General features: G+C 42.5%; 3 protein-coding genes and 1 pseudogene across 23 annotated transcripts; 2 read left to right on the plus strand and 2 right to left on the minus strand.

Moving 5' to 3' along the window:
* Nucleotides 1–2,299: 2,299 nt before the first annotated feature.
* Nucleotides 2,300–84,341, plus strand: LOC140898940 (uncharacterized). 5 transcript variants are annotated; one of them, XM_073313563.1, is made up of 8 exons: nt 2,300–2,423; nt 36,258–37,258; nt 47,676–47,727; nt 47,825–47,927; nt 49,460–49,623; nt 53,254–53,499; nt 54,210–54,391; nt 84,124–84,341. In XM_073313563.1, the coding sequence occupies exons 1-8, from the start codon at nt 2,340–2,342 to the stop codon at nt 84,209–84,211; spliced, it is 1,920 nt and encodes a 639-aa protein (XP_073169664.1). In that variant the 5' UTR covers nt 2,300–2,339; the 3' UTR covers nt 84,212–84,341. The 5 variants fall into 5 exon arrangements, with proteins under 5 accessions (XP_073169664.1, XP_073169665.1, XP_073169661.1 ...); XM_073313564.1 differs by lacking the exon at nt 84,124–84,341 and adding an exon at nt 82,862–82,920; XM_073313560.1 differs by lacking the exon at nt 84,124–84,341 and having other exon boundaries at nt 54,210–57,254.
* Nucleotides 63,905–92,783, minus strand: CHFR (checkpoint with forkhead and ring finger domains). Of its 7 annotated transcripts, none has more exons than XR_012155151.1 (19): nt 92,706–92,783; nt 91,978–92,122; nt 90,020–90,119; nt 81,928–82,037; nt 79,900–79,959; nt 79,514–79,726; nt 77,963–78,136; nt 77,074–77,230; nt 75,719–75,873; nt 75,006–75,168; nt 73,941–74,083; nt 72,782–72,901; nt 72,206–72,289; nt 71,681–71,751; nt 69,767–69,854; nt 69,469–69,576; nt 68,132–68,204; nt 66,092–66,381; nt 63,905–65,418 (listed from the first exon to the last, which is right to left on the minus strand). XR_012155151.1 is itself a non-coding variant. In XM_073313566.1 (18 exons), the coding sequence occupies exons 2-18, from the start codon at nt 92,108–92,110 to the stop codon at nt 65,376–65,378; spliced, it is 1,995 nt and encodes a 664-aa protein (XP_073169667.1). In that variant the 5' UTR covers nt 92,111–92,122; nt 92,706–92,783; the 3' UTR covers nt 63,905–65,375. The 7 variants fall into 7 exon arrangements, 1 of the variants encoding a protein (XP_073169667.1); XR_012155147.1 differs by having other exon boundaries at nt 66,092–66,387; XR_012155150.1 differs by lacking the exon at nt 92,706–92,783 and adding an exon at nt 92,635–92,653 and having other exon boundaries at nt 66,092–66,387.
* A 35,995-nt stretch (nt 92,784–128,778) lies between these two features.
* Nucleotides 128,779–129,023, plus strand: LOC140898743 (small nuclear ribonucleoprotein F pseudogene; annotated as a pseudogene).
* Nucleotides 129,024–152,411: 23,388 nt separating this feature from the next.
* On the minus strand, nt 152,412–910,132 carry FBRSL1 (fibrosin like 1). 11 transcript variants are annotated; one of them, XM_073313630.1, is made up of 21 exons: nt 909,320–910,132; nt 693,862–694,062; nt 544,590–544,691; nt 530,869–530,904; nt 371,744–371,773; nt 278,564–278,617; nt 223,953–223,998; nt 187,385–187,778; nt 184,798–185,051; nt 178,392–178,627; nt 176,025–176,075; nt 174,830–174,925; nt 170,643–170,714; nt 170,055–170,084; nt 169,408–169,479; nt 168,988–169,071; nt 167,883–168,015; nt 163,409–163,486; nt 160,927–161,010; nt 159,615–159,849; nt 152,412–154,584 (listed from the first exon to the last, which is right to left on the minus strand). In XM_073313630.1, the coding sequence occupies exons 1-21, from the start codon at nt 909,611–909,613 to the stop codon at nt 153,351–153,353; spliced, it is 3,816 nt and encodes a 1,271-aa protein (XP_073169731.1). In that variant the 5' UTR covers nt 909,614–910,132; the 3' UTR covers nt 152,412–153,350. The 11 variants fall into 11 exon arrangements, with proteins under 11 accessions (XP_073169731.1, XP_073169730.1, XP_073169734.1 ...); XM_073313629.1 differs by having other exon boundaries at nt 163,403–163,486; XM_073313633.1 differs by lacking the exon at nt 178,392–178,627 and adding an exon at nt 178,720–178,880 and having other exon boundaries at nt 163,403–163,486; nt 909,320–910,131.
* Nucleotides 910,133–1,153,433: the final 243,301 nt, after the last annotated feature.

Consider the following 1,153,433-nt stretch of genomic DNA (forward strand, 5'->3'; position numbering starts at 1 on the left):
TTACACAGTCAAGGATTTGGGTGTCTATGCAGAGAAAGAAATATAATGTCATGGGGGTACATTTTATATTAATACATTTTACTTTCATGGTAAAGATAAATTAATTTTCTTTGGCTCCAGTCCTACCATGTGCATAGACCCTTGCACTCATGCAGAGCCCTATTAACTTTATTGTCTATTCATTGCTCCATTGAGTCCACTGTAGTCTGAGGAACATATTTATTCTTGTTCTTCCAGCAACATAGGAATTGCCATACCAGATGAGACCAATGATCCATTTAATCCAATGTCCTGTCTCCAATATTGACCAATACTCAAGCTTTCAGGTGAAAGTTCAAGAAACCTCCTACTGGACAATTATGGAATAATGTTCCTAGGGGTGGAAACTTTTCCCCTGAAACCAGCTATTTAGTGCCTGGGTCTCTGAAGCCTCCACATGATGTTTCTTATAAGAAGGTAATTCAACAATACCAAAAAACAAAAACAAAAACAAAAAAACCCCACCAACAACAACAACCCACAAATTCTCTTAAGGAACCTTACTCCTTCACCAAAAAGTTTAATTTCTAAGGAAATTTGTTTTAACTCTTTCTAGAGATAATTACCATTAACTCTAGCTGTCAGAATCCTTTAGAACTCTCCCCTATGGGGGTGGAGAATCTTTGGCTCTATGGGGATGTCTACACTGTAAATGAAGATGTGATTATAGCATGGTTAGGTTTACATATGCTAACTTTAATCTAGATATCACAGGTAATAATAGCAATGTAGAGGGCATGGGCTTCAGCATGGCCAAGCAACCAGAGTACAAGCCTGCCAGGAACCTTAGGTATGTACTCTGGTTGCTAGCCAGTGCTGAAGTCCATGTCTACGCCACCACGTCTACACTGCTACTGCTACTTGTGCTAGCTAGATTAGTGGCTCTTCTGTACCCTGGCTGCATTATGGGAGCAGGGAGAATATATAGTGGAAAACATACATAAAACCACTATGTGTTTTAAAACTCTCCTCTGCTGTGATGCCTACGACAAATTTGACAATGGTTATGCAGCTGGTGTGTGGTAACACTGCTTTTCATGCAGTTTTGTCTTATTGTTTCCTTGCGCTCCACATATCTGTTCTGTTGTATCCGCCTGTTGCCTCTTGTTTTATACTAGATTGTAAGTTCCTAGAGGCAGGGACTGACTTTTTATTTTGTGTAGCACCTAGCAAAATGGGATTCTGGTCTATCATCAGGATCCCTAGATCCTACTGCAATGTTACTACTGCTGCTATGTGTTTGGTGGAAGACTATTTTACATTCTCTTTTTTTTTTTCAGAAAACATAGGGGTGTGGTGGTGTGTGATGGAAAAGTCAGTGCTTGCTTGATTCTCCTATTCCTCAAAGAGCTTGCTATCCTATTCCACTTCAGAGAGTGGGGAAAGAGCAGAGCATCAGCAATCTCAGATCTACACAACCACCTTGTTAGTAGATTATTCCCATATAAAGAAATTGGGCAGCACTTGTTGGGCCAGGGGAGTCTCTGCCCAACAGCAACAATGATCTACCAGAAAAATACCTTTCCCTGCCAAGCCCCAGGATCCATAGGCACCCCAACCCCTAACGGGGACTCACTGCACCAGGATTTGGTTTGGCTGGGGTGGCTGTACCTACTCTTAAGTGTGTTCTGTTGAGAAAGCCAGAATTTGTTAGAGCTCTCCCTAGGGTGACCAGATATCCTGATTTTATAGGGACAGTCCTGATTGTAGGGGCTTTGTCTTATATAGGTGCCTATTACCCCCTACCCCTTTTCACATTTTCACACTTGCTATCTGATTACCCTAGCTCCCCCATCCCCGAACTGTCAATCAGTTAAATTACCCTCAAAGAACCGCGTGTGTACCAAGAAGTGGGGGGACAGGGGAACATCTGTGCAGCTCTTTCCCTTTCTTTCTCTCTCTCTCACACGACACCCTCCTCCCTGCTTTCAACCCTAGTAGCCCCCTGTGAGTCTCTCCCAGAGCTGAAGAAAATCACGCTCGGTTTCTCCCAGGCTGAAATCCCGCTTCGTTTCCATCCTGCTCCTTTGGGGGGCACAGGGCAATGTGTGGGGAGGAAAATGCAAGACCTCTCTCTCTCTTGCCCCATACAGGTGACTCCCTGGAGGAGGGGGAGAAATACAGCGCAGGAGGAGGGAGGGCGTTTAGGAGTGGGACAGAGGCAGAGAGGAAAAGGGGGGAGGTCCAGGCTGGGGAGGAGGGGGGGGGTAGGTATTAGGAACAGCTGCTCCAGCCTCCGCTCCCTGCAGCCAGCGCACAGCACGCAGCAACAGCGAACAGAGCATCAGGATCCAGCCACCATGGACAAAACTTTCGCCCAGTCCAGCTCGGGGTGGCTCTTCCTGACAGCAGTGGCGTTCTGCTTACGGGCTGCCAACGGCAAGGTAAACGGGGCTGGTCCTCCCCTCTCTGCCCTGCTCCCCACTCCCCCAGGCGTTGGGGGGTAGACCGGCGGCTCTGCCGTGGCTGGGGCGGGAGCGGGACTGGGGTTGGAGCAGGGGTTGGTTTCGCTGGAAGGGGAAGGTGCCCGGGCACGTCTGGCTGGGGTTGTTTGCGAAGGGCTCGGTGACGGCTCTGGCGGGGAGGGAAATGCTTTGATGTGCAAATGGTGCCCATGTGTGAGAGGGAGAGAGAGAGCTGCTGCCGCTTTGTCAAGGCTTTGTCACCCCCGGGCGATATTTAACCTATTCCCTTTCTCATCTAATAACACCAGCCTCTTCCCCCTACCCTCCCCCGCATCTCCCTGCCTCGCCTCTGTACTAAACTGCGCGGAGATGTGCGAAAAGTTCCGCCGGGACACGTTGACTTTTTTTTTTTTTAATTAAGTTGCAAGTGCTTGACCAAGTCTCAGATCTAACAGGCTTTTCACGCCTTGCAGCCAGTGCAGTCGTTGGAAAGCCCGATTAGTGCTCAGTGGGAGGGACTGGTAAGATGACAGTGAACTGCTGGAGCCAATTAATTAGTTGTGAAACTGACCGAGAGCTCCTGGCTCTTGGCTGTGTCTTGAGAGGGCCTGGGAGACAAAAGCCATGCCGCCTACAAGCTCTCAAGCTAATGATCAGACTATATATAAAATATTGCTGCATATTTTCCCAAGAGCTGCACTACTCACCCTAATCCTTTGGAATGGCATCAGGTGTTGTTATCCCCATTGTACAGATGGGGGACCTGAGGTAGAGAGGCTGTACATTATCCCTGGTCACACCAGTGTGACAGAGCCAGACCTAGAACGCTTGTGTTCTGACTCCAAGAGCTCATGCTGCTGAGGTGGGGGTACCCCACGGGAGAGTCAGATGTGGCTTTCTGAAGCTGAGAGCAGCAGGGGGCTAGATCACTTCGAAACTAGGGTAGGAGCCAATCTGCCAAGCAGGGATTGCCAGTGCAGTACAAAGGGGTCATAGCAGGGCTCAGCATTGAGCCCAAAGACTTGTTTCAACCACTGTACTACACTACTGGACCTCTTTTTCTGGTTAATTTTTAACATATTTCGATGTCTCTGCTTGCTTATGTTACTAGTGCCCAAAACATGTGTGGTGCTGTACAGAAAAATAAAAAGCAAAAGCCTTTGTCCCAAAGATTTTACATATCATGTGGCTTGCTTTTCAAACTGCATATTCTCTACTGTGAATACTATCTTTCTCAGCAGTTCATTGTTTTATATCCAAATTTGGCCCACTTCTAGCTTGTAATATCTTGCTTTCATGTCTGAATTATTGACCTCAGAAATGCCAAGTGATGAAATTTGAGATTGTAGAGAGCACAATGTATACGAAGGAAATGTAATCCCTTATTGTAATGTATCTTGTACTCATTTTTGTATTTCTAACCCATATTTGTGCCTTAGCAGGCTGAGCAGTGTGCAGGAAACAGTAAGGGTTTGTTTGCATAAGGTAGGGTATGAATTTAAACTGCTGTAGTTACACCTGTATAATTCCACAAGAGGAGTTATTCTAAAATAAGAGTGCCTCTTTCCAGTTTAGTCTGTCATTTTGGAAAGGGTTACGGTGAACTGCAAAAAGCCACTTGTATTTTGGAATAAGTGTGTCCACATGCAGAAATTACAGTGGTTTCATTATAACTAGAATAATAGTATAACTAGAAAAATCTCCCAGGTACACAAGCCTTAAGGCTGAGGATTCAGATATTGCATACAGTTTCCCCTTATCTATACTTTGGAGATGACTTGAAGAGAAGGATTACTAGTTTATGATAGGTTCAGAGTAACAGCCGTGTTAGTCTGTATTCACAAAAAGAAAAGGAGGACTTGTGGCACCTTAGAGACTAACCAATTTATTTGAGCATAAGCTTTCATGAGCTACAGCTCACTTCATGGGATGCATACTGTGGAAAGTGTAGAAGATCTTTTTATATACACACAAAGCATGAAAAAATACCTCCTCCCACCCCACTCTCCTGCTGGTAATAGCTTATCTGTTTATGATAATATATTGTGTATAAAATGGGCCAGAAAAAATAATTTGGCTAATTCAGACTCTGGATTGCACACAAAAAAATTTGCCCCAAACATAAAAGCAATAACATGAAATGAAGTTTACAATAGAAATAACAGAACCTAATCAGTAGAATTAACCTACCCTTTGATTTATAAAGTGATTTATAAAGCACTTGAGACATGTGGGTAGCCTGGTGTAATCACTTGCCTTGCTATCTATTATTACTTCCCTAATTGTGTGCATGTAATCCAGAATACAAACAGGGTTTAAACAATGTAAATGGCCATGTGTGGTGCCTCCCCTAAAGGGACACAGGTATAAGATGGGACATATTAAATAGGTCGGGACAGAAAAGCATCAGCTTTATGGTTCCTTGAGGGAGCTTGAATATGTACATATCCTTGTGCAATGCACAGTCACTTGAACAAGAAATGGTCACTAACCATTTTGATGAAATAATAGGTAATCCTGGTCTCACTGAAGTCAACAAGACTTTTGCCATTGACTTCAGTAGAAGCTAGATTAGATCCTTTTGGAACAAGTGTTAATGGCTCTGAGATAACTAGGAGGTATGGAATCTTTGTTTTCTGTCCCAACCACCTTGTTATAAGAAAAGTTGCATGTAAAGCTCTGTCTTCACTACTTAAAAAAGTTCTGCTTTTTAAATTTAGGATAACTCACACATGTTAGCTATCCTGCTGTAAAATCCCAATAGAGATTTGACCACAGGATTTGACCTTGATTTGAATTTGACCACAGGATTGACCTTGCCTGGTTTACCATGGGTGGGAGGGTACAGCACTGACTCACCTAACTACCTTGTTGTAAAAAGCACAGATGCTTTGTCTCTACACTCTCTAATAGGATTTTATACCGAGATAACTAAAGTATGGTAGTTATCTTTCTGTAAAAAATAATTGAATACTCTTTATATAGAATTGCATCATTTACTAAACAAGGTACATAGCTTATTATCTGTTTTGTTAATGTGGATGCACACCTCTCTGGTCCAACTGCATGCTTCTCTTATTGAGCTGCATAATTCACTAGTTGCCTGATTTTTTTACATACTTCTGAACTAGTTTGGCATTATAATTTCTTCCATATAGTTAGATGGAATTAGTATTAGCTGAGTTACAGGCTTCTGCATGTGGGTGGGGCATGGAAGAATGTTTGCACAAGCTGTATATTTTGGTAGATGCAAAACAGCTTTGCTGATCAACTTCCATTGTTCACACACTTTGAAATCTCGCAGTTTGATTTCCTTTAAGGTGTTTAATCTAGCTATGTACTGATTTTTAAAGAAGATGCCTTTTTAATGGTAGCACACTGAATCCAGTTGCAGCTTCCCGCACAGACTTTACATCTTGTGACGTCAACTTACCCTTTTTGATTGCATATGGTCTGTAAATTTGCATGACAGTACAGGACAATCTTCTTATGCTCAAATAAATTGGTTAGTCTCTAAGGTGCCTTTTCTTTCTTCAGAATGATATCTATGCATCTATTCAAGTCTCACTAACCTCAGTCGGCATCCTGTAATGGAATCTCAGCACAGGTCTTTGAAAACTGCCTTGCAGCGTGTGTGTATGTGAGACAGCGGAACTTGCTTGGTATTATCAAGGATTGTGTTATGGTCCTCAGACTGGAAGTGTTATTGTTTTTTATCCTTTTTGGTTGGATTCGGATTCTTAAAGAGTTGGATTTGTAGTTTTCCTCTAGGCTGATGGCTCAAATCCAATTCAAGTTAGCAGAGACAAAAGCTCTTGCTGTCTGGAAACTGTATTATGTCCTGCAATAAATGAATTGTTTTTAGGTGGCATCTAGTTCACGTCATTAAAAATTATGACCAAAATTGACACTGACTGGTCCCCATGTTGGTTTCGATACAGAGGTCAAAGATCGTGTGGGCCAGAGAGACTGAACTGCCCTTTCACCCTTGGAGGTGGTCTGTCCAGGTCAGAGTTGAGGCACACTGGCAAGTCCACGTGGAGAAACTTGGACTGTTTGAAGCCTGTATCTGGTTTGTGGATAAATAGAATTCTGTCTCCAGGAATGTGAACCAAGCACTACATTAACAAGAAAAAAAAAAAAGCTAAAAATCAAATGAAGGAGATACTGAAGACGTGATGGAGATTGTTGTTCCTGTTTGTCTACAGCAAGTGGAACAAGATCTGAAGATCAATGGATTGTTTATCCTGGAGAAAATATAACTTTGAAGCCAAACAAATAGCCAGGCAGTCAAAATTCCTAATCTGTGTGAAGTACAGTTCCATTAATAAAATCCTAAAAGACAAGATCTATATTTATCCAAACATAAGCCCTCCTATGATATACTGCTATCCACTTGCTGCATTCAAAAAGGGTGTTTAATTTAAAAAAAAAAAGTGAAAGGGGTCTTCTGCTATCCCAGATTCTCTAGTTAGGGACTTGATCCCGCCCCATTGAAACCAGTGGGAATTTTGCCATAGTCTTCAGTGGGAGCAGAATGCTTCCCAAGACCAGTCAAGTATTAAAAAGTTAAACTACAAAAATATGCACCTCAATTAGAAAAGAATGTGTCCTGATTAGTAAAGTGTATGAAATTTCAGCTATTAAAGTCTGCAGCTGATCAACAAAGCGTGCTGGACAATTGGCAATGTATCCGGAATCTCAACTACTGAACGACAGCATCCTGCCAGATCAACCAAGCATGCATCTGAATTAGTAAATTATGCAACTGGAGCAGCAAAATATTCACCTTAGACAGTAGAGTATATAAAACCTTAGACACTTAAAAGAATGCACAATAGTTAAAGTCTATTGCAATTCAACCACTGCAGTAGGTAAAATAGGTAGCTCATTCAGGTATCTCCAGATGTGTCCTGTACTCAGAAGAATGCCTCTTGCTAAAATAACAGCTAACAATTGGATAGTGGAAGTGATAAAGAATAGGGCTACTATTACTAATCTGGTTTTCAGCCAGACAGCCAGGTGTATGCTGTTCCACCTTGTATTTAGCTGTGACACTGAGTACATTTCCCAGACCTGTGAAGAGGTCTGTAAGCTCTCTCACTGACAGAAGTTGGTCCAATAAAAGATATTACCTCACCCACCTTGTCTCTCTAGGTGTATGCTGAGTTATTTTAGTGACACTTTAACTGGCTTTTCAGTTTCATATAATTATTACTTTATTGGTAACTGCGTGAGTACACAGAACTTTACAAATACATAAAAGACTGGTTGCCAGCTGAGACAAGACATCTTCAAAGAAGCTAAAGATTTCACTAGCAATGAGCTTAAGGAACATTAATCTCTCCATTATCTGTGCAACTATGCAGTAGGAATAGAATATTATAAAGTTTAAATAAAACAGGTAATATTTTTACTGCAGTAGCTTTCCTCTTTGTTTACAATACACTCATATCTGCTACCATTGCACTGGCTCGTATTTGCTGCATGGAGTGTTGGGATACCCAGCCTATCTTGGTAGCTAACATACAAGTCTAGAGTATTGTCCTGCTATATGTGGGGTGAGTGGTGAATGCTTCCCAAATCCACAGGGGGAATTCCCTAACATCCTGAAGCCCAAAACCTGATTACCCCAATCTTAGTGTGTACATATAATTAGTTTAATAAAATATTCTAGCTACAGTATTTAATTCTGATCTCCTGCAGTTGCTTTTTAAATTTTCCTCTCAGATCCTTGTAAATTAAATCACTTATTTTTGCATATACACAAAGAACAGGGGTTGTCTTGATTAATCAAAATGCATGGTTCCAGAGTCCCTATAAATGACTTTTTTATATTTGGAAGTCAATTTTTCTAAACGGTCCATCTTCAGCAATGGAATTTGTAACACTTGTTTTGTAGTGGCAGTGGAACTTTTACTTTACTGCTCACTTCAGTACACCGCAAATCTGGAGCATTATTTCATTTGTTATATAATAAATCTCTGCTTTTTTTAACCCACTCCAACTGATATGTAAAACTGGTTTGCAATGAACTTCTTATTTACAACATTTCTGCTTCATTTCCAGGTCAGTTCAATGAATGATCCCATTTAGTTCTTTTTTCCTGTCGAAAATATTTCCTACTGAGTCCAAATCAGTGCCCTTAAACCATAATTGATTTAGGTCATTGAACTCTTATTTTTCATGCATGTTAGTCTGCATCTTGCCACTGGTCTGACTGGTATTTCAATTAGAATAATGTAGAGAGATTTTCTCTTAGAGGATAAAGTTCATGTGGAGGTTCTGGAGAAATAAGATCCTGGAGTTTGTATGCTTAGTTCCAGGCAATTCTATGTGTGAGAGAATATTTTGAGTCTAGTTCCTTCTCTTTAACATCACACTGATCAGCAATGTGATCCAAAGAAGTTTTAGTCCTGATGACTCTAATTACTTAAGCATTGAGGAGGCTGAAAGTTGGAAAGATTTACACGGTTGGCTTCAAGTCTTGCATATCACATGGGACTCTCTTTAGAGTTGGACCATGATTTTTTTTTCCCCACCAAGACCCTGACGTAGATCAAGAGGCCAAGGGAGCGGTGTAGGAATCATGAAATTATATGGAATCACTTACATTATAGAAGTGAATGGGGTCCTGCACCACTGGAGATACAAACTGTCCTTGGGATGAAAACTGTACCGAAAGTCCCTTCTGACTCTCTGGTAGTTGTCCAGCGTGAAGCAAATGATCCCATAGCACTATTCAAAAAGAGAAGGGGACACTTTCACCTTTCCTGTGGTAACCAAGAAATAATAGTAGTGTGTGAGGGTTTTTTCTTCTTTCATATGTCAGACATGAGGGCATTAAGGTTTTTGTTTTGCCTTTAAAATATTTGTGCTAAATACTACCAGAAGGTGGATACCAAACACTGGCCTAAATGGAAAAAGCATAGCACCTCCTAGAATCACAGAATGTAAGGCCAGTGGGGACCTCGAGAAATCCTCGAGTCCATCCCACCCCTCCCATGCTGAGGCAGGATGAAGTACCTTGACCATCCCTGAAAGGTGTTTAGCAAACCTGTTCTGAAAAGTCTCCAGTGACCAGGATTCCACAACCTCCGTTGGTGACCTATTCCGGTACTTAATTATCCTTATAGTTAGGAAAAACTTTTTAATATCTAATCTAAATCTCCCTTGCTACAGATTAAGTCAATTTCTTCTTGTTCTACTTTCAGTGGCCATGAAGACTAGTTGATCACCATCCTTTTTATAATATCCAACATATTTGAAGACTGTTATCAGATCCCCCCTCCTATGTCCTTTTCCGTGTTGAGCATACTTCATTTGCCTACATGATTGCTCTGCTACTATGGTTTAATTTGTGAATTTTTAAAGCCCTGTAGGATTTTTTTTTCAAAGCTAAAATACTGCAGTAGTACATGGCTCTGCATTGGCCCCTTAGGACTATGCACACTAAACATTAAATGTCAAATTTAATGATATTGCTACCTATAATTAGCACTTGAGTCTTAATTAGATGGGAGGAAGGGGTTAGGATGTGCCTTGAGTATGAAAGGTGCTAACAGAACAAAATTATTTTCTGCTTGGACAAGTCCTTGAATATTACTGGTGGGTCTATAGCATCTTGAGTTATGTGTAGACTAGTTATACAAAAGTTATCCTGGCAAATTATTTACTAGTACCTTCATTGCTTGAAATCACTTAGACTCCATTTGAGAACACCTTAATCCCTGTTACAGTTTGTAGTAGTGAATTGTCCAGTATTCCATTCTGCAATAAGGTGCATCCCTACTCATTCCATTCCCGATGAAACATAAGTGAGAAGTGATCCAAGTGGTGTGTGTGTGCGGGGGGGGCATGGGTCAACATTCACGGTGAACTCCCTGTCAGTACCTGGCCCAAGCCGGGGAAGCTAATGATCTAACCAGCGGTCCAAATTTGGTGATGAATCCTGGTCATGTGCCACCTGAGGCACATTGTACATATGTTAAGAAGAAGAAGTAGTGTGAGAAGAAAAAGCCACGTTCCCTTTGTGTGCTTCTTTTCTTTCTAGAAGCCTGATCCAAAGCCCACTGAAGTCAATTACAGTCTTCTCCTGGATTTTGGTGAGTTGGGATCAGGCTGTAGGTGCTGCTGGCTGTAGGTAGTAGTTGGACACTGGAGAAGTGGGGCACTCAGGCCTGCATCTGTACTCAGTATTAGATGGAGACCTTTAATGGCAGAATGGTCATTAATACTTTGTTTTTACAGCATCTTTATTTTAGGATTTCAAAGAGCTTTACAAATCTCTAATTAAACTAAGAGAAACCCATAGTTCTGGGGAGCATGTGGATCACCAGTACTTCTTAAGTATAAGGCGTGGGTGGGAATCAAAGCTCCAAACAAAGGCAAGTTAATTAGATGCAAGCAATTGATGAATCAGCTATAACCTGTTACTCTATCTGCATTTTCATCCAATTTTCTTCTCATTCTTTTTTATTAGCTGCCAGATTGCAACATCAGACCAAAAGGGAACACAGGTCTCCATTCAGAGCAATTGCAGAGTTAGGGGAGTCTTTCTAAAGTGGACTGATCACCAGTCCCTTACTTATCTTCAGTTTACCTGATGGGCAGGAGCCCTCCTGGGTTAATTGACTGTACATGTTCTACTTAGCAGGGCTCTGAGCTGCCTCAGTTACTGAACATTCTTCAGCCCAGAGTGATAGTTCAGGTCCTTTTAAAGGGATAATTTTCAGGGTTTGCATAATATGTGGGACCTCAAGCTGCTGGAACTGAGGATCAAGCCATGAGTTGCTTGTCCTCTGGTCTGCTACCAACAGCATAGGTCTGTGTGTATGTGTGGTGGGGAGCGGGGTGTCTGACTGACTGGGAGTTGTGTTTTCAAATGGAGTTAAGACCTGCCTGTTTGAGTTTCAGGGCCCCATGTAGCTGTTTGTTTTTAAGGCTGGCCTTGACCATGTCAAGCCTGGTAGGCTGAACATTTTGACTTGTTTCTAAAAGTAACAGTAACTTATTCCAAGTTTCCTGATAACTTGAAAGGGAGAGAAGAAAGGGCGTCTGCGGAGCAGATTTATTAGGAAAAATAAACTGCTCTCTGGTTGGGACCCTATAATAACAAATTCAATGCTCAGTTTTTTCTCTGGCTGCAGTGCCCTTAAGGCTTCCCCATTTTCCACCTCTCTCACAAACCCCTCCCCCCCCAAATAGTCTGTCCTTTTGTGTAGGCTGTAAAGTGAAATTTACAAGCATCCTGCTCTCTGAAGTCCTGGCAGAGCAGGAGTCTTGTAAATTTCCCTTTACAGCACACACAAGAAGAGATTAGCCTGGGCACAGTGAAGTGGGTGAAAGAGCTGCCATTTATACACCAACATCTGAACTATAACAGATTTTTGGATACCTAGTGAATTTTAAAATGTAGTTGTAAACAAAACATTATTTTCCAAAATTGTGTTTTTAAGTAATAAAGGATCATCATAAATGTCCTCTCATGTAAGGGCCCCCTCATCCCTAATTCCTTACCTTGAACTTGTTTCCTTGAGTGACAAGAAGAGTATCTGAGGAGGCACAGTAATGATTCTGTGGTGCAAGTGGCGAGAGGGAATGTTTGCAGATGAGCTTTCACATGTGGAATGTTTTCTTCTCCATATGGTTTTACAACATAAACACCCAACATGTGAAGCATCCAAAGTGCCGTGATGAGGAACAATTGCTTCATGTGGTTGAAAAAGAAATCCAAGCTCAAACCAGCCTTTGTTAATTTGCAAGGCACTTTTATGTGTGTGTATAGTTGTGGATTTTTTTTTAAAGCTCAAAACCTTTTTTGGCCATGAAATAGTCATCAAAACACCCGCTAACTCTATGTAGTAAAGGCTTGAAAGAGACTTACCCAGGTAGTCCGTTTCTGCTTTGATAATTTTTTTTTATTTTAAATTTTGAACAGTGAAGCTGTATGTGGATTAGTCATTTGAATTTTCTTTCAACAAAAGACTTCCATAACAAAAGACTACTTTTTAAAATCAATCAATCAAACAAACAAAAACACCCTATCGAAATGTATCTTCATGGACATACAAAGCTTGTCCTATTGACCTATACTGGACTACAAACAATATTATTTTACTGAAACTCTATAGGTTTTGGTTAGTGTACATTTTTCTTTGTTGCTGAGAGGTTCAAACACATTCTGACCATGTTCTCTTACTTTTTAATTTGAGCTGCTTTGTCCTGTTCAATTTCTAGAAAATGAAAACCAGACTGACCTTCTGAGAGTTCCTTCTCCACCCCCACCAATTTCCACCAGTCATATCGTTTACTATTACATTTCTCTATGGTGTGTTGTGTAAGTTTTGTTAATTGGAGCTCAGTCTAGTAGAAAAAGGACCTATATTGACCTATTAAATCCCTGAAGCAAATGATCGTGGTTTCTTGAACTCTTCATTACACAAGTTTCTCTTTCTAAGGCATTAATTTTTTTTTTTTTGAATGAGGGCACTTGGCATTGCATTTGCTTCAATAAGCGGGGAAAAACAGGATGGCAGCTTTGTATGGAGGTAGGATCTTATTTGATATGGCAAACCACAGAACCTCTCTAAAGAAAGCAATACACATTTCAGCAATTCCCAGACTTAATAGGGTTTGAATCTATTGCATTTACAGTCACACAAGAACTTGTTTTCCCAAGGATCAGCCATGAATTTTGGGACTTAGAAAAGGTCTATGAGAAGGCACCAGTTGTTTTTGTGAACGACATGAACTCCACCGCTCCATGGTGTCTGTTATCTTACGTATATTGTATGCTTCTTTATAGCTGTCAAATGTTTGTGTAAAGATGAGAGGAAAAAACAATGAGCAAAGACTACTTGCATCTGCATTGAACTTATTGTATGACCCTGGAAGTTTATACCATAGGGTAACACTAGTTTGCGTGAGCTATTAATGAGAGACAGATTTCTGCTTTTAGATCTTGTTTGCTAGTTAAAACTCCTGTCCTCCCCCACCCTCTAAGAATGGATTTGGAAATTCTGCTTCTAATGTAATACGTTAATCCAGAGGTGGTAAAGACCCACTGAACCAAGGGTTTTCAACATCCTTTTTCTTCCTGGATAGATTTAGGGAGAGGAGTGGATTCTGAAACTTCAAATTGTAACATGGGGTTGCAGTATGGTGGGAAAAGTTGAGAACCACAGATCTAGTCCACTTCTCTGCCAGTGCAGAACTCTTATCTATATTGTACACTTGTACTAGCATTTTCTCTAGTTTATAAATGTTTCCAGTACTGGGGCTTCCACACTTCCCTTGGGAGACTATTCAACAACCTAACAGTTCTCACTGCAGGAATATTCTGCAAATAGCCAGGCTAAACTTTGTCTCTTAACTTCATCCAATTACTACCTGTTGTACCACCAGGTATTTATGTAGATTGCAGTAGTGCCCATAATGAGCTAGGCTCTTTCCAAACAGAGAGGGAAAACTTTAGGCCCTGTCAGGGGGGAGGGATGGCTCAGTGGTTTAAGCATTGGCCTGCTAAACCCAGGGTTGTGAGCTCAATCCTTGAGGGGGCCATTTAGGGCTCTGGGGCAAAAATTGGGGATTGGTCCTGCTTTGAGGGAGGGGGTTGGACTAGATGATCTCCTTGCCCTGGTCTACACTAGGACTTTAGGTCAAATTTAGCAGCATTAAGTCGATGTAAACCTGCACCCGTCCACACAATGAAGCCCTTTATTTCGACTTAAAGGGCTCTTAAAATCGATTTCCTTACTCCACCCCGACAAGTGGATTAGCGCTTAAATCGACGTTGCCGGCTCGAATTTGGGGTACTGTGGACTCAAATCGATGGTATTGGCCTCCGGGAGCTATCCCAGAGTGCTCCATTATGACCGCTCTGGACAGCACTCTCAACTCAGATGCACTGGCCAGGTAGACAGGAAAAGAACCGCGAACTTTTGAATCTCATTTCCTGTTTGGCCAGCGTGGCAAGCTGCAGGTGACCATGCAGAGCTCATCAGCACAGGTGACCATGATGGAGTCCCAGAATCGCAAAAGAGCTCCAGCATGGACCAAACGGGAGGTATGGGATCTGATCGCTGTTTGGGGAGAGGAATCCGTGCTATCAGAACTCCGTTCCAGTTTTCGAAATGCCAAAACCTTTGTGAAAATCTCCCAGGGCATGAAGGACAGAGGCCATAACAGGGACCCAAAGCAGTGCCGCGTGAAACTGAAGGAGCTGAGGCAAGCCTACCAGAAAACCAGAGAGGCGAACAGCCACTCTGGGTCAGAGCCCCAAACATGCCGCTTCTATGATGAGCTGCATGCCATTTTAGGGGGTTCAGCCACCACTACCCCAGCCGTGTTGTTTGACTCCTTCAGTGGAGATGGAGGCAATACGGAAGCAGGTTTTGGGGACGAAGAAGATGATGATGAGGAGGAGGTTGTAGATAGCTCACAGCAAGCAAGTGGAGAAACCGGTTTTCCCGACAGCCAGGAACTGTTTCTCACCCTAGACCTGGAGCCAGTACCCCCCGAACCCACCCAAGGCTGCCTCCTGGACCCAGCAGGCGGAGAAGGGACCTCTGGTGAGTGTACCTTTTAAAATACTATACATGGTTTAAAAGCAAGCATGTGAAAGGATTACTTTGCCCTGGCATTTGCGGTTCTCCTAGATGTAGTCCTAAAGCCTTTGCAAAAGGTTTCTGGGGAGGGCAGCCTTATTGCGTCCTTCATGGTAGGACACTTTACCACTCCAGGCCAGTAACACGTACTCGGGAATCATTGTAGAACAAAGCATTGCAGTGTATGTTTGCTGGCATTCAAACAACATCCGTTCTTTATCTCTCTGTGTTATCCTCAGGAGAGTGAGATATAATTCATGGTCACCTGGTTGAAATAGAGTGCTTTTCTTCAGGGACACTCAGAGGTGCCCGTTCCTGCTGGGCTGTTTGCCTGTGGCTAAACAGAAATGTTCCCCGCTGTTAGCCACAGGGAGGGGGGAAGGTTGAGGGGGTAGCCACGCAGTGGGGGGAGGCAAAATGCGACCTTGTAACGAAAGCACATGTGCTATGTATGTAATGTTAACAGCAAGGTTTACCCTGAAAGAGTGTAGCCACTGTTTTATAAAATGTGTCTTTTTAAATACCGCTGTCCCTTTTTTTTTCTCCACCAGCTGTATGTGTTTCAATGATCACAGGATCTTCTCCTTCCCAGAGGCTAGTGAAGCTTAGAAAGAAAAAAAAACGCACTCGCGATGAAATGTTCTCCGAGCTCATGCTGTCCTCCCACACTGACAGAGCACAGACGAATGCGTGGAGGCAAATAATGTCAGAGTGCAGGAAAGCACAAAATGACCGGGAGGAGAGGTGGCGGGCTGAAGAGAGTAAGTGGCGGGCTGAAGAGAGTAAGTGGCGGGCTGAAGACAGGGCTGAAGCTCAAATGTGGCGGCAGCGTGATGAGAGGAGGCAGGATTCAATGCTGAGGCTGCTGCAGGACCAAACCAGTATGCTCCAGTGTATGGTTGAGCTGCAGCAAAGGCAGCTGGAGCACAGACTGCCACTGCTGCCCCTCTGTAACCAACCGCCCTCCTCCCCAAGTTCCATAGCCTCCACACCCAGACGCCCAAGAACGCGGTGTGGGGGCCTCCGGCCAACCAGCCACTCCACCACAGAGGATTGCCCCAAAAAAAGAAGGCTGTCATTCAATAAATTTTAAAGTTGTAAACTTTTAAAGTGCTGTGCTTAAAGTGCTGTGTGGCATTTTCCTTCCCTCCTCCACCACCCCTCCTGGGCTACCTTGGTAGTCATCCCCCTATTTGTGTGATGAATGAATAAAGAATGCATGAATGTGAAGCAACAATGCCTTTATTGCCTCTGCAAGCGGTGATTAAAGGGAGGAGGGGAGGGTGGTTAGCTTACAGGGAAGTAGAGTGAACCAAGGGGAGGGGGGTTTCATCAAGGAGAAACAAACAGAACTTTCACACCGTAGCCTGGCCAGTCATGAAACTGGTTTTCAAAGCTTCTCTGATGCGTACCGCGCCCTCCTGTGCTCTTCTAACCGCCCTGGTGTCTGGCTGCGCGTAACCAGCAGCCAGGCGATTTGCCTCAACCTCCCACCCCGCCATAAACGTCTTCCCCTTACTCTCACAGATATTGTGGAGCACACAGCAAGCAGTAATAACAGTGGGAATATTGGTTTCGCTGAGGTCTAAGCGAGTCAGTAAACTGCGCCAGCGCGCCTTTAAACGTCCAAATGCACATTCTACCACCATTCTGCACTTGCTCAGCCTGTAGTTGAACAGCTCCTGACTACTGTCCAGGCTGCCTGTGTACAGCTTCATGAGCCATGGCATTAAGGGGTAGGCTGGGTCCCCAAGGATACATATAGGCATTTCAACATCCCCAACAGTTATTTTCTGGTCTGGGAATAAAGCCCCTTCCTGCAGCTTTTGAAACAGACTAGAGTTCCTGAAGATGCGAGCATCATGGACCTTTCCCGGCCATCCCACGTTGACGTTGGTGAAACATCCCTTGTGATCCACCAGAGCTTGCAGCACTATCGAAAAGTACCCCTTGCGGTTTATGTACTCAGCGGCTTGGTGCTCCGGTGCCAAGATAGGGATATGGGTTCCGTCTATAGCCCCACCACAGTTAGGGAATCCCATTGCAGCAAAGCCATCCACTATGACCTGCACATTTCCCAGGGTCACTACCCTTGATATCAGCAGATCTTTGATTGCGTGGGCTACTTGCATCACAGCAGCCCCCACAGTAGATTTGCTCACTCCAAATTGATTCCCAACTGACCGGTAGCTGTCTGGCGTTGCAAGCTTCCACAGGGCTATCGCCACTCGCTTCTCAACTGTGAGGGCTGCTCTCATCTTGGTATTCATGCGCCTCAGGGCAGGGGAAAGCAAGTCACAAAGTTCCATGAAAGTGCCCTTACGCATGCGAAAGTTTCGCAGCCACTGGGAATCGTCCCAGACCTGCAACACTATGCGGTCCCACCAGTCTGTGCTTGTTTCCCGAGCCCAGAATCGGCGTTCCACAGCATGAACCTGCCCCATTAGCACCATGATGCATGCATTGGCAGGGCCCATGCTTTCAGAGAAATCTGTGTCCATGTCCTGATCACTCACGTGACCGCGCTGACGTCGCCTCCTCGCCCGGTATCGCTTTGCCAGGTTCTGGTGCTGCAGATACTGCTGGATAATGCGTGTGGTGTTTAATGTGCTCCTAATTGCCAAAGTGAGCTGAGCGGCCTCCATGCTTGCCTTGGTATGGCGTCCGCACAGAAAAAAGGCACGGAACGATTGTCTGCCGTTGCTCTGACAGAGGGAGGGGCGACTGACGACACGGCTTACAGGGTTGGCTTCAGGGAGCTAAAATCAACAAAGGGGGTGGCTGTACATCAAGGAGTATTTCAGGCAGGACTTCACGGAGGGTTCCAATAAGAAATGGTGCACCTAAGTTATCGTTCTTATTGGAACAAGGAGGTTAGCCTGGCCTCTGATTGATACATGGCTAGATTTACCTCGCTGCACCTTCTCTGTGAGTGACTGCAGTGTGACCTAGAGGAATGAGTCCCCTAGACAGGGGAGGAGGCAAATGAGTACAAAACAAATCTGGTCTATTTCTTGTTTTGACCCACTCCATCTATCTTTTACATCTTTGGCTGGCAGCAGACGGTGCAGAAGGACTGCATGCCATCCACATCTCATGGCTGCTCGGCAGAAGATGGTACAGTACGACTGCTAGCCATCCTCATCTCTTGCCTGCCTGGCAGAAGATGGTACAATACGACTACTAGCAATCCTCATCTCTTGCCTGCCTGGCAGAAAATGGTACAGTACGACTGCTAGCAGTCCGTATCGCCTGCCCGCTCACCATAAGACGGTTCAATAGGACTGACTGCAGGACTAAAGAGAATGACCTGGTCAAGTCACTCCAAATTTAGTCCCTGCGCCCATGTCTGCCCAGGCGCTCCCAGCCGACGTGGCCAGGAGCACCTCGGACATGACGATGACGGCTACCAGTCGTACTGTACCGTCTGCTGCCACAAGGCAAGGGGTTGCTGCTACTGTGTAGCAATGCCGTACTGCGTCTGCCAGCACCCAGGAGACATAGGGTGACGGTTACCTGAGCGGGCTCCATGCTTGCCGTGGTATGGCGTCTGCACAGGTAACTCAGGAAAAAAGGCGCAAAATGATTGTCTGCCCTTGCTTTCACGGAGGGAGGGAGGGAACGGGGGCCTGACGATATGTACCCAGAACCACCCACGACAATGTTTTAGCCCCATCAGGCATTGGGATCTCAACCCAGAATTCCAATGGGCAGCGGAGACTGCGGGAACTGTGGGATAGCTATCCACAGTGCAACGCTCCGGAAGTCGACTCTAGCCTCGGTACTGTGGAAGTGCTCCGCCGAGTTAATGCACTTAATGCACTTAGAGCATTTTCTGTGGGGACACACACACTCGAATATATAAAACCGATTTCTAAAAAACCGACTTCTATAAATTCGACCTTATTCCGTAGTGTAGACATACCCCTTAGGTCCTTTCCAACCCTGATATTCTATGAAACAAAGGGGGGAAAAAGGTAGAATGTTTCCCCATCCTCTAGTCCTTTTGCTTAGTGAAACTATACATATTTAGCTCTTTTTTAATCTCCCATCCATCTCGATTTTTGTTGCTCTTCTCAGAACTATTTCCAATTTGTCAGTTTCTCCCCTATAACAAAGGGTTCCAGAACTGACCAGTATTCCAGGCATAGTCTCACCAATAGGTCTACTGTTCCCCCCTCCAGGGTGCTTCAGATTTGTCTACACAGGGAAATCTGCCAGCATAACTATATTGCTATAATTATACTGCTATAGCTCCCTGTGAGGACCCTCTTATTCTGGAATAAGAATGCCTTTTCCTGGTTTAGCTTATGTCATTTTTGGAAGAGGTTTAAGCTAAACCTGGAAAAGGCATTCTTATACTGGAACAGGAGTGTTCATGTGGAGTTATAGCAGTAAAATTAGGTCAGTTAATCTCCCTTTATCTGCTGGGTCTTCTCCTTTCTGCTCTTTCTCTTAGCTAAAGGGTAAAGGCTGTATAGTAAAGTGAAAGCTACTATATTGTTGAGCTGTCTTGGTGAAGAACAGAAGTTTTGTTAGATGCATATGAAAAGGTCTCTCTATATGTGACAACCGCGAAGAAGTAAAATATTGTTGCATTTTTTGCTATTATTGCTCGGGTTGCTTTTATGAAAGATTCAGGGTGCCTCCATTTTTGGGACACCATTGTGATACCTTGGGTCTTATATTCAAAGCAATGAGAATCTACATGTCCTACTAAAGTAAATAATACCTACAGGCGCTCATCCTCTCTAAAAGTCAGGCCCAAGGTATCTCAAATTTGGCAGCCAAAATCTGTGACTATTCCTGAAAATTTTGCCCAAAGATCATGTTTATATAGTAATTTACAGTCAAGGCCCTTCTCTAAATTATGCTAGAGATTCTGAAGTTTTGGTTCCTCACCTGAGCTTCTCCAAATAACATAGATGTTCAGTTCTGGGATTTTGGTTTGGTGTATCTGTACTTGCACTGTACACAAATACATATTGTGACTTGAAATGTTGTACAGATGCTGATTATGTTGCTGTTAAAGAGCTGCTGATTATATCATGGACAGCTGTAGTGTTCAGTGGGTAACTGTTCGCCAATAGCCTCTGTTTGTGCGTTTGGGAACAAGCATTTGTTTGTAATCTGGAAAATGCTTACAGATAAATGAGAACCAGTTCTGTTGTTCTCTGTAGAAGCTGGAGAGCCTTGTTGTTCTGCTTGATGGTAGTCAGAGTGCCCGTGTTTATTCTGTAATTTCTTCCTCCCACTGCAGGCCCCCCGTCTGAGAAAATAGAATGTGGGGGAGAGGAGGGACAGTGACTTCATGGTACAATTATGCAATCTGCTTGAGACCAGGTATCACAATATGTTAGTCTGCATCTGTGAAGCTGGCCAGGTGGTGAGGGGGACGCCAAGGGCCTCTGTACTGAGACTGCTGACCTTATCCTGCCTCTTCTGCGGCTGCTTTGATTGATGCACACTTGGGGGGTGGCCTGCCTAACAGTCCAGCTGGCTGATGTAGAACATGAGGAGAGGGGATAGCTCAGTGGTTTGAGCATTGGCCTGCTAAACCCACGGTTGTGAGTTCAATCCTTGAGGGGGCCATTTAGGGATCTGGGGCAAAAAAAAAAATAAAAATTGGGGATTGTGCCTGCTTTGAGCAGGGGGTTGGACTAGATGATCTCCTGAGGTCCCTTCCAACTCTGATATTCTATGTGACTGCTTCCACATCTACAGCCAGTTGTGCAGACCTGTTGTAACCGGGCTCACTCACCACTCTGGTGCCTCCTGCTGGCTGTCTTGGGAATTCACTCTGTGTGTTAGTGCACCCTCTTCAGGTCATGCCTTGCCGCATTCACTCCTGCTCTAGGACCCATGTCTCTCCAAGGACTGCAACCTCCTCTTCAGTTACACAGCCCTCCGGCCATGCCACACACTGTGCTCCCCCATTCTGGGGAACCTGAAGGCTGCTGTTCAGCCATTTCCCTTAGTGGCTACTGCAGCGAATTGTCTGGCCACTTCCTCGTGGCCCCAGCATCCTCTTTGCCCTTGCCTCAGAGCCACCACCTGCAAACCCCAGCAGCCATCCAGGAGCTGTCTCTCACTCCCCCAGTCCCTGCTAGCAGCACTGCTCTGTCCACCATGCTGGCCGTTCTCTCAGCCCTCCAGAGACACAGTCCTTCCTCCCTGGGCTCCCAGCAGAGAACTGAACTCCTGTTTTGGGGTTTTTGTGTATTCTGCATTCTAGGCAATAAAGTAGTGTCATGTTACAACCTTCCAGCAGGAAGGTTTATTATTGTATGTTGTGAAACAAAGAGTCCAAAATGCAGCCTGGTATCAGAAGGGCCTTTGTTTGTGGATGTCTCCCCTGACTGAGAGACAGTACATGAAGGCTTATGCGGTGAAATGTAAGTGTCTCCAAAGCCCTCCAGAATTATGAATTCAGCTTCACAGTCTCCCTGTGAGGTGAGTAAATAGTATCCCTATTTTACAGATGGAAAGATTGAGGCACAGATAGGTTAAGTGCCTGCGTAAACTTACACAGCAAATTAGTAGCAGGTTTTAGACTAGACCCCAGGAGTACAGACATCTAGTTCTTTGCTCTACCCACTGGACTTTAGTCCCTCCCTCCCTTTACTCTAATAATCTTATTGCCCTCCTTGACTTTGGCAGCAACAGGCTTTTATAGTCTTCCCTTACTTAGGAGTCCTACCTGCATTTTTCATTCTCCTGTAAACTGGAGAAAATATAGTAGAAAGTTTGATGCTACACAAAAAAACAGGGTCCTGTAAAGCTGTCAGGTGTGTGCCAGAAAGGATTATGAAGAGGCTTGGACTCTTTCCTAGAAATGGGATTTGCAGAGTGGAAATGTCACATCCCATAATCACTTTCATGTAGTGGACCGGCTGTTCCCTACCAAAATAACAAAAGCATCTGTTCAAAAATGCAATCTTGATTTTTCCTCAAATCCCAAAGGGTTGCATATACTCTAGAAAATGTTACCAATTGCTGAGAACACATGTCCACAAGAGACGCAGCTGACTGGGAGCTGGAAATGGCTTTAACTGCAATCTGTAGACAGGACTAAAGTCTGTACTGCCCTGCTTCAGAAACCCAAGATAGAATCCTGTAAGAACCAGTGTGGGTGAATTTACTCGTGTAGCAGGAAGACGAATAGTGTGTATGTCCCTGATCAAATAAAGTGTGGAGTGCTGTGGTTTGTAACTGACAAGAATTTTTCGAAGGCCACTGCAGCTGAATCCTAGTTGAGAATCTGAACAGAAATGAGACCTCTTTCCCTGCCTCTACCAGAGTAGCAATTCATTCTTTATTTATAGCCAGATATTTGCATGATAGGCAGGTACATGTCTATTAATCTGTCTCTTATCCCAGGGAGTCGCAACCTTTTTCTTTCTGAGCCTCCCTCCCATGCTATAAAAACTCCACAGCCCACCAGTGCCACACCAACCGTCTTTCTGCATACAAAAGCCAGGGCCAGCCTTAGAGGGTAGCAAGCAGGATAACTGCCTGGGCCCCACACCACAGGGTGCCCCACAAAACTAAGTTGCTCAGGCTTTGGCTTCAGACCCAGGTGGCAGGGCTCAGGGCCCCAGGCTTGAGCCCTGAACAGTGGCACTTTGGCTTTCTGCCCCGGGCTTCAGCAAGTGTAACACTGGCCCTGCTTAGTGGACTCCCCTGAAACCTGCTTGTGGCCCCCCCCAGGAGGCCCCGAACCCTTGGTTGAGAACCACTGTCTTATGCAACCTATAAAGGTTTCTACATTTAACACTTCCCTGTCTCAGAAGTGGACTATCTGACACCTCCCACATGTGACACAGAGTTTGAATGCAATGTGATATTATAAGCTGTTAGGGACAGGGCCCTTGCTATCTTCTTGCCTATCTGTAAAGCACTGATGGCACTGTAGTGTCATACACAGCGATAACAACATGGTTCACTACTTTTTTAGGATCCAAGTCTGTATTACCTTTGCCTGTCATACATCTAACATCAAATGTCCTAGACCTGTGAGCAGTCACCTTTTAAAAAATAATAAATGTAAGGCCTATAGCTCGATGCTCCAGAGGGGAAAAAGCTCTCTACTTCCTCTATGAAAAGTGCTGCTGAATAGATCTTCACTTGCATAGTCCAGCTACCCTCAATTCTCCTCACAACACTGAGGAAGAATCCCTCCATCAACCTAGCATGGTATACGCAGGTACTTAGGTTGGCTTAACTATGTCATGCAAGAGTGTGGATTTTTCACACCTCTAAGCAACATAGTTATGCCAACCTAATTTTCTAGTATAGACATGTTCTGAAACTCTCCAGCTGTCTTTCTACACTAACTTCTTGGTGTAGGTACAGGCCACTAGATTGGGGTTTAAAGACAGACATAGAAGACCAAGCTGGTGGGAGGATAAGGCAAGACATGCTAGAGACTTTGTGTTTTGGTCTCGGTGTGGCACAATCTGGGGCCTTATGTGCCCTGTATTTTCCATCTGTAAAACTGTAAGATGCTTTCCTCCCACTAAATAGTTTTAGCACTGTACTCTTTCACTTAATGTCTAACCCTGCCCTGGCAGGGGAGTGCAAAAGTTCTCATCCTATTATGTAATACGGTAGGATCTTCTGCTAATGCTGACAGTCTGGGATTTGGGGGAGACAGCGTCAAGGGCCGACGATGAAAGTTCCACTGCAGTCTTCAGCCCGTGATGCAACGTCTCAAAGAACTGAGTCACCAACATCAAAACAGCTTCAGATATTAGAATGAAGATATGTGAAAAATAGACATGTGAATGATGAGCTGAAATTGCTAACAACAAATACACACGCTTTTTAAATTTTTTTTTTTTTTTTTGGAAAAGCACTAGATATGAATCCTTCCATTGACTTCATGCTCTAGTTCGAAAGACTCCCACTGATCTCCATGGTCTCTGGAGCAGTCAGTTAGTGAAATGAATGTCGTATAGAGCTCTTGCTCAATGGGAAGATTCTATTCTGAGAAGCATCCTAAAGCTCAGACTTCTTCAGCCTAGAAATCCCTATGAGAAAAGGACATTGGGTTTCAGCTGGAAATCACACTATACTTTTGGGAGTGTTGCTGCTAATGCCAGGTCAGCAAGAAAGACCTCTACAAACAATGAAGAAAAACATTTTTTTGGGTAAATGTCCAAGTTCTGTGTGTGTTTCCGGTGTTGTCTGAAGGTTCAGGCCACACCTCATTTCATTCCAGTTGGTTGGTTTTGCTCTAACAGCTCAGTGAGTTCCAGAGATCTCTAATCAAGACACTGCACCTTGTTCTGCAGTTTGAGTCATCCCAGAATTTACTGGTAGAACTGAGGTTTGTAAAGAGGTCCCTGAGGGAGAATGAAAGGAGAGAGAGCTGGTGAGGTAGTCGTAAGTCCTGCCAACACTTTCAAACTTGTGATTTTAAAATTGGACATTTGAAGAAAATTGGGGGGGGGACGGGTTGTTTAAGACAGTTTGCTGAGCATCTGAAGCTTCTAGTGACTTCTATGGGAGCTGGAGGTGCCCATACCTCAAGTCAGGTCCCTAAAGTTGGGCATCCAAGCATGAAAACCTTGGCCCCCAAGATAGGTTTTTTTGACAGCAGTAGATCCTAATTGCACCCTCCTATGGCACTTCTTGAGCTAGCTGCAGTATGAGAAAGGCTTCTACAGATCTCTCAAATGGTAGCGTATTGAGATAGGATCAGGCTGCTGTTCCTGGAAGAGGCACTTTTAAAAACAAACAAACAACCCTACCCCCATGCAATATTCCCTGCCCTCACTCTGGAAAAATTACCAAAATTTCAAAGTGATGCCTCCTCCAGAAAAGGATAGGACAGCACAAGGTAATAGGTGAATTTCTGAGTTGGGCCTTAAGAATATTGTGTACCCTCAGTCTGTGCATGTGTATCTTACCTTTGCCCCTTCCTGCCCTTCATGTTAAGTCTTCTTTGTACGCTGTTCAAAACAAAGCAATGAAAATCATTGCCTTGAAGGGGAGGTAATAACACACCATTATGAAAAGTTAGAGGGAGTGTTCAGTGTTAACGTTATATCCTCCCCTCCACCCCCCAATATGAAATTTAGATGGGTGGAGGTTTGAGAAAGGGTTTCATTTAGTTAGCCTGTTCAGGGCCAGAACCGAGCGTGATATTTCAGTCTGTTTGCTCAGTCTGGAACTGGGAACAAACAGAAAGGTGAGACCTTTGCTATAAAGCTAGAATGTACATGGTAGCACTTGTATGGCCGAGAGGAAAAAGTAGTTTTTTGGGACTTCCAAGTTTTTGGTTGCAGGGCAAAGACTAGATTATCATTATCAACAGCTTGGATTCCCCCATGTGTGTTTGTTTAAAACTGTAGTAGATTGTGTGTCCTGTTTTCTCTATGGGGAATTTCATTCTGATTCTTGGTGCTTTTCCAAGGGAGCTGATATTTCCTGGGTGAGTAAATATAAAAGAAAACAAACTACATTGGATTGATCCCAAGCTGGTGAATCTGAGATTCTGAATGTGAGGAGTTACACAAACCTCAAGATGATAGGATGAGGGGACTCTCTTGTCTCTTCCTCCCTGCCCCCCCTTTAAAATAATTTTTTTTTGATACTGCCTGCAATGCTGGGACGACTGTGCAGCTAGACTGCTGCAGACTGCAGTTCCCTGTGTCTAATGTAGGTAAGGAAAACATGTTGGCACCTTTCTTTTGAACTGTGCTCAAACATGGTTCTTGCTAGAAATGAGCTAATAGCTTACCTTCTTTTATGTCTCCCCCTCGTCAGCTGGATTTCCTTTTGGAACTTACACCTTCAACAACTGCGCTTCTTTGCACATCCCTCTCTCTTACTAGCTACATGCTACTGCGGCCTCTTGCTATTCCCTGTGTCCACTGCACTACCTCATGCCAGAAGCTCTCTCTCTTGTGGGTGGGCAGAGCTCTCATGTTCCCAAACTCCTTCACCCTGCCTCCTTTTGGTTGACCTTGCTTGTCAGCCAAAGGTTGTCACCCAGTGCCTGCTGAGGACATCTTAAAGGGTCCATTCTCTTTAGCTAAGTGGAGGCTGCTGGCCCATTTGCAGATTTTTGCAAGTATTTCTTGCAGGTTTGCATGGTCCCGTGGACATCTCATGGACGGAGAGAATGTGAGGTTGGTGATGGCACTAATCCCAGGCCCCTTCAAAGGGTTTTAGTTATGTGATTCCCATTAATATCAACGGGAGTGGTTCAGCTAGAGTCCCAGGCGCCTGGAAATGTAGGCTTTAATAACCTCAGATTGAACTATCTGCTACAGAGAATATGAACTACACTTTGTCTTCATGAGTTAGGGATGAGTGACCAGGCACAAACCACTTGGTCCTTTGCTTCACTCTGACACTTGTCTGCTTCGTGATCATTCAGAACTTGTGAAAATGGAAAGTGTTCATACTGTCTGCTGCAGTATACTGGCTCAGAAAGGGCTTCTGGACAGTTCTGTCAGAACCATAGTTACTATACACAACTATATTGATGTCAACTGCTCATTCTGGGCCTCTGCCTGAATGAGAACTGCAGGATTTGGCCAATGAGTGGTGTAGTTATAGAAATCGCAGTAGAGTTTTGTTTATAGTAATTTCATTCTTCTAGAGATCATTCAGCTTAGTCAAATCTTACTTTCCAAAAGCCATTTCCCACTGCTGCATGATATTTTTGTTTCTTATTCTCACTGATCACTGGGGCAATTTTGATTTTAGGAACTGGATTGGAAGTGACTTGGTTTTGGGGTAAAAAAAATAAATTCCAAAGTTAGGAAAAAATTTCACAGCAGCGTTGAAGAGCCATTTGAGTGCAGGTAAAAAAGTTACGGCTTGTGGGTGTGTCAGTTAGAGACAATATTAATAATTAGAGTGACCTGGCTTCCGCATGAAAAATGCCTAGAGGAATTCATTCTGTCTTGGCAAAATGGAGATTTGGCTTGTGTACATTTCTGAAGCATGCATCTCTCTCTCTAGTAACTTATTTTACTAGAACTATCAAAGCCTGAGTGTTATACAAATTGATCTTAAGGGGCAGAAATTCTACTATAATATGCTTCACTGATTGACAGTAGTTTTCTTGCTGGTGTGATGCAAGTGTAGGTAGATGACATCTGCAGCTGTCATTCAAGTGGCGAGCAGTGGTGATATCTAATTAGCCCATTCAGTTACTTGTGGCACCCCTGAAAACACTGTTCTGGTGGGAGTCACTAGGTGGCACTGCTGCACATAGTTTTACAAGTTATTTGTTAGCATGAACACAGCTTTCAGTCTTTGAAGAAACGTTGACTGTTTGTGGGAGTTGTGGAAAAATAGCTGAGTTTGCTCTCTACCTAGGTCCCTTTAAGTAGAGGCCATTCTTGTGGCAGAGTTGCACCCTGGGAATCTGACACTGATATTCAGACTCAGATTTCTGAAAAAGATTGCTTGTCATTGTTGACCACCTCTGTTCCAGGACTGGTGTAACTAAATCAAATTACATGGAGAAGACACCCACACTCTGTATCTCTCATTTTTCTCCTGCAATGGGAAACCCACCCCCTCATGTCTCTGAAATTTGTGGCAGTTTGGCAGACGGGCAGCTATTGTACATTAATTTAGTTCTCTGTTTCTTTAACATTTTATCTCCTTTTCCAATGCCACTTAAGCACTGAGGTATGACCAGTATACCTTGTATTAGGCTCTTGTTCTGTGGTAGCATTAACAGCATGGAGCAATCCTACATCTTCAGAATGCATGACAGCCAATTGGGAGGATCCCTCTAGTCCAGACAGTGTTATTAGAGTGGCTTATTCAAGACAGCAGGGCGTTAGATTTGATCTGTCTCATATTACACAAAACTGTATCCAGTTGTGGAGTCCATATGAATCCTTACACCTGTGTCTACAACTCAAAACAAAGGCCTCAACCTCCTCATTCCTCTTGGGCCAAAAGTCAGTCAGCCACTCTTGAGCAACCCAGAATAAGACCTTGTACATGTATGATAGAGAAAGGTGGATTTTTTTTTGCTTTGTTTTTTTAAGTAAGGGAAGAGATTTCTGCTTCCAAGGCGTCTCTATAAAGTGAAATAGGGAAATACATCGTCATGGAGTCTTAGGACACTGCCATCGCAACCACCATACTTCTACCCAAGAAACATGGAACAAAACTCCTTTTTGAGTCCTGATACTACCATTTGTAGAAGACCGCACTCACCCCTGGATTGCCTCCTCACAGCTGGGTATGGCCTAGTAGGTTCTCCTTTTCTAGCACTCTCTACCAACAGCCGTTCCGGTCCTGCAACGCTATGTCTCTTTTCTCATGACTCAGCCCTTTGCCCGGGACATGTTCAATGCCACCCCTTCCAGAGGTCTCCATATTGGAAGAGAAGGTTCAAGGTCTGGAGCAACAGGTATCGACCCTGTGTTGCATAAGAGAAACTGAAGATTTCCTGGACAGACGTCAGGATATGCTTCTACGGGCACAAGGTTCTGAAGATTCAGAGCAGGCTGCACATCGGGGACAGGAGGATGGTGAAGAAATTTGGCATCATGTGACCTCCAGAAGAAAAAAGGGGAACGTCCATGTACCAGCAACGCAGATACAGGTAAGTAACCATTTTCATGTTCTCTCCACAGGTACTAATGCGGAGAGTGGACCAGATGATACGTCTGAGGGAAGGGAGCAGAAGGAGACTCCGCCAACTGGAAGGCATGAGATGCACTGTCCTAGGGTTGGGGGTTCCACGACCACTGCTCCCAAGAGAAGGAGCCGGGTGGCGGTGGTCGGGGACTCTCTCCTCAGGGGGACTAAGTCATCTATCTGCCGCCCCGACCAGGAAAACCGAGAAGTCTGCTGCTTGCCAGGAGCTAAGATTCGCGATGTGACGGAGAGACTGCCGAGACTCATCAAGCCCTCGGATTGCTATCCCTTCCTGCTTCTCCACGTGGGCACCAATGATACTGCCAAGAATGACCTTGAGCAGATCACTGCAGACTACGTGGCTCTGGGAAGAAGGATAAAGGAGTTTGAGGCGCAAGTGGTCTTCTCATCCATCCTCCCTGTCGAAGGAAAAGGCCTGGGTAGAGATCGTCGAATCGTGAAGTCAACGAATCGCTACGCAGGTGGTGTAGGAGAGAAGACTTTGGATTCTTTGACCATGGGATGGTGTTCCAAGAAGGAGGAGTGCTAGGCAGAGACGGGCTCCACCTAATGAAGAGAGGGAAGAGCATCTTTGCAAGCAGGCTGACTAACCTAGTGAGGAGGGCTTTAAACTAGGTTCACGGGGGGAAAGGAGACCAAAGCCCTGAGGTAAGTGGGGAAGTGGGATACCGGGAGAAAGCACAAGCAGGAGTGCATGAGAGGGGAGGGCTCCTGCCTCATACTGAGAAAGAGGGGCGATTAGTGGGTTATCTCAAGTGCCTATACACAAATGCACGAATCCTGGGAAACAAGCAGGGAGAACTGGAAGTTCTGGCAAAGTCAAGGAATTATGATGTGATTGGAATAACAGAGACTTGGTGGGATAACTCACATGACTGGAGTACTGTCATGGATGGATATAAGCTGTTCAGGAAGGACAGGCAGGGCAGAAAAGGTGGGGGAGTTGCACTGTATGTAAGAGAGCGGTATGACTGCTCAGAGCTCAAGTATGAAACTGCAGAAAAACCTGAGAGTCTCTGGATTAAGTTTAAAAGTGTGAGCAACAAGGGTGATGTTGTGGTGGGAGTCTACTATAGACCATCGGATCAGGGGGATGAGGTGGACGAGGCTTTCTTCCGGCAACTCGCAGAAGTTACTAGATTGCACGCCCTGGTTCTCATGGGAGACTTCAATCACCCTGATATCTGCTGGGAGAGCAATACAGCGGTGCACAGACAATCCAGGAAGTTTTTGGAAAATGTAGGGGACAATTTCCTGGTTCAAGTACTGGAGGAACCAACTATGGGCAGACCTCTTCTTGACCTGCTGCTCACAGACTGGGAAAAATTAGTAGGGGAAGCAAAAGTGGATGGGAACCTGGGAGGCAGTGACCGTGAGATGGTCAAGTTCAGGATCCTGACAGAAGGAAGAAAGGAAAGCAGTAGAATATGGACCCTGGACTTCAGAAAAGCAGACTTTGACTCCCTCAGGGAACTGATGGGCAAGATCCCCTGGGAGAATAACATGAGGGGGAAAGGAGCCCAGGAGAGCTGGCTGTATTTTAAAGAATCCTTATTGAGGTTACAGGGACAAACCATCCCGATGTGTAGAAAGAATAGTAAATATGGCAGGTGACCAGCTTGGCTTAACAGTGAATCCTTGCTGATCTTAAATACAAAAAAGAAGCTTACAAGAAGTGGAAGATTGGACAAATGACCAGGGATGAGTATAAAAATATTGCTCGGGCATGCAGGAGGGAAATCAGGAAGGCCAAATCACACCTGGAGTTGCAGCTAGCAAGAGATGTTAAGAGTAACAAGAAGGGTTTCTTCAGGTATGTTAGCAACAAGAAGAAAGTCAAGGAAAGTGTGGGCCCCTTACTGAATGAGGGAGGCAACCTAGTGACAGAGGATGTGGAAAAAGCTAATGTATTCAATGCTTTTTTTGCCTCTGTCTTCACGAACAAGGTCAGCTCCCAGACTACTGCACTGGGCAGCACAGCATGGGGAGGAGGTGACCAGCCCTCTGTGGAGAAAGAAGTGGTTCGGGATGATTTAGAAAAGCTGGACATGCACAAGTCCATGAGGCCGGATCTGTTGCATCCGAGAGTGCTAAAGGAGTTGGCAGATGTGATTGCAGAGCCATTCTTTGAAAACTTATCTTTGAAAACTCCTGGCGATCGGGGGGAAGTCCCAGACGACTGGAAAAAGGCTAATGTAGTGCCCATCTTTAAAAAAGGGAAGAAGGAGGATCCTGGGAACTACAGGCCAGTCAGCCTCACCTCAGTCCCTGGAAAAATCATGGAGCAGGTCCTCAAGGAATCAATTCTGAAGCACTTAGAGGAGAGAAAAGTGATCAGGAACAGTCAGCATGGATTCACCAAGGGCAAGTCATGCTTGACTAATCTAATTGCCTTCTGTGATGAGATAACTGGCTCTGTGGATGAAGGGAAAGCAGTGGACGTGTTGTTCCTTGACTTTAGCAAAGCTTTTGACACGGTCTCCCACAGTATTCTTGCCAGCAAGTTAAAGAAGTATGGGCTGGATGAATGGACTATAAGGTGGATAGAAAGCTGGCTAGATTGTCAGGCTCAACTGGTAGTGATCAATGGCTCCGTGTCTAGTTGGCAGCTGGTGTCAAGTGGAATGCCCCAAGGGTCAGTCCTGGGGCCGGTTTTGTTCAATATCTTCATAAATGATCTGGAGGATGGTGTGGATTGCACCCTCAGCAAGTTTGCAGATGACACTAAACTGGGAGGAGAGGTAGATACACTGGAGGGTAGGGATAGGATACAGAGGGACCTAGACAAATTGGAGGATTGGGCCAAAAGAAATCTGATGAGATTCAACAAAGACAAGTGCAGAGTCCTGCACTTAGGACGGAAGAATCCAATGCACCGCTACAGACTAGGGACCGAATGGCTTTGCAGCAGTTCTGCAGAAAAGGACCTAGGGGTTACAGCAGACGAGAAGCTGGATATGAGTCAACAGTGTGCCCTTGTTGCCAAGAAGGCCAATGGCATTTTGGGCTGTATAAGTAGGGGCATTGCCAGCAGATCGAGGGACCTGATCGTTCCCCTCTATTCGACCCTGGTGAGGCCTCATATGGAGTACTGTGTCCAGTTTTGGGCCCCACACTACAAGAAGGATGTGGAAAAATTGGAGAGAGTCCAGCGGAGGGCAACAAGAATGATTAGGGGACTGTGGAACACATGACTTATGAGGAGAGGCTGAGGGAACTGGGGATGTTTAGTCTGCGGAAGAGAAGAATGAGGGGGGATTTGATAGCTGCTTTCAACTACCTGAAAGGGGGTTCCAAAGAGGATGGATCTAGACTGTTCTCAGTGGTAGCGGATGACAGAACAAGGAGTAATGGTCTCAAGTTGCAGTGGGGGAGATTTAGGTTGGATATTAGGAAAACTTTTTCACTAGGAGGGTGGTGAAGCACTGGAATGCGTTACCTAGGGAGGTGGTGGAATCTCCTTCCTTAGAAGTTTTTAAGGTCAGGCTTGACAAAGCCCTGTCTGGGATGATTTAATTGGGGATCGGTCCTGCTTTGAGCAGGGGGTTGGACTAGATGACCTCCTGAGGTCCCTTCCAACCCTGATATTCTATGATTCTAGGAACAGAAAGCCCAACAGAAACATCAGATCCCTCCATCTGGTCTGCTGCCCTCAGTTATGGGCCCAGTGTTCCGTACACTCCTTCAGGGCTGTCAAAAGTCTTTACCCCCTTACGTCAGGGGTTTCACACTGCCTTCTCTGGGTGGCAGGTAGGGGAACGGAGGCCTCCCCTCTACATTGAGTTCTAGTCCAGGGACTCCAGGAAAGAGCATTGGGGTTCACTCCACCAGACTCCTTGCTGCTACCTTCCTACCAAGCCTGTTCTTGGGCTTTTTCTTCACCCTTCAGGGGACTTCTTTGTTCCCTACATGGCTCTTCACTTGCTACTACCAGGAAAGTGGCTGCAGAGTTTCTCCCTGCAGGCCCCTTCTTCACTAAACTTCCTCTGCTTATAGCACCACAAAGCTCCTGCCCAGCTGGGTTTCATCATTAATTAGGCCTGGCAGACCTTCCAGGTGCACCCAGGTGGGTTAATTGGCCTCTCCAGCCCACATTTATACTTTCATCACCTGTGTGGGATAGCTGTCTGAGTTTGGGAGGTAAGCAGGGTAATACCTGACCACTGTGAACTGGGAATTGGCCATTCAATGAAGTTTTAAAAACCATGAGAGTCCTAGCCAGACTGGGAGCACTTACAAGCAGTGAACAACTCATGACATTTTGGTAGCCTCCTTTGTGATTGTGATCAGTGGTGCTCTACATCTCTATTAAGGTATGGGGTATCTTCCCATTCTCCTTTTCCCTGTCCTCCTTTCAATTCTCTCTCTATTTACAGGATCTCCAGTAACTGGAGCCTAGAAACCATAAAACCATTCACTGACCCCTGATGCCCTTCCTCTTCTCCTCACCTCATCCCTTGGAACCTTCATCTGTCTGAGTAGGTCATTCAGTTCCATGTACTGGTGGGGATAAGCACTCCCAATTGCGACCTTTCCATTCTCATTGTGTTAAGGTGTCTTTTGATGGCTCTTCGTTGCAATAGCACTCCTTCTGTATAAGATTCTTCATGAGAACTCAGAAGACTGATGTGAGAGCCGCCTGTCCAATCTCTGACCAGCTGTTAAAATATTATGAGATGCAAAAGATTAGCCTTCCCCATGATTTATCTGGGTGATGCTGCATATTTTACCACTTTTAAAAAATTCCTATAATTTGGAAAGATTAAAAATAAAATGTGTCAAACAAATTATCTGCCTAAATGCATGTTTCTGCAAGTCTATGACACTATAAATTGGTAAATGTGGTGAACATCTTAAAAGATGATATTCAGCCTCTGTAACAGATGACTCAAATTCACTGAATGGTTTGTCAATCATTCAGTTGTGGATTATAAATTCATCAGTCCTGTTTCTTCTTCAGGAATCTTTTTTTCTCAGCTCTGTCTTGTATATCCTTTCTCTGGTTGTCCTTCTTCTGGGATAAAGTTTTGAATCCAAACTCTCAAGCTGTAATAAATAAATGATTGCACCATTGAGGTGACTGTTCTAGCCTAATTTTGCAATTTTCAGTATACAATTCACCCACCCTTGCTCTCTCTGAGAGAAGCATTTTACCTGCTGGCATTCAGCAGTCTTCCAGTTAGATATTGGAGCCAACTGGCAATCATCTGGTGGTTCTGGGAATCAAAAGAAATCTATTTGGACATCTGCTTTTGAATCTGAGATTTCACTGATGGGTTTTTTTACTAAGGAGATACATAATCCACCTAGAATGGCACCTGGAAGCCAAAACTAAGGACAGAAAAAGAGATGAACTTGTCAAAAGTGTTGGATGGACTGTATTGGACTGAAAGTCCTGGATCTGTTGAACTGTTATAGCATAAGTAACAGTGTGTAAGGCTCCCGCTGCCACGTTTTTGGGGTCAGAAGACACCTGTGAACCAGGCCATCTGGTAGTGGCGGTTCTAGTGATGACCAAGTTGTTCAGCAGAACCTGGACGGAGACCATTAGCTCACTTCACATAGACACACAGCAACTTCCAGTCACCGTGAGCTCGAGTAGACTTAAGCCCCAAGATAAACTCTATTTGCCTCTAGCAATTTTCATACAAGTTTCATATAAATTTAAATAAAAGATAAATTCATATCGGGGCTCTACTAAAGAATGTCCAACTCAGGTGACAATTGTAGAACAATCCAGTGGTTGGGATGTAAGAAGAATTAATTTTTTTCCCAAATCAACACATGATCTTTCCCATGTAAATAACTTTACAGTAATAAAAGATCAAACAGAAGACCAGGCCTTCTAATATAGAACATAGAAGCCCTCTTCCATTCCCCAACCAAGGAAACCATACTATACACTCTGTTGCCTTGTCATCACTAGGGAAAAAGGTGTGTTCTTAATTTGAATTAGCTAATTTGAGTTAAACTCATAATGAAGACAAGGCAGTTTGTAGCTCTCAAACAGGTTATCAGGTCAAATTAGAGCAGTGGTGGGCAACCTGCAGCCCATCAGGGTACTCTGATTACGGGCCGCAAGACATTTTGACATGCTGGCCGCCGCTTCCCACAGCTCCCATTGGCCGGGAATGGTGAACCACATCCACTGTGAGCTGTGGGGGGGCGTGCCCGTGGATGGTCAACATCAGCAAAATGTCTCGTGGCCCACAGTCAGATTACCCTGGTGGGCCGCATGCGGCCCGCGGGCCACAGGTTGCACACCACTTATTAAGAGACTATCAGAGCATAGGCTTTAACTCTACTAGGCTCTCCCATAGTTTCTAACTCTACCTGTTAACCTGCATGTGAACTGCCCTGTCTTCAGTAGGATTTTACCTCAAATTAGCTAACTTAAGTTAAGAATGCACCCCCCCAAGTGAAGACAAGGCCTGCATGTGTATTCAGGAATTGTAGTTTCTTTACTATTTGAGTATGAAACACAGTGTTTAACAGTGAATTATAGTCTCCTGATAACATGGAATTGTGAATAATTTAATTTCCATAGATAAACTAATTACTTGGGACTTGATGCTTTAACCTAACTCATGCCCCTAAAACACAAAAATGGCCTGTTGCTTATTTCATTAGACCTAGGATAGCAACAGATTTTGACTGATATTTAAATCTGGCCATGCAGTATTTTAATTCCAGCATAAAACAGTCTCTATCTATCTCATCCCCCACCTGCCACCCCTACTCCCCTCTGCCAAAAAAATGGAAAGCATCTGCAGAAAATCACTTATTCATGTCCTAGAAATCTGCAAATGAGAGCAAATCTGGCCACTGTTTGAGGACATTTAATAATTTTTGAGTTTCAAAGCAATTCTTTTTAAATTTCAATGAACCAAGGGAGGGAGAAAGAGAATAAAAATCTGGACTGTTTTGACCTCATGGCTATATACAGACTTGTCTGTTGTTCTGCCAAGCTCCTTTTGTGTTTTAACAGATAACAGACCAAGATGACTAATCATTTTAAATTTAAAAAAATCCAACTAACACTGGTGAACACATGGCTCCTAGACAGGGGCTGGTGACCTAATTATTTATGGACTTTCTTCCTTTAAAGAATATTGCCCAAGGAAGAGGTGAGATTTACTTTCCCCGTGTCTATGGAGGAATCTTGCAGGAAAGTTCTGTGAGAGAGAAGTCTCTTCACCTTCTCTCAGTCACAAACTCTGATGCTATGAAAGCTTTTGCCATCTGAGACTTGTGTCTCTTAAAGAAAGGGAGACTGTGCATGCAACATACACTTCCAAAAAGTGATCATATGTGTTAAATATTAATGCTCCAAATGGTGAATGTAAAAGATTGACTTTTTAAAAGCTTTATGAATTTTCATTTCCTAAGGGATGTTCTATGCCAATCAACTGAAGATGGATACTTTTAAAATAGCAGATGTAACAGGCCTAGACCTCTGAGTACTATCTCCTTAGTTTACAGCACTAACATACATCCATTTTTAAAAAGGTGATTTTTAATTTTAATTTGCTTTTTATTTGTCTGTCTGTTTTCCCCCCAGGTATATTATTCCTGTGGTGCAGTATTGGAATCCATGGAAAGAGGTCTTATTTTATCACCAGGTTTTCCAAATAACTACTACCCAGGGACACACTGTGTTTGGCAGTTTTTCATTCCTGTTAGAACCCATCTTATCCTGGAAATTCTTGACTTTGATGTATTTGGGAGCTCAAATGAAACTCCAGACCCTTGGGATGGCTTTTTTTCTTCTTCTAAAGGAAAAAATAAGAAGATGTTTCCTACTGAAGCAAACTCTGATCTTCCCATCACTCTCGCTACAACAAAATCCTCTGTTCTGGCTGGGATGTCAAAGGCAACCCAGAAACATAGCAGCCCAGGAGCTCAGTTAAAGGGTCTTGCTAACCGCTACGATGGATTCCCAGTAACTACCTCCAAAAAAGAAGAATACAAACAAACATCTGAAGAAAAACAGTTCAGACTGATGGAAGAACCCAAAGAAATAGCTAAGGCTCGGTCAGATGGACTGCCATTCACCGTGGCTGGCAATACCACTACGCTGCGGCAAAACATCAGTGGCCTAGAGATGAACAGAGATTTGAAAGGGAAAGTCCTGCTTGCCCACCTCACTGCTAGAAGGACAGATGAGGTCATTGGAGAGAGTCAGACTCTCTCCACAGCAGCCTTACCAAGAGAAAGCTCCACCACCCAGCAGTCTTCAGTGGATGTGTGTCCCCATGATGTCTTGTATGTTTCCGACCTCATCACATTTTCCTCTCGCTTCTGTGGGAGAAACTTGCCTTTAAACAAGACCATGGTTTTCAGTTCATTTCTGGAGATGGTGGAGGTTATTATGGAGCTGATCACTACCACAGATCGTGGGCGGGGCTTTGCGATGCTCTTTGAATACAGGAACATCACAGAACCTAAGGTCATGGATGTGGTGAAGCAGGATGGAAAGGAAAACACAATGATGCTGGCAATAATAACTGGAATTGTCTTCTTTGCACTTGTTCTTCTGTCTACCCTCTGCATAACTTGCAGGTAAGATATTTTTAATGATCTAAGCTCCTGAAACTGAGCCTGCCATGAAATCTGGGGTATAACTGAAAAGGAATGGTGAAAAGGACAGTGAGGGGTGGGGTTTTTTTGTTACTTTATTTAATTCAGAACCAAACCTGATTAGATAAATTGTCTACCAGAATAAAATCTGTCTAAATTCCACTTGGATGTATTTGTTAATACTACATATAATTTACTATTACTACTTGGTAGTATGGTATATCTCAAAAAACTGATGGTCTTGGCTTTCGATTCTTTTGGCAGCTGTCCTGCAGTGTCTGTTTTGATACCTGAGCAGTTAGCATGTGAGTTCATCAATACTGGGCAGGAGAAGACCAGAATCAGAAATTTAACCTAAACTTCCCACTTGGTCTTGCTGATACTTGCTCATATGAGCCCAAAACCAACTGCCATTTTAACCTGCAGTTTTGTCCATTTGTTCCCTCTTCACATGCTTTCCATTATCTTTTTCTCAAAGAAAAGCCAGGGGGATGGAGGCTTTCTTGAGTATTCATCTGTACAGCGGTAATGCCTTTTGAGCCCCAGTCAGGGACCAGGACTCCATTGTGCTAGGCACCTGTACAGACACACAACAAAATGCCAGTCCCTTCCCCCAAGAATGTCCAATCCAAGTACCCTCAGCATGCCTATAGTTTATCTGTTTCTTGCTTAGTGTTTCTATATTTTAGTGATAACCATCACTAATGCTTTACAGAGGCACTAATCATGATAAAGTTACTTCTTGGAATTAAGATGCCGTTACTTATATTAAATCATTTTCCCCTTCTCTGTCACTTTGCATCCAAGAGTCTGAAAATGCTCTTCAAACATTTAATTCTAACACTTCCTATGAGGCAAGTAGGTCTCAATATACACATTTTACAGGTAGCGAAATTGGGGAACAGACATTAAGAGCCAGATTGTGTCACTTAGTCATCTTGATTAAGACTTTACACCAAGAGTAAGTCCATTGGCACCGAAACTATTTGTAACATAAGGAACTACTAAAGATGAGTACTCACAATCTGTCCCTAAACAACTTGCCTAGGTGAGTCAGTAGCCACACTGGGGATAAATTCAGGATTTCCAGCTTCCAGTTCCCTGCTTTAACCAACAGTTCAAAAATTCTAGAGCTGGCTGAGAACTAAAGCATACCTAGGACATCTTTATCAGTGGATGTTTTTAATTTCCCTGTTCCATTATCTCTTTTTTATGCTTAGATTAATGTTGCACCCTGAGCAGCTGAGTGTTTAGGAATGGTGACTATCTTAAGGGGCACCAAAGTCAGAATGAACCTCAGTAAATTTCAGAGTTCTACTTGCGTGACTGCTCTCTGGATGGGACAGCAAGGACTGTAACAAGTATAAGAAACTACGATAGAACCTCAACCTTTACGAACACCAATTTTATAAATGACCTTATACAAATCATTTTTCCCTGATTGGGGGGTGGGAAAAGCCACAACAAAGGTAATATTGATGACGAGCAAGTCGATTTGCCTTCACATTCTGATGCTTCCAGTGCATTGATAATTGCTTTGCAGTGGTTTGAAGGGTAAGAAAAAATGCAAAACAGGGCAGCATACTGCAACTTAGGCTCTGAACCTACTATAATTTTGAGATGTTGTTTTATGAACTATGATTTTTATAAACTCCTCAATCTCCAATTAATGAGTAAAATAGGGATTCTCTTGTATAACTCTATATCAGCAGTTCTCAAACTGTGGGTTGGGACCCCAAAGTGGGTCGCGACTGCGTTTTAATGGGGTGGCATTAGACTTGCTTGGGTGGAAGCTGAAGCCTGAGCCCTAGCATCCAGAGCTGAAGCCGAAGCCCAAGTCCAGTCTGAGCACTGACTGATGTGGCAATCTATGTAAAAACCAGTTATGTGCTAGATTCTAAATATTTTTTATTTTTAAGGTCTTGCCAATTTTTTTTTGTAAATGCTTCCTGTACTATAGTAGCAGTTATGGGCTAATCCTGCTCATATTGGTCCAGATTCTAATACTCTCTCATGTTGAGTAGGATGTTACTTCTCAAATACTCCCAGGAATTTCGTGGAACTTCTCATGGCACAAAGTGATACCCAACACAAATGGGGGTGTTGCAAACCATGAATTTGGCTTTAGCCCACTTAAAAACACCAAGCCCATTTTGAAATGCAACCTTACTTTTAAAAGGTTCAGTTGCTACAGATATTGTTTTGCTGATAAGAGGCAGGATTTGTTTTAATTGGCTTTTACAACCGGGATGTTTTTAAAATGGGGAACTAGTTGGGTGTTAACACATGAACTAGGGTTGCAGGAAATGATTATCCCTGGTAGCTTGACTCCTGGATCTTAGCATTGGTGTGGTTTCAGGAAAAATTACCTGCTTTCAGTTAGGCTGCATGTTTGTATTGTGGGTTTGTTTTTTTTTAAAAGGCCATTTCCTATCCCGCTTTCATGTGCAAGCCTCCCTGTCTTTCCAGGGATAGGTTATTTTGGGCATATGTTGATTTCGTGCCAAACTTGTATGCATGAGTGAAACATGATGCTAGCGAAAGTGAGGGCCCCACTGTGCTGAGTAAGCCAGTTTATATAGTATTGGCAGATGCTATGTTAGGTTTTTTTCTTGCTGTTCTGTTTATGCACCTCCAGGCTATTAGTCTGGGACCTCTTTTGATAAGAGCTTGCCAATGCTACTCAACTGTGTTGGTTTATGCAGACTAGGAGTAAAATTGTATGATATCCATTAAGCACATCAAAAATTTGCCTCAGAATAAGACCACCAAACTCACTTCTAATTTTGTGTGGCCTAAATAAGGATTTGAATTCAGAGATGCATTAGCCCCCTCTTGTCCTCCTTGCAGGTAACGTTAATTAGTCAAATCTATGAGAGAGGAACTGGCTTCAGATCGAGGATGGTAGAATAAGGAAGGAGAATGCCCACACTGTAAAGTTTGGGGAAAGGTCAGATCTGGATCCATTACAAAGGCAGGTTTGAAATTCAGAGTCCTACTTGGGCCCATTACAGGGAGAAGTGCCTGCTTTGAAGTACAGATTATAGGGCTTTGATCTGAGATTTCAGTTCAGGCCTATCTTCTATAATGAAGCTGGCCACAGCATCACATCAAGGGTTCTGGAACAATTTGTATAGTGGGGGTGCTGAGAGTCACTGAACTCAACTGTAAACCCTGCATATGATGAAGACCACTACAAGCCAAAACCCCTTGTTCCAGCACCTATACACTACATAGAGCATAAGAAGTTCAAAATTAAGGACAAAGGGGGTACTTGCTGAAACAGCAGGATTGTCCAGTGGAGCCCATGATGGCATATCCTGTCCCCTGAGAACATCCCGTTAGTCAGAGAGTACTCTAAGAGGAAGGAAGATTCTCTAATGAGGCAGTACATTCAGCAACAGGTCCAGTTCTCTGAGGAATAACACTTGCTCTGACTGGAATGTGCTGTTGCAGAGGAAACCTCAACAGAAGATACTAATAATAACCTTCAGACAGTTTACTAAACTTGTCTGCCACCTCCATTTCTCTCCACTCCACCTGCTCCTCTGGTATCTGAGCAAGTTGAAGCTTAGCTGTGTTATGCTTCCCCCACCCCACCCTTTTTTTTTTAAGTTGCCACTGTTGCTCTGCTAGAAGTAGCAGGCTCTGCCTCACCAGTGATAGAAATGGCACAGGACAGGCTTGGCACCCAGCACCATCTAATAAATGGAGTCATCAGCAATGCCTGCCCAGGTTTATTCCGTTGAGCCAGAGTGAAGCTTTCTGGGGAGACTCCAAGTTTCTGCTACACTGTTGCTTTTGTTTAGTGTTTGGGGAGGGAATGAAAGCATCAGTTGTTAGATGGCCAATAATTCTAATTACTTTTGGCCATGAGGCCTGGCTTGAGTAGCAGGGGGTTTTATTTTCTTTCCCAAGCCCCAAGAATAAGAGACATGTTCACCTTATTTAATTTTAATCATGCCCAGTGCCATCAGACTTTTGCTCGATGGTTGCAACTCATGGGGGAAGAGACATTTCACATCTGTGCACCCTGCCAAGGAACGGATTCTTATGATAACCCTTCAGTTTACAACCATTTCACGTGAAGGGAAGCCTCTTATTTCCAAACACACACACCCCATATACATTAATTTAAAAGTTAATATCCTCCCTGTATTTCCACGTGGTGGGCAGAAATGATGAAGCAATGTTTCATCCAACACAAGACCCAAATAATAGTGACTGGGCAGGATATAGAGCAGGACTGACCAACTGGTTGCCAGGTGGCAATTCTTACTGCTGTAATACATTTCTGGGGAATCTGACTGACCTCTGAAAGTGTGCTAAAACCAGAATGGTTATCTGCTAATTGCTGCAGCTCTACACTGCGTACTATACAGAATCCAAGAAGCCCCTCTCTCCTTGCCTGCATGCCTCAATGCCCTCCATCTTTGTTTAGCCCATAGCTCTACACATTGGTTCTTTCCACTTAAATGGAGCTGTTGCTACTTCAGCAAAGTCTTGCTGGAAAAAATTTGCCTTTGTCAAAAGTTTCTACAGAAAATTTCAATTTTTCAGAAAAAACAACAACCCACCCCCAATTTTTCAGCTAAAAGCTTTGATTCAGAAAGGTCATTGTGGTGCCTCACATGAGCTGAAGTGTGGGGGCATGAGGCGCCCGTTCTCCTCTGTGGATGGGACTGCCTGGCCAGACTAAATCTCCCATGATACACCATGGTCTCCCTGTATACTGAGCTGCTGCAACGCATCATGGGAGTCGTAATCTCACTGGATACCCAGGCCCAAGGGCAGGTATAAGGATCTGTGGGTTTAGTTTAGTCAAAAACACTCCAAGTAATGTAATCCTGATTACCCTAACCAGACTGGGTTGTTCATGGTTGTAAAGGGGTGGACTCACTGCTAGAGCATCTCCTTGGGGCTGGGTTTGGCGCAGCATCTCTCTCCTGTTGCGTGACTCTTGCCAATAGTGGCAGCGGTCCGACAGTCATCTGCCTTTCCTCTTGACTTGGCCCTCCACCCAGGTAACATTTAGTCCTACCCTGACCAGGGTAAATAAAGAGTCCAATAAACTAAATTCTCCACCCTTATCTGAGCTCATGCCTCAGCAGGTTCATCACCCCTTCCCCAGGTTCTGTAAGGTTGTCTGCCACTCTAGTGCAGACCAACACCGCTCAGGGCTTTTTCCCCTGGTGGCCTGGCTCCAAATTCTACAGTCTGTCTCCCCTTTTGTCAGGGGGTTTCCACATCACCTTTCTCAGTGGTCAGTAGGGAAACCCAGGCTTTCCCCCTACTCTAAGTTCTAGTCCAGGGACCCTGTGATCAGCAGGTAAAATCTGTTTCTTAGACTTCTCACTGTCTCCCTGGACTTCTTCCTACCTTGGCCTTCCTTCAGACCCTTTCTCTCATCTCTTCCCTAGGTTTACAGTACATCTGCTTCTCTCTAAGTGCTTCCTTTGCTCGCCAGCAGCTAGAAAGGGACTGCAGAGCTCTCACTCTCTGTCTCCCTAAAGTCCCTGTGTGCTCCAGGCTTCCTTTCTTTATACAAATCACCCATCTCCTTATCCAGCTGGTACTGATCTTTAATTGGGCCTCATCCACCCCACCCTCCAGGAATGACCCGTGGGTTGATTGGCCTCTCTGTCGCACATTAACCCTTTCATCACATGGTGTGGAGTAAACACCCCATCACACTGGCCCAAGTTCATGGTTATAGAAGGGTGTCCCAAGTTTTGAATTTTGAAGGTGAATGTTTCTTCACACTCTTCCTTCACCCCAGTCTCCAGCATGTCCAGAGAGAGATATTCCAATCTATACCTAGTGAAGACAAGTTCATTCTTCTGGGAGGCTTTAATGCCAGAGTTGGAAAAGATAGTGAGGCTTGGAGTGATGTAATAAAGACCAATGGAGTCAGAAAAATGAACAATGGTCTCCTCCTACTCTGCAAGTGTGCTACTCATGAGCTCGTTGTCACCAACCCAACCTTCAGCTATGCTAACAAATACAAAACTTCTTTGATGCATGCAAGATGAAAGCACTGGCACCTGATTGACTGTGTTACTATACAGCAAAAGGACATTAAGATCACCAGAGCCATGCCAAGGGGCAAAGAGTTGGACTGACCACAGGATGATCAGAGCCATTTTTAATTTACATGCTGTTACCCCTCAGTGAAATAATGCTGAACAGATTACACCAAAATTAAACATAGCAAAGCTGAGAACACAGCAAAGGCATTTCTCCAAGAAAAGCTGAGGGAAAACTTAGAGGAAAAAATGGATAGCATTACATCATCACGCAACATTGCACTTGACATATGGAATATATTCAAATTAGCCATTCTTCAAGCCCCAGAAGAAACTCTAGGTACAAATGAAAGTTGGCCCCAGGATTGGTTTGATGAAAATGACAATGAAATCAAAAAGATCCTCAAGGAAAAGAATGCTGGGTTTCTGTCTTGGCAAAATGACAAAGAATCAACATCAAAGGAAGATAAATTCAAGTATTTGAAAGAGATGGCTTAAGGATGGTTTTGTGTCCTACAGGATAAATGATTGGAAAAGAAGGCAGAAGAAGTACTGTTTCAGAGTAACATCCGTGTTAGTCTGTATTCGCAAAAAGAAAAGGAGTACTTGTGGCACCTTAGAGACTAACCAATTTATTTGAGCATAAGCTTTCGTGAGCTACAGCTCACTTCATCGGATGCATCGGAGCTGTAGCTCACGAAAGCTTATGCTCAAAAAAATTGGTTAGTCTCTAAGGTGCCACAAGTACTCCTTTTCTTTTTAAGAAGTACTGTGTTATGCTGATACTAACAACACAAAAATGTTTTATGATTCCCTGAAGGAATCAAATTTGAATAATCAAAACCGGGAACAGCTCCACTAACAAGTTCAAATGGATCTTACCGTAATCAAGGACAAAAGAGGTATCTCTGAAAGATGGGTGTAGCACTTTACTGAGCTACTCAACCATCCCTCTATTATCAAGCTACAAGTGCTAAAGGAACTGAGCCATCACTCCATAGGTGAAGAAATTGCACAACTACCTACCACTGAGGAAGTGCAATAAGCTATCAGACAAATTAAGTCAGGTAAATCACCTGGCAAAGAGAATATACCAGCTGAAATCTTTAAACTTGCAGGCCCCCAAACTGTCAACTATCTATGTGAAATCAATAAGGATAACTGGGAAGCCAAGGAAATTCCACAGGATTGTAAAGATGCAGTCATAAATAAAAAATCAAAATAAATGCAACAACTGTGACAGTGGTAACTACCAGAGTATCTCCTAGCTATGAGTCCTGGCTCATATTTTGCTCAATTGGGTAGTCAAAACAGTGTTGGAGAAGTTTCTATCAGAGACCCAATGTGGATTTAGATCAGGTCAGAGCAACACAGATGTGATTTTCATTGTGACACAGATTCAGAAAAAAATTATTGAACAAAACACGGATCTGCATGCTATCTTCATTGATCTAAAAAAGGATTTGGCACTGTGAGCAGAAGTGGCCTCTGGAAAATTTTAGAAAAGTTTGGCTGCCCCATCAAATTTATTAATATCATACATCAATTCCATGAAGAAACAACTGGTCAAGTAATCTCAGATGGTGCCATTCTAAACCATTTCCCATATCTAATGGGGTGAAACAAGACTGTGTGCTGGCACTGTTCCCTTTTGTTCTCTTCTGTGTAGCTGTTCTGAATTATACAATGGACAAGCTTCAAAAGGGCATCTACATAATGTACAGAACTGATGGGAAAGGCTTACTGCAAAGACAGAAGTTCCTGAAGAACTCCTATGTGAAGTCCTTTCTGAGGATGACTGTGCTGTACTTAGTCATAGTGAAAGTGACCTATAGCTTATCTTTGGCAGGGTCTCAGCAGCAACTAAATAGTTTAGACTTACCATGAGCCTTGAAAAAACTAAAGTCCTCTTCCACCCAGCTCCATCAACAATTACTACCGAGCCAAACATCACCATCGATGGTATAGAACTAAAGATTGTCAACCAATTTATAAACCTTGGCAATACAAAGTGACAGTTCTCTGGATCAATAAATATGAAAGGCAAACAGGCCTTTGAAAGACCTTTTTCAATAGGCTACTCAACCAATGCACCATCAAACAGTCAACAAAACTGATGATATATAATGCAGCGGTGACAGCCGCCTATTTAAAATGGGTGTGAAACATGGACTGTTTACCACAGACATATTAAAAAACTTGAAAAATTTTCACATGTGCTATCTCGGCTCGATCCTGAAGGTCCACTGGTGAGACAAAGTCTCAATAATTAACGTACTTGAAAAGAGCAAAAAAACCCAGCATTGAGGCAATGATCATGAAAGCTCAGTTTAGATGAACAGATCATATTATCAGAATGGGGTATGATAGATTTCCAGAAAAGTTTTCTGTGATGAATTGAAACTCTGAAAGAATGGAGGAGGCGGGAGGATGTCAATGAAAACACTTCAGATATCCTTAAGCAGAATTTCACCTCATGCAGCATAAATACTGATAACTTTGAAGACATAGCCAGGGACAGATCTAATAGAAAGCAAGTGTCAATAAACACTCTGAAGAAGACAGCCATGAAAAATTGTTTGATTGATTGATTGAAAAAAGAGCCAAGCTTCATGTGAAATCTTCAGTGGAAACCTGCATATTCCTATGATAGCACTTTGATCTGGTCCTCACAGATTGGATTATACAGCCACATGGGAACATGTGATGCTGTTGTGACAACGGACACCCATACCAGTCCGAGCACTTTTTTCCCCCTTGTAGGACGTTTTAAAGGTGAGGTATTGGGGAAGAATGTCCCCCGCCTTCCATGAGTTCATCTGAGAAACCGAAGTAAGATACGTAGCATGTGACATGTGATATAATGGTATGAAGTGGGTATCTTGGTGGTGGTGGTGGGGGGCTCTTCTGGATTGCATCTTTGGCTGCCAACTTTCTGGACACACACTGCTTCCCCTTTAGTCTCGGTGGGAACGGTACTAGTGGTACTCCAGGGGTTCTGGGACAGTGGATAGACAAGCAGAGACTTGAACAGAGCAGATAGCATGGAAGGAGGCCTCTAGTAGCCCTGTAGGCCTGAGATGATTCTGATGAGAATCAGACTGTCTTCTCTGGCATCAAACTTAGAAACTGTAGAAAAGAGTTAAATGTTCTTCTCCTTTTATAAGGATGTTTAATTTCAGTTGTTTGCACCCTTGTTTCAAGATGTCTTCTGTAAATTAAACTCCATGACCCTGACTTGGAGGTACGGCACAATCTTGTTCTTGTATTTTTCACTTGTCCTTTGAGCACTACTTAAGCCATGCTTCTAACTACTCCTTCAGGTCCTCCTTGCATGTAGTTACATGTACCTGGAACTATTTTACTGACCAGGTCAGCAATGCCAATGTCTCCGACCTTTCTTGCTCCAAGACCCTTATCTCTTCCAAATTGCCGGTAAACCCTGGTCCCACTGCAGCATCCCCAAAGGGAAACATTAGCTAATGAATGACTGAAAATCTTTATTAAATGTAATAAATTATATGTGGGGGGAAATGCTGTATGTCTGCTTTTAGATTGTAGCCTTCAGGGGAGGACCTTAGTGTTCTTACATGTCTGTAAAGTGCCTAGTGCCATGCTGTTATACACCTAAATAATTATCTTAGGTCAGAGCACTTTGATCTCTGTTAGTACCTGGGGAGTTCTGAGCAGTGGGGAGTGTTTTGATTCTTTCAGAGGCATCTTGAAGTTCTAGTTCACCACAACTGTAGTGATGCTGGCTGTTCTATAATGTCAGTTTTAGAAGAAGAAATCTTGGATAAGAGCTTGTTAAGGAATCTTCTTTTGGTTTCCTTCAGTCTTTGACAAGTTCTCTTACTTGGGAATGAGCTGCTGTTGTTTTCCTTAATACAATTTTCATAAAAATAAATAACATTTGCCTCTTCTTGGCTGAGAATATCTCAGAATGCTTTGTTCTATATAATAAAATGTCTGGTATGGTGAAGCCAATGAACTGTATCAGAGCTTGAGACCCAGGGGGGACTACATATTTTGCAGTATGCTCTACTTAGAGAAGTCAAAGTTCCACCCTTCTAGGGAGGACAGGTGTTGAGACTTGGGATATCTGAAATAAACTCCTGTTTCTGCTGCAGATACCTTGCAGATTCTTAAAAAAGTAATTCTTCTGCCTTAGCGGACTCCCTGATAAGATGGGGATAACAATTGCTCCTTAGCACACAATCATTGATGCAGAGAAAGCTGTAAAGTGCCATGGATAGACATGCTAGTGCATAGTTGTTCTGTTGTGTTTTCTCCTATTAAAATGAACATGGATGAGAACTTTTCTCCTATGGACCCTTAGCTAATTCATGGGATTGTTGCTGTCTTTTCCTCAGGCAGAAAATGTGCCTCAAAAGGAACCCTTCCAATGCACACAGTGACCAGGAGGTTAGTGCTAATTCTTTTGGTGATTTTGTTTCTCTTGCACATTAGCTGTTACGCTGTCTGTCTGTAGATGTTTACTGGGGCGTGTTCTGAGTTGTAGAATGGGATCCAGAACTCCGCCATAGATATCAATGAGCTCCAACTTGTGGTGCCAACTCGAGAGAATGAAAACAACAATCACACTGTCAGCCAGGACCAAGCAGGTAAGCTGGAGAGTATGTTGTTTCAACCCATAGCTCCTTGCCCATTAAGTCAAGTCAGTCTCTCTCTCTGAATCTTCCTCTTCAGCTGTGTGTGTGGAGATGCAGTGTGAGCTGTCACATATTAGAAAGTGTTTGGTGTGGAATTACCCCCTTTTGCCCTCCCTCTTGCTGGTAGAGTAATTCCCTGGCAAGGAATACTCAGAAGTGTTATTTCTGAACTCTGTCAACAGAAACTGTCATATCCATGGCACAATGCATACACTTGGTTAGCAGGGCAAATGTGGCCTTGGTTCATTCTGTCATATTGCTGGCTTAAAAACACCTGTGAAATCTTCAAGAGTTGTGGTTTTTTCCCCCACCACCCTCCCCTTTGTGTCATCTGGAGAGCATGGCTGTCTAAGTACTGGGTTTGGAACACTCAGATTCCCTGGAGCAGTCACAGTTCCAAAGTTTTTTCATGTTAACGTTGTGGATAAAATTGCTCTGATCCAGAGCGAGCCATCTACAGAACCCCAGTGAGTGACAGTAGTGGGTGCTGGGATACTTTGACTATAACTCATAGGTCCTTCATGGCTGGTAAAAGCCAATACAGAAGTACTGGGTCTAATGTTGGTGGAGATTGTCCATCAATGTTTCCCTCCAGAGAGACAAAGTGGCTGAGATAATGTTGTTTATGGGACCAACTTCTGTTGATGAGAGAGACAAGCTTTCAAGCTTACACAGAGCTCTTCTTCAGGTCTGGGAAACCTACTCCAAGCGTCACAGGTAAATACAAAGTGGGATAGATTGTTTAGCAGAAGTAGTTAACACATATTTCAAGGGACCATTCAACGTGAAATAGCCCACTAATGGTCCCTTGAAATGGGACCTTGAAATATGTGTTAACTACTTATGCTGAGCTGAGTTTGTCAGGCCTGTTAGGAGCTGCTGTTACAGCTATTACCAGCAGGACAGTGGGGTGGGAGGAGGTATTGTTTCATATTCTCTGTGTGTATATAAAGTCTGCTGCAGTTTCCACGGTATGCATCCGATGAAGTGAGCTGTAGCTCACGAAAGCTCATGCTCAAATAAATTGGTTAGTCTCTAAGGTGCCACAAGTACTCCTTTTCTTTTTGCGAATACAGACTAACACGGCTGTTACTCTGAAACCTGTTACAGACCAGTAAACCCTTTGCCAGCTGGCACCAAGCCACCTGTGTGTCACAGACGTTCTTGTGAGATCCCAGTTCAAAATCCCAACTCTGTGCTGACAATCTTGCTAACAGTTTCCAATCTCCCTTTGTTGGGAAAGGTCACTGAGAGGATCTCTAAAGGGCTTTGGTTTTAAATCCTTCTGATTTCCTAGCCAAATTTCAGCAGATTAGGACAAGGCAAGTGGTTGAATGATTGAATTTTTTTCAGATCTGGGTGGCAGCCAAGGGCTGATTTTTTAGGCTGGGTTAGAATGGGAAGAGGAAGGTGGGCTATTTGCCCAGCCTAAACAAAAGGAGACGGTCACTTAAAAAATCTTTCTATGTCTTTCCTTGCCTTAGTCACTTCCTCTGGAGGCAGCGCAGAACACTCTTCTCAGCCTACTGACCCAGACATGCCCTCTCCTGTGTCAGCCGTGACCACTGAAACGGGGAGCGATGAAGTATTTATTATTTCAACCGGCCCTGGTGCCAGCGGGTTGAGTTTTACCACATACAGAATACAGGTAGACACACGTGGAAGTACCATAGGAAAAGATTTCTAGTGGTTGGAGGAAGGAACTGAGCGTCAAAACTCCCAGGTTCCAGTCCTGGCTCTGTCACTAACTTGCTGTGGGCAAGTCATATAACCACACAGTTCCTCAATCCGTCAGTAATATTATTTACCTAACTTGCAGCACTGTTGTTGTTGTGGCTGATTTGTGTTACTGTAGCTCCTAGGTTGGGAAGCTTAATAAATGTTTGCCAATAAATTGGGTGCTTTATGTGTCAGGGCTCTTTACAAACGTTTTTTTTTTAATTTATTTTTAAAATTTAAATACTGTAACGTGGCTTCCCTACTTTTTTTGGGGTGTGTGAGTGTTATTTTAGCATACTCCCTTGCAGCTCTTACTGATGTTTCTTTGCAAACACATAGGGTTCAAAAATCCTTTTGCTTGCATTTCCCTTGAGCACCCAGGGTGGTGATGAACATATGTTTCTGAAATCGTTCTGGGATCAACACTTGCTATGTAAGTGTAGAAGCATGACATAGTGCAGAAGCACACCAGTCCGTCATGTAGCTCATGTGACTTTATCCCTGGGTACAAAGTATGGGGTGCCTGCATCCCTGGCCTTGGCTGGAGGCCAGCGTAGTCCGCTAGGATACAGTATTGATTAGGATTTTCCTAAAGTATTAATAATGTACATGGATCTCTACAGAATTACATCCATTAATGAAAAACAGCCAGCCTGTAGAACAGTGAAAACTTACATGACTATGGGCCACTGCTATTTTTCTTAAATTAGCCTTCTGTATCATCGGCAGGGATTTATTCACTAAGACCCATTAAAAATGTTTTAATGCTCTAATCCAGTGTTTCTTAACTTTTTTAATATCAGGGACCAGCTTCCTGCTTCCCTAAACTGGGTCAGGAAGATCTCAGGGAAGATCTCAGGGTCCACAGAGCAGTCGTTGAGAAACACTGCTCTAATCTACCATTCTGTAGCTGCATTAAATCTTAAAATATTTAAGGTGTAAAAGAGAAGAAATAGTTTGCATAGATAGAAGTCAAATTTTTTAAAAGTTGTGCATAGCTTTAAAATTCTTACATTCTCTAATATCTCCTTTCCACCTACATCATCATCCGTGGCACAATTTCACAGAGGTGGATAGGACGATAGAGTGGAAATTGGCAAGATTTGTGCTTTCTCGCCAAGTATGACTCTATTGGTGAGAACTCTATCCGGTGCTGATGAGATGAAACCTCAGTTTGTTGTGGATAGATGGAAAATCCATATTCTCTTTCCTCCCATTTAAAAAAAAACAATGAGCATCCACAAATGCCATAAAAATCATTGAGCGGTGGATGCTCGCCTTTCAAAATCAGGCTATTATTTCCTCTCCTCTCCAGCCCCCAGCTGCTAGAAGATACTTAAAATGTGAAAGTAAAAGACAAAAGATTTTTTTGATCTGAAGAGAAACCAGAGTACACTTGATCTTGGACAAAAGGCTTAGAAGGAGCGATCTTATGTTACTGCTCAGGAGTGCTTCCCACAGCATGTTCTTAGCTAGGTAGCTAAAGAATCTGGATTAGGGGTTTATGAATCCATACTTGTTGCCTGATAACAGTGGTAGGCCTGGATAGGAAGAGGCTAAGAAATCCTTCTAAATGCTAGATTTTCAGCATGGTTGAGACCCATCCTCCCTGTTTTGGAAGCAAAATGTACCTACAAAATGGCTTGCAGCAGGCCCACATCTAAACAGCGGCACTTCAGACAAGCTGATTCGCACCCTCATTCTACAAGGCAGAAGTGCAGCTACTCAGGTTTGCACTCACGATTGGAATGTACCCGATGCACATTGTTGGGGGCACAAATTGCATCTGCAGAAAGAAGGCGGTCCTGAAAAATGTCCTCTAATCCTCATTTATATTGCTCTGAATAGGTGGGCTCCTACTCTATCTTCCCCTCTATAATATGGTTTGTATGTGCTAGCTTCTGTAGGACAGCCTAGGCAAACGGTGCATGTTGTTATCCACCGGCATGCAGCTGCTTTTTTGGCTCTTACTCTGATATTATCCCAATGTTTATGGAGGTGTGAAGGCTTGAGCCTTTACAGTAGACAAGGATTCCAAACTCACTCACCTCAACTGAAATGCTTGTCTAGACAAAGTGAATCATAAGAAGCTTTACACAAAGATTATCTAAATCCTTTTACTGAGAAATAGTAGTTGGCCAGCGGCTCCCAAGCCTCCCACCGAGTGTGAGCCTGAGTTTTGCTGGGGGGCAGGGGGGTGGGTGAGAGAATGACAGGCTGGGTTTAAACATCCCCCTGCCCCCCCCCCCCCGAAGCTAATCTGCTGTTGGGAGTCAAGGGTACATCCAGGCAATGTGCTGGGTAAGTAAACAAACTTCTCTGCAGCGTCTCAGTACCTTTGGAGGGTAGAGGAACTACGCTGCAGGCCCTGAGGGAGAGAACTGGCAAGAGTGGAAGAAATGAATCCTGTACATGTGTTCCAAGGGAAAATATAGGACATGTAGACAACTGCTATAGAGAATGGAAACCATGTGACTGCTTTATTTATATAATCACTTTTAGCTCTGTGTTTATTGCCTTCACTCCACCATCTTTCCCCTTCTCATGCATTGTATTCTCTATTGATCTTAGATGTTTAATTCTGCGTATAAACTGAGTAGATCTTACAATGTGGATCTGTCCCCCTCTATTGGCTAGACCAGTGTTTCTCAACCTTTTTGGTACCAGGGACTGGCTTGCTACCTTCCTAAAATGTGTCAGGGTGGGGATATCTCAGAGACCAGCGTCAAACACTGGGGAAGACTACAGAAGCCTTTGGCTAAAAAATTTAAGACTGTTAGCTCAGGTCATTAAGGTTCATGGTTTTAGATCAAGAGACCTGTGAGAACCAAAGACTGACTGAGGGGAGCTGGTCAGGCCTTTAGGTTGACTGGTTGATATCCACCAGGTTCTCAAAGGTTCTGGACTCACAGTGCTTATTGAAAGAAATCCAACTCCATATTTTTTTTAAATAAATCTTATTAAAACTCTTAATAATGACATCAGTAAAACACAGTGCCAAAGCTAAGCTGATATTACTTATATTAAAATGAAAATAAAGCAATGCAACTACCAAATCAAGCTTAAAAAAATCAACAAATTAGTCTGCACCCTGGATTGGGTTTAAATAATCAAATTTAATTGTTCTAGAAATAATCAGTCCTTGAAAGTTCTAAGGAGAATTCTGAGAAGGTGGCTGTTTGGTAAATATCCCCATGGAGAAATGTAAACATGCCCTAATGCATTTGCTTGAGAGAACAGTCTCTCTGGCATCAAAGGGTTTTCTAGCTGAGTGGGAGATATTTTGAAACTGGCTAATCAAGGTAAAAATGTTCTTGTGTGGGCAGGGCAAGGCAATGGTGAACCTGGTGGGTTTAATGCTTTCTGTTCTGGCATGCTTTAGGCAGGTGCTGTCCAAGCTGCCCCACTGACCTATCTTGTCCCAAGAAAAGATGTGTTTAAAGAGCCAGAGTCACTTTCACAGATAGCTCAGTGTTTCTAAGTGCCATTAGGGCCTTTGCATGTAAAGTACTTTTGAGACCTTTGGCTGGAGATGTTGAAAGATTTCTCTGTTTTTCAGGACAAAAACCTAAAGAGAAGTGTCACAAGTCCAGCTTGTGTATCAGACTGGCTGACTTCTGATCATGTGGCTCCAGGAGCAGGTACTGTGGATAAAGGGAACACGCAGGCAGAGAACCATCATCCAAGGCAACGGACATGGAGTGCCCGCACATTTCATGACTTACTCACTCCGTTACCTCAGTTACAGAAAAAATGGTATAGCTGGACCACTAACAGTCCCTTCACTAAACTGGTAGACAGCAGTGTAAGTATCCACAAGGAGGGAAGGTGTGGGATTCAGACTGTGTGCTCCTAACAACATTAAAGACAACTTCCAAAGGGGCACTTTGTGCAATATAAAGACTCACCTACTTTTTGATGTGAACTCCTCTTCCCGCTCTTCTGCCTTTCCCTTGTGCATGTGTTGAGCATGTCAGCTGAAAAGGTCCAAGGCCTTTAATGCATGTGTGCATGCATGCAACAGAGATGGAGACTGTTAGTTCACATTACCATAAAATATACGTCATCTGGGGCTTGATCCTGCAGCACTGAGAAGCTGCAACTCCTGGGGCTAAGCCTCTGGATAAAGGATTATTTTCCTTTAAACTTACAAATTATTTCTTCAGAATGGATCATCTTGAGTCATTCTGCATAATTTTTATGGATATATCTTAAGTTTCTTTTAATTGATATATTAGTATTGTACTGCAAAGAATCCATGACCCATGATGACTAGCTGTCTCTCTGATTGACTCTGCAGATGTCAAACCAAGAGTGCTTGTTATAAAGTTAACATGATGCTTCCGTATCCTCCCATGCACAAAGTACTGCTTTTCGGAAAGGGAAGGAAGCATGTAGCCTCTTGGTCATGACAAGTGCACCATGGAATTTCAACTCTTAATTCCCTAAGGTTAAAGGTTTTCTAGACTGCTGCATTTCAAAGTATGTTTATTAACTGTATTATTATTTTGGTAGGGTCTTTCTTCATCCACAAGAAACCAGAGTGTAACAACCAGAAAAGTAATTTCAGCCACTGAGATAGAGGGAATCTCAGATATTGTTTATTCTGACTCGTCCACCAGCACCACATCATACCCGCTAACCCAATCTGCGCAAAGGCAGGGGAAACTGAGCTCCTCTAGCTTGAAGAAATCCAGGTTTGGGAACCCTTATTTTGGGTTTTTAACCAGCTCCCCTGATTGCAAAGAGGTGAGGCTCTTGGATCCCTCAAAACACATGGGGGTGACACCTCCACTTGATAACCAAAGCCATGGTCCCACTGGCCTCAAAAGCAACTTAATCAACTGTTCAAAAACCAAGGAGCTCTCAATAGAAATGGACAAATCCAAACCAGCTTTTGTTATTTCTGAAGAAGGGGATGACCAGCAGCCTCTGGTCCTTGCAGAGCACTTTAGTCAGTGTAGAGAGACGCTGTCTGAGCAAAATGTTGTGTATGCTTCAGTGAAGGCTGTGCCCGATAAACAACCAGTGGTCTTGACTGTTCGGGGAGGCAGCTCTGCCAGGCCTGCCAATTTCACACTGGATCTCCCCATTTGGGAAAAGTCTCCCAATTTATATAGCAATCACATGAAGACCTATAGCTCTTCCAGGGGCCAGTGCAGCTTGCCTAGTGCAGACACCAATACACTTGAGTCACCACAGAATTTTGATTCCTTAACTGCTCATACCCTCTGTCAAACATCGGTTCAATGAGGCTTCCAGAGTGACTGAAGGAATCTGTCTGTGAGAACAGATGCAATAAGGACCCGAGCTGTTCACTCTTCTGCTGGAGAAGAAGCTGCTGTGCCTATGGAGGGTAGCAAGCGCGGACAGACGCACCTTTTTTTCCTTCTCAGCAGCAGATTGGAGTTATGGGAAAAGGTAACCTAGCAAAGCGCAAAACAAAGTTATCTTTTCTCATGCTCAGTTGGGCCTAATAATGTGCACGGCATGGTCTCGTTTTCGGTTCCATTCTTCCACAGAGAATTTTAATTGTGGCTTAGGGAAGAGACTGATACAGTGACTCCCCTACAAAGGTGTCTAATACTGAGTAACTGTGTTCTGGTACACTACAGGAAAACAAATGATTGATTACTTTACGGCACATGGTGTGGAATGTAGACCAGTCCTCAGGGTCACTTTGTTCTTTGCTACATGTTATGAACCAAATTCTGCTCTCAGGTACGCTTGCATAATCCCTACTGATGTCAACTGAAGTTGCCTCCAGCTATCCAAGAGTAGAATTTGGACTTGCATGTTTATGTATTAAAAAAAAAACCCTGTAAAATTTTTTAAATAGTTGGTAACCTCTCCACTTTAGTACAAAGTCTTGTTCATATCAGTATCTTCTGTTTCCTTAGCATTAAAGGGCACGAGTAGACCTTAGTCTAACACTTTAGAGTGTTAAAGGCACACTCCATGAGAGCGCACTCAGTCTGATGCTATCAAAATAATTAATACTAATTTCCAATATTAACCCTGTCAAACTTTCTACACTCTTGGTTAGCACTGTCTAGGTCTGAACAATTAAGGGAGCACCCTTCATGGCAATAGGAGGGCATATACAAAAAATACTATTCACTAGCAATAAAGTCTTCAGCATCCTGATGCTTGCAGCTGCTATTGTTTTAATACTGTATCAACCAGCTACTGACTGCAGAATTATTTCCTTTAGCAGGCAAGCCTTAAAACAAAACAACAAGCAAACTAAGTGGGGCAGACTTCATAGCCCGCTTTTGAAATGAACTCCTTAGTAGCTATGCTACCCCGATTACAAATCCAGCGCATGAAATGGAAAACTGAACCAAAGGGAAGTCTGGTAATTCAATTGCCTTTAATAAGCCAATCTGTATTTTAATTGCCTCCCACTGATATTTTCCTGTCTTAGCAAGAAATGTATGCATACTTAACCCGCAACTAAAAGCATTTCACTTTCCTAATTGAAAGGATTGTGTCACATGGAGCTATGTGACTGTAGCTGGTTTAAGCTGTTCTAAAAATGGATAAAGGGCTCCAAATATGTGATGAACAGATGCCCAAGGTGGGAAAAATCTTCATGCAATCTACCCTGTGTCCACTATACCAGGAGTCAAATGAGCGATCTTAATATTTCTATGCCCAGACATCTAAGCCTGCCTCTTGAAATATTTAACCCCAGTTTGGCCCTGATTTATTTAAGATTTCATCTGCTATCCCAGCTTCCATCCACCACCTATTAATGTCTGAGATGCACAACACATGGTCTTAGTTTTGCCTAGCATGTTTTATGTGTAGAAATAGAAGCATTGCATCTGGTAGTGGTTGAGAAGGGAGAGAGAGTATCCCATAGTAACTTATTTTTTGAAAAACAGACCTACACACACAGATTTCTGTTAATTCTTATTACTGCCAGCCTGCATCGAGCTGAATTTTAAAGTACAAAATTCTGGCTTCAGCTTTGTTTTTTTATTAATGTTACAAGAACTAAAGGGAAGAGCCAATATATTTAGAGAAATCTGCAGTGCTCTATATATTTTAATGAACTCTGTCCCTACCTATTGAGTTTCACATGTAACACTTGCATTGTAATGCAGAGTCATTATGCTTTGTTGTTTTTAGACTTCAACTTGCAAAATAAATATTAAAAAAATTACTTTTGGAAAACGCTCAAGTGACCAGTTACCTTCGGTAATTGCTTGGGTGGGGAGAGAGAGAATGAAGGGTGTTTTTTTTTCCAATGAGCGTTTATTAATGTATGAATTTCTTTAGTTGAATAAATTGCCTTGGCACTATTACTTGCTTTTTGTGTTGTAAGAATGAATTGAATGACTTGTGCTCCACCAAGTAATTAGTAACTACTTTACTGCCTCAGGCAGAGGGAATATGGCTAGAAGTGGGACCTAAATAAATTCAGACCGGAAATACAGCATAATTTGTACAGTGAGGGTGATTAACCATTGGAACAATTTATCAAGAGTCATGGTGGATTTTCCATCTCTGGCAATTTTTAAAGGAAGACTGGATGTTTTTACTAAAAATAATGATCTAGGAATTATTTTGGGGAAGTTCTATGGCCTATGTGATACAGGAAGTCAGACTACATAATCACAATGGTCCCTTCTGGCCTTGGAATCCATGAACATCTATGCTAGTACCTTGTCTCCAACAGGACCAGAGCCTGTAGAGAAATCAGCAAGAAATATGATGAATCATTCTTGCATAATGTGCTCATCACAGAAGCTTTTCCCCACACCCCCTGAGTTAATGCCCTGAAGCAAGAGGATTTATATTCTTACATCTTGTTTATCCAGTTACATTACTTAAGATGAGGTTATTGCTCATATTCTCCACACTGACTTCCTGTCCTAGTTATCCTCGTAGCCAAAGAGTAGACAGTCTGTCTTCTCTGAAGCCTTTCACCACAGCTAGCGATGGAGGGAAGGTGTCACACTTGCATCTTGCTGTATAAAATATACCCCTCATGTTCATTCACAGCATGTGCTACCTTCATAATACCTACACAGCCACTAACCACCTGGGAAACAGACTTGGGTGGGATGCAGGGCAGGTCTCCAGCACGGATAGTATATATACACACTAGGACTTTCCCTTTCTTGAAGATTGTAATACAAGTTTGAATATGTACTTATTTTCAGACAAGCTGTAGCTGCTGCTGCAAACTTTGGAAGTGCCAGACACCCTATTAAAAGTGGGATATAGAAAAAAAGCTAGAATAGGAAAATGCCACAATAAGCAGATTCTTATATTAAACTTGGTTTCAAAAGAATGGCTGCATCTTTGCTTTCCTACTAAAAACCAACCCACTGTTATTGGACAGTAGGATTTCCCCCAGGCAATAATCCCACGTTTCTGTTGAAAAACCTGTTTGAATATCACAGGGGTAGGTAGTGCTTAACTAGAAAAGTATGAAGGCTGCTGGTGGAGGAAAGTTGTATAGTGTTCCCTCCACTGTACTCATGAACTAGGATTAGTAAAAGAAAAAAAGTCTCCATGGTACACACACTGAAGAGTTTCAGTATGATATACATAACTTGGCGCTTCCTCTTACCAACTCTAAAAAAATTAATCCTCGACACCTCACTTAGATAGATGTTACTCCACTTTGTAAATGAGGAAACTGAGGCACAGTAAGGACAAGGAAGTGGCAGAGGCGGGCTAAAACAAGTGTGCCTGCCCCAAAAACTGGCTTCCAGCCCATTATGGTAGATTACCTCTGACATAGCTCCAGCTAGCCTATTCCAAAAGCATATATGTCTGCTTTGCAAAGCTGCCTGCTCTATTCATATTCTTATGCTACACCCATCAACACGGTATCTGAAAGCATATCAGACCAGACACAAACCACCAGAAGCATCCAAACTCTCACTCAGCTGGGAAAACTAACAGCATACAGCGCAGCTAGGCAAGACAGAAAAAAGAGAAAATTAGTAATGCTTTTGTAAGAAATTTTTGTAAAAGTGCATTAAAGTCCTATATTTAAAAAAAAAAGGCCAGGGTTCAAAAATGCACTCAAGTATCGTGGGTATTTAAACCTGTCCCGTCACCCATTTTACTTTTAGAACAAGTTCATCAGTTTGCAGTGCTAATTAGTGTTCTTATTTATATAGAACTCTTCTTAGGTACAGTAGATTAAAAACTGCTAACAGGAAGTTTGTGTGTGTATGGGGGTGGGGGGATGTGAGAAAACCTGGATTTGTGCAGGAAATAGCCCAACTTGATTATCATGCACATTGTGTAAAGAGTTGTCACTTTGGATGGGCTATCACCAGCAGGAGAGTGAATTTGTGTGGGGGGGTGGAGGGTGAGAAAACCTGGATTTGTGCTGGAAATGGCCCACCTGATGATCACTTTAGATAAGCTATTACCAGCAGGACAGTGGGGTGGGAGGGGGTATTGTTTCATATTCTCCGTGTATATATAAAGTCTGCTGCAGTTTCCACGGTATGCATCCGATGAAGTGAGCTGTAGCTCACGAAAGCTCATGCTCAAATAAATTGGTTAGTCTCTAAGGTGCCACAAGTACTCCTTTTCTTTTTAGGAAGAGGGAAGTAATTTAACAATTACGTGGAAAAAAGCATCAGATTATGAATCTAAAACCTAGAAAAGTATAGTAGAACCTCCGTTGCGAACACCGCAGGAATGGAGGTTGTTCATAACTCTGAAATGTTCGTAACTCTGAACAAAACATTACGGTTGTGCTTTCAAAAGTTTACAGCCGAACATTGACTTAATACAGCTCTGAAACTTTACTATGCAGAAGAAAAATGCTGCTTTTAACCACCTTAATTTTAATGAAACAAGCACCGAAACTTTCCTTACCTTGTCAGTTCACACCCCCCCCCTTTTTTTTTCTTCATTTAACACAGTACTGTATTTCCTTTTTTGGGGGGAGGGAGGTCTCTGCTGCTGTCTGATTGTGTACTTCCAGTTCCTAATGCAGTTTGTGGTTGACTGGTCAGTTCATAACACTGATGTTCGTAACTTGGCGATTCTGGTGTAGTGTGTAAAACTTGAAATGAAAGCCTCTCTATATTCCACTTTATATTTGATTAGAAATATCTTTGGGCTGTGTTATAGCTATAGCGTCCATACCAGAAACACAATAAGATGGTAGCTCATACTGAGATTGAGCTATTCCTTCCACCTTTCCCCCTCACCCACAACGTTAGCTAATTGATAGTAACAGGATTTCAGAAGAAGGCATGGGCCCGGTTTTGCTCATTGGTAGTAAGAGCAAGGTAGCAGCAGTTCTTTGAAGTGACCCTACCACCATATAGCAGAACCAGGTTGCGGGGCACTAGTTTTCTTCAGAAGCAATCAACTACTCCTAGGTAGCTAAAATGGCAAGGAGAAGTTTAAGGGAATTAAACACCTAGCAGAGTCAAATATGCAGTTACTGTTGTACTAAACTTGAAGATTTAGATTTGTGTTTTAAACAAGCATTTAATATTTATATCTACTACAGTTAGTACGTCAAATTTTTAATACGGGGAGCTGCTTCGGCAGGAAGATGCAGTCAGTTTGTGAGCAGAAATCTACTTTCCTTTCAGTCATTTTATAAAATCCAGTCAATCAATGTTAATTTTGTTGCTTATATTTGCTTTTCCCCGCCCTGAGGTAGAAAAACAGTTTGCAGCAAGATAGTTGTCTGGCCTGATCTCACTTATCAAAACATTTGAAATATTCTAATAAATTCTAACAAACACATAGTTTGTCAAAAAGATAGAATGTATCCTCTGGATAAAATGTAAACAATTAAAGGGGAAAGAAAGGTGACAAGACGCAAGCTAATGGAGTCACTTAACGCATCCAAGCAGTTGTAACATCAGCATTGAAAGGAATAGCTGACTGGCAATTTCAAAAAATTCATGGCCTTTCTGGAAATGTATGATGTTAAATCTCATATGGCACTCTTAGAAAATGAATTACAAAAAATGCTATAGCAACTAATGAGTTTAAGGATGAAATTACCTCATTGAAAGAACAGCCAACAATAAAAAAAAGCAAAATGATCTGAAATATAGATTTAGAAACAATCTTTGCACATTAGGCATTGCCAAAGGAAATAACGTAATTAGTTTTCTTCAGAAGCTGGTCCCAGACATTGTAATTGGGGTCTCTGTTCCCAAACTTGATACAGAAAGGCTGTCAGGCAAAAAAGGTGGGAAAATAACTCAGGGGGAAAAGGCGGGAAAATCACCCAGGCACATTCTCTTTGAACTGCTAAAATGCAATGATACTGAAAGCAGGGGAATAAGCAAACAGTCCCTGTGCTGCATTTTTTTCCCCCAAGAGGACAGACAGCATGAAATAAGACATCTTTCCAGAAAAGTTTGGTCAGGAAGCATAAATAAAAGGCTTGATTGCAGTTTGGTGGTGATCCTCTTTTCACAGAGCAAACTCCCCCAATTCCCACTTCAAAAAGAAAAAAGAAATCCAAAAGCACTAGTTTAAGCCATCTAAACTAAAGCCCCCATTTAAAAGTTGAAAACTACTGCCCTAACAATTACAGAGTGTGTTTTTTTACTAGTATAGCCAACTCACTATTATTCATAGCCAAAGACCAACCTCATTGACTTTAAGGGGAGCAGGATCTCACCTTAGGTGTAAATTACTGAGGCCTAGATGGCTCAAGAACTGAAATGGAAACTACCCACTCACTGACTGAAGTCCAACCCACAGTGAGGATGATCAAGAGTAACAATGACTAAGTGCTTCGTAGACAGATGTGAACACTGTAAAACCTACATTAAATGTTGCTCTTTTCTTTCACACCACTTCATAAGGTACTCCCTCCACAATGGATAAGCAGGGTAAAGCACAGCTGCTTGCATGATCCTACAGCTGTTCAAGTGACAGGACTTCACCCTGGCAAGACCAAAAATTGACTGCTTCCTTTTGAATTGAGTTAGAGACAAGACAGTCTATGCTAAAATAGAGTACAGAGTACTTCAACCCGCCAATGCTGGTAGAACATCTAAAGCAGTTACAGGTCTGAATGACTACAGGTCTCTTGTTCTTACAGGTCACAGAGCAGGATTATACTTTCACTTTATATTGCTTAAAGTGTGGGTTTTAATGTTTTTTCAATTTAGTTTGAAGAACAAATGACAGCTGGCTTAAAAAACAGCAGTAAGGATTAGCTACAATATTAAAGGATTTCAATTTCCATCTTAGTGTGAGAACTGTTAAGAATTCAGACATGCTAAGATCCTAACTCATAAAAACTTGAAACTATAACAAGTTTGGCTGGCTTTACTATTTTCACCAAATAGTCAAATGAAGTCTGGTGTGAATAAAATTTTTCCAAGTTGGTAAGTATGCAACTTCCTACAGCAGACTTAAGTTCTCCATCTGTAGTAGCCATTCAGAATCTTTGCATGTGTACATATAAACTAGACTATCTAGATTGTCTTTTAACACTGCAATATTCATTTTCTATAGCCTGCTGTTAAATGTTATTCTAGTACTGTCAGCAGTTTTAGAATGACAGTGATCACAGTATCTAGATACTCTTGCATGAAGTTAGAAGAAAATCCAGTTCTACAAAAGGTAGAAAAACTCTTTGCTCCTGTCCCTTGTATTGAATTTTTCTTATTTAAAACAAAAGTTATGTCTGTGTGGTTACTTCCAAGTACAATGGAGCTGGCTTGAAGTACAGCTCATTTGTTATAAATCCTGCAGAGAGACTGGAGATCCTTTGCAAATTTATCTTGACAGGTATATAAGGGAGGCTAAGCCAGATCTCTCACATGCCACAGACAAGGACTCCCTCCAGGTAATACCTTATACTCAGTTATCATGAGTTCCAGTCTGGTATCTTGTTGTAAAAACTCAGTAACTTTCAAGTGATGAGCAATATGACTGAGCATTAAAAGGTGATGTGTACAACATCATCTATGCACAGTTTGTGGTGAGGAGAGATTAAACAGCACAGATGAAATGGAAACAGACAGCTTAAATGGGTAATTTTTTTAATAACTTTTTAGTCCAGGAAATCACAAAAAGAATTGGAAGAACTGCACTCCACCTTCTTTATAAAAGAACTTTCTCATAGAGGGAGACTGTATCTTATTCACCACTACATTAAACCCTATCATAATCACCCTTGTTTTCACAACATCTATTCTACAAGGTTCCATGCTCTGCTCCCAAATGTCTCTTATGAAGAGGGTGGGGGTGTGCTTTAGATAGGTTAAAAATATGGTGCACCTTTACAGTATTTAAACAATTACACCAAGTATAGTTTATACAGTTATCACATTATCTAAATATCACCTGGCAACCATACATTTTAAAAGGACTAATGTATAAGAGTATGTAATACCCATGACAGATGCTCTTAGTTACTTAAGAGCATATAAAGATCAGGATTTATTCACCCTCCCCATTTGCAAGTTAATCTCTCAGCTCTTCCAAGTACAATATAATCACAAAAAACTTCTCATTCCATTGCACTACTTCAACCCCCTATGCATAGAAAGCCATATTTATTCTCTATGGGTGGGGGGGGAAGAGAGGGGTACATAAAAGGTATATAAGGAACCTCTACTATACAGGTAGTTTGGATGTCAAGTATTTGAGATTGTTGCAGATTTTTAAGATGTCACATAATACGTCCCAACAGCTTGTGCAGGTGCAAGAGAAGTTGTACATAGGGTTGTAGATGTTATTCTTAATCCACAAAAAATTCAGCACATTAGGGACTTGAACATTAGCATAGTGACAAGTCTATGCTAAAAGCCAATGTGGGGCATGGAAAGTAGTGAGTGAGAATGCAAAGCACATTTCTACATGTAATGTGCAAAGGGTCTCTTTCCACAAATACATGCAATTTGCTTACATGCACAGCCAGAGTTGAAATTGAGACCAAACAGCTGGGAATGGCTGTCCTGAGAAGATATAATAACCATTAAAAAAATCAACTTTCTAAACATAAAATATGAATACAGATGTAATAGAACATTGTTAGTAATAGTAAAAGGTAGAAACAACGTTTTGTTAACAATTTTCAAGTATTATTCCAGATCTGATTTCAACCCTACTCACAGGAGGAAATGCCCAGAGATTAGGAAGAGAAGTCCACACCCAAGTGTACTTTTAACAGCATTATGGATATTACCAACAGATCCATCATTGCTGCAGCTACTTTTAAAATAAAAATATGAACAGAAATCCATTATTTTTAATTAGCATTTATATTAACATGTGCAGTATGTATTTTTTTAATTAACTAACAGATACAATGTGCTACACCACCCCGTGCTGCACGATAACACATAGCATAGAGTATAAACCTTGCTTGCAAAATAAGGCATACCTAAAACACGATATATACAGAGGTAACTTTGTACGCTTTCCTCCCATTCTATTTTGCTCTCCTGGGTATGATACTTATGAAAAGCTGGTCCAAATCAAGCACGTGAACATTAGTTGCCAGACGACTAGGAAATATTTATGACTACATCACATTTTTATGATCTCAGGAAATGTTCTGAACATAATTAAGGAAAAAATAGAGGAGTGAAAAATTAAGTCTACATACTCAACATGTTAGAGATACCAGTGTCCCCCTTAAAATCTCCCCCACATCAAAAGAATTTCTCCATATTGCTAAAGTTCATCTGCAGTGGACCTTTTCATAGGTAACATTTGTTCTTTCTTGTAAATCTGTTATATTCTGTTGAAGTGGCAGCCTTTCTACGCTTTTACCAATGTGCACATGCTAGAGCACAGCTGCAAGATAAAACTACACATGCCTAGCTAACATACGATATCACACCAAAAAATACATTAAAAAAATTGCACCAACTTGTCTTACTGTCTGCTCTATGTCAATAATGGTTTAGTTTGATAGAAAATTGCTAAACAGTTATTAAAAGCAGACGCTTGTTCATAAGCAATTACTATCCCAAATTTGAGTCTGATTTGTAAATATTTGTGCAAATGTTTGTGATATCTAATTCTAATGGTAAAAACACATCAATACTACTAAACTAAAAGAAAAAATGCTTTCCTGTATAGCATTCCTGTTCTGATCTGAGGCTGTAAGCTGAAGCTGTTGTTTGTTTAATGAATAGGGGGAAAAATTAACAAAAAAAACAATTCTGATGAACATATACCAGATCACCTTCTTGTTTTGTGAAAGTGAACTTTAATAGATTTCCATCCCAACTGCAATGCTAATGACAAGATAGAAGTGGACAAGTCTGAACATGTGTTGAGTTTCCTCCTTTGATATTAAGTTACTGGTACAGAGCATTTCCATTTTAATAAATGTTTCTCTTATTTTCAGACACATTTAGTGCAAATACACTCCTCACTGATTATTCTTAGGTCCTCCAATGTATGGCTGCTATTACTTGATTTGAGTATAGTGAAATAGTAACACTGTAATAATGAGGATGGAATGCAATGCTTGTCAGATTTTCTTTCAAGAGGTTCTCACTTACTCATATATAACTGTTAAACTCTACAAATTAAAAAGGTCACACCAGAGTACCTGATGAAAAAGTTATTGACTCCCTGCTGTGAGGGAATAATGAAAATCCCCTGATAATATTTCCTATATGATCAGTATTTCAGGCTTTCATCCCCTTTCTACAGACTACAAATATTCAGACAGCTTCAATTTCAGAAAGTTCAGTTCTTGAAACGTGTTTGTTCACAAATGTGATTGAATTTCCTGAAATAAAAACAAAAAAAGTTTAAAATTGCTCTGAGAAGTACAACACCATGAAAGAGTCAAACCTGCTTTAGGATATTTTAAAGTCAAACAAAAGTTTAAAGCAGCACATATACATATTAATGCTATCAGAACCTGAAGACATTGCGGCCTGTTATTTTAGGCTGAAGCCTACCCTCCATAAAGTTTTTCATAATAGAATTCTCAGTATTTTTTCTACCCAACAACTGTTAATTACATTATGTACACTGAAAACCTGTTAACTGCATTCCTCTCTACCACTGCATACTTTAAATCCAGGAGTCAATTAAAACAGGACACATAAGCAGAATTAATCTTGACCTGACAGACGCTGGTAATTTTCAGCAGTCAGCTGAAAGTCATTGGGAAGAGAGAGTGAGAGTATGAGAGTCACTGGGAACTGAAGTTGTTAGACAACCTTCAGGACATGTTAATCTGGCTAATAAATAAATTTCAACAAACATTCTTCGATTTCTGAGATCCAAGATGAGTTTGGAATCTATTTCTGGAAATAAAGGAGAGTGGAAAACTCTCTCACTTTAGGGAAGAAGGATGCATCCTCCCAAGTGACTTGGGTTCCATGGAAGTGGCATACTGATCATCCTGGATTAGACAGGTAATACAGAATTCTATAAATGTACTACTTTCTTACTGTCAAGCACTTGTCTGTTCTTGGGTTCTCCCTGATGGGTTCAGTGCCCCAAAATGTATTTAAGGCACAAGTTGAGAGTTGAGCATGTAGAGGTTTGCAGGAGATGGAGTAGTAGGCCTGAGGCTCTCAGCCCTCTTATTTAATAAGAATCTGGTCTCAAACCCACACCAGTTAGCAGAAGGCGATGGGTCCTCATGCAGAAGGCGATGGATGATGCAACAGTGGTGTGTCAGGACTGTTTTGTTTCATGGGTTTCTGGAACTAGAAGAAGCTTGTCCAAAGTTGTACAGCTAATGCTTGAAGAAAGAGCACTGAATCATTACTAAAGCTTCCTTCAATTCCTATTCCAGAGGGATACAAAAAACCCAGCTGCAATCTGAATAGGAAAGTTTGGCAGTTGTTTGGACAGTGAATCAGCTCCCAAGTGCATCAAACAACAAAATGCCCCCTAGCAACAATAATGCAGCCCAGTACTACAGATAACTCTTGCAGAAATATATCAAAGCACCCAAACTAAATGTATGAGAAAGAAAATTAGATTTTGCAGAATATACTCCACAAACTTCACCCTTGGAAGAGACTGGTGGATGAACATTTTTAATGTCTAATGATCTGGCTGTATAAGCTGCACAGATGGATGATTTTCAGACCACAATAGTCTGAATTAAAGTAAAATTATGATAACTGCATAGTCTTCTCAGAGAATTAGATAGATAGAGCAGGACCTTCCGCTCATTAAAGCGATCTCTCAGTAGAGGGAAAGTGACAGCTCCTTTTTAGGAGCTGAGAACATGGATCATTATTGGTCAAGTGAGGAACAGTATTTCTGCCTCCCCTTACCCTGCTTAATGGAGTCAATCAATTCTGAGCTAAGCACGCTGTTAAGTCCTTTAACTTTTGGCCAAATTTAGGCTTGGGCATGAGAGCAACTCCTCTGAATATAGTGGAGCTACACAGGTTTATGCTAAGTCTGAATCCGGCCCTTTGTGGGGAAAAAAGATCTTTTTGATTCTACAGATAGGCATTTCTAACTTCTAGTTAGTTCTTTTGCATGACCATGTACCTTAAGAGGCCTGAGACTGTCCTCCGCTAACTGACTGACTGGAGTCTCTTTTTCTAACAAAAGAAGATATGATCAAGAAATTCTCACCCAGCTGACTAGTGTTTAAAGGAATCAAACTCTTTTTAAAGATATCAGACATGCAGTCTTATGCAGCTGCCAGTGGGTGACTTGCATAAGGTCTGTCTTTCACACCTGGATTTGGAGTCTATATTCCCTAGAATTGTTAGACACTTGAAAAGTGAAGGATTCCCCTCCTCTCTTCAAGCTTAATTCTTCATTTTCACCAGGAGCCCAAGTTGAACTAGTCCAGGGAATGAAACTCTTGGAGCCTCTCTGGCGACAAGGAATGGCAGGCCACGTCAGACTCCTAAGGCTACAGGTTCTCAACCTGTTTCCAACAGGGAGATGTCAGATAACCACTTTCAACGAGAGTAATCTTGTCCTCAGATGCATCCCAGTATCCTTGGAATCCCATGGCACTTCAAAATAGGGACCAGAACAGGGTTTACGCAGTGCATCTGAGGAGAACCCAGGCACAAAGAACTTAGAAAGTCTGATTCCGTGGGAAGTGATGTCTGGGCTTGGGAAGTCAGGATCAAAACTGTGCCAAATTTGGCTATTTCAGTTCACAGGTGCTTGTGTGACCCGTTTCCTTTGTTTCCACATGGATGGGGCTCTAACTTCAAGTTTCAGGTTTGTACAAAATCTTTACATATCATGTGGTTTCTACCCGGAACCATAAATCAGAGCAGGCTCACTTGAAACTGGACCAACAGATGTTCCACAGTCCTTGAACCTGGCATAAATTTCAATTCTAGAACAGAAACCAGGCAAAATCATGCAGTTTTGGTTTGTGCTGCAAAAAATAGTTTCTCAGAGTTCTAGACAGGACCCACTACTTGAGAACTACTCCATTAAGTCTGAATTTTTGATAGTTTTAAGTTCAAGCTTAAAAAAACCCCAAAAAACCAACTCACATAGCATGGTGTGCTTTAACCTGAGTCCGGCAATTGCGCCCCCAGTAACAATCAGGACGTGATGTGACAGTCACTGTAAAATAAACCACCATAATATCACATTTATTGCATAAAGTAATGAATAAAGATGTAGCAGATGACAAAAATCAATGTAGCTGAAATACATTAGGATCCACTGCTGTAAATGGCTTTGCTTAGGTGTTGCTGGGGACAGAAAAGACCTCCTTTTACAAGAAGCTGCTTTAAGTTATACCAGTTTCCTGTCATTTTTACAAAATACATATTGAAGCACAGAAAAACCCATCACGTATTGGGGGCAAACATGGACCAGCCCTCTGCATAATGACTTGATCCTGCACCATTGAAGCCACTTGGAGTTTTGCCACTGACTTCAGTGGAAACAGGATCGGGCCTTAAATACATAAGACATCATGCACCAGTTACGGTTTAGATATACTTCAAAACAGAACATGAGAAAAATATGTAGTGATTATTTTTGCTTCTGTAGTTTTGCCACAGAATGAATGTAAAGCTGAGCAGTCAAACGTGCCTCCCTAAGCAGATAAAATGTTACTTATAAAAATTAAACACACTAGGCTGGCCCGTCTGCCCCATGCTGTGCTGAAACTCGCAGCAGCATGCTTAGCAGGTAATTGAGTGGCGAAGCTGTTGCTAACAACAAGGACTGTTCGGAAAAAAAAGAGTTGCAGCACATAACTGAGTTAAAAGTAGATTAACAGAAGGGCTCATCTGCCCCCAATGGGCTGTGGACACATTGGAATTGAAGGAGATACAATTGCCCCTACTATCTTATAACGAAGCTCTATACTGCTCAACAGGTTTACAATGCATGTTGGAATGAATTATTGTAACCAATAAACGACATCAGCCAATATAATTGATATCGTTCAGAAAATATCAGCACCTGATTTGCATTTAAATGTGCAAAGAATTTATGATAGCTAAATTATAGTCAACAGCTAGTTGTTCTTATATATTATGCTTTACTTCTGAAGTGTTTTAGTATGCACTTTTGTCCTCAAATATTTAAAATTTAAAAAAACAACAAGCCATATTGGAGGCAAAGAATCCCCTATGAAGATTTTGGCACTAGCCACTCTTTGAACTGGTAACACACAAACTTTACAACAACTCATGAGTAAGGTAACCAACCTAAGACCTCACTCCTGCAAAGGGAACCACCAACTACCCACAACGGGACTACACCTAGGTGTAAGGACCTGCATGGGAGGATCCATTTAACTGAAAGAGGTTTGACTCGGCGTTCACAGGCCTTCACAGTCATGGGACCAAATTAATTTTTCCCCATTCCTCACCTGGCAATTCAGCAGCAGGAATATTCTGCCTATACTGGTAGGCAAGCTCTCGGAAGCTGCGGAGGCCACAACAATAACAAAGCACTGTGTTCCCAGTAATTCTGTAATCTGGAGAACAAGCCAATTTGTACACAGCATTAATTTAAATCTCATTTAATCTAATGTCTCAAAAAAATGCAATGACCACTCTGAGCATGTACATAGACATCTTAGGAAAGCAGGATGTGTTTAGCGCAATCCACTATTACTTACTGAAATGCATCCCACTCAAAATAAAGATAAGAATGAAGAGACATACCTGACAGCATAAAAACTTCTCTTTGAAGAGCTAAGAGACTTTCATTTAACATGTTTTTCCATGTAAAACCCCTGGATGCCAGGTAATCCTGCAATAAGGAATTTAAAAATGTATATTTAGAACAGGCTAAGAGATATCAATGTAACAAAAATGTAAGTCTAAACAGGTTTTCAAAATGCATTTCATTCTATATTTTTAATCCAAATTATTGATATTTCTTTAACCTGACTACCAATATTACCATTGTCAGATCACCGATACTTAAAGTCAATACTCTATGTTCACCGTGACCCTTCTCCCACAAAGACTAACATAGGTATTTAGCTTTAAGCATTCAAGTAGTCCCACTGCAGGTAAGTGTGTGTGTAAGACTTCACAGGATTGAAGCCTAATTGAGCAAGGTGAGGTCCTGGTTCATTAGAGTCAACAGCAAAACTTTCATTGATTTCAACAGGGCCAGGATTTTACCCAGTGTCCTTAGCTAAAGACAACATGGATTATGGTCAGGTACATAATATTTGGCATATACTTTAAGTTAAAATTAACTCAAGTGGAGGAAAAAATTGTAATACGCCTACTTTTCTTTGTAGATTTTTTCCCATTACTAATCTTTTGGACATTACACCTCTTAATAGACCTTAGGAACTGGTTTTCTTAGCAAGTCATCATTTATATGTATAAAGCGTAACACCTGTTTGCTAGATGCATCTGAATTCCAGAATGTGTCTTTCAGTCATTTAATTTTAACGTGATTTCTTGGAGGGCTCAGGATAGCTTGAAGGGAATTCTAGTTCAAATCTCTACACTTCCTCTGGCACTGAAACGGCGAAAAGATGACCCAGAAATAAATACAATACTTCCGGCTGGCCATTTGCTCAGTGAGGTAAGTTTTATACTTGGTCACCTCTGCTGAAAGCTGAAGGACTATTCAGTTTGCCTTTCAGAGACCCACTGGTGGCACACCTAAAACTGCCAGCCAGGACACAGCCCTATTGTAAAGATCACCACATGCAACATTGCTAGTGAACACCCTTCCCCCCACCCCTCTTGCAGAAAGGATGTTTAGTAACATTAGTTTAGTGCTGGTGCAGAGCAGATAACACAGTGACACCTTGAGCCAAAATCCATTACAATTCATCATCCAGGAATGGAGTGCACTTTAGGCTTGACTGACTACAATATAAAATCCCTGTGTGTGTCTGTGTGTGTACAGGTATGTATACATAAACACACACTAGATATTAATTACACTCCACTGCGTGAACACTGTGTATTTATACACAATCTAAGCATATATGTTATTTCATGCCACTGGCCTGCTGGGTGACTTTGGGAAAGCCACTTCATCTTAGTTTCCCCATCTGTAAAATGGGAATACTATCACACTACATCAGAGTAAGGTATTATTATATACAGCAGAAACCTGACTCATTAACAGCTCAGAGCAGTTACTGTCCATTGTGTCTTCTCCTGCACTCTTCTCAAAGAGATGTACCAACATGAAAGGCTGAACACATTCCTGATGTCTTTATTCAGTCTTCTAAACTCACTTTGTCTTTGAAAATAATATTTGTCTGAGTAAGAGTTAATGGATTAAGCGAATGGTGTTAAAGTGATGTTGAGTGTGGGGGTGAGGATGGAGTGATTAAATGTAAAACAAAATATAACTCATGGAATTTCAGTTAAAGAATGTTAGTTGTGCCTAGCATCACAATGTTAGTTGTGCCTACTGGCATCTCCAGACAGTGAATGAACAAACATCACTCAGTTGCTGCCGGACCTACACACAATGGGATGGATAAAGGAGAAGAGTATCTCCTTCTGGATTTCTTGCTTTAAACACCTTGTATGTCACAATCTCAATGTTACATGTTCTCTTGCTCATATCCAACACATAGTGATTTTTAAACATACCTTTAGAATATCCGACTCATAATGGTTGTTGTTTAGGATTCCATCTAAACACTTGTCACCAAGATTTATTTCTGTTAAGAAGAGGAGAAATTATCTTTGTTTTGCAATTTCTAAATAAGTTTTTCTTCTGTAACAAAGATGGATGTTTATGAACACAGTATATGAGTTTATGCAAACACATATTGAAGCATATCATATAACATCCCAACTTTAGGAACTGATCCAAGATTAGGTACTAAGCACCCCACTACTCATTACAGTCCACAGGGGCCACTGTTTCTCAGTATCTATTAACAATACAATAACCCATTAATTGTGACACATTTTAACGGTATAGTCTAAATGTTTTTGAAGTGGGTAAGGGTCTTCTCTAACATTTTAAGATCTGGCTCTCACTGTTCTTATGCTAATCTGAACTACAATGTTACATTGACATTAAAAAATTAAGCTTGGTAAAATCCAGGTAACCGAGACACTATTGTATGCAAAGTGGCTATAGCTGATACAGTGATTCTCCTGCCATACCACAGAATGGTGCCAAGCAGCCAAAACATGCCATCCGAGTGCAGCCCCAATACAAATGACAGAACGGCTGTAGACAAACTGTGCCTGTGAACACAAAGAAAAGCTACGATCAACCCAAGGCAATCACCACTGTCCAGGTATATTGGTCTTACAAAGCAGCACAATAACCCAAAGCTCATAGGATTTTACACAAAACACTGCTCCGCTGTACAACTAACATGACATAAATGGTGGCTATATGAGAAATGTTACAATACAAAAAAAAAAAAAGAAAAAAAAATCAGTCAGCTAATGCATTTTGCTGCATCACTATGACAACGAAGATATAAGTCTTTCCATCCACGCTATAGTTGAAAAATGCTAATATATTTCAAAACAATTTGCATTAATTGTGCGTATAGTACAGATATAGGAGAAAACAACCTCCCCTTCCCCCTGCTTAATTAAACCCCACAGAAGCAGGAAGACCCTTTCTTACTGTAACAGCACATGATCTGATATAGTCAGAATGTCTTTCAAGACCTAGGATTAACAATAAGAATTAAATTTGTTTTTAGGACAATAAAGTTTACTCACATTGCTGAGGGGCAATATTGGGATTCTGTTCATGCTCTGCTCTTCGGTCTGGCATTGGCTGAAAACAGCATGTGCATATTACATGACTTCCTTGAGAAGGACAGACATACTCCTGGACAGCTAGATTGAAATAAATAAAACCCCGAAGAATTATATAATATGGGACCACAGTACCAATGAGTGTTAGACACATACATCAGCATCCAAAGAGCTGAGGAACTTGACACTTAAGCAATATCACTAAAGTTTTTAGAAGGCTATACGGAAAAATAGGGAAATTGACATTAAGGCTTCTAAACAATACACCCTTTTACACTATTAAACGACAAAAAACTTTTATTCAATACAGGGAAATAGCTTAAGAAGTAAAAGAACCAATTGCTCCTAAACAGTATATTTTGGGCAACACAGCTGTAAGTTCTCTTTAGTTTTCTGCTTGTACATTTGAGTACATACCTCTCTCATTACACATATACATGCAGACTCTACAGTTGACAAATCAAAACCAATGAATGATTTTTTTGAAACAGGAGAAAAAGCTTGATGACCTTTTGATACCACTTTGCTTTTGATGAAACCTTCAATTATTCAGATTATCCACCAGCAGCAAAATCAAGACGGTCAACCCATGAAGAATGGAGAACAATTTCAGATGACCCTAATCAGTTGATGTTCTACAATTTATTCCCCTCCCTGGGAAATCCAGATAAACCCTAGTAGTTAGTGGATTACTTATTACTCTGACTAGAGTCATCTACACTCACCCTGTATGCACTACAAATCCTGTAAGCTTTTGAACCCACAGCACTGATACCTCCAATATGGAGTGTTGTATATCTGCTTTTGTAGCAGTGGTTTGCCCTTTGCTGAAATTCACAAAGACACAGATTATTCTATACTCCCACAAGGGTGGCAGAAAATGTTCCACTCAGCTATAACGGATAGCTATTTAAAAGACAGAGCACACAGTATTTGTTAAATAAACAGGAAAAGCTTGACTTATCCCCCAGTAACCTAGGAAAATCATCTTCATATCTCAAGACTCTAAGAAAGATGCCAACTTTCACAACTCCCCAAGAAAGTGTCCTTTCCTCATAAGTGACATGTATTTCTTAGTGTCCCAGTACCACGTTAACAACAAGCTTTTCATCACACTGACTTGCAGGAAAGTCGGCAGACGTCGATGGTGCATCTCCCAGTGCTTGCAATCCTCCTGCTTCCCCCTCTTGGCCTGGGCAAGGAAGTGGCTGAATGGAGTGTCGCCGATATCCTGGGCACTGTCTGCACACTATATAAGGCTGACTGAAAGGACAGACACAATCAGGTTACTGGATTTTATACATATATTGTTTCCAGAGTGGATTCAACTAGCTATTTGTTTCTGTTTTTATAAAATGTTAGCCTAAACCCAGTAGATAAAATCTGGATAGGGATGCTTACACATTCAGCAACATAGAGCAGTGAAGCTAAGTATTGCACTCCTAGTTCCTTTCAAATTAGAAAGGGTAAAATAAAAAGGCCACAATTATTTCAGAAGCATTTAAAGTTTTTTAGTTCCAGAAGTGAGTACAAGTAGCCCTAGATTGTTGTAATTTACACTGAGCCCACAAGTGTGCTGGATGCTTTCCAAGACCTACAAATGACACAATGCTTGCCTTGGCTTCCAATCCAAGAAGGCGTAGGATGGAGGAAAAGGAGGACAAAAAGTTACAACAGTATGTGGTGATTTAGGGCCAGATCCACCATTCTGTTCCACTCCATCCCCTTTGGCACCAGAAACTTGGCTTAGCCAACCAGCTGGGAATCCTCCTTGTATCTGGGAATCCTTCAGTAAAGCACTCGCTGCTCATCACCACCCACTACTGGACCTCTGGTGGAGAGGGAATGCCAGGGCAGAAGGTAGCATGGCTGGAGTTATACTCTGGTGATCTTGGGCTGCTTTAGCTTGTGCCAAGACCTGGATCAGCTCCCTGCTGCCTCTATAAATAAGCACTTTATCAGTTTTGAGATTATTATAGAGGTTCCAAAACAAACTTGAAAACAAAAATAAATCAAAACTGAACCCTGACAATGTTCATGAAAACATACTGCCAGGGCTTCAAAATGTGGGATGCAATAAAGATTAAACCCCAGTTTTGCAAACGGCTACAGCTAACACAGTGCTCTAGCGTGGTTTGAGACTGCCAGCGCTCAGACCCAAACAAAGCTAAGCCAATGCACATACCTGATATCTGAGGATTCACTATCTACATCCGACAGTTCCAGCAGATCCTCAGAACTTCCTTCTTCATCAGAAAATGACCTTCGCACCTTAGGCTGAAGCATGTCTTGAGTGATTTTGTTTCTAGCATCCATACTACGTACATCCTCTTCATTACGACACTTATCTGCAAAAGAAACACAAATATGAACGTGAAGAAAAAAATAGCTGTAAATCACCAAATCGACTACTCCAGAGCAAAATCATCTCCATCGCCTTGCAAGTTTTTAAACAATGTACACAGTATTTATGAACATGTGACTACAGTAGTTGTAGCTATGTAAAACAACCTAGAACGTTCGTGTATCTGACATTTTATAAACTCACAAGCGTAAGACTGAAGCCCGTAATTCATAATTCTCGTTCCAGCTCTGCCAGTGGCAGTGTATGACCTTGGGTAAGTCAGTTAGGATGAAATTTGCAGGAGTGGGTGCTTAAAGTTCACAGCATCCTTAACATTTGTTAAGTGCCTTTAGGTCTAGTATTATAAAAAGGTTCCTGTAATAAACTGCTTTCTTTTTCTCTTATGGCAACATGAGAGCAACAGGCAAAATAGAAAGATAGGCAAAGAAGGTTTTATGGATAAAGATCTTTTTTCTCTGTTTATACACCTATTTCACACTTAATATCTGAAACATGCTGTATATGTAAGTATATTAAATACACTTCCAACTTGCCTGGATGCTGGATTAAATAGGCTTCAACCAAGTTATTCAGTATATGGTTCTTACAGATACGTTCAACTGGACAACGGCAAGTTGGACAGAGAGAAGACCGTTCCATCCACCCCGAGTAACAGGCAGCACAGAAGGTGTGCATGCAGGGCTGTAAGCTGGAAACACAAACAAGTTTACATCACAGGGACAATGAGAAATCCCAAGATTCAAAACAGGACTTTTACATAAGCTTTAAATACAAAAGTATTTTAAAAGCATGGTCCTTTGATATCTGTTTAGATAATCAAGAAATACCATAAAGAACTTTACGTAACGATTTGTATGGAAGTCTGTTTTTCCAATAGTTTTTCTACAGTGAAGATCTGTTTCACAAGGGGCTAGTACTACACAGATTTGAATTGGTGACCACATTTCTGTTACCAATCAGCTGACAGATGTTTAGCAGTCTATTGGAAATTAGTGGATAATCTCAGGATTTAGTGGATTGTAGAAAGCTTGTCTACAATATAAAATAACCCACATTCACAATTAGCGTCGTATTATTGTAAGTCTTGTCGAAGACCAAAGATTTAATATAGACTGGAGCTGGAATCACTCTACTCTCTTCATCCACACTTCCCAGACTGCTGTGCTATTAATCTAGCACTTTTGATTACTGAAGGACACTTCTTCATTTTTTAAATTAACTTTAATAATTGTTCAATTACTTTTAAAACAAGTCCCCTATAATTTTGAGCCTTTTCCAAATATATGCTTGATGCAAAGATGCTCACCTTTCCCATATCGAGATGGGAAAAAATCCATTAAAATCATACACTTCAACTGGCATCTCATGTTCAGTCTGATCTGCTTTTCTGGCTAAGATACCTGATAAACTCCACTTCAGTCTAGTGGGAGAAAGCTGGATAGTAGAGTTTTCCCATCAGAAAATGGTAATGTTGATTAAAGAAGAGTCAAAGCCTTGTTTAACCAGCCACTGGCCAAGTGAACTAGAATTCATCATGAGATTTGCTATACCAGATTGACTCAACGGTCCATTAAATCCTGTATCATGCCTCTGACTGTGGTCTCTGCCCAAAGCTTTTTAGGATGGTGAACACTCTACCATTTAAGCTTCTTTGGAAGTCCCAGTCTAAAGCAGCTAGCTAGTTGTTCAATACTGTACGGTGGGGGAAGCGTACATGTTGAAACCCTGGTATATACACTGCATAAAAATAGAAAATCTTACCAACTCTCAAGAGAAACTAGTATTTTACAAAAGACAAACAAACCCCCATTACCCCAAACAGTAGTTATTGTGTTCTCTGTATTAAGTCCCATTTAATTACAGAAGGTTCTTTTTAAACTATAGGTACCTGACACAGTCATGCAGCAATTCCTGGCAGATAATGCAAGTGAGTGTTTCTTCCATTTTGTCTGGTTTTACATTTGTTGTTTTTGCGCCTTCAAATCCAGCTTTAATTATACATTGACTTGGAGCGGTCATCTGAAGAGATGGACTAGCATTCTCATCTGCAGAGAAGACATGTCTCAGTGTTATAACATACATGAAATTGGACCATGGGTGTCAGAGCCTTCCTATTTAATGTTACTCAATTAAGCCAAAAAGCTAAGCATTATGATTCATATCTGCTTCCATCACTAGTGTTGTCACAAAGCTGATGTCCTTGCTTTGCAGACCGATCTCTGCACAGTATTACAGTCACAGCCATTACTTTCACTGAGCCAGCAACAGAATAGCAGGAAGCCTGGAGCAGGTCTAAAATCAACAATATTTGATCCCTTTAAATCATACTTTGTTAAAAGTAAACATATTTGCCCTGATGTAATAGAAGCCTGAGGGCATGTGTTTTTAAAAACCATAGTGTTCTGAATAAGGTTTTATATACACACCATTTAAACATATCCTTTAAAGATCTTCTAGGTTATAGGAGTGCATTTTGGACTCATTTCACTTCAGCAGAGGAAAAAAAGTAATAATAGTCTTAAACTTTCATAAGATATAGTTAGAGTCTTGGATTCTAATCTAGACTGAACTGCCTACAGAGCCCTGGTAAGTCATTTCAGATCCCTGTGCTTCACTTAACCCAAATGGAATTCTGTGAAAAATTAACAAATCAGCCATGTACGTAATTGGAAGCTTCTGATTACATTGCAGAGTGTCAGTCTTCTTTCAAATCATTTTAACAAAAGATTAAAATAGAAGGCTACATCGTAGGTCACATAATACGGTAATATACTAGCCTCCTTTTATTTTCTTCTTTGCAGGCTCCAAGTCCTCCTCCTCTTCCCTTTGAGGCTCTGATGTAGAACTTTCATTTCTCTCTTTATCAATGATACTTGAAGTGATGGTGGAAGTTTCACTATTTGCATACAGCTGTCCTTGTTCTTCATGTGATACTCCAGGACACCTAGGTTCTAGAGTGGGGAAAGCAGGCACAGGAATGAAAATAGAGGACTGTGATCCTGTAAAAGGAAAGCACAGATTATTAACGGATATGTACAAAGAGGGAACATTGGAGAAAAACTATGATATTTTCCATGACACATGCCCATCCCAATTCAATCATCATCTGAATGAGAAAAGGCTATGTCAAACAAAAAATGTGCTGGCATCATTTGCATGATTATATGGTATATCATCTGTCCTAGTTTTCGCAATATACCGGATTATTTGGAGGATCTGTAAAGAAACTGGTACAGAATCTGTAAATGCTCCACATCTAAATAGAAGTGCTTATAATTCATTCATAAAAATATGCTCCAGGCCCGTACTTAGTAATAAAGATTCAGTCTTGGAGTGATTTTATTCTCTCTCTCTCTCACATGCACACACACACCCAGCCCCCACACCTCTTTACACATATGCAGCCTACCACAGAAGTGGTTGAAGAGTCTGTGGGGAGCACAAATAATATGCAGAGTACATCAAGGCTAAGGCACATTTTGAGCAATACTTTGGAAGGAGCCAGTATGAGCAGGCAGAGCCAGACTTGCGATCGGATGCTGCAGTATTTGAAGCGTTTAGCAATTTGGGGATGGAGTGAGGTCATGAGACAGACTGCAGTATAGGTGCACAGAAGATTGAGGATAAACTGAAGGTCAGGACGCAGCCTGCAGTGATCATGTTATTTGGTAAATTGGAAAGACAGCATGAGAGTGGATTTTCACTTGGTTAAAATGGGTGGCAGGTGGGTAGACGAACTGGGGATCACTTCTGGGAACATCATTTACATCTTCTAAATAATTGTCTTTTGTTCTATTTGTCAGATTAAATGATCAATGTGGTCCCTTCTGATCTTAAAAATCTCTGAATGGGAAAAAGTGGACTGGTGAATGGCAGCAGCAACAGTGAGGATTAGAATGGTTCCTCAGTGAGCGACTGCATGCGTGCAAATATTCAGTTGTAGTTAGCTTTGTGATGTGATCTGTATAGTTTCAGTAAGTTTACACTCCAGCTTGATGAGGGGAAAAATCCCCAACAGCTGCACCTAAGTTCCAAGATGGTGAGTGCTGCAAAATTAAAACATTTAATGATTGAAATGCATCTTCTGTGTCCTTGAATTCACACAATTCTCAATTGCCTCTCCGAGCCACTAGGACTAAGCCTATGATTTTCTTATGGAACAAGTTATTAAATTAACTACCGATCAGGTGCTTTGACTTGAACTTTTGCAGGGATTTTGATCATTATCATTCTATCCTCTACAGTAAGAGATTAGTTTCTTAGGATTCAACAGAAGAGTCATAATTTCTGAGGCACCAACCTTACAAACACTGCACACAACACCTTACCAGATGTTGAAGGATTATCCTGCTCAGCAGATACCCGCTCGATGAGAGAGGTAGAAGCAGCATTAAAGAGGTTAGATGTAGAAGTAGATGGCTGTGGTTCCTCATAGCAAGACTGAGTGGCTGGCAGTGATGAGGTAATTTGGGTTCCATCATCACTTCTTCCTATATGTGAGGTATCTTTGGTCAGATGGCACGTATTTTCTACATTAGCTTCTGTAACAGAAAAGGGAGTGGAAAGAACATCTCTCTGATAGGCAACCTCAAAAGGTCATGGCTTCAACAGAGTCAATTAACAAGATTTGAAGGAATCAAGCTCTCTTAAAACGGCTACAATTAGTCACAACCACTCATCTCCCTTTTAGTCTTGAACTAATAGTTTTACTTACCTACTGGTTCTTGAGTTACATCTTGTTTTGCATTGAAGGATTCATAGAGATAAGCAACATCTGAAAGGAGAGAAAATGGTAGAAATTTTATTATAATTTTAAAAGTGTTTTTATTTCTCTCCCTCTTACTCTCACCAACTCCTACCCACAGTTGGCTGCTTCTCATACTTTTCCTAAAATGGAGAGGGCCAACAAGAGATTGCTGTTATAGCCAATGTTAATGCTGCTACTTAGGAGGTAATTAGGAACAGAACAGTTAGATCTATTCTTCTCAGACCAAGCTGAATGGCTTTGTCTGAAATTTAGCTTGTGCCAACCATAGAAATTGAGGCTTAAACACTTCCTAACTATAAATTCTGCTGTGTGTCAAGATAAGCTGTGACTACTCTTACTAATACAACTGTACTGGATGTTCTCTCCAGAAGGCTGAGAGGTGAGCTCTAACTATTCGTAAATTCAATTTTTTATATAATTTTCCTTAGATTTTATTGTAAAAAGTTTAAAGTTAACAATCAAATTCCATATAACATTTTAAGCCACTACCCAAATGCCATTCACCGACTAACCCAAAACCTACTTACAAAGCAAATCAGAGCAAATTCTTTTCTTCTCCAGCCTGTGGGAACCCTCCAGCTTCCTAACAGAACCCCAGAGATCCCATTGTGTCCCCTTGCTTTTTATCCTCAACCATTTAGGTCCTTCCAACACCCTCTAAATCTGCACTGTGATCAATCTTACTAGCAAAGGAACTATGCAGGACTCTTTTTAGTCTGCTTCAGAATTGCTTAAATAAGACAACTATACATGCCAAAGCTAAGCTCACTCTCAGTCCTTCAAGGCACAGGGGATGAAAAAAAATCAGGACTCAGAACTTTAACTGAATGATAGGTACTTAGGCACTAAGCAGCCCTGTTCAAATACATTTTAACTAAAAGAAAATTAATACCTCAGAACATTTGAATCTATCTTGGAACAACGGGGTAAATGAATTCCTCAACTAGTATTGACTACTACAGTAAAATCCCCAAAAGGATCAACAAAAGAGACAGTGGATATAGAGATATAGATTTAGAGTGTGTGCACATGTGTCACTGCTTTCCTGTAAAACCGACGTCACAAATTGATAAATCCAGAGTCTAAAAACTGATGGTGAGGTTACAAAAGGGAATTCAGCTTCCAACAGTTATATGCATCTAAAATAAACTGTGGACAAACAGCTTATAAATTTTCCTGTCGTGGCATAGTTGCAAACATAAATTCTAAGACATCTATACTTTCTTACACTTTAGACAAGTCTAAGGCACCAAATTCATCTGGGGCTTAAGTTTTATTTGGGGTTTTAATACCACACCCGTTACAGTAGCAGCTATCACTTCATAATAATTCCTGAGCATATGACAGTGTAATAACTTGTTACACTCCCAATCTGCCCACTATAAAATTTCATTTCAGGGATTTACATTCCTGTTTTGGACACAGTAGCTAGAATTTAGTATTTAAAATACCTATACCTTTCATCTATTATAAAGGAAACCTCTAAAAACTGAATGTTTTCTACTAAAGTAACAAATGCTAAATACTTTATAACCAATTTCATGGCACTGGGTTGGACCCAGGAGACCCGGATTCTATTTCTGGCTTTGCCAATGCCATACTGCATGACCTTTGGCTTGTCTCTCCACCTTTCTATGCCTCAATTTCTCCTCCAAGCCTTCATCTTTCTTGTCTAATTAGACTAAGTTTTGTAGGGCACAGGCTATTTTCTACTATGTGTTTATAGAGTATCTAGCAAAATGAGGGTCCAATTTCAAACGCGGGCTATAGGTTCTACCATAATACAAATAATAGAAGATGATGATGCTGATAACTAGAGAAGGCCCCCAACATCATGAAAAATGTGGTTTTAATATTAAAAAGTTACTTGCTCTATCATTCACTGAGTAGCTCTATTCTCACCATCTGATATTCCCTTGTATCCCTTATGACTAGCCAATGCCATAAAAAAAAAAAAAAAAGATATCCTCTTACTGTTTTCTGGCTCATTCTTCCTGTAAACAACATAGATCACATCCCCAGTCTGCAAAGGGCATGTCTGCTTCTTAACCACTTTCAGTTTATTAATTACTGTTCCATTAGTGCTGCAAAGAGAAAGACAGTTATTTAGCCCAAATGCTTTCATAATTATCGTGGGGGTTGATTGGGAGAGGAAGAAGGTGGGGGGAGAGATATTAGCAGAGAAAATTGCTGGTACTCAAAAAAAAAAAAATGTAGCCAAGATTAAGAGAAGCCAGATAACTGAACAGGAAAAATCTGCCCTGTGGGGCTGTTCTGCAGAGTTGCTGAGGACTTCATTGCTAGTTTGCGGCTCCTGGGAAGGAAACATGTGGCTAATAGACAGATAGACAACGATCCCTTACATTTGGAGAATGGCTCAAAATAATTAGAGAATTGCTCCCTACGGAATGAGTTACAGCTAAGATAAACGGAAGACAGAAAGAAAAGGAGTACTTGTGGCACCTTAGAGACTAACCAATTTATTTGAGCATGAGCTTTCGTGAGCTACAGCTCACTTCATCCGATGAAGTGAAAGCTCATGCTCAAATAAATTGGTTAGTCTCTAAGGTGCCACAAGTACTCCTTTTCTTTTTGCGAATACAGACTAACACGGCTGTTACTCTGGAAGACAGAAAGGGACAGAAGTAGAAGAACATGTCAGCCACCTATCTGACTCTCTTTTAAACTGTTTATGGGGTGGAAGAACCCATTTTCTGTACAACCAGGGACCGCATGCTGGCCTTTCTTTCCTTCCTCCTCCTCCTCCTCTCAGATGTTGAAAGTTTAAAATGCCAAAGGTTGAAGATTGGAAATGATTCTGGTTATTAGTGACTCTAGTCAGTTATTTTATTCTTATTTGAGTTAGAAAATGAATTGCTGGAATTATTTTTTTATTTTATTTTTTAAGGTCTATAAGTTTTCAACATCACACTCTTGAGCTACCACCTGTGGATTACTGACAGAAGGAAGAAAAGAAGGAAGTATCTATTTTTCCAATGATGTTTACCTCAATTATTTCGGGTTGCCAACTTTCCAGTCGCACAAAAACAAACACCCTTGCCCTGCCCCTTCTCTGAGGCCCTACTCCGCTCACTCCATCCCCCCTCCCTCCGTCACTCACTCTCCCCCACCCTCACTCACTCATTTTCACCAGGCAGGGGAAGGTCCTTTTTTGACCTGGTGTTCTGGTGGAAACTGGACACCTGGCAACCCTAAGAAAGTTAATAGGGGGAAAGAACATGTACATGCACTTAAATGGAGTTAAAAGCCAAGCTAGATGGAATCATTTTGAAGTGGAAACAACCTTCAAAAAAATTATCTGAAGACTTAAATTTGGAAACACATCAGTGCACGGTACCACCAGCTACTGACTAAATATCTAATTATATCTATCTTGACTCATTCTTTTTGGGATGTACCACTTCATATAGTTGCTATAAGTGTTTTAAAATCAAGTCAAATTACACTGAAATTAGTAATTTCAGCTCTGTTGCAATATTAGCATTTTTTAAAAGCCTCATAGAACTAAAGGAGTTCAGATTTCTGCCATCCAAGAACCTCAGCAACTAATACTATATGTATAAAGATGCCTACAGAACATTGGGGCTTTTTTGTTGTTGTCTATGCCAACCTTCGGTACTACAAATTTTTACTGCCATCTTGTGGATGAACTTAGTTACTCACCCAGACCACAGCCCAGATTTTCCCAAACGTACCATAGTTAGTTTCTATTTCATGGTGGAAAATTATCTAGAAACAAATCCCATCCTTCTCTTCTCATTATTTACCCTTTTAAACAAAAACGGCTCAGAAGAAAGGCCTTCAGTCAGCTATTTACACAAGAAGAGAAAGTAAAGAGATTGTTAAATATCCAGAAAGATTGACGATAGGAAGTCAGAAGCACTGCTAGGAGAAATCACTTTTGAGGTGGCACTAAGTGATTTCTCAGTCAAGAAATATATTGCTTCCCCCTCATCAGACACACTTTTATATTGTACATGGATAAGTCAACCAACACAGCGCAAACTGCAAGAAATGCTGTTTTGAAGGTCCCCTGCAGAGGGGAGGGAAAACATTGGACTTGTTTCCTTTTTTGCTCCTTTATTAAAAATTTTTTTTAAAAGAGTAGAAAACTTAAATAAATATTTTCTCCTTGTCTTTTTACATTAGAAATACAGCTCCTGCTGAGGCTGGAAGACTCTATGATGACCGGAGAAACAGCAAAGTGCATCACCAAAGTCAAGAGAATGAAAGTTGAGCAATTAGGAGGGGAAAGGAATTTTAGTCAAACTGTGAAAAAGAACATTTTTGATTTGTTATTATTTACCTATGTTAAATGACAAAGAAATATTTTGAACCAAGGAAACCATTGTTAAAGATTAAAAAAAACTGACTAAAACTTCTTCAATCTCATTCAATCAAGTATTATTGCTCAAAATGACCACTGAGACCTGCTGGAGATCTGCCAGCAAAACTCCAGAACAAACAAACAAATACAAAAAAACCCAAACCATTTGGGCCTTCTTCATAATAGTAAAACAGCAACAACAAAAAAGGGGGGGGGGGAATGCCCAATTTTTAAAGAAACCGTTACAAGTCTCCTTTAAGTAATGCAGAAGAATTTTCAGGGATTATTTTATACAATGAAACAATTGCACTAATTTGGATTACAGTTATATCATAGGCTGGCTACTCATGCAAAGTATCAAAGGGAACAACTCTGCTTGCAACATTACCCATCTGGACAGGTTTCAGCAGAAGGACACAACCACTACTCTAATGAAATAAGAGTCATATCTGAGTGTTTAAGCAGTGGTCTATGTACGTGATGACGCAAAACCCACAGACACAAAGTCTCAAGTCTTGTTTTGAAGTGTACATAAATATCAGGTGGAGGGAAAAAAAACAGCTCAGTCTGACAAAATAAAGAATATCTCTTAGCGATCTTCAGAAGGTTTCTGGCCCCAAGATTTATTGCCATAATGAGGGCAAATATATGAACTTTAAAAAATTTCAATACAAAGGGTTTTATAAGTACCTTTAACATAATTATTAAGCAGTTCTGCCAAATCCCAAAATGGGCATAAGGGACTTTAAGGTGTTTTAGCTAAATACTTATTAGAAAGATGTGCACTCTTGGATATCAAACAGTGAAGTTTGCTACTGGGAGGAAAAAACATGCCAAAACTGCTGCCAAATCAACACCAAAGCTTGAATCCCACACACATTTCCATGCAGGTGAATCTCTGTGCTCCTGCAGACTCCCACTGACTTGAACAAATCTCTGACGACACTAGTCATTTGGTGAACCAGGGCCCAAATCATCATCCTTAAAGCCAAATGAGGAAATCAGTAGGGCAGCAGATGAGCAATCTTTGGTCAAAGTTTCTCCCCCTCCAGCTGCCCAGAGATTCACTTGTTTAATAGAAAGGGGGGCGGGGGTGAAATCACATCACTCAAAGAAAAGCACCCAAGTTTTTGCTAAACACTAAAGAAAACTGAATGTTTAAAATTAGATCTTAGCCAATAATACAGGAAATTGTCACATTATTTTGTGTGTCATATCCAGTTTCAGGGCTCTAACCAGAGAAGTCTAACACTTTGTGGAGTGTCTGGCTATCACAAAATGGATTTTTTACATACAAACATCAAAAATGGCTAAATTTATGTATTTATCAGGCACTACAAATCATTGCACTGCAAGTGAAGAAGAAAGTCTAATATGTCCCAAGTCCAACAGACATTCCTTGTGATTCAGTACTAAACCAATGCCAACCAGCTGTATTGTTTTGGAGTGAGAGGAGAAGGAAACTCAGCTATCAGATGAAACGTAAATCCAGGTCATAAAAGATCCCACAACACTTTTCTTAAGACTAGAAATATAAATCTCTGTATCCTGACCCAATTCCCATTTGGGTAGGGTATAGCGGTGCAAGTGATCCCATATGATTCCATCAATGTGCCTCTTGGCTCTGGAAGGGCCAATCCAAAAGTTAAGAGTGTAGTTTGCTTATTTAATGCAGGCACACACACAAAAACTGCCCAATGGAGGACAGGGAAAGGCCCTTCCAAAGTCTACCTCAATCTCATGAGTTGCATTTGAATTTTTGTTTTTAAGAAAGAATTAATTGCTTTTCCCTGGGACAAGCCAACTGTTCCGTGAATGAAACTGATTAAGTAATCTAATACAGTATTGTTTCTTCTAGTAAATGCTAAGGGCTTGTCTACACCAGCAATTTACAGTGCTGCAACTTTCTCACTCAGGGGTGTGAACCCTTCCCCCCCGCCGAACGTTGCAGGTTTCAGTGCTGTAAAGCCCTAGTGTAGACAGTGCACCAGCGCTGGGAGCCACGCCCCTTGTGGAGGTGGGTTTTTTAGAGCGCTGAGAGAGCTCTCTTCCAGCGCTGTGCCATGACCACACAAGCCATGTTGAAGCGCTGCCGTGGCAGCACTTTAGTATTGCCAGTGTAGACTAGCCAAGGCACTTTCGGGGTGGAAAAAGCTTAGATATACAACTTCTTATGGCCAGTTTGACTCTGTATAGCTCAGCTGATATTGACAACAGGCCTTGAATATCAGAGGTCTCAGACAAATTCTGAGAGAGGAGAAGCTTAATCTTCTGCAAGTAGTAAGGCAGTCAGGACTGTCTTCCTATTCCATGTGTGGTTACAGTGCTTTAAGTCAACTCTCACCCATGCACAGACAGAATATATAAAAGGCCCTCTTCCTTTTTGTCAGGTATGTGAAAATATAACATGCCATGTTCTCAGTTGTGGAAGAGAGGCATTACTTCGGGTTGCAGCCTTTCAGTGGGGCTAACAGTGCATCTAGCTCCACCCTTCCACAAACTACACTCTTGCAACGTTGACAGCAAAGTCTTAGTTAGCTCAGTAGTTAGCTACTCTCTTCTACTGGCTGCCCCTTTTTGTTAGCTAGCCACCTGAGCTCTCCTACAGTGTCTGGAGAGCAAGCTGTGTGTGTGTGGGATCTGACACGTGAGTTGAGGGTCAGAGGGAATATATATTATGGCAGAAGAAGGGTAGAAAGAGAAGACTTAGGCTTTGTCTACACTAGCACTTTTGTCAGCAAAACTTTTGTCAGTCAGGGGTGTGAAAAAAACGACCCCTTGAACAACATAAGTTTCACCTACAAAGCACCTCTGTGGGCAGCGCTATGTCAGTGGGAGACACTCCCCTGCTGACATAGCTACCACCACTTCTTGGGGGTGACTTAATTATGCCAGTGGGAGAGCTCTCGCCTGTCCGCATAGAGCAGCTACACAGGAGACCTTCCAGTGGTGCAGCTATAAGGTCCATAGTGTAGACATAGCCTTAGAAGGCAAAGATAAATGTTGTGGTTAGGATGCGGTGACCCACTTCAAATTCCTGCTTGAGAATTCCATTCACACGTTGTTAAATTTGACTGTAGCTCCCACACGGTCAGGTCTGTTCATTCAGGGTTTGATCATTCCACTCCGCACTTTGCACTGATCTAGGTTAATTCTGCCAGCACAGCAGGCAGCACTCCTCTGAATGGAACTCCCTTGGAACTGTCAGGGTCTATTTTTTGCGTTTTCAACCTTGTCAAGTGTGGGACAGCTGAACTGCTAGATGAAGTCCCTAAGCCCTTTATTAGGCAGACAGATTACAGTTGCTCATGATACTTCGTGCTTTCTACTCTGCAACTTCTGCTTGTTCAAGACTTTTCCCTACACACAAAGATAAAAAGTATTTCCTACCTTATAAAAAGAAAAAATACGTGGCCTAAATCAGTGTCAGAAGTAAGTTTCTGGCCCCGGAAAGAATCCCACTTGCAACATCATATCTACCAACTCTGATCAAGAGAACGAGGAGGGAGTGGATAAGTAAGGGCATGTCTTCACTAGCATGGCAGCGCTTTAACATGGCTGTGTAGTAGCGGCAAAAAACTGTAGCTGTAAAAAAAAAAAAAAAAACATACCCCCACGAGGGGAGTAGCTACCAGAGGTGGGAATGTGGCTCCCAGTGCTGGTGCACTGTCTACACTGCCACTTCACAGTGCTGAAACTTGCAGCGCTCAGGGGCACACCCCTGAGCGAGAAAGTTTCAGCGCTGTAAAGTGGCAGTGTAGACAAGGCCTTAGTTAAATTTTGCCAAAGGAAACTGTTGACTAGACCCCATACATCCTGCAACAGGCAAGAAAGATTATACATCCCAGCTAACTTAAACAATGTCCCAATAACTATGTGGGTGAAACCAGTAAATCGCTTCATTCTACAGTAGTGATTAGAAAATGAAACAAGTCAAAAACATCCTATCACCTGTGGGTGAACACTTTTCACAAAGCAATCACTCTATATCTGACCTATCAGTCCTCTTCCTCAAAGGAAACCTGCACAACAACACTTTCAAAAGACAAGCCTGGGAGCTTAAATGTATTACTCCGCTCGACACTAAAAATCATGGACTGAACAGAGAGACTGGATTTATGGCTCATTACAACAAGCTGTAAAGCACTAACCCCCTCTTTTTGTTCTATGACTATAGAGGTGTCAATGGGCCATTCTACCTTGAACAGTCCCTTACAGTATGTGCTAATTATTTATGCTAAACAATCTGTTCCACCTTGCATTTAACTGTGATGCTGAGAATACCTTTCCCAAACCTGAAGAGCTCTGTGTATCTCAAAACTTGTCTTTCTCACCAACAGAAGTTGGTCCAATTAAAGATATTGCCCCATCCATTTTGTGTCTCTAATATCCTGGGACTGACATGGCTAGAACAACACTGCATAAGCTCTCACCAGCATTCTTATAACCCAGCAGGAAATAATCTCTCCCAGAAGAGCAAGTTTGTTGGACCTGATCCCGCAAAAACTTATGTGCTGAACTTTATGCACTATGGTGTAGTTCTATTGACTACTCATGGTGAGCTAAGGGCATGGCTACACTGGAAACTTCAAAGCACTGTCGCGGGAACACTCCCGCGTCAGCACTTTGAAGTGCAAGTGTGGTCACAAGCAAGCGCTGGGAAGCTCCTGGTAATCCACCTCCACGAGGGGACGAGCGGCTCCCAGCGCTCGGAGCCAGCCTACTCTAGTGCTTTAAAGCGCTCAGATTTGCTGCGCTCAGGGGGATGATTTTTCACACCCCAGAGCCAGCAAGTTAGACCTCTATAAAATGTAAGTGTAGACAAGCCCTAAATTAAGCACATAAAGGCCCTAATTGTGGAAAGATTCATGTAAGCATTATATCACTACATAATAACTCCCTGAAATACTGATTAGAGGAAAGAACTAAAAAAAAAAAAAAAAAACTTCTGATAACAAATGACTAATGGCAACATCAACAGCTACAATGTTGTATTGAGCAATTTCAATTATTTAATTAAGTTTAATGATTTATAATGTTACCTATTAGGCCCCTCTCTCTCTCCTCTCCACCTGAAGTGCTTGAGGTGACAAAATAATTTCAAAATATAATACAATAGGCATAAGTATTTATACGGTGCTCGTTACCATAGATCCAAAAGGGAGCTCAAACTATAAATAAAGCCAAAATCCAGACAACCCTTCAAGCCCCAAAGTTCCTATGAAATACTAGCTACCTTCAGAGATATTTTAAACACCAAAAGGAATCTCTATTCATATCCATTGCACGTTTTTGAGGTTGTCAGTACAAATGCATTTTCCTCCCCCCAGAAGCTGGGGATGGAGGTAGGGAAGAGAGATAATATAAGGAATGAGTATGCCATATACTAATTCACCATGAACAGTTTTTAAAAACTCCTAAAATCACTGATAATTTTTTTCACAATGCTATAATTGCAATCACATAATAAGACACACAGTATACAAAAGTACCAGGCCCTCCCCACCATCAGTTTGTTTTTCATCCAGTAAGCTAGGCATTCCATGGGGGGGGAGGGGTGAAGAGGGGATGAGTTTTAGGCATTGTTGGAAAAAACTAACACCTAAAAAATAAGAGACTTACCAACTACTCTCTGATATGTACAGCTAGCTCCTTTCATGAGCACTAAACAGAATTTTACTCTAGCAACCAGTAATAAAAGTTTAAAGCAGGGCTAACCTGGTATCCTCCAATGATACTTGTCCAGATTCTTCATCCACTGTAATCTTACAGTGATCTCCAGACACCAGTTTGTTGCCAGGAAAGGACAAGTCACAACCTTAAAAAGAAAATGTTTATGATCAATATGTTTATAAATATCCCATGAGTATCTACATAGGCAGATCCCATCACAGAGACTGATCAGTCCACTTAAAACTCTTCTTTTAAAAATAAGATTTTCTTGTATGTGTTAGCACCATCTTTAGATTATTAAAGACAAAGAAAATTTAAAATCCAGCGCAGTTCACTGCCATTAGCCAGGAGTATTAAGGGGAAGGTTAGTAATGATTTGAGGGGTGATGGGAACCTTCACCATTTTGACACCACCTTAATCCCTCCTTCCCAGCCATATTCAAGGCTCCACAGATAAGACACCATTCCATCTTGCAACAATACTTCCCTTGTAAGAGAGGCCATAACTAAGGAACATGATTCATATCCTCCCATTCATAGTCTGGCCCTGAATTACTTCCCAGCACATTCAATCCTCCCTAGACAAGGCAGAGAGACATCTGGGTGCAGCAGATCTAGAAATAAATAAGTCACCTACCAAACCCCCCCGATAATAGTTTACCACTATTTTTCCACAACTGATGTCCATGGGACAATTAACAGCTTCTGAGTACAACTTGTGTCGCACAACTTCATGACCTTGTGATTCTTGCTGAAAGTGATTAGAATGCCGTAGTTTCACTCAGAAGTAGTATAGTACTTTCACACCGGTGTACCCCATCTACTCTTTGTGGCTCTTGGAATATAGTGTAAGGGCCAGGAAGAAGAGAGGAACAGCATGGACTAAATGAATTTTTCCAGAATCCCACATATTTTTCTAATGGGATAATGGTGCCAACAATGTTTTGCTGAGGAGTAGATAGCAAATTTTGGTTATGTATTTTTCTAACTGAACACTTTAGTAATCTAACTGTTAAATGATTATGAGAGCAATTCAGCAGGCAAAAGTCAATCTTTATCTGCCATGTAAGCCGACTGAAATTCAACTAGAAGATTTCCTAGTGTGGACATCTTGTTGGTTATTAGCCACATTTAGCAATACAGTCATCAAAAAGGGCAACAAACGTATGGTACTGAATTTAACAGACAAAAGATATTTAGATTTTCCCTATAATATGTTCCATGAATTCCATTTTGACTGACCATATAGAGTCTATAAACTATAATATACTTTCATTGATGCTGGGTGCTACAACATGATATGCACTAAGTTGATGGACAGGCAACTAAAGTTAGTGCCAGTTGGCACAGTGCAAGGTTAAGTGGATAATTTGCCTTAAACATGGAATTGCCTTAAAATTAAGTCAAATAGTCAACACTTTTAAACCCAGAAACACTTGCATTTCAAATCAACTCTCACAGAAATTATTTTAATGTTAGCAACCATCATGCAGCCAGAAGAATTAAGGCTTTTTGGATTGTAGGTGTGTGTTGAAGTGTGAAAATGTAGCAGTACAGCCCCACCAAGCCCCACACCACTTTTTTTTTTTTAAATCACAAGAGCTAAAGGAGAGAGTAGTGACAAAATGGGTATGACATGACAAAACTTGGTTTGAAATGTAGTGCTTTTTTATTGCACAGAAACAATCAGGGAAATCAACAAGACAAATTCACGGGATTGCGATATCATTGTGTTTGTGATATCACCAAGAACCCCATTAAAAAAGAAAGCCAAAGACAGGGAGAGAGCACAACTTTTCTCTCATGGAAATGACAGAGTAGGGAACAAGGGATTTTGTGGCAAGCATTGAGGTGAGCCTCTTCTAACCTATCTCCACCTTATCCTAACACCAGATACCAACATACCTGTCATGTCTCAGAGTCCATCTTCATATATTTTTAAGGCCAGCAGGGACCACTATGATCACCTAGTCCGACCTCTAGCAAATCACACGCCATCTTACCTTTCTTCCGCCCAATTGTCCATTCTCTTTTCAGCAGTAAGACATGGGGCTCTGCTTCATCAGCACCTAACCGGATCAGCTTCCCCCAAGGCTGCTGCTGCTGGTTTTGGTCTCCTCCTTCAGAGTGCTCCATTTGGATTCACATCTGATCAAATAAAACAAATAAATAAATCACAAGACACACAGGGGAAAAGTTTCATTTGGAAACAGTAGGGTTTCCCTCCCCAGTTCTCACAAACATACCCCTCCTACTTCCCCTCCCATCTGTTCTTCCTCTCGCAGCTTTCACAGCTATGATTCTCTCTCTCTTTCCCCAGCCTTCTCTCCCCGCCTATCCTTCTTCCCCTTCTTGTCTGTTCTGTCCCAAGCCATCACTTCCCCTCTCATCTCTTTATTTCCAGACCCCGCTCCCCCGCAGCAGCAGCCCCTCAGACACCTGCCCACACACCAGCCCCAGCTCTCCTGCATTGCTCTGGTGTGTGGGCTGAAGTCCCTCCACTCTACTCCCTGCTCCTTTCCTCTCTAGGGCAAGCGGGGCCCCCCTCGGAGCCTGGCCCTCCAAGGCCTCTCACAGCCCTGAGGGTGAGACACACAGGAGCCGGGCTGGGGCTGCCGGCAGGGCCCCGTCCTCCCTCCCGCAACGTCCCTCCCTCTCACCGCCCTGCCCCCAGCCCCAGGGGACTTGAGGGCGTTCGCAGCGATCCCCTCCCCCACCGCCAGCCTCTTACACCCAGTCCTGCCGCGGAGGCTGCTGCTGTCAACAGACATTGCCAGCCATCAGCTGATCAAACTCTGGGCGGGGCCCCGAGCTCCCCCACGCCTCCTATTGGAGACCAGAGCAGGGTCACCATAGAGAACCCAGAGGGCGGGGAGGCACGGATAGAAAAGGCTTCCGGTCCCATCACAGACCTGGCCACGCTAGAGCGCCGCTTTCCTCTGTGCTAGGCAGCCATCTTGGATTGGGGAAGCCAACCGACTATTGAGGCGGAGGAAGGACAGCGGCGGCCATCTTGGAGGTGGGCACCAGTGGCGAGGGTGCGTCGGGCATTTTGGATGTGGGCACTGTTCCCTTTTGTGATAATATATTCATCACAGAGCCCGCTGACGGCCATCTTTGTCATGGGCAAAATGAATGTCCTATAACAATTACCCTCAAAGAGTAATAATGTTTATAATAACAGACATTGACCTCTGTTATCTGTGATACCTTCATTTCTGTTAAATATTGAGTAATTAAGCTACAGTTAATTTGACTATAGCAAAATCAACAGAGTTTAGCTGACACAGAATGAACCAGTACCATGGTCTTCCCAGTGAATTGCTCCAGATATGATTCTGCACTGAAAGGGAAAAACTAAATATTGATTTCGGGCCCAGTCTTTCCAGTTTTAAATACTTGAGAGACACTTAATTAGAGACTCTTAAATACAAGCATGGGGTGGGACTTAGAAAGCTCCAAATATTAGAAAAGCATGTATTTCTCCTTCTTCCCTGCTACAGTTGCCAATTTTGGTTGGACGTATTCCTGGAGGTTTCACCACATGACATAATCTATAATTAAAGATTGATCTTTAATTCCTGGAGACTTAAGGAAAATTCTGGAGGGCTGGAAGTAACCCAAATTCCCCCCGGCTTTAAAATATTTTTTAAATATAATAATACATTTGGGGTTCTTTGTGTGCCTTTTGGTATGAGCCTTTAGGGTGCATTTGGGTCATCTTTTCATGGTTTTACCTGCAAACATAAGAGAGAGGGGGAGGGAGAGGATTTCCAACCCTCCAGGATTGTCCTGCAGTCTCCAGAAATTAAAGATTAATCTTTAATTAAAGATTATGTTATGTGATGAAACCTTCAGAATACATCCAACCAAAACTGGCAACCCTAATGAGAGTGGGAACTTGCTTTTTAAAAAAGAAACGAAAGTTGAGTATATCATGTACTACTAGAGCTGGGTAGTTGTATTTCAGGGAGGATTTTGATATTTTGAAGTTTGGTTTCATTCAGATTTGGATGAAAAACAAAGAATTTCAACATTCCTCGTGAAAGGGAATGGAGCCATGACTCCGGGGCAGTCCACCTGGCAGGCTGCTATAGAGGACCCCGGAAACCCTGTGGTTCCTGGTTGGGGGCAGCCTCCCTGACAAGTGAGATGGGTGACCACCAGGGCCGGATTAACCTATAGGCTAATAAGGCTTTAGCCTTAGGCCCTCCTATTTTTAGGCCCTGCTGGTCAGGCAGGGGCCGGGTGAGGGGAAGCGAGTTTGTTTATGCATCCCTGCTGGAGCGCTCCTGCCAGCAGGAAAGGCAAGCAGGCCCCTGTGGCTTGGAAGGAGCCCAGCTGGCAGCCAGCTGCTTCCGCTCCCTCCTGTCTGTGTCTCCCCGCGCTGCAGGAACACACTGCCAGGTATCCGGTTAACACTGGTGACCGGACACTAAAAATCTGGTTACCATGGGAACCTGTGCCAGCTGCGGCTGTAGTTTGAGTGGGCATTGTGTCCCCGCCCCCAGTACCCTCCACCCCTGATTTCTCTGGAGCTCTGCTTAGCTGTCAGGGAGGGAAGAAGCTCCCTCTATCCCTCTCCTGGGCTGAGGCTGGCAGGCAGCTCCAGGATGCTGCCTCCTGGGTCCTAGTGCCCATCACCATCATCTTCTATGTGTGCTAGGTCCTGTTTCTGGTGAGTGCCGGGGCAGGGCAACGGGATGGCGGGGGGGGGGGGGGGGGGAGAGGCAGTACCAGAGCAGTAGGGGGGGAAGCTTGCACAGAACCTGCACACATTCTATCCAGCTCCAGTCAGAACTCCTGCCCCTTTCATGTATAAGTAATGAATTCTCACACATTTGTAGGGAAAACAAAACAAAACATCCCATTCTGGATACCAGTATTTTATCTTTTACAGTACCTTCCATAGAGGGGCTTCAGATTTATGATGCACTATATTGAACTGTTCTAAAAGTCAAAGAAATCCAATTTTTTTCTTTGATGAATTTTTCTGTACTGGGATGCACAGGCAACCAAGTTCTTTCCTTATGCTCAGCCTAGTTCCACAGGCCAACACATCTTTGTACTTTTAAGGGGTTGCAAAAGCAGTGGAGGAAGCTCAGCACACAGTGCATATTTCTCCCTCCCCTCTCCCTCAAGGATTTTAAATCCACTTCTTAGCAGGCTATGATAGAAAGACTGGCTGAATAAGCTAAATGGAGGTTCTGTCTGTTTGCTGGTTCTCTAGCAGTTCAATCCATCATAAAAGCACCTCACATTTAATTTCTTTTGAGTTTCATTCCAAAAACGTAAAGCTAAATAAACCTGCAGTTAGTCCTCATTTTTCTGCCGCAACTCAAACTAACTTCTTTCCCAAGTGGAAAATGTTGGGTAAACATGGAATGTGTGTGATTTGAGAAGGGAATGAGAACACAGGCCAATTCCTGTTGAGAGTTACACCTGTGTAGTCTTATTGACTTCAGGGAGAACAGATTTTTGCACAAGAATAGATTTTGGTCCCTTCTGCTTTTTCACACCTGCCATAGCAGAAGCTCATTCACTTTCCTTCCCTAAACTCTGAGCACTTTAAGAAGAAGAAGAAAAAAAAAGCAAGGTCTGCTTGATTTACACATGCAAACAAAACAGAAAGCTCTCCCTTCATTCTACACCAGCCTTAAACAAATACTAGACCTAATGTAACAAGGGTGTCACTACAGCAGCCTTGGTTGGACTGTTCTTTTGAATCCTTAATGGTTCTTTTAAGATGCTGATTTTCAATGAAGTCTTTTTGTTCAGGGGGCAGAGGGAATAGCAACAGGGAATAGCTCTGTTTTGTCAACTGCTAGCCATTCCAAAGCTGAAAGCCTTTAGATTAAGTTTGTTTAATATTTGTACAGTGATTTTGAAGAGCTAACATAGTACAGAAGTGCTAAATATTATGTCTGGGGAAACATCTAAAGATCTGTGTCACTTCTAGCTGTTACCTCTTTCTTACAGAAAGCTTAAAACAAACAAATGTAAACCATAGGCAGCCGGTGCACACAGAACTCATGCTTTAAAAACTTCATGTCAGAGCTGCTTATCACACATTCTAGAATAGATAATACTTGGTCCTGCCATGAGTGCAGGGGACCAGACTAGATGACCTCTCAAAGTCCCTTCCAGTCCTATGATTCTATTTTATTATTCTAATTGTGGAAGAACTTGGTGACAGAATGGCCTCATGTGGTGAATCACTGGAGATTAACTACACAAACTGGGTATCATCCTACAAATAATATGTTGGTTCAATGTGAAAACAGTAATTCATTGTCCTCAGACAGTGCAACGCTGGGAGGCAGCTTTCAGAGCAAGACAGCCTAAAATACAAGGCCCCTCAATGTAATTTTCCCACTACGACTTCCTCTACTTCAGTGGATTTTACACCTGAGTGGTTTTCTTTTACATAATAATAGCTGGTTTCAGAGTAGCAGCCGTGTTAGTCTGTATCCGCAAAAAGAAAAGGAGGACTTGTGGCACCTTAGAAACTAACAAATTTATTTGAACATAAGCTTTCGTGAGCTACAGCTCACTTCATCGGAGCTGTAGCTCACGAAAGCTTATGCTCAAATAAATTTGTTAGTCTCTAAGGTGCCACAAGTCCTCCTTTTCTTTTTATAATAAAAGTTGGCTGCCTCCTAGACTGCAGTCAGAGTGAGATAGGGTATGTGGTGTAGCGTCCATAGCTTGGGGGAAACACCTACAGGGCTTGGCTTTGCACTGTGCCATATGGAGAGCTGATGGTAGAAGCACCAGGTGGAAAGAGGTGAGCAAGATGGGGAATGTTGCAGTGTTCATCCTCATACAGATGAGCACATACCTCGGAGGAAGGAGGCCTAAGAGAAGGACAGCATCGCATCCCTCCTGCTACCTCTTACTCAGAAGTATCTGTTTAAAGAATTGAGTGAAGTGAGAACAGAATAAACTTGTTAATTTTACGTAAATAAATATGTAAGTATGTATGTAGATAAATGTTTGATGACTTCATAATTTTTTTGCAATATGTAATTCATACTTAGTCCCTTCCCTCCCATTAGCCTTGGGCCCCTCATAACCTTAATCCGGCCCTGGTGCCCACACAGGTTTTGAATCCTGCCTGGGTTCTGTCAGAACTTCATCAAAATAGAACAATCCTCACAGAAGGTTTCTGTTTTGATAAACTGGCAAACATGTTTAGTCAGAATTCTTCCAACTGGATCTAGTATTCACACAATTCACACAAGTTGGAACTTTAAGAGCAATTATTGTGAGACTCATGAAAGTTGGCGACGCTAAGACAGCTAGATAGCTGTACCCACAAGAGTCATACTTTGATTTCAACAGGGATCCTCAGGTGAATAAACATTGCAGAACTGGGCCCCAGATTTACAAACCAGACTGTGTTCTTGGTCAGGCACATACTGGGCTCTTCTGAAGTCGTTGTACAGGACTCACTTTTTGGAAACCTCCCTCCCATCTGAGCACCCTTGCTCACGTGTTTACAGACTTGGGTTCTTAGAAGGCTCCTGGGACTTTTGGGTGTGAAAGGAGGGCTTTCAGTCTATCATGTTTGAGGGCCTGAACCTGTGAGGTGCTCAGCCTCTATCAAAGTGTACATAGTACCCACAGCAGCATCACTCCTGGCACAAAGCATTGAAGGATTGAGCCCTAATACGCCACACACATGCAAAATTCTCACTGGCACCTTCCCCCTCCCGCTGGCTATAAGGATGAAAGAGAATTTCAGAGGGACTACACACATGGGCAAAGTTATTCAGGTTCATAAATAAGGGTTTTCAGGACCAAGACCATAATCAGCATTTAGAGTACAATGTCTTTATTGACACACATTTACCATGTAGCCTTAGTATTTCTGAGCCTTGAGTCATGAAAGTCAGCTTGCATCACTCAGACAGAATTTGTTTATAAACTTTAGGCTTACTCTGGACTTAGTCCTTACTGTGGGCTGATGCCTTTAACACTTGTTATCTTGGAGTAACAGAAGAAAATGCCAGCATATGCGGTACATGTTAACTACCTGAGGGGATACAGCTGCAAGCACTATACCCAAATCTTTTTGTAAACAATAGCATTAGTAGAGGGAGAAACTTGTTTCTTTGTATTGTGGCTTTGAGAAAACACATTTTCCAAATGTTCCTGCAGAGAGATCCCCTACTATCACACCAAGGAATTACTGCACCTTGGTGATAGCACAGAGCAAGTGGTTGGTTCAGCTCCTACAGCACCTATGCAGAAAGATGGCAAGTGAAATGTACAGCTAGCTTAGTGAGTCATGTGTTTATGGGAGATTCAATTCAAATTAAATTATACAACAAATTAGGTTTTAAATGCTATGCTGCCTAGCCAGACAGATAAATAATAATTAGAGATGTACTGATTCAGCACTACGTGCATTTGAACAGTACACTACCATTATTGCTTTTCATGTATGTTGACTCTACTTCCACATCCTCACACACACCATGAGGAGTTCCTTATGGAACCCCAAATATCTTGCTTATCCCTCCCCATATCTATAACACTCCCCATATCTAGCCATCATCTTCTGGTCATGGTGGAATAGATAGAACTCCTTCTAGAGCGCATCCACCGAACTCGTCACTCTTGAGGAATTTGTGTCACTCTCTTGCTCTTTCCTGTGACAGGAAGTGAAGATATTATTGAATTTCAATCTCTAAATCTTTTGTTGGTTACATGTGCATATAAAATTCTGAAGTCAAGGAAGCTGAAGATTAGTTCTTTGCTTTTCTCTTCCCCTTCTCTTTTTGCTATTGATCAATACACAGCTCAGACAAACTGGAAAGGACTTTGAAGGCAGTAGCTCACACCCCAATGCACATATCAGATATTTATTATTTATATTGCAGTAGCACCTGGAGGCTTTTGAGAGTTCTATCCTGAGATCATGAGTGAGGCTTAATTTTACTTAGAAATTGCATCTCTCGCGATAAATTCATAAGAGTTGGCATGTCTGGGGAAGGAACTGTGCTGTTGGGGCAAAAAGGGGAGGCAACAATGTGGAGCAACTGCCATGCCGCACACAGAATTTGCCCATAGTCCCTCTGTGCGACCTCCAAACTCTTCCATCCCCCTATCTTCTCTGTGTTGCGGCAAACTACTTCTGCCTTGCCATGTTTCAGCACATTTTCCCCTCCCATAATTCTTTTCTATGGGTTTGGGGGATGATGTAATCTTAAAAGTCAATTTCGTAACCACAATACAGAAATAAGAGTTTATGTATATATTTTTAAAAACTGACAAGACACAGGTCTATGCCCAACTATCAATCATACATAAGCCAAAGATAATTCAATTACTGCTCACACTTCACAGGTCAGAGTGATTGTACACATCACTGAAGTGTGCAGTACCCACTTGACAAACCTTTATAAGTGTAATCAGGCATTTCAAGCCTGCCGCTGCATAATGACCTTTTAAAACCACCAGCTGCACGTTGGCCGTCATGTCGCCCATTATGGTCTCATCCGCCATGCCAGGATGTTAGGGAGGAAACCCTCTGGCGAGAGGAATGGGTATCTGTTATAATCCCCAACCAGTCCCCCGTCGCCGACCCCACAATTTGCCTGCCTGGTTTTGACCTACCCTGTCGTCAATGGTCCGTGTTGAACAGGTTCTGGATCAGGCAAGGTCTCTGTGCAGCAAACCAGTATCACTGGGACTTTCGTGACAGCCCTTTGTGCAGCTGTGGTGCAACACAGACGGTGACACACATTGTCGATGAATGCCTGCTGACTAGGTTCAGCGGTGGCCCAGAAGAACTGCATCATGCCACTGAAGATGCCATCGCTTGGCTAGACGACTATGCACACGCTAAATAAATAAAATTTCTTAGAGGGATGCTATCAATTTTAAAAACATTTTTAAAAAAACATTAGTTCCTTCCTGAAGTTACTATCACCAACTTTATTGTGTTATATTCAAACCGGATTTTTAAAAAATGTTTATAATTTTTTCATTGTTTATGCCCTTTATTTATGTTTCTTTCTACTTGGAAATGAAAGTAAGTGAAGTCAGTTTTGCTTTTCTTTCGAGTCACTTTCAAGATCTCAATGCTGCAGTCTTGGGGTTGCAAACACTGTGTGAGAATGCTTGTCTAAAAAAAAAAAAAGTTTCCATTGGGATTACAAAGTAATAATGAAAACACTTCTATTGGTCTTACGTTTGTTTGTTTGTTTTCTCCCCAGAGGCCATTCCTAACTCACATTAGCTGTCTTCCTCACAAAGTAAATTTTAATCATGTGAACAAGGGTTGTAGATTGATCCTTATATCTTGGGACAAATTTGAGTTTCACCAGCTCTCTTTAAAGATACTTCTTTTGATTTACATGTGATTTACCATATTTTCCTTATATGAAATGACATTACATAAATTCCCCAGAACTTCTCTAGTCACATTCTTAGATTTATATCTTTTGTCTGGAGGGGGAAAACTAGCATTTATTATTTGAAGACACATAGGAAGATTACATTAATATTTCTACAAACCTTCACCTCCATTGAGAATTGGGAGATTTATCATTTGGTTTAAGTACTGATAGCACTGGAATGTAAAATTCCGTATTTATCCACATAACAGGCATGGCCACTGACTATACTATACTGTCAACCTACTTCCCCACCAACGCGTCCCTCAAATCTGAGTTAAAGGGATTGATACTAGAATTCAGAGGATAATTTACAGCCCATTCAGTCCTTTTCCTCTTTTGAGGCTGCAAAAGGAGTGCCAATTTGTACCACTGCTAATTTTAGATACTTCCCCTGCTGGGTTAAGTTAGATTGTGTTGCCCCACTTGGAAAGTAGCTTAAGGATGGCAGTGTAGAAGACAAGAGTTCATCCTGGATTTTCGGAGAAAAGGACTTTGTTTGTGGGAAGAGGCTGAACTTGTAGTGAAATTGGCTAAATAGGCTCCTAAATTCACTCTCGCTTATGAATAATGGTAACAGTTTAAATGCAAAAACAAACAAACAAAAAAATACATTGGATCCATAGCTCTTCTAAAGAAACTCAGGGCGGCCAATAATACCACATTTTCCCATAGGTCTAAGAGGTGTGTGTGGACTGACAGTACATGCAGCCCAAAGTAAGCATGCTGGTTATACAAGTCACTTCAGTGCAGTGAAGGGATTCATCTACCCCAGGGAAAAGAGCCCTATTGACTAGAATAAGATACTGCTTCAAACAATGAATGAATGATGTTTTTCTCCAAATCTCTCAACTCTTTCTGCTCAGTAAGGCAAGCCATTTAAAAAATGATAAAATGCAGTTTATAGCTGCTTGCAGATTAAGGAGCAGGAGAAAGATTTAAGAAGATTGTTGGGGAAAATATATAATATATTACATTGCTCATATCTTACTTTTATCTGCACACAAATTAACATAATTTCTCAGTCCAAACAGCCTGGATTCTTTATCCATCACCATTTAAAAGTACTCCTGAAAGAGTAGTTAGTTATCTTCTTGTACTTGAAGGTAATATCTCTCTGCTGGAAAATTATTTAAGTGGAAAACGTCTAGCAGACTCCTATAGTAAAAAAACAACATATACTTATCTCATCTTTCTCACGTTCAAACGACAGTGCTCATCTCACTCAGAGAGATTAGCACTGAAAACCAACATAATTAGACCATAACAAAGGATCTGATTCTGTCATTGAGGTCACAGAAATCATGGATTCCATGACTTTAATGGACCTCCATGACTTCTTCAGCTTCAGCCTCTTGCAGCAGCAGAGCTGGAGCAGCTGTCACCCCTATCCTCAGGAGCAGCAGAGGGACTAGAGCAGTGGCCAGCAGTCAGCCCCCAGAGCGGCAGCTGGTTAGTCCCCACTGCAGGAGCAGTGGCTGGGGCCGGAGCAGCCCCCGGGGCAAGAGCATCAGGGTACTCTAACTGTTAGCCCCCCCACTCAGGATATTTTTAGTAAAAGTCAGACAGGTCACGGGCTTCTGTTAATTTTTCATTTTCTGCCCACAACTTGTCCGTGATTTTACTAAAAATACTGGTGACAAAATCTTAACCTTCACCATAACATAATGTGAACTGTGAAGGTAACTGAAGAGACTGTCAGAATTAAGAGAGACCTGCAGATGTTTAATTAAGAAAATCTTGGACCAGGTGGAGTCAGAGTACCCTGCACCGTAACTTAGGAAATATGGCCACAATCTAACAATTGCACTACTGGATGCTCATTTTATGTGAATTGGTAGAATTCCATTGAAGTCAGTGAAGTCACGCCAATTTTCGCCAGCTGAGAATATTGCCTCTTGTCTCTTGCTGTCTGGACTGGCAAGAATTGGAAGTACTGTAAAGGCAGAAGCATATGATCTTAACAATTGAAGCCTTGCAACACTAACCGTGACCCCTCTGGCCAATTTAGGAGCTGTGCCAATGCACTCCATGGGGGTCCTATATAGCTCTTCCAGTGGTACAAATGATAAGAATAGGGTTTCCACCTGTCCAGGGTTTCCCAGTATTGTCCCTTTTTTGAGGTAGCAGTCAGGAAATCTGGAAGTGTGCTCAATACATGATGCCAGGTGTCCAGTTTTGTGGTCTCAGGATCATTCTGGATGTCCTAGTTTTTTATACCTCAGAGGTGGCAAACGTAGCTGATAGTGATCTTAAATTTTTCTTCCCAGTATTTTGTTTCCCCACATAGGAGTGAGAAGGGAAGCTGTCTTTTCATTCAGGAACCAATCCCAGCACAGATGCCAGTGGCAACTGTTACAAGACTTTGTAATGTGTTGTGCTATTAATAGAGTGATTAAAATGTAGTGTGCCTTTCATAAAGAGGAGGGAGTTTCCCTTTTACTGGAGGCAGAGTAAGAAGGCTGGAAGAAGAGACCTATTCAGGATCAGGATCTATTTTAACTGTATCCTGTCCGTACTGTGTGAAACATGGAACCACGCTGCTCAGACTGGGCAAAGCTGGAGGCTTTCCACACAAAATGCCAACGCCGTATACTGGGCATAAAGTGGAATTACTTCATTTGTAATGCAGATGTTTATGGTCACTCCAGTCTACATACTACTGGGGCCATTGTCCACAGATGTCATCTTATGCTTTTTGGACATATCGCGAGAATGCCACAAGATGTTCCAGCAAATGCCATTTTCCAGGTGGCTTGTAACATCTGAGATAAAATTCTACCAACTGAGGGGTGAAGGCAGCCCAGAGGCAGACCCTCTATCACACGGATTCATCAAATCTTTCCGATGTTGGACTCCCGGGCTGTCAAGCCCGTGTGGCTGCACAGGAACGGACCAAATGGTGAATGATTGTTACAGCCAACTGTTCGGCTAAGCATTGAAGAAGAAGAAGAGACTGCTAGAGAAACAGGGCAAGATGGACTGATTTAGTGCTACTAAATAAAAGCAGTGCCTTTTTCCAAGTTGCAGGTATAGATCCATGAGCACCCATGGGCTGGAGCAGCTGGCCTACTGGAATGAAGATGTTCGTCTTCCATTAGTGTTTGAGTTAATCTATAGTGATCTAACAAATTATTGTCATGGACACCGATCTAGGGGCCTGAGTGGATAATGGAGTGGAATACCACCATAAGAACGGCCATACTGGGTCAGACCACAGTCCATCTAGCCCAGTATCCTGTCTTCTGAGAGTGGCCAATGCCAGGTGCCCCAGAGGGAATGAACAGAACAGGTAATCATCAAGTGATCCATCCCCTATTGCCCATTCCCAGCTTCTGGCAAACAGAGGCGAGGGACACCATCCCAGCTAATAGTCATTGATGGACCTATCCTCCATGAACTTATCTAGTTCTTTTTTGAACCTTGTTATAGTCTTGGCCTTCACAACCTCCTCTGGCAAGGAGTTCCACAGGTTGACTGTGCATTGTGTGAAAAAATACTTACATTTGTTTGTTTTAAACCTGCTGCCTATTAATTTCATTTGGTGACCCCTAGTTCTTGTGTTACGAGAAGGAGTAAACACTTCCTTATTTACTTTCTCCACACCAGTCATGATTTTATAGACCTCAATCATATCTCCCCTTAGTCATCTCTTTTCCAAGCTGAAAAGTCCCAGTCTTATTAATCTCTCCTCATATGGCAGCCATTCCATACCCCTCATAATTTTTGTTTCTCTTTTCTGAACCTTTTCCAATTCCAATATATCTTTTTTGAGATGGGGCAACCACATCTGCAGGCAGCATTCAAGATGTGGGCATACCATGGATTTATATAGAGGCAATATGATATTTTCTGTCTTATAACCTCTCTCTTTCTTAATGATTCCTAACATTCTCTTTGCTTTTTTCACTGGCTGGATGTTGGCCACTCCTTTGTTGCTATTGAAGAGCTCGTCTGTGGGCGTTTCCCAGACTCACGACACACATGTTTCAGTAACAAACATAAAAGAAAATCTCAGCTTCATTTACAATTATGATACATACATTTTGACAGAACAATGATGCTCAACAGATTATAATTTTCCAAGGCATACTTTGTACAAAACATGTGAATCATATAACAGTAGTGAATATGGGGGATTTGGAATGCTATTTTGAGGTACAGTGCATCACAGGGTGAGGTGGGGAATCAAAGCACTGACTTTGAGGACAGTCTCATGGTTTAAAAATATTAGGTTAGTGGGAGCTCCTGAGACAGTGGAAGGAGGAGAAGCAGTGATACAGCTTGAGTGCTCTATTTATTTGGGTTCTGTATGGTGTTTACCCCAAGGAAATCTGTCAGAAACGCTACAAAGTTATGGTGAGTATGTGACTCTCAGTATGTTGTCCTGCATCTGTGAAGCATAATCTTACCAATGTTACTCGCATAAATAACAACTAGGGCTAGAAGTGCCACGGAACTCAGCTGATAGTGGACGGTAGGATTGCTCTACATTTCTCACCAACACTTCCTCTGACATTAAAGAGAGCTGTTGATGAGCTTTAAAGGAGTCCCAATCACTCTTCCTTGCCCAGAAGAATTATGGTGACAGCACAGGATTGTGGGAGTGTAAAGTGACACAGGGAGGGAGTAGATGGGGCATCTACATGGCTCTAAAAAGGAAGCAGAGGATCTTTAAGAAAATAAAAAGGATTTAGGTAGGAGGAATCAGGGAATGAGGTTTTTAAACTGGCCTTTGTCTGTGGGAAATATATTGGTGATATTGGTGACACTGACTTGGAGTAAAATTATTATAAAGCCACAGAAAATGTATCACTATATCACTTTAAATAGCTTACAGAGATTTATCCTGCCAATGCATTTGCTGGAATTCTACCAAATTCCAAATTTGGTACTAATAGCTACCAAAGCAGCTTAGGTAATAGTAAAGCGCCTGAGGCTAACTCAACATCTTCATGTGTTACTTGTACATGTCTGTTGAATGTAGGTAATCTGAAATGTGATGAGGCCAGAAGTATGAAGCATTGAAGATTATGATATTATATAAATATATTTAACAGACAGCTTTGTTGGTCATCTCATGGCATTATCATCCATTATGGCAGTAGGTGCTGAGGTGTAATAATAGACTTAACCTTGACCTTTCTCCAGTGGTCAATAGCTATAGCATGAGAACTCCTTGTGTGTTGAAGTAACATGATACCCAAGAAGCAAAACTGCTGCAGTTTCTGAAAGATGAAAATGGAAGGAAACGCAGGAGACACATCATTGTTTAGCCTATACATTTTTGTATTTGGATTAGGGTTAAAGCCATAGGTGCTGACTCCATGGGTGCTCCAGGACTGGAGACCCATGGGGAAAAATTAGCGGATGCTCTGGACTTACCGGCAGCCAAGCTCCCCTCCCTCCCTGCCCTGTCCCGCCTCACCTCCTCCTCTGCCTCCTCCCCTCAGCGTGCCGCATCCCCGCTCCTCTGCCTACCTCCCAGCACTTCATGCCACCAAACAGCTGTTTCACGGTGTGCTGGGAGCGAGGGGGGGGGGAGGAGTGGGGACGTGGTGCACTCAGGGGAGGAGGTGGGAAAGAGGCGGAGCCGGGGTGGGGATTTGGGGAAGGAGTTAGAATAGGGGCAGGGAGGGGGCAGATTTGGGGCGGGGACTTTGGGGAAGGGGTTGGAATGGGGGTGGGGCAGGGGTGGAGTCGGGGCGGGGCCAGGGGAAGAGAGGGGTCGAGCACCCACCGGCAGGAGCAGAAGTCGGCGCCTATGGTTAAAGTATTCTCAGTGAATACAAATTAAGGGGGTCAAGGAATGACCCATCTCAATGCTAACTAAAGTAATCCTGGCTAGGAGTCACTGTGTGCAACAGGTTTACAGATGGATGTGGTCCTGGAACAGACTGGTCATTTCAGGCTCTGAATCCTTACTACGCTTAAAAATCAGATCAGGATGATTAAACAAAAAGGCAGTTATTTTAAGAGACTGGCTGGAAATAAACTTGTGTGTCTGTGCTAATTTTTCTTTTGGCAGAACCAATTCATTCTTGGCCTTCACAAGATAGTCTTTTATGTTTGATTTAAAATTGGATTTGGGCCTCTGGGGAATATCTTATGTCAGCCTCTCTAATATAGTATCTGCAGAAAGACAGACATAAAAAGTCACTTTCACTTAAAGGCAGAGTATCTTTTCTCCAGAACTTAATCTGGATTTTCACATTCTCATTCCCTTTTGTACTTTAGATCACTGTATCTACTTTTCTTAAGTCACATGAGACAGGGCAAGATCATGTTAAGCGACCCTTCTTTGTTTACAGTTATGGTCAGTGACACAGCTGGGGTGGGGGGGAAAGACAACCTCATACTTGACAGTAACTGCTCTTAAAATGATCAAGGATTCTAGGTAAATTTTAGGTCTGCATGTGAAGAGCAGGAACTCTGACGGTCAGTGTAGAATATGCCAGTGTTCCAATTTAGCAGGGACTTATGACAGGAATATGCTTTCACACCTAGAGAAATGGTAAAAGTAGGATACACAGAGAGATCCATTGAGATTCACTTTGCTATAAGAAAAGGAGTACTTGTGGCACGTTGGAGACTAACCAATTTATTTGAGCATAAGCTTTTGTGAGCTAAATATTTTCCACGGTATGCATCCGATGAAGTGAGCTTTAGCTCACGAAAGCGTATGCTCAAATAAATTGGTTAGTCTCTAAGGTGCCACAAGTCCTCCTTTTCTTTTTGTGAAGACAGACTAACACGGCTGCTACTCTGAAACCTCTCACTTTGCTATAAGCGACCAACTACTAGCATTTAGAAACCTGTTCAGCAAATACAGAATGCATCTCCCTGTTTCCTGAGTAGGCCAGGAAAATTTATTACACCTGTGCTCTGTGCTGGCTGCCCATTACTACCTACAAAACCATCCAGGACCTAATGTATGTGTCTGTTTCTCTCTTTCTGACCCCTCACATTCGGTGCTCATTTGGAACATATGTGCTCATCAACTCAAATGCAAGGCTCAGGGGGGAGCTAGGGCATTAGCATATAACAGGCCCCTGGCATGGAAAAAAAACAGTATGTGATAGACTATCATAATGTATGCACACAAGGGGGTTGAATCAAAGTTGCCTGGGCAACCTTAATTCCGGATGTTCCTCACCTGAACCCCTGACTTTGCAACATTAATGTCCTTTTAACAGTTTTTTTTAAATGAAGTATATGTATATTCTGTTATTTTAGTACAGCTGAGGTTACTTATACTTCCTACCAGGACAAACATAAGTGGCTTCTCTCCCCATTTAAGCAAAATGGCTTTTGTATAACCTTACTCAAGCATTACTTGGCAAAGCTGGTGACAGCAAGTGCGCTTGGTTGGAAAAGTTCAGACTTTATTTCTTTAAAGTATATGGAGTAGATTAATAATATAGACCATGGTTTTAAGTGGGGGATGCAGGCTTTCCAATCCACACAGTTATTTAGCACTTCTTCCTGCTTCAAACATGAGTACTAGCAGCTAGACTAGACTAGTTCTACAGCCCAAGATGCCTCCTCTTCATGCATCATCACAGAACCGATCAAAATGGCTGCTAAACTGGACTGCATTTCCCAGGCCACATTGCTCTCAGAGAGGGGCTGGGTAGGCACAGATTCTAACTCAGTTTCACAGCAACTTACACAGTAGTTCAGGAAACACCAACAAAACTTTAGGGAACTGCGCATCCCTCATTCATTTAGTACCTAATATCATGACCTGTATATCAGCAGCATAAAGCACATTTTGTCCCATATCTCAGTAATAATCATGCCAAGGGCCCTACAAACACAGAATTTTGTGCCAGGAACAAAACACTATAGATGGTGTAAGCCATTCTCCTGTACTTTTCATGCAGCAATCCTTCATCTCCCTGAAACCGTAAAGAGAATCCTCCCTTACAGGCAAGCTATGCTACAACCTAGGGTGGCAAAAGCATAAAAAACCCTTTCCCTGAGGCAGTTTTCTCCTCTGCTTACATCAAGGTCCAGCCTAGCATATATATACATTCATGTTTTCATTTTCTCTCTATTTTCTGAGCAGACACTGCCCAATATCACATCCCTCCCTGCAGCAGCTTCCTACCACCGAGTCCCTGGTAAATAGCTGATTGGACTAAGCTGGTTCTGCCGAGGCTGCAGCTAGATCAAGTAGAGCCAGCTGAATGCAATTTCAGTGTACCCAGAGTGGAGACAAATCAATTCTTCTTCAGAAAAGGAAATGGGAAAGGAGATATGGATTCAAGTACTTTCTCTGAATCAGGTATTGAGAACCTTTGAAAATCCAGAAAGGGAAAAAAGAAATCTTCCTTTTCCATAGTGGTCACCTTTGAGTGCATATCTGGAGGGAACAAATGAGGTTGAGTGGGCATGTATGGGGGATGGGTCAAGGGAATGGAGGTACATGCCCTAGTTGAAACATTGGAAAGAAAGTCTGAACAATTGCATAAGTGTGTAGGGGTAGAGAGCGTGAATGGTGTGAGAAAAATAGAGAGAAAGAAAAGAAAGGGGAGGAGGGAAAGATTTGATTTTAAAAATATCCCAGTGAGGAAAAAGAAAAGGAAAGGGCCGGAAAGATGGAAGAGTGATACAAGAAAATAACCAAGTGGTAGAAAAAGAAGGCAGAAGAGATACTCCTGCATGTGCCGTCACCAGAAAGAACAAAGGAACCACATGCTATGGAGACATAGTAAGTTTTTTAAACTGTTAATAGAAAGTTTACTGATGATGTATTAAATTAACCCTGTAGAAAGTACAGTACACCATGGAATGGGTTAAAAAAGATGGAAGGGGAGGGGAGGACAGGGGGTCAGATACATTCAGGTGGATAAAATGCCTCTGATAGGCTTTCTGTGAAATATGAATGATCAGTTTAGAGATGCTCTTACTGCAGAAAATTCTCATTGCCTTAGGCTCTGCTTTCTGTGTAGTTGCAGAAATATCCCGTAGTAGTTTAGGTGTTGAGATTTTCTATGGGGCAAATGCTGAAGAGACTGGTAACTAGAGAACAGATGTTCACTGGCTTGTGTGCTTGGCTGAATGTTACTGTGTTCTGCACAGCACTAGTCAATAAGCCTTCTGCATTCACCACAAGAATCATGAATTTAATGGGCCAAATTCATCCCCAGTGTAAATCTATGGGGTTACATGGGGAAGAATTTGACCCATGATGTGGAGCATAGTGTCTGGGCTTAAACTCTTGTTGGTAAGTTGAAATCTTTTATACAAGATGTGAAAGTAATGCTAAAACTAAAACCTGTCTCTTTCCAAAAATTAGGTGCAGCTCCTGTTATGTCACAGCAGGTCTACACCAAATAGATTTCACAGAGATATGGATATATGTGAATACAGTTGCTCTAATGACTAAGATAATGTCCTGGCCCCTGTCTTAGTAAAAGGATGTTGCTTATTACAGGGAATCTAATTCAATGGACTCCATCCTGCCAGGCAGCAGGATTTAAGGGCTGAACGGCAGCTGAGATATTCTTTTAGCTCCAATTATAGATGTCTGAATCATCTTCTTGATGTACATGTAAACTCCCCTTGTTTAGTACATTAGAGTCAGAATCTGACCTTTAGAATCTGTTTATTTCAGGTTTTTGGGTGACTGAGGGTTCAGGGGAGAGCCTTCTGATTATGATTGGTGGATATTTCTTGTTTGAGTTTGTCTGATATCTATAGATTGCAGATTGGGATTTGCTGCCAGCAATTTATTTTATTTTAAATGTAAATATACCTAGAGACTTGGGAAATGGGTGTTTTTTCTTTATAAATATGAATAAACTGATTACTATGGTGTTTTTGTAAAGGACCACTGTGAAAGATGGCGAAGATCTACACTTCATATGGTACAAGCTAAATACCATGCTGCATTTTCATTCTGCTCAGTATAGTTTTATAAAGTATTAACACTTCCAGGCAAGTGCATCTATTATCAGTTTCTGTACCAAGTGGTGTTGCATCCTTCCTCAGTTACAGCTGTGAGAAAGTGGTTTTGTTCAAATGGAAAACAAATTAATAGATTCTCCTATCTCTCATCTTTCTTTTGCAAGCAGACACTCCAGTGATACAAGGGGTTTATCAATGGGCTTGTGTAGCTATGAAGGGAACACTTTTCTGGGAGCCCTTTTGTTAAAATGTTAGCAGCATATAGTTAATCCAATGAGTACTGACAAGAAGTATTGTAAATGGAGTAGCCTTGACTTTCTGGTAGTAGATAGGGTGAGAGTCAGGAGAGCTGAACTGCTGAGAGACCTTGGGCAAATCACTTCACCTGCCTATGCCTCCGTTTCCCCTCCCATACTTGGTCTTTCACTAATTAGATTGTAAACTCTTTGAAACAAGGATTGTCTCTTGATAAGTATATGTACAGTGCCAAGCACAATGGGGTTCCTGATCTCACCTGACGCTTCTAGGTGCTACTTTAATACAAATAATAGTACTCAGTACACTTTGTACTGGTAGGAAGTCCTTTGAAAGGACTTGAAAAGCATTTGTTAGTATCGGTCTTTCTATATGGCTACAGTATCTATTATGTCAAAAGCCTTTACATATACCATCTATACATCTGGATCATGTCATCACTAGTGTAATGTTGTCACATCTGGGGAGGAAGGTAACAACTGTTCAAGACTGCCGAGCAATATAACTAGACTTGGCAGAATCCAGTTTTTTATATCATTGTGATAGATAAATCAATATTAGTTAAGATTAAATTTTCACAGTTGTGCAAAATTATGGGTTTTAAGCATTTTTTAGATTATCAGTTTAAATTTTTACAGTTGAGGAAATTATGGAGGGGTCAGAATTATTTAATGAGTAGATACTGAGATTCAAAAAGTTAGTTTTATAACAAACACAGACTGTCATATGTCAATTTTAACTTTAAATCAAACTCTAAGTTCTCAAGCAGCATTTTTCTTACTTTGCCAATTAGTAAATTTCTGTTATCAATGGAACTATTTTTTATTGGTTGATGTGAATTGATGAATGTTGATTTTCACCACAATTACTGATAACTAAAAATCTAATCTTTCCAAGTCTAAATATAATACAATATTATCAGGAACAGAATATCAGAAATCTATATTTAGTTGCGAATTACAAAGGAAACTTAGTCAGGTAGGCAGAAAGCAATTAACTCAGCTTTGCAAAATTCCATTTGCCCTCTTCCCTCAGGCAAATTATATTTAGCCAGGCTGAATTAACTGATCTGGAATCTGACCAGCATAGTAAGGTTAACACCCTGATTCTTACTGAGAATGTTACCCAGAAGTTACCTACTATAGGACAGGCCCAACAAAGAAAATAACAGAACGCCACTAGCCATCACCTTCAGCCCCCAACTAAAACCTCTCCAACGCATCATCAAGGATCTACAAGCTATCCTGAAGGATGACCCATCACTCTCGCAGATCTTGGGAGACAGGCCAGTCCTTGCTTACAGACAGCCCCGCAACCTGAAGCAAATACTCACCAGCAACCACACACCACACAACAGAACCACTAACCCAGGAACCTATCCTTGCAACAAAGCCCGTTGCCAACTGTGTCCACATATCTATTCAGGGGACACCATCATAGGGCCTAATCACATCAGCCACACTATCAGAGGCTCGTTCGCCTGCACATCTACCAATGTGATATATGCCATCATGTGCCAGCAATGCCCCTCTGCCATGTACATTGGCCAAACTGGACAGTCTCTACGTAAAAGAATAAATGGACACAAATCAGAAGTCAAGAATTATAACATTCATAAACCAGTCGGAGAACACTTCAATCTCTTTGGTCACTCAATTACAGACCTAAAAGTGGCAATTCTTCAACAAAAAAACTTCAAAAACAGACTCCAGCGAGAGACTGCTGAATTGGAATTAATTTGCAAACTGGATACAATTAACTTAGGCTTGAATAAAGACTGGGAGTGGATGGGTCATTACACAAAGTAAAACTATTTCCCCATGTTTATTCCCCCCCACCCCACACACACACACACTGTTCCTCAGAGGTTCTTGTCAACTGCTGGAAATGGCCCACCTTGATTATCAGTACAAAAGGTTCCCCCCTCCCCCTTCTGCCCCTGCACTCCTGCTGGTAATAGCTCACCTTATGTGATCACTTTGGTTACAGTGTGTATGGTAACACCCATTGTTTCATGTTCTCTGTGTATATAAATCTTCCCACTGTATTTTCTGCTGTATGCATCCGATGAAGTGAGCTGTAGCTCACGAAAGCTTATGCTCAAATAAATTTGTTAATCTCTAAGGTGCCACAAGTACTCCTTTTCTTTTTAGTGGATTATCAAAAACTCTTGCTGCACCTAGATATTCCTTAAGTCTCTTACCCAATTATTCACCTTGCTTAGTATATCGGACGTAACAGCACATAGGCTGCCAGCCTTGTAGGTACAGATGGTAGTTCATAAAGCTCTAAGGCACTATATAAATATTAGGTCCTTTTTAATAATTAATTGGGGAACAGTAACAGCAGGTTAGACCTTTTTTGGAGCTGGTCATTAGTAATTATTTTAAAAGCTCATACAAAGCAAATTACCTGAGGGCCTAGTGTCCCTGGAGTTTGTGATAGATTCTTCCAGAAGGGACTCTGGGGTATGTCATGTTTCAGTCAGTGTTGCTGTGGTTTGTACAAATCAGGGCAAGATTTGCTTCTTCCTCTGGTACTGTTGTGGTTGAAGGAACTTGTGAATTTCGAAGTCAGAGGAGATTCTTAAGTTGTGAGATCCCAAAAAGTTGCTTATATTGCATGTGCCTAAGATACAATTTATACCTAAATTAGGGGGACCAAGCTACTGCATGGTTGTTGACTGACCCAGGTAAGCTACTGTAGTGTAAATGGTTACCTAACCATGTTCCTCATAACTGCGTTAAAACCTTGGCTTTAGCCCAGAGATTAGGTTCCTCTCTACTCTATGGGATTTGAGCTGTTTCTTCTGTCTCATTTTCATTTGGATGTTTGAACAGAGCTTAGTTCAGAGGCCAGATGTTGACATAGTTGTGAAGTAAAGACCATGGAGCTGTTCTTAGGCTGGAAGAGCTGGTTGCATGGCATGATTGATCAAGGCTTCGGTTTGCTCCTTTGGCACTAGATGGCACTGTTGCTCTTTAGCAGCACTTGAAAATGACAATTCTCTCTCAGAAAGGTTGGCACAAGCAGATAGCTTGGAGATTTCAGTTAGTGGTTTGTGCATTGCTGCTGTTATCTTTTAAGCTTAGCCCCCCCCCTCCCAATCCAACTCCCTCCACCCGCACTCTTGTAAACTCTTTGTAAGCCCTCTGGCTGTTTTATAGATAAAATGTGAAAAGAAAAACCACAGCGATCTCTCCAGTGGCTTTCATTATCACACCTCTCTAACAACTGCAGAACTCGCCTTTCTTTTCAAATTGGATTTCACTGATCTTTGGAAAATAAAGCGGCAGCCTCCAGCCTGACAACTGGACTGATGTGTCTTAACAATGAGTTATACCACACATTCCAGTAAATGAAGAACGTAAGAAGAGTGGCACATCTGCTTGCAGTGGCAACCTCCAACTGCTGGAGAGCTGCAGCAGGCAGTGGAGATGGTGCAGGCCAGGAAAACTCATTTGTATACAATGAAACTTGTTTACATTGTGCTAGTGTCCAAACTGTGTTAGGTGTGGTGCAGGCAGGTGAGTTTTGCTCATAGCATAGTTATGGAGGCAACAGTCAGGAATTCAATTACTTTGTGTGAAGAACAGGTCATCTGTTCTCCAGAATTACAGCACTGGGATGATTTAGTTGGGGTTGGTCCTGCTTTGAACCGGGGTTGGACTCTATGACCTCCTGAGGTCTCTTCCAACCCTGAGATTATATGATTCACTGACTCTTGGAGTGTGGAAAAAACGTTGAGAATTTATAAGTCAATCTGTTAATTAGTTTTCGTTAAAATTAATTTTAAAAATGGGCCCTTTAGGGTGCTACATTTCTTACATCTTTTATCTTGGTGCAGGCATTTGTCTGTCTGTCCCAAAAATTGGCAGACAGGTAAGTCTTAGGTAGATAGTGTGACCTGGGTAGATAGTGTGACCAGATTTTGAAAAGCCTTCTAGGATTAATGATAAAACTAGACCTATGCCATCTAGTCCATTGGCCCTTTCCAATGCAGGATTGTTAATGTCATTACATAGTTCTAATTTTAGTTCAGTTTTAAAACTCCTAAACACTGGGACTCACTACTGCTGTTGAAAAAATGTTCTAGAGCTTATAGCGAGGCAATCTACCTGCCATTCAAATTGAAGTTTCCTTTTTTTAATTGCATCTAGTTTATGCTAATTAAAGTAATCTATAGCACCCAGAATAATGCCTCTCACTTGGAGCTGTGTTAAACTTTTTTAGATATTTACAGGCCTATCTTCCCCTTCCTTTAGTTTTCACTTAGCCAAATTGTACACACTATGCTTTGCTGTCTTCCTCTTTCCCCAGTGAGCTAATCTTTGCAGCCCCATAATAATTTTGTTTCACTTCTTAGAACTCCCTCCAGTTTATCTATATCATCCTGGTAAGAAAGTGCCCAGAACTAGCTATAATTTACTAGTGAGAGCTCATACCAAAGCTGTATAGAAAAGGAACATGCAGCCCAACACTGTGTACTTGTCCTTCCAGCGGCCCTATTACACTGGGGACTCATGTATCATTTGCTGTCCACTCATGCCCCAATCTCCTTTAGTTACTGCCTTCCAGATTTCTCCCTCTAGTTGAACATCTGTGTTTTGGATAATTTTTCCTCGAGATGCACTAGCTTGCAGTTTTTCCATGCTGAAGCTCATTGTTGTTTTGTGCCCATAATTCTCAGCTCTCACGGTTGCTTTGTAGTATTCCTCTGATGTATTCAAAGGGTCCCAATTCAGTATTATCAGCAAATTTCATCACTATCCTGGTTTACCCCTTGTGGTAGAACATACATGAAAACTAGGAGTAAGCCAAATGCTGATCCTCAGGATACATTGTTGGACACCTACTCGCCTTTTAACACGTCCTTTGTTTATAGTCCTTCTGACATTCTTCTATGTGGATTATGAGCGCATATCCAAGCAAATTGAATTAATGTTGTTCTTAAGTGCTATAAAAACCCATATGGTTTTTATCAATTGTGGTTATGTGATAAAAGATTTTTCTCTCTCATTTTACAAGAGAGAGGAGTTAAGCTTATGGTAACTCCCACAGTCACACTTTCCTGTTTGAAGAGCTGTACCATATTTACTTTTCTTCCATTTTTTTTTTGTTTTTGTTTCCTTTCTCCTCCCTAGTTCTCCAGGATTCAACTGCATGGTAAGGAGAATATTTGTTAAATTTTGTGCTTTTAAATCCATGCCCCTAGCACTGTGAATATGCCCGTGAAAGGGCAAGTAGATTTGATTTTGAAGCATAACTTTGCAAAAACTTCTGTGACTTACAATTACACATTGAAAATTGGATTAAATGAGCTTTAAGTGAATTTAGCTTTGTATCCTGGAGCTTATCTGTACATGAAACCTGTGGGGATAGGAACGGGTGTTTGAAGATGCACAAAAAGGGGTTCCCATGACATCCTCTTGCATTTTACACAAAATCCCTTCAACCCTAGCTTCCAAGTGGTTAGTACTGCACAACACCTCTTGAGAAAGTGGTGGGGCTGAAGTCTAGGGCTACGTCTACACTGTGCACCTTAAGGTGTGCTATGTGGCTGCTCTTTGTCCCAGAAACAAAATAAAACCAACCCGAATGAGGGGATAGTAGCTTCATTGCTGGGAAAGCATCTCCCGCCAATGAAGCGCTGTCCACACCAGTGCTTTTTGTCGTTAAATTTTTTGTCATTCGGGGGGTGGGGGTGTATTTTTTTCACACACAGTGCTAGGGAAGGAGGGAGAGGACTGGAAGGTCAACGGGACAAGATCTCATAGTAATAAGACTGCTGCTAGGTGATCTGTAGTGGCTTGATCCACTGCCCATTAAAGCCACCCATTGATTCAATGAGTTTAGATCAGTCTAGAAGTGAGAGATACACCAAAGATGGGAATGCATAACTAAGCATCGTATTGGCATGATGTTCTTGTTTGAGCCCAAGTTGCCTTGGAATATTTCTATTCTCTGGCCCTCACAAATTCCCCCTTTATTTTTACCCAGCAGGAATGTAAGACACTTGGAATTCATTAATAGTCATTGCAGATGACCATGTCTAATTAGTACCTTTTTTTTTTTTTTGGCATCCACCCACGAATACTGCGCTGGAGCATAACCCCCTTGTGCACTCTATTGCATGCTGCACAAGAATTTGTAAGATATGGGCTTGAAAATCTCCTTCATTCAGAGTCACAGTTTAGCATTCCTGGTAGACAGACAGTCAGAGAGGAGAGCGTTTCCATCAAAGGTCCCCACTCTCACAGCTCCCCTTCCATGCTACCCCAACTGCGTGGATTAAACTGTGCTACAGCTTCGTGTGTTTTGGCATCCTCCCCATTCATTATTGCATTGATAACTGATAGAGACAGTATTAGTTAAAGAACCCACTGCTGCAGTACCAAAATAAACAGGAGATGAAAGATAAGGCAGTCTCTCCTCGGTGCATACTCACCTTAAATGAAGGTCTGTTTGATAATGCTGCTGTTTTGATGTGTTAAATAGGTCTGTCTTAATGCCCCAGCGGATAATAAATCAAACATACATCCCAATAATGTCATGCCAAGATTATCGAGATTGGCAGCTGGCAAAGGGGGGAGGATGCCTCACAAAAAAGTTGCGCATGGAGAATGTTCTCAAGTCATCTGTTGTGGCAGGCAGCAAGCCTATCTTCACAGCCTGTTCCTCTGTCAACATGCATTTAAAATCTCATCTAGTGATGCTTCCAGGCAGGCTGACGGTTCTTTCAAAGTCACCTTCCCCTTATTGTAAATGATGTTTCTCTGGGCTGTTTGTATGGAGATGGAGGCCTTTCAGGTGCAGGGTTTGCAGCTCTCCGCATGGCAGAGCCCACTCCCCAGTCCCTCCTGTTCTAGGGGAGCTCTCTTCAAAGATAGCCTTGAAGCCACAGAGGGAAAGGAGCTGCAGACGTTGTTCAGATGGTATTACTACCTAGGGTGCATGCATTAGCCAAGCTGTATTTGTTGACCACGTTCTCTCTTTTAAATTGTCCTTCAGGAAGCTCCTCATGACCTAATTATGCCTGCAGTTGTATCACTTAACTTGTCCCGCACTACAAGTGGCATGTGGAAGCAGGAAGCTCTGAGCACACACGCTCGCAGAAATTAACTAATAGAGAATGACAGCGGGTGGTGAGGGGTTTTTGTTTTAGAATAAGAAGTCTCCTGGAGTGTTACTGATCCCCTAGAGGTGCCATTAGCTCATGATAACCAAACCTTTGAAACGGCTTTATTGTCTTAATAATACAGTGGTGAAAGAAAATAGGGAATATGCCACATTTATTATTTATGCAGCTAAAATATGAGCATTGGCAATTAGAATCTTTAAACCATGGGTTCAGCAGAACCTCATTGCTCATTTATTCGTGTTTGGAACATCCATCATGGCATCTGAATGCCCCTAGAGTCCATGTCTGACCACACAAACTTGCTAAAATAGTAAGCTTATCCTATAAAATACTGCAAAGCAGCAGGCCATCAGAATTAATGTTGCAGGATGGAGACATAGTTTAAATGCAGGGATGGATAGGCTTTCCCTAGTGTGGGTGATGTTGGAAATGGAATGGTGCTTTATGCTATCTGAGCTAATCTTACCTTAGGAAAAAATTCTGCCTTGGTTAAGAGCACACAGCATCTCTATGTTGCATAGTCATGCTGTGGCATCTGCTGTGTGCATCTGATCTGAACATGCTGCTTCCCTGCACACTTAATTGGTGAAATTGCCACCTATTGTTTATAAAAAACATAGAACAAACAATTCTGGTCTCTGAGACTGTAGCAGCAGTCTCAGTCTCTCTCTCTCTCTCCCCTGCGGTGTGGTTGGGAATCATGCTCTGCCAACACAAGGCAGCATGGCAGAGATGCATGTTGAAACATATGCATCATGACATCTACATCTGGATGGAGTATTCCACATTGAAATTTAAGGAGAACATGCAGCTAGTGAGAGAGGAAGCACTGTATTTTACAAGTCCTTTCCACACCTCTACATTCTACCCCAGAGTGTACTTTTCTTTTTTTCTTGGTGCCCAGAGAGCGGCAGGGGGTGGAGGGGAGGAGGCTTTCACAACAGAGGAAAATGGAAGGTGAGAAGGGGAAAGTTAAGGCTTACATAAAATAAATTTGCCAAGCCATAATATGGCCACGCTGCTTTCACGCCAATGGAAGCTATTTCAATAATCTGCCTGACAGCCCACTTTCTCATTCTGTGCGATCTATCCATTAGGTTGCAAACTTGTTGGATCACTTCATTTTAGGAAGTGGGCAATAAGAGGAGGGGTAGCTGGATGCTGTATCTGCAGTAACTGTTGACAGAGACTGGAGGGGAGAGTGAGAACAAGTGCATTTTTATTAATAGATTAATTCAATCAAATTTTAATTGGAATTGCAGAGCAGATGAAGTGCCAAGGTTTGAGGGTCACACGCAAAACATGCAAGGGTGTCCTATACTAAGTATGCTCCCTGTCTTAAGTTGTGATAATTGATACTTGTGCCCTTTGACTAGTCAGGGCAGTTCTGCTTGAGTTATCAGAGAAGCTACCCCAATCGATCCCCTTTTGCATGATATTCAAATACAAAATGTTACATTATCAAACTCACTTATTGCTCAATAGTGTGTATGATGATAGTGCCTCTTGCATCCCTATATGCCCCACCTGGGGTTTACCTCAAGTAGCTATGTGGAGATAAAAAGTATCTGCACCTTGTCTCAGTACATTAAGATAGCTAATGATGTAAAACACACTTAGCCACTCTGGGCTGTGAGGGAGACAAGTCAGCGGATGAACACACACAGTGTTACGTATAAGGCTAGTGTGTCTGAAATCTTTCTCCAGCATGAAAGATCCCCCTTTAAAAGGCCAGAATGCAAAATAAAAGGGGCTGTTGTGCTGTGATTCATATTATGCTGGGGGTTAAGGGTGCAATTTATTCTAGGGCAGAGGGCCAGCTCACGGGCCTCTACATAACTTAAACCCTTAACATGGAGTGTGAATGGAGACATAGGTCTTGCAGAGACCATTGTATCGGCCCACTGCACTGGAGTAAGTTTCCTGACAACTTCAGCATAATTAATACTAATGTGTTAGGCTGGGCTGTTGGTTTCCTGACCACTGTTGGGCAATAACAAACCCACCTCACGACTGGTAAAGTGTGGAAGCACACTCCAACTGACTATGGGAAATGTACAAATCCCTGTGATTTTGCACTGAGGAGTTGTGCTGGATTGTAGCTGTTGGGCATATGAACTGCCTCAGAACAGAAGGGAGATGTAGCACATGCTGTCACTCATGATATTTCTGCAAAAGCTCTGTTTAAGTCTGAGTTTCTTTTAAAATCTAAACCCAGTAACACTTGCCGAGATCATTAGCTGGCAGCCTGAGGCAGCTAAGAGTTTATGGTTGCTTAAAAAATGAATTCCCCTCATTGGTTCTAGTTGAATCCAAACCCTTGAAATATCTAGTGTGCCCCTGACACACACACACTCATATAATTTTATACCTGTTGGCATGCCTTTCATTTGGATCCATATGCTCCTACTGGAGACTTGATTCAAACTGTTTATTAATTCACAATAATGCACAGAAGGTGTTCACAATGCATTCTGGATCTCCACATTAACAACCTTTCCCCACGTAACCATATTACACAGGCAACAGGAAAAAGTCATTCTTCTTCCCAGTGCTGATATTCTCTCCGTGAACGAATAAACCAAGTCAGTTTCTTTTGCGTGAGTTTAAGGCCTCTTGGTCCTGTACATCCCTCCTTGGTGAAAGTGTAAGTGACCCCTGTTGGGGTGTCAGTAGGATTTGAACTTGGTACCTTCAGCATGAGACTCTACCCCTGTATTAAAGAATTAAGAACTGTAGCTAGCATCTGTAGGAGATTCATTAATCTCCTATGTGAGCTAGCCACTGGAGCAACCATGAATTTTTAGCTGACTTCAGACTGCCAGCTATGTTCTCAGCAAGTGTTACTGGGTTTAAAGGGGGACAAAGACTACATTTAGTGCAGGTTACACAAGTGTGACTAGAGTCTACCTGACGGGTGCAAGCAAAGTTAAGTGCTGAGCAGCAGTAAATCTCATACATCCTTACTTTGCATTCTTGAAAGCAAGAGAGTTGGGGGCATAGGCGGAGAATGGATTTAAGTGCAATCCTCAGCATGCAAAACAAGCCACTTAAGTATGTTTCCCATTTAAGCATTGCCTACTAGTTAATGCAGGTCTGGGATCCCTGCTAATCCTTATCTTGATTATCACTTTCTGCCTTGTATATACACGTGCAACATTCTGTGCCTGCATTGCTCAAGATCAAGCCCTAGAATCTCACAAGCATGGAACAACAAGAGTGTGTGGAGGGAGATGGATAATCCCTCTACATAAAAACACTCATACAAGCTGCCTCTGCAGCATCCACAGTTCCCCACAGTCCTGACTTCTGCAGGACCCTCTACATCGGGGCTGCTCCAAATGAAATAAATAGGAAAAGGCCCCAGCAAGATTAGACCTATTAACTAAAGGCCAAATTTTGGTGGCTGAGGGTGCAGAAGAGTGCAGGGAGTCTCTCCTGACCAATGTCCTTGTGCAGGATGTGTCTGTAGTGTGGCTGTGTGTTTTCTTTGGGCACAAAGCAGAATGGGAGGGTTGCCTGTTGGTGATGCGGCCAGGGCTAATAGGCCAAAGATGATATGTTAGTGTTGGCTGGAGTTATGTTTGAGGCCCTGCCCTACCCACCAGCTAAAGACAGTCAGGCAGTGCTAGAGGAGTTCATGCCATATATTTTGTAGTAAATGCCTTTTCCTGAGTGCACACCACCCTCCTGCCCGAGGTGCTCCTGGAGGAGTTATGCCTTAGGCAGGCTGAATGCCTTTCCTCTACCATTGCTTGTTTGCCACAGCTGCTTACAGCTCAGTGACTGAGCCATAATTCATCCCTTAGCATCTCTATGAGCCTGATATACTTAGCATGCCCCTGCTCATAAATTATAGGCAGGATGGGCCTCTGTCAGCCCTGTCACCCTCTGACTTTTTTTTTCCTCTGAGGGCAGGTCTGCCTCTGACTGCTGCAGTTTTGTTCAGACTGTCAGATAACCAGTGGTGATCCCCCAAAACATAGGCACCTTGCCCATCTGCTCTTGTCTGGACACCCCAGAACAGGATTCCACTGTGTTAAGGAAAATGCTTCTGACTCCTCTCTCACATGTATCTGGGGGAGAAGGAAACTGTAGTTTAGATCATAGAACTGCAGCTTTATCAGTGTAGGTATTCTGCTCCATGTGGCATAACAGCCTCAAGTCCTTTTAAACCTTGACATAAATATGTAGTGATAAGATAAGCCTGGTTATCCTATACCGGTTACTCCAGATAAGATAAAGCCTTTTATGTAAAAAAAGACTCAAAAAGTTTCTGCCTTTTTGGGGGGGGGGGGGGCAGGCAGGGGAAACCTCCAGAAATGGTTCTGTTTACAAGAGGAGTGGTCGTGTGGGAGCAACAGGGATTATAAACATGGCTTTCAAAACCTACCCAAAACAGACAAAGCCTCTTGTTCTCAGACCAAACAGAATTAATCTGGTGGATGGTACATTTCAATCTCAAAGAGCTGTTGGGCTAGTAAGAGGCAAAATTATTGCAGTGCATGGGTTTGCCTACTGTTAGTTTGCTAAAACTATGTCCACACTGTAGTATTTCAGTGATTAGAGGCCAGTTCTAGGATAGCTAAAATGAAATACCATTATGGAGACACTGGTTGAGACTCCATAATTAAGGCTGAGTTTCATTTTGCACTTAAAGGAAGGATTCACCCTCTTTGTTCTGTATGAAAAATACAGTGTATCCTCACCAAATGTAAACATTTACCCTTTGAGTACAGAACGCATTTTCTGAGAACGTATTGAAAGTCCATCAGAGTTCATTTTAACTGGGTCCTTTACAAAATTTAGCATGTTAATTTGTCCCAAGTTATCTTAAACAGAATAACGCAGACTTCAAATTTTCCATATAGTTCAAATAAATTAATCTTGTGCCTAGGCTATATTTGAAGAAATTAAGTAAGTTTATTAATGGTGGTTGTATCTAACTGCTGTGATTAAATACAGCTAGACAGGCTCAAGTAACTTACATTTGGCCATTCTGACATCAGAGAACTCAACCAATTACCCTCCTTCTATAGCTAATTTACATGCACGGTTGTGTTAGCTGTAAAAAGTCAGTGGTACAACTGCGAGATATCTCAGTGATAGATTACTTGGTCCAGCTGTCCCTGCTCTTGAAGAAATATTCCAGGCCTGCATACTAGCTTGAGCATCAGTGTATGAAAGGCTCCCCATGGCACTGTTGGAGGAAATGAGACACTAATTCAAAGGAAACCCTTAAAGCACAGAGACATTTGGACTCTGGGACTAGGTTCTCCCTGCCTCCTCTTTACATAGGCAGACTGGTATTGACACAGCCTTCTAAACCAGGAAGTTAACTGCAAAATAAATTCCAGATCCACCAGTACACTTTCTGCCTGCTTTGCACCTGTAACTCACTAGTGAGTGTTTGTTACCAATCCTCTCTGTGACCAATCTGTAGAGGATGGGCATCTGTAACTGCCCCAAATAGAGCGCCTTGGCTCTTTAGCTTGAGCTGAAGAGGATCATGGTTTTAGTTCTGAAGGTCCCTTTTCCATTGACCAAGCTGATAGCTGTCACACTTGGTGTTCCAGTGAGGCAAAGTAGCTATAAATCCAATTTAAGTGGCTAGTGTGCTCTGGCTGCTTTGGGCTGCAATGGTGTACTACGGAAGCTGCTGTACAGTAATGCCACAAACAGGGGATTGGGGCGCAGGGGTGTCTTTAAAAATCAGTTTAATCTAAAATCTAGGATCACAAATGTTAAATGCTTTAGTCACAATTCTATGGTTACTGCATGATGCCATCACAGGGTAGCATTATGATGGTTCAGGGTGCCTTAGCTGTTCATTTCTTATCTGAATATGTCTGGGTTTTGGTCTTTAATGCTTGGTTTTAGGATAACTACAGCATCCCTGTACCTACTTTCACTCTTTAGTTACTGATATGTACTCTCAAGCTTAACCCCCTCTGAATGTAGGGTTCTTGTTTGTGTGGAGTTATTTGGTCTGGGACTAGGACTATGGTATTGATATTACTGTAATTGAGCGTGGGTGAATCCTTTGTCTTGGTCTGCAACTGATTCCTGTGTGAGAGAGAGAATCAACAGGGAATGTGGCACTGCGTAGTGTCCTGCAGTATGTTTGGCAACTGCGCACTCTAGCATGGAGCTCAGACCTTTCATTGCACTCATGAGCAAGTGGTCTTCTTGCCAACTGAAAACATTTTGGTGCACATCTCACAAGTGAGCAGAGGCTGGCAGTAACAGCTATGCTGGGGACAGTGTGGTACATGGCACACAAGTAGGCAGCTAAAGTTTAAAATACCATAGTCATAGTACGTTACAGTTCTTAACTGCCACAAATATGTTTGAAATGCACTGAATAGAGTTAGAAATGATCTTGTTGATCACTTTAAGTGATGCATTTTATGTTTTGTAGCAAAATGTAACCTTTCGCTTTTCCTGTTACTTATAAGGAGTATTGTGGATAGAGCAAGTAACTTCTAGGTTGTATTTTTTCCAAATCTGTCACTGATTTAGGTCCTGGCTCCACTGTGACCAGTCCACTGGAGTTGCATCATAGACTACCGATCTGGGGATCACATATGGGTGTCAGGAAGTCGTGACCATCCTACCCTTCTCATATTGCTAGATAGAAAAGGTTGAGAGCTACTGAATTACAGTAAAATAGTGCCAGGTGCAGTTCAAACAATGTCTGGTCTCTCCAGTATAGATGGGACCAAAATGGATCTTAATGGCCTTACTAAATAGCATGATGCTATCTGGCCCTGCAGAGTCCAAGTTTGCCACACAACTCAGGAATATTGTTAGTGCTGAATCCCACCTGAGCAGAGGATGCTTAGTCCCATACAACATAATTCTTTTGTAACCGGATCCTCCAGTGTGATGGATTCCCATAATATAGATGAGACCTGGCATGTTATTTAGTTAAAACTTTTCAAACTTAAGTACCTGTAGAAGAGGACTCAGCACAGGTGTGCCCTCTCATTGCTGAGTGTGGCTTAGCAGCTTTCCTCTCTAGCATCCCCTGCTGACCTTAGCTCTGGTGCTGGGTGGTCTGCCTTTTCCCACAGCTTGACCCTCCAGCCCAGTCATGTCAAAGTCTCTCCCCTTCCAGGGAACTCCAAGTCCACATAAAACAATATCCAAAGTTCCAGTCTCTTCTACCCCCTTTTCTGGGTGTTACTAAGACCCATGGGTCCTCACCCCAGACCTCAATGTATACCACTCAAAGAAATCCTTACTCAAGTACCTGTTGCCCAGTATTTTACTGTACCCGGTCTTGGGTTCCTCACCGTGAGAACCCCTCCTCTCCCAACCTCTTGGCAGGTCTCAGTTCTGTACTGAGCCCCCTAGAAGGCCTGTTGCAGCGAGAATCACCATCTCCTGTAACCTTTGCCTTTTAACTGTCTGTACCCAGGATTTTCCTGCCTCTAGCAGCCTTCACTGACACCCTCAGCTTCCTAAGCTTCCTCTCCAGATCCCTTTCCTCCTCTTCATCAGAGCTTCCCACTGGGGCTCAGCTTAATGTCTGCAAAAGTTCTTACTCATTTCATAGCATGGCTTCTTCCTGGCTCCTCTAGCTCTGTCTTCAGCCTTCTCTCAGCCTTTAGCCCAAGAGGGAGAACTCCCAGCTACCTCTCATTGGGATCTCCTTTCTGGGTCACTTCCACTGCTTTGTACTCCTGCCTCTATGAAGACCCAGCTGGGTTAGATTACCAGTTATGCCTGATACCTGTCCAGGTGCCACTCAATCTGGGCCAGCTCTACAGTTTTTGCCACCCCAAGATGGCAAATGGGAGAAGCTGCCGCCGGGGCCGGTGGGACTGAGGGGATGCTGCCTAATTGCCCCTGCTGTGGAAACACTGCTGCCCCTTCCTAATGGCCGCCCCAAGCACCTGCTTGGAACACTGGTGCCTGGAGCTGGCCCTGCACCCAATGACCTAATTGGGCTCAGGCTCCTGTTAATCCCTGGTTAATCACTATGCAGGGTTTATACATGCCATTCCAGTGCCTCATGTTAGGCAGCTATATGCTCACCTATCTGATGAGATAGCACCCCCAGCTCTTGTTAACTCTGAAAATCAGGCCACTCTTATTTAGGAGCTAAATGTGGCCTTAGCCTGGATGCATCCAGATTGCAACAGATTGGCTTTAGCTTCTCTGTGGCTCAGTTAACGTCCTTATAAAATAAAGATATCTTCCTTGCAGGGATGCTAAATGGTCTAATGTTGGGAGGTCATGTTATCCTAAAATTAAAATGCAGTGTACAGTCAAAGTACTAATATTACTGCAAGATATTACATAGTGTTTATAATCTCTGAATCCCATTAAAGGATTTATATCCCCGTTTATCAGTGACCCTCTTTCCCACAGTTGTGGAAGTCTGGCTAGCCATCTTCCATGTTGTTCCAACCACTCAGACTATATTGACAATTGAGGACTTTAAGGGAAATCTCCCACCAGATAGCTCAGTGGTTTGAGCATTGGCCTGCTAAACCCAGGGTTGCGAGTTCAATCCTTGAGGGGGCCATTTAGGGAACTGGGGCAAAAATTGGGGATTGGCCCTGCTTTGAACAGGGGGTTGGACTAGATGACCTCCTGAGGTCCCTTCCAACCCTGATATTCTATGACTAGACAACCCCATGGTAAAAATGCAGGCCATCACGGTGGGCTAGCACTTGTGGAACTGCAATGTTACAATAGTGCAGGAGGCTCAGACTGCCTTAAAATCCTTCGAGGCTATGATATCCTGGGGTGAGGGGCAGAAATATTATTGGAAATTCCCATCGTAAACTTTTGATAAAAGTTCTTTATGCCCCTAAAGCTAATGGTCATAAGAAGCACTCCTTTTTGTTGTTGTATTTGAAGGGAATTTGGCCAAAAGGTAAGTTACGTTTCAGTGTAATTAAAGGGAGTCTATTTGGCTACAAAGAGTAATCCGCTGAGCGGCCAATGGAAAAATATCTTAAATGGAGGATGATCAGAGAGAGCAGGTTCAAACGTGGAAAACAATGCCCTGATTCCAGACCTATTTAGTGAGCGGTTAAAAATGTGTGTCTGAGAGAGAGAGAGAATCTGAGGGGAGTTCAATAGGACAGAGCAAGATCATCTCATCCACTGGAAACTTGAGGGATGTGCCATGTATTCCCACTTGGTGGAGTTCAGGCCAGCACATATACATAAGACCCCATCAGTAACCTTCTTTGGCTTGCACAATTAGTGTTCTCCAGTTTTCATCCATCATTGTTTTGTTTAAAGAACTCCAGTCATGCAAACTAAGAAGTAAAATGTTGAAGAATGATTGGAAGAGTTTTGCTGAACTTCTCCAAATGTGTGTTTTGTTTAGGAGGAAAATGGCAATCGGGCTCCAACCCTATGCCACTGAAGGCAGGGTCAGGCCTTTAGAAGCCATCAGTGACAGCGTTCAGAAATTTCAAGTTTAACATTTATGCCTGAACTTGGTTAAAACAATTGTGGCTGACCCTACTTTTCATAGGGCTTTGCTGGTCAGCAGGCTGGGGCCGACTCATTACTAGATTTTGATTTTAAAATCAGCTTCAGTTCAGGTAGCGATCCAGACTACAGCACTTAAGCACAACTAACCCTGGCCAATCAATCTGTGCTACAACCTGGTTTAGTCACAATTGTGCCAGAAACATGCTCCAGCTCCATGGTTTAAATGGAGTCATTTCTATAGTGTAGAGAAAGCATGGGATCATGCATGTTTTAATGATTGCTGAACTGGGAGGGTCTTACCAATACAGTAGAAGTGGCTACAGCAGCCAGTTTGAGCAGCACAATAATCTAGATAAGAAGATTCCAGGATAGTCACTCTAAAGCCTAGAATGTCTAGAGAGTCAGGGTGTGTCTACACTTACCGAGGATTCATGCTGTGGCGACCGATCCACCGGGAGTTGATTTTAACAAGTCTAGTGAAGACCCGCTAATTTGACCGCCGATCTACCAACCAACCAACTCCGGTACTCCACTGGAATGAGAAGCATAAGGTAAGTCAACGGGAGAGTTTCTCCCATCGACTCAGCACGATGTAGACACTGCAATAAGTTGACCTAAGCTACGTTGACTCCAGATACGTTATTCACGTAGCTGCAGTTGCTTAACTTATGTCGACTTAACCCCATGATGTAGACCTGCCCTCAGTGTGAAGTGATGGAAACAGCCACAAGCATGGTTGAGACAGAGCTTTTTTGATTCAGAATATTACCAGGCTGAATAATCACTGGGTTTCACAATCTGTTGCCATCCAATTTAAGTTCTCAGCCATTTTGACTTCACAAATTACACCTCTGAGGCATACAGTGAGTCATGTATCTGTGCCATGCCAATAGTTTTAGACTAGTGGTGGTACTACCTCTGATTTCACAATCATCACTATTACTCTACAGAGAATTCGCATGCAACAAGTATAATCAATTATACTTGTAAGTATACTTTGAATGCAACAAAGTATAAAAGAGAGACTGCACAGAGGGTGGATTACTTGGCTCAACTGCCCCAGTTCTTCAAAGCCACCCACACAAAGCAACACAAATCTCCCTGCCCTCTCCCTCGAACAGGAGAAATGCCCTCCCTCCCTTGTATGGTGGGGCACACTGTCTCTGCAAGGATTGGGAAGATGAAGTAGAACTTCCTGAGGACGAGATGGAAAGGAAGATAGGCTGAACAATCAGAGGGGCTCTATCAGTTCTCTGGCTGCTGCTGCAGCATGTGGGGTGGACCCCTGCAGAACAATGCTTTATGCTGTTACATATGTCTAAAACCACCAGTGATGGGTCACGGATTAGCTAGGAGGGGTATATACACTACTGGCTGTTCAACAGCTCACAGCCATTTTAGAATGGGAAGTAAAGAAAAAACACTGAGTTTGCAGGGATGGGATTCAGTATGGCCAAGGGTAATTAAAAATTGAAGTTGAGCCAGGGCACTGAGTTTAACACACCCCTACAGAAAGATTAAGTGGGGAGGGTGGGAGGAGACTGGCAACAGACTCCAGCGGGTGCACATGCAGCCCTGCGAGTAATTTTTGTTTTTCCCGCTGCCTTGTGCCATGCCGTGTTACGATGCACTTGCCCCTGAACCCCAAGCCCTTCCTGAATGGGCTGACGGGGAAGCCGGTGATGTTGAAGTGGGCGATGGACTACAAGGGCTACCTGGTGTCTGACTGCTACATGAACATGAAGCTTGCAAGCACAGAAGAATACATAGATGGTGTATTGTCAGACACCTTGATGAAGTTTTGATAAGATGTAACAATGTCCTGTACATCAGAGGAGTACAAGAAGAAGATGGAGAAATGAGAGAATAAGTTTATATATTTCTGGAAAATAAAGATCAGTTTTTCACACTAACCCCTCTCCCCCCAAAACAAAACAAAAACACACAACCCCCAACAACCTTGTAGCTTCATTGCCTGTTGGCCTACACCATGATAAATTGGGCGTGAGAAGTGTGCCGGTGTTTAATCTGCGAGTGAGTCCTGCTTATTCACATATGATGCCAGAAGGGGATTGCATGAGGTAAATTCACAGACTGCAACAGCAGCGAACAAATTGAACCAGTTTTAGAAGAACCCAACTTAGCCAAGCACCTTTACTGACGGGGATCAGCCGCCCTGCAGCTGCAAGAGCAAATATGAAAGGAATGGTGGAGGTTAGGAGGGGGAGGAAAGAGGCAGAAGGTATTTCTGGGGCTCTGCAGGACATTTAAAGAGAAATCTTTGGGATTCAGATGCATCGAGGAAGGAGGTTACCTTCCACTTGTTCCTAATTACAAAAGTAGTTAGAACATTTTTAATTAACTTTAACTGCAAATACTTTGATGCAAGTTGGAGGAAACATTTTTGGAATTCACTTTACTGTAACCAAGTTAAGAAGCTTGATTGTGTCTAGAAAGCACAAACTTAAATCAACAGCATAAGACATTTAAAAGAGCTCCTTTCAAGTCTGGATCCTTTAAGTATCCCTGCCAGTTATTCAGATTTTTATACCCATTTTAATGGTTGATAACTAGCTACATTTTAAAAGCATCCATTTTATCAAGCACTCTAATGACTGTGCTAATTATTTTCAGGTGGATTTTTTTGTAAACATTTAAAATGTACTTTAAGAACTTCTGCCTTTTAATATTTGGGCTCCCTATAATGTTCCACACTCCTCAACCAAACACTCCCTAACCCAAGAGAATAACTTAGAAACCACAGCCACTGCTCCTGCCAGAAAATTATGATACCATTAGCCAAATGCCTGACCTTTAGAGCAAATGACTGAATCCAGATATTGTTTTATAATTTGCAAGGGGAAGAGGATGGTGGGAAGAACACACCAAAACAACCCCATTGAGGTGGTTGCACATCACTTTAAAACTTTAGGTCCATGGAGTAATAGACGTGGAAGACATTAAAATGAGAAAATAGCCTTAAAATTTCACTCATGTCCTACAACTTACAGGATTCCATTTATACAGAGACAGCTTATCCAGCATCTATATTGTATCTTATAAACAATTTTAGGACTAGCAGTCTGACCTACATTTGCTTTTGATCAGATCTCTGCAAAACAGTGCTAGAGAGCAGGACCTCTGCTTATTTTCATTTTTTCTTACTGTTGAACACAAATTCTGCTGTTAGAGGAAAACCCTAACCATCCCATGAACTGGATCGAAGGGAGTCTGTTCCCTGTAAGATGTGTTCACGTAATGCCTATTAACCTATGAAGGGGAAGGTAGTCTACTTGATCCTGACTTGTTATTTACCAACTTTAAAGGACATACCTGAAAGGGAGCAGCTGCCTGCCTGTAAGAATGTTATGGCCATTATTTGCAGGCCTTTGTAGCCAATACCAGCCATCATGGTAGAATAAGAATGGCTGGGGCCCTCCTCATCTGTCTAGCTATTTTTATATGGTGCCTATCACCTTAGGATTCAAGTAGCATAAATACAGAGAGGGGCCCGTTATCCTACAAACTGTTCTACAGGGGGCCTGTGTGTACCTGGAGCCTCACCCCGCTTGGGCACAGGGTTTTGCCCACGCAGAGCAGTATGCACGATCGGGACTTAAAGACAGACAAGCTTCAGGTTGATATTGGTCCACAGGACTGGATAAAGGTACCAACATGTTCACAAGGGAGCTCTAACCTCACAGCTGCTCCTCCCTTTGTTAGGGCATGTTCAATTTAACAGAGCCCTGGAAATACGCACGTTCGGGGAAATAAGGGCTCTTAGTCGCCTTTGTCTTATGGCCTGTAAAATGGCAGGACGCTTTCGACGCAACACCAAATCCTGATTAGTTCTTAAATTTTATTTTTTAAAGAAAAAGTTTGTGTAAATCCAGCCCTTTTCACCTTAACTTTCCATCACACCAAATAAAACTTGTATATTTCGGCACTCAAGAAAAAAAAAAAAAAAAAAACACACACAACATTTTTCCTCCTTTTCTTTTTCAAACACAAACCAGGCTCTCGCTCTCTCAGCTTTGGAATATAGTTCTGCACAAACACAGAATGTGCAAATAATGGAGCAAGAAAACAGCATTTGATTTTGTAGACAATCACATTTATTCTATGCACAGCAGCTAGTTTACTTCTGCTGAGGGGGAAGAGAAAGTTTTACTAGTGTTCTGGGAAGGACTAAAGACTCAAGCATCTCTCTACAACATCCAGCACAAACTGCTTGGAAATGGCCCTGTGCTACATCACCTTCTGAAAAGGTCTATTTCACTCCTACATGATGGTGTAGCCAAACTGATAGATTCATTTGGGAGCTTACCTTGAGAATTCAATATAAGGGTTCTGGATTTTTGTGATCACAGGGGTGGGTGCATGCATGAGCGCGTGGCCAGGAAGGTGTGCCTCTGTTCTTATGAATCATCTAATCAAAGGCCTTGTCTGCATTAAGGAATTGTTACCTAACAGCAATCAATGTAGTTAAATTCCATAATTTAGGCAGGGCCTGAGGCATTTCTTAAGATCCCATATATTGGCATCAGGTAAGCAGGTTACATCAACTAAATTCTTGTTTGTAGTCCCATTGATGTAGTATTTGATAGGAATGGAATGGAGGGACACTGTGACATGCACATCTCACACAGGCATGTGGCTGCAATAAACCATGTGTTTGGGTTGATTGGTGATGAGTTGGCTCCCTGCTGAGAGCTGGGATTTTAGTCTGACTTTAAAAGAAGATTGTTCTTTTAAAATATCTCACAAACAAAGATCAGATTCCCTTTTAAGGCTGGTTAATTTTGGGGTGTATCAGCCTTGATAGTGTTTTCTGCAGTCCTAAGAACAATAGTTAGAAGCTCTTGCAAAGTAGCATGTAGAATTGTGATGTGTATATGGACCATTGCAGCAAAGAAAACATGTTTTTTCTTTCCTGCAGCAAAGTCTGGTTCAGAGCCTACAATGCTTTGGCATCCCCAAGGGAAGAAGGGAAAACAAAACACACGAACTTAAGAGCAAGGGGAACCTACCTGCAAAGGGAATGGGTACGACTGAAAATAAGGAAGTGAGGATTTATTTAAAAAAAAATCCATCCACACCTCCTTAAGGTATGTGCACACACACTGACCCTATTGGGCTTGCCTGCCCATCTTCAGCCTCCTCTGTTAGGCCCTTGCACCCTGCTAATATATTGTATGTAACGTTCCAAGTATAGTGAATATTGCTGTTCCGTTAAGGCACAACGTTTACATCCCAAGGAAGCTTCCTGGAACCTAACCTTCTTATTCTCCCTTCCTCTTAGCCTCCCTCCCTCAAAGATTGTTGCCTCCAGCAAGGAGGGTTTGATTCAGCTCCCTTTGGAGCTCATTAGCACTGTTGTTTCAGCCAGGCAATAGGACTAAGAGAGAAATGTGCAGCATTCGCTCCCCAGCCAGGACTCAGCATGCTGCCCAAACTCAGATGCCCTGCATGGCCACACGCTAGGCAGCCAGCCCTAAACACAACTCTTACATGCAAGAGATGACATACTGTGGCTACTACTGATATTTATGGATGCCTAAATGTTCCAGTAGGCAGGATACCAAACTTAATAGAACAGTGGTAGCCAGGATGGCAAATCCTATGTTAGCTTTGCATTTATATAATGCTTGCAAACACTAATGAAGCTCCACAATATCCCCATGAAGTAGGTGGTATTATCCTCGTTTTGCAGATGAGGAAATTGAGGCACAAAGTAATTAGTTTTCTCACAGTCACCATTGCAGCCGGGAACCAGAATCCAGGTTCCTGACTTCTAGTCTCCTCTAACACCTAAAATCACTCTTGTAAAAAGAGGACATCTTACTAGCTGGGCTGGAGTTTCCACCTCAGGGTTGGTGGTTGGTCTAGTACAAGCCACAGACTTAGTTGTGGTCGTGGCCCCACCCTTGTGGGCCTGCTTACTTTACTTTGGGGGAAGGGAGGGAGGGAAAACAAAAGTTCAGGGCAACACAAACCAAGTCCTTCCTGGGGTAGATAACCTGGCCAAACAAAAAAATGCCTGAGGCACCACCTTGTTTCGGGTGTGCCTTGCTGGAGTTTTTGGGTTGCTGCATCAGCCCCTCCGTACCTTACCCTGGGATTGCGGAACTCCTAGAGCTGGCAGGCTTCTAGCAGGAAGGATCCTCCTGCTGTTCCAGGACCTATGCTAGTTGCTCCCTTCTCAGTGTTTCCTGTCTTGAGTACCGCAGCTTCCTCCTTGTAAAACCTGCCTTCCTAGCATGCCTGACTGACAGGTCAGGTGGGTGGGGTACACACAGCCTCCCAACCTGTTAGGGCGGCATTTTCTCACCATGTCACAGCTCTTAGGTTCCAAGACATACTGAAATGATTGTCACAGGACTTGGGTAAGGTAGGCAACTGAAGAAGTTTTTTCCAGCTGTTTAACTCCTTAAGCAAATACATTCTAACTTCTGCATCTCTTGTTCAGGAAGCAAGTAAGGATATTTTTCTATTTAAAATGACAGAGAAAACATCACCAGATTTGTTTCTTCTTGCAGCAAGTGGCATCCACTGATGGGTCCTTACTATGTGATAGCTGAATTCATACCTGCAGCCCAATCCTGTGTACATTTGTCTCTAAAAGACTCTAGATAGAATGCCAAAACTCCCATAGACTTCAGTGAGGATAGGACTGGGTTCTTCGGCATTAATTGCACCAGCTCAGTGTTTAACCAGACACATCCCAAAGCCTGCTATTAACCATAGATCCAATTCTGATGTATAGGGTATACGAAGTAGGCTCTCAACTGCACTCTTGAAGGTGCAAATGAGAATTAACCATTCCTATATGGCGCTAAGTAAAATCTGTTGTGTCCTGTTACATAGAGTAAAAATTGGAATCTCTGAGCATGAGGATTGTTCAGAAGTATAAAAGACAGACTTAAAACTGTCACTCTCAGGTGTAAATGGCTCATTAAAGCCTTTCTTTGGAGTGCAATGATGAGGGGGAATTGCTCTTCTCTGATGAGAGATTGTGTTTTCTTCTCTAGGAGAATGCTGCTCTCTTCCTCTCCCCAATTTAATAATGCACTAAATTGGTGGGCCGGTTAACAAGTGATTCAAGACAACTTCAGTATCTATTTGCAATCACATGTGCTTGGAGAAGCCCACTTATGCCTCTATTTGAGAGAGCAGAGGCAAGTTAGAAGAGATGAATGTATTACCGCACCCTATTAGCGCTCTAGAAAACCCATTGAAATGAATCCCTGATGGCTGAATGTACAAGATTTATATAATGAAATACCATTGAAGAAAAAAGTCAGGGCTCTCATTCAAGCAGAGTTGCTCAGGCTAAGTGTATAACCTGTACTCCATCCTCAACTTGCCCTAAATTACTCTCTTAGTAACTGTGGGTAGGGATGGGGAACATATCCAGGGACAGGAAGGTGGAAGAGAGCTAGGGCACTAGCAGATTGTGGTTTCCTCAAGTGAAAAGGAGGAAGAAGGAACCCTTGGCTGTGCCCCAGATGCAGCAAAGCTCAAAGATAAGACAGCCACATTCCCCACAATTTGACATTTTCTGCCAAGGGTTCAGTAATTTGTGCTTCCAACTTGAAGTTCTGGAGCTGATGCAACGATCACCATGCATTGTCTCTCAACCCCCCCCCCCCCAAAAAAAAAAAAAAAAAAAAAGTAACTGCACAGTCTGAACTGGCCTTGGGAAGATGGTCACCAGACGGTGAGCGCACCTTGTTTTTATTTATTCTGTCTAGCACCTGAAATTTACAGAAAGGCAATAATTACTCAAAACATTGCACATGAGACCTAGCCTATTCTCTTTAATAGCAGCCAGGTAGAGGGGACAGTGTGACCACAACAGTTTGGAAAGTGTGGCAAAGCTCTGTCCTTGCCAACGTGGGACCCACGTTTCCTGGCAGATTTCGCTAGCCTCAGAGGCTCACTGTGACCCTCCACGTAACCCTTCTCTCTCTAGGGACAAGGGTCACAGTCTACTGAGCCATTTTCATCATAAGCCAGCGAGGGAGGTGAGGAGAAGTTATCCTTCCTTGCACAGTCTCTGTTGTCTCAGTGATTAATCAGGGGCCAAAGGTGGGGGGGGGGGGAGGGCAGAGGGAGCCTAGGCCCACCCTCTACTCCGGGCTCCAGCCCAGGGACCCTAATAGTATCAGCTATGGTAGCTGACCTTTTAGAAACATGACACGTACAATTCCCTGGGCCACTTCCTCCACAGCAGCCCTCACTTCCTCAAGGTCCACTTCACCCTTACCTCAGGGCTTCCTTCCTTGTACCTGATATGGTGTGTACTACTCAATCTCACCAACAGCGCAACTTCTTCCCACAGCTCCTGACATGCACCCCCACCTGACTAACTGGGAGGCTATTAACTAGTTTCAGCCAGCCCCTGATTGGCTTCAGGTGTCCCAATCAACCTAGCCTTCTGGAAAGTTCTTAATTGGCCCCAGGTGTCTTAATTGACCTGGAGCAGCTGCCATTTCACTTATCCTGGTACCAGGGATTTGTTTAGCCTGGAGCTAATATATCTATCTCCATCTACAGCTATCTGGCCTTGCCCTGTCACAAAAGGTAAGGGCAAGTGGCCTGTTGTCCCTTCTTGTGCTACAATCCCATGTAATTTCATAAGCTAAGTCATGTGGGTCTGTTTCAGTATTTGCACAGGAGATCTGCAAGAACCATTACTGCTGTGCTGTAGAAAGTGGCGGTGGTGACTCAGCAGATTGCAGTCTTCCCTCTGATTTGCTGTTGAACCAGTGATCCAGCATGGAGTTTGAGGGCTCTGTGCTGCTGGATGCACACTCTCTCTCTCTGAAGTCCTGGCATTAGTGTGTAGCGCTCTTTATCAGGTGGTGGCGGAGCTTGTCCCTGGGGACCTGGCCAAATTACTTCTTGGGATAATGTCCTTCTGCTTAGCTAAAATACACCCAGACGTTTCAACTGGATACAATGGGTTCCCCCCCACCCTTCACTTCCTGTTTCAAAACTGTTGTGTAGAGTAAAGATCAATTTAACAACTGCTGCATCTCAGGGTGTGTTGAAATGCGCTCTCCGTATCCCTTCTCTATCTCACAGGGTGTTGTGAGACTCTTCAAATTAAATTATGGATGGAAAGCCTTATAGAAGTGGGAAGTATTAATAAATGTCTATGAAGTAGGCAACAAGTGTCATGCAGTTCTGCGTTATCAGGAGGCAGAGGGCCTAATTTAATGTGTGCTGCACTTTGGCTAGTCTACTGCTAAAGTAGATGCAGAAGCAGACTAAGGGCTCCATTCAAATCAAAATGAGTTTTTGGTCACTGTATTTTCCACTGAATACATCCAATGAAGTGAGCTGTAGCTCACGAAAGCTTATGCTCAAATAAATTGGTTAGTCTCTAAGGTGCCACAAGTACTCCTTTTCTTTTATAGTATTCTCTGGCACTTCCTGTTCAGGAGCCAAAGCTTGCAGGGTACTGTTCCGACAGAGACAAGGTCTTTAGCAAAACTTCTTGACTGGGGCAGAGTAAGAAGTCAAAGTCAGTCTCTCTCTCTCTTACACGTGATGTAAGAGAATGCAACTGAGCATATTCAGAGAAGAAGTCAATATTTATACATGCGGGAGAATCCTCAGAAGCAGATTGGTGGTTAAACTGGTGCTGGATTAACCTCTTTTAAAAAAAATTATGACTGGCTACTACAGTGCTCATCCTTTGGCTGTCTGGAATTGGACAATGTGTATAAAGAGGAGGGAGGGGAAAAAATTATGCTGTTCATCTTTTTGTAAGATTGGACCAGTCACACCACTAACTAGTCTAGTCCTCCGACCCTAAATGTGTGGTGCAGCCAAGTCATTTTCAGGTTGCATTAGGAGAATGCCATTTATAGACTCATAGACTTTAAGGTCAGAAGAGACCATCATGCTCATCTAGTCTGACCTCCTGCACATTGCAGACCACAGACCCTCACCTACCCACTCTTGTAACAGGCCCATACCCTTTGGCTGAGTTACTGAAATCCTCAAATCATGGTTTAAAGATTTCAAGTTACAGAGAATTCACCATTTACACTAGTTTAAACCTGCAAGTGACCTGTGCCCCATGCTGCAGAGGAAGGTTAAAAAAAAAACAAAAAAAACAGAGTCTCTGCCAATCTGACCCGGGGGGAAATTCCTTCCCAACCCCAAAATATGACAATCAGTTAGACCCTGAGCATGTGGGCAAGACCCACCTGGCGGATACCTGGGAAAGAATTCTCTGTAGTAACTCAGAGCCCTCCCCAACCTTTGTCCCGTCTCCAGCCTTTGGGGATTTTTGCTACTGGTAGTTGCTGATGGGCCACATGCCATTGTAGGCAGTCCCATCATACCATCCCCTCTATAAACTCATCAAGCGCAGTCTTGAAGCCAGTTAGATTTTTTGCCCCCACTGCTCCCCTTGGAAGACTGTTCCAGAACGTCACTCCTCTGATGGTTAGAAATCTTCATCTAATTTTGAGCCGAAACTTGTTGATGGCTAGTTTATATGAATTTTTTCTTGTGTCTGCATTGGCGCTTAGCATAAATAACTCCTCTCCCTCCCTGGTATTTATCCCTCTGATATATTTCTAGAGAGCAATCAGCCGCCTTTTGCTCTTTGGCTGTCATAAGGTAGGTTTTCCATTCCTCGGATCATTCTAGTAGCCCTTCTCTGCACCTTCCAGTTTGAATTCATCTTTCTTAAACACTGGACACCAGAGTTGCACATAGTATTCCAGATGAGGTCTCATCAGTGCCTTGGATAATGGTACTAATACTTCCCTGTCTCTACTGGAAATACCTCTCCTGATGCATCCTAGGACTCCATTAGTCTTTTTCATGGCCACATCACATTGACGGCTCAGTCATCCTGCAACCAATAGACCCAGGTCTTTCTCCTCCTCTGCCACTTCCAATCAATAAGTCCCTAGATGATAGCGAAAATTCTTGTTGTTAGTTCCTAAATGCATGACCTTGCACTTTGCACTATTAAATTTCACCCCATTTCTATTCCTCCAGTTTCAAGCTCATCCAGATCTTCTCGATGATATTCTGGTCCTCCTCTGTATTGGCAGTACCTCCTAACTTTTTGTCACCAGCACATTTTATTAGCCCAATCCTTGTGCCAAGGTCAATAATAAAACTGTTAAATAAGATTGCTCCTAAGACCGATCCCTGAGGAACTCCACTAGTAACCTCCCTCAGGCCTGACAGTTCACCTTTCAGCATGAACTGTTGTAGTCTTCCCTTTAACCAGTTCCTTATCCACCTTTCAGGTCTCATATTAATCCCCAGTTTCACTAATAATTTCCCATGTGGAACTGTATCAAATGCCTTGCTGACATCCAGACAGATTACATCTACTGCATTTCCTTTGTCCATTTCTGCACCACTTAATAATGTTTGTGCCTAGAATCCTAAAGCCCTGATTCTCTAGAGCTTCAGGACAGCTCCATATTTTTGTGCCCTCATGCTTGTGCCTTTCAGTAATTGTTGGTGCATTTTATAGCCCTTGGACATCTATCTGATCTACAGACAGAATCAGGGTATTTAAACATTCTCTGGGCTCTAAAATTCCTGCAATTATTTGTGGATATAAGAATTGGAGGCCTTCTAGAAAATAGGTTTGGATTTTTTAAAATACTCCTCCTTTTCTTTTAAATGGAAAATCCCCCCTGCGGGAACACTTCCCCATACTCACATGGTCTAAAGGAGGCCAAACGCTTGTTAGAGACCTGCAACATGGATAAAATGGCTGTGCATAAAACTTTTGCCAGAGGGAAATGTGTTCCGTGGAGTGAGTAACTGGTTTCTCAGACAGTACAATGGCTTCCCCCTTCTGCAAATACACAGCATTCACTAAGGTGGGTGGCTGCCGTTTTTTTTTCTTTTAGTATGGAAAAGTCTGTCCAAGTCCAGTAATGTTAGAGGTCTCACTTGTAGAGACTGGCTTGTCACAGTAGCAATGTGAGGGAAACGCTAGTTATTTGGCAGGGCTTCTCAAGACTAAGATGCGTAAAACACAGCAGATTGCAGCTGCCTTTGTCACCTTTAATATGAAGATCCCAGCATGCATTTCTCCACTTTGCTCTACACAAAAGTTGCTCAGTTCAAGATAGAGGCTTGTTATGTCCATAGTAACATGTGTCTTTATTAAAGATGAGGGTCAAAAGTGACCACCTGACTTGAGACAGAGCATTGTCTGATGAGACCTGTAGTCTCAGAGAGCCACACCTAAATTCTAAACGTGTGAGTATCTTGTAGAACTCCGCATGCAAACAAGCCTCATGCTGGACCACTTGTTTTTGTAATGGCAGTTTCTGCGCAGAGCAATAGTCTTTGTTTGCCTCTTCTCTCGTAAATTCCTAATCTCCCCTAGTGCTGTTCTCCTCCAGTATATTCTGTCAAGTGTTTCTAATATCTAATTGCATATGACTGATGAGCCCGAACTACATGACAGTGTTGCCAAGAACCACTTTTTAGAGCCTGCTCAGCCAGTCATAATACACTGCATGACTGTTAAGAGTTTATAGTTTGTGTACATAACACCCTCTGAGTACTGGAGCGTGGTTTATCCAAACAGAAAAGAATGGAGATGAATGAATGTAGGAATGACTTTTGGCCAGGAAATACTTTAATTTTAATTAGGGGAAAGGGGGTGAGAGGGGCATGTGGAGTCTTTCTTCTCTCACAAAAGACAAGACTAATGAGTTTACAGCTGTGGGCTCGACCTCAGAGCATCCCACATAATGCTAGCTCTGAAATGTTTTGATTTGTTAGAAGTGTGATGTTAGACCTGATAACCTTACATTAAAAACAGTGAAATAAAGGGAAACATCTGACTAGGGAGGGATCCATTTTTTTCTTTGTTTATTTTCTCCTCCCCCTTCTCTTTCCCTTTCAGCTGCCTTCATAGAGAAACAAGTTCAGACAGCTGCTGAGCCCATTCACACAGGCCCCATCTCTTTGCAGAAAGATTGGCCTATTACTGTAGCTTTCCTGCACCACTGTAGCTTTCTCTCACCTCTCCACTGAGAGCCCATTTTAGGAAATAAGCCATGGAGCCAATTGATCACCACCACCACTATTAAAACGGGGGACTCCCAGTCCTGAGAGTCACATTAAGGGACCCGTATCCCACTGTGAATGAGGACTTGTCAGATCTAGGCATTTTGTTCAATAGCCTGTTTGTGCAAGAGCACTCCCATCGCCATTAAGAAAGTGATAATCATTGTTTAGAAATGATGATTTCTCCCTCCGCAGGGCAACAAAATGTTAAATCTTCATTGCCATCTGTGTTATTCCTGATCAGTCTCAGTAAATTGGGTCTGTTTTGAGAAAGACTGAAGCAAAATAGTCATTAAACACCCCAGCCTTCTTGATGTCACTGGTTCTTTCCTGCTAAGTAGTAAACATACACATTCCTTCATCTTTCTCTTATTAGGCATGTATTTATAGAACCTCTTCTTATTTCCTATTGTCTTGTACTTCTGCTTAGCAATTTGTCCATGTTTCCACTTTTTATTGTATTCCTTTTTGATTTTCAGGTAATTAAAGAGCTCCTCTTACTGTTCTTCCTATCTTTTCTTGGCATTGGGATCGTTTAAAGTTGTACCTTTTAATATTGTCTCTTTGAGAAAGTTCTAGATCTTCTGAACTCCTTTTTCCCTTGGGTTTTCTTCCCATGGGACCTTACCTACCTGTTCTCTGAGTTGGTTAAACTCTGCTTTTATGAAGTCCATAGTCCTTATTCCACTGCTCTCACTCTTTTCGTTCCTTAGAATAATGAAGTGTATCATTTCATGATCACTTTCCCAAGTGGCATTCTATCTTCTCATTCACAACTAATTCCTCCTTGTTAGTCTGAATCAAATCTAAAATGGTTGCCTCCCCCCAAATTACTTCCTTCTCCTTCCCACAACAAGAATTTGTCCCCAATGCATTCCAAGAACTTATTGAACATTTTGTGTTTTGCTGTATTACTTTTCCAGCACAGGTCTGGGTAGTTAAATCCCCCATTACTATCAGGTCTTGTGTTTGGGATATTTGTTGTTTGTTCTGTAAATGCCTCATCCAACTCCTCTTCCTGATTTGGTGGTCCATAGTAGACCCCTATGAGGACATTGCCCCTGTTTTCACCACCCCCTTTTATTTTTACCCAGTGACTTTCAACTGGTCTGCTTCTCACCTCCTTCTGGACCTCAAATATATAAATACTTGGTGGGATAAATCCCATGTCTGGAATATTGATATTGAAGGGTAGAGCTTGTTCAGGAAGGAGAGGTTCAAAAGGGAGGAGGTGTTGCATCAACCACCAAGTCTCTGTGATGCCAATAACAACCTCATTTTGTATGTGTACTAAGATATCCAGTTCTTCCCGCTTATTCCCCACACTCCTTGCATTTCTTTATCAACATCTAATATGTTGAATAGATTCCCACACTGTTTTCCCTTGTTCCTCCTATGCCGTTATTGTAATTTGCCATTTCCTGCCCACCCCCCCGCCACCGCAACTTCCTGACTTCCGTGTAGGTCACCTTTTTTTATACTTACATGTGGGGTTTTGTCACCTGACCTAATTTAAAGTCCTCCTCTCTAGGTTGGAGAGTCAGTGTCCTAAGATGATCTTCCCCTTCTTTATCAGGTGGACTGCCATCTCTTCCCACCAGTCCTCCTCCACAGAACAGTATCCGTGTTCCTGCCATTCAGATTTTGAAGCTCTCCTTTTACAGTGTGAAGTTGTTCTGAGCCATTGTGGCGGTCAAGCCAGTCTCCCACTCTGGTGATCACCACCACCAGGCCTGCTGAGTTGACAGTCAGCCAGACTGAAACAACAGAGCAAGTTAATGGAGCAAAATAACCATCAGTGTTTCCCATTAAAAGTAATTTTTTATTATATACTATAGAGTGGCTGTAATTTTCTCCCAGCTCACTCAAACACCTCACTGAATAAACAGTTTCTGTATTATCCCCTTGTAAATGAGACCACAGGATCATAAACTTTAATTTGTTGCTTTTGGCTGCTCTCAGGTTTGGCAGACAATTAAACCAATTCATTAGTGAGTTCAGAGGCACATTTTTGGCCATGCCTTGCTTGAAGGGCTCTGTGAGGTAATCCAATGAGCTCATCCACTGCAGGGAGCAAAAAATGTCCAGTATCTTTGTCACATGATGTCTCAATACTGTATAATTGCCTTTGTCACATGATGCCTCAATACTGTATAATTGCCTAGGTGAGTTCTGGGTGGGGTTTTTTTTTTGCCCTTCACATTGGTTTGCAACATCAAGGAGATGCGTCACGGTTGAAGGCTGGGTAGCCCACTGTCCTGATGTGTAGGACAAAGCCTATGTTGATCAGTAGGCTGAATATCACTTGTGATAGATAGGGCTTAAGGTTTAAATTTAGAAAGTGGGTCAATAAACTGTCCCAGAATAGTTCACACCTGAGTTTTGGGGAATTCTGATTTGTATATGAGCTTTAGAGCTCTCCCCACAAGATGTAAATAATTCATGGACAATTCCTTGGATGTCCAAACAGTTTCAGAAACCCCAATTCCAGCTGGAGAATCAAGGCTAGACTGTCAATCCAGCAAGATTGTCTCTCTGATTTTAAACTTTTGTTGCTATCAGTTTAATATATAATGAGGATAGAGGTTGCTTTTAAAACAAAAGACTTAATATTATTCGTATTAAGGCAATAGGGCCCGGATATGACTACTCTTAAAACTGCAATCTGTTGGGGATGTGCTCTGGATATTTTTTTCAGAATAGCAGCCATGTTAGTCTGTATCTGCAAAAAGAAAAGGAGTACTTGTGGCACCTTAGAGACTAACAAATTTATTTGAGCATAAGCTTTTGTAAGCTACAGCTCCGATGAAGTGAGCTGTAGCTCACGAAAGCTTATGCTCAAATAAATTTGTTAGTCTCTAAGGTGCCACAAGTCCTCCTTTTCTTTTTTCTGGACATTTTGAATTTCTCAGAAACTTTTTTAAATAGCTCCTAGTTTTGTAACCCCTACAAACTCCCCATGGTTTTATTCTTCTCCCTCCTGACTGTACCTGCATATTACTTTTCTCAGAGCAATGATGTCCATCAGCATTCTCATTAGTTTAAGAAGGCAGATGATCTCTTTAGTGGTCTCTGGTGTAAGTATGAACATTTATGAGGTGAGAAACCTCTTTGATTGTGTGTCTCTCATATTTCTTTGCTGACACAGAGAGATGACCGCACGGTTTCCTTTATCTGACTGGATTAATACATTTGGGTCAAGTGCATGCTTAATTTGTCCCAGGGCTTGCCAGGGGTGAGCCCTGGCACCTCTAGGGGCTTGGCAGTTCATAGCCCTGGCACCTCTGGGCTTGCTGCCTCAGTTATGAAAGTAAAAAATGTTGCTTGAGTCCCAGCACCTGATTGTTTGAGCCCTGGCACTTCTTTCATTAGAAATTACGCACTGGTCAAGTGCTCGCTGTGGTAGCCTTTACACAAGATGTTGGGTACATTCTTAGATGCAGGCATGGCATTATTAGCAGATGGTAAATACTGGGGGAGGAGGGAAATAATCTTACTTTCAGGAAGGGGCCTGAAATGCTTTAGGTCAGTTTTCCATCAATTTTCCTTCTACAAACCAGATGCTCTTAAACATCATCTTCCTCCCCCTCCAAGAAGCATAATGCCCCCCTGCCTGGTTCTCTAACCCAACAAACCACCAAGAAAGGTTTTGTGGTCCACAGACCCCAGGCTGAGATCCACTCTAGAAGAAAGTATCTTACTTGATGTGTGTTAGGCGTGAGAAAGGAGCAGTTGACCCCATGCTACAACGGAAAAAAAGTTACAGGATCTCAACTCCCATCTAGTCATAAAGAGAGGGGGTCATGCCGCCCTGAGACCTGGTCACAATTCACCCAGCTCCCAGAACTTATGGCTCCTTTGCTGAGACCATTTAAGCCCATTTCCCTCCCAAAGCAAGATTTTTGTGTTTGTGCAAAGCCTTCTCTGAGGATAGCTCTTAAGAAAAGAGTTTCTGAGGCAAAATAAAATTGCACCCAATATAAACACTATGAACGAAATGTTTTGAGCAATGAAACCAAACAACATCTCAAACTCTATTTTTCTGATTGACGTCTTGAGGTTGTACTGGCTTAGCATACAAAATATTTTCCTTTAATTTTTACTTTAAGTGAACCTGCTGTCAAGAGCAAAGCTGGGAAACGTCCCTCAGGAGTTGGCGCTCCAGCTGTCTCTGCCCTAGCTTGTAATCCTTGTGACATTTGTCAGCAGGCTGCTCACCACCACAGTAACATGGATCCCACGGGGCAGAGGAGGGAGATCCAAGCCCTTCTGTGTCATCTACTTGAAACTGCTGACAAAGCAAAAGTTTCAAGTAGCAAAACAAAAACCAAAAAGCCTCGTTTGCAGAGAGCAAGCCCCCTCAGTTTTGAGCACAACGAATACAATCAAAAACGTGTCCCGCCATTCTCATTAAGAAGCAAAGTAAACAGACATGACAGGTATGGGTGAAGATCCTCTCTTTCATTGGTTATGTAAACACTGAAATACAGCCTGGGCTATTCTCACATGAACACCTCAGGTAGCTCACAATTGAGAAGAGAGGACTAAGTCTTTTCCTGACCTGTTGTGTGTGGCAGGGGATGTGTAAATAGACAAAGTACCTTTCTCATTTTAGGAAAAGAATGAGGGTTTTGTGGATAAAATATACACCTATGCCTGAAGAAATCTGGGGTCAGTTTCCCGCACTGCCACTGCCTTCCTGTATGACCTTGGGCAAGTCACCTAGCTCCAAATTTTCCAACTAGGGTACCTGATAGTGAACAAATAGAAGTGGCCTTGTTTCTGAACTGATTTCAGTGGGCATTCAACACCTGAAAATCTGGCAACCTACGAGGTGCCTATATTTGTTTTTCCCAGCTGCAAAATGGGGATGATGATATTTACTTCATAAAGTGCTTAGAGATCCAGGAAATAAAAATGCTGGATAAGAGCTAGCTATTGACATAGGGGTAACTTTACTTTATTTGCTTATCGTTAGAGGCCCCAGTTTGAAAATGTTCTTGATCTCAGTGTGTACCACTGTTCTGGTATTTGTAAAAGGCAGAGGAGATAACCAGGCTCCCGCTTCCAGATGGAAAAACCTAATGAAGGGATAGGGGTTGAGAGGAAGGAAAAGTGTGCTTTTCTTGAAATTATTCTGTTGGGGCAGGTGAAGAGAGTAGAGGGGAGGCCACCTTCTCCCATCCTGAAACCCTGCAGGTGCTCTTTGCCACCTCATCAGCTGTGGACCTCCCTAGCCTCAATGCAGTTCCATGATCTCTGCTGGAGGAAGGCTGCTTTCTTTCAAAGTTTCATGGCCTTGGCCTGGCTTTTGTAAAGTTCTCTTGCAGAGTAGCCACTTGAAGGAACTCATGAAAACAATGATGGGTGGCAAAGTGCATGTGTGAATAGAGGACCTCTTATCTCTGGACCAGTCACATGTTGACACCCAACCCTCTTCAAAACTCTTAGTAAGCACCCCTTACTTTCACCCCAGCCCTTGAACCAGCTGTTCCCCGCATGTACATATGGATCCACAGGTGGATAGCCGGTGTGGGGAACGACATTGATGGAGAAGAGTGGGGCATCCATTTTCTCATCTTACCTACCTGTGCACCCTTTCATGATGTCTACCAAAGCCAGACGATATCCATCTGTGCCAGGCGACTGGTTACCTGCTGTCTGAATGGTTAAGCTCTGTAAATCATGCAAGCTAGCTTCAAGAGTAAAAATGAGTACACTTCCCCTGCTGAAAGAGGCTGCATCTCGGGACTTGTTTCTTAGTGGCCATTTAGTGGGACAATCCTGCATATCACTATTTTGATATGTCCTAGTTAAATAACGAAGAAAACAGAGGGTGGTTGATGATAAATACTGCAATTAGGGATGATTAATGGAGTAGAAGGGCCTTGCAAGAAGACAAATAAATTGCCTTGCCAACACCTACAAAGAGGTGTCTTAGCCACTTCTGCGCAGATTGCTCTTTCAACGGCAGGGATCAAAGGCAATGAAGGATAACCCCTTTTCTTCTGCTGCAGGTTACCTTGAAAGGGGGAGAATTTTGTGGATTATGCTCAGACCACTGTTTGCTTTTTCATTATGTTCAGCAATGGAAGTATGTAAATTAGGCTTGTAAATCTGTAATTTAGAGAGTCCCCCGGTCCCCAGGCTTTTATTTCTTCTATTTCATGTCACACAGTGTTAGCAGAGATGGCATCTTCCAGATGAAATATTGATTTCTGTGGTTTGAAAGGATTGTGAACTCAGTAGGGGGATGACACTTCAGTGCTCGGATATCTTTCAGGAGGGATAGGGGCAGGAAGGAGCTAACTTGATATGGAGTGTTACGTTGGCCTTCAATAACTCTGTTAAAAGCGGAATCCATCACCTACCATATTGTTCCTTAGGAGGTAGATAGATGTTGATGCTATCTGAGAGCTAATGTCAGGGCTAATACCTTCAGAAAATGTGTGCATATCTCGTAAATCCACTTGCTAAAATCTGACTTACCTTTATTTCCCAGGTTAAACGCCTCCCGACCCACAAAAAGAAACCTGCCTTTAAAAACCCAAACAAGTGAGGTGATAGTGTAAGGAGATAATCAATTTCACCTAAGAAATTTGGATACTTGACCTTGATTCATGGGTGGGCCTGCATCAAGCACTATAGAGATCCCATGGACAATAATAAGGAATAACAATACAGCAATCAAAAATCCTCATTCCCTGTGCTCCATGCATTCTGCTGAGAATTCAAAGCAAGTGTCCTATCAGCAGCTCTTCTGTGAAGCATTGAAAAGGATATTACATCTGTCACATAGCAAGAGGTTGCTTTCCAAATCAGGGGCTGGAATTAGCGGCGTGAATTTATTGAAGATCATGGGAATGTCAAGCATTTCCTTTTGTATTAAGCTTCACTCTTGCAAGGGAAAGGATCACTCTACTTCCAGCAGGTAAGGCTTGGGGGGAGGCTCACGTAGCTATTTCTGACTCAAGAGAATATACAATTTGTCCCTCTCTTTGAAGGCAATCGAGAGTAAAAAGGGATTGCTTCCTTCAATGAGTGGCTGCAAAGCCTCTCAAAATTAATACAAAAGGTAGATTCTACATGGTTGCCTCTCCTCCCTCAAAGTTACATGTATTTTATAAGTTTTATACTGAATCAGCCCATGCATAAATAACAGTATTAAAAAAATTAAGTGACAATGTGCTCAGTCCTGTATGAGATAAAATTTAAGGAGCTGCCAATCTAAATGGCACATACAGCAAGATAGATAAGAGAAGCTGCCCTTGGAGACCCAGAAGGCGGTGTTTGTTAACTTAGGTCTTCTTTAATCTTGTTCTATTGGCACAGAGGCATCGGATTGATATGGGCTCATGTGTGTGTGCCTTGTGAAAGATGAGAGGTTCGGAGGGATTTAAATGAGGACAGGGTCTGGGCCTGGCCCCTTAGGAGTGGGAGGTGGCAGCATGCACAGGGGACAACAAGGAAGAAGGCACCTAGAAGGGATGGGAGAAGGAAACAAGGGTGGCAGCAAACATTGTGATGGTGGCAGAGTGAAGAGGGAGCTTAAGAAATAAGATGCAAGGCTGGAAATAAACAGGTTCTTTGATGGCACCGATGGGCAGTGTGGATTTGAGATGGGGGCACGGGGTGAGGAGTCATTGAGGGACTAAAGTTGTGGGCAGGGGCTGGATGATAGGTCCCTCAATGACTATTAGTCAGGATGGGCAGGGATGGTGTCCCTCACCTCTGTTTGTCAGAAGCTGGGAATTGGTGACAGGGGATGAATCACTTGATTACCTGTTGTGTTCGTTCCCTCTAAAGCACCTGGCATTGGCTACTGTTGGAAGACAGGATACTGGGCTAGATGGACCATTCGTCTGACCCAGGATGGCCGTTCTTAAGTACCAACTGCCAGATGAGCCAGGGAGATAGCTTTAGTGTTCTGGCTGGAAGGCAAGTGTGTATGAAGGAGGCTGCGGGAATCAAGGCAGGGGATAACTAGAGCATGGACCAGTGCTTTTTAAAAATTTTATTTTATTATTTCGGCAGTTGGCACAAAGGAAGAGCCAGATTTTTAAAATATGAAAGAAGTGGTGACAAGCTTTGGAGAGAATCTGGCTGCGTGGGGCGAAGAGAGAAATACAAAGCATGATCCCAAGTGTAGGAGCCTAAGTTATGATTATGGGAATAAAATGGTGGTGCGTGCCGCTATGTAGAGAGGAAGAATTAAGGTGCTTGTGTTAGGGCATGTTTGTATTCAGTCGGCCATCCAGGATGACCTCGCAGAGAGAAAGTTGGATATGTGCTATTGCATAGAGACAGAGTTAAGACATCTGAGCCATCAGCAGAAAGTCGATAGTTGGATCCATGTGAATGGAGGTAGTTCCTTAGGAATAAAGGGTGAAGGAAGAAAGAACACATCCCTTTCACAAATGCATTAATTGCTATAGGAAATAGTGTATGTGAGAGACTGTGTATTTGCTGGCTACACCTAAATGCATTAGAAACCTCAAGGCCAGCACAACAGACTATATAATTAGTCTATTTTGGGTTTAGCTAAAGGCTCCCCCCGAGTGCCAGCTACTTCTCAGGAAAGCTATCACAACTAACTGACTTTATCGGAGAGTTTTAAGCTTCCCTACCCTTCACTCAGTAGAATTCTACAGGCCCAGTCAGTCTGCTATGGAGATTAGCGTCTAAGTTCTCAGGGGAAATAATGTGGTCTGATTGAGGCACATGACCTAGATTGGGAGGTCTGAATTCACATGCTGGCTAGTCGCGGAATAGGGGTGGGTTCATACAGTATTGTCATATCTATATTCTTGTGGCTTTGGCAAAATGAACTTTTCTAAAGGAGCTATCAGAGTTCCTCTGTTTTTTTTGTTCAGTGTAAGTTGATGAAAATGTGCTCTTGATTTCCCTTTGTCCCTTTTTTCCCTAGAACAGGCGTCCGCTTTTGTCTAACTCAAGGAGTCTGACTCATAATTTGTTCATTTTCCCCCGGCTGGTTCAGACATGAGGTTGACCTAGGAGATGGATGTAAGACTCTCTGATCAAAAGCCTGACATGATTCTTGAGTGCTGGGGTCTGCCTTTCCTTCCTAAACTGTTGGGACATTCCATTTCTGCTTATTTTGGCTTCTCTAATTTCGTTCCTTTGCTCCTTCTGTAAACTAAATAATAATAATGAGATGCATATTCAAAATCTGAGAATTCCTGCTGTGACAGCCTGGACAACTGAGGATTCCTAGAGGGAACAAACTTTTTGTTTTACTCTTTTAAGTTAATGTGGATGCTCCCTAGATGTTTGTTCTTTAGGTAAGGGAGCAGCAGATCTACCTTATTGTCAAATTCTTTAATGCTTATTTTTTTGCCACGTAACTTTGGGGATTCCTACAATCACCTGTTGTTTTAGGAATTAGCTTTAGCCTATAATCCACTGTCTCCACCCAGCCCATCAGATGGATAATCAGTACAGTTTTTCATTATTTGACTGTTCAATTAAAAAAACAGGTACCAGTTGCAGTAACTGTTTATGAACAGAAGCTAGTACATTCATAATTATAAACCTCATGTCAGGAAACCAACTGTATTCCAGTTGGTACCTAAATGCTCCTGATGTCTCAGATAAAAGTAGAGTTAATGTAGACAAGAGCCTATTTCCCTCTCCTTATTCTTTCTGTAGCTTCTTCGTGAAAATAGACCTTCAAGTGAAAGCAATGAGATTGCTGAATTCCACGCACTTCCTTCAGCAGCTGTCAATACCACTGCTGTTTTTCCACTAAGTCCCACCTCTACCAGCGAGTGGGGAAAGATCTCCCAGATGATGGCTGAAAATGGAAGAATCAAAAATGGGGGTGGGAAACTGAAAGAGCATAAATGAAGCAGAAATTGCGAACAAGCAGAAAGATCTGTGTAGTACTCCCCTCTTAGTAAGAGCAGGTTCAACTGGGGTAGCTAAAGGAGTAAAGCTGAGTTAGTTTATTTCTCTGTTTAGTGTAATAAGATGATTAATCATGATGAACCGTTTTGCTACGAAAGTTGAACAGTACTGTATAATTCCATAGGAATTCCACGGTGGTGCAGCGTTAATGAACCATTGCTGTTACACTTTCACATAATGCTTCACAATACAGTAAACGGCAAATCACGGACTTCCTTTGCTGTTGTGACAGATTGAATACCATTCATGATGAATTCTTCAGGAATTCTATTGTAGCTGGCCACTAAATTAATGCCCACTTATTAGGTATTACATGGACTATTACTGTACAGTAGGCTTTTAACTGGATTGCATACACACTCCATTCTTGTTGACAGTTCTGAGCATTCAAAAGATATAGCTATACGATCTTTTTAATGGACACTAAGGTTGTAACATGCTGAGTTTGCCTCGGGCTCTACTGTAAAAGTGTTGTCAAACAAGATGGCCCATTGCACAATGGGGGTGGAAGAGAATATCAATGCCAACATTATCCATGAGCCAAGATTACTAATAGTTCTTTGTGCTGAGGCCAAGACACTTTTCACTTCCACCACGTGTTATACGTTTCTCCAATTTCTGGTGGGGTAGCAGGTGCTGATTTTTAATGCCTATTTTATTTTGTCTCCTTTCACATCAGCCTAAAGATCACTTTTTTTTTTTTTTTTTAAACACTGGGTAATTTAGTCACACACAAACTTAAAAACAGAAGCTGTAACATGCTGTTAAAACAACATTGCCCACTGTTAAATCAGCTAGTTATTGATAGGAAGGAGGACAGGGGAATTCAGAGTACCCCCACTTCCTGCAGATGTCTTCTATCAGCCTAAGGGGGAAATACATGAAAATGCATGTGGCGAACTGAGCTTCGGGGCTGTAACCTTCCCATTCTCCCCAGAGCTATGCCAGCAGCATTGTTCTTTAAGCAAGCTGTTGCCCATGAAACAACTGCATTTCTATTCCCCCCCCCCAACCCCAAAAGGTGGCATAAACCTGTATGTGCTACAGAGACATCGAGAACTTGTAATTACGGCTTGCGTATGAGGAAGTGCCACTCTCTGCAACAGAGTACAATTTGAGCTGTTTCACACACCGCAGCTATTCTAGCAGCTGTCCAAGATCTTCATTCTGATACCTTTGATATTGTGTCTGAAGTGCTAAGAGCTAAATCCTTGGCCAATGGGCAAGGTTCTTAGGGTAAGGGGATGCTAATCAGGGAAGGATTTTAAACAAACCCCTCAACCTCTTCATCACAGGGTGGCTGGGCCATCAAAGCACCTGAAGCACGACTGGTATTAAAGGGCTCAGCAAATCTGTCGATAAACCATTAGCCTCAAAGTCAAGAGGACTGGCTATGACACACAAACACTCAACTACCTTTTTTCATCCAAAATCAATGTTGTATTTATCTTCATTGATCTACAAGGAAACTGAATGTTTAAAATTACAGGGGTGCAGGGGGGAGGTTGGGAGGGGGAGGGAGGGAAACGAGATACAGAGTCAAGGAAAGAAAATAGTAGCAGATGGCTGAATTAACTAGAGAGTAAAAGCCCAGGATATATAAAACATGGATACTGAAAAATAAAATAAAGGAGGGGGAAATGGTACAGCAAGTAAAACATGGCAAAATTTACATATGAATGAAAAGTAAAATTTGAAATAAAAAATAAAAATCATTCCAAAAAGCCAGTTCAAGGCAGAACCACACTGCAACAAACATTTGCTTATGGTCTTCATGTACTATAGATAATACATCAGAATTTCTTTTTTTTAAATCAACCATTAGACTTTTTTTTTTTTTGCACTCCTAAAATTCTACTTTGTCTTGTATACAGATTCCAATAAGAACACTGCACAATTAGCACAAGGGGTCCACGGAAAATTGTCCTTGCTTGCCAGCGAGCCTGCCCACAACACACACGCACGCACACACACACGCACACACACACAAAAAAAAGGAAAAAAGAAAAAAAAAGGAAAAAAGAAAAAAAAATTAAAGAAAGGGTCTGCCGCATGGGTACTGTGCCAGTTCCATCTGTCTTTGCCATCTTGAAAAGTAGGAAACCATAATTTCCTCCCAGGAGCGTCTCTCTCCTTGGTGAACTGTCCCTTGTGTTTGTACAAAAAAAATGCAGTCTCTCTCGCTCTCTTTTTTTTTTTTGTTAAACACAAGCATCCTTCTTTCTGTTCACATGCCATTTCCATTCTGTCTCCAGAGTTGCAAGTTGTTTTGTTTTTTTGGGTTTTTTTTTTTTAAAATCTTCCTCCCCCCCAACATCCACTAAGACCTGCCTCCAAGTTCTTGCATAGTTGAAGTATATATGCTGCACTTAGCTTTCTGAGTGTGTATTTCTGACTGTGACAAGAATGAGTTGTAACCATGTTAACAAATAACCAGAGTGGTTCTAGAAACCTTTTTTTTTTTTTATAAAGTCTACCTATGTTAAGAATTTAATATTGGTGTACATTTATATTAACAGAATATTTACAGTTTGTTTTCTTTGTTTTGTTTTGTTTAAAACAAGAAGTCAAAAAAAATTCCTCTTAAATTTCTGCATAATATTATAAGGCAAAAAACAAACAGTTTTGTACATTATTATTATTAATAATAATATTTTAATATATATCTGTAACTTCGGTTCCAAAGTACCAAGATAAGTGATCGATTGGCCTCAGTTAGGGAACCTCACAGTGGACTGTAAGAAACTACAGTATTTCCATAAATAATACTTTAAGAAACCCTGGGTAATTTTCTTAAGGATCTGAGGCATTTTAAATGCAAATTTAACTAAAAGCAAAATTTCTCTTTTTTTAAGTGAATAACGAGCACAAAATTAAAAAAAATACAAATCCATTAAAAATGTTTCTCACATTTGGGAAAAAATGTACAAACTTGATATTTTTAATAACTAATTTTAGCACAGAAACAAAAATAAAATAAAAAAAATCAATACCTATATATATTAAATTCCCATTCTTAGCAACCTTCTTGTTGGAAAGTTTGAAACCCCGGACCCCCATTATTTATGGAACTGTGCTTAACTTCTATAAATTTTACATTTAAAAAAAAAAAAAAAGGGTTACAGCAGTGCATTTTGTAAAAGATTTTTGTTGTTCTATATACAGCCAAGTTTAAAATTCGCCCTGTTGGGGACTATCGTGCCTCTACTTCTTTGGGGTTCCTAGAGGGGGAATAGTCCCTGGACTCTGAGTTTGTGAGTGGGGTAGTCCTGCGTGGGGAGGCAGGTCTAGTACTGCTTGCTGGTACCAAAGGGGGCGGGGCGCTCAACGCTGCGGTTGGTGGGTTCCTATTTAAGATGCCATTGTGCATGGCAGTGGATGGACTGAGTCTGGGATAATGCATCCCGCTTAAGTGAGGCATGAACGATGGCATGTGTGCCAGATGACTTTCGATAGGGGACGAGTGCAGGTGGTGCATTCTGGCGCGCTCAAGTTCTTCCCGTAAGTGCAAGCGCTCCCTCTCCTCCACTTGCCGCAACCTCTCCTGCTCTCGGCGGGCTTCAAGAAGGTTTTCATGGTTATAGTCGTGCGGTTCTCTGTCTCTGTAAGAACGTTCATGGTCATAAAATCCAGAGGTGGTAGGAAACCTGTGGATGGGATCTGTCCGGAGCTGGAAGTCCATTCGACGATGCAAATCTAAGCTCCGGTAGGCATCTCGCAATGGGTCCCTCACTGGGTCCCAAGAAAATCCAGGATGTGGCAGTCTCTCCCTTCCTGACAAAGGATTCATGCCCATGAGAGGGGTCATCATTCTGCTGCGGTCTAGAACATTCATGTTGTTCATCTGGTGAACGCTACTCATGGAGAGAGGCATCGTGGCGGCCATAGAATGGGGCAATGGTAATCCATGCAAAGAAGGTGGTGGCGGATGTTCCACTGTTCTGGAATGCTGTGAAGGTTCAGATCCCACCACCAGCACATCACTGTCCTCCTTGCGCTCCTCTTTGACCTTGATGTCATTCTTAATCTTCTGGAGGTCACTTGGAAGCTCTGGCTTTCTCTCTATATCTTTGTTCATTAAATTGCTAAGTTTCAAGCTCTCGCTTAGTGCGGGTTTGCTGTAGGGAGATACAGACTGAATTACTGGCTTTGTGTTGTCCTCGGAGGGTCTCTTATCATGGCTTGGAGTTTCCTTCACGGGGGAACGGCTCTCTTTTATCTTGTGTTCTGTTATGGGCAGCTCTCTCAGTCGGTCAGGGTGCTCTCTCTCTGGTTCTTTGGCCCTTTCCCTTTCACCAATGCTAACTTGCCTGATGGGATCGCTGGAGGTCTGACTGTTGCTGCGGATGAGGTTGCTGATCTGATGGGTCACAGGAGCTGATGCCGGTGAGGATCTATTTGAATGTCTGTTTTTATCCATGAGATCCCTGTTTAAAGAGAAAATACCTTATTGTTGGTGTGTGCTCGTTTACACCAAACACCTATGCCAACGATGAACAGAAGTATATGTTACTATTAAAATTGTGGGCCAACACAGACCTTCTGAAAATGAGGGACTACCAGCTTTGGCTAGCAGCAGGTATAGCAGTATTAAATGCTGAGCACTATCTTGCAGCCGGCTATTCCAGCTATGGGCTACTCCTGAGCAAAGAATGTTAAATGTGCACTTGTTTGGTGACTTGCAAAATGGGACATGAATGTGAGAACACCAAAGTCACCTTTAACAGGTGACCTTATCTCCATTTAAACTTTAGTCTCCTTAAGAGACAGGCTAGTGGAGGGCCAAAAGAGTCAGCAGATTATTTAAAAAATATTTTTCTAGACTGTGCCAACCAAGGAATTAATCATGATGCTATCAATCAATAAATATAATTTATTACCTAGCCATTAATTTTCTAAGATCTGCTTGAGTTACCTCGATGGCTGCACTGATGCCATGTGACATGCCTCTAAGACAAAGACACTGAATCTTTTGGCAACTTAGTCTCAAGTTCTACGCACATTTACACTAAATTCTTCCTAAAACAAATCCATCTTAAACTCTCTTATATTGGGGCTTGAGCAGCCTGAACATGAGGTAACATTTGTTTTCCTAGGGAGATCTCCTCTTTAGTTCAGTTCAACTGAGCTCAGTGCTGCAATTTCAGCAGTTATTTAAGATGTCTAAGAAAAAAATCCCAAGCACTGGAGATATATGCCCATGAAATGGATAGATCAGACTGCCTTTCAAAAAGGGCTGCTCTGAGGCACAGACAGTTTAATGCACTGGTGCTGACTAAATGAGCACCCTCGCACACAAGCAGGGATGATATCCAGTGTTTTGAGTGGGAATGGGAAGCATGAGAGTGGGGTTGTATTCCCAGTTGTGCCACTGATGTGTTGTTTGACCTTGGGCAAATCAATTAACTTCACTGTGCCTCAGTTGCTCCTATCCCTAAAAGGGGAGACGAGTAAGTAATGCTCACCCTTTTCAAAGTGCTCACCCTTTATCCAAGTGTGATCTTTGGATAAAAGGTGCGCTAAACGCAAAGTACGAGACAAGTGAGAAACTTAATGATGCTCAAGCTTTTTGTTGGGTTACTGTCATGAGCTGAATGACTCTCATGATGAAAACTAGCAGGTGCTGTTGGAGTTCTGTGAGTATTTCTCTCCATTTGCTTATTTTTCAGGGCACTGAATTTTGGCAAACCTTTGGTATTGGTTCAGCAAAAGGTATTCGATGCTGTGGTAGACACACCTGGTGATGTTTTTAGGTCAGTTAAGCTGATTTACTAATAGCCTGCCTACATTACGGACCCTATGGCGTACTCCCATAGTGTAGACATAGCCTACGCTGACAGAAAGGGCTTTTCTATTAGAGTAGGAACACCGCCTCCCCAAATGATGGTAACTACATTGACACAAACACTGTTGCGCAACATAGCCGCCTCTGCACCGGAGATTAGGTTGGTTTAGCTGTGTCAATCATGTGTTTCTTTCATACCTCTGACCAACATAGCTGTTGGCCTAATTTTAAAGTTTAAGCAATTTAAACCCCTTTCTGGATGGTCTCACGCTGAAGTAAAGTGATCTTTGTTCGCTTTAGTGAAGTGAATTAAGCTAACGTGACCTAATGCCACTTTACTTTGAAATGAATGTCCAGACAGGGGTTTAATGCCCTTTAACTAATGCACTTTGAAATTCAAACCTTTAGTTAATTTTCTTAATTTCTTCCCATGCAGATTTCAGAGTAGCAGCCGTGTTAGTCTGTATTGGCAAAAAGAAAAGGAGTACTTGTGGCACCTTAGAGACTAACCAATTTATTTGCGCAAAAGCTTTCGTGAGCTACAGCTCACTTCATCGGATGCATGCAGTAGAAAATACAGTGGGGAGATTTATATACACAGAGAACATGAAACAATGGGTGTTACCATACACACTGTACCGAGAGTGATCAGATAAGGTGAGCTACTACCAGCAGGAGAGCGGGGGTGGGGGAACTTTTGTAGTGATAATCAAGGTGGGCCATTTCCAGCAGTTGACAAGAACGTGTGAGGAACTGTGTGTGTGTGTGTGTGTGTGAGTGATAAACATGGGGAAATAGTTTTACTTTGTGTAATGACACATCCACTCCCAGTCTTTATTCAAGCCTAAGAAAATTACAGAACGTCACTAGCCATCACCTTCAGCCCCCAACTAAAACCTCTCCAACGCATCATCAAGGATCTACAAGCTATCCTGAAGGACGACGACCCATCACTCTCACAGATCTTGGGAGACAGGCCAGTCCTTGCCTACAGACAGCCCCCCAATCTGAAGCAAATACTCACCAGCAACCACACACCAAAACCACTAACCCAGGAACCTATCCTTGCAACAAAGCCCGTTGCCAACTGTGTCCACATATCTATTCAGGGGACACCATCATAGGGCCTAATCACATCAGCCACACTATCAGAGGCTCGTTCACCTGCACATCCACCAATGTGATATATGCCATCGTGTGCCAGCAATGCCCCTCTGCCATGTACATTGGCCAAACTGGACAGTCTCTACGTAAAAGAATAAATGGACACAAATCAGATGTCAAGAATTATAACATTCAAAAACCAGTTGGAGAACACTTCAATCTCTTTGGTCACTCGATTACAGACCTAAAAGTGGCAATTCTTCCACAAAAAAAACTTGAAAAACAGACTCCAACAAGAGACTGCTGAATTGGAATTAATTTGCAAACTGGATACAATTAACTTAGGCTTGAATAAAGACTGGGAGTGGATGGGTCATTACACAAAGTAAAACTATTTCCCCATGTTTATTCCCCCCCCCACATTGTTCCTCAGACGTTCTTGTCAACTGCTGGAAATGGCCCACCTTGATTATCACTACAGAAGGTTTTTCCCGCCCGCTCTCCTTACCTGATCACTCTTGTTACAGTGTGTATGGTAACACCCATTGTTTCATGTTCTCTGTGTATATAAATATCCCCACTGTATGCATCCGATGAAGTGAGCTGTAGCTCATGAAAGCTTATGCTCAAATAAATGTTAGTCTCTAAGGTGCCACAGGTACTCCTATTCTTTTTCCCATGCAGACAAGCTCTAAATTTATATGCAAAGGAGTTCTTCTTCCCCTTTCAAAAATGTGCGTCTGTAAATTGTACCAGAGACTATAGCTCTATGCTATTTAGGATTCTGGGACAATTACTCCTATACAATCTTCCTGACTTTAGTGCATGAGAGTAAGAGGTCAGAATTTAACCTCGCCTCTGTACATAATACTGGAGAGATGGACTGCATAAATACTTCATTACTAATGCCCTGGGCCAGATTTTCATCTCCAAACTCACCAGGTCAAATCCCGTCCAGATGACAACTCTTTGTCATTACCACCCTGAAGTACCAGCAATACGCTCCCAGCTCAAAAATGTTTCAAGTAAACAGAAAGGCCTTGCAGTTTGCCCTGAAGGTCTGACTGTGTGTGGAACAAGTGAAGCTGGAAAAGCCATTTTCAGAGTGGAGGGCATTTTGTAGAATGTGCTGGTATCAGGCATACAAATCTAGGAATAGTTGGTTCGTATCAACTGCCAAGGTAAAACACACAGAGTTAGCTGCTCAGCTAACCGGGCCTAAGTCACGAAGGGCGTGTTAAATCAAAATCATACACCTAGAAGACAAAGCACTACGTGGAGCACAGGTGAAATATTCCAATCACCACTTAAAACCTACACTAGAGCTGCTTTTAAACTCAAACTGATGGATTGCCCATCAACATGAGTTCCCTAATATTTTTGCACATGCTCCACAGACATTTGCATTTACCCTGTTAGTACTATGGAACAAATGTTTGTGAAGTATCCAGACTAGCATGTGCAACTGTTAGTGGGCAGTGCTAGCTGACATTCTTTACAACCATCCATCTCACAAAACTACCAGCTCATTTTTTGAGCAGTTGGTATGCTTGGGCTCTCTGGTGAGACTGCTAACAGGATCCGAATGGGCCATGGAGTCTGAGCTCCACACCCTGGTCGCTTCAAGTCAGGGAAGGAAGCACAGAGGAGGGTGTGGAGAACCTTCCAGGCTATAAAGTACCTGTTCTGTGGGTAAATGGAGTGTATTGGTCTGCAGATTGGTCACTCTAGCATCTTTCATAAGCATTACATTCACAATGAAGTGAAAGATAGTAGGTTCTCTTGATTCTACAATTGATAATTTCCCCTGCAAGCCTCACGCGAGAGATATTGGTCTGGTTTAGTTTTTTTAAGTTTCTTTTTCATGGGGCCATTTTTTCACAGGAGCTTGAAATCTGCCTGCTTCACGGATTATTTTCATCTCTGGACATGTTCCTAATAGAACTAAAATTAATGACTTATTGTTCACCTCTTGGTTTATGCATTAGCATCATGTTAGCACTAGACCGGCAACAGCTAAAGAGGAATCCCATGTAGGCTTTTTCTTTTCTGGATCCTGCCAAACCAGTCTACTTTGGTTTCTCAACAGAACTGTTTGGGTTTTATTTGAGATACCTGGCTAAGGCATTGCCCTTAGCTCAGTGTATGGGAATGAGAGAGATCATATCACAGTATCACAATGCAGTTTGCAAACCTTTGCTTACCTGAGATGTTTTGAAAGACAGAAAACGCTGCAGCCCACAGCAGCTCTCATTCTCCATGCCTGTGTATTACAGCTGTCTAATGAGAGGCACTTCGGGGATAGAGTCTACCTGACAAATGGCCTAGTGGCAGGAGAGGATGGACTTGTTCACCACGTTGCCACAGAGAGTGACATTCGAGGACGGTCTGTGTGTTTCGGTCTTGCCAAAAACATGCCTATGGAAGTGCTGAGTGGTGGAGAAGGCCTGTTGATGGCTTCAGAGCCTCACATCACTCAGCAGCAGATTTACAATTATACCGAAATCAAGGCCACTGGAGGGGGAGTTGAAGATTAAGGGGTACAAGAAAGTGCCCAAAGCCACGTACCTCTCTTTCTCTCTGTCATCTTTATTCAGTGAAAGATCCCTCTTCTCTGACTCCCGCTCCCGGTCTCTGTCGTGGTTGGTTACTGAGGAGCTTCGTTCGGAATCCCCTGGCTTAGGCCACTGTGGAGGTGTCGGGAAGGAAGGTGGGGTTCGATGGAGTCTATTCCATGGCTCGTGGGGATTATTAAAGCTCTGTAGGTTTGGACCGTCTTTGTGAGCAAAAATGCTGTTGTGAGCTAGAATAGTGGGGGGCAAAAGGGAACAGATTTTTTTCTCTCTTTTGAACAAGAGTTGAGAAATAATTCACACCAAATTATCCCAAATAAATTCTGTAAAGTGCCAATTATAACCATAACTATCCTTTCAAGGCTTCTCATTCTGGGCTCAGGGAAAGCTCTTAGCAGGAAGTTCTGACCACTTCTGATAACTGGTGAAAGACACAGCCGCTCTTAAGGCTGTTTGTGGGGGTAGCTTTAACTACAGATCTGAGTAACTCCTGCAAGGTAATGAGACCATTAATGCCATGAGAGATGATTCAGAATCGCCCAGCTTCTCCTTCTCTCCCCGCCACCATGGGATCCATCACAACCAGTGCTCACTAGCTCCCATCACGGATGTAAACTAAAAGGCTGCAGGTAATTACAGAAAATCAGCTACCTGCACTGGGGACTCGGGGCCCTGTTAGTTAAGGAAAGCACAGGTGATGGGTAGTTGTATTTTTTGTTTTTTAAACAGAGCTTGGCCGTGGTTCACACTCTCCTTTTAGCATGATCAGTCACTTGATTTTTGTCCACCAATCCAGAATTCATCCCCTGCTCTGCCTGAGATGCACAAGCATGCTCCCCTACGTGCGTCTGCCAAGCATGCCTCGCCTGCCAGTAATGTGCTTTTAAAGGAAAATCATTCTATATGTGGAACTCCATGGGAGTTGGCGGGAGGGGGTATGTCTGCACAGTGATTTAGGAGAGATATCAATGGCTGTTCTACTGCAAGTCTTCGCTGTTGAAGGGTGTCACTTTACACGCCAGTAGGGTAGCAGAGCTTGGCAGAGTTTCACGGCTCTGGCACCTCTAAGAGCACACAAGGCAACAATCTTGAGCGGTGAAGAGATGCAGAAGCACGGCTACTGATACACGCGACATGCAGAAAAGCTCCCACCGCAGAGACCTGGAAATCTTAGGTGCAGTGTTTTCAGATAGGATAATGGAGGTTAGGAAATAACTTTTTTAAAAACTACCACCAGCTGCTGTAAATATTAGCATGTGGCTTTTTTGGAAGGGATGTTTGTCTGCAGTAACCCAGCCAGTACTTACTCAGAGCATGACTGCCTAATCCTCCAAAGGCATTGCTGCCTAAGTTCCCAAGGCCGCTGAAGGTGCTTGACCTGCTAAATGGATCTGGAAAGGCAAACAGGGATTTAGCAGGCATTTAGCCAAGAATGTTGGAGAATGAAACGCACCCCTCCCCTTTTGAATGCTCTGAATCCACATAGGATTAGGTCAGACTTTAAGCTGATCCTCCTTATTGCAAGGTTCTTTGCACAGAAAATTCCCAGCATGTTAAAAATGGAGAAGGGATTCAGTGCTTACTAGACAAACAGATGCAGTCAACTTTTGTATGCCAGTCAGAGGGGAGCTAGAAGTTAAGTTCTAATAGTTGAAATTGGGGTGGCAGCTACTAAGCTACATGTAGCAACGAAGAGCTGTAAACTGGCATGAGTGGGCCTTGCAATAACCTTTTCAGGACATAAGATGACTGGGATATACTGATTCGCTCTCCAGCCCCTTTCCGAGCCTACTCTGGGTTCTGCACCATGTTACAGTGTAGACATCAATTTAAAATAAAGCTCTGACAAAATCCAGAAGCCTTGGTATAGGATAACAAAAGGCTCCTGCATTAGTAACCCTACACCTGAGAAAGGGCGAGGCCAGACACAAACACCACACTGCTGCTAGCTGATATTTGGGCAGCATTGGACAGTTAGTGGAGGAACTAAACGCAAAACCATTCTAGTAAGCAGGGGGCTGACAGCTTATGAGGACAAAGCTTTTTGATACAGATGAACTTTCTTTGCTCACTACTCATTACATTTCAGTTACCTTGCAACGGGAACTACAGGCACTTTGGTAAGTGGCCTGAGAGGTCATCTTGTCTCACTATCGCTTTTGCATGCACCGCTGTATTGTCTACTGTGTAACCTTTTCACAGACATAATCCTCAGTGAGTCACTACAGACATCCATCCCTATAGCACTATACACCTGGGCCTCTAGCACTACAAGTCCTCGTACAGAGCCACTAGCCGCAGTGACACTGGGAGCGCGAGTGTAGACTGGGGCTATTGTCTGTCAGCCACCTGGTTTTTTAGACCTGCTCTGAGTCCGGTTAGATGAGCAGTTGGCTAAAATGCCGGAGAAGGGTCTGCACTAGCGCTCCAACTAGGGAAAAAAGGCTGGTGTAGAGTCAGCCTCAGAGGACTGTTTATCCTCGCTCACTAGTGAGGAAGTAGACCCCAGTCGTAAGGCCTTGCTAAGCCAGGGCACTAAGTTCCCTCACTACACTGCTACCATTGAATTCTGACCAGACCTAAAACATCTTAAACAACAGACAAGAGCTGGGTGAACACTACAAAGTTTTCCACAAATACATCCATTAGAATTTTTACACTAATTGACTCTGTGTTTGCACCCTACTCTTGTACTGAATATTAGGGTGACTCATTTGCAGAAACAGTAAATTTTAATTGAGTGTTGGAAAAAATTCAAAGAAAACAAGTTACCATGGGGTTTTTGCCCTGGAAATTGAATTCGAACAGGTCATCATAGGGCATATTCTGTTCACTGACTGGATGAGAGTAAGGGCTTGACAACACATGAAAGTTAGTACAGAATAAGGTAGGGTGTGAATTTAAAGTGGAATGGCCATTCCTGAATAACACTGATTCTGGAATACAAATGTCTTTTTTTTTTTCCAAATGATCTTAATCCACTTTGGAAGTGGATTATGCAAAAAAACAGAAAGACATACTTATTCCTGAATAACTCCATGAGTAGAAAAACCCGTATTCTCAAAACTACCCAACACAGCTTGAACTTTGAGTGATATTATGAACTGCTCATGAGCACTATATCGAAAAAGGGAAACTGATTTTGTGCATAATTTAGAATGAAGAAATTTTAGAAAATCAGGGTCTGCTTCCAGCCAATTAGGGGAACAGAAAAGCAAGCAAAATATATTGGGTAATTGTTCATCCAGCTCTAATAAAAAACCCAGCCAAGAACTTAATAGGTGGGAAGGGATGTGGGAGAAACACATTCTAACTTATGCTTTGTTTGAGACATACTTTGCCAATGGTTGGAAGTGCTATATTATCCTTTTTCTTTTGATCACCTTTTGATAAGCTTTCTAATTTCTAATTATTTATCCATCTAATGGCACAAATCCTTATTGTTTCTTTGAGCCCACTACACACACATTTAATTGTACAGAATGGAATAAACCTTTACATCAAGATGTAAGTGAGCACCCACAATAGCTTATCATTCATGGAGTTCCATCTTTCTGAGACTCTCCATCCATTGGCAGTGGAGGGATCTACTATGGCTGCTGACCTTAGGAAGTAATTTGAAGGTGGAAAAACAAAGGGTGTGATGGAGGAACAGATTCCTACATAGCTTCTGTTTCCTGTGGGGGATTAAACCCCACCCCTCAGTGCTATGGTATCTCAGACACGGCTGATCCATGGAATGAATTACATAGAACAATAAATGTGAAAGCAGGGTGTACTTACACTTACCTGCCAAATGGCTGGTAGGCAGGAAGCTGCTGTGATGAGGTGAGGGTCCAAAAGGGGTGGTGGCTGGATGTGCAGCACCTGTGGCAACAAGGGAGTGATATGTTTTTAGTCCAGTGATGGGTAAGTGTTTAATATGAAAAGTCGAAGCTCCTGTCCATCGAGTCCACTAGGTAGATACAAAGGCATGGGACATACACCACAGAGGTGGCATCTGAAATCTAGCAACACGAAGAATTTCTTTCCCTGTTCCCTAAATCAGGGCAAGACAAAGGGTGATCGAGAAATCTTGCATAAAATTTACTAATTCTCTGAAAAACTCTGATCTTGATGCCTTTTTATAAAAGATTCATGTAGCATGGTCATTTATTTCACGGCATGTAAACTGGGCTGGGTCACCCAAGGTCACAGAGCAAGACCGAGACCATTCTGAACTGGGACAGCTGCTGGCGTGGATGCATGTGAAGCAGCACTTTGTGATGGGCACATTGGGAGCACAACACCCATCATCCCTATCCCGGGTATCTGTCTTGAGGTTCCCTGAATGCATTGAAAATGTTAAAGATACTAACTGGACAGCAACTGGATATCGGCCTTGAGGTTCCCTGAATGCATTGTGTGTTGCATTTTGAGACTAGCGTTAAAATCACATGAGGTCCCCCTGCCCATTTGTTGTCAAGTTTGGTGACACTGTCCACTGCCAGCTGGGGAGCTTCACGCCAGACTTTGCTGAGTTGCTGGGATTCAAGGCTTCTGGGGCCTTGTCTATGGTAGAAAATATTTCCTAAAATTTCCCATCATGGCTAACGTTAATTCAGCTCAACTGGTGGTCTCAGTGGTGGGAGACCTAGCTTATATAAAGGCCCGGGTGGCTGCCAGCATTTTAAACACTAGGTTGGGTAGACCAGCTCCATGCAGGGTTAGATGACATGCTGTTTAAAATGCTGGTGACCAGCTGAAGCCCTGCCTGTGCTAATATTCCCATTATTGTGCTGAAATGCTGGGAAATTCTTTAGACAATGGTTTAATGTAAATATACCCTCCTGCCTTGCTCAAAGGAAACAAAAACATGTCTACCTCTAAAAACAAGCTCCCCCATCTCCACATTTCATTATGAACTAATAGGACTCCATCAGGCAATGACAGAACCGGCACTTTCTTGAGACCAGCCTTAGCTGTACCCAGAATTGACCAAGAACTAAGTACAGCCTTCAGATGCAGTGCTTTATTGCTAGCTTTTCTCAAGTTGCATTGTAAATGTAGTCAATAAAAAGTTAACTTTCCCCCCTCCATTAAGATTGGAATAAGAAGTAGAGTCTGTCTGCAGCACCTGGTACCAACATGGCCCCACAGGGATGTGGCACTACGAAGAGTCACATGGGTAGTAACTAAACTTCAGAGCAGAAACTGCTACCCAAACATGGCCAATCTCCACCTCCCAAACCAGGACACGGATGTACCTATCCATTATCTGTGGCAGGAACTGATGCATAAAAGATCAATGTTAAACAGAGTGCTGTGTCCTGAACATGAGCAGACTTTAAAGCCCCAGAGACACGCGAGTCCCACACCAACTTGGGCACGACAAACCTAAGCAGCCAGAAAATGAATTAAGGAAACTTAAGAGAGACCACAGCAACGAAACCTGAGGTTATCTATAAACATTCCAACCGCTCCACTGCTTCAAGATGGATGGAGACTGTCATCTATCTAATCCTTTAAGATTTCAGAAGATGTATAACGGATGGTAGATTTCTTCAAAGGAGATGGCTTACAAACTCAACTACACGGGCTGATAATAAAAAATCCTCTGGAGAAAGCCAGGAGAAGCACTGTGGGCTGTCAGGTAGTTATTAAATATAACGTCTGCCAGGCAGCTGAACATCCGTCCTGAAGACAGGTGGCCCTAAGATAACTTATGTCTCCCACAGTAACAAGGCAATGCAGCAGAACCAATGATTCACACCAACTACGCACTTGTTCAATCAGGTGAAAAGAATGCCTCAGATATTGTAGAGTAAAAGATTTATTTATCCATATATTACTGCTGCAATGTTTGTTCACTCTGCTGTTCTCTGATAGCACACTTTACCTAGATTTACGGTGTGATGGCTGTTGTGATTAATATACTCACAGACTAGTTGCTCTAAGGTTATTTATCTCCAGTTGAAGTAAAGGATTCTATTAATTTGCCTTCTCTAAACAAATCTATTCCATGCTACTTCTCTTCTTGCTTTTGTTAAGAGATAAGCTTGTCGTTATTAAATCATTAGCGATATAGATATTTCTCAGGCATGCTTGCTTCTTTAAAGAAATGTTAAAGATACTAACTGGACAGCACTGTTGCTGCATTTCTGTTTATGACTGCAAACTGTACTATAATACAGACCTCCGTGGCAAAACCAGAGATCATGCGGACATCTTTAAAAACAACAAGGGTTTGATTTGAAGATAGTGGAAGGAAAAGCAGCTCCCATAGTTAAAGTATTCAGTATGTATACACATACACACATAAAGACATCACCATAGCATCTGGGCACCTGTTTAGAGACCTACATATGCAAGGTGGCATCGTACAGCATAAAAATTGTATAACGGGCACATTGCTTATGTGTGGTGAAGCCACCAGTCACTCGCCCTTTGTAATTCACTTCCACAAATCATTGCACACAGACAAACAGGTCCCAGTTATGCAGCCTTCAACAAAGCTGGTATTTGAATCTCAACCTGATGCTGGGTTAGTTTTCTTTTTAGGATTTGGGAAAAAATTCATGCTACTTTTAATCATATGAATTTTAATGGGGTTACAGTGGGGATGAATTTGATTAAACTGGTCACAAATATACACAAGTGATACTGCAACCCTATGCTCTTGGGGGGAATTCTGTTCCAAAAAAAAAATAAAAATTCTGCACACAATATTTTAAAATTCTGCAAAATTCTACATATTTTATTTGTCAAAATAAAACAATATAATCACACCAGTTTCAATTATTTTGGTAATTTATTTCAAAATACCTGTCAACAAGTATGTCTGCAACAATACAGACAACAAAAAAGATTCCTCCAGAAGTAGAATTAAAGACACCCCTACGACAACCCAGTTCCTGTTTCTGTTATGCTTTTGTTGGGTGCCTCAGTCTGAGTGTGTCACACGTGCCAGCTGGGCATATCTTGGGAGAAAACTACCCCCCAGCACTAGGCAGCCCAGATACTTGTACCCCCGAGAGCCCAGAGATCCAGAGAGAGATTCTGGGTCCTCGGCTTGTATGGAGTTTCCTGCACACCACCTCCTTCCTTCAGTACATGCTGGGAACCTCCAGCTCCCGGTCCCTCTTCCCACCGCCCCCATCAGTGTCCTGTATTTGCGAGCTAGAGAGGCAGGCTCTGCTGGGTCCAGCAGCCCCTAGTGGCAGCCAGCAGCTCTGCAGCACCAATTCTTCAGAGAAAAATGAAATTCTGCATAGAACATTAATTCTGCACAAATTCTGCATTGTGCAGTGGCACAGAATTCCTCAGGAGTAATCCTAAAAACAGAGTAAGGTGAGGAAATAAAAACACCATGTAAATTACCCACTAGTTAATTATATAAACTAAAATTGTATTCTGTCATCCTATCCAAGTGCACAGCTTTCACTGACTGCAGCTAGAAACTGCACGCCTCGCTCTGGGGGCAGACTTAGGTATCTAACATAAGGAAATAGTCAGAAGTGGGCTGGGGGAAAGAAGGACCGTAGGGGGAGAAGAGAGAGCATATTCTGCAGCTGGAAATCTTCCTGAATATAAAACAATAACCATACACAGTAGAACATCAGAGTTGCAGACTGTTTCAGTGACAGCTACTGGGAAGAATTCAATGTGGATTATATGGTATTTTGGTATAGGGGAAAAAAAAAGATTTTAATGAAAAATTGTCAGCATTGAATTTTTATGTTTTCTGTGATTTTTTTAAATCAATTGTTACTGAAACTTTTTGTTCTCAGAAAACCACGTTTTCGGCAGACAAAAAACAAAAATTTGGGGGAGTACACAGCATGGACAATTTTAAAAAAACAACAGAAAATGGATCAATTTCAAACCCTCTGCAATGGAAACAACTTTGAATTTTTTTGGAAAATCATTTTTTGACCAGCTTCATATAGCATTTTAATCCGGCATGTGGAAAACTAAATTAAGCGCCAGCTGGAGAGACCCAAATTCAAGAAGCAATTCCTATCAGAGTTTACTGTAATTTGTCATCATCTCTTGCCTTATGGGGTAACATGTAGTTCCATTTGGACTGAAACAGGAAGACCCAGCAGAATAGACGGATCTGCTCTAAAAGAATAGTTTACCAATATTCTCTAATATTTTCAAACCATTATGCAGACTAACATATTGTACTGCTATAATTGTTGATTCATAATAGTAAAAGGAGAAAACACATGAAATCCATTGAGTGCGTGACATTTCTGCAAAAATGACTATTCTCTCTTACCTGTCGTGGAAAACAGAGGCCTGGCAAGATCTTGTGGGTAATGGAATCCTGGAAAAATTCCAGGGGCAGGAGGTCTGCTGAACAGGTCAAGTTTACCGCCTATGTCTAGCTTGTGGGGATCCAGCTGCATTTGCTGTCAAATGATACAAGAACAATCTCATTATACATTTCCTTTCTTTATGGGGAGAAAAGAGAGAGTTCAGGCTCACTGCTGCTTAGTACTGCCAGGGAGAGTTAGTGAGTATGACAGCAGTGTCTCTGGTCACATACCGTAGTCATGGTCTGACAACATCTATAAGGCCATTTCACTCCACAGCTTCTCAGCTGCCTGCCTCATTCACATGAATAAGGTCTGAAGTGAGCTCTTAGCCCCACAGCATACACAGCGGAGCATGCAACATGATACACTAAGTGCACTGCACCCTAGGATCAGTCTGCAGTCTTGACCTGACAAAAAACATTCCACAGGCTGAAAGCTACAGACAGAACCAGAAGCCTTAAGAGTCGACGACAGAGTTCTGTGCTTTGTTGCTCCAGTTCAGAGAGAGCGAGAGAGACTTTTGCAGACTATTCCTTTTCTACAGCTAGTAAACACCAAATGAAAGGAGTAGGGGGAGAGAAGAGATGTGGAGGAATGAAGAAAACTGCCTCTGAGACTCTGGATGAGATTTTTAACCTTCTCCTAGAGTATGCCAGGCTACTAGCAAAGAGCCAGACTGATACATTGACAGACTTCACCTATGCTGAGAAAATAAGTCTTTCTAAATGTACAGCTGAAATGATATTTTCACTTACTAAAATTTACATTGGCCATTTTAATGGCATTAATTAAAAAGCTCCAAGGGAAAGCAGTAAATATTCATTATTAACGGGACAAAAACTACAGTGGGAGCCATGAAAAAAAATCACGATAGAGATTGTTTTACTGTGGTGGTATCTGCTATTCTAAGTGTAGGCACCTGACATGGGGAATATTGAGTTTGTAATGGCACCCAATGTACCTAATCTTATTACCTCTTCAGTTTTTAAATTCCCTCCCATCCCCCCACAGAATCAAAGAAGAAAACCCATCCACCTCTGACACAGTAACTATCATTCTACTCGCCTGCTCTATGTTTTGTAAAATGTCCTTCACCGTATCGGTCATTTCATTCTGAATAGGATAATACTCCATATTCCACAGGAGGTACTAGTGCAGAAGGGAAATGATATTAAACATGTATGCTTCGTAAAAAGCTGGATCTTGGGCAAAATTACCCTCCCCCTCCCCCTCTTCTCAACTTCCTCTGGCTTCATACTTAATATCTGCTGTGTGTTTTTGCTACCATTCAACCCAATTTCCTTGCCCTCAGACAAACGTAACAGTTTCTGCCAGAGATGTTAAAAGTTTGAAAGCCTTAGTTAATCTATTCATCACAAGCTGAAGCGTCATCACTAGTATTCTGCTTCCTGCTCATTAGTCACTAAAATTTAGCCTTTAATAAGCCAGAAGACTTGGCTTCATTGACTAAACTGGCTCTGTTACCTTTATCTTCTGCTGGTGATGGTAGATCTGCCAGGCAATCTGTACGTGAACTGCACACCACTTCCCAGGCTTCTGCAATCAAAAGGATAAGAATGTAGCTTACTTTAGCGCTTATGGTCTACAAACATCTGATATAACCACTTACTTCCCTTTCTTTAAAACTGTTAAAAGCGAGAGAGACTAATTGCTAAGTTGGCAGAGGGAGGTGATCAACATTTTTTGGTGTCTTGAAATTGTTTAAATGTAATTTTTTTTTTTTAAATAAAGGGGGCTTGAGAAGCAAGGTGTGATATTTTTCTAGTTTCATTACCAGCGCCGATTGGGAGTGGCGGACGTCAGCATTCAGAGTTGACACCTTGGGCTCCAAGAGCCATTCTTTGTTCTTTCTGACTTATGTATCACCACCCGAAAAAGCCACAATAAATGGCATGAAGAATATTATTACATCTGTTAACTATAAGTTTCATTTGATTACCGTTCCATGCAAAACAAGACTGAGTTTTACCCTGAATGATATTCCTCAGCTGCAGCTGAGAGCGAACTATTACATGTTTCTTCAAGTAAAGGATGAACATAAGACTTAAGTTTCAAAAGCATGTGGACTGTACTTAATAAAAATGTACAACCTCCCCATAACCCTTACTTACTCGTACTGGCGGTCTATAGGGGTCAGACACCTATGAAGAAAGCAAAAGTAAAAATTAGAGATTTTTCTGAAACTGGCCAATATATGGAAGGGTAGGGAACTTCCTTCCTCTGAACAAATGAAAACATACAGGAAGGCATTGTTCTAGAGAAGTCCTTTGTGGCACAGGAAACCCCAAAAGGCTTAAGAGAGGAGTTTTATTAAAACTTGTCTCTTTCATTTCTTGCACCAAACACAACAGGATTTTATGACAGATAAAGCAGTTGCATGCCAGCAACCAAACAGTGCCAAGGTTTTTCAGAACCAAGTAATCCTCCTACAATGGAGTGCATTAAAAACTGCTGCTCTCTAAACAAGGCTAAGAGGAAAGAGCTTAAAGGGTTTCCCACTCCACTTCCGGTGGACTTTGTTTAAATGAGTCCGTAAATCCCCCTGCATTCATGAACTGTTGGAGGTTATTGCCATAACAGCACATTCAATCTCCCAAGGCTAGTTCTTTCTTGAATGGTATTCTCTTTATTATAAACAATCAAACTGTTTACTGGAATTAAAGGAAGTGTAAAAGAGAAGTTTCAAATTGTTGCTTTACCCCCGGAGTCTTCTGCAGAAGAGTGTGGTGGACTGTGCCAGGTCTACCTGCTACATCAATTGGATTTGAAGTCTAAAAGAAAAGAAAATAGCATGAGTGACACTGTACTGCAGCACACTTAATATCTGTAGCTGTAGTAAATGGCATTAATTAGTCAGTGTTTGTACTGTGCTTTGACATGCATATTGCTATATTAGTGCTAAATGTTCTCTCACATTGGCTCCCAACTATGTTTAATGTCATCTATTAGTATTTAGCAGTGGTCGCACCTGCAGACCCCGCTGAGATCACAGCTCTATTGTGCTGGGTGCTGTACAACACGGTAACAGAGCCCTGCCCCAAAGAGTGTACAGTCTAACTAGACGAGTGGTGGAAGAGGAAACAGAGGCATGGAGAGATGAAGTGACACGCCCAAGGTCACACACCGCTTGTCAATGTCATAGCCAGGAACGAAACCCATGTTTCCTGAGTCCTTGTCTAGTGTTCTGTCCACTGGGTCAGCCTGCCTCTCTGAGCCGCTAGAAGACACAATGGCTAAAATGCAGACAGCCCACTATAGTAGCATTACCATGGGTAGAACTGCGCAATTTTATGAAAAAGAGCCTAGGGCAGTCATAGCTTTAGAGGTAGGTATGGTAAACCCTAGAGTGAGCTTAGTAGGTACTTTATAACAATACTTTCCCAACTTCTTTTCAATTGATTTATTCTATTGTTTCCTCAAGGAGGATTAAACACTTGGCCCTGGTCTACACTGGGGTGCGGGGGGTGGGGTTTCCGACCTCAAATACGCAATTTCAGCTACGCAAATAGCGTAGCTGAAGTCGGCGTATCTTAGGTCGACTTACCTGGCCCTGAGGACAGCGGCGAGTCGACCGCTGCCACTCCCCCATCGACTCCGCTTCCGCCTCTCGTGAGCTGGAGTTCCGGAGTCGATGGGGAGCGCGTTTGGGGATCAATTTATCGCGTCTAGACGAGACACGATAAATCGATCCCCAATAGATCCATCACTGCCCTTAGACTGTAGAATCCCAGTTACTACTCCTCCGTGTTGCCATTTGGATTTTCTCGGTTCTAAACTAGCTCACAGAGCCCTCCCTTGGAAGAGAACCCCAAGAACTGGAATTATACGTAAACAATCAGTCTTTGATTCCCCAAACAACTTCACCTGTTGCTCCCAAAAAGCTGAGTGCAGAGAGAGCTTAGGTCTAATACCCTGGTTGGCTGCTTTACTCAGAATTTACGTCATGTGACTGTAGATTCCAAACAGCCAGGTTTTAGGAGCAATCAATGAATGTAGGGTTTTTTTGTTTAGTTTAATTTTCTCAGGTCAAGTTGTTAAAACTGTCATTTATTTTAAAGACGATTCTGAATTGTCTAAGTGAAGAAGCACACTCCCCTGACAGACCTGCATTCAAAGGGCTCCTAGGGTCTCGGTGAGCTGAGGTTTAGGGAGGAAACAAAAGTCACAGCTATGATACAGTCAAGAGTCTTGAGATCACAATGCATTAATGATGGTGTGTCATTCTGTCTTCCTTTCCCCTGAGGACAGATGTGAATGCTTCCTCCAGCAAAGGAAATTGAATACTTTTGACCTTTTCAAGTTCTTAGCTTGTGAGAATGGCTTTTGGGAAACTCGCTGAGAAGTTTATAGTCAGTCTGCATTTATGTGAGTGGCTTTATACACCAGGCCTAAGGCAAGTGACATGGTAGGCATGGGGAGACAAAAGCAAACCCTTTGCTTTGTAGGACAGGGAGTGCTGAATTCATTTTGCCAGAATCAAGCCACTGGTCTGTCCTAATTATCTAGAATTTAATCCAATAGCTTGGGAGGAAGATAGAGGGGGGGAAAAAAAAAAAGAGGTGACAGTAACTTGTGTGGCTTCACCCAGAGGCTCAGCTCCATCTCCTCTATGGAACTGGAAAAGAATGTGACAAGTTGCAGATCAATTTTTCATCTCGTTCATGTCCCTCCAGATGTTAGCTTCCATGTAAATACAGCACTGCCCAGTACCCATACCATGTTCCTGATTAACCACTGCAGCAGACTGTGATCTTGTGCAGTTTAACCTTGAACTAGTGAGTGTTCTATGTATTTATCTCTAAAATAAATTAAAACCTAGTTACATAGTACTTCGAACTGCTTAGAAACGTGAAAGACCTGTGCTCACTACTTCCTTTTTACTGCAGAACAGTTTCTCTGTGAGTCTCACAGTATTTTACAGCAAGATGGTATTATAAAGTTTGGTAAAGAAGATGAAAACCAGAAGAGCACACTATCAGTGTATCAGAGGTTGTCTCATTATAGGCAGTCTTGTAGCAAAACTGTACTGTCTTTTGATGTCAGAGGTATTTTACAACAGTGTTAGTTCCATAGGGTTTGTGCATCTCTTTCAGATGAGATGTAAAACTGAGGCCCTTACCACTTGTGGTCATTAGAGATCCTTTGGAGTACTTCACAAGAATAGGAACATTAATCGTGGTGTTCTGGCCAAATTCCAAGCTAGGTAATTACATACTTCATTCCTAAATTCCACCCCCTGCCCACCCTTCCACCTGGATTTAATTGGAGAACTTATTCTTCCATTCCTGTACTTAATTTGTGTAATGTTCTAGTTGAGATAGGTCATTTATTATGGATTCTACACTATTTACAAAAAAAGGCTCACAGAGGCTTGATAAACCTCTGAAAAGTTCCTTCAGCTTCCATTAAAATATCTTGTGAAGTCCTTAATCATAGTGGTAAGTAGTTATTCATTCCCAACAACTTCATGTGAGTGACTGCTTACCAGTGCAAGTAAATGCACACCATGACCCTAAGTTTCTTGCTGGTCTGTTGCAAAACTGATCTTCCAAATGCAAACAGTGCATAACACACACAGTGCTGGTTCCTGAAGCCCTTTAATAAACAGCGATTCCGCAGATCATTTCTTATCTCTCTGCAGAGATGTGTTTAGAAATGACAGGAGATCTATAAAACCATGTCACTTAGCGTGTATAAACACGCTTTATCACAAGACTGAGTGTCACTTTTATAAGAATGTCATCAATAATCTCTGTGTACTATGGATTTTTTCTCTTGGAATGGATGTAAACATTTTCAGTACATTTTCTAAATTAAAAAAAAGAACATTAAGTTTGAAAAAAGTATGTGCCACAGAGTGTTTTTTTTTTAAAAGTTAAAATGGTGAAATTTGCAAATTTTGCCAGTCTGCCCTAGTTATAATAATGCTTTGCAGCTGTACTCTGTCTTTCATCCAAGCATCTGAAAGCACTTTACAGACATTAAATAAACCTCACAAAACCACTGCATGGTAAGTATGTAATTATCCTCATTTTATAGATGAAGAAGCTGAAGTGCAGAGGGGTAAGTGACTTGCTGGAGGTCAGAAAGCGAATCAGTGGCAGAACTGGGAACTGAATGCCTCACTCCTGCTCTAACCACTAAAAAGCATTCCACTCTATTGTTCCTGTGCTTTGATAGTCAGTTTCATCCCCACAGCTGGCTGCTATCTAGCTGGGGGAATGACCCCTGTGCATGAGTCTGTTTAATTTGCAAAGTGCTTTGGGATTCATTGGTCTGTATTAGAACTAATTAATTTATTTGACCCTGAGTTTCTGCTTAGCTAGCTTTGACTTAGGGCATGTCTACACTACAAAATTACGTTGACCTAAATTACGCTGGCATACAGCCGCTGGCATACAGTAATTAAATCGCTTTTGTGTGTCCACACTATGCTCCTTGTGTCAGCAGTGTGCGTCCTCACCAGCAGCGCTCGTACAGATTGTACTGTCAGCAGTGGGCACTGGGGGATGGCTTCTGAAAGCGAGTAACAGTCGATGTAAGCAACGCATCACTACATTGACACTGACTATGTCGCTCACAGAGGTGGAGTTACTAAACTAGCGTAGTGGGGCAGTTATGTCAGCAGGAGCTACATTTTAGTGTAGACACTTATATAATTAGGTCGACGTAAGCTACCGTGCATCGATCTAACTCTGTACTGTAGACCAGGCCTTAGACTTCCATGTGAACAACTGCACTCCTCTCTAAAGAACAACCCCTGGGCTCCAAAAGCAGCTGAGCTAGTCGAAAAGGTCATTCAGATAATCACCGTAAGTACAATTCTGATCACAGTCTCCCCTCGAAGAACAACGTCTGTGCTAATGCAACAATAATAAATTTGTACCTTCGGTTGAAATGCTCCCTGAAGTGACCCAAAAGGTCCTGAATGTGGAAGCATCGGTGGCATTCCAGGCATTGCCGGAGGATAGGTTGGAAAGAACTACAAAACAAGAAGACAAAATGAACAACAGCTGAGGCAGGAGCTAAGCCTGTCAAACACTGTTACAAAATTTTTAAAAGCCAAAATAAAACGTGAAAATTTGCAGATATGATGCATTTTATTGTTAATTTCGAACACGGTGGACTATATAGAATTTGCTGTATTTTTGAAACAGATAAAGGATCAACCTCCACCTCATTCTCTAGAAATGGAAAAATATTGTTTTGCTTGACTATTTTGGAATAGAAATAGTAAATCTATAACTAATCAATCCTTTTTTAGAAATGAAATCGCTTCATTTTACAAAGCAAATATCAGCCCTGGATATATAGTCTGCTATTACAGAGTAACTGTACAACATGTACATAGCCTGGTGAAAGTACTGTATTAAGATTTGCTTGGGCCTCTCCTGAACGCAGACTGTAATAAGTACCAAAAATGTGGAGAAATGGGGAGCAGGATGAGGCCACTAGTCCCACTTTGGATATGTCTACATTGCAATAAAAAACTCACAGTACCAAGTCTCAGAACTGGGTCAACTGACTTGGGTTCATGGGGCTCGGGCTCCTGGACTAAAAATTTGCAGTGTAGACATTTGGGTCAAAGCTGGACTGACATCCATCCTCCCTGCAGGATCCTAGAGCCCAGGCTCCAAGTTGAGACTGAACATCTACGCTGCAATTTTTAGCCCTGCAGCCTGAGCCCCATGAGCCTGAGTCAGCTGACTTGGGCCAGCCACTGCTGTGCCACGGGTCTTTCATTGCCATGTAGATGTACCCTTTGTCTTGTGAGAACACGTGTGCTCTGTGGCACTGCATTGTGTGAAGCTCTGATTGCACCGGGGCTGCAGTAATCCACACTATGAGAAATCTCTGTGCACTCCCCACCTTCCCAGGCACGGCAATTTAAAACTAAAGCAAAGAAAATGCAGAAGACAAAGTTGAAAAGGACAAGATGTTACATTTACAAAAAATTCAAACACGAATAGAAAAACTAGGTGGATGGACGAATGAATCGAAACCGCCATCTGTATCGATTAAAGACATTCGAGCAACGCAGTAGTAAGCGGAAGCATAAACAGTGGAACATCAGCACTCACGTTGGAATGTCGAAAGTAAGGGTTGTCTAATTTGGGAGCGTACTTGTCAAACTGGAAGTAAAAGAGAAAAGAAAAGTTGAGTTTGCGTTCCACAACACACAATGAAACCAGATTTCTACATGCATAAGTGAATCATGGCCCCTTTGTACAGCATTTAACAGAACATGAGAGACTGACTATTCCACACTCATTCAGGAGGGAGTGACCAGTTCTCCCAAAGCTGTTGAGTAGCAGCGGTAAAGTTATAGCACCTGGTTGTGTACCAGCCCCCGAAGTGCCTCTCTGAGTAACAAACTTTGCACAAATTGGTCCCCTCCTTATTATCAAGAGAGACCTCTGAATTGGAACACTCACTCCATCAAAAAATGTAGGGAAGTTGTTCCCAGATCCAAATCTGGCATCTCTCTCGAATGAGCTGAAGTGCAGCACTAAGTTAGAATGCTGGGGAAGTTTGGATTCTAATCCACATCTTAATTCTGCAACTTTGGCCCAGCTCTAATTGTCAAATTAATATAAAAACAAAATACAAAATATCTAGAGCAGCCAGCAATTTCCCCCTCCCTGTTGTATGGGCAATGCCAATATGGTTAAAATAGCTTTTTGGAAAGGGCCCCAGGCATAGAGATCATTATATTAATCTCCCCCCACTCCTAAAAAAGTAGAGGTTCAGTGCTCACTGGAGAAAGCCTGACTCTGAATGCCCCCAGCCTCCCAGCATGGGGCTTTAACACCTCCACACACGTGACCTGGGTCCCATATTTATTTTCACCAGCATTGGTTCTGAACATCTTTTGAAGAAAATAATGCATATGTTAATCTTTGAACAATAAGTATTATGTTGGGGACCAGAGAGGGCGAGCGATAGTGAGCAAGGACAACCCTCCCCCCCCCCATGCTGTTCATTCGGCAAGTCAGCTGCTGTTACACGCTATCCTACGTGCAGGAGAGCAGATATGTAATTTCATTAATTACAGTTATTACTGGAGCCATGTACCCGCCAGTGTAAATACCATAAATTACTAAACACATGCAGCTGGAGGTTTCAACACTCCTCTCTGGCATTAGGGTTAATAAACCTGATTTAGTGAAATATAAGATGATGTGAGTAAAATACAACAAAAGAGCCTTGCAAGCTGTTTTCACTAGAAAGTCTGACATCAACAGGGCGCGGGTGGATGGGGAGGGAGCTGTCAGCGGGATTAGATATTAGGGTTCTCAAATAACACACCAGGTTTCAAGGAATGTTTAGAGGGTTGTTTTACACAGCAGAAGAAAAGAGAAGAAGGTATTTGCACATGGCTACGCTGTGCAAGCACCTGGGGCTCAATTTGGGGCGGGAGATATTACTTTCATTGTTCTGTCGCTAAGCGGATTATCACTGAACAACATCGTCATGCAACTCACACCAGGAAAGAGAAGTGAGAAATATTATTTCCCATGAATCCTTGGTAGTTTTCTCCAAATGTTGCCTTTAATGGTTATTGCTCAATTTTGCCAGTCCTAGTAGAAGAGGACTCTGTATGTTTTAGATGTGGCATGCAATGGAGGAAGAACAAGTTGAATTCTGCTTTTTCAACCTAACAAAATAATAATTGCCAGGGACATATGGAGAGTGTGGTTACAAGAACTGACAAAGCTGGTTTATGCCAGATACTCTAAGATTTTGTTAACAGCATCAGAAAATCCCCATTGTGTTACAAGCACTGTCAGTGAAGAAATGACAAAGCTTATTCAATGGCCAGAAGGTTTTGTTCCAGAAGAAGAGTCAGCCACATATAAATTAGTGTTTGCTGACCAAATCAAATAATAAATACCCAAATTGTCTACTGGACACAGTGTGGGGAAGTAGAAAATAAAATGAACATGACAACACTGAACTCAAACAGTGCAAGTTCTGAGTTACAGTAAGAATGGCAAGCAGACCTGCATTATAGCTCCAGGATAGAGTCAAATATATTGTTCCACAAAACCTTTCTTGACATTTTATTTTATATTAGAAACCTCTATTCTTGTGATATCTCTGTGCATGTGTGTGCATGTGAAGGAGCTGAGCCAGCTGATGCAGCTCCAAGGATGGGTTGTTAATCTAAACAAAAGTACAGAGCTGACAGTTTACCATGAAGGAGAGATAAAGGGGGCTGAGAACCGCACACAACAGTGTATCTGTTTATTGGTAGAAGCACAAGGGAACTGTGATGATAAATGTTCTTGGTTCTGAATGGGAAGAAGAACATCCTTCAAGAATGGAGGGGCTCAAGTCAGGAGCAGGGCTTCTTGGGGGACAGGGGAAGCCGGTCTGAAATAAAGAGGACTGATTTTGGTACGGTGGGTTAGGCTTTTGCCCCAAGATTCTTTACTTATCCTCACATTTTGGGCTGGGGTATGCACCATGGGAGGTGCAGAGGGTGGCATGAGCGGCGTCTGGGGTAAGCTGGATGGAAAAGGAGTGAATGTGTGTTGGTGGGTGTGTTGGTGCTGGTGGGTGTGTTGGTGCTGGTGAAACTCCGCTCTCAGCAATGGCACCGGGCCAAGAGAGGCACCGGCCCGGTCCGAACTCTGAACCAGAAACCGGTTGTTCAGCTCTTGCCTGAGCAGCTCATGATCTAGAGGAGAGAGAGAAAAAAAAAAAAGACACAAAGGCCCATCGGCCTGTGAGTTCCACAAAGACATAGAAGAAAGAGAGTCAGATATTCACCTGGCATTCCCTGTTTCTGCAGGTCATGCTGTGGTGGTTTTCTACGTGAGGACTCATTGGTGGAGGTAAGAGAGATGCCTGTGACAAAGTACCAATCAGAATCCCCGAATGAGGCTGGCAATACATGATTGGTTGGTTGAATGATATCAACAGGCTGGTATCTAAAGACAAGAGAGAACACCATGAGTCATCACAGCAGAAAACACAGTGGGGCTTCATAAAGCATAAACAAGCTTGCCCCTCCCCGCTCCCCCAACCCAGTCACAAATACTGAGGTTAGGACACTTTAAAAGGGACACTATCAAGTTAAAAAACACAACTGGAATGACTCCCTTTCCTCCCAACCCACAACAGATTCCCCTTCCCTAGGCTACAACCCCACTTTACATTATCAACACTGGAAGAATTCTAAACATCTCCCCTTTTTCTGTTTTTGGTGCATTAGCCTCAGCTGTGACAGTGAAAAGAAACTAGTCAGACTCAAATCCAGCTTTTTCCCGCACTAGGAAAAGGCTGCGAGGTTTGTGTTGGGAGCACTGCAGAGGAGTATTGGTTGGTTTTAAAATAAGCAAGACAAACCTGTTCCCACTGAAATAAAAAAAAAACCTTGGGGAACATTTGCATTGGTCTTAAGTCGGTTAAATTCTCTTTTTTGGCCACATTTAACCTGTCGGTGTCCCTTTGAAAAAAGTACTTTAAAAACCACAGCAAAGGTGATGGGATGGAGAAATGAGAGCATATAAACTTCACCATCCCTCCAACGAAAACAAGGGTCAATCCACAGAGATATACAAACAGTCTGACATGACTGGCTTCACTGGGTTCTCTGTGTGTGTGTGAAGCAGTCAGGTTAGTGCCTGATCACAGGATAGCATTTTTAAGTGGCTCTTTTTGCCAGGAGGCAACTCCACAGGCCTCACTTCAGCTGGCAGGATCTGATCCACAGTACAGTGAGCCTCAAACTCTGGGCTGTGGCTGAGCTTCCTGCCTTCATTTTACTCCCTGGTCTGGAAGGTGAAAAACAAAGCTCAGGAATGAAGCTGGGGTATACCAGGTGACGAATGGTAACCATTAACCAACCAGGATGGGCTGAAAATACCATGAAATTAACACACTTCATTGGCGGATTTGTATTTAAGCACATGGGCCTGTGAGTTCAGGCTGATGTTCCACAGTATCGCCCACAGGCTTGGACATGCTCTCCTCCTTTTGATATAACCAGTGCCGGGAGCATGCATTGTGCACCCGAGAACACTTGTGCTGAGGACTCTGAAGCTTCAGGTACCTGTTCCAAATAATGTACCAATTCTGGGAGAGTTCAACATCTTTAATACTACATTTCTAAACATTCCATCTCTTTTGTCAGATAGTATTTGACATTTCTCTCTCCTCTGCCTCCAATTTATTCTCCCATGCAAAAACTGGGGGGGAGCAGAGGGGGAGAAGGAGGAGGAGACACATTTCATTTCACTAGGTCAAGATCTGAAGAAGGTTGCAGCTGCTACAAAAAGAAAAATGCATCATATGATACAGGGTCTCCCTTCAGTATCAATATGTGAGGGTAACTAGCCCTTGGTCCCCAGATGGGGACAGATTTTCCAACAGCACTAAGCACTCTATGTGCTGAGCTCTTCTGAAAATCAGGCCCTTAGCCCAGCATGACAGTTTTTTTTGTTCAGTGTAATAGGTGTCTCCCCCTTTCTTAGCTAACACCACTTTTGCAAAGAGACCCTGACATAGTGATTGATCCTGTGAGGCTCAGGGTACCTTCCACTCCAATTCATTCCAACACAAGGAGCCCAGGGCAATCTGCATTTTGCAGGATCAGGCCCATAATAAGGAAAACAACATTACTTTCAACAAGGCCCTCTCCTGGAATGGAATAAATGTTTCTAGCTTTTAAATTGCATTGAAAAGCTAGTTTCTTGATAGGGCACTTGTAAGTGACCCCATAGCTAGGTGTCTGATGTTTCTTAGTTGTAATTACGTTGGGCCATGCAGAGGTCATGAGCTAGATTTTTTTTGAGGCACTATGGGTGAAACTCACAAGGTCTATCGAGTGCTTATGTCCCCTAAAATCTTCAACGCCGGATTAACATGGCCCTCTGCAAAGGAATTAATTTCATCCACTATGAAAATTTCAGTAGTTTACCCTGATATATTTGAGGTGGTCTGGATATGGGTGGGAGGTGATACAGAGTGGAATCAGTTTTAGCAGACTTGTCTCTTCATTTCCTATGAAATTATTTTATGCATTGGACACACTTCCTTTTCCATGATGTGTGTGATATTAGCATTATCCCAAATGTTTAACTTCTGCATCTGAAATGTCTATGAAGTGGTTTCCATGGAGCAAATGTCTTTAGATGAACCAGGTTCAACAATACTCAATTTGTAATGAGTAACTCAGTTAAACCTTCAGCTTTTTTTTTTTGGAAGGGGGAATGAACAGGATTCATCTCAAATTTTAAATCAGATTCACCATTAATCCAGGAGATTCCTGATTATTTTTTATTTAAATGTTGTCTAGAATGGTAGAGAGCAGGTGGGAAATAATACCTTTTACTGGACCAACATCTTTTTGGTGAAAGAGACAAACTTTTGAGCTGACACAGAGCTCTTCTTCGGGTCTGTTAGAATTATGGAAGATACTGAAATGTTATAAATCATCTGCAGTAAATAGAATAATGAGAGCAAGTATCCTCTTCATCTGCTATGTGCTACGGTAAGTATGTCTGACAGGCATATTATAATTATTCATTATTTACATTGCAGTAGCACCTGAGAGCCCCAGTTCTGGATCCATTGTGCTAAGTGCTGTACACACACATGGAACAGCTGCTGTCCTTGTATCAAGTATGCTGATAACACACACACACACACACACACACACACATGCTGCTGAAGAGACTTGTGTCCTAATGTTTCACTGATTTCAAGAAAACATCCCATTTAAGTTGCAGCAGAATCATAGAGAGGGGAAAATGAATCTTTTGACATTCTAGTTCACCTGTAAGGGTAAAACATTCAAAAGTACCCATAAGTGACTTAGGTTCCGACATCACTTTTGAAAATGGGACTTCAGAACTAAGCCTCATTGAAAGTCAATGGGAATTAGGCTGTTAAGTGCTTAAATAACTTTTGAAAATAGGACTTAGAAGCCTACGTCATTGTAGGATACTTTAAAAAAATGTATCTTAAGAGTCTAGGAGCCAGTGCAATATCTTTGTAAAGCATCATTTACATGCTACAAGATTATTAAATGATAATAATAGATTAACACATGGGCAGAAATGGAGAGAAACAAAACTACTTGTAATATTCAAGTTTTTGGTACTCGAACGTAAAGAGCTTACAGTGAGATTTTCTTTGGATGAGCGCTAAAATATACTGCAAATAGCTATAATTAAAATCTAGCCTCTTTAAAGACAGTGTAGTTTGTTGAAAATAAAATAAATATATTTATTTTTTTAATCTGGGCATGACTCAAAGAAACTGGATCTCTCTGTTAGCATCAAGATAATCCACTTCATGTTTTTTTTTTTGGAAGGAGGGATAAAAGAGAGTTGGCAGCTGTAAGTGCCTCAATATCCAATTTCTTCAAGAGACTTGAAGCCAGTCTGGTGGATCTGTGGCTGGCTCCAGACTTTAGCCCCACACCACAACTTTGCCTTTGTAAGTAAAAAAAATAGACACTGAAGAGTCTGGAGGAGGAGCAGGTTGGCACGCATTAAGAAGCTTTGTAAAAGAGACTATGACGCAGTGGGGAAAGGAGTCGTGTCCCAGTTGCAAATTGGGCTTTAGCGAGTGGGATCAGGACTAGCTATTTGTGCCTATCAGTGATGCCTGTTACAATGGGTTTGGCCACACAATAACACAGCTAGCTATGCAGTCACTTGTATTACTACTAAGTCCCTAGCACCCAATAATTTGTGTTTCCTGTGTGAGAGTACACTTACGGCCAGGATCGGGAGAGAAGAACACTAATGGCTGCCATTTTGTTTTGCTAAGGTTGTTAGTACCCCCTAAAACTCAAAAGGGAGGACAGAAAGCTTTGGCTAGCATACATCAGGGTCAGCCAGGGAGCTCCTGACAAGCAACCCATGTGGGTGTCACTATTAAATTACCTACTCAAGCTTTGGGTTTCCAGAGAAAAAGATGCTAGTAGAAGCATATCATTTCCTTGTTACACTGATATGCACAGACCTAACTTATTAGCATCACTGACATGCAAATACTGGAAGCCAATGTGAACTCTGCCTCTCTGCCTAGGAACCTGAGCAGAAGTGCCGAAGGGGAGCGGTTACTTTAAATTTAAAGGGACAGAAGCAAGCAGGGTTTTTTTCTAGAAGGGGAAAAGAAAGAAAAACCCAAAGGGCCCATTTTCCCTCTGAGTGTCTCTTCTAACCTGGTGCTTTTATTGAGTGAACACGTACTACCAAGCAACTTGACACCATACTAAGGTGGTGGTAGGAGTTTGAACCTAGCACTCCAGAGGTGATTGGCAAACCCACTGCATCAGTTATTTGTTAGGAGCAGAGCTCTTGTCTTTTACTGACATGCGAGCAGGCTACTTCATCTTGCTCTTACTGAAGTCAATAGTGAAAACGCCACTTGAGTTCAGGGGTGGATGCAGGACTGGCCTGTCAGTGACAACGTTCTCATTTCCTCCTCTCATGATCTCTCTGCACTACGGCCAAGATGTCTATAATTGGGATTCTAAGTCTCTTTGCCTTAAGCAGGGGAAGAAGAATAAATCCCCACTGTGATGCCCAATGTGTCCCCAGCCATGTGGCTGAAATTCTAGACAGGGCCAGGTCTTTGAAAGCAGACATCTTACTAGGGCAGCCCTGGTTGGGATCCAGAATATTTTAGTCTAGTGTTGTTTTGAGAGTTTGTTTGTGGGCAATTCTTGTTCCCACCCCTTTAAAAGAGTAATTCTAAATAATGGGATATTGAGCCCCTGAAAATGAAAGCAGGATGCCAAGTCATCAGAGTTTTTGGCAGCAGATCTTCCCTCTCCCTACTCTCTCTAACTGCCTTTATAGGAAACAGAAGGGTACATTTTTGTCAGTCCTTGTCCTCATTAATCCCTGCTGAGTTAGTTATAGAGTCAAATGCCAGATCAAAAGGAGGCCCAGCAAGTCAGAGTTTCAAGGAAGTCTCCAGCTGCCAGGCTCTCCCACAGGAACAGCTACAGGCTAATGGAGGAACTATCAACGGGGCACTTAGGGCGGAAGTGACAATAGGGACGGAACAAAGGAAACTTCTCAAAAAGGCTACAAAAATAACAATAAAAAGTCTAACGGCAGAGCTCGGTGACTTTAACGGGTGGAGGGAGGGAGGGGAAGGGGTATCTCACTTTCCAATCTATTTTATTATTCTGCCCGCTCACCAGGAACAATTTCTTCAAATAAGGTCTAAACTGCAGCTTCTCCCAATGCAGGAGTTGAGTACCAATTTTATTTATTAAATGCATGACAGAAAGAAAGACAGAAAGAAAGGCAGGCACAGCTCAGCATATCTGGCAAAACCTGAGTGATGGTGGAAATGTACCATTGGACAATCTGCCCCCTCTAGAAAGTAACTAATTTTTAGCAAACCATACTAAAGCTTATTACAAAGAGCACATGCTCCCCCATCCCCATGCTGGGTAACAAAGGCAACAGCAAACACACAGACTGCAACGTGTTTAAACGAGAACATGAATTTAGGCTGGGAGTTTCAAGAGTGCCTAAGGGATTGTGGTGCCCAAATCCAGTTGGGAGCCCAACTCCCTTAAACTCTATGGAAAATCCCAGCTTTAATAATAGTTTATACTCAGATTCACTTCCTCTCCCCCTCTTCCTTTAGTCAGAGAATGACGAATATACAGCAATTGTCCTGGAGGTTAAACTACGCCTCAGCACGTAGGGCTAATTCCATGTCTCTCACCTGTTACAATACTACTTGGCTATTTCAGGAGTCTCTGCCAAAGGGGAGGTTTGCATTGGTTTTTTTGCTTGCGTACCCCCTAACCCCTCTGTAAATACTGTGCATGCACAGGAGACCAGCCCTGGTGAAAAGAGGAGGACCTACCTGCGGGGTGTCCTGGTATCACAAGGCTGTTGGTGGGTAACGCTGGTGGTGGTGGAAGCGTGGGTGGGGTGGCGAACATGGCCGGATGGTGCTGGTGTTGGGTCTGCGATCGGAGAGGGAAGTGCGAGGTAGCAAGATTAGAGATGGAGAGGGGCAGGGCTGGGCCAGAGGAGTGGTGAGGAGGGATCTGGGGGGAGAGCGGAAGGTGTTTGGGGAGGCTGATGCTTGTTGTGCTGCTGGCACTGCTGCTCCTGCTGTAGGGAGAGAAAGGTGGAGGAGAGAGAAAAGAAGTGTGTTACAATACAAGAAAGTCACAATGGCAGAGGGTCAGAGACAGCCAGGCTCTATAACAATGACCTCACCCAGGCATGAAACCACGGCCCTTTCTGCCCATTTCGGGGAGCTGTCCAGGTGGGAGTTAAAGATCTCTATGACCTTTCCCAACAGGGCAGGGTATGGCTCGGGTTCTTTTGGGTGACACTCCCTTTCATGACTGAACAGGGGGTCGCTCTCAGAGCTGTGTGTGAGCTGACTGAGGTACTGTAATGGCAGCTGTATCTGCACCTTTATTTAGCCTCTGATGACCTTCCAATGGCAACGCGTTCCCTTGCAATCACAAGGCTCGGTGACTGTTACTCTGTATGTTCAGAGTGCCATGGGGTATGAGTTGTGGCAATCATATTATGCCTGCCCTGCATTCTGTACAGTGGTATTATACATACTCAATATGATATAGCAGTATATATTGTATTATTGTAATTATATTGTTTTTAAAAGATTATTATTCTGTTGCACAGCACCTTAAAAGCTTTGTTGGGGGTGGTGGAAGGGCAATATCAATGCAATTATTATTGTTTACCATAATCTTCCACAATACCAATGTCTTGAGATTATCTAAGCACTCTGAGATACTTGAGTGTTTGTTTGAATAGTGCCGATGTGATGTTGTTATTAATATTTATATTGCGGTAGCACTTAAAGGCCACAACCAGGGAGGGGCCCCACTGTGTGAGTTGCTAGACAAACTGGTCGTAAATGACAGTCCCATATCTTGTACTTTATGCAACTAAAAAGTTATGGAATGATGCACACATTGTTCACTGAATTAATCTAACTCAATAGGCTGATTTGGGGAGAATGGTGTGTTTTCTGCACCAACAAAGGGACTGTCCAGGTCCCTGTTTATTCCTGTACATTGACTCCTCTCTCGCCAAGCTCACCACCATTTTATTTCTACTCAAGAAATATGAATCTTTGCATTTTACCTACTGGATGAAAATTATCTGAAAGAGAAACTGAGCCTCGTGCTAGCCCTAGAGCTACGGTGAACATGTTACTTTGCAGTATCTTTTTTGCTCTATATGGAGAGTTGTACTCTGAGGCTGCTGTCAGCTGATGCACCCTCAGTTTGAACTGTGCTCCCTGCAAAAACGTCCAAATGGGGTGTGGAATTTGTTTTTTTCCCCAATAGTTCTGGTGAACCAGTTAAACTACACCGATGTCCTATGAATACACGTGACCATGCCAAATCCAAAGACTGCCTATGGTTTGCAATTGCAGTCTACCGGGGGAAAAAAATGGTTTTGTGAAAACCCAAACTGTTTCCCAATTACACCGCTACCCCGATAGAACACGAATTTGGATAGAACGCGATGCAGCAGCGCTCTGGGGGGCGGATCAGCGTGCTCCGGCAGATCAGCACGTCAGTGTGTTTGTCTCCGACATGCTGCTCTGTGTTAAGGGTGCCAGGCTGGGACCGAGGGGTTGGATAAGGGGCAGAGGGTCTCAGGGGGCAGTCAGGGGATGGGGGGTTGGATGGTTCGGAGGTTCTGGGGGCCGGGTGGTCAGGGGATGGGGGCGTTGGAGTCCCGGGGGGCCTGTCAGGGGTCGGAGGTGTGGATAAGAGTTGGGGCAGTCAGGGGACAGGGAGCAGGGGGGTTGGGGTCCTGGGGGTGATTAGGGATGGTGGGGTTTCTGGAGGAGGCGGCCAGGGGACAAGGAGCAGGGGGGCTTAGATGGGGGTGGGGTCTTGGGAGGGGTGGTTAGGGGCGGGAGTAGTCAGGGGACAAGGAGTGGGGGGGAGGGTTGGATGGGTCGGGGATTCTGAGGGGTCAGTCAGGGGGCGGGAAGTGACTATTAACAACGGAAATGCTCAAGGCCAAAGCAAGTTCGATATAACATGGTTTCACCTCTAACGCAGTAAGATTTTTTGGCTCCCGAGGACCGCGTTATATCAGGGTAGAGGTGTACAAAGTCCTCTGCTGAGTGGTTCTGATGGAAAAATTTGCAAATGCACTGGAAGCTGGACCTAGAAAGTTTTGCCCCACAGCTGTACAACCCCTGTTCATTAGGGAAGCTCTAGTCACAATCTCTTTTATGCAGCTACCCAATACAGCTGGAAATACATGGCTATGTGGTGTTGGCCTAGAGGAACACAATGCCTCTCACAAGTAGAGCACCTTTCCCAGGAAATGAGAAAGCCTATGGCCTATTCTACAGAGATTTTAATACCTTTTCAATTAACTGTAACCTGGAAGCAGGGTTTGAGTGCTTCACAAAGGAGCAATGCAAGCACCCTTTCCCCTACCTGATATTGAGTCCGTTGTGGGCCACCTGGTGATGCACTTGGTAGTTGAGAGGGGGAAGGATGTGATTCTGAGGCTGGGTCCGAAGCTCAGGTATGAGCTGAGGCTGAGATTGTGGTCGTGGCTGAGGTTGTGACTGGGGTCGAGGCTGCGGCTGGGGTGTGAGCCTTGGCGGCGCTGGTGCTGAGATCACTGGTTCCTTCTTCAACAGCGGGCTTGCCCTGGCGCTTGACGTGGGCGCAGAAGAAGTGGAAGTCACAACAGCAGCAACTGGCTGGGGGCTGGGAATAGGCAGCACGAAGGGCACGTCAGTGCTCAGTTCCCGGCTGCGCTCTAGCCCTGACACCTTGGGGATGGTCGCTGCTTTCGCTTCAGGTCTGTCAGTCAAGGTTGGACCTTACAGAAAAAGAAGAAGAAAAGTGACATATTGAAGCATCCCTGTTTATTTTCCAATTTTGCAGAATATTTGCCTGGTAAGAACAAAGTCATATTTAGCTTGTGGTAATATCATTACAACACGATGGTATGTTCGTCTGTCAGTCTGTCCAGTACATGGCACTTGTTCAAGTGTGTGTAAAAGATCAAAGTATTGTCTAGGGGGTGCTTGACGCAAAGCACATATAACCTTACTTACGACTGTAGAACACTAAATACAGCAGGAATGCTTCTCAAGTTACTGCTAATGCATCTCCCACCAAATTTAATTTCCTGGAATAGATGATAAATCCCACAACCGTAAATCTGATCACAAGAGTTGCGGTTTTTTTATTTTCTCAATGGTTTTTCAAGGTAACCTGCCTGGTATATCTTGCCATTCATAGCTATGGGGATGGTAACTAATCACTGACAAGAGCATGCTTTAACACCCCTCAGCATGCTTTCTGAGATGAATACCAAGGCCCTTTATGAGAGAAAGGATGGCACAATGATTGTTCATTGGATGCACATTCACATATGAAGATGGAACATAAGAAGTCTATGAAAACCTACAATGAGCACAGTAGGGCAGTCCAGTTTACCCTAAATGTTCTGTGGATATCAAAGAACATACTAACTGCTGTAACATATGCCAAAATCATAAGTAATACGGTAATGAATAGCTGATAGGTACCAATCAAAATGAGTTTCTTTAATGGGTTAAATTCCTCACAGATTTTTTCCAAGTAAAATGCTGTGTCTTCATTTTTCCAATGAAGTTTGAAGCTCAAGCCAGTAGACGGGATTAAACAGCAGCAACAACAACAAAAAATCAGACCAAGGAATACAAAAAAAGACCTAAAATAAGAAAAGAAACCACATGCAACATGCTGAATACTCAATTTCCAAAGACAACTCCCTTTTAACATTATGTACATATCCCTGAAGTGCAGGGATGCTCCATAATTCATCTCAAGAGGAGCCTTCCATTGACTAAGTCTGCCATTCATTTGCTTCTCCAACACATGCACCCCACTAGATCTATAAGTGTTAAGTTTACAGTACATGTTTTTATTATATCAAAATAATTTTAGGGTTTTATTTATTATAATCTTCAGCCCACCCAAGATGACGGAGAGAATAGGACAGAGAAACATGTGAGAAAGGGACACGGACACCCACCCACACATGCTCCCAACGCTAACATGGACAAATTCCACTTATGAAATTACCTTAACTCTTAACTTTTAAAAGGGCCGGGTAGCACTGAAATATATTCATGATGTATGAAGTGTGGGAACAGCTGCACACAACATGCAGCGATTTCTGCATTACTTATTCTACTTTGTGTCTGATTCATCACTGTCTGCCTTCAGTGACTTCACTGGAGTTATACTGGCATGAAACCAGAGGGAGGCAGTATTGAATCAAGCTCTCTGCTTCCCTGTAATATGCCAAATCATTTTGTATTTATAAAATATACATCCAATGACAAGGTGATGTCAGATTATTTTCCTCCTCCTTTTGGCAAAAGCCAATTTCACTCACACACACACACACACAGACTCACTGATCTCCAGAATACAGTGGGACAAAGGCACTGAAATAAACAAGCTATTCTCATGAGCTCGGGAAGCGTTGTGACTGCATAACTCACGAGTGGCAGAAATGAGTGGGAATTCCAAAGAAATTCCAGTGCTTTAGGTGGATCAAATGGTAGTTCAAACCCCTGTCAGCTGATCCCCATTTTGAGACAATCTACTGATGTCCCAAATCAATTACTATATAAAGTATTACACATAGTCAGTTTCACTGTATTTTTCAGATGTGATTTGGTTTATGGACTTAAAGATAATGGTAAATAGATTTTATTGTAGTTAATGCTTAAAGTGACTGTACTTATTTCTAAGAATTAAATTTTCATTAATCTAACAGTTCATTGATTTTTATTAATGCATCTAAATCCAATGGGTGACATCCTGGCTAAATTTAAGTCAATGGGAGTTTTACCTCTGATTTCAACAGGGCCAGAATGCCACCCAATATGCTTTTCAAAGGACGCATATTCACAATTATAGATCCCATGGTTATCTAGAGGCATCCCATAAAAAACACTCAGGTTCCATTCCTGACCATAGGTTCTATGAAATCCTATTAGCTCATTCCATCCAATAGGCCCATTCAGAGTTAAACTTTAGACAGTGTAATTACAGGCAATATAGACTAATGAACACATCGGCACCATAAAAGTTAAAGAAGCTGAGTTAAAAAATAAATCAGCTGGATCCAAAACACATCAATGAGTTGTTCCATTAAAAGCAGCTGTCCGACCAGTTTTATACACAACTATTGATTCCCTGTGGTTCCAGCATTAGATCTCGTTTGCAAGTTTCTCAAAGCAAAAGCCTATAGTTCCCTGCTGACTGAAATGACCAATCAGCTGTAGAATATTGTGGTCACATGTCTAATTCTTACTGGCAACTCACATCTCTCAAATTGCAACACTGAAATGCTTCTCTGTGTTCAGTTTTTGTCTGAGAACAATTCAAGAACTAATGAAACACTAGGATACATATTTGTTTGCAGCAGGAAAGCACCAGGCATGAGAGAGGAGACTCTCCTTCCCCTCACTCCATGTAAAGTACAAACATGTAAGTATTTAGAAAGGAAAGATCTGGTGCGAGTTACAGGGAAAAATCCATATACACCAGATTCCATGGTAATGAGGATCATATATGGATGGATGGGTCTAACTATCATTGGTTATCACCGTTCCCATTTTTTAATAACTGTAGTACAGCATGCTGAAATAAAACCTCTTCATGTATTTGATTTACTAGGGGGCGGGCAGGTAGGTGCACATAAGTAAAACTGAAAGCATAGAGAGAGCAGAAGAGAGCAGAGACTGGTCCAAGCATGGGTAGCAAGTAGTGTAGGCAGGGGAAGGCTGTGCCTTCCCAAACAGCTTTGCGTAGCCCCACCCATGTTTTGCCCCAAAGCCCCCTCCTGCCTGCTTCCAGTTTCCTTCCTTCTCTCCTGTGGCACAGAGGCTGGGAAAGGCAAGCTGGGGCTGGTGTACAAAAGGCCTGGGGTTGGGGGTGCTTTGGCCAAACCGCCTGCCCAGTGCTCTGGGGCTGGGAGAAGGTAGAAGGGTTCAAAAAAGAACTAGATAAATTCGTGGAGGATAGGTGCATCAATGGTAATTAGCCAGGATGGGCAGGGAGGGTGTCCCTAGCCTGTGTTTGCCAGAAGCTGGGAATGGGCGATGGGATGGATCACTTGATGATTACTTGTTCTGTTCATTCCCTCTGGGGCACCTGGCATTGGCCACTGTCGGAAGACACGATACTGGGCTAGATGGACCTTTGGTCTGACCCAGTATGGCTGTTCTTACATTCTTCTTATGAGAGGCCTTGGGCAGAGAGGGAAGGGCCGGGAGCTGGCCTTCCCCAATGGCATGTTCACCCGCCGCCTATGTGTCCAAGCCCAAATATTCAGATATGGGGTGTGTTTGGGTCCATGCTTTTGTTTCAGTTTGTTACTGAGATGCAGGCAAAGTGTGAAATTTGGATCCAGACCCTAGCTTGGAAGTTGGATTCCATACCTGCTGAAAGACCAGGGTTGTTCAGATCCAGGGATTTAGTCTCTGGCAGGGAGGACAGAGTCAGGCGAACATAGGACACTTTTACCCAAATGGAGACACATCTCAGTTTTAGTCATGTGTCTTTGTTAGACGTACAACACATGTATTTCCACTAGAAAGGTGTACTTGGAGAACCCTTCTCACCAGAGATGTATATAGGGCTACTAGCAACCATTAGCTCTGCAGAATAATTTCCCTTGGGTATGCCCCGAACACTGCTTCTACAGGATACACAATATGCTTAGAGTGAACAGATGTCCCACTTTTCTAGCAATGTCTTTGTTTTCCTGGGGCATCCAGGCCAATACTAACCAAAACAGTGTTTTTTTCTCTCTGCTTCATGCCCAAAATCAATACCCACTTATCACCCGCTAAAACCTTCCTGCATCACCCCCAGCTACGTACACATAACTCTCCCCACATTTATAGTAAGAGGTCCCAGTCACTACCTGGGACATCTTACTAAAATCATACGAACCCTCCAAAATGCTTTACTTTGTTTTTTAGACTTATTGATTATTAAGAAAATTCCTGGCCAAAACTCCCCTTCTGCTCTTGATCTACATGTGTGTTCATGTACATTCAGGCGGCACAGGAGAACTAAATCAGCTTTGTTCCAACTTCATTGAGCTCCACTAGAAAACTGGGTTTTTATTCTTTCAAGTGATTTCATTGTCCATCCAGAACAATATCCAGAACTTCAGAGCTTTCCTCTGCAAAACACCTAAAAGACCTTCCACCTCACACTCTCTAAGAGAATTTTTTACCTCTTCTGCGCAAGTTGCCTTCACTTGATCAGAGATGACTGCTATTCACATGTGGAATTGTTCCTTGGGCCGCTTATATTTTCTTTCAGACTTTCTGCACTGGGGTCACATACCTCAGTCCCCTCTGATCATACAGACCTACCTGACCAAGCCCGGCCTCCCATAACAAGCCCTGGATTCACCATAGCACACTGGAACATTCTAGCATCAAAAATGTGTTTATTTTTACCAAGTCCTAGAGTAGTTAATTTTCATGCTTAATGATAACAGGCTGAGCCAATTTGCCTAAGACTTGACAGTCAGCTCCAATAACTCAAGCTTAATTAAAGCTGAACGCATGTCAGTTCAGCTCTTCCTTTCACAGGAAATCTGACATTTACAATGATTCATGTTTCAGCCATGGTATGTAAAGGCTGGAACGCATCTGCCATTCCCCACCATGCACAATGTTACCCCTTTTCAGTATGCCAACTTTGTTTATTTTCTAACCACGCTCATGGGACTTCTTCCACCAAGAGAGTTTTCTTCTGTTAATAAGACAGTTAAACACACCTTGCTTCTTGTGGGGGGAGTGGAGAAAAAGAGAGGAGGACATGATTGAAACTGGCTTAACAAAGGAAATAAAAATCATCTCATTTCGGTAACTCTTGTTTGCCTGATCACCTGCAACTGGTACTTGCAATGTTGCAAAATATCAGCAGTGTGCTGCTGCACTCTTCAGATTTGACTTTGCTAAGAAGAAAATGTCTGTATTTTTAAACAGTAGTGAGGGCTTATGCTATTGCTTTCAGGAAATCTGTGAGCATATATAGTATTATCGATTGAAGATTCTAAAGTCCTAGAGGGACAGTCGACCAACACACACAACTGATTGTGCAGTGGAAAGTAAATTCCTGAAGGGTTTATCTGAGCCCAAATGAACCTGCTGCACATACTTGATGTAAAATCTGATTGGATTTAAAATCCGTTATGAGAATAAATTTAAAAAAAATTGCCTCTCCACCCAACCCCACTGGCATCCAAGATGTAGGTATACACCATCACAAACAAAATACAATTCAAAAACTCCCAAACACAAATTAAACCTGTTCTATTACAAGAATTTGCTTTCAAGCTGATTAAGTGTTGCTCAAGTGCAGGGGATTAAATCTGCAAAGTCTGCTTTGAGGACTCCAACAGGTGGCTGCTGTTATACAAACAGTACTTAGGGCAACAGCATTTCCAGACCGGCTGCCCTGCCTCTTGCTCTTTGTGGCTGCAGGTTGTTATGGAAAGGAATTTGTCAGCTCCTATAGGATATGATTGGAAATTATCTCATCTTGTTTGCGCATCTTTCCTTTGTTTCTTGAAATAAGAAAGTGGTGTCATTTGGACGCGCTCTCTAGCCTTCTTTCTGTGAGATCAAAACTTAAGGATGGTGGGATAACGTGAGAGAGAAGTCTCCAACTCTCTCCATTCCAGGGCATCTTATAAAAAAAACTCCAACAGCACCCTATTTTAATCGAACCGCACGCCCATCACTTCATTTCCATCATTCCTGTAGAGCACAGACCTAACCCATGATAGCTATTACTACTCCTCAACCATACAAACACCATGGTGACTGTAACTGAAGCAAGCAATGTGTGGAACCATAGTAACAAGAGTTAATGGGACATATATATTGAAATGAGTTCATGAGCCACAGAGGTGAGCTTTTGAACTCATTGCATGAGGAATCAGTCAAGTAAAAACAAGATTTTCAGCAACTGGAATGAACAAAGAAAATATCCAAAGGGAGAGCCGAACCAATCAAGCTACACCACAATTTTTAAATGGCGCTTTGTATGTGTACAGCTTTACGTATGGGGGATATGTAACATCATCAGCACAAATATAGAGTTGTAAGTGTGTGGTGGTGCAACACATTTTGCTTTGGCATTGGGACACAATACAGTAGCTGATGTTTGTAAAGTGGGTAGAAGGTAAGAAGAGCTATGTAAGTGACAGCTCTGGATAATGAAGTGACTTTTGCTCTTGTTTCTACATTTTTGCCCCAAGGCTACTGTCTGAAGATAGCACTAATTAAAACATCAGACATACCATGGATTATCTTGCTTGGTCTGTATATTTCAGGCTATCAGAGCAAAAGTGTAGAAGTTGCCCAACATAAATGGCCCTTCATATATATCTAATAACTGCAACTCACTGTTAAGAAAATAAAGATTGGCCACTTATAGCTAAAAATACAGGTTTTTTTCTTAATGGTATCACATATGTAAAATGTATTTAATATAGAAATATAGGCAAGGATTATGAGCCAATAACAGAGAAGTGACCTGTAGGAGGGTAAAACTGCACACAACTACCCAGGGACTAAGTCTATGCAGTAACATAACCTATATGCCCTCGCACCTTGAGATAACATCTCATCTTTTTCATATCATCACTGAGTTTAACTGAGGAAAGGTGTCCTCATGGTTACAGCACGAAGCTATGAGTCAAGAGATCTGGGTGCACTATGATTAACTTTGTGACTAACTCGTGTTACTGTGAGCAGCCTCTCTATGCCTCAGGCTCTCCAGCTGTAAAAATGGGGTGATCTTGTTTTACCTCAATGGGGCCATGCAGATTAATTCATTAATGTTGATCCTTGGATGGGAGGCGCCATAGAATGTGAATTGTTACTATCATGATGCAAAGACTAAATCTCCTTGGTGACTCTAATGATCTGCTCCACAGGCTAGTTGGTGTTATCCCATGCCAATGCCATTATGCTAAGAGTGTTCTTCCAAGGTGCATGCTCTTCAGAACACACAAGGCACCTAGTGAACTTTCAACAGATAATAATATGAAAGTCTCTTCTCATAGGGGAAAATGGGCCAAATATAAGCACAAATCCCCATGCCTTGCTTTGAGCTTGCATCACTGGAACAAAGGAGAGAGGGAAGTTTTTTTGTTGTTGCCACTGATTCCCAAAGTTCGTCTCTGGTGAATGAGTTTTGTTGCTGTCTTTCAACAGGAAGTTCCTTTTGCAATCAAGTTGGATTCAGCCCCTATCACTCAGTTCATTTGTACAGAGCTGTCTGTCAAGTCAAATCGTCTTGCCACAATCTAAAACACCCTTAGAACAGCTGCCACTATCAATTACTCTTGCAGACAGCCTTGACTATCAGGAAAAGAACTGGAGCGAGCACTTGCCAGTTTTAATAAACTGTGTTGCCCAAGTCATTTAACCTGCTGGATTGCTGTATGTTGGGGCTGTAACAAGCCTTCAGCTTCTCAAACTGGAAGAAAGCAACAGTGGCAAAAAGCAGTCAGCTCAGTCCTCAGAATTAACTTTCAAGCGTACAGTTTTTCCTGAAGCACCCAAGTTGAAAAGCAAGATCATTTAAAGTCATTTGCAGTGTGGTATGGTAAGGAAAGCATCTCAAAGTCTTAACACAGAGCTGATGACCCACAAGTGTGAGAGTAGCGATTCTCCAACATTTTAACTCAAAACTGGATAGACCACCTCCCTCAGGAGCATAATGACAGTTTTCCTTGCTGACATAGTCACTGCATTACCAGCACAGAAGTACTAACTCAGAAAAGTGGTTTAGGAAACAGTGAATATCATATGCCCTATATACACTGCAATCTAGCCTAATTTCCTAATAGGGTTTACCTTTTTAACAGTGAACAATTAAATGCCTGTGCATGCTGCATTTATCCCATTAGCATTATCAGATTGCTATGTGAAAGATTTCCTTGAGAAACATTTATATAAAATCAAACCATGTTATATAAACATTTTTGCTTCCTAACCAGCTGTGTGGATTTTGGGAAAAACTTCCAGAACAAAGGAGATTTTTCTTTTTCTTTTCAGAAATGCTTCCTAACAGCATTCAGATCTATGGACTTGATGCTGATTTGCTGCTTTATGGCTCTTTAATGGGGTGTTTTATTCCTGGAGATTTCAAGCTTGCAGTGCTATATCCAGGCATGTTCATTGCAAGCATGCATGACGACACTCTGAAGCTGGAAAAGCCGACTGGAAATGGGCACCAAACGTAAGGATTGGGGCCAGGGCATAAAGAACAAGGGAAACCATTCAAATCCTCAGAAAAATGAGTCACGCTGCATTTTCACAGTAAAGTTGCTTTTGGCACAGATTCAATGCAAAACTGAAGCTGGATTTGCAGCCCAGGTACCTACTGCGAATGCTGGGGTTGTAATGAGATTGGAAGCTTCATGCTGTCTTTTAATCCAGGACTATAACACTGGATCAAACACTGCAATGTTAAATCCCTTCAGTCCTGCTCCTAAGCGGATGCCAGCTAGCTGAAAAGCAATGACGTAAGAGGCATTCTACTGCCCTGACCACAAAACAATACAAGCATCTTGTGTTTACTAGGTAAAGGCTCTTTTGCAGCGTGTACTGTATTGTAGGCACAATCTTACTTTGAAGTGGTAGATATGAAGCAGGATATATAGGTTATTAAGGAGCTGACCAGAAATCCCAAACAAACACAAATATTTACCGCAAACCCAAGTATTCAACTCAATAAGTTGAAGCTTTTAAAAAGACAAAAACCCTGCTGTATATCAAGAAATCTTGTGATTTTAATTAGTCTAGCAAGTGTAAATAACAAACTATCAGCTGCTACACTATATGGGAAAACGTACTACTTTTGCTGTTTGAAATCCATATTGATTCCCATCTGGCCCTGTGAGTGAGTTATTAATCACTCCAATTAAATCACAAACACAGGTCTTTACACTGAAATTGAACCCCCACCAATAAATCAATAGCTCAAAACCTCCAAAAGCAATTACTGTTCAGCATAATAGAACAGCTTGTTCTATAGAGCTCCTTTAAATTGTATCTTTCATATACAGCTCATATATATATATATATATATATAATTTTCAAAACAGACATCTGTTTAGGATCACCTAATCTCTCTTACATCACAGAAGAAAGAAGATTTGCCAAGGTCACATTGGAAACATGATTACACTTTTTCACAATTTGTTATTATAGCGAAGCCCTGATAAGACTGAGCTATTGAAGTTCACACTGGTTTAATTTCAAGAGGTTAAACGCCAAATCCTTTTCTTATTGCTACAAGAAAAGGATCTGCCAGGTTGTTGAATATCCTGTTTGGGATAACACAACAAGTTTATTTCATCTGAACAATCTCACCAAGGTTTTGATTTAAAAAAAAAAAAAATGACATCAGAGAACCCTGAATGCACACAAAATTGTTAAAAGTAAATCTGAAAGCTAGATCTCCTCCAAAGTAGTCTGAATGATCTTTCAGACAATCTGGAGTAGAGAAATTAAATCAATGGTTAGCTGAGAGTAGGCCTACACTTCGGATCACTTATAGAGTACAAATCCTGCATGCGCAGCTCGCACATTGTATAAACAGCGGTGTGGACAGTGCGGCCCTGCATAGGCATAGCATGCCCTGAACTCGAAGGTATATACCCTACAAGGTTTTCTGTATGCCTAGCAGTGCCTCCCAGGTCTATCTTTAGCCCCACAGTGTCCCAACTGCCTCCCTACTGCTGGAGCCTTTCCCCGCTACACACCACAGTGAATGTGGACGCAGCCTGCTTTCACTGCAGCCTGTAGTTACATGTATCCTTCACATCACCGCAAGTGTAGACAAGGTCTGAGAAAGAGCACTCAGACCAAGGAAAATAACTCTGTCAAATGGTCTCTTTTTTGCTGGGAATGGGGCAAGATTTCAAGAACCCTCCCAGTATCCAGCCAAACAGGCACAGGGTCAAGGCCATTCCTCTTTCTCTGACTAGGAAGATCACTGATGCTTCTCTTTCCTCTCTGGCCCCTCTGTCCAAAAGAGGAAACAGTGCTGAAACATACAAACCTACTCTCTTACTCCCTCTACCTGCTCATCATCTTGTATTGCTCCTGATTTGTTATAATTTCTCCATGCCACTCTGGTTCCTGTCCAAATCTGGTTTGACAGATCCAAGAGAGAGCCCACAAGGGGGAAGAAAAAGTAATGTGACATTCCTCATTGGCGACAGCCAGCCGTTCACAGCCTGAAGGTTACTATATACGAACTCGTTTTGATTAGTTTCATGGCTTGGGTCCATCACCACTTAATTAACTGCCAATAGCTTTCCTAATGAAGGATGATAGATTGAGCAGCTCAGGGACCTGCTGGAAGGGATGCGCCAATAAGAATAATGCACGCAATATGCAGAGCAATATGGCTCTCACCTGAAAATGGACATGGCAACTAAGTAGCGAGGCACAGCAATATGTGCCTTAGCATGGATGGTTCCTCTTTTCATGCTATTCAGGTTAAACACACTTTTACAAGGGAGAGAGTTTATCCATCTCACTGCCACACAGAGAACCCAAAGAACAAAGCAGGTATCTTTTCCCCCCCTTAAGGTCGGAGGTGGAGAATGGAGCTGGAAAGATCAAATAAGGCTATTATCTCTTTTCTAGAATGTGGCATGCACTATGCATATGAAATGTCAGTTCAGGCTTCTGCTTATTATACACATCATCACTGTGTGTATTGTACACATCACCACAATGCTTATGGAAGTGCCCATCCCCTTGTAGCTGGGCTGCATCAAGAACAAAGGTCATTCCTAAGAACCAAATTTTGTGTTCTGAGATGGCTAGTCTATCATTTCTTAAACCCATTAGAAACATATAGCAAAACTGAGGACTTTAATACGTAAGGCCGAATTCTGCCTTCTGATGCATGTACATGGCTCTAAATGGGCTTAAATCCAAAGGAAGAGTTTTGCCCTATATAACTAACCAAAATGCCAAACCAAGAGCACCCTCGCTCCTCTCCATGCCCTGGTGATCATGAGTTCACCAAATGGGATATTGTTTTATACCGTTCCATTTAGATCTTAAATAATGAATGAGTTAGCTGTAATACAGTGACTAAGTAGGCAAATTGAGTACCCATTATGCATCCCAGATCACACTCAAGCTAAGGGTAAGAACTAGCTATGTGTAGGAAACCAATGTTTTCAGTTTGTAGAAGACTGTAGGAATCTTTTATTCTGGTGGGGAGTGGAGGGAGGGCTCAGCACACTATGAGTTTCACTTGAGACATACCCAGTGCTCAAAAAGAAACTCAGTTAAAGCGGTACTTACTGCTGGGTTTTGAATTGATACATGTGAAATCACTGACTTGCATGCAATTTCCACATGAAATGTAACTGGACCCAGGTTTGCTTGAAACTGGATGCAGCGGACCTGGCTTAAATTTTGAGTTTATCAAAATCTGAAACCAGGGGTAAATGTTCCAAAGCACCTAAATGACAAAGGCACCTAAATTCAATTTTCAAAAGGGATTTATTCATGCAGGAGCCTGATCTTCAGTGAAACTTAAGCCCCTAAGTCACGTAAGTGCTTTCGAAAATTTTACCCAGGGTGAGTTTGACCTGGTTATAGGGTCTTTATTACTAAGATGATTTTCACTGCTCTAATTAGGCCAGATCCTTGACCAGGTCAAGAAGATTATTTCCTATTTTTTTTTTTAAAAGAAAATTATATTGAATGCCACGGAATCATTAATTTCTACCTGGTTACTCACCAGAGATGGGCAGAAGTTAGATCTCACTTTAAGATCTAACAGGAAGAACATGACCAGTGGAAAATCCCAGCTTTCACCACAATAATGCAGCATTACTTCCCTACTGATTTACCTTCAGTCTGAGTATATGGATATTCAGTACAGGACTTGAGTCCACAAACTCTCCTTTAAAAGCTGCCTGCTTCTCCTGGCTGTTCATGCAGCGATTTCAAAATCCACCATCTGAGGCTGCAGCATCAGCTCTACAGCAATGAATTGTGACACTGCAAATGCTGGATCGCGACATCACTGAATGAACTGGGCAGGAGGTGGTGGCTCGCCCTGCTGGCAAGCAACCATGGGAAAGGAAATACAGGGGAGGGACAAGGCAGTTTAAAGGACTTTGGGTAAAATATTATATTTATTAAAGTTTTCATTAATATAGTGGGGGTTCTTCAAATAAACAATACAGGATCACTACCACCCCCTTACAATTCCTCACAGATTTGGGTAAGTTGTGCCTATATTTATGCTGGACATTTATTTTAAAATTAAATAACCACCACTGTCTAATCCTGGACCCCAACATTTCTCCAGGAAAAAAAAATATACAAGGAGCAAGGCATGTTTGCTCAGCTGTATAACAGCACCTGAAGCTGAAAGCAGCCTCTGTGCAATGCTCCCCAGTTTACCGTTCGTGAGCTGCTTTTTTCCTGTAAATGCAAATGTACGATAGTTAAATATGAACTGTTTTACATCTTATCAATTGTTCAGCAGAGAGCAAAGTTTTAACAGTTTGTTCTGTAGGGTAAGGACAAGGTTCCACTCTGGGTGGGTATGCAAAGTGAGCAAAACCAGCTTCTTTCTCCACTGTAAGTGACAGGGCAGGTTCTCTCTTTGATGCGCAGGACGTGTCTGGAGAGACACCTAGTCAGCACTGCCAACCCCAAGCATGAGGTTGGCTTAAAAATCATGAGATCTTCTAAGAATATTGTATTTGGAGCTCTTTTTTGTTACCTTATGGTTTCTGAGCCTTTTGGGTTCACCCCGTTCACATTTACAAAGCTCTACACAACCATGAAGGCTACAAACTTACTTTCCCTTTAACATGAAAGCAGAGATTCTCATGTATTCACACGGCTGCTTTAAGACCACCACCAAATATTGCCAGATTCATGGTGAAATTACATGAGTTGGCAACATTGTCTTGCTAATGTAATAACAGTAATACTTATCTAGTATTGGTTTTATAAGGAGATGTGGTCTGCCAGCCTGGGGGCTTGTCCATCCCCATCCCCATCTGCCTCAATTGGCTAGTGTGTATGCAGCTACCTGCACTAGCTGGAGGCACATGTTTGCTTTTAAAGGCAAGGCAATGCAATTTATGCAGGGTACCTCTAGTGTAAGCTGAGTGACACCACTGCTTCACTCTGTTCTCCCCACACATGGATAACCCTAAAACAAGGCCGAGATTTTGCCCTGAATATGTTGCAGTCATTTATCATTGCAATGGCTTTAGGCAAGTATTTATTTCTAACCTCACAGCCCACAATGCACTGCCTTAATTAGATTTGATTAATTCAAAATGATTGTGCCTGATTCTATAAATTGCACTGGACCATGCCTAGATATTTCTTGAGTTTATGCACCATGTGATAGAGTTTTTTTCAACTAAAATACACAGTAAATTACGAAGGCTAAAGCAATTCACACCGGAGAAAAGAAATAGGCCATTATATGGATATCATGAATACCCAGAATTATTACAATTGATGATCACAAAAATGTTTTGGAAAGGATATTAAACCCCACTTCAGGACAACCTCTAGCTATTAGAGATCAGGAACAGACCAATTCTGGGGGGCAGGCTATCCAATGTCTGTCTAATACGGGGCTTTTACTCCTTCCTCTGAAGCATCTGATACTGTGCCCTGTCAGAGACAAGATACTGACTAGATAGATTTTGGGTCTGATCTAGTATGGCAACTCTATGTACCAAAAAGACACTGTAAAATGTTTGGCAATTATTTCTTAAAGAGCCAGTGTCAAAGTTGAAAAGTCCAAAATTTAGTCTGTCTTGAAATTCATTTGTTTTTAAAAAATCCTCTTGATTAAAAAATGAGAGCAGCAATACTGCTGAGATGCCGACCTTTCAGCTCACCTCAGTAATCCCTTCTGCTTAATCATGATGTGCTTCCTTTAGCCAATGAGGGCAGCATGCATGTCACACATGGAAGACTGATATTTCAAGAGGGTCATTAGTAGAGACTTCTTGTGATACGTCACTGTACAGAGAGAGGAGGAGATGGACTGGCAGGGAAAATTTTGATTAGGGAATGCAAGTGATTTCAGTTACTAGTTCTATCGCTGGTACGTCTCTCTCTCAAGTTTGTCGTTAGCCCAGTGGAAATTCCAATTAAAATGCTCAGTTGTTTCCTACTGATCCCTAGTTGGCCAACAAGGTTCTGGTACAACTCAGTGGATCTACAGCATTGGGCTGCTCGCCCTCCAAGCTTAAAACAAGAGCCCACTAAAACCCAACAAAGACCAACAGAAACCGAGAAACTAGTAGGAAGGTTCTAATGGGAATTTCTACTAGGGAGGATCCTGTATTATGTTATGATACAACTAAAGCTAACTAAACAATGGCATTCAAAGTGACACTGCATAAAGTCTGCCTGGGAACATGGTATCCAAAAAGTGAATAACGAGGAACAGTTCAGAGGGACGTACACAGAGTAAACTTCTGAGTGAACTTTAAGCTTCTGGTGTGGGAGGCTGCATGCACTAGTGAGGAAAGCTTACCTCTGGAGCTGTGATACAGCTAACAGGCCACATTAATTGGCGACTTCCCATGTGCCTTGTGTCTGACAGAATCCCTGTTTCAGCACATTGCACTTTTGTCAAGGGGACTCTGTGCTGAACTCTGTGGTTTCTATTCTCAAAGAAAACAAGCGTGTGACAATTGTTTCTAATGGGTTTAAATCTGCAGTGGTCTTTGTTGGATGTCAGGGGATTGCAGAAAAAGACCTGTATTGTGTTTGCATGCTATCATTGCCAGGGAACTCAGAACAAGAAAGCAAAAGGGGAGCCATCAGCAAGGGAAAGGAAAGGTTTCAAGGGTTTAAGTTTAGTTATCATCTTGATTTGGAAAGGAATAAGTTCAGTAACTTGCCTGACTTTCTTAATCAATGATATGCAGGGACTTTATGGCTTTGATTATAGGTGGTATTGTGAAAATGGGAAACTGTGCTGGACGGCGACTTTGTCTTTGCCAAACAGGAACCAAAAGGAGTGATTTACCATGTAGAAATTAGCAAAATCCCGTCTTATTTGCGTGCTAAGCCGGCCCTTGTGGTTCAATAATTGCTGTCAGGTTAGTGATAATACAGTTATAATTTGGGAAAACACTGCGTGAGATTCAGCAGTAGCTGAGAATGACATTTCCCTGCCAGAGCTGCCAAGCACGCCTACCCTACCCCCATCCCTGCACAGACTCAGTTGCAGCCAAGCTGTAGTCACGCCTCTCACTCAGTAAGAGCCACACAATTCTCCTCCCTATATTCATTAGCAGCCAAATACCACTTGTTTGGCTGTTCCTGGATCCGTGGCCATCACCTCTGCCTCCTCCGATGCGGCGGTAGCTGTGCAGGAGCACTGCTCCTCCACCTCACATCACATTTGGGGATGTAGATTGTTCTGTGTGAACCGAAGCCATAAAATCCCTGCACAGCGTAACTGCACTGTGATCATCCAGCTTTCGACCCTACCGGACTCGTGGCCTAAAAAAACTGGGATATTGAGAGAAACAGACTGAATACATAAAACAATATTTCAAGTTGCATCACGGATAATTAAAATATTTAAGGGATAAGCTGCACATTGTGAATCACGGAGCATTTATTTGAATGGTGTGTGCCCTTTAGATTTGGTCCCTATGGCAACCAAATATTTGCTCCAAAAGGATGTGCTGGAAGGAACCTGTCAAGAGCTGCCTCAACATTTTAGTTCACCAAGTAAGCAATGAATAAACACAGCTATTGACAAGCAGAGCAGAAGCAGAAAAGGTCTGTAAACAGCATTAGGAAGCCACAGATGGCCTTTTGCTATTTAAGCCTGCAATGGGTACATTTTCCCTTTAAATGCATCTACTATGAAGATCAACAAGATGCTATTGTGTTGTGTGCAAGGTGCTATGCCACATGTACCGGCTGCAGATAATATGTGATCTGTGGTGCTTGAGCTTGCTTTCAGTTTCTAACAGCTAAACCCTGATGGATTGTGATCACATGCTGGACTTCTCCCTTTTGGCACATGCTGGTTGTAGAGCTTCTTCATGAAAATCTTCCCTTTTCCGTTAACTTGTTCCCATCTTTGCTGGCCCGACAGAAGACCAACCTTTGGAATAGTTCCAAAGCATCCTCATAAGAGGAAGAGGAGTATAGTGTACTGACAGAAAGAGGCACCTATTCTTGGTTTATATCGAGTATTGTGGTAGCACCCAAAGTCTCTCATCATGATCAAAGCCTAGCGCATACACAGGAGACACATTATAGGCAGTTTGGAAAGCTCCTTACATATGGCCCCTTTTATGAAGGGTAGTGTCCTCGAGGGGCTATGCTAATGTGGAAATACTGCCACCAGAAAGCAGCACAGTACAAGAGACCTTATATATTCCACAGCCATGGAGTTATCCCTTGATGCAGAGTCACACTCCTTAATCCCTGTTTCCATTAAAAAAAAGTCTCCAGCCTTTATGGTTATGGAGGAAAACCTCACAAATGTCAACGTAACTGATGCCCTGAAGCTGGCCTGAATCTACAGAGAGCCTGAAACAATCACTCTAAGAGCAGCGAACTGGCCTCATTTATGCATCCGATGAAGTAGCTCACGAAAGCTTATGCTCAAATAAATTGGTTAGTCTCTAAGGTGCCACAAGTCCTCCTTTTCTTTTTGCGGATACAGACTAACACAGCTGCTACTCTGAAACCTGTCATTTATCTCAAATACTCTCTTCTCCATGCTAATCTCTGCTGTTTTGCCTTGAGGCCAGATTCCATAGTAGCAGCTCTTACAGGGACCTCTGGACTGCAAATTCTACAGGAATTGCTGGTTTGGGATTGATTCCTATTCTGGGGGGTACTCAAAGGCATTTGGAAGATATCTGTGCTGTTTGTGTGGATGAAGAGCATTTATTAAACGGAATATTCACTGGCTAACCCACGGTACTGAACTGCTGATTTATTTGGCTTTTCTTTTCAATGGAGAACGCCGGAACACACAGAGCTGTAGGGCTTCCCCCAACTAGTCCCTGAAATTAGCAAGCAGCAGTCTTAAAAAGTCACTAATCTCTCTCCTATTTCCAACTACGCATGCTGAGCTGTAATTAGGCAGGAGCTCCGATGATACTAACTGTGCTCCCAACTGGTAAACCAAGTAAAGCTACAATATATTAGTGAACACTGTAAACAGAGGTTTCTAGCTAAAGTATAATCATAGCAAGCACTTCAACTTAAATTGATGCATAGTTATTTTTTTAATTTTGGGTGAAAGGAAGGAACAGGAAAACAGTTGTTTTGGCCCCTAGAGCTTTTTCCAAGATAATAATTTCAGAGTAATTTGAACGTTTCCTCTCAGCGGTTTGTCATGTGAACAAAGAGACTATTTATTTATTTATTGGTATAAACCCTCCCATTGTCACAGACATTTTTTCCTAACCCTACAAAAACTAAGATGGTTTCATGGTAGGCAGCTGCTCTGATTTCAACAAGAATGCTGCATCCTTGCACACTGTGAGAAAACGCATGGAGTCACTGTACAATCACGGATTGCCAGCCATGTTGGCTGACATTTTATGGCAGCACCCAAGACAACAGTTTTCACTCACTGAGTCTCCATTTTTTTTTTGGAAGGTGATTTTTTCTGAAGTGAAGGTGGAACTGACATTCACGTACTCCAACCTATGCTGAGACTGGGCAGAACTAATTCTTCAGAAATATTCCAGGCAGGAATCAAATCCAAATCATAAACATGGAAGCGAGCGCCAGAATTACCAAGCCATCTCATCTATTATGGCCCATCCTTGCTCTCCGATTTTAGGATTCATTTGGCAATATACTGCAAAAGTACTGCCTCTAAATTAGTAAGGGTTCTTAGGTAATAAACATTTGTGATCATTAAAAAACCACCCCACAATTAGAAATTTATAGTCTCCACCCAGGACAGGCTCAAGAATAGAACAACAGCGACGTTACAGTCAGGCATGACTTCACAGAATCACAGAATATCAGGGTTGGAAGGGACCTCAGGAGGTCATCTAGTCCAACCCCCTGCTCAAAGCAGGACCAATCCCCAATTTTTGCCCCAGATCCCTAAATGGCCCCCTCAAGGATTGAACTCACAACCCTGGGTTTAGCAGGCCAATGCTCAAACCACTGAGCTATATTGGTAGAACTTTTCTATGGAAATCTAACAGTGTCTTGCTTGTACTGTGACTGCCTCTGGCCAGTACTGTCCGTTTCACATATTCTTAAAGTTTAAGTTCACTTGATCACATTAAAAAGATTTAACAGCGACTGCCTGCACTAATTTAAATGGGAGATTAAACCCTAAATACTAGACATCAGGATTTCTGTGTGTGAAATACATATGCACTAATGGACCCAAAAGGGTTAATAACGCCAGTGACTATAAACAAAATGCTTTCTCACCCGGTCCAGATTTGTGGTGCCATTGTGCACATGGTTTTGTTTTGCAGATGACACTGAAAGTTGCCTGTGGTTCGCTCCAGCATGGCACCACATTAATATGCTTGTTTTCAAAATGTGTCACATATCTTGTGTGAACACCAGCAAGAGTCTGATCTAGTCTTGACAGCAGAGTTGCTAGGCTAGATAGCTGAAGTAAACAAAATCTAAGCCATTCTTCTGACTCCTAATAAGGGGCATAGAATTAGTTCGTTATTAGGGCCCTACCAAATTCACGGTCCGTTTTGATCAATCTCATGGTCATAGGATTTAAAAAATCTGAAATTTCATTATGTCAGCTATTTAAATCTGAAATTTCACGATGTTATAACCGTAGGGGTCCTGACCCAGAAAGGAGTGGGATTGTTTTGGTTTTTTTTGCAAGTTTATTGTAGGGGGGCGTTGAGGTATTGCTACCCTATGCTGCTGCTGCTGGCACTGGCCGCCCAGCTCTAAAGGGAGCAGCACAGAAGGAAGAGTGGCATGGTATGGTGTTGCCATCATTACTTCTGCACTGCTGCTGGCAGGGCGCTGCCCTCAGAGCTGGGCACCCGGCCACCAGCTGCTGCTCTCCAGCCACCCAGCTCTGAAGGCAGCGCAGAAGTAAGGGAATGCCGCAACCCCCCCTAAAATAACCATGTGACCCTCCTGCAACTCCCTTTTGGGTCAGGACCCCCTATTTGAGAAATGCTGGTCTCCTCTGTGAAAACTGTATAATATAGGGTAAAAGCACAAAAGACCAGATTTCACGGTCTGTGGCAGGTTTTTCATGGCCATGAATTTGGTAGGGCCCTACTTATTATATTAATTAGCCAATTGAAAAGCAGCAAGTAAAACTATAAAATAATTAATTTGTGAGATCTGGTATTTATTCCCTTCTTTTCTTGAATATTTGCGTCCTCAGGTTTTTGTAACAGAATATCCCCAGAATCAGCCTAGACTCCCAAGTGCTCTCAGAGATAGTTGGGAGGAAAGGACCATTCTGCAGCAGCTGTCATGTACTGGACGCATTTATTATTACTATTTATTTGTATTCAAATCAAGACTGGTCCTCCATTGTGGCAGGTGACGTTTATACAAAGGATAAAATGGTCCCAGTCTGGCTTTTACAATCTAAAAAGAGACAAGACAGAGGGTGGCAGAAAGTAAGCATCATTGTTGCCATTTTGCAGGTGGGGGCATTGAGGCAGAGAGAGATTAAATGACTTGTCACAAGGTCATGCAGTAGAACTCAACCCAGATCTACTGGGTCTAAAACACTGCCTTAATCGCTAGACAGTTCTCCCTCTCCTTCCGTATTAATGCAGAACAAGACACTCCCTGTTTACCAGTGTTGGATGCTCAGTGTGTGTCAGTTTAAGGTCCCTTTCCCTCTTCGTACAGTATTAGGCATCCACTCAGCCCCTCACCTTCATTTTATAAAATACCAGAACAGACGTTGAAATGTTCAAGGGTAATCTGAATGCAGCATTCATGCCTTGGGCATTTTTACGCTCTACAAGCCAAGAAACAAAAGGGCCTCATTTAATACCTCTCTATAGTATTCTTTGTTCTTGCTCTTCCCTCATGAATCCAAAACACCAATCCTTATTGGTATAATGAGCTGCATCTCCTTTTTTTCTTTCTTTCTTTGTAAGACCAAGACAGGCTTTTCAAACAAACCTCACTGAGCAATTGGAACAGGTGGCTGAGTCCTTTAAAAGGACAGAAAAATCATCTTTAATAAAAAAGGGGGAAAAAATTCTTATTCCTGCAGCTCTATTAAGAACCAGGGGGAGTAGTTCCGGACGCTAGGCACATCTGCCGCTTCTATGTGCTTTAGCAGACCCCTCAGCGCAGAGCTGTGAAGCTGCAGGGCTGAGAGAATAAACTCCCTTCTTGCAGCTGCACTCTCTGCTTCCCAGAGACATCTCAGCTTGCACACTGATGGGGTGTTTTATGAACTCAATATCAGCCCCAAATCTTGATGGGCTATGGATGGTCCCCATCTTCTCCAATAGGTCCTCCATCCAGAAGGCCTGAGATTCAATTTTATGGAAGCTCCAGAAATTTCTAGGGGCTTGTCCACAGGCAAAAGCAGTATCACTTTAATTATACTAGTATACTTTTGTCGACGTAGCTTTGTCTTTGCTGGGGGTTAGGTTGGCGAAGTTATGTCAGTCAGAGGTATAGTTTTTTCTCATCCCGATCGATGTTGCTATGCCGACATAAATTTTCTGCATTGATGAGGCTTAAGAACTGTGAGCAGGCCAGGCCTAAGAAACATTTCTCGGGGTTTTATTTTATTGCTTTTTAAAACATCTCTCTCTGCTTTTCCTGTCCTCCTTTCAGGAGGGAAGCAACCCAATATAATGAAGCAAACAACTTAGTATAATCTATAGCATTATGATTAACATGTGAAGACGTTTAATTAGGAAATGACCTCTGGGGCACAGCTGCAGCAAGCTGTGTTTGCTATGACAAAGTTCAAGACTGAACATTTCCTAAAGGTGGGAAGAGAACTGTTGCATTTTAATAGGCTAGTCCCAACTCCTTCCCCAAGCTATAGCTATGGTACAGAGGTATCTCTCTTCTTTACTGCCAGTTCAGCACTTCAAAGAAGAGAAAGAAGACAAGAGGGAAAATAATGGCCAAGATCAAAGATCAAGAACTAAAAGGACTCCTGTCAAACCCAAAACAATGTTTTATGATCCTTGTATGCAAGCAGCAAGAATACGTTCCCTATCCTAGCCAAGGGTGAGGGAGCCCAAGTCTCTACTAGGAATACTTGAGAGAATCCAGGTTGTTGTTCAGCTCCTGGGCCAAGAACAAACGTTAGAATGCAGACTTATCTGAATGTGATCTAAGGGATATTCTCCTATGATGTGGCCATTGCAGTTGTTTGTTCAAGAGTTAAAAGGAAGCAATATTTCCTCCTGTGAAATGAAACCTGGAAAGGACTCCAGTCTCTCCCCTTTTTCATGATGGGTTTCTCTCCCCAGGGGAGGGACTTGAATTTCCTCCAAATGCAACTTCCTTTTCCTGCAGAGGTAATTCATAAAGAAAAGAGTTTTAAGGAAACTGTCACACATAGCTTCCAACTCACAGGCCTTTTAGAAATAGTGTTTATTTTTTTGCCCCACTGCAGCCTGTTTACAATCTGCCATGAAGTGGTTCAACACACTCACAAATGCCAACTGCTCCATTACTCTGACATGCTGCTGATAAGCACTTTTCAGGATCCAGGCCTAAATTAGCATCACTATAATCCAGAAACAAAAGAAAGTCAGTTTACTGAGGAAGGGTTGAAAACCTGTGGCATGTTCTTATTCTTACCCAGTGGTCTGATATTTCACGTCAATAATTTCCCCAAGACAAGCCCAGAACTATATACAGTCTTAGTGACACAAACCCACCTTATTAACATAGGTTTAAGACTACTGAGTAAATAAGCCTCAATCTCATGTGTGTTTGGTGTATTTATCATCTTGGGGCTGAATAGAATTGGTCTCTGTGGCAGAATTTCAGAGGTGCTTAGCACCCAAAACTGGGGCTAGACTTTCAAAAGGACTCAGGGCTCATTCAGGAACCCAAATTAAGTGGTCCTACTTCTAAACATGCTCATAGCCCCCAGCAGCTCCCATTGTTTCAATAAACATTAATAATACCATTTAGTGCAATTCAGGGCTCTGTTTTATTAATCCTTTACTCTACCATGTAACTCATCCTCGTGGCTGTGATCTAGTGAAGTACCAATTTAACATCTGATCGGTCTTCTCTTGAGGGAGATAAAGCTTAAAATATCTAATGGACCTTTTTTCATTTCTTTTACTTTACTTTCCATTTCTTTTATGGTCCTATGACAACAGAAATATTAACAGATGAAGGCAGTGGAAACAAATACAACATATTCTGCAACATCTGCAAAGCCAAAACTTTTACGGAACACAAGGCTGAACGCAGAATTGTTGAGGGATGGAACAGTGAAATGGGAATCAGAAGATCTGGATTCCCCACTCCCCTAAGATCACAAACAGTTGCAGCCTGTTTCCCCACCTGAAAAATGTGGATCCTAAGCCTTACTGACCTTTCTAAAGTGTTTTGAGATGCTCAGGTGCTGTCAGTGCCAAGTATTATTAATCAGTGAGATTTTCAAAGGCACAAAGGACAGTTACTTGCCCAACTGCTACTGAAAAGTCAGTGGGAACTGGGTACCTAATTTTTATTTGGGCTTTGGAAAATCTCCCACATGAAGTTTAAGAGATAGGCTTAGCCCTGTTCTACAAACAAGCAAGGTAACTCTATTCACTTCACTGTCATCTTCACCAGTGTACTGTCGGAGCTTTTTATAAGCAGAGGCAGGGATGACAGGCATTTGTTGTTTGATTGACTACGCCCCATTAGTACATTGGAAAGTAATCGGCTATACCCATTACTGGCTTGTTCGGTCTCTTATGGCTTCTTGTATCCCAGGTGCATGGCAAGAGGAAAGCCTCTTTAATAGCTTCCCTTCCTCTCCTCCTGCATTTTTCTTTGACCCAGAGATAATTTCCTGCTTTAAAATGTGATGCATACAAAGAAATAGCACTTAAATGCAACCTGAATGTTAGAATCTATAGATAGAAGAAAATGGAGCTTTACTGGAGGGGGGAAGGAGAGGACTGCATTATGCAGAAAACCAAGCCCTGCAATCCCATGTTCCTCTCTGAAATCCAAAGAGAATAGATGAGCAGCATATTTGAAACTAATTACTGTAAAATCCAACTGGATTGTCCACCCTCCCCATCTCCCCCTCTCAAAAAGCCTTCACTGAACTTTCTGTGTGGTGTGTATATTTTCTTAAAGTCACCAGGGCCAAAACAGTCCAGCTGAAGTCAAAGAAAGTGCAGAGTAGTTTTTGTGTCCAAGCACAATCGTTCCTTAAGAGCACTCCCTCGCTCTCCCACCTCTCCTGTCTCTAATGAAGGTTTGGTGTCTGTCCACAAAAAACAAACATCAATCAGGCAACAGGCTGTTCCTTTCCCCCTGTTGCTGGTCTGAAATAACAGTCATCCCCCGCTGGGCTGGGAACACCACTTCCCTGTCCAGCATACATACGGAAGAATAGAGGCGGGAGGGAGGAGGGAAGAAACCTCGCTCTTAGGTGCCAGAATACACTATGAGCTGTGCTTTTTGGAGCCAGAGAAAACTTTGGCACACAACAGCTTTTGCTTTCCTCCATCCCATTGGGCACATTAATTATTTAACAGTTGACTTGCGAATTGGAGGGGGGAGGCAGGAACACAAAGCTCTCTCACCTTCTTCCCACCTAGCACAATGTCTGTGTGTGTGTGTGTGTCTGTCTGTCTCACTATCAGACAGGATAGAAGACTGCTTAGAGCTTTCTGACAAGGACCCCCTTGTTGGCTTGTGACAACAGCAGCTTTTGACAGCATGCAACAGCATTTGGAGCAAACGAGTTACGGAGCAGGGAAAAAACAACTGCCCTGTGTGTGCTCCCTAAGGAAGCCAATGTTTTTATGCATTATAAGTGGAGGGGGACTGGTGTGTTTATCCTGGGTTTCAATGTACTTGGAAGTGGAGATGCAACCCCATGGCTAACTGAAATAGGTTTATGGTTTGCAACAGTGGTCAGCTGCATCAAAAAGTTATTTAACATGTTTTCCAGCAGGGTAATGTAACATTTTTGCGAGTGTGTGGAGAAGGGAGGTAATTCAGTCTAATTTGGACACAGATGACTCGCAGATGTTAAGAATCTTTTGGATCAACAGCTCTTCTGGCACCGTAGAATCCATAGCCTTGATTGCTAGCTGAGTAAGAAAGAGCTGGCAGCTCCTGCCTGTGTGTAGGAGAATCATAGCGCTGCCAGTCAATACTTCAGCGACAACAATGTCAGAGCGATCATATTAAAATGGGGGGGGAGGCAGAGAATTCAAATAAAATCTGAGCCTTTTCCCTTTGCAGAACTTCTAATACTGCCTGATGGGAAAACCCTCCCAAATCACAACCCACCAACTCTGTTTATTTAAAATTAACACACTGTGGTGGGAGAGTCGGGTCATGAGCACGGCAGGGTAAGCCTGCCAGCAGCAACAGAAGCAGACTCAGCGAGAAGCAGCTTTACACAGGGACACCTGGGTGGCATGTTTAGTAAAGGCCTACAGGAAATGATGCAGAAAAAGGTTATCGTAGCTGCCTCCATTCAGTGAAGGAAACGTTTGCAGCAGGCAGGGGTTTGAACCAAAAACCTGGATCCAATGCTCCTGAACTACTGGGGCTGCTGGGGTATTTCCAAATTCAGATTTTGCAGTACGGGTGGATCTGAAAGCAATACAGGTCCCTGAAGAAAAAGTGAGCAGCGCAAACAATCCAGTACTTTTAGCTGCACCAGAGCTCACCTCCAGACCACAGTGTAATTTAAAGCAGCTCTAAATTACGCCTGGCTGCAGTGACCTGCAATGAGGCGCTCTGCTGCTATGTATTGCTAGAGCCATGCTCTTTCTCTTTCCTGAGACACCCTCTCTATGCCATACAGCTGATATAGGACTGACTGTGCAGGCTTTATGCCAACTGGGGTGTCCCCCTATGCTGGGGGGGAATCCTGAGACAGCTGTCTGCTTAGGGAAGCTTTACTGTGCCTTTATGCTGCTGGAATGGCATAAAGGGGCCAGAGTCTGCGACAGGGTCTGGCCTCTAACACAGAAGCCTTCCAACCAAAATGTCCAGGGTGCTCAAAGAATTGGTATAAAAAGTATCAAATAATCTACTTTACCCTGTCCATTCAACCAATCTGTACAGATTTTAACTGTCACACTCTAGCTGTCTGTTTCCGGTTTCTATCTGGCTTTAATCGCTGGTTCAATAATAAAAATAACAACATTCAATGTTCACACAATTGTTAGACTCATTCAGTCAGGATGCTTTGTAGAACCCCCACCCCTGGAGCCCATCACTAGTGTCTGGAGAAGGCCAGCCCACATAAAAGGTCAACTGAACAAAGACAGCCCTTCAATTTGGAAGCCAAGCCCCATAGAACAGAGAACTAAAATGCTGCCTATTTGTCTGCATGAGGTTGGCCCTCTCCTATCACCCGTGCTTTGTGGACAGGTTCCCAGGGTGCAGGTTAATTTTAGCAGTTTTGTGTGCAAACATCAACCCATTGCAAAGCCTGTTGACCTTTAATCTCAACCTGATTTGATTGGTGCTGCCTGCTTCTAAATTTCTTCCTCGTCTGTCCCAAACCAAGTCACAGGAGAAAGGACTCAAGTGCCAGAAGAATGGACAAGCCGCCCTCTTTAGGAGACACTGTCAGGCTGCCACGTGCAGAAAGCAGAGTCCCTCAGTACTGGATCATCAGTGAATGCAAACAGAAGCATACGGAGCGAGCAGAGACTACAGCAGCGGATGCAGTTTCATGGATGTCTGGCTACCCCCAAAACCATGTGAGTTGAGATCTAAACAGCCTTCCTCGTGCAAAATGAAAGAGAGAACGAAACTGAAGGAAACTGGCAATTACATAATTTTACTTCTTTTCCAGCCTACTCACCTGTCACTGGGCGGCTCTGGGCTTGCACATGAAAGATACAAGCAGCAAGATGCTTGCATACACAATGACGTTTTCATTTAATTAGATAAAAATTCCAGTGTTAACGCCTGGATGGATTGGACAAGCAGAGCTGGCTTTTTCCAGGGTTGCTGGAACATGTGAACTATCACTACACAATATCTTAAAAATACAGTTTTTCACCATGCCAATAGTGCAACTATTACAAACAAGGTTACTTTCAGCACCCACGGCTGGGGAGGAGTGGGAAGCGGGGTCATAAAACCAACAATGGGAGTAATGATATGATGTTTTTAAAATAGCATTTCTTTAACCCAACCAAGATGTAGGGACTGTGATGGCAAGAGGCCTGCCATTTAACATTACTAGTAAATGTACTTTTTCTATCTGAGCTTTCTTGGATTTGCACCTCACCCTGCTGTTAACTTTTTGCTCTGTTGAAATGTAACACCCATTTCACAGGAGAAAGAGATCCACAAGTCTGACTATTTCCTTATGGATAAGCCCTATAGAATTTATTAGTGATGAAACCAGTAGGTTTCTTCAGAAACATAATAAGAGGTCTATAAAAATTAGTCTAAAAACCCTTAAAATTGAATGAAGAATGAGAAACTTTCCACAAGCTTTGGAACCGTCCTACAGAATCTCATAGCAGGAATACGATTCTCTAAAAAGCTCTACAGGACAGTTTTTAAAACCCCTATACAAAGCTTATATTCCTATTAACTTCTGTAGGACTTTTCCATAAAGTTCATTAAAATGAAATGAAGATAGAGAGTTCAATTCTAAACAGCACAAACACTGGCCAAGTTTAAAAACAATCATTGTGAAAAACAGGGCGAAAAACAAACACAATAAAAAATACCAGGTCAAATTCCAGTCTCAGCTATACTGCTAAAAAGCCAAGTAAGGTCAATGGAGTTACTATAGATTTACACTGGAGTAACTGAGAACAGATTCTAGCCCACAGTATACAGGAAATGTCCGAGTTCTGAGTGGGGAGGGAAGGGAAGGGAAGTCCTCATGCTGCAATTCATCTGACCAGCTCAGAACAGCATTAAAATACTCTGCAGGGAACAGTGTCCAGCCCTTGTCAACCAGCAAGGGAGGGGAGAGAGAGGGAGAGTGTGTGTGTCTCTAGGATGACTTAAAGGAGAAATGAAGAGGCAGGAACATTCAAGGCTTGAAGGATGCCCCCTCAATATTGCCTCATTCCCTCAGGAGAGGCCAGGCCAGGCTGCTGCTAGTGATTCAGAGATTTACACATTTCAAATGAAGCTAATATGAAAATCAATTACCGAAACATACAGCATGTCAACTACAGAACTGCTGTGGAGAATGAACTATTACTGCTTGTCACACAGATTGATCAGGATAGCAAACATCCTGCTCACCAACCTCATACCCTGTGCCTCCCCAGATTAGGAGGGGGCCCTCAAGTCTCCAGGGGGAAGGGGCGAAGCAGCAGCTTGCTAATGGTATTCTCTGCTTATGATAAAGACCCTGTTGCTGGAGGTTGGTGACTCACTGGGAATTACAGACCACACCAGCTGTGTGCACAAAAGAGTAACCAGATCCATTTGCAATTAAAGAACACATGGTGGTCTCACTGATCACTTTCATTGATTGCTCAGAGGGAAAAGCAGGATGACCTCAGGGTCAGTTCCAGCTTCCCCCATGAACCTACCTCCTTACCCTCCTGCTGTCTTGTCAAATTACTTGCCGATTGTCGGTCTGGCCTCTGCTATGCTAGTGACCTGCATGAAGCACACAGTTACTGTGTCTGCAGGAGTCCCTAATGAGCTATTATACAACTCAGGACAGCTTAATATTGGTCACCTATCAAACTGCTTCTCCCAAATAGAAGTATGAAGCATGGGGGTGGAGGGGAACAGAGAAAGGAACATCAGAGAGCTATAAAAAGATCACAAACACATGGTGTAGCACACACAGAGAATGCATAAAAAGAACAGGAGGACTTGTGGCACCTTAGAGATTAATACATTTATTTGAGCATCAGCTTTCGTGAGCTACAGCTCACTTCTCCTTTTCTTTTTTGCGGATACAGACTAACACAGCTGCTACTCTGAAACCTGAGAGAATGCATATGCATCGTATCTAGGCAGTAGAGAAGGATGACACTATTTTACTAGGAACAGACCTGAATTGGATCAGGACTTTCCTCAGAAGGCCAAGGGCATTCATACCCGACACACTGGTTCCAGACAGTCTCACACTGATGAGGCACTAGTTAATGGATTTAGACTAAACATTTAGTTTTCTGGTTAACAAAAGCTTTACAAAATTTAATACAAATAGACAGTGTTTTCAAAGTTAAAAAAAAAAGGGGGGGGGGTTAAAATGGACATTGTGTTTGGGTGGCTTGGATTTAAACATTAGCACCCTATTAATAGATCAGAATGGGAAATCAACTGGAAACAAAAGTGGAAACTGACCTGTTTGTTTTTTCATTGCTCCACCAGAAAGAAATGCAAGAAGTAAACAAACAGAAGAAAGGATGCAAAGCATACCTGATTTTAAAAAAAATCTTTTAACTTCAGTAATGTTACTAGTAGCCAGTAGGAATTATTTTTTTAAATGTATGATTTATAATCTGATGGTCTCTTTAGCTACTTTTACATGAACTTGGAAAGTTTAAATGTGCCTAGTGAATCACTACAGTTTATGCATGAATATGCCAGTTATATTTTCTTTGCTGCTAAAAGTTTTTTTTATTTTAAATAAAAACTATAATTAAAGAAAATAAACCATCCTTTTCATAACATTTATACAACCATGACTTTGTTTATTTTATTTTTCTTGGTACGGCACTGCATTCAGTTAGCTCTCCACAATATTTAACAAAGCTGCATTTAAAATTTAAAATATTTAAGGAAATGAACAAATCCTGTGGAGGAAGGGCAGTCGAGCAAATAGACTTTTGCATTACCCTAGGCAATTGTGTGTGTGTGCGCATGTGTACGTGTGTATGTGTCTCTCTCTCTCTCTCTACTCCAAAAATATATCCATGGCTTGTATGCTTTAAATCAAAAAGCAATTTCAGTCTGTAATACTCAAATAAATAATTAAACACGGTTTTATCTCTCACAGTATTGCTTCTATTCATTCCAATCCCACTGACAGGAACACAGCTACAGACCCCCATAACCTTAAAACAACAAAACAACACACATGACACCAACCAGAAGGCCTAGAAATGTTTGTAATTCAACTTTTCACCTCTTGGCTGTAGCCCGACAGGACAAAGGAAGCTTTATCCTGGCAGATTACAGTGGAGGTGGCTGTCTTAACTGACCGGGTGGGGGGATGGCGGGGGGCTGGAGAGAAATGGTACTAACAGAATCTGCCTAATTGCGTTAGACAACAGTAAATTTGTATCAATATTAAAATCATAAATTGCCTTTCTCCGTAGCCCACTCGCCTGATGACATTTCTGGCTGATGTAAGTTGAGCTTTACTCAGTGAATTGAACAGTGGCGGTTGGAAAATGGTTTCTTCCATGTTATTGTGACATTTTCCTTGGACCCACTATAGAGAGAGAGATCACGGTGTAGACAGCTATTAAATAAGCCTTACATGGGCAAGCAACCCCCCCCCCCCACGCAGATGCATTATCAGTTATAAAGAGACTGCAGAGTGCCTTCCAGCGCCTGAGCAATGCAAGGATTCCTGCAGAACCCCACTCGTAACGGCTGTTGTTCTTCCTCTGTTTTCAAAAACCGTGACTCAGTAGCTCTGACCTGTGTGATTGTCATGGTTACCCAGATGGTTTCTGAAAACCCAAGAGTCCTCCTCCTTTCTGGATCACTGTATATATTATATACGGATGTATGCATGCACATTCAAGGAAGCTAATGTATTAATTAATCCAAGGAGTGGTTAGATCGGATTACAAATTTTAGAGAGGGAAAGAGGCAGGAGGCCTTGGATGGTTCAGGTGCTGGATCCAATTATATCCCAGATCCTGGTGCGTGTCCAGTATTGCCACCCAAAGCATTCAAAAATCATGAGACAGGCTTAAAAATGAGGTTTTCAGACAGAATACATTTGAAGTTCTTTTTCACAGCCACCTGGTTTTTGAGTGTTTGGGGAGTGTCACATTATCAAACTTTTCTTTGTAACCAAGCAGGCTAGAAACTTACTATTTTTAAAACTCAAAACAGAGTCTCATGTAATGACAACTCCAGGAGCTGGGGCTTTAAAAACACCAAATAACGTGAGATTTGCGACATTGAGAATACCGGGGGGGGGAGGGGCTTTCTGAGCAGTCTGGCCATCGAGTGTATATTAGGCGTTATACTACTAGTAAGGCTTCTGTTAAAAGATTTCCCTCCTTGCCGGTGACTAACGCGGCTTCTCATTCGCAGATGTGGCTCTAAATCACCGCCTTTACATTCAGGCTGCAAACGTTACTGGACGAGGTTTAACAGGCATCATAGAAAAAAACGCTGGAATTTCATCAAAGCCTGGGTACTTTACAAAATGGGAAATAGGAAGTTGGAGGAATCAATGGCAGAGCCCTTAGTATCTGTATTCCTGGCCCTTCCATTGAGTTGGTGTAGGACCATGAACATGTTTACTACACGTCTCTGGCCTCACTTTACACACATGATTCTGCTACTTACCTCCCTGAAAAGGGTATTGGGAGACTTGCTTAATGCTACGGATCACATCAAGATCTTCTGGTGAAAAGCTCTACAGTGTATTATTTCTATTACCTAGTAGCACCTAGAGATGCCAAGTGACATTGGGACCCCAGTGGAAAAGGCTTTATATAATCACATAATGAGAGACAGTCTCTGTCCTACTCTGGAGATTTTGTATTTCTAGCTTTTAAAATGATTTAGTGTGACAGTTTAGTGCAGAAGGAAAAAAAAAAAAAAAGAAGAAAAGAAAAGAGAAGAGAAAAAGGAGAGACAGTCCCCTTAAGGCAACAATATTATGCAGCACTGATCTCAGAGGAACAGGGGTTCTTTTTTCTGGTTCAGATGCGCTCGTCAGGACTCTGAGTTGTCAACAAGAAATCTCTCTTGCTGGCCCACGGCACACTTCTGTGGTCAAGAGGACAAAATATAAAAGAAGGAAACTTCAAAGAATTATAAGTTGCATTAATCCATGGGAGTGGGTGGTCATGGTGCATCCCATGGCTAACAATTATGGCCTGCGTGCCGAACAAGCCTGGCTCCCTCTTGTCAAAGGGTTAAGACACGGACTGTATGCTTTAGAGCTTTGGGGACACGTACAGTTCACGATGAAAGAGAGCACTTCAGAGCTCTATGCCTATATGTTCAATGAAAAGTGACAGTGTATGGTAAGCATTTTTTTTCCTGGAGAAAAAAAATGGAGAAAAGAAAAAAAAATAAACCACCAAACCTATTTTCACTTATTATTACAGTAAGAACAATGCTTTATATTCTATACTCTTCACAAAACCTCTCAACAAAGGATCTCAAAGCACTTTATAAACATTAATTAATTAAGCCTACCAGCATGCTGGAGTGGCAAGTATTATCCCTCATTCTGTGGATGGGGAAACTGAGGCACAGAGGTTAAGTGATCACCCAGCAAGTATGTGGCACAGCTGGACAAAGACCTTAGGAACATGGATTCCCAGTCAGGTACTCTATGCGTCAGACAACATTGCCTGCCTAATTCAAAGTTCGGGCCTGATCTCAGCAGATGTTGAGCGCCCACAGCTCATATTGACTTCCTAACCATCCCTGATGGCTGTTCCAGGCCCTGTGCAAAGTTGTGGTGCTGCGCTCAGTCTGGTTCCTAGTGGATAGGTGGTCATCTTACAAATCCACATCTGGCAACCTTGCTGGAAGCTTTGGAAGCGGTGCCAACGATTCAGTGGACAATGACACTGAATTCCCATTTCGCTTCCATGAGTTATTGCTCCAGGTCAGGACTGAAACACATTGGCAGGGATCAGTACGGAGAAGCTTTCAGTGCAGCTTTCCATGCTCTGCTTGCTCTGGGGACAGAGGGTTTCACTCTCCAGGAACCTTTCACCAGCATTAAATCCACTAAAGAAACATCTATTTTAAGAAGCCCATTCAGACTGCCGTACTCCCGCTGGCTGAGGAAGGAGCTGGGTTCAAGAGAGAACTCAGATCTCCCCAAATTTTCTCAGCATTAGGATCTCGGTTTCAAGGCTTATTGGCAATAAAAGCTCTCCTTGTTCCTCTGGCACCCTACTGGTTATCTCACTGAAAGAAATGGCACCGGGCTGGCACTGCATGGACGGGCACCACCGGGGATCACCAAGAAGAAAGGCCCTAAGGATATCTGCATGTACCACAGGACATAATCATTTCCCTCCAATGAACAAGGGACTTGCCTAAAAGTGAATCAGTAGCTGCAGTGCACCAGTATAGCCTTAAAAAACTCAACACCCAAATGTCAAAACACCAGCCAGATTGTGGTCACTATGGGTGTTTAATGGGCAAATGCTCCTCTGGCCTGGTGCAAGCTGACAGATGAAGTAAGCTGTAGCTCACGAAAGCTTATGCTCAAATAAATTGGTTAGTCTCTAAGGTGCCACAAGTACTCCTTTTCTTTTTGCAAATACAGACTAACACGGCTGCTATTCTGAAACCAGACAAATCTGAATTTGTTTCAGAAGCTCTTTCTCTTTTTCCTCTTCTCAGTCTCTCCTATCCATCTGGCTAGCATGGAGCTTTGATCTAGCTTGCTTGTGCACTTTATTTTTTCAGGTCCCGCCAAGCTCTCCTCCCGCCCTCCCACCATTGACTGGCTGGGAGAACCCTACATGAAAAGAATAACGTATCAGAACAAATGGGCCTCTACGCTTTTTACTTTTCATTACTATTTTCTTGTGTGGGGTATTTAATCACTCTCTCTCTCTCCAGGAAGCTCCAAGTCCTCTAATTCAGTCTATTTCACAGCTGTGACCACTGAGGTCACTTTGGGTCAAGACACCTCCTCTCCCCTGCATAATGGCAAATGTTCCAGGGAAGCTGACTGCTACATAGTACATCTGTTGTCACACATCAGCTTGTGTCAAAAGAGGGGCACAGCAGCAATGGCCTTCTGTTGTAAGGAGGGGAAGACAAATGTACCACTGGGAACATTAAACAAAAGATTCAGCACCTAAGACCTTTTGAGAATCTGAGCAGGGTGGTAAAAAGTTACATTTTACAATGATTCCAGACATGGAAAAGTAAAAGTTGCCCATCTTAATACTTCATTGCGTTGTTAATCGGTTGGTAAACTAGAATGACACTAATATATTTACTGCACCAAATGCATCCTTCATGTAACTGTATAGAAGTCAATGGTGTTACATCAAGAATGAATCTGACCTACTGTGTTTAACAACACTCCCCCCCCCCCCCCACAAAAAGTCATGTATAAAACGGCCAACAATGCAGATAACCTAGAACTTGCTAACTAAGAGATTACTCTCTACAGAATTCTGGATGCTCTTCAACAAGAAAAAATGGAATTATATTATATTAAAATAAAAACCTTATTGAGAATTTACAAGCAGTGAGTGCGTAAAGTGGTCTGAAAAAAGGGGGTGGTCTCCCATAATCTGAGCAGCACAAGCTTTGGTAAAACAATGCTTGAAGTGCACCCCCTCAGTGACCTGGCTTGAGTTTTAATTATTGCTTTTTGCTGGGCCTGTAACCCCTTGCAATCCCCCCGCCCTTCTCCCGAAGCACAGATTTTCAAGGAAGGGCACAATGTGAACGCCTGCAAGAGAAGTGTGTACCTGTTGCACCATTTATGCGTGCAAATCAGGAAACTGTATGTTTAACTAATCCTTTGCCTGCATGATTGCTCGCACTTAGGACTTAAGTCAATTTTGGTATCTTATTAATGGAGTTTGAAATGTCAGTCCTTGAAGGTCACCTTCTTGCTGCCCATATGGTATCACAAAGGCTTCATCATTTAACACTGCCTTTAATTTGCATATGAGAGAGATAAAACTCTGGTGTAATCGTATAGCAGGACTCGTAACATTAACTAGAGTCAGAATTTAGTGCCGTTCAAGCTTCTCCATATAGATCTATCAATGCTAGTCAACCTGACCTTGCAATACAACTGCTATGCTATGCCATGCCAATCCTAAGGTAGACTGCCCACACAGTCTCAACCTTTGGCAAACAGCCTGGTAGACATGTGTCTATACCAAGATCTATGTAGAAGCTAAAGATGAGCCACAAAATTCATATCTGGATTGAAACTTTCCCAAAGCCTGGTAGTATCTGGACCCATGGCAAAATAAACGGGTAATAATTTTCAGCTCCAGTGATGGAAACACCAGTGAGTAGATGACTCCAAGTTGTCAAGTTCACTGCCACCGGCACATGATGGACAGCAACCTGAAAACTCATGTTGCTGAGTGGCTCTGAGATATCAAGGGGAAAAAAACCAATCAGACTTCAATACCTGCAGGAACCAACAAAGCTGCTGAAACTTGAATGTAATCCTCTAAACTAGATCACTGGGCCACATTTTCACTCAGACTCCTGGAGTTTTGTTTTTGAGAGCGAGCTGTATGGGATTTGGGCTTACCAAGGTTTGGCACCTAAGGTACACAATAGGGTGGAGAGAGGACAAATGGTGTCCATCCCCCCACAGTCCTTTGCTTTTTTTTTTTTTTTTATGAGACTGCATCATTTTGTGAAAACATCTGTAAATGTACTAATGTCACTCACCATCACTTTTCACATTTACCATTTATAGTTTGCAAGACTTGGAAAGAAAGAATTTCTAGCACTTACAGCCTCTAAAAAGGCCAGCCCAATGGTGTCTGGAACCAGCCTGAGACACACACAACAAGTAATAACCAAAAAGCCTTTTCTTGGCTAGCTTCTATTCCTATACAGTGAGAGGTAAACGAGTCCCCTCTTGGTCCTCTTGAAATAACCTTTCCACGCTATAATTTCTTATTAATGAGCCTCATTTTTCCCCTTCAAGGCATTTGTCTCTCCCTAGTAGTCATCATTGCTCTGAAATGGTTTTTATTCTGTAGTTCAATATAAGAAACACTGCAGAACAGCGTTACTTACTGGCAGTGTATACAAAGCCATAATGTCAGCCTTCTTGCACGACAGAGCAGAACCATTCATAGCATAAGGCTTTCAATTGTACACAACACTCTTCTCTACAAGACTGTTCCTTAAATATCTTTTGTCCACAGCATTCAACCAAGAGTGAGATTATCCACAGGAAGCCAGAGTAGCCTTATATTACCGACAGACTGAGTCCTAAAGGGAGGGCTTGGTATATTTAAAAATGTATTACTACAATTCCCAAAGGAAATCTGAACAGGCCACGTCTCTTAGCAACACCCAGTGTATATCACAGGTAACTCTCATTAATACTAATGGGAGCTACGGGCTAGAATCCTGCAATATACCGAGCACCTTAAACTTCACTTTGGAGGATTGAGCCCTATAGATATAAAAGTTCTGCATGCTGGTGGGTGAAAAGATATTTGAATCCTTGAGACAATAATATAGATACACAAATATTCCTTAGTTTTTTTTTTTAAATGAGGATTTGCTTCTATTATAGCAGAGTGGCAGCTCTGCTATAGTTAAAGTTGATTCCTGCTTTGTCAATAAGCCCTCTCGTTAAGACATTTGCTACAAGTCTACCATCTGGTCGGGGAAAAAAACCAGCCTCATCTTAATACAAGGTGGCTGGGAAAATTAACATAACCATTGCAAGCCTGTGACAATGTGAGGTTGTTCTTTTTGACAACACTACGTGGCAAGATTGAAGTCACTGGCTTCCTATTAAATTCAATTCCTGTTACACACACAAGATTTTTGGTAGTTTCATACACTGAAGGAGTTGCTTGTTCTTATGGTAAGATAAGGAAAGGGAAGTGTTTCTCCAAAGCACCTACCTTTATTTGCTGCAGGGGAAAACAGTTTCTCGGAGCCTAAAGAAGCCTGAAAACAAAACAGAAAGAGGGTTACTGACTCTAAAAGAGAATATAGGAGTCTCTACCAAAAATACATAGTCCTTACAGAACGAATCAATCTTCATAACTGCAGTTACACACTGCACCTGGAGGGTGCAATGTTGTGCCATTTAAGAATAAGCAGGAATCTTGAGCAGAGGAAAGAAAAGCATATAAAAGCACTGTCCTGTTCTCACTCAAGTACATCCTCCTGTCTCTTTTATTCAGGCACCCATGCAACACACAAGCTATTTTATTCATGATTCTTCATATGAAAATACAAATGAATTGGCTATCAAGCTGAAGTAACAACATTTCAAAGTCTCTCTTGTTGAAAATAAACCACCTCTCTTACTGAATACACAAATCGTAGTTGTGCAGTGACAGTGCAAGCTACAGCTATATGCATCTGCACAAATAGAGGTGTTACATATATCACACCAAATGACAGACACAGCTGCTATGCACTGAGCTGGTTATGGGCTGTGTTATACTATTTCAACTCCATCATACTGTACTTGTGCTCCTTACAGCTCTGGGAAGTAGTTAAGAAATCCAATTAACCTAAACCTTGTAAACAGCTTCATGATAATCGGGGTCACTGTGTTGCAACCGGGATGATAATGACAGACATTTAAAAAACCCTTCATGGTAAATAAAGCTTTTATTAGTTATTTGATGACTTTTTTTCCAGCTATCAAACAAAGTACATCTACTTCAGCATAAACAAATTTATCGTTTATCACTAGCTGATCATTTCCTGGTCAATAAAGGGTCCATAGAGACTGACAAGCTAATTTTTGGGCAGGTGGGCATTATCAACATGTTGCTAATGTCAGAGTGATAATTATCAATATCTTCTCCAAGTTTGCATCAAACTGAATAAAAATGTGATACAGAGAGAACAAAACTGGAGAAGCTAAATATAAAAAAAACCCCAAAAAACCAAAACCCAACTCCAACACTGCTTTAAAAAATAATTAATTCAACTCAGGGCTGAATTAAGTTGATTTTCTTTTTTCTTTTACTGATTTTATTCTAAGGTGCCCTGGGAGGTTTGCATGATAAGCGAGCGATGATTTGTATTGCACTGCTACATATTTTAGACAGTGATTTAGAAAGAGACAGTAAAAATACAGCAAGATCTGCAGCAGATATAATAAGAAAGAAGAGAGTCATCTCTACCAGTATTATTTCTAAGGAGCACAAAGTCACAATCTGCAGCGATCATATTGAAAGCTATAAAAAACAGAGAGGGAACACAACATGAAACAATGCTGAGGTTGAGACATCAACTCACAAAATAAGCATGGATATTCTGAGTTGAGCCTACCTCTTCAGTCTTGGTGTGTATGGTCATTGCATACCTTCTATCAAATTGATCCAAGATAATGGTTCAAATTCTGCCTTGAATTACACTTGTATCATCTTTGCTGCACGGGTGAAGCGGAGGGCAGAATTTACTCCTTGACTTTGGCTAGTTATTTCCTGCTACACAGTAATGCTGCAATGGCAGCAGTGTATAAAATAGTTTAGAGCCAGCTCTGAATTTATTATCCATGCGGAAGACTTTCTTCCAGATATTGTCAAACAATGTCCACCACCATCTGACAGAAAACAGGAATGCATCTGAATCAAAACCCTGGGTCTACACACGAGGATGTTTGAAATTTGGGCTGAATATTGCAGCTCGGACACGGCTCCTAAAACCAACAACTTACATACATACAAGATTTGGCCTAAAAGCGCTTCATAAACTTTAGGCAACATAATGCTCGCTGGAGGTGGGTAAATAATATTACCCCACTTTACAGATAGGGAAACTGGCAAAAAGAAGCCACTGACTTGCACAAAGTCACAGACAGCAAGTCAGCACCAGAGCCAGGAATCTTGAAGCTCAAGTCCCTGCTCCAACCATAAGGATGGCACCTTTCCACATAATTCAGCAAAGAGGGATGACACAGACTCACACTGTTGCCAGAAAACATCAAATCATCAGCTAAAGAACTCATCAATATAGTTTAAAATGACAGAAGTTAAGAGAAACAAGCAAGAAATTTTAGGGTTAAAGAGCAAATTAAAGATCTGGGATTAAGACAAAGGGAATGACACAGAAAAACAAGCTTTAACATTCAAGAGTCAGCATTTACAGAACAGGGTTTTCAGAATCACAGCCACAGTTTATAGACATAAACCTTCATACCTAGTGTTTACATTAAGTTTTGCATACATTTATAGTGATCTTTGCCTCCTGATCGGTACTGCTTTTGGCTGAAGGGCCATTTCTGAAACAGAAAATGCCTGCACTACAGTTTATTCACAGAATTACTCTAAAGTCAGTGAGGAAGTTGGGGAAGGTAGAAATGAGACAGAATCCGAATATATCATTCAATTCCATTACTCTCCCTTTAAAGAAAACAGTCACAAAAACCTATGGATCTGAGCAAGCCCACTAATGAGTGCAAAAATCTAGCAAACCAAAGCATATGCTAAAGCAATTGCCCTCCCACATTTTCTGCTGTTTCAAGCAATTCATTTGCATATGTTTCAGAAGGGATTTTTTAAAAAAAAGTGGAATTCCTCCCCTGAGAACAATTCAGCCAGTTAAGAGCCCTTTACATGGATGGCTCAAGCCATTCAGGAACTCATGTGTGTGTGTGTGTTTGGTTTAGGAGCACGAAGCTAAGGGATTTCCTTTCCTCCTCTCCCTGCCCACCTGAAGCAAAGTCTCAGAAATGGGGGAGGACAGTTACAGAGTTACAGAGCAGAATGATTTGTGTACTGCTGGGGTCTTTTGCTGCTTACCAGATTTTATTTTCATCACTGGATGATGCAGGCAGACATTCTCAGCCTGAAGCCTACAGACTGAAGACACTTCTAGTCTTTCTTGTGCATTTGGTGCCTGTCCTTCTCTTAACTACTCTTCTCTTTCATTTTCACAGTACAGCCAGAGGAAGATATGTTTTATTAAAGCTGTCGCTTTGGCAAGACCTCTTTCTTGATGAGATAGAGTGCTCTACATTTTTCATGTGTTGCAGACTTCTTCCCTGATTCTCTTACCCCAAAATGAGCATGCGTGTGCGCAAACACACAATTTCACAGGATAGTAAAGAGTCTTCAAGGTGGTTCACACAGCTGAATCACACAAAACTTTTTAAGATCCTTCCAGCCTCCATTTAAGGGAGCCTGCAGATTTGTACCATGACTTTTTTGGGGGGGGGGGGTGTTGCGGGACTTATTTATCAGGGTTGCTGACAATTGCCAATTCACTGCTGCTGTTTTGATCTTATTTCCTTCTTCCACTCCAGTGTCCTACGTTCCCCAGTTCTAAAGAGGAAAAGTATCCACCCAGCTCTGTGGCTTAACTTTAAATGGTGTTGAAACTACTACACATATAACTACTCTTTCCCCCCTCCCCTCCCGGCTTGGAAATAAAAAAAAGAAAACCCATGCTGTTTCCTCATTGTCTTGCTCCTTCTGCACACAAACTAATAGCAAACAGAACACACTGGGGCTCACATTTTCAGCTCCTGCTAACAGAAGCCCCAGCAAAGGCAGTTTTTGCTTTAATAATGGAAGGTGAAAACCACAAATGATGCAGCACATCCTTTCTCCCTGAAGACAAATACTGAGGTATAATAAAATCCGTGCCTCATTTGTCCTGATTCCTGCTAACACAGGACATCTGAAATGTGTAGCCCTTTTACAGATTAATAATTTAAGGATTATATACAAGAAAGAACAACGGCATCACACAAAAGACAGCACAATAAAACTACGTCAGGCCTCCCAGTAGTTACTGATTTTTTTCCCCCAGCCTAAAAAATTGTTAACAGGGAATCAATGCTTGCTTGGCATTGAAAATAAAGGCCATATAGATCTTCCTGGAGCAGAAAACACCAGTTTCCCAATCCAGAATTGATTCATCAGACAACATAGCTCTGCTGTACACTGGCTCCAGTCCTGGTGCTTCAAGCATCCGACCACAAGGCACTTTTCTGCTAGCTAGCTCCAAATTTTGGTTTCACAAAGAGCAAAACTGTATGGTGACAAGGGCCACGTGGACTGGTTCTGTATATGTAAGAACCAAACCTTTGACCCACACTCAGACCCATTTCCCTTTGGGGGAGAGAAGAAAGGAGGTTGTAAAATGTAGCTTAATTTTCATTTTTGGAAAGGCTGCACACCTTCTTTCAGAGTAGCAGCTGTGTTAGTCTGTATTCGCAAAAGAAAAGGAGTACTTGTGGCACCGTAGAGACTAACCAATTTATTTGAGCATAAGCTTTCGTGAGCTACAGCTCACTTCATCAGATCATCGGATGCACTCAGTGGCAAATACAGTGGGGAGATTTATAGAGATTTATACATAGAGAACATGAAACAATGGGTGTTACCATACACACTGTAACAAGAGTGATCACTTAAGGTGAGCTATTACCAGCAGGAGAGCGGGGGGGAGGGGGGGAGGGGGAACCTTTTGTAGTGATAATCAAGGTGGACCATTTCCAGCAGTTGACAAGAACGTCTGAGGAGCGGTGGGGAATAAACATGGGGAAATAGTTTTACTTTGTGTAATGACCCATCCACTCCCAGTCTCTATTCAAGCCTAAGTTAATTGTATCCAGTTTGCAAATTTATTCCAATTCAGCAGTCTCTCGTTGGAGTCTGTTTTTGAAGGTTTTTTGTTGAAGAATTGCAACTTTTAGGTCTGTAATCGAGTGACCAGAGACTGAAGTGTTCAACTGGTTTTTGAATGTTATAATTCTTGACATCTGATTTGTGTCCATTTATTCTTTTACATAGAGACTGTCCAGTTTGACCAATGTACATGGCAGAGGGGCATTGCTGGCACATGATGGCATATATCACGTTGGTAGATGTGCAGGCGAATGAGCCTCTGATAGTGTGGCTGATGTGATTAGGCCCTGTGATGGTGTCCCCTGAATAGATATGTGGACACAGTTGGCAACGGGCTTTGTTGCAAGGATAGGTTCCTGGGTTAGTGGTTCTGTTGTGTGGTTTGTGGTTGCTGGTGAGTATTTGCTTCAGGTTGGGGGGCTGTCTGTAGGCAAGGACTGGCCTGTCTCCCAAGATTTGTGAGAGTGATGGGTCGACCTTCAGGATAGGTTGTAGATCCTTGATGATGCATTGGAGAGGTTTTAGTTGGGGGCTGAAGGTGATGGCTAGTGGCGTTCTGTTATTTTCTTTGTTGGGCCTGTCCTGTAGTTGGTGACTTCAGGGTACTCTTCTGGCTCTGTCAATCTATTTTTTCACTTCAGCAGGTGGGTACTGTAGTTATAAGAATGCTTGATAGAGATCTTGTAGGTGTTTGTCTCTGTCTGAGGGGTTGGAGCAAATGCGGTTGTATCGTAGAGGTTGGCTGTAGACAATGGATCGTGTGGTGTGGTCTGGATGAAAGCTGGAGGCATGTAGGTAGGAATAGCAGTCAGTAGGTTTCCGGTATAGGGTGGTGTTTATGTGACCATCGCTTATTAGCACCATAGTGTCCAGGAAGTGGATCTCTTGTGTGGACACATTCTGTTGCAGCTAGGATCCAATCGCAAGAAAGGCTCTTCTCACAACAAAACTCACCCAGTTGAAACCAACCAGTGCTGGAAATCTCACCAAAAAAGCCTCTTCTTGGGAAGCTTCCAAACTAAAAGGGATGGATATGTTCCAAGAAGCCTTCAGGGCAGACCTGCAAGACTTGGGAGTTTCACCAATTACTAGGATGTCTCTGACTGCTTTTCATTCTTCCCTTGCTCTCTTTCCTCTGATTTTACCCACCTCTTCTGAGCCGCTGCAGCTGCTATATGGCTTGCTCAGTGGAGAATTTCACCATATGTGGGTGGCTAAGGCTTTTGCTCAATGCAAGTTGTTTCTGGAAGTCCCTTTTTCCCACTTTATACCAAATTCCTTCCTTCACTGCTAGGAGCAGACTAAGTTTTCTAAAGTAAATCGAAATTGATACACATGGGAAGATACAAAAGTAGCCTGGAGTTCCCCCAAACGACCCAGTAAACAAGAAAGCACCAAACACAGGAAAGGGTACAGAAGAAATGTAATGCTCTAGGACATCACTGCATATATTTTGAGGAGTCATGTAACATTGGAACAGGTTTCAGAGTAGCAGCTGTGTTAGTCTGTATTCGCAAAAAGAAAAGGAGTTCTTGTGGCACCTTAACATTTGAAGAAGCTGTTAGAACTTTGAATCTTTCAAAAACAGCATCAGCATCTGACAGAAACTTCTGATGCATTACAAAGACAAATAAAATAAACAGAATAAAGTCAGCTAGAAAGACTATGAGAACTGCAAGTTGATCATTTCGCACAACATCACAAGAGAAATCAATCTGAGGTGCAAAGCATGTGACTGACCTTTTCTTGAAATCGTCTAGGAAGCATTATTGTTGATGGGGACAGGGCTAATTAACTGACCAACAGGGAATATTAGACAGCTGTGCTGAGGGATTAAGCAAGAAGAAACAGGATACACTACACACACTCCAGCTACATTTTGCTTTTTGATCATCCTTGGACTGTGAAGACACTGTCCCCATGTGAACTTTACATAGAATTTATGGTCTAGATTATCTTTACATAGATTTATAGTCTACTTGGGCACCTAAATAATGGGAAACAACAGTGCAAGGGGCACTTCTGAAAATCTTTTTTAGGTGCCTAAATGGTAAATAAGCTCTTTCAGAAGTGTAACTCCAGTTGCTGAAATGGAGGAGAACTTTTGAAAATCTGGCCACTCACCTTCAAGCCAAGGTTGTATCTATTTAAATGCCAAGCTCACTAATAATAAGTGATAACCCCTAAGCAAGAAAAAACTCCAGATTTGGGCAATACAGGCAAAAGAATGCATTGTGCAGATCTATCTAAATTTACAATACAAAAACTTTTGCTGTGCTGCAGTCATCTGATAACACATGGTGGAGAAATCCACACTATGAACTACACTCAACAGGCAACTCCTTGATAAAGTGACTGCCTTAAAATAGCCTAAAGGTTTCCGGTACAATTGTGACCTTTCATTAAAGGCCTTTCTATGAGCAACTGATAGGTGTTGGGCATTAGGGGTGAAGGTTCACTTTAACAGAGGCTTCACTAGTAACAGGAAGCTTCTTGGACTATATTCTGTTCTTGCCAAATGTCAGGCAAAGCCCCAAAGTCAAGTTAATTGACATAAGTAGTGTGTGCATCCAGTTATATTGCTGTCATGGAAAAGGGCACTTCATAGCACACCTTTTTTCTATTCAAAAAGGCATCACCTCTGCCCCTTTTCCACTTGAAAATTTTTATTTCTCAGTAGCCCCAGAACTTCAGTGAACATAGATTTTCTTGTGTTTAACTTCTTGGTCCTTGGCCCAGCATCCTCAAGGTTGGCACGGTTTTGGGACTCGAGTCAGCTGCACGAGGCTGTGGGGAGCCTGAAAGCACAGGACACGGGGGCAGTTCACGGCTGCACTGCAGTGTGTGTAGTCATGCACACCAGTGCCAAGTGGACGCGAAACACAACCTGATCAGAATTGCATGGTAACATTTTACACCCAGGTTGCACTTACATACACAAGTGCACAAGCTGCAGGACAATGGTGAATCAAGCCCATAATTTTTAATGTAGGCCCTATATTTATGGCTATTTTTTCACCCTACTCTCTTGGCAACAGAATGGTGTGCTGTATAGAAAAACAAAACAACATTTTGAATCCAGAGCACTTTCCCCACCACTTTACAATCATTTTGAAGGAGGTTGAATTATTTTGGATTAAAAAGTAACTGTAATTCTGTAACACATGCCACTCAGATCTCTGGGTTTGTTGCACAGAAGTGCCCTCCTTTCCGCGCTGGAAGAGAAGTCTTTGCTGACATGATGCTCTGGAAGCAGCATGATGCCTGACCTACAAGCATGTCTGTTATCAGAGCCTCAGGGCAGAGGCCTGCTAACTCCTCTTTCCTCCCTGCCCCCTTCTGTCATCTCCCCCACAAACCCACCCCTAGAGAGCATCTACAGCCCACTGTTTCCCTTTCCTATTCCCTCTATTAGCCATGCTTTGTGATTCAGCTTCCTCTCAGCAATTGCTGCCTCCCAGAGGAAAAGGCCAAACTCCTCCTCCTCCCCACCCTCGCGCCACAGCGCTAGCTTTGTCTCTGGACAATATAAGTAAATAAATAAATGCATTTTTTAAAAAGGTCAGAAAGTTCATGGGGCCTCGACAAGACTGGTCCTACAGCTGTGGAAGGCCCCCTAAGCTGTTCTCAGAGACACTGGGCAGAGAGAAGCATTTCCAGCTGTCCTTGTTAAACACAGCCAAGAAGCTTCACTTTACATTTTAGCCTGCATGTCCTTAGTTACTTTAAATGAAATTGCACTATGGGGTAATATTCTCTCTCATCTCAGTGCCCTTCTCACCAAGACTACCTCTAAAAGTGCTGCTGGGGCTCATCACAGTTTTACGCTCCTCTTTTCCTTTCCTAATTGGCACTGGTATTTTCTTTATCAAGTGCCCAGCCACTGTGTCTTTCAGATCTTCCACACCAAAGACATGCCAGATAATCAGCAGAAAAGCCAGAAGTTCCGGAGGTGAAACAGAAACTGCTTTCTTTTCTCTTCCAACTCTTTCTAGTAGGAAATTATTTTAAATTGTGATAAATGGCAAGATTACACTCGACTCTTCCTTAGGCTATCTTCTTAATTCCCTCCCAGTGGCTAAGAGCACCAGCTTTGTCTCTGGACAATATTTGTCTATGAATTATAAAGAGTGGAGAGTCTTCTGGACATCTCATTTGACCAGGTTGTGTTCTCTCCCTGTAGATTAGTGATGGGAAAGACTCACTATCTTAAGGTCAGCTAATCCGCCCCACAGCTAGTACAGAACTATTCCTTATGGTGCATTGTTCCAGGGTTTTGCCCAACCGACTTTGAAACATCTCAAATTATGGAGCTTTCACACCTTCTCCTGAAGGGCTACTATACTCCATGACAAGAGCTCACTGTCAGGAAGGTTTTTCTGATATTCAGCCTGTATTTGCAGTCTAAATTTTATCGCATGACCCCCTCGATGCTGATACATAGCCATAGAGTTGGCTACTGTTTCAGCTTTCGTTACAAAATGTAGGATGAAACTTGTCTATGACTAGGAAAGGTTGGGAACACTGTAATAACACACCACTACACTAGTTTGTATTATTGTCATTACAGCTTGCAACTATCCAGCCAAGCTATCATTTGGCCAGGACACAGATTTTATTTGTGTTAAATCAAAGGAATGGAAAGTGCTCTCTGTAGAATTACCTAAAACGTCTTATAATTCAAAGGCTGCATCACAGAGAGGAGTGATGTGGGGAGGGCAGGGAATGTCTTGCAAATGACAGGTGGCAGACTGTTGTTAGGTACCCACCAAATTACTCTGCTGCTCCCAGGGCTGAATTGGCATTTCATTATCCCAGCTCTTCTGGACGGATGCAGACATAAATTCACACCTCATGTCCTGGTTTCCATTAAACTGAGTAAGAATGCAAATGCTGGCACCGATGGGGAATGCCAAGCAAGGCTTGGCTCACTAGAATAAACTCCTAACTGTGGTCCTTGCCAGCTACCTGCATTTATCATTGTAATGGCCTGCCAGACAGGACTTGGCAACCTAGGGAAAAACGGGTGGGAGGAGGAGGGAGAGGAAGAGCCAGATCTACACTGCCAAGCAATTCATTTCTGTACCACCTGCCATCATTGCAAGGGCAACCTTAATTTTATTTTCTCTTTTAACCAATTATGGGTCACCCAAATCCCGCCTGGAACCTGCAGCAACACAAACGGCTGCAAATCACATTCTGGAGGCCAAGAGGATTTTGCAAGACATCTGATTTCATATAAAGGTTACGGTCTGAGAACGGCTGCAATACAAAAAGGCTCCAAGTAACAATCTGCATTGGCAGGCAAGGAAGGAACAGCTTCTGTGATCTGTCGCATATTGTCATCTGTTCTCAGATAACAGGAGTATTATCAATGAAGTCAACAATGGAAGAGTTTTTGGGATTCAGCTGAACTAAGGAGCTGATACAAATTCAAAAAAATATTCCTCCCCTCAATTTTTAGGGATATATCCTTGATTAAATAAAAAATAAAATTAATGTATGTTAAATCAATGGGAATGTTTGACTGTAATCACCCTTGCCGCATAAGCAAAGTAAATGCTTCTCATTTTGTCCTTGACTCACTTCTACTTTCCTAGTTATCCTACATGGAATTGAAGATCATGCCTAGCTCCTTCAGAGATCGCTGCAATACCTCATGATTCTGAATTTTCTGGCTTTTGAAGTCAGAGGAAAAGTTATCTTCACATGGTTTGTGTGGAGGCTGGAGACATATATAGTCTGGCATTTTATATATGTGCACTCACACATGCATTATCTATATTTTAGGAATACACCTTTACCTATTGGGGCCCCCTGAGATATTTTGCATTCCCTTTGCATCCAGCCATTTTGTGCAAGCTACATTTCCTGCTAAACAGTCTCATACGGAGTTAGTGTCAAATCCCCATTTAAAGAACCAGGCTAACTGCAGTAAAAATTGGTTGAACGGAATTTGTGCGATGCATGTAAGGGGTTGTGTAGTTCTACTAGCCAGTATCATGGTGTATGACATGTTCATAACTTGGACGCAAATACTTCTGGCAAAAGTTCCATTGTCTTTTACATTTGTGAAATCGGATCGTTGTCTGGCTTATTCTGGGTTAGGAGGTCATGGAATTTATAAGGGGAAAGGCTCTTGTTCACTACTATTGAAATCTGCTATATTATCTGCACCATCCCAAAAGGAGCTTCTTTGCAGAAGGCTCTTTTCATTGTTTCTAATTCATTGCGCCAAAATATTTCTTGGCTGTATCCCAGGGCTGTAGCCTTATCTGCCCATCCCCCATGGCAGACGTACAGCAGCTGTTGAGGCTTATCACGGCTGCCTGTCCACCGAGTTTACAAATTAACACCCTATCGAGGCTGCACAAGGGCTGATTAATCAGAGAGAGGCAGCCTGAGGGCCTTTATCACCTTAAGCGGCTGCTGGGAGAGAAGTCACAAATCTCTCTGGAGGCCAGAGATGTCTTACAAATGAAAGAGCAGGAGGAGGAAGAGAAGGAAGATGCAATAGTAAGGGAAGCAGATATTTTAGAGATAGTGATGATGGAGGCAATGGATTAGGGGGAGGGGGTGGGCTAGAGGGGAACACCAGTACATTATGACAGCTAAAAAAAGATAATTAACAGCCTCTACCTCATGATTCTAGCTTTCTCTCCCCAGGCTATAATTTAGCCTATTGCTCCTTTGCTCCAGAGGACAATAAACATTTATTATGTTAAACACATAACTGTGCTGCACAAAAGCACCGTTCTTTCTGGGGTCCACTCCTTTCACAGCTGTTCAAACCAAAGGAAGGAAGGGGCATTGAAAGGTGGGTGGGGGAGAGAGGCTCCACTTGTGTATAGAAAATCATTCAGTTTGGTCACAAAAAGTTCACCCGATGTTGAGGCAGGCTGGGTGGGTTTCTAGACAACTGTGAGCATGTCTCAGACAATCCTCCGGGGTGAAGAACACTAACCCTTAAGAGGGTGATGTGACGTCGCATTTTCCCTTTGATACACAAGGTGTTTCATCACTGAGCAGAGATCCTGAGTTGCCAAGCTCAGGCCCATAGCTGAACTTTCCCTCAAATGTGTGGTGTTCAGATTCAGTTTTTGGTTTGGCCCACTCAAGAGATAAAAGACCAGTGACAATATTCCCTATAATTAAAATCCAGTGGCTCACTTTTCAAACATGGATGACTCAACAGGATGCTGAAATCCCACACTGCAAGATTCGTGGCTAACGAGATAAAACTCCTTTCCCCTTGGAGTTTGCCCATTTCCATACCTGCCCATTTTGTTCAGGGCGAAGGGAATACAGCACTTCATCAGTACTTAACATATACGCAATGCATTCTTGGATCCATGCTGGAAGCTATGTTCGGGCATACGCTAAGCCCCCTTGCCAAGCGCAAAGGGTACATCTTTATAAAGGGGTAACCGGAGGGCTGGGATGAACACCCGCCATGTTCCTTTCTCACTCTTGGAATTGCTGACAGCAGCTGCAACCTGGACCTGCAGTGAGAGAGTCACTGTAGCTTTCGCTGCATATGTAATTTTTCCTTCTTTTCATTTCAGCAACTTCTAAACATTCCTAGTTAAGAGGTTTATTGGAAAGTTCCCTATCCCGTCAACAGAGTGTGTAGGAGAGGTTCTTATTACAACGGGCATACTATGACACCATAAATCATACTAGAGTAGTGCCAGCCCTACCCATTCTGAGCATTTCATCTATTGTGTCCTGGCAGAGGGCTGGGAGCAGTGGCAGATCTGATATTCTAAGTGGCCAGTGGCTACATGTCTTTTCTTTCTTTACATCAAAGTTACTGGTAGCGCCTTCAGTAGCCCCCATCTCCATGCCTGTCTGAGAACAATGCCAACACTCTAAAATCCCCAATCAGGATCCCACAAATCATGAGATTGGTTTAAAAACCATGAGATTTTAAAAATAAAATGTTGCACTCAATTTCCCTTTATTTTCCTCAGAGTTTTGAGCCTTTAGGGAGTACATTTTCAAGCTTTTCTCCATAGCCATGAGGGCTAGGAACTTGCATTTAAAAAAAAAAAAAGTGAGTTGAGATTCTCATGCAATAACATGACTCCAGAAGTTGTAACTTTAAGAAAAACAAAAAAACAATATCATGAGTCATGATAAAATCGTGAGAAGTGGAAACGCTGATTTTCCTGGGTCCTTTTTATTAAACAAACCAACCAACAAAAACCAAAACCCAAATAATTTCTGGATGAGAAATTTCTTTCAGCACAGCAGACTCCTGCAGATTTAACACCAATAGGATAATTTTGATGAGCAACCCCCTTCTTCTTGTTCTGAGGATCTGTAAGGTCAGGATGCATTAAGTCCCACAGCCATTTTGAACCTCAAAGCTAGTTATTTCCAAACAATACAGGATGAAGCAAAACAAAAAGGAAACGAGGACTGTATATTGCAGTGAAATATATATAACAAAATAAAGAGCATGAGCAGCTATCTTCTCATCCTCTTGAACCCATACGCAGACCCTTTGCTGAACCAGCCTGCTTATCTTGCTACTGATTACTGTAGGAATCAAGGCTTATATGTAATGCACTAAGCTAACTGGGAGTGGGAAGAGAAGAGTGGGTTGTGATTAGCAGCACAGGAAAAAGAAGCCAGCTTTTCTGCTCTAGAGCTCTCTCTGCCATAAGAAGCCAGGTGTGTAAGGATCTCTGATAGTACTGCTCCACAAGCTGAAAAGACAATGGATTTCAGCGATGCTGGATCACCGTGCTTGGTATTCAGTAGACCCTTGGGTAATTAAACTAACAAGTCACACAACAACTGCTACCTCCAGTCACACCAATCAGATAACATTGGCTCTACACGTGAATACAGCAGAAACTATTCAATATGTAAACAATACGTATGTTTTAATCTTGAAACATGGTGAAATAGCAGAACCAGTCTCTCTCTCTCAGGTATTTATATGATACCTATATAATCTTATTATCTACCATGCAGGTCAATGAGCAACAGACATTTCACTTGCTTGTATATTACTCGGTCTCTACCCTTTAGAAAGCTTTTGTTCTAAATGCTGCAGTCTCTTTCACCAACAGAAGTTGGTCCAATAAAAGATATTACCTTACTCACCTTGTCTCGCGAATATCCTGGGACCAACATGGCTACAACACTGCAATTCAAACACACATATATCCTGGCCACGAGAGGCACTTGGATATAACAGGGACAGAACTGGGATTAAAATCCTACTAGAAAAGACCGAAAAGATTAGAAACTCCTGAAAAAGAGAAAAGGCCAGAGAATGTACAGTATCTCCCTACATATCAAAACTGTGTAGGGAAATGGGAAGGTGCACAGACTATGTGCCTGAATTAGAGAAATCACCCTCCTCAACAAGGTCAGGACAGAGACATGACACAGTGATCTGAATAGACAGGGAGTCTGAAACTCCTGAGTTCTAGTTCAGGATTTGACTTTGACTACTCCATGTCCTTGAGCAAATCATGTACGATCTCTGCCACAGTCTTTCTATCTGCAATTTGAATTAAATATTTAGCTACTTCTCTGGATCATCAGGAGGATTCATTAATGTTTGTGAGCCTTTCTGGAGACAAAAAGCACTGCATTAGTGGTAAACATTTTTATAATTGGAAGCGTGTTATCAGTGTCATACTGGGTTTCACAGTGTAGCAGCTTGGAAGGCTGTCTCTTTGGAGTTACAGTCACAATGCACAACTGAGTGAGGTACAATGTGTGTAGGGGTGCAAGGAAGGAGGACACAGGCACTGTGCACTTCTCAATGTGCTAAACAACAGGAACTGGGAAGCTACTGCCCATGACAATTCGATTAAATGTGGAATTTCCTGACTTCATCTTTTGGGTAGGATGGGGGGGGGAGCGGATGACTTTCTCCTCTTTAAAGCGGACATATATAATCTGTCTTCTCCAATTAGGCATGCTTTGCAACAAGTTTGGTGGATCGATTTATTTTTGTACTGTAATAATGCAGATAAATCCAATGTTGGCTCCAATCCCATTGCTTTCAAAGCTGGGGCTCCGCATTTCCAACTCCTGCCCTTATTTTTTTTTTCCCCTTCTGCTGCAAAATGTCACCAATTTACTTTAGCCTAGGGGCCCGTTTTGAGTTTTACCGCTAATATACGAGAAATGCATTTTTCAAGCTGTTACCACTTAACTGTACTGATATCAGCCACTCAGGGGACACAATATTGTTTACACATCCTGCTCTATGGAATAAGCGCGGATGCCAAAACGCTGCCTGGGCTGTGAAGGAGACGTTTACTCTCTGTTTTATGAGATTTCCTCGATTTGTGGCTGTCTCCATGGTCGTAAAAACAGCTGTAAATCAAAAGAGCACCACAAAATTGCAATAACAACTGTCGAACTCAGCTCTAAAGAGCATAACTCCCAGCAACAGAAGGTGGAAGGCTTTCTGCTGATTTAATACCAGGTGTGAGGGAGCCCTGGCAGGTCTGTGTATAGCGCAGTGTCTCTGAAATGATACCCACGCTTATCTGCGTGCCAGCTCAGAGGGAATGTGCTAGTCTGCCACTCTTTGCATCACTTTCTCTCCTCTTTCTTTAAAAAACAAAACAAAAAAAAAAACCCAACACCGGGAGTTCTCTTTAAAGAGGCTTTTCAAATACCATGGAGAACGCTTAAACAAATAACTGCTAAACACATAACCCTGTTTAAAGCATTAAAAAAGGGAAAGTCAACCCAGTGTCTAAACAGGATTATGCTTTGAACTGTGGATGCCTAGCAAAATGGCAATAGCTTTAGCAGATCACCTCAGCCACCACATGGTACAGGCCAGTTCTATGGCTGCTAGCTTATCCTAGAAGGCCCCAAATTCTTGTACAGCCTTGCTGCCCAGTTCTTGGGGTGTGAAAGGAGAAAGAGGAGGGTTGGTGTGAGGTGAGTTATTAACTGTCTTCAGGGAGCTGACTCTAGCTAAGATGGTTCCAAACCAGACAGCTCCATTTTGCTCCATTTGACAGTTTCTGGTAAGAACCAGCCAAAGGAGCAGACACACAAGTCTGGAAGCTACTGTTACTGCTACGTTGGTGGCTTATTTCCAAACCAGACGTGGAAGGGATTTTCTCCCTGTGGCAGAAGCAGGCCTCCTGAATTTTATTCTTGCCCTCTTCCAATTCCTTCCTCATCAAATTTAAGGGTCTCATCCTTGCCTTCAAGGACCTAAACCAGCGGTTCTTAAAACTGTGGGTTGGAACCCTGTTTTAAAGGAGTCTCCAGGACTGGCTGGGGCCCAGGGCCAAAGCCAAAGCCCAAGCCCCACCGCCCGAGGCCCAAACCCAAGCTCCACTGCCCAGGGCTCTGGGTGGTGGGGCTCAGGCTATAGGCCCCCTGCCCAGGGATGAAGCCCTTGGGCTTTGGCCCCCTGCCCGGTGTGACGGGGCTCGGGCAGGCTCAGGCTTCGGTCCCCCCTTCTGGGGTCGTGTAGTAATTTTTGTTGTCAGAAGGGGGTCGTGGTGCAATGAAGTTTGAGAACCCCTGACCTCAACTATACTTAGTATATACCTTTTCACTCTCCACATCCCCTATTCCCCCACCCCCATCCAGCAAGTCTAACAGCCAATCCCTTTTACTGCCTTCTCATCTCCATTTGCTCAGTTGCCATGGTAATGAACTGAGGCATAAAACCCTAAGTAGATAAATTAGCTTGGCCTCCTCCTGCACAGCATCCAAAGCATGAAACCCCTTACTGGCCTCTATCCACCAGGCCTTCATCCTCTCTTCCTTCAAGTGTCTCCTTAAATCAAACTTCTTTCATGAGGCCTAAAGACTCTAACCCTCCTCTTAGCAGCTGAAAGTGTCTGTATGTGCATATGCCAGACTACACAAAGAAAGGCAGAAGGAAAGTGAAGAAAAATTCAGATGACGCCTTATAGTGCCTGCACTGATGACCTTAGCAACTGTCTTGTCATCCTACCAGTACTCCGCCTCCAGTGTTTGTCTACATCCCTCGTGCATATTGTTTCAACCTTGCTTGCAAATTCTTTATTGCAGTGGTCATGTGCTAGCTCTTTGTAAAGCTACATACACACTCAGAGTGCAAAAGAATTAATACTCTTTCTGACTTTGCTGTTGACTTACTGTGTGACAGTTGGGGCAAATCACAACAACTGGGATTTTCAAAAGAGCCCAAAGGGAGTGAGGCACTGAAATCCTTCTAAATTTCCTTGGGCACTGAGTTCTTTTCAACTCCTTTGAAAACCCCAGTCCCCCACTTCCCCATGCCTCAGTTTATCCATCTGTAAAATGGATAAAAATAATATCTGCTTCACAGGGGTGTTGTGAGGGTCAAATGATTTAGTATTTGGAGATACTAAGATGAGAGGCACTACAGAAGAGTAAAAATGAGAGAGATTAGAAAGGAACACATTGCAAATTGGTGTTATACTGCAAGTGGTAGCTGGGGAGGCAATATGTTCCTGCCAGTTTTACTTCTAATACATTTCCAAGGAGATGGACACAAAGATTTATTTGGTGCCTATTTTTCGGGGGAGGGTGGAGATGGGAGAGGCAAGAAGCCCTCTCAGACCTTTCCTGCATTTGAGCTCTCTCCTCTCTTATATTAAGCATCACATGACACCGATGACAATTCCTCCTTTGTCATGATGCTGAACGAAGCATAATTCCAGCTTCTAAGGGTTTTGCTCACCTGAAAGTATCACCTGCACCTTCCACTGCTACTGTTTAACATGTGACAGCCTGGCAGGGCCTTGTCTCCTTCTTCAAGAACCACTGATTTATTTTTAAACATGGTGTATATTTTGATTGCTGCTTGTGGTTTTACATCTGCTCCTTTGCGCCTTTTTTCAGCAATGGGGTATCTATCTCGGTCCATCTTTTGGCAGGTACATTGCTGTCGCCATCACTGCTTCTTCCCAGCAAGAGTTGAGGGAGGAGACTACACCACCAGGAACTGGGACACCAAGGGTGGGAAGTAAGAGAGAACTTCTGACAGAGCACTTCAGAACTCTTGGCCCAAAGGGAATCAAGGGAGGGAGAGTCGCTTACTTCTCTCTAAATGCCGCTCCGCTCATGTATCTAGAACAGACATAAGCACAAATGCCCTCATTTGGAAGAAGCCAGATTTGGAGGCTCTGAAGTGTCTCATTAATCTTCCTGGGAAATCAAATGCTGCCTTCCCTCCGGGAGTTAAAGCAGACGAAGCTGACCATATCCTAATCTGCCCCCAGACTGCCACACAGATGGGGTGTGCTGATTGACATAGCCTCCTGAATGGGTGTATGCGAGTGTAATGCTGGAGGATGTGGAGCTCAGTCTCTTTTCCATCCGTAATAGATTGAAATACCACTCTGCGCATCTCTGGAGTCCAGTGTTTTAGTTTTTTGATGTCTAACCTTGAATTTTCTCATCTTGCCTCACATTACAGGCTGTCCCCTCAATCTTACTGCTGCCTTCAAGAACATTTTAATGCCCATGAATACTCCAGACTGACTCAACTGGAAAGTGAAGTTATCTTTTTAACGTACAGAACAGGAACAATACAGGCAGTGGAAAACCAAGTTTCTTCACAATAACTGTCAATTCCCCAACACGCCACAATCCAGTGCAGGAGGAAACTCCTCTAAACCGAGAGGACAGTTTAATTTCCAGGGCCCCCTTACTCTAGCGGGAAAAGACTCTACGACTCTCCTTTCTTCTAGTCTCTCTGCTGTTAGTATACACTCAGATCCACTCCCCAGACTCCTGACTTTAGAAAACTGTCCATAGGTTGAATGGTCTTTTGCTTCCAATAGGCTACTCATCTCTGTAATAAACTCTTCCTTTTCATATGATGCCTGCTGCATTTCCTATGGCAATCCAACTCAAAAGCAAACTGACCAAAGAAAGAAGGCCCAAAACCTTTAAGGATTATGTGACCAGCAAGTTCAAGTAGGAAAGCCTTCTATATTCTGACACACAGACATGATATGGGGAATATCACACTATGCTTTAAAAGGCATAGTGTGTGGTGGATGTTCTGGATATATGAATTATAGAAGACAAAGCAAGGTTCATGGGGTGGATATTTGACCTACTGCACGCAGACTGCTCTTCCCAAACAATGATTTATTTCCTTTGTACCACACCCACTGTGACTGTCTGTGTGTGGATACAAAAATTAAAAAACAAAACAGTCTATATATCCAATGCCAAGCACCGGCCACAAAAAAAAGACTATTCCTCCATGCAGTGGCCAGAAGCAACTCCCCTAGCCATCAACCCAAATCCCTAACCAACCAGTTTAAACAGATGCACCTCATACTCTGTTTTAAAGCTTGCCATCCTTGGGGTCTGGTGAGCCTCCAGAAAGTGAATTCTAGAGAGAGGGTCCTCCACTGAGAATGCTCTGCTGCCACTCCCACGATTTCAGACAAGGACTCCCCACCTAATGACAATTACCATGACAGGGGAGAGAAAGTTCTCTTATGTCTGTGTAAGGCATTTTGCTCTTCACACAGCTTTACCTGGCTGAGCCAAATACACCTTGTAAATTTATGATAAGGCTCAATTTCCAGGTGTGTTTCTAACTCCATGTACTTTGACACAGCTTGAAAAATGTAGGATGCCTGCTCATTGGTTTGTTTTCTTTAAAAGTAAAAGTATTCTAAAATGCTCTGCAATGTTTGCACTTGGCCTGTTAATAGTGTCAGCGACCTGGCTTTGCTCTTCTACTTTTGTGCTGATGTCAGAAGCAGACAGGCTCGAATGAGTCAGCAGCTAATGCTTTCCATGCTCAGCCGCCTCTTGGAAAATGGCCAGAGTACTCACAAGCGTGGCTTTCCAAAGCACCGAGTAGCTGTGGAGCAGAAGAAACTTGACCCACCAGCACCAGCATACTTGGTGCATGTGTCCACGCTGCATTTTTGAACAGGGGATGCCCATGTCAGGGGACAGGACTGCAAGATGTACATGGTCTCCATTCAGCAGACTGGATGCACTCGTTTGCTAACATATCAATAGTGTTGACAAGCAATTAACGGGTTAACTTCTATTTAAACAATAACATCTTCAGAAGTTGGATAGTCCTTGGGAAGTGTGAAAACTGTTCAGCTCTGATAGTTTTATCCCGGTTGATTTTCCTGTGGCCTCTGTTAATGGTAAAGGGTTGAAGTTTATGCCCTTTTCCATATGTATCTACAGAAGCCCCACAATACCTAAAGCCACATTTAGCTGCAGTTTCCTGAGCTGAAGAAGGTGCAAGTGCGTGTGGTGTGTGGTTAGAAGGCTTTGTGACCTCAGCACAGACATGACCCTCCCAATCTGCTCAGTAAAGAGATGAAAAGGCTGTGATGAAACTAAAGGGCTTAACAATCCTTCATGTTAAAACACACCAACTAACACCTTCCCCAAAATGATCTCCAGGTACGGGATGCAGAGGGATTTGGGAAATGAATCTCCACAAACATTTTAAAATGCACAAAAGGCTTTCAGAGAGCACCCCCATTCAGGAGACCACTTAAGCCGATGCTTAGCTTTAAAGATGTGCTTAAATCATACTGAAACCAAGATGCTTAAGTGTTTTCCAGAATTGGATTTTTGTTTTCTACTTCTATTAAAAACAAAAGTATGGAGGAGAAGTCTCCAAACTAAAACCCAAGAGTTTAGGAAAATTCTGATCTGGGTCTGAATTTCCGTGGCTTCAGCTCAACTGTAATACAAACTAGAAGTGCTGACTTTGGCAACAGAAGGGAAGAGGAAAGAAATCTGGAGAAACCACCACAGTGGACTAATCTGCTATGTTTTATCAAAATCATAGTCCAAATTTATCCAACACAAATGTGTATGCTTCACATTTAAAAAAAATAATAAATTTCATAGTTGGCCATGAAACCATTAAAGACAAGGGTACCATTCAAAGGATGCAACCTATATATATGGAAGCCATGATTCTATGCTGGGCTTTTGCTGTGTTAAAGATACAATGCTAGGAGGAGGAAATTAAAAGCATAAAGCAGTAGACATGTGTGTGAATTCCTGATGTTGGTAATCATGACTGTTATATTAAACCAAACGTCTTGCTCATTACATTGAAGGTTTCAGTTTTGTGTATTTTTCTGGTGAGGGGGAGGAAAAAAATCACTATACTACACATTTTAAAATAACTTGTATAAAGTTGTAGCTACCTCCAGTAATAGGGAAGGGACCCATTTGTAGGGTTTTTTGAACTTACATTGGACCCAAAGAAGCACAGTACAGGAGACCCCACACAGTAGCTTGGCAGACTCAAGGATCGCAAATACAAAAAGGATGATACAAACTACCAATAACTACTGTAAAGCAAAGCCAAGCTTGCTTCCAAACTACTGACCTCCATAACTCAGTGTTCCCTCTGGAATTCTAGATAGCATCAAGGAAAAGTCAAAACCCATTTCTGCTTTCCTAAAATAATGCCAGACACACCTTGACAAAGTTGGCACAGTGCAGCAAACCCATCTGTTTCTCAGTGTTGGGCACAGTACAGAAAATAGGATTCTTCTTTTCCCATTTACCTCCCCTTCCCATTCCCGCTCCCCACTCCCTGGCTGGTGACTGATTGTTGGTCTTAGAGCAGATGGAATCAGGTCTGCTGTTTCTTGTGAATTCCAAGGGTTTCAGTCATACCCCAGCATCTCTTGATTAGCTTTGCAAGAATGCTAAGTAGAAGGTACAGCAATTTTGTACCTAATGAGCAAAAGCCACTTTTTACACTCACTTAAAATATATTTTTATTGGATATTTCACACTATAGACCAGGGGTAGGCAACCTATGGCACGCGTGCCAAAGGTGGCAAGCAAGCTGATTTTCGGTGGCACTCACACTACCCGGGTCCTGGCCACCCCTCTGCATTTTAAATGAAGCTTCTTAAACATTTTAAAAACATTATTTACTTTACATACAACAATAGTTTAGTTATATATTATAGACTTGTAGAAAGAGACCTTCTAAAAATGTTAAAATGTATTACCAGCATGTGAAACCTTAAATTAGGGTGAATAAATGAAGACTCGGCACACCACTTCTGAAAGGTTGCCGACCCCGGATATAGACACATGCAAGAGCAAAGGGGAAGAAGAAGAGAAAACAATCTAAGCCCCTTATTTGGTTGGTTTCAGACCAAACTGATTAAATGAACCTGATTTCTGCTGATTATCCCTACAAAGCACTAGGACTCTACAGAGGAAACCCACTGGTGGTGGTGTTAGGTTTGGTTTCTTTAAACAGATGCACAATCCAATTTTGCAGTCTGGCTCTTCTGGAAAACATGGTTTTGTACAAGATCACATGCAACTCTACAAGACTGGCTGGGCTGGCCTTCAGTACAATAAATGTTTGGGGTTTCGTGTTTTCTGGGATTCAGTGCATCCTGCTCTTGCTGGCTGGAGTAGAAATGGAAAAAGGAGGTCTGTCTATCTAATACACCCTTTCACCAGTGGGACCAGACAGCAAAACAATTCATTGCTCAGCAGCTCTGGACACATATTAAGGCTGACTGTGAAAGAGACATGCAATGAACCTTCTTCTTCTTCTTATCATCTGTAACTCCCCCCCACTTGATTATAAACTCTTCAGGGCAGGAATTGCCTTTAATTTGTGTCTTGAACAATGAAAAGCAGATTATCGGAGCTTAACGAATAATAGTGACACTTTTGCTCATGTCCTTAAGATTTTTCTTTTTAAGTAACTCTATAAATCAATTATGGTTTAAATTGTTGGTAACAAGCATACACACCAAAGAATAACAATGTCATTCCATTCTATTCTATAAGGCACTAAGGTTTCTCAAAGAGCAAGCCACCAATGTTCTTTACCTTGCAAAACAACATTTTCTCCTAGCCTCGTTCTTGGAAAAAGCTGAAGAGTTTCAGTTGAAACTTTACAAAAATATTCTCCCTGAGGAAGAGATCTGGTATGCAAAGTTTCAACCCAAACAGTTAAAGTTTGGCAAAGCAACTGAAAATAGGTCTTATAATGGGAAGTATTCGGCAACTTTAACAATATGTGGTGTTACCAGCTCCGTCTGTAACAAATAAAACATTAGTTACAACTTTCACTACCGCTCTACCATAAGTTGTATTATTTCTAAATTTTTTTTCTATGTAACAAACATCTCATTTGGACACATTTTTCATTTTCAGTACAAAAAATGAGACAGATGGTAAAAGATAGTGGAGTTTGCTATAAGAGAGGTGGGATTTTTTTTCATTTATTCCCTATAGTGATTCTTATCCTCAGGGACCTGGAGGGTGCTTTTATTTTATTTTATTATTTTTTTATAGCACCGTGCTGGCTAATAAACACAAATACAAGCATAGTCACTTGTATACATCTATCATCAAAGACCCTTTCTAGAGTCGTCTCTCCCCCCAAAATTGATTAATGATTGTGAGTTTAACACATACATTGTATGTGTGGGGGGGTTAGATCCACATCCCTTGTATATATTTACATACATTTACATATGCACATAAAGAAAGCAGAGAGGAAGGCATGAAAAATCTGTTTTCGTAAGTCCTCCTCCCCACCCTCCTTTCTAAAAAATATAAAAGGCAGGGAAGTCTCCACCTTGGGCCTCAGTCACATTTCAGCGAGATGATGATCTGATGGCCAGAGAAAAACAAGATAAACTATGCACTGAAACCAGCAGAGCCAACCAGATTTGAAATTTGTAATAACTCTGTATGATTAGCTACATTATTAGTGAATGTAAATTAACACCAACGTTAGCTTTTAAGAGAAAGGAAAGGGGTTAAGATTTAAAAGCACTGTTGGTCTGTACTATCAGCTTACACAGCTCCTAGAACCATAGTTAAGCAGGCAATTAAACCAGATAATTAGCCCAATTAAGTTTCTCCTTTGTGTAAAAAAGAAAAAAAAAATCTATCTTGTCACATCCATCAATACTGGAGGCTTTGGGGGCACAGGAGAGCATTGCCCACAGAGACTGGGAAACTGACATCTTGTATACTAAATACCCAAGGTAAACACAAATCAATCAGAGCAGAAAATGGGCCCAATCCTTGACTCCAGCTGAAAAAGGGTTGGTGCAGGTGGGGGATAAGAGGGGAAATACTCTCTTTGCACAGTATGGAACCATCCAGGGGCTTGGGCGTTTCCCTGTGTAAAACAGAGCAGTCTGAGGGCTTCATTGAGTATGCTAGGACAACGGGGGATCATCACTGGGTCAAAAGGCCATTCCAGCATGTTCCTTGTACTGGTAGCTAGGAGGATGTGGCCTAACAGTTGCTATGATGGCTCCGTGCTATTCAAGGAGCTCTTAATCGTCTAGTGATCCACCACGCTGAGTTTTTAGGCATCTTTGCAAGATATAGGTTTAATACTATTCTGTTAGCAGGGGGTGGAGGAATAGCTCAGTGCTTTGAGCATTGGCTTGCTAAACCCAGCGTTGTGACTTCAATCCTTGAGGGGGCCATTTAGGGATCTGGGACAAAAATTGGGGATTGGTCCTGCTTTGAGCAGGGGGTTGGACTAGATGACCTCCTGAGGTCCCTTCCAACCCTGATATTCTATGATTCTATGAACAATATCCTGCACTAGTCTATGTGGACCACTAGGGTTGTGTCCACAATAGCTTTGATCTGATTGAGTTCCCCCAGCAGCAGACGTGAAGGTGAAGACAAGGCTCAGAGCAGCTGCAAACATCACAGTGATTAAAACATACTTGGCCACCAGCAGCTTAGATATTGCCATTAATACTGGTGGGGCTGAAGCAATGGTGTGAAATGTCAGAAGAGAAATCTAAGGACAGTGGGACTTGTTGGGTTTCTCAGGTTACAACGATATGGTGGCCTTAAGGGGTCACACAATCACCAGGGTACTTTTTTGTGTAATCTCCTGCAACCCTGCTGGAGTCTATCTGTGACCTCTGTGGGGGTCAGGACCCAAAAGCTAGGAAACTCTGCACCCGTGTACGAGAACTAGACAATGAAACTCAGATCATCAAGCTGAGTGAAGCGCAAAGAGGAAATAAACAGCACAAGCGGTAAATTAGAATCATAAAATGCTTTAAGTCTATAGAAGCTAAGATGTTATTAGCAACACAGGTAAGGACTAGTTTACTTATTAAAACACATGTGCTTCATTCACTTTTGAGGTAAGCAGTATTTTCTTTAAAGCCCCACCTCCTGGATTTCTGTGATTCCATGAGAATTCCAGCTTATATTTCAAAAAGGTTCTAGCCTTCATGGCTGCCGGGGAAAGTCAGAAAACATAAACCTAAAGACTCAAAAGCCAGACCGCAAATAAAAAGAACCCCACATTTATTATATTTTACAATCTCAGATTTTTGGGGCCTGGCTCATAATTTTTGAATGGTTGGGGTTAGCAATACTATTTACCTCAACAATGATCATTTTATAAAGCAAAAAGAGAGAATGAAGGAAAGAAGAGTCACAGTCTTCCACCCTGGCTCTCCTTTTTTAAATATGAATGAGCAAACTGCATTCAAAATGCAGAGATCTACCTCAACATTAAAATAAAGGTTACGGTTTGCCTTAAACCCACAAAATGGGGAAATTCGCAACACAACAAGTGGCAGCAGTGTGGAGTCTCAACTGAAATTCAGAGGAGTTAATGTGTACAGTTGTCTCTTTCCTGCACCTTTTCCTTTGCTGTCCAATACCATCAGCTCTGTATACACCATGCTGTTTCAGAGCACTTCAGCATGCTTTTGAAGCACCAGGCCCTGAACTGAAATGGATGGGGATCATTACCACAAACTCCTCATAACGTAAATGTGCTAGAGCCATTCTGATATATTAAATCAATTTGCAGTGATCAGAAGCAGTCCGGGAGGGAATTAATGACATGATATATGGCAGCACATCCTTTCAGGGGTGCTAGGCCACATCATGCCAGTGCCAATTGTGGACTGGTCCATCCATTATGGATATTTTGTTTTTCACATTTTGTCACAGTGACAGATATTTTTTCCTTGAAAGGTCTTTAGATGGATATTTTGGCCTCACTTGTGCACACACCTTTAAGATCTTGTGTTTATAATTCCAAAATGTACCCGCAACTAATGAGGAAGAAATACTAACCTGCCAAAACATTACTTGTTCATCTCCTAGAGTAGTGATATTATATCCCATCCCCATTAGTGCAAGCCTTCTTATAAACTTAACACCTTAATCAGAGAAAGAACAACGAAGTAGCCCCGTCCTCCTTCCCCAATCCCAGGCTCATTGATATTAACTGCATCTATTTGGCCTCTGATGCAGAGTTCTTCTGTCAGACTTGGGTCTATATCCAAGTTCTGATACAGAAGAGGGAAACGAATTACCACAGTTAGAGGTGTCACTGTTCAGCTGGGATGTTAACCTCAGGTCCCTTCCACCTCTCTTTGGCAGGTGTCCAGGTGGAAATACAGCAGTATTTTTCAAAAATAGGTAACACTGCACTCACTAAAATGGGTTCCAGTGACAAAACTATTGCTCAGTGCAAATGGCTGCTCAGTTTTCCTGCACGCATTTGGGGTTTGAAAACTGCCACAATAAAATCCAGTTCTATCTTCAGTGGTTTTGGATTTACATTATTTTATTTTCAAACTAATAAAATGAGGAAGTCAGTCACCCTGAGACTGTTCAGCAACACACAGCTGGAGGCTATCTCCAGTCACTACGGAATGCCTCACGCATAGGTACACTCCAGCTAGAAACTGACAACAGGCAGACTAGTGCAATGGCCTTATGGGAATGAAGAAACCAAGAAACTGAATATGGAAAACTGAACACACCCTACACCAGTTTAGGCACAGACACACTATGGAACCAAAATCAAAAAGCCAGAAAGAAACTTGTGACTACCTACAATGTGCACAACAAAGGAGGCTCCAGAAGTTGATGGGACTTACTGACTGAAACACCAGCTACTGTTATTGAACCTGACTTAAGACAAGATTACTGCCCTGGTTCAAGCTCTCTTAAAACATAAATGCAATGAGAACACGAGGAGTAAATGTGAGACAATAAAATACCATTTGACATGAACATTTCACTTTGAAATTTCAAGGCAACTGATACCTTTCACATTTAATCATGCCAAAGCACAAAGGCCACTTTCACTCAGCATTCTGAGCAGAAGCTGAGTGGGATGGCAGCCAGCTCTGAACTGTTCCTCTTGTTGGGTGGAGGTGGTAGAGACAGAGTGAGAAAATATCTTCGTATTTACACACGTATATATTTCTTTTTGTGATGGGGATGAGAAAGGATAGGAAAGAGGTGCAAACAGAAGGAAAAAAGGAAGAGGAGAGATGCAGCAGATGATGGAAGAAAGAAGTGGCAAAGGTTTGTGAATACTTTACCTTGGATAGAGAAAGAGTCTTGTGTTAAATGGATGGAATGTGGGTAGGCCACACCTACGGATACAACCATGTGGATGAACCACAAGGTAACTCACAGAGGAGTGTATTTAACCCTGTACCTGATGCCTGTCCCTGTGCTTCATAGAATCATAGAATATCAGGGTTGGAAGGGACCTCAGGAGGTCATCTAGTCCAACCCCCTGCTCAAAGCAGGCACAATCCCCAATTTTTGCCCCAGATCCCTAAATGGCCCCCTCAAGGATTGAACTCACAACGCTGGGTTTAGCAGGCAAGTGCTCAAACCACTGAGCTATCCCTTCACGGGGATATGTCAATGAATACAGAAATAGCATGCAGCTATGCTGTAGGGACCTACTTGCCAGTGTGATGTGTCCCTTGTCTTCAAATGCATTAGCCAAAGCCTTAACGAACGTGACGAAGAGGTGGCTCTGCCCTGCACAAAGACTGAAGTTTGCCAAATGGAAGTGTAGTAACAATATCATCGGGGAGCAGCAGTAACTGAGTCAGCCTTTTCCACTCACTGCAGGGTGCCACAGATCACAGCAAATTCCAGCGTATGAGTTTATGGAGGGGATGGTATGATGGGATAACATGATTTTGGCAATTAATTATCTTTGACTATTCGTGGTAAATAGGCCCAATGTCCTGTGATGGGATGTTAGATGGGATGGGATCTGAGTTACTACAGATAATTCCTTCCTGGATATCGGGCTGGTAAGTCTTGCCCACATGCTCAGGGTTCAGCTGATCGCCATATTTGGGGTCGGGAAGGAATTTTCCTCCAGGGCAGATTGGCAGAGGCCCTGGGGGTTTTTCGCCTTCCTCTGCAGCGTGGGGCACGGGTCACTGGCTGGAGGATTCTCTGCACCTTGACGTCTTTAAACCACGATTTGTGGACTTCAATAGCTCAGACATAGGCGAGAGGTTTATTGCAGGAGTGGGTAGGTGGGATTCTGTGACCTGCGTTGTGCAGGAGGTCGGACTAGATGATCAAAATGGTCCCTTCTGACCTTAAAGTCTATGTGTGCAATATATCAAATTAAATCAATGATAGTCAAGAGGAAATAAGGTGTCACTTCCATAAAGTAGAAGATGTGTCAAGGTTTATCAAAACCTACAGGAAAATGGAGTATGCTACACATTCCAAGTTTCAACTGCTCAAATGTGATTCCCAAACTTTAATAATTCTCGCATTTTCCTCTGCAAATATTGCTTGGCCTACTTCTCTGGCTACCCAGGCAACGACAAAAATACATCCAAACCCCAACATTAATGTAGTAAAATCGCATACAAGAACATGCAGTAAAAACCAGCATCCCCTATATTGTAACTACATAGAAAACCATCCAACAAACCTGCCATAACATTTTAAGAGTACTAAAAACTAGGAGCATGGGAACCTCAAAAGTTTTGTAAAGTTTGGTTCAGATAAGCATCCAGAAATTTCTATGCTTATTCTGATATAGAGATCTCTGGTTGGTCTTCCAGCCCTCCAACCAACACAACTCTTAAGGACCGGGGAAAGAGCTGCTTAAAATATACCTTCAGAATGAAAAAATAGAAATCCTGGCTGAGACTGCAAAAGCCACTTTAAGGTACCTGGATGACCAATTCCTACTCGGTAAAACGTAGCCATTATCTAATCCCTTTTCCTCCCATAGCAAGAAGCATCAAATTAAGGATAACAACACTCCTAAAATATTTCTACTTTGACTGTCCGCTACTGGGGCAGGGACCGTCTTTTTTCTCTGTGTTTGTACAGCACCTAGCACAGTGAAGTCCTGCTCCATGACTTGGGCTCCTCAGGACTAAATAACAGTAATTATTCAAATTCTTCAAGTTGATGGAGCATTCTACCCCAGACCATTCCTCCTAGCAGATGTCTCCATGAAAATCTGAATATGAGGCTAAAATTTCACCTAAACTTTAAAATCACAACAAGAGGTACAGGAAATATTTAACTGGAGTATAGATACATCTTTAGTTTTATTAATATTCTAGAGATGCTATTGTCCTGGCATGTTGAGTAACGCCACAATCTAACATCAATGTGTCTGTAGTGGTGTGTTTCACACACTCATGGAGGATACACACAATACCATCATTTGTGAGGTGAGAGTAGATGTGCGCGTGTCCTGGATTCGGAAATTGCACTGCAACTGGCACAACAATCATGTCACTGAATTGCACAGCTTAGGATTTTTTTTTTTTAATGTCTGAAGAGATTAAAATGAGAACTAGCAGTATGTGCAAGGGATACTGCACGTTGAATGTGTTATCTATAGTGATCCAGGCTTCCCAAAGCTTCAGCTGAAGCTGGAAGGAGCACGCTTTTCGCCACGGAAGAAACTACATTACATTGCTCCCTAGGACATGAAACAAAACAATAAAGGACGGTTAATCTCTTCTCTAATTCTGCTCTGTGGGACAACTCCTTCAGCAAGCAGCGCCTGGCTGTATCTACCTGGGAGGGGGTCATTTTCCTTCGGCTTCCTCTTTTGCTTCCCTCTATCCCTGGGAGCGCTCTGTCTCCCTGCTGCATCTTTCAATGGCTTTATCAGAGCTTGCACCAACTCAAGCGTGAAAAGTAGCTCTGGGCCCAGCAGGGAGAGGTGGGGGAGTGTGTGTATGTGTGTGTTTTAGGGGGAGAGGGGGAAGATGAGGGAGGACATGTTATTCTGTCTTTTGTCTTTTCAACAATTTCTTTTTAATGCAACTTGCAGAGCAGCCTATAATTAGGGGGCTTGTGGAGCAGGCTTAAACTCAGGAGTAACCCTTCTAACGACCTCAGCAATGGATAATCAGGTGCACGGCTATGGGGCACAGCACGCCTCCCCACCCGCCGTGCATCTCGGCCTCGTAATTAGAAGCCTCCACACTCCGCTGCATAAAGGCAGATTGCAAGGACAGCATGAAGTCCTTGTTTGAAGCTGGGGGCACAAAGATTGCAGTGCCTGTGATGGATAGAGACAAAGACTCCAACACTGGAAAGCTTTCAACAGCCTCAGAATACTTGCAGCATTTCTGATGGACGTTTAAGGCTTTCTTTGAGCCGTGAGGTTTATTCTCTTGCACTCCTCTTAAAATTCCTTCACAGCCCTGTAAGTGAGGGTCACAGCTGTAACCATTGTATGCACAAAACCTCTGATATTTCAATATTTTAACCAGGAAAACATATTTTCCCCCCACCTTCAATTTTCATTACCTCTCATTCCTGACTAGAAGGAAGATGGCTATGTAATTAGAGATAACAGAGACATCTTGGCATAGAGACATATTGTAATCCTAAGGATGTAGGAATCAACCCCTCAGGAAAAATTCCCGAGTGGCACAAACCCAAGCCAGTATGGTGTCGTTAGCAGACTTTGCTCATACTGGTTTGAAACAGTGGCAGCAGCAACCATAAATAAACATGGCTGCTGTTAGCAGTTTCCCTAACCACTCTGGACCTCAAATTAGAATAATGCACAAAAAGTAAATAAATTCCCCTTTTAAAAAACACAAGCAAAATCTCCTATACTGATCAGAACCCATTTTTATATGTACTTACATGTGTGCAAACATACATGGATATGACGACTTCAAAATACATAGGCTACAGGGGGAGGGAAGAAAACAGGAGGAGAAAACAGAGAAAGGATTGAGAGGGGAAATCCAGGGGTGAAGAAACTGAAAGAGCAGAGCTGGAGGAGGGGGCAATGGTGGTAGTGAACTACGAGATGTATTCTCTTAGGCTTCGTCTACACTAGTACGTTCGTAGCTAAAATATTTGTCACTCAGGGGTCTGCAAAAACACACCCCTGAACAACAAAAGTTTTAGCGATGAAAAGCACTGGTGTGGACAGCTCTTCGTCAGTAGGAGCCCCTCCTTGGAGGTGGTTTTATTTTGTCACCAGGAGAGAGCTCTCCTGGCGATAAAGAGCAGCCACACAGCGCACCTGACAACGGCATGGCTGCAGTGGCAAAGCCGTGCCGTTGTAAAGTGTGCAGTGTACACATAGCCTTAGAAAGCCCTCTTCGACTAGCAGCATTAGGCCCTCTATTTTATTCTATTCTCTTGAGCCTTCCACAAAACTATTTTCATGATCTGGTAAAGTCCTCCCCTCAGCCACACCTGGTTTGCTACTTTCTACAGTCCTTGGATCTGCCTCTCAAAGCAGCTCCGGCTCTCCCCAATCCTTCTAGGGCTCCTGATGCTCACAGCCAGAAGCATCTGGGGAGAAATCCAAGCAGCACGCTGCAGCTCAGGCAGCTCGAGAAGAGCAGAGCAGCAGACTGCAGAAAAGAGCAAAGCCAAAAGGGTGGTGGTAATAAATAAATAAAATAATAATAATAATAATAAATACAAGGAGCAAAGTCGTTAGAGCTGCTCAGAGGTTGTCAGTTTCCATAGGGATTAGCTCCTTGGAAAAACTATGCGGGGAGGGGTATCATCCCTTCTGAACCTTCTTAGTGGAATAAAGTAGCTCTTTTTCTCACCACGTAAAAGACATTTACAGGAACTGGGAAGGCAACATAACATGGAAGGTGTCTCCAGCAGAATTTTGGGTGGCTCTGCTGCAAGGGCTGCAATTTGTCTGTCCAGCCGGCCGCCTCAAGCTCTTGTGAATACACATTTGTAGATATTTAAAGCCTTGGAAGATCATTAACAGAGTATTAGAACCGCCAGCAAAGGAGCCCTAACTTGGACTCACTAATGGGTCTCATTCCTGAATAATGAAAGGGCAAAAGTATCCACAGACGCCTATCTGGCTATAACTGAAAATGCTATCACAGGAGAAACTGCAATTTGAGTCGTCTCTCCTACCTACCCCTCCTTCCACACCACCACCACTAATACTGTACAGTACAAGAGAGTCATTCTCAATTCTATTTCCCATTTCGCCTTCTCTGCACTCTCCCCTCTGCTTGGAAGCACAGTAATTTCATAAATGCCACACTGTCCAACAGGAAAGCAAATTACTGACACACTCTACAAGGTTTCCTATTTAAAAAAAAACAATGTAGCCTCTTTGAACAAGAAGCCGCAGAACCACTTGGGACATGAATATTTTCTACATTGAATCCAAAATGCTCCATGGCCCTTGCGAAATCTGAAAACTTAACAATATTAACACTCCATCCACAAAGAACAAAACAGCCTCCAACAGAGAGGGGATGCAGTACAGAAAATAACACATCCTACACGCATTCAAAATTACAGCTCTCCGGGGACACATTTCCCTGGTTCCATTCACCTCACCACCAAGTTCCTATAATTCTCCTATCCTTCCCCAACTCACCAGGCCCTTTGTTTGTTCACAAAGAAAAATGACACATTAAAACTGCAACATGGAACTTTTTTTGAAACAATTGGAGCCACAGAGCATCCCTGAAGGTTTAATGATATCCTATTCCCTCTCCTTTCCTTTTGTTGGCATTTGTCACTTTTGACACCTGATTAATTACTTATTTATTTTTATTAGGTAATAACACTGTGGTGCTAATATTCTCTCCCCCCGCACCCCCCCCCCCAAAACCCAGGCTATGCTTTCACTGTAAATTAAAAAGAAAAGAAAAGAAAAGAAAAAAAAGAAAAGAAGTGTGTGTTTACATCAACAGAGCTAACCTGAGACAACTCACTTGTTGTAAAATCCTAGTGGAGAGAAGGCACAGGTAGGTATTACCTCAACGTAACTAGTCCAGCTCAACCCTAAACCCCGCACCGCCCCACCCTGGGAATGACCTTGATTAGCTAAATTGAAGGTAAAAACTATTGGTACCTTGTCTTCCAGAGGATTTTATATTAAGAAAGCAATCTCGAGTTAGCTGCCTTGATGGAAACACACTTTTTTTTTTCTTTTTAGAGTGAAGACAAAGGCTATGTCTACACTACGCAGCTTTTAGCTATACGGCTGTGCTGCTACAGCCATGTTGCTAAAAGACACGTGTTTGTCGGCAGGAGAGCGCTCACTATCATGAACAAATAATTAATTATTACAATGCAGTGGTCACTGTACAGAAACATAAAAGCCAAGCCATAAGTCTAGCTGGGATGTGTTTACACATACCAGAATGAAATGGCATAACTTTACCATAATGCAAATCTGCTTGCCCTACGCTGTAGCAAGGTGTGTATTTACTTTCATGGAATCTTCTCCTAAGACCTTACTGGAAAACAGAAATATAAATAAAAAGAAGGAGAATGGAAAAAGGGACGTTTTTAAGATGTTATGCACATCCTTTGCATTTGGAAACGTACCAGAAAATGGACACGTCTCTATTTCTTTTCGGTCATCATGCACATTCTTGTTGCAGAGAGAGTTGCCTCAAACCACTTCATACATGCCTGAAATTACTTAAGAAAACATCTCTGACAGCACTTCTCTTTCAGCCCAGTTTAGAACCCTCACAAATAGTTTTCTTCAGCTTTCATCTGGGGAGGACACACACATTGAATTCTATTTTACTGGTGTGGATTCACTGCTATTCCACCCAGGCACTGTAATTTCTGAACACCCCAAGAAAGGACCCGATTTTCAAAGTTTGCGCAGCATCTCTGAAAGTCAGGCCCACAGAATTTATCTGCTCTTGCAGTTATAAATAAAACAAAACAGATAAAAGCTGTCACAATGCCTGTCATCCTCAGAGACACCGTCTGTTGTAAACTGTTACACGGAATTCGATGATACTGGACAAGATGTATAATAAAGAGGAAGCAAAAGATTCCAGAAGGCTCTTCTGCTACAGAAATCATGTTACCAATGCCTCCTTCATTGTGAGTAACTCCTTGACATCCTCTTCCCATGACAACTGAGGAAGGACAGACTGAACTTGGTGATTAATTTACCAGCATACCTCCCTCTTCCCGAACCAATTTCCTGCGATTTTCAATATTTGACACTGCTGGAGAAGCTCATGCCAGCCAACTGGAGGTAGTGCAGTACATTTTAAAAAAGGAAGGGGAAAAACCCTCAGAAAGGAAATAGGAGTGAAAATCTATCGGTGTTCTCCAGGCTTATGCCGAGCCAAGAGCCCTGTTCTGAAAAAGCTGCAACTTCCAGTCATCTGCTCTGCCGGACACTCTGGGGACCCCAGCACAGCAAACTACAATTTCTAGTAAATATATCCCAGGGACACAATTAGTTTTTCAGCTGGGGGCATGATAAATTGGTCATGCATAATTCAAGGCCAGAGCAGGCTGGAATATAAACTGCTCCATGGCAGCTTCCAACTCCCAGACAGGAGAATGCAAATAGGCTGGCTGGCACAGAGGTTGATGAACGCTGATAACACTGCTGGTTTCATTTTACATCTTTGCTTGTTCCTGTGTCCATCAGCAAGCACAACCACCACCATTTTAGCTTCTCCTTGCTATTATACTTTCACAGCGATATATCCATCACTGTCCAAATATCTTTTGGGATTGTACATACACTTATCACAACAAACACAGAGCAGTGCCTGCCCTTCTCTGTTTTATTTTTCACATCCAGATAGAAAGAGGTACAGTCTCAACATACAACTGGGGGCCAGGGTCTTCTGTGTTCTATTCTCAACTCTGACATTAGCCCATGGGCAAGTCACTTAACCTTTGTTTCAATTCCCCTATCCGTAAAACGGAGAGAGAATTACAACCCCATGTTTGTGGGATTAGTTTATGCTTGCAGAATGCATTCAAATGGCATTTGTGCTATAGGTTTGTCAACAATTATGGAGGAGACTGAAGGTACAATTCCTAGATGATGACGATAGGGCAGAAAGGAGTTTTTGTAGGTGGCTTGCTGGGTTCATGTTAAAATGATTATCTTAATGCTGGTGAGATTTAATGGTATTGTTAGTGTATATTAGGGTGCCTAAAAGTACTGGATATGTGCATCTTAGCTATTTCAATCTAAAGAAATAAATGAAAGAATCAGGGGACAGGAAAAACATATTGCCTAGCAGAAGTTGATCTAACAACAGGTGAAACAAAATGGCACTGGAAACTTTGAGGATACTTTCAAATGACATCTTGAGAGCAAAGGTTTTTAATGCAGCTTCAGTCTATCCTGTGTACTTGGGTCATAAGCGCACGACATATCCACTGGAAATCTCTTGCATAAAGTAATTGAAGTGGAGATTCGTTGTACCTGAGCCTGCCATTTGCATTTTATGATGCAGGACAACAATGAAATGTTTTTCATTCTACTTCATGAGCCACAGAGTTTCACTAACTCCAAGATGCAAAATTCTAAAGACAATTTACCCGTTTAGTTGCCATATTTCTCTCTTCAGGAATGGAATAAACATTTTGGCCCACTCTGCGGCAGACATTTCTAAAAAGTATGTTGTGCTGAAATTTGTCTTCTTTCTGGAAAGATTTTGAGGGAGAAAATAAAGGCTTATTTTGTTACATTTTTGGCAATAGATATGCAGAAAGAGCAGCCCTTTAATTTTCTGCAGGACGATTTTCCCCACATGTTCAAATAGGTGGTTTTGGTTTTTACTGAATCTTTAATGAAAATAACCCAGGAACTATTATTATTTTGAATAATACACATTTTTCTGAACTGGCTGCATCTTTCCTGGGAGAAGCTGAGATTCCCTAGAAAGGCCAGCCTCACTGGTGGAGAAATCCTGACATAGGAATATGAGGTATCAATAAAGCAGGTATTGAAGTTACGTTCATGAGACAGAATGTCCCCATCAGACACAAGTGATGTAGTGCGACAAGACTCAAGGGAATACTCAATTCTATCAAGTCAAGATAGATTTGTCGTTCTTAGTATAGTCATGTCATATTTGATTTTCAAAATTCCTCATGTAGTACTTTCTTGTATCTACATGGAGCTGATTTGGCTCTCTCTCTCTCAAACCCTGGAGCCATGACCCTCCATTCTTTTGGCATGATGACCTAGGAGCTGGTCTCAAAGGACCTTAGGCCTTGACTACATGAGAAAGAAGCATTGGTCTTTAAGCCAGATTAGTTACATTGGGGCAAACCTTTTATTTTGATTTAAGGGGGACTTATTTTGGTTGAGTTTAAACCAGTGTTTCTGAGCTGGTGGGCCGTGATTCCTCAAGGGAGGGGTCACGGAAAGCAACCAGGGAGACTAAGTTTCAGAGTAACAGCCGTGTTAGTCTGTATTCTCAAAAAGAAAAGGAGTACTTAGAGACTAACCAATTTATTTGAGCATAAGCTTTCAAAGTGAGCTGTAGCTCACGAAAGCTTATGCTCAGATAAATTGGTTAGTCTCTAAGGTGCCACAACTACTCCTTCAGGGAGACTAAGAGGCACTGAAAATTGTATTTAGAATCTGAAGCAAAGAAAATCTTGCTCCCCAACTCACTGTTCTTCAAAGTCAAGTATTCTCGGTCAACTACTCACAACAATAAATTATATGGTCTTATCCTTATCAACAATACTTATATAGTATACATAAGGGGGAGGAGGGGGCATAATTTTTTTTGACTTAGAATAAGGGGTTGCCCAACCTGAAAAAGTTGAGCATATTGGCTTAACACAATTCGTAACTGACTTACGCTAAGTCAAACCAAAATAAGAATGTCCACACAGCCTTTTGTGCTGGTTTAACTAAAGCAGTTTAAATCACAACTTTCTTACGCAGACAAGGCGTTATTAGAGCAAAGAGCACATCTTTTCCTAGGGCCCGATCCTGAAAATACTTAAACTACTGAGCATTAGTAGCATCATAGGCACATGAGTAATTTTACTTATGAAGTTAATGTTTTTGCAGGACTGGGTTCTATGCCTGCATTTTTGACATAGCAGTCCTTTTTATTAATATATATATCTATATATCCATGACCTTTGACAACTTTGTGTGGGAGAGCTGGTGGACGAACTGACACAATTTCATTGAGAACCCTAAATGCTGCGAAGCTAAACTCTGGGCTGCATGAGAAGCTATTAGACAGCAGGAGCTCACAGCAACACCACTGCAGCTACACAAAAGAAACAGACCAGTGAACTCTCAACAAGTGTTTTAATTCCTCTGGGGTGGTCAGTACCCTTCTTTCCACAAGTTAAAATCTTTTAATGACATCTGGAGAGTTAAACAGGGGGTTTAGCAAAGGTCAGCTGTGTCCTGATCAGCTCACTGTTATGACTGCACAAAGCCTGGTTTAAATTTTATTCCCACTTCAGTGACTAGCTGAATTTTGTGTATTGTGGGGAGGGGGACAAAGACGATGAAAGTTTTTTGTTTTGTTTTTTTAATAAATATATTTCCACAACTTTTGACCTTTTCACCATTTTGATCTCATGACTTTTAAATTTTTTCAAATTTATTTTCCAGTTTATACAGTCCAAATAGTTGTTCTGGCTTGCCTTAGAGTTTTAGGTTGGGGGATGAGCCAGTTTCATGGCAATTCTAACTTTCTAGTCTGGGGAAAAGGCTGTAGAGTTATGCGGGCAGGCGGACGGAGAGAGAGAGAGAATATGTATGGATTTAGTAGACTGGACTTGTTTAAATATCCCTGTGATGAAGAACGTGTGTGTGTGTGTGTGTGTGTGTGTGTTGTTCTCCCAAATGACAATCTCTCTAGACGCAGAAAGAAAAAAAAAACATCTAAAATCACAAGCAAAAATATTACTGCAAATTAAGACAATGTCAGATAAGGCACATAAGCACCCTAATCATCCCATAAAAGAAAAGCTGACCTGTCCCCATCCCCTCATGGAAAAAAAAGGAGTAAGTCTGTCAAGTTATATGGCCTGAAGGCCAGCAATGCTTGATTCCGCTGGACGAAGTTGGAGAAGATAATTTTAGAGTCAAGGACCTCTGCTGAGAATACACTTCTGTTAGTCATAAAAATCTAGAGGTGGTCAGCAACAATGTCCCAGATGTTCTCAACTGGTAAGGTAAAGCATGAGGAAACAGGTTGCTCCAAAATGCCAGGGCAAAACACCTGCCCTGTTTGATAAACAATATGGAAGAAATTCCATAGATACACTTATTTATATCTCTGGGCTTTTTTACACTGTGGGACAATGTGAACGACGTGGATGCAATCTCTAGAGCACACTAATGTGTTGCACATTAATTGGTCTGTGTAGACCCTGCTGGTAGGCACTAAAGGTTCCCTAGTACGCTTTAACGCAGTGTCATTAAAACGCACAAAGTTTATGCACTTCAGAAATCACACGCCTGAAGTGCGCATTGCCCCACCATATAGACAAGTCCTCTGCATCAAGAGATGTAGCCACACACATACATTGTGTATGGACATATCCAGAGTGAAGCAGGGAGTATCCTATGGCAGTATAGAACACAAACAACACACTCTTGCACAGAGATTTTTTAAAAATATTTAAACATATCATATTCACAGCACACCACAAGCTCAGTGGTGCTCATGGGCAAATTTACAAGACTGGGAAATGAGAACTGCAGTTTTGTCAAAAATATATTAAAAAAAGGATGCAGCCATCAAGCCAAAATCATCCCCTAACTGAGGCTGCAACAGGAATTACTTCCTGGGTTCTCATCGCAGATCATTAGGAGCATATTAGATATAATACACCTACACATGTTTAAAAAAGGCAATAGGAACTTCCCCTCCAGAATATTAAAAGTAACAAAGTTTTTTTTAAATTTATTAACAAACACTAATCTCAGATCATTAGCCAACTTGGCAATAGACCAGAGAAAATTTATAGCCGACGTGTTGCAACATCAGCTTTCATCCAGAAATGCTAATTTCAGTAAAATGAATAATGTGTGGGCTTTTCATACTGCTTTGCATTTGGCTCCTCACAACCCTGTTTAAAGCCTGGGAACCGGCCATATAGTTAAACTGCACAGATGTTCAACAATCTGTACTTGTGTTAATTACCCTAATGTGAGCAGAAACTCAACAGATCCCTGCTAATGAAGGAGAAAGTTTTCCAGTGTGACTACCGTATGTTTCATTGTCACTGTATTACCAAGCATCCCCCCCCTTCACTCCACCCCCTCTATTCTCTCCAGCTCCTTTGCATTCACATTGCCCGCCTACCTCAGTGTGCATGAATTGGACCAACTAATGACTGCATTCTCGCAACATGGCAGACACCATTAGGCTGATCGGAGGTGCGGCTGCTGAATTTTAACAGGCTATTTTAAACAAGGTAAGGAAAACAGATTTATCAGGTTCCTGAGTCTCCCATCCCCACCCATCTGCCATACTTCTCCCCTCATCACTGCTGAAAAAGCACCAGTTGGATGCAAATATCCTTCCCACACTGTAAAACACAAGCATATCAAGTGATGAAAATCAATATTGCTGGGTGGTATTATTGAAGATGGAAGCTTGACATCCACTTATATCTGGGAGGATAGACTAACAAGCCAGCTTTGTAGTGCGGGTGGAGTATATTCTTGTGGGTGTGTGCAATTCTGTGCTAGCAGTCAGCTGTAGCTATAATATGCCTTGGGAGATCTCATCTGCTAAGCCTGCTGCTCCCATATTAAGAGGCTAGAGTCACTGAATTTCATAATGGTTAGGAATCACAAGAGCAGTAGCGTGTGCACATGGGCATGGGAGGAGAAGATGGGGCTTCTAAAGAATGAGTTAAGCTACACCCACCCTCCCACCCACACAAGTAATCAGCTTTACTAGTAGCAATGAAACAATGCTGCATCCCCACTTAACCCAGCATTAAAATGCACTCGACCTCTAAAGGACTGTTTCTCCCACTGAGGATCTCACTTTCTCTTCCTGCTTCTTTTCCCCAGCTCCCAATTGCAATCATCACCTTCTACGATTTCTTCTAAAACAATCAGCTCAGCAAGCAGAAGGCACAGGAGGCTGTTTAAGGGGAACTTGCTTCCCCCCGAAAGCACCAGGTCACCTCTAGGCTGAGGTAGAGCTTAGATCATCTCACAGGTGCTGTCACTTGACCATTAAACCAGGTTTCATGTTAAATTGCATTACTATTACCCAGGTGTGAAGAGACTGACTTACCTTGCTGGACTTGGCCATGCCAGCAGGTAATCCACCTCTCTGAAAGGCAGTAGCTTGGTCAGCAGAAGAATTCTTCCATCAACCTAGCGCTGTCTACACCCAGGGTTAGGTCAACATAACTATGTCTCTCAGCTGTATGGATTTTTCACACCCCTGCGAGACGTAACTATGCCAATGTCAGTTCCCAGTGTAGACCAGCCCTTAGTGACTACCTTGTACTCTTCATGCTAGGAAAGCTTCTTACATTATTCACAGAGCCAAGAATTTGTAAACTCACAGTCAACAAGCATTTCCCTTTGGAGATGCAGCTGCTCCTTTGGATAACTCAGCTACCTTGCCACGTACTCCACATGCTCACGTTCAACAACAGTGCTCCTCGTTTTGGGTAAGTGTACTTTCAATTCTCCGCTTGCAGAAGCTCGAATTTACTTTCAAAAACGACGTTTGTCATGAAGTGTGCAGAGAGGGGGAGAAAGAAGCACCACATGAAAAGGTGGGGAAAAGGGGGGAGCTGGCATAACTCAGAAAAGAGTTGAAAATTATTTAGAGAGCACTTGGGCTCTTTTCTGCCTACCTCTTCATCATTAGCACTGGAAGCAACACAGCTGTCTAATGGCAACTTCAGGCACCCATGGGCCAGCGAAGCGACATTTTCCACACTTAAATAACACTGAGCTGATTTAATTACTGCACTTAATAGTAACAAAAGATGTCTCAATTTAATCTTCAAACGGCCCTCCAAGATCAAAACACAGCTGGCTGGATAACAAGATGGCCTAGGCCAGCAAACAAGGAGGGCCAATTTGTTCAAGAGCCACATCCACTCCTTAGCATAAAAGGCCAAGGAACACTTGTGCTGCTGAACAAATCAAAGAAAGCTCCATTCCTTCCCCCCCTCTTTCCCACTTTTGTTAAATAGAAAAAGGCAGCTGATTCACTGGTGAAGAAATGCAACATGATAAAAGAACAAATGATGTTTGGGAGAGAAAAAAGAATTAAGGACCAAATTTTTAAGAGGTTTTGTTTTTATAATCCTCAGAGATTATTAAGAAAAAGAGTGAGTCAGATTAAAATTGCACAGGGACAAAGGAAAGTCTCTACCTCTATTATTTTCCTTTCTGCACTGGACAGAAGGAGACAGCTCATTAAAGAAAGCCCTCAGGATATGCCTCTTGTAAGGAACTCCCAAGTGTGCGTGTGCGTGCGTGTTGGGGGAGAGAGGGTTCTTGGGGGGTTCTTTTGCCCGTCTCTTTGGGGTTTAAAGAAGAGAGAGAACTTTGGATAAAATTAACCATTTACCTCTCTGAAATTTTCCAATAATCCCTAGTGCGGGTGGCCTTTATTAAGAGGGAAGTATTTTTGTGAAATGCTTTTATTTTCATTAGCTTTTAAGCCAAGTTCTCCTGCTGCTCTATTAACCCTGTGACACAATGGTTAGGTTTCTACTCCCGCTTCAGGAACATTAAGACTCTGCAGTTTCCATTAGGTTATGTCTACACTACTGACCTTACAGTGGCACAGCTATACCGCTACAGCTGCGCCGCTGTACGGTCTCCTGTGTAGTTGCCCCATGCCGGCAGGAGAGAGCTCTCCTACCAGAATAATTAAACCATTCCTAATGAGCGGCGGTAGCTATGTTGGCAGGAGAGCATCTCCCACTGACATAGCGCAGTCCACACCAGTGCTTTGGTCAGCGAAACTTTTGTCCGACAGGGGTTTTTTTTTCCCACACCTCTGACCAACAAAAGTTTTGCCGAGGAAAGTGCTATGAAACATAGCCTTAGAGTTTAGCACAGAAGTGTTCTGAAAGGTTAACTATGAAAACCAACTTGCCAAGCCATTGTGACATTCCTGCAAGCCTCTGAACAACAACAACAAAAGCCCAAACAAACTTTTATTTACCCCGATGTAGTTTTTCCAAAAGACCCATCTAACAACTGCAGATAACTAGAGACATCTGGTCCAGTTTTTTTTAATCTCACTTACGCTGGTATAAACTGACAGTAATTCGAGTGCAGTCAACTCCACTGACATTAATCTGTTGACTTCTGTGGAGTTCCTCTGGATTTACACCATTACAATGGATATATCACAGTCTGGTCCATTTGTAGGCTCTTCTCCAAATGGAGAGTTTGTGACTGCATGACTTTACACTCCCACTCTTTCTCAGGCTTTGTCTACATTTGGCTTTCTTCCTTAAAATTTCCCACTGTTGCAGCAACAGTAAGATCTCTTGTGTAAGACAATTGCTGGCCACCAGGGTTTTAGCCACTGTGTCATCTAGAACTCTTCTGAGCAGGGTTAGATGAGATAATGGTTAAAATGCTGGCAGACACCTGGCTCTTTGTGTAAATTAGTGCTGTCCCCATAGCTAGTTCTGATGGGAGTTGTGCAAATTATGGGCCAAATCCTATTGTTCATGGAAGTGCCTGCAACTCCCAGTGACTTTGATGGGAGCTGCATGTGTTTTATCCGAGGGAAGAAATGGGACTTTTAAAACCCAGTGGATATCCACCAGGTTGGTTTGAGTGAGCATTACACAGTTTTTAATTTATACTACAACCTTGTTTCAGAACTGTGTTCAGTCCTTGCTAGGGGGTGCGTGATTCCCATTAGAGTGGCTGAGCCATCTGACTTCGCTTGCAGAGCAGAAATGTGGGTGCTCCAATATGGTTTTCAAATTGATTTAATTTAATATGCTTAAGCCATATGTGCAACCATTTCCCCAATCAGTATGAGCTCTGTGCTAGCGTAGAGATGCCTTTGAGAGGTCCTACTGCTGAAGTTCAAATAAGCTAACACTTACAAACTTGTTTTGTTTATAAAATGAGAGATGGACGGATCATGGGCAACTTCTTTATTTATAATTTACAAGTACAACTAGAAAATAACCCCCCTGCTTGCTAGAAAACATATTCAAAGACTGAAAACCAGCTCGGCTCAGTGGACATTGGCACTCAAAGAAACTTTGGTTCAGTTTTAAACACAAGAGCATCAAGGGTGAAATCCTGTCCCCACTGCAGTCAGCAGCAAAACTCCCATTAATTTCAATAGGGCCAGGATGTTTGAGCCTGTTTAGATAATTCATTAACCACTATTTCAAAGACACACCTTTTCGTGGAATTCCCAAAGGCCTTTTGAATTTTGACTTAAATGCTTGGATTATTTTTACAATTCCAGTTATGGGTTCTTTGTTCGGAGTGAGTTAAGCAACACAAAGCACACAGCAAGAGAACAATGGATGGTATTACCATGCATGATTTGCCTTTAAAACAATCCTCTCTCTTTTCACGAAGTTATAGATCCAATTTCAGTCTTTATTATTACTTTGCCATTTAAGAAAGTGGCTCTTCATTTTAATAAAGGAAATGGAGCTTCATATTTCATCAAGTGCTAAAATACTTCCAGTAATACAGGAGGCAAAAAAACCCAATCAAACCAAACCAAAACAGGGAAAGGCTGTTTTGTTAGATCCTCTTGCAGCCCCAAGTTCAAAGGCAGGGGGAAAAAAATAATTTCCACACTAAGAAACCCTGTTCATTTTTGGGGTTGAGCCATTTGATGCTAGGCTGGGTAGCACAAGTTCACCTAATCACATCTAGCGAGAACATGGAAGGACTATATAGCTCCTTAAGAGAACCCAAGAGAACGCCTCATCAAAGCCATATTATGTTTCACTCCCCACCAAAGTCACGAAACTCCTATGCCAAATTCAGAGCAACACTTAACACAGACACCAAGTAAGGGTGTGTAAGTCAGTCTGAGTCTAAGTCCTGGTCTACACTACGGTGTTAGGTCGAATTTAGCAGCGTTAGGTTGATTTAAAAATGACTGCATCCACACAACCAACCCCGTTCCGTCGACCTACAGGGCTCTTAAAATTGACTTCTGTACTCCTCCCTAGCGAGGGGAGTAGCACTAAAAATCGACCTTCTGGGTTGAGTTTGGGGTAGTGCGGACACAAATCGACGGTATTGGCTTCCGGGAGCTGTCCCAGAGTGCTCTGGACAGCACTTTGAACTCCGATGCACTAGCCAGGTACACAGGAAAAGCCCTGGAAACTTTTGAATTTCATTTCCTGTTTGGTCAGTGTGGCGAACTCAGCAGCACAGGTGACCATACAGTCCCCCCAGAATTGTAGAGCATAGAATGTTTCTACGCTCTCCATATCATCTCCGTCCCTGAGGTTATCGCAGGTTAGAAGGCAAAAAACCCGCACTCAGGATGACATGTTTTCTGAGCTCATGCAGTCCTCCTGCACTGATAGGGCACAGCTTAATGCATGGAGGCATTCAGTGGCGGAGGCCAGGAAAGAATTAAATGAGCGTGAAGAGCAGAGGCAGGACGTGATGCTGAGGCTAATGGGGGAGCAAATGGACATGATGAAGCATCTGTTGGAGCTGCAGGAAAGCCAACAAGAGCACAGACCCCCGCTGCATCCACTGTATAACCGCCTACCCATGTTTCATAGCCTCCTCACCCAGACGCCCAAGAACATGGGGGAAAGGGGAGAAGAGAGGGGGAGAGACTCCAGGCATCCAGCCACTCCACTCCAGAGGATGGCCCAAGCAACAGAAGGCTGTCATTCAAACGGTTTGATTTTTAGTCTGGCTACAATAAGCAATGTGGCCTTGTCCTTCCCTCCTCCCCAACCCCACCCGGGCTACCTTGTCCGTTATCTCTTTTTTTTTTTAAATTAATAAAGAAAGAATGCATGGTTTCAAAACAAGTTACATTATTCCGAAAGGGGTAGGGTGGTTGGCTTACAGGGAATTAAAATCAACAAAGGGGGTGGGTTTGCATCAAGGAGAAACACACACAACTGTCACACCGAAGCCTGGCCAGTCATAAAACTAGTTTTCAAAGCCTCTCTGATGCGCAGCACGCCTTTCTGTGCTCTTCTAATCGCCCTGGTGTCTGGCTGCTCAAAATCGGATGCCAGGCGATTTGCCTCAACCTCCCACCCCGCCATAAATGTCTCCCCCTTACTCTCACAGATATTATGGAGCACACAGCAAGCAGCAATAACAATGGGAATCAGAGTAACAGCCGTGTTAGTCTGTATTTGCAAAAAGAAAAGGAGTACTTGTGGCACCTTAGAAACGAACCAATTTATTTGAGCATAAGCTTTCGTGAGCTACAGCTCACTTCATCGGAATGCATCCGATGAAGTGAGCTGTAGCTCATGAAAGCTTATGCTCAAATAAATTGGTTAGTCTCTAAGGTGCCACAAGTACTCCTTTTCTCTTAACAATGGGAATGTTGGTTGTGCTCAGGTCTGACCAACAGCGCCAGCGAGCTTTTAAACATCCAAAGGCACATTCTACCACCATTCTGCACTTGCTCAACCTATAGTTGAACTGCTCCTTACTACTGTCCAGGCTTTATGAGTCATGGGAGCAAGGGGTAGGCTGCGGTAGGTGCAACCGTGCAGTGCTGCCTACTGGGAGAGCAGCCTGAGGCAGAAGCCTTCAGCTCGCAGGAGAGCAGAATTGCAGTGGAAGAGGTGGAGCCATACACCAGGCCCTGGAAGTTGCTTGGAGCCGGGTAGGGAAGACGTTTTCAGAACCCCCGGCCAAGCTACATGTCTGATGAGGACGGCTACCAGTCCTACTGCACCGTCTGCTGCAGAGTTGCAGGAGAGCAGAGCTGCAGCGGAAGCGGTGGAGCCGTACACCATGGACAAGGATGGCTAGTAGTCCTACTGCACCATCTGCTGCGAAGGCACCCAGGAGCTGCTGCTGTGTAGCAATGCCAGCTGCTGCAGGTGCTTGTGTCGAATGCTTGGAGGTCCTGGTAGGGCAAGGTACCTCGGCCAAGGCAAAAGAGCAGGAGCCCTGGAGCTGTTATATATGTCAACCACAGAAGATCTATGGGGTGTTACAGTGCCGACCGGACTGGAATGTATGACTGCAAGACTTCTTCACCAGCAACAAAGGGCAGGAATATGATGCACCTAAAATCTAAAAAGGCCCGCACATTTCCCAGAGTCACTACCCTTGACAACAGAACGTCAATGATTTCATTGGCTATTTGGATCATAGCAGCCCCCACAGCAGACTTGCCCACAACAGCAGCAGTGACGGTGAGCTGAGCGGGCTCCACGATTGCCGTGGTATGGTGTCTGCATGGGTAACCCAGGAAAAAAGGCACAAAACGATTGTCTGCCATTGCTTTCACAGAGGGAGGGGCGACTGACAACATGTACCCAAAATCACCTGCAACAATGTTTTTGCCCCATCAGGCATTGGGAGCTTAACCCAGAATTCCAATGGGCGGCGGAGACTGTGCACCGCTCCGTAAGTCGATGCTGGCCACAGTAGTGAGGACATACTCTGCCGACTTAATGCGCTTAGTGTGGACATACGCAATGGACTGCATAAAATCGACTTCTAAAAATCAATTTCTATAAAATCGACCTAATTTCGTAGTGTAGACATACCCTAAGCTGCCTTAGGCCCCTGATCTTGCACCACTGAGATCAATAAGACTCTTGCCATTGACTTCAACAGGAGCAGGTTTTTAAATTACATGCTGAAGAGCCTGAACACAGCGTAAGAAGTGTGCATGTGTGCGTACCTACCCTTTTTCACATCCAGCTACAAGCAGCTTTTTCTGCTACCTTCCTCTTTTCTGACCCCTTACTGTAAAAGTTATACTGATTTAAGACTTCCTTGGACCCTGTAATTTACACCACTATAGGCATCAGCTCTGAATTTGACCCTCTGTATCTACTGACAAAAATACAGCATCTACCTCGAACTCTCTCTGAGTCACTCTATCTCGTTTACCTTAGCATATGACTAACTCTATTCTCTTCCCCTCCTTACTGCATCACCATAATCAGTTCTGCAGCAACATCCATACTGGCAACTTTAGTGCCTTTTACTGTACACTTGGCTTGGTTAAGCATTTTTGTTCTCTGGTCTACTTCTCTCTTTAAAGGGTTTTGTGGTATGTCTAAAAAGATTGCCATATAAAATTAACTGTATCATATCTGATGTTGAGGGGGACAAGTTAAATCCAATCCCTGAATCAAAACTAAATAAACAAAAGATTCAGAGAGTGCTGTGTAGTTTACCTTTGAAAAAATTATTATTAAAGGCCTGCATTGCCACAACTGTTCACGGTTACAGTGAAGTGACTGTATTCACTTCAAAATGGGAATTCTAATTAGTTTTGCTGGCTGGAACTTCTGATATAGGGCAGTTTAAACAGCATTACTGAAATTGCATTTCTTGTCTAAGCTGACCAACAGCTCTACTACTTGACCGCTTTTGCTATTAGGCCCTGTCTACACTCCTGCTGGAGCCAAATTAACAAGATCCATGCTTACACATGGTTCTTCCTGGCATGGAGTGAACACGGTTTTGTAAAATGGTTTGTAACCCCACTCCATCCCTGTGCGTTCTGGCCAGGGAAACTGAGTTAGTTGCAACCTAAGACCACACGTCATGTTTAAACATGGATCAAATTCAAGCATCGGCAGGGATTTACTGCAACATGCATTGAGTGGTAGATCTGCTTTTTGTGTAGAATCCTTGTGTATAGCATCCATGCTGCAAAACATGACATTGCATTAAGCAGATCCTCACAAAACCATTCAGCTCTGCTGTGGAGGCCATGAGGAGAGCTGAGAAAAGTCTTATGAGGCTCTCAGGCCTACACTGTGCAGTGGAAGATACATTCACCTGTTTCTGAATTCTCAATTCAATGCAAGGAAATGCAAAGTTTCCAGTTGCAAATGCTAAATCTTTTAAAGCAGAAAAAGTATAGTCCTCCTGACAATGCTGTTTCTTAATAGCAATCTCTGAAAATCATGCCTTTTTAAGGCATCTCAAGCTGGGCACCCAAAAGCAAGTCACTTTTGAAGGACCTGGCTGAGGATCCTGTTATAACAGGACACGATTCCGAAGGGTGCCTTTTGTGTTATTTCCTATGCTTGGAAAAGACATTCAGTCGAGGCTCACTAAGTGCTCCCTCCCACATTCCAAAACAGCCACTTGAACTGCACATGCAGCTCTATCATATTTGTTTGTATCTTTGCATTTCTAAGCTCTTGGGGACAGGGACTAAGTTATGTTTTTAACACAAATACCTGGCACTGGCTATATTATAGGACTCGTCACCTATAGATCTCAAACAATTTTGAATACAAAGATAAGTTGTGTTATCCCCATTTTACGGATGGGAAGACTGAGGCACAGAGAGCTGAAGTGACTTGCCCTGCATCACATGGCAGGCCAGTGGCACAGCTAACAGAACCCAGGGCTCTTGACTCTCAGGTCCACTGGATAATGCTGCTTGTGTATTTTTACAGATGCACAAAGCTGCGTAGTAGATCTCTAGTTATTGTTAAACCAGACAATGTGCTAATTCTGAGATTTTTGAAATACATCACATTCTGAATCTTGCTAAAAGTAAAAATAATAGCAAACGGAGCTTGTAGCCACAGAGGAGAGAGATTTATACTGAAACACCAGAATCTTGAAAATCGGCAGGACATTTCCAAAAAAAAAAAAAAAGAATTGAATACAAAGAAGCAAAAGAGCTTCTTAAACTTCCATTTAAATCTCTCAGTTCTCTTACATGCTATTCCTAGGAAAGGGTTTGAACTGTGATGAAGGGAGTTGTGAGATACAGAAGCACGATATGCTATGTTTTCATGATTCTTTTCATGAAGCAGAGAGTAAAATCCTTGCCCTTCTCTCTCTCCTTGGGCCATTCATCTTTTCCAGGTAATGTAAAGCCGTTCACGCACCGGGTGGCCCTACTCTCCCAGGATCTTAATGTTTAATTGTCACAAATAAATTCCAGCCTCGATCCTCACGCTGCTATTCCTCCCCCCCCCCTTCTTTTTTTAACTGATCATAGCCTGGGATCCTTTCATGTTGCTAAATTCATCTTCGGATTCATCTTCGGCCAAGATTACAAGGAGGTGGCAACACGCACTGCTTGTTGCAACCACTATGATGAGTCGACACCTTGCCAAAAGGCTGGCCTAAAAATGGTAATTGTGTGTGCGTACGTTCATGCCTCCTAGTTTATTTTATATTTTTGTTCAGCTGGAATTAATCAGGAATGATAAACACTGTTTGTCTTCTAGAAGCAGCAATGGGGGGGATGAAATATGCCTCTTAAGCTTATCAGCTTCAGTGCCGCTGGCTTCTAAGCCCTGGATAATGGGCATCCTTTCAGGAAGGTATCAGAGGTCTCAGGAGGGGAGACAACACAATGGTGTGACCTTCAGCTAATAAAGCCCACCCTAGAGTCCAAAGAAGCGTGAAGAATATTGACAAAAGTTCATATTTACAACAGCCTGGATTCCTTCCAGACACCATTACCAATTTAGACAGCCAGAGCCAACATACACACACAAAGCCCATCTCTTTTCCTCTCTCCCTTTCTCCCCCATGCTAGCTGCAAAAATGAGTTGGAGCATGGCAATTCTTCGCTAACAAGGCACTGAAACCACAACCCTCCCTCACCCCCACCAACATCTTTTATAATGGAGGGTTTTTTTTACACAAAATAGAATAAAAGTTTGCTTTCCATCTCACTACATGGTACTGTCCTCTACATAAGAGTGGGGAAGGTGGCTCCTGGCTTGGATTCTCAGTGCACCATCCTATCAGTATATCTCTTGATATGTTTACAATGATCTAAAGAAAAGACAGCCGACTTATTTTAAAAGAACAGTTTTTTTTTTTTTAAATGGGCTCTAGCAATAAATGTAATCACAGTTAGATTTAAGAAGCCAAAGCTCTTTGGGGCAGGGACTGACTTTTCGTTCTGTGTTTGAACAGTGCCTTGCACAGTAAGGTCCAGATTCATGACTGGGTCTCCTTGGTGCAACCACAATTCAAATAACCAATATTAATAATAATAAAGACCTTTTCCAGGCTGAAGATGGAACTGTGCTAGCATGGCTGTTTCTGACAGCTCTCTAAAATTTCAAAACAGCATGAGGGATTTTGATTCTATTCCACCACCATGAAAAACATGTTACCCTAACTGTGCTATAGACACGCTCTATGCCCCTAACAATCAGGTAGCCTGCCAAAGGTTTATCTTTGATCTCATAATTATCACAGAAACGGTGACCAAGTCCATTCAACTGCAAATGCAGAACCGTATTCCCTTGATAAAGGATATACCAGACATTAAAACCAATATAAAATCAATCTTAGCCATTTTTTAATTTAAGCATATCACCAGTAAAAGAGAGAAAAAATAAAAGCCACTTAAACTTCTTTCCAAATGTTTTTCTACTACAGAGGTGACTCTGTATCTCTGGTGGTCTCATTAACAGCTTCAAGATGTAATAGGAGACATCACTACACAAGTGTCTGGAAGATGGAAGAAGAAAACTCATGACAGCTCCACACAACTCCAGAGCTAACAAAATGGCTCATTTATATTTCTTTCCTTCCCACATGGGATCTATTTAAATTAACATCTACACAAATAACACTTCTTCTCTGTTTACTATGGACTGGACAGCTCACAAATAGTCTTCCAAATCCCTCTAGTCATTGCACAGAAACCCCTGTATAGTCTCCTTAGCCATTCAATATACACTTGCTCTAAAGAGAGTTCAGGAGATAGAGCTGGGCTGTATTAAAAGTGGCCCAATTATACATTTATGCTGTGTTTATTGTTGTCCCACAAACAAGGTGACTGGTTGTATGAAGACTCTAATAAAAGATGGCATACGTGGGCACTAGATAGCTCAGGGGATTGATAATTGGAGAAAAAGCCTACAGTTTAAGGTCAAGGTTTCAAATCTGGCCTGGTTCTATACTGGCTGTTTAATGGCCGAACTGGCACAGCATAGATCTAGCTCCCAGCAGATAGTTATCCATACCCACAGTATAGATGTGCTGGCAATGCTGTAGTTGCACTGGCATTCGAGACAATGACCAGATTAGCTGCCCTCCATCCTCGCTTTCAACATTTGCTCCAGAATTATTTGTACTGGTGACAAACGGAGGCGAGGTGACAAAATCCACAATAATACTAATTTAGGAGGAGTCACACGTACCAGTGGGGATGGAGAAGTAATACCAAGAGAGCCAGCAAGTCAAAGAGCAGCAGAAAAGTAAAGTCATATTCACCTTGGGTAAAATGCAAATCTTAAATAGCTGGGAGAAAATAATCCAAAGCCGTGATATTCAATGTGAAGACGAAACCCGGAAAAGTGAGATGGATTAGGTTGTGGAATAGTCTCCTGTGTGAAGCAGGGAGTATTTGCTTGGTATGATTAGAACTGGACTGGAGAAGGCACTAGATGATATGCTATAGCAGAAAACTCTGCATTAGTAGGGGGATAAACCAAATGGCCTTTGAGGTCTTTTAAATTAGTAACATCTATGACTGAAAGGAGATGTTGCAGCGGCTGTATAAAGGATTCAGACCCCACTCCACACACTTGCCAATATCACCTCATTATACATTGCTCCAATTACCGAGGCACTAAGCCATATTCCTCCCTTTCCCCAGGTTCGAGAACCAAATTGTTTATTTTCTCTATTTTTTAGGGCTTGCTGTCACAGGTGGAACAATGGTGGAAAGGATGAAATGCTGCCAGAGCAAGTGCTATCTCCACTGTGAAGACAATGTAGATCCAGCCTTTGGACAACCCAAGGATACCGTTCTGCCAGTGCTCTGTAAGCAGTGTATACAGACCTACATCTTTCTTAGGATACGGACAGCCAGCATGCGTACATGGTTTATTTCAGCACTAAACGAAAGTCCTATGCTACCTAGGAAATACACCTCCCAAACGGTGTGGCACAATTACAAAATGCAGCAATATCTATGTAATCTTTGAGACAAAAAAAGGAAATAGTTTAGGATTCAGGGATTGTTAAGAATAATGGATTTAATATTGGCCAAGACCAAGCTTGGAATCCAGAGGCAGCTGTTTCCCTCAGAGTTTCTCCTGACTGACTGCTAGGCATTTTACTAAAGATTTCGCTTGTGCAACTGCATGACTAAAATACAGCACACCCTTACCATAAAGCCCTTTGTTACAACATCTTTGCTATAAAGCTGCAAAACCTTGGCTCCCAAGTACATTAAAACCTTATAAACCTGCCTTCATTTTAACCGTGCAATATTTCAACACACAAAGCGTTTCTTCTGAAAGATAGCCCTTTAATGAGGAGAGAAGTAAAATATATAAACCAAACCTCATTACAGCCTAATTTCTAGGAGATAAGCAAGCTGTTATAAAATGAATCTACAGCAATCACATTTTATACAGCTTGAAGGTTTAGCTCTCTTAAAGAGCCCTGGCCACGCTGAGGATGAGTTTAAAAAAAAACAAATGTATTGGGCCACATCCAGAATTTTGGCTCTACTGCCAGCTACATATTGTATGTTTTGTATACTGTCACAAATTGTGATGTCAAACCCTACTGCAACTTAACAAAATGACCTGTCCACTGGAAGTTAGGAGGCGGATTCCAAGTTATTATAGACACACATACCCTTATGCCTTGTCCACATGCAGCTTTTACTATGCTGGTACAGTTAAAGTGGCAACGCCCCCCAGTATATACACAATTATATCAGTATAAAAGGTCAGTGAAGTAAAATAAACGTTACCAGGTATAAAGTGCCCTCATACCTGTATAACTGTGTCTACGCTAGAGCTTTTACGGGCATAACTATATTGGCTAAAACAAACCCCTGCAAATCACACACTTTGTTGACAACAGTTATACTAGTAACATTTTGAAAGTTTTAGGCATTAGACTGTGAGCTTCTCCAGCCAGAGACAGTCTCTTCTAGAATGTCTCGACAGAGCCTACCACATGGATTCTCAATGTGAGGTTCATAAACAGGTGTTAATGGATATGACGATCCTGCTCTTTTCAGATTGCTAAGTGGAAGGAGATGGAGGAGGGAGCTCCAGTGTGAGCAAGGCTGGACATATTGTGAGTGCTACCACAGACAAATACATAATAATACATATCTAGGCACTTTAATGTTAGACAGCTTTGCTGATTATATACACACCCCTCCATCTTGATAATCAACAAGAATGGTGAAAAGACAGAAAAAAAGTCTACGACCTTTCAAAAATGAGTTTCTGGCATATTAGGATGGCTCTAAAAATGTTTACTGAATGTGGAAGTAGTTCTTTTTTTAAAAAAAAATAGGAAAATTCTATTATTTCCCATAAAACATCAAAAAGAAAAAAACGAGTGAGCAAGCAAACATAATAGGACAAAATCTTCTTCCAGAGACTGAGCTATTTGCCTACCACAAAGAACACCCTGAACTAGAATGGTTTAGAGGACTCCAACCTTTTGGCAGTCTTAATTTAATCAAGAAACCATCATGGATTATAATTCTTCCAGCCCAGCCTGCTGGCTCTCACGGCTGAAAGGAAAGCTTAGCGATGATTAGGTATTTACTACAATCGATAAAGAAAACAGCGAAAGATTAGTGTAAAGGTAACTGGAGAGGAGAATGGCTTAAAAATTTCTTTAAAAAACCACAGCCAGGAGAGGCACTTCATTCCATCTTTGATTTGCAAAGTCCATTTATCATCAGAAGATGGGAATGTAGCAATAGTTGAGGCACAGTCAGAAAATTAAACCAACCAAACAATGAAACCCATGAGGTTCTTTTGTTCCCAGATGTTCTGTTTTGGACAATAATGTAGAAGGATCAGAATTTCAGCAAAGGATAGTCTTGCTTCTTTGTTGCTATCACATGATCCTGGTCAACAGCAGCGTGAAACCCTGCCACTGTTACTATGACGAGGTTAAGATAACTATTTCCCCTTATCTTCTTGCTATAGCTCATAATAAATGAAATTCTGGACTGAAGGCAGCATATTTTTCCCTCATTGATTATTAATACAGGTTCAGCACTAAATACACAGCTCTCTCTACAGTAACAGACAAGTTTTTGCAATTGCAGTTTTTAGAGAAGACCTCCTGGGGGACATAAGACCCCCAATACTCTGTTGAGCTACAGAATTAGAAGAAATAACCTGGCTTTGAATCCTGTCCCCATATACTTTCCCATCTTCAAATTTTACTGACAAGATTATCTCTTCAAAGCCTACAGTGAAGGAACAAGAGATTTTTTCCCCCTTAAGTCACACGAGACTTATCCAGCTCATAATGACATTGCCACAGGAAAAGACTGTGGGTTGGACAAGTTCGAACCAGTCTGTCAGTGAAACTGACAAAAAAATCACAGAAAGTCCAGTGTTAAAGTACACTAGCATGTGTCTTGCATTAACTCAACGTTTCTGTTTACTTTCATAAATTTTTCCCCTTAACCATACAATTAAATTGGTAAAAACTATTATTGGGTGCAGATGCCACTTCATTTTACAGCATTCCATTTTCGTTTGTTAATGATGGAGAATTTGGGGTTTTGGAAGGCTGACTTGGGGCACGTGACAAGCCTGTAACAAGGCCCTGAGCTAACAAGTTAGCCTTTAGCTGCCATGGAACTGTCAGCAAAGCACTGGCTTGGAGACAGAGAGAAAGAAAGAGCAAAAAAGACAGAGAAAAAGACCAATTCAACTGAGAGAAACCAAGCTAAATCAGTCTCCAGTGCCCATGTTGGAGAGACTTGATCTCATACCTTGCTTGTTATCAAGCCACTCCTGATACGAGGCAGCTCCAGCTCCGCTGAGGTCTACAGACAAAACAAAAAGTTTCATTCACATCAAACACAAATCGTGGAAACCTTGTTTAAATGGCAACCTTCCTGGAGCAGTATATTATCTATGCATGGCCCTAGTGGTTTAAATAGACAGTGCTGTTTCGCACCAACCCAGGGTAGTGAATTTCTTTGTCCTTAGAAGTAAGGGCATGGCACTGTTCCTCCAACTCTGCCCATCTGGTTCCATGCTGGTGAGGGGCTAGGGGATGGAAATACTCAAGGAGAGAAGAGGGGTAGGGAAATGCCATAGTGGGTAGGTTCCCCAACCAAAGAAATGCTGGCATACAAAATTTGTACAGAGTGTCCCTTTAAGGCCCACAAACATAATAAATCAGTGGTTCTCAAACAGTGGTCTGGAGAACACTTGCTTATAGTTTGTGGAAAGCTGGCTGGTCGCAGGGTGCCGGCTCTCCTTTTGGTTTCTAGCCACTGTGTCACATTAAGGAAACTAAAAATGCTTTACCATATTTTCCTAACATTACTTTTCCCCATAATCAATTGCTGTAGTTGCCAAAGAGGTTATTTGATCATTGGTGGGAGGGAAGACGGTCCATCAGACATTCTCTATTAAGACATAACTCTATTAAGAGCTGCCTCAAATAACGGGAAAAAAAAGGTGGAATCTCTGTTATTAACTGTAGTAACAACCAATCTTTAAAATAATAATTATTAACAAGGTTCTAAAGGCGCTCCCGTATCAGCGTGCAAAGTGATAGAACCCCTGTATACATGGGGATTTTTACTTTGTTTAATAACATGGTTTAAACTCCTTTATGGCAGAACCAGGTTCCAACATGGCTTGGACATAGTGTGAACAGATTCAAGCAGAGTTAAAAACCCCAAACTAAACAATGTTCCTATATGTTTTTCTACCTGGACATAAAATTGTTTGGCATTCATGCTGGCAATCTAAACCATATTATAATCCAATTCAGTCACAATATAGTTTGAAGAGTCCTTAAAGCAAGGTTGTAAAACACACCCCAAAAGCCTGTGTAAATCAAGGCTTTTTTGAGGCCCATATGCACTGTGCACATACAGAAGTTACTAAATACAGGCAGTAACCAGGCTGAGTCCAGACATGGTGCACAGCATGATTCCTCACAGTGTGAATGGTCCATGTTTAAACCTTGCTCATGGGCAGAACTATAACATGATTATCAGGCTGTAGCTGGGATTTAACTCAGCTCTGCTGTGCAAATGGGGCCATCGAAGCATGTCAATTGTCTCAACCTGGTTACACTGAAGGTGGCTCTAGCTGCACTGGTGATACGACCCCCCATAGGATTTGAGGTTAACACACCATTCATCCCTACTATTTCAGTCTAGTTGTCAGTAGATACACAAGACAGCAGTGGGCAAATCTGTTTACGAAGACAACCTTCACCGTGCAGAAGGGATAGGAAGGCTGCTCTCCTAGACAACGATTCCCGAACACCAAACATCGATTACATTTCTGTCCCTACAAAATTTGAACAGCTCCCTAAAAATATGACGCTCTGTTATTCCTTGCAGGTACTGCAAATGCAATGCCACAAAAGCTGGCCTTGTATCTTTGCTCAGCAAACAGCTGGCAATGGCTCCTGGCACACACACACAAAGATTCAGACTGGATTTATAAGGATTCACATTCAGCAATAGTATTTAATGAATAAAAAGGAAAAATTTAAAGTTGCCCCAATGTTTATGTTGTGTAAATCTGAGATAATAGATCTTCTCCCTAATCCTAATGAGGTCTTCCCATTAAAATCTTTATTAGCTTCTAGCTCAGCAGATTGCCAAAAGGCCCATCACAGTTTCCTTATCGCTCAGTACCAAGATCTGCTTTAACTTATACAAATAGCTCTGAGATATTTCCCAGCTTATCAACATTGCCAAGCAGACTGTCTTATCATTACTACTGCACATAAAATAAATGAGCTTGGGATGATATGAATAATGGCATTTTCTGTAGGCTGGTTTCCCATTACATTTTCAACAGATAGTAGATTTAAACTTGAGCACACACAAAAAGGAGAGGGAGAGGATTTATTTTAAAATTTACCTTTGTTGCCTTAGTGTCTAGCATGTATTTTTAAACTCACATGAAAAGAGCAGGCAATTAATTTTGAAAGGGACTAGAAAAGCCTCAATTCTCCTTCTCTGAAAATCCCCAAATGCACAATTACTTCTGGGACGTTTCTTCAGCTGCATTTGGTGGATAGTGGCAAGGACAACACTGCACACTGCCTAATGAAGCCATCTTCATTACGATCTTCCTTTCTCTAGCTGCTACGTGTATCAGTCAGGCTGGGAATTGAAATAATGAAAAGCAACAGAACTGTATCTGAATAAAAAGACTGGACGACAGAGGTCTCCAAAGCCTTCTTGTGTCTGATTAGACTGTGCACACGTGGCACATTAATAGTACAGGGAGAGTTTAACGCAGCAAAAACTAGGGCAATGAAGAGACCAGAACACTGAAAGACCAATATCTCTCTCAGTTTTCATGCCAGCAAGCAGGGAGGTCATATTCTGGTAACCACTTTTCATCCGGCAATCGCTACAGGGTTAAATGCGTTCCCGTTCTCCAAATTCCCTGTCACTGCATCAAGGTTATCTATTATTGGCAGTGACAGGTGAAAATTAATCTCCTAATTATTTCTTGCTGCATAATCTGCACTGAAGAAGTAACATAAAAGGATTACAGTGCACCATCTATGGAAGGCTTTTCTAGGGAGCCAATCATACAGTGGGATAGGAGGCAGGTGTTAAAGAGGTATTTGTGAAGGATTTCCAACTATTCTGCAGACAAACTACATTACAGCTTTATAACCTAGAGCTTTGGAGTGAGGATCCACTTGTAGGTGACTTAATGGCAAACTCTTTATTCTGTTGTTGATTACTTATGGAAGAATAATGATTTGTACAGAACATGTCTTCTGGGCAGGAGGGCATTGTGTATCAAGTGCTAGAAAACTATAACTAGACACTGCAGGAGTGTAGTCCAAGTAGAGATTTAATTTTCCCCACAGAAGCACTATGAAATTACCAGCCTTTGGCTTCAAATAACCATCCTTTTCTCCCACCCCACTTAATACAAGATAAAATTCTTGTAGCTACTTGGGACTGCAATCTAAGTCAATGATGAGATGAGGCTGGTAAAGGTTAGCCAGCCACATTTTCAATAACACATAAACGATCCTTTGTAACACACTTTCCACAAAAACACAAACTAAACTGTATGCTTTTAAGAGTAAACATCTTTTTTAAATCTACACTTTACAAGCTAGACAGGAAAATCTTTGACTTCAATGTAAAAATCTCAGTTGTCTTGAAATGATGGAATTACAGTAAACTCTGTCACTCCAACTCACTTTGCATGTGCACAAAAGCAGGTTTTATTTTTAAAAGACCAAACGTTGTATTATGCTTTAGCCTTTTCGAAACAACCTTAAACAGGAGAACAGGGTGCTTTTTTAGCTTACGTTCTTTTGCAATTTATGCCCTAATAAAAATACTATCCGAACTCATATTTAAATAAGGAAACAAACAGAATAGCACATTTCTACAACCATCAAGAAACACTAGAAGGTAATCTTTCGACTTCTCCACGTGAAAGCGTAAAGGCAGGAATGACTAGCTGCAAAGACATGGGCAGTTTCGTGACACATGACTGTGGTTCTGATTACCATCCCTAAGCACTGCTGTCTTGTCAAGTTCCTTCTCCAGCTGATAATATTAAGATTTTGAGCCTCTCTGATGGTAGTGGTGTACTTCTTGACCTTTGCTACAGGCTTCAGAAACTGCAGTAAGTCCTTCGTCTAACCTCTCAATGTTGAAGCCTAACACTAATTTGCATCTTTTCAGAAAAACTAAATCCTGTTCCAGCTTTGAAAATAATGTATTGATACAACAAGCATAACAACACTGATTTAAGTTTGAACCACCTCACTTAGGACATGATAGGTAGATTTGAACAGACTGTTGGCACTTTAAAGAAACAAAAATAAAACTCTCATAGTATTGTAAAGTTATCAGTTCCTTGAAACTGGGAGATAGGCCTGAATGAATTATTGTACTGTACTTTAATAATCACAAGATGGCATACAAAATATGAAAAAACATTATCAATAAAGTGTTGTAAGGAGGGTCTGGACTTCAAACAAGGCAACTGCAATTTTATTTCTAGTAAAAATTGTTTAACTACACAAATGACAATTACCAAAATCACCACTAGGGGGCACTATACTGCCTTCACTGCTTAGAATTAGCACGGTAACATTGATGATTGTTTTTTAAATAAAAATAACACTTTAATGTGTTTTTATCTGCAGGAAAAATACCTGATACTTTTTTTTTTTAACAAGCCATTTAAAAACCTATTGGAATTGCCAGTATGAGTAGAGATGTTAAATTAGCACTCAAGTGAAAGGAATTCCCCATTAGCTATAGAGTTCTTATGAGTCTTCATTCTGTTCATCCGCAGATTTAAAAAACTTTGAATCCACATGTAATAGTATATATAACATTGTGATAGTCTAGATTTTCAGCTCCCAAGGGTTAAAAGCTCTATTTAGAATACAAATATAAACATCTTGAACTGGTGAGAACCGGGGAGGATGGAAATGAATAATTTCCCAATTAAAACAATTGGCACTGAAACTTTAAAAATATTTAATTATTTTAACAACTATTTTATTCCATAGGTGAAATTCAGGTCTTTGGAGGTCCTAACTACTAGGACTCTGAAAACACACATCCAGCTAACTAGGCATATTAAATCAAACAAGATTATGCAAAAATATTTTTTATTTAGAGAAGTATTAAAATTTTGTCCCTACATGGATAAAACCATATGAGTTTACCTCACTAAGGTTAGAGATTATCTTTTCATTCAGATCGATCTACCACAGATAAACAGAAATAACTTAATGAGGGCTGTGATAGAAGTATAACCTTTTAATGTTTAATCTTTGGCATTAAATATGTCACACAAAATTAATGACTGCCGTTTCATATTTTTTGGAAGTTTTAATTTCTTAGTAAGTTACCAAACATCTGTAAATGTAATTACTAAAAAGAGAGATACACCCCCAAAAATCTCAAAGTAATATGCCAATTTTACTATCACTGCCAATTTTTTACAGTATTGTCTTGTTCACAGAAGTCTGAAGTATAAATTATTATGCAAAGGCATTTCAGAAATATGCTCCACAGCAACTTCATTATGTGATGTACAAATTCTCCCAAGAGATATTATGTAATGGCAATTTCTCCTTCCTCTCCCTAAGGATTATATTTCTCATTACATCTCCTGGTAATTGATCAGTTTAGGAAACAATTTCTGATAAATCCATATGTTTCCCTACCTGGGTCACTGTTTCCACCCCACACTCAGCATCACAAAAGACCGCAAGAAACAACAAAATATATTTCCATTTGTGATACCAAAGTGTTTTCCCTAATTCACCAGTAATATTTGTTGACCAGTGCTATTTGGTGAGAGAGAACACATTCTGGTAAATAGCATGTCAGACTGACTTCAAGTCATTTTGTAATTTTACACAGTCATTGAAGTTAACCAGGATGTGTATTCTATTCTGATTATACAAATAATTTAACTTTGAAAGAATCTTCTGTGATTACTTAAAATCTGTGTGAGAGAGTGTGACCAATTTCTGCCTCATATCCAGATTGGAGTGTTTGGTTATTATGGGTCATTCAATGCGAGGATGCTGAAAAGCAAGCCTATTTAAGGTATAAAATGAAGTATATGCCTATGCTTTAACAATGTATTACATAGCAAAGGTTAGTTCACTAAGGAATTAATTCCTTCATGTGTAATTTTTGTCAACACATACTCCACTAAATCTCTTGTAGTTCTTTTGGTTAGGAAATAATCTAATATTTCCACTCTTTACCAAAGTTCAGTATTTGACCTCATATTCAGCCTATGTACAATTTCAAGGTCAGCAAATACCAATTAATATTAAATACCTCTAGGTTAGCAACAGACTTCTAAAGTATACACTGACGCCTTTCCTACATTAGGGTACTGGACTTATTTGTCTTGCTGCTATTATGTTAGGCAAATATGTACCACCAGTTCTAATGGATTGCCTCTCTTTATGCAAAGCCAGCTGATAAAATAACATGGGAATATATTTTGCTCATTTCATACTCTGCTGTTCATTTACAAAAATAGACTCAGCATCCCTTGCAAAAATAAGTCTTACAGTTTCACTCAATGTAATCCACCTTTAAAATAACATTTTTTAGATATAATGGGGCAGCTGTTTTAGAGAACTGATGTTAATGAAGGAAATTCTTCAAAAGAACCTTAAAAAGTGTATCATTTATAAGAAGTTAATGCTGTGTGTTGAAATCAAGCTTCCCTTCCTTGCAAGTCTGCATGTGGGGAAAATCGGATTTATACATATACACAAACCACTGAAGTAAACTCTGACCAGGGATGACCAGAGATTTAACTCCTTAGGAATAAGAACAGGAAGCTTCTGTTTCCATGTAATACCTTAACAGTCTTTTCCAGTTGAGACAGACTTACTTTCAGGGGTGGATAATGAAGCAAATAAATCCAGCAGGTATTGTGGAGGGTAGACCAGCTGAGGAGTCTTGTGTTAGACAATCTCCAGGACCCAAAGCAATCATTGAGAACAGTAAGTAACTTAGATATCTAGAAATATTTGTTCTATATGATGAAGTCAAAAGGATCTCTGATACTATAATCTTTCAGGAAATAAGGATATGTACAGAGATTAGTTATTTATCAGCCTGATGACATAAACACAGAACTCTTCTGTAAGATTTTGCCATCCCCTAAAACATTAGTTCACTGTTTAAAAATGAATTCAAATACCCCCTTTTTCCAAACTCCCTTTTCAAGACATCTTTGATTACCCAGTGACTTCATCCCTGAAAAATTGATAACTTTTAAAGATTCAATCCTGAATTTTTAATGGGATTAAATATTTCTTTCCTATTAAGTAGATGGTGGGGAAAAGTAGACACACTGACAATCACATCATCCAAACAGTCAACTCAAACCCTGTATTTCAATTTTGCCTACACAATTCATTAGACTTTAGAATGCTGTTGAGGTGTTTGTTCAGCCAAATGACACCACGTTAAAATGGACAGATTTTTAAGGACCACTTTTAACTTCTTATCCTTTGTGACTAAGGAATTTTAACTGTGCTGAATGAGTTAACTATCAGCTACTTTATACAGTTAAAATTTCTAACAGAGGTTTAACTTTATATTTGTTATAATTAATTAACAATATTCTTGGACAAATATATCTGCTACACAGTATTCTGGAACAAGGACAAAACTGCCAAGAAAATACCCAAAAGAGACAAGTTGTGGATATTGTACTGGAGCATTCTACATATGAATGTACAGATTTGGTTTGGGTGGGTGGAATAAATAGGTCATTCTGAGATCATGTTACTACTTTCATTCCTTCCTTCCTTGTGTTTGAGGGCATTTATATGGCACTTTAATAGGTTCAGTTTCCCTGGTTAATTATGCTTGGAATTGTTGATTCTAATAAGTTTCTCAGTCATTATGCATGCCTTCCTTTGAGATGTTGAAGATCCCTTGTAAATTACAAGAAGGTGTGTCCCTTGGGGGGTCTGCTAATATTACTTTATTGCTTGGATTTAATAAATGTTTCTCTACTTATGTGTTGTTTTAACTATTCCTGTTTTACGTGGACTGTGTGTGAAACCCTCAACATTTATCTCCCTTTCCCCGTTGTACATCCTTCCGCAGACAGGGAAACTAGGTAATGAAACACATGCACCCCTTTCCTTCTTGTACACAATCACTACATCTGCAAGAGAAATCTCCTCCCATGTCCCTTCTGTGAAGGCAAAGTTTCAAATGTTGTATCATTCCCAGATCCCTGATTCCGGCAGCCCTGGTCTGGAAATACAGCCCTGTGTTTGCTGATGAAGGCAACAATTCACTATTTATTATTTTCCCCCTTCTTAAGCTGAGGGGGAATATGTGGTTTGCACAGAAGGAATGTGCAAAACAGATTGAAAAACAGGCTGTCTATGAAAAAGCGACACTTCCCAGCACATCTCAGAAGGTTCTTCCCTGCTAAGTCTGGTTTAAACGTTTTTTTTTTTTTTTTTTAAAAACTTCCATAAATCTGCATTGAGTATTTTTTATTTTTGCCTGTTTGTTTCAAAGCAGCCGGACACAGTTTCTGATTATTGGTGCTTTTACAACGGATGCATCTGGAAAACTCACTCAAAGAAAAGAAAAAGAAACCCCATGGAAAGCAGGAAGAAATAATGAGAAGGACAAAACCTGTGGTAAGATTAGGAAAATTAAACAACCTCGTCAGTTTCACTGACAGAGACAAAACAACACAGACACACACACACACAACCAACCACCATGCACCAGGCAGAAAATAGGGCGATTTCCTTCTCCTGTCTGACCGCAAAGCCACTTAACTCATCATCTCCTGAGGCAAGGGGAAAAATATTTCTAACCCTACTCACCCCCCCCCAGACAGAGGTGCAAAACCGAAACAATACATGACGCCTACATGCTCTGAACTGGCCGTGGAGCAAAGGCAGGGGTAGGGGTAGTAATGCGGGGGGACGACGACACAATGCGTCTTCCCCAATCTCCCCCCCCCCCGCCCCCAAATGTGCTTTTACTTACCCCAGCTGCAACGCCGCCGGAGAGCCGCTACAATACAATCAACAGCACAGTCGGGCAACTTCAGGAAGAAGGGATAATCCACAATGCGAAAAAAGAATAGATATATGTGTATACACACACACACACCCCGGGGGTGTTCGGGCGGGAATCCAGATCAGTCTTAATCCATAGACAAAATGCGCTGATCAGCTCCGGCGGGTGCTACCGGGGGGGTGGAAGCGGGGGGGGAGGCGAGCCTGGCTCTGTTTGCACAAAGCAGCATAAAACACAACCACCCAGGGAGATGCCCTGGGATCCCGGCTCCCCCTTCCAGCCCCTCCGCTCGCAGCGGCGGCAGCCGCCGCGTCTTGCCCGGGCGCGCTGCACTCCTGGCCCCGGGAGCGGGGCGCTCCGGGCTCCACGCCGGGATGCCGGGCGCGGGGGCGCAAGGGAAGGGGGCAAAGCCGCTTTCTGGTGCTGGTTTTTATTTCCTGTCCCGCCGTCGTCGTCCCCCGCCCCGACCTCCCCCTCCCCCCAAAAAAAAAAATTCGGAGATTTTTTTTTTTCAACTCAAAGTTTGTGTCTCCCTCCCTCCCCGTCTGTTGGTGTGGTGTGCTGGGGGGGGGGTGGTTTGATTTCCCTCCCCCCTACACCCCTCGCTTGTATCCAGAAACTCAGCTCAGGAGCAGGAGCGGGCCCATGGTGCTGATCCAGGCAGCGGCGGTCACGGCCAAGCCGAAGCCAGCCCGGTTCCGACCGGCATCAGGCAGGCGGCGGCGGCAGAGCAAAGAACCGTGCCGCCCCCAGCATCTACGGACTCCCCCCGGCTGGAGATTTCTTCCGCTCCTTCTTTCCCGCCGTCAAGCCTCGCGAGCCATTATTCCCACGCGTGGACATCCACGGGACCCCGAACCGGCGGCGGCGGCCGGGCGGCGAGAACCCGCGCTGGGCTCTGCTCCTCCGGCCAGGCTGCTCCGGCGGCAACTGCGAGCGGCTCGGCGGCAGCACTCGCGGTGGCGGCAGCGCGGAGCCAGGCTAGACTAATCCAGGCACGAGAGGCGGATCTCTCCTCCCCAGAGCTAGGCTGGCTGCGCAGAGAAACCTTCCCCCACTCCCAGCAGCGTCTTCCTCCCCCACGAGATCCTGGGGACTTGTCCTCAGCAGAGCTGGAAGGGGAAAGCGTTTTGCAACCTCGCTTGTCCAAATGGCACCGGGGGAGACACTGGATAAATTCGGATCGGGGAGGAGGGGGGGGACACCACCAAGGGGCTGTCTAATGACTTATGGTCACCTTGAAATGAAGGCTCCGTTGATAAATGAATGGTAATCGGTCCATTCAATATATAATCACTGCATGACTGATATATTTTAATAAATGGTTACTCAGTTGTTCGAGTCTGATAGGCGGGTTGCTTATAACACACATACTATTCATGTCTGCAACATCTATTGATCATTTATTAACCCTTTATTACCCATTTCTCAGTGGAAAGCGTGACATCATTAACAGACATTGGGGGATGTAACCCCATTTTGGAAGAGCGTGCATATGGGGGGGGGCAGATCACTGAGGTTCAGACAATGAAATTTATAACTAACTAGATAGATATTTTTCAGAGTGGTAGCTGTGTTAGTCTGTATCAGCAAACAGAACAAGGAATACTTGTGGCACCTTAGAGAAATAAATTTGTTAGTCTCTAAGGTGCCACATGTACTCCTAGATAGATATTGTACTCAAAAAAAGATGACAGTTATTATTATATATTATTAAGGGGTGTGTTATAGCCCTTTCCCCTACCTTTCACCTATCCTACTTCAATTATAAGATCTTCAGGGAGGGACCATTTACTCCTCCCTGTTTGTATAATGCCTAGCACAATAGGGCCAGATCTTGGTTGATCCCTACCATAATAAACATGATTAATAACTAAGAGAGATGTTATCTCCAGTATCTGCCAAATCCTGTCTTGTGTAATTATGTACTCACACCTAAATTCAGCCTGCAGTTTCACTCTGTGGATTACACTGAGAGTGCTTTGAGGCAGCCCCAGAACTGGCTGCATTTCAGTGTTGGAGGAAGTGTTCTTTACATATAATGTGAATATCAGTAAGTAAAGTGCTCTGAGATCCTTCCGGTTCAAATGCAATAAATATATGTAAATTACTGGTATATTATTATATCATTAGGTGTGAGCATTTTATAATTATTAGTATATTATATTTCTGTGTATAGTTATTGTGACATATTATTAAATCATTATGTATGATAGTAGATGCAATAAGTACATTTCAAGGGATTTCTATTGACATTTAGAAATTCATTGATTTTTATTATTAAACCACATGGAACAAAGGACTCCACATACAGATTGTGGGACCCTAGATGTATGAAGTTTCATTATTTCTTGTGATTCTTAGCTAGGCTGGCTGGTTTCCTTCCCCCTTCTTAAGTAAAGACACTCTGCTATGCCTTGGGTTAAATTTTAAAAGCATTAGATGCAGAAGAACTAGCTAACATAAGCTGCAAAGAAACCAGTTGGACAAGGATTTTCAGACCTGCCTGATAAGATGGAACCACAAGAAAGAATATACACTTCAGGCCATATCTTGCTACTGTTCCACACACAGAACACCCACATGCAGAACACTCATTGAAGTCAAAGGGAGATTTGCATAAAAATAGATGGTAGGATATGACCCTGGACCAGCATCCTGATATTGAAACTGTGGCTTTCTTGTGCAACCTGGCTCCAATGCAGGTAATAATCACAGACAGGTTCTCAAATGCTGCTTGCGCTGCAGGGCAGTAAAAGCGTCTCAAACCCATACCTCGACCCTAGGTCACTAGGGTTCCTGAATTTATGGTACACCTTCTCATGAAAGAGCAGATGTTGGAGAGAGTATACATCTGTATCTTTTCAGCAAGAGAACTGGATGCCAATCAGGGTTAATTTGGGATACATTTACAAGAGTGCACAGCATGACCTGAGGTACCTCTTTATTGCCCTGCTACAGGCCCGCTAAATAGATTGGCCTACTACTACCCATTAAACCTGCACAAACTTATAAATTCCAAGTGAATTTAAAGGAAGACACAGGGATAAAAAAAGGAAGAAACTTGATGTCACAAATGACACCCAGATGTGAGAACATTGTAAATAAATATCAAAAAGCTCTTCCTCCTTACTCTCATTTCTCAAGGGAAAATACAGAGGGAAATACTAATTTCTGAATTTTTAAATATAAATCATCAGTAAGGAATCTGATGATCCTGCTGTCCCTATGCACACCAATGCCTACTGACTTTAATGGGAATTACATATACATAAAGACACACGGATCTGGTCCCAAGTACGTATCACACTATCCTCCCATACACCCAACTTGTAATAAAATGGGGTATGTGAATGGTGAAAAATGGTATGTGAAAAATATGTATGGTAGGGAAGTACTTAAGTATGAAACACAAAAGTTTAATTCTATTAACTCAGGTCAAGAGCACTGGAAATTGCACTACCAAAAAGGATGTATATAAAATGTAGTTTTAAATAAAATCTCTACAGCTATTACAAATTTCTGAGTGAAATCAATACACAAACAGTAGTGCCTCTAAAACTCATCAGTTGCCTTAAAACAGCTAAATAACGATATGCAGTTAGACAGCCTTGGTATTTGCAGCGTTAAAGGTATTTCCTTATATCAACTATACAAGCACAGTACAAGTGCAAATTCTGCAGACCACACGGCAACCTCATCTTCAGAAAAGCTGGCAAGTTTTAAGGCCCCTCTTAAAAACTGGAGAGGGGACAGGAGGAGGTGCATAGTAAAAAGGGCAAAATAGGGAAAGATCCACGGTGAAGGATCTGCACACTTTCCCTGTGTAGCCTCCTGACTGCAGAGAGAAAAAATGAGAGAGAAAACTGGTTTGAAATGAGAAGGTAGGAATGTGAAGTAAAAACAGAAGGCAGTAGAATCCACATATCACTTTTCCACAAAGGAAGGGGGATCGAAGGATAAGTGGTTCATAGAGATTGCAACCCCAGAGATTTATTTAGCATTCTTAGTTCAGCCCCTAATGTACAAATCCAGATGATAAAATTCGGTGGTATTTGCTTAACCTTCCACCTCAAAGCAGGGTGGTCAGGTATCAGGTTGGAGGTGCAGTGTGAAAACTGAGCTGAGATGAAGACATGTACTGTTGTTTGTTTTCTTCATATAACATTGCCCTTTCAGGAATACCTTTTACTTATAGCACAGTATCAGACTAACTAGACCATATGAGGGACTTTATACCATGCCTGTGATAATTTCCAAGGTGCTCAGATATGATTTTGAGGAGCAGGTATACGTGATCAGCTAGATACAGTATTAAATGGCTATAACTATCATTTTTACTCACATTTATCTGACATCGGCTTCAGCCTACAACAGCACTGCCTGCATCAAGATTGCAGGATCCGAGCTGTCAGTTCTAAAAATGACACTCGTCCTAAATAGAAAACATTTTCTATAGAAATGAATCTAACACACAGAGTACTGACTATAGAAAAAGAAAGCATTTAACCACAGTGTTACATAAAGATGTCATATCACGAGGAAATCAGGACTTTACATCTTTCTGTTTTACAGTCACTGGCAGGGGAGGGGTAGGAAAACACTCGGGAAGGGCTTGGACAAACTAAAGGCGAGGTTCAATTTAAAACAACAACAAGAAACCAACTTCTGTCTACCTTCTGCACCATGTGAGCCCCTCACATGAGCTTCTGCTGGCTGAAGCCAGAGCGAAGTTTTATTAGTTGTTTTACTGAATCTTGTAACTGTGCATTCTCATCAGAGCCTAAAAATATAAATGAAGTGACACACGGGTGTGCAGTAAAATTGTTAAAATATGCACTAAATATTTTTATTTAAAAAAAGTTGTACTCTGGTAGAGCCAAAAAAGTCATCTGAGTTCCAGAATGCTATATAAATACCTGAAGTTATCAGTGCTGCACCTACAAGGCAAACCATGGCCCTGAGTTCCTGAGCGTGCAACCTCAGCAACCAGGCCTGGTGTTTTTTGGTTTTGTGTAGTTGCTTTTTCAGGCCTAAAAATATACATGTAGCAAAACTATTTTAGCATTAGAGTATCATATTACATTCAAAATCTATAGCAGCCAGGCAGCTTAATTTCAACATAGAACTCTCAGCTGCCAAATGGGAAATGGGGGGGGGGAGGGAGGAGACGGGACCTGAAACTGTCTAAACAAAAGATTTTTTCCCCACTGCGCTTTAAAACCTTCATAAGCAGCATAGCATACAGTTATAGAGAAGGCACTCAGCCTCAGGGCATCCAAAGCTATGGCTCCAATTAAAGAGAACAAGAATACAGGAGGTGGTACCTCCAGTTTGATTGCTCTTGCCTGGGGTAGCTAAGTCTCAAGATTAAAGTGTTCCCTCTAACTCCCAACAAAACAATTACACATTTGTTTTTAAGACTACATTTCTTTAGCCTTTCCCCTCACAATTTTTGTTATTATAAACTAGCCAGGATAGGAATAACTATCCTCGTCATTCATCCGATGAAGTGAGCTGTAGCTCACGAAAGCTTATTCTCAAATAAATTGGTTAGTCTCTAAGATGCCACAAGTCTTCCTTTTCTTTTTGTGAATACAGACTAACACAGCTGCTACTCTGAAACCTGTAAATATCTCAGTAATTCCTCATGAACTTATATCTCTGCAGATGAAAAGATTCCAAATGATATGAAGAAATGTATCTTTGAAATATATTTAGATTATTTGCAGTTAATTATGATAGAAAAATACCTCATCTGTACATACTGCCAGATACTAAAGTGAAAGTCCCAAGGGTAATTTCTGTTATCTTGGAATAATGGAGGCAGAACTAGATGTTGTATCTGACATTTCAGCATGTCATATGCAGTGCAATGAAACCTGTAGTTATGACCACCTGCTATTCATGGTCACCTGAATAAGTCAGCCCCTGTAATATCTATCGTTTCCATACTAGTTCACACTCTCACAAGCAGTCACATGCCTAATGTGTTTCCAGATACCCACGGACCTGTCCAACTGTGAAAACTGCATTGCAACCAACCTCCTCACGGTGGCCAAAAAGGGAACAGTCTTCAGGATGTCAGGGATTTGTCTTTAGACATGAAAAAAAACTAGCTATGATCGTTTAACATCCAAATTGGGAATGGACAATTAGAGTTTAATAGGCCATTTTAATTTTTATGTTTATTGGATGAGCCTAAGTGAAAGTGCGCTGGATGGTCCCTTTTTATTTTTTCTTGGTCACACTCTACAAAGCACCAGGCAAAACAAATCTGGAATTCCTAGAAAGGCCATTATTAACACATTAATCATGATTGAAGGAAAAATGCCCCAACTTGTTATTATTTTGTTAAAATTTTAGAAAAATAAGTACATATGCAAAAACAAAAGAAACCCCCAACATCCCTCTAACAATGATGATGGAATTAATGACACATTTCAGAGTAACAGCCGTGTTAGTCTGTATTCGCAAAAAGAAAAGGAGTACTTGTGGCACCTTAGAGACTAACCAATTTATTTGAGCATAAGCTTTCGTGAGCTACAGCTCACTTCATCAGATGCATACTGTAGAAAGTACAGAAGATCTTTTTATACATACAAAGCATGAAAAAAATGGGTGTTTACCACTACAAAAGGTTTTCTCTCCCCCCACCCCACTCTCCTGCTGGTAATAGCTTATCTAAAGTGATCACTCTCCTTACAATGTGTATGATAATCAAGTTGGGCCATCTCCAGCACAAATCCAGGGTTTAACAAGAACGTCTGGGGGGGAGGGGGAGTAGGAAAAAACAAGGGAAAATAAGTTACTTTGCATAATGACTTAGCCACTCCCAGTCTCTATTCAAGCCTAAGTTAAAAGTATCCAATTTGCAAATGAATTCCAGTTCAACAGTTTCTCGCTGGAGTCTGGTTTTGATGTTTTTCTGTTGTAATATCGCAACTTTCATGTCTGTAATGGTGTGACCAAAGAGATTGAAGTGTTCTCTGACTGGTTTATGAATGTTATAATTCTTGACATCTGATTTGTGTTCATTTATTCTTTTACGTAGAGACTGTCCAGTTTGACCAATGTACATGGCAGAGCGGCATTGCTGGCACATGATGGCATATATCACATTGGTGGATGTGCAGGTGAACGAGCCTCTGATAGTGTGGCTGATGTTATTAGGCCCTGTGATGGTGTCCCCTGAATAGATATGTGGGCACAGCTGGCAACGGGCTTTGTTGCATGGATAGGTTCCTGGGTTAGTGGGTCTATTGTGTGGTATGTGGTTGCTGGTGAGTATTTGCTTCAGGTTGGGGGGCTGTCTGTAAGTAAGGACTGGCCTGTCTCCCAAGATTTGTGAGAGTGTTGGGTCATCCTTCAGGATAGGTTGTAGATCCTTAATAATGTGTTGGAGGGGTTTTAGTTGGGGGCTGAAGGTGACGGCTAGTGGCGTTCTGTTATTTTCTTTGTTAGGCCTGTCCTGTAGTAGGTGACTTCTGCGAACTCTTCTGGCTCTATCAATCTGTTTCTTCACTTCCGCAGGTGGGTATTGTAGCTGTAAGAATGCTTGATAGAGATCTTGTAGGTGTTTGTCTCTGTCTGAGGGGTTGGAGCAAATGCGGTTGTATCGCAGAGCTTGGCTGTAGACAATGGATGGTGTGGTGTGATCAGGGTGAAAGCTGGAGGCATGTAGGTAGGAATAGCGGTCAGTAGGTTTCCGGTATAGGCTGGTGTTTATGTGACCATCGTTTATTAGCACTCTAGTGTCCAGGAAGTGGCTCTCTTGTGTGGACTGGACCAGGTTGAGGTTGATGGTGGGATGGAAATTGTTGAAATCATGGTCGAATTCCTCAAGGGCTTCTTTTCCATGGGTCCAGATGATGAAGATGTCATCAATATAGCGCAAGTAGAGTAGGGGCGTTAGGGGACGAGAGCTGAGGAAGCGTTGTTCTAAGTCAGCCATAAAAATGTTGGCATACTGTGGGGCCATGCGGGTACCCATAGCAGTGTCGCTGATTTGAAGGTATACATTGTCCCCAAATGTAAAATAGTTATGGGTAAGGACAAAGTCACGAAGTTCAGCCACCAGGTTAGCCGTGACATTATCGGGGATAGTGTTCTTGATGGCTTGTAGTCCATCTTTATGTGGAATGTTGGTGCAGAGGTGTTAATGGAATTAATGGCTCATTGGGCTTCCAAGAACATAATCACATTTCCCTCCCAAGATAATCGACAAAAATATATGTGAATGTTTAATAATGATCAGTCATTCTAAAATATCAAACCCTAAACTGCACTTTTTGCAATTAGTACAACACATTCTGGAAGAGACATCCCCTGACCAGATTATTGTCCTCCTCCTCATCGCTGTTATAACAAAGAGAAAATGTAGAATTCTAAGAGATTCTGTTAGACTGAATCACAACATTCTGGTTGTGCTCCTGGAAGTGACTAAGCAACAGATTAGTTACTGGTGTTATTATACGTAAGAAGTGAGGTGGTGTAAAATATCCCATGCTATTCTATTCAACTCAACAACAGTGTGTATGGGGAGCTTGGGTACAAAAATATCAGATATGACAAGATATTAAAACACAGTATGGCATAGCACAACAAAGAAAAAGGATTATGTATAGTTTCTGTAGGAGTGTTTACACTGGATTGCATAATTGGTTCTACAGCCTCTTCATCTTAAACTATAGAGCATGTGTATGGTTATGCATTGCATAAGTAACATATACAACTTTAAACATCAGAAATTGCATTTTGCATTAGGGTTTAGCATAAGGAAATGCATTCTGCAAAAGCCAAGATATTAACAGAAGCCCCTCCTTAGTTCGCTGCTGCCAAAATGATGCATTTCAAAATCAAGCTGAGCATGCTAACGATCTGTAAGGTATTTTAACACTGAAAAATCAAAGGCAATCTTTTAATTTCGAGGAAAGCCTTGACCTACTTGCACCCAATAATGTTGGTGGTGAATTTGTTAAGGAATTACTTTATGCATGTTTCATTTTGCAGAACCTGCTGGTTGTAACTAATATTTTCTCTAAACAAAACTAAAAATGTATACAACAAATGGAAACTTTATTTCTTTTTAAAATGTATACCTCAAAAAAGTATTTTATCTAACTGTATAGAAAGTGTGGGGGCAAAGATCCTGTGATTTCTACAAATTTCCACTTTAAACAAATATTGTGAGTGGGTCTGAATGGGCTGGTGATTTTGAAAGTGCTATTTTGGCATCATAATATATCTGCATTCCTTTTAAGGATGTTTTTGTTAAAATACAAAATACAGACTATTTACAAAAAGTCTGAACTGAGATCTACAGTTTGTGAAGCCATAATTTGTGGTTGCAATTGTGGTTAATTTAACAAAGAAAGTCTTTTGGTTCCCAGTGCACCATACTTACTATTTTTCATAAACTATCGCAGCAAAAAAACTTCATCATGTCAGATATATGATGATCCAGCAATGTTGTATTTTTCCAACTCATGTTTTGTGGTATACCATACTATATGCACAGGAATGCTACATAATTTATTCTGGAGCACAACCCTGTAATTATTGCTGGCAAACTACTAATTACATACCACCATCAAATCTAACAGTTTTCCCAACAGCAGCAACAACAAAAAAATTACTTTAATGTGGAATACACCAAATACATGTGTATGTGTTTTATTTTTAAATATATATATCGTGTTGATGTTTATAATACATGGTACCTGAAACAGTTCTATTAATGACAGGTTTCAGAGTAACAGCCGTGTTCGTCTGTATTCGCAAAAAGAAAAGGAGTTCTTGTGGCACCTTAGAGACTAACCAATTTATTTGAGCATGAGCTTTCGTGAGCTACAGCTCACTTCATCGGATGCATACTGTGGAAAGTGTAGAAGATCTTTATATATATATAAATGTATATAAAAAGATCTTCTACACTTTCCACAGTATGCATCCGATGAAGTGAGCTGTAGCTCACGAAAGCTTATGCTCAAATAAATTGGTTAGTCTCTAAGGTGCCACAAGTTCTATTAATGACAGACTTACACGTTTTATAGTATAAAGCCATGTAGTATTATGCTATAATTAGAATTAGGTCTGAGTTGTAAAGTTTGATTTTGAATGTGAATTTCTTCAATGTTTGTGGGAAGTGAATGTCAGATCTGGCATTTTGGTTTGGTCTATTATAGGGTCAGGGTGTGAGCCACAAAGTCTGGATCTACATCTGAACTTCTCCAAAATTCAGGTGCGTTGAACCTGGGGGTTTTGGTATGGGTCCATCTCAAGATACATTAATACATTATACAACTATGGGCCCAATCTTGCAGTCAGTACCAAATGGAGTGGTTAGCATCTTGGGAGAATCCTATGGCCTAGTAGTGAATTTGGCCCTATGTCTGTCTTAAGGTATTTTAAAATTTATGCCATGATTCACTTTGCAGAACCTCATGATTTTGACTGTAATTGTACCCAGAAAAAAAAATGACAGAGCTATTCAGAAAATAAACCCTATTCTGAGTAGCATTTACAGGATCAGACCCATAAATTGTACAGCTTGGGGTACTTTGTTCTTTTGCTGTATATTCCATACCATTACTGCCTGTAAGCATGAATAAGGCAAGGGCAGAAATGTTGCAGAAATATAGTTTAAGCCGTGAACACTATTACTTTGGACTTATCTTGTCTAACATGCTCAGGCATCATAATACATGTCTGCACATCGCAGGACTGCTTGTGGACTTGTTACAGTATTTCTAAAGGAGACACTATGCAGTCTCACAGGACTAATGTAGTATAAACACTATGGGCTAAATTCTCCACTGTAGCCAACCTCTTGTTAGTGCAGGGGAAAGGAGAGGGGGACCCAGGAGGGAGCAAATTACTGATTCCTGAGTCTACAACATTCAATCTCTGCATCTATTAGAGCAGCCTAGGGGCTGCTTTAACTTAAGGGATGGGTATAAGCGACCTAAGGCCAGAGGACGAAAGGCATATAATAGTGGAGTTCAGCTATGACCTCTACAATAGGGCAGGCAAAAGGAGTGTATAAAAGTGCAGGAGCCAATTTCTTCAGCTTTACACCAGCAGAGAATTCAGGGAACCTAGGGCCACTTAAGGCTAGAATCTATCTCCTTTGTGCTGCCCAAGTGACACAAAAGGGGCAGAGCCTAAACTAGAATCAGGCACTATGCCATCTAAAGCACATTATGTTTCTTTGTTTGTTAGTGTTGTTTTGGCAGGTGGAGGAAAAAGGAGGGGAGAACAGCACCATTCATTCTATTTTCTTAATGAGCATTTACCTTTTGGGTGACCATTAATGATTTTACAATGTTGTATTTATGAGTATTTGACAACCAAAATAGCTGAGAGATTTCTCTTTCTAAATTTGACACTGTTTAGGTATCTTTAAGGACAACTTACTTCTCATATCTTCCATTTCAAAACTAAAACACACACAAAAAAGGACTGTAGAGCAAGATCCATTCCTGCTTATTTCAAGGTACGAAATAATATCAGAAGCTCCATACACACTTTGATAATAAAGTGTGAAATTGACCAGCCAGGGGCACTTTTGAAAGATGTCAGAAGAAATCACACTGGAGCACAGTAATCTTAAAACATAAACAGTAGCACAGGGCACTCATTGCTCAACACAGGCAAACTTGTACATAGCTGCAATATCTGGCAAATTCTGGCAGAGCATGGATTATTTGCTTAAGCTTCTGGCATTTACTCCTCAGTGTCCTTAGCAGCTTTAACAACAATAAAACATGCTTTGCATGCCAAGCAAGTAGGCTGGTCTTAGTCATGGCTTTGGTCAAATACAAGCAGTTGTTTGACAAAAAAAAAAGCACAGCAGCTAAAAAAGAAATTAATTAATTAATTTTAAAATGCTAACAAATTCTCTGTTTTCAAATTCAGTATTGTATTTAAAGCCTGACATTTCTTGGGAACACCCTACAACATTCATCTCACCAGGAATTCTCTTTCAGTAACAATCTTTTTTAAAAAATTTCACAGATACAAAATAGGGATGGTTTAATACAAATATTTGACAGGTATGAGATTCAGTTGGCATGAATAACTCTGGGAAAGGAGATTTTCTTCCATGAATCTACTTACAGGTTTGCTGCTATCAGAGTCACGGATTAGTCAGCTAATGTGGCATCTCTGTAAGATACATTTCCTTCCTCACCCCCAGCTAAAACAACTTAGCTACTTCATGCATCAGAATCTGCAAAGGTTAACCAGATTCTCATGTCAACAACAGCTTCTCCTATTTATTCATTTATAGTTCTGCTTTCAATATCAACCTGGAATCCGTAGACAAAGGAACAAGCACCTTAAGCTGGTATGCCTCTAAAATATTTCTGCATCAAATGGATACGTTATCGTTAGCTAAACAAATAACATGACAAACCACCAGGTCAACAAGCCCATGGAATCCATTTCCAACTTCTGCATGTCTTTTTTTCTTCAGCATATAGACATTACAAGGATTAAATAGCAATGGAAAGTTATAGCTTTAGACATACTCTGTCTCAGTACCAACTACAGCACTCTCTCTTCCACAAGGATTACTAAGGCTACACCCCCACACAGCTGTCAGTCCCTCAGGGCTGTAATTCAGCTATCCTTCTCTTACTCTATCCATCACATTTACACAAATCCCCAAGGTGGACTGCCTCTAAATGTCTTTACCTTGTGCATTATCCTGGGGCTTAACAATCCAATATTGGTGCAGCCAAGGATAATTACTCTCCACTGATGATAAAACACCCTGAATCCTGTCAGGCATGGCAATTTGCATCTTACAGCGCCAAGGATCAATAGCTACAACAATGGAGTGAAACCTGATTAGACGCTGTGTGCCTCTCAATGAAAAGGGAAGAGCTGATTGTTTTGCAGGGTTGAAGTCCTGGTTAAGAGAGAGCCAGAGGTTTCTCATTACAACACTGCCTCCAAAACCTACTTTACCTTTAGAAACTGTAACTTTTACAGCAGAAAATACAGATCCAAGGAGAAAGTAGGTGAACTAACAACTTCATTCACATTATTCATAGCAAATATTTAGCAGTAAAGTTGTGGATGTTGTAGTTTATTGGTAATTTATTTATGCAGGAAAGTACAGGGGACCTGTATCATCTGGGGTTGGGTAAGGTCTTGCTTTTCCACTCAGTTTTACAGACGGGTTGATTTAACAAAGAGGTCAAGCAACAAGCCCAAAGTCTTATAGTGCTTCAGTGACCCAACTGGGATTAGAATTGTGGACCCAGGAATTGAGGGGGATATATCCTTCTTAAATTGTTCTTCCATTGCTACGGGACCCAGTAAAGAGCTCCTACACTGTTGGAAAAGGCAAAAGAAATGTAATTTATATTTGTTTAAGGAAATTTTCTAAATCTCATGACCAGTTTGCGGGAGTATGACGCTGGAGAGCGAGTTGGAAAAATTCTCCTAGCAATCCTCTAGTGTCACCATGGAAGAGCACAGAGAAGAAGAATTGTGCGTATGTGTGTGCGCATGCAGTTGCCATGCCTAATCTTCAAATCCTTGGCCTCTCCTTCTGGGATGCCAGCAGGGTACAGGTGTGCGGTTAGGTTTTTGTGAATGATATGTACCAGGAAGTGGACTGTAACTAACCCATTTTGTACATGATGCCAAACCCCCATGAGTTTCTAATCCAGATTTAAACCAGTAACCTGGAATTGAAAAGTTTAGTATCTCCCTTACTAATCACATGTGCCATTCAGTTCCCAACCAGACACACAGTTCTTTCCGGTGTATGTAAAATTATACTTTTCTCCCAAATTATGGTGATGGAAATCCCCTTTCATCAGTCTCCTTGGAAATACTATAAGTGCAGTTTCTACAAAAGAAGAGCAGTTCTCACACAAGGCAACAGAGCTGGACAGACATCCAAATGAACCAGCAAGGCTGGTTCCTTTACAACAGCACTCTGAGTCTATCACATCCTGGGAATCCATCACTCATCATGAAGAAAGGGACATTATTATGGCTTTCCATCTGTCAGTTCAAAGTGAAATGTAACTTTGTATTGGACTCTCCACTCTGCAGTCAGGCATGGAAGATTTAGAGCTTGCTGCTATATTTTTGAAATGGGAAATTGGAATGAAGCTGCTGAGTCATGAGAACAGGGGGCAATCTCACCAGCCATTTCTCTCTGGGGAAAACCACTAATCCTCCTCAATGCACCTGGGTGCAATTGATTCTTCAGAATTCCAACACACTTAAACAATCTCAAACTGTCAAAAGTGCATTGATTTGTTCTGTAGCTGAGAACAGAATGGATATAACGGAGATGATTTTTTAAAGTGATGATTGCTATGGGAGGGTGAAGATAAAACTGTATTAAATAAGCAGCCATTAGATCTTAAAACCAAGCAGCTCAGTCAACCATTTCTGCCCTCTAAAAGGAAGACCATAACACCGTCACATGCATTTAACACAGGTGATCAGAAATATAATGAATTCACAGGGTGTAATAAACCTGTAGGAAATGGGCTTAACATAGTCTTGTGGCAATAATGAATCCTCTTGCAGAACAGTGCACTCAAGGACTCTGCTCTCATCAGAATGACATTACGTATGGTTGAAGAAAACAAGAGGGAGAACATAAATAGAGGGCCCTCAAAAACAAATGCAACAGGGCAAACTGTCCTATTAAAAACAATGATGCTGAACCCTTAATAACAAATGTAAATTAGCATGGCTGCTATTCAGAGTTTGCATGGAAAACTTCTGGTCAGAGTTATTTGTTTCCATACAACTGGACTGGGAGGTGAAGAGGGTCAGGATAAAGACCTATTTTTCTATCATTTCATGACATCATTCCTCATATGAGCACCCTCCTGGACCAGCCTTCTCCCAGAGCTCCTGGTCTATTAACACCATGCTGTTCTTAATTGTAAATTTGAACAGGACTAACACAAAGTTGTCAGCAAGGGCTGCAGTGGTCAGAAGCTGCACAGCCAATTCTCACTATTTTTCCTGTGTGTCAAACAAATGTTTACTGATAAAGGGCCTAAACACTGAGATATGCTGAGAATCCTCAACTCCTTTTGGCCTAGTAGGAATTAAGGGTTGTCAGCACACTGCAAAACTGGGCCCCAAAATCTTTAACGTTGGAGGACTCCAATCAGTCAATATTTATTTGGGCTGGGATTTTCCAGAGCCTGTAAGAGTTAGGCACCCAGCTTCCACAGAAGTTCAGTGGCAATTAGTTCTAATCCCTAAAATGTTCGCCTTAGTTGTAAAGAACCAATAAGTCCCAGTCTAATGGATGGAGCAAAGAACAGGGAGCCAGAAACCTTTGAATTCTAATGCTGTCTTTGCTACTGATTTGATATGCAAGTGCCTTTAGGCAAGTCACCTACCCCTTTGGGCTGCCATAACTTCATCTGCAAAAGGGGGGATGATAATAATACCTACTTTAGCATGGGGCAAGAGGGTATTCAGATTGATTAGTTAATATTTACAAAGTTCTTTGACAATACTTCAACAAGTATTTCTTGAAGCTAACATTAAAGGCAGTAAAGACTACGTGAACTTTTCCCATTGCCAAAGCCAGAGAATACAATGTATTTATAATACAGACTTACATCTTAAAAAGGGATTTTCACACTGGGGCCATTTTGAAAAGAGTAGCCATTTACGTTGCCTGCAAAGGTAAAGCCCTGCAATTACTGATGAGCTATCTCTTTGAATGAAAACTTTATTTCCCTGCAGCCCGGCGTCGACCTCTGCTTGACCCAACAGTGAAGTCATGATCCTGTATTTACGAGATTACCGTCAGGTGCCATGGAAATGTCATGCACTGATGTGATGTCATAATTCAGCGATATGACTCCGGCACAAGAGCAAATAGGAGGAGCAGATGGGCTGTGAAGTACATAACCCTGATTTAATACCAAATATATTTGATAATTAGCAGAAGTGATACCACCATTACAGGAAACGATGTGAAAGGTACATGGATTTGGTCTAATGTAGGATATATTTTAAACCTTCTTCCAGCCTGAAAGTCCCTTTTCAATACCACATATATTGCATTTTTCTTAAAGCAGCCTCTGTGGAATTCCAGTGTATTGGCTAATAGGAAGAATGGTCATAAGCAGTTTTAATGCAGCTGGGAAGGCAGAGTACAATACTTACATAACAGAACAAGCAATGTGCCAAAGAGTATGATAAGGAAGAAATGTGTTTTCGATCAAGGAAAACCAGTTTAATGCACTTACTGGGAACACAGTATTTTACACAGACACTTCTTCATTGGCCATGTGAATTTAAGGAACCCTCCTGCTGGTTACTCAGATTCTTTGCAGACAATCAGGCCAGAAGCAAAACATTATAAATTCTTAAGGTACTGTACTCAGTGAGATTTACATCCTATTTTATACACACCAAAAACGGGAACAGAAAAGATACCATGTAAGCATCTGAACAACCATACAACAAATGCTATTTCAAGCATCGTTTATTATGCTGCCTTTCACAGACTTTTACAAGCCTCAATATGGTTAGCAATTCCAGCTGACTCGTAAAGCGGTTTTAAAATTCATCATTGAAAAGAATGTTTATCTCTGTGTTTTCTCCAGTTCGGGAGTAAAATTATACTCTTAAAACCTGGGGATGGTATGTCTTTAATTTTGTTTAGAACAGAAAATAACTGTGATATGAAAGATTTAATGAGGTTAGAAATCTAAAAGGAAATGGAGTGGGAATAGATTATCAAGAGAAATAAAGGCAGCCGCTGGAGAGTACACTAATATTAAATATTAGGTTTCTAAACCAAATATATATAATCCATTTAGGGACTTAATGGTGATTCTCAGAAGCACATTTATCTACAGCTTATGGTTCAACAACCAATATTATAACTCCATTTGTCATTGTTAGGCTAGGGGAATGGATGTCAGGGAGGCGAGGGTCAGCAGAGAGGGAAGAGCTCATTCTGAACAGAAGAGACACAGCCACCATATGTTACAGAATTATGCTCTGAGGGGTGGAACCAGACTCCTGACTTTTGGGTCCAGAGTGAAAAAAAGTCACTGTGGGGTAGGGGGGAATCCCCTTAAAACAACAACAACAACAAAATCCTTTCCTCCAAGATGTGTGGTTTTGTTGGGGGCTTTTGCTCTACAAGAACTAAGGTCACCATTTACCACATGGACTTGCCTTAAGTTAGACTTCTAAATCCATATTTAGGCTCTGATTTGGCAAGATGTTTAAGCATATGTTTCAGAAAGCACATGAGTGGTTCCTGTGATTTCTACGGGACTACTCATGTGCTTAAAATTAGCTACACTCTTAAGTACCTTGCTGAAGTGGGGCCTCAGATGCCTAAGTACACATGGTCTGAACATCTTTGAAAATCAAGCTAAACTTCCTCAATAAGGATTTAGAAACCTGACTTTAGGCAGCCAGGTTCAAAAAATATATAGGAAGGGCAAATATTCTTAGCTTGACTTGTGTATATTAATACCTACTTAGGGATCCTTGCTTTGGTGATTGACACAATACTCATGTCTCTTCTCACTGCTACTCAGATTCCCTGTGTCATACAGAGGTTCATTCCTGGGTCGTACAAGGTAGAATGAATAGTGACAAGGAAGTTTGCCCTTTGCAATTCCTGTCATCTTAAAGCAGCCCCTGAAGCTGCAGAACAATCTTTCATGCTTAAGAGAAAATGAGAAATTAAGAGATGAAATGATAAAAAACAAAAACAAAAAGTCACATTCCCTCTCCATTTTCACTTAAAAGACACCAGAAAAAAATGTCCTATTTTGATCAGCCATTACCTAATTGTCAACAGTAGGGGAGATGTACATATTCATTTAAAAAATCCATAATTCTGGTTATCCAAATAACAATTATGGACTACCATATTAATGATGCAGAAGAAAGACTCAGCTACATTTTTCATCTATAACTGAGATTATTTTATTTCCCATTTTATATCACTTTACTATTTTATTAACTCTACTTTTTTATATTGCTTTTAAGAATGCTGCCTCTCACAGAGTCCCTTACACAAATCAGCAATTCCTATTAATTTCTAAATAAGGACAGGGCTTACCAGCTACAGAATCCACTACCACTGAATTGGTAACTCATTGAAGACTCCATCAATTGTTCTGTGTATTTTTTTTTTTTTTGAGAGTGCAACTTTGTTCCCATTTTGTTTAAAAACAGATGACAATCAGGACTCCAAAAAGTTCCCTCTTTTCATCAGGGAAAAGTACATTTTGGACTCTTTCTTCCGAGACTGGAATCTTGGAACGTGTATTCAGCCATATGAAGAACGTGTCACCAGGAGCCAGTGGAGCTTACCTAGTTAAGAACCCAATAGGCCAATGCTAAAAAGCAAAGCAGGACAAATAGAGAGTACAGCAGTCCATTCTGGAGAATACTTTGCTGCCGCCGCCACCACCAACACTAAATAATCTAAATACTATTCATGCTAATATTTTTTACTACCAGTGAAGTTTCCTGGGGCCTAAGGCCACACCATAAACTGTCATATGTTGAGCTGCCACCCTAATCCTATGCTGAGTATTAATGTGCGGTCAGAACTAGCACTGTTGATATTATCAGACTGAAGAGACTGCATGAGTCAGAGATTCATCCTGTGATCCATATCAGCAAATTTCTTTGCATCGCCTACTTTAGCAGCAGTGTGCATCTCTGTCCCTCAAGAAAAACTGGTTTTGGCACTAGAAGTACTTTTAATTCTGATGAGGCCTGATCCAAAGACTCCCATTAACCTCAGTTAGCACTGAATATGGCCCCAGTTCAGCAGCTTAACTTTAAAAGAAGTCAATGGGACTTAAACATGTGCTTAAAATTAAGCACTTGCTTAAGTGCTTTGCTGAATAGCAGCCATAAAACCAAGTGGATGGGGCTCTCGACAGAGATCTAAAAACTGATCCAAGAATATTTTTTAGGATTTCCAAGATCAAGGGATTGGTTTGCAAGGGAGAAATCTTGGTAGCATAATAAACAACGCTATTTGTTTAAACATTCATTACTTCTTAAACTGCCTTCCTAGCAGCTACTGTACCTGTTATTTTCAAAAAAAATCAAGACTTTTGGTTATTTTAGGATCAAACTAAAAAATTAAAAACAAGAATGCAAAGCATAACAGAATAAATTACACGTATTCCCATTAGTATAATGCAGCTATATTAGCAATGTTTTGAACCTGCCACACAAGGTGGAGAAACAGCTACATGTATTCAATGGAGTTATTCGACCCAAATTCGTGTAAGGGCACTGTGTCAAAATGTCTTGCAATAACAACATTACTGGAGTTGTTGATACTGGAAGAGTCTGCTACAGATCCATATGGAGATATTGCAAGGTCCAGAATTCCTTACAGTGTTAATTCTCAAAATTTTATCAGAAGTCTTATGATACGTGATGCTTTATTGGAGACTTCCTTTCTCCAATATGTTCGTTAGTCAGTGAAGATGGTATTAACAAAAATCAAATAACTTTAAAGAGCAGGGCTAAAATTACTTTCTCTTCTCAACTGCTCAACACTCCATCTCTTGAAGTCATAATTTTGTGAGTTTCCAGTAACTAAAAAGCCTTTCAAACAAGACAAGATCTGAATTTCTAATTTTAAAAAAGCTGTTTTTTTAAAACCAACCATCCCTCCCCATCATGCAAACTTTCAGACTTACTTTATACATTAAAAAAAAAAAAGTATAAAAGCCCAATGTTTTTTCCTTTGCAGATCACCTTTAAAGCTGTCACAGACAGGCAACATGAAAGTTTATTTCATGCAGTTTCTACTGGTCACAAGTATTGTAATTCACAAAGTTTGAGAGAGTCCTGGATACTGAATCCATGCCAAATACAGATATCAAGATTAATGCCAGCAAAGCATTCAATTCCTTATAATCAGCATATGCTTTAAGTAGTTCTAAATTCCTTTTCAGTGCTGTTTTATTCAATTTGTTGCATCAGACCTGGTTGCTTTCAGGTCAGATACCAGCAGCCATTTGGGTAACAGAACACCTACTTAATTCCAATCAGAAGTATGCAATGGTAATGCATAGCGATAAAAGCCCTTTTATTTTCTGTTATTTTTCCCCAATTTGTTTTCATCTTTCAGCTCCCTGAAATTTGGTAAGGGATCTCAAGGCTTTCTAGGCAGCAACAGAGGCCTTTTAAAGCAGGACAGTATTAACATTTCTTCCTGAATCTCAGTCAGCTAGTAACATACTAATAAATTACCCACACCACGCTCAAAGGGGCTGAACCCAGAAGTCAGATCAGGGACTGTACTGCCTATTTCTAAAGTTGTAACTCTGGATTAGTAATTTGCACACTGCCCTTACCATATGCCAATTTTTTTTTGACAAATATATTAGGTTGAACCTAAGGTAGCTTCCACCGAAGTACTGAACATCTTTTAAAGAAAAGAAAAGAAAAAAGAAAAGAAAAGAAATTATGGATTCTGTTGTGATGACGCAGCCCCTAAAAGATGTTTCAGGGTCACCAGCTACCTTATATAGGCAACATCTGGCAAAATAATCCTGCATCAAAGAGGGAATCGCTGGTACACATGTTAAAACTGTCTGCAAAAACCAGATGAAAACTACAGTATTCCAGATTCCATCCAAAAATAGTGTCTTTTCATCAAGACAAAAGAAACAGAGTGATGCTTTGGCGAACAATAATGGAAACTTCCATTCTCAAGTAGTGATATATATTTATATTTTTGTTCACTCCCAGATGCATGGACAGAATAGTTTTCTGTGTTAAGAGTTCATTATAGTTTCAGCCTCCTACTGAACTGTTTCCTTGAAATCAGAGGTAAGATTAAACCTGTTGTAGCAGAGTACTTTATAATGGCTCTGACAGACATTGTTTTTCCTAGGCCTCACATCTGGGAGTTAACCAGCAGGGCACTTGAAACCAACCAGGTCAGCTCTTTAGTTTAGTTTTGTGTCTAATCAGCCGGGAAGGCTGAGGCCTCAGGTCACACATGGAAATCACTAGAGCTATTTAAGTCGCCAGAGGTTATTAATAAATCTCCCACTATTTCCTTAAGTAAATAATTGGAGGCCCATCTTTCAAACAAGTTATGTCTGGCCATGTTATGGTACCAATTTTATCCTTCCTTTTTTCCTCTCACCAAGCAGGAAGAACAAATCTCTGGTGACAACAATGGCAAAACTGTGAATTATAAACATCCATGTGTCTCTCATTTGAATGCCTCCTCAAGTTTCCTTGACAGCTGGGAGTGAGAGAGAGGCTCTTAGGCTTTCACTAGAGCCCTCGCCACTGAAGCTGCTCTTAAAAACACAGACTTTGTGGGAAAGCCATTCAGCTGCTTCTTAGAAGGAAGCTTTAAGTACGGGGTGAAATACGAGCCACTCTATTTCTATTAGGTGCTTTTAGGTAGCCAAGTTCAGATTTTTTTAGGCTCCCATCAAGAAAACTGGAGCGGAACCTGCCTATGAAGCAATGCTGGAGCCAAAGCTCAGGGATTTCAGGAAATAAAAAAATGTTGCGGGAAAGACAAGTTTCTGACTCTGACTCTTCACTTCAGAGGCCATGTGCAAACACTGAACCCTGACTGTGCAGAGAGGCCCAAACACTGGCCCTGACATAAGCGGGCTTTGAATTCAATAGGAGAGGCAACTGATCTTGCTGAAGCTGAATTTGCCTCAGAATCACAGTAACGAGCACTGTCCTATTGGAGACCATCACTTATTTCTTCTGCATCTGTCAGTCTTTCAAATTCAGAAATAAAGGATTGCTTTATTTTCATTGTAATTATCTATTTACCAATTATCTATAGCAACGTGTACGTGTGTGTGTGTGTGTGTGGATACACACGCTTTCACTATACGTAGATATTTACACACATATTCATATATACTTAGCACCAAGAGCAAATCTTGTCTATTGACACAAAATGAGGGGACTTCAAGGCAGGGTTGAGGCGATCACTGTTGTGCACGCTACTGCAGAGATTCTGGGCAGCTTCAGATGGCAGGGCAGCCCAGGCAGGGTTGCTATAATTTAGAGTAGCTTCCTAGGCTAAGTTATGCTGAGGGTTGTTTTGACTCCCAACAAACCCAGAATCCCATGTGAGCAAACATGGCATACAGTCAGTTTTGCCTTGCCCCCACCTGTGTGTGCTGGGCCTCCTGGGGATGCCACACACCAGCTCTCCCAAGTTCTTTAAGATATTAAAATTATGATATAGTTGGTTACCCCTAAACATCCTTAAGAAGCCACATCACCACCACTACCTGAGTGGTGGTGTTCACTGTTACAGAGTTACAAGTTCATTGCTTTTGCCTGAGCTTCCTTCAAGATATGAAACAAAGTCTCTGCCAGTGTCAAAAAATTGTGGCTGCTTTAAATAATGACAAATGTTAATTTTACAAAGACACCCCTAATCACTGATGCTACTTTCAAGTTTGCCTCATCCAATTTTAAATCAAAAACATATACACATGTTCTGAATGATACATCAGTCAAAACAGCAGGTTTATAAGTCATTACATCACCTATCTGCTCGGAAACTGATGGGAAAAAACCCACAATGAACAGGGCTATTTATATATTTTTGGATATCTTAATAAAATAAGAGATTTACAAATCCCAAGTACATGTCAGGGCTCAGAAATATTAAAAATACCTGATTATGTACCTGACTGGACAGAATGGCAATTACACATTGTATGAAAGTAATATGACGTTATAAGTGAAAGCCCTGGATTCAGTTCCAGCTTTTTAACTCATTTAATGAACTCAACCTTAAGTATCACCTGTGAAACCCTGGAGTTCATCGCTAACCTATAGAATTGATTCAGAGGTATTTTTGCTAGTCCATTTTATATTTTCTCTCATACGATATGGGTGAGTTTTATCAACTGATGTACAAAGGTGTTCCTCCATTGATCTATGGAGCTATGACCAGTTTAAACAAGTTAGGGATCTGGCCCTACATTACACACACACTTGATTAACCTACCCCCCTGTCAGTGCTCACAGAAGAGGGTGTGGGGAAGGTATAGAAAACCTTACAAAGGAGTCTCAAACTATATTAGTTCTACTCTAGCTTCTACACGGAGTTTGGTGGGTACTTTGGCCTTCCCTTCCACATGACAACCCCGCCCCATGTGTGGATCCCCAACCCAGCATGGTAATCCAGTAAGGTATGAGGTAGGAAAAAAGCAGTGCTGCTGAGGAGGCACCTGATACTGCACCCCTATCTTTACTTAGGACTGGAGAGGTCCACACAGATGGACCCGTCCCAAAAGGCTAAAACTGGCCAGAAGCTCTGGCTTGAGGATACCCTAATGAAGAGAATAATAATAAAATCATGCCTCTGATATTACAGTATCACTCAAGTGAGAAAATGAAGTGGAGCCATGAGTGAATCATAATACCATTCCAGATAAGCAAAAGCCTGAAGAATTAGGGCCCCAAATCAAAGCAAATCTCCCATTATCTTCGTGGGACCAGGATCAGCCTGTATTTTCACTCTGTAGAGATTTTCCCCTTTCAGTTCAATGAGCTTTCTCTATTCCCATTCATAGACAATCGCTGTTTTGGTAAAACCAGCAAAGATAACGTTCAAAACTCTGGGTACAAGTCTCCCACTTGCAAGAGCACATTTTCAATTGCCAGATTCCTATTGACAGTCGTATGCCTAATTCCCTACATGCTGTGCTGAAAACTTACCATGCAAGTACCACATGAACTGTATTTACAGACATATACATTTACAGAATCACATGTACTATATTTCTGAGTGGAAGACTAATATGTTCCTTATAGCGAGGTGGAAGTGTTTGTACAGACTGCATGTTTTTGCGGGTAACACAAATACAATCTGAAGTTAATGGTCCAAAACATGTCCTTGAACTCATTGCAAGTTGTGTGTTCATAGCCAAATGCATAATTTGAGAGAGAGTGTCTAGCATGCAGTTCATTGCTTAAGTGCTGAAGAATGGATCTGTTTGGAACTTTACTATTTTTACATGTTTTTACATTTTACTATTTTTACTGAACCATTTTTTCTTTGCAAGATTCAGATTCTAAAGATTTTTTCCCTTTGTGGTCTTCATTCATGACCCCATAAATAAAAATATTAGGCACAAAGTAACAACTGTTCTTCTTGTAGTTTCCAAGTCCACTGGCTAATATGTCTAATGTGCATAAATGGGTGGTGGATCACCCCCTTCCCTATGGGACATTACCCTCCATTTGCTAGTTGACAAATTATTTTCATTTACATATTGATCTACTTTCCCTCACTCCTTTACCCATCGCCTGCAGTTTAATGTCGTGAAACTGAATATTTGTCTTTTAAGGAGAGGCTCTCTCTTGCAATGTAATTGCTTTATTTGACTTTCAACTGTTCAGAAAGGGCAACTTTGGGCCATTTCTAAAAGAGCTATTGAGTTAATGGGATAGAACCTCAGCTCTGAATCCCAGAGCAGAGTGCAAGTTTGCATGGCTGCTACTTACACAGCACCTGGTTGTGGATATGGACTTCACAGTCAATCCAGTAGCTTTCATGAGCATTAACTTCAATATAAACCCTCCCCACATATAAACGAAGAACAACAACAACATTCACTTAAATTACACCAGTGGCATCTCCATCTCTTTGAGATGCAGTGGAAATCTTTATGCTCACACTAGGCCAGGCCTGAGGAAAATTCCACTGGCAGATGTGAGGAATCCCAAGACAGGTTGGTGCATTTGCCGGGTTACTGGCAGCTGAGCTTTGTACAAAAAGCAACATATTGAGTCTGTTTGCATGTGAACGGGGGTGGAGTGCGGGGGTAGCAGGGGAGGTTGGAGAGGAAATGGGGAAAAGGTGAAGGCAGCCCAGTTCCTCAGCACCCATGCTGCCACTGGAGGGAGATGCTTGCCAATCCTTCTGGAAGGAAAAAACTGCTACAGATGGCAACTGCTAGCAGGGGAACAAAGAGCAAAAATAGAGGAATTTATGACAGAAATTACTGAGAGAGAGAGAGAGAGAGAGAGAGAGGATTTCTAATGCAGTCATTTTATCTTTCACAAACAGAATGGGCCGATACTGCAAATGAGTGTAGCTCCACCTGAAGTCAACAGAGCTACATCATTTACACAAGCTGAAAATTTGGCCCAACCCTAAGCACAAAGTGGAATAAGGACTCTAAGCCCCATGATATTAGCATGTGCCTTTTCTTTCCCCGTGGCAGAAGATGCCAGATGAAGATATTTGCTACTTCATCTGCTCAGAGGCAAAAATAGAGAGAGGAAAAAAAAAGAAAAGAAAAAAGCACACAGACACACTCAAAATGAGTTACTATGGCTGGTCACTCAATCCTTTCAGCCCTGCCAACGCTTTTCTGTGATTAGTTAGTAAATCGGACAAGATCTGCGTTTGTTCACAGCTTATTGACAGAACTGTATCGATAAAGCAATATCCAACCAGGGGTTGTAAGGGGGCGGGGGGGAAGGGAGAGAGAATCTCATTTTACTTTCTCAAGTCTTTATTGCACAAAGGTATTTTTCCTGGATGAATTAATTTCCTAGAAACTGAAGTGTGAATTTTCTCAGACTGCAGCTCTTATATCATTGCTTAATAATTATTTATTGACTGGGTAGACATTAAACATCAAAGAATAAAAATACGCCACAAAAACTTATTCCTATAGGTTTTTAACCTGACACTGCAGGGACATTTTGTGTTGAGTTCTTAAGAGTGCTGAGAAGTGTGTCTTTGAGGATTTTCTTTCTTCTGGGGAAACTTTGTGGGCTACTGATGGGGCCTTCCTCCCATATTTTCCCTCCTTTCCTAATCCCTTCCCCCTAAACCCTTGAGACCTTGAGTCATGCCACTACCTTCTGGAGGAGAAAGACTGAATGGGATTCCCTTTGGAACCTGTTAGTGCCACTCAGAAATCAGCCAGATGGGTTCATGCTGACCAAGAAAGCAACGGAATTGAAGAAAGCAAGCTGGAATTGAACTCAGGTTTTCCACATGGCAGTAGAGAGAAATAATCCCCAGACAATTGCAATGCGTGGATTTTCAGTGTCCTTAGGTTAGGATTCACTATATTATAAGAAACTAAGAAGGGACAGAATTAAAAGAAAAGACACATTTATATTAAAAATATACAAATTATTAAAGCCTAGTTGGAGTATTTTAGGCCCTGTTGAACTTTGAGAGTCTGATAAAGACAAAGTGTCAATAAAAAGTAGCACTGACTCATGACTGGACGAAAATGAGGGGAAACAGGCTCAGGATCTATCTTGGGATAGCCACACACAGACAGGCAAAATAGTGGTGTACAGTACAGGTAAGGGGCTAAGTAAAAAAGATACCACTGCATGAATCTATATGCATTCCCATTTGGCCATATAATACAGTGGCACTTATGACCAATGCAGAACGTTAGCTGCTGGTGGAAATTTCTGAAGAGGAGAACTTTTTGGGAGGCAAGGAGTAGAAAATGGTGGGACACAAATTCATGCCACTGTAGTGGGGAATGGAACGTTATAATCAAAACAGAGTGATTGGGAAAATACCTTTATCAGTTAAGTTAGATCATCATCAGTATGGATGACATATTTCAAAAATTTATCTAAGCTTTCCCTATCAGTACAAATCCACATACTCTACTCCAGCCTGCTCAATTTATTAGAACTTTAACCTTTCTCCGCACAATAAAAATACAAAAACAAACAAACCCACAAGCACTGTCAACAAACATTGCACAAGCTCGAAAAACACAACATTTTACAAATAACTAATTTTACAAAAATGGGTTGAAAACAACAGTTCAGTATACAAACATCTTCAGAGGCTATTCTCACTTACCATAATCAGGCCTGCATATGTTAAAATAAAGCACTCCAAAATTTATGAAGGCAAAGAATAAAATGGGGAAGAAACAAATTACAACTCTAACTGAAAATCAGGAAGAAGCAACCTAGTGCTAGGAAGAAGCTAACAAAAATATACTTTAAGGAGTGACACATTTATTACTAATAATGAGTAATCACACAAGTGCTTTATTATATTATTCTATAAAAAAAGTTTTTTTGAGCAGACGAGAGAAAGAAGTTGAATTTGGATGCAGTTGTTCTCCTGTGGACTGACTGTAGGACCAGGAGCTAGGAAGTCCTAAGATCTAAACCTGGCTTTGACGCAGATAATTTCTGTGGTTTGGACATCATACCATGTCTTCCTTATTATCACCATTTTACTGATGGGGAAACCAATACCTATGTACTGACCTTGCAGGTACATTGAGGGAATTAGTGAATGTACTGAACTGTAAAGAGGCGGGGCCACTTTCACAACTGTATTACTCCAGTTTTATGCCAGCGTAACTCCAATTTAATTCAAACACAAAACTGAAGTAATGCAGAGAGGATATCAGTCCTGAGAAGAGTATTATTATTATTTAGTAACCTTTTGTTGCAAGTGTCCAGTGGTTAGTTCTTCGAAATGCCATGTAGGAAAGATAAGCTCAGTTCCAACCCACAGTCCCTTGCTTTCTTGGCTGGCACATAGTCCTCTGGCTGATTTACCAGGATGGGAAACAGGTTCCAAAGAGTCCCATTCACTCACTCTTAGAAAGTGGCTACGGTAACATAACCAAGGTGTGACTCAGAGCCTCTGAGATTCCGTAACTCCTGTTTTAGTCCATTGGGGTTGAAGACCATCAATTCTCAGGGCTTGTCTACACAGGAAAAAAGCCAGCTACTCTTCACTAAATTCCCGTGTGCACTTGGGGTACCTCTGTATGCATTAGCTTAATGCACTTTCAATGTGTAGTAATCTAAGCAGGCTGAGGGCACTCCCAGTGTCCACACAGGGAGTCAGGGTGGAATATCACTTTAAATTCACACCTTGGCTTATTGAACATTAGCTTCCCTCAGTGTAACTGTAAACAAAGAATCTGGGTCCATGTGGATGGGTGTTGGAGACAATTTGTCTCTGTAGCTGGATGTTGGGGATTATTACGTTCTCTAAGGAATGTGATTTCATACCATGATCACATCAGCCCCACAGCAAACCTTGCCATTCTTGTCGATTTTTTAATAGAGTTAGTCAAGTGTTGTATTACAATCAAATTATCTGTAATATAGCCCACTGTGGTACACATCATTAGGTTGAAAAGTGAGAGAGAAAACAAGCTGATAGGTACAGGACAGCATCAGTAAAACCATTCACTCCTTCTCCGCAGAACCCATTTTTGAGCAATATAAATCATTACCCTCTCATTACCAGCCTATCGGCATTCAGAATCCCTCAACATTTTCTAGTTACCACCTCATGCTTCTCTGAGAAAGATGGGAAACCCGGCCTGGCTGATTAGTGAGTGGAAATGAGTTTCTTTTTTCCAGAAGGAATGGTATGCTCCATTCTGGTATTCCTTATTCTTATAGAAACAGTGAAAGCACAGTGGGATTAGGAAGACTGGCTGTGCCACAGATGTACTATGTGATACTTGATAAGAAACTTAGTACAATTTTTTTTTAAAGTTGTCCACTAATTTTGGGTGCCCATCCTGAGACATATAGGGCCTGATTTTCAAAGGAACTGAGCACTTACAACTCCTACTTAAATCAATGGCAGAGGTAAGGGCTCCACAACTCTGAAAAGCAGACTCACGGTGATCTAAAGAAAGGCACCCAGAATGTCTGGGTGTCAACAGAGCTATGACAATTTACACCAGCTGAAGATGTACCCCATTGAGACACAAATCTCTACAGCCTTAAGCATAGCTTAATGAAGCCAAAACTACTAATATGGGACATCTATTTGAAGGGAATGATTGCCAAAGCTGGAGATGAATCATTTAGACTGGTACTATAGGGGTGTAATGAGGAATTGAATTGGGAACTGGACAATTCAGACTTCATGGGCCTGATTCACATTTACACAAAGGCCACTTGATACCATTTTAATCATGTAAAAAGACCTTAATGTGGGTGCAAATATAATCTACATGTGTATACTCTTTAATACTGCCACAGTGGTGTCAAGTGGCCCCTCAGACAGAGACAAACACCTACAAGATCTCTATCAAGCATTCTTACAACTACAATACCCACCTGCGGAAGTGAAGGAACAGATTGACAGAGCCAGAAGAGTACCCAGAAGTCACCTACTACAGGACAGGCCTAACAAAGAAAATAACAGAACGCCACTAGCCATCACCTTCAGCCCCCAACTAAAACCTCTCCAATGCATCATCAAGGATCTACAACCTATCCTGAAGGATGACCCATCACTCTCACAGATCTTGGGAGACAGGCCAGTCCTTGCTTACAGACAGCCCCGCAACCTGAAGCAAATACTCACCAGCAACCACACACCACACAACAGAACCACTAACCCAGGAACCTATCCTTGCAACAAAGCCCGTTGTCAACTGTGTCCACATATCTATTCAGGGGACACCATCACAGGGCCTAATAACCTCAGCCACCCTACCAGAGGGCTGGTTCACCTGCACATCAACCGATGTGATATATGCCATCGTGTGCCAGCAATGGCTCTCTGCCATGTACATTGGTCAAACTGGACAGTCTCTACGTAAAAGAATAAATGAACACAAATCAGATGTCAAGAATTATAACATTCATAAACCAGTCGGAGAACACTTCAATCTCTCTGGTCACTCGATTACAGACCCCTCCCCCCGCTCTCCTGCTGGTATTAGCTCATCTTAAGTGATCACTCTCCTTACAGTGTGTATGATAACACCCATTGTTTCATGTTCTCTGTGTATATAAATCTCCCCACTGTATTTTCCACTGAATGCATCCGATGAAGTGAGCTGTAGCTCACTAAAGCTTATGCACAAATAAATTGGTTAGTCTCTAAGGTGCCACAAGTACTCCTTTTCTTTTTTTAAAAGAGATCAGGCCCTAATGTAAGGAAGAAAACATTCTTGACTATAAGAACTATTAGATCGTGGAACAGTCTCCTAATGGGGGGTCAGGAAATCCCCATCACTTGGAACATATAAAATTGAACTTGACATGCACTAGAAAATATACTGTAGGGAACAATACTATCCCTGGACTAGATGACCTAAAAGATGGTCTCCAACTTTAATTTCTGTGAATACATGTAACTTAGGCTTTGTCTACACTAGCAAGGGATTGCTGGTATGGCAGCAAAGGAGTGATTTTGCCAGAATAGCTTATACCAGTTCCCTAAACAAAATGACTTTTGTTGCTGATATAACTACGTCTACACTGGGACTTTCTCCAGCTGTCAGCTCTACCTATAACAACCAATATACACTAGCCAGCATAGGTAACACCATTACCCAAAATACTAACTTGGGTGGAGGGCAGGGAAGAAGGAATATATATATATATAAATGTTCCTTTTATTCTCACAAACGTATCTGAAGACATCAAGCATCCACACAGAAGAGGGTTATATTTCCCTGCCACATGCACTGGTTTAGAACTGGACTGGAGATGGATACTGAAATTACCCTTTTCATCATCCCTAGAGAGAGTGCAACCTTTGTAAAACAAGAGAAAGAGATTTTTTTTCTCCACCGTCTTTCCCAAAGAAAGCATTGGCTCTCTTCCACTTCCAATTTCACCATGGCTGCACAAGACTAAACATCAATTTTGACACTAATGTGGGGTGGTGTTCTCCTCAAGCTTTGGTCAGCTGCCTGACTTGTCGAGAGACTGTAAAATAATTAATGGTGTATTTTATACCTCATATTTTTTAAAAACATAATTACCAGAAAAATTATTCTCTTATTTTAGATTTTTTTTTTATAAGACACATGCTCACCTTCTCATAGCAGTCAAATTGAGGTCAGTAACTCCAACATATGTGGATTTGTGCGCTTTCTCCTCCCACCAGAAATGACAAAGCAGAGTTTGGCAAGGCAATAAAGGAACAGCTACAAATCAGCCAGGATTATCTGACTTCCTTTAAGAAAGCTATAAATTGTTTACAGCAGCATTGGTCTTTAATGGCAGAAGGGGCCGGGGGATGAGGGAGAGAAGGGGAATGCTTTAATCTGACACTTTCAACACGTTGCCAAAGTCCTTTCCTGTAGTTCACAATTAAACAGACAGACAGACAAACAACAATGCTTCTAACTTATGTCGGCTGGACATTTTATTTTCAAGGGGAAAAAGATGCCTCCCATTCCCTCACTTCTCCCCCGCTCAAATGGACTGGGGTGTAGAGAGTGCGGATCAGTTATAAAACATTTAAGTGTTTGAAAAAAAATGTTTCCAAAGAATTTCGTATGTGGAAACCTCAAGAGAAACTGGGCAGAGACTTGGATAATACATGGCAGCTCCTTCAAAGTTTAATGCAGTGGTTCTCAACCAGGGGTCTGGGGCCCCCTGGGCTGCGAACAGGTTTCAGGGGGTCCACCAAGCAGGACTAGCATTAGACTTGCTGAGGACCAAGGCAGAAAGCCAAAGCCCCAGTGCTTGGGGCTGAAGGCCAGGACTCGGAGCACCGCCACCCGGGGCTGAAGCTGAAGCCTGAGCAACTTAGATTCATGGGGTCCCAGGAATTTGCTCTGCTTGCTATCTCCCAACGCTAGCCCTGGCTTTTACAGGCAAGAAAACAGTTGTTGTGGCAGAAGTGGGCTGTGGAGTTTTTATAGCATATTGGAGGGCTTCAGAAAGCAAAACGTTGAGAACCGCTGGTTTAATGCAAGGGGAGATGAACCAGTTCAGTCCTTTTAGATTGCCTACAATTTTCTGAACATGAAAAGACAACAGAGGATTTCAATAATTCTAGAGATGGAGCAAAGGCGCAAAATTTAGATGTGGATCTCAAACCTCCCTTGCTAATACAAGGTGCAAAGTTGTTTGGATCTGGAATTTTGTTCCTATCTATTTGAGAGTTGAGAGCCAATCGTGAAATTTAGACCCATACCCATACTTTTAATTCCAAATGCCCCCAAAGTCTGAGGGTGCTCAGAACCAGAGTTCTGGTTTGTGTCAATCCTTACCATATTTGTGGTATCTTTTGTTCCTGAAGGCTATTCAGAAACAAGGTCAACTATTACTGTATATAGCATAAAAATACAGAAGTCTAGATTGGCTGGAACTGCAATTCCCAAACTCCTGTCATGCAGTACCTCTCATCAACAGGCTACATCTCAAGGCTTGTCTACACTATAAAATTAAGTCAACCTAAGTTAGGTCGACGTACAGCACTGCAGTAATGACGGCTTTTTTTCATGTCCACACTACCCTCCTTCTGCGAGTGATGTGCACCCTCACCAGGCTCACAGCTGGAGCCCCCCAGTCTCCAGCTGTGAGCCCAATGTGAGGCTGAACGCCAACGGGCGATGTAAGTAACATAGTGTCTACATGGACACTGCATTGCCCTAACTACATCAACCTAAGCGCTATGCCTTTCATGGTGGTGGAGTTATTAGGTCGGTGTAGTGTGCGACTTACATCGGCAGGAGCAACATTATCATGTAGATTACAAAGCTGCCTTACATTGACCTAACTCTGTAGTGTAGACTTACTGAATGGATGCTGTTACCAGAAATGCCAGAAATGCCATCCCCAGACATGGTACATCATTTCCAAGCTGCTAAGTAATTCCTGAGACACATCCCTTATGGAGGATGTGTGTCTATTATAAGAATGAGGTAAAAATTATGACAGAGCTCATGTTCTTCAGGAAGCTCAGGAACAGCAAAATACCCATCCTAGGCTACTGGCTTTTGAGAACTGGAATGTTTCCAAACCTATTTATCTCATCACCTTATTTCCTTTGTCCTCAAATTTTCATCTTGCCTTTTCATAGGTGCATTTGCTTCCCAGGATGAAAATAAATAATGAACCATCTTCTTTAATTGTTATTAATTATTAATTATTATTATTATTTAGTAGTACCTGCAAGCACAGGTTTTGGGCCAGGACCCCATTGTGTTAAACACTGTACAAACACAGAACAGACAGATAGTCCCTGCCCTAAAATGCTTACGATCTCTTTTCCTTGTACCACTCTATTTGATATAATGCACAAAGCCAAGTCAAAGTGAGTTTTCCTAATATTGTCAGGCAGATTGCCAGCAAAGGTTATGAGATACCAGTCTCACTTTTGGGGAAAAAATGTAAATTAGTTAACAATTATTTACACAATCACATCCATCATGAACATCATTTTCAGACTTTTCTATGCCAAAACTAGATCTCTGTGAAACTTTTGTAATGAACCTTGTTAGCAGGTGTTGATCCTTCTGGGAAAGAGTTCTGCGGACTCACAGAAGCTATCTGCTTATTTCCTCACCCAGATGTAAGGAAAGTAGGAGTAGCTCTCTAGAGGGAGGGAGGATCCAGGGTTTGGGCTGAGGAGTCTGGAGAGAGGAACTCTAGGAGCATTCAAGCCTAGGGAAGGGTTAAGCTGAACTTTATTATTTTATTGTTAATTTCTATATTAAGAAAGCCAAGGAAGAGGCTGAGTTTGGATTCTATATAGCATGTGCATCATACTAGAACACAGGTAGGGAAAGATACCTGCTCACATTTGCATTTTGGCACGGCAAAAGTTGGCTAGCTTAAAGGAATTTCATTCTGTGTTTGTTTGAAACCCCAAACTCAGGGGGATGAAGTGAAACCACAACAGATGATGTCAATAAAAAGCACAGTTTTAAGAGCAACATGCCCACCTTTACTGAAAAGCCTCTCTTTAATAATTAAGGTTGGAAAATGACTGGTATTTTCTCAGGGACTGCCGAGGAAGGTATAGAAAGTAAAGACAGGAAGCTGTAAGTAAACAGCACAAAATCAAAGAATGAAGTAGAGGAGAGTCCTCTGTGGACAGTTTTAATCTAACCCTCAATTTTGTATCTGGAGCCTAGCTTTTGAGGGGCTAATTAGAAATGAAATAGATAGATGTCCTCAGCTCTCCTCAAACTCTCACAGCAGCTCCAGTATCACACATGGGGGAATCTGCGTTTGCTAGGCAGGCAAACGATTTTCTTGTAAAATTTGTATAGCTCTTAGCATGGCTCATTTTCTCCTTGAACCTTGACTATTGCTGCAGCTCCTCCTTCCAAGTGAAATATAACACCCTTCAGTGTCTTAATGATTCTTTAACCAGTCCACAGCAGTTAGAAAAACAGAGTGCAGAAGCCAGGATAAGCTTATGCCCAAATAAATTGGTTAGTCTCTAAGGTGCCACAAGTCCTCCTTTTCTTTTTAGTGAGCCCTAGCTCTAATTGCAGCACCTTGCTGTTCTTACCAGGTATAGTAACCCATTCGTGAACCCACCAGCTTCCTTATCCTGCAATTTACTATCCAAAAAGAGAGAGAGCGGCCCAGACACTGCAAAACAATAAAATACTAACAGTGAAGTAAATAAGTGTCTTTTTTTCCCTTACTGCTCAAGAACATGTAAGACAGTTGGGGGGGGGGGGAAGGGGGAATCCTTCTCCAAGTAATTGAGTCTGCTCTCTTGTATCAGACATTCAATGCTAATTTGGAGTTCTGTCTTATCGCATTACAGACAAACACAGGGCCCCTTATATCAAGTGCAACAAAATAGCTACACTCGGCATTATTAATGAAGTAGATGGATTAATTTCCTATTTATGAGAAGCTAACCAACTGGCTAGCTTGCTGACAGCACTATTAATGATCCTTAATGCCCCACAGGCGGTAATGGGTCCCGCTGGGAGATCTAGGAGCTCTGCAATTTGTATTGAGGATTTAGACATTTAAAAAAAAAAAAAGCACTCCTGGGAGCAGGCAGTTGATCAGCAGGCGCCCCAGCGGAACACAGCAGACAAATAATAAATGACAGCCTTGCGATTAAATCAAACCTTCTACTTTAAGTGTTAAAGTGTCTGACTGTCACTAACAATCTAGTGCCTGTTAAAGCCTCTCGGGGCCCCCAGGAACAGACGCAGTGAGCTGGAAGGTAAAGAGAGAGGGAGAGGGGAAAAAAACCAACAGCAGGAGCCTCGCTGTCTTGACAAGTGAAGCTACATTAAGGCAGAAATTTAGAGAACTACAGTACCTTGTGCTCTGGTTTTAAAGGTACCGCAAACCTGTAGAGTAGATCTCTGCTACCATGCATAAGCTTTTAAACAAAATTTTCTCTTGTGAACAAAACAGTCTGAAGCCTATCTAATTCAAGCTTGCTCAGAGCCGTGCAAGCCTGCTTACAAACAGTGGTCTCAACCTGGAGCTAACGGCACCAGCTGAGACGACACCATGCTTTGGTAAAAATTAATGGCCTTGTATATTGGTACCTGGGAATTCTGCTTTCAATTCATTTGTCTGTGCATCCAGCTGAGAAACCTAAGGATTGTGCTTTTAAATTCAATAAGGTCAAGGTATGAACAAAAAAATCCCAAAGGCAGCATGCATTTCATTCACTTGGTGTTTCCAATAAATACAGGCCTCATAACTCAGCCGTCATTTTACTTAGTTTCCTTGAGTCTTGATCAGATCTCATCCCAGGACAGGACTACGGTTTGCACACATATAACCCTCTCTCCTCTGAAGATCTGGGTTCAGACATAGATCAGAGATGGGCTCTTTGATGATCAGAGACAGATACTAAACTCAATCCTGTATCTGATTGGGAAAACGATCTATCTTCCTCTTTGTGTCATGCCCTCTCCATGCCATGCCACACATACCTTCCTGCCCTTTTGCCACCTTCCTCTCTCCGTCCTTGGAATCCTGCAGTAGGTTCCCCATATCCATCCACTGGCAACCTCCCTCTGACCTTTGAAGACCCCATCATAAGTCACAGCAGTTCCTCTACTGATCTCCAGCCACCACTTCACATATAAACTGGTGTGTGAGGCACTGGTATGTGCAAAAGAGTAATTCAGCACCAGATAATGCCCACTAGGGAGCCTGCCAGAACAGCCTGGCCCTGATAGACACTTCAGAGTTAGTATAGGTTTTTGAAGGGAAGGAAGCACCAGATGGAGCAAAATAGTTGTGGTTTATTGGAAGGTTGCAGGAGTCAGGAGGTAGCGTATTGGGGGAGAAGAATATGGAAGCGGTGTGGTCCCGAAGAGAGGGAACTGGACTGGGAGTCAGGAGACCTACGAAATACTATTTTTGACTCATTGCGCAACGTGGAGCAAATCATTGCACCTCTCTGTGCATCACTTACCCCACGTATAAAGTGGTGATAATAATATTTGCCTTCCCTTGTAAAGCACATGGAGATGTACAGTACAGAGGAACAGTGCTGTATCATTTATCTAGAAGAACAAACAAAAAAGGCATCTATCCCAGATCTTGGTGTCCTTCACAGGTATTTAAAAACACAAGAGCTAAGCAGCATTGTTGTTATTACTGGAGGATCACGGAGAGGGGATAAGAGTTAGCACTCTGGAAGCCTCAGTTGTCTGGATAGGCACCCAAGCATTAAGGATGCTTCCTCAAACAGAACAGAAATGCCACATTTCCAGAGGTTTTCTTATTACCAGTGTAGATGAAGGCACAGGTGGGAATCAGTTGCTGGCCTCAGCCTTGCCTCTGGAGGACACTTGTCTAAAGCCACTACATTTGGTCCAGAGAGGCCCAGGACTGGAACACAAAGGAATATTTGCAGAGGACGCTTGCACCTGCTTACACAGATCCGGGTGAATTCCATTAAATAACACTAAGTTCCTGTTTAAAAAGCAGAGAACTAACTTCCTTCCTCCAAGAAAGCAGGGATTTTTCATTTTCAATGACCAGAACTGCATATATTTAAAGTGAATCTTATAACATTGGAAGTTTTATAAAAGATACATTTAGCTTTTCAAAAATGTTTATGAAAAAAAGTTATGTTTTCAAAACATTTTATGTGTCTTTTAATACAGAACATCAATACATGGTAAGTCCTATCCCCATTTTACAGATGGGGAAGTTAAGGCAGAGAGGTGACTGTCTTGTCTAAGGCCACTCAGTACATGAATGGCAGAAATGTATTCCTTGTTTCCTTTCTTGTGTTCAATCCACTGTTATTGATATTATGGTAATTTCTGAAAGCTCTAACCAACATCAGGTCATCACTGTGCTAGGTAATGTACAAGCACATGGGAAAGGATAGGCCGTACATAGAAGAACTTACAGTCTAAAGAGAGGGTTCAGAGTAACAGCCGTGTTAGTCTGTATTTGCAAAAAGAAAAGGAGTACTTGTGGCACCTTAGAGACTAACCAATTTATTTGAGCATAAGCTGTCTTTCCACAGTATGTGTGTCTTTCCACAGTATGCATCCGATGAAGTGAGCTGTAGCTCATGAAAGCTGATGCTCAAATAAATTGGTTAGTCTCTAAGGTGCCACAAGTACTCCTTTTCTTTTAATCTAAAGAGACAAGACAGACGAAGGCAGGAAGGGAAAGAGTGACATCGAGAGGTGAAGTGACTTGTCCAAGATCACACAGTAGGTGAGTGGCAGAAGAGAATCCAAGTCTCCTAAGTCCCACTCCGGTGCTCTTATCCACTGGATCATAGCAACTCCTCCCTAAAACACTCTGCATCTCTATCATCATCATCGGAATGCTGGAAATAGGATAACAGTTCTGAATCAAAGCCCATCGAAGTCAGTGGGACTATTTCTGCTGACTTCAATGGGTTTGGACCAGTGTCAACACCCTTTTTTTTTTTTTTTTTTTTGCTGGGGCAAGCGGGGAGGAGGAGTTACAAAATTGAAATTATTATAAGGGACAACTGTTTTCAGCCTGATCCTGAAATGCTCAGAATTAGTTTCCAAGATAATCTGATGTCCTTGCACTCAATTTTAGAGAAAATACTGTTAACAGCAGCTTGTGTCAGCCCTACAATGCCCAAGGAGGTGACCTATCTCTTTTGCAGACATAAGGAAAGCACGATTGCATTCTCTGCATACAGGTCTTTGAACCTTGAATGTTCACTTCACTGGGTAGCGCAAATGTCAGAGAATTGAAAGCGTTTGTGCTTCCCCTGCCCATTACTCCCTCACCCTGTACTTCTGATCTCCATGATAAACACATTTTTTCCCTGCATGCTTTTGCAAAAAACACAAGGCTCCTCACACCCATCCCTGTATCCATTATACACCAACGTGAGTGGTAGGCAATATCTGGCCCTGTATTCTTTGAGGAGGTACCATTTACGGCATAAGTGTTATCTTACTACTCTGAGGCAGGGTGATAAAACCACAAACAACTATCTCAGATCACATATAACAATTTATTATAAATCCCTCCACTCAGTTGTTTGGTCAGAGTTAGTATTTTCTCTCTGTCTTTCTAAACATATTCTTTCAACAACAACAAAAAAGTCGACTCAAAAACTACCCATCTAGAATAAAATGTTCCACTGAGTGGAAAATACACCGGCCAATGAGAATTTCTTCACTATGTGAGCACTTCATGAATGTAATGAAAAAAAGAGTGCCTGGGAACTTTGGCAGACCCTGGGTACTGACTGGCTGTTGAGAAGGTAGTGTCTTATAGCTATTTATTTATCGTTCAGTTCATACAGGATGCTTCCATTGCAGCCTCTGGGTGCAGACACATCAATTTTAAAGTATCACAAGTTAAAGAATAACCAGTCTGACCAGGAGTCAACTTGAAGACAACTCTACATGCAGCGGAAGCTTACTGCACTCAACACATCCCCTCCCTTCCCCCTCAGGCAAAAAGTCTCAGTAGACAGATAGATCTTGCAATGTGCCCTTGAGGTCCACAAAACCAAGCTCTGAGAATGGGTGTGTGTAGCAAATTCCAGACTTGAGCCGCTGCCTCCCCCTTCCCCCAAACGCTTTGCCAGAGGTCAAGTCTGGGAACTATAAGCAAAAGTGTCCCAGCTGATCTGAGCTGCTGAGATGGAGCCTGCAGAGAATGCCAGTCTCTACATTTCCCAGGACCCAAATCATATACCAATTTATAGATCACCTGGAATTGAACCCCCAAACATTAACAGAGAGGCATGAAGAACACTTCCAATTGAGCCTGGGGAGCGATGGGCTCCGAAGGGAGTTCTGTCCATCTGGAAGGTCACTCTGATGTGGGACTTTATCTAGAAAACCCTTCGAAAATGAGGAATTTTTTCTGAAAGCTTCAAAAGCTAAACGTGAGCCTAAGTCAATATTCATGCAGTCAACATCTACTTTAAAAGTAACAACAATGTGGTGTTCCCTCTCATTAGATTACAAATGTCTGCTGCATGGGCCTTTTTCTTTGGACCCTGTCTTGCTCCAAGACTCTGCCACTCTGCCAGAAGCGCTGTTGGTCAGAAGTCCTGGATAAGAATATGATACATAATACTTTCAAAAGTCTGAATCAAATGTGCGTGCGCCTTTGTACATGTCTAACTGCCACTGAACAGAACATGGGGTGGGAAGCAGATGTTGAACAAAGGACAATTTGATGCTTAGGGTTTCTGAACCCACCTCCAACTCCTCCTTGCAACGGACTGATACATAAATCACTGGGTTAAGCAAAGCCCTACCCATATTCCTTGGATGAGCATCAACCAGCAGACAACAAAGGGAGATGATGTACATGTGTGTGAGTGTAGCAAAGCCAGCAGCGACTGTGAAGGGGAAAATGCCCACCATCAGGCATCTTCCTTCCATCCATTGCACAGAATTAAGGCACATTGCTATTTTCTTCTGCCTGTGCTCTTCTGTCTCTCTCTTGAACACGCATATTAAAATTCAGTCCTGAGCCTTGTTTGTTTGATCGTGCTTCTCCTCCCCCAGCCTTTCCACATCCCCCATCCTCACACTGGTGTGGAAGGGGAAAATAACAGTGACAGCCCCCTCGGGAAAGCCGATAGGCCCTAGCAAAGTGCACCGCGAAAATGAACACGCCTGCTCACTCATCACATTTAGCATTCGTTCTGCCACTCGCTGTCAAATTAAAACGCGGCCAACAACTCATTTCTCCTGCTCTCACAGTTACAAATTAGTCCATTAAGCTGTCTTCAGCAAGCCTTTTTTCCTCTTCCCAGTAATGGCCTCTGAGAATTCCTTCATAATCGCCAAGTTCTCCTGGGATGCCCATGGAAAGCAGATGGAGAAGCTCCTGGGTAATACATGGCACTTTTTAACGACACAACATGCTGTGTTTTTTATTTATTTTTTGTCCCCGTTCCCTCCCCTCCCCCCGCTCTGTCTCCCCCTCTTTATTCTGCCCGGATGATTTAGAATTTTAAAAAAGCAGAGAAGAGGAAGAGAAGCGACAGAATAAGAGACTGTGCTACTGTGCAAAGGCTGCAGGCTAGAGGGATGAAAAAAAAATCAGTGTTTCAGCACCCTAATTAAAACATCTTAATTGAATTAGCTGTATTAGAAAATTAGACCTTCCACTGAAAGCTTAGAAATCTGGAAAGATAGAGACGATCGAGTCCTTTTGTAGCTGATGGATCTGCTTCACTTAGAATCTCATCCTCCACACCCCAACAGTACACAAAAGAGAACTTTCTCTCTCCAGACTGTCTGAAAGAATCGTTCGTGACAGAACAAGTTGCTTAATGCAGAATCCCCTCTCTAAAGGGATGTTCTGGAGAGCCAAAAGGACGTGAATGTTATTAGCAAGTAAAGGACTTGGATCAGCTTCTATTTTTATTTATTTATTTACGAAGATTGCCTTAGAGTGAGACACCAAGTGTGCCCATTTACGTGGCATGGGAGAGAGGAAGCTGACTGTAGCATTGGTTAGGGCACTAAACCCTCCCACCTTCTCCATATACACAATGGATATCACTTAATAGACGATCTTACCGTAGAACACTGCTGTGCCAGGATGCAGGGCATTTTGATTAATATCAGCATTTACGCACATTGAGGATGCACAGAGAAAATGATACTGATCAAGTGTAGCAAACTGCATTCTCATTAGTGCTTTCAATTAAAAAGCCTTGCCGCAGGTAAGGGAGCAATTAGGGCAATTCCTCAGCCCTACAGGAAAATTCTTTTCTGTCCCACCTGACACTGCAAATGCTAAGTCCTAGAGATGCCAAAGAGAGCTGTAGTTCTTAGTGTCTGGTCCAAAGCCCATTGAACTCAGTGGAAGCACTTCCTCCCATTGACCTCTATGGCCTTTGGATCAGGCCCTTGTGCACAAAGTCAGGATCCATACTGTAGTAAAAGGGGTACTCTTCTCTAGTGTCTGCACTGGCCAGAGGCAAAGCTAGAGAAGGGGAAGTCATAGGACTTTGCAAGGTGGCAGAATGGCATAGCCAAATAAGGTAGGAACTGTTGGGATTCTGAATCTCCTGCCCAGGAAACCACGGGACACAGCCCTGTGTGGTAGCACCCTCAAGTCATTTAATTATTTGTTTTAAATTTAGCACCCCAGTATGGAAGTGAAGAATCCCTGGCTATAAAGTACTGTGAGATAAGGGGCTTGCTCATTCAAAGGATTCATTATGGACTACAGAGTCTCTTTCTTCTGGTTACTTGTTCAAATCCAGTCCAGGCTGTTACCATCTTATTGTTAGTTGGAAGCCTTGCTACATAAAATCAGTTTGGTAGGTCTCAACCCCAGTGCCCTGTGAGCAGGTGGCCACATCACAAAGCCCATCACCAGAACTGGCCCTCACTGTCCTCGTTTTTTGGCAGTCTCAGCAGAAAAAGTCAGATCTGAGCGGGCATAGAGACTTAGGCTATGTCTACATTACACCTTATGCCGGCACAATTTATGTCACTCAGGGGTGGTTTATTTACACCCGAGTGACATAAGTTGCATCAATGTAAATGCCGGTATGGACAGCGCTATGTCGGTGGGAGAGCTTCCTCCACCAACACAGCTACTGCCACTCGCAGAAGTGGTTTTATTATGCTGACGGGAGAGCTCCCTCCCGTCAGCATACAGCATCTTTACCAGGTGCATGGCAGCGGCCCTTCAATACTAGTGGCATCCCTAAGTGGTGGTCCTTCCGGTTCAGGATCTGGGCAAACAGCTGGGGCAGTGAAGGAACGCGTGCATTGCCACTGTTGCACTTGTTCTTTCTTGAAAACAGGACTTGAGCTTCCAAGCAATCAGCTCTCTTTCAAGAGCAATAAATTCATGTGGAAGCTTAAAACATACAAAGAAGCTGAGGGAGGAAGAAGTCAAATATTTTGTAATTTTGCTGCTGGAAGAATCTCTATGAGGTACCTATCTCTTTAAATAACATCATCAAATTATTTCAGAATTAGTGGTTCTGCTTTAACCAAGGCCCTAAGTGGGCATGTTTTTCTATGCAGAGCAAATCAGCAGTGGGAGTGAAGGACTATAGGCTGCTTTCATTTGAGTTTTGAAACAGCAGAGATGGTGTCAAATCAACATAAAGCTGAATGCTGAAGAGCAATTATCCCACACTGTGCTTTACTATTCAAAACCAAAGGAGGAAAGGTCTATGTGTGTGAAGCTGTTGGAATGGAAGATATTATCAATGGTATTGCCAGCCTCAAATGTTCAAATACCATAAGTGAACCTCCTAATCGGGGGATTGGCTTAGCAAATCATGAGATTTTGCACATCAATCAGTCAATCTCCCCCTCCCTAATTTGCATTCTGATTTTTCAGTCCTTACAGTGCACTCAGGTCGCATTTCCATGTTTTTCTGTGCAACCATAAGGGCTAAAAGCGTTGTTGTTGTTGTTTTTAAGGAAGCGGAAATTCTCAGCTAAACAGAGGATTCCAGGAGCTGGAGCTTTAAAAACCCGCCACCAAATATCACAAGACTTGTGATAAAATTGCAAGAGTTGGCAAAATCTGCTTAGTATAAAATAAACCTGCGGATTAATATCTTATACCCTTTCTTCCCCCGTCTCTCTCCACACCTCCCTTCCCAACACCTCCTGAAGTCCTCTCTCTGTTTACATCCTTTCCCCTCAAAAATTAGTGACTAGATGCCATCTTGCAGATCTCACCACAATCTTGCTGTGAGTGACAGGTGTACTCTGTGCTAATACCTTCTTGGTGAAAAGCCATGGAATTTATTCTTAGACATGCAGTGATAAAGCCATTGTCATGGCCACCCACACTATCATGCAGTTCTGAAGAGAAACAGAAGGAGAGGGGAGGCAGGGGAGCTTACAGCCCCACCCCACCATTTTAAGGATGGACTGTGTGCTGAAGGGCAGCGGAGTAGGTTTTCACTGTGCGGAGCTGTGTTTTTATATTATATATTGTGACAGGGTTGGGCCAGATGGCTACAGGAGAGTAGAGGAAGGCAGATATATTAGCCCCAGGTTAAGCAGGTCCCTTTTCCCTGGGTAAGGTAACAGGGAAGGTTCCAGAACAATCAGGAACCTTCTAGAGACAATTAAGACAGACAGGCTGATTAGAACACCTGCAGCCAATCAAGAAGCTGCTAGAATCAATTAAGGCAGGCTAATCAGGGCACCTGGGTTTATAAAGGAGCTCACTTCAGTTTGTGGTGTGCGTGTGAGGAGCTGGAAGCAAGAGGCACTAGGAGCTGAGAGTGAGAACACGGACTGTTGGAGGACTGAGGAGTACAAGCATTATCAGACACCAGGAGGAAGGTCCTATGGTGAGGATAAAGAAGGTGTTGGGAGGAGGCCATGGGGAAGTAGCCAAGGGAGTTGTAGCTGTCGCACAGCTGTTCCAGGAGGCACTCTAGACAGCTGCATTCCACAGGGCCCTGGGCTGGAACCCGGAGTAGAGGGCGGGCCCGGGTTCCCCCCAAACCCTGGTCAGACACAGGAGGAGTTGACCTGGACTGTAGGTTCACGAAAACAGCCAAATTAAGGGCTGCCGTGAAGCTCCATGGTGAGCAAATCCGTCAATAAGCGCAAGACCCACCAAGGTAGAGGAGAAACTTTGTCACAATACACACACACACAGATATATACGTATACGGGGAAGACAAAAATACCCAACAGCCTGGAAGTGAAGAAAAATTGGCTGTCTCTGCAAACTCTGTGGCCAAGCTGGAGAGACAGAGGCGTGATTGAAATTTTTGTTTAAAGAAAACCCACTCCAAGTGTCAGACATGTCCAAAAAACGCAAACCTCTCTGTAAACACAGAGGAGGTAGTGTGCATAAAATAAAAAGTCTTTCATGAAATAATTTATTACACTGACAAGAAAATAGGCAATTTCCTTGGAAAGGTAGATGGCGTCTATTCCTACTAAGAGGAGGGGGATGGAGGGGGGGAAGGTTCAGAACTGTTGACCACTGCAGTCTTGGATTTTGCCACCACTGTTTGCTTATTTATCTTTCCCCCAAAGCATAAAGATATTTTGATTGCACCACTTACGACATATTTAAAGGAAATGTTAAAAAAATACAAAAAACCCTCCCTGAAATTTTCCATATTGTTCTTTCCAGTAAATGCAGTGAAAGGAAAGGAGGAACTTTTATCTTCAATGCCTTCTCTCACCCTAGACAGAGATAATGTCTAGAAGAAATTGACTAGTTGTGCCAGAAGTAACACATTTCTTAGTGGAGGAAAAGAAAAGGGTGTATGTGGGAGGGGGACAAGGTTTGGAGATGTGCTATCAGAAGACCAGCCATCCCACTGTGGGCTGTGAGACTGGTGGAGTTCACAAGCTAAAGAAGAAAAGATTTGGTCAGTACGGGTATGAAAGACCTCCAAGGAAACCAGATAGGTTTCAGGAAGGGTTACTGGTAACTCTTCTCTCTGTGATGTGGCTGTACTGATGCCCCAACACTGAGAGAGAAGGGCATGTGCTATTGGAGATGCTACGGGAAATTATCAAAAGCCTAAATCAATGGAATTTAAGCTTCTAGGCCACTCAGACTATGCCTACACTACAGGGCCTATGCGGGCATAGCCATGTCAGCACGGCTATGCCAGAATAGCCCCCTTATATAGATGCCGCAAACACCACTTCCCCGAACCACATTAGATATGCTGAGAGATGCATTCTTCTGTCAGAATAGTTGTCTACACTAGAGGTTAGATTAGCGTAAAATCACACGCGCTAACCAACAGAGTTATGCCAATGTAAATCTTAAGTGTGAAAATTGTACCTGCTGTCTTCTGAATTACATGCAAACTCAAGATCCTCCTAACCATTTTAAATCTTTCACCTTCAGCAAGAGTTGGGTTGCTAATGCCTGTGTCTTGGCCCAACAAGAGTAATTACATTCCAGCCATTTGCACTGAGCTACCTAATATGCATGTGTGTCCATGGTACGTGTACATGCAAATGTGGTCATGTATTTGCATGCACATTTTTGCAAACGGATCTCTGCTCTCTGTTCATTTAAAATGTTCCCTCAAAATAACATTGAACAAGTGTTCTAAAGTGTACTAAAACATATACACAGTATGTATGCGTATAAAAATATTCACATACGTACACTACATTTAAAAAAACACTTCAGTATTGGATTGTTAGGACTGAAAACTCCACAGCCTACAATTTTACTCCAGAGTTTGGGGCAGTTGCTGAGAAACACTGTAGTATTTTTGAACTGTGCATATATGAGAGACTTTATAGACTGAAGCTGGCCTCTGGTTTCCATAAACCTTTTTAAAGCCAGTATTTTTGCTCCCATGAAGGAATCCTGGGCTACGTATTTTCCATCTTTGTAAAAGTGGTCAGATCAATAGTTCTGTATATGTTACTTGGAATCATGTCACAACAGCTTCTAAAACCTCTTTTCCCTTTGTCTGAAATCGATTTCTATAATATGCAAATATTAAGAGAAAGGAAGCTTTAAGTTTCCTCTTAGGATCCTTTGTGAATCCTTCAGAATCCAGACACCATTAGGATGGAAAATTAAAACTCTGCCAGCAGTTTACCGTCTTCCCTGCGCGCCAGTCATTCTGTGATCGTAACACTTTGCTCCAAGCAATGAAATTCTAAAATTTGCATATTTGTCTCTTCAGGATTGTTTCAGCAAAAAGGTAAACAATAGTGGAACTGGCTGCCCATTAAAATAATCATCTTGTCTTACAACCTTGCTCTCTCTGAAAACGACAAAGGAAAAATAGGATTTCCGTGGCTCCTATGTGCTAGGGAAAAGATAACACCATTCAGTCTTGTTTTAGATGTTACCACACACCCTATTTTTAGTTAACATGCAGGATCAGAAAAATCAAACTTGTGTAATAGTCTTTGCGAAGAAGCAAAGAGAAGTGCTATTCACTAGGCTTTTGTGAGGTTTTTTTCTTTTTTGCAGCACAGCTTGAGCCCTGAAGCTTTTATAAAAAAAAATAAAAATAAAAAAAAAGTCCGTCCCCCCCAGCAGTGTACAAAAATAGGGGGAGTAGAGAAGGTTTAACAAGCACCAAGTCATAGATTTTAAGCCGCTGCTAAAAATTTATGGATGTTTGGATCTTTGCCACACAGAACAGATTGGCAAGCTGATCAGAATCGCAGCAGGCTGCCTAATGAGTCCCACACAATTTTTCACCCCATATTTTTCCAATAAAAAAGCAGTTAAATACCAACCGCAGCCACAGCAGAGCCTGCCATCTGGCTGCTTTTTTCTCCAGCCATCATTAAAATGGTTCTTGGCAGTTTACACCTCGCTTTTTTTTGTACAGATGTGGAACGAATTTTCTGACAACCCTTGGATGAAACAGGGGACTTTATTGAGCTTTACAGATTAACTGCCTAACTTCTGGTCCTAATTTTAAGTGTCTTAGCACACCAGCGGCCACATTTTAAGTGAGCTAATTGTAAGTATCTGAGCCCCACCGGCAACATTGGGCAAGTCACACTGAGATTTTAAATGAGCATTGAAAGGAGCTGTGTAACCAGTACTACCACCATGCTTGGGAAAGACTGGCCCATGCTGTGAGCTCATGAGAGATTCAGAAAATATAAGGTTTCAGAGTAGCAGCTGTGTTAGTCCGTATTCGCAAAAAGAAAAGGGAGGACTTGTGGCACCTTAGAGACTAACCAATTTATTTGAGCATAAGCTTTCGTGAGCTACAGCTCACTTCATCAGATGCATTCAGTGAATGCAAATAAATTTGTTAGTCTCTAAGGTGCCACAAGTACTCCTTTTCTTTTTGAGAAAATATAAGGACAGTGTTCAAAAGTATCTACAGAGGAAAGAGAAGAATTATGGCTGAAACTGATCTATTCCATCCGAATGAGCATAAGCAGCTTCCGGCCATGTTTTGTTGTTATTGTGGTTGTTTTTTGTTCTGTGTTTGTACTGCTATCTCCATGCAGCAGTGTTTCAAGACAAGAAGTAACAGGACAACAAATTAGTGGTTATTCCACTGACCCTTTGGAACAGTGGAACCAGTGACTCGAATTGGATCTCCGAATGCCTGGGCAGGTATTTTAGACAAGAGGGAAAGCTTGGCTTAAAACCACTTGACTTTAAAAAAAAAAAAGAAAGAAAGAAAGAAAGACTTGGAGGAATTTTTATAAAATCTACTTGCTCTTGGCAAGGACCTTATGCATGTAGTCATGGAAATGGCCCCATAATTGTACTCCAGAAATTAAGTTTTCATTCAAAATATTGAGCTTATTCTAGCCCTCAAGGTTGTGAAGATAACCTTCATAATGTAAACTTATGCTGTGATGTCTGCCCGAGTATGGAGACAGCTTAAAACAATAGGTCTGAGAAGAGCATGTTCCAATTCTTCTCAATGCGTGTTAACTCTGATATCTACTGATGATACCTTATATATTAATATAGTTGGCTAAGTCACTATGGATCATTTTAGCAGAAACACCCAACTAATGTACATCTCCATTTTTATTTGATATAGTGGCAGATATTGGGTGGTAGAGCAGTTAGCTGCTGTCAAGGATTGGCGAGATGGCAAGTTCAACCCTTGTGCTCCAATTTTAAAGTCACCTCCACCCCTGACCAGAAAGCTGTAGAAAAAGTAGGCATGCATCCTTTCCCCACTGTGCAAAAACGTCAACTGCCAGCAAGATGCCAACCAAAAATGACCTCCAGCCCTTCCCGAGAGCCAAAGGCCCCAAATGTCCCCTTCCCAGCTGCCTAAATCACCATCTTCATCCAAACAGTAGTGATGCACTTTCCATACACAATTCTGTAATACACTGGAAGTCTGGGGGCAACATAAAAGGAACTGACTTTAATATCAAAATTCATTTAAAATAAAACAATAATTTCATATGTTTAGGGTCCTGAGGTCTTGGACCGAGGGGAAGATCATGTCACATCATACTGGAGTTCGAAATGGTATCATTTGGGTCTAATGTGTAGTGGAGGATAAAGAGCCATGCTTATAGCAAAACAAATTAAAAAACAAACAAACATGACAGAATAACTTGGTGTCTTGTTCCATATTTAGTAAATTTTGTTCCTAAGAAATGTGAGGGAGTTTTTTTTATAGTGATATTTGCACTTTTTTTTATATAAACATTTTTACAGTATTTCGTTACAGCAGAACAGACCAGCTAATAGCCAAATCCCTAAAGCTGCTAACAATCAAATCTGGCTCAAGAGTTGCCTCTGAATAACTTCTATTTCTTCAATGCTTTTGCACAGCAGGATGGCTAATAAACAACTGAGCAGTAAAACTACAAGTTATCCAATACTGCCTCTGTCTTCTCCAGTTCAGGACCAGCTATAATATGATGTGGAAATATATCCACTGGCCAACCAGCCTCTGGGAATTCTTATGTTTCACGTCGGTTTGTCTTTATTTGGGTTATTTTGGGATAGCCACAAAAATGAGTCCCAATTCCCTATCCCTTGCTCTTCACCTCCCCACAATCACACACTCTAGCAAGCAAAACATTCTGGCTGCTCAAATGTGGTCAGGGAATAAACTATTGCAAGGGGGAAAAAACTAGTTTCATCTTAATGGTTTCCATCCAAATGATTTAGCCCAAAGGCTTTCCTTCACACAAGTCTAACACAATAGGATTTATAGAACTTACTTGTGCTCTCTCACATTCTATCCCTGTCGAGAGTTCTCAGCCCTCAGAGGAGATAGTAGGGTAGCTGGAAACTTGCTCTGAATCCAATTTTAATTTTATCATCATTTTATTTAGGAATTAATTCCATCTAAAGCCTGGTAGATTACCTGTGTATTGTAAACAGCTTTATGTTTTACAGACTCTTTTATAACTAAGGTCCCAGCACTGCAACGTGGAACTCTGCAGCTGCAGGATCAGCCAGAGGGGCAGGTGCTCTCAAGCAAGTTTAATTGTACTTTCCGTATGGCAGGGCTGATGGAAAAACAGAAGGAAGAATTTTCAAGTGACTCTACTAGGTTACAGAATTTAATAACAGGAGCCTCCTCATTCAGCACCCAAACATGTACAGTTGACTTGTGAGCTGGGGAAATCCACATCTGGCTAAAGAACATCCTAAAATTCATATTACTGGGTTCCAGGGCTGTTCCAGCACTGCAGCTTGTTTTCTTTTTCTGCTCAGTACTGCTACTTCTTTATGGTTACTGTGTTACCTTTATGGATAACACTATTAGAGTGGTACCCAATACTAGTGCTGCTATACTTATAGGTCTCTCAGTGGTCTCTTGTTCCCTACTATTTATAAAGGTTATAACTAGGCTGTAAAAATTTTGCTCTAGGCTAAAATTTGGCATACCAGATCTCGCTCCTAAAAAGATTTTTTCCTCTAAACTATATATATATATATATATATATATAAAAACTTAGATGACCTCCTGAGGTCCCTTCCAACCCTGATATTCTATGAAAGATAAAACACCACAAAAAAGAATTCAAGAAAACAAACATGGTTCACCATTATTTGGGAAGTCCATAATTTTTAGAAAACCCCCCCCCCAAAGAAATATACTTTCTTACAAAGAAAAAAGGCTTTGTTCTTGTAACTGTGAGAAAAACCACTTGAGTCCAGGTGATGTCCATAGGAAAGAAAGATAAACAGGATCAGGAGCTCTGGGGATGCAAATAGGAGATCTGGACCCAGAGGGAGCTGGGCATAGGACACGATTTTATTTGGAAGCTGTGGTACTCTAGAAATCCTGCCCCCATTTAAGTCCATGAGAGTTTTGCCACTGACTTCAGCGAGGCCAGGATTTCAACCTGTATCCGGATGGGAGGCAGAAATGTGTAGTATTTTGCAGTGGACAGCAATTTCAAGTGCTGACAAGCTGGTTAAAGCAGGATAGATATTTTCTTTTTGATTCTGTTGTCCTAAATAGTGCCAACGTAGCGGGACCATTCTGGATAACAAGAGATTTCTTGGGTTACTCGAAGAGGGTACATATGCAGCTCTGTGGCTCACTCCCATAAACTGTGTTCATCCCCTTTCTGATGGTCTTTACTGTTTTAGAATTTACATCCAAAGCCCAGTTTCTCTTGGGAAATGGCCTTCCCACAGATCTAATCTGTTTACTTTGGGGTGGGGGATGATTTTGGCATGTGAACAGGGGAGGTCGTACACTGTGATGCACTTGAGAACAATTGCCACAGAAAGAATTTTGTCTTGCCCTCAAGCATTTTGTTTTGCTGAATGCCCTTTGAATTTAGACCGGCATTTTAAACTGGGGTCTCCAAAGTTAGGATCCTAAATCCATATTTAGGCACCTACATAAAAGTGGCCTGATGTTACAGTTATTGGGCTCAATAGAGAGGTAACTGGGTGAAATTCTGTGGCTTGTGTTATACAGGCGTCAGACTAGTTTCTTAGCTTCTGGCCTAAGTATCTATGAATTCCAAGTTGCCAAGTGCTCGTGCTGTGTGTTTTCTGCACCACTGAACATCAGGCCATTTTTATTCAGGTGCCTAACTTATGGGGCCCAAGTTTGAAACAGCTGGGTTTAATCTATAATGTTGATCAGGTTTCATTGGGTATTTGCTGTTTGTTCTCAGTTATTAACATTTGCAAATTAACTACTACGTACAGACAATAACTTCCTAATGTTACCAAATACATGTTATTGTATTCACGTTGTACAGACTCCACATTCTTGTTCTGATGCAAGACTTAGGTATAAGGCCACTACGGTACTGTATTAAAAGCCTAAATATATAATGACACATATTTTTGCATTTACACAATGAGCTGTCAAAAGCACACTACAACCACCCTCACACATCTATTACAATTTGTCACATTGGGCTCCATGTGCCACACCAGAATCATACTAATTTATTCACTTAACTAGTGTTGTGAAAGGAAAAGGAAACAAAAAGCAAAATCTACGTGTAAAGATTTGACTTCAACCCACAGAAACAAGTCAGGACAAATCAGAGACGAGGTCAGAAGTCAACTCTGAATTCACTGTCTTTTGCCCTCAATGGGTAGAATGGACGACTTCAGAGAGTGGGTAATTGTGCGTACCGTGAGATAAGTTTGAGGCTGCTTCTTATCTGCACATGTGGGGGAAGAGACGTGCAACTGTTGTACCTCACTACAAATCTCCATGCGTCCCTCCAGACACAAGCCCAGAGGGTGTCACCAGCATGTTTTACCATGTCTGGTCTCCCCATATCTTCCACGCATTGCCCCTCTCATTGCAGCAAATCCTGGCTGACCACCCTTCCCCACTGGCCTGTACGGCCCTAACCACAGCAGAACTGGAATGTGTGCACCAGTTACTAGAAACCTCTGCAGAGGGTCTGCACCCCTATACTGCTCTGAAAGAGGCTCAGCCAATGGATTCATTTTTACAGGGATTAACCAAACATATCACCACACCTCACCCTTCCCCTGAAAAAGGGGCGTTGGAAGTGTAGCTGAGGAGGGAAGGTTCACAGGTGGTCCTTCCACTCCAGCTTGCAGCAAGGCTTTTGTCCCCATGTGACATTTGCAGGCTCTCCCAGGAGCAGAGCCCCACAGCAAGGAGTAACTTGCATGGGGCCAGCAGATGGTTCAGAATATAGTGCACATTAACACACACTTTCTGCATGCCTGTCTCTGCCACAAAAATGAACAGGGCTGGGATTTAGTCTCTATACAGTCTCTAAAACCTAGGGCACAACATGAGTCCAATGCAACTGAGAAATCTTTACTGGCATTACAAGCTATACAAGTGTTCCCAAAGATTTAAAAAAACCAAAACACTTCAGTCTTAGTTTTCTACCTCTTTACTTCTGTGGGTTCAAAGAGAGGCACGTCAATATTTCCCTGAACTGGGTTTTTTTTTTTTCATTATAACAGTGAATTATTCTAGTACAAATTGCTTCAGTTATGATGCAGGAAAATGTTACACCCATGCAGGATTAGGAACAAAACAGTTATATTTTTTTAACACTATGGGCAAAACACTGTACTTTCTTTTAATCTCATTCTTGGAAATGGCTGAACACTTCTAGCTAGAACTTTCCGCAAAAAAATTCACCCAGAGGCAGACATTTAGCACGGAAAATTTCAGCCTGAGCAGTTTAAGGTTGGCGAAGTTATAAGCAGCTGCCATCAGGGTCTTATACAATGGGAAGTGTAAGGCTAACTTAACGCTATGAAGCACTACCAACTCCATCTATAAGTACAGTAATGCACTCCCACATGTCAGGTCTATACGCCATTGTTACGCATCTGTTTTTAAGGAGTTAAGAATCATATATGTTATCGGGAGATATGATGTGTATTGTGAAGGACTGTGAAGCAGAAATGCAAGAAGGCATAACTTTACAACTGAAGAGCTTTATGGTAGGGGAACACAGATTAAATCATGAGTACTCTAGAGAATTTAAAGACTTGCCCATTATTCAGAGAGATCTGGAATAACTTTCCAGACATTTTGGGTGACTGTAATACAATCTTTACCTAGACTATTAAAGGATATGTCCAATTAAAAGGATATGCAAAATTCCCACCCATCGGATATACGGATACAAAGCACTAAATAAGGCCAATATATTGTTATCCTCACCACCGTTAATCTTTGTAGGGATTTTCACATATGATAGATATTTCCTTATTTAAATTTAAACATAACTCAAGGATCTGCAAGTCCAAAATAACAATAAAATAATATTAAAAAAAAAATCAAACAATGCAGGTAAGTTAGAAAGACAGAAAAAAGAACTGTGTTTGGAAATCCACAACATTTCCTCCCTCAATCCTGCTCCTTACTAACTGTGTGTTATGTACAATTTTCTCCAGGGAACAGGCCAAAAGTTAAGAAATTATAACCAAGAGAATCAGTTACACTTAATCTTCTAGAACCCCGCAAGGACGTAGTCAGCATAATGTATTACTGATCATATTGATATAAACTTTTGAAACATATTAAAGGCAGTATGGCCTACTAGATTGAGCATGGGACTGCAAAACGGGATTCCAGCATTCTAATCCTGGCTTGGACAAGGACTCCTGGGACCTTGATAGATCACACAAGACCCAACTCTGCTATCCTAACTCATGAGTGGTACCCAACAACTGTAATGTTAAGTGATTTCAATGGGGCTACTAGCATAGTATAGTGTGACTCTCGTTCTATGAATATCTATGGCCTGTGTTATACAGAAGTCAGACTTTATGAATCTATGGGAGTAGGCCATCTTGATTTCTCTGAGAGACATTCCAGCCCCGTTGAAGGCAGTGGGAGTTTCATTATTGATTTCCAGGGGACCAGGATTTAACCCTATCTACTTTCCTTTCATAAAACTAGGATCGTACTTACAGACCTCACAGAGGACTGTAAGGATACATTAATTCTGAATATTGACAATGTTATGTGTTATGTATTATTTATATGTATTAATTAAAATGCTTTGGTTGAAATTTACAATCCAGTTCGTTAGACAGAATCACATAAACTCACCCAGTCTGTGGTACTAACTCACACACTTGTCACTAGTCAGACCCTAAATCTAGTCACAGACTAAAGTCACACCTCTTTCCTACAGAGAACTACTGTTTGCTTAGATGTTAACATTAATTTCACATTGTTCTCAGAGTCTGCTCCTGCTCTGTTGACTTCAGTGATGCAGGATCAAAGGCATTAGTTTCTAGATACTCCACAAAACCATCATATAAGGCAGTGAATATTTTTACTCTCTTTATCAGAAAACAATGGATGCTGTCTTTTTTGCCATTCAGGGAAAGATCCTCAGCAGGTGTAAATTACCAGATAGGCCAAATTTATATCACCCGGGGATCTGTTCCACTGGTATCTCCATTGGGTTTTCTCTTAAAATTTCCTGTTAGTACAATATAATTGGTACAGGTCCCCCAGGGGTAACAATAACAAGAAATCTGGTGCAGCCATGGTACCATCATGTTGTTTAATTCTGATCAGAGCAAACCTGGGTGACATGGTGGTAAAAAAGGTTGGTAGCTGCCAGTATCTCATCTAAACTAGAGCTGCCAACAATGAGAACTCTTAAAGAAAAGGTATAGACAAAGCCAATGATGCAAGTATGTTCTCTGAGATTGAAGTCAGAACTTTGAATACTTGTGGCACCTTAGAGACTAACAAATTTATTTGAGCATAAGCTTTCGTGAGCTACAGCTCACTTCATCGGATGCATTCAGTGGAAAATACAGTGGGGAGATTTATATACGTAGAGAACATGGAACAATGGGTGTTACCATACACACTGTAACGAGAGTGATCACTTAAGGTGAGCTATTACCAGCAGGAGAGCAGTGGTGGGGGTGGGGGGAACCTTTTGTAGTGATAATCAAGGTGGACCATTTCCAGCAGTTGACAAGAACGTCTGAGGAGCGGTGGGGAATAAACATGGGGAAATAGTTTTACTTTGTGTAATGACCCATCCACTCCCAGTCTCTATTCAAGCCTAAGTTAATTGTATCCAGTTTGCAAATTTATTCCAATTCAGCAGTCTCTCGTTAGAGTCTGTTTTTGAAGTTTTTTTTGTTGAAGAATTGCAACTTTTAGGTCTGTAATCAAGTAACCAAAGAGACTGAAGTGTTCTCCAACTGGTTCTTGAATGTTATAATTCTTGACGTCTGATTTGTGTCCATTTATTCTTTTACATAGAGACTGTCCAGTTTGACCAATGTACATGGCAGAGGGGCATTGCTGGCACATGATGGCATCTATCACATTGGTAGATGTGCAGGTGGACGTGTTCTCTATGTATATATGTATATAAATCTCCCCACTGTATTTTCCACTGAATGCATCCGATGAAGTGAGCTGTAGCTCACGAAAGCATATGCTCAAATAAATTTGTTAGTCTCTAAGGTGCTACAAGTCCTCCTTTTCTTTTTGCGAATACAGACTAACACGGCTGCTACTCTGAAACCAGAACTTTGAATGTTATCTGATGCAGACCCTGGACAGATATTTACCATAATATGGGAAACTATTATTACCCTTTGAGCTAGAAATGTGAACTCTAATTTAGCAATAACACCATTAGTCTCCGGCTTCATTATTATGTCTCAGTGTTGCAATTCATGGAGCAATAACTTTTCAGCAACTCCAGTCCCTGTTGGTATAAATTTATATCCCCAGCATGCCAGTGAGAATAATAACCTACCAATAAAACCTATTATTTCTCTCATAAGACTAACTTCCAAAGTGAGAAACTGTCCTGCTATTGTCATATTTCTGATTTCACATGTGTTAGCTTTGCTGTGTGTGTGCACGTGCATGTGTGTGTATTTTTTACATAATACATAATGGAGAAAATAAAATTAACACTACTAATATTGTCCCCTGAGGTAAATTTCCTGTTGGGTCTGTAACTTTTAATATTTACATTAACATTCTAATTGTTACACATCTATGAGAAAAATCTTGGTTCGTGACTGGCTGAGAACACTCATGTGGCAGGTCATTACATTTCCAAAGCCCAAGGCCAAGTCTTTCAAAAGCAACTAGGCCGATGAAGTGAGCTGTAGCTCACGAAAGCTCATGCTCAAATAAATTGGTTAGTCTCTAAGGTGCCACAAGTACTCCTTTTCTTTAGGCCTAGAATTGTAAAGGTATTTAGGTTCCTCTCTCATTGAAATCAATCGGAGTTAGGCGCTAAATACCTTTAAAAACCCAGGGCCCTAGTGATGTTGGGTGCCTCCATTTTCGAGTCTCCAACCTGACACACCTTAAAGGAGCCTGTATTTCAGAGAGCAAGTGCTCAGCACTTTTTGTGACTCAGGTCCCTTTGATGTGTCTCAAGCTGGGCACCGCAAAGTGCACTAATCAATGATCATTTTTAAAAATCTTGGTCAATATTTACATCATAGTAAATATAAAGTGTGCAACAATTACCTCCGTATGTCTCCGCAGAGGTTGATACCTATTCATTTTTTCTCTATTTTGTATATGTGTGTTTTTCACTATGTATATAATGGCTTATTCTATACATTTTGTCTGTCTATACTGAACATTTTTACATGAATAGGGAAACAAATCATCCAGGCCAGTTTTCATATAACTCTGTTCATTTATAATGTTCATTTCCAGCCCTTTAATTTTCGTACAAAACACCCGCTCACTGCTTTTAATACAACACACAGCAGTTCTCCTGACTGTACAAGTATATCAGTAAAACACTGGTTTCAGAGTAACAGCCGTGTTAGTCTGTATTCACAAAAAGAAAAGGAGGACTTGTGGTACCTTAGAGACTAACCAATTTATTTGAGCATAAGCTTTTGTGAGCTGCATCCGATGAAGTGAGCTGTAGCTCACGAAAGCTTATGCTCAAATAAATTGGTTAGTCTCTAAGGTGCCACAAGTACTCCAGTAAAACACTGTATCCCACTCAACAGGTTTTCAGAATAGCCAGGCACTTTAACCGGCAACACACATACATAGGCTAGGGGAACATAAGGCGTGGGGCAGTAAAAGAAGGAGGGCTTTTTTTAAAAAAGATGTTATTTCTTTGACATAAGGCAGCCTTCCCAGCCACGGTCAATATCACTGTTCCAACTGTCGGATGCATATGCTGGCCTGCTCTGCTACATGAAGTGGCTCTCTGCTGGAAGAGGCATTCATTATGAGCAGGCAAGAAGAAACTTCTGTGCCGGTGACGGCGGCTCCACTGGATGTTTCTCCCTGTGCTAAGCTTGTTTTCATTAACTTCCTAAATAAACAATACAAGGCACGGGACACAGGCAATGGGAAGACAAAACCATAATCACCGGATTATCTGGCTGACTTCCGATATGCAGATGAGGAAGCATCATTTAGATCTGTGTGCACGCATACACAGATTTCCTGTCATGCAGTTTAACTAACTCAACCATCAGTATAAATATTAGCCCACCAGGAGCTTGAAGTCTCAGCTACCTTTTTGATGCTGAGGTTTAAAACAAACAAAAAAAAACCCAAAACCCCCTCATGGTGTGAGGTTTCATAGTAGGCCTGTGCCTTAACGAAATAAGATCATGAGGACAGAGAAACCAATGGCAGGAAGGCTGTTTGTTCGTTCTCATATTGGTACAGTGCTTCCAATCCTCATGGTTTTATTGCAAGTCTCACCACAGCTGTTGTTTCTCATGGTTTCTCCCAGCTCCTAGAGTCATGTGATTAAGTTGGAATCTCAGCTTTCATTAAAGAAAATAATAATAATAATAATACATTTTCTAGACCTTCTGGCTGTGTAGAAAAGCTTGAAAATATGATCCCCTAAAGGCTCAATCACCAGAAGACAAATAAAAACATCCCTGGTTCAACATTTTCTAAAATGTCGTGGTTTTTGAACCCCATCTCCTGATTTTTGGAGCCTGACTCAGGACTTTTTAGGGGTTAGCTATACTGCTGGTGTCAATCTGGAGCAGCTCCACTGACATGAATGAAATTAAACAATTTTAAAATGTTATGATAAGGGAGAAAAGAATCAGGCTAAGAGAAGTAACAGCTGGGATTACTCATGCAGACTGCGCGTTAGGAAAGATCAAAGGCTCAGCTTTTTACAAGAAACAGTTGGTTCAGTTTTTATTTGTACTGAATTAGGGAAAACTTAGCCCATCTTTGCTCCAAGTAGCCTGGTTAGCGCAAAATTCTTCAGTGCTAGTAGAACGCAATATTAATAATATCAGTGGGCTGTTGATGCTCAGTTAACCTGAGAGAAATTTATGCCAGCTGGTGTAGGAGGCATCAGTCATTCAAATGCAAGGTAGATTCCCCTCCATGATCATACCTGGATATGGACGGAGTAGAAGTAAACATGACCTTTTGTTGAAAAGTCCTATCCTGCCCCCAGATTTCATTGCTCAGAAGATCATCCTTATCTTGCTGACACAGGGAATTGCGACTAGCAAGAATGGTTTTAAAGGTTAAACAACTAAACCTTCTGTCATGTTTTGTTTTTTTTTAAAGGCAGACAAGAGCACTACAAATCAAGTGAAATGACCTCTCAGCAGAAGCAGAGGGCAAAGGGGTACACAGCATTATCCTGTTTGGAACCCAGTACACAGAAACTCTGTTCACACAAGGATTCTGTAGAGAAAACAATCGTTTTAATCACAACCCCTTGGAGCTAGCAACTTTCAGGCATCGGTTTTGTATCAGGAAATGCCAGATCTTGGCAGCAAACATGTTACCAATATGTATGATAAAACAACAGCATTCTCTGTATGTGTATTATCTCGAAGGCCTGAAGAAAAGAGAAGCTAAAAATCTCCAATGTTCTCTTCCGAAAAGAGGCACAAAAGCTATGGACTGTCTTTCCCAGGTATTTTGTGTTGTATTACTTCGCTGACCAGCATTGCTCCTTTAAGAAGATCAAAGTGGTATGCCTTGCACGAAGAGGGTTTAAATAGGGACTCCAACTAATTACAGCAAGTAAGCTGAGGCCCCAAGCATTCACTGAACACTCCGAAGTCTTCCCCTCTCTCACTCACATCCCTCCACCCTTACTCCCCAAAAAGCTGAAAACATCCAGATGACTACATAAAGGAGAGACCTTTTCTAGTGGCCTGAGCATAGGACTGGGAGCCAAGGCCTCCTGAATTCTAATCTTTTCTTTGACAGTGACACCCCTCAACTTAACTTCCCTGTGCCTCATTTTTTCCATCCTTAAGAATGGGTATAATGAGAAACAGAATGAGCAGTTTACCAGTATATGTATACCAGTATACTAGACCATGAAAGCACGCCTTGTGTGGCTGCAGCTTATATTGGCAAAGCTGCACTTTTACTGGTATAGCTTATTCCACCATCTTATCCTCTACTGACTGAAACAAGCTATTCTGATGAAAGTGCTGTTTTGCTAGTATAATTGCATCTACATGAGGGGCTTTTCCTGGCACACCTATGCAGTCATAAACCACTCCTCTTCACCCCCCTGACCGACACAGCTATGCTGGCTGAAGTCTGTAATGTAGACATAGCCTTCCCTACTCCCCAGGGTTTTGCGATAATGTAACAGAGGTAAATTGTGATAAAAGTGAGCAGTGTACAGGATCACTCAGCTAAATCATGCTCCTCCACTTGGAAACCATGTTTCATGCCCCATATTCCTCAACTCATCATATCTCTGGTTAGATTGTAAATTCTTTTGAACTCCTGGACAGTCACCATGCTGTTACGGAAGAGGATGCAGCCTTTGGTCTCATTTACGGTTATCGGGGTGTGCTCGGTTCTACAGAGGCTAGCATTGTGTTCCTTGCACACTCACCCATGTGAGTCTTGCCTCTGATGCTGAAGAAAGCTTTGAAATGAAAAGCTCTCTGTGTTATCATTGTGGAGAGGATGGTGCTCTACTTCCCGTCAAGTACAGCTCAGCAGTTGAAGATAGATGGCATCAGAAGCGGGCCTTGGATGTTCTATATTTCACTTAATTGTGAGAGGCCTGACACCAGGGCTTGGCATGGAGTGATAAAAAAGGATGCAGTCTGATTTGGCAAATTAGCCCCTGGTATGATGCAGTTGCCATATGTACTAGGTGCCAAATTTCAAATGGAGTAGAGTGACCTGACCCTGACCTTTGGCTCAGAATGCTAAATTCAGTCTCCAGGGAGCCTTTCTAGCCTGAAGCATGTTTTAGAGCTGTGAAGAGAATAACTGTATTCACCTGGGGGTTATTTACAGCAGAACATTTGTATTCACTTATGCTGAAATCTAAGGAGGGCTTTGGGGAAGTCTCAGCTTGTCATTCATTCCAAGAACAGATTTTGTGACTCTTCTTATACAGGTGTCTGGGACTTGTGTAAATGTACCCTGGCTGACTACAAATACCTGATGATGCATTTATATTAAAAAGCAGAATTGCTAATTCTCATTCCACTCATCTGCACTACCCAGGATTTGCAAACTAACAAAAGAAACACCCTCTCTCCCAGTGCTTACCAGTGATTTAATAGTAGCTTTGCAATGTTTCTAATACCAACACTTCACTATTTGTAATCGACATACTCTAGAACATTTACTAATTTACAAGTAGTATCATAAATAATTTAAACTATACTTGAAATGAACGAAGTGCATTTTTATCCCTGCTATGCATAGCTGTGCTACGCTGCGCTGGTTGTTTGCTTACTAATTAAAAAAATTTAATTGTTCGCAATGGGTCATTAGAGCAAATTAGTGAGGTTAGGCTAGAGAATTAAATATAGGCTAATTTCAACTGTAATCTTGGTAACTGTAATGTATAGTGTATCTGTTCTGTTCAAGTTCTCATACTGTCCCCAGAGGTGTCTGCGCACCTGCCATAACTTCAAAGCCAACACCACCTGGTGTCACATTTGAACTCAAGGCCTTTTGCACTTCATACTAGAACAAGTTCCCCTAAAATGTACTAACCACTTCACAGATGCTCAGTCAACGTGATCAGCAGTTTATCTAAAATTAATATTGGCTCTAGGCAAGAGTAACATCAGGGATGGGCAAGATTGGGTGGGTTTGACATAAGGCAAAAAATATGGGGGGCTGAAAGCTCAATTTAAAACGTTTTGGGGTTCAAGTTCTGCTGAGGAGAGACTGTGAAAAACGGAAGAAGAGGGGAACTCAGAGCAAAAAGTCAAAAGACTAAATAAATCAACTGTATTCAGGCCATTCACTAGCTTTTGGGAAAGGTGGAAATTCTTCTATTCCTAGTACATGGGGCAGGCTTCCTTCTAGTTAACTGGAAATACATTTTTATTTTAAAGAAACTGAATCACCCTGAAATTCATCATCATATGTTTAAATGACAGTTAACAAAGGTTTACAACTGTGAACTAGTTTGGCAAATCCCTCAAATAAAAACCAGTTTGTGAGATTTGGAGAACACCTTGATATCCAGGAGATTGCTCCATCCCCTATAACAATAATAAATCTTCCCATTATTACCATACAAAGGGAGGGCAGTTTTGGTAAATTGTGGTTTCATACAAATTACAAATAGAAAACTTCAGTGCTGTGAACTAAGGGTCCGTAGTAGGTCACATCCATCTAATAAGGTCTCTTTTCCTACTATGGCCCCTTAGCTCACACATATTCAACTCCTCTCTTTTTTGCAGCACAGCCCATTTTGTGTGTCACTATAACACAAATAATTATACTGAGAAAACAGTATTAAAAGAACTTTATTAAGGTTGCAAAGTCAAGCACTCAAAAGTGAGGAAATCACAGAATTAAAGTTGCCCATGCAACCTCAATTTGGCCTCCTTCTGTGTAAGCATTTATGGTAAGGTCTTTAATTACATCGGGGGTGGCAGAACTGATGGGGGAGCAGTGGGGAATAGCACCCTCACAAAGTAAATATTGTGGTGGCTCCAACCCCATGTAAACTTGTGCACGGGGGACACAGAGAGGTGAGAGCAGGACCTGCAGGGGCTGGTGCAGCTGCTGCAGTACCTATGATCAGGCTAGGGAGCAGATAGGAAATGCTGGAACCCTCCCCCACTTCCCAACCTGTAGTCAGTTGCACTCCCTCCACCTGAGAAGCTCTCCTTGCTCACCCTGCAATCCCTCCATCCCCCCATTCACAGCAAGCTTCTGCCTCCCCTGTCATCCGCCCCAATTTACATAATATATTTTTAACAAAATTCAACTTCATGTTTTATCCCAATGCTAGTCCCTCAATCCCACTCACACCCACCTACGCGCTGCATCCTGGTCCCTCACTCTCCCCAGCCCCTTCTCTAAGTCCCTCCCACCACGCCCTTGTCATCTTATTAGACCCAGCACTTCATCCTGCTGCACCCAGCCAGGCTGCATGCTCCTTTTCCATGCTGCCTGGATTCCAGTAAGAGGATCTTTGGGAGCACAAGAGAGATCATTTCCCTGCTCTCAGTCCCTGTGTTCAGTGCCTGGGTCACTGTCCCCAGAAGTCAGGAGGAGCAATTGCCAGGAAAGTCCTACTCAGTCTCTGCGGCATGCTCAGTAAAGATGGAGTCTGAAAAGAATTCAGCTGCCAAACTCTAACAAGGCTCAGCTCCACTGAGCATGTGCTAACAGAGTTTCAGGGGCTCATAACTAGGCCAAATTCTGGCAGACATGGGGATGGCAACAGGCACATCCCTGCCACCAGGGGGACACTCCTGACAAATTTCAAGTCCATGTCCCAAACCACAGGCGCACTAGGGCTTTTTTAATGAAATGTCTGTAAACATTTTTCAACATTGGCAAAACTATGTATTTTTTCCTAACCTAGTTCTAAGAAATGGTTGAACCATTTAAACTGAAATTATCCAAAGTAATGCCACCTGAGGCAGACAACCAGCAAGAGAAATCTAATCCCAAATGATAAAGTTTTGGCAAAGTTATAAGCAATTGAAAACAGGGCCTTATAATGGAAAATGTCAGGCATGCTGAATTTTAGATGTCACTATCTAACAACAACTGGTAAGGGGGAAAAGACTTCAGTGTGTAAAGTGATAAAAAGAAGAACAACAGGTGCCTCACTCCCAACTCCCCCAAATTAACAAGGGTAATGTGTTTTTAGGATACACGGTAAACTCATCCATTAGTAGTTTCTCAAAAGGAATGAAGGCAGCTGCATGTGACAGAGATAAATGTTGTTTCAAGGAAAAATTTTGCTGAGATTGGACAGGATTTTCTGCACCAATGGCCGCTTTTGAAAACAGCCCTGAACTTTACACTTGTACAAATACACAGAAATACAAGCATCTTTTACGGAGCAGTGACAGCTTTGGAACAGTGCTGGAGTAAATCATAGGAACAAACAAAATAATAATAATAATAATAATAATAATAATAAAAAGCCTACTGAATGGCCAAAGGATGCAGTGAAATACGGATTCATGAGCAACACCACTGACCCTGTTGGCGTGACTGTCATTTCACAGCACCTCTCCATTCCTACCAGCAGGTGAAAGCGGCAATTAAGAAAGCAGCAGCGCTTTGCAAGCCTTCACTCACTGTCACTGGCCAATCCAGTGATTTATTGGATAACCCATTTACTCCCATGTGAACTTATTTTGAACACTGACATCTATTCAGACTACAGGGATAGCCTATCAACCAGGGTATTTTTTCTAATGATAATTCATTGCTGTAAACCTCTGTCCCTATGTACAGAGGTTATTACAAAACATAGCTACTGTATAAATTGACTGTACACTACACCCTCCTTCATGTCAACCCCTATGCTCATCATTCTTCAACTGTCTGGGAGACAATTATCCATAAGATGTTTGCCTCAGGAGAATAGACAGTACAGGATTTCCAGCATAACCCTACAGGGATTTCTTCTGTAACCTTTGGTATACTTTCAGCTCCAGCTGCCCCACTCGCGAACAGATTCACCAAAGAAACTTTTCAGTGCTTGAATTCCTGGCCAGAGAGTGAGGCAAATCCTCTGCTCATGCTCAATTTGAAACAGACTCTCCTTCTAGGGTGCAAAACTTTTGCCTGGAAATATGTCAAGCCAGGACCTTGGCCTGTATTCATTGACCTCTGATGTCAGAGATTAGATAATGCATGAATGGAAGTGCTTTCAACAGTGCTTTTGTGCGCTGAGAAACATAATAAAAAGCATACATCATGGCAATCCACAACATATAAAATTCCCTAGAGGGATTATCCTGTGAGAGAAAATGTCTTTGGTATGTCCCTGTTTTTCACACTGGTCTCACTGATTTAGCGGTTGGACAACGTACGGCAACCTACCCACCCACAAAACAAATCCCACCCCCACTGCAGGGCTACACAAAACTTTCTATTTCACAGCATAGAGAAATGCTATAGCCTCCATAGACTCTTGAAGGAATGTACAGTTCCCAATATTCAAGGATCAGTACTAAACAACCCTCATTTTCTCTTCTAAGGTGCTTTTCATGCCATGCATTATAACCCAAACTCTTTTACAAAAATGAGCAAGCCCAGCATCTTCAGTGTTTAAGAGAAAGCCAGATCATACGAAACAGATTTGTGTTTAGATTTAAAAGCAGAAGTTGGTACCACATTTAAAATATGAACCAGTAACAGAAGGGAATTTCTAGATGCAACGGGAAACGACAGCCAAATACTCCAAACTCAAAATCACAGTCTTGAACCAACAGCCAAGATTTCCCATATTAAGCAAATTGGCATCTCGACTTTCCAGCCCTATTATGTTAGTTTGTAAGATGTGTGTTAGACTGTAAGCTTTCTGGGATGGAGACTATGTTTGTCTATGCTTTGCAAAGCACTCTGTGCATTTATAGCACTATAGAAATGTCTCAGATAATGCACGCAAATTATTCTACTTCCTTGAAGCCAGATTATATGCAGATTCCACAGTACTAGTGAGAAATGCATATCCACAGCAAGATCAGACCCTATTGCAAATGGACATAGGACCAACTCTTTAACTGGTGAAAAAGATACGATAGCTTCATTAGCTAATTTTTTTTGACTAAAGAAAAGTTAAAGGAAATCCCATAGTGCTTCTGCTACTTACACTGAGTTCTGGTCATGCTTCTGATGCAAGTCAGTCCTGTTTTACACTCATTTTCCCACATTCTATAACAAATAAGATTATAGGGCTGTTCCTTGCTTTACTTCTAGCTTTAACACCCTATATCTCTTTCACCTCTCTGCTTCTTTCTAATGTCTTATCCCCACCCTCCAAACACAAAGTAGATATCAACAGAGAGTTCTGCCCAGGAAAGAGCTCTGACTGCTGGATGGTAGATGACCAAAATCTATCCCCACTGCATCCATGCTTGATTTCATCACCATCTCCTCACCAGGCCTGGGGTCGGCTTGATCTCCAGGACTTCATCACTGTCTATACACCACTGCATAGCGCAAGTCCCAGCCCTTATTCAAGCACTTGCAGTGCAAGTTCAGATCACAAAGTTACTCCAGGAAGCTCCCTCTATGCATCATCTCCAACCTTTCGAATGAGAGGGCAGCTGCTGTGCAGAATGACCCTTTCCTGTGGTTTGCTGAGATTTGGAATCCCAGCATCTATTTCATTGTTTTTGCCATCAGAAGCCATACCCCAGAAGACAGAGTTGGAATCATTACAGCTACATTTCTGAAACAGCTAATCTGCACAGGAATCCCATGAATTAAATCAGGCCAGTGGGTTCACTCCAATTTCCCCATTTATGTACTGAAGGCCACCAGACAAGGATTACCTATGATGATTTAATTATGTGCAAAAACAGCTGCAAATCTTTGTGGGGTATCATGAGGGTTTTAGTTCTGGGGGTGAAGGGAGGGAAGGAATTAGACACAGACAGGCTGGGTTAGTTTGGGATGGTCTTTGATGACTAAGAGGGCTGTTGTCACTCACTTTTTAATAGCAGCACAGGATCAAGGATTGATACACACAAAGTTAACATTTCTTGTACCAGCTTACTCCTGAGAGCCTGCCAACTAGGACAGCATCACCGTGTTTGGCTGGCAATACGAGACAGCAATATACTTTCTCCAGATCTGTGTTCACTGGCATATAAAGGAAGACTTCACATTCTTCTATGTTAAGTGATGCCTGTGGCAGTGGAGGGTGTTGGGGTGGGGATGGGAGATGTGGCACGTTCTTGGTGACATTGGGTGAACTCTTGTCCCCACAGAAGTTAGTGAGAATGTGGCAATTGACTTCAAAAGGTCCAGGATTTCACCCATTGTCTTTTGTTAGGTGTGTCTGGAGAATGGCAGATATCACCTTCCAATGAAACTCAGCACCTTCACTCTCAGAGGGCCTGAGATACTGGGTGCTCTCAAGTCCCGTTGGCTGAGCTTCCACTGGAAGTGAGGGGACTCAGCACCTTGCAAGAAGGCTCTGGGGTACCACCCCCAACACACACACACACAACAGGGGTGGGGGGAATATCTCCCATAATACCAATTTCCATAAACCGTGATTAGAGCTCATCAGTGCTATCTGCAAACTGATTGATTGAAGCCTTCCATTTAGGACTGTACCAAACAAATCTCATGCAGGAATTACAGTCCATGTGGTTTTTATTTGGTTTTGTTTTTCCTTGAATTTTATTTTTGGAATATTTTTGCTTTGTATGGTCATTTTCTTGCATAGCATGCAATATCTAATTATTTGTGGACTTTTTTTTTTAACTGACATTTTTCCCAAGCTTAAGACTACAGGATGCTTATTCAAACCATCCTTCTTGCTTTGTTGCAGGCTCTAGTGCTGCTAACATTTTAAAACAAAAAAATATAAAAATGAAAGGTATACGTACCCGGGACAGACACCTTTTTGACCTATGCACGTGTGCACACGCAGACACACGCATTTATTTTACTCTCTCTTTTATGGTGTTTCCTATCTGAAGAACTCTCCACAAAAAGACTTGAAGACAACCTTTTATTGCTTGGATTTTAAAAGGAACCTGAGGGAGTTACGTACACCAAATTCCACAAAATGTCAACAGGACTGCATGCCTAACATCCTTTGCCTCCTTTGAAATTCCCAGCCTTACTGAACTAAGAAAAAAAAAGAAAACCTTGCCTAAAAGCAGGAATCCACTAATGAAAGAGAAATGGCTTATTTGTCTTGGTTCCTGAAGCCACAGTCCTCTATGTCTGAAAAAACAAGTTTCTCACCGTCTCTCCCCTAAGGCTGTGACCTAAGCAACTTAAATGCTACACAGATTTTGGTCAAAATCTGCTCCTTATTTACCGGACTGCAATGTGCAAGCAATTACTGAATGGGTCACATTTATTGAATAAAAGCACTTAGGCATTATGTTTACAAAGGCTCAGAAACATTAAAATCCAGTGAAAAACAATTATTTTTACAGAATACATCTGCAAGCAATATGGAGTCATTTTGTTTTTGTAATTTTCTCCGTAACAGATTTATAGCTGGTGTGGAAAATGTTCACATCACGTCAGAGAGTTATTTTGAAATGCCAAACTTAATAAATGAAAAAATTATTGCAAATAATATTGCAGCCCTACAAAAAGAGCAGCCAAAATGCCAGTGGTTTCCTGACTAGTCAATCCTCTTAAGGTTGGCAGGACTCTTCAGACTAATCAGGAAGAGTTAGACAAATAATTATTTTATTACTGAAACTGTCAAATAAATCAAGATCTGGTCAGCAACTGTTTCTGATCCCTGTATTCTGGCTGACTTGCTTTTCCATAAAACTTAGGCTAACTGTGATCTGGGGGTGGGGTGGGGTGGGGGTGTCTGTAGAACATAAAGGCTTTTAAACCTCCAAACAAAACTCTCTCCAAACTTAGGCCAGCATTTTTCTTGGCTTCTCCAAGTTTGTGCTGTGGAATATGGCTCAGAGAGGACCAGAAATGCTTTATAAACCCACCAGATTCAATCAATGCTGTTATTCTTAGAGGAACTGTGGAGTTCAGTTCACAAAGGATAACATGAGCATAATGTTTACAGGGACTTTGTCTATTGAATTAGGCAGCAAACTTGACCTCCTTTATCACTTGGTTCTTCTGGGATCTTCAGGCAAGGTAGTTTTCCACAAAAATGCCTACTCTTTGGGTAGGCAAAACTAATAGGAGTTTTGCTTGAGTTACAAGTGCTGAGCAGGCCCATAATGAAGGTCACCCCTGGTCCTGAACTGGGTGGGACAGTCCCGAAATGCAAAGTTCAAGTCCCGATCCTGGGCTGAATGATTTGTCCCAGATTCCCTGTGGTGCCAGTCCACACCTGCCCAAGGCTCAGGGTCAGCACCAGCCTCTTCCCAGTGTGTGTGTGTGTGTGTGTGTGGCCTTAGCCCCCACCATCATGAGGCCCTGCCCCTGCTTCTCCTCTTCCCCCTAGGCCCTGCCCCTTGGCCAGGCCCGAGCCGGGGTAAGAGCTGCCTAGCCCTGGAACCTCCATCCTGCCCTGGGCCGGTGGACGGGGGCTGCTCTTGGGTCCCACGGTCACCTGCCCAAAGCAGGTGGAGGGTCCAGGGCTCACCACAGTGGCCCAGGCTACCTGGGCGATTCTTACCGTGGCCTGGCTCTGGCTTCCGGCCTGGCCCAGGCTTCTGGCCTGGCCAGGGGGCAGGGCCTTGGGGGGGAAGAGGAGGAGCAGGGGCTCGGGGGAAGAGGGGTTCCTGCATGTGTCCCACTTTTGCTTTCTGAAAAGGTGGTCACCCTAGCCATAACAGAGGATTGCAGAATAGAGGAATTTAAGAAAGCTAACCACACCGAAGCGTTGGACATGCTATGCACTTTACTCTAAACAAATTTGTGCATGCAGTGAAGTTTCAGCTTAGTAAGAACTAAGGCCCCAGTTTAGCAAAGCATGTAACTGTATTTTTAAATCCATTTTCATTCAGCATAGCACTTAAGCACATGCTTAAATTTAGATGTGTTGGACTTAAGCATGTGCTTAAGTACTTTGCTGAATAGGGAAATCCAGATTGCTAAATCAGAGTCTAAGTAAGGACATCCGGGTTTGGCCCTGTGTCCTACCCTGTCCAATCCAATCCAGACTGTGTCATTATCTGCACTACACAATACTGTTTTGAACGTAAACCAGTGTTTGGGGAAAAACTTGAAATTAAGGCCTAGCCACTGCCACACTAGGGTTTATAACTGTGTTTGGAACCATTTTTAATCATGGTTGGAACACAGATTATGTACAGAAACCAAACAGGTGAGAACTGTGTTTAGAAATTGTAAGATCACCTAGGCAAAAACTCTCTCTGTCTTTGTGCACCCATCTAGCACAAAGCACGTTGACAGCAATGAAAAAACAATCAACAATACTAATAATAATGCTAAAGATTTGCAAAGAGGATGAATAGGGTAAGGTTTTGGGCAAGCAAGCTGGTTTAAAAATATCCCTTTCCACACTGGACAGTGACACTATGCTAAAACCACGCTATCCACAGGTCCTTGACAACTATTTGCAGATACAGTTGTAGCTACAGCAGCACTGCTCTTAATATGAACCAACTTTTAATACAGATCAGTTTTAAGTCTGATTGACTTCACAGAGTCTCTATAAAGAACTATCTATTCATCTAGCCAGCAGGCAGTCTACTCTCCTTGAACATGTCTCAGTGTGGAAAGACAGCACTATAGGCATCATCCTTTTCTCTCCCCCACATCCCCCAGTTTCCTCTTCCACCCGCCATTTCATACAATGTTGACAGGTTGAGATTCTCTATTATTGGTGACAATGTTGTTACAGAGAGAAAGCTTGCAGTGCCACCGGTTTGCCTCCTGAAACTCAACTTTTAGGAGGGAGGGGTGCAGGAAGGCCAGAGAGGAGGAACAGAGGGAAAAAAAACCCAGAGTTTTCCAGTTTACATAAATATCTCTTTAGTCATTAGTAATTGCTTAGCAGAGAAAACTGTCACTAACTCAAGGAAAGGAAAGTGCTCTTTGCTTCAATAAAATGTTGCTAAGTGTGAAAACTAAGGTGAATTGTATAAAGCTGTTTTTCAGGATGGACTTTTGGTGTGACCAGCTGAGGAGAGAAGTGGGAAGACCCAGTTCAGAGAGATCATCCAGGAAAGCGAGCGACAAACCCAAAGTTTTTAAGCTGGGGGTTAGGATACAATCATTAATTGCCTTAAGAAAAGGAGGACTTGTAGCACCTTGGAGACTAACAAATTTATTTGAGCATAAACTTTCGTGAGCTACAGCTCACTTCATCAGATGCATTCCGTAGAAAATACAGTGGGGAGATTTATATACATAGAGAACATGAAACAATGGGTGTTACCATACACACTGTAACCAGAGTGATCACTTAAGGTGAGCTATTACCAGCAGGAGGGCGGGGGGGGGGGGGAACCTTTTGTAGTGATAATCAAGGTGGTCCATTTCCAGCAGTTGACAAGAACGTCTGAGGAACAGTGGGGGCTGGGGGTGGGGGGAATAAACATGGGGAAATAGTTTTACTTTGTGTAATGACCCATCCACTCCCAGTCTCTATTCCGGAAACCTACTGACCGCTATTCCTACCTACATGCCTCCAGCTTTCATTCAGACCATACCACATGATCCATTGTCTATGGCCAAGCTCTACGATACAACCGCATTTGCTCCAACCCCTCAGACAGAGACAAACACCTACAAGATCTCTATCAAGCATTCTTACAACTACAATACCCACCTGCTGAAGTGAAGAAACAGACTGACAGAGCCAGAAGAGTACCCAGAAGTCACCTACTACAGGACAGGCCCAACAAAGAAAATAACAGAACGCCACTAGCCATCACCTTCAGCCCCCAACTAAAACCTCTCCAACGCATCATCAAGGATCTAGAACCTATCCTGAAGGACGACCCATCACTCTCACAGATCTTGGGAGATAGGCCAGTCCTTGCTTACAGACAGCCCCCCAACCTGAAGCAAATACTCACCAGCAACCACACACTACACAACAGAACCACTAACCCAGGAACAAGAAAAGGAGTACTTGTGGCACCTTAGAGACTAACAAATTTATTTGAGCATAAGCTTTCGTGAGCTACAGCTCACTTCATCGGAACCTATCCTTGCAACAAAGCCTGTTGCCAACTGTGTCCACATATCTATTCAGGGGACACCATCATAGGGCCTAATCACATCAGCCACATTATCAGAGGCTCGTTCACCTGCACATCTACCAATGTGATATATGCCATCATGTGCCAGCAATGCTCCTCTGTCATGTACGTTGGTCAAACTGGACAGTCGCTACGTAAAAGAATAAATGGACACAAATCAGACGTCAAGAATTATAACATTCAAAAACCAGTTGGAGAACACTTCAATCTCTTTGGTCACTCGATTACAGACCTAAAAGTTGCAATTCTTCAACAAAAAAACTTCAAAAACAGACTCCAGTGAGAGACTGCTGAACTGGAATTAATTTGCAAACTGGATACAATTAACTTAGGCTTGAATAGAGACTGGGAGTCGATGGGTCATTACATAAAGTAAAAATATTTCCCCATGTTTATTCCCCCCACCCCCATCCCCACCCCCCACTGTTCCTCAGAGGTTCTTGTCAACTGCTGGAAATGGCCCACCTTGATTATCACTACAAAAAGTCCCTCCCCCTCCCTCCCCCCCCGCTGGTAATAGCTCACCTTAAGTGATCACTCTCGTTACAGTGTGTATGGTAACACCCATTGTTTCATGTTCTCTATGTATATAAATCTCCCCACTGTATTTTCCACTGAATGCATCCGATGAAGTGAGCTGTAGCTCACGAAAGCTTATGCTCAAATAAATCTGTTAGTTTCTAAGGTGCCACAAGTACTCCTTTTCTTTTTGTGTATACAGACTAACATGGCTGCTACTCTGAAATCTGTCATTAACTGCCTTGTGCACACTTCCCCTGTCTTATTGTTATAGGATGCTCACTCTTTCCACTTGGAGTAGTGCTAATTATGTACAATTATCCTAGGACATATAGGAAAGAAATATCTGTACTAAGTTGCTATTTAAGGGAAATTGGATTTGAGTACATGAAACTCAGGGTAATGCTTTATTGCATTTCAGCTGCGTATAAGCTAATGTTAAACAAGAATGGAGGGTTCATGCTGTATGGTATTCAAGTAAATATTAAAAGAACCCATAATGATTGATTGCACGACCAAAATGAAAGGCTATCTCCCAGCACAGGACACTAGAGTTCCAGATAATCATCCCTTAGATTTACACTGAATTATTTAATTTTGGGTAGCATTACAGCAAAGCCCATCCATCCAAAATGAACTGACAGTACAAATAAAATCTCAGCCCCTCCTCATTTACATAGCAATAAATGTACTTGTTATGTAGAGTGTACAAGAGGCAGCAATAGTGTAAGGATTGGAGCAGGAGATTGAGTGTCAGGAGCTCCTCTCTCTGCTTCTAATTGCTTTTGCCATCTGGAGCAAGACACTTTTACCTTAATTTCCCCATCTGTAAGATGGGAAACATACCTATAATTACATGGATATTGAAAGGATGAATCAATGCTTGTGCAGTGATTTTAAGATATGCATTATGAAGAATAAATATCTTACTTTACCTACCGAGTATTGCTGTTAGTATTACTATACTTACAGAGTATTTCCCCCTTCCTTCCTCATTCTCATATATATATATATATTAGATGGGGTGAGGGGCAAAGGGGATAGGTGAAAACAAGTTTTTACTCATCCATTTAAAGCACACTGCCCTTCCAGATGCTTTACACTGTACATCATCACCTACTGTCCTAGCTGGAGATTATTTTTGAGGACTTAAACTGTTGATGGCTGTTGGAAATGATGTATGAAGCACAAACAGAGCCAGAGTTTCAAAGAATTGTGGAGACTTCAGAAGGCTGAGAAGAACTAGTAATATTAATTTGACTAAATACAGACACTTGCGGCAAGAAGCTTCCACTTCTACCAAAAGAGCTCGCCTTCTGGAGCAACCTTTTAATTTCTTGCAGTTGCACAAATGATCTCGTATGCACTGTTTGTTAGAGTTCAAAGGAGACAGCGATCAGAACAATATCTTGATACTTCTCGCCACATTAAAGCACTTAAGAGAACAAGCTTCAAGGTCCCAACAAGAACAAGACTTTCAATGTAACATGAAAAACATGAATTTTAAACAAAACAAATCCAAAACGTATCCCACTTTAGCTAAAAGTTAATTAATTTTCAAGGAATGCCTGTCATTATTAAAGAAAATAAATATACACAAGGCAAACGTCCAATGATTAGTTTTGGGGAAGACTGTTTGTAATAAGAGCGTAATAATAATACTGGTAGAGGAAGTGGTCACATCCTTGGACTGAGTCAGGCGATTTGGGCTTCTAGTCCCAACTCTGTCACTAGCTCACTGTGTGACCATAGGCAAATCACTTATTTTCTCTGAGCCTCAGCTTTTTCACCTGTAAAATGAGGACAATAATGCTTACTCATCTTTTAGCACACTTTGAGAGCTCTGGATGAAAAATGTTATATAAGCACACATTATTATTATTGTGCGTTATTTGTATTCCAGTAGTGCCTAAAACATGCTAGGTCACCTCCACACACACAGCAGGACATCATCCCTGCTCTGAAGAGCTCACCGGAAGAAAAGGAGCCCCATAAAACAGAGTAAATTAAAATAAATATCAACTATCCCCAAATGCACATCAGCCTAGCTATGATCTCTTGTAGACCTCATGGCAGAAGTGGGTGTTGAGAAGGGATTTGAAGGAGGAGATACCTTCATGGAAGGCATGCTATGTGGTGTGTAGTAACTAAGGCTACGCTTATGTCATGGAGGTCACAGAATCCGTGACTTCCAGAGACCTTCATGACATTTTCTGCTTCAGCTTCAGGGGCCGAGGGACTGGAGTTGGATTTCCAGAGACGGGCAAAAGCCTCCTCAGGAGGCCTCCTGCAGGGTTCCAGCGATGGGTAACAGTCTCGGGGGGGAGAGGGGAAGGGGAGGTGGCCTGTGCAAGCAGCTGGTAGTGTCCCGTTTTCTCTTTGGGAAATAGGGTCACCTTGCAGCTCCCAACCGCCGTGGGTGGAGGAGGAACCCCTCAGCTCCCAGCCACCATGGTGGCAGGGGAAACCATGCAGCCGCAGCAGCAAAAGTCACAGACAGGTCACGGCTTCTGTGAATTTTTGTTTATTGCCTGTGTCCTGTCCATAACTTTTACTAAAAATAATCACGGCAAAATTTTGGCCTTAGCAATAACACCAGAAGACAGTGGTGGGAGAGGTGGATCAAAAGGAAGAAAGGCTGGCAGCACTGGCAGAGTGGAAGAGGTGTGGGTGATGCATTAGAACAAAAAGGGATCGGTGGACAGAGGCAGAGCTGGGAGGGGCCCTGGAAAGGAGGACAAGAAACCAGCATTTTATGGAAAAGACAGTGCCAGTGGAGGCACTGAAAGAAGGCTGCAGGAGGGTCCTCTACTGCGTGACTATAAGCTGCCCTTGCAGGGGGGAAAGCTCAGTGATCATTCTAATAAGCCTTCCTCATTAATAGCGACTACAATCCTAAGAACAGGCAATTCTGTTTCCTTTCCCTGTCCTGGGCTCCGTGGGGATTGGAGAGAGGATGAGGGACAGACAAAAAGTTCAGGCTAGGGGAATAAGAGACTCATGGTCCCTTATTAACCATAGTCTGATTGTTCAGGATACACAGTGGTGCATATCATATATCACAGGGCAGGTTTCAGCAATTAGTATAAATAAATAGTTCAGAAAGCATATTTATATCCAGAACTAAGAGACTGCTTAGGTTTTGAGAGCTGCAGACACTATAAATTAAACTCAGATCTAGTGATATTACCAACTTAGTTTATATATGAATGGGAACCCTTTCAATTTCAGCCTATTGCTTTTCTATTTATAATATTCCAGCTACATACACCTGCTTGATTCTCTTTAAAAACACTTATCAGGTTGATTCCATTAAATAATAAATGAATATGCTTAAAGCGAATGTAGACTTTTCCCATGAACGAGTATTTACGGACAAGGACATTTGGGGCTGATCTTTCTTGTTGAGCCGCATGTCTAAGACTAAGACTTACATCACCTGAATGATGCATTGACAATAAGCGGCCTGCTGACAAGAACTCTTACTCACATACGTAGTTCCACTGAGGTCTATAGGACCAGTCAAGTGACTAATGACAACTGGCCTGATTTTTAGAAATGCTGAGGATCCACAGCTCCAGCGGAATTTGACTAGAGTTGTGGACGTTCAGAACTTTTGAAAACCAGGCTCTACTTGCACAGATAAAGATTTGCATGAACAAGTCCCAGTCATGTTGTTATTTTGAATGTTAAATTTAATATTCTTGGAATTCCCTTCCAGTGTTCCTTACACTGAGGCCTCAGTGTTGACTACTGACAGGCAAATGAAAATATAAGATTTGGTGACTGTGCTAGATGCACATTTTTTGCATTCGTGTCCTTAACTACTGAGATATTTGGGGAGGGGATTTTGCTCTTTGATTTGGGGACTGGCTGTGTCAGATACGGGACAGGCACAGAATGTGGTGGGTATCCTGACAGAACACCGAGGCTGATGAAAATCTTGTTGGAAGAACGAAGCTGAATAAAAGTGAATTGGAAAAGATTCCAAATCTGTGCAAACTACTTGCCCGTAGTCTGAATGCTACTGATACAACAAGATGGAAACCTGAGGCAGGTAGTGGATAAAGCAGCTCTGTGCTGTTGACCCTACAATACTACAGAGTAATTGAAATGCCAAAAGCTATAAGCATTTAACACATATAGATCTTTTTCCTCATACAGGAAGAGTCCAACCTATTCCAGGCATTTTTAAAGCCGAACTGTAGCTCAATTGTGAAAGCCCTTCAGCAAATTTTTAGGGCATTTCCAATCAGTGAAGACAGAGTGGGAAAACAAGAAAAATCCTTCATGGAAAAGGGATTCTGCTTAGTCTTTGGAACTTTTTTTTAATTAAAAATACATGTTTCTGTCTCTCATCAGCATGAACCCAAGGAATGTTTCTAATAGTTTTCAGCTCTTTTGCCATGTTATATTGTACATATTGCATCTGGTTTTACAGCTACATTAGCAAAATACTGTTTACATACAGGTTTCAGAGGAACAGCCGTGTTAGTCTGTATTCGCAAAAAGAAAAGGAGTACTTGTGGCACCTTAGAGACTAACCAATTTATTTGAGCATGAGCTTTCGTGAGCTACAGCTCACTTCATCAGATGTTTACCGTGGAAACTGCAGCAGACTTTATATACACACAGAAATCAGCAGGACAGTGGGGTGGGAGGAGGTATTGTTTCATGATTTCTGTGTGTATATAAAGTCTGCTGCAGTTTCCACGGTAAACATCTGATGAAGTGAGCTGTAGCTCACGAAAGCTCATGCTCAAATAAATTGGTTAGTCTCTAAGGTGCCACAAGTACTCCTTTTCTTTTTGTTTACATACAATCAATCATAGAATATCAGGGTTGGAAGGGACCTCAAGAGGTCATCTAGTCCAACCCCCTGCTCAAAGCGGGACAAATCCCCAATTTTTGCCCCAGATCCCTAAATGGCCCCCTCAAGGATTGAACTCACAACCTTGGGTTTAGCCCGCTAATGCTCAAACCACTGAGCTATCCCTCCCCCCTGGACAACTGAATCATTACCAAGGTATATAGCAATCAATAAAGAATATTTCCATATAGTTAAAAAAATCAGAGGAAATGATACATTTTAGGGAAATTCATCCCAGCTGTTTGAAGAGCAGGAAAGGTGAGCAAACCTTTGTAAATCCATCAGGCCTTCCTTCCCCCGTTACCCCAATCTAAAAGCCTTAATATGCAAATGACTTTGTCCTTGGATGTGATCTTGATTGTAAAGATTTTATTTTGTTTCTTTCCTCCCTATGAAAGACAGAAGGGATAGCGAGTGAGTCTTTAAACTCTCAGTTCTTAAGGCTGTTAATATTTCACACTGCCAGCAGGAAAAGGAATTAAAACTGCCAGCAGCTATCCAGATAGATTTTAAAATCCCCTTCCCTTCCTCCCTCCCTCCTTTTTTCTCTCTGCATCCCTTGGCTTCAGAGAATATTTTCGCCGCAAATTGGTTTTAAATTAAAGGAGGTGATGAAAGCAATGTGCCGTCTCAGCATTTTCCCAGGTGCACTTAATCTAATTTCATTAAGGAGATCAGGACAGATGATCGCTACAGTCGAAACATTAAGTCTGTCCATTTTTGTATAAAAAACCATTAAGTCTGTCAAAGTGTCGGCGGGTGGGCTGTTTATTATTGGAGATGAAGGCGCGCTTTGCTTCCCCAATAAACTGTCAGGAGCAGTAAACCACAAATTAAGTCAGCTGCTGCCAAAGATTTAGGCAAAGATCTCCAACTAATTTTGACACAGGTGTGAGAAAGGCCAGGGAAATAGAGCCCTTAAGTAGGTCTGTGAGGTTTGGGAACCATGTTTTTTGTGTATATTTTCTATGATTTTTGACAAACTTCAAGCCAATGCAATGCAAATGCTGGGATGGGACATCATGGGGTATAGTAAAGCTGAGTACATAAAGTACATATTAAGTACATTGGCTCAATATGGTTTTAAACTTCCAGATGCCAAATGGCTGTAAATTGGCATTGGGCACCGATAAATAGTGCAAAGCTTCAAATGCTGAGTGTACCACCACTTTTATCTACACTGCATCCTGCTTGGACCCATCATCTTATTCTTAAGCAGAAGTGAACTGATAAAAAACTTCATTCAACCATTTCTCCCTCTTAAGTGTTTTTGCAACTGTCAATACACTGCGGAGTCGCGATGCATGGGTAATAATAAAAATATCACACAAAATTAGAGGAAACCCAATGGAACAGAGAAAGTACAGCAAACTTCTTTAAAAGCACAGAAAAAAGAGTGAAGCTTTCAAATTGAGTTTTCAGGCATTACGAAGCTCAACATAATCTATTTGTTCAGAAGGCCATCTTGTTTCTCGTCAAAAAATGGAGTTTGGTAAAGAGAGTCAGGATATTATGAAATGTCATGAAAGTTCTTTACTTTTTAAGTTACATTTTCTTTATAGTATATACAGAATAATTCATGATCCCTGGTAGAGTGCATGATTGTTGCAATTCTTTCAAGAGCTTTTTACTCATCTTCTAAACCACAAGGGAGCAGTTGAAACAGCATCTGACAAGCAGAATCTACCAGCCTACAGGTACATTCATCCTGCATTTTGGTTGGGGAGGGTGGTAACAAGTGCATTCTCAAGCAAAGAGAGGCAAATGTAACCTCTTGACTTCAACACTGACCCATGTACCAGTCCAGGCTCCGGAGTACAAGGGCTGATACAATAGACTGCAATGACTCAGCTCTTTGTGATTCTTAGTCTTTAAGCTGCTCTAGTAAACAGAATGTAGCACACCTAGAACTCATTTCTGGACGAAGTAATTAAGAAGCTAGGGGAAAGTCTCCAGCACCTGTAACTTCTGCTTTTGTGAGATAGGGTTCTGTAGTTCTGACAGCCTCACCTGGACTTGTGTGAAATGCACTTTGCAGTCTGGAGCTTTCTGGCTATTTGTGCCCCAGAATACTTTTAATGGGAAGCCAAAGAACTGAGGATGCATCAGGTATTGGACAAAGGAAGACCTGCATGGAGGATGAAAGCTTAAGAGACAGTCGGTCAACCTGAGAACTGAACAGAGGGTTAGGTTTGGTTTGGGAACGGACATAGATTTGGATGGGTATTTACATTGCCCATCCCTTCTGCTATTAAAAATTTTCAGCTGATTATGGAGGGGCACCGATGAGCTACAAAGTGAGTTCTCCATCCAGTGTTCCTGATGGTAAATGCTGAATATCAATGACAGAGTGGAAATTAATGGGGGGAAAAACATTCAGAAAGGTTTATCTGAAAAGACTGTGATTATATGTTGGGAATATTTTTGCTCCAAGAAGCATTTCAAAAATGACCTTTGCAAGACTCTTACATCACCCACATTTGTACTAGCGCTCTATGTACTGTGTACATCTGAAGACTTTGGGCAGTGCTGACACTGTAAACTATTTGGAGCAAGGACTGTAAGCCGTCATATATTTATAAGGTGCTGAACACATTGTCAGTGCCCAGTAAATAACCGTAGCAGGGTAAAGTTGAATTTGAATAACTAAATTATGGTGCGCGAATAAGGTCTAACAAATGGGCTACAAAGGAACCTGAAGCAAATGTACTGTGCTTTTGCAAAGAGAACTGGGAAAACACTATTTTGGCAGCTCCACCAATACCCTTTTTAATTTTCACTTCAAGCTCAGATATTACTTACTTGACGCTCTCCTACCAGAGCTAGAACACAAAACTGAACTGCAGCATAAACACAGAGCGAACATTTAATTAACTTGGAAACACAATGTCATTTTTTCTATGACTTATTTAGCACCACATTAAATGAAGAAATGCCTGATATCTAACCCTTGATTTGGAGAGCTTGCTTATACCCAGGGTCCATACAATTAAACTGACAACCCATAATTTCACACACAGCAGACAGAAGCCCAAGAATGAAAGAACATGAACGCTGAATTACTTAGAAAGAAAGAGGCTTTTAAAAAAAAAACAAAAAACAAAAAAACCCATGGTCGGGAGCACTGTTATTAAAAAAAAAAATCAGAACAACATTTTGGTGTAATGAGCAGAGCTTACTCATTCCCTTGTTTTATGCAACTTGACTTTTGGCTTTCTGCAGAACGCCATTTAACAGAGCACATTACCAAGCTGCTAGCCACTTTTCATAGTGTTGCTAAAGCAGGTAAGAGACAATAAGTGGAACTGTTGATGGTTTATATTACTCTATTATGTTAATGTTCACTAAAGTATGCCATAAGCTCTCTCATTACATGTGTATAAACCAATTCTCTGTGGTGTTATTCCTGTGTTAAATGCTATAACTACATAAATCTTGAATTAATGGAGACTTTATTGTTCCTGAAAATGAAGGGTAATTGCTATCTGTTAATGCTGTTGTTGCTATTAAAGGAGTATATATTTTCTGTAACAATGTTTATGGACCATGAGCCTCACATAGCAGCTACTGCATATTTTGGAACATAGTTGTAATACCGTTACCAGACGAACTCCCCTCCTCTTTCCTCATCACCAAAAAAAAAAAGGTGACATACTCTCCACAGCTACCAAAAAACTACCCTGTAATTCTTCTAACGGCAGCGTCCAAATCCATGCCCTTCAATGAACATAAGGCAGAAGTAATGGGATTCATGTTACCGACATTGGGAATGCATGGTTTGCAGAGCTCTTAGTTTGTCTCAGTGGTAGAAAAGCTCAATTTATTTTTTCATTTAAAAAAAAAACAAAAAAACAGTTCTTAGAAATCATGGAAAGTGGGTGAGAGAAAGTATTTCCCCGTTCGCTTCCCTGGAGAGTTCTGTGGTGAAAAAGAAACTTGAGGCAACAGTTGGTGGAAATTCGCAGCACTCTCCCTCAGAAAGTGGAAGGGGTGCATTAATTCCTGGCTTCATTAGTATACCTACCTGAAATCTCTGTGCTTTTAAAAACAGCAGAGTCATCATTTGGAAGCACTGTCACAATCTGCCATCAGACTGCACCTTATGCAACTATAAATATCACTCTTCAGTTCTGGTTCATCTTCTTTATAATTAACTGTGCTCAAACTTGATTACCCTATGCCACTGCCCTCTAGAGTACTGGATGTGACTGCATAAAAGTAAAAACTACGAAGGGTCTGCTTATAGCTACTAGTACAGGGAAGAAAAATTACAAATGTTGCTCTAACGTATGCATTTTTAAAATGTTGGGAGCTCTAACAACCTCTATATCTATGGGCTAAATAAATAAGGGATAAGTAGCAGGCAGTGGATAGGATATGGAACTGGGAGTCGGAAGACTTGAGTTTTATTCCCAGCTGATGCCACTGACTCTGTGTAATTGTGGACAATTTCTCCCCTCTCCCATTTCCCCACCCATAAAATGGGATTGCGGCTGCTGCTAACCCACCTTAGTGAAGTGATGTGAGATCTACAAATGAAAAATGCTATGTAAGTGCAAAGTATTTTATTAATAAATGCTGCCCTGCATTTAATTAGTGCTCAAAGGGTATGTGTGTATTATTATCTATAAAGATGGCACAGAGAGCTTCTTGCTGAGCAAGCAGCAAGATAGGATCTCTCTGTAGCACTTCAAAATGCTAAGAAAGGTGCAGGGTCCATACATCTTATCCCTTAGAGAGTGTGGTGTGTGGGCTAGAGCATATGTCTAGCCCTACAACTGGCTGCAAAGGGCAGGAAATGTTATTAGAGGGCACACTTTGCTAATGTTCTGAGGAGTAGAAATACTCCCCAGTGCAATCTCTCAGGCTACCATAAAGAATTCTTTGTTGAGGCCACTCAGGCCAGCGTTTTGATAGCTCCTTCTTGTATCAGCCAGGGCAGGATTAAGATCTATAACCAACAGTTGTCCCCTTATGTATAATATCAAATGTAAACAGAGCCTGATTCTCCAAGTGCTCCATGAATTTAGTCGGAATTCCACATGAAGGGCATTTGCACTATCAGGCCCATTGGAAAGACTGAAATCATAGAATCATAGAATCATAGAATATCAGGGTTGGAAGGGACCCCAGAAGGTCATCTAGTCCAACCCCCTGCTCAAAGCAGGACCAATTCCCAGTTAAATCATCCCAGCCAGGGCTTTGTCAAGCCTGACCTTAAAAACCTCTAAGGAAGGAGATTCTACCACCTCCCTAGGTAACGCATTCCAGTGTTTCACCACCCTCTTAGTGAAAAAGTTTTTCCTAATATCCAATCTAAACCTCCCCCACTGCAACTTGAGACCATTACTCCTCGTTCTGTCATCTGCTACCATTGAGAACAGTCTAGAGCCATCCTCTTTGGAACCCCCTTTCAGGTAGTTGAAAGCAGCTATCAAATCCCCCCTCATTCTTCTCTTCTGCAGGCTAAACAATCCCAGCTCCCTCAGCCTCTCCTCATAACTCATGTGTTCCAGTCCCCTAATCATTTTTGTTGCCCTTCGCTGGACTCTCTCCAATTTATCCACATCCTTCTTGAAGTGTGGGGCCCAAAACTGGACACAGTACTCCAGATGAGGCCTCACCAATGTCGAATAGAGGGGAACGATCACGTCCCTCGATCTGCTCGCTATGCCCCTACTTATACATCCCAAAATGCCATTGGCCTTCTTGGCAACAAGGGCACACTGCTGACTCATATCCAGCTTCTCGTCCACTGTCACCCCTAGGTCCTTTTCTGCAGAACTGCTGCCTAGCCATTCGGTCCCTAGTCTGTAGCTGTGCATTGGGTTCTTCCGTCCTAAGTGCAGGACCCTGCACTTATCCTTATTGAACCTCATCAGATTCCTTTTGGCCCAATCTTCCAATTGGTCTAGGTCCTTCTGTATCCTATCCCTCCCCTCCAGCGTATCTACCACTCCTCCCAGTTTAGTATCATCCGCAAATTTGCTGAGAGTGCAATCCACACCATCCTCCAGATCATTTATGAAGATATTGAATAAAACCGGCCCCAGGACCGACCCTTGGGGCACTCCACTTGATACCGGCTGCCAACTAGACATGGAGCCATTGATCACTACCCGTTGAGCCCGACAATTTAGCCAGCTTTCTACCCACCTTATAGCGCATTCATCCAGCCCATACTTCCTTAACTTGCTGACAAGAATACTATGGGAGACCGTGTCAAAAGCTTTGCTAAAGTCAAGAAACAATACATCCACTGCTTTCCCTTCATCCACAGAACCAGTAATCTCATCATAAAAGGCGATTAGATTAGTCAGGCATGACCTTCCCTTGGTGAATCCATGCTGGCTGTTCCTGATCACTTTCCTCTCATGCAAGTGCTTCAGGATTGATTCTTTGAGGACCTGCTCCATGATCCCTCCGCTTCAGCCATAATGGTGCTTATAGTTTGGTGCTGCATGCACATGTCTTTGCGGACACAAAAGGCAACCTTACTTAACGCCAGAGACCTACTTAATGAAACTGAGGTCTTGCCTCATGTCTTTACAGATCAGAGAAGAGATATAAAAAAAGACAATTGCTCTCTCTCCCTTTTTGGTACAGAAAGTACTTTGATTAGGCAGGATTTACTAAAAGGAGGGGGTAGTTGGAACATGTATGAGACTGGATGGTCCAATTACAGATATATATGAAATGCTATAATAATGGTATGGAATGCTAGAATGGTCTTTCATTTGCTGTAGAGGACAGTAAGTTACCAGCCAAACACAATGCCGCTTCCTCTAAAGGTAACCTCAGATCCCACATTCTGAAAGCTAATCAATGTTGTTCAGATTTCAATTTCTTCACTACAAGGTGAAGTCAAACCTAATCTAACAAACGTCAGTCTCAGATGTAATGCTGCTAGCTGGGTCTACCAGTGTAATTTAGATAATCATTAATAGCATAGCTGTATAATAAAACTACATGTCACTTACAACTTCATCTGAGGTTTGACTGGCAGATCTTTTAAACTGTTTTCTAAATGATTGCTTTTACTTTCTCTGCGCAGTGTAAGAAATGTTTTAACCCTATGGTACCCAAGCTTTGGGGGAGTAAATTCAACCTGTTTCTCTGCCAAAAATCACCCTCTGTTATTATTTATCCTTATGCGGCAGACAGCCATAGAAATATATGCTGCAAAAACAAAATGTCTACTAAAAATGTCCACTGTTTTTTTCATTCAAGAGCCATGATTAAAACATTCCTCTTTGTTTAAGACTTTTTGCCAAAATGTATCTGTTGTCTCATTCAGGGAAAATTAGATATTTGAGTGGACTTTTAAAAGAAGACAATGAAAAAATGAAGGACAGCATACATTTTCCTGGTTTTAAACCCATGCCAAAAAACAACCAACCCACCCTCATAAAACTTAGTTAGCATTAGCTTTCAATGCAGCATCTTGAATTCACTTCTTCCTATGGTTACAGGCAATTGTGCTGCCAAACAGGATAAGGAATTTCAGAACTCAGCCTTTACATTTGTAACGCTGATCCAGTGGAATCTGTGCATGTTGTTGGTTCTCATGCATGGATATAAGGGACTGGAAAAACAAAGGTTTGATGAAGATTTTACCTGAGACTAATATCTGCTAAAACGGATGGCTATGGGGACGCTGAAGACTTAAAAATGCTTGATGTTCAAAAGCATGTAGCAGCTGCTGCTTCCACTAGGGGTTGTCTGTTTTCACTGCAAAGGTGATGCTCAAGCACAAGAATGGAGGTCAATGGTATGAAACAAGAAGTCCCTATACATATACCAAAACATATTGCTATAACCTCCCACTGTCTAACATCCATATCAAACAAAAAGGTCAGAAAAAATCACTGCTGCGTGATAAAAATGCATGCAACATGACAAAATACTTCCTGACAGTTACCTATCCTCATAGACAGTGCAGTACCAGTTGTCCATCTTCTAAACCCATTATAAAACTGACATGTTCAAAGGTTATTATAAATAAAATATTGGCTCTTGAGGAGTTATCAGGGAAGTCTTTCTCCAAAACAAAAAGATAGTGCCAACACAGTGACTTGCATCCTACCAAACCCTAGCACATTAATCAAGAAGGGGTATTGTGTTAGCAACAGAAAGCTTGGCTGCATGTCTAAGCTTAGGGCAAAGGCTGAGACTATCATCTTGTGAAGCGGATACAAGTTACTGATATTTCTAAATTTGACATGAAGGCTAAAAGAAAATATTATGTTACTGTTAGATTCATTTTTATTTTTCTCATAGGGGAATTTTCAAGCTGGTGAAGCATATGGAAAAAGGGAATTCAGTCTTACCTTATCGTCAATATCACTCTCGCTGTCACACTGCAGATTAGAGAAAGAGAGAGAGAAAAGGCTTCATGAAATATCTGTATATAAATGAAACTCCTGCATCATCATCTACAATCTTTCAGGTGGCTGATTAATAGATATTTCAATGAACAGAGTGTACACTTTCATTGTATACATTTTACATTGCCAAAATAAATAAAATATGCAAACTAGCAGCAGATTTCTCTCTTTTTTTTTTAATAAAAATACAATGTGCTAGTAGTTGAATTAGATGTTCACACACAAAGTCGGCTTTAATCAAATGAGACAATCAGCTATGTGTTGCAACAACCACTGGATGTCACATGGATATTTCAATACAAATCTTGGCCTCTTTTCATCCAAAACTCTGAAAATGTATAGACACAGCTGTGGATGCCCCTAGCTTGATAAGCACTTTGTCATTTAATGAGGAAACTGTGAAGGTGGCAACAGTTTCTAAATCAGTTTAGTGGTACCCATAATGGTAACTGAAAATATTTAAAATAAATTATTTTGAATAGTTTAGCTTAAAATCAGATTGCAAACCCAAGTCGAAAAGTGTTTATTTAAAGAGTTTCAGAGCAAACTCTTTTATTGTTTCTGAAAAGGGAATATTTCATTTTCATTGCACAAGCGATGGCAAGATAACTAGAACTCTGAATCTTTAGGGGTGTATGGATTTCATTGGCCACAGGTCAGAAAGATTTACATTTGCAAGATAGAAATAAATCCACACAGAGTGGAAACGTCTAGTTGTTGTGGGGCTTCTGGATTCCACTGGAATTTTAGTTCACCGTGCGTGGATACTGCAGCGCACATTTGCAAACAGAGGTTAGGATGGGAATCCATGTTGTGAACTGCTTTATTGGGGCTCAACAAGCTGAGACCATGCACCACAAGTATGGAAACTGGACGTGAGAAATCTGCACATCTGTATTACCGAAGTAAGAAAAGGAAACCTTTTCTTAGGTCATCTAGTCCCCATCTTCTAATCTCGAGAGAAGGAGGATTGTTCCTTACTGTATAATAAGTTAGCTTAATTGGAATGTTGTGAAACATAATGCAGTTATGCTGTGACACCCTTGCCTTTCTGTGGTTTGCCTTAGAAATTACACAATCTCTCCTTTCTTTTGGCATATGAAGTGACCATCCCCAAGGACCCTACGACTCTGTATTCTTTGATACGTACAAAGCACACAATAAACCTGGCATTCGTCGGTCATGATTCTATAGTTAAGATTGTCACAGGTTTCCAATCTAAAGCTTATTCTCACCTAACTTTTTGCAGTAATAATATTCCCACCTAAAAATGTATGTGGATCATGGATGGGGGGGGGGCGGGGTGGTCAATAATTTTTTGGCTGTTATTTCAACAAACACTTTTCAGATGTTTCAAAAGTCTTTAAAAAGTGGCATGACCCGCCCCTTCTTCAAACTGTAACAGCCTCTTCTGATTTTCAGCCTCCTTTCACTGACAAATGCCACAGTTTGACATCAGCATGCGCATCCGAGCACTCGTGTCTCTCACAGTTCTGAAGAAACAAGAATTCAAAGCGAAGACGTTGGTAATCTTGGTTGCTACTGATTTGATCTCTCTTTAATGACGCTGCTGCAGCGAGACTTATCCATCTGTCAGCAGCAACGGGCAGTGGTTAGGTTAACCTGGGAACACCCTATAGGTAACTGGGTAGTCTCTAAGGTGCCACAAGGACTCCTTTTCTTTCTAGAGGTGATGTGCTGCTACAGGTAGAACAGCCTTAGCCAGCTGAATGCTTCAGCACCTGAACCTTCTGCGCAAATGTAGAAGAGCGGCGAGCCTATTTTAAAGTATAAAAATGTAAGCAATTCAATAGGAGATGGGGCTCCCGAGCTAAATAGGATCCCATGGCAACTTGGGTCTCCCCTCACAGCCCACCATAGGTTTAGGCAACTCTATTTTCACTTCTGAGCTCCGTTTCACTTTTTAAAGGAAAGAAAAGAAGGAAAGTCACAACACACAAACTTTGTTAAACTTTCAGGTGCCCTTAAGGTTCAGTCATTCAGTTAACTGCAAAGAGCTAAATACATTTGTTCCATGTGTTACACTGTGCACTCCATTTATAAGAATCACTGATATTAGAATCAACCACGTATAGTTATCAAAACCACTGGAACAAAATCATTCCTAAACTAACTAAAATAAGCCGCTTGAAAGAATCAACTGCTTATAAGAATCAAATCATCCACGACAAATGTAATTCTTATAAAAGGAGTGCACTTGTATAAAGTAGCAAATATTTAATAATGGGCTCTTCAATTTAGCAGAAAAAGTTACAACTTGGACTGGAAGTTAAAGCTAGACAAATTTAGACTGGAAATAAGTTGTACATTTTCAACAGTGAGAGTAATTAACCACTGAAACAATTTACCAATGGTCATAGTGGATTTTCTATCACTGAGCATTTTTAAATCAAATTGGATTTTCTCTAAAATATAAAAGGAGTACTTGTGGCACCTTAGAGACTAACCAATTTATTTGAGCATGAGCTTTCGTGAGCTACAGCTCACTTCATCGGATGCATGCTGTGGAAACTGCAGCAGACTTTATATACAGTCTTTATATATAGTCTGCTGCAGTTTCCACGGCATGCATCCGATGAAGTGAGCTGTAGCTCACGAAAGCTCATGCTCAAATAAATTGGTTAGTCTCTAAGGTGCCACAAGTCCTCCTTTTCTTTTTGCGAATACAGACTAACACGGCTGTTACTCTGAAACCTCTAAAATATATGCTCTAGAATTATGTTTTGGAAGTTCTATGGCCTGTGTTATACAGGAGGTCAGACTATATAATCCCTTCTGGCCTTGGAATCTATGAATCTATGGAAAATACTGCAAGAAAGAAGGATGTAAAATTCCTGTGATGCTGCGATAGCCATGCGTGCCTAAACTGAAATTCTGGAAAGAAACAATCCAAAAACTGCAGCAAACTCAGAGATATGCAACCCTGTTCCCTTCAAGAGCTGTGCTTACAGAACCAAATGTCACAAGGTAGGCTGCACTACATTTGTATTTTGCACATCTTCAAACATCAGCTTATCAAATCATTACCACTGTCAGGGCAATCTTCAGAAACCACTGGAAGCCAATGCCTAGTGGACAGCTCTTGTGCTACACATTAAGTACATGGTTAAATGTTTTGCTAGACTGAAACCTAAATTCTCAGTGACAGAACCTTCAAAGATGCTGTTGCCCCCTACTTTTCAGCATATTTAAAACTTCACTAAGGAATCATAGAATATCAGGATTGGAAGGGACCTCAGGAGGTCATCTAGTCCAACCCCCTGCTCAAAGCAGGACCAATCCCCAATTTTTGCCCCAAATCCCTAAATGGCCCCCTCAAGGATTGAACTCACAACCCTGGGTTTAGCAGGCCAATGCTCAAACCACTGAGCTATCCCTCCCCCCAACTTTATACAGATTGGTCCTTTCAAATAATTTCACACATGCCCTACTTTTCAACTTATGTTGCTAAGTTTCATGAAATAAACAAATAAATAGAAGGGGTTAGTGTCACTTCTGGAGACCGGGGGTTTCCACATCATGTTTGACGCTCAAAAGACAAAATCACTTTGTTAGAGACTCTCATCCTAGTCCCTAGCCCCAGTGGATGTTTGCTGACTTCAGAAAGACCCTCACAACAAAGCTGTGCTGTTTTCTGCTCTGGGGAGGCCCAGGCCTAAGACCGAAGGGGCACCGCACCTCGTAATTAAAGTGCATTGGCAGCACACGGTGTGTAGCCACCTGCCTGAACCTGAACTTGGCTCAACACAGTACTGACAAAGCATCAATCGAAAAGCTTAAGAGAAAAAGAAAAGGGATATAGAGTCAGAGCAGTAAGCTAATTATGGTCTCTATAAATACACTATTTAGGGAGACTGGATGATTTAGGGGATTGGGAGCTTTTCATCTCCAGCTGTGTGGTCGAAATCCAGCCTAAGTCAGTAGTGACCAAAAGCCAGTATCATCTAACAGCTGTTTGGAGCTCAATATGAAACAGATTACTTTAGTCCAGTTCCTATAGTGGAAGGGGTCCATGGCCCCAAACCACCATCCAGTTGATACTACTTCTTGTGGTCTCTCTGGCCTGGTCTACACTAGAAAATTAGGTCAGTTTAACTACATCGGTCAGGGGTGCAAAGAATCCATGTCCCTGAGCAAGGTAGTTAAGCCCACTTAAGTCCCTGCATAGACAGAGCTAGACTAATGGAAGAAACCTTCCATGGACCTAGCTACTGCCTCTCAGGGAAGTGGATTACCCACGCTGATGGAAGAACTCCTCCCATCGGTGCAGGTAGTGTCTACACTGAAGCACTACAGTGGTGCTGCTGCAGTGGCTCAACTGTGTTTTAGGTGTACACAAGCTACAGAATGAATGAACCAAAAAGACTTAATTATCTTTTCACACTTAAGGCGCTGTCTACACAACACTGTGGCTATCATTTTGACTGCTGTGTCATTTAGACTTGCACTGAGATGGGATTAGTAGATTAATCGGTTTCAAAGACAGAAGAGACTATTTTGACCATATAGTCTGACCTCCTGCATAACACAGGCCAGAGAATTTTACCTAATGCTTCCTGCATCTAGACCCATAACTCGTGGTTGAACTACGGCATATCTTTTAGAAAGACACCCAGTCTTGATTTAAAGACCCCAAGTGATAGATAAATGACTCAGTGGCTAAAGTGGTGGCTACAGCTGGAGGTTTCTACTCATATACGCTGAATCTACCCCTAGTGTGGATTAATTGGGGCAAGCGATGGAGGGAAATTTTTTTAGAAAATTTCCCTCTTTAAATAGGGCCCAAACAGTAACCAACTTGAAACAAATTTGAAGTAAATCTGAGAGGTAGTGGAGGGGGAGGTTGCACTGTTGATATCTTATGTTGTACTGGTTCTATAAGTGTGGGACTTTCCAGGCTGCCAACCGACCACCTTGTAACAGCTCTAAATGTAATTTAAAAATTATACATACAAACTAATCAAGTAATTTCCACTTCTTGTTTGAGAATTCTGTATCTCACAAGCATTAATAGAAATTCTTGCTGAGACTTATTCAAAAGAACCCAGTTGTACCACTTGATATAAATTCTAATTAACCAAGCCCAGAAAAGTATTATTTTATTTTAAAATAATTCTTGACAATTTCTTTAAAGTTGATATATTTTTGCCTATTAGTCATGCCAAGATATTTCATAGATTTGATACATAAATGTTAGCCTCTCTAAACATGGTAGTTTAGTTCAAATGTTTTTGAAAGCAGATTTTTTTAAAAAATAATTTTGGAATGTAAATATCCATTATTATCCAAATCTAATGTGATTTCTAGGAGGTTATAAGTATTAGTGGCTTTTGAAGATTCACGGTTGTCTCTCTATTTACAGCTGAGTAGTGTATAATGTGGAAAAAAATGAAAAAGGCACTGTAGAAAACTAAAAACAATCTTACCTGTGCTTTAAGGGAAAAAAGCTCTACGGGAAACTTGCTTGCTTAATATAGATCTGGTAGACCCACACAACCATAATGAGTATAAAAATCCATTACAGATGGCTTCCATTACTAAAAGGTGCAGAACTGCCTTATTTTGATACCTAATTTTGCTCTGTGTGATACACAACTTCGCCTGACATAGATAAGTGAAAGCTGTAAAAAGCAAGTGAACCATCAAAACTGCAATCTAAATTTTATAAACTGACATACAAATGAAACAAACATCTGATATCTGAGGATAAGATTTTCAATTCAGAATCTGAAAATACACCATAATTAATTGTTTAAAAACGAAAAGGAAAGCAAAGATTTTCATTTCATTTTAATTTACATTTTCCTTAGTTTAAACACCGAGGCTTCAATCCTGCAATTGAAAAAGCCAGCGAAGCACCACGTGGGTGAAGAGCAGTTTGCAAATTTGGCTCCATCCGCATGAATCCAAATGCAAGATGTTGCCTTTAAATGGACTATTTTGGACAGCAAGCAACAACTACTTCGTTTATCTTATGGACCAGATGAGAGAGGCTAGATTTCTTTTCCAATCTCTTCCAATCCTGCATAGATTTAACGTACATAAGCTTTACTCATCTGAGTAGATCCACTGACCTCACTGCAACTATTCAAGTCAGCAAATGTACACACGTTCTTAGTCTTTGCAGGAACTGGGCTCTAATATCTGTGATTCTACACAGAAACAAGCCCAGCGCGCTCTATGTATGTTAACCTTTGAATCAAACCTGCTAATAGAGCTAAAAGAATGCTACAGCGTGCAAGAAATAATTATAATTATCAGTGTATGATTTGGACTACTGATCAATATAGAATGACCTGGAAAATGGAGAGTGTAAAAACAAGCTCAAGCTCTGGAAAATGGAGGGTGTGCAACAAGCCCAAATAGATTTTCCTCCACCTCCCACCCATTCTCAAAGGAAATCAATGGCCAGCTCCAGTGAAAAGCCAAGCTACAATATTTATTAAGTGTATGGGGTTTTTCTTAAACAATTTAAAGAAACTTACATTCATATACACATAAAGAAACAGGAACTCTCAGGCTGCTGAATGTGCAAGAGTGACACAAAGAAAGAAGCAACTACAGCAAAAGCAATTCCGCCTGGGGAAATACATGAAAAACAAAACCAATGTCATCTCTTCCTGCCCCACCCTCCCAAAAAAGTAGATTTCAATAGATCAGTTTAGTTTCTGTGGTAACACACTTCAGTATCCTTATGCCCCCCTCCCCATGATAAAAGAAAGGCCTTGGGTCAAAAGAGAAAGACTGATGTTTTGTGTTGAGAGCAGGTTTAAATGAATAATTAAGTAATAGGAAAAACTTCAAGTTGACCCACAAGATTCTCAGGGACCTATGGAGAAAAGGCTGTTCTCGGATGATGGGAGGGGTTCCAGAGGTACTCTCAAAAGAACTAGCAAACTAAGATGGTGTAAATCACACAACCAGTCTCCACACAAACTTTGTCTAAGGAATGTCAACTGCAGAGGAATTAAAAAAAGAAAAGAAAAGCAGCTCTCCACAGTTTTACCTCCCACGCAGCTGTTGTCAATGGGACAAAAGCCCTTGTCAAAATACAAAGTTAAAGAAATGTAAAGAATGGCAACTGTTGACAGCTATGGGGGCTCATTGAAAGACAAAAGCTTCAATTACCTGGATATTCCTAGAGGCCTGTTAACACTCCTGGTCTATAAGCAAAACTGTAAACAGCCCATTGTACTATGTTCATACAGGCTTGTAAAAGGATTGTTTGCTGAATTTTGCCAATTGCCTCTTAATTCCACCAAGAATGTTTGCAAAGCAGACCCTAATTGCCCCAGAGTTTGTAAACAGTTTCCTCCAACACAAGGTTCCAGTCAGGGAAAGTTAACAAAAAAGAAAAACACAGTGGAACTGGCTCAATCTGCCACACAGAGGCCATATATGCTTCCCATCCTCCTGCCCTAAATGAGGTTGAAGTGAACTTTCTAGTAAGGTATGGAGCAGAGAGGCAAACAATTTCTTTTTGCGAATACAGACTAACACGGCTGCTACTCTGAAACCTGTCAAAATGGATTGCAGTTAGCACATTGAAGAGATTGCAAAACTAGCTGTTAAATCAACATGGAAAGAGGACTTGATCACAATCTCATCAACTGCTATGGTGCAAGATCAGATTCAGGATGAGGCAGAGGTTGCTTTGGAGGGTAAAAGTGGTGGTTTTCTACCTTCCACACATGTAATCCCAGAATTCCCTATGCACTATTATCTGCCCCCACTATCTTGCCTCATGTCTGAGCAATCAGAGACAAGACTACTCTAGAAAGTGCAGGCTCACAGCCCTCGTCTTCTGTGGCTGTTGTGCGAGTGTTTGTGATTTCAGGCAGGGATATGCCGTCCCCTATGCTTCCTGCCTCACAGTTCAAGACCTGGAGTTAGGGTTGGCTGGGGCTATGAGCCCAGCAAGAGGTGAATATGGTGGCTCCTGTGATGGGAGAGGGCATAAAAGGACAAGGTGGGCTGGGTTCTTGCAAGATTTCCAGCCTCAACAGGACTTCCAGGGAATACTGGGAGTCTCGCAGGACTTGGCATGAGATTTGGAGCTCTAAAGGGAGCCCTGTACTCAGAGCCACTTCCTGTTTCCAAGTGGAGACAGCCAAACTGATGCTGGCAGCTCCTTGTGGCAGGTGCCCAGTGCACAAATCTACTGATTTAGGCTTAAAAAAAGGGTAACACAGTAGGAATCCCGAGAGCATCTTCTTATGAGATGGGGGAAACATGTCTAGCTCCCTGGGACAAATGTGAAACAGGGGCCGGGACATTATCCCAGGGTTGCAGGGTGACTGACGGCAGTGCTAGCGGGGTGGGGGTCAAGGTCCCCTCTCGCCTCAACCTTCGTAAAGGGGAGGATTGTTAGCAGACAGGTAGAGGCACCCAGAGAACCTCCTAGCATGGTGACTGGCTTCCACTGTGGTGGGAGCAGCCAAAGAATTGGCAAAAGCTTAATGGGGTGCAAGTGACTGGTCTGAACTGCCCCCTGACGGGACCCTTGGATGTAATTTGACTAATAAAGTTGCGGTCTGGTTAAAAACCATACCATATGTGTCCTTGCCTTCTTCCATGCGGTGAGCACACCAAAGTTGGATATGTCAGTGATTTAAAGACGGACAAGGAGTTACTTCAGTGGTGAAACACTCCAGTTTAATATTTGGCCCGTGGTTTAAAGACTTCAAGGTGCAGAGAATCCTCCAGCAAGTGACCTGTGCCCTACGCTGCAGAGGAAGGCGAAAAACCCCTAGGGCCTCTGCCAATCTGCCCTGGAGGAAAATTCCTTCCCGACCTGAAATATGGCGATCAGCTAAACCCTGAGCATATGGGCAAGACTCACCAGCCAGACACCCAGGAAAGAGAGGGAAACATTATCCGTAGGACGATGTGTGGATGCGTCTCTGCCTTAAAACAAATAGAGCACAGTCCTGATACTCCTGATTTGCACAGCACAAGTAGTACAGTAGTAATTTTTTCTACACCCACTTGTACATAGCTCACACACCCACTCATACAGTACCAAAAGATGGTCACAATATTTTGTGGTTATTATTTCCAACCATATATTATCATCTCATTTCCCTTGAATGGCCAGCTTGCTGGAAACATCAGGCTCAAAACCTTGCATTGTTTAAAAGCAAAATAAAATACTACATATTTTTAGGTTTCAGAGTAGCAGCCGTGTTAGTCTGTATCTGCAAAGAAAAGGAGTACTTGTGGCACCTTAGAGACGAACAAATTTATTTGAGCATAAGCTTTCATGAGCTACAGCTCACTTCATCGGATGCATTCAGTGGAAAATACAGTGGGAAGATTTATATACATAGAGAACATGAAACAATGGGTGTTACCATACACACTGTAATGATGAAGTGAGCTGTAGCTCACGAAAGCTCATGCTCAAATAAATTTGTTCGTCTCTAAGGTGCTACAAGTACTCCTTTTCTTTTTCCATATTTTTAAAGACTCCTCCCCCCTTGTTCCCTTCTTCTCACCCCCCAAATTAATTCTCCAGAGCTGCAGGGAGGTGTTTATGGCAATGGTTGTGAATGTGTGTGTAGGGGTGTTGTTTCCTATTAAGTCTGGCATCGGATTCAAGTCTGCAGGGACTTGCTTAAGATGATAGGAAGAGGAAGTTTTATCATGAGCCAAGCTGACAGAAAAGCCTGCTAATGGGACTTGAGGCATACACCCGAAAGAAAGTGCCAAAACATTAAGCTACCGCCAAGTGTCAGAGGGCCACTGATTTATTGCAGCAATTTTGCCACTGTGTCCTTCTTTATAAAGTCCCATAAGCCCTTCCTGCTGGCAAGAAAGCATGAGCTGCTGCAGCTAGGGGGGAAGTTTAGATCCACAGCACATAGACGGCCAAGAGAAAAGAGCGGGGGTGGAAAGAAGAAGGAAATCAAATGTTGACTTGAACTTGCCCCAGGCAGGAATGAGTCCTCTTAGGTCCACTGGCTCCTTGACAGTTTGATGAAATGAGTCAGGATCGCCCTATGGCTAGACCAGCTTAGGCTTCTGAGTACTAGGGTAGAGCTGTAAGAAACAGATTGAGCCTCAGGGCAGCAATTTTTTCCCCCTTCTCTCCTCCGCATTTGGCTAGGGGAAAGGGAGTTTATGAGCACTATGAATGTATATGCGGAGCCTTTGTCTATGTGCATGTAGGGGGGAAGTGGTGGTGGGGGAGGAGAACAGCACAAGTGTATTAGTAGTGGCAGCCCTGGATAGCTGATAGCCCTGAGCACTATAACTAATTTTGAGGGGCAATGATGCATCATATGGTCTGTCTGCTGTTTGGTCTGAGGGGGCCCCTGTTGTGAAGCAGCAATCAAGAGGACATTTTGTTAAGTGACCAACAGCTGTCATTTGCAAGCTGAGAGGAGAGAAGGAGGGGGGTGGGTGAACGTTGTACCTTGGAGGCAGAGCACATTAATCCACCAATCTGCCTCAGATTTAACTCTAAAAATGCTCAGCACCTCCTCCACTCTATTACCCATCCTGAAAGATGCATTCCTCTCATGAGGTGTGACTCCGTCAGACAGTGCAAGCTTCCTTACCTCTCTGGGTCAAGGAACCAATGCTAAAATACTGTTTAATATTCCCTTTTAATTTCAAAAATCAAGTTGATCTGCTGCATCTTAGGGTCAATCCCTCATGGACTTTTTTTTTTCCCCCTTTCCTTTTCCTTAGCATTCATAAATTAATCAAGGAAGACCCTGACACTTAGTCATTTCACGCTGTACAACATAAAAGACAGTCCCCTGATGATCCATGCTAGGATCTATTAAAAGGGCGGGGGGGGGGGGAAGAGAGCTAAGAAAGAGGGGAGAAGAGGAGGGGGAAAGGGAAAAAAACCTCAACCTTTTTGATTTTTTAAGATAAAAGCTGGAGGACTTTGTTAAAAATTCTAGCCTACATCAAAATACCTTAAATAATTCAAAGAACATGTTAAAGGGAAGAAACTGAATGTTGCTCTGATGTTCAATTGCTGCAACGCAGAATATTATTACCCAAAACACCACAGCCTGTTAAGGGAGAGAGCAGCCTTGAGCATTTCAGTTCTTTAGAAAAATGTCAGAACTTGTAAAAATCATAATTTCCAGCAACTTATTATTATTATTATTACTTTTTTGCATGATGTAAACTCAGTGAGACTGAAATGTAGGTTTCTGACAAGCTGTTAACAAGACAACTTTAGATATCTGTCTGGAGCTCTCAGGGAGATGGCTGCCATTTCATTGCTTCGAAGAAGTTCATGACATGACAAGCAAAAATCAGGGAACAGAGACCTAAAAACCACGGTGTAATTTTCATTTGCTTCTGTCGTGAAAGAATTCAGGCAGAAATATTAGAAGGCTGCACAACTAAAAAAGCCAGCAACTGGAAAATCATTGCTTGGGTTTGACAAGCACATCTTTTTCTACTGAAAATGGATTTTTTTCCTCTCTTACGTGAAATAATTTTGTTAAAAAAAGGATTAACTCCAAATTATTTCATAAGATCCTCAAGGATTCTAAGAGCTGCCGGTTCTTCATACTCTGTCTAAAAATGATTAGTTTAATATGAAACTTCTTCTACCTTTAGGGAAATATAAAATCTGGTGCCACCTTTTCTTATGGCACACTGCAAGCTTCTGCTCTACTCTAGAGTAACCCGATGGACACTGCTGTAATATAAGGGCGTTTAATAAAAACAAATTCATATAAACAAAGAATATGAGCACCCAATGTCGTCCAAAGAGTACTGCTCACACCTCACTCAAAAGAATCCTTCTTGAAGGCTAAACAAGCTAGAATCACAAAATAAAAGACTGAATTACAGAAGGTCTGGGGTTTCATCAGACATCTGGCCTCAGGCCTTAGTATACCAGTCAACAGGCCCTCCATGACTCTTTGGAGGGACTAAATGGTCTCTCTTCCAGAATCTATCCGTGCTGCAGCATGATTAGACACAAGTGAGAAACCTACACGGTAGAATCTGTGATCATGAAAGGAAGACCAAAGGTGAGAATCTGGCTCAAAATCTCTTTCTATGTAAAACTGATAATCTGAAAGCGTTTTCTTATCCATAACTGTCAGCACACCAGGCGATGCATCTTACTTATGTTTTGTGTTTCTTAATCCAACTTGCGAGGTACTGGTAACATACTCTTTCAGCCAAAGATGTGAATCTAGCTCTGGCATCCAAAATTGAAAAAAGAAAAGGAGGACTTGTGGCACCTTAGAGACTAACCAATTTATTAGAGCATAAGCTTTCGTGAGCTACAGCTCACTTCTTCAGATGCATATCGTGGAAACTGCAGCAGGCTTTATATATACACAGAGAATATGAAACAATACCTATTCCCACCCCACTGTCCTGCTGGTAATAGCTTATCTAAAGTGATTTCCAGCACAAATCCAGGTTTTCTCACCCTCCACCCCCCCACACAAATTCACTCTCCTGCTGGTGATAGCCCATCCAAAGTGATAACTCTTTACACAATGTGCATGACAATTAAGCTGGGCTATTTCCTGCATAAATCCAGGTTCTCACATCCCCCCCACCCCCATACACACACAAACTCACTCTCCTGCTGGTAATAGCTCATCCAAACTGACCACTCTTCAAGTTAAAATCCAAGTTAAACCAGAACATCTGGGGGGGGGGGTAGGAAAAAACAAGAGGAAACAGGCTACCTTGCATAATGACTTAGCCACTCCAAGTCTCTATTTAAGCCTAAATTAATAGTATCCAATTTGCAAATGAATTCCAATTCAGCAGTTTCTCGCTGGAGTCTGGATTTGAAGTTTTTTTGTTTTAAGATAGCGACCTTCATGTCTGTGATCGCGTGACCAGAGAGATTGAAGTGTTCTCCGACTGGTTTATGAATGTTATAATTCTTGACATCTGATTTGTGTCCATTTATTCTTTTACGTAGAGACTGTCCAGTTTGACCAATGTACATGGCAGAGGGGCATTGCTGGCACATGATGGCATATATCACATTGGTGGATGTGCAGGTGAACGAGCCTCTGATAGTGTGGCTGATGTTATTAGGCCATCACCATCACAGGGCCTAATAACATCAGCCACACTATCAGAGGCTCGTTCACCTGCACATCCACCAATGTGATATATGCCATCATGTGCCAGCAATGCCCCTCTGCTATGTACATTGGTCAAACTGGACAGTCTCTACGTAAAAGAATAAATGGACACAAATCAGATGTCAAGAATTATAACATTCATAAACCAGTCGGAGAACACTTCAATCTCTCTGGTCACGCGATCACAGACATGAAGGTCGCTATCTTAAAACAAAAAAACTTCAAATCCAGACTCCAGCGAGAAACTGCTGAATTGGAATTCATTTGCAAATTGGATACTATTAATTTAGGCTTAAATAGAGACTTGGAGTGGCTAAGTCATTATGCAAGGTAGCCTGTTTCCTCTTGTTTTTTCCTACCCCCCCCCCCAGATGTTCTGGTTTAACTTGGATTTTAACTTGAAGAGTGGTCAGTTTGGATGAGCTATTACCAGCAGGAGAGTGAGTTTGTGTGTGTATGGGGGTGGGGGGGATGTGAGAACCTGGATTTATGCAGGAAATAGCCCAGCTTAATTGTCATGCACATTGTGTAAAGAGTTATCACTTTGGATGGGCTATCACCAGCAGGAGAGTGAATTTGTGTGGGGGGGTGGAGGGTGAGAAAACCTGGATTTGTGCTGGAAATCACTTTAGATAAGCTATTACCAGCAGGACAGTGGGGTGGGAATAGGTATTGTTTCATATTCTCTGTGTATATATAAAGCCTGCTGCAGTTTCCACGATATGCATCTTAAGAAGTGAGCTGTAGCTCACGAAAGCTTATGCTCTAATAAATTGGTTAGTCTCTAAGGTGCCACAAGTCCTCCTTTTCTTTTTGCGAATACAGACTAACACGGCTGTTACTCTGAAACCTGTCAAAATTGAAAAGTTAGTCTTAGTTCAATTCTTAACAACGTTATAAGTATGGACCTCATAGCATAAGTGCTGAGGTCCATTCACTGACAATTTGACAAATTTTCCCCTCCATTACAGTGCTTTGACATTATAGTGATAGATGCTTTAGGGAACCCTAAGACAGACAAAAAGAAAAGGAGTACTTGTGGCACCTTAGAGACTAACAGATTTATTTGAGCATAAGCTTTTGTGAGCTACAGCTCACTTCATCGGACGCATTCACTGGAAAATACTAAGATAGACAGACACACATTTTCAACTCCATGGTTAATTACAGCCTGCACTGGCATGGAGATAGAGTGGATGATCCAGTAGATCATTTCTCTCTCTACCATCTATGATTCTACGACTGATATAGATGGGGTACCTACCTTTGGTTTAACTAAGGGCCAGAATTTGGCCCAGTATTTACACATACCAGGCAAATAATGAACTGAAGTTTTTTCATCCCTTCCTCTTTCAATTCTTTTCTACACTGCTCAATGGTGCAAATCTAAGGCTGCTTTTGGATAATTGAAAGGACAGCGCACACAAAGTTGAATGGCTGACACTGCATTTCATCAATTTACAACACGGGGGGAACTCTGACAAGAAAAGAAGTCTGGTTTGTCCCTCTTCAGAGGCAATGACAAGTTCTTTTCATTCCGCACTTACTATGGCATTGTGTGACCTGTCAGTCATTTTCTTTTCATTAGGCAGACGCTTTGGGAGACATCACAGTGTCAGTGCTCTACATGGGCTTTCACTGAGAAGCTAGAGAAAGATTCATTACTTCTTTTTTATTCTGTAGTTTTAAAATGTGACTAACCTCACCTGCTTCTAACAGGTGGCTCATCCTACCCCTCCTTCCAATCAGACCGCTTGTTTGGGCTTTCCTAGCCTCTTGGTTCTGCCCAACTTAGCTTTATGAGATTGTGGCTCCCCAATATCCTCACACTCCAAGATGGCTCCTTAGAGGAGAAAGAGAGAGAGTAAAATGGAGAGAGAATTTTCAATTACTCTGCCAGCCCTGTCATCCCATCCTCGCAGCTGGCATATTCTGTGTATAATATTCAACAGTGACCTTGCTTATAGCCTAGATGTTAACATGAAGTAACTCTAGTCCTTGTCCTAGTCCCAGGAAGTGGAGTCAGGCAAACAGCAAATATTAACTCAAAAAGCAAACTATTTGCAATGGTGAAGGGTGAAGACAATTGTGGTTTGACTACATAAGCCTTACTAAATTTAAAGAGGGAGGTTGGGTTATTTGGATTTGACCAAAAGTCATGATGTCACTTCATTCTATGGTAATCCCTCACCGTAACCATAGCTATCTGTCCAGAGATCTCAAGCTTATTGTAAATACAATTTTTTTTTCTACTTGGGCCTTATCTAGTCCAGGGGTACGTTTAAATGCTATATCCATGTTACAATAGGATAACAAAAGGAGCAAAAGCACTAAAACACTAAGAAATATTAAATGTGCCTCTGCTATGACTGGAATACATTTAGATATTCTTAGCTCTCCTGCGGTATTGCATGTAACTCTGTTTGGGGATTTCATTTACCTATATATTTGGTGGAGAACATGCATGGCTGTCTATTAAATGGCAGGAAGCTGTTATAGGAAATTTCAGCAAGGAACTCAGTAGATAAAGTGCTTTTTAATCTATTCATATCATACTTAATAAAACTGACCCTTCCAGAATGAACAGCAGCTTGTGGCTATGGAATATGCTGTGATTTGTTATGGCTAAGTCATGGGAATATTTATTTTATTTTACTTTATAAATAAAGAGCTGCATTTGTCCCATTTGATCATCCTGTCAACTTAACTCCTTTGCAAGCCATTGCTTCTCCCCATCCAGACACATTCTTTAAAAAGTAGAGCTACTGGTTTTCACATGGCAGCAATGAAACCACAGAATGGGCTACACATCAACACATGCACATAGCCACACATATGCACAATGTGTGTTCCAGGTCACGGGAGGAGTTAAAAGAAACTGGGCCAAGACTGATGTCAAAGAACTTGTGCCCAACATTTTCAAACTTGGATGCCTAAAGTTGGGCACCTAATTCCAAAAAAGGTGTATTTTACAAACCCAACTTTGGGTATCCAAATTTGAAAATGTTGGGCCCAAGTTCTTTAACAACTTTACAGGTATGGCCATCTTAGGACAAGTGGTGACACCAAGCAGAGCTCACAAATTGCATACAAGATAATCTATTCCCATGGTTATACACATTATTTTTACATAATGTTCAATTTGGAATTTGGACCTGAAATTTAATCAAAGGGAGAAGGACCTACAGCATTCCCTATTTGTCTTAAATCAGGAAAACAAAGTACACTATATAATAATTTCAGCGGATGTCCTAATGTTACTCAGGTGACTCAGATACATGGCTCTGTTAAGGCCTTTTAACTGCCCAAAAGGAAAGTCTTTGGTGCTGTCGCATGTATGACTTAGAAGACTTATGTATAATTAACATTATAATCAATGTTATTTAATCCCATTGCAATTTAACTCATAAAAAACTGTTTGCTGTTGTTGATAATAAAGGATAAACCTTATAATAACTACCAGTCATGTCTGCATGAACATCATCATTCAATCTGGTTAATGATTTAACACAACCAGGGAGTCATCTGCAGAAGCCCATTTCCTCTCTGAGGCAGCTTTCAGCGTATGTGCTAAAACACTTCAATCACGGTTGTTGAGGGAAGGACAGCCTGGCCTCCTTGATTGTACTAGTAGGTAGTACAGGCCCTGGGCAAAAAATTACTAAGATGGCAGCTGAAGAACATTTTAAATCCAAGGTGTAAAGGGAACAGAAATTTTAGATGCATACAATGCAACTCTTCAACAGTCAAATTTGAACAGACTCCCTCCTTTCACTCCATCCAGCCCTCAAAGCTGTAGAGATAGGTAGGTCATGGAGGTGAAGAAAACCATTGCCTGGAGTGTTCCCATGTGTATTTTTACTGAATGTTATGCAGTGAAGTATCTGAGGACTGGGCCCCTGTCATTAACCAGCTTTTGCCTTGAACTATTGAAAGACAAACTTGAAAATGATAGGTTTCACTTTAGATTAGAAATTGTGGGTGCTTATCTGAAACGTTGAATACTCTCTACCTTCTCATCTCACCCATTCCTTCACTTCCCTTTCAGTAACCCCTGGGTACCCAACTTGCTCTTGCCAACCTGCAAATCCTCAATGCTCTACCCAACTTTATCTACGGAAGCGTCTACCTACCTTTGCATTCCATTTGTATCCACTGGAAAGATAGTCTGGCCTGCACTGACCTCAAAGATGGAGTTTGGAGTCTCTGGAAAGTTCTCAAGGAGCCTAACGTGCATTTGAAACCCTCCGTAACTGACCCTCCTGTAACACTTAAAATTAGTTTGGGGGGGTCAACCCACTTTTTGTTGTTGTTTGCAAATTTAATATTTTTATTTACTTTTACATATATTTCTTCTTCAGAGCAAATGTCTGCTTGGATGGATGGATGGACGGATGGATGTTAACAGCTGGGTCTCCCCAAGCAAACTGACAACAATAAATGTAAGCCCCAACTCTTTGATAAGCCTTTCCTCAGTAGTGATATCTTTCTCCAGGACTAAGCCACAACAGGATGGTTGAAAAGTAGAAGAAAAGAAGGAACACCTCAAGAGGAGGAGTAGATGAAGAACAGTAAATTAAAGAACAAAGATAACAAAAAACAACCCCTTCTCCCCCATTGTGGACTAGCAATGGGATGGGACTACAAATATTGCCCTCCTTCCATGCTTATTGCTACCTTTAATTGCTATTCAGCATAATTACCAAACCTTAGAAACACCTATGATTAGATTAGATGGAACAAACTAGTATGTATTAGTCATCATCCCAAAAATATTCCATTAAGGAAACTGATTTCAGTTGCAAGCAATTAGTATAAGCAAGAGTGAATATAAAAATCTATTTGAGAAACTGGAAAATACCTTCATGCTGTCCACTTTAACGACTCTCTACTTAGTATACTGAAGTTAAGAATACAGGCCTGTTGCTGCTATACATAGGAGGTACAATAGTACTGGAAGTAAATTTTGTACCTGTTGTGATTTTCATATTGCATTTTGGTACCCCAGAGCCATTACATCTGCTGAAAATGGCTCGTAGCCACAAGCAGCAGTAAAATGCATCAATAGCAACTCACAATAATAGCATTATTAATGCATGTCACTACCACACATGTAATAACAGGAAGAGTTTTCATCGACTGCAGCATAATTAGATGCCTTTAAATTTGCTTTAAAGCCTTTTAATGAAGCTACACAGTGGGAAGAGTCTCCTCAGCGTTCACATGAAATGTTTGCACAGGTAACTAAAAAGCCCAGGGGCTTCTGGCAAGCTTTTTTGGAATACATGCAGAGAACGGCAGGAACTGAATGCAGTCTCCCCCAAGTACATTTTCTTTTAAATTTTCATTTTAAATCACACCTAGCACACTTTTGTTTATGCAGCAGAAATACCATTTAAAGCAAACCAGTTTGTTGGCCCAGCTGGTTAATGAAAAACGGTCACAACTGCAAAAACAAATCTTTGTTTTCAATTTTCAGTAAGCAGAGCTTTAAAAGAAGAAGCTGCTCTTGAAACCCTGACAATTTTTTTCCCTACTCCCCTCCCCCACTCCTCCCAAAAAAGTCCTTCCTAGCAACTGCAATTATGATACTTTCATGTCAAATGAATTATATTACTGAAAATAAATCTTTCTAAGATGCACAAGAGGGTTATCTGGCTCCAGTCAGACTTACGCATTACTGGTTTTATATGTTGTACTCTACTTGATTAATATAGGTAATCAAATTATATTGCTTTCCCCTGTGCTCTCAAATTCAAGGCTATAATGTTTTCAATGACAAAGTTCACAGAGTTGTATAAAAATGTACCTCACGCTGTACCAGCCCTTTACTGCTGTAGTAAAACACCATTTTCAATTTAGTAATAAGTGATATAAAACAGAGTGTCTTGATTGGCAGGGTTGCGTTCATCATGCAGTGCCCTTTGATGCAGCATACGTCAGAATGGAAACGTAAGGAAAGAATCTACCACAACATCTGACACCGATCCCTTTGTCTGGCATTTTTCTAAAAGAAGCACTGATTTCTTCCCAAAAGAATGCACAGAGGGCTACAGAAGGGCAGACTCAGAGAAGTACATTAATTTCATTAAGTTCCACCATATAAAGGTTTTCCTGTGTTGTAGCCAATCCTGTAACATTGCTTCCTACCTTGAATGGTAAATAACAAAAAAAGGGAGTAAGTGTGGCACAGTGGATAGTACTCAGTCAGGAAACATGGGTTCTTTTATGGCTCTGCGTCTGATTTGCTGTTTGGTCATAAGCTAGTTGCCTAGGCCTACGTTTTTAAGAGACCAGTGATTTTGGATGTTCAGCATGAGACACTGAAAATGAGGCCCCTTTACGGTAAGTGCTAAGCACTTTGTGAACATTAAGCCCCTTTAAGGTGCCTTAAGATGGTCAGTCAAAAACTTAGACACCCAAAATCCTCAGTCATTTCTGAAAATGTAGGCCCTAATCTTTCTGTGCCTCATTTTTCCCATCTGTAAAATACGGATAATAATATTTACCTATATTTGTTAAGGACTTTGAGCGCCATAGAGAAAAAACATATTAACAAAAATATTATTATGAGTAATACCACAGGCTGAGTTATAAAACCACTTCATGGGGTACTAGATTATGTTTTTCTGCTAACTGATGTCTTTTCTAAACATGTATATTGAACAAATGATATTACCAGGAAAGACAACTCTTAGAGTCAGGAATTAGTAATGTTATCCCAGGTTTGTTTCCTTGGCAACTTCACATTTCAAAATCTACCCCAAGGCAAAATATAGTCAACATATCCTTCTCAAATCATACCCTGATAATCTTGTGATTAAAAGCATCACCATAATGTGGCCTTGCCATATGATGGAGAATTAACAACTCTATATTAAATGATCTACTGATGTTGAATGAAATGAAAGTAGCCTTGCAAGAATATTTAACACTTAATGAGAAGAGCTGTATTAGAATAGGTTTAATCTAGGATGCAGCTATAGATGTCGTAAGAAGGAATTTATGAGCATTGCTTCCACTAAAACAGAAATGCAAAATTGCTGAAATGAATTAGAAACAGATTAAAAAACTAGGACTGAAACATAAAAGAGACTGAGCTGATGCCACCCTCAGAGAGCTAATTTGAGATACAGGAGAACTTAATTCGCCTTTAATGGAGGAATCATAGTGTTTGATGTTATTAAAGAGAAGCCTGCATTATGAAGAAGGAAAGAAAGGCAGATAGTCTTTTGCCTTGTCAATTAAAAATGAAAAGCCAACCAGAATATCAGCAGCAGACTCAAAGACCCAATAGAATAAAGTTACCGCTGCCTTAGGGACCATCAGAGTATCCTATGTGGGACTCTAAAAACAATTAAGTGCTGTGTAAAACATCATCAGTTTAGAACATACTTGCCTATGTTGCACAAGTTAATCCCTGTTGAAATGGATAACTCAGTATTAAAGAAATATACACTGCAATTGAGCAAATGCCTGGAGCTTGTGAAAAATATGAAATCCGATGAAGCCTCTTCTACCTCAGGAGGTGGTGGAATCTCCTTCCTTAGAGGTTTTTAGGGTCAGCCTTGACAAAGCCCTTGCTGGGATGATTTAGTTGGGGATTGGTCCTGCTTTTAGCAGGGGTTGGACTAGATGACCTTCTGAGGTACCTTCCAACCCTGATATTCTAAGATTCTATGAGTAAGCTCTAGACAGTTTGGTCAGAATCTATACAGAAAGAGCTCTCTCCCACCATGATAAGGCTCCCCAGGATCAGCTGCACTATAATTTATTCATTGTATGGCTAATGTATCATCTCTCCTATTATGTAAGAAGAATCTCATATTTTCCATGTGTATTACATAGTCCAATCTCTTTCATCAACCAAGGAGGATCAGCTCCTTTATAAGTGAAGCTTTTATCTTGCAGACTAGATACCTTAAACTCTGTGAATATTTGTAAGTAGGGAGAATTAGGTATTCTAGTCTGCCTTCCTCTACCACTGGCCATTACATTTCATCCTGTTACCTCTGTATTAAACCCAATAACCTGTGTTTGACTAAAGCATATCTGCAAGAAAGCCTCCGGTCTTGATTTGAAGACATTAAAAGATGGAGATTCCAACACATCCCTTGATAATTTGTTCCAATAGTTAATCACTCTCACTGTTAAAAATTGTGAGTTATTGTTAACAATTCTGGTTATGCAAAGGACAAACTGAGCTGATCAAAGATGAGTTCTTTTGTTGACAGCCTCTGTGAGTGTATTCAATATCTACTCTGCCTGATCCAATGAAATCATCTATGACTTACTATTACTACTTGCTAAAAAGGTGTTTGACTGTGTTGAGTGGCCCTTCTTTGATATATCTAAAAAAATCTGCTTCAATCCCAATTTTCATCAATAGCCTGATGTATTATACCAATCATCTAAGTACTTGTTTCCAAATTAATGAAAGACTTATAAAGAGCTTTGATCTTGATGAGGGAACCCATCAAGAGTTCCCATTTATCTCCCTAAGTGCATGCTTTGATACTCAAGGCTCATGATCATTGCATCAGTGAATGTCCTGATGTTGCCATAAATACAGTTAGTGAAGCTGTGCTGCATACATATAGCTATCCCTGCTATATACTTCTTCTTTCCTTTTAGCCACTCCTCAGTCACAGATATTATGAGGTATGCCTGTAGGGTAAGTTAATAAAATCATTTCTATTAATTTGATTCTTAAAAAAGTGCATTACAATATCTAATACTGAAAGTCAAGTTGCTCTAACTGCACTGTAAGTATACTGAAGCTAGAAGAGGAAGCGTTGTTAGAACACAGGACTATGAGCCAGGACTCAGGAGTTCTATTCTTGGCATTACCACTGACTTGCTTTGTAATCTCTCCCTGGCTCAGTTTTCCTAAATGTTAAATGGGTGTTGTAATATACACACACACACACAGAGAGTACTCTCCCGCAAGCATGTTGTGGGAATTAACTCTTGTGAACCTTAGTGGAAAAATCCTACAGAAGGGTAAAACATTATTAATATTTCTGTTTTCCTTTTTTCAAAAGATTTTGCCTGAGGTGAATTTTTTCCCTCTACTTCTGTGACTTTATTATTAGCTGAAAAGCTTTTATTAAGCCTCCATGTATCCCCTTGTTTAAATGAAGATTCCAAATAAATAATGAGATATGGTTACATTTGAACATTACTAATAATTACATATTAGAATAAAATAATGGAAAACCAGTTGCTTTTTTTAAACTTATCTGCCAAGCCCCAAGGTCAGTGATCTGCATCTCCCTTCATGAAAGAAACTCCTACAATGAAGCATTTTTTTGCTCTCCCTGTATTGATTTAGGTGAACAGGATGCCATGAAACACAGTACCTGGCAGGTAACCTCAATGTGGAACTCTTATTTTATTTTAAAATGTATGTATATTTGCAACCCGTCAGTGCATGCACACATTCTTGTCGTGACTGTGAACTTTAAAGAGGTTTCTTCAATTAGGTACAAAAGTTTTTAGTGCACTTTCTAAAACGGTAGCAAATGAATAAAATGTATATTGTAAGTGGAAGACGTCTTAATGCAGTTTAAACTGGCTGGCTGGCTACCTAAAGTTGATTTTTTTATTTGTTTCTTTTAAAACACAGAATTACCTTTTTTTTTTTTAATTTGTAAGGGAAACAGTCTCTCTTCAATATGCCAGGTGTTCCTCTACAAAAGTTTTAAACACTGTGACAAGAGCACACCTCTAAATATTTTTTGCTCAGAGTTTAGAAAGCTTCCTTAATCAATTAAAACTGAATGGAGAGGTAACAAGTTACCAGCATGGACATTTTAAAGCAAATTAGAGCATGGAATCTTAGAATAGACTAATAACGCCACTAATCCTGTGAGCATGCCCAGTGTGAAATATTTGTTCCTAGAATCCTCAGCAATCTTAGGCTGAGCTGAGTGCTAGTGTAGCTAATACATGTTCTGAGCCTTCCCCATGAGCCTGGATTCTGGCAGGATTTATTAATTATCACAGGAATGAGGTTTTACACATTATCCAGTAGAGATATCTGTCAGAAGTTTTGGTATTACTAAGGCTCCCATCCTGCAATGAGCTTCACAGCGTTGGAGTGATCTGTCCCTATATTGCAGGATGAGGGTCCAAATTTTCACCAGCATTTAATGGGTGGAGGCTCTTTAGCTAATTCCTCTCTCTTCTATTGCTCATCGTCCCACCAAATAAAAATAAACCGGTTTTGGTATTAGACCCTGAGGTTAGATCATGCCTGACATTCTGAAGATGTGAATCAGACTACAGTGCACTTACAACAGGATTACATTTACACAGATAATCTTAACATAGAGGCACTATACTTTCATTGCACAGCCTGTGATTGACACCTTACCAGTTTCTTATTATTTTGTTTGGAAAAGGATAGAGAGGAAAGATGGATTCAAATGAATTAAATAGGCCCAACAGAAAAGAAGAATTGATTCTGGGGCAATATGGCATGCTTTTCCCCCCTACAACATAAATGAAACCTATAGTCCTTAGCAACTCCAAAATCCCCATAATAGCAGAAATCAATATCAGTATGCAAAATGAGCCGATCAGGCTAATCATCATTGGCTTTGGATAAGTTGCTTTAGGAACTACCTGAGAAACAACAGTACCAAAAGGGTAAGATGAGGAGAGAAGAAGGACAAATTATTACTGGGTAACTGTCCGTCCTCCCCCCCCCCCCCAAGAAGATCAGCATCCCAAAGAACTGGGACTCGTCTTTCAAAGAGCTATGCCCAGTAACGTGAAAGGTTGTAACGTACACTACATGAGAGAGAATACATAAATCACTGTAAAATTCAGCATGATTAATATACGATTAGCTAATGTTTGTACAATGCTTTGAAGATTTACAGTGCTAATTAGAATTTCTAGATTGGTCTGGTTTCTGCCCCACTGCAATCCAGATCAGGAAATAAAAAAAAACCTGTGCAGAAATTTATACAGACTGCCCGAAGATTGAAGAACCCATGAGACATTATTAAACATTCTAAAATTAAAGTGGATAAATAAATAAAAATGAGAGAGAGAGAGAAGAGTCAGGGCATTACTGAAATTCGTTAGGAAAGAAAAAATAACCAAAGCTGATAATACTGACAGATGCTCCGATCCAACTCCCAGTAAAGCCAACAAAAAAAGACTCCTATTAACTGCAACTGGAGTTTGATGGAGCCTTCTAAATCAAAGTACAGATAGTGGAAATGGAGAAGCTTAATGCCCTGATTCCGGATAGCCCTTAAGCATGTGCTTAATTTTAAGCCCAGGCTGAAGACCCACTGACTTTAGTGGAATTTATGCAAATACTTAAGCAAATTCCTGAATTGTGGTCTAAGGGACAAGACAACAATATTAACTTTGCCCTGCTTTACAGTGTTCAGTGGAGAAGATGCAATGGATGGGGGATGCTGGGGGAATGGAGAGAAAGAGAGAAGGAAATCCACTTTAGTCTTCATCTTAAAATCAGAATCCCAATCTGGGACATGAAAAGAAGAACAAAAGTGTAATGAGGTGACATGGACAATGTGTACTGTTTAGTGGTAGAAGCTTCCCAAGCAGCAGTAGATGAAAAAGTAAGATAGTAACTGTACAAACAAATAATGAAAAAGAGAAAATAGAAAGACACAAGAATGTGAATGAAAGAGTTGAATAAGTAAAGCCATTTGTGGTAAAAACGCACTCTGTATACAGTGACTCGCATGTGACCAATACACAGTGCTGGACAGAAATAGAATGACATCCAACAGAGTGATGTTGACTCTGCTACCGATCTGGCCTTTTCCTGCTTAATTAAAGCTGCTGAACACTTGAGCTGGAAAACTGTAATCCCCATTAAAGTGTCATTTTAGCTGTAGGTGATCAGACCTTTCAAGCTAAACTAAGTAATTATGCTAGCAGGAATTGTGTGTAGTATTAATGCTACCATAGGAAAGGCATAAATGTGCAGGCAGGAGCACCATCAATAGAGAATCCTAGTACAGAGTAACACTACTTAACACAACAAGGAGTCCAGTGGACTAACACAACAGTTAGTCTTTAAGGTGCCACCGGACTCCTTGTCGTTTTTGTGGACAGACTAACATGGCTACCCCCTGATACATGACTACTTAACACATAAGGCAAAAAAGAAGTTTCACCTCTAGGTACATCTTCAGTACCACTGTGCCAGTACTTAGAGTATACTGAGTGCCATGCAGAGAAAGGTAATATAACTCTACTGTTGTGTACTTGAGCATAAATACAATAGATTGGATAGACTGGCACCTGGGAATAAGGAATGCATATAATGGTAATTCACACCTAGGTAAATCATGAGTTTGATATAACCATCAAGTTTAAATGTAGCAGGAGAGTAGGCTCAAAGCAATGAAACACCCATCACGTGAATGTGTACGTAAATTATCATCAAGACACAGAAATGCAGGTAGTGGTCTATAAAATTTAAGTTGGCTTTATACTGCTCTGCGTTCTAAGGAAGAAGAAATGTGACCCATGAAAATCTTAGCAATGCAAAAAGTGTGGAAACTTAAAGCCATTTCAGAGAATAAGTAAGGATTTAAAGCTTAGCAAATTCCTTTATGAACCGACTTCAAAAAGACTATGCAGGGGCACAGGAAGATGGGGGTACATCATCAATGCCTGTTGATTAGAAGGCATGCTGTGATGAAGCCGAAGCCATATTTAATCACTCATCCTAGAATGCTTGAGTTACTGAAAAGAAGTTAAACAGAAGAAAGCCAAAACAAATCAAACCTTCTAATTAGTGTTAAAATGAAACAAAGACACTTTCTTATTAAGTAGGTTGTACATTTTTCCATCCTGTGTTCTTGCAAAGATGACTAGGACAATTACTCACACAAAGTATAAAAAAGATGTAATTCCTAGGTATTTACAAATATTTTCCAATTGTTTTTTTTAAACCAGCATCTGCCGCAATACATATTTGTTGCAAGTATTTAGAATGAAATATTTCACAAAGTACTTCAGCACTTCTTTGAGTATTTAATTTATCTGACATAAAAGAACAAGAGTATAGCATTTTTCAGTAAGTGGATGTAAAATACGCATTGCATGGATCCCTATAATTAAAAAAACAGCAAATCATTGTCATTAATGCACAAGCAAGATCATAAATGAATACATTATTAAGTCCTACTGAATTAATGTTTAACCGCAATAGAGTCGAAATTGAATGAGGCAATTAATCAGAGTAAGAACTGGAAAAAAAAAAAGCTGCATCTGTCTCACTTTGAATACATTCAGCTGAACGACCTTCAAAACGGTACTGTCAATCAAAGCATGCCACCCACTGATTTGACAGTCCTGGTGCCACTACAGAGGGAAAGTTTAGTCAGTGTAACAGATATAAGCTTACACTCTGAGTCACTTCGGGGGTACATGTCACCCTAAGGGAATAGAACATTGGGTCTCAGGGGTCTCACCTCATAAAATCACGAAAGCTCAGATAGAGAAGATCATGCCAGTTACAAATGTGAACTACATCTGCTCAAAGATTCAAGAAAATGAAACTGCGGGAGGTGACATATATTAACTAAAAGTTTTAGAGGCTTAATGCTCTTCACCATCTACAGTAAGCGAAAAAATTACGTTCAGAAGCTTTTGTTCCAGGGATTGTTCTTCGATCATCCAAAAGATGCTAAATTCCTTTCTTCCTCGTCAATCTTAAATTCCACAGTGGAATTTTCTTTAATGGGATAATTAAACTCCCTGAGATTCCTGATTGCTCTAAAAGTCCCACATGCTCTTATTTCAAATTATTTTAAAGTTGCCCTATTCAGATTAAGAAAATGTAAAATACTATTAATAATAACGACCCTTCTGCTGGCTAAAGCCTTTAACCATTCTCCACACGTAACAGTAAATATTTTAAGTGCTACTAGCTGAAGCAGAGAGAGAGTCCTTGAGACTTTTATGAAAACTAAACTATACTTAAAACTTTTGAAATTATATTGGTATTTTTGCTTCAAATTCTTAAGCAATAATGATCAGTTTGATACAGATTTTGCTTTGTTTCGTTGGTTAAAGCAAATGATCTGCAAATCTTTCAAGTTGTGATTGTGTCCTCCTACAATGGATTGCTGGAGAGATTGGCATGAAGGTAATCAGCAGATTCATTTCCTTTCTTAACTGCATTAAGGTTTAGGACTTGCCATTGAAAATGTCTGCTCTGGGGTTTGTTGGTGAATTAATAATGATTAAAACGGTAGATAAGTTTGCCTGACATCTGAACTGTGGTTATCAAGTTCCTATACTCCTACATTCATACCAATGAGTGCATAAAACACCTTGTATTATCTTTGCAGTGTACAGTAATTTGACATTTTGTATAATAGCAGCTTACTTCAGCAAAAAGTCATGCAGAATAGAATTACCTCTCTATTTCTCCATTAACACCAGCAATTACATTTTCTTTTTCTTTTCTTTTGTGGCACATAAAGCAGGTGGCGTCACCAAGGCCAGCTGATTTACTCTTGCGGGCCACCATGAATGTCTCTAGGATACAGTACCCTACTCATATTGCCTAAATACATCAGACAGGGACTGCAGTGTCTCATAAGATACCAACGCACTCATGTCACTGTAATGTTATATGCTCTATTGTGTGTCTGTTTTGTACCTCTGAAGCCTCCCTCACATAGACTGCCCTAGGCTGATGGCCTAGAATAACACTCAAGTTACGCCCCCACTACAAGCTAGGGAAGTGATTTCCCAGCTCATGAGAACCAGTATGCGTGGAAATGGTAGTACAGCCATGGTACGACGGGCAGGAGCAACATGGCTTAGCTGTACCAAGCGCGTACCAACAGGGGGCATGCAGGTTTGTACTCCGCACAGCTAAGCCGCGCTGCCGTTGCCTGTGTCACTTCGGCTACACTATTTATACTCACGCTAGTGGCTCCTCGAGCCAGTGTATGTCGCCAGAAGCTGGGACTCCCAGCCCAGCTCGCAGTTTAGACGTAGCCTAGGCGTAGAACTCAAATATGTAACATAGGAAAAAATCAAAGAAGAGGAACACAATGGAGACGGTCTTCATTGTCACAGATTCTGAAACATCATTTAAAATTCACTTTGCCAGCAGAGGGAACTATTGCAGATAAAGACTATCCAAGGCAGAAGTTGGCATATGGAGACATTTCTGCACCATTGCAAAAATATCATCTCCTATCCAAATGCTTGATCTGCAAGATACTGAGTAAACTCAACTCCTCTTGAAGTGAATGGGAATTGAGGACACTCAGGACAGAATTTCTGGAAGGGTTCACCAACCACAATTAGGGCCATATTTTCAAAAGAGCTTAGAATGTTCCATGCAGAGCTCTTTTCAGAAAGTCCATCCTTAAGCATCACAACAGTTCGACTGAGTGTGGTGAGCCTGCTATGAATATGGGTTTGAGGGGAAGAGGAAGATTAGTCTCATTGACTGATGGGTTTTCTTGATCTTTTACAGCCCAGGGACCTGATCCAAAGCCCACTGAAGTCAACAGAAAGACTCAGTTGACTTGGGACCAGACCCTGGCGCATATGACTTCCTGAACAAGGGAAAGTCCTTAGTGCAGAAGAGAGAGTGCTGTCCTCTTGAAAACAGGTTTCAGAGTAACAGCCTTGTTAGTTTGTATTCGCAAAAAGAAAAGGAGTACTTGTGGCACCTTAGAGACTAACCAATTTATTTGAGCATAAGCTTTCGTGAGCTACAGCTCACTTCATCGATGAAGTGAGCTGTAGCTCACGAAAGCTTATGCTCAAATAAATTGGTTAGTCTCTAAGGTGCCACAAGTACTCCTTTTCCTCTTGAAAACAGTAAGGCTTAGATTTTCAAAGTTGCCCATGGAAGTTGGATGCCTATTCCCACTCAGCTGTATAAAGAATTTTAACATCAAGAGAGTGGCCCCTATTAATTTTAGTAACTGTGGGTGCAAAAGCAAAGATGATGATGTGACTTGTGACGAATTAGTGATGTCATATTTCAAGTTGGTAAATAAAACCATATTTGTTCTATATAAATAGCTATCTCGCCCTAACGAACAGGTTTCTAGGCACCATCTTACATGAGAATTATGTTAAAGAAATAATACAACTGAAATTATTGTATCCAGTTGCCATTAGGACCCCAACGTGTGAATCTCTTCAAATATGCAGAAGGAGGCATATTTGGTGTGGATAATCATAGCATAGCAAATTCAGAAAGCTATAGGAACAGAAGTTTTGATCTTCATAAGATCTATTGAAAAGCTGCCAATAACTGACTCTCTGAGCCAACAACATGGGTTAAAAGGGACCCAGTCTTAACAAGGAGAATAATTCACTCTATTTAACGTCAAAAGACTGAGAGAGATAAAGTGACCTATTGTGTGCCTTCAGTCCAAGCCAGTCATATTTATTAATGAGTGGTCATGCTATGCACACTGAACATGTAGCTCTTCAGATCTGATAGCAAAGACACAGAGTGAAATGGATTCAAAACTAGAAAGTATTACAGTGGGGAACTTCAGATTGTGTCTCCTGAGAAAAGCAAGTCCCGAAATAATCTAACTCTCCTTTCCTATGAGATTCACATCAGATAAAGAGTCTTTCGCTTTAAGGACAATGGAAATTTGCTTTTCTACTGAAGGGATTAAAAATAGCTTTAGAAGCTATTCCCCAGGATGCATTTCCAGCGCAACAATATTTTGTCAGGATGCTGGCCTCTGAGATCTAGACATATGTTTCTGGATAAGCCTGTGTGTGTCCTTTCAGCCCTTTTCTAATGTGAGATATGCAGAACTGTATCATCTAAAAGTAAACTTGAAACCTCATCGGAATTGTCTAACGACACGGGATATAGTTTTCTATTAAAACTTCATAATGGAAGAGAACAGTAAAAAGGAGTCATTGCTATGTATTAAGAAAAGGAGTACTTGTGGCACCTTAGAGACTAACCAATTTATTTGAGCATGAGCTTTCGTGAGCTACAGCTCACTTCATCAGATGCATGCCGTGGAAACTGCAGCAGACTTTATATATACACAGAGAATATGAAAAAATACCTCCTCCCACGCCATTGTCCAGCTGGTAATAGCTTATCTAAAGTGATCATCAGGTGGGCCATTTCCAGCACAAATCCAGGTTTTCTCACCCTCCACCCCCCCCCACAAATTCACTCTCCTGTTCCTGAGAGAACATGGATTTGTGCAGGAAATGGCCCAACTTTATTATCATGCACATTGTGTAAAGAGTTGTCACTTTGGATGGGCTATCACCAGCAGGAGAGTGAATTTGTGTGGGGGGGTGGAGGGTGAGAAAACCTGGATTTGTGCTGGAAATGGCCCACCTGATGATCACTTTAGATAAGCTATTACCAGCTGGACAATGGGGTGGGAGGAGGTATTTTTTCATATTCTCTGTGTATATATAAAGTCTGCTGCAGTTTCCACGGCATGCATCTGATGAAGTGAGCTGTAGCTCACGAAAGCTCATGCTCAAATAAATTGGTTAGTCTCTAAGGTGCCACAAGTACTCCTTTTCTTTTTGCGAATACAGACTAACACGGCTGTTACTCTGAAACCTGTCATTGCTATGTATTAGTGATTCAACTTTGGCTGCTCAATACAAGATAGAGCACTCTTAGTGATGTGGAAATCACACAAGCTAAGGCTTTCCCAGGTATCATGACAAAACAGCTAATCAACACCTGAATGCAAACGAAAGCATTAACAATGCCAACTAATTGAAAGCATGGCTAATTGACCCAATTCATAAGGAGGAGGACTTAGGGCTCCTACTCCCACTGAAGTTAATGGCAGACGATTCGTTTACTTCAGTGAGGGTGGGATTGGGTTCTATGAAGAAGGGATGGGGGCGGGGAATAAGAAAGAAGACAGCAGGAAGGAGGAAGAAACAAGAGCAAGAGAGGGGAGAATTCACTAACACACAAATCCACAAGATAAAAATCAACAAAGCAATTAAGCTTCAACAAAAACAAGACAGGGTTTTTTTTTGTTTTTTTTTTACAATGCGAATGTTAATTACTGTGCTTTACAGCGGAGATAACAAGAGGGTTTTAATGCCTAGCATTTTTCAAACAAAGACATGAAAAATTCATGAGCAGGGGAGACCTTGGCGTTGAGCTTCAGTTTTCTTGTCAAATATTTCAGCTCCAGAGGTCTTTGGGAAGGTTACGCACCAATATTCAAGTCTAAAGGATGCCTGTCAACTGGAAGTAAAAGCAACAGGAATTTTATAGGCTGCATGTGATCCTGTCAGTGGTATTTCCACTGCCCAACAGCATCTTGGTAATGGGTACTCATCCCAGTTTAAAAAAAAAATAAGAGAAAAGAACCAAAGAGCCGATCTTACAGGGAGTTGAGCACCCTTAGCTCCAATATGTCCACATTTATTAAGATAGCATTTGAATAGCTTGTTTTATACTAGGAATAAATGTCAAAAAATCACCATGAAAATTCTAATACAGGTTATTTTCTATGGCTGAGATTCACCCCTGAGCAGAGGGCCAGCAAAAAGTCTTTAGTGGAACTTAGACAGTACACAGGAGTTTTGCCAGGCCCTTGCACTGGAGTGAATTTCACCCTACATGAGAGCTGGGTGAAGATCTTGCCAAGTTTGGCTAGGAAACTGACATAAATTAAAGCATCTACTATTCTATATTAGTCATATACATGCTGCTTGCTTTAGGTCAGTCCTGCATTTATTGAAACTCAGGTAAGATTTTTTTTTATGGGTTAGAAAAAATTATTTGCTGTGTGTTGACACCTATGTCAAGTATAGATCCAGTGCCAGAAGAGTAATACCATTTAGCTGGCTAACAAGAAATAAGAATAAGACAAACGCTTTTGGACCTTGTGAAACTCCTTCCCCTGCCTCATCAAAACCACTACAGCAGCAAAAGGAATTTGACGAGCTCTTCAAAGCCTGAACACTCTAAATATTCTTTCTTTCCTCGTTTAACACCGCAGAACCCTTACATGTGTTACTAAAATAATTCCTCAAATCAAAATCTTTACTCCACCCTTGCCCCAAGCATTTAAAAAGGATATATTCAACTTCAAAACTGCCAGATCTCTTGGAATATAGATGCTTATCTAAAGATAATTCTGTATACTAAATACATTGCATACATAATGTGTGCATCCAATTCTTAACTTAAGCCTTTATCCTACAGTGATCTCTGCACGGGTGCAGGGGTTCACCCACACAGAGCTGATTGCAAGATCAGGACCTTAGTCGGTTAATCCAAAAACTGCCTCAAATTCACTGCTGTTTCAAAAATATTAGTAAACTAGCCATTTTAGTAAAACAACACGAAGAGCTGATTTACTTTATAATTAAATTCCTAGAGTTAGACAAGAACCTACATATAAAAAACAATCCACTTGCCAACACCAGACAAATCAGTGAATGGACCCAAAAGGTCAAATGGCTTGATTCTGTCTTGAAGTGCTACTGTAGAAGTAAACTATTAATTAGAGTGTGACACAGAAATCCCTAGCAGTGTGTCACATAAAGCCCATTTGAATGGCCTACTGGTGTACTGCATCTCTGTGTTTAGTTCAGAATGCTTAATTTCATTAACATGCTGCTGTTTGTGGCATAAGACTCCTGGAGATGTTCTCTCGGTGTCAGTATCACCAATCCTAAAGGTCCAAAAATCACGAATCAGCTCCCTCCCCCGCCAGTAGTCAGATTAGTTTAAAAATCGTAAGATTAAAAATAAATACATCTGGGGTTCGTTTTATTTCCCTTCTGGTTTTTGAGTCTTTAGGGTATAATTTGTGTCATGTGTTCAAGTTTCTCTCTGCAATCATCAGGAGTAGAAAGTTTTATATATAACCCATAAGAGTCTCACATAATCATTTGTTTCCAGGAGCTGGAGCTTTAAGGTAGAACACAAAACACCACGAGAGTTGGCAACATGGTAGTATATAAGAACATTTTCCAATAATGGAATTTCTTTTATTAAATATTTATTTAAAATACTAGATGTGTGAAAGGCAGACTGCAGTGTACTTGCTAGAGCAGGAGACTCTGCAAACTCTCACACCTTAATTGGATGAGTGGGGAAACAATGTTTAATAAATGCTTCCTTTTCCCAAAAGTGAATTGGTCATTGAAATGAAATAGGTGTTTTAAAAAATCCAAAGACAAAGAGTTTTAAAACACTAACTAATCACCCTTTCACTCACAATAGCTCATAATTGAACTGTCATGGCTCTTGCAATATAGCCGTTCCATTAGTTCTTCCTAGCTAGATGGGACCTGATTTTCACACCACAAGCAGAGAAAAAAACCCCTTTAATTCCCCCCTCCCCCAAAGAAAAAGCGTTCAGTCCTTCTTTACGTAACATAAAGAAGCAGAATGGGACACAAGCCTATTTTTCCCCTCCTTTGTAGGTCACCTCTGATTAATTTGGCCCTAGATACTGAAAGATAGTTGCTGGTAGGTATAGAAAACACGTTAAACAAGAGAAAAGCCCAGGGAGAAAAAAGTGTGTGAGCTGGTTTCATCAACTTCTTATCTCAGGCCAATGACAAAGTAAAAGCAAGTGCATTTAACCTCAACATGTTTCTCTTAAGTACCCATACTAGACTATTTTCTGCAATTCTAACCACTGTACGCTTTCAGCTAACCACACTCTCTGCTCTCACATTGCAACATTGAGCCACTTAGAATTCAAACACAAACCAACCATTCTAAGCTCTTCTGGGTGCAACAAGCCTGAGTATCACTCCCCGCACCTGTTCTTATCCATGGGCCATCCCCTGTTTGCATGCAGGCATACACATGAAATCTCATGCTATTTGGAACACAAATTTTTGTTCCATATGACATTTTATAGAGAAGGGGCTTAGCTGCAAAATGATGGCGATAAAGTCTCATCTGCAATCCACACGTGTGGGGTGCAACTGAGTGGAGGTGGGCCAGGGGCAAAGTAGTTATTTGTGGTTCACTGATCCTGAGGATGTTTCTATGCTGGACTATTCCCTGGTGTAAAATTTTACCAGCTACCTATAGCTGCCAAATGCCCTTGCACCACAGGGCGTCTATCTATCTATTTTAGGTACTTATAAAGCCCACATTAATGCAGTCTCTGAGGACCTTGCAATCTTTAGTGTATAAATTTCAGGTGCAGAAGGGAAGTGCTATTATCCCATTTTACAGATAAGGAACTGAGGTCCAAAGACACTAAATGGCTTGGCGCAAGGTCACTCTAGAAGACTATGGTGGAACAGGGTACTGAATCTGGATCTCCCAAGTCCCAGATAATGTCCTAACCACTGGACCATCTTTCTTTCAGATCTCTAAAGTGCAGAAATGCTCTGGCCACACACTCTTTACCCAGCCATATGCTTTATGAGGGGGAGGTGGTCTAGGAGGTAGCATTCCTCCATGTTGAGAGAATCCTCCACTGGCCAGAGCTGCTGGTTTGATGGCCCCTTTGTGCTGGTGGACTGGCACAAATGGGGCACACAGTAGTACAGAATTTTGCTCTAGATCTGGATCAAATCTCTCAATATCAGTGGTTTTGATCCAGTGTTCCAGTCTGAGCCCATTTCTAGTATATACAGACTCAAGCAGTCTTCTCAGTGGCTTCATTGTTAACGCCATACTCCTGAGTTTTGTCTCACCTCTTGTTTTACAAAGCTTTTCCCCCTTTCTACACACACATAAATATCACTGTGTGCGTTTTCATTCTGTGAAGTCACACTGCACAAGTCTCTGAGCGAAGATCTTCCCTGATGTAAAAAACAGAAGCATTATGAAAATCATTTCTCCCATCGCCCAACTCTTGCAAAAAGTTTCATCTGTTCTCCACCCTGTACTACAGATTTCTCCATAACAAGAAATATTATACCCAAAGCCAGAATATAAAGCCCCTACATACCTCTGGGACAACTTCCCTTCTACAGGTTTGGGAGTATCAGAGCAGAATGCAGAGTGTCTTATTTCCAGCTAGTTACAAATGGTAGTGCTAGCTTGATCAGCAATGCTCATGAGTCAAACCTATACTGACATTGGTTGCACATCTATTGGTAAAGACTCACAATGAGGTTATTGAGATCCAGGCCAACTTCCTTCTGAAATGAGTCACTGCTTTTCCACGAGTCACTTTCAGTTTTAGTTAGTGTGAACCTTCTCTGACTATTTTTCAACCTACTGGCTCCTAAAGACTTTATACAAATTACTCCATCTCTTCTCCTGTCGGTACTTTCCTCACTTTTAGTCTCCACGCTGGTCGGGGGGTACAGTTTTTCATTTCAATTTACTCTACTAGGCAACGACAATTGGAGTCTGTTTCAATACAAAATGGCAAACCTTTTGGTGTTCTTTAGCCTTGATACACCAGTTACGCTAAGAGTAATTAATCTGCTCTCAGGGTAATTAACGAGAATGGGGAGAAATGCCCCACTGAGTTTCTAATCAGTGTTTTGAACAAATTCTAGCTTGACCCTACATCCTGCACAGCCCCACCAAAGACAGTAGAGTTATAACGAGTGTGAATCTGGACAAAATTTTGTCCACAGCATCGAGGACAAAACTGACCACCTCTCACTAATGAGTGGGAAGCAGCACATGTGTGAATCATTGCAGTATTACAAAGCACAGGCTCGACTCTAGTGTCAGGTAGGAAAGTGGCTAAATGTGAGTCACCATAACTACAGAGATGACCAAATCTGCTGCTCCTTTCTTTTACCAGAAATGTCATAATAAACACCCAGCTCTCTCAAGGAAGAGACAGGCCTAATTGCAACCAGTAGGTTACATTTATAGAATGTATCTTGTGGTGTTAGATGGATACTCACTGGAATTCAAGAGTCTGGGTAAAAAACTTCTGAAGTTTTCTTGGAAGGAAATTAAAGTCTGAGCTCTCAAAAAGGTAAACAGGAGACTTTGCCAAGATACTGCTGTTGAAGATGAAGATGGTGTAAAGTCGGCCACTTACGAGCAGAATTAAAAAGTAGGCATAAGAGTAAAACTTCCATGGAACAAAATAGCACAGCGTCCCCTGCACACACCCAAGGACCATTTGTTTATGCTGATAAATCTTAAAATTGTTTCCAAACACATTTGTTTTCCAAGTTTGTACCTTTTTTTAATATGCAAAGGCCCCAAAGGAGAGGCAAGAACTCAGAAGGGAAAATTTCTGCTTCAAAATCATCTAACTGAAAGGTGCTACTGTAATACTGACTTAGACCAATGGTTCTCAACCCATTTACCATTGTGGGCTCATATGCAGCTCTCTCTGTATTGTGTGGGCTGCATCCACACAATATATACTATCTGTAGGGTCCAGAGGATGTCACATGGGCCACAGCTGTGTGTTGATTGGGCCACAAGCGGCCTGTGGGTTGAGAACCACTGAATTGGACAATAAGAAGCAGTTTGCAGGGTCAGAGTAAGAGAAGATTAAAGCACATCTATTTCTAGGATACAAAGATATTTGATTCAATTTATCATTCATTTAGTAGGTTTATTTTCCTTCTCTGTTTAAGTTGCCCTAGTATCTACTCCTGATGTTTTAAAGATCTGGGTTAAAAAAACAAATCTGGCTCAAGTTGCAATGCAAATGAGATTTGTGATCAGGGCTTAGTCCCTCAGTGGATGTTTGTCAACATCCCAAAAACATTACACAATTTGGCACTGTTCAGCATGATTGGCAAGCCTCGACCTGGAACAGCAGGGGAGTTTCAGGTCAGGATTGAGGTGCCTTGGCAGAGCTATGACTGGGAGACTTGTATAGCACCTGCATGCGCTATGTCTGGCTACAGTTAGTTCATTCATGCTCTCACTTTCATGAGAACCAAACTTCACCCTCCTACTAGTCCGCCACAAAAAGGAAACACTCTAGACACAGTAGAAGTTATCACTGCTGGGGGCTATGATTAAACAAAACAGCCAGAGCAAATAAAATCAGGGAAACCAGCCTGGTGGCAAACCTGTGCCATTTTGATTTTGAAATCACTATATCCTCCATGGTATGTTTATTTGCCCAGGAAAACAACCCAGTTGCAGTGGCTAATGATCATGACTTTACCCTGTTTTCCAGCTGGCCTGAATGAGACACAGAGAACTGAAGTGATTTACCCAAGGTCGTTCAGTGGGTTAGTGACTCATCTGGGATTAAAACCCAGGGTATTTATTGCTCATTAGTCTTATATTTCAACCACAGGGTTTTCTTTTGACTATTCCTGCTTTCATTTCAACTGTTTTTCACTGCATGAAATTGGAAACAAAGTTTAAACTACACTGTAGATTGGTGACGTTGATACAAATTGAAAGGGCATCCTGCAAAAAATTAATTTTTCACATTACATCTAAACTATTGCCTGGCTAGCCATTGGCTAAATAAGGTTGCCAACTGAATTATTCTTGATAGTGCAAGACATGGAACATTTTCCCTCCTTTCCCCACACCCTCTCATTCTATTTTGTTTGTTTCCCCATCCTCTAACCTGGTTTCCTACATTTCCTATGAAAAACATGTGCAAAATTCCTGCAGCATAGAGAACAGATTCTATTGTAATCAGGTACAGTAGCTCTAATCAACAAATGGAGCATCTGCCTTGGGACTGCTGAATTAACATCTATGGACTCTTTGAGTGTATAAGCTACAATGACTTGTCTTAGGCTGTGACATTAGCAGTGGGAACAGAGCTGCTTTTGCAACTCACAGGTAATGAGAGGAAGAAGTAGTGTCTTGGCAATTTAAACAAAGACAGAAAGAAACACTAGGAACAAACTACATTGTCCTTTCAACATGCTTATAAAATAAAAACAACTCCAGAGATATGTTTCACTTAAAACCCAGCAGAGGGAACATCTCTATAGTAAGTTAAACCATTTTAGTTTACCCACACATTTAGAGGATTGATAGAGATTAGCTTACTCAGTGATCTTAGAGCTCTCAACATGCAGGGAATAGATGGGAAGAATGAATTAACTTGGCGAGTTTGTCTAATGTTACAGCCTTATGCATGTCAAGTAGTGCTTTGTAGGCGGAGAGTAAAGAGTTCCATTCAAGTGCCTTTGATGAAGGTTTTCTCCAAAATAAGGCAATCAGTTAAAAGTCTGTATTTGCATGTATCGTTTTTCATTAGTGCAGGTTCACATAAAAAAACCCCCACCTTAGACACATGAATTGGTATAATTAAGCTCTATAGTTTACAGAAAGCTGTGCATGAGAGAACTTTGTGCTGTTGAGGGTAGTAATGCATTCATCTGAAAAACATGATTGGTCAAAAGAGCAATGCTCACCTGTAGCTAAACAGCTGTTTCCATTACAGGCACTGTACAATGTTTTCTCTGCTGTGCACTCTCTGCCATTGTGCAAGAAAAATCTTGTTACAGTGCAGCTGGCATAGTCTGATCAGCTTCTATTCCAGGGGTCCAACCCAAGGACATTTCTACCAGCCAAGGGCCTATTATGTGAAATGAGCGGATGGTCTCCATCCAGCTCCTAGTGCACAAGTGCGAAGAACTCAACAAATATCATCATCGTCACTGGCACCTTTAATATCAGTCTCAGCAGAGAGGTGGAGGATGGTAAGAGCCTGAAGAACGGATCTATTTATTCCCTAGAGTAGGCTCCATCTGATTAACTGAGGCATGTTGCTGGGGGAGTAGGGTAGGCTTGTCCTACCGCCCATGCTGTATCTGACATGTGGCTAAATGAAGGACTTTTGTCACAAGGGCTAAAATCTGGCAACTTTCATGAGCACTGAATTCATTAAAAATACCATTCAGAAACTAAGTAAACATGTAATACTTTGAATTTATATATAGGGACTTTCAGCCAAATATCCCAAACTGCTTTATAGAAGTGGGTATTATCCCACAGCAGGGGACACCGGCTACTGATGCACAAAGAGATTAAGTGACTTGACCAAGGTCACAGCAAGACAGTTAACAGAAGTGGGAACAGAACCCAAGTAACTTTAGGTGAAATTTTGTGCTGCTACTCTCAGGTGGGCCAACACAGAACTCATATCCTAGAAGGGTTGGGATGGCTTTTAAGCTTTGCAGCTCCCGGCATAATATGAATGGTCTTGGGGGGCTGTCTAAAGTTACAGCAGCCTATTCACGACTGCTTATGGGCAACAGCAGTGCCCCAAATCTCTGCACTGATATGTGGTATGGACACATTCCCTGGCATGCTCGTCCTACCCTGACTCTCCATCCCCTACACCAGGATTTGTGAAAGGGTCCTCAAAAGATAATTTATGGCAGTGGGGTAATTTGAAGCATTGAGAGCCCTTTTATGCCACCCTGGCCTCACTCCCCAGCTTACCGAGGCTTGATGATGATGAGAGAGAGACAATCTCACTCTTTTTAATTCTAAATCTGCTTCTCTAAACAGTAGACAATGCTGCTCCCACATAGACATATCCCTCACTCCCACAGACCACTGTATATTAGTATGAGCCCAGTTATGATCATTTATTATTACACCATTATGGTATTGACCAGATGCCCCAGTTAGATTCAGGAATTCATTGTGCTTGGTGTTCTACAGTCTCCACTCCAGGGCGCTTATATGCTTCTGTAGTGCCAATGGACTCTGGCATACGTGTGACCGTTTCAGCGTTTGAGTCTTTGACTGTGCCTCATTTCCCTACTTTTTCTGCTTTTGGCAGATGTTCCAATAATCGCCTGATCCTGCCATGTGACAGAGCCTTGGAAGCTCTGTGCATGGATAGAAGCTGAAACCTTCTTGGCATGCATGAGGATAGTAATCCATCTTTTAGGGTCAAATTAAAAAACCCATAGAAATGAAATCTGTTCCTATCTCATTGAGTGCAGTGGAAGTTCACGGGGAGACACATTTCTTGCCATGCCTGAACTACGAGCCAAGTTTCAAAGCAAAGCTGTTTTTTGTTTTTTTTTTATTGTTATTGGCATCACACAGCTAGAATTGCTAGTGGAGGTGGCTGTCTTGCTAAATCATTAGATTGTTTTTGACCCAAGCAATATGGGAATCCATTTTCCCATCCTTTTTAATACTTGTTTAACAATCACAGTAAGCAGGCAGAAAAGTTTAAATATTAAAATGGGTAGAGATTTACTATTCCTACTCTTATGAGAACAAACAAATAAAATTAAGCACTTGAGCAGGCAAACCAAGGTTTTGCATGTGCAAACTTGGTCACTGAAAACCGTGTATGCTAAATATGCATTCTGATTTAGAGAGGCTGGGTTGAGTCCCATTTGAAAATCCAGCCTAACATCATATGGTGAAAACTCTTGAAGATCATAATCAATGGCCTAATTTATTTTAAGCTAAATAAGAGTGTCCTGCAAAAGGCTGGCACATTCTGATTTTCACCCAGGAATGTACTTTTTAAAGCACATATTTAAATTGTGTGACAGATGTCATTCCCCTTAATGACACTCAGTCATGAGAGTGGCTGAATTTTAAAACTGGCTGTAGCACGTGAAACTTCAGCAGTAGAACAGGACTGTCAATCAAGGGATATATCCTCCAGTCATCTCTCTATCTTTGTCATGACTTGCCCTTGCTCTATTTTGGAAGGAAGGCAAAGAACTGGAATCTATTATTTAGATTAAATCCTACAACTCTGTTCTAACATTCTTGTCTCTCTCCAGGGAAATAATTCTCAAAACCATGCCAACCAGTTGGATTTTTTAAACACACTCTGCCTTGAGGTTCCAAACTGACTATTTTTATACATTGGATGGTTTAAGCGGGTCATAGACTCTGTCTCAGTAACAGATTGAAAGGAACCAAACAGAAGGCATACAGCTGAACTCATTATTATATTTAAAATGTTTCAGGATCCTCAAAAACAGATTAAGTAATGCAATAATAAAACTCTCAGTGAAACTGTGCAATAAAATCCATCAACAGAGGAGATAGGTAATATAATCTCTTTAGAAAAAAATCCTCTGCTCTCTGCTTGAATTACCTTGTGCACCACAAGATAGAGGATTTAGACTATGGCAACGGATTGAAATCTCTCTTCAGGGACATCCTTCTCATAATTGTACATTCATGCCTCTCTCCCCAGTAGTAGCCTAAATACAATTTACCGTTGCACACATTTTTATAGGGTTTCTGCAAAACCGCCACTTTATTACCACCCCGGTTATAAGGAGCCCCATAGCAATTCCTGAGGGTTCACTATCTGAGCAAGATATTAAGCATGAATAAAAAGAATCAAAAAGTCTATCTACAATTTATAGTTCTTTATAAAGGACCTTGGGGAACTGCAATTTGAAGGTGAAAAGTAAATGGAAAGCAGATTTAGGCTGGAAAATTCCATATGATCAATGGGAAGACTTATGGGGAATTATCCAGAGAGGTTTTTAAGGTGTGCTGGAGTTAAAAATATACAACTTCAAATTATACACAAGCCACATAAACATCCCAGGGTGGATTCATTTCTTTAATAAGGTCTATTCGGAGCTTGCTAACAGCTGCCTTCTATATGCAAATGTTGTGAAAGCAACCCTATTTTAGACCATCCATCACAAGAAGGGAAGGTAATAAGCAGACATGACAAATTCTCAGGAGGACACTAGTATCTAATAGTTTCCTAGCTTGGCTAGAAGATCTTGAGCTTAGCAGTCAGGAAATCTGGGCTCTACTCCCAGCTCTGTCACTAACCCTCCATGTGACCACGGGCAACTCACTTAACCCACCCTGCCTCTGTTTCCCTGTTGGTAAAATGAGATAATATGAATCCATTAACATATGTTAAATATTTTGAGATAGTACCATGAAAGGTGTTATATAAATTAAAATTGGTAGTGTTATTAATTTTCATAATGCATGGTAGATTACTGCATTCAGTTGAACATCTGATTAAAATGTAACACAGACTAAGAACTAAGATAGGAACTTGTTTATAGTAATTACTAAGAACAAATAAATTTAAATGAATTAATACATGAACAAAAGAAACTAACCACAGGCAATGTTGTGAGCATGTAGAAGGCAAAAGATCTGTAAGAGGTTATTCGGAATGGACACGAGTTGCAAGGTTTAGACCCAAAATTTCCCAAAATGCTTGCATTGTGTGTTAAACTCTCTATCACTTGGAGTCTTTAAATGAAGAGTGTGTGTTTTTCAACAGACAGTTCAGCCCTAAGTTATTGTTTGGCTGGATGCAGGAATCATTGGGTAACATTCTATGGCCCGTGCAGGAGATCAGACTTGCTCAGTGGTTTTCAACCTGGGGTCTGCTGACTCCTGGGGGTCCACAGACTATGTCTAAGATTTCCAAAGGAGTTCATTTGAAATTTTTTAGGGGTCCACAAATGAAAAAAGATTGAACACCGTTGGACTAGATGATCATACTAGATCCTTCTGGCTTTAAAACATAAGCCTCAAACTCCCTGCTGTCGTAATTCCAATGACCTCAGTGGAATGATACCAGCAGGGAATTTGTCTCCATGAATCCATGAAACAAGGAATGATTCTGTCCCCAAATTCTGTTAGTTTCCATCCTAGAGCAGTTTGGTATAAGGAGTTGGCATACTTTAGCTTTGTGTTCATGTCTGGTGGAGTGACGGGGCATTAGACAGAGGGTGAACTTTCTAGTATTGATGAGAGGTAACACATTTGGTATTGGATCTTCTGCAATGCCTGAATACCATCGCACTATTCCCTGAACCTACAGTATCTCACTTGAGTCTGAAACAATGACATATGGTAATTAACCTTCTTTTCATCAACTTTTGATTCAATTACATCAGATAACTATAGTAATGAACACCAGGTGGGGAAATCTGTGTTTTATTTTAATCCTGGAGGAGACCTAGATAAAATTTATTTGACACTGAATCAAACTAAGATTAGATATCTTGGGTGTTGTGTTTCCTGCGCCCTCATAATGTTTTTATTATTTCTCCTCTCTACCCTGATGCTAAGTCTAAAAATAATGTAAATGCACCGTTCCCCCAAAACACCGACTTGGGGAACATAGTGCTCTCCTGCATGTGCTATGACCTTGCTTGTGTCAGCACTCTGGACAGTACTTAAGAATTACACCCTAGAGTCTCCATCTAAAGTGATGTCACAGTTTTGACCCTTCATATTGGACCTTAACAAACAGCACTCTGAGGCTAAGTGTCCTCATATGCTCAAAAGAAAGAGTTGGAAAATGGGATTTCTTTAAAGCCCATTTATTATTGACTCTTGCTGAGGAAAGGTAGCTAGTAGCACTAGACTAGGACTCAGGAGATGTGGGTTAGATTCCTGGTTCTGCCGAAAACATCTTGTGTGACATTGGGCAACTTAATCCAACAGGTCCCCATCTGCAAAATGGGAATCATGATACGGCTTGTTCCCTGCCCTTTGTCTGCCTTGTCCATTAAGGATGTAAGGTCTAATGCAGGGACTAATCTTTTCCTATGCGTTCAGTTCACACAACAGGACACTTATCTCAACTGAGCCAAGCAGGTGATACTGTAATATAAATAATAATAGTAGTTAACCGGCTTGGTGTATTATGGAGGTATATGAGCGTGTCTTTTCCCCCCCCCCCTTTCAAATTGGGGCTTCAGTAATGCTTTAAAGGACAATTTACAGACACACAGCCCCTCTTTTCCTCCAGACTGTTTCAATCCATTCACTAAAGTTTATTCTACACTTTAAAGAAAGTTACTGGAATTTCTAAACTGCATTAACATTAATCCTTTGATTCTTTACAGTCGTCTTTTGGAGTGCTTCTTTTTGTTCCAAGCCATCACTTACAGCAGCTTTCATAACCAGTAGGCAAGACAATCAAACACATCCTTCCTGTTTGCAGTTTTTACTGTACTTTACACAAAGAAAAAGTGAAGAACAGTCCAAAGGACAGCCCATGTGTCTGAGAAAGAACAGGGAAAAAGTAAATGTTACTAAAAGCTCCAAACAGAGACAAGAAGCTGAATACAGACACCTGAGCTTGCCGATAGAGCTGCAAATATAACCATGTCAGGTGACCTGGTAACAATCTGGCTGTCCAGTGACACTGCTAAAGCACAGATCCACTCTGAAGTGTGGGCTGAAATATAAGAGCAGTGACCTTCAAAACAAGGGATCAGTATAGCATTATTTGTTATTTTGATTACAACACTGCTTGAAGCCCCAACCACAGTGGTAGGTTCAGTACCAATAACTATTTTACAATAAACATACATAATGTCTTATTGAAATAGGCAAGGCTCATGGCCTCCCTGCCTGCCATACCATCAATTCATATGGCTCATATGACGCTCCATTTCCCACGAACTTTGAACTAAGGACTCTTTCCTAAATGCAGGTCAACACGTTTGATGAGCTAGTTTTGGAGGCATTGATCAGACCCGAGAGAATACAGGGAAAATGCTTAGTGGCCAGTCGTACTCTTCCTCTGTCTTCACTGTGGTTTGTTGCTAATTCACCTATCTCTGTTGCAGAAGCTTTCTGGAACTGGTTGAAAAATATTATTTTCCATAAACTCAGACTGAAAACACTGGACTACTTTATATGTGAGGAATCCAGGGTGGTTCAAGGAACCCTGATTTTCTTTAGTAAATCTGTTCCTCATCAGAATTTAAACTGACATGTTCTCACCCTTCTAAGGTATCCTATTTCCTGCTGATACAATACTAAGAATTGTTGCTTTCTGTTCTGTAGCAACGTTTTCACAGAACAATGATGCTCAATCTCCATGGTCTTTTGTACACTAGAAAATGTACCCATTTTTCAATAACCACGTAGCCGGAGTAGACCAGGCTCAGGTGTTTTTACCACATCTAACACACAAAATCCCCATGCTCTAATGCTGTGATAAAATAAGCCCTGTCTTCCATTAGCACTTCAACTTTTGTTAGAACCCATGCAGCTAAAAATGGGCACAAAACGTTGTAGCGTACACAAACCCTTGGAAAAAGAGAAGCTTGGATGGTTACCTGCAAATGCCTGAGTCTGCTTTACTTTCACAGTCCAAAGCCCGATGATGGGTGGGAGAAGAAATAGAGACAAGGAGAAGCACAGAGAAGTGGTTTGCCCAAGGGCATCCAGCAGTTTCAGTGGAAAAGCTAGGAACAGAACCCTGGTCTCCTCACTCACACTTCAATGGCCTTTCTACTGGACCATGTTACCACTCTATTTTCTATTATTCACCTATATTATTTTCTCAGATTAGTGTATATGGTCCATATTCAGCACTGCCACTCTGTGGTCAGGGCTCACACTCTGTAGCTTTGGCCAAGTCGCTTAACCTCTTTGTACCTCATTTTACCCATTTATAAAATGGGGATAATACCATCAACTTTGTGGAGGTATGGGAAGGCTAAATTAACCTTGGCTGCCAGTAGAAGTGTAAAGCAATGTTCTTCCTAACAGTAGAGGTGTAACTTTAAAATTAACCTCCAAACCATCATCTAATCACTAAAGACACATTTTGCCCTATTTATGAGGTGGGACGGGCACATTTAATATGGAAAATAATGGTTAAAACTTCTTTGCTGCAGTTAGGGGAATAATAATAGGGAATGAATCCATGAAACATTAAGAAGCTACCATGAATAAAGGACAGCCCTTTCCCCAAGCATGCTGCAACTAGAACATAATGCAGCCTTGCTGCTTTTTGGTGTTTACTGCTTGAATGACTAATGTTCAGAAAGCTTCCCTTCACTGTGCCGAGTCCTGATTGATTTCAGTGCTATGCTATCCAGGTCAATAAAGAGGAGAATTTCTCTATTACCACAATGATTCATGAAAGTGATTACTCCAACTTTGACATGTCTTAAAAAAAAAAAAAAAAAAAGATCTGTGTGCAGTGATGTACCTGGCAAATGCCTTTCCAAACCTTCTGGGGAGGGTCACTCACTGAGGTAAGTGGTAACTTGCCTCTCATTGCTGCTGCAGAATACCAGATTTTGCTCTGTGTAATGAAGCTGGCAAACTTGGAGAGATATCACATATATTAAAGGGAGCAGCTTGGAAGAACAGCATTGACAATACTTCCATTCCTTGTGTAAGTGAATAGGAGTTAATCAAACAGAGACACAAGACATGCACATACCGACCCCAGTCCTCAGGCCCAGGCATGCTCCTCGCAGTGCAGGACTTCGGGCCTGGCGGGAACAAGGGCTGCTCTAAGGCAGTGGTTCCCAAACTGGGGTTCGGGAACCCCTGGGGGTTTGCGAAATGTTACAGGGGGTTCTTGGAAAAAATTCCTTAATGGCGGACAGAGCTGTCCCTATGAATCACGAGCAGCATGGGGCCAACAGCCCAAAGCCCCTGGACTTCCAAGAGCTAAGCACATCAAAGCAAGCATATCTATCACACTGAGGAGATTTAAACTTCAAGACTCCTTATAAGAAATGGAAAGGGAGGTGGATATTTTTTGCTGTTCTTAAAATTAAATAGGCAGGTATAATATTTTAAAAAATTATTATGAAGAACAAGTTTAAGCTGTGTTGTAATGTGCATTGTTTGCCTGGACTGCTCAAGACCTGAATGCTTGTGTAGGAGGAACTCTTTGAGTTGGCTGCTTAAATACCTTCATGCTGTTTTACATCTGATACTCCTTGATGAAACATAGGAACCTTGTCTTATAACAGGCTTATTCAAAGTGATACAAGCTATGAAAGTGAGATCTTGGAAGAGTGTTGCCATTTTCATAATGTAATAAAAATACTGTAATGATAAATAATAATTAGTAATAAATAGTGTGTAATAAGTATGTCATAAAAACAAATGTTATATTTCCAAGATCACTGCTTTTATAATTTATACTCAGGTAAAGGAGAAAATCCTTGGAAATATTCATTTTCAGGAGGGGGTTCACGAGACTTAACATTTTAGTGAAAGGGGTTCACAGGTTGCTAAAGTTTGAGAACCACTGCTCTAAGGTATACCGACTGGTAATAACTACAAGCTGGAGGGTATCAGACTCACACTCCCCTTCCTGGCCACACCGGTTCCTACTCCAGCAGCTCTGAGTGGATACTGTAGAGAACCAGCTATCCCATGAGCTTCCTCAGCTTCCCTTTTAGGTGTATATATAGGGGCTGTAGCAAAAGGGCAATAGCAGGGGCTTGAATCTGGCACCCTGTGTTTGTGTAGAAGCTGGAGGAATGTGTGCTGGCATAATCTCAGGTATGGTGTGTCTTCCATCAGCATATCTCCATCACATTATTCCAAACACCAGTAGTAATGAAATGGCTGAACTGCCTTCTGAAGATCTCAAAAAGCTTTACAATCTTTAAGTGCCTAATCCCCAAATACCCCTTTGAGCTAGGCACTATTATCCCCATTTTACAAATGAAAAAAACCTGAGAATGTGAGAGAACCAGCTTGTCCAAGGACACACAGTGAGTGGTAGAACCCACAATAGGGTCCACACCTCCTGACACCCAAGATATATCTACAGTGCAGCTGGAAGGTGTAATTCCCAGTGCGGGCAGATGTACATGCACTAACTCTGCTCGAGCCAGCACACTAAAAATAGCAACGTGGCTGTGATGGCAGGGCGGCAGCTCAGGGGTGCTGAGCAAGTACATACCTAGGCCCTTGGATGGGATTGTATTTTGTCAAGTAGCCTGAGCCACCACTAGTGCTGCAGCAGCTACGCTGCTAATTTTAGCACACAAGCTTGAGCAAAGCTAGCGCACGTATGCCCACCAGAGCTGGCAACCACCCCCTCCAGCTGCAGTGTAGATGTACCATCAGTTCCCTGCTCCAATGACTAGAATATGCTCCCTCCATTTTAGCTGATCCTCATATTACATGCAACTATCCTAAGAAGCAGTCTCTACAACGAGAACTCATTATATCTAAGGCCAAGTCTACACTACAAAGTTTTGTCAGTATAGCTGTGTATGTCAGGGTGTGAAAAAACCCCACATCCTCTCGTTGACACAGCTAGGCCAGCAACCCCTCAGTATAGATGCAGCAATACAGATAGAAAAGTGCTTCTGTCCACACCGCTCATGTCATTTGGGGAGGTGGTGTTACTAGGTTGGTAGAAAAACTACTCCTGTTAGCATAAAGTACATCTACACCGGGGGCACTGCCAGAATACCTATACCAGCAAAGACTCTGTAGTGTAGACAGGACCTGAGAAAACGCCATAGTGATCTTCTAGGGCAAATTCTGGGCCTTTGTCTACTATTTCAGCTGCATATGTTTAATGGACTAGAGCAGTGGTTTTCAACCTGCAGTCTGCGGGCTATATCTAAGGGGTCCACAAAAGGTTGTTGTTACCATAGAACAGTGTTTTTCAAACTATGGAGGAGTCTGCACCTCCATTTGAAATTCTTTTTAGGGGTCAGTAAATGAAAAAAGGTTGAAAATCACTGGGCTAGAGCAAAACTCTCCCTCTCATCTGGTAACAGAGATTCCACCTCTCCCCATCCCCACTTTTTTATTTAACATAGGAAACACATTAGCTATGAGGTTATGCATTACTGTGATACATTTGGTTTTGAAGCACTGAGTGGCTTTTAGAATTTGGCATTTTGAACTTCCAAGAAGCAAGAATGTTACTCTCACGACAAACTTTGAAGTCTATTTCCTGAATGCGTTAACTGTTTACTCTCTCTCTCTCTCTCCTGGACACTAAGTTCCGTTTCAGTAAACACAGCACTTACCCCTACAATTCTTATCATTCAGGTGTCAAATAACATTCCAAATGCAGGAAATCAATGTAACAATATTTTAAATACAGAGACAGAGCCTGAGAAAGTAGTAGGACTAAGGCTTTAATACAAACACTCAACATCCTACTCTTAAATGAGCCTTCCGGTTCATTTTATGGTAATCTGGCAACTTTAATTGCCCAGATATGTATGTCACAGGAATCACCTGTAATTACCAGCTTTCTTCCAAAGCTCTTTGGCACACATGGGTCTGGATTTGGAGTATTATTCAAACAGTGAGTATTTTAGTGTTAATATCTGTACTTTCATTCTCAGATTTATATCAAACCCTTTCTTCTGGGCTATAATCTACAATCTCAAACAAGAACCTTATGAAATAAATCTCTTGTTGAATTCTATATCCTTTTAATTGGTTTTAACATGCAGGGCCAAAATTTGCTCTCAATTACACGAATGCAAGGCCACTGATATCAGCAGAGGCTACAGAGCAGAATTTCTGCCCTGTATCTCTCTCTATTGAAAATAAGAAGCAAAGGATATCCCGTTAATCATTCCTAATTCAAAATATTTCTTTTTCAGAAAAAAAAAAAAAAAAGTAAGTTCTTTGTATTATGTTACAGAGTCATACAAAGGAGCTTTAAATATATTTCTCCTGATCGGGGGGGGGGGGGCTGGGAAGGGCTAATATGCAAAATTACCACTCAAAAGTGGCAACAAAGAAAATTGTGGAAAATATTTTTCATCAGATAAAATTAAGGCATTTTTTAACCCCTTTCTTTACTTGTAAGGGAACAAAATCTCTGACAAGTGTCAGTTTCAGTCTGATTAAAACTACTAATTTAAAAGTTGTTAAGTGTCAGCAAATAAAAGCAAACAGATCGTTTGCCAACGAGTCAATAGGTTTTTGGGTTGAGCATAATTTAAAAAAAGATACTACATCTTTACCGTCTTTCTTTGCACTAAATCATATTTAAAGCAATGACCCAGTTTCTCAGTTCCTGCTTCAAGCCAAACCTCCGCCGCTTCTTTTTATCCTTCTACGAAGTAGAGGAACAAAAATGGCAAAGCCCCACTGAAAAGAACTAGCTTTTGCATAACTCCAGCTTCATGAGGAACAAGGTTGCACAAGTAGTCCACAGAAGCTCAAATGACAATGCAATCCAAGTAGGGCTTCAAAGCAGGGTGTTAATGCCTAGGGTACGTCTACATTGCAAAATGAAGGTGTGGTTATAGCCTGGACAACAATACCAGTGTAGACATGGTAAAACAGGCTTCAGCATGGGCTAGCAACTAGAGTATACACCCAGGGTCCCTAGAGGGCTTGTACTCTGATTACTAGCCCGCGTTGAACCTCGTGCCACCATGTCTACCGTGCCATTGTTACCTTTGCTAGTTGGATTAAAGCTAGCGCGGGTATGTCTACCTATGCTGCAATCACACCTTCACTTTGCAGTGTAGATATACCCTTAATGTTGAAGGGCATAAGAGGGGTAGGAGTAGAGTTCGAGATGGCACTGAAGAAAAGATCTAAGAAAACCCTCAGATGTGAAACTATTCCCTTTCTCTCCCCAAGTGTTTCACCAGGCAAGAACCCCTCAGAAGATGCATCATGTATACAAGGGTCCCCCTCCCCCAGTGCCTCAATTTTAAAATCTGTTTCCTTTATGTTTGTACTTTCTCAGATTTTTTCTCTCTCTAGTGAAGCAGAAAAAAACCCCAAAAACAGTGCTAAAATTCTATATCCTCTTTAAAAAAAATCCCAGAGCTCTGCTCCTTTGAGTTCCTGCTCACTTTGACCACTGCAAGCTCTGGGGAAGATACTACCAGTCATTCAAATAGAAGCCTATACAAAATAAAACCTGGAAATACCAATCTTCTTGCTTGATGGGTCCAGTGGCACCCTTGTGTTGTTAAAACACAGCCATTGGCAAAGCAATTACTAGCTAGTCATAGTAGATTCTACCACTGCTGAGTGAGAAGCGATTCACTGACAATGGGATTTTACTTCCTCTCACCAAGGGGTGCATTTAACGAGAACCTTTGGCTAGAAATTAAAGCCAGACAAGTTCAAATTAGAAATAAAACACACATTTTTAATAATGAGTTAGATGAACCAAGAAAAGTGATTGAGCCTCCATCACTTGATGTCTTCAAATCAAGATTGGATTCCTTTCTGGAAGGTACGTTTTAGTCAAACACACATTACTGGCCTCAATACAGGAGCAACTCTGTGGCCTGTGTTCTACAGGACGTCAGGACGAGATGATATAATGATCCGTTCTCACCTTAAACATTTATGAATCTTCAAAGAATATTCTGGTTGTAGCAGCGTTGGCTTAAAATATACTAAAGCTTTTAGCCACACGAATCAGGTTTTGATCACCCAAAGTTTCTCTGCTAACTTTTTGTTCTGAAAAATTAATCTAGTTACCTTCCTTCCAGAATATGGCTCACTGACTCTGTGGCTCAAAAAGCTTAGTGATTTTAACCCAAGGTAACTGCATCCTGTAATTACACACCATGCATCTGTATCATGCAACTGAAATTGTTGCTTTGTTTTTGTTTAAAAGGTTAAAGATCTGTATGAAGTTAAAGGAGGGTGGAAACAAGCCACTAAAAAATGAAGTGAGCTGTAGCTCATGAAAGCTTATGCTCAAATAAATTGGTTAGTCTCTAAGGTGCCACAAGTACTCCTTTTCTTTTTGCAGATACAGACTAACACAGCTGCTACTCTGAAACCTAAAAAGGACATGAAAGTGTGAGGTTTGGATTCTTGCACTTGCCAAGCTCCGCTCAAGTTGTTTTTTTAAACACCCTTCATCTTACCTTTAGCTAGAGGCAGCCGCATAGGCAATATTCCTGGCGTAAAAGACTGGAGGGTTGTTACCTCCTGAAACCACCATTGGCACTAATGCTGGCAGATGCCTGGTTAACAATGCTGTTCCTTTGCAAGGTAGTGGATTCCTTCCCCTTAATGACTAATTACTGCACGTCAGGCTCTGCTGTACTAAGACTTTGCTGGCCTGTGGCCTAGACTCTGCACTTGCTTCCTGGCTGCCATTTGGCATGTTTTCACAATTTCTGTTTTAACTCTTTTCCTTTCTTACAACGCTTTCCAGCCTAGGAAATTTAATATGAGACTGCCCCCCTGGGCTTGGCTGCCACCATGGAAATTTACCAGCTTGGAGATCCCTGTGTGGGTGTGAATTTGAGACTTCCACTCCCCTCCACCTGTGGAGCTGCCAGGTTCAGCTCAGGTTGGGGAGGATGAGAAGGTGTCCACACTGTTATGCGACCTCCACTTTCCAGAATTTGACTCAGGGAACAACAGGGAATGCTGTTTTGTAAGAATCTGGCTATTTTACCCACACAGTGACAGCAGTATACATACAGTGCAGAACAAGGGAACTAAATAGAAGAAGAAAGAGTATTCAAGAAAGAGGAGATGGGCTCACAATCCCACCCAGTAACTCCATTAAACTAAAATTCTTGGTCTGGGCCTTGCAGAGGTGAGTCCTTGACAGACATCTTTGGATAGCACTTTTGTGTCCCTGATGCCCTAACTATTGAATGAAATAATTTTAGGAAGAAAAAAATATGGACCCGTCCCCCAGAATGCCACACACTGAGACACAGCAGTGTCATAATTAAACCCTAGAGCCACAGGCACAATTCTCAGCTGCTATCCACGATACAGTGTGCGTGGAAATCATTCATAAGAACCATCCCAAAATGGTTTTAACTTATCATGTACTTTGGGAGATCCTTATGCAAAGGAGAAAAAAATCACTAAATTGAGACGGTCACTGTATCACTAGAATAATGAAGCACATTTGGCCAGGATACTAACCATTTTATATTCTATGGTTAAAATGATATCTTTATCTATATTCATAACTTACTGATTTGAAGGGAGAGTTTATTATTGAACATAAATCTCTTTGGTCTTTCCAGTTAATTGGAAAACAAAATTATGGTGTTTTCATGCTAGGCCCTATGGTTTACTACACCTAAACGATAATATAACTGAATGATTTTTTGAATTCATTTAAGATCAAATTCCTCCATAGGAAAGCAATTCCTATTGTCTTAATTCAATCAGCAGTTGCAGTTAGACCAAAGTGTCCAGTTACACCAATGCAATTAGACTTCCTATTATTTCAGGATTTATTGTTTCATTTTGGATTCTTCTGTTTTCCCCACCCCCACCACCCGTGCCACTGGTTCAGCTCCTGCTGGCCCCTGAAGTGTTTTGTGGTCTCCCCACGTGGATTGTGTTTTGGAGAAGAATTTGTCCGTGCTGCAAGGAAAGGCGTGGACAAACCTTTAGGTATAAGGAAGGTATAAAAAGGTACAAAAAGGTACCTTCAAAGTTATAATTTAGATGGGAAAAGTTGGCACATCGACATGCAGACCACAGCACTTTCTGTAACACACAGATTCAGAATCAGTGCAGTTGTGCCTCAGTTATAGGGACGGGGGACACTAGAAATATACTACATAATGGACAGATCAACTCCTTGGGTTCTGGTGGTGAAAGTGGAGCTCAGCCTGGGTATTCCCAACATTGGATAGTCTGTTATAGAAATGCTGCAGTGGCACAAGACATCTGCAAACTCCACTCACCAGAAGGGTTGGAGCCTGCCAATGCATTCCCAGCTGGAGCTGTTTCCTTAGGGCAGAACTCTTTGGCGGGAGGTGTTGGTAGTACCATTGCCAGCTGTCCCTGGGGGGTGAATGCCTCCTTCACCCAGAAAGTTGCAATTTTTACCCTTTATATCCGAAGAGGTGAGTCTGGCCAAACATTAACTGAACACGCATGCATCCAAACCCACTCTCACTAAGAACAAAGCATTCACCTTATTGTGCTGTTGCTATTGACTGACCAGATACTGCATTTCAGGAATGGGAAAGCATTGAAACTGATAAAGCAAATGCTTCTTTTTCAAAATAAGCCATATTTTGTGTGTTTTGTACTGTTTGTGTGTGGAACAGATGACACAGGAGGATTTTTCAACAAATGGTTTAATGCTCTTTTCTCAAAAAATAAACAAAAAAACCCACCTCACTAACAAAACACCCAAGAGTAACCCTATAGTGCAGTAACAAACTCGATGGAAGAGAAAACATTTTCAAAAAGGAAACACATTTTCATTTTTAAGCTGCCAAGAGGTTCTTCTAAACACCAGTGAGCAAAACAATTACAGGAGAAGTAAAGTACTGGTGAAGGTGTTCTTTTTATTTATTATTAATGGTCAGTCACTGATCATTGGATATTCTGACGTTGGCTCCCAAGCCTCTGCTGTATTAAAGAGAAAGCATAATACTAGCTCAGGGCAGGTGAACATGACGTTGGATGGAACACAATGCTGAAATACTGCAAAAGTATATGGAGGAATCCTTTTATGGCAAAGACCTATATGTAACCAGCACAGTTCTATGGAATTTGAATAGGTTTCTATAGAAATGACTATCAAAACCAACAGAATTCAATAGCTGATCATAGTCTTTCTTATAGTTTTAATTAAACTGCCCTATAGGATTCTATGGCAGGGATATACTTTATTGAATTCCACAAGATGGTTTCAAACACCTACAGAAGAGTGATCATTTTCTATTAAACTTCCACAGGACTTACCCATCATGCTTGCTTCTTTTACTATATTTACTTATTTAAACTCTCCTGGTGCTCAAAACAAGTTTTAAGAACCTGATCCGATGGAATTTTTCCACTGACTTTGAAACAGGCCTCAACTGCATTACATTTTTTTAAAAAGCACAATAAACACGGAAAAATAAACCTCTTGAAAACCTTCCCAGCCCTGGTATTAGGCCCTTCACAGCATGTGACTCATTACGTAATATAACTTCATAGCCTACCAACCATTAACGACTTGTTTATTGCTTCTAACAAGCTCTCCTCTTCTCAGCCCTCTACAATCAACCTTCCCTAGAAATGGCTGAGAAATAGATGACTCCCATAGTACGTCCAAAAAAAAATCCAGACTCTGGAGAAAAAAGGAGGGAAATTAGTTCCAGATCCAAAGACCCTTCACTTAAAATATCCTCCTACCTGTCTCCTCCCATTAATACCTGCCTGTGAGCCACAGAAGACAAAAACTGACATGCTACATTTGTCCCCTTATGCAACTGAGGTCAGTGATAATCCAAGAGCAGCTGATACTTAATGAACAAAACGCTGAAGTTACAGCCTCATTTCGGGTTAACAGTCCAATTTTATTCCAACTTTACAACATTTCTCAGATCAAGTATCTCATATTTTTCACAGTGAATGGGTCGGGGTCCATCTGACGTTGCCAAATCATCCACTCCAACCCTGTCTGTCTAGTTTCTTATTGCTCCAAGAGTTAATGAGACTGAGCTAACAGACTGTAGCATGTCAACATGCTAAGCTGACATTCTGATGCTCCTTCCACATCTGCCTGACTTTAAGCTTTTTCTTTCTGTTTCCTTTCTGGATTATGTGCAACTTGCACTGCCATCCAGGAATGCCTCTTGCTTTGGCTGCCTGGACTCTTTCTGGCATGCACATGGACCCTGAGGGAGTCTAGCTGAGGCTGGCTAAGTCACGTGTTTGCCCTTTACTGAACATTAAAAAGAAAGCAGAATCGATGCCATTTTGATGTTTCTGTTAATACTGAGCATAAGAAAAGCTCAGGTTCTAATCATAAAGATGGCAGGAAACAATGGCATTTCTAGCATTCGATATAAATATATATAGTGCAGTAGCAGAAAGGTTTGCCAGTAGGAAAATAAGGGTGCTAATCACTACCTTATGCATTGCAGGCGTCTTTAATTGGAAGTACTCTAACAATGCAATTTGATGCATTTTACTGTCAGTTTCTTGCATTCCTGAATTAACCATTGAATGACCTTTACTTATGGTTATTTTCACCCATTGAACTATAGCAGCTCAGCACACAATGCAAACATATGCCGTTGGAGAGTCATCGTTGCTAAGTGATACATCAGATGGGATGGGAGTGAGGGTGGTGGTGTACTCTACATCCGTCCAGTGCATCTAGCAATGGCAGAAAGCATTTGGTGAATTATAACCTTGCTGCCTACATAGTGCTACATGCAGTACGCTCTTCAGTGGGCAGGGAACAGCGTCAACGTCACTGTGAATCTTAAACATTTTCTTTTGATTAGTTTCCTTTCCAGAATGTCTGGCAACAGAAACAAAGGCCCTTGAACAATGGCTCACCGTTTTAAAAATTTTGTTCTTCCAGAGTGACCTTTGCAAGAAATCTAGGGAAAAAGAAAAGAGCAGGTTCTTCGCTTCCTAGGGAGGATTGTGAACCATCTCCCAGATGCACTCCTGAGCGTGAATCAATTTTCGTTCAGTCGATAACTAGCGCAAAGGTTCTAACCTTCATTTGTGCTCCAAATACTCAATCGGGGATGTAGAACACATACCAATTAAGCAATTCAGCTAAAATAAGAAGGCCGTGAACCAACATCATTGCTGCAGCTGCCCCTGAGGGATCGAGGGTTATCAGCTTGGGGAAAAGGTAATTTATTGAGCTTAATACTCTGCGAAATGTTCTCATGATAATAAGATTGTAAGATCGTTTTAATATCTGAAGTCATGTTGAAAAGGTCATTTCTCATCTTTTACGCCTACCTAAATCATGTAAATTAGAGCTACTCAAACAGAGTTGAGGATTTTTGCAGCCTAAGTTTTTCTATTATTTCATCTGAAGGACTGGGAAAATGCAAGCAATCGCAGGTGAGGATAGTCTGGACACAATCAACCAAATCCTCAGCTGGTGCAAATTAATGTGACTCCATGAATTTGAGTGCAGCAACAGTGACTTACACCACCAGGAGTGTGGGGTGGGTGTGAAATCCTGATCCTACTAAAGTCAATGGATGTTTTGCCACTGATTTCAATAGGACCAGGATTTCAGCCCCGTTCCTGTAGATTTTTTTTATTTCATTTTATTATGGTTAGAATTAATTTTTTTAAATGTTCTGATTTGGAAACTATATTCCTTATTAAAATTATTAAAAATGCTGTATGTATCCTGGAGGGAAGGCGAGAATAGCTTAAAGAAAAGGAGTACTTGTGGCACCTTAGAGACTAACCAATTTATTTGAGCATAAGCTTTCGAAAGCTTATGCTCAAATAAATTGGTTAGTCTCTAAGGTGCCACAAGTACTCCTTTTCTTTTTGCGAGTACAGACTAACACGGCTGTTACTCTGAGAATAGCTAAGTTACCCAGTCTGCCGAAAGTTTTATTACTAGGAAAATGGGGCATTGGCAGTTCCATAAGAAAAGCATTTTCCTTTTTTCCAGCCTTTTTTTCAGTGGGAGAGAGTTAATTTGGTGAGGTTTTTTTTTTAAAAGCACTTCCTAGGCAGAAACTTTGTAAGCTTCACTCTCCACATATTTCTGCCAACATTCCTACATCACACCTTGCTGTTGCCCCTGCTATGGCTAACATTGAGCCTTGCTTTGGCAGAGAATCAGAGTCATGCCAAGATGTGATGTTTTTGCGAACCATACGATTATCCAATGGGGACTGAACTGAAATCACTAAACTCATCTAACTTATGTCCCTAACCCATTTTTTAACCCAAAAGTGAAAAAGTGAAAAAATGAACCCAAAAGTGAAAAAATATTATGCACCTAGGCCCTTAGTTTTTTTGGTTTTTTTTTGATGCCTCAAATACATTATAACATGAAGTCTGGTCTTAATTAAAGTAGAATGTCAAATACTGCATTAGATTTCATGGCAGTCTGAAAGAAGATAGTCTCTCCTTTTTCATTCTCTCCTTACTGGCTACCTCATCTTCTTCTCCTCTTATGTTCTGCTATTTCTTTGATACCACTCCTCTCAATTCTAGTCTCAATTTTTGTCCAACTCTCCTCTCCTTCAAGCCGCTCCTTAAACCCTATTTCCTCAAAAAATTCTTTTTACCTAGTTCTCCATACCAATTATCTATCCACTCCCCGTCCCGTCAGTCTCGTATCTCAAGTTGTAATTTTTTTCTGGGCAAACTAAGTCTCTCTCTCTGTCTGGCAAAGTGCGGCAAAGGTGCTATATAAATGATTAATTATAACAGATAATGACTGGAGTAATTTAATGTACTGTAAAGTGAAGGCACAGAAGAGTTGGTCACCCGATGTGTTTACCAAACCAGCGTTTTTAAAACACACATCCAACTCTACACAAAAAGTTTTCTGCTGCCATAATGAGGTATTTTCAAATTTGCTGATTTGTGTGTGTGTGTGAATTTTCCAGCCATTCATCAGCTTGAACTTCTCCCATGGCCTTTATCATCCATTATAGTCCCTCTGAAAAACTCTCCGAAAGAGACAGACAGAAACAGCTGCCAAACCACTTCTTAGTCATTGGCTTTCAGGGTCTGGGACTCTCTGAAGAGGGTTGCAATGAAAACATGCCAAGACCGTCACCCTTATTATTGTTATAGGAGAAATAAGGATAACTTATAACACAGGGTCAGATTGCTCTGGCCTGCAGGAAAAACTGCATGGCTGCCCTTCCAGTCTTGCCTAAATTGGTCCACTGAGTGGGGTGAGGGTGGAAATGTACATGGGTGTTTGACAAACAAGAGTTCTGTCCCACAACTTCATGGACTTTAGGTGATTCACTGGATGCAAAACACTCAGGAAGGTTATCTGGCAGCCCAGCTATTGGAATTATATTGCCAAGGACTCTTGTGCTGAAATTACCCCCCACTTAGACAGGAGGTTCCAAACAAAAGTTACTGCAGTCTCTCAGGAACATGATCTCATCATAACTCACTTTCTCCTTTAAGACCACTTTTACTAATGCAAGTCTAAGGGCCACGTCGTATCCGTGGGGAAGTCAATGGGAGTCTCATTGCTCCTAGCTGAGGGCAGGAATTGGCCCTTATTGTGTGAACAGTAAATATATAACAATAGTGTCTAAATACAACTAGAGAAGGAGCTTGAGTCCGTTTGTGATACTGTGCTTCCCAGTGAGGCATTTCGTACTTTGAGCAGCACAACCCCCTCCCCGCAAAAAACAGAGGCACAGAGAAAAGCAAGGAGTATAAAGGCATCCCAAGCACCCATGGGAAATTTTTTTATTTATGACTGACCACTGAAGATAAAGGCTGGAAACTGTGTGTATGTGTAAGTCAAGTCTTCAAAAAATGAGAATAACTGATGTGACCGTGAAACAATAAATCAACTTTGCGTCACTTCTGCAATAGTCTGCTTTAAAAATTCACACCGCATTCTGGATAAGTGTGGATGTGTGTTTTTCACACGCGGTGTAGGGGAGACACAGAGGCAGGCTGTGGTTACCTTAACAGGAAACCTGCCATCTATTTTCTGTAGCATGTGCCAAATAATGCAGCCTGAATGTTAATGGATGATAAATCGTTATTTGGTAGAAAGACATATTTCTCACACAGCTTAAAATATGTTCATAAAAAAAGCTGAAACTTGTTAATCCCAGGCATTTATTATCTTCAGCCAATTTTAAAAATTCCAGTCACTTTCTGAGAAGCCAATATTTCATCGCTGACTGGAAAAATGTCTGCAAGGGGGAAGAAACCCTATAAGTATATGAATAGTAAAAATTTCACAATACTTTTCTTCACTTCTCCAAAACTTATATGTAATGCTATTCAAGAAAAGTTAAGGGTACAAGATTACATGAAAAAAAGAAGAATTGTGACTGAGGTGTATAAAGTCAGCACATCAGAGATAATTTTGCAGAGTATGTAACAAAAGTTGGCAGCACTGAAACCAAGGGATATCAAGCATTTAAACTTATCTTCTTTAAAGATGTGTGTGTGTGAGTGTATGTATTTTTCCCCAAATTCATTTTGTTTCATTTTCTCATGTTCTATTTTCTCTCTCTCTGCAGGGCCCTCAAAAAAAAAAAAAAGTATTTGTCTTAGGTTTTATAGTTGGTCACCCATCGCATAGTACCACATTAAATCAATAGCAACAGTCAAGTTTCTAGTGAACTTTTAGGAGTCTCTGGTGCATCTCATTTCTTGGGGTGAAAGCCCTGCTTCAGGTTGGGTTTTTGATTGAATGTCTTGGTTTGAAGAAACCCAAGGTTAGTAAGATGCATGGCAACTCAAGGTTTTCCAGCCAGTGTCATTTCAGCAGATCAATTTCAACTGCTGCTTAGTCCTCCCTTTTGCTTCAACTATAAGGATATACATTGTTCCACATTTGACCAATATTTTAAAATCTAGAAACATGCTGCTGCTCCAATTCTACTTCCCTACCTAACTGTTAGTTCTGGGTATCATACACCAATATAGCAAAGAACAGCCGCCTCCATTTGGCTTGCTTGTTGCATACGGAGCCACTCTGTTGGCAGTTATATTTTAAATGCCAACACTCCCACAGAAAAATATCTATAGGAAACTCTATCCCCAGAAGGCTGTCCATCAAAGACGTGTGACAAAGGGAACTGAATGGCTTGTTCACTCCCAGACCATTGGTTATCTGACGATGTTAAAGAGACAGAGTATGCAAGAAACTGGATCGTCATAGAAGTCGTATGTGGAGCAACACTTAGGGTGGAATCTGAAGGATGTATATCTACAGGGTAACACAGAAGAGGTAGTTTAACTTCATGTATCTCAAAAAGAGCAAATATTTCTAATTCAAAGTTCTTGTATGTGTCAAACTTTACAGATGTTTCCTTTATCCGCTCGCTAGGAAAATGTCTTTGTGGTTCAGTAGCATTCTTTGTAAAACCTCAATTGCATGGCAATGAAAGACGTCTAATGTTATGGTAGTTTTATTTACCGTATCAACATCTGACCACAAATGCCAAATATAAAAATTATTAGATTTCACCTTACTCTGTTTTCTACTTTATTATGGGCCAAACCCTAAAGTTCTTACACAAGGTTTCCTCAGGCAAATATTTTACTGACTTCAGTTTGGGACAACATTGACTTTGGAATGAATTCTCACTTCACTAGTGTAAATCCAGAGTTAACTCAACTGACTTCACCAGTGAAAATGTAAGCAGGATGTGGCCATATATATATAAAATACGCAAGCAATATTCCACAGACCATTGATGTTCCTTTTTAAATCCAACCCCTAAAGCAAGAATAAGAATAAAAATAAAAGCTTATCCTTCTGTTCCCCTTCCTCTACTACTCAGAAGGTCTCGGATCCAATTATGACACCATTAAACAATAAAGTCCAGCACTGCAGGAAAGAGCACAATGGAGCACCTACAGAATATTGTTACGACCACTCTTCAGAGATGCCCAATTAAGGATGTTGGTATTTTTTAGTGCAGGCAATGGCAGGCTTTGCGACATTCAAAGAACACAAGCAACACTGGCAGGGGTTAGGGGTGTGTGACCCGACGTGCGTGTGTGTGTGTGTGTGTGTGTGTCCCGACGTGCGTGTGTGTGTGTGTGTGTGAAGTAAGCGAATAAGTATTGGATACAAGCAGGCTTTAAATCTCATTTTTTCTTACCAGTATTAATTATTACTATCCTTCAAAAAAAAAAAAAGTTAGGACAAATTTTATCTGCTCAGCACATCCATCTGCAGGGCTGTCTCTTCTCCAAAGACCACAGAGATACTGCGTGTTTTCATGTTAACGCAGACCCTGGTGAAATACACTTGTTTTCACTGTATACCATGCTGCTGGGGGTTTCGGTAGACTGCTCTATGCTGTGGAACTAAAATTAATACATGGGGAGATGGAAAAGGAGGGAAGAAATACAAAAAAAATCCCTTCCCCATGAGAATGTCCTGCTTAATAGTGACTCAGCCTTAAGCCCAAATCATGCAAGTCATCCATACGTTTAGACCCCTATTCTTCTTGGGAACCCCATGGAAGACAACAGGGTTCTAGGATCTGCCCATATGGAACAATATGCAGGATTAGGGCCTTCAGGAAGCCACTAGATGAATGAAGTAAATTCTGGGTGCTTTTTGAATGTGTTGGGATTCATATTCTTCCCTCCCCCACCAACCTGATGAAGTCACCAGAAAAAAGAATTATAATAAAAGGTTGATTAATTATGTGCAATAACTGGGACAGCATATCATGAAAATTCCATTCTTGTTTACTCAGCTAATTCACTTTTTATGAGTGTTTAGGCTTTAAAGCAAAACAAAGCACTAATTACCCAATTAACGAGCAATTAAGTTACTGCAGCCTAATAGCCTGTACAGTGGCTGCCTTTATGAGTCTGATGGTGAGTTAGAGACCCATTAAACAAATTTATACACAGCTGTAGCAAAAACTACATTTCCAGAGATGTTACATTACATGCTAATATTTTCACAGCCCTGAATCATCATTTGCTTGTTTTAACTATTGTTAGTTAGCAGAGTTCTGATAAAAGGAGAGATTATCTTATATTTTTGTTATAGCAGTTCCCATGAGAAGGGGAGGAAGGGGGTACCATACTTGAAGGTATGTTAGTGCATCAGGTAGTTTATAACTCAACATTCACTCTGGCTTAAAAATTTTCCTGTGACCTCGACTGTGGACAGATCTTCAAAGAGTGGGTCATCTCAGCTCTGACAAAGGTAGTACCAAGACATCACAGGATGAGAATTAAGGGCAGAGCTTGAAATTTCACTCCGAACTCCTTTTCTCTTGAGAGTTTAGGTCAAACAAATAGCATTACTTTAATGTACTTTGGCAGTTAATTTTTTTACATCAACAAGGGAACCATCTGTGTCTGTAACTTTATTTCCACAAAGTAACATTTAAAAAGTCTAATTTAATCTAAGTTGCAGAAAATTTATTACATTTATGTATTTTTCCAAGCAAAATTGACTGAAACACAAAATAATCAGATTTTGGGGGGGGGGGTACCCTGGCACAGACAGGTTTCCATTTACCTCAATTTATCAAATAAACCTGAGATCAGCTTCCCACAGACATGCGTATACGCACTTAAAATGGGTAGCCTTCATTCGGAAAAAAATCGAAAAACATACTTGTGTGTACATGTTTATATGGATCCGATCTTGCAAACATATGACAGAGCACCCTGAATAATTCCTGTGAATGCTGGAGTAGGCAAGACACACTGGAGCATATTTGTAGGCTTAAGCCCAAGTGGCTTGATATTTAAAAGTGCTGAGAATCACCTGGAGCGGCGGCTGCTCAGAACTTCTGAAAATCAGGACCTAAATGTGTATATGCTATACACATACCTGTTGGGCCAGACACTCAGTTGGTGTAAATTCCCACAGCTCCACTGACTTCCATGGAAGTCCATACTTCAATTTACAGCTGAGGATCTGGTCCACTGTGTGTATACATATATATGTGCATTTGCTGTTAAACTAAAAGCAAGAGAGATGTCTCATTTGCACAGTGAATAAACAAAGTTTTCTCCACACCTTTCAGTGAAAACAAAGCAAGCAGTGAGCTTTGCTTCTAGGATAGATGGCTGCATGGATGAAGATGGTTTTTGCAAGGAATTTAATCTGCCCGATAAAGCAGCAGACAGCGACACAAAACCTCACCTGTCCCCATTTACAGCCATCTGTAACCAGTTTAACCTATACTCTGAGCATGCAAAAGTAAATGGGTCAGCAAGATGTAAAATGATGAAGACAAACTCGAAGTCAAGAAAAACAAGATGCAAAGTGACTATGATCTTACGCAAAAGAGTGGCATTTTTTAAAAGAAAGTATACACTGCAATAGAAAACACTTTTCCAAAATCATCATCCAGCTCCACACATCTACGAGTCACCCAAACAGCATCTGGTTCAGTTCAAGTGATTTCTCCCACTCCTCCATCCCTCCACTCCCCACACATACACACACACTTTTTTTTTTTTTGGGGGGGGGGGTCATCTTACTTGGCCTGTTCTGTATTGTTCTGATTTTTTTTCTAAAGTCATTTCAAAGAGTGAGTGTCAGATATCAAGCCCAATATCCTTTTTCTCATTAGCGTTTTTCCCGTGCAGACCTTCAAATGCGGTAATAATTAATGAGTCTCTGTCAGAAAATGAATAAAAGATGGCTCAGATGCTTCACTGTTCAGGGCTGACCTTTAGCTGAGTCTACTGTATTAATATATTCTTGTGTTGTCAGACTCAAAGAGCTAACTGCCTTATGAATTATTTATCAACACAAAAAGTCTTAACCAGAAACAGTGTTAACATTAATTTCTAACCCTCTGTGTCACAGCAAAGCCTGCCTGCACTGCATAATTGAATTTTAGTTTTAGACAAGCAATCAAAGCACAAGTCACTGTTGTTGTAAGTGTGGCTGCCTATGATAACGAGAGGAACGGATGTTCTTTCTGCACATCTGGTGCATTACGGGCGGCTCAGGTTTCTGCGAGCATGAAGCCAGACTGGAGAAAAATGTGGAATGCGTTTGCAGTTGAAAAAGCTTGCTTCTTTCTCTTCTACCCTGTTCTCTCACCGTAACAACACTAGATGCTATACTAATTATTACACAGCTACTGATATTTCTAAAAGGACGTGGTATGGAAATTCATGAGGGCTTCTAAAGCTTTTAACATTACACCTACAATGTGGGACCGTAGATTATGCAGACTGCCCAAAGGCTACGGAAGTTTTATCTATCCTTTTATCTCTCCATCTCTGAGATGGCATTCGACCACAGCATTTGCTCTCTCCTGGAACCTGGCTGTTCCCCATTTGGATGATTTTACAGAGTCTAGTCAGTAGCAACCTTTGGAGAAATGGATTACAACAGTGATTCCCAACCACTTCTGGGTAACTACCAAATCAAATCACAGGTTAGGTTTAACGTGTACCATGTTTACCTGATAAAAAGATTAGCTGTGAGAGCTCAGAACCACACTTGCAGGAGCACAACTCAATGAGGTGTGAGCTGGAGTGATGCACTTGGGCTCAGTACAAAGGTGTAGCATTATGTAGGCAGGATGGAAAGCATTTTATATGCCACTGGAACACAGCAGCTGTATTTCCCACACCCAGCAGAATCTATAAATTTATTTTTTCAGTTCACATTTAATGGCTTTATTGGGTTTGTAGGTCTCTGAAGACACCAGACCTGCCATTTTCAAAGGAGTCGAAGAAGGTCCTAAATCAGTGAGATTTGGACACTTAGCTCCCTTAGGCTCCTTTGAAAATCCCAGTCTAAAATATTGTGACAAATCAGTGCTGAGCAATGGAGTCACCACTCTTCTCCCTCCATCCCAGAGGATCACAGATGAGCAGGAGCAGGGAGAACAGACCCAAATCCTTTCTCCTAACAGAGGAAGGGGATGGAAACTCTTTCATAAGCTGGGTCCCAAAAAGGGAATTCTCCTGCGGGTTCCAGCAGGAGGCATACTGGGAGCTCTGATAAGGAGACTGGGGGAGAACCAGAGAGCCCAGCACAGGAGCAGGATGCAGCTGGTAGAAACTGCAGCAGCAGAATACAGGTTTGAACAGAGCCTGTGTGGAAGCAGCAAGGACTGAGGCAGGGGGTCCTGCAGTCAAGGAGCAGAACAGAGAGGGAACCTGAAGGTGAAGCTCAGGAGCACAAAAGCAGCAGCCCTTCCAGTCTCTTAAAAGGGCAGTAACATGAAATAAGCCATCATTGAACCAAGATGACCCAGGCATAGATAGGGTTTGAGCTTGGGGGAAGGGTCAATCAATCTGATATGACTGCAAGCTAGGACGAAGTGTCATCTGGATGACAAGAGGACAATGTGAAAGGATCTCCAATGCAGCCATAAGTGAGGGGAGCCCAGCAGAATTAGCCACCTATAGACACCAGCTTGCAACATTTGTCTCTGAAACTCATGGTACATCTGGTGCCAAGTGTCTGAGAAAGTTTGCTCTGCCTCGGCACTCCCGTGACCACATTATGTGGGGCCCAGTTACACTACAGCTGCCAGGGACTGAGACTGTAGGAATCAACCCTGGGAGCATGGTATCTTTGATCACAGTCTGTAGAGTTAAAACCACATCAGCAAAATTAGAATCAGGCCCCCATGCCTTCCTATTGCAGTACATGAATTGTGAATTATGAAGGTTGAGCTTCTGCAAACATGCCAAAGGGATCTGGGTACACAATTAAAATAAATGAAAATTGGATGTCTAACTCCTATAGGTAGCTTTGAAAAACTCAGCTGAGAAGCGCAGCATCTGAGTCAGTGACGGGTGCATTAACCCTTAGGTGACTCACCCATGTCACGTGACTCGGACTTGGTAATAAAATCCCTACTCTTACCCACACTCCTGTGGGTCACACCTTTATAACAAGAGAGAGTTGATTATGAATGTTTTAATCTGAAATACCAAGCGCAGAGTTTTGCGGGAGCTATACTGTGTGGTTCTGGCTTTTTTGTGTCAGACTTCCAACATAATTTCAATGGAACAAGATGACTATATTTTTCATTGCTCTGCCTGCCCTTGGTTAAGGATAATTTTTTATGGGATCTAGAATCTTCTGAGCAGAAGGGTTTTTTAAACTTTCTTTTGAGTTGTTTTTATTTTTATTTCGGAGGCTAAAGTGGCAGAAATCAGTTTTTGCCAACCAGATACTTTTCCTTGGTAGGTATTTGTATATTAAAGCTAAAGTTGTCTATCTTAGCATAGCGAAAAGCAGTTCTTGAAAATCACCTCACATCCTCCCTGTAACATGTTACTAATACACCTCAATAACAAGCACAGCAACACTCTGCCTGCTTTCTCATGACCTGCTAACCTGGCACATCCATCTATTCTCTAGTGACTACTTATTAATGCCCAGGTCAAAACCTTTTTAAGATCTGCAAGGTTGAGACAAATAATTTTACAAGATCTTAATTTATCACAAGTCTGCCTTTAAAGTTGGTATTTATTAATTTTTTCCCCAAACACACCACAGGTCATTGACAACTAGCTCCCAATTGCATACGCTTGCTGCTGCACTATACAAAATGACTGCATTGGAAGCCGAAGAGTTTATATTTGAGACAAATAAATGAGGTTTAAGAATGACTGATATGCTGAGATTGACTTTTGCCCTCACTGAAGGCTCGTGGAAGGTACATTCCACCCTTCATACGCTGCAAAATTGGCAAATGGATAAAAATAGCGTATTGGTTTATAGCTGTTTCGCAGATGCAGTGACCTGCTTCATATCCCATTGTTCTCAATGTCCCAAACTCTCCCTGTCGGTTGTGTAAAATATATGTTACAATTGGGGATATTTTTTTAGTCTCCCACTTCAATATACCAGACTAGGCTAGTAAAAAATGAGACGGTCATGCTCTTTTAAAATAACACAACACCCACCCTGGCAGTTATGACATAACCCGGCAGATTTTTCTTGTTACTTTGCTGTTTTAAGTGCCTCACTCAATGTGAATCCAATTACTGAGGCCTTTGTTTTCTCTAACAAAGGGACTGTGTTTTGGGGCTCTGTCTCATCTGGCTTTAATCATCTCTCAGGAGGGGAGCTCACTAACAACCATCTTGGGATACCTTTTATGACAGCTTTAGGAAGGCACATGGAAGAAAGGGGTGGTTTGAAGAAAGTATAGAAGAAGTAGACTTTTTTTTTTCTCTTTTCTTTTGACAAGTGCGTGAGCCTTCCACAGAGGTCCAGTAAACCTGTACATGACATACCCTGGCCACTGATGGAAACTATATTTTGGCTTGAGCCATGGTTTATTTTAAAAGTCCCCTAAGTCTTCAGAAAAAGCAGCTCTAGATCGTCACTGGCCCATGTGTCTGAAAATTACAAGCTTTTTACTAATAGTAGTGATTATGCCATGTGGACACGTACAGTTGTGTTTTCTTTTCCCTTTAAGGCCTAGTCTACACCAGATTTTTCCCCATAAAACTTCCCAGTCGTGCAGCACTCACATCAAATCTAAAGAACAAAGTTTCTGAAATCAGTAGGAACCAAATAAATAGAAGTGAATGCATCGACATCAGAGGAGGGGAATTCAGGCTATTGGTATGATATTCAAATTCTCTTTCCCATTCCATCCCAGCAGACACACTTGATTGCTCAAGTCATGCTTTAAAAGTAACCATTTCAATACCAGACTGTAACCAAGGCCAGGATCTTTCCTATTCCACTCCCAAAGGCTACATTTAAAAGGGAAAGTAGACCCAACCTGAAAACTTCCCCTAAAGCACTCATGCCTTGCTACAGGTCAGTGAAAGAGTAGTAGGATAATTATCTCAATGCCACAACTAACCTATATTTTGTAAAGTTTACAAGAAGCTTTGGTAATCTCCACAGTGCCCCAAACAGTATTATCTAGCATTCTTTATTTATTTTCCTGGAATAGACTTGAATAGCGGTCCATTGATTAATCATTTTTCAATGTTGTTCCATCTTTACCAGGTTTATAACTCTTTAGCAGTGTTGTGAGTTGGTTTATGATGGTTCTGAGCTAATGCATAGAGAAGAGTATTTGGGGTTTCTTTTCTATTGCACTCAAGAGGCTCAGAAGCCTGCATAGTAACCTTTCCCTCGGAAATCTGTCCATAACCACCATAATCATGTCGCATCGGTCGATGTCTCGCTGTCGGTACGTATTGCAGCTTCTCAAGGGCCCTCCCCTTTCCCCCCAAAAATCAGCTACAAGGCCAAAAGTCTAATTTAGCATAATGCTGATAGCAGAGACTAGAGAATTTTGTCATATTTCATACAACTACCTAGTGTTCAAGGCATCTTTGATGTTCCCTAAAACCACAAAAAATTAGAATAAAAATAAATAAATAAATAAATAAATGCCCAATGGGAGTTTCTCCTCTTTCTTTAAATATTCAGATTCATGCTCATATCAGTTTTGCATTTGAGTTTGATTATCATCTCAGGATCAGTATGAATATTCCCAAAACACACAGGGAAGATTTTTTGCTGTCTCACTTCCTATTTTGCTGTGTATCTTCTGAATGATTTGTATTTGGGCCTGAATACAATGCACAGATTTACACTGAATCCAACAGCACACTTGACAACTCCATTCAAATCACCATAGTTACTGTATTAGACCAATCTGGGCAAAGACCCAGCCACTATGATTTACCATTACAGTAAATATCACACATTTCACATTGATTTACTAAGTCCTTATATAAGCCCAGAAACTAGATTGTATATTGGGAGTCACTGGAGAAAGCCAAGCATAATTAATTGTTTTGATCCACTAAGAACAACATGCCAGTTTAGAGAATTATATAGGCTTTAGATCAGGTCCCAAGAAATTATTGGTACTGAATCCAGAGTTACGATTACAGGAGCCATTCCACTGTAATTTTCCCTGCTAAAAATTTCCACACTGCTACGTTATAGTTTGGAAAATTTGAAGGACATTGATTAAGCCACAAGGTGTGCAAAATTAATGTATCCCTTAAAAAAAAAATCTTCTTGCCTTTTTATGCTCTCATCTACCTTAAAAGCAGGTTGCTCTTACAAGTTTAAAGAGGCAGTGGATATGACATGTCTGAAAAGTCTGGGTTAGAAGTAAACATATGAACCTTTGAAATTACATGAGTTCATCGCAGAAGATTTTATAAACTACACTGGATGCTTGAGAAGATCATAATGTGCGCCAGGGATGTCTATATCTGATGATGTCCACTGGTATGAGCTGATACATGAAAAATGACATGCAGGCACTAAAAAATATCATCATAATTATGGTTAGGCCTCTCCTTGGGAGCCTTACTCCAGAGCGTTTGAGAGAAAGCATACCCCATTCTCCTTAGAGTGAATGAAGTGGCTGCTAAAGAAGTTGGCAGGGTTTATACACTTTCATGCTGCAGAAACCCACACAAGACCAGGGTTTATACACTTCTGTGCTGCAGAAACCCAAACAAGACCTGAAAAATTTAATCTGGAGACTTATGTGACCTTTTGTAGAATTGAAGCCAGAAGTTTTGGTATTGGGGAGGAGGGCTTAAACCTAATTTGGGTTCAAACAGTTAACTTGTATGACAAATCACAAAACAAGACAAGATTATCATGGGGACTCTATGGCTCAGGGGGTTGATAATGAGATACAGAGTATTTCACCTATGACTAATCAGCTTGAATACAGCCTGAGTCAATAGCGGTGCAAAGTGACTTGTACTACCAAACGATGACTTTTGAGTGGCCTGAGTGAAATGACTTTGGCGGTTTCCTTCCAGTTCCCAGCAGACAGGTGTCCACACCATAAAGGAATAACAGCTGGAGCTATGGAGACTGAACTACTCTCTCATTCTTAAGAGACATGTCCTCCAGACAATATATGGCTGGGGCAAAGTACTGGGGCTTGCAGTGCCTCAGCCACACGATGAACCGAGGGCTACAGGCTTTATGATTGCCACTTCTGGCACCTTTCACCATCACTAAATTCACATAAAAATTAAAGAGAAAATCATCAATTATTGCTGAGAAGCATTTGGCCCTACATAAAACCCATGTCAAAGAGGAAGGCAAAGTGCTTTCTGGTTTTTTTTTGACTCCTATATCCTTCCCCACCCTCACCTCCTTTTAATAAAGAAAATCACTTTTCTTTGTCACTGTTTCAATGATTCCCAGAGCATTTCTTAGTGCAGACATAAATCTGGAAATCAGCTCTCAGAAGGAATGAGTTTTCTTTTCTCTAAATCATAAAGGTATGCCAAGCTCTTTGAAAATTCCCACAACAATGTAATTGTGGTTCTCCCATCATTGCATAGAATGTTTTTGGTGGCTTGTTTACAAGCTAAATAAATAGCTGCACAAAACATCTGGAACCACAATATGTCTTTTAAAAGTCTGCTTTCAGAAGAGCTTAAAGTCTCAATTTTTACTGGTCTCAATTCTTTCTGATCTAATTGGGGTATATTAATACATATCATGGAAACATTTGCTTAAAATATGATTAAAAACTCATAATCTCACATGCAGAGAATTAAAACCACTAGTACTTTACAGCATGACTGCACTGATCTTTCTGTACAATAAAAAAGAAAGCACAACTTTCTTGGGTACTGGATGGCCCAACTGTTCAAGAAGCTAGAAAGTAACCTGAAGAACGAAGAGTACTTGTGGCACTTTAAGGACTAACAAATTTATTTGAGCATAAACTTTCGTGGGCTAAAACGCACTTCATCGAATGTAACTTGAGATTCTTCGTTGCAGGAGGCACTGTGATTCAATAGCTGGTGCCAGGTCTGGTATAAATGTTTTAGGAACCAATTCTGAAAATAACTCAGGTAAAATTCCCACTGAAAGCCATGGGAATTTTGCCTAGGTAAAGAGTAATGATTTCAGAAATGCGCCTACTGTATACATGACATGCTGTTGGTGACATAGGGCCCAATGCAGCACTCATGGTCTTCAATAGGAGATGGACTGAACTCTTGGGTGGTGGCAGAGGCTTCGATATGGACTGTTCAAGCACGCCATGAGTATGTACTCATGTTTGCAGTCCATGCAGAAGCTTGCATCACTGTGACAACACAGCTAATTTTAGCCCTGGTTGCATGGGTATACCGAGTGCAGGTATGTCTATCTATGCTACAATCACACCTTGGATTGCAGTGTAAGAGAACATTGTTTAAGGGTCAAAGAGTGGGGTGGCTTTAAGTAATTGAAGGGTGGTGTTAGGATCACCTAGCATAATACGTATTTTTTATTGGGGTAGATGGGGAGGGATAGATTGGGTTTGAGTATGGGAACTATGTACAGGTACAAGGGATTAGAGCAATGTATTTCTTAAGTGAGCTGCAGCTCACGAAAGCTTATGCTCAAATAAATTGGTTAGTCTCTAAGGTGCCACGAGTCCTCCTTTCCTTTTTGCGGATACAGACTAACATGGCTGCTCCTCTGAAGCCTGTAAAGAGGTTTGTCACATTCGTACAAGATTTCTGCTTCTAGTGAACACTGCTGGAGCTGCAGGGTTTCCAGCTGCTCGGTTTTCGCCCTGAGGGTCAGCGTAGTAATTTTTTCTTCAGATGTTTTCAGTGCCAGGAGAAGACAACATTTATAAGGTTGGTTAAGGGGCTTATAGAAGAACAATCAAAAATTTTAAAAGCCTGCAGCACTCTAACCAAGTTTAAACACCCAATTTTCCTCAAGCTTTAAATCTAACTAATCAAATGACAATCCAGAGACTTAACTGTGAAATCAGTAAATAGTCCTCAATGCAGATTCCAGTGCATAAATATTCATTCTATCCAGCACCTACAGGCACCTTCAACAGGGGGATCATGGATGCATTGGGGCATGGCAACTACATTACTCTCCCACCCTTAAAGAGTGGTCTCTACGTCATGGATGAGGCAGGTTGTTAAATTACCAGGGCACTGCCGTAGTCCATTTTTTAGCTAAAAAATCTCTAGACCTGTCTGTGCTGTATCTTTTGCCAGCAGTACATTTGCTTTAAAATATAAGTTATTTTAAGAAGGCTTAAAAACTCTGCTGAACTCCTGAGTTTTATTCTTCTAAGTTAATTTTGTAGACAGGCAATTAAAACAGAATAGAATTAATGGATCCTATTATTGAGGAGTCTCTGTCAGGCAAAAAAGGCAGGACAATACTAATTCCCTCACCACTTGGATGCAGATGTGTTTGGGTCAGCAGGCACAGCATTTCAAAAAGGCAAATTAAGACTGAATATCTTATTTTGAAACTGCATTTGTGAAACAGGATTTCCTGGGACAATTGAACCTGTAACGCCCCAAAGTTATTCGTAGCCCAGAATTATATCAATTGGGTGAACAGTTCATACCAACATTTAAGGCCCTAATCTGCAAACGACAGTGTGTGGGCAGACTGCTGCACCTGTGTGGGACCTACTGAGTTCAGCCAACCAGGCTCAGCGAAAGTACAGCAGTTTACAGGATCATGACATTGCACATAACATGAAAGTCGCTATTTGAACCAGTCCTTTTGTGTACTGAGGTCACTTATATTCATGGAGGATGTTTTAAGTGTGTTTCCAAGTCTCCCTACTTCTGAGCAGTTCACTGCATACGTAAACCCTGAATCTGGTCGCCATTAACGTATGAAGCAGCTATTGCCTTGCAGTACCTCCTTGGGAGAAAGAGAGGAGGAGCCATGAATGCTGTTGCTTCCCATCTGTATATACGCTTAAAGACTGTAAAATAAATTAATGGCGAAATCTAAAACAGAATGATAAGGATTCCCCACTGAACAGGTGTTTTTTCCATCCACGAAATTACAAGTTGCCAAGAAAAGACATGGGCCCAGCTCAGTTTTATTTCAGTCTCAGCTCCTTCCATTAAAATAATAACAGGCTTTATGTTCCTGAAGCTGTAATTAAACAAGTGCTTTAGGAGGAAGACCTAAAGCTTGTTGTACTGGAAACAAAAGGGAAGCATGAGCAGCATGCTCTGATTGGCTGCTTCCGATTCACTTTCTCTCCCTCTCCTTGCCTCCTAGTGTGACTCTCTAGATCAAGCTCTGATTTTACATTGCTGTTTTTGGTTTGGTTTTTATTATTAAATGGAGAATATGTATTTATCATTGAGAGATATGTTCTGACTCAACTTTGGAAGCTAGAGATGCATTAAGAAAAGGAGGACTTGTGGCACCTTAGAGACTAACCAATTTATTAGAGCATAAGCTTTCGTGAGCTACAGCTCACTTCTTCAGATGCATATCGTGGAAACTGCAGCAGGCTTTATATATACACAGAGAATATGAAACAATACCTATTCCTACCCCACTGTCCTGCTGGTAATAGCTTATCTAAAGTGATTTCCAGCACAAATCCAGGTTTTCTCACCCTCCACCCCCCCACACAAATTCACTCTCCTGCTGGTGATAGCCCATCCAAAGTGATAACTCTTTACACAATGTGCGTGACAATTAAGCTGGGCTATTTCCTGCATAAATCCAGGTTCTCACATCCCCCCCACCCCCATACACACACAAACTCACTCTCCTGCTGGTAATAGCTCATCCAAACTGACCACTCTTCAAGTTAAAATCCAAGTTAAACCAGAACATCTGGGGGGGGGGGGGTAGGAAAAAACAAGAGGAAACAGGCTACCTTGCATAATGACTTAGCCACTCCAAGTCTCTATTTAAGCCTAAATTAATAGTATCCAATTTGCAAATGAATTCCAATTCAGCAGTTTCTCGCTGGAGTCTGGATTTGAAGTTTTTTTGTTTTAAGATAGCGACCTTCATGTCTGTGATCGCGTGACCAGAGAGATTGAAGTGTTCTCCGACTGGTTTATGAATGTTATAATTCTTGACATCTGATTTGTGTCCATTTATTCTTTTACGTAGAGACTGTCCAGTTTGACCAATGTACATGGCAGAGGGGCATTGCTGGCACATGATGGCATATATCACATTGGTGGATGTGCAGGTGAACGAGCCTCTGATAGTGTGGCTGATGTTATTAGGCCCTGTGATGGTGTCCCCTGAATAGATATGTGGGCACAGTTGGCAACGGGCTTTGTTGCAAGGATAAGTTCCTGGGTTAGTGGTTCTGTTGTGTGGTATGTGGTTGTTGGTGAGTATTTGCTTCAGGTTGCGGGGCTGTCTGTAGGCAAGGACTGGCCTGTCTCCCAAGATTTGTGAGAGTGTTGGGTCATCCTTTAGGATAGGTTGTAGATCCTTAATAATGCGTTGGAGGGGTTTTAGTTGGGGGCTGAAGGTGACGGCTAGTGGCGTTCTGTTATTTTCTTTGTTAGGCCTGTCCTGTAGTAGGTAACTTCTGGGAACTCTTCTGGCTCTATCAATCTGTTTCTTTACTTCTGCAGGTGGGTATTGTAGTTGTAAGAAAGCTTGACAGAGATCTTGTAGGTGTTTGTCTCTATCTGAGGGGTTGGAGCAAATGCGGTTGTATCGCAGAGCTTGGCTGTAGACGATGGATCGTGTGGTGTGGTCAGGGTGAAAGCTGGAGGCATGCAGGTAGGAATAGCGGTCAGTAGGTTTCCGGTATAGGGTGGTGTTTATGTGACCATTGTTTATTAGCACTGTAGTGTCCAGGAAGTGGATCTCTTGTGTGGACTGGACCAGGCTGAGGTTGGTGGTGGGATGGAAATTGTTGAAATCATGGTGGAATTCCTCAAGGGCTTCTTTTCCATGGGTCCAGATGATGAAGATGTCATCAATATAGCGCAAGTAGAGTAGGGGCTTTAGGGGACGAGAGCTGAGGAAGCGTTGTTCTAAATCAGCCATAAAAATGTTGGCATACTGTGGGGCCATGCGGGTACCCATAGCAGTGCCGCTGATCTGAAGGTATACATTGTCCCCAAATGTGAAGTAGTTATGGGTAAGGACAAAGTCACAAAGTTCAGCCACCAGGTTAGCCGTGACATTATCGGGGATAGTGTTCTTGACGGCTTGTAGTCCATCTTTGTGTGGAATGTTGGTGTAGAGGGCTTCTACATCCATAGTGGCCAGGATGGTGTTATCAGGAAGATCACCGATGGATTGTAGTTTCCTCAGGAAGTCAGTGGTGTCTCGAAGGTAGCTGGGAGTGCTGGTAGCGTAGGGCCTGAGGAGGGAGTCTACATAGCCAGACAATCCTGCTGTCAGGGTGCCAATGCCTGAGATGATGGGGCGCCCAGGATTTCCAGGTTTCTTCAAAGAGCCCCATATACCAGCCACTGGATTTCCTAGATTTTTTAAATATTGTACACATTCATTTGCCATCAGTGTCTAATAGTGACATTCACAACTACTTATGATATTGATCTTTATTTTAATCACTCAAAATGTAAATGGCAAATACCACGCTAAAATGACTCCTATTTTGTATTGTGAGGATGACAGAAACTAAGTGTCTCTGTATTTACAATACAAAATAAGCATTGGCAAATATAAAACAGTTCAAGAGGGAAAACAGACTGCTGTTTGATCCAAATTTAGATCAATTATAGAATCCAGGATTTACAAAAGAAATAAGCTGCCTTTACTGAGAAAAAATTCATTTAACCTATCTGTAACCCCAATAAATAAAAGGGTTTCAACATGCATTTATAGACGAGTGGGAATATAAACGAAAGATGTGCTATAATTTATGTTTTTGTGTTTTAAAAGATCATTAAAAAAGCTGGGGAAGAAAAGAAGATATTCTGAGTGTCTTGCTCATCCACCCTCAATGTATATTTTTCTGGATGCTACCATAACATAAATATTGACAAGTAATATAGTGGTTCAAACTAGACATGGGTCACTAACTGAAGGTGACTAATAGCCAGTTATGCCATATTCTTTACTTGTGCACGATAAAATAAAACAGGATAGATTAAAGACATTTATGTCTGAGTAAACTTTATTAACATTCACAGCTGACATACAGTCAAAATCAGCAAGGCTGCCAGTTAGCAAACCAGATGATTTAATAATATATTTGAAATTGAAAATAATACAGTAAAAATGGAGTAAACTTCCTAACTATCAGGGTGGTTAAGAACTGGAATAAATTGCTGAGGGAGGTTGTGGAATCTCCATCATTGGAGATTTTTAAGAGCCGATTAAGAGCACCTGTCAGGGATGGTCTAATACTTAGTCCTGCCATGAGTGCAGGGCTCTGGATTAGATGACCACTCGAGGTCCCTTCCAGTCCTATGATGCTATGATTCTAAAATAAGAAATTTTAGGAGAGACTTTCCAAAATGATAGTCTAGGGCTATGGAGGCACAAGGAACTCTGTAGACAAGGACTGCCAGCTTGATCCCCCAGCCAGGATGCGTGCCCATCTAGTTGTCTTCTAACAACTAACACATGACATCTATTTAAGTACTGTATCATTGGCATAAAACAGCTTACACTCTTACTCCCTCCTTATGGGCTACACTGGGACCTGTTACTCCCATTGGTGAGCAGTTACTCACGTCATTAGTCTCATTGTGCCACTAATGGCTCACCAATGGGAGTAAGGAGATCACAATCTGCTCCCTAAGGAGTGTGAGAAAAGTTGTAAAGAGTCTTGTATCAATGAACAGATTTCAATCTGTCATTAAGTTAGGAGGAGTCCACCTGACAAAAAGGAGAGCAGAAAAAGCAATAAAAGAAAGATTTGTATTGCCCAAACAGAAGAGAGCTGACAGTGTCCAGTTACGAAAGAAACATGCTTCAAGAGACGGCTTTAACTTTGTACCTGTATTTTCAGAAATATACAACTGACCCTGGCATGTGGTCTTACAAGCATAACATTCTTTAACATCTTCCTCATTGTCCCAATAAGAATCATGCCATTAATGACAGACATGAATGTCCTCTTGTTCCACCTCCAACCCTCCCTGAAGAGGTGTATTTATTGTCAGAAGTGCACAGGAAATCTCATTCTCTACCCTGAAGATCCCCTTTGTCTTATTATTGTATCCCAGAAAGTTGTTGAATTGCCATTATCATAAAGCAACATTTTTGCCCTTCTGTGTGTAATCTCAAATCCAAGAATCAGGTGACTTCAAATTTTAATTAATGAAAGTATCATTTTGTTACTGGATACTACTAAACAATTTAGTTAATGAATGTGGCTTCATTATAAGATCCTTCTGGTTTAAACTCTGGTCACTTCTAAACAAGCATAATAATTGGTTTCATCTTGATTAATTTTGAGAGAAAACAGATGGGGAAAAAAACCATCAGGGAAAAACAGGAGAGAAAAATTAAATATCATTGTAGTACTTGTTTTGTTTCAAGGGTCTGCAACTGCATAGGAAAGCCCCAGTGACATAGTATAACTATTACAATAGCATTAGTCTCCTTTCTACCCAGTAGTTCCATATTTTGGGTACTGTACCTGATTTCCCACACATCAAATGAAGATCTCAAGTATATTCTTTGCTAAGAGTGGTCACTAACAAACAGTCGCAGAAGATGTAGAGACAATTCCCAAACTTCAGGGCTGGATTCTACAAAGCACTAAGCACTCTGGTCCTGATCCTGGAAAGCACTTAGCATTTGCTTAACATGAAGCATGTGAGTAGCCCCACTGATGCATTATTACTAGAGATGGTTGAAATTTTTAAATTTGCAAAAACTTAGACCAAAAAATGTTAAACAATTTTCAATTTAAAAAAAAAATTATTTTTTTTTTTGCTCCTAGAGAAGATGGACTTCTCAGAAAGACAAAATTTCAAAGGAAAATGTAGAAAACATTTTGTGAAATTTTTTTTTTGCATTTTTCAACCATAATAGCATAAGGAAAAAACCACAACAACGGTCATGCTGAGTCAGACCAATGGTCCATCTAGCCCAGTACCCTTCCTTCTGACAGTGGCCAGTGCCAGATGCCTCAAAGAACAGAGCAAATCTCAAGTGATCCATCCCCTGTGGTCCAGTCCCAGAACCTAGCAATCAGAGACTCTACTTATTACCAATGCATAGTGCTCCAAGAGCGCGGAATGCAGGAATGGATGACATGGTGTTAAATATACCCATGCCTTATGTACAACAGAACCACTGGTGCTAATGCAGGTGGAGTGCAACCTCCTTTGTAATAATGGACATGAAAATTTCTAGTGTGGATTGACCCCTAACTCCGAGAGGTCTATTATGAACTATCTCCGACGGTAGTACAAATATCCTCCTTTCTAGCCATTCAGTCCACAGAAGCTAAAGTCTTTCTAAATGTTGACTCTAGGTACACATCCTTTAAGTGCAATACATACGTACAGCAACTGGCACAAGCAGGAAACTCACATAAGAAAAAAGTACCTCGCTGGACTTGAAGGAGAGCTCTGTGTAGCTCGAATGTTTGTGTCTTTCACCAACGGCAGTTGACTCAATAAAAGACATTACCCTCACTCACCTTATCTCTATAAAGAAGGAAGATACACATGCTTAAGCAAAATGCTGATGAAACAAACCTTAGCGAGGTACCAAATCTCTTGTAGTTACAGAGCAGCCAGAGAATTATCGCAACTTTTAAACAAACTACATATTGGTATTTCCTTAAAGATACAGTGCAGGAGAGCAGTCCCTCCCCCCTCATTGTATCTTAATTGTTCCTTACATGGTTTCCTAACAGATAGCTACATAGCAACACAATGTTTTGGTTTTCTCTCACAGATTGGAGATTTTAGGCTTCAAATTAAAATGGAAAGGCTGCGTTCCAAATTTCAAGAAGCAAGGTATAAATAAAATATAGTTAATTAGCAGTGCGGTGATAGGTGCCCGCATAACAAAGATTAATTACTGCATTTTTGTGCCCTGGTATAATAACGTGTCTACTGCAACATAGCAGGAATACCTCATATCAGTGTGAGGCACAGTACTCTAAAATAAGCCACTGACATGGGGTATTTGCTTATCAGAAGACGTTATGATAGGGTAAATGTAAATGAGGGTACTGTGTATTGATAAATGCATTTGACATCACAGAAAAAAAATGTAACCTCAAGAGGCTAACTGCGAATTCATCAAAGGTTCATGCAAGTTTCAAGCCACAGCGTATAACATGGAAATGCAGAGCAGGCTCTTGTCAAATAGGAGGAGAGGAGGAGATCTGTTCAGACTCTGTAATTTAGTGTTGTCTTTTTCAATAAAAGTTAAAGATAGTTGGAAGCTCAAGGTACATAAATGCTGGAATTTATATCTTGGCTAGAGACAGGCACATGACATACAGTACAATGGGAAGGCCACCACAATTAGTCTACACTGTGCCTACTTCCAGGATTATTGTGTTAAAGGAGGATGAAGGTAGGAAGGGAATTGTAGGTGGGGAATGATGGAGATCAGAGTCTGTCCTTGGAATAATTCACGTCCTTGGGCGGGAAAAAATCACTCACATCTGGAGGGAGTTTCCCTTTGAAAATGCTCTCTCATACGCAGGAGATTGAAGGGATTTTGATAAAGAATTCATCTTTTTGGAGACACGTTGTGCTGCTGCCGGATTATAACTCTTTTCTTTTACTGTCTGCAGCACTGTATTAAGCTGCCCTGCCTGCATCCTGGGACGGTGTTGTGCACACATAGTATGGGCAGATTTTTTCTTTTCTGGAGCTTGCAAAGAGGACAGGATGCAATGTAAGATTTTTAGACGCACTAATGAAAAAGAGAAAGAAACAGTCGGAGCATCATGTACAATACAGGCACAGGGGTTTGCCCATTAATTAGAAAAAATAATAATTTGTCCTACAATAGAGCTCTACAATGAGCTCAGAGCACTTTAGGAATGTTGGTAACATTTTGATTTTACATAGGGGTAAAGAGGCAGAGAAGTTAAGTGACGTGCCCAAGGCCACACAGCAAAGTCAGTTAGCAGGCTTGCAAAAAAGTATGGGATCCTATAAGTAAAAACTGTATCATAATGCATATGCACAAAGGGCTGAATTAAGGTTGCATGGATAATCTTAATTCTGGCATTTCCTAACTTCTGAATTTGCAGTCTTACTGTTCTTTTAATATAGCTACTATAAGTAATTTCCTTGGTTTAAAAAAAAAAAAAGCAGCAAACTGAAAAAACGAATTCCATTATGTGGAATCTTACTAACTCCAACAAGATTCCTCAGCATGGTTAGAGTCACAGCACAGATTTTTGTCACCTAAGCTAACAGCCCCTACAGCCCCAGGATGGAGCATACTCAGTACAGGTGGAATCTTTAAAGAATGTAGCCGCCAAACTAACCAGTTGAGTCACTAGTGAGCATGTGTATACTAAGATTTTCAGGAGCTCATAAATTGGTCAAAATTACGTGGGTTTTCATAGGGAAAGCAAAAGGCACAACGGCACTAGTGAGACTATCACTAAATTTAAAGTTCCAGCTTCAAAGCACATAGGTATTAGAGCTTCTCAAAGAAATGGCTATAAGCATTTTTTAACATGGGCAAACAACTTTTTCTCCAGAGAAAAGGCCAAACTGTTTTTTACTAAAATTAATAAACAAACAGCCAGCTTCAGTCAAATAAGCAGCATGGAAATTTCAGCCCAAACAGGTGAAGTTTAGCAAAGTTATAAGCAACCAAAACCAGAATCTTCTAGTGGAAAGTATTAGGCAACCTTAACTACAGGCAGTGCTACCTGCAGTGACTCTAATAAGTAACTTCAGTACTGACCATGCACGGTAACAAGGGGAGAAGGAGATAAGAAAATGACATACAGTGTATTTTCATATGCAAACAGGCTTCTTACTTCTTACAAATGAGGTACTCACTGTACAGTCACAATTAGCTCTTCTGTATTCATGAACAGATGACCCTCACATGTACTGTAGGTGCATTTTTGGAGGCCCTTGGAAAATTTGGCCCAATATGTAGAAATTTTTATTTTGCCTACTGTTTGATTGAAATATCTATTGGCTTAAGAGAGAACCACTGAGCTACTAACTGAAATGGAGGAGAAAAGAATGCTAAGCCAAAAATCTCAAAATGAAGTGGTGGAGATGTTACCCTGGAATTCGACATTCCGGCAAGTACCCCAGAACTTGACAGTACTGCAGCCAGCCATTCTGTATGTTCAGCCACTGCCAGCCGAAATCCAAACATCACACAATTAGGAATAATCTTAGGCCTTTGTAAAACAAAGTCAGACATCTGCATACTAGCAGTTTACTAATCAGAACGGCACAGAAAATTATAGAAAAAAGTGAACAAATAGCGACCTTGGTTTTAAGTGCCCTTGACATATTGTTGTTCTAGCTAAAATGTTTTAAAATAATAACTACTTTGGTAAAATCAAAGAGTCACAATAGGTTATGTGCTTCATTAAAGTTAGCTATAAAAAATTAAGTAAAAGTAAATTACCTTGGAGCAGTCCGAGGAAGCTTTCTTAAGGCAAAGAGCTGACATTTAAACTCCCCGTCAGCTGGATGGTAAGAGGACCCATGGAAGCCAGGCTGGTGATCACTCAAAACCACCTCAGACTGTGGATAACTATATCTGGGATGTCCTAAACCTATTGTGCACGTGTGTGTGCTTAATATCTAATCAATAGTAGTGTTAAATAAGAGCACACTTGCTTGTATCAATCATCTATCAGATGGAAGTGCTGTGTTCCCATTGAATTATTTCTGACACCGTCTGGACAAAAACAGTTAAGTTACCACTGCTTTGGGTTCTGAAAATTCTGGGTAATAGACATATTTTGGACTGGTTGAACTAGATTGGCTTTTGCTTTACTCCATTTTTTACCCAAAAGTAAGGTGCCAGGAGAACATAAGAATGGCAATACTGGGTCAGACCAAAGGTCCATCTAGCCCAGGGTCCTGTCTTCTGACAGTGGCCAATGCCAGGTGCTCCAGAGGGAATGAACAGAATAGGTAATCATTAAGTGACCCATTCCCTGTTGCCCATTCCCAGCTTCTGGCAAACAGAGTTACCAGATCATGTTTTCATAACCTTTGACAGACAAGGCTGTTAATGCGATCTCAGCAATAGATAAAGTCAGACCAGGATAAAGCTGCAGCTGCCAAATTTAAGAGGAAGTCATTGCATAATCAGGTTCAATGCCAAAAAGCTCAGGATCCAGTTGGCAGGGCTCCAAATGGAAGAATTGATGTGGCTAAACATTTATCATCAGGAACTGGAGCTGAGAAGCAAGGTGGGCTATGTACTGAGCGGAGGACTATGATATCCTGGGCCTGATTCACAGTTTTACTAAGGCCTCTTTCTACCACTCTGGCTGTGTAAAGAGGCCTTATATGGTACATTTACTCAGTCCCTGGCAGCAAGCCTTCCAGCTCGGGTCAACAGACTTGGGCTAACAGAGCGTGTGCTAATGCTCTACAAATAGTTGTGCAGACAGTGCTTTGAAGGTGCGGCCTGGGCTGGAGCTCAGGCTCTGAAGCCCCCCACCCCACAGCCTTCAGTTGAGTCCGACCTCCAGCTCAAGCCACAACATCGAAGTGCTGTCTAAGGAGCTTCTTGTAGAGTGCAAGTCCCCCCACCCCAAGTCTGTCACCTGGGGCTCGTAGGCTCGCTATCGTGAGCTGTATAGACATACCCATCACGTAACTGAGAATTCAGGGCCCCAGAGGTCTAATCCTGGCTCTCCTAGTGATTTGCTGCATGTCTCTGAGTAAGTCAATTTCTCCATTTCTCATTCCTCCCTCTTCCATCAGTAAAATGGGAATTACCTACCTACCAAGTACCAGAGGGGTTTGTTAATGTTTGTAAGTGCTTTGAACTTGTAAATTGACCCCCACCCTTTCAAAAGTCAATAGGAAATTAGGCTGTCAGAAAGTCTTATTGACTTCACACCAAAATCTCATTTCAGTGTTGATTTTTTTAAAGAAGCTCCTGCCAAAATGTCACACAGTTCACATGAAATCTAGGGGAGGTGGGTGCTCATTTATCATGTTTTATTATTAAAACTACCCAATATATAATCTGTTCTTCAAATTGCGCTCTGTTGAAACAGTCCAATAGTCATATTAACAAGGTGAATTGAAGAGGAGAGCAGTATAGTTAGTACCTGTCACTTTAGTAAATGTAGCTGTTTGCACTAATAATACAGAGGTACAGGACCCCGCGTTCTAAAATATACTATTTTAGAGCCTCATATTTTAGAGGGTGAACTATAATATTACAAAGTAGCATTACACAAGATGTCATCACAATATATAAAAAGTGGAGTTCCTAAATATTTAAGAACAATTTCAGGTACTGTTTGCAGTAGGTTGTCTTTAAAGGACTCAGATTTACTAGGCTATGGTATGAGGGCAGGACAGTGGGGGAGAAAAAGAAATGTGTAGAAGGTCACATCAGTGCAATGACATTATGAAAGACAGCATGTCCAATAAATTGTGAATAGAATTTTTATAAGCTGGGATTCGATGTCTTTGCTTTTTATTGACTCGCAAGTATCAAATAGTAAAATACATCTAAATAACATGTATTATGCAGCTTTATTTTTATCACAAGGCTCTTCTAAAAGAATGTACACCGCTTCAACTCTGTTGTCATGACACACATTATCATATGAAAACCCTTGGTAAAAGGGGAGCCTTCTATCTGTAGTTCGTCATGCTTTATTCTCTATTTACTTCACAGCTACTGCACATTGTCAGGGTGTTGTGTTGTACCCTCATGCAGGAGTCTCAGGTTCAGCAATCTGCCTGCCTAGGAACACGGCTACACTAGAGAGCTTACAGCAATGCAGCTGTAAGCTATCTGTGTAGCTGCTCTAAGCTGACAGGAGACAGCTCTCCTGTCAGCTTCATTACTCCAGCCCCCGTGAGCAGCAGTAGCGATGTCAGTGGGAGAAGCTCTCCCGCCACCAATATACTGCAGTCCACAGTGGTGCTTACATTGGTGTAACCTGTGTCGCTCAGGAGGGTGGTTTAGTCACATCCCTGAGTGACGTAAGTTATGCTGACATAAACTGTAGCGTAGACAAAGCCTAGGTCAGAGGTTCCCAAACTTCTCTTACTGCGAACTCCCTTCCAGCTGCCCACAAACCCCCTTCCAGATCTACCAGCTGCCCACAAACCCCTCCTTTTTCATCACTAAGACTTTCTGTGCTCTTCTTAACACTACCTGTCTTTAGCCATCTATCCATATTTCAGTTACGTACAGATGTGATGTATACAAAAAAACCTGATTAGGTTCTGAGCTCAGTTAGATTTGACAGGTGCTGAGCAACTGAGCCCGTATTGTACGGTGACTGGAGGTGCGTGCTCTGTATGTCGGCGCTTCCGTGTATCTGTGTTCTCATTGGTACATCTTAAAGTAAATTAACTACAGAATTTTATTTAACAAATTCCCAGAGTTGTAAAGCATTGTCTGGGTAACCTATCATGAAAATGCAATAAATAAAAATAATAAACCCCCCCAACATTTCACAATTTCTCCCTCATATCCCCCAGAGATGTACCACAGTTTGGGAACTCCTGACTTAGGTTCTTTTACCATGATCTTCCATAGTACCATATATGAGCACATGCCATGATTTGTACAATGTGAGCCCATTAGAACGGACGTCACAAAAGGGCAGGGGTACTGTCTGCTCTGTGGAGGGCAGGACAGGTGGTGGCGGTGGTGAGAAGTTTGAGTGTGTAACTGTGTGAGCACACCCAGAAACAACTATCAGCACGAACAATAACCTCTGAGAAAGATGCATGTTGCCCTCCTTCCACCAGGAAGTTGGATGTCCTACATACACCCTAATTTCTACATGAATTTACAATGGCGCTGATGGTTCCCCTTAATCTGATACAGTTTCATGCATGTAAAACTAGACTTCCTTTACTCCTCACTAGTTCTCTGATTCCCTTGAGAATTGCAGCATGAGAGTCACCAACCAGCTTCACCCTCTGACCTCTTCCAGACAGTGTAAGAGAGAAGTTGCGGTCAGGCAGTGGATTATGCTTGGAGGCATGGTCCTCATGTAGTTAACTAAAAGGAGTTAGCTAAATAGAGATGCAGGTTTCCTATTACAGGAGCCAACACAGATCCTTACCTAACATACTCAATAAAAGGTGAATTCTGTAGAGTACTGTGATCATCAGCACATGAGCAGCTGAGGAGGAAATCAGGACACACTGGGGAATGTATTATTTTAGATCCCAAAAATGTCAGTGTCAGGAAATGCTCAGAATTTTCCAGTGCTTGGGAGAATTCTTCGGTTAAAAAAAGGGAAAATAACATTTTAACTATGAAGTTAAAAAAAAAAAGGCTCCCTAGAGTTCTGAATTTCTCACTTAACTTGTTCCACACGTCTTCATCACTTTGCACTTTCAGGCCAGAGCCTTCCCCGCACTGCATTCTGAGGTTCTGAGAAAGGCATTAATTTTTTTCTGCTTCAAGCACTTTCTTTAAATGATCATTGAATCATGAAATATCCAGGCTCTGCCAACCTTTGGGTAACCCAGCTGTAGCGTTCCCACCAGATTTGCTTATCAAAGGTCAAAAACCTTGTGCTGCTGCTAATGACAGCGGGAGTTCCATGCATGCAAGCTATTGTTCTGACAAACTTCTGAAATACAGAACTGCTGTTTGAAATTAACTTCACTGCATCAATTTAGGGATGGGCAACAATACTATCATCTTCCATGTGAAAATGGCTGTACTACAAATGCCTGCATGTTTGTATAACCTTTACTAGGGTGGAAGTTTTTTTTTCTAGTTACAGTTCAGGACTGAGAACCAGGGACTCTGGAGTCTGTTCCTGGCTCTGCAACTGATTCAATGTGTGACCTTGGTCAAGTCACTTACATTCTCTAAATTGGGAAAAATTATTATATACCTTTCTAATTTAGGGATTAAGAACACTCAAACACTCTCCCCTCCATCCCTATTACATGTGTATATCTGACATATGTTTGTGTATATACATACATAGACATACACACACAGAGTTGATAGGTAAGAGATGGAGAACTAGTCTGAATGCGCTTTTGTTATCATTCACAAATCTCCTTAAGAAGTAGCCAGTAAGGCAAGTAAACTAATCAATCCACAGCTAGCATTAAGTCTAAAACAATCTCCAGCAGAAATGTGACTAATCCACGCATGACATCTTAAAGGTCAAAGCTAGAATGCAGTGCTTCTTGACTGCAAAGAAAGAACTGACTTATTTTTATCTCTTCTTTAAAAATTACAGCAGCCATGAAGTGGCTCAAGGAGCAGAGTAATGAACATCATAAACCTGCCTCATAAAAATGGCATTCATGCAGTAATACAGCAGGTCAGATGAGCAGGGAACATTTCATTAAAAATTCCCCTTCTTGCCTACCCAAGAGAGACTTAAAACTAATCATATAAAATGGCTGAGTGACACCATTAACGAGCATTAATATTTTAAAGCTTTAATAGTACAACAGAGCTAGGCTGTTATATCAAAATTATACAACCTTATTAGACAGTGCATTTGGCTGTACTGTACTTGAACTGTCAGTATCCCTCATTGAAAATATTAAGGTGGCCAAGGTCCACAGCATAAATACTTTAGATGTTGTTTGTCCATGCTTTGGAGGCATGATTGTTTCCTGACCAGTTGCATATGCACTGAAAACCTTTAACTTCTGGAAGCAGGTTGATTTATTCTATCAGTAGCAAAAAGGGGGTAAAAAGTTATTATTCCCAGATTATCTGGGTTGGGGATTACTGGTTTCAAAAGCTAGTACAGATCAGAATTCTGATTTTAAGCAACCTGAATTATAATGGTACACAGAATTAGTGCAACCACTAGGATGCCTGGGGGAGGAAGGGTAGTAAATGTCTTTTCCAACTTTAGATATATATATTAAAATCAATATAGGGCAGAGTAACAGCTAGTCAAATATACACAGCTCCCTTACAAAAAGAAAAATTCTTTTTTAATACGGATCCATTTATGCACCACAGGTACAAAGGGTGAAACAGAAGCAGAGAGGTTAAGTGACTTGACCAACATCTTGCAGCAAAGAAACTTTAGAAAGCTTGCAAGGAACTGATGAAGTTGGAGAAGGCAGTGAGCTGCCTATTTTAGTTTCAGATATAGAGCTCTGATTTAGGAAGCAAAAGTAAGAACCATCCATACCTTTCTCCCTCCCCCAGCCCATCCCAGACAAAAATTAATCAGGCACACAACACCAAACCAACAATATGCTGGGTTTCAAATTAAGTGAAACATTTTAGCTCAGGATCCATCTGACATACCTGAAATAAAAGCTTCACTGCAGATCATCTGCAGTCATATGCAATCACGGTGAGAGTTAGAATCACTTAGTTACTAAATAAACAACAGTACTTCTAATGAGCAGACATTATTTCCAGCCTTTCCTTTTAGTAAAATGAGATCGCAATCATAATTTTCCAGAAATTAAATGCATGAAACAGAGATTAGGGGGAGATGTAGTCAAGTAAAGTATAAGAGACTGTGCTTTATAGTATTCTTTGTAGCCAGCATAGTTCCTTCCAGTTAAGATATATCTAAGCATTGCTGCTTCATATGGTGCAAAACTGCAATAGAAAACTGAGGATCTTACAACTCCTGTTCCTGACTCGCATAATCTTAAAGAATGTTTGCTCATCTCCATAACAGTCTACCTCAACACACACACACACACACAAAATACAACTTTCACTGTTTCCAGGCACTGGTCTTTCCTTAAACATTTATGATCTGTAAGACAGGGTAATGATTTGGGAGACCTGTCCATGTACAATTTATGAATTCCAGTTTGATTTGATGAACTCTCCGTATGTTTAGGCCTTAGGGCTCTCTTCTGTTGTAGTGTTGCATTATGCTTCCTGTGTTAAGAACAGGAGGAATGGGGCCTGGATGTGTGCTCTGAATGAGATAGTTGTCAAGGTTCAACAACAGCTGCATAGGCCCTGCCCTAGAAAAACAATAGTTATTTTACAGAGTGTGGCCAAAGCTTCAATAAAGCAGTTTTTCAAGTCTGGACTCCAAGTGGGTGGTTACCAAGTAACAGACCATCTGATGGGGGACCTTGATCATCTGAGGGAGGGGCTGACTAGGAGAGTCACATGACACAGAGGACTTGAAGTTATAAAAGTACTAGGTCAGCTCGGAGAAGCACTCTCTCTTTCACCAACTAGAAAAGGAAAAGAAGTCTGTGAGTGGATGAGTGAAGTCCAGGACAGGGGACCTGGAATTATGAAATGATACTGACTGAATCCCAAAGAATGCGAGTGGTGAGGAAACTGAGGGCTTGTCTACATGGGGACATTCGGGCAAGTGAAAACCCCCATATAGACACTCTCATTCAGAAAATGGTCTTAGTATAGACAAGACTTGATGCATGGAATGGTGTACGAATGCCTCTTATTTTGCAAGGATGTGTCTATCCTGTGCTGTCTAAAAGAGAAGAGTGATTGGGTTAGAAATCCCTCTGCAAAATCTATATATTATTGGCTTTAACTATCATGTGTCCCCAGAGGGTTACACAGTAAATCACAGTACTCACCATAGAGGGTGTGCTTAAGCTACTCACAGGGGTCTGGGGCTTGGGGAGGGGGAGGTCAACACAGGCCTAGGGGCATAAAACAGCTGAACTGCAGGATCCCACTTCCAAGAAGGGTTGCCAGACAGAGTCAATGTCCAGAGAGTGAGCCTAGTGGCCACAGAAAGAGACAGTGCTGGAGCCTAATTCAGGCGCAGGAGAGATTAAGGCTCATAGACCTAGCAGGTGGGTCCAAACACAACAGCCTGCTGAGTGTCCAGCAGGGGGCGCTCAACTGGGGCTGTGACAGACAATTAGCCAACGCTGACAATATAATGTACACTGTAAAGTTTGTAAACTACACCTTTAGCAGGCACTCTACTTAAGGAGCATCGGAAAGCTCAGCAAAGTTATCATAAGAGCACCTCTTAATTACTTTGGCATTATAATGAATGTTCCTCACATATGCATCCAGCTGTTTTGTTTCCTCTTGTATAGAGACAGTGGCGAATTGCTCAATAACTGCCTGAGTGATAAGACACTGGTATTCTTAAGACTGAAGAGATAATGCTGAAGACTCTGGATCCCTCTCTCTAAATGCTATAATTTTAGTGACCAATTTAAGAAGGGATTGCTCAAAGAGAAGAGAATGATGATACAATATTAGACAATAGTAAATTGATGCTGTGATTTTGGAAAGGAAGAGAGATTTAAGTAACAATACACTAATTTAGCAAAAAGATAAGAGCATTAAGTGCCAGAGGTGCCATACACTCCCCTACAACACCATAGCTTTCTGAGTATTGTAAGATGAGGTGGTAGACACACACAAATCTTTCTATCCCAGATCTATAAATGCAAGAGGGCTTTGGTAGTTAACTTTTGCTGGCTACTGGCTCTTTGCTTTGTTGGCAATACAAAAACCCAGGGCAATCCTATCTGATTCAATAAAAGGTCACCACGTCCTTTGATGTGCTAAACAAATGGTATAGTACAGTAGATCCTACCCTCTTCAACATATTGTTTATGGATCTTCATTGTGGATCCGTTGCGCCGGTTAGAATCTCACCCCTGGCCATGCACCCTTTCTCTCTATCTTGCAATGCAAAAGTCAATAATAAGCAAGCATTTAATGCACGTTATGTATAATCTGTGAATACTACCCAAATGTTATTATTAAGGAAATCAAACAACACATATTTTAAGATAAAGAAAAAATGTAGAAAGTCGATTAATCTGATCTTGCAAGTACTAAGAAGGAGCCTCACAACCACCTATGTTTCAGAACTTTGGTGCTCACAAGCTGTGTTGCTTCATCTCAGAAATTATAAAATGGAGTAAATCATCCAGAACATTGGTGTGACTTCCTACCATTGTATTAAAAGAATAATATCCCATGATACATGTACCATAAGTAAGTTATCAGCACATTTTTATGAGCTCTCCAGATTGGGTTGTGAACCTCCTTTTGTACTCTGCCTCTCAAAGGTTTCCCCATCATTTCCCAGTGCATTCAAGTGAGAGGTGAGCTCTACTGTATTGTTTTTCCCTTGCTCAATCTAGTAATACCTTGGTCTGTAAGGAACCACAGCCATTGAGATATGTAAGGTAGCCATCTCTTCCCAGGAACACCTACTGTTTCCCCCCAGGAATGAACACTGTAGTCTTTTTATACAAAAAGAAAAGGAGTACTTGTGGCACCTTAGAGACTAACCAATTTATTTGAGCATAAGTTTTCGTGAGCTACAGCTCACTTCATCGGATGCATTCAGTGGAAAATACAGTGAGGAAATTTATATACACACAGAACATGAAAAAATGGGTGTTTATCATGCACACTGTAAGGAGAGTGATCACTTAAGATGAGCTATTACCAGCAGGAGAGTGGCTACTTTTACCACTTAAAACTCAAACCTCAGAAAAAACTTTGTGAAGATGAAAAGTCACACTCTTCCCCAACAGGCTGAGGGCCGCAATATCTAGATATCTAAAGGACTTTAGCAATATGGGACAAAAATAGCCATTTCTCTGCTCTTTGAGCTATACTGCATTTAACAGATCACTTCCTGAGGTGATTCAGCTTTACATGTCAGTATTCATTGTAGGAACACCACACTGTGCAGCTACCCACAGAAAGCCCACGATTTGTTTTGATTCTTATATGCTTTTCATCTACAATTAGTTCCCCAAAAGGAAGCCCATCTCTGCTATCAATAAATATTTGGAGGTTTGATAAATAAAGCCATGGTATAATAGTATATTAAAATCTAAAAGTTATTTCCATTTGGCTGTGGATTAATTTTAGTAGCAAATCTCCCTATGGCCCTTTTGTAACTTAAAAGATCTGCCACCACTCTCTTTTCACAGTAGCATCAGAACATCTCTCACCTTAAAAAAAAAGTTTTCTGATTGGCATTGTTAGCACCAAGTCTTAATATACCATGAACATATAATAAAATCCTTTGAATGCACAGAAAACCTCATGCACTCCATGAAGCTTTCATTCTATTAGCTTCACTTTCTTTTGTTGTTTATTCGGAGCCCTTAAGCTGTGATCAGAAGACTCAGATATGGCAAGGACAACCTCCTCTCCTTTCCCTTCCCACCCATCCCCCAAAAAACCCCCAAAAAACGTGCAAAGAAGCAGAATAGAAATGTCCACATTGCACAGATTTATCATTGACCACGTGCAGTGACTGCAGCTCAGGTCTGGCAAGGGAATGATTTTTTAAAAAAGATAAAGCTATTTGACATTGTGCCACCTGAGAGGAGACTTGGGACAGAATTAGGGTGGCTAGGATCTGGGCCAGAGGAGGATGGATACATCACAGGGGGAGAAGAAGTCAACAGATCTCAGCACATCTGCCAGCTGGCTAAATAGCCAAACAGGCATTGGGAGCAAAAATCATACATGCAAAGCAGTAAGAGTTATCCAGGCAAAAGAATGAAACTGGGAATTCCATGCTTGAGACTTGGAGTAAGGTGGGTAACTGGAAAAAGAAAGAAATGTATATCCTCATCCACATCCTTAGAAAGGCTTTATCATTGAAATACTAAATCCAGATTGGCCTAGAAGTTAGATCTTTGGTGACTTGGAAGATTATTATGGATCTTGGCCAATACAATGGAGGCCAATTAAATATGCTTGTTAGAAGAATGTGCCTAATCAAAGACCCTGTTTTCCAGGTACCAAAACAAAACATATAGCAACCAATTCTCATTTACATTGAGGCACCTTTACTCTGTATTGGCAGTCTAGAGCAGTGGTTCTCAAACTAGGGGCGCCGCTTGTTCAGGGAAAGCCCCTGGTGGGCCGGGCTGGTTTGTTTACCTGCAGCATCCGCAGGTTTGGTGGATCACGGCTCCCACTGGCCGCGGTTCGCCGCTCCAGGCCAATGGGGGCTGCAGGAAGGGCAGCCAGCACGTCCCTTGGCCCGCGCCTTTTCCCGCAGGCCCCATTGGGCAAGGACGGTGAACTGCGGCCACTGGGAGCTGTGATCGGCCAAACCTGCAGATATTGCAGGTAAACAAACCAGCCCGGCTCGCCAGGGGCTTTCCCTTAACAAGCGACATCACTAGTTTGGGAACCACTGGTCTAGAGGGACCTTAACATGGGCATAAATGTATGTAATTTACTTGGTATAAATGAGAATCAGACCTATGGTGCACAGAAATGCATTGTGGTTCCTTTAGTAATAAGGTACTTGTCACAGTCATAGGATACTCGACTAGGTGGACCACTGGTATCAGATAATTCCTATATCCCTGTTTTAAGATGAATATTTGATTTAAAGAAGAAAACTGGGGGGAAGTACCAAAACACTTAACCGATCATTGACTAGACAAAAACTAGGGGTGCAGATTACTAGCTGGTGTAAATCAACAAAGACCCAGAGGTCTGCTATTACAAAATGTAAGGCTGTGGCCATAGATATGTCAAAAAAACAACAACAACCCAAACCTTTAAATTAATATCTGCAAAAGGAATAAAATTGCAAAAAAGAATATAGGGTTTGGGCCTCCTCTGCAGTATCTTCTGAACATACTTCTGTGGCAACTTTGCAAAGTTCTATTCAATCTTTCAATCCAGGGCAAATCACTTTTTTTGACATAGGAGTAAAACACCTTCAGTATTTTTGCATTATTAGCAAACACCTTGGTAAAGTGTGGAACAATAGATTTCTGTGCCTGGGTTGGAACATGTTAATGGCAACTTTGCAACACCATTCTATGCTATATTTGTGTTTCAGCTTTACTCTTGTGGTTTGCATTTCAAGGCATCAGCAGATCATTTTAATTACCATTTTAGTCAATACCCTTCAAAAGAACGAACAAAAATTTCAAATCACAAGCTGTGACCCTCAGAGCCCCTAAACAAAACTGGCAGAGGGCCCACCATACTATAACCCATATCAGATCTGACACACACACTACCCCCAACACACTGTTGGCATAATATATATCTAAAAGATGTGACGAAAAGTATCATATGTAAACAGGTGACAAGCTGGTCCCAAAAATCATATACATGTTGTGTCCAAAAGTTGTGAGTGTATCTGTGCTGCAAATATGTTCTTAAAATGTGTCTGGGCAGCAGTTTATATACCAAGTCTAGACAAAGGAATGTGGATTTTCCTATCCAACCAGCTTGATTACAGGCAGGAGACAATGAAAGTACATTTACATGTAGGGTAAACAAAGCCATCGAGCTCATGAGCAAAGGAGACAACTTAGTAAATACACCACAGGTCAGAGTATGCACCCCAGGATGCCTTCCTGGCTCTTGAGGCAGAGCAAGAGACTTTGGGTAGTATAAGGGGAAGAAAAAGACATGTTCATCACTTAAAGAACAAAAGAGGCCAGAGCTCTTGGAATCTGTGAAAGGTGGATCCTTCCACCACATGGGCTGAAGTCTCTGGGAACTGACTATGGGTGAGACCAAGACTGCAATCTGTTAAGATTCAAATATTAGAAAGTGTGTTTTATTTTGTTTTGCTTGTAACTGTACCTGTTTCCTTTTCTCTTGCTTAGTATCACTTAAATTTGTTTTTTATTATACAATCATCTCAGAGCTGTGTACTAAAGTGACTTGAGAGTCTTCAGCTAACCTAGCAGGCTGGTGTGTACAACACTGTCTTTTAGGAGGCAGAAAATTTAACAATTTCTGTAACTGTCACAGTGAGAGAGACTGGACAATCCAGTGAGATACCTCTGGGGAACTTGGGAACTGGCATTCACTGATTGCTGCCTGCAAGGCAAGGTTTAGACTTGTGTCTTGCTGGTGAAGCAGACAGATTGGTGTGGCAGGAAGCTAACATGCAGTCTAATCTCCACCAAAGCTCACTCTTGGTAAGGCACAGGGATAAAAGTGGCTTACAGTTCTGGGTGTCCTGAGCAGAATATCAAACACATTAGTCTAAAAATGGGCTAGTGGGGGTTCATGCACAGCAAACAGCTATGTTTTACAATGCAATATGGGGGTAAAAAAGGCAATGTGATTTTGGGCTGTTTGGAGACCAGTCACAGTGACATGACCAGGCATTATATTACAGAGTAGAATGGATATCCCCTGTACAGCACTTACAAGACCTCACAAAGAACATCATGATCAGTAATGGGCTCTTCAGTATTTGAAAGATGTTACTAAACTGAAAGGAACCAAGAGAAGAGCAACAAAAATAACTAAGGGGCTGGAATGGTTGATTTATGAGTAGAGATAGAAATAAGTATGTCTAAATAGGACTAAATATGTTGGTTTTAGCCAAATGACAACTAAGAGGGGATGGAGTGCCAGGAATCAGAAGTATTTGAAATATCTAAGCACCAAGAAGGAAGATGAATTGTTCAGGGTATTACTTGTGTGTGTTCCTACTGTAGAAGAAAAGGAGTATATTAAGTCAAAGAAAATTCAGTGTGCATATTAGAAAGTTTCCTACCTGTAATAGTCAGACTGTGCAATGGCCTCCTGATAGAAATGCTAGAACCACCTCTGCTTGGGTCACTGAAAGGCAGATTGCAAATGCACCAGATTACAGGAAACAATTCTGTATTTGCAAAGGGATGAACTAAATGGGTTATGACAACCTGTCTTTTCCATCTCTATTTTCCACAATTATTTGACATTTAAATTTGATCTGCATGTAAATAATTTCTTTTCCATTTAGAAAATAAAAATATCACATGAAACAGAATTTTTCATTTGTGTCTGTCTGAGACCTCAGATTCCTCTGAGGTCCTCATACTTGGCAAGACAAGGAAGCTGCAGAAGAGAAGAGGAGCCATTGGGAAGTAAGCGGATAGTAATTCCACATTAAATGCCAAAAGAAAGATAACTGGCAAGGTCATTTGGAAGCATATAGGTTGAGAAGTATCTCTGACAACTGAAATTGTGATAGAAATATGTAGTAATTTGCCATACAGGGATTACAACCCACAATCACTTTAGAAGTTCTTTTTCCCCCCCGTACTGTCGCTTGATTGAAAATTAACGTAAGACCTTCAGGGAACAAGTATCCATTATTATTATGTAACTATGGGGTATTTGCGATGGGATTACAAAGCAGGTGCATGGTTATCTTTGAGTTCTCAAAAAAAACCCACAACCACAACACCTGAAATTCAGCAGTCAAGGGCAACATGACTGGTTTTGACAGCAAGTTCTGTGAACTCCTGCAATCCTTGCTCAACGTTGTCAACGGCTATGTGGTATGTGGGCTTCTCCCCACACTTCTTTTTCTACCTCCATATTGCATCTAATTCTTGGAACTGCAATAATTGACTATTCTCTACAGAAATCACAAGTTCCTCCCCCTCCTGGCCAGAGGTTGGCAAGAAAGGAAAAGGGGCACCAGGGGATGTAGATGAGAAGCAAAGCAGAATCCCAGTAGCACGGATGGCAGGGCTTTCCTAATGCTTGCCTACTTCAGGGACTAGCAACAAAAACAGACTTTATTCTTGAGGGCAAGAATACAGTGGTCTGAAATAGCCTTAAAACTCAAGGAGCAGAAGGCTCATTACAGTCTCCAGACTAACACAAAATAAACACATTTCAAACAATGTCATATCCAGGTCAGCCTCTCTTGTGTTTCAAAATATTTGCATACAGAAAAAACTTGACCTTTTCTCCCATACCGTTAAGACTATCTGAGGAAAACTATATTCAACATTAAGTCTGATGTACAACAGTATAGATAAAAAGATGTAATTGGGTCATATTCCTACTGACGTTCAACTGAGTTCAATTTGTCTCATTCCCAGGGAAAATCTGCATTTCAAACCATGTATCTGGAAAAGCATCCCAGTCCTCTCTACTTTCCAATTTCACATTTGCTTCCGCTGCTATGTTCTTTAAATTGAGAAAACATTAAGATGATTCCAGTGGTATAATCTACATGGATGGGATTTGTTAAAACTGGTGCCAAACTATTGACTTGCCACAATAATTATTCATGATGCAGACCCAACTTCTTAGTATATAGCCTTATTTCAGAGTTGCAGCTGTGTTAGTCTGTATTTGTAAAAAGAAAAGGAGGACTTGTGGCACCTTAGAGACTAACAAATTTATTTGAGCATAAGTTTCGTGAGCTACATCCGATGAAGTGAGCTTTAGCTCACGAAAGCCTATGCTCAAATAAATTTGTTAGTCTCTAAGGTGCCACAAGTACTCCTTTTCTTTTTATATAGCCTTAGTGTTTCTATGAAGATGGGAGGGGGTACCAATATATCTGCCAAGCCAGGCAGAAAGAGCTTGTCCTTTTTATTCATAAAGAATTTTGCATTTCTCACTGTATTACTCCAATTTAATGAAACCAGTGATTGCAAGCACCCAAGAAGCACGTCAGTTCTGTGCAAGGACATGAAAAGCCTTCCAGCCTTTTACACAATGTATTTCTTTATCTAATAAATCAAGTCAGGCCTTTTTGACTAAAGCAACGCTCCTCATGAAGGAGTGAAGAGCTGCCTCATTTGACAACGCACGGAAGACGGAAAAAAAAAACTAATGGGGGGGGCCAGCTTCATTTCAAGGTGACACTAAGCAGAGAAAGCAAGGAGAAGGAGCAGATTGGTATTCTGCAAGACTCCAAGCAAGCATTGGACATAAGATTCCTCTGAATTGAGGGAGTCTCACTCCATTAATTCAAAAACCGATTGAGGTGGAGGGAAAGTAGAGCAATATGCATTATGTATTTGTTACAAAACTATTGTGTCAAAGCAATATTTAGTGGTAAATTATGGCACTATCAGGAGTAGGATGCCACATACATAAATCAATTTGTCTGCTATGCTGTGTGACAAAAAGATAAGAGCTCATCAGTACCATTATTTCACTGGGCTAGAGGAGGGGTGGGGGAAGAGCAGAAGGGGGAACCAAACACAGCCATTGATTGTAAGTGACAAAATGAGGAAGGCCTTGAGCTTTGACGAGCACCGTTAAGATGCTATCTCAAAGTTAAAACAAAACCTCCGCTAAAGGAAGGTTGCACAATATAAACAAACTCTCCTCTCTCCTACAGGAGGGGGAAGCAGACAGTCTAATCATTTATTTTTCCAAGGTCAGCTTGAAAAATGGCAAAGATTGAAACAATAATATTTTCTCTTGGAGAAGGGAACAGGCACAAAAAAAGAAGCAGGGCTTTATTAGAATAAAGGGAAGTACAAACAGCACAGAGCTCAATGGTAATTATCGCTTTATGGAAACATCCTGTTAATTACTAGGTCATTTTTTGTTTGTTTGTTTTACAATTGAGTTGTCAATTTGCAGCTAATTTAGGCCATGCCAGCCTAATAGCTATTTACTTTTCACACAATTGCCTACATGGGAGGAGCAAGTGGCCTGCAGGCATCAGATGCCATTTTGGGGGGGGAGTGGGGAGAGACTATCATTCAGCAAGCGCAAGTTTCCAACTGAAACAACCCCACAGGCACCTGGGATACATGCACAACAATAGTAAACAGAGCAAGGGGAGAAAGAAAGAATGAAGTGGCTTCTCTGCTTCGTTTAGTATTCATTCTATGATAATACAGTGGAATAACATGTCCTCCGGTCAGGCCTGCCCTGTGATTAGAGGAGCTCAGTAAAGACCATAATTATTGCTCTTTTTAAAACCCTGGGCAGTTCTGATGCTGTGAGTTATCTGTTCCTTAATTGCGGCTGTCCACAAAAGTCTGAGCTTGTAACCTGAAAACTGAAGTGCCAAGAACCAAATAAAACACCACAATCAAATGCGCTTTCTTATTCCACAGGGTCAGTACTCTGACTCCCATCCAGAAGCGTACTGGAGTTTCATCATGAGGTGTCTATAAAGGCCTTTTCAGCCACAAGTTGCAGAAGCCAGATGTGATGCTGGCAGGCCAGGTGCCTGTGTCTCAACTGGACATGAAAAGATACATAGCTGGAATCTGTCCGGCTCACTTGTGGGTGAATATTGATAAAATAGGTATTAGAATTATAAGGAAGTGTTTAGACTCTACTGAATACTTGTGAGTTGCTTCATGCAGTAGTCTTGCTTGTAATATGTGTGTTCAATATTGTAACATAATATTTGAGTCGTTGAATTGTGAGCCTCTGGTATTGTATGAATTGCCATACTGGAGAGAGACATTAATTAGGGTGAGGAGCTGCTTTTCTACAAAAATTGTTACAATCCGTCCAAAAGAGGAGACCCATCAATGTTAGACAGGATAGGGGTGGATCTTACAACTGGAAACTCCCCACATCTAGACTGAGGAAAAGGACTAAAGACTCTTATTGCTGTTCTGTTCCCCTCCCTTTGAAGATCAGTCATGCAAGTGGACTCCTCCCATCAGCTGACTTTGAAGCTCAGAGCACATGGAAGGAGGGGGATAAAAACCCCGGACAAAATGAACTAAGTTTCTCTATGCCACCTCTGGGGAGAGGGGGTTTCTAGGCATAAGGAAGAGATCCCCAGCTGCTTAGCCCAAAAGGTCAAATAGAGCTCGCTGATTATAGAAACCTCTATTACCTTTTGAAATCTAAGACTAACTCATTTGCTTGCTTTAACTTTGTAATTAACTTTCTAATGTTCTTTTCCTATTTAATAAATCTTCATATAGTTCACTATAGGATTGGCTACAAGCATTGTCTTTGGCATGAGACCAAAAGCACAACTGACTGGGGGTACATGATTGGTCCTTTGGGATCAGAAGTAACCTGAATATTGCTAGGTTTCAGAGGAACAGCCGTGTTAGTCTGTATTCGCAAAAAGAAAAGGAGTACTTGTGGCACCTTAGAGACTAACCAATTTATTTGAGCATGAGCTTTCGTGAGCTACAGCTCACTTCATCAGATGTTTACCGTGGAAACTGCAGCAGACTTTATATTACACACAGAAATCATGAAACAATACCTCCTCCCACCCCACTGTCCTGCTGGTAATAGCTTATCTAAAGTGATCAACAGGTGGGCCATTTCCAGCACAAATCCAGGTTTTCTCACCCTCCACCCCCCCACACAAATTCACTCTCCTGCTGGTGCTAGCCCATCCAAAGTGACAACTCTTTACATAATCAAGTCGGGCTATTTCCTGCATAGATCAAGGTTTTCTCACATCCCCCCCACCCCCATACACACACAAACTCACTCTCCTGCTGGTAATAGCTCATCTAAACTGACCATTCTCCAGGTTTAAATCCAAGTTAAACCAGAACATTCGGGGGGGGGGGGGGGGGGTAGGAAAAAGCAAGAGGAAACAGGCTACCTTGCATAATGACTTAGCCACAAACTTCAAATCCAGACTCCAGCGAGAAACTGCTGAATTGGAATTCATTTGCAAATTGGATACTATTAATCTAGGCTTAAATAGAGACTGGGAGTGGCTAAGTCATTATGCAAGGTAGCCTGTTTCCTCTTGCTTTTTCCTACCCCCCCCCCCCCGAATGTTCTGGTTTAACTTGGATTTAAACCTGGAGAATGGTCAGTTTAGATGAGCTATTACCAGCAGGAGAGTGAGTTTGTGTGTGTATGGGGGTGGGGGGGATGTGAGAAAACCTTGATCTATGCAGGAAATAGCCCGACTTGATTATGTAAAGAGTTGTCACTTTGGATGGGCTAGCACCAGCAGGAGAGTGAATTTGTGTGGGGGGGTGGAGGGTGAGAAAACCTGGATTTGTGCTGGAAATGGCCCACCTGTTGATCACTTTAGATAAGCTATTACCAGCAGGACAGTGGGGTGGGAGGAGGTATTGTTTCATGATTTCTGTGTGTAATATAAAGTCTGCTGCAGTTTCCACGGTAAACATCTGATGAAGTGAGCTGTAGCTCACGAAAGCTCATGCTCAAATAAATTGGTTAGTCTCTAAGGTGCCACAAGTACTGAATATTGCTGTGATTCTTGGTGTAAGGGGCCATCTGTCACAGAGATATGGGCACCTGGGTGGCAAGACAAACAAGAGTTAGGGTTGCCACTGGTCCGGGTTTTACCTGGACAGTTCCGTTTTTGGCTTCTGTGTCCGGGTGCTATGTAGGGTTGCCAGGTTTTTTGACTGGTAAGGCTGGTCAAAAAGGAGACCTGGAAATGGCCAGTCAAAAGCCCAGTTACGACGGGATGAGGAAGGCACTGGGTCATTAACCTGCACCAGTCTCTGCTCATCTGGGCCGCCTCCTACATATGGGCTCTTTGTCAGGCTGCAGCAGCTCCCACCCCAGCCCTGGAGCAGAGGGAGCCCAGCTGGGTGGCGGAGGGAGTGGAGACAATCCAGTGAGTGACAGCGGGAGGGGAGAAAAGGACCCAGTGATGGGGGATGGGTTCTGGGGGGAAGAGGCAGAGAAGAAGCAGGGCTTCAGGGCGGGGTCTTGAGGGAAGAGGTGGAACAGGGGCGGGGCCTCGGCAGTTAGAAAGATGGCAACCCTAACCAGCATATCCAAGGGGATTGTCTGTGATTCCATGTTACGGCTTTTAAAGTGCCTGAGGAGTGCACACTTGGTGCATCTGGTTGGTGAAATTTAAGTTTAGAACTCTCAACCAATTTGGGGTTTGTGCCCTTGTTTTTAACAGTCTGCCCTGAGGTTAGTACTCATGCTCTTGCAGTGCCATTGGTAGTGTTACACTAGACACTTAGTGCACTAACAGAAGACACTTCTATATCATGGTGAGGGGTACAATAGAAGAACCTGAATAGAATGGAATAGAAAACAGAAGAGAATAGAAAACAGAATTTTTAGGTTTTGGGGAGGAGTAATAGAAATACAGAAGAGCAAATGTAAATTAGCACCTGTGAACTCAGAACCAAGAATATAAATATAGAGCATTTAGAAATAAAATTGACTGATCGAGACTTCATATGAGTTTGGAAAAACTCTGATAGGATGCAAAGTTTATAGCAGCAGAATGAAGCACCTGTAAAATACCTATGGGAATTGCCACACTTTCTGCAAACATAAAATATAGGGATCTTTCGATATGGCGTTGACAGGCACTACGTACTCAAACCATTTAGAATCAACCATTTGTAGTACAAAATCACCACACTGACTAATATTAGCTGATTTCCACAGGTTTGTTTTTTTATGTTTGTAGAAACAAACCTTCAAGTACTTCTATGTTGTTTTGTTTGTTTTAAAAACATGTTATCCGTTGAAATATTTCAGAGGATAAGATGGTTACCCATGCAATTACTAAGATTTCATTTGACCTTTAGCCAAAAGGATACTTTCCTGGTTTCAAAACCAAAGATTAAATGTCTGGTGCTGAACTACGGGAGGTGACGCCAACATTTGTTTCTAAAGTTCACTTTTCAATTTTTTAAGGGAGAGAGGAAACTCTTTTGGTGCCTCTAGCTGGATCTGGATGGCAGTCTCCTGTAAAATTAGCATCCCTGCATTGTGCACTTGATGAAAAGGAATATGAGAGCTTATTATTGGTATAAGTCAAGACAAAGGCAGGCAGGTTACTGCCCAGATAGTCTAGTCTCAGCAACAGTTCAGACAATGATGGTGACTTGTTATAACAACTTCATATGAAAGCAGTGACAGGCAATGGGGCTGAAATAAATCACACACAACAAACAATCTCAAGCAGATTATCAAACACTTTATGAAATTATCGGTTTGCAACAGTATAAACAATTTTAAGTCAATTTATAAAAAAAAAAATTCCCAGAAGGCAATCAAGTAAATCAGGTAATTATATCTTGTAAAGGGAGATAACATCAGGAAAATTAGCAACACTTCTGCACATAAATCAGAAGAAGGAAAACCTTCACACTTCATTTACTCATTATCATGTCCCATATATTTCATATAGGGCAGGGGGCAAGGGTTGGCCTGGGTGATGCTGGCTGCTGGGTGAATTCTCTATGTTTACGGAAACTGGATGAGGTCATCCTATGCAAAAATGGTCGATCAACCCAAGGAGGCAAATCTGCAATGATGTGATTTGGTTTAATGTTTTGAATATTAAAACTGGAGATGGGCTTGAACCAGAATTAAATACCATCCCCACTGAACTCTGAGGTAGTTCAGATACAGATCTAAATGCTATGACCCAGGCTTTCCTAGTCCAAAATCGTTAAACACCCAGGACTTTGGAGAAGTTGGTATTCTGATTTGATTCCAGATCTGAATTTCAATACTTGAGGCCATAGTGTGCCTTGTGAAAGAAAGATGAGGCAGAACTCAGATGTAATAAGCACAAATGGATTTTGTTACTGAGGGTGTTGGCTCCAGCCAGGGCCCAGTATTTCTTTCTGCCTCTCTACAGCATCTAGACCAGGGGTGGGCAAAGTTTTTGGCCCGAGGGTCACATCTGTGAAATTGTACAGAGGACCAGGTAGGGAAGGCTGTGCCCCTCAAACAGCCTGGCCCTCGCCCCCTATTCATCCCCTCCCACTTCCCGCACCCTGACTGTCCCCCTCAGAACCCCCAACCCATCCAACTCCACCTGCTCCTTGTCCCCTGACTGTTCCCTCCTGGGACCCCCAGCCCCAAACTGCCCCCCTGGGATCCCACCCCCTATTCAACCCTCCTTGCTCCCTGACTGCCCCGACCTATCCAGACCCCCACCCCCTGACAGGCCCCCCAGGACTCCCACGCCCTATCCAAACCCTCCTGTTCCCCGACCGCCCCAGAACCTCCACCCCGTCCAACCGCCCCCTGCTCCCTGTCCCCTGACTGCCCCCCGGGACTCCCCACCCCTAACTGTCCCCTGGGACCCTCTACCCAATCCTCCCTCCACCGCTGCACGCACCACCGTCGCCTCCTTACCATGCCGCTCAGAGCAGCAGGAGTTTGCAGCCCTGCTGCCCACTCAGTGGCATGGCTGCATAGGAGGGGGAGCTGCGTGGGAGGGGCTGGGTGCAAGCCTCCTGGGCCAGGAGCTCAGGGGCCGGGCAGGACGTTCCCACGGGCCATAGTTTGCCCAGCTCTGATCCAGATTAAAAGCCTATGCCGCTTACTGTCACTATACAGAGTTTCCCTAAATCTTGGCCTGGATTAGCTATCACAAGATGGACTTCTGACTGGATTTATATGGCTCATTTCTGCTTAAAAAGATTTGGACACAGATACACTTGGACATATGCTTTTGTACTCTATCATAATTTCATCTGCCTTGAAATGGGAACTGCAAGCATTTTTATAAGCAGATTGAACTGTAACTTCTAAGTAACACTTGTGATGTGTCATTTTGTAACTTCTATCAGCAGTCAATTCCTGCAAGTATTATTATGCCTCCTGTAGTAATAGGGTCCTAGGGGAATTATTGTTTCTCTTTTCTCCAGAAATGGAAGACCACCAATGTCAAAAAGGCTTAAATTCATCAGTACATCCTATTCAGCAAAGCTCTCAAGTACATGCTTATACTAAGGCCTGGTCTACACAACATCAGGGAGCAGCCACCTGCCATTGATCTAGCTGCACATGGGTCTACATTTAAATTTGTCTCCCATCGATGTAAGTTCCCTATTGCAGTAACACCACTTCCCTGAGATACACTGAGCTGTGGTTGATGTAATGAGGTCAACTGAGTAACTTATGTTGACCCTAACAGTCCTCCTGCAGCTGTCCCACAATGCCTGACACTGACCGCTCTGATCACAATTTTGGTCTCCACTGCCCAGGGGTCACGGAGACCAGAAGGCCCCACTCCTCTTTATCTGCCGTGAATTTCTGACATGCTTTTCCTGATTATCCAGGTTGGCAAGCACACCTAGATCTCCACTGTTGCGTGCAACTGTCCAATTGACCCTACCAGCTATATGCTCCAGATGCGCTCTGGTTTGGAGCAGACAGGATGATGATCTCCTGTGCCTGCAGGGAGAAGAGTAAGGTACAGACCAGCCATTGAAATGTGGATATCTATGAGCAGATTGCCTGGGTCCACCACAGTCCAGTCAGTCCCGGCAGTTGAGCACAGGCAAGCCAAATACCTCAGATAAGTGTATAATTCTATTTCTCATTACAAGGATGTATTGACCAGACCCCCAAGATAACAGTACACAGCTATCTACTTTTCATTAATTTATTCAGACCAGAGAAGGTAGCATTGGTCATCTGTTTTTGATGCCCCTACAGAATTTGGTGTGGGGAGGTCATGCGGAGCACTTTGTTTGTTTACACAGGGATGTCCCTTGAACCCTCCTGAGAGAGCTCGAAGAAACTGTCATAGAGGTACTTTGCAATCCTCCCCTGATGGTTTCTATGAATGGCCACCTTATTTCTTCCTCTGCAGTAAAACTCTTTCTTGCACCAGACAGCAATACCTTCAGCAAGCACCATTGCAGCACTACCATGCAGGCTAGCAGCACACAAGCACAGACAACTTCGGGATGCCAGCCGCAGCTGTGTTCTCTGTGCCTTTGTTACCCTCAGGAGTGAGACAATAGCTAAAATCACCACCGGATGCGGAAAATGGTGCCAGTATTCAGTACCACTGCCCTACACTCATTATTTCATGGAACCGAGCAATTCCCTCCTCATTTCCCTCACCCCTGGTGGGCCATGCTCACCATCGTTGATGCCGTGAGTGGCGCTGTGCACAAACACTTGGAAGCAGAAATGTCAATAAGCATGTCTTGCTAAAAACTATAGGGGAGCAAGGGAAAGGAATTCTGAATCTTAACTTTTGCTTACTGTTGTGACTATACTGACAACGGTACCTCTGCATATTGTTATCTGCAGCTGCTGCCATTGCAGCCTTGAAGGGTTCCCCCTCTACACCTGCAAAATGCCTGCACCAGATAAGGAGGAGAAAGAAGAGGACTAGGGATGAGATCCTGCAAGGCAGGACTGCATCAGCCTGTGAGCAAAGGGCCTGGAGACATTGCAGACAGCCTGGAGAAGGAAAAAGCAGAAAGGAGAAAAGCCCAGGCATCCCAGCCGGAAAAGGAGAGGGAGATTCAACAGGACATAATGGGGCTTCTCCAGCAGCAAACACAGATGCTGCAGACTCTTGTGGGCCTAGAGGTTCAATAATCCTGGGTTTGCCTCCCTTTGCAGTTTCTGGAACACTCCATTACAGCACCTCCCTAACTACCCAGCATTAGGGGTTGCATCTCTAGCCCTACCATTCCACCCTGGAGAGATTAAGGGCAACCACAGCTTCACATACACTGACCCATGAAAGCCACAGTTGCTGTATGCGTAGGTAAAATGGATGTGAATGTTCTTTCCCCTTGTTAAGTTCTGTTCCAATAATGTATTACGTTTTTAATGTATTTGCTTTTAAATTGTACAGATTTTTCTTTGCACTGAGTTTGTTACTGAATAAAATTCCATTATTTGGAAAATAATTCATCTTTATTAGTTCACAACACATGCTGCAGAGTGCCTAGCAGCTCAGAAAGCAACCAATTACTTGTTACTGTACAGCATGACTCAACTCATAGGCTCAGTGACAAACGGTGTAATAATCATAAATGTCCAGCAAGCAACGCAAAATTAATAGGTGCACTGACCATGTTCTATCCATAGATGTACACCAAGCACCACACGATTCCTAACGGACCCCAAAACAGCAGAACAAGGTAGAACACAGTATACCACAACATGTGACGATGGCTCACTGTTAAAGTTCTCTTTCAAAGCCTTCCTGAGTCATATAGCTCAGCGTTGAGTTTTTCTAATAACCCTTGTGTCTGACAGTTCAAACACAGCAGATAGCCATTCCACCTCCACCCTGGTGGCAACTTTCCCCCCTTTACTTCACAGATATTATGCAGGACACAGCAAGCACTTTTACCACTGGGATTTTTTTTCCACTGCCATCCAATCTTGTGAGTAAACAACGGCAGCGTCTCTTCCATCTTCCAAAAGTGCATCTACTCTCATTCTGCACCTGCTAAACGCTCCCTTGGTGCTGTCGAAGTGGCTGGTGTGTGGCTTCATGAGCCGGGGAAGCTGTGTCCCCCAGAGTCACTATTAGCATTTCAATATCACCAATGGTAATCTGCTGCTCAGGAAAGAAAGTCCCTGCTTGCAGCTTTCTGAACAGTCCTGTGATCTTAAATATTCCTACATTCTTCCCTGACCAGCCAACACTAATGTAGATGAAACGTCCTGGTGATCCACCAAGCCTTGCATAACCTCAGAGAAGGTAGCGCTTTCTGTTTATGTACTCTGTGGCAAGGTGGTCTGGTGCCAAAATAGGGATATCCATGCTGTCTATTGCTCCACCACAGTTTGGGAACCCCACTGCTGCAAATCCATCCACTATGTCCTGCACATTGCCAAGAATCACAGTCCATCATAGAAGGAGATGATTAATGGCCCTGCACACTTGCTTGACAGTGGCCCCCATCGTTGATTTTCCAACTCCAAAATGATTTCCTAGTGACTGGCTGCAATCTGGCATTGCAAGTTTCCACAGTGCGATTACTACTCACTTCTCCGCTGTCAGTGCAGTTCTCATTCTGGTGTTCCTGGGCTCAGGGGCGCTCGGCACACAGATACAGGAATGTGGTCTTGCACATCCAAAAGTTCTGCAGCCCAAGACTGTATTACGATGTGATCTTCCTAGTCAGTGCTCGTTTCTCAGGCCCAGAAGTAGCAATCCATCATCTGCAGCTGTTATCATAGAATCATAGAATATCAGGGTTGGAAGGGACCCCAGAAGGTCATCTAGTCCAACCCCCTGCTCAAAGCAGGACCAATTCCCAGTTAAATCATCCCAGCCAGGGCTTTGTCAAGCCTGACCTTAAAAACCTCTAAGGAAGGAGATTCTACCACCTCCCTAGGTAACGCATTCCAGTGTTTCACCACCCTCTTAGTGAAAAAGTTTTTCCTAATATCCAATCTAAACCTCCCCCACTGCAACTTGAATACTATGAATGTTCTATGAATACTACTAGCAACCTTGAACTGATGCTCACTTTCTCCCACAGCAATCTGTCCTCCAAAAAATTTTTGTATGCAGCATTGTTGTAGCCATGTCAGTCCCAGGATATTAAAAAGACAAGGTGGGTGAGGTAATATTTATTGGACCAACTTCTGTTGGTGAGCGGGACAAGCTTTTGAGCCACATAGAGCTCTTCTTCACCCACCTTGTCTAAGAAATTATCACGTACCCCGCTGCTTCACATGGCTCTGCAAACATGGGGGGATTGTGCGTCCTGTGCTTGCAAAACATGTATGACCACAGTGCAGAGCTGGGCAGGCTCCATGCTTCTGTCAGAGATGGTGGACAGCGATGAGGGTCACACGAGTTCATGAGATTTTTAAACAAGATGTGAAAATTGTGTGATGTAGAGGAGATTATGGGATGGAGACCATTGCACGCTGGGCAGTTGACTCGTCTGCGCCCAGCCACTCCCCTGTAGGACTTGTTTCTGCCCCACCATGCATTGCCAAAACTTCCCAAAAGACTGCGGGGGGGTCACAGTTTGTACACTGGGATACTTATCTATGGTGCATTGACACAAGCACTCCTGGTGAGTACACAGAGAGCCAATGCAAAAAGCCAAGCATGCCGGTACACGAGGGATATACAACTGCAGCAGCTTTACGTTGACATAACTTGTGTTGACCAAAGTCTATAGTGTAGACATGTCCTTTGGAACATTTTAAGCTCCACTGGAGTTAATAGGACTTCAACAAGGGCCTGGAGTTAAGCATGTGCTTAGCTGAATGGGGAAGAAGCTAAATACATGCTTACATGCTTTGCTGAATTGGTGTCAAGCTTGTATTAAATCAGGGCCCTGGCTCTTTCTAATCGGATGCCAATACCTCATGAATCATGCAGAAAAAAGGAGGTCTAACCAAGTCCTACGTCCTTTCTTAGGATACAAAAGACTTGCCCTATTTCCTGTTGCAAGTAAAACACATAAACTGATGCCAGTGGGGAATCTCGTTGCCAAAGCATCTCAAAGATATTATGGCAGATAAGCCTTTTAGTAGTTAATATTCGTCCCTAAGCACATTCCTACTTTATAGATTATCATTTCTCTTTAATAAAGGAAAAACCCTAAATCCCCCAGCTTCAGCTGGAGATGGATTTTCATTTATTTGGTCACAAGAAACCAAATTAAGAAAATTACTTTCTAACTAATTTTATAGTGCTAAAGAACATCTGATGATATGCTGGGGGAAAGCTTCAAGCTTTCTGAAAGAAGCTGTTAAGAAGTGAGTAATAATTGGAAATGTACTGTGAATAAATCTTGGCAAAATTAAACTGCATTTAAGTATGTACTATAAAACAAGGTCAAATGGCAAATGTCCTGTGTCATTTAGCACGGGGAAATGTATTGTGTTAAAACTTCAAAGAGAATAATTACTGTCGCCAAACCCTAAATACAGGTAACCATTCCTTTCCTTGCATACAAAAAATCCTGGTGTAAAAGTGCTATATTTATCATTGTCACTCCAGATTCAAATTAATCTCTGGAGAGAAATGTCTAAATTTGCAGACGGCACAATATGATGTTGGTAGACATTGTTCAGCTTTACAATATGTTCACTAATATAACACAAAACACAGTACTTTGTCAAATCTTTATAGCTTCCTTTCGTATTTGTTGAGATAGCATTAAATTATATTAATTTTCCCCCTACCCCTCCGTGTTTATACATGCTGGACTGGATCCTTAACTACTGGTTGGAGCTATGCCGATTTATACCAGCTAAGGATCTAGCTCATTGTGTATACACAAATTCATAGAAATTCCAATGTCATTGAGCAATCATGACAGCCACTCAGAGCGCATTTGGGTTATAGTCACGTGTGTTACAAACGGTTACCCAATTATTTCAGGCTAATTATCTGTCCACAGTGTCTTATGGACAATGGGGGAAAGCCAGCCCCTCTTGTAAGTAATGGGAAAAATCCCATTGCTGTCAATGGAGCCAGGGTTTCACCTAATATTTCTAAGGCACTTTATGGACAGTACACAGTTTGTTTTTTTAAACGAAGCAACCCATATTCTAAAGTGAATATAGTAAAATAATTACTGGCTCCTACCCTTCCGAGAGGAACAAACAGTTGTCTATTATAAAAATGAATTCCACCTGATCATAACCCAAATGCATTGTGAGCCATCATAGCTCTAAGGACTTTGACAAAGTACATGAATATGATGGAAAGTCTACAAAAAGGTGATAATCAACTGTATATATAAGTAAATCAATCCAGGAGATGGGCCAGATACTCAGCCGGTGTAAATTGGCACCGTTCTGTTGAAGTCAATGGAGCTATGCCAGTTTTCTTCTGATGAGGATCTGGTCTATTGGTCTTTGAACTTAAAGCTAAACCTGAGGCATGAAATATAATTTATGAACAGAATGGTGGGAAGAAGCAGTGAACCATTCCCCCCCGCCCCTTTTTTAAGTAAGTCACCCAGCAGAATGCTAGGAAGGGATAAACAGGTCACATAATGAGAACATTCTTCATAATAAATTTCTCTCTGAGTTGTGGGGAGAGGAGAAGATGGAAGCTAGGGCCAGTTGGATGACCTAGCAATACTGCGCATATGACAAACTGAGTGTAGTTACTGGTCCCAGGAGGAGAATTGAGGAGGGTTCAGGAGCTCACTCAGAACTAGCAATGATGTGGCTGACAAAGGGGAAACATTTGGAAGGATCCTTTCCAGTCTACCCCTCTCTGCTTATATGGCCCCCATCTCTCCATAATATCTAAGCACCTCACATACATTAATTCATCCCAACAACACTTCTGTAAGGCAGAGAAGTACTATTATGCCCATTTTAATGATGGGGAACTCAGGCAATGAGAGATGAAGTGACTTGCCCAAGGTCACTCAGGAAGTCCTGTGGCAAAGCCAAGCATTCAACCCAGATAACCCAAGTCTCAGTCCAGCATCTTAACCACCGGACCCTCCTTCCTTTTGGAAGTCCTCAGTCAGAAGAATGGTGACTCTGACATGAGGCTGTTGGAAAAGGAAAGGCACGGGGGGGAAGGAGGCAAAAGAAGAAAATGGACCAGCAGTGTGAGCAGCCGTTAGCATTTCTGTGAAAATGACTCTACAAGCTGGGAATTGTGATTAATTCACAATGGTAACATAGCCTACATCCAGGAAGAATGGCAAACCACACCGGCAAGCTCCTTGGAGGCTCCGACTGGAAACGCATCAGGCTCGGAACTGAAGGAACCGCAACCCAACAGTGCTTTATTTTGGAAGGGGGGATAGGGATGTGGAAAATTCCACAAATGTAGCTCAGTGCTTCAGCATGCAACAAAAATACTATAATTTAGCATGAAAGGCAAAGGGCACTTCCTGAGGAAAACATCAGGAGGAAGGAACTTTTCTTTTTTACAACCTTAAACAGAAGCATACTGTCCTTTTATGGGATTAAACAGCAAATATCTGCTAGCAGATACGTATTAACTGCTGCTAGTTTTTCCTTCGCTGTATGTTGCATTTATTACTGTGTGGTTAAAAACAAAATCCCTGCTGATTTAAACCCTTTCAAGTAATGTTTGTTATGTTTCCTGCTGTTACTATTTGCCTCGTAATACTTTGCTACAGAAGTTAGGTAAACTTGTCATGGAATGCATTTAACAGTCCCCCTGGAGGCTAGCCCTGAACACCGCCTGCTCTGTTACAGAAAGTTGTGGGTCCCGACAAGCTACTAGTATGTTTTTTATTTAACCACGGGGAAAGGAACATAGGACTTGCTGTAGCAGACCAGTCCAATGGTGCATCAACTCTTATCAGACAAGATTGTGGCCTATGTCTGATAGTTCAGGGGAAGGTGAATACCTTCCACTATACAGATGTGCTTAATCCCTACTGAAGCCCTCTTATTTCCACCTGGTTATGTCCCACAACACAGTCTCCATCATTCTGAACAAGAAGAACAGGCTGGAATTCCCTTTCTGGGACATATTTTTGGGCTACTGCTATTGTATTGCCATTTCTATATTTATTTGCCAATAGTACAGCTATATTCTGTCATTGTTAACTTTGAGGTACTGAAAGGAAAAAGTTCAATGCTACTAACGTTTTGTGTAATGTTTCTCGGCTGTACTTGGAAATAAATTTTTCCAAACAGAAGGAGAAAGAATGAGTTATCTGAAGAGAATTTATAAAAGGTTCAGGGTAGACTGATTGAGCAGCATCGCTCACAAAGAGATTGCAGCTCTTTCAGGGGAAGAAGCATCAAAATCTGAGAATTCTGTTTTCACTTCTAAATCACATTATATCCTTCTGAATGCAGACAGGTTTGTGGAAACAGAATGTTCTGTTAATACAGCTAGTTTACAGCATCTTGACAGTACCAAGGAGCACTTGATAACAAGGATGAAACTTCTTTTACTCATTTCATCATTACTTCAAAACAAAGTGAGATTTCAATTTTCAGTTTGAGACAGCAAACTATTATCAAGAAATGTACAATTGAAGGGACTCTTTCCATCGCCACAAAGGTGATGAGTCAGCAAAACTGTGAACCAAAACTGCCAACTTTCCCACAGCACTACAACTTTACTAAGCAAGGGTTGTATCAGCAAAGAGTAAGCAGTAGTACCATCCCAAGACCCAACCACTCATTGAGCCAAAAGAAGATATCAGCTCAACATGAGATGCTAAACAGAATTTCTTAATATCTAGGGAAGGTCAGAGTCCCTTCTGGCCTTAAACACTGTACATATGATCATCTCTCTTCTTTCCTGCATACTTTTATCAGCACAGAAATAGGAACTAACGTTGACATTTAAATTATCATAGTTAGGTTTCAAAGTTAACGAATCATTCAGATGAGTAGGCTTCAGTGTATACCTTTCAGAGCCATTGTTTCAGGTTGTGGGTCACAGAATGAAAGCGTTGGTGAACCACCCCATTAAATGAATGATAGCAGTGACGTGGGTTATTAAAATATCAGATTATATTCACTCTCTCTGGGTCCACGGTGCAGATATTAAGGGTGCATGCAAGGTTCAGTTCTTCTCTAACATTTTCCCCCAACTCTCTTATACTCCTTCTATTTTGACATCTTCTCAGAGCTCCTGGCCAAATTGGGCTAAAAAGTGTTTCAAATGTGTGATGATTTTCACGTAAAGCAAAAAAGTGTCATACTGGCAACATTAATACCTCTAAAAGAGAGAGCAAGCCTGCAGGCTGGCTTTGGTCTAATGTAGCATTTATCTTCCTGGGTGAGGATGAGAAAACAGATGTCCCAAACAATGTCTCCTAATCAGAGAGGCTAACCACATGCAGCGTTTCCACTGAAACCAGTGGGAGTTTTGAGTGCAGATCAATTGCAAAAAAATAAAAATAAAACTATCAGACAGGTTTCTCTGTATGTTTTCCCTGTTTCAATGAAGAAGGCAGCATCCCATGGTCAGTGCACAGGACAGGGATTTAGGACACCAGTGGCCTGATTTTCAGAGCTGATTAGCACTCTAGAAATCAGCTAAAGTGAATGGGAGGTACAGGTGCTCAGAACCTCTGCAAATCAGGTCACAAGGAATCTATTTTTTGCTCTGCTGGTTTATCACTAATTTTGGGCAAATATACACAACTGTATATATAAAATATCCATCCAGGAGGTGCAAGGGAACACAGGCAATTTGTCAGCAGTATGTACAGTGCATAAATGCCCATTTTACACACCAAGGTGAAAATATGAGCATCGAAAGGAGAAGATATTGTGTTACCCTGGTTTGAAATGAGTGTTTCTGAGGGAGAACTGCTCATCCCTAGGTTGATGAGGTAACTATAGTGATCCAATGGATGAGAACAGCTGAGCAATCCTTTTTCACAATCCAAAAGCTGGCCAGATAGCTCAGGTTTCCCTCTCACACTTCTTTATTCTGTGGGAAAACATCCTCACACACCCATTAATGGACATCCATGCCCTCCTGCTCCTTAAGCAGCTGTCACGGGTGACACCATGCGTCTAGGCAAAGTGACTAATCTATCCAACCATGGATCAGGCATGGGTCATATTTTAGAATGGAAACCAACACCCTTTATACAGAGCAGGTTTCAGTTCCATTGTCTTAAATAAGCATCCTACACTTTCCTTCAGTGGAAGGGATGGGATGAGCAGCTCTCTGTAAGACCATTGCCAATGCAGCTCGATGGGGTGCTCAATGGAGCACGTAATTTTTCTGTCTCTGCTGAGAGAAGTGAGATTCCTTGTGCTCAAATTTTGGATGGAAAGTCATGTTAATGTGTTGTAATCAAGTATCTATGACCCCACTTGTAATTGAATGTCTCACAACCCTTCCTTACTTCCGAATGCCCTTCAGCCCAAGTGCTAACAACGTCGGTCAAAAAGCCCTACCTCCTGGTCATTACGTCCCTTTTACATTTCTAGTGAGCTGAACAGTTCACTCAGTCTCTTGCTAACCTATGAAGATGCTCTGGAAAATAAAAATATTTTCTCTCCCCTCTTTCTACTCCTCCCTCCTTGCTCCTGACCTAGTCTCTGGTAAATTTTGACAGGGAATGTTTACAGACTCAGGGGTGGCAGGTTTGTATAATTTTTGGTGGTTCCCAGAACAGGTCAAAGTCCCCAAACCTTCCCCCGCCCCGCCTTGTAAACCGATATATATTTTTAAAAATAATGTTAAAATCGACTGGAAACAGTGTTTAACAGTTTCCCTATTGCACAATGTGCGTGTGGGTGTGTGGGGCGGGGCTGAGGAGTTTGGGGTGCAGGCAGACTATCCCGGGGCTGGGGCCAGAGGGGACTCCATAGCCCCCCCAGCCCTCTCCCGGCCGGCAGCAGCGAGCTCTGGGGGAGGGGACCCCTCTCCTCCCCCCTCCCCGCCCCCAGCAGCACACTCACCTCTCAGGTCCAGGAAGCCCCCTTGCCTCCCCTGTGGTGGGTGCCGGGGAAGAGGGCTGCCATCACATGTGGCCTCCTCCCTTCCTCCCTCTGCAGGTGGCGGCTCAGCTTGCTGCTGGCTACGCTCCTTTTTGTAGCCGGCACTGGCAAGCAACGAAGCGCAGCATGGAGCTGCAGGGCAGCCACTTGCTGCCCAGGGAGCAGGCAGGGACACTGTGGGGGGCAGCATGCGGGGCCGGGGGAGAGACCCAGCTCCAAACATTGGTGGAGCTGAGCCCCTGAATTTGCTGGATCATGGGCACCACAGACCCATATAACTCGCTGCCCCTGAACAGACTTTTTGCCACCAAGGAAAGGAAAGGATGATTATACAGCATACTCCCCTACGTTAACTATATGCTATTGCTTTATAGTGTAAAAAAGAACTCTCTGTTGACTTCCAGTGACTGTTAATAATGCTCATGAGAAAGGCAGCTCATAATTTATTCATGAAAATGCTGGTTGTGAATGCTCACTCTTGGGATGAAACGTGGTATCTTCAGAGGCAGCATGAAGGGATTTGGTTAGGGTGGGGAGGGGTGCTCGAGTTGCCCATCGGTCATCTTTCAGTCTTGTGTGGAAGAGGCACAACACAAATTTTAGCCAAGCTTTCTCACTCACGAAGCCTTCACGCCTCCCACACCTCCAGAGAAGATGCCAGATTATGCTGCTCTTTCTTCTTCTCCTTGCCTGCTTCTCCCTCTGCTAGGAAGTTAATTCCACCGGGGTCCTATAACTCAGTACCGGAGGAAAATCCTGATCTCTTGGCAATGAAAGTTTAGCACAGTCACATGGGGACGCCGAACTTCTAGAGAATTAGGCTGTGTTTTTTCTCTCTCTCTTTTTCTCCAGCCTTGAATTAAAAGATGTCAACAGTTTTGCCCTGTTCATTGGCAATGTACAGCTGTTACTCCAATTAAATATTTAAAACTGAAACACTGACTATTAGGAATCCTAGACTACACATGCCGGCATCCATTCCTCTGGCTCGTAATCTCAATCTGTCTTCAGTAAAGATCCATTTAACTGGACTGTAGGTAGGTGTGATGCTACACCCCATATTCTTCATAGAAATATTGTTATGATATGAATATGGCATAACTAATATATGTTTTATGCAAGATGGGTCTTGTGAGGTATCATTGGAAAGGCTATGCTTTACTGCATGTGTTTATCCAATTGGTATGCATGTATCGTCTCTGTATCTGAAGTTAGGAATATTGACTATGTAACAATGACTGTGTGTGTACTTGGGGGAACGCCCAGCAGACAGTAGGCAATTAGCTTGGATGGGCCATTTAAGAAGGACAAATGAAGATACTAATCTCCCACCTTCCTGAGAAGCTTCCTGGGATGCTGCTTTGACACTGCAAGGTCAGGTGATAATGTCACCTGGTACGGAGTACCACCTTGGACACTGCTGGTATTTTTCCACTGGAAACAAAGGATTCGCACCTTATGTAAATACTATTTAAGGCTGGGAAGTGAGTCAATCAGGGCTTTTCTCCATTGCCTCCACACCCAAGAAGGAAGACTGCTGAAACCACCTGAAGAGACAAAGGAACTAAGCTGGGGAAAGGCAAGGGCTGAGTCCAGGCTGAGACAGGGGTCTAGCCTCTGAAGAGAAATAACCGGAACTCTAAGCTGCAGAAATTCTGCAACCTGCCTAAAATAACATTTAGGGTGAGAAATTACTATTTGTAACCTGTCAAGGTTCCTCCCCCACTCTGAACGCTACGGTACAGATGTAGGGACCTGCATGACAACCTCCTAAGCTTATCTTTACCAGCTTAGGTCAAAACTTCCCCAAGGTACAAAATATTCCACCCTTTGTCCTTGGATTGGCCGCTACCACCACCAAACAAATACTGGTTACTGGGGAAGAGCTGTTTGGAAACGTCTTTCCCCCCAAATACTTCCCAAAACCTTGCACCCCACTTCCTGGACAAGGTTTGGTAAAAAGCCTCACCAATTTGCATAGGTGATCACAGACCCAGACCCTTGGATCTTAAGAACAATGAAAAAGCATTCAGTTTTCTTACAAGAAGACTTTTAATAGAAATAGGAGTAAATAGAAGTAAAGAAATCCCCTCTGTAAAATCAGGATGGTAGATACCTTACAGGGTAATTAGATTCAAAACATAGAGAATCCCTCTAGGCAAAACCTTAAGTTACAAAAAAGACACACAGACAGAAATAGTTATTCTATTCAGCACAATTCTTTTCTCAGCCATTTAAAGAAATCATAATCTAACACATACCTAGCTGGATTACTTACTAAAAGTTCTAAGACTCCATTCCTGGTCTATCCCCGACAAAAGCAGCATATAGACAGACAGAGACCCTTTGTTTCTCTCCCTCCTCCCAGCTTTTGAAAGTATCTTGTCTCCTCATTGGTCATTTTGGTCAGGTGCCAGCGAGGTTACCTTTAGCTTCTTAACCCTTTACAGGTGAGAGGAGTTTTCCTCTGGCCAGGAGGGATTTTAAAGGGGTTTACCCTTCCCTTTATATATATGACAACCTGTTTTATTAGTGAATTAAGCTTAGGTTGCGTGTTTTGTTTTATTTGCTCAGTAATCCGCTTTGTTCTGTTTGCTATCCCTTATAATCACTTAAAATTTACCTTTTGTAGTTAATAAACTTATTTTTTGTTTATACCAAAACCCAGTTTGTGCAATTCATATCTGGAGGGGTGGGGAAGTGAGAGCAAAAAGTTGTGCATATCTCCCGCCACATTGGGGGTGTGTGTGTGTGTGATTTTTATAAGCTTGCCCAGTACAGAGAGATCTCTCTATACAGCACAAGACAATATTATTTTGGATTTACACCCCAAAGGAGGTGTGCACATGAACGCTGGGTAAATTCCCGAGCTGAATCCTCCCACACAGAGCTAATTTCAGTCTGTGTCTGCAGCTAGGTGTGGCCTTACCTGTGTGTGTGCGCCAGAGAAGGCTTCAGGGCCTGGCACAGCAAGGACAAAATGAGGAAGCCCAGGCTAGTGGAACAGGCAGGCTCAGTGGAACCCCAGCACACCCAGTGGCATCCCGGACAGGGGGTGCAACCCATCACAGTAGGGTACCATAACACGTCTAAGTGGCACATGCTTATTTTTTATAGTGCACCTCAGCCCTTTGTTCCAGCTACTGGGAGATTCAGTAAAAGGTGGATGCCCTCTGATGTGCTGCTACTGTTGCTTTGTACTATGTCATAGAATCATAGAATATCAGGGTTGGAAGGGACCCCAGAAGGTCATCTAGTCCAACCCCCTGCTCGAAGTAGGACCAATTCCCAGTTAAATCATCCCAGCCAGGACTTTGCCAAGCCTGACCTTAAAAACCTCTAAGGAAGGAGATTCTACCACCTCCCTAGGCAACGCATTCCAGTGTTTCACCACCCTCCTAGTGAAAAAGTTTTTCCTAATATCCAACCTAAACCTCCCCTACTGCAACTTGAGACCATTACTCCTTGTTCTGTCATCTGCTACCACTGAGAACAGTCTAGAGCCATCCTCTTTGGAACCCCCTTTCAGGTAGTTGAAAGCAGCTATCAAATCCCCCCTCATTCTTCTCTTCTGCAGACTAAACAATCCCAGCTCCCTCAGCCTCTCCTCATAAGTCATGTGTTCTAGACCCCTAATCATTTTTGTTGCCCTTCACTGGACTCTCTCCAATTTATCCACATCCTTCTTGTAGTGTGGGGCCCAAAATTGGACACAGTACTCCAGATGAGGCCTCACCAATGTCGAATAGAGGGGGACGATCACGTCCCTCGATCTGCTCGTTATACCCCTACTTATACAAATCTGCGCAACTGCAATACGAAGAAGCCGTGGCAGCAAGGATGTTCAATCTGGAAGGTGGACTCTTGAAGTAACACCTCTGTCTGGTGCACAGAATTGGGAGGAGGCAACTGTATTTTATTCTAATTTAATTTTTCATTTCTAGAGTACCTCATGCAGCCTAGTGACTGAAACACCACTGATCATGGCAGACCTGCCACCTTCTTGCCTTTGTACTGCAGCACTAAATCATGCCATGTCATTGGATTGCATCAACAATCAATCACGTGTTTTGCCATGATGCAAAGCCACCACATCTTGATGCACAAACTGGTTCACTACATCAAGACATCATACCTCAATCTGTGGATTCCCCAAAATATAGCTGGGTCTCGAACCATCTTGCAAAAAGCTGAACGATGGTGGGAAAGACCCAAGAAAAAAAATGCATTTTAGGATGGGTGACAACCCTAATTAAACAGGGCGTTGGCAGAGTCATTTCCCTCTTGGTCTTATTAAAACAGGAAAAATGTAGCAATTATAGTAATTTTCATTTATCTATCACCTTTTATCCAGCACCTCCAAGGAAGCTAGGCATAGTTTATCCCTATTTGCAGATGAGAAACTAAGGCAACAGAGAGCTTAAGTGAACACAGGGCCTGACAGTAAATACCTTGTATGTTGGAAGGCTTTGCTCTGCCATTTACTTCAATGGGGTGAGGATTTCACTGCAAGCCTGCTCACTCTCAGCCACCTGCTCTGATCACATTGCCTCCCTCTAACACCTTCTCTTCTTCCACTGCAGGTTATGGTGCCCTTCTCCCACTACCTGCTTTCCACCCACAGTGCCCTCAAAACTCCTAGTTGAGGGGGTTCCATGACATTTCTGTTACTGATGGGGGAGTGAAAAGATGAGGCTGAAATTCAGACTCTGGCCAAGAACATGGCAAGTCATTTTAAAGATTTGTAAATTACTGTAATGCAACCATGCACCTGCGAAGGGGATCTGCGAGCACAAGAAAATACACAAGTGACAAATGTGTAATGAATGTTGTCATGTCCATTTTCAGTTCTGAATGCCACCACTGCATGGCCAGATCTCCCCATCCTAAAGAGTAGGGCCAAATTCTGCCTTTAATCACAATGCATGCAAGTTGATGGCCCATAATCTCAAACTGACGTATGCACCTCTCTCATATATACTCACAAATGAGAGATGTTTATTTTAGTAAGGAATATAGCCAGACATTTTGGAAAGGAACACATTCTCCTTTCAACAACCAGAGACGCAGGCAGCTCCTGACATTTATGGTTTGGGTTCAGGTTTGAGCTTGTGGCTTTTCTAGTCCCTTCCCTCCGACATCTAGTAGTCTGTTTATCCTCAGCTCACCTCATCCCTCCCTGACAACCCATTAGTACCCAGCTCTCTCCATTGTCTTTTAAATCACGCAGAATTTTTTTTTGGCTTTCATCTCAGTGTAGTACATAATTCCACAGGAATTCCATTGTCATTTGGCTTTAATTTAATGTCCACCTACTATATAAGTGTTATGATGAAATAATCCACTATTCTTGTATGAGAACTTTCTATTACTTAAGAAACTGATTGTGTAATAAAGATGTTACTTTGAAAGGTACTTCCTATTGTTAGGCATCTTTAGACTCTTTAGCACCAAAGTGCTGCTTGTTTTGACAAGCGACTGAAAATTCTGTTTATTGCTTTAACGGCAACGTTTTAGCTGTCACTCTGTTAGGAAAAAATGCTCTGTAGTTAAAAACACACAGCTCCAAGCAATGATTTGGACATACCTATGCTCCTTTTTGTATTTTTTAAAAAAATGTGAAAATAGCTTGCCAGTCTAATTTGCTTGCCCTATCTGCTACCATGCTTCACTGCACACTACACAGGGACAGACATTGTTATCTGTACAAAGAGAAGAATTTGCAGTTCTCACAATTTTATTTTAACTTAAAAAAAAATTCTAGCAAAACTAGAAATTCCTAATGTCACCCTTTAAAAACACTTAATATATTTGCATTTGATATACTAAAGAGATAACTTTAGGAAGATATAATCTATTTATAATACTGCTACAAGATAATGATCTTCCAATGCTAAACAGAGTGAAGCCAAGATGCTCATTTTCAAAGCAGCAGACACCAACCCTGTGACAATACTATATAACAACCACTTTATCTTTTATTATGCCATATGACTGGAGGGAGAAATTGACCTCTCAGATCTACACAGCAAACCTGAGATTCCAATGTTGTGCTCTCTCAATATACAACTCCATTTGGCTTTGGCAGGTGATCCACGCACGTAAAGAGAACAGAATAATTGGTGTAGAGACCCACCATCACCAATCCAAATCTGAGAGCAGAATTTTCCCTTCAATCATTTTCTCTAGTGAATGGTGGTGCAGTGGAGTGTCCCACTCAGTCAGTCAATAGAAATTTGGTGCAAGGAAGAGCTATATGTATGATTTGCTTGGTATCATTTGTGCCCTGGACTGGGCTTACAGCAAAAGACTAATTTGGTTCCTAGAGCACAGCATTATTTACAGTCTGGCTTACAGCACATTAAGGCCCTGTCTATACTGGCCAGAAAACCAAGTTGGCACCTTTATAGCAATACACAGATCGAGGAAGAGTTTGTTAGAAAGGTGCTAACAATATCCCCTGGCAGTTTGGACAGAGGTAAAGACTGAAGATTGTAGTCAGACAATATTGATCAGAAGGACAAAGCCAACCACTGAACATGGGGTCCATTTTTGGTATGTTCCTGGGCACTACCATAATAAATAAATAAATAAATAAAAACTACAGTTAACAAGGGAGTAATCCAAAGACACTGCCTTAAAAACGAACAACATAGGGAACTTTAATTTTTTTTTCATCTTCCTGTTTTAATTTGCAAAGTATAGAAGAATGAGTATTTGACAATAATACATTGGGGTTTTAGCTTTTGGGGTTTTTTTCAGATTTTGTTAATTATGAGGATAATTCTGATGCTAATAGAGACATAATGGAAAGGTCATATTTCTCTAATAAGAAATGGAGGTCAATGAATTTAAAAGCTGATGATGTTTTCCTGAAAACTTCAGGATCTTGTTGCCTGGTTTGTACTCTGCTGAGCCAATACTTCAGGGTGAATTGTCAGAGCGGCATGAGAAGATTAGGTTCATGTCTCCCATTAATGTCGATAATCACACAGCTTATTTGCCACAACATTTCTCTGATTATTTATTCCGTTGTGCCTTATTCAGCCTGGGCTTATTGATATCTGGTTTAAGCCTGTTGGCTAAGTTTTATTTGTAAACACAGCTCCAGAAGTGCAAACAACAGGCAGCAAATGCTGTAGCATGGACCTTATAAATCACACCTGATGCATCTGAAAGTCCAGATAGGACTGGACTGCATGGTTGATCAGGAGCTTGTGGTTATTAAACAACAGTGCACATACCTACAGAATCATTGGGAAAAAACTGAGGTAGCATCAAATTGTCATCAATAGGGGGACGTGGCTACTAAGTGAAGATGGGATTTCAGCCTTCAGAGAAATTAGACTAATTTTTCTCTTTCTGAGGATCATTGTTTCATAAGTAATGTTATGGTGCTTTAACTTAATGAAGCCAATGGTGTGAATAATTAAAATTAGATGATGAAAGAGAAATCAAACAACGCTTTCCCCCCCAACCTTGACGGAGCTGTATGATCTTAATGAAAACTGAACAGACTGAAAAAAAAATTGTATTTTATGCTGAGATAAAAATTATTTCTGCTGGCTACAGGCTGTATAATAACTAACCAGATTTCAACAAGGCGATGCAGTTTGCATTATGGTATAGCATCTACTTGGTTGCTCTCTTTCTGCAACACTCCAGAAAGCCTTTCTGACAACAAAAGGAAGTATTGGAAAACAAAGTGTCTGTAACATTACTAACAAAACTGTGATAATGACAAAGAACATATGTTTAATTAGCTTAGAAGAAAGTTGTGTGAACAGTGCTGGTGAGTAGGCAGTTGTCTGAACAATTAAATCTCGGGAATTCATTAACCAAGGCACTGCCAAACTTATGTAAAATGTCAGACATCGAATAACACATTCGGCACTTATAACATGCTTTTTACATCTTCTGAGTACTTTGCAATCATTGAGTAATTAATCTTTATGCCAGGCAGGACACTAAAAATCATCACCCCAATTTTATAGATGGGTAAACTGAGGCAGAGTGGTGTAGTTACTTGCTCCACACCACCGTGTGTCTCAGAGCCAGATTAGCCTTATTGTTTCTAGGCTCCCACACCTGCACTCTGCCATACCTCCGTTTCTCTGACACATCAAATATATGGAGTGGAAATCAAGCATTCTACTGGAGATTTAAAATCCTCTTCATGTTGTTGCCAATGCAACTGCTAAGTATGCCAGTCCCACACACTGCTGACCCTGTATTGCCAGCTAGTCACTGATAGGAAGCAGGCTTAATGAATGCCAGATTCTGGTGTCCAGGGGAAAAGAAGGAGATCAGAGAGCTTAGACAGCAGCAGCACTTGATAAGAAAGGGCCAAATCATGCCTTCAGGTACTCCTTCACAACTCCTACTCACTTCCACTGGAGCTGCTGTTGGAGTATAGCATCCATCCATGAGCAGAACTTGGTCCAAACTGTTTCAGTTATCAACAATATTTAATGATGAGAGACAGCTAAAAGACCTCAAAATGGAAGGAGTGGAGGTGGGAGGGAACAGTGATGATGAAAGAAGAGAAGACACAAGACAGGGCAACAGAAATGCAGAGAGAGGAGAAACCATCCCGCTTCGTTCTTTCCTCCCTAATGACGGATGCCTTTTCTCTTTGGAAAGAAAACAGGATCTCAGAGGTGGAAGAGGCATAACTAATTTGGCCTGAAGAAATGTGCAGAGGTAGTGCATGAGGATTCAGCTACCCAATGGAAGTGTGCACAACATATGAACCCATTTCCTCTGCTAATTTGACTTCTGACAATCTAAGCTAGATGTCTGACTTTCCTCACTGTGATTTGTAAGGATCTATTTTATGGACAGGAACAGTGATTAGTTGATTCCTCCCAAAAAAAACCCAAACCAAAACAAAACCAAAAGTACATGAGAATTTAAATACTTAGTTAAAAAATGGAAAAAACTTAATGAGAAAATATTAATATCCCACTCTAAAAGTAAAGGCCACAGTAATTTTGAGGTGTTTTTACAATTTTAAATACATCAGGTGCTTGAACATACTGCTTTATTGGGATGTTAAAAAGTTTTATGATTTTAATGGTACAGGAAAGAATACAGTCTCAGGGAATGAATACCAAAGTCCTTAAATCCTTAGCAAGTGTCTTTAAAGCAGATAATTTTTAAATGTATCAGACTATTACTCATGGTAATTTTATTTCTATTGAATATGCTAAGAGCTACTGCTCAAGGACAGGCATTTATTGAAAGCCGGTCGCCGAGGTGTTGCATCAAAATGTAATAACACTCTGTGTAAATGAAAACAAAAACCATTAAGGTTTTCAGCTGGGGAATTTCAAATCTAATACACACCCATCTGGCAGCTGTGATTTAACCTACCCTAGTGCAGAGGGCTCATTACTACATCGAAAGGGGAAATTTGGAGAAGATTGGAATCTGCTTACAAGTGTTCAGGTGACCGATGTTCAACCACCCTGCACTTGGGAAGCGGGTGGCCGGCTGGCTGCATCAAATTATACCATTGCTTTTAAAATTTCAGAGGGAGAGAGAAAACTGAATGGTTCAGCTACCACTTGAAGGTGAACCTCAGGCTTATTTGCTTGATACCAATATAAAACCTCAAGTTCTGTGCTATACACACAAGCAGTGATTTTTCCATCAAAGTGAAAATTTACCGTCTCTGAAACAATATATGAGCTACAGTTGTTAGGCATCAGCTTATAACTTTTATGGCTAATGATCCCTACAGTATTTAAATGTGACCTAGCAGGAGTATCACAGAAGAGAATGGGGGTGGGGAAGACTACTGAAAGTCAATTGCTTATGTGTTACTTAGCTTTTTTGCACAGAAGATGGTGTAGGAGGATGATTATTTTATAGAAAGACCACATGGGGATATGTGGGGAGAGAGAAATATGCACTCTCCACACTCTCACATCCATTTCGAGGCTTGATAAGACGGAAGGTGAGCTGGATATAAAATGGGTGAGCAAATCTCAGATACCCTGGTGACTGATGCAATGTAAGAACCTGAGCAGAATTCTCAAAGGACCATTCAACATGGAGAAGACGGAGATCCACACTGAATTTAGGTGATCACTGAATTGAATCATATGGAAAGAGAAGCAGAATTTGAGTGGCAGCATGGTCCAGTGCGAAAGATGTTGAGCTGGAAATTGGGAGACCTGCATTCTGCTACCAGCTCTGCCACTTACCTGCTGTATGACTTTGCATAAATCACTGCCTCTGTTTCTCCCAATACCAATGATCTATTAGGATCTAAGCTCCTGTCTCTTCCTGTGTGCTTGTACGGAGCCGAAAATGATGGTGCATCATTCTTGGTTCAGGCCCCATGGCTACTCTCCAACACACCAATATTAGCAACAATTAAATGCATGATTAGTATATAGATTGGCCACCTTCCTCCATAGCCACTCTGTAGACCAATTACATTAATTCTAGTTTTAGCTGGATTTAAGTTTCTTTAGACCAGAGGTTCTCAAATCGGGGCGCATGGAATGTACTCTTGGTCAGGGAAGGTGTGAGAAGTTTTTTTTTTTTTTTTTTTTGGAGTGGGGGACTTACTGCACACATTTTACCCACAGCAATGAATAACTAGCAAAGTGATTCCTCCAGACATATCAGGTCCTCAGATGGCGATGTGCAGTTGACTCTAGATGGCGCTGTGCATTTTGACGGATTTCACTTACACTTGCACAGCATTATACAAAGTTGTTGCCATTTGTACGTTAATCCATTTGCCATGACATGGTGTGCATCTTTAACTGTAAGCAACGACCACAATCACACTTTTGCTTTTGCTCTTATTATAAAGAATCATTGTCTTGGTCTGAATCAATGCTTCACTGTTTTTAATATTTAGTGAGAGCTGCATGTTGATTTTTTTGATCAGTATATGTACTTGTATGGCAGGAGGGAGGGCAGAAACTACTACAGACACAAAGAAGGGGGCGCAATCAAATACATTTGAAAACCACTGCTCTAGACAGCCTCTGTAAAGTTATAACGTTCTTAATTTGAATATTGACAGACAAAACTGATATAATATGTCTTATAACACCTATGTACAGTACATACATATTTTCCAGGTAGATGGCTTACATATATCCCCATATATGATGGATTTCAAAGATGTCTTTATAGTTTGTTCCATAAAAGCTTTTCACTGTGGCAGGGCACGATTCTGATTTCTGTCACGCTGCTATAAATCTGTTGTAATTCCATAATCTAGCCCTTATCATTTTTTATTAATAAAACTGCCACTGGGGTATATTTACCATATATTTCCAATAGCCCACGAGATGAGAATTACAGTGATGTTGTCCAGTACTCTCTCTAATCTTATATGCATTCATTAGTGGCTTAAGGAAAATGATCAGACTGTCCAATCAACTTAGAAGATCATTCATAAACCATCATTTACATGTTATCCCTTTTTGCTATAGTGTGATTTCCACTTGGCCTCAGGGTAATATGCTATCAGTATTAGCATTTGTCTTTATAAATTAAGCAGAATCACCTAGCAAATAATGACAAACCTCTCTTCAAAATCTATTATCTTCAAGTTTAAATGGTGGCAGCTGGTAGGCTGGAGGGCATGTTTTATTCCAGGTATTGTATTAATTGATTATTTCTCACATTATAAACTGAGAACCTTGCATTATTGTTGAACCTCTAATTTTTTTCACTGTCCTTATTAGCGCTCATGGTAGGTAAATGTCTGTCAGCAATGAAATCTGATTTTTAAATATTTAGCCAATTTTGATTCTGGTACTAGAATCACAAGTTCCCTTCTTACTAGTCCACTAATATTCAAAGTTTCCCTGTAACACTTGACCTCTTCTAAGAGATAAGTGTTAATTTATTCTTCAGGCTGCTTCCTTTGGGTAGAATTGAACACTCTTCCCAAGTAGGCCAATGACATGCACAATAGTTTTAGGATATGAATACGTTGGCTTGGAAACTTAGTTTTTCTTTGAATTGGTACCCTAGAGTTGAGAGAACAAGTCTTCATTCATTTGGACAGCTTATCAATGAGAACAAAATCCTGGTCTTTCGGAATCTGAGACAACAGGGACCTCTTCGTTTATTCAGTCCAAAGTATCAAACCATGCCTTGAACACAAACTTGGAGTCTTCTAAGGTGTTGTCTGGCTAAACCAAAGAATGTATGCAGTATTGTTGTAGCTGTATTAGTACTAGGTTATTAGAGAGACAAGGTGGGTGAGGTAATATCTTTTATTGGACCAACTTCTCTTAGTCAGTGAGAAGTTTTCGAGTTTACACAGATGTCCTCTGTGTAAGATCAAAAGCTTGTCTCTTTCACTAACAGAAGCTGGTCCAATAAAATACATGATCTCACCCACCTTGTTTCTATAACCCAAGGAGCTGGGTTAGCACCTTTCTTAGAATAAATATGTTAAAACAGGTTCACTTCAAAGCCTTGTCTACTCTGACAGGTTCTAAACCTAACCCAGTAGGTCTCCATTAGCCTTATTCTTCCCAGAAAGTGCATGTATCATAAGTAAAATATTATATGCCAGCTAGAGTTAAATACTTTGGGAGGCAGCATTGTTTTGACCTTGGAAATATCCACTGTATTCTAAATGTCAGGAGCCCAACAACAAGTATCCCATTTATACACAATAAGATCCTATTTTTAAACATTATTATTAGTGTTATTCTACCTACTGATGGAATAGACCTCTTGTAGAGGCTTTTTAAATACCTCTCTATAAATCATGACTATACAACAAAGCACTGGGAGATAATTTATAACCTCTTATGACTTCTTTGCTATCACTCACCCATGGAAAACAGAGCTCAAGCAACCATAGACATATGATTTTCCTATCAGAGAGAGAGAGAGAGAACAAACAACCCCAAAACACAACCAGCCATATCAAAGAGCTTATTTTTCCTGGATGGTGGAAATAAGACACCATGTTATCAGTATGGATATAGATTTCTTATGACCTGCTAGCAATATTGTACACTGAAATCCAAAATTCATACAATAGGTAAGAAAAAGCTTAATGAAACAGCGATCAAATGCTTTTTCCTTTCCTGTCTCAGGAAGCAATCAAAGCATATAAGACAGAACAACTGACCTGACCATGAAGAGAACAGAAAACTTTGTTCTTTCTTTTCTTTTGAGGAAGAGCTGTTTTCTGTCAGCAAGTAGTGACCAACAAAATTAAACCAGAACAACCCAGTTAGGTACAACGGAGAAAATGTCTAACAGTGTCTGACGAGGTAAGTACTTTAAATTGACGATAATACATACTTATGTTAGGACTAAATCCAATGCCAATATTTTACCACCTCAATGGCATATTCACATTAATAGAAGAGACTATAGACTCAATCTAGTAAAGAACCTGGTTAACCTTGAGCATATGAGCAGTCCCATTGGCCAAAATTTTCAGAAATGATTAGTGATTTTGGGTGCCTCAACTTTAGGGTCCCCAATTTGAGACACTTTTTTTTAAAAGGGCCTGATTTTGAAAAAAGTGCTGAACACTTCCACTTCTGAAAATCAGGCCCTGAATAATGCAGTGGAAAATGTGGCCCTGAATAATAACCTCTTACATCACTTATCCAGAGTCCCTGCTCTAAAGGTATGGAAAGAGGGTTTCCTTAGAACAGGGACAGTTTGGTAAGCCTTTTGTGGTGAAGTTCAGTTTCCTGGGACTTCTTCAGTGGGTAGCTAAAACTCAATGTTGTATAATCAATTAATGCAATTCTAATGGTCTCTTGCACAATCATCATTGATCAGGATGCCTTGGGTAATGCTTAAATGAAAACAAAGGCATTTCTCACAGTCAAAAAGCAAGAATTTTATTCCTTTAAAAATAAATTATTCCCTGGGAACACAAGCAGGCATCTTTAAGTATACCTAAAAAAAAAGGGAGAGTTGCCCCTTAATACAATAATTAAAGGGTTAATTATATGCACTATAAAAATAAGTTTTATGATTTATAGTGCACACCCAATCCTTATAATCTGGTCATAAATAAATGTGCTGGCAATAAGGAAAGCTGCAGGCAAGCGAGCAACTCACCATCTTTAATAGGCAGTTATATGACATGCTGCTAGTACACTGGCCGTAAATCAGCAGAAACATCTTTTATAGAGTTCTGGTTTTTATGATGTTATTAACTTTCCTCCTTATACTTAAGGGATAATGAAATAAAGTCATGAGGAGGAATCAAAGGATGAGCCCGTACTATGTAGTTTGAAACAGCCACAGGGGAATTAGTTTTGCCCACTCATTCTTGCGGACATTTTGATGGTGGAGAAAGGAGCAAGGGGTGGAGATGGGAAGAAAAACCACAGATTTTTGGCAAACTCTGAATAGCACACAGTAATGAGCTGTTTTATGAGACAAGCTCTTTAAGCAACAGTTTGTGGTTTCAAAACACTGCAATTTAGGCAGAATTTAAACACATAAGGTGACAGGATCAATCTGAGGTTCAAAGTCTTTTTGCCGCAGACGCTGCATTTTAAACTGAAAGTTAGCACACCTATCTTGTAAAGATGCCATGGGCATTAGGATAGTTTCCATCCACTGCCACCAATCTCTTAAACATAACTAGAGATACAGTCATGGGCATCTAGCGATCCGTAACGCAAAGTATGGCATACAATAACCAGCAGGCTTGCTGAACTAAACCACCAAGACTAGAAAGAAAAAAAGGCAGTTGTATCCATTTAGGCCAGGGGAGCAATTTGAATCTCACAGTAGGGGAAGCAGGTCTTGTCTGCACATACAGTGATCTGTATGTAATTTTTATTTGAAATTGAAATAAGATCCCCTATCTGGTAGTAGCCATTATGATCAAAAATTACCCCTTCCGTGATCCCACATCAAACATCATGTTTCTTTTCTCATCCAGACTAAATATCAGAATTACAGCATGCAAGATTTTATTTTTTATTTTTTTAAATCTTAAATCTTTAGAAGTGGTCAGCAGAGTTAGATCAACACTGAATGGCTTTGAAAAGTTCACTCAAAGCACAGTGGAACCCTCTTACACTGAAGTCTATTTGTCACTGAAGAACAGGAGAGGGAACTGACACTGTTTTCACATTTCAAGACATTTCATTTCGAAATGAGCCCAAGATGAAGTTCAGAACTGCATCCTGGTTGTCCCAAACTTTGGAAGTGTTTTGACTGCAGGTTTGGATTTGGACCCAAACTCACTATGTATGTGAATTCATTATCAGCAAGGACTCCAGCTGAGTATACAGCCATGAATCTTCCATTGGTTATAAAACCAGTATTTAAAACAGGATAGTCTTTTGCTTTGTTTTACTAGCCTCCTGTTGTAACGGTGCCACCAACTTTTCTCTTCTGTAAGAGGGCTGCCAGGGAGAGCTCAGAAAATGTGCTTTAATTAAAAACTTTTATTTCTAAATGCTGTTCATATCTAGAAAGAAAGGCTTCTCATTCTTTTAAGGAACAGACCAAGATACATACATTACTCCGTATGAGGTGTGTTATTTGGCTGCCTATCTGCCTCACACAACTCCCACTCACCAAAGTAAAACTAAAACTGATACCCTGTGATTGACACTCTACTGTAGAACATTTTGTAGTATAGCTGGTTCATGGGCAATAAAAGTTTGTTAGATACTGGGGCTTAGATCAGTTTCTAATGTACAAGTCTACTCACAAATCACATGCAAATTTGATCAGTTTCTAATGTTCAAGTCTATTCACAAGCCACATGCGAATTTGAATAGTAGACTAAGAACAACTTTCCGTCCTCCACCTTCAAAGAACAAGTGTGAACCATGAAAGCTCATCTGTAGCACTAAGGACAGCATCACGCGCACTATAATCTAATCAAGTTACCAGGAAGGTGTCTTTCTGGTGTCAGACACGCCTTTCCTTACATTAGGAGGTTTAATTTTGAATATTAAAAATGTAATCTTATTCAATGACTGATGACCACTTATTCACATTGCATGGAAATCAGGACATGATCCAAAGCTCACTGAAGTCAATGGAAAGACTCCTTTTGACTTCAGTGGTCTCTGGGTCATGTCCTAAGGTAATGAGCCACGATAAGATATGCTGGATGGTAGGGTTAGGGTCCAGAGTGACCTAGACAAATTGGAAGATTGGGCCAAAAGAAATCTGATGAGTTCTGCAGAAAAGGACCTGGGGATTACAGTGGACGAGAAGCTGGATATGAGTCAACAGCGTGCCATTCTGCCAAGCGTGCCACGTGTACCATTGTTGCCAAGAAGGCTAACAGCATATTGGGCTGCATCAGGAGCATTGCCAGCAGATTAAGGGAAGTGATTATTCCCCTCTATTCGGCACTGGTGAGGTCACATCTGGAATAGTGTGTCCAGTTTTGGGCCCCCCACTACAGAAAGGATGTGGACAAATTGGAGAGAGTCCAGCAGAGGGCAATGAAAATGATTAGGGGGCTGGGGCACATGACTTACGAGGAGAGGCTGACAGAGCTGGTCTTATTTAGTCTGCAGAAGAGAAGAGCGAGGGGGACTTTGATAGCAGCCTTCAGCTACCTGAAGTGGCGTTCCAAAGAGCATGGAGCTAGTGGTGACAGATGACAGAACAAGAAGCAATGGTCTCAAGTTGCAGTGGGGGAGGTCTAGGTTGGATATAAGGAAAAACTATTTCACTAGGAGGGAGGTGAAGCACCGGAATGGGTTACCTAGGTAGATTTTGGAATCTCACTCCACAAAAGTTTTTAAGGCCCAGCTTGACAAAGCCCTGGCTGGAATGATTTAGTTGGGGTTGGTCCTGCTTGAGCAGGGGGTTGGATCAGATGACCTTCTATGATTCTATGATAATTGGTCCACTCTTCAAATGATCTGGTGGCTAGCTGACTTGTGTGCTGACTGGAGGGATATAAGTTTGGATTGTTCAAATTCTTTTCCACTTAGTCACACAAGTGACCCAATTCCTTCAGTAGGACTATTTCAAAGAGTAATATGAGCAAGACTAGGCCCATAGTACATGAGCAATCTGCATTAAAACTACAGATTACACAGTAGGATTGACATGATTAACAGAGTGAATAAAATGAAACAATTCTGGCTTTAAAGCATTATTTGAGAGCTCTACTACTATGACATATGGATAGCCAAATTTGGTAGGCTAGAATCGTGTCTTGACCTATTGGTCCTTCCTTACTACTTACTGTGCTTGTATCCAATTATTTAAAAGGAACAGTTGTGCTTTTTGCTGACCAAAAACATCAGGTGTTGGCAATTCTTTAACACACTAAGTTTATGCAACCTGGTCTCTTCTTCCCTCCCCCACCATAGTAGATTCCACTTGTTTTGCATAACTGGTGAGAAGGTTTAGGCATTGAAATGAATAAGGAGAAGTTAATGATCCTGTCTTGGAGATTTGCATGTGTACATGGTAAGCTCTAGGTCAGCGCATCTGTCTGCAAACAAGGTGGTGAATTACCACCAAAAAAATCCATCATAAGATACTGTTACATGTTACATACGCAAGTGTTCAATGAAATATGAGCAATATCCTACAGCAAGTCTCAGAAATGTACTTGGCTGTAGTTTAGACTCTTGAGGCTATTTTGACACATTATCAGAAGGCTTGCAGAATAGCAGACCCACTCCACACATCTCTCCATTCAAACTGAAACTGTCTTTGTATGAAACATGCACCAAGTAGTTCAATGGACGAGTATCCAGCCCTACTTCCCATGTACTGAGAATGCCCTAAACCAATGGGCCCATCTGACTCTTGCTGCTTCCCATCCTCCTTGGTACTACAGTTTCCTTGAATGCTCAACCCTGACAAAATAGTATCATTCAAGGAAGGAAGGTTTAGTGGTGTTATTAAAAGGGGTGAGGAGAGAAAGGAGGTAATCTTATTAACTACAATTCTCCTTAAAAATAAGGAATTGAGTTATCATGATGCTTCTTGTTGGGCTTTATGCATTCAAACTTCTCTAAATGAGGGACTGCATCATACATTGAACATAACCATATAGATGATTGTATACCATTACCTAAAATTGAACTGAGTCTGTTCAACCTACACTGCACTCCAATTTGTCACAGGAAATAGTTTTCCCAGCCCATTCACATAATGAATGTAGATATGAAGTTAATACCAAGGAAGGTAAGCACCCTAAGGGTTATTTAAGCTTAGCCTTCTCTGTCATTCCCTGCATTATTTCTTAGGCAGGACTGCACAGTGGATTTGTTTTTTAAAAGAAAAAACAGGTGGAGGGGTAACTTCAGCAAGATCTGATGCCAACATTTACTGTGACCTTGCTGTCAAGAAAGATTGTGATAAAATGTAAAACTTTTCATATTTTTTGTTTTTGGAGAATGACACTGAAAGACCTAGACACTATGTATTTTTCTGTAATGCTGTTGTTGCTCTCTTACTTTAATAGGAAACTCAATATAGAATTAATCTGATAAAGTGCAAAATATAACTTTGAAAGGAATGCTCCATAAAGCAAGCAAACAAGACACTCAACAACTCCCACAGCAGACTGTAAGGAGATCTGGGGTGAAATCAATTTAAACCAAAGGTAAACTTCCCATTAAGCTCAATAGGGCCAGGATTTCACCCCCTGGATTCTAGTCCCTAACACTACCTTTTAACCTAATTAGACCCCCAATTACTTAGCTTTTCTAGGTCCTTCTGAAGCTTCTCATCTTCCTTTCTGGTCTTGATTTACCTAAATAATTTAGAATTATCTGCACTTTTGTCCACCTCACAGTTAAATTCTCCAGATCATTAATAAGTGTTACTAAATACAAGTCCTAGTCAGGATCTTTCCATGCTGGAAACTCTATTTACCTCCTTCTATGTTGACCACATAGTCCAATACTTTGTTTTCTATCTTGGAAAGTTTATAGTCCATAACAGAACTTTACCCCACTCACCCCATGACCAGTGACTTCTCTTAACAGCCTTTTGTGAGGGTCTTTATCAAAGGCCTTTTGAAAGTCCAAATAAATGTTATTTTTTCTCTCTGGCGCGTCTTTACAAACTAGTTCACTGACTCCCTCTTAAAAGGTTGGAGAAACACAATTTTTCTTTAGAGAAACCAAGATGGTTTACTCCCATCATATCATGCTTCTTTAAATGTTTCTTAATTTTATCTTAATTATTGTTTCAAGCAATTAACCTGATATCAGCCTGTGCACTTATTATTAGAACAAGGACTACCCTGCAGACCTGTGGTATAACAGCAGATTTTAATGACAAATTACTTATTTTTGTTAGAAACTCAATTTATTTTTGAGATGCTTCAGAAATACTATATCTTCAGTTCTTCAAAAAAAAATTTTACAAATGATTTATGTCTTTAAAAATCCAAATCTCATTTATAAATCACACATTTTACTTTACCTTTGGGTCAGATTATGAAATCAAGGGATTTCAAATGAGCTAAGTAGCACAGTGTTCTTCCAAATGTGAATGTTTAGTATTCTGCTAAATACTGAATAACTATAAGCATTATAAAGACAAATCCCAGTCTGAATAGTAGATAAAACAACAAATAAATATAGTCTCCTGCATCAAATTTGGTTATTTGTAGTTGATGCAAACACTAACTATATTGTACCAATTCTAGTAGTAAAACGAGTTATAAAATTATTTTTAAAAACCTGATTATATAAAAACCTATTGAACTGCTAATGCATTCAAAGTGGAGTATGTATAGTTAGGCCTAAAGTTTAAAGCCAGAAGGGGCCACCAGATCATCTAGTTCAGTGGTCTCCAACCTTTTTACACACAAGATCAATTTTTGAATTTAAGTGCAACCCAAAATCTACCCTGCCCCTTCCACGGGCCCCACCCCACTTACTCCATCCCCCCCCCCTCCCTCCCGTCGCTCACTTTCCCCCACCCTCACTCACTTTCACTGGGCTGGGGCAGAGGTGTGGGGTGCTGACTCTGGGAAGGGGCTCGGGGCTAGGGTAGGGGGTTTGGGTGCAGGAGGGGGCTCTGGGCTGAGGCAGAGTATTGGGGTGCAGGAGGAGGTATGGGGTGCTGGCTCCAGGACTGGGACAGGGGTTTGGGGTGCAGGCTCCCCCGGGGCAGCACTGACCTCGGGCGGCTCCTGGTCAGCAGTGCAGCGGGGCTAAGGCAGGCTCCCTGCCTGCCCCGGCCCGCTCCCGGAAGTGGCCAGCACGTCCTTGCAGGCCCCTGGGTGTGCGTTGCGGGGGGGGGGGGGGGGGAGAGGGCACGTGGCTGTGAATGCCGCCCCTTCCTGCAGGCACTGTCCCCGCAGCTCCCATTGGCCGCAGTTTCCCGTTCCGAACCAATGGGAGCTGTAGGGGCAATGCCTGCAGGCAGGAGCAGAGCGCAGAGTCCCCCCGTACCCTCTCACCAGGGGCCGCAGGGACGTGGTGGTCGCTTCTGGGAGGGGTGCGGGGCCAGGACAGGCAGGGAGCCTGTCATTGCCCTGCTGTGTTGCTGGACTTCTAGTGGCTGGAGATCGTGATCGACTCTCCAGGACCGACCAGTCGATTGCGATCTACCGGTTGGTGACCGCTGATCTAGTCTGATCTTCCGCACATAACAGGTCATTGACCCTTACAGGTGATCTCATGAAGCATGAGATTTAGGAATACAAACCACGGGACTGGAAGGGACTCCCTGGGACACTGAGCCTAGCCCTTCCTCACCATAAGCAACCCCTCATACAATCCTACTCATAAATAGACCAAGCTCTATCTTAAAACTAATTAAGTTGAAAACACTCTAAGGTGGTGATTTCCCCCAATGCATATCTGCCTTACATTATTTAGAGAAAGTGCTCATTATAATGTCAAACTAGAAAATGCTACCTGGGATATTTGACTCTGAAAGCTCTTCCTCATGTGAGCAATCCCAGTGAAGTTATCTGGGTTCAGGTTCCTATCTTGAGATAATTCCCAACTTTTTTTTTTTTTTTTTTTTGGACAGGAACAGGCACCTGTAAGTCTGAGGTGTCTAAAGAAAGGCCTGTGGGCTGGGATATACAAAGGAGCCTAAGAGAATTAGATATTCAATTCCCATTCGTTTTCAATGTCCAGTATTGCACTGTAAATATTATAAGCCCACGGAATTAGCATGCAAAGATGCACATGCAGAAGACTATCTGACTGAGGTTTAATATTTGGCTTTCCCACTGGGGTTTTTATTGTGACTTACGGCCTTATGTTCCCTTTGGTATCTATCCCTGCACCTTCTATTCACACAACACAAGTACGCCGCAAAGATGGCAATACTGCTTACAAAATGCTGCTTATCAAAAGATGCCACCATCTCCCAGTTACTGAATCTGCCATGTAGCCAATTGATATGTGCAATAGTCTCTTCTCCGAAGTATCACTAACTTGTAAGAAAACAAACAAACAAATATGACTGCCAGCCTCCAAATATCACAATTTCTTATGGCTTTGCTGTGGAACATTAAGACAGGATGAAGAATTAGCTGTGCTATGGAGAAAATTTGCTACTGTCAAAGTTATTTAGTTATTCAGAGTTAGGAATATGATTTGCTGCTACCAAAAATCAATTGGGCTGTATTAAAATTGTAATTTGATACTTGGATATAAATCTCTTTAATAAAAGTGCGGTGGGCATGATGTTATCTATAGAGAGAGATTAATCTCTATTTAAATGCATATAAATTCAGGCAAAATGAAAGATAGGCAGAGAGGATTCCTACAAAGTCTTGGGTGTTGCTGATGCTGGGTTTTTATTTTCTTTTGGGTTTTTTGGTGTTTTTTTCCCCCCTTACTACTAGTGAAATGCTATGTTTTCTGCAGCCTATTTGAACATACTTTGCAGCTAAGCATGAAATTGTATTTATTATTCTCACTCTGAACTTTCCACAGCATCTCTTTCATCAGTTAAATTCCCCCTTTTGAAACAAACATCTATTTGAACAAAAACAGTCTTTAAAAAAATCAAAGCGTTTTCACTGAAATGAAGTTTTCTGGACTGAATTACCCAGCCTACACCATAGTATGCTCAGCCACTGGAAATTATTTAGAAACAACCAAAGTGTAGGGCCAAAGGCCCGAGGCCTTTATCTGGGCCACATGATTGATGTGTTGTGGGCCCTGATGTGGTTAACAGTGATTTTTATCTGTTGCTAGCAGCAACAGTCAGGGTCTCAGCATGAGGCCAGCAGCAGGCCTCATTGCTGAAGCAGGCCCGCACACAGGGACAGATAAATAGTCTTTTCAGCTGGACAGGTCTCATGGGGGGTTTTGACATAAAGGGCCCTTTGGAAAGGCTGGAATTGTCAGTCCTTTGATGGCCTCATGCTGGGCCATTAGCTTCTGTTACTAATTTGCTGTTCATGTGAGAGGGGAGCTACGTGAACACCTGCAAGCAGCTCTGGTGCATTGTGGGAAGGATTTTATAAGGAGAGCGAAGGAATAAAGGATGTGGCATAACCCCTCCATCTAAAGGGCAGATGACACAGACTATTATCATTTTAAACCATCAAAAAGACAACTCTGAAATAACATCAAGGGGCCTAACTCAAACCTGAAAAAGCAAAGAAAGCAAGAACATTCAGAGTTAACAAGAGGCCAACCCTTCATTCAGCATGCCTAGGCTTTGCAGGAATTGTCAAGGTAATCTTATATTCTGGAACAGTGAGGTAGAATGGAGTTTGTTAAGGTGAGAATTTCAGCATAAATCATTGCTTTGCTTTCTGCGCTTTTGTGATTCTACCCCTCCAAAAATGTATTAAAATATAATGGGGGAAAATGCTGTTTTATCGTCAAAATGATAAGTGACAGACCTTAGACTGTAACAGTACTAGAAAGACTAGCTATCTTAATTCAGAAAATGTTAGACTCAGGATAAAATATGGAGCAAATCTCTATTGTACATTCTATACTCATTCAGCATTCAGGATTCTCGCTAATAATGGTGGAAGCTGCACATGCAAAACATACAGTAACGCTCCACAGGGCACATTGGACAGGAGTATCCTGCCCCTAGCATGCAAATTATGGATACGGCGATTCATGAAAAAAACTTTTAGAAATCCTGAGTTAACCTTCTTAAACATGGATTATTGAGTCTTTCCAAAACGTACATCATGGACTCCAAGTTACTTGCCATGGGGTAAATTTACTCCTAGCAGTGGGGTAGCGTGAGGGCTTTGCACCACTTAAACACTGAGATTAGGATTTAAGAGGTGAACAAATTTTCTGCTGGCACTCCACACAGTGGGGAATTTCACTTCCGGAGAACTGCAAAGGCTCTGAGTCATGAGCTACTTGGTTAACTTCTTAAATCCACAGATTCATGCACCCCTAACACTATAGAATATCAATATTTTTGCACCTTTCACCTGAGAATGTCACAAAGCACTATAAACTTTGACTAAATAAATTATAACGCCCAGCTCTTATTTAGCACTTTTCACCAATAGCTCTCAAAGCACTTTACAAATGAGATCAGCATCATTATTCCCCTTTCCACAGAAAGGGGAGGTGACTTGCCCAAGGTCACTCAAGCAGGCCAGTGCAGAGTCAGGAATAGAACTTAAGTCTCTGGAATCCCAGTCTAGTTCTGTATTCACTAGGCCTAGCAGCACACCCTGAGGGTCTTCCCAATCCCACAGAAGAGTTAATTAAGGCACAAATCTCTTAAGTGACTCGCCCAGAATCACAGAATAAGATTATGACAGAGCTGGGAATAGAACTCAGACCACCTGATTCCTAGTCCTGTGTTTTAAAACACAGGACTGTGCTTCCTCTTCTGGTTAACATACAGGATGTTGGAATTATAATCATTAAAGACTGTGACTTTGAAGAAAAAAGAAGCCGATTTTGAGTAATGTTTATTAAGTGAGCAAAAAAAGCACAGACTGTAAAATCATTAACTGGCTTGTACCATTCTGGATTCAAATGGCTACAAGAGCAAGCTGACTGTCAGGCTGAGTTGCAGGCAAGAGAAAATTCTTCAGTCAAGTTATAAAATCTATGTGTATAATGGAGTCATTGACAGCTCTTATATTACAGTGGGGTTAGCAGACAGCATTTCAATAAAAACACATGGCAATAAGGGGATCGACAGATGTCAAAAATAATCCTGATTTTTACTTGATTTAAAAACCTATGTAACAATCGCCCCATTTCTACAAGTTATTCTATGCACATACAATTCCCACTTCCACCCAAGGGATGTTTTGACTGAATACCTAGAACAACCTCACTGTAAGACTTTACATGAAAAGTTACTCATTATTATTAGTGGTATTTCTGTTACAACAAAGTCGAGAGGTTTCAATTAAGATTAGGGTGTCATTGTGCTAGGAATGGTACAAGCACAGAATAAGAGACAGAGCTGCCTGAGATCCCCTTTCTACAGCAAACAAGAGAATGTTAAGGTCACATAGCTACGCATGTCTGAATCAGGAAATACCAGTTGTTAAGGCTCCATGCTCAACTTTCAGTCTGGCCCTTCATGATGCAATCTTTAATTACATGCTTCCACCAGCATGGCCAGCCCCAAGCAATCAAAACTCATGAGTCAGGACCACCAAAAAAGTATGAGATTGGTTGAAAAATCACACTTTAAAAAAAATACATTTGTGTTCTTTTTATGTGCCTTCTGGTTTTATAGCCCTACGGTTTCCATTTTCAACCTTTCCTCCACAACCACAAGGGCTAGACATTTGTTGTGGGTGTTTCCCCTACCCCGCTTTCTTTTAAATGAAAAAGAAGATTCTGACAAAATCACTTGCCACCAGGGGTTGGAGCTTTATGGAAAATACCAAATATTGGAAGACTTGTAGTAAGATAGCAAAAGTTGGCAACACCACTGTCCTTGTACTCCTGCTGAGACAGATAGATGTGGCACGTTCTGGATTTACTTGGGACCTCTGTAACTCCTCATTGTTGGTCACCTGTAGACAGGTGAAGAAATCCTCCTATGATCCCATCCACCTCCCTGCACAAAGGGATGAAAAGTGGCCTGTAGAGTAGTGGAGGTAGAAGGGAGGCTCAGGAAACTGCTTGCCAAAGAGGGCAATGGGAAGAACATGGAACAGACACATACCTATGATTTATCAAAATATGAAGCAGTAGACTCAATGCCCCGCTGAGGACATTTCCCGCTCTGTTTTTGCCATTCACAACACATTTTAAACACAAATGAATGAAACTGCCAGATGTCATGCCTACCATTCACATTTTGAACCATTTGCACCCTTCATACCACGTCCCAGAGATTACCATCTGTGCTGCTGGCCCAGAAGCACACTACACAGACAACTGGCAGTCAGAGCAGCAAGCAGCTTTGTTTCTGCGTATTTACACATGATTTTACCCACTTCCTCCACTACTTACTCTCCCTAGCTCTCCAGTAATTTCCTTATCTGTACACTGTGAAAACACAAGCTGCCTTCCATGAATTTTCATTGCAGAACTGCCATCCCTCTGCCAACAAGCTGGTTTTGATTTCTGATCCAATCACCTGAACGGGATTGTTAAACAATTAGATCTTGTGGCACAATAACATGTCATAGTACTTTCGGCCAACAAGATGGCTAGAATGCGAATTCTGTATTTTAAAGCATACCAGCTCCCTGGTTCCTATATGCCATATTAGTCTCAGGTTCATTTGCATTACACTTCACGCCATTTTATGCATGCTTGACCATGTATACTTCATTCAAAGTAGGATGCTTAAATTAACTTCAACTATTACATACCTCATTCAGATCTCCAATAGCTACTCAAAGGTTTAGGGCACTGAATTCCAGTATATTGTGAGGTCATCTGGATTTCAGTACTATGTTCCAAAGGCCACGACCATTTCACATCCTGCCATCTAACCAAACAGCTGAATGATGGGAGGTATTTTTCTTTGTTAAAATTTCTTCAGACAACCAAAAGCTTGCTTGTTTCCTAAAAATATTTTAAAAACTCAGCAAGTTTATGGAGAAGCTGATTTCTGACAGGCTAAAATACACACAATACTTTTGTTCTGTAAGCCAATCATAATGCAGCTAGTCAGTGGTGCAAAGACTAATTGCCAGTCTAAAGCGTTAACATCCTTCAGAAGAAATTATCAACTCTACATCAATCATTGGCCTTTACAGAAATAAAGTCACTGAAATAAAACACTGCTGCACAATCAGTTTCTCTTGGTTTTGAAAATAAACGTCTTGGCTTTTATTTTCCACATAAGTGCTTTTTTTGGGGGGGGGGGGGAGATGCATGTCAGGAGAGACACAAAAATTCTGTGACATTTTGGAGATTTGTTTTATTTAGATTCCACTATGGTCCCTACATAATCCCTTAGTCTATATGCCTGTTCCACCCCTCCAGCATTCTTTCTCTCTGCTTTGGACCAAAACTATATTCTATTGTAAGATCATAACCATCTTCTGCTCCAGCATCTGATCCAAGAAATAATGGATACAATCTCTCTCTATATATATTTTAGATGCCCTGTAAAGTTTACACAGTATCTGGCTAGCTCTTAACCAAAAAATTGTCCAGGGACCTGTTGTGTCTTCTCCAATTTCCTTGAAATACTAATCAATTCTTGCCTTATCTTCTAACATTGCACAACATGAAGTCTTTATTGGAAACAGCATCTTTCATTTCCCTGCAATTTTCTGTAAACAGGAGAGATCCATTTGGAGATAATGAGACTGATTTTGGCATGCCCAGCCAAGCTTTATTTTTTAAGACAAATATTTGAAGAAAACATGTGTGCTAAGAAACACTGGTGTGTGTTTGTTGTGAATTATAAGTATAGAAATAAAGACAGTCTGTTCCAAAACAATTAAATACAAAAGGAATCATATGTAGATGGTACAAACATGATGCAGCCAAGCTTGAAAGAAAAGATTTAAATAAGGAGTGCATGATTATCAAACAATAGAAAAGAGAGGTTGCTGGAAAAAGAGTGCCAAACACATGAGACTGCAGCACTTCACTTTGGAAACAGGATAGATGGCCCTCCTCTCCCTTCAGCAGAAGAGAACATTTTTTTGGTTCTCATTAAATGTTAAACAACACCAGGCAGAAACCAAAAAGTTGTCATCCTGATTCTATCGCTTCTGGGTCATTAGCATTTTCACACACAATGTTCCCCATCCAGCAAGAGTAGCCAATTTCTAAACCCCCTTTTTTGCCCCTCTGAAAAATTCTCTTTTGAGTGACATGGCCCTTCTTTCTAAAGACTAAATTTGAAAATTGAGTTTCCAAGATTTGCATACTGCACCTTCTGAGGAAATGCATGGAATTAACGATGGTTCAATCCAAATGTCTATGGACTGCAATCTGAAAGATGCTTTCAATGCTTTTTCTGATCAAACGACTTACACTTAGACTGTAAACTCTTCTGGACAGTGATGTGCCTTTCTGTGCGTGTGAACTGCCTAGCAGCACACTGTGAGTGCTACCAGAATACAAAAAACAACAACTAATCACTTGGAAAATGCTATAGGACAATGGCATTTGCTTGTTGTCACTTACGCTGTCCCTTAAGTGTTGGATCCTACTACCCCACTACTCGGTCCTCAAAATGTTTCATTCTATGGACAACACTTGGGGAGCAACTTCCTGAAGACTGACCGAGCAGCTCAGACTATTTCTGAAATGGTTGGTCTTCTGTGACTTACAGGAGACATGGACAGTAACAGCCACTGGTCTCCTGTTATCAGGGATTGAAAAACACCATTCAGTTTGTAAAAAGAAAAGGAGTACTTGTGGCACCTTAGAGACTAACAAATTTATTTGAGCATAAACTTTTGTGAGCTGCAGCCCACTTCATCGGATGCATTCAGTGGAAAATACAGTGGGAAGATTTATATACATAGAGAACATGAAACAATGGGGGTTACCATACACACTGTAATGAGGGTGATCACTTACGGTGAGCTATTACCAGCAGGAGAGCGGGAGAGCTCTACGATACGATACAACCACATTTAATCCAGCCCCTCAGACAGAGACAAACACCTACAAGATCTCTATCAAGTATTCTTACAACTACAATACCCACCTGCTGAAGTGAAGAAACAGACTGACAGAGCCAGAAGAGTACCCAGAAGTCACCTACTACAGGACAGGCCCAACAAAGAAAATAACAGAATGGCATTAGCCGTCACTTTTAGCCCCCAACTAAAACCTCTCCAACGCATCATCAAGGATCTACAACCTATCCTGAAGGACGACCCATCACTCTCACAGATCTTGGGAGACAGGCCAGTCCTTGCTTACAGACAGCACCCCAACCTGAAGCAAATACTCACCAGCAACCACACAACAGAACCACTAACCCAGGAACTATCCTTGCATCAAAGCCCGTTGCCAACTGTGTCCACATATCTATTCAAGGGACACCATCATAGGGCCTAATCACATCAGCCACACTATCAGAGGCTCGTTCACCTGCACATCTACCAATGTGATATATGCCATCGTGTGCCAGCAATGCCCCTCTGCCATGTACATTGGTCAAACTGGACAGTCTCTATGTAAAAGAATAAATGGACACAAATCAGATGTCAAGAATTATAACATTCAAAAACCAGTCGGAGAACACTTCAATCTCTCTGGTCACTCGATTACAGACCTAAAAGTGGCAATTCTTCAACAAAAAAACTTGAAAAACAGACTTGAAAAACGAGAGACTGCTGAATTGGAATAAATTTGCAAACTGGATACAATTAACTTAGGCTTGAATAGAGACTGGGAGTGGATGGGTCATTACACAAAGTAAAACTATTTCCCCATGTTTATTCCCCCACCCCACCCCCCACTGTTCCTCAGAGGTTCTTGTCAACTGCTGGAAATGGCCCACCTTGATTATCACTACAAAAAGTTTCCCCCCCACCCCCGCTCTCCTGCTGGTAATAGCTCACCTTAAGTGATGTGTATGGTAACCATTGTTTCATGTTCTCTATCTGTATAAATCTCCCCTCTGTATTTTCCACTGAATGCATCCGATCGAGTGAGCAGTAGCTCATGAAAGCTTATGCTCAAATAAATTTGTTAGTCTCTAAGGTTGCACAAGTCCTCCTTTTCTTTTTGTGAAAACAGACTAACACGGCTGCTACTTTGAAACCATTCAGTTTGTGTGTAAGCTTCTAATCATGGGCATTTCCTTTTAACCTCTCCAACCACACACCCTTTTGCCCAAAAGGCACATACTCTGGATAGGCAGTCTCCGCAACATCTGTAATACTCACTGACATTACTGGATGAGCAGCAGCTTAGTCTTCGTTACAGACTGTTCTACACAATAATTAACGGGAGCCTCATGTTTATTAGGCTATACTTCAAAGACACAGTCTCACTCTTGATAAGATTTCATGAGAGCTCTAAAATTAATGTGCTAAATATTTTTCCTTTAAAAATAAACCACAACAAAAACAACACAATAAGCTTCTCGACATTTGATTACAAAATATATGCATATGACAGATATCAACAAGCCTACAGGAAGATTCCTCCTTCAGTATTCAATGCAGCCTCAATAAATATTTCAAGGTTTCAAATGGATGCTTTGCAATAGCACAGTTTTCATTTGCACAAGTGCCAGAAGGAAGCATTCAAAGCAGGCTTAAAGCAAAAACACAGTATTTTCCTGTAAAACTTTAATTGGGAAACTGACACTATATAATCTGTACATCATTGCCTCTGAGCTGTTGGTACAAAATTAAAGCTGTATCAAAAGAACTGCTTTGTTAAATTAACACGTTATGCATACCAGACGTAATCTGTGCCAGGAAAGGAAATAGCTTTGAGTCAGAAACCCATTGATTGTTATGGCTGTCATTGCGAGTGTCTGAGCCCTGCAATGTGAGCAGACAAAGCAGAAGGACACATCCCATCCTATAGATGTATCTTAAACAAACACACATTTATTTATTTATTTTTGGTGAAACCCAGTAGCAAATATATAAACAAATGATGGTCTGTTATTACAATCAACATGATTATAACTCATAGACCACATCATCTGATCCCACAATAAAGTAATATCACCCAGCTGTCCTACAGTGCTTTTTAATCAGTAGATCTCAAACCACTATACAGACGAGGTGTCATTGTCCCTATTTTATAGGTGGGGAAACTTATGCACAGATCGGTGAAGTGACTTGCTCAAGGTCACCCAGCTCTCTTTTTCTCTTTGAAACAGAACATTGTCCACTTTAGCTCAGAGATTTGCAGCAGAGGAGAGGCCTTTCACTATCCAGTTGGAGACGTCACATTACACCATTCCTCTGTTTGGTGCTTGATGCCTTTATGCTTTATCGTGACCCAATATTCTGTTGTCCAATCTGCATAATCAAACTTGGACAATGGACTTTCCCACAAGGTGGAACGGATAGAGAAGCATCCAGTGTCCCTAGCAGCCAGAATGATGTCCCCATTTTCTGTATTCTAATCCCCAAAGGCCAATGCCACAGCTACTACCCTCTGAGTTAGGACTAGACCAAACTCATCTGAGAAGCCACCAATGCAGCTTCTTAATAAGCCCCAAGAATAGAAGCTGTTGAACTATTTGGGTTATTCCTTCCACCTGAAGCAGTGGGCAAAGCTCCCTGACAGGTCTAGGGAGCAAGATTCCAGAGGCCGAAGGAAAGCACTCCCATCAGGGCACTGAGCATGCCCACAGTGCAGGTTGGTTTGTTTTTTTCAAGGGAGCAAGGAGGCTAAGCTGCATAAGGGGCCTGTCACGTGCTGTACTTTCATAGCTGAGCCATGCACATCCAGGATTGACTGACGCGGTAAAAGGACATTGTCAAGTGCTTCCCTGTTCCCAACTTCATAGCACAACTTTAAACCGCTGCTGCTCACGTTTAAAAATATACACGGGAATGTTCAAAGTTTGCCGAAGGGAGTTAGGCCCACCCAGCGTCACTGAAATTAAATGGAAGTTGTACGCCTATCTCCCATGAGCATCTCTGAAAATTCCATCCATAGGCGACAGAGAAGAGTGCGGGATTCTCACCTGTTAATGCAAAACCAAAAACTCAGTTGACATCTGGGGTATTTAACAAATCCACGAGCTATCAACAAGAGACATCAGTAGACGAATTGCATATACTTGGGGAGATGAGAGTAGAATCCCCATTCTTCCATTCTAAAAGCACAGTCCTACCATTTGAGCTAAAGGAGAGCTTCTTCAGCTAGAAGGAGCAGGTAAACCTTTAGCTCTCTGTGGGCACCATCCTACACACAAAGCCCTTATACTACAGGTGGACTTTACAGCCCAGATTGTCAAAAGGGCTGGTGATTCTGCATGCCTCAGCTTTTGAATGTTCAACCTGGGAATCTTTAAGAGGCTTGATTTTCAGAATACATGGCACATGCTTCCTCTAAAAATCAGGGCCCTTTGATGCGTCTCAAGTTGGTTGGCTGAAAAACTGAAGCACCCAAAACCACTTTTGAAAGGCTTAGCCATAATGTTTCTCGGGGCATGTCTTCCCTGGCAATGCGAAAGCACTGCCACGGCTGCACTTTAACGTGGCTTGTGCAGTCGCGGCGCAGCTCGCTGGGGGAGCTCTAAAAAAACCATCTCCCCGAGGGGCGCAGCTCCCAGCGCTGATGCACCGTCTACACTGGCACATTACAGCGCTGAAACTTGCAGTGCTCGGGCGGGGGGGGGTGCTTTTTCACACCCCTGAGCAAGAATGTTGCAGCACTGTAAAGTGCCCATGTAGACAAGCCGAAAGATATGCTGGTTTTCTTTATAGCTTTATTTTATGTGACAGTTTGTTAAACGTATTTTCTGCACTGCAAATCTTAAGACCGCTACTGTAGTCCACAGTGGTGAAGATGGGTTAACAGCTTTGAGCCATTTAAGATAAGTAAAATTTCCCCTGACGTTGTAAACTCTTCAGGTGGTTACAGGCACCAGCTTCTGCTTTTTTTTTTTATGTCTTCTCAGAAAAGAGCTCACATAATTTTATCAGCCTCTGGGGTGACCATCAGATAACCAAGCTATTCCTGTCTGAACCACTCAACACGTCTCAACCTTCCTGTCACTGGAAATCCACAAAACAACCAGGGGACCTGTCTTAACCACACAGCTCACTGCTTAACTGATTAAGTAGGTGGGAACTGATGCCAGCTCAGCTCAAAGTGTCTTTTTCTGCTAACCAAAAGCTGGCCACAAGCTGTACAGAGGACTGACCGCAGATATTGCACCGATAACGAAACAGTTTTGGTGAAGTTACAACTTCCTGTTTGAGTGCTCTTACAATCACATGTCACCTCGCAGTGAATCGTGAGCAGGAAACTGACTCAGTTAGTTAAACAAGCTGTCAGGTTCCTCATATGACATACATACATTAGTGTGTGGTGTTGTCAACAGGAACCATTTACCACTTTCCCCCACACCCCAGCCTTCTAGAAATTAACTAAGTTAGGGCTCCGAGGAGAATGCCAGCAAGTCCTTAAGGGTGTGCGTGTGTTAATGTTAGAACACATCTGTGGCCCCTTAAGGAGTTCACAGTTGTCACTTATGTGGCACTTCATGGTCACTTCAAATGACATTGTAACACTCAAGAATCCGCACCACTTTCTCTACAAACGCAGCCTCCTACGACTTGGGCGAAAATCTTATAAGGACCTTTGGCTTGCTAAGAAGAGCAGGGTGACTAGTGGGGAAAAAATGTTCTGTGAATTGGAAAATGAGGTTTGATCTGACACTGACCGTGACCCTTGCATGTGTGTGTATATCAAACACTCGAGTGCTCAAGTTTTGCTAGCGAGAATACTCAGAAAAAGGTGAATCTTAAGCACAAATATTCTCTGAAAGTGAATTTCAAACTGTAGTTGATTGTCTCATTTCAAATTTGCATTGTATTGGTTAATCACCCAAGGGCCTGATCCCATGTCAAGTGAAGACAATAAAAGGACTCCCACTGCATTGTACCAGGCCTTAAATCTCCTAGTCATGACACAGAAACAATGTGACACTGTTTAGGTACAGGTTTCAGAGTAACAGCCGTGTTAGTCTGTATTCGCAAAAAGAAAAGGAGTACTTGTGGCACCTTAGAGACTAACCAGCTCAGCCCCATTTCCAAAGTTCTAACGATGAATTGTCACAATGAGCGGTTCACAGAGGAAAAATCAGTTCACCAACAAATTCATGAATAATTTTGAAAGATTCATAAATCACGTTTTGCAAACAGAAAGAGAGGTGAAAGTCTATAAACAACCTCTATTAAAATTATATGTCATTAATGATTTACTCAGCTGTTAGTGATATAGGGCCTATGAGACACAGTCAAGCAGTTTTGATCCACTGCAATAGAGGGCAATGGCATTTTATACACACACACACACAGTTTAGCCAGCTCATTTCACCATTTTTCCTTCACTCCTTACCACGTGCCCTTACTACGCCCATAATGCATCATGATATAAAGTAATATAGTGTGCAGTACTATATCAGCCTGCATCTACAAGGCTCAGGGTGCCACACCTTGGCCAAAGGGATATTGAACTAATTATAAAGTTTTAAAAATGCATCGATTAATAAATATTAAGGCAAGAAGAGATCATTATGATCAGCTAGTCCAACCACTTGCATAACCTGGCCAAAGAACCTCACCCAGTAATTTTTACATCAAGCCCATAACTTCTGTTTGAACAAAACTTTGCTCTGAATATGCAACGTGACTTCAGCTGGCATTTCCAGACACCTGGAGCCTATGCACTCCTGACATGTTCCACAAGGGCTACAAATGTTGTGAAGCTTCCTGAAAAAGAAAAAATGTAGCCCGTGAATCTGTCATCCTCTAAAAACTCCTTAAAATACTATGAGTCTGGGCCACAAATGCCCAGAAAAATATGGAGTAAGTCAATATACAGCTTGAAGAGGGGTATAGGACCATGCACTATCCATCATACAACACGGGGAGGGATAGAAGACGGTGAAGAAACAAATTTAAAAGTTAGAGTAGGTTTCTCTGGAAACCATCAATTGTGAGTCACGTGTCATGTGAATTTCCAGCCAGTTTATTGTTCTAGTTGCAGAATTCTGGGCAAGTCACAACTAACTTGAAAGGACAGTGTCTGGAAGGCTTCCATAAAATACTGAACTTCCTTAAAACCTAGCAGAGATGTGATGAAAACAAATAAATAGCTCATCAGCATTCTCCCCCCCCCCGCCCCTGCTCTCCAAAAGAAAAGAAAAGAAAAGAAAAGAAAAGAAAAGAAAAGAAAAGAAAAGAAAAGAAAAGAAAAGAAAAGAAAAGAAAGTGCTGGCCATTGCAGTACTAGTTGGAATTTTTGTTGTGTAACTTAAATGGTAATCAAAAGCAAGTTTGTGCTTGAAACTGACCTCCAGGTTACAACCCCCCCACAGCAGGTTATAAAATGTATTTCTAATCAAAAGCAGCAGCCATGTCATTAGCATGTACGAACCAGAAGGACTGTGGGGGTGATCAAAAGAAGCTCTGGGTGCTTGTATCTATGCCAGGAGGAGATTACTAAACCAGGATAAAGTAGCAGAATAGTCACACAAAAACAAAATAGGGTTAAGATTGTTGGAAGTAGTTTTAGAAGACCTCAGCGCTCCTGAGTTCCTGTTCTGTGATTGTCTGAAAAGATGAGAAAGCAGATGCAGTAAAAGACTTATGATCACACCTATAGCCAGTACCAGTGGAAATCTAAACCGATATTAGACACTTTAAACTGGCAGTTAAAAATTCCCTCAAGAAATCAGCCTGGCACCACTAGAATATTTTAATATGGGATTAAGAACAGCCAGCTTTACAGCATCGCAATTACTATACTTCTAGATCATGCAATCGAAATATACACTAGAGTCATTCACCATAATGAATAGCCAGGTCAAAAGACAAAATATTTTGCTTTATAGGTCACCATATTGCATTGCAGGGGGTCTCCCAGACATGGGTGACTCACATTTGATGCAATAACTAAGCAAAAGGGAATAGTATAAATTTCTGCCCCTACCCTGAATTTTCTGGCTTTTGCGAGATGAAGTCAGTCCCTGTGTGTTATTTAAGGAGGAGTCATTTATGTTTCCATTTATTTATATGCCATAAAACAGAGAAGTTGCCAATCAAGTCACACCGTATGTATCTGGAGTTAACCACAAGGAAATGGGAAGCTGGATCTCTAAGAAGGTGGCAAGTGAAAACACTAGTATTGTGCAAACAGCATCCTGTACAGCTGACAAGGATTACCGCCTTTATCCTCTAACAAAAAAGTTCATATGGCGGAAAAAATCCAATCCCCACAGTCAAATCCCCCACTACCTCTTCTTCCCTCACATCCAAGGGCTGAAAGATCCCCTTCCTAGCCATTCAGAGCAAGGTAGACCATGAATCTTGGTCCACTTCTGGGGATCACAGGCTGCTGTTCTCTTACTGAAGCCAGTGAGGCTGAGCTGCATGCTTACCCCACCCTTCTTTTAAAGCTGAAAGCAGTGTAATTTCTGTACTTAGGTTCATCCTCTGGTGAATGGAATGTTATCTTCCTTCTGAAGATGCAACTGCATATATCAAGGTATTGTACATTTTTAATGGCTTGTTAAATAGCAGTCAGTCTGCAACAGTAGGGGGAAAACATCCCAGCCCATGTAGTACACTAGATTTTATTTATTTTATTTTTGCAATTTGCAGCTTTAGTAATACTGTGTTAAACCTTTAAGGTGTTATTAGAAACCTTTCAGGGTGTGAGATATGACTCGGGCTTATTGTCTCCTTAGCTGCAAAGCTGCACCTTGTTTTCTGTTAGGGAGATGATGGAGCTGGTCAGGAAGATTTGCCTCGGGCCTTTAACAAACAAACATACATATAGATAGATGGGATGGAGCAGGAAGGACAGAGTCAGACCAGGTGAAACTTTACCTACATATCTGCAGTGCAGACAAGAATTAAACAGCTGTTTTCCACTACAGACTATTTTGTGGCTGGTGTTCAATGAATGGAAAACACAACCACACACCTATTTGGGGACTAGCTAACAAAAATTGTGTGCATGGGGGGAGAGAGAATTTACTGAGCTACACAATTAAATCATCTTTATCGATTAATATGTCAACTGATACGTTAGCTTACACTCTCTTAGGCAAACGCAGTATATGCAAGGGTTACTGGACCACTTTCCCCTCCCCCACTGTTTCTTATTCCATTGTTAATTAGACCAACATAACACATCATTTTCCCTTTCTTTTATTTTTGTGCCAGTGTTTTGGGTTAATGTCACTGTTATTTCCTCTGCTGCTTCTCTTCACTCAGCGGTTTTGGGTGTAGGTTTCAATAAAAACATGTAAGATATGAGATAAAACAAGCTGATAAATTCCCCCCACCATGTTAATTTCTTCTGATAAGCCCACCACAGCATGAAGTGTAATAAATAGGCCATCTCTGCTTTTGTATAGTCCACAGGGATTGGGTATATAAAACTTTTGTCTGTGTGGTCATAGCTCACACACAACCCTGTGACAGAATGAAATAAAAAAATCTAAAGGCCCCACTCCCCCACAAATGACACCACTGTCTAGTGCAACATTAGCATCAGACAAGCATGCGAGATCCTGATTGAGATGAATTGCTAATCTGTTTTTTGTTTGTTTTTAAAACAGAAAGGGAAGTAAGGAAAAACTGGAAACAGAGAAGAAGAGTGCATAGGACAAACAATGTGAAAACGAAGACAATGAAACATGCTGACCTATTACATAAGAAAAGCTATGAGATACACACAACATAACCGCCTTAGGCCATTCTTAATCATAAAGGTCCAAAAATGAAGACCAGATCTCCTCAAAACCCTCTGCCTTTCCTCTTCAGCAGAATGTAATCCTTTCCAGGCTAGTGAATTCAAGATGGATTTAGGACAGCTCTTTATTCCAGTATGCAAGGGCTGTGGGTAGCTAGGCTATCCTATGGAGAAGTGCTTAATGGGGGGACCTTCTGGAAATTTGTTTATATAATAATCATAGCTTTCTAGTCAGACTAGAGATAGGATTCCCACCACGCCATTGGGAGGGGGAGTGGGTTAAAAATGTGGTAAAAATCAGAGACGAGTCATATGACCCGTCCCTCGAGGGGATCTCAGAGTCTTGCCATGTCAGCTGGCTGCTCTTGCATTAATGCTTGTTGGTTTATGTAAATCAACGTCATCCAATTATGCTCATGTCTTATAAACAAAGGGGTGCCCTTGTGTATCTGTTATGTTGTCAATATGGCTGCTCTGTGAGCCTCACAATCAGACCCTCTGCCAATGCCACTGACTCAGACAGACTGAAATTTAGCCAGCAAGGGCCCTTTGTGCTTATTTACGGCTGTTGAGATGAGTGAAAATTTATGGGACTTTTCATCATAATTAAAAGCAGAATGTCATTTAATAGGAAACAGATTCTGAGAGAAGGGAATTTTTAAAGGACATGTGTGTTAGTAAAGTCCATGCACATCCCTATTTGTACAATTCAAGTATTTGAGTTTATTTTATTTATTTATTTATTTAGACTTAGGTTTTCCATGGGGTTTTTCAAAGACTCCAAAAGCCCTTCATGTGCCCAGAATGCGAAGTGTGCTAATTTTCCAGCAGCATTTAAATTCCCAGATTGTAGAAGTATCACAAAAAGACAACGGGCCAGATCCTTAGTGGATTTATGTCGACATACCTCCACTGAATTCAGCTTGACTCAAGATCTCACATGGCACAATGAATTAAAAGTGAAGTCCATACAACAAACTAAGAGCATTTATTCAGCAACAAGGGCTTGTTTGGGCTAATCCCAACACAAGGATAACCAGGTTCATGCAGAATAAAATGGGTGTGTCTGGAAACCTAATAAAGGAAAACTGTCAGACCTTTTTAGAGTCAGATTGATGTGCGGTTATAGTCCTGGACCTTGAAGATTCCTCCTGTGCTCCAGGATGGGGAAGTCTTATTTATTAATTTTTAAAAACAGGAACTCAGAGTTAGCCTATGGAATTAAACCCGCACGGTAGAAAATCCACTGTAGGACAGGTGGGATTTTCTAGCAGTGCACACAGACAGGAGGGATTTTCTAGCAGTGCACACAAACAGCACAAAAGTTATAAAAGAATAGTCTTGGCACAGTCTTTCTTTCCCATCCCCAAGGAGACCTTTTTCCATCTGTATTAGAGTCTCAAGTATTCCCTTCCACATTTAACACACAGCATCCCTAGGTAACAGGTACTATTCTCCCAGATGAGGAGAACTGGATAGGAGTGTGTTTAGAACCCCATCAACACTTCTCTCTAACTGACTGGGGCACTTTCCCATTCTTGTCCATCCCCTTTTTGGCTGAATGAACTATTTCCATTGTATTTTCATCCCAAGGAGCAAGAGCCCCATCCTGGATGTCTAACCTGGCATCTCCCTCCTCCATCTATCTCATAGTACATTCATCATCACGGCACGCAGGCCTACATGACATCCAAACAGCAGATCTAAAATTTCAGCTCACACACATGGAAATGGCTCCAGACTATGTTCAATATCCGTCTCATCCAGCTCAAGATACCGAAAATCCGGCGACAAATCAAGGCATGGGGGCCTTTTTGAAGCCTGGTAAGGAACCATCTGATCTTAAAAAAAACCCTTTCAACCTTCTCAATCCTGTGTGATTTTTAAAGTTGTTTGAGAGACTACTGTTACACTAGTTATTGAACCACTTTTTAATCAACAAAACAGCTGGCTTTCAACTGAGCTTGTCATGCACTGAACAGCTTCTGAATTGGACGCAATATATCGAAGATGGATATAAAAGGAGACTGATGACAAGAGCGGTGTTTGTTGATTTCTCAGCTGTCTATGACTCAGTCAATCATTGCGGGTTTCTTGCCAAGGTACTATGGCAATGAAGTTAATACAGACCATGCTGGAGAACAGACAATCCTTTGTGCACTTTTGTGGCAAACGGGGCCAATGACAACAACAGAAGGGCCTTCCACAAGGGAGTGTCTTAGCACCTACATTATTCAACATCTACACAAATGACCAGACAAGCTATCCCGGCACAAGGTGCTTTATCTACACAGATGTCACCGCACAGCACAAGGAGGCTGGCATATTAGAGAGTACTCCAGTGAATGCACTTAACATAAGTACTATGCAGCCAACCAAGTGCATGCAAACCCAGCAAAGGTTTAAGTCCATGCATTCCATTTAAAAAACCGAGGGGTCAAATGTGAACTCAACAATAGCTGGCATGGGACAAAACTTACTTGTTACATAAATCCCTCAGTATTCCTCTCCATCACACACTTTCTTTTAGAGCCCACATTGAGAAAACTAAAGCCAAGGTTAGCATACAAAACAACACTCTCAGCAACCTGGTTACTTCAAAGTGGGGTGCAGACCCCTCGACTCTGTGATCAACTACACTCGCACTTTGCTACTTCTCTGCTGAATACGCCTGTGCAGTTTGGGCACGATCCCCTTATGCAAAAAAGTTAAACCCTCTACTTAACTGCCTGTTGCAATATTACAAGATACCTTAAGCCTACCCATGTCAACAGCCTCCGTAGCCTCGCAGATATTGCTCCTCCTGATAAACACTGGAAAGTTGCTAGGAGAGTCGAGTGCACAATGCAACGCACAGATCCAAGACATCCGCTATGTGATACAACACTGATGCTGAGTCAACTGAAGTCACAACAAATTTTTCTCACCACCATTAAGCCCCTAACATTGTCACTCAAACAGACAAGGGTACAGCTATGGCAAACAAAAGTAGGGAACGACCCTGTAACCTGTGGGCTCCAGTTCCCACCAGTCAAGCACCTCCCACCCGCTACAGATCAGCCCTGACTACCTGCCATTACCTTAAATTGACTCCATGCTGGAGTTAGCTGGTCTAGAGATGTAATGATCAAGTGGGACTACAGCACTGGCCCCAATACCTGTGAGTGCAGCAGATAGCCTCAAAATATGAAGCATTTCCTATGACCCCAGCTGCTTGTGCACAAAGGCTCTTTCAGTGACCTGGCGAAGTGCAACAATTGGCCAATCGAATGTGCATGGTTGTGGCGGGAAGAATATGAGGACATGACAAGATGATAACCATGGGATGTGAGAACGTGGCATTGCAAAGTACTACATCAAGGCCAGCCTCCAGGGATTTCATTTCTGAACAGTAGAAAGCATATCAAGGGAAGTTCTGCATGTGGCTATAATAAAGAGTATCCCCTTCAGGCTGAGGCACTAAGAACACCCGATGAGTAGAGGCTAGCTGGAATATCATTATGAATTTAGTGGCTTCTTCAGTCCCTTCAGGACTATGTTTATTTGTCCAGTTTTATTTATTTATTTATCATCTTACTTAGGGCTCAATCCTGTAAGGTGCTGTGCATCCTCAACTTTCACTGACTTCAATGCAAGTTGAAAGTGCCCAGTACCTTACAGGATTGAGCCCATAATTCTTATTACAACATGACTTGGGCTTTAACACTGATCTAACACTTCCAGCTAATAAGCTGTTGGAGAGAGAAACCAGAAGAGAAATAAAAAAACCAACATTCAGCAAAAGCCTGACATGAATAAAAAAGCCTTGCAGAGTGATCAGAAGTTGACCAACTTGACTATAATGGACAGTCAGAAAGAGCCAAATCCAGGACCTAAAATTGGCAATGTCCTGCTTCTAAGCTTTGGAAAGCCAAGGATCAAACACAGACAGATGAGATTATCCTAGCAGAGCTTAACTGTTGAGATAGAGTAGAGAGTAAAAGCAGTCTCTTAGATAACTGGATCCAGAGGGCTTTAAAGATGGCCACTAATTGCTTGGAAACCCGTTCTCAATATCTCAATACAATTTGACAGGAATGACTCTACACTCAGGAAGTGTCTACAGCAAAGTTGCAGATGTGTTCCATAGCAAGAAAGCAAGAATCAGGAGTATTGGTGGACATGTGCATTCAGGAAAATTGTAAGTGGTTGCCTATATTATGCTTGGCTCTAACTTTGTCTGTATACGTACTTCACTTTTATGAGAAGTCACAACATGGTGGGAAGGTGCACTAATCACGATGAGTTTGGATGCCCCAAACAGAGAAAGAATCATCTCAAGATCTCTCTCTGTGAGCCTTATGTGTTTTAGACATACCTTGATATACATGATCTTCAAATATAAATTATTTTGGGATACTGGTTTCCGGTGTTCCAAAAAAAAAAAAAGAGGTAATGGGCTGCCAGGAATTTGACGAGGCTGCACAGTTTGATATTTTACAGCAGCATAGAGTAAAAATCAGCTGCGTTTGTTGCCAAGTGAATGTTATTGTTATTAGTTTAAAAAAAGCTTATTTCAGCACCAAAAAAAAATAAACAAAGAGCTCCATCCTTCAACACTTTGTTCCAGCGGATACCCAGAAACAACTTGGTTCACTGAACCTGGATCTGCCATGTGCTTTCAAGTTTCTTCTCTTCTGCATTTTATCCCCTTCCATTTCATAAGAGGAACAGCTATACAGATGTTCTATAAACAAGCTACATGATTTATCTGAAGATTTTTTATTACCATGTATTCCCACTTCTGCCTCTTCCCCTTCTCCTTTGTACAAAAATGAGCCAAGCACAACTTTAGCCTAGACTTATCTGTATGCAATGCTCTACATTTCAAACAGTTGAGGCATTTTAGCTGTGTTCATATAGTCCATGAAATTTGTTATTGTATTCATTGTCACTAGTTCCTAAACACACTGTGTCAAACAAATGTATAACTATAAAGAATACATTTTTAAAATGCTCCACAGTGCAACCTTAGTGAAATCTAGAAACTGGACACAGGATCAGTGAAGCATTCCCAAAATTTCCACGCCTACAAGTAAAATGTATGAAAGAGGATTTGCCTATTTTAAGTTGTAACCCAAAATATCTGTTTTTTCTGCTTGCAAGAAACACACATTTCTGGCTCAGAATGGCTGAAATCTAAAATGTCTGATCTCAGCCATGTGCATGAGAGGCATAGCATAATACCTTATCACATACTTGCTAAAATAAAGAAATGGAGAGTAAGTTATTACCCTCCAAAAACATGCTACCATTCCATTTCTCAACACAGAGAAAATACACAATTGATGTGCAACAGAAAAAGGCATGAAAAACTCATGCTACACTGCTTATGAGATAAACAGCTTGCTAATCCACACATCTACATATGTTGCATAACCTTGTTGTACCAGGTAAAATTAATCATTGTCTGAAACTTTATGCTGAGCAGTAAATTCATAACAAACATGTTAGTCAATGAATTTCACCTCTTTTTCTCATCGCTAGTTATCTGTGAACAAACTGTGAAATTATATGCCCAGCAATTTCCACCAGTAGTTCTGTGGTCAAAATGTTCCAATTTAGGAGTAAAGTCAGTGGGAGTCGCTGGGCTGTTCAGCAAATGAAAATTAGGTCTCTTGTATAGATGCTTAAATTCATTTTTCTACCTAACTTTAGGCTCCCAATTTGAAAATCTTGTCTTTGGTCTATAGTTTTCATATAAGCTGTCACCCATTCAACATTTGAGATGTTGCGATTGGACACATAGGTTACATAGCATTCTGTTTCCTGACTGGATGAGCTTAAATCTTTGAATAAGGTTTTTGGCAAATGCTCATGATTCTGGTTTTCAAATTATCTTCTTACCAGTAACTATCTCCTTATAAACTTGTTGTTTATATGAACATTCCTGACAGTAAACTCATCTGCAAGGATAATTGAAAAAAGCGAACACAAAAGGGTGCAGATCCAAAGCGCGTTCATTTAAAAAAAACAAACCCTAATATGTAATGTAAAAAATAGTTTATGATATTTAACCAGCTCTTTGTGAAACCCAGAGCAACCACCCTGCATAGTAACTATGTACCATTTTGTAAGTGACAATCTTTAACAACATAAGCCATCACAAGTATCAAGAGAATAGGGCACAAGTAAAAGAAACTGTCTTACTCTTGTGAATGCTATGCTTTAAACATGCTTTCATCATGTCTGGCAAACAGGCTCTTTGATATAAACAGAAGGCCAAGCCAAAATACTGATTTAGTGCTTAATATACAGCAAGTTCCCTGTAAAAATAAAACCTTTGCAATATATTAAGGACAATCTCTAGCTTGGCCAGTCTTGTTGAGTCAGTGGTTAGAACATCTTAGTGCCACCTGGGAGAGTCAGGTTCCAAGCTAAGTTTGGGCCAAAGGGATCTTGGCAGTGTTAGAAGCTATAGTCTTGGCCTTATGTTGGATCAATTTAGAATAGCATGATAGTCTTAAGGGAAATGATCAGCCTCAGCAGCTGGTATGTGGTGAGGCAGAAGGCAATTTAACAGATAAAATGATAACCCAGAAGGAAAAGCAACTCCAGCTCAGGCTACTCATGATCTCAAAACACTGCTCGGGGATGCTAAGAACACACCCCTCCCTTGAGAAGGTCTGGGTTGGCTAAATGAGACTCTACCACTACAGAACAAAACCAGTTTTCAGACAAGGAGATAAATAATTTCTGAAGATCAGTTATTAAAGACCAAAAAAAAAGATTTATTTTCAGTCAGCAACAGACAAAATCGCCCAATGATGTATTGGTTTAGGGGCTTCTGAACAATCCTTTGGCCTTTTTCCATTCAGATTTTGAAACCCATGTTATGGCCAATGGGAAATTGTTTAATTCCCAGACATAAAATTTGTGAAGGCGATTCATTATTATTTATATAATGCCACAGGCATGCATGGCACTTTACAGAAGACATAGCCTAAAGAGCTTTTAGTCTAGATGGATCCAGCCCTTCATTTGTATGGGAGATTAACTGCTCTATTTTGCACATGTACATTTGAGTCTTCATGCTCGAGCAAAAGATCTCATGCAGCAAGTGAGTTAAGCAATGATACTCACCTGAGATACAATAAATATTTTGACTGCAAGATATTTGAGATGCATGTCAAACATGTCAAACAAAACATCAGCTGAAGTATCCAAAATATTATTTATAAAGCCTTTAGACTCCAAATCATATGATACTATCATGCCAATGCACTTGACGCTGCATTGTGCCTCTGTCACAAGAGGATATATGTATGATGCTGTCACTCTGAAACTGGGACACATCTAACAGCTTCCCAAAGTTAATGTGTACATCACACCAGCTGGACGCGCACAAGTTCCATCACGTTACTCAAATAATCTCTCTCTCTCTTTCCCTCGTGTCAAATGGACAAATGTACAACATACATCATTAAAAAAAATCAGTCTCAATTACTTTAAAAGACTGTGTGTCGGGATGTTACACCAACTTCATAAACAATATGTAACAACCTGCCCCCCTTTTTAAATTATATTGTTAAAAGGAAGCAGCTCTTGATATCAGACACACATTCCGGGTCATTCACCTAGAAGGTAAAACTTATGTCATGATAGAACTTACAACAGGAGTGACTACTGCCAGTTAGTATATGTAGGGATTGTTAAATGGGTTAACACACTTCTAATTCAGATCATCATACAACTTCACTTTACAACCTCTGCACCAGTAATCAGAGAACACATGACTTGATAGGAGACCAGCAACGTCACTACATGCATCTAAATGCCATACGTTTCTTCTAAGAGTTGTGTGTAATCTGAATCCAGGACTTTAGTGATGTCTTAAATAAACATCATACACCTGTGTCTCTCTTGTCTCATATAAATTCCATACAATACACTTGTAGGCCCAATTTTCAGGTGGGTGAGTGCAAGGCACATGTACAAATGAGTGCAACACATCTACATGGAAAAATACCATTGTTGTGCATACAAATAACTTTGAGTATCTGCACATACAAATGGCCAGTTAAACACCACTGTGGAACTGCATCTGTATGCATCTACTTTTGAACCTCAGGGCCTATAACGTTGCCTATAATTATGGCATCCTGGTTTACTGGAGGCAAAAACAATCATGTTACCCCGTTTTCAAATCAAGTGAGATTTATTCTGTTCTGATCAGTTACACAGCACAGTGTTAGCCAGCAAGAGAATTTAAAATGTGTTTGGTTTCATTTTGGGTGGAATACTTTCAAAGGCACAAAGGGTAGTTAGAAAATCAATGGGAGAGAGGCATCTATCTTAAAAAATCTCCTCCTTTTTTCTTTCTTAATTTTCATTACTTGATTGACTAGTCAAAAGCTGTTGAGGGGAAAAAACCATGAAGAAAACAAAATTCAAGAGACCTGAAAATAGGCAATTCAGCGTTCTCTTGTGTGTAGAAGGTGTCTCTTGATAGAAACACAAGACAGTGCTTTGCTCAAAGCTTATTTTTCATGTTTTGTATTCCCTTAGTGTCAGTGGATATGCAACAGGTAATATAAACCTCTGCAATCAACAGCAACAATAGTGAAAGAATTAGCTGTAAAATGACTTACGGAATAGCCTCTTCCTGAAAGCGACTGAGCAGAACTCTGTAGAAGGAAACAATATGCCACAATAAGTAATGCGAGCGATTATGTGTAATGTAATATAAGTAACATTGTGAGATTTCCCCCCAACCCAATTTTTTGGGGTGGAAACTTTACAACTAAGCACCTCTTCAGTTATTTTCTGGCATTCTCCAAGTTGCTGCCCCCGTCACTTTGTAACAGTCAAAGAGCATTTCCAGGTGCTGGCTCAAAGGCTATTTTAACACTTAAATTGTGACCAACTATATTGTGCGTTTGGGGGTGGGCGTTTGGGGTTCAATAGCTCTTTTCAATTGAGGTAGGGTCTCTCACATTTATTCATAGTGTGGCCCACATCTTAGCAGAAGCCCCGATGCAAAAATGTAATCGGGCATGTGCTTAAGTTCATCCCTATCCAGTACAGAATTTAAGGCTATGTCTACACTACAGCTTATGTCCCTGTAACTTATGTCACTCAGGGGGGTGATTTATTCACTCCTCCCCCCCGAGAGATGTAAGTGACACTGACATAAGCAATGGTGTGGACAGCTTCTCCCACCGACATGGCTACTGCCACTCACAGGGGCTGAAGTAGTTAAGCCGATGGGAGATGGGTACAGCTCCACCCTGTAAACACTCTAGTGTAGCCATGCCCTAAGTCTGACTTCAAAGGGTATTTCTACACTGCAATCAAAGGTGTGACTGTAGCAAGTGCAGACATACCCAAGGTAGCTCTCATCTAGCTCATGTAAATTACAATAGAAGAGAAGTTTGGCAGCACAGGTTAGCCTCTGATTGCCGTGCAGACATACCTCAAGGGACTTAAGCAGACGCTTGCAAGGCCAGGTATACACTACAGATTTATATCAGCATAACTACGTCGCTCAGGAGTGTGAAAAATCCACAGCCGAGTGATGTAGTTACACCGACCTAACCCCCACTGTAGACAGCGCTATGTTGACGGGAGAGCTTGTCCTGTTGACATAATCCACCTCCGTGAAAGGTCGTAGCTAACTACACCAATGGGAGAAACTCTTCCGTTGGCATAGGAGTGTCTTCACTTAAGCACCACAGTTGAATTGATGCATCATTTTAAGTGTAGACCTGCCCTTAGGAATCTTGAATTGGGGCCAGACATTGTCTCATGCACCACCTCCCCTCCCACTTAAGATTGTGCAGCCAGACCTCTCCGCCCGCTCACAACCGAGCAAACCCCCTCTACGCTGGCCAGTGATTGCATGAACCACCACCACTTCCCATTCTTCATTGTGATAACTGCACTAACCGCTTGCATGGAGCAGCAATACTGAGAATGCTCTGATCTATCTTAAGCAGCTTTCATAAATTCTGTCCCTTTTGAGTACAACTAAACCATAGTGTCTATGTTTGCTCTTCATTTCATCTCCCCCATCCCATCTGCTCTAATCCACTCCCTTCCCCCGGTCCATACTTCTCCATGTCTCTGAGCCCCTACTCTCCTCTCTCCTGCACACGCTATTCTACCACTTGATTCCCTTTCTCCACTGGACAGATGGTCCAGCCACCTGGTCCTCTTCTCCCTCTGGATATGCTATGGAGCTGCCTCATTGCCTGTTTCTGTGGACTTTACTCTCTCTCTGTGGCTGACACCTCTACTCCTCCTCTTTCGTAACATTGAGCCCTAGTAGAGGCAGCTAGGCTGGTTCCTCCTCCTTGTTCCCAGCTGCGGCTTCAGGCCTCCAGGCTCCTGCTTGCAGTGACGAATCCGGAGGCCCGTAGAAGCAGCAGGAAGCCAAGAAAAGGAAAAAGCATCAGGTGACCAGCCAGTCCCCCAGCAATTGGCATGGTCTGAGGATGCTTTACAAGATAGCTATGTTTTATTAACCCCCTTTTACATGCAGGGTAAACCCAGTTATACAAAGGTTAAGAGAACTGCCCAGCATGACAGAGCGGTTAGTGGCAGAGCTCAAGATAGAATCCAGGAGTCTTAGTTGCCCATTTCCAAGGTAATCTAATGGTCCCAGATGCCTTGATATAGCTGAGATGTGGAGTAGAAAAGCATGAGAGAAAACCCATCCATTTTGTCCCAAGTTCAGCTTGTTGAAGGTTTACCTTGAGGACTTCCTTGTCACACTGCAGCTATGACAGGAATTATTGACCACATTACCAGAATGTTACAAAGCACCAACACCCTGCATTTTTAATGCTAGGTGACTGCAAAATTGTAATCAGCGGTAATCCCCCTTTCCCCCTGTAATTTAACAACTATTCTGTATTATCACGCCACCTGCTTACTAACAGAAGCCACACCACTCAGATATCCCCAGATCCTAGGCTTCCAAGCTGCATACGAACAGTGAAGCTTTGACTGGGAGCTCTCTGACAGCAGCAACATAAATTAAATTGCTTACAATGTTTAGGCTTTAGCCTCTCGCATGTTACACACAGATCTGACCTCTGCCTCTAAACATTACTAAGGGTTCCGGGTTATAAATAAGTCTTTTAATGTAAAGTGGTTGGAAATAAAGCTACTGTGTGATGAAATGAAGGACAATAGCATTTATGGGATTTCTGAGCTGCTACCAACAAAAAAACACCAACAACCCCCAAATACTAGTAAGCTAAAAACAAGGGAGCTCATCATAATGTTAATAACATCGCCCTATTTGCATAAAGATATTCAGCAGATAAATTACATTACCTGTTCTGCCAATTTGATCGCTTGCCCATACAGTCAACATATCAAACATAAAAAATAAGGCATACAAAGAACTGAGAAGGAGGCACCATATTTGCTCCGTAGGGAGGTGGGGGAGGGGGGGTCTGTATTAACTCTCTTGACCTTTCAGTTTAAATACAGACACCGACAAGGAGTTTAGCAAAACGGAAGAACAGGAGGTTTCATTACCTTATGGGATTTTAAGTGCAGCTCAGAGCATCCTTTGTTTTAAAAGGACAAAAGCAGCAATCAGTGCATAATATGCTGTACCTGGAATGATGACGATCGAATGCCACTTCATTGACATTTTTCACAGCTAAAAAGCTCACTGTTACAAAGATACTCCCTCTTCCCCCAAATTTAATATTAACATTTCCTGGACCAGGAAAAGGATATTTTTCTCTTATAGCCTTTCCACTGCATATGTAAAGCTAGTCATTGGTAATAATTTGGATCTAATTCTTAACATCCCTTCCAACATCTCACATATTTAGACTCATGTGAGTCCAAGACCCCTGCTTGCAGAGCAGTTTGCATGGACATCCCCTGATATAGGCCCGACTTTTGTTGTTTTCTGGGAGAACCGGCAACACTCAAAGTTCTTTAAAAACAATCTATATCCAACTGCTGCATTCAGAACCTCTAGAAGCCCTGAACGAAAAGTGCCATACGAGTATCAGAGTAACATCCATGCATTTTATTGGCATTCCTAAAATGAGATCCTTTTGATTTTACTTCAGAATAATCCATTTAAATGCACCGACAGACCCCAGTCCGGAAGCCTTTACTCAACCCTTATGTAATGGATCATCACTGCATACACAGAGACGTGACTATCAGCAGAAACAGAACCTGGCAGCACCAGTATCAAGAATACAGGCCTCTCCCACTTGAATCAAAGCAAATCATTTTACCTTGTTTTAGTTTTGTTTTTACCAAATAAGCATTTCCCCTGGTTTGCTACCCAAATAACATAATGCTGCATCACTGTGCTGCCTGAAAATGAGAGAGAGATGATTTTTTGGTGTCAATTTCATTGGGCAAGCTCTGAGAAATGCAAAGTAGTAAACAAACAGTAAAAATAACAAGTCATTTGTGAAACAACTAGCAGTGCAAACTTCTTCATATTGCCCACTAATCTGGGTCTACTCTGTTCTAGAGGGGTGACATCTAAGAAGCAGAGGGTAATTCATGCCCAATTAATCCTATGCCTGTCTGCCAACAAGGGTGCCAATTAGCATTAATTGTGATTGGATGACACTTTGATATGGGCACCTGTCCATAAGGAACAGAGATGCAAGTAATAATTCATTCTGTGTAGGTCACAGGGGGCGTCAAATGCCTTCCAGTGATTTTCCAACCTTGAATGGAGTTGAACCATTGACTTTGGGTACGATTACACTGAAAAACAAACCTCCACTGCAGTGAGTCCTAGGAAGGCTCTCGCTACATGGTTAAAAATAGCAACATAGATTTTCCCACTCAAGCTGGAGCCTGAGCTCTGAGACCCACCCCGTCCTCAACAGACTTCAGAGCTCCAGCCCAGGCCCGAACATCCACACTGCAATTGTTAGCCCTATCGCACATACACCCCGAGCCCATGAGCCGGAGTCAGTTGATCCACACTCAGATTTGCTGCCATGTGTTTTTTGTAGTGTAGATGTACCCATTACATTTGAAAGGCTTTATTATCCCCTTACCAACACCCTTGAGCCATCCTGTCACACTAATTTTGTTTTCAAAAGTTCTTCTTTTATTCCTGACAAACACTGCATTGCTTGTAATTTGGGGTGGGGGGTCGGGGAGAATCATGACAAAACTATGGTTGTGCCAAAGATCTTTAGCTGGATTTTAAGAGCTTCTATTAAGAATCACTCTCACTGTATCAATACAAGTGTCTTCATACCACTGTATTTTGATTAAGCAAAAGAGATATCCCCTTTGATAGTTTGGGTAATAGAGTCATGACATAGATTACAAATTGGGGATAGTAACGATTTGGTATTAAGCTTTTATCTATCCTTTTTATTATGAAATTTGCATAGTCCCCATCACTATAGTATAGAGTTGTCACTTTGGATAGGCTATCACCAGCAGGAGAGTGAATTTGTGTGGGGGGGTGGAGGGTGAGAAAACCTGGATTTGTGCTGGAAATGGCCCAACCTGATGATCACTTTAGATAAGCTATTACCAGCAGGACAGTGGGGTCGGAGGAGGTATTGTTTCATATTCTCTGTGTGTATATAAAGTCTGCTGCAGTTTCCACGGTACGCATCCGATGAAGTGAGCTGTAGCTCACGAAAGCTCATGCTCAAATAAATTGATTAGTCTCTAAGGTGCCACAAGTACTCCTTTTCTTTTTATAGTATCTGAGCAGCTCACAATCTTTAATGTACTTATCCTCAGAACACTTCAATGAGGAATGGAAGTGCTCTTATTCCCATTCTAGAGATGGGGAACTCAGGCACAGAAAGGCTAAGGCCCAGATACACAAGAGAGACTTGGAGGTTGTGACACTGCGCGTCACCCAAATCCTAGAACTCCTAGAAAATCACCATGCCATTTATCCAGTTTTAGAAGCAGGATGAGTTGAGATACAATGAGGTAAAATTCTCCATCTGTCCTCCAGGGATTTATAACACTCTCATCACCATCGTGTTAGTTCAACTTCAGCCTTTAAATACTGGTGGGATCTAGTATTTCTATTTCCCAGGATGGGCTTTATAAATCCAGACCTCACTCTTTGGACGGGAGGGATGGGACAACAGAGGCTGGGAATAAGCCTATAGTTTAACCAGGAGCATCTTTATGCAATTAGTCACATGTGCTAACGCAATGAGGTCAATTGACTTGCCAAATGTCAGACAGTGCGTCAAGTATTCATTCAGATTAGAAACCAGGACCTGCCTGGATAACCACAACACAATGTGATTTCTGGATGTTAAGCAAAACTTGACTCATCTTCTCTCCTTAATTTTCCTATTTTATATGCTCATATAAACAAAGAGGTTTCAATGTTTGCAACAGTTAAAAACTAGAAGGATTTCTTAATGGATATAAAATTATGTAAATTCTAAACATCTGTAATTGGCTTTAGGAAAAAAAGAGCCTCCTACGAAAGAGGGCATTACAATCCCAGCACTAGCATCCACAGAAACAACAAGAAAAGAGAACTGATGACTAGTGATGGTCAGATAGATCCTAGAAATCCGTTTGCCACAGAAAAACACAGAATTTGCGTTTTTACAGAGAATCTTTAGTTTTTACATTTTGTGAAAAAAATAAACACAGATACAGTGAAACCTTGGGTTTTCCAAACTAATTGGGACCAGGGCCGGATCGGATAATCAAAAATTCGGATAATCAGGAGAATAGGCAAGGCTCTGCTGTCAGCTCTGGGTGGCGGGGCTCTGCCTCTCAACTTATAATATATCATTGTGCTCCACTGACACTTATATGTACATTGTGGCTAGGGAAACTAAAGTTCAGCGTTTCATTTTAATCACAGAAAAATGCGGATTTGTTTTTTTTAAATCAGAGAATTTTGCTTTTTTTATCATGGAAAACTAGGATCCCTGGTGATGTGTGAACCTTATTTCATACACTGCATTCTGGGTAATAACATGAGATGACTGTTTCTAAAACTAACCTAGTTTTTGTTGAGAGAACTATTCAGAGATGCTACAACTGCAACTGGCATTCAAGCCATGTGCAAACAGACTGGATTTTTGGTGCATCCTACAAAACTCTGCCCTTCTGCAACCTGGGCTCCCCCCTCCATATCCCACACAGGTTGCTACAAACCTCACTACAGGTAACAAGTGTCACCAACTCTCGCAATTTTAGTGCAAGTCTTGCAATGTTTGAGGTTTTGTTTAGAGCCCCAGCTCCTAGAAACAACTCATTATAAAAGAATCTAAACTTACATTTGTTTTAAAAGAAGTAAGTTTCTAGTCCTCATACTTGAAGAGAAGCGCTTGAAAATGTGACTCAAGTGCATCCTCAAGGGTCAAAAACCAAAAATAAAATTAAATAACCCCAAATTTACTATTTTGGGTTAAAAATCATTTATGGAGGCCTGAGTCATGGAACTTTTGGGGTTACCAGTATAAAGTACCCACCTCCCAACCAACACCACTCCACTCTTATCTAGCATTTCTCAAAGAGCTCTATACAAATCAGTATAATTCATCCTCATATCACCCTGCAAAGCCAGTCAGTAAAATGTGTTTCTCCATTTCACACATGGGGAAACTTCAGCTGAGAAATTTAGGGCCTGAGCACCCAGCAGTTTTCACTGAGTTCAACTGGAACTATACGGTATGACTACACCGCAAAGAAAAACCCATGGCACCAAGTCTCAGAGCCCAGGTCCACTGATTTGGGCTTCTGGGGCTAAAAGTACAGTGTAGATGTTCCCCCTTGGGCTGAAGCCTGGATTCTGAAATCGGATGAGCTGGGAGGGTCTCAGAGCCCAGGCTCCAGCCTGAGTGGGAACGTCTACACTGCTATTTTTAGCCCAAGCCTCACTGGCCTGAGTCAGTTGACCTGGCATCAGACTTGGCACCACGAGTTTTCCTTTACAATGTAGACACACCCTGATGTTAAGCCCTTCTGAAAGTCAGGCCCAAGATGACTTGGCCCAGGCCACGCAGGGAGTCAGTGGAAGATCGGAGACTATGCTTCGGATGTTCTCGATTCCCAGGCTTGGGCTCACCTTGTAAGGTCACACTTCTCCCTGCAATAAAAGACCATCCCTCTTCTATTCCCGCCCAACTCAGCTAAATCCTCTTTCCTTTTCATGACCTTGCTTTCACCCCGTTAACTCTTGCTCCTTCTTTACTACACTCCTGCCCATAGCTCTGTTAGTGAGTCTCTGCTCAGTGTACAGTCATTGTGTGGGGCTTCTAAATTGTTTTTCTCGTGACCATTATCCACAGGCAGGCCTTGGCTGGTATGCATGTGTGAGTACATCCATTTCAGCACTGTCCCTCTCCCTCCAGGGTCAGATCAGTAGTCAATCAAGAAAACATGAAGATACTAAAAAAAATTTCAGATGCTATGCAAATTTCCATACACATCTCTGCCAGCTGACGATACCTTCTGTTATTTCTGTCCCACATAAGCTTTGTTAATGCATCCAATTCCTGACTTGCCCTGTCCTCTACTAGCCATTCCTCAGCCCCACAACAGCACTTGAATGCACCTCCAAGTTAATTTGCAATTCCTCTCACTATTAAATTTCAACTAGCACTATTTATTTGTATTACAACAGCATCCAGCAGCCTCATTCAGGATTAGGACCCCATTTTGTCAGCCGCTGTATAAATGTGAAATAAGGGAGAACATCTGCTCCAAAGAGCTTACAGTCTAAATACTGGAAGCCTAGGCTTCCAATGGAGCTCCTCCAATGCACCATCCTCCCAGGCTACACCACCTTTGCTATTCCACTGCTGAGCCCCAAAGAGCACTATCAATGCACCTTATTCCTCACCTGTAAGCACCCTTTGCTATTTCTCTTCCAAACCCCCTCTTCTATCCCGAGCTAAGACTGTGAAGTGACATGTGTCAAACTATGGGATGGTTTTGGGAAGTGGACAAATAAGGGTGGAGACCTTTTTTGCTTCTGATGTTTGATCCTTGTCCTGGGAAGGGACTTATGCCCTAAGCATACCCATTAGGTCGTTGGCTTGGCATACAGTATTGCACTTGCTATTACACCTGCAGCGGCTCTCATCCATTTGCCCCAGCAGTGGGCAGAGTAGTACATAGTGCAGGAACACGAAGGGGAGAAAACCAGCAAGCCTGATGGAACACAAAGAAGAGCAATACATGTCGGTTGGAAAATCACTAGGGCTTTATTGTACTCCTCTACTGGAGAAAGGATTTCACATCTAGACTATGCAATATGTTCAACACGAATCCAAAAACCTTTGTGGGGGGGGGGGAGGGAAGGACTCAGCATTTTCTAACACAGGGATTTCTGTTTGCTTGTTACATTGTAAAAACATTTTCAAAGCGGGCAGCTGGGAGAAAAGAGAGAAAAAGCCCAAAATGACTTACTAGAGGGGCTTGTATTTTTGTGCACAGCCTAAAGTCAATCTCCTGCAAAAGAGAGTTTTGTTTCTAAAGTGGCCAGCACCTCTTGCAACATATTTCCTAATCAGCTAGTATTTATGGTCGATATTTTATATTTCCAATTTCCCCCTAAGGGCTCATGAGAAAGCAGCACACCTGCCAACCTTTTCAGCTGGGCCAATAATTGCCAATTTGCTCTTTGCCTTAGTATATCACTCAATTTAGCCCTTGCTGTGCCCTGCATACATCCTCATTCATCTAGGTGCCCCCATGACAATTAGAGTGTTAGCTTCAGCTAACTAGGGCAACTATTCTACCAGGGTTGGAAGACAATTATTAGTCTATTTTCCCATCTTGTGGCAACAAAATTGAGAATCCATGACAATTACATTCAGCAATTCTGTCCTCTGCTGCCTCCTCCTCTCCCTCTCCCCACCTTGCAAATATTTCAAATCATCTCAGCTCCACTACCACATTCAAATGTTCCATGTTCACAGGGAGTGAGGGTTCTATTTAAATGATAATGAGGGACGATCCATTCAATTTAGCGAGGGAGAAAATCCATTAAAATGCAAGCAGTTCTTAAGCTGATGGGTCAAGAAAAAGATAAAACCTTTTTTAAAGCCATTATACAAAGGTCTGTGTGGATTTTTTACACTGTTTGGGACATCAGAAAAGATTAGGACAATTACAGAATGCGGGGAGGTGGGGGGAGCAAAACCCAAACCTCCCAGCTTTACTTGGGTCAACATAACAAGCAGCAATGGGCTTATCTGTCTCTTAGTTCTTTGGTAACTTTCAATTACCTTACTATGAAAGATAGGAAAAAATCCTGTTTTGGAAAAAAGCTGTTGACTCTGTGTTGGTTTAAAAGGAACCTGACAGGACACCAAGAACATGTGTTGCAGAGACCTTTGCTTTGTAATACATTAAAAGGGAATTTACCATTGACCATTGCAAGTACAAACAAGTATAAATTCTCATCCTTCCCCACCCCTTTAAATAAGAATTATTTGTCATGCAAACATTGGTTAAAACTTCGTTTTCCCATAACAGGCTTATCATATCGATGAGAAACCAGTCCCAACAAATCAAATCTTTGCAGTCAGAGATCAGTTCACTAGACCAAAATATACATTTTCCCCTCAATGATCTATAATAAACGGAGCTCCCAGGAACATCTGGAAAGATGCACTGTACAACACAGAGTATTATTGTTGTACTATAAAGCTTTAGGGCTCTTTCCACATGGAAATTTCACTGTGCCAAAGCAGAGTGAGTGTGAGTGAGAGAAAGGGGGTGTGCACGGGTGTGTGTGTGTGTGTGTGTGTGTGAGTGTGTGTGAGAGAGAGAGAGAGAGACACTCATTCAATCATTTGACTTCAGTTTCCTTTAGGGTGTAATTATTTCATGACAGATCAGGCCACCTCTTTCCTTCATGGTCCATCAGAGACTAAAGACATGCATTAATGTAAATAAAACACAACTTAGTGGCACCCCATTAAATAAGTCATCTCAGGAAACAATTCATACAAAGAAACTAAGTTGCTCCTAATAGCACCTCCTAAATGCAGAACTGCACTGAAGTGAGAGAGGAGCAACCAAGGAATTTGCGTGATGGCCCTACAGTGCTCCCAGAGCAGTAACTTTAATGCACACATTCCTCTGCACACCTGCTGTGCCACAGTATAGCAGCCAAATCCGCTAGCACCTGCTTCATTTACTCTGGTTGTTGCCACAAGTTAATAGGGATGGAGGTGGGAGATGAAGACATTACAAAGCAGGCATCACAAGACTGTTTTGAGCCCAAACACACTGAGGAACAGCAGGACAGCTAGTTGGACTGAGCAAGCAATGGGCCAGATGCCTGAGGCAGCATGATATGTCGGCAAGAAAAAGTAACAGCACTAGGACAATTGCATTTCAGACTCTCAATTTGTAATCCCTCCAGCGGCCCCTAAAGGGGAAGAAAATAAAACCCCTTTCCCTTTACATCTTTAGTGCACAATGGGGGTTTAATCCTCTGAGTGCCACACATAAGGGGTCAAGTCAGTTCAATTGCACACCATCCGTTTGAACGATACACCAGGAGATGCACCTATAGAACTATATAGGATGGACAGTAGAATCCTGTTGTAATCCACACTCCTCATAGCATGCACACAAAAAATCTTGGGTCTTCTTCCCCACTTCTCTGCAAGAGTGTACCAGCAGATTGCAACAGTGCAGCCTTTGAAGGCTTACTTTGTAACTGCCACTAAATAGCATTTACTACCTTGTGATGAATTGTTGTGAAAAGTAAATTAAAACTCAACTGCAATCATGAAATAACAAACTAAGGGCATTTTGTGATTCATAAACCTCGCTCTTCAAACAATTTCATTAGTCACTAACTGGAAAAATTGCATCCTTTGTAAGGGGTCGCTGGGTCATTAGAGCAAATTAAGCGAGGTTCTACTGTATGCTCCTGCCCACAGGCACCAGCCTGGAAGTCTCCAAGGAGCCTGGAAGAGTTGAACACCCGACTCGCACTGAATTTCCTTGGATGAATAAGTCCCTGTGAGGAGCCTACAGAGTTAGACATTCGATGAAGCTCAAGTTCTTTAGGCTCTCATGCTGTAACACTGTGGGCTGGGGCAGAGGGTTGGGTGCGGGAGTGTGTGTGAAGGCTCTGGCTGGGGGTGCGGGCTCTGAGGTGGGGCAGGGTCAGGGATGAGGAGTTTGGCAGGGTGCCCCCAGCTGGGGCCAGAAAGGAGGACTCCCCCCAGCCCTCCCATCCCCGGCAGCACGCTCACCTCGCACCACTGTCACTGCACATGCTCCTAGGACCCCTCTCAAGTCCAGGAAGCCCCCTTGCCTCCCCTGTGGTGGGTGCATGGGGGGGGGGAGGTCTGCCGGCACCTCTTCCCCTGCTGCTGCCCCTCACTGTAGCCTCACTGGGGGTGGGGGATGGGGATGCCCCTTGCCCAGCATGGGGCAGGAGCAGTGACTGCAGGTGGGGGGCCCCCTGTGCTGGTGGAGGGTCCTGCTGGAAAAGGGAAGGGTCCATCCATCTGAGGCGGAAGGGCAGGGTCAGGCTCAGCCTGCCCTGGTACTAGTGGTTGGGGGGGCTAGGACCCTGCGGCGGCAGTTGATGCTGGGAGCTGGCAGAGAGGTGAGCGCAGCATGGAACTGCAAGGTGCAGCCACCCAGGGCACAGGCAGGGATGCTCGGGGGAGGCATGCGGGGGCGGCAGGCAGGGCCGGGGGAGAAACCCGGCCCCGAACATTGGTGGAGCCAGGCCCCCAGACCCTGAATATTGCTGGAGCTTCGGCACCATGGGCCCATATAACTCGTCTCTCCGGTGGTGGGTGTGGAGAGAAAATAGCTCTCTCCCCACCTACAACGTTACAGGCTCCTCCAAGAACCTGTGAGACTGGCTAACCAGTTGCCATCTAAATACTTTGACCTAAACTACTGAAATCAATTGGTAGGTCTGAATCTTTTTTTTTTTTTCTTTCCCCCAGCTGTATTAAGCAGCATCAGTGTTACCAGCTGCCTCAGATCACATACTTGTCAAGAGTGACTAGAGGTTGAGAATTATAAAAAAAAAGAAAGACTATTACTGTCCAAACACACAGTCAAAAACACATAAACACACACAGACACGATTATTTTCCCCTAAGGGATTTTTTCCCCCTTTTTCTTCTCCAGTGTGTGCAGATTCTTTATTCTAGAAGCAAATCACAGAAACAGTGATTTTTTTTTCTTTCCTCCCACTATGTAGGCTGTTTACAGCACCCCATTCACACTCAAAACATGTAGAGAGAATTTTCCCCCCTCACATTTCCCTGTCAGAGCTGTCAAGCCGAATCCCGCTTTAATCTGCCAGAAGCACTTTTCTGCTGACATTTTTAATAAATACTTTCAGCTTTTAAACACATTTGTGGGAGCCATTTTTCCCCTCTTCCTCCCCCCGCCCCCACCTTCTTCTCCTGTAGAATAGGCTCTGAAAGACTTAATGGCAAATACATTACACTTATCAAAGGCTTTTTCCCCCCTCCTTCCTTTTGCATCCTGAAGCAGAGGTAGTGTTTTCAATTTTAAAGCTAAATTAACTGTCCAATTGAATTTGGCTGGTGTGAGCCGTTTTCTGTGACAGGTTTTAGTTATGAAGCATATTTTACATTAATAGAACTCAACATGAAAACCGCTCGCTCTGGGATTTCTGTGGCTTGCCATTGAAATGTTAAATTTAATATTTCAGACATGCTTGTGCCAGCGTTTGATTATTGTTCTTCATTTAAATCTCTCCTAACGGGAAAGGTCCTAATTAGTAAAAAATCATGTTTTAATGAAGGCGAAATGCTAATTGCTAACACAAAAAGCCTTCACATAAAATTATCCCAGCACTGCCATTGATTTCTTGGTGACTCAAAAGCCCATTTGTGTGTTTACACACGAAGGCACCATTTACTTTTGTTTTATCATAACATTTCACTCAAAGTAGAGTTGAGTTTCCTAAGAGAAAGGCAGCTCTCCACCACCACTCAAAAAATGCTCCTCATCTCTCAGAGGCAGGAAGCATAACAATAGGTGAGCCAGCTTTGCCTCCACCATAATTCTGTGCAGAAGCTAAAAACAAAAGCATCTGTAAAAAGCTTTTTACACAACTTTTTTCTTTAAAAAAATCTCAAGCCATATTTCCCCTTAGGAATAACAATTCCATTTTGTTTTCCCATCTCTGATCTTTCACTTATCATATTATTTGCACCATGATTATAGTGTTTGCAAGGCAGCTCAACCACTTATGCCATAACACTCAATCATGACATAAAAAAAAGTTATTACACAGTGACCTCTGGATGCCAACATTTGTTCAGCGAGATTTATGAAAAGCCATGTCAGCAGTGGGAATTGCTGCAATGAAGCGGCGCTTGATTCTGGTACTTACATCACTGAGACGGTCCCTCGAGCTGCTCCGCTGAGAGCTTGTGGCCTCCCTGATGCTGTCTTCTTCGCTATTTCTGCCACTTCTGCTTGCAGGAACCTTCATCTAGAGGGAGCAACGAAAAACAAACAGAGGATTTTCAGGCACTGCTGCATCACCTGTTCCTGAGGTCACCAAAAGCAGTTTCTCAAATGTGTTCAAACCTATAATTTCACTGCAATGTGGAGAAGATGCTCTTGAGTTCATGAGACTTTTCCAAAGAGTGCCTTACCCGCTTGTTTCTGCATCCCTTTTTGTTAACATTCAATGAATAGGTGAATTTAGCACTCATGGAAGTGCGACAGGCTGAGCCAAGTAGCTATGACCAGGAAGACAATAGGCAAATTTCCCTCACAATCTACTACTAATGCATCTTAGTTCAGACCTGAACCACTTCAGTATTGAAAATACTCCTAACTGTGAGGAATTAATAATACACACATGTTGAAGGCTCCCATCCCCATACTGAGCTACCATTGCTTGTTTAGAAGCACATCAGGGGTCTCAAAGAAAAGAAACAAAGCTCCCCTCCCCTCCCTAATAGAGTGAAACTGCTTGTTTATGTGGAATCAAATTTATTGTGTAAGATATTACTGTGGAGTCTCCAGCCAGTATGCAGTAACATTATGTAATAATAAAAGAAGTCATAGTTCTGTACTGAGACAGAGCAACTCATTCCTAGACAAGCTACCATCACCTCAAAAGCTTCAATGTAATTTTCCTGACAATGTGTGTATTTACCCCTCTGAGATAGGGAAATGCTTTTATCCTCATTTTACAGACCAACAACTGAGTCACAGAGAGGCTTATGGGCCAGATATTTAAAGGTATTTAGACACCTAACAGGATTTTCAAAAGCATCTAGACACCTAAACCGCCTAGATTTCAATGTGTGTTAGATGCCTAGATGCTTTTGAAAATCACACTAGGACCCTAAATGCCTCTTAAGGATGTCTGGCAGAGCAGGAAATTGAACATAGGTCTCCTAAATCCTACATTAGTTCCCTAGCCACTGGACTATCCTTCCACCTTTTCACTTATGGTCTTGCCTACATTTGAACCCAGGACAGTAAGTAAAAGGGATAACGTCTCAAATCACAGCAATAACAGCGCTTCATTCTGCAAAGACTGTAAAAGGGGAGGGGAGGAAAGGGGGAGGAAGAACAGAACTGAAATGTCATTCACTGCCACATTCCTGAGATCATCTACTAACAAATTATTCTGTTAATTTCCTTGTGAAATACCGGGTGGAAGGAAGTGTTTAATTTATTAATAGGTTCTATTCATATCAGTCTGCTTCTATTTAAAATGTTGATTTGTACAAATTGGTACTTTTAATGGCAATAAAATTCCCTTGTTTCCCTGGGTGCAATTTCATTGCATAATCTGCAATTCACTGGCCAGAGATATTTCCTGGTGGTTCCAGCATACGTTAACACCCGCTGAGGGCACTGTCACTCCATGCCCATGGAGACAGCGCCCTTTAGTATAACACTGAGGTGCTTCAGTGCACACACTCAACAGTGAAATTCTCTAGTACATACCGTACAGAGCCCCCAGCCAACACTTGGGACTGCAGCAGTTAAAACGCCTCGGTTTCTTCCCAGTGAATGTGCAGGGCATTATTCGCAGACTGAGGCCAACTACTGAGCTAGTCTGGAGAATATAATACCGCTTAGCTCCAGAGAGGGTGCTGTTCCGGGTTGAGATTACAGCACATCTGGACATGTCCAAAGGGGTAGGCGGGAGTGGGGGGGAGGAGGAGGGTAGGTTGTAGAGGAGAGGGGAGAGAGAGAAAGAGACAGTAAAAGAGCGTCCACCATTCCCAATGTTACTAATTCCTTAATCTCAAACTCAAATATTCACCAGAAACACGTAACAAGAAGAAAACCTCACAAGTTCAAGGTCTCACCCAATCTGTTACCGAAGTGAACCCAATCTTTCTTGAGCAGTAGTATGCCTCCCCCTCTCCCCCCGTTCCCTCACCTGACCTGTTTCCCTTTAATAAACTTTGGAGGAAAGAAACTACACCTACACAAAGGAACAAATTGAGACAATTTGACCTGACAAGGTCTCGCACGGGCAAACAAATTAGAAGCATCACTGCTGCCATTAACCTTTCCGAGTAAATATCAATTATTAAACTTGCTGTACTACCTCTGTCCCCCGTTTGCTGCTGTGAATTAAGAGGGTCATCAGCCTTTTTGACAGATCTTGTTCATTTACACCTGCTGCCTGCCAGCAGGGGAGCCCACACACCAGCAGCCTGAGTGCTGAGCCAAGCTGCTTTAATTCATCAGTAATTACCCTAATGAGCCACATGCAGGACTGAACTAGGAGGACAAGGAGTTCTGCTAAATGGATGCATCAGTTTCATGGGCACTTTTTGCAGATCTGGAGATTAGTGAACTGGTCAAAACCTTGTTTCTTGAAGTTGCTCCTGGCTTGACTGCTTGATTTTTAATTAGTTTCTCTAGATGTTGCTGTTTCAGCTATAAAAATTCCCTCTGGCTGTATCCTTGAGTTGAATCTTACTTTGCATACTGACATCCCTTTTCCATCCCTTTGAATGGTCCTAGCCCTAGGAGACCATGAAATCTTTGCACAAAAGCCCTAAATGTAACAAAGCCAGAGGATGCACACTTTCCCCCTGTTTTGTTGCTTCACAATGGGTCTTCAGCAGGATTTGAACCTGGACTTTCCACAGTGTAGCACAGACTTGTGCCATTTGGTCACAGGAAGTAATTTAGGCTATGTCTACACAGCGCACTTTACAGCGCTGCAGCTGTAAGATGCACTGTGTAGTCGCTCTTTATCTCAAGGAGAGAGCTCTCCCAGCAACAAAACAAAACCACCCCTAATAGGGTGACCCCATGTCCTGATTTTATTTTCGGGGCTTTTTCCTATATAGGCTCCTATTACCCCTCCACCCCCACCCTGATTTTTCACAGTTGCTGTCCGGTCACCACCCAAAAGAGGGGTGGTGGCATAGAGCTGTCTACACTGGCACTTTTCAGAGCTAGAAGTTTTGTCGCTCAGAGGTGTGGTTTGAGCAACAAAAGTTTTAGCGCTGAAAGTGCCAGTGGAAACACAGCCTTAGTTGACGGGCAGCCATAGTAAGCTGCTGTGCCCTAGTGCAATGATTCTCAACCAGGGGTCCAGGGCCCCCTGGGGAGCCACAAGCAGGTTTCAGGGGGGACGCCAAGCAGGGCCAGTGTTAGACTCACTGGGGCCCAGGGCAGAAAGCTGAAGTCCCACTGCATGGGGCTGAAGCCCGGGGCCCTGAGCCCCGCCACCTGGGACTGAAGTCGAAGCCTGAGCAACTTAGCTTCCTGGGGGTCCCCTGTGGCAGGGGCCCCCAGGCAATTGCAATGCTTGCCACTCCGTAACCTGCAGAGAACTAGTAGGTGTGCCACAGGAGAACTGTGGAGTTCTTTTATAGCCTGCTGGGGGGGCGGGGAGGGGGCTCAGAAAGAAAAGGATTGAGAAGCCCTGCCCAAGTGGAGCATCCAACAGTGCCACTGTTTTACACAGACACTACCCTAACATTGACCACTTTATGTATTTTTAAAGTGTGAACAAAACCAGAGTCTAGAAGTTCAGGATAACTTATGCCTGGAAAACTTGAAAATTTCATTTCCACCTGAAAATACTGTGCTTACTACTGTTACAGGAAGGCCTTAGAATTATTAGAAACAAGAGAATAAAGGGGAAAAAAACCTATTTTTTCAGTTTGTTGATTTGGTGAATTTGACAGCGCTTTAGATGGCCCTTTTTTCCGTTTTGCTGATTGCACATGCCTCCTCCAGGCCCTGCAATATGGTGTTTCCAGGAAAAGTAGCCACAAAGCTGAAAGAGAAAGTAAAGAAGCAGCAGGCGGCAGTGTACCAGGGCCAGCTTTGAGTCTATTTGATAGTGTTGATCTTGGGTCTGCCCCAAACACCATTCTAAGCATCAGGGGAGCAGGAAACAAAAACTAAAAAAACTGAAAACAAACATCAAGTCGTAATCTTGAAAGAGAGCTCTTTTAGGACACTCCCTTTTGTTTTGGTCAGTCAATTAAAAAAATTCAGGTTGACAATGTCCCTTTAGGAAAGTTAAACCAAAACAGAGCAGCAATACAAACAAGGGGGAGACTTACAAGGTTTGATAATTAGACTTGGCAAAAATTGTGTTTTTTTAGACTTTTGATGGATAACCACGCTTATTTTTCAGCATTTTTTTTTTAGATTTTTACTGATTGCAAATGTTCACAGTTATACAAAATTATGGGTTCTAAGCATTTTTTTATTTTTATCTATTTAAATTTCACAGTTGTAGAAATTATGGGGGCGGGTCAGATAGTTATTTAATTACAGTAGTTGCTGAGATTCAACAAGCTAAAAAGCTTTATAACACAAATTGTCAATACCACATGTCAAAATATAAGAATAAAAATTGTAAAATCAAACTCCATTAAGTTCTGAAGAAGCATTTTCTGACTTTGCCAACCTGTACGTTTCAATCATTATTGATAGAAATATTTTTCCATCTGTTTTTGTGAGTATGGCGAAACTAATGTTTACCAACATTAATCAATACAAATCTAATCCTTCCAAGCATACTGAAAATTTACCTCTTCCGAGGGTCAAATTTCACCCTCATCTAGGTCCCAAATCACCAATGTGTTTAAGTCCATCCATATTTAGCAAAACTCTTAAGTACACATTTAATGCTTTGCTTAATCAGGGCGTGAATACTACTGAAGGTTTGTCTGAAGGCAGAATTTGTCTCCACCACTGCTTAGAACCCAATGTTACTCAGAACATGGACAAATGCTGCCTTCTCCTTGACACACGACCCATCAAAGAACATGCACATTATGGTGCAAAGCTGGCAGTTAGTGGTCCCGGACATCTCTATAGTTCAGTGCAATTCTCACCATCAACCAAAGGCCCAGCTTTCAGAATATGAGGAATCCCGAACAGCCATTTCTGCTTAGGGGCTGGTTTGGCAAGAGAAAGAGCATGTGTGTGTGTGGGTGTGGGGGTGTGTGTGGATAGGTATGAAAGGCCACAATCAGTCGGCATGCTCCAGGTGCTCATGGACAATCCGAAACCACATTCAGAGCCAAGAATTATGAATCTCATGCCATTGGACAACATGTAGCATGATTAAATACCATAACTCATTCCAGCGATAACTTCAGCTCTCATTATATTCCAGTTCTGTTTTTCTCTAGTGCACCTGCCTTCGCCCCCCCCCCCTTGCTTCTTTTTCCTGAGAGGGAAAGATGTGCGTGGACAGAATGGGGTCTTCCCTGTACAAAAGGGCTTTTTTTCTTTATCACTGTGCTAGCTCCCAGACCCTGCTTTTTAATCATAATAGATCACTCCACTCTCCATTTACTTACGCTTTTCCGATGTCATAGAAAAGCCCATTTTAATTTGGTGCCCCTATTTTCAAATCACAGGCACGTTGCCCCTGCTCGTTATTAATAAATACACTTCGATTTATCAAAAGCTCCGTTTGAGTGCCATGGGGAGCCTGGGGCAAAAGGAGACAAATTCTTTTCTTAAGTTGTTCTGAAAGGTGCTGGGCTTTCCGACCCTCACCCCCATTAACCTAGCAAAGCTAGTTCGCTCCTACTGGGAGCTCCATGGCTTGCACAGCAGCAAACTCGGACTGATCTTGTGCCATCTCAATATATTTGTTCATTATCTTGCGCGCACACAGAAGCATTTGGAAATGTACTCGGGGCACAGGCCAAATTGAATCATCTGCCTTCATTTTCCACACGATCTGAAGCTACAGCTGCTACAACAGGCTGTGGGATTTTTTTCCCATTCCCTAACACTTTTTTATCTCTCTTAAAGCCACAGCTGTCTGGTTTTTAACTCCTTGTCATTTTTGGTTTTGTGAGAAGGTGTTTTTTTCTTTTTCTTTTTTTTTAGGAAGGCTTCTGTAGACACAGTCTCTAATTTTACTGAGGCTTGATTTGGGGGCTGCATCATGGAAGCAGTAGAGAAAGCAATGCCCTTGAGGGAACAACATAATTAATATTCATCTTCTATGGTGGCTCAGATGGATCTATTAATCCATTAATCCTCTTGCCTCTGTTACAGGGCAAGAACCTGGTAGAGATGGCAGCTGCCCATCCTGTGTACTGACTGTGAGCACTTAGATATACTGGGAGACAGAAAAAGGGGGTGTCTTTTGGTCCTGTTCGCACAGCACAGTAGGATCCTGGTGGTCCATGTCCGGGGCTCTTTGGTGCCAGGATAATACAAACAAACAATACTGAACATGCTCGCTTCCAAATCCAAACAAGAATGACAGACGGCGCTCCACATGGTGTTCCACAAAGGTAACCTGAGGGAATAGTTTGATTGCTTTAAAAGCTCTGACAAATCAGCTTTTGAGTTGTGTTGTGTGAAGGGACGAATCAACTATAGCCAACAAAATTCAGATGAACTCCATTTTCCTTCCAATTTATCGGCAAAAATTAAGTCGGCAGAGGCAGCTCAAAGAAAAGCAGATACTTTTCTCCTGAATTAACCCCAACATGAAAAGTTTGGAGCCAAACTTCTGGATCTGGAATTCTGGGGGCAGACCTATCTCTACAGTTCACATATCTATGCCATACTGCCGGTGAATGGATTCGGCATATAATGGACAGCCTTATAAACTAGCTTGCCAAGAGATCTACTTCCAGTGTTTCTTGAGGGGCAGTCCAGAGACTAAGCATTCCTTGCAGTTATGTTTCATACTGCCAGAGATTATGTCTAACCTGAGGCTATCAGAGCTGGTAAGCTATTCCTTCCAAACACTTACTGAAATTGGAAAGTCCTTATTTCAAGGTCTGTCCCCTTCCCAACACACACACACACTTATCAAACTCCGAAGGACAATGATATCTAAGGGCTTGTTGACATTGTCCACACAGGGAGCTAGTGTGGAATAACTATTCAGCTCTAGCTATTCCAGGCTTTTTGCCACTCTTATTATGCACTAAGAGTGGCTTTTTGTGTGGTTTAGATTAATCCACTTTGGAAGTGGATTAACCTTAACCACAAACAGGTCCTTTTAGTGCAGAATAGGTGAGCACACAGATGTGTGCGGAATAGTTTACACCCTAGCTATTTTGCACTAACTTCCCTGAGAATTCCCTGGGTAGACAAGCCCTTCAGGAAACTTTTGGGAGAAGTTCTTTGTTTGCATTCTCTTCCATTTTAATATCAATGCACAGCTAAGCTAATGCTTCTCTTTGGTAAACTATATCAGTAATAGCAACCTTCTGCATTAGGAGACAACAAACTGGCTTAATAAATATAAATGGACAATTTAATTAAAATATATTGGAGATTAGGAAAAAAGTACTCTGTGGAAGAAACTGTGTTAAGGGATTGCACTTGAAGCTAGTTCAGTGTATTTTAAGCAGGCAACAATAAGTGGCAGTGATATATACTGTTCAGCGGTCTACTACCGATTATTAAAGAGTATGATGAAATTATTAAAGTATTTTCCAGAAGGGAAAAAAATGGTCACTGAGTTGCCTCTTGTTTTAATGCTTGAAACAAAACAAACCACTTGGCTTCAAAAATGCACTTCTTTAAACTTGAAAAAGCCCATGTATCAAAACAAGGTGGAATCAGCTAAACATATTACTTCTGACTTGTTTCCTTGAAAATCCAGCCTTAATGCATTCTAACTGAATTTATCTATCCCAAGCATACCGCATAATGAGATCAACTGGGAAAAATATCAGGCTTGTTTGTATATTTTATACTTGCTCTAACTTGGCAGTTTGGAGATTATGTATTCCCCAGGTCCCTTCTTAAATCGTTTCACACGCTGCAATTTGATTTTCTTTGCTTGCCCTTTTCCACAATTTCTTGATACATTTTACTGAGTTCTGGCTCAGAGGGAAACATTCCCTTTGAATTAAGGGTGCAATCATTTTCTTTCTAAATAAGGACATATGGCCTAGAAAGCAACGTTATGGTACAAGGATTTTATAATTGAACTAAGACTCGTTTTAAAAAAATGATAATAGCATCAGGTTAGATTAGCCTATTTTTTCTAATTGGATGGCACTGCTGTGGATCCTGCAATAGGCTACCTTTGGAATAACTAATTTTTAGAATGTCACGTCAATCTTTACTTACTGTGATGAGAAAATTATGTCAACGGCGGTAAACTGTGATTTACAAGGATATTTGTTCTTATCTCTACATTCATTCAAGGAAGAAGCATTGTCTAAGGTTTAGAACACAGGATTGAGATCCAGAATATTAGATTCTAATCCTGGCTCATTGGTGTGACCCCGGAAAAATAAGTTTACATCTTGTACTTTAATTTACCAGTCTGTAAAACAGAGAATAATATTTACCTACCACAGAGGGGAACTGTGAGGCTTAATTAATGTTTGTAAAGTAACCTGAGATCGTCTGATCCAAGGTGCTACAGAAGTGCAAAGAATAACAAATGATGATACTACCACTACTAATAATAATAATAAAACACAAAAAGTAGTATGGATGCAATGTTAAGTTCACAAAACCAAGCACACAAAAATCAGGAAATTCCAACAGTTTGTATACAGTGTTAACTTAGCCACATTTGTTTACAAAAGAACAAGATGTTGCAACCTTAACAATAGTTCTAGTTTTTGTACATTCAGTTTCCTTGGTTTCTTTGTTTAAAAAACAAAAAAGATGAAACAGTCAGCCGCTCCTCATTTTGTGCAGATTGCTGGCTCTGAAGTCTTTGCCAGTGGAGCTGATAGGTCCATGGACCTATCCCTAAAGTCAGACCACCATCCTGCTATGAGCTCATTCTCAACCAGTTCCGGGCCTATTCCTAACCCTCTGTCAAGACCTTCACATTGCCATATGCTAACACTGTGCTACTTTGCCGGGCTGGCCTTAGGTATGAGCAATGGAAGCAGTGGCTTGCAGCCCCAAACATTCAATGGGCCCTATACAGACTTTGCAACTCATGGGCTAGCTCTCCCTTCTAGACACTAAACTTTCTAAACTACTACATGCTACAAGGGGCCACAGCAATGGTTCCCTTACCCCACCTAGCAATATTGTTAACCTATCCAACTATACTCTCAGCCCAGCAGAAGCAGCTGTTCTATCTCGGGGCCTCTCCTTCTGCCCCTCCACCCCCACGAACATGATACAGTTCTGTGGTGACCTAGAATCCTATTTTCGACGTCTCCGTCTCAAGGAATATTTCCAAAATACCTCTGAACAACATACTAATCCACAGAGGTCTCCCTGCCAACACTACAGAAAGAGGGATTCTAGATGGACTCCTCCTGAAGGTCGAAACAGCAGACTGGACTTCTACATAGAGTGCTTCCGCCGACGTGCACGGGCTGAAATTGTGGAAAAGCAGCATCACTTGCCCCATAACCTCAGCCATGCGGAACGCAATGCCATCCACAGCCTCAGAAACAACTCTGACATCATAATCAAAAAGGCTGACAAAGGAGGTGCTGTTGTCATCATGAATAGGTCGGAATATGAACAAGAGGCTGCTCGGCAGCTCTCCAACACGAGTTTCTACAAGCCATTACCCTATGATCCCACTGAGAGTTACCAAAAGCAACTACAGCATTTGCTCAAGAAACTTCCTGAAAAAGCACAAGATCAAATCCGCACAGACACACCCCTGGAACCCCGACCTGGGATATTCTATCTACTACCCAAGATCCATAAACCTGGAAATCCTGGGCGCCCCATCATCTCAGGCATTGGCACCCTGACAGCAGGATTGTCTGGCTATGTAGACTCCCTCCTCAGGCCCTACGCTACCAGCACTCCCAGCTACCTTCGAGACACCACTGACTTCCTGAGGAAACTTCAATCCATCGGTGATCTTCCTGATAACACCATCCTGGCTACTATGGATGTAGAAGCCCTCTACACCAACATTCCACACAAAGATGGACTACAAGCCGTCAAGAACACTATCCCCGATAATGTCACGGCTAACCTGGTGGCTGAACTTTGTGACTTTGTCCTTACCCATAACTATTTCACATTTGGGGACAATGTATACCTTCAGATCAGCGGCACTGCTATGGGTACCCGCATGGCCCCACAGTATGCCAACATTTTTATGGCTGATTTAGAACAACGCTTCCTCAGCTCTCGTCCCCTAAAGCCCCTACTCTACTTGCGCTATATTGATGACATCTTCATCATCTGGACTCATGGAAAAGAAGCCCTTGAGGAATTCCACCATGATTTCAACAATTTCCATCCCACCACTAACCTCAGCCTGGTCCAGTCCACACAAGAGATCCACTTCCTGGACACTACAGTGCTAATAAACAATGGCCACATAAACACCACCCTATACCGTAAACCTACTGACCGCTATTCCTACCTGCATGCCTCCAGCTTTCACCCTGACCACACCACACGATCCATCGTCTACAGCCAAGCTCTGCGATACAACCGCATTTGCTCCAACCCCTCAGACAGAGACAAACACCTACAAGATCTCTGTCAAGCTTTCTTACAACTACAATACCCACCTGCAGAAGTAAAGAAACAGATTGATAGAGCCAGAAGAGTTCCCAGAAGTTACCTACTACAGGACAGGCCTAACAAAGAAAATAACAGAACGCCACTAGCCGTCACCTTCAGCCCCCAACTAAAACCCCTCCAACGCATTATTAAGGATCTACAACCTATCCTAAAGGATGACCCAACACTCTCACAAGTCTTGGGAGACAGGCCAGTCCTTGCCTACAGACAGCCCCGCAACCTGAAGCAAATACTCACCAACAACCACATACCACACAACAGAACCACTAACCCAGGAACTTATCCTTGCAACAAAGCCCGTTGCCAATTGTGCCCACATATCTATTCAGGGGACACCATCACAGGGCCTAATAACATCAGCCACACTATCAGAGGCTCGTTCACCTGCACATCCACCAATGTGATCTATGCCATCATGTGCCAGCAATGCCCCTCTGCCATGTACATTGGTCAAACTGGACAGTCTCTACGTAAAAGAATAAATGGACACAAATCAGATGTCAAGAATTATAACATTCATAAACCAGTCGGAGAACACTTCAATCTCTCTGGTCACGCAATCACAGACATGAAGGTCGCTATCTTAAAACAAAAAAACTTCAAATCCAGACTCCAGCGAGAAACTGCTGAATTGGAATTCATTTGCAAATTGGATACTATTAATTTAGGCTTAAATAGAGACTGGGAGTGGCTAAGTCATTATGCAAGGTAGCCTGTTTCCTCTTGTTTTTTCCTACCCCCCCCCCCCCCAGATGTTCTGGTTTAACTTGGATTTAAACCTGGAGAATGGTCAGTTTAGATGAGCTATTACCAGCAGGAGAGTGAGTTTGTGTGTGTATGGGGGTGGGGGGGATGTGAGAAAACCTTGATCTATGCAGGAAATAGCCCGACTTGATTATGTAAAGAGTTGTCACTTTGGATGGGCTAGCACCAGCAGGAGAGTGAATTTGTGTGGGGGGGTGGAGGGTGAGAAAACCTGGATTTGTGCTGGAAATGGCCCACCTGTTGATCACTTTAGATAAGCTATTACCAGCAGGACAGTGGGGTGGGAGGAGGTATTGTTTCATGATTTCTGTGTGTATATAAAGTCTGCTGCAGTTTCCACGGTAAACATCTGATGAAGTGAGCTGTAGCTCACGAAAGCTCATGCTCAAATAAATTGGTTAGTCTCTAAGGTGCCACAAGTACTCCTTTCCTTCTAGACATGTGAGCAAAAAAAGAGGAACTCTCAGCTTGATTTCCCCTTCAGGAATTGCACATGGAGGGGAACTGTGCTCCAGTGCCCTTGGGGCCTCTGATGGTCTACCTACTCTGCAATTAAAGACCTGCATTGACACTGCAATTAGACACTCAGGACTGGCCCATGTCAGTTGACTCAGGTTCACAGGGCTTGGGGTAAGGTAATCACGATATAGACATCCGGGCTTGGGCTAGAGCCCAGACTCTAGGACTCTGCAAGGTGGGAGACTTCCAGAGCCTGAGCTCAAACCAGCTGGCATGGGCCAGTCCCCGGTAGCTAACTGCAGTGTAGACATATACTGAGTGGCTTCTTTGATTGATGGCTTGCAGAACGAAAGGCCATAACTGTCAGTAGATGTCAACCTTTCTACATGGAACCAATTAATTGAAGCAGGTGCAAAGATTTTCACAAGCTCTTAGCTGGACGAGAGCCTTTATAGTGGAATAAAGCCTAGAATGCTTTTGTACAATGGGCTATGCCATCTTTATTGGGAGGCTTACTGTAAATCCAGGAGCGGATACTTATTTTGGAAGAGAGTTGATGCTTAAATGGTCACAACTGCCTGACTTTACAGCTGCCACACAGCTAATAGCAAACTGCACTCTGTATGCCCCCATCTATGCTTGGCAGATGATATTAGACAGCTGGGAAAATCTGGATTTGACATACATCAATGATGAAGTGTGTCAGTGTAGATCTGCTTTGGTTACAGCTGGCTAGCGTGAGAGTGAGCCTCATGGAGGGCACATAGCTGAGCTCTCAGTCATTCCTAACCAATATAGCTAAAGCCTATCTCCACAAAGAGGTACGCAGAAAATATCTAAAGGTTTCTCTACTCTGTATGGAGAGTCAGATAGAACAGAGGTTTTCAACCTTTTTCTTTCTGAGGCTCCCCCAATATGCTATAAAAAACTCCATGGCCCTGCTGGGCCACAACAACTGGTTTTCTGCATATAAAAACCAGGACCGGAACCGGGGGGTAGCAAGCAGGGTAATTGCCTGGGATCCCATGCCACAGGGGCCTCCAGGAAGCTAAGTTGTTCAGGCTTCGACTTCAGTACCAGGTGGAAGGGCTCAGGGCCCTGGGTTTCGGCCCCATGCGGTGGGACTTAATCTTTCTGCCCTGCGCCCCAGCAAATCTCACAGAGTACATCGCAAACACAGACATGTAACAAACCAGTGACCACTGCAAGTGATAATTTGTCATCCTGTTGTGAAGACAAACATATAAGCAATGGTGGGAGGAAAGAAAAGACTTTCTGCACTAAGTGAATTTGCACAATGACAGGTTCAGAGTAGCAGCTGTGTTAGTCTGTATTCGCAAAAAGAAAAGGAGGACTTGTGGCACCTTAGAGACTAACAAATTTATTTGAGCATAAGCTTTCGTGAGCTACAGCTCACTTCATCGGATGCTCACGAAAGCTTATGCTCAAATAAATTTGTTAGTCTCTAAGGTGCCACAAGTCCTCCTTTTCTTTTCATTAAGTGAAGAAATCTTTTAAACCTTGACAGTAATAAAAGAAACTTATTGGAGCACATTTGTCTGTGTTTAGCACGATTAAAAAACCTGTAGCCACACAACCACCAGAACACAGTGACGAGAGAAACAGGCTACAAGGGTGACAGATAACAATACTGCAACTGGATAGTCTAGAAACTTATAATGATCCATGCTAAAAAGGCAGTTTCTGATAATTGCTGGGACTCTCAGTCAGAAGTCAGATGCTTTAACTACACCCTAATTTAGCTATTTGTCAGGAAACGAATAACGGCCAATAAATACTTCAGAAGAGAGTTCAAAGTCCTTAGCAACTTACTAGATAAGATTCGTAGCCCTGACTTGCACACTAATCTGGTTTGGATATATGACTCTCAACCATAAAGTGCTACTCAGTCCATGTTTGATGACAAGTAGATCTGGTACACGCTGGATAAACTGTAACAAATTTGTATGGTTGAAAGGATAAACTGAATATTCTTACAAGAAGAAAAGGAGGACTTGTGGCACCTTAGAGACTAACCAATTTATTAGAGCATGAGCTTTCGTGAGCTACAGCTCACTTCCTCAGATGCATATCGTGGAAACTGCAGCAGGCTTTATATATACACAGAGAATATGAAACAATACCTATTCCCACCCCACTGTCCTGCTGGTAATAGCTTATCTAAAGTGATTTCCAGCACAAATCCAGGTTTTCTCACCCTCCACCCCCCCACACAAATTCACTCTCCTGCTGGTGATAGCCCATCCAAAGTGACAACTCTTTACACAATGTGCATGACAATCAAGCTGGGCTATTTCCTGCATAAATCCAGGTTCTCACATCCCCCCCACCCCTGAAACCTGATTCTTACAAGAGAGATCCATGGCCTAATACCATCAATACTGGTGCTTCTGACCATACTGAAATTAGCACGCATTCGGCTGGAGTCAATGGAGTAAATTAGGTTGAATTTACACAATGCTTTTAAACATTATGTAGGAGGCGATCAGAACTGACAGATATAACATTGTTGTCATATACTCGTATAGATACCATCTATTAAAGGATAATATCAATAGCTGTTCTGTTCAAAGCAACAGTAAATTTGATATACATATTAGATTGTCCAAAGCTGCAAGAGATGTCTCATAATATGCTAGGAAATTCAACCAAAAAAACTATCCTTCAATTTACTGGTGCATTTCTTTCCTACAAAACTCATTAATCAAAAATGAGGAGTCCTGAGTGAACAGTGAAAGAACTGAAATTCTGGAAATTAACTTTAGAAAAGGAAGACACTGAAACCTGGAGCTGGGTGTTAATAATGAGGCAGAAAAGAAGAGTGTCCAATAGATATTTCTGTTCTATATTTGGAAACAAGCCAGATGATATACTCCTATCATATGAGGATGACAAAGTACTTTCTAGTGCATTAGTAACTGAGGAGGAGATTAGACAATATCTACTAGGAATAAACGTCTTTAAATCAGCAGGCCTAGATAACTTGCACTTTAGAGTCCTAAAAGAGTTGTCTGAGGAGATCTCTGCCCAATGACGTTGGTCCCCCTCCAACTCCCACCCCCAATAAATCTTGGAATAAAAGGAAAATTCCATAAGACTGGAAAAGAGCTAATGTTGTGCCAATTTTCAAAAAGGACAAGCAGGCTGAACAGGGTACCTGTAGGCCAGTTAGCTGGGAGGGGGGGAGAAGGCAAGAAAATAAAAATAAATAAAAAAACCAAGAGCTGATACAGGATTCAAATGATAAAGAATTAAAGGATAGGAATATAATTATTGACAGTCAACATGATTTTATGGAAAATAGGTCTTGTCAAACAACCCTGATTTCATTCTCTGTTGAGATAACAAATTTGGTTCACAAAGGTAACTGCACAGATGTATACATTTAGACTTTTGTAATGCATCTGACTTAGTACCACATAACGTTATGATTAAAAAATTAGCACTATACAATATCAACAGAATATACGTTAAATGGGGTAAGAACTTGTCAACTGACAGATCTCAAAAAGTAGTTGTCAATGGGGACATCATCATCAAATGAGAACTTTTCTAGTTGGGTTCCCTGGGAATCGGTACTGGGCTAAATGCCTTTCAATGTTTTCGTTAATGGTCTGGAAGTAAATATCAAATCACGGATGGTAAAATTTGCAAGTGACAGAGATTGGTGGACTAGTAAATAATGAGATCTGGATCATTTGGTAACTTGGGCCCATTCAAATCAAATGCATTTTAATATAGCCAAATACAAAGTTGTACATCTAATCTAGGAACAAGGAATGCAGGCCATAACCGCAAAATTGGGGAAGTCTATCCTGGAAAACAATCACAGAATTTAGGATTCATAGATGACCAATTCAACATATGCTTTGCCATGTTGTGGCAAAAAGGGCTAATGGGATCTTTGAATGTATGACAAGGGAGTAGCAGGTAGGTTTAGGGAGGTGATTTGACCTCTGTGCATGGCCAATACTGGAATAGTGCATCCAGTTCTGGTGTCCAGATTTTAAAAGGGATCCTGAAAAAATGGAGAGATTGTAGAAAAGGGCCACAAATGATTTGAGGGTTGGAGAAAATGCCTTATACTGAGAGGCTTAAAAGCTCACTAAGTTTAGCTTGTCCTAAAGACTGAGAGGTGATTTGATTACAGTGTATAAGTACCTTCTTGGGGAGAATATACTGAGTACTACAGGGCTCTTTAATCTAGTGCAAAAAGGTATAACAAGAACCAGTGGCTGGAAGCCAAAGGCAGACAAATTCAAATTGGAAGGCACGATAAGGCACAACATTTTAACAGTGATTTTAAACTGATTAACCATTGCAACAAACTTCTAAGGCAAGTGGTGAATTCTCCATGTCTTGGTGTCTTCATATCAACACTGGATGCCTTTCTGGAAGATATGATTAGGACTTATAGGTGCTACAGTAAAACAAATAATAAAAAATATAATATGCTTTAGTCAAACAAGTTATTAGGCTCAATACAGGAATGACTTGGTGAAATTTACTGGTGTAATATACACATCAGACTAGATGGTCTAATAGTCCCTGATGGATTTAAATTTATGAATCTGACACTGGATCTGAAGAAAATATCATAAGCCAGGAAGGACATCTATAATTTGAGCTTTGTGTGAGAAGTTATTGATCCAGATGTTGGAGACATTACCTAGGAAAGTGACAACAAGCCTGACCCAAGAACATACAGGATCGTTGACTTATAGGCACTAATCTTGAAAACACTCATATGCATGGAGTTACTCATGCGTGTAATTCCATGGATACCTCACAGGTTTGAAAACACAGGCATAAGCATTTGCAGAATTGATGCCAGAGATGTTAAATATGGAAAATGGATTCTCCACCTTATCTCCCCGCCAGGAGGTAACGCACTGTTCCTTACAGGGCAATTTTTTAGCACTTTGTCCAATCTCGATTTAAAAGCCCCAAGCAATTGGGCTGCTATCACTTCTTCAGGAAATTATTTCACAGCCTAAAATAAATGACACTATCAAGAATTTTTCCTTATATTATACCTATATTCATTTATTCAAGTTATGACAGGTTTCAGAGTAACAGCCGTGTTAGTCTGTATTCGCAAAAAGAAAAGGAGGACTTGTGGCACCTTAGAGACTAACCAATTTATTAGAGCATAAGCTTTCGTGAGCTACAGCTCACTTCTTCAGATGCATATCGTGGAAACTGCAGCAGGCTTTATATATACACAGAGAATATGAAACAATACCTATTCCCACCCCACTGTCCTGCTGGTAATAGCTTATCTAAAGTGATTTCCAGCACAAATCCAGGTTTTCTCACCCTCCACCCCCCCACACAAATTCACTCTCCTGCTGGTGATAGCCCATCCAAAGTGATAACTCTTTACACAATGTGCATGACAATTAAGCTGGGCTATTTCCTGCATAAATCCAGGTTCTCACATCCCCCCCACCCCCATACACACACAAACTCACTCTCCTGCTGGTAATAGCTCATCCAAACTGACCACTCTTCAAGTTAAAATCCAAGTTAAACCAGAACATCTGGGGGGCGGGGGGTAGGAAAAAACAAGAGGAAACAGGCTACCTTGCATAATGACTTAGCCACTCCAAGTCTCTATTTAAGCCTAAATTAATAGTATCCAATTTGCAAATGAATTCCAATTCAGCAGTTTCTCGCTGGAGTCTGGATTTGAAGTTTTTTTGTTTTAAGATAGCGACCTTCATGTCTGTGATTGCGTGACCAGAGAGATTGAAGTGTTCTCCGACTGGTTTATGAATGTTATAATTCTTGACATCTGATTTGTGTCCATTTATTCTTTTACGTAGAGACTGTCCAGTTTGACCAATGTACATGGCAGAGGGGCATTGCTGGCACATGATGGCATATATCACATTGGTGGATGTGCAGGTGAACGAGCCTCTGATAGTGTGGCTGATGTTATTAGGCCCTGTGATGGTGTCCCCTGAATAGATATGTGGGCACAGTTGGCAACGGGCTTTGTTGCATGGATAAGTTCCTGGGTTAGTGGTTCTGTTGTGTGGTATGTGGTTGTTGGTGAGTATTTGCTTCAGGTTGCGGGGCTGTCTGTAGGCAAGGACTGGCCTGTCTCCCAAGATTTGTGAGAGTGTTGGGTCATCCTTTAGGATAGGTTGTAGATCCTTAATAATGCGTTGGAGGGGTTTTAGTTGGGGGCTGAAGGTGACGGCTAGTGGCGTTCTGTTATTTTCTTTGTTAGGCCTGTCCTGTAGTAGGTAACTTCTGGGAACTCTTCTGGCTCTATCAATCTGTTTCTTTACTTCTGCAGGTGGGTATTGTAGTTGTAAGAAAGCTTGACAGAGATCTTGTAGGTGTTTGTCTCTGTCTGAGGGGTTGGAGCAAATGCGGTTGTATCGCAGAGCTTGGCTGTAGACGATGGATCGTGTGGTGTGGTCAGGGTGAAAGCTGGAGGCATGCAGGTAGGAATAGCGGTCAGTAGGTTTCCGGTATAGGGTGGTGTTTATGTGACCATTGTTTATTAGCACTGTAGTGTCCAGGAAGTGGATCTCTTGTGTGGACTGGACCAGGCTGAGGTTGGTGGTGGGATGGAAATTGTTGAAATCATGGTGGAATTCCTCAAGGGCTTCTTTTCCATGGGTCCAGATGATGAAGATGTCATCAATATAGCGCAAGTAGAGTAGGGGCTTTAGGGGACGAGAGCTGAGGAAGCGTTGTTCTAAATCAGCCATAAAAATGTTGGCATACTGTGGGGCCATGCGGGTACCCATAGCAGTGCCGCTGATCTGAAGGTATACATTGTCCCCAAATGTGAAGTAGTTATGGGTAAGGACAAAGTCACAAAGTTCAGCCACCAGGTTAGCCGTGACATTATCGGGGATAGTGTTCTTGACGGCTTGTAGTCCATCTTTGTGTGGAATGTTGGTGTAGAGGGCTTCTACATCCATAGTGGCCAGGATGGTGTTATCAGGAAGATCACCGATGGATTGTAGTTTCCTCAGGAAGTCAGTGGTGTCTCGAAGGTAGCTGGGAGTGCTGGTAGCGTAGGGCCTGAGGAGGGAGTCTACATAGCCAGACAATCCTGCTGTCAGGGTGCCAATGCCTGAGATGATGGGGCGCCCAGGATTTCCAGGTTTATGGATCTTGGGTAGTAGATAGAATATCCCAGGTCGGGGTTCCAGGGGTGTGTCTGTGCGGATTTGATCTTGTGCTTTTTCAGGAAGTTTCTTGAGCAAATGCTGTAGTTGCTTTTGGTAACTCTCAGTGGGATCAGAGGGTAATGGCTTGTAGAAACTCGTGTTGGAGAGCTGCCGAGCAGCCTCTTGTTCTCCCCGATAATGTCCCCTAAAGCCCCTACTCTACTTGCGCTATATTGATGACATCTTCATCATCTGGACCCATGGAAAAGAAGCCCTTGAGGAATTCCACCATGATTTCAACAATTTCCATCCCACCACCAACCTCAGCCTGGTCCAGTCCACACAAGAGATCCACTTCCTGGACACTACAGTGCTAATAAACAATGGTCACATAAACACCACCCTATACCGGAAACCTACTGACCGCTATTCCTACCTGCATGCCTCCAGCTTTCACCCTGACCACACCACACGATCCATCGTCTACAGCCAAGCTCTGCGATACAACCGCATTTGCTCCAACCCCTCAGACAGAGACAAACACCTACAAGATCTCTGTCAAGCTTTCTTACAACTACAATACCCACCTGCAGAAGTAAAGAAACAGATTGATAGAGCCAGAAGAGTTCCCAGAAGTTACCTACTACAGGACAGGCCTAACAAAGAAAATAACAGAACGCCACTAGCCGTCACCTTCAGTCCCCAACTAAAACCCCTCCAACGCATTATTAAGGATCTACAACCTATCCTAAAGGATGACCCAACACTCTCACAAATCTTGGGAGACAGGCCAGTCCTTGCCTACAGACAGCCCCGCAACCTGAAGCAAATACTCACCAACAACCACATACCACACAACAGAACCACTAACCCAGGAACTTATCCATGCAACAAAGCCCGTTGCCAACTGTGCCCACATATCTATTCAGGGGACACCATCACAGGGCCTAATAACATCAGCCACACTATCAGAGGCTCGTTCACCTGCACATCCACCAATGTGATCTATGCCATCATGTGCCAGCAATGCCCCTCTGCCATGTACATTGGTCAAACTGGACAGTCTCTACGTAAAAGAATAAATGGACACAAATCAGATGTCAAGAATTATAACATTCATAAACCAGTCGGAGAACTCTTCAATCTCTCTGGTCACGCGATCACAGACATGAAGGTCGCTATCTTAAAACAAAAAAACTTCAAATCCAGACTCCAGCGAGAAACTGCTGAATTGGAATTCATTTGCAAATTGGATACTATTAATTTAGGCTTAAATAGAGACTTGGAGTGGCTAAGTCATTATGCAAGGTAGCCTGTTTCCTCTTGTTTTTTCCTACCCCCCGCCCCCCAGATGTTCTGGTTTAACTTGGATTTTAACTTGAAGAGTGGTCAGTTTGGATGAGCTATTACCAGCAGGAGAGTGAGTTTGTGTGTGTATGGGGGTGGGGGGGATGTGAGAACCTGGATTTATGCAGGAAATAGCCCAGCTTAATTGTCATGCACATTGTGTAAAGAGTTATCACTTTGGATGGGCTATCACCAGCAGGAGAGTGAATTTGTGTGGGGGGGTGGAGGGTGAGAAAACCTGGATTTGTGCTGGAAATCACTTTAGATAAGCTATTACCAGCAGGACAGTGGGGTGGGAATAGGTATTGTTTCATATTCTCTGTGTATATATAAAGCCTGCTGCAGTTTCCACGATATGCATCTGAAGAAGTGAGCTGTAGCTCACGAAAGCTTATGCTCTAATAAATTGGTTAGTCTCTAAGGTGCCACAAGTCCTCCTTTTCTTTTTATTCAAGTTATGTCACCCTATGTTTCATACTAAATAATCTCTCTCTTTACTTGATATTTATACCCTTCAAAATATTTTTGTAGACTTATGATCTCCTGCCCACCCCCTTACATGCCAGATATCGCTTACACAAGCTATACATATAAACAGTAACTCTCTCTATCTTCCCTCCTAAATCAATCCCTTCAGATCTCTTGATGGTTTTTATTGCTGTTATCTGAGCTCCCTTCAATATGTCGATTTGGTGTGCACAGACAAATGCAATATTCAGGTGCACTTACATGAGAGACAGTCCATGCTCCAAGTTGCGCTGCTTTGTTTTGCTTTTTTCCAACAGCCAATGCCACATTACTGCATTCAGGGTTCTCTCTCTCTTTGAGTGTGTGCGTTTTGGATTCATTTTCTCTACAAGTAATCCTAGAGGGTTAATAGTTTCTGCCACGTTCGTGCTTGCTGGTAAGGTCAATGGGGGAGACCACCTTGGCTAACCGTGTCATAACCTAGGACGTACAGGACTGGCAAGGTGCCAGGCATGGCCTCAGGCACAACAGTAAAACTTTCCCATTTGTAATAGCAAGAAATGGCAACTATAGACAGATTTAGGAGACTAATTTTGACTGTAGTCCTTGAATCCTCTAGCCACTTCTGGGATGGAGCACAATAATAATACAGGGGTCACCATCCGAAAAAAAGTCAATGTTTGCTAATAGTTATCAAAATCTGATACACTGCATAATTCCCCTATAACAGTAGTGTTTCAGAATTAACAGTGGGGTTTCAGACACCATGGTGTGGGGTCAAAGTTAATTATTTAATAATAGCCTATGAACATGACAGGTTCTTTTTAATAGCTCACAGAACCAAAATGAGTGACATTCACATCTCTGGCATTTCACTCAAGCATCCTCAGGTGCCTCAAGTTAAAAAGACATGTGTTTCATAGGATGTCCAATTTTTATTACATGTGTTATGCGTGTGGACAGTAATATATTGTTTATATTAATTCATGAGTCAGTACCACCCCACATAAGTCTTACATATAAAACACATACTATTGATCTAGTGTCCTCGTGCAAGTTACTTATTTTTTGCCATATGGAGAGGCTCATGCGGCCAATAATTTAAAATGAACAAGTTAACATCTCATTTTGAAAGACTTAAGAAAGAATATCAACATCCAGGTACCAATGACCCCACCAAAAGTACAGCCTGTCAGAAGGAGGAGTTTCCATCTGTCTGCCAGCAGGTGGAGTTTACATCTGGCTCTGAATACATCCCACACACATTGGGCTCAATCTTCCACTGAGCAAAGAGCTCAAATGCAGCAGAGAGGGGGGGCTGGCAGGGACCAAATCACACCTCCCAGATTCTTTGCTGCCCAGCTCTGGCATAAGTTTCAGCTGCAGCGGAGCAGTTTACACTTAAGCAGCTGGTGGAGGTCCATCCACCAGCAGAGAATCAGACATTACGCTACACTCCACCATGCTCCCTTCTCTCCCCAGCCCTGCCTCCTGAAATGACCTCTAAGTAATCTCCCTTTCCCTCCCCATCCTTAAAGGACCCCTTACATCCAGCAGCACAGCTCCACCATAGGAGCTGGCAGCAGGTGACAGAGTTGACATAGAAGGCAACAGAACCCTAATTCCATCAACTTTATACTTTAGAAAGCTCGCCCTACACAGAGCCAATTCTTCAGGGGGAATCTCTGGCTGCTGAAAGCTGCAGTGCAATGTGAACGTAACAGGGCGGAACATCAAGCCACCTGTATTTTTATTTTAAATGTATCCATCCTGCTCCTCCATCCTGCCCTAGGATTTGCTTTTATCAGTAACACAAACACCGCCAAAGCCACAAACCTCAACCTAAACTCTTTTCCTAAGCTTGGTCGTTCCTAGACTTTTTCCACAGAAACCTTTCTTTCCTTTCCCAGTTTCCTATAGCCTGGAAGCCACTTCCATGACCCCCAGAATGCCGTTAACGCACCACTCCTGCCCAGTACTGGGATGACAGCGATGCTGTGACACCGATGCTGTGACACCGACACAGCGATGCTGTGACACACTCAGAATGGGCCCCAATGCCCAGACCGTGGCCTTGCCCCCGCCCCCTCGCATGCGCTCCACTCTGAGGCCCTGCCCCCACTCGGCTTTTTCCTTTTTCCCCCCACTCGCCTGCCACTCGCTCCTCTTCACCCTCCCGGGCTCACCCCCTGCTCGCTCCTTTCTGCTCCCCCTCCCTCCTGTGCAAGCAGCAAGTGGGGCCTCAGGGAGAAGACGACGAAGGGAGGCTGGACTTCAGGGTGGAGTATGGGTGGAGGGGGACAGGGCCACAGTCCTGGCGCCGGGGCCCACAAAAGGTTAATCCATCCCTGCCCCTGCCACAATGAGCGCCAACAGCAATCAGTCGGCATTTCCCTGCTGGATTCCACCACCTGCTCACCGGGGTCAATAGATGGGCCCTGCCAATGAAGTCAAACACAAACAGATTCAAAATCATTTCTTAGAATCTGCATTTGAATGCAGGTGCTCAGAAGCATTTCTGAAGCACCGGGAACATCTTTGCTCTCTGCTTGTTGACTCAAAATTGTGATCTCCCATTATGATCAGTCAAAACATTACAGAGTGTTGCCGTGGAAACTTCCTGAAAGGTTATAGGTCCCACTCTACTATTAAAGATGTGGTGATCAGGAAAAAATGTGTAAGAACTGTCATAATAAGCAAAAAGAAAAGGAGGACTTGTGGTACCACAAGTCCTCCTTTTCTTTTTGTGGATACAGACTAACACGGCTGCTACTCTGAAACCTGTCATAATAAGCAAAGTTAGCTTCACAAGGAAAAATACAATTTCCCTAGAATACCTGAGGGACATCCTGTTTACTCTTAGGCATCCTGAAAGAAGAAAAAATCACAAGAATAATTAAAGCTAAAGCAGTTCAGGTGAAGCCCCTTGATAATTTTCTGCCCCGAATAACTAAAAAGGGTGACAATTATTTCAGTTAATTACCACTGTGTTTTGCTTTGAGATTAACATTCATAGCCAAGGAATAGGAAACAAATTTTCAGAAGACAGTGCTGTGATTAGGACAAGCACAGAGCTCTGTGGAATAGTTGTTTGTCACTTAATACATACAAGGGATACACTGAATTACCCAAAGACACAGTGAAGTAAACAAGGCAGAAAAGGCTTGATGGAGGTGAACTGCAATTCCACGCTTTAAGGGGAAGGGTTTTCTTTTATCTATATATTATGTATTGTGCCACCTCTCAATGGGGGCATCAGACAACCATATCTACATATAGTACTTTGCAGATCTGCAACCTTACTTGCCACAGAGGAGCAGTTCTGCACCGGTTTGTGTTAGAGCTGCATTGTAGAGGAAGGTTTTAAAAATTTCATAGAACAGAAATGGGCCCAAACTAACACAGAACTAGGATCTGGATTTTGTGGTGCGTTCTCCGTTTTGTTATAATGGGCCAAACCAAAATATTGATTCTGAACACCCCCTCCAGACCTGTGTGTGTTCAAAACTTTGTGGTTCAAGCTTAACTAGCAAAAATTACCTCCCTCATCTCACAAAGGCCCATGATCTAACTGCAGTCATGGATCTCCTTTTGACAGAGGGAGTTGCTTCTCCACTCAGGGAAAGGGAATGGCCATGGCAACCAGTAGGTGCCACTGGGATCCAGTAATCTCTCTATAGAGAGGAGGTCCTAACCTGTCCAGAAGTTTACAGTGCTACCATGCACCCTAAGTTGCATGCAAGTTGCTATGAATCACACAGAATGTTTTTAAATTTTATAAGACAGTGTCACAGCGGAATGATTGTTGAGGCCTCCAACACTCACCTGACCACAGAAAGCAAGAGGAAGTGGGCCATGCAACCACACCTTGAAGAGGAAAACTAGTGGCAGAGAAACACTGTGTTGACGTGGGAGCGGAAGGTGCTGCTTAATTTTTGAAGACAGATGGTAGGAAAGAGACATGTCTTGTTTAAGAGTGAGCTGTATGCAGGGAAGGGACTTCAGGGCCTCAAACATTCCAATAGCTCAACCACGCTTTGAATAAGAACCCAAACTTTGTTACTGCTTCAGACAAACTTGCAGACCATTTCAGAGTATACAGGCGCAGGTTATTTTGTGTGTAAGGATTTGTCAACGTGAAAAAGTTGCATGGGTTTAATTAGAGGTGTGATTTTAAAGAGATTTAGTTAAACTGGTGCAAACACCTATGTGGACACTTTTAGTTTGTTTTAAAGCAAGTTTATTTCAGTTCAGTTGTAATTGATCGGTTTAAGCTACATCAAAGTCAGTTTAAACTAAACGACTCTTCATCCAAAATGAGAGTCTATAAAAGAGGTTGCATCAGTTTTACTAAATGAATTTATAAAACTATTAAGTTGAATTGGTGCAACTTTAACATGTGGACAAGGCCTTAGACATAGCAAAACCACACGTTCCTTGTTATGTATTTATTGCTGTTTTAAAAAATTGCTTCCTGGATGAGTATAGAAAACTAAAAATAGGGTCACTTTTGATGAGTAATATATTGAAGAACAAGAAACGCTTTGCACTTCTCAGCACCTTCCCTCAGAGGATCTCCAAAGGCTGTTGTTAACATCAATTAAGCTTCACAATAACCCTATGGAAGTATAACAGATAAGAATGTTTATCCCAGTTTCTCAGATGAGGTCCAAGGTCTTGCAGGCAAGCTATGGCAGAGCTGGGATTAGGATCCAGATCTGCTGGAGAAGAGAATTATGCCTAAAGGCATCTGTTATGATGCAGATCTTAACAGTAACCATCCTGGGTCTTAACCAATCATTCCTCTTTGCTGACATACAGTAAAATGTTTCTTAGAAGGGCTTTTGTTTATTTGTTTTACAATATGTTGTTAACTGAATGCAATGTACGGAAGGAGGAAAAAGCAATGCTTTTTAAGAGACTGACACTTCAAAGACACCACCTGTAAATCTGGTGACACCAGTTGAAAATGCTTATATATTTAAATTGATGGAGGAATCCATACTTGGTTTGAAAAGTGAGACTAAAAGATAGTGAGACATTTTTCTTTGTTACATATAAACATGCGCTCATTACACAATTTAAAAATAACACACCACTTTTTCTTGGGAGAAATGGGGGAATAAGAAAAATATCTGATGTCAATTTTGATAACCATGGCTATCTTCACATGCAGTACTAGGGCCAAGACTGCTTCAAAACGGACTTTCAGAACAGTTATAAGAAAACTGCATAAACTAAAAGCCCGATCCAAAGTCCATCAAACTTAATGGAAAGACTAGCTGGATGAGATGGACCAACTTCTGTTCGTGAGAAAAACAAGCTTTTGAGGTTCCACAGAGCTCTTCTTCAGGTCCAACAGAAAATATTATGTCACCCATCTTGTGTCACTAATATCCTGGGACCAACATGGCTACAACAACACTGCATACAACGATGGAAAGACTTTCAACGACTTTAGAGGGCTTTGGATCAGCCCACAGGGGGTCAGAAAAGAAAAACAGGAACAACCCACAAGAACTATAATTAAATGAACGAAGTCAGGTAGCTTAACAGACCTAGCTACAGAATAGCAGCAGGAAAAGAATGAATGGGATCTGTAATGTCCCTTTAACTGTTGTCTGTGGATAAACAGATAGAGGAAATGCAAAAGAGGGAGAGAGAATAAATAACTAAATAAAGCAAACAACTCCCCACCCTCAAAAAGTTATTATGCGGAATTTCAGCTCTCCTATGGGAGATTCAGTTTTACTTAGAAATCTTTGCAGAATGCCAATAATGTAATCTCGGTTGTCTCTAAATCTATTCCACAGAAAATATCTATGTAACACTACACGCACATACTGTAAATACCCCTTTTTGCTAAAATGTTCTAGATTTAAAAAACAATCTGATTCAATGAACCAACAGTGTTGTCTGTGCAAAACAAAACAATTAACCTCTGGGTTTACAAGGAAATATGTTAGCACAACAGATGTATGTGCATGTATTTCAACCCTTTGGTAAAAGGCATGGTTTTGGGGGCCAGATGTTTTTGTTCATGCCTAAAAAGAATCCAGCTGCATCAAGCTGTGAAAATTTCTTCTGATCTGTCAAAACCTGCCATGAACTAGAAGAGAAAAAAACAGAACCTAAATTTGAAAAAGAAGTCTGTTTTCCACTGGAATTTTACCACCATCTGTATTTTAAAAGCTTTAGTATTACTTGAAGTCCTCTGACAAAGTTTGCAGCTCAATAGGTAGAGCACATTAAAACAACATGCAAATGAGGTTTAAACGTTTTCAGAAAACAAGTAGTAAAAGGCTAGTTTTTGCACACTGTTCTTTAAAAAAAATCCCTTAAAATGTGTTTTTAAAACCCACTACTGCACACTTTCTCTTGTAATACCCTGCCATAGTGATGCTCAGTACTGCTATAGGAAAGGAACACGATTACATTTCTGGTTGGTGGGGTCTACTTTAAAAACATCGGACCCGATTAGTCTGTCATACTCACTGGAATTTAAACCAATATAACTCCACTGACTTGAAAAGAAATTTAGTGCAGAATTACACTAATATGAGACCAAAATCAAGCCCATTTTTTCCTACAAACAATCTATGAACAAGGAACCACAATAATAAATAACTGCCAACAAAACATGGAAATGTCTGGCAAGACAGTAGTTCACAAACATGGCCATCTCTGATGAGACTGGCTCACATCAGCAGGGCAATGAATTGCTCTGCATATTACCAGGGGATCCCTAAGCAATGTTTCAAACTGGGGTGGGGAAAACACCTAAACGTTGCTGGCAGTAACTGGCATCCTTCCTGGCAGGCAGTCCCTGCAGAGCGGTCAAGCAATGAACAGGCACTGATTGAACGAACCTCTTATTTCCTAAAGGTGGTTCCCTCCAGGATAGGGCTGGGGGCATAGGAGTACAGTGAAAATATTCTTTTGAGTGGGGAGGGCTGAGCAATCAGGCTCCTGGCTCTGTGGGAAAGGACTCTTTAGGAGCATGGCGTGGGCCCGCCCCGCCCCCAGCCCGAACATGTGCAGGATGAGCTTGCTCTCTGGACCCGCTCTCCACTATGTATATGGGGGCTGCTGTGCAGCCTCCATCCTGGGCTGGTGCAGAAGGGAGGACCCCAGGGTGCAAGGGAGTTCAAGAGCAACCCCGCCCCACACTCACGCTTGACAACAGTGGCTCCAATCCCTCGTGGCTGCCCACTCCACACCACTGACTCTCTCCACTAGGAGAAGCATGCCACAGTGTGATGTACAGGCAGGGCCTTCCCCCCGGCCCTAGTACCAGGAGATACAGAGCTTTTCCTGTGCCGCAACCACAGGGGGCAGATGGTGATTTGGTAGACAGATTTTTGGTGCATGGGGGGAGTCAACTGAGCCACCCTTGCCCTAGCCACCTAGAGCTTGAGTGTTTTGGAAGGGGGAGTAGGGAAGCTTGCACCACTACCGCCCATGCTGTACTCATTTATGCCAAGAGGTTTAGACTGTTTCTTTTTCCAAGCACTAAGCCCGAGATTTTCAAAAAGGAGCCTACGAGAGGAGTTAGGTTCCTAATGCCTAAGGGAGTTGGGGACATAGGCCCAGCTCCTCAAAAGGTATTTAGGCATCCATCTCCAATTGACAACACAGAGGATCTGGGTCCTAATTCTTCCAGTCTCCTTTGAAAATCTTAGCCTTACTAAGAAATCCACTTAATTGAAACAATCAAAATATATTTTACATAGAGGAAAGAACTTTGTATCCAACCTGGGAACATCTAAAACTGGATGAATGTAGAGTTTTAAATCTTGATCTCTGATTATAGTCCCCTTTCCATATTTATATGTTAGCATTCACACCTCTGCGCTGACTTCCAGATGCAATGTGCAGACCTTCCACTGACAGGGTTCTCTGTTTCATGGGGAATTATGCCACGAGGGCGACAGTGAAAATCACAGTAGAATTGTTTTGAAAAAAGGATGCCTCACATGGACAATTTCGACTTCACATAAGTTGGCAGAAGATTTGCAAGTTCTAATTATTAATCAGCACCCGACAGCACTGCACCAATGCTACGTTTATTTTGTCATAAACTGTAAAATCAGGATTTGAGAATTTATTTTGGGGGAGGAGGTGGAAGGGACCATAAGAGCTGATCCAACTAATCTGGACGCATTTACAAATGGAGGCGATGCTACTTTCTTTTTTCGGAGATGGAAAAGGGAAAAAGATGCCAGACAAAATGACTGCCCTTTCGCATTCCATCCACTAATGCAAAAGGTACCTAACTCCTCCCATGATGACAATTGCCATTACACAGGTTTCTCCAGAAAAAGAAGAAGAATGTAATTATAATAACCACTTTGCAAAATGAAAGAACTGCTAATCATACATAATCACACAGTGCGTGCCTCGATTCACATCAGGCTAGTTTTAAGCATCATTTTGCTTGACCTATCCAGTTAATATGTTCCCACGAAAATCTGCAGGGCTAAACTTGCAAATCAGTGCTTGGGAAAATCAATGGGTGAAATCCTTGCCAAGGATTTGAAAATGTAATCCAAAGCTTTTAACAAACAGCTATGTTTACTCTGTAAAACATAACTCTGTAGATGCACGAACATTATTTTACCTTATATTTTGAAAAAGAACAACTTTCCATTGCAATAGACTCTTCTACTTCCAAATTGACCAGCAAACTCCCTGGGCACAACCAGCAGCAGTAAAGCTGTGCGACTACTCGATGTTGTGGCTTCGCAGTGCTTTCCTATAATGCATCCCCATAGCACAGGCCCTTAAAATGCAGTTCTCCTGTAACAAAGCAATCCAGACTGCTTCTGTTTTTCAGTATTCAGAATGGATAACTGAGAAGAGAGAACCCTGCAGCCCAGTTGGCTTTTGTCACATTTGGTGCACTAGTGGATGCCTGAACAGCTGTTTACGTCCTCAACTTCGAAGCCCTCAAGTACGGAAGGTTCAACATTTGATTGTTTTAGGGCAGTCAGCTGCAGGCAGATTCTTTGCCATATCCTCCTGAGTGTGTGGTGGGGAGTGAGAGAGTGTACAGGTGCACATGCAGACACGAACATGCATGTTAGGAGGGGCCAGAAAAATACACTGTAATGTGACAGGCCCAGGACCCAGTATGCACGGCAGCTACTGCAGAGGACATGCATTAAAATCCTTTTTCCTTCCCTATGCTGTTTACATCTTTATTACATAGAATTGTCATGAGAGATGATTTGGGAGCTTGGGGCTAGCAGGCAGGCAGTCTTTGCCTAAAAGTGTTAAATTTTCTGCCGTAAGTATTTTTTCAGTCTGGCCAACAAAATAAAAATAAAGGGATACACTATTCCTCCTGTTGCATTATACTAAAACAGCAGCCGCTTCGTCTTGCTGGAGATCCATCAAGAACTTCCTCCAGTGCTGCCCTGCTTTTCTTTCAGACCTAGTCAGAAGGCAAATTATCAGCAGCCTGATGAGGAAGTGCTAAATTTTTCATTACCATCGTTCTCCTGAGATTTGGAGTTTAATAATTTGCACTGTATAAAATTTCACATATGGGAAAATACTGCACCACACAGCCTCTCCAGATGCTTTTTCTGCTGCTAATCATGTGAACCCCACGGCTAAAGGAGAGGATTTAGGGCATAATTAAAGCTTTATACTTTAATAGTACTACGTGCAAAGCACAATTTTATTTTTAAGAAAAACATGCCACATTTGTAAGTTCCCATTTCACTGAAGATCATTTTTCAAACAGGCTCTGTAATCAGATACATCATGATTGTTCCTGATACACCATGAAAACTACATATTTGGAACCACACAGGAAGTTTGTGGTGCTATGAAAGCAACATACTTGTGATTAGCCTCTATGAACAGTCTTTAGTTTCTTGCAATGACTCCAAGAGTGTTGTTGTTTAGGCAATGGACATTTACAAGAGACCCTTGACATCATCCTCTCTGGCATTCATCATGTATTTCTGGCAGAGAAATCACTCAGATTGGTCACATGAGCTTGGAAGTTCTTTATATTTTAGCTGCAGCCTTAAGCATAGCCAAGTGGTCTAGTTTTGTTGGTGCTCTACACTAAAGCCACCCATTCACTCCCCTACCTATGAAGAAATTCGAAGCTCTTGCAGTTGTGAGTTGGAATGGAGAGCAGTTCTTGTAATCTTCCCACCACCGAAAGGTTTTTTCTAAAAAAATTTCTGGATGGAGAGCAGTAATTGTGAAACACTTCTAGGATTAAGTTCAGTCCTATGCTGAAGGCCAGCACAAGACTTATACATCTTCAAGTCCCATTTAAGCCTTTTTCTGAAGATTTAGTGGTAGACAGGTCTTGTGCTGTCCCCTTGTACAGAGAACAACTCCATCTTGTAATCTACTTACTGTACTTCCTTACTCTAACTTGCCATTTTTTATCCCCATGCATTTTCCTCTGGATCTTTTAGGATCCAACTGTCCTCTTACTTTTTCTCCACTGCTTTACTGGTCTCAGAGCTGCACTACTTACTGCTCTACCTTATTATTCTTTGTATAGTTAAATAAATGTATACAGTGCTTCAAGGAAGCCCAGAAAGACTCTGCCCTTCTCCTAAAAAGTTTGCAATCTATCCCAAACCTAAAAGAAGATGGGGGAATAGTTTAGGTGCAGGAAGGTGTGGATTTATCACTGCAGGAAAGATTAATATTGGAAGCTATCATGGAAGAAATTGATTTGGAAGGGGTTTGGTGGAAAAGAAATTGGAGACTTGTCCAATCCTAGAAGGCAACATGAAAAAGAAAAAAGCAAAGAGTGCAAATAGGAGATGAAGGGATCAGTGATGAGAAACGAATCAGGAGTGAGGAGGACAGTGGGAAAAATGAAAGTGGAGATTTAGGCAGTTGAGAGATTATGCAGAGCATAAAAGGTGGGAAAGCTTGACTTTGATGGACGAAGAGGCAACAAAAAGGATCCAAGAGAGGGTTCAGGTGGTCAGAGTGATAGAAGAAAGTCCTTCATTTGGACTGAAGTCATCGAGGAGACCTGACATGGAAGGAGGCCAGAGAAAAAGTAATAAAATCAGGAGGACATAGCACATGGAAAAGGATTTTAGTGTAACAAAGGGAAAGATTTGTGATGTTACAGAGGAAAGAGAGGACTTTGAGAGTGTCTAAGTGGTGAAGAAAGGAGACAGTTAGAATGGCTGAGGTTGGAATGACTACATGACTGGTGGCATCAAGAGTGTCTTGAAGATTAACTATTATCATTGTATTAAGAGGTGGCCCAGCCCGCGTTCCTTCCTGCAGCTCCCATTGGCCGGGAACAGCGAACCGCGGCGACTGGGAGCTGCAAGTGGCTGTACCTGCAGACGCTCAGATAAACAAAGTGTCTCGCGGCCCACCAGGGGCTTACCCTGAACAAGTCGCGAACCAAGTTTGGAAACCACAGCCTTAGAGGGAAGAGATACAGGGATCAAGTCCCCAAGATGCCACTTACAATAGAAAGAGTTCTTCCCTGATAGAAAAATCCTCCCAGATAAATCCTGCAAAAAATAAAAAAAGACAACGACTGTCTTCACAATGCGGCTTTAATTAAACCCAGCTTTCCTTCACCTGCTCAAGAGGCCCACAGACTGCCTCTGAGTGAAATGCCTTGGTATTAGGATGGACTTGAGATTTTCCACAGAGAGAACAGGTGAGAAAAGGGATTTTAGAAGTGTAGTAAAAATTCACAGCACTCTTTGGTGCACTGTTCAATACAGAGCAGAGATCCCAATTCTACTATCTAGTGTCACTATGCAACACCATACAGGTTGAAAGCTGAGAACCAATGATATCATGTAGGATGGTGGGGAAATTGTGGTACCATGGATAAGCATTTGTTCGGTTGTTGGGCTCTCCAATATACTAGCAAATATATCAAATGACCTAGAAGAAAGAAATAATGACCTTGCAAGTGAAAGCTTATTTCTGATTTTATCCACCTTTAATATCACAGCTTAAACTAAATCAACCATGCATTTTAAGATCTATATTGTATCCTTTCAAATCGCTGTCCAAATCTATTTGAGAATGCCGAAGTCTTGAAATGTTATTTGTTGGAGTACAGAGCTTATGGCAGTCAGAATTTTACTTGCCTTTGAAATGATTATGTACATTACTTAAGCCTGTAATACAACAAAGGGATTGAGAGCTCTCAAAGTATAATGGAACTTTTAGTGACCAGGAGATTCAGATAAAACTTTGGGGATGTATGCTAAATACTGGCTTGACTATGAATACAGGGGAATTTTAGAAAATCCAATTAACTGCTAGGCAATCTCAAGGTTAAGAACCATACATCACAGGCAAAAGGTAGACAAGGATTATTTAAATATTTGGAATGAAACAACATCCTGGTCTTCAATATATAACTTTTATGTACATTATTGTTTTAGTTTTTTAAAACTCAGCAAGGTATCAGTGACCAGGAGCAGTGGTAACTCAGTCAGTTAGTGCAGGGGTAGCTGACTACAGAAGATGGCGATCTTGAGTAGATGGTCTATCGCTAGTTTGGTTGTTCTAAATAACCGGCTTTGCATAAAATCCATGTGTGGGAAAGCATATTCGGCAAAGCCTATGGCTTAGAAGGGACAGATCTGTCCTTTGTTGTAAAGTCGATGGTGGTGACACCCCATTCACCAATAGATTTGCTTATATGATCTGTAACAGGATATATAGTAAAAATGAGACCTGCTGGCAGTAAGGATAATCTTGCGGGTAAGATACAGGACTGGGAAACCACAGTCCTAGGTTCTATTCCAAGTTCTGACCTTGGGCAAATCACTTATCTCTTTGCCACAATCTTCTCATTTGTGAAATGGGAATAAGTAATATTTCATGAGGTTATGATGGTTGATTAATTAGTGCTTGTAAAATGTTTAGAAGTCCTCAGCATAGAAGGTTCTATACAAGTTCAAAAGATCATTATTGTGCCAAGGGATATTCTTGGTGCATAGCAAGAGACAGAAATACCTATATATTCATTGAACAGGAAGGGGTAAACCTGTTAGGCCTGAGAGCTAATGGACAAAGTACGGTATCTGAATTCCTGCCAGAGGAAACTCAAAGTTCTGATTTCGATGGAAGAAGTTATATTAATCTACAGTAGATAAGAAACACAGGAAATAAATATACAAGTCAGAGCTTACTAATGGGTATTATTTCTCAGATAATAGCAAGTTAATGCTATCTAGCTAGGCAACTAAACCATTCCATACTTCATAAAGGCGTAAACAAGTTAAAGGCAAAATCCCTCCATATCGCGAGGTTATTTGTGCATTTATATTACCATGCTTCTGTTGGCACTGCTTTTACGAATCGCTACTCCGTACCAGCTTGACCAAACCCTGCAGCCCATGAACTGCCTCCCCCAATATACACACACTTTCCTGCTCTAAATCCATTCATAGAAGGTCTAATCACTGTGTCACAGATCTCAAACTTTGTAGACCAGTTAGCTTGAACTAATTGCACATTATTTATTTCTACATTTATTGGTTGAGCTCTGTAGAGAAAATGCCAGAATTAAGCTGTACATCAAGGCCAGACTTAAGAGAAGAAATGAGGGGGAAATGCAGCAGTGCCGTCTTTAATGCAGAATCCTCACGGATACTCATTCACCCACTAACCCACCCCAACTTCAATGTTTTTATTGTATACAAGTATTTATTAGAGGCCGACTCCTGATCCCATTGAAGTCAATGGGAACTTTGCTATTCAGTGGGTCTAGGATTTGGCACTAAAGGAAGGGTTAAGCAAGAGTCAGTTTTTCTTTATGTAACAGTCCCATTCCCTTGTTCAGCCTCTCTTTGAAGAATCCACAGACTACACCAATTGGATCACAAGTAGTGGAGTTGTGTCATATGACAACAAATTGCCATGAGGCTTGTTGAATGATGCCAATATTTTTTTTACTGTTATTTAATTACTTAATCTGTTCACAAAATATAAAGAAAAAGAAGTTGGCAAGGAAACCAGCCTGAGCTGATGATTTTAATATTGCATAACCCTTCTCTCTCAGGGAATTTCACATGTAGCAATCAAAGCCCTTAAGATTCGGTGACTTATTAAGTAACATTTTTGCTTCCCCAGCTCTGACTCCCAATATTGATTAACATTTCCCCTGCTTTGCTATGGCGCCTGCAGGGGCTTTGATAAATGGACCGAATGCTTGCCCAGGTCTATTTAAATTTTGAAAGCCCATCTTTATCCTTCTGCAGTAAAGGCTATTTTGGAGCTTCTTGGAAAAACTCTGCTCAGCAAATCACATCTGACATCCCTAAAACACAGAATATGCCACAGGTAGAAAGCGTGCACTAATGAGAACATCTGCAGTTCCTCCACTGGTGGAAGCATGCAAGTGTGTCAAAATATTTAGCGATCTGTTAACTCTGTCTCTCCCTTCTCTTCTCTTCTCTTCCCCCCACCCCCCAGCCCCTTCCAGATTTTGCATTTATGATACAGAGTTGGGTAAGATTGGTGAAAATTCATATGAAAGACAAGTAAAAATGACAACCCCCCCCCCCCCATCTTCAACTTAATTTAAAGGGATGTGGTGGTTTTAATTGTAAGGTCCTTGGGGCTACATAAAACAACATAAGGTAACATAAAATGGCCATGCTGGGTCAGACTAATGGTCCATCTACCCCAGTATCCTGTCTTCCCACAGTGGCTGGTGCCATATGCTTCAGAGGAAATTAACAGCACAGGAAAATTTATCAAGTGATCCATCCCCTGTTGCCCATTCCCAGCTTCTGGCAATCAGAAGCTTAGGGAAAACCAGAGCATGGGGCAATGTTCCTAACCATCTTGGCTATCCACTACGACTGGCTTTTATATTTGTGTGTGTGTGTACAGTGTCTACCGTAATGATAGGGTTGATAGGGGAATTTAGGCACTAACACAAAACAAATTATAAGTAATATTAACCAGTTAAAATTGGTGAGTCCCAAGATCTGATCTATATTTTTTTTTAACTTATCTTTTAGCAAAGTTCATGTAATCACTTCGTTTTCTGTGCATAATTGAAAACAAATTATCTTCTTCCTCTTAAAAAACCCACTGCAGCCAAGCTTGTATGGTTGAGCCAACCTACAATAATAACCCAATGCACACACATTGGGGCAAATCAGAAGTACATCAGAAACAATAAGTCTGCCAAAACAATCAGTGGGGCCGCTGGACTATCAAAGTGCTAAAGGAGAACTCAACGAAGACAAGGCCATTGCAGAGAAGCAAAATGAATCCTTTGCATTGGTCTTCATTGCAGAGGATGTCAGTGAAATTCCCACACCTGAGCCATTCTTTTTAGGTCAAATATCTGAGGAACTGTCTCAGAGTCAGGTGTCAGTAGAGTTGGTTTCAGAACAAACTGAGAAATTCAACAGTAATAGGTCATCGGACCAGATGGTATTCACCCAAGAGTTCTGAAGGAACTCATATATGAAATTGCAGGATTACTAACTGTGGTATGTAACCTATCATTTAAATCAGACTTTGTACCAGATGACTGGAGGATAGCTAATGTAAAACCGATTTCTTAAAAAAGGCTCAAGAGGCGATCCTGGCAACTACAAGACAGTAAACTTAACATCAGTATCAGGCAAACTAGCTGAAACTATAATATAGAACAGAATTATCACACACATAGATGAACTTGGTATGTTGGGGATGAGTCAACATGGCTTTTGTAAAGGGAAATCATGCCTCACCAATGTATTTGGATTCCTTTGAGGATGTCAACAAACATGTGGACCAGGGTGATCCCAGTAATATAGTATACTTGAACTTTCAGAAAGCCTTGGAGAAGGTCTTGCACTAAAGTTTCTTAAGCAAAGTAACCCATCATGGTATAAGAAGAAAGGTCCTCTCATGAATCTGTAACTGGATAAAAGATCAGAAACAAAGACTAGAAAAGAATTGGAGTACTTGTGGCACCTTAGAGACTAACCAATTTATTAGAGCATAAGCTTTCGTGAGCTACAGCTCACTTCCTCAGATGCATATCGTGGAAACTGCAGCAGGCTTTATATATACACAGAGAATATGAAACAATACCTCCTCCCACCCCACTGTCCTGCTGGTAATAGCTTATCTAAAGTGATCATCAGGTGGGCCATTTCCAGCACAAATCCAGGTTTTCTCACCCTCCACCCCCCCACACAAATTTACTCTCCTGCTGGTGATAGCCCATCCAAAGTGACAACCCTTTACACAATGTGCATGACAATCAAGTTGGGCTATTTCCTGCACAAATCCAGGTTTTCTCACATCCCCCCCACCCCCATACACACACAAACTCACTCTCCTGCTGGTAATAGCTCATCCAAACTGACCACTCTTCAAGTTTAAATCCAAGTTAAACCAGAACATCTGGGGGGGGGGGGGTAGGAAAAAACAAGAGGAAACAGGCTACCTTGCATAATGACTTAGCCACTCCCAGTCTCTATTTAAGCCTAAATTAAAAAACCTGGATTTGTGCAGGAAATAGCCCAACTTGATTGTCATGCACATTGTGTAAAGAGTTGTAACTTTGGATGGGCTATCACCAGCAGGAGAGTGAATTTGTGTGGGGGGGTGGAGGGTGAGAAAACCTGGATTTGTGCTGGAAATGGCCCACCTGATGATCACTTTAGATAAGCTAAACAGCAGGACAGTGGGGTGGGAGGAGGTATTGTTTCATATTCTCTGTGTATATATAAAGCCTGCTGCAGTTTCCACGATATGCATCTGAGGAAGTGAGCTGTAGCTCACGAAAGCTTATGCTCTAATAAATTGGTTAGTCTCTAAGGTGCCACAAGTACTCCTTTTCTTTTTGCGAATACAGACTAACACGGCTGTTACTCTGAAACCTGTCATTAGAAAAGAATTGTAAGTTTTCACAATGGAGAGGTGTAAATAGCAGTGTCCTCCAAGGATCTGTACTGGGACTAGTGCTGTTCAATGACTCTGAAAAGACACAAAGGGATCTCACAAAACTGGGTGACGGGGTTACCTATTTGAACTATTTGAAAAAGAATAAATGGACACAAATCAGATGTCAAGAATTATAACATTCATAAACCAGTCGGAGAACACTTCAATCTCTCTGGTCACGCAATCACAGACATGAAGGTCGCTATCTTAAAACAAAAAAACTTCAAATCCAGACTCCAGCGAGAAACTGCTGAATTGGAATTCATTTGCAAATTGGATACTATTAATTTAGGCTTAAATAGAGACTGGGAGTGGCTAAGTCATTATGCAAGGTAGCCTGTTTCCTCTTGTTTTTTCCTCCCCCCACCCCAGATGTTCTGGTTTAACTTGGATTTAAACTTGGAGAGTGGTCAGTTTGGATGAGCTATTACCAGCAGGAGAGTGAGTTTGTGTGTGTATGGGGGTGGGGGGGATGTGAGAAAACCTGGATTTGTGCAGGAAATAGCCAGACTTGATTATCATGCACATTGTGTAAAGAGTTGTCACTTTGGATGGGCTATTACCAGCAGGAGAGTGAATTTGTGTGGGGGGGTGGAGGGTGAGAAAACCTGGATTTGTGCTGGAAATGGCCCACCTGATGATCACTTTAGATAAGCTATTACCAGTAGGACAGTGGGGTGGGAGGAGGTATTGTTTCATATTCTCTGTGTATATATAAAGTCTGCTGCAGTTTCCACGGTATGCATCCGATGAAGTGAGCTGTAGCTCACGAAAGCTCATGCTCAAATAAATTGGTTAGTCTCTAAGGTGCCACAAGTACTCCTTTTCTTTTTGCGAATACAGACTAACACGGCTGTTACTCTGAAACCTATTTGAACTTGCCATCCTTCTCCCACTGTCCGAAACCAATGACATTTTGGGCCAGAGAATAAGCTCTTTCCTTGCTGGAACTTCACACCAAATGGTTTTACACACTTGATGTTCTGTTAATCAGCCATTAGTGAACCACTTTAACTGGATATTTTACCCTAGGTTGTAAAAATGACTGTATTTTAGGCAGCCAATAAAGGAAAATGGTTTAACAAACAGAAAACATAAATGATCTAAAGCTGAGCTTTTCCTCCCCCTTTCAATGAATAAGTTGCTAAAACATCAAACTCTTGGTGCCAATTTGTAAGATTTAATGACTATTCAGACTATTAAATGAATAGACAATGCCCCAAAGCTGCTCATTTATGATGCTGCTATTGTAATAAAATTAGCTGCCTGTCCAATGAAAGATCAGAACCCTGGGCTGGTGTTCTGTAATTGAAGTTTACAACTTTATTGGAGGTTCTTTGCATCTCTCTCTTGCTTTGTGAAACTTAATGGCTGGTGGCCTTCATTCTAACTTAATTGGAAAGGAAGGTTGTGTGAACATGACACCATTCTGCTAGGCTTAAATGTAGCAGGTTTTTCAAGGCAAATTTTACCTGTTCTCATTTTAATTTACCTGGATTGGTGGGTTTTAATCCAACGGAACAAATGGGTCCTCAAATTTAGAGTGAAAACAGAAAACTGAGGGCCAGGGTCTGAGTGCCCTCAACGCCCAGTGAAACCTTTGAGAGTCAAGAGCACATATCAGGAAGTGCTGTAAACTTGCAGGATCAGGCCCAGAGTTAGTAATAGTGGCCAGATCGTCCCCATCTGTGGAGGCGGGAGGGGAATAGAAAAGGCCTCAGAGGAGGCAAATCTCTGTGAGAATCCCCTAACAGATATCGACCCTCTCAATATCCCTGTGGCCTGCTCCCAAGCATTGTCAATCCCCAGAAATCAATGGGAGGCCACACCCATCTACAAGAGGCTCTATGCCTCCATACCACTTCTGGCCTGATCAGCTTCCTGGCTGTGGGCAGCCATGTTACCAAGGTTTCCTCAGGCTGGGGCTGTCCCTGAATCCTTGGGTAAAGGAGGAAGGTGGGATGGTCTTCAGAAAATATGTATATGTAAATGATCACAGCCACAAAGATTTGAATAAACCTGGGGGAAGTGAAGACTAGAAAGGAACTGGTTAAAGTAGTCAAGACAGGAAGGCAGGAAATTATGAGAGCCCAGACAATAGCTTTAGCTATTCAGAAAAAAGTGAGTGAAGGAGCGTACCTTGAGAAAGAGAAAGGAAGGGGAGGAGGAGGAGGAGGAAGCAGCGGATGCACTGAGACACTCAAGAAAAAAAGCAGAATAACTAAGAAAGGAGTGAGTCATGAAAGACGAGGAAAGACATGATTCCAAGCAGGCTATGATTGAAGGCTTAAAAGGAAAGTCAGAAGTTGAGGAGGAGGAAGATGAAGGAAAGGGCCCTTGGATTTGACTACACAGTCATTAGCAACCTGTGTGAGAACAATTTCATTGGAGTAGAAAGAGTGAAAACCAGACTGAAGGGCAGCTATAGAGGAGTGGAACTTGAAGTGAAATCTGTTGATGGCACATTCAGTTTGGTGAGTTCATAGGTCACTCATTCACAGTGATCTGGATCACTTGGTAAACTGGGCACAAGCAAACAATATGCATTTTAACATGGCTAAACGTAAATGCATACGTCTAGGAACAAACAATGCAGGCCATACTTACAGGATGAGGAACAATATCCTGGGAAGCAATGACTCTAAAAAGGATTTGGGGATCACGCTGAACATGAGCTCCCAATGTGACTCTGTAGCTAAAAGAGCTAATAAGATCCTGGGATGCATGAACAGGGAAATCTCGAGAGGAGAAAAGAGAAGCTATTTTACCTCTGTATTTGGCACTGGTGCGACCACTGCTGGAGTACTGTGTTTATTTCTGGTGCCAGCAATACAAGAAGGATGTTGATAAACTGGAGAGGGTTCAGAGAAGAGCCACAAGAATGATAATGCCATATAGAAATAGATTGAGCTCCTTGAGTCTATTTAAGCTTAACGAAGAGAAGGTTAACAGGTAACTTTATCACAGTCTATAAGTATCTGTATGGGGAACAAATCTTTAATAATGAGCTCTTCAATCTAGCAGAGAAAGGTGTAACATGATTCAATGGCTAGAAGTTGAAGCTAGACAAGTTCAGACTGGAAATAAGGCAAAAATATTTAAAAGTAAAAGTAAGGGTATGTCTACACTGGCAGAGTTACTGCGCCGGCAGGTACAGTGCTGCTCAGAGAGCGCTGAAGGGAAATAGCTGTTGTGTGTTCACACTGTCAGCTGCCTGAGCAATAGCGTGTTCACACTTGGGGCACTTGCAGCGGTATTCGGAGCGGTGCACTCTGGGCAGCTATCCCACAGAGCATCTCTTCCTCTTCTGCTGCTAAGAGTAGTGGGAAGGCACAGGGGGTCGCGGGGCATCCTGTGTCCTGTCCCAATGTCCCATGATCCATTGCTTCGCATCACAGCAATCCCTGTGCTTCCGTCCCGCATTTGGCACCATCTTTCATTGGTTTGTGTACTGCACGCTCTGCCTCTTCCGTCTGCAGGAATGGATCCCGCACTGTTGACCAATATGATGCTCGCTCTCACTAACACATAACTAGTGGCAAGAGGAGTTTGACATTGATCTCACCATGCGTAGTAGGTACAACACAAGATTGCTGATGGCATTCACAGAGGTGCTGACCACAATGGAACGCCACTTTCGGGCTCGGAAACAACCAACGAGTGGAGAGATCACATTGTCATGCAGGCTGAGCAAGTGCAGAATGACTGTTGAGTGTGCTTTTGGCCATTTAAAGGCCTGCTGGCGCTGCCTATATAGGAGGCTGGACCTGGCTGATGACAATATTCCTATGCTTATAGCCATGTGCTGTACGCTCCATAATATTTGTGAAGGGAAGGGTCAAAGCTTCACTCAGGGCCGGACCGCTGAGGCTCAGCGTCTGGAGGCTGAATTTTAACAGCCAGAGACCAGGGCTATTAGAGGGGTGCAGGGCGGGGCCATAAGGATCAGGGATGCCTTGAGGCAGCAATTTGAAGCTGAAAGCCACTAATATTTGTTGCTATGCTCGGGAGTGCAGCGCTTGTAATGCTAGGAGGTGACTGTGATTGGCGCAGACGATGCACTATGAAGGGCTCCGTTTGCTTTCAATTAATAGAATAAAGATTGCTTTCAAACAAAAACAATTCTTTTATTAAAAAACAACAACTGTAAGAGAGAGACAAACAAAAAAAACACATCAGCACTGAGGGGGATGGGGGAAGGGAAGGTCCCAAGAGGAGATGGGGTCCCGGGATGGTTAAAAAAATCATATCCAACCTTCTCCTTTGGAGTACAGTGTAGCGGGAATTGTACTTCAAAAGGGCTAACCTGCAGAGGGACGGGTGTTGAGTGCAGTGGGTACTGGGAGTCCGCAGTGCTGGACTGTGACGAGGGAGGAGTGGAATGCAGCGGGTACAGACTGAAGCCAGGAGGTTGATAAGAGTGTGTTGGCAGCGTCGGGGGATGGGGGAGGGGAGGGATGCATGGGAAAGAATTTTGTGACAGCGGCTGCAGGGGAGGGCAGGCGCGGTGCTGCTCAGTTTGCAGTGTTAGTCGCACCTGGAGCGTGTCCACTTTGCCAAGCTCCAACAGCTGTGTCTTGCTAGCATCCTCCAGGGTAGAAAAGAGCTCCTGGCTGCATGCATCTTTGACCTCCGAGTCGTCCTCTGCCTCTGATCCTCTTCCAAGATTTTCTCCTCCTGGCTCTGTCCACTCTCTACTGGCACACGAGCCACTGAAGTATCCACAGTGGCCTTCGCAGTGGACGTGGGGTCACCATCCAGTATCGCGTCCAGCTCTCTGTAGAGCCAGCAGCTCATGGACGCAGCACCAGACTGGCGGTTTGCCTCCAGCGCCTTGTGGTGGGCGTTCCGCAGCTCCTCCATTTTGACCCTGCAGTGTGTCCCGGTCATGGCCCCTTTCCGTCACGCATCATGAAATCTGTCCGTAGGTATAATTCCCATGACTGGAGCACAGCTGGGACTGGACAGCCTCCTCTCCCCAAAAGCAGATAAGGTCCAGCAGCTCGGCATTGCTCCAAGCAGGGGATCGCCTGGTGCATGGAGCAGGCATGGTCACCTGGAAAGATGCGCTGAGACCACTGCACGCATCACCGAGCAAACAAGAAGGAGACTTTCAAAATTCCCAAGGAATTTAAGGGGTGGGACGCACGGTTGGTCACCTGAGGGCAGGACAGTAGAGTTCAAATCAATGACCAGAGAGGCGAGAACAGGCATTGTGGGAGACCTCCCGGAGGCCAATCGCAAGGCTGTAATCGACCAGGGTGTCTACATTGGCACTGCGGCGCTGTACCCCTGCCGCAGAAAGCTCCACGCCTCTCGTCAGGGTGGGTTTTGTTTTTTTTTACAGCGCTGCAACTGCACAGTTTCTGCACACGAAGTGGCGTGGCCGTGTGTACATCTCGGGAGTTACAGCGCAGAAAGCTGCTTTACTGTGCAGAAACTTGCCAGTGTAGACCAGGCCTAATTAACCACTGGAACAATTTACCAAGGGTCATGGTGGATTCTCCATCACTGACCATTTTTAAATTAAGTCTAGATATTTTTCTAAAAGATCTGCTGTCGGAATTATTTTGGGGAAATTCTATAGCCTATATTATACCGGAGGTCAGACTTGATATCACAATGGCCCCTTCTCTGGCCTTGGAATCTACGAATCAGTGAAGGGAAAGGATGGGAGTAGGGTCAAGGGTGGGGTATTTTTAAGGATGGGGGTAAACATAACATGTTTGTATTGTGAATGGAGGGAACTTGATGGAAGTGAGAGGTTAAGGGGAAAGTGAGGAACATAGTGAGAATGGGGGTAGGGAGATCAGAAGGTCAAAGGGAATTGGGTTGCTAGGGCAAGAAAAGGGATAGAGCAGAAAAGTGAGCGACACACCACCAGCAACTGAGGAGAAAATAATGGAAGGCAAGGGAGAGGTCACATTGGTGGTTGTTGATTATCTCTTGGAGAATGTCAGTAACATCCCCTGCAGAATGGGAGGAGGATGAGGAGGGGAGGGATTTAGTAGGGATCAGAGGTGGTGAATATGCAAACTTTTACATTTAATTTTCACTGTTACAACATTAACCTGAAGAAAAAGGTGATCGGTAGGTGCCAAGTACAACACTGTGGGGAGAAAAAAAGCCCTGGAAAAGTGAGACTACACAGTCTTCTAAAAGATAAGCTCATGTGTGTTCACTATAAACAAAACCATCACTACCACCTCACATACACAAACACACACACTGCAATGTGGTCCATTAACAGTGAGTTTGTTCCACTGATTAAAAAGAAAATGTAATACGTCTACTGGAACACAAAGACAGAATAAATATCCTTATCGTTCCATTTACTGTAAATACTACTTAAGTGCAAGTCAAATATTAGCTATGTTCAGAACAGCATCATAACAAAACAGCCACTGTTAACATTATGGTCCCAAACAGTGTTATTCTTAATTAACATCTGACATATATCTGCTTTTGCAATCACCCATTACTGATTAAATGACAAGGCACAATGTCAGATACATAATCTGATTGGTTGGTGCTCAGTTACCACAGTGTTACATTTTGAAATTGCCTGTGAATTGATTTCTTTTATTGAATTAATAAGTGTTATCATACTATTCAGAAGGTAAAATTGCTACTGAATGTGAGTGATAACATATAATTACAGAAAATCAAATCCTCATCTGCATAGCCAAGCCAGGTGTCAACATTTTAATTGTTGTTAGGGAAGTACATTAATGCTACAGAGGTGGGGGGTGGGAGCGGGAGAGAGACATCAAGCTTAGAAAGCAAGAGAAATGTATTACATTAGAAAACAGATTTGATTGGGGGTGATAAAAACCTCAAGTACATTAACAACCCCTTCAGAGTGCAGAAACTCTGTATTTAATTTTTCACTTTATAGGAAATCCTCACATGCTAAAACACCTGATTGCCATACAGTCCTGATTATCCTTGCAGAGATAATAAGCTTTGCATTTTGGGGAGAAAGCCTCTCTCAGAGTTCAAGTCTCCTAGGATCCTCATGTAAACTTAAAATACTTAATTCATATTCACCTACAAATTTTTCACACCTTTCCCCCACTTCTGCTTCTCTTACAGAAAGATAGCAGCATTACAAAGTCCATGCTAGATGAATAAGAATTTGTTTTCTATTGTGAAAGATTTTTGATATATTTGCATAATTTTTGTTGTCTGACATTCATTGTTTCAGTGAAAAATATGTCCCTTGAAATTATTTCCTGGATGTTCTCCTTAAGGCTTGATCTACACAGAAGTTGAACGGATTTAACTAAATTGGTTTCTAAATTGATGTTGTTAAACTGGTGCAAATCCCTTGCATGGACACTCCCAAGTCAGGTTTCAGAGTAACAGCCGTGTTAGTCTGTATTCGCAAAAAGAAAAGGAGTACTTGTGGCACCTTAGAGACTAACCAATTTATTAGAGCATAAGCTTTCGTGAGCTACAGCTCACTTCCTCAGATGCATATCGTGGAAACTGCAGCAGGCTTTATATATACACAGAGAATATGAAACAATACTCCCAAGTCAGTTATTGCTCATATTGATTTACATTAAGTTGGTCTATATTAGCTGCTCTTAAACCTATTTAGGACTGGTAATGACACCAGTTTAGAAGCCGATTTAGTTAAACTGGTGCAATTTTAGTTTGTCAACCAGGTCTGTTGAGTCTCCCTCCCATGAAGAGGTTCCACTACCACCCTGCAACCCTCACAATGACCAGGGCATCTGGAATGAGTGTGGGGACACTGTACTTTCCCCCTGTCCCCATGTAGGGCCCAGCCACTCTCCTCAAGGCTATGGGCTAGGAAATCCCAAGCCATCACTGCCACCTTAATCAGAATTACAGCAACTCCAGCTCCCTCTGGCACTGATGCCACTCTGCAAACTGCTTCTCTGTCATCTCATTAATTCAGAAATACCAACTGCCTTTGTCTTCCAGGTGCTTGTCTCCAGCCTCTTTCTTTCTTTCTTTCTTTCTTTCTTTCTTTCTTTCTTTCTTTCATCACTCCCTTTCCCAGTCCCTTTCCTTGCGCTCTCCCTTTGGATACTATCTATCACATTTGAAGAATTGACAGATAGGTTGACAATAAAGTGAATTATTCTTCACTAGATTTTCCTTGCTGAAAGGTGCAGGTAGAACTCCCAGGTACAGATTGCGGTCTTGCCCACGAATTCCACTACTGAGAGCAAGGAATTTCCTAGGCAAAATACAGGCTACTTACCCAGAGCAGCGCACAAAGGACACTTGCTACAAAAGCTTTGTCTAGAGGCCAGACTGCCCTTTCACAGCACCACACGCCAGATGCTAATTTGCTAAACATCTGCTCAAGAGCTGTTTCTCGTCTTTTTCTTTTGTTCTGGGGAAAGAGAGCAAGAAGTAAAGCAGTCCTGTTTTGATGCGGAGGGAGTGGCTAAACTGTGTTATTCTGCCCAGTTGGCAATCCTGCTTGGCTTCAGGATGGCATATAAAACTTCGAAAACTTCTCTTTCTAATGTAATGTACTCCTATATTTTTGTTTAACTGCAGGAGGGACCTTCTTCCTTCTCCAAGAATTGCATCACTCAACACACCTAAACTCTGACCAAGACGAGACCTTTCATCTTCCCCTATTCTGGGATTATGATTTTCCCTCATTACATTAAATCCTGGAATAAAAATAGTAAGGCACCACTAATGGCTGATCTCTCCCTGGCCAGAGTGGTTATATTTACCTCCTGTGTCAAGCAGCAGTGGATACCAGTAGAGCGTATTGTGCAGTCCCCAACAGAATGCTGCAGCCATATGCCCCAACTACATTGGCTCCTGGGGAAAGAGTCCTGTGGCTCCTTGTGTACTCGGTTTCCCATCTTGGATGAATGACAGGTTTTTGCCAACCCTCCGGTTAGTTGTAAGAAGATTACCACGCAGTGCGTGTTTTGATATCATGTGATAGAAGGTAAGGCAACTTAGAAGTTAACTGGTCTTGCCTTTGCATCTTAAAAACTGTGAGCTCATCTTTTAATCATTTAATGTGATCCTATATGTGGAACCATGACAGACAGCAAATGAGACAGGTATTTGCAACATGATAAAGAAGCAAAACTGGACAAAGCCAGGTTTTGACTGAATGTACACAAAGGCATCATGGCATGCAAAACAGAGAGAATAGTTCCTTTCTACAGAGCTCTTCTGTGAATGAACTTGTAATGCAAGGCACCTTGTTACCAGTTAGGTCCTAACAAACCAAACGGAGTTCACAGATGAGTAATAAAAAAATATTTCAGAGGCTGACTTAGGAGGAAAATTCAGCAGTTTGTGTATGCATAGCTTGGCTAAGAATGGAGGGAGGATGCAGTAACAACTCACACATATCTGAGAAGTGTAAATACCAGGGAGAGGAATTTAACATAGCAGAAACAGGCATAACTGGGAGCAATTGGCTACAAGTAAGTAATGCAAAAATAAGGCTAAATATGAAAGGGAAAAAACTTTCTGGCACCAAAATATATTAAGCTGTGAAATAATCTCTTAGGGGAAGTGGCAGAAACCTCATTGCAAGGAGCATTGGGGTCGGGGTCGGGGGCGTGGGGGATATCATACAGAACAATCCTGCATTGTACTGGATAACCTTTTGTTATCATTCACATCTATGTTACTACAATATGGACACTCTCAAATCAGCCAATTCATTTCTGAATTGCTTGAAGTTGTTTACTGCTCACTTGAAGTCATTAGTGTTGGGAAGTTTACTGTGTTTAATTAATGGCTTATTTATTTATGCTGATTGCCTATTTTAGAAATACATTTCTAAAAAAAATGACTGGAGCTAGCTCGGCTGTCTAATGGCAGCATACTCCATTTGTATGTTACAAACAAGAGTCCCGGACTTGGGCCATTGAACTACAGAGGTACCATCACTCAACCTTTTAGGGACAGAAGGCGGTTTCTCACTCTCAAGCTCAGCCAGCTGTTGGAATACTACTGACTCTGCAGGAAGGTGCTTCCAATTCTCCTTCACTGAAAGGAACACTGGGGCTCTGGCTACACTACAGTTTAAATCACCATGAGTTATGTCGTGCAGGGCTGTGAATTAGCCAACGCCCCAGAGTGACATAATTTATGCCAATTTAAGCCCCAGTGTGGTCAGCGCTATGTCGGCAGGAGAGCTTTTCCCACTGACATCGCTACCGCTGCTCGCAGGGGCTGGAGTAATTAATCTGACAGGAGAGCTCTCTTCCATTGGCTTAGAGTGGCTACACTAGAGAGCTTACAGTGGCAAAGCTGCTCCAGTGCTCTCTAGTGGAGCCATAACCTGAGTGGTCTGGTGATGGTGGTGAGGTACCTGGCAGGTGAGGGGAAAGATTTATTAAACTAGCGCTATAGTAAACTAGCAACATGCAGGGTATGAGTTTTGTTCCTGGGCTAGATCTATTTTTTCTGAGCAATGAAGGCAGTGCCACTAAGTATCTACCATCTGTCCTGTGCAGTTCCCTGCGATGGATATATGACACAACACTGGCTGCTTTTAGAGGGGTCCTGAATCAAGCCCTGATTGCCGCTATATTGTGTGGCCTCTGAGGGTAAGAGTTAGGGAAGAATCCTGGAGGCCAGTTCCCCCTCTTCTCCAAAATGAATCCAAATATATTAAAATCAACTATTTTAAAAACAACGCTTTTCAACAAATATTTGCGTTCTTACTACAGTAATTACCTTGGATTTTGCTATTTGTAAATGCAGCTAGATAGTCCAGATTTTATTGCTTTCTTGCTGAGATGTTTTTTTCCAGCAATAACCTCCTCCCTTTGCAGATTGCTGAAGCTGACCTGGACATCTGCTTAATTTGCAGACTACAGCTCCTGTCAGACAGACACAACCTCCCTCTAGACTTGGATTATTCTTTTCCAAATTTTCAGTTTATTAAGCCCATTAGGGACTTCTTTTCTTCTCCTCTAGGAAGCATGCTCTCCCTTGTGTCATTTATTTAACAAAATGATTTATGCCAAGAGGGCTGTCAACTGCCTGAGCTTCCTATACCTGTCAACTGCTTGTGCTTCCTACACCTAGAAGTGATTCTCCTTCTGGTCCCTCCTGTCTGTGTGATTACTAATAAAGCATTTATCCCTGTTGTGTAGCAAACATGTGCGCCTCTCTGTGCTCTCTCTGGGGTACAGATATGGCCTCCATTACCTTAGTATCCGAGTGCCTTGCAATCGGTAATGTATTTATCCTCATAGCACTTTTTCTAAGTTAGCCAGTGCTAATATCCGCATTTCACCAATGGGGATTTGGGGCACAGTGGAACTAAGTCTTTGTAGAGGAGCAGGGAATTGAACTTGAGTCCCAGGCTAGAACCCTACCACTGGAATATCCTGCCCCCTATTTCCCAGACTGCCTAGTACATAAACTTAGCAACCCAAATGGGAGTTTTAAGGGTGTATACCTTCCATTCATTCCAAACCGTCCTCTTTATGCGTTGTATCACCCTCCCTCACAGCAGCAGAGATTAAAGCAAACTATAGATGAGAAGACAAATATCTGCAAGGCTGCATTCACTAATGGTTATTTACAAATGGTAAAGTATATATGAAAACATGGTGCACAATGCATGCTGCAACTCCTTATGAGAGACAAGGTGGGTGAGGTAATATATTTCAGTGGACCAACTTCTTTTGGTGAGAGAGACAAACTTACAAGCCATATAGAGTTCTTCTTCAGGTCTCTCTCCCCAGCAGAAGTTGAGCAAATAAAAGATATTACCTCACCCACCTTGTCTTTCTGATATCCTGGGATCAACACAGCTGTAACTATACTGCATGCAACTCCTCATGTGCAGTCTGCACTGAAAGCATCACCTCTGTCCTACCTCCCATTCACAGCTGATTCATGAGAATGAGGTTCCCCTTATTACTTAGCACTATTCCCTAGACCATAAGCCAGATTTCACAGACAACAATAATAAAATACATATATATTAATCCAATAACTAGAGCGCCAAGACAAGCAAGGAGCAAAGTTGTGGGCCAACTCTAATACCAGAGAACTTGGCAGGCAACACTCTTTCCAACTTATTGTATATTTTTGTCCAAACTTTCCATCCTGCTATCTCCAATTTTTAAATTTTTTTTTGGAGAGACAACAGCATCGACCTGGAGAGTGACAAATGGCTACAATTATTAAGTGCTTGCCCTTGATAAACCCAGATCTCTTTCTGCTCTCTGTCACCACCCCACCCTCCCCCTCATCCCATTCTTTCCCATATCACTCTGCACACCTCTGTCAGTTACAAGCTCTGGCAAAGCTGAAAAACCTGTTGCTGCTGTTTCTCTATCAAACCTTAAAGCCAACTGGCAAACCAGAATTTAACCTCACAGCTGCTGACTACAGTTGGATCCACACACACTGGCCAAATAAAAATATTGCCTTTTAAACATAATTTCTGCTTGGCACGTAGCATACTGGGAAAATGCAGAGCAATTTGCACTTTAGGCTACCTACTGACCCTATGTCAAGAGCGCTTTGATGCCCCCAATTTGGATCTGACCAGCTTAATGTGTCTTGGAAATAGGCAGCAGTGTAAGAGGCTCCTCCACTAGTAATAACTGATGTATGAAAATTGAAAAAACCTAATTGTATTGAATGTTTTGTAGAATTCTGTGTACACACTCTCTAAAAAAAAAAAGTTAAGATACAGCAAGAAGAGACTGATGTTGGCTAACTGTAATGACTTTTTTTAAAAAAAAAAACAGGACAGTGGCTTCACTTAGTCTTCTAAACTAAATCTAGCAACACTACTTCTAGGGGAAAAGAAAATCATAGGAAAGGGCAGTTCTTTGCCTATGTCTGTGGTTATCTGGCCTGAAACAAGCACAGCCTCATAAACTCCTGAGTTCTGTTGCTCCTAAACTGTATATCTCTATCTTGTAAAACCTGAGACAGGGAGCATCAGGATTTTCTCATGCTGAGAGTAAGTGCAAAGAAGGTCCCAATGAAGTAATGGGAGTTTTTCCACTGTATTTAATGGAGGTTGGATTGGGAGTGTTGAGATAACTGTGTTACAGACACATCCCAATTGTTGGCCCTGGAGTCAATAGGGGAGACCCTGGAGAGAGACATATGTTTATTGTTTGCAGTCAATGCCCCCTGCCCCCATAATTTGAAACTGAGCCTTCAAATCAATTACTGAACTGTTTCTCTGTTGTGTTTGGTGGTGTGAGGAGACAAGACTCTCATGAAAGCAACACACTCGCACCACATTTGCTCTACATTTTCAGGGTTAAATAAGGTGCACATAACTCATAGGCTCTCAAACGGTTGGCTGCAACCTTCTGACATAAAATATGGCTCTACTAAGCCAAAAAGGATAAAACAGAGATACCTTCATATTTAAAGGAGGAACAGTGAAGGATTTCATATTTTAATAAGATACAGATGCCAACCACTGAATGAATCATTCTGTCCATAATTAAAGATTCTTCTGATGTCTGAAGACACTTCCTGTCATGAAAACTCCTGGACATGATTTCATCCCTATCCTAAATCTGATTTCAGGCTGAAGGAGGGGGATCCAAATTCTGATGTCACCCCAGATACCACTTACATTCCCCAACTCCCTTTTGAATTGTTTTCGGTCTATTCCCTCTTTTTATAGATTCTCAAGCACCCTCAAAGCTACACAGGAGGTGAGGAAAATCAAAGATGGACCAAAACTCTTTAGAAATATTTCAGGGCAATGTGGATTAGTGTTTCATGAAAGGCAAAAAACTCATGCTCCAATAACTCAGTTCCTCTCTCTACACCAGACACTCCCCACAAAAAAAAGTTATGAAATTCTGTTTATAAATTATGCTCCAAATATTTGAATTCCAATAATACAATCTAGGAAACGTTCAGACTCCAGGTCCTCAAAGTTAAGAAGAGTTCAGACTTGAACCTCTATTATAGGAGGACTTGAACCAACATTCTGGAGATATTTGAAATATTAGTCACAAGAGTGGCCATACACTTGTCAGACCAATGGTCCATCTTCTAGCCCAATATCCAGTCTTCTGACAGGGCCTGGTGCCAAGTGCTACAGAAGGAATGAACAGAACATGCAATCATTGAGTGATCCATCCCGTCATCCACTCCTAGCTTCTGGCAATCAGAGGTTAGAAACACTCAGAGTAGGGAATTTCATTCCTGACCATCTCAGATAATAGCCACTGATGGACCGATCCTCCACAAACATATCTAGTTCTTTTTTGAACCTCATTATAGTTTTGGCCTTTACATCGTCTCCCCAGCATTAATTTCCACAGGTTGACTGTGTGTTGTGTGAAGTAGTACATCCTTTTGTAAATTTGAACATTAATTTCATTGCGTGGGCATACCATGGATTTATATAGTGACATTATGGTATTTTCTGTCTTATTATCAATCCCTATCCTAACATTCTGTTAGCTTTTTTGACTTGCCACTGCACACTCAGTGGATGTTTTCAGAGAACTATCCACAATGGCTTCAAGATCTCTTTCTTGAGTGGTAAGAGCTGATGTAGACCTCATCATTTTGTATATATAGTTGGGATTATGTTTTCTAATGTGCATTTATCTTTGCATTTATCAACACTGAATTTCATCTTCCATTTTGTTGCCCAGTCATCCAGTTTTGTGAGAGCCCTTCGTAACTCGTCACTGTCTGCTTTGGACTTAACTATCTTGAGTAATTTTGTATCATCTGCTAATTTTGCTACCTCACTGTTTACCCCTTTTCCAGATCATTTATGAATATGTTGAACAGCACTGGTCCTAGTACAGACACCACTATTTACATCTCTCCATTCTGAAAAGTGACCATTTATTCCTATTGTTTGTTTTCTGTCTGGCTATATAGACTCTCTCCTCAGGCCCTACGTTATCAGCACTCCCAGCTATCTTAGAGGCACCACTGACTTCCTGAGGAAACTACAATCCACTGGTGATCTTCCTGAAAACACCATCCTGACCACAATGGATGTAGAAGCCCTCTACATCAACATTCCACACAAAGATGGACTACAAGCCATCAGGAACAGTATCCCCGATAATGTCATGGCAACCTGGTGGCTGAACTTTGTGACTTTGTCCTCACCCATAACTATTTCACATTTGGGGACAATGTATACCTTCAGATCAACGACACTGTTATGGGTACCCGCATGGCCCCACAGTATGCCAACATTTTTATGGCGGACTTCCAACGAAGCTTCCTCAGCTCTCGTCCCCTAATGCCCCTCCTCTACTTGCGCTACATTGATGAAATCTTCATCATCTGGACCCATGGAAAAGAAGCCCTTGAGGAATTCCACCAAGATTTCAACAATTTCCATCCCACCATCAACCTCAGCCTGGACCACTCCACACAATAGATCCACTTCCTGGACACTACGGTGCTAATAAGCAATGGTCATACAACCACCACCCTATACCAGAAACCTACTGACCACTATTCCTACCTACATGCCTCCAGCTTTCATCCAGACCACACCACATGATCCATTGTCTATAGCCAAGCTCTACGATACAACCACATTTGCTCCAACTCCTCAGACAGAGACAAACACCGACAAGATCTCTATCAAGCGATCCTATAAACTACAATACCCACCTGCTGAAGTGAAGAAATAGATTGACAGAGCCAGAAGAGTACCCAGAAAAGTCACCTACTACAGGACAGGCCCAACAAAGAAAGTAAAAGAACGCCACTAGCCATCACCTTCAGCCCCCAACTAAAACCTCTCCAGTGCATCATCAAGGATCTACAACCTATCCTGAAGGATGACCCATCACTCTCGCAGATCTTGGGAGACAGGCCAGTCCTTGCTGACAGACAGCCCCCCAACCTGAAGCAAATACTCACCAGCAACCACACACCACACAACAGAACCACTAACCCAGGAACCTATCCTTGCAACAAAGCCCGTTGCCAACTGTGTCCACATATCTATTCAGGGGACACCATCATAGGACCTAATCACATCAGCCACATTATCAGAGGCTCGTTCACCTGCACATCTACCAATGTGATATAGGTCAACATGTGCCAGCAATGCCCCTCTGCCATGTACATTGGCCAAACCGGACAGTCTCTACGTAAAAGAATAAATGGACACAAATCAGACGTCAAGAATTATAACATTCAGAAACCAGTCGGAGAACACTTCAATCTCCCTGGTCACTCGATTACAGACCTAAAAGCTGCAATATTACAACAAAAAAACTTGAAAAACAGACTTCAACGAGAGACTGCTGAATTGGAATTAATTTGCAAATTGAACACCATTAAATTAGGCTTGAATAAAGACTGGGAGTGGATGTGTCATTACACAAAGTAAAACTATTTCCCCATGTTTATTTTTCCCCCTACTGTTCCTCACATGTTCTGGTCAACTGCTGGAAATCTTGATTATCACTACAAAAGGTTTTTTTTCTCTCCTACTGGTAATAGCTCACCTTAACTGATCACTCTCGTTACAGTGTGTATGATAACACCCATTGTTTCATGTTCTCTGTGTATATATCTTCCTACAGTATTTTCCACTGCATGCATCCAATGAAGTGGGTTTTAGCCCATGAAAGCTTATGCTCAAATAAATTTGTTAGTCTCTAAGGTGCCACAAGTACTCCTCGTTCTTTTTGTCTTTTATCGAGTTACTGATCCATGAGAGAACCTTCCCTCTTATCCCATAACTGCTCCCTTTGCTTAAGAGCCTTGAGTGAGGAATCTTGTCAAAGGCTCTCTCAAAGTCCAAGTACGCTATATCCACTGGATTATCCTTGTCCACATTTCCCTTACAAAAGCCATCGTGACTCTTCCTCAACAAATCATGTTCATCTATGTGTTTGATAATTCTGTTCTTTATTATAGTTTCAACCAATTTTCCTGGTACTGAAGTTAGGCTTACTGGCCTGTAAGTGCCAGAATTACCCTGGATCCTTTTTAAAAAAAACTGGTATCACATTAGCTGTCCTCCAGTCAACAGGAGCTGATTTAAGTGATAGGTTACATACCACAGTTAGTAGTCCTGCAATTCATATTTGCATTCCTTCAAAACTCTTGGGTGAACACCATCTGGTCCTGGTGACCTATTACTGTTTAATTAATCAAAATTTGTTCTAAAAAGTCTAGATTCAAATAGGCAGAGTCAGTGAGAGGGGAGATACTGGAAGAGCGCACTTTGGTCTTCCTCTTGTTTTTGTTTGCATCTTCATTACCACTGCTCTCTGGTTGCTGCAATGCCTCTAATAGGACCAGAAAGGAGAATAATCTTTTCTCTGGACAAAAACAAGGCCTGGGGACAGTTTTGTTGCAGAAAACTGCATGCAAAAACCAATTTGAAAGAGTAATTTAATAGATTATCTTCCAAACAGCAGGGAGATCTGGAACTGCCTTACTGCAGCTGCTGAGACAGAACAAAACTGGTGAGGTCTTCAAGGGGTGGACTGCTCCCCTGCTGACTGCTAGGTCTAGCCATATCCACAAAGCTCCAAAGAGGCTAAGGATCCATTGTAGCAGATCAGCAGAGCTTAGCACTCTGAAGAAAACAATGTTATTTTGTCATCCCTTCATGTCCAGCAAGAGCTTCCAGGACCTTACAATTCTATTTAACAGTTAGTACAAAGCGTGTCTTACCATATGGAAGCAGTAGAAGCAGACAGTGCAAGCAAAAGTGAGTCAGGCTATGTCTACACTACAGCTGGGATCAACCCACTGGTGGTCGATTTAGCGGGTCTAGTGAAGACCCACGAAATCAATAACAGATCGCTCTCCAGCGGATCCCTGTACTCTACCCCCCGACAAGAAGAGTAAGGTAAGTCGATGGAAGAGTTTCTCCTGTCGACCCCCCGCGGTGTCGACCCTGCGGTAACTCGACCTAAGGTATGCTGACTCCAGCTATGTTATTCGTGTAGCTGGAGTTGCGTAGCATAGGTCAACTTACCATGGTAGCGTAGGCATAGCCTTAGTAATGCCTCTTCAGATGTGATGGGATTATCTCGGCAGGCAACCACCGTTCATAACATCACTTGCAACACCCAAAATATGATGGCATCTCTACAGGAATTAGACTTAACACAATCTAATGGGTAGGGGGGAAAAAAATCAACCACCATATATCTTCCTTGTTTCAGTAATCTAAGTCTATCCAGAAAGCAAGAAATTTTCAGACACAAAGTTCAGACCTGTTCACTGGAAGGACACAGCATTGTCATGCTTTATTTAAGTGGGGATCTGTAACCTTAGGACATTTCATTTGGGCTTTTGGTTCCCATTACTTACATGTACAGTATAGTCAGAAAACTAAAATTTCAACTGCATATGTAATCCTAGAGCCAAAAATGCTGTTACAATAAAATAGCCCAGATAAAATTTTAGCTCCATTAATTAAACGTGCAGTGTGGACTTGAAAACATACTGTCTGATTCTGCTCTCATATATACTGGTGTGCATCTGGAGTGACCCTACTGAAGTCTGTGCGGTTACCTGGTGTGAGAGCTGCATCAAGCTTTAGTTTTTAAGTCCAAACTGCAGAGACATTAATGGGAAAGGAAAATTTCCAACGAAATGTCCCACACAAATTGTCTTTTAATAAAATATTTCCAGTAAAATGTTGCAGAGTAATTTAAGCACAACAAAAAACAGCACAGTCCCTTCAGGAAGGGCACTGCCATTCTCCTGGATACCCAAGTGTTCTGGTTTAGTGTCCTCAGAAAACGCTGCAGAATCCTCCTTGCTGCTGGCACAAGATATAATGAAGCATTTAAGTGCAGGCTGTAAAATTCTATGTGCTGTCCTGGATAATTTATACCTTTCCAAATGATGCCTCTCCATTCCTTAAATATGAGAGATCACCCTCGAGGGGGTAGCCCTGACCCCAGTCCTTTCAACATCCTCCCTCTGCTCAGGGGATACTTATATCCTACTGCCATGCTTTGCTGCACAGTAGCAGTCAATAGCAAAAAATGGCCTAAAGACAGAGGCACCAGGAAAGAAAGAAAGAACAAATATTTTAACAGCTACCTCCTAATACATAAAGTGGGAAGGAGGAAGACAGAGCACAAGAGAGACAGTGAAAACAATATCAGTCCTAACATGTGGTTAGACAGATATGAGTTATCTGGGGTTTGCCAGCCAACTCCTGTGTGTGCAAGATCACAGTGCCCTGGTTAACTCTGCTTGCTTTATTGTTTCCAGAAATGCCCTAAAAGCATTAATTCTGGAAATCATAGCCAATCAGCTTTTACAATGGCATGTTATCACTGAATGTCATAACTTGTTATACTCTGTTCTAATGGGGGCATTATTCAAAAACAGAATCACTGCATACCCACAGCTGCCTTCACACTTACTTCTAGGCGGCATGAGATTTGAAGCAGGAAAGGCTACCAGCATAGATGTTTACCCCAGGGTGCAGTTAGGCCAATGTCGAGCACTTCTGAAAATCTTACCCAGTGATTAGCTGCTTTCAGAGCATGCTTAATGTCTATTGCTGTGGGGTTACCAGAACCAAACCATCATCAAGCTCACAAAGGATATGGTGCTGGAATAGCTTATTAATGGAGCTTCGGTGAGAATATATGCTGAGGATGATCGGTGGTTTGCATACTTCAGCATGGTGTGGAGTCATAGCCTGCGGCAACTTCAGGTTTTCCCCTTGCCCCTCACAATAATCAGTATTAAAGTTAATTTACCTCTGTGCCATGCAGGTTTGGATAAATTGGGTTAATACTGTTTAACCCAATTTAAGAAACTTGTGTACATTAAAAAAGATATTCTGAAGCAGGAGGCGGGGTCATTTTGGCCCATATTTGGCCCATGGAAAGCTGCTGCGTTACTGTAATGAAATGCAATGTATTAGATATATCGAGTATAGTTTAGATGGGATACTTTCAACTCATACATTTGTAGAGTTACAAATGGAAAGAGGGCACCCGTGTCGCCACAAATTCATGCACCTATCAAAGATGGTATGCTGTGCTGGCACCAGGAAGAACGGAGCAGACCCCAATGTCTGAAGAAGAGGAGCCATCTATCCCCAAAGCTGGGAGGCTCAACAGCCACCAAGAAGAGAAGACGTAGGGTGGTCAGGCATTTCCTGACAGAGGCATCCATCTGCCAACCTGAACTAACGTCCTGGTAGGTGTGCTGCCTTCCTGGAGCCCGCATCTGATACATCACAAAAAGGTTGCAGACAGTTCCATCCCTCTGACCATTACCTCATGCCATTCATCCATATGGGCACTAATGATACTGCCAGATATGACCCTGAGCAGATCAGAAATGACTACAGGCACCTGGGAGCAAGGGTGAAGGGATTGGGGGCACAGATGCTGTTCTTCTCTGTCTTCCTGGTTGGGGGCAAGGGCCTAGGCAGGGACACATGCATCCTGGAGATGAATGCAAGACTGTGCAGTTGGTGTTGACTGGAAGGCTTTGGCTTCCTTGACCACGAGATGTTGTTCCAGAAAGGAGGGCTGCTGAGAAGAGGTGGTGTCCACTGACCAAGAAGTTGAAGAGCATCTTGAGTCACTGACTGACCAACCTAGTGAGGAGGGCTTTAAACTAAGCTCAAGGGAGCAGGAGACAAAAGCCCACAGGTAGGCTTAAAAAACAACAACAACAGAGGGCTAGATGTTGGGGGGAAATGGAAAATTACAATAGGGTCATACAAGCAACAAGAGGGAAAACAATGGGGGAATCTGCTTAACATCTTAAATGTCTGCATACAAATGCAAGGAGTATGAAGCATAAAAAGGAACAACCGGAAGTCTTAGTACGTAAGCTAAATTATGAGTAACTGTCATCACTGAGACTTGGTGGGATAAATCTCATGTCTGGAATATTGGAATAGAAAAGCATAGCTTGTTCAAGGAGGACAGGCAGAGAAAAAAGGAAGGAGGTGTTACATTATACATCAGGAAAATGCACACTTATTCTGAGGTCCAGAAGGAGGCAAAAGGCAGATCAGTTGAAAGCCTCTACATGAAGACAAAAGGGGAAAAAGCCCAGGGGCAATCTCATGGTAGGGGTATACTACAGCTCACCAGATCAGGAGGAGGAGGTGGATGAGGCATTTCTAGAACAAACAGAAATATCCAAAATACAAGACCTGGTGGTAATGGGAGACTCTTAACTACTCGGACATCTGTTGGAAAAGTCACCTTGTCATCTTGATTGATTGGTCCATCAGCCCTCACAGAGAGGCCACCAATCACCACACACTATTCATGTTGTTTTAGCCAGTCCTTCAGCCACCCGCTGGCCAGACTGTCAATGGCACCAGACACCCAATCGGGATAGCATGCCACAGCCCAGAACCCCTGAGCTCAAGTGATCTGCTAGCCTTAGCCTCCCAAGTAGCTGGGATTACAGGCGTGCACCACCGCACCTGACATTAGAAAAATAATACAGCAAAATACAAAATTTCTAATTAGTTCTTGCAATGTACTGGAGACAACTTTTCCTTTGGGAAGTGGAGAAAGTAACCAAGAGGACTTCCATTTTAGACTTGATCCTGACCAAGAGGCAGGAACTGGTTGTGAATCTGAGAGCAACTTGGGTGAAAAGATAATGAAATTATATATTTCATGAGTCTAAGTAAAGGAAAGGAGTTATAACTGCATAAGGAAAACGGACTTCAAAAGAAGCAAAAACTTTAACAAACTCAGAGAACTAGTAGGTAAGGTAAGGAAAACATAAGGGAAAATCATATTCAGGAGAGCTGCAGTTTCTCAACAAAAAATATTAAAGGCACAACTGCAAACTATCCCAGTGCAAAGGAAATTTGGAAGAACAGCAAGAAGCCAATATCGCCTTTAATGACCTGAAAAATCAAAAAAGAACCCCACAAAAAGTGGAAATATGGACAAACTGTTAAGGATGAATACAAAACAATAGCTCAAGAACGTAGGGACAAAATCAGAAAGGTGAAGGCACACAATGAGTTACACCTAAGCAAGGGACACAAAAGGCCACAAGAAGAGGTTCTTTGAATACATTAGGGGCAAGAGAAAGATGAAGAGTAGGTCCCCTACTCAGTGGGGAAAGACAGCTCATAATGTATAGCATCAAGAAGTTTGAAGTGTTTAATGCCTATTTTGCTTCTGTCTTCCCTAAAAAGGTTAATATTAATTGTGTGAATTACAATTAATTGTAATTCACACATTAGTCACCATTAACAACAAGGAGGAAGGAACACAAACCAGAACAGCGAAAGAACAAGTTTAAAAATATTTAGATAAATTACATACATTCAAGATGACATACCTGACAAAATGTATCCTAGGTTACTTAAAGAATTAGCAGAAGCAATTTCGGAACTATTATCCATTATCTTAGAGAACTTCTGGAGGACAGGTGAGGACCCAGATGAATAAAGAATGGTAAACATAATACCTATCTTTAAAAAGGGAAACAAAGACGACCTGGGGAATTTTAGACCAGACAGCCTAACTTTGATAGCTGGAAAGATATTGGAACAAATTATTAAACAATCAATTTGTAAGCACCTAGAAGACAACAGGCTAATAAGTAATACCCAACATGTAATTGTCAAGAACAAATACGTCAAGCCAACCTAATTTCCTTCTTTGACAGTGTTACTGGCCTGGTAGATGAGGAGGAAGCAGTAGACATGCCTTATCTTGATTTTAGTAAGGCTTGTGACACAGTCCTACATGACATTCTCTTAAGCAAAGCAGGGAACTGTGGTTTAGATGCAATTACTATAAAGTGGAAACACAACTGGATGAAAGACCTTACTCAAAGAGTTGTTATCAATGTTTTGCTGTTAAACTGAGGGGATGTATTTAGTAGGGTCCCGCAGAGGTCTATCCTGGTTCCAGTACTATTTGATGTTTTCATTAATGACTTGAATAATGGAGCAGAGAGTATGCTTATAAAATGTGCAGATGACCCCCCAGCTCAAAGGGATTGCACGCACTTTGGAAGAAAGGGTTAGAATTAAAAATGACCTTGAAAAATTAGAGAACTGGTCTGAAATCAACAAGATAAAATTCAATAAAGAACGTGCAAAGTACTTCACTTAGGAAGGAAAAATCAAAAACAACTACAAAATGGGAATAATGGGCTAGGCAGCAGTACTGCTGAAAGGATCTGGGGAGTTAAAGTGAGTCTCAAATAAATCAATCAGCAATGTGATGCAGTTACAAAAGAGGTCAATATCATATGGGGGCATATAAATATGAGTGTCCTATGTAAGACATAGAAAGTGATTGTCCTGTTCTACGTAGCACTGGTGAGGCCTCAGTTGGAGTAGTGTGTCCAGTTCTGGGCTCCACACCTTCAGCAAGATGTGGATAAACTGAAGAGAGTCTCTAAGACAGCTACAAAAAATGATAAAAGGTTTAGAAAACCGGGTATATGAGGAAAAGTTAAAAAAACTGGTCATGTTTAATTTTGAGAAAAGAAGATAAGAGGGGATCTTATGCATCTTCAACTATGTTAATCATAGAATATCAGGGTTAGAAGGGACCTCAGGAGGTCATCTAGTCCAACCCCCTGCTCAAAGCAGGATGGATCCCCAATTTTTGCCCCCATTCCTAAATGGCCCCCTCAAGGACTGAACTCATAACCCTGGGTTCAGCAAGCCAATGCTCAAACCACTGAGCTATCCCACCCCCCAAGAACTATTATAAAAAGAATGGTTATCAATTGTTCTCCTTATCCACTGAAGGTAGGACAAGACATAATGGACTTAATCTGCAATAAGGAAGATTTAGGTTAAACATTAGGGAAAAAATTTCTAACTATAAGAATAGTTAAGCTATTCCAATAGGCTTCCAATGGACGTCATGGAATCTCCGTCACTGGAAGTTTTTAAGAACTGGTTAGCCAAACACCTTTCAGGGATGGTCTACGTCAGAGAATCATAGAATATCAGGGTTGGAAGGGACCTCAGGAGGTCATCTAGTCCAACCCCCTGCTCAAAGCAGGACCGATCCCCAATTAAATCATCCCAGCCAGGGCTTTGACAAGCCTGACCTTAAAAACTTCTAAGGAAGGAGATTCCACCACCTCCCTAGGTAACGCATTCCAGTGTTTCACCACCCTCATAGTGAAAAAGTTTTTCCTAATATCCAACCTAAACCTCCCCCACTGCAACTTGAGACCATTACTCCTCATTCTGTCATCTGCTACCACTGAGAACTGTCTAGATCCATCCTCTTTGGAACCCCCTTTCAGGTAGTTGAAAGCAACTATCAAATCCCCCCTCATTCTTCTCTTCCACAGACTAAACAATCCCAGTTTCCTCAGCCTCTCCTCATAAGTCGTGTTCCAGTCCCCTAATCATTTTTGTTGCCCTCCGCTGGACGCTTTCCAATTTTTCCACATCCTTCTTGTAGCGTGGGGCCCAAAACTGAACATAGTATTCCAGATGAGACATCACCAATATCGAATAGAGGGAAATGATCATGTCCTTCGATCCGCTGGCAATGCCCCTACGTATACAGCCCAAAATGCCGTTAGCCTTCTTGGCAACAAGGGCACACTGTTGACTCATATCCAGCTTCTCGGCCACTGTAACCCATAGGTCCTTTTCTGCAGAACTGCTGCCGAGCCATTCGGTCCCTAGTCTGTAGCGGTGCATGGGATTCTTCCGTCCTAAGTGCAGGACTCTGCACTTGTCCTTGTCGAACCTCATCAGATTCCTTTGGCCCAATCCTCTAATTTGTCTAGGTCTCTCTGTATCCTATCCCTATCCTCCAGCGTATCTACTACTCCTCCCAGTTTAGTGTCGTCTGCAAACTTGCTGAGGGTGCAATCCACACCATCCTCCAGATCGTTAATGAAGATATTGAACAAGACCAGCCCTAGGACCAACCCTTGGGGCACTCTGCTTGATACTGGCTGCCAACTAGACATGGAGCCACTGATCACTACCCGTTGAGCCCGACGATCTAGCCAGCTTTCTGTCCACCTTATCCAGGTCTATTTGATCCTTCCTCAGCACACAGGGCTGGACTAGATAACCTCTCAAGGTCCCTTCCAGTCATACATTTCTATTATTTTATGATCATAGGAAGGCCTCTCTTACACTCACCCACAGGATTCACCTGAACAAATGCAGTTTTTAGTGCATTCTATCACTCATCTGAAAGGCAACCAGAATTCTCTCCTCCCTCCATCTTCTCTTTCCTCTAAGGCCAGTTCTACATTGGAGGGGGGGGGGGAATATATCGCTCTAAGATGCGCAACTTCAGCTATGAGAATAGCGTAGCTGAAGTCGACATATCTTAGATCGACTTAGAATCACTTACTTCATGTCCTCGTGGCGCGGGATCGACGGCCGCTGCTCCCCTGTCAACTCCGCTTCCGCCTTTCGCCGTGGAGTTCCAGAGTCGACGGCAGAGCGATCGGGGATCGATTTATTGCATCTACACTAGACACGATAAATCGATCCCCGATTGATCGATCACTACCTGCCAATCCGGCGGGTAGTGTAGACGTGGCCTAAAGGCCAAATTCTACCCTTATTTACATGTCTGAAACCCTATGGCAGACCAGATTTGGCCTTAAATATTCAGAATACTCTGAATATGTTGGCCCATACAGACAACCTCTCCTTCCTTATTTTAAACTAGCTCTTTGCAACTGCTTGAAATACCTTAACTGCCTACATTAATCCATATTTGGGTGACCAGTTTATTTTTTGTTTCCATTTATGGTGAGTTTCTGCAGTTAAAATTAAACCATCGATGACAGTTCATTACCCTTTCTCCAAATTCACTGAATCATTTAATATAATTTCTAGAAACAGATTTGTGGTTCACACACACACCAAGGCAAAATAAAGATGACAGTACATTTGAAAGAAGAAGCAATAAAAGAATGATAGTAATAAAGAATAAAAATGCTGTATCACGTTGCCATGGGAACCTGCATTCAAGGACTCCAGGTAACATTGTAAAACATGCCACTGAGCATAAAGCAGCTAAGCAGGTTAAGAGGTTATTTGTAACATTGCAACATGTCGTGCAGTGCCCTCTGGTGAGTGTGCAAGACAGGCATGTCTAGGATTAAAAATGAGGCTTTATTCAGCAATTTGAGGACAACAAATCTTTGTATATTGAATGCATCTTTAACAAAAGAAATGTCAACTTTACAATTATACAAATAAAAAGAAGCTTGAGAAAGGCAAAGTTGGTGCAGAACCACAGGGAGCTCCAAGCAACATACAAGAATATATTCTCTTTTGTTCCCAAACTGTCACTGCTCCATGCCCAGAAATTTCCACTGGAATCAACAGGATTTCTGCATGTCAGGCAACTGCAGAATCAGGCCCTTCATTAATCATAATTGTTTATACTAGAGTGCAAAATAGGGAAAAATATGGAGAAATTGCACAATACAGCAAGAACTACAGCGGTTAGATTTCCTCTTTACAAAGTATTATAAAAGCAAAAATTGTTTTAAACTGCCCTTTGTTATGTGTTTTCCTTCTGCATATACATGAATACCCAGGAGATTGTTGTGAGTGTCCTGAGAAAGCAGTCATTTCACACTATTACATAAAGATGACCTACAGCAAAGAGGATGATATAATATTGACCAAATGAAAGATCTGCATATGAAATACAACTGAGTGTAGTACTGCATTAGACCGCTAGAGAAAAGTGGAGCTTTTTGACTGGCTGATTGCCATTTTTAAACTGCCCACTCTAACCTCCTCTCATTTTATGTATATGTTCCATTTTAAAACAGAAATAGGACACATGGCCAATGTCTTTCTGATAAATTAATGTGTATCTTGAATGGTTATCATCATTTGACCTTTGAACTCTGCCTTGAGGCATATAGTAAACATCCAGAAATATGCCTCTTGTCATGTCTTATTAGTTAATTAAGATCTGGAGGCGCTGCTAACAATATCTTCTCAGCAGAGGAATTTTTTGTTTTTAAGCACATACTCTACTTAACAATAGCCATTAGTGGAAATATAATTAACAGAATATTTGAATAAATACACCACTAACATTTCATATAGATTGTCTTCTCAAAAACTAAAATCAAAGATAGAGGCAATTTAGTTTCCTGATCCTGTTATATTTAAAGCACTGGAAATAATGGCCCACACTGATTTGGGGAAGGGAGAGAGGGCACTTAAAAATGATACCATTTCATGATATAACTTGGCAGGACCAGTTTTTGAATGGATAAACCCAGATGACTTAATGCAATGTTCAGCAGTGATTTTGTTTTGTTGTACAGTCTGAACACATCCAGTCAGCTAAAATCATCGTTATATGTTCCAGACACTTAGTATGTTGCTCACCATGTAATTACATTCAATCTTTCACTTAATTAAATAGCATAAAAATACTGATTTATTATTTTTATTTAGAGAAAAAACTTGCAAAAAGACCCTCGCGTCTTTAAGCCTGACTTCCCTAGTTTCCCCCTATGATGTTAGAAAAAAGTCAATTCAGTTCTCCCCCCACTAAGTGGCACCAATGCACCACAAACCACAATGAAAACATCTGTATGGGCAGTTTAAAAATATTCTTCTGCCTCCTTGAGCCTTGCCCACTGAATGTGAAATAAAGCAAGCATAGTATTATGTGATTAAATGCTTTCTGACAGAGGCTATTGACGGCAGCTGGTGACTGAACACCCAGAAGAGAAGTCTGAATTCCAAGTCTTTTAACATTTTTATTCACAGCAAGGAAGCTTCTGTATGAAAGACATTTAACCCTTTGGTGTAAGCATTCACCCAACATTAAGCATTAATTAATTTTCCATAAAGGAAATTCACACTTTACACTGAGTTAAGAAAAAGCAAATGCGTAGACCAACGTTAATTGTAAAGTCCATACTCTCATCAAGCCCCCACAACTCATCCGAGCAAACTCTGCACTTTCCTAATTCACCATCACCCCTCTCAGCATTGACCATTATTGCAGCACCTTTCCTATAAGACAGACAGTCCTTTAAGGACATGAGCTGCTACTTTTATTCCTATGTGAGAAGTCAGGGAACGATGTGAAGGATTCAAGGGTTGTAATTCCATGAAGACATTAGCTTCCTATTATTCCCTGAATACCTGTTCTTTCATTTAAAAGGAAAAACATTAAGAACATGCAAAGCAGTCTGCCAAGCCGAGCTTGGATTGCATGTTTACCATACATAGTCTGTGCAGCATGCACCCAAAGCCTGGATTGATTTAAGAGCATGGATTGATTTAAGAGCATTGTAAACTTTCTTTTGGCAAGTCCTTGCAAGTGCCTTTTGTTTGTGCAGATAACAAGATTTAATGACTCCCAAATTCTTGATAGAGCTATCTCAACTTTTCTCAGAACTCTGCTTGCAAGGCTCTTAGATATCATTGTGACTGATGTGGTATAAGGTGCTACACAGATTAGATCACCGTTTTTTAGTTTGGAAGGTGATAAGGGGTTAAAGGCTGCCTAGCCATTCAGTAACTCTCTCACCTTCACTTTGGTTTGCTTACTCCTACTAGAGTGGGGCCTTGCCTGCCTGTCCAGGAATTAGGACTGGGATTCTCAAAGTTAGGCACCAATGGGAGTTGGGTACCTAATCCCCTTGAAGATCCCAGCCTAAATTTAGAGCAGAGACAGCAGGAAACAGGAGCGCTCTATGTTTCATAACCATGCTATTTCCTCAAGCCATTTCCACACCAAAAAAGTGCATTTGCCTGACAGAGAACACCACCAATCCTGCAAAGCAGCATGTCCAGTTCCACCCACTCTATCTGTTTCTGCTGCCGCGTAAGGCCTTGGGTCTAGTTACAAAAGTAAGATTTCCTCTACAGCACAATGCCTTTGCCCAGTATTAAAGTACTAACAGGGGTGCAGGAACAATTTGTATAGTGGGGGTGCTGAGAGCTATTGAGCCAAACTGTAAACTCTGCATATGATGGAAACCACTTCAAGCCGGGGGTGCTATTGCACCCCCAGCACTCCTACTTCCAGCACTATGAGTACTAATGTCACTTCATACTGTTACCAACTTCTGCTGTTGCATAAAGCCAGCAATCAAGATTAAGAGGCAAACTCATATCCTATGCATGGCAGAGCATAGTGCTAGCCCAACAATTAGCCTCTCCAATCATTTAGCCTCTCAAACACAAGCTTAATACAGCTTCTGAATAGGGAGAGGCGTTGGAAGACTATCTAACCCACACCCAGTGCTTAATTTGTACCAGGGCTTGCCAGGGCTGAGCCCTGGCACCCCGGCGGTTCATAGCTCCAGCACCTCTGGAATGTAAAAACATTGCTTGAGCCCCAGCACCTCTTTCATGACAAATTAAGCACTGCCCACATCCCCTTGTAGTTGGAACAATTGGCTGCAGAAAATCTAGCATACATTTAGGTTTAGATCTACTTGTTTCCTGTTTTTCCCAACACAAGAACAGAAAGTAAAAATGAATGGTGAGCAATTGTATTAATCAGCGTTACTCAAGGAAAGTACAAATTGGACCACAGAACAAAGGAAAATACGACGAAAAGATTCTGTGGTGTGCGTGTTCTACGTGAAAGCAAACAGTTTTAAAATGTTTCACCTTGATATAACAGCTTCCGAAACACACTCACTCTCTCTCTCTCTCTCTCTCTCACACACACTTGCCATTCGAAAAAGAAACAATGATGGCCCTTCAATAAATGCACAGATCAAACACACTGGTTAACCAAATTCCTGTGGCCCTTTGGTTCTAGCCCAGACAGCCATGTGGTGTCAATTTCAAAGTATCAGCTATCTCCCGGAGAAGAGCTGAAACTTAAAAGCTAGACGATGGAATCAGTAAGAATGCAAGTATAATAGTGTCCGAGCTGTAAAAATTTCATGGAAGCTGACAAGCCACTGAATCACTACGGTTTCAGACAAGAGTTTCATGATGATGATGGTTTGGGGTGACTGATTCTTAGAGGGGAAAAAACCTTCTACATATTTCCATTAAGGTGGAATTGCTTCTACAACAGCTACTTCCATGGATGAGTTACCCAAACTGTAAAAAGAAAAGGAGTACTTGTGGCACCTTAGAGACTAACAAATTTATTAGAGCATAAGCTTTCGTGAGCTACATACAGCTCACTTCATCAGATGTATACTGTGGAAAATACAGCGGGGAGATTTTATATACACAGAGAACATGAAACAATGGGTGTTACCATACACACTGTAATGAGAGTGATCAGGAAAGGTGAGCTATTACCAGCAGGAGAGCAGGGGTGGGGGGGAAGTGGGGAACCTTTTGTAGTGATAATCAAGGTGGGCCATCCCCATCATCTCAGGCATTGGCACCCTGACAGCAGGATTGCCTGGCTCCTCAGGCTCTATGCTACCAGCACTCCCATCTATCTTCGAGACACCACTGACTTCCTGAGGAAACTACAATCCATCGGTGATCTTCCTGAAAACACCATCCTGACCACTATGGATGTAGAAGCCCTCTACACCAACAGTCCACACAAAGATGGACTACAAGCCATCAGGAACAGTATCCCCGATAATGTTCCGACAAACCTGGTGGCTGAACTTCGTGACTTTGTCCTCACCCATAACTATTTCACATTTGGGGACAATGTATACCTTCAAATCAGCGGCACTGCTATGGGTACCTGCATGGCCCCACAGTATGCCAACAATTTATGGCGGACTTCGAACAACGCTTCCTCAGCTCTCGTCCCCTAATGCCCCTCTGCCACGTACACTGGCCAAACTGGACAGTCTCTACATAAAAGAATAAATGGACACAAATCAGACGTCAAGAAGTATAACATTCAAAAACCAGTCAGAGAACACTTCAATCTCTTTGGTCACTCGATTACAGACCTAAAAGTGGCAATTCTTCAACAAAATACTTCAGAAACAGACTCCAAGGAGAGACTTGTGAATTGGAATTAATTTGCAAACTGGATACAATTAACTTAGGCTTGAATAAAGATTGGGAGTGGATGTGTCATTACACAAAGTAAAACTATTTTCCCTTGTTTATTTCCCCTCCTACTGTTCTTGTCAACTGCTAGAAATGGCCCACCTTGATTATCACTACAAAAGGTGGTCTCCCCCCGCCCCCCCCACTATGCTGGTAATAGTTCACCTTTCCTGATCACTCTCATGACAGTGTGTATGGTAACACCCATTGTTTCATGTTCTCTGTGTATATAAATCTCCCCACTACATATTCCACTGAATGCATCCGATGAAGTGAGCTGTAGCTCACGAAAGCTTATGCTCTAATAAATGTGTTAGTCTCTAAGGTTCCACAAGTCCTCCTTATCTTTTTACGGATACAGAGTAACACGGCTGCTACTCTGTTACCCTTACTGGTAACCTATGGTATTTTCACCAAGAGGCATACCACCCAGCAGGTCAAATTTACAGGTGATAATGAAGTGCTGCACTGAATAGTGCCAGAAAACACTTTAAAGTCATAGCAACATAGGAGGTGGGGGTTGGCTTCCAAATTCTTTCTTTACCCACAGCTAGTTCACATTTCCAGCAGGAGAAAGTGGATCTGAAGCAGCTCAATTCCCCATGCTGTAGTTCCTTTGTAGATGAGCCCTCTTTGGCCAGCTGATCCCAGCACTTAAAAGTAACACCAGGAATGAATAAATGGTGACCTCCCTAATCAAAGAGGGCTGCCATCAGCTACCATAACCCAGCCCATGGCTGTGATTCCACTTCCTTAAACCCACCCGCAATATAGGGTGGCCATGAAGAAACAACCTTCCTTTGCACACAAGAATTGTAGGAGCACACAGTCTCAAGGATACCCACAACTGCAATCATTTTATTCCAGCAAGGGGAAAACTGTGAAGTTGTCCCTAGGGGGAAAAGAAACACTTTTCAAAGCTGCATCTCAGACAAAGTGTGCAAATTTCATATATTCAGACACAGTTCTAGCTTTCCAATAGCTTGAATTCACACGCAGAGACTTCCCTGCTCCTGAAATATGAAATATGAAATTGTGTGTGTATGGGGGTGGGGGGGGATGTGAGAAAACCTGGATTTGTGCAGGAAATAGCCCAACTTGATTGTCATGCACATTGTGTAAAGAGTTGTCACTTTGGATGGGCTATCACCAGCAGGAGAGTGAATTTGTGGGGGGGGGGGGTGGAGGGTGAGAAAACCTGGATTTGTGCTGGAAATGGCCCACCTGATGATCACTTTAGATAAGCTATTACCAGCAGGACAGTGGGGTGGGAGGAGGTATTGGTTCATATTCTCTGTGTATATATAAAGTCTGCTGCAGTTTCCACGATATGCATCTGATGAAGTGAGCTGTAGCTCACGAAAGCTTATGCTCTAATAAATTGGTTAGTCTCTAAGGTGCCACAAGTACTCCTTTTCTTTTTGCGAATACAGACTAACACAGCTGTTACTCTGAAACCTGAAATATGACAGACACCCTGTGTCCTGGGCATCAGATCACAGTCCACGCTTATTGATTTGCCTCCTAATCCTTCCCTTCATCAGTGTGATATCCAGCAGCTGATTATTTTGTTGTTTGTAGTCGGCTGAAGTAATTAAGCCTAACTCTATTCCTGTGGGAGTCTCACAGAAGGTTAGTGATCCACAGGCATGACATGCTGTTATTTATAACTGATTAAGTCCTATTTATCTCCATTTAGATGTTGCAGTAGATGGGAGAGATCCCAATACACATCTGTGACTGATTAGAAACACCAGCTGAATATGGTAGCTTGAAATTCCCCTTTGTTGATGGGTTAAGCAGGGAAAAAAGACCAGAATAACTAATTCCTTTCCCTATATAAAGTAAGGAGTACAGCTTAGTCATGGTTTTCAATAGCAGGACTGTGTAGATCCTTTGTTACGAAGCCTGAAATCGCATGAATCTCAGCTGCTTTTGGGCTCAAACCCAGAATCAAAATTAGCTCGGCTACATATGAAGCATTCACCTCTTTGTGGATCGAAACAGGTGTTTTGAACCTGATTTTTGTCATTCCATTAAATATTTGTTGTAAAACCTTGGGCCAAAGTGAAATGAGCGATGTTACAATGGGGAAAGGATGCAGCGGCGGTGTAGCCATGTTGGTACTCAGATATTAGAGAAACAAAGCGGGTGATGTAATATATTTTATGGGACCAACTTCTGTTGGGGAGAGAGACAAGCTCTTGAGTCACTAAAGAGAAGGCTTGGTCCCTGATTGACTTTGTCTACTCACATGACTGGAAGGAGCATTTAGGTGAAATGTGATTCTCTCCCCTTCCCCACCACCCAGCAGAAAGCTTTATTTAGCAGAGCCCTGCAAATCTGTTAGCAAAAAGCTCGGGATGGGGGAAAGTACCCAGATACAAAGTTGAGCCACTCTAGAAAAGCCTGTGATGGTTAGAAGTTTTCATATAAAGAACTTATCTTTGCAAAAGCAGGCAGGGAAGGATAGTGGGAAGAATTTGTGCTCCTTTTTTGCCTTTGGCAAGAATTCCAACTCTTCTTCATTCATGTTTGGTAAAGCCCCCCGAGATCCTGGGATGAAAGGCACTATTTAAGTGCTAAGAATTTGATTATTATTCAGAAAGCTACACACACAGTAAAGGCCTAATAAAGTTCTGTATGGTAGCGTGGGTAATTTATTCTTCGTAAGGGCATGTGTAACCCACACACCGCCTGGGTGTGGTGTTCTGTCCCATCTAGTGGTACTGAGACTACTTAGAGAGAGAGAGATTAATGAGTCTGCTCTATAGTGCTAGCTAGCTGGCATACGGCTTTTAGTTCATGCAGTAGCAGCTCCTGCAGTAGAGGAGCCTAAGCTCCAGAGGCCCCAGGTTCGATCCTGTCCTCCAACTATCTGTCGGTGTTACACATGGGCAGAAAAGAAAGCCTCTTTTTTTATATATATATAAAACACACAGACTACATCTACATCAATAAGAGAGCCAACAGAGTGGCACAAGAGACCCCCTTAACAAAAAGGCCACCATCCATTTCTTCATAAAGAGGTAAAGTGTTACAGTATTCACCAGTAAAAACTTCTGCATTTGCCTCTTGCATTTAATTAAAGTCACTACAGTATTTGCAGTTTTGGGTATAGAAAAGTAAACTGAATTCCTAGTAAATGGAAATACTTTAATGATGAACACTGTATTAGGACTCCAAAGGCAGATTCCAGGGGCAGAGACAGCATGACTTTCCCCTCAGCACCATTGATATCCTAACTGGCAGGTCTACTGTCATTCCCCTGCTTCCCATCAAAAGTCAGAGCAGAGTTTTATAAGGGACCAGCAGGCAGATGTCAATACCCGCAGCTACTGTAAACATAAAGAATGATCTGAGTTAAAGCACCAAGACAGCAGCAGTTGGACCTAGTGGGGCCCTTTGTGCCCTCCTTCCTTAGAATTGCAACCCTCCAGAACATTGATACTGAGACTGCGGTTTGCGAGCCGCAAGTGGCTCTTTAATGTGTCTCCTTGTGGATGTTTGCAGCACACGATATTAAAACACTGTGTGATTTAAGGATTAACCAGTCGGGATGTCTTTATTATTACTAACCAATTGTAGCTGATAAAACAACAACAATTGGTCAGTCATTTTGTGATCAGAAATATTTCCCCTGTCACACTGTTTAAATATGAATCTATAGTAAATGAAACAATGAATTCACATAATTGTGGCTCGTTTGGGTAATGCTGATCGCTAATTTGGCTCTTGAACCACTGAGGTCTGAGTATCACTGCTCCATAAGTTGTTTCCTGGGTTTGGAAGCGATGGGGACAGCAGACCTACCTCCTGATTCCCCAAGAGGAGCATGCCAGGCATTTCCCCCCCGCCCCCCAGAAGAGCTCAGGTGGGAGCATACGTGCTGGAACTAGGGGTGCAGGGGAGCGCTGTTGCACTCCTTGGCTTGAAGTGGTTTCTATTATATACCGGGTTTACACAGTTTGGTTCAATGGCTCTCAGCAACCCCCACTATAAAAATGGTTCCAATGCCACTCGGTGGGAGGAAGGAGCATGTCAAACATCTGACTCCGGAAGACAACTGATGCGAGCAGCATAAAAGCCACAAGGATCTGACTTGAGGCTTTTAGTGGAAACTATATGAAGCTTGATGGATTCGCCTCTCTTTGTAACTATGCAAAAACTCAGCCGATCTGGTTGAGTTTCACACTGAACTTCATTTCAAATTAACCTAAAACTCACAATGAAACTCACCGGGTGTAAAGTGAAACCTCCAAGTTTGACACAGATCTAACCTCTAGATCTTTATGGCTTCAGAGCTTCAATAACCTCGCCTCCCTCAAAATAGCAATCAGAACGTAGAAGTGGGAGCATAAGGAAACAATCTCCCTTGAAACCTGGGAGCTAAGGAGGAGAACCTTCATAAAACAGCTATTACAGGGAATGGGGCAGTACTTCGGATAGCTAGCATTTGCTTATTACAGACCAGAGGACTGCATAAATCATTGCAGGGCTCGGTTCACAAGATGAGCCTGCAGTTTGGCCTGCAGAAAGTAAAAGCACGGCAACACCTGCAGATTCTCTTGGCAGATGCAGGAGTTTCCTGGAGCTCCCATTTCCAATCTCTCAAAAGTCCAAAGAAGGCTGGTTTGCTGGCTTCACAACTATATAAACAATCTCAGTCCCAGCATGGGCTGAGGTTCACCCATGCATCAAATCTCAAACTAAGGCTCAGTTTGAGTGGGTTTGAGACAAATATTTGCATATTTCAGGCGAGCCCGAGGCAATGTTCTCCACTTTTGTTATTTTACTCCTAGTCTGTCAATATTTGGTGTTATTCTTAAAGCCTCAGCTCCTGGAGTCATGTGAATATATGAAACACTGAGCTTTCATTTATAAAAAAGTAAGTTTCTACACCTTATGATTGTATTGAAGAACTTGCAAATGTGACCCATGCGCACCCTGCATGTTCAAAAACCAGAAGGCAAATAAAAGTAATGCAAAAGATAGTACTTAATACCAATCCCAAGATTTTTAAGCCAATCTCATGATTTTGGGGTAGCTGACTCATAATTACTTGAATGCTTGGGAGCAGCAAATACTGGAGAGCATTGGTTTCACGGTTTATGCACTAGATTGGGATTCAGGGCTCCCCATTCAATTCCAGGTTCTTCCATTGACCTGGGCAAGTAATTTATGATCAGATTTTTAAAGCAATTTAGGTGCCTAACTTCCACTCATTACATTTTGATTTAGGCAACTAAATACCTTTAAAAATCTGCCCTTTAGTCTCCTTGTGCTTCAGTTCACCAGCTAGAAAAGGGAATACGGAGATTTCCTTTTCTCCCACCTTTCATCTGTCTTATCTATCTAGATTGTAATTTCTTTCAGGAGAGAGACTGTTTAGATGGTTCATAAGAACGAACAGCCATACTTGGTCAGACCAAAGGTCCATCTAGGCCAATATCCTGTCTTCTGGCAGTGGTCAATATCAGGTGCTTCAGAGGAAAGGAGCAGAACAGGTAATCACCAAGCGATCCATCCTCTGTACCTCATAACATGAGGCCCTGACATTAGTAGGGCTGCCTTGGTCCTACCATATATTAATATTAAGAACACAACTCCAGTCTTTCCTTCAATATCTCAAAACTTATCAATATCTAACATCAGGAAATGTACATCCCATAGACAAACCCTGACCACAATTCAAAAGTATTGGGTAATGCATACCTTATCATCATTAAATGAAGCAAAACTTTTGGCATCAATGATCTTGCAAAACTGTACCTCCATAATGTTTTGAGACATCACTGGTAAACAAAACTATCAACCTCTTCTAAGCAAACTACACTAAACTAACTCCTCATGCTTATGATTTCATCAGATTAAGTCTTCCAGGAGTTGCAGGCATGCATGTGTAGTATGTAATCTTTAAAAAAGAACTAACAAAAGCTCTCTCTGATATACTGTAGGTAAACATAGCACTAAGATACACAGCTCTTGTTTTTCAGGTCAAAATCGAACACATGAAAAAAAGCTCCAACAAAACAAAGTCTGATCTCTCCAAGCCCAATTAATTCCCACTAGCACAGAGTTAATATGTCTCAGACTGTCAGACTGCTTTGGACCAGACCAGTATTTTGCTCCAGGCCTTGTGGAAAAAGATTTCACTGTGATGGGTACAGGAACAGTACAATATGATCACAGTCTCACCAAGTGGAAGATGACTTGCTTGTTGTTTGTTTTAAACTTCTCACTGGAAGGTGGAATAGGGAATACATAACACTCAGTTCCAAATGCAATTTGCTGGAATCCAGCTAGCTACATGAAAGAAGATTATAACCAATGCCAAAGGGGAGAATGGGGGGTGGGGGGGAGCGACATTGTGTTTGAAAGTCAGTCTGATGGGTGGACCTAATGAACAAGATTCTCCTGACTTACACCACTTGACATCTCACTGATTTCAATGGGAACTCAATGGGGTATAAATCAGAACAGACTCGGCCAATTATTTTTTTTTTTTTTAAAGGAAGACAGAGAAATGAACTTTCAATGTGCTATTAAAGCTTTGTCTGCCCCCAAATGTTTTCCCTTAAAATTTCCCACCTTTGCAGCTCTAGGGTAGATAAGATACCAGTGGCTTCTTAAACACCTGCACTGAGCAGGATTAGATGGTTAAAACAGTAGTGGCCTACCTATCACTGCTACCATCATTGCTAGCACCCGTGGAACTGCACCCAGTAACGGTGGGAGACTTTAAAGGAAAAAATATCAACTTGGTGTTACAACACAGAGGAATGGGGCTAGTTTGTTTACAGCAACAAAACTGATCTCTACTATTGTACTGGAGATACACCACTGTCCTTTACAGGAAGTAGGTCTACTCTGCTGTGTCTCACGGATACCATATAATGATAATAGCTAATGGACATTCTCTTTTAGAAAGCTACTGCTTTTGAGTAGGAGAATCTGAGTTTTATCCCTACTCCAAGTGCTGTAGGTATGCAGCACGTGATAACAGTGGCCAAAGATTTTCAGTTTGTTTTCTGTAAAGTCCTATTAAACTAGGAAGATGTGTAACTATTCCAGTTGCAAAGTTTGCTCTTTTCCTCGACTATGTTATAATTTGTCCTATTCACCCTTTCATTGGGCTAGCTAGAAAAATGTTTGTAGACACTGAGCTTTTGAATTCAGTGTCTCATCACGCCCGTAGAGTATAAAATAGAAGCTCAGCAAAGAACAGCAATGGGAATGCAAAGGGCTGTCATTTTTGAACAGGCACAAAGTTTAAGGTTATTTACTATTAACATTGACTTTTCTAGCTCTTTATTTCTGTATCCCAAACATGGTCCTATGATTTTATACATTTTGCATTGCTCCAAGTTCTGGTAATTTCTCCATTTTCTCATTTCAGATTATTAATATGAATAACAGGAGTTTTAGTAGTATTCTAAAAAATTAAGAAATATTGATGTATGCAATTTTTTTTCTTACCTCTAGAAAGACCAGAGAGGCTGTTTGCACAATTTACTCAAAGAAAAACATACCCCAACACAGGGCCATATTGCAGTCCCATCTAACTCTTCATTCCAAATTAAATATATATTGCCATTGGGTCAGGTAAGTCTAGCTGACAAAAATATCCACCACAGATTTCCATAGTCTTTTTTTTGTCCTGTTCTACCTATGTAACAGAGTTTGCAAAGAGGAAAGATAAAGGAGAGTTACCAGTTCCACCTTACAAATGTGTCATGAAATTTTATCAGATGGGGCACAAAACTACTCACTTGCCCTTTGCCACCCTGACTGGAGAGAATTTTAAAACTTAATATTTTACTATATTATATTTGCTGTGGGTGAGTAAAATTTTGCAAGAAATTTGTATTCTTAAAAGTACAAATACAGCCCCACAAAGATTCCAAACTGCTAAGCCTTTGGTATCCTTTTTGTTTCCGACACTCTGGTACCGTGCAATTAAGTCAAATCAGATTGCAAGAGGTGCAGAAGTACCTTGTTTGTTTTCTTCCCATCAACATCCACTTCCCCTCTTCGGCACAGGTCACCGTGTCTATGTACTACATGTGCCGTATCCATACAGGACTCCAGAGGGGGTGTGTTTTAAAAAACAATAATAAAATTCCAAATTCCAAAACACTTGAAGAGAAAAAAGAACAAGATGTGCAGCGGGAGAAACTCAGCCTTAGTTCTTCTGCAGCTGACTGAGCCCCTAGCAAGTGCTAGCAGTTTCAAAAGAGCTGTAATCTGTAGAATGTTATCAAGGTTTTTATCGCACTCGGGTACTTATCTAAACAAACAATCACTAGAACAGCAGTTGATAAGATATCCTGACAAGGTAATTTCAGCAATTACAACTCCACAGCTACAGCCATCATACGCGGAGAATATTTTAACATTCTTTACACTTTAACCTGTAACCTCACTCTCTTCCTCTGTTCTTTCCAAACACGTGGTCAATTTATCCCCCCACGCTTTTTACAACAGCGTGCACTTCCTGCTGTCGTTTACAGACAGGTGCCCTTTGAGCTCTCCCCTCTGGTGTGTGCAATTCATTTACTGATACCATTTTGCTTAATCAAAGGCATTATTTCCTCACTGAATTCAAGCGGCAGCCTTCCCTGTTTTAATATAGATTCACCATGAGAAGCAGCAGAAGCCACCACATACTTCAGAGTGGAAAGGAAAAAAAACAAAATCAACGGTCGTCAACATGACCTGGGATCTTAGTCCTGATTTAAATGGACATAACTCAATGGAACTGTTTTTGGAGTATAACTCGGTGGAATTTACACCTAAGGAATTTCACCCATGTATCACAGAGCAGAATTTGCTCAGAAACTTATGGCTTCATCACTTCCCTTTTAATCCCTTCACATCACAGGAAAGTCAGAGATGAATATTTTTTGTCTTTTTTTCCGTGTCTTTTTCTCAGTCTTACACAAGCCTCTTTTCTAGCTGCAGGCATCACCAAGCAAGGATACAGCTGTGCTTGTCACAGATTTCTGCTACCAAGCCAGGCTTTGTATTACTACATTTTAAAAAACATTTTTTTGCCAAATGTAGCTGGCAACTAGTCTATAAAAAAACAGAAGCTACTTGTCAGCCAGACAGAAACGTTAGTGGCTTGATATTATTTCCTTTCAGACACTGCCTGGGCCTCATTCCAAATTATTTTGCTCCTGTATGTGGGTCTAAGTAAAGGTGGGGGGTCTAATGTAGCTTTAAGCCACCATTGTGCTCCCAATATTTTGCCCCTGTACAGGGCCCTGCCTGGCCTCTAGGGCACATCAGGGCAGTTTCTAGTCTGCTCTAACTTTGCTTTTCATGATTTTCTATTGGTCCCGGGGAGCAGGGACAGGCTGTTATGCAGTGAACTCTGGCCACACCTCATCACCCCACCAATCTGCTGCTACACCAAAGGCTGGGAGCAGGACTAGAGAAGAATCCTGTGCCAGTTCAACCCAGGCCAGGGAGGCTCTCTGCACAGGGCTTAGTCTCAGGGGGCTATTTCTGTTCACTTTAGGGCTACTTTATGCTGCTATACATTCCATTAAACCACAAATGACTGTGCCACAGTCATAGGTTGCTGTCTCCATGTGCAACAACCATTAAACAACATTGCACTTCATTTTTTCCCCCCAAGTTTGAACAGTCAGAATTAGGAACCAAGAATGCAAGATTTGTTGGCATATTTTCACAAAAAATTGGCAGCTGCAAAAAACAAGCAATCGCTTCAGCTGAGAACAGTGTCATGGAATTTCCCTGTTTCAAAAACTTTCTTCCATCACAATTTAAATGAATCAAGAGACAGAACCAGATGCAGAAAAACATTTTTCTTAATAAAGCACTTTGTGTCTGGCATGTGAAATGCAAACTAATCTGTTTAAATTACAACAGTTAACGTGGTTATAAAAATAAGAGGATGCCTTCATATTTTTTAATCAGAAAAATATATCTTGAATTTCAGGAAAAATTACCCAGCTCAACCCGCAATGTTAGTGTCTATAAATACAATATAGTCTCTTCCACATTAGCCTGGGATCAAATATGCTCTTTCTTTTCCATTAACTTTAAAGGCTGGTAGTTTCCTGGTTTCTGTTTGGATCAGATGGGGATGTCATATTGTATCCCAATTTCACTTTAAATGGGATGGGAAGACTCATCTTGTGTTTCTTTTTAGATTCAGCTCTTATTCTCACAAATGCACATGTGCACAAGACAACCCACTCTTTCTTGTTGAATCTCCTCCACCTGTTCTACAGATAGCAATGCAAAAGTCTTCATGTTTCAGGCATGGTTGCCCAAGCATCAAAGGCCCATGCAACAATTCAGTGAGCAGCACAAATTGTACCTTCAACTGCAAAGCTGTAATTACACAACAATCATTTGCTTGTCCATTCAATTACCCGATGCATATATTTGTGACCTAGATATGTCCAAAGAATTATTTTCATTACATTTAGTTGATCCATATTAATATATTAGTTGCTTCCACAGAGATGAAGGATGATCCAGTGATTATAGCACTGTTCTGGGACTTGGGAGATCTGGGTTCAAGTCCAAGCTCTGCCACAGACCTCCTGCATGAACTTGGGCAAGTCACTTAGGGCGTGTGTACCCAGTGCAGCAATGCATACTATGGGGTGTGTGATTTCTAAAGAACATTACTGTGTTGCATGCTAAATGGTCTGTGTAGAACCTGCCGGTGCGCAGCAAAAATTCCTTTTAATGTAGTACTGTTTGAAACAATGCTTTGCTAAAGTGCACAAGGGATCTTTCAGTGCACACCAGCAGGGTCTACACAGACCAATTAGTATGCAACATGCTAGTGCTCTTTAGAAATCACACGCCCCACAATACGCTGCAGGTAGACATGCCTTTAATCTCTCTCTGCCTCAGTTCCCAGTCCGTTAAGTGGAAATAATGATACATTGTGACCTCTTAGGGCTGCTGTGAAGATGAATACATTAAAGAATGTGATGTGCTCAGCTACTACAATACTGGAGGGGCTACATAAGTACCTAGTGTAGCTATCTATTACAATATCTCTTACTATGTAAGCGGGACTGTTGTTTATTCCCTAACTGAAAGTCCTGTGGTACTAATACATGTAATTTGTCTTGCGGTTATTAGAAATTCTAAAGCTATTTCAAAACTAAACTGAAAGACATAATTTTTTAGCCTAGCATTTGATTAGTGATTTCATCTTCCCATGTGATTGTATCTGATTGGAAAGCGTGGCAAGATACTATTTATGTGAATGGAGTTACACACAGTTGATCAGTGAGTGTATGGAATTATACTGTTTTTTTCCCGGTTATTGGCATTGGATTCACGAATCAAATTGGTCCAAAAAAGGTGGCTATTGGCAAGGAATGAGCATCTCTCCCATGTACTGAAGTAGTTCCAAAATGGCAGTTCCACCTCCCCAGCAGGACTGGACTATGCTTTTCAACTCCCCTCTTCCCCCCACCATCACCAGACAGCAAACCAGCCCCTTAAAAGCACAATTATGATGTTTGCACTCAGTATTTAGAGCACCCAACCAATCTGCCATAAACTGTCACTCTAGACATTTATGATAGGCCATAAACACATATTTATCACAGGACATCTGCACCCTGCAGTCCAACCAATGATGCAATATTCCTTATCAAATCAGCTGCTTATCAGGTAGCCCAACAAAAATAAGGTTACACCTTGCTGTCTCCTCCTCGTAACCTCTGCTCCAACACCACCACATATGGCTTCAATTAAAGCTACATAGGTCTCTACAGAGTCTGAACAACTTACTAGTATCTGCCCTTGAAAACAAATCCCTATGGTTAGCAAAGCACATTGAAACCATCACCGCTGAACTTCACAAATATCCTGTGGACCTGGACCTAGCTTTTGATTTTCTTGCCTGTATAGTGCTTGCACCCAGACCCTGTGTAGAGCAATGTGTCAGCATGGAAGTGTTTACATTTAGTGTCTATTCAACATCTGTTTACAAGCAGCTTTCTGCATTTTAGCAACAAGCTGAAGGTCAAACCGCCTCACAACTGAATCCAATATGCCTGTTTAAAAATAATAAGAATTGCAGGATGAACTGGATAGAATTTAAATATGATTCAAGTGACTGTTCAGTCATGACGGTCTTTGTTCTTGGGCATTAAGACACTGCTTCCATTATCCAAATTAATGTACTCAAGCAAGAACAAAAACATTAGGAGAGACCTCCTCTTATTTGCCTTGGCCTCCTCCTTTTAAGAGGAGACTTGGACCTTTTCCAACCATTATTCTATATTGCACATAAAAGGAGAAAGCAGGCTCTGACCAACAGAAGAACTCCTGGTACACACAATACAAAAGCACGTGAAGTGAATTAACCTGGTATTTGAGCAATACAAGGAATAAAGTTCACTTCAAAAAGTACATTTGCTTTTTGTGCCTATATGGAATATTCCCTTTCACTGACAGCCCTTGATGTGCCAGAGTAATAGGATACCTCATTCTTTTATTCACTAACTGAAAAAAACAAACAATCTCTGACAGAAACAATAATTTCACTTTATGAATTATGCATGTGATCCAACTTTTATTGATGCTCAAACTTCCATGCACTTCAACAGAATTACAACAATGCCACTATGAACTACATTGTCCAATTCAATCCCCATTCCTAATCCTGGAACACTTGTAAAACATAGTTTATTTCAAAATGTCTAATTCAGAGAGATGCTGTAAAAAAAAGTAACCTACAAGTGGAGGTTTTTCCCACCTTCCTAATTCAACACGATCCAAGAATGACATTTTCCAGGTTTGTAATTTGCCATTAATCTCTAACTCATTTTGTTGAGATGAATCAGCTGGAGCATGAATGTTCATTTTTACTTGCAGGTAATATTGATAAAAACATACAAAAAGTCACTTCCTCTTTGAGGCCTTCTCTCTCCCTCTAGCATTCCATTGTCACACAGTCAATCAAGTATGCTGGTCAAGAACTCTGGCTAAGGCCATGTCTATATGTACAGCACAGCAGCGAGGCAGTGAAAAGCCCACCTCCAAGAGTAGCAAAAGCTATGTCGGCAGGAGAAGCTTTCCTGCCAATATAGCACTGCGTACACAAGGACTTATGTCGGTGTAACTTATGTTGCTGAGGGGGGTGGAATATTCACACCCCTGAGCGACATACCTTTTGCCAACAAGGTGTAGTGTAGAAATAGCCTAAACTCATTTTGGGACACTCCTGATTTATAACTTACAGGCTCATCTACATAGGGAAGTTATTTTAGAACTCGGAATGGTTATGAATTTAAAGCCCAATAATTATTCTGGAAGAAGAGACCACATGGGAAAGTATTCTGGCCAATTTCCCTGTGTAGAGGAGACCTAAGATTGCTGCCGCATATATCGCACATGTGATGCTAGTTCTGTCCCTGGAGAGCAGGCTGCTATTCAGGCTTTTGTTTCCATACTCTCTTCCTTTATTGTATTGTGAGGTTCTGCTGAGGTGAAGATAGTACTCTGGCTCCAAAAGCACTTTCCTATTGATTAGCTATATTATTGCTTTTATCATCAAAGTCTTTACAAATAGCTATTTGCCTATTATTATGATAATATTGACAGCTCCTTTGTCTGGTACGAAGAGCACTGAGAGGGCTTTCATACATTTTTACCATTGATAGAGGAACCTGCACTGTCTTTATGCAAATGGTTTATCTACATTTGCTGCTATCATCTGGCCAGGTTAAATTCAGCTTTAATGAAATGCACTTGTAACTCTGTGAACTCAAACACAAGCCCTCCATGATAAGCAAGCAATAAAAACCTCTCCTTTATTGGCAACAAGGTAATTCATACTTCTAATATATCTGTTATTTCTGTACTAAGATTATTTTACTGCAGCAAATTGAATTCCCCCATGAGGGTAATAAAAAAAAAAAAGAAAAGAAAAGAAAAATGCATCAAAGACGCTGGAGCAAAATCAGAGATTCTCTCAGTGAGAAAGGATGGAAAAGAGCAAATTTTGGAGGAATTGAAATTAACAGAGATGTTACAATTAGGGAGAACCCACAATAAAATAAAATTCTTTGTGTCACCAGGTTAGTTACGAAAATTATTTAACACAAATATATAACACTAAGCATTCCTACAGCACATTTCATCCAAGTATATCAAAGCATTTTACAAACATCAAACAGTTGTAATTTACAAGGCCCTCTTCCCCCACAGGTATTATGTCCACTCTGTAGAAAAGGAACCTGACACAGAGAGAGTTTAAGTGAGTTGCTGAAAGTCATACATTTAATTGGTTGCAAAGCTAGATCCAGGACCCAGAAATCCTGATTTCCATTTGTGTGCTGTAACTACTAGCAAATGCTTCCTTTTCTTAGAGTACATTTTCAATGTAATCATTCACAGGTGTGTATATATACACAAATGCCCCCCGCAACTGGCAGGGGATGAAAGTTCATCAATAGCTTTGAGAATTTAAACCTCTTGCGCAAAGATTCAGAAGGAAGGTTAACCATCTACTGTATATGAAGACAACTGAGAATCAGAATAACTCATTCTTCCCATTTGCAGTCTGATGTTTCTGAAGCCTGCAAACAGTCTTGCTAACACAGATTTAGTATTCATAACATCATAGCACAATCACTAACCCATACATCCCCTCATGTTTTGTACCATGCAATGTTTCTTGATCAATAGGGATGTGATTCCCAAATTGGTAGAGGATTCAGAAATATAGTTTGCATTTTATTCCTATGGAAGACTGTCAGGTCTGTATTATGAAGGAGCTAATCTTCTGCAAGGAGGAGAATGTAAACTAGTTCATTTCATTTCATTGGCCACTATACCATACCTGATACTTAAGTAATGCAGTATAATGCAGGTTTATTACATTATTCATGAGACACTGGAATACAGGTGATGTAGTTCTGCTCTAGGTATAGCCAATACAACCTAAAGCATTTATACTTGGGAAAGAATTCTACAGCTGTTGAATGGCTTATGTGAAATGTGCTGGTTCTCTCTTCCAATTCCAGGCAGATGTCTGATGTCACAAAAACTAACATCACAATCAGTACTAATGGTCACCTTTGCTGGCAATCACATCAAAATTCAAGGAGTGAATGTGTCACAGAGACTCAACTTACCCTCTCACCTCCATCTGTCATTACTGTAGTGCCCAAACGCTCCAACTGGGATTGAAGCCCCATTGTGCCGAGCTCTATATTAACATGGAAAAGAGACAAATACCTGCCTGAAGGGCTTGCTATCTAGAGAGACCAAGGGCAGGGGATGGGAATATAGCATACAATCTAATGTGTATGGTGAAGACTTGGCAACCATTTTGTTTGTTAAATGTATTGGAGTTGTGTTTCGAACTGGGGTTTGATATAGGGAGTAGGAAAAGAAAGGAAAGGATTTGAAACCTAACATCAAGATAGGTTACTTGATCACCTGTGTAGGGTTGAGCTAAAAATCATAGTAATAAATAATAATAAATAAAAATAATAGTAATAAATAACAGCAACAACCCTTCTGGGAAGCGCTACTCTACATAGGCTTGAGGAAGCCCAAACTAACCTGTGCTGCTGGTAGCGCATGGCAGCTGGATTACTGTGGTTTGCAGCCATAGAGGGGATCAACAGTTTTTGAAGGGAAAGTTGTTTCGAACGGGTGAATATGGGAGAGTGGCTTCTTGGGAAAACAGGAATTACTGTAGTGGAAGAGAGTGGGTATCCAAATCTTTTAGAAGGTAAAAAACTAAAGTCATCTGGGGAACAATTAACAGGGCTACATAGAATCATAGAATATCAGGGTTGGAAGGGACCTCAGGAGGTCATCTAGTCCAACCCCCTGCTCAAAAGCAGGACCCATCCCCAATTAAATCATCCCAGCCAGGGCTTTGTCAAGCCTGACCTTAAAAACTTCTAAGGAAGGAGATTCCACCACCTCCCTAGGCAACGCATTCCAGTGTTTCACCACCCTCCTAGTGAAAAAGTTTTTCCTAATATCCAACCTAAACCTCCCCCACTGCAACTTGAGACCATTACTCCTTGTCCTGTCCTCTTCCACCACTGAGGACAGTCTAGAACCATCCTCTCTGGAACCACCTCTCAAGTAGTTGAAAGCAGCTATCAAATCCCCCCTCATTCTTCTCTTCTGCAGACTAAACAATCCCAGTTCCCTCAGCCTCTCCTCATAAGTCATGTGTTCCAGACCCCTAATCATTTTTGTTGCCCTTCGCTGGACTCTTTCCAATTTATCCACATCCTTCTTGTAGTGTGGGGCCCAAAACTGGACACAGTACTCCAGATGAGGCCTCACCAATGTCGAATAGAGGGGGACGATCACATCCCTCGATCTGCTCGCTATGCCCCTACTTATACATCCCAAAATGCCATTGGCCTTCTTGGCAACAAGGGCACACTGCTGACTCATATCCAGCTTCTTGTCCACTGTCACCCCTAGGTCCTTTTCCGCAGAACTGCTGCCTAGCCATTCGGTCCCTAGCCTGTAGCTGTGCATTGGGTTCTTCCGTCCTAAGTGCAGGACCTTGCACTTATCCTTATTGAACCTCATCAGATTTCTTTTCGCCCAATCCTCCAATTTGTCTAGGTCCCTCTGTATCCTATCCCTGCCCTCCAGCGTACCACTCCTCCCAGTTTAGTATCATCCGCAAATTTGCTGAGGGTGCAATCCACACCATCCTCCAGATCATTTATGAAGATATTGAACAAAACCGGCCCCAGGACCGACCCTTGGGGTACTCCACTTGATACCGGCTGCCAACTAGACATGGAGCCATTGATCACTACCCGTTGAGCCCGACAATCTAGCCAACTTTCTACCCACCTTATAGTGCATTCATCCAGCCCATACTTCTTTAACTTGCTGACAAGAATACTGTGGGAGACCGTGTCAAAAGCTTTGGTAAAGTCAAGATACAATACATCCACTGCTTTCCCTTCATCCACAGAACCAGTAATCTCATCATAGAAGGCAATTAGATTAGTCAGGCATGACCTTCCCTTGGTGAATCCATGCTGACTGTTCCTGATCATTTTCCTCTCATGTAAGCGCTTCAGGATTGATTCTTTGAGGACCTGCTCCATGATTTTTCCGGGGACTGAGGTGAGGCTGACTGGCCTGTAGTTCCCAGGATCCTCCTCCTTCCCTTTTTTAAAGATTGGCACTACATTAGCCTTTTTCCAGTCATCCGGGACTTCCCCCGTTCGCCACGAGTTTTCAAAGATAATGGCCAATGGCTCTGCAATCACAGCAGCCATTTCCTTTAGCACTCTCGGATGCAACTCGTCCGGCCCCATGGACTTGTGCACGTCCAGTTTTTCTAAATAGTCCCTAACAACCTCTTTCTCCACAGAGGGCTGGCCATCTATTCCCCATGTTGTGATGCTCAGCGTAGCAGTCTGGGAGCTGACCTTGTTCGTGAAGACAGAGGCAAAAAAAGCATTGAGTACATTAGCTTTTTCCACATCCTCTGTCACTAGGTTGCCTCCCTCATTCATTAAGGGGCCCACACTTTCCTTGGCTTTCTTCTTGTTGCCAACAAACCTGAAGAAACCCTTCTTGTTACTCTTAACATCTGTCGCTAGCTGCAGCTCCAGGTGCGATTTGGCCCTCCTAATTTCATTCCTACATGCCCGAGCAATATTTTTATACTCTTCCCTGGTCATATGTCCAACCTTCCACTTCTTGTAAGCTTCTTTTTTATGTTTAAGATCCGCTAGGATTTCACCGTTAAGCCAAGCTGGTCGCCTGCCATATTTACTATTCTTTCGACACATCGGGATGGTTTGTCCCTGTAACCTCAACAGGGATTCCTTGAAATACAGCCAGCTCTCCTGGACTCCTTTCCCCTTCATGTTAGTCCCCCAGGGGATCCTACCCATCCGTCTCACATCTTGGCTGATAGGTCTATTTCTATGCAGTGGTGTTATAGCCATGCTGGTCCCAGGATATTTGAGAGACAGGGTTGGTGAGGTAGTATATTTTATTGGATCAACTTCTTATAGTGAGAAAGACAAGCTTTCGAGCTTACATAGAGCTCTTCTTTAAGTCACTATTTCTACATTGGGTTCTGAGAGCTGCTGGCGTCTACTTCTGGGTCTCCCTGGCTTACCAAAGGCATGGCTTTATCATCCTAGGACTGTTAATAAAAGGGTTCTATTTGGACCGATGGATTTATTTGGAAGTCTCCATTTCTCAACCAGTCTAGAAGATTGGGATTCCTACTCAGCACATTATTTCTTTGTTTTTAAAATGTAAAGATCCAAGGGGAAAAAAGGGTAGGGAGGTGAAAAAGGAAACCTGAATCATCAAGGAAAAACTGGAGTCTTTCCATCATCCCCTGAACCACAGTCACACTGAGAATCACGATCAAGAACTTTTTTTTAATCGCATATTCATGAAGCCAGGGCCAGAACCATTTGCATGCAACCTCCATCTTCAGGTCAGCTCCCAACAGCTTACAGCCACAGTTTGCCTAGTTTGTATTTACTAGCTTCCAGGACAAGCCCATGGTTCCTGCGTATACTGTAGGTTAACCTGCTACACAGCCAGATTCCATGACCCACTAGGGTTTACATAGCTGGCTCAGGAAGCAAAAGATATTTTCTGTAAGACTACAGGGTTGTTGGGTTTTTTAGTACCATGAGAATGAGAAATTTAGTATGGGACTCCTTGAAGAAAGAGCTACAGTACAAGTTCATGCAGGTTAATTATTAATAATACTTAGAACTTGTAATCTTCAAAGCCCTTTACAAACATTTAACTAAAGTTTTCACAGCACCCTTGTGCAATAGGTACATGACTAAGTCTGGTTACCATTTTACAGACAATGAAACTAAGGCAGAAAGTGACTTGTTTAAAGCAATGAAGAGAGGCAGCATAAGAACTAGTATTTTAACTCAGGAGTCCTACATGCTCCCAGACCCATGGTCAGACCAGAGCTCCTAACTTTAAGGTCTTTCAGTGTGGGCCGTATCCCTTTAAATCTTGTTTAGGAAAGTGGAAGCCATATCACATTATGAGCAGCCTTTACTACTGTAATCTGAAAAACAAAGCTTCAGGCTCCGAGAAAAAACAGAAGACTGACCTTTGACTTTTTTTTTTCCACGCTTAACAAACTGACAGTAAATAGGAAGCAAAATGATATCATGCACCAAAGAAGTGGTAAATTATTTTATGATACAGCAGGTTACTCAATTTAAAATCATGACTATTAAAGAGACTGATAAGAGAGGTAAAAACTCAGGGACATTTCACTCTTATATCTTATCTGCTCTAGTGTAATATTAACCAACTTGATTTACCATATTCCAGTCACTTTTTGTGATCTTTCCACAGCTGAGAATCATTAGGGAATGTCAAGTGCCCAGAACTTTGTTCGATTGTATTCCAAACAATACAATCTTGTTTTTGATCAGGCACCTAATTACAGTAGCAGCAATACAGAGATGATGCAAATCTTTTATGCCTTTAAGAAAGATGTGTTGGGTAAAAGTAAAAGCTGGGCATTGTGAGCACATTTATGTCCTCCCGTGTAGTCAACACACCTTTTATACTACTAGGCACATGTTAGCAAACTGCATTTTAATATATTCTAACATCTCCCTTTCCAGTTGTCTTACATGTGCAGCTGGCACTAAGTCATACTAGAAGTCCACAGGAATGGTCAAATTCCCACAAAGGGTTATGCCTCACTCACCACAGATAGATCAATCCTTGACACTGAGTCACTCACACACGCGTTCAGAAAAAAAGTAACCCTAGAACTTTTACCCACATCAATAGATAGTGTTTTAATTGCAAGAGTCACATTTGTTATAGCTTGCATTGCCTGACAACTAGGAATTCATAACTCCACTTGCTGTCAAAATATGAGCGGTAAAGCTTACAAACAACGGAGGAGTATTACTTATGGACATCCTCATAACACAAGCCTGAAGTTGCACACCCACAGCCTGTGATTGTGTTAGGTTTCAAACTATGAAGGGTTAGGACCGGTTGTAGTTGGATGAAAAAGCTCCAAGCAATATCCACGTGGTGCAGATTTTTTTTTGTATGTGTCTTACTATCTTCCCATCTAAGGCCCTATCCTGCAAAGACTTACTCATATGAGTAATCCTGTTGACTTCAACAGAACTGCTTATGTGAACAGAATTAGACACGTGCATAAATCTTTGCTGGCTTGGGGCCTAAGCACATACTGAATGAATGCCTGGGGGGCCTGGTTTTAAGGCACATTATGCTTGGAGGTTGCTCTTTATGGCTAGAGAAGAAATGGCGTCATTTTTTGCAATGGCAGAGGTGTTATGTTAAAGGGTGAAACTCAAAACAAATAAAATACAATCTGTGGTTTTGCTCTTTGTTTCGCACCTCTATGATGTAAGGAGCCAGATCTTCAGCTGGTGTAAACGGTCATAGCTCCATTTGGAGAAGCTGACCGTAAAAATGGCCTCAACATTGTTATTCTGTTTTTAATATAACAACTTTTGGGTTTTGGGGTTTTTTGGCTGGGGGGCAGGGGAGACTTTGATCATGACTAGAGCAAGGCTGAACTGTGCTGTTTCACAAAAGCCAAAACAATATGTGGAGCCGTATCCATTTCAGTGACTTTTTCCAGCAAGAAGGTGTCCGAGGTCCAGAGTTCTCTGGTCACTTCTGATGAGAGAGAGACCCAAAATGAAAATCCCAGCTTTCTGATCCAAAAACGGCTGTTTTGACACAAGTCTACTTCACAAAAAAATTTGAAGGATTTTGGTTTTGTTCCACTGTAGAACAAAAACAAACTTCTGAACCTCAACAGGTTCTGAAATCATGATATCACAAGAGGCTGAGAATATTGCTGCAGCTCTCCTCACCTGGGGCTCTCTGCAGCTCTCCTCAGCTAAGTATCTATCTATATATGCGAAAACAATCTCTCAACCAAGTAGAGAAATGCAGTTAGTTACCTCTCCAGTTAACTGCTGCTACTGTTAAACTTGTGCACAGCAAAATCAACTATATCTATATATGTCCCCATGTTATAGTTTCATAATTAACATGAGTACCCTGAACTGTACCAAAGTGGGTCGATTGTCGTGTGTGTGTGTATCCTGTTTTGAAGAAAAAACAACCCTCTTGATAATATATTTCAATGAGCGATCACCTGAATTCTCTCCCCTGAATTATCAGGAGTCTATAAGGAAGGAGTCAGTAAAGTATGACTGTGGAGTGTTATGTCAGCTCTGTACAGTTAACGCACACTGACAAAGCATGCCTGGAGCAAAGGGCTGTAAATAAGACAGTAAAATGGATTTTCTAGCTCAGGAAAAGAAAAGGGGGGTGGATGACTCCCTAGGCTTTCACAAATGGTAAAGGGACAGCAGCTTTAAAGATGCAAATATCCAAGCATTTAGCAAAAGAAGCCAGATGGTGTTTTTTCCACTTACTAAGGCCTGGAAGAGTCATCTGAGCTAGAAGTCAAAGACAGACAAGCCGTGGTAGTCACACAACCTATTAGCACCTGGCAGACAGACCCTTCCATTTCATAAACCCCTAACAGTAAGCTTGAAAACCACTGCTAAAGATAGCTGAACAGTTACAAGGAGCAAATCAGGACAGTGCATTTTCACATGGCCCTACTCTGTTTTCTTTCAGGTGAAAAAAAGATCTAGTGCAAAAAAGACCAAAAGTAGCAAGGGAAAGGCTAAGACCTTGACTATAGTAGGAATTTTTTCTCTTGAGCTTTCTCTAAAGCTCTTCTAGACAAGGACTGCCACTGATTATGTCTGTATAGCACCGAGGACAATTAAACCCTGATTCACTGGAGCTGCTGCATTACAAATATTAATCAATATCAATTTTAATATAATTTCCCACCCTTGTATCCCCTGTTCAGCTCCACTGACCGTAACAAAAGTAGAAGCAGCAGTGCAGACATGATGAGGGGACAGGGCCAGAGGGTGGGGAGGCCTGGGGTGAACAGGGCCAGAAAAGGACAGGTGGGGGAGGGGAGGAGCAGGAACTGAAGGAGTACGGGCAGGGGAAGAGACAGGAGGGGGGACAGGCTGGACAAGACTAATGAGATGGAGCAGAAGATGGATAATGGGATGGGAAGCAATGGCATAATGAGGAGGCTGCTCCAGTGACTCCCACCCCAACCACCACCTTCTGCCAGGTTGCCTCACACCTCCTACCCATGAACTCCCTGCCACTGTTTCTTCCTGCCATTAGCTTCTCCAGGCACAGCCCCCTCCCTAGCCTCCCCAATTATTTCCAAGCTGCCCCTGCCTCCCTTCAGCCCCAGGATCCTGCCTTCCCCTACAACTGCTCTGGGCACCCTGAGGGGGAAAATGACAGACTATCGCTCACTGGTGCAAAGTGTCAAAGCTGTCCCAAACTTGGCAGCTGTTTGTTAGTCACCTTGCGATCAGGAGGGGAAAGCACACAAATTCCTCATAGCAGTAGTTCCCAGACTTTACCCCTCTGCAGACCCCTTATTCACAGGGGTCCTCTCGCAGACCATTCCACGGCAATCCCCTATCCCACAGCTTCCCTGCAACAACAGTGTAATGGTCACCTAAAAAAGGGTAACGTCAGGACAAATTAAACTTGCCTTAACCGAGGGGGAGCTGCTGCTTGTTTGTTGGTACTCCCCACCCCAATCCCCACACACCACACTTTCTGTCTAAGCTGTTAACAGTATATTCTCTCCTTGGGTGCACATTTATTAGGACAGGCCCTGCCTACATCAGAAAGGGTTTGCCAGTACAGTGAAGACAAGTATAGCGCTTTTGCCGGTGTAGCTGAAACCAGTTCCCCAAAGGAAATATAACAGACTTTTTGCTTTTGGCAGCACAGCAGCATTTGGCTAAGGGACTTATTTTTTTCACACTTATAACCAACCGTTACAACAGCAACACTTTTTAAATGTAGCACCAGCCACAGGATCTCCTCTTACTGCTTGCAGCCTATGCTGCAAGCAGTAAGAGCACTAATCTTGCCAGATCACTCTGAAGTTTAGTTCTATTCTCCTCTGGGCTTACTACTCCACCTGCAGCACAGGTGCTGCCAGCCAGTTTGATCAGGGTTGAATTTCTACCGAAGCAGCACCCGACAAAGAACGGTGCTCTTCAGTGTACTTCAGTTCCCATGCAACAACCAAACATGTGAAGGAAGACAAATCTGCTCAGTGCAGAGATGCCAGAGAGCTCTGCCTGAAGTGTGACATATGCACAGGATGGCAGAGGCACTTCCAGTTTCAACTGTTCATGCTTCACAATTACTGTGGAAAATTAACAGGTAACCTTGAAGGTCTCCAGGAACCATAGTTTGAGGCCACTGATTTATAGTAACTGCTAGTTGTTACTTCTGCAATACTTCATGGGATGTAAGTTTGGTCAGAACCAAACCAAGTGGGGACTTTTGGTTTGAGGTTCAGGCTTTTGTGGGGGATTTCCCTGACCCTAGGGACTGTTCCCAAAATTGCCACTATTTTTCAGCCTCACTGCTGCCGTGAATGCCATAGAGAACTCTGATTGCTATCACTTTGATACTTACGGTGCTAACAGAACTGAGCAGGGAGAGAGAATTCTAGGCTGGTCACAAAGAAGACAGCTATAGTGTGTCTGCATCTTGCCACTGTGTGGATTCTCCAAAAGCTGCAGATATTTTTCTGATTGAAAAATCAAATGTAAATGTATCGATCTCCATCTCTCCCCCCCCCCAACCTTCACACCCTACTAAATGGTACAGAGAAACCCAAGAAGGGAAGGTTTCAGAGTAGCAGCCATGTTAGTCTGTATCCGCAAAAAGAACAGGAGTACTTGTGGCATCTTAGAGACTAACCAATTTAGTACAGCATAAGCTTTTGTGGGCTACAGCACACGTCATCAGATGCATAGAATGGAACATACAGTAAGAAGATATACACACACACACACACACACACACACACACACAGAAGTTGGAAGTTTCCATACAAACTGAGAGGCTAATTAGTTAAGATTAGCTATTATCAGCAGGAGAAAAAAACTTTTGTAGTGATAATCAAGATGGCCCATTTAGACAGTTGACAAGATACTTAACTTACGGAAATAGATTCAGTATGTGTAATGACCCAGCCACTCCCAGTCCCTATTCAAATCCAAGTTAATGGTTTCTAGTTTGCATATTAATTCAAACTCAGCAGTTTCTCCTTGGAGTCTGTTTCTGAAGCTTTTCTGTTGCAAAATTGCCACCCTTAAATCTTTTACTGAGTGGCCAGAGAGGTTGAAGTGTTCTCCTACCGGTTTTTGAATGTTATGATTCCTGGTGTCAGATTTGTGTCCATTTATTGTTTTGCACAGAGACTGTCCGGTTTGGCCAATGTACATGGCAGAGGGGCATTGCTGGCACATGATGGCATATATCACATTGGTAGATGTGCAGGTGAGCCAGCAATGAGCAAATACATAGGCTCTATTTCCCATTGAAGGCAGGACTTAAGTTCCAGTCTGCCAAAGTTATTTTCTGTACTTCTGCTCCATATGTGGATTGAACCCCAACCTGTATAACAGCCTCAGAAAGAATTCCTTACCAGAAGTACAGGGCGCACACGCTGTCTCTAGAGGTGGAGAATATTAAAACTGCCCTTTCAGAAAGATCAGCAGTAAAAGTATCCAGCTCTCCTCTTCTGCTCCTCAACATCCAAAAGATGTACTCCTGACAGAGATCCATCTTCCCATCCCAGGAGGTCCTCACCCTGAAGAGTGGGCTGTAGGTGGATGGGTGGCCAAAGGCAATAGTTTTGGGTGAAAGCACGCAGCATGAATTAGTGGTCTGTGCACAAGGCTGGAAAATAGATTGATCTCCTAAATTCTAATACAAGCTACAGAGCTGACTGCCTCTGCAGTCCTGGGAAAGTAACCCACCCACTCTGTGCCTTGGTTTCCCTGGTGTAACATGGTTATAATGCTTACTTGTCTCAGCAGGATGTGGTGAAGGTCAGTTAATTAATGCCTATGATTTTCTTTGAGGATGAAAAGTGCTACAATGAGCACTGAAAAATTCTTTTGCTATTGCTTTTATAAGAAGCAGCTGAATAAGCAAGTCTTAAAACCTAAGTGAATCCTGATGAGCCACGGAAAGCAATGACCTCACTACACATATGAGAACACTTTCAGGTTCAATCAAAACACCTTCCAAATACATCCTTCAACCAACCTGATGTACTGTACTTGGTAATTTCTGCACAGAAGGAAGAGTACGTGAAGCAAAAAGAGATTTTAGCTTCAGAAATAACTTGCAAGGTCTATATAGAATGGATTCATACTGATATTAAGAAACTAGATGACTCATTTGTGGCAGCAGATAATGAATATCCCTTGCAGCTATCTGACGGACCTGTATAACCCTCACCACAGTAAACTGATGTTCAGGATTAGGGAACAAGCATTCAGTTGTAACTGTGGCCTTATCTTTACTGCAGGAAAAAGGTGTGCTCTTAACTCAAGTTAATTAACTCAAAGAAAATACTAACAAAGACAAGTTGCAGTTTTCACATGAGTTAGCAGGTCACATTATGGGAGCGCATATAGGCTTTAACTTGATTTTAACTTGTGTGAAAAATCACCATTTCATTATTTATCTCAAGTTAATTAACTTGAGTTAAGAACACTTCTTTTCCCCCTCAGGGAAGACAAAACCTGTAAGATATCTTAACAAAACAAATCACCTAGTGACAAAGTGACTAGGGCTAGGGATTCGAATCCTGAGCTGTATTTGTGTCATATACATTGCACTAGCGTCAAGGACCAGTGGATGGAGGCACATCCTCTATGTATGTTATTTTCCAGTGAATGTAGAGCTGGTGCTGGATGGACTGTCCTGGAGACCTAAGTCATCTATTTATCCACAGAATAAGTCCAGCATAAACAACGGAGATGTGAGCATCCCCAGTATCCAAATGAGTCTCAGCACTGACATAAAGGACCAGCTCTTGGGGTGAGAGGACAGTTCAAGGCTCTGTGCTGAATTAATCATTGGCTTCTCTACTGAGACGGCCAACAAATAGAGCCAAGTATGATTACAGATGCTGGCACACTGGGAACTGGACTGAGTCCACCAACCCATTTCATATAAGTCACTGCACAGCTGTCGGACAGTTTTGGTCACCACCAAGCAGGGCAGGACTGGAGCCAGTTACCTAGGTAACAGAATGCAGAAACATTTATGTCTATCTCCTGCACCATCCATTCTACAGACAAAATGGCTGATAGTTTTGGAGGTTAAATTTGTAATAGATAATTTAAAAAGTTAGACCTGTAAATCTTTATGCAAATTTCTCCCAATTATTTTCTCCAACAGACTATGTGTAAATGTCCTGTAATTTTGTTTACAATGGAAAATTAGTTAGTCTGACTGTATGTGTACACTGCAATGTAAGCCCAGGGTTCAAATTCAGGCACAAATCCAACCCCCACTTGCGTCTACACACAAATTGCACTAACCCAAACTCAGGGTCAGCTGACTTGAGTCCCACTAACCCTGGGCTTAATAGACTACCCCTGCAGTGTAGATATAACCATAACATCTTGCATGCCTGACCAGCATATGGGAGAGTAGCTACAGGGTTTCTTGGCTTAAAATATGCAGTGGATGGACCATCGTAGGCTTACATAGCCTAAGACAGTAATGCAAGTCTGTATATTACAATTAAACACTTACGGCTGGCCCACGTTCTCAAACTCAAGTTCGCGGGGCTCAGACTGCGGAGCTGTAAAACTGTGATGTAGACATTCGGGCTCGGGCTGGATCCCGGGCTCTGGGACCTCAAGCACCAACATAACCGTTTAATGGTCCTGCAGCATGAGCCCCACAAACCCACGTCAGCTAACATGGGCCAGCCGTGGGTGTTTAATTGTAGTGTAGACATACCCTAAATGGCTGAAAGATAATGCCAATGAAGTATGAAGACCAAAATTGTCTCGGGTATTTCAAAAGATTTGTTTAGCACTCTGTGTAGTTGCATATTTCTTCCTTTCTCTATGACATCTTAAATCAATGTAGAAAAATGCTAGACGGCATTTCTCAAAACCAGACTGGTAAAAACTGAATCCAGCTTGTTCTAAAGCTGTTCAAAATATATACCACAACCCAACCCATTGAGCAACTCCATCTGAAGAAGATAGCTGCCAATAAATTATTAATGCAGGAAGCCAGAGTATTTTCAAAGCAAATACAGAGATTTTCATCCAACTGAGCTTCAGAGTGTAAACGTTAATCTTTTAAACATAACCTCATTTCTACTGTACAGCATGCTAAAAGGTGATTCTTTGACAAGGAAGAATGTGGAATGTCAGCTTTTCATCGGTAACCAAACTGATACAGCACACTGTGTATGGTTTGTCTTCCTATATTCTGATGCACTTTTACACTATTAATAGGCAAGATAAAATATCCTGGAAGTTCTGAAAACATTTCAATAGGGAGATTAAAAACAATCAAATATAGGGCTGTAGTCAGGCTTGTCTATTTGTAATAGGGACAATGTATCAAAAGGCTTAAAATTATTTTTCTACATCCCATATTTGCTATTTATAGTTTTTATAATAGAATCTTATTAAAGAAAAAAACACTAATATTTTAAGTCATTACATTACAAAAACCAAGCAGCTAATTTGTAGTTAATGGAACTCTGATGTGTATCAATTAGGGAATTTAATAGTTTACGCTTTAATAATATATGTTCGATAAAACAACTTGCACAGCAACATGTCTGACACCAAGTCAATTTACCTGGACAGCATCTGCTACACTGAATATAAAAAAGGCATGACCATTTTTCAAAAAACACAGCACCATGAAAAAGTTTAAAAAAAATAAAAAGTATACTAATTTTCAGTCTTTTATCACCAACTATCCGAATGCCCCCTGCAAGCCTCCAAATGCAAACACCGAAGATTAAGTCAGGACAAAATGTAACCCCAATTTGCTGCCTTTAAATGAAGTTGGGAGTCCTCTGCCTCAGAAGCAGGTCCCAGTTTGGCAACCCATCACTTTAAATACACTGATTTTATAACTCTCATTCTTAAGGATCTATCCACACTGCAAATGTAACTGTGTTCAGGAGCCTGGTAACACCACATTAGTCCATAACCTGATTATAAAGATGGTCCTAATTTGCAGCATAGACTGGACCTTAACCATGCTGTAACTGTCATGGTTGTATTTGCAGAGTAGCCAGGGCCTCAGAAAGGCCATGTAAGTTCTATTTCCACCGGGACTCCATTTTATTAATCGCAATGACTGACCTCTCTGGGCCCAGTCCTGCAGAGTGCTGAGCTCCTTCAACTCCTTTTTAATTTGTGGGACTGGTGGATGCTTGCAGGTCTCTACAAATGGCAGGATCCGGCCCCTATTTTAGCTAGCAACCATTCAGAATATTTTACTGGCCACCTGAGCAGAGGAAATGGATCCAAAGTTCACTGGGTCACTCACTGACTTCAACAGGCTTTGAGTCAGATTCTGAGCACACAGTACCTGCTGATGAGAAGTGAGCAGGGCAAAAATCTATTCTCCAGAAATGTTAGGCTTGACACCATGCTACCCAGCAAGAAATGACATGTCCCTGTAAAGAGACACACTTTTCACGATGGACTGGCTGATCTAGCGCCTATTCATAATAGACCTGATCCAAAGCCCACTTAAGTCAGTGAACAAACTCCCTTTGACTTCAAAGGGCTTGGATCAAGCCCTAAATAAACTACAAAATGCCACAAGGTAAGTAACATATATATCTGGGTGGTGCTCCTGTTCTTCTTATTTTCTTGTTCAAGTTCAACACTATTATGCCACAAGCTCAGAGACAAGGCAGCTGAGACAATACGACTCCCCACACTTAAAACCTCAAAACTTAAGACTTAAAACCTTATGAATTCTCTCTTTTTCTCTGCAATCAGCCTAATTACACTCACGCAGAAGTTTAATTACACTTCTGCCTTAGCTACCAGTGAAGTGTTTCTTGGGTTATTCCTGAGCAGCCTACAATTAAATGAGTCTCATCCATTAAGTGACACTTAGTGTGTGTAGTCTTAGTGCTCCAATTATGTACCTCAAATCAGTCCCTGAAAATCTTCCTTGCTGCCAAAGGTATCCCTGTGAAAAATTAAGGATACTGGAGGTGGCTTTGGTTGAAAAACATCACCCATGTTTAAAATGACTGCTCTTATGCAAGGCCCCGCATTTCATTTAAATTTGTGCTGCTTGAGATGCAAACAAGACTGATTTCACTACACGGGTGTGTTATTCATTTATTAACCATTCTGCATGAAATCCATTTCTAAATAATTTCACTAAAGTTTATAAACCATTTTAAAACTCAGAAACTCATGAAAAGGGAAATGATCCAGCAGTTACAAACCTTGAGCTAAAAGCCTGATGGAAATAATTTTGTCTATTTAAACAGCATACAAAATTGGATTCAATCCAAAAATTATTACATGTTCTTTTTTAATTAAAATTTATGCAGAAAGCGTTCTGTTTTCATAAACAGAGAAAATGTTTTCTTAGTTTACTACTGTAGTAACTTATAACTAACATTTGGTAACAAACAATAAACGAGGCAGATGGTCAAAATGTGGAAGTCTTTTTCTCCACTGACAGACAGATGAGTTACTATCCAGCAGCTGAAATTAACAAGTGCTTGGATTCCCAGCTGCTGCTGATGGCCAAGTATCTTCCACCATTTCCAAGGTGGCATTAGATCAAAATAAACAACAAGAGTTCTTTGTATAGTGCCTACCAAAACAGGTCCTGGTCCTTGGCAAGGACTCACAGGCACTGCAGTAACACAATATATAGTTATAATTAAGGTGGCATTTTAAAACATTCCCCTTCCATTCAGGGCTAGATTGTGAGTTGAACTGTGCAGTTGCACATGGACATAATGGGGAATAAGAACCACCCCGGGTATGTCTACAAAGCAACTAAACGTCTGCAGCTGGCCAGTGCTATCCGACTGGGGCTCACGGGATTGTTTCATTTCTGAGTAGACTTCCAGGCTCGTGCTGGAGCCTGGACACTAGTACCCTGTCAGATGGGAGGGTCCCAGAATCCAGACCAAGCTTGAATGTCTACACAGCAATGAAACAGCCCTGTAGCCCAAGCCCCACAGGCCAGCCGCAGGTGCTTAGGTGCTGTGTAGACATACCTCTTATGTCTCTGCATGAGCTACCCAGAACCTGAGACTGGGCATAAGGAGAGTAAGCTCCATCCCTGCATTAGCTACTCTTCCAACTCCTTTCTAGAGCAGGTGAATAGGGATGTATAGGACGAAGGTGGAGCCTTAACTCTCATCCATCAGTGAGCTGGGAAGTGAAACTCCCAAACCAAAATAAACTATACCAGTATAAGGCATGTTTATATTGGTATAACTGTGTCCATAGCAGGGGTGTTTTGCAGTTTTACCTACACCGAGATAATTAAGTGACATAGTTTACATGCATAATCCCTTGACCATGAATGTAGCCCTTTCGTTATATACATACACCCACACGCAAAGCAGGAGGTTACCCAAGTGCAAATAAGGGTAGAATATGTCCCACTCAATGAAGCTGAAGTGAAGGGCTGTGTTTCCATGTGATACACACAGCTGCTGCTCAGAGCAGTTTTATTTGTATAATTTACTTAAACTATAACTAAATATCAAAGGTTTCAGAGTAGCAGCCGTGTTAGTCTGTATTCGCAAAAAGAAAACGAGTACTTGTGGCACCTTAGAGACTAACAAATTTATTTGAGGGTAAGCTTTCGTGAGCTACGAAAGCTTATGCTCAAATAAATTTGTTAGTCTCTAAGGTGCCACAAGTACTAAATATCAAAGGTTTCTATTAAAAAAAAAACCCACCACAACCCTAAATACCACTTCTTACATATTACATAAATGTTTTTTGTGAGAATGAAAATCATCACAGGACTTCGTTAGACTATCAAAGCAATGGCAAAACCAAAGCACACGTGGAAAATAAGTTCTCAGACACAGCAAACACATGTACTTTGAAACCACGACAAACTATTACAGCAACCATGCAATGTCTCTTACCATAGTCATTTCTGCCTGCTGGACACCATGTAATGCAATAACAATTGCCCACAGTGCTATTACTGAATAAGCATATTCTGATTGGCCTATTTAAACAAAAAAACAAAAAAAAACTTATTTGCCTGGGTCAATAAAAGAGTTGTTTAAAATCATGCTGAGCTTTCAGAAATAAAACAGCTCATGACAAGACAATTTCTTTGAGTAACTCACAAGATAGATCTATGAATAATCCCACAGCCAAGTGCCAATCTGACTTCCACCAATTCCATTTTGTGAACTATTTCGTTTTTAATTGGTGGGGCACAAGGGAGCATGTTCTCAATTTTACACACCAGGAGAAGTCCCATTGAAACCAAGGTGCATACATTTACGCATGCGAGTAAGTTTTTCCAGGATCAAGGCCTCAGGCAACAATAATTTCAATATCAGTTTCAATGCAATTTCAAAACCTCACCAGGGATGGGACTTTCCTCAGCTGTGCTCACAGTCTTAGAGGCTGACCAAACATCCACTGAAAGAGTCCTACTGACTTCAGCAGGTGTTGGATCATGCCCTCAGACACCAAAATATATAGAAAGAGATTGCTTTGCCTTTCCTGTGAGGTGTTCATGCTCCTTTTACAAGGATTTATCTTCCTTCTTGTGTATGCTCAATGATGGCATCTGAAACTTTCAGACTGAGCTTAATGGATCTATCAGATCACAGAGGTGGTGTAAATTCACTGGGTAATGCCCTGTGCGATAGAATAATCTGCAAAATATAACTGTTTGATAGAAGCCAGGGAACTGCTGAGTGTAGCATACAGGAGACTATTAGTTTGTAAACTGCAGTAAGTAAGTATTGGATTTGAGGTTTCATACTATTGAATACCTGACGCAATATGCTCTCTGCTTTGTGGCTTGTATTTGATTTGCCTTTTCTTCCTGCCTAAGCTGTATCATTCTGTTTATCTTTGTAAAATGTGCTCTGCAATGCTATCCAGAATGCTAGCTTATCACATTAGTGGAGTCAATTTTTAAGATGCCTCTGAGAAGGAACGATCACCACTTTAGTAGTCTCTTAATTCTAACGCTGCATACAGCCATCAAAAACAAAGAGAACCAAAAATTTACATTCAATGTTACCGCAGCAGTCTTAGCACTAAACAGCTAGGGTTATTTTCCCAGGTTTGAACAGGTATTATAAATCATCCCTCTAAATAACAACTTTGGGTGATCTTGGTCACATGATGGCATCTTCATAAAACTCACAACTGGGTGCAAATGTCAACTAGGGTTCTGCTACCTCTGCTTGACCTCATGGTAAACAACTAGATGTCCATTTAGCAGATAGTCTGCCTGCTGAAGTCTCAAGGAGCAGTACTACTAACAAGAGTACATGAACCTTAAGTCACTTGGGGCAACTTTCCAATGAAGAGGAGAAGCCACATGAAGCCTCAGAGCTCAGTTTGAAATGAGGTTATTCTATCAGTAGGCAAAACACCTTCAGAGAAATATTTCTGATGCTTAATAGCACTGATATAAAGTAAGTTATTTGCATCAAAATTAAGTGACAGCACAAGTCCCTTAGCATACTAATAGCTTTCTTGAGCTCCAGTCTCTTTTTAATAAACAGCAGCTATGGAAGGGTTTAAGTGACTTGTTTTAACTGCCCATAAGTAGTCCTGACAGGGAGAATCCTGCCTCTGAAGATGTGCTTAAACACTTTAGACAGGTCAGAGGGAAAGAGCTTTACTTTCTGAAGCACAGCACTTTGCAAATCTGAATGCTGGTAATCTTTGAACATTAACAAATATGAGCTCAACCTGCAAGAGATCAAATTGCTGATTGCATTGGTTATTACTAGTATTTCAAAAGCAAACTGAGGGCACTACAGTAGGCAAGTTCACCAAAGACAAGTGCCTGTGTGTAAAATATACATATATATATACAATATATATATACACACACACACACACACATATATACACACATATATATATATTACAGTATTACAAAAGCATCCATTATTGTTGCCATGTTGTAACTGTGTTCATCCAGGATATTAGAGACACAAGGTAGGTGAGGTAATATCTTTTATTGGACCAACATGTGTTAACTCAGGGGTTGGCAAACTTTTTGGACCGAGGGCCACATCTGAGAATAGAAATTGTACAGCGGGCCATGAATGCTCACAAAATTGGGGTTGGGGTGCAGGAGGGGGTGAGGGCTCTGGCTGTGGGTGCGGGCTCTGGAGTAGGGCAGGAAATGAGGAGCTCAGGGTGCAGGAGGGGGCTCCAGGCTGGGGGAGTGGGGGAGGGTGAGGGCTCTGGCTGGGGTTGGGGGCTCTGGGGTGGGGCTGGGGATGAGGAGTTTGGGATGTAGGATGCATCCCCTTTTGTAAAACATTGCCAGTTGTCTTCACTTTTCTTTGGACTTTGTAACTAAACCACCACAGCCCCATAAACTCCAAACTTCTCTCTCTCTCTCTCTCGCACACATGTTCTGATAGCATCTCAGATGCAGGGCACTTCAGGAATTTTAAAATTAAGCACACGAGCCCCTATTCCTCTAATTGACCACAACAATCTGAGTGAGATCTGTAAGGGCGGGGGGGGAACAGGCTTGCACATAAGGGGTGGGAGAAATGTGGCTGTGCAGGGGTCCTGGGGTAAAAGGTGCATTGTACCTAAATGCTGAGTCTTGGCTCTTCAAAGGCCCTCCAGGTGCTGGCTTGGTTCCCCACCACACTGCAGCACCAATACCATGGGAAGCACCAGACCCTGGCAGGGAGACACCACATCCCCCCAGCACTGCTGACACCGTTTTCCCATGAATCAAGCAGAGTGTCTCTGCTCCACGATGTCTGGTGATCAAGGGCCCCTACGGCTCCGCTGTGGCACTGGGGAGCAGAGGTCGCAGTGTCAGAGGAACCCTGCAAGCGCTGATGCCTCAGTGCAGAGGCACCAACTGCTCCTACACCCCATCTGCCTACACAACTCAGGTTCCCTCCCACATTATCACCCGTTCCCCCAAGCACCCCTCTTCCCAGCTCTCCTGCTCCCCAGGGCTCCAGTCACCCACTGGCTCCACAAACATCCCTGCTCACGCCTCCCGCTCCCCTCCCCCTCCACTCCCGCCCAGAGCAGCAGCAGTGCCATGAGGAGCCTAGTGCAAGTGAGCGGTCATGTACAGTGAGCCAGGAGGGGTGAGCAGGCATGTGGGGGACACACGAGTGTGGGCAGTGGGACTGGGGGAATCTATGCAGACATGGAGCTGTCAGAGGAGCAAGGCTGCGTGAAGGAAAATGAGACTTGAGGAGGAAGAAGATTTACAGTGTTAAACCACTGGTGTTTCATCAGAGAGGAACTGTCCCACTTTTCCCACTCAAAGGGAGAAAATAGTCGCTAGAGGGAAAAAACATTTTAGAGGTGAGAAGAAAAAAAAAGGACGGGGAGCTACGGGCAGGATTTGGTCTCATCAAATTCCTCTTATAAATAGCAGGAAAACAGACTTGGGTCCCAAGGGAGAATCCTGACAGGGTGTATTACACCAGGAAACAGTGAAGCTCTCCCAAGACTGCTTCCCTTCCTACCAGTTATCCAGCCTGAAGAAGTCTGGGATATGTCCCTGAATGACTAGAAAGACAGAACCTCTGAACCTTCAGAAGGTTCCCCCCCGTCCCTGGCCTGAGCTCAGCCCTGAGCCAATACCTCAGCGTGATGTAAGGGTTCTTCCCTGTGCTGTCTGAGCAGCAGCCTTTCAGATGAGGTCCTGCCTAATGGGGCCATTACTAACCCCATGCCTCCTTTTACATGTGTGGGTTGTGCTAGTGTGACTAGGCCTTGGGGGACAACTGCAAAGAGCAGCCAGCCAGACTCCACCCCATAGGCCCAGGAGCAGCCAAAACAGTAGAGTGCTCTGACTTCATGTGCTGACTGACTGCTCCAAACTGCCCTTCCCTTACAATCTCTTCACCTCAGCTTCACTCCACACCTGCCTCTCCCCTGGTTCCATCCTGTCCCTCCCTGCCCCCAATCCTTCCCAACACAACTTGCCCCCCAAAAAGGAATCCTGGAACTAACATGATGTTTGCTGCCATCACACTGCCCACTCTGCTTGTGCATTCTAGCCCTTCCCCTTCCCTGTCTCTCTCCTATTTCAACAATATTGGCTCATTGTTTCCTTGAACTTCCCTGTCTATCTCCAGTATCCATTGATTGTCTCCTGTTTTATACTTGGCTTGTAAGCTCTTTGGGGCAGGGAGTGTCTTTCTGTTCTGGGTTTGTACAGCGCCTAGTACCAGAGGGGCCTGGTCCAAACTACAGGATTCAGAATACATTACAAGACTGGCACTGAATGAAATCTCACATGCTACCAATGAACCTTCCCTTTAAGGACAAACTCTTAGGGAGCCAGGCTGCCTGCCCTGATAAGCAACGGTGAACCTCTTTCACCAATGCCTCACCTTTCTTACTCTGGTGCCATCTACACTACAGAGCCCATGCCATCATAGCTAAGCTAGCAGACTCCCTCAGCCTAGCTGCAGTGTATGCTGGCAGGAGTTCTTCTGCCGGCAGAGCTTTCGCACCTGCCCAAACAACCTTAGGTCAACTGACAGAAGCACTTTGCCAGCATAGTGGTGTCTACACTGAGGGGTTTGTCACCACAGCTACGCTGGGTGAGATTTTTTTTCATGCTCCTCGTCAACATAGCTATGCCGGTGTAACTTTGTAGTGTTGACCTGGCCTCCAACTCCTAAAGGTTAACTGTGCAGCCTCTTTCCTCCTACAGACAGTCAGACTGGATCTCCCTTGGCCCTGGGAATGTTTCAAATGGAGGAAAGGAACATTAAGAATCTATGTGCACGCAGTTACACAGACCTACTCCATTTGCTCACAAATACAGCAGTGTCCCCTGCAATATGCTGTCAAGAGCTTTGTCCAGTCTAGTTTTATATGATCAAAAATCCAGGTTAACACCACTGCTTTTCTGAGCCTGTCCCTCCATCTCATAGATCTCACTGTGAGAAAAGCCACCATCCCTTTCCCTTTATACACCTGTTATATTGCCTCACAACAAAGATCACAAGGTGTCTTGAGGTGATAAAGCCCAAGGAGGATTTGACAAGTGCAGTTGTTTGTACAGGAAAAGATTCTATTTCACTGACAGAGGGGAGACCACTAACCACATTTCTCTTCCTCTCAAAATAAAACAGCTCCAAGAACAAACAAAATAAAATCTTATTTACATTTTGTGTCTTATTAGAAAAAACCTCTGCCCCCGCCCAAAAAAAAAAAAAAAAGACAAAAAATAACGAGGAACACTTCAATAGCTTTGGTTTTCTTTAACGAAAAACAAAAAGTTATTCATGTAGTGCAAAAGGAGGCATCTTCTCACTGGGGAAAATCAAATGATTAGAAAAATAAGACATTTCTTGCTAACAACCACCAGATCCTCATTTTAGCAGCAGCCTAGGAGAGAGAGGAAAGGAGAGGTGGCATTGCTAAATTCATCCCTGGTATAATAACCCCATTGAAATCAAGCGATGAATTTAACTCTGAAGTTTCTCCTCTCAATGGAAATGGAGTTGCTAGATACATAGCAGGCTTTCACTTGGCTGGTCCTTGCTAAATCACAACAAATATACAACTGACAAGAAAGCACAGCAACAAAGAAGAGTGGAATGCAAGTTATCTGACTTTTGCTCCTATCCCATACAGCATTGTGATACCTCGGAGATAATGGCCAAAACATGTAGGCATAGTGGAGTTTGGAGCAACTTGTGCTGTGCTCTGCCCTGCCTTGATCCACATTATTCAGAGTTGTAACCCTGTTGGTCCCAGGATATTAGAGAGAAAAGAAAGTGGAAGGTGGGGCAGAGTGAGCGGTCCTACAAGGAACAGCCAAGCTCGGGAGACAGCTTATGTTGCGTTGTGTTTTACTGCCGATATTTAAGTTACCAGCAAAGGAGACCACCACAAAAGGGGTCGTTTGGGTTATGGACTGTGTGTGTACTGTCTCCTTAGAGCAGGATGGAGGCTTCACCTGCTTCCATCTTGTTAACAAGACAACTACAAGTTCCTTCCCTTGATAGGGCTCATTTCACCCGCCTGACCCGCCCTGTTTGTTACTCCCCTAAACTGGATTCCCTCTGCTTTACCCATGATGCACATACACTGAACTAATGGATCAATCCCTGAAATTCATCCTCAATTGCTACAGTGTTAAGGCTGCTGTTCCAGATGTGAGGCCCCAAAGAAACTAAGTTGTTCTTTATGTTCCCTGAACTTTAAGTTGCGCACCCCTTCTCATCCACTGAGTACAAACACCAGCGTTGATGTCTCCACTGCAATTTGAAACACCCATTTACCTTTCCAGAGAAAACCAAAACACGCACTAAGAAACTGAAGCCAGCTCAGTCATTCTGTCATGTTTCAGGAAGTCAATGGCAGCCTTCACTGTGCAGAGCCATTTATTTCCCGGTCAGACTTCTCACTTCCCTTTCTGGACATGAGTCCATCCAACTGACCAAACGTGCAGTTAACCTACAATTCAGTGTGCTAAGATGCTAAAGCCAAGGCTCATCAACTGGTTTTCTGTCTTGGGAGACGGCAGTCAGAACACAGGGCTGGCATTACCCACAGATCACTGCTTTGTTTTTCCACTTTTGCAAGGGAAACGTGAGTTCTCAGTGAATCATTTCGCTAAGCATACATGCACAGAATATCTAGAAAAGTATTTTAATGGAGCAGGGAGAAACACTTGGAGATTTTAGGCCACTCTATGCCAAAAAGCCTGCCATTAGCAGGTGCCTTTCTACAGCCACCCTTTATACTGGTATAAGCCTCTCCATTACAAGATTACTGTATTCTGCCTCTCAACTAAAATCAAATCCCACTGAAAACATTACAGTCACAGCAAAACTTTCTTCCTTGCTAATGTGCCAAGCACATAGCTCTTGGAAATAAGCTTTCTATTATGATATAGGGGTTTGTTTTTTAGCTTACTCTTCTCCAATTCCCTTTTATTACCTGGAAGGGGATGGAATTATATCTCCTTGACTCAAAATCAATCAGTCCTGTGCGAGAAGTAAAAAGCCCATTAGGGCAGCATTCAGGCGTGGAGAGGCAGGAAGGAGGCCTGAGTGGATTAGGGATAACTATGAAAAGGGGCATTTAGATTGGATAGATACCATGCTTCCTAAAGAAAGCAATTATAAAAGCCCCACTTTAGTGTCAGTTTGTGTTTATTCTCTTCCTGCAGTATATTTCTCCATTCCTGTGATTCCAAAGAGAACATATTCTGAGTTTGAGGCTCCATATGTTGTTCAACATTTACACATTTATTTTTGCTTGTTTTGTTCATCCTCTCAAGTATTCTTCTGCTTTTTCTAACCTGGCTGCCAACCATCATAAATGTAATGGGAAGGAATCATGTCCACAAATAAACGTCACCTACCTGAGATACTAAAACAAGACTCCACCCCAGAGTATATTGTGCATATTTTCATCATATGATGTTCCCTCTTCTTTCTGATGTAATTTATCAGTATTATATAATTTGTCAATATTATCAGTAGGCTTCAGAGGCAACAGCCCACTGAGATGAACAGGGGTAATTTACACCTTTCAGAGCTAATGTTTCAGGCAGTATGCAGAATTAGGCAGACATCATTGAATCAGTTTATAATCCAAAGAACCTTTGGTACCAACTCATCCACAAAAGCCTATTGGAAGCCTATTCCAGAGTTCCTTATACTTAGAAAGGTTTTCCTAATATCTAACCTAAATCTCCCTTGCTGCAGATTAAGCCTATTATTTCTTGTTCCATCTTCAATGGACATGGAGAACAATTGATCACAGTCCTCTTTATAACAACAATCAACATATTTGAAGACTTATCAGGTCCATTCCTCAGTCTTCTTTTCTCAAGACTAAACATGCCCAGTTTTTTTAACCTTTCCTCATGGGCCAGATTTTCTAAACCTTTTTATCATTTTTGTTGCTCTCCTCTGGACTCTCTCGAATTTATCCCCATCTTTCCTAAAGTATGGCACCCAGAAGCGGACACAATACTCCAGCCAAGGTCTCACCAATGCTAAGTAGAGTGGGGCAGTTACCTCCCATGTTTTACACAGCCCACTCCTGTTAATACACTCCAAAATTATATCAGCCTGTTTCGCAACTACATCACACTCATATTCAGCTTATGCTCCCCTAGTCAAGTTAATACTATTAGAAGTTAGCTATATCAATAACAAATGAATGGTTGGAGCCTCACTATTATATTTTCTCCCCACTCTTGCCCTATGAATTTTCAATTCTCTTTAGAGGCACTGGATTGAGAGTGCTGAATAATGAAGCTCTGCATTCATGCATTTCTTGTGACATTGCAAGGGTCACCTTAAGAGACCGCTTTATCCCTATATCCATTGAGTGCTGGATCTACCAAAGAGGACCAACTAGTTCTAATTTTTCTGGTGGTTCTGTGTGGATAGCGATCAGCTAGGAACTGAAGTATGGCGACCAGCGCATTAGTATCATACTTGTTGCATTCACAGCTGAGTGGAGCCCACAATTTGCTTACAAATATTAATTCTTCAGATGACAAGAAGTGATAGGCTCGTGCCATGAAGTGGGCATCTAGATGGGGATCTGAACTTTCCTAAAGTTCCAAAGGGCTTGCATCTAGTGATCCAGTTTGAGAATAACTCTTCTTACAAGAAGAAAAGAAATGTATTATTGTTAGGAAAGTTGGACATCTAGAGCATCCTGTGATGCCTGCATTAATGAAATGTCTGAATATTTTATCTGCAGATTTTTCTTCTGTTCACATACCCTAGCATTCCTCCCTCCCCTGCATCCTATCTTGTCCTTTTCTCCGTATTTCAGTGGTCTGTACACCAAGTAAAAGGCCCAATTCTAAAGCTGTTCCACAGACAGCACTCCCATACAAATGGGAATGACTGTAGAACCAAGTACTGCTCGATCAGTTGACATAGGCAACACTATTAACTCACCAACCAGACTTACAGCTGACAATAACAGCATCTTCAGATTCAAAAGCCAGGTGGTGCCTGGATTCATGCTCTCTAGCCCAGCAAACATGAGGCCCCATTGGAGCAGTGTAGAGCATGCCATTAATAGAGCTTTTTCTATCAGAGCCATTCATATTACAGGGGACTAGCTCATTCACAGCTATTGAAGATATAAGCATCCAATCTCTCTCTCCTCTTTGCCATGTGTTTGCCTGAAAAACCCGATGTTGTCGTATAGCTAATATTAATGCCCAGATTCATATACTTCATACATCATTATGGTGACTGCAGATTTACATTCTCTGCTCACACCGGACAGACTGGTGACTGCTCAGTCATGCTATCAATATGGCTATATTGACACTCACATACAATATTTAGATCTAAAAAAATCACAACCACACCCACCCCATGCCAATTGACAAGTTTCATATTGTAATCCCGACTGGGCACGGAAAAGGCAACTGCAGAAAGGATCCTGGATTTCAGCCAGCCCCTTCCCCAGTGAGTAAAGATAATTCAGCTTTTAGCTATTGACTGGAAACGCTTTTTGGAAATGCTCCCTTATGCAAGGATTGCCCAGCAGATGGCACTTTTGATTCACAGACCACTTTCAGCTGTATTGTCTCCTATTCTTTGTGGCACTGGAGAAGCTGAAGCAGAGGTGGTGCTGTACGCTTAAAAATAAAGACACTGTTGCTTTAGTCTACTCTCTCCCTGTCCCCCACAACCAAGTTTTATTAAGTTCTCATCTTTAATTCATGCCTGCAGCAGAGCTGATGTCACTTTTTTGCTATAACAAAAATCCACAAAGCGCAAGCCAGGCAGGCAGCAGTATCTCACCTACTCTTGCTTCTCTATTTTTATTTCCTGTTTCGATGATTTGTTAGCGTTTCAACATCAAAAAAACTGAAAGCCTATTCCAGCAGAAACAGGATTACAGCACTTAGAAGGGAAAGAAACAAACTACCTCTTAGATCCTGAAGTCTATCCCACCGCAAGGGCAGGATATAGCCCAGAGACATATCACATATTCACCTCACCAGTCATCTGTAGCAAAATTGTTGGGTGTTGGTGACATAGCGAAATAAACAGCATTTAGCAACTGTTAAGGTGAATTTCCTTTTAGGAGGCTGACATCTAACACTGTTGCTTTCACTCTGGGCACAAAATGTGAGCGTGAGAACATGGGAGAGGGAAAGAAGACAGTGTGGTGGATGAGCTATGGGGTACATTTCCAGCAGGAGCCATTGGAATTCAGTCAGACCACATCCTGGAGCTGAAACATCAAGTGTTCATAATTTACATTGCCATGTTCCCAGGAGATGAAGGATAGTCTTGTAGTTAAGGAACAAGAAATGGGACTTAAGAGATCTGGGCTCCACTCCCAGTTCTGCCACAGACTTTCTAGGCATCAAATCATTTTATATATCTGTGCTTTATTTCCCCACCTGTAAAATGGGGATAATAATGATACTTCTTTTCTCCCAATTTTTGTCTGTCTTGTCTATTTGGATTGTAAATTTTTCAGGGAATGGATTGTCTCTAATTGTTTGTACAGTGCTTAGCATGACAGAGATTCAGCTATAGCAGCAGAAAGTTTGCCCATTAGTACTGATCACTGGTTAAGATCAAAAGAAGGCAAACTGGAGACAGGATAAGAAATTTGTTATACTGAGTTATGGTGAACCCATAAATAACTACCCCACCCAGTGAGATAGGAAAAAATTGAGGTGGCTATATCAAGATTACGAAGAGAGCTAGAGATTATGATGAGGGGTTACACAGGGTCCTGTGTCTATCACCACTTTAGCATGCACATTTAACTGCAATGTAAAGATCTAGAGGCTAGCACACAGAGCTGGGAGAGCATGTCTGGGTTCAGTTCTCATTCTGTCACTCAAACACCCTGTCTCTCTAATATCCTGGGACTGACAGTTACAACCACACTGCATTCTGCTGTGCTCCGTAATCATTTAGCCTTTTGCCTCAGTTTCCTCATCCGTAAAATGCGTATAGTAATACTTCCCAACCCCCAAAGGGGTGTTTGGAAACTTTGTTAATTAATGTTTGCTAAGCACTTTGAGAGCCTAAGAGGGTGCAAAGTATTAAACCATATCCCTCTGTCCACATCGCAATTCAGGTCTAATGGGCCAGAAGTGCATATACAGGAATGTTTAAACCTAAGGAACAAGAAAAGCAAGGAGGTAGGGAAAAAACAAAAAAGCAATTTACTGAGAAAATGAAATAGTTGGGTGCCCTACTGCCAGATTATGTAATGATATCCTATGGAGTTGTGGGCATACTACACAGTTTGCACTGTGGGTCTCACAAGTGAGGGCGATAAAGAGAGGCTTATTCAAAGCAAGTCTCATTGCAGGATCATCTTAACAGAGAGTTTCATGCAGAGACTCTCTACAGGAGAGGCACATAGCTCTTCATTGGTTATGCAGTCACTGGGATAACATTCCTGATTTTACACCTCTTTGCGAGGCACTGCAGTATGGAGCTCCACAGAAAAACCTAAAACTGCCTCTTTAGTTGCCAGCTTCCCTGTGATACTTCCCACTAGGTAAGTTTCTAGTCACTCCCTTATTTTTAATCCACTAAATGCTGTCACAATTACTATCAGTTTTGAGGGATAGAAGGTATAAAAGACAGCCAGAATAGCATGGAAGGGATTCATGCCTTCTGCATAAATCCCTCAACTGCTCCTTACAGGTTAAAAAATGTGAGTAGCAATTTGCTCTGTGTTTAAATACAGCTGCTGGCATAGTTTCATAAAACAAAGTCACACAAGGTCAAAGAAGGCCAGCGCGATGTAGGAGCTTCTGTCTGGTGTTGCAAGGTTAGTTCTGGTGCAGCACATGGAAACACTGTTTGGATTGACAGCACGAGCCTGGAGGCCAGAAAGGAGCTGAGATTCTGCTGTCTTAACCTGAGGGTATATATCATCTGTATAGGTAAGGGGGACTGGAAAGGAAAGCTATTACCAATAAACAAAAAAATATCGGTTAAAAAACACATGGACTCTGCTCTTGCTCAAAGAAATGAGGTTTCAACAAAACTCTGGTTTGTTATGTTTCTGATCCAGGAGCCTCTTTTGCACCATGCTGCATTTTTATTGCACCTTTCCTGCAAAGTGCATGACAAACACTGATTAGCTAATCTAATCGGGGAAGTGGCTGGGACATACAACCAAATACAATTTTTCATCTCCCTGTGGTGAGAAAAAAAAATCTAATTTAAACCCATTTTACCACAGCCCAGCAACTCTGACCTCTGCTCTACTCAGGAGACCCACCCCAAAAGAAACAAAGTCAGAATTAGCTTATTATTGCTTTTTTCTAGGTAGAGGCAGGCTCTAGACGCAGAGGTTCCCAAACTTTTCTTATTGAGTACCCCCTTCCAGCTCTACCAGCTGCCTGCGTTCCCCTACCCTTCTCAGAACTGATACTTTGTGTCTTCTTCTTAATGCTGCCTGTCTTTAGCCATCTGCCCATATTTCACTGTCACGTACAGATATTGTTACAGTGAGATGTATATAACGAACAACCCTGACTCAGTTCTGAGCTCACTTAGACTGGACAATTGCTGGGTAACTGAACCCACACTGTAAGGTGATTTGGAGGCGAGAGCTCTGTTCCTCACTATCTCTGTGTTCTCACTGGTACATCTTTAAGTAAATTAACTACTGTATTTTATGTAACGAATTCCCACAGAGTTTTAAACCTTTGTCTGAATAGCCTATTGTGAAAATGCAATAAATAAAATAAACAAAACCCTCTATTATACAATTTCTCCTGCGTACCCCCCTAAGAGGTCTCTCGTACCCCCAGGGGTACAGTACCACAGTTTGGGAATCCCTGCTCTAGAGTGATCTGAGTGGGGCAATGCCTTCAGGCTCACCCCAGGCACTCACCTCTACGAATGAGAAGTGAGACACCTGCTTATGTAGAGTAGGGCTAGCTTGAATTCCCAGTCACACCATGGCCATGCACAGATCCATGCTACAGAACTAGGGTCTCAATACAAAGCCCACTGAAAAATCAACAGAAATTTACTCCCATTGACTTCAGTGGGCTTAGGTCAGGCATTAAGATACTTCCCTCGTAAGAAAAGGGTCTTTGAAATCCAGTTTATCCTGGAGTCTTTGAACCCAAACACAAATATTCATGCAGGCCTTCACTTTATCCACCCCCTATTCACTCAATAACCCAATGAGTCACTTAAGTATTGAGAACAAATTGACGCACAGAAATTAAATGTAAAAGTCCAACTTTGACATCTTATGGCAAGTCCCTCTATACTGGGTGGTGTTTTCCTTAAAGCCCCAGCTCCTGCAGTCATGTGATTATGTGAGAACCTCATCTTTAAACAAAAGTAAGTTTCTAGTCCATACAGTTATGAGAAAACCCTGAAAACAAGAACTTAAAGGCCCCCAAACAAGAAGGCAAATAAGAACCCCAAATTAATTATTTGAAGCCAGTCTCATGATTTTGGGGGTGCTGACTCATGATTTTTGAACACATGGGGCTGGCAATGCTGTAAATAATTACCCAAAGGATACTCAGAGAGTCTATTTCAGACTCAGTAACAGAGCCCAAGAGTCTCACTGCTGTAAATAGAGGACACACTGCCTCCCAGACCCTTACTTCTAGACTGATGGATTCAGTCAGAGCTGAACAGTGCATATTTGGACCGAAGTAGCATTCAAAGATATATTTATAGCTTTACAAGAAGACCAGGCTGTGGGCGCTCACTGGCAATGAGATCATCAAACACTTCCCAGGGGTTGTTAAATGTCATATTTTACATAGCTGAGCTAAAAGAACTGGTTTTGTTAGTAATAATTTTACAAGACTGACTAAACAAATACATTTCGCTTATCCACACAATCCTTTAGAGGGACTCTGGCTCCTCTGGGCCAGTGGAAGTTAACTGGAAGCACATTTATACAGACTGAATTTTTTTTCAAATGTTATAACAATGGGTAGAGCAGTCATGTTATGTAAGAAAACAAAGAGCAAAACAATTAGTGACAAGGAAAGATATTATCATAGGGCTCATTTTTCTACCAAATCCATTGGGCAGGACTTCCTTTCATGCTAGGGTGTTAGTTTTATTGGAACTACATGTTGTTACTATTTGTCCTACCCATACAAGTTTTAGTATCTTTTAAACTAAACACAAGAAAATCATTCATACCTCCTTGCAAAACTGTCATGACATTTTAATAGCTTAGGCACAAAAAGGCCACCGAAACTCAATGGGACTTGTGCACGTGAGCCACTTAGGCACTTTCGAACATCCCTCCCCAAACATAAATTATATGTCCTTTTCTCTAATTTCTGATTCAGAACAAACAAAAGGCCAGATCCTCAGTTAATGTAAATCGCGGTTGTTCCACTGAAGTCAGTGGAGCTATGCCAATTTACACCAGCTTAGAATACAACCCTACATTTTTAATTTATGCATCCAAAAACATGTGATCAACCCTGTGCAGGTAAAAGGAGAATTCTGTAAGGCTCTAATAGTGTAATATTAAGGCTGAAGTTTTAAACTCACCAAAGCCAAAACATTCAGAGTTAAAGTTCTTAGCACGCTAGCAATTCTATAGCTTGCAAGTAAGCCTTCCAACAGGATATTTCAATTACCTGACTATTCAATCTCTTTGCAAATATTTTACACAAGCCAAAACCAGATGCATAAAGTTAAGCCTAGAGCAGTATGCCAACCCCAAATATTCAAATTCATAAGTCCATTATTTGTAAGCCCAAATCATGAGTTTGGGCTTACAGATCACAGGAGTTTTAAAAAGAATACATCCTGGTTCTTTTTATTTCTCTTCTGGTTGTTGAGCCTTTAGCATTCATATTTTCAAGGTTTTCTTTGCAGCAGAAAGAACTAAAAACTAGGTTATCTTTTTCCACATGAAAACTGAGATTCTCTTGTAATCACATATTTCCAAGGGCTGGGACTTTAAGAAAAAACACAAAATATGAAATTTGCAATAAAAATCACGAGAACTGGCAACACTTGGACCTGATCCAAATTCCAGTTAAATCAGTGGGAGTCTTTCCATTTAATTCAATGGGCCCATGAAGAACGGCAGATTCTTGGCTACTTTGAAAAATCAGGCCACCAGTTTATGAACATGCAGATAATAAAATAATATTAGTTCTTAGTATATAGAGACTTTTTTCTGTTGTTGATTTCCAAGTACTTTACCAAAGAGGTTCAGGATCCTTATCCAAAATTTTCTACATCAGGAAACTGAGGCACAGAGAAGTAAAGTGACTTGCGCAAGACAAAATCAAATGCAAAGCTGGGAGTAGACTCTAGGTACCCTGGTACCAGGTACTCATGGTATGTCTACATTTAAAACAGGTTTCAGAGTAGCAGCCGTGTTCGTCTGTATTTAAAACAGTATAGCACCACAGCTGCACCACTGTAGTGCCTCAGTGTAGACACTACCTATGCTGAGGGGAGAGATTCTCCCATTGGAGTAGGTAACCCACCTCCCCAACAAGCGGTAGCTATGTTGACAGAAGAACTCTTCCATCACTTAGCACCGCCTACAAAGGGACTTAGGTTGGATTAGCTACACCACTCAGGGGTGAGGATTTTTCTAGTTTTCTAGTGTAGACCAGGCCTCAAGTCCAGTGCCCAACTTGCTGGATCACATTGACTTTATGATGTTTAAGAGTAACGCATTATGAGTGACTTTAGATATGGCATAAAATTACCGAGCAAATTACGTGTAAGCAGCTCTGAGCAGAGCCTCAAATAACATAGTAAATATAGGTTTTTATTGCTTCACTCTGCCTTCCTTCAATGTGCTGAGTGTTAAAGCACCCTGCCTCTCCCATGTGTCTGTTTTGTTGTTTTCAGTGTTCCAGTGCCAATTTAGCAGAAGGAAACTACATCCCACTTCTACCTCACGCAAGACTCCGGAAGCCCAAAGACCTCAGCCTTGGTCACCTTACATGGGCTTCCACAGCAAGGAGAAAGAAGAAATTTCTTTTTGTGGCCCTGAAAAAGTTAGCAGCAGACCTGATCTCCTGCTGAGGAAACCATGCCAGGACCTAGGTTCCTATGAGCTCTTGCTTATTTTCTGCACTGGTGATGATAGATTATATAAAACCACACAGCGGGCATGGACTGGCAGTCTCTCTCTCTCTTTCCAAACATCTTGTTTCAGTCTGTGTATTAGAAACTGCCAGTGCTTCTTTTCAGAGTGCTTGCTGCACTAAAAGTACATATTCCTCATCCTCACAATATTCCACTATGGGACTGCAATTTTAAAAGGTATTCCCACATTGTGCACACTGGAAATGAGATGGCATGTTGTGCTAAACATTTCTCATACATAATCCCACATAAAAATGCTTGTTTAGTGCCCACTAAAAGACTGGAAATTTAAATACAAGCCAGGAAATTCTGAGCAAAGGTTGGTGAATACACCTTATCTCTGCACCACATCTACACACTTACCTCCCTCCTAGTATTAATTTGTATAGCAGTACCACCTCAGAGCCCCAGGACCCCATGGTGTCAGGTGCTGTACAAACACAGAACAAACACACACTCCAGCTGGCAACCTCCCTGTGCACTCTATACACATGTTCTGAAGATCAGAGCTGCATGTAAGGTTTACAAAGAACCTAAATCCACAAAGGTGAAGATTTTTCTTTGATTTTTAAATCTCTCTCTAAATGCTTGTATAGATAGGTCCTTTGTGAGTGTGTGAGGGATCTGGTCCTTCCAAAGTGCCTTTTCAATAACCAGGCAACCCAGAGGAAACTCCCAAATACAGTAACAGCAATATTGTTCTGGCAGTTACCAGGGTTTCTACGTCTTGCATATTCCTTTAAAACAGCCCAGTTTTGCATATGATAACTAGCTACGGTTACTGCTGTATACCAGATACAAAGTAAAAAGAATTCCCAGAGAACACTCTGACTATGATGGCAGCATTTTCTATTTACAAAAGCAAAACACTGTCAGATTGAGAGAAAGAATTATGTGAGAGTAACATGTACAGCATCTAGCCTAAACTACAGGTCTAGTCTACTATTACAAGTTAGGTCGGCATATGGTGCCAGGGGAAAAATCTACACCCCTGAGCGCCATAAACGAAATCCACCTAGTCTTTAAGGTGCCACAAGTACTCCTTTTCTTCTAACCCACAGTGTAGATGCAGCTAGACAGAATGCTTCCATCAACCTAACTACTGTTGCTTAGGGAGGTGGAGTTCCTTCAGCTACAGAAAACCCCCTTCCATCGCTGCAGGAAGTGTCTTCCCTACAGCGCTACAGCAGTATAGATACAGTGCCATAGCTTTCCTGCTGTAGTGCCCACAGCACAGACATGGCCTTAGTTACAGTCATTTGTTGAAAAGAAAAAAAGCATTATGAATTTCTCTTTCCCTAGATGTCTTGACGAAATACTTTAAAGTAGCCCCAGAGGACTGTGCTCTTGAGTCGAAATCCCATAGGAAATTATTCTTTGTGGTGTATTCTCTTCCCTTGGGGCTTGTCTGTGTGTTTTGCTTTGATGTAAATCCTCCCACCTTGGTTTTCAAATGCAATGCTATCCACGTTATTTCAGCATTTTGATATCCTCATATGGCACTTGTGCATGCTGTCACATTTTCAACTCTTCCAGACGGGGTCTGAATGGCTCTGACTGCTTGTGGTTCATACAGTAAATATTTAGTTAAGCCAACACAGATATGGCTAAATGAGTCCAAGTCGGTGGCAGGCAATGCACAGAAACACTTAGGCCATTTGCTCTTTCCAAGTGAAATGTGTTTGTGTTGTGCAAGAGCACGTGTGCTAATTCTGACTGAAACAATAGAATCATAAAATGCATTGTCTGTCAGGATCTGATGACATTCTGTAAATTCAGCTCTTGTTGTTACTCCCTTGTTTTCTCTTCTAATTTATGTCCTAGGAAAGCACGTCAGATTTTACATAAGTTGTCAGTAAGACTCCTGATTCCGGTCCAATTTTACCAATACTGTGCTGGGTCTCAACACTGCCTATATACTTTGTCTCAGCGATGATCTCTCACTAGACATGAATTTTCATTGCTACTACTTATCTCACTTACAATTAGAACAGGGGTTTATGGTTTCCCTTCTAGCTCGTCATCGTCACCTAGCCCTTGTAACAGGTTTACATGCAGAGTGAGAACCTGACCATAAAGACGTTCTTCTCTTTGGGTGTTATCCTTTGCTGATTCTGAGGCAAATTTAAATCTCAGACAAGTTTGAACTTTACTATACTTCCTACAAACACACATGGGACAACCTCAGCACCCCAGCATGCTCATGCAGCAGAAGCACTTAAACACCATAAATCAGCGTTTACCCACAGTTTCCCTGTACTACTGTATGATTTACAGCAGTTCTCTCTAAGGTGTAGGAAAAGACTCTGACACCACCATGTGGGAACTGTAGCTGACTGCTCTACCATGGTTTCCTTCTAGAAAATTATCTCCTCATTGTAAAGTGGTCTATAATACTGCTTTGCACTCTCTGAACACAGAGCTCCCCATCTTAAAAAAAAAATCAAAGCGCTTTGTAACCATGTATTGGTTAAACCTCATAACACATCTGTAAACTTTCTCCACCTTTGAAAAGTGCTGTAAGATTCCGAAACTTTAGGACCATAAAGGACCTTTATGATCATCTAGTCTGACCTCCCGCATAACACAAGTCAAAAGAACTTTACCCAAGAACTTCTGCACCAAGCCTATAACTTCTGTTTGAGCTATAGCATATCTTTTAGAAAGATACCCAGTCTTGACTTACATACACAAGTGAAGGAGAAACAACCCAATCCTTAATTAAGTTGTTCCAATGGTTAATTACCCTCACTGTTAAGAATGGGTGCTTTATTTTTAGTCTGAATTTGTCCAGCTTCTAGATCTCTCGATGAAAAGTGCTAGATGGTCACTATGCATCATTACTACTGTATGTAGATGTCAAAAAACAATCTGGACAGAACTTGAGCAAATTGTTTGCAGGGAGGGGGAACACTGTCAAAGGAGAATGTCTGAAGAAATGTTTACTTCCTTGAGCACCAGATCAGGACTGCAGCTGTAAAAGTGAATTTTGGTGGAATTATCCTAAGGCCATTCCACTGTGGGGAACTCCTCTAGCTGGAAGTAGGGTGAAGCAACTTGTTTGCCAGACTGTCAAAATGGTGGTGAAGTGTAAGGAGGTTTTACTTAATTTTCCAACAAGTGGCAGTAAATTGAAGCAGTGCAGCTTCATTCTGTTCATGCTTAGGAGAAGCTCATATCTATGCAACAGCTATTAAGAAGGTGGAGCAGAGATGGGTAGGTCAAAAATTGACCTACAATGCAGATCTTCCTTTAGGAAAGGAACAGCACGTTTATTTTGCAAACAGATCTTCACTTGGGAATTATAAAAACAAAACAGCAGCTTGCTGTTAGACAACACCGTAACTCAAAACAGAGCACAAGCATTGTGAAGAGAGAATACATGGTCAATTCTCAGGTTTCAGAGTAACAGCCGTGTTAGTCTGTCTTCGCAAAAAGAAAAGGAGGACTTGTGGCACCTTAGAGATTAACCAATTTATTTGAGCATAAGCTTTCGTGAGCTACAGCTCACTTCATCGGATGCATACCGTGGAAACTGCAGAAGACATTATATACACACAGAGACCATGAAACAATACCTCCTCCCACCCCACTGTCCTGCTGGTAATAGCTTATCTAAAGTGATCATCAAGTTGGGCCATTTCCAGCACAAATCCAGGTTTTCTCACCCTCCGCCCCTCCCCACACAAACTCACTCTCCTGCTGGTAATAGCCCATCCAAAGTGACCACTCTCTTCACAATGTGTATGATAATCAAGGTGATAATCAATTCTCAGAATTTTATTGCGAGTCTTGTGATATTTGGTGGTTTTCTTAATTCCTCAGCGCGTGGAATCGTGATGTGGTGAGAATCTCAGCTTTTCCATTTAAAAAAACCCCAAAACAAACCCTTAAGTTTCTAGCCTTTGTGGTGGCAGAGAAAAGCTTGAAAACATGACCCTTACAAACTCAAAACTTAGAAAACAAATTTAAAGAAGCAAAAATTCATTATTTTTTGATCTCTTGTGATGAGGGGGGGGGGGGCTAATTCCTGGTTTTTGAATACCTGGGGTTAGTAATACCGGTGAACCAATGCACATTGCTTATTGCTATATTAAACAGTAAGCGGCACACTGGTTTCTTTTATTAAAAACTTCTGGCTGTTTGCAAAACACACTGAGGAATTCTCAAAGGTTAAGGACCCAATTCTGCTCTTACATCACAACGACTTCAATAAAGTTGTGCACATATCTGATTAACATTTATATAGGTGAGAGCAGGCTCACAATCAACAGTTTTATATGAGGTGGAATGGCCTTTTAACCCACAATCCTTGCCCTAATATTCCCAGTGTCCTTTGATGCTTTTACAGTGGGAATTATTCATTGCAAGTTTATTTCCCTGAAATACATTCCAGCATCATTTTTCTAGAATATCATATTTTAGAATACATTTTCCAAAGGAGACCCTGTAAGGCAGAGGTGGGCAAACTACGGCCCGCGGGACCCTCCTGCCCAGACTCTGAGCTCCCGGCCTGGAAGGCTAGGCCCCGGCCCCTCCTCTGCTGTTCCCCCTCCCCCACAGCCTCAGCTCAGTGCCCTGCCAGCGCAATGCTCTGGGGAGCGGGGCTGCGAGCTCTTCCCAGGCAGTGCAGCTGCAGAGCCATGGCCTGACCTGGTGCTCTGGGCTGCGCGCTGGGGTGATTGCCTCCAGCCGGGCGGCGCGGCTGCCTGTCCTGGTGCTCTGGGCAGCGCGGCTTGTAGTGCCGCCAGCCCCCAGGGCTCTAGGCAGCGTGGTAAGGGGGCAGGGAGAGGGGGCGGGTGGATAGAGGGCAGGGAGTTCGGGGTGGTGGTCAGGGGGCGAGGGTGTGGATGGGGTCAAGGCGGTCTGAGGGTGGGGAACAGGGGGGTTGAATGGGGGCAGGGGTCCCGGGAGGGCAGTCAGGAAGGAGAGGGGGGGTTGGATGGGGCAGTGGGGGGCAGTCAGGGGCGGGGGAGGGTCCGGGGGCGGTCAGGGAGAAGGGGTGGGTGGATGAGGCATGGGTCCCAGGGAGGCAGTCAGGAATGAGAGGAGGGGTTGCATGGGGCAGTGGGGGGCATTCAGGGGTGGGAGGGTCAGGGGGCAGTCAGGGGACAGGGAAGGTTGGATGGGGCAGGGGTCCCGGGGGGGGGGGGGGGGAGGCGGATAGGGGGCGGGGGCCGGGCCATGCCTGGCTGTTTGGGGAGGCACAGCCTCCCCTAACCAGCCCTCCGTACAATTTCGGAAACCCGATGTGGCCCTCAGGCCAAAAAGTTTGCTCGCCCCTGCTGTAAGGAGAGCACAAATGGGTTTGGGGCATGCAAATTCTATTGCTTCTACATGCGAGCAACTTGTGCAAGTAAAGTTTAATGGACACAAATAGAGGCTAGGTCAGACACCTTTGACAATCTGCCTTTGCAGATCAGAGGCAGAAACAAGATGGTAAGACAGAAACAAGTTTTAACTATTGCTTGTTTTTCCCGTGTAGCAGCACTCTATGTTCAGAGACCCTTCCATTAAGTTGAGAGCACAACGGAAAGTTTCAGAATAACAGCCATGTTAGTCTGTATTCGCAAAAAGAAAAGGAGTACTTGTGGCACCTTAGAGACTAACCAATTTATTTGAGCATAAGCTTTCGTGAGCTTCTGATTAAGTGCATCCGATGAAGTTAGCTGTAGCTCACAAAAGCTTATGGTCAAATAAATTGGATAGTCTCTAAGGTGCCACAAGTCCTCCTTTTCTTTTAAAGGAAAGTTTGCGGTGAAGCAAATTCAGCCCAGCATCCAGTTCAATTTTTTTTTAAATAAGTGGTAATGGAAAGTGCACTATTTATGTTAATCTTCCCATTTATGAAACTCACAGGATACTCTCACTCTCCAGGGGAACAAAGCAAACATTGGCAGGACTCAAAGGAATCAAAGTAACAAAAATTGTAGGATCATGGTATTAGTGGTCAGAATAATCTCTACGCCTATTGCCTCCTTTCCCCCCACCCCATCCCCTCCCCATTGTACACATAAGTGGCACCTCCCTGGTCCTTTCAACGTTACTGAAATTAAACAAACTGCACAGAATGACTGAAATGCAACATACGGGGATAAAAAATACCTTCTGCACTGACCAATATACCTCCAACAAGAACTATTACTTTAAGCCTTGAGTTGGGACTGTAACGTCAAAATAATTTATAATCTCCATCCTCAGGGTTCTATGACCATTAAGCTTCATAATCTCTCCCTTTTATGGCTAGTAGAATTTCCACATGATCATTTAGTTGGATCTGGAAGCAAACCAAAAAATTTCAAGTGATAGCAAGAACTAAACATTTCTAAGACACAGCAGCCAGTCCACAAAAATAATCAGACCACAAAAAGACAAAAACCATGACAAGTGCATACTAGGAAATGTCCAGTTTTATTTTAGACTTTCTCCATAGCTTGCAACTCTTTCAAAGGTCATGATACAAAAGATGGACATGAGGCCAGATTCTCAGCTAGTGTAAACTGTCATTGTGCCACTGTCTACAACTGAAAATATGATCAACTTCTTATAAATTGAAGAAGTCTTGCCTTATGGGCATTTTTGGCCTTATTTTAGCCATTTACTTACAGCAGTGACATACACACACATAATGTACAAAACTGTGCTAGAGCCAAATGATTTAGGGATGGGAGGAAGCGCACATGATGTTCAAAATTCCCGCTACAAGTTACAGTTAACACCGTTCCATCTGGCATTAGAGAAATTAGCAGAAGCCTTCTTAAACCATCTGCATTGGCCAACAGTTTCCTCTCTCCATTTTTTACTTTGCATATGTCAGGGAAAAAGTTTCTGTGCTAAGATCCCCTGAGGTCTGGACAGAATGTAAGGTGTCTGATTTTTAATGGGAATTCCAAAAAATGCAGAGTGTTTGTTCATTCTCCTCTTTGGGTTTATTCTATTTATTCCATCCATTTTCCTTTCTGATCATTTTACTGCACCAAAGAGGCTCATCATGCAATATGTGATGGGAAACATAAGTTAGAACAACCTTTAAAAATTTACATACTAAAAACAAGACATCCTGGAAATGTAACTAATTTGGAATTCTCTTCTAAAGGAGATTATACTTTCCCAGTACAGTTTTGATGGTGTGGCTCTGAAGGACCGGTCCTGTATTGATTTGAATGATTAAACTCACATTTTCAAATCAGAATGTGTTAATAAATAAGTGGCCCATGGAAAGAAATACACAAGTATAACTGGCTGTTACACAAATGCTCAGAACACGCTGCCCACTGAATTTCGGGTTAACTTCCCTTTCCTACAATACATTAGGCAGACTATTTGTCTGATTTTAAGACAGACCGTCTTATTTTTTTTTGACATTTGTCCTCTGTCCAGTACAGATATAAAACCAGACATGGTTTTATCTGATATCGTGTCACTCTGCCGGTGTGACCTCACACACACCATACATGCAAGGTCATGAGAGCGGTGGAGGTGGGGTGCTCTTCAAAATGGTGTCCTCCGTGTATGTGGGGTCATGGCATGGGGTCATGCAGGTGGGGGCAGTCCCATGACATTCCTGGAAGTACCAGAGTGTTTGATATTCTGGGGACGCATCAGTGGCCATCCTACAATGCACAATTCTAAACCCATACCCATAATAATTTAGTTATAGACTGTACCATCCTAACACATGTTGAGTACTACCTCCCTCCATGAGCAGTCCCATTGGCTTCAGTGGGCCTAAATTAAGGTGTAAGGTATTGACATTTTTTAAAAACGTATTCCGCCTCCATCCTTACAGTAGGTTATCCTCAAGAGCTTGTATCCAAATATTTAGAAGTAACTTTTTGGCAACATTTGGTACAGATCAAACCCCTCTCTATTATTTCTACCTACTCATAAAAAGGACCCATATTAAGCTAGAAGACAGAGTAAAACAATGCATCTTCCATTGCGTCTTAAAGACTACCAGTCTCTGGATCTGACTAACAGCAAGGGAAAGTGAAACCAAGAGGGGGTCCCTCTTACTTGGAAAGCTTTGGTACAGACCACAGAGCAGTGAAGGCAATTGCAACTGCTACTATAAAGCTCTTTGGTGCTTTATAGTTATAGATAAGCAGCACTTTACAATGTACCCAGAAGTGAATAGGGCTCCCGTGCAAAGCAAACTTAAAGGTGCACTAGGGTTTCTTTGTGCACTAGCTGAAACTTCTGATGAGTCTGTCAAAGGAAAGCAGCCAGCGAGGTCAAGCTATAGCATGGGAATTTTATCATCGACAAGGGAAAACAAACTGGTTTTAAAGCTTTAAGCTGGAAAAATTCAATGTAGGACTTCCTGAGATCAGCAGAGAGAAAACTGCTATTGCAATAAAGAGAGATCAGGTTTTTGTTTTTTTGCGTTACAAACACTGCAAAGAAAGGCCATATTCTAAATCAGTCCTTTCCTCATGTTAGGTCACCTTATCCCCAACAATCAGCATATCCAGTGGAAACTGCCTCATGATACTGCAGTCATATACATTCTTCTCTGAAATAAAAGTTTAAATCACAAACAAGTTCTCTGCTTTGTCCTATTGGTGCATATTGACTCCTATGTATCTCTACAAATTAGCTCCGCAGTCACCCATTAAATACTGTATTAACAAAGTGGAAGGGGAATCTTAACGGATAGGAGAGGGACAAGAGCAGGCTCTCTCTGAGAGGTTTTTCAGCAAGTTTTTTCTCAAAGGCACTGGTTTACTATTTACTGCCCCGTCAGGTGAACTCACTATGTATTTGTATCTCTCAGCCTGCCTAGACTCTGCCTAGGAAAGATATTAATAGACACCAATAATTCAGCAGAAAAGAGCAAGAAGCCATTTGACATTGGACCACCTGAATTTTTGTCAAAGCTTAAAAAGATATAGAGAAGATCTATTTTTGTTTTGTTTGTTTTATGGGAGTATATTCATTTCATCATTGCTTCCTCCCGCAGGATCGGACTGCCAAACTAGTGACCTAGAGATGGTGTGCCATGCTACTGCAAGCTTTTGAGGGAGAAACAGGATGTCTGGTGGTTCTCTGCTTTGCTAGGCAAGAATGGAAGGGGGTAGGAGGGAGGAATTTATGTAACAGGAAGGTCTCAGATCTTTCATTAAATAGGCCATGGATCTGGTTTGCAGTTGGGTCTATGAGAGTGGGACTGATATTGTACTCCAGTAAGTCAGACAATGACTGTGGTTAGCAGACATTTAGACCTCAAGGTAGATATCCCTTCCCTCCGCAGAAAAAAACTTGAGCTTTCTGGGTAGCGATGTAAGAGTTGTTAGAGCTGCCCCGGAGAACCCCACTTCAGATCTTTTTTCTCCTGGTCAGCACAGATTACTCCTCTAATCCCCAAGAATCCTGCTCTGCTAATTAACACCAACAGACCCTGCTCGTTGGTGGGCGAGATCGAACCTGGGACCTCTTGAGCTTAGTGCATGAGCCTCTACCCCATGAGCTAAAAGCCAACTGGCTGGCAGCTAAGGCTGTAGAGCAAACTCATTAGTCTCTCTCTCTCTTTCAGTGGTCTCGGTGCCACTAGATGGGCCAGAACACCACACCCAGGAGACGTGTGGGTTACATACTTCCCCTAGCTGAGGAAGCGCGTCCCGAGCTTCAGAGACTTCTCAGTTGAAATCCCGGACGAGCCCCCACTTGTAAAGCTGACAGACCCCACTCATCAGTGGGTGGAATCGAACCTGGGACCTCTGGAGCTTAGTGCATGAACCTTTACTGCATAAACTAAAAGCTAGCTCACTCTCTCCCTCTCGTCTCAGTGCCACTAGATGAGACAGAACACCACACGCAGGAGGTGTGTGGCTTACACTAACGGGTTTTTTTGATGGAAACTGCTTTTAAGCAGCAAAACCAAAGTACAGACATATCTTGACAATACAAAAGGTAAGTGAGCAGTTAACTGACCTACAATAATGGGATCATTCTTAGCACGTCACACTTTTGCTGCATGTGTGTTCTCGGCCCAACACTACACATCATTTGACTCAGCCTCAGTTTGGCCCAGAGAAAAATTAATTACAATCTAATAGGATTCAAATTGGTACAAGGTATCCCATCATTACGGAACAAGAAAAAGTAGAGCGGCACTACATTAGCTGGTTAGCAAAGGGCTTCGGTCAATGCAGTGGAACAGGCTACAGTATCACAGAGACATGATGAACTGATCTCTCAGTAACTGTAATTTATTATTCAGTGACGCTGAACTAGCATATGAAACAGTTGGCATGGACAAAACTCAAGTAGTGTTTGTGGAAGAATTACTTTTCTTTTGCAAGGTCTAACTTAAAATAATTTTGCACTGAAATGGAGATGGGTTATAGTTTAATCCAGGCAGCAGTTACATAGACCCGAGGATTAAAGCATAATTCAGCAGCAGACTTGAAAACGGAAGGCTCCGGGTTTCAAATGTCATCTGAGCCTCTCCCTTACTGTGCAACCTTTGACAAGCCACTTGACCTCCTGGTGCTTCAATCAAGCCAGCTTGAGAATTGGGTAAGAAGCAAGATCCCATTATAAGTCAAATACTAGAGCCGAGCTGAGAAGTCTTAAATAAACTGTAACCCCTTGAACATTAACATTACATTTGAAATTAAGGTTTGCATTATTAAAATCAGACTGCACCACAGATATTTAAATTGTGTGTGAATGAAGCAGTTAGGCTTTATGTTGAAGGAATGTACCGTGGCTGTAAAACTGGGGTAGGTGACACCCCCCTCCCCCCCACACACACACAAGCGCAAAGCCAGAGTAACTGGGTGTTGTGTGGGGAAACTCGGTGGGACTTGGAAGGATAGAATTTAAACCCATCAACCCACTGACAGCCCCCCCACCTGCCATTCCAGTCTTTGAGCTGGAATAGTGATAGCTACCCATTCAATCCTCTTAGGGCAAGTTTTTAGGCTACAGCAACCCCACATGCACAGATCTGGTGGCCGCTCACCTGGCTCACCCCAAATCATGCCCTCCGCTTCAGGGACACAACTGCAGAAGCCTTCTGGGCAGCCACTCGGCCCATCACTGCGCTCAACAGGGAACCATGAGGCTAGCTAAAGTGGTGTGGAGGGCCCTGTGGGAGGCCATTGTGCTGCGGTGAACTTCGACTACCCTGTATAGATAGCATGGTGGACGATCACATTTTTCCCCCACCAATCCCTGCCAAGAGTCCATCCTGTGGGGTAGGGGAGCAGATGCACTGCTACACTGGGGTCTATGAGCTGGGTTTCATGACTTGGAGTTGAAAGCCTGTCATCGTTACCACGGAAATCAGGGTTATTATGGTTAAACCAGGTTGCTATTTATGTCGTCACTATCTGAAACCTAAATGTCTGGCCTGGGACTCACTCCTTCCAACACACACACATCCTGAGACTGTTTAAGCAGCAGCACTGAAAGGCGCTGAATGATGGTGGTAGAGGGTGCAAATGGTTGTAGCAGAACACGGCAATGAGCATATTCTGGGATGTAGCAGTGAGAAAACACGGGATGGACTCCTAGAATAGACAATTACTGGTGAAACTTCACCATGTTTATTTTTTTGTGGGCTTATTTTACCCATTTATCGTCCAAACCCACCTGCAATACACAAGCTGATCTTTTTCCAGATGCATCTTTTAAATTGGTAGAATTAATGAGTACATTTGTACGAGCACAAGCCACTTCAGCCAGGAAATTTCTCTCTCTTTGAATCAAAAGCAGTACACAGTGCAGACAAATCCTGGGCTGAAAAATGGCATGAATGCGTACTGAGTTACTGAAAATGTTTTTCTTGGCAAGCTGGTGCTTTGACAGCCCTTTTTACTTCATTGCAAACAGCTTTATGTAGTTCTCACTCTCTAAGATGCGTAACCAAGTGGAGCTGTTTCAAAATAATAGATACCTGAGCCCTTCCTCAAGTATATAAAAGTGGAGGTAGTCTTTCCTGAATCTTCCTGAGAAATTGGTTACTAAAGACGGACAACCATTAATTATACATCCAGAGTGTTTCCAACCAACCCTTCTCCCTAGGAAACCTTGGAGGTCTGTAATTAAGAAAACAAAATGCTTTGACTGAGAAACTGGCCAAGCAAGTGTGGTATCAAGATCCTTCCCCTGAGTGTACACTGCAGAACACCCACAGTATTTACACCTAGATCGCAACCATAAGTTAATTCTGGAGATAACTTTAGGATTAAACTCCCTTCAGTGTTGCTACAGCTCCGTGCAAAGTATTTTGCAGCTACCATCCCTAGAGGGCCCTCAGCACCTCAGATCAGACTCTCAGAACATGGCAGCTATAGTCTTTCCACCAGATGGAACTGCCACCACTACAATAACGAAAGTCCTTCTCTCACTCCTCAAATTGGATCACCTCGGATCTCCCTGCATCTTAACAGTACTACCGCCACCCAGTTTTCATGGAGCACTTTTTAGTTGCATATGTCAAAGAACTTTATAAGAGACAAAAGCATCATTACCCCCTTTTACAGATGGGAAAACTGAGGCAGAGGGCGATGACATGACTTGCCTTGGGCACCCAGTAATCCAATGGCAGAGCTGGGTAGCACAAAACATTTTACCACTATGACCCAGGCCCAGGCCTTGCTGGGAACAAGGATGCCGACTCTTAGGAATACAGAAATTTTTTTTAAAAGGTAGAATAGTTTTATTAGCTAAACTTGCTAGCCAGGAGACCTTGTTGTAAACCACAGTTTGCCTTTCATAGAATAACAGAGTTAGAAGGGACCTCTGGAGGCCATCTAGTCCAACCCCCTGCCCAGAGCAGGACCAATCCCAACTAAATCATCCTAGCCAGGGCTTTGTCAAGCCTGACCTTAAAAACTTCTAAGGAAGGGGATTCCACCACCTCCCTAGGTAACGCATTCCAGTGTTTCACCACCCTCCTAGTGAAAAAGTTTTTCCTAATATCCAATCTAAACCTCCCCCACTGCAACTTGAGACCATTACTCCTTGTCCTGTCATCTGCTATCACTGAGAATAGTCTAGATCCATCCTCTTTGGATCCACCTTTCAGGTAGTTAAAAGCAGCTATCAAATCCCCCCTCATTCTTCTCTTCCACAGACTAAACAATCCCAGTTCCCTCAGCCTCTCCTCATAACTCATGTATTCCAGTCCCCTAATCATTTTTGTTGCTCTTCGCTGGACTCTCTCCAATTTCTCCACATCCTTCTTGTAGTGTGGGGCCCAAAACTGGACACAGTACTCCAGATGAGGCCTCACCAATGACGAATAGAGGGGAACGATCACGTCCCTCGATCTGCTGGCAATGCCTCCTACTTATACACCCCAAAATGCCATTGGCCTTCTTGGCAACAAGGGCACACTGTTGATTCATATCCAGCTTCTCGTCCACTGTCACCTCTGGGTCCTTCTCTGCAGAACTGCTGCCTAGCCATTCGGTCACTAGTCTGTGCATTGGATTCTTCCGTCCTAACTGCAGGACTCTGCACTTGTCTTTGTTGAACCTCATCAGATTTCTTTTGGCCCAATCCTCCAATTTGTCTAGGACCCTCTGTATCCTATCCCTACCCTCCAGCATATCTACCTCTCCTCCCAGTTTAGTGTCATCTGCAGACTTGCTGAGGGTGCAATCCACACCATCCTCCAGATCATTTATGAAGATATTGAACAAAACTGGCCCCAGGACCGACCCTTGGGACACTCCACTTGATACCGGCTGCCAACTAGACATGGAGCCATTGATCACTACCCGTTGAGCCCGACAATCTAGCCAACTTTCTACCCACCTTGTAGTGCATTCATCCAGCCCATACTTCTTTAACTTGTTGACAAGAATACTGTGGGAGACCGTGTCAAAAGCTTTGCTAAAGTCGAGGAATAACACGTCCACTGCTTTCCCTTCATCCACAGAACCAGTTATCTCATCATAGAAGGCAATTAGATTAGTCAGGCATGACTTTCCCTTGGTGAATCCATGCTGACTGTTCCTGATCACTTTCCTCTCCTCTAAGTGCTTCAGAATTGATTCCTTGAGGACATGCTCCATGATTTTTCTGGGGACTGAGGTGAGGCTGACTGGCCTGTAGTTCCCAGGATCCTCCTTCTTCCCTTTTTTAAAGATGGACACTACATTAGCCTTTTTCCAGTCATCTGGGACTTCCCCCCGATCGCCAGGAGTTTTCAAAGATAATGGCCAATGGCTCTGCAATCACATCCGCCAATTCCTTTAGCACTCTCGGATGGAACGCATCCGGCCCCATTGACTTGTGCACGTCCAGTTTTTCTAAATAGTCCCGAACCACTTCTTCCTTCACAGAGGGCTGGCCACCTCCTCCCCATGCTGTGCTGCCCAGTGCCGTAGTCTGGGAGTTGACCTTGTTCGTGAAGACAGAGGCAAAAAAAGCATTGAGTACGTTAGCTTTTTCCACATCCTCTGTCACTAGGTTGCCTCCCTCATTTAGTAAGGGGCCCACACTTTCCTTGGCTTTCTTTTTATTGCCAGCATACCTGAAGAAACCCTTCTTGTTATTCTTAACATCCCTCGCTATCTCCATCTCCAGGTGTGATTTAGCCTTCCTGATTCCATTCCTACATGTCCAAGCAATATTTTTATACTCATCCCTGGTCATTTGTCCAATCTTCCACTTCTTGTAAGCCTCTCTTTTGTGTTTAATATCAGCAAGGATTTCACTGTTAAGCCGAGCTGTTCGCCTGCCATATTTACTATTCTTTCTACACATCGGGATGGTTTGTCCCTGTAACCTCAATAAGGATTCTTTAAAATACAGCCAGCTCTCCTGGACTCCTTTCCCCCTCATGTTATTCTCCCAGGGGATCTTGCCCAACAGTTCCCTGAGGGAGTCAAAGTCTGCTTTTCTGAAGTCCAGGGTCCGTATTCTGCTGCTTTCCTTTCTTCCTTGTGTCAGGATCCTGCACTCGACCATCTCATGGTCACTGCCTCCCAGATTCCCATCCACTTTTGCTTCCCCTACTAATTCTTCCCGGTTTGTGAGCAGCAGGTCAAGAAGAGCTCCACCCCTAGTTGGTTCCTCCAGCACTTCCACAGGAAATTGTCCCCTTTCCTCAGCTATCTCCAGAGTCCCTACATTTTTTATGTATTTTGACAAAATGTTTATTTAAAATTTTTGGAAGGGGCCGTTGTGGTGGTTTTTAAATCAGTTTACATTTTTGCAGTAGCCAGAAAGAAAGGAAAGCTTAGTTATTAATTGAAACTGCCATTTCACTAGAAGTCAAGATTCATATCCAATTCAGAAATAAAATCACATCTCGTAAAATTAATTTCTTATTGACTGCCAGAGAGAAATGACAGCAAAGGAGGGCACCAATAATCTACAGCTGCAATATAACATACAATTAGCTTTCCCTCGCAGTAGATTTAAATTAACTTTAGAAATCTCTCTGATTTTGGGGAAGGAAGAGGGAGAAACAGATGACTCAGTGATTAATACTGATTAAAATCTAATCCTGCCAAAACCACAGTAAGCTATGGTAAACACCTATAAGCAATTAACTAAAAAAGAGGTCTTCTTTTCTTGGCCATATTGACACTAGAATGTCCTTCAAAGTACTAGCAGTCTGCATGTTAAAAGGACTTGGTTGGTGGGCGGGGTGGGGGGGGGGAGACGGGGGACGACGACAACAAAAACCTTGTCCAGACTAGCTTGCTCTACCAGATACTTTTAAAAACAATTACAGAGATATCCCATAGGTCCTTTGAATTATAAGAAATACCTGACCAATTTAAACCCCAGGGGATCTGAATAAAAAGCAGAATGGATTAAATGAAATAAGTGTCTTGTCCCTTCCATCCCGAAAAGTCACAAATGCTTTTCTACGGGACTGTGAGGTAATGGAAAAACCCAGCATTGCCAGTGCAAATTCAAGCTACCATGACTATTTAAAAATAAAATATCTTTTGAAAATGAGTCTGAACACCGAATAGAAAACTCAGGTGTGATAGTGCTTCAGAAAGAAGCCTCTCGAAGTACCAGAAATCCTATTAAAAGCCCCATTAACAGAGCACAAATCTTGCAACAGCTTGCACATCTCTCTCGCTGGGAACTCTATCAGAATGAAGGGAATGCATTTGCTGTCTCTCTCTTGGTAACAGCATGAAAACCTTGTATGGAATTACAGGGCCAGTGCTCAAGGTGGGATTTTCAAAAGAGTCTAAAGGCTTGTCTACACTTACAGGGCTGAGAGGCAGTAGCTATGTCGACGGGAGAAGACCTACAGACGACATAGCGGTGTTTACACGGGGGGTTAGGTTGGTATAACTGCATCGCTCAAGGGTCTGGATTTTCCACACCCCTGAGCACCAAAGCGATACCAATGTAAGTTGGTAGTGTAGGCCAACACCAGGTCTACACTATGGACCTATATCGGTACAACTAAAGGGTGTGAAAAATTCGCAACCTCTGAGCAACACACAGTTATACTGACCTAACAACCCATGCACAAATTCTGTTGAATGCTCCTAAATCACTTAAGGCCATATTATAAAAAGTATTTAGACACCCAAGGACACAAACAGGCACCTAGAGGAATTTGCAATACTGCCTAGCTCCTAGCTTCCATTGAAATGAAAGTTAGGTGCCTAGGCTTGTGAAATGCCCACTAGGTGCCCATCTGCATATTTAGGCACCCCAGAAAGTGGCCAGATTTTAAATACTGCCCAGCATTTTGTGGGCATGTGGGATGCTGAGCTCTTTTGTGCGCATACTAGACCTTGGGCCAGATTCGCAATCTCCAGAAGACACTTTCTTTGTTTCTAAGTGAAATTAGCACAAATACGGAACTGATACAAAGTATCCAGGGTCTCTGTCATTGCCTAGTGAATGACATGACAGTCACTTTCTTTAACGTTTTTATTTCTGCAGTTAAAATAACTTCAAAAGATCTAATTTTCCTGGTGCTTTCTGTTTCAATAAACAATAATAGCCAGTTATTTGTCAAGTTTACCTACAGCCAATTTTGTACCTCTTCTGCCTTTGGCTTTGCTTTAGGCTTAAACCTATTTTATCAGGTGACCCAGACATCATTTCAGTTCACACACTGAAAATAAAATAAAATACCCCCCCCCCCCCAAATGTCTTTTCTTCTCTGGGACAATGCAGACTCTTTGTTACATCTGCTATTACAACATGCCTATAACAATGTTCTCTAACAAGCAGCCCAAGGGTCAAATGTGTCCCTTGATCAATTCACTAGAGGTCCCTGGTGCTGCTGCAGGTAGACTGTGTCTGAAAAAAACCCTTTATTCTCTCTGCTTCACTGGAAAAATATGCTGTCACTAAGACTCTCTTTTCTTCTTCTAGTCTCGACAATTCAGGTAAACAGGGAGCAGCTATGCTGGTTGGCATGGCACTGAAACCATTATGGCTCTAGCATGTGTATGAGCCTATAAAAAATGAAAGAAACATTGGTTTGCCCAACAGCCTGGCTCTGAGTATGACTCAGTGATAAGGAAAGGAACCAGTCAGTCCACTTAAACAGCTGCAAGCTGGAGGTAAGCAAGAACAAACATAAGACACTCTGGATCAGCAATTACTTTTTATGACTTTTTTTCCCCACACTACATTTTAACAATCCCAGTCATGGCTAGCACCAGAGCAGTTTGACTGGTAGTAGCTCTAGGGTAGACAGGTTGCCAGCTGTTTAACCACCATGTTAAAACACTGCTGGTCTGTTCTCCTCTATGGCCTAGTCTATAGCACTAAATAACAACTACACCCAGCAAAAGCATTCCCGTGGCTTCTGATACAGTCGGACTTGCTATATGTCCTTGTACAAGGACATATTCACATTCAAGCAGCACGGAAGGAGTTAATGCCAGAGGCCAACAAAATTAAGTGCAAAGCTTACTCATGCTTGATTGCATGATTTCTATTTCATATGTTGTGATTTACTTTCAGCTCCATGTGTGGATTTTAGCCACACAGCTCATATTAGCTTTAGTGGAGCTGCCCTCTAAAGCCTGCTGACTTGGAGCTGGGCCTTAACCTAGCATGCCTCCAGAGATCAAGACAAGCCTGAGTACTCCTGGGAGCTCCTTTGCCTCCCAAGCAGATATTTGCCAGGCACCAGTTCCCCTTGCTCCTGACTAATACATGACAATACCTACAAGCACCGAATGAGCAGACCCCTTTAAAAAGAGAGTTAGCTCGGAAAGTGACCTTTAATAGGGCTGAATAAAGACTGAGCTGTCCCTTGTTCATGCATGGCTTCATCACTTCTGTTCCTTCCACACTCTGCCCCCTTGTCATGGTTTGGAGCAGGGCGTTGGCACAGACAATTTACAAACCCACATGGTACGCAAACTGACAAGCCCAATTCTTTTTATTCTTCGTGATAACTGGCCAGGATTCTTATTTTGATAACTCAATCCCTGTCTACACTGGAGGTTCCAGCCAGTGGTGGCTGGACACCGGTGTTGCTGCAACACTGCAAACCCCTAGTGTACACAGGTAAAGTCTTGAAACTGTGGTAATCAGCAATGATGCAAATCACAGCTTACAGTGGCCGCTTTGCCTGTCTACATTAGGGGTTTGCAGTAGTGCAGTGACACTGATGGATGGTTGATTGCCATGTGGGATTGTCACTTCCCAAGCATATGGAGAGCAGGCAGGCAGGCAGGCAGGCAGGCAGGCAGGCAGGCAGGCAGGCAGGGTGTGTGTGAGTGAGTGAGTGAGTGAGTGAGTGAGTGAGTGACAGAGTTAGCGTGCTTGTTAGTGCACAAGAGAGGGCATAAACTGCAAAACTATTCTCAGAGCTTTCTTTCTACCCCCTACTACAGCAATTCTCACCTTTTGCATACCAGGATACTCCCATCTAGCCAGGACCTACTTACTATTTAATAATATAAGGGAAGAAGAAGAGTGTCATAACTTCCCAGTACCTGTGAGTTGCAACTTCCAGAACAAGAACCCACACTGCTGGATAAATGCAGGAGAAGCACTCGTAAGTGGCCTCTTTCAAATCCATTAGTTGCTAAGATCCTGGGGTTGGGGAACAAGAACCGCCACATTGGTCAAGAACGCAGCATATGCAATAAGAGAAAAAGTTGAAGGTGCCAGCAACAAATATTGCTTAGAGGTAGGGGGTGTTCCTAAACACTCAAACTGGTGCAGCCCTGCATACAGCAGGAGAGGCACTGCATAATGAGACCTACACTCTCCACCCCTTCCACTCCTGTATGAAGAGAGCTGTAATCATTTTATGAAAATTGGGCATGGCCCCTAAGTGCTTGGTGACTTGCCCACTGCAAATCACGTCTGAGCTAAGTTGCACATTGCACAACAAATCTTTTCACTTCAAACGCTTGGAAAACACATGAGCAAATATACTCACCCTTTTTAAAAAAAAGAAAAAAAAAGCTATCACAACAACAAACCATTGACTGGAAATTCATGTGACCATCTGCGTATCTCAGAGAGAGCATGCTTGTCACTGCACATCCCTACAACTATTTTAACCTGCCTCTCCAAGCCAGAGAGCAAAACTGCTGATGACAGTGACAGACAGGCTGAAGTTCAGACTCAAATTGTTATTCCCCTCAGCTAGGCAGTCACGCACTAGAAACACCGTGTGTAAACACTTTTTTGTCAAACACTCAATTATAAACTTGAGCCACAAGGAAAGCAAGAGAGGAGAAAGGGCGGGAGGAGGAGGGTGGGGAACGACAAAATGGCAGGCAGTCTTTATGCCATCCCATCCCTCTGACCAGTGCCAGGGACCATATTGTCAACCACTGATTGGTTGGGGGAAAAACATTGGTGATTTTGTTTTTAAGAGCAGGTTAGTGCTTATGTGAATCTACTTCCTATTCCCTCCCATAGCAAAAGATGGTGTTTAAGGTTTATTCTTAGGTGCTATGTGGTAAGCAAAGGCCAGAATGGTTTTTACTTTTGTCCTCATGTACTGGAAAGAAAAATAAAACATCAGCTACAAACCTAAAGTAACAAAACAAATAAAGTCAGTCACAAAGACATGGGATGCCTGTAACCGGACTGGGATTCCCTTGGTATTATTCTGTCAGCACCATGGAAAACCATTTATGAATAGAAACTGCTCCGTATAAATGAGAAAAAACCCCAGCACATTGTGTTTTAAAACAATAAGTCACTGTCTTTCCCTCCACAGGAGTACACCTATCTGATACGAGATGAACTATCTCAGCTTGATGTCCCAACAGAGATTTCAGCTCCAGACACGCGACTGACAACACAGCTAACAAATGTCAAGACAAATTACAACATGCAAATTACCAGAATCTATAGAAATATAATGTTATGGGCTCCATCCCCCCCTCTTAGACAGCTGCAGTACGACCTGCAGTGTAGAGGAATCAGAGGAATTCATTACAGGATTCCAACGCTTCAGACTGTATATAGCATTCAGAAGGTTAGCATTACTCCATCCTTAGATTCCTTGATTTACGTCACGCCACAGAGTTTGGTAGGTGAGGTTTGCTCCTACAGGCAATTTATCTTCTACTTGCTGCTCATTGTCCAAGGGTCAGGAAGGGGTCAGAAGAGGAAAGATTAGAAAAATCTAAATGGAACTCATGTTATCCTTCAGCATTCTCCCACACAGCAGTGGCGGATTAATGATTTTGCTGCCCATAGGCCCAGAAATAATCGCCCCCCTCCTCCCCCCGCCCCAGCTCACCTCTGCTCCGCCTCCACCTCCTCCCCTGAGCGCGCCGCTGGGTCCTGCTTCTCCCCGCTCCCTGCCAGTGCTTGTGCGCGAAACAGCTTCGCAAAGGGGGGGGGGAACACAGCGCGCTCAGGATTTGGGGAAGGGGACCAATAGGGGCAGGGAGGGGGTGGGGAAGGGGTGGAGTTGGGGCGTGGCCAGGGGCGGAGGGCGCGAACCGGCACCGGGGGAAGCAGCCTCTGGCTGCGATTATAAATTTGCCACCCCTGCAAATTTGTTGGCCTAGGCGTTAATATGCCGCTGCCACACAGGATGTACAACGGATGAAGGATGGAGCTCCTCTGTCACTCATTCCCCTCTTCTGGACTCAAACTACTGAACTGCCACCATGGAGAAAGTGGAGCCTGAGAGGAGGGTTCAAGTAGCAGGATTTGCTAACTAACCTTTAGCTGCCTGATGTCTGAAGCTCCGACTTTGGGTGCTAATACAATTCTGGACTCAGCACCAAGCAGCTAACATTGACACTCTGCTGTGTTATCTGAACCACCTCTAATCAGAGAGAAACAATGGAAAAAGATGATGCTACTAAAAGCCTGTGTAACCCACAAACCTCTGGGTGTAGTGTTCTGTCCTATCTAGTGGTATCGAGACCACTTAGAGAGAGAGTTAAAATGAGTCTGCTCTACAGCCTTAGCTAACAGGCAGTTAGTTGGCTTTTAGCTCATGCATTAAGCTCCAGAGGTCCCAGGTTCGATCGCACCCACTGACAACCAGGGTCTGTCGATGTTACACCTATGCTCATAAGGCAACTCTTGCGAGGTCATTTTTCAACAGGGGGACTGAAGAATGAAGCAGGCCAACTCCCATTAACAGTGGGGTTTATATGACTCATTCCTGGCACTTAACACTTGAAATATGCTTCTTGGTGGGATTTATTTTTATGAACAAATTAATTCCAAAGTCTAACCTGTTAAAAAAAAGAGTCTGAAAATCCATTTAGAATTTTAAAAGCAAAGAGGCCGCATTCAAGTGATCATTTCTTTGGGCATATTTCATCTCTCAGTTACAAATATGTACACATATGACTATCCCCCAGGAGTCCATCCATCAGCAAGTTTGGAATAGCTTAAAGGCTTTCAAACTCCCTGATGATTTTATTTTAGTTTTTTAAACTTCCCTCTATTAGATAAAACTGCAGAGGAAATACCAAGGGCTTCAAATGCTGGCTAAGCCAAATAAATAGCCCTCAGGCATCATCCCTACAACTACAAGTAACCTGGCTTGATGGACCACAGAGCAAGGAGTGCTTATTTTACCTAAGAGATGTCTTCAAATCAAAGACATGCTTATTCAAGCTGTGCATATTCTCAACAGTTCATGTAAACCATCCATCAGTTTGCAGTATGAAAATCAGCTCCCGGAGGAATCAATGCAGAGAGAGAAAGAGAGAGAGAGAGACAGGGAGGGGGTGTTTGCAAGACAGCCTGAGGCTGCACTTTGCGAGGACAGTGACACTGCACGATGGAAAACAGCATCTTCTTTGATATGCTTCCACAAGAAAACCCAACTGAATTGGACAAACATCATTAAAAGGCTTTACCCAAGAACTGGCAACCACCATCACTTCTGCCCTAGCTCGTGATGCACTGATTCAGACATGTAAAACCTTCACATTCCTCACAGCGTTTTGTGGACATTAGGATCACTGGTTAGCAACAAATAAGCACAGTTTGTTCCGCCTGTTTGAAATAACTCACAGTGCTTTAGAAAAATATATTTAATTCTCTCTCAGCAGTGACCCATCTAGGGCTGTATCTCTTTTGTTTGTTTCCAGAGTGCAGATTAGAACAGGATGGATGAATCAGTCATCCCAGTGAACAGCATGGCATAAAAACCTAGACAGACTATATTGCCCTGTTGGTGTTGATTATGTTTGTTTTGCAGACAAAAGAACCTGAGGTCAGCCTGAATTAAGGCTACTCACGAATTAAAGAGCCACATTTGATCCATTACTGTTCTCAGGCTTTGTTTTTTCCTGAAGATATTATGTGCAAAGCCCAAGAAGGTATAAGAACAGAGCGGTTACAATTATCCCTAAGGAATTTCAACCCTGGTACATAAAAGAGCTACCTAAAAGAGGATGAGGGCCAGCGAATGAAGGTGCACATCTGCACTAGAATCTTCCTTCCTGCCAAGTCAGAACAAGGGTGCAACCAACCATGCATTGAGCTTACGCTCAAATAAATTTGTTAGTCTCTAAGGTGCCACAAGTACTCCTTTTCTTTTTGCCAACCATGCAGCCACTGCAGGTTTACTCCTGCAGCTTCCAGGTTGCAATAGCACCTGCTGTCTGCAGCACGTCCACTCTGCAAGAGCTTTGGCTGGTGATTCTGCATAGTTCATGGACCAGCTGGCAGCATGCAGTGTCACTGGAGCTGGTGGAATCATGGTGGTCCTTTTGCATTAAGGAAGCATGCCTAGTATTGAACGGGAAGAGATGGAAGAGAACAACACAGATGTAATGGCCGCTTTTCCCTTCCTTTCATTTCAAAGTGCTACTTCTGACCCTCTGCCTTCCCCCACTCCCAAAGCAAATATCAATAAAAGAAAGATTTTGAAGAGAAAAAAAAAGTCAAAGTACTTTTGCATTGCACTAGCCAATTAAATACGAGAGAGACAGATACAAGCAGTTATAGCTTTCTGTAAATTACTTCATGTAATTAAATCCACTTCTCTAAATTACAAACCATTTAGCTCTTCTTTTAGAACAATGTAAGCAATGACCACCAACCACCTTTTTATGGAGTCTGATGCCATAAAAGTTGTTAGCGATGAAATTTCCTTTATATCTCTTAATTTCAAATAAGCCATTGTAATGAGATCCATTCACATCTACTTAGCAAACAACTACATATTCTGCTCCAAGACTGAGGCTCTGTTTAACCTGTTATGCCCGATCTGTGGTCTCTGCTGATGTTCTGAGGAAGGCATGTTGGGAGAGGAATGGTGAATCTATTATATCTTTTCTCCCAAGTGTTCAGCTCACCAATGCCTGGGTACTTTCCCTTTAGGTCATTACACTCACCACTGCTGTATGAGAGTCCTTTTTATTTTACGTATGAGGAAACAGTGATTAAGACCTTGCCTACGCTAGGAATAATTTTTTTAAAAGTTGCCACCATTGGTTGAGCTCCACCCCAGGTAACACTGGGAGCACTAAAATAGCCATGGTGTTGGTGGCTGCTGGCATCTTAACTCCCGGGGTTTCCTTCACACATGTTAAAATGCCAGAACCAGGGTGACCAGAGAGAAAGTGTAACAAATTGGGACATGGGGCAGGGGGTAATAGGTGCCTATATAAGAAAAAGTCCCCAAAATCGGGACTGTCCCTATAAATTCGGGACATCTGGTCACCCATTCTGGAACCTTCTCTATGCCAGTGCTAATGCTGATACTGCCGCTGACAGAGTTGAACTGGTGGGAGCAATGGTGGGAGTTTTTGAGCAGGGGCGGGAGGGGAATCCAGCACTGCAGGCACAGTCTAACTGCTTAATCCAGAACCCACTGAAGTCAATGGTGATATCTTGAGAGCAGAGTGGAGCTCAGGATCCACAGCAAACCTGGGAATGGAACCCAAGTCTCCTGATCCTCAGTTCTATTTCTCAATTGCAAGGTAATCCTTCCTCTCGGTGTACATCATGCCAGATGCAACGCAGGGCCCAGGGGATGGGTCGGTGGTGGTTTAAAATTGGACTGGATCTGGAGAGACACACAGGACCCCACTTCGCAGAAGAAACCCTCTTGAACAACAGGTAGCTCAAAACTCCTTTTGATTTGAGCTTCCAATTTTAATTGGAAACATTCCAAATTTTGAATATATTCTAACCTGAGTGTCCTGGCTACATGCCAATTCACATAACCACACTGTGCCTCCTTAAATTAGTTTCCAGTGGATATGGCTTCTCCCCCCCCCCCCCCCCCACTATTTGGCCTGATGTGTAGTGTAACAGAAATCTGTTAAAACAGTTCCTGCATTCCACAGAAGAGGCGGCTCCATCTCAGCGACAGATGAAGTTGTCCACTGTGTACTTTACGGTGATATGAAGTGAGCTGTAGCTCACGAAAGCTCATGCTCAAATAAATTGGTTAGTCTCTAAGGTGCCACAAGTACTCCTTTTCTTTTTATTAGAAACCTGAATTGCTTATGGTTTGTAATGCACTTAGAGGTATATCAGACAAGCAAAGCCTTACCATCTAGCTCTCTCTTTCTAATGTACAGTAGGGTTATCCTCCACACCTACTTCAAGAATCTTTAAAACCTTTAAGAATCTTTAAAATCTTTTAAAGTAACAGCACATCTTTATATTAGCCAGATTTGAGTTGGAAAATAAACACACAGTATTTATTTACAATGGATTTTTTTTTTAAACTGCTGCCACTGCTGTGCTATGCCCATTGTTTCCCTACACTTCGATGCAGAAAACAGAAAACGAAGTGCATAACCAGGACTTAAAGCAGACTTTTAAATTAGTTCCCAACAGTGCAAACAGACTGCTATTGATTGAAATGAGGCTGATTTTAGGCCTTGGATTAGCAAACCTAATGACTAAATACTGTATTGCCCATTTTAGTACTTTGCGCTGGGCCTCCCCAGTGGTTCCGCAGGCAGCTGTGAACTCTCCGTATTCACAGATTACTATGAGAGAATAAGGGAAGACCATCTGTGTCTTCATAGTGTAGCAGCTCTCAGCCTGAACTAAGGACCACCAATGAAAATCCCCCTGTGACAGGGTCCCCTGCTCTGTATCCTCATTAAGGGCTTTGAAGCCAATGGGACTGTTCACATGCTTAAGCGCAAACATGGTCAGTCTTTTGCTGCACTGGGGTCAGAGTACTCAGCACCTTACAGAATCAATCCCTAAGTGCTTTTTCGTCTGCTTGGCACAAGCTTAAGGGAATCAAGGTTGCAAACTCAGTCAACAACCCTGGATATTTCCAGGCATCTTAACCAAAGTGTAAAATCTTTCTTTTGCTAATAAGTATCCAATTAATGGTGTAACTCAAAGTAATCACATATGCATATTAAAAGATTTGCTCCCAACTAGCTTTAAGCCAAAATTTAGATTTATATACTTACAACCAAAAAAAGACCAAAAAGTGGACCTGATTTTAGAAGCTCTAATAATACAAACAGAAATGTTTGATTAAAAGAGGCTACCAGAACAGTTTTTCATTTGTTTTGTTTTTAAATGTTCTGTGAAAACAAATGCCAGAATCTGCTAAAGAAAAAGGTGAAACCACCAAGAAACTGATCTGTCTAATTTCTCTGTTCAAATGCAGTGAAATGAAGAAAAAACAAAATAAAACACACCAACATTCTGTGCTGTATGGGTTGTTAATTATATTCTTAATTTTTACCAACAATACAAAAAGGGGTAGGGAATAAAGTCTGAGCACAAAGCATATTGTCAACACAATTTTTATCTGACCATTTGATCTATTTGCACATATCATGTCAGAGGCCTGGTGGGGATACAGAGAGTCTTTCACCTCTAGGTGTTCTGTTCAAATCTATGCCAAGTCAATTGTGACTAGAAGTGGCTACTGTCTCATGGCTATTTAGTGGCCTATTAATTAATGTGCATGGGATACTAAGGTGATGAGCACTACAAAAAGCCAGTAAGTCAGGGGTGGCCAACCTGAGGCTGAGAAGGAGCCAGAATTTACCCATGTACATTACCAAAGAGCCACAGTAATACATCAGGTTTCAGAGTAGCAGCCGCGTTAGTCTGTATTCGCAAAAAGAAAAGGAGTACTAGTGGCACCTTAGAGATTAACCAATTTATTTGAGCATAAGCTTTCATGAGCTACAGCTCACTTCATCAATACATCAGCAGCCCCCGCATAAGCTCCCCCGACTCCCGGTGCCTCCCACCCACCGGCAGCCCTGCCAGTCAGCGCCTCTCCCTCCCTCCCTCCTGATCAGCTGTTTTGTGGGGTGCAGGAGGCTCTGTGGGGGAGGAGCGAGGGCAGGGCAGGCTCAGGGGAGGAGGCGGGAAGGGATGGAGTGGGGGGCAGGGCCTGTGGCAGAGCCAGGGGTTGAGCAGTGAGCTCTCCCCCCCCCGGCACACTGGAAAGTTGGTGCCTATACAAGGAGCCGCATATTAATTTCTGAAGAGCCACATGTGGCTCTGGAGCCACAGGTTGGCCACCCCTGCTGTAAGTAATTTAAACAAGCAAGTAAACAAAAATACATGTGAAACTCATTTGGAGATTCCAACCCAGCAAGAGCCCCTATGACAACCTGCATTAATTATCAGACTTCAAGGAGAAACTGCTGAGCTTGAATTAATATACAAACTAGATACCATTACCTTGGGTTTGACAAGAGACTGGGAGTGGCTGGGGTCATTACACACATTGAATCTATTTCCCCATGTTAAGTATCCTCACACTTTCTTGTCAACTGTCTAAATGGGCCATCTTGATCATCACTACAAAAGTTTTTTTCTCCTGCTGATAATAGCGCACGTTAATTAATTAGCCTCTTTCAGTTTGTATGGCAACTTCCACCTTCTCTCTTTCTCTCTCTGTGTGTGTGTTTATATATATATTTTCTTACTATATGTTCCATGCTATGCATCCAATGAAGTGGGTGGTAGCCCATGAAAGCTTATGCTCTAATAAATTTGTTAGTCTCTAAGGTGCCACAAGTACTCCTGTTCTTTTTGCGGATACAGACTAACACGGCTGTTACTCTGAAACCTGTAATTATCATACTAGTTCTACGATCTCATTGCACATCGACTAGGACATGGAAACTAACTCCTTTCCCCCGCAGGTCCCCAAAAGACAGGGTTAAGTCCCACTGGTGGCTCTGCACTCTCACATGCCACACTGCATCTTGTCCGTGGACAATGGGGATTTCAGCTTTCTAAATGGTCCCAACCCAGCACCACTCATAAGCCGTGCACTACACCCACATCAAAGATGTTAATGACACCTCTTTTTCTCTACTCAGCCTCTTGTGACGCCTTCTCACCTTGGGACCTTTCAATGGTGAGAGTAAAAGAGAAGGAAGAGGTGAAAAATGGTAATCTCCATGCTGAATGGCTGCTTGCTGTAGAGTATCCCATTGTCACTACAGAAGTATATAAACAAACATCCGATGAAGTGAGCTGTAGCTCACGAAAGCTCATGCTGTAATAAATTGGTTAGTCTCTAAGGTGCCACAAGTACTCCTTTTCTTTTTACGAATACAGACTAACACGGCTGTTACTCTGAAACATGTTCAACACAATACACTACTTCTGACTTGCCTGGCCTCAGTGCTTGTGGCTAGCTCACTTTTAGCAGCACCAGCTCTTTTCTATTAACTTGTTTTTGGCAGCATGATGCAGTAGCACAAAAGACCAGCACAACTCTGGGCTGCATACAGAGTGCCACCGGGTCACAATGCTTGGTGCAACAGCAGCTACATTAACTACACTCATTTCTAGGCACCTCATTTCCAGACAGAGACTAGCAAGATGGAAGGATTTCAGCAGAAAAAGAAAGCAGCAAAAATGGTCAGAGGGGTGGACAGATGGATTTAGAAGGAAAAGAGAGACATATACACAGTTTGACTAAGGGACAGCTAAGGAGATGATAGAATAAAGTCTTTTAGGGCAGTGCAAGGGGTTATCACCTACACTAACAAAACACAAAATAAAGATGGACCGTTTTCAGGAATATCAGGAATCTTTCTTAGAAGATCTCTCTTCTCTTGGGTTATGGAACAGCCTCTCAAGATTCATAGATTCATAGATATTAAGGTCAGAAGGGACCATCATGATCATCTAGTCTGACCTCCTGCACAACGCAGGCCACAGAATCTCACCCACCCACTCTTGCGATAAACCTCTCACTATGTCTGAGCTATTGAAGTCTTCAAATCATGGTTTAAAGACGTCAAGGTGCAGAGAATCCTCCAGCAAGTGACCCGTGCCCCATGCTACAGAGGAAAACAAAAAACCCCCAGGGCCTCTTCCAATCTGCCCTGAAGGAAAATTCCTTCCCGACCCCAAATATGGCGATCAGCTGAACCCTGAGCATATGGGCAAGACTCACCAGCCAGATACCCAGGAAAGAATTCTCTGTAGTAACAGCAGCAACAGTGACCACGTTCCTCATACTTCATCAAATCTCATTTAAAAATATAGTGTAGGGGATGCACCAGCCCTTGCAGAGGGATGGGCTAGATGGCTTAACAGATTTTATTAATTTCCAGCGTCTTTGGTTGTAGTGCAGAGCACTTCCCCAAACCTATGAACAGGGATACAGATGGTTTGAGAGAGAGGAGAGGCTGGGAGGAAAAGGAAATAGAAACAAGTTGTCTTTTTTGTGGGTGGGACTGTCTCTATCCAGCTTTTGGGGAAGAAGGTGCTGCTGTGTGAGGGTTCTAGCCCCATTCAAAGTTTGTTGTATTTTTGGACAATCCCTCATTTCTTTAGATATCCCAGATCTTCATCATCATCATTCAGAGAGCAAAAGTTCTGACACAGCTGTCTTAAACCAACATGGCGATGCATCATCCCTGCTATGAATGCAGTAGCAAAAAAAGTCGGGGGGGGGGGAGGCGACAGAGCAGAATAGAACAAACCCTCAGCCATGTAAATCTTTGGTTAATGATCCCTATGTCATACAAAATGCCCACAATGCCCTGCATTCTCTCTATGTGGTTACTGCAGGATGTAAAACTTTTAAACCACTTCACACATGGTTGGAGCTGTGGTCTGGAAAAGGTAGATTATCTCTACCAGCCCCCTTTTCTTCATATCCCAAAGTGAAAAAAGAACAAAATAATCAGAGGTAAATAGGAATTCAGACATTTTCTTTGCTGAAAAAAGAGTGACGTATTAATCTAATTTCCTAAACAAACCAGACAACCTGGCACTCAAATCAGCTTACCACTTTGCACCTCTCTACAAGGATTAGCAGAGTGCCATAATTATAATGCCCAATTTGATCTATTAAAGGAGGCTTCACAGAAAGGATGACAATTCAATAGCTTAGCAGAGAGAAGGGATGAGAGAGAGCATGAGGGTTCAAGCAGACCAGCAGTGTCTTTAATTGTATTGATGCATGTTTTTATTTGTGTTATAGTAAATTTACCAAATTAGGGATGAGCACAGACTGGAACCTCAGATCCTAACCATCCTAAAAACATGGGAAAATGTACATCAAGCCCATTATTTCTAGAGTGGACTTGAAACATAACAGCCCTGAACTTGGAGGATATTAGACCTGGGTGTGAATGTCATGGCTATAAAAATCGTGCAAAAAAAGAAAGCAGGGTTATAAAAAAAGCATAATTGAATATAAATTTCAAAAAGCTTGTGCTAAGGGAGAAATGGTTTTACTTGTTACACCTGAGCAAAGCATAGTTCATCTAATCGAGTCATTAACAACCAAGAAGAATACAGATGATATTTGCAATAAGCACTTATCTCTATAGACTTAAATACTGGTGTGCACCATATTGAGAATACACTGAACTCTGAACATGACTTGCTCCAAAAGGCCAATTGTGTTTAATGGGTCATTCATCACAGGTTTTGTTTTACTCTCTCCATGTAACCTCCCTGCCCGCTACAGAAGCTTGTTACATCTATCTACAGAGAAACAGAAGAGACTATGCAGAAAATGAACCAAGAAAAGATGTAGGAATGATCTGGGGGGGGGGGGGGGGGAATATAAGAGATGATACTGTTCAAAAACCAGTCGGAGAACACTTCAACCTCCCTGGTCACTCAATTACAGACCTAAAAGTCGCAATACTCCAACAAAAAAAACCTTCAAAAACAGACTCCAATGAGAAACAGCAGAACTGGAATTAATTTGCAAACTGGACACCTTTAAATTAGGCTTGAATAAAGACTGGGTGTGGATGGGTCATTACACAAAGTAAAAACTATTTCCCCATGCTAATTTTCCCCCTACTGTTATTCACACCTTCTTAAGGAAATGGGCCACCCTGACATCACTACAAACGTTTTTTTTCTCCTGCTGATAGTAGCCCACGTTAATCGATTAGTCTTCTTATAGTTGGTATGGCAACACCCATTTTTTCATGTTCTCTGTGTTTATATATCTTCCTACTGTATTTTCCACTGCATGCATCCAATGAAGTGGGTTTTAGCCCACGAAAGCTTATGCCCAAATAAATTTGTTAGTCTCTAAGGTGCCACAAGTACTCCCCGTTCTTTTTAATACCAGTGGTAATCATGTTAGCCAGAAGAAAATGCAGTTAACTTTTGATATGTCTTCATTATTCATGATGTACTGAGGGAAATTAAGTATTAGACAAATTCAGGGAGCAGAATGTAATTACTCAAACTGGAATTTGGCCAGGACACAATGGTCTTTTACCCTTGTGGTTGCTAGGAAAGTGCCACGAGAGCCTTAGGGACCACAAGGGTTGGAAACTTTGGTTTTACATTTCATCTGAAAGATGGCAACTCCAGCAGTACATTCTCCAGTACATCGTGCTGGGGCATTCGTTCATTACTGACTCAGAGGGATGAGTGATACCTACTGAATCACCAGCCTCGCTCCCTGCAGCATTTTGGATAAATGCCTAGTAGATTCCATGTATGAGTGAATTTACCTAAACAGCAAAGAACTGATAGAATTTTACCTTACGTCTCAAAGAACAGTCTGGTTTATGCAGTTTTAACCCGCAAGTGAATATTTTCTAAGCTGCCACCCAAATGAATGTTTAGCAGAAACATCTCTGCAGCATTAATATGGTTAGATTGAAGAGACCAGTAAAAGAGAGCTAGCTTTGGCCATAATCACACAGTTTTTGCACTCCTTTTCTACAAACATCTGAACAAAGTGTTAAAATGGCACAAATATTCACAGAAAGCAGATTTCAAATGTAAAATGCACATATCTGTGGAAAATGAAGTTTAAATTCACACATGTTGAGCATTTGCACTGGACATGACTGTACGCTTACCCAGCTGGGGAATCAAAACAATACTATGTGATTAATCTGAGCAACCATAAATAAGTCACTCAGCTCAAATTTTATATAACACATACTGAATGAATCCTGGAAACAAAGTGTTTGTGATAACTTCGGAGTGTTTTCAAAATCTGCAAAAAACCCAAAACCATTGCCAATCTGACTGGAGGAAATTGATTTGCAACCAAAATGTCCACAAGCAGAAAAATGAAGCTAGATTTATCAGATAAGTCATTTGTTGTATTTTCCTCCTCCCCAATAGCAATCCATCTTTTAAATCAAAAACACAAACAGAAAAGATGCCAGAGTAATTAACCATCAGAACAGATTGCAAGGTAAACTCTCTGTCACTAAGGCCATGTCTACACTAGCATTTATGTCGGCAAAACTCTTGTCACCCAGGGGTGTGAAAAAACACACACCCAACCCCGAGTTGAGCTGGTTTTATTATGTAAACACAGGAGAGCTCTGTCCCGTCAGAACAACACGGTTACATGAGCTGTACCAATACAACTGTGCTGCTGTAAGCTTGTAAGTGTAGGCATGACCTTAGAGTCTAACTCAAGATTTGGTGCAGTGTCTTTCTAAAAGACATGCTCAAGTTCAACCACAAGTTATTTGGCTCAATGCAGAAATCACTGGATAAAGTTCCATGACCATAATGATCCCTTCTGGCCTTATAAACCTATAATTCAATTAAAAATACTTACAATGATCACAGAACCTAAACTTTTGTTGTCATCTGAGACGCATGCAAAATCGCCACCCATAGAAAGGAAGGCTTGTCCTACTTATTTGAATAAGCTCCTTTCTCTGGAGTACTATGCAGTACAGCTGCAAATACTTTTCCACTGCACAATTACTTCTTAGCTTGGTAAGGACAAATATGTTGGTCAACCTGCTAATTTCCATTTGGTGCTAGGTAACAGGTACTTAGCAAGTGCTTGCTCTTAGATATACTCTGCTATGCTATGCCCATTTCAGGCCTCCAACAAATCTCCCAGTTGAGCTGCAGTAAGTGATAAATGGCTTGCCAACCCCTTGTGCCTTTCCCTTTTACCTCCCTGGCTATAAAAGCACACACACAAGCTGGTTCAGACAAGAGCTTTTGAGGCCATGTTCCTCATGCTTGTGGCATTCAGAGTGACGACGACAGCTAGACCACCACTACAGAGTGTATTAATGCATTGCCTGGTTTCAAATGCACAAGGGACCTGTATCGACAAGGGAAGGAAGGGACAAACCCTTTCTTCTGTCTCTATTTTCATTTCTTAACTCCTATAATGCTCCCCTCAGTCTTAATTCACTGTTTGACAGAGTGCAGAGGAACTTGGCTCATGACGTGCACGTTGGTGTCACGTTTGCTAAGCCCCAGATATGCATTAACAATCCTGCATTCCCCAGTCCTAGGCACCAGTGGAGATGACAGGACAGGTTTCAGAGTAGCAGCCGTGTTAGTCTGTCTTCGCAAAAAGAAAAGGAGTACTTGTGGCACCTTAGAGACTAACCAATTTATTTGAGCATAAGCTTTCGTGAGCTACAGCTCACTTATCGGATGCATAGCAGATGCATAGTTTGTTTATTGCATCCGATGAAGTGAGCTGTAGCTCACGAAAGCTTATGCTCAAATAAATTGGTTAGTCTCTAAGGTGCCACAAGTACTCCTTTTCTTTTTGCAATACTAGGACACAGTCACTTCAGAGGCAAAAGAATTCCCCTACCTGCTTGGATATCTTCAAGGGGTGTTTCTTCTTCACCCTCTCTTTGCCTCGTTCAGTCTCTCTCTCAGAGCTCCCGGCATCGTTATTATGGCCATTTTCACTGGGCTCAGCGGACACATAGTTTTCAGATTCTCGTGGTTTCTTTCCTGGATGCCTCTCCCATTTTTCCTTTCGCTCCTGAGGCTTTAATGACATGTCCTTCTGTGGAGAGGAAAAAAATAAAGAGTAAAACCTTTACGCTCTTTGCGGTAAGGACTAGAATGTACTATATGTTTGCACAGCACCTAGCACAATGGGTTCCAACCTGTCCTTAGGTTCTAAAGCAATCTAAATGATAAATAAAAAAATTAAATAAAATACGACTTTAAGAGAGAAGCTGACAATGAGCAATCTATTCCTATACAATACAAACAAATGTTAGACTCAAGTGGGATGAATTTTCTCCAGGCTATGTGGGAAACAACTTCAGAGAACTAGTTATGACAACGAGTTCACTTCTGACTAATTCAAAAGCCACACTTCACTTATAAGCACCCAAACATCTAAACATCTCAGAAGCAAGCTCTGTAAGGTTTGCTTGGCACTAACAGTTCTGTATCATAGCTAGTGATGTATTAACCTCTGAATTGAATAAGGCATAGAGGCTCTGATTCAGAAAAGCATCCTTGTTGGGGAAAAGAAGTTTACCAAATGCGTATGCGCTTTCCTGAATAGGGATGCTTAAGTCAAAAGGATTTAAATGTGTGGTTCAAGTTAAGCAAGTGTGTAAGTGCCTCCTTGAATCAGGGCCAGAATGCACTGAAGGTAAAACACTGAAGACACTGGTATGGTGTGTAATAAAACAAAGTTAACATAGAAATATTGAGAGCGGAGAAAAGGATACATTATAGTACATTTGTGAAGAACATAATTTAGTGGGGTTAAAGAAAAAGGCACCTTAAAGAATGGAATAAAATTGATTATTGGAAAAAATACGCAAAACACACATGGAAAAATGTACGGCAAAGAACTGGCTATTACAAAAAACAACATACAAAAATACTCTATAGTTATGGCTATCTAATTCTAGACAGCTAGATTTCTGCCACACCTTTTGTGAAACCAAAACGTGTTAGCCTCTAAGGTGCCACAAGTACTCCTTGTTCTTTAAACTCTCTCAAATGCTTTGCAGACTCACCATCCCTATTAATTTTTCACATGAGCTAACTGAACCAGATTAGGAGATGCATTAAAACCTCTACTAATCAAGCCAAAACTTGTCAACTTCAGACAGTTAATCTTGGCTTCTTTTTAAATCTGCAGGCCACCCCTTCTGACTCAGTCACAATCACTTCATCAACATTCATACCCTGTGTGAATGGAGTTCACAATAGCGCACCCATTCGTTTTGGCATACACACACCTTCAATGCAGCAAGAGTTACATCAGCCTCCCATGTGTCGAAACCCAAAGCACCACACCAAAGGATGCGCTGGGAATTGGAACAAAATGCCCTGCTGGCTGCTCCATACTATTTTTTCCCTCCTTTAATTTGCAGATTGGGCTTCTAAGTATGCATCATGCTGTTTCCATTTCAAATCATTCACCACTTACAGTTTTCTTTCCTTCTGCAGTTAGATGATGTACTGACATTTTAGTGAAATGCATAAATGTATGAGTTTGAATCTGGTTCACAACAACAACAAAAAGTGGGGGAAGGGACCAGTAGGACAACTAATTTTCTATCCTCAGCTAAGTCGACACTCAATTGTTACGCACACAGCCAAATCCACTGTATAGTTTAGCATAAGGCTGTTTAAGGGGCTAGCAGCATCTCCTTCACACACACACACACACACACACACACACACACACACACACACACACACACGCTAAAGAGCGCATTGTAAAGAATCAGCAATGTCCCTTAGAATTGCAGAGCAAAATGGACTATGGTTCTGCCTGCTAAACCTGTAAGTAGGGAGAAAGCCCCAGGAAAATGGTTGCTCTCTGTAAATGTTAGAATTAGGAACTTATCTGCCTTTTTCAGTTTGAAGATCTCTCTCTAAAGCAACAGTTTGCGGTGCAACTCAGAAAAGATCACAGCCTCCCACTTGCTGGGATGTTGCTGAGACAGAAATCGACTTTTTAAGCTCCGATAACTAATCAGAAAGTAATGTAACTGGAAATTACATTGCCCTGCTAGTTAACCGATGCTCAAATAGCCATGTAAAATATTAGAAACAAAAGCCACTGGAAGAAACGTGTCTGGTTCCAACTTTTAGTATGAATTTGTGGGGAGATTTTCTAAGGCACTAACAGCACTGCCATTAGAATCTTCAGATCATATTCACTGACAAGTTCTGCTAGGTTTACAAAACCTTCCCGTACACACAGACTGGTGTCAGGAATGGTTTCATGCAACATTCACCGCTTGGAAATGCAGAGTTTTGTTCCATCACAGAAGTGAGAGTGAAATGAATTCAGGGGATGCCAGCACAACTGGATCAAAGCCAAAGAAATAATACATTTGCTTCTACTGCCCCTAGCCTCAGAGTATTTTACAAATGTTAATGAATTAAGACGCACAACACCCTGTGATGAAGGTTATTACTTGTATTTTCCTCATAAGGAAACTGAGTCTTAAAGGGAGTGAGTGGCTTGTCCAAAGTCTCAGAGCACATGCGGCAGAGCCAAGGATAGATCTCAGACCTCTCAGCCACAAGCCAGGACTACAAGTCCACTCTTCCTCCCTGAGGATATTTGAACATAACCTGGGAAGTGAAACTGTGTGCAAAGGATTGTGGGATTTGGGTCACAGGACCATTTTCAGCTATTGTGTGTCGCAGAACATAAACAATAAGGGGTTGGGAGGGGAGGTGCCCATGGAGACCTGAGGGATCCCCATCTCTGCCTCCCCACAACCTCTCTGCCCCACTGCATCCCAGCTTACCAGCCCCCAATGAGGAGGGGTCTCTGTCCCTCATAGCACAACCTTTATTCTCCCCTACCCGTCGCACTGGAGAGAGCTGGTGGGTGTCCTTTCTTTCTCACCCACTTGGCCCAGGTACATGGGGGAGGCAGCACATCATCCTTGCCTGGTTTGCAACTGGCCAGAGGAAAGCTGGATTCTGTCCCTGTGCTGGCTGAGTCTCGCACTGTGTTTGTGCTGGTGAGTAGAGAGCTCTTATCTCTCCTCAGCAGCCTCACAGAGGAAGCACTGCTCGAGATCAGCCTTCTCTTCCACCATTGCTTCTCCTGTGCGCCTTGTAAAGGAGGGGCCTGCCCAGCTATAACCTTTCCCCCAGGGTTCACAATGCACAGGCTGAAAACCCTGCTGCACAGGAAGACACAAGCCCTGTCCAGAAGAGTATATCATTTATTTAAGTAAGGCTGCGTATGCATCCGTGCTTGAGTGTAGGTGATTTTTGCCATGGGCGGCCCGTAATAGAAGCTGGGGGAGGCTAACCTCCCCAAACCTCACCCTGGCCAATTTGAAGCCTCCAGAAAAATCTCCCCCCACCATGGTGCTGGGGCCACGGCATGGGCACAGAGCTTTTCCAGTCTCAGGGCCGCAGTGGGGTGGAAAGGAGTGAGCAGGGGCGAGGCCTCGGGAGAAGAGGCGGAACGGGGCGGGACAGAACGGGGGTGGGACCATGGGCGGAACGGGGCAGGGCTTTGGGGGAAGGGGTGGAATAAGGTGGCACCGTGGTCCTGGCTGGGGCTGAGAGCTCGATCCCGGCTGATGCTGAGCTCTCAGCCCCACTCTGTGGCCCTGACTGAGCTCTCAAACCCCAACCCCAACGGCCATGGGGCGGGGGCTGGGAGCAGTGAGCAAGAGCGGGGTCTTGGCTGGAAGAGCCAGGGCAGGGGGCTAGCCTCACCCACCACCCATGATTCTCACAAAGCCTGGGTGCATACCTAAGGTACACTGGATCACTGCAATGGACTCTATGCAAAGATGGACTTTCATTCAACTGCTAGTAAGCAGTGCTTCTTGGTGGCTCCAGCACACAATACCAATGTTCCATGATCTGTAGTGGAGGCCTGTGGACTTCTGGATTGAATTTCAGGTGCTGGCTTGGATCCATAATATGGTTCCTCAATGGCTCGGGACATTCCCACCTGAGAAGCTACCTCTCACCTTGTGCCACACTGCAGCCACATGGAGAGGGAGCTGGTGACAAAACATTACCCACACATGGCTCTTGGTTTTGGAACCAGATCCTTCCTCCCGCGTCTAAAAGAGCCCATGTCTAATAACCTTCATGCCGTGCTGCAAGGTGCATCTATTTGCTCTGGCTGTTGCAGAGAGGCAACTTGATGGGGTTCAGGGCTACCTGAGGGAGGAGTGTTCTGTCAGGGAGTGAGTTTTCCTAGTCATCTTTGGGGGGTGGAGGAAGTAACCTATTTACTATTGTTCCTGTAAATGTGTGTGAGGGGTGCTGAGGGGTTTGGATTCTATATAAATCTACATACCTATATAGGGTAATGCTTCACCGTACATGCCATTTTATTATAGCCTTTTGACAATTAAATGGAGGGGGGCAAACACACTGGAGATTTATGCACAGCTGACACCATGTTCTCTGTTTGATTAGGAAAGAACAATCAGCCCTAGAGGTCCTTGGCTCTGAAACTCAAATCCACAGCTTTTCGCTGGCCAGAGTTATCACTGCATGTTTGCTCAACCCAGGCTCAAACTTTCCCTTAATCCTCCTAGTTTATCCTGCACTTTGAGATTTCAGAGAGTGTAAGAAAGGCGGGGGTGGGAATATCCGTCACATGAGAGGACTCTCTGGGAGCCGGAGAAGTAAAAGCAACACAGTTAGAGGAAAAACATCCAGCATGCTGTGGTAGAGAAGACAGAATGATACTTTAGTTTTAACTAAATAGAAATGCCCTTAACTTCCAAACAGCATTTAACATTACTAGGGCCTGGTCTATGCTGCAAAGTTTTGGCAGCATAGCTATGGTGGCTGGGGGCGGGCTGGGAGAAACACTTTTCTAGAGGCATAGCTAATGTTGTTTCGGGGGAGGTGGTGAAGCTATGCTGGCAGAAGAATTCCATCTGCCAGCTTTCACTGCATCTGCACAAGGGAGCTGCCAGGATAACTATACTGGCCAAGGTTCTATAGCGTAGAAAAGCCCTTGCTTTCATACATGGCGAAGTTAAAGTCCTGCATGGTTCACCTAACTCTGAGGTAGAGATGGGAGAAGGTTGCAAATATTAAAAAGCAAAGCCAATAGCTAATTACATTCCATTATCCTCAGAATGCCCCTCTCCTCCTATTCCTAAGGTAATGGTTCCCAAACTTTTTGACTGCACGACCCCATTTTGAGAAGAATTGATTCCGACCACCCTAAAATGACATCACTAGATTCATGGCTACAGGCTGAATCAAATGCTGTGCCTCCAGCGGCCGCCTACAAAAATATGTGCTTTACGAAATCTCCTCCTCCACACTGCATGGCCTCATACGTATGGTGCATGGCCTTTTGTAGAGGAGGTCTGGATGTGTTTGAATTTGGGCTGTCTATTCAATTGGGATCACGACCCACCTAATGATGACATGACCCCACTTGAGGTTGAGACCCACAGTTTGGGAACCACTTCCTTAAGAGATCACATAGGCACATTTATTAAAAGGGAAGGGGGCCTGCCAGATCTCTCTCCACCATCACCTCCCAGGCTGTGCATTACAGCGGCTATCACTTTGGCTGGGGAACATGGAACGCTGGCTCCAGTGGTCAAAGAGGGATGACTTGAGAGAAATGTGAAAAACTGCTCCCTTCTATGACTGAGTCTCTTTGTGTCTAGACAGTGTCCCCACAGCCCGGCAGAGCAGGGAGCAAAGGACTGGTCCCCAGCCTTAAGCACCACGCGCCCTTCTGTGAGGGTTGTCACTCAACTAGTCAGTGAGTCTGTCAGGTCTGTTTTTGAAAAATCCTGGAGAACTACTGGTCCCTAGATATGAATTATATCACTCTCTCTCTTAGGTATTTCTAATGCTGCTATCTCTGTGGAAACTAAGCACTGAATTACAACATACACTGCATGTTACTCATTATTGTTATGACTTAGTATTTATGAGCTTTCTAAGTGTAGAGAGCACTTTACAAATGCATAGAAGATGAGGTCCCTACCAAGAGAAGCCTACAATCCATTTCAGATGGATAAAAGTAATACAGGAGCTATCCATTCAAATGGAAAATATTGGCAAGGAGATTTACATGAGGCTATATGAAAGAAGGGCCCTTGGCAGACAAGGCGGGAGAGACTGTTCCAAGAACAGCCGCCAACATAAAAGATGATGTGAAGCCAACAGGGAGAGGAGATGAAGGGAGTTAATAAGGACAGAGCAAGGGGGAGGAAAGTAGGGTATGAGGGGGAGGTAACTAAAACAGAGATTTAGGCTGGAGTGTGATTCTGTAGAGCCTTGAAGTTGGGGACAATGAGTGGGAGCTTGGTGTGATAAGAGAAGAAAACGAATGAAGAGAATGAAGATGAAAGTAATATGTTTAGAGCAGTAAGAGAGGAAGAGATTTTTGAAAGCCTTACTTCGGACAGACTGCAGGGGTAGGGAAGTCAGTGAGGAGGGAGGAGGAGGACACAATAGTTAAGGTATGACCAAGGCAGGGAGTTAGGCATAGCAACAGCTCATCAAAAAGCTGATTGAGCAAGGATCAGGCTGTCTACACCTGCAGAGTTTTTGCGCAGTCATTTTCAACGATGATAGGGAACCGGTGAAAGAAAAGCGCTGGTTTGTGTACTCATTTCATTCCTCAGGCATCAGAGAGCGTTTACATTTGCAGCACTTCCATCCATGATGAGAGCAGCGCACTGAGGGCAGCTTTCCCACCGTGCAGCTCTCTCCATTTTGATGATGGGTCTTGTGGGAAGGGAGGGCGCAGGGCATCCTGGGTCCCTGCACAGCCTCCTCTCCCCAAACACTGATCAGCTCCAGTAGCTCAGCATTGCTCCGAACAGGGGATCATTTGCTCCGTGGAGCAGCCATTGTCACCTGGCCAGACGATAAGTGAGCACTTGCACATCACCACAAAAGCATCACTGGTAAGAGCTGTACGCCTCTCGTGGAGGTGGTTTTCTTTTTGCAATGAAATTTCTGAGTTTCACTGCAAAAAGTCATTGGCAAATGTAGATGGTCCCACGTTTTTTGTGCAACGCCCTCAGACTCACAAATCTCAAAACCCCATCAGGACAATTTGGGAGGCAGATTGTTGGACTCTCCAGCTGCAGGTTTGGGGAGGGCAGGGAGTTCTCACCTTTCCTTTAATACAACACACATTTGTTTGTTTTACTTTCCCGCCCTCTCTTCTCCCCTACTGTGAAACTGACTGAAAGTGTAACTCAAACCTTTGGCCTTTCAGCCAGCGCAACTAAAGCTTTAAAGAAGAGTAGCCTGTATTTGAAAAGGCTTTCACACTTTGACCCTCAATTCAGGCAATGCAATCAATATCAATTAAAATGAATGCAAGTAAAATCCTTGCTTGTTTAACCCTAGACTACAATTCCACCCTGCCAGACGACATAGTCCAGACTAATTCAGGTGTTACTTCTGTGTGTGTGAGGTTGGCTCTGATCCTGTCAAATGTCTGGCTCAAGAATAAGAGGACTGCCTGATAGATAACCTTGGAAAGGTTAAGCCATTTGAAGCTGCCAGTGGTTTGCAGGTTTATGATGCATGCTTTAGCTTAAAAACCATAGAAATCAGCATAATGAAAATAGTCATATTTATTACCAGAGACTGGGATCCTATTTACCAGTGGAAATCTGAAGAGCAAACTATCATGTACTCTAAATGAACCGCCTTGTGCTGCGTCTTCTGCATGTATGCAGGCTCCAAGCACATCCCTAGCAGATTAGCGTGCCACTGTAGTCTCCTGCCTCATGCCCTGCAGATTCCTGGAAATAATTCAGTCACAGACAAAGTCTTGGAAACAGTATTCCCCCTCCCCTGGGGCCTAAATAGCATTCAGCTCCTCAAAATGCCCCTTTGTGCTCACCCCTCAGGTGGACGGTTCACAGTTGTCCGCCTTGGGACCGTGGTCTGTCGACTCTTCCCTCAGGTTCAAGGGTTTCACAGTGCTCCTGCCTGGGGCTGTGCCCTGGCTGAGTTCTCCGTCTCAGGCCTAGACTATGCCTAAAACGTAGGTCGACTTAGCTACCTTGTGGGGAGTGAAAACCGTCGTCAGTCGCTGTAACGAGCGTCTACAGCGTATAGCTGCAGTGCTGCAACTGTGAGCCCTGACAGTGCAGAGAGAGCCTCAGCAGCTCCCTCCCTTGACTGGGGTTGGGGCCTCCCATTTCGTTACTCACCCTGTCAACCAGTTACTCTCTTCACACTGCCCCGGTGGTTCTAACAACCCCCAACACAGGAGAGAGGGGGGACTCGCCCAGCCCACTCTATCAGACTCCTGGTCCCGGGAGGAATTGGGTCAGGATTTTCCTATACCTCCCTCCTCCAGCCATCGACTAGTCCCCAGGACTACCTTCCTCTCTCCCAATGGCTACTTCAGTCATTATTTTATTTTTGCTTCATCTGCTTGCCCTGGACACATGGAATAGCGTAACTGGCCTCTCAAGCTACCTCCTATGGCCTTAAAGGGCCAATACCCATTACATTTGCCAAGAATCAACCCCTTTCCTGCTGACAATGAAGACGTACCAGGAACGTGCCGCAGCTATGAAGGCATTTTTTTGCCTCATGGAAATGGTACCTTCCAGGCAAAACAGACAAGATAATGTAGTTTAAGAAGTTCAATATAGCAGTTCAATAAACTTTTCTTTATAACTGGCCTGAACTCGCAATATTTATTAAATTTGTGCAAGTGTCTCCAAATTAATCCACAGATTTGGTCTGGCCTATTCTATTCAGATTCTTATACCACACACCTGACCCTTGTGTTTGAGTTCTCTATTAGTAGTTCATTAATCTTGTGGCGGGCATTTGTCACAAATGCTTCTTTTTTTGTTTTCTCCATTCTTCTCTGGCTAAGCAGAATAGCTTGTGGCATTACCAAGTACCTGAAACTAAAAGAATTATTTTTTCTTAATTACAAGTAACTTCTGTGGAATATAAACATCAAACCCATCTCTGCAGCAGTAACTGTATTTGTTGTATAACTTCTGCTCATGTGTATGTGTGCACAAGGGAGTTTTTGCCCATATTTTGGCACAAATATTCCTAACAATCACCCACTGATGAGATGGCTGAAAAATCCATTGAACCCACATTCTGCAGGTCCCTCAAGACAGGGAACAATTTCTCACCATGCAGGGGAGGGTGCATTTTTTCCCCTTCCTTTTGATTCTCTGCAGGATTTCAGAGCCTGTGAATGCCTCACTGCAAGGAATTGCACACGTCTTCCCTGCTACCTACTGACAGGCACACCATACAGCTATTAAAACTCCCACAGGTGCTTGCTGTCCATCAGAAAGGAAATGATGCCATCAGTAATTCCTCTAGTGATGGCAGTAAATGCCCAACGAGCACTCACAGAATTACTGTCAGTGGAAAGTGTGTCAGAGAGCAAGGGAGCTTAAATGATTGAAGGGAAGCCAGGGCACCATTTTCAGGTAGATGAAATGAGGCATATTGTGAGACTAGCCTGCCTAGCTTTCACAGTCTACAGAGTGCTGAAAGAGATCTCCATTCACCAGGCACCACAAGGCCAACCTGCTCAGTTTCCACAATAAAAGCATGTTTGGCACAGTGCTGCTTTCAGCCAGCACCATGAGATCAGCCTGCCTGGTTTATGGGGCGTATAAAGGATGCACAGACAAGCCTGTGTTTGTTGACAGTGCCTGCTTCAACTCATTTCAGCTGCACTGCCATTTTGTACAAACTCTGAGAATGAAGAGCACGCTCCCTAGGGCGCTGATGAGAGGAGGTGGGATTTTATTTCTGCGTGAATCCAGCCCTTGTGGAAAAATGCCCAGTCAGCAGCCTTGAAAGACAATTCCAAAAGGTAGGCACAGCCACGGCAGGAGCATGGCAAGCTTCCCCCAAGGCGCCCCGTCAACTTGCCATAGAAAGACTGTCTTCAGCAACGAAAAGGTGGTGTGTTTGCCATGGTCTATTCATTTGCAGGCAAGGGTGCCAATTGTGATTATGGTCTTGTCCACTGAAAACTGGACAGAAGCCATCAACTCATATCATGTAGGCCACTGATCATCAGATGGTAAATTTCTGTCCCTACTGACCATGCACCAGCAATCTAAATGCTTTATATATTCCATTATCAACACCTCTGAGCCACCATCCATTCCTCTCCTCTGCCCCTCACCATTCACCTCCCTTCTGTACATTAATAATAGTTTGTGCTCTAGTCCAGTGCTACTCAAAGTGGTGGTCCGTAGACTGGTGCTGGTCCGCGCGCCATCAGCTGCCTGCCTGCGCGCATATTGGAAGAAAAAAAATTGCTGGTCCCCCACATCAGATAGCTTGAGAAGCACTGCTCTAGTCTACAGCACCTTCCAGCAGGGGATCTCTCAGTATTTTACAAACAATAGAAAAAGCCTCAGAGAGCCCACATGCTATTCTCATTTTACAGACAGGGAACCAGGCCCACAGAGGTGAAAGGGCTTGTTCAGGGTCAGCAATAGAACCCAGGAGTCCTATACTTTTGCACCATGAAGACAAGAAATAATAAGTAATGCAAATGACAGCTTGGGGCTGCATTATTCTCAGCCAGTAACTTCATGACTCACAAGCCAGCCTTCTCTCACCTAGCAGCAGTGGGATTGGAAGGGAAGGAAGTTCACTGCTTAAAATTCAGGGGGAGAGGAGGGGTCGGGGGAGAAAATTTGTCACCCTTTCCTTCTGTCAGAGGCAGCTCACAACCCAAATGCTCCAGCGTCAGCACCTGGAGCCCAGAAAATCGTGAGGCCAACGCTGAGCTGCCCAAGGACAAGAGGGCCAGGTACTCTTTTGGCACAAGCAAGTCAGTCAGCTGGACATTCCTACCATCACCAATTATCAGCTTATACCGGTCCGGAAAGAGAAAGCAGGAGGATGCTGTTGAGTTACAGATGCCTGCAGCACGTTTGCTACTATAGCCCAGCACTTGTAAACGTATTTGTCTATTCGTTTAAAATTAATGGCAAAATGAGAAAAAGCTCTTTGTCAATGGAATTCTTTTGCCCTATTGAAAGATGGAGGCCATGCATTTATGAACTGGATTCTGGACGTCTGGCTGAGATGACTGCAACCTGTGGCTGAAATTTTCAAAAGCCGATACCTAAAGTAGGTTCCTAAATCCATATCTAGGCACTTAAATGACCTGATCTTCAAAAGTGCAGAACATCCACCATCTCCCATTGACATCATAACTGTATTGATTCCAATGTAAGCTGGAACATACTCAACACTTTTAAAAATCAGGCCACTTAATTAGGTGCGTAGCTATGGATTTAGGAGCATAACTTGAGGGATGTCTGTCTGTTTGTGCGTGGTTGGGTTGTTTTTAAATCTTGACCTATGGTTTTGTTTAACAATTTCATCCTGCGAAAAAACAAACTCAAAATTAAAATTTATTACCCAGTGATAGTGTGAGTCACAAGTGTTGCCTCCATTTATTATTTTACATTTGTGCTTTTAAAATGTAGCTATGAAAAATAATAATTCCCCTAAGAACACACCACATAAGGAAAGAATGACTCTGCAGACAATGAAAGCTATTTTAGTTGCAAACAAACACTAGAGGAGATTTTACTATCCTTGCTGTGCCCTCAGCACTGGACTATAGCACAGGGAAAAGCTGCACTATTTATGGAAATCTGGGACAACAAATGCATTATGTTAAAACCAAAGATTCCACTACAACAGTTTTCAGTTCAGCTACCCAGTGTGTTTATAAAAAATATTAAGCAATTTATCCTCTGGTAATTTCTTTTGACTGGGAAGCAGGGAAATTATTTTAGGATCGATCCACTGGTAAGAAATATGTAAAGAAATCCATCTGCAAAAATCACTCGTCCAAGGCACTTCACTCTCTGAGATGACCCGAACCTCACAGAATGAAGTTCTGGTGCTTCACTGGAGAACAGTCAACAAGCCAGTGGTGGTCATGGCACTTACTAAGAGTAGAATACTTTTTGCTCTTTTATTATTTGATGGAATCCCTTCCAGAACAGTGAGAAATAAGGAATAAAAGGTACTAACAAAAAGACATGGCCAGAACGTTTATCCTATGGGAATGACTGACAGGTTAAATATCACCCTGTTCTTGGGGTGTCCTGTGTGCTCTGAATATTTTCCAAACTTCATGTATCTTACTGAAGACCAAACTATGCAGTTCTAAAATGAGTTTGCAGAGTGATTCCATCTGCTGAAAAGACTGACCGATATTTTCATGATTATATTGAACGGTGTCACATGCAGCTCTAGCTGCACCCTTCCTCCTAGCAAAAATTTAGGCCAATGTTTTTATACCTACTCTTGTCCTTTCTACTGCACAGCACTGAATTGGTTTCCACTGAAACAGAGGCTGGCTGTAGGTCTAAAGCCGTCATCTCTGCCATCAGCTGTTTTTCTCCCATGTATAGAGCATTGGTGTATGGGATGTATTTGGGTGCAATATCTCTATAAATAGTTGCTAGAATAAATAATCTTCATCCAAATGTTGCCAAATATCCATGTGGTTCCAAAGGACAATTCCAAACACCCTAACAGCCACGTCAGAATGAGTTATCCATTCATATCCCAAACAATCACTGATAAAAGGGAGAAATACACCAGGATAGTCAACAATTTTAATGTATTTTATGTTATAATACAGTTAATTCAGAAAGCATAAAGGTCATTAATAGATTGTCACATGTTTGCAGACAGCAGCAATTTCAAACTATGCAATTTTAAAATTGCATGTCAGTCTCTCAACTTCCAGCTGTTATCTCAACATTAGATAAACACAAAGCAAAGGTTACACCATCATTTAAACCAGCTTATGTACTGCATCTGGTAACACAAACCATTTATTAAATTCTAATTACACATATATTACTTTTACAACTCTTATTAAAATACCAGGGAAAACAAGGGCAAAGCCGTTTAAAAAAGAAAAGATCAACAGTTTAGAGAAAGTGGCAATCAAGGTTATTCTTTTCAATGTGGCAAATCCGCAGTGAGTTGCTGTTTCTATTCACTTCATCTCAAATCTCCGCTGATTTACGATAGTCTCTCTCAAATCCACAACTGCATCTTGTTAACATCACACCAGCTGGTGCCACATATAGCTTTCAGCCTCGATTTTGTTTAAGTGCTTTATAGATGCTTAACGTATAGATCCTGACGTCTGCTTAAAATGATTGTCTGATTAGAGAATTAAAATGTTTGGTGCCCATCCAATGCACTCGCTGAGGATGCTCTTGTTACAAGCTTGCAGACACAAAATAGACATAAAAATAAGGACTTCCACTGAAGTCTATGAATTTCTTCAGATGTATAAGTGTGATGATCTCCAATAAATCTTTAGAGGACATCAAGTCAATTTACCCTGGTTTCTACGGATTCATAGATTCTAAGGATAGGATTTTAAGGTTTTTATGATCCTCCAGACTAACCTCCTGCATAACACAAACCAAGGAACTTAATCCACAATGGCTTTGATTATGGCAGTGGTTCTCAAACTTTTGTACTGGTGACCCCTTTCAAATAGCAAGCCTCTGGGTGTGATCCCCCCCCTTATAAATTAAAAATACTTTTTAATATATTTAACACCATTATAGGTGCTGGATGCAAAGTGAAGTTTGGGGTGGAGGCTGATAGCTCACGACTCCCCCATGTAATAACCTCATGACCCCCTGATGGGTTCCGACCCCCAGTTTGAGAACCCCTGGATTATGGGGAGTTTTGGAAAGCGTTCCAACCAAAGTATAGCCCTATTCAAACACAACAAAAACAAAAACCACCTGTATCACCAGACTCCCTTTCTCATCCGCAGTCCGGGGAAGTACTGAGAACCAACAACTCCAGGTTATTTATTCTGACTCCAATCGTCAGTTGCACAGTATGTGACTTCAACCAGAGATGAAGCAGCTCAGCCCCAAGAACAGGCTTTGAAGCAGGATAGACCAGCAACATCCTTTTGTACAGGAGAGGTATCCTGCAGTGACAGCAATGCTATCTTGGCAGCATAATGCCTCTCTAATTCCGAACGCATCCTTTGCCAGAAATGAATTTCACACAGGGAAATTCCATGTTTTAGCATTAAAGAATTTCAGCTGAGAACAGCAAAGCCTAGAGGATTTCCACTGAAATGTGATGGGATTTGGGCTCCTTTGAAAACACCACCACCAGTCTCATTTCCATCCCTCTTCCCCCTTTTTCTATGTGAGTGAGAGTGGCAAGTAGAGGGCCGGGGTGGTGCTTTGGGGAGGACATGCTACTGGGGGATCAACAAGAGACACCCCACCCATTTTAACATCTTAGCATACTTGGTCCGGTCAGTTTGTAGCACGCAAGGTGGGCAAGAACTAATTAATGGGTATGTTCATTAACGTTCTTGATAGGACTAAAATTAGTGCTCTTTGTGGTTAGCCTTACCAGACATTAAGGAAAGTGCAACCGGCATTACCCTGCAGAATTGTAAACATTTAAGGCTCTAGAGTGGACAAACAACAACAACAAAGCAGCTCCGGAAGGAGGAACATGTGCAGAATCAAAATGATGTGGTTCACTTACCCAAGCATGTAAAATAAGGCCTCAGGCACACTTAGCTGACAGGGGGATAACTGATTGTAGAGAAAGACATTGGCTGAGCAGGTGCAATCAATCACTCCTGCCTGCAGTCTCACCAAACCCAGTGTGAACTGTGCCATTTTAATTCTGCTCTGCTGCCTGCTTTTCATAGCAGGGTTTTGGTCTGAGCACAGAGTGCTGAACAGAGGCCTTTGCAAGCTACTGCCTCCGTCTTCTCAACCTGCACCGTTTAAATCATTCGTTTTCCCTTTTGTTCTGTTTTTGATCCCGTAAGTGGTGCTAGCTTTACTATCTGCACTGACAGCCCCCCAACCAGAAAGGAGGACCCTATCTATTTGTTAATCCTTTCTGAAATAATTCCCTAGCAATAAGAGAGTGAGGAGTTACAACATGGAGTTTTCAAAGCCTCAGTGAGGCCAACACAATGGAGGAAGCCCATCATGTTTTACTTGCCTCACAAGCAACAACTACAATTAAGAATTAGTCAGAAAGAAAGAGGTTAAGACAGAACAGATTCAGGTAGGATGATTGGAGAACAGACTTCAGTAGGGAGGGGATCAGTTTCTAAACAGCAGTACCACAGCTGACAGTAAGCACTTTTCCAAGGGCTAACTCCTTACTCATGCAGATAACCAAAACTATCAAGACCATCTACAATATGGGGCCATCTAGTGGCTCCCAATGTTACAATAATGTGAGCGAAAGAGCCAAGAACTCCTGGGTTCTAATCCCGCTTCTGCCACTGACTCAGTGTGTGCCAAACACTTATCTGCTTTTTACAGACACAGAGGCTAATGGTTGCAGGACACCCAGAGATGCTGTGATAATTAACATCTGTAAAGCGCTTCCAAGGTGAAAAGAACCATCAACAAACTTAGTACTGTTTATTAACAAAGGTCTCCCACTGCCATCATACTGGTTATCCACAACCTTTTTTGCTAGTCTATTAATGTGGCACATTACATCTGCACTAAGCAATGTAGCCTCATCTTGTGCATGGCTGATACCTAAATTTGCCTCCCCAGACAGGTTGTTGGAGGAGGATCTATATAAGTGGCACAGCAAGAGCTCTCCTTCCAATCTCCATCTCAGGAGCCTGTTGCTAAGCAACTAAGTGTCTCATATCTGCAATATACATCCTTTGCCACCAGCCCAGAGAGCAGGTTCTGAGTGTATTCCAAATACAGGACCCCTATAGGGTAGAGCTTCTGTTTTGTGTGGATCTTAATAATACTAATAATTTTATGCATAAAGCACTCCCTGCCAAGGAGCTCAGGGAGCCGTATGATGGTAAAGACAGTCAGGTCAAATAAAAGGCAATAATAAGAACAAAAATCTCCACAAACAAACCAAGGAGGAGAGTGGAAAAATTCCACATTCCAGGGCCAAGAGTGACCAAAATGAAGAATACATTTGAAAAAGAGTCGTCCGTCCCCCACATGTGTGTTTGAAAGGCGAGAAGGAAAAAGGCTGATTTATTTAGTGGGCTCAAGTCCCATAGGTCCGTCTGAGCTAAAGCATGACCGCCTGCCAACGTATGGTGCAATGGTGGGTCCCCTAAAGATGGGAAGCCATGAGAGGACAAATACACCCTTTGTGAAGAAACTAAAGGAAAGGTCTCCTCTATGCTGGTAGCCAGGGCCGATGCTGTTAAAGGCGTTAAAAAACAGCAAGGCCAACTTAAAGATCAATCCACCCTTTATAGGCAGCCAATTTGGAGAACACAGGGCCAGCATAATAAATCTGCATGAAAAGGAATTCCTCTCTCAGTCTCTCTCCACAGCTAATAGATTTCCCATCCAAGCATTAATCTGTTATTCATATAAACTCTGAGGTTTCTGGCTTTTTAATTTCATTAGAGAAAGTTTTCCTCTAGCCCAAAAGTAAAGCAGGGGGAGAGCAGGGGAAGACATTTAATAAATAAATAATAATTAGTAATAATAATAATAATAATACCTAGCTCTTTTCATTCAGAGATCTAAAAGCGCTTTACAAAGGAGGTCAGCATCATTAACCCAATTTTGCATATGGGGAAACTGAGGCAGAGAGATGACCTCAATTGCCCAAGGTCACCCAGCAAGCCAGCTGTGTTCTATTCCTGAGCCTCACTCCCATGTGCTGTTCATTAAGCGACACTGCCTCCCCTCCCAAGAAAAAACCCCAGCCGAGCCAGGTAGAAGCTTACTTTCCTGACATTACGAAGGATAATTTGTGGTAGATGTGGGGTTTTCTATGGTGTGTGGCAAATACAAGCCTTGATGTTAGCTGTGAAAGAGGGAGCAGGAAGGGTTTTCTGACTTCATCCTGTTGCTTCATAACTTACAAGGCCAAAGCTAAAATCGACACGATGACAGCAAAAAACAACAACATCGCTCTATAAAGTCAAACTAGTTGTTACCGAAAGAGCAAGAACTGGCAGGCTTTCTTGGCTTCTGTGTTCAGACACATACCCTGGCCTTCCTAACTTGCTGCTCTGGATACTGCCCAAACCCAGGACCATCTGGCCAGCATGTGAGTGTGTATATACACAGGGGGCAGGGAACAGGGTCCTGGATGACAGCTAAATGACATCAGTACAATACTGTGGACTCTACCTTTCTTTCAAGGGAGTATATAGTTGGACCAGTGCTTGGAAAGCAAAGCGGCTGGTTAAGTGACACCAGGCGTGATGAGGCTGAGCAAGGCGGGATGAAAACTTTTCATATGGGCATGGGTTCTGCATAAACATTTGCTTTGTGTGCAGAAACAATCAATCACTCATGCTGCAAAGATATGTGAAATGATTTTCCTAGTAGAGATGCAAAGTGTGGGGTTTCACACTCCCTTCCCCAGCCTGATAGCTAATCTCTAAATTCAAAAGCAGGATTTTTCTACTTCTGTTTCTGCATTCACTCTTCCACACCCCAGCTCTGGCTTCACAACACAGTCAAAACCAACATGGGCTCTCATTTTTCCCTACACCCTGCATAGACCTTTAACCTCACATTCCAGCTGCAAGAGCACAATGCACAACCTCTTCTAACCTCATTTTCAAAGCAATCTACAGGAGACTTGCCAGGAGGGTGCTAAGACAGCAGTGTAGTAGGCAACCTCTGGAGAGCCCTGCAACCCGACCTCAAACTGAAGGGATCTGAATACAAAAGTGTCAGGCCTGGGTCAGGAAAAACAACCAGATCCTCTGAGACTAGGGTCAGCTCCACTCCTGCCCACAGGATCCATGCGGCAGCATCTGCATGCCCTAAGCCTGCAGGTCACCGCCACCTCACTATGCTGTGTGCATTGCGGAGTGCTTGCCAAGCAGCTGCAGCGCACCTCACTCCTCAGCATGCACACACAGCATACCACGGGCAGTGAATGGCAGCAACAGGGCATGCGGCCACTGCCGGCACCAACCCCACAGGTTACAAAGGCGGGAGATGCTGGCGCTGATCAGGTTCTGGGGGAAAGGTCCAAGCTGGTCAGAAAATGACTCGACCTCTCATACTGGCTGGGCTTGGGTCCAGCATGGGTCTAAAATGAGGATCAAGCAGACCCCTAAATCTCAGTCTTAGAGAACAAATGTGAAGGCATGTATCATATCTAGAGCCTGATTCTCTGCTCACCTACGCTGGTTTTACATTGCTGTAACTCCATTGACTTAGAGAGTCGCCTCTGATTCACACTGGTGGCAGGGAGAGGAGAATCAGGCTCTTTGTCTCTGGCATCCTGGGAAGTGGGAGTCCCTGAGACTGCACAATGTGTCATCCCACTAGGGACCCAGCATAAGAATCCAGGCAGAGAAAGAGAATCCTCCATCGGAAAATACCCAGACCCAGCTTGGCCATGGGTTCAAAACCACTGCTGGAGAAACCCCTGGGAATTTTGTTGATGCATTTGCTGTTGCTCAAATAAGGGGTTAAATAACTATAAGAATTATTTAAAAAAAAAAAAGAAGAAGAAGAAAGAAAAACCCCCACAACCCAATGCTCCACAACAGTCTATTTCAAATTTAAAGACACACACAACTTAAAATCCAGACTTGAAATTCTCTTTTAAAAATGAGTTTAAAGCGGCTTCTGGGATACCCCATGCCCCAAGATCCTCCTGCTGATTTTGGCTTTACAATGTCCCCGTGGGCCCCCCCACCCCAATGTGAAAGATCCAAGCAAAAAACAGGGGAAATGGGCTGACTACAGGGGAAACCGTGTAAGTGACTCTACACAAAATACTGTCAAATGCACAAAGTGAACAAGCTGAGCAATGATTTCGTCCCCCTCTAGTTTCTTTCAGTATAGGATATGTCTACGCTGAAGCCGGGATGCATAATCCCCGCCTTAGGTAGACATAAGAGCTAGCATGAAAAATAGCAACATGGTTGTATCAGCGTGGGCTAGTCCCAGAGTACAGTCCCGTCCATCGCCCCTGCCACCACAGCCACGCTGCTATTTTTAGTGCACTAGCTCTGTCAGAGTTGGCACATGTACATCTACCTGAGCTGGGAATTATACCTCCCAGCTGGTTCCCCTCGCAGTGATAAGAGGCGTTACTTGTTATGACAGCAAGCTATTTGTAGATAGGAGTGTGAGTGCTAAGTTGACTGTCACTGTCTGTCTCTGTCACACATGCTCTGTGTGGAAAGGGAAAACGGGGAGATGCCCACCTTTCAATGACTGCAGCACAGAGGATGCACATGCACCATCCAGTGCACTCTTATTTGAAAACACGGCTGCCTCTAGCTTGCCGCCTTCTCTGCTAAGGCACTGGCAGCACGACACAGATTTCTCACTGGCTTCACTTCCTAGCTGGCTTTAAAAGCACGTACAGCACCGTACACAGGGGTCTTTTTAAAAAACCAACCAACCAGCCAACCCTATATACTATTTTCTTTCCATTCAGAAGTTCTTACTGAAGTGAAACAGGAGGAGACTTCTTCCAGGACAAAGGAGGAACAGAGACAAAGAGGTTCAAATTAATGACAATCCTTGGCAATCAAGGAAAGCAAAAAAGCTGGGAGCTGTGGAATGCCATCTTTGTTTAGCGCTAATTACCTTCTGCTATCTTTATACATCATGTGAAATTCATTGCGCCCTCCCCCAGAAGATTTTGTTATGAAGTTACTTTACCCTGGTTTCTAAACTCCTCAATGAGCCCGTCATGAAAATCTAGTTTATAACGGGTTTAAACATTCAAAGTTTCTCGCTACCAAAAAAAAAACTTTCTACAGAGGATTAGACTGGCATTTTCTTTAAACCACAGAGTGACCAGAAGAGGCATGCTACAAAGGCAAAGAAAAACAACAAGGGATTAGTCTGGATTTTTTCTTTAAACAGCTCAGGTGTACAAAAACAATGAGTTATAGTGCTACAGTTTTTTAAGTAAACCAAGGGGTAGCTATACTTACGGTGGAAGTGAACAAGTAATTATCTCTTTAAAAGGGCTGATCTCTAATGGACTGTTCATGGGACTGAGGACTCAGGAGACCAGGGATCTTTTCCCAGCTGTGATCTTGCTCATCTAACTTTTCAGTGCCTCAGTTTCCCCATATGTAAAGAAGGGGGATACAATACTGAAATACCTTTGTAAAGCGCCTCAGAACTACAGACAATATAATAAAACCCTTGTTTTTATTAATGACTTTCCATCCATAGAGATCAAAGCATTTTACAAAAGGAGGAAAGTATCCTTTTTGCCATTTCACAGGTGGGGAAACTGAGGTGAAGCAATTTGCCTGATGTCACAGACAGGAATAGACCCCAGGCCTTCTGAGCTCCTCTCCCACTGGCACATACTGCCTGCCTTAGCGAGGAAACATCACAGTTTCTCTTCTTTCTTGAAGAAAACACACAGTGGAATAAACAGGGCAAGAGGCTGAATGCCCCATGAAGTCACGAGACCTCTTCATCAATCTCCTCCGGGCGCTGGACAAGGTGGCCATCTATTATACCAAGAGGAGGATGCTGGATGGGGAGGTGGCCTGTAACTGTGGGGTCTATTTCCGCTCCTTCCTTCCATCACACATCCGGGCAGAGTTCCTCTGGGCCACGTCCGCAGCCTCCCTAGACACCTTTGAGGAGCAGTGGGTGCTGTCTGGGGGTTCTGCTCAGTGACCCCTTCTGGATGGGAGAATCTGCCCTATGTAGATGCATTTCCTTTGAAGAGTCTCCTGCTATTTCCAACAGCTTTGCTCTCTGCATGCACTTTCCTTTGTTAAGGTCTCCTTATCTAATCATACTTTATGGTACTTTACAGTTTACACTATCACAGGTTTGGCATCTCAAACATCTGAAAGAAAAACAGACTACACAAGCATGGCAATTAAGATTAAGGTGCTAATTGTTTTAGTTGCCTGGTAAGGAGGTGAGAGAACAGGGAGACTGGAGCAGTAGGGGTTGTATTCCCAGCTCTGCCACTGACCTTCTGGGTGACCTCGGGCACCGATCTGTGGGTGCTTCTACGCAGCCCAGGGCAGCCCTGACAGACAGGGGTTTGCAGGGTTTGTGCTAATGCTCTACAATCAGCAGTGGAGATAGCACTCAAAGTTGCGGCTCAGGCTGGACTTCGGGCTCTGAAGCCTTTGGAACACCTAGCACGATGGAGGCCCTCCCTCCCCCCAACCCATGACGGAGCTGTGACACGCCACCACAATAGAAAGAAATGGTCATAATAAATAATAATAATGCAGACAACTTGAATTTCCCTTAAAGCAAGTCATTTCCTGGATGAATGGAACGATGCACATGAAACTCATTTTTATGGATTTAGAAGGGGGATCTGTGAAGCAAAGCTGAACTGGCACAGAAATTTTTTCAAAATTTTGACATATTTTTCACGTAATGCGAAATAAGAGATGGGGGATTCTCATGACCCTGTTTGAATTGGCCTTTGGCTACCACCAGCCATGGCAAGAAGGGGGAATCCATGCTGCTGGGTCTTTAGGGATAATATAATGGACACCAACCAAAAAGCAGAATTAAGAGCTGGTCTACTCTCAGGTTTGGAGACCTAAATAGGTAGAAAAAACAATTTCGTTCAAATCAGTAAAAGCCCCTGCTGTGGAGTTTATAGATTCCTTTCTTAACCTTTGACTGGATAGCCAAACTACCACCACCAGACAGTCTCTCCTGTGGTCCCTTCAGCTAAATCAAACCACGCATTGCAGTTCTACAAAGCTAAAACAATGTGAATGGATTATGTGTAACCTTAATTACTCCCTGAATAACAATGAGGTGCTAATTCACAGGGTCTAATTACCCTTCATTTTTATGGACCTGAATCATTAGTTCCCTACGGGTATGTCTATATAGAAGAAAAAAAGTGTACACTTAACTCGGGCTAGCTAACTTTGGTAAAAATAGCAGCGAAGGCACACCAACTTGAGTTAGCAGCTCAAGTTAAAGCCTTATAGGGGAGCCTAGGATTGAATTTGAGGAGCTAACCCAAGTTAAGAGCCCGGTTGCTGTGTTTTCATTGCTATTTCAACCAGAGCCAGGTAAAGCACGTCAGCTAATCTACACTAACCAGCTTTTAGCAACAAGGCTATGTCGACACAGCCTTGTCTCTAAAAGTCAGCACGTATAAACGCTCTCTGTCAGTATTTTGTCGGCAACTTTGCCAACAAAATACTTCCAGCCCCGTGAGCTGCGTTAGCTTTGTCGGCAGGAGAGCGTTCACACTGCTGCTTGCGTTGGCAAAACTTTTTTGTCTTTCACAGAGGGGCTTTTTTAAGTATCCATGAAAGACAAAAGTTTTGTCAATAACTTCGCAGTGCAGACATACCCAAAGTGACCAACACGCCTTTTTTCCCTCCCGGTCAGTGCAGACATACCTTAAGGCACTGATACACATTGCTGTTCTTTGACATACCCTCCCAAGCTGGTTTCCTTGTCCTGCTATTAGATTACAATCATTTTGGAGAGTTGGAAGGCACAGTACTTAACATTTTACGGAAACATCTGATGACAAAGCTACTGAACATCCTTTCAGGAGAGACGAAGAATGTTTATTTAGACTCGCTCTTGAAGATTCCTGATGCATTTTGATTCTCAGGCTCACTTAGTCCTTCCAAATAATTTAGTGCATCTTGTGGAAGCAGTGGTCTCCTAAAATGGTATAGCTATTGAGTGTAACTGAGTATGAAACTCCCTACCTATCAAACCAATACTGCTATCTAAGCTCCTCGCAAGGCCCCAGCCAATGAAGCTGAAAAGCACCTCAGAAAAAACTCCCATAAGCCAACGTTTAAAGTTAACAAGGGAAGAAAGGGAAAATGGCTAGTAACCTAATCTTGGACCTGGGAGACGTAGTTAAATTCCCCACTTAGCCATATACTTCCTGTGTGACCTTAGGTAAGTCACTTAGCTTCTCTGTGCTTCAGTTCCCCATCTGTAAAATGGGAACAACAGTACTTCACAAGGGTGTTATGAAGATCTATATACATTAAAGATTGTGAGGTGCTCAAAAACCATGGTAATAGGGACCATAAAAGTACCTAAGATAGACAGACATTTGTAACATATATCCTAGGGAAAGTCTATTAACTGTTTTTCTATTAATACTTCACAAGACGAAGCAATATGGACCTTCCCTAGAAGAAAAGAGGAGAATTAGAGATTCTATGCTTTTTGACATTTGATCCCCAATAGTACAGTACAAGAATAATACTTTCAGCAACAGATTTGGAATTTCTCTGTGTAGAAAACATAGCTTGTTGGTTACAGAGATGAAAGACAAGGAGGAAAGAAACATTAACTTTATGTTTTATGGTTGATTACCACGAGTTAAAACTAACCACACAAAAATGAAGGGGTTCATTTAGGGCTGCGCTGTTAACTAACAAGTCAGCAAGAAATGATGGGGGGAGAATCAGTTTTATTTTAGGTAATTTTGCACCTGTCAGATTTGAGGGTTCTCTTCTGCCCACAATTTTTGGCACCTAAAGAATGCACATTTTGTGGACAGAAACTTTGCCAGGCACATTGTGAGTGCTATGAGAAACATAATAATGGAAAGGGCAATTGAGGATCCTCAGGGCTGGCTCTGCTTAAATTCATGCACTATTACTGCACTAGGATTACCTACTGTTGTAAAATGGTTTTCTGTTAACTTGGGTGTGTCATTTCCCCCTTATCCAATTTTAAACAGCACCAGCTTCCACTGGATATTCAATTTTGCAGCTCTGTTATTATACTAGACCAGTAGGCCGCAGTCAAGGAAGTGTGATGTTATAGGCACTGTACACACGCAGCAAAAAGGCAGTTTCTGTGCCAAAGAGTTTATTGCTTCGATATGGAAACACCCCAGTGGCCACTTCTGCACCCAGACTATCCTAGATGAAAACACTCCCACACGGAAACGGACCATCACCTGAACTAAATTCTGAGAATTTCATGGTTCTATCTTGGGGATGGGAGAAGGGGCTCATTTTAACTTCAAAATGCTCTCATTTGCAATACAAAAAAAACCACGAGACATTTCTCAACCTTGTCTGCCTGTTTTAATGAAATCACACCATTCCCCTGAAATCACAAATGAAATCTGAAAACCTTAGAATTTGAGGATTTCAAACAAAATCGTTATGTGAGCTAACTGCCCTGACCTAGTTTTGAGTCGCAGGCCTTGTCCACACCGAAAAATTGTACTGCTTTAACTATAACCAGTACACTTAATGTGGTACAACCCCCCACCTCCCCGATGATGGACACAGTTATATGGTAGAAATGGACTTACACTTATTCCCGTACAGTAAGGGATATGTGACAGGGAGGCTACTTCCTTGTGATGTAAGCTCATCCATGTTTCCCCTTATGTTTACTTGCACAATGATGTACATGAGGAAATACTTCAATTTGTGATAGAAAGCAGAAGTTCGGGAGGAAACTCAGCGTAGGATGAAATCTTCACTCCCTTCAACTACTTTAGGTAACAAGAACCCTAGGAATTTTCTTCCCCCAGCATCCTCGGACTCTGCTTTAACAATGCTAAGAACTTGTCTTTGTCCAGGTAAAGTGATTATTCCAAGAAAAAAAAAAAGTTACTACCAATAAGTATCTATACACCGACAGGCAATTTAAAAGAAGAGGTAGATTCTTTAGGCTATTCTTCAAGAAACTGAAGAGTTTCAATTCCTGCAAGAGATCATGCTCCCCACTCTGAGGGATGAAGTTACGTGAGGCTTGACTGAAACAAGGATGGTGCCGAATTCTTGTGTTTCTTAAAATCAGATCAGATCCATTCTATGAGACCAGGCTGCATGAACTTCAAGGCCATTTGAATGCTTAATTGCTAAATGTATACACATGTAGTTGTGACCACTCTGGTTCTTGGTAGGGTTTATTTCAGTGGCAGGAAATTTGAGTTAGCAACTCACTCAACAATGCACCTTTTAAAGTTCCTGTCATCAATCAAATTGCAACAACAAAAGTACATGATGTTCTAGGTGTGGTGGCCACTTACCCTACAATCACATGGGAAGATTTAATTGTGTGTGTGTGTGTGTGTGTACAATCACATGGGAAGATTTAATTGTGTGTGTGTACTTACACGTACTGATAAAAGGACAACACACAACTTTAGCTCAGGATTTCTCTGTTACAGGTCAGATGGACTAACTAAGTTAACACGAACACAGAATACCTAGGGTCAAGCACAAAACCAGCTAACACATTTTTAAAGGTATTAAACCCCATCTACAATTGTATTTACAAATGTATTAGTTAAAACATGTTAGCTAATGGGTTTTTAAACAGAGCTTTATTCTCCTAATCAAGACAGGATCACTGAGTGTTAAGACTCCCCTTACATCAAAGGCAAATATAAGGCTGACATCAAGAAACAAAACAACCAGTATTTGCTGCATCCATCTGTTGACAGACTGATGTAAGCAGAGGTAGAACGTGTCCATTCTCATTCAACCTGGGGAGTGGCTCTATGATCAAAGTTGTTTCCGACTGTTCCTGGTGTAGTCCCCTGGGAACTGTTGCAGGTCACAGTGCATATGGAAACATTCCCAGTCATCAGAAAACAAATGTTTAAAATCCCAGACTGCCTAGCTCCTAAAAAAAAAACCCAGCCAGTGACACAAGCAGAGCTTCAGGTCTCAAAAGAGATGGACCAAAGTACCATCATTTCACTCACAGCAGGCCTTCTGCTGATGTGATCATTTTTAATAGTACATAGAACCGCAAGATACCTGCCAATTGTTATGTTTGGGAAGGGTGTGCATGGGTCTTAAGTGTTCTTCAGTGCCACCAGTAAAGTCCCTTCACCTTCAGAAAAGGCAGTCCAGTGTCTCACTCAGTTTGAGAGAGAGAGAGAGAGATCCCTATGTGCTAGAACAGAGGCTCTCGTGTAGCAAAACTCACCAGCTAAAGATCCGATATCCAATACTGCATATAAAACAAGACTGTGCAAACACTATTAGACACAGTAAAAGAGACTGCACTCCTTCCTAGAAGACCCTCAGTACGATGACTGCTGACAATATGTCTATACTTTTAATTTTTGTAATTTACAGTGAATTTGGTGCTTATGAAAACAAGAGACTCGTTGTACTGGTTAGAGCCAGGCTCCTTCTACCTGAAAAACTTTCCTCTGCTAGCTCTGCTACTGCACCCCCTGCTAATTGAGTCTCAGCCCTTTCTGGAGGGGAGGCTGTCAAATGAGCTACACATTATTTTGCAATGTGGACAAAAAGTCCACCAGGCATTGGTCTAAAACAAAACTCATTTCCTCTTAGGACTTAAGCCAACATTTGAATGAAGGTCTCCAGAGGCGAAAGGCTAATGCATTATAATTCACCGTGTGCAGTCTACTCACCTCTATTGCTTCCCTATTTTATACTGATTTCTACAGAGAAAAATGTGGATTTAAATTAAGTAAACATGCCCTCTTTTGTTTTGTTTTAAACCGGTGCTGCACAGTAGACTACAAAATCTGGTAATCAGGACTCCTGGGTTCTATTTGCAAGTCTATCATTGATTTGTTGTTTGACTTTGGAAAGTCATACAACCAACTGTGCCTCAGTTTACCAATCTGCAAAACTCAAAGTGGCATTGAAAGACTTAGTATTAGTAAAGCACTTTGAAATCCATGGATGAAAGCTACTTTAGAAGCCCAGTACATTATTTTTTAACACTAACTGAAATAATATCCATTGCTAATAAAATCATCGATGAGATGTTTTTCAGGTCCTTGCAGGATATAAAATTATATTTGCTTCGATTTTCAGGGAAATGGGTGGTTGTTTATGATGGATAGCAGACAGTTAACACGGGAGTAACAGCTCATCATCATAAAATTTCGCATTTATATGCATTTTTCATGTGTAGACCTGCAAGTCTAGAAGCATTTTTCCCCCATCTTTAATTTCTGTTGGGGAAATGGGGGTACAAAGAGATTAAGTGACTTTGTCTTTTACAGAGAGTTACTGGCAGAGCCAAACAGAACCTAGTTTCCCCTTGCTCCCATCCTTTGGGCCACAGTACTCAAATACAGCTGGGCCCTTGCCAATGCAGCCATTTTCTTAGCAAAGGGTTCTGTTGATACAGTTTGCAAGCATGGTTTTCCATTATCAAATAATGCTCAGTAATTTGTTAGTCATTTTAAAGGAAAGCAAGAAGATTTCAGCCTTGAGATAGAGCGGTCCCATGACACAGCACTGGGGAGGTATGTGTTATAAGGGGAAACTGAATGGAGGAGCAGGCCAAAGTTCTCTGCACGAGCTCAGTGTTTCCCAAGCTGACAGTAATGAGGCTTTTTCTGTCACTTACCCACTCACTCACTCATTCCCTCCCTCCCTCCCGTCAGACACTGACAGAGTGCCTGTCACAGCCATAGCAAAGTCAAAGTCAGAGATGACAAATCACAGGGAATGCGTGTCAACACAATCAACTGGCCTAAAGACAGACAGCTGGTGCTCAAATTCCACCACAGACAATACTGTTTGTGAAATCATTCCAAGGTATTTTCAGCAACAACAGCTTCTCAACAGCAGCAATGAATGCTAAAAATAGCCAGCTGAAGACTTGGTCCAGCATTAGTAACAGGGCTAGCTAAATTAAGTCACCGCCCTTTTTCTGGCAAACCAGGAAAAAAAAAATATCAATGAGCAATAGAAGCATAAGGCTTGTAAATAAGTGGGGGGGGGGGTGTTTACGAAGATTAGAAGGATGCCCTTGCTGGTACTGTAAGACACTTAATTGGATTACAAAACATATATATTTCATGAATTTCAGGCTCTCAGATACCATGGGGAGAGGTGCTGAATGGGAACCTAGACAGACAGAATGGTGGATTTAAGAAAAAAAAATAGAACCAAACACTAAGTAATCTCAAATGATCATCCTCATCCATGCAAACAAAACAGACCAATCTTTCAAGTTGCTGGGGTGCCCACATCTCCCATTGACTTCAGTCACAAAAGGTGGCACTTGTAGCCTGGAAAATCAGGACCAAAATCACTTCTCCACTAGTTTTGAATCTGCTCTTTGAGAAAAGTGGCATGAGGAAGACAGATTCCTCTCTTTTTGGTATACAGCCAAACTAGATTATGGCCCGATCTTCAGAGATGCTGAGTCCCCAGCTGTCACTGAGACAAAGGGAAGTTGTGGGTGCTCAATATCATTGACAATCATGCCAATAAATGGTAATCACAGATGCACACGTAAAGGAGAATTGACTCCTTAATATTTAAACACTGTGGTGCCAACTGTCTCCTCTGTCAAACCCCATTGATTTGCTGCATTTGGACCTATGGATTGCTTTTACAAGTCCTCCGTTTTCCCCCCTAGAAATTCTCTTTTGTGGGCATGTTATTCATAGATTATAAAGCCAAAAGAGACCATTTTGATCATTTACCCTGACCTCTTGTATAACACGTCATAGGACTTCCCTGAATTAATTCCTGCTTGAACTAGTGTGTATCTTATAGAAAAACATCTAATCTTGATTTAAATATTCCTAGTGACGGAGAAGCTACCACAACTCTTGGTAAGTTTTCCAGTGCTTAACTCTACTAAAAAATGGTGCCTTATTTCTAGTCTAAATTCAATTTCCAGCCATTCGATCTTGTTATACCATTGTTCACAAGATTGAAGGGACTTCTATTATAAAATTTCTGTCCCCACACAGACTGATCAAGTCATCCCTTAAATCATCTCTTTGATAAAGTGAATAGACTGAGCTCCTTCAGATCTTTCAATTCTTCAATCATTCTTATGGCTCTTCTCTGCACCCTCTCCATTTTTTAAACAACTTTCTTGAAGTGTGGACATCAGAACTGGACAAGACTTTCCAGTAGTGGTTGTACCAGTGGCAAATACAGAGGTAAAATAATCCTTCTACCTCTACTCAACATTCCCCAGTTTATATATCCAAGGATCACTTTAGCCATTTTGGTCACAGAGTTGCAATGGGAGCTCACGTTCATCTGATTATTAACCATGAATCCCAAGTTTCTGCTTCCCAGGGTACAGTCCCCAATCCTGTAAGTATTCTTTGTCCTCGATGTATGACCTTACATTTAGTTTACTGAAAGACACATTGTTAGCCTGTGGCCAGTTTACCAAAGGATCCGGATCGCCCTGTATCAGTGACTTGTCCTCTTAATTACTCACCAGTCGCCCAGTCAGAGTGTCATCATCATTTACTGATCAACTTTGCAATGTTTTTTCCCCAGGTCATTGATAAAAACATAAAATAGTTTAGGGCCAAGAACTGATCTCTGCAGAAGCCCACTAGAAACACACCCATTCAAATGATAACTTACACTTTGAGGCCCATCAAAATGTAATCTAGTTTTTAACCCATGTAATGTGGTGTGCCTGTTAAATGCTGCATTAACAAAAATAATAAAGCTGGGAGAGTTGTGGTAAGATCCACTGAGCTTCAGAATGTGCCACACCAAACATCTAGGGGCTGCCACAGCAGATTGGAACAAATGTCAGAGGAAATACATTCACTGAAAACCACACTCTTAGCAGATAGACTAAATAAACCCAAATCTGGGATTGTGCCTTTGAGACATGTAGCATCTGGTGCTCTTACTCTGCCCAGTGGGGTATTCCAATCTTAATGTGATGGAATTAGATTATCTTTAATGTAAAGGGATCTAAGTGCAATGAGAACAATATACACCAAATGAGTACTGCAGTATAGTTAAAATAATGCATAAGGCATGCCCCATTACTTACATAGTCTTAATCAGCCTTAGTTTGAATTGATCCCACTCAACTATGCAGCCTTAAATCTCACCTGACTATCAAACACTGCTAGGTAAAAAAAGCTTTCTTCACTAAATTAAGCAGCTGAGCAAAATAGGGAGTGTAAACAGAATACTGATCTGCAATCTTCTAGATAATTTTCCCTCTGGATTATTTCATGGCAGGGCTTCTCCTCTGGCAGAACTCACGAGACTATCAGGTACAGTGTGCCGAACTTCCTTTGCCACATTACTGTCAACTGGTGGGTCACCACCCCAGCCACTGCATCAGCTTTGCCCAGCAGCAGGAATTCAGTCCCTTCTCTCCAGAGGTAAGTTTTATTTCTCCAAATCAAAAACAGTTTAGCACAAAATAGATGGAACAGGCTCCTTCCCCTGCAACAGAATATCCTGAATGATCCACTCTCTACTGAGCTACATGTTTGCCAGTAATGCAAGGACCACTTTCCCTGCAGGCTATCACTCGATTCCTGGCCTCAGACCTGTCACCTGGAAGGCAGCTGATTAGTCACAGGTGAAGCTAAGACCATCTCCTGTAAAGGGCCATCCCGCCCTGTAACAATCTCCTTTTCACCATGCATAGCTGTCACCAGGCTCTCACAACCCCACATGCTTCTGTGACCCTTAGTAAGGGGGGGGGGGGTCAGGGGGAAATAGCCCAATGGGCAGAACTACATGACAGGATTTCATAGATCAAAAGCAGTAGAAAGTCTGGGCAAATAGATGCCCACTCATCTTTCTGCATATGGCTAGTTTCACACATATTTCTAATCAGTACTAAGCTACCAGTTCCAGCAACTTTAGCCCTAAAGTGCTCCAGATGAGCACAAATTATATGGATCTTGCCTTTAAAGTAACTTGGGACTACAGCCATTCTAGGCTTTGGAAACAGTGGCTACTACCATAGCTTTCACCCATGGGTCTACTGGCAGCCAGTGCAGAGAACAGAGAATAGGTGTGATGTGTTTTTGCTGCCCTACTTGGGAGGAAGACACCTTGTTTTCTACATTTAGCCAGATTTTCAAAAGGCATTCTAGTGTCAGCCCCCAGTATAGCCCATTATAATCGTCACACCTCAATGTAACAAAGATGTGGATGATGCAGGAGAGAGACAGACATCATCCGTCTTTGTCTTAAGAGTTGAGGGGTACAGGGGTATGTGTTGGTTTTGCTCTAATTTGGAATAACTGATGATCGCATCTGAGCTCCCAACTGCATGTAATAAACTGTAAAAACCAATGCAATTCTTTTAGACGTTTATATCAGGATGATTGCCTACTACAGCTGGGATTAGGCGAAGAAAATACGTCTCTCTCTCTCTGAAATCGGTCAAGTAAGGGAACATGCTTGTGAATTTTACTCAACATTAAAAGAAAGTACTTTATCAACAGCACCAGCAAAGCAAAACAATGCAACCACAAAAACCGTGGGGGGCCTTTGGCAACACCAAGGGACTGATAAGGCATAGAAGAGACTGCACCAGGGGAAAGATAAGGCATACAAGAGAAATAAGTTCAAGCTGGCAGGAAATGTGAAGCCTTACTGAGGAAGTGTCCTCTGAGTGGCTTGCTTAGAAAAAAATTAAATCTCTCGCCCCCAGATTGCCAGGGCTAACAAGTACTTACTTCATACCAATGGGCCACAAAAGAACTCTCAAGAATAAGAGGCACTCATTGGTAGAGGAGACCAAACCTTTTCCAGGGGTGATCTGCAATTGTGGAATGAACTCCCACAGGAATAAGGACCATCACTAACCTCAGCACTTTCTGCTCCAAGTGCAAGCCACATTTGTTTGATCTTGCCTTTTCTAAAACACACACGTAACAGGTATATTTACCAAAAAAAATCACCCTACCAAAACAGGACACTCCACATCTTCCCCCTCTGGGAGAGGATGACAGAACAAACACCACATGAAAGATGTGTAGTCACACTGCTCAATGCACTACTGGAAGGCACTCAGATACTACGGTGATGACTATGGTATAAAAATCTGAATAGAACAGAATATACATTTTCAGGAAGCAGCAGTTTGGAGGATGTTGTTGCAGAAACATGGTTCTCATTTGTTCTTCAACACCATGATAAACTGCAGGCCAAGTCACACACAGACTTCCCTAGCAGGGATACAGGCTCACCAGTTTGTCCGACAAAACGACAGATGCACCAGCAACGTGTGTGCTCCTTATGCAATATCACAGAAACCTACACCTCATGTTGCTATCACCGCTGGGTGCAACATGAGGCCTTTAAGGGAGAGGATCCTTTTCTTTGCCCTTGGTGGGCATAGTATGCGTAATCCAATCCTCCAGGAGTGACATGCACTGCGGGAACTGCCACAGGTTTTTACAATGGCACCCACTCTAGGAGAAGCTGGCATATTTTCTTTAAGGCAGGCACAAGCCACTTCCATATGGAGCATTGGGATCTCTTGGTTGAACAGTTTGTTTTTGTTTTGCACACATTCTCCTCATCAGTACAGGTCTCCGATCACCTGGGAAGGTATCTCGCAGAAATTCTCACACCATCTGGCTGTTTTGCCATTTTCCTGTGGGTTGTGTCCACAACTCTCCACCATGTAGCCAGCTGGCATGGGCTTACCTGAGACCCACGAAGTCCAGCTCTAGTGAGAGGCTCTGCCCATAAGGCCCAATTGGTGGAGTCCCAGAGCTGCTGATTGGTCTGCTGGCCCTACTTGGTCTGCCTGCCAGCAGCAGGAACAGGAAACTGTACAAAAAAACTGGCCTCCACCCTGCTGTGGACTGTGCTTCCTGCTCCTGCTTCCTCATCTTGATTTCCTGGCATCCCAACCCAACTTGATTCCTGGCATTTGACTTGCGGCTCCCAGCCTCAAGTTTGCCTCCTGCCTCTGATCCCTGCTACCCTGGCTCCTGACTCGTGGTTCTGATCTGCAATTTGTCTCCCTACTTCGGGCCTCCCGGTATCCTCACCCGGCCAACAGTTGACTCCTGTCCCATGTCTGTGGACTCTGACTCCAACTACTAGGTTTGGCCATGCACAACCAAGCCGTGACAAGGAAGTATTTTTCAGCAGTGACCTCATTTATCTGCTAAGCTACTATACCAGTCTCATGATAAAGCAAATGCTATCCCTTCAGATTCTCAATCACAGGAAAAAACAACAACTTATTGACAGGCACATCAAGGAGAAAGCTACCTTTCCCTCCTTTTGTATGGCTCTTCTGATTATGAGGTATGCACTGCAGTTAACTTCTGGCCACTGTCAGTTTCAGTACATCCAGTGGAAATTGCCAGGAAACATTAACACCTGGTTTAAAAAAAAAGCAACCTATATTTTTTGACCCTCAACTAGGCTATGGTGTATTTAAACCAACAATCCACCTCTTATATTCTTGATAACAAGGCTTCATTTACCAATTTTCTCCAAATCACACTGCACTCAGGAAGAAAATTACTGAGTTAAAATAGAGTCAGTCATGCGATTGTCTTTAGTAGGTCAGACTATTTCTTCTCCCAACTATGGTCCCAGCTGGTCTGAATTACGCGCTACTGGGGAGGGACTTGTAGAACATGTCCAATTCTTGGGTATGGAGAACGCAGCAGAAAAAACTTCTCTTTTCCACCTCCAGTTCTCATTCCGCTCCCACCAGTAAAATTTGTCCATGCTACATTTAGGGAACCTTGATTTTGGATTGGGTTCAAACGTACATTTCTCTGTTATCTTCCACGCCGATCAGCAATTTGAAACCATTTTACGGCAATGACTGCTCCCTCCCAGCTTCCCTTCCCCCACCCCGATACGCTGCAGGCATTGTATCCAGGATGACGGGTGGATTGACAAGAAGATTGGTGCTGCCTCAGACCACTAAACTCTCGAGTTTTATGGCCGCTTAATACATTTGTCAACCTGTTCAAAAAATAATGAACTGTAGCAAAGTTATCCCAGCCAGCAGTAACTTGTGCAAAAAAGAAAGCCGTTCTTTTTATTATTATTATTTAAAGATTTAATGGGAAAATGATAGACTGCCCCATGGCTACAGTGCACTGGTTGCAAGGACCTAAATTCCCATGTTAGCAATTTGTACGGGTTTGTGATGCTTTCTAGTCTGTGCGAATGTGACCTGCATTTAAATGCAAGCAGCTGGTGTAGGCACACAGTGGAAAGTGTGGTTTTCAAGCACATAAAGACTGGCTCTGCCATTGGGCAGATGGTGTCCTGAGACCTGTGTGTGCTCAGTGTTTGAAAGTTTGGACTATTTGGGGGGGGGGGAGGTTAAGGCAAGCAGACACATTGTGCTGCGAACTTTTAACTGGGCTGAGCTAAAATTAGCTTAATCCTGTGATAAAATGCCATTGAAACGATGCTTAGAGCGGTTGTTGGAGATACATGTTGAAAAGGGACTCCTTTTCTCTGAAGAAAATCTATGGAGTACTACTTATTTTTAAACAACTGTAAAAGTTTTCTCCCTGGCTGTGTAAGAGAAGGCGACTCAAAGTAGCCCCTGCCAAGCTCAGGCCCAACTAACCGGGAACTGCTGGAGAGAGATGGTGGTTTGGGTTTTTCATTTACCTGGTTGGGTACTATTAAAAGATGTAATTGCTGCTTGCTTATGGTGGAGGCTGCTTGCTTGTGGTGGACGACAGTATGTACAAGTAATATCAAGGACAGCTGTAGTGTTTGGACAAACACCTCCCTTTTTTAAGCAGCAGAAATCTAAAATAAAATACTATAAAAATGTCACTGCGAAAATCCCATTAAGCTGCCATGCAGACTTTTCCACCGTTATTACTGATCAGAAAATAAAATAAAATAAAATTAAAAATCTTTTCACTTGGCCAGTTCTTTTCTTCACAAACCAATCTGCTGCTTCTGCCCAATTCAATCTCTGTCATAACCTGAGGTTGGTGACATCAGAACGCGCTTCTTAAAATAATTTTTAAAAAATCAACAATCTTTGGAGAAGCATTGCAATGCCAATCCTTTACACTGCAGAGTTCAGGACCCTTACTGCAGAATACTGCATTACATTTTTAAATAAGGAGTGGTGATAATTTGATATCAGAGACACAGCAATCTTATGACAGCTTGACCCTATTGATTAAGTTCCCATTTGTTTTCATGGGAGAGGCTCAAGGCCAGAATGAATGAGGTGAGAAGTGGATAAGTATACAAGGAAAACAGTTATGAAATGCCTTTAAAAATGGACAACAACAAAAACATGCAGAAAAAGCAGGGGAGAGCTCAGCAATTCCTGTGAGGTTGGCCCAAGCGAGTTCTGGATCTGGAGTCTTCTAAAATTTGGAGAGCTCAGAACTAAGGTGTTGTCTGGGCTCATCTCCAGCTGTTTTTAGACCGCTTAAGAATTCCTCACCACATACTCATACTGAGAATGAGGGGCGATCAACAGGTTATCTCAGGTGCTTATATACGAATGCACAAAGCCTTGGAAACAAGCAGGGAGAACTGGAGGTCCTGGTGATGTCAAGGAATTATGACGTGATTGGAATAACAGAGACTTGGTGGGATAACTCACATGACTGGAGTACTGTCATGGATGGTTATAAACTGTTCAGGAAGGACAGGCAGGGCAGAAAAGGTGGGGGAGTAGCACTGTATGTAAGGGAGCAGTATGACTGCTCAGAGCTCCGGTACGAAACTGCAGAAAAACCTGAGTGTCTCTGGATTAAGTTTAGAAGTGTGAGCAACAAGAGTGATGTAGTGGTGGGAGTCTGCTATAGACCACCGGACCAGGGGGATGAGGTGGATGAGGCTTTCTTCCAGCAGCTCGCAGAAGCTACTAGATCGCACGCCCTGGTTCTCATGGGTGACTTTAATTTTCCTGATATCTGCTGGGAGAGCAATAGACAATCCAGGAAGTTTTTGGAATATATGATTATCATAGCTGAATAATATCAGCTATGTTCTGACCACCAATTACGTGCCTCATATGCTGAGTGACATAGCTGCATGTTTACATGCAGTCCCCAAAACTCACAGTATTCCTCCTCCTCAAGAACAGTGCTTATGCACGGTGACAGGAAGACCAATAAAAGGGACCATATTCTAGAATTTGGGGTCCTGAAATCCTGGCAGTCAAGAGGACAATAGAATCAAATTACTTCATTTTAGGGTGAGGACGAGAGCGCAATGTCTTTTGGCTATTGATGAGTTAATGGTCAGTGTTAAGCAGACTGGTAGCCAGAACAGTATCACAAATCAGACCATCTTAGAATGTTGGATTTCCTTCCCCCTTTCTTTGAAAGTGATCCCCACCTACAGACAACCATGAAATGAAAGCCCCAGAAGACACGTACAGTTAGGCAGCAAATCAGTCGGTGGAACACCATGCCATCTTTTGTTTTGAAAATATATATAATTTATATAATTTATATAATATATATATATATTATATATATATATATATATATATATATATATATATATATATATATATATATATATTTAGGCCCCAGTCCTGCAACTTGTTCTCCATGTCCTGTGTCTGCACAGTGCCCCATTCGTATCACTGGCTCAGTACAGGGATATGTCCAAGCGGAACCATTTACAGGATTGGGGGGTCTGAATCCTTAGCTTCCTATTTAAAAACAGAACATGTAATTTAACAGAGTGTGAATTGCACAGAAAAAAGTGATCGTCTTATGAGGAAAACGTGCTGGGATGGAGGAAAAAAAGAAGAAGGACCAAGACTACTGCTAGCTGATATTGAACCCTAGTCCCCCACCCCAAAGCAAGAAAGCACTGAGGAGGAGGCCATTTTATAACTGAGGAAAAGTAAAAAGAAAAGGAGTATTTGTGGCACAAGTACTCCTTTTCTTTTTGCGAATACAGACTAACACGGCTGCTCCTCTGAAACCTGAGGAAAAATAGTTTTTCATTCACATCCACCAATTCAGAGACTGAGCTATGTGCAGCTTCAAAAGAAAGTTAAGTCTGAGATTTTGTGGTTCGAAAAGGGAATTCAAGAAGCTTGTGGCCTTTGACATCTTCATTTTCCTTTTTCCACATGACCTGTCAGTGATGAATCATATTGCTTTTCCTTTCACAATACTCCCCTGATTTGATCTTTCTGTCCACACAGATAAAACCTCTATCCAGGTCCTCCACATCTCATATCTGCCGACTGTAAATCCCTCCTTCTTGGAACACACATCATTACCCCCCAACCCCCTTCTCCTCCTCTCCACCTGCAGTCCATCCTGGACACAGCTAAAAATCATCTTCCTACTCCATTGTTTTGACTGTGCCATCCTTGCAATTGCGGTATTTGCTTGACTAGAAACAAGGAAGCAGGGGGACATGTGAATAGCACTAACAAAATTTCCAAGGTAAGAAGTTTGTCCTAGAAAAGTCAATGTACTTGCTGACGAAGGAAATGCAATGGAATCACTTATTCATTCACGGATTTATTCGTACTTCGGTTACCCTGGCCTGCCTTGGCAATAAGTTCTCTGATCTCAAAAAGCCTGGTTACTCTACTGATGGCAGTACACATTCACTTTATCTTAAACCTGACAAGCCATTTGTGCTGCAGAGCATGTGTAAGAATTAAATGCAAACAGTCAGTCCTCTGCAGGTTAAGGGACATGAAAGATAGTGCAAAGGGATTAAGGATTAAAGGGGGAACAGCCATAAGCAGGATGGAAGATTCACTTACGCAGCTGGCTCCCACTAGCTAAATATTTATCAGCAAAGGGAGTAGATGATTGTAAGAATGTGTGTGTGAGGGGGCGGATATGCAGGGAAAACACATAACTACTGAAGGTTTTTGCCTTATTGATTTTGTGGGAGATTTTCAAAGCTGTCTAAGGGGTTTAGGAGTACAAATCCCATTGAAAGGCTCTAATGGCATTTTCACGGCATTGTACGTCTTCAAAGCACTGTTGAAACAACAACTAATAGAATGAGAAATGGACATGGTCAGAGAGCACTTTAACTCTGGGGCTTTAAAAAGAGGGAGAAAAGAATGAATCTGTTGGTGATGTGGGTTAGAAGGAAAACCCTTCCAAAGCTGTTCATTCCCTAGAATCCAGCACCTCTTTAGGCTGGAGTGCTCCCAGGCCTGAGATGTATTGTCTCAAACTGTTTCTCCAAGGCATCTTCTCTTTTTGCACTCTAAAGAGCTGACTTTTACTGGGTAACAGAGACATGTATAGCAGAGATACTGAAGGGCTCCTGTTATCAATTCAGTTCAGCCAACGTGATTGGAGGGAAGGAATTTCCACATCCGACGCTGCTTCTGAATGAGACTAACTACCACCACTTTTTGCACTCCCCTTTTCAGTGGCTTACCCCCAGCCTTGTTCCATACCTGCTTGTAGCGGGGTGGTCACCTGCTCCTGCCCTGAAGGGCTTAAAACAGCCCTGAGAGAGGGCTGGGGCAGGGGAAAAGCTGGGCTGATTGGTGGAGCAGCCACAGCTGGGGCCACACCCCAAACAGTCCCAGCTGGCCCCATTAAGGCCAGGGAAGCTAGGAGCTGGGAGGAGTCTCACGCTAGCCAAGGAGGAAGATGGGCCTAGCTGCTGGAGAAGCCTAAGGGTATGCAGAGTGAGGCAGGGCTGGGGAAAGGCCAGAGGGGCTGGGGAGCTCCAGGCCGGCAACTCCCCAGGCTGCAGGGCCTTGTTCAAGGCCCCACAGAGGTACTGGGTTGCAGAGGAAGGCAGCAAGTCCAAACCTCCCTTGCCTATGATGCCTGGCTTGTACAGACTGCAGTCGGCCCCAGTGAAAGGGGGCTAGATGGTGACTGGCAGTAGCCCATAGGCTGAGGCAAGGTGGGGATAGAGGATGGGGGTTCCCCCAGGGAGGGGAGACCCAGGAAGCGTGTGGGAGTATTGCAAGGGGGCAACACCCCAGGTAAAAGGGCACCAGGGTCCGGGGCTGGAAAGAGCTAATTCCCTGGACGACTGGCAGGAGGCGCTACAGGGGTGATTCCTGCCCTGTCACACTGCTCTTCCTTTGAAGGGGCTTTGCTGTTTCCACCTCAAATATTTCAGCTCTCTGACACCCCTAGGGTGACCAGATGCTAAATACAAAATATCGGGACCGCTGCAGGGGGAGCGCCTTTTCTATTCTTACACTCACTGGGCACGTTCGGCGGCAGGAAATAAAACTTGCCAGCGGAGAAAGAAGTACCCACCGCCGAAGACCCAGACGTGCCAGGTGAGTGTAACAATTGAAAAAGCGCTCCCCCTGCCTGTCACCGCCGCCTAAGGGAAAAGAAAAAAAAATGTGCCCGAAACAAAATATCGAGACAAATGGTGTCTCGGCCGTACTTCGGTCGGGACGCGGGACAAACTGCTCAATATCGGGACAGTCCCGATTTTATCGGAACGTCTGGTCACCCTAGACACACCCTGCAACATTTTGCAGTGATAACCACAATATAACCACAATAAAGTGATACATCAGCAGCCTCAATCAGTTATTCTCATCTGTATTTTATACCTACAAGTTTCTGCAGGTGGTCAAGAAGGAAACAAAACTTTGTAGAAAAGGTCCTGAATTTCAGAGTTGTTGAGCCTCCAAAGCTACCACTGACTTCAGTTGGAGTTGTAGGTGCTCAGCACCTGTGGAAAAAAATCGGGTCACAGATGTCCAGAACCTAGAGGCAACCAGTCCTGGAGGCAAGACAGGGGATAGTGCTGGGTGCACAGAAAGTTAGGCAGATTAAGGACAAGGCTGGTAAAACGGAAAAGTTTGCTGAGAAGAGAGGTTTAGTGAGGGGGAAAGGATTATGTATAACAAACAAACAGAGACTCTGTTTCCTTGATTATGTGTGTCTCTATTTCACAATCCTGAATGATCAACTATAAATATGTGGTTTATTAAATATGAGCAAGTCACATGGCCAATATTACCAGGCTGCTTCCTCTCATTTGCTGAGTTGCAAGAAGTGTTGATCCGTGTCCACACTTCAAGACTGAGCAAACTGTTAAGAAACAAAGATCCTTTCTCATGTAAATATCCTTGGAAATAAACAAAAAGCAAACGAAGCGAAGTGTAGAAAATACGTTGTTTCTAGATACCCAAGCTTTCTACGGTTAGTCAGCAGCGCTGATAAAGGTAGGAAAGCAATAGCATAGAATCATAGGTCTGGAAGGGACCTTGAGAGGTCCTCTAGTCCAGTCCCCTGCACTCATGCCAGGACTAAGTATTATCTAGACAGTTCCTGATAGGTGTTTTTCTAACCTGCTCTTAAACATCTCTAATGACTGATTCCACAACCTCCCTAGGAAATTTATTCCAGTGCTTAACCACTCTGACAGTTAGGAAGTTTTTCCTAATGTCCAACCTAAACCTCCCTTGCTGCAATTTAAGCCCATTGCTTCTTGTCCTATCCTCAAAGGTTAAAAAAAAAACAATTTTTCTCCCTCCTCCTTATAACAACCTGTTACATACTTGAAAACTTATGTCCCCCCCTCAGTCTTCTCTTCTCCAGACTAAACAAATACAATTTTTTCAATCTTCCCTCATAGGTCATGTTTTCTAGCCCTTTAATCATATTTGTAGCACTTCTCTGGATTCACTCCAGTTTGTCCACATCCTTCCTGAAATGTGGTGCCCAGAACGGCACGCAATACTCCAGTTGAGGCCTGATCAGCATAGAGTAGAGAGGAAGAATTACTTCTTGTGTCTTGCTTACAACACTCCTGCTAATACATCCCACAATGATGTTCACTTTTTTTGCAACAGCATTACACTGTTGACTCATATTTATCTTGTGGTCCACTATGACCCCCAGATCCCTTTCTGTAGTACTCCTTAGTACTCCATTTCCCATTTTGTATGTGTGCAACTGATTGTTCCTTCCTAAATGGAGTACTTTGCATTTGTCCTTATTGAATGTCATCCTATTTACTTCAGACCATTTCTCCAGTTTGTCCGGATCATTTTGAATTTTAATCCTATCCTCCAAAGCACTCCTCCCAGGGTATCGTCCGCAAACTTTTTAAGTGTAATCTCTATGCCATTATTTAAATCACTGATGAAGATATTGAACAGAACCCAGAACTGATCCCTGCGGGACCCCACTCGTTATGCCCTTCCAGCATGACTGTGAACCACTGATAGCTACTCTCTGGGAACAGTTTTCCCACCAGTTTTGCACCCACCTTATAGTAGATCCGTCTAGGTTGCATTTCCGTAGCTTTCAGAGGAACAGCCGTGTTAGTCTGTATTCGCAAAAAGAAAAGGAGTACTTGTGGCACCTTAGAGACTAACCAATTTATTTGAGCATGAGCTTTCGTGAGCTACAGCTCACTTCATCAGATGTTTACCGTGGAAACTGCAGCAGACTTTATATACACACAGAAATCATGAAACAATACCTCCTCCCACCCCACTGTCCTGCTGGTAATAGCTTATCTAAAGTGATCAACAGGTGGGCCATTTCCAGCACAAATCCAGGTTTTCTCACCCTCCACCCCCCCACACAAATTCACTCTCCTGCTGGTGCTAGCCCATCCAAAGTGACAACTCTTTACATAATCAAGTCGGGCTATTTCCTGCATAGATCAAGGTTTTCTCACATCCCCCCCACCCCCATACACACACAAACTCACTCTCCTGCTGGTAATAGCTCATCTAAACTGACCATTCTCCAGGTTTAAATCCAAGTTAAACCAGAACATCTGGGGGGGGGGGGGTAGGAAAAAACAAGAGGAAACTTGTTTATGAGAAGGTCATGCAAGACAGTATCTTACAGAGACTTACTAACGTCAAGATATACCACTTCTACCACTTTCCCCCTATCCACAAGGCTTGTTATCCTGTCAAAGAAAGCTATCACATTGGTTTGACATGATTTGTTCTTGACAGATCCATGCTGTTACTTATCACCTTATTATCTTCTAGTTGTTTGCAAATCGATTGCTTAATTATTTGCTCTATTATCTTTCCAGTACACAAGTTAAGCTGACTGGTCTGTAATTCCCTGGGTTGTCCTTATTTCCTTTTTTATATATTGACACTCTATTTGCCCTTTTCCAGTTTTCTGGAATCTCTCCCGTCTTCCATGACTTTTCAAAGATAATTGCTAATGGCTCAGATATCTCCTCAGTCAGCTCCTTGAATATTCTACGATGCATTTAATCAGGCCCTGGTAACTTGAAAACATATAATTTGTCAAAGTAATTTTTAACTTGTTCTTTCTCTATTTTAGCCTCTTCTGATCCTACCTCATTTTTACTGGTATTCACTATATTAGACGTCCAATCACCACCAACCTTCTTGGTGAAAACCGAAACAAAGAAGTCATTAAGCACCTCTGCCATTTCCACATTTTCTGTTATTGTTTTCCCCCGCTCAGTGTGTAACAGGCCTACCCTGTCCTTGGTCTTCCTCTTGCTTCTAATGTATTTGTAGAATGTTTTCTTGTTACCCTTTATGTCTCTAGCTAGTTTGATCTCGTTTTGTGCCTTGGCCTTTCTAATTTTGTCCCTACATACTTGTGTCTCCTTGATTTAGAACACGAACACACACACGATTGAGCATGACTTTGTTCAATCTTTGGTTGGAAGAATCCCAGACAGAAGACCTAAAATCAAGGCTTTATAAATTGTTAGTTCCCAATCATGCCAACTTCCACTACTTCTCAAATGACAGCAACTTTGACAAAGAAAACGCTTTTTATACTTCCCTAGCAATCATAGCGGTTGCCAAGAACTAAGTGTGTAGCATGCTTCTTAAAATTTGAATGGTTTAGTTTCTCTCCGTTTTGTAGGGACCTAAATGGCATGCGTGGAGATTGCAGGGCCGGGGAGGAAGAATTCACCATTCCTAATTTTTCTGGATACCAATAGAGTAAGATTCTAAAAAAACATATTTGCTAATATTTATAAGCCCAACAATTAGAGCAAAGGCTGTGGTCGTCTTATGCATCCTTATTTTCCAGAATGCCCATAAATATTTCCTCCAGTCAGCAATTGTGTATTACAAGATCTCAGTCTGGGAACAGTTTAAAAAAGCAAAAAGATGAAAACAAATCTCGCCAGCCATTTTAACAATAAAAAATATACACGAATGGCTTAGGCTTTTTGTGTTTGTACTGTGCAACTGAAAATACGTTAGGTTTTATTTCAAATGCCATTTTTCAGTCAGTTCATTCATAGTATGTAGATGTCACTTAGGGTGACTGGGGAAAAATAATCCAAAACATCTGGCACCAATTTAGCCATCAGATCCACATGGACTGGTCTTTGCAACTGTGAAGAACTCCACTAGTTTTAATTGGGTGGGGGTCTGCTTCCCTGGATCCAATTGCAGGACTGAGGTAAATCTCATTTCCCCTAGAAAAACCGGTTTACTGTTCACACACACTTTTTTCTTTTGTTAAATAATAAAAATTGCATATCATTTTCAGGTCACAGAGCTAATGTGCATCTTCAACAGCTGAATAATCCATGGATTTAAATGTCCCTAAATACACATTGAAAAGATGGATTATACGTTAGGCTAAAGTAATACACCCAAGTCCCTAAATACATATGTACACTGTAATGCATATTTTAAATAGTCTCGGTGTGTGAATTTAAATGATAATATGCCTGTTAAAAAGTTTCAAACAACATATTTACAAAGGAGCCATTATGACTGTGTAAATAATCCATCATTTAAAAGAAACTCTCTGGGCTCTCATGAAAAGCTTTTTTTTTTTTTGGTCATCATTAAAAGAATAAAGAAAATTAACACACATAAAACACAGACCATATTAGAGCTTCAGTTTAAATGAGCCAAAAACTGAATAATTCAATTAATGACTGAAATTCTCAGTCCAGCCTTATTATTCTAGTATTGCTACACTTTTTGTTTGGAGATCCTGGAGGAAAAAAATATCCTCTGAGAGAGAGTGAGAGAGCTGTTTAAATTTGGAAGGATCTAAGAGAAAAAAATGGAAACCTCATTACCAAGAAGTAAGTGTACGTACATCCTCTCTTTCTTTCGTTTGCGGAAAACGCAAATCAGTATTTTCTGTCTCTAACTCCTGGGATTTGGGGCACAATAGAAGGTGTTTAAATGGCCACTATCAAATTTTTAATGATGGTTTTAGGCTGCGATTTTCAGAGATACCTAACTCCTGGTTTACGCCCATTTTTTGTAATGTTATAACGTGTTGGCTGGGGTGTGATTTTTTTCATGATATAATTATACCAGTACAACCCTAGAGTGGACACCGTTCTGCTGATACAAAGGTGCTTTATACTGACTTGCATAGTTTATATATAGCAATATAACTGTCCAGGCGAGGGGGTCGTTAAAGCGGTACAACGTTCGTGTGTAGACAAAGCCTAAGGAATAGGTGACCAATTCCAAATGGGATTTGGGTGTTTAACTTATTTAGGGTATGTTGCAAATCCCAGCCTTAAATTACTTAAACCTAGCAATATCTCAATACTGAAAAATGAAACCATGCGCCTGGTGGCAGGATTTTCTTTGGAAAACTTTACAACTTTCTTTTATATGTTAATTTTTGTATTTTCATTGCGAGGAGGAGACATCCTAGGCCGTGTTGTCTACTGCACCATTATGACAAAATCATCATCATGTACAGCTCTGGAAAGCAAACAGGCACTCTTTTGTTCACGCCCCAGTTCGGATCACTGGATGATACACATGTGAGCAAAGGACACCATATTGCCAATAAGCCTTATCACTGAAACGTGAGAGTTTCCTGTCGCCTTTTTTGCTTTCAACTTGCACAGCCCCGTTTTCCTGACCTTACCTCCATGCTCACTTTCAATCCCATCCCTTCCCTTCCATAACACAAGACCATGGTCAGATTTCTCCCTCTCCTGATTCTGGCATGTTTCTGCCCACTTCCACCCAGCAGGGACAGGAGGGAACTGGCAATCAAGAGCACAGGGCAGGGAGGTGGTGTTTACGGAAGGAAGCTGGAACATGATCCTGCCCAGTCTCTCTGCAGTCACATAAAACTTCCACTGACTCCAGTGGGAGCCCTGCTTGATTAAGGGCTGTAAGACAGGCCCTGGAACCCCCCAGCCAGCTCTGAGCAAAAGCTATACACTTCTGCTGGAGTAAAAAAAAAAAAAAAATTGTTCCTTTGGGCAGCCACCTGTGTTCCTTGCTGCTGCTGAAAGGCTGCAGTCTCAGCTTGCTGCTGCAGCTGCTGCTCTGCCATCTTTCATTGCTTCTTCCAGTTTCCTCTTGACACCCCCTTTTCTAGAGGTGGTTCAAAAAACCATGACTCCTAAGACCACACGTAAGCTGGTCTAGCTCTCACCTACCTCAAAACAGCTGCCTGGTTACTGTAGTCAAAAAAGCCATCCCCCTCCTGACATGTTTTATTAGCTAAATGGTAATTCTATAAAAACACTATATGAATTCCAGCCTAAACCTTCTCCTTAGGTTTCACTGCTCCTCGGTTTCTTTTCCTCTACACCTGTCTGTCCAACTCCCTGTTTCCTTCTGCCAGAGAGCTATTCCTATTATGTTCACAGCATACACAGAGAGCAAAGTTAGATAAACACAAACACTCTGCTGGAAGATTGCAATGTAACACTACTTTACTGCTCAGTATTCATAATGCTTACATATAAGAACCCAAAACCAGAGAGAGAAAAGGCAGGCTGCTCTGCTTCCTAAAACAGAGAGGGACAACTCACTTGCCCTTGATTTAAACTGGCTGCTCTTTCCAGATTGACTCTGATCCCAGAAGCTTCACTAGAGAGCCCACAAGACCAGAGGCAGAATCAAGCGCCGCCCCCCCTACACACACACACTCTTAAAGTGATAACTTGCAATTCCAACCTAGTCCTCAATACACACCCACAACTCCCACCTCCCATATATATTAGGTGAAATCTAACAAACCACACCTGACCCGCTGAGTCAACATTAACCTGCAGCTCCCTGTAGAGTTCAGACACCTGAGTACAGGAGAATCCAGCCACCTCTAATTTGTAACCATTCACATAACTAACCAATGATGTCCTATTTCTCCCCTTAACAGTACATAATTGTGACGCTTCCCTGCGGTAACCAGGATTCACAAGCACCTCACCACCACCTGGCCTTAGTGTGAGGAATTTATGTCTGTGCCAGGGAGGATCAGCTTCCTGAAACAACCAGCCTCTGGCAACTCAATCACTGCCTTCCAAACCTCTGCAGTTCTCACTCTCTGTACAGGCTAGCGATAGCCACATACCAATTCCAAGTCCTCCGAAGGTTCCCTGTAGTGTCCAGCCCCTTATCCACCGAACACTCAGAATTACCAAGACTGCTATTCCCAAAGGAATACTGCACCACCGTTTACTAATTGTAGCTTAGAACACAGCTCTGCAGAACACAAAGCACTTAGATATATTTACAGTGAAAACGAGAACAAGCTCGTTATAAAAGAACAGAGGTTCAAGGGATAGTGAGTAAGAATACTGAAAACAAATGGTTACATATAAAACAAAATCATAACACCCACTTTCTAGAAACTAAACTTAACTAACTCATTACCCTCCTGTCTGAAGAAGCTTATCTTAGCCAAAGCTCTCTCCAGCATCTTCAGCCATGCCTGGTTGAGATCCCACTTCCATGAAACAAACTCACTGTCCGTTTACTTCCTAGGTGAATGATTCCAGGGTGTCTTTCTGCATCCCTAAATATAACAGCACAGACGTTTCATGTCCGTTTCAAGATAGGGTTCACCCACCCCCACAACCCTGTCGATCTTTTCCTTTACTCTTTGAAGATTGCACAATCAATCCTTCATTAGCATTTGGTTCAGAGTGTTGAGTGGAGGCCCACTGCAAACCAGACAACTCTGAATTTACATGTAAACAGACAAACACTTGTCTGAAAGAAAATCGGGTTTTGAATTTTGCTGGTGGCCTGGCCCTAGACAGACCTTAAGAACATAATTTTCAGTGTATAATTTACATAACTCCTTACACAACAGCCACACATTCATTTTGCAATGATGCCGATGACAAGCGTGACACAGGCTTTTATTAGAAACTTCACATGACCCCTTTTGGTGAATCAGCACATGAAATACAAAACCCTGGGGATTCTTGTAACCCTTTATGCACCCCATGTGCCAGCTGGCATCCAGAGCTCCCTGGGACACAATATTCCAAAGGGAAACAGACTGTATTTAGATGTTTGGATAATTTAGACAGCCAATCCAAGATTTTATTTACAGATTTATTTTTTACTTAAAATAATCTCTCTACTCCTTATGGGGAGATGTACCACTTTCTTATATTTCAACATTGCAAAACAAAACAAAAATCAAATAATGGAGAGTATTTGGAGTGAAGTGATGTGGAGTGAGGATAGGGTCTACCTTATGCTGCAAGAATAATTTCTATGCTGTACTGGGAGAAGTGTTGGTTTTCAAACTGATGAATCTGTGTTATTTTTGTTTGTATTATAGTAGCACCTAGCAAAAAGAACAGGAGTCCTTGTGGCATCTTAGAGATGAACAAATTTATCTGAGCATAAGCTTTCGTGAGCTACACCTCACTTCATCGGCTGCATGCAGTGGAAAATATAGTGGGGAGATTTTATATACACAGAGAACATGAAACAATGGGTGTTACTTTGGGGGGGGAGGGATAGCTCAGTGGTTTGAGCATTGGCCTGCTAAACCCAGGGTTGTGAGTTCAATCCTTGAGGGGGCCATTTAGGGATCTGGGGCAAAAATTGGGGATTGGTCCTGCTTCAAGCAGGGGGTTGGACTAGACGACCTCCTGAGGTCCCTTCCAATCCTAACCTTCTATGAATCTATGAATCTACCATATACACTGTAAGGAGAGTGATCAGGTAAGGTGAGCTATTACTAGATCGGTGGGGTTGGAGGGGGGAGACAAAAAAAAACCCTTTTGTAGTGATAATCAAGGTGGGCCATTGCCAGCAGTTGACAAGAATGTGTGAGGAATGGGGGGGGAGGGGGATAATAGGGGCAGGGGAAATAAACATGGGGAAATAGTTTTACTTTGTGTAATACACATCCACTCCCAGTCTTTATCCAAGCCTAAGTTAACGGTATCCAGTTTGCAAATTAATTCCAATTCAGCAGTCTCTCATTGGAGTCTGTTTTTGAAGTTTTTTTGTTGAAGGATTGCCACTTTTAGGTCTGAGATATGGTACAGGCAAGTAACAAAGACCACCGTCCCTGCCCCCGAGCATCCACAAGCTCTACATCAGAAAGGACGTAACAGGTGGATGAAACAGACCAACAAATTGAGAGGATGAGGATGAGGTGATAATAAAACAGAGTTCAGCAGAAAAACGGAAGTCACTATATGTCACTTGCCTAACCAATGGCTGTACGCAGATATTCCAAGTACAGAGTTTGTCTGCTTAAGCCTTTTTTACTGTCACCAGTTTTGTTTAAATCAGTTCGTATTTTATACAAAAAAAACCTAACAGGAACATTCACAGTTAATCTAGCTGTATCCAGGTCTGATATGATCAAACCTCTGGAACTTGGGCATAGTACCACGCACTGATGATTCACTTATTTTGATTTCTATGAAATAGGTGCCTATTTACAGCCCCAGAAAAATGCTGCAAAAGAGATGAAACCTACAGGGCTAAGAACTATTTTATAGAGCCCTTTAAATTGGAATGCAACTATCTCAGCAAAGGTGAGCTGCACTTCTAGATTAGATAAGCAACTGCTCCAGTCTTAGTCCTTGAAAGCTTGGTCTAAAACATTCTCCAATGATTCTTTCAGACCAGGCCTGCCTTGCTTATAATACCTTTGATTTAAACTGGTGTAGGCCTAAGAAATAAATGTTTCACAGGAGTGTTTGCTTCAGTCAGTGTCAATTTGAAAACAGGTTTCAGAGGAACAGCCGTGTTAGTCTGTATTCGCAAAAAGAAAAGGAGTACTTGTGGCACCTTAGAGACTAACCAATTTATTTGAGCACAGGATTTGAAAACAGGATCTTTTCTGGGCCAAGTTGTAGATCTGGTTGTGGAATTTAAAAGCTCCTTATTTGTCGATACTGAAAAAAGATCCTTCCTTGCAACATTTGGTATTTCTATTGTAATTTAAGAAGAGGGGACTGCATTTAGCTGAAATAGATCAGAAAGTACGCTTATTCCTAAATGTATACAGCACAGGGGGTCTCCTGGAGAAAAAACTTTTGGGGAGAGTTTCTGCCAATGACAGGGTTAGCATTAATGCAAAGTCTTTTTAATGAGTGAAAGGGCAGCTGTTGAATGAACAACACAGTTCTAAACTGTATCATTTCTCTTCTCTTCTTGAACGCTTAGCCAGACAGTCAGCCTTAGCGATCATTCGTCATTTGGTCTGTTCCTGTGCAAGCGCGAAGGCTTGAGGCCTGAGAGTCCAACATCAGAACTTGATGAACCCATGTAATATGGGGTCAGCCTCTGGACCACCTCTACCCCTTGGAATTTTATCCCGGATGTTACAAGCCACCCGGAGAACGACATTCACTAGAACGTCCTGTGGCATCTATGCGACATGTGTAAAAAGTGCTGAATAGGGGGGAATAATCACTTCCCTCAATCTGCTGGCAACGTTCCTTCTGTTGACTCATATCCAGCTTCTCGTCCACTGTCACCTCTGGGTCCTTCTCTGCAGAACTGCTGCCTAGCCATTCGGTCACTAATCTGTAGCGGTGCATTGGATTCTTCCGTCCTAACTGCAGGACTCTGCACTTGTCTTTGTTGAACCTCATCAGATTTCTTTTGGTCCAATCCTCCAATTTGTCTAGGTCACTCTGGACCCTATCCCTACCCTCCAGCATATCTACCTCTCCTCCCAGCTTAGTGTCATCTGCAAACTTGCTGAGGGTGCAATCCATCCCATCCTCCAGATCATTAATGAAGATGCTGAACAAAACAGGCCCTGGGACCGACCCCTGGGGCACTCCACTTGATACTGACTGCCAACTAGACACTGAGCTGTTGATCACTACCTTTTAAGCCCAACAATCAGCCAGTATTCTATCCACCTCATAGTCCATTCACCCAATCCATACTTCTTTAACTTGCTGGCAAGAATACTGTGGAGACTGCATCAAAAGCTTTGCTAACCTCAAGGTATATCACGTCCACCACTTTCTCCATATCCACAGAGCCAGTTATCCCATCATAGAAGACAATCAAGTTGGTCAGGCATGACTTGTCCTTGGTGAATCCATGTTATTATTCCTGATCACCTTCCTCTTCTCCAAGTGCTTCAAAATGGACTCCTTGAGGACCTGCTCCATGATTTTTCCAGGGACTGAACTTGGCTGTCATACTAAAATGATGTTAATTCCATATCCATTGTAAACGGCCCATGGCAGATATTGCAATGCCAATCCGATGGAGAACCTCCATGTGAGAATTGGAAGAGCTGGTAAGTATAGAGCCCAGATAGCAAAAGCTGGAAACTGATTTGACGGTTTCGTTGTTCAAAGAGATTGGAGTCGCAGGTGGACCTGGTTTTGCAATTTTGTCTTTGACCATGAAACATGGACCAATCTTAGCTGACTCCTCCTCCATATGCTGGAGTGCCTCACGAAACCTGTTGCGGCTCTGTACTAAAAGATCATCATCACTAGTAAAAAGAAAAGGAGTACTTGTGGCACCTTCAAGACTAACCAATTTATTTGAGCATAAGCTTTCGTGAGCTACAGCTCACTTCATCGGATGCAGATCTTCTGTACTTTCCACAGTATGCATCCGATGAAGTGAGCTGTAGCTCACGAAAGCTTATGCTCAGATAAATTGGTTAGTCTCGAAGGTGCCACAAGTCCTCCTTTTCTTTTTGCGAATACAGACTAACACGGCTGTTACTCTGAAACCTATCATCACTAGTGTAGTTGAGGTCTTTGAGCGAGAGATCACCGATCTCAATGCCTATGGACCTGATGGAACTGTGTCACTGCATCTACATTTATTCTGATCCTCCCAGAGACACAGTCTTTTCCAATATTTACCCACGTCATGACCTATTAGCAAGATTTTTACAATTTGAGATAAAACCTCTTAGAACTGAAACATTTATAAACCAAAATCTAATGGTACTGCAAGTTCTGTACACTGCACAATGTGCGTTCCTTCCCATGATTACATCTGAAAATGTAGAAGACACTGTGTTTGTATATACATGCACATGATTTGCTCTAGACAGCTTGAATATGAATCTGGTTTCTATTTCTCTACTCTGCTACCCTTTAAAAGTAATAAGAAAGTTCATGTTATTTAACTAAAAAACAACAATTTGGGTAAATTAACCAGAAAAAAACAAACCAAAAAACTATTAATGGGATTTCTAAATCCCTGTTTAATGGAGCTTGAGAGGGTTGAGTTTTTTGTTGTTGTTTTTTAAAGAGGTGGGCTATTGAGTAGAGAGGAGTTTTGTTTTGCTTTTTTACAGAAAGAACCATATTAATTTTTTGCTATGACAAATCATCTTCCAGAAAATTAAGAATCCCACACCACTGAAATTATTGCTAATTGAGCAGGTTAAAACTGGAACTACACAGCTCTTTCTTCTACAGAGCAAATGGCCCATAAGTTCTGTTTACTTTTTCATTTCAAGGCTATTGTAATAAATCCCAGCTCTTCTCCACCCCATCCAGTCTCTTTTTTGTGCTATAAAAAAGTGTAAATTAGAGCTTTGCTTATACTGGCACATGCAGGCTGTCAGTGAGCTTTCAGTGAAGGTTTTTCTTTCAAGATTAAATAGGAATTCAGCTATTTACAAATACCTAATTCTTCTAGTTAAGAGTTCAAGAGTGGCTGTCCCACTGCTAAATCCAGACACCTCAATTTGCAAATCTTGTTGACTTAAAATGCTGTAGGGTTGGCCCAGAGAGCTGCACTGCCATGTAGTAAATCCAGGTCTGATTTCTGCTTTCAGGCTGCCAAGCTCTGGGATGTTGCAGAGGCACAGCACTTTAGAACCGTCTTCCCCCATTTGCGAGTTATTTCTTCCCTGACAAACACCAGTGTCTGTGGCCATAGAGGGCTATTTCTGATAAACACTGCAATGCCAATTCTTGCACCAAACTGTTTTATTGCTGAACATTCTGCACTTGCATGAGATCTTCCTGCAACTTCAAGCCAAGCTATTCCAAGGGCCTGTATATACTGGAAGCTGGTATGAATTTCCATGACAGGCAAGATACATATTTCTTTCTTAGGGTAGGTGAAAAAGGAAGACGTATGTTACCTGCTCAGAGAGAACTGATTTTTGTGGCAGACACTAAGTTTCCTTGTCCCAATTCCTACAATGGGCTGTGAAGTTCAGTTTTCGGTGGGAGAAAAGGTGCAACTAAAATTGTCCTGCCATAGTCTCTTCATCTTTTGTAGATGTTTGAGGAGTGGGGGTGCCAGGAAGGATAAAGAAGTTATGATATCCACAAAATCTTGAGCTCCATGGTCTTTTCTTCTCAAGAATAATTCCAATTCTTTTTCACCCACATCATTACTGTAATTAATGCACATCATTACTGTCATTAACCTGAATACCTTTCGGTTGAGGCTCCACTCCCCTTGATTTTTTGATCCTGCTCAACCAGTCTGCCCTTGGTATTTAGGACCCCTCTGATGTTCATTGCTTAGACAGATTTCATACTGCCCAGGGAAGAGCACGAGCACTTTTTCTTGGTATGAGTGGAAACTTGCTGTACTTCCTACCTGCTGAGATGTTATCTAGCAGCATTAGGAGGCGCTAGCCCCACAGGTTTCAAAAGGGAGAAAGGACCTGGCTGCTTTGCTTTGACCTTCAGCTACTCCTGCGGGAATTCTGCATCACTGCACATGCACAGACTTCATGGCCCCTGCAGAGTTCTTTACTTCCCCACAGAAAAATGACTTTTGATGGAGAAGCAAAGGGAAGCCGCAAGAGCAGTCATGCACCCCTCCCCAGCGGTGCAGGCAGGACAGCCTGGGCTCCTGAAGCAGCCGTTAGAGACATAAATCACTGTTGGGACAAGAGGGCTGCGCAGTCATACATGTGAGAGAAAGGCACTCTGTCCCTCTCACTCGTTCTGCTTTGGGGTGTTTCTGGGGAGGTAAGTGTGGGGCAGACTCTGTCCCCTCAGGCAGAGCAGAATCTAGCAGCTTGCCTGCTTAGTGAATTGTTCCCATTGTTCTTAGAGAATTCCCCCAAGAGTAAAAATGTTAAGGCTCCTTTACATTGCCAGAGCGGTGTAAAGGAGCCTTATTGTAAAGGACAGTGTGGTCTTATAAATGCTTATGGTGCTTTAGTGATTAGAGCTGGTCTAAATTTTTGGACTGAAAAAATTTCTTATCAAAATGTGCTCCATGAACTGTTTGCTACTGACCTTTCTGGAGATGGTCACTAGTCAATATAAATTGTGAGTTTGAGTGCCCAGCGCTCACTTGCTCTTTAGTTGCCTATGATGTAACACTGAGCATATAGCTGCATATAGCTGTTGGCTAATAACTAGAAGGATCAATACTAGCACTATTAGACAGAGAGGGGGTGGAGATTTCCTCCAATGCTCCCCACTCCCATTCTTCATCCATTGTATTGTCATTTAAATACATTCACAAAATAATTGAAACCAGCGTGATTATATTGTGTTTTTGACAAATAAAATATGCAGAATTTTGCAGGATTTTAAAATATTGTATGCAGAATTTAATTTTTTGGTGCAGAATTCCCCCAGCAGTATGGGTTTGTAGTGTGTCGAAGATCTAGAGAATGTTACACACCCTAGAATGATATAATGTCCTGAGAAACTATGCCTCTGGCACCCCAAGCAGAGTGCCCTCATTGGAGAGAAATGACGACACAAAGGTAATGCAGCCCTGGAAGATACAATGGGAGGGGTCCCAGATGGTAAACAGATGACCCTGAAGAGAGCCCCTCTATCTGCCTGCCAGCTTGGGAATTACAGCAGCTGACTTTGGGTCTGGTTGGCTAAGTGAGAACGAACCTCTACCAGGGCAGGAGATCTCCATGAGCTCTGGAGATGGCAGCTTAGAAGCTGAGGCTGCAGGAAAGGCTGCAGCATCATGCTGCTACTGCTCAAAAAGCCCCTCAGGGAAGTCCTCAGGGTGGGGCTCTGATGCTCTCATTCCCAGCCCAATCCTGGTTGAAGTCTGAGACTCCATTCATGTATTTTCCCAATTCTTTGAGCCCCTCCAGCCGTCTGATTAATGGTTCTCCCGAGTGCTTTCCCCAGAGCACTCCCAGCCCCCGTCAAGTCTGAGGGCTGGTCTACATTAGAAAATTAGATCGACCCAGCTATGTCACTCAGGGGTGTGAAAAATTCTCATCTCCTGAGCGATGTAGTTAAGCCAGACTAAGTCCCAGCACAAAGTAGCCAGCACGAGGTCGACAGAAAAATTCATCTGTTGACCAAGTTATTGCCTCAGGAACCAAACATTAAGCTGCCATTTTTGCCTTCATTGCACATAGATGCTCTTCTTGTTTTTGGAATGGAGAGTACACACACAACTTGCTTGATTTAGACCTCCTCTTATGATGCTTTTTCTTTGTCTCCAGATAAGTGTTTGGTTTCTTTTAAGCAACAGCAATCTGTGACTGAAAAGATTTAGCAGAACACAATTTCTTTTGTTTTATTGCTCCATTAATTTTATTTATGTTCCAAGCTGTTGCATTTTACCAATTTGGTGCAAGAGAGACAGATACGGACAATAAGGGGGAAGAAAGAAACATGCTTGTACTTGAAAATGAGGTTTTGAACAAAATACGATAGGTGAGTTTTAGAACCATATGAAGCCTTATATTAATAACACAATGCAGTTTCGATAGGTAGCAATTCCAGGATAATATATATTGTAACATCAATCACAGAGGCCTACTCAACTATGTTTAGAGCAGTGGTCCCCAGGGGCAGCTCTACCAATTTTGCCGCCCCAAGCAGTCACTGCCGAATTGCCGCCGCCCCCAGAACAGCGGCAGAGCTGCTGCCAAATTGCCACCACGGGACACGGACCACTGCCCCATTCTGAATGCCGCCCCAAGCACCTGCTTGGAAAGCTGGTGCCTGGAGCCAGCCCTGGTGGTCCCCAAACTGTGGGATGTGCCCCCTACCTGGCGGACACAGTGGGGCCCAGGTCTGCCCCCGCGAGGGGGTGGGGAGGAAACGCAACGCATCCCTGCTCTGCTCCCAGCTCCGCTCCAACCTCACCCCCAGCCCCCCGCTCTCCGGGCCAGAGGGGAACAGACACATTCTATTACTGGTAAGGGGGAGCGAGAGAGGAAAAGTTTGGGGACCACTGGTTTAGAGGAATAATACCTTTATTTTCTATGCTGTGGGTATACATGTAAATTGTCAACTCTTTAGGAGAGAAACTCCATACTTTTTTTTTTTTAAATGACAGTATATTTCGCATTATCCACTCTACCTCTCTTGAAAGCTCTCTATGTCCAGCATGTGTTAATGGAATTAGAAACCATTCTTTCCAAGTGTCCCGTTCTAATGCTACAGATGTGCTAAATTGCAAACACAGCTCTTCAAAACAAAAAAAAAAAGGGGCCCCTTCCTCCTTTGTTACAGCGTAGAAATATTCAGGTGGGTGGGCAGACATTATCTGAACACAAATGCCCCGATCCTACCAACACTTCCATGTGGATTCAATTTTATCCTTTATTAGCTGTATCACTGTAACATCTAGGAGCCCAGTCCTGGACCAGGACCCCACTGTGCTAGGCACTGTACAAACAGAACAAAAGGCAGTCCCTGTCCTAGAGAGCTTAGCACATCAGAAATGTCATTGCTTTCAACAAAGGGGCTGTTCATGCTTTATGTTAGTCACGTAGATCAAGAGCAGCAGGATCAGCGTTTAACTGGCAAACACCAATCACAGTGGATCAGCATAAGCAACACAGCCAAAAATTCCATGTATGTTAACTTTCTTGGAAACATGAAACTATTTTTGAAAGAATTAAAACATTCAGGGAATGCTTTTTCACTTCTGTTCTTACACAATGTAGTTACTTAAGGTTTAAAGTGTTCTGCCTAACAGTGAATAACTTTCAAGTACAAATTATCCATCTAAGCCAGTAAAAATCTAGCCATGTGGCACCAAAATATTGCAAATAAGACCAAGCCAAGAGTGACTGTCAGAGCAATACTACTATCGAAGTTCTTCCCAAGGCCCCAGGCAAAACAATTATGCAGAAAAAACCCAACTATCGTACTTCCCATAAGTCTACATCTGCAAGTGAAAGGACAGAAAGGAAAGATGGTGCACTGGTTAGAGCAGTAGTCTCTGACTTGGAGACCTGAGTTCAATTCCCTGCCAGACCACAGATTTCCTATATGCTCTTGGCCAAGTCACTTAGCCTATTTGTGTCTCAATTCTCCATCTATAAAATGGGAACAGCAGCACTTTCCCTGCTGACAGTAATGGGGGGCCATATACATACCTAAGCTAGACACTGTTTCGATAACCATCTTAAGCAATTTGCAACTAGGTTTCAGAAAACAACATCAGAGGTGCTTCTGCCCAGCCAATCCAAAGCTAATGGCTAGTTTCCTGGGATTTTTCCTCAAAGTGCTATTTTTTAAATCTTTCAGCTTTGCCTCTCTTAATAGCAGTGTTCCTCTCCTAAGCAATTATAATGATGAAAATACCTTGCTGATGACCTAACATTAGTTAAAAACAAAAACCACAATAGAACAGACCAACCAATACTGGGTGACAGCGAAGCTGTTGCCATAGGATTTCTTCTTACCTTGTAAATTAGGCAAGTTGGTTCTTCATATGACATTGCTGTGAGCATGCACCAAGCAGAAAAAGAAAAAAAAAACCCAACAACTGCCTACCAAAAATTAATGATCATGAGATCCCGTACAACACCTCTGCTAATGAGAAGACATTACTGCACAGGTTAATGAAAACCAAACACCAATTTAACATGCTAACCTCTGAGCAAATTGAGTTCAACTCATCATCAAGGACCCTCCAAAGAGCTACTTTGAACTAAGAGAGAAGACTGGAAAATCATTTGCACAAGATGGCAGATAATACCATTTAATGGCATCTGTGCTGGGGAATTATCCCAAGGAAATGACTGTATCAATTAAGGCCTTTTCCCTGAAGTATTTACAGTACACATGCAAGAGGCCAAATTCTACCCCCTGAGGCTTATGTACAATTCCCATTAAAAACCAAGGGCCACAACAGACTTTTCTGCAGGATATAAACCACCAGAATTTTAACAAACAGAAGCAACATCTAGGCTCTACCATCAAGTCAACGGATTTGACCGTTATGCAACAATGCATCTGTACTGTACGACGTGCTATACAACTTTAAGAATTCTCTACTTCTGGATCTCCACATACTCTGAACAACACCATAAACTATTCAATAAACTCAGAATTGAACACTGCATCAGTTAAAATTATACTTATTATTTGTATAGTGGAAAGTGTACTTTGCGTCCTGATTTGTCTACAAATGCAGCAGTCAATTAAAAGATTTGGAACACATCCAACATTTCATAACAAGTCTAGGATTTATTGGATGCAAGATCCTAACATTACAACAACTTAATAGAACCAGGGCAGATAATTTAGAATAATATTTAAACAGCAAGTTATAGAATACATTTTCTTCATTTGTATCAAACATTGCAGTCTACACACTAGTCACCAGTCCTTGAGCAGGTTTTCCTTGCAATTAAGAGCTTTGAAATAGAAGGGAATGACTGGCAACCCACACATGCTTGCTTTGGCACTGCAACGACTACCACTGAATGGTGCAACAATTGGTAACACTCTCAGTGGATCCTTAACAATGACCTTACATACGAGGCACCTTTGACATAACTGGCACAGCAATACTTCTTCCAGACTGATCTCATTGTTGCCGCATAATTGTCCCAATGAAAGCCAGCGGAGCTGTCACCTAAAGGAACATGAAAGCAGTATGATGCTGGAAATGACCAGTGCAGAAATGAGGAGGAAACAATTCCCAAACATTACAAATTGGGTTAATACAATAGAAGGCCACAATTCAGAAAAGCATCAGTGGACACTTGTTCACTAGGAACTGGACTTAGACAAAAAAATATTTCAGACATGCTACCAGACAACCACCTCAATAACTTTTGGTCACTCCTGACCAGGTCTGGTCTCATCATATTTTAAGTGCCTAGCCATAATATAATTTCTTTCTTTATTCTAAGTGTCAGCCACTGAGGTTCATTTTGGGAAGTGCTGTGAGGCATTTGACCTATTATCGCTCGCTTTCATCTGATTGCTACAGCAGCAGCTTCTAAAGTACTTTCTTGATACTACCAAGCAACCTATGACAGGATGAATAAGGAAAAACAGTTAGTACATATGATGTTAAGAGTGGTTTTAAGCCCAGGCTTACTTTATACTTCAGCCTATCTAGTTTGAGACTGTCAAAAAGGCCTAATGGAGTTAGATGATCCCATTGAATTTCCCTGAAATGTGGATGTTGTACTCCTTTGGAAACCCCAACCCATGTCTTTTTGGCTGACTGAAAACTGCCCTGTAATATTTTCATTCCCCTTCTCCGAATCCCTCCCAATTCCCTCCACTCCAATCATAAGAAATGATATTATGAAGCTAACAGTTGTCTGGTACTGAGAGCTTAAAAAAGAAAGAAAGAAAGGAAAATCAAACAATCTGAACAAAGATCCAATTGAAATGTGTCTAAGGTTAACAAATGCTCAGACCTTTTGTGAAACTATACCTTGCAGTTAAGGGATTCCATAATTAGACCATAATTACTCAGCCATATAATGTGTCAAATTATGGAGAATGATTATTTGTTAAACTACAGATAAAGACAAGAATGAATAAATCTGGAGCCATAGATAAAGCCAATTAAATGAAAAAAGTCTTCTCCTTAGCATTTACACTTCTGAGACCTTGATTTCCTACAGCTAGTTTACACACACACAATTGCTGTGAGAACCTTTACACTATACACATAGTGTTAATCTCAGTAGTAAATAATGCAGTACAATAAAAACTGCAAAGAGAGAGAGCTGTTCCTGACAATACTATCAGTGTAGCTATTACTATTTGGCACACAGTTGGCTAGTTTGATAAGAACAGGGCAGAGGACACAGTGAAAAGGGGACACAAACTTCAGATAAAGCTGAAAGCTGTTCTGGGATTTCGCTTCTTGCGGCTACATTTGCCGTGATTTTTTAAAACGCTGTGTCAAAAACCCCTTGTCCCAATCTACTAAAGATTCTTCTTATGTACAAGTTCACAAAACAGTCTATATTGGGGCATCTAGATATTTTGTTGTTATTCACAATAGATTGCTGGCTATAGAAACATTTTACATTTTGTTTGGCATAGGTTCTAAATGCCTCTGTTTTGGGCTCTGGTCCTGATGGGCAGAATGCACCTAGACGGTATTCTAATGGGGCTATGTCTTCACAGGTCACAGAAGTTTTAGTGAGAAACAGAAACAGACAGTGAGAAACTAAAGTATTTGTGCTAACACACAGGCACTAAATGAAGCTGGATAGGCACTAATGAAACAAAGAGGTTTTTAACTAATGAAAAAACAAGAGTAAAGCTTATACACTACCCACACCCTTCTCTTGAACTGATGGGGAAAAAATCTGCAGACTTCTCAGAAGCAACGGATGTGAGTCAATACAAATTGGGGTATGATGTGAAAGCACAATGGATTAACGAGAAACATTCAACCATAGCATAGTTCCAATTGCAGTCCCTATAGTCATTTAATCAGAAATCATCCTGCCACAACAGGTGCTTTGCTCTGGACGAGAGCATATCTGAACCTCTCAGTTAAAAATACATGGTCAACGATATAATCTGATTCATTAATTCAACCAGCGCTAAATTATACTGTTTGTAATCTAGAGGAGAACGAAGGAGAAATCAAAGCAAATGGCTACCCATTTTAGAACCCAGAAAGGTTATTATTCAGTTCCACAGACACCTCACTGACCCAGTCATTGAAAATTAGCATTAAACCAGCTGGGACAAAAAGACACAAATAGCACTAGTAGGAACGATGGAACAGACAGGATGACGCAGCAAAACAATAAAGAATGATAAAATAGACAGTTTTCAAAGGAGTCCCAAAGGAAGCAAGCTTCAAATTTGCAAGGTATGCCAAAGGAGGCATTTAAACTGCACCCTAAATCTTAAGAATGTCCCATCAATTCTTTTCTTTCCAAGGTAATTTGTAAATTCCAGCACTCTGAGAAGAGCACCTCCTGTTAAGTGGCTGTGGCTACAGATTTTATTTGATTTCCCTCATGAATGCACTACCCTGACTTTTCCCTACTTCGGAAAGATCATTGTGTCTGAGTGGAAACCCTCTGTTTTGCTGAATAGGACCATGCTGTGCAGTGCTTTTGTGACTCACTAGGGAATGAAGAGAAGCCAAACACATTTCAGTTGTGATCTCAGCAAAACTGGACCCTAGGTTCTCTCTCATGTCCCCCCATTCGTTTCACAGTGTTACAATCCTTGCCTTGATATACTGCAGCTACATGTAGCCCCTGTACAGTATTAAGAGTGACCTATAAAAAGAGCCTTATTACTCATTCAACGTAGAGAAAAATCAATTAAGGAATGAGGCAAACTATACTGAAAACCAGGCTGGTGATAAATAAAGGCTCTCCCATCTTAAGTGGTAATAATTAGGTTTTCCCTTCACAAGCAACTGAGGTCTAAGACATATTAGCATCACCATTCTTTTCTACTGCAATGTTATAGTACTGATTTTTAAAAAAAAAAAAAAAAAGAAGGCACATTTCTAACTCACTTAAAATCAGAAAGAAATAAAAAAATGTTAGAGCAATCCATTGCCACTCTTCTAGGGCCTGAAACCACTGTTCAGTGTTGTTATATAACATCAGCAGCACTGGTCACGTAGAACCAAATTTAAATAAAACTAAGTCTGCAGGCAACAGCCTACTGGTTAAAGCGTGGGACTGGGAATCGAAAGAACAGGATTCAAGTGTGAGCTCACAACCCCACTGGCAAGTCACAAATTGTACCTCTTTCTCTAACTGCACAAGGGAGATATTAATACGTACCCACCTTTGTGAAGTGCTGCAACATAGAAGAAAACCAATACATCACTATACCATGTATATAATGGGATAACCCTGGTGCTCTTCTCTGTTTAAAAATGATGTGCTTCCTCAAGATTTACTATTGCAATGCATTTTTTACAACTACTATCAGGCTGACATTAGAAACAACAACAACGAAACCAAAAAGAAATCAAAAACTATATTAACACAACATTCAGCAGATTAAAAACAGTGGGAAGCTTTGGAGAGAGATATTAAAGGCATATAAATAAATAAAAACGGACATTTAGGCAACATTGTGACACAAAACCAATAAGAGGTAAGACATAGAAAGCTGAGCATACACTCCATCCTTAATGCTACTGTAAGACTGATCATTTGGTTTAGTATGCATTACTAAAATCAATCACACAATTTTTAATGGATTAATTAGGGCCTGATGCAAAGCCTATTGACCTCAATAGAAAGACACCGATCGACTTCAATACACTTTGGAGCAGACCCCAGAAGGAGGAGAAAATGGTTTTGCAGTCTCTCACTAAGTATATAGGAGCCCAGGGTATAACAAATGAAACAATCCGGCAAGATGTTACTGCCAATAGCATGCTACAGCTTCAGGAATTCCAACGTTAAAAAACTTGTACTGGAAAATTAAAGCTACATTCAAGAACAGTACATTTCATATAGTGACAAATTCTGAGCGTCCTAGTATTTTATAGCTGCCACTACACTGTGCATCAGGCCATCATGTATTTCAGGGCAGCAGCTGGGATAGAACCCACATATCCGCTTGTTGCAAAACCACAGGCTCCTGCCTCCTGAAGTAGAGGGGAATCTCTAAAAACTGTTAGCAGTATGGGGCCTGTGACACAAAGCTGAGTAGTTCTGATTGCTTCCACTACTGGGCAATGGAGTCTACACATACATTATCCATCATACTAAAATACTAATATATTGTAACATATAAGAAAAGGACAGCTCATATTTTGACTTATCCTACTAGCCCTGTAATACCCCTATAACTATTCTTGGGTTTTTTTGTTTGTGTGACACAATGATATTTAAAACAGAGATGCACATAAAAACAAAGCATTAATATTACAAACACTGAGTAATGACATTAGTATATCAGCCATGCAGAATCATCAAGCATTGGAGGAGGTCATAATCTTGGAACTGTAACTTTTCTATTTAATACATACATATAAGCCAAATAGTTCAGAGATTCACAGGACATTTAGAGATTTTACTTAATGTTATTCATAGTGCTAGGAGATCAGACACTTAAATGTCTATTATACAACTTGTGCCATATATACTGTCAAATTCAACAGCACTGACTACATATACCAAGCCAAATTTATAGCAGCTAATTGCTAATTAGGGTTATTTCTGAAGCACTCCTGTTTGCACCACACCAGCTTTGCACGTGGAGGGAAAACAAAAAAACAACATTATTTACAAGGTTGGACTGAACTTTAAACGTTTGTATACAGCCAGATTTAATCATGTTACAATCACTAAATAGCTTTAGCAATTTGAGAGTGGAACAATAGTATTTACACAGGATGCTGTTAAAATGGTCACTCCCAATCTCGTCAAGCGGTATTAATGTGCAAAAATACAGAGTAAGTTGCAACGGTTTAGACAGACAACTCTCTATAATATCAATGGAAAAAGCGTGAGCTAAGTGCTTATGCCATGCACTGCACCAAAAATTGCACACTACTTCTAATGCACACTGTTCATTTTCATAACCTAAGGCAAACATTTAATGCACTAGCTACCAGTATTTGCAACAGTACATTACTATCAGCCTGGGGATTATAAGCCACTGACAGAACAGCTGGCAATCTCCTCTCCAGCCACTTCTGATGTGTGATCCATCATTGGTGGATAGGTTCCAATAATTCACAGGATCATGCCCAGATTTATTAAACCCCTATTTTTATATAAATGTAACTAAGCATTTTTACCACACTGGTCAACATAGTACTTCAGAGCCTTTTCTCTGGGGATGCAAACTCCATCCCAGAATACAGAAAGCCCTTTTAATGTCATCCAACATTTTGCTCCAGTGACCTATGGCCCCTCAATGCCAACTGGCAAGGGGGTTACACGAATATCCTAATCCTGGTATGTACATTCTGGTTCACCAAAGAATATAATGGGAAGTCTCAAATGAAAGCCAGGGTCATGCTGGACATTAATATTGCTGTGAAATGTGGGTACAGACACTGTGTGAGGAATTCTGAATGTATGCTGAAAATATGTTCCTAAAGTCTGTATCAAGGCAGAGTTGACAAACAGGTTTCCTGACAGATAGGTGAATAAACCTCTTGTCTATCGGCAAGTAAATTAAGTAATGGAAGGCAACACCATAAAAGCCCTATTTACATACCAAGTCAAGCGGGGGATGTGAAATCAACAGGGAAGAAGCAAAACTCAGGGGAAAAACAAGCGACGGGGAGATTTTACTGTCCCTGAGGACGGACAATGAGCTTTGAGGATATAAGTTGAACTCAAGGAGACACTCCTTTATCCTGCACTCAGGAAGTAAGCGGAAAGCACATGCAAATGGGATCTCAACCAAACTTGGTTGGAAAAAAAAAAAAAAAAACAACAACACAGAGGACATTTGGGGTGAAATAAACCTCTTTAGGCAGAAGGTTAGCCGGTTAAGTTGAGCACCTATAAATCCTGTTATGATTTTGTTTTATATGTAACCCTTTTGAGTCCATTATCTTTATTCACACACTGATGAAAACCATACTGTTTTTACTATAAATATATCTCAGTGCTGTGTAGTATGCTCAGAGCTGATCCTGAGTTGAATCATTGGAGCCGTACACTGTTCCTTTGGGGACAACAGACCAGGTATTTCTGAGAGAGTTCAGTGGATACAGCGCTGGGCACTACAGGGAAACACTTCATTGGGCCTCAGGGACTGGGGTACAGCTACTGTTAACCTGCAAAGTAAGGGCTGGCATAGCCCAGAGGAGATTGTATGGCTGGCTATCAGGCTGGTGGGAGTGAGGAAGCGGATAACCAGTTAAGTACAAGCAGGTCTCCCTCTCACTGGCGGTATAGGGTAACAAGGTGACTCTCAGTCCTGGGTACCCAAGAACCATCACAGTTACTCCAATAAAAATTTGGCCCACGTTTTTGCTCTCTAGCTGCACTTAGCCCCCATCTGAGTTCCTCCTGATGAAAAAGAATCCTTTTGAATCTTGCCCTTAGGAAGCTAAAGATGGTGGTGGAATGATATTTTTGCCTGCTACCTAGAAAAGGTTTAATGCTTTTGATGCGAAAAAAAGGAGAAAATGTACTATAAAACCCAGAGAACTGAGTTACAGACAATAGATTTTATATGATATAGTGTACGGGCCATGAAGCTGTGATTTAAAACTATGAGATTAGACAAAGTTGAGAACAAAGAAAGGCTAAGAAATATATGGTGGATAGATAATTAAATTAGATGAGCTGAAGTATTTTTCACTGAAATATTAGCAGAGTAACTGGAACCCAATCTGTCCGTTGGGCATCAGTTGAGGGACTAAATTACACAGAAACGGGGAAAATTCACTGTTCTATAAAAAGTTCTATTAACTCGAACTCCTGATGAGATATTCTGAATAGAAACAGAGTTGTGAAGAAAGACGACTAACCTGGGTTCCAGGACCAGAATTTACCTAGAATACTCAATAGCTGAATAGGTCTGAATTGCTGTGAAAATGTTGAGAAAGAGAACCCCAAACAAACTCAGCTTTGGTTAGAGTAGACAAAGACCAAACTCATATTGGGAATAAAAGTGCTGAATTAACAGAGGAGATTGATTATAGCAAGAGAATATGAAGGTTGAATAAATTTCAACCAAAAAAATGTGACTTATTTAGATTTAATAGGTCTTGAATCATTACCTGATTTAAACTCACTTTTACTGTTATCTTTGAGTCTCCACTTTAATCATTAGTGGTATCCGCTGAGTGAGAGACATGTGAAAAATAATGCAGTTAATTTTAACTTCTGGAAACCAATTGTGTTGCCAAGTATATTGCTAGTCTAGGCCAGACAGGAAGTGGTTTCATAAATCCAGTGACTTTTCCTAGCATATTTCCCAAAGAAAGAGCCAGCTGGTGTGAAATCTCAGAGAAAGCTTTGATTCCATGAAGCAGAATCTAGGGAGTGCAAGGTAAGGGTGGTTATAAAAATATGTTTCATGTTTTTTTCTTGCATTTTTCCAGGGATAGAGTTTTGGATCCCTGCTGAAAACCCGACGTCTAAATTCGGCCTTTTCCAGGTCACTAGAAAAGTTGTTGTTTTATTAATTATTATTATTTATATAGAATGATAGGACCTATGAGACCGAGTCATGGATCAGGACCCCACCGTGGCAGACACCGTACCAACCACAGAACAAAAAGACAGTCCCTGCCCCAAGCAGCTTACAATCCAATGTTTATTCTATGCATGAACACGATTCCCAACAGCATTCTAACAAAAGACATATGTGCACGAAGAGAAGATGGTTTCTAGTTGTAAGGTTTGTTCCCTCCCCTTCATTTAGTTCTAAGGAGATACAACACAATCTCAACCTGTCCTTCCCACCCGAAATCCCTGAGAGTATGAAAGGGAAGGCTAAGCTAACAAGGCTGTGGTGGTGAGCAGAAGAGGTATCTTTCCTTTATTCCAAAATATAACCTTTACGCAGAAAAAAATGGTTTCTGAACGACTGCAGACTGAACATGTAGGAAATGATAAAAAAATATTATTTCAATCCTGTGCCAATCAAATTTCTAATGGCATTTGCATACAGATGGCATAACACCTATTGCAACACTAAAAATATTCCCTCCACAAAGAAAAGGGGAACTGTCCCCATTTAACTCATCCCCTGAGGAAAGACCTGAGATAGGCTTTGAAGGTATGCCAGGAACATCAGCAAACTCAGGCTATGTCTGGCGGATATTTCAAGCAGTACATTTTCAAGCTGATCTCAACTGTTGATCATGAATATGAGAAGAGAACTCTAAGGTAGCCAAGCCTCAACCCATGAGCTTTATAGTAAAAAACATCACTTTGAACCGCACCAGAAAATAAAATGGAGGCTGGGGCAACCTGTGAAGGACCAGTGTAATATGCTCCCTGAGCCAGCAACCACCTACACCACCCTTAAGTCTGAATGGTCTTTCTGAGCAATCCAAGTACAGCAATTTCAGTGTGGAGGTGACAGATCACTGGGTTGAGTTCCCCATCTCCATCAGAAAAGGACACAGCCTTCTAACTAAGCCAGGAGTTCTCAAATTTCATTACACCATGAACACCTTCTGACAACAAAAATTACTACACGACCCCAGGAGCGGGGACTGAAGCCTGAGCCTGCCTGAGCCCTGCCACCCCGAGTTGGGGGGGAAGAAGGGGGAGGCAAAGGCCAAGCCCCACCGCTCCAGGCAGGGGACCAAAAGCTGAAGCCAAGGGCTTCAGCCCCAGACAGAGGCCCTGTATCCTGAGCCCTGCCGTCCAGGGCTGGAGCCAAAGCCTGAGCCCCACTGCCCAGGGCTGAAGCCCTCGGGCTTGGGGCTCGGGCTTTGGCCCTGCTCTCAGCAGGTCTAATTCAGCCCTGGAGACCACATTAAAACAGGGTTGTGATCCATTCTGGGGTCCTGACCCACAGTTTGAGAACTGTTGAATTAAGCTGTGATGGAAAAAAGCACTTCAGGCAACCGCTGCTCTCTGGATATGTAATCAACCAGGAGCCAAACAAGCTCAAAGGCTGCAAATCTTAGTTACAAAGTTCAATAGAAGGGGCCAATATCTCTCCCATTTCCTCAGATTACTTCTTCCACCCTGCTGGCACACACTCTTTTTTAATGTTCCAAATATTCGATTCAGGGAAGGGAACACATCCTGCTATGTGTTTGTACAGCACCTAGCATCCTGGGCCATGATCCTGCTTTAAGCTCCCTGGGAACTAGTACAATGTATATGCTTAATACCAAATTTAAAGCAATTATTTTGACTGCACTAATAAGACATATGCATGCTTTTTTCGTCTGTGTGTATAAAAAGTTTAACAAGTATCCTGGCCTTGATGTGAACCCATCCCCACTGGAATACATAGAACCACAGAAATATAGGGCTGGAAGGAACCTCAAGAGGTCATCAAATCCAGCCCCCGAAGCTGAGGATAGACCACGTATACCTAGACTACCCTTAACCTGTTTGTCTAACCTGTCCTTAAAACCTCCAGTGCTGGGGATTTCACAACCTCCCTTGAAAGACTAATCCAGAACTTAACAACACTTATAGCTAGAAAGTTTTTCCTGATATCTAACCTAAACCTCCCTTGCTGCAGATTAAGCCCATTACTTCTTGTCCTACACCCAGTATACATGGAGAACAGCTGACCACCATCCTCTTTATAACAGTCCTTCACATATTTGAAGACTTATCACGTCCTCCCTCAGTCTTTTCCCTTCAAACATACTCCGTTTTTTTAACCTTTCCTCAAAGATCAGGTCTTATCAGTTTCATTGCTCTCCTCTGGACTCTCTCTAATTTGTCCACATCTTTCTGGTGCCCAGAACTGGACACAGTACTTCAGCTGGTCCCTCACCAGTGCTGAGTAGCGTAGAACAATTACCTCCTGTATCTTACATGCCTGTTAACACACCCCAGAAACTAGACTTATTTGCAACTGTACCACATTGTTGGCTCATATACAATTTGTGAGTCACTAACTCTCTAGCCCGTTACTCCACATTTTATAGCTGTGCATTTGATTTTTCCTTCTTAAGGCACTTGCCTGTATTGAATTTCGTCTTGTTGATTTCAGATCAATTCTTTAATTTCTCAAGGTTGTTTTGAATTCTCATTCTGTCTTTCAAAGTGCTTGCAAACCCTCCTTTCTTGGTGTTATCCACACATTTTATAAGCATCCTCTCCACTGCATTATCCAAATCATTCATGAAAATCACTGAGTAGTATCTGACCCAGGACAGACCCCCTGTGGGATCTCACTAGATAAATCTTCCCAGTTTGTTAGCAAACCATTGATAATACTCTGAGTATGGTTGTTTACCCAGTTATGACCCCACTTCATAGTAATTTCATCTAGACCACATTTCCCTAGCTTACTTATGAGAATGTCATGTGAGTTAGTGTCAGAAACCTTACTAAAAATCAAGATATATCACACCTACTGCTTCCCCCTTATCCACTAGGCCAGTAATCCTGTCAAAAAGGGGAACTGGTTTGACATGATTTGTCCTTGACAAATCCATGTTGGCTATTACTTATTACCCTATTATCCTGTAGGTGCTCACAGACTGTTTAATAATTTATTCCAGTATATTTCCAGGTATCAAAGTTAGGGGGAAAGGTCTGTAATTCTCCAGATCCTCTTTGTTCCCCTGTTTAAAGAGAGGTACTGTGTTTGCCCTTCTCCAGTCCTCTGGGACCTCACCTGTCTTCCATAGTTCTCAAAGATAATTACTAACTGCTCTGAGATCACGCCAGCTAGTTCCTTAAGTACTCTAGGATAAAACTCATCAGCCTCTGCTGCCTTGAATACATCTAAATATTCTTTAACCTGTTCCGTTTCTGTTCTGGCTTGTGTTGTTTCCCCCTTGTTGTTAATATTAACGGTGTTAAATAGCTTGTCACAATTCACCTTTTTAGTGAAGAATGAAGCAAAACAGGCATTAAACACCTCAGCCTCTCTTTTGTCATCTGTTATTAGCTCTCCTTCCCGGCTTCAACTCCTTTTCTTCATCTTTCTCTTGCTCCTAATGTATTTGGAGATCATTGCCTTTTATGTCCCTTGCCAGATGTAACTCCAGAACCCAGCCCTGGTTCTCAGACCTACAAGGTGATCTGGCAAGGACGCACTGACTGACGGCTAGCATTGGCTTCTGGGCTTGCACCAGCTGCCCCACCACACCGTGACGGGGAGCAGCACCTCAGGTATCCCCTCCATCACCCCACAAATGTCCACTGCAGAACCCCCAACTGTACCCTTCTTGAGCTCTTCCCACCCCCTCCTGCTCCCTCCCACAGTGTCCTCTTTTTGGGAACCTGAAATATAGTAACCCGTAGAGCCATATTGGCCTCTTACGATTCTTCCTATCTTTTCTTCGCATTGGGACAGTGTGTAGTTGCCCTTTAATACTGTCTTATGGAGAAACTGTCAACTCTCCTGAACTCTTATCCCCTAGAGTTCTTCCCACGGGACTGTATCCGTCAGTTCTCTGGATTTGTTCAAGTCTGCTTTTTCAAAGTTCATAGTCTTTATTCTGTGGGTCTCTCCCCTTCCTTGCCTAGTGTCTCGTCTACACTGCCACTTTACAGCGCTGCAACTTTCTTGCTCAGAAACATGAAATCTATCATTTCGTGAAGATTTTCACCCAAATTGCCTTCCTTCTTCAAATGCATAATTCCCTGTTAGTCAGAATCAAGTCCAAAATGGCTGTCCCCTGGTTGCTTCCTCTACCTCCTGAAACAAGAATTTGTCCCCAGTACATTCCAAGAACGTATTGACAACTGTGTGTTTTGCTGCATTACTTTTCCAACAGATGGCTGGGTAGTTAAGCCTTTCCTATTACTACCCGGTCTTGTGTTTTGGATATTTGTGTGGTTTGTTCTAGAAATGACTCACCTACCTCGTCCTCCTGATTTGGTGGGCTATATGTTTGTAAACATTTGAACCAACTAAAAAAATTCATAGAAAACCATACAAGTTCCTGCAGCTTGTGTATGAAGCTTTGGTGAAGTGAAGAGCAGAAATTTCAACCCACCCCAACCCGGGAGGTCTCCTGATTCCCAATTACTACACAGCAATGTTAAGTGCTGTGTATTGGCGGGGGGAGGGAGGGCACAGAATGGAGGATTCTTTTCACTATTCATAGCGCAATTTTCACCTCTCAGTACGTGGTGGGGATTTAACGTACGTAAAGCCCTGGTTCATCAAGAAGTGAATAGACCCTTTTGTTGCAGTCTATTACAGTTATAAAGATTCTGGCTGTTCTTCCCTTGCTGCCACCACCCCCTCTGCTAAAAGGAAAAAAAAAAAAGATTTCAAAGCTTGCAGGAAAGTTAACTATGGGAATATCAAGATTCAAAACATGGCCTGAAACCTGAACTACCAGGCTGCACCGTAAAAAAAACCAAAACCCTAAAAAAACAAACAAAAAAAACCCTCTCAGCCCCCTTTTCAGGCCCTTACAACACCCACTTTTGAAAAGTTTTATTCAGGCAGCTGACATCCAGCATTCGCCTTCCACTGCAGATGTGCGGCCTGCTCACACAATAGGCGCCTGCAGCCCTGGCCTCCCTCCAGATCCCACTGTGTGACAGCAACAAAAGGCTACGCTGGAAGCCCTCAGCTACAGCAGGGCTCTAAATGATTTAGTGACCACAGCATTCAGACCTTGGCAGCAGCTGCTGTTTTAAAGGGACATCGCCTCCTCGGTTTACTCACTACTGGAAGGTTTATCTCCCACTGGATTGAAAAATCCCCTTCACAGTTAAAAGGGTCCCCACAATTCCTAAAATATTTAGGGTAGGAGCAGAAGGGGGAAGGCAAGGATTGTCACTATGTTGCCTCTCAATTTCCCCAGGTGACACCAAGATGCTCTACACCAGGGCTGGCGAACCTGTGGCTTCGGAGCCATATGTGGCTCTTCAGAAGTTAATATGCGGCTCCTTGTACAGGCACCGACTCCGGGGCTGGAGCTACAGGTGCCAACTTTCCAATGTGCCGGGGCGTGCTCACTGCTCAACCCCTGGCTCTGCCCCCACTCCACCCCTTCCCGTCCCCTCCCCTGAGCCTGCCATGCCCTCGCTCCTACCCTTCCTCCCCAGAGCCTCCGGCATGCCACGAAACAGCGGGGAGGGGAGGGGAGGGAGGGGGAGGCACTGATCAGCAGGGCTGCCGGTGGGTGAGAGGCACTGGGAGCGGGGTGGGGAGAGCGCTGCTCACATATTACTATGGCTCTTTGGCAATGTACATTGGTAAATTCTGGCTCCTTCTCAGGCTCAAGTTGGCCACCCCTGCTCCTTTACAGTGTCTTCCATTTAACATGGCTCTGCAAACACTAATTAAAACTCACGCCACTCCAGCCAGGTAGATCTGTATTATCCCCATTGTACAGAGAGGGAAACCGAGGCACGGGAACTTGTTCCAGGACACACAAGACATCTGACCTAGACAGTGAACCCAGATCTCCTCAATCCCCCCCCCCTTTTTAAAAAAAAATCATTAAATTGGACCACATGCTCTGCAATATGAACAGAGCGCAAATGGCTTTTCTGAAGAACTCCAAGAGGAATGTTCATTCCCAGCCTGTCATGGCAGCGCGAAGGGGGAGTTACTTATTGAATACCACCAGCATGGTCAGTGCTGTGCAAACACAGGCATCGATGCTGTAATGGGGCATCACCAGGACTACCCCAGGCACCTCATGTTGCAGGATCAAGGCCACAGCAAGATGCAGTGCTTGCCTCAAGCCTCCTGGAGTCAAATTCACATGCATTTGGTGAAATCCTTAGCCATCCCCCCTCGTTTGCTATGCCGTTTGCTAGCACGTGCACAAATAGCTGGTGAGAAATCGTATACGGATTAATGTATCCCTGTACAGCACCAAACACAATTCATTCCATTCATTTGTAAGATTTAATCGAATTGTTTCCTCCCAGGTTGGAGGAGAGCAGAGCTTTTACTACAAGAGTTCTCACATATTTCAGGGAATTAATGAGTCAAAGCAATGGCATTTTTTCAGCCAGAGCAACAGTAAAAACACACAAAGATCGCCCCGTCTCCAAGCACTAGAAGTCAGCATTTTGCATTGGTGTTTTGGGGCAGGCAATTTACAGCTTCCTCCTGAGACCTGACAACATTGGTACTGTTCAACCTCTATATTTCTCACCTTTCAAAACTGATGATTCAAAAAGAGCACAGGGCAGTAGAGTCTGCAGCCACCGGCAGCCAAACAGGGGTTGGCCTATTGACCAGACAACAGAGAAGCAAGTGGAATGGTTCACTCACAAAAGGACGTGTATGCAACGGCGCAGCTGTACCAAATACACCTGCACCGCATGTGGTGAAGAAGCTCTAGGCTGACAGCGTAAGTAAAACCCACCTCCGCGAGCTGTGCACACGAATGCTTATGTTGGTGTAACTTTTGTCACTCGGGGGGAAGGGGGGTGGAATATTCACACCCCTAAGCCACGGAAGTTTTGCCGACACTGGCTGTGTCTACACGACAGCCTAAGAGAAAGGAATAGGTCGTTGTGGTACGCATCACCAATAACTTGGTGCCAGAAATAAATATACCCATTCGAGACAGGAACAGATTTATGCAAACAGTAGCTACCGTGCGTCAAATACCCACAATATGTTCAATCAATAGGGCACTAAGGTGGATAAACACTCAGTTAATCATCCTCCATTTTCTCTCCCCCCATCACCCAAAGCAATTTCCCCACTAGAAGAAGAGAACGGTAAAATAAAACAAAGAAAATCACACAGCCGATACTGCTGGATGCTGTGTGCCATAGGCAGGTACAGTAGGCTTGTTAAGGATACACCGGAGGGGAAAAATGCGAATGTTCTCTCTCTACAGACCCTGAAATTAATTTTAAAAGGACATTTTAAAACCATCCTTCACTACTTATAGTCAAATGGTTAGTAGGAAAATAATGCACTGTAATCAAAGCTCCCACTACCTGCTGTGAACCACGATTACTCCAATAAGCGGTGTGGCTCCATCCATCCACTCTACAGCCATCACAAGCAAATGAAGGAAAGTCGTGCTTAGCGGGTCTGATTCTCAGCTGCTCCATTTCTGCACTCGGAGCACGGAATGGGTGAGGGGACAGAGACATCTTTAAGCCAACTTTGTGCCGGGGCCATGACCTACCCAGCCCCCAGGCCTCCTATGGGCCCTGGGAAACAGCAAATAGCTGTAGTGCAGTGCCATGCCCTAATCTGCCCCCTATGCTGGGAGCAGGGCCAGCAGAGAGATCACACTCCAGTTCTACACTAGCTGGAAAGGCTCCCTGCCCAGACAGTAGTTTTAGGAGGCTATTTCCACTCACTGAGGGTCACTTTATGCTGACAGAGTTGTGTAAAGGAGCCCTAGTGTAACAGAGAAAAAGGCCCAGTGAGAGGCAAGGACCATTAACCATTCAGGGGATCTGGCACCCTGAAATATTTCAGAGTGAAATGTACAGAACAAAAGAATAATTTCCCCCTCCCCAACTGGAGATAAGCCCTATCCCAATTTACATCTCCGCCAGAAACAGATGCTGACTGCAGGTGATCTAGAGGCTAACCCTGAGTGCGTATCTCTTTTCATTCACACAAACACAGCTCGGACAACTGGACCAGCAGAGTTCAAGCAAACCCAGGTCTCTGTAGCACCAAACTGGAGACCAGGAAGATCCGATTAACATTCCAGTTTCTTGCTCACCCAAAACAGGGACTGAAACTCATAAGGGTAGAGGATAGTCCACTGCATCATTTAGCAGCATATCTGTTAGTAGCTCTTGGTGAAGCACTGACTACATTTAGAAGGAGCCCCTCCTTGGCTGGAAGGACCGTGCCTTCGGTGCTGTGTCTGGAGAGTGTAGCGATGGGGGTAGGGGCAAGTGAATACAAAAAAGGGTTACAAAGAATTTCTTGGAGGAGAGCGCGTGGGTGTGTGTCAAATACAATTCGTACCTATCCAAAGGGAACGGCAGCACTTTAACAAGTTCCACCAGCCTAAATAACTCACAGTAGCGCATGGAGAGGATCTCGGGCAACCGTTCAAGCAGACTGGGTCTATGCCAAGGAATGCTGCCGGCCCATTCAGGTTGGGATGTCAGCTGCCTACCGAAAGTTGAAGTTATGGAACTCTAAATGGGCAGACTCTGTGGACTGCAGCTATGGCAATCCCTGGGATTAGAGTACAGTGTGGGACAGAAGACAGGTTTAGCCGGGATGACTGTACATAGCATAACAACACTGTCTCCTCCAATTTACTGATTGCTTCTGAGTACGTTCTGTCACAGCTGCAGAACCGCACTTCCTCCGGCACGGGGTGTGGGGGGGAAGACCGAGGGTGGTGGTGTGGGGGCACGTATCAACTTCAGGCTGCACTTAAACATAGCAGGTGCTACAATAAAAATAAAGTGTGGTGCAGTCAGTAGCCTATACTACTGTGTGCACAGCCTGGAAAGGGAAAGGCGGTCTGTGTGTACATAACGTGCAGGACTGGTGAAAAGGTCTCCTCCTAGCCTGTGCCACTGACTCACTGCAGGACCTTGGGCAAGTCCCTTAACCATTTTGTGCCTCCGTTCACTCATCTAAACAGGGATAATGATACTGAGCCACTTCATATTTGAATTTGGGGTGAGAGGCTTATTCCATCAAAGCCTATAAAGCACTTTGATCCCCTAAGGATGGCAGGCGCCACCCCTGTTATTGGTGTATGAAGTACTAAACTGTCACATTTACACCTGCCAGGATCCTGATTGGCTACATGTGCTTTAACTAACAACTTAACCCCAAACCACAGCAGATGCCCAGAAAACAGACTCACCCCCAACCCACCACCCGCTCTCCAAAGCTGAAAAGAGTGAGAGGATTCCGAATGCCTGAACTATGACAGGCAAATGGTTTTTTAACAGATTCTGTTTGTATAAATATTACAAAGCTTTTTGCTCTTTGGAGGCTGCTCTGTTGCCAGGGCTGCTGACATTACTGTGACATTTAGGAGGCCTTGGCATTGCCTCGCTGCCTTTCCTATGCCGGTTTTTTTCAAGGGATCAGAGAGACATAAGAAGACACAAGAGCTGCTTATTCAAACTCTGCTCACTCGCTGACCCACTGCTCATGCGGGAGTTGGGAGCACAAAGGGGCTCTCCATGTCAAGTGTGCAGGCTGCTGCCATCTCCACTGCTGTGGAATGCATGTAAATGCAAAGGGACTTTAACCCTGAGGTGCCACCAGCAAGGGAAGAGGCAGGTTTGCTTAAGGAAGAGGTGGGTGGGTTTTTCAGGTTGGATCTTTCCACTCTCATGCAAAGATTGTCCTTCTCCACAATGAGATTCTATATTGGGTTTCTTGTCTCCTCTTTCTTTTTCAAGCTATTCTCTCCCGTGCCCTCTCCTCCTCCCCGTACTCTCTCCAGAGACTCTTGCCAGCAAAGCTGCATGGCAGGCGTGCACCATGAATGGCATTCAATTGGTACACTCCCCAGATCCTGACATCCCCTCAGCTAATGCCCTCAGCCTCCGCTGAGCTGGGATCCAAATCCTGCTTCTAAAACGCTGTTCTAATTTGCAGCCTGCTGCTTCCATCCCAGCTCTGGTTTAATCTGCATTGATTCCTTTATTAAGAGGTAGGACAGTAGTGCAGCAGGAGACTGCTTCGAAAAATATGAGAGGACCTCCTAGGCCAGATTAAATAAAACAGCAGCACATAGCCAGGCTCATTTTAGCATTCAAAAGTAATTCCCGCCCCACCCACCTCTGCCACTTGCCAAAACTTGAACCTTGAGATCCCATCTGTTTATGAGCTAAAAAATATGCTTCCTGCATATTTAAGAACATTTCAAATGCTGAGATAACACCGTGGTCAGGGCCACAAGTAATGTGACAGATAGACGTAACACAATAACCTTTAAGATTCTTTTTTTCAAATACAAGTCAAGGTGATGAATTTTTATTAGACATTTCAGCTTTTGGTTTAATTTGTGGCGAGCAACTGTGGAAACATCCTGGTTCCATTTCAACTAGAGCTATGCAAAATTAAGGAATTTCCCCCCCACACACATATACGATCGCAAGCTGAGTGGATACCTACTGTGACATTGCACTCTATAGTCACACTAATTAGCATATTTTAATAAAATCATATAATGTAATTGGACTATGCTTCATGCAAAAGGTCTCTTGTAAGGTATCATTACAAAACTTATAATCTACTGAGTGTGGTCGTCCTATTTGTATAAATATATCACTCTTGTATCTGAAACTAGAAATATGAAATATAGCTCTGAGGTCCTATTGTAGTTATGCAAAGTGTGGGCCGGTTTGGAATCTTAATGGCTCCCATTAACCAGGACAATTGGTTGTCCATGGCTCTGTCTTCCTTTATACCTGTGGGCTGGCAAGTGGGTAATGAAGTCTTACAGTGACATGTGATCATGTCACCTGAATTGGAATCCATTTTTAACCTGGTGCTTTTCCATTAAGAAGAGGAGTGGGAACCCAGAGGGACAAAGGATTCCAGCCTTATGCAAAAGATATGTAAGTGGGTGGAACAGAACAAAGGGGGTGGCTCTCATGAGAAATCCCCTAGCTACCACCTGAGCTGGAAAAAAGGCTGTGCCCCAGGGAAAGGATTGTGCCCAGACTAGGAAGGCGTCCAGTCTGGGAAAGAAATGTATTGAAACATCGCTGAGGGTGAGATTTTATCTGTATTCAGTTTTATTACTGTACTAGACTTAGACTTGTGTGTTTTATTTTATTTCGCTTGGTAATTCACTTTGTTCTGTCTGTTATTACTTGGAACCACTTAAATCCTACTTTCTGTGACTTAATAAAATCACTTTTTACTTATTAATTAACCCACAGTATGTATTAGTACCATACTAATTACATATTACATTACTAATACCATACATTAGGGGGGGCAAACAGCAGTGCATATCTCTCTATCAGTGTTACAGAGGGCAAAGAATTTATGAGTTTACCCTGTATAAGCTTTATACAAGGTAAAACAGATTTATTTGGGATTTGGACCCCATTGGGAGTTGGGCATCTGAGTGTTAGAGACAGGAACACTTCTTAAGTTGCTTTCAATTAAGTCTGCAGCCTTGGGGCAGGTGGTTCAGGCCCTGTGTCTGTGTTGGAGCAGACTGGCCTGTCTGGCTCAGCAAGACAGGGTGCTGGACTCCCGAGCTGGCAGGGAAAGCAGGGGCAGAAGTAGTCTTGGCCCATCAGTTGGCAGCTCCAAGGTGGTTTCTGTGATCCAATCCATGACACCTGTCTTCCTCCAATCAACAGAAAATGTCCACACATTACATAAAGGACTGGTTCTTTTGCAAAGTCTGCAGTGAAATGACCAATGCCCTGGATCCTGCACATGCCTATAAGGTGCTTAAACTTAATCACATGAGTAGTTCCATTAATCTCATCATCTATTGCAGATCTGGGGCCTAAGGTATCCTATGCAATGTGGAGGGGGAAAGAGAGTATGTGTGTGAGAGTGAGAAAGCGTGTTTTTCCTTTTAACTGGAATCCTCCATAACAATGCAGAGCATGCTATACTTTTTTATTCTTGCTCTTTCAAAAAAATAAATAAAATAAAATAAAAAGTAAAAAGTTTTTTAAACAATAGCTTTGTCTTTTGTGTTCACAGTAGAATTACTTCTCCTACTGCAACCAGGGAGGGTAAAAAGAAAGATATGTCCTACTGTGACAGGTTGGCTGGCACAAACCAATGAAAATTGATTTGTTTGGATTCTTTAAAGATTTTTTTCTCCCCATCTGACATTTAATGTATCAATCGACACAGTAAATGGATTTTGAGATTCACAAGGAGAAGAGAATCACCATAAACGTGCATCCCTTAATAGGATTCTCGCAGAGAAATAACAACCTGCACCAAACAGCTGCCTGTCAAGTTTTGTAATACAAGGAGACTTCAGAGCATGATAACTGTAGTTATTTAACCTTTTTATAAAAAAAACCCCAAACCCTGAATATCCAACAACAAGTGCAATCTATAAAGGCTGCAAGTCAACACACTTTTTATAAGCAGATTTGTAAAGTAATACATTTTCTGTGACTTAACGATCAACGTTGGCTATGAAAGCCAATGTTGTAATTTCCAATTGATTGTAGATGTTAATCTTGGGAGATTCTTGTTCTTATGCTGTGATTTATTAGGTGAATTAATGACAGACTGCACAGTTTAAAGCAGGCTGCTGTTTTACACAATATCTCAGGGAAGCTCTCTGTCCAACTGAGTCACAGCAAAGAAGGGAGGAGGGGCTATCACGCAAGGTGAAACTGCTTCAGATACCTGAGCTAATTGGTCCTATATTGACCTCTGAAATGCAGCACCAATTGCCTCACAATTAACCCTATGACTGAACACTAGGAAAGATGAACCTCTGCCATGCTTAGGAATCACACCTCGTTCTGCCTGTAATTCATCCACTTAAGAGAGCTCTGCTTTCCATGGAAACTCGTATCAGATTTGCCCTGCCTGTCTGGGCTAGCGGCCTGGGGAATGATACCCTAACACAGTCTGTTTTCCTTCTCCCCCTTCTTTGTTGGTTTTCTGGTTGGCTGTCTAATCTTCCTGAGCCTTATTTTCAGTCACAACCGGTGCATTAGTCCAGAGAATACAGAGACTTAAGTCCATCCCTTCCAAGGGGTCTCAGTAACAACACAGACCACTTGGGCCAAATTCTCATTTTTCTCCTTCGTATTGCTTCAGTAGCACAAAGACAACACAATCTAGCTGCAGCTGGCCAGAGGACAACACCTCTGGCAAAGGGAAATTCTCAGCTGGCATAAAGCCAAGCCAGCTCTGACATCAACCGCCATCCCAACAAGGGCGTGTGCTGGGGGGGGGACGGAGCAGAACAGAGCTCCCACAGGGCAAATCTCAGCTGGCATATGGCTCCGAGGCGGCTCTAATTTATGACAGAACCAGAGCAGTTTGAGAATCTAGGAGCTATTACAGGCTCCTTGACATCCCCTCTTCCTCTTCTACACTGAGTGCATCTTCATGCAGGAGAGATTCTGCCACAAATAAGCTTCTAACAAGTTGGAAGAATGACAGGCCTTTTGTTATACTGTAGGTTTACGAACTGATGCTGGGATGAACTCAGACCTTTTCCTGTCAACTGTGCCATCAAAATACAATGCAGAGTTGAGAACACAAGTTGTGAATTTGCAGAAAAACTACTCCATGACTTTTAACTTTGGTGCAGGAGACCACGTTACCTATAGCAAACAGCTGTGTCGTTTGCTTTTTAAAAGCCTCTCTCTGATGCGATTCTTCTGCTTTGCAGTGAATTTGAACTTGCTTGGCAAATGCATCTTCGTTTGGAGGTATTTCCCATCTTGCAACTAAAAGTGTTACCAGCTTCTGCTGAACCACTACTTAATTACAGTCCAATTGTACATTTTCATGGACAGTGGCTCTTTCCTCCTCCTTGTTCCTGATTAGCAACAGTATACGATGTATTATACTAGGGCTCTAAAGGGGAGCGTAGTATTTTAAAAAAGGAGAAGGGGGATGGCTGAGCCTTGCATGGCTGCTTCATAACAGGTGTAATTCACCTCTGAAGAGTCATATCAAGTCCCTGGGTTCACTGCTGTGATCAGTTATAAAAACTGGCCCTCACCATCTGCTGGTGGTCAAACTCCATGATGTGGCAATCAATTACAGCTGTTATCTAGTCCCAGTTTAGACAGATGTTCCTCTCTTTCATTATACAGTAATTACTGGTTGGCTGCCAGCAGGCTTCACACTTCAGCTGTGATGCTAATTTGAAACAAAGAGGAAGAGACAAAGATGGAGAGACAGACAGACAGGGAAAGGGAAAAACTAAAATGGCTTTGGTAGTTTGAGCCTCAATGGATTGAGCATTTCTTTACAGACAGTGGGAGAAATAAGGCAACTAGTCACCCAAGCAAGACAGAAAGAGCCAGTAGGGCACCATCCAAACAAAATGCCCCCTGACAAAGAGACAGGGAAAAACCTCATGTTTTATTTTTTGTTTAATGCATATATTTTATTTTATTTTCTTAAGCTTGCAAAGTTTCTATACATTTCTGCAAAAGCCACTCTGGGGTTACATCAACTATTGGTCTGCCCTGGGGGTGTACAATGACATAGCTAAAGAAACACCAAGAAACAGGATGACTGCTTTTGGAGAAAGGACCCAGGGACACAAGGTTGTAGACATCTGCAGGGCAGCCAACTGTCTGTCATAAGACGATCGTGGCCTGCCGAAAGCCTGGAGTGGCCTAGCTACCTGACAGAGAAGAGTCAACGATTTGAAAATAAAACTATAGAAATTAATTGCACCTGCCACAGCATTCTTTATCTTCACACTCTGCTTACAGTCTAACTTGACTGCATGATTTCTGCTGCTCTATAAAAACAGCTAAAAATGGCTAAAAGAGAATTCTTTAATGATTATGCACTGGCATTTCCCTTTATGAAACCCATCTCCTTGGCATTTAGGTAACTCACTCCCCATCATTCAAGCATTTGGACCATACTTCTTTTACTATCTTGCCAAAGACAAATGCCACCCCTTTCAATCTGTTCCGTACAATTGACCAGAGACACAATCTGACCATGATCCCACAAAACTTTTCCCTGCCTTCCTTTCACCATGTTCCTGACTGCCAAGCCATAACTGCTGAACCGCCCCAGCCGCATACTCACACCTCTTTCAGAGACCGCCAAACCAGCTCCAGCAGAACATCGATTTGAGGCCATGACCACGGTGCTCTTTACAAGTTGAACACCAGTGGTTCCCCCTACTCAAATTCCACCTAATGAATGAATCTCTGGAGTCAGGAGGTGCTGACCTCTGGACCTCCATCCCCACCAGTGAGCACTTGTTAAATGTAAAGCAATCTCTCCAACTGTCACCAATGCTGAACAGGTCATTACTATGCCTACTGATTGATTACATTTCCCTAAGTTGCATCCAGAAGGGAGGCAAATCCACATTCTATAAAGGGAGAAACATCCAAGACCAATCCAGACACTTGTGTAGAAACTAGACTTATTTTAAGTAGAAAGGGGCTCAGACCAAAATCCCAGATTCAAAACGGCCCCATTCCTTGAGGTGTCTGAAATCTGAATCTATATTGGTATTCAAGCTGCTTTTCAGAGATGCATCTGAAGAAGTGGGGTTTTTTACCCATGAAAGCTTATGCCCAAATAAATCTGTTAGTTTTTAAGGTGCCACCGGACTCCTCTTTGTTTTTGTGGATGCAGACTAACAGGGCTACCTCCTGATACTTTTCAGAGTGAAGTGCCCCAACACTCATTACATGTTTGAAATGCACTAGGACCTGCTTACAACAAATTCAGCTAGGGTCAAACCCATTTATAGTAAAATGTAGAGCAAGTCTCATCTTGCTTTAGTGTTTTTGATGGACTTTTCACATCACTCGCAGTGAGATTTCTCTCCAACATAAGCAAGTTCCGCGAAATTAATCCTCCTGGAACATTGCCATCTACCAGTTAAAAGTCTCATGCCACAGACTGGTCCCCTGCCCTTTCTCTGCTCTGACTGAGAAGTGGAGGAGAGCAAGTGGGACTGATTCTGCCTCTTTGCACCTGGCGTAGCCATTACCTCAGAGCAAAATGTGTGTAAATCTCTATTATTCTGATTTGGTAGCATTATGCACCCACCTCGCACTTACTCTGTTCAAGAGTAATAGATGCAAGGCTGTCGAGATTCAGACCTCATCTACATTGTGATGTAGCTCCGGTGTCAGATATTGGTATAGCTGCACCAGCGCAAGCCCCAAGAATAGACAAAAAAAGCCCCAAATGGACCATATTCTGATCCCCAGTTTCAAGCAGGCATGATGTGGGTAATGGGTAAAGACACCTAGGCTGTCCCCTAGTCTTACTTCTACCAACAAAGAGTGAACTGATCTTGTTACAGTCCCCCTCCAGGTGCAGAACAACTAGAATGAACATGAGGTCTTCCCAAGGCAGGAAGGATGAGCTTGACATTCCCATTAGTGAAACGGAATGATCTTCTGTGAGATAGGCTGTCTTCTCATATAATTGCGGGGAGGGAGGGAGCCTCCACAGTAAGAAAGTGTTGCTGTTTGCACAAGGAGTTTTTGAAGCTCTCAACTGCTGCAAAAACATGCCAGAGTACTCTGAGGAGCTTCAGTGTGAATACAATTGAAAAGAGCTACAGATCGGAAGAGGAGCAGGAGAGCAGGTCAGACCACATGGAAGAAGAACTAGTGCAATTGGCCTGAGGGGGTTTTCTTGGATCTGGAGAACCCCAACGGGTAGTGTCGGGGGCACTCCTTATGTCAACCTAAATTCGTCTCTGGTTGGCAGCCTCTCACCACTTTTACACCAACCTGTGAGATCCAAGAAAACTATAATGCCATTCTGTGGCTGTCTACCAAGAAGTGCTTGAGAGAGAAAAGGTGAGTGAGGGAATCTCTTTTATTGGACCAGCTTCTGTCCATGAGAGAGAAGCTTGTGAGCCATGCAGAGCTCTTCTCCAGGTCTGGGAAAGGTACTCCCAGCATCACAGCTAAATTCAAGGTGAAACAGATTGTTTAGCACAAGTAGATAGCACGTGTTGTAAGGGACCAGTCAAGGTAGAGTGGCTCGTTGACACCTCTACAGTCATAGGACAAGAGGGGGTTAGTGGGTTACAGACTGTTCTAATACGCCAAAGATCTAAATCCAGCGTCTCTGTTCAGTCCATGATTTTTAGTGCCTAGCAGAGTAAAGAATTTAAGCTCTAGGCTCCTCTTTTCAAACTGCTGTGCCAGTTTCTTTTGAGGATGAGGACCGATAGGTCAGCTATAGAGTGATCGCTTTGCGAAGAGTGTTCACCCACAGGCGACAGTGTGTTTTTGTCTGGTCACCGGAAAATGACAGAGTTCCTTCGAGAGTGTTGTGATTGTCTGGTTTCAACCACATCGTTGTTATTGGGGCAGTTACTGGACTTGAAGAGGTATACCACATGTGATCAGTATGTTTAGGACCCATGACACCTGAAAGGTGTGTCATGGGAGAAGTGCTGATCATTGTAGTAGTGGAGATATGTCTGCAGGTTTTGCATCTATTGTTCTGGCACGGTTTGGTGCTGCTTTGAGTTGTTATGTCTTGGTCTGTGGGGAACTTGCTTCTGATGATGAGCTCGGAGACGTCAGGGGGGTTCTTTGAAGGCCAGAAGTGGGGGTTCAGGAAAAAATTATTTCAGGGTGGGGTCCCTATTGAGCAAGGACTGTAGTTGTTTGATGATACCCCGTATGGGTTCCAGAGATATTACTCACCCCACCTTGTCTCTCTAATATCCTGTGACCTAGACAGTTACAACTACACTGCACACAAGAAATGCTTTAGAAAGTTGAAGCCTACATTCAGCACCTGCCAGTGTTATCTCTGTGGTTCTCCCAACCCCACCACTTGGCCCATAGGAGACTTGATATTCCATGAGCTGGAGTCACATCACCACTACCACTCAGATCATTCAGCTGGCTCCAGAGATATTAGGGTCAAATGGCCAAAAGAAGAAGAACTTTCGATTAAGCCCTTTCTGGTATCAGTCATGTCCCAGTAAGCCGCGATACACCACGAATAATTATGGGTTCAGGGATTTTTTCCCCCCATCATTAGAGATTATATTGCGCATCTTTGCCAGCAGCATTTCACAAAACAAGACTTCAAGACAAACTGCATTGGCTTTTGAACCATATCCCACAGCAAGAATAACCTTCAATTCTAATTAAAGGCTCCTTCACTCACAACACAGAAAGTCTATTACAGCTGCTTTGTCACACGGCATTATCATTTCCACTTACTTAGCACATCACTCAACAGACACAGAGAAAGCAAGGCCCCTAGCGTAGCTCTCTCCAGGGCTGACTAGGCCTCGGGATGCTGAAAGTAATTAAGGCCTAACCAACATAGAGGACTTTTTTTTTATTTTATTTATTTATTTTTTTTGGATGAAACCCAGCTGCCAAAACTTTAATTCCTTTTTACAGGATCAGAACTGAAATGTTTGATATAATTTCTTAACCAAACAAAAGAGGCTGTTGAAAAGAATAACATTGTGACAGCTGCTGGGAAAGTCACTGATGGGTGAAAACGTTGGTCACACTGCAGATCCTGTTCCCTTCACTGGCTACGGGAAGGAAGTCATTTTACACTGAACAGAAGTGTTGGCTTTTTGTTTTTGCACTTTAAATTACAAAAAATATATATATATATATATATATATATCCCTCTAAAAAAGCCCTGGTTCAGAATGTTCAGTTTCTTCTAAAGCTCCTAGTTTTGAGAACGCTTTACACCACTGGATATTAGCAAGGAAGGACAGCCTAGCGGCTAGGGTGCTAGCTTTGTACTTAGAAGACCTGCTCTGCTCTAAGCTTCCTGTGTGACTTTAGCCAGGTCGCTTAGGGCAGGTCTGCACTTAAAATGCTGCCCCGGTGCAGCTACACCGATGCAAGTGTGCCGCTGTAGCACTTTAAGGCAGTCACTCTCAGAGAGCTCTCCCATTGGCATAGTCAGTCCACCTCCCCCAGAGGCAGTAGCTATGTTGGAGGGGGAAGCTCTCCCGCCAACACAGCGCTATCCACACAGGGGGTTAGATTGGTGTAACTACGTCACTCAGGGGTGTGGATTATTCACACCCTGAGCAACACAGTCCTACCGATATAGGTCTGCAGTGTTCACCAGACTTGAGTGTCTCTCTGCTCCAGTTCCCCACCCGTAGAGTCAGTATAAAGCTACCTTGCAGAGTGTTCTGGGGATAAATACATTGAAAGATCTTGAAATATTCAGATACTGTGGTAATGGAAGTCGTTTAAGTACCCTACATAGATATTAATGATCACATTAGCTAAAACATGAATTGGGATACGTGGGTAAGATAATAAACTTGCATTAAATGGGTAATTCATTCTCCCCACACATTTATTTTTAAATGATCGGAGTCTCTTTCCAGCACTGGCATCCCTCACTCTCTCTTTAAGACAAAGGGCTTTGCCAATGAGAAGCTTAACGATAGAACCATTTGCTTCCATCCATACAAATCCCTCCCTACAGACACTTCCCCACAGCCAGAGACACATAGAAAACTGGCCTGTGAAGTCATTACAAAAATTAAATGGAATTTCAAATGAAATTAAGTTTAATTATGTGTACTTAATGTCAGCTATGTATTTTAAAAGAACCGGGTCTGCGCAACATCTGTTCAATAAAATACTCTAGTTACGAGTGAAAAATGCCAGCCAACTGTAAAAGTACCCCAATATATACATATCCACCAATGATTTTTTTTTTTCCCCACATTTTCTTCCCCATCATCCCTGGTAGAGCTGGATGGATGTCTGGAGGGAATTAACCTTCTTCCCCAAATTACCTGTCACCGTGAGCCACCTCTAGAAGAGCTCCAGTGCAGGAAACAGCAGCAGTGAGGAGTCTCCAAATAAGGACTTGAAGAGCACCAGGCCTGCTGAAGCAGTATCTTCAAAGGCTGTCTCAGGTATAGCTCCTACCCTGTATCACCATTTATCACTCCTAGGTGACAGACACAAAGACCCTAGAAGTTCTATGTTAAACTTGGCCAATCAGAGCCCAAAGATTCAGGGCAAATATCTTCAGGAAGCAACTGACTGAGGCTGCAGGATGTGAAGAGAAGATCTGGCCAGGCATATGACTGGATCAGTGATAAGAAACGGAAGGGGGTGGACTGTCTGGAGTGGGGCAAAGGAAATGAATTTGAAGGGGAAGTTGGGAAGCTACTGAAAATGAAAATCAGAGATCAGAGGCAGGGGAAAAGAAGGAAAGGACTGCGAGAAAAGGTAGAGAGGTGGAAGGAGGGATAGGTTTAAGGCTTGATCCAGATCCCACTTCAATGGGAGTCTTTCATTGACTTCAGTGACCTTTGGATGATACCCATGGAGACAGGAAGGGTAGGAAAATCTTTTCAATGGAGAAGTTTGAAGGAATACATAACACCATGAAAACAAAGAGGAATAATGTAAGGAAAAATAACGAGCCATGTATTAATGAACCACAGAAGAAAACACATCTGGGAGAAAGGAGGAAAAATAAACAGTGAAAATCCATGTGATAAATCAATTATCCTCTGAGAAGGCTGAAAAAAAATCTGAGGAAGTGATGAAACCAGATACAGAAATGGGAGGAGACAAAGGGAGAGAAAGAAAACCAAAAATGAGAGATACACCGAGTAAGTTAGCCTTCCATGTAAAATGGCCAAGAGATACTTTGATTGAAAACATGGTTGGGATGAGCCATATTGAAATAAGAACCAGAAGCCTTTTTGGGGAAGGTGCAGGAGAAGTTCTCCCAGAGAGTCTTCATTAGACCCAGATGAAAAATGCGAGAAAAAATATTTACACTTGTTCCCATTTTGCCAAAAAAATTGAAATTTTGAAGCAAAATTAAATTTCAAAGAATTCTGGCCAGCTCTACCTCCAAGAAATGAACTTCAGCTATGTTGGAGAGTAAGGATGGTCCAGGGGTTAGGGTGCTGGGCTCAAGTTCCCGTTCCTCCACATCCTTCCACTTTGTCTGTCTCTCTCAGCTCCTCATCTGTAAAACGGGGATACCTGCACTTCCCTACTGCACTGGGGTACTGTGAAGATAAACACGAAAGCCTGTGAAGTACTCAGATACTATGGTGATGGGGTCATGTAAGTACCACACAGATATATTAGCAGAAGAATACCTCACGTTCTATTGCATACCACTTTTACTTTCACTCCAGTACCACTGGCTAATTTCAAGTCCCTCCCCGCAACCAAAAAGTTACCTTTGCCTCAGTCATCATTCACATTTACTGTGGGCCAGGATTAAAAGTATTCCAGCACACTATGGAAGCTCATGAGAGTCCCTCAAATTGTGTTTGGCCTTGTACAGCTCTGGGACCAGAGTATTTAAAGAATCAGGCTTTAAGATATCCATGTGTGAATAGACACTCTGTTAGAATCAATAAGCTTCTTCTTTCTGATTCAGTTACTGGCACAGTCTTATGCCGTATAAACAAAATGTTTGTGCTTGTCACAAGCAGAGTTTGTGAACTGATCGCAGGGAGCAGACTGCATACAAAAGAGAAAGATTCTATTTAAACAAGGATCTTAGAAACCCATAGTTACAGAAAAGGAAATAAGAAAATAGCAATAGCTTAATTGGGATTTGGTAAGATCAAAGTTTGTCTGAACACAGCAGCAGCCGCTCTAAATTCTGCTGTTACGTCAGCAGGCAGCTGCGCAGATATCTCCTGTCGACCCCTGCCGAAACTCACTATGGTGGGTGAGCAAGTTTCACTTTCCCCTCCCAGCCCACAGGAGGGTAGCTGGGCCAGAAGTGAAACGTTTAGTCAGTTTCACTTTGAAGTCCTGGTGTCTAGACATCACAGAAGTCTGGGAAGGGAAGTGCCTCTAGGAATGAGGCAAGAGACAATGCGGAGAAGCAAAGGACAAGGAAGAAGAAAAAGCCCAGGAAAGGAAGACTATTGCCCCTCTCTCCCCCTAAAAACGATACCCTCCATCCATTGCTCTCCTTCAGTTACTCTCCTTGTCCGTGTTCTGCCAGAAACCACAAGTCCAGAGCAGGAAGCCAAAAACTAATCAGAGGATGATTATGTTTAACTCATACAACGTCCAATTCTTCTCTGTTTCTCATCCTGGCTGTGTGCATCAGGAAGAGCAGGGAGTACCCAGCAGCCCAGTGACTGGGGAAACAGAACATGTTGGCAGTAAGCAACTCTCCCATGCTGCTAGCAGGGCTGGAAGGTGAGGAAGGATGGTGGGAAATTCTCTCCAGTCCTGTTCAGTCTCCAACATCACCCAGAGGAAGTCTCCTACCAGACTGTGGCTGAAATTTGGCTGTTCTGCTTCCTATGCATGCAACACAGATGGCAGGGCAGGCACCTGCTGCTACAGAAAGCTTTGCCAGGGACTCATTGGGGAGCTGGTGGAGATGCGTCACCAAGATTAGACCTCATTTCATTGCAGTCTCAGCTCTCTCTCTGGAGAGAGCCAATGAAGATTTCAGCATCAGGATGAAAACTGTTATGTTTCATTATTGGGCCTGTCAATCTTGACAGGGTACCTTAAAGGGGAAAAAGAATACTCAAAATTACTTGGCCTGCTTAAAAAATATCTGATTCTGGCTGATTGATTGCTTGTCTACCTCTCGCTTTCCCTGTCCATTCTCATTGATTTAATTATACCTCACTTCACTATTCACCAAGAAAACGAATGGTTACTGTAGAGGCTAACAGGCAAGGTGCAAAGTAATTTGCACAGCCATTTCCTGTTACGTTTTCTTAGAATATCCATATCCGTTTCCCTGCCCTTGTTTTAAAAGCAAGATGAACCAGCCATACTGTTCTCTGACTGCATCAAAATGCTCAGCTATTAGGAACCATCGCCTTGCAGAATCACAAAGAGACAGTACCCCTTCTCCCCAGCTGCATTCTCCTTTCCACCACATTCAGCATGGTCTCGCAGCATGTGCAGCAAACTTTGCCAACTCACCCTAGCATACAGGAAACCTGTTGTGAACGACTGAGCGAGTAACGGAATAAACACAATTTTAAAATGAAGGCTAATGTATCGTTTGCCACACATTTGACAAGTGTAATTTAATTTTAATTGCTTACGATAATACTACATAGCATGCTAGAAAACATTGGGTCTATTCAGTAAAGTCCTAGCAATATCAATGGCAGTGGCTCCATTATTGCGTCCTTTCCTAAGAAAGTAAAGGGGAAAGAGCACCATTTTGTGGGTATGAATTGTGCAGAGCAATGCAGTAGAAAATAGGAAGGTTTTTAGGGCAGTGGTTTTCAACCTTTTTTTTCATTTGTAGATCCCTCTGGAAATCTTAGACATAGTCTGCAGATGCCCAGGTGTCCACAGAATATAAGTAGAAAAGCTCTGTTTTAGGGTATGTCTGAATGCATCCAATGAAGTGAGCTGTAGCTCACGAAAGCTTACGCTCAGATAAATTTGTTAGTCTCTAAGGTGCCACAAGTACTCCTTTTCATTTTACTTACACCCTTGTGTACCCCAGTCATAGCAGGGCATTCTCTTGTTCTCACAAAGGCCTTGCTGATGCTGGGATTGCACCAACTGCTGTAGCTGCCCCAGTTTGAATCCCTAGGGCTGAAATCCCAGTGTAGACAAGATGTCTATCTTTCAGTGGCAGAGCTGGAATAGAACCCAGGTCTGCTTAGTCCCAGGTCAGTGTTCAGTATTAGTGCATCCCTCCCCTTGGGCATCCAAGCTGACACACTAGTGCAGTGGTTCCCAAACTTGTTCCACTCTTTGTTCAGGGAAAGCCCCTGGCAGGCCGGGCCAGTTTGTTTACCTGTCGCGTCCGCAGGTTCAGCCGATCGTGGCTCCCAGTGGCTGCGGTTCGCTGCTCCAGGCCAATGGGAGCTGCTGGAAGCAGCAGCCAGTACGTCCCTCAGCCCACGCCGCTTCCAGCAGCTCCCATTGGCCTGGAGCAGCGAACCACGGCCACTGGGAGCCGCAATTGGCCGAACCTGCGGACGCGGCAGGTAAACAAACTGGCCTGGCCCACCAGGGGCTTTCCCTGCACAACCGGCGGATCAAGTTTGGGAACCACTGCCTTAGTGTGTCAGCTTGAATGCCCAAGGGGAGGAATGCACTAATACTAAACACTGACCTGGGACTAGGCAGACCTGGGTTTTATTCCAGCTCTGCCACTGACCTGCTGCGTGACCGTGGGCAAATCACGTCCCCTCTCTGTGCCTCAGCTTCCCCATCTGTAAAAATGATATTCTCATCTTTTGAGCTCTATTGATGAAAAACGCTATGACAGCTAGGTACCATTATTAATTGGTTTGTCTGACAGCTTTTTTGTCTGTCTGTTTTGATAGTCACATATCAAAAGCAGTTGAGAAAGCCTTACATGCTGTGAATCTACACACTTTTTAGTGACCACTCACATATTAAAAAAAAACCAACACATTTTTAATGTTCAACGTCTTTGATCAAAGCACTGGAGAATAAAATTCAAGACAAAAGGAAAGAAAACTACAGCACAGAGATCTCTAGACGTGCCTTAGTGGTTTTCATGACATTTCAGACATCACTTTATTCCCATCTATCTGAACACCAAAGGTCAATTTATTTAAATTGGTCAAAAAAAAAACAAAAACAAAAAAACAACTAGTGGAAGGGGAGAAAGACCAGAGAGACCGAGACCAGTCTATTTCAAAGACATTTTCTAAAGTAAACTTTTCCATGTTTGGTAACCATTTCGCACATTTGGGACTCTATTGCATTCAAAATTATAGCAACTACTCAGACATTTACCCAAAGGTCAGCTCCGACCTGTCAGTGCCCTGCCTCTGGGAATGAACCTTGCTATGTGACACTGCAATCTCAATAAGGCTGCATTCCTAAAACAGGAAACAAGTTGTAACCTTGTAGGGGAACTGGTATGTACTTCTGTTAACACAAAAAGATCTATTGGTACTAAATATCCCAGTCTCTCATTCAGTAACAGATTTTTTCATCCCAACAGAAAAATGTTTTCCACCTGTGAAAATTACAGATGTATGCCCTGATCTTCTGAAGACTTTTTCATCCATGCTTAGTTGTAAACAGTGAAGTAGTACTCACACTGATCTGACTAGCTTAAGGTTAAGCATGAGTGCAAGTCCTGGCAGGTTCATGGGCTTATATTGTTTTTCTTACTAAATGATCAAGAGACAAACACATCAGAAAAGCATTTTATGTTTTTGTTAAAATCTTAATCTGAAACCTATCAATAAGCTACAAGTCTGCTTTCCCTGGCTCTCCTCTTCTTACTTTCACCAACAAAATGGCTTCAGTCCACTCTACCTACAGGTGAGAGTCTGGAAATACAGGACCATATTAGCACTTCAGCCTAAGGAACTCCTCTAACAACCAGAAGCAGCGAACGGTAAACCTCAAAATTTCCATTTCTATTGGAAGGAATCTCTCCTCCTGCAAAGGTGGCCCAAAGCAAAACCCTTGATCTGAATATTTCCAAATTGTGGGTCTAGGCCAATTTTTTTTGTTATTTTTAATAAATGGTCTCTAACTCTATATGGCTAAAGCAACCCCCAGATCCAAACATCAGATTTAACAGCTATGGAAATTGTCCAGCGAACATTCTCTAGTCACTGCTCACCCCCTACTCCAGTCACCGCTGACACTTGACCACTGTCAACGGATGATCTGTTGGTTTCCACAGATATTACTCTATTTTACTGAAATTTTATGTTGTTTTCACAAAGACACTCTAAAATTCTTTAAGGGTACAGGCCCACAGTTTTCTTTGTAATGCCACTAAGTTCACAAAGTTAATTGCTAATAGGACACTGTTACCTTAACATAGTAGGTGTGGACTGCAGCATTCTGATTTGAAAAGTTTGGCCTAACACACGAAAAAGGTTTTCAACCAAAAGTTTATACACACAAAATTGCGAGAAACTGAACACCAGTGGGTGATTTAACCATCTTAAGCAACCATGCTGCATTAAAGTAAAAAGGCCACTATTTTTCATATGTGCCTTTTGATTTTGGGTGCCCAATTTGAGGCATTCTGATTTTAAGGGAGTGCTAAGAACCCAACCTCTGAATATCAGGCTGCTAACATGCATCTCAAACTGAGCATCCAAAAAAAATCAGAGAAAAAAAAAAGACACAGAATCAGTAGTGGCTCTGGAAAGTCCTAGCCAATATTCTAAAGTGCATTCCCTACACAGTCTAAAATGTGGCACAGTCAGCCCAGAGGAGAGCTCACAGTTAATTGGGGCAGGGAAACCACTCGAATAGTGAAAAATCTTGACGACCAGAGACAATAGCGACTTAGTTCTATGCGAGCAAGGCTTGTGGTGGGGGGAGGGGAAGCAGAGCTCAATGTGGTTTTCAGAATGTAACCGCCCTTTATCATCCATCTCATGAGCTGCCAGCCACCTTGGATTTTTTTTTTTTTATTGCAGTGAGTAATGCTTAATTCTTACCAGATGTTCATTCATCAGTACCCACAGAGGTTTGCTTCAAAGCACAGAGCCTAATTTTTGTTTTAAATCAGAAACACATACCAGCAGCTCCGTGTTTACTCCCGGCTTCACCCTGAATCCTGACATGAGGAGGAGAATGGGGTGGTGGAGGAAAGGTTCCTCTGAAAGGCATGTGCTGGCAGGAGAAAAGCACCCAAGGTTCTGTAGTAATGGATCCAGAAGAAGAGCGCCAATTATGGAAACAAGCCCCTAATAGTACCCTCCTTTTTGAACAAAATATTCTTTCAAAGCCCCCGTGGGGTAGCCTAGCAAATATGAGCCAAACTTTTTTTCCCTTTTGTTTTATAGGCAAGGCAGGCAAACACACAATGTTTCCTTTGGAAGCAGGACCAGCTGGCTCAACTCTCCAAATATAAATTATTTAGCTTGCTTGGAAAAGTCATAGTATTATTTCAAATGATAACAAGGTGGCTGGGGACACTGCTGGCCAAGCTCTTGGGCTGTGTAGTGCTTTTATTTGTTAATGAACATTCATGGTGGCTTGCAACTGGGGAACAAAAACCTGAGAATCATAACATGGCTCTGGGGAAGTCAGCTGATAAATGTTGGGAATATTCATAAATAGGAAAAATTATTTCAATCTGGAAATTCAAGTTCTCCATTAAGTTCCCTATAAGTTCAGGACCCTAGAGTTTACTCTGCCTGCTAGTAGTTGAAAGCCACAGTTTATTTGCTAGTTCAGCTAAATTTATTTTCTTTTAGTACCAAACACTCATTTCAGACCTTTCCATGGGTAAAGCCAACTCACATTTCCAGCTCTCACGTGCTCTTCAGGCAGTAACGGGAAGTCCTCCCAGTGAGACATTAGGCATAGCCACTACCTCCAGGGTAACTATGATAAGGCACATGCCTCCATCCAGGCAAATAAAGGGCAAAAAGGGAGTTTGAGGGCCCAATCAGGCCATTCTGTGGCACCTGGAGAGGAGACAGCTAATTAAGCATTAGACCCAGCTGGATTCAGACTGGATGGTCCCTGTAAAGGAACAGCGGGGTGTCTCTCTCCTGTTCTGGAAGGAGGAGACCCAGGAGAGAGGAGATGGCGACTCTCCTCTACCTGGAAAAGGAAATACCAGGAAGCTACAGGAGTTGTTTTAGTTCTCTGGTAGGCCCTGGTAAAGGGACAAGACCCATGAAGACTCTCCTCTAGTTTTGCATCTCAAGGGAAGAACAAGGGATTGAGAAGACCTAGGGAATCTAAGTGCCAGATGAGGGTTTTTATTAACCACAGGCTAATGGAAAATCGTATCAGTGGCCTAGAGGTAGCAAGCCTGACACAAGGACTATTAAGCTCAGGGTGGAGTTCAAGAGAGTCCAGGGAATAGGCTATGGAGAAACCTAAGAGTTGCAGAAGGATCACATGTTGGGACCTTCGTAACCACAGAAGGGGACTGATCTTGAGTGATCTGGCCACAGAGCCAAGTCACCCTGAAGCCAACCATGACAAAACCAGATCAACCAAGGAGAGAGGCCACTCAAGTGAAAGAACCCCTGCAATACTCTGCTCTGATGCCAGTAGGTGCTACAGTGGTGAATGAACAACATAGAGTAATTAAGCTTTGGCTACATTTGAAACCTTTTCCTTAACCCCTGTCCTGGTGGGTATTTCTGCTTATCCAGGGATTCCATTGTAACTTAACTTGGTACGCCGTTGAACTTGTGTTACAAAACTCAAACCCTTTTCCCTCAGTCTCGCTCCATCTCCCTCAGCTACCAAAAACCTCTTCAAATTGTTTCCAAAGTGGAGGGTGTTTTTCGTTTGACCAGGGACACTGTTGACTCCCATCCCTTCCTTGCCCTAGTAGAAAATGAACCTCAACTTGTTTTACTCATTCCAAATTTAAGATTTCTTCCCCCCTCCCCCCATTTCCATGTTTTTTAAATCTATCATGGATTTAACAGCCCCCCATGCACCTCAGCAGATGTAGGAAGGGGAAGAGCCAGGGTAGCTGTAAGTAAATAATAAACACTACTCATCGTGCTGGTGCTATTATAAATATTAATATTAATACATTTTATTTCTCAACTGCCAAGGCACCCCAGATCACAATACAGAAGATAAAGTACATCTGCTACATAGCTCCTCTCATAGAGGCAGCACAGAAAATTACTCCAGATTTAGAGGTGGTGAAGGATTTGTGAGGTTTGAAGAGTGTCAGTCGCCTGCAGAAAATATCCTTGCTTACATAACTTTCACTGCTCAGCATCCAGGCAGCCAAAGAAAGACTCAGCATATAGTACAGTACAGACTAGAGTACATCTGTCAAGGTTCCTCCCCCACTCTGAACTCTAGGGTACAGATGTGGGGACCTGCATGAAAAACCTCCTAAGCTTATCTTTACCAGCTTAGGTCAAAACTTCCCCAAGGTACAAAATATTACACCCGTTGTTCTTGGACTGGCCGCTACCACCACCAAACTAATACTGGTTACTGGGGAAGAGCTGTTTGGACGCGTCCTTCCCCCCAAAATACTTCCCAAAACCTTGCACCCCACTTCCTGGACAAGGTTTGGTAAAAAGCCTCACCAATTTGCCTAGGTGACTACAGACCCAGACCCTTGGATCTTAAGAACAATGAACAATCCTCCCAACACTTGCACCCCCCCTTTCCTGGGAAATGTTGGATAAAAAGCCTCACCAATTTGCATAGGTGACCACAGACCCAAACCCTTGGATCTGAGAACAATGAAAAAGCATTCAGTTTTTTACAAGAAGACTTTTAATAAAAAAATAGAAGTAAATAGAAATAAAGAAATCCCCCCTGTAAAATCAGGATGGTAGATATCTTACAGGGTAATTAGATTCAAAAACATAGAGAACCCCTCTAGGCAAAACCTTAAGTTACAAAAAAGATACATAGACAGAAATAGTTATTCTATTCAGCACAATTCTTTTCTCAGCCATTTAAAGAAATCATAATCTAACACATACCTAGCTAGATTACTTACTAAAAGTTCTAAGACTCCATTCCTGGTCTATCCCCGGTAAAGACCAGCATATAGACAGACACAGACCCTTTGTTTCTCTCCCTCCTCCCAGCTTTTGAAAGTATCTTGTCTCCTCATTGGTCATTTTGGTCAGGTGCCAGCGAGGTTACCTTTAGCTTCTTAACCCTTTACAGGTGAGAGGAGCTTTCCCCTGGCCAGGAGGGATTTCAAAGGGGTTTACCCTTCCCTTTATATTTATGACAACATCAGAACTGGCTTGCCAGGTAGCATGATATGTTCCTTTACTGCTCTTTGAATCAACAGATGCAACCGTTTTATAAAACCCATGAGGCTTATAGTTGTACAGGGTGGCCATGTGATGTTGTCCTGCAATCACTTACACCTATGTACTTTTTGTCTACATTAGATAGGTCATACACCTTAGAAATTAAATTAAAAAACTTTACATTTCAGGGACATTTTACAATGTCACCCCATTGAAAGCTAGGGCTGCCAAGCCTCCAGGATTGTCCTGGAGTCTTCAGGAATTAAAAATTAATCTTTAAATTAAAGATGGTCATGTGATGAATCCTCCAGGAATACGTCCAACCAAAATTAGCAACCCTACTGGAGAGCACATTACAGTAATCTGACAAAGTGACAAAAGCCACTGAGTACTATGATGAAGTCTTATCTTCAAGAAAAGAAAAATAAAGTTGGCCAAGTGAAGATTATGTGAAATACACCAAGCCATCTTTGCTAGCTGGGTCTCCAGCATCTGCTGAGGATTTAATAAAACCTGTAGGTTGCAAGCTTGAGTAACAAAAGGCATTAATCTAGGAAGCAAATCTATTTCTTTTGGTTTCTTGCAGCCAACCTGAGTCTGTTCTGCATTGAGTCTCAGCCAATTTGCCCTCAATCAAATCCTGATCCTGACCAGACACTTGAGAGATGATAAACCTACATGATTTGGATGCAGATTTCGCAAATTACGCAAGACTGTGTCTGACGTGAGATATAATTAATGTGGTGCTCCCTTTCCCTAAGATAATATAGGTGGCCTCATAGACAATCTGCTTTTGTAATGAGTTCAGTGTACTCTAATCACAGGTGCCATGACATGCTCACCATTTCAGCTGTTCATTGCTAACTTTCAGCACTTTTGTGCCTCCTTATTTTAATTATTTAATATCCCTATATTCATGAAGACTGTAGATCCAAGTAACAGGCTCCCTCTTAGAACTCAGGCCTATTCTATTACATATTCTAGAATGAGCACTTCAAAAGCTGTTTTGCAAGATGTAATTCCCATTCCTGTGAGAAAGAAAAAACAACAGGGTCCCCCACACTCCCCACCCTTAGTGCTCTGGCAGACACTTGTGGAATCATGGGTCCCATGCTGACACCTCCATGGGACTGAAACCAATACGAGGATTTGGTGTGCTAGAGCTATACACTAGAGAAGAGTGTTTTTGCTGACGGAGGGTAAACTCTGTGGTCTGTACTAATACAATGAGATGCTGCTGAAAGACCTTTGCCTGACAGCCTATTCATTTAGATGGATTTTTGTGACAACCTCCCCAGAATGAATCCACAAACTATGCAAGCAACTACATTGCAGGGTAAGAAACTGACACTAGACATCACCTCATTCACTCTTAAAAAAAGTGTTTCAACAAAGTAAACTCTTCCAGTGAAGAGCTAAATTTATACACTCAGCATAGGTTAAACGGAAAATAAAATATCTGATAAGGCATATTAATTAAAGATTATACTACAGATGAAGAGTTTTATTGTGTGATAGTTTTCTTTTAAAACAGCTCTACCCTGGAGAGAGGAGCATTTTGACTATCTTTTTCGTTTTCTGCAACAGCACTCAAGGAAATTTACTGTAAATATTAAATTCCTGGCTTTTGTTGGTTTTTGTCACCACTACAGTTGGACAAATATTCACGGTGATGCTGAATTACCCTGATGTTTGCCCCTTTTTGAGTTCATGGGTCCTCTCTGAAAACACATAACATTTTCTTGGGTGGAGCTGCAGAAAAGTAAGATGCAGCTACATGTTGCTTCCAACTCTTCATGCTGTAGGTTACTCATGGTGGCATACATGTACTCTGGAAGATGGAGTGTGATAAGGCCTGATCTAACTAAAGACGTGATTAAGTCCCTTTAGTTAAACAAGTGCAATTGTGTGTGCAGACACGCCTCAATTTAAAAATATTTTAAATCAGATTAGCATTATCCTATGTTGGTTTGTAACTGAATTAAGCTGAACTGATTTAGAGGGGCTGGAGGGTTGCACTCATTTAACTCAAATTAGTTTTCTAAACTGATTTACTAAACATCAGTGCAAAAACGGTGTAGACAAGGCCTAGTGCTTTTGGAAGACTTGGATGGTAAAAAGATTGGCTTCGCATTACACACCTGTCACCTTGTAAGCAGTTACAATCTTATCCCCTGAGGGATGAGGGAAGTTAGAGGAAATGAAAATAAGAGGCAATGTAGTGATTGAGCAAAATATCTCTAGCCCTGTCATCTTCTGCCCCTTTTTGGGTTTCCAGCACAAGCTTACAGAGGAAGAGATCATAGCCAAAGTTGTTACAATATAGTAAACATAACAAAAGTTCTCTATTACAGCTCATACTTCATGACTCCACGACTCCACAAAGGCATCTTCAAACTCCATTATTTTCTCTGACAACAAATCCTGATTGATCATGCGTCCCGTGCAACTCCTGGCAGGAACCCTGGCAGATTCTATAGAAAGCTATGAAGTGCTACAGTTTAATCAATGCCGATAGAAAAAACATCTTGTCAAGGATGTTCAAAACTGAGGGTCTCTTTACAACGGCGATCATGAAAGGTAGTCACCACCGAGATGGGAATACCACCAGTACAACACATACTCTATTTTGATTCTACGCAAAAATAACTCTCTCTCCTTTAAGGATCGAGTGAGGCATCTGCTCAGATTGGTGGCCACTTTTAATCATCCTTACTTTACTCTCCTAAATAAATCTCTCACCAACTCAAAACACATCATCTTTATCAGTTCCTTTTTGAGGGGAGCAATAAGCAACAAGACTTATAACAGTCAAAATGTAAGACGACGCTTAAGGTTTGTGATCTTTAATGTTTCTTGACTTTCCACTACACTGTAATTTTAAGAGCTAATTATGAAATTACTGTTTTCAAAAGAATTCTCTTTCAAACCATGGTTTAAACTATCTATAATACTATCTATAATACAAACCATGGTTTAAACTATCTATCATACTCACTGATCCACAGACAAATTTCACCACGGGGAAGAGTCACATGTTAGGAGTGGCCTTCTTGGTTAATCCTTCTTTTCCCTACATTATCTGACTATGTATCAGAAGTACAGTAGCTTGTGATAATTCTTGGCCACTAGAGCTAAAATGAAACAGATGCCTGTCTTGGCATCTTTCATACTTTAATATGAAAGTAGGCTTTACAACCCTAAACACAGCATAGCGATGATGTAGTATGCTGATATTGGTTTGCCTTCTTGATGTTTGTATTTTTGAAGTTAACTAAACTAAATCAAAATCTTCTATCTTAATTTTAAAATTGACAACATGAGTCTTGGCTCATGTGAGCTTGCATTCTGTGGAGATACAGTATGTGAGTTCACGCCAAGACAGAAGGCAGTAAGATTCATGATCTGAAAAATAAACGAGTGGTTTGGCACTCTAAAAGGTAAGAGCTGGAAAAGTCCAATGAAGAATTTTGTCCTGTCTCTGAATTAATGTTGTGCCCGCCAGAGAACAGAAAATAGTTAGTAATTAATTGGACTGATTTTCCATCTTTTGCTGCTCATCAGCTATCCAGTGTCTACCACAGATCCTATCTTATCTGTAGTCTGACATCAGCCAAATTATTTCTGCAAGTAATTCTTAGTCTGTAGCTTGCTCATGAGCAGTCCATTGTAATTATTCTAAAATAAAAAAAAAATTAATTAGAGACAGGTCACATGATAGATTTTGACACCCTAGTTCAATGAGAGGTTTCAGAGTAGCAGCCATGTTAGTCTGTAGCCGCAAAAAGAACAGGAGTACTTGTGGCACCCTTGAGACTAACAAATTTATTAGAGCATAAGCTTTCATGAGCTACAGCTCACTTCATCGGATGCATAGAATGGAACATGATAGACAGATAGACAGACAAGTTAGAAGACTAGCTCTTAGAATTAAGGCTTCTGTGCAAACAGTTGTGTGTATAAATTTGAAGTTTGCTTTCTTCAAATATCCTCCAATACATCACTGTTTTGGCCCATAATGCCAGGCAATCTACTCATTTGTTTGAATATTCACATTCACGGAAACTAACCTCAAAGTGGTGTGAACACAGTTGATGCAAATTCATTTAAAAGCCTGAATGAGTATTTCTATAGTGGAGATGCAGTTTAATCACACAATCCCCCTGAGTTTTATTCAACTTCTGGTCTAGGATGTTGCCCCATGTTTTACAGTTTTGCAGCTCACAACAGTTATATACTACTACGAAAAAAATCTACAGGATTTATAAGACTGCTGAGTCAGAATGGTAAATAACCTCTAACATCAACTATATAACAAAACAGAGAGGGGGAAATGTGGTTTCTTTATGAAAAAAGACATCAAGTTCATTGTACACGCTGATTTTTAGTTGGAATCTATAAGGGAAGAGAGAGAGCAGGAAGAAACAGTTCTAAATATGCCGTGATTCTCTGTATGCAGAAAGATCAACCAAGTTTCCCAAATGATCAACAGCCAGCGGCTCAGTCTGTAGCCATCTTGGGCAGTGGCAGCTAGAGAAGTAGTTACACGGTGGTAAGAACACCAAACGCTTCTCAGAGCTAGTGGCAACAGAAACCCCTTTCTCCATTCAGGGCAGAGGTTCGTAACAGAGACACTTTTTCCAATTGCCCTGGAAGCCTGACTCTTCCCACCATCTAATTTACTAAGCCCTGGTGACATCTCAGCCAACTGGGGACTCAAAGCTAACATGCGACAATGCTTTGTAGTCTATGGATGACAAGAAGAGCAAAACTAGTGAGAATATTTCTTACGATGCCTTATGTGTTTTCAGTGACTCGTGTTTTTCTTTCATGTGCATTCCTTTAGCTTTCCCTTGACTCTAGCATCGAACTGCCTGCTGGGACCAGCTTTACCTTAGATCCACAAATGTTACAATGTCTTTGCGGAAAGAGGTAGGTGAAAAACACTTTTGTCACACTCAGCACTTTCAGCTGCTCAGTTCAGATGCTGGTACCAAAAACAAAAAAGAAGCTGCATTTAAATAAAATTCAGGTTTTCCATATCATTATAAAAGCTCAGAAATGAAAAGGCCTTTGTCTTGAAATGACTGGTACTTGTTTAAACTTTACACTTTGGTGTCTAATGCATTGAAGTCCTTGTGTTACATCTGTTACTACAGATCATGATTATAAAATGCAGATAAGGGAAGTTCAAATGGAGGCAAAGAAAGATAGATACAGCTAAGGCAGACAAAATCCACACTTAGAGCACTGATTTGAAAGAAAGAAAAAAGAGCAAAACGGAAACAGCTCATTGTTAAAAATACACCTCTACCCCGATATAACGCTGTCCTTAGGAGCCAAAAAATCTTGCCGCGTTATAGGTGAAACTGCTTTATATCAAACTTGCTGATGATCTGCCGGAGTGCGCAGCCCCACCCCCCAGAGCACCCCCCCTTACTGTGTTATATCCAAATTCGTGTTATACGGGGTCACATTATATCGGGGTAGAGGTGTATCAGTAAAATAGAAAGGCAAAAACAAAGGTAGCTGTATGAAAACAAGCAAAGGAGATTGTGCAACAGAAAAATAAATCAGATAGAATACAGAAATCAGAAGGTGACCATACAGATAACAGCCAGCAAGGGAGAGAGTCCATACAAATCAGAGAAAGCTTTTAGATTATCCTACAACTTTGTGCAAGTTTGAAGCAAGAAAGATCCCTCAGCCACTTTAATTATTACAATTTTCTTTTGGGATCCATTAGTGCTCTGCAATCGCATTTCATCAGACCTACACAGGGTAGCTGTCGCACTCACACTGTGAAACAACTAGCTGTGTCAACAGCGATAAAGCTCACTTTTCACCCCTGTAAAGCTCTCACAAACACAGACTGGTGGGAAGGGGGGGTGGAGGGGGAGGAGAAGAGTCGAAAACTCAGAAGCAGATTAAAATACGTATTACAAGAGCACATTTATACTCCTGTAATGTATAGGAGCCAACAAAAGTGGGCTTGAAATTTTGGCATGTGGACTGAGAAAGAACTAAAGCTCAGTGGGGTATGTTGCGTGTCATAAAATGAGTAACAATACCACTAAGACCCAACTGACAGTAGGAAGAATACAAAGAAAATCTATTGCTTCATTTTGTTTTCCTTCTGCCACCACAATAAATTTAAATAAACAAAACCAAGCCTTCAAAAGCTAAGAATAATAGTATAATATATGATGAAAACCCACCAAATTCCAATCAAAACTGGAGGAAAAGGATTCAGCAGCGGGACAAAAACAAGTGTTATTTGTGTCTTTGAAGATATGCTGGTTTCTAGGTAGGCCGGCAGGTACACTTCTGCTGTTTTTACTGCAGACAATAATGTGTATGTTCTTCTTCTACAGCAGCAGTTTCCAAACTGTGGGTTGCAACTGAAAGCATAATTGGGGGCACAAGATGAAGGAAAACAAAGACAATGTATGGAAGTTTCTAAACAAAACAGCTCTTGGGGCAGCTAAGAGGGATCAACCTCGACCAGAGAGAGCACTCTTTCAGCAGCACCATGCCTTCTAAGGCCATGAGCAGGTCAAAACTCCACATAGAAGACATAGGAGCAACACAGTGAGATCAGGGAAGTGCGGGAGTTGGGGAGGGAAGGAATTCCCCTCTTCCAGCACATGAGGTGATACGGTGGCAGCCAAATAAAGTGATCTGGTGGGCCGGATATGGCCTCTAGAAACCAGCTGCCCATTCCTTTTTTGGTCCAGTGGTCAGGGCCAACCCCTGAGATAGGGGCCCTGTGCAAGTCCACTGAATACATATTGGTTAATCCAGGCCTGACTACCCACCCATAGTTTTCAAAGCAGACTGTTCTGGTGGAGTGGTTGTTTGTGGCAAGCCAAACTGAATACTAAATCTGCGGGTGAGCAAGCTTTAACACAGGTGAGTCCAACGGGGATCCCAGCCTGAAAAAAAGTTTGAGACCCACTGCCCGAGAGAGAACACAAACATCCAAGTTGTGCAACTCAGCAACACTCCCCCTGGGAGCCCTTTGGCTGGACAACTGGTAGGATTTAGGAATATGTAGCCTGAGTCATCTTCCACGGAAGTCAAGGGAAATCTCTCCATTGACTTCAACAGGAGTTGAATTAGGGCCTTAAGAGAGGATATGATTCATATGACTTCTGGCAGAGGCAGTAAAAAGGAACTCTAGCTCCGTAACAGAAGTCTGAGAAATTCCCCATTTTCCCTTGGTTTAAACTCTAATTCTTGTGGCCACACATAGCAAATGCCCTTCAAGCCAAAAAAGACTGGATGCCACTCCCTTAAAATGCTATTACCTCTGCTGATGATGAATTGATTGGAAGGATCACTAATAAATAGCGTAAGACCCTTCCTTCCTTCCTGGGACTGTGCATTCTGCACCTCCACCTAATACAGATCTTGCGGGTCTCTGAAAGAAGGCCCCAAGACTAGGAATCAAACTCCTATCTTCTGCAAGATAGAGAGCAGAGCACTGCCAACTCTACCAACTACCACTGGACTGACCAATCTAATTATATTTTTTAAGTCCCAAAGAGTCCCCTACCCTTTAAAACTAATTTGATAGAAACTAATTTTGCATTCAAACTTCCCTTTACCTCTTGAAATTCTGTTCAGAAAACAGACACTGATCAATATTTAAATATATTGAGTTAGAACAGTTAAGTACAAGCAGATTTCCCACCAGCATTGATTAGAATGACTTAGCAACATGTATACACTCTCTGGTTTTTTATTTCTTTTCTCCTAGACCAAGGCTCCCTTAGGAGATCAATTTTCAGGACACTATCATTAATAATGGGACAAGATATAGCATCAAAGCTGGAAGGGCTTCTCTGCTTTGAAGGTCCACCAGAGCTCATATTTGTTAAACTCCTAAGTATGCTGCAAAGCTCATCTTGTTTCTCTGTTTCTTAAGGAGCAAGGGGTATCTGAGCTGGATATGTGGTTATGGGAGGTCCTTACATTGTAATTTTAATTTATGGAACACAGAATGGGCACCTACAGTAAAAATTTAGATGTTTAAATAAAATCTACCTTCTCTTTGTTGTACCTGCTATTTTAACCACTCCATTTACACACAAAATAATTGCAGCTCTCAGATTCTGCTACTTGGAATCAGCAGAAAGAAAAAATGTACTGAGCTTTTTATCTGATTTGGTTTGGGAGGATTTGGTATGAATCATTTGTGGATGGGTCAAAAAAAAAAAGTTAATCTGCTCACTCCAACTTTAGCCTACAACAACAAAAAAGCAGATTGTGGTTGTAACACGAATTATAGAGCTAGAAACATCAAACTGAAGGGAGACCACACTGTAATTTACTTCTATTGCTTTCAAACTTTTTTTTCCCCCCATGTATCGTCAACCACATTGGTCAGGAGGATCTAAAACTCTGATCACATTTGTATGAACATGAACTGGAAAGGACTGCTTTTTCAGTTTACTCTGCATCACTTGGAGCACTTGAGATTTCTTACCTAAAAAATAATTTAATAAAATGTCAGATACATATGAGGTCAATCGGCTATGTGGATTTACTTCCATTATTATAATTCAATAACCTGTGGTTTTATTGTCCACATAAGCAGTAATTTACTGAACTGAAAACAACGGTGGTATTTTATTTTGGTATAACCGACTAGAAAATATCAGCTGACACCGGTTTGATATTTACCAATGTGTACAGAGTTAAAAGCCAAAAAATGGTTTTTGGAAAAAACAGTTTTTATACATTATATAAGGTTATCTATAGACATATGAAGTAAGTCTTCTACCTCTGAATTAAGATTTTTTTTTTAAGTCTTGTACATTACACGAATTTCGTCATAGAAAGGACTTTAATCTTTCACACTTCATGGGCCAGAAAAGATTTATAACCAGAGAGAATATCATAACAAAATTCCATTCCCAGAGATCCAAGTGCCAAACCTATTATTTGCAAGCAATCCAACTAGTAATGGAGATGATCAGGCTGTGAGATATAAGGCCTGTTAATGAAATGATTCTCCTTTTAGCATAACACTGTTAATGATGGATAGCAATCTTTTATTTACCTGAAGAAAGAATCACCCACTGTCACAGCTGGGGTGTGTTCTGATTAACTGAACCTAGCAAGTATAATTTAGTTTGATCTTTTATAAAATGTCTGTTTTCAGTTTTATTTTCCTTATGTTTCTGTTGCTTACTTTTACACAAAAGTTAATAAAAAGCTTAGGTGCCCTACATAATTACAGACGATAACCTTAATGAGTACTTGCAACTACAAAAAGGGGCAAAAAGGGCAGTTCAGCTAAGGTGTGATTCAAAGCCCAATGCAGTCAGTGTAAAGATTAAGACCTTGATCCTGCAAACACTTCCATATGTGCTCAGCTTTGAACAGATAAGTAGCCCCATTGACTTTAAGCACGTGAGCAGATCCATTGAATTTAAGCATAAGTGAAAATATTTACAGGATCATGGTCTAACATTCATTTCACTGGGTTTTGGATCAGCTCCTCAAACACCTAACATGAGCATCCGTTCTCCACCTCATGACCCATCTATTTCCCTTCTCTTCTTTCTTTCATGGTCAACAAGGTAGCATTCTGAATAGATAAGCCTGTACAGTGTAGAACTAGCAGAGGGTAGTGAGTGACTACAACATTGATTGGATTTAAAAACCACAAAATGGAGATCTGTATAAATCACTATGAATAATAGCACCCCAGATGTAAGATCAGCTATATATGAAGGGAGCTCAGAGCTGTTTAAACTGATGTGTGATGAGGCAACTCTCGACCATTAAGGTGAATTTTGTATCCTTACTGTAGCGCATTCATAATCACAAGGATGAAATTCCATTGACAGAAAATTGAAACCCATGTGGAAATATAAAGAGCTGTTGGCACAAAATACTAAGAGCTCCAATGCTAGGAAGAAATGGCAATTCTGTTCACTATACTTTTGAATATTCTCCACTGCAATCCTGTCCTTCCCCTGACGCAATGCTGTCCTTCAATATGGTCTTGGATTGCAAAAGCAGAAAATAATGCAATATTGCAAGGAAGTGAGCTTTATTCAGAATAAAGATATGGATTGCTTTCTGAATCTTGATTACCTCTTCCGACCACATCTGATTATTTTTAGCTTACAAAACTGAGACATTGGATGTTGTTGACATATTTTGCAGCCAGCTCCAGTAGTCTTTCCTCATACATATGCCACCACTGAATCCCATCAGGCTGACAGGCAAGGCAAGTTTACTAGCTCTAGTAATTATGTAAGTTTAATGTAGCAATTTAACTTAATATTGCCAGAATAAACATGGCTTATTAACTTCAGTCAGAGCTGTCTTCAAGTTCTCAAGACTATGAGGTTGTCGTATTTTACAACATAATTTATTAACACTATATAGTGCTTTTTTATTGTTTTTTTTTAAAGGGGTGTGGGAAGAGGTCCCATTTTATTTTTCAAGCGTATGATGAGTAGAGCCAGTTAAAAAACAACAATTTTCAGTGGATTTTTTTCAATGAAATTTTGAAGTTTTTTCAACCAGCTCTGGTATTGACAGACAGACAGACAGACAAGACTCTTCAGAGACCCATTTGGGTTCTTGGGATGTATGAAAACTCAACCAACTGACTGATATATATGAGGCTATATATAAATAAAAATTATATGGGGGAAAGACAATGAATTGAACAAGGAAGTAAGTTTCTGTGAGAGCTGGGTGATAACATTTTCTGGGCATGTTCACTCAGACAAGACAAGTCTGTGTTCACTTTCTGTGAACATTCTAGCCAGTCAGTTCAATGGCAGCAAAGTTCATGGAATCAAATGAGTTTTGAGCAAGTTTTAGAGAATATGTGCAGAAGGTTAGTCTAATTTTTAAACGTAAGTATTCACAGGAGAAACCCGATTCTAGAAGCTGACACATCCAGGGCTTGAGCCCATAAAGCACGTAAGCACCTGAAGAACTTCAAGAATATGAGTCATTTCATGATCTTCAAAAGTACTATCCACATGCATGTGTTGACATTCTCTGCTGGTTCAAGGCTCCAAACAATGGACAAGCAACTTACGATGTCCATTCAAAAGCTTGCTTTAAGTCTGAATATCGAATACTTCAAGAATCCAAAAATTATAATTTCTAACAACAGATTTGAGAAACCTCATGGAATTTAAATGGAAGAGAGAGCAAAAATGATAGGGAACTGACAGTTCAAATCTAATTACCCAAAGATCCTCTAAGATCACCTGAGCAGTTCATTTGCACCTGTCTCCAATTACAGGTTTCAGAGTAACAGCCGTGTTAGTCTGTATTCGCAAAAAGAAAAGGAGTACTTGTGGCACCTTAGAGACTAACCAATTTATTTGAGCATGAGCTTTGGTTAGTCTCTAAGGTGCCACAAGTACTCCTTTTCTTTTTGTCTCCAATTAGCAATTTCAAGACATCAGAGTTTTAATTGTGATATGCTAATAACTAGCGTCTCTACCTCACCCCACAAAAAAAGACTTACGGTGTTATTTGGGAAAATAACTGTCACATACCAAATCAGTATTTTTCCCCCCCAAAAAAAATTCTGCTCGATCCACACACATTTTTATTTACTAAAAATTCTTTGCTATACCTTGTGGCAATATTTTTCTTGTTGAGTAAGTGCTTGGAATGCTATTACAGCAACCATTACAGACACAGGCAAGGCAGGTTTGCTAAGGGAACGTCCTTGTGAAGCAGCAGAACAGGGACTGACTCTTCCCAGCACAAATACAAAATATATTGTGGTTGTGAAGAATAAGAAGATTATGGGATCTAAACAGTTGTATTTAGCTTTCCTCCCATGATAGCTGGCACGGTGAATGACAGAGGTCACGGAAATAAGTGCCCTCTGGAAATAAAACAAAAAACCCTGTTTCTATCCAGCTACAAAAGTCTTTAATAACTGTGCTCTGATCTATACTAGGACATTCTTCCCAAGATTTCCCATTGTTGCCATCTCCAACTGAGCTCCGCCAGTGGTAGCAAACAGTCTGAAGAAGAAGCTAGTGGCCACATTGTGAGCACAGGGTCATATAGATCGTCTCTGGGAATGGTTAAACGACAGTGCTGGAAACACCAGTGGCTGCTGGCAGGCCTGCTCTATACATTAGTGCTTCCACTGTTGCCGCTATTGGTGGAGATCAACGGGTGGTACCAAGGGTGGGAAATTTTAGCAAAAGGGGAGGGGGGAAAAAAAGCTGCTTTGTAGAGACACAGACACAAGTACAGATTGTATACACAAAATGGCACCTCCCCCTATTAAGACACTATCAGCTGTTCCCGGAACCCAACGTGGATTTGTGAATGGAAACAAGGCACATGTATAAAGAAAATGACGGATCATACTGAAACTGGAAATGCAGAATAGAACAGCTTTACTTTGTGAAGCCTGAAAGGTTACTATTATGTTCTTCTTTCTTCTCCTTTTAAAACAATGATCACATGTGTTTGTGCATCCTATTACCCTATTCATTTGATTCTTCCACAGCATTAACTCTCTTTGAATATTCCTGACATCAATCAAATATGTGGTGGGTTTTCCTGAAGGTACATATTATTTCTTGAAGCAAAGAGGACTATATTGCCTTTGATTTTTTTATGCTTTGAACATTTTTTTATGAGCCTTGCCATTAAAAACAAATACATGGTGGAGCTGCTCTGCATGCTAACGCTGTTGGGTTAGATAAAATGTTTGAGTATGATAGGAGAGTTTCTATCACACCACCCCTTTGTGCACTAAGGGAGTAAACCAACTACTTACGTTATCATTACCAATATTTTTCATGGCAACAATATTAATTCTTTGCACTAACATAATGCCTTTCAACAGATTTCAATGCGCTTTACAAACAATTAAGCCTCATGGCAACCAGGGACCGCAGAAGTTATTACATAGAGCAAGGCTTCACCCCGATACAGTTCCAACAGAGGGAAGGAGCTGTTCTATGTAGAGGATCTAAGGGTTTTTACCTCCCTGTGTCATCTAAGCCTTCCCAACATTAGGCAACACACCAGACCAGTATAGACACCTGGATCCTGATTACACTACAACTTCCACTGCAGGTGGTCCACTGGTGGGGACTTATTGCTATGAAGGTTAATAGTACTGACAAGGTCCAAGTGCGTGGCAGAGCCAAGTCTCGACTCAGATTCTCATTGTAACCATTCTAGACCACAGTCCTTCCAAGCATCTTGACACGTGCTGGTACGATGAGTTGCTACTTGTATGTAATTTCTTATTATTGTCTATGGACCTCCTTAGGCTGACGTGGTCTCTTAAATCAACAGCAGCTGATGTAATCATAACCCACTAACCTCCTCGTTTGGCAGTCTTGAAATACTCTTACTTTTTCCAAGCTCTCAAAGCATTTAGTACAATCCCGATTCACTAGTATTATTAATTATTTGTGTTATAGTAGCAATGAGGAACCCGTTGTAGACCAGGATGCCATTGTGCTAGGGCCGTACAAACAGTAGTTCTCTTCTAACTAGGGTGTCCTCTCACCTTTAAGGAGAAGGGTTATCTATTAAAATTACCAAGAAATTTGATGGATTTATTCTACAATAAGTTCCCATTGAACTCTGCTTCAGTTAGCACAAAAACACAAGAAAGAGGAGGAGACAGAGAAACAAACTAATTTTAAAGAAAGTAAAAGCTGGATTTTGTTCTCATCAGATATTTAAAGTTTACGACAATCTTGAAGCTGGGAATTACAACCTTCAAATAAAAATGGGGTTAAGCATATTTTACACGTGTACTGCAGTGCACATCCAACAGAGAGAATACAAACTATGGGCCATTAAGTTGGCATCAGCAGCAGAGAATGAACAAGTATGCTTTCAGAGCTCCTTTTAATTACTTTACAAGTATTAACCCTCATTAAGTGTTAATTAGGAGGTATGGGGTGTTTTTTTTTCTTTTGAAGTGCAGTGGCAATGTGTAAAACATTTCCCATCACTGCTACTTCTCTGTGAAGTCTTTCACCTGTTATGTTCAGTGCAAGGCTGTTAAGATCCGTAGACACTCTGCTATAGGGAAAGTGGAAATACTTAACCATAGTGGGTGAGGAACACACATGAAAAAAGGAACACAAAGAAGTTTATGTGGGAGAACTAAGCATTACCAAAAAGGCAATCTTACTTGAAAATGTGATTTCTGTGGATCCGATCCACCAATATGGCCCAAATAGTCACCCCCTCTTGAGCTCTTCATAGAAGAATAGTAGAATCCAGACAATAAGGATCAGGATTTTGGTGCCACTACCCTCTGGTTTTTCCCATTCCCCTTATGAAACTTCTCAAGCTACGAAGTAAAAGATATGACTAAAGACTAAACACCTAATATCCAGGATCACTCTCTTAGCTGGTGACTAGAATCACTATCACACCCCATTTAGGGGCAAATTTCTTATAGGTATCAGGTCGACCTCCAGTTATGTGAACACAATCAATTAAGAGTGCAAATGCTACGGTTTGGGGTAGGAGGTTTTCAAAAGTGCAAAAAGGCAGTTAGGCAAACAATCATTGGATGGCAGTGGAGTGCCTAAGTTCCATGCATGCCTTTTTCAGAGTAGCAGCCGTGTTAGTCTGTTCATGTCTTTGAAAATCTGCCCCAGCTCCATCTACTGGCTGATGCATGAACTTGTGTTGTCGACTAATTGTTCCCGAAACATTGGAGGCAGACTTAAAATCAAGCCCCTAATGGTTACAACTCACTCTTACTTTAGCTTCACATATATGGACCTCCACTCAAAAGATGCAGCCAAAATAATTCCTCTCTCATCTAATTGTTTCGCAGTCTTTTGAAAAAGATTAAAGCAAATATCCTGCAGAACAATTCCCATAGACTGAGCTCCAGGGCTAAAATCTGAAAATATCCCTTTCCAGACATCCTCCCCCAACCCTTGAGTTCAAACACAAGATCCATTGAAGCCAAGCCTTATTTAACTAAGTATCTTAAGAATGTTCTCTGAAAACACACATTCCCTGGAAAAGAAGGCTCTTAAGTAAGCTTCCAAGGAAAGCTCTATCAATAAAAATCCCTTTCGAAGGCATGATTTACCAAGAACCTCATCACCCAGGCAGGGAGCTGGAACAAATAGTTAATTTAAACAAACAGACCCCAAAACAGGTACTTTTGATCCATAAATACTTCTTGCAAGAAAGACAGACAATTATAGAAAGGAACAAATAAAATAGTAAAATGGACCTTATCTACCGAACACAAGTGTCTGTTTCTTACCACGGTACTTCATGTGACAAGGACAATCAAGTCAGGATCCCACTTATACCTAAAACCAGAGTGCAGACAAACTTCTGGAGGAGACAGGCCTACACCAGTGATAGCGGAAAGGGCTTTGCATGTAGGTTGTAATACAAACTATAACTTTTAAAGGAGTTAGATGCTAGATAGATGAGCTCCTCTATTACGTACAGTGAATTTATTCACACAAAGCAGGTATGATCATTATACCACTCTTTGCATTTACATGCATGCACTCTACACACACGCACACAGTTTCTCTGAAGTCTGAAACAACCTGCTTCTCTGAGCAGATGCAAGCCTTGTAAAAGATTAATAAATACCACAAGCAATTTCAACTGCAGGGGAGAAAATATGCTAGTTAAATATTTCAGTACTTTCATCAAACATCTGGCCTCTACACCCAACTTGATAAAATGGCAAGGTAACGTCTCAAAGATTAACAGACATCTGCTCCGTTAAATCAATGAGTGCAGCGGAGCGCTGTTAAATGTGGAATGCAGTATCTTGGAAGAGTTACTTTGTGTGCAGCTAGGAGCCTGTGAAGATGTCCCAGTATTAGCCTGTACTGGAAATGTATCTCTCTTAAAAGATAAGGGCACTGTTTTTTTTTTTTTTTTTATATAGAAACTGCTTTGGCACAATACATGTAAGTTACAACACAAATCTGTTTCAGAAGGATAGCAGAGCAAAGGATGAGAAAATAAATCTGGAGCCGTAGCTAATGTCCCACCCAACCATCCTTTGCATAAATTTGTTAAGGCAGCAAATGATAGAGACAGTTTAAATGCTAAACGAAGAAGGTTCTTTTGGAAAGGCCTGTATAATATATCTAGGGTTTTATCTTCCCAATTAAAGTCTCATAAGTTTCACAACAGTATTAAGCGCACACACTTTTGTAGGGTATCCTTCCTACTAGCAGGAGAATAAGAACTGTGCAGACTATACTGCAGCTGTCCTGGGATTCGGTTTACAGGTCTAGTCCAAAGCACATGCCAAGCTTTTGGAGAATCTCTGTTAGCACCTTTCCGTTTATACGATGCACTCACAAACTCACCTACCCAATGCCCCATGACGCTCTCCTCCCTCCCACTCCTGGGGCCCTGGAATGGCATCCTGCCCCTTAATTTTTTCAAGTTCTGAAACCCCCCGATACCAAAGAGCTCCCCAACTACCACGCTTGAGAAAAGAGACTTGCATCCCCTTAATCCCAAATTCCTCCATCGTGGGCCAGCTACTAGATGCATCCATTCCTCCAGATGTGCTATGTGGATTATGAAATTATACCACAGAGCCCCACCTATCTTATTGTACACAGGGTCCCACAGAATCCTGACTGGAAGAGCGTGGCATTTCTTAGACAACATCCATCATGGATGCAGTTTTCATGACAGAGGCCGAAAATAATCTGGGGGGTTAAAAAACTGGGGGCCTTTAGGGGACATTCTATACCTTGGGGGAGCGCACTCTAACCCCCATATTCCTCATTTACATATAATTGTGATATTGCACACAAAGCATGCCATGAGGGCTATCATGAGAGAGGTTATGATCTGCTGAAAGCCATTGTTCCATCTAAATATGTGTATCATTAATGCATATAACATAAGAATTGTGTTGTATGGTTTTCACTGAAATATGCTGTGGGTTTGGGAAGCGACCAGATACTAGCTCTCCAGAGACAATGACAAGGGAAGAGGTAACCAATGCCCGGGTGGATGCTGAACAGACATCACCAGCCATTGTCCAGCAGAGGAGATACAATTCATTGACTCATTCAGAGGAGACACACTGGGGTATTGCTTCACCTTGTGACTCAGCAATGCCCCCCAGACATGCCTGGACTTGTGTCCTCCAATCACATGGACTAAGGGTATAAAACAGAACACAGTGGCCACATGCTTGGCTGGCCTTTTCTCCTGTCCTCACCTATGCTGCAAGCAACAAGGACACTCAGAAGACTAAAGACTCCAACAAAGGAGACTGGCCCAAGTTTCAAGGGTGAAACCTGCGTACTATGAATTGCAATATCCAGTGGGGTGAGAAAAACTGCTTAATCTAGATGTTGCCCAGTCTAATAGGGTTGAGAGTTTAGGTTACGTACTTATATTTTGTTTTCTTTTGGTAACTAACTGACTTTTTGCCTATCACTTATGATCACTTAAAATCTATCTTTTGTAATCAATAAATTCGTTTTATAGTTTATCTTTACCAGTGAGTTTGCCTGAAGTGTTAGGTAAACCTACTCAGATTTACAAAGGTTGGTGTATATCCACTTTCCATTGTTGAAGTGGTGAACCAATTAATAAACTTGCACTGCCCGTCTTGAGCCGTGCAAGCCAGTATATTCCTAAGGTACAAGGCTGGAAGCTGGGGGGATTTGGCTGGTTCCTTTCCCTGTGTGATTCATGGGAGCATTCATGCAAATGCTGGGTGTGGGGCTCCACATGCGGTTGTGCTGAGTGATAACAGTGCCTGGAGGGGTTTGCTGCTTGTCACTAACAAAGCATTGTGAGAGACAGCCTAGGCTGGAGAGTTAAGGGCACAGAGGTCCCACAGTTTCAGGCTGAACCCCGGGGATCCTGTCACACTTTAAATCTGCTAAATCATCTTTCATCAGGAAAGTGATTAATGTCATATCTTGGATGTCAAATGGGCTCATGTTGCCAATGAAAGTCATTGAGAAATGGTTCTGGATTTCCTAGTAAGCGATAGAGTAACGAGGAAGAAGTCACTCACTTCTATTTTTAAATGCACAGTAGGTTGAAATTAGTGATCTTGGTAATGCACCAAAATAGCACCGCTGTACAAAGGTGAAAGCACAAGAAACAACTTTGACGTACAAAAAGGAAGCCTCAGGACACGGCACCTGGGCCAGCTTTACTCCAAAGGAAGGTAAATTGAAAAAGCACTACATTATTAGTTGACAGATGTTGCGTCTCGGGGAAGCTGCAGTGGAACATAAGGTAGCAAAGAACTGGAGCCAAGAGGAGGGAGGAAAGATGGTCTCCCACTAGGTGTCAAACGATTTGTTGTGGGACAGCATGACGTCGGCAATGCCATTCAAGCGTTGTGTCATTTTGCAGCTTTCCTTCTGGATAAGAAAGATAGTCAAAGCCAAGGTTTATGTGCATGAGTCATCATCATGAGGTACCTATTATGGAGTGGGAGTTAATAAGGTATTTCACTTAGGCTGGGAGCAGAGCAAGAATACTGTTACCCTAATAACAGTTTTCTATCTCAGAAAGAATATGCCCATTTTTAACTATGCTTTGATAGTCTGTGGGAGGGGAGAAGGGGAGGAAAAAAGAAAAGAGAAGTTTGAAAGCCAGTGACTAAGGCTAAAATTTTAAAACTTAGGTGATTAAAATTAGGCACAAAAATCCATAATGAGGCACCTAAATAAGTGTCCTGATTTTAAGATATTGGGACTTACAGGCACTCTGAGCATCAAATGTTAAATGCTTAAAATATATATGCATTGCTTTGATTTTCAGAGTTGCTAAGTACCCACCACTGCCATTATATTTAGTGCAGCTGCATGTAGTCAATGCCTCCGAGTATCAGGCCACCATGTGCCTCATTTTTTAGGGCCCCCAAGTTTGAAAATGTGAGTCTAAACTCTGTTTGATCTCCATGACCTCTTCTGGTGGTCTCAGGAATAGGAGAGTGTTTAGCTACAAAGCAGCCAAGCCACCAAGCTGGTACCAGCTGCCTACCTGAGTTCAAGAACTTGTTTCTTTAGGGGGTTCTGAGAAAGCACTCGAGGCATTTGTTCCACGTAACCCCAAGTTTCACAAGCTTCACTGAGAAAGGAGACTAAACCTGATCTCCTGTTGAGTGGTTTATCAGAGGGCTAGTGTTTAATGGACCACTGGAAGCCAGTCACCTTGGGTTCTTCTATTTCTACTGCATACTGTTTAACTAATATTAAACAGTGAACAAGAAACCAAGCAAGGCCTAAATTTATACCACAGAACTAGTGATCTGTTCAACTACTTCTATTCCCCACAAGTCACTTACCTTGGAGGTTGCAATGGTGTATAGGAAACTAGAAATACAGAAAGGGCAGCTGCAACCCAATTAATACACGACTACAATTTGTATAAAAAAGCAGTGTGTAACTCTGTCAGGAGACATGACACACAAACATGGGTTTATTATTTTTTCAAACCTCTCTATCCCATTAGGATCCTTAGTAAAAACATGCACACCTGTGCAGACAGGCTAAAGATCCCACTTGATAGCTGACCTGCATTGAGAAGATGTCAGCAACAGGGAATACCATCTCTACCATATAAATTAGCTCTGATCGGTGCCATTACAACAAATGCCGAAGGAATTAAGAACAGGGTGTGTGTAATAAAAGCACTTTCTCTACCAACAACATTCACATCCGGTTGTTCCGGTGAGCCAAGCTATGTATGATGCCAATCTTAAGTCCTCCCCATGCCCATCCCTGTCTACCTGCTGTAGCTTAACTATGTTTTCAAAGGCAGAATCACATGCACCAAAACCAGGTGTGTGGTTTTTCACGTAGTTTGGGGTGGAAACTAACAATACACAAGTCTACCAACTGACTATTGTGTATGCACCCTTAACCAGGAAGTCTGCTGAGGCTTAAACTTTCACTTCATCATTTCAGTGTCAAATCCAGTGCGTTTCCTCAAACTAATCCTCAGCTGACTCTGAATGATGCTAGTTCGTCTCATCAGCTGTGGCATGCCCCTAATGCCCAAGAGAGGTAAGAATACCTAGAGAGACAACAAAACCACATCTTCCCAAGGCTGGCTTGGTGGCCAGACCAAACTTCAATAAGTTCAGGCTGGAACTTATTAGAAAGCATGTTTTAAAACGGTAATTAAGTAAAAGGACAGAGATGAGCCCTCCCTTAGCCAGTCTAACAACCAGGTTACAGGAATGGGCAATATGGGTTTGATATGGGGAAGAAAATGAGATTCATTGATATATACAGGCAACAGGCAGTCAATACCCACATGCTGACTGACACATGCAATGTGCCAATAGTAGAAAAACTCACTTCTCATAAGGGGAAAGCTAAGGAGTCTGAAGTAAAAAGGTGATCTGCAAGGATTAAAGACAAATACCCTTATTCCCCAGCATTACGGATTACGTGCAGAATATGCCATTAAGCAGTATGTGAGGGACATGCAGCTCAAAACTCAATGACTACGATGCTTTCTTGTTTCTCTAAGGCTCCTTATAAGGAAAGAGCCTTCTTTAGCTGAGAAGTTCCTACAGTGCATGGGTCAAGGGCTCCTTCTTTTGCACTGTAGGGGCTGGATCCCAATGTATTAAGATCACTTGAAGCAGTGGCCTTCACAAAGTCAGAGATAGGCAGCAGAGAACTTTTGCCACACAGAATTCTCCACTGGGTATGCAGCTGTGCAGAAGGGTCTGCTACCTCCAGCCCCAGCCACCCAATATAAGGAGAAGACAGAGGCGTATCGGGGCAGGGCCTGGGTGAAACAGGAAAGGGAAAGTGTGTGGCAGAACAGAGTTTCACTAGGTAGAAGTCCGCACCAAGGCAGCACCAACTTACGCTGCCAGACCATACACTTGTGGCATAAACTGGGGCTGCCTCCGTACAGTTCTAACTTCTGCTGGGGCTGGCCAGTTCTGAATCAGGGAACCACAACCAGCTTCCCGCAGCTGCCACTTTCCACGCCTGTCATGCACAGCTCAAAAGTGGCTGAATGTCAGGGCTTCGGATTTCATCCAAGAGCAGTACAGAGGTAAATAAGACTGTTTCTCTGCTGCAGCTGGGGATACGCCTGACCTGTAGAGTTCTTAACCTCTGCCAGAACAAAGGCTCTGCTTCATTGGAGCTCAGGGGCTTCCCTCCTCCATTAAGCGAGCCTCTGGCTACAACTCCCTTTCTAGGATCTTCCCTTGCACCATCTCTCAAGAGACCCTCTCCCTCCTGTTTCATGTCCTCAAGTCAGCAGACGAGTCTAGATTTCACCTGTGGTGGAAAGACAGGAGTTCTTATATGCTGTAGGCCAGGGGCCTCCAAACTACGGCCCACGGGCCGCATCCGGCCTGGGGCTTCCATGTGTCCGGCCCTCCAACCAACAGGGGAGAAGCGAACAGCTGAGTAGGCGTGCCGAGCAGGCAGGGGGAGGGGCCGCCGGCAGCAGCTCATGCGGGACAGCAGCACAGCTGAGCTGTGCGGAGGGGTGAGTGCCTCTGGGAGCCAGCGTCCCCCCAAAAGGGGAGCCAACTTAGGGGAGAGACGTTGCCGCAGCCGAGCAGGCACGGACCCCTGCCTTAGAGTAAAAATACAAGCCAGATGCTTAATTACATCTCCAATAAATGGAGTAAAGAAGATGGAAATTAACAATTTCACAATGGTTAAATTTTAACTACAGCACTAATAGAACCAAACAGTCTCAACCAACAATGGAAACCTGGAGCTTCTCTTACCAAAGTACAGCCAAACTTTCAATCCTTTGTCATTTTCTTCAGCAGAGCAGGCACAGGGAGAAGGGAGCAGGCATGGGGCAGAGCAGACCCCAAAAAGGGGAGCCTGATTTAGAATGTAATGCAACACTGACACAGTAGTGGTGGTTTTTAAAACAATTTTGCATATATTTGCATATAGTTAATTTCTTTCACAGTCACCTTGGCCCGTGAAGCCCCTTCAAAAATCTAATATGGCCCTCATCTCAAAGTTTGGAGACCCCTGCCATAGGCTATTCTATTAAGGAGAAGAAGGTTGTGACCACAAGCTGACTGCTGGACCTTGTATAATTCCAATAGCCTTGCCATTTAGAGTTAGAGCACATCATTAGTACCCAGATCTTGGGATCAGGTTTGTAAATGCATTTAGGCACCTAAAGATGCAAACTGGTACTTTCAAAAGTACCAAGGTGCCTGATTCCTATGGAAATCCATGTGAGATGCCTAGGTGCTTTGGAAAACCCCATTAGGCACCTATCTGCATCTTTAGGTGCCTAAATACCTGTAAAAATATAGCCATTTATTCATATGCAAAGATATCCCATTTTGATGTTCCAATAGAAATAGCACGCAAAGTGAGCTGCTTTGATGTCTGAGCATCTCTCCTCCTGCTCGGAGGATGGTTATTGAATTTCCCAGAACGCGTTCAGTTTACTGCACTGCAGTCTTCCTATACCCCACTGTCAATGCCAGCTGACCTATGTTGCTGCTGTTATGCTCTGGAGTCACGGTGCAAAGCCCGCTCAAGGCAATGGAAAGCCTCCCACTGACGTCAGGGAGCTTTGGACCAGCCTGCTGGCGACCATGCCATTTTAAGTATACATTTCTCTCAGTATAGATCATCAGATATGCTCTCTTCTAACCCAGCCTTCAGCACAGCTCACATCACTGCCAAGCGCAGATCTGTGTTTGTTTTCCAGCCTGGTGATAGATTTCTGTTGGACATGAAAACACAAGAGCGCTCTCTTTGCAGCACTCGTACTTGAACATTTGCAGTTCTCACACATCAAACCTAGTTAAGCCCCTCAACAAACTAAAGTTCTGTGGCTTACCACAAGGAGCACTTGACAGGGTCGCTCCCGGACTGACACAACACTGCATCGTTGTTGAGAGCACGGAGAACCTGGAGAGCACAGACTGCTGTGCTCTTGGAGAGAGGCAAATCGCTCTCGGCTTTCTCAGAATCCAAAACACAGGCATTTAGCAGCATCACTTGATACTTTTTTTTAAAAAAAAAATCCTTTGTGGAGATTCTCATGAGAACAGAAATAAAACATTCAGAGCTTTTCTATTGCCTCTCCTTTTCATCCTGTTGTTATGAGAAAGAAAGTAGGTTTCAAGGAAAAGAGAGACTAGATATACATGCAGCCAGCATCCTTTTCCGTTTGTATTGCAGGAACTGATTAGATACCACTCAGGTGCACTTCTACTACCAGTATTAAAATCGGAAAGACCCAAATTTTCTCCTGGTAAGAAAGTAACAATTCATCCATGTCCCTATTTCTGAAATATATTCAGTTTACTGTCCCACATGATACAAAAAACAAAAACATTAAGAGGCAGAAAATGTAAAACGAAAAAAAGGAAAAACTATCACACTGTGCAAAATTAGCCCATGGACCTTACAGCCACAATATATCATTGAGTCAACAAGTTTAGAAGGCGTCAAAAAAGGATTGGATGAACAACAAGGGCATCCAGAATTCTAACAGCAAGGATTTTTAAATAAAACAAAACAAAAAAACACCTGGAAGGGACATAAACCCATCTGCTTCAGAGCACAAGCCAACCTGTACCTTTTGGACAGTTGTAAGAAACTTTCTATGTGGGCAAAGACCTCTCCCCATTCCCAATTAGTTTTATTTCTTCCTCAATGCCATGCTGATAATAGCTCCCCTTCAGTCCAGTCATGCACAATCCTCCTTCACTCCCAAGGACTAACCTAATTCTAGGGGCCTAAGACCTGCCTAATAGTTGCAGAATTCAAATTCAGAACATGAATGTAACTAATCTGAAACATGGCCATTACTAAATTATCTCAATTTTAAATCAAGATTGGATGTTTGGCTAAAAGATGTGCCTTAGGAATTATTTTGGGCGAAGTTATCTGGCCTGTATTACACAGGAGGTCAGACTAGATTACCACCTTGGTCCCTTCTGCCAATGAAAGGACCTTTAACTATGGCACCCTGCCAAACTGTCCCCCAGGTTAGGCCATGTGTAACTGAGCAGCAGCTGCAGGAATAGTTAGGGGCACTGCCAGGGGAATAAAAGGAAAAAGGGGTTTGAGGCAGAATGCAGTAAAAATGTGGGGGAGAAGGAAAACACCACTCCGCAAGGCAATTCTAGTATAGCACCTGAAGACATTCAACACTACCAGACACTAAGCATGCTGCTTCCATAGTATCTAGCATGCTACAACCCTGAAAGCTGAAGGAGCTTCAAAGACAATTACAAGTATCAGAGGGTAGCTGTGTTAGTCCGTATCCACAAAAACAACGAAGAGTTCGGTGGCACCGTAAAGACTAACAGATTTATTTGGGCATAAACTTTCGTGGGTAAAAAGCTCACCTCTTCAGATGCAAAGATAATATGCCCAAATAAATCTGTTAGTCTTAAAGACAATTATACTTATTTAATTTTATTTTAAAGGAACAGTTATAACCAGAAGGTGACTGCAACCAGGTTACTGAGTCAACAAGTGTAACTTTGACAGAGCAGCAACTTCACTCTAGGCTGAGCTCTGCAAAAGTGCTACTGCTGACAAATGGATCCAGTCAGTGGTTCAGCAACTTCACTGCCATGAATGCCAGGAGGACAAAGGGCAACTAATCCACTTCATCATCATCTGTTCCTAGGATTGGGATATAGGATGGAGTGGAGAAAAGCATTGCTAACCTTTCTGAAATGGGTAAGTCAGTCATGGAAGTCATTTAAGTACATAGAGGTACCAGGCCTTATCGGCAACAAGGGCTCAGGGGTACTGAACAAGATGCAAGGGTTATGCAGAAATGTGTGAGGTCTGAGACACAATAAGTTACTATCTCTGTGTTTGGGAATCAAAGACAGCATGTGCAATGAAAAACTTTCCAGCAAACTTAAGTACAGTGTAAGGAAAAGATAGTTATAAAAAGTTGTGAAACCAGGTGCTTCAAACTAATGGCCTCCATTATTAAGTCTTCAAGAGGCAACCCTAAAATAAAAATATCCATTGAAAATAAATTTCTTGCTACATATAAAAGGGCCCCAAGATCCAATTTCTCTCTACATTCCCGTATCCTTTTCACAAAGTTTTATTTTTGTCATGCATTGCTATGCGTGAAATCCTTTTAATGTGCTTTTACTGTTATAAATGGCACCTGAATTTAATATTGAAATGACCTGTTTTATCTTAGCATAAACCAACGGAAATGCTTATCAACCGTGACCTGGGGTGGAATAAAACCAAGAAAGGTCTGGATTCTCCTAAACTTTGTATCTTCAATGGCCCAAGGACAAGGTTCCTCCAGCCAAGCTCCCATCTCAAATCCTTTTGCACCCTGAAGCTCCTGATCTTCCAGCTAAGCCCACTCCTCTCCCAAAGTCTTCATCTCATTTCCTCAGCAGAACAATTCTAAATTTCCCCAGCCCAATCCAGTTCAGCCTCCCACATCCTGACTGGTCTTTCCTCTCACAGAATCCAGCCAGGGCACACTGAATCTTTTTTTTGCTCTGACTCAGGATCGAATCTGGGCTACCTCCAACCCATGGGACTCAGCGCTTGGAATTCAGCCTGAATCCTCTGACTGCCCAGCAATTATACAGATGGGATGGAGTAGGTGAGGGGACAAAAGGGGGTAGCAGTGGGTACACATTTTCCAAACACCCTTACAAATGCAAAGTTTCCCACCTAAGTTTTGAGTGTCCCTCTTAAAGTAAGTGGATATTTTGCTCATGTAATAGAATTGCAAGAACAGGTCCTTAAAAGAACTGTTCCATTAATATGCCTATGAGAGAGACAGACAGACAGAATGAATGAACACATGCGCATGTGTGTCCCCCCTCCCCACTCCTCCCTGCTCCTCATGAAGAAGTTGGGAAGGGTCAGTAGTATTACTTTCTCCATAAGTCTACCTGATGGAGGCTGGCAGGCTAGAATTTTATTTCAGGGAGGGGGGAAAAAGTTCACTGCTGGCAAGTTTTCAGTAGTCAATATGATTCAGAAACAGAAATTTGATTAAAAATGTTTGCTTTCTGTCCAAATCTTATTGGAGAAAATAAACGGTGCTCTTCATTATCCACTAAACTTCCCCACTTCTCCATTTGCCACTGCACTTCATAAGATGGGAAACAAAAAGCAAAAGTCAGTTGTGTAGCAAATCTGCTCACAGCGGGAGAGTAAAGATGGGGAGGGAAAGAATATTAATTTAGTGTTCATACAAGTTTTTTTATTTCAGTAAACCTGACAATACTGAGGTTTCAGCTATATTTCTGGAAGGATTTTTCCCTTAGTTTTTGTGTTGGTTTTTTCAGAAAACATTTCAGTGGGTTGCCATCACCTTAATATTTGCATTTCTTTTACGGTGGTGCCTAGAGGCCAACTGAGATCAGGATCCTATTTCCCTAGATACTGTATACACACACAAGAAGAGATAGTCCCTGTCCAACAAGTTTACAATTTAAATAGACCAGACAGACATAGGTTATGGCTACACTTGTAGAGTGCTTTGAGTTAAACTCGCCTTCGTAGAGTGCAGTAGGGAATGCGCTACAATCTGCCTACACTGACAGCTTCAAGCGCACTGGTGTGGCCACATTTGCGGCACTTGTGTGGCCAACTTTGCAGCACTTGCAGCGGTATTGGAAGTGGTGCATTATGGGCAGCTATCCCAGCATGCAATTGACTGCAATGCGCTTTTCAAATGAGGGGGGGTGGAGTATGACAGGGAGTGTGTTGTGTGTATGTGGGGGGGGAAGAATGGGTTTTTGAGGGGCTGAAAGCATGTCAGCGTGCTGTCTTGTAAGTTCAAACAGCAACAGACCTCCCCCTCCTCCCTGCCCCCCCCACAACATTCCACAGTAACGGCTTGCTTTGTCTCTGAGCCGGCTGTCAGAAACAGAGCTTTCAAAGGGCATATCCGCATTCCTAGGCGAGTTCAACACAACGAGAAGAGTGGCCACTTGACTTAAGGGGATTATGGGATGTTTCCAGAGGCTGATCAGAGCACAGTAACGCAACACTGCGTTCACACTGATGCCCGGGCGTTTCAGCCACTACGCAACAAGCGTTAATCTTCTTGCCGAGGTGGAGTACCAGCAGCGCTGTAGCCGCAGAGTCAGAGCGCTCTACGTGCCTTGCCAGTGTGGACGGGGAATGAGCTAGGGTGCCCGGGCCTGCTTTATTGCACTGTAACTCACAAGTATAGCCAGGCCCATAAAGTGGGAGAAAAGGAGGAGTTAAAAAGCCAAGGTGCAAGGAATGTAAATCGCCCCCCCTCCTCCAATTCTCATCTCAGCTCTGCAGAGATTTCCCAGAAAAAGAAACCCGGCTCCAGGCTTACTTGCTGAGAGGACTGCTAAAACAACATCTTTTGTGTATTAACAGAGAGAATTCAATGTGCAAATCAGTGAGACACAGACATGGAGCCCTATGGTGCCACTTTTACAGAGTCACACTTCAGAGTATATCTGCACTTTAAGATTTGATATTGTGCCTAACAGCCTCTGTTGGTATTGTGCCAACAGCATATGTTGGAAGCTGATATGGATGTAAATGCCAGCAACTATATATATATATATATATATATATATATATATATATATATATATATATATATAAAAGTAGCGTGAGAACAACAGGGCAGGGGAAACAAGGACCCTTGGGTAGGAAGTAGAGCTTGGATAAATGTCTGCAACAAAACTTAACCACAGATTTTAGTCAGATTAATTTTCATTCATTGTCAGGTCCTTAAGAGGCGTTCCATGATGAGTACACTTAATATAAAGACCATACCGACACAGAAAAAAGTTAATTTGCCCAAGGTCATACAGCCAGTGTCAGAGCCAAGATTGGAATCCAACATTCTCACCTCTCTCCTCTAACCATGATATAAGGTCTGTCGCCAGAAGCGCTAGAAGGAAAAGAGCGCTCTATTCCCTCTAGGGGCAAAAAGAGAAAAGTGCTGCCATAGAGAGCTTAATTTGCATAAGTGACCTACCTACAATTCCTCTTGTGAGGATTATTGTTATGGTGACTCCCCAAATTGGATTTGGGGGCAGGGGTGCGGCTGTGGGTTCTCAGAGAGGAGAAAGGGTTCTTACCTTGTGGCAGAGTTCACCTCCAATCAGCCAGGTCTCTGCTCAACAGTCCTAAGTATTCTTGGTTCCCCTCCCATAGGGACTCTGTGGCGAGAGCTCAGTGGACTCTGTGAGGCCCTGCCCACTGAACACCTTAATAAAGCTGACTCACTAAAGCTAGGTTAGGCGGTGGTGCCTTCAGGTAGGACCAGGCAAGCAGTTTCTCTGGGACAGGAGACAGAGCTGTGAAGAGACACTCTCACTACTGCTACTCCCTGATCCAAACCAGGAGTGGTATCTAATGCATGAGCAAGGTCATGCTGCCATGGGATTACTGAGAGTCATTCTTGCATCTGGATGGGAAGGGATTTAGATGGACAATAGCCAACCTTACTGGGAAAGGAGGGTGTTTTACTCTTTATTTGCATATATAGTCCGTTGATGAGTTTTTCCAAGTTTATGACTATGCTCCCTTTCCCCCAATAAAGATTTCCTTGATTGTACAGTTTTGGAGCACTTGTGAGTGGGGAAGTCCTGCCTGTTAAGGGCACCCAGGGAGAATGCATTTAGTTTTCCCAAGTTTCTCTTGGGGGTGGGAGGGGAGGTCAGGCCAGCATAGATTATTTGCCAAGAGATCTTAGATATATTAAACTCAACCCTTGCTGCTTCCATAGCCACCTGGCACAAGGGTTACAACATGACACTGTATTTTCCACTGAATGCATCCGATGAAGTGAGCTGTAGCTCACAAAAGCTTGTGCTCAAATAAATTGGTTAGTCTCTAAGGTGCCACAAGTCCTCCTTTTCTTTTTGCGAATACAGACTAACACGGCTGCTACTCTGAAACATGACAATACTGTCTCTCAAACTGAAAATTAATTCTGATTAAGCCTGGAACAAATATATGCTTCTGGGTGTAAGCCAGGCAAAACTCAATGGCTTCACAGTTTCTACATGAACATGATCCATCCAATAAACCATACTTAGAAAAATAAAGTGATAGGAAGGAGGAAAGATTCAATCAACCCCAATCCTGTGAACTGAGAGAGTGACTGTCCAAGATTTTCAAAAGTTTCTCGTGATTCTGGGTACCTCCATTTTAGGACACTTAACTTGAGACTCTGTAAGGCAGCCTGGACTTTCAGGGAATTCTGAGCACCCACCCTTTAAAAATTAGGTGTCTCAAGTCCCAAACATTCAGGGACCCAAAAATCACTAGCCACTTCTGAAAACCTTAGCCCTAGTTGAGTCCATTCAAGGGAGGTAGCATGGTTTAATGGTGACAGCACTGGACTGGGACTCAGGAGACCTGGGTTCTATTCCTGGCTCTCTCCATGCCTCAGTTTCCATAACTGTGAAATGGGGACAACGATACAATGACCTCCTTTGTAAAGTGCTTTGAGATCTATTGACGAAAAAGGTTAGGTATTGTGTGTCTTCAAAAACTGTCCACTTGCAATAGGTCTGCTGCAAGGTGTGGGAGGAACTGTCAGAAAATTAAGTGATTTAATGGATTTTCTTTCTCCCACTCCCCCGCAAAAAATTTCAACCGGATATATCCGAAATCTCTCCTAGAATCAATAGCACTAATTTTTCTGCATAGTTACACGCTGCCACATGTATCCGTGCTTCATCTGACACCTTTTAACCAAGTAAAAAGTCAGCTGGTGAAAACAAAATCAACAAACAATGAAACCAGACCCCAGTCCCGAAATGATTAAGAAAAATTAGTGGTCTCAGGGAAATCTGCCTAAAAATGTTACACAGCCTCAGAGCCTCCTGCTGTTGAATCTAATCCAATACCATACAATTTCATGACATTAAAAAACAAATGGAAGTGAAAACCAAAATCAGAGAAAACTGGCAATCCCTGAAGTGAAAAAAATACCAAGTTAGGATCAGGCTAGCTGCTTGTTTTCAGAGTAACTGAATCTTCTAGTACAGTTGTGCATTTTAAAAATGCACAGCAAGAAGGAGCTTTGAGGTATTATCCATTGGACACAAAGGGTCTACCGGGAGCTACATTACCTTTTGTTCCTTTGCCCTGAGTTGTAAAATCAACATAGGTCAGGTCTGACAACAGCTGCAGAAAGGGTAAGGGAACAGGCAGCATATCCTTTTGATCTAAAGACTTTATGCTTTATTGTATCTTTTCTACTGGATCAAAATAAACTGGTCTGGAATAATACACTCTACACCTTAAATGCCAAGATCACCACTTTGGCTATCAGATATTATTTAGTTATATCAGGTACTGCCTAGAGGCCACCCAAAAGCAGGGCTCCATTGCATATAGTAACAGATAGTCACTTGTCTGAAGAGTTTATAACCAAAACAGACAGACAAGTAACATTATCCCCATTTTACAGATAGGTAACTGAGGCACAGAGATTAAGCAATTTCCCCAAGATCACTTGTAAAATGGCAGAGCTGGGAATTGAACCCGGATCTGTGTCCCAGCCCAACATTTTCGCTGCATCCTTCCACTCAGTTAACTAGCCTAAAACTCCACACACCTCTCAGAATCCTGCTGATCTTCAGCTTCCCGGGGATATCACTTCTGCCTTCACGCTAAGGCGGCACTACTCTTCCTTAGATTTTCATATTAGTGTCAAGCCAAGGGGGAAACATTTTTTACACTACTCATTTTTAATTAGCTCTGTACCCACTGCAGTTTCCCAGAGAAACACAAGGTTTTATAAGAAGGAGTTTTGTAAATTATGCACCTTTTAGGGATAAAGTGAACCTGAGAGGCTTTTTAAAAAGTCAGCTAAGATCAGATGTTTTGCACACTGGAAATGCTGGAGAGATGTTTAATGTTTCAGTGGGATTTTCCCCACCCCCCCTCCAGAGAATGAAAAGGAAAGACTCAGACAGCAACAAAACGGGAAAGAAGAAAGGGAAAGAATCTGCATCAGATTGTCAATCTGCCAATAAATCCCAGAGCTCTCCTAATACCTTCAGTTCCCCAACATCTCAAACTTTTTAAAAACACTGATGTAGACTCTGAAGAATTCAAGGAGATGGAAGCTAAGCCAAAGGACTTTGTGCTTAACTGCTAGGGGGAGAGTGAGGGGGAAGGAAAGGAAAAACTCTCAGCCATAAGGATTTAATAGACGTCAGCACCTAAGTGCACCTGCAGTGTCTCCGATTTATTACGGTGCCTCTATAATTTATGGATTTGCACTTTAAACCGATACTAAGACTGTTGTGTGAATGTGTGTTTATGGGAGTGACTTTAGGATAATTTAGGATAGGAAAGGAAGAATACCTCATCTAATATTCACTGTTGCATAAAAGACAAGCTCAAAAGGCCAATACTTCATGACCCTGTTGATTTAGAGGAATGAGAACTTCATATGTTGGAAGAGGTAGGAACCCCCTTTTTCGATGAAACAACACACATCACATGCTTCTATTCCCAAAAGTTCATAAAGTACTGGACTTCAGAGTCATGGTGACCTTAGTTCCACTAAAGTCAAGGGGAGTTTTTCCCATTGATTTCCATGGGGCCAGGATTTTGCCCACAATGTTTTTATATACAGAAAAGCTATTTGCTCCCAGAGGTCCCATGAAGCCAGGACAACATTGTGCAAGAATATGTCAAGATTTTTTCCCCTTTAACCATGTATTTCTCTCCCCCTCTGGGATTGGTTAGCTGGCCTCCTGGTGAATAAGGCACCTGGCTTAGGCAAGTGGAGGGAATAATAGTCATCAATAATATTTTTAAACTCCCTAAATGCTTAAAAGTAATGCATCCAAATTAATGTTTAAAAATACTTTAAAAGAATGGCATTTTAGTTCCATAGCAATAATAATGATGGAATCTGGCCTCCAGAAACCCAACCTGTAATAAAACTGAACTAACAACTTCCTCCCCCCACTAACAGATTTGGCAAACGCTCCTTAGTACTGATTTATTTATTTATTTATTTTTTAAACAGAGGGTTTGTGAAACCGGATTAAAGATGGCTGGAAAGGTAGCCTGCATTTTCCATTTCAATTGCCTCCAAAGTATCCCTCAGCATTTCTTCGTGTATATTAAGTAAGCTACTCATCATTTTAGTTTGCCACTGTTCAGTCATTTCATTTAGGGAGTCTCTCTGGATACTGCTTTTTCTTTTAATGTACAAAAAAACATTCAGAGCCTCATCCTGCGATGGTCACAGACTATCTGCTCAGGGCACAGCATAGGTCTCACACTACAGGACCCTTATTTAAGTGAAGCATTTCAGGAGTTGATCATTCCATGAACATGCCACAGTTACACTTTATGCTGCTCTAACTTTTTGGGCACTCAGGCAGTCCGTCACTCTCTACAAACCGGCCAACTCAAACTCTCCAAGCAGAAAAGGCGACAGAGTTGATTAACCAGCTTAATGATCTCTCTTTGAAGGCCAGACTCCTTGCTATCTGCATACTCCTTGGCTTTGTTTACATGGTAATCAGTGTTGAAAAGTTTCACTGCAGGCTGTTTTAATGTATAAAGCATGACATGAAACTGTAATTTTCCATGTACAGATTTTTGTCATTTGGGTCTTAAAAGAGAGAAGTTTAGATTCTAATACAGGTACAATTTTGACAAGCAGAAATGTATTACATTTATTTGATGAATCTCAGAGCAACCCTAAACCACCCTGGCCTTCTTGACAATAATAGATAGCATAATTCCAGGAAGTAAAATAATTTTGGAGACAGATGAACAGTCACCATGGAAACAGATAAAAAATACTGTGTAACCATAAAAAGTAATATTTTAAATATAACTTTATTAAAACAAAGTCAATGTTATCTGCATAAAGGCCTCTCCGCCTGTTAAAATTCATAAGAAATTGAAGTAATTCTATTCCACGTGGAATTTACCTTGATTTTATTTGTGCAGCCTTTTCAAAGCAATACTTTGACTTAAGACACCTGTGTTCTAAGATCTGTGTACTGAACAAAGCTGAACAAATAATTCATAGCAAATCATGTACTCGATATATTGAGCTTTTTCCCTGCTAGCTGACATTCTGTGGACACACTGGAATTTCCTCAGTTTTAGTCATTATTTGAGTTTTCTTGCAGTGGACTGAGAACACCTAGATTTGAGTTGTGTCGGTTAATTGTGACTGGTCCTGTAAGTCACATGGTACTGTTTCTGTCTCCTGACTGGATAACTGTAACTCTTCTAATCAAAAGCATCTTAAAGAAGCCACTGGAACTTTGGCTTTTTCAAGCAGAGGTTTTTAAAAAACCTTTTCATTATTTCTTTATCAAATGTACAGAAAAGGGCAGTTACCTCACACCTGAGAGTTCCTTGCCATGAACGGAATGAACAATTAAATAATAAATGCTAATCTTCCACCAGCCCCCTAACAAAAAACTCTCCTTCCTTCACAAAAAAAAAACAGCACTTATCTAGTCCTTCCCGCCTTCAAAAGCCTAACCACCAACAAAGCTTTGCAGTGTGCCCTTGAGGTTAGCATACCTAGGCTGTTTCACAAAGGAGAATGACATAAGTTCCAAAGCTGACTGCCTCTCACAGCAAACATTCTACTGCCAGCCCCCCTTCTTTTAAAAAGATGGGGTCTCCAGGTCAAGGGCATCAGTACGCCTCACAGAGACCTCCTCCAAGGCACTGGCTACTGGCTGGGGGCAGAGCATAAATTTAATTTCATCTGATCTCATTCACACAAAGTGATTATGTTTGCACTCCTAGCTGGGTTAATTGCCTCTGTGCCAGGGCTCTGTCGAATGGTCTTGGGAATCATCTCTCCATGATGCATCATGCAAGCTAGCAAATTGCTTCCACAAGCATTCATGTGTGTAAAGCTCCATCAGTAAAATGTTTGCAGAAACTGAACAGTCAGAAAGGCTGCAAGCATGGCCAAAGTGAATCTAAAGTGGATTCACTTGCATCCGATGAAGTGAGCTGTAGCTCACGAAAGCTTATGCTCAAATAAATTGGTTAGTCTCTAAGGTGCCACAAGTACTCCTTTTCTTTTTGCGAATACAGACTAACAAGGCTGTTACTATGAAACCCAACTAAAGTGGAACCACTCTGGGACTGGGACTGTCTTAGCAGCTGTTTTCTGTATACTGCCTACCACAATGGGGCCCTGATACTTGCTTAGGATTCATAGGCCCTACCATAATAATAAGAGCTTCATTTTTAAAGTGTAAGAATACACCTGAGATTTTTATGATATTTGACCAGCTCCTGTATTAATTAGAAATAATTATGTTTCTGTTAAGATCTTTAAAGTTTGGATTAAGTATATTTCCTTTTAGGTGGAGTATTCTTGGAAATGCAGCAATGACTAAAATGAGGCTAGACGGAAGAAAAAGTAAACTGTTAACAACCAAAAGGCAAAATAAAAAAAATCCAGACAATACAATTAATCACTTTTTATAAAAAAAAGTGTTTAAGAACAAATCAAATATAGAATGAGAGCCATAAGAGAAGGAATCAGAGAGAGTTTTATGCCCAGCTGCACATTACACACCAACAAAGAATAAATAGGCTAAATATAGCTTGGAGCCAAATTATTGCCGCCTTAAAATGCAGTATATTTAGGAGCCCTCTAAGGACAGCCAGCTTGCTGTCAGTGCACACTGAACTAAGTTTAGGTTCTCCACTTTATAAATCATTATCTCCACACTATTCAATGCCATCCATTTCTGAGCCCTCTGAAGCATGCATATCTTGACATACCAGAAGCATGGTCTTGCCCTTCACCAAAAATATTGGAAAATGGAGTGCCCTGACTGGTTTGTATTCTCATTCTCATATTTCATGCAGGGATATTTACTTGTGGGACTGAATAGCTCAGCATCCTGGTAATGGAAGACAGTCACTCATCTGTAGGTCACTGGTTCCTTTGCATGTTGTTCTGGCCAGTAATGACAGAAATTTGTTATAGGATGGTTGTTCAATGAGCTATGTGGATTCGTTGAACTCAGTTCAGTTCCTTGTGGGACAGAGTTTCCAAAAGCACTGTCTTCACTGGCACCCTTGCTGATGATCTCAAGAAATAGGTCAAGGACTGAGTGAATGGAGAATGAATTATCTTCTCATTCTTAGACACAGATCAGAGACCAGGACAGACTACAGTTTTGAGAAAGCAAGGAAACGAATTCTCCTCCTTCCCCCACAAAATATTAAATGGAAAAATTCTGTTTGGGTACAGTTTTAACAGCCATGAAAATTCGATAGGGTATGTAGAGGGTACCGGCAACATGTATGTCCCCCAGAATATATCAGGATATATCTGAGTGAGGTGGGAACTGGGCCATCACCTTATCCTTTCTTCAGGCCAGCAAGAGCTGGTGAGACTGCTGGAGGGGGAAATGCACCTATGTATTGTTCCCAACTGTAGCAAGCCCCTCTGGTTCATGGCATCCTGCCCAGCGCACAGGAAGAGCTATGCGTCCCATTTCCACCTCATAAAATACATATTGTGACATCCAGATTGGATGTTTTTCTTTAAAAAAAAAAAAAAAAAAAACAGCTTGTTCAACCACAAGCTATCAGGCTCAGTGCAAGAATTACTGTTTAAAATCCCACGGCCTGTATTATGCAGGAGGTCAGACGAGACGATCATAATGGTCCATTCTAGCCTTAAAAAAAATGAATTGGAGAATAATTTAAGCCAGTGAATCGTGATAAATATTTCCACAAAAATCTCTTGACAAAAGTCTCCGCATCTTATGTGCCCACAACTGTATGGATGATGTCTCATACACCACTCACAAAAGAGAAAACCCCAATGCAGTAGAAGTCTTTGCTGTTCATGCTAATCCGGTATTTATAGGAAAAACCGTTGGTTTAAGCTTCCACTTGCAGCTGAGCCCTGAGGCAAAGCGGAGCGCTACCGCTCAGTGTGAGCTTTACGGAGCTCCCCCAGACAGGCACTAAATCTGTGGTGCATCAGCTCATAAAACAGACATGGATACGCTGTGTCACAGGCGAGAACCTCGCTGAAAGCTTAAAGAATCTATGTTCGTTCGGAAAGAAAATGACCCATGTCTTAATTCAGCACCAATTGCGTGCATTGCATGGGTGTCGTGTTGACTGTATGAGCATTGCTCATATCCATATATATCCCACAACCACACACAGACTGGTAGACTCAACTGCCCTTTTTTTTAATGCATTCTCTCACTCACTCGGTAATACCTGGTTTCGACATCTGTTAAATAATTAAGGCCTATACATGGATAAACACAGCTCCGGGAGCTTTTGTACCAGAGAACACAGCAGCAAAAACTTTTTTGGAAGTAGGAGAAACATTCTTGGCTGCAGAAAGAAGGTCTGTTACCATGGAGCTTGTTTTGTTACCTGACCCACTGAGAGACATTTGGCCTCAGGTGGGCTGCATCTTGCCTTCACATCAACTCTTCTGTAGGCATGCAAGCTCTCTCTTACAGCACCACTGCAGGAAATGCTTATTGTTTTACATGTTTACAAACAACCTTTTCAGATCTTACCCTGCTGTCTCCTGAGGTGGTGTGTATTGTAATAAATTCACATTATGATGATTTAAACAGCCTTAGAGTGGCATGTTTTAGCGCCTTGATCCAATTGTCTGCTTCTCAAACTGTCACTTTGTTCACTGCAACTCCCCCATGATGGAAAGCTGTTCCTCTTACATAAACATGCCGGAAGAGTTGTACTTTTGGGGAAAGGAATTAGTAGCAATGTCATTTAAGCTCATTACCAACAAGATTTTCTCTTGTTAAGACACAAGGAGACTGAGTTACAACGTGACAGCAGGAGATGCAAACTCCGAAGTGTTATAATGGAAGGCTTGAGAGATAAACAGCTACATGCACATATATAATAGTATGCCTTAAGGTAACTGCTGAATATTTTCACTCATTTCTCACCCCAGACCATTCCAATTCCCAACCCATTACCTGTTATTTCCCTTCAGTACAGTATGCAGATGAATGACAGAAGAATTCAGCATGCACACCAAAAGACAGTGAACATATATGATGGATGTACAAAAGAGATCTTAAACTCCATTGCTTAAAATAACATCCTTCCTACATGAATGCTGCCATTTTTGTAAAATACATTTAAGTATCTGAAAAACATGCTTAGTGGGCCAAGAAATTACACAAGGTATTATTACAATTAGAACATGAGCACATTAATTTTTGCTATTGATATTTAGTTGTTTCTCATTCAGTTTTAACTGAGCACATTCCAGGTAAGAAAATTGTATCAATGCCCTGTTTTTAACACCAAATTTTGACCTGTGCCTCCCATCCATCACAGATGATATTAAGTGGAGCCACAGAAAGAACCGTTTCATATTTCATGTACAAACTGGTTGGTTTGCATCTAGTTTACTATTACAAACCCACTTCCCCACCCGAATCCCCAAACTCTATCTGAGACTGAGTTTTCAGGGTCATACTTTTGATAAGTTATCTATGGCATTCCATGTTCTCCTACATAGACGGACTGCTGGAATGGTCAGACTGGTAATAATAATTATATAATAGTAATATCTGGCACTATTGTCCATAGTGCATGCCAACCCTAGGATGTGTGAAAAATGTTTAGGCTGGAAAATACAATTTCTCTTTTTGTCCTAACCTCTCAATGATACTGGCCTTGGCTAACCCTATTTATAAAGCAAGTAAGGGTCAGGAGTCAGTGATGATGTCTCACAACTGTATAAGTACATATCAACTTTAAACACTCTATGCAGATCAACTACAAACTACAGTAGCATAAATGGCAATACGCATGTAGCTGTAGAGGAGAGTATTACGACAAACACCGAACACCAAAAATGGTTAAAAAAAATATAATAGGGTACGTACTCTAAGCTTCGCTCTAACACTAATAACTCAGCATTTTAATGTAATGGATATTGTCAACTTAGGAAGACCCATACACGTCTGTCTGGATTTTTTCCCCCTCTCATTATTACAACTAACACCTACAGTGAACAAGAAGACTGCAGTTGATACAGATTACAGGAAAAAAAGTTTTTTCCGCTTGTTTACTTTGTGCATCGGACAGAACCTGAAGCCATGGGTACACTACAGTGCCACAGCTACACCACAACAGCCCCGTCGCACAGCTGCACTCTGCAGCGATGGATAGGATTTTCCCATTTCTGTAGTTCACTACCCCGAGCGACATTAGCTAGGTCAACGGAAGTATTCTTCTGTTGACATGTCTACACTGGGGGTTATGGTTGGCATCGCTGCCGTGCTCAGGAGTGTGGATACTTTACACCCCTGAGCACTGTGGCTATGTCGACCTGTTTTAAAAGTAGATCACGGTCTTAGTTAGGCTATACAAGTGGAACAGTGAAACTATTTCCCTTATTTGTGTGGGTCTTTCTCAGTGACAGAGGAGAAGAAAATCAGTTTTAAAACAACAGGAAAACATTACTGCAAAACACAGAATTGGCAGGGGGGGCACAGACCAGGTATACTTGCCTGAATCTACTTTTAACTCTGTTTTTCCTTTTTAAATTAACTAGATCTCTATTTGACACAGTGTCCTTTTACCCACAAATCTCTACTGTGAGGCCTATTTGTAAGTGAAATGCATAAAGAGACCAGATTCCCAGTAATCTGTTTAAAAAAAAAAAAAAGTGTTGAACTTTTTGAACTTTTCTCTCTCATATTTGCAAAGCTACAGCATGCATGCAACCAACAATATTGTGGCCTGAAGGTTATATATTCCATTAAGAACAAAATTCACCATCTTACTTCTATTGAGCAGTAGAAAACGGTTGCAGCAAATTACTTACTAGTACTGTTCAAATAGTTTGTGTAGAAACTCAAAGCTGCCACAAAGACCCCAGATTTGGGATGATCCTGTTTGCATACTTTTCCCCCTTCACTAAAGGGCTCCAGATTTGCCCCAGCCTCTGCCTTGGATACCAATACCCCCTTCTCTCTTGCCATGTGTTATGTCTCTTCTCCTCCAGCCTGGGAGGCCACCAGAAAGGCCCACTACCTTTGCCAATTGTTAGTAGGCGTTCAGCAGCAGGAGCTGGGAATCCATCCTTGCTCTGCAGGCTTGGCTCTGTATATCCTCCCCATGACACTTAGAACTGTGAAAGATACAGAACTTTTAAGACATCCACATATTTTGGATTCTCTCCTCAAGCATGGTTGCTAGGGAAGCCCCAGGAGCGCCCCAGTTAACCAAAGCTAAAGATTACTGAGTGCAGACCAATCCATACAGTCAGACCAGGGCTGCTTCTCAACCACCACGGCCTGCATGTGTTGTGGGAAATGCTTATTGTGCCTCTTCCAAATCACCACAGCTTGGTTACCATACGGATTCCTTATAGCATCATACAGATCCTACGCAAGGACTTAATCTGCATCCTAAAAGCATTCACTGGGATGGGCCAGAGCTATTTCAGGGGTCACCTCTCCCTCCAAGGCCAGAATCAAGGGAGACTAATGAGGGCAGAATACAGAGCTTTCCACGGAGCCGGCAGCCCAGCTCCGAGCAGGGAGCCTGTGGAGAGGCAGCCAAACTCTAGCTGGAGCCCCCCACCCACCCGGGGTGACAGCCTAAGCCGGGGTGAGCAAACTGCTCCAGCACAGGAGCTGTGAAATTGACAAGAATGACCACTGACAGCCAACGTAAGTACCGTGGAGGTGGAGTAATGCGATGTAGTTCAGCACTTACATCAGCAGGAACAAGGCTGCAGTGTGGACGCTGACATAATGTGACGCTGTGATTCTGTAGTGCAGACCAGGCCGCAGGCAGCCGTTTTGGGAAGCCCTTCCAGAAGTGCTAAGAAAGCCCACTGAGAAGATCATCTTCCGGTCAAGTGTAAAGTTCAGCTTCTTCCTATGGCTAAAAATAACTATGGGGAAGGATTACAAAAATCAATGTAGTTGCATTACCTTACTCGGGGAAAACATGAAGAGCCCTGAAGCACAATCCCACAGTATCTTCACTGATGGAGCTCAGTGGAACAATGCCAATAACTCAGCACTCACCCCTATTTTCCTTTCCCTACCCCAGGCACACCAGGGTCTGGGTCACAACCCTCACGAAACAACCAGGTCCTTTAATAATACTTCTCTGGAAAAATGTATTTAAAACACAGTTGGGGGCTCCATAGACAGGTCTTAAACGCTTCTCGGTGTCTTGCTCACCATAGGGTTGCCAACTTTCTAATCGCACAAAACGGAACACATTTGCCCCACCCTTGCCCCTTCTCCAAAGCCCTGCCCCGCTCACTCCATCCCCCCCTCCCCTCATTGCTTAGTCTCCACCACCTGCAACTCATTCTCACCAGGCTGAGACGGGGGTTGGAGTGTGAAAGGGAGTGAGGGCTCTTGCTGGGATGTGGGCACTGGGGTGGGGGATGAGAGGTTTGGGCTGTAGGAGGGGGCTCTGGGCTGGGGTGGGGGGGGAGTGTGGCCTCAGGGCTGGAGCAGGGCATTGGGGTGCAGGCTCTGGGAGGGAGTCTGGGTGCAGGAGGGGGCTCATGGCTGGGGCAAAGGGTTGAGGGGAGGAGGGGGTTCAGGGTGTGGGCTCCGGCCGAGCGGTGCTTACCTCAGGTGGCTCCATGGAAGTGGCCAGCATGTCCCTGCAGCCCTTAGGCGGAGGTGCAACCAGGCAGCCCCGCGTGCTGCCCTGGCCCGCAGGCACGCCCCCGCAGCTCCCACTGGCTGCAGTTCTCAGGCAATGGGAGCTGTAGAGCTGGTGCTTGGGGAGGATGCAGAGCACAGAGCCTCTCTGGCTGCCCATGCCCGCAGGAGCCAGACATGCCGGCCACTTCCAGGAGCCGCACAGAGCCGAGGCAGGGAGGGAGCCTGTCTTAGCTCCGCCACTCAGACTTTTAACGGTCTGGTCAACAGTGTTGACCGGAGCCGCCAGGGTTCCTTTTCGACCGGACGTTCCGGTCAAAAAACAGATGCCTGGCAATCCTAGCTCACCCGAATGCCGTGAAGCAACTCAACAGACTTCTCCTGTAGCTATTTTTACACTGCTATTTTTAGCACCACTAAATGTTACTGCTACGCAGTACCAATAAAACTACTGATCATGCTGAAGGAAACCAATCACAAAGAGATAAAGGTAATTATAACTTGGCAAATACAGATCCAGGAGGATTTTTCTTCTCCCCTCATGAGCGATGACTTTATTGTTCACTCCTGTCAGTAGCACCAGGGCATGAAACCCAGAATCTAGCCATCTTTTCTCTTCTGGATCTGGACCCTTCTTCTCCATTTTATCTATGGTCACAATTAGTTTATACAGACACTGTGAAGCTGTCTAGAAAAGCAGACATTAATTCTAAATGCACATGCCTTCATAATCATCTGCATTATGAAGGCTTTTTTCCAGTGGAACAATGCACATCAGGGAAAGTAATCCAAGGAAGTAAATCATCTGTCCTCCTTGAAAATATTTACATTTTTGACACTCTCGGCTCCTTTTTTACATGCTCTAGTTCTTTACTCGGTGCTTTGCCTCCATTACTCTGTCTCTCTGCATCTTTGGTAGATACCTTAAGCACATAAGGGACCAAGGCAAGCAGGAAAAGCAGCAGATGGGCTAGTTGAAGTACTATGTTTCAGCTGTCTATTGCCACCCCCATTCATACAAGAGTCCATGTAGCCTCTCCAAGTACTGCAATTATCTATTCTAAGTTTCCCCTAGCTTGTGACCCCAAAGACAAGCATCTGTTGTCTTAGATCACTGCTCTGCAGTGGCCTCAGACAATCAATAACCTGTAGACAAGGGATTATTGGGTCAGTGGCTATTGTTTTGTTCTGTGTTTGTATAGCATCCAGCACAACTGTGTACCTGGTCCATGACTGGGACTTGGACAATACAAATATTTCAAGTAAATACTAGCTCACAAGTAACTAAGAATTTGCTTCTTTCTTAGGATAGACTGTACTCTAGGGCATTTTCATAGAGCTCTCTCCTTCAGCCACTGGGGCAGGAGACAAGATCCCACTGCAACGGTATCTCTCATGTATGCACTCAAAGTGGACTATGATAGGCTCTAATTCTCATAACAAATCTATCCATCAAGGTGTGGCACGTAACACTGAAAAATTACCCAAGCGAGCCCTCATCCGCCCATAAAGAAAAGAGTACGGTCATCCACAATCTCAACAGAATAGTGCAAACCCCTCCCTCACACACACACACACAGGACTCAGAACACATGGACAGGTCGGTGCCCGATGCATAGTCATGCCCCTACTGAGGTCGATTAAAAAAGGGTGCTTGACAACCCATCCAGTGATCTGAAAAAAGCCCAACACACAACAGTAAGTCAGTCAAAAAATTCCAAAAGGGATATAATGTAACTCTCGCGTAAAAGATACAATTGCTTCTACTCCAGGACTGAATTCAAAACCGAGAATGTATCCTAGAGATTAAGAAGGGAAGATCAAGGAACCCTTTTGAAGGAAGGTACTGGAAGGAAGATTCCGTTTGGGCAAGGGGGATTGAAGAGATTGGTAGGTGGGGTGTTCGTTTGTGTTGAGGGGGCGGGGAGGAAAAAGGTGGTCATTTAGTTCCTGCTCATGTGGAATTTCCAGTAGGCATATTGCTCCTCTTCCTCATCTCTAGTCCCCAAAGCAGTCAAGATAATCAAGCAGTAGCAGAATTGGGAAGGATCCTAGCGTCTCATCACTGAACACCCAAACTGGCCCACGAATTTGATGCAGCTGTTTAAAGCTCTCTGACCAAACTTCCACTTTTCTCAGCTACCTGAATGAGATCCTAACTATTTTAAGTAGTTCAAGTGCCGTAACTACAGACAAAGTCTCTGTCTTTCATAAGTCAAGGCTCAGGAATGTTCACGAGGGTGACAGACAACTTGCTTAAACAGAAACACTAGCCCTCACCGATATGAAACGGGGCATGTTCTGGAGTTCATTCAGGACAGGCTGGCTCTCAGGACACTGCAACAGCAGAGAACCATCCATTCCCTTTGCACTGTGAAGGCAGTCAAGGCCAGGATTACACAGTAAGCTCAAAATTTGCCATCCCTTTTATTCAGGTTAGTAGCTAACAGTAAACCTGTGTTTAACTAAGCCTTCCATTTTGACAATTCACGGTTTAGTTTTTTTAAGGCATCAAGTGTTCAGGTAATTCTCACAACACAGACCACAAAGCTCTACTTGCACTCAGCTTCCATGTCAATTATAAAACTACCTGTGGTGCTCTGCCCAATGCCAGTAAAGATCCACTGAGCAAACAGGATGGTACTTGCCACAATGAACTCCTGCAGTGAAGGATATTTTAATTAACAAGGTCAGGCAATACAGAAAGGCTTATTTAGACCTGGATCAACATATGTTTTAGATAAGCATCATGTTGGCAAAGGACTTGCCAGCTGAAATATACACCAATCCAAGTCTAAACATGTTTTTTCTGTAACACCTTGTGCTACAAATGCAAAAAGATCTGAACTAATATGAACTAAAATTCTGCTTTCTTGAGCTGATGGTTCCCCCTGTCTGTTTTATGAATCACTCCTCCTCTTTGGGAAAGATCCTGTCTTGGTAGCCAGACCTCGACAGCAATTTCAAAGACTAGAACATTCTCCCGTTTCTCTCTGTAATTCAAAGTTACCCCAATGATGCTGACAACGATTTTAACTCACTAGCATCATTGATATGGGAGTGTTTGGGGCCCCAATTGAGTGTTGAAAATGGGAAAAATCCAACTCACTATGTGCAAGAAAAAAAAAGGAATCAATTGCCACAAGCTGTCATGATTTCCCATTGTTAAGAGCTATTAGCACTGGGAAACACTCACCAGGGATTAAACCAGCAGTGCGTGTATAGTAGTTGACTGTTAAGCGAATGTATACTGCCTAGTAACACATGGTGCGAGGCTGTAATTAATCATTAAGATGTGACAGGCAGTATAATACTGTGAGATAATGCCAGACATTGGATGCATTGCATACAATGCCAAATTGCTTATGCTAGTATATCCCACCTTCATATGACTCATTAATACAAAGTGTCCTTAAATTGTTTACTTGCTCTCCGATGGCTGGATTCTGAAGTATGCATCTGGGTTATTCGGAGGCTAAAGTTATATATATATATATATTTGAAAATGAAACATATATTCAGGGCTTGATCCTGGAAGATGCCCAATACCCACAACTATCAGCATCTTCAATGGATGCTGTGGATGTAAAGTACCTCTTCAGGACTGGACCCAAAATGATGGATCTTCAACTGGACCCAAAATGATGGTGCCAGGTTACACCAATATAAACCCAAAGTAACTCCTCTAAAGTCAATGGAATTATTTCTTCCAGATTTACCCCAACGGATGGCAGTCCGTGTTAAAGCCGGTATGGAGAGACCGATGTTTGACCTGCTTCCTAGAAGTGTGTCTTATACCTTTAAAAACAAAAAGAAAACAAAAAACCCCAGCGCCTCTGCAATGACAGTATCACACCACTTCTTCCAGTAATGCCCCATAAAATGAATTCAACGCTACCTGGGTCCCCCTACCACTGATTCCCTTCCTAATTTGCCTGAGAAGGCCGAAAGGAAAAGCTCTACAGGTGGCATGATTCCTGCTCTTATGTGGTCCAACGTCCATGTTTTACGGAGTGCCGTGCAACCAACAAGATAAAATAAGGGAGAAGCTACTGCCTCTTTTATCCTAGTCACTCCGACAGGCAATTAGTAAAGATCTACATTACATTACACAGTACTGCATGGACACAATTATTTATCAAGGGTATGGACAATAGCACGGATTGTTACAAGTTTGATTGATTAAACAGACAAATTGGCATAGTTTCCACTTGCCTGCTTACCATATGTTTCTTCTTAATCATCTGGTAAAGACTTTGTACTTCCTTGAGTAACCTAACAGGTGTTGAATCAAATCCTTAATGCTTTCAGTTCTCCCTTTCGAAACAGATGGGTGAGAAGGAAGAATATTGCATTTCCAATCTCTCTGCCTCCCCTCTTCCCTGGCCTCACTAATAGCCTCAGGTTAAAAGTAGTAAAAGGAATTCTTTATTAAACATTAGACTCTTCTTTCGATGTGGAGAAGGTTCTTTATATTGAGGAGAGGAACTAAAGCTTTATATCACCAATATGATTTTTTCACATTGCAAATTGGAGCAGGAGGAGGCCCTTCTACCTGGCCACTTGTACACATATCTGCAATGATAAAAACTTCCTCCCCCACCTAAAGGGCCATTTGTTTATTGTGCTCTGGCTGATGGTGAAATGAAAGCTACAATTACATCTCTGACTTGCAGGAAGCCATTGACAGCAACAGGCAGGGTGCCAAATTTGTAATTCTAGCACAAAGAGCAGAAACGCAGGTGTTTAACACCAAGAGGGCACTCTATTTTGAAAAATGCAACAACGCTTTGCCTAATTACGTCTTATCTGTTTAAAACTATAGGATAGTTTGATAACAATTAGAAGGGCCTCCCAGAAGGGCTGTTGGGATCAAAGCCCCTTTCTGCTCCGAAGTTTAACAAGGAAATTAACACTTTTGCCAAGCAATTTGCACACGCTGCCAGAGTTGTTTTAACTTGCTGTAATATTTTAGTATTTAAATATGTACCTGCAGAGATTCTGCTTTTGCTCAATCATTCTATTTTCCAGCTGGAAGCTCCCAACCAGCCCAGCTCCCTTCTTCTATGTTCTCACTAAGAGCCACCTTAGGGGGAATGGACTCCTACCTCTTACCCCAGGAAAAGAAGAACATTTTGAATGACGAAATCCACAGCCTCTTTTTGTATGTAGGCTGGAGATTTTTCAGAGCGTGCCTTAAGGGATCTGAACACTTAATGCTCACTAAAATCAATGGGAATTGGGGCATCTATAGACAGTTTTGAAAATTCAAGCGGTCATCTCCTGCTGGATTTTCAATGGTTTTAGGCATGTTCTGTTTTTTTTTAGCTGAGGACTAGATAGTCATGAGACTGCATAGTTGCGTGGTCAGGAACAGAGGGACAGTGAACATAAAGAGATGGGGAATATAGCGCAAATTCAACAGATATATTTCCTAAAGAAACAAAACTACATAGCTCTTCTTTAATTTATTGTGACATTTAAATATCTTCCTACACACGGCATGTTGCAACCATATACTCACCAATTATTTCACTGGTTATTTTTTTTATAAAGGACACTATCTATGCAGCCCACTTTGACCATGGGAGCAATGGAGGTAGTGGCTTTCTGGTTCTCTATACCATACCATGCCACCCTTACTTTTGTGCTGCTGCCCTCCGAGCTGGGTGGCCAGAGAGTGGCTGCTGCTTTCTGAGGGCCCAGCTCTGCAGGCAGCAGTTCTGCCTTCAGAGCTGGGCTCCTGGCCAGCAGCCACTGCTCTCCAGCTGCCCAGCTCTGAAGGCAGCGCCACGGCCAGCAGCAGGACAGAAGTAAGTGTAGCAGTACCACAACCCCCGCTACAATAACCTTGTGACCCCCCCCCCACACACACACAACTCCTTTTTGGGTCAGGACCCCTACAGTTATAACACCATGAAATTTACGATTTTTAAATTCCTATGACCGTGAAATCGACCAAAATGAACTGTGAATTTGGTAGGGCCCTCCTGTGTTTGTACAGAACTTAGCACATCAAAGACTGATCTCAGATGGGGGCCTTTATAGGCTACAATGATGCCCATAAACAAATAATCACGACTTACTTTTGATAAGTACTGGTTTCAGAGTAGCAGCCGTGTTAGTCTGTATTCAATGAAGTGAGCTATAGCTCAAATAAAGTTGTTAGTCTCTAAGGTGCCACAAGTACTCCATTTCTTTTTTGATAAGTAGTCATGGAAGATCCACTCCCTGGGTGGGGAGGTTACATTCCCCCAGATTCCAGAATCTTCTCATTCTGTCCACCACAGGGGCAGTTCTTAAATGTTATCCTATACATTCTATATTACTGCTGCTTCTACTGTTTCGTTCCTGAGTAACCAAAATGTTATTCTGTGCCCATTTCAGTATAAGCGACGTACATCCACAGATTTTTCTCCACCCCCAGGCGGCAACCTTGTGCTGAAGTCATGCTATGGCTGTGTTGGCAATGTTAACCAGTCAAATTCTCCTGGTAAGGATATTACAGTGCAGCAGAGGAGAAACACCACTATTGTGATACAGAAGTCTACAAACCAGAAAGTGAAAAGAAAACCTTGGATTTCAAAGACAGAGGACAAACCATTTCTAATTCTGGCAACAGCGCGACAGGGGCTCTGAACATGCAGAGGTGCCACTTTCTCAAACCAGAGGCTAGCAAAAAGCATTTTATTTTTAGTAAAGCAAAACTCTCCCTTTGTTCACTTCAGAAACTCAGTTACATCATCATAAGTGATCCACTGCAGGGCAATATAAAACTGCGTAGTCAGAGAGAGAAGGTTCTGAGTCAATAAGAAAGACAGGTTTCAGAGTAACAGCCGTGTTAGTCTGTATTCGCAAAAAGAAAAGGAGGACTTGTGGCACCTTAGAGACTAACCAATTTATTTGAGCATGAGCTTTCGTGAGCTACAGCTCACTTCATCAGATGCATACTGTGAAAACTGCAGAAGACATTATATATACACAGAGACCATGAAACAATACCTCCTCCCACCCCACTGTCCTGCTGGTAATAGCTTATCTAAAGTGATCATCAAGTTGGGCCATTTCCAGCACAAATCCAGGTTTTCTAACCCTCCGCCCCCCCCCACACAAACTCACTCTCCTGCTGGTAATAGCCCATCCAAAGTGACCACTCTCTTTAAAATGTGTATTATAATCAAGGTGGGCCATTTCCAGCACAAATACAGGTTTTCTCACCCCATACACACAATAAGAAAGACATTTACTGTTCTGAGAAAAACCCTGACACAAAGGTTGTATTCACCTGGAAAAGCATGTCAAGTATATTAGCAAGTGTGTCCTTGCTCCAAAATGGACTATGACCTAATAGGCCTTTTCCTTTCATTATCGTTATCCATCTTTCAAAAGCCAGCCTCACATTTTTATAGGTCCTGAAAGGAACCACAGAGGCCTCTTACAGAGGTTTTAATTACAGTACATGGAGTGCACAGGGTTTCTTGGGTTTTTAAACCAGAGAAACTTCGTGAATCTATTAGCACGGCAAATGTTAGAAGAGGTTTCAGAGTAACAGCCGTGTTAGTCTGTATTCGCAAAAAGAAAAGGAGTACTTGTGGCACCTTAGAGACTAACCAATTTATTTGAGCATGAGCTTTTGTGAGCTACAGCTCACTTCATCGGATGCATACCGTGGAAACTGCAGCAGACTTTATATATACACAGAGAATATGAAACAATACCTCCTCCCACCCCACTGTCCTGCTGGTAATAGCTTATCTAAAGTGATCATCAGGTGGGCCATTTCCAGCACAAATCCAGGTTTTCTCACCCTCCACCCCCCCACACAAATTCACTCTCCTGCTGGTGATAGCCCATGTTAGAAGAGAATTTGGGACATTTCAGATACTTCCATTTCTTTGGGCCAACTGATTCCCATCATTTCGGGCAAGGGAAATCCAGGGGCTCAGAATCATTATTTGTATTACAGTAGCACCTACAGGTTTCCATGAAGATTGGGACTTTGTTGTGCTTGGTGCTGGGCAAAGATATAGTAAGAAACAGGCCCTACCTCAGAGATTTAAAACTTAAATAGACAAGGCAGATAACGGTTGAGGGACAGTAATATGACTCCCATTTTAGAGCTAGGGAACTGAAGCACAGAGAGATGAAGGGCCTTGCCTGAAGTCACACAGGAAATTTACAGTGGAGCTCAGAACCGAACCCAGAACCCCTCCGTCTCAGTTCAGTGCCTTAACTAAGTCTTTAATTTCTTAAAAAGCAAAAGACAAAATCACTTCAACTTAATCTTATCCTTAGTTGGGCAGCCATCCACATTCCTGGATACAAATTCCATTCAGATGGGATCAGACCAGGGCAACTCTTGAGCTGTTTAACACAGGGTGTTGTGCTGCAAGCACTGAGTGATCTTCTTCCTAAGAAGTGAATTTGTTCTTGAATGGACCCCTTAAAATCCCCACCAAACTAAACCTTATTTTGGAAGTGTTTATTATTTTAAAGATATTAAATATATAATGAATGAAATCTGTACATTTAACACAACTTTTCCTTGCCTTAAGAGCAAGTAGCAGCTATGAAGACACTGAAGTATAACTGGGTTCAAAAAAGAACTAGATAAAAAAAAACAGATCCATCAATGGCTATTAATCAAAACAGTCAGGGGTGCAACCCCATGCTGGGGACAGCCCTAAACATCTGACTGCCAGAAGCTGGGAGGGGAAGACACGGGTGGATCACGCCACGTGCCCTGTTCTGTACACTTCCCCAAAGCTCTGGAACCGACCACTGTTGGAGACAGGATAATGGACTAGATCGACCATTGGTCTGATCCAGTCTGGAAGTTCTTATGTCGTTATATTATATTATATTAATATGTATATTAATCTAACATCATGCTTTAAAGCTAGAGATTCAGATCCAGATACTGGCAGCACTTGGCGTCAACCACACTGAGCCCTGAATTCAGAAGGGTCTTCTCGAGGTGGCTGGTTGGGCCTCTGGGAGAACTAAGCCTCTCCTGGCTCTAGCACATCACAAGCAAAGGATAGGGTGACGACTATTTGTCTTCTTGGATAGGCCATTTCTAGAGCTGGTTAGAGAAATTTCAGCTGAGCCATATTCCATCAGAGTATGCAATTCCATCAAAATCAGAACACGGCAAACTCTGGGTGAGTTCAACAGAATTTCATTTTAGGGAAACAACTGAGTAAATCCTGAGAATGCTGACATACCCCATTTTGATACTATTGGAATGAAATGTTTTAATTTTACTGAAATGACTATTTCCACCTTTAAAATTAGAATTATAATATATAATATAAAAAATAAAACAGAAATAGAAACGAGGTTTTCAAATGACTACTTCCCCTACTCCGAGTTTTCCTTCCCAAAATTTAAAAAAAATAATAATTCCGTTTTTGTTCCAATTCAGATCAAAGCCAAATCTCGAAATCCTTTGCGAAATGGAACCACAGCAGAGCACAGTTCTGTCATTTCTACTCACTCTAAGGTACTTACATAGGCCCCATTACTATAATATCTGGTCACCTCACAATCTTTAATGCATTTAACCTCACAGCAAGCCCGGGAGATAGAGAACAGCACTTCCCTATTTTACAGATGGGGAACTGAGGCACAAAGAGGCTAAAGTGAAATGCAGGACAAGGTGACCCACTGAACCGCTAGCATCTTGTATGCAAAGATTAAAGCAAGTTCCTGCTCTCAGAATGGCTTCGGTTAATATAACCCTCGCTCGTCAGTTTTACTGGCAGTACAAAAGGTGCCACGGGAGAATATAACTGACAGAAAGATGATGCAATTCAGGGAGATAAATCAGAAACAAGCATCCATTTGAGTCTCATATGAAATAAGTTAAGGTCTGATCTTTACACACACGAGTAATCCTAAACTGTAAATAACATTTACTCCACTGGTCTTCTTGTATGTGTAAGGATTAAAAGATCAGGCTCTTAGACTTACAGGTTGAGCCAGTCTCTAGGAATGGGAAGTGTAGCAATACACCCAGTTTGACCTTTTTGCCCTACAATTTAAAGGAGTAAAGTTGTAATGACACAGTGGAAATCTTATAACATTCAAAAACCGGTTGGAGAACACTTCAACCTCTTTGGTCACTCAATTACAGACCTAAAAGTTGCAATATTACAACAAAAAAACTTCAAAAACAGACTCCAGTGAGAGACTGTTGAATTGGAATTAATTTGCAAACTGGATACAATTAACTTAGGCTTGAATAGAGACTGAGTGGATGGCTCATTACACAAAGTAAAACTATTTCCCCATGTTTATTCCCCACCCCCCACTGTTCCTCAGATGTTCTTGTCAACTGCTGGAAATGGCCCACCTTGATTATCACTACAAAAGTGTCTTCCCCCCCACCCCCGTTCTTCTGCTGGTAATAGCTCACCTTAAGTGATCACTCTCACTACGGTGTGTATGGTAACACCCGTTGTTTCATGTTCTCTAGTATATAAATCTCCCCACTGTATTTTCCAGTGAATGCATCTGATGAAGTGAGCTGTAGCTTATGAAAGCTTATCCTCAAATAAATTTGTTAGTCTCTAAGGTGCCACAAGTCCTCCTTTTCTTTTTAGTGGAAGTAAATGGCTCTTTTGAATTGAGAGAGCAAGCAGGCTCTGACTTATTCCTCTCTTCCCCCAGGGTCAGGTACACCAAGTCTGTGCTCACAAGAATCCTGCCGAGTCAATTTTATCCAGCCTCTCACCTGAAAGAAGTTCAAACCAAATAAAGCCTTCTGTCCTGTATAATTTTATCCTTCTAGGTAAGAGGTGGAGGTCGGTGCCCAGAGAAATGTGACGAAACTTGAAAATGACAGTGACTGTGAGCCCCATGGTTAAATCAAAAGCTTCAATTTCCAGGGCTGCCAGACTTAACCTTCCCGATTACTGAATATGTGCCCCAAAAAAAAAAAGTTTAGACAATCACAGTTTGTTAAGTCTTTAATCATTGGTAGAAGGTAAACAGGCTCTGCACTAGAGGGATGGTCAATGAAGTGCATGTGGAAGGAAGCTTAGATCAAAGGAGACAACTCAGATAAGGGAGGTAAGCAAGATGGGAAAGGTAATAAGAGTAATTAAAATCTGCAACAAATTGAGGGAAAGTCAAAATGAAAAAGAAGGGATGCCCCAGAGAGCATCATCACAGGCAGAAAGAGCATTCCTCGGAAGTGCACAGCTCAGCATAAGACAGGAAGGACTAACCATAAGCAGGACACTTGGAATCCTGCAGAGGCTCCAGCAAAGCCACTCATCAATGATGTATAGGACCATAGTTATACGGAGGAAATACGACATCTCAGCTTTCCGCAAGAGATGGATAACTGAAACGTATGCATGCATTTGATTCATATACTATCATCCCTTTGAAACAGCTTCCACTGGCTAATTCTGTGGCAAAAATCCCACTAACCAGCTCTAATCCTTTTAAATGGTTAGAGAATTCTGCTGATCTTCTGTATCCTGTAAAATTCCAGTTTAATTCTGATTTGGCACTAGGATATTTTCAGTTGAGGAAAGAAATTAAATGCTATTTGGCTTGCCTAAGAAGTTGTTTGTTTTTTTGTTTTTTAAAAAGGCCACGATGCTCTCTTCATCTTGGAGAGTTCTCCTCCAAACATTAATAAAAGAGCCAAAACATAGCGAAGAGGGTCCCTCCCCAATGAAGGTCTCCTTTGTTTCAAATGAGGGCTCCCACATACTCAGCAATTCCACAACCATGGAATCGGATGCAGGATCCACCTCTTTTCTGAGCTCTGTACTTAAGAAACTAAACGCATACAAAAGCATTTACAGTTACAGTGACTTAGATGCAAACGTAGCGTAAGCAATGAAGTCATGTTTGCAGGAAGCCTGAAACTGCAAATTTCAGCACTCCCATTAATGTTGTTTCACTATTGCTCATTTTAGCATCCAGTAGCGTGCATTATCTCCCACTATCTCTAACTGCCTCTCATCTGCACAGACGTGAAAAAAGCCTCAAGTCCCCCCCTTTCAAAGCTTCCAACGTCCTCCAATAGCTTCCACCAAAATGTGTGTTTTCATTACAAAAATCTGTAGTTAACTGAAAATTACAAAGCGAGAGACTGTAAGAAATAGAATTTAATATCACATTATGTACTGGAGGGACGGGGGGGGGGGGGAAGATACGAGAACTAGTATCCACATTCATACTTAATTAAAACCTCATATTTCTAGTTTATCTGAAGGTGCCACAGAAGCTCCAGTCGTCAGCATGTCGCACAACACAGTGGTCATGGTGCAGAATTTAGCTCCTGTTTGCTATGGAGCACACAGGGCTCACAGGTATGGATGGAAAGCCTCCTTCTGTTTCTCCCTGAAAATCAAACTGAATATAAAAAAGTCTTGAAGGAAACCCCTTTAATGCTCCCGCTTTGCGCCCTAAACATATGGGATCTTCATTCGTGCTGAGCACCCACAACCAGGACCAGACTTCAAAAACAAAACAAAAACACTCAGCAACCATTCAGGCACCAATCAAAGTTGGCAGATTTTCATGAGCACTCACAACCTAGAAGCTTCCACTGAAAACAACAGGAGCCAGTGGATGCTGAGCTTTTGAAAAATCTGTCCACTTCTTTAGGTGCCTAAATGGGTGCTGGGCTCTTTTGAAAGAAAAAAAAAATCAGCCCCACAAAGACTCAGCTACTCAAGTTTACACAACAGCTGAGACCCGGGTCCCTTTCTCACTTGCCCCAATCAATGGAAAGCTTTAAGAGCTTCTTGTCTGGTATCAATTCATCTCTTTATCATTGCCCATCACAGATAGTGAGAGAAGCTAAATGTAGAAGTTAACTGAAAACACACAGGATCAGCTGAGCTCGAACAGTCCTGGTCAATCAGAGCACTAAAGTATGGTTAGTGGAGGCCCGTAACTTAATTGTACATTTGATATCAGTGTTTCCAAACCCACAGTGGTTTCCAGAATCGAAGAAAGAACAACTTACGGCCTTTTGTAGAATGACAATCAAATACTCAGGGTGTGTAACTTGGTAAGGAGAAAGAAATACTCATAGGAAACTCACAAAACTCACTTTATACTTATCTAAATAGCAAACAATTTAGATGGTTCTTATGAAGCAAGAATTGCAACTTCCAAACTTTGGCCACTAGCAGTTTAAATGCTGACTGCCAGAGTCATTCCCTAGGTTTGTTGACACAGCAAACTCTATCCAAATCTCATTTACAAACACAGTTCAGCAAGTTGTGTGACAAAACTATTCGTTAATGACACAAACAACCCAGCAATCTGCATGGGCAACAATCTTACATTCTAGGAGTAATGGATAAATAAAGGATTTTTCTTCATAAGTACAGCTCCAGAAAAGCTACTTGCTGGCTGCCGTTCAGTTGTAGGGGCTGGCACGCCAAAAAAAAAACAAAAAAACAAAAAAAGCATGCACCTGTCATTAATATATATAATAAAATGTGGACTTTATAAGCCATATCTGTACTTCTAAAGCAACTTCCAGTCACGTGTGTTGACTGAGGCTACGGCTACACTTCAGCTTAAATCAACAAAAATTATGTCGCTCAGAGGTGTGAATTAGCCACCCTCCCAAAGCGTCATAATTTATGCTGATTTAAGCACTGGTATGGACAGCAGGCGAGCGTCTCCCACTGACACTGCTACCACATTTTGCATGGGCTGAAGTAATTAAGCCAGCAGGAGAGCTCTCTCCCGCCAGCTTAGAGCAGCTACGCTGAAGAGTTTACAGCGGCGCACCGGCATCGGTGCAGCTACGCCATTGTAAGGACTCCCGCGTAGCCCTGGTTTAAGTTGAGTAATAGCAAGATCAATATGGTAATAAGCCACAGTTGTTTTAATAGCTAAAACGGTTAAATGCTAAAACGTCTGCCAAAATACGTCCCACAGCAACAGCCCCCGGTCAGTACAACTTTTTATTATCAGATTTATAAAAGCAAGCATACTAATCTTACCAACTTTCACAATTTCTTCATGAGTAGTACAATTTCGGTCCATGTTGGGGCCAATCTTGGGGGTAATCCTCTTGCAAACTGCAACCCTAACTAGGGGCGTATGTAATTAAAGGGCTCGGGGGATGAGCAGATGGGGGCAGTACAATTAATCTGTTAGAATTTGGGGGTTTGGGAGAAGCTAGAAGCTTTGCACCATCAGGCAGCCAATGAGATCTCCTGCAGCGGGGGCCGAAATCACCATATTCAGTATATTTGTCGAAGCTGGCAAAGCTGATGATCTATCACGTACTGAAGATAAGCAACAGGGAGTTCAAAAATCAAAAGACCAACACACAAATACAATATACATTTTTCAATATGATTTTTGGGCAAATCTCATGTTTTTGGGAAATGCTTTTTAAACTTTTAGGATTCCCAATACTGATACTACCAAATTTGCCATGGTTAGAGCTGGGCAAATAATTTGTAAATTTTTGACAAAGTTCATCTTCTCTGTTTGTAAATCGTCCCTGCAGAGATTGCCAAATTATTTAAATTAATTCAGCACTCAAAACTGTGTGGATTTCAAATCAGTGGCTAATTCTTGATCTGCAGATTATTCATGCAAATATTTGATATTCAGACTCTGTTAAGGACCACTACTGCAAAGTGGTATGCCAGTGTGGAGTCTCGTTGAAGCCAATGCAATGCAAAATGCAGGCCTCCGTTTCATGAGTCATATGGTGTTGTTTCTATCATTTCACTGAATGATGTAATTACCACCACTGAAGTTCTATAGAGAACTCTGAATTGAGAGTTCAGAATTTGCACCTTTGTTGGTTAGTTCCGCAATTTGAAAATTTATTGTGGATGAATGTTTGGCCTTAAAGTTTAGTGTTTGTGACTATCTGCACTAGTGAAACTGCTTTGGAGAAATAAATGCAGGGCATTTATTTTTAGTTTAAAAATTCTGAAATCTGTGATTTTAAGAACTGTAATCTCTCTGTTTTAGTCCTTTTATTATAGCAATCAATTTTAATAGGCCACCGTAACTGAAACAAAAGAAACCTTTGCTGTTATAAAGTATATTTAATATAATGCAGCTGGCCATACACTATATACCCCATCGATCCTTCCATTATTATGAGCATCTTCTTACTCAATGCATAAGTGAATACAGTAAAGGGTTGGTTAAATATCAGCAATCAAGCTACCACTTTGCAATGTTTCTAGGACTCCAATTTCACCCAGTCAGGCTGAAGAGTCCATACCCCCATCAGCATGATTTACAGAAAGTAATGTCTACCTCTCCTCTGAGAATCAAAAGACATGACCAATGTCACTCACAGCATGAAGAGAAGAGTTGGAGGCATTTCTGACCTCCATTTCTTCTAGGAAGTTGGGTGGGGTATTTTAAAGATACTGTGCTTCTAGTAAGTGGAATTCCGTACCTACCTATTTAGCTTCCCCTCCACAAGTCTAAGTCAGTGGATGTGACGCAGTAGGGAGAGGTGTTGACCTGGGAATGTGGCAGGGGAGTTTCACTGGGGATGGGATACCTAAGAGCCTGTAACCTGAGCCAGGACGAGCGTGGGGGAGGTAACACATCTGCCTGGGAAACTAGAAAAAGGCTGCAGGAGAGACCCTGCTGGAGGGTTTTTGGTTTCAGTTTTGGGCTGGGTGGTGGAATGCAGGGAACCCCAAGGCTGGGGTCTAAGCTCCCTGCCCCCCAGAAGGTCTTGACTGAGGGGTCCTGGTTGTACCCACAAGCTCTGTTTTAGACTGTGTTCCTGTTGTCCAATAAACCTTCCATTTTACTGGCTGGCTGAGAGTCACAGTGAATCCCAGGAAGAGGAGTGCAGGGCCCGGACTCCCCCACACTCCGTGACAGTGGAGTATGCTTATTTCTGACATAAAGGAAGGAGACTACTCCTCAGCAAAAATACAAAAGAACATGTGAATTGGGGGGAGGAGAGGAAGAGAGTTGGTTTTAATGATCCTGAGAATAAATACAGGGCTATTTTCTCCATGAAGCCTCCTATGCTTGCAAGATCTGTGTCTGCCCCAAACTGTGTCTTATACTAATTCACTTGAAGTCTCTGTAGGACAGCTCCCAGTCTGTAAAATGGAACTACAATTTCCTTTCTTCCACCCTTTGTGTTTTGACTGTAAGCCCTTTGGGACATGGATTGGCTTTTGCTAATCTGTGTAACACAGCCCCCATCTCAGCTGAGATCTCTAGCTGAGATATTAGTACCAAAATCTAATAGTTATGGACCCAGTGTATAGAAGTTCACATTTAGGGTCTACTTCTACTCTAAGAGACATACATATTTAATTCAGAAAATCAGAATAAATTAGGTGTTTCAGGAGCTGCACAAGATAAACATTAGTTCCCAGCATTCTGCAAAATGTACAGTTCATCAGACCTGCACTACCTCTGGGTCCCCTGCATGGACCCTGGTCTGTCTTAAAAAGGAACCAAGAGTAGAATATAATGGTGAACACTGAAAGTCTTCATGTGCTACCACTGGACAATTCTGCCAGCATTGAACTCTCATGTGGAACAACAGCTGTTTTGTGGGCAAGTCAAAAGGAATCTTTCCTCCTCCTCTCCCTCCTCCACCCCCACAACAAACCTCTCTCATCTACAGCATATACACTAAATCTAGTACTCGGGGACACTGGATGTATTGGTTGACACTGCCTGGGTTGTTTTAGATCCAGAAACTGAACTCATCCATCTTATGGATTTTTTTCCCTCTTCTCCAAGACAGATATAATTGACAATATTTATTTTAATATTTAATCATAAGTTCATTTAATAATAAATTCAAGAATAATTTAATTCTGGTTATTAATGCAAGTTAAAAAATACTGTTCCTTTTACTTACTGTTTGAGTGACTGAGTGCCCAGAGGTAATTTGAGTCTCCTGAGTGTAGATAGAACACCCTGTCTTATTAGTAAATAATAATAAATACATGACATTTGGATCAGATACAAACGACCATTCCCTGCTATTGTAAAGTGGCACCGAGTGCACCGTACGTCAATTTTGCCTGCTCACTTTCAGATGTCAATGGCTCTCCTGAATGTAGTGGAAAACACCTATGGAAAGGAAGGTTGCCACTTTTCACAACATGTTGTCTTGCCTCTCAGTGAAGTAAAACACATGTCATGTGCCACCGAGTTCTACAAACACCACCACATTCTCTTGCAAGGAGCACCATATGCAACACCAGAATCTCTTGCAAGGAGCAAACGTGACTTGACAAAGTACAGCACCGGAATCACACAATATCTGGCTTATGTGTGGTTTCCCTGTTATTGTATGTGCATTCTCGTATTATCCATTGTGGAGAACTCTCACTATGCATTAGAAACTTGGGCCCAAATATTCAAAAGTGACTAATGATTTTGGGTGTCCCAATGGGAGACACCTTAAAGGGGACTGATTTTCAGGAAACACTCACACCCACTCTCTGGAAATTCGCTCCCTTTGAGGTGTCTAAAGCTGGCCACGCAATAATCAAAGTAGCCAAAATCGATAGCTGCTTTTGAAAGTTAGCTCTTGGTCTTATACAGAGACGTAACTGACCCTCACTCTTTGGGAAGCAGACTTATTTCCAATGGGTTGTGTTTGGAGACCAGTCCCAGGATCATTATAAAAGCCTGCCTGGACCCAGATACAGGTGCAGGGTAACAGCTAGATAATAGCAAAATATTTTGGTACAAGTTCTTTTGACCTGAACACACAAATGTTGAACTTTAGATTCTCCACTTTCCCTATCCGCAACCTCCTTCAAATGGGCAAAATTTAGCCCATCATACCATTTTTGTAATTTAAAAACCTCTTTGGAAAACTACCCGTTTTCACTGAATTCCTAACTCACCACCTTTCTCCTCCCCCATTTCCAGTTATGTCCCCTCCACTTTGGAAGCAGTAGAAGAGTTTGCTACATGTTTCTGGAAAAATAAGCCTTTTTAATTTGAACAGAAGTGTCCCAGGTTAAATTTAAGTATTTCCAGGGGGATTCTATATAAGTGATAGGTTGCCTCTTAATAAACTGGTGCTTTAGGGAAGAAAATATCAATTAAGTTTCATAGCGTGCACCCAGAAATTGACCTTGAAAGCTATTTGTAACTTAGATAATTTAAACTTGAAAATGTAGAGTCAAAACTTCTGCTCCAATTTGGCTTCTACTTTGCTAAAGAATGGCACAACTTGGCAAAGACCCTAGTAAAAGTAAGAGAATCAGTCTGAAAAAGAAATCCCCCCAAAGCCTATTAAGAGTTAAACTATGACATTTGTGTATGTATCCGTCGCTGCTCTCCCTTTGGTTTTGGCCATTGCCTCTGGAGATATTGTGGTTCTTTTCTCTTTCAGTCTTTTAATAAGGCTGAAACCGTTAACCATCATGAGAGACTTGCACTATCATTTCCATAAACATGCATTAGAATACAAGAGTTCTGAGAGTGTAATCACTGCATTTCATTCCATTAGGTTTTGTGGAGTCCTTATTGGAGTACCTGATCCTCCACAAAAAGAAAAGGAGGACTTGTGGCACCTTAGAGACTAACCAATTTATTTGAGCATGAGCTTTCGTGAGCTACAGCTCACTTCATCAGATGTTTACCGTGGAAACTGCAGCAGACTTTATATACACACAGAAATCATGAAACAATACCTCCTCCCACCCCACTGTCCTGCTGGTAATAGCTTATCTAAAGTGATCAACAGGTGGGCCACTTTAGATAAGCTATTACCAGCAGGACAGTGGGGTGGGAGGAGGTATTGTTTCATGATTTCTGTGTGTATATAAAGTCTGCTGCAGTTTCCACGGTAAACATCTGATGAAGTGAGCTGTAGCTCACGAAAGCTCATGCTCAAATAAATTGGTTAGTCTCTAAGGTGCCACAAGTCCTCCTTTTCTTTTTGCGAATACAGACTAACACGGCTGTTCCTCTGAAAACTGATCCTCCACAGTTAACAAGACAACCAGCATGTGTTGCTGTCTGGAGCTTAATAAACAGGGGCACTTCCTAGTGACTGCATTCTCTAGATGCTGCTTAAAGCATGGCTCTTTTTGTTTATGGCCTCACCAGACAGGCTTTAGGTCCAGTTCACTTAATACCCACATTACATACCATTTGTACTACTTCCCCTTCTCAAGGAACACTGAACTGCATTTTCAGAAGAGTCCAGTGATTGAAGTTCCCAACCTGACAGTGCTGAGCACCTTCCCTCTGAAAATCAGGCTTCTTTAAGCTGTTTCAAGTTGACTCTTCAGCAACTGAGGCACCCAAAAAATTACTAGTCACTTGTAAAAACATTAGGCCATTGTCTACACCACAGTATTTCAAATACCAAAGAAAATATAAAAGGAGTACTTGTGGCACCTTAGAGACTAACCAATTTATTTGAGCATAACCGAAAGCTTATGCTCAAATAAATTGGTTAGTCTCTAAGGTGCCACAAGTACTCCTTTTCTTTTTGCGAATATAGACTAACACGGCTGTTACTCTGAAAGAAAATATAATTATCATGGAACATATTATACTAGAACACAGATTGGCAAGACAAGATGGGTGGAGGGAAAGCAGCCATCATAAATTTGTTGTGTAGAACAGAATGAGGAAAATTATAATGCACTTCACACCTGGAATTTGTGTTGCTCTTTAATTTAATGCATCTCCCATTGCAGTAGCAATTTCAAGTGTTGCTGTAATTCAGGTTTTGTCAGCAACGTGTCTGTTGAAATTATAAGGGTAATTTCTTATCTGAGGTACTGTAATTATCAAAGGCCTCCTATCCCAGCTCAAATTAGTGAGTTACCTTCTCCCCAGTCAATGCGAGACAGGAACATAAATGTTTAATGGTACCCACTTTATCCAGGAAAATTAATAGTGTACAATTACCCAAAAGATAATCCTCCAAATCTTTTGGGGTGCATGGTTTGTTTTTTCATAGAATATCAGGGTTGGAAGGGACCTCAGGAGGTCATCTAGTCCAACCCCCTGCTCAAAGCAGGACCAATCCCCAATTTTTGCCCCAGATCCCTAAATGGCCCCCTCAAGGATTGAACTCACAACCCTGGGTTTAGCAGCGCAATGCTGAAACCACTGAGCTATCCCTCCCTCACTTTTGCCTGAATGAGGGCTGTACGTGCCCTTAGTAAACACCTGAAGCAATAAATGAGAATAATACTCACTATCCTCCCTACCACAAAAGCCTGGGTTTGATGTCCAAGCCACCAGATCAAGAAGGGGGCTGAAAGGAAAATGTGCTACATTTCCTGAGCGGGGCTAGAAGAATCCAGCTTCTCTGGATGCTTTGCTAAAGTTTAGCTTGTGTTCCCTCAAGGATTCATGGAGTGTAAATAGTCACAGCAGGAATTAATGCCAGTCTATCTGCTGAAAGGTAGCCAAGCATGTTTTCCTACTGAAATCTTTTCTGGGCTGTTGAGTCAACAACACAGGTTTGAAATCCCTCCGGTGTTCCAGGGGAACTGAATTCAAACTCTTCTGTGCTGGGTTGTTGGAAGTGGGTGGAAGCAGCAATGTTAGTTGGCTCATGGGCTAAATACCACCTCAGATTCAAAGCACGGGGGGGAGGGGAATCTTTACACGTCAGTTTCCTTTTTCTTAGAATTGATATCTGATGGTCCTACACAGATGAGCTGGGTCCCTTTTGTCAGTGACCAGGACGTGGGCGGTCAGGCCTAGTGGTTGGTGTTGGGAATCAGAGCCCAGGGCCAGAGGCCAAGCACCAGAGATCAAAGCCAAAGAAAAAAATTGGAGCTGAGGGTCAGGACTGGGTTACCTAGAGTGAGACAAGGCAGGAGCAAAGCTGGAGCGAAGGCAGGGGCAGGGGCTTCACAGCCATAGGTGAATGCTCCAACGCCTTTTATAACAGTGACTGGAAGCAGCTAGAGTTCCCAAACAGGTGGGATGTTAACTGTATCTATCAAACAATTAACCTTTGTACATGGAGTAATAATTTCCCTCCTCCTGCAGGCAAAAAACAACAAGCTTATTAAATTTCACACTTAAGCTGATCAGAAAGTTTTTTTAAAATATTCCCCTCTCCCCCCATTTCTAAACCAGTTCCACTATATACAGGAAGATTCTAGGGGGAAGGTTAGATCAACACACACTATCCCTCAGATTAAAAATTAATAGGACTGGAAAAATCTCTCATTTGATATTGCCACTGACCCCACTTGTGAGCATATGGATGTTCAGCTAGGTATCAGCTTTTCAAACCCCTTCTGTGGAGCCCACGGCTCTTCCAACCCCATGATATTGTTTGGGATGAGTCTTTCTTGCTAGCCCTCAGACATTCGGGAAAAGTTCACATACTTGGTTCCTTTTATCAGCTTTGAAATGGTATCTTTATGTGCCCTCCTTCCTCTGCATTGCAAGAGCTTATGAACCGAAGCACGAATCATTCTTGCAAATTCCCCAGGCCCTTTAAGAATTTGTGAAAGGTCCTTTTGTCCCCAAATTTGGGCTAGGATTTCTCTTTAACATTGGGGGATTAGGACATAAGGAGAGGAGGCCTTATGGTATGTATCCTACCGGTACCTGCGCTACCTTTTCATTTCACCTGACAGTCATTTCACTGCACTACTAACGGCTACTATGGAACCTGCTCAGATGGTCAGGAAATGCCAGGAGACCACTCAGACAGCTTGGATACACTTGAAACGCCACAGCAGCCCACCCCTGGAGGGCATAGCTGGGCTGACCTAATGCTTTAGCACAGACCAGGCCACTCCGGAGGATTTTCAAGAAGCACCGAATTGTTCCAGTTCAGGCACTTGTGGCACCCGACAGCCTCAGGTGTCTGTATCTTTCTTAAGGCTCCACATGCCGGGATGCGAGCAGCTGCTGTGGTTCAGCGACACAGACAGAACGGAATGAAGGGCTGATGCCTGCCTGCTTATAGGGGATACAGTCAAGCCAGGAGAGGTGCTCCCAGTAGCAATTACAACATGTGAAAGCCTGATCTATACACAGTTTGGGTGTTGTTTTAAGTAGATTAGTTTACAAACAGATATAGTTAAAGTGGTACAATCCCTTAGTATGGGCACACTTAACCAAGATTCAGCAAGTATTTTCCCAGCCTGATGGACCCTCCGGTCTTTGTATTTGATGTGCTTTGCCCTCGGGGACGATATGCATCTTTCCACCACCCTGGGACAGTTTGATGCCCTCCTGGTGGGGTGAGGTTCCTTTTGGGCCTCCTCACCCGTGCAAGAGCGGCCATGCAGAAAGTTGCATCCGACGAAGTGGATATTCACCCACAAAAGCTTATGCTCCAATACGTCTGTTAGTCTATAAGGTACCACAGGACTCTTTGCATGCAAAGAGATGCAGTCCTATTCTGACAACTCACCCTGGCAGCCAGATCAAGTGGCTCCCATCAGCTCCAATGCAGGAATGTAAAAAGTTGAAAGGCAAGAGGGACTCTAGTAGGGGCAAATGATTCTCCTACAGGGGAAAATGTTAGCAACAGCTAAGCTCAAGTTGAGGTTTGCGTTCGCTGTTTTAACTTAGTTAGCAATAATTAAAAAAAAATCCTTTGAAGGTGCAAGTTTGGATACACCCTAATGTGTGTGACCTGTGGTAGAGCAGTGGGAATAACAATGCTCACAAGGTATTATATCATGCTGATGACATCTCTCTTGATTAGAAGGTATCATTCATCACCTCAGGCTATAGTCCCAGGAGCATTTCCACCACACAGCTCCAGGAAACTCATGCTGTTTTTGCTTCATTTCCTGGACCACAGACACTGAGCAGAGTTCATTCTCCAAGTGCACTTCTCTTTCCCTGAGACATTGGGGGTGACTGCTAAGTATCGGCCATGTCTATTCTGTGTTTGTACAGCAACTAGCACAAAGGGGTCTTGGGCCATGACTACCACAAGAGAAACAACAATCCCCGAGTGGTGCTTTGTGAAGGGTTCAGGTTTTTTGTCGTTATTGTTGGTTGGTTTGCTTTTTAAGAACAAGTCAGCTTGTAGCTTCCCCATACCAAAATAGCCACCTTTGAACTATCATCCCTTTTAACCTCCACTTTCTACCTCCCTAAAATCTCTCATTGGCTTTGCATATGGCTATATTTTAAGAAGCTGTCTACTATCATATTCTTCTTCGGCTTTCACAGGCATGGCGGTAAGGCTGGCTGGGTGCGGAGTGAAGGCCAATACCTTAAAATGTATTAGCATTTCATCATTGTTTTATGTATATATTTCATTTGAATGTGGACCTGGAGAAAGTTTATTAGTTTACTGGAAATTACTTGATATAATAATTTTTGTATTATTCTACAGCCAGGAGAACCCCTCTCCTTTTCAACCCTCCGACACAGATGTAGTAGAAACATTTTCAACTCATTAATTGGAGTCAGCCATTATCTCTTGGTTAGCAAACTTTTCCACTAGAAGCATGTCCAGACAGCCTGCAGGAAAACATGCTACACATTAAAAGTGTGATACTACTGCAGAGGATACAGAAACAAAGAGATACAGTTTCCAAAATTAAATAAAGATCCCCGCACCTTCCTTCCCTAAATGGGCAATATTTAAATCTCATTTACCTACTGGTGTAAATCCATTGAACCACTCCAGATTTACACTGGAGTGTAAACCTGACATCACAGGTTGGCTCTATGCGTCTATCTACCTCAGTTTTCTGTGACGGAATCGGAAGATGAAACTTACATGACTAAAAGTGGAGAGAAAGGAGGTGTGCTCCAGAAAGCCAAGCATTATAAACCACTACTAGCCAGAATCTTACATCCAAATAACTATGCATGGATGTCAGAACAGAGATCAGATTAGGCATGCTTCTAGATGAAGAGAGAGAAACCTTCAGCAGTTTCACCTTCAGTGTAATCCCACATCTTTACCGAATTACTGCAGTCTCTCATTTAGCAAACTGAGTCTTACTAGTAATGATGCAGCTGGTGTGATTAGCTTCAATTTTGCATTTTCCAGTTGCCGTAGAATTAATGTTGATTAATCACAGTTAACTCATGCGATTAACTCAAAAAAATTAATTGCAATTAATTGCGGATTTAATCATACTGTTAAACAATAGAATACCAACTGAAATTTATTAAATATTTTGGATGTTTTTCTACATTTTCGTATATATTGTATTCTGTGTTGTAAATGAAATCAAAGTGTATATTATTTTTATTACAAATATTTGCACTGTCGAAACGACAAACAAAAGAAATAGTATTTTTCAGTTCACCTCATACAAGTACTGTAGTGCAATCTCTTTGTCATGAAAGTGCAATTTACCAATGTAGATCTTTTTGTTACATAACTGCACTCAAAAAAACAAAACAAAACAAAGTCCTACTTCTTGTTCAGCCAATCGCTAAGAGAAAGAAGTTTGTTTATATTTACAGGATATAATGCTGCCCTCTTCTTTACAATGTCACCAGGAAGTGAGAACAGGCATTTGCATGGCACTTTTGTAGATGGCATTGCAAAGTATTTACATGCCAGATAAGCTAAATATTCATATGCCCCTTCATGGTTCGGCCACCATTCCAGAGGACATGCTTTGATGCTGATGACGCTCATTAAAAAAATAATGCGTTAATTAAATTTGTGACTGAACTCAATGGGGGAGAACTGTATGTCCCCTCCTCTGTTTTACCCACATTCTGCCATATATTTCATGTTATAGCAGTCTCGGATGATGACCCAGCACACGTTCATTTTAAGAACACTTTCACCGCAGATTTGATAAAACACAAAGCAAGTACCAATGTGAGATTTCTAAAGATAGCTACAGCACTCAACCCAAGGTTTAAGAATCCGAAGTGCCTTCCAAAAATCTGAGAGGGATGAGATGTGGAGCATGCTCTCAGACGTCTTAAAAGAGCAACACTCCAATGTGTGAACTACAGAACTGGAACCACCAAAAAAGAAAATCAACCTTCTGCTGGTGGCACCTGACTCAGATGATGAAAATGAACATGGGTCGGTCCTCACTGCTTTGGATTGTTATTGAGCAAAACCCGTCATCAGCATGGACGCATGTCCCCTGGAATGGTGGTTGAAGCATGAAGGGACATATGAATCTAGTGCATCTGGCACACAAATATCTTGCAATGCTGGCTACGACTGTGCCATGAGAACATGTGTTCTCACGGTCAGGTGACACTGTAAACAAGAAGTGGACAGCATTATCTCCTGCAAATGTAAACAAACTTGCTTGTCTGAGCGACTGGCTGAACAAGAAGTAGGACTCCGTGGACTTGCAAGCTCTAACATTTTACACTGTTTTATTTTTGAATGCATAAATTCTACATTTGTAAGTTCAACTTGCACGATAAAGAGATTGCATTACAGTACTTGAATTAGGTGAACTGAAAAATACTATTTCTTTTGGGTTTTTTTATGGTGCAAATACTTGTAATCAAAAATAAATATAAAGTGAGCACTGTATACTTTGTATTCTGTGTGGTAAGTAAAATCAATATATTTGAAAAAGTAGAAAACATCCAAAAATATTTATAATAAATGGTATTCTGAGATTGTTTAACAGTGCGATTAATCGTTTGATTAACTGCAATTAATTTTTTTAATGGCTTGACAGCCCTACTTAGAATCAATTTAACCTTTGTTGGAAGCGACAGAGGATACAAAAAGCTAGCATTTTGCCCAATACCAGGGTTACTAAAGCACTGAAGAGATGCTCTCTCATGACTCTCTTCCCCTTTCCTTAGGACTATTTTGCAGTTCAGGCAATAAGGCGGCAAAACAATTTCTTGACAAATTAGGAAATGAGCTTTGGAATGAATTCAGGAACTTTAGAAAACACTAGAGAAAGAGATTTAATTGCAAGTGCTTGGAACTCACTGACCTTGCAGCCAAGAAAGAATGCCATTTCCCAAGGCATCAAATCTACATATTAAAGGGCAAAGGGAATAACTCTTGATAAGAAAAAAAAAGTTATATTTCAGTAATTTTCATCTCAGATAAATCTCCTGTGTAAAAATCTCAAGAGCTGTTTACATTCCAGTCACCATCTATGCACCACATTCAGAAATCCTTGCTGAGTATTATTAGTGGGAAGACCTCAGAAGGGTCAGTTCTCCAGATTGCTTGGAAAGAATGATAGTCTTGGAATTAAGGCACTGGAGGGAGAGACTTCTCTGCACAGAGCTTAGCACAACAGGGCCTCTGAGTGTTGCTGTAATATAAATAATAATTACACTTGTACTTTTCTACTTAAGGTCATCAAAACCTTTTGTTCTCCACGCACATGCAATGTCATGTGTGTAGAGTTAACAGTTGCTTTCTTTCACCCCTTTAGCTTAGTCACAAACAAAACTAGCCAAGTTCTTCCATTTTTAATGTTCCTCTTGGTTCTGAAGAAGGAAAACAAAGGGAAGTGTTTGATGCTTCCACAAAACAAGAAGAGGTAACAAGAAAACAAAAAGCTCCATTTTACCTACAGCAGATGAAACATGGCTCCTCTTATTCATTTCAACTCTAATAGTGCACTTTCAATCCACTTTTTCCACTCAGCATAGTGCTTAGACAAGGCAATATTTCAGCCTGCAATGCCCTCTTTTGAATTCTATGGCTGATGATCAAGTTAGCATTTTGCTCCTAGAGTAGCTGTCAGACCTTTCAGATCGTAGCTTTCCTGGCTCATACCCCAGAGACGACGGGGGAAGAGATCCAGTGAGTGAAACTCCTATTTCTCTAAAAATTGAATATCTGCTAAAGACAAAAAGTGACCTGCCTGATGAATATGAAATATATCTCTGTGACTTGGGTGAACAGTTTGGGCCAAACTGTGCCATTTCTTCGAGTTTTTAATTCAGTCTTCTATGACCCCAGTATTATGAAGAGCAGTTGATGTAAACTCTCTGTGAGCCTTACGTGACAGTCCCTTTCCTGACAATTTGAAGGTCATTTTTAAAAAAACCGCCTTGTGTGTGTGTGTGAAATGTCTATTTTTCATAAATTCACTGATGCTTTTATTTTAAAAAAGCTACAGCAAATCTCTTATAAAGAAGAGGATAGAAGAATGGTAGGTGTACTCAAAAAATCTGACACATTTTGATTTTCTTATATCTTTGCAAAGTCAATGTTAGTTTTTTATTTTTGCCAGAATACTCCAATTCTTGTTTTACATTAATTCTACTAAAACATCATTAACCTTGTCCTCCCCTCTCTACCCCCAACTTCTAGTTGTATCCACCTGTTGTCTCATTATATATTTAGAAGGTAAGCTTTTGGGACCGGAAGTGTCCTTTCATTTTAAGTATGTACAGTGCCTAGCATAACCAGGCCCTAATTAGGACCTCTAGATTCTACTGTACTAGAAGTAACAGCCCCCCCATTCTAAAATAAAACGTATGCCTATAACTCAGCACTCAACACCTAAGCATAACTATGTACTTAGTAAAGAGATTTCAATGTGAAGTTTGCAAGAGTGTATGAACGTTATGTTCACTGTCATTTTGACCACAATAATTTCATTGCATTTTATCCCTCTGAACAGTAAAACTATTACATATAAAAGTACCACATTTTACTCAAGGTAAGTTAATATCAGCATTTAAAATTATTAATACCCTGATTTCCTTGCTACAGGTTTCTGCTGCATAAAAGAATACTAGTCACTTGCTGTTTCTTTCTTAGCACAAACTGAAATGGCAGAGTATAACACAGAAAGACAGTGAGGCGCAGGGAAAGGAGGAGACTGGATGACAGAGCTATGATTCGGTATTAGGTGTTGCTAGGAAACTGCAGTGGCCCGCCCTACACCAAGGATAGAACAAATTCTCACTCCTTGTTTTGTCTCATTAACAAGGTTTACATTAGCAACAGGGAAACGTGTCTCACTTTGACAGCTTACTAGAGAATTTAGCAATCATTCCAGAACTTTGTGAATAAGAAATCACCTAACAGTGTTAGTGTTCAGTTTCAAGCAAGCCTCCTTCTGTTTCCTGCTAATGAAAGAATAGAAAGGTGGTGGTTAGGCATTTCCCATGAACCTATCACCTAGTATCTAAAGCATGTGTGTTTCTGAAGTAAGGGAGGGAGTAAGGATTTAGGCCCTGATCACATGCATGCTTAACTTTATGCTTCCAATGATTTCTCTATGGGTCTTCTACCAAGCACACATGCTAAGTCTTTGCAGGATCAGCGGCATAAATAGTAACTTCATTAAGAGTATACATTTGCATACCTGAGAGAATTAACTTGCCCACCCCCTTCCAAAACACGGTAAGAGCTTGATACATTGTACATTTAAATTATGGGTTTCAGATTCACTCATAAAAATGCAAGGGTTTCCTATCTGGATTTTTAAAGTATCTACTAAGAATGTTAAACAGGAAGGAACATAAATTTAACTGGGTTGCTGATTATTAAATAAATTAATTGTGCCAAATAGGAACAGATGAAGAGCAAAAGAAGACCACTCAAAATTTCTCTGGGGGAAGGGAAAAATTGCTAAATATTTAAGGTTCACTAATTATCGTTTGAACCCCAGAATCATAAAAGTGCCGGAGGCAATTTGTAGAGAGTTCTATTTCACTTAGCTTAGCAAAGTTTAACCACCACACATTACTGGAAAGCATCATCTCTGTGGCTCACAAATGTGTATATTAGAGAAGATACAAAGCAAAATACTAATAACCTTATATACAGATCCCTTTCTGGTTCTTAGTTTAACTTAAAGATTGAGATCATGGATGATCCAGGGCTACACGCTGAAGATTCCAAATGACATTTTGGAGGTCTCAGAACACCAGTCCAATGGACAGAGCCCCGACCCCTGAGAATAATTTATATATATTATGGAAGCATCTAAGTGCACTAGGCAATGAACAAACACACGGAAAGAAACTGTTCCTACACATTCACAAGGGAAAATCCAAGGAGGAGCTTTAAAACAGCCAGAAAGAATAAGCACCTGGAAAAAAAAATCTCCCTATAGTTTCCATCAACATCACATCTAAGGGCTGTGTTCATTACAACTTTAACCCTTCGTCCTCGCACAACACCTGCTGGCTTTCTGAACTTTTAGCCCAAGTTCCCTGCCAACCTTTATCTCCGATGCAGTAGGTTTTTCAGGCCTCTTGAGCAGTGCTCATTCCCCTCTTGACTTCAGGAACATGAAATTGTTAAAAACGTATGCTGATAAAGGTAAAGGGCTTGTCTACACTTATGGAGTTGCCGCTGTAGCGCTTAGTGAAGATGCTACCTATGCCAATGGGAGAGCTTGGTAGATCAAGCCTAAAGTGACACAGTAAGTTGTGAGGAGACTTTGGGAATTTCAGGCACTGGTGGCCAGCAGCTGTGTCTCTGTATCAGTGGAAACCCGCAGGGCAATGTACACCACAAACTTTTGCCAACAAAGCCAGGGTCGGGTGTGATGCGGCGTGAACGCTGTCTGACATAGCTGTGCTGGCAAAACCCCGTAATGCATATGCAAGTTACACTTGCAAAACTGCATGTGTATTGGTAGAACCTATTTCCCTCCAAGGAATAAAGCTGAAATAAGCTTTGCCAGCATAAGCTGTGTTCACGCTAGGAGCACTTTGCCAGAACAGCTACACAGGTAAAGTACTTCGAGCACAGACCTAGCCTTAGTACAACCTGCTCAGTTCCATAATTAGCTAGCACAGTTTGCTTGGGTTTACAGCAGGGGTAAACTCCGCTTATGCAAGTCACAGCTATGCTGATCTATGCTAATGGTTTTCAGATGTACACCAGCGCTGGCTACCAACAGATGTAATCCCCAGTGTAGGCCGACTTTCAGCACATGCATGAAGAGGAAAGGGATGGAATTAAATCAAAAACAAGAATTACTAATGGTCATTTCATATCAATAACGTATGGCTAACTACACATACAGAGAACCGAAATAACAGATTTCTTTGGCTGAGGTTATTTATTTTCCCCAGAGTTGAGATTTTCCTTACACTGGAGAGTTCTAATCTTTCCCTGATTTCCTTAAAAAAAACAACTTTCAATCATTTGCTTCAGTGTGGAGATATTTTTAGTTCCTTTTTAAAACATTGCAGGCCGGTTGAAATGAAAGCCCTTTTTTTGCGCCTTCTCACTAAATGGGAATGTAAAAAATGTATCAGGGCTTTCTGGCACAAGAGCCAATGCATCTCAATTGTGTGCTTACAAGAAATGTAAACGTTGTTGTATTTCATATTTGAACTCTTATGCAGCTTCCAGCAAGGTTTCAGAAGCAGAACAAGTTGTACTCACTGATTGGTAGGAATGGGGGAGGCGGGGGGGGGACACACACACCCCACCTCTGACATTCCCTGTGGATGACCAATTTTTCAATGATCCTGCCATACAGGAAGAAAACATTTTCAATGTTTAAAAAAAAAAAAAAAAAGCAAATCAAAAGATTATTGCTAGAATCTGCCCATTAACTCTAATTAGCAAGTATTTATGGTCTGGATTTAAAACTTCCCAACTTGGTGTTAATGAATGGCAACAGTGCAGCAAAAGGTATTAATAAAAACACCACACATTTAATAGCTTCCATCTAAATATGTGTGCAAGAATCTGGTGGGGGATTTTTTTTTTTTTTTTTTTTTTGCTGCTTCAACCAAGGAAATACACATGGTAAATAAATATTAAGGGTGCTGCACTGAAGGTCAATACACACAAACTCCAATCTGCTTGGTGCATTATTTAAGTAACAATTAACTGAACAACTCCATGAATTCTTTTGGAGAAAAAAAAGTCTCTCTCCCGTACAAGAAGGGCATCTGCACCACTTTTCAGGAAAGCCAACTAGGGGAAAAAATAACCAACTTTGGTTTTAACACTGCATCTGTTCTTATCCCACACTCTCCTGACTATCCTGTCACGCTACATCTGTAGCATCTTTAAGTTCCATTATGCCAATCACCATGGCAACATCCAACTATGGTGAAGATGCAAACCCAACAGGACATCAGTTCCAATAATTGGGTTACAAGGCTTTTTAGAGAGTGAGTATAGAAAGTAATCAGACAGTAATTAATGGGACACCATAGGTGTAGGTCTCGTGTGCTTGTCCCGATTCTGTGCTCTCAATAAATGTGTAAAACATAATGCACTATCAACATCCAAAATCTGTTCAAGGTTTTGAATCTCATTTGTTTGCTAATTATCCTGAAAATCTAGGAAAGGGGAAATACACAGAAACGTTTATCTGTTTCACTCCAGCAACTAACAGCATAACGTAATAAGTGAAATATTTGCAAGACAAAAACACCTCTTGATGAGTTCTTTGAAGGGGGAGAGAACTCCAGAAGTGAGGTTTAATTTTCATTTCATTTTAATCTGCCAGAAGGGAGTAAACAAAAGAAAGCAGTCATAAATATCAGTGCAGTTTGTAGCAGCTTTAAAACAGGCTCCTTGTAATTAAGCTCCTCCTGACATAGCTGCAAATGTGCTGGGGTTCAAGAATATACTGAGCCAGCACAGTATTTAAGCATGGTGCACAGTTTGAATTACAAATTCATCTAGCTGGATTAAACACACACAGGCCCAAATATTAAAGAGGCTGTGTGCAACTCCAGGTTCCCATCTTGCTGCATCCTAGAAGGGAAATGACACTTCCCAAGGGGTCAATGAAGCAAACTTTGACAGCCTGTTTAGAAATATAGTTCTTCTCCTGCTGTCAGGAGATACAATGGCTCATTGCAGGAGTAGACATACACAGGTAAGAATTAGGGCATGGGAGAAAAAGAAGGGCTTTCAAATTTCTCTCTAAAAGAAAAGGAGTACTTGTGGCACCTTAGAGACTAACCAATTTATTTGAGCATGAGCTTTCATGAGCTACAGCTCACTTCATCGGATGTAGCTCACGAAAGCTCATGCTCAAATAAATTGGTTAGTCTCTAAGGTGCCACAAGTACTCCTCTTCTTTTTGCGAATACAAACTAACACGGCTGTTACTCTGAAAAAAATTTCTCTCTGGGACTTCGGGCATTCAGAGGAGGGGCTTTCATGCTTACATCCTGGAGCTAGGACAAGGCACCTGCGCTTTCCTGCCCCAAATAAGGCTTTAGTTTTAATTGTTTTGAGACCTCACCCTCGCATAGTTTTGGAGCAGAGCAGAAAACCACCATTTAAACTAAGCCCATACACAGATTAAATTCTTACTTAGACCTAAATCCGACTGTTGATCCAATACTTTCCCCCACCGCTTCTGGATCAGCATTTGGGGGTTTGGGAACGTGTGCATTTTATGGGGTGGAATGAGGACTGCGGTCATTTATTTTCCTCTGATTGATTGATGTTGGGGGGTTTTAGCAACTGTCAAAGCCATCTCTTTGGATGGGAGCTTCTTTCTGCATAATCTGAAATAAAATAAATAGCTCTGTATATCAATAATAGCAACAGTGTAACACGGCACCTTTCACAGACAGAGCTGGAGCACAGGACTGGGAGACAGCAGACCTGGGTTTCTATTCCTGACGCTACCACTGTGGGCTGGTCTACACTACCGGGGGGTTGGGGGGAAATCGATCTAAATTACGCAACTTCAACTACGTGAATAACGTAGCTGACGTCGACGTACTTAGATCTACTTACTGCAGTGTCTTCGCTGCGGTGTGTCAACGGGAGATGCTCTCCCGTCGATTCCCCTAGCGCTTTTCGTTGAGGTGGAGTACCGGAGTCGACACTACAGTGATCGGCGGTCAACTTATCACATCTATACTAGACATGATAAATCAACTCCCGCTGGATCGATCGCTGCCCATCGATCCGGCTGGTAGTGTAGACAAGCCCTTACTCAGTGAATGACTTTAGGTAAGTCATACCTCTTGTATTAACAACATCTACCTATAAAATGGAAATAATGCACAGGGGTGTTGTGATGTTTAGTTCATCAGGCACTCTGAGGTCCTTGAATGGAAAGGGCTAAAGAAGTGCAAGCTAATATATTTCATTTGGGGATCCCTAAATGCTTTATAAACACCCACTGAATCTCAAAGCACTAGTCAGATGTATAAGTTATTGTCCCAATTTTTCACATGGGGAAACTGAGGTACAATGATGTGGCATGCTCATCAGATAGCTAATAGGAAAGAACACAAGAGGTCCTGGTCCATCCCCTCCTGCAATTGCAACAATATAATTTAATTACAATTTAAAAAGGGACCAAACATACATATACATCCAACCACGTATAGCAGCTCTCCCTGTGATCTGGAGAATTCCTTATTGCCAGGTCTTAGCCCTACCCATAAGTTATCTAGTTGCAACAGCTGGCATTTTGTATGCTGAATTTAGCAATTAACTGCTGTATTTTCAGAATATATTTTCCCCCTTATATCAGTGCTGTGGCTGCACTAAGAACCATGTGAGAATGGAAGAATGGAAGCAATTGCAAATGGCTAAGTGCAAGCATTAATTATATTGATCAGACTGACATGGCACAGGTATACAATTATAATCCACATGGGTTGATGATTTTATATTCTGCATTTTTCCTTCTTGTTTAGCTCAATACTGAAACACAGACATTCTGGAGTCAAATGCCAAACTTCAGCTTCCCTGAAATACTGTGACTACCATGAAGAAAAAGCGCAAGAAAAAAGGCATGTGGGCACGAGTGATATTTACACATACTACTGGGTCTATGTCTTAGAAGGTTATCTGCTTTTAACATCAATTGTGCAGATTATACTAAAAGTTGCTGTGGCCCTTTTCCATTCAAATGCTGTCCTAGACAGAGACAGATACCCTTGTGTATCAGAGCGCTGACTCAGAGAAGAGCAAGGATGGCTGCAAACCCAGGTTAAAAGAAATTACAGCCGAATCTGATGACAACAACTGAGTCCAGCTAAAGAGGAAAGGACATAATCCTGCCACAGCCAGATAGCATGGCAATCAAGATTCTCAACTCGTATTCAGAAGGATGCCATGGGCCGGTCAGTGCTGGCTTCTACTGGAGTCTTATACCTCTTTACCTGCTACATTTCCCCCTGGAGAGAACACAGCCACACCAGTGCCAGGCTGGTCACATGTGTAACACAGGGATCGGGGAAGTGATGGATGACAACCCCTCTACAGCTGCACGCATGGCATTCCCTCCTTTCCTCCACCCCAAGTGTATTTTCTGCTTTAGGCGAATCTTCAAGGCTGTTTTTTTAAAAATTCACATGTTGTCTTTCAGCTCACATTTGAGGTGAATACGAATTGACCCCAGTGATCACTTCTATGCATGTTTTGGCACAGAACAAACTAAGACACTCTTTTCAGACCCAAATTCGAAGTATGGCCCTATTTTCTAGTATATTTAAAATGTGCCTAGCCATAGCTTCGGATGCATACACAAGAGCTGCACTGAAAAAAAGTCAGCACAACACACAATGCCCCCCAGAAGCAGCATGATCCCCATAATCCCTATGCAGGCAAAAATTCCACTTCAGTATTGACTGGCCCTTTGTTTTATCAGGTGACTGTCTGGCATTATCTATCCTGAGGATTGTAGGCAAATCTCCAACTGGTGCTCAAGCCCAGGCCCAGACCCACCAATGCTAGCACAGCGACCCGATCACTTAAAATAATGTTTAAAATGTCACCACAGTGCTAGCATCACTGGAGACGTCGAAGTTTCCCTCTCTGATCTGCGGCAGCTTACATGGTAAACAGGGTTGCAGTGACCATCGCTCTACAAACTTTGCATTCTCCTCATGGGGCAACCTAGCAGGAGCAGATTTTTACGTTTGGGACATATGGTGGAAAAGAAAGAAAGAAGGAAAGAAGGAAAGAAAGAAAGAAAGAGTCTGCCAACAGTCTATGCAAAAAGGAAAAAACAGGAAAAAAAAAAAAAGAGGAAGGGCAAAGCTGTTTACAACCTGTCACTGAATCAGAGCTGTAACCTGACCCTGGCGGTGTCTTGCTACCAAGAACATTAACTACAAACAGCTTCCATTTCAGCAGCTCCTGCCAAAAATAAACAGTCCAGACTTTGCTGGCTGCTTGTTGGGGTTCTCTTTTTCTCTCTCAATGTTTTTCTTCTTGTAAAGACTACTGGGACACAGCCTAGGCCGTCTAACTGGAACACGCTGCAACATTTCCTGTGACCAGCTAGTTCCTTAGCTTATTTCCATCTCACTATTTTTATCAGGTGGAGCTGCCCTGATTAAAGCTACAAAGCAGGAATATTACCAAGTTTCTAGAACTGTTCAGAGGTTACTCTTCAAAAGATGGTCCAGGTCAGCTTCTTGCCTCTCAGGCAGTCCTCTCTGGTGGTGTTGCCTAGTGGTTACGACAGGTGTTGTACAACTTTTCTATAGTAAGAAGCCTGATCTTAATAGTGATATTGTCTTGTGGCTAATCTCCCTCCCCCGCCCCCCCCCCCCACACACTCCCATCACACAGGCCACTACCCCCTGCAGTCTCACATCAGACCTTGGAATCTACAGCAACTCCGATGACCAGAAGTTGCATTCAGAAGGTATTTCGTGTCAGCTGTCTTTTTCTAAAACGACGTACTAAATTAGAGTTATTCACACTGTCAAATGTTACTGTTTAATTCATCTCCTTTCCACCCTCCCCTTGTGTCTTTTGTTCTCTACACATCATCAACATGGGTACAACTGGGTCCCAATTCGCTGTTTGCTCAAACACTCCAGGCCTACATACATGCTGCTCCTCTGACTGGTTTCAGATGGCTTCAATATAACAGTCAGTGCCACTAGGCAACCTACAAACTACAGAATATTACCCTATTCCTATATACTACACCACCCCCATCTGTTCTGTTCCATTGCTCTTCCCCGGCCCCACCTTTCCATGCTGCTCTTTCGGTTGGTCTCCTCTCCCCATTGCATATGCTTCCCAGTACCCTATAGCATGAGGTCCAGTTTCCTAGTCTTCTTCCTGCCCTACTTCTCTAGAGATACTGCCCAGTTCATTTGTTCCACACTCCCTGAACATTCCTCTCCAATTGACATCTTAATTCCAAGGGGAGGCGGGCTCCTGTTTCCCCCTCCCTCTTACATACCAGTGGCTTTCAGTTAAGGCATCTATAGAGTCTCCTACTTTGTTCTTACAGGCCTCTGGGCTCTTCCTTGCAAGGGCTGTATAATCAGCGGGAGAGAAAGAGCTAAGCACCATCTGACCAGTCAGATCTCTGCGGACCACAACCAAGTCTAGAGATCACTGGGTTCAAGCATGAGATGGAACCCAGGACACCTCGATTCTACTCCTGGCTATACCGAGTCAGTCATTCACTTGCAGTCTTCTAAGCCTCATTCCCCCCCACCCCATCTATAAAATGAGGCTGATAAATTATCCACCATTACAGCGGTATCCGTTGTTTATAAAGGACTCTGATCTGCTTGGATGAAAGGCACTACATATTATCAGTGGAAGATGGCTAATGTTTACCATTCCTGAACAAAACACACTTAGCAGGTGCCAATAAACCACTGAACTGCAAGCTGCTATCAACTCTTACACCTCAATGCAATAAAATACAGTTCAGTGAAAATACTATTACAAAACTTGAGGGACCATTGTATGTGTTGACGGGCACTTAATGTAATGGGGATGAGGGAGGCAGTGGGATTTAGTGGGATTTCAACTTTCAGTGATGCTAATGCTGAGGAGTATATGACTGGCACTAAAAAAAGTGTGCTTAAGAAATGAAAATACAATTGAAAGGGACGCAACTGATTTAAAATTCCATGGACGCATATTACACTAACCTTCCTCTCTTTACACAGTTCCAGGGAATCGGGCTGCTCAGAATACAAATGGGAAAGAGAAAATTCTTGTCTAGCCAAGCAACATTGGGGGGAAAACACCATTGAAAGGTAAGGTTCTTTAAAACTGGGCTATTTTAATACGCTGTAGGAAATTCTCTTCCCTTTCTGATTTGTTCAGATCTTTGAAACACAATTTCCTATGTTCTGTTACTGTACAAATAGTCTGAAGCTCATGTGGAGTCCTACCATTAAGACTAACAGTCACATTTAAATAGGTCATTTTTCTACTTGAAAGGTTACACATTAAAAAGAGAGAAATAAATGTCTTCAAATAGGGAATGCAACTCCGACCATTTATTTATACCTACACTTTTTTCCTGTAACGGACTGCTGCAGGCAGGGCTAGGAAAGAAGAGGTTTAAGGCCCCAGTAATTAATTCTAAGTGGTTTTAAACTGGCTAGGGAATTAAGGCAGACAAGATGCAGCCTTGAGGTCTAAGCCAAGCTGCAGTGCCCTCCCCCGCCCCCAGCTGCACTATATTCTAGAATATATTTATATTGTCATCATGTGAAAAATATAAAGCATCTTCACTTTTAAGAAATAAACCCAGAAACCCCATTGTTCTACAGAACACAAACTTTTAAAAAAGGTGTTTCAGGCCAAATCTCAGCAGGATTTTAGAAGGGGAAAGGAAGTGTAACAGAACCATGATTTCATATTAAAAAATCATTTAATACAATTGTCATAACAGGAGGGGAGGACTTGTTAGCAGGAACCTCCCTGGAGTCACATGCATAACCTCCTACAAATACAGCTCCTTACAAAAAAATCAAATTAAAAAAATTTAACAGTAATGTCCCATTGGAGAACATTTATCATTCTGGGTTTTTTTCCTCCTTACCTTCCTTTTTATTAAGATTTTATAAAACTATAATGAAATGTGACAACACACCATATGGCGCATAAGCACACTCCCAACCTCACCAAGTTAATTCAACAGGCTGTGCAACAACCATTCACCTCTCATGGGACAACACAGCCCCAAGTCCCTTTCTTCCACTAATTAATTCAAGTCCTCCAAAAAGACGGACTATCTCCATGCCGGAGAATCATTCAGAACAAAGGGAGTCCACAGGATCCCAAGATTCCGTGAAGTATTTTTTGTATACACAGCGACCCGAGGAAACCCAAACCGATGTATATTACAAGATAAACATCTTTAATTAAAATGTGCACTGCAAGCAAGCTGATTGGTAAAAGAGCGGAACCAAAAAACACAACCACCCCCCTCGACTGAAGGACTCAGTGCCTAATTTTCCAGTCTACACATGGAAGATCAACCAGACATGACTAGGGAAATTACTGTTTTCCTTCCCTCCAATGGCCTCAGATTGTGTCAATTGCTTCTTTCTCTAGTGTGGAATATACAGGGCCAAGGGATTCATCCTTTGATGCAGAATTGTTTTAGAATCTCATCTTCCATTTACAAAAGACTTTCTAGCCCAAGAGTTGCTGATATCACCTGAAATATATCAGCTGAGTGTAACTAAAGCAGCATAATCGTCCTAAGTTTGAAGAGATCCTGAAACAATATCACAGATAGGAACTGCCTCCATTCAACTCAGTCATAAAGCCCTGAAATTTGCCACTTGGCTACAGACAGGCATCCAACATTTTGTGCTCTGTCTCCCTGTAGCTGCATCTTGCTCCTCAGCTTTCCCCACACACAGGGGTATTAAATCGGATAACAGTGCATACTTCCTGAATTGTCCATGTAGCCAGGGAACTGGGAGATCCAGCAGTGTGCGCTAGGAAGCCATGCTGCCTGGTGAATAGTGGAGGAGCTGAGGCATGAATAGCTGAAGCTGGCTACAAACTCCCTGCCATACATGGGGGAGGGGAGGGAAAAAGGAGGTTTTCAGCCAGGTTGCCTGGACAATACTGGACCCGGGCCACCTGGAGAACATAGTGAAAAAAACCCATCAAAAAATAATCCATCATTCTTGAAGACCAGCGGCACTATGAGCCACAGCTTAGTACGGGTGTGTGCACATGTGCTTTGGGATAGGGAGGATGAGAATTAACTTATTCTGTCTCCAAATAATCTCAACATTGTTGAGGAATTTAGGGGTTCTTGCCACAGAAGGCAGGGGGTGTTAGCACAGAGTTTAGTCCTGTTTTGTCAGAGTAGCCATGTCCCTGAGAGCGGATTGAGGCAGTGCACTCAACTGAGTCCAGAGACGGGAATTCTGCTCCCAGCTTTGCCATTGACCTTGGGCAATTCACTTTCCCTCCGTGGCTCAGTTTCCCCCATCTGTAAAATGGAGATTGTGATACAGACCTTTTGTGAGGTGCTTTGAGTTCTATGGATGAACAATGAGTCATCCCACCCCTATTTCCAACCCACTCAAGCACACAGAATAGCCTTTCTGCCTCATTTATTCACCACTTTTCTATTCCGTTGTAGCATTTGTCAGTCTGAATTCAACACTGATACCCCATGACTGTGCAGGCCACTTCAGCCTTGTGGGTGAACCCCCTTTGGGCAAGATACATCCTCCCTCTTTTTACACTGGAGAAGAGACCAAGGGGCCTGAGACAAAGTCTCTACAAGAAAAGCCTCCTGAGGAGGGTACTCATTTCAGCTGCCTATTTGATGGGTTAATTGCACTGTGATGCACTTGTCCATTGAACAAGGAGGCTGAGCTCAGCCAGTTGGGGTATGTTAATAGTCCATATTTCCATAAACAAACCATGATTTCAGGTGCCCAGCTTGAATGGCCTTAAAAGGGGCCCGATTTTCAGAGAGTGCTGAGGAGCTGCTCTCTGGATATCAAGTCACTATATGACACCTGTAACTGGGCAGTCCAACAGAGGCTCTAAGGGCTACAACATATGCACGCGCACACACCCCTTAGTAAGGGCAACTTTTACACGGGCAAGCTGGTTGTGAACTGTTTGTACCACATGGCAAAACTCAGGGCTTCCTCAACCCAGCCCATTCCCATGACCATCGATAACGGAGCCATTCAGCATTCCCTGTGGGTGGAACCAGACAGCAGGCCAAGCAACCAAGAAGAGCTCTGTGTAAGCCTGACAGCTTGTCTCTCTCACCAACAGAAGTTGGTCCAATAAAGGGCATTACCTCACCCCGCTTTCTCTCCAAGCAGCGATCCTTTCATTTCAGTCATTTATCAGTCACACATGTACTAAAGGAATGGCAAACATCCCTCTCCCCCTTCCCACACATATCCCACCTATAATTTAACATAGGCACATGGAGCGGATGATGGGCCTCCTTTCCCTCCTCTCCACCCAAATATGAAAAACAGAAATGCACTCTCAGGACTCATCCAGCCACTAGCCCCAGAGACCTACAGACCATGCACATGCAGGGCTTTCCCTGATGTTCAATGGGACGTTGCAGTCTCATGATAGACCCAAGGGCCCCTGCTGAATGTCTGCAGTGCTCCAATATGGCCTGGAGCCTGCTATGTAGAAAAGAAGGGTGAGAAATGACAGGCAGACTGGTTTTGCTTTCCAAGGCAGAGCAAAAAACCACCAGTGCTAAATCTCTGCATAGCTGCCATTCAGTTGTTCCCCAGCATTATGTAATGAATTGAAGCCTTCAAGGATAAAAATCAGCCAAACACTCTACCAAGGAAATAATGCAAAGCAACCAACCAGAGCAAATTAAAAACAAACAAGGAAAAAAACAAACAAACAAAGAGACTGATCATACAGTACCTGCCACACTAGAAGAAAAAAGTGTATCCCTGACTCATTTTAATGAGGACAGGGCGATTGTTTTCATTTTCATTCTCATACATCCAGCAACAACTTAAGGCAAAACACAAACAGATTCAATTTGTCACGCAACACCTGCAATCCGCTGAGTAACAAAAACAAAAACAATTTTAAAAAAAAACAACTGTGCACAAAGAACACTGCTCAACTTTTACATTGCAAACTACATTTCAGGATTGTTTAATTAAAGCCATTTTTAGTTTTGCACAAATGCAATCACCAAACATTGTCTCCCTGTCAGGATCTGAGGGGCAAACTTGTTGCTGCCAACAATAAGCACAAATCTGGCTGACACTGTCTTCCCTAAAAATAAACCATGCATGTTAAACAGCTCAAGAACAAACTAAATAAAAGAAAAGGACTTTTTACGCAATAATTTTTTTTTCCCAAACAAAAGATGGAAGATCCTGACAGAGGAGACACTGAATCAACATCACAGCATGGTGTTTAGGAGACACTCTGCAGCTGGAGATGCAGACCTAGGGTACGTCTACACTGCAATCATGTAGACATAGGCAAAATAGCTTTAATCTAGCAGGGAAGCTGCAGCAGCACATATTCACCCAGAGCCTTGGATTACTCAGGCAGCCAGCCCAGCTGAAGCCTGGGCTGCCATGGCTTTGCTACAACTGGTACGTGAGCTAGCTAGATTAAAGCAAATTAAAAACCTGAGCTAGCTAGATTAGCTAGCTACATGAGCTGCAATCACACCCCATGAGTACAGTGTAAACATACCCTTAGAAAATGAAATGTAAAACAGAGGTCATGGACAGTTCTGATAATTAAGGAACCCTTTACCCCCCAACCCTTCCCCTATGCCTCCCCACCACCTATCTGTGTTAAGCTAGAAGAGGGATGTTAATGCCAGGGTCCTGGCCAAGTTCCATTTAGGGCAATTACTTTCTGCATTCTTGAATTCTCCCTGACGCATGCCTCTCAATCTGCCAGTAGCCAAACATGGGGCAAAATGTGTGACAAAGACCCCAAATAATTATTCATGTAGGGAAACCTCTTTGTGATTCTTTTCTTTAGTGTGAATAACTTTCTATAACTACAGTTTCATAATTCTTTATTTCTGATTTAAATAATTGTGAACAATAAAAGTGAAAGGATGACACCAGTTTGGGCATTGTAGATGATTTTGGAACAAAAAATGAGTGACAGCCCTCTAAATGAAAGGCAATGGAGAGGTATATCATCCAGCTCCTATTGCACGTAGCATTTGTTCACTTCCTGTCCTAAATTGCTAGATGGGACTATTAAACCACGTCATGCTCTACCCCAGAGGTGACAGCCCTTCAAGGATGTGAGAATTAATTCCTACAGAGAAAAAGACTGCAGTATTCTTCAATCCTTCTGGATAAGAAATATTATAAAAGATAGCTTATAAAACTATTACGCAAATCAGACAGAAGCGAAGGGAAGGGAAGGGAAGAGATGACTATATTTTGCTTAGAGTCAGGATTACTTGCCAACTACATAATAGCAGCTTGAACTTTTATTTACTGGGTTACTGCTTCTTCAGGATCTTGATTCATAGAATCATAGACTTTAAAGTCAGAAGGGACCATTATGATCGTCTAGTCTGACCTCCTGCACAACGCAGGCCACAGTATCTCATCCACCCACTCCTGTAACAAACCCCTAACTTATGTCTCAGCTACTGAAGTCTTCAAATCGTGGTTTAAAGCCTTCAAGGTGCAGAGAATCCTCCAGCAAGTGCCCCACGCTGCAGAGGAAGGTAAAAAACCCCCAGCGCCTCTGCCAATCTGCCCTGGAGGAAAATTCCTTCTCGACCGCAAATATGGAGATCAGTTAAACCCTGAGCACATGGGCAAGACTCACCAGACACCCAGAAAAGAATTCTCTAAAATAACTCAGATCCCACCGCATCTAACATCCCATCACAGGCCATTGGTCGTATCTACTGCTAATAGTCAAAGATCAATCAATTGCCAAAATTAGGCTTTCCCATCAGATCATCCCCTCCGTAAATTTATCAAGCTTAGTCTTGAAGCCAGATGTGTGTTTTGCCCCCAGTGCTTCCTATGGAACACTGTTCCAGAACTTCACTCCTCTGATGGTTAGAAACCTTCATCTAATTTCAAGTCTAAACTTCCTGATGTCCAGTTTATATCCATTTGTTCTCATGTCCACATTGTACTGATCTTAAATAATTCTTCTCCCTCCATGGTATGTATCCCTCTGATATATTTATAGAGAGCAATCATATCTCCTCTTAGCATTCTTTTGGTTAGGCTAAACAAACCAAGCTCTTTGAGTCTCCTTTCATAAAACAGGTTTTCCATTTCTCAGATCATCCTAGTAGCCCTTCTCCGTACCTGTTCCAGTTTGAATTCATCCTTCTTAAACATGGGAGACCAGAACTGCACACAACATTCCAGATGAGGTCTCACCAGTGCCTTGATTCAGTGGTTGCATTTCCTTGCTCTCCCTCCAGGCATTATATATTAAACATTTTGCAGATTCATAACACTCTCTTGGATGACATTAATATTAGTCAAACCTGATTTTATTTTTTATTGAGATTAGCTAATCCAAGAAGATGGTCACTGTCATGGTTTCTTCTACCTTTCTATTCCTAAAAATGCACGTGGATTGTTGCTGTTTCAAAAGAACCACTGAACACCTACCACGCAAACGCCAGAGTATGCAGCGCACTTCCTCCGATATTAGTTTTACATACTTTCCACTTTAAATGGTTAAATCAGCCCAGATTTGTGAAAAATCAGTGATTCTGGTCTGAGTTTGGGCTCTGTAATTAAACCCAAACCTAAATGATTCCAATTTCATTACCTACTTTTTCGTTTAATACACCGGAGACACATCACCAATCCAGAAACACATTTTTTTCTGTTTGTAATACACCAATCCCAAGTATATTTGTCCATGCTTGATTGGATTTGACTCTGCTCTGTAACTTTATGTCTATTTCTGATTTGTAAAAACAAAGTAAGTCACTAATGTTTACAAAAATTGCATTTATACCATTTAAAGTTTGGGCAATAAGCAAGAGAATGAATGGTGAAGTACAGAGATAGTCCAGTGATGACAAGTACTAGCCTGTGGGGGGTGTTTCTGCGAACACAGGACCATTGACTTCAAAAATCAACCTTGGAATCCTGTTGAAAACTGTGGGCAGTATGACCCATAAAAAGGCACTGTTCTATAGGATAATAGTTAATTAAAACTAGCAATAATTCATCTCCATCAAGCATGATCTTCTGGTGTTTACAGCAATAAGACAATCATGAGGCAACTCGGGATCTAATCTGATGAATCTCCTTAAGTCTGGCACTTGGATGCCATATTTACACATCGCAATTCGGCAATGTAAATACTCTCCTCCTCCCCTCCTTCTATTGGCTCAGAGTATAAAGAACAGCCCTGGTGCTTCCTACTGAGGCTATCTGATGCTCACCTGAAGCGGCTCAAAGAACTAAGCTGGTAGTTTTGCTTACCAACCAACTAGATCATTGCCTATTCCTGACTCTGTATGCCACCTCGGCACCAAATAGTCAGCTGCGTTACAGAACAAATGCTGGTATCTCATTCGCCTCAGCAGATCCAAGAATTTTCCTTCTCCTGTGGAGAGAATGCTAAGTCTGCAAAGAAAACAATTACCTTCCCCTCATTTGCTGTCAAGAACAGGTCCTTCAATGCCAGAGCTGAGCTCTTCAATCAGGTAAGCTCTCATTACAGCCACCGTTTTCCTTCTCTGGCTCAGGCACACTCTATCAATATTCATTCCACATTGAACCAGAAAGATTCAGGAAACATGCAGTGCTAATGGTGTGGGTGGAAATCTAAGACCCAACTTAGGAGCCAGCCACATTCAGGACTGAGCAAGTTTGTCAGACAAAGGATTAGTCTAGCACTTTACAGACATTCACACCATGATACAGGGGGTCACATTCTGCCACCTGCTTGCCCATGCCATACCAGCCCATGCCTCCAGAACCCATCTTCAGTGCCCTCCGGAGATAAGATGGCCATTTGATTCTAAAATACTAGTTCAGGAGTCCACCTCTGACGCACAGGCAAGGGCGGCTCTGGGTTCTAGTTCTGCAAATTTTGTGCTCTCTAGCAGATCCTTAATTTCTCTGGCTTTGCTTGCCCCATGCTAGAGGCAGACTTTGGGACAGACAGACAGGGAGGGGTGAGGAAATGAATAACATTGCCCAAGAACCAGTCCTCTGACTAATGTGCTCCAGAGAAAACCTGCAAGTCTGATGGTGAGCCGAAGGTTCTGAGCTAGAGTGATGTGAAGCAGGAGGAAAAGGGATCAAGGAAAGGTAAAAAGGAGGAAGGAGTTCCCCGAGTTCTGAAAAGGACACAGACGAGAGATTCCTGGGGGTGGGAGGCCTGATGTTTCAGTGATTAACTGTAAATCTTAACTATCCAGTTCCTCCCCTGAACTCCAGAGAGGGCATCTTGCCAATGCGAGCTGTATTTTCATTTTCCTCAATGACCCAAGGGCCTTTTTTGCATCCTAGTGCTCCAAAAAACCAGAGGTGGTCATGGGACTTCAGTGAACCTGTACTCTCGCCAACTCCTTTTGGGACGTGCACAAAATCAGTGTTATTCCTCTGCTGCTCTTTTTCCCAAGTGCTCTCAGGGGGGAGGAGGGGATATGGGAGTATCTACTAAGTACTCGGGGGGGGCGGGGGGGAGAAAAAAAGAAAAAGCAAGCCTTACATCCCACCCAACAAGTGTCATCGTTAGGTTCTCCATGCACAGTAGCGAGTGGCCGGTTAACTGAACAAGTCTTGAATTGCTGAAGCCTTGAATTGCCTCTGACCTTGCAAGTGTCTAGAATGTGCAGAAACACAACTCACAAAATTAAATAGACATCCTTTACACCACTTCTACCAATCATCTCATCGCAAGCACATAAACGTGAACAGAAACGTTAGCTATGTCAATGGCTCTTATATTCTGTTTTAGTTTGTACACTGCATTCTCTTGTGTCAAGTCTCCAGCTGACTTTTACACTGTATACACATTATGCCTTCCCAAACAATGGCACCTCTCTCAGCCTGTTCCAAACAGCCATTAGTACACTGTGTGTCCTGTTGGACTAAGCTGGCACAAATACTGGCCTGGTGTAATTTGACCCACTCACAAGCTTCAGACAGTGCAAAGCTCACTGCTCAGCTAAAACCAATTATTAAGCTTGCTTTGGTCAATTACATTATTTATATACACACTTTGGAGTAAGCAAAGTGGTGAAACCAGTTTACTGGTAAAGGGTGTGCATACATGTGTGGGTTTATAAACTACTCTCTCCACTTAACTGAGCGCAATTAGTGAAGAGCTAAGGAAACAGACAGGGATGGCAAGAGATATAACGCATCTTCAAGTCATGCCAAAGCTGAGAGAAAACAACAAATATATTCAGAGGGGATCAGAGCTGGTCACAAGCTACAAAAAGTTTTCGGATTTAGAATCAGACACTTGCCCAAAGTTAGACAAATATCCCAGATCCAAAGCCCCCTAAGCCCATCTTTTAACAAGGATGTACATCAGTCTATTTGTATTTGAAGACCAGTATTTGTATTTGGAGACCGGCATCTCTGTGGCCGTTAGTAATCACAGGTGGTCTTCAGCCTAAGTTATGAGACATACAGCTGCCTACTGCTACCTTATCCTGTCGTCCCCTCTCCCATTTGCCTGTCTGTTCACCTGTCGGCATATTGTCTACATCCTAGCTCTCTAGGACTGGGAGTGCCTTTCTGATAGGTTTGTAAAATGCGGCCCTAATTCTTGCATAGGGTCCCTAGGTAATACTACAATAGAAAGAAGAATATTAAGGATTTAGGACTTGTAGAATGCTATGGGGTGAACACGTCCCTCTCCTGTCTCATGCAGGGCAAGGAACAGACACAGGGGTCAAGTACTTCTCCCTCCTTGCACAGATTCTTCCTCTGTTCTCACACTGTTAGGAAAGGAGGCACAGTAGCTTAAAACACAGCCAGGGGTTTGGCTACAATTGCCAATTTTGATTGGATGCATTCCTGGAGGTTTCATCACATGACAATCTTTAATTAAAGATAACTCTTAAATTCCTGGAGACTCTAGGACAATCCTGGAGGGTTGGCAAAGCTAGCGCAGCACCATGCAGGGTGTTCAGCACAGGCCTGTTGTTGACTACAGGAAGAAAGATGCTCAGTGGTTTGAGCATTGGCCTGCTAAACCCAGGGTTGTGAGTTCAATCCTTGAGGGGGCCATTTAAGGATCTGGGACAAAAATTGGGGATTGGCCCTGCTTTGAGCAGGGGGTTGGACTAGATGACCTTCTGAGGTCCCTTCCAACTCTGATATTCTATGATTCTATGAAAGATGGTCCAGTGGTTAGGGCATTCACCACATGCAGGGCCACGTGTAGACTGCCAACAAGCTTTTGAATAGACTGCAAAATCTTTTTATTTACTTATTATCATCATCGTTATTGCAGTGTGAAAAGTGTTTCTCTGGAGTCTGGTCCTTGACTATACCTTGACCAAGAAATTTGGACCTTGACAAAAAATTATTGACTACCCCGACATAGGATTTGGGAGACCCTGGCTCAATCGCTTTCTCCATATAGACTTTTTGTGGGTTCTTAGGCAAGTCACTCAGCATCCCTGTGCCTCAGTTCCCCCTCTGGGAAACGAGGATAATAGCACTGCCCTACCTGGCAGTTTTTAATGGACTGGGACAGGGGTGACCATGACAGATCCCAAATATCTTCCTTAATGCAAGTTTAGGCCCCAATCTTGCAGTTTACAGCATATGGGCAGAAACTGCACCTCCACTAACTTTAGCCTTAGACTGGGGACATCTGAAATATTCTATTTGGTTCCAACACTGGATCTTCCTTCTAGAAAGTCTTGTGAGAGATAGGTGTCACGCCTCTTAGTTTAACATTTTATATCAAACAACAAAAGAATCTCTTCCAGGACTTTTTTCTGCTTAAGTCTTGCACAGCCTGGCTGGGTTTGAGAGGTATGTTTCTTCAGTCTCTTTCTTCATAGATTTAAAATGACCAGAAAAGGGGAGAGATGAAGTGAACATTTATTTATCACAGGGTACACAGAAATTGTGTTAATCCTCTGCAGTCATCAACCTCTAAATGTTTACTTACTGTGTTTGATTGGTTGCTTGCTTTTTTCTAAAACATTGATGAAATTTTACAGGCATAACCATTATGAAACGTATAAAAAAAATCAAACTCAAGACTTATGTTGTGAGTTTTAAAGTTTTAATTGTTTTTTTTCCCCTTTCTTCATTTGCTTTATGGTGTTGTTATTGTTTTCTCAACCTTGCAATATTTGGAGACGGCTGAGCCACATTATTGTTTCATACTCTCTGGCATTGTTTCTTGGGCAACGTTACTGAACAGAAATCTCTCTTTTGGGCATGGACTGTCATAACCTTTGTTACTTGCACAGCGTGAAGCACATTGTCCGCATTAAGCAAATAAATGACAATATGCCCTGTTAATATAGGGTAAGTTATTCTTTATGAAGTCCTGCTGAACTTCAGAGTATGGTATTTTACAGAGCACAGATGGTCTATGGGAAATTAGGAATTTCTCAAACACATTTTCTTTCCCAGATGCTGTGGAGAACATGATTTCTCTTGAAACAAGTTCCTTTTGCCTTCACTGAAGAGCCTACATTATTATACAATAGATCTCATCGATGTGGGAATGTTGATACACTGGCGTGCAGAGAAAAGTTTTGCTCTGGGCCAACATAAAAAATAGCAGGATTGCTTATCTGGCTCAAAGGTGTTGCCAAGGTACCATTTTCATTACAGCTGGAAAGCACTAAGATCTAGTTTGGAACTTGCTCAAAATCCAGGAGCGTTTGGATGTGAGGTTTGGATTTAGACCTACCTCTATTTTTCATTTACTGACACTCCGAGATGGTCTGGAACAATAAATCCAAATTTCTTCAACCCACTCCCCAAATTCTGGTGGTGACGGGACTAAATGGGAACCGGATGAAAGCCAGTCCTGATACAGGTTTTGTACATCAACAATCTGACAATGAGGTTTTGCAAAACCCAAACTACCAACAGGCTTTGCCAGTCTTTCAGAAACACTGCACTTGGATTTTTTCCTTTAACTGCAGTTAAGATGAAGGCTTTCCATACAAAAATACCACCCTCAGAACCCCACCTCATCCCTATCAAAATCCGAGTTGCTGTGACAGCTCACCCGCTGTTCCACATCTCTGTGGAGAGTCAGGACTTGGTCTGCATGAAGGAATGCTAATGATGACTTGCAATTCACACCATATCACACTGAGTTAGATGCTGCACGTGTCACTCCACCAGCACAACACCATCACCCCAAACCCATTTCACTCCTTACCAATCAACCCCCCCAAAATGTGTCATGGATTGCACCAATTCTAGAAAGGTCTCCCTCCCTCAGCACTAAATCTATAGCTATAAATGCTTTTAGCCATGGGGATGCAAAGGGTTGGGGGTGGGTGGCAGATATAGGAAGTACAGTGTTACCATTTCCTGCAGTTTGTTAATCAGCACAGTACAGCTGCAATACTGAACATGGAGATGACATGAAGGATTTAATGATCTTTCATGATGGAAAGTCTCTGGCATTTCTCAAGTACAATTGGTAAAGGCACAATGAATGCATCAGATGAAGAGCTGCCCTATCGATTCTGCATATGAAGGAAGGAATTGGGCTCTTGTATTTAAGCCAGGAAATCACAAGCACACTTAAACCGTGGTTTTCCAATTGTGGATACAGTGAACATGTCAGGATTTGTAGGAACACATCAGTTTATTCATGCTAATGCAAAGATGATTGGCCTTGGCTGGTTGGCTCTGGAGGAAATCTGAAGTGGTGTCACAACAAATTAATCTGATTTAGAACATCCTCCACCCCTGTCCCTCAAATACCCAATTAAAAAAAAAGGCAAACATAAAAAAACAGAATTTCCTCCCTCATTCAGCAGCAACAGCTGGATCAGGAACCAAAGGCAGAGTCAATCCCTCAGAGCCTTCTCGAGATGAGATACATTGGCACTCGAGACGAAATCCTGCTCGCTTGGCTATAGATCTGATATGGATTGCACCATGAGGTGCTTCCTCACCCACAACGCTGACCACAAACCTTCCATACCAGAAAAAAACTCCACCACCTCGCTCCCCCCTCGCTTCTGTCCAACTGTCATTTGTGCTTAAATCTCACATGACAAGAAAGGCAGCTCTGTGTGACTCTCCCTGTGCTTTTTCCACCTATGATGCACATGACGAGCAGAGATACAGAGAATTATTTTGAACACCACTGAGAGGAAGAAGAAAATTCAGACTAAAAATACCAATGCCCACAGTACGCACTCCTGTGGTCTTTCCTATAGTCAGGCATACACTGCCTATCGGGGGGCACGAGGGGTCTCTCTGCACCTTTAGTAAAATACACAGCAATGAAATCATGAAGGAGTAATTCTTTCCTTGCTAACCCATATCCTCTGAAGCAGCTGGTCCCTGGCCTCTATCAGCAGCAGGCCACCAGATTAGACAGCCACTCATTTGAGGCAGAGTGGCTCTTCCTACGCAACACATGGGCATCTACAAAGACACCAGAATGATTCCAAGTCGGTAACATTTTAAACTTGTCCTGAGAGCAGCCTAAAGGCAGTGTTACCTTAACATTCCCATCTGCCATGTATATTCCCATGTCATACCTTCCTGCATGACTTTTGACTCTCTGCTTTCCTCCCTTGGTGATGCCGCACTTCACACACTTTCAGAACAACATTTTACACTTAGAGCTCATGGAAAGGAGTGGGGTCTGTTAAACTGGTCAAACATTCTGTCAGCCCGAACAAAGTGAAACAACAAAAATCTTGCCCCTCGCTCAACTTGCCGCCGTAGCCCTATTATTTATCTGTAGTAACCTAGCAACGAGGAGGCCCAGTCACAGACCAGGCCCTCTATTGTACTAGATGTTGTACCACCAGAACAAAAACTCAGTTCAGACCCCAAAGAGCTTACAACCTAAATAACTTTGGGGGGAGGGATAGCTCAGTGGTTTGAGCATTGGCCTGCTAAACCCAGGGTTTTGAGTTCAATCCTTGAGGGGGCCATTTAGGGATCTGGGGCAAAACAAAACAAAAAAAAATTAGGGATTGGTCCTGCTTTGAGCAGGGGGTTGGACTAGATGACCTCCTGAGGTCCCTTCCAACCCTGAGATTCCATTAACTTCTCTGCCTCTTAAGGGAATGTTAAAACTCCTTGTATTATTAAATGCAAATACAGATACCTTGATTTAAAGGGACTATGACCACTTGGATCCCGGTTAAAGCTAACAAGTAAGTATTAAATCCTTAGTTAACTGAATCCTGTGAGTTTCTGTTTTTGCTTCTGCCAGACAACTAGGGCTTTGGGGACAATTCTCCCCTCTGGTTGGATGTAAACTGCATAAACAGCTGTGAAGACCACAGATTGGAGATGATACACAGCTCCATAAAGCTCAATATGGTTAAGTGAGAATGACATAAAAGCAATGGTAGAGTGTCCCTCCTCCTGGGAAATCAAAAGAAAGTCAAATGGCGACCCACTAGCAACCTACTGTTTTTAGAAGGTCTAAAAAACCTTTGAGATTGTGCACAGATGCTTTGAGTCAGTCAATAATCATACAACAAAGGAGATTTAAAAATTGCTATTGATAAAGGAGCTCAAAAAATCCTGAACATATAAATACAAATATATAATCTGCATAACCAATTGTTTTAACTTCCTTTTGCGGCTGCCATGGAAAATTAAAGGCCAGATTTTAAAATCTGGTTACCAAGAGCACTAAGATATTCTTGCTGTTAAAATTTTTTCTTGCAGGCATTAAGACACTCTCCATCCCTGCTATGCTCCTTCAACAAGTCCCTCCATTTCACTCAAAAAATGTGTCAATCAAGCAAAAAAATTAAATCTTGAAAACACAGAACACATTTAAACACTATTCAAGAACAAAATTACATGCCATACACAGTAGTGCTTCTACTGCACTTGCCAGACCTCAGAAATATTAGATGCACAAACCCCACGGGCAGCATGCACTGAAAGGAATCTTTGCTCTGGGCAGCTCTGTAAAATGCTCTCTCTCACATGCTTCAGAAATTCTGAATGCACCAGCGAGCAATGTGAAAGTTTATTTATTCTTAGGGGGCGAGAATGAATTCAGAACTGTGTTACAAAACTGAAAAGGAAAGGAACAGTCACTGAAAATTACAAGCAATCTATTGCTTTCTTGTATTCTGCGATTTGTATTCTGTAACGTCAACTGATGAAGTTAAATTATGGGATTTTATAAGCTAGTGCATGATAATATAGGATAATAAAGGGAGAAGAGAGAAAAGTTGATGAAATGTTGGTCAGAGATGTTTTGGCTCATCTAAGTAACATTCACAGTAACAAAAAACCTGGAGAAATGGCCCTTTTAACTGCACTGGTAGCTACAGACTGTTAATTTCTTTAAAAAAATCAGTCTTATTGTAGAGTTAAATAAAAGTGTGGTTTTGAGAAGTGCATGAAAAGCTCTACCCCATGTAGCCACTTCTTAGCCAGCAGAATATACTGATTTCCTCCTTTTATCGCTGCAAATTAAAACCTACTTGAAACGGTAAAGCTGTGAGTTACATGGCCACTGCTGATGCCTGTTTGTTTGTACTTCATCTCCCAACCCTATCCCAAACAAGCAAACATGGAGCTTGAGGGTTTCATCCTCAAACCTCTTCAGGAAAGAACATCCCGTCCTCTGCAGCATGGGGCATGAGTCACTTGCTGGAGGATTCTCTGCACCTTGACGTCTTTAAACCATGATTTGAGGACTTCAATAGCTCAGATATAGGTGAGAGGTTTATTGCAGGAGTGGGTGGGTGAGATTCGGTGGCCTGCCTTGTGCTGGAGGTCAGACTAGATGTTCATAAAGGTCCCTTCTGACCTTAATACCTATGAATCATGCACTCCTGTATTATTGCATCTCCTATGGTAAGATTCCAGAGTGTTTCACAAATATATCAAGGAATAATGTCTCCCAGGCCCTGTGAGATCAACTATCCTCATTTTATAGATGGAGAAACTGAGGAAGAGAAATTAAATTACTTGCCCAAAGTCACAGAGAAACTCCGTGGCACATCCTGACTCTCCTACTCTCTGAACTCCTCGATTTCCTGACACCAAGTCCTGTTCTCTAACCACTATGACAGGCTTCCGCAACAATAATGCACTCACTGAAGCGTTTGAGTTCTTGGTTTAATTTTACTTCGCAACAGCTCATATCTCAGATTAAGAAAACCTACATATACATCAATGTCCATTTTTCTCAGGACACACATGAAGACTCACCCAACCTTTGATGGGTAATGGGACTCAACAGGTAAATAAATAACTGGCTTCGTTATTTTAAACACTTTGCCCAGAGTGCAGTTGTGAATACTGAAACAAATCCATGGAAGCCAGGGACTTTACAGTTGTTACTATGCTACCCACCATACCTATTTGGAAAGTCATGATGGGTTCAAGGCTAGAACTAGGATCCTTCTGCTCCAAAAGGACAGGCGGAAGGAAAAACTGATCGCAACGGGGCTTACGACACGGGTAAACAGATCTGGTTCCATCCAGCAAGGAGAGGGTACATGAAGAGGAAGATTTGGACACACTCAAGGTTATTAGTCCATGAAATAAGATAATTTTCTAATTGTGGTGTCTCACTCGGTTGCCATGAAAATTAAATGGTGCCCCTACAAGGGCTGGTCAAAAGTTTTCCATAGAAGCTATTTTTCAATGGAAAACTGGCTTTTGGCTAAATGAAACCTTTATGAGACATGTGTATCTGCTTTCTGTTGAAAGTTTTGAGTTTTTGTTGAAAACCTGAACATTGTCAATTTTTAAACAGAAAGTAACGTTTTCCATGGGGAGAAGAAAACCTTGTCCAACTAGCTCTAATTCCAACCTACCTACTGTATAAGAACAACATATGAGACAAAGACTGGTGGAAAGAGCTATGGTTTAAATTAAACATTTAGAGAAAGGCACTGAACAGGAATTGAAGAGGTGCAGATTTTTACAAAACCTATTTATTAATATATCACCAAACCAGAGATTAAGTTCTTAATTATATTCAAGGAAGTTTAAAACATTGATTTTTCTTGAACATCTCAGTCTGCATTCCAGTTCATTAGTAGTACAGTGAGAAACTGCTAATGGTTCAATAATATGCTCTCTTACTAATTTTTTTTTTTTTTTAAACCTCGGCACCTTCTTAATCTCTATCCCTCAACATGAAGGAAGTATTTCACTGGTTTAAATCTCGTAACAAACAAACTTGCATACAGATTAGCCAATTTATTTGCTATGATGTTACAAGATACTGTTTTATTAGCTTAATTTGTTTTATACACAGTGGAGACCAGGGTAACTACAGATGAACTACTGGAGAGATTATGTAAAAAATGCCTTCCCTCCCCCCACCCCTTTCCCCTCAGAAGAGTATCTAGCTATTGCTGCACTCACACACACTGTTTTAGCTTGCTCATGTGAAGCAAATGAAGTTTAAAGGGCAGTTACTTGCAAGTATCCTTTAAACCTTATTTTGCCCTTCAAAGGCAGTCCATATCTGAGACTCTGCAAGGCCCACAGCATGTTATATTGGCCCATAGGGCAGACAAAAGTGGAGCTTTTATTTAACAAATAAATAACTTGATAAAAGACAGTGAACTACTCAATTACACAAATTAAGAGTTCACCCGACTCTCTCTACTTGGACAATAAAATCTGTTCTTTGACTGAAATGTTTTCTTTTCCACTTTAACTGCACTGCTACATTGAAAGTTAAATGAAAGATAAAATTAGATATGTCAGGGAGTTGAGTGAAATCCATGCCCCACTGAAACCAATTGGCGTTTTTGCCATTGGTGAAATCTTGTCCCATTGAAGTCACTGATCACTGCACACTACTTCAGTTTATTTTTCCTTCTTTTTCCCCAGCTCTCTCCTTTCTTTTATACCTCTTATGAAATACACTAAAGCTCCAGTGAGTTCCCAGCCCTTGAACAATGTGTTCTCCAACTGTGCAGCAGAGACTACCAATAGAAATGAAATCTGTGTTGCTATTTCTACAGATCTGAGTCCACTTTACACTGTCCCATCACATAAAAAATAGGGCTGTCAAGGGATTAAAAAAAATAATCGTGCACTTCATTGCGCTGTTAAACAATAATAGAATAGCATTTATTTAAATATTTGTGGATGTTTCCTACATTTTCAAATATATTGATTTCAATTACAACCGAATACAAAATATACAGTGCTCACTTTATATTTTTGATTACAAATATTTGCACTGTAAAAAAACATAATAGTATTTTTTCAATTCACCTAGTACAAGTATTGTCGTGCAATCTCTTTATCATGAAAGTTGAACTTACAAATGTAGAATTATGAACAAAATTAACTGCATTCAAAAATAAAAAAATGTAAAACTTTAGAGCCTACAAGTGCATTCAGTCCTATATTCTTGTTCAGTCAATCGCCCAGACAAAAAAGTCTGTTTACATTTGCAGGAGATAATGCTGCCCGCTTCTTGTTCACAATGTCACCTGAAAGTGAGAACAGGTGTTCTCGTGGCACTGTTGTAGCCAACGTCACAATATTTTTTTACATGCCAAATAATATTTACGTCACAATAATATTTTTACATGCCAAAAGCTCTAAAGATTCATATGTCCCTTAAAGCTTCAACCACCGTTCCAGAGGATGTGTGTCCATGCTGACGACAGGTTCTGCTCAAAAACAATCCAAAGCAGGGCCGACTGACGCATGTTCATTTTCATCATCTGAGACAGATGCCACCAGCAGAAGGTTAATTTTCTTTTTTGGTGGTTTGAGTTCTGTAGTATCTGCATTGCTCTTTTAAGACTTCTGAAAGCATGCTACACACCTCATCCCTCTCACATTTTGGAAGGCACTTCAGATTCTTAAACGTTAGGTCAAGAGCTGTAGATATCTTCAGAAATCTCACATTGATACCTTCTTTGTGTTTTGTCAAATCTGCAGCAAAAGTGTTCTTAAAATGAACAACATGTGCTGAGTCATCATCCAAGACTGCTATAACATGAAATATATAGCAGAATATGGGTAAAAGAGTCAGAGACATACAATTCTCCCCCAAAGAGTTCAGTCACAAATTTAATTAACACATTATTTTTTTTAAATGAGCATCATCAGCATCGAAGCATGTCCTCTGGAATGGTGGCCAAAGCATGAAGGGGCATATGAATGTTTAGCATATCTGGCCCGTAAATACCTTGCAATGTCGACTACAAAAGTCCCATGCAAACGCCTGTTCTCACACTTTCTGGTGACACTGTAAATAAGAAGTGGGCAGCATTATCTCCTGTAAATGTAAACAGACCTGTTTATCTTAGCGATTGACTAAAGGAGAAGTAAGGCTGAGTGGACTTGAAGGTTCTAAAGTTTTGCATTGTTTTGTTTTTGAGTACCATTACGTAACAAAACAAGTCTACATTTGTAAATTGCACTTTCATGATAAAGCGATTGCACTTCAGTACTTGTATGAGGTGAACTGAAAAATACTGTTTCTTTTGTTTTGTGTACACTTTGTATTCTGTGTTGTAACTGAAATCAATATATTTGAAAATGTAGAAAAAAATCCAAAAATATTTAATAAATTTCAGTTGGTATTCTATTGTTTAACAATGCGATTAAAACTGCGATTAACCGCGATAAATTTTTTTAATGACGACTTTTTGAGTTAATCGCATGAGTTAACTGCGATTAATCGACAGCCCTCATAAAAAATATAATAAAAATGACACACTCCTCCAGGTTCCTTTTTATGGGGAAAGACTTGCGGGGAGAGTTAATCAGTTCCCAGTAGTCCAGAGAGGGCCCTGTGACAGAATATACCTGTATCTACTATTGTAATAATTTGTATGCAAAGTATGCCTTGTGAGGTTTCACTTGGGAACTCACGATTGGCTTGTCATGGCTGTGCTGGTGAAATGCCTGTGGCAACATTATATGTAAAGTTATAGGATTCCATTGTGTGGAGTTACTAAAACATTTTCCAAGTCTGGGGAGCAGCCGAACCCATTCCTCAGGGAAGTTGTAGCACTTCAGTGAAGACGCTACTACACCAATGGGAAAGCGTCTCCCATCAGTGTCGTTAACCCACCTCTGCGGGAGGTGGTAGCTATGGTGACAGGAAAATTCCTCCCATCAACATAGCGCTGACTACACAGGAGTTTGGGTCAGTATAATTGTATCGCTCAGAGGGGTGAATTTTTCACACCCCTGAGCGACTTAGTTATGCCGATGTAAGTTTCTAGTGTAGACCTGGCCTCGGAGACAAAGGACAAGCCGATGCCTCAGCCAAGTGTAAACAACGTCAATGGGCCATTACCTGCTAAGTGGCTATTCTTTGGCAGGAAAGGGACTGGAGATGCTTTTCAAAGGAAAGACAGGACTATAACAAGTAGGGGCAGACACTCCAGTGGACCCCATCGCCTCGCTCGCTCTCTCTGTCCATCGATTCACTGCACCGACAGAACACAGGATGCAGCCATTAAACAGAAGAAAGGGTCCTGACTTAAGAAGCTTGTCAGTAAGGCTGTTGAGAGCATGTGATGAGAAAACAATAAAACTTTGCTTTAAATTTAACCTAGTTAGTTTAGGCACTAGTTGTGTTTTATCTTGATTTTTCATATTACCATTTCTGGCTTTTATGCCTCATTATTTGTATTCACTTAATCTATTTCTTTGTAGTTAATAAACTTGCTTTATTGTTTTATCTAATTGTGTTTGAATTGAAGTGTTTGGGAAACTCCATTTGGGAGAACAAGATGCATATGTATCTTTTTTTATTAATACAATGACGGACTTTATATAAACTTGTATTTCCCAGGAGGGGGCTGGGCAGCACAGGACATACATTTGGGGGGGAGGGGGGGAGTCCAGAGCTGTGTTGGGGGTCACCCTGCAATATAGCCAGGCTAGTAAGAGTCAACATGTGACTGGCTGCAGCACACACAGACATAGCTGGGAGTAACTTACATGCCGGAGGCTGTTTGTGAACAGTCCAGGACTGGAGACTTCAGCAGCAAAGCATGATAAAGGGCACCACAGATAAGTAGCATTGTCACCCCTGACCTCCTATTAGTCTGGATTGTACCCTAGGTATGTCACAGAGCCCAAATCTCAAAAGGGTCAAAGCACATGTGCATTAATTTCTGCACCTAAATTGACAGTAGAGTTACCATGGTAGAGTTATACATGCAAGTTGGATAACTGAGTGGGCAAATAGCATCCAGTTAGCTAGTTACTGTCTCTGTATCGCAGCCACTACATGTATATTTTTTAATTCACAATTCAAACACTTAATTCTGAAAATAAGGCCCAATATTTGGGATGTAGCATAGTGTAGTAGATAGGACACTGGACTGGGCATTGGAAAACCCAGATTTTATTCCATACTCTGCAACTGCTTTTTGACCTGGGGCAATTCATTTCTCTGTACCTGTTTCCACTCCCATTCCGTGTGTCTTGTCTATTTAGATTGTAAACTCTTTGGGACAGATACTGTCACTTATTATGTGTTCGTACAGTGCTTGGCACAACCGGGCCACAGTCTTAGTTGAGAACAAGTTTAGACGTTGTTGTTTTACAAATAATATTTTCAAACACACCTCTGAGAACCAGTATTAAAAATATGCCCAGTGGAATGATAGAGCAAAGACCTATTACAAATCCCAATTTTCAGAACTTCATCACTAGCCTTCAAAAATCTGTTCCAGTCTCCTAACTTGATGCAAATAATTTCAGCCCAAGTCTTGCTGACCAACCCAATTACATAGAGTCTCTCATATCTTCTTTTCGTATAGGCAGCAGGCTTGTTAAAAAAGGTTACGGCTGGCCCTGCTTCTACCGTGAGGCCACCACAGACGGCTCAGATACTACTGTGATGGGCACCAACAGAAGAACCTAGACAGATAAGCAATGGATGATCTTATTTGGTCTGAAAGGTGCCGTGCCCAGGCACAAAGGATAAGTCTATTATTATCTCCGTTCTTGAAGGGAAAGGGGAGGATTTAACTGACTAAAATCCTTTGTGTGAAGAGACTAACTAGACCTTGGAATTTCAGCCCATCCTCAAACACCAGCTCTCTAGTGGGTATTTTTGTACTGTGTATCTAAACCCTCAATATCGATGCACTGCACCAGGATGACTTACCCCGGTAACTTATAAGTAAACCACGTTATAAACCAGTGCAGTCTGTGTGCATTAGGGTTTTTGTGTGCAACGACATCAGTTTTGCTACATTGGGGCTCATCCTCCTCATCTAGACAAGACCCGAATTCCCAAGTTTTGTTGATCTATGCTTGACTGGCAGCATTTTAACACTGTGTATGGTACCATGTGAGAGTATGAATAAATAAGGGGTTTGTGTTTCAGTACCGCCAACCACTTAAATATGCAGCGTTTGCATGATCACGTGCAGAATTTTCTGAATAGCTGCTTTTATACATGGTTTCAGAGAATACCTGTCTCTGAAAAATTCTCTCTCCCTCCCACAAACCTGTCCCTTTTAAATTAAACCTTGTAACATCTGGGCCTTGTGCTGAGAGAGTTGTCAGTATAGTGAACTTCAGATTGATTCTTCATTTGTTTTAACTCTGTTGCACTAGTAACTGATACAACCTTGCTCACACTCAACTGAAGTGACAGGGATTACAGAGATGGCGCAATTTAACCAGTTGGGGTTTTATTTTGTTTGTTTGTATTGGGAGGGGGGAATTCTTGCTCTCTTTGGGGATGTAAATGCCATTTCTTATAGTAAGCATCCATGTCAGTTTCCCTTTAGTGATCCCTTTCTTGAGAAGATCCAGTCAAGCAGAATTTGAGGAGGGCTAATTCAGGAGTAAAAGGGAACATGGTAAAGTATTCATGGGTAAGAGTCTCAAGTGGTGTCAATCAGACCCAGGTATTGTTTGTTTTGTATCCCCATCTCTTCCTCGAGACATGGAGACACCGGAGATTTATATCATTGTACATTTTTCATGCCGACTCTGATAAAAGTACATGCACAGTTAAGCATTGTATATGAAACGTATGTGATGCAGTTTGAGGCAGAATGCGAAAGGAGAACGCTGTATCCAAATGACAGAGAAGGGGGAATTCAGGCAAGACAGAATGGCTTGCAAATCATTTCAAGTATTATGAAATTATTCACTGAATCTGTACAGTAATTATAAGTTTCCATTAGTCAATTCTGAGCACATTTTTAATGAAATGAGGGTCTGGACAAAGTAATAATGTTGATTGTCCTTACACCCTTAAATGAAAGCAAAATCCCTATTTTTCAGATTTTTTTTGGCACATGTTCGATTGCTTTGCTTCCCTCTGTCTTATCTCTCCCTCTGTCTCGCCTAATGAATCTATATGCATTGCTGGAAATGGGATTTGGTGTGCATACTCAGATTAAAGATAACCACATCTGGTCAGAGAGTGTGTGTTACCCTCTGTGGCAACTCACTTTATTGCACACAGCATCCAATGGCAAAATTCTGACAAGGTCAGTAACTAGGGTGCCCAGGGAGGTTACATATTCATATTTAAATCTTCAATGTGTTGCAAGTTTATGCATTTTTCTTTAAATCAGCTAGGGCCACTCAATAAAAGATGGTTGTTTTAGCAATTCCAAGGTTTATATACATTATCTTAACACAGAATTTTTTTTCCTCCAAAGCAATCCTAGTAAAAGCCCCCTCCAGCATGAACAGCCATCTACAGTGTCCACAACAAGGCAAGCACAGGAATTATCCGGGGTTCCACCAGCCTATAGTCTTCAAACGCATTTGCTTCCAGAGTCTCTCTCAATCTTACAATGTGCTTGCAATAGTGAAGGAGACACTGATCTGTGTGGCCTTTCCACTCTCCTCTTTAGATCTACCATATATATTTCCTGCTTTTTTATAAAGCATCGGCAGAAAAAATAAAAATAAAAAACAAATAGAGGAAAACTCATCAACCCCAGACAGCCAGAAGTTAGAAGTAGTTCAGACACTCACCATCAAAATCACCCAAACAAGAAAATCCATCCTATTTCCTTGCTTTGAAAATAACAAAACAAAAAGTGCGCAAAAGGCAGCAAAAGCCACCTGTTTTCAGAGCAGTTAAATAGCATGCAAGATCTGTCCTTCCAAGAGGCTTCTTACCCATCCCACAACCTCCCTCATCTCTTCCCAGCCTTGGAAATAACGCTACCTGGCACCAGAAGTGGAAGGTTAATTATAATTATATATGATCATTCATCACTATTCAAGTGGATGCTCTAATGTTAGAAGTCAACCTGAATATATGGCTACGAATAAGGTTTCACCCATCTTTTTGCAAACTCAGCTCACTCCTGACATCTCTATAACTGGGAATGTGGGAATAACCAAGCGGGGATCGTAGATCAGGAGGTTTATCTTAGCAAAACGGAATCTGTTTAATACAGAGCCATTTTCACAGCATGTTTTTCCTCTTACTAGCTTCCTGTCTTTAAAGCATTTTGAACATGAGGGTCACAAGGCTCCCAGTTGTCCAAGTAGCTAAATCCTGAACAGAGTAAAGGAGGACACTTCAAGGTGTTAGAAGTAGGATTGCTTGTATTTCCCCTGCAAAGGCAAACAAGTTAAGCAGTGTGGACAGAGTGACTCCACAAAAGAGAAGAGAAACCAAGGTCAAAAGAAAATACACAACAAGCTGGGATGGGAGAGGGGAAAAAATGAGACAGATGCAAAATAAGCATTCAAAAAACAGCAGGCTACCTCGCTAACTCTAAATGTAAGCACATGCAGGGAAAGAAGAGTTTACATCTTCCCCAATTTGTTACCAGAATATTTTTATATTTTGCATGATTTTCATATAATTCTCTCACCTCTCCTTATGATAATTCATTTCAGTCCTGGCCCAATGCATGAGGTAAATTCCTACAATACCTGTATGAGGAAGACAGCCAGGTTTGCAAAGTTCTACTAGGCAGATTTCAAATTCAGCTCCTTTCTACTAAAATTAGGATATATACAATAAGGCATATATTTATTTCTATAATGCTTTCCAAGTAGGTGTGAACCTTTATTAGTCATAAAGTAATAATATCCAAACAGTATCCAACCATGGGTCAAAAAGTATGTTTAGCTGAGCAAAATCCATTTTTCAAAATCTGAATTTTTCAACAGCACAAATGATTTACCATTAAACACATTTTAATCACATGCCAGTCTTTCCCACTTCTGACTCCAATCTATAATGAAAACCACAGAATACGGACTACTTTCTGAACATTTTCTTTAATTTTTAAAAAAGTCAGTACATTAACCATGCACATGCACCTCTTTGTGGATCCGTTCAATTTGCTTCATTACTATTTTTGATACTTACAATGAACTTTCCATAAGGGTTATAACTATAAGTCCACTCTACTGAACTATCAAAACTCATGATTAAATTCCATCAGTGCCCAGAGGTTTTTAATAACTAAAAGAAAAAGTGTGTGCATTGAGGTCAACTGTTATATAATCCACGTGAGACAGGAGGACAAAAGCCTTTAACATCATAAAGGAGAAGTGACAACAAGGTTAGGGCCTAAATATTAAGTCTTTATTTATAGGAAAACGTTGGCATGATCACCAATTCACAGAGGTTTATTTGATGGGATTTAAACATTCTTAGGGCCTGAGAATTAGGAAGTGAAATGCCCATAATCTGAAGTGGAACTGAGCAGCATTTCAATGTTCAGGCTGAATAAAATGGGAAAAGGTACAAAGACTAAATGGCTTAACATACAGATATTTAAAGTTCACTCAGCTTTGAAGCCTGACAGTGTGTTTTATTAAAAAGGACTACAGTTAAAAAAACAAAAAAACAAAACACAACACAGTATACTGACACAAACATTTCACCCTTTAATGCAGCTGTAGCCCAAATTCTTACCTTCCTGGAAACATTTCAACCATGGGGGGGGCTAGGAAAGCACTCTTTATATTTGCATTTGGGGGTACTTAAGAAATGTGTTAATGATGTGGAGTTAATTTGTTGGTCAGGAAAATATCGGGCTAATTTCTACTCATTTTGTCAGCTCGGGAACACATTACAGTACTCAACTTCAATCTATCAGTGTGGGGTTTACTTTTATAAAGGGCTTGATCACCAGGAAGAGAAAGACAACACAACAAGAAGAGACAACAAAAACCAAGTATGTTACTATTTCCGGGACCATAAAAACAGTGCAAGCTGTCATCCTCTGAAGACACATCAATCTGTTTGTCTAATGCTGGGGGGGAAACGCACTCATGTGACGCTATGCTTGTTGCCAGTGCAGTGAGGCCAACTGTACAGAAAGATTAACCCTTTCCTACCCAGAAATACCAGACACATCCAAGTATTTTCCAGTAGAATGCCAAAATGGCCATCATCCTTTAAAATAGACACATTCTGTTCACCTCTTTATTCTCATCTGCATGCTCTCTCATGCTTCATTTGCTGCCTCAGTCCTAAAACTGCTATGCCTGCAACATGACGCAGAGATACACTGAAGCAATCAGATTTTGCTTGTGCTCTGAACCTAAGAAATTTAATACTATGAAATTACCCTCTTGTGAGTGTATTTGCTTCAGATATATGAATATACATACATGACTGGGATTTTTACATAGAGATATAGGAAAACAATGTGTCCCCCTCTCCCCCATATATTGTTTCTGGAACAGGCATCTAATTTCTTCTGAATATTTTCTCCTGTTCAGTCGAGTTCATTTTCCCAACGCACTTTTCCCCCTAATTAATCTGCATGGTAATAAATGGTCATAAGGCTGAAAGGTTTAGTAGCGTCGAGAGAAACCCACAGAAGTTGAGATGCTGTATCCAGTACTACAGAACACTCCATCCAATGAGCTGCACAAACACCTATTAACCTCAGAAAACAACCCTGAGAGGCCGAAATTATCACCACCACTTTACAAATGAGAGAGAGTTACATGACTTCCTCTCTTCTACCCACCAAGGGCATAGAAGACATCAGTGGCAGAGTCTCCTGACTTCTAGCTCCCGTTCTTCCTGCTTCTGGCCAGACAGGAAATATCGCAAAAAAACAGCAAAACACAAGCCAGCCTCATGGTATTTAAAGTTCCAGCTGAATATTTCCTGGACTTCTTGACATCTTGGCTTCAGTTTGGTTCAAGTCTGGAAATGGCCCACCTTGATTATCATGCACATTGTAGGGAGAGTGGTCACTTTGGATGAGCTATTACCAGCAGGATAGTGAGTTTGTGTGTGTGGTTTTTGGAGGGGGGTGAGGGGGTGAGAGAACCTGGATTTGTGCAGGAAATGGCCCACCTTGATTACCATGCACATTGTGTAGAGAGTTGTCACTTTGGATGGGCTATTACCAGCAGGAGAGTGAGTTTGTGTGTGGGGGGGTGGAGGGTGAGAAAACCTGGATTTGTGCTGGAAATGGCCCAACTTGATGATCACTTTAGATAAGCTATTACCAGCAGGACAGTGGGGTGGGAGGAGGTATTGTTTCACGATCTCTGTGTGTATATAAAGTCTACTGCAGTTTCCACGGTATGCATCCGATGAAGTGAGCTGTAGCTCACGAAAGCTCATGCTCAAATAAATTGGTTAGTCTCTAAGGTGCCACAAGTCCTCCTTTTCTTTTTGTTCAAGTCTTAGACATACATTGGGCTCATTTATTTTTACTGTATTCATATTGGTTTATTTCTAATGATCATTAAACAAATTGTTATTCCTTTATCCTCCAGCGGGTTCTATCTGCAAACCTACAACTAGCTTTATAACACTGCAGGAAGTGAGAACAGTAAAACCTGCTGGTTGGTACATATATGTAATAAGGAAAGAAAACAGCACTCTCTACAGATTCAACTACTATTCAAGAATCTCAATAATCCAGTTGTAGATGGCTAGTTACATTATAGTTAAGAAAACACAAATGCCTACTCCAGCGCTGCAAAGGGTTTAGAGCAATCCTTCTCCTGTCCTTATCTGATTTTTTTTTAAAATCCCAAAGAGAATACAAAGAAATATTACAAATGTTGTCCTGAAGAGTGTAAGAGCCGTATCTTTGGGTGTGTTTATGCAGTGCCTGGCGCAATGGAGCATTGGTCCCGACTGTGGACCTTGAGTATCTCAGTAACATTAAATATGTCATCACAGTTGTATCTAGCAGACCTCCACATGGAAATATAGCATCTGTAACTTAATCTGACAGTCTATCAGTGATGCACATAATTCCTAAGCCTAAAGGCCCCATAACCATTTCCTCTTCCCCTCAAAATAAAATTCAGGGCCCCATATTTGTCAAATGCTTATTAACTAATCAAAATTCCACACTTCCCCTTTCTAAATTTTTCAGCTGTTGATTTGAGGGCTCTTGCTGCCCTTATCAGCTTTTATTTTAGCAGCTGCACAGTGGCTTGAGTGATATATGTTGACCAGAACACAGTGACAATCAACCGAGACGATAAATGTCTTAAGGGGGAGTTCAGGGCATCCTCACCTGGAAATCAGGGAATAAGTGCCTGTTTATGAGATAGCATCATATCCTCTGAAACCTATCTAGCACGTTCAGAGGAAAAAACCAAGAGACTCCTCTTCCAAATTAGTAGTAGCACATCTTTAAGATCAAGCAGGTCAACCCTAGCAGGGACTGTGTAAGAAATAGGAAATAGGATGGAGTTTCAGAAAGAAAAATTCCATACTTTCCCACCCCCACAAATTTTGGAGCACAGACTGGGTATTGGGCGGGGGGGGAGGTCCTCTGGGAATTCCCCACAAGACTCCCTGAAGACTGGACCCCCGTATGCATGTGCTGGTCCTACATCTTCATCTAAAAACTGGACTACTGATCCAATGTAAAAATCTCTAAGCAAGTCTTACCAATAGAACTTTTGTTATTGGCCCTAACTTCCTCATTTGGAATTAGCAGGAGCCTAACTCCTGCATAGCTAATACAGCCACCATAAGAACAAGTAGTTTGTAATAAGATGAGACTTGCCCCAAAGCTGTATGAGAAATAAATGGCTAGAAACAGACGCACAAAGATAACATCGAGTCCACATTTTAGGAGGAGTAAGCAAACGTGCTAGGTAATCTCACAAATTTAGTACTTCTAAGTTAGTACTTAGCAATGAAGGAGGACGAAGCGCAGAACCCAAAAACATCTCATCTGGAAATAGTTCGTGTAAGTGGTGGTTTATTTAAAAATACTGAGTTCAGAAATAACCGTTTGGCATCCTATTAAACAGTAACATGTTTAGGACTTTATTTGAAGACAGTTTGTGGGTGAGTTGTACTGTATACACAGCAACCCACTCCCTACTGCTTATATTGCAGCATAAACTCTAGAGATGGCACTCATTTACCTCCCAAAAGCCTCACCCCCACGCTGCAAAAGGAACTTTGCTTGATGTTAGGGAGCAAGGCTTTGGAAAGCTTGTTCACCTAGCAGCTGCTGTGTAGCTCATCCCTTCCTTGCAGGAAGCCGGCTCAAATAAATTGGTTAGTCTCTAAGGGGCCACAAGTCCTCCTTTTCTTTTTGCGAATACAGACTAACACGACTGTTACTCTGAAACCTACTTTACTTGCATCAATCTTCCTGGAATCAGTGCTAAGATATCCCCATGTAAACGTGTTATTGCATCAGCAAGTCTCAAATTGTTACATCTTAAGGGGTACTAAGACGCTCAGAATGGAAGAACTGATAGAAAACAATCTCTTTCGAGATGGAGACTTGCAAAAGCAACCATGCTTAAGAAATTTTACTGTTTAGTACTGTTGGGACAGGTCTGCCAAATACACTTCCCCTCTCGCACACATACCACACCAGGGGGCTGCAGCCTGAAGGGAAAACATTAATAGGACTTGGACAAGTTTTTTGATGTAATCAACAACATTCCCATGTGTGCCTTATAATGAATCTGCAGACATGTGTAGAGTTTGATGGATGAGCTGATAGCAAGCAAGTTATGGAATCCATCTGTCTGGAAAGCCATTGTTATTTTCAGCTAAAATCACATTAGTAATATTAAATCACAACTTGCTATTTAGCTTTCAACCAGAATGTCAGAATAAATGGTATGCCTTTTTCCTGGAGAGGAGTCTGCAAAAGGCATTTGTTGCTTTTAATGTTCACTGGTGTACACAACAGCATGCATTGAATGTAATTAAAGGTGTTTTGGGTTTTTTTTTTTTTTTTTTAATGTTCTGGGTTTTTGGTAAGTTTGAGAAAAACAGAAGGGGACTATCTTGCTTCATAGTGCATTGGTCTCCCTTGAGATTTGAACTGCATGAGAGCGCTATCCAATGAACACAGGAGTGACTTCTGCTATGAGAAGCAAGACTGCGGATCAGGAGTACTGTGGAGGGAAAGCAGAGACCCACAAAAAATTCAGTACCCCATCTTGGATGGACTGAATAGCCTGTTTCCTTGGCTCTAGGAGGAAAGGTACCAGGTGGCCAAGGGAGAGCCGTCACTTGCACACTTCAGTTCATCTTTTGGGAAAATACATACATTTTATAAGTGCAGTACATTCTATAGAATTTGTACACTGTATCAGCAAGAGATTGACTTTCAGAATTTGCTATAGTCCATGTGAGAGGGGTGTAACAGTGACCTAGAGAAAAAAGCCATTGGGGGATCAAGATCTTTCTGTGTGTAGCTACACAGGAGGATTCAACCTTTGCTTCCAGCTTTTTCCAGAGCCTTATGAATTCAGATAAGTAACATCGAGGTTCAAGATACTAGAATGATGAGCAAGAGGTCCGAAATAATAGACATATACGTCCAGTGACATGGCACTCCCTCCACGAAATGAGAAACATTTATCTGGAGTTGCAGAGCTATTCCAGTGTGCTAGGCATTGTTCACACACATACCACAACATATCCCCTGATCTGAGAAGTATTCCCTCACATTCTCCAGCATAAGGGAATGATGAATATTGCTGAATAGTCACTGAAGTCAACTGAGCTATTCACCAAATCACACGAGCTGAGAATCTGTCCTCCCCATGTGGTAGCCAAGGATGATTATACAGAGTTTATACGTGGGTAAAGTGAAGCACAGATGTTAAATGACTTGCTCAAAGCTCAGACAGGAAATTAGTGGCAGAGTCAGAAAAACAACCCAGATATCTAGATTTCCGGTCCCCCTGCTAACCACTAGACCACAACACTACTGTTATAGTTCAATATTACAATAAATGAATATTTTGTACTGTAGTTCATCGTTTAGAGCATATTCTCAGCTTGGTAGTGAAAACAATTCATTTAAGTTTTTAAAACACATTTCAATTAAGCTGAAAATAAATCTGAAAGATAGCATTGTAACATCCACCTATAACACAAGCAATTCCCTCCTTCCCGCCCTCTCCAAATTCATTAAGCCCTCTTGATAAGAGCAATTACTGGGCTTTTAGACACTGTGAAAAAGCAACTGGAAAAGATGGTGACAAATTTTGTCCCTCTCTTTATGCATGTGGGTTTTTTTTTATTTTTTTAGTTTTGCCATGAGGTCTTGTATGTCTCTTTCAATAATCATATAATTATATGATTCCTAAAATACATACTGGCAACATTTCAGGGGATTTTAGTCATTACAGGTGACAAGACTCTTCTTTCATATCTAATATGCATGAGGATTTATTTCCACTTCATTCACGGAAGGTTTTGGATAGCCCCCCCAAAACTAAAGACTCTGGGGACAGTTTGGTGGGGGACCCGGGGTTGAACCCCTTCCATTAATACATTGAATTGCATAGAAAAACAACCACAGTGAAACTAAATTGGAATGAAGCTGCTTTTTTTTTTTTTTTTAATTAATTGGCCCATCATTTTTCTGAGGCTTCATGTCCAACTTTTTTCACATTATTTAATTTTACAATCTGAAAGAAATGTCAAGCATCCATCAAAAACTAAGGATGCTGCAATTATATTTCTCCCAATGGCTGCAAGTTATTAACAAGCTGTCAAAACACCATAATTATTTTATTTCAGGTTTGACTGATTCTATAAACACCTCTTCACTCCATACTATCTTTAGTGTCTCTCTCCCCCTGTGCATGAGGTCTGGATAGATTCTATAAAAGAAGCTGCACACCCAGTAAAACATTCACACACAAAAAATGCATTCATGATTCCAAGTCAAAGGTATTTATTAGCCAAAATTTACCAGCAGTCAAAGGATAAAACAGCCACCCCACAAAAAATGCTTTAGCTTTGTAGTGTATAACAAAAACACTGCCGTTAACCCACAGTTTTAACAACAGCAGGGAGTAACCAAACTGCAGCCCTTCTGTAGGTCATAAGGCAATTACTGCAATCTAAATTATCCATATATTTCCCCCTGCATGGGCCACCCACCTCCTCTCAAGCTAAGTACTTTCTCATTACACAGGGGTTACTAGTTTGTGGATATGCTTGGGGGAAAAACTGCCCTGATATTAAATAAAAATAAATGAACAGTAGTCTTCTTGTTTGTCATCTATGAAGAAAGTTTGGTCGGGGGGACAAGAGTTCTGTGATAACCAGTCACTAACACTAAATTTCATACTCAGCAGACTCCAAGGTGCACCTGAACATACCAAAGAGACTTCCTGCACACATCTCATTCAAAATTCGGACAGAAAAAGCCATCTCTCTATAGCCCCTTTGCAAAGCATGTCCAGGACATAACAGAACAAAATGAAGTACAGGCCTGTTGACAGTGACCCACAGTCCCCTAAAATAGAATGTTTGACTTCAAATTGCTATCTTTTATGTAGCATGTTGCTGATGTAACTGTACATAGCTCATAAAAGATTTTAAAGCTTTTCATTGAACACAAAGAGACAGACAGGAATGGTGCCATCAGCCCATGTTTTCGCAGCCAATGGCTCTGGGAATCATTCTGATCCCTCCAATCCCCTTATCCATGCCGAGCACTGACCTTGCAGATGCAACTGCTGTTCAAGTTAGTCTTTCCGGCTTGGAGCAAAACGGAACTACAAATGACACAGGCTACGTCTACCTTGAACGACTCAGGAGAGCTGTACACGCACCTGCTTTAGTAAGTGTGTAGGGTCGTTAAGGGTGCCTAAAGTCTTGCTTCTGTGGCAGTTCATTTGAAATAATTAATGAACATGTGAGGTGACTTATGCCAGCCTCTGCTGTTCCCAGCCCACTCCCACTCCTCTTCCTTCCTTCTCCTACGGTACCCAAAAGATCTGGTTGTTTTTCCCACTACTATTTTACTTCCCTGCATTACTGGATGACCCCTGCCCCCAGCAATGCTCTGCAGAGTCCATGACAGTCAGCCTCTCTGAGTCCTTGAAATCTTCTGCCTTCCCCTACCCACACCCTTCCCCATACTCTCCACAGAGCTTGAAATATCTCCCCACCCAACATTGCCCCGGCCAGACTCAGCTTTGCTTGCACTAATTCACGACCGGTACAACAACACTGGAAATTGTAGCATAGAGAGGTCCCAGCTCTTTTTACCCATCTGTCAGCTAGCCCTGTTCAGAACAGGGTAAAGATCCTTGAGGTCAGTATACATGCCAGCTTTCACCATGCAAGCACAAATAGAGTTGAACTGGTGATGCATGACAGGTGCCACTGTTGCCCACGCAGACAGCCTTTAAAGTTAAGTCACCCAAGACAGACTCTCATTTTAACATAAGCCTAATTTTTTTTTCCTCGTAAAAGCATTTTGAATTAATAGCATGAAGACTGATTCTCCTTTCAGCATTTGAATGGTATTAACAACAACAGCTCATTTGTTTTGGGAAAGAAACAACTTTTTAAAGAGAGAGAACGTACCCAATAAAGCAGAACTCAGACGCCTCACTGTGTGTAAGCAGCCCTGCTGAAACAGTCAACACCCCTCTGTACTACAGCCAAGCCAAGAAACAGTTAAATAGCAACAGCCACTTCACCTTCATAAAACTCTTTCATATCTTTACTGTGATTAAACTAGAGGCTTTGAAGTGCAATGCATTGAAAACTGTTCTCACTTACAGCAAGATGTTCACGTACAATAGATACCAGGATGCAAGGCTTCCCTACTGTATTTCAAAGCTTTATTTAAAAAGTCACTGAGCTTGATTTAAGAGCTCATCCCATGTTTCAGTTTTGCTGATACACAACTTGCTCTGAGCAATGCACAAATATTGACTGCCACACTAAGGATACCCGAACAAAGTTCCCCCTCTCCTAAATCACCGTGACAAAGAATGATTTTTAGAAAAAGCTGAACAGTCTTTCTACAGCAATCTTTATCCAAAGGATTCACTTTAGAATCTACATGCATGCAACAACCACCACCAAGTGCAGCAAACTCCACACACCCTACAATGGAGTAGAAAGTATAAATTTTGGTCAAAAACAGCAAGATAAATCCCTAAATTTAAATTCACTGGAATAAGCTATAAGCAACTTCATAACAGTACAACTATGTCTACTACAGGACTGTATCACTTTAAATATATCAGTTTCTAAATTTATATACTTAGTGTGGTACAAAACATCTGTGTCAACCAACTCTGACACAGAGCAAGCCAGAATTCAGTTTAAGAAAATTTCAGGCCGAGAGGGCTAATGTTGCTCTAAATACCCTCAGAATTTTACCTTATCCTTTTCCTGAACACATCATTATGAGACAGAGTTTCTCTCATTTCTTTGAGATAGCCAAGATAAATGGTAAAACTGGTCTTTCATTAGCATACAGGTTTCATAGTAACCACCATGTTAGTCTGTATTCGCAAAAAGAAAAGGAGTACTTGTGGCACCTTAGAGACTAACCAATTTATTTGAGCATAAGCTTTCGTGAGCTATAGCTCACTTCATCGGATGCATACTGTGGAAACTGCAGAAGACATTATACACACAGAGACCATGAAACAATACCTCCTCCCAACCCACTCTCCTGCTGGTAATAGCTTATCTAAAGTGATCACTCTCCTTACAATGTGTATGATAATCAAGTTGGACCATTTCCAGCACAAATCCAGGTTTTCTCACCCTCCAACCCCCCCACACACAAACTCACTCTCCTGCTGGTAATAGCTTATCCAAAGTGACCACTCTCCTTACAATGTGTATGAAAATCAAGGTGGGCCATTTCCAGCACAAATCCAGGTTTTCTCACCCCCCCCCCCATACACACGTATTATTTCATGGTCTCTGTGTATATAATGTCTTCTGCAGTTTCCACAGTATGCATCTGATGAAGTGAGCTGTAGCTCACAAAAGCTTATGCTCAAATAAATTGGTTAGTCTCTAAGGTGCCACAAGTCCTCCTTTTCCATTAGCATACAGGGAGCAACAATATAGATTTTACTGGTCCCTTCATTACAAGTCAAATGCATATTAACTGGAACTAGTAAAGATCTATTTTTTTTTTAAATGGGATGCTGTCAGGCATTTTTAAAAAATATATTTTTATAAAACATCCTTTCCTGAGCTACACACACATCACCTTAGACTATTATATGCTAAATAATTTAAAATCACAGTTACCTTTCACTACTTATGCAGTTTAAATTTGATTTTTCCTTTGTTTGGAGGAGTTTTCCTTTGTTTGGTGAACTGATTTTTGTTTAAAGTCTATTCCAGTCAACGTTACGTATGTTCTTTCGCACCAGGTAGAATACCGAAGCGTTCTTGTTGTGAACTCCGCAAGAGAACATTTGTAACTTTCTAAGGGAATTTTTTTTAAAAAAGAAAATATGCATTGAAACTTTTTCCATTCGTCTTAGGTTGTGTGAAAGGGACTGTCACGTTGAATTTGGACCATACACACAGCAAAGTGCAGAACTCAGTGTATCTGCCTCACAAGGATAAAACTGACTCTGCGGCATTTTGTAGCTTCTGTTTCAAAGAATATGAAAAATTTCAAAACCTGATGCTCACCTCAATAAGCCATCTCTTTCTCTGATGAATCTACAAATACAGTAAGTAGCACATACCCAGGTAATACCATAAAACTAACATGATCCATATATGCACCACTGCTTTCATGGAGCAGTCACACCCCATTACAATACACAATCACTCCTGTTGAATGACACACTCATATGCAACAGTATGTCCGTTGATTTCACTGTGTATAGCCAGGTCCACTGAGGAGGTACAGAGTCCCAATAGGGACTGCAGAGCTTGATTCTTACTCATTTCTAGCTCCAAATCATAATTAGGTTTGTACAGAGTCTAAGGGCTTGCCTATGCTGCTCCGCTATAGTGCTTAGTGAAGATGCTACTTATGCCAACGGGAGAGCTTCTCCTGTAGGCGTAGTTACTCCACCTCCCTGAGAGGCAGTAACTACTTCAATGGGAGAAGCGTTGTCTACTGCTGGTATAACTGTGTCGCTTCAGGATGTGGATTTTTCACACCCATCAGGGATATAGTTATACCAAAAATAAGGTCATGGTGTAGACCAGGGCTACATTCCCCCATGTACTATTCAGAATGCATAAAGTTAAGTGCATGCTTAAGTCCTTCCAGAATTGGAGCCTACATTTTTAAAATTTATTTATTTATTTATTGAGATCCAGTATTAACTAGACACCCATTTTTTACAAAATGAAAGTGCACAAAAAGACAAAATGCTTCAAGAGAGGAAGTTACAAATAATGCTACCCTAATAGACTGACTGTACCCATATTTCAGTTCACAAGTTTCAAGGGGGAAAAAAAACAAAAAAACCAAACCAGCATTTCAGCGTGCAAAATTTATGTCAGCCGAATTTCTGATGGGCACCTTAAAGAAGCCTATCAAGAAATAATTATAATAAAATCTATGCTCTCTTTTGATTACTTTATGTCGTCTAAATATTACTTGAAAGCATTTTGCTTTCAAAGGGATTTTTTTTCCTTGCTTGCGGCAGACATTCATTGAGACCACTCATCCCTTAACGGAAGGGGCAGAAGTGCTAAATCTTTAATGAAGTCATCTCTTCTCCAAAGAATGGGCTAGTTAGTTGAGTTAAACAGGTGCTTATAACCCCTCTCCCCAAACTGCAGTAAGTTTGTTTAAAAATGTGGTCCCCTCTCTGCTGCTCATGCTCATTTTACTAGCTCTATAGTCACCTCAGAGTTTTCCCAGGTGGACAAGATCTAATGTAAAAAATAAGCACAAGAAAATATCTTTGGCCTCCTTTTACGTCATAAAGGTGCAAGAAGGCACAAGCTCATTATTCCACCTTTACAGGTCATCTTTCATTGATTTATATATTGCTCTATGGACTGTCACAACGGGCTTGCACAGATCAAAATAAAAAAAAGTTGTCAGCATCTGTTAAATTTTAAAAAAATCCAAAGCTAATCTGACTAATAGTATCAGACAGTGAAATCTTATCTGTGCCATCAACACACAATTTCCCTGAGCGACATTTACTTTAGCTTGCAATGGTATAAAATAGCTTTCATCGAAGAACTTTAAGCACAGAATGGGGTTCCTATGGAGCTGGGTGTTCAGCACTTCAGTTTTTGCAATTTGAAAATAGTCCAAAAGGATCAGTTATCGAAATGGCAGAAACCAAACTGTCTTCTATGTCAAAACGTTACACGCATGTTCCCAGAACTTGAGTTGGAACAGCATGCTGCATGGTAACATCCAAATGTGCTCATGTAATCCATCCCACTTTGCTTTTACAATTCCTATCCTAGTAACATCACCAAAGAAAGCTACGTATTAGAGCAAGGCTTGACATGGGAATTGCAGAAGCAAAGTGGGGGTGCTGATTTCCATAACAATAATCCAACTCTTCTTTCAGATCACAGCTACTTCATGGCAAGACTAGCGTCCAAGTTCTGTTGGAAAAATTAAGCATTTGGGTGAGTTTCTGAGTGAACTTGAAACTAACTACAGCTGTCCACTTTTTACATATATTAGCAATATCGGTTCATCCTTTTGTATTTTTAAATCCATGGAAGAGAAATTATAATTAAAGCAGATTTTTAGTATTCATCTGCAAAAAGCAATTAACAGCCATAATTAACCTGCTTTTTTTAATCTTGAAAAGCACACTGCTATGAAAACAGATAATCGAAGACTACTAATAAGTCTGCAGTTAAATCAAAAGTCTAAAGCATCTGAAGTGGAATCTTTAAAAGTACAAGATTTTTTAGGATCATAATTCCTCAAAAAACTGACTTTATAAATTGTCATTAGGCAATTAAACACTAATGAAAGTACTTTAAATGTTGGGAACCTGCCCTTTTAAACATGAGTGCTGCTTTATGGAAAAGACTTCATTACATCACGTTTGAAAACATACGTAAGATATGATCATAAATCAAAGGTTACACAGCTAGGTCAGTGGAACTAGCACAAAACCTTTGGAACAGGAAGTTAAACGCACTGGTTTTATCATCATTAAAAGATCAGAGCAAAGCACAGCGTACAACACACTCGTGGAAACAGCCTTATCAAGACAGAAGCCGAAGGGAAGACCACGCAATTACAGAGTCTACCCAGAAATTTAGCATCACTACTATACTTTCCAACCTGCTAGTCCGAAGTGCAACCCACAACAAGTAACCACCTGGTATCTCTGTTAGATCCCTTCGGAAAGGAAGGTTTGAGAGAACTAACACAATGTTAACCTCTTCAGGGTAGAGACTATCTACCTCTATGGCCCCAACCCTGCAAACACTTAAGTGCGTGCAGCCTCATGACTTCAGTGGGACTACTAACTTGTGTAAAGTTAAGCAAAAGTCTATGTCTTTTCAGGACTGGGAGCTATGTTTTCGCAACACCTAACACAAAGGAACTCTGATCCCAGCTGGGAGCTACCATAATATAAATAAAAAAATCTTAAATATTTCTTAAAGAGTTCCAGAGCTTTGTAAAGTTGATAATAAAAGCCAAAGAGCACACAGATATAACATTTACAAAAGCTTTGATTGAACAACTAGTCTCAAAGATCTCATTCATTTACATTCTGATGAAGTTCCCTTTTTAGCATTGTTTTTATACTTGAAAGGAACAAGTATGATCAGAGAGACGAGCCCTTAAATACAGACTCATTCATCTGGTTTTTCTCACTGTGATTCACCAATCACCTTCAAGAATAATTAGCAACTTCATCTAAATGAAATGAATAGATACGAAGAGAGAAATACTCACATATCATATCCATTCATTTCAAGATGCTGTTCAAAATTCCCCTCTGTTTTTAAACATCCCCCCAAGGATTTTCTTCATCCTCCTTCACAGACCACCTCTCACTTTTTCTCTCCCTGCTCATATATTACTGATCTCAATCAGATCACCACTGGTGCAAGAACCTTCTTCTCTGCAGCACGGGTCATCTAAATAGCATTCCTGTCGTTTACAATGTAGTTGTAGCCGTGTTGGTCTCAGGATATTAGAGACAAGGTGATCAGATAATATCTTTTATTGGACCAACTTCTGTTGGTGAAAGAGACAAGCTTTTGAGCCATAAGAACTCCATGTGGCTCAAAAGCTTGTCTCTCTCACTTCCTGTAGCTGTCCATCTTATTCTGCCTCCTCACTGACTCTCCCTTTCAGATTAAAACATTTATCTCACTTGCTTTACCTGCTAGTTAAGTCCCTCTACTATTTCTTTTAAACTCTGAAATTCTATTGAATTCTACTTAATAGTTTGTAAGATAAAGCTGCATTTTACCCTGGGTTTGAGGAGAGATTTGTATTGTGGGTGAAGGATATTTAAGTGCAGATGATGAGCTGGGGTAATTTCAGATTCTTATGCACAGAGAAGAACTGATGGTTTGCTACTGCTTTTTGTTTTGATCTTAGTTGGACTGATTTTTTTTTTTTAACATTATCTGCTTTAAGTTCTCTCTTGAGTAAAGGATACCTAGAACTTGGGATTCCTAAAATGAAGCCACAAGTAGATAGACACATGCAGAGACAACATCATCAGGTACCAAATGCCACTGGCAGCATTCTGTAGAGGTTTAATGAAAATTCAAAGCGCTACTTCTTAAAACTTAAAAAAATTAAATGAAACATCATAAAGTAACTAACTCCCTTGTAGGCAACAGCAAAATTAACTCCTGCCGGGTTCAGAGAGCTGGCATCTTCAGTTCAACATACAGGAAGAGTATATATAGCACCTACATTTACAAGAACATAAGGGTAGTGAGAATTTTTTTGAAGTGGGGAAGGGGATTTCACATTATTTGAGATAAAAAGAAAAAGAAAACCTTACATGCTACATACTTTTCTACCATGAGGTTCTCTCTAGCCATATAGCAATCCGATTTCCCAGGGGAAGCCCACAATTTAGCGAGCCTATTTAACCTAATCACAGGTCACTGTAAAACCAAATGAAAAACAACGCAAAGCAGCAATATGAGAAAGGATCATAATGAAGAACTGCCACATACACAAACAACTGCTCCTTTTTTGGCTTAAAAACGAAAAAAATTAGAAGAAGGCAACATATGTGTGCTGAATATGAAATTTAACCTTTATTCTCTTCATTCTCCTCAAATTTTATATGATTTTTATTTAAGCGGCCATCACAGCATCATTTTTGTCAAAATTTATGCACTGTAAAAGATGCTTCTCCTCAAAACCAGCGGAAGACCACCTGTTGTAGTCAAGTACACTACAGAGTATTGCTTTTTAGTATTCTAAATGACCTTACAGATTCAGTAATTTATCTGGGCATATGTTACTTTAAAGCAGTTTTGTCTTGTTAATTCTTTTTGCTTGCTGCTACATCAGAAATCTGCCAGGCATTATCTTTTGACAAAAACAGCACTGCACTTTTGTGAGAAAAATTCTCACAATGCACAGTAAATTTGTGCGTATTACTGGAATTTATTAAATACACAGATCACTAGGGCTTTCAAAATTACCTCACATGTGACACGTCTCCCAGTGCAACACATGAAAGAAACAAGCGAATTCTGCTTACACTATTTATTCTGACGAGCCAATTAAAATCTAAAATGAAGTTCATGTACTCTCTTGCATGTTGATAAAGACTGCAGAAATTGATTGCTTCTGAAATCTCACTTTGGATTCCGAGGGGACTGTCCTATAAAGCATCTTTACCATAGTTCATCCCCAAAACAAAAAGGTTTTCAGGGTTGTGGGGTTGTTGTTGTTTTTAATGTCACAGCTCTTCCTTTGTGCGCGATACTATTGCCCAGTTTAACATCTGGTTGATTTGATGGCTAATCTGGTACCATGTACAAACCATGAAATGCTCCCCCTCCCCTCTTTTGCCCCTGGAGGGACTGTACCATCATTTGAATTATATTTCCCGATAATGTGCTCATCATGGCAGAAAATTTCCCAAAGAAAATGAATTTTACTTTCTTCACTGACAGCTCTGAGAAACTCAGTGGTTTAATTGGACCTATCTGCTGATGTGTGCTTGACAATGAGCATGCCCAGAAAAAAACCAAGACAGGTCTAGACCATCTGTTTTAAAGCAACACAAAGCTGGATAGTTTGCTCATTATCAACTCAGACAGATATGAGTTGGTTTAAGTGTTAAGATATTATCTCACAACAGTTTCTGCTAAAGGCCATAGAACACCACACATCAGTTTATCATAAATCTTTTCTTTTTAAAACATTCCAGCATTTACACATTCAATATTGCTCAGCAGAGACTCAGCCAAATTTTCTTTTTACACGCATTAAAAGTCAGTTTCCCTGAACCAAAATTTTGCCAGCTCAGTCCCACTGTAGATTTACAGGGCACCATGCATTAGAAACATTCGTTCTCAGAACAGGTCCAGATACTGCTGCTGAGCAAGTTGCCCCCTTCCAAACACCATCACCATTTACCCTCCTAGTAATGAATTCCCAAGCAAAATACTCAGGGATTAGGGATAGAGAGGGGAAATTTAGGTCCAAAAGAGGTGGCAGTTTCTCTTAAGTGTAAAAGGATCATCTTTATGGTCCAAAGAAGTTGGTTCTGATCATCAGCTACTTGTTATAACAGACTTTATAAACCCACTGCTAACAAAGTGTGGGTGAGCAGAAAAATCATGGTAGCCACGGGGCCACAAACTATGGGAAAAGGAGCCTGTGTCCCAAGAGATTTGGTCTGGAAATCAGACAGGCTTTTTGGGAAACCTTCTGACAAAATAAGATCTTGATATGTGTGTGTAAACATTAAGAATGCTGTATTGATGTAGGAGAGGGCCAGAGAAACATGTCTAGGATTTTAATTTACTGTAATCCTTGTTAAGAAAGATACTAAAATGGCAGGAAATCCAAAGTATGAATAACCAAATACATTATTCAACGTGCTGTATTAAAAAAATGTGGTCAAGTGAATGAGGACACTATTATTGCTCATATTTATTGAGAACATGGTGAACTATTTTCTTTGATAAATGCCTTTTGATAGAGGTTTTCTCCTACCAACTCAAATTTTCCCATCACACACCCACAAAACAAAAATCAAAAGCCACACAAAGTGCTAGTTTGTCATTGTCCCTCTGAGAATATTAAGTTTCCTGCTTAATTTAGCTCAGACAAGACAAGCAGTATTTGCTCAGCAAATATTGTTTGTGATAAGTTTGACAAGCAATATTTTTGCCAACCTATTAACAGCAAGAAAATATGTACAGTCAATAAGAGATGAAGAATTTGTTCAATTACTTCAAAATTTGGGAATTACAACCAGGGGATTATTATCCATTTAAACATCTCTTTTTCCAGAAAACGTTAAACACTGGCCATTTGCTAACAGTCTCCTGAGAAAGATAAAGTAACATTTTGGCAATACAAATACAAACTTTAAAGGCCTAGAAAAAAATGGTTTTAAGTACTGACTCTACAATTCACAACGTCAGGTGACCGTCAATATACCCTGATGCACAAATATGTTGCATTCCTCCCATCAGATATTTGTCAGCCGATTAAAATCCTAAACAAACATTTAACTTGTCCTGATACTTGATATTAGTTGAAATGGAAAGTATAGGATTACCCACAAATACTGGCCTACAGCAACTTATGAATAGACATACAAGTACTCAAGAAAGACACTGGTGTTCATTTGCCATCCCTTTGACCACATACATACACAGCTCCCCCTCCATTTAAATTCCTTCAGGCTGACATCAGGATTAATGCACACAGGTAATTTACAAGAAGAAAGTTAATTGGTATTTACAATGGGGAGCCTAGATTCAGCGCCTCTATAAAGGTCCCATGCTTTTTCAGGAAACAATACCATTGCTCTGGACCATGAAACATACGAACACAAGAGAACCCATCATTCTGATCTCTTACCTCCAAGGCTTCTAAGGTATTGAAGCTGGCTATAGCAAACCCATCAATTAAATCCTCTTCTTGGGAGCTCGATTCCCGTCTCCTGCGCCTCGGAGGTCTGACATTTCTGGCGGTGGAAGCTTGGTTTGGGGGATTTGTACAGTTTTGGCTTGTATTTTCCTTGCCGGGGCTTTGCTCCTTTTCGGATGCCGAAGAAGGACTTTGATTTCGGGGATCCCTGGCATTAGCTTCCCTTCTCCTCACGCGGTCCCTTTGGGACCTTGATCTCCGGCTTTGCCTTATTTTCCCATCCATTTCCAAAACAGAAAAAGAAAAAGGGAAGGGGGAGATAAAAAAAAAATCACCCCCCCCTTCCTCACTCACCACTTCCCCTCCCCAACCCCCGAAGCCCTAAAAATCCTCCTGTCCAGACCCTCAAAATCCAGAGAGATTATAATCCACAGAGCAAGGCTGGGTGGTGGTGGTGGTGGTGGGAGGAGGGGGGGGGGGAAGAGACAGAAAAAAATTAAATCCACGGAATGACCTTGACAAAATACGCCCCCCCTCCAAAAGAAAACAGGATTAAAAAAGAAAATCTCAGCCCCTCGGCTTCACACCGGCAGCAGCAGACGGGATCCAGGAGAGCTCGACCCGGCTCGGGATAATCCAGCGGCGGCGGCTCTGCGCCCCCTCCCCCGGGGCAGCGACCGGCTCCGGCCCCCGATCCGCACCGCCAGCAGCCACGGGGGGCGGGGGGTTGCAACAATATCACTCGCTCCGCAACTTTGTTGCAATGAAGAGAGCGAGCGAGAGAGAGAAAATCCCGGTGCAGCCCCCGCCGCCGCCTGCAACCCCTCCTGCCGGGCACGGCTCCCCGCCCCCGGCACGGCTCCCCGCCTGCCCCCGCCCGCCGCCGGAGCACGCACGCCCCCCGCCCCAGCCCGGCCGCCCCCCAGCGCAGCCCCAGCCCCTGGACGCCTCTCAGTCGGCGCGCCCCGGATTCCGCCCCATTCTCCCCGAGCTGGGACGATTAGCACCGCCCGGCCGGCCGCGCATGAGCAGGGCTGCCAGCTGCGCGTCAGTCGCCGGCGCAGGCCCGGCCGTGCCCCGCCTCCCCCGCCCGGAGCCCCCCGGCCCGGCCCGGCCCAGAACCCCGGGGGCGCCCCGCCCCCTGCAGCCCAGAACCCCGGGAGCTTCCACCACCGCCCGGCCCAGAACCCCGGGGCGCCCCGCCCCCTGCAGCCCAGAACCCCGGGGGCGCCCCGCCCCTCCAGCCCAGAACCCCGGGGAGCTTCCACCACCGCCCGGCCCAGAACCCCGGGGGCGCCCCGCCCCCTGCAGCCCAGAACCCCGGGGGCGCCCCGCCCCTCCAGCCCAGAACCCCGGGGAGCTTCCACCACCGCCCAGCCCAGAACCCCGGGGGCGCCCCGCCCCTCCAGCCCAGAACCCTGGGGAGCTTCCACCACTGCCCAGCCCAGAACCCCGGGGGCGCCCCGCCCCTCCAGCCCAGAACCCTGGGGAGCTTCCACCACCGCCCAGCCCAGAACCCCGGGGGCGCCCCGCCCCCTGCGGCCCAGAACCCCGGGGGCGCCCCGCCCCCTGCAGCCCAGAACCCCGGGGAGCTTCCACCACCGCCCAGCCCAGAACCCCGGGGGCGCCCCGCCCCTCCAGCCCAGAACCCTGGGGAGCTTCCACCACCGCCCAGCCCAGAACCCCGGGGGCGCCCCGCCCCTCCAGCCCAGAACCCTGGGGAGCTTCCACCACCGCCCAGCCCAGAACCCCGGGGGCGCCCCGCCCCCTGCGGCCCAGAACCCCGGGGGCGCCCCGCCCCCTGCAGCCCAGAACCCCGGGGAGCTTCCACCACCGCCCAGCCCAGAACCCCGGGGGCGCCCCGCCCCCTGCAGCCCAGAACCCCGGGGAGCTTCCACCACCGCCCAGCCCAGAACCCCAGGGCGCTCCGCCCCTCCAGCCCAGAACCCCGGGGAGCTTCCACCACCGCCTGGGCTAGAACCCCGGGGGCGCCCCGCCCCCTGCGGCCCAGAACCCCGGGGGCGCCCCGCCCCCTGCGGCCCAGAACCCCGGGGGCGCCCCGCCCCTGCAGCCCAGAACCCCGGGAGCTTCCACCACCGCCCAGCCCAGAACCCCAGGGCGCCCCGCCCCTCCAGCCCAGAACCCCGGGGGCGCCCCGCCCCCTGCAGCCCAGAACCCCAGGGCGCCCCGCCCCTCCAGCCCAGAACCCCGGGAGCTTCCACCACCGCCCAGCCCAGAACCCCGGGGGTGTCCCGCTCCTTCAGCCCAGAACCCTGGGGAGCTTCCACCACCGCCCAGCCCAGAACCCCGGGGGCGCCCCGCCCCTCCAGCCCAGAACCCCGGGAGTTTCCACCACCGCCCGGCCCAGAACCCCGGGGCGTGCCGCCCCCTGCAGCCCAGAACCCCGGGGGCGCCCCGCCCCTGCAGCCCAGAACCCCGGGGGCCTCCACCACCGCCCAGCCCAGAACCCCGGGGGCGCCCCGCCCCCTGCAGCCCAGAACCCCGGGAGCTTCCACCACCGCCCGGCCCAGAACCCCGGGGGCGCCCCGTCCCTCCAGCCCAGAACCCCGGGAGCTTCCACCACCGCCCAGCCCAGAACCCCAGGGGCGCTCAGCCTCTCCAGCCCAGAACCCCGGGGAGCTTCCACCACCGCCCGGCCCAGAACCCCGGGATCGCCCCACAGCCCAGAACCCTGGGAGCTTCCACCACTGCCCAGCCCAGAACCCCGGGAGCTTCCACCACCGCCCAGCCCAGAACCCCGGGAGCGCCCCGCCCCCCGCAGCCCAGAACCCCGGACGCGCCCCGCCCCTCCAGCCCAGAACCCCAGGAGCTTCCACCACTGCCCGGCCCAGAACCCCCGGGAGCACCCCGCCCCTCCAGTCCAGAACCCCGGGAGCTTCCACCACCGCCCCGCCCAGAACCCCGGGAGCTTCCACCACCGCCCAGCCCAGAACCCTGGGAGCGTCCCACCCCCCCAGCCCAGAACCCTGCAGCACCCGCCTGCCCAACCCAGAACCTCTGGGACTGCTCCAATCCCAGCCCAGAACCCCGGGAGCGCCCCGCTTCCGCAGCCCAGAACCCTGTGGAGCTTCCATCCCCCCAGCCCAAAACCCCTGGACCGCCCCACACCCCCAGGCCAGAACCCCGCAGCGCCCGTCTGCCCAACCCAGAACCCCTGGGACCGCTCCACCCCCAGCCCAGAACCCTGGGGGCACCCCACCCCTCGAGCCCAGAACCCCAGGGACCTTCCACCACCATCCAGCCCAGAACCCCGGGGAGTGCCCCGCCACCCACAGCCCAGAAGCCCAGGGAACTTCCAGAACCCCACAGCGCCCACCTGACTAGCTCAGAACCCCTGGGACCGCTCCGCCCCCAGCCCAGAACCCCGGGTGTGCCCTGCCCCCCCAGCCCAGAACCCAGGGAGCTTCCCAGTCCCTCAGCCCAAAACCCCAGGGAGCTTCCCCTCTCACCCCCTCAGTCAGAATCAGGAGACTTCTTCCTGCCACCACCACCCCCCAGCACATAACCCAGGAACTCCCCAACCCTGAACCCTGAGAGCTTCCCCGCCTCCCCCAGCACATAACCCAGGGACCTTCTCTGCCTTGCCCACAAACCCCTAGGATCTTCCCCAGCCCAGAACCCTGGGAGCTTCCACCCACCACCCCTCATCCCAAATCCTTGGGAGCTTGCTCCATACCCAGCTTTCTCCAGCCTTGCACCACAGGAGTTTTCCCGTCAAACCTGTATTTCTCAGCCTAGAACCCACCAGCTCCCACTTGCTCCTCTAGACCAGAACAGCAGAAGTTTCTCTCCAGCTCATTCCTCCTCCCCCAGCCTCATTCCTGCACCCTGTCTGTCCTCTGCTCCCCTTCTTCAGGATGCCTCCATGTGCTCCTTACAGTCTCCCCCCTCCCACTGCTCCCCACTTGTACTGTTCTTTGTTCCCTCCACGCGGTTCCTTCTGCCCACCTTCCCCCTGTGCCCCTCACACTCTGCTCCACCTGTGGTCCCGTGCTCCCCCTCTTCACCTCTCACCCCAACTCCCACATGTTGCTGTTCTGTTAACCCCCTAGCCCCTACCCCATTGCTTGGCTGTTGTCTATAACCATGTTCCCCCTCCCTTATGTGCTGACCCATACACCGCCTTTCCTCCACCATGCAACCTTTTTGGCTGCCTTGGCTTTGCCACACATACAACTTTACCACTGCTACCTCCAACTTCTGCCCGGGGCAACCCCTAGTCCCATTCCTAGGAGTAGTGGAATGAAATTATGAAAGGGAGACCAGAAGAGGAGTATCAGGAAAGACTTCCTATCAGACATGGGAAAACCCTCTGAGGAAGGTCCCACACTAGCTGGGCAAACTGTCAGGGAACCTGTGGAGTAATTCCCCAGAGGAAATGATGGGAGCCAAGAAACCTTCCCATCCCACATCCTGGTCCCTTGCACTCATTGTGCACAAGATCTAAGGAAGTCAAACATGAACAGGGGTGATAGTTTCCCCAAAGGGGTGTCTCCTCTTCACACTAATGAGAAGAATGAGGCTGGCACCTAGATGTGGGACACCCCCTTGTAAGAGGCTGTGATTGGGGCCCATATTTCTCCCAGCTTTCCTCGAAGTCCTCATATTCCATCCTGCCCTAAGCACAGTAATGAAACAAGCTAGAAGCAGTGTGCCAATTCTCAGAAGTAGCTGATGCTGGTCATTCCTTCTTCCCTGTCCCCAACTCCTCCCCCTGCACAAGGCTATTAACATATAACCACAACCTTGCCCTGGCCTATTTAAACAACAAATACTACATAACATGACTTCAAAGTCATCCTTTAAAGAAAAAAAAAGTAGAAATGTCAAATAAAAGTAATTTTAAATAATAGGCAGAAGTTCTGTATTTAGTATTACACTGCTTAATGCAAATAGACATTTGTGCATTGTGCACTTCTATCATGCTTGTATTTGTGTCATTTGTGCTCTAATAAAAATCTTATAATCATGTATGTGCCAATGAAACAAGGAAGATAGCTAAATCTAACAACTTCCTTTGGTAATTACAGGCTGCTTTGGCTTTGCTAGACTGTACAGTTCAGAAAGAGACTATTTCTCCCTCTTCTGTATCTTTAAAAGACTAAATCTGTAAAATTAGAGATCCTTGGCATTTTAAGGAGTAAATTGAGGCCTGCAGAGCGGTCATCAATAAAGGATCTCAATTTGAATGTAGCTAGTTAAGTACAGTAATGGATGAAGTTTAATAATTGTATTTGTTTTACAAACACTTTTACAAACACTCAGTTTCCAGACCAGACCCTTTCACTGGAATCAAATAAGCTATTTTTACATATGCAATTCTGTGCCTCATCCCTAGTTTAAAAAGCAATTTATATCTTGCTCTTGAAGAAGAGCATTGTCATAAAGAGGTATAAGTAACAGGTGAATGTACCAGTTTGTCTTAGTAGTGGTGGTTACAATCATTCTGTGATTTTTAGAGCCCTAATCATTAATATGCTTTTCTAATTTCTTTCTGTTCACTTTTGCTGATGAGCAAGGATGGTGGAAATTGTCTGCGCAGTTCCTTACGTTAATATTTGTGACCATAGTCATCAAGATCCTCATCCCAGTTACATGTTTACTTGTATTAGCTTGATGCTGCAGCAGGTTTCACTTGAGTTTGCCTTTTCAGGAAAATTGTGGAGAACTGATTTAACATTAACTTTAACAATTCAGCAGTGGTCAAAAAATTGCAAGAAAACCTACCTACCTTCAGTAATATGTTTACCATGTTTATGGGAAACCCCTAATTTTTATATTCATCTATTTTTGTTTACAGCATAAGTATTGACTAATGAAGTTAACAAAATCAAACATCAAGACACCTATTTGAAATAATATCTATAGATCAATTGTGGCTTTCCCCCCCGACCACGTCAGTTTAACGTTTTCAATAGGAGACATATTCTACAGTGATTTTCCTGCATTCACATAATGATATTCATCATATTATAACTGGGTGAATGATAATGGATCAGAGGGAATGAAAACAGATGGATGTTAAAAGAGACAATTCTGCACCATGATCCTGGAAGCTTTCCACTACAGCCTAGTCTGTTCATTCAGTTTTATAATTGTATTAGACATTCCAATAATAGGGAGGCCTTCTTCGTTAATTCTGAATTTACTGAAAATAAACCTTTTAGTCTAGAGCTCTTTTGGTACATAGACAACAAGAACCAAATTCACCATTGGTTTAAGGGGGTGAAACTCCATCAAATGGAGCTAATGTAGGAGATTCGAGAAGAGGGACGACAAGGTCAATGAGGCAAGAGAAGAACCTTTCCGACTGCATTTTGGATAGACTGGAAACATTCAAATAGCTTTGAGACAGAAACATCTGAAGCCTGACTTTCACTGGGGAAATTTACCCTGGTTCAGTATAGACGTAGCCTATGATAGATAAACCTGTTAACATCAGCAACACATTTGGACTGATTTTCCATTTTCAGTGATCACAGGACACATATGTTTAACTGGGTGTGTAAGATAAGCCACATGAGTCAATGGATACTGATCCATGCCATGTGACAGGTGTACAAGCTGGCCTATGTCAGGTGACTAGGACAAGGAAAAAAAGATCAAACATCTTAGCAGCTCTTTTTTATTACAATATTGATATTAACATTTTAATTGCGTACTTATGGCTGCAGATTCTAAGGTTGCCACTCACTATGCCTTTGCTTTCAAAGGACCAAATACTAGACCACTGAACAAACCCCGAGAAAGCAGAGCATGGAACATCAAAGCAGCAGCTACTGTCGTAGCAAATATGGTCATCCTGTCCCGTTCCGGTGCATGATCGTGTCCCACAATATCTTGTGCCACTGCCAGTGAGAACGTGGCATTCTGCTCTAGAGCGCACAGGGGGCCCAGTTCTCAGTGACTCCATTCCCATAGTTAGCACAGGAAGAGAGGGCATGGGAGGGGAGAAGAGGAGAAAGATGGTGGTGGCAAGCCACCTTTGCACTCCCTCTGTCCTGAGAATCTACTTGGGTCCCGGTAAGGTTGCTCTGATTTACACCCTCTGCTTCCTGGGGCTTATAGTCATAGAACATAGTACCCCAGCCACACCCTATCTTCCTACCCAGTGGGGCTAGGAGCAGGGCTTGAGTTTAAAGTCTATACACCCCCTTTTATGCTGTCAGAGAAGCATGAAGGGGCCTTGGTGTCATTGAGAATCTGGCTCCAAATCTGCAAAGTTTCCCCTGCATGATCTTTCTGTAACCTGCCCCCAACACTGCACAGTGGATCCATGTGGTCCGACTGTATTTAGAAAGAAAAGTGCCACAAGTACTCCTTTTCTTTTTGTGGATACAGACTAACACGGCTCCTACTCTGAAAACTGTATTTAGAGATTGTTGTGCCCACTGGGAGCTGGAATGGGGGATTTGGCCTAAATGGTTTGGATAGATTAAATAAATTAAATACAAGACTTCTGAAAGTAATGAAAAGACATAGAAACTATACAGTGCCACATTTCAGTATTCTTATGATGTTAAATAAGCTGTTTTAGGTGATGTTTTGTTTACTACCTATTATGCTTGTCCAAAAATGAGCTGGTTTTAACTGGTTATTACCTTTGCCCTTAATATGAACTGCCTTTATCACTTACTTCACCATGGTCATTTCCGGTGAAAATACATAATCCCTGTCAAAGTACAAAGAATCATTACAAATAATTAGTTGCTTCCAATATAGCAGCTCAGCCTCATAAATCTTCCATCTTTGGCTATGGTGCTGGAGAGAGAGTCCTTAACTGCTACATTTTCAAGACTCTTTTAATTGACATGAAAATGTATTCAGAATTAAATTTGTTTTAACAGTTCTAAATCATCCCAATAAATCAGTTTCAGCCCACCTGCTTCTTAAGGGTTCAAATATGATTTTTACCTCTGGGAGAAAAGCATCCACTTACAACGGGTAAAAAAACGGTTAGATCTGACCTATTTTTGGTTTACTAAATACTCACCTATTCCCATATGCTGACATCAGAGAGATGTTGCACTTTGCAAACTGGGGAAGTGGTAGGTAGAGGTATAGCCCATGCCATATTGGCTTAAGAGTTCCTAGCTCGAGCAGTTCTCATAGTCACCTCTCTTCCTGATCCAGAGCCTTGTCGGGTACAACACACTCGACTTAGATGTCAGACTCAGCTGACAAGTGAGCAGGGAGCACATAGTCACATGCAGACTTACAGGTGAACAAAGAATGAGCAAAGAAAATCTTCCAGCAAGAGGCATTCTCAAAGCCTACATGATGATGGTTTGGAAGTTAACTTCTCCCCAGCTGCTGTGTGAAGGAGGAGGTGGAGGGGTGGCCCATACATTCATTGCCTTGTTGTCTTCAGAAGAGATAGTTTTTCCCTTCCCCGTCCTGGGTGGGAGGTGGTGAAGCTAATCAGTACTATACCTAGTTTTTATACAGTGCTTTTCATCCACAGAGCTCCAAATATGTTACAAAGAAAAGTCAATATCATTACCCTCAGTTTACAGATGTGGTAATGGAGGAACAGAAATAGAATACAGGTCTCCCAAGTCTCAATCCAGTGCTGTATCCACTAGGCCACACTTTCCATCCGCATAACAAGGAGGTGGGGTGCACTCTGCTCTCCAAGATAATGAATGATAGCAAAGCTAGCTGGGACAGTTCACCACTCCCTGTTTGCTAAGCATCTTATCTCCTCCCTCAGATCTTTCTTTAGAAAAGGTCACTTCTTCCAGGAAACTTCTTCCTACCTAGTTTTCCTATCGAAAAAGAATCTCTGCATCCCTCTTCCCCCACCACTGTCCTACATTTGGGTCTGGCTGGTGTCCCTCAGGCCCTAGTCCCAGAACAGGTTCCAGGTAGGCAGACACCTGTTCTTGCATGGAGCCCTATTGACTGGTGATGGTCTGCAAGGGCCCCACAAGTCCACATACATGAATCAGATTTTAGAAGACAAAACTCTTCAGGATAGAGACCACATCCAATATGTGTAAAGCACCATGTATGTTTTCAGTGCTGCATACATGATTAATACTAGCTACCAGTTCACTGCAATACATACCCATTGTACGGTCTATGAAAGTCCACGAGATACCATTTATTTTGCACTTCTCTGAGCATAGTTATAAAAACAAACCTCTACAGAACAAACAGCAAACACTGTCAAATGGGAACTATTTTTTTCAGTGTACCTTTCCAGTCTATTCACTGATACGAGTTTAAAAAAAAAAAGTAGAATGGCTATTTCTGGCAACAGACCTATTTCAGAGCTCCTCCAACAGAGGCTGGCAGGGAATGTGAACATAATTAACATGCAGTCAGCTGCTTATGAGAAATTAAACAGGTACTAAAACATTTCTGCAAGTATTTTCTCCATTAATGTTTTGTTTCTTTAGAGCAACTGTAGGTGAGACAGTGCGTCTTAATTACAGTATCTGGAAGGGAGAAGTTTAGAAGTAGCTGGGTAACTACTGATAAGGCCGTCTCTGCATAGGAGGTTTCAGCTGTCAGCACAGCTACAAGAGTAGAAACCCCTAATGTAGACAGGCAAAAACACCGTGACACATGATTTGTACCACGTCAGGTTACCTCTGCTTGAAGCCAGGATTAGCTGTACTAGCGTTAAACAGAGTTTTTGCCCTGTCGATAGCCGATGGCTGTGACAGGGACAAATCGCCAGAGTAGGCAAGGTCTATGATATTTCTCCATGAGCGCATGCATGTTCTCTCCCGTCTCACACATTTGTGCATCCAAACTAAGTTTTCAAAACGTACAGTAAGAAGTGGATTCACCGTGAATAGCAGCACACAGGATCTATAGAACAAAATGCATTGCTTTTAATGGGCAAAAATCCCACGCCATCTGTCTGGAAACATTTTTCAAAATCCAAGATCAATTGGAGAGGCTCATTGAGAGAAAGGGGGGAAAGAGTCCAAGTGATTACTCACATTTAGAAAACATGTATTAAGTACCAAAGTCTTCTCAACATACAGCACAATATTTTTCATGTGCGCCTCAGATAGATTGCCAACCTCCGGTCTGATTCACTGATTGCATTTCACTTTTGCACAGGAAGGAAGTTGTCTCAATTTAGGGGGGGCAGAAAGTGTTTTGAAGGGTGGGGTATTGAATTTCAGAAAGCCTTTCATGAGACAGTAGCCTGCCACAATCTTGTGCCATGGGACTTCCTTTGGAATCATGTATTTCTCCCTCATAAGTCTTTTGAATGGTTTTATACCACATATTTCAAGAGAGTTAGATCAATAATAATCTGTACCTTTTCTAACTTGAAATGCAAGCTCTGCAATGCAAGAGAGCAAGCTGTGCAATTAACTGTTGTCCTTTTCAAACCGATTTCAGTGAATATTTATTGTTTACTGTATTCTATTTCCATGCCACTGGAATCACAGAATATCAGGGTTGGAAGGGACCTCAGCAGGTCATCTAGTCCAACCCCCTGCTCAAAGCAGGGCCAATCCCCAGCTAAATCAATGTAACAGTGGAACTGAACACCACTGACTGGAACTATGAAATCATTACAGCTATGTCCCTCTCTTGGTCAAATCTCAAGAGGTGCTGAATACAGCAGTTACAGACATTCAGCACCTCAGAATTTGGCATTAAAGTTTGATTTATCATGCACCCCAGCTAAGAGAATGGAGAAAGGATTTATTTCTCCATCCTCACTTTCATCACGTTCTGTCTTTGCTAACATAATACACAAACCCTTCCTTGCAATAAAAGTTGTATGTTTAAAATGGAATTTCTCAACCCTGCACAAATGTATTCTTAAAAAAGAACTTTCTCAGTTGGTGTGTGGTCAGCGTAAGAAGTGGGAAGACTATTTTGTATGGCAAAATAAGTCATACATTACTGTGTTTGTGTGGGAGTTGTGAGCAGTCTATTAAAAATGAACTATGCAACACTACAAGAAGCGAATAGATTGGCATTTGATTTCTAGACACTCTGCATTGCAATACAATGCCTCTTATTTTATACCCTGGGTTTCCCAGTAACTTATATACTAACGCTGGTGTCTAAGCACCATGACAGTTCCTAAACTAATTAATTTTATGGAAACTATCCTAATAATCTACTTGAAAAAATGGCATTAATTTACTGTATATGTACACGAGAGTCTGGAGTTTCAGTAAAATGGTAACATTGTCAGATTCAGTCTCTGTTTTATGCTATCTCAACATGAGGCTCTTATCACAGGATATTTGCTATGTAGGTCACTTTAGATTCTAAGCTTGATTTGCAACTTTCCTCAATTGTAATTGAAAACTGGAATTTCCTCAATCACTCTGCTTTATGGCTCTGAACCAGCACAGAGGTGCACTGTATGCTGCTAAATCCTATTAGTTCTGTTCCAGTGGAACATAACCCACTGCTCAGTTTGCACACAGCTCACAGGAAGGATTGGTCACTCCTGTTGCTAGACTGTCAGTTTCAGGAGCAGTGAGTGAAGCACGGATCACAGCATTCCCTGATATGCTTGATACGCATAAGGCAGCGCAGAGAGCACTAAGCAATGGAGCAGTAATGGAAACCTCTGCCCACTGGGATCATGCTTCCTTTCAGCAACCACAAGAAAGGGGAAAGAAGAAATGTGCCTACACCCCAGCCCTCCAATGTCAGGGGACGGGGGAAAGAGGGGAAGATACCTTCCTTCCAGCTGCTAGGAGGGGGATGAGGAAAGAGGGACCAGAACCTGCCATCATTACTTAGCAGCCACAGAGAGGGTGGGGATGTGATGCTATTGCATTGTGACTTCACCTCAAGTTGTTACAATGCAACACCACAAATAAGTTTTACAGAGCAACAATGGGACATCATCCCACAATTGAGACGCCATTGGGTGACAAAGGTGTTTCTTCAGTTGTCAGAAGCCAAATACCACTGCTCTGGGAGATCAAATGCCAGTTCCCAGTCTATGGAAGCAATTCAAAGAAGTTACTCGGGATTTTTGTGGTGGTTTTGTGTTGCTTAAGAGAAAGTGGGATTTCTCCTTATGACCAGTTCTTTCTTTTCCTTTTTTCCCCTATTTATCTACACACCTATCTTAAATTTCCAGAGGAGAAATGTCTTGGAAAGGGCTACTGGCTCCTTTTATAGCTACTCACCACATCTAGTCTTCTTCCTTGCACTGGAGGTCACCAGTCTCCACAGAGAGACTCTTCGAGCAGCTAGATCTGGAAACTGCCAGGAATCAGTTCTGTTTGAGGCTCTGATAGGAATTCTAGTTGCAGTTCTCAGAATAATGAGTGGGTCAACACAGTACAATAGTGATCTAGGGCCAAATCCACTTTGCCTTCAAAAGGGACTACTTGTGTGATCAAAGCAAGCAAGTCGTGGCCCTTTCATCAGTTGAGCTACCATGCTGATTTGGGGAGGGGGAAAAAATTCAGTAATATAGAGGGGAACTCTCCTGTGCTGCACATAGGAGAGCTTCCAGAGGCTAAAAGCAAACAGTACCTTAATTGTGTGTGCTCTTATCACCTTTTCTCAGGGCATTATGTCAATGTTAATCAAGGTGAAATTGCACTCAATCATGTCTAAATGCAACCTAAGTTTATCCTGGTAATATTCAAGCAGAGGTCAGCCACTCACCAGTCTTCTGACAGAAGCTCAGAGGTTCCCTGCTGGTTCTCACAGCTTCAGTGCTGTCCTTATGCACTGGCACATAAATGAGTAGTTGGAGTCCCAAGAGCTGATCCTGTCTCTACCCCTCCCAAGCCTAGATCCTTGTTCTAGTGAAAAGTGTGTCTGTGTATATGCGTGTATCTGAGAAAGACTTCTGGTGTAACTCTGACTTCAGTCTTAACTATGGGGAAACTACTGCGTCTCCATAATGTTACATCCCAACTTGTTTTCTAGATCCTCAAATCTAATCTGTGCGGTTAGACCAATAAAGGATATTAACTCAAACAAAGATCTCTGCTTTGTCTGATTTAAAGGACAGGGGGAAAAAATTCAGATCGTATCTTTAGCATCAGAGGAATGTTTATCTATCCAGGGACTTTGAAACATAACCCATCCAGCACTTTGAATTATGGTGCAAATCTGGATGAAATCTTGCTAACTGTCAATGGGAGAAAATGCCTGATAATATCTACCACATCACACTGTGCCTTTCTTTTTAAAAGGGGGTCTTAAAAATGACCTCCCATTTTTACCTAGAAAGTACAATGCATGCTTCTACAGCTAGAATTTTAAGGAGCAGTTTCAGCATGCTCTGATAGAACATTAAAATTCACTGTTTTGTTCTGAAGCTGCCTTTTTGCCCTTGCATTCAGCTAACCATATTTTTTTTTGCAAAAAGAGTTCTTTTTTATTGTAATTTTCATATACAAATATAAAGTGCTCTAGCAGCTAACTAAGGTCAGAACTGAAACCAGTTACATTTATTTCATGTGTGTGTTTTTAAATATAGCCCTTTGAAAAACTGTAACAAGAACACTTACAGAATAAATGTAGTCCTCAGATTGACCCTGAATACTTTGAGTTATAAGTACAAGTACAGTTATATCTTACCACGCTCTCAACAAACTAAACTGGAAAATATAGGGATTCCTTCTCTCCCATCAGTCCTTCTGGGCAGTAAAAAAGAACCTGTGATAATCAGGGCATTCTGTGAGAATGGAGATGAAAAACCAAACAGGTAGGTAGGTACTTGCTTGCTTTGGGGTGGAAGGTAGGGAGAAAAGCAGCCAGCTACTACAAAATGTATCCCATCCACCCCCCAGGTTAGGGCTGCTCAGCTCTGTTAAATTTAAAGGGCTAGCCCCAGAAAGGCATGCTGGGGAAAAGAATCTACTATAAAAGGGCAGTGCTACATTAAGAAATGATAGTACTGACTAGAATTTCAGTGAAGGAGGCAGGGTGGGGGGAAGGTGTTGTTTTAATACTGTGTTTACTACCACATTTAGTTTGGATGCTGTAGGGCTCAAACTGAATGTATCCCATAGCTTGTGCTAAAAGGGGTGGGAATTCGTGTTACCCTAGAACTTTACTTTTACTATTCATCATTTTCTTTCTTTAAAATGACGGGAGAGCTAGTGCACAAATGCAGGGGATCATAGGCACAGACAGCTAGCATCTATTGTTTGAGCACATTTTTAATACTTTGCTAGAATAGTCTGGAGATGAGGGCCAAGTTACCATTATACACACAAAGGTGTTTGTATAACTTATTGGGGGTGCCCCTTGAACTTGTTGAGTGCTGCGTCTTCCAGCATTACTGGGTCACTTAACCCTCTGTGCTGCCCAGCTGCAGAGCTCAGTCATGCATTCCAGTATTTAATAAGGTTCAACATTCTTTTGTTTTCCGTCTGACCGCTGCCCAGAACAGATGCAAAGTGACACCTGACAGCATAGGCAAAGCAGTGACAATGCTTCAAGTCACTAATAATAGCTGTAGAGCTGCAGCCGTCTTCCTTTGCCCTTCTTTTTATTAGATTCCCCGGTTTAGAGAGGAAAGGTGATCACCCTGGCACAGTTTATCCTTGGAAGCCCCCATTGCTGAGCTGTTTAATCACAAAACTCACTGCACAGTGGAGTCAACATACTAGGAATGTTATCACCATAATCTCTTTAAAGAACAGCTGATACCACAACACTGAAAAAAAATCCTATTTAGAAACACGTCTTGGCAGAGGGTCTGAGCACTAAGAGGGTTCCATGGGGGTGAAGGTTGAAGGGGGTGGATACTGGATCATTAGCAGATCAGAGAAGCTGAGAACTCTCCAGAAACAGACTGGCAGTTCTGTGCAGAGATTTTCCGTATCTCTTGCCTTTTTCTTTGTTACTAAGGAAATCTGCATTGAAACAGGATCTGTGGGGATCCTCAAGACTCCAGTAAGGAAGAGATAATATTTTCTGTATTTCTCTTCCCTTGTTCTTAAGGAAAATATTCATTAGAAAAGAAATCTGTGGGGGATTCTTAGGGCTAAGCTATGATCAAAAGGGAATTCCAAGGAAAGGAAGAAAAATACAGGGTCCAGTTCTGATGTAAGTAGTCCTATTAATCCAGCCGGACAATTCACATGGGTAAGGACTGCACGGTTGAGCTCATATACAACCGGAGCCCATTGGTTCTTTAGAAATCAATGGCAAATGTAGGATTGGAACAGGGCCTTTGTTTTCTTAAGGGTTTATCAGCTGCTCCCCCTTATTCCCTGCCTGACTTCCTAATTTTCCAAGACATCAGAGTATTAAAAACAGCAATCAGCTGTGAGATCACAAACAACAAGATTAGGCTCTAGGGTGTTTGGCTTTGTTCTGATAGTGTAGTATTATTGGGGAAGAAAGGGACAGAGAGGTTAAATGAGTTCCTAAAGGGTAATATTTTCAAAAGTGCTTAGGAGCCTAAGTCTTAATGTAAGTCCGAGATCCTCAATGGTATTTAGGCACCTAACTCCCATTGAAATCAATGGAACTTAGGCACCTAAATATCTTTGAGGAGCTGAGCCTAAGTGACTTTTGAAAGTGGGACAAGGTCACCCACCAAAGTCAGTGGTAGAGTCAGGATCCAAATCTCTTGTCTCCCAAACTGGTGTGCACCTGACCACACTTGAGGAGTAACAGAGAATCACCCCGAGCAGGAAATCCTACCTTCCTGAAACCGTATTCAGTATTAAGAACAAGAGGGGTAAAACAAAACAAAACCAGGAGAAAACCCTACAAGGAAGTGGCGACAGACTAGTTTTTCAGTAGCATGGAGATGAAACATGGGCAGCATTTAAGGGCCCTTCATATGGCTCAGATGTCTTTGCAATTGTATTTTCTCTGCAAATGTCAATGCAGTGAATAAGTGGTTAGAATATAATAACATGCTGGGCAACTTGAAACATTAGTCAGGGAGGGGGCTGACAGAGAAAATGATCTTATCCCGTAAGGGAAGTGGGGAGAGAATGCAAAAAGAAGGAATTACTGTCTCAGTCAGTTAGCATTTTCCTCTCCAAGAGTGCTTGAAATCTTAGAAGAATTGATCACGTACATTGATCATAGTACTGTTAACTAACACACACACACATATATATATCTATATCTATATATCAGGTTAGCTAAGTTCTCACTTGCTTTGCTAGTATGGCAGGGGCCACCATTTCACACAGTTATACTGTTCCTGATTAAGTATTGCACAAAAACATTTTTTCTCTAACATCAGTGTAATGAAGGTTCGTGTGACCTTTAAAAATTATGCCTCTTCTGACTCTTGCAGTGGAAATCCTTCTCTCCATTCACACCCTCGGCCCCCAGTTCCCAGGGCAGTGGTGAAATACAGATTCTTGTTTCTTAGCCATTATATTCTGGTAGCATTACCCCCCAGCACTCCAGCATCTGGTGTCAATTATTCTTTAACAGAGAGGACTGAACCTTCTGCCTTACAGGCATCTGAAGATGCAGAATCTGTTCCATTACCCAAGAGTGTGCATTGGCATCAGAAAGAAATGAAGGCGTTTTAAGATCATGAGGGCCATAGGCATAGGACAGGCTGAGTTACCTGGGCATACCCGTTGATGGCAGAACATTGTGTATTACAGTTTGGGCTATACCCTTATGTGTCAAAGGAATCATCATGATGCTATTAAACATCCACTTTAAATTGCACCTTTGATCAAACTATCCAAAGGGAGCATCACTGTATAGTTTATATATATATATACTTTGGAGATCACAACCCTGGCAGCATAAGAAAGGTCTGGGGAGACAAAGGAGAAAAGAATAACACACATACATTAAAGTTGGCCAAGAGTCCTATCCTATGGTATCTTATCAATTCCTATCTGATAAGCATGCACGCCTTTGAAGCTCTTTGCAAAGTCATAAATAAGGACAAAGCACAATAGACAGCACAATAGCCTGCCTCCTGGACCATATCTCTCCTGGCTACCATCTGTGCTCATTGTGCTTGTCTAGTTCTGTCCTGTATCAAGCCTTCTTACTGCTGGTGCGAGCACCTTCTCTTGTTCCTCAGCAGATCCTGCTGTCTGGAGAAGCCGCCGTGCATTCGTCTGCCTTATCCGCTCTGTGTCTGATTTCCGATCTGAGTTGAAAATGTATCTTTATTTCTTTCGTCTCAAGTCCTGAATGTCTCTATCCTTCTGCCCTTACTTACTATATAACTGTATTTTTAAACTGTAATATATGAGGGCTGCTGTACCAAAGGAGAGTTGTGTTGCATTACAAACCATGCAGATGCCCAGGGAAAAAATATTTTTCCATAGGAACAAAGTGCAGATAATTAAAAATATATATATTTAAATTAAAAAAAAAATATATATATATATACAGTTTGCAAACTTTTAGATGCAAGATCCAGTAGTGAGATGGTTTGGGGAGAAGGTGCTGATGCAGGAGGAGAGGTTTAGCTTTCATCAGGTTTCTTAATCCCACAGGTTATTAGAAGAGAAGCTAAATAGTATCAATGTTTACAGGGCTCTTTGGGCCATGTTTTCAGCCAGTGTAAATCAGAGCGGCTCCAATGACTGCAACAGAGCTATACTGATTGACACCTGCTGGGGATCAGGCCCTTTGTGTTCATTTACTGGTAGCCAGATGTTTAAAAATAAGCCTATTAATGCCCAGCTCAGATTATCCATGAACCCTTCCATTGTAAGACTATCCCATGCTATTCTGAATCATGATATATTATCCTGGGGATGGGTTATCTCCTGCCTGGTCTTCATCGCTGTAGTACTGAGCACCTCAATATTTTATTACAGATAACCTCCTAATACTCCTCTTAGTAGAACAGTATTATCATCGTCACCCCTACCGCACAGATGGGAAACTGAGCAAGAGATTAAATGACTTGCATAAGGTTGCAGAGCAGCCTGTGGCAGAGCAGGGCAGAGCGCTCTGACCTCCCTGGTCCAAGGCTAATGTCCTAACCAGTGGACCAGCCTTTCATTCTCTCAACGTACCTCCAGAGCACACCTGGATGTGCTCAGAAGGAGTGAAAGCATTTGCAGGCCAAAAAAAGATAGGACCCCTGATCTCATTAGCATTCATTGGGAGCTGGGTTCCAAACACTCTTAGGCACCTTTGGAAACAGCCTAAAATCTGGCATGGACATTCCTGTGCTTTGGGACATTGCTACCAAATATGAACAAACGTACCTTCCACACACACTCTCTCCACCCACTCATTGGAGACATCCTTTTTTAAACAAGAGGTGATTGGGTACCATGGCAATTTTCTTTTCACAGCTGCGCATATGGAAGTGTAATCTGCTGTATGCCAACAAAGGGACCAATGCTCTAGGTGAGTCGCCTCATCTGAGCATTTATTCATTTAATGCCATTTGTCTTCGAAATCAAGTTTAACTGGCTATATAGTTTTGAAATGATGCTTTTGCAGTCTCATCAGCTTTGCCGGCTCTATAAATGGGTCTGTGAAATTCACTGTTTGTCAGGGCATTAGAATATAATATTGTAATTATATACAATTGGCGTATCTACATGTAAAGTTATTTACAATGTCATGCAGTTTTCTCCCCTTTAATTAATGGACTTACTCTTTGCAGGCCAATTTGCCCCCTTCTCTCCATTTGGTGTGGTGGGGGAAAGGCATAACTCTCTCCTTGAGGGAAGTAAAACATTTTCAACATTAAATACAGCTGTGAGGGAATTCAACAAATCTGTGGCTACGTAGTTGTTATCATGATCAATGAGAACTTCACAGCAGCATTAAGGGTGGAATGCTCATCCTCTTGCTCTGAAAGCACCAGAAATGGGTATTTGAGATGAAGGAGAATCTCCATTGGATGACAACATTATAGAGACAATGACACAATTAAACCATGCTACTCCACTGAGTGGAGGGCAGAGATGCCGTTAACTACTGTATTTTTATACAATACCTCTGTGCATTTAATGAACAGGATTGATTTATTTTATTTATTTTAGCAATAATGCGCTTTAACCTTTTAATAGTCGCTTTGCTAAAGAAAAGAAAAAAAAACAGCCTAAGCAAAGCAGAAAATCCACATGATTTCCAGAAGTTCTGAAACCTTTTCATTGTTTCCCTGAATAACTTGCAAAGAGTTTGCATTATAATGAAGTGAAAATATATTAAGTCGCTAACTAAAGCGGGAAGTGAGCAAAATGATGAGAGTGGCAAGTCTGACCGTCAAAATTAATGCAGTCGAATCAAAGTGATTTTTTTCTGAGCACTTTCTTGTGTCGCTCAGGTAAGGTTACGCTACAAAGGCACTACTGAGCCACGGGCACTGCCTGTGGTCAGCCATGTAACTCTCAAGTTTAAGAGACACAGCCAATTTTAATTTTCAAGCCAAATGCCAGAATACATGTGGTTTGCATGCCAAAACGGCCAGAAAGAAGCCTCCCGCTCTCCGCTCCACAGAATAGGATTAAGCGGGATTAACGCCTGAAATAATCATACTGTACTGAGTACTGGATGCCGCCACAGTAGACTCAATAAAACTCAGCAGGACACTTGACATTGTATATTTCCAAGCAGCAAGTCATAAATCTACATGTGTGTGTAATCCTCCACACCCTGAGTCTGACAGAAACAGAAACACTGCACAATTGCAGGTGCTAGTAAGGGGAATAAAGCACAGGCTACTGCCTTGCCTTGCGGGGACAGATTTCTGTTAGGAAAAATGGAAAGCAACTTGAATGATGTATGTAATTATGCTTGAATCATACTTTACTAAACATGGCTCATTTGCAGGGCTATGTAATTACTGAGAGTCCCCAAAGCCTGAGATTAAAAGCAGCTCTTTCTATATATATATAACAATACTTGCCTACATATAATTATACTATCTAGAGGCTGCTATAACAGGCCCCAGATCAGCAGTCCATCCCGAGTCAGCCAAGCAGTTACGCATGTACTTACTGTATGAAACTAAGCATGCATGTAAGTGCTTTGCTAAACAGGGATGGATTTAAGCACATGCTTAAATATTTTGCTGAATTAGAGCTGGAATGAATGCAGCGGTTTTTGTGTCCACTCACATAAGAGTACCTTGCTTAATACTAATCTCAGTGTACTGAGGGCAAACACCAAAGAGAAGGAGGTGGAGAGGATTCTACCATCCTATCCATACATGGTGAAGCTGGACTCATACTAAATGTCAGTTGGGGCCATTTATTCTAACAAACGCAGGGCTTGGATCAAATTGGTTCTAGTTTTGAACCACTCCTGGTTTGGGGTTCGACTTTTGCATAATGAAAATTACTCCTTCTGTCTCTAGTTTTGCTCCTCTCTAGCCTAACTGGGGATGTGAGCATGAGGCAGCCACTTGCTGGGGCCATTAACACAGGCTAAAGATCGAGTGGATTTTCTGCTTTCCAACTGGAAAATGGTGGCCAAACCTGTGACCATTACTTAAAGGTCTCCATGCTGACCTGGGCAACAGTTGACATTATAATACACCTCAGACAGCAGAGGGGAAAAAAGTGTCTTCATTCAAAATGTGGCCTTAGGCCTTCTACCGTTCTCTTGGAAAACATCCTCAACTACAGCTTCGTATTTTAAACATATTCTCTGGCAACAATAAATGATGATCTTATCAGGCACATTATCACAATAAACACACGAACCAGATGCAACACACACAGGAGGGTGGGCTGACTCTGTACCTCTAAATCACACGGCTGTAGATAACATCACACATCTTTCCACTCCATGGGAGGGGAGGAGAACCTGACAAAATATTCCCCCATGAACCACGGCAAAATAATTTACACCAGAGTCAGTTCAAAACCATGATCAAGCTAAAGTTATCACACACCCATAATAAATGGTGTTATGGACTTCCTGGTCAATACATCTGATATCTGATGGTTTCTAGTTACATCAAATAAGGGAGTGGGAGAATTATCTTTTCACAACTGCTGACATTTCCCATCTGCAATGCGACTCTCATTTTTAATAGCTCCATTCAGTGTGTGTTTGTACCAAGTTCAGATGCTTATTAGCCATACTGTCATGTCTAACCAGAGAGAGTGGCATGGAAATCTAGGGCCTGACTTGTCATTGCCCTATACCTTCACCAGTGCAAAGTGATTGCAAATGCTCACCAGGGGCCTGATCCAAAGCCAATGAAGTCAATGAAAACACTCCTATTGAGTTCAATGGGGCTCGAATCAGGCCTCAGATCTAAAGGGTAGTCTTTTACAGCCCACTTTGCATGTATTGTGCACTGATGAATATTCAGAGCAATAGAGAATCAAACTCCTATGGCTCAACCCTTAGAACTGTGGGTTTCCCTCTCAGTTCAGACCAGAAAACAGCTGCACTAGTGACCTGTCGATGCAACATGAATAGCCCTCAAAGAGAGTGCATGCAAATTTGTGCGGTCTGCATGTTCATCCAAACTATCCTTTTTTCCCTGTTCCCTTTGAGAATGCTGGGAAACAGATGTAACCAACAAAGAAGGCACTCCTGGATATGGTTGTCATTTTAGGGAGGATAAATTAAAAGGACGTACGTGGGAATCTGAAAGGCGCTATTTGGAGCCCAGCTCTTCAACACAAAGAAGAACGTGTCAATGCTAGTCAAGATGAAATGGCCTTGTTTCAAGAACGGGAAGAGCTAAACACTCACCCAGTAAAGGTTACACTCCTGCTGCTATGGAAATCTATATCTATGTCCTCACTAGAGAATCAGCTTCTGAAATGCTGCAGCACAGGTCAGACCTGGGGAAGGCGCACACCAGGGTTTGCCCTGCAGAGCAGGTCAGGCCACACTGATGATTAACTCAATCTTGCAAAACTGTCAGGAAAATTCTGCCGCCCAGGCAGAAATCAGCTTGCCTGCCCTTTACCACTAAGACTTATGATATACGCCTAATGATGCTTTACTCACCCCTTGGAAAAAATACTTGTCCCTGTCATGTGCAGAAGCAGAGTTTTGCAAGGCTAGATTAAGGTGAGTTTATTTCCCCCACCTTCTCTCCAGGGAGGATTTCTGTACTTTATTTCAGCTTTACAGTCTTTGCACTCTTGCTCCAGTAAAGCTGTCAGATCATTCCAGTTTAGTTTAGGAAAAGGGCGGGGACTCAGCTCCTGCTGGGACCAATCCCTGGGGCTTAGATCCTGCTCACACTGCCCTCCATTCATCCCACACCTGTCTCCACAACTGCTACACAGTAGAGGCTCCATGAGCCTCCTTTGCAGTATTGTGCAGCTGAGGAAGCAGCTTCCTGTTCCTCGGAACAGGACTGTGTAAACTTTTATGCCACCCCCTTCCTCATGATTTGGTATGGTATGAAGGCCCTGGAAGTGGTGGTGGGGTTGGACACTGGAAAAAGTGCTGAGTACAGCAGCATCCTAGTTGTTAGGATTCCATGTGTTACTGACCCCAAGGCTGACGAGAATGGCTCTGTGTCGTATGGAGTCAGGGAGAGGTGCCAGGGCCTATCATCCTCAAAATTTGCATCTGCAATGGTGACCAGGAATGGGGAGCCCCCAGTTGACCCAGTTCCCCAGCTTGGTCTGTATGAATCCCCATAAAGTAGCCTGGGATGGTAGAGGCTTTCTCCCCTCAACCATATAACTGGGAGGTAAAGTCTGAATCTAGCCACATCCTATGGCCCCTCAACACCAGTGAAAGACTGCACTGCATCCCTGAGGCATCCCTAAAGTAGTAAGTCCTACTTCCCATTTGGCCCCAGCCACTGGGAGAGTGACCACCGATGAATAAGGAGCAGTCCTGCTCAGGGTTTGGGAGATCATGCACTCCCTACCCTCTGCACAGCTCCTGGCTGTTTATAGAGATTGACCTATATGCAGTTTTCTATGGTGTGCAAGCCCCAGAATATTGTTTATTTTAGGGCCCTTCAAATGCGGCTTCTGACTCAACACTAATGGTTAATTCTAGCCCCACAATTTTAAATGCAGCCCATGGACACTCAAGCTATGTGTCTTCCATTAATGTCAGTGGGAATGGCAAGGCTAAAACCCTGCATGCAGTTTTACAGACATAAGGGTTGGTATTAGAAGGGAACAGCTGTTGGATTTCATCATGGGCAATTAGTGCTGGACTTTAACCTGAACTAAATATCACAGGGGAAAGAGAAAAAAAACCCAGTCAGACCACAAGGATCTGAACCCACAGAAGGGCCAAAACCCTTTTTCAAGTTTTCAGTCTCTGCCTTGCTGAAAGGCAGTGTGGGATAATGGTTGTAGGGATGAAAGAGGAGCTGGCAGCTGTGGGTTCCATTCCTGGTTCTCTCATTGACCTTCTGTGTAATTTAGGACAAATCGCTTCATCTCTCTGTTTTTCCTCCCACCCTTTGCTTGCCTGGACTGTTTGCACTGTACGCCATACATGGCAAAGGCTGGCTTTTACTATCTGTAGGCACTGTGCCCAACATAAAGACCTGATTTTGGTGGCAGCCTTTAAGTGCTACTGTAATACATATAAATAATAAGAACAAAAGTCATACCAATGATAACGAGGCATTTGTGTCCTGGAAACCAATGATGAGAATCACAGATGACATAAGCAGGTGATTAGAAGTGGATGGGCCCCTTTATTCATGATGAAAAATGGATTCTTATGGGAAAACTAAGGAAAAATTTTGCTTGTATTGTAAATATCCCCTTTAAGGTGTTGTTTTTTTTTAAAGACTAAGTTCTACATGAGATGGTTTTACCAAGTGATGGGATAATCAAACCCAAGCAGTGAAATGACGTTTATATGAATGTGTGTTCATGAGGGTGACAGGTTTTTGAAGGTAAATAAGTGCTGGATGTTTAGAGATACTCTCTACCTCTGCCCCCCCTACCCCTCATGCCATGTGGAATAATTTCCCACACAGGCACACGGGGGTCCTTTTTTTAACTGGCGGTTGTAAACCCACAGTGCTATGTTAGATTTTTGATCGCTTGCAAAGGTCCCTGATTGATTTTTACACATTAATTTTGACAGCAATAGGTTCTGCACACTGAGATGTGGAGAAGAAGGGGAAAACAATCTTTTAAATCTCTTTTCATAGGGAAGCAGTTCCATACTCCTAATCATTTTTGTTGGCCTTCTGTGTACCTTTTCCAATTCTAATATATCTTTTTTGCAATGAGGCGACCAGAACTGCATGCAGTATTCAAGGTGTGGGCATACCATGGATTTATATAGTGGCATTATGGTATTTTCTGTCTTATTTTCTATCCCTTTCCTAATGGTTCCTAATAGTCTTGTCTATTTAGACTAGATGTTCTTTAGGTCACTATTTTATTATTTGTTTATTCAGTGCCTAGCAGCACAGCTGAGGCCTGTAGGGGCTGTAATAATATAAATAAAAAACCCATAAAATCTGTGAGCTTTATTTGCTAGGCCTGAATGGATATCCACACGGAATTGACTGAAGTCCCCAAATCCTGCATCACCACCTGTGGGGGTGGTTGGTATTTAAAAAATATTGGCAGGAAAAATTGGGCAACATGAAAAGAGAAAGACGTGAGGCAGTTTTGAGCACATTGAAATGAAAATACCCTAAACATTTTTTTTTTTTTTTTACAAAAATCAGTTTTCATTTTTCAGCCAGTTCTTCACCACAACACTCCCAGTGCGAGAGCCCCAGGCTTGGAGACACATCCTGTGCAACAACATTGAGCACAACCACCAGCCACTGAGCTGGCTTCCCAATATAGCAGAACCTCAGCATTACAAACTGACCAGTTAACCACACACCCTATTGGGAAATGGAAGTACACAATCAGGCAGCAGCAGAGACAACTACAAGACAGTTCTGTGTTAAACATAAACTACTATTTAAAAAAAAAAGGGGGGAAAGCAGCATTTTTCTTCTGCATAGTAAAATTTCAAAGCTGTATGAAGTCAATGTTCAGTTGTAAACTGTAAAACCAGAACGTTTTGTTCAGGGCTACAAACATTTCAGATTTCAGAGTAACAGCCGTGTTAGTCTGTATTTGCAAAAAGAAAAGGAGTACTTGTGGCACCTTAGAGACTAACCAATTTATTTGAGCATAAGCTTTCGTGAGCTACAGCTCAAACATTTCAGAGTTGTTTGTAACTGAGGTTCTACTGTACAACTTTTTATGAATCACTGAATTATGAAATGATTTAAGGAATGGAAAATATAGTGGGTAAGCCTGAGACCCAAGTGACAGATACTACACAAAACCTGACTGAAGAGCTGCCCTCTGAGGAAGACTTTAAATATCTGCAAATACTGGCTAAAGTTGAATGGACTGTGGACTATTTTTTCATTTACCTAACAGACTCTATGCCATTATCAATGATATTTCTCTCCACAGCCTGTAATGGCTTGCCTTAGAAATGGAGTCCAGCCTGACTTATAGAAAGCGTCTCAGTAAACAAAATAAGTATGCATTTTATTTCTTAAAAAGTCACACTGGCAGTTTAAAAAGGCATCCTATATCTCACAAACAGGAACGTTTATAAACCACACATCCCAGTGAGTCAATGGAAGTGCTCTCGGTCTAGTTTACAATCACAGCAAAATAAAATACCCTGAACATAAATAGCAAGAAATCAATTTTCTTTAGAAAAAAAGTAAAATAAAGAACATTAAACGATCATTTGGTTAGATAACTGCAGTTTACTCTGTGGTATAACTGTCAGCTTGCTGCTGCATAATAATGGAATTAATGCAGAGGGGATATGGTTTAGAAGCCTGCTTCTTTACAATGACAATAACTCCCTTGTTTTCTCTAGTGAGTACATGTTTATATTCTAATTTTGTTTCTGCAGGCTACATGCAGCCTTAAACTTGCAAAAGCGATTTGCGAGCAGCTTGCTTGTCAAGAACAAACACTAGTCAAAAGACATGCATGATTTATTGACCCCCAAGTTCACTGAGCCTTCCTTTTAATGCTTCTGCACCACTAAGGGATCAATTCCTGGTAAAATTAAAATTCTCAGATGAGAGAAGAAGCATCACATAGAGCGAGTGAAGGTTTTACAAATACATATCAATTAGAGAACTTTAACAGAGATGAATTAGAACTATGAGATTATGAAAGAGCAAATGTTTGAAAGACAACAAACTAAATAATGGTCAAAGTTGATAAAAAACCAGACATCTGAACATATGGAATTTCATATTTACATTTCCACTGACAGCCTTAGTGCTATATCCTTATTCATCTGAAGGTATATGGCCAGCATGTGTTAGCTATGAAAATAACTATCTTATAGGGTATTATTGTTATTTGTCTTGTGGTAATGTCTAGGAACCTTAGCCAAGGACCAGGCCTCCATGGTGTTGCAGACACAAAATAAAAAGTCCCTCTCCGTCTCAAAGACCTCAGTTTCTGTTTGGTTATATGTTAAGTCCTTTATGATGTCGTTTCTGGTCAACGTCAGGTGGTAAATAGGACGATATTATGGGGTGTTATAATATATTTTGGAGGATGCATAGATAGATTTGGCTGTCTAGCACAAAATGGAATTTAGACTCTTTAAGACTCTCACGAAAGCTTATGCTCAAATAAATTGGTTAGTCTCTAAGGTGCCACAACTCCTTCTTTTCTTTTTGCGGATACAGACTAACACGGCTGCTACTCTGAAACCTGTTTGATGGTGCTGTTACATAACTTCTGATGTGTGCCACGCAGAACAAAGTCCTTGCAGTGTACACACCAAAGCAGTTCTTGCTCAAACGGTTTTAGGAAGTAGGTGGAGAATCTTTACAGTGGATTTTGAAATGTGGGATAAAGCCCAAGACATATTATTTCCCCCCTTTTTGCTGAATAAGGGTAATGCTGAAGCTGGGAAGAATCTCTAAACTTGCAGTAATGGAAGACTCTATCCCTTTGGCACAGAATCACTTACAATGACTAGCTCATGGCCAATTTAGAAGCGAGAGTATGAAAAACCATTTAAAAATGTTTAAACCTGTCAACTTTCTCTGAAAGGGGATTCTTTGGATGTTGTCAGCAAAGCAACCTAATTGAAAGTACTTTCCTTTTCATTTTCAAGTCTTCAGAGTTACAGTTTATTTTAGATACATATTTATTTTTCTATTTTTTCCCCCCACTTTCTACCACAGCTACTGAAAATGACAGCTTTTTTGTCAGTTACAAGGCACGTTGTGTCCTAGAGAAAGTGTATCTTTATGTTAATGGTACTAACTATCAGATCACTTAATTTTAAAGAGGCACCTCCACTTCACAAGAAAATAATTGATATTTGTATGACCTGAAGAAGGCTTAAATAATTCTCTTGAAGCTGGATAGAACAGAAAGTGTCCCATGAAGATATACAGCATGAAACTCTGGCAATATTGTGACACAATATCATGCTGTTCAGAGACTACTGGTTCTTGTTCACATTCACAGAAATAATTAGCGGAGTTTTCTTTGCGTGTAGTTATGCGCTGGGCTTGGAGAGCATACTTAAAATGTAGCACACCCTGAAGTGTTTTCCTGAATTTGGGCCTCATTTGGGTTAGTAAGGTTGCTACTGTGGGCTAATGTGAGCATGGAACTGGAAGTCAGGAGACCTGCATTTCATCCCACTTCTGTCACTGCTTTGCTATGTGACCTTGGTAGGAAATGACTTCATCTCTCTGTGCCTCAGTTGCCTCATCTATAAAACAGGGATACCCACCTTTGTAAAGTACTTTGACATCTCTGGATGAAATGCTCCATGTAAATGCAAAGTATTAGTTCATTATTACTGTTACTGTGTGTTTTCCCTCTAGAGACTGCATTAAAATGGTTAAACCACATTCGCCCCCATCCCGCAAAATTCAAATAAATGTTGAGAATTGTTAAAAGCTTAGGATATTCAGACGTCTACTTTGCTGGACCTAGGTATTTCAGCCCCTATGCTACACAGAAGTAAGATTATCTGTTGTTTGAAGACTCCATGAAAACTTGGGGATGGGGGTGGGGGGATGGGGGGATCTTTAAAAAAGGGAAGAAGGAGGATCCTGGGAACTACAGGCCAGTCAGCCTCACCTCAGTCCCTGGAAAAATCATGGAGCAGGTCCTCAAAGAATCAATCCTGAAGCACTTGCATGAGAGGAAAGTGATCAGGAACAGCCAGCATGGATTCACCAAGGGAAGGTCATGCCTGACTAATCTAATCGCCTTTTATGATGAGATTACTGGTTCTGTGGATGAAGGGAAAGCAGTGGATGTATTGTTTCTTGACTTTAGCAAAGCTTTTGACACTGTCTCCCACAGTATTCTTGTCAGCAAGTTAAGGAAGTATGGGCTGGATGAATGCACTATAAGGTGGGTAGAAAGCTGGCTAGATTGTCGGGCTCAACGGGTAGTGATCAATGGCTCCATGTCTAGTTGGCAGCCGGTATCAAGTGGAGTGCCCCAAGGGTCGGTCCTGGGGCCGGTTTTGTTCAATATCTTCATAAATGATCTGGAGGATGGTGTGGATTGCACTCTCAGCAAATTTGCGGATGATACTAAACTGGGAGGAGTGGTAGATACGCTGGAGGGGAGAGATAGGATACAGAAGGACCTAGACAAATTGGAGGATTGGGCCAAAAGAAATCTGATGAGGTTCAATAAGGATAAGTGCAGGGTCCTGCACTTAGGACGGAAGAACCCAATGCACAGCTACAGACTAGGGACCGAATGGCTAGGCAACAGTTCTGCGGAAAAGGACCTAGGGGTGACGGTGGACGAGAAGCTGGATATGAGTCAGCAGTGTGCCCTTGTTGCCAAGAAGGCCAATGGCATTTTGGGATGTATAAGTAGGGGCATAGCGAGCAGATCGAGGAACGTGATCGTTCCCCTCTATTCGACATTGGTGAGGCCTCATCTGGAGTACTGTGTCCAGTTTTGGGCCCCACACTTCAAGAAGGATGTGGATAAATTGGAGAGAGTCCAGCGAAGGGCAACAAAAATGATTAGGGGACTGGAACACATGACTTATGAGGAGAGGCTGAGGGAGCTGGGATTGTTTAGCCTGCAGAAGAGAAGAATGAGGGGGGAGTTGATAGCTGCTTTCAACTACCTGAAAGGGGGTTCCAAGGAGGATGGCTCTAGACTGTTCTCAGTGGTAGCAGATGACAGAACGAGGAGTAATGGTCTCAAGTTGCAGTGGGGGAGGTTTAGATTGGATATTAGGAAAAACTTTTTCACTAGGAGGGTGGTGAAACACTGGAATGCGTTACCTAGGGAGGTGGTAGAATCTCCTTCCTTAGAGGTTTTTAAGGTCAGGCTTGACAAAGCCCTGGCTGGGATGATTTAACTGGGAATTGGTCCTGCTTTGAGCAGGGGGTTGGACTAGATGACCTTCTGGGGTCCCTTCCAACCCTGATATTCTATGATTCTATGATTCTATGTCGTGTGATTAAGACACTAGCCTGGAATTCAACAAACCTAGGTTCAAAAGCTGTGTGACCTTGGGTAATAGTTTTTATTGGAACAACTCTTTAATGTCCTGGGACCGACAACAGCACTGTATACATGATATTGGGTACGTCATTTAATTTCTCTGTAATGCAATTTCTCATGTATAAAATGTGGATGATAAACCTTTCTTTCTCCCACCCTGTGTCTATTAAACAATAAGATCTTCAGAGAAGGGACATCCTAGCACAATACAGCCCCATTCTTGGTTGGAGTCCCTAAGTGCTACTGTAATATAAATAATAATAGCTTCAGGAACACTAGGTAGGTGAGAGGTGAAGTTTCCAGCTCAAATGTGAACGGCACTGTGAGGGTTAATCAGATCCCTGGAGTCCCATATGCCATTGTACCAAGGGCCAGCATATATCCAGAATAGTCAAGGCAGGAATTTTGTGATTTGTCACACATAGTGAAGGGGTCTCTCCCAGTGCTAAACAAAGGACAGCATCAGAATGTATGGAGCTATCACAACGATAGTAAAGCCAGTGTTATGCACAGAGTGATATGTGCTTTCTGGAAATGAAGATTCTTTTACTTCTTTAGCTGGAGCATCACAGATCATGCAAGGAGAGCAGACTTGTTAATACAAGTGCAGGGAAAATTCCATGAGTTGTTCAAAATAACAACACAGAAGAGGTTGTAATTGATATTATCATTTACCTTTGGGAATATTGTCAGCCCCAGATTTTTTCCAGAGGACGCTGCATCAGGTTTTGAGCAGATTTTCCGGGATATGGCAGCTACCTCAGTGACATTGCAGTGACTGGCAAGCGTGAAAGGGGGTGCACAAAGAAACTAGCTGGGACCAACGGTGTCTGTGGTACCAAAATGCTCCAGCTGCAAAGGCAGGCTTTCCATTAGCTTCCTAACCAGACAGTGGGGGGTCATGAAAGGTCAAGAGTCAGCTCAGTGTTCCCTAAACCTGCTAATAAGTAATTATGCAATGTAACTGGTAAAAATCACACCACTGCCTATGGATTACGAAAGCATCTACCTGTCTCTATACACAGCATTATGATACAAGCCTCAGGGCATCTCTGAGCCTTTTCTGAACAAAAGTCTTCTCTGAAAACCTTAGTCATGCAAGTTAGTGGCGTGAAATCATCCTTTCAGAATAAAACTGGGAGTTTTGCATCTGAAGCCTCAAGAAGGGTTGTCTTGTCTTGCAAAGTTGTTGTGCTTCGCAGACCTAATCACCCCTAGTAATTTGGAAGCAACTGGTTTCTCCGTTTGCAGGTTGCTCAGGAGGCATGTTGCAATCCCACAGAGGCTGGTTACTTCCTGAGTCCCTTTGGCACGTATAGCTTAGCCACTGTTATCCAGCCTCTCCCAAAGAACTCGTTATTTGGCATGAGTTATAAAAATAACTAAAATAATAATAAAAAGCAAGCATATAATGGCTAGTTCACTGTACTGTCACTAAAAATGAGCAAAATGAGAGGGATACTGCCAAAAGGCGAAGCTGTGAAGAGAGACTGAGGTGGTGTGTTCCCAGTGGGTTCGTTTGCCATACATTAGACATTTTTACGTAAGAGCTCCCAGATACTGTGATGGGAGCTTTAGAAATGCAGCCAATAACTGAAGTATATGTAATTATCAAACTGTGATGCCTTTTTGTTATCTGTGTACTATGCCTTTAAATAGCTGATCCTTTCCCTTCATGCAACATTCAGCAGCCATTTTCATTCTCAGAGCTCAGTGCAGACTGTCAGAGAAGACACACATGCACACTGTACGCTCTCCCATGAGACTTTACTTTTATTCTTTCTTGTTTTGTTATCTTAATCAAAAAGAAAGGTAGTTCTGGCTGAAAGTATCTGTTCTACATGTATGGAAAACAGTATGGGGCTTCATCAGCTGGTTTGAGCAGTGCTTTGTAGAATCCGTGGGTGTCGAGAGGACACAGATGGCAACTTTTGGAGTTGCAGACAGCATTAAACAGTTGTCATAATATAGGCCCTGATCCGGACTGACTCTTGTACCTGCATAAAGTTCTCTTGGCTTCAGTCAGTGGCATGTGTGCACAGGTCTGTTCCCAAGGGGCACATTTCAGGATTGGGGCCATAATTCGCAAACTACAGAAAATCATATAAAGGAGAGAGTGGAAATTCTATGCAGTGGTTGGGGGGCTATTGAACATGTATGGTCAGGTACAGATAGTTCTGATAGGATGAGAACACATGGAGACTTCCATCGCTTCCCCTTTGGAAATAAATCTCTGGGCTCAATCCGATAAAATGTCCCCTTCCAGAAAAGGCAAGCCTCCCCTTGGATCTTGAAAATGATGTGTGATATTAACTCCGCATACGCAAAGGCAGCACTCACAGGGATGCTAAAACAAGCTGCTTTTTTATATTTAAAAAATAATGGTCCTTTTGCCATTTCCCCTGATCAGTGATTATTTGTCTTTACTAGTTCAGGAGAAACTGCAGGACTAAACAGAGCCTTCCTGCTGCCTCTAAATACTCCCCCCTCTTTTAGTTATTTCCATGGTTCTCCACAATCTGTGTTTGAGTGGCACCCGCAAGGCCCTTGGTCATGCTTGGGTTTCTCCTTCCTAATACACTCTACATGAAAAGCCTCTGTGCATTTGTCCTCTGACCAGCTCCGTCCCGGGCTGGGTGAGCTGCTGGGACAGGTGCAGAGCCTCCTCTCTCTCTCTCTCTCTCTCTCTCTCTCTCTCTCTCCCCATGGAGTAGAAGGGCCTTGTCACTTGGTGGTGGGATTCCTCCCTGGCAGGAGGCTCATTTAAAGAGAGCCAGAGAAAGTCCCCCTGGCTGGCTGGGAAAGGAAAGGGCTCAGATAGTTGAGTCTCCCTGCTCCACATGGTCACTGGTAAGCCTTGGTTTCTTTCCTTAATTATAGCCTCTCAGTGCAAAACTAACAAATAATTTTAAACTACTCTTGTGCATAATGACTGTTGCTTTCTCCCCACTCCCACTTGCTATTCTGTATGTCGATTTTAGCTCTCAGTAGCCATCTATCCTCCAGGAAGGATGAAAAACAAGCTTTCATTCTTCCCTCCCCTTCTTGAATCTAAACAATATTGTTTGGCTTCTACTTTGACATGTAAAGATTTATACTCACTGTTACCCGAATTCCAGTCCCTTTCCCCTCCCCCCCTAAGTTTAATCAAACCCCAAATGCATGGGGGTTTAGAAAGTATTTTTAAGACTTCTTGCCTCACTGTTTCTGATGCTAGGCAGTGGTGCCTTCGGATTATCACAACATGGGTAAAATAATATTCACTTCCTTGCCTACATCCTATTACTGCACCTCAGAAAGCCCCATCACTTAGTCTGATTACTCAGGAGGAAAGTGAATGACACACAACCCTCTGAAACTAATAAAAACTGTTGTGGAGAGATTAAAAAGGTACCTTAATTCATTTTGACATGACTTCTGGTTTGCTGGTACTCTTTGACTTGAAGGGTTATTATTCCATGATTTGCAATTGAGTGCACATACCCCTCCAAAAAAAAAACCCCGACCCCAAACCAAAAAACACGACGCTCCTCCCCCGAATTGTCGTGATTTACTTTGAACTTCTTGTTGTTAAATATTGTGCTGGCTCAGGATTGAAGCAGTGGAACTATGTTCCTAGCTGGACTATTTAAGGGGAACAGTGGGACAAGATTACACTACTGGTGAATTTATAACAATAAGGCAAGTCAGTACTCGCACAAAGGTTATTTTTACACACCACACACACACACACACACACACACTTTCCAATCTCTTAGGTACCTTCCAATCCCTAACACTCTCTCCTTCAGAGCACTGAGGGGGAGGATAGAAACCTCTTAGCATTATTGCCTGGCTTTTTCTAACAAAGAACAAGAAAAAGACTCTCATCAAGCATGAATAGAAGCAGTGACAGGCTGTTGGGACTAGAATGAACCCACCCTCCTTGCACTGTGATATTTCTGTTTTCACTTATCATTATCCGTATAGTCTCAGTTCTCTTTTTTCCCCCACCCCCTCCTGCAACTCGTAAAAGATTTCCTCATTTTTTCCTAGAAGCGGAAACAAATCTTGCTGTAGTTTTTAGCTTTCTTCTGCAGGGCTAATTTACTCACTGTGGTTGTACTGTGGTCGCCGAATGCTAGTTATATTGACGGGACTGCTCCCTTATCAAAATAAAAAGAAATCCATTTGATATTAAAAAAAATTCTCCCTTACCTTTCGGGAACATTTTTCTTCCCCCTCCCAGCCCCCGAATTCTAGGAATACAGTCGCCTGTAGGAAGGGAGCTTTCCAATAGTGTACACTAGGTTAGCTGGTTAAAACACTTCCAGTCTGGATGTCAGTGGTTAAAATAGCTAGGGACCAAAAGGTACCATTTGGAGTCCTAACTCTGACCAAATTCCATCTCAAGTCAAAATTTCTATTGGAATGGGAGGGAATGTGTTTTTGTTGGGCTGATAACTTCATTAAGAGCTGTTACAAATCACACCTTAAGTCAGCAGGAGTTTTATTGAGTACGGATGGTACTGAGTATAGAAGGCTCTTGAACAGTAAACGAGGGTACGTTTTTTTCCCCAAATCCCAGTGCAGATTATTACAGGTCATTTTTTAGATTTTAAGACTCTGGCCAGCTTCAGCTCACATTTGGCCCTTTGTATTTCTGTATACATTGTGCACACTATGTTCAACAGTAATAATAATTAGTATTTTTATAGCCCTTTCCAGTGGATCTCAAAATGCTTTGCAATCTTCACCCCATGTCTAAGTAGTAGCATCTTGGTTTATACCAAAACAAGAAGATTTGTGTGAAGGTAAATAAGGACTTGAAATGGTCAGTATTTTGCTTTTGAATCCATAAACCTTGTTGTCACTCCAGCAGAAGTGTGTGTGTGTGTGTGTGTGTGTGTGTGTGAGAAAGACGGGGAAAATAAAGGATTTTTACCCTATTTAAGCCCATTCCAGAATGCAACCTTAACTACGAAGTAGTAACAAGCACCTTTACACCGCCCATTCTACAGGTGGATGGAGAGATCTTAACTCACTTGTCCAAGATTCCACAAGTCACTGTCAGAGCCAAGAATAGACCTTGGGAGACCTAACTCCTAGTCAGCTGCTTTAAGCATCAGTAGCCAATCCATCTTTCTTAAGTGGTATGGTATCTGTCAGATATGGACTTCAAGATAATACTCACTGGTGGATGACAGCAGTGTGCCATCTAGCTTTGCCCTCTGTCTGAGCAGGGTTCTCCCCTGGATTTTATTATCCAATGTATTCAATTCTCTCTAGAGTTGGGGGTTCCATCTCCTCACTCTTAGAAAGATTTTTCTAATGTGTAATCTAGGTTTTTCCCATTCTCTGCTTTCAAGCCATCAAGCCTTTTTGCCACAAAATTTTCAGTCCCTTCAGCTAGTTTCCCACCTCCTCACAATTCCTTGAGAATGGCATAAACCGGGAATGATGGCTTCAAACTGTACAAGGAAAAAAGATGTGGAGGTTCCCCGTTCGGAAGCTGATCTGATAGTCAGTAGAAAGGCTCCCCTGACTTCAACAGCTGCTGGGCCAGGCCTTAAGAGAACTGCACTGTGGAACCGTTCTTTATATGCTGGAGTAAGAGCAATTTAAAATGAGTCAGATGCCTGGAGGTTTGCAAGTCTCCATGACATGCTGATTGCTGCTAGAGCAGTGTGAAAGTTTTGTAATGAAACCCCAAACCATGTGAGACATACTAGGCTTCACTGCAAACCTGAAACCAGAGCTAAATTCATGGAGGTTCACAAATCTTTCAGGAGAATCTTGGGCAGTTTTTGGTTTCAGACGAGTCTTGCAATGAACTTACAGGCCCAAAATGCACTGAGCACAAGGTGAGCCTCTCCATGTGAATTAAAAGGGATGTGCTTTGCACAGCTGCACATGCAACCCAGGTTTCGGCAAGGCTGGGTGTGCAGTAGCCATTGATATCCCAGTAATAATGCTTTTGCAATCACCAGTCAACCTAAAAATCACCAGCAATTTGTCCATTCCAGCTGTGAAGCAAGAACGACAGTCAAAGTTCTGCTCTGAAAAGTGATTAAAAATGGCAACCTGGGGTTCCCTGTTTACTGTGCCTCAGTGACTCCAGCAACTGGAACTTAGGACCTGATCTTAACCACATAGCAAAGTCAATGCTTCTCATTGTGCATAGTCCTATTGCAGTCCACAGGATGACTCAGGATAGTACGTGCTATGCTTCAGAAGGCTATGGTTTTATAGTGAGTGTTGCAGAATCAGACTATTCACCAAAAACACGGTCAGTGAGCAAGCTATCCTAGAATCCAGCTAGCTGTCCTAGAGCTGTGTTAGCTATGCAGCTCTCAGGGATACAAGAGGAGTATTTGGTACTGAAGTCAGCGGGGCTGATACTGAATACTCATAGGGAGCAGACTGGTTGCGTGAATAAGCTGTTGGGAAGAAGGATAGGCTTGTGGGTAAGCCCCAGGGCTACGACTCGGCAGATCTCGTTTCCAGTCTTGGCTCTACTACAGACTTAGGCAAGTCAGTTCCCCAATCTGCAAAATGGGGATGGTAGCACTTCATTTCTCTGCCTTTTGTTTTTTGTGTACTGTACATTCTCTGGGGATATCGCTCTCCCTTTCTGTGTTTATATACAGTGCATAGCTCAACGGGGCCTCGAGCGGTTACGCTAATGCTAACGCTAGTCACTTACAAAAGCAGGCATCTTCTTTCACATCAGGGACATGTGCCCTCCAAAGCCTCTCTCCGGTGCTCAGATGCACATGTCTGAAGTGACCAATGCCCTGAACACGTTTCCAGCTTAGTGAGTTATCTATAAATCTGCCAAGAGGGAACCAAGGAGCCAGAACCGTTCTGCAGAGCAGCGATCCTGTGTGTCTCTAGTCAAGTGGAAATGCGGTAGCTAGCAACTCCATCATGTGCTTACAAGGGAGAGGGATTGAGAGTGGAAGATTTTTAAGGTCAGCATCATCCATTCAAGGCAAGAATAGAAGATCTGACCTTTTTCAAATGGTAAGCTTTGTCAGTGGTCCCACTGGGAGTTTTACCCAGGTGGCAGCTTAAATGTCACTTGTGGTAAACCAAGGGATTGGAATCAGTTAAACCTTTTATTTCCCCTCATAGGGCAGCATTCAGAGCTTCTAATGAGGCTTCATATTTTCTTAAAAATGAAAAAGTGGATTCACTCCCTATTCTTCTACATAGCAACCATATTACCCCTATTTTATAAACACTTTAGATTCTGCAGGCTTCTGTTTTTCTATCGATGCACAAGGATTTCTATATAACCCCAGTTAACACTCAAGCAATAATTTAGTGGCATAAATCCCCTGTGTTTATTAATGGGAGAACAGACACTATGGGGCTTGCATTGCTTCCAACACATTTGATTCCAGTTGAATACCTGCAGTGTAAATTGATCTAAGTGTGCTGTCCTCTTAAATTTTAGTCATAACAGCAGTACAAAGCGAAAATGAAATGGCTCCACATGAGTACTCAGTCCTGCCCCCATTGAAACCAATAATGAGCCTGATTCTCTTCTCACTCACACAGGTGGTACACCAGCATAACTCCATAGAGCTACTCTTGATTTACACTGGAATGAGTGAGAGGAAAATCAAGTTCCATGGGAGTTAAAGGAGCTCAGCACCTCACAGGATCAGGCCCATGTATTGCATGAGCAGATTTAATACCAGTGTTAAAAGCGAATGGGAAACAATTAAATTACAGCACCTTTCCTTTGGGTTTGGTCATGAGGCTGCATTACTAATGATTTTTCTTTGGATTGCAAACCTGGGTGATGTAGTCTGGGCTGGAGTAGTAAATGCTCCCTTGTCATCTGAAAGAAGCTGATTTCCTGAAACTGAGTGGTCTACCAGGAGCTTGCTTTCCCTACTACGTAAAGAGACTCGGCGTTTGGTCAGCAGCAGCTGCCTCTGAAATCATGAATGCTGAAACAAGTTCTTTGGAAAGCAGTCTTGCTATGTCCCTGTTAGTTTGCATGGTGTTTAACAGACCATTGAAATACACAGGTCCCTGTCTAAAGTCTGAGGACCAGAGCAGGATGCGTAGGCGTTGCTCAGTGACCAGAGGTGGAGATGTGACAGCGTGAGGTTAGGATGTAGATCGCAAGGAGAGCTTCACCCTCAGCAATGTCAGTCTCAGTGTCCCAATGGAATCACAGCTGTTGCTTCTAGTTGCTGTGTTGGATGCTGTCTCTGAGGCTTGGCCTGTTAAGGGCTTTAAAAACAGGGTCGGGACCTTGACACTGCTCTGCAGTCTGTTAAGGAGTCAGTTAAAAGAGCAGAGCATGCTTGCTGTGTGTGAAACAAGGGTGGTGGATTCGGTTCAATTCAAGGGGACCCGTGTTCACAGCACAAAACTAGCCCAGGCCAGAACGGAAGCGCTGGCAGTTTCAGCAGAGAAGCTAAACCATGGAGACTGAGAGCATGCTGCTCGCTGCCTTGAGTTACGCTGGCTTGCACTGCTGCTGCTGTCCATGATACACTGGTTTTGTGAACTTCCATTTCCCAGTGGTGTAATACAATATCTTTCAATGCAGCTACTGTCCCATTAAAAAAAAAAAATAGAGATGGGAACATTTATTTTAATTCTGGTAACACTGTTCCTGCTAACAGGTCATTCCCGAGGACCAAGATAGCTTCCTTATCTCGAAGTGCTGATTTCTGGCCTTTTACTTGCTCCCATGTATCCTTCTCACACAGCTCTTTTACACCACAGAATGGATGTGCTGGCTGCATGACACTGGTCACCAAACCATTAGAACAAACAAAACTCCCATCAGCCTACGGCTGAGATTTGACGAATGTGAATTCCAAATGTGATTGTGAAGATTCATGCCATTTTCACCCCTGGAATGTATAGTTGAACAACAGGCTCCTCAGTGCAACACACACTGATGTGCTATTCTTCTGCAGAGTAGCATCAATGGAAAAATGCAAAGGAACTTTTCTGGCTAAGGGGAGATGCATGGAAGAAAGAGTCTTTTTCAGCTTTTGATGCTCAGTTAGCAGAGGCCTCCATATTCTTTGCTGGTGGTGTCACTTCAGCCACAGGAGAGAGGATGAGCTTGGGATGCTGTGAATCTTCACAAGCCCGGATAAGGATAATCATCTGGAAATCCCTGCATTCCGCCTGTGTAAAACAATGCAAAAATAGTGAACAATAAACTCTGCCACTGATTTTTATGGCATCAGAATCAGGAAAGGGATTCCCTGCTAGAGGGAAAGCTTGAACTGCAAACTGAGAGCCTGTCCCCCATCACTGCCCCATTCCTACGCACAAAAAGAAAAGCAAGAGAAATTAATAGAAAGAAATAAAAGAATGGAAAGTGGGATTTTCTTTGCAACCGTCACGATAACTATGTTTCAAGATTGTTAGACGGGGAGGGAAACCTGCCTGCTTAATGCTGTTTTTGCTTCAGTACATTAGGAAAGTTCTCCAAGAACAACAAGATCTGTGTGAAAATGTGACCCCTGAAATGCTGCCATTTCCACTGAAAGGAATGGAGCTGCCAAGCCAGTGCTGGCCATGCAAGTTCCAGATGCCTGGAGCAAGCTTTCCCTTACCCACAGGTTCCAGGTTTTCGAGCTGTCTTAGAGAACAGTCTGTAAAATAGGCTTGTACATCTGTCCTCCTCTGGGAGGAGTGGTAGATACGCTGGAGGGTAGGGATAGTATACAGAGGGACCTAGACAAATTGGAGGATTGGGCCAAAAGAAATCTGATGAGGTTCAACAAGGACAAGTGCAGAGTCCTGCACTTAGGACGGAAGAATCCAATGCACCGCTACAGACTAGGGACCGAATGGCTCGGCAGCAATTCTGCAGAAAAGGACCTAGGGGTTACAGTGGACGAGAAGTTGGATATGAGTCAACAGTGTGCCCTTGTTGCCAAGAAGGCCAATGGCATTTTGGGATGTATAAGTAGGGGCATTGCCAGCAGATCAAGGGACGTGATCGTTCCCCTCTATTCGACATTGGTGAGGCCTCATCTGGAGTAGTGTGTCCAGTTTTGGGCCCCACACTACAAGAAGGATGTGGAAAAATTGGAAAGCGTCCAGCGGAGGGCAACAAAAATGATTAGGGGACTGGAACACATGACTTATGAGGAGAGGCTGAGGGAACTGGGGATGTTTAGTCTTCAGAAGAGAAGAATGCGGGGGGATTTGATAGCTGCTTTCAACTCCCTGAAAGGGGGTTCCAAAGAGGATGGCTCTAGACTGTTCTCAGTGGTAGCAGATGACAGAACAAGGGGTAATGGTCTCAAGTTGCAGTGGGGGAGATCTAGGTTGAATATTAGGAAAAACTTTTTCACTAGGAGCGTGGTGAAACACTGGAATGCGTTACCTAGGGAGGTGGTGGAATCTTCTTCCCTAGAAGTTTTTAAGGTCAGGCTTGACAAAGCCCTGGCTGGGATGATTTAGTCGGGGATCGGTCCTGCTTTGAGCAGGGGGTTGGACTAGATGACCTCCTGAGGTCCCTTCCAACTCTGATATTCTATGATTCTATGAGTTTTTTGTTCTCTGAGCCAGCAGCTTGTCCTCTCAGTTACAATGCAACTGACATCGCTGGGGATTACACCGGTGCCAGAGGCACATTTATTTGTCTCACAGTACTGCCTCGGAGCCCGAGTCACGGACCAAGCCTCTGTTGTGCGAGGTACTGTCCAAACACAGAACAAAAGGACAATCCCTTCCCCAAAACGCTTACGACCTAAACCCCTTGCATTCTCTACAAACATGTTCTGTGCTTCTCCGTCCAGATCAGTGGCTTTTTGACTCCCCGTGGTGGAGGCAGAGGAGAGTGGGGGCGGGAGGGGGCCCTACATTCTTGCAGGTGAAATACCAGTTTAGGGTAATGTAAATGAGAGCATGGTGTGCTTCCTTTCGCATTCACATTGCACAACGATCTGAGATCCCAGACATGAGCAAAGGCAGAATGGAGCTGAGTCTTTAATCTTTAAAATCTATTTTACATGATTAAAAGGATCCTGCCTGAAGAAAAGCAACTCTGGCTATTTATATCTCCATTCTTTTCCCCACCCCCCTTTTTATTTATTTTTTGCTTCCAGAAAATACTGTCGTCTTGGTACATCTGAAAGACCACGGCTAGCTGCCTTTAATTTTAATGCTAAATCCTCATCAGCATTTCAAAACATGATGAAAACCTCTAAGCAACTGTCTTCTGCTAGCTTGAAAATATTGCAGGCAGCAATCTAAATAATGTTATAAGTGCCACAGTAGGTACAAGAACACATGCTGGAAAGAAAAGAAGAAAAAGAAAAGGCTTCAGGCCATCAGGAATGTGTCAGTTTTGGAGAGTGGTCATAAATGGATTGCAGGGATAGATGGTGAGTCTGACTGAGCTGCGCCTCACGGAGACAGAACGTACCAACTTTTAAATGCTGCTGTTTGCAGAAGCCATTTATTCCGTGAACAAGTGCACACGCAACTTACATTTATTCAGGGCCATTTAGGCAAGCAGAGGTAATCACATGCAGCGGGATTTGGCTAGGGCACTGATATTAATACTCTCTTAAGCTGTGCTTTCAAAGAGGATGGATGCCAGTCAAACTGAAATCAGTGTACCATTCGTCAAGCAAATTTATGACCCAGATTCAACAGAGCATTCCTTAGTCAGGAAAGCATCAGATCCATGCTTAACTTTAAATACATTTTTAAGACTTGAGCACATGCTTAATGTTAAGCATTGTGCTTAAGTGATTTCCGGAATAGGGATGTGCTTCAGCAGGTGATCAAGTGCTTTCTTGAACTAGAGACTAAAAATTCCATATGTGTTTAGTTTAGGCCCACATTCAGCAGCACACGTAAGCACATGCTTAACTTTGGCTTCAATGGGATTTAAGGATGTACTTAAAGTTAAGCAAGTGCTCTATTGAGTCAAGGCCCAAAACCGGCTCTATTTTGTGGCTGGGATGTTTGTGGAACCTATTTCAACATTATAATTAAAATGTAAACCCCGTGCCATCTCGGGGTTTGGTGAGAGAAGGTGGCACTGTTTCAATATTGTTTTAAGGATATGAATTTCATAGGGACTATGGCCCAAATTGTAATCTCAGATATATCCATGTAAAACTGGAGTGACTTCATTGCAGTCGTCTGGTCGGCATTCGGCCCCAGCGAGTCATTGTTGTTCAGTCAGTGTTTTTATTGAATTGGACAGCTAGAGAAATGTTGCTGTGAACACTTATTTACATTGTGCAGTGCCCAAAGTGTTCCGTGAGCTGTACAAGCACAGAAAGAGGGAATTTTAAAACTCAGCATTAGACTAACTCTGCTTCCACTGAAGTCAATGGAAGTTGTATCATTTCAATCAGAGAAGAATTTGGCCAAAGCCGAGCGCTCTTTGTAGGTGTAGGCATTTTCCTGTGTGCACATAGAACAGGTTGAAATGTGGTGTTGGATGTTTTTATTAAATATTTCCAGGACAAATATTTTCATTTTTTGCCATGATTTTCTGATTTATTTAATGACACTGTGAATTTTCATTTCCCTCTTCGCCTCCCTCTACCGCCCTCTACTTTAAAACCGGCAGGAAATTGCAAACCTAAAAAACGGTTAAAAAATTCTGAAAAATTCCATGAGAAAATTAAAAATTGTAATTTCTCTCCAAGTTTTCCATGGAAGATGCTGAGCATTTTTCAACCAGCTCTAGGCAGCACATTGCAGGCTAGGAGCCATGGTTCTCTGCACGAGAATGTGGGCGCAGAATAACAAGCTTTGTTGGAGATGGAATTAGCTTTTTCCCCCGCTCCCATTTCCTGTGAAAAAACATATTCAGAAGAAAGTGAACCCTGAGCTGAATAACTTTCATCTGCTCCTGAACTTCCTCTCTCTGATTAAACATTAGGTTTAAGTATCATCAACACAGTGACCCCCTGAAGAATACATCAGAATGCACTTGAGGTCAGGAAAGCATGTCTTTTATTTATTCAAGTATTTGAAAGAAAAACCACTAGACTCAATGCTTGCAATAAATCACTGAGTGGGTTAGTTGAAGGCTGGAGGTGCGAGCTACATTTTTCATTGCAGCTCTTCGTAGCCAAGGTGTGTTGTCAAGGCTATTTAACCTTGGAAAAGCTCTTCCATTGTACAGCTCTCCTTGGTGGTGTCATTAAAGTTGATGGGTATAACTGACCACAAAGGCTAGTGCTCTGGCTTCTACCTGATTTTCCCGAGTGTTTGCGCAGTGTGGTTATCTGACCACACAGCGGACTAATCAGCATTATAGCTGACAAATACTGTCATGGCTAAGTGGGAGATGGTGCTTATGCTAAAACAAGCAGTGAGCCTGGGGGCACATCATGCTCAGAGAGCAGCATTAAGGATTAATATTAATGCACTCCTCACTCACTAGGGGCCTCATCCAGAGCCCACTGAAGTCAAGAGGAGTCTTTATACTGCCTTCTGTGGGTTTGGATCAGGCCTCAAAGGTGTTTTAGCTTTTATTTTTTTTAGACAGAAGGCTATTCCCATCCAGTTGCCATGATATTAAAAACCATTGTAATTACTACAATGGTAATGAACTTGATACCAATATTTAGTGTAAAAAACATATACTTGGTCCAGCATAATTCCCCCACCCATTGCAATAATCTCTTTCGAATTCCCACCGTATCACGAGCTAAAACACTCGCCAACAGCCTCTAACCCCTTCACCCTTTCCCCCAAAACTTACTCCTGAAGGCCTCTGGGATTACAAACCTGGCTTCTTCCCCCACTTCAAAGGAGAGAGGCCAAACAAAAACCATTGTTAAACTTGGATATGCCTCCACCACTTCCTCTCCTTCTCCAGGCCACACTTCCTCTTTGCACACTTCCTCAGCACGCCCAGCTCCTTCCAGACTGCATGCACCAACTCCTTCCAGAGAAGCCCCTGGCAGGGGGTTCATTTGGAACACCACCTCTCACCTTGCCTTCCAGAGGAATGTACATAAGGCTGTGCCGATGAGATAGAGGGTCTCCCCCTCCCATTGCGGAAAAATCCCCATATCCCCATTGTCTCCTCTCTTAGTCTAAAATAACTGGTACTTTCAACACCCTGGCTAATCTCACCTGCACCTTCTGGGCCCACAGGCATTCCTCCAACAGATGCTCCACCCCTGACCACAGCTGTTGCCTGGGACACACCCAGGCTTGGGTTTTCTGAATCATGAACGTGTTGTCTCATTGCTGCAGGTCTTGTAACACTGCCATATTCCACACCTATGTCCTCAGTGCTCTGATACTATTCACATTCAATTTCCCCACTGTTACAGCATCCAGCTCCCCTGTATGCCCAACGGGTCATGGGATTCTCCCACACAATCAGAAGATGCCATCGGCAGTTCTCAAAGGATGTTTGATAGGCCTCCCCCTAGAATCAGGCATTCATCCCTCCCCATCTTCATTGTCTCAAATCTCCCTCCTTCATTCACCCTTCAGTTCTTTTCAAGCTCACTCCCTTCTTACTCTGTGCTTTCTTATTAGCTTTTCTCAGCTGTTTGTTGCCCTGCCTCCATGGCTTGTGAATAACCTGAGCACACGTGATACAGACCCTTCCCACTGGCTGGGGACTAAGTTGAATGGTGCGATTCCACCGCTGGACATGACTGATTGATAATGACCAAGCTAGACGTCCCCACCACCTCCCTTCCCCCTTTCTCTTGAGGGAACTCGTTCCCCAGTCAGGGAGATTATCCTGTGTTTGCCCAGTTGATCTGCCTTCTCCAACCCCACTCGTTCCTCCTCCTCTTCTATGTCCGGTCTGGTTCATCCCAACCTGCTCGCTTTCCTCTGCTCCATGTCCACATCCACATCTCTCCTGCATGCTGCCATCAAACCAAGCTCCATATAAGTAGCATCCACCTTCACCACCAGCCCCATCTGAGACTCTCTCCTAGTAGCTGGTGACTCACTGGGCACAGGCCTCTGCTGTTCCTCTGGCACTGCAAACTCACTGAGTAATGGGGAGGCAATTAATTAGGCAGGGAAGCACCTGGGCATGATGAAAGAAGATATTCGCAGGGGGGTGGAGTGGCCAGGCTCGAGAACAGAGGCTCCTGGGGAGGGGAACAGGTCCCAGAATGCTGGAAGAGAGAGCACCTAAGGAGAGGCTGTTCTGAGGAAGGGTTGTTGCAATTTGACCTCTGTGGAGACCTTGATCCAAGAGGAGAGACCCTCCTCCGGCTGATGACAAGAGGCCCTGGCTCCAGAAGAGGGTTCTGGGTCAAGAGGGCCTTGCTGGTAAGCAACCTGGACAAGAGTGGGATTAATGGACTAAAGTTAACTCAGCCCCTTCCCCCTCCAGCTAGAGATGCAGTGGTGGAGGCCTACTAGCCTAACGTTCCACCTGTGGGTTAAATAAACTAGGCCCCCAAAAGGGGCACTGTTCAATACACATAAATCTCATTGGATTTATTGAAGCCTGCTAGCTTTTTGTTCTAACACCTCCTAGTTTGACAGTACCCCATGTAACATTAAATGGTTAATGTTTCAGATGGCGGGGGTGGAGGGGACCCATCCAGGAGGACACGTTAGGGATACATAAACGAGGTAGCTGTGTGATCCACAGTGAAACAGTACTGTTGGAAAATATTCCCACCAGATATTTGGACGGCATGGGCTACAACTGCAAAACTAACATTTCAATATAGGAAGATACATATTCATAACGGATTGCAATTCACCAAAATACACGGAGGGCCTCTGCTTTGTCAATGTGCATTTGCTCTGTTAGAAATACATCTCCCTGAAAGCCAGATGTCAAAACTAGCACTAGAACTTTTGCAATGCAGGGAGGGAGGCTGACATCTCAGAGCTGGTAGTCCAGTGGTGTTCATGGCCTCAGAGAGCCTTTGTGCTACTAAGTTCAATGTTTAGCAGGGGAATCACATTAGCTGTTTGTTTTTGATTATGAATGGTGTGAAATCACTACACTGTGGTTTGGGGCAACAATTTGCAATCAGTGCAGAGGTGAGATCTTGGATTCCTCCCCCTTTCTTTCTCCTTGTGCTTCACTTCCACTGTTCGGTTGGGTTCCCATCTTGTAAAATTTCAAGCAACTGTAACTTACGTTTCAATTCCAGAGTCAGTGTCTGAGGAGTTTCAGAGTAGCCGCCGTGTTAGTCTGTCTTCGCAAAAAGAAAAGGAGGACTTGTGACACCTTAGAGACTAACCAATTTATTAGAGCATGAGCTTTCGTGAGGAGTGCAATGGGGGATTGATGTGTTAGGGGCAGGCACTTGGAATTCGATTGGATCTTTCTGAGTAGCTACTGAAGCGTGCACAATCTTTCATATGATCATGGTTTTGAATGTGTTTTTTCTTCCCAGTGGTTTCATCTGCTTTTTTTGTTTGTTTTCTTTATCTTTATGGACCCAATGTTGCCCTTGTGCTTTATCTCATCTCTCTCTGTGCTCATGTTTAGATGCTAGCTATTGACCCAGTGCATTGATTAGCCTGACTAATTCATTGACTTGGATGTAAGCCCGTCCCAAACTAAGGGCCCAATCCTGCATGGCACAATGTGCTTACTGCAAGGTGCCAGGCAGCCTCATCTCCTACTGGCTTGCCAAGATGTTTAGTTACTAACCTAAGCGCGAGTCATGTTCACTCAGAGCCTCACAGGTTTGCCTCCTAACGTATTCCCTAAGGGGTAGATTGTGTCTTAAAGGCACATTTCTAAGTAGTGGGTGGTGTGGAGCTGCAGCAAGGGGAGATAATAGAGGGAAGGGGGGGTCCAGGAAAAAGAAGGGGAGGGAACAGAGCCTCTCTGAGCATCCTGCTGCGCCACAGGCTACAGCATCCTGTAACAATATGGAGCTTGCTCCTCCTGGGTCAGTAGAAATAGGAATGTGGCTACGGGCCCACTTCATTCCTGTCCCCTTTGGGGTGGTGATGTCATCTGTGGAGGGCAGGAACTGCGATTGTCCTTGACCCTCGTGTGGGGCACTTGGAGGGGTGTCCCTTGTAAAGTGGTTCCCTCCCCTTTAAATGCTCAAGGGCCTTAGCTAAATCCCAGCCCAAAGACACTCCAGACAGACTCTGGAGTTCCATGGAAATCTCTGCACAATACTGTTGAGTTTCTCCTACTCCAGCATATATCCTTCCTGCTGCCCATGAGGTGGCTCATATCTCCGGGTGATTGCAGGATGATACTAGGGACTGGGGAAATCGCTAGTAGTCTAAGTACTATGGTTTACTTTATTTACTTGTGGGCTTCTCTGTGGCTCTCCGCACTAATAGCTGAGCACACACCAAGCAATTTAGCCTTGCACCGCCTCCAGGAGCTAGAGAAGTGATATCCCTATTTTAGAGTTGAGGAAACAGACACAAAAGGATTCGGTGACTTGCCCCAGGAACGTCTATGGCAGAGCTGGGAATGGATTTCATTCATTGTCTGGAATTTCACTCCAGTCCCTTAAACACAAGACCCTATATGCTCCTTGTAGAGCTCCTGAAAGCTAGATGGCTAGATATGGTGGCTGGCCTCAAAGCATTGCGGGGCCCTGCCGACACCAGTAAATTTTCCTAGTTTGCTACAGTTGGTACAGTCCCTCCATTGGCAGCAGGAGCTGGATTGATGGGTAGAAATGAGGTCTTTGAGACCTATCTACCCTGAGCAGACTTAAATGATGCCATGGTAGTTACAAGGCCTGTGCCGGTTCTACTCTAGAGCTCCCACAGGTTTATGGCTGTCGCTAAGGTGGGAAAAGGGCTAGTGTAGACACCTTCTCAAGGCCTGGATTCAGAAATCCAGTATGGCCTAGTGGATAGAGCTCTGGACTGGAACTCAGTTCTATCCACAGCTCTGGCCTCGTGGGTGACCTTTGACAAGTCACATCACTGCTCCGTGCCTCAGTTTCCCCACCTGTAGACTGGGGATAATGATAGTGGTTGCCTTTGTGAAGTATTTTGAGCTCTAAGGATGAAAAGCACCATAGAAGAGCTAGGTATTATTATATTAATCCTCAACAAAGCACGTAAACATGTGCTCAATTTTAGGTAGGTTCTTAACTACTTAGATTTTAAGTTTTTGGGTTAGGGACCATCTTCTTGTTCTGGGTGTGTACAACCCCTACCTGCATGGGGTCCTGGGCCATGACTAGGCCTCCTAGGGTGGTAGAGTAATTCAAATAAGTGCTTTCCTGGATAAGGGTAGACTTCATGTGTATCAATGGTTTGCTGAGCTGCAGCCCAAGAAAGGAAGGAATCCTTAGGTGAGTCACAATGTATAAATATCTCTGGCATGAGTGTAACTAAGGCTGCCATGCCGTCACCCAGCAGAGTCAGCAATAAGCAGGCTTTCTGAATTAGAGAAAATCTTGGCTATACTTAAAATGTGGCTGTGATAGCAAAAAGTACAAAATGTTCTTTGAAAAAGCAGCTGTGACTATTTTATCTTTCTCTGAAAGATAAGTAATTGTGAGAATGTTGTAATCTTTTTTTTTTTTTAAATCAGGTCTAAACAGCAATTTCCTTTCCGGCACAGGAGGTATTTAAACATCCGTACCTTGAACTGGTTAAAAAGAACTGTACTGATAATGCAATTTTGTAGCTTAAGATTTACATTGAACTGAACAATAAATCCTAATGACACTGATTGAAGGCAGGAGTTATGATGGGAACAATTCCGCAAATCAGTAAGTCCAAGTTGGTATTTTGGTATCAAAAAGGGAAGTTTGCATTTGTATGAAGCTTATAATTATTGGGGCCTGAAAGGTCTAGTTGTTAAATCTAAGGTGGGGGCTGTTGTTTTTTTACATGAGAAGTAATATGAATGTCTAATGTTGTGTTGCCTTATTTTACTGGAGGAAGTCCTGGGGTTGCCAGATATGTAATGTGATCTCTCACACTTTAATGGAAGGACTTGGGAGGTTGGATCTTTAACAAAGAAACCCTTTCTCCTTAACAAAAAACCCCAAAAGAACAAGGGTAACTTCTCTGCCCCCCTCCCCTTTGTATGTCACCTCAAGAAAACAAAATCCTCAAACCACCACACATCCTAGCTGGCACATGCGTGTTCATGGGCCTGATCATGAGAGATGCTCAGGACCTGCCTCTCCCACTGAAGTCAATGGGAGGTGCAGATGTGCAGCAGCTCTTAGGATCAAGCCCTTTACAGAGTAACTTGCTGTAATCATCTTTCACTCTGAGTCCAATGCTGTTTTACAATCAAGGTTAACTATGAGATGCTGACTGTTTAAGTGTGCTAATGAGTCTAACGGGCTGTGTGCCAGTCTCATTTCTACAGGCTGTTGTGTGTGAGAAGATCTAGCAGTCACCTAGCTTGGCTGATTTTGGGTTTTTCTGTTTAATTCCATTCTGCACCACGTAAACACAAAAATGACTTTGGTCCACTGTGTGCCTCCAAGTTGATGGCTGAGTATTGCAAATTTAACCCTTGCTCATTGGTGGCTCTTACATTTGGAATACTTACCACACTGCTGCTACTGTAATCCGTCTCTGACCTCCACTGCAGACATGCCAAACCTGCAAAAAACCCCACAGAAATTGGGCTTATTTTTGGCTTAATTGGCTTGTGAGTTGCTTGTTGGTTAGTTTTTGGCTTGTTGCTTGTTTCGCTTGTAGCTTGTTGCCTGTTGTAGCGTGTTGTTTTTTTTGATTGGCTCCCGGCAAGCGGGGCAAGGGGGGGGGCCAAGGGGCAAGCAGGGGCAAGGTTGGGGGAGAGAGTCAGGGGTGCACAGCAGGCCCATCACAGTCCCAGAGTGCACACCGGGGGGATCTAGTCACATAGAGTGTTGGGGTTCTTAGGGATTGGCTTGTCTTGGCCTTGTTTTGAAAGGGATTAGCTTGATTTTTGGCTTATTGTGAAAGTCACGGTGCTTATTTACCGAGTGAAAGTTGGCAGCTGTGTTCCACCATGGGGTCTCAAGGGTCTAAATCCTTATCTTCATGTTACGTTTTGCAAACACTAATTTGTGACCTCTCCTGTGGTTTAACTCCAAGCACGTGAGTAAAGTAAAAATGCTACCGGTCAAGTGAATCAATTACAAACAGTCTCTCTATAAACAGATGTTAAATGGCCAGGACACTACACATTTCACTAGGGTTTTCCATCAAGGAGGTGTTAGAGGAAATAATAGGGGCTAGGTACTAGTTCTATTAGTTCAAGGTCCCTAATGATGGAAAAGGAGAGGGAAAAGAATTCCTTATTTCCTGATTTTTAGCAAATAGAAAGATATACAGGGAGAAAGGAATGACCAGGATATTATTTATTTGTCTTGTGCTGGTGTCTAGAAGCCGCAGTCATGGGCCAGGACCCTATGGTGCTAGGCACTGTACAAACTCAGAACCAAAAGGCAGTCTCTGTCCCAAAGAGCTTAAAATCTAATAGCCAGGAAAGAATATTAATGTTAAAGTATGTTACATAAATAGGCAGCCCTCTCCTATCGATCCCTCCCTTTCTTAGCTAGCCCTTTCCTGAATTGCCCTTGTTATTCATAGTGGTTCAGCTAAATATATTGTTCCTCTCTTCTTCTTTGTAATGTCATAATCCTCATTGCACCATATGTATTTTTATCTCCGTAAACAATAAAAAACCTTTGAAACAAAATCGGCAATGTCACAGAGACTAATTTAAAATGCAAAAGTTTGTAAACATTTGTAATGTAAGCCTTCTAAGCCCCAGGCAGCTGAGTGTGGTAGCTGGATTGTACATCCTCATCCGCATTATTTTCAGTTTGATTAAGGATAAAGGGGATCGCTAATGGTATACAAAGGAACACAGACACGATGTAAAGCAAATGGTTATATCACTAAATGAGGCACAAGCTACAGGATGAATAACTTCGGGGATAAAGACTCAGGCCCAGATCCACAATCCAGGCATCGATGTCAATGGAAGTTAGGAGCCTAAATGTCTTTGCAGATTGGGGCCTGAGTGCTGTCGGCTTCTGACCCATAGAAAACTGTATGGAGGGAGCAGGGAGCTGTGAAAAGATGCCGGAGGAAGAAGGTTCTGTCTAAACAGCAATTTCCTTTCTGGGACAGGAGGTATTTAAACATCCGTACCTTGAACTGGTTAAAAAGAGCTGTACTGATAATGCAGTTTTGTAGCTTCTGATTTACATTGAACTGACAAAACTGACTTGGCATAGAGCAGGCGGTGGATGCAGTCCAAAGGCCTGCTCTAACCCGCCCCACAGCTATGCTGCTGATGGATGTCGAGTGCTTGCAAAGGCCAGAACTGTAGGCCTCTGAAGCAAAGTGCAGAGGTAGGGGAGGGGAGTCATAGGGTGGCTGGCCCCAGTAAATAAAGCAGATCCAGCACCCCTGTGCCAGTTTGGCTAACTCAGAGGGTGGGCCAGCCCCTGGGGCTGTCAAGGATCAGGGAGAATCTGACAGGGAGGTGGGGAGAACCGGTGAGAGAGGGACATGGCTGTCAGGAGGATGAAGTCTCTGCAGGCTCTCCTGGGAAAGCAGGAGGAATTATGGGGAAGCCAGTGGAGAGACGAACTGAGGTTCCTGAGTCAAAGCTAGTTCTAGGATGCTGAAAAGGGCTGAGGGCTAGGAGCCAGTGGAGGGGCGAGCCTGGTGACCTTCCTGAGCCACTGCCAGAGAAGGCAGGAGAGAGCTGAGGGCTCAGGCCAGCAGAGGGAGGTGCTTGCTGGCACTTGGAGCCTGAGAGCTGAAGCTGGAGGGCCACAGAGGGCTGACGTCTAGAGTGAGATATGCTGCGGGGTGCCTGAACGTGGGGCATGGTGCTGGGTGCTAAGATACTTGAGGCACGATCTGGACTAGGGTGCTGAGACTTGGTCTGTTATGGCTTATGTGCATCGGGCTTTGTTTTGTAACAAAGTCACCCCACAAGGGCTACTTGTACTAAGTTAGAATGTGTGGGCTATTTCGGAGAACTCTGAAAGAGGGAAACAGGCAAATGTGCTTCAGTCCTCCTGCTGTATTACGGGGGGCAGTTTCCTCTATACTAAACCTCTTTAAAATTTCCCATTGGTTCCTCTCCAAAGGTGGGATCAGTTGTAGGAACCCTAGTGTACAAAGGACTCCAAGCAGTTGCCAGAATCTTAGCCACCTTGTCATCTAGACTTGCTCCCTTTTCTCCTCGAGAGCTTGGTTTCAGGGCAGATTTTTAGCCCAGCACATATCAGAGCTCCCAGGGCCCTATGATGTTCCTTGACTCCTTTTACCTGGCCCCATACCATTGATTCTGCGGGACCTACTGAGGATACACTTTGCCCCCATGACACTGTGCATTGCCACAGAGGGAGGGGAGCAGGTCACCGAGACAATTATCCACTGTGCAAGGGGGTTTCACCTTCTTATTTTTTGTTGTTGTTGTTGCAGTTATCTTTTTCAAATTACCCACCGGTGCACTGTACAGTGGAGGGGAGTATATTGCCCATGGAAAGAAGAGTGAAGTGCGATTGGGAAAACAGTTGGTATCCCAGAGACAGCAAGGAAAAACCCACCAGAGAGGATGGTGACTTGCCTGGGGAGAAAGAGAAGGATGAGGTGTGTGGAGAAGAGCATGGGGGATGGGTGGGAACAGCTGGAATGACTCTGACTGCAGAATATGCTATTTGAGGAGGAGAGACAGGGGAGGGGAGCTGTTTTGCTTTGCATGGTTTATGGGCCTGGACATGGCCCCTAATTGTGCAGATCATGTAACCTGCCTAGAGACCCAGCTGAAAGACTTGAAGACACAGAGGCCCTCTTGGGTGCCTGGCTTTCTCTGGATTCCCTCCTTTACCTTTCTTGCATTGTAGAGATCAGCTCCCACTGAGTGCCTTGGGGGCGGCACAGGTGTGACTGGTAAATCAGCATAGCTCCACTCAAGTCAAGGGAACTACACTGATTTACACCAGCAGAAGATCTGACCCAAAAGGAGGTCTGGCCAGGGCTGGGGATGTGGCCTTCATGGCACTGCTCAGAAATCCTGGGTTGAGCTCTGCTCCCAGGCTTGGCTCCAACGTATGGCCACATAGCCGTCTGGCTGGCCCTCGGTATTTTTAACAGTCAATAATTGTTTTTAGAAGGGTTATAAACACGAGCAGGTGTTGCAATGCCCAAAGCATTTCTAACATCTTTGTTTCATTTCCTTGAAAGCCTTTTTGAAACTGAAATGCATTTTTTTTTATTCCCTCTAGATACATTTTCTGTACGATTGGGGAAACCATATCTCCTAACTCCACTGAATGCTTCTAACATGGTAGTGCTTAGTACCACTTCTGGCATATTGATGTTGGCTCTCTGACTAGAAAACGTGCCAAGCTGTCCTTGGGGGCCTTAATTATCGCAACTTCAGGCCAGTGTTGCTTGCCTATGGCACAATCCCACGGCCTAGCGTGAACCCTGAAAATGCTTATTTAAATGACATTCCACAGTAGATTAACGTATCAGAAATTGAAGATCCAGAAAAAGGATATTTCAAGAGGAGCAGCAGCAGCTGCAGATGCTCTTCCCCTTCAGGATAACATCCTGACAATCTATTTCAACTTGATCATCTTCAAAAAGCAGCAGTGTGAGATCAATGTAGGATGGTCACTTGGCTTTGTAGTCTGTCTACATAGTGATGCATAGAGACCTTGTTTTGGACCAGATCCTCTACGATCATGAACTTCATTGTAGCTTTGCTGATTTGCTCCACCTGAGGACCTGTTCCTGATCGGCCACCAGTTATAACCCTGCAACTTCCAATGCACTCTGTGGGAGCTGAGTGGCTTTCACTAAGGCAGAATTTGGCCCTATATTTTTCTCCTATAAATCATGGGTGAATTGTGGCCTGATCTTGAAGTATATAAGTGTAAATCAGTATCGTTCCCTAGGCTTCACATGGAGTTAAGCCAATTTATAGTAACACTGGCTCTGGCCCTGTCAGAATAGGGGTTTGCAGAGTTGGATCCTTCAACCATCTTTTTCCAAAGTGACCAGTGATTTTGTGTGCCTCAGTTTTTTGGATGCCCAGCTTGAGACGTGGGTTCGATTGTTCAATGTGTGAGCACTCGGAGCTCCAGCTGAGTTGCTGCTCAGCACTTCTGAAATTCAGGACCAACATGTCTGTGAGAAGGTACCAAACCCCCTAAATCCAACCCCATCTAGCAGGCAGGTGGCTACAGGGCATTGCACTGTGTGCAATATGCACCATCAAGCTGCATTAGAAACCCCCTGGGGAGCCAAAGTCTAAGTACATTGCAACTACAAAAGATCTGACTAGAATGCTGTAAATATTACATTGTACAGACTAGCACAGAAATCTTCACAAAGCTGTTTAGAGCAAGGAAATGACAGTGAGTGGGACACATGCAGCACACACAGAGCAAATCTCGTACAAGGGCCAATTTGTAAAGGCAGTTATCACTAATATTGTGTTCTATCATATTATTCTTCAATTATTTGCTCCAACAGCTCTCTTGTCTTGGCTTAATAAGCCGGTTCTGCAGAAGCAACTGAGATTGATTTCCTTTCTGCAAAGAGAAGTGGATCATGGTTGGATTTCGTGACATTTCTGCAGGCTTAGCTTGTTTGTTTGTGTTTTTCCCCCCAAGTCCTGTGACATATTTTAGGCAATTAAACTACAGGATGGAAATTAATTTAATGCTTGTGTTAATGTCGGAGCAGGCACCGGGGGAAAAATACACAAAAGGAAAGCCATGCTAACCAGATCAGTGACATTGGTTGCTGGCAAGGTGACTTGTCAGTTTAGTGGCTCTGGTTAAGAATTAGAATCCACCAAAGGGGGGAAGGAGGAGGGGGTGTTGCTAGGCAGCGCAGTGGGTAAATGCATTAGCTTCATACCTCTAGAGACCTTCGGTTTAAGTATTTCTTATCTTACAAGTGAAAGGAGTTTAGTGGTTCCAGCCTAATCCCTAGTGCATATTTTGTCCACATTATAAAATGTACCACATGATATGACACAAATGGCAACCTTTGGTGTGCGGGGAGACAAGGGTTTCTTATCTGAGAGGAGAGGCAATGCGGATTATTCCTAACCTGTGTCAGCTAAGCAGTTTGAAGGAGCCTTATGCATGGGTTCCTTATCTGTATAATGGAGAGGATAACATCTCCTATCTTCCCCATCTGCCTTATCCATTAGACTGTAAGCTCTGTGGGGGCAGAGACTGTCTCTTATTATGGCCCTGACCCTGCAAACACTTATGCATATGCTTAATTTTCCTACCATGAGTCGTTCCATTGATTGCAATGGAGCCACTCACACTAATGAAATTAAGCATGTAAGTGTTTGCAGTATCATGCCCTACGAGTTTGTATAACACATAGCACAATGGGGTCCTGATCCTGACTGAGTCTTATAGGCATTACCGGAACACTACTACCGGTCTCCTGCCTGAATGATGCAAGACTTGCTGTAGTAATTGGGCCTATAAATGGACCTTAATTGTGAGTTTAATAATGAAAAAGATCATAAAATATCACACTAGCCATAATAAATAAATGTTGAGGGGAGTGGGAGAAGGTGGAAAAGGAAGACAGGCTGAATTCATAGAAACAAAACGGTCTATTGGTATAATTCAAGGACTTTGTTAAGATCATGCTCAGGTGGGTGAACTGGTAGCGCGTCCCAACCCTGGGTGGGAGGTGCAGCCCCCCGCCCCAACCCCAGACCAGAGTGCAGGACCAGAAACCAGTGGAATGCTGGGTGGGTGAGTGGGCATTGCCCCCCCGCCGCAGTCCCAGAATGCCGGGCAGGTGAGCAGGCCACGTGTCTCAGTCCCGGGCAGGCAGCACAGCCTGCCACCCACCCCAGAGAGCCGGAAGGGCGGGCAGCATGTCCCCCCCAGCACACTGGGAGGGTGGCATGGCTTCCCTCCCCCAGCCCTGGAGCACAGGCTGGCCCACATTAGCACCCCAGCCTGGTACCTCGGCCATGAGGGGAAGCAGGAAGGGGCCTTGAGGCGGAGTGTGGGCAGGGCCATGCAAGGCTGTTTGGGGAGGCACAGCCTCTCACTGCCTTCAATACCCGCTGCCCATGCTCTGGACTAAAATAGGTGTGTTGGTGAACAAAATAATGAGGGGATGGGTTAGTCCACCTATCACTCCCCCTTTGGGGTCCACAAAAAGAGACTCTGGGAGTGAAAATTGGGAGAAGCAAACACAAGAATTGCTGATTGAAGGAAGAAGGAACAAGCTTCACCCTCATGGTTGCCACCCCATTGGGTCCTGGGACCCTGGAATGTACCGTAGCACATCAGATCGTCTTCATTCTGATCCTGAGAGAGATCCTGACTAGACTGGGACAGAGAAGGGACCCAGATGACATCGCCACCTCCACCAGCTCTGGATAAAGCCCGATCACTTACCTTATTTCTTCTTTTTTGTCCCTCTTCTTTTGCCTTTTGTCTAACAAGAGTCTGGCTTAGCTGGTAAAGACTGAATATTTTGCAACACTGCTATAGGCCTGTGACAAGAGATGTAGATAAAAGCAATGCCCAAGACTGTCTGATGCTGGTACAGGTTTGCCAGATCATGGAGTGGCTAATAAGATCATGTTCCATGCCTGTGTTTCTCCAGCAGTGAGGTTGCAAGTGGAAGGCAACACCAGAAACAGAAGCTGCATTTGTTATTCTTTTCTCTCCTCTTTTATTTTTGTCTTCTCGGAAATGGGATCAGACTTTAACAAGGGTAACAAAACTTGGGTATAGGAGGAAGCGGTAGTTCTTGACTTTAGTAAGGCTTTTGATACTGTCTTACATGACCTTCTCATAAACAAACTAGGGAAATACAACTGAGATGGAGCTACTATAAGGTGGGTTGGGAAACTGGTTGGGAAAACCATTCCCAGAGAGTAGTTATCAGTGGTTCACAGTCAAGCTAGAAGGGCATATCAAGTGGGGTCCTGCAGGGATCAGTTCTGGCTCTGGTTCTGTTCAATATCTTCATCGATGATTTAGATAATGACATAGAGAGTACACTTATAAAATTTGCAGATGATACCCAACTAGGAGGGGCTGTAAGTGCTTTGGAGGATAGGATTAAAATTCAAAATGATCTGGACAAACTGAAGAAGTGGTCTGAAGTAAACAGGATGAAATTCAATAAGGACACATGCAAAGTACTCCTCTAAGAAGGAACAATCAGTTGCGCACATACAAAATGGGAAATGACTTCCTAGGAAAGTGCTGCAGAAAGGGACCTCGGGGTCATAGTGGATCACAAGCTAAACATGAGTCAACAGTGTGACACTGTTGCAAAAAAAGCAAACATCAATCCAGGATGTATTAGCAGGAGTGTTATAAACAAGACACAGGAAGTAATTCTGCTGTTCTACTCTGTGCTGATTAGGCCTTAACTGGAGAATTGTGTCCAGTTCTGTGTGCCACATTTCAGGAAAGATGTGGACAAACTGGAGAAAGTCCAGAGAAGAGCAACAAGAATGATTAAAGGTCTAGAACACATGACCTGTGAGGAAAGAGTGAAAAAAATGGCTCTGTTTAGTCTGGAAAAGAGAAGACCGAGGGTGGAGATAAGAGTTTTCAAGTACATAAAAGGTTGTTACAAGAAGGAGGGAGAAAACTTGTTCTCATTAACCTCTGAGGATATGACAAGAAGCAATGGGCTTAAATTGCAGCAAGGGAGATTTAGGTTGGACATTAGGAAAAACTTCCTAACTGTCAGGGTGGTTAAGCACTGGAATAACTGGAGGTTGTGGAATCTCTGTCATTGGAGACTTTTAAGAGCAGGTTAGATAAACACCTGTCAGGGATGGTCTAGATAATACTTAGTCCTGCCTTGAGTGCCGGGGACTGCACTAGATGAACTCTCGAGGTCCCATCCAATCCTACAATTCTTTGATTTAACAGCAACAACAACTCCAGCCCATCTCAACTGACTCATCCCATTTCCCCCAAAAGGACAGTTATTACCATCTTTAGTACCATCTAAAAGGCTGTCGAATGGTGGGAGATTCCTTTCCTCCCCAGCTAAAGGGAAAGTGGGGAGCAAGGGATGTTAGAATGAAAGCCTTACGTACTACTTTACATTTCAAATGCTCTGTTTCTTTCCTTTCTCTATGTCTTTAATCAAAGGTTAATACAATGTTAATAAGGTTTGCCACGGTACTAAGCAGGCTGAGGTCTCTGTATATCACACCTTGTTTAATGTTGGACAGTTACAGGGGCATGTTAACACCTTTGACTCTGGCCCCATTTGTTCCATCTAAATTAATACAACAGACCCTGCCTAGCGTTAAGTATTCACCAACATTAAAATGGATCAGGTTCTTCAGCCACAACTAAGTAGAATAGATTAAAAAACAAGTGAGATCTTACAGTAAAAGCCCAGTCGTATACATTCTACGGGATGGAAAAATTGCTGCTGATGTAGCTGTCAAAGATTTTTATGTACCTACAGATACTTTGCACATAAGACTAGGCAGGAGCCCACAGGTCTGCCGATTCTCTTTTATAGCTTTGTATTTAGTAACAAAGTAGTAGCTATAGATTCATTTTCTTTGCTCTGTATTTATTATTGCTCCTCTGGAATGGAAACAGCAAGCGCTTTGCTAAATCAATAGAAAGACTGTCTGGCTTCAGTCTGAAGGCTCAATCCTGTGAGGTACAGATCACCTTCAGCTTCCATTGACTTCTGTGTGGAGTCCAGAGTGGCCCTCAAATGGCAGGATGTAGCCCTCTGCTCCTGTGTGAAGTAGAAAGTCAACCTCTCTGGCAGCCCTTGGGTAAAAACCTGCAGCCCTTACTCAGGGCTATATTGTGAGATTCTTGCTCTGTTGGTGAATACTTCCTTACAGGAGTTAGGTCCACTGAAACTACATATGAAAATGCAGCTATGAGTAAGGGGTTGCACCAATCTAGCCCTCAGTTACTTCACAGAAAACTTTGCTTGAGTAAAGGCTCCTAGGCTAGGCCTGTGTGTACCACATACAGTACAAAAGCCCACATCACCCCAATTTTAAGGCCCCTTCAGACTGCCAGAGTAGTGTAAAAGGCCCTCAGACTCAAACTGTACCCTCAGAGTTGCTTCTTTAGGAGTCAATGGGAGTTCACATGTTTCCAAAGGGAAGAATTGGGTCCTGAAGACTTTCATTTAATGTGTGTACTTTCAAAAGATTTCAGGTGAAATCTCAACAAGCCGGAGATGTATATAGCACAAAACAATTGATTGAATCTTAATCAAATCCGACTGTTCTTGTGCAAGAACAAAAATAAGGTCTCCTAAAGCAGGGCAGCCACTTACATTGTAGCAGATGTTTCTTTTTATTGTTGGAAAAACAAATCGTTATTAAATACCAAAGAAAGCCCCATAATCCGGGAAGGCTCTTGATTCCATGCTGAGGACACCTCTTCCTCTCAAGCCAGACAGTCTTCTAAGTTGTTTTATTTTTCCTGCTAATCCTTCTATGGTGTTTCCATGACATAAAGGCAAAAGGGAAGATGAATATTTAATAATGGAAACAACCTGATAGTTTAAACTTGAAAACAGAACACGGGGCATGTAGCAAACATACTAACAAAATACTTTTCACACCAGCAATTCCTTCTCACTGGCGGATTTGGACAAAACAGAGATGCTAGAGATGATTAGTGAAGATTTTCCACAATTAGCAGCAGGCCAAGATAGCTGGGCATGACACAGCTGGTGTCTGGGATAGTCTTCTTTTTGGGAACATGGCTGGAGCAAAACAACACATTCTTATGGCCCGTGAATTGTGGAGAGACAACTTGGGTAGAATATATTTTCTGCATTGAAATGGAAACAAGTCTTTCTGGGTTATATGGAGAATGCTAGGTGTAATGAGTTTGATTTTTTTTCAGTAGGGCTACTAATGGCATCTTCTGCTTTTAAAAACAACCACCCTTCATCAATTAATAAACAGAATATTGTGACTGACTAAACAGAAGGGTGTGCAAATTGACACTGGTTTTTCATTTTAACCAGTTAATGTCAGTAGATATAGTATTTATTGAATTCTCTGTAGAAACACTCCAAAGGCAATGTCAGAGCAATAGTATAGAAAAGGGCAAATGTGGTTAGCCCCAGCTGACTTTATGTACGTTAAATACTGTACAAGGCATATGGATGAATGCTGAACAGGAAGGTGAGTGATCACAACTGTTCTCTGATGTATATAATAATTTTCTAAGCAAAAGCTAAACAGAAGACACACCAACAGACTAGGAACAGGGTGCTTGGGTAACTTGCTCTGTCCTTAGAGAAGACCCCATAGTATCATGCATGGTTTTGCTATTGCTGTTGAAATATTATAAAATGCTTGATTGTAATAACTGGTTCATTATTCCTGTGTTTGCCAATCATCGAGTGGTGCTGGGAGCTTGCCTGCACAATGCAAATCATAGATTACATGCAAATCCATCTGAAGTCCTGTCTGCACATCTAAGGGGGGATATGACAGAGGTCTGTAAAATGGTGACTGGTGTGGAAAAAGTAAATAAGGAAGTGTTATTTACTCCTTCTCATAACACATGAACTAGGAGTCCCCAAATGAAATTAATAGGCAACAGGTTTAAAACAAACAAAAGGAAGTATTTCTTTCATACAACGCAGTCAACCTGTAGAACTCCTTGCCAGAGGATGTTGTGAAGGCCTAGACTATAATAGGGTTAAAAAAAGAACTATATACATTCATGGATGATAGGTCCATTAATGGCTATTAGCTAGGATGGGCAGGGATGGTGTCCCTATCCTCTGTTTGCCAGAAGCTGGGAATGGGCGACAGGGAATGGATCACTTGATGATTATCTGTTCTGTTCATTCCCTCTGGGGCACCTGGCATTGGCCACTGTCGGAAGACAGGATACTGGGCTAGATGGACCTCTGGTCTCACCCAGGATGGCTGTTCTTATCAGAACTATGCTAGTGCCAGTCACATTTGTTGTTAGAAGAATACTAGCTCAGTTTGTCTCATGTGGATTCTGCCCTTGGTTTGTAGGGGTATGTCTCCCATTCCTTTAATCCAAACTACCACCCCATGCAGAATTCCAAAGAAATGAGAAATATTAGACCCATGTCGTGGGCTATATACTACATGGCCTAGTCTGTGTCTACATTTTGGATTTTCAGCTATGTTTGACACATGTCAAACAAGGTTCTTCCCCTTTGAAAGTTGATGACCCTGTTGTCCCACTGGTGTTGATGGATTGACCGCACTGAACAAAGAAAATTCAGTCAGCGGTTCTTTAAAATGGATTTCTGACTCTTTGTTAAAATTAGAGAGAAGACCAAGCCAATACCCTGGATCCAGTCACCCATGAACCTTGTGGATCTTGGAATCTGGATCCTAACTTTGCATCTTGGGCCCATCACTAGTAAAAATAGATGTCGAACCTGGCCATAGGTGCTTGCAAAACTGGGACACCCGTGTTCAGTGCTGGTTGGGAGAAGCCAGGATTGATTGATCTTTGTAGTGCTGCTTAGCAAGCCTGGTTCTCAGAGAGCAATTCCCATCCCTGCTGGTCAGGGAATTCTATACTAGAACCTTGCTAGCTACAGCTGTTCTTAAACATGGCTGCGGCTACCACCATTCTGATTCCATTTCAGACAAGAAATTACGTCTCTGCCTTAAGATACTGACTCTAGCTGTTTACTTGACTGCGACAGAGTAGCTTTTCCACTCAGTCTTTTCCAAATCACCCACAAAACCCTAAGGATCTTTTTAAAAGTCACTGGACATCCTTTCCTAGATGACGTGTGACAGCACTCCTAGATACTGAGTGTGCATGCGTGTGTGTCTGTATTCTATGGGAACACTGCGATTTAATAAATGCCAAAACAAACAACAGGTGTCCATGTTATTTTGCGTAGGAACTCCTCAAATATCAGACTTTGGCAGCTCAGACACTTCCTTACAAAAGGAATCTTTTTACTCCAAAGGCTCTTTGAAACTTGTATGGCATATTTATGTTTAAGAATGTAGAGAAATCGCCTTAGATAAAAATAGGGTTTTAAATGCAACACAAGGACCCTGTTCGACTACTTTACAGTAGCATGTAGCGAAAGTATGGATCAGTATCAGATTTAAGAACAACTGGAGAGGGCACATGTTGACTCAGATAACTCATAATAGCCTTTCTCCCCTCGGACTTGTCTGTTCTGGGGAATTTTGCCTGGTGTAGTTATACCAATGTAGCAGCACCAGAACAAACCTCTGGTGCAGAAATGTGGCACTGATGCACAAAGTGTTTACACCAGTGCAGCTTACCTTTTTCTGACAACAGAATAATATGATTTAAGGTAAGCCACTTTTTACACCAGTGCAATGTGTGTACACTAGGGATTTGCACTGTTGAAGCTATATCAGTGCACCTACAATGGTGCAAAAGTGCCTAGTGTTGACAAATCTCGGACTGTAGTGCAATACCTGGGGCTGATGCTGCAGTCTTCCCTTAGGCACCCCTCCATTGACTAGCCATTTTGCCTGCGCTGTGACTGAAAGATCAGGCTGTCCATGCTGGTGGGAAGTGACTGAAAGTGGGAGGAGTCTCAGTCTAGTCCCAAGTACTGTCCCACAACACATCACTGTTTTCTTAGCAGGAAGGCAGGTCAATGGAGATTGGCCTGCTTTATCTCCATTAAAGGGGGTCCCTCTAAGGACACGGTGATGTGGGGAAATTTGCACTGCTTCTTCCCATGATGTATTCATTTTGTGGATAGATAATGAACTCAGATTGGGGGTTTCAAAGGAACCTAAATGAGTTGGGTGCCTAACTCCCTTAGTCTTCTTTGAAAATAAAGGCCTCAGTCTCCAGAGATGTCAATCTGGCAGCTATCATGAGTACTTAAATGGATTTTAGGAGAAGCAGAGAAAGATCAGCTGAGAACTGTAACTGCTCTAAGGTGGAACTGAAACAGTAGCTTGTGGCTGTCTGAATCAGTTCCTTTCTTTCACTAATTTGACTCAGAGCTGAATATTTCAGAACCTCAAACAGAAAAGGGTTGTTTCAATTTTAGTTCTAATAATGGACAAAGGTTAAGGCAGCTGGGACGGGAAATGAAAGAAAGAGGGGGTTCTAATTTCTTTGAACCTCTTCACCTACTTATCTCAGTAGAACTGTGACTCTTTTCCTCACAGCGAATAGAAGCTCAGGGCCGGATCCCCCTGATGCCATTTTTACTCCAATGTAACTCTACTGATGTAAATGGAGTTACCTCTGATTGGAGTTGCATCAGCAAGACCAGAATTGCATCTTTAATGACTGATATTAAGAAACCCCCCCAAACTGAAATTAACACATGCAAAATTACATTACGATAGTGTTAGGGGGTATGTCTCTGTGAGCTGGGAATTACTCTTCCACTTCCAAGTGTAGACATACCCTAAAGCATAGGTCTGCTGGGTCACATGCAATATGTAACTCCCTCTTTTTAGGGACAGTCACGATTTTTGGGTCTTTTTCATATATAGGCTCCTATTACCTCCCCATCCCAGTCCCAATTTTTCACATTTGCTGGATGGTCACCCTATGCAAAGCACATTATTTGTTTCTATTCTGTTTGCTTCTATTCTGTTCAGCAAAGAATAGAGACAACTGTACATTATTTTTATTATTGAGTTTGCAATAAAAACCTGCATAAATAAATTCCAATGATTTGGATGCGTATATGTGCATATTTATTTGTTTTTCCTAAAGTTAATTAAGTATTTTAGGGAAAATTGCCAGAGTGGCCACCAGCAAGAGTTGGTGGCTGCACTCTGAGGCCACCAACATTTTCTTGTGAGACCCCCTGCGCTAGAATACTGTGCATTAAATGTTTACGTGGACCCTGCTACTGTAACCCATGTGCCTAAGCCCTGGTCTGCCCTACACAGTTAGGTCGATGTAAGGCAGCTTACATTGACCTAACTCTGTAAGTGTCTACACTACCGTGTAGCTCTGACTGATGTAACTTGCCCACTACACCAATTTAGTAACTCCAGGAGAGGCATAGTGCTTAAGTCGATGTAGTTCAGTCAACATGGTGTCAGTGTAGACTGACATCGACTGTTGCTGCCTTTCAGAAGCCGTCCCACAATGCCCACTCTGACAGTTAAATCGGTGCAAGAGCTCCTGGTGAGGGATGTGCACCGCGCACACAAGGTGCGTAGTGTGGAAATACAAAAGCAGTTTAATTTCTGTAGTGGCTGTAAGTCAATGTAACTTAAGTTGATTTAACTTTGCCTGAATAGAAAAATCTTTCTTTAAGAGATCTATTGGGGTGGGTAGAAATGAGTTGCATCTGGGTCATTGTTGCTAGGCAAATGCACAATTAGCACTCCACACTCAGAAGTTTCTGGACTGGGTGTGGAAATTTTGGGTATGCGCAATAGATTCCCTGTCGCTGGGTTCAGATTCCACAAGGGCAAGTAGTGAGGGGAGCTGCTTTACAAAAGGTCATGTGCCCTGTGTGGGTTGGGAGAAGTTAAGCTGTAGGAGCAGAAAGCAGGCTGTTTCCGCTAACTCTGAAGCATTTTGCAGCAGATTAGTGATGTTGTTAACCCTCCAGCAGGGAAGCCCTGGCAGTGTTAATTGTAAAAAGGAGAAATTGGGAGGAAAAACTAATTTCTTTCATTTTAATTGTATGCTTGGAATGGACTGTTTTATTTAAATTGTCTCAACGAGTATGATTCACCAACTTTGCTTTTATTTGAATGTGATGATGGGGAAAGTGTCACTTATATTTTGCTATTCTCAGTTTGTATTTTTCTTGTAACAGGTTTTTTTTTTAATCTATATACTTAAACTGAGTTGTCGGTTAATGGGTTAGCTGATTAGCTAACTGAGTGATTTCAGCAGAGGAGGAGGAAGAGTCTGCATGGATTCCAGGTGAAGATTTCTACAAGCAAGTGGTGGGAAGATGTTGCTGCAGTGCTTTTGACTCAGCCGACTGTATAGATTTTGGTGATCAAAGACTGTAACTGAGAGGCAAACTCAACCTGAGCTTTTGGGAACTCTTGAGTTTTTTCTCACTGGGTTTCTGTGTGGACTCTGTTTAGATTTAATTTCTTTTCTTTATGCATAATGGTGAAGATAATGTTTGTGGATTATAAAGTAGCCATGTTAGGTTGTAGAAATTAAGTAGTTATATTTCTTTTTCTTTATAAAGTTGACACTTCAGAGTTAAGTTCACTCCTTTTGTTCTTTTTGGACTTGAATGGGGGGAGGTTGACCCTGTGCAATCCTTGCTAAAAATCCTTTTAGTCACTGAAATCTGGGTCTCCAGGTGCTTTTCTATAGGAGCTGGGGTTTTTTTAGGCACTGTTGAAGGGCAGTGAAGTAAACTCTAGCCCACCCAAAGGTTACACTACCACACATTAAAAGTTCCCTAGTGTGATTTGATCTATTCTGCTTTGAAATGGGAGTATGTCCATGAGCAGTAGGGTACTCTCAGTGTATGGTAACAGGGTCCACATCAGCGATGGTTAGTGTTCTGTAGATTTACATGCATGCTGGCCATGCACAAACAACATGTCTAGACAAGCCCTTACTGTACTGACGCTCTCAGTCATCCTCATCCATGTTACACTCATATTAGTGTAAGAAGTTTCTTTCTGACCACAGAAGTCAGTTTTGATTACATCAGCCATTGTTCTCAGTGAAGAAAGCAGAGGGGTAAGGGACAGCAGATTCAGTGGTCATATAGCATCACTGACCATACATCGCTACAATGAACATTGGGTGGGTCATAAAGGAGCCTATTACTTCCAGGCTGGGTGCCATCTTCACTGTGAAGTGCCATAGGAGATCTGGAGTTGGGGTGGGGACTTTCCAGAGAGAAACTGGCTATAAAACCTGAATAATATAAAACCCTGTCTTTCCCCATGTGCACCTGAGTGAGAATTTACTTCTTAAAGTAACATTAACAGAGATTTCTGCATTAATTGTTTTATTGCATTTTCCAAGCATTTATTTAATAAGTCTCACAACCCTCCTGTGAGGAAGACATTACTAACAATATTTCACAAATGGGTAAATTGAGGCACAGAGCAAGAGAAATCTCTTAAGTGACTTACCCAGTGTCACAAATAAAGACAGTGGGAGGTTTGCATTAGTGGGTAGGCAGCTGGTGCTCCTTATCACATATTTCATAATGGTCTCATTGCTACCATGTGATCCCACCCTCAGTTTGCTGTATGTATCTGTTGTCTAATATTTAGATTCTAAATTCCTTGGGGGGCAGGGACTGTCTTCATTGTCTGTGTACAGTGCTGAGCACAATGGGACTGGAGTACTGCCACAATACAAATCATAAATAACAATTAGAAATGGAATCCAGGAGTCCAAGCTTGCAGCAATTAAATCTAACCACTAGTCAGACTCCCTTTCATTTTCTATCTTATTAATGCTTTTTGCTCAGAGGATACTTCTATCTACTCAGCCAAAGAAAACATTTCTGAGGGTATAAGAGATCCCTGGAGTCCTTGAAAATAAGATTGTTTTCTGTATTCCCCACACCCTAAACATTCATTTAAATAACCAGACAAATACACACACACGGCAGAAGTCTAACTCTTTCTGTTGCCAAGATATAAGATAAGATCAACGCACCTGTTGACTGGGTTTGCAGTAATGAGAGATTAACACAAGAACTCCCATAATGCACTTAAGCATGCTGTTAACTTCAAAGACTAGTTGGGACAATTAAAATACTAGCATTAGTATCTGAAGTATTGAGCATGTCATCCAAAAAAACACAGGAGCTGTAGAATAGACAGGTGAGAGAAAAGTACTTGTCGAACACTTTAGGGTTATTAATCTCCCAAACAGTATAAATAAATAAATTTTCAATATTTAGTTAGAAATATTCATACAGTGCTCTTTAGGGAGCCATAGTTATTAAATATTTCACATGTATCTTTTGCTGTATGTCTCTATTATGTTCATCTTAAGTATTTCACACATTTTTCCATAGCTTTGGCTCAGAAATCATCTTCAGCTCTGCTGAGCAGATGAGACAGAGACTTTGTTCTGTTCTCAGCTGTGTGGGGCTAGATTCTGACCTCAGGAATGTCCCTGAGCAAAGGGTGGTGTGTAAGATGCAACAACCCATGAATAGCCCAGGGAGCAACATGACTCAGATATGTCTCAAGAGTCACAATTCTTCTGCTTGTTCCGTTGGAGATGGGTAGTAAAGTACTGCTGACTAATACCTACAGTGAATTACTATGCAATACTAGGTTTCAGAGGAACAGCCGTGTTAGTCTGTATTCGCAAAAAGAAAAGGAGGACTTGTGGCACCTTAGAGACTAACCAATTTATTTGAGCATGAGCTTTCGTGAGATACTACTTCCTCCCCTACTGACTCGGCTCACTTGGCCAGCAAGTGCATGTGTATGTGTGTGAAGCCAAGGTCTGCTCTGGTGAGGGAGAAAACAAGTGAGTAGTCTTGCTTACTCCAATGCTTTCCCACCCATGGTCCGGGTAGCCTGTGAAAAGGAGCAAGGGGGTTATTACTTCTTTACATGGGCATGTTGGAGGGTAGCCCTTGCTCTGATGGTAGAAATAAAAACAAATATCGACAGAAGAGAGGCAGCATGGGAAATAAGTTAAAGCTTCATTCTCCTAGCCTCAAATCCGCCCTGAAGGAATTTCTTTTAGGATTCTCAGGCCAAGGGTGGCTGTTATGATGGTGTTTTCCTTCTTGTGTGGACCTTTCCCACTAGGCAATGGACAGTTCACCAAACTGGTTTCACACAACAGCAAGCAAATAGTAACAGCGGTTGGCCACTGCCAGTTTAAGGCTCTCTGTGTCCAGTTACCAGTTTGGGCAGCTATTCAGTCTCCTTAAATACTACCACTTTTAATGTGTTTCAGTGCAGGTCTCACTAGAAGTCTTGCATGGTTTTCTACGTGGTGAAATAAGGTCTGCCCCTAGCAAGCAGAATGTTTAGAGCATGTCAGCTAAGTAGGAGAGGAGAAACCATGCAAAGTGCAAGAGTAGATCCATCCAGGGGCGTGAGTTGTCCGGCCCTGTGGTGCCCAGGTTCCAGGAATAGTCAGGGCCTGGGGGCCCGACTTCACCAGTGTTCGGAGCCGGGTCTCTCCCCTGGCCCTTCCTGCCGCCCCCACGTGCCTCCCCCGGAGTGTCCCCCCGTCCCCGCCTGCTGCCCCCCTGCAGCTCCCGCTAGCCCTGGAGTGTCCCTGCCTCAAGCGGGGGGCTGCCGACTGCTTTGCGCTGTGCTCCCTCGTGGCCCCTGGCCGCTGCTGCCTACAACACAAGAGTGGAAGGGTGAGGTGGCTGCTGCACCTCCCCTCCCCCGGCACTCAGCAGGAGGCGACGCCGAGGGGCTTCTGGGAGACAGAGTCTAGACCTCCCCTGAGCAGCTGCTGGGGCTTGGGTGAGTGTCCGACCGTGTGATTTCCCCCCCCCAGCCCCGCCCACAGCCACCACTTCTGCCCCATGCTGGGCAAGGGGCAGCCCCATCCCCCATGACGCTATGGTGAGGGGCAGCAGGCTGCAGCAGGGGAGGAGGCTGCATGTGATGGCAGCCCCCTCCCACCGCAGTATCTGCCACAGGGGAGGCGAGGGGGCTTCCTGGACCTGAGAGGGGCCTGGTCTAGCCTCTGGGAGCATGTGCAATGATGGTGCCGGGTGAGTGTGCTGCTTGGGGGGGACAGGGGCTCTCCCCTGGCCCCACCCCTGCATCCCAACCCTCTGCCCTAGCCCTGAACCCCTCCCACACCCCAAAGCCCTCATCTCCAGCCCCAGCCAGAGCCCTCATCCCCCCACACTCCAACCCGCTGCCCTAGTCCATAGCCCTCTCCCACAGCCCAAACACTTCAGCCCCACCCCAGAGCCCACACCCCCAACCAGTGCCCTCATGCCCCCACCACACCCCCACATTATGCAATCGGGAAACTGTTAAACACTTATTGTTTCCAGTCCATTTTAACATTATTTTAAAAATATATATATCCACTTACGAGGCAGGTCAGGGGTGGGACTTGGACCCGTTCTGGGCACCACCAAAAATTATACAAACCTGCCGCCCCTGTCTGCAATGGAAGGCAGCAGATGAAATGGAGTAAGGCTCAGGGGTCCTGTGAAAGGTACAATGGCACCATGATATAGAGGGCAAAGGAAAGTACCCAGGAGTTAGTGCCCAAGGTACAGAGAGTGGCGAGACAGATGGCATCTTGGCACAGGACTGGGTGCCAGAAGACCAAGGCCCTGTTCCTAGTGTAATTCACCTGTTTTTATGCTTCATCATCTTATTTTTTTAAAAGTAGAGATAAAGGGAGAGCAGTAAAAGAGTTCTGGTGGGAACATCTGTATTTCCCTATACGTGTAGGGAGCAGAGAAACTACAAGAACTCTGCAGAAGCATTGTTAGTAGCTACTGAGCAGGCTTAAAGAACAAGAGGACTTGTGGCACCTTAGAGACTAACCAATTTATTTGAGCATAAGCTTTCGTGAGCTACAGCTCACTTCATCGGATGCATTCAGTGGAAAATACAGCTGCTTGAAGCTAGTATAGACACCACCATTAAGGGTGGCCAATCAGTGCTCAAGAGGTGAGGATGAGGATTGGAGAAAGTTTTATAGTGGGTTTAGACAGAGAGTGGACAGTAACAAGAACATGATTCCTGTTAGGATCTTAAGCCAATTACATCTTGGCTCCAGGTGAGCCTCATTCCAGTCTCTATTTCATAGGGAATTCCTTGTAAAAATAGCATATGATCCCCTGGGTGCATTTTACAGACCTAGAGGGAGCATTGAGTGGGGATTTTTGATGCCCTTTAGAGCAGTGTTTCCCAAAGTTGGAGGTGTGACCTCCTACCCCCCAGCAGGGGAGTAAGTGTGTGTGTGTGTTTGTGTGTGTAAGACTAGCTGAGAATGGGGGCATGGGACAGTGGCAGTGAAAGTTTCCCCGGGGCTGCCCTGCTAACAAAGTTGGGTTGAAGGGTTGTGCAAATACTTTTTTTTTTTTTTAAATGTTGACTCAGCTATTAAAAATTTGGGAACTGCTGCCTTGGAGGCTGCTGGGGCTATGGATGTTAGATTTAGCTATTAGCTAGTTATTTAAATAGGGATTCTCTCATAACTAATGAGGCCCAGAATAGAGGCAAAGCTCAATCAGAAGAGGGTCTGTAAATCTCTGATCTGATTTACATGGGATTATAGGGGGAGGGGTAATGCCCTCTAGAGTGGGACTGGAGCCCAGTCGAAATCTGGGGGCTCGACATTTTATGTGCTGATGTCTCCTATCTGTGACATTTTAGCGACAGGCAAGACTTTCTGTCTGACCAAACTGTGAAAAGTGAGACATCCATTTGCAGGAGACTGACTACCACTAGCTAAAAGGATTCAGAGTTTGCTGGCAAGACACAAATGTTTGGATATGACCTGATGCTGCACTTTTCATGCTGGTTACAACTGAAGACATCAGGGGGCACACATTACATAGGAGGCTATCATATAAGCTAGGCAATTGTCTTTTAAGAAGGTCAGAGGAGAAAAGGTGCACGCACACACACACTTACATATCCTAAAATAAATGAGAGTGACTATTCTGCTGAGAGCTCTAAAAGGATAGACGTTGCACATGCAGTAAAAAGTATCTGAAATGCTGTGTGGGAGAAATACACTGGTTTAAAAAAAAGTATTTATAGCATTATGTAAAATACGTTTGTCTCTCTGACAAGCAGAGATAAGCAGTCGCATAGTATTCTTTCTCTGAAGGCAGTACAGTGGCTTCCTGCTTTGTGTTTAAATGGTCACAGGTTCAAATCTTAGCTAGTCCCTCACAGATGTGGTAAAAATTCTCTGCTCTGCTGCATGCTTGTGACCTTGGGCAAATCAGTTAGGTCTCTGTATTCTGCATTTGTAAAATGTGGGTTAATAGCATTGCCCACAAGGGTGTGGGTGTTCTGAATATAAGTACGGTAAAGATGTGAGGGGCTTAGACCCTGTGGTAAGAGGGTCCATGTGTAAGTATCTTCAATAAGTAGAAGGTGATGGGGGAGCTAATACTAAAAACTAAATTCAGGGTTTAAATACAACAGTCCTGGGTTTGCTCTGTAGTGCTTTCTGAAAAGCTACAGCCCTAGCCTGTGCTTCCCAAATAGTTAAGCAGAAGCCCTGAAAAGGAAGCGTAAGAGCAGTTGTAATTAGCTCTCATAGCCCAGTTAAATTAACTTTACCACAGGCTCCCAGTGTCACCTTACAGTGTGTTATATTTCTGACCCATTTTATTGTCAGATGTGCTCAGCACCTATGACTCCCATTGACTTCAGCACTCTGAAAATCAGGCCATGTAATTAGGGGTCTCACTTTAGGCCGTCAAGTATGAACATGTAGGCCTTAGTCTCTTGAGTGCTTCAGTCTGCCCATCTGTGAGACTGGGATAATAATATTTCTCTATCAATCAGGGTGACTAAGGCTTCATTAAGATTTGTGAGGTGCTCAGATACAGCTGTGAAAATGATTATAGAAATGCCTTTAAATTAGAGCTGGTCAAAAAATGTCAGTTTTCATGGGAAATTTTAAAAAAATCATGGGAAGAAATAATTAATAGAGAAGGAAAAAAATTGTTATTTTACAAAGTAGTTTTTGATTAAAATGTTCAGATTTTGGTTAAAAAATAAAATAAAAATTCAGTTTCAGGTTACAAATCCTGAACATGTTTGCGGCAAAATGAAAAATTTTCACAAGAAAACAAGCAAGCAAACAAAAAATGCTTATGGTTTTTGGATTTTCAACTGAAAAACTGGACCAAAATGAAAATGTTGTGAAAATATTCATTTTAATCAAAAGGCCATCTGTTGTCTAATGTCTTGATGGCCAAAAATTTCAACCAACTCTACTGAAATATTTATCCTTTTATATCACAGAAGACAATGAGACAACCATGTACGACCAGAACAAGGAACATAGTGACTTATAGTGGGGAAAGCAGCTGATTGCAGGTGTTTATTGTCCTTCATCTCCATTTAGGAGGGATACAAGCCCAAAATATGAGCACGTTAGATTACAGGAAATGGAGCTCTTTTGAAAAGAGCATCAGTAAGGGCCAGATTTTTATAGGTGCTTACTGGGATTTTCAAAGGTGTTTAAGCAGGTTAGGTGTCTTAACTTCCATGAAGTAGGTGCTTATCCTGCTTAGATGCTTTTGAAAATTCCACTGGGTCCCTTACCTGAATCTTTAGGAACCTAAATTCTTTGAAAATCTGGCCTGTACTGACTTGGGATCTGAAACACAAGTCCTGGTTGTGTAAGGGGTTCTGATGGGCAGAACCTTGAGCCTGCATAGTATCCTGCTGCTGTCAGGGCTTCACAGTGATACATGGGTCTGCCTGCTGAACTCATTTAAAGGATCAGGGCTTTGCTTATTTTAAAAAGTTTTATCAGGCACTTTTTTACAATAGTCTTTGTTTTGTAGTGAAAGGAAAAATGCAGTCTGTGACTGACTGACTGATTACTGCTAAGTACTCACTGTGATTGAAAGGTTTACTTCTGACAAAATACCAAGGGGTCAATAGGGAGAGAGAGCAATATTATAGTATGTTTTTGCTACTGATGTTGGAATTGTTTGGCATATTCTTGCCTTTGTATGGCAAAAATAAGGGCATGTTTGTGTTGTTTTGCATCCTGGTTTGTTTTGTGTGAGAAGAAACAGTTCTGAAAGTTGAAAAGAGAAACAGAAATGGAGAAAGAGGCTGGTTATGCAGTTAAACCACAAGACTAGATGCCAGAGAAGCATTGTAGTCTAGTGGGGTGAACAGCACACTGTGACTCAGCAGCTGTGGCTTCAATTGTTGGCTCTGCCACTGAACTGCTGTGTGACCTTGGTCAAGTCACTTGGGCAGACAAAAGTTGGGAGGACAAAAGGTAGGAGGGCAAAGGTGTCTGTTTCTCCCTCTTTTTGTTAAGACTATAAGCTCTTCAGGGCAGGGGCGGCCTCGTACTATGAGTTTGGGTGGTGTCTAGTATAATGAGACCCTAGTGCTGGTTGGGGCCTTCAGGGGTAAAATAAATTATAATAATAAATCAGTAGATCTGAGCTCTGGCCCTGCTTTAGCTAGGTGCTGAAACTTTAAGTGTGTGAGCAGTCTGATAGACTTCAACAGCACTACTCTCAAGCTTAAGGTTGCTGAATTGGAGCCTATGTTCCTTGCTCCACCACAACCTTTGGGTAGGTTACTAATGTAAAGCCATGACATTGGGTGCCTGTCCTGCAGCACTTATTCACAGGACAAGGGTTTCTCCTCATCCTAAATAGCTGGTAATGGTGCATGAAGGCACAGAAATATCAGGAGACCCGATCCATGTCTCAAGCAGCCTGTGGTCACTGTCAGGCTCAGCGCTGACTAGTATGGGTAATAGTAATGTCACTGATTTCCGTTGGACTATTTAGGGTATTTCGCACTACACGTGTTACTAAACACTTGCAGGCTTTAGCCCAGAGCGTCCGTTCCTGGCCCCAGCAAAATAGGTGGAAATTTTGTCATTAATTTGAATGGAAACAGGCTTCGGCACCCCAAAAGGCAAATAATGATGTCAGCAAGCAATAGATAAATGTGGTGCCAGAACAGAGCGTTTCCAGCTAGACAGGTCTGAAGTTAAACACTTTTTAAAGGCTGAGCACGAAGCACAAGCAGAGAGCCCTGTCACATGGGTTAGCGATGGGGAGTTGGGCACATGGGTTTGGAGGAAGGTTTTGAAGGCGAGGGGGGAGGGTGTAGAATTCTTTTCATTTTGGCTCAGATTTCTATTGCATCTTAGATTGGGCAATGATCATATACTGTAAACTTTAGTTTTGAGAGCGGAAATAGTTGTAAGTGGATTTCACAGCATTTGGTGCCGAATTCATGTAACTCAGCCAAATAGGTATCGATATAATCACTATTAATTTGTATCACAGTAGCGCCTATAGGCCTCAGCAGTGGTTGGGACCTTGTTGTGATAGGTGCTGCACAAATCCAAAGTAAGAGATGGTCCGAGTTCACATGCTAAATAGACAAAACTCTCAAAAGGTGGGAGGGGAAACTGAGGCAGACTGATGAGACGATGACTTTTTCACACCCCTGACCAACATAGTTATGCCGACAGAAGTCTGTAGTGTAGACCTGACTTAGTCTCTCACTCTTTTTTTTTTTTTCAGTAGCACAGAATGAATTTCTAAAAAGTTAAATGACTAAGTAAACAAATATGGAGTTATTTACTTACGATGGTTATAGAAGTGCTGAGGTTTAATAGGGAATTTTATATTCACTGTTCACATCTGCAATCCTGATGTGCTGGGGGGAAAAAAGACTATTTCTTTTATTTGTTCCAGCCTAGCCAATAAATCAGGATGCTAATAATTCCTCTCTGAAGTTACCCCTCTGCAAAGAGTCCCAAGACAGCAGAGTCACTGTTCTCTCCAGTCCCCACACAGCAGAGTCCTGACATCAGCATGGTAAACACTGGGTATCAGAAAAACAAACTTTTTTTTTTTCTAGGAGAGGGAGAAAAAAAAAAAGACATTAGCAAATGTTGTCTTTCCTCAGATTGAAAATAACACCTAGCAGCGCAAGCTGAAGTTGCAGCTATGGTTGAGGCTTTTATTTATTTTATTTATTTTATCCTCTTCTGGGAGTTCAAACAATGTGTCAGCGTGATAAGCTGTCTTTTGCAGAGAGCGACTTCTCTTTTTTTTATTCTTTTTCTTTTCTTGAGGCATTTTAGTCATTCCTTCGAGAACACATAGCTCATTTGGATAAAAGCCTCCACGGTGACATCCGGAGCCCAAATGCACAAAGTTGTTTGTTTCAAAGGAATAATCTGGGAGAATTTATTGAACTGACAACCCCCCATGCCTCCCTTGTAAATTAATGAAATGGATGTTCTATGGCACTCGTTAAAAAGTCATAAATCCTATCGCTCTCCCTTTTATTGCTTCAAAGGTTGGTTGTTTGTTTTTTAAGACATGTTTTAGTCCGGAAGGTAGAAATGCTTCAGAAATTCTGTCTGCTCCCCTTAGAGTCTTCATTCTCAGATGCAAGGTACTCAATTTTAGACAGGAGCCAAAGTGGTTTGACAAACTGAGGCTGCCCTAGGAACGTAGGCATGACTAGAGGTTTAGGAGTTTGGTCCTAATTGAGGGTTAGATCCGACACCCAATGAGAGTCTTTCAGCTGACTTCCATGGAAGCTGGATTTGGCCCTAAGGCCAGAGTTACAAATGTATTTAGACGCTGAAAGATGCAGATAGGTGCCTAGAGGGATTTATGTATTAGGCACCCTAACCTCCTTAGGGGTTTTTGTAAATCATACTAGAAGTCTCTAAATTTGCTTCTCATTATAAAATTACTCTGCACTTAATGGTAGCTGAATACCTCAAAATGCTTTGTCACTCCTGATTGAATAAGCCTTGTAGTATCCCTTTGGAATTAGTAAATGTTTTTTATCCCCATTTTGACAGGATGCACGCTTAATCTTGCCTAGTAAATCAGTGGCAGAATTGCAAATAGAATTCAGGAGTCCTAGCTCTAACACTACATCACACTCTTTCCTTCATGACTTAAATTATTGGCTTTAATGAGGGGTAGTGCAAAACCACTGACTAATGCCCACTAAGTGCTGACCTTCAGTAATCCTGTTGTCTCTGTGGTACTATTGTGGTAAGCACAAATGGGAAATAGGATGGGACCACCAAACTCACTGCACTTGTGATGGCAGCCTGGGTCTGAACCTGGACGTGAGAGGCTAATACACTAACTCACAAAGCCCCTAAAACCTGATATTTTGGGGGCCCACTCTTCCTCCAAAACAGTGGGCAGTTGCATATTGCCTTTCCCTTTATTCAGGATTCGCTGCCTCTGGAAATGGTACTTCCAGGAAGAACACTATTGTGCCAAATGAGCTGGGTTAGGGTTGCTGTTTCCAAAGACCATTGCCCCGATTAGTGGGAAATGCCCTGTCCTATGCACTGTCTACCCGGTCACACCCAGCATTTGCTCATCCCAGACTGACAGGGAGCTATGGACAGGGGAAGCACTGGATTGGCTCTCACCCTGTGAGCATGCTGCAATCAGAGGTGTGATTGTAGCTTGAGGAGGTGTAGCTGCACTAGTTTTAATCTAGTTACCATAGTGGAAATAGCCGCGGTGCTGTCTGTGTAAGCCTGCCAGGACCCTGGGTATGTACTAGCATTGCTAGCCTGTGCTATGGCATCGTCACTACTATTCACTTCATGTGGTGGGGTCCAGGTAGTGGTGGATTAATGCATGGGCCCACAGGACCCGTGCCCAGGGGCCCCAGCCAATTTGGGGGCCTCCACAGGAGCACCAGAACCTGTGTAGAAGTGGGAGAGGGGTTCCACCGGCGTTGGAACTGTGGCCCCACACCCTGCTCCTCTTCCCTCTGGGGCCATGTCCGCTGCTCCTCCTCTTTCCCCCAGGGCCACGTCCCCTGACCAGGCTGGAAGCCAGAGCCGGGCTGTGGTAAGTGCCGCCAAGGCAGCCACTGTGGGGATGCCTGGATCCTCTACCTGCCCTGAGCAGGGGGCTGTGGTGCCCAAGAGCAGCCCGTGTCCCTGCCACTGGGGCATGCTGCTCATGTCAGGTGGAGGGTCCAGGGCTCTCCACAGCAGCCTGGGCTCCCAGGGCGGCTCTTACCACAGCCTGGCTCCAGTTTCTGGCCTACCTCAGCCCCCCACCGAGAAGAGGCTGGCATTGCTAGCAGGGGCTTCACGATGGTGGAGCTGATCACCCAGCAGCAGGCACGGCCCTCCTGCTTATAAAAGTGGTGTGTGTGGGTGGGAATGGCACCCCTGGCCCTCCCAGTTCTGGGGTGTAGGAGGTCCAAATGTTCTTTGTGCCTAGGGCCCCAATTCATCTTAAGCTGCCTCTGGGTCCAGGTGGCTCCTTACTAGCCAGGGCAGGAAAATCTTTTTGTGGAGCAACAGGGAGTGAGGAAGAGGAGAATAAAAGGGGAAAATGGAGAACTAGTGGGGGAAACAGCCCTCTGCCCTGGTTTGCTGACAACCTATTTTTGTTCTCAGATCATCCATTCGGGAACCTGTTCTCCTCTAGCTCTGATTACTCATGGAAAGGTCTGGTAACATCGGGGGATACCTACAACTATCCTCTTCTTTGTCCATGTGTCTATGGCCAATATCTCAAATGATTATTTTTAACTTATTGTTAGACTATCGGAAAAGGTTTCAGATCTTCCTTTTAAAAAAATAACAGTAATAATAAATGATGATATTATATAATTGCTGTTGACATTTCTAGAATTGGAATTGGTCAGACAGTAGGTGATGCTCTTAATTTTATGTCAGTATTGGACCAACACCCCACATGATTAAAAAAATACACACACACAAAAAATCATGGCCCCAACGTAACATTTGTAAATGATCACATTGTTCACAAAGGCTGTAGCTGATATCCCTTCCCCCTCTGCATGCACCACAACCCTCTGTGTGTTTTGTCTAGTTAGATAGCGAGCTCTTTGGGGGCAGGGATTGTCTCTAATTCTGTTTGGACAGTCCCTAATGGAATGGGACATTGATGTTAGTTTGGGTCCCTAGGCACTACCGCAATACAAATAATAATAATAAAACTTGGCCAGTAGCCCTGATGGCTGATTCGTCAGCCCCTGAAATAGCATCATGGGCCGTATATGCCCAAGGAAAGTCTTGCAAACATTTCCCATCTGTAGATTCTTTGGTGCTAGCAATGTTGGGAGCCCTGGTTTGGATGGTATGCTAGCTTCTATATGCATTTTTAATCCTGTCAATTAAACCTGCTGAGACCAGGGCTAAATGGTGGCTAAAACAGCTGGTGGCCCCTCTGTATATCGTGATTAAGGCTGCGAGTTTGTCACAGAGGTCATGGAAGTCACGGATTCCGTGACTTTCCGTAGCAGCCCGTGTGGCTGGCTCCAGGGTTGCCCAACCAGTTCAGGCAGCCCCATGGCCAGTCGCGCTGGCTGCTGCTGGGGCAGTCTCAGGCCATCCCCTCTCCCCCCAGCAGCAGAAGGAATTTGGGTGGGGGGCTCAGAGCTGCGGGGTGGGGCACAGGAGAGGGTGAGGGCTCTGTGGGGAGCTTACCTTGGGGAGGCTCCCTGGAAGTGGTGACATGTCCCTCCCTCAGCTCCTAGCTCTGTGTGCTGCCTCCGCCCACAGGCACAACCCCCACAGCTCCTATTGGCTGTGGTTCCCAGCCAATGGGAGCTGCGGAGCTGGCAGCATGCGGAACTAGGAGCTTAGGGAGGTACATGTTGCCACTTCCGAGAAGCCAGGTCGGGAGCCTGCCAGCCCCACCAACTCTCCCCACACCTCCTCCCAGCACCAGCGGGGGTCCTGGGCTACTCCCCTCTGAGCATGTGCACCGCCCCCCCAGGCCCACCCGCAGCACCCCCTGGTTCACCCCCCCCCCCAGCACCCGCAGCACTTCCAAGATTTAGTTAGGGGTATAGTACAAGTCATGGACGGGTCACGGGCCATGAATTTTTGTTTACTGCCTGTGACCCGTCCATGACTTTTACTAAAAATACCTGTGATTAAAATGTAGCCTTAATTATGATCAATGGAACAGGAGTCAGAGGGCAGTTGTATTAATTTAGATTCACTAAATTGGCAAAGGTGTTAACATAACCCTGTCACTGTCCAACATTAAACAGTGTTAAACAAGGTCCGGGGTTAGGTATAGAGAGACCTCAGCCTACTTACTACCATGGGTTTCAGAGTAGCAGCCGTGTTAGTCTGTATCCGTACAAAGAAAAGGAGTACCTGTGGCACCTTAGAGATTATCAAATTTATTAGAGCATAAGCTTTTGTGAGCTACAGCTCACATCATCGGATGCATTCAGTGGAAAATACAGTGGGGAGATTTATATACACAGAGAACATGAAACAATGGGTGTTACCATACAGACTGTAACAAGAGTGACCAGGAAAGGTGAGCTTTTCCCAGCAGGAGAACAGGGGGGTGGGTGGGGGGGAACCTTTTGTAGTGATAATCAAGGTGGGCCATTTCCAGCAGTTGACAAGAACATGTGACGAATGGGGCAGGGAAATAAACATGGGGAAATAGTTTTACTTTGTGTAATGACCCATCCACTCCCAGTCTTTATTCAAGCCTAAGTTAATTGTATCCAGTTTGCAAATTAATTCCAATTCAGCAGTCTCTCATTGGAGTCTGTTTTTGAAGTTTTTTTGTTGAAGAACTGCCACTTTTAGGTCTGTAAGCAAGTGATTAAAGAGATTGAAGTGTTCTCCGACTGGTTTTTGAATGTTATAATTCTTGATGTCTGATCTGTGTCCATTTATTCTTTTATGTAGAGACTATCCAGTTTGGCCAAGATACATGGCAGAGGGGCATTGCTGGCACATGATGGCATATATCACATTGCTAGATGTGCAGGTGAATGAGCCTCTGATAGTGTGGCTGATGTGATTAGGCCCTATGATGGTGTCCCCTGAATAGATATGTGGACACAGTTGGCAACGGGCTTTGTTGCAAGGATAGGTTCCTGGGTTAGTGGTTTTGTTGTGTGGTAGCTGGTGAGTATTTGCTTCAACAGGTGAGCCAAGAACTTGAGTGTAAGGGATCCAGCCATTAGAGAGACACCAGAAAGTGTTGTGAGAGTGCAGTGGCACCCAGGTCATATGAGGTGAGTACACAAAAGGGATGAGTGATCCAAAGGAAGAGGAGATGCCTAGGAGCCAGCAGACACAACATCCATAGGGAGCCGACAAAGATCATCACAGAATGGAGAGGCAGAGAGCCATCTGGAGGCCAAACACACAGGGAGACTCCAGAGAGAGAGAGAGTTAGCTAGACACGGAGACAGGTGATGTGGGGGGAAAGAGAGAGCTCATTCCTGGTGTGGTCAAGGTAGAGGTGATCAAGCTACATCATACTATATAACTCAGCTATGTGCTAGCAACCTCTGTCCGAAGGGACACTGGGTAGGGATCTGGGCGTCATTTTTGTTTTTAATGTTTACATTAAAATGTTTTGTAAAATAGGGAAGATGTATCAGTGAAACTGGAGTCAGAGGGCCATGTTCCCCAGAGAGCCTCTTATTGAGGAAACAGGTGGGAGTTAGGCTGGGAGTAACTCAGCTGCATATTACACTTGTTCAGCTAACCCTGTATTCAGCTTCACTATTACTAATGACACTCTCTGCAGTAGAGCTCCCATGACTAATACCATTGGTGCGGAGCCAGTGTTCACAAGAGTGGGAGATATTTAGAAAATTTATCTAGCATAGGCAGGGGCTAGGCCACAGGGAAGACTAATAGCCTTCCGGTTAAGGCATAGGATTGACTGGTTGACTGTATCTGATTACCAAGACTTTGAGATATGTGAATGCAAGGTGCTACTGAAGTGCAAAACATTATTATTTTAAAGCAGCAAGGTTTAGCTTTCTCTCTTTCTGTTTCTTCTTGCTTCAGGCTTGAAATGCACCCTATTTGACTGAACTGTGCACTGCAAGCTGGGCTGCAGGAAACAGAAAGGCTTAAGTGTGTTTAACTTGTATCAGAAATGGATAGAAACAAGGATTGGGATGATGCCATTGATGTGCATTTAAGCTCTTCCTTTGAAACCACAAATGCTGATTTCTTTCTTTCTTTTTTTTCCTTTAAGTCATACCACATTATCCCTGCAAAAAGTAGTTTGTGGCATTTCTTAAGAATCAACTAGAATTAAGGACTGGCTGTAAATACCATAAAGATAAAGGGTGGATTCTGATGCCTGGCTCAAGGGAGTCGTTGCAGAGTGCTGGGGGTTTCTTCCATTTATTCTTCTCTTACGATGTCTTGCAAGGAGTGATTGTGAGAATATGGGAGGGAGCAGGAAGGACGGGGGGAAAAAATGCAGACCAATTTGCATGGAATGTAACATGTTGTTACAGATTAGCCCACAGTGAGTGCAACAGGATAGCAGGATCCTTATTGAATAAATGAGATTAGGTGGTGGAAGTAGGGTGAATTTCTTATCATTGCACATGGGTTATTTGACAATTGCGTTTTAAGTCTTCCCAGTGAAAAATGCATGTAGCATGGAGGGAAAAAATGTACTTTAATACACATACTCAAATGGAAAGGATTGTACTAAATATCTGACTCTTCCTACCAATTAGCTTTTGAATGCTAAAGCCACACCATGGTAAATACCAAAAACTGAGTGTGCTCTCAACAGTTGAGATGTCTCCACTGAATGTGGGCTTTGTGTGCATCCATGATTTTTTTCAAAAAAAGAAAAGACAACTAAGCAAATAAAATAGAAACTATCACCTTTCTTACTAAATTTTACCCATCATTATAAAAACTGCTACATATTCATGATTATCACTCAGGGTGCGTCTACACTGCTGCTGGGAACGAGCTTCCCAGAGCGAGTGGCCAGACACATGCTAGCTTTGCATGAGCTTGTGTGGTAAAGATACCAGCATAGCTTGGGATAGGATGGGTGGTGGCTTGGGCTAGCTGCTGAGTATCTACTCAGGGGGTCTGGGTGGGTTTGTACTCAGATGGCTAGCCTGAGCTGCCACCCTGCTACCCCTGTCTACATTGCTATTTTTAGCATGCTAGCTTGAGCAGAGCTAGTGTGTTTCTATCTACTCAAGCTGGGAAGCACGCTCCCAATCACAGTGTAGACATACCCTAAGAGAGGTTAAGACCTAGGGTTGGGACCCAGGAGTCCTGAGTTCAATACCCTCTTCTGCCACAGACAGTGTTTCTGCGCCTCAATTTCCCACCAGCAAATTGAGGATAACATTTTTCTCCCACCCCTTTGTCTGTCTCATCTATCTACATTATAAGCTTGTTGGGCCAGGGGCTGTCCTTATGATGTGTACATACAGTGCCTAGCACAATAGGTCCCTGATCTTCTCGGAGGTGCTACTACAATGCAAATAATAATAATAATCAGTGCTGGGCCATTGGCAAGGATGAACCTATCTATCTAGGAATATAAAGACTAAAACAGGGTTCAAAAAAGAACTAGATAAATTAATGGAGGATAGGTCCATCAGTGGCTATTAGCCAGGATGGGTGGAGATGGTGTCCTTAACCTCTGTTTGCCAGAAGCTGGGAATGGGCAATAGGGGATGGATCACTTGATGATTATCTGTTCTGTTCATTCCCTCTGGGGCACCTGGCATTGGCCACTGTCGGAAGACAGGATACTGGGCTAGATGGACCTTTGATCTGACCCAGGATGGCCGTTCTTATAAATATCCCCCATCATCCATGTGCAATATCCTGGACAAACCTCACTAAAATAATCTTAAGAATCTTATGAGCTTATTGGATTAAAAATGCAAATGTTTATGGGTTATTGTGGTCTTGTGTGTAACTTGTCTAGGAGACATGATTTATTTAAACCTTGGGAAGTCTTGTGAGCTTCAAAAGACTATTTGAAACAATAGGCCAAGACAAGATGAAGTTTAAAGTTAAATTGGTTTTGCAGGAAATCTCTCGGGGGAGGTGTATGCAAATACACCTATTAAGGTTATGCAAGAACTTAGCCTTTCAAAGCTTCCTTCTGAGCCAGAGGCGGGGACCTTTTGTTGGCTGATTACCTGTTACAGGAGGACAGATAAACCCCCTTCCACCCCCCAAACTCTATAAAGAAAGGCCTCACCGACTTTCTTTTTTTTTTTGAGCAAAACGAGTGATACACAAGTAACCACCGGAAAACCCCTGAGTGGGGATTGAAGGACTGTTCACTTAGGCAGTCTGTCTTTGCTGGGGAATTAGTGTAGGCAGGGAGCTGTGTAGCCTGGAAATACCCCAGTCAGGAGGGAGAGAGATGCATATCTCTGCCCAAGAGAGGTGATGGCTGAGAAACTGGGGACCTTGAGTGGGTGCCCTTGTTGGAGCATAGCGGGGGAATACGGGCACAGTAGCCCTGAACTGTGACAACCCATAGTATCTGGTTTCAGAGTAACAGCCGTGTTAGTCTGTATTTGCAAAAAGAAAATAACCAATTTATTTGAGCATAAGCTTTCGTGAGCTACAGCTCACTTCATCAGATGCATACTGTGGAAAATACAGAAGTTGTTTTTATATACACAGGCCATGAAAAAATGGGTGTCTATCACTACAAAAGGTTTTCTCTCCCCGCTCCCCCCACTCTCCTACTGGTAATAGCTTATCTAAAGTGATCACTCTCCTTACCATAGTATCTGAACATTCTGCCAATATTAACATATTTATCCTCATAACACCTAGGAGAGTTAGGGAAATATGACTATTCCTATTTTACAGATGGAAACTGAGAGACAGAGAATTTTTAAACCTGGGGGCCTAAAGATAGACTCCTACATGCATTGTTAGCACCTAAATAGCAGTAGCCTGACTATTCAGGGTACTAAACACCACTTCTACTGATTTCAGTAGCATTTAGGGGTACTCAGCACTTCTGAAAATCAGGCCACTTTTAATTAGGAGCCTATAGCTGGATTTGAAATCCTGGTTATAGATACACGAGTTTGAAAATGTTAGCCTAAGTTACTTGTCTGTGGTCACACAGGAATACTAGCAGAGCCAGGAATTGAATCCACATCTCTGGTTTAATACTGTAAACCAGTTAGTGTGTACTCCTGCTCCCCAATATGTGACTCAGAACTGCTCACCTGTGCATCATTGGCCCTCTAGTTCTAAGAGAAATTCTCTTTCAGTGCATGCAGTAGGGGCGGTGGCTTTGGAGCTGAAGATGGTGAATTCTATCCTGACTTGCCATGAAGTTCTGAGTAGCCAGATTAGCACTCTGATTAACATGGATGCAATTACTTTGCACAAAAATGTGGCTTTTTTGCCTGGTCTAAGCTGACTAGAGAAAGCACCTTAACCCACATTAGCCTGAATCAGTTCAGCTAACTGATACTCCTCACCCCATCCCCATAGACAGGTCTTAAAATGCTGATGCAAAAAACATGCTAGCTTTCCTTGCCAGTAAAATCAGCAGGATGATGATAATCACAGTCATATGGTCAGTGTCCTTGATCTGAAATTTGTCATAGTGCATTACAGTTCAGAAAATGTTGACTCTGTCTTTCAGCTGGAGTATTAAAGCTGACGACAGACGCCAGCTCTTGCAGCTCCATTGAGGTCTCCAGAGTGCGCAGGAATGTGAACATTCACATTTTTGTCTGCTAATAAAAACTTCCCAACATACTTTTCAGAAAACCTCTTTAATGGTTCTGTTTCTAGTTGTAAAGATCTACTCTGGCTCTTAGCAATGATCAGCAGACTGGATCAGGTGGAACACAAAAATACAACACTAAATTAGTAATGCTGCCACAGATTTTCTTTGTGACCTTGGAAGTCGCTTAGGCTGGTATTTCCAAAAGAATCTTTGTCAGTTAAGTGCCCAAATCCCAGTGATATTCAATGGGAGCTGGGTGCCTAATTCCCTTATCTTCCTTTGTACCTCCACTTCCCATCTGTACAATAGGGAAGATACTTCTTCTTTTGTCTTGTCGATTTAGATTAGGGCAGTGGCTACCGGAGGCTGTGTATAGCACCTAGCGTAACAGGGCACCAGTCTAGTACTAAGTACTACAATGAATAGAGGTCTGTTAGTAACTGAAAACCATTTCAAGAGAAGTGGCTTTAGATGCTTATAAGCTGAATTGGCAAAGCATTAAGAAAGCATATTGCAAATAGGACTTTGCCATCTCTGTCATCTATGAGAAAGGGTTTTGCTTGATATCCCTTGAGAAGGCACCTGGGCCATATCCATAGGGAGAGGCTGGGGGGTGGGGAGGTGGGGAGTACTTGTGGCACCTAAGAGACGAACAAATTTATTTGAGCATAAACTTCCGTGAGCATAGATTATCCTTTGAATAGCTCATGAAAGCTTATGCTCAAATAAATTTGTTCGTCTCTTAGGTGCCACAAGTACTCCTTTTCTTTCTTCAAACAATGAGTTAGTTGTGGCCTTTGTCCTTCAGCTTTGCAGTTAGTGCTTGTGTCAAGCAGGGCCCCTAAAGCATCACTTGATTAAATATTATAATGTTGTCTCATTTGGAATAAGAGAATCCTTTTTCTTCTTAGGCCCATTCCTTCTTCATATTGACTTTGATAGCCTGTTTCAAAGGATAATCTATGACACTATGATGTAATGCTATATGAGGAAATCAGAGCTCTATTCCTGAATGCTGTTCTCCAGCCCACTCTTGCACACAAAGAGACCTCAAGATATTAAACCAACAAAAAGTGTCAAAACACAACTGAGCTACAATGATATACATTGCTAGAAACTCTCTCCTGTGCTATGTTTCCTAACCTTGGTCACTTGGATGCTGTGACAAGATGAACTATGTAGTGCCACCGAGGCAGATTTATAGAATGTCTAGCTACCTGCAATACATATCTCTTGAAGCATAAATATTCCAGGGGGAAAAAACAAAACTCTGCTTTCCAAGCAGTTGTTTTTAGTATCTTGAACTTTATACTTTTTTGATGGCAACTGAGAGACATAGCCCTACACTGAGACATAGCCCTACATTAACATGAACTAGGTACCTTTTAGAGCAGGGTTTCTCAACCTGTGGGTTGGGATCCAAAATTGGGTTGCCAGAATGTTTCAGAGGGTCATGTGGCAGACCCTGTCTCATGGGACCGGCTGGGCTCGCCTCCCTGCTCCAGGCACTGCAACCTCGGGGGTCCCAGCGCCACTCAGGTTTGGCCCAGCCATCATTTTGATGGGAGTCTGGGTAGGCCAAATTTGAGTGAGTGCCACTGAAACCCTGTGAGCCAGGTCACAACTCCACTCACACACATTTGGTCCATTTAGTGGGGTGAGTCCAGATCTGAGTGGCACGCAACCCTGGAGGTTGCAATGCCGGGTGCTGAGAGCCAAGCCCAGCCAGCCCCACAGCACAGGAGCTGCCACTGTGGGGAGAGTGCTGGGCAGGACCCAAGCCCCCTGGGGTGGCAAGACCCAACTGAAACCACCCCAGGGGCTCCACCCTCAGACTGTTTACTGGGTCGTGATAGGCCATAAACATTTACAAGTGGGTCCTGAGCCTAGAAAGGTTGAGAACCGCTGTTTTAGAGTGTGCCAGAAGGGGCAGTTAGAGAGCAACACCATAGGAGGCTTTATAAATCTCACACTTTGCAAGCACTGTGTAGACAAGCCCTAAACGGATTTATTTAAATTGGTGAAAATCCCTTGTATGGACGCTCTTAAATCGGTTTGAGTGTCTGATATTGATTTTAACTTAATTTGGTTTGTTACTGAAGCAAGCAAAATCATTATAGTTAAATTGATGCAATTTCTGTGTATTGAGTGGGCCACAGAAAAGTTTTCATAAGTGACTTGTAAAGGGAGGGAAAAGAGTGAGTATATACCCTTTTTTGGCTTCTTGATGTCCCTTTCATTTACGATCTACAATCCTAAATCCAAATCAACCTAAACTTTGGGCTGTTTGGAATAAGGATCTTAATTTTATAGTTTTGTCCCGCTTTTAATTACTTTTAACTTTCTGCCAGATCGTCACAGAGGGAACCTTGGATAGATCATCCAAAGGGCTGGTCGGAAGGGTGGTCGTCATTAAGGCACTGACTAGCCTATGACTGAGGAAACCTGGGACATGAGTATCCCTCCTCTGCCACTGACTTCCTGTATGACCTTGGGCAAGTCACTTAGCCTCCAGTCACCATCTGTAAAATACTTCCCTACCTTAAAAGATTGTGAAGGGCTTAAATCCATAATGGGGAGCCATAGAAGTACCTTAGCTAGATCCTGGCAGCATTTTTTCATTGCAGAATTTACAAACTCCCTGTCAAAAGAGATTTGTAGCTTCTGCACTGAATGCATGAGAGATTGGATCAGCCTCTTTCGTTGTTCCAACCACGAATAAAGTTCAGGCAGAGATTCACAAATGAGAGCAAGCTGCCACTTCTGCTCATTAGGGCTCTATCTTGGTAAAACTGAAGCCAATGAAAAGTTTGCCTTTGACCTCACTGTAAGCAGTATTTAGCTGCTAACGGAATGTGTTTCTTTCTCATACATTGTGTTACAAATAGTTCTTTCTCTTTGCCCTTTCAACACAGCTTAGTTCAGTGCACTATTATTATAACCATCTGAGTGTAGCCACTAAATTTTATTTATTATAAGAGCTAACATCAATTATGGATCCGTGGCTAGTCATCAGAGCTTTGTATTGATTCCCTTGCAAGTCTGGCCTCCTGAGCAGTGCAAAGCAGCAGCCTACTTACTCCATTAGCCTAACAATACTTCCCTGTTTCTCTATTGTCACTAGGCATGTAGTGCATAGCAGCTGATCAATGGTTCCTAATGGGCTTGCACAAAGAGGCTAGCCTAGGTGTCGCTTAATACCCCTCTTGCTTTTTTACAGCCTCTTTCAGCAGGAGAAATTCAAGTGTCCCCGTTGTAATGTCCATCGAACAGATTCACCTGTGCATGAGAATTTGATTTCATCTTGTTTTTTGGCAGATTTTGTCCCCCCCCCCTCCCTAATCTTCTCCCTGAAACATTCTGTACAATAAAGCTGCTCTTGCACATATCTTTCATTACCATGCATGTCTCATGCAAAATCTCATTTTCATTCAAGAAGAAAAAGGTCTGTCAGCTTGTTTAACTGTGCAGAAAACACCAAACAAGAAATAAAGCCCAATTAAGAATAACGGGAAGAAAGAAGTTCAATCTAACAGTTTTTTTTTTTTAAGTCAGTGGCTTAGTCAGTTCCCTTTGTACGTCCTTGCAAACATGCCACACAAATGTACCAGCCCAGGTACAAAATCTGCTCATCTCACTTTTACCACAACAACGGCAATGAAGTCCAGTGGCTAGAGCACTAGACTGCTCCTTGGGAAACCTGGCTTCTATTTCCACACCATCACTGATCTTGCTGCATGACTGTGGCCAAATCTCTGTGCCTGTTTTCCCCTCCCAACCTTTGCATGTCTTGTCTAATTAGATTATGTGCTCTTTGAGGCAGGGCCTCTCTCTTGCTATGTGTTTGCACAGCACTTAGCATAATAGAGTCCTGATTGCTTGCAGTTGGGATCTTCAGGAGCTACTGTAATACAAGCAATAAAGAAAATGCTAATATTCTTTGTGCCTGTCAAACCTATTCCTTGCCCTTAACTGCTAGAATTTTACCAGGCTGTTATATAACAGTAGCATCCTGGCCTGCCTCTAAACACAAGGCTGCAGGAATAGCTCCCTTCTCAGTGTGCTTCGGAGATCCTAAAGGCTGGATTCTGCCATTCTCACTCAGGCCGAGTAGTATCTTACTCTGTGAGTAGTTCCACTGAAAACAACAGGACTACTAGTGGAGTAAGCAAGGCTGGCTTTAGGGATGGTTACTGTGGGCGACCGCCCAGGGTGCCGTGCTTGCGGTGCGTGTGTGTGAGAGGGCGCCATCGAGAGAGTGTCACAATAACAGACTCCTGCCATCCCCTCACCCCAATTCCATCCCCCACCCCTGTTCATCTCACAGCCGAGCTCCACCCCCCAAACCCTGCCCCACCCCCAGCCGTGTCCAGGGCATCATTTTAGGTAAGGCCGGCCCTGGGAGTAAGGCAGTAATTGACCTGACTGAGGGTGACAGAATTTGGCCCTAACTTTTGGAGATGTAACCACGGAAAAAGTCAGGGTTGTTTAGGGACCTGATTAAACTGCTCCCCAGTCTGAGCCCCTTGTTGATGACTGTGCGTGGTACTGGAGGCCAGACCTATATGCTCCTTCTCATCCTGTAGCATGAAAGGATAGAGGTTGTAGCCACTGGATGAATCCCTTCAAGAATCTAAGTGGCATGCTCCCAGCAGGAGAGACATGGTACAAAACATAAGGGGCTTGATTCAATCCAGATTGCCAGGCCCCTGATAATTCCTTCTGGAGTGGGGATGCAGTGGCACGTTTTACAGTGACTTGCCCTGGTCTCTTAAAGTCACCTCAGGCTTACCTGGACTGAGTGTTGGTGCCAGCCAGCTCTTACTCCTGTCCCATCTCATTCAGGCATTGAATGTTCAGCATCTCATATTGGGTTGGATGAAGTGGGAGAGAGGATTGGGTGCCATCAGCATTCTAAAAGCGCCACAGGCCACACCTCTTCTCTAGCCCCATCTACATATTGAACAGAGGAGACAAGATGGCACCCTGTTAAAACCAACGCCAACTTGTAATAGAAGATATAACACAAGCTGAACTGGCCGAATATATTATATGGTATAATTTAGCCGTTCGACTGTGGGATCCCCAAATGCTTTACCTATACTAATGGATTAAGCCTCATAATACACCCTTGAGGTGAATATTATTACCCTCTGGGAGACATGGGGCTGCTCATTTATGAATACTGTATGTTGACTTGGCTATTGGGACGTTTACTGCATGAATATATTAGTTTAGTTTGATTGGGATGTGTACCCCACACAGGCTTTGAATGGGTTAATATGGGCTTGAGAAACCAATGAACAGACCGGGGCTGTACCTGGAGAGTAGGCCAGAGATGGTGAGATGGTAATTAGAGATGGTGCCCTGCTAGGGGGGAACTGGTTGTGATGACAAAGGCAGGAAGTTTTGAGCAAAAGGGGGTTGGAAAGAGAAACTCTGTGGGATGAGCAAATAGAGAGACCAAGAGGGCCAAGCAGGAGGGGAGATTAAGTCCTGGAATGCTCCCTGGAGTAGAGGAGGCTGGAAGCAGTCAGGAGTGATGTACTGCAGCCACTGGAATGGAGCAGGCTGTGGTGGGAGGCCCTGACAAAAGGGCAGAAAGCAGACTTGCAGGGAGGGAGCCCTGCAAAGATTTAATTGAGAAGGAAGTAAGGTCAGGCCCAAGTGGGTTTTTGTTTGTACTTTTAGTTTGGAACTTTGTGGGGGAGATTCCAGGGGAGGGCCTGGCCTGCAGAGAAGGGTGAACCTAGAGAGGTTGTGAGTGAGGGGAGGGGAAGGAAGGCCTGAGAGGACTGTAGGGCCGAAGCCCAGGGAAGCTGTAGCAAGGAGTTGGCCTGACTCCTTATAGGGTCCCTGGGCTGCAACCTGGTGTCGTGGCTAGTGGGAAGGCATGGGTTCCCCTACGAGCCTCTGGTATGGTGGTGTAAGACTGGAGAAGGAGACAAGGACAACAGAGAGCCCTGAGTAAAGGGAGTGAGAACCACAGGTCCCAGAGTTGGGGCTGAAGACCTGATCAAAGTCTTGAACATTGATTTGTTGGACTTAGTTACCCTGAAAGGGGTGGACTTAAGTCATGGCCCAGGACGAGGCAGAGGATCAGAGTGGCCATCAGCGGGGGGCAAGGTGGGGGGGGCAGACAGGGAGAGAACTGCTACATCTTGCCTGGCCACGAGGAGGTGCTCCTGAGGTGAGTTCACCCTTTCACAAGGGGTTTGTCTGGAAAAACTGTTGGGCAGAAAAAGAATGGCTCTTGATAAGCCACCCTTGAGCAAATATTTGTCGGTTGTTAAGGGGCAATGGCAGGGCCAATGGTTCAGAAAGTTCTGGCTTGATGTGCTGAGTCTACAAGATTGATTTTGACCAGAGGGGTTAAAACCTAGGAACAAATTAGGGCTTAAAAGGGAGGCCCTCGCTTGAGAGGTGGTAGTTGTTCAGGAGAGCTAGACTGAGACACAGGGACTCCCCGGTGGGTGTCTGAAGAAGTTAGGCTTGCTGGGGTTAAAACTTTAGGTAAGAAAGATGCCCACATAGACTGTTCTAAAATCCAGTTCCTACTGCTCAAATAAACAGGACTTTGGTTTTGGGAAGTTGTCTGAACCCTGTATACCAATGCTCACAGAATCCCAAAGGGAAAAACGGCAGGTGTCTGAACTCTGACAGACCTGCAGTATAAGAATGGTTGATCCTGCTACTGTTCAGGAGTGGGAGAACTGTGAAAGGCATGAGACTTGGCACTAAGGAGGTACACTCAGAGACCACACAGGAGACAGAGGTGCAGCTAGCCCTGTAACTGTGACACCCTCACTTTACAGATGGGGGATCTGAGGCACAGAGACATGCCCAAGGTCACCTAGCAGGTCAGCAACAGAACCAGGGATAGACCTCAGGTCTCCTGACTCCCAGTCTAGTGCTATATCCAAAAGACCAGCCACCGCTTCCTAAAAAAACCAAACACTATCATAGAAAAGGACTTGATTGGACTTGCACCTCTCCATTAGCCACTCTCTCAGTTGTTTACAAAATGGTAGTCATGCTCTTTCTCATCCAGTGGTTGAGCAGTTAGCTTTTCAGCAGACGTCACAATGCTGACCCCAAATGGTGACTTCATGATTTAAGGTTGCCCTCCCTCTGCTTTTCCCCTCCCACTGGGAGATAACCACTTCAAACCATAGTTCCTCTTTCTGGTGCATTAAGACTTGGAAACTTGCCATTCATCACAGCTGCAGATTTGAACCTGAGTGATTATCCTGGGAAGTGAACCATGGCGAAGTGTGTGTGTGTGTTGGAGAGCAGCATGTTCTGTATTTACCTTTCCCTGGCTGTGTGCATGTGCATTGATTATAAAATGGATAATGTTCAAATACTTTCTTGTGGGTTAGAAGGTTTGGCATGCAGGACATAGTAGCACTTCACTAGAACAAAGTCCCAACCCTGGGGTTTGCTCACCCTTTGAACCATCAATGGCAAATGTAGACAATACATAATAACAAACCTCTAACCCTGCCTTTATGAGATGCTCATAGGTAGGGAATTATTGTTCAACATTAACTCCATCATTCGAAAGCAGTGGCTCTCAGGAGAAAGTCGGAAGCTTTAATTTGCCCTACATTATTTGTGAAATTTGCAGCTTTATGTTCTTTTGTTGGCTGTGCCCCCAACCCCTCCTGACTTAAAGGTATCTCTACACTACAGATGCTACAGCTATGGCCCTGCAGCTGTGCTGCTGTAGTGTCGATACTTGCTATAAAGGGGCTTTTCCATCACTGTAGTTGATCCACTCCCTCAAGAGGCATTAGCAAGGTGGAGAGAAGAATTCTTCCATCAACCTAATGGTATCTATGGCATAAGTAGGCTTAACTATGTCTCTTGTGTGTGAATTTTTCACACCCCTGAGCAATGTAGCTTGGTTGACCTAAGTTTTACGTGTAGACTGGGCCTAAGTTTCTTCCATTTTTTTCTTTATACAGTCCTATTTCCCATGATAGGGCCTGGGATAATGAATATGACTTGTTTCAGGCCCTTGTGTTATCTGGCAGGTGATATGCTGTAGACCGCTAATATTTTATTGGCTTGAAGTCCTGGTGGCAGCATAGGCTTGTATGGTTTCCTGTTTGAGGGGAAAATTGTTGTGAAGAAAGACACTTCCTGCAGATACACTATCCCCTCAAACTGAAATGTGTAGATGTACAGGTTCTTATGACAGGTTTCAGAGTCCTTATATATATACCTGTGTGTGTGCACGTGCGCATAGCATATGTATGTTGTCTATTGACAGCAGTATGTGTCATAATGCCCGGTGCAGCATGGCTGTGTACATGGGTTTTAAACCGTAGGGCAACCTTCCTAATGAGGTCAGACTAAGAGCATCAGCGGAAAGATTCCTACTTTGTATTAATGTAGTCCTCGTCTAACAGGATTACATTAATGCTAAGTGAAACCTTTTCGTTTGTGCTCTCAGCATCCACACAGGAGAGTTATGTCGCAACAGTTTGGAGTGCACTGCTATTCACAACCCGGTAGTCCAAACTGTGTGGCAGGGTAGACTTGCCCTAAGCAGTTGGACTGTTTTCAAACTGAGCATGGGCTGTCCCTCCTCCCCATCTGGCAGCCACATTCAGCTTGCGTAATTTTGAGTGACAGCAGATCAAAGAATTACATTACTGCTTGTCTCTACAACCTGTGTACATCTGTGTTAGGTTTTTGTTAAATCAATAAACAAGATGTTGAAGGAGAAAATACTTTTAGGCTGTTTGTCTTTGTACTTCGTGTCAGGCTGGCTTGGACAATAACGAGAAGTTTGGATGATAACAAGAATATCAGGACAACTAGTTAATTTTTGTCAAATCAGAGACACGTGGGAGATCCAAGTCTCTGAGGTCTCATGCTTTGTTTTGAATGGCACTTCACGTTTCCAAGGAAGAAGGGTGCCATGTGAATTCCTTTTGAACAGTAGTTCAAGTACAAGATCTCTATCATGGGGCTTCGGAAACAGTAGCAAGAAAGAGACCTAAGGCTATGTCTACACTGCACCCATTGCAGCTGTGCCACTGCGACGGCGCCGTAGTAAGGTACACCGTGTAATCGCTCTTTGTCACCAGTACAGAGCTCTCCTGATGACAAAATAAAACCACCCCCAATGAGGGGCAGTAGCTTCGATGGCAGGAGAGCTTTTCGTTGTTAAAACATTTATTGTTCAATGGGGTGTATTTTTCACACCCCTGAGTGTCAAAAGTTTTAATAATGAAAGTGTGGGGTAGACATAGTCTAAAGAAAAATTACTTTGTATCTTCCAGCTGACTAACCAATTACCTATGGAAATGCACTTGGGACTATTCCACAGTAACTGGATTTCAGCTGTTGTCTCAGTTTATGTAGCCAAAAGGCATGAAGGTAAAAGTGTTTCATTTAAATGCTTTTGAAATATTCACTGGCAGCTACAGATTGTGGTTACCTTTTAAAAAGTGAAATCTGCAAGTTAGAACTCTGCTAAATGCAGTTTAAAAATACAGTTGCCTCTCTGAAGCTCTGTCCAGCATGGTGGAGTTCATCCACATTGTCCCTGCCCATAAGCATTCTCATGACAGGAGTGCTGTAGTAGGCCTATGGTCTCATCCCCCAGGCTGTAATGATGTTGACTTTGGTGCAGTTGCTCCTGATCCAAAACTCACTGAAGTCAATAGGGCACTTTCCATTGACTTCAGTAGAATTTTGATTGCCCCCTAATTCCTGTGTAAGAAAAATCGGAGATGGGCCCAGAGGAATTGATTTTTCTCTGAGAAAACCCACTGTATTAGAGCCAGTGTCTGTTGCACCAGACAGTCAGATCATAAGGGTGTCAATGCATCCACTCTTCCAGTGGGGCCTGCCTATCGCATCACATTACATGCAGAGAGTCTTTGGGGACCTGATAAGGGGATCCTTTCCTGTAAACTTGGTACCAAGGCATTGCCACTTGGGAGGGGAGCTCTGGTTTCAGCCGTGATAGAAAGTAGGTGTCATGTCTTGAGACACAGGGAAGTTATTTCTCTTCCTTTGGGACCCTGGCTCTGTTTTACCATAATGTATTTTATTTGAGGCTACCCTCAGAAACCTCTCACAGTGCCTGATTGTGACTTTTCTCACGCTGGTGTAAATAGGGTTGCCAGTTTTGGTGGGACCTATTCCTGGAGGTTTCATCACATGATATAATCTTTTTAATTAAAGATTAATCTTTAATTCCTGGAGACTCCAGGACAATCCTGAAGGGCTGGCAACCCTGGAAATCACTAGTATCTGTCTCTCATGTGAAGTTAATGGAGTAGTACAGATTTAAAACAAATTGGTAGGTAGATGGTAGCTATTGTGAAGCGTGGCGATGCCTCTGTTCTTGTTCTTTAAAGAGCCGACAATGTGCTTGGTACTGAACCCAAGAGAGAAAGACAATGTCACTATCACAAGGAACTTCCTTGAAATATTAATTTTATGGGCATTTGCCAATTGGCATATCAGATACACCCTCTGCCCCTTTCTTTGTGATCTGTGCTGGTTGCTGGTAAGCGTCTAAGTCTTACTATTAGTACAAAAGCTTTAATGTAGCAGTAGCATACAGGGAGGGATTAGTCATTGTTACATGTCTTATAATGGCAACTGAGATGGGCAGGGTTGGAGCCAGAGCTGAGCTGGAAATCAGAAGACAAGTTTGGATTTGGAGGCGCATTCATGAATTTTGTGGCAATAAGGAATCAAAACCATTCCTTGTCTAGCTGTATCACTTGTACTAGTGTGCCTATTAAAATATGGGGTCTAAATCTGATAATACTTGCATTGGGGCAATCCAGGCATAACAATATTGAAATCAATGGAGGTTAAATGGTGTGAATGTGATTGTAATTGGACCTTCACAGTTCAGCTATACCTGAAAATAAAATACAACCCCAAATTCGATAGGCTTCTGTCATAAGAATTTGACAGTGAAGGAGATCTTTTCTATAGGTTTTTTAAAATTATCTCATGGAATATCATAGCAGGGATATACATACAAAATTCTACAGCTTTTTTTTTTTAAATAACTCATCCGATAGAAAGATTAGGACCTTTTTTTCCATAAGAGTTTGATTGTTTATTTTTTTTAAAGCAGGACTGACCATAAAATAGCTGTTGTTCTTATGACTAAGACGCACCTCATAATTCAATAATTTAAAAAGAGGAATGTTGGATTTCTCTATTATATTTGCTAAATATTCTGCAATTGAAATCAAAATGTGTTGCTTCATGATCTACCATAAGGCAACTGCACAGGTAGCTCAGAACTGCTTCACTTCCCCAAACATTGTATTGGTGAAAGACAACAGCCAGATTTAGAAACAACTTTTTGCTAAGTTACCCACAGACATTCATCTGGAAGATTCAGGTCCCCCTGCCCTTTGGAAGGAGCATAAAGCAAACAAAGCCCTGCCAACTGCCACATTATTTTGAGGGAGTTAAACTGAGGAAAATAAATCTGCTACGCCGTCTGAAGCAACTAGTTCCGTGGGTTTATAAATGCTCCAATTGAGTGTCTTGACACAGCAGTCAGATACAGTTATTTTTCCCTTGACCTCCTGTTAGCGGAGCACAGGCTGAAACCGCTAGTTAAGCACGTCCATCTCCTGTTGTAGCATTTGCGCTCCAGCGCACTGCCTAATCAAGTGTAATATATCTCTGGGTAAAACACACACAGTGCTTTTCACAGCTATTTAAACACAAAACAGACCCAGTGCATTAGGTACACACACAAGCCACACAGAATCGCTGTTCCTATGGTTAAAAGCAAGAGCTATGGGCTGGGGGATACTGGAGGGAAGGGGAAATGATTTTATTGTCAGGCAGGAATAAGAGGCCTGCTTACCTCCGTCACAAACTGTCACAGAAAGCATTGGGGCTGGTGAATTTAGGGCAGTGGTTAAGGCACTGGATTGAGACACAGGCGAGCTGCGTTCAATTCTGGACTACACCAGTGACTTCTTATTTGACCTTGGGCAAGTCTTTTACTCTCTGTGCCTTGGTTTCCCATCTATAAAATTGGGTTAATAATTTTTCCCTATCCATTCATATTCGTGAGGAGTTCATAGGCAACAGGAATGAAAGCCATCGGACTTATTTTAATTATAAGGTTTTCAGTGTTGCTAACTCTCCTGATTTTGTTATGAGTCTCATGATAATTATTGTTTTCTTTAAAGCCCCAGCTCCTGGAGTCAAGTGGATGTGTGGTGATTTCAGCCTTCATTCTTAAAGAAAAAGTAAGTTTCTAGCCTTTGTGATTATGGAGAAAGTTTCAAAATGTGACCACCCCCCCCCCCCCCCCCGCAGTGCATTCTAAAGGCTCAAAAAGCAGAAGGCAAATAAAAAAAACACCAAATCTATTATCTTTGGCTTCAAAATCATGTTTTTGGTGAGCCTGACTCATGATTTTTGAACATTTGGGGTTGGCAATATTGAGTTTTCTATCTGAAGGAATAATTGGACCCCAATATATGCCACTCACACAGGAGTGATTCTGGTTTCTTGAGGGCAATCTTTGTTTGCAGACCTAGCAAGTCTTGCTGACTTGTGACAAATTCCTTCATTCTGGCTTCATCTTTACGTCTTATACCTTGGCTTGAAGAAAACTGTAATGTGTTTTGATGAAGTGTTGTAAATGACATTTTCGTCTTCAGTTATGCCACTGTCATCTTAACATATATCAGTAAAGTGTAAAATATCGTGTCAAAGTGACAACAACTGATGGGCAGAGACATGCAAACACTATGTGAGGAGTCCCATTGAATCTGACTGAACTACCCCATGTGAGTTATCAATAAAAGGAAGAAAACATCTTGACTCTGGATTGGAGTGGATATAATCCATGTTTTTTGGAGTTGAGAAATGACAGTTAAGAAGCACTAATTTGCCTCGCATTCTTTACAATAGTACCATTATAGGGATACAGCTGGCCAACTTTCCAGAAGCTTTGTGCTAAACTGACCCTTATCTCCCATTTGTCTGATCAGCCTAGGATGTTGCTGATGATTCTTGGATGTATGTTAACTAAAGTCCCATGCAAAGTTTGTATTTGAGAACTGCAAACAGATTAGGACCATAATATACTAGCTTTACCATTCCAGATTAGGGTGTAATATACCATACTATTCAATGAGACCCATGTACCTATTTCTCTTTAGCCCCTTTGAAAAACCTAGCCTTAGCCTCTGTGCCTCTGTTTCCTCAACCGTACAATGGAGCTAATCCATACTTCCCTATCTCACGGGAATGAGGTGAGTATTAGTTAATGTTTATAAACTGCTCTTATGATAAAATTTAGTGCCTACATGCAACAATATTCTTGTTCTTATTAACATGCAGTACATGCTCAAATAACAACTCTGTGATAGTATATTAACTGTACTGATAAATACGGTATAAAAACAATTCTTTGCACTTAGAGCACCTTCCATTTGAGAACATCAAAGCACGACACAAACATTGACTGACTGACCCTCACAAGACCCATGTTTCATGGATGGGGACAGTGAGGTGACTGCTTTGCATCCACTGAAGAAAATGACAATTGAAAGCACCGTTGCTGAGTGTGTGTACTACATGTACTGTGGAAACGAGTCAACCATGCACCCAGTCAAAGCGATTCAGTAGCATTCCTATGTTTCACAGAAGATAGTAGGCTCTAGTAGTCAAGAGGTCGGGAGTGGCTCAAAAATGTGGGTGCCAACCTCAGGGCAGACTGTTACAAAGCAGAGCACAAACCCTGAACTGGTTGTGTTCTAGAATTAGATTTCACCAACCAAGTGAACTCGTCAAGTGCTATAACAGCCTTAGCCTGGAGTCACAGACAGTCCCCTTGGACACTCTGGTCTATCTTGCCACCTAGGCAAACTTACCTTTGTGATAGATGGTCCCTTACACCAAAAATCACACCAGTATCCAGGTTACTCCCAGTCCCAAAGGACCAGTCAATTACCCCAGGTCAATTGTACCTTAGATCTCTCACCAAAGACAATGCCTGTAGCCAATCCTGTAATAAACCAACTAAAGATTTATTAACTAGGAAGAAGAAGTAAGAGTTATTTACAAGGTTAAAGAAGGTAAATCTACACACACAAATGAATTAATCTCAGGTTTCAAAAGATAATAGAATCTGCTATAGTATGCAAACTCTAGATGTCCTTCAGGGCTAACACAAGCTAAGCAGCTTTGGGATTTCTTGCTTATGCTTAGAAATATTGCCCTCTCCAAATATCAAGCAGTATTGTGATTCAGTTTCTTTTGTTCAGGGATTTTTTTATTCCCTTCCCTCAGAGTTCAAACTGTGATGGGAGGAGGGTTTGTGCACTTCCCTTCTTCGTGGGTGCAGGATGAGCAATCAACAAAGTCTTTTGTTCACTGATATTCCATAATGGTTCGTCTGGTGTCTGTGGGCCTTCTTTTGTTGGGCAGGAGATAACCCCTCTTGTGGTAAACTAGTATTTCACACTTGGTAATGCTTCTCTCCTGACTGGGCTGGGGCAGAAGTATGTTTCCAGTTTCATAGCAAACAGTTTTATAGCTACAAAGCAAACACTTAACTGTTACTTTATAACGTGGGATACAGATATTATAAGTGAGATTAATACGTGCAGTAACTCACAAGCATTTCATAAAGTCCAAACACTAAAAATGTGTCTATAAATCTAAACCCTGTTTTAACAATACTAACACACGGGTGAGCCAGATTGGTTTCCAGCTATGCATTGTCAGCGTTCAGTGAGACCGGGGGGCTTTGTCATGAGTTGGCACCTGGTCTGCCAGAATCACACTATTATTGGAAGACGGCAGGAAGAATTAATGTTCATAAAAGATGGAGAGTGAAAACCTCTGTTTATTCACAGGGCTGGTACATTACAGACAATTGCAGGATAGTTCCCCTGCAGTGCCTCCCCAATGTGGCACAGCTATGATTTAGAGAGATCCCCTCCAGACAGCATGTTCTTCAAGTCCTTGCCTTCTGAACTTAAACTGCCATGACAGGAGACAATGGAGCTGCTGATTGGGGAGATTATACCACTTCTGTGGTAAAGAAAATTGTACAACGTAAACTCATCCTTGCATGTCTAATTGATGTCTGAAGCCAACTGATTGCTTGGAGGAGAGGGAAAGCTATCTACTACGGCTATGTACGCACTACAGCTTATGTCAGTATAAACTATATCACCCAGGGATGTGAGTAAGCCACCCCTCATGCGATGTAAATTAGACCGACCTAAGCGCCAGAGTGAACAGCACTAAGTCAGTGGGAGAGCTTCTTGTGCTGACATAGCTCCCACCGCTCGCAGGGGCTGGAGTAATGAAGTCGATGGCAGAGCTGTCTCCCACTGGCTTAGAGAGTCTGCACTAGCCGTGCTACAGCAGCGCAGCTGTAAGTTCTGCAGTGTAGCCATAGCCTTAGTCAGATTGCATAGGTCACGGCGAATGAATTCAGGTGTTAATAGCAAGAGAAAAATACTGCCTGTAATAACAGGAAAAACTCTGACCCTTCCTAACTAGGAGAGATAATTGGATGCCATCCTAAAACTGTACATTGAAGCAATAGCGCCAGACACTGCAACTGTGTTACTACATTAGTACAGAATGCTCTCGTCCTGTACCATCTCTCTTCATTGACAAGCAGCAGCCTCTGTTTTAAACTTAATTATTTCCCCCTGAAGCTTTACATCCAAAGTGGCTTCTCAGCAAGGAGTACCTGCTATTGCATTTAATTTCTTTTCTTTATGGCTTGCCAGGTAAGGTTGCATCTAGTGATGATACTTATTTTTATAAGGGTAAACATGTACCTCTTTTTGTCTTTCCTACCCCAACCTGCTCTTGTGGGTAAAGGGTCTGAAGATTGTCGTGTAATGGACTGAGATATTTAAAATTGAGAATTAGCATCAGAGTTTGGTATCTTTATTGCAGGCGTACATGTACTGTAATATACATCCGATTACCTCATTTAGCCCTGAAGAGCAGGACTTTCACCATGGGCATTAGGACTGTTATTCAAGAGCTGTGCATTGCTTAGCATCTCTCTGTTTACCCCTCCCCCCCGTTGAAAATGTCAGTCATTTAGTGCTGACTTCTGATCCCTAGTGGGGAATATTTATGAAATGTGGAAATTTGGGGTGCAAAGGTGAAGGAAGGGATATTCCTGAATCTCTTGCTAACCTCTTCCCATCAGGAACTGCTCCTGCTCTGCACACCTCTGAGTCGTCAATTAAATTCCATACTTTTCTATTTGCATTCTCTTAAATACGGTATTGGAAGTTGTAATACTACCTCCAGTCTGAAGGTGGCACCATTTTTTACTATCTGTAGCATGACAAAAATTAATGGATGTTGAATCTGAGTTTAATTTTCTACCTGAAGAAGCCAAGTTTAAAAATCAATAGACTCTAATGAGTACTTTCCATCTGATATATTTTTATCTGTTAGCCAATTTAATAGTTGAACAATTTTCTTTTTTAAAGTCAGTGTGGCTTTAAATATAAGCTCTGAGGTCATAGTTGAAGCATATACGTACATTGCTCGAGTGATCCAGGATTAACAAATGGTGGATTAGCATTGTCAACAAATGTCAACTGTATATTACACAAGGTTCAATTTAGGTAGCTGGGTTTATCTATTTATTTATTCCTGCTGTGTGTCACTAATAGGAGTCCTCTTAATTTTAGGATGTATTATAGCAGCATGTGGTTGAGCTTCTATATAGCAGGGTTGATATTTCTATAATTAATGCTGTTTTTCATGTTCTCTTAATTCAGATGTATTAATTTGCATTGGATTGGAATATGGCAAAGAAATCATGTCACTGGTATTTTTAAAACAAGCAAACTTCCTTAGACTGTGTCTCTGTTTCTATATTTATTATTTTTAGTTAGCGACCTGAAAAATGAGTGAAGATATGATTTTGCATAGCACTAGCTTCACCTTTCTCAGTGAAAGGGCTATAAATGAGGCCTATGACACTGTGGTATATTTGGGGGGGGGGAAACATTTAGAAGAAACTTTGATGTAATTTAAAAAAAATAGACACTAAGCATAGTATTTTCCAAAGTGACTTGGTGTGATTTTACCTGGAAGGTGTCCCTGAACTACAGTGTTGAGGTGGTAGTATAAAACCCATAGACAGTCACCTAAGTGCTTTTGAGACTCCCACTCTAAGTCCCTGAAATCAGATGCAAGCAGACGGACTGCTCTGCCCAGAGGGACCTCCTTTGACTTGAGCAGGTATCAGTGTTGATCTAGTTACAGGATCCAAGGTTGTGCAACAGCTATTTTTCATGAGTCTTTAAAGCTGTGTTTTGTCTTATCTTGTATTTGACCTAAATGTTGCTCTCACTTGTACCCTGTGCATCCTGCTTGGAGCCTACGAGGTTTGTCAGGGTGCAAGTTAGGGCAGGATTTAGCCCTCCCATATTTTCAACCCTAGCAAACCTGTTTGACTCCAGCCCAAATGATCCAACTCCCAATCCTGCAATTGTCTCCATACAGATGGATGCCCATTATAAGCAGTGGGGCTCAATGAGGATGCAAGGATCCCGCTGTCTATTGCATATTCAGATCCCTAAAGTCTTCCCTGTCTGGGTATCTGTCTGCTACATGAGTGGACTCATCCAGTTCCTAGTGAGCAAATGTCCACGTTAAAAACCCCTATCACAATTGTCACCCTGTCTGGCAGATCCTATAGAAAGAGGGGGCAGTGCCACCACCTCCCCTCGATGCCTAATAGCAAATTCAGTTGGGGCCACCCACTCCCTTCTCTTGAGAGACAAATGCAGGCAGTCAACAGCAGCTCTGTGCAACTTGACTTCAGTGGGCGCCATTGTGCATGGCCCCTGAGGGGGGACATCAGGCAGGGATGTTTCATATGCACACCCCCATTTTGTGCCAATGCAGAAACTGGGTCTAGTTTTGCTCCTTGAGCAGAGCCTGCCTCTTCGTTCAATCTCACCCTGTGCGACTATCTAAGGTGCTTAAGAAGGGCAGATGAGTTGCAGTACCTGGTAGCATGGCCAGTCCAGCAAAGGGAATCTCAGTATCAGTGCTGAATTTCCTGGCTTTTGTGATTCTTAAAACTGGAACCTTTAACGCTAGTTTAGCATTTGTATTTTCATTTAATTTTATCACAGGCTAATAATTTACAGCAAAATGCACAGAGAAAAGAGTGGGTTTTCAAAAAATCTTTATAAGTGTACCTAGATAAGCCAGGAGACACACTTGTCTTTTGTACAACAAGAAAAAAAAAAACATTCTAGGGAATATTTCTGTACTGTCCTTGGCCTTTTCTTCAGCCTTTGTCTTCCCTCTGTATCTTGTGCTGTTGAATTAATGTGCTATGAACTCTGAATGCTAAAGCAATCTATTCGTTTTAATTAGCTTCCTAATAACTTCTGGACAGTGATCGAACATAATGGCGGGAACTCTACTGTTTACTTCTCAAAGTGAAAGGCGTTAGTAGGATGCCTGCTGATGTATCAGAGCCCTGCTTTATTTGCTAAACAGCTTCCAGAAGATGTGGAGTTTTACATCAGGCATGTTACCAGAGTGCGTAGCAGAGGGGGAGGAAAGCAGCATAAAAATCCAGCCCACACATAGGCTCTCATGAATGCAAAGTTCCTGTGTTCCTTTAGATGGGTCTGATTATTTGTAACACTTTCACACCTTGAGAAGCACTCACCCACACTAGTGGGATTTTTGGTCCATCTGGAAGCAAAACGTGCTGGAGATGCAGGGGGTAAGGTCTGTGCTTACAACGCCAACCAACCAGAAATACTATTGCCTTTGTTATGTAGGAGACCAGACTAGATGATCATAATGGTCCCTTGTGTCCCAGAAAAGCTGTGAAAGAAATCATTTTTGCAGACTCATGTCAGATAAGAATTTGGGGGTGCTAAACTGGACAGGCCCTCCAGACTTTTAAACATTTTCTCTTCAGTACCAGCAAGAAGCATAAGGCAGGAAGCTTGGGACCTAGCAAGGGGAGGAACTCAGTTAGCTCTATTTACTGTATATGAAGATAGGAACATGGTGGGAGCCTCGGTGGCCTTTAGAGCACCCTAGATTGAGGTGGAGAACTTCCTGTCATCTTAGGGCTTTAAAGACACGGAAGAGTGAATGCATGTCTCACTTTGCAACAGCTTGCTATGCATATTGTTTAGTAGAATGACTTCCTGAAAGATGTTAAAACACGTCATTTACTCAAGGGGGGATTAAAGGGAGATCCTTGGAATCTGGGCCCTGTGGTGACAGGAGAGCCCAACACAGTGATGCGTCGCTGAGCACTAGGCCTTGTGGCCTATAGCTTAATTGCTGCAGGCAAAGGTTATGGGGAGGAGGAGAAGCAGCAGCCTGCAGGGTTTGTGGCCCCTCTACAGAACACCCTGCCTTGATTTACAAACCTTTACTTCCGTTATAACAGCTGGGATGGAGATGGCTGCTGTTCAACCTTTTTCTCAGCAATGTTGACAACATCCCTGTTTCCCCACAATAAAAACATTACCTCTGTTTTAGGGTGAAATGTGCCCCACTGTAGTGCAACCAGAAAGTGTCTACGCCAGCCTAAGTTGGACCGAGCTCAGCTGATTTGCAGTTATATGGATCCAAGTGCCCTGGTTCTTACATGCATGAGATTTAGGCTGGAGTAAAGATCATTCAGTGGCTTTGCAGGCAGGTGCCGCAGGTCCATGTCTTGGGTCCATGTCATGTGGGTAGGAGGAGGTATTGTGCTTCACCAGAACCACTACACTTCACCTACACAAAGTGCCATGACTCTGATTTGATCCACATGAAGTGAATGTTGCTCTTGAAGTATAGTCCTTCAGGAACAGAATGATGCTGAGTGAAAGTGAGCCCATTATTGGAAAGAACAGAACATTCATAGGCTTTATTTAGTTTCCCCAGTAATGTGGCTTAGAATGGTGGTAAGAAATGTTGCATGGAAGACCACAACAATTTGGCTGGAGATTGGTGAATGGGCATCATCAGCTGAAGGTTATTTTTCCATCAGTTGCTGTCAGATCTCTTCAACCAATACTGGAAGCTGGGTGGACAGGGCCTGTATGGGCTAGAGATGAGTGCACTGGACATGGACTCAGAAGACATAAGTTCTATTCCTAACTCTGCCACTAACTGCTGGATGACTTTGGGCAAGTCACTTCCCTTCTATGTGCCTTATTTGTAACATGGGGATAATTATACTGATGTACTTTGTAAAGCACTTTGAGATCTACTGAAAAATGCTGTATAAGAACGAGGTATCATCACAGGGTTAAAATACTCTGGGAAGAAAAGACATCAAGAAATTGCATTTCAGAGAATTGAGTGGGCTTGATTTTTCAAAGGTTCTCAGCACTGGCCTAAATTCTGCTGTCACTGAAGTCAAAGGGAAACTCCCATTGAAGTCAGTAGTATCAGCCTTGGTCAATGCTGAAAAATCCATACCTCTGGGATATGGGGTTAATGTGTATGGGTTGAAGAGCATTAGGAGGTCTTGACAGGCTCCAGGTCTCTTCTTTTTCTGAACTGGCCCCTTCTTGTCCTTTTATATTGCATTAGAACCTGGAGACTCCAACCAAGATTGGCGCCCTGTTGTGCTAGCAGCTCTATAAACACATAGCAAGAGACAGTCCTTGTCCCAAATTGCTGACAGTCTAAATAGACTAAACTACTTTTAGTAGCCCTGTTCGTAAGTAGTGTGAGAAACAGATTCGGAAGCAAAAGGTCTGCAGAAAAAGAGAGTCAGAGTAAAACCTGCTGGCATAGGCAGTGAGTTATATGGGCCCATGGTGCCCGTGCTCCACCAATATTTAGGAACGTGGGCAGGGCTCCACCAATGTTTGGGCTTATATTTTACATACATTTTGATGTGAACAATGTCTCTGTTCATAATTGTCCACTGAGCATCAACTTGAAGGGCCCGCTTAAACTTATTTTCATAGGTACGGGAACTAGGGATGCAGGAGCTGCTGAAGCACCCCCACGTTTTACGTGGGGTACCGGCTGACGCCTAGGACTCTGCTGCTGGCCCTATGCCTGGGGTCCCGGCTTACGCCCGGAGCTCGGCCCCCTTATCCCTATCCAGGTCCCCCCTCCTGGAGACATGGCCCTGCTCCTGGCCCCAGCTGGAGGGGTGGTGGACAGGGATAAGGATATATATCAGCTTACAAAAGAAGGTGTGGGGGGTGGGAATTGGATCCGTTCTAGGCACCACCAAAAATTATACAAACCTGGTGCCCATGCCTGCTGGTTCTTCCTAGCAGTCCTTGAGAAAGAGGCTAGATCTTCATTTTGGGGGGAGGAGGGAGGGAAAGCTCTTAATGAAGACAAAGCACCAGTAGTTTTTACTGCCTTGGGTTTGTCTCCACCTGTGCCTGGTCTGCACTGGGACTTTACACAGTGGTGCAAGTAGAAATCATTTCTTGCCGGTATGCTGCACTCATGGGAGGGACACAAGAGGGTGTGTGATCTCCCCACATGACTCCTCCCCGCCCTGCCTCCAGCCCGGGGCCCCTATGCCCTCCCCGTCCCTTCCCCATGATCCACATCCATCCCACCTTAGCTGTGGGGGAGAGACTTCTGCTGCGCCAGACACTTCTGCTGTACAGACCCCAGGCAGGAACCGCAGTGGCGAAAGGAGCAGAACGTGCAGCTCCTCTGGCGTGGCTGCTGTACCACCCCCAGCCCTTCCACGCAACTGTGTCTGAGTCCTCCTGCCTGGAGTCTGTACAGCAGCCCCACCAGAGGACAGGGCTGGGGGCGGTACAGCAGCCACGCCGGAGGAGCTGCATGTTCTGCCCCCAGCCCTACTCTCCCCAGTCCTGTCCTCCGGTGGGGCTGCTGTACAGACCCCAGGCAGGAGAACTGAGGAGATGCAGCTGCATGGAAGGGCTGGGGGCGGGTTGAGGGGCGGGCTTCTCCTGTGTCTTTTTGGTATGCCATACCAGCTATAAATATCTCACTGGTACGGCATACTGGACTGGACCACTGTACTTGCACCACTGACCTACTGAGCTATCTCGCTGTAAAAACACACCTTTTTGGCGGTGAAGACATAGCCAGGGTACAGTTTGTACTTCGTGTTACACGACTGATCTAAAATGGGACAAACGCTTTTCACCAGTAGCACAGAAGCCTCTCTTACATGTGCACATGCAAACTCTGACTAATAACAGCCCACTGATAAAAGAACAAGCAGCCTAGATCTGAAAATCAAGGTAAACGTTTTAAACACTGGGGACTTTTTTTTAGGTTTTTCTTTTTTTGGGTTTTGCTGGTACGTTCAGGAAGTCCCATTAATACCCACGCAATCCAGTAACACACCATTTCGTATCTTATTATGCCTCCTATGAAAGCATTTTACTGAGTAAACAATCCTGCACTTCTTTGAAATGTGTCCGAAACCACTACCCAAAAACAAACACAAAATCTGTAGTCTGTTGGATTGATTGTACTGTCTAGCACATCTCTCCCCAACTTATCTGTTCATAAATGTTTTGGCGTTCCATGGAAAAATTTTGCTGTCACATACAATACACTTCAAAAGTAGCTGCATTTAGCCACTTTGGTGAACAGACACTGACAATAAGAACAATTCCTGTTGAAATGACATGCAGAGGGAGAGCTGGTCCAAAATAGCGAGGACATCTGAGGGAAATATTTTATAGCCTTTGGAAAAGTGAAAGAGAAACAAAATATTGATATGATCACACCACACTGTCCACTGCAAGAAGTGCGGGGAAATAGATGCATAAGCTCAGTGTAATAAAAATGGCAGACAACCTGCCTACTCATTCGTATCTGGTGGTTTCCAACTGTTGCTGTTTTTTCTGCATCCTGGTAAGCTTTTTGATTTGTTTCCATCTGTTCAGTATAGATCCCTTTTTGCAGTTTACTTAAAACACAAATACCCTTTATGAATCTCTACAGATGGTTTTCAAAGACTTCTAGAAAGACAAAGATATCAAGAAAATCTTGTGTGTTTGCCTTAGGGGGGAAAAAATGGGACAGTCACTTTGCCTTACAGCTGCAAGCCACGTCAAATCAGGCACTTTGATACGTTTCATTTTGTGTCTGAAGTATACATCTGAAAGACAGCCTCGCATATTTCAGTCAATGTGCAATTTTAGTTAGTTGAGGTGCTCTCTCTCTCAGCTTCTAAAAAAGATGCTATTTACATCCTAGAATGAAAACAGTTTCCCCCCCCTTAATTCAGTGTGTCTTAGTCAAAAGCTAATTGTGTGTGTCTATTTATCGTGAGCTACTTTCTCCAGTTCTCTAGGGCTGGATGAGTACTAAAAGAATTAAGCCAGTGTTTTCAAAAGTGGTCTCTGACTTTTGGGTGCCCAACTCAAGTTTCATTCCCCCACGCCCAGCTGGGGCACTGGTAAACCTAGAGCTCCTGTTATCAGCTGGAGCAGTGAACATTCAGCACTTCCGAGAGTTAGACCCAAGGCATCTCATGTTGGACATCCAAAATCAGAGGCTTCTTTTGGAAATGTTAGGCAAAGCCTGTGCAGAGTCTGTAACTTAGACTTGCTCTTGAGTGCCTCCTATAGGCGTGTGTTGAAGTAGTAGCTCCACTGCCCTGGGAGAGGGTGGTGTGGTGTGCTCTCCTTTGCACAGGGCCAGAGGAGGTATTGAGAAGAGTCATGGCCTGTTGTCTCACATTTCTCTGCCTCTGGGATGCATCACTGATGGTATAACATCTATGAGCAGAGTCTGTGCGCTCATTGCCTAGGACCCACAGTCTCTGTGCTCCAATTGCATTATCCACACTCTGGCTCCCATAGCATAGCATAGGATGGCTAGCTAGAGTATACCAGATTCTCTGTAATAATCTGGAAAATGGTGAGTGAAGGAAATTGCTGTTTTGACTACTGTCCCTCACTTAAACATGGAAATAGACAATCTTCAATTACAAGAGAGTAAACATGCATGCAAGACATGTCATGCAGGGAACAGACCAATGGACCATCTAGGCCGGAATCCTGTCTTTGAAATTAACTAGGTATTACATAGTTGTAAAACTCCATGGTGCACTTGATTTTGCAATATTCTAGTATGAAGTGAAATGTACTCCTTGCTATACTAGTCCATGCTCAAAGAGAATATATCAATTCTGTTAGAATGTACCTTATTTTAGATTAAGGGAACCATAAAAACAAAAGTGAAGTCTCAATGAGAGAGCAATGTGTGTGTGTCCCTTTGACGTCTACACTGAGCTCATCACAAAATGGATGCTTCTCTCTGCAGAGTGCTTAGTTTTTAGGCACTGGTCCTGCAAGCCCTTATGTATATTCTTATTTCTGAGCACATGCATAAGGGTTTGCAGGACTGGGGACTTAAAGATGCTATACTTGGGGGAAACAAGGGCACTGTACTATGTAGTTACATACAACCTGCAGTTGCCCCCTGTTGGAGGGGGTCAAGACCTGTATTTTAAGCATGAGAAATGATCTCTGTCTCTCCCTAACTAGTGTATGTGCAGCCACTACTCTTATTCATACAAATGTCTGATCCTTTTTCTGAACCTTTCTTAGCAACTCTCCTAATTAATAGTCCAAGGCAGCATGCACATATCTAAGTCAGATGTCTCCAGTTCAGCAGTACTCTTGGAAAACAACAATAGTGGGCTAGGTCTGTTTCCTTGTGACTGGTGTCAATGTCACAAAAGTACCATCTGAGTCGGCTGAGCTTGGCATCCAGATTCAGCAGAGACCAATGACTGAACAGTAACAGAAGTCCAATCCTCTCGCACCAAGAAAGGTCCTCACTAGCTCAGAGATGAGACAGAGCAGTGCGAGGAAAGGAATGCTGTCACTGTCTGCTTGTCACGGCTTTGGAGGATAAATGGAGAGCAGAGACTCTGGACCAGAGACTCAGCTATCATAAATTTGCACAGCGCCATTGACTCCTAGGGTGTGTCTTAGCTTCCATCTCTAGTGTCAATAGAGCATAAGGAATGAGCTCTTCCATGTTTAATATACCAGTGATCTTTCAGAAGTACCATAAGAAAGAAGAAATTTGGGGACTAACTGATATTCCTGCTGCTGCTAATTTGTTTTTTGGACTCCTCATTTCACAAACGATGGTGAAACGCATTTTGTGAAACTCAGAAGCACTGTTCTTTCAGTGCAGCTGGGTCCCCATCCAAAACCAATGGGAGTCTTCTCACTGACTTCAGTGGGCATTGAATTGGGCCCTTGAAGATTAGCTTCAAATGGAATCAAAGCTTCATCAGAAATCTACACATTTGCATTGCAGATCAGGAGCTTGCAAAAAGATGTTTAGATTAGATGTACAGAATGTAACTCGTTACTAGGAGTTGATTGTATACACACAATTAATAGAGGTGTGACAAGCTGGCTTTGGACTTTGTGACGGGGTTGGGACTCACCACCCCAGCGCCTCCTGCGGTTCACTCTGGGAATTAGCTCAGTTCTTGCAGCACACCCTCTGCCAGTGGTGTCCCACCCATCTCTTGCCCAAGATTGGCATCTCAACCCACGTTGCTCCCAGCATCCTCTTAGGACACTGCCCTCCAGCAGTGCCCACTGCTCCCATCTCACCCCCTTCCCAGGGTTTGGTGTTATCAGCAGTCCTTCTCTTTGCCCCAGCCACAATGGCCAACCACACGCCAAAGTCTAACCCCTTTTGGCATGGGTCTGGTGCAGCCCATGATGGGCACTCTAAACAGCCAGGTGGAAGTGCAAGGAGGGTGGATCCAGGCCCACCCTCTACTCTGGGTCCTAACCCAGGGATCCTTTGGCAGTAGCCTTCCTGCCTGCCCTCCTTTTCTCTCTCTTTGTCCATCTCTCTCCTTGGGCCATTTCCTCTTCAGCCCCTTTGCACCGGCTAGGCCCTTTTTCTCAGGGCCTGCAGCCCGGCAGGTACCAGGTGGGAGTTCCCTTCTGCTCCCTACACCTACCCAGCATTACACTGTCCCTGGTGCTAGTCTCCTCACACAAGATACAGACCTTTACCCTCTAAAGGCCTGGGAGAGACTGCCTGCTCCTTTCCTGGGCAGCCTTTATATAGGGACTAGCCTAGCCCTGATTGGCTGGCTGTAATACTGGCCCTGACTGGCTCTCTAACAGGCCCTCCCTGATTGGCTGCCATCTCACGCAGCTGCTCTAGCCTGTTGTAGCCCAGTCTGGCATGGGGGTGGGGCACTGCCCCACCACAGACTTCATGAGCAAAGTCAAGGTGTGTAGTGTTTGCCCAATTAAAACAATAAAACCTGAAGACTACAGCAATCAGAATGAGCTGTTCTGTGAGTAATGACTAGCTGAACAGGAAGGTACATGCATAAAAATATGTGCAGATTGCCCAACTTAACTAAAGAAAGGTTTAGGGCATAGTCATCAATTTACACTGAAGTTTCACACATTTGTGGCCCACCATTTTCAGAAAAGCAGCAGCATCACCAAAACTCTTCTTATCTTGTGCCTTACAAATGTCTACAGAAATGCATGTAGATTCATAGTCTATGAGGGAAGGGAAAAGATAAATGGAACGTCATAAAATGAGTACACTAGGTGTGTGAGCCCAGTTAACCTGAGGACCTAAATTAGGCCCCCAAATTCCACGCCTGCATGCTGAAGATGGTTGAAAGGGATATTTTAGTGTGTCAGTGCCCAAAAATTGAATGAGGACTCCTAAACACCTTTGTGGCACTTGGGGAAGTTGATGGTGTCTCTGTACTTCTCATGTACACCAGAGTTTGAAAACTGGGCCCCCCTATTGAGCATGTGGGGAAGAGAAAGGCTGGTCTTGTGGTTGAGCTAGGGACTGAGACTCACCGGATATGGATTCCATTTCAAGATCTGCTACAGACTCCCTGTGTGGTTTGGGCAAATCATTTAATCTCTCTGTAACGTGTGTGCAGTAATACTTCCTTTCTCCGCCCCTTTGGCTGTCTTGTCTGTGTGGATTGTAAGCTCTTTGTGTATGTACAGTGTCTAGCATGATGGGGCCCCTGTTCTGACTGGGTCTTAAGTGCTACTATGATGCAGAAAAGAGCTATGGAACAGATTTTCCCTTACTGTCACGATGAGTAAGAACTTGTGCATAACACATTGATAGGTATGATGTTATTAAAAGAAGTTTCAGGGGGAATTTAGGACTCGAGTGTATTGCCAGTCATCCTGACATGCTGAACTTGCAAATTAAACAGACTTCCTCTTTAAAGCTTTCTTTGGGCGTCAGGATTTATGTGTTGTTGCGAGATTTTACAACTATATAAATGAAACATTTTAAGATGGATGTCTGTGGTCTGGGGATTAAGAATCTGCCTGAGTATAGACAATTTTATAGTTAGACAGTGCTGGAATTTGTATTTCCAAAGCCTGACTCGCCACTTAGGCTGGCTGGGAGGTGCCAGCAGAAGACAATTTTAGCTTAGCACTGAGCATTTATGCATTGAAAGCGATAACCATATAGGATTACTTTGCATCCAGGCTGTGAGTTTGTAAAACAAATGGTTGTTGCAAATTTTTAAACTGCTAGAGCTGAGTGCATAATTTGCTATGAATAATTTATCTGATGAAACTAGAATTTCTCTCTGCTCAAGGAATATCCACATGTAGGCAGTGATTTCCTTGAGTTTATTTGTTCTGGATGGAATCTAATGGATTTTTTTCAAACTTTATTTGTAGCATACTATTTATATTACAGTAGTGTCAAAGGGCCCCAATAGATATTATGGCTCCATTGTGCTAGGCACTGTACATTCACATGGTGAGAGACAGCTCTTCAGGATACGGACTAACAGTGTAAGTAGGCATGATAGACAAAGGGAAACAGAGACACAGGTAACAGCGTCTTGCCCAAGGTCACCCAGTTGGTCAAGGGCAGAAATGGGAATAGAACCCAGCTCTTCTGAGTCTCCATCCATTCCCCTATTGACTAGACATACTGGATTGATTCTGAGCAGTTCTTTGAATATTGTCACTTCCAATTGTGTTGGATAAGTCACATAGTAATGTTTCTGTTCCACAGCTGCATGAATGTCTGTGCAGCCTGCACAAGAAGAGTGTTCCCCTCTAATAAATGGTTCACGTAAGAGTAGAAAAGTCTACTACAGCTGTTATCTGAAGTTGCTATTTTTACACTCAAGTGGTAGAGGATCATGCTTTTAACACTGAAAGTCATGGTATCTGAGGGTCTTTATGCAAACATCTCTGGTACTAGTCCTCATGTGCATGGATCTAACACTTAGTTTCCATAAACACTTATGAGTATCAACTGACATTTGCTTTCCTTGAACATTCATCTCAAAGCAAAGGGTGAGAGTGTGGCTGAAACAAATCCATTACAAAATTAGACTCATTGGTTACAGATTTTATTTTATTGTTTTTGTGGAGCATCCACCCTGTGAAACTTTCATTTTCAATTGTTTCAGTGTTTGGAACAGTGGTGGGCAACCTGTGGCCTGCGGGCCGCACATGGCCCGCCAGTGGCTTGCTCTGACGGGCCATGTGCAGCCCATGGGCTGCAGGTTACCCACCACTGGTTTAGAGAGACTCAGACCAAACCCTTGGATCCTAAACTCTGCTGAACTGCTGGACTCCACAGCTTCGGCCGATCTCTAATTTAGAAGAATCAAAGCATTCACCTCCAGAGAATGTCCCCTCCAGTGAGGCCTGGTCTACACTTAACATTTAGGTTGACATAGCTATGTTGCTCAGGGCTGTGAAAAATCTCCCCCCTTACCCAACCCCCGAGGACCAAAGCTGTGCCAGCCTATCCCCCCAGTATAGATGGAGGTAGGTTGACAGAAAATGCTTCTATCAACCTAATGATGGGTGTTTGGAGAGGTGGTGGTTGTACAACTATGGAAAAACATCTTCCATCGTTGCAGCTATACCACTCTGATTGAACTTGTAGAGTTGTTGGTAGACCAATCAGCAGAAAGGACCAGATTATGTTGTAGGAGGAATGTAAGTAAGGGACAGCGGGGCTCTTTGACAAGTCATTGGCCAGTTCTTTGTTAAAGCACTTGGAGTGCGCTGACTCTGCTCACCCTGTAGTCTCTGTGCTCACATTAGTTTTACAGAAGAGGAAGAAAAGAGGGAGTTGCTAAGCTGGGTTCTGATCCTGCAATGAGTTCTGCACGTCAGATCCCTGAGGCCCCACTACAGCCTCTGATTTTAATGGGGCTGGGTATGGGCTCATTGGAGGGGCAGAGTCTTGACTGTGGTAGATGTAATCTTCCATAGATGTTTTACTAGAGTTGAGTTTGTAATTCCAGGCACCCTTATTTGCCTAGATATTACATATATAAATTTAGTTCACAGTTAAGGGAGTCACTGTCAGGATGGGAGAAAGCTTCCAACAGATTGGTTAAAGTTGCCATTAAAATTAAGGCAATTTGAACCCCCTGCTTTATTCTTGACTTTGACTGTACTTGCCTGTAGCCAAACAGTGTACTGTGTTCTTTGCAGAAGGCACATTTCATTGCTGTTGTTCATTCTCAACTTCTAAAGGGTTTTGATGAAGTTCAGTTATGCCCCTGGCTGCAAAATAACATTATTATGCTATTAGGAATGTCGTGGAGGTGTTGTCATAATGAATTGCATTTGAACTCATGGTATAATTCATGGGACAAAGCACAGTATTGCCCCACCAGTCACAGAATTACAGGCACCTGGCTGCCATTGACTAGCTGGATGACCTTGGTTTTTCATGTCGCCTTATTTCAGTTTCCCCCTCCGTAACATTGTGTTGCCTCATGGTGGTAAAGTGCTTTGGGATCTCTGGATGAAAAGTGCTACCATGTATAAATGCTGAGTGTTGACATCACCACAAGTTTGTGCACAGCACTGTGTGCATGTGCTACGCTGGGGTGACTTTTTTCTGTTGATTGCTTTTATAATAGTGCTCAGTGGCCCCACTCAAGTTAGGGCTCTGTTTTGCTTGCTGCTACGCAATCATAAGAGTCTCCACCCTGCAGAACTTACAAACTAAATTAGGATAAGACCTAACAAGTGAGCTTCGCAAATAAATGGGGGGACTGGGGAAGGAGAGATCAGGGGAACAGTGATGGGAACACATGGCCCTAGATTCTGGCTCTTAACACACGTTGCAAGTTTCAAAGCTTTTTCTGGCTATAAATGAACATGGAAGGTGCCAAACTGGATCACACCCCACGTTCATGTAGTCCAGTATCCTCTCTCCCCCAGTGGCCAGTACCAGATGCTTCAGACGGAGGTGTAAGAATCCCATGGTAGGCAGACAAAAGATATCACTGGTGTCAGTAATCCTGGCTGGCCTCCTGCTTGTTTATTACCAGTTGGCAATTTACTCAACGAGAGACAACAGAACTGGTATCTTGAGGGGGGGAATTTGCAAGAAGCAAGGATTGTGGCTTGACCAACTATTTCAGGGAGGGCTTCCATGCACAAGTGGCAGCATGGAACAGTAGTGCTTCTGGGAGATGTGGATCAAGGCTGGTCTCACTGGTGAGTGAGGCAGAGGGTAGGTGGGGTGGCAAGGTGTTTGGGGAGGTAACTTGAGAGCCTCTCCCTGCTTAGGATACCAGAGAAAGGAGGGCATCGGAGAGCAGGACAAGCTGCTTGTATTTGATATGGTATGGAGGGGGAGTTTGTGGAGGGACTCAGGGAGCAGGTGACATTGTCAGGATAGGCAAGGAAGAAGATTTTAGCAGCAATGTTCTTAACGGACCTAAAGGGAGTGATGTGTGTGTTGGGACGACCAGAGAAGAGGAGGTTTGTGTACATAGGAGAGAAGGTGATGAGGGGAAATAGAGGTATTTTAGTTGTGTAGAGGGAGAGAAAAAGAGAGGAAAGACTATGTCTTAGGCATGCTATAGAGGAAGAGCAGCAGGATTTGGATATAGGATGTGCGTGTTCAGAGGACAGACTCAACAGGTATGTGGGTTACTGGGGAGCATGGTAATGGTGCCGATGGGGACAAGAATACGGGGAAAGTGAAGAACTTTTGGGGGAGAAGGAAGGCTTGGCCATGTTGAGAGCTAATTGATGGTAAGACATCCACAAAGAACATGCGGGGGACACGCGGCAAGCTGAGCATTTAGTTTTTGCCTTTTCAAACTTAGCAAAGGTTATGAGGCACAAAAGTGAACTCTCACGAGCACATCTCAACATGTGAAATGGCATAATATTGAAAATCTAGCCCTAGTTGCTGTGATGCTTGGAGAACCCTCACAGCATGATGGGAAGCAAGTCACTTATCCAGAATGTAAAATTTCTGTCTCATTTTAGAAACTACCTAACAGTTTCCTGCAAACCTTGGGTTCTCAGCCTGTGGGTCATGACCCCAAGGAGGTTGTGAGCACCGTCCTGTTCTTCATGACTAGATGGGAGGGGTCCTGGAACTCTTTTCTGTTGTAAGGGGTGAAGGTGTCACTGTGGAAAAGGTTGAGAACCCACTATTGTGCAGAAACAGGGGCAGAAATCCTCCTGAGCTGCAGTGTCAATGAATCAGAAGTTTTTAAAAGTAAAAATTGATGAGTGGTATAAAAGTTCACTATTGGGAGAGGAGGGGAATGTGTGGTGAGTGTATGTGTTTTATAACAGTAATAAAATACCTTGGAAAGAAGTGTTTTAAAATCTTCCAACAATCCACCAGCTGTTTGCAATTTTGTTCAACTACTAGAAATGAAATGATGGTTGGTATAGTACACTGCCGTAAGGAATTTTGCTCCTTCAAATGTCCTTCTGAATCTTGATATTGTTGAATAAACCAATCATCTTCTCCTGAAAGATCTTTAGCTGAACAATTGTTTCTACATCTGGGCCCCCATCTGTTACTAAACACCCTAATAACCTTTCACAATCAGAGCATTCTCCTGTTCTGTGTATGAGCTCAGGCATTATCTGTCCCTGCTACTTAGACTTCCCAGTACCAGAGCTCTATCTTAAGCTCTGGAGCTATTTGTTGCAGATCACTGGGTATTTCTTATAGGAATGTTTTAGCGAGATGAAGTTGGGACAAATACAACCACTGCAGTTAATCCCGTGTAAAACAAACAAACCACAGGCAAAGCTTTGACTCCTGATTGGTTGTTTTGCCTCTGGCAGCTTAGTTCACTGTGGGTGCAGGATTGCATATCCTATTCAAATCCTCTTTGGGAATGGGATGGAGCCAAATTTGGGATGCCCTCTGTGGCATCCACTTGCACTGAAATTGGGGTTCATGGTTAGACAGTCTGAGCCTCATCCCAAACTTATGCAAGCTCAGCAAACATCAGCTTATTTGCACAGGTGGAATGATTCCCTTTACAGTAGGGCCTCAGAGTTACGAACACCAGAGTTACAAAATGACTGGTCAACCACACACCTCATTTGGAGCTGGAAGTATGCAATCAGGCAGCAGCAGAGACACACACGCAAAGCAAATACAGTACAGTTCTGTGTTAAATGTAAACTACTAAAAAAGAACGGGAAATAATAAATAAAAAGATTTGACAAGGCAAAGAAACGGCTTCTGTGCTTGTTTCGTTTAAATTAAGATGGTTAAAAGCAGCATTTTTCTTCTGCATAGTAAAGTTTCAAAGCTGTACTAAACCAATGTTGAGTTGTAAACTTTTGAAAACATACCCATAACGTTTTGTTCAGAGTTACGAACATTTCAGAGTTATGAACAGCCTCCATTCTCGAGGCGTTTGTAACGCTGAGGTTCTACTGTACTTAGCTGTCCTCCGATCACACCCTGTCCCACTCATGCCCAGTCATGCAGGGAAACTTGCAATGAAGTTTATGGGCTTTATGCCGGCCCGAGGTCTCCAGAATCTGACCCTGTGATATGGTCCAGAGATATTACCTTGCCCCTACTGTACAAGAGGATAATTCCAGCTAAGCTGCTTCGTTACCCTGGAACAGGTCCTTGTGCGGGAGGACTGCGTTTGGGAGACATCCTTTGGGAAAATGGTTGATCTCCACACTCAGGGGGTCATGAGACTAGCTGAACAGCAGCTGGGGAGTGTATGAACCTTCAGACTGGCAACTGAGGCTATTTTCTTGTTATAGACTCTAAACCTTGAAGAAAAGACCCTGCTGGGACTGCAGCAGACCCATTCCTGCTCCTGCCCCACCTCACTGAGTCATTCCCCCAGCTCATAGGTGCTGGCTGTTTAGCTTGGTGTATAGTTGTTGTCTCTGTCCATGCACTAGGTAAGGCCCTTGGCAGTCACACATTGGGTATATCCATGGAGCAGGCCCTGGATCCAGCTCTGGCTTGTGCCTTCCTTGATCAGAAGCTGTGGGGGCTGGTGCAGCTGCTGAAGCAGACTGAGGGCAGCCCTAAGGTGAAGCCCTAGATCAGAGAGCCCATGGGTATGGAGTTATCCCCTGCCTCCTATGTCTCACACTTAGCCTGCCCTAGAAGGCTCACAGGGCCAGGAAGGCAGCATGGAGGCCCTGTGCAATGGTGGAGATGGGAAAGTTATTTCCTGGAACTTCCAAGCCTCTTGTATAGACCACACAATAGCATCCTTTTGTGTCTCAGCTACCCTAAACCAGCTCCCTCCACCAAGCTATGCAGCCAAGCTTGTTTTCTCACTTGTATGGTATGGTACTCTCTTGGTGAGCTGTCATCTGTGTCCCCGTGGTGTTTCCCAGATCATGGAGGGTTTTTTTACAAGCATTTCCAGAAAGCCAGTGTATTGTTCTCTCTCCAGGAAATGTTTTGCTGTTTACACTAGATAGACAAGCAGGTTTCTGGCTCACTGCTTCAGAGAACACGCCAGCTATTTTTTTATGGTCCTATTGCATCCACCCTTCAGCGATAGCCATAATGGCTGGGACCCCTCCAGTGTAGTCCTTCTGCAGTCTCTCTAGAAACTTACCTTCACTTGTTTTGTGGTTGTTTTAAGGGTTTTTTGCACTGTATCACTGTCAAATGTGACTTGCACCAGTGCAGCTTGCTTTGATTTGAATCTGGGATCAGGTGCACCAGTATGCATTACTTAATATACTGGTGCAGTGTATCTGCATGAGCGGCTTACATTGTGTGACCCATCTGCCCCATTCCTTTAAACAAATCAACCTCCCCCCACCAAAAAAAACCCCTCCCCTCCAACAACCCAGCGAGGACAAGTCTTAGGATGACAATCACAAGCAAGTTACTGAAATCAAGCTTATCTACTAGAATAACGAGCTGTTCCCTTCTGTTAAAGGGATGCTGTCTACTTGTCTAGACCCAACTTTTTTGGGGCAGGAGCCTGGAATTTTAAAAGGGGTTTTATAAAACATAGTGGGCCTGATTCAGTATAACCATCCATCTTCCATGGGAGTTCTGTGCCTGAGTAAGGACTGATGCTGGATCAGGCCCAATATGCCAGTCTCATTTTTTAAAATTAATTCAATTGAAAACAATTTAGGCTGAAATTCAGCAGCAGTTGAGTCTCTGACTCCTTTGTGTTCCTTTCAGAATCCCATCCCTGAATTTTTTAATTGGAGGGTCCCCATACAGTATTAGAAACTACCCTTCTTTAGTAAGGTCGCCTATAAAATGTAGAAAGAAAAGGAGTACTTGTGGCACCTTAGAGACTAACCAATTTATTTGAGCATAAGCTTTTGTGAGCTACAGCTCAATGCATCCGATGAAGTGAGCTGTAGCTCATGAAAGCTTATGCTCAAATAAATTGGTTAGTCTCTAAGGTGCCACAAGTACTCCTTTTCTTTTTGCTAATACAGACTAACACGGCTGCTACTCTGAAACCTATAAAATGTAGGCAATACAAGGATAATACTGTTTTCAGATTGTTTGAAATTGAAATAATGGTGTGTTTTGCTAATGTTTCTTTCAAGTCACGCTCTTTGCTTTAGGAGCCACGTCATCGGAAATATGTAGACATGCAGATTTGGAGTTCAACACATTGGTGAAGTGAATGATCCTGATGATCATTACTTCAGTCCACTCTAAGTCTCTCTTAAGTAACTTGACAAAAGCAGTCATGTGTGAACTTAAACCGGGGGTGAAATGAATGCCAAAGGCATTTAGGGAGAGTATTGCACACAAAAATCATGAATGACTAAAAGCAGTAGTAGGAATATATAGTATAAACAATCTGATAAAGGAGCAATATAGAATTACTTAGAGGGCAAATTAAAAATGAGACAAATTGGTGGCTACATGGAACTGTATAATTGTTACTATGTGAAACTCATGGCTACGCTGAACTTCATGGTGATAATTGGGATGGAACTCGGATCCTCATGCTTAGTTCCACCACTTGAGGTCCTTTTCACTCAAGCCAAAGAATCTCCATTAGCTTTTGATTGTATGGGGCTTATGCCAAACAATACACAGTTCTGATTCCATTCTCTGGAGGGTAATGGTACATACTCCAAGATCAGTGTAGTATGGTGGGTTACCACTGTTTAATTTAATGACAGAAATGGACATGATAGACTTCATGGATTCTTCCTTCTGACCTAAAATCTTATTTGTGTTTAGGTGAATAAGCAAAATAATTTAATGTGTTTTGTCTAACCAACAAATGGCTATTTTTGGGGTGTGTGAATTGCAGAAAAAAAATTGTCAGGAGGCTCTACAAAGGATGATATTATAACTCAAACGCAAGTGGTGCAAACTAGATAGAGGTCTAACGCTGAGTGGACAATGCTGCAACTAAAGTGGCATAGACTATCCAGTACTAGAATACTGAGAACCATCATTCATATAGCTTCTAAGAAACTGAAGATTTATACAGAGCAGTAATTTGCAGACAGCAGCTCTATGGTGTCCATATTCGGGGGGAGAAGGGGGAAGAGGTGCATTTTTAAGAAGTGTTAAATAATGTGGGTTAAATAACACTTCTTAAAAATGCATGTTTCCCCCTAGCCAACACAAAGTCTAAGATTACCTCCTAACTTCAGTGTAAATTCCTTTGAGAAATATGGAACAGAATAAGAAAGAAGCTGAAAATCAGTGCAGGAGATGTAAACTCAGGTGCCTCATCCTATTACCCCAATAAACTTGTACCATCTATTTAGCTTCCAACATAATCTTACCTCCGTTTTGCCCCTACTAAGTCAGGGTATGAACTGATGATGGGCAAAGGAAAAGCAAACTTTACAATTAATTGAAAATACAGGCTACGAGCAAAGAACAGGAGGGAATGGAAGTTTCTCCTTCTAAATGTTTGCTGTTCATGTTCTCTCTATGTATGTGACAAATACATTGGCTTGGTCCTCTAGTTAATGCAACAAATTGGCACAGCACTACTCCTGTGGTTAATTTTAAATGCAACAAGATCATGCTACAGTACTTTGACACATTTCTAAGAGCAACAGCATGACATTGTTGACACTGAACGTTAACTAAGGGCATCAGTTGCCAAACTCAAATGTAAAACGAATGGGATAACAACAGCAACATTTTAGAAACTTCATTCAAGGGAGTATTTAAAATTTTATCAGGTCTAACTGATATGACAGTGATTTGCAAATGTGAAAAGTATCCAATTTCCACTACTTACCCACAAACTTCAACACGCAAGTCAAGTACAGCAAAGTCCCCTGAGGCAGGAAAAACCCAGAGGAACAGTGTCTGAGTGCATATGTAAACAAAGAAACATCTGTCCTTTGAGTATTCTAGTAACTTATTGAACTAGTTCAAGGATTTATCTCTTGTTTTCCCTTTAAGCATAAGCACAATTATTGGGCCATTAATGTTTGTAAAACGGTGGAAAGGTATTTTAGAGCAGATGATTTTTATCTTTTCAATCAGATGCTGACCATAAAAGAAAACTAAAAAACTCTCTTGTAAATAGCAGCCAGGCTAATCCGTGGATAATTGTCTGTCTACAAGGAAACAGTCAGAGAGCTCATCTTGCAAACAGTTATGCCACGTCTATACTAGACAATTATACAGGTTTAACTATAGGCTAGTATAGTTACAGAAGTACTCGTCCCCCAGTGTGGGCACAGTTATATTGGTATAAAAGAGCTTTATACTGCACTTTCAGAGATAGAGATATTCCTGCTTGGAAGAGGAATAACTATACCAGTATAAAACACCTTTCAACAAGTAGAACTGTGTCCACACTGTGGCTTTTACTGGTATAACTATTTTGGAAACAGAAATAACTACGGTATACTAATAAACCTTTCTGGTGTAGATCAGGCCTAATGCCCACTCTTAATTTTATTACCCTGAGTCACTCCACTTAGTTCATGGTTTTTGAAGTTTCAAATTTTTGGGGAAAAAAAGTTTGCTGGAAAACTTTTGATGTAACTCTTTCAGCAACTTCACCTCCCATTTTTTAATCAGCTGTAGAATTAGTCCAAATATCTGCAATGTTGATAAAATGTCAAATCTCAAAATGATCATGACATTGGTAATTTTGACATTTAAAAAAAAAAACCCAGGAGGGGTGTGTGTGTGTGAGTGAGCGAGAGAGAAATAGTTCCACCCTCCCCATTTTTAGGCAGCTGTACATGCAGGCGTAATCTTAGGCATGTCATTAGTATTTGCAGGTCTGGGGCCAGAGTGCTCTGTTGTGGTTTAAAAAACAAAACAAGCTCCCTTCCCACCCCTTGCAAAAAAACCCACCAAAGCCCCAAATCCCTTTTTATTCTCTTTGTTCATCTCCTGGCACAATGGGATCCAAATCCTGACTGGGGCTCCTGGGTGCTACTGCTTTACATATATTCAAAATAAGAATAGATTCCTCCAGTTAAGTGTGGCTAATAAAGTTGAAAAACACCTTTTGAAAAATGATTAGGTAGTTAATAAAGTATGTCAACTTGAAAATATGCATGCTTTATGTGATGACTGGAGATAGTTTATCATATTATGAGTGACACATCCACTTATAAATATTTATTCTCTCCAGTGGTACTGATAAATCTTTTGAGCCTATAAGCACATTGATACAGACATAGCAATATCATTTGTCTTTCCAATGCATTTTATTTATTATTGACTAATTGCCTGCCAGATTGTAAATATGATAGAGGTGGCATTGTGTTTTGATTAACTGTATGTTAAAGTACCCAGAGGAATTTAGATCCAGCCCTGAGCAAAGCCATCCAAGGCAATAAATTGTATATTTTGAAATCAGCTATGTGGTGTGGAGCTGCAGTCCCAGTTAAACAAGCTGAGCAAAGGTATTTCCAGAGCAGTTTATTTTGATTAATGGGTTCCCAAAAGCCTCTTGCTGCTGTTTACAATGGATTTGCTGTAATATTTACAATAAACTGGGGTTAGTCAAGAGAGTTTTAATATACATCAGCAGGTTACTTACGCTTCGCAAACCAAGAGCAAAAAGAATAGTGCAAAGTTAAAACAGTAAATGGTTTATTTGTCCTTTACCTCTGTAGGACCTTTCTGATATATATATTCTCTTTCCTTCTCCCTCACATACACTGGCCTCAGACATTTTCTTAGTGTTTAGAAGTATTTTAATGCAATTTGATCCCGCCATGTGACAACTGGAGATAGTTTATCACATTACAGCTGACACATCCATTTATAAATATTTATTCTCCTTCATGGCACTGATAAATTGGTTGAGCCTATAAGGCCACGGGTAGAGGCTCAGTAACACTTCCATTTGTCTCTTCCAAAACTTGGCTGTTATTGGTAGACACTGGGCAGACTGGAAATACAATTAGGATGGGAGTATTTGTTGATTAAACTATCAAAATACTCAAAATTAGGATGTGCAGAACCATGTTAACTGGCTGTTATGAAATCATACCAAGCAATGAACTCTGAAGTTCTCTACAGCACAAAAGATACAGCCAAAGCAAAACAAAATATCAGAAAATGATCCAGAGCTCTGTTTAGAACTGACATTTGCATGCACACATGCATATATTTAAGCCTCTTGCTTTCACATCTTCAACTCAAAAAGCTCTAACTCCCCCCTACTTTCCTCCTGCCCTTACCTGGATACAAGTTCCATTGTGAAAATCACACAGCTGAACTAAGAGGAAGGATGACCTTGTGGTTAAAACACTGGACTAGCAGCCATGAGATATGGGCTCTAATAGACTCACTGTGTGACCTTAGGTAAGTTGCATATGATCACTGGGGCTCAGTTCCCTCATCTGAAACATGGGCATACAACCTTTTTCCTCTTTCTTGCCCATTTTGATTGTAAGCTCTTGGGGGGGAAGGACAGTCTCTTATAATATATTTGTACAGCCCCTTGCACAATGGAGACCTGATTTCAGTTGGGGTCTATAAAGGCTACTGCAATCCAGACAATAATGATATTGGCAGATAATTTTGCCTCACAAATGGACTTTAGCTTAGGCCTTTTATATAGCTTGCATGTGCTGTTACTGCTAGTAGGAATTGACTGTTTTATCACACATCCCTCTGTGTGAGTGAGATGTCTACCAGTTGATGATTCCCAGCAGCATATATACTTGCCATCTCTCTCTCTCTCTCTTTTTTGCTCTTTTTTTTATTGAATGAGTTTGTCAGGCCATATTTATGCAACATATAATTTGACAGGAACTCTATTGTAATTAGTACTGATTAACACCCACTGATCACTGTCTCTAATGTTATTTAGCTAATCAGATCTTGGGCATTTTAACAAACTTATTACGTAATTTTACTCAAGTAGGTGAAATATCAGAATGTTTGTATCCCCCTGGAGTGGATCGGGGCTGGGGAGACATGAAAGAGGGGTGCTGCCTTTGTGGCATCATTTCCCCCTCCCCACGAGCCACGCAAAAGATCTTTCTTACCCCACCAGCCCCAAAGGGCTCATTATCTGATCCACTGTCCACTCTCCCACCTTGAAATTTGGAACCCTGCTCCCCTATGGGGGTGGTCTATGGGGCAACTCATGGTATCTCCTGTGTGCTGTTCATCCACTGAGTGGCAGAATGCTGAGTGGGAGAGGGGACCATAGTGGCACAGGACCCTTCATGCAGTTTTGGGAATCCAGGGGTATTGGAAGCCAGAACCCTTGTGACTTCCATGTAGGTGGAAACAGAACAATTGCTGCACCAGGATGAAACTCAGTGAATGGGAACTGATAGCCCTTAGAGGGGAATGCTAGGACCTTACCTCACTCTTTGAACGCTGTTTAAATTGCAGGCATTACAGATCAACGTGGCATATCTAGAGGTGATGCATCCCGAGGATAGTATCTTGAAAATTCCTGCAATCTGGTATATTCCAAAGGCAAAAATAAGCATAGAAACCAGGGATAACTGTCACCCATGACAGGCATAATTTTGTGGTGTCTAGACAGGAGAATGACCTTCACTAGAGGCCAGGAAGAGTCTTCGTTTGCCTCCTATTTGCCTAACCACGCTTTTTCCTTTTCGAAATTTGTAAAGAAATGGAGTGCCATTGTCCAGTAGTCTTGCAACAGCTTTTCCTCCACAGATGCAAGATAATCTGACTGCCTTTGATTTCAGTTGTGTGCATTACAGTGGCTATGCATGTAATTAATTAATTGATTTTTTGCTGCCAGTCCCCTAATTAACACTAAATAAAAAATCATGCTGGGGTTAAAAGCTGTTGTTAGCTTTGAAGGTTGGAGGCAAGAGTTTCCACTATTCCGGGCTGGTGTCCATTCCACAGGACGTTTGGATTAGATTCGCCATTGTGCTTTTAATTCCTAATCAATTGTAAGTTAATTTGGTTCTTAACCTAGAATTTAGCCATGAACCATCTATGTTGAACAGCTGTTCTTGTCCTGGGGTCTTTACAGAGCTATAATGTATTCTTGCAGCATGGTTACAATACAGTGAGGTCCAAACTGTTCTATGACGGTCAGGGTACAATCCTGTTATAACAAAATCCCTTGAGACAAAGACTTACAGTGTAGATACGCCCTAAAACTGGCTGCTCGGTACGGTTACCATAAATGCCATGTTGTTTGCTCATTATTGTAGCTGACAATTACCATGTGGTCCTGTTACTTAATATTTGTACAGAACTTTGAAGATGTAAAGTGCTAAGTAATATTATGTGTAGCTTAATGGCAGCTTACTAAGAAGAGGAAAGGTGCTTTTTTGTCCATTAGCTTTTATTAGCCAATACAATGGCAAAAGACCAGGCAGCTATTGAAAATAATGCTTCATGTGTTGATGAATGAGCCATCTGAACAACCTAACTGACTCATGGGAATGTGAGTGTTAAAATATCTCAAAGGCACACTCTGAGGCTCTGTAAAGAGGGCCAAACAACAATTAGGGCTCCGGCTTCCTGATCGGCCATTAAGCCTTTGAAAATTTTCCCCATGAAACTGACTTGAAAAATTAAAGTGACTTATTTATTTTATTTTAAATTTGCTTTGACTTCCATGTCCCTTTGGCTGCCTCTGTCACCTTCAGCACTTTCATTTGTCTGACTCTTGTGGTAAGATCTTTGACTGTTTCTAAAATCTTGAAGGAGAGAGCATTCCAAACTATCAGTGCAGCCCATGATAAACAATGAAATTCATAAGATTCATTAAAAATACATTGACAGATTGGAGGCATTAGACTCTACACTTCATAGTTAATGGGTGGATGACAGCTGGAAGACATAGTTTATAAGATGGAAGATGTGATAATAGTGGATCCCAAGTACTTCACTGCACACCCAATTCACTCTCTGGGGAGATGGTGAAATAGAGAATGAACCACACGACAGATGTTAGTCAAGTTGCTACTGGAAGATACTCAGATACTACAGTGTATCTGTATACTCAGTCAACTGCGCTACTGGAAGCTACTCAGATACTACAGTAAAAAGAAGAGGAGGACTTGTGGCACCTTAGAGACTAACCAATTTATTTGAGCATAAGCTTTCGTGAGCTACAGCTCACTTTATGCATCCGATGAAGTGAGCTGTAGCTCATGAAAGCTTACGCTTAAATAAATTGGTTAGTCTCTAAGGAGCCACAAGTCCTCCTCTTCTTTTTGCAAATACAGACTAACATGGCTGCTACTCTGAAACTAGATACTACAGTGATGAGGGTGGGATAAGAACTTACATACAATAGAATACATTGAGGATGTCATGTAGTCAGCCCAGTAGAACACAATAGCCTTCCTACCCACACCTAGAACAAATATTATTATGGTAATTAAAGAAAAACACATGCAGGACTGGGGCTTTCTTGTGTCAGGTGCTATACAAACACACAGAAATATCCATCCATTCCCCAAAGAATTTATACTCTACGGTCCTGATCCAAAGACTAATGATGTCTGTGGGAATCTTTCCACTGAATTCAATGAGCCCTAATGCCACAATCTTTCAAACATATGCTTAGTTTTGGAGGACTGGAGCCTTAGAGATTAGTACATAATATAGGGTGACCAGATGTCCCGATTTTATAGAGACGGTCCTGATATTTGGGGCTTTTTCTTATATAGGTTCCTATTACCCCCTAGCCCCGTCCCGATTTTTCACACTTGCTATCTGGTCACCCTAACATAATACCATCCTTGTAGAGCAGCGTAGGTATAAATGAATAAGATTATATTATCTCCTCCCTGTTTTTTTTTCCCTTTCCACCCCATGTGAAGAAATGGTGCAGGCTGAGCAGGTACTTGGGGAATGCCTATTCCCAGAAAATGTTACTAATTTGACAGCAACAATTTATGCTTAATAAATAGGCTTGGCAGAATTCAATTTTTATGATTTTGATGGATAATATCAATGTCTGACTTTAAGCATTTTTTTTAGATTTTGGATTTTGCATCAAGGACTGGGGCTTGGGTGGCCCAGCCTAGTGGGTGGAGCCAGAGTCAAGATCCTGGAATCAGAGCCCAGGGTCAGAGATGGGATCAGAAACTGAGCAGGGCAGGAGTTAAGGAGGAATGGGGTTGAGCAAAGCTGGGAACAAGACAGGCACAGGAGCTATTGCAGCTGCAAGCGTAAACCTTGAGTAGCCACTGGCCAAGGGCTACTGCTGGGCTTACGTTTGGAGTCGTCCTGGCAATGCTGCTCAGCTAATCAGGCAATCTGTCCGATTAGGGGTTTCAGCTGCGGTTAGCTAGCTGATCCCAGCCCCAGCTGCAGGCCCTCATTCTTGAGTTTTGCCTCTTAAGTTCTTAGGCAAAGTAAGAAAAGGGCTACATATCTGTAAATTTTAATGACCAATGGAAATACTTTTTCATCACTTTGTGGCATACAGTGAGATAGGCATTTACTGGCATTTACCAATATAAATCTAACCCTTCCAATCCTATTAATAAAATACTCATATATGTGAGCCCGGGAATCAACTGTAGGGAGCTTTATCCTGGGAAACATCTGCTTCTATGGTGTGGTGATTTTTAAAACCACATGTGTTGATATGGGCTAGTGGGAATCAAATTATACTTGTGCTTTTAGTGAAGAAACCAGAAATTTATTTTCCACAGACTGAACCAAGAAATCAGGGCTGGAGCTAGGAATTTTGGGAGTCCGTAGTGAGACTATTATCTCTCCAGCTTCTCCTTTTTCTTCTGATTTATTTGTGTGTCATTACAGTCATGTCTAAAGGCTCCAGCTGAGGTCACGACACATTGTGCTAGGCATTGTACATATTAAGAAACAGTCCTTCCTCCAAAGGGTTTATATTCTAAATAGTTAAGATGGCCAGAGAGTGGGAGGAAAGAGAGAAAATTATTCTCAGTCGGCAGATGGAGATGTGAGGCAGGGAAATTAAGGGCTTGTCTACACATGAAAATTGATCTGGAATAAGGTGCGTTTTGAATTTAAAGAGGATTTACTCCTACCAACTAATTCCATTTGTGCTCCATGTGATGCTTTTATTCTGGAATAAATTTAAATTAATTAATCTAATCCACTCCCAGAGAAGATAAGACTAGAGAAGAAAGTAGAATGATTTAATCTGGAACAAGGGACTCTTATTCCAAACTAAGGCTATGTCTACACCAGAGACCTTACAGGGGCACAGCGGTACTGATGTAAGATCTCCTGTGTAGCCGCTCTATGCTGACGGGAGCGAGCTCTGCCATTGACATAATTGAACCACCCACAACGAGTGGCAAAAGCTATATCGGCAGGAGAGAGTTTCCTGCCGACATAGCGCTGCCCTCGCTGGTGCTTCTGTTGGTGTGATTTATGTCGCTCGGGGGGGGGGGTATTTTTTCCCACCCCCGAGCGACAAAATTTATACCAGCAAAAGTGCTAGTGTAGACCTAGCCTAAGAGCATCCAGACAGGGAGTTAATCAGGAACAGGTATTCTGGAATAACGGCCTGTGGAGACAAGCCCTATGCGACTTGCCCACAATCACACAGGAGATTTGTGGCAGTAGTGGCCACTGAACTCAGGTTGTGAATACCACTGTTATGATTCCTAAAGCCCTCCTGCCTTTCCCCCCAGACTTCCCTAAACGCAGTTCCATCCATTCCTTTCTCTCTTTTCCTCATAAAAGTGAACTGCAAAACAAACGTGAAAATCAAGTTAAGTCTCAGTTGGAATAACAGACTTTCCTAAACAGGAGACTTTTTGTGAAAGAAAACTACTATAAAATCCCAAGAGAGATCGATAAGATGAAAAATGATCTTAGCACGGATTTCAGTGGAGTGAACTTCCCACCATGCTGTTGAGGAGCATCCAGCATAGGGCACAAATGTTAACTAATCTTTTTAATTTTTTTTCTTTGTACTGCTTTGGGATAGAATGTATCCCAGAATGCATCTCTATGACATCACAAAAGCCATGGAGAGCAACGAGACTTCTGACATTTGTGATTGTGATATGTTCACCTGAAGTATATTATTCAAATATCAAATATAGATATATCTGTATGCTGTACAGAGTTCCAGAGAAGGTGTGATCACTGGTAAACAAAAGAGACAATGCTGGGACTGAAATTCTATGGAAGTTTGTCTATGTGTACAGTAGTTCTCCTTACAAAAGCCTTCTGTTTAAGAAGATCTGTGATTCCGTATATCATGACAGTGATGGTGCATTCTGGGATATCTTTAGTGTACAAAGACAAAAACCCTTCCCCAAGCAGAGTTTTTACCCCCCAAAATGGAGAATTGCCAGAGACTCCATGAAGTCCATCAGGGACTTCTCTAAAGCTATCAGTTTTAAGGGGAAGATGCTCAGATACTAGTATTGGGGTAGGGCTTTTGTTTTTGATATTTTATCTTTAGCTTTTAGTCATTTTTCTCTCTTGGGGCAGTAGGGGATTTTTTTAGGAGTGGGGGGGGCGTTCTTGTGAATGTCATCCTTATAGTGGAAGGCTTTAAGACTAGGAGACAGGAGCAGGTCCACAGTCACATGTTGAATTTGGGTGTGTCCTGCTCACTAGCATCAAGGGGAGTCACTAACATAGACCTCAGATATGGAAGGAATGGATTATACTTTTCCCCAAGAGGGTGGTAGCAGAATCATTCTTGCTGGAACATGGAATCCCCAACACTTGATCAGTGAATATAAGAACCCTGATCAGTGAATATAAGAGAGGACCATAGTTCTTCATTGTCTGACTCTCCATTGCCTTACACCTTGTGCTGTTATTTACATTGTTCAAAAAGAGTGGTAATAATCCAAATGTTTGTATTTTACACCCACTGGACACTCTCATTGCGTGGGTATAAAGACTACATCTTGCTGGGCATGGGAGAATCAGGCCTACGGTAGCCAGTCCTCTTTCTTTGTTCCTACTGTTGTCTGTGTCTAGCCACTTGCACGGCTGAGCAATACAGTCTGGAGGGAGAGGAGAAAATTCATTTTCTTCAAGCAAAGTATATAACAAAATGCATTTGTTATACCTGTCATACGGTGGCATGGTCCCTTTCAGGAGGAAGAAGCCAATGCACCTGTGACTCATCAGCTGCTTCCTAATTGCATTTAAGGCCAGGGACCTGGCCCTACCATGGGTCAGTCAGGAAAAGAGCAGGTGAGAGCTACTTGGGAGTGAGCAGGTGAGAGTTCCGGGAGAGCAGGAGACTGCAGAAGGTCCCCAAAGGAAGCTGTAGGCTGTTCCTGGGGGAAGGCTGAAGGCAGGCAAGCAAAAAGAGGAGTTCGCTGGCTGACCTCCCCAAACCAGACAACCAAGGCCAAGAGGGCTGAAGGCCAGCAATCTGCAGCCAAGTGTGGAGAAAGCTGAAGGCAGGGGAGCAGCTGAGGGCGAATGGTTATCTGCTGACATCTCCACGCTGGAGAGCTGAAGCCAGAGGGTACTGATGTAAGATCTCCCATGCAGCCACTCTAGGAGTCCTGGAGTAAGGGAAGTGAGGGATGCTCCCCTGGGTGAGGAGGATGAACTAGTGGGAGCGGGGGTGGGCCTGCTGGGAAGAGTCTGAATGTGATGGAAGTTGCTGGAGTGTGGTATGCAGGGTGTCATGTCATGGGATTTTTAAGGCCTCTATGCACTGAGGGGTGATAAATAGACTGTTTTTTATGGACTTTGTTATGGACTATATACCTTATATTTTTGTCCTAAACTGGCACCAAGGAGGGATATTATTAGGCAAGAGAGCTGTTGTTGAGTTACTAGGGACTCTGAAGAAGGGAAACTGAGGCAGGCATGTCTGTTCTGCTGCTGGAGGGTGGTCCACACAGAAGCACCTTATGATACCACACATCATAGGTGTTTTGTTTTTTTTTAAACAGAGTTGTTTATGAGACTTTGATTATAAGGTCTGTGTGTCTTCCTGTCTGTCCATACAGCACCTAGCACAATGAGACTCCACTTCCAACGGGGGCCAGTTGGCATTACCTCTGCACTAAGAATAATCCCAAAAAACTAAATTCTGCCTTCTCTTTGATATTGTGCCAGACAGGGCCATCCCTAGAAGGGTGTGGGGCCCGGGACACCCCCTTCCTCTGCCCCAGACCCCACCCCACCTGCCTCTTCCAACCCCTGCTCTGCCCCGTCCCCCCTCTTTCCGGCTTCCACCCTTCCCCCAAGCGACGCCAGGAGCCAGAAGGGTGGGAGGGGGTCACTGCTGCCACTTCCCGCCAGTGAGTGCAGGCCCAACCCCCGCTACCAGCGCCAGGACTCCTGCTGGTCCCCTGGGCTAGCCTGGCCCCCCGTACCCTAACCCCACCCTCTCTGGGCCGGCCTAGCACCCCCTGCATGACACGCATACAGAGCTGTCCCTAGGGGACATGGGGTCCCCCAGAGCGTGCGGCTTGGGGTGGCCACCCTGATTTACTGTACCTAGGGACAGCTCTGGTGACAGATATGGCAATTGCCAGCAATATCTTTGGGAGATCTTATTGAATTAAGTTTAAGTATCTTTGGGGTCATCATTTTAATGAATGGTTCATGTATTACTGGGGGCCGGGATTGTATGTAACCTCTTGAAGGGGAAGATGGGATGTAAGGCCTGGATAATCAAAGGTCTATATTGAACAATATGCCAGACGAGAATGGACTTTTGGGACAATACTGGTGAAGTGGATTTCCTGGGAAAGACTTATGGAGAGGTTAATGCAAATTCCCACCTGTGGTTATGCAAAAACCCTTCCTTTTGAAGCAATGGTCTGAGAGAGAGGGTCTTTGCTGACTTACCTGTTCCTGAAGACTGGACATCAAAAGTCATAACTGTCTTAGATTCAGAACCAGACTGTTATAAACTTGAACCCTGGGGAAAACCCAGTTGTGGGTTTTGAAGGAGTGACACCTACCGGAGTTTGAGGTTGGAGTTGGAGTGACCTCTGGTAAGCTCTTTAGCCTGTATGTGGGTTTATTGCTTTTAATATATTAGGAATAAATGTATTTGCCTAGAAAGAGCTGTGTGGTAGGTAACTTGTAACTGCTGGCAATTACAGCTTTTCATAGCCTTCGGAGAGAAAGCAGAATGCAGGCGCTGGTCTGTTTAGGCAGTCTGGCTTGCTAGGGTTATCACAGTATAGGCAGGAAATTATGCAGCTTGGAAAAACCCTGGTCAGGAGGGGAAGAAACGGGAGTTGCTGCCCTAGAGAGGTGACAGCTGGGAGCTGAAAACCTTTCAGTGGGTGTTCTTGGTGGACCACAGAGGGGGAATACAGATGAAGTTGCCTTGAACTGTGACAGGTATTAAGTCACTGTTTTGGTGTTATGACCTGCTCATGCTTTGCTTTGCCAGGCATATATTGTGCTCAGGATCTTGCCAGCTTTTAGCTTTGGCAACACAAATACATAATGCGGACGATAAAAACCAGTGTAACAGAAAAAAGGGTCCCTGTGATAATACAAACCATGACAAAATAAGAGGGAAGCAGATGGTTAGGTATTAAACTCCAGTCATAAAATAACATCTGGTGGAATATCATACGCACACGCACTGATGCCCATCTGAAGAGTGTGCTGACTTAAGTAATATGCTTCTCATTTTGGTGCAATTAACACCAAAATTTGCATAGCAAACAGTGGCAAAGCACACAGAAGCTCCTTTTGAAAAATGCAATGCTAATGCAAGTCGCTTCTCGGAGGAGATTGGCTGTAGTGGAGTTGATGGGCTTCTGTTCTGTGGTGTAAAGCAATTAATGAGTCATATGCTCCTGCTGGCCAGAGAGCCCATTATTCTATTTACATTCAGTCTGGCAGATGTATTTGTTTGCAGGGCTGGAAATTAAAAGATAAAAAGGGAGCAGCATCTGATCAAGTGGAACACCACTACACTCATGCCATAGAGAGAATGAAGCAGCGCTTCCGCAGTGCGGATTGGGTAGCTCCATGAAACCAAATGCAGACAGATTTGTCTGATTCAAATCCTTTTGCAAAATCTACTTCCATCTGAAATAGGAAAAGCTAAACCTTAGGGCTGGGGTTTTCAAAGGATGCTGAGAAAGTTGGGGAGCTAGTTGCCTGAAATGGTGTCATAGATTATGCTGAAGTCAATTAGGATATGTTTGTCAGAAGACCTGACCTACCTACAAACCAAGCCCTCGCCCGGGCCTGACCAGGCTGTTAATAGGAAGCTTCATTCATCTTGCTCGGCATGCAGAATGCTTTTATAAAATCTGATCAGGAGAGGTGCAGGGCGCAATGGTCACTGGGCACTTACAACTCCCAGTAAATGGGGCTCGTGGGTGCCAGGACCAAACAGAATATGGCCCCTAATGAGCAGCATTTCCCTCCATATTGAAACTACAAATTGTATTTGAAATGAGGGATTTTTTTTTATGGGAATCTGCATTAAGGAGCCTCCCGCTGGCAGCTTCCAGGCTCCATAAAAAGTGAGGCATTATCATTTGTGACACTGGTAATGCAAGGGAGGAGCCCAGTGTCAGAGATCATACGCCTCTTCCCATCTTGCTTTGATGAAAAGAGCATGAATATTACATGGGAAAGGACTCCCTTGGCTAGAAGAAATAGAAAGAAAGCTGGTGTATAATTACCCGTGCCCAGGCCCCCATGTTACCGGTGTGGACATGATGTGACTCTCTAGCAGTGTCACCTTCAGCCAGCAGTTTGAAGATGCCTATTTTAATTGCATATTTCATTAAAAAATAGCATTTGCAGCTTATACCATAGAGGAGGTACTTCTCAATGTCACACTGAGAGAGCTCTTTTGCTTTTCATTGCTTGTGCTATCCACCCGCTACTTCATTTTCACAACCACATTTTCTGCTGCCAGAGTCATACTTCAGTATACTGAAATGATATCATAGCTCTTAAAAGCCTAAAGCTGTGCCAGGATGACTGAGGGGTTTTGCCTTCCTCAACTACTTCTAAGTAGCATGTTAATGCCCTTCTCAGAGACTGAGTAGAAGGCTGAAGCAAGTATCTGCTAAAGCAGACAGTGAGTCCATCATGAGAAGACAATAAAAATTATTACCCCTTGTGGAATAAAGTGACACAGGACTTTGTAGCAAACTCAGAGCCAGATTTCCAGGTGCTCAGTACCCAATCAACTCCTTCTGTAACACTTAATGGCCAGATTTTCAAAAGAGCTGAGCACCCAATGTGCATTGAAGAAACTGAATTCTTGGAAAGCATGGCTGCTTCTTTTATTGGGGTAGTTGGTCACAGACAGGACCTGGTAGTTATTCCTGGGTCTCTTATTTAGAGAGGAAAGATAGTCCAGTGGCTAAGACACTAATCTGAGACTTTTGAGAGCTTGATTCAATTCCCTGCTCTGCCACAGACTTCCTGAATGACCTTGGCTATGTTGCTTAATCTCTGTGTGTCTCTGTTCCAGGTCTGTAAAATGTGGAAGGTAATACCTCCCTACCTCACTGGGTAATGGTGAGGTGTTCAGATACTACAATAAAGAGGACCAGCAAAGTGCCTAAAATAGATCTCACCCTGACTAAACACAGCTGATATCTAATATCACCACACAGTTCCTGATGTCAGGGCCTGCACTAAGCAGTCATGGAAAAAGCCACTGCCTCCCCCACATCTGCCTGTCACATAGACTGTAGGAGTGATCCACCTTTTGAGCAGCTGCCCTGATTTCCATTCCGCAGGAGAGCGGGGAGAGAGGATGGCTCGAAGCTGCAGCAGTATGTCAGCGTTCTGTCAGTAACGGGTAAAGAGTGACTCTGGAGACGGCTGGAGGAAGGAAGTACATAGTATTTTGTGATCACCGCCTTCTGTTTTCGCAACATGTTTTTATTGCCGTTTCCTGACATGTGATGCAGATGACAGCTGCTTGGTTAGGCTGTACAGAGTGTTTAAGCAGGCGGAGAGTGTGTAAGGTTCAAAGTGAAGTGGAAGTGGTTTTCATTTTGTTTGTTGATGGGTTCTTTATAAGGGCCCGGTCCTCCTTCTATTGAAGCTGATGACGACATTCCTAGTGAATGCAGTGAAAGGAAGGAGTACGAACAGGCCCCCAAAGTTCTTTCCTTTCCTTAATAGGCTGGGGTTATTTTATTCTATACCCTTTGGGACGGGGCCATCTTTAATAAGAATCTGTACAATACCTAGGACAATGGGGCTCTACTCTCAATTGGAGCCCCTACGTACCACCATCAGACAAATAATTAACAATGGGTTTCAGAGTAACAGCCATGTTAGTCTGTATTCGCAAAAAGAAAAGGGGGGTGGGAGAAGGCCCACCTTGATTATCATACACATTGTAAGAGGAGTGATCACTTTACATAAGCTATTACCAGCAGGAGAGTGGGGTGGGGTGGGGGGAGAGAAAACCTTTTGTAGTGATAAACACCCATTTTTTCATGATTTGTGTGTATAAAAACAAACATCTTCTGTATTTTCCACAGTATGCATCTGATGAAGTGAGCTGTAGCTCACGAAAGCTTATGCTCAAATAAATTGGTTAGTCTCTAAGGTGCCACAAGTACTCCTTTTCTTTTTATAATTAACAATGAATCTCAGGTACCAAGTACAGCCTTTTGATTCAAGTGGTGCCAACTTTTACTCATACACCTCCTGCTTGATAGTAAATTGTATTTGATGGTAAATTTTACTGGGTTTGGGGGTTATAAGGATTATCTTCTAGTGAATGATTTACCCAGGGCAGCAAAAGATCAGACATTACTCAGGGAATCTCAAACCTTGAAGTTTATACAGGATCAAGAGGGTCTGGAGCCCTTTGAATGCTAGTATAACTGTAACGCCTAGAAGCCCTAGTCATGGACCAGGACTCCATTGTGCTAGGTGCTGTACAAACATAGTCCTTTGCAGTAGCTATTTGTTTTGTATTCCATTTCCAAAAGGTAGCAGTCTTAATCCGATGTGTTCTTTCCTTAGCATTTTCTTGGCTGAGTCGGTCTTTCCCTCCTGAGAACTAAGAGGGATGATGTGCACTTTGGGCTTGGGTTGGTCTCCATTAAAGTCTATGGGAATCTTTCCATTGGATCAAGCTCTTTGATTCCGGGGAGCACAATCCATTGCAGCATTATGGGAGCTAAGTCTGTCATGTGCCATTATTACTTAGGGTTGACCATGGAGTTTTGATCTCTGTGGAAATGCATCCTTGAGCCTGAGGTTCGAATGTACTCCCAAATCCGTACACACACACACGAGGAAAGATTGAAAAAAATGGGTTTGTTTAGTTTGGAGGACAGAAGGCTGAGTGGGGACATAACAGTTTTCAAGTACATCAAAGATTGTTACCAGGAGGAGGATGAAAAATTGTTCTTGTTAACCTCTGAGGACAGGAGAAGAAGCAATGGGCTTAAACTGCAGCAAGGGAGGTTTAGGTTGGACATTAGGAAAAAGTGCCTAATTGTCAGGATAGTTAAGCACTGGAACAAATTGCCTAGGGAGGCTGCGAAATCTCCATCATTGGAGGTTTTTAAGAACAGGTTAAACAAACACCTGTCAGGAATGGTCTAGTTATTACTTAGTCCTGCCTTGAACGCAGGGGACTGGACTAAACGACCTTTTGAGGTCCCTTCGAGTCCTAAACTTCTGTGATTCTATGATAACACTACTCTGACCAGATCCGGTCATTTGTGGAGTGACTCCATCCAAGTCAATGAAGTTACATCTGGGATGATCCTGGCGCAGTGGGCCCATGAGTCAGTGAGCCTCTTTTGGCCACTGAGGCCCACGTTTGACATGTATTCTTTACTGCGCTAGGGTTTTACTAGTTTTAAAGCACTTTATTTCCATGTTAAATGTGGAACTGGCTGTTGCTGAGATTTAGTGAGAAGAGTGTATGATGAATTGGGTGGCATTTGAACAAAAATTGCCTGCTTGCTATAGCTAGTTGTACCTTGCCTATGGATTTCCCTGAGCTGATTGCTGAATGTGGCTTAATTTCCTATGTGTCTGCTTGTATGCTGCTTGTATACCCTCTCCTCAGTCTCTCTCAATGGTATCCCAATGCCTATCTTCTCAACAGTATTAATAGTAATAGTTGCAACATATTTAATAGCTTCCCACTGCCAGCCTTTCTCAGCCTTCTCAGTAGATTCCCCAAAGTATGAGATGTATAATACATTTCCCTGTTAGAAATCAGACCTTGCTAGTACCTCCTCCTCCCTGGCAGCCTCCTTGGAATTGTTTGAATTAGTGGTGTGTGCAAGGTTATTCAAGGTTACTCAGAGAGATGGTTTCCTTTCTCTTTTCACATGTGTGAAGCAGAAGGCTTCCAGATCAGTTGTTAACCCTTCCAGGTACTCACCCAAGGGTACTCCGAAATTACCCTCCTCCCAAAAAGGGCAATGATTGAATGTTCCATCTTGTCACTAACTCTAGTAGCTGATGAAAGTCTAAACTCAAATGGAGAGGCTGGTAGAGGAACTAAAAGAAAAGGAATGTTCTTTGTCTGGAGAGGTGGCTTTGGCAGGAACTTTCTGCCTCTGGTAGGAGAGTCAGGAACCCAGACTGCAAAGTGATTAGGAGCTGTTTGTGGAAATGTTTTTGTTAATCAACTATGGTGAGTTAGTGAAGTTAATCGGTGCTGGTTGGAATAGTTCTGTTCTCTTTTATCTCCTCCTTCTCATGATGCTTAGCCCAAACTCTCGGATGACCTGCCCTGAGTACAGAAGAAGGACTGAAGGACAGGAAGGCCATGGCACTTGGGTTCATGGAATTTCCTACACGAGGGAGAAAGGAAAATGATTGCCATGTAGGTGACAGATATGGGGAACTAGTTGCATCCTAGGAAAAAAGAGCTGGAGTGTAAAGTTTATTCAGACCTCTGGGGAGGAATAAAGGAGACAGCAGTCTTACCATATGTGAGGTGAACAATGAATGGCTCCTTCAGGGACTCCAGGACCTAGCAGCGTGCAAGGGCTGTCTGCCCATTGGTTGTTTTGGCAGGGTCTCTGTACAGTGGGTCTGAGTAGTAAAATGTGGTTGGACTAACTGGGGCTGTTCCAGGACCATTATGACCTGCTAAGTCTTCTTCTGCAGGGCTTGGAAGGAAGAGTGTGCTGGCAATGAGCAGTAGTGGTAGAAAGACCTCGAGTCAGGCCAATGTGTGAAACCAGGGCTGCCCTTGGACTCGGCTTTTATAGAGGTCCTGATGGTACGATATTATCACTAGTTGGTATTTCGAATCCCAGCAGCACGCCCCACAGGCCAGAGACAGTTGTTCTTCTCTTTTAGCAGAGGAGGACCCCATCCCCACACTAATTCCTGTTCAAACAATCTATAATCACTGTCATGTTCTCTCCAGTCTCTCTTTTCATCTGAGGATCTTAGGGTCTTATTACCTCAGGCCTTTGAGTGTGTAGGACCAACTCCCTCTGTGTTCTCCAAAGGAGTGAGGAGGAGTCAGGGGCATGCTACTATGTCCCTTCTGCTGACTCCTTCTCAGGGGCTCACTGAATGCTGGGGTTAGAACAGGGTTGTCAGCAGCACCAACTCATACAATCTGCCTGCTCTTCCCTAAGGCCTAGTCCCTCCCAAACACCCCCCTTCTCCCTTGAGTTGGGTCAGCTCTGCGTTGTCGCTGAAACAGGACTGTGCCGCAGCATTTGTCTTACCTGCGAAGTTCATTCGAATGATAACTTGACTGTTGCCCTTCACTTGCGTGCGATGGTGTTTTAACTCAAGTTGGGTGGCTCAACTGGGTATAGCCTAAAACTCAAGTGAGAACAACACATCAACTGCTACCAAGACCCTTCTGTCGTGCGGACACAGGTTAGCGCCACTTGAGTATTGCTAGTCCTTTGATGCTCAGAAAGAGCAGACAATGTCTCCTGCAGTTCACTGGGGAAGAATTCATTGCATGGCTCAGCTCACTGCAGTGCACAGAGCCGTTGGCTGTACCCCCAGGAGCCCTAGCATCACACACGAGTGAGTGCAGTGCCAGTGTGGACATAGCAGCTCAACTGGTATTTCACAGTGAGGCCACTCTCACTTGAGCTAGGCCAACTCGAGAGGAGTTAATTGAGTGTGGATAACTTGAGTTAACTCTGCAGTGAAGACATTCCCTGAATGGCACAGTTTAACCCTGAAACCATAATCTGTCCAGGAGAAGGGCCATATCATTCGTCTGGTACGATATATAAATAAAGAATAATCTCAGAGCACTTGGCAAATGTAAATTAAGAGCTTCACAGCAGCCCATGCAGTAGGGATTGTTTACGGAGGAGTGACAGAACCACAGAAAGCCCAGTGGGAAAAATGAGTCAATGACAGAAAAGGGAAGAGAACCCCAGGAGTCCTGACTCCAAATTGCCTGGAGCTGGTCGTGTAACAGTAGCACATTCGTTGCTTTGCTTGATTTCTAGACCGACCTTTTACATTTGGCTGAACAAACTTAGACATCTTTGTTTTTCTTTTCTTTTTTTTTTTTTTAAAGAGGAGAGTGCGAAGCCCAAAAGCCTGGCGCTCACAGTGACTTATTTATGAATCGCATTTGATGGGATGGGGTGACCCGGAACACAAGCAGTACACAGGAAATTAAATTGCCTTCAGGAACAGGCTCCAGGAAACCTACAGGTAAGAGCACAACTAGCTGTAACAAGTGGGCCATTTCCTCTCTAGGATCTATTTGAATCAACAAGATCTACCTCTTCATCTTTTAGCTAAAACCTCATGGCGGCAGCAACTGTTATGTCATCTGCCTATTAACATGTCTCTGTTAATTGGGGAATTGATTGATTGCTGGGGCTTGTGTTTCTCACTATTGCTTCCCATCGTGCTGGAAAAGCTAAAACATCCTTTCCTGACAGGAGAATGATGCCATGTCAACTATAGTCTAGTTTCCCAGCTGCTGCAAAAAGGCATAGAGTGTAGATAAATATTTTACTATGTTGAAAAGGTGGGAGAAGCCACATAGCACATGCTGGGGGGTTGCGGTAAGTTAGTGCTTGAATGGTGTTGGACACCTTCTTCTTCAAGTTACATGTCTGATGCAGAGGTTGTCAACCACCACCTTCCACCTTTTGCAGTTGCAACAAAGTTCTAAAACTTCCCCTCTCCTTTGGATACCAGTCCATCTGACGATGTCTCCTTCGGTAACTGGCTCTCCTTCTTTTTCTTCATGGTTTGCCTGCGACCGTGCCTGATAGCATGAGTGCTGGAAGCAAGTTGCTATGTGTGCACAAAAAGATGCTATTCTTTTACTTGGGATTTCAAATAATTGTGCTCTTTTTTAAAATTCACCTATCTCATCATCACCTCTTCGTTCAGAAGTTTTGGTTATCCAGCTTATTTTAACATTTTGCTAGAATACCAAAATTCGAACGCTTTGAGTCTCCTCTCAGTTGGACTAACAATAATGCTTTGCACTTACAGCACTGCCTTTCCAATGCATTTAACAGATAGATAGGAATTCATTTAGCTTTCCTATTACTATTAGTTACTAACTACTACTATTACTAATCATGCCCTAAGCCCCACCTGAACATTGCAGCCTTATTTTACAGATCAGGGGTAGTGATTAAAGGGCTCTGAGGCTTTTGTAATGTGGGCACTATAAGTACCTGGATAGATAGAAAGTGACCATTTTTTCATAGTGTGGCTCTGACTTTGGGTTCCTTGGGTGTTTATACCCAACTTTAACTATGTTAAAGGGGCCTGATTTGTGGAAAAGCTGAACACCAAATATTACATTGAAGTCCATGGTGGTATGCTGGTACATGCTGGTATTCAATACCTCTGAAATTCAGGCCCTAGTGGTCTAAAGGTGGGCCCCCCAAAATCAGGTGGGCATCTCAAATCACTTGTGTGAACCAGAGCCAGGAATAGACAGCAGGAGTCCAGATGCCTACTCCTGTTTCTTAGCCATTGATCCTTCTTTTTCCCTTGTGCAAATTGTGCCCTGGCCTAAGCCATACCTGAACGTTGCCTTTGGTAGCAGTGACTGACCTCATTTTAGGTCCCATTTGCGCACAGCACAAAATCACCCCACCCCATAATGTATTGCAACTCAGCACGACTGACAGCTTCTGCTGAGCCAGAGCTCGAAGAGCAGGGAATTCTGCAAGTCAGGACTGTGCTGAGTAGATGTGGCTAAGCGTGAAAAGTTTGCAGATTGCTTCCTGAACTAGTTCCAGCTCTAGCAAGAGACTCCTGGACTTTCATTAGTGCTATATTCACTCACATGATTTAATCAATGAAATGGAAAAACTGCAAAATAGGAATATATAAGGACTGACTTTTCTATTGGTGGGACATAATGGGCCTGACTGTTAAAAGCACTAGGAACCTAATTGCATGTCTGATTGCACATGCAGTTACTGTGAGTGCAAATTGGATAACTGGTAGTCTGCACATGCAGTTACTTGATTTGTGTTCAAGTGCACACGTATTCTGTGTGAACAGTTGTGAGCTTGTCTTAAAGAACAGGCCCAATATGTCTGACCGGCCATGGGAAAAGTCTAGTTTCTTTCACGTCGCTGTTGTGTTTCTCCACAGGGTGCCTTTGCTTTAAAAGCTCAAGGAGAGGCAGTGGTGATAAAATACACCACAGAGCAAAAAATAGTCACCTTTTACACTGATGGAAATAAACTATGTAATCATAATAATACTCACATAGCACTTACCTCCCATAGATCTCAAACGGCTTGACTCAGCGCTCATTGGAGATACTTCCAATGACTTCTCTGGTACTTTAGAAAGGGAGTTGAGCATTATTATCCCGGCTTTAACATAAGGGGAAACCAAGGCAAACGTAGGATAAATGTGTGACCCTGGGCAAGCTGAGTTGGAGTCAAAGCTGGCAAAAGTGCCCAAGTCTCTGGACTCCTGATCCTATATCCAATTGTTTATTCTAAATATTAAGTAGACTAACAATATATACAGCCATCTGCTCTTAAATTCAGCCATCAGAAATCTCTTTATTAGATCCACTAGTTTAGGGCTGAATTCTGATACTTTTATGCACATTGAATAACACTCATGGAACCTGGCACTTAAATATTAATTACAATAAAGAAATATTCTGAACATATCTTCTCCTGGAATGAGGAATGGAGACTTCTCAACTGTGGTTATTTCATGGAGTTGGGAAGCTGCAGGGGTATTCTTTTTGTCTTCTCCCCAGCTATTTGAATACAGTCCTTAAATTGAGGCTCACAAAGATGGGGACATTGTGCCTTTAACCTTTGAACTGTCAGTTACCTTCCCCTCCCTTGCACAGAAGATAATGCGAGATGGTGCTGAATCTGCATAACAAATAGAGCTTCTGTCTGGGTTTGTCAGGCACCTCTCCTCTGATGTTGTAAGACAGTGGACTCCCTGCTGTGCACAATAGCTGGCTGCCAGTTCCAGTCTGTTAACAGTTTAGAGAGAGAGCTTCCCTTCCACCCACTGCAAATTCTTCCTCTCACTTTCTCCTTTTGTGCCTGGAGGAAGCTCTCCAGAAAACCTGCTGAGCAGCTCAGCACATTTCCCAAAGAGGGGAGGGGGAACTGAAGGGAGGAAAGGGGAGCCTACAATTAACTGGGGAAAAGGGGAGGAGCTGAGACCAAGATGCCTTCCTTGCTAGCCACTGCTGCACCCTGCTTTTCACTTACTGAAACCCTGAAGACTCTTTCCAGTCAGCGATGAAATCTGCAGCTGGGGTTTTAATAGATTTAAGGCTGTTTTCCAGTATGTTTCTTCTCATGATAGACCTTATTGATTGAATTAAACTGAGCCACAAGGGTTATCTCTGTCCTCAGGCCGGATAGGTAGTTACATCCCAATAGCTCTATTTTCAGTCTCCATGCAGATGGTGCTTTGTTCCCCCACAATTTCTATCCCACATACGGTAGGGCATATTTAATGCTTAAAATGCCTAAAAGTGGAAATAGAACATGTTTAAATGAATAGCAACTGACTTCCCAGCCCTGGATGGAGCAAAACCATCACTGAAGGAAAGGTTGGTTATAGGCAGAGCTAAACAAATACTTTTGTGATGAATAATGTCTTTGAGCCTCAGTCTTTTTGCAATTTTTTCCCTGTAATGTTGTTCACTGAAAATGCTTGGCAAATGACGCTTGATTTATAGATTGTTTGTGAGAGCAGCTTGTTGTGAGCCTTTGATATCTGAAATTTTGAATGGGGTTGAGTTTTGATCGCACATGCAGGCAAGTCACTTTCCCTGCCTGGATGAGCATAAGGTGTAGAATCAGGTTTCCGTTGTGCATACTTGGAGAGTTAGTGGTTCATGGGACTTTGCACTGGCATGAATTTCACTCACCAGCAACAGCAGGCTTTGAAATGCTGGTGGTGTCAATGCTGTTATTTTGTTCTAAAGCAGCTTCTAGAGCCCCCAACCGAGATGAGGGCCCTGTTGTGCTAGGTGCCGTATAGACATCTAGAGAGAGACAGCAGATGTGTTTAAAACTGAATTGATCATAAGCACATGAGTCACCGAACTTTGTCTGGGGCAGATGGAGCCATCCTGCTAACCATATTCGAATGTTAAAAAGCCCCCACCCATTCCAACTGAGTGAAATAATGTATCAGTTCACTGTTTCACCAGAGTTTCTAAACCAATCGGCAGTCCTGCTGCTTGAGATTGTCTATGCAGGGATGTAGAATCTCCCAGTTACAATTACTACTAGGTTATGGCTCCCTGATTTTAAGCCTAACCCAGCAGCCCTGATGGAAGTTGCAGCAGCCCAGAGACTGTCAAGCTGAGAGTTGCCATAGCATGTTAAAAGCTCAATGTCAGGCCATATCTATGCTACAGATGCTATGTGCTGTAGCTATGTCACTAAGGCCCATTGTGTAGATGCAGACTACAGTGACGGAAGGGGTGTTTCCGTTACTATAGGAATTCCAACTCCCTGAGTGGTAACTAACATTCTTCATCCCCCTAGCTGTGTCTACACTGGAGGTTAGGTCAGCATAGCTACGGTGCTCAAGGGATGGATTGAGCAATGTAGCTATGTCCACCTAAGTTGTTAAGTGCAGATCAGGGCTAAAGAGCTGCATGCCAGAAGCCATTGGCAGTGTGCAGTAACAACGCTGATTGGTCGTAGAAAACCTATGAACAGTGCTTCATGCTGTTAAGCCTCTTCTACTGGCACACGATCTATTAACGATCTATATCTGTACAGACATAGCTTTTGTACTGCACTCTTGTAACATAGAGGAGCCCCTTCCCTGATCCTGTCATGCCATGGGAGCTGGGGGAAAGTTGGTGTAGGAGCCCAGTCTGCTAATTTGATGCCAGTTTAGAGCTCCTTTCCATGAGAGGAATTCTCAAAGGGAGATCTGTGTCCAGATTACTTAGGGGACAGAACTGCAGTTGTACCAACCTCAAATGATCAGAAATCATCAGTCTGGTTCCCAAAATACGAGATTTTTTTTTTTTTTTAAAGTTGGGTTCTTTTTCTTTGCCTGCTGGTTTCTGATAATTTAGGCTGCACTCACCTTGACAAGGTGCAGCCATGAGGGCTAGAATTTTTTTTAATGCAATCTCTTGACTCCAGCAGCTGGGGCTTTAAGAAAAACCCCAAATGTGGCAAGACTTGCAATACAATTGTGAGAGTTGGCAACATTGGAACTAGGGCTGAGAATGTGGCCCAACACCTTGTGAGAATTTGGTCACTTGCAAATGAGCAACTTGTTTGTTGTTGCATGTAATAGGTAATCCACTGTTTATAGTGTCATAGATAAGGCCAAAAGAGACCACTTGATCATCCAGCCTGACCTCCTGAATAGCACAAGCCCTAGGACTTGCTTGTAAATACACCTTATTGCAAAAGGGAGCCCTGGGTAGAATAGTTGTCTATCTGCAAGCTCTATTACTGTTCACCTTATTTGTATAAATGTGCCAGTTTAATATTCTTTGCATCTGAGCTTCAGCCTTTTCTGGTCCAATTTACCTGACTTCCACCCATGGAAGAGCCAGGTGTTTGCTTTGATTCACTCTGCTTCGTGCAGGGAAGTGCAAGATTCAGTTGGATCCATGGCAGAACTTAAAAAAAACTTGCCCAAGATTTTGCACGCTTAACCTGTGACAGGCATGCTTGAGATCAGCTAACGGCTGGGGCTGACTGCATAAAATATTAGAGGATGTAAAGGAGAAGGGAAAGCATTTCCTGGGTACCTCCTCCCTCTGAAAATGTTCCTGGCTACAAAGAGCCAAGGAGGTGCCCAGATGAAAGGGTAAGAGAGATTTGTGTGGGTTTAGGGTTAAGTTTTCAGTGGAGCTTAGCACATTTGGGGCTAAAATCCTTTGCAAATCTGGCTCAATTTTAATGTTCAGACTGGATTCAGAAACTAGACTTCAGGGGCATAGGTGCTGGACCTAGAGATGCTGGGGGTGCTGGACCCCCCCCCGACTTGAAGTGGTTTCCATTTGGTTCAATGGCTCTCAGCACCCCCACTATATAAATTTGTTCCAGAACCCCTGTTCAGGGGGTAAGGACATCCAGCAAAGACGTCCCCTCCATATGCTCTTGTGTATTCTTCCTCCATTGGTTCACAGGCTCCTGCTGTGTTAACATCACCACCATCCTGTTAATTTGGAATGAAATTCATCCCAGTGCAGTGACCCCTGCGAAGCTCTGGGCATGTCTGAAACCCTAAGCACAAATCAGTCCCACCTCCAATGGTCCTGGTGTAGTTCCTCTGTGCAAGGGAAGAAGTGGATGCTGTGCATCCCCATGGACAGCCCAGAGCCAGTTTCCTTGGAGGATTCATACATTGCAGTGCACGCGGGGTGGGGTGAGCATGGAGATGTGCAGGGCCAGAGGGTTTCTCTTGGGCACACTCTAATTCCTCCATGTTTTCTTCCCTCCTCTGGGCATTTTCCCAGTGCTCAGCCAATGGAATGTAGCACTGGTGGGGGGAGGTAGATTTGCCTCTTAATGCAGGATGTTCATTTTGCATGTGGGCCCTCTGCACTGATGTGAATTTGATTCTGGAAGATTAACGATAATGAAGGAGAGTTTATCTCCCAGGCACCGTCTGGTTTTCAACAATTCCTTGCCTTTACCCAACTGTCCAGCTGGGAAGACAGGCCCACTGAGGTCAACGAATGGTGCCCAAGAAGGACAAGGGAGGTACCAAAGGTCACAGAGTGTGTGTGTGTGTCAGTGGCTCAACGAACGTTGGAAACCAAGTTTCACCTGGCTCCCCATCCTGGGCACGGTACTTTCTTAAAGTGACATTCGTTATGATCTGAACAAATATACTGGATTTTAGCTTTCCCTATCCCTCTATTAACAGGTCACTCAATTTTTTTCCATTGATGTATTTTGATCTCCTGAGATGTATTTTCCCCCTCCCATTTCCTACACACTTTAGCCTGAGCTTGAACTTATGTGAAGAAATGACCTCTCTTTCATGCACTTGATTGCATTTTAAACTTTAATAGCTTCTTACCATCTTCCTAAGAAGCTCTCTGTTCCACTAAAGACCTGGGGATTGCACTCAGGTTTAGAGAGGAGATAGATAGAAGATGATAGAAAAGTGCATCCTCTTTTTCTCTCTGTATCAAACTTTCTTCTGCATAACTCATTTTTTTTATATTTAAATCTACACTTTTTTCCTTCTAAAATGAGTGTATCTGGGTTTTAGGGTCATCTCATAAGACACTTACTGGCATTATGCAACTATAAAAATATATATTCACTGTTGATGAGAAAGGTATGATGAAGCTAGTGTTAATCAAGAGGTATTCTAATAGTGTGCAGTGATTTCCCAAGAGCTGTCAGTAATACAGTTTTATGACGAATCAAGGAGAAAGTGAAACATACCCACAAAACACTACTCTACTCAGTCACACTTCCTTTTCTGAACTCGAGAGAAACATTGGATTTCACAGTGTGCACGTGTGTGTGTATTTATAGCACTGGCAACAGAAAACAGAGCAATCATGACTACTTTGGTGGTTCTATACCGAATATATTTTTGGAATTACTGTACAGCATTGTCATTTTGTGAGTTTAATTAATTATTTCCTTTTGGTATTTTTTAAAATAGATGGCAGCTGTTGTATTAAAGGAAGGCAGTTGTGGTGCCTGCCGTGTTACCTGAAAGGTTGTGTGGCAGGCACGATTTTTTACTATGATCCCAGGACTGAGAGGTAAAACAAAATTACTTCCAGGTTATGTGGCACATGAATTGTTAGCTCCTGTTTGGAGGGCTAATTGGAATTGATTTTCATACCATGTGGCAGCAGTAATTTAGAGGTGGGGGAGAGGGGGCGGGGTGCACCTAAAGGGCTGAGAAATGTTTGTATCTTGAAAAATAGAGCCTTGTAGGCCGTATAATCTGCTGATGGAAGATTGTGTCATTTTAGAGATGAGCTCAAACCACAAGCTTGGGGGACATCTGGTTTGGGCTTCTTACTAGGATAGGCTTGAGCAGTGAAGATTGGACCCACATCTAACTTTCTCAAGGTTTAAACGGACAGGGAGAGTTTGGATCGAGGATTCGGTTCTGGGTTCATTCCTTGTACATTTACTAGTGCTAGCAAAACTTTCTGTGGAGACTGTTCTGTAATCTAATAAAACCCCTAACAGTAAGATCTTCTCAATATTTAACCTAAATTTTCCTTTTGGCCAGTTTCACTGCATCATCCCAGTTATACTGCTCTTAATACATCTTGCCTAGCTTCTGGGGGTGGTAAGTCCTGTCAAACAGCCCCCTCTCCCATAACAGCTTTCTTCAATTTAACCAGATTAGTCATCTGCCAGCCCTAGCAATAATGAAGCATGTTGTGCTCTCAGTGGGATCTAGAGAGGATGTTTTCTGCAGGATGAATGGGACAGTCGTTGCCTGTGAAGTGTGGAAAATGGATGAGTCGAACTCCACAGAAATGCCCCACTGAATCCAGGCAGCACTGGAGTTGCAAAGGGGGAGGGGGGCATTTAGGCGGGGTGTCAAGTGGCAGACTATTGCTGAGGGTGGAATCCGATCTGTGATTCATAAAATTCCACAGTGGCAGGTAGACACCCCTGGCCCAAAAGCTCAAGATCACTTCTAAGCAACAACTGCCTTTACTTAGGGCCGTGAGTGAGATGAAGGGGGTTCCAGCTTGTATCAGCACCCTAACACTACTCTCCCTGTTACAACTGTTGTTTAATTATATTAATCACCTAGCATATTGTATAGGCTTTTTGGTGTAAAGCCAAAATGTAGGCTGAGGGAGGTGGAGTGGAGAAGCAAAGGATATTATATATAGCAGACAGCCACACCTGCAAAGGTAGTAAAGTAGTTGAGGGTTAGCAGCAGTGAGGCAAATTATTTCTGTGACCTCTGGAGTCTCCCGCCTGCTTCCTCTGTTGTTTGAGTTTGCATTGTATAGTAATGAATGCATTATTCATTCCCACTCATGAGGGAGAGCGCAGTAGTTGCGCAGAGCATATACCTACAACAATACGGCAGCGAAAAAGGGGGCTGTTATATAAGATTTAAAGATCTGATAGCCCAGTCCTTGGGGTGGTAAATGTGAGCCAAATTTGCAGTGGGGATTGAGAAATCTGCGTGTTGGGTTTTTTAAAACTTATTTTTGAAAATTTTCTTGAGCCTTTAACTCTGAAACTTACTGACAGAGTCTCAAGACACTACAGCATTGTAACTGAAAAATCCAGCTGGTGGCAAAGCTCATCAGCTGGATCTTTTTTCACTATTTAACAAAACCACGAAGCCATTCAAAGCTCCATAGATCTGTGCAGTAGCTGAGAGCCCTGCTGGTAGAATGAGGCCAAAAGGGATTCATTTTCAAGCCACATTTTGAGAAAGTGGATAAGCAGTTTGCATCTTAGCAGGGCTAAGTCTGTACATCCCCAAACTAAGACTTTAAAATCAGTTTAGGCCCCAGAAAAAGTGTTACTCTCTCCAGCCCAACATAATTACCAATTCCTAAGCCAGCCTGCCTGTGTTAGCCACTCAGTCTGGGTTGTCCAGACATTAACTAGGTGGCCTCTTTCCCAAGAATTCCTCCGCTCCCCCCCCAATTCTTCCTCCCTCTTCCTGGGTTTCCAGGAGAAATCTCTGTTCTGACAGGCAAGTGCTTAGAAGAGCTGTATTTGGTTCCAGCTGATGTCCTTCTGGGTCCTAAGTGCTAACTCCCACATTAATCCCTCCCTTACTGCCTGGCTACATGCGGTGTATAAACTCCATCGGAGTGCTGTTTGCCCACTCGTCCATATTGTTAATGGAGATGTTTAAAGCATCTCACCCTGCAGTGCTTACTCGTAGTGAGTATCTTGTGTAAGAGGTCCCATAACTCCTGTGTTTTCATAGCCCTTAATACCTAACCCTGTGGCAGCCTAGAAGGCGCTTTTATTTAATACATGGCTTATTGATGGATCCCCACGGAATGGGGTCATTTCGGGAAAGGAAATGTTTGGCTGGAGCGTCAGGACAGGCGTTTTTCATAAGAAAAATTCTCTGGTGTATTAATGCTCCTGCAAATAAGTCCCCTTCGGAAGTGCCGTCTGAAATACCCTCTCCTTGCCCTCTGCATGCCACATGCTGTTCAATGGGTCTAATTTGGAAGGTTCGAATGGTGGAGTCATCTTCTGGGCTGAAATGTCCCAAACCAAATGTCACATCACGAGATACGTGCCATGTGATGTTGCCATCACCGTATTGTCACTTGAGGCAATATTGCCTGTGGAAAGATAACGTGGACTCATTTCACGCAGGACGTAAGCAAAGTGAGGTAGCTAAACTCCGCGTTAGATTGACACAATACGGGTAGCTGGCTCGGCAAAGCTCACTGCAGCACCAGGGCACTCTGTTCTGCATGAGCCTCTTGGTTTTGAGCAGTTGCTTTTGCATGATGAGAAACGTTCCGTTACAAGATGTGGTGAAAGTCTGTTGACAGCCTGACCCCTCTGTGACCTTGCTGTGTGCTTCTGTCTGGCATTGTCACTATAAACATTTGGAGAGAGGCTAGCCTTCTGCTTAAGGTCCTGAGCGAGGACTCAGGTGCAGGTCTGAATTCAATATCTGGCTCTGCTGTAGATTGCTTGTGTGACCTTGGGAAAGTTTTCACTTAATCTCCTTGTGCCTCAGTCCCCATTTGTAACACAGAGACAATAATACTTTGTTTCTCCCACCTTTTGTTTGTCTTGTCTCTTTAGATTGTATGGGTCTGCCTATGCTATGGAGCCTATGTCAGAATAGCTATGCCTAGTGCAGGCTAATGTTGACAACTCTAGTGACGACTGTGAGTTTTGTGATATTTTGTTTTTCTCCCAGCTTCTTGAGTGAACTGATGACCGGAGAACCTCATCTCCCTTTTTTTTAAATGTAAGTTTCTAGTCCTCGTTTCTGTGGAGGGAAGCTTGAAAATGTCACTCCTTAACAGCTCAAAAACCAGGTGACAAGTAAAAAGCACCCAACATGTATTTTTTTTAAATACTACTTTTTTTTTTTAAGCCAAACTCGTGTTTTTTTCAGAGGCTCAACTCATGATTTTTGTTTTTTGTTTAATGATTGGTGCTGGCAATGTTACAACCATGAAGAAACTTAATTTTTCTTTGTAAATGAAAGCGGAGAGTTTCATGTGATCATCCGACTTCTGGAGGTGGGGCTTTAATAAAGCCCCAAATGTCATGAGATTAGTGAGGAGTGGGAGAGTTAACACTGACATACACCACCTAGCCCAAAGGGGCCTCAACTCAGTGCTTCTGGAAGCTACCAGATTACAAATAAATAATAATAGAGGTTGTTTCGTCTGGCCAGTCATGAGTGAGGCTAGGAGACACCTGCTCTGTGAATGTGTATACTGTATGAATAAACATTTTCCTTTTGTTACCTAACTTGGATCCCTGATGGGTCCATTTATCTTCTGACACAGCACAAATATCAGGTGCCAGCAAGCGGATTGTGGGGGAAAAACAATCTGCATTTTTATAAAAGTTTAAAAACATTTAGAGCCAAGAATGGCTAAAAATCTCAGCTGCCCTCTTTGGGTGCTCCAAACAACTACAGGAGTTTAAAATAAGAATGTATCAGTGCTGGCCAATTAAGGAGCTACACGTGTATCCTTCAGACCCAGTCTCCACCTCTTCCTATTCAATTTCTAGTCTAGACTGTTTAAAAATATCTACGCTGTGGGGAAAGGACTCTTGTGAGACAATGTGCTGTTTTGGAGATTACACTGATTTGTTGCATGTTGCGGCATGATAACAGGGAAGGCTACAGCAAGCTCCAATATGTAATAAACCGTGAAAACCTAAATTGCATACAATTAAACCTTTGATGGCGGTGGTTAGGATTTCACAGTGCAACATGCCGCAGTCTTTTTGACATTGGGCCTAGGAGCGAAAGTGCCAGACTCAATGGCTCCAAGGGGTTAATTATACAGTATGGGTGAAAACAGTGCTAGGATGCTTGTATAATAATCATATAGTGGCATGACAACCCTGGGAGACTCCCTGAATGCTGCTGCCAATTTACAATGCTCACCTGGGGCGAGACAGGAAAAGGCTTGTCATTACCTCCTCCTCCCCTGTTTGTTGCTTTTCCTATTTGCAGCATCAATTTGCTTGTCAGGGAAGCTGACAGCTGCAAAGTGGAGAGCCTGCCTGATCACTGAAATTGCAAGGTCAGGAGAAATTTAACCCATCTGGTGTGGTGGCAGTTTACCTTGCACATCATTACAGTGCAAATAAAGATCAGGGAAATCAAGTGGTCAGGTGCCGGATGTTTTCAGGCAACTCATTTATATGGAAGATAAACCAGTGAGTTAAATTGGGCAGCATGGACTAAACATAGTGGGTGTCTAAAGCGTAGGGTGTCTGGCAGAACCCTAGCTTAGTGGGGTAGCCTTGACTCTGCAATGCAGAAGAGAGAGTCTAGATTTCCTGCTTCTGGCTCTCAATCAAAGGACTGACTGGGAGATCTTTTATTCAGTCCCTGGGGACATGCATGGCCTCACATCACTCAGCAGTTGATGGACTGCCAGAAACTGGTTAATGAAGGGAATTTCACACAGTTTTCCTTGGAAGCATAGCAACTGTGGTACAGACCTGCCAGGGCTTGGGGGGCAGGGATAAGGTGTAAAATGGGTCAGGTCTCTGTGTGGGTCTGGAATGGTGTTGGAATTATGCCTAGGCTTAGCTGTATCTTTTCAAGTACTTTGGGCATGGAGCAAGGATGCGATGGGAGGGACCCGGTTTAAATGGTGCATGAAGATCCCAGAACATGCAGCAATTCCGCTTCTGAAATGTATGCGGCGCCTTGTCTTGCAGGGAGGGCTAAATGGGTCCTGTGATAGAATATCACACTTAATGAAAGTTTCCCTTGGTTTTTGCCAGCTGAATTCCAGTGTGGACTCTGAGGATGGTCAGTGGGAAAGAGACAATAGCTGGCATAATAATGGGGAGCTGCAAATGGTTCAGAGAGAAGTTAGAAACTGGCAGGTAAGATTCCATAAAAGGAAAACGTACAGGATTTGGCTGACTTCTGTTTGTTAAAGAAACATAATTCATAAACTCCATTAACTTCAGAGGGGCTGGTCTAGAGTCACACTAGTGGTGGCAGAGGACCAGGCTCCATATTTTCACACTGTGCTGACAGCAGCTGTAACCAGACCAAAAGCTGGGGATTCTTGGCAACTTCTCTTATAACTCCTTCCTCTTCTGCTCGGATTGAATCGGTCTCATAACTAGAACAGTGTAATGATAACCGGTATAATTGATGCTGGTAGATGTCCCCATACCGACAAGCCCCGAGCGTAACCAATACTGGTTTGAGACTGCAAAATGTCCGAAGCCATGACTTCTTGAGGTGTAACCTACCTCGTGAACCCTGTCATTGTGTGGCCCTGGAAGCTGGCATTTTTCTGAGTTTCCCACAGAATCCAACATTTTAGCTGCAGAATCAGGCACCCAGCATTTTGTCTTCCATCTCCCTGCAGCTGCCTCTTGCTTTGCACCTTTCCCTATAAGGGGGAATTCATTGGATTACAGCGTTTGCTCCCTTCTTTGTTCTATAGAACCAGCCAGGGAAGAGGTCAGGGAGCCAGAGCAATTTGAAGCAAGGGAGCCTGGGGAGTTGGAAGTGCGGCAGGGTGGAATCAGGGGTGCTTACCATGGAATTTGTGTCATGTAGTATGTGGGGCCCACTAATAACTGCTGTATTTGAAGGAGACAAACCATGAAACCCAGTTAACCTGGAGTACAATAAGCAAAGTGAAGTTTTCATTATAGGGAGCATGAAAGCCCACTGAAATGCATGGAAGCAATTTGGGACTTCCAGTCTATTTTGGAGTTTCACCAGAGAGTTCCATCTAAGCAGGTTTTTCTGTTTTTTCTTCATCCAAAGGAAATGTACGTGTCAGAGTTCAGGGCAACTGCATCTGGATTCTTACTCTCTAGTCCAGCTCGGCACTCAGCTCCTCAGCCTTCACCTCTCATGGGTAGAGACCCACATCTCTCTCGCTCCTGGCTGGTTATTTTCAGGCTGCATAATTCTCTATCTACAATATTCCCAGCAAGCCAGTCTGCCTAAAAGACCAGCATCTGCACTTTGCTTTCTATTTGGGGGCTATGAACACCTGAAAATGCCAGCAGTTAAAAGTGACCATACAGCCCTTTTCTAAGCAAGCACAATTATTCTTTAAGGTGAAAGCCAGTGTTTAATTTGTAGTGAAAGAGGTGCCAGGGCTCAAGCAATGTTTTTACATTCATAACTGATGCAGCAAGCCCAGAGGTGCAGCGGCTATGAACTGCCAAGCCTAGAGGTGCCAGGGCTCAGTCCTGCCAAGCCCTGGCACAAATTAAACACTGGTGAAAGCATTACAGAGAAAACATTAAAAACAGTAAAAGACCCTATAAGCTTACCAGAGACCACCCCCCAATTCCAATCTCAGGCTCTGGAAGGAGTCAGTCCTTCATAAGAATGGCCTTACTGTCAAACCAATGGTTAATCTAGTACAGTATCCTGTCTTCCAATGGTGGCTGGTGCCAGATGCTTCACAGGCAATGAACGGAGCAATTGAATGATCCCTGTTGTCTAATCCCAGCTTCTGGTAGTCAGAGTTCTAGGAACACCAAGAGCCTGGGGTTGCGTCCCTGACTATCTTGGCTAATAGCCATTGATGGACCTAACCTCCATGAATTTATCTAATTCTTTTTTTGGTGACCTCATCCTCAGAGCATTGCTTCCAAAGGCTGGGCTTTTGCATAACCAGAGGGGGAACATTTACATTCACCTCCCTCTCAAGATTCCCCAGGCAAACCACTTGACAGTGTTTGTTTGTCCCAAAAATCCCTTCTTGTCTGGCACAGAGTTCAGTACAGTCCTTTCAAGTTCCTAAGACTTTCCAGGGCTCACATCACATATCCCCCCTAGAGGGGTGACATACAATCCTGGCCCACAATAATACATAACTTTGCATTTAGTACAATGGACTCCAAAGTTACTTAAACTTAATTCAACGAGGTTTGTTCAAGAATATTGTAGGAAATGTCCATATCTGTCACGGTATGTTGCTGTAGTTATTGATGTGGTGTAGAGGTGACACACTATTGAATGAAATATGAGACATCGTAGTATTCATCTCCAGTATTGCCCTAGTGGTATCTGTAACCTTCTGGAATCTGTGCTGCAGCTGGTGGAATATACCAACTCTGCTGCCTAAACCAGTGGAGTCTGTAAACTCCTTGAACTCAGGTGCTTTAGCTGACAGTTCAGACTCTTCAGCCTGTACTAGCAGAAGGATCTGAGCCATTCAGCTGTCAGTTTGCAAACTCTGCCTCCTGTACAGATGTTTGGGTGGTTCGGGACTATTTAGAAAAGCTGGACAAGCACAAGTCCATGGGGCCAGATGCGCTGCATCCGAGAGTACTAAAGGAGTTGGCGGATGTGATTGCAGAGCCATTGGCCATTATCTTTGAAAACTCATGGCAATCGGGGGAGGTCCCGGACGACTGGAAAAAAGGCTAATGTAGTGCCCATCTTTAAAAAAGGGAAGAAGGAGGATCCTGGGAACTACAGGCCAGTCAGCCTCACCTCAGTCCCTGGAAAAATCATGGAGAAGATCCTCAAGGAATCAATCCTGAAGCACTTAGAGGAGAGGAAAGTGATCAGGAACAGTCAGCATGGATTCACCAAGGGAAAATCATGCCTGACTAATCTAATTGCCTTCTATGATGAGATAACTGGCTCTGTGGATGAAGGGAAAGCACTGGACGTGTAGTTCTTTGACTTTAGCAAAGCTTTTGACACTGTCTCCCACAGTATTCTTGCCAGCAAGTTAAAGAAGTATGGGCTGGATGAATGGACTCTAAGGTGGATAGAAAGCTGGCTAGATTGTCGGGCTCAACGGGTAGTGATCAATGGCTCCATGTCTAGTTGGCAGCCGGTATCAAGTGGAGTGCCCCAAGGGTCGGTCCTTGGGCCGGTTTTGTTCAATATCTTCATAAATGATCTGGAGGATGGTGTGGATTGCACCCTCAGCAAGTTTGCAGATGACACTAGACTGGGAGGAGAGGTAGATATGCCGGAGGGTAGGGATAGGATACAGAGGGCCCTAGACAAATTAGAGGATTGGGCCAAAAGAAATCTGAGTGTTTCCAGATGGTGCAATTTAGAGCAACTGGGAAGCCACAGTCAAAACTGTAGCTAGTGTTCCATTATATGTATAAACCCTAGATCTAGGAAGCCAGCAGATAACATAAGCTGTCTAGCTCTCCTCATAGTTGAAAAGCTCCGGACAATGTGATGATATACATGATATTGATACACTTCCAAAAATCTCACTAACTTTTTTGGGGGAGAGAGAAAGAGACAGAGATAGGGGGAGTCTTTTTTTACTTGAGATTTCAAAATATGTGGTCTGTAGTCAAAAGAAAATGTATTGGCAAAATTTGTGGCACATCGGACAAAGTGCTCGTGAGACTTGGGACTTTGAAAAATTCCTCTAATGATTTGTTGTAGGGCCATGTCTAGGGGGTAGATTCCCATCTCATTTATACCAGTGCAAATCAGTAGTTATTCTGGGTCTACAGCAGCATAACAGAGATCAAAATTTGGTCATGGTGTATTACCACATTGCATCACCTAGTCCAGAGGAAATAGTTCTGTCACGGATGTAGGAGTAAGGCATTTTAATGGAGCAAGCACGCATTGCTAACATATAGATTAGAATTCCTCTTGGTTAGGTGCATTAAAACAACACTTGATTCTGGATTGCATTATTTTCAAGTACTTTATTATGGGCAAGTCAGATAAACAGGAAGTTAGATTGTAATTATTTGTAGACTCTTCTGTTTCATGGACTAACTCAAAATTAAACTGAAGGAGAACTAACACAGAGAAGGGTGAGAAAATAACAAACAGGGAATCAAGGTTCCTTGTTGTCATTCTCCATAATTTTTATTCAAGCTAATTAATCTGCGGGCATTATGACTCTCCTCAGCAAACACAGGTTTAGGAGATTTGGTAAATTTGTATTCCTGCTTCACAGATGCAGATTAGCTCTCCCCCCCACCCCCCCGTACAATTTTAAAGACAAGTATTTTCTCTCCCAGTGTCCATATTCAAATTTGTGAGGGAATTATTAAGTAATTTACTTTATGATGTTTTAGAGATTAAAATAATTAAAATAATAACAGAATAGAAGAAGGCTTTTGCATCTCTCGTTCTTCATTGCTAAAATAACAGGGTTTTTCACCCTGGACTCTTCCCATTCTTGTGTGTCTTGCTTTATTGCTAAGAAATTACAATACAGAATCTTTTGCCAATCTGTGTGAAAAGAATGAGAGATACTGCTGAATCCTCTCAAAAAACTCATGTATCACCTATGAAGTAGGGAACTTTTACGGTCACAGAGATTTTTGCCATTGACTTCAGTGAGATCAGATTTGGGTACACTTTCTGTATACGTGGGATACTTGTAGTAAAATTGCCAAAAGAAATCCTTAAGCAAATATCTCCCTGCAGATTGCAAGCTGAGGAGGACTTCAAAATAATCTTATTTCAAATCTTAATATTCCCTTAAAGTATTTCAAAGTCAACATTTCGAAACGACCAGAATGTAATTGACTTAGGAAATGTTTTCATCTGCATTAAATTATTTCAGCAATCAGGTTAACACTCAAATTGAAATCTCATCCTTCCTCATTACATAGATCTAATCAATATAGTTAATTTAGAAGTTGGGGAATGTCTTCATTAATATATCCAATTAAGTATGTTTTTAAGTGTCATTGAGTTATTATGACTGTCTTGTCACAAAAGAATAGCCGCCTTGAATTTATTTTTCAGAACTCTTATGTATCATGCTAACAAATGCCAACTTTATTATCAGCACTAAAAATTCTGTATAAACAATCTACACTTAAAACATTTTTCACCAGACTTTATTTTGTCCAGCTGCTCTCTAATACTGTCATCAGTCTATATATAAACAAACTATAGATAACTCAGCAGTGATTTAACACATGGCCATTGTTAGTGTAGATTCTCCGCTATTAGCTGAGTCAAAGTGATAGTATGAATTACTGATTTTGACCTATGTAGTGTAAGTATGGAATAGACAGGATAATGCTTTGAATGCAGAATCAAGAACAATGAGGGGGAATTCTATGTGTTGGAGCTTGATATTTTGGAGAACTCAGGGCTAGAATATGAAATTTCTCATTAATTTTGGCAAGCAGTTAGTCATAGGAATAGACCTGCTGATGTCAATGTGTGTAAGAGGTTCACAATCTAGCCTAGAACACAGGGATCATGTACCCACCACTGCAATGCAACCACTACAGATCAGGAAGTGAAGAAGAATAACATGTCCACTTGAGGCCAAAGGGGAGTTTTAAGGGTGTAACTATCCACAATGGAATTTGGCTCAAATATCGGGGTTAATACCTCAGCTCTTGGATAAAGTCTTTAAAGATTCTTTAATCACCCTAACATGGTCAGAAGTGGGGTTACGTTTCATCTAGTTGATGATACCTCCAACAGCACAGGGGCCTCTAACATCATGCTGGGGTTAGTGTGGACTCCGAAGGAAAACTACCTTTCTGCAAAACCTATGTGCTTTGGAGGCCTTCCATCCAAGTACCAACTTTGCTTAGCTTGTGGGTCGAGGAGTTGGCAATACAAGATGCAGAGGCTAAAGGCACATAGACCAATCTGTGTATGATGTAGAACTACTTAAAAAATACTCTATGGATGCAAATAGAAGGGAGAGTTGAGCTTTGTAGACAGTGTATTAAAGTTCCTTTTAGATGTAAACTATTCAGAACAGGAAACCCCACCAGTAGTACAGATGGTCTGTTTGTTTGTATCTGAAGTGTGAAATACCGTTATTCTGGAATGGGTCCTTCACAGCAGAAGTCCAGAACGAAGTGAAGGCTGAGCAATTTAAGCCAGTTGCTCTGCTAACTTTTGAGACGTTCTAGCCATCAAGTATCCAGGCAAGTGTGACCAAAATGGGTTGATGTCATGATGTGTGATGCCTGATGAAGGAAATTGTCCTCAGATATTCAGAGGCTGAGTCAGATTTCCCCAGGCCTAGCGCTTAGTTCAGGGGAAGCCTGCCAAGAACACCCTCCTTCCAGGCCACTCTGTAGTTGCTGGTTTCAGAGTAGCAGCTGTGTTAGTCTGTATTCGCAAAAAGAAAAGGAGGACTTGTGGCACCTTAGAGACTAACCAATTTATTTGAGCATAAGCTTTCGTGAGCTACAGCTCACTTCATCGGATGCATTCCTCCTCAATCACTGTTCTGTGGCCGGTACACTTCCTTTCAATGGGAAGATCCACTGTCCGACTCCTGCATCTGCCAACCCCTTGCCTGTCCCTAACCCCCATTTCTATGGCACTGTAGAATGAGAATAACTCCATGGGTATAGATCTTTTGTGTGGGCTCCTGGCATTCTGCAACACCACATCCACTGCCAGCAAGCCTTCCAAACCCTCCAAGGAGAGGGCAGGAGTTGCTTATTAGATTGGCAATTTAGTGCCCCTCATCCTGATTTCTTGTTGAAAGTAAGGTTCATGTCATTGTTTTCTTTCTCTGGTGTCCTCGTCCAGCCTGGATAATTCCTGACATCAAGCTCAGAAGCTTTTCCAATGCATAGAAAATGAATTGTTTGTCCAGTGAGCATTGGGGATCTATTTTTTATTACTTCTGGTTTTTTTTCTGAAACAGCCTTCCCATATCTCACTGCCTCATCAACTTTTCAGCTCATTGCGAATCCTGGCACACAACATAGCTTTCTTTCTTCACTTATACCTCCTTAATTTCTCTCTCCCTCACCATTATTGGTAATTTTGCTCTGTAATAATGTTATTTAGTTCTGTAAAGTGGATATGGTTTGCATGAAAGATGCCAGACAAAGTAAATCTGTGGTGATGCTAGATTGGATACTGGGTGATGAAGCTGATTGTGTGAAGCAGCAGACTCTTCACTAAGCTTTTTTCCCAGGAGCCTGACTCTTGACACTCGTGATAGGTAAGATTTTCAGTGCATAGTAGCAGGTGCTCAGCATGTCACAAAATCACACCTTACATTCCTGGACAGAAATGGCACACAGATTCACTGATCATATAAATGCTGGGTGGGTGGGAGGGGGAGCCAAGGGGGAAAAGAAAAATAAAGGAAACTAATGAAAGTTAGAAAGGAATGGAAGTAGAGAGAAGGATATTGTTTGTAGGAAATGATCTGAACCCTATCAGGGAAACTGAGTTACTGCAGATGGTGAGATCCAAGAAAAGGAAGCTTATAAACTGATCAAGCTGATCACGCCACTCTTGCTGTGGAAGAGAGAGAGAAAGAGAGAGAGCAGGATGCTGATGGTGGCACAGAAGGGTGCTGTGGCACCTCTTATCTCTTGAATCTGTGGCATTTGTCAGAGGCTTTGCCTTCAGATACAGAGATGTTACTTTACTTCCTCCATACACATGTTCAGGAGTTACTTCATAACTTTTGGAGCAGGCTTTCTGTCTGGTGGTGGTACTTGAAACAGTATCTTCATGGAAACTTTAGCAATCCTAGCGTAGTGATAAAAACCGAACTGGAGCTGCTAATTTTCACCGCAAACCCATGCAAAAAAAATACATTTGGTTAGAAATGGTTTGTGCAATTTCTACAGTGCACTATTATTATATTGGTGCCTTGAAAATGTATTTAATCTCCCTTTTACTGGAGTTCCGTCACCCTATCCCCAAGAATTACTTCTACCCAGTGATACTACACCATAATGGTCCTGACTCCTACAGCTTACAGCCCTGTGCCTTCTTCCAACCCCACCCCTCAACCTCTCCCCCTGGATCTCCCTCCTCATCCCAGGTTAGCTGTGGCAGCCATCCTCTTCAAACTGCATTGTCCGTGAGGCTTGCAAATGCCAGCCCACTACTGAAAAATCTGTGTCCTTGCTGTGCTAGGGCAGGAAAGCTGTACTGCCACTGTAGTGCTTTCCAGGATCCGCACAGCTGGCTGCTGCTTTCCCTGTGGGTCTACAGGATGTATGGAGTCTGCAAGCCACCCCCTTCCTGGCTTTGCAAAGATGCAAACCGCTCCCTTTGGAATGGTAAAAATTCAAAAGGAACTCTGCAAGGAGACCTGAGTGAAGGATTTTCTGCTGTAGGGGGACATCTGGCCACTTTTTTTAAAAAAAGAAAAGGGAGGACTTGTGGCACCTTAGAGACTAACCAATTTATTTGAGCATGAGCTTTCGTGAGCTACAGCTTACTTCTGTAGCTCACGAAAGCTCATGCTCAAATAAATTGGTTAGTCTCTAAGGTGCCACAAGTCCTCCTTTTCTTTTTGCGAATACAGACTAACACGGCTGTTACTCTGAAACCTGTCACTTTTTTTTTTAATACAACAGATGAAAATCCATATCCAAATATGGACATTGCTGTATAGCTTCCTCTTTCCGTCATTGTGGTCTGTTCAGGGTCTGCTAAGCTCTTCCACTTGGACATTCAGTGCATGAGGAATCATCATGCAGGGGAAAGCTTCTCCCTTCTCTAATGACATTTTGAGGTCTTTGGAACAGTTTCTACTGGGCTTGTTCCCCATACACAACCTTAATTAGCTCTCGGAGCACTCCAGTGAGGTAACTAAGTGCTTTACAGATGGTTAAAATGAGGATTAAACATATCAGTTGTCTAAGGTCAGAGCTGTCCAAGGTTCGTGTCGGAGCCAGGAATAGAACCCACTGCTCATGACATCCAGTCCTGCACTCTAACAACTCCCCCTCCCCCCCCACCCCAAAGTGAGTACTCAGTATCTGCATGACCTTTTTTGACTGCATGACCTTTAAGGAGGACCCCAGCTGCCCACTCTTACATCAGCTCAGACTGACCGTAGAAATGCTTCTCTTTCATGACCCAGCTGGAGGAACATCTGATATTCTTAAGTTTCTCATGATTAACTTTCTGAAGTGTCTGTCCCATGCCACCTCCTGATGATGATTCAGATGTGCTGGCTCAGCTATGATAATGATGACTACTCTGGTGTTACCAGTTCAGGCTCTTCATATGAAGTTCCATTGAACTAACTCTGTGTGACAGTCTCACTTCCTGACTCACTGTTGCTGAGTCACTTTCAATTTTTTATCTCTGTTTTAAGGGAACCTGCGGTTCAGTATTTTTTTCTTTTTACATCTCCCCAAGTTTAACAATTTTTTTGTTCACGATTTTTTAAATTATTATTAGCATATTCGTCATACCAAGGATAGTAGGTTAGATGGACCATTGGTCTTATTTGATATAGTAATTCCTATGTTTCTATTTCTGTGGCCAATAATAGCTGATTCAGAGGCAGATATAAAACCCACTGAGTGGAAAATTATGTGCTAATGTGCCCAGGGGGCAATTTCTTCCCAACTCCAGGCAGTTATTTTATGCCCCAAATCACATAAAGGGATATAATTTCTTTATACACTATTTTCTATTCTGTAACTGCAGGTTTTCTGGTTCATATTATGTGAATCCTGCTAAGAACTTTACTTCTATAATATCTTGTGTCAATGAGTTCCTCTGGCTAATATAAGTATATTTTTAAAAGGCTGGTGGTGCTCTATTAAGAATTTTAAATTGACTATCCAGAATTGTGTAAGAAATGAAAGTGACTGCTTAGGGCCTCTGAGTCTTGTAATGACTCTGCAGTAGTACACTACTGATCTCCCCCTCAAATGACTGAATGGGAGGGGGAAGGAAATGCCTCACCAGATCCTTCTCCCTGAACAGTTTGAGGCTCTGCATAGCAACAAGACCACACACAAAATCAAAGTCCATTGAAGTTAGTGGAAAGGATTCCTTGATTCAAGGAGTCGCAGATTAGCACTGGGGTTACTTTTAGAAGAAATAGTAGAATGGCCCTCTTTGGTTTCATTTCATATTTCTTTTAGACCAAAGACGTTGTCTGAACAGTTTCCTTTCTGAAAACATTTTGAGGCATGGTTCGTTGATAGGCTGAAAGCTCAAACTCCCAGTGGGTTTTTTGGCTGGGGTATGGTGGATTAGTTCTTCTGTTGCTCTGGGTTAGTCCAATTAGCGAAGGAGCTGTAATATTTTAATCTGGTACTTAATGCTACATTTTCACTAGTGCAGGGCGTTGAGTCTGGGATAGGTGTTGAGAAAACAAAACGAAATAAATAAGCAAATAGCACAGGGAGATGCTAAATTCTGCCCTGGCTTAAAAAGCTGGTGCAACCCCCCAGAACAAAATGGGATGTCACCTTGTGTGAGAGAGGGCAGAATTGGGTCCTATGATATCCATTTTGGTGTTAGAGTAGCAGCTGTGTTAGTCTGTATTCACAAAAAGAAAAGGAGGACTTGTGGCACCTTAGACTAACAAATTTATTTGAGCATAAGGTTTCGTGAGCTACAGCTCAAGGTGCCATAAGTCCTCCTTTTCATTTTGGTGTTAGTTTGAGATGGGTGGAGAGAACAGCATAATGATTTTCTCTGGGATTTTTAAAGGCACGTAAGTGCCCAGAACCCATTCTAGGAGTCCATTCGCTCCGGCTGGTGTAAATCAGGTTGGACTCTGCTGCAGTCAGTGGTGATATACGCCGGTGGTACAAGTCAGAGCAGACTCTGGCCGTCAGCTCCCAGAGGGCACCTGATGCTGCTGTCAGCAAATGAAAATGCAGCAGCCTCCCTATCAGCCAGGGTTTTAACGTTTTTTAAAGAGCCATTTGGGTTGGGCTGTAAAGCCCAGCGCAGTTGCACCATGAGTAACGCTGGCCGGTTTCCCCCCTCACTGAACCGAGGGGGTAATACTCATACAGCGCCTGGCTACCTGCCAAAAGCAGCAGCAGCAGCAGCCGCTTTTCTTTCCTGGCTAATCGCTGATAAAACAGGAAGACCTTGATCATCCCTCTTGACACGAATAACGATGTTATCTCCTGTGATGTATGACACCAAGCCAGATAATGGCCTCTGGCCTGCCTGTTTTTCTCATGAGATGTAAAATACAATGATCATGTTACAAGGGGGAGATAAAGTGGCACAATCTTCACTAGTTCAAAAAACTAATTGAAGCAGGGACTAGTGGAAATGGCTTCCTTTGTTCCCTCGCCATTGTTGATATAACAGTGCTTATAATGAAAGCCCAGACTGTTGCCCTCTTTCTCTTTTTTCTTTTCCTCTCTATTTTTTTCTTTAAATACAAGAAACAGCTTCTTTCTCTCTCTTCCACCACAAGGCTGAGAGCCCTGGTGAATTCAAGCAACTGGGTCCTGTTTTCAAGCAACATTCCTGCATGTCATCGTCAGAAGGATGAAATCAATAAGTAGTTCTCCTGTGTTTCCCCAGAGGACTTTCGAGAATGGCAGGGTTGATACCCAGGCTCTCCAAACTATAATTACACTTCTTTTTTATGAAAGCGACAAACCTAATTACATGGCTGGGGCGGTCACTAGGGGCGTGTTGATATTTCAGCGTGGGCACAGCACTCCTCATGATTAAGTCAGTGTTTTGTTTTTTGTTTTTAAAAGGCACAGTGGAAATGGCAGGAGGGGTAATTGTATGGGCTGGGAGAAGGAATGACACTATGTAATATCCCGTATGTCATCATTAAAGTAGGGAGGAGGCCTGATTGATTCTCAACAGCCAGGGACTGATCATCAGAAAGGATGATTCGATGTGGCGTCTTTTCTAACAACAGGGACAAACTAATTTCTGTCACCCAAGATTGGCTTCAGAAACAAACCAAAAAACAAAGCATCCCAAATCTTGTTTTTTTCTTCTATTACCATTGCATCAGTTGACTATTTTTATGATTATTTAGTAATATGAATATTTTATCATAGTAATGCCTAAAGGCTCACACCAAGCTTGGGGGCCCCCACTGTGCTAGGCACTGACTAGACAAACACAGAGTGAGACAGATTAAGTATGGAGGGAAACAAAGGCATAGAGAGGGTAAGGGACTTACCTAAGGTCACACGGCAATTTAGTGGCAGAGCTGGGATTGGATTCCAAGTGTCCTGCTCCCAATCCAGTGGTGCCATCTTGTGCCTATCAGACCTGCTAAGTCCCATGCATTAATACATTTGCCTCAGCAAAGCCATCTGGTCTGCCAAGTCAGTAGGCCTTCTCTTCTTCATTACACACTGCTAAGGCAAATGGGACCCAGTCCTGCAAGGTGCTGAGTACCCTCAACTTCCATTGACTTTAGGAGCCGTTGGGAGCCCTCAGCCCACTCCTGCAGAATTGGGCCCATGCAGCCTTCGCTAACTGTCTTCCACTGTTAGCTGGAAACTCTGTTTATCTGAAAGCGTCTGGGTCTCACGGGACATTTGGATAAATAAAATAATATTTTATCTTTTATCATAGAGCGTGGAGCTATGGATGACTCAAGGGGACTAGCAATGAAAGACCGTGGAGTTTTCACTTCCAGGTCAGTTGGGACCAAGAGCTCTTCCCATTTGACAAACAAACTGGTGGTCTATTTGAGAGGAGGTTGTTTGTGCGATGTGGACACTGGGCCAAGACAAAACAATCACCACATTTGTCACTTGCGTGGCAAAGCTCTTATTGGTTGTCTCCTCAGACAGGCCAGGACATCCCTAGCGATGAAGGCAAGTCTCCAGCCAATTGGCAAGGTGGTGTCAGGGCTCTTGGGTTCTGTTTATACCTCTGCTACCAATGTCTCACTCAGTGGCCTTGAGCAACTTGCTTCACCTCTGTCATGTCTCAGCTTCCCCATCTACACAATGAGTGTTACAGTGCATACTTGACCCACAAATGTATTATGGGTCTTAATTGTGTAATTTAATTTGAGAAGAGCTTTTTGAGATTCTTATATGAAAGTTGCTATTTAGTGTCCTGATCCTGCTAACACTCACATGCTCTACTTAAAGCATGCAGGTAGACCCATTAACTTCAAAGGGACGGTTTGCATCCTTAAAGTAAAACATATGCAGACATATATGCACAGCCTGGATACAAAGCTTTATGAGCCACTATACTGCCACTGTGCAACGCAATTACTATATTAACTTTGTAATAAGAGTAACTTACAAAACAGTTACTGATTCTACAGCAATTTGAGTAGATGCCAAAACCTAGCCAATAATTAGTGATAATCTTCAACATCCAGCCTGTGTGGAGTTTCTCAGTGGACAATTCACAGTATAGCTGGCTCTAGAACTGTCCCACTAGCAGGGTAGGGAGAGTTGTTTTTTAAAAATGTTGTTTAACATCAGCTGTTGTTAGAATCCCAGTTTAAAACCTTTCAGGTGTAAATACGGAGCTTAAAAGCTTTTCCACAGCTCCACCTTCAAGAATGAGTTTAATCCTTTTAACAAAGCTCTGATTTGACAGTCTATTTCGCTCCAGGCTTTAGCTTTAGTGGTTGCAGCCAAAACCTGACAGGTTCTTCTTGTTAATTCTGAATGTATTACCCTGTGACAAATGTATCTTCCACTTATATGTGACACTGAGAATGAAATGCGTATGATCAGATTTCCTATAGCTGCAGTGGGTTAGCTGTTAAGAACATCTCCATATCCTTGCAATGTAACAATTGATCCAGACCCATTCTTTTTTAGCAGTGTAACTTGGCCAGGTTTAGAATCATAGAATCTCAGGGTTGGAAGGGACCTCAGGAGGTCATCTAGTCCAACCCCTTGCTCAAAGCAGGACCAATCCCCAATTTTTGCCCCAAATCCCTAAATGGCCCCCTCAAGGATTGAACTCACAACCCTGGGTTTAGCAGGCCAATGCTCAAACCACTGAGCTATCCCTCCCCCCAAGTTGAGTTTAGGAAGCTCAGGATGGGCCGCAATGTGCCGCCATAGTCTGGAAAGATTAGAGAGGCTAAAAATAAACCTGCCACTTCCCTTGGACGTTTTCCTGGTGAAATCCAGAAAGATGCATTACTTGAATGCAAAATAAATTCAGATGGAATTTTTTATACATATTTTTAGAGGGACAGATGGAGAAACAGTCTTCCTTGTTTTTTCACACTGCCTAAACCCAGCGCTAGAATTGCTGAGGGCCCCTGTGCTATTCTCCAAAGCTTGCCCCTGAAGACTGTTCTTGGATGCCAGACTAAAAACTTTCTTGATTTCTGCAATACAAAGCCTGATATCAGAAAACTCCTAATTTGTATACATTTGATCATATGTTATCTGCTAATTCTGCCAACTGTCTCTGAAGAACTCAGTCCCTCCCCAGCTCATAGGACATTTGCATGTTGACTAGTTTCTTGAATGCATTGTTTTTATCATTTTTAATTACTCAGCTGTAGCTCTAGGGCAGGGGCAGGCAAACTTTTTGGTCTGACAGCCACATCGGGTTTCCAAAATTGTATGGAGGGCCGGTTAGGGGAGGCTGTGTCTCCCCAAACAGCCAGGCATGGCCAGGCCCCTGTCTCTTATCTGACCCCACCCCCCCACGGCCCGCTTCTTGCCCCCTGACAGCTACCCTGGGACTCCTGCCCCATCCAAACCCCCCCTGTGCCGTGATGGCCCCCTGGGGACTCCTACCCCATCCACCACCCCCGGACCCTCCACCCCTGGCTGCCCCATCTAACCCCCCTCTCATTCCTGACTTGCCCCCTGGAACCTCTACCCCATCCAACCACCCCTTCTCCCTGTCCCCTGGACCCTCCACCCTTAACTGCCCCCTGCCGCCCCATTCAACCCCCCCTTCTCCTTCCTGACTGCTCCCCTGGGACCCCTGCCCCATCCAACCCCCCCCCATTCCCCGCCCTTTGACTGCCCCAACCTCTAACCACACCCCTGCTCCCTGACACCCCCCCAACTCCCCTGCCCTCGATACAACCCCCCCTGCTCCCTGCCCACTTACTGCGCTGCCTGGAGCACAGGTTGCTGGTGGTGCTACAGCCGCGCCGCCCAGAGCACCGGGTCAGGCCGTGGCTCTGCAACTGCGCTGCCCGGCCGCCCAGAGGGGGAAGAGTAGGGGAGGGGCCAGGGGCGAGTCTCCCAGGCCAGGAGCTCAGGGGCCGGGCAGGAGGGTCCCGTGGGCTGGATGTGGCCTGTGGGCTGCAGTATGCCCACCTCTGCTCTAGGAGGATAGTCTGGTATTGCAATGGACTGGGAATCAGATGATCAGGGCTCAATATACTGCTCAGACTCAGACTTCCTGTGTGAATTTGTGCAAATCACGTGGTCTCCCCAGCTGTGCAATGGGGATAATCGTTCTCTCTCTTTCTCCCACCCTTTATCTGTCGTGTCTATTTAGATTATAAAATCTTTGGAACAGGGACCAGAACCCAAGCCTCCTGACTCCCACCTCTATCCACCGGGTCATGTTGCCTTCCACTTATTTACCATGTTTTTTCTCCCTCTCACATACATACTTGTGCATTTTTAGTGGGTATGAAATGTTCCTCTGAAGATCTGTGACCTCTGTGTGTTTCCAGGACAGTTGCAGCAGAGATTATTGGTGGCCCCTTTCACACAGCAAGCCTGTGAGTGTGACTCCCCTTATAAATTAAAAGCACATTTTTTTTTATATATTTAACAGTATTATAAATGATGGAGGAAAAGCAGGGTTTAGGGTGGAGGCTGACAGCTTGCAACCCCCAAAGTAATAACATTTGCAACCCCCTGAGGGGTTACGACCCCCAGTTTGAGAACCCCTGGTCTATGCACTAAGGATACTTTGGGTATGCGGGCTCTGGGGTGGGGCTAGGGATAAGAAGTTTGGGGTGCAGGATGGTGCTCTGGGCTGGGATCAAGGGATTTGGGGGGCAGGAGGGAGGATCAGGACTGGGGTTGGGGTGTAGGAAAAGGCTCGGGGTATAGACTCTGAGCGGGGCTTATCCCAAGCGGCTCCTGGAATCAGTGGCATGTCCCTTCTCTGGCTCCTACGTGGAGGCATGGCCAGGAGGCTATGCACGCTTCCCCATCCACAAGCACCGCCCCTGCAGCTCCCATTGGAGCACTTAGGAGCTGGAGTGGGGCCATGCCGCAGCTTGCAGGAGCTGCATGGTACGGCCCTCAACCCTGCGCCCCAGCTGGAATGCTGGAGCGGGGCTGAGCCGCGTGGTGTGGCCCCCGACCCAGCGCCACAGCGGGAGCTCACGGGCCGGCTTAAAATGGCCTGCGGGCCGTAGTTTGTCCACCCCTGCTCTGCTGTGTCCTCACTCTACACATTGACCCTGTGGCTGAAGCTGAAGGTGCCTTGGTGTTGCCTGTCCTGTCCTATGCAGAATTTACATGTCTGTGGAATCTCCCTCCTCTCAAAGGCAGTAATTTCTGCTCAGCTGGGATCAAACCGAACACCTTGTCCCCAAAACTCCTTGCTTCCTTTTCATCTAGAAAGCATGAACATTTAATGTCATACGGGGCTCCCCGCCTACTTTACTTGACATCGACAACCTCCCAGTGCTTTCATGTTACTGCCACCGAGTGGGCATGTGGGAGGAAACCCTCCCAGGTGTCTCTGCAGTAGCTGGCCCTGATGCCCCTGCCTCGGAACCAGCCTAAGGGGGTAGCTTGTATATTCCAGCATTTCTCCATGTACACAGGTTTGTTTGTTATAGGATTGCTTGTGCAAACGGAACTCCTGTTCCTTTTTAAGAGTAACTGTGTCTGTGGAGTGTTTACACTGGGACCACCCTTGCTCCCATCCCCTCAACACATATAAAAAAGCACAAGGATTTTTACCCATAGCTAGCCTGTTGACAGGGTCCATTTTAACAGCGACTGCCTTTACGTAGTCAAAGATGTCAAGGTGAAAAAGAGAGCCAGTTTCCTATGAAATTAGCCTGGCTCTTTCTTTGTGAAAGTAGAATTTTAATGAAAGTGCTTACAAATGGATGAGTTCAAGGGAAAGTGGATTTGCAGTAAAGCCAGAACTTTACAGGGAAAGTTTTCCCTCATAAAGGGCCACAAAAGATGTTTACAGGGCTAAACTTAGCCTATCCAGGGACTTGCTTTTTCTAGACAGCTATCCTTTTCTCATAAAACATGAATTAAGGTTGCCAGATATGTTCACAGTGAAATAAAAAATAAATGGCACTGAAAAGTTTTACAACACAATGCACAATCGGTTGTGGTAGAGTTAAAACGCATATTGGAGATCAGAGTAGCAGCCGTGTTAGTCTGTATTTGCAAAAAGAAAAGGAGTACTTGTGGTACCTTAGAGACTAACAAATTTATTACTGGAGATCATGTTTCCTCACCTGTGCGGTAGAATTAAAATAGAATGTAAATGCGTCTAAGAATGATTATTATGACTTTTATAGGGCTTTACATTTCCAACCTTTAACTTACCCTTACAGCTGCCCATGGAGGGAGGCAGGTATTATCCCTAATCACAGATGAGGAAATTTAGATACAGAGGAGAGATCCACAGCTGGTGCAAATTGTCATGGCTCTGTTGACTGCAATGGAGCTCTGACGACATACATCACCTGAAGATTTGCCCCAGAGCTTCCATTTATAAAAGGCAAGCATGTACTTTCAGTCTGAATGATTTTCCTTATACACTAAAAATAACTAGGCTGCCTTAATTCTGCCTACAAGAAATGACAGCCTGCAGAGAGGAAGGATGGTCTAGTGGTTGGAGTGCTAGTCTGGGTCATGGGAGACCTGGATTCAATTCCTCCTTTGCCACAAACATCCTCTGAGAGTCACTTAATATCTCAGTGCCTCATCTGTAAGATGGCGAACATAGCAATTCCCTACTAGAGCTGGGTGATTTTTTTGTGGGGGGTCAAACTATTTATTTTTCAGCAAAAAATGCAGATTTGGCAACACTGGAACATTTCATGACTTTGTGTCTGGTTAGCTGAATGAGTTGTGTTTAAAAAAAAAAGAAAAGAAAAAGAAAATCCTGGTTCAAAACAGCTTTTTGTTTTGAAATTTCATTCAGTTTTATTTAGAAAAAAATCAGACATTAAACTATCAAAATGAAATATTTCATTCAAGCCTCCCTCCTCTGTTTTTACTTTTCAATGAACTGAAAAATTTGAAAAATTTCATTTTTGGGTCAACCTGGTATTTGTTTTTGTTTTTGAATTGCCAATGAACTGAAAAATGTGTTCTTTACACACATCTATTCCTGACCTCAAAGAGGTAAATACATTTAATGATTACAAGGTACTGGGATACTAAGGTGATAAGGACCATGTAAAAGATAGACTTTTAGAGATGTATAGATGCAGCACATACAAATGGATAATAGTTTAGATAACAATTTTGATAAAGTATTTTTAAAACTGAAAAATGTTGAATCCCTCTCCCTGGGTCCTTTTCAAATCCTGCAAACTCTTTAAAAAGTTGATTTTTGGGGGGAGGAGGGAGGTGAATTTTTATTTTTATTTTTGAGCCAGTTTTAGAATTTACGCATTTTAGTTTTCAGTCTCACCCTCAGTCAGTGCTGCTTCTCCTCTACTTCTGAAAATTATTATAATTACTTTTTTCCTCTATAGATTTCTGCCCCCCCCACCCCCGCTGAAGCCAAGATAATGATGTCTTGCCACTGATTAAATTGATATAGATGTCAGGTATGGAAGACATGGCTCATCAGATATTAACTACACAGGTGTTTCAAGGATTTCCTGTGTAATTTATATGCAAGATGGATTAGTATAAATCCATGATAAGAATAAAGCTTGGAGAACTGTGCTTTGAGAATAAATTCCCACAGAAAGAGGGCTGGTTACATTCAGGAAGCACTCCTCCCTCTTCACTGAAGAGGTTAGGGTGTGTTTTCTGAGCGATGCCTCCAAAGCTTTGCACCTTCACTCCCTCAAAAGACTCCTCCGTTCCCATCTGATATGGCAGCTAACAAGACAATATTGTGGAGAGGTCAGCATGTTGCAGAGCACAGTCTTTCTTTCCAGAATGCAGATTACAAATCCAGCATAAAATATGCCAAGTTCTTATTTTAAAAACCCATGAAGGAAAGGAGTGGAAGATGAGTCTGGTTTGAGGGGGAGGTTTGGGGAAGGGCAGAGATACATGCAACATCCAGTAAAGACTTGTGAGAAATAGCTCTTTGTCTAATTTAAGGCTTGGCATTCTCATCCTTAGAATCTGGAGAGAACCTCATGCATCATTAGTAGCTGCTATTTTGCTGCAGTACTAAAATGTCTAATCAGATTCACTCTAGCTGTCTGTTAAATCCATCTTGCACTTGAGGGAAAGGATGCTCTTGAATTTAGGACACTGGGCTAGGGCCTCATGAGATCTGGGTATATTTCCTGCCTCGGTCACAGACTTCTTCTGTGACCTTGGGCAAGTTGCTTAGAGTATGCTTTTGCTGGAGAGTTAACTTGAGCTCTTGGGAGTTACTCCTGAGTCTCCTGCCATCCATACAAAAAATCCTCTCATTCAAGTTTGGTGGTGCTTTAAACCTGGGCTAGCTGGCCCAGCTGGGAGCATAGGCTAGAGCTCAGATGAGTGCTGCTTTCCCTCAGGCTGGTGACCTGCCTACACTGGTGGGAGAATGCAGACGAAACCACTTGTGTGATGCTTGTCCTCCAATGCCTTCCCTCATTTACTCCCATTAGCCCAGGAGGGGAGACAAGTTCTCCCACAATTCACTGGGAAAGAATCATAGAGCAACTCTGCTTACTGCAGCACAAAGGACCGTAGGATATACTCCCAGAAGGCGTATGACACACATGGGTGAATGGAGCCCCAGTGAGGATGCAGTAACTCAGTATGGCTGTTCACACCCGAGCTAGAATGACCTTGGTGCTCAGACCTGGGTGCTGATCAGCTCAGTTAACTCTGCAGGGAAGACATACCCTTAATATCTGTGCCTCAGTTCCTCATCTGTAAAATGCCGGTGACAATATTTCCTTTATTCCACGTTGTCTATTTACGCTGTAAGCTCTTTGGGGTAGGGTCTGTCTCTCACTATGTGTTTGGACAATGCCCAGCACAACTGGACCTTGATCTGACTTATAGCTTCCAGATGTTGTCACAATATGTAGTTGCATCTGGGCCGGTGGCTGCTGAGATCTGGAGAACTGCTGATGTCACCAAGGGGAAGGAAGAGGGGGGCTGCCTTATCCATAGTGACATCAAACGTAAAGGGAGATGCAGGAATCTGCTGGTAAAGGGGAACACTGGGGCTGCTCTGGAGTTACATGGGGGAAGAGAAGTTCCTGGGAAGAGACTGAAGGATGTTCAGCTCAAAATGCTCTCAGCCCCAATCTGTTTAATTGCTGTTCTGGTCCCCAGATCAGAGGATGATGTTATTGAGGGAATGTCCCCTACAGCCACTTAATCTAATCTGACAGTACATCAGTAAAGAGTCAATACAATTATTGCTAACCTATGTAACCTAACCATTGATCACAACTCCCCTAAAGAAATATGGGCCTGATTTTGGGCTATTGAAATCTTTGGGAGTTTTTCCATTCACTTCAATGGGAGCAGGATCCGGCTTTTGTGTGTATTGGCTTTCTTTCGTATTATGCTGAAAGGACCCTGTTCAATGGGGCCCTGAAAGTTTAGGTTGTGCATAGACCTTGTGCTTGTGTAACCCACTCATGTGTTACATGTCACCTTTTGTGCCCAAACAACAGGGAATATGAGTCTGTTGTAGCCTTAGTGAGGGAGCTTTAGCTCAAGCTGTGGGAGCTCATGTTGTTAGCTTTCAAGGTTCCTAGTTTAATCCCCAGTACAGCCACCATCACACTGGTCCTCTCCACTGTGAATTTCACCCAAGGAGTGCTTTATAGAGAATTGCAAAGTTCATTCCCTTTTGATCACTATTTTGCTTAATATCCCTTTATCCAGCCGAATTTCTGGTCTTCGTATCACTCAGTAGAAAAATAATGGAACAGCAGTGTCTGAAAGAGTAAAGGTGGCCTTACTGGGTCCATATAGCTCCCCACTAAAGTAGGTTATTTTGTGGCGAGTGGCTTGGAATTACACTTCAGACAGGGAGAAAAAAATAGGAAGTGAATTGTGTTCTCCTGTAGGAACAGGATGTAACATTTGGAGAGGGATCAAGTGGTTCAGCATTTCATAAGAAACCTCTCCACAGGGGAGCATCTCAAGTCTCTGCTTAATACCTTTCCCTTTTGTTCTAAGCTAGAGGGCAGAGGGAATATTTCCTTCTGATGAGAAATGTTGTGTCCAAAATAAATGCTTGGAGAGGGAGCAACTGTGGTGAGTTTATCTTGCTGGAACTTGCTGAGCATTCGCTATTTACACATAGCATCCGTCTCTGAGAGATTGCTGATGGGCATACTTCACAGCTAGAGCAATGGGGAATTATAACCCCACTGAAATCTTTATATCTTGATGCTTGATTTACCAAACCAGGAGTTTTATCAGAGGAGTGAAATGGCAGCTTGTCTCCATGGGAAGGGAGAGAAACAGACCCAACAGTCAAACAGCGGATGTTCTTCAAAATAGCTCCCTTCTCTCTTTCTTTCTCTCACACAAACGTACTGACTCTGAGTGATAGCTGCTTAGGGGACTGAACTGTGTTTCACATCACAGCATTGCTTATTTATAGTATGCAAGTGATAAATATTAAAAATCATATCTATTTACTGCCCTGGCTGATTTTTGAGCTCCTGGCTCTTCCTTACTCTCCTTTGCTAAATGCCGGGCAACTTCGTCACTGTTGCTGGGGTAGGAAGAGGTGGGGGAGGGCTAAAGGAAAATGGAGGAAGGAAGATAAAAGAGGAGGCAGAAGACCTGATTTTCCTCTCAGGTGCACTGGTTTTATATTGGTGTAAATCGGGAATAACTCAGCTGAACCAATAGATTTACACTTGTCACCTGGAATGTCACAGCAAAATAGAAGCGCTGGGGGAGTGAGATGGTGAAGCAAAAAAAGGATGGTCTTGTGGATAAGCCACTCGTTCCAGACACCGCAGATATTTCTTCATGTCCTAGGTCTGCCACAGACTTCCTGGTTTAATACTTTTGTCCACAACCCATAGTTAGGTTGTGGAACTCACTGGCACAAGAAGTTGTTGAGGCCAAGAATTTAGCAAGATTCAAAGAGGAATTGAACAATTATATCAACATCAAGAATATCCTGAGTTGTCATTGTTAACGGTAACAATTTTGGAATGGATATTAAACCAAGTGCTTCAGGGTTAAGCCATGATTAGAGACCAGAGTGAAACCTAATTCATGGGCAGATTATCCCACATATGCTACTAAAGGATTCTTACACCTTCCACTGAAGTATCTAGTGCTGGCCACTGTTGGAAACAGATCACGGGACTAGAGGCACCTTGGGTCTGATCCACTCAGGTAGTAGCTGTGTTCGTAGACACTTGGCAAGTCGTTTAGGGCCAGATCCTATGCCCATTGATGAGAACAGACTTCCTTTGGATCAGTCCTATAAGACAATCATTCCCTATCGGTAAAACAGGGAAAACAGCACTTCCTTTCTTCAGAGGGGTGTTGTGAGGATAAATATATTAGTGGTTGTGGGGTGCTCAGATGCTACAGTAATCAGTGCCACATGAATACTTGGAGAAGGGGAAAGATAGTGAACTTCTACTGTGAATCATCAAAGAATTTTTGTATTTGGGTGTAAAAAACAAACAAAACCAAACATTTTTCTGCCTGTTTTTACAATTCACCCCCACATGGTTAGTTTTTGTTAAAGTGCTAATTTTTCAAACCTCTGTTAATGCAGTATTCTGTTTTAGGGGCATGTCTGAGTGGTTCTCCTAATCCTGACAGGCTTTGCTAATATTTGCTGTGATACTATATCAATTCTGGTTCAAAGTCATACTATCACACAACAGGACATGGCTTTCAAATAAGCCTCTGGGATAAACAGATCTGTAAACCAACCAGACATCTCTACAGTTTTGCATAACAATGCTGAATGGGGAACATTCATCCCCTTTCTAATACTTGTAACACTATTATTTTGATTTGAGGGTTATTTAAGACAGGGATATTCTTTTAATAGAAGCCTTGAAATGCCTTAAAACATAAGTATCAGCTGACAAGCTAAAAGAAAAATAATGAATAGCATAGAAACACTCCATGCATCTGATGAAGTGGGTTTTAGCCCATGAAAGCTTATGCCCAAATAAATTTGTTAGTCTCTAAGGTGCCACAAGGACTCCCTGTTGTTTTTACAAAAGGCATTGTATTTTATAAGTGAGTAACTGAATTCCTTTAATTTTTAATTTGTTCTGGGTCACATGAAAGTACTTTTAAAAGTATGTTTTAATTTTTCAACTCTGAATAAGACATATCCTCTAACAGGGAAGGATGGGAGACAAACCTACTAAAGCGTTTTAATTAAATAAAACCAGTAGTATCATCCAAGGAGCAATTACTATCTTTTATTTTTATTCAGGTGGCGTATAGTCAAAGAAATGCAGAACACCCTGTCCAGAAATCTGTCTCTGGAAATCCATGGAACTCAACAAGGAGCTCTGTTGCTCAAGGGTGTTGTCATAACCATACAGTTAAGGCTAGCCTAGAATTCCTCCTTACCTGTAAGGGGTTAAGAAGCTCAAATAACCTGGTTGGCACCTGACCAAAAGGACCAATGGGAAAAGAAGATACTTTCAAATCTGGGGAGGGGAAGGCTTTGTTTGTGTGTTCTTTTGGGAAGCAGAGAAGCATCAGGTCAGAAAACTCCTTCTCCTATAAACCATCCTCAAGTGAGTCTCAATATTGCAAAAAGAGTGAGTAAGTAAGTAAGGCAAGGCACGTTAGATTATCTTTTGTTTTAGCTTGTGAATTTTCCCTTTGCTAGAGGGAGGTTTATTCCTGTATTTCGTAACTTTGAAACTAAGCCTAGAGGGAGTTCTGCTGTGTTTCTGAATCTTTTGTTACCCTGTAAAGTTATCTTCCATCCTGATTTTACAGAGGTGATTCTTTTACTTTTTTTTTTTTTAAATAAAATTATTCTTTTAAGAACCTGATTGATTTTCAGTGTCCTAAGACCCAGGGAGGGTTGATCTGTGCTCACTTTGTAACCAATTGGTTAGGATATTATTCTCAAGACTCCCCAAGAAAGGGGGTGTAAGGACTTGGGGGGATATTTTGGGGGAATAGGAACTCCAACTGGTCCTTTCCCTGATTCTTTGTCTAAATCACTTGGTGGTGGCAGCATACCATCCAAGGACAAAGAATTTGTGCCTTGGGGAAGTTTTTAACCTAAGCTGGTAGAAATAAGCTTGGGGAGGGGGTTCATGCGGGTCCACACATCTGAACACCAGAGTTCAGAGTGGGGAGGGAACCCTGACAGGTGCTTACAGTAGGCTTCTATATGGATATTGGGTGCACAAGATGCTGCTCTATATCAGAGAGATACTTACATATCACAGGTGGTATCCAGAACACCACAGACTTATATCAGAAAACAAGTGATGCTTAGAGGCACTTAGTGGTTTGTGGCCTAATTTTGACACCCTTACTAAATGAGTAGTTCCTATGATACAAGCACACTACTGAAGGTGAGCAAGGGTGTCAACACTGGGCCCTTAATGAATCCAGGCAGGAGGCTTGACTTCATTTTCCAGATCCCACATGGACTGCTGCTGTTCTGTGAAGGTATGTGGGACTCTAGTGACCTTGCCAGCCCCTAGGCATTGTTAGGTGGGAGAGAAGTCTTTTCTTCCAAAGGGAAAATGGGACACTGCGCAGGGCTGGCCCAAGCCACTCTGATGATCCCTGCCTCCCACCCTGTGCAGGGTTGCCATCACCACTTGCCCCCCGCATGTTCTTTCACACCCTACTTTTTTGACAAAAGTGGGCATTTGTTCCATTTGCTGTTGCCAAAAAAAAAAAAAAAAAAAAAGGCGGGATGGCTGGGGGCAGGGCTTAAAAAAGGGACTCTCTGGGCCAAAATGGGACATATGGTCACTCTAGAGAGAGGTCTTTCTTCTCCCCATGTTGATTGACATTAGCTCCTCCGTCACAACAATCTTGAAAGAGATTCTGTATGGAAGCAAAGGACTAATTCCTGTCCTCTTACCCCTGTGCAATCTGACTGGATCAAAGGAGGTGCCATGAATGTAAACTGAAGGCACAACTTGGCCCAAAGCTCAGAAGAAGTGCAAATGTAACCGAGAGCCTGGTGCGTGCTCTTGAATGTGAAGAGGAAGATTGTTTCCCTTCTTCATCAGTAGAAAGCCTGGTGATTTTTGCTTCTTTTTACAGCCCACGCTTGTGTCCTCTCCCTGCCAAACTTTTCACCACAGCTGCTGCTGCTTTTCTAATTTAAAGACCAGATTCACTGGAAATAAATGAGTATCATGTTTTAGCAAGCTTGCTAGTGAATAGCTTGACTGGCATGTAAATGGGGCTTTGTGAGTGTCTGAGGTTTATACATACATATGATATAGAAGGCAATAGATTTGTCCTGCTGAACTGAGCTCTCAGATGGCTTTGCAGTAGCCGGTGACAATTTCCCATAATACCTCTGTCAGGAAACAACTGTTCTATCGATTTTCTACTACCGTACACCCACGTAGTCTGATTCTGTAGCCTTTGCTCTGACGGGTAGGCCTCAGTCATGTAAGTGGAGCTGATTGGAGCTGGTCAGAAAATGGCAAGTATTTTTCAAAGGAAATTAAAAAAAGATTTTCATTTTGAATGAAATTTCCCACACACTTCTTTCTCAACATAATATTGAAAACTAATTTTTTGTTTTTGTTTTTTGAAAATCATTTAGTTTAGTTTTCATTAACTTAAAAAAACAGTTAACATTAACTGTCATTAACAGAAAAAATTGGTTTCCAGTTTTTAATTAAAAAAAAAACAGAAAATTTTGTTGTGCAAAAAGCTTCATTTTTGACAAAAATCTGGCTTCCCATCAAAATTACTTTTCCATGAAAAAATTTCTACCAGTTCTAGTGCTGATAAACTTATGGGACCAGATGCATAAATAAGGACTACTCATCTGAGCAAGAGTTGCAAGATCAGGCTTTAGGTGAATAATTTACTCCCTCTCACCTGTTCATGAGAAATATTGCCTTTAAAAGTCTTGCCAGTGAGACCTGCAGAAGGTTTTATATACTATGGCACATAAATGATGGAAGTTAATTTTATGTTAATACCATCTCAGTCATCATTGCACTTAATGCCTGGGAAAACCAAGACTTTTCAGGCTCTTTATTTTGCCAGGAGTTGAGATCATGGTTTCTTGACTTTGTTTTTTGGCACTGATATGCAGGTGCTAATCACTTCCATACTGCTAAGCTGTAATTCTCTGGCCTCTTCAGTAAAACATACCACTTCTTCATGGTGCCCTCTTATATGTGCTGCTTTACAAGGAAAACTATAACTAACAATTAAACCAGCGTGTAATGTATTATTATTTTCTTAGTTTATTGAAGATTGTTTTATGGGGCAGTATATTAACCGAAAAACCTGAAGGTATATGTTCAGTAGTTTCTTGTCCTTAAATAGTTCATGTTTATGCACAAATATAAACATATGACACTTGTCGATAATTAGATTGCAAACGGTTCTGTAGCATAATTGTGGCATGAGCCCTGCATAGTTGAAGCTTCAAAGTAATTTCAGGATTCTAGAATTACAGTGCTAGTGGACTATAATAATTTCCAAATGTTCTGGAATTGGTTTTAAAACAGGTCTGCAACATTCATTTATGATAAGCCCCAAAGATCTAGATTGCTGAAAAAAAATGACTTCTGTGTGTGGGCTGCGACATGCTATTTCTTTTTGGTAGAAGACTATCAAGGAAATTTTCACTGATGGGATGTACACAATGCTAGATTTACATTGTAAACACTTACTACGTCTGAATTCAGAGGCATGGGATTTTTGCTAATGGGACAGAGAAAGGAGAGAGACACATGATGTCAGAATTTCAAAAATGGAAACATTTTTATTACCATTTTGAAAGAGTTCTTGATTTTAAAACAAATGAAAGAAAATGTCAGAAAAAGGCAGAAAGTGTTTTGCAAAAAATTAAGTGTTCACACTGTCGACAACTTTTAGTTTAAAATCATCATGTTTGAAAAAAGGCTATTTTTCACACAACCCCCTCCCCTCACCATACAGAAACAAAAAATCCCAAAGAAATTAAACAACAAAACAAAACATGTACCCTTTTCATTCAAGGAATTTAACCATTTTAAATTTTCCACAGTTTCTACAAATGGGGAAACTGAGGCACAGAGAGATTAAGGACCAGATTTTCAAAGGTATTTGGGCATCTAAAAATGGAGACAGGAGCCTACAAAGACTACCAAAGGGGCCTAAGCAGGTTACCCACTGAAAACCTGCTTAACTTCTATTCTATATAGGTTCTTATTCTGTGGTCATCACCATAGTATGAGTGCCTTCCAGCCCTGCATGAAGCAAAGTGACTTACATCTGTCATGTGATATTTGTTCTCACCCGCTCCTCAGGAGGAGAAATGTGTTCAGCAGAGTCTCTCTTGTTTTGGTAGGGTTTTGGGATATTTTTAAAATATGTATGTTTATATTAGGCAAGGCAGGTCAAAGAAACATGCCTGTACTTTGAGTGGAAAATGGTGAGGTTTGTAGTGGTCTTTAGTTCCTGGCGAAGTTCATTCAACTGTCTTGGACCAGCCCCTGGGAAAGATCTGTCTTCTCAACAGATGAGCTTCACCCTCACTGTAAATTTCCATTGTGCCAGAGGAGCATAATTATCAGCCGTGGTCTCCATCCCAGAATTTAAGGTGATCTTTTAGCTGCCATGGAGCACCTGACCATACTAGAGTTGAAGCAGAAGTAGCAAAATCTGTGCTGTCGTCAGTAGCAATGTTTGACCAGGGTTTCTGGTTGGGATTTAGATTGAGATCTAGATTTTGCAGATGATTTAGTTATATTGGATACTGTCTTGGATGGAATGGAAAGAAGCATAAAAGCAGAAGCTGCCAAAGTGAGACTTTGCATTAATGCACAGAAGATCAAGATTATGGAGATAGGAAAGAATGCTGTCAACCCTGGTGGCTGTGTGGTTGGTGGAGAAGAGTATGAAAGAGTTGATGACTTAATCTATCTTGGAAGTACAATATCTGCTAATGGCCAACTCACTAAAGAGGTGAAGGCATTGGTAAAGTCAGTGGAACAGTCTCTATTTGTCAAACATCTGGAAGAGTAAGAAGATACATCTACACACTAAACTGAGATTGGACAATGCTGTGGTTCTTCCAACACTATTGTATGTCTCAGAAACGTAGCAGATGGTGGAAATATACAATAGGAAGATGAATGCATTCCCCCAGTATTGTTTAAGAAGAATCTTGGGAATTTAATGGAGAAGTTGTACAACCAGTGTGGAAGCGCTGCACCACATGAGTCAGCAGATTGCAAACTCTATAATTAGACAAAGATGGCAACAGGGGTTTGGTCATGTCACCAGGCTAACCTGTGGAAGAAGCCCAGGGTGCATCCTTGATTGGATTGCACCAGGAAGGAAGAGAAGGCACGGAGGACAAAGAATGACCTATCACAGGCTGATCAAAAAGGATGCTGCTATCATGGAGATAAGTTACTAAGGAGCTGAACATCTTGGTCTGGACAGACAGCAGTGGGGAAAAGGGTTGTCTCATATGCCACTAGGCAAAGGAGATACTAAGTCTTAGCGGGCTGGAATTTTTTCTTATAACACTGTTAGCATAAAATCAGGTTAGGGCTTGATTCTGCCTGGGCACTCTGACCCGGATCCAGCAAAGCAGTTAAGTGCATGCTTATTTTAAGCTCCTGACCAGTCTCATTCAAGTCAAGAAAACTCACATGCTTAAAGTTTATGAATGTATTTAAGTGGTTTGCTGAATGAGGTTTAGCACTTTGCAGGTTTAGGCCCCAATAGAACAGTTGGCAGCAGGGCCATAGGGAAATCATGGCATCCCTGTCTCACCTGGCTTTTTCAGGGTATAGGGATGATTTATTTATTTGATTTAAGGTGTGTGGGGTGGTGGGAGAGGAAGGGCTCTCTGGTGCTCTAAATATTGTTTTGATTATGGTGGAACTAGTTTTCTGAAGCTGCATGAGCCCAGGTGCATGAGGAGGATAGTTCTATGCAAAATTATAGGGGGCAGTGAATCCTAAAGGCTAGGTTGTCCCTGGCTTGTGCATGGGTGCACCGAGGGAACAGAGTGCAAGAAGCCTTTACCTCTTCCCTGCATGCCCATGCAAGAATCATGGAAAATCAACCCCTGCACGCTATGTCATCTCCTGCTTGGAGCTGGCCCTGATCTTAGCCCTACATATGTGCATTTATTTACAGAGAACCAATTTTTATCTGAAGCCAAAAACACACAAGAATCTCATTTAAAAAAAAATGAACAAAGAATTTTGTTTTCATGCAGCAGATCCAAACCTTCAAAGAGTTTTGGGTGATCTTGTTTATTGTCAGAGAGATTGATTGCTCAAGCCTGTGTTAGAATATACGCTTTTAGAATGAAGTAATGGCCCATTACAAGCCAGCTCAGGAATGCTTTAGAGTTTTCTGGTGTTTTTTTAGCTAGATCAGGAGGATAGTGTGTGAGGCACTATGTTTAGCATTTCAGAACATCTGGATCAGCTCCTCTGTTTATTTTTTAATGTGTTTTTCATGGGATTGTTCAAACAGACACATGGTTTGATGGCAAAGTGAATGCAGCGCAGGCATAGAGTTTGGAAGAGGCACATGGCCAAAAGTTCTTAACCAGAATCAAGTGACGCAGTCTGGTTTCTCGTTAGGTCCCGTGGATTCAGAAAAAGATCTGTTTTGACTGCTCCCTTGCCTTCTCTCTGCCAAGCACTGTTTAAATATGCAACAGGCAAAGGAAATACTAAATTACAGCACACCTAATCTTTATCCTTTAGTCTAATAGCAAATGAGTCTCCCAGATCTCATAAACTAGAAATGAGAACACGTAAGCTAATGGACAGCAACCTCAAAACTCTAGGACCATTTCTCGGGTAAAGGCTCAGGGGCAGGGGGAAGAGGTTCATCATATAATGCCTTTTCAGATCCAATCATGAAGTAAGGATGATATCCTTCTGATGGGCTAGACTGTGGCTTGGACTGTATTCCTGTGCACAAGTAAGGTTGAGCAGGATAAAGCCCCTGTTCAGCTTTGATTGGCTTTGAAAAAATCAGTACCCTTGTTAAATAGAAAAGCATGTACTAAGAGAGACAAGGTGGGTAAGGTAGTATCTTTTGTTGGACCAGCTTTTGTTGGTGAGAGAGACAAGCTTTCAAGTTTACACAGAGCTCTACTTTAGCGCTGTCCTCCAAGTTTCTGCTGACCTCTGGATGTTGGAGCAGCAGTGACCTTCAATTTCAGACTTTGAGGAATGGTTCCCATTGATCATATCTAATCAATGTATTTCTGATACCTCTATCGATTGTAGGGGCACATCCCCAGCTAGGACCCTATCAAGGTGAGATATACACAAATGAGAAACAAACTGATTGTGCCCCAGAAGGCAATCTTCTCACTTTACACCGTGCAAGGTATTGCTTCAGCCATCCAACAGGAGTGTCCTTTCACTCTGCCATGCCACCTTCCTTCGCCAAACTACATTTTAGACATACGCAAAGCTGTCTGCAGGATGCCAACACAAATTTATATGGGGGCTATTGGTGCAAGGAGCAAACATACTCAAACCCTTCTGACCAGAAACTGAGGTTCCAAAGGATGGAAGAGAATAGGGTAGAGGAAGGGTAGTGCAGGGATCAGGGCGGGTGTTAAACTGGAACTCAGACCTTGCCTCAATTCCTTGCTCTGTGACTTTGGGCAGCTCACTTAGGCTATGTCTACAACTAGCAGCAGCCCATGGTAGTAAGTCTTGGACACAGTGTTGACAGACTTACACCAGTGCTACGGCACTAAAAATCGCTGTGAAGATGTGGCTCAGGCTCTGAAACCCATCGCCCTCCCAAGGCTTCAGAGCCCAAGCTCCAGCCCGAGCTGAAACTTCCACACTGCTATTTTTAGTGCCACGTGAGCCTGTGTCAATCCCGGTCTCTGAGACTCACTGCTGCTCACTATGTAGATGCACCCTGTGTCTTTGTGCCTCAATTCCCTATCTGTAAAATGGAGATCATAGTAAAGGAGGGTCAGACTAGATGATCACAATGGTTCCTTCTGGTTTCATAATCTATTAGTCTAAATCTGATGCCTGGGATTGGTAGCTTCAGCATGTTCTGGATCGTGTATCTCATATTCCATCATTGAGGCATTTATTAGCTTCTGGTTGGTTGGTTGGTTTCCAGTTGCCCAGAGTAATGGAGCATCAGGCCTTTTTTGTATCCTGGGCCCAAAATTTTGCTCTCATTTAACCAGTGCAACCCAGGTAAAGCATGCAGTTGCACAGATGTAAAAGGCAGAATTTGGCCACCACATATAAACAGATCTGATGCATTTTGGGAAGGCTCAAATGTGATGTAGATCTCAGGCAAAATTTTCAGAAGCACCTACATTGCATTTTCAAATGCAGTTTTAGGCACTGAGGAGCCTCATTGAAAGTCAACTGGCCTTAGGCTCCTAAGTCACGTGGACCAAGATTGTCAAATGTTTCTGAATGTCTTTGAGGATCTGGTTCTTAGGCACTCTTGAAAAAATGTTCCCCCTCCTCTTACGGTCTTGAAGGGAGTCACAAAACAAAAGCGAAAAAATCACGTTGTGCTGTAGCAGTTACATCTGAGAGATAAGGCTGCTGGAGGCTCCTCAGCGTGGAAAGTGGATTAATTCTTTGATGTATGGAATGACGTTTCTAACCGTGAAGAGAGCTGATGCATGGTTTACTCGCTGTGTATTCCCTTCGAAGCCCTGCTCCCCAGGGAGACCTGCAATAGCATCCAGACCTGCCAGTGGCTGACTGAAGTGGCTAATGGATGGCAGCAACAAGGGATATAATGCCAAGGCAGGCACTGCACGCAGAAAACATTTGGTTTGTAGCTTCCCCCTGAGAGCTTCATTTGGCCCTAAAATGCCTATCTCGAGGCTTTTGAGGTGGTGGTTTTGTGTGCATGTGCCTATGGAGCTTCCTGACTGTGTCAAGCTGGGATCTGCTGGAGACTAGACTCCTGGCAACCTTCTGCTGTGGGAAACTGTCTACAAGTGACTTTAATGTTTAATAATGGACTGACTGTCCACAAAGAAGAGACAGAAGGAAACCCAACCAACCCCTCAGCTCTCTCCTTGAAAGTGAAGATAAAACTGAGGGGAGGGCTCTTGTTTTTTTGTTTTTTTTTGTGTGTGGTAAAGAGGCATTCTGGCTACCTCATATATTTAATCATGACCGATGAAAATCTCTGGCTCTAGCTCTCTGGGTTTATCTGTTCTCTGGCATGTTTTTTTTTTTCTTTTTTCTTATTGCCTGGAAGGACTGAATAAATTGCATAATTATTTGTGTTTTCAATGTGGACCTGAGAAGGGCTAAATAATTTGGGATTTGAACATCAGCAGACTCCGGAGGCGGAACTCATCCTCTCTGAATTGGAGACCCCGTCATGGGATGTGGAGTATGCATGCAGTTAAGTCCCACTTGCAGTCTCAGAGTGCCGGGCTGGGAAGTAGCTTCTTGGAACTCTGCTAGTTCACCACATGGGAACAGGTCAATATTAGGTATAAATGGCAGTCTTGTGCAATGCCGATCAATGACAGTTTAGCTGGGAAACTGTGAGTGGGTGTGGGGCTGTAATGAGGGGCCTATGTCATCTGCCTACGAATGGGAAGGGGTATTCTCCAAGATTCCTCACATCGGGGATGAAAGGACAGGGAAAGGCATGAATTTGGTTCAGAACCGAAGGAAAACATGTTGGTGCTGCCTGAAGTACTGGAATTCTTTCCATATAATCTATTTCTGGGTTTTCTATAGAGCCCATCATTATAGTTCCTGAGAGCGTACCACATGGCCAGGCCCTAGTGGGTTTCAGCAGTCTTCTGCTCTTCTCCCTTCCCAGCTTAGCTTGGGAGAAACCTGTATGGGTGTTTTCCTTTCTTGCCTTCCCTGCTTTGCACCACAGACAAGGCTGATCCCATGGTTTAGGGCAATGCACTGGGACATTTGGGTTCATTTTTCAGTTCTGTCTCAGACATCCTATGTGACCTTTGGAAAGCCACTTAATCTTGGGAGGCTGCGTGCTATAGTGGGCAGGGCACTGAACTGGGAGTCAGACTTGGAGTCAGTTCCTGCCTCTGCCACCGATCAGCTGCATGACCTTAGGCATGTCACTTCACCTCTCGGTGCCTCTGTTTTCCCCTCCTGCCCTTTGTCTATCTTATCTAAATTGTAAGCTCTTTGGGGCAGGGACTGTCTCTTATGATATGTTTGTGTAGAGCCTTGCCCAGTGGGGCCCTTATATTGATTAGGGGCCCTTTGGCATCATCATAATGTAATTAAATAATAATCTTCTGTCTTCTTTCCCTCCTCCATTAATTTGGTTATGGCAGGAAAGCTTTGCTTTTGAGCGGTGTCTTGCAGCACACCCTAAAAGTGGCCACAACAGCACTGCATGAGTGCTGAACATGGTCAGAGGGTTGGATTAGCTTGACCTCTGCTGGCAGAGGGTCAACCCCCTGAAATGAGAATGGTTTGCCTCCAGCTCTCTCACACTTAACCTGGGTTTTCTGAGGGCTTGTCTGCCTGGGGATGTGTATGTTGGTATATCTTTGTCCCAGAAGAGCAAGTGATCTTCACAGACCTGGCAGGGAGTGGGCTGCGCAGGGGCCTGTGCAGTGTTGCCTGTCGCCGTCAGATGCCACCCAGGTACAGAGAGAGCGTGAGCAATCCAGGCTGGATGTGAAGAATGCCTATGTTGCAAATAGAAAAGGAGTACTTGTGGCACCTTAGAGACTAACCAATTTATTTGAGCATAAGCTTTCGTGAGCTACAGCTCACTTCATCGGATGCATACCGTGGAAACTGCAGCAGACTTTATATACACACAGAGAATATGAAACAATACCTCCTCCCACCCCACTGTCCTGCTGGTAATAGCTTATCTAAAGTGATCATCAGGTGGGCCATTTCCAGCACAAATCCAGGTTTTCTCACCCTCCACCCCCCCCCACAAATTCACTCTTGGAATTGGAATTCTTGGAGAGTGAATTTGTGTGGGGGGGGTGGAGGGTGAGAAAACCTGGATTTGTGCTGGAAATGGCTCACCTGATGATCACTTTAGATAAGCTATTACCAGCAGGACAGTGGGGTGGGAGGAGGTATTGTTTCATATTCTCTGTGTGTATATAAAGTCTGCTGCAGTTTCCACGGTATGCATCCGATGAAGTGAGCTGTAGCTCACGAAAGCTCATGCTCAAATAAATTGGTTAGTCTCTAAGGTGCCACAAGTACTCCTTTTCTTTCTGTGGACTGGGGAACCCTTTTCGTTGAAGAGTCAGATGTTTCCTTGTGCCACAAGGTGGCTGGCCCTTTATAAGGAATTGTACTCGGCCTCAGCTGTCCTGGATCAGCTACCTACCAGCTGAGACTGGTCAGCTAGGGACCAGGTGGTTATAAAAGCGTGAAGTCCCCCCAGTTGAGGAGTGGGGGAGAGAGGTGCCTGGAATCAGGAGGTTCTGATTGGAAGGGAGGATGAGGTAGGAGGGTGATTCTTAGGCAAGCAGCTGCTAGAGCGGGAACCTGCAGGGAATATAGATACATGGCTCCAGAAGACAGTGGATTGAGGGGAAGGAACAACTGATGTGCTGAATTTGTGGTGTCTGGAAGAAACAAAGTTGAAGTCCTGAAAAAGATCTTAAACCAGACTAGGCGAGGTGTTAATGTTCCCTAGGCACACTGGTGGGGGCAGCTTACACCTTGTGTAGAATGCAATCAAGATCTTATTCACCAGGCGTGTGGGTGTTAACATGGACAGTTTGAGCCTATGAAAGATGATAAACCCTTTCATGTGTCAGTCAAAATATCCTGGAGAGAAAAATGTCATATTCTTTTTGTGAGTTACTGGAGCTTGCGTTTGATAAAACACATTGCTTGTTTAAAACAAATCTAACAATATAAAAAAGAATATAAAATATCAGAAAGTTGGCTGGTTGTTCTTTAAGTGATGTCTACAATATATTTTGCCTCTAGGGAATTTAAAATGAATGTGCTTTATGTGAAAAATGATAGCTGTAGAAAGTGACGATAGTTCAAGTCCAGGATGGGGAGTGGCTGTATTAGCTCTTTCCCATATGGCCCTGCAAAATACCTCACTTCTGTTTGGGAAGGGCCAGCTCTGGAGGACTCTCTGCACCTTGAAGTCTTTAAACCACGATTTGAGGACTTCAGGAGCTCAGACATAGGTGAGAGGTTTATTGTAGGAGTGGATGGGTGAGATTCTGTGGCCTACTTTGTGCAGGAGGTCGGACTAGATGATCATAATGGTCCCTTCTGACCTTAGTCTATGAGTCTGTGAGGATGGGTCTCCACAGTGAGTGGCAACCTGCCTCCGTGAGTCTCAGAGCCCGGCTCGACAGATCTGGGCTTGTGCTATGGTGCTAAAAATAGTTATGCAGACGTTTAGGCTAAGGCTCTGAAGCTGAGGGACGGGGTGGGGCTCGGAGTTCTAGCCTGAGCCCAAACGATGACCCTGCTATTTTTAGTCCCGCAGTGTGGGCCCGAGTCTGTAGAGCAGGGCTCTGAGGCTGGATGTTGTGGACTGCTGCTTGCTGTGTCGATGAACCCTAGGATGGTAGAGGGATCTTTATTTCCGTTCAATACTTAGTCTCGCTACTGAGGCTGATGATGATTATGGTAACATTCCTTGCTCTTAAGTAGTGTTTTTCATCTCTTGATCTTCAAGCACTTTCCAGAGAGGATAGTAGCACTATCCCCATTTTACAGATAGGAAAACTGAGGCACAGAGCAGCGACATGACTTGGCCAAGGTTATCTAGTAGATTGGTGGCAGAGCTGGGAATAAAAAACCAAATTTCCTGCATCTCAGTGTGGCATAATGCTTTTCCTGATATAGCCTGTACCTTCTCTCCAAACAAAATAAGTAATATGAGCAACATTTTTTGTTTTTGCTGGTATATCAGTGTCTGAGTGTTTAACCTGTATAGAAATGTATGGAAACCACCTCGCGCTCCGATTCAGTGTAGAGCTCAGGCCTTTTCTGTATGGCTAGCTACTAACATAGCTGCATCAGGGCAAACCTTAGTTTTAAACAAGGAGGCCCACAATTTTGCATTGGTGGAGTTCCTCCCCTCCGTTTGGCTCTGCCCCCACTTTAAAGCTGATCCTCTGGTGCAAGCTGTGGTTTTGTTTGTCTGCACATGGGGTTTGCACCTGCATAGCAGCATGATGGATGGATGTTTCCAGGGCAAACATAGATAAGGCTAAGGGAAAAGAAAAATTGCCTCCTATTTCTATTTCCAGAAGAGATTTTAATTGCGTGTCATTTTGGAGCCTGGTCAGTATCTCTAGGACACAGACAGAAGGAGAAGAAGCTGAAATCAGGCAGATTCCAAACTGTAGTTTCATGAGCCTAATGTTTCCCACTTGAACTTAACACTGACTCAAATTGATTGTTAAATCAGGGAGCATGGGTGTAGATCATTCCATTATAATCCCCACAAATTGCTTTGTAATCGAAAGCTTTTGTTCCAGTGTCAAGTGGCTTAAGCACCAAGTAAGAAGATCTATTTTACAAGACCAGACAAGATCTGACAGACAGGGGAAACAAAACTTTCAACAAATATAACAATCAACATGAGAGAACCAAAAGGTCCTCATTAAGCACTGCTGTTTTTAATTAATTGGTCCTTCAGATTTACTTCTTTAAAGCTGCTAACAGCCTTAAGCCTTTCCTAGATTAATTACAAAAGACGAGCAAACCACAATAATTAGTTTAGCCTCAGGCTCTTGCTAGGCCTCTGACCTACGTGTATAGGTTTGTTCCATGCAGCATCGACAGAGGGGAGTGATTTGCACTCAAGTCGTGTCTCTGAATCAGAATTTCTGGCAAGGAAGCAATTCTTTTTCTTTGCCGGTTGTTGTTGAAAAGTATAATTTTCCCTCCCCTAATGTATTCTTGTCACTTAGTTTGAAATGATCCCTCTGCTTTAACGACTCCCTCTTGGGCTGGAAAGACTCCTACACCAACAACTGCTCAGTCAGTGATGATGACTTTCGAGGCTTGTAATTCTTGGCTTATGGGGCTCACAGACTCGGTGAAGAATTGCCGTATCGTTAAAAATGAATCATGCTGCTCTCCCAGGGATTTGCCAGCTTCCCGGGATGCACGTTAATGTGAATCCATCACCCCTCCCTCACTGCAGAGAGCCAATAAGTCAACTGTACAATACAGGGAGGAATTACAAGGAGGAGTATATAGACAAAAAGAAAAGGAGTACTTGTGGCACCTTAGAGACTAACCAATTTATTTGAGCATAAGCTTTCGTGAGCTACAGCTCACTTCATCATCCATGAAGTGAGCTGTAGCTCATGAAAGCTTATGCTCAAATAAATTGGTTAGTCTCTAAGGTGCCACAAGTACTCCTTTTCTTTTTGCGAATACAGACTAACACGGCTGTTACTCTGAAACCTGTCAGTATATAGACAGTGATTCTTTATGTGCCGCGTGTGAGAGATACGTAGCTTGTAGTTACACCAGGGGGTTGAGAGTTAAGATTCTTCAGATCCATTCCTGTGTCTTCCACACTCTTGCTGTTTAACCTGGTGCAAATTGCTATGGCTAGCTCAATACCCTCACTCTTGTGGCTTAGTCCCATAATCCATGACTGGTCCCATTTGGTTTCAATGGTACTCCTTATGGAATGAAGTACTATTCCATAGGGGCATGGAGCTCAGAATCTCACTCTTAAACTTGATGCCTCAGTTTACCCATCTGTAAAATGCTCCAGTACCTTCTGTCAGGGACTTGTGAGTCTTCACTAACTTGTCTTTGTAAATTGTTTTGAGGACCCTGGAGGACAGGCAAATATATTTGAAATTATTATTTGTGTTACCTATGTAGCATTGATTAAATTGTGACATCTGTGTTAATAATGAATCGTTTTCCCTCTGGTTTTATTGATATGTCATTTCTTAGCGGCTGCTGGGACAGGCAAGGTCAGCAAAACCCTCATGCATGTGCTTAACTTTATTCATTTGTTTAATTCCTAGTGAGGTCAATGAGACTCATGCAAGTACCTACATGTTCTACTAAACCGGGGCCTAACAGATAGCACCATCTTCTAGTGCTTGAGGAAAAAGTTGGTCTTAGCCGCGGGTGGCCCTTAGTACTCTTAGATGTGAGATGTTTGCTCCATCCACCGTACAGTCAGGTAGCTCATCCTTTCGATGTAAGGCGGGGGGGGAGGTTTCCTGAGCTGTGCGCTGCTCAACAGATCAGCTGGCAGTGGTCACTCCAGAACTCTGCCTGCCTGGATGCGGTCCTACTGCCTTACTGGAGGCTCAGCTGAACACTAAAAAAAACCACAGGACCCTGTTATACTTTCTCCTTGAGGTTTGTGCAAATATTTTGTTTCCTCTCATTAGAAGAAGGGGGGTGTGTGCGCTACATATTTCTGTCAGAGCCTTTGGGGATCTCTCACTTCACCTCCCTGCCCCTTGTTCTGCAGCCACTGTGCCTTTGGTGAAAGAAGGCTTGAGAGTTCTCTTCATTTTTATCATATTTCATTTTTATTTCTGTTTCCTAAGCCATAGTCTCCACTGGGGTGCAGCTCTCAGTGCAGATCTCCAGGGTAGACAAGCCTGGAGGAAACTGCACTGAGGCAAATCATGATGTATACTATAGCAGCTTTGCTGGTCTACAGTTGGGGTTTGCATTTGCAGCTCTAGTGGCAGCCATACACCAATGGCTGAAAATAGGGCAAATGCCCAGTGTAAACAAGGTAGGTAGACTCCCAAATCCAATGGCATCTAACTCCCTCAGGGCTGCTTCTTTTTTTTTTTTTTTTTAAATCCTAGCCCAAGAGCCAGGGCTCTTCTTTATTCTAACACTTGGGATGTGTGCTAGGAGAAAACCTTCTCTTTAAAACAATAACAACAACACCCTTGCTATTTTCTGATAGCAGGAGGGTGCAGGGGGAATCTGGGGGTGGGGGAAATATTACTCCTTTATTCTAACTTCTGGCTGCCGTTTCTTTGCCCCCTTTAAACATTCTTCTTTCCGTCTCTCTCAGTAGTCAGTCCCACAACCTTAATCTCCCATCAAGAGAACAGGGCAGGGTGATAAGCTGCCTCTGGAGCCAGTGCTATTGCAAGAATTATTCAGCAGCTGTTGCCCTTTGCAGCTGAGCAGAGATTACCATCTTTATCCTTTGGAAACCTATCTTCATGCCTCCTTAATGCATTCTGGCCCATGGACCTTATTTATGGCAGCTCCAGGCTGAATTACCAAACTGGTATAGCCCCAGGTTTTTTCACGCTGTTTCTTTGGAACCTATCCTTGAAAAGAAGTTCATTTTTTCCCCCTCTACGCTGCCTGAAACCTCATTGGATTAGTCTCTCTGTTCCCCTAATGGTAAAACTCTCATTCACTTCAAAGGGAGCAGGATGTGCTCCTGTGTATATAAAGGCTTGTGAGAACATTAGCAATAGAGCACAGATGGCTAATATTAATGCCATTAGGTGCTATGCTATATGACTACTAATACCATGTAAATGAATAAGCAATATTAATAGCTAATTTGACTGCAGTTAAAAATATTGGGAAAAAATCACTGTCTGCAAATATGCCCATCAAGTTTTAAAAATTTGCTTGTATCCGTATCCTTGTGTTCACTTTCATGCAGGTGTAGTTTTCAGGCCACCGGTTTTAAATTTGGCCTCAAGTATTGGCACTAGACGGTTGTGCAGTGGTCCAATCAGGGACCAGAATCAGTTCCCTGTGATTTTTCCCCCCCTCCACCTTTTTTTCCCCCCTTCCTCTCATAGCGACATGGTATTCAGGAAACGGAGCTGGATCTGCTGTCAGCCATAGTCATGGACTAGAGAGTGTTCATTCCTATGAGCAGCAGACAGTTTAGAACAGGTGCTGGAACTACAGGTGCTGGGGGTGCAGAAGCACCCCCCGGCTTGAAGTGGTTTCTATCACATTCAGGGTTTACAGTTGGGTTCAATGGCTTTCAGCACCCCCACTATAAAAACTGTTCCAACACCACTGAATTAGAAACAGGTACCGATTTCCCAAGTTTAGCTGCTAGTGTATTAATGGAGGGTAACTGATGTTGGATCTCCAGGAACTCACTTTGCACTCTCTCGTGATCTGTTTTTCTTTTTCAAAGCAAAAGCAATTTGATTTCTGTAACTGCGCTGGTTCTGGGTAACTCGGCCATTCCTGGTGAGTTCCAAGGGCTGTGTCTCTCATCTCAAAGGCTTCTTTCTTTATCAGCATGCTGTAGATTTTTTTTTTTTTTTTTAATTTTACTTCCTTTCAGTTTGTTTTCCCAGTTGAGATTGAGAAGTCTGAAAAAGCCTGCAGGTGAAGCTAAACCATCTGACTCCTTACTAGCCACATGGTCCACAGCATGAAAACAATTATTGACAAGGCTTTGCACATCGGCATGATGTTCCGGGCTTCAAAACCCCTTATCAAACATTCATGGCTTGGTCCTGCATAGGAAGCACAGCCTTACATGGAGAGGTGGAGTGGGTCTTGTTGCTGTTGTGCTCGAGCCTTTGGGCCTCAGGCAGACACAATGCCTCCCGCAGCTTCCTAAGGGCACAGCTGCTGCACCAACCTCTTAATGGGTGCAGTGTGTGCTGGTTCTGAGCCTTGCAAGCAGAGATGGCCCAGATGGAGTCCAGCATAGGAACCATTGCCCCATCTGCTCCCATGCTCTGGGGGGGCGGGGGGTGTAACTGCAAGGACTGCACTCCTGCTTAGCTCCTGGGCGGGGATGCTAGAGTTGGTGGAGGGAAAGAATGAGGATTTTTGTACTCTCCACTCCACATGCATTGTGTCTGGCCTTTGCACACACAATATCAGTAAGTAAGTATAGTAAGCATTAGACCATGTTAAAGAGTCCAGGAAGAGATTAAGTCACTTGACCCAGGGTGGCACAAATCAGTAGCAAAGCACAGAACAGAACCCAGACCCTTGATACCTACTCACCCATTTTGACCATCAAACTATACACTAGAGACTGGAAAAAAGTTCTCCTAGTCATGTGATGGCTGCCATCTCGGCTGACATACCCTGGGGTTGAAATGGGGATTACCAGAACTAAAAGAACGCATGGCTACAGCTTAAACTAAAGAAAGAAAGCGCTGTAGCTAGGAGCTTTAATTGACTCTGCCTCTGCAGATCAGCAAATGGGGGACCCACAGCACACACACACACACACACACACACACCCCAACGGGCTACATCTCTCCAAGAGGCAGATATTTCCTCCAGCAACTTATTTTTTGAGAAAATAAATGGACCTTTTTTTTTGGCGGGGGGGGAGGCAGAGGGATAATTTGTCCCCTTATTTGGTTTCTATTAATTGATCTTTACACAGTATCAGTTCATATAAAGAGAGGGGGAGGGAATGGTGTGGGGAGAGATCAAAGATCAGATGAAGCTGTGTATGAGCAGAAAAAAATACTCACCCCCCACCCCCCCCAATTTCATAGGCAAGATCTTTACATGGGAGGAGATAAAAGCCTGATACTGGTATCAAATGGAGATGACATTTCTGCGCAGGTTTATAAAAGAAAATGGAGATAAAGCAAACCGGTAACCTAGCAGCAAGGCTGGGAAGCTGCCGTTGACACACAGAGAGGGAAAAAATATTTCAGCATTTTCCAAAACAGCAACTGAAAAAGAGCTAGACTCTGTAGCCCAGATTTGGATTTAATTTACAGCAGGGTAAATCCAGAATAACTCTGTTGACTTTAATGGAGTCATTGCAGATTGATGCATGTGTCAGAGAGAGCAGAAGGTGGCCCCTTTTCAGCCAAATGTGAGAAGATCAGAGCATTAAATGATAGTGACTTCACCCCATATAAGAAATTGGTGGTGGTGGTGAGAGGGGAACAAAACCCCGGCTTCATTTCCTGTTATGTTTGAGGTTTCTGACCACCGCTGAAAACCACAGTTCATTACGGGAAGTTTTAGCGGTCTGTATCTGTCGACACATTAAATCAGCCACGTCACACAATCAAAAATGCTTCCAGGGTAGCAAAAGTCCAACACAAGCATCTCCCCTTACCAGGGTCTTCAACCCTGTCTCTGGCCCCTATAAATCCCATGCTTTACTTGGGCTCCTAAGTGAGCCTTATCCCCTTCTTGCGGCTTAGGTCACTTCGTTCCGATGGTGGAACCTGAGCCCATCCACTACTTTGGGTCCCAAACCAGGGACCCTATACTCAGCAGCCATGTACCACTGCCTCTAGTTTCCTGTACTAGAGGGAGAATTTTCTAAGTGAGGGTGGGGTGGAATTCAGAACCCCTATTCCTGGCTCTGTTACTAGTTCATTTTGTGATGTTAGACAAGCTATTTATCCTTTCTTACTCTGTTTTCCCCTCTGTAAAATTGAGAGAATGCCACCCACTGCAATGATTGTAAAGTGCATGGAGATCCTTGGAGTTAAAGCACAGTAAGAACAAGATATGGTTAGAACAAGTACAGCAAAGGCAGCAACAGTGCATCAATCTGTCTCAGCCCAGATCTGCACTGACTGCTGCAGGAGCAAGAGGTGAATTCATTCTTTGTGCAAAACTTAGCCTCTCTGCGGAGCTTGTTAATAGAGATGCCAATTGTGAGGGAACTTAAACTTCTTTAGTATTGTCCACTAGGACTGACACTCCATCAGCTTATTTCACATAAGCCACAAAAGACTGATCAGACAGCAGTGGCTTGAAGCAATATCAGCTGTCCTTGAACTGCAGCTGAAAGGATTACCACCCCCTCTGAGTCACGTAGCCCATGAGGGGAAGCTTGCAGAATAGGCAGTCACTTCTGGCTAATCTGTGTGTGGTCCAGTCATAGCTCCTCTTTTATCTCCTCTTTTATCAGGCACTTCAACTTTATCCGCCAAGTTCATCAGCAAGAAATTAAAAAGTGTGGTAGTGGCTACATCTAGGTGCACCCATACTCCTTTACTGTAAGAGGAGACCCTTACCATGTTCTAGAGGTGGGCAATGGCAGCTCCCGCCCTCCATGCCCTCCATTGTATCAGCTAAAAGTGTAAATTTCAGAGTCAAATGTCCATTTCACATTTAATTCATCTGTAAAGACATGAGCTTCTGATAGCAACACCTAAAGCAGACTGGAATGGATTAGATTCAAGACAGACAGGGTGAGAACCTGCATTAATCCAGCCAGAGCCTGCTTGTGCTGTCATTCAAATGCTGCTACTTTCGACTCTCTAATCATTGCTGCTCTCGTCAACTTGGCTCTGAATACCGTGGAACATACACAGGAAGTGGCAAAAAGAGAACCCTAAGGAGGAATTGGAGAGGTGGAGGATAGAGAGAGACCAAGACAAACCATGCTTTATTTCTGAAACAGGAAGACATACACCCGCCCCCACCCATCTTCTCTCTCTCCAAAACTTCTCCTGGTGGGCTCTGAGTTATTAGTCTTTAGGGAAAGTGTATGTTCTAGGAACCTAGCCTCTCAGAACCATTCGAAATAGCACAGTGGACCAAAGCAAGCTTTACTTTAACTCCATCAAATCAAATAGAAATGTGTCCGTTTAAAAAAAAAAGATGAATTTGCTCCATCGTCTTCCATTATAAAGAGACGTTTGAACTACGCCAATATATATTCTACCTTTCCCCCAAGTCCCCATGCCCTCTGAACAGACATCTCAGAGCTGTTTTGTAATGGGTAAATTCATGATTTAGAGGAAACACTCCAGTCTTGAAGACTTTTCCTTTAGCAGAAATTTAAAGAAGGGCTTTATTACGGCAGCATAAGCACGTTTGGCCCTGTTTATTTCCAAACAATATATTCTAATTTGCTTGCCACAAATGGACACACAAGGATTTTCAAGAGTTTCGGCTAACTTACTCTGGAATAAGGAATACACAAATAATGAACCTGATTCACACCAGGGGGTATCACATTTGGCACGCTCAATAGTTTTGATAATTTTTCATATAGGGGATATAAGCAGCATAACTATAGAAGCAGCTCTTTTCTACTATGTCTCACATATGGGTTCAAGCAGTTCACTTCCAAAGTCTCAGTGCAAGAGTCTGGTATAAAAACAGCTTTGGGTCAAAGGCTGTAAAAATAAAGAACCAAAGCCCATACAAGTTATTGGAACCTTTCTATTGGCTTCAGTTGGCTGTGGATCATGCCCTTTATGAGTATTCGCTTTATGAAAGAGCCATTATTTTGTATCACTGCCACCATTTCCTCCACTTTTATTCCCACTCCCCATGCTAGCCATTGTGTGGCAAGCTGTGTTGCCCTCTGCATCCAGTGTCAACACAGCCCTGCCGATTAGCAGGCAGGACGCGTTACAAAGTAATATGGCTGCCACCCTGAGTCTCTCTCTATGGCGACTGAGTATATCCCCTCACGAATGCACTCTGGCTCTACAGGCCTCAGGGCTCAGGGCTCAGGTTAAGTGTTTTAAAATAAGGGAGGCATAAAACGAACGGTCAGCGTATTTCTTTGTGCTGGTGAGATCCATTCACTGGGTAGCATGGCAAGAATTACACTTCAACATCCACCCTCAACTCAGCCAGCTGCTCAAAAACTGGGTTAGTGAGGGAGTTAATAGGCATTGTGATTATTTCTGAGCCCAGCATATGCTACCTGGACATTGTCCTTTGTGACATTCCGACTTAAAGTTCCTGGTTTAGGCACATAGAAATCCAATCCCACGGCTGTTTCGTAATGGCATCTAAATTAGAGTTTGAATAAATGGTCAAACAATTCTGTTATGTAACTGTTTCCCCTTAGTAAATGGCTGTGGTTAATCTACATTAGAGGAAGACAACAGCTTCAGTCTTTGGGAAAGACAGAGGGGCCATAGATTCAATCCGTAGCTGCCCACAATACTTTGCTTTGGTCTTTTCCCTTTATAAAGGAACAACACAAGACTGTTACATTTAACGCACCTCTTGAAAATGCACCAGACTAAAACGCCCCATAAATTTTCGGCTGAAACTTGTACCGTCCTTGGGTTTCATGCCAGACAACATGTTGCTATGCCACGAGCTGCCAAGGAATCTAAGTACTCAAAGTGCATGGACACTAAAGATGCCACACAGAAGGCGCTGCATGCTTGCTGTGTTTTTCCATAGCAACAAATACGCCTGATTACAGCACATTCATATGCTCTATATAATGAGCATCCCATAGGAAATTTATAACCTTGCATCCTGCATCATAATTAGAAATCAGACCCGGGCAACTGAAATGAATTCCCCAGGCATAGCATATCAGACGCATTCAGTGATGAGAGGATGGTGGGGAGAGGGGGAAAGGGGAGAAAGAGAGAGGGGAAAAAATAGACTGCTCCTCTAAATGTAATTATTAGAATTTGTGGGTGCAAACATTTGTTTCTGAACTTTGTGACTATTTCTGAAATATTTATGCCGTCCCTCTTGGCACTGCTTCTCTATATGTTTTTCCACTTTCCAGCCTAATTTCTCTTCTGCTCCCCTCTGGTGGGGAGAAATTTAAACCAGCAGCATTTAGACTTCAGTCACACAGGCAAAGCATGTTCTCCTGGAGGGTTTGTATCGTGGCTTGGTCCAATTGTTACTGATGTTTCATTTATGATATTCTTAACTACTTCAGACAAATTCAGCGGTGCTCTACTGAAAAACTAAAATACACAGGCAAATTTAATAAAAGATTTTTATTCACCTGACAAATGTAATCAATTTTCACCAAATAGGACTACATTTGGCCTTCAGGCTAGGAGTTCAATGTGCATGCAGTGCGTATATTTTACCAAGTTCAAGAGACTCAAGTTCTTGGCTGGTGCTGGGTCAAAAATTATGGGCAGGTTACAACCTGTTACAGCCAGGTCAAAAGCTGTTTTCTAACATAGTGATGCTATATTGATGTGGTTTCTTAATCTGTCTATGTACTTATACCAGCCTACAACACCACAGTAAGATTAACTATTTCTTATGGGAACAACTATTTCACCATGAAAAATCTGTCATTCCCCTCCATGGCACTCCAGCTTATGGGACAAATTCTACCCTCAGTACACAAGTACGTCTCCAATTCATATCAATACAAGTTGTAACCATGTATCTGAGTGCAGAGTAGGGTGACCAGATGTCCCGATTTTATAGGGACAGTCCCAATATTTGGTGCTTTGTCTTATATAGGTGCCTATTAGCCCCCAACCCCGTCCCAATTTTTCACCCTTGCTATCTGGTCACCCTAAAGCAAAGTCTGGTTGCTCCATTTTTGTCTGGATCCCTGAAAGACAGACAGTAATAATTACTAATTCTAAACCACGTAAGCATAAAGTACTGGTCAGAGTGTGTTATGCCTCTGACATATGCAATCTAGAACAGTGCCAAGAGAGTATTCTCTCTGGCATTGATGAATTTAAGGTAAGAAAAGGGAAGAAACTGTGTACATGAGAGATTTTTCATACCCAGGTTTATTACATTGCATCACCTGCCAGTTTTGCCAGGAGATACGTATACAGTAAAAATAAATATATATATTTATTCAATGCATACTGTAAAGCATCCGAGCCAGTTTCATTTTCAAAAGACTCAGCTCTTTTGATATTAGGCACGGCAATTTATGTTTCAATGGAATTAAAATTAGTAATTAGCTTATTTAAAAAGGGTTCACAAAGGTTCACTAGGCTTCTGGTTCCCAATTGCTGTATAAAAAAAAAAAGCTACATTATCCCCTTGTAATGACTCTAAACACTGTTGTAATAGTATTGTAAACGTGTAATGTTTCAGACCATTACTGTCAAATAATGCCGGGTTTTTTTCCTTCATAAGGGAAACGCCAGACGTACTAGAGCTGGATTTTTTCAGTCAGCCACAAACTGACTTCTAATTTTGTGCATGCAATTAACAGTCATTGCACACCTCTTGAGAGTGCAATCAGGCAGTTGTGACTACTGCTGGTTGGGAATTTTTCAAACTGTTTTCATGTTGAAAAATACTGATGCACCAAAAGTGAAACTGTTCTCAAGAAAAGGGTCAGTGCTGATAAAATTTTTGACTTGAAAACATTTTGAAAAAAAAAGTTTCAAAATTGTTGAAACAGCCTATTTTGACATTTTCAGTATGGAAAATTCTGGTTTGCCGATCACATTTCATTTAAAAATTTAAGCTAAAATAAATTAAAAAACAGAAATAAAAAGTGGTCAAAACTGAAACAAAACATGCAATTTTTTTTGGTTTGTCAGTCTGGAAAAAAATAGAGATTTCAACTTTTGTTTCCCGCCTTGTGCCTCAGTTTCCCCATGTTTAAAATTGGGATGAGGATAGTGACTTTCTTTGTAAAGCACTTTGAGATCAACTCTTGAAAAGTGCTATTTAAGAGCTAGGTATTATCATTGTTAGACTAGCAGGAAGGAGATGCGTACCGAAGTTCACCTTGGGCTGCACTGTGTCTAGGCCCAGCCTAATAAATCAAGCACTTCCGCTATTGTGAGGCTCAGTGTTTATAAGGCAAATGGGAGCTACATGAATGAGTGGATACTTGGAATTGTGGGAGAGGGCTCGAGGGCTCAGCAAGCCAGGGAGAGCTTGGCAATATTTTCTCCACCTTCTGAAGCTTACCTTGTGAGCAGCTTGCTCTGAGGGAAGCTTTGACTTTTTTTGGCAGAAGCTGATTCCTTAGGGCCAAGGGAGACTGTGCTTGCTGCCTCTTATGGGAGGAACTTGGGGAGCCTAGGTGTCCAGGCTTAGGGGGGTGAGGCTATAAATGTGGGGCATGGGACTTTACTCTGAGAAGGCCAGACACTGAAAATGCTTATGGGAAAATGTAGGAAACCAGCTAGGGGTAGCTCTTTTGCGGGGGAGAGCAATGAAAGAAGCCCAAACCAGAGAAGCTGGGAGCATTCTCACCAGTATGCCTTTACGGGGAGAGGAGTGGAATGCGTACCTGCTTCGTATGCTCCCCCTCAAAGTACATTTCAGACTCTGGCCAGGCCTGTTCAGATTGGGTCATGTTTGGGTAAGGTCTTCTTAACCTTCCCCTCTCGCTGTGGATGTTTTAATTCTCTTTGTTCTAAGCTCTGTTGGGGAAAATGTACTACGGATGAACAGGATGAGAAGCTGACAAATTCCTCATCAACACCACACCTCTGCCCCAGCACAATTTGGGAGAAGGACATTAAGGGAGGGGCACCGATAGCAAACATGGTTACGTATTCCATGCCAAAGCGAAGTCACTGTTAACTTGTGTGGACCAGCAATGTGCCAGCCATAAGAGTGGTTGCGTTTGAAGCACTCTTGTTTTAGCCTCTCCCCTCTCTTGAGCCAGCCAGTGTGAGTGAGAAGCACCACCCCAGCCGAGGGAGAGGTTTTTGTGTGAAGATGGGACTTTGATTGGGACAACGCCTCTGAGCCTCCATTTGGGCTCTCATGCAAATCTGATTTCAATGGCTCCCTGTCTGACAACCGTCCCTGTCCCCTGTCTTTTGTTCTGGGTATCCTGCTCCACTCCTTTGGCAACAGCCACTCTCTCTTATGGTGCCTGCCAGATTTGACCTGGAGCCATGTAGTGGTGTGGATGACACCCTAATCCATTGGCCCTCTGAATAGGGTACCTGTCTCTTTCTGGCTCTGTTTTTGTCCCCACCGTTTGGGACTGGCATTGTTAGTTACTCACTCAAATCGTGTTCATCTGATCCTCTAATGGATGCCCATGCAGATAACATGTTAATTTATTAGTTCAGCTCAACCGGGCTGCAGGATGAAAAATTATCACAGGAATTTTTTAATAGGATTCAGAGGGATTTTATAGGTCTCCACCCACTTTTAGAATGAATAAGAAAACCAAGAGTATTATTTTGTTAACCCACATAATTCTATCCTGCCTAATGAGAGCTGGAGCTAATCTACAGAACTCTACCCTGGGATGTGAATTATTGGAGCAGGTAAACACTGCTAAATACTCAGTTTTGGTTGCATTGTCACCATGGGTTTCCACTCTCTGGCTCCAATACACTGGTTATAAAGTTCAGAGCATGGATCCTCATTTAAAAATAAACTGCTTGCTTCATGAGGAACAGGCATTCAATTACCCCCCTTTCCCTCTCTGGGTATTAGAGATTTTGTGGTAAATGCAAATATTGTTTGCTGGATAACATTTATCACACAGGTTTCAGAGTAACAGCCGTGTTAGTCTGTATTCGCAAAAAGAAAAGGAGTACTTGTGGCACCTTAGAGACTAACCAATTTATTTGAGCATAAGCTTTCGTGAGCTACAGCTCACTTCATCGGATGCAACACAGTTATCACACAGTGATGCCTTTAATTTTAAATGCCTAGAAACTAGTTTTCTAGAGGGGACTTTTAGAAATTAACAAGCGGGGACACACTAGTTATTTGTGGTGCCCACAGTGACTTTGCACAATCATTCTAAGGGCTCATTTCAGACAGTGTTACGTTCTCCCCTCACACCTAAGGAAGACCTTATTGTTTCATTCCGCACCCCTGAGTCATGCATCTGGAAGCCAGATCAGACTCCAGAGCTTGCTTTGGCTGGTCCTTCAGGGGGCAGCAAACAAGGAACACAAGGGCTCAACCCAATTTAAAAGAGACAATTTAAAAGAGACAATTTAAAAGGTACCCTTATCCATGTGTGGAAGAAATTTTTATTCTTGAATGTTATTTTTTGTTGACAGTGAGATCATCAATGGGACATCCCCTTAAAAGGCAGTAAGCGAGGGATCAGAAATACAGGGCTATAGTCATTACACCAGCTGAGGATCTGGCCCTTATATTTGAAATCATCATAACCTCTGTCCTTGTCTGCGTTATCTCAGTTTAGCTCTTGCAACTAAAAACAAAGTATTGCAAAAGTCAATCTTGTTAAGAGTTTCTTTAGCTGTTCTTCCCCCGATGTGGGTTATGCTGTAGCTCAGCATGGACTGAGTTAAAAACAAGATAAAGAAACCCCAGTGATGAGAATAGTTTGGGGGAATGTATCTGAATTACCAGAATATCTTGGTACCAGGCCAGAATGGAGTAAACTCCAAATTGTTAGTTTCACAGTGTGTACATGTGATAACCAATGGGGCAGGCCAAACCAGATAAATGTAGAGCTCATTATTACACTTACAAAATTAACATATGGCAGCACGAGTAATGCTCCATCCAGTGACCATATCCATTTTTCCCCACAACTGCTGCTCATACAACATGTAGCTATAGGGTGACGATATTTCCCAAAGGGAAAACGGGACACAGGGTGGGGCTAACCTGAGGCCCCCTCCTCCACATGGGGCTGGCCCGAGTTGCTTGCTTGAGCCCTCCCACCCACTGGAGCTGGCCTGAGCCCCCCTCCACACGGGGCTGGCTGAGCTGCTCTGCAAAGCCCCCCACCCCGTGTGGGGCTGGGATTGCTGCTCGCCCGAGCCCTGCCTACCCTCTGCACAAGGCTGGCATTGCTGCTTGCCCCTTGCACATTCCTCCACACCCCACTTTTGTCAAAAAAGTGGGGATTTTTCCCATTGGCTCTTGCCAACTGATGAAGTTAGCAAGAGCCAATGGGACAAATGCCCACTTTTGCCAAAAAAAGTCAGGATGGCTGGGATAGGGCTGAAAAAAGGGACTCTTCTGTCCAAAATGGGACATATGGTCACCCCATGTAGCTAAATTTTGCAAAGCACAAACACATTCCTCTTTCAGACCCTGGAGGTGAGTCTGTTGAACTAAATGGCCCAGCCATCCTTTCTGTCCCATTTGGCAGTTATTCGAGTGATTTGTGGTGGCGGAACATCAGCCATGGCAGAAGCTGAGGAATCCTGGGTGACCACCCTCCAGGAAGAGACGTCTTTTCAGAATGTAATCTATTTATAAGCATTTAGCTGCAGTAAATGAGCTGGACAGAAGGTGAGGAAGAACTGACACACAGAAGAATAGTAAATTTACTTATGTTTATTTAAGCTGTAAGTTTCTGAAGCTGGATTGAGCTGGAGGATACATTGGTTATTAATGAATTCTCCCAATGCCTCTTGGATCCAAATGCCAAATCCCCATATCTCCTCCTACGCGGGACAGACGCTGCACCTTTTCTACACCATCTCTTCGCCCAGAATATACTTCCTGATGCAGTGTGCCATGTAGCCTATTCTTGCTCTTCTTCATGTCACTCTGCAAGATTTGCTTCTCTCAGCTGGCCTATCAACTCTGACCACGCTTAGGGTTTGAATCTACCTATATTATTATAGCCCGCACTTCTGCATTGTGGCTCTGTCTCCCTCTAGTGGCTAGACTGTACATAAGCTCATGAGTCCGATACAGCCTTACAGTAGCAGCCAGACGTCCCAAGTCAGGGATCAGGGCCCTATTGTGCTGGGTGCTGTACAAATACAGAACAAAAGCATGGTTCCTGCTCCAGAGAACTTGCAATCAAAAAGTAAAACAAGAGACAACAGGCTCGCACACAACAGACTGGGAGAGTGCCGGGGAACAGAAAGACGACTTTGATAGAATCAAATATCCTGGCACCAACACAGCTACAACACCTTTGCATATGATTATGATAGTTGTAATAAGCAGCATTCACGGCACATTAGCTGTTTAACCATCCTTGGTACTTATGGCCCCAAGTGCCACAGTGCCTCAAAAATGCGAATGGCCTTACCTTCCCAACACCCACGTGAGGTAGGAAAATATTTTTACAGTTGGGGAACTGAGGCACAGAGAGATGAAGTGACTTGCCCAGGGTCACAAAGAAAGCCTGTGGAGGAGCTGGGAACTGGATTTCACTCTCCTGCATCCCAGTCCAATGTCTTATCCACAAGGCTATTATCCTTCCTTCCCTGATCTCAGTTACGTTGGATCTGCAGTAGTGTAATCCCATTGGCTACAGCGCACTCACACCTGATCATTCACACCAGTGTAAATGAGGTCAGAATTTTGCCCTTGACATTACAACAGCAAGCACACTACAAGAAAAAAAAAAGTCCTTCATACAACCAGAAATTAAGAAGACTCATGCATAACAAAGAGATATACTTGATTTTGTAGTTCCCCATGCCACACCCCTCATGGCTGGTCACCATCCCTCACTGTGTTGTGTCTCAGAGTGAGTGGTATTATGTGGACTCAAACTGTTCCTGCCTGTTTTATGCAGTACGAGGAGGGCTCTAGCCCTTTCTGCCGACTCCTTCAATGGGTGTATTAAAGTATTGCTGGACTTGGTCTATCTCCATTTGTTTGTGTCTCTCTGCTAGACAACTGAAAGGGGAATGTGGTGAGAGAGCTGTCATGCATATTAGTTATGATTCTATCAGCCCCACTTTTATGAGCTCATGATTCAAGTGTCTGGCGTTGAGGATGGAAATGCTTGAAGGCTTATTTTGTTAAAAAGCCTATGTAGCATATCCACTGACGACTCCCCTTTGTTTCAGTAATTTAAAACTAAACAGAAAAAGCACTTGAGGGAGCATAGGGTGCAATCGCGCACTGGAGGGGGTTGGACAAGGTGACCTAATAGGTGACTAGCTGCTCTAATTTCTATGATTTATACATATATTCAGGTAGGCTTGCTCCCCCTCCACTGTATGTTGCCTTTAATGATCTAAACAAAAAGTGTCTATGCAGCCAGGTATGAAGCTCAGAAGAACACATGGCCATGGAATGATTTCCTGATTGGCATCATGCACAGTCCTCTACATATTGGAATGCATGCATTTAATAATACGCATTGTGTGTGTGGTTTGGGGAAACAGATACTTGTTTCGTGACAGGTTTCAGAGTGGTAGCTGTGTTAGTCTGTGTCAGCAAAAACAACGAGGAGTCCTTGTGGGACCTTAGAGACTAACAAATGTATTTGGGCATAAGCTTTTGTGGGCTAGAACCCACTTCATCAGATGCATGGAGTGGAAAATACAGGAGCAGGTATAAATACATAAAACTTGTTTAGTGCTAACTCTGGCTACCCTAAAAGATGCAGTGCATATATGATCTATACATACTTCCACCGTTTGTATTTGTTTATCCATCGACCCCTGGGGGCAGTTAAAATAAGTAACAATAACAAACTTTTCATGAAACTCCAGGTCTTTCATATATGCTTACTCACTTATACAAGCCTTTCAACAGTACTTTGGCCACAAGTGACTTGCAAGTGTTCTGGCGCAGGAATTGTTTATTTCTGGCACTGTGAAGTGTTGACAGTTCTTGCCCATTTTTGGTGTCCTGCCTATCCCAAGCATTTATTAGCATTTCATGAAATCACCCACTTCTCTATCAGTCAGGATTGTCTCACCCTCTTGATGGAATCTAGGGTTCAATCTAGTCTCTGATGAAACCAATAGATAAGACACCCATGGGTTTTTTATAGCGGCTGGATTACTTAGTTTGCCCTCCATTCTCTGCAGGACAGACTATCTTTCATTTTGGATCCTGTATTATTAATCTGAACTAACAAAGGAGGAAAGCTATGCCAGGGTAGGCAGTGCACGCTACAGGAGGCGATACCAACGTGCAAAGCTACTTGAAGTACAAATAGTTTTCTCACTTCATGATGAACTTGAAATTGTGACTATTTCCGTGTCTCCCGCAGTTAGGAAAGGCATTTTGAGCTAAATAGGATGGTTTTATAGTGAAAGTGGGCAAAAACATGTTAAAATGTGTGTGTTGGTGTGATTGTGATGTGAAAGCTGCCACTGGGAAACATTTTTCAGTGAAACTTTTTTTTCAATTGCTGAAAAATGCAGATTCAATTCAGCCAAAACTTTTTGTGAATTCATGTTGAGTTTGCAGAATTGTTTGTCAAAAAACAACCAACCAACAACCCCCACTCCAAAAACCCCATATCAAAATGTTTCATTTTGAAATTTGCTAAATGAAATATTCTGGTTTTTTTCAAGTCATTTAAAGAAGTAATTAAACTTTATTTAAAACATTAAAATGGAAATAAAAATTGAAATGAAAGGTGGGGGGGGGAGGTCAAAAGAAATGTTCAGTTCAAGCAGAAATGAGTGGATTTTTGTGTTTTGTTTTTTGGGGGGACGGGGCTGGGGGGGGGTGCCAAAACAGTTGGGGGAAAAATCATTTTGGATTGATCCAAAACAAAATTATTTTTTATTATTATAATACAAATTATTACAATGATTTGTTTGCACCCAAAGCAACACATTTTAATAACAATAAAATGAAACCGCAAAACAGGGTGAATTTCAGCCAGCTATAATGTGCCCTCTGCTTTCCTCATTGATTTGGGACGTCTGCCATTTTTATTCATGTTAATAATAAAAGCTCTTTGTGGCAGGGGCCATCTCTTTGTGTACACTGTGTGTACAATGTGTGTACAATACTTAACACAGTTGCATTAAATACATAGTAAGAGTGCTAATACAGTGCTAATAAACAATGGTCACATAAACACCACCCTATACCGGAAACCTACTGACCGCTATTCCTACCTGCATGCCTCCAGCTTTCACCCTGACCACACCACACGATCCATCGTCTACAGCCAAGCTCTGCAATACAACCGCATTTGCTCCAACCCCTCAGACAGAGACAAACACCTACAAGATATCTGTCAAGCTTTCTTACAACTACAATACCCACCTGCAGAAGTAAAGAAACAGATTGATAGAGCCAGAAGAGTTCCCAGAAGTTACCTACTACAGGACAGGCCTAACAAAGAAAATAACAGAACGCCACTAGCCGTCACCTTCAGCCCCCAACTAAAACCCCTCCAACGCATTATTAAGGATCTACAACCTATCCTAAAGGATGACCCAACACTCTCACAAATCTTGGGAGACAGGCCAGTCCTTGCCTACAGACAGCCCCGCAACCTGAAGCAAATACTCACCAACAACCACATACCACACAACAGAACCACTAACCCAGGAACTTATCCATGCAACAAAGCCCGTTGCCAACTGTGCCCACATATCTATTCAGGGGACACCATCACAGGGCCTAATAACATCAGCCACACTATCAGAGGCTCGTTCACCTGCACATCCACCAATGTGATATATGCCATCATGTGCCAGCAATGCCCCTCTGCCATGTACATTGGTCAAACTGGACAGTCTCTACGTAAAAGAATAAATGGACACAAATCAGATGTCAAGAATTATAACATTCATAAACCAGTCGGAGAACACTTCAATCTCTCTGGTCACGCGATCACAGACATGAAGGTCGCTATCTTAAAACAAAAAAACTTCAAATCCAGACTCCAGCGAGAAACTGCTGAATTGGAATTCATTTGCAAATTGGATACTATTAATTTAGGCTTAAATAGAGACTTGGAGTGGCTAAGTCATTATGCAAGGTAGCCTGTTTCCTCTTGTTTTTTCCTACCCCCCCCCCCCCAGATGTTCTGGTTTAACTTGGATTTTAACTTGAAGAGTGGTCAGTTTGGATGAGCTATTACCAGCAGGAGAGTGAGTCTGTGTGTGTATGGGGGTGGGGGGGATGTGAGAACCTGGATTTGTGCAGGAAATAGCCCAGCTTGATTGTCATGCACATTGTGTAAAGAGTTGTCACTTTGGATGGGCTATCACCAGCAGGAGAGTGAATTTGTGTGGGGGGGTGGAGGGTGAGAAAACCTGGATTTGTGCTGGAAATCACTTTAGATAAGCTATTACCAGCAGGACAGTGGGGTGGGAATAGGTATTGTTTCATATTCTCTGTGTATATATAAAGCCTGCTGCAGTTTCCACGATATGCATCTGAGGAAGTGAGCTGTAGCTCACGAAAGCTTATGCTCTAATAAATTGGTTAGTCTCTAAGGTGCCACAAGTCCTCCTTTTCTTTTTGCGAATACAGACTAACACGGCTGTTACTCTGAAACCTGTCATAGTAAGAGCACTGTCCCAACCCAGCCCTGCTACTAGGCACTGGTTTGGCTAAGCAGTCGTCAGCTACTGCTTTGGCTACTGAAAGTGACTTTGCTTCCCCTGTTACTGCTGTTGGTAAAAGGGGATAGTGCACAAGGCCAGGGGCTAACCTATCACAGTCTGAGTCTGCAAACAGCAAGGAGTGAAAGCCTGGCAGCCTGGGGGAAGGATCGCTCAGTGGTTTGAGCATTGGCCTGCTAAACCCAGGGTTGTGAGTTCAATTCTTGCGGGGGCCATTCAGGGATCTGGGGCAAAAATTGGGGATTGGTTCTGCTTTGAGCAGGGGGTGGGACTAGATGACCTCCTGAGGCCCCTTCCAACCCTGAGATTCTATGATCCAAGCAACTAAACTATTGGTGCAGAATGTGACTAAATGTTACCGAATCCTGCTGGTTGCCACCAACCTCAGAAGCACGTCCCATTCAGACCTAGCAAGCGGGAACCAACCCTGTAGCGTCTGGCTGTCGGGAATGAAGTTGAAGGGGATGGAACTGAAACAGAAAAAGAGGAATCTGAGAGAGGATATTAAAGAAAAGGGCAAGGTTCCTTAACGTACTGTACTAAGCAGTGGCCTGACCCAAGGTCATGGGAGTGATCGAAACCCTATTGAATTCAATAGAAACTCTCCCACTGACTTTAATGGGCTTTGGATCAGGGCTCAAATGCATGAATCATGTTAGCTTGTATTCCAGGACAAAACATCTTTCATTTTCTTCCAGACCAGTTTAGAACAGGGACAACCTCCAGGCGAGGTCTGACAGCCAGGTTTGTCTGTGTAAGCAAACATTGAACTCTAAATCAGTAAACATGATCCTAAAATACACACAGTAAATCCGAAACCACAATGGCTCCAGTAAAACAATCTGGTTGGCAAAAGGAGGCTGGAAAGAATTACAGTTCAACACTGGGTCCTGATTTCCTGGTGCCCTGCACTTTGTATCACCATTAACACTAGTGCAAAATGCATGTAAAATGCTTTCGGAATAGAATGGCAGCACTTTACTCTTACTTTGCATAGGTGTCTACACAAGTTACAGGGCAATGGAAAACCAGGCCCTTACATTAGAGGGAAGGTTGTCTGAGGTTTCTTGAGACTACTCTGGCTTAGAGAGCAGTGGGTCCTAGTGCATAGATCACTGGACAAGGTCTCGGGAGACCTGGATTCTGTTTCCAACTTTGCCACTGCCCTGCTTCGTGACCTTGGGCAACTCCTTGCACCTCTCTGGGCCTTAGTTTCCCCATCTATAAAATGGGGATAGTGATGACCTCCTTTATAAAGCACTTTGAGATGAAAAGCACTGTAGATGAGCTAGTTATTACTATTATTATTACCTGTTTGAGTAAGGCAAGCAGGTATTTGGCTCTCACTGCAAGAAAGTCTCGCTGGATACATTTCAGTATTGGGTTCCTTCATTGATCCTCTCCCATTCTGACTTTGCAGATAACTCCACAGAGGAGCAAGAGGAGAAGGGCTGTAGGTGAAGAAGACTTGACTGAGAGAGATCATCAGGCAGGTGTCCAATTTATTTAAAAATATCCCTCCAGTGTTTATGCGAGATTCATGTTTATTTTTCATTCACTGCCTGCCGAATGTTTCAGCCTTATCGTGAGGCTCCAAGGTATGCCAGCTCTAATCCGTGACTCAGAGCTAACTGCTATCAAAAGACAAATTGGGCGAGATTCCAGCAGCGTGCATTGTTGATAGTCCAATAAGGAATCAATAATACAGTAAGTTACCATAAAGCTTACAGACTACCGTTGTGGTGGCAACCAAATATTAAAGAAGCTATTTGATATCTAACTGGAAAACACTCAGACAGGCCTATTATTTATTTATGTGTTTGTTTATTTAATTCTGTTACTGTAGCACCAAAGAGCTCTAGTTATGGACTAGTATCCTGCTGTGCTAGGCACTGTACAAACACAGATAGCAAAAACAAATCGGTCTGAGCCCCAAGGAGCTTACAGTCAAAGTAGTAATAATAAATATTTATACTATGGTAGTGTCCAAATGCCCCCAATGGGCTTGGGCTCCATTGTGCAGGGCACTGTACAGAAAGAGACAATACCTGCCCTGAATTTACAATCGAAAGACATCAACGGACAAAAGGTAGGCAGTGTGGTTACAGAATACAAGGAAGTGGATGTGGTGAAGAACTGACATCATGTTAAAAGAAAAGGAGTACTTGTGGCACCTTAGAGACTAACCAATTTATTTGAGCATGAGCTTTCGTGAGCTACAGCTCACTTCATCGGCTGCAAGTGTGGGCCCCTTACTGAATGAGGGAGGCAACCTAATGACGGAGGATGTGGAAAAAGCTAATGTACTCAATGCTTTTTTTGCCTCTGTCTTCACGAACAAGGTCAGCTCCTAGACCACTGCACTGGGCAGCACAGCATGGGGAGGAGGTGACCAGCTCTCTGTGGAGAAAGAAGTGGTTCGGGACTAGTTAGAAGAGCTGGACGAGCACAAATCCATGGGGCCGGATGCACTGCATCCGAGAGTGCTAAAGGAGTTGGCGGATGTGATTGCAGAGACATTGGCCATTATCTTTGAAAACTCATGGCGATCCGCGGAAGTCCCGGAGGACTGGAAAAAGGCTAATGTAGTGCCCATTTTTAAAAAAGGGAAGAAGGAGGATCCTGGGAACTACAGGCAGGTCAGCCTCACCTCAGTCCCTGGAAAAATCATGGAGCAGGTCCTCAAGGAATCAATTCTGAAGCACTTAGAGGAGAGGAAAATGATCAGGAACAGTCAGCCTGGATTCACCAAGGGAAAGTCATGCCTGACTAATCTAATCGCCTTCTATGACGAGATAACTGGCTCTGTGGATGAGGGGAAAGTGGTGGACGTGTTGTTCCTTGACTTTAGCAAAGCTTTTGACACTGTATCCCACAGTATTCTTGCCAGCAAGTTAAAGAAGTATGGGCTGGATGAATGGACTATAAGGTGGATAGAAAGCTGGCTAGATTGTCGGGCTCAACGGGTAGTGATCAATGGCTCCATGTCTAGTTGGCAGCCGGTATCAAGTGGAGTGCCCCAAGGGTCGGTCCTTGGGCCGGTTTTGTTCAATATCTTCATAAATGAACTGGAGGATGGTGTGGATTGCACCCTCAGCAAGTTGCAGATGACACTAAACTGGGAGGAGAGGTAGATATGCCGGAGGGTAGGGATAGGATACAGAGGGCCCTAGACAAATTAGAGGATTGGGCCAAAAGAAATCTGATGAGGTTCAACAAGGACAAGTGCAGAGTCCTGCACTTAGGACGGAAGAATCCCATGCACCGCTACAGACTAGGGACCGAATGGCTCGGCAGCAGTTCTGCGGAAAAGGACCTAGGGGTGACAGTGGATGAGAAGCTGGATATGAGTCAACAGTGTGCCCTTGTTGCCAAGAAGGCCAATGGCATTTTGGGATGTATAAGTAGGGGCATTGCCAGCAGATCGAGGGACGTGATCGTTCCCCTCTATTCAACATTGGTGAGGCCTCATCTGGAGTACTGTGTCCAGTTTTGGGCCCCACACTACAAGAAGGATGTGGAAAAATTGGAAAGAGTCCAGCGGCGGGCAACAAAAATGATTAGGGGACTGGAACACATGAGTTATGAGGAGAGGCTGAGGGAACTGTGGATGTTTTGTTTGCGGAAGAGAAGAATGAGGGGGGATCTGATAGCTGCTTTCAACTACCTGAAAGGGGGTTCCAAAGAGGATGGCTCTAGACTGTTCTCAGTGGTAGCTGATGACAGAACGAGGAGTAATGGTCTCAAGTTACAGTGGGGGAGGTTTAGGTTGGATATTAGGAAAAACTTTTTCACTAGGAGGGTGGTGAAACACTGGAATGTGTTACCTAGGGAGGTGGTGGAATCTCCTTCCTTTGAGATTTTTAAGGTCAAGCTTGACAAAGCCGTGGCTGGGATGATTTAGTTGGGGATTGGTCCTGCTTTGAGCAGGGGGTCAGACTAGATGACCTCCTGAGGTCATTTCCAACCCTGATATTCTATGATTCTATGATTCTAACATAACTGCAGATTGGTGACAACCCATTTTAAAAAAAAATAATGACATGTTGATTACATGTTAGCATTGCTAAGGATTAAAAAAACACTCTAGAAAAATGGGCACAGCCTGGAGTTTTGCAAACATTCCCTAGTGGCAAAGGGCTAAAGTCTTCTTTCAAGAAATACTGGACAAGAGAACGGTTCTTACGTTATGAGTATGTCCCAGTGCTAGGAAGAGGTTGTTTCTGAGTGCAGGTTCTTCACAGCACCATAAAGGTTGGAGCGAGGGGAGGAAGAACAAACAGTGCTTTAAAGAGAAATGTGTGAACTATTACTGACATGATTAATCCAACTGGGGAGTTGCAACATGTATACTAGTGCTTTGGAAATAATAGAGCGGCTTCATAAAAAGCTAGTTTTTAGACATGAAGGTGTGCAATCAGATTGCAGGGTAAATTAAAATAAACATAAAAGCCCGCATCCCCTGACTTTACAGCAAAATGAAATGGAGAGAACTATAACTTGTCCCTTCAGTGGATACACAGGGCAATGTTTGCAAGGGGAAAAAATATGTAATATATATAATGGAGCAGATTCTCCGTTCCTCTGAACTGCTTTTGAGTGTGGTTGCTAGCAAAAGGTATCCATGAAGCTGTTGTAGCCGGTTCTGGGAAGATCAACCCGGTGTAAGAGGATCGTCAGGGGCAGAGGGCCAGAGAAGTGGCCTCTCCACAGCCACTGAAGTGGGTGTGGTCATGGAGAAAGGTGAGCGTCTTCCCTGATGGTTTCAGAGGGGTAGCCCTGTTAGTCTGTATCAGCAGAAAGAATGAGGAGTCCTTGTGGCCCCTTAGAGACTAACAAATTTATTTGAGCATAAACTTTTGTGGGCTAAAGCCCACTTCATCAGATGCATGTAGTGGAAAATACAGTAGGAAGATATATATAGATAGATAGATAGATTAGATAAATAGATATATGAATGAGAGAGAGATACACAGAGAACATGAAAAAATGGGGGTTGCCATACCAACTCTTAACGAGACCAATCCATTAATGTGGCTATTATCAACAGGAGAAAAAAAACTTTTGTAGTGATAATCAGGATGGCCCATTTCAAACAGTTGACAAGAAGATTCGAGTAACAGTAGGGGAAAAATTAGCATGGGGAAATAGTTTTTAGCTAGTGTAATGACTCATCCACTCCCAGTCTTTATTCAAGCCTAATTTAATGGTGTCCAGTTTGCAGATTAATTCCAGTTCTGCTGTTTCTCATTGGAGTCTGTTTTTTGAAGTTTTTTTGTTGAATAATTGCCACTTTTAGGTCTGTAATTGAGTGTCCAGGGAGGTTGAAGTGTTCTTCAACTGGTTTTTGAATGTTATAATTCTTGATGTCTGATTTGTGTCCATTTATTCTTTTGCATAGAGACTGTCTGGTTTGGCCAATGTACATGGCATTAGGATTAGGGTGCCACCCATTGCCTTATTCCTGTAGGAATGTGCTTGTGTGAGTGCTTTATGCCTAGCATCTCTTAGGAATATGTTTTTTTTCAATATCAGCCCTATGCTTGCCAAATTCTGTGAGCAGGGCCTGCCCCTTGCTCACAACTTAACCTTGCTTTATATCCGCAAAGTTTTGACTCTTTTAGCCCAGGCCTCAAGCCTTAGACCAGGCCTCTGATACATGGGCTTATGGTTCAGGCTGTCTTCCTACTACAGATGGTTTGAAGACAATACAAGTTTGGCACTGTATATTCACTACGTGTCTGATAAAATGAATGTAAAAATAGGGTATTCTTTTGCCTGGCCCATTGCAGGCAGCTGCTGCTTTTTGCCTTCTAAGTGTATGGATGTTACTGACAGCACTTTACATCAGCTCTTAACCTAAATATTTCTACTTGATTCAATAAGCATCCATTGTAAGTGGCCCCAGATCCATCAGGCTCACATCATATTAACCCAGTCCTTAAGGACACTGTACCACAAAGCAGCACCTGGAAACCCCATATTCACCACTGTCATATGATTATGTTTAGTACAAAGTATGCCTATGAGGTATCATTTTAAATGTCTTGATCTGATGAACATTAATATCCTGTTGGATTGTATGTGCTATCATTGTATGTGAAGTTACGAAGTTTTGCTATGGGTGTGTTACTGAAATACGTTGTGAGGTTGGGAACACCCACAACCAGCCTTTCAGGTATAGTAATGGAGTAGCAAGACATTACTTAATGGCTCATCGGCACCCAAAGAATCCAATATCCCAGGAACTGTATACAATGGAGACTTCTCAGAGACAACACGTAGACAATGGAGACTGCTTGGCTAGTGGGGGCTCCCTGATTCCCCATGTCAAATGATCTTTCCAGCAAGCTGGAAAAAACTATAAAAGAGGGGAAGTGACATCATCACGGAGCCTCTACCCCACCCCCAACTCAACACCTGGAAGAAACGTCTGGAGGACAAAGATTTGGAACTGGGGGAGGGTGGTCCCATGTTGGAAGGCGGTCCCAGCCTGTGTATTGAGGATCTGTGGCCTATTTGTACCATCTGTCAGGGTGAGACAGAGCTTGATTCAAACCCAGTTTAGTTTGTAGAACTCAGACTGCTAATTTTATTTCTTAAGTAACCAACTCTGATTTCTGTGCCTGCTACTTATAATCACTCTGAATCCATCTTTCTGTAGTTAATAAGTCTGTTTTCTATTTTAACTAAAACTGTTTTGTTTTGTTTGGCGTGCTTTGGAAATCTCAGCTCAGTTTACAAAGGCTAGTGTGTGTCCATTCCACACTGATGGAGAGGCAGACTGGGTAATGAACTGACACTGGCCAGGCTTCTGACCAGTGCAAGATGGTACAGTTCTTGGGTGCAAGGCTGGGGACCTGGGAGGAATTGGCTGGAGCCTCTCTATTGTTGGTCCATGAGTGACTAAAGCTGTGTCTACACTGGCACTTTTGTCGTTTAAAATTTTTCTCGCTCAGCGGTGTGAAAAAACACCTGCCTGAATGACAGAAGTTTTAACGACAAAAAGGGCCGGTGTGGACGGTGCTTCGTCAGTGGGAGCTGTGTTCCCGCCAACGAAGCTACCACCCCTCATTGGAGGTGGTTTTATTTTGTCGCTGGGAGAGCTCTCTCCTGGCAATAAAGGGCGGCTACACAGTGCACCTTACAATGGTGTGGCTGCAGCGGCACAGTGTAGGCCTAGCCTGAGAAAGCATTCATGTAACTCAGTTGGGTGTGTCCCTGCCTGGGGATGTCTGTGTAAGTGCAGGACCTGCCAGAGGTTTGTGGCTTGACACAGCATCACAGAGTGAGAGGGATACCCCAGCTTGGTGGGACAGAGGGCTCAGAGGTCCCACAGTCCAGATTGCACCCCGGAGACCCCGTCACAGACACCTATTAACTTTATTACAATTGCTGGAAAAACAGTTAAGACTGCAACAATGCTATTGTCAGCCGCACAGTTTTAGAGCTTAGACTGTAGTATTCTTTAGGGTTTTAAAATTAAATTATTATTATAAAATAAAAGGTTTTTCTTAACTCTTGTGGGCCAGATTTTTGCCTAGTGTAAATGGTTTAGTGCCACTGTTTTCAGTTTACATCAGCTGAGGGTTTGGCCCACTGTATATAAAATAGACTTGAGATTTTATCTTCCTGAGTTAGAAGATGATTTAATTGCTCATGGTGGAAAACTTCTGAAAGGGAACTGAGTGCCTTTAATTCCCAGGGGGCATCTCTCAGGCCTAGGCCCATTGTAACGGCCAGAACTTTTCTTCCTATATTGGCAGATAGACAGACCTTTCTGCTCCCCTTTGGTTTTTAGAACCTGGCCAGGCATGCTGTGGCCGCTCCAAAATAATCTATTTCTCAGTAACTGGAGGCTGAACTAGAGTGAATGTTCATAGAAGTTTCAATAAAACAGCATAAGGTCAACTGCTGTTTAAATCCACACCATCAGCTTGGCTGTTGCATTTTACAGAGCTGTGAGTCCTGGTGCCAAAGGGCAACATGTAAATTGAGCTGTTGTTTTGAAGCATGTAAGGTAATAAATGGTGCTGTCAGTTGTTTTCACCCGAATGACAGATGTATTCTCTGCAGAATGGATGCCATGTATGGCTATTATTGCAAAAATTTCACTATGTACCTGTTGCCTGCTGTTTAACAAATAAAGCTTAGGTTAAATCATTTTAGTCTGTGCCCTAGTATCTCTGGCTTAATTGCAGTTTTACTGTAGACTTGTGTAATTTCCCAGTGCTGCTGATGTATCGTCAGATTGAGTGCCTCTGTGAAGCACATTCACAATGCAGTTCCACGCATCCTGAAGGAACACTGCTTATCCTGCTGTTTTCTAGTGGTCCAGGGCAAAAATATTCCATTCCTGCCACTAACCATGAAGTTTCTCAAAAAGAAAAGGAGTACTTGTGGCATCTTAGAGACTAACCAATTTATTTGAGCATAAACTTTCGTGAGCGACAGTTCACTTCATCAGATGCATTCATCGGATGAAGTTTCTGTTTCCCAGTGGCTATGGTGAAATTCCAGCTCCTGGCAAAAATCGTTAAGTTTTGCAAATTAATTGCTTGTGGAAATTTGCCATTTTTTAGAGAACAATAATGACATGCTCTTACATCTCTACTGCAGTTTCCCCCCAGAAGGATCCCAAAGGGCTATATAAGCCCTGGGTCCAATGTTACAGGCCTTACAAAACCCATTTTGAAGTCAAGCTGGTATCTTTTCTATAAGAATCACTTTTCCTGACAAGTTTCAGAGTAACAGCCGTGTTAGTCTGTATTCGCAAAAAGAAAAGGAGGACTTGTGGCACCTTAGAGACTAACCAATTTATTAGAGCATAAGCTTTCGTGAGCTACAGCTCACTTCTTCAGATGCATATCGTGGAAACTGCAGCAGGCTTTATATATACACAGAGAATATGAAACAATACCTATTCCCACCCCACTGTCCTGCTGGTAATAGCTTATCTAAAGTGATTTCCAGCACAAATCCAGGTTTTCTCACCCTCCACCCCCCCACACAAATTCACTCTCCTGCTGGTGATAGCCCATCCAAAGTGATAACTCTTTACACAATGTGCATGACAATTAAGCTGGGCTATTTCCTGCATAAATCCAGGTTCTCACATCCCCCCCACCCCCATACACACACAAACTCACTCTCCTGCTGGTAATAGCTCATCCAAACTGACCACTCTTCAAGTTAAAATCCAAGTTAAACCAGAACATCTGGGGGGGGGGGGGTAGGAAAAAACAAGAGGAAACAGGCTACCTTGCATAATGACTTAGCCACTCCAAGTCTCTATTTAAGCCTAAATTAATAGTATCCAATTTGCAAATGAATTCCAATTCAGCAGTTTCTCGCTGGAGTCTGGATTTGAAGTTTTTTTGTTTTAAGATAGCGACCTTCATGTCTGTGATCGCGTGACCAGAGAGATTGAAGTGTTCTCCGACTGGTTTATGAATGTTATAATTCTTGACATCTGATTTGTGTCCATTTATTCTTTTACGTAGAGACTGTCCAGTTTGACCTGACAAGAAATTGCAGCAGCTGGTTAACAGTTCACCACAAAATACAAAGCCTATTACTTTCCCCAGCCTTTGGATTCAGCAAAGCACTTAAGCATGTGTTTACCGTTAAGCCTATGTCGCACTGTAACAATCACCATTGCAAACCTTTTAACCTTTTATTAAACAATGATGGGGCAGGGATTAGAAAACAGCATTTAAACCTTAAAAACTTAAGTAAGACTTTCAGTTTAACAAAAAAAAGTCCATTGTAGATGGTCTTAAGCTGTTGTAGAAATTCAGTTTTGTTTCTTTTAAAAACGGAAGAGCACGGATACAACTATGGGGAGCAGAAGGAATATCAAAGATAGAAAATGCATTTTCTGTCACTGAGGCTTTTTTGACTTGTAGCTAACTACTGAAAAATCACAGGTAGAAACCATGGTGTAATTAGCCAGTCTGGGACATAGGCCTGGTCTACGCACAGTTTTTATGCCAAATGTCAGTTTGGGGAGTGATTTTTCTACCAAAATAGCAATACAGTTACAGTCTCTTATGTAGATACCGTTACACCAGTCTAAACATGCCCAAATACTGATGTAGCTTATTCCCCTTCCTGTGTAGCTCAGAAACATGAAAGCCCAGTGCTATCATGGGAGATTCCAAGATCCCACACAGGGTGACCAGATGTCCTGATTTTATAGGGACAGTCCCGATTTTTGGGTCTTTTTCTTATATAGGCTCCTATTACCCCCCACCCCGATCCCAATTTTTCACATCTGCTGTCTGGTCACCCCGGTCCTACAGGGCAATAAGTATCCCATCAGCTGGGATATCACTCCATTGAGGTACTCAGCCTGCAAGCTGTCATTGACCAGTTTAGGAAACTTGCTAAGCAACCCCCAGAAAAGCAATTCCCCAGAAAAGTGCTGGCAACCTCATGCCATTGAAGCTAACCAATCACATCCAGGAATTTCTATCTTGGTCTGTTGCAATAGCTATTTTGTGACCTCACTGGGAGCCTTGAAAAATCAGTCCTTTGAATCTTATTGTCTATAACTTAACTTGTTTTTATAAACAACTTCATACAACAGGTCAAGACAGCTTCTTGTTACCTTTCCCCTACTTTGGACAACTGAGCGGCTGGGCCTTTGTCGTAACGCTCCCCTCTGCTGTGCACATGAATCTGCTGTTCAGAGGGATCCATAGGAATGCATAAGAACAGGTCACTCTCAGACTCTGGATTGGCTGCCTGGATTCATTGCTTTCTGAAGCAACACAGCTTCAAATAACTGGCATGCCAAGCAAAGGAGAGAATTACAGACTTGCCCTGAACAAAGGACCTGGGGAAGCTGACAGTTTAATTGGTTGATTGGCTATATAGGGATTCTTTTCAGTACCTCTTTACCCCAGGTAGGGAAGTGTTTAAAGAAGATAAGATTAACAGAGGGAGAAGGCCAGATGCTTACCACTGCAGCTGACAGTTGTGAAACTCGTGACACCAGTGCCTGTGTCTTACTTCCAGCCCCTGCAGCCATATAGATTGGGTTAAATCACAGCGAGTTCTGACACAAGTTGGCTAAGATGCAAAGCATTTGTCTGAGCAGTGGGGCTGCACTTATATTTACAGTGAAATATTATCCCTTCATGGTTAACAACTAACTGCGAACCTGCTCATTGTGGAAGCCGTTCGGCATAATTAGCCGGTTAAAGAAGTCTGCCTATTGATTAACTGAACTAAATGACCCATAATTAACAGCACGACTGCCAAGCTAATCTATTCAGTGTTATTTTCCTTTCCCTTCAAGCCTTGGAACCTGTTAGTCCTTTCATTAGTAGGGGGTGGGTAGGTGAAGAGTCCACATCATGTGGTAATTAAGTTACCATGCCCCTATGGGGGCTTTAAAAGGCATACTGATGTGTTATAAAAGGCCTGCTGGCATCCTATTTTATTCTCTTGGCCTGCAGAGGTATTAGAGCTGGACATGCTGACTCCATGCATATTTCTTTTCTTTTAAATTTACCACTTCCAATGAGCTGGAACACCTGCTCTGAGCCATCTCCGACTCTGGGGAAATTCAGATACAGACCTGAACTTGGCAGCTTAGGCCTTGTAATGATATGCTTATTTGAAGTATATTATTTAGCCACTAGATGTCTCTGTGTGCTGAATACAGTTCCAGACAAGGTCTGATCCCTGGTAATCAAGGGAGACAAAGCTGGAACTCGAGTTATGAGGAATCCTGTTTGCTTGTGGCTGTAGCTTGCAGTTGTTTTCTTTAATAAAAGTCTCCTGTTTGAGTGTTTGATTCTATAGATCATGACAGGGACCACCTCCATAAAATTGACCCAGATAGGAATCTAACCATAGCACTTTGGGTGAGTTCTTAATCAGACCTGTATATCATTGCCTATTCCCATCTCATGTTTCAAGTCCTTCAAGGCTTTTTCTTTTCCTCCCAAATGCCCCATTAAACCTTTATATAATGTCAAAGTGGGTTAATTGCTCTCTTGTCCTTTCGAAATGCAATTCAATATAAACTAGAAATAATGGATCACAGTATCATTTGCACACTGTTGTGAGTTCTACCAGCACATGCAATGCTAGCTCGTGCCACCACTGTACCAGTCTGGTTTTCTGACTCTCTTTTAATTAGGTTACAGCTTGTTTCAAATAGATGGGAAGAAAGTGACTATATTTAAACAAATGAAGGAACAAACAAACAACAACAAAACACACACACAAATAAACAAAAAACGAGAGAGAGAGAGAGAGAGAATGTGGCAAGATCAGCTCTGAACAGAGGTGCCAGTCAATAGCACAGCAAGTCCTTAAGAAGCATCTCTCCAGAGCTATCTCTGCTAAGCTCAGACCTGAAGCAGTGCCCAATGAAACCAATAAAGATACTTTCATGGATTTTAGTAGGTGTTGGATCAGGCCCCTAGACCCCTCCTTCTCTTTGCAACAGTAAAAAGCTTTCATGTGCATGTACTTCAGCACAGGAAGAGGTTTCATTTTCCAGGTTCATTCTTTTCACCTGCAGAAATTTGAACTACCCACGATTAAACCCGTTGGCCTTAGCTTCTTGCTCTGCTGATGCCCTCAGGTGTGACCAGGAAGGAGCCTTCACCTGTGTGACCAAGAGGGCTACAGTAAGACCAGACCAAGAGTGAGATCCTGCTACACACACACACTCTGGTCCCTTTACACTGCGTAAGTGGCATAAAAGAGCTCTAAAAAAAGCTCCAGTCCCAGGAAGAGGAGAATTCTTCTTGCATACAAGAATGGGGGAACCCTTTTGTAAGCCTTTCCATAAGGGGCATGGTAGGGGCAGGAGGTATGTGCATCCCATAGGGCTGCAGAGAGTCCAGGTAGTTTGAGGGCTCCTGTAACTGAGAGAGGCCCCCAGGGCTGGCCATGCAATGCCACTGGCTGAGAGTGGCCCAGTACTGGGAGGAGCACACAAGTGGTTTAAAGCAATCATAGCCACCCCTTCCCTGGGCTGGGCCTCTTAAGAGGGGTAGCCCAACATCTTTCCCCTAGACTCCATCTTGGTTTAGCTTAAGGTCTCTTTTCATCAATAGTGACTTCCAGTTTCGGGAGGCCTTTAAACTCAGACAAAGCCCACTTAGGACTCAAGTCCTCATCCTTTCAGAACTCTGGATTACATTTCCCTGGTGTGACAGACCTTTGGGCCACCTCCAACCTGTGCCCAAGGATATCTCATTTACACTCTACTCAAATGCCTAAATGAGGTGGGTGTGTGGCTCATACTGCAGGGAGCAACGTTATAGAGATCTCATTCTCCACTGGAGTCTGTAACACTAGTTGGAGCTGGTGGAGAATCAAGCCCTGCCATTTCCCTTGGAGCTCCATTTTATTTCATCCAATCACCTCCTCCCTTCTTCTTTCTGTCTGTCCTAACCTTTACCTTTTAATACATTATGCCTTTTTATCCCATTAATATTTTGACATCATGATCTGCCAGGACTGAGGAGAGCAGTTCAATAATAAAAAGTCTGATGATCACCCGCGAGGCCACGCAGATCTTGATATTTCAGACGCTTCTAATTGAACTCCAGAGAGAGGCAGTGGGCTGTTTCCTCATCTCATCTGCATAATGGCTGTGATGTCAGGTGTCCCCAGCCCGCCCTCAGTGTGGGAAATCCCACTAGAGGCTCTTGGGTTTGTCCCAGCATATAAAGCTGCTCAGAGACCAGTGAACTAGTTCTTTGTAGTGATGCGAGCGGGTTGCATGAAATCACACTGGAGCTTTGCTGTGGGCCCTCTCTCCCTCATTAACTCATGTGTACGCTCTAAAACACTTCAGTTAGCTTAAAAAAAAAAAAAAAAGGCATTGAACAAGCTCTTTAATGAAAGGCAGGGAGTTTAAATGCCGGCTTTGGCTGGCTCCCAAGGCAGGATAAAGGCTCCTCAGCTCAAATGTCAACAGGAGCAGATGAAATCCATTCCCCTGCTTCCCCTCCAACTCCCTGTAAGAGTGGAATTTCTCACCATATTTGGTGCTCCTTGTACTTACAGATGCTCTCAGTTCTGGAACCTAATGGTTTCAGTTCCAGATATTAAACTCTCTCTCTCTGGGATTACTTCATAGGCTAGACTAGAGAACTCCCACTATCCCTTGGCATATAGTGCCTTCTTTTAGAGGCACCAGAGGGCTTTTCCTCATGGCTGTCTTTTTAGAGTAGCTCACAAGCATTATAATGATGTTTCTCTTGCTGCACCCCTGAGAGGTTACATTCCTCCCTGCCCCCTTTACAGATGGGGAATTGAAGCAGAGACACTTGTCCAGGGTCACCCAGGCAGAAACAAAACTCAGTTCTCTTGACTCTGAGTGCAGGACCTTAACCACACCCCCATGCTGTCCAATTACATTAGGGCAATTCCATTGAATTAAATGGGACTGTACTACTCTCACTGAGAGGAGAAGTTGGCCGAGACTGAGTAGAAGAAAGAACCCCAGTTTCCTAGTTGACAGCCTTTCCTGCAATTAAAACAAGATCCAAAGCTAGGCAAGAATTTGTAATGGCTCTTAGTTTGGAGTGTCGGCACTACATTACCAGTAGCCCTTTCATTAGTTTGCAGAGGCAAACACGGAGTATGAAAGGCCCTGTTCTCGCTCTCTAATTTATGTTATTAAAGTGGGCTATGAATGCATCGTTCTTACCAGGTGATGTTATACCTTATGTAGCATATTATAGCATGCAGATATTCTTAAGAGTGCCTCACTTGCGGAATATGGTTTTAATAGGTATAACAAGGCAATTAGAGCAGCATTATACTTGAACTTGAATTTAGTAATTTACAGGAAGCAATTCTTCTCTGACTTTCTCTACAACCTACGTCAGGAACAAATAATGAAGCCCACTGTGAATGCACAAAATGTTATTGCTGTTGTTTAAATCCCATCAGATGGATTTTGGTACAAACACTCTAAAGTGACGAAGATATCATAAAAACCTGGATCAAGATAGACATCTGACTTCATAAGATGATCACTGCTGTATTTCTCATTGAACATTGCATTTTACCTGTCTCAGGGCTGCAAAAGCTTGTGCAAGGCTTCCTGAAATAACCAGGATGAAAAGCTGCACATATCACTCATGCAATTCATCTTTTCGGTCAGTCGGTGCCTTTATATACATATGGGTTAATGCTACTTGATGTACCTTGTAGCTCCTCTTTAGGATTTCATGTATAGATGCAGACTTTGCACTGTTTTCCTCCTGGTGAAAAGAAATGGACTGCACAACATACAACATGAATGCTCCACTTCTACAGCTGTCTTAGGACTACTCCTGTTTGAAGCGTGCCTGGTGTTTAGGGAAGGACTCACCTCACCGAACCCTGGTTTATACTACAGAGTTAGGTCGAGGCAAGGCAGCTTACCTCGATCTAACTCTGTAAGTGTCTACCCTATATTTTCGCTCCCACCAGCATAACTCGCTCACTACACCGACCTAATAACTCCACCTCTGTGAGAGGCATAGAACTTAAGTCAATGTAGTTAGATTGCTGCAGTGTCAGAATAGACACTGCATTGCTTATATCCACTGTTGCTGTCTTTCAGAAGCCATCCCACAATGCCCCATGCTGACAGTTCAATTGGTGCAAGCGCTCCTGGGGAGGATGCTCACTGCTGACACAAGGAGCAAAGTGTAGACATGCACAAGCGATGTAATTACTGCGGCGGCTGTATTAAGGTTGCCAATTCTGGTTGGACGTATTCCTGGAGGTTCCTGGAGGTTTAATCAGATGACATAATCGGTTATGCCAACGTAAGTTAGGTCAACTTAATTTTGTAGTGTAGGCATGTCCTGAGTAAATGTGAGCCTTGTGATCAGAGTACATATATCTATCTACATTGTTTCCTGAAGGTCTCATTTAACATCCTGCAATAGGGAACAGCTCCACAGCTTTTCTGTTCTTGCTCAGATGAGTGCTGGCAGATTGCACCTTTGTGTCCCAAGAGGCTAAGAGGCGTTGCTCATACATGTTATCAGGGCTCTTGTGAAATCGCTGCTTGCATTTGAAAGCGTTTCCAGACATCAGGTGCAAAAGAGGGTGAGGGAATAAGGATGTGAAATGTGTCAGGAGAGCCAGGCTTTACACTCCTTCAAGCCAAATTCCTTCTGTTGATTTTTATATTGTTTTAACCCCTGTGTTGCTAGATCTCTCCTCTACTGTGCCATCATTTTAAACCAATTTAATGTGGAGGTCAATACTGTTGCTGTTACTATTTATTCATTATTTGTTTGCTGCCAGCCGTGTTGTGTGCACAGTATAATACAGAAAAATAAAGAAATAGCCTACCAAGAAAAGTTTCAGAGTAGCAGCCTTGTTAGTCTGTATCCGCAAAAAGAAAAGGAGTGAGCTGTAGCTCACGAAAGCTTATGCTAAAATAAATTTGTTAGTCTCTAAGGTGCCACAAGTCCTCCTTTTCTTTCTACCAAGAAAAGTTTATGATCTACAAAGAGAAGACAAAAAGAAAAGGAGGACTTGTGGCACCTTAGAGACTAACCAATTTATTAGAGCATAAGCTTTCGTGAGCTACAGCTCACTTCCTCAGATGCATATCGTGGAAACTGCAGCAGGCTTTATATATACACAGAGAATATGAAACAATACCTATTCCCACCCCACTGTCCTGCTGGTAATAGCTTATCTAAAGTGATAAGCTCATCCAAATGGATGGGCTATCACCAGCAGGAGAGTGAATTTGTGTGGGGGGGTGGAGGGTGAGAAAACCTGGATTTGTGCTGGAAATCACTTTAGATAAGCTATTACCAGCAGGACAGTGGGGTGGGAATAGGTATTGTTTCATATTCTCTGTGTATATATAAAGCCTGCTGCAGTTTCCACGATATGCATCTGAGGAAGTGAGCTGTAGCTCACGAAAGCTTATGCTCTAATAAATTGGTTAGTCTCTAAGGTGCCACAAGTCCTCCTTTTCTTTTTGCGAATACAGACTAACACGGCTGTTACTCTGAAAAGAGAAGACAGGCAACAGTATTTTGGTTTGTACTACAGCAGATGTTTTCACACATCCCTGCACTTTTGAGGTAGTTTGTAGTTTTGTGTGGGACAAGAAGCAAAACTGATAAAGTATTGTGATCTTCCTGCTTTTTATGACCTGGGCATATTGGACATTTTGGAAAATTTTCAAACCAAAGAAGTTAAAGAATAGAGCCTCCCATACCTTTTGAAGTTCACATTCAGTGCTAACTTTGATAGCAGTTAATGCAAGTGTACAGAAGATTATTATTAATTACTTGTATCACTTGAGTGCCAACTGAGATCAAGGCCCCATTGTGCTAGGTGCTAATGAGCAATGCTCTGTCCCTTGGAAAGCTTGCATTCTAAATAGACCCAACAGCAAACGCTGAGAAAAAGGATTGTTTCCCCATTTAATAGATGGAGCGTGATGGCACAGACATATTAAGTGATCCTCCTGACGTTACAAAGTCTGCAGCAGAACCATGAAATGAATCCAGTTTTCCCAAGTCCCAGGCCAGTACTTTAACCACAACATCTGCCTCTTGGGGTGCACCGGCCATTACTGGCCTCCATGGAGTTTGTTGCTGGTGATAAACTTGCCCCACAATGCCTGGAGCCACAGTCACGCAACAGCCAATAAGTATTGTGCGGCTGCTAGGTTGCTACACTAGCTAAGCATCTGTAGGGTTGCCAAGCCTCCAGGATTGCCCTGGAGTCTCCAGAAATTAAATATTAATCTTTCATTCGAGATTATATGATGTGATGAAACCTCCAGGAATATCTCCGACCACAGTTGGTAACCCTAAGCACCTGCTCTGCCCATACAATAAAACGCTTCTAGCTGAACTCAGTATTTTCCGTCGGAATGTTTCAGTACCTGGAATGTTTCAAAAGTCTCAGAGCTCAGCTTATTTAAGAGGGACCATTAGGTGCAAAAGGGGGTGAGGGAAATGTGTCAGGAGATCCAGGCCTTACACTCCTGCCAGCCAAATTCCTTCAACGGCTGAAGCCCTGGCTGCTGCTGTTCATAAAAGGCAAATGACTTCTCAGATTTATTAGTTACCTGCAGGTGCAATTTATCAATTCCAGGCTGGGCCTGGCACAGACAACTGGGGAGAGGCCTGTGCCTTTGATTAATGTGCTAGCCCTCAGAATAGTGGCAGGCTTTTTACTGGGCTTTCATTCTCACACATTCTTAAAAATAACAAGAAGCGCATTCGGCAAGCACTTTCGCGGCATGGGGTGCCAAAGCGCTGTCATCCCCTAAAGCTTTGATATTGTTATGCTGGGTTAAACCTCAGTGAAGCTGGTGGGCCTAGGTGCTGACTCTGTGGATGCTTCAGGACTGGAGCACCCACGGAAAAAAATTAGCAGGTGCTCAGCACCCACTGGCAGCCAGCTCCCCCCTCCCCCGCCAGTGCCTCCCGCCTGCCAGCAGCCCTGCCAATCAACTCCTCCCTCTCCCTCCCAGCGTCTCCTGCCCGCTGCAATCAGCTTTTCAGCAGCATGCAGGAGGCGCTGGGGAGGGGAGGGGGAGAAGCGGGGATAGGGCATGCTTGCGGGGAGGGGTGGGACTGGGCAGGAAGCGGCAGGGGCAGGGCCTTGGGGGAAGGGGTGGGGTGGGGGGTTGAGCACCCTTGGGGCAAGGAGGAAGCCAGCGTTTGTGGCTGGCAGGCATAATTGCTGGCCTTCATTCAGGATTATGTGTGGAAAACAATTAAGCTCCTTGGTAAACAAGATAGCTGAAGCACTCGGAGCTACTGCCCAAAACACAGGCCATGTAAGTTCCTTCTGGAATCTGAGCCATGCAGGCAGAGGGATTTATGGGTGGGTTGGGGGAATGAGTATTGTTTTGATGGAGCTGTTTGTGCGTGTGGGAGTGAGCAAGCGAACGAGAGGGAGAAGCAACACATACACCAGAGAAGCACACAGAGAAGGCAGCAAGGAAGCCCACAACACAGCTAGAGGAGCACTTGGACCATGTCCCTGAGAAAAAGCTAAAAGAGAGAATGGTTGGGCAAGGTACTGGCTGGAACGCTGAGCAAAGAAACTGCCTCCTGCTGATGGATCCTTTCTGTGGTCAGGGAAACAGGACTTTGTGCACATTCTTAGTAAATAAATAAGATCACATTAAAAAAACCCCAACAACTTCAACACCATTCTGTGTTTGTACAGCGTTTAGTATAATGAGATCCTGGTCCATGACTAAGGCTGCTAGGTTCTATGGTATGCAAATAAATAATAATAATAATTAATAATCAATTTCTCCTACTAATGGAAACAACCCACCAGGGCCCAATTATTGGCTAACCCCTTGGTCAAAAAGGGTAGCTGTATATACATCATACAGGTGTCCTCTGGAAGTGGGGGTAGGGAGCGTAAAACCAGTGACTTTGACAAGGAGCATTGGAGATTGAGCCAAAATGATACTTGAACCCTTTGCTTTGTATTCCCAGATGGCTTTGTATGTCCCCTCTCCCTTGCTCATTAGCTATGTTGATGTTATTTTCTATGGCTGTGAAGCTTGCTGTGGTCATAACAAAACAATTCAGGCTGAAATCAACACAAGTGAAAACATTTGCGAGAAACTGATTGGGCTAGCAGGCCAAGACTGGTCACATGCCCAGTTTAAAGGGACCTAAAGGAGTAGCTCTGCATGTTCCTTTCCCTCCCACTGTGTAAGGTTCCATTTGCACTCATCCCAGGGCAATGTAGCTTTATGACTGTGAGAGTAGATGGGGAACATATGCTGAGGATTAGTAGCTATGTTGTGAAGTCAGTGTCTATGTGGGGACTTCCAGGTAATAACTTGCTATGTGTAGGCAACATATGGTAGGAGGTGTGGGCTTTGAATTGTGTTTTTAACAAGGAATTTGGAGGGGGTTAGAGGCAGGCAAAGTGTCCCATATGGTCTGTAAAGGAAGGGGTAGCAAAGGACAGGCATCAGAGAGGGGGCCGGAATTGGCATGTGAGAAAGAATAAATGGGGGACATATGGAGAGAGATGAACTCATGGAGTTTGATGGTTGTGTTGTCATGATGGCTGCTAAAGATGAGTAGAGATATTTTTCTAGTGGATGCAGAAATGCATGGCAGGCCAGTGGAAATAACTTACGGAGGGGAGGGTGTGATCGTGTTTGCATATATGGGTGAGGGATGCATACATGGGAGCTTTAGGAATCCAGGTGTGCAGAGACAATCGCAGGAGTGAGTGTATACTACCTCAGAGTGAGTGCCAAAGTCATTCAAGGATGGGGGCTGTGTTGTGGAGGCAAGGGTAGTCAGATTTATCATACAGCCGGTATTGGTGTTATGATTTATTTGTATCGTGGTAGCACACAGGAGCCGCAGTCATGGACCAGGACCCCATTGTGCTGGTGATGAATGGCTCAGAGTTTATAGTTCTGTGAAGCATATGGGAGATCAGAGAGGGATAGACAAAGTGATATTCTGTGATATTCCCTAGGGTACAATCTGGACAGTTGAACAGCTGTGTCCTCTCAATCCTCCACTCTGTGGTGCCTTTCCCACTGCTTTGCTGTGAGAACAACCACTCCTGGCCTGTTCACATACAGCCTCTAGCATGCAAAATCACTCCCAGCTGAATTATATGAGTGCTTCTTGCCAGCCACTCCTGAATTATGTTGCAGAGTAACACCAGCAAATTCTCAGTCCCGGGTTTGTCACCAAAAATGTGTGTCTTGTACTGCCCAGCTAAGTTCCCTCTAAGCTGCGTGGCTTCTGAGAGGAAACTATTAAGTGCTGCACAGGTGTTCAGGGCTGCGGCGGGTAGAGACGTCTCTCCCTGCCGACCCCAGTCCAGCCCCGGACCTGTGGTGGCCGGGGAGAGGTGCCCCTTTCCCGGCACCAACACAGTCCCGGCCACGGCCGCGGGAGAGCTGCCCCTTCCCCTTCCACAGCCCCAGCCCAGCTCCAGACCTGTGGAGGCCGGGGAAGAGGCACCCCTCCCCCGACCCCGGATCTGCCGCAGCCAGGGGCGAGGCGCCCCTCTGCCCCAGCCCTGAACCCCTCATCCCTGACCCCACGCCAGAGCCCACACCCCCAGCCAGAGCCCTCACCCTCCCCTACTCCAAGCTCCTCGGCTTCACCCCCATCACATTAATTTTATGTGCATCAATATGGAGGTGATGTGTCACACATCACCTCCATATTGGTGCACATAATAACATTCACTCAGCACATGAGTGGGAAAAATTAGAGGGAACACTGCTGTCCAGGCCAGGTCTTTCCTTCTGCACAAGCTCATAGAAAGTCCGTCATTTCATTACTCGAAAATGATATGCACATACCCTGTTATCGCAAATGGAGGTTTCAAACACTTAAATCCGAATACACACTGGTTTAGACAAAACTATAGAACAAGTTTATTAACTACAGAAAGATAGATTTTAAGTGATTACAAGTAATGAGGCATAAAAGCCAGAATTGATTACAAAGAAATAAAGGGTAAAAATGCAGACTAATATCTAACTTAACAAACAAAATGCATTCAAAGCAAAGGTTTTTCTCATCACATGCTTTTACTGGCTGAACTCCTTCAGTCAAGACCACTCCCCCAGTTTACTGATGCTTCCTTTGTCTTTCAAACCTTGTTGATGCAATGAGTAGAGATGAGGGGAGAGAGGTCATTTGTGTCCTCCATTCCTCATTTTGATATATTTTCCTCTTCTTTGAGAGCCATCTCCAGCTGGGGTTCAGGTGACAGCCAGTCTGCTTTCACAGAACCCCTCAACTGTTCCATTGCCAAAACATCAATTTCTCACGCACACCCTTCTTTCTGCTAAAGAATGGCTGCTCACGCAGGTGGTAGCCCATCTGATCATGCTGACAACTGGCTGAATTGCTGGCCAACCTTTTGTCTCTGAGGAACTGGTTTGGGCTGCTTTTCTAAACTTGGAGCATGTCTCAGCAATGTCATACAGTAAAATCTTATAACTTTACATACAATTTGCTACACACTTTTTATCAGGACAATAATGTTCAGTAGATTATGAGTTTTCAAATGATTCCTCACAAGGCATACTTTGTATAACATTTATCATAGTTTTGTAAAAGTGGTGGTCAGAAGGGTATAGTCTGTTACAATGACTGAGGGCACTTTTCAGATACTAACACTTTACAACAAAAGCTACTTAATATGGAGGCTTGAGTGTTTGTCTGAAAAAGTATCATAACACAAAGATTTAAAATCGTATATGTTTTTACCGCCCATGACAAAGCACTGTCTGCCTAAATCACTTAGGAGCTTTTTGAAAATCCCACTCAAAGACCTGAAAGAGTAGACTGTATGCCAGGGTTGAAGAGCGGGTCAATCACCATACACAACAACCGGCGCAGGGAGTCTTCATAAGAAATCCAGTCTATTCAGATTTCTTATTACTGTAGCCACCTTCTCAGCAACAGAATGTTTAGCAAGCTAGAAGTCCAAAGCTGAGCTTGAAAACATTAGTGAGCAAGGGGTTTGTCTAAAGAGCAGTGCAGATGTGCAGGAGTTAATTTGCTTGCCTGCCCACTGGCTGAAAACAGTATGTGTGAAGACATGAGTCCAGGGCTCAATTCTGCCCTACATCACTGAGATCTTTGCTTTTATTCCTTTGGAAGAGGATTGTCACCAAACAGAGCAGCATAGCCTGGAGATTCCACCTGCCACACACACACCTTTGCATAGCCTCTCCATTGAAGCCACAGTTGAAAATTAACCTGAGAGTTAGCCATTTGTAAATCCAGCTGACAGGAAATTGTTGGCTTTGTGCTGAAGAAGTCATTACCTTAAGCTTTATTGCTGTGTGTGGAGTTTACTTATGACAAAGTAAATGTGCAGAGATGTCTGTAAAGAGTGCTGGGATATTGCAGTGTTAACAGCTCTGTGGTAAGCCATCAATCAGCAAAACAGTATGTAAGAAAGCATTAAAAGCTGCTGTTGTAAACATACACGCACAGATCAGTCACTTGCTGGCGTGCAAACCGCACACCCACTTTGACAGCACAGCAAAGCTGCAGATTGTTGTATAATTAGTTCCCTGGTCTGAGGTGTTGAGAAATGTGCACTTTGCATATATTTCTACATCAATGAGTGACGCATGCCTGGAAGTGTGGGGAAGACATCATTCAGGATATGCTGGACCTGGAGAGTTGTGGACTATGGGCTGGATTCTGTCCTCACCCCGCTTTTATAGTGGTGTAACGCCATTGGGCCAGAGCTGCGGCTGGCACAGTAGTTAATTGGCATAATGCCACCGAAGTCAACGGCGCTTCAAACTGATTTGCACCAGCTAAGGATCTGACCCACTGCCTTACTTGATTTCCACAGGAGTAAGGCCCTGTCTAAACATAAAAGCTGTACCACTTTACCTAAACCGGCATAGTTAATGCAACCTCCTGTAGGATGCACACAGTTATACCAGTATAAATGAGCTTCTACCTGTATAGCTTGTTCCCATATGGGAATAAGAAACCTTTATAGCAGTATAATTGTGTCTACACTAGAGGTTGTACTGGTATAAGTATTTCAATAAAAAGTCACACCCCTCACAGAAATAGTTATACTGCTCCTAAATCAGGTCTAAGTGAAATGAAAATCAGGCCGCTCTATTTCTAACTTATTAAAGTTCTGTACAAAAGAGAAATGAGTTGAAAAACACTGAGTTAAGACTATTGACAATTGTACCCTGTAGTTTCATGTCTTGGGCCCAATGCTCCAATGTCTGGCACCTCCTGTTGCCATTTAGCTGCACAAAGCAGATGTAAAATGTTACTTCTGGCATAAGTGACTACACAAGGTGCAAGGCACTGGAGAGTCAGGTCCCTTGTAGTTACAAGTTAACAGTGGGGAGAAACTCTGTCCTAGTTCCCTTCCAGTTCAGACCAACAGAGATTTGATCTAAAAGTTTTGAGACAGCTGGGGCTCTGATGGCCATTTATCTTGACAACTGGCATCCCTTTGCTTGAATAACTAGCTTCAGGGAGCAAGACACATCACCTTTCTTTGTAAGTCATGTATTGCCTTTTATTCAGTCCTCAAAGGCTTTTGATCCTCTTCTGACCCCACCCAGCTAACCTGAAAACATCTGGGAGACAAAAGCACCAGGTTTCCAGCAGAGTGATGTGTAATTCAGCAGAACAAAGGGGGTTCAGGTTTCCAATTAGAAATCTCATTTAACACAGAAGTAGAAAAACAGAGGATATGCCCTGTTGGATCCGACCAATGATCCATCTGGGGTGTCTACGCTGCAAATTAAGGTATAATTGTAGTGCAGGTAGGCATACCCCTGCTAGCTTTAATCTAGCCAGTGAGGGTAGCAATAATAGTGAAGATGTGGTGACACAGGCTTCAGCCTGGGCTAGCCACTCAAGTGTGTACGCAGCTTCCCTAGCCTGTGCCATCACATCTACACAGCTAGAGCTGCCCACACAGAGGAAAGCTAGCCTACCCATGCTACAAGCCAACATTAATAGGTGATGTAAAAGGACCCCCTAGTGTCATCATCTGCTTCTGGCAATGGCTAACACTTGATGCTTCCGAGGTAGGCAGACTAGGTAATCATAATGGTCCTTTCTGGTCCATCCAGTCAATCCTGGGTCCTTCTGATCAGCCTGCCAACTAGGGTCTTTTCATGATGTGAACACCGGCCCGCTAAGAACTGGACAGGAACGCAGACTCATTCCACATCTCAGATCCAACAGCTGTCAGACGGTAACAAGGTTCAGTCCCTATTAATGTGGGATGAATTTACACCCAGGATTAGCTGGGCAAGCTCCTCTGAGTCATCGAGTCCCTGGGCTGGCTCCCACCTGGTAGTAGTGACAGAGGAGCAGTTACACAGGAGAGCACCCTGCTACAAAGTTATTATTTTACAGAGCACAATACAAAGCCAGGCTGCCACACTGAGGAATTTATCATTGGGAAAATCATTCCCACCAGAAGGAAACCCATTGTGGTTTTAGTCTGTGTGTTTCATCAGCCTTTGTCCCTAGCAAATACATGCACTTGCTTGCCATCCCTGTTTTTCAGGAATATATAATGTATAATTTCCTTTCTCCGGTAGAGAGTTCAGCTGTGATACTTACTCAAGCACTCAGAAACTCATCTGACATAGCTGCCAAGCTGCTCACAAAGGTTGTTGTATCTAATTCAACGACTCCGAGTCCCAGCTGTTCCACACTCTGAGCGAGCTGCTTGCTGCCCGACAACCTTTATCATTCACTGAGGCTCAAGTCTCTGAGGGGAGAAGAATTATTTCCTCCCGAAGCTCCTCACACAGCTCAGAGTCCCTTCCACACCTCTGCACCCTTCCATGTTCACGTCCCTCTCATAGACGTTGAGGGACTTTTCTTCAGCCTCCCAGAGATTTTAGACAGGCCCCTCTCCCTTCTATGCTCCTTCCCCAGTGCACACACCAGGTATCTGCTTGTCCGCGTTGGAAAGCATGACTGGATTCCATAAGGGAGAAGCCAATAAAACACTGTCTGAGAAAAGAATAGGGTCAGAGTTGCGTTGGGGCCCGAGGGCCTACCTAGGGCTGCTGAGCAATAAAACATTGTTTGGTTAACTTGTCTAATGGGCAGATCCCGATGTTCTGAAGGGTTTCCTTTTTGCCTCTCACCCAAAGCCTGAGAAAACGCCTGTGGCAAAAATTTTGTCTGTATTCTTCATTTTTCTCTTTCTTCTGCAGTGTGGTTTATAAATAAATGGTCTCTTTTTCCCCCCAGTTCACTGACGTGGCACCAGTCTTGTTAAAATAACATCACATTTATAGGGCGTTGGATGAGGCCCCCAGTGGTGGTGGTGGTCACTGCTCCCCCTAGGCTGCGCGCGCGCACACAGATCTTTAATCCTGCACACACAGTGAAACACTGCGCGCGCTCCGGCTTCAGCAGCGTCCTTTTTTTTTTTTTTTTGCTTCGGCGGTGGCACAGAAATTTTTTGTGCCCCACAGCCTGTTAAAAATTAGAGGGAACATGGGTGGTGGTTGGTGGGTTTTTTTTTTCATTGGTTCCTTTAATAGTGCTAAGTTGCAGGAAGCAAAATCACCCTGCAGAATTTTCATCTTTTCTTTCCTTCTGCATTTGGCTGAAAGCCAAGTTCATCTATGGCTTTTCCAACCCCCAACAGCCTGGGGGCTCAAGGGGCTTAGAGTCTGAGTTCCACAATACTCTCAGGTGTTACTAAGCCAAGCTCCAAAGGATAATGAGAAGAGATGGAAAAAGGCAGGAATCTATGACCTAGGCTTTCTCTTTAGTTAGGGTCTATGGCCACCTACCAGCAGCCTAAGAAAATACTTAGTACAATGGAACAGACAATGCTGGCTGAGAGACTACAAGGCTGAGTCTCTTGCAACATTTGCAAAAGACTTATGTAAGAAGGACTAGGTGAGCTGTGGAACTGGCTGCAAGAACAGTGGGTCCCCTGTAGCATTCTGCAAGAGAGACAAAAGAAGAGATATGCATCAGCATAAGAAAAAAGCCATGGGCACAGAAATAGGTTTAAATAACTGCAGGATAAAGATGAATCCAGTCTGACAACATTCAGAAGGGAGAAAGGGCAAATGCTTGTGACACTTGGGCAGAATCATACCTGGAGTAAGTCTGGTGGAAGCTACAGGAATGGGGCAAAATGACACCTCAGTTCAAGATTAATATGTGATGGGCAAAGCTAGAGAGGAGTAAAAGGAATTGCAAAGAGAGGCAGAGACAGAACATGAGCTAACCAGGCATGTCCAAAAAACAAGGTACATGATGCTCAAACAGGGATCAACCTGCTAGCTATGCTGAAAACAAGCTCTGCTTCAAAGCCATACTAGAGAAAAGAAACAGGATCTTTTGTGTCAATGATTCTTTTTGTGTTAAAACTACAGACTAAAAGATTAACTATCCTGTGAGTTGACGGGGTCCCATTGGAACAGAAGTGAACACAGTACAAAGAGATACATTGTTGCAACTATTGTTCTCCCCTGCACCAGTGTCTAATTGATTAGGGTTTGATGATCACCTTCCATGCACAGCCACATGGAAAAGGGAAATGCAAATCAAATCTGAGTTCAGGATTCATTCTCTTCTCAGAGAATAGGTTAGTAAGGCAGAGGTGGACGCACACACACATGGAGCTAAAGGTCCATGAGGAAAGCTAATACCAAACCATCATTCTGTGCTAACCCCAGATTCCTGTGCACTGTCGGCATGGCTGGTCTAGTAGCTCTGCTGCCCTTGGTCCCCATGCCAGACCTGTGTTGTGCGGGGTTCACGGAGTAGTATTACTGCTGAGCAGTATTACTGAGCAGTATTACTGCGTGACATTTGTCTGAATTGGGAGAAGAACATGTCACATAGAGCAACGCTGTCCGCCTACCCACCAGCCCCCATCAGGCTTGCTGGTGCATGCAAGGAGGGGCTTCTTCCACACGCTCGAGCTCTACGGAGCATTGGATCTGTTTCCCTTCAGCGCTTCCACCACACAAGGGAGGGCAGGATCTGGTCAGAGCAGCCCATGAGCCGCTAGTGAGGAAAGCATTGGTGCCTGTGCTGATGAATTTGTGCCTTAGATCTCGCTGTCTTTGGAATCTCTTTGTTGCCTTCCCTCAAGCATTTTATTGAGGATATCAAAGAAAGTGCCTCCTGACACAGCAGAGACCTGGGTGAGCCCTTTTATTTCCTGCTGATAAGAGGAGTCAGTAGTCAGGGGGCTGTCAGAGGGTAAAGACCAGCCTAATAGAGGCGGGTAGGGTGCCTCTTGCAGAATAGAGGGGAAATCTGGGGGTAGGCTCCAGGCTGGAATAAAAAATTTGGCATAGCTTGAGCAGGGTCAGTCATGCGCACGAGAAAGCTGAGGTACAGGCAAGGGGAGGGGCCTGATCTCATTAGAGATCAACACATGCTGGGGGCCAAATTCTGCCTTCACTCACTACACCATTGAAGGAAGGACAGAATCTGACCCTCTGCAGGCAGCCAGGCTCCTCATTGCTCCCCGAGTCCCTGAGTGTGAGAAGAGGCTAAGGAGATGGTGGCTCGTGTCTGTTTGCAGTGAATTAGGGCTGGGTGTTTCCCACACAGGGTTTATTTTTCTGGTGCAATTAGTCTGTGTGGGGAAATGACATGCTCCGAGTGGGGTTAGACTGTGCTCCCCAGGCACAGGGGGCAAGTGAGACACCCCCCTCCCACGGCACCCTGGAAGGGCTCGCGGTGCCATTTCTTCCACCCCTGGGAAGCACAGGGACTGCTCACCACTGCTCTCACTGAGGAGCAGAACAGCATAAAGAAGGCGGGGGGGAAGGGACCACAGTCCTCCTGCCAGTCCCTGGAGCAAGACCGGTGGGCCCAAGGAAGCTATCTGCTGTGCCCTCCTGAGGCCTGGTCTCTCAGGGCAGTTCCAAAGCTGAGACCATATTCTCTGGGGGGAGCTCTGTTTTGTCAGCCTGTGTAGGCGCCACAGGCAGTGTTTGTCGGGACGGCTGACAAGAACCCTGGCAATGAGTGGTGATGAAGAGGGGAAGATGAAGATTTGCAGCACGGTCTGATTTCGTCCTGAGATTCACGTTGCCTCTGTCCCCTTTCCTGCCCTTCCCACTCGCATCTAAGGTACGGTGCCCACCAGAGAACACGACAGTTCTGCCGTCCCAGAGGAAGAGACTACAACTCACTCTGGCTTCCTCAAGAACAGCTCCCTTGCCCGAAGCACTGAGATCCAGACATTCGCCAATGGTGCCTGCGAAATTCTTGCAGTCTGACCTTTCGGTGACCCCAAGTGGCTCTCTTTCATTCCTTGGCTGACTTTATCACTCCCAGAAGCCGCAGAAGCCGGAAAAGGACTGGAACATATGTCTACAATGGCTGTTACAGTCTGGCAAACTGCATTAGGAATAAAACAACACAGCAGCAGAAGGGGCGGAGTGGTCACAAGGAAGGAAGGAATAAGGGCTAAGAAGTTGCAAAGGGAGGCTGTCAGTCAGCCTGAGGAAGCACAGTGAGGCCAGAAAACCCATCTCTCCTGCTGGGTCTTTGTGGCTTGGTAGCTCCTCAGGGCCTCTGTATTTTTGTTGCCAGGACTGGGTGGTTGTGGGATGCGGTGCGGGGGGAAAAAAAAATCTTCCCTTCTCTGTGCATGCTGCCTGTGTGGTTTGAAATGCATAGCAGCTATCTGGACTGATAGTCAGCTTCTCATTCGCAATTAGTGCATTCTCTCCCACCTGCTCGGCTTGTCCTGTGAAGCAAGTGACATAAATGGCATATTATATTAATCATCTATTGTGAATCAGAGACCTGCTGGCTCTATGATTCTATGGTTATGGGACCAGCTCCCTCTCTCCCGGGGTGCATGATGTTTCAGAGGCAGGCCCCAAAGACTTTCAGCGTATGTTTACAGTGCAGGCCTCCATGAGCAGGAAGACAGACTTGCGCTAGCAAGACTTGAGCTAATGCGCTAAAAACAACCTTGTGGATGTTGGAAGCTTGTGCTGGAGACAACCCCACCCCCAGGCTTGAATCCTGAGCTCCAGCCTAAACTACAAACTCCACAAGGCTATTTTTAGCGCCTTACCTCAAGCGCCGCTAGCCTGGGTCTGTCTCCCCGTGCTGCGAGGCTCGCTCTCAGCTGCCATGCAGACTTACCCTAGAATATCAAGCTCTTGTGATCGCCCCAAAAGCAGGGACATGTTGCTCCTACCAAAGCGACATTGTACTGCACCACATTCAACCAATCACTTTTGGGTAGCCAGGCTCAACTGCAATGCCTCCTGCTGGGGGCTGAGTGCTCTCACCTCCCCTTCATGACAGTGAGAGTGTGTGTGTATGTGGGTGAGGGGGGCTAGTTGCCTTGTCATTAACAAGAGGTCATTTCTTTGTTATGTAACAATACAATAGGTCAATGCTGTAAAACATCATGGCCCAACAGACAATTGCTCAGAACCAAAACAATACCAACAAACTGATTATGTATTTTAATGTTAAATGAGAATGTAAAGATGCACATCAACTGTCCAGCTGACTCTCAGTGAATATTTGCCCAGATCTACACCTGGTGTAAATCAGCAGAAGATCTGAGCCCTACAGCAAGGAGTCTGTGCAGGAGGCAGTTCTTGTTCAGCAAGATTTCATATTTGGGTTTCCATTTATTTTTTAATTGCTTGATTTTACTATGCAGTTAGGACCCCAGTTTTGTTTAGGGTGAAATGTTTAATATCACATCACACTCAAGGCTGGTAAACTAATTGGCAGGTTGAATCAGTACAATAGTTTAGCTTTTTTTAAACTCACAAAACATCTGTTTCAGTCTGCAGATGTTTGGATGTATACACCAGCTAAAATGTACAACTTTCAGGGTTTCAGCTGTTGCTTATCTGCTAATAATAACACTTAACTCTTATATAGCTATTTTCATCCATGAATATCAAAGCACTGTACAAAGAAGGGCAAGTGCCATTAAATGACTTACACAAGGTCACACATCAGTTTTGTGGCAGAGCTGGGAACAGAAGACTCCGACTCCAGTGCCCTGTCTGGTGGACAGCACTGCCCACTCTAAGGGATGTCGATTGTGGCTTTATAGTAGTAAGAAATGTTTTGAGTTGGACTAGCAGGTATTATTCCTAGTGCTCCATATTCAGCCTATTCTTTTAAAATGACAGAGTTCTGTTGAAACGAATGGAAAACACTGTCCCACCAGCTGCGGAAGGGCTTTGGGTCTCGTTCTCCTTTCATGTACACCAGTGCAAAGCAGGAGTGACTCCACTGAAGTAAGTTGAATTAACATAGTATAAAACCCATGTAAAGTTTTGGAGAAGCTGGAGTTCCGTGTATTAGAATGACACTTGATGATATTGCCTAACATTGTGTTCAAAACATTATGCCAGAGTCACAGTAGCCTTCACATCCCTATCTTAGTACAATCCCTACATTAGGCCTAGGAGGCTTTGAACCCCAGGCTGCAGAGCTGCTAAGTTATAGACACCATCATGCTGCCACCCAGCAGTGGGTAGACTTAGTTTGCATGCTATCTACCTGTTGTGGACATAGACCATGGGGAAGTCTTGCATCAGGGGGTTTGACAGACAGCAGCCTCATGGCTCCTGATTGGCTCCCCAGCCTAAATAAACCCAAGGGACATTCCAGGAAGTGTCCGGACAACAGAGAGAATTTCCTGTAGCTGCCATGATCATTTCACCCTGCTCAGTTCTCAGAACTATTGGTGTCTAAAGAAGTCCCACCCCTGCCAAGGAAAGATGAAGGGAACAAAATGAAAACCATTTAAACTACTGCTAGAGAAGCTGAACTCAACTTACCAGTGTAAAGAAACTCAGAATCAAGGCCTTTGGTACGGACACCTCTGAAGAGATATTGCTAAGGACTTTGTTTGAATGATCCTCTACCAGAAGAGCCTGGGAAGAATGAATGAAAAAGTCAATGGCACACCTCAGATGAATGCTGTAAACCAAGGTGAGTAGGATTAACCCCTAGATTGTAAATTCTTCATAGTATGCAATGTCACTCACTCTATGATCTGGATGCTCAGCTGCAATGAAGCTTACCCTGGTGTCAAAAAGGTGTTCGCTCGCCTAGTACTAATCATGGCTTTGCCAGTTTATGAGAGGGATTTGCAATGGGGCAGCCACATCAGTGACTAGCCACTGATGCCTGAAATTGGGGCTACTTCGCAGTATAGACAAGGCCTAAACTTAGATGTAGGCTGTTTGGGACAGGGATCATGTTTTTGCATGTGTTATGTACAGCGCCTAGCACAGAGTTAAGCAATGTATAAATAATAATGAGAAAGTTTCCTAATTTTTTTTTTTGCAGCCGAGCTCTAAATTCACAAAAAATAATATCCCATGAGTTTCAGTGTTTAGGCCAGTGGCTTTCAACTTGTGGCCCATGGACTGCTTGGGGTCCACAGACTATGTCTAAGGGGTCAGCGAAAGGTTATTTTCAACTTGTGGTCAGCAGACTATATCTAAGATTTCCAAAGTGGTACGTGCCTCCATTTGAAAAATTTTCGGGGGCCACAAATGAAAAAAGGTTGAAAACAGCTGATCTAGACAAAATGCGGTCCTGGTTTAATTTGCATTAAGTGGTTTTTAATTCTAACTCTTTAACATTGTTTTTATGCCTTTCCTGTGTGTAGTTCATTTCCTTTAGTGCAACAGCAAGACACACACATGCAGCGGAAACTGAGCAAGCCAATAAAAAATATGTGACACAGGGGAAAAGGATAAGGCTACAAACAATCACTGTTTTGGCTGATAAAGCCTGCTTCAGGAAACATGTATGTTTCAATAGTCTGCCATTTCAGTGGGTCAGGGTCAATGATGGAGCGAGGAAAGGAAGAGTCTATGCACAAAATACACTGTATCCATCCATCTATTGCAGTATCAGAGTACCATCTTTTTAATGTATTAATCTTCACAATGGCCGTGTGAGGCAGGAAGTGCTATTGTCACAATTTGAATAGGTCACAGTGGAAGTCTGAGCTCCTCTCCCAAGTCCCAGGCTACTGTCCTAATCGCTGGCTCAGATGCTTTTGAAAATGTACCCCCTATTCTGTATCCCATTGTCTACTGTGCAAGAGAGGCAGTGTAGTCTAATGACTAGAACTGGGAGTTGGGGAAATCAGGGTTCTGTTCTCAACTCTTCCACTGAGCTGCTGTCTGACCACGCATGAGTCATTTCACATTTCTTTTCCCTTTGTCTGTCTGGGTTACTCAGACCAGTGGTTTTCAAACTTTTTTCTGGGGACCCAGTTGAAGAAAATTGTTGATGCCCGTGACCCAACGGAGCTGGGGATGAGAGGTTGGCGCTGTGGGAGGGGCTCAGGGCTGGGGCAGAGGTTGGGGTGAGGGCAGTGGGGTGGGGCTGGGAATGAGGGGTTCAGGGTGTGGGAGGGGGCTCTGGACTGGGAGGTTGGGGTGCAGGAGGGGGTCAGGGATGGGGGTGCAGGCTCTGGGTTTTGGGAATAGGGGTTTGGGGTGCAGGAGGGGGCTCTGGGTTCGGGGCTCAGGGCTGGGGTTAGGGTGTGGGAGGGGGTCAAGGCTCTGGGCTGGGCATGCAGGCTCTGGGGTGGGGCTGGGGATGAGGGGTTTGGGTGCAGGAAGGGGTTCTGGGTTGGGGGGGCTCAGGGCTGGGGCAGGGGATTGGAGCACCAACTTACCTCCAGCGGATCCCAGTCAGCGGTGCAGCCGGGGTTGTCCTGGCACCCGTGGACTGCGCTGCTCCCCAGAAGTGGCCAGTAGCAAGTCTGATTCCTAGGTGAAGGCGTGCAAGCAGCTCCGCATGGCTTTCGCTCACTGGCACCGCCCCCCCAGTTCCCATTGGCCAGTTCCTGGCCAATGGGTGTGCGGAGCCGGTGTCGGGGTAGGGGCAGTGCATGGAGCCCCGTGGCCCCCTACCTAGAAGCTGGACCCACCGCTTGCTGCTTCTGGGGTGCAGCATGGTGTTGGAGCAGGTAGGCACTAGCCTGCCTTAGCTGGGCAGCACTGCCGATGGGACTTTTAACGTCCTGGTTGGTGGTGCTGACCAGAGACGCTGGGTTGCTGAGCAAGGCGACACAGTGCCTTACTTGCCGCAACCCAGTATTGGGTTGCGACCTGAACTTTGAAAAACACTGATTTAGACAATATTTTGGGGCGGCTCACTATGTGTCTGTACAGCATCTAACAGATTGGGGCACTCAATTCACTTGGGATCTGAATACGAATAGTAATTATATACGTATATGCTATAGTTACCTCTGCAGAAATGCAGTGAATGCTGAGGTGGACTTCAGCAGCTTTTTAGCAATGACAGTTTGGGACAGGAAGTGAAGCAGAGTACTATACCCAGTTGAGAGTGCAAACGATAATGCTTGGAATTAGACTGATGGCAGTCATAAAGATTTCATTGAAGTTGAACTCCTTATAAAGGTTAGTGGCTGTTCTGGATGGCGGACGTGCCCCTTTTAAACACTCTTTCATCCAATTATTCAAATTGGAACATTTCGTTTCCATTTTTTGTCATCAGAATCTGAAAAGTTTTTTGTGTAAAAAAAAAAAATTGAAGCCAATTAAAAAATCTTAGGCCTTGTCCCACACTGATTTCTGTATTGGTATAACATGTCAGGTAGGGGTGTGATTTTTCTTAACTGAAATAGTTATATCAGTGCAACTCCTGGTGTGGATGTAGTTATACGAATATAAAGGTGGCTTATATCAATTTAGCTTATTCCCTTTCTAGTATCAGAATTGCTATACCTATCTGTATATGATATAACAGTGTCTGCACTAGGGGGCATTGTTCTGCTTTAACTATAGTGGTATAGATACAGCTTTTGTGTATAGACAAAGCCATAGTTTTTTTGTTTGTTTTTTTAAACTGTCGTGAAACATAATTACTCCCTCTCCCCCCCCCCCAGCTGCTTTAGTACCCTCCCACTTCCCTGGCAGCAGTGTTGTAAAGGTTAATGAGTTAATGTCAGTATAGGGCTTTGAAGGTATAAAATACTTTACAATGCTGTGGACAGACAGGCTTTTCCTCACAAGCAAATCTCTGACCATGCATCTCAGTTCTGACCTGCTACTCCAGGTTTGCACTTCTACCTGTGCTAAACTAATCCTTTAACAATAGCCAGGGGCTACTTTATCTTCCCAGTCAGGTGTAGATTATGTTGTGACAGTAGCCAGATCAAAAAAAGGATTGAGAGGAGATCTGAGGATACAGTAAGGAAGAGATGAGCAACAGCCCACGCCTACGTGCTGAGAAAATGCACACAGCTTGTCACTGAATGCAGGGAGTAGTTGACAGAAATTGTGAGCATCCATACTCTCCAGCTGGATAGCCCCCAAACCTTGCACCTTAAAATGTTTTCACTGATTACATCCCAGTCAGGAAGATCTTTTAAATAGTAGGTACCTGGAGACCTGCTAAATACAATTACTTAAAATAGTGATCTTTTAGTCATCAAAGATTGCTTATATTGCCACAACACAGCTCTGTGTTTAACCTCAGATGTACAGCACACATGGCCTCCAAAGGGTTTAAAGGTTTGTGTGGAGTCAAAGATCTGCACTGCAGTGAGGCGCTTTGATGAGAAAGGGAGACGAATAGCAGTTTTCTCTGAAGTCGTGTAAGCTGCTACTGCAGTTCAAAGGGCTTATAACAGAGCTTGCCCTGAACTTGCCCATCCTTCTAGTGGGGTATAACATGCATGAAAGGAAACACTTGATGTTAATAGACTGGGATCCCTTTCTTGCCATTTGTAGTAATTTGGTAATGTGTACCGGCTTTTCTGTCACTTTAAAGTTCCATGGCAACGTCCCCTCCCTTGGCAAGGCATGGCAACACTGATAGACATGGCACAGAACAAATCAAGGAGACAATCAGGAAACTGTACATTGGATGTTGTTAGAGATGGGTCCAAGACACAAACTCTGCTCCTGCACCTGAATTTCCACAGTTTGGGGATGTCTGGATTTGGGTTATTGGCAGAATTGGGTTCTCTAAATTAGACCCTGAGGACTGAAAACAGGGCATCCCATGCCATGTAACCATGTAGGATTGTAGGGAGCCAGGGTGGCTTCCCTCCGAACCAGAGGGTAAAGAGCCACCCTCTCAACTTGAGTGGGCAGGGCCAGACCAAGCTTACACCAATCACCGGAAGCGGAGGGGTGGGACAGGAAGTACAAAGGGCAGGGCCCTTTGCCCAGTGGGGAGAGCACCAGGGAGGGAGACAGACGCTGGCTGCTCCCTTGCGATCCTGCTACCGACCCAGGGGAGGCCCTGGGCCAGGAGGAACCTGACGGGGAGGAAGGCCTGCGGCGACCAGGACTGCCAGCCGCTGAGTACCCGGAGGACCTGGAGGGGCCCGGCTGTAGCCCGGGCCAGCGTGAGTCCGACACAGAGGGGGAGCTGGAGCTGCCCGCAGCGGAATACCCGGACGAGCTGGAGGGACCGAGAGACCCGCCGGAGAGACCGGGTAGGAAGTAGCCCAGGGGCAGAAGTGCACCGTGGGGTGGGTGTGTTTGGTCAGCGGGTGCGGATGGCCCCCCGCTGACCGAGCGGCAGGACCTTCGCCTCCTGCCACTGTCAGGGCCCTGGTCCCCTACCCCGGCCAGTCTGCCTGGGGTAGCAGAACTGTGCGCCGCAGACTCGGGCCGGCGCTCCCCCGCCCGCGGGGCGCGCCGCACACTCCGGCCAGCACACCTTTCCCGCTAATTCCCCAGCGCCCGAAAGGTGTGACTAAGGCCCGCCAGTGGGACCACCGCTCTCCATCGCCCCCTAGGGGCTCGGAGGACCGATTGAAACCTGTCACAAGGATTTTTGGTCTTCTTCCTACAGCCAGTGTAACCCACGGTCCCCACTGATGGAAACTCTGGTGGTGTAAAGCTCCTGCTCTCTCATGGGGCCTGCAGTATGCCACAGTAGCCCCAAATGTGGCAGGGCTGCCTACAAAAAGGGTTTGGCCAGAGGGCCTGGGGTATACTACCTCAGCCCGTTTCCCAGACAGCCTTGGCTGGTGGGGCTTTTGTAGCGCCATGACTGCAAGTTAAAGCTACCCCACCTCCGAGAGCAAACCCCACCTAGCCTTTCCCACTGGGGTTAACCACCCCCGGGACTGCATGCAGTGCCTCCCACTAACATGGTGGGTAAGGGGAAATGGACAGGGCTGATGCTAGCTGGAGAGATTGTGTGTCAGGCTGAATTGGCTCCCCCCTCCAATCCCCAGCAGTCTTCACC

Source organism: Lepidochelys kempii, chromosome 15 (genome assembly GCF_965140265.1).
Source record: "Lepidochelys kempii isolate rLepKem1 chromosome 15, rLepKem1.hap2, whole genome shotgun sequence".
Taxonomy (NCBI): domain Eukaryota; kingdom Metazoa; phylum Chordata; order Testudines; family Cheloniidae; genus Lepidochelys; species Lepidochelys kempii.

Coding starts and splice junctions, on each gene's coding strand:
- LOC140898940 (XM_073313560.1), top strand. CDS start 2,340: ATGGACAAAACTTTCGCCCAGTCCAGCTCGGGGTGGCTCTTCCTGACA. Junction 37,259..47,675: donor ACCCTCTGCATAACTTGCAG/GTAAGATATTTT, acceptor TCTTTTCCTCAG/GCAGAAAATGTGCCTCAAAA. Junction 47,728..47,824: donor ATGCACACAGTGACCAGGAG/GTTAGTGCTAAT, acceptor TCTGAGTTGTAG/AATGGGATCCAGAACTCCGC.
- CHFR (XM_073313566.1), bottom strand. CDS start 92,110: ATGGAGCACTCTGAAGGAGGAGACCAAAACCAGCAGCAGCAGCCTTGG. Junction 75,874..77,073: donor TTGCTGCATGACTGTGTCAG/GTACCTATAGTT, acceptor TTGTGTTTCCAG/CTTACAGCCCTGCATGCACA. Junction 72,290..72,781: donor CAATATTGCCCCTCAGCAAT/GTGAGTAAACTT, acceptor TTGTGTTCACAG/GCACAGTTTGTCTACAGCCG.
- FBRSL1 (XM_073313629.1), bottom strand. CDS start 909,613: ATGGATGGGAAAATAAGGCAAAGCCGGAGATCAAGGTCCCAAAGGGAC. Junction 371,774..530,868: donor TTTCAGGAAGAGGCTATTCC/GTAAGTCATTTT, acceptor TCTAATCTGCAG/TGTGACAGCGAGAGTGATAT. Junction 163,487..167,882: donor GCCTCTGTTTTCCACGACAG/GTAAGAGAGAAT, acceptor TTGTTGCCACAG/GTGCTGCACATCCAGCCACC.